At 46.0% G+C, this 1,126,091-nt stretch overlaps 1 protein-coding gene and 1 long non-coding RNA gene across 6 annotated transcripts; one reads left to right on the forward strand and one right to left on the reverse strand.

Annotated features, from left to right (window-relative positions):
- Window positions 1-240,213: 240,213 nt before the first annotated feature.
- On the reverse strand, window positions 240,214-586,407 carry LOC144784542 (uncharacterized). 4 transcript variants are annotated; one of them, XR_013601675.1, is made up of 13 exons: window positions 586,176-586,407; window positions 572,934-572,982; window positions 572,717-572,828; window positions 564,420-566,458; window positions 552,327-552,451; window positions 535,904-536,013; window positions 398,226-398,360; window positions 364,117-364,224; window positions 276,414-276,511; window positions 262,534-262,725; window positions 255,771-255,961; window positions 244,916-245,107; window positions 240,214-240,309 (listed from the first exon to the last, which is right to left on the reverse strand). It is a non-coding gene; the product is annotated as an uncharacterized LOC144784542 (long non-coding RNA). The 4 variants fall into 4 exon arrangements; XR_013601673.1 differs by lacking the exon at window positions 364,117-364,224 and having other exon boundaries at window positions 572,934-572,998; XR_013601676.1 differs by lacking the exons at window positions 364,117-364,224; window positions 564,420-566,458; window positions 572,717-572,828; window positions 572,934-572,982 and adding an exon at window positions 562,668-562,799.
- A 476-nt stretch (window positions 586,408-586,883) lies between these two features.
- On the forward strand, window positions 586,884-879,966 carry MASTL (microtubule associated serine/threonine kinase like). 2 transcript variants are annotated; one of them, XM_078663403.1, is made up of 12 exons: window positions 586,884-587,165; window positions 607,956-608,093; window positions 636,484-636,623; window positions 647,079-647,167; window positions 671,346-671,452; window positions 691,639-691,786; window positions 693,875-694,047; window positions 751,609-752,841; window positions 754,322-754,448; window positions 839,274-839,387; window positions 839,465-839,566; window positions 877,950-879,966. In XM_078663403.1, exons 1-12 carry the CDS (start codon window positions 586,974-586,976, stop codon window positions 878,105-878,107), a joined length of 2,721 nt encoding a protein of 906 aa, XP_078519529.1. In that variant the 5' UTR covers window positions 586,884-586,973; the 3' UTR covers window positions 878,108-879,966. The 2 variants fall into 2 exon arrangements, with proteins under 2 accessions (XP_078519529.1, XP_078519530.1); XM_078663404.1 differs by lacking the exon at window positions 636,484-636,623.
- Window positions 879,967-1,126,091: the final 246,125 nt, after the last annotated feature.

A 1,126,091-nucleotide genomic window follows, 5' to 3' on the forward strand; every position in this document is an offset into this window, starting at 1 on the left:
CATGTTTGATTAAGAATATCAGACTTTATTCTCACTTGTCTGAGAGAGAGATATTGTAAGTTTACTGTACTGAAAATATGGTCTAATTTTAGCTTCTGGAGCTCCTTCCATTACCTCTATGAGACAATCATGAAAGAATACAGTTTTCTCCCAAAAATGATATGATTACATTCCAGCAGAAGATCAGCATTTTCCACAGGATAAAATCACATAGGAGCACACCATAATTCCTAAACTTGGTATGGGACCACCAACAAATGGTTTATATTATAACTAGGATTGGTTATTACCCTTTGTACGTGCTCTTTTTCTGACCTCAAAAGCTCCAATTCACTACAATGCTTTTCAATGCTGTTCATGTCCCAGAGTCCTGTAACGGCTGCCACAGCATGTTGTTCTTGTTGTGGCCAGCCCATATGAGGGTGGGGGCTTTGGGGTGTAGGTGTGCTCACCCTACCCTCTTACATATTTTTTTAATTCATGTACAGGACACAGGTACCAAGGCCCTGAGTCTTGTAATGGCTGCCAAAACATTTTGTACAGGTTGTCACCAGTCAATCAGGATTCACTAGTCTTTTTTTATTTTTTTATTCCTCATATACCAGAAGTGGGTATTCTAGAAAGGGTATCTCCTCCTCTCCTCAGTGCGATGTTCCGTCCGACTGGACCAAATCTACCATATTGGCACCAGATTGGGAGAGGAGGTAGGATACCCCTCCAGCCTCCACTGTGAGCTAGGTCCACTCCTTACCCTATAGTCTGTACGGCCCTCGGTTGGGTAGGATACCAAGCACCCACAGGACCCAGGTGAAATCACAGGAATATATCTCATCGGTTCCGCCAAGCCACCAGTGCCGCCCAAGTTTTATCAAGGCTAGAATTATCACATGCAATATCGGCTTCGCTGATATATATAATATAACTTAAAAAATCTGCAAAGGTAGGAGAAATCTCCGACTTCCAAAGTTTACATATTTCTCGTCTAGCTATAATCATTGCATAAAATATAAATTTAGTACTTATCTCATTAAGCTGAGACCCAAACTCTAACCCAAAAAAGATGGTCATCGGAGTGATTTTAAACCGTATATTGCACACTTCTATTATAAATTCTTCTATTTTGGACCAAAAAAGAGATAGTTTAGGGCACTCAACGAACATATGTATATCGTCTGCCTTGGAAAGCTTACAGCGTAAACAACAATATTCAGAATTCGTAAACTTGGACAGTTTCTTGGGTGAAAAATACGCTCTATATAATGTGAACAAGTGGTTTCGTTTTGAAGGGGCGGATTTAACAACCATATGCAACAATTTGAAAGAATCTCCCCAAAGACCTTGTAATTCGCCATGTTGTAGAGCTGTTGCTTCTCCCCATAATTTATTAAGTTCAGGTTCCGTGACTTGATCTTTCTCATTTAGTGCCTCGTACCAAAAGGAAACTTCTTTTTTCCAGCTCCCTTTTCTCTTCACTAGATCAAATTTAGGATTAGTTGTAAGATTCCAAGTTATAGTACTACACCAGCTGGATAACTGATAAAATTTGAATCTAGTAAGAGTTCCATTTGTTAACCTGGATAATGAATCCCACTCCATTAGTCTTGAGTCTACGAGGAGATCTTGCCACTGTCCAATGCCCGCTGTTCTAAGAGGAATCGATAATTGATCCCTAAGGCATTCGGGTGTTCCCGGTGAATCCCATATAGGGGCAAGGGGAGTGTAGTAAGAAATGTCCAATTTTTTCCTGACAAACACCCAATTTCTCAAAGCTGTTCCCAAGACCTTTAATCTGACCTTCTTATAGAACTTCGGGTCTCCGAACTTAAATAAAAAAGATTCTTTACCTTGAGGAATGTTGTGTAGCAAAGCTTGGAATAACTGACCCAAACAAGATGTGTCAGCTTTATCGGCCATTGACCTAAAGTTTTTAAAATGAAAAGCTTGACAATAGTGGAGAATGTCTGGCAAAGCAAGTCCGCCTGTCTTAATCTTTCTTCTAAGTTTTTTCATAGAAATTCTGGGCGATTTGGAGTTCCAAATAAAGGACCCTATCCGTCCCTGTATTTTGGCAATATCTTTAGAACTAAATGAAAGAGGTATCGAATTGAAGAGGAAGGTGATCTTTGGTAAGATGATCATCTTCAACAGATTCACTCTACCAAAGATGTTTAACGCCAGTCCCGACCAACGGTGTAAAAGTGTATTAATATCCTTAAGTACCCTCTCCAAATTAACTTTGGGTATTTCTTTTTTTTTTGTTCAAATCTGTTTTTTATTGTGAACACAGAGATAAGCCTACAACCCCGTTTCGGGGCCGGCCGCGCAGAGAAAAGCCAGTAGGTAGTACTAACCAGGGGAGGTGGAACCGTTAACACAGCGCCCTGCCTACAACCCCCGGAGGGGGCCGGCCGCGTGGCTTAGGGGAGAGTATAGCAAGAGGCGGCCATATGCTGGCAATGCGTCGTTGTGCGGGGGAGGCGCGTATGTGAAGGAGAGCAATGGTGTCACATTTTCAAAGGCCCAACAGGGACCAAACTGCCCCAAAGAGGGGTGTAAGCCAGAGTGGCAAGTAGGAAAGAAGAAAAAGTCGGAAGAGGAGTGAGCAGTGGCGAGGTGGAGAGGGGTCTGGGGGGTGTGTCTGCGGTCGCCAATAGGAGATGGAAAACGCAAATCGGCACTGGGGGAAGTGACTAAGAGCCTAGCCTGCTCGGGTCAGCAGGGATGAGGGCATCCTCGAACAATTGCAGGGCGCGAAGCCTGGGAGGCATGTGGCGGGCATTGCTGATGGAGCACAGGTAGCGCACGAGGGGTTCCCACACTGCCTTGAAGCGTACCCCCCTTGATTGTATCCGCGCCGTGAGCAGCTCCATAGTCAGGACTTGCCAGAGGCGCACGAACCAGGATGCTATCGGCGGTGCCTCAGCCCGCTTCCAGTACAGAGCAATGAGTTGCCTGGCAGCACCTAACATGTGAAGGGTGAGGATCCAGTCGCTGCGCGTGAGGGCCCTAAGTGTGGGGGGTCGAATGCCCAGCAGGAGTGTGCAAACCTCTTCAGGGAGGGGAAAACCCAACACCTTCTTAATGTGACTAAGGACCTCCTTCCAAAAGACAGCCAGGGTAGGGCACGACCACCAGATGTGTACGAAGTCCCCAGTCGCAGTGCCACACCTCCAGCACAGCGGCGAGGAAGTGGGGAACATTTTGCTGAGTCTCAGGGGAGTGTAGTACCATTGCGTTAGCATCTTGTACGCGTTTTCCCTCTGCAGGATGCTGCGGTAGGTTTTGGGGATGTCGTTCCAGAGCCGAGTCCATTGAGATGGCGTGATATCAGCGCCCGTCGCCGACTGCCACTGCCTCTGGTAGGGATGTGCGGGCGGAGCGATGGGGTGTTGCAATATGTTGTAGATCTGGGAGATGAGCCGTTTCAGTCCCCCGAGGGAGCGTGCCAACTTCTCAAATGGGGTATATGCCCTGGTAGCAGCCTGATACATGCCGTCTCCCGAGATCCAGTGGCGCAGCTGCGCATACTGTAAGCTAGCAGTTAAAGGGAGGCTAAATTCTTCCTTGCAGTCCAGCCATGATTTAGGCGACCCCCCAAGAAAAAGATCTCCTGCAACCCTGCAGTCACCTTGTGTCCAGCTCTCGAAAGCTCGGGTCTGGGCAGCGGGGGGAAAGTGCGGGTTACCTGCAATGGGGGTGTGTGGAGAGGGGAACGTGGTTAGACCCTTGGACACTGCCACTCTGTCCCATACTTCAAGAACCGTCCTCGTGGGGACCGCCATATATGCACTTCTGGAGCGCGCCACACGCGGTAACCAAGGTAGGTCCCATATGGTGCGCCCCGTGACCACTCGGTCCATGTGGAACCAGTGCTTGTCGCTTTCGCGTGCACCCCATTCTATCACGAACCGGAGATGCGCCGCCCAATAGTAGTGGAGGAGATTCGGGCAGGCCAGGCCACCCCTGTCTCTCGGCTCCATGAGGACTTTCTGCGAGAACCGGGGCCGTTTGCCCCCCCATATGAAGGACGTGAGGTCGCGTTGGAGGGTTCTGATGCAGTGTATCGGGATCGGGGTGGGGAGGCACTGGAATGCGGGGAAGGACCGACATCTTGACAGCGTTAAGCCGCCCCAGCCAGGAAATCATCAAGGGTTTCCATTTCCGTAGGTCCGCCAGAACTTCCTTGCGGCAAGAGGCCCAGTTCCTCGAGGACCACGAGTCAAGGTGGGGTGTGAGGTCCAGACCCAGGTATTGAATGTGGTCATCCGCCCAACGGTAGGGTGTGACCCCCTTCAGGAAGGAGACCTCCTCATCGGGGATGGTGAGATTAAGCGCCCAAGATTTGGTGTGGTTAATTTTAAGGCCGGACGCCTGTTTAAACAGTGAGAGGGCTTTGTGCACCGCTGGGAGGGAGACCCGAGGGTTCGTAAGGGTAAGAATCAGGTCGTCCGCAAACAGCGCTACCTTGTTAGTGCGCCCTCCGTGGGGGATACCATGAATGTCAGGAGCGCGCCTAATCAGCTCCGCCAGTGGCTCGACCGCAAGAGCGAACAGGAGCGGCGAAAGCGGTCATCCCTGCCTCGTGCCCCTGTGAATCGAGATCGGCGATGTCAGTTGGCCGTTGACCCGAATTCTGGCCTGGGGCCCAAGGTAAGGGGCCATGCACCTGGAGATCATGGTAGGGCCAAGACCTAGTTTCTTGAGGACCGCCCGCAGGAAGGTCCAGTCGACCCGGTCGAAGGCCTTTTCTGCGTCCAGCGAGAGGAGGCAGGCCGGGATTTTCCAGTGGTGCACCTTTCCCACTAAGTGCGCCAGCCTGCGAACATTGTCGGCTCCCTGACGGTCCCGTATAAATCCCACCTGGTCCGGGTTCACCAATCCCGGCATGTGCGGGTCCAGCCGCTTGGCCAGGATCTTAGTGTAGATCTTGAGATCGGTGTTAAGGAGGGCGATGGGGCGGTAGGAGGCACATAGGTCGGGATCCTTCCCAGGCTTGGGGATCAGGGCAATTTCCGCCAGGCCCATATCAGGGGATGGGCCAACGGTGTCAGAGAAGGAGCTGTAGAGCCGCAGCAGATGCGGGCGGAGCTGGGTCAGGAACAGGCGATAGAAGGTCAACGGCAGGCCGTCCGGCCCCGGGGTTTTCCCCACGGGGAGGTCTTTGACAGCTTCTGTTATTTCCTCCTCCCGCAAGGGGCCCTCTAGCGTGGCTGCACACGCCGGGGACAGTGGAGACCCCCCGAAGTCCGCGAGGACGGCCTCCCGTGCCTCCGCAGCGGTGGGCTCCTCAGCATACAGGGAGGAGTAGTAAGCGACAAATGCGGCCTGCTTGGCCGTCTCAGAGGTGGCACTGGTGCCATCTTGCCGCTTGACATTGGCAATGTGGGCCCTAGCGGCACGTGCCCGCAGCCTGCCGGCCAGTAGACGACCAACCTTGTCCCCTCCCTCGTAATACCGTTGCTTGAGCGCTAGTAGGGAGTGTTCCGCCTTGTTGGTGCGCAGGGCGCGGAGTTGCCCCCTGAGGTTGGCGAGAGTTCTCTTTGACACCCGTGAAGGGGAGTCCCGGTCCCGGGCCTCCGCCAGTTTGATCTCGCTAGCCAGGTCGGTTTCCATCTTGAACGCTTCCTTCCTCCGCGCCGCCGCCAGGGAAGTGATGTGGCCCCGAATGGTGGCCTTGAAGGCATCCCAGACCGTGTGAAAGGGCAGGTCAGGGGTGTCGTTAACGGCGAAATACGAGTCTATGGCGTCACGGATGCTGGCGACGTCATCCGGGTCCCTGAGGACCCTCGGCGGGAGTGCCCACCTGCGTTCACGAGTGGCACGGGCCAGGGGGTCCTGCAACAAAAGCTCCACGTGAGCGTGGTCCGACAGGGAAATGTCGGAGATAGCGGCAGCTAAGGAGTCTCGGGCCAATTCAAGGGAGGTGAAGAGATAGTCGATTCGGGAGTATGTCCGATGGGAATGCGAATAGAAGGAGTAGTCCCGGGCCCCCGGGTTGTGGTAGCGCCACACGTCCACGAGTCCCAGATCTGTAAGCTGCGTTCTAAGGGTAGAGGACATCGCTCCCGCGCCGTTAAAGGGGGCTCCCGCGCGATCTAGCTCAGGGTCCCAAACAAGATTGAAGTCGCCGCCCAGGATCACATTAGTGTCGCCCGATGGGAACTGCTCCCGCAGAAGTGCCTGGAGGTATTTGTCCTGCGACTGGTTGGGTGCGTACACACACCCTAGAGTGAACTGTGCACGTCCCATCTGTACCGTGGCTCGGAGGAAACGCCCGTCAGCGCTTTTGAAGGGTTTCACGGATCCCCGCCTAATGCCAGCCCTGCAGAGGATCGCCACCCCCGCTGTCTTGGTGTCAGAGGATGCCCAGAACTGTGTGGGGTATCTAGGGTGCGCCATGCGTTTGATGCCTCCCCTGAGAAGGTGTGTCTCCTGGAGGAGGATAATGTCAAGGGAGTGGTGTAGGAGGTAGCACCATATCTCCTTCCGCTTGTTGGGGGAGTTGAGCCCTTTGACGTTGAGGGAGAGGACCTTCAAGGGCGTAGGGATGTTCGCTGTCATAGCACTAAGGGGGAGTGGAGTCGCGCAAGACCCAACATAGCAGACCCTCCCGCAGACAGGACAGCGGCAGCCTCATCTCGCCTCCAGCGCGCCAACCCCCGCAGGACCCACCCCGCCACCCCTTCGCAGTCGCGGGGAGAGAATAATAAGAGAGGGCAGTGCAAGGGGAAAGTAGGGAGAGGAGAGAGAGAAAGAAGAGAAAAGGCGCAGAGAAGAAACAGAACCAAAACAGGCCAACAGGGCCAGTGTACATTGTCCCAGGTACCGGACATCCTCTACCCGAGGGTTTGGATGAACTCAGGAATGTCACTTCCTATGGGACAAAGGGGGGGAGCAGAAATCTGGGTAAGTGGAATAAGATCAAGTCGTCTCAGAGCCCATCTACCCCGCTGCTTCAAGGTAGTCCGGGGGTGCATCGGGCCGTGGGGTTCACATGGTCCGTTCAGGCGCCAATGGGGCGCCGGGGCCCCGCGATGCAGTACCCGGCCTGGAGGAGGCAAAGGGTGTCGTCCATTCCTTCAGACCCCCGCGGGTGGGGGGGGGAGAGCCATGGATGTGGCCCGCCAGTGAGAGGGGGGAGCCCCTCCCCCAAGAACAGTGGGGTGAGGTCCCCATGGTGCATGAGGACACAGCAAAGCGCCCAGTGGGGGAGCGTGTGCTCAGGGCAGTTGGAGGCACAGTAGCAGTGGTCAGCGTCCTTCCGGAGTCGAGGGGCGATCCCCACCCTCAGATCCAGAAGCGATGAGCTGGGAGGCCTGTTCCTCACGGTCGCCCTCAAGGGAGCGGATGTGTGCGATGATGTCCTGTTTGGTCTGTGAGGCAGAGAGTGCGTCCACCGGAGGGGGCCGTCGACGTTTGCGCACAGTGGACCATTCTGAGCGTGGAGGGGCCTTCTCCAGGTGGGGAGGGCGGGTTGGACTGTGATCCGGGGACTCCGGCATGTCTAGCAGTTGTGCCGCTTCTTGGTAGGACCTGAGTGCCCTGCGCTTACCCTCCCACCTGAAGATGAGCGCAAAGGGATGGCCCCACTGATAAGAGATGTTGAGGGACCGGAGTTTCTCTGTGATCGGGCGGAAGACCTTTCGTCTGTGGAGGGTGGTGGGGGCCAAGTCCTGGAAGATCTGGATCTTGTGGCCTTCGTACCTCAGGTCCGGGTTGTCCCTAGCCGCCTTCAAAATGGCCTCCTTCTCAGTGAAATAATGAAGCCTGGTGACGATGTCGGGCAGGAGACCCGCTTTTCCTCCCGCTCCAAAGACTCGGTGTGCGCGGTCGAGGCGCGGCGGGGGGGCGTCTTCCTCGCCCCACACCGCATGCAGGAGTAGGGCCACATAGGCCATGGTATTAGTCCCCTCTTCTCCAAGTGGCACACCCCGTATGCGGAGGTTGTTGCGGCGTCCCCTATTTTCCAAGTCCTCCTGCTTGATCTGGAGCTGGATATGTTGTTCTTCGAGGGTCGCCACTCTCCGCCAGATCTGCTCTAGGTCTTCGGTGCGGGAATCGACCGTTTTTTCCAGGCCGTCGACCCGGTCGCCGAGGTCGGTAACTTCCTTGCGCAACTCTTTGACGCACGAGTGAACCTCCGTCCTGAGGGATCCGATTTCGGACTTTAAGTCCTCCATGAAGGAGGACATGAAGGCCTGAGTCACTGGGGGGGAGTCGGCAGGTGGCAGGGGTTTCTCCTTTGTTGTTGAGGGGCCCCCGGAAGATGGCGGCGAGCCCGCCTTGCCCCACATGGAAGCCACTGACGCACCTCCGGTCGCCGCCAGTGGGGGGTCCGGCCTGTTCCCCCTGCCACGAGTCATGGTCCGCTCAGGGCGTCGAGGGATAGCGGGGGGGAGGGCAAGCTGTTGCACGTAGCCCCCGGCCCGCGGTAAAGTAGAGTCATGGGGAGGTCCCGCAGGTGTCCCGGTGACCCAGCAACCCAGGGTCCACGATCAGGGGCTCTAGACCGCAAGGCAGGAGATGGCAGGGTGTGGCAGGGCCTTCGCAAACCTGAGGCCGGACTGGCCTGGTGTCAGCCTGCAAAGTGCGCCAGGGCAGCAGGGGTCTGGCGCGCAGAGGGGCTGCGTGGGCGAGCGGGAAGGCTCCGCCGGGGAGGCAAGGCGGTGTGCGGGCAGAGGGAGTGGTGGAGGTCCTTTATCAGCAGTCCTCCCGTGGTGGCCAGAGTCCGGGTCCCACGGGCTGGGGACCTCCGATGGCTGTGGCAAGACTCGGCCTCCCGCCCCCGCGTGAGTCAGGGCCTTCCCCAAGGGCAGCGCCCGGGCACTCCCACAGTCCTCCGTCGAGGCTCGCTAGACCAGCAGGGTGCTCGGTAGCAGGGGATCGCGTGGGCGTGCGGGTCGGCCACCCGCCTCCAGATGTAGCCCCACTAGCAGCCGATCGGGAAGACAAGATGGCGGTCAGGGCTGAAGCAGGTCCCTCCCAGCGCCAGACCCCGCCAGGGACAGCCAGGGGGAAGGGGCGGCGCGGATGCTGCAGCTCACCGTGAGGGTCCCTCGTCGGGTGCGTGATCTGGAGCTGGGGCTCGTATGGGAAGAGCCTCCGGCGTTCTCTCCGGGTCCGGCCTCTCTTTCCCGCCCAAGCCGGGGCCTCTCGTAACCTCGGCGCTCGGGCGGTCGCAGCTTCTTCAGCCGAGGGGAAGCCCGGCGCCAGCAGCCTCGATGGTGCGCCCAGGTAGCAGTCGGCGCCACGGAGGAGGGCTCGCCACGTGAAGGGCTCAGGAGAACACCAGCCCCTCGCCAGCGTCAGCAAGCAGTTCCGCACCGGGAGAGTCGGGCTCGGGGACTCTTCGGCAAACCCTGCGGCAAGATGGCGGCCAGAGGCCGATCGCGGGGATCCCGGGGCCCCGGGCGTCTGCAGCGGGGGTCCCAACAAGAAGGACTCGCCTCCGGAAGGTGTTGCAGGTAGGGCTCGCAGGAATCGGGGGGCCCCCAGGCAAAAGAAACCCCCCAGACGTCGCTGAAACAGGCTAATTACACAGCGGGGCGACGGAGCTCGCACGAGACGCGTCCGCTTACATCGCTGTCTCGGCCACGCCCCAACTTTGGGTATTTCTGTAACGTTTTGTACCAGCTGGATGCCAAGATATCTCATACGGGACTTTGCACCAGGAAACCTAACCTCCTGATTCCATTGCATGACCTCAGTTTTTTCTTTGTTAACTTTGTACCCCGAGACTTCTCCAAATGCTTCTGCTTGATGAAATAATTGAGGGATTGACGTTTCGGGATTAGATGTGTACATTAAGAGATCATCAGTATATAGGGCAAATTTTAAGTTTAGCTCATTCAGGCGAAAAGGTTCAATTAGATCATCTGATCTTAATTTGATAACAAAGGGCTCCAAGTATAAATTAAATAATAGGGGGGGATAGGGGACAACCCTGTCTAGTACCACGTGTAATTTTAACCCAATCTGTAAGTAAGTTATTTACTAAGAATTTAGCTCTGGGCTGGCAATATAACGCTTTTATCGATGTTATAAAGTCAATCGGTATGCCAAACTTTGACAGAGCTTCCCACAGATACATCCAACTTACTTGATCAAAGGCCTTAGCGGCGTCTATGGCTACTATGCTTAATGGTGCCTCACCCACTGAAGGAAAGTCAATTGCCGCAATGGCCTGAAAGGTCAATTCATTTAATTGTCGGCCCGGCATAAAGCCCCTCTGGTCCTCATGAACAATAGTCTTAATGACTTTGGCCAATCTCGCTGCCAAAACTCCTGCAAAGATTTTATAGTCCACGTTCAGCAGCGAATTTGGCCTATACGACTCAACCAATGAGGGGTCTTTATTAGGTTTCAAAACCAGGGTTACTGTGGCCTCTGACCAAGTCGGGGGTATAGGATCTCCTTCTAGATGTATTCCATTAAAAAGGGCCGTTAAAATGGGACCTAAAATTTCCGACCCTATTTGGTAAATTTCGACTGGGAGCCCATCTGGTCATGCAGCCTTACCACTGGCCATCCTCTTAAGTTGATCGTGTACCTCTCCCTCCTTAATTGGTGAGCTTAGAAATGAGCTATCGGTCTCTGTTAGGCGGGGTATACATACTCCCTCCAGCCATTGAGCTACCTCTTCCAAAGATATTTTGTCGTTGCTCCCCATATATAGATTTTGCATATAGGTTTTAACTTCGCTCAGAATCTCCCTGCTGTCTGATGATATATCGCCAGAGCTCTGTATCCTCAATCCGGATATCTGGTTCCTAACACGATCTGCCCTGGCCTTCCAAGCTAGTATTCGCCCACATTTCTCCCCATAAGAAAAATTCTGGAGTCTGCTCGTATCCCACCTTAATTTAATAATTTTATCTAGGTTGGCCCGGTATTTAATTTTTAAGTTCTCTAACTCCTTTTGAATGGATGCCACATCCATCCGTTGTTCTAAGGAAGCTTTCTGTAGATCTTTCTCTTTTTGCTTTATAAGAGATAAAGAGTCTTCATCTTCCTTTTTTCTGATTTCATTTCTTCTTATCATTTCGGATGTAAATATACCTCTTAAGAAAGGCTTGAAAGCATCCCATAATATTCGATCTGATACAGTGCTCTTATTTAGTTGAAAATATTCTGTCATATGTTTCAATAGTTCAAGCTTTAGATTCTCTAGTGATAATAAGGATCTATCTAAGGTCCATCTCCTAGCTTGTAAATTCTGTGGGAGCTTGAGCACAAGCTCTACTAAGGAGTGATCTGATAATATTGCCGGGATGTAAGCAGTGGAGAGGGTCTCAGAGAGAAGACTTTGATCAATAAGAAAGAAATCAATTCGTGAGTGGTGCCTATGTCTGTGGCTATAAAATGAATAGTCTCTGTTGTTCCGATTCTTAGTCCTCCAGACATCTATCAAATTGAAATATTTTATTATGTTTCCAAGCTCCCTTTTAGATCTAAGTAGTGGAGGTACAAGAGCCTTAGAAGTGCGATCCATTCTAGGATCGAATACCAAATTAAAATCGCCACCTAATATGATGGGGGCATTCAAATCGATAAGACTAGTTTTCAGACTAATCAAGGCTTCAGGCGCATCTTGATTTGGGCCATAGTATACAGTACATGTTACCTTTATGTTTTTTACTACCAATGACGCAGTGATCTGTTTCATACTTCTCAACCCTTATTCCACTATTAATTCTGATAATTATCATCACTCCTCTAGTATTATCGCTCTGCTGAGAACATAGAGTGTCCTGCATCCATTTTTGATTTTTAAAAGCCAATCTACACTCCTGTGAATTAAGGTGGGTTTCTTCTAAAAGAAGAATATGGGCGCCAGACTTATTTAAGAATTCACAAATTCTACCGAGTTTCCTGCTTTCCCTCAGTCCATTAACATTCCAACTAATTAATTTTAATTTATTCTCCATATTCCTTGATTATGACCTAAGGGGAAGTGGCTCTTAGTTACATATTGACTCTTAGTGCTCTCGGAGTTTCTAGCTATATGAGGATTTTTTTTTAATGCTCCCTCCCTTCCTCCCCCACCCTCCTCCCCCCGTGAAGAACCTTCCCTTATTACCTTTGGCAAAGACATCGCCATTCGAGGCCCTTCCCCCCGACTGGAATTCTGGTCCTATCCATGAATACTATACAAATCATATGTACCTTCACCCATCTAATCACAAAATAATGAAAATCTTTCCTTTTTTTTTTACATAAAGTTATTTTGTGCTTATTTGTATATATATATAAAAAAAATGTCTTTTTTTTTTTTCTTTAGCATCTCTTTGTGGTTTATTTCTCCTTCATCTCCCCCTCATATTCCAAAACTGCAACTTTAATGTAACTATTTATGACTGCATCTCTATAAAGTGGTAATTCTATTAATATAATCCACTAAAGTCTCAAATTTAAACATTCCGTTATCTCAGACTTTCCGAGCCTCTTTCAGACTTATTACAAAGTCGTCTAATTCCTGCAGGGATGTGAAATTATAAGTCTTATTATTCCATACCACTCGTAAGGAAGCAGGAAATTTCATCATCACCTGAGCACCCAGACCTCTCAATTCCTGCATCCTGGATCCCAACTCCCACTGTCTTTGGGCCGTCGCTCTACCCAGATCAGAATGAATTAAGTACTTTGAGGACCCTATCTGAAGTGAAGAGTCAATCAGAGCTCTGCCTAATATTAATTCTTTAACAGAATAAGATAGGAAGTTTACCAACATTTTCCTAGGGGCATTTCTATCTGAATGTCTACGAAAGGGATCTCTATGGGCTCTCTGTATTTCGCGCTCCAAGTCAATATCCGGTCTGTCTTTTAAGATTCCTTCTCTCAGAAGCTTGCAAATCATGGTTTTAACATCGCCATTCTCTGACTCCTCCGGTATTTTCAAAAATTTCAAACTATTGCGTCTTGCGTGGATTTCCAACCTTTCCATATCCTGCTGGAGGGTCTGATTCTTGGATTTCAGGTCAGATATTGTTTTGGACTGCGCTTGTGAGGCCCTTGAGAGCACCGCAACCTCGCCCTCTAATGCTACGGTTCTTGTACAGACATCATCTAGTTTTCCTTCCAGGATAGTGCATTTCTGAGCGATTTCCCTTTGGTTACCTTCAGAGATTTCAAATTTAGGTAAAAGTTTTGCCAAAAGATCATCCTGTAAAGATCTAAACAAGTGCTCCATACTTTCACCTCCTACTTTATGTTGTTTATCCTCACTTAAACCACTTCCTGCCAGAGAGCCGGCTGCCTCAGGGGATGTATTGCCAGTTACGGAGCCCACAGGTTGTGAGTCATCCCTACGTAGATCAGCGCTTGGGACGTCATCTATTACTTCCATTTCTGGGTCTATCAATAAAGGTGTATACCTATTTTGCAAGGTCACTTCAACTGAGTTTTGTGGAGCCACAGGAGTTGAAACCTGCTCATTGGTGAAGGGGTCTAAACTAGATACTGTTTTCTCCATGATTTTGAAGTATGACGTTAAGGAGGGAGCTGGTTTTGAGACTGCGAATGTCTTTTTTTTTTGCTTTTTCCCCTCTACGTTCTTATTCCTCTCTCTCTTCTCTTTTTTCCGTAATGGGGTTAGAGGAATCGGGCCACGATCTCATTTTGGGGGGAGATATGAGAATTCTCTATCCGGCAAAGAACGAAGGAGGTACCTACTCCTTACAACCGGAGGGGCAGCACCTTGCAATAGATCGCTTGTACTTGATTCTAGATTAGGACTTATTTTATTACAATCCTGTTGCTGCAGACAAGCTCTCTCCATTGTATCCAAAAGGATATTGGACTTCAAGCCAGTAACAGAGTCCATTCCCCTAAGTCCTATGGGTGTATAACAAGCAAGTTCCACCCTCCGTGCTCCAGTGTCATTAACTCGTAAACTCTGCCGCGCCTTTAATGTAGATATGCCATAAACATTAACCAGCTTCCCCTCTGCTCCCAAACCACGATACCCGCTCACCGCAAATATTCTGCGACCTCTGGGATAAATCCTAGCAGCAGCCCCTCGTATTTTCCTCCAAAAACCAAACCTGCTCGCCGTGTAGAGACCACCTCTCTCGCCTCGTCCGCGCTGAGCACAATCGCCCCTTCCGCCTCCAACCTCCACGTCCACGCCCATCGGTCTCGGAGGTCTCCCGCCGGGTCCTAATACCTCCGGCTCAGCGCATCGCAGTGTTGCCCCAGGGAGGTCACTCAGGGAGAGAAAGTAGATAACCCCCCTATTAGTTTGCTACTCAGAGGAGAAGGGAAGAGTGCAGAATCCGCTCGCTTACCGCATGGACTTCTGAAGGGCGACGATACATTATTCCGAGAGACCAGACATTCCCAGTCAGGAAGGAGCTCTCATGACCGCCGTCAGCCGGCCGCCATCTTCCTCCTGGGACTCAGGATTCACTAGTCTTCTTTAAGTTGGGCAAACAATGCATATTTGGACACCAGGTGTCCAAATATCTTTTTGAATCTTAATTTCTCAAAACCTACTGCACAGATTTAAAACAAATTACACAAAGTACACGTTCTGGACCAACATCTAGAATCTTGGCAAATTTTTTTTGTGTTGAAAAATGTGTTTATTGCAGATAACAGAAAAGACACATTCCAGTAAATACCTGCGGCAGACACTTAGGTAAATAACCAAGGGCAACCTGCAGGATAATACACAGCCTCTAGGCCCACATCCCGGAGGCCGCGCTGCGTAGTGTTGGACGTGCCACAAGGATAACATAATCGTTTACATGGACTACACTCAAATGCCCTGTATCCGCAGTTTTTCAATTATATCCCCGCCTGTGACGTTTTAGGGAGCCGACTCCCATACGACTATACAGAGCAGTTGTCCAAAAGAAACACAACCTAACATGAAACAACAACAATCCCCCATACTTGGCATCGATAGAGTGCGTACAGAAATCAGGTTACCTTATCACTGTCCGAAAGGGTGCAGGCATCCCCACCGCCCGCCACATCATCCTCGGATTCAGACCCCTCAGGGGTGAACAATTCAGCACTAGTGGCATCCGAGTCCACATCCGGCAATCCCTCAGCACACATCATTCTCCAGGCCAACAAGTCTGCCTGAAGTCTGTCATCGCGGCGCGTACGCTGCATGTGGGTTTCCTCCACCAAGGTCCACTCTCTACCATCCCTGAGCCACAGGGATAACTCAGGGGCCCTCTGCCCCATCCAAGTGATAGCCACACGCCTCCGCGCCAACACCAACAGCAACTGCAGAAATTTGTAAGAGAAATTCCTCTTTTTGGGCTTGGGCACCAGAGCCAAGAGACAATGAAGCGGATCTAGGGCGATCCGAAGGCCCGTAACACGGCCTACGTGTTCCACCACCGCCCCCCCAGAAACTACCGATCTGCGGGCACTCCCAGGCCAGGTGGAAGAACCCAGCTCCCTCCGCCCCACACATAGAGCAGTCATCCCGTCTATCAGCAGCGATGCGATTCAGGGAGACGGGGGTCATGTAAGTGCGGTGCACAAAATTAAAGTGGATCAACTTGAACCGTGCATTACACGAGACTTTCCGGGTCAAGAGCCCAATACGCCTGCGCTGCCAGGTCCGCCCAAGAAGGCGCGATCGGCGGAGCCAAATCTCGGCGCATGGCAGAGTACAATAGGGAGACCAGCCGCAGGAAAGAAGAATGTTGAGGGTATGTGTCAGTGGAAGCGCCTCCGGGAACTGGGGCCAGGTCGCCCTTGCCATCTCCTGGAGCCCCCTGTAGTACAGGTACTGCCCCCTGCCTAGGGCAAAGGTCTCCGTAGCCCGCTTGAAGGACACAAAGGTGTCATCCGGATAGAGGTCCGCCAGGGTCTCGCACCCGCCGTCTCGCCACTCCCGGAAGGACACATTCTCCTCCATTAGTACCACCGGGCCAGGATCCACGCCGGCAGTTCCCTATGAAATGGGGCCCGCCGTAGGACCCTTTCCACGAACCGTTGCCAGATTCCCACCGCATGTCGCACCACATAGGGCAGGGCCTCATCTGCCCCCCTTCCCTGCATCAAGGCCACTCTCAGGGCCTTCTTGTCTGCTCTGCCCACTAGTAGCTGCAGTTCCCAATTGTCAGTGTCCGCAAACCACCGTGCGGCCGGCAGGAGCTGCGCCGCGTAGTAGTAAAGGTCAAATCTCGGGGCCTCTAGGCCTCCCTCCTCCCAGCTCCGAACCACAGTATGTAGAGCAACCCTGCTTCGGCCCCCCGCCCAGAGCAAAGACGTAAGCAGCTAATTGAGCGTGCGGAAGACACGCGGGGGAAGCGGGCATAGCGTATTTTGCAGGACATACAATAGCCTGAGCAACATCACCATTTTAGCCACCGCCAACCGCCCCATGAGGGAAAGGGGTAGCGTATTCCAAAAGGCCACAGACTAGCGCAAGGAGCAGATCACCCGGTCGGCGTTCCGAGCCAGCAAGTTTTTGTCAGACGAGGCCACCTGGACGCCCAGATACCTGAACGCCTCCAACTCCCATCTTAGCTCGAGGTTCGGGAGGCCCACTCCCGGGTCGACAACACATCCCGCCAGAGGAAAGATCAGGGATTTATCAGGATTAATGCGCAGCCCGGAAGCCGCGCTAAAGCGGTCCAGCAACCGCAGTAAAGCGGGGAGCGAGTCTCTCTAGGAGGTTCAATAGAACAAAGCGTTGTCCGCATAGAGGGATATTACGTGCCCGGTATCTCCCACCCTAATGGCCCACCGCTCCGTTTCAGCCCGGATGGAAACCGCCAAGGGCTCTATCGCCAAAGCGAAGAGGAGCGGCGACAGGGGGCACCCCTGACGAGTGCCCCTCTCCAGGGACCATTCCTCGGAACGGGCCGACCCACGCCGAACCCGAGCCCGGGGTGCCCCGTAGAGCACCCGGATCCAATTGCAGAATACAGGTCCCAGCCCTGCTAGTTGAAGTACCTCCAGGAGATACCCCCAGCTGACCATGTCAAAGGCCTTAGCCAGGTCAATTGACACCAGGACATGGGGATCCTCCCGATCCCGTACCTCATGGAGTATATGATTTAGACGCCGCAGATTCATCGCCGTGTTGCGACCAGAGATAAACCCACACTGGTCTTGATGAACCAGGTGTGCCATCTGTGGAGCCAAAATAATTTACAACAAGGGGTGGTGATGGACAGAGTCTCTGAATTAAGCAGAGTACTCTCACCCAGTCAAGAGATCAGGGCTAGATCCAACACCGTTTTTTAGCTCATTGCACCATCCCAGTTTCAGAACCTGGCTGTATGCAAATTAGTCTGTCCCTGGCCCAGTGCATCATGGGAACAGGGCAGACCAGACTACAAAAGCCAATTCTTACACTGGGAAGGAAACAAACTTCCGGGGACCGGTTTCTGCCATTTCAGGCGTCTTCGGCCCGGCTTGCTTGAATCCTGATGGTGCAATGAGCAAGGGACTCACATCTGAGTATACCCTTCCACGCTTAGGGTGGACAAAATAATTTACAACAAGGGGTGGTGATGGACAGAGTCTCTGAATTAAGCAGAGTACTCTCACCCAGTCAAGAGATCAGGGCTAGATCCAACACCGTTTTTTAGCTCATTGCACCATCCCAGTTTCAGAACCTGGCTGTATGCAAATTAGTCTGTCCCTGGCCCAGTGCATCATGGGAACAGGGCAGACCAGACTACAAAAGCCAATTCTTACACTGGGAAGGAAACAAACTTCCGGGGACCGGTTTCTGCCATTTCAGGCGTCTTCGGCCCGGCTTGCTTGAATCCTGATGGTGCAATGAGCAAGGGACTCACATCTGAGTATACCCTTCCACGCTTAGGGTGGACAAAATAATTTACAACAAATTCTGTATCATCTGTGGAGCCAGGCGGGTGGCCAATAGTCTGGTGAGGACCTTCACATCCGTATTAATCAGGGTGATAGGCCGGTACGCTGCAGGGTCGCAACCGTCCCAACCGGGCTTCAAGATTATGCAGACCTCCCCCTGATTCATGGTGGGCAGAAGAACGCCAGTTCCCAGGGCCTCGTTATACACCTGGAGAAGGAGGGGGGCCAGGACATCTCCAAACGAATGATAAAATTCAGGGGGGAAACCGTCTCCACCCGGCGCCTTAGCCCGCGGGAGGGCGGCCATCGCCAACCTGATCTCCCGGAGAGTTAACGCTGCATCCAATTCCTCCGTCACTGCCGCCGAAAGGGCCAGGAAAGCCAAACCCCGGAGATAAGGCTGATATGAGGCCTCCGGGATCAAAGGGTTGGCCGCATACACCGCCTGCAGGTGAGATTGGAGGACCCCGAGAAGAGCAGACTCCGAATGCACCACGTCCCCAGTAGGAGCCCGTAGGGCAACTATCCGCTCCGGAGCGAATTCCCGCCGAAGAATCCATGCCAGTAGTCGACCAGACTTGTCTCCCTCGCGGTGGTGACGCTGCCTATACTGTCCCAAGGTATACTTATCCAGACGGGTAAGAATGTCATGAATAGACACCTGGGCCTCTCCCTCCGCCGCACGATCCGAGGCACCGGGATCCGGTACGGACTGACATCGCCGGAGTCCATCCTCGGCGTCCCTCAATTCGCAAAGCAGTTGCTTCCGGACCCCATAGGTTAGGCCCATGCAGGCACCCTGCACCACCACCTTCAGGGCCTCCCATTTGGTTGAGTAGGACAAATCACCGTCCTCCCAATTCAGAGCAACATAATCAGTCAGGGCAGTCGCCACATGGTCCCTCCCCACCTGGTCCTGCAAAAGGTCCATCGGCATCCTCCAAGTACGGGGACGTGTAGACTGGTCAGCCCAGTGCGCAATGCACGTCACCGGAGCATGATCCGATAGAAAACGGGCCTGGTGGGTAACCATCAAGGAGAGAGACACGGGAGTATTGGCCGCAAGGATTCGGTCCAACCTACTATGGGTGCCGTGTGTCGGGGTATAACAGGTAAAGAGCTTCTGAGTTGGGTGGCCCGGATGCCACACATCCACAGCAAGCTTCTTGCCAAATTTGATGTAATTCTGTTCAGCAGTTTTTGTGGTAGTGCTACTTAAAAAGGTCTAAGGAAAATGCATGGGGTTTCGTGTTTTGGAACCCCCAACCCATTTCTCTTGGCCACTGCTTGGAATTTCCTATGGAAAAGTTGACCTAACTATAACTAGACAGTAGCAACCATATATGTATATACACGTGGATTTTTGAGCATATTCCGTGCTGCCCTGCACCTGAACACAATCACCAAGGTACTGTTTTTACCCCCCTGCAACACCATTCCGAGGATCCGAACATTGGGGATTCTGGGATTTGTAGTCTCTCGGTACACTGGGGAGGCCACACAGGTGTGCTGAGGGGGCGGAGCGAGCCTGCAACATCGAGGCTTAAGAAGGTGGGACGCACTGGCGTTGTGTTACTTCAATCCTGGGAGGCTTTTGGGCGCTGATGACGGCTAACATCGAGCCAGAAATGCATTCGCCACAGAACACATTAAAGGCCTCCAATGTTCCCCCCGGGTCTCTGCTCCTTTTTGTCAAGGGAAGGAGGTTCCTGTCATGTATCCACGCGTCTGCCAGAGACGCTTTACAGAGTACCCCGCTTCACCAAAGGGTCCGGACTAAGCTGGCATGAGCTGTTGCAGTTCTTTGTGTACCCAATGTTAATTGGAAGTCCGGAGTCCGCCGGGAAGTCTTGGAGGAGATTACGCAGTTGTGTGGTCATGGGGCCACACACTGGGCAGCGTGAACTGTCATTGCAGCCCCTGCTACATTGATCCTAACCTTCGCGGCTGAAGCGTTATGAGGGGACCGGAGGAGACACTTTGCTTGTGAACTTTAAGCCACAAACCATGACACGTGGATTTTTGAGCACATTCCGTGCTGCCCTGCACCTGAACACAACCACCAAGCTACTGTTTTTACCCCCCTGCAACACCATTCCGAGGATCCGAACATTGGGGATTCTGGGATTTGTAGTCTCTCGGTACACTGGGGAGGCCACACAGGTGTGCTGAGGGGGCGGAGCGAGCCTGCAACATCGAGGCTTAAGAAGGTGGGACGCACTGGCGTTGTGTTACTTCAATCCTGGGAGGCTTTTGGGCGCTGATGACGGCTAACATCGAGCCAGAAATGCATTCGCCACAGAACACATTAAAGGCCTCCAATTTTCCCCCCGGGTCTCTGCTCCTTTTTGTCAAGGGAAGGAGGTTCCTGTCATGTATCCACGCGTCTGCCAGAGACGCTTTACAGAGTACCCCGCTTCACCAAAGGGTCCGGACTAAGCTGGCATGAGCTGTTGCAGTTCTTTGTGTACCCAATGTTAATTGGAAGTCCGGAGTCCGCCGGGAAGTCTTGGAGGAGATTACGCAGTTGTGTGGTCATGGGGCCACACACTGGGCAGCGTGAACTGTCATTGCAGCCCCTGCTACATTGATCCTAACCTTCGCGGCTGAAGCGTTATGAGGGGACCGGAGGAGACACTTTGCTTGTGAACTTTAAGCCACAAACCATGACACGTGGATTTTTGAGCACATTCCGTGCTGCCCTGCACCTGAACACAACCACCAAGGTACTGTTTTTACCCCCCTGCAACACCATTCCGAGGATCCGAACATTGGGGATTCTGGGATTTGTAGTCTCTCAGTACACTGGGGAGGCCACACAGGTGTGCTGAGGGGGCGGAGCGAGCCTGCAACATCGAGGCTTAAGAAGGTGGGACGCACTGGCGTTGTGTTACTTCAATCCTGGGAGGCTTTTGGGCGCTGATGACGGCTAACATCGAGCCAGAAATGCATTCGCCACAGAACACATTAAAGGCCTCCAATGTTCCCCCCGGGTCTCTGCTCCTTTTTGTCAAGGGAAGGAGGTTCCTGTCATGTATCCACGCGTCGGCCAGAGACGCTTTACAGAGTACCCCGCTTCACCAAAGGGTCCGGACTAAGCTGGCATGAGCTGTTGCAGTTCTTTGTGTACCCAATGTTAATTGGAAGTCCGGAGTCCGCCGGGAAGTCTTGGAGGAGATTACGCAGTTGTGTGGTCATGGGGCCACACACTGGGCAGCGTGAACTGTCATTGCAGCCCCTGCTACATTGATCCTAACCTTCGCGGCTGAAGCGTTATGAGGGAACCGGAGGAGACACTTTGCTTGTGAACTTTAAGCCACAAACCATGACACGTGGATTTTTGAGCACATTCCGTGCTGCCCTGCACCTGAACACAACCACCAAGGTACTGTTTTTACCCCCCTGCAACACCATTCCGAGGATCCGAACATTGGGGATTCTGGGATTTGTAGTCTCTTGGTACACTGGGGGGCCACACAGGTGTGCTGAGGGGGCGGAGCGAGCCTGCAACATCGAGGCTTAAGAAGGTGGGACGCACTGGCGTTGTGTTACTTCAATCCTGGGAGGCTTTTGGGCGCTGATGACGGCTAACATCGAGCCAGAAATGCATTCGCCACAGAACACATTAAAGGCCTCCAATGTTCCCCCCGGGTCTCTGCTCCTTTTTGTCAAGGGAAGGAGGTTCCTGTTATGTGTGTGTGTATATATAGAAATATATATGTCTCCAAAAAGGTGTCCTCAGCACGAAGACGCCACTCAACTGCAGGTAATTCATACAAATTAATGTTACAGGAGAACTTGCAAGTTTCATCTTGGTTTATTGAGCCTGACGCGTTTTCGGGCCCCATGTCCCCTTAATCATAGGCTGGTGTTGACGACGCAGTTCACTCCCAAAGAACACTTTTAATTTAAAGGTCACACCCTCTGGTGGGTTGGTGCATTTCACTTCAAGGGATTCTGGTATCCGTAGTGTTACATTGGAATATATATGTGTGTGAATATGTGTATATGAAGTAATATTGGCTTATAACTTCAGCTTTGAATTGTAGCCAACATACCTGCCTGCAATATAGGCAAGTTCAATTTAGGTTGCTACCTACTCTGCAACTGAGGTCAGATTTTCTTGTTTGCCTCAAATCTCTGGGTTAGCAAGGAAGAAGCTGAAATTTCAGATGTATGACATTGCAACGCATGCTTTTACCAGGCATGCTTTTACAAAGCAGTTTTTACAACGCATGCTGTTACAACGCATAGCGCTTAGGGGTGCTGGATAGTGAATAGTTTAATTTACTATTCCAACTCGAGTCCCCGTGGATAGTAAGGAAGGTGTTGGATAGTAAATTAAATCTATTCCCTATCCTAGAGCGCCCCCCAGCGCAATGCAGTGTAATGACATGCGTTGTAATAGTTGCTTCGTAAAGGCACTGCGTGGTAAAAGTTGTGTTGTAAAGGATGTTTCCCGAAATTTCATATAGTCCTTAGAGTGCAACCACAAACTTACTTTCATTTGAGCAGGGTCCCTTCATTACGGTTTCTTAGAGCACCAATGCACAGGCTCTCTCGTCAGTGCACCTTAACAATGTCTCGCACCTATTAGAATTTTCTTTTTATATCAATATAAATCCAAAAGAATTCTTCACTGCAAAATGCAGCCGTTATTGCATATTATATCTTCAGAGCATCATGAACACTCTCTCCACCTCCTCTGGGTTTCTCAATACAAAGCATCAAGAAACACTTGGAAAAAGTGTTTGTAGGGCGATTTCCAAGAAGGCATCTGACATTTTATAATCCTGCGAGAACTTGTTGCATCCAGCAGGCAGAGACAGCAAAGGTTCAAAGCAACCAGTTTAAGGTGCTATTCACAATAAATGTTCACCAATAAATGTTCATGAACTAATTCTTATTACTAACCAGGGTTTTTGACATATCTAAGAATCAGTAGAGAAGTACATAATGTACCACATAGTGAAGACTTTACAGTAGCTCTTATAAGACAGCTTCCTTCAAATACTAATACCAACACTATATTTGCTTCTGACAGATAAACCTCGCTTTTTATTTACCTTTCAGGTAAGATTGCCTGTTACCCATGGTTAGGATGAAACCCAGGATGAGCAAGCTGCACACCCAGTTTCTTGTTTCGATACCAATCTCTACTGTCTAGTGGGTGGGAAAATTATGGTAAACCCAGTTGCGGACCGTAACAACAGTGGGGCTGGGTTGGGGAGATCTCAAGGGATGATGCCAAGGGAAAATTAAATAAATAATTAATGTTCCCTCTATCCCCCCAACCCGGCACCACTGTCCCACTGCTGGTACCTGCACGGACCATGGCTGGGTAAACCTTCCAACTTGCGCTCCAGGCAGTTAGAGTGGCTGCCTGGTGCTTAGAGGTGGGGTAGCACCACCCAACATCAAGACAGGCCAGCCCTCACCTCATTCCTTTTACAGATGCCAAACTGGTAGCGTGTGGGCTCATATTAAGGGAATATGTAGCTTGTAAGATGGGTCCGATATAAGAGTGCTGGAAGTATATTACAAAATCTATGAGTCTGTTCACGCAAGTTCAAGAGGACTTCCTATTGCCAAAAACAGAAAAGGCCTATTACTTATAAATTATACATTGGCTTTACCCACCCAATTGTTTATACAGGTGGTGCCAGGAACAAAAAGACTTTTAAAAAACAGACGACAGCCCACAGAACTACTATGCCAGTAGCCTCTCTTTTCTCTTCCTTGAACCCCTAGACATGGAAAAAACTCTCTTACCAACACTTGCTGGAGAAAGCAGTAGTTATAATACTAAATGAGGAAGAATCGACTTTGCAAGCAGAATAATATTGCCGAACATACATAGGGAAAAAAGATTCTATCTAGTATACCATAAAAACACAACTATTTATTATCCTCCCTGTCCCTGTCCACAAAACTGTGATCAATCTAATATAGATACACTCTGGAGAGACCTTAGGAACACAATTAGATTTACACCATTTCTCTGGTGCTGCCCAAAGATAACTAGCTTCTGAAATGAAGTGTTAGATATCCTAGATATGTCTGAATAATAAGATTCAGCCCAATACACTGAAGTGACTTTTATAAATAAATAATAATAAGTAAATCCACATTTGTAAAGCGCAGCCTACTCACCCTTACTGGTCTCAAGCTGGGGGCCGTCGTGGAATTTAAGTGAGCGATTGCCCAGAGTCACATGGTGCTGAGCTGAGCCGCCGGGGATCGAACCGTGCGTGAAGTGAACCCAGTGCTCCGCTGTCAGCTGCCCAGGCCGCTGCACCACACACCTCTCCACTTTTAAGGGTGCCGATTCAAAACCACAATTTTCCTCATTCTCCGAGGGTGTAGCCAATATCCTACCTCATTCTAACCTGCTTCAGTAAAATCATTTAAAAATACTAAACTCATTTGATGTGGGGTTTTTCTAAATTAAAGAAACAGACTAAATAGTCCTTGTCAGTGGCCCTGCATTACTTCAACTCATCGAGCCGATCCACCCCCAACCAACTCATTAATTTTGTATGCACATGGTCTCTATAAAGGCCCTATATTTTGAGGGTTGGAATGATAGACTGTCTATAATCTATATGCCTCGTAACCGACAATTCAGCACAAGTCAAAATAATAACATGTTATTTATTTATTTATTTATTTAGTATATTTATAGAGCGCAGAACCTGTCACCCAGAGGGCATCCTGGCGCTTTGATCAAGAAACCGTACACTTTAACCGCTCAGACCGTCTTTGGAAATAGGTGTGTTTTTAACGCTTTCCTAAACGGAAAATAGTCCTTGTGCCTCCTCAAGGAGAGTGGCAGGGAGTTCCAGAGTTTGGCCGCTGCAACGCTAAAGGAGCGGCCACCCATCCTCACTCTATGAAACCTCGGAACCACAAGAAGATGCGCCGATGAAGAGCGGAGAGGCCTCAAAGCATGATACCACGCAAACATGTTTTGCAAAGGAATCGGGCCCTGTTGGTGTACAGCTTTAAACACCAGACAGGCAGCTTTGTACTGTACCCGCGAGTCTACCGGGAGCCAATGTAGATCTCGTAGGGCAAGAGTAGAGGAGCTGGACCTAGGGCGGGAGAGAGCCAGCTTAGCAGCCATGTTTTGCACCCGCTGTAGCTTCCCCGTCAGATTTTTTGGGGCCTCCAGAAGCAGCCCGTTACAATAGTCGAGCCGACTTAGTATGGTCCCGCGAACTACTTCCGGCCTGGCTTGAGCGGGGATAAGGGGAAGAACTTTGCGAAGCATACGCAACAGCATCATACACGTAGCAGTAGTCTTATTGACGTGTATGTCAAGCTGTAGGTTAGGGCCAAAGATCACCCCCAGGTTACGGGCTGAGTCCGCCGCCACCACTGGCTCAAGGAAGGTACTAGGCCAAAAGTTCTCTGGAAGTGCCCGTGGAATCCGGTCGATGGAACAATGGAGCACCTCCGTCTTGGAGCTATTAAATTGTAGGGAGTTAGCTCGTAACCAGTCCGCTGTAGCTGCCATGCAGCGATGGAAAGTATCCAGCGAGACCGCATTGTTCCCTTCCAGCGAAAAGACCAGCTGGGTGTCATCGGCATAATTAAATGCTGAGACACCGAAAGATTTTATTAGCTGGACTAAAGGGCGAAGGTACAGGTTGAACAATATAGGGCTGATGGCCGAGCCCTGTGGAACCCCCTGTCCTACACTCCTTGGCACAGAGCTAAATGGCGGGAGTGAGACCAGCTGTTGCCTGCCACCAAGATAGGATATCAGCCAGTCTCTAGCCCCCCCAGTGACCCCGCACTCCTCCAGTCTCCTGACAAGGGTCCGATGGCAGACCGTGTCGAACGCGGCCGACATGTCGAGCAGCACTAAAAAGGCTGCCCGGCCACTGTCGACACGCGAACGAAGGTTGTCCAACACGGTCACCAGCGCGGACTCCGTCCCGTGTCCGGGGCGGAAGCCAAACTGGGCCTCATCGAACCAGCCGATGTTCTCCAGGAAACCTGAGAGTGAGCGGGTCACCCATTTTTCCAGGATCTTAATCGGAAAAGGGAGCAGGGAGATAGGCCTATAATTGGAGAGACAGGCCGGATCCAAGGTTGGCTTTTTTAGCAGAGGTGACACTACTGCTAACTTCCAGCACTCTGGCACCGATGCCGACTCCAAAGATTGGAGACAGATCGAAAACAAAGGCAAGAAAAGTTCTGCCTGGAAAGCCTTCCAGAATTTGGGGGGCAACGGGTCGAGCGGGGACCCTGAGGACACCGTGTGTGCCACCTTACAGAATTCCTCAAAGGAGGGAGAAGGGAAAAACCTTAGTTGGGGTCGACTGGAGGGAATATCCGGAGCTCCCAACCAAAGGTCAGGGGCGATCGGCAGGGGTCGACTGGGAGGGCTGCCCGGAGCTCCCAGACCAAGGTCAACAACACCCGTCTGGGGTCGACTGGGCAGGCTCACCGGAGCTCCCACACCAGATGCTCCTAATACACCAGCAGAGCCGGTCGACTGGGGTCGACTGGATGAGCTGCCCGGAGCTCCCAGACCAAGGTCAGCAGTATCCGTCTGAGGTCGACTAGGCAGGCCAACCGGAGCTCCCGTACCAGGCGCTCCTGAAAGGAGGGCAAGAACAGTCGACCGGGGTCGACTGGATGACTCGGTCGGAGCTCCCAAGCCAGTGCAGAAGGCAGTAGGCTGGGGTCGACTGAACGAGCCAACCGGAGCTCCCGGGCCAACAGCCGCAGGTAAAGGGTGCGTTAGACCCTCTAGGATCTTAGCAGTCTTCTCCTCGAAGGCAGTCGCCAACGAGTCACAAAGAGCCTGCGACGCACGAACCGTATTAGCCGCACAAGCAGGGTGAGACAGATCCCTGACAAATTTGAACAAGGCTTGGGATTTATTAGGCGCCTGAGTCAGGGAAGCTTCTAAGAAAGCCGCCTTGGCCTGCTTAATCTGTACCTTGTAGCCTCTCAGTGCGAGCCTAAACGAAGCTTTTGCCGAGGTGGAGTACTCCCTCCTCCACACTCTCTCAGCACGTTTACAGCTCAATTTCAGTTGTCGTAGCTCCTCCGTGTACCAGGGAAAAGCCCTGTTCGCTCTCCCTCTAGATCTACGGAGGGGCACCACCTTGTCCAGCGTGTCAGTAATGGACCGACACAAGGAGGAATAGCTTTCTTCCACCGAATTACTCAAGCAAAAATTAGCAGGTATTAGGGAAGGCAAAGGAGATGAGCTGAGCAATCGGGACCAGGGTCTACCCAGTTTCGAAAGTCCTACCCCGGCGGCTTCAGAGGAGTAGTCCCCTAAACATAGGGAGAAGGCCACGAGCGCATGATCGGTCCAGCATTGGACTAAGATATCATTAATCACTGCCGATTGAACGTCAGCGAAAATCAAGTCCAAAACATGACCACCCCTATGAGTCGCCGAGCAGACCAATTGCTGCAGTTGGATGTCAGCAAGAGCTTGGCAGAGAGACGAAAACGCTCCGTCTGATGGACCCCCCTGCCATAAATTGAAGTCGCCCAGGACTAACAACTTCGAGTGGGTATTAGATAGATCGTACACTAGGTCAAGAAACTCTGATAGAGAGGGAGCCGAGCCCGGCGGCCGATAACACAGCACACCCGAAATTAGTGTGCTCTCCAGATTTCTAATGAAGAACCCCATCAGTTCGAACCCCGATACCTCGCTAATTTTAAGCTGGAAGAGACCCAGCTTTTCACGATAAATGATCCCAATTCCACCACCACGGTTCTTCGGCCGAGGGGTGTGGATGATTTTAAAGCCTGGGGGGCAAGCCAAACCCAGTTCAACTAGGCAGTCCTCCCTAGTCCACGTTTCGGTTAAAAACAGGACATCCAGCCCTGAGGAGTCAATCAAGAAGGCAATCTCAGTATGGTGCTTGCAGAGCGATCGACCGTTGAGCAGCCCACACAACAGAGATTGGGGCGAAGATAGATCAATGGCCCTCTGTGTCAGGGGTGCCTGGGACGGTCTTAGTTCCAACAAATCCGTCCGGGAATAGACCAAGCGGGATAAGTGCGGATAACCAGAGGTAGCGGCCCTAGGCGCGCCCGTTGCGCGAACGGGCGCAAACGGGCTTACCTCTGGCGCACCTCCGGCGCGCCTACGACGCGCCCGCTGCGCGTGACCGCTGCGCGCTTGGTCTTCCATCCTAATGAGGTATTCGGCCGAGCGGAAGTCCGCCTCCGGCGTCCCTTGCCTTCAGCAAGATGGCGCCCGGAGTGCTCCTCGCCTTCCCCCCAACCCAAGATGACGGCGGACCCGCTAGCCTAACTATATCCCGCCAAGTGCGGGTGAAAAAACCATTTAAATGTGGGTGAGCCTGAGCTGGATCCCGGCCTAACAATGCGCCCCTAAATGGTAAGGAATAGCAGCACGGTCAATGGAGCCCTTTAGTGGCTCTGAAGCGTAATGCCAGCAGCGCTGATAATATTAAAAGCAACACAGTTAAAAAACGCCACAGCAGTTACAAGCGCGCTGGTGCAAGATCTGACCTGCGCAGCGGTCTGGCAGCCTTAATAAGCTTACCAAAATGCGGAAGTCCGCCTCCGGCGTCCCTTGCCTTCAGCAAGATGGCGCCCGGAGTGCTCCTCGCCTTCCCCCCAACCCAAGATGGCGGCGGACCCGCTAGCCTAACTATATCCCGCCAAGTGCGGGTGAAAAAACCATTTAAATGCGGGTGAGCCTGAGCTGGATCCCGGCCTAACAATGCGCCCCTAAACGGTAAGGAATAGCAGCACGGTCAATGGAGCCCTTTAGTGGCTCTGAAGCATAATGCCAGCAGCGCTGATAATATTAGTCAAGCTAGCCGGGCTGAAGAGAGGTGTTACCTCGAAACCGGTCCGGTCCTCGGATGCTTGATTCCGTTCTGGGAAGGACATGGCTTTTGTAGTTCGGACTGGACTGTTCCCATGGGGCAACAGGGTCAGAGCTGATTTGCATATCGCCATTGTCTAACCCAGGGTGGTGTGGAGTGCAAAAAAACGATGGATTTGGGCCCAGATCTTTTGACTGGGGGAGTGTGTGACATTGATCCACATTCACTCCATCACTTGTTGTTTTTGCAATTGCCGCCCTAAGTGCGCTGGGGATGCCCAGACGTGAGTCCCAGGCACTCCACACCACTTGGAGTCAAGCTAGCCGGGCTGAAGAGAGGTGTTACCTCGAAACCGGTCCGGTCCTCGGATGCTTGATTCCGTTCTGGGAAGGACATGGCTTTTGTAGTTCGGACTGGACTGTTCCCATGGGGCAACAGGGTCTGAGCTGATTTGCATATCGCCATTGTCTAACCCAGGGTGGTGTGGAGTGCAAAAAAACTATGGAATTGGGCCCAGATCTTTTGACTGGGGGAGTGTGTAACATTGATCCACATTCAGTCCATCACTTTTTGTTTTTGCAATTGCCGCCCTAAGTGCGCTGGGGATGCCCAGACGTGGGTCCCAGGCACTCCACACCACTTGGAGTCAAGCTAGCCGGGCTGAAGAGAGGTGTTACCTCGAAACCGGTCCGGTCCTCGGATGCTTGATTCCGTTCTGGGAAGGACATGGCTTTTGTAGTTCGGACTGGACTGTTCCCATGGGGCAACAGGGTCAGAGCTGATTTGCATATCGCCATTGTCTAACCCAGGGTGGTGTGGAGTGCAAAAAAACGATGGAATTGGGCCCAGATCTTTTGACTGGGGGAGTGTGTGACATTGATCCACATTCAGTCCATCACTTGTTGTTTTTGCAATTGCCGCCCTAAGTGCGCTGGGGATGCCCAGACGTGGGTCCCAGGCACTCCACACCACTTGGAGTCAAGCTAGCCGGGCTGAAGAGAGGTGTTACCTCGAAACCGGTCCGGTCCTCGGATGCTTGATTCCGTTCTGGGAAGGACATGGCTTTTGTAGTTCGGACTGGACTGTTCCCATGGGGCAACAGGGTCAGAGCTGATTTGCATATCGCCATTGTCTAACCCAGGGTGGTGTGGAGTGCAAAAAAACGATGGAATTGGGCCCAGATCTTTTGACTGGGGGAGTGTGTGACATTGATCCACATTCAGTCCATCACTTGTTGTTTTTGCAATTGCCGCCCTAAGTGCGCTGGGGATGCCCAGACGTGGGTCCCAGGCACTCCACACCACTTGGAGTCAAGCTAGCCGGGCTGAAGAGAGGTGTTACCTCGAAACCGGTCCGGTCCTCGGATGCTTGATTCCGTTCTGGGAAGGACATGGCTTTTGTAGTTCGGACTGGACTGTTCCCATGGGGCAACAGGGTCAGAGCTGATTTGCATATCGCCATTGTCTAACCCAGGGTGGTGTGGAGTGCAAAAAAACGATGGAATTGGGCCCAGATCTTTTGACTGGGGGAGTGTGTGACATTGATCCACATTCAGTCCATCACTTGTTGTTTTTGCAATTGCCGCCCTAAGTGCGCTGGGGATGCCCAGACGTGGGTCCCAGGCACTCCACACCACTTGGAGTCAAGCTAGCCGGGCTGAAGAGAGGTGTTACCTCGAAACCGGTCCGGTCCTCGGATGCTTGATTCCGTTCTGGGAAGGACATGGCTTTTGTAGTTCGGACTGGACTGTTCCCATGGGGCAACAGGGTCAGAGCTGATTTGCATATCGCCATTGTCTAACCCAGGGTGGTGTGGAGTGCAAAAAAACGATGGATTTGGGCCCAGATCTTTTGACTGGGGGAGTGTGTGACATTGATCCACATTCAGTCCATCACTTGTTGTTTTTGATAATATTAAAAGCAACACAGTTAAAAAACGCCACAGCAGTTACAAGCGCGCTGGTGCAAGATGTTATTCTAAAGCACGTATTCGTTAATCAATTACATCATCTACTTCCCCCAAAATATAGACCACTGATAGACTCCGTTTTTGCAGAATCATTTAAATATGGCTGAAATACTTTGCTTTACTAACTACTCTACATCAGTTCCCTTGTTTTGGTTTGATAATTTATTCTTTGAAACGTGATGATCTTTCAGGTGAAATGTGGCATTAGAGTGTTGAGAAAAAAATCTAACTTTGTTTTTATAATTTCAACTTTTCTTAGGATTTTTACCTAGGCTGTACACTTCAATTCTGTTAAATACTTCAAATTTATTGTTTGTGCTGTAGTGCTTAATTTAAGCAAGTGATTACAGGCATGACCCACTAGTACTCATTTTTGGGCACCTGCACTTTTTTTCCCTCAACAGGCTTTGATCCAGAGCAAAAGAGAGAAAAATACAAAGAAAAGAAAGAAAGAAGTCAAAAATTAAAAAACAGTCACAAAATGAGAACGAAGGGATGAAAAGGAAACTGAAAGATTGAGATAAAGAGAACTATAGTGTCTGTTGGTTGATTTAAGTGGGATGAGGTTTAATCAAGACCAAGCAGCCTTGCTATACAGCACGCCAACCTTCAATATCGCCGGCCTCTGGCTGCTGAGCAAAACTGTGCGCCGCATTGCATATTCTTTTGTAAATTAACCACTGGTGTGTTGTATGATATTACTAGTTTAAATGGTTTAAAAATAAGAATCATTGTTATATATAACTAGCACATGGAGCAACCTAGATTTAGTTATTGATAATTTCAGTAGAATCCCAAGTGATTGAAAGAAACATACGAGAGCACAAAATCACCACTTGAAAAAACCTTGCAGTTTTACACTTACATATAGGTCCAATATTACTAAGATTTTGAGAAAGGGTTGCACCACTAATGTGGAACAGCCACAACATAAAATCTATTATGGGATTTGCCATGCAAATCAAGTTTTATGTGGCTTTAGCTTGGGATTTTATCCCAAAAGTAATGCAAAACAGAGCATACCTTCCGTCAAGAAGGCAGCAGGGATGTGGAATTCCTATAGCCGACGCTGAGGACATATTGTTTGGGGTCAAGGGCAACAAGTTTTCATGTGTAATTATGTCCTTGGGACAAGTAGGTGCAACCTCCTGCAGCAGAAACCCTGCGGCTGCCAGTTTGCAGTACCACATTATGGATCAGGGAAAAGCACTGTCTGCAGTTAAGGTAATATGTTTGTCCAGTACCACATTATGGATCAGGAAAGGCACTGTCTGCAGTTAAGGTAATACTTTTGTCCATGTTTTAATGCTGTTCAAACTTGTATTTATGGTTCATTAATTGAAATCCCTTATTATTAGGGTGAGCTCTCAAAGTAAATGTTGTAAGCTCTGACTGCACTACTGACAGTGGTTCCAATATAAAATCTGTACACCCATTTTCACAGTTTTGCAATATGAGGATATGTATAATGCTCCCAGAATGCTCTCTGATTTGATGCAAATATTTGCAGAAGCTTGAAAACAAGATTGATGATTCTTTGCTTTCAAAATAAAATGTTCATAAAAAAATGAAAGGAAAAAAAACATTTTGCTAAACTACTGTAACATTTCAGGTACCATTTCTTTGCAGCATCATTTAGTAACATGTGTTGATGCATGGTAGTATTCTACTATTTCCCAAATAAATTCATAATGGAAAATCAGTGTAACCAGTTTATATAAGATTATACGAAACATAAAAGTACAAGCATTTGCAAAGCCAGTAGATCTGAAATTGGTGGTCAGCTTTGTAGTTTTGTCAATGTGTGAACTGTGTTGGTATGGTTTTAGTAAAACCTTATTGGTGTGGGGGCTGCCGATCCCTCACCATTACAACAAACATTGGCAAACAGCAAAAATAGTTTTTGGTCTCAAAAAGCACACACTGTCACAGTAGTTACTGTCACTGAACAAGACTACATTGTGTGCCGATATGCTTCTTTTGAAAGAGCAGAATGCTGTCACTCACAGTGAAGCCAGTCGATCCAGCGAGAGAGAGAGAGAGAGAGAGAGAGACAGATTTGTAATAATCATAAAAGGTCATGGTCAATGCCCAATTATTAAAGAAAGTCCCAAAAGTGCACCCATGGTGAATGTCCTTGCATTTAGTGCAGATATACAGCTTTCGTGAGTTCCCAAGAATTTACTGAAGTTTACTGAATTTACTGTTTACAGGTAGCCAGGTTGATCGCTCGACCTCAGCAGCTGCAGAGGATTCCCTACAATGCCAAGTACAAAAGGAGTAAACAGATGGAGAGCAGATAACCGCCTGATGTCAGCGGGTCAGGTTCATGTGATTAGCTCAGGGTGCTCCCACATACTAGGTATATAGAGTTGGAGGTCAAGTAAAGTACCCCTGAAGAGAAAGGATAACTCCACGGGCACTCTCAGCTCAAAGCGGGATCTAAGTGAAAAGGCGGGACAGTGAAAGCATTTGTTGTGAGAATTTGAATTTGCAGAGGCGATGCTCACTGCAAACAGAGCAGGGTTGGTAATGTAATTAAAGCATTCATCTGGAGAAAGTGCTTACCTCAATTTCAGTATATTCAGTCTCCTTCAATTTGGAAGACTTCTCATAGAGCTCATGTGTACACAGCAGGAAGAGGGGCCGCTGATCACATCATGGGTTCCAGGGGCTAGTAGGAAGCCATCACAGGAGCAGATAGGCCATGTCGGGACCAGCAGTAAGAAGATGAGTGCACTTGGAACTGACTGAACAAGGTGGGGTTAGCCAAAGGTGAGTGGAGTGCTGTTGTCACTTATCTTTGCTTGCAGCAGTTCAGAAGCAAGCAGGGCACATCAGGACCTGTGGTGGGGAGAAGAGTACACTTAGAGCTGGCAGTGGACTAGCGGCATGGAGTGCTATTGTCACATCTCTCTTTGTTGTGGCAATCCCTGGGTCATATGTGCCTCTCGCCAGAGACTAGTGAAGTGGGGGATGGCTGAATTGCCAAGAACGAGAGGAGAGCGGGCAGTCTGCAGGGCATTCACAATACCTGTATAATTCAAGCGACTGGAGACTTCATTCTTTTGTTTTCAAGAAACTATATTGCAAATGGGGTGCATTACAAATTGATCTGTTATCTTTAAGACTCAATTCTTACCTGCCAAAATCTTTCAGCTGGAGATCGTAACCCTTAGCGCTAGCATTGGATGCTTTTCTCCAAGATTGGTCTCAGGGAATGAATTATGCTTTTCCTCATGATTAACAGAGTTCTATCTCAGGTAAGGCGTCAGAAGGCTTTGCTAGTTCTAGTATTTCCTCTTAGGCAATCCTAAGTGTCATACCCTCCTAGAACTCACAGTGGATTTTCCAATGAGACTTCCTTCCTTTCCCAATATACTGTTAGATCCAGAAGGATATATGCACAATTTTATAAAAGACAATATTCTAACCCTTAGGCCTGGAAAGTAACAGGCCATCCCGACCTAATCCAGACATTTCGTCAGAAGCTGCAGACTATGTCAGCAAATGCTGGGCTCCAGGTACCGCCAAATCCTACAAATCAGCTTGTTCTCTTTGGTCAAGCTGGTGTGTGGGAAAATCTATTGATCCCTTTCAGCAGATGTAACCTTAATAGTGAATTTCTCAGCTGCACAAGCCTCTGGAGGTAAACCTATCGTACAGTTAATCTATACCGTTTAACAATGTTATTATGTTTAATTTCTATTAAACGTCTTTCAGATGTCAGAGTTTTTTATATTTCTTCATATTATTTCAACCCCAAAGGTGGTTTGTTTGATATAAGAAAACGCACAAAAACAAACTTTATCGTGTTGTATCCTTATTTTCCAGCTCAACCTAAATTATGTTTGATAGTTTGTAAGCAAAAGGCTATCTATCTCAGAACCTCCCTGAACACTCAACTACTTATATCTGTTAGATATGTCTTCTCCCACACTGGCAAGGTGGGTTAGAAGGGTTATGTGCATTGTTGGGATTGACACCGCTTTTTTGGTGCTCAATCTTCCGGGGGTCCATGGCTTCCAAGGTCTTTTGGGCATGTTCCCAATTAGAGGACATTTTGAGATCAGCAAATTGGTCAACTCTTTTTGTACCTATTATTATAAACCTGTGTGCATACAGCTTCTTCTATTGTGATAAACATGCTTTGAACAAGCATAATAGGAGTCTCAGGTCTTGCCATAAAATGTAGATTTTCCTAGTATTCATGAAGGAAAGTCTTAATTTTATTAAAGACACGGAGGCCAGTACTATACCACAACAATTTTGTAATAACCATGTTTTACCGCCTTTGTAGTGTCCGCTTCTACAATTTCATCAGCAACAAAAGGCATCTTTGAATTTCTGCAGGATCATCAAGTCACTGGCGTCTCTTCAGAGTATACAATACTTTTGAATCTGAATATTCTTCCTCCATAGTTTTTGATATCTCTCCATATTATTTCAACCCCAAAGGTGGTTTGTTTGATATAAGAAACTGCACAAAAACAAACTTGGCCGTGTTTTTTCCTTATATTCCAGCTCAACCTAAATTATGTTTCATAGTTTGTAAGTAAAAGGCTATGTATCTCAGAACGTCCTCGGACACTCAACTACTTATATCTGTTAGAAAACCTTACATCCAGTGTCTTCTCGCACTCTGGCCAGGTGGGTTAGATGAGTTATGTGTATTGCTGGGATTGACACCCATTTTTTGGTGCCCATTCTTCCAGGGGTCCCATGGCTTCCAAGGTCTTTTGAGCAGGTTCCCAATTAGAGGACATTTTGAGAGCAGCAAATAAGTCAAATCTTTTCATACCTATTATTATAAACCTGTGTGCATACAGCTTCTTCTATTGTGACAAACATGCTTTGACCAAGCATAATAGGAGTCTCGGGTCTTGCTATAAAATGTTTATTCTCCTAGTTTTTATGAAGGAAAGTCTTAATTTTATTAAACAATAAAAAGGAGAGATTCCCTTGAGCAAAGGTACAATTTATAAAGCTTTATGGGCAAAAACAATTCCAAGATTCACATATAAGAAAAAAGACCACAGTTTATTGATCATACAGTAATTAAAAGAGTGGACAATAAGAACCACTTGACACAGATTTAAAACAATTTAAACCATAAAAAACCTAAAACAACTGACATTCAATGTTGACCAGCAAGATTGATACGTGAAGACAGAAAACAGTAAGACATAAAACTTGTACAGTACTAAACGTATATCCAAGCTCTATTTCTGACACCAATGTTATCTACACAACAATACAGTGTATCCACAGGGATATCCGAGTCAAGGATTATACTGGAGAATGCGTCGACGCGTTTCGGTGGTTTCTCACAATTCTATCCACCTTTGTCAAGACTAAAAAGTGATATCTGTCGTAGTTCAGGGGTCAATATAATCTCCCTAAAGGATGGATACACAATAAATTAGAGTGGATACATCATGATTCTAAGTTATTGCAATTTTTTGACAAAGTTTTCCTACAGTTAAGAAGGTAACAATACAAAAATAATTACAGAATTATTTACATAAATCAAAACCTTCCTAATACATTACAATTAATAGCACAATTCTTTTTACAGTTGCATGTTGCAATCTAAAAACAATCTGATATAGCCTATGTACCGAATACCTTTACAAACAATCACAATACATTTTCTAATATGCTAAAACACTCATTTCGGATATATGTACTTCTATGTATGTGGGAGCTGACTAGTCCGCTAATTACCCTTTACTTATCATTATTAAAGGCCTGGATTGGCTTATAGATCTGTATGTTTTTTTCATTTTTGTGGACCTCTAAAAAAGCGGGGACTATTACGTTTCCCTCCTCTTAATTCTTCCTTTTCCTAACAAATGAAACAAACAGCATCTAGTTGTTGTTAGTTGGCGTTAAGAGTTGCTGTTTATATTTGACAGAGATTATGACCTACATCTCATGTTTTGTTGATTACCAAATTAGATTCTTCTATAGCGGTCGTTTTCTTTGTTGTTATATAATTACCTTTAAATCCACTTTTGGATGTTGTCAGATTTCCATTATTTTAAAATATGGTATAGGCCACGAAGTGTTGGCTTCATATATCCGTTTTAATATTGCATCTCTTTATCGAGCTACAGGTAGAGGTCCTATAAGTCAAAACAGTAATGGGCAGTTAGGAGGAGGCAAGTAGTTAGGGGAAAGGGCACTGATCATGATTTTGTGATTGCAACGTATCGTACTACCTCATCTAACTTTATAAGAAGACTGGCATACCTGTTATTAGAGCGCTAAACACGAGCAGTAATCGTATCCAATAGTTAAGCCTCATAGATCGCTTTTCTTTCCATTTAAAAAGGAACCAGGGGCGCTTACGTCATGTCCTTGCGGTAGAAACGATTGTTTCACTAGAAATTAAGACAAAAATGCAAGCGGGGCCGTCAGAGATAAAGCGTTTTGGTTTTAAGGCTTGCTTTCTGCATTCCCCATGTTTCCATGTCTGCTTACCTGAGAAACCGTAAAGGACTGCCTGCTTCTCTGGTTTTGTGGCGTTCACCAGGAAGTGCTAGGCGCCTTGTTTAAATACCGTGTCTGGCACATCATTGGTCCACTAAAGAGCCAATCAAAGGATTGTATTTGGATTTCGAATATTTGCATGCAAGGGCTTGTAATGCCGGGATCCCATTGGCCCGGGTTCTAGGGTTGTGATTGGTCTACTTACTTGGAGTGTTTGTGTAGGGCAACCACACTTCCGCAATTACTTAAAGTAGTAGAGTTGTAATAATTCAGGGATTTAGGGGATATGGAGCCCGCAGACGAAGTATGTTTTAACAAAGATTTATTCGCTACCGATTTTCTTATTGCCTTTAGGGCCGAAGGGGCGGGCTGACACACTTCCTGATATTATGAGAAAAAGGGTCATTTAATAAGGACAATTTGTGGATTTTTTTTTTAAAAAAAACATGAATCCTGATAGGTGAAGTACATATATAAAGACATGAGGAATTATATGCCTCCACTTTGGTAATTGCTTGAGGCTAGAGAATGGAGAACTTAACAGAGTATACATGTCTCCTAATTCAGACAAAAATGGGTTGGGCTATATACATTTTGTCCAGTCCTCTCTAGTGTTTAAGCCTTTAAGAATAGTATCTAAAAAACAAAAGAACCATTGTTCCCGAGTTTTTCTTAATTTGTCGATGTCACCACCTCGTCTGGTGGTTCTGATCTTCTCCAAGATGTACCACCGTATGTCATCGCAAGAATGATTTTGCTGTCTAAAATGCTCTGTCAATGGCGCATTGCATTTGTTTGTGCGAATGGCCGATTTGTGCTCTAACACTCTGAGTCTGAGTTCCCTGCTGGTTTCCCCCACATAACCCAGGTTGCAGGGGCAGACCAGCAGGTATACGACATTCTGACTCCTACAGTTGTTAAATGTTTTGGAAGTCAGGGTTTTTCCATTGAATTCAAGGCTCGTGCCTACGATACAGTGAGGGCAGACAGAGCAGGTTCCACATTTGTGGTTACCTGATGCCCGGGTTCCTGTCAGAGTGCGTTGAGTTTCCGCAGGTGGCCTATAGGTGTGTACCAGACAATTACGGAGTGTTTTGTTTCTCCGGAATGAGAACAGTGGTTTGTTAAGTTTGTTATCAGTATTGAAATTGAGTATACACCAGTTTCTTTAGACTATATTTTTAATCTGGTTACTCAAATGCGAAAATTGGGTCACAAATACTATTCTATCTAAACTGTTTTTATTTCGAGTTTTATTCTGGTCTAATAAGCTGTCGCGGTCATAAAACCTTGCCCGTTTAAAGGAGTGTTTAATTAGTTTATGAGGATATCCTCTCTCCTTAAGTTTTTTCTTCATATTATCTGATTGTCTGTAAAAATCTTCCAAATTGGAACAATTTCGCCTCAATCTTAAAAATTCACCAAAGGGCACATTGTCCCTTTGTGCCTTTGGATGATTACTGGAATAGTGTAAAAGTGAGTTTTTGTCAGTTGGTTTGTTAAAAAGCTCAACCTTTAGACTGCCCTCCTCATCTTTAATCACAATGTCCAGGAATTCTACACTGGTATTGCTATGATGTCCTGTGAACTTTAGATTGGGATCGCCAAGGTTAAGCCATTCCACAAAACAGAGTAAATCCTCACTGGCACCGCACCAGATGAAAATGATATCATCGATGTAGCGGTGCCAGCAAGAAACATTTTCAAAAAAAGATGCGGCCTCATTAAATATATGTTTTGATTCAAAATCACCCACATATAGGCAGGCCAGGCTGGGGGCACATCTGGCCCCCATACTGGTCCCCTTGATCTGGAGATATAGGTCATCCTTAAAGAGGAAAACATTTCTTTTCAGGATTAAGTGGATACAAGACATAATAAAAGTATCTTCACCTCCATGCAGATCTTCTTTTTCTAGTATAGAGGATATCACCTCCAAGGTGTTGTTTTGGGGGATGTTCGTGTAGAGGGCTTCAATATCGAGGGGGACCAGAAACTGGGTCACCCTATTGAACCCTCTGCCCTCAAATACCGAAATTGCATGGGAGGTATCTTTAAGGTAAGATCTTTGGTTTTTCACAATCGGCTGTAGAAAGAAATCTACATACCGGCTAAGGGGCTCTAATATAGACCCTATTCCACTAATTATAGGTCTCATGGGTGGATCAGTAAGATTTTTATGGATTTTTGGGAGTCCATACATAGCAGGGGTGACTGGATGTTGATTAAGTAAAAACTTGTATTCATTTTCACTGATGGCACCCCTGTCTCTCCCTTCGCTCAAAAGGTGGGCTACTTTATTTTTTAGTTTACTAAGTTCTTGAAATCTAGATTTTACATAATGTTCCTTGACACTAAGGAGTTCTCTCATTTTGTTATCGTATTTATCGGTATCGAACACAACTACTCCCCCGCCCTTATCGGCGGGTTTGATCGTTAATTCCTCACTATTCTGCATCTTATTTAGGGCATCTCTCTGTGCTTTCGAAAAATTGTTGTTACATGTAACTTTTTTAGAGAGTAGGTTCTTAACTTCTACCTCCACTACTCTTTCGAACACCTCGACGTTTTTGTCTACTTGCTGGATGCTGGGAAAGAAAGTAGATTTGGGTTTGAGCCCTGTAACGCTGGGAGGGGGATTATAATTGCGATTTTCAAAGAAGCGATTAAGTCGAATCTTCCTAAAGAATGCTTTAAGATCGCTTTCGATGTAAAACATGGAAGGTGCATTGGTAGGGGCGAAGCTAAAACCTTTTTGTAACACTGTTTGTTCTATGTTACTCAGGGTCCTTGTTGATAGGTTGATTATGGGGAATTCCCCTACCTCCAATATTGAGTGCTCCTCGTCGCTATATACTCCCTGGAACTGTTTTGAGGTTGTTGCTTCCTCAGATATTCCGGGCGATTGTATCCCCTGGAATTCCTGTATCCGCGGTTCGGGCGCCTGTCTAAAAAAGGCTCCCGTTCGTAGTTGGAGCCAGCCCTATTTTCCTGTGGTCTATCAAGTTCATCTTCGCCACTTGACCCTGAAGATTCAGAGAAAGTTATCCGTTTGTTATTGTTTCTGGAGTAGACTGGTCTCTGCGGATTTGGTTTTTCCCACCGGGGTTCATTCTTATTAGAGTAATAATCTTTGTGGGTGTAAGGATACACACCTTCTGTAGTATATTTTTCTACATCCTTTTTAAATTTCCTGAGTTTTTTATTAAATAGGTAATCCCAATATCCATCTGCATCAAAATTGATTTCCTCCAGTTTCTTTTTTGCATCTTCCAGGGCAGGAGATTGTTTGAGAACCACCTCTAGTTTGTCTATCTCCTCTTTTTCTAACTCAATTATCTCCTGGGCTGTTTCAATAATTAAAATAAGCCAATCTCGGCTACACCGGTTGGCGATCAGCGTCCAGGTTTCCACAAACTTGGGGTGTTCAACAAACAGTCCAGGTTCATTCCAAACCTGTAACTCTATGGGAATAACCCCCTCTTTTAGATAATTTATCAGGAATTCGGCATGCAACTCTGTTCTGATGAGTTTCTTTTTCAAATTTAAGATTTTAATCAATTGTTCGTGGCTCGTGTTATGGAGTCCTTTAGAACCCCCAATTTTGGAGTCCAGGTTCATCAGCCTGGTATACTTGTCTTCTGAGAACCCAAATGTTTTAAATTTTTCCATAATTGGTCACACGTATGGTTCACCAAATTTAGGGTGCCCTTAAGTAAGAGTCACAGGAGAACGAACTCCTCTCCAACCAAAGGGTTGTGCAATAATAGGTAGAAAATATGAGAGGTACCCCTTAACAAAAATCAAGGGAAGTAGGGTTAACCAACCAATAAAAAGGAGAGATTCCCTTGAGCAAAGGTACAACTTATAAAGCTTTATGGGCAAAACAATTCCAAGATTCACATATAAGAAAAAAGACCACAGTTTATTGATCATACAGTAATTAAAAGAGTGGACAATAAGAACCACTTGACACAGATTTAAAACAATTTAAACCATAAAAAACCTAAAACAACTGACATTCAATGTTGACCAGCAAGATTGATACGTGAAGACAGAAAACAGTAAGACATAAAACTTGTACAGTACTAAACGTATATCCAAGCTCTATTTCTGACACCAATGTTATGTATACAAAAACAAGAAAAGAGAGGTCAGATCAAACACTTGATCAGTCTAAGCGTAAACTACAGACCACGCGCAGAATTAAACAACGCATCTGCGAACATCGGAGCAACGTCCGATGTAAAAAACTAACTACCAAGCTGAGCCGCCATTTTTTGGACAGCAACCACACTACCAATGACATGAGGTGGACGGTAATCGAGGAAGTGAAGGGCACAACGAACATCACTAGTAGACTTTTTGAAAAGGAGCAACGTTGGGTGTATCGTCTGGGCACCCATGTCAATGGGCTCAACGATGACATTCCGTGGAGCTCAGTATTGTCTTGATAAGAATATTCCCTATACATCAACCTCAACCAACGGGTTTTGTTTGCATATTTGTATTTAGCCATCATGATTCACTCCATGGACTATCTGTGCACCCACAGATTAGTCCCTGCCTATAGAGTTTTTTTCCCTATGTACAAAGTATTGCCTCTAACATAGATGTATCCATTTTCATATATGCAGCAAGATTGTTAGCTAGTGCATGCACTACGGATGTAAATGGTTTTTCATACACTAAGGCTCTGATGTGCAGCCTACTGTATAAGAATGTTTCTGTGAATTGAGGTACATCTTGAAAGTTATGTGCATTGTAGTAATAATTCGCATATAATGCACTACGTGCTGTTAGGCATTATAATTGACAATTAGCGCTACTACGCGACCGGTCCTCCAGGACCTAGCCGACTGCCCAGCCACGAACTGTCATACGAGTTCCAAGCCTCGCTTTGAGCGAGACGTAGCAAGCGTGGGTGGGCGTGTGCGTCTCTAGCCTCTCTTTCGGCCTGACACGCCCTCCCGGAAACAGGGCGCACACGCGACCGCTGTGCTTAAAAACAAGTCCACCGGCCCCGGTTGTCTATCTTCGGGGTCCGGTTTGGAGGTCATGATTAGGTTGATCAGCGGGTCGGAAGCGCTGAGGGCGTGAGTTACGATGACACACATACTGCTACGCCGTCTGGCACCAGAGCTAAGTACTTGTTTGGGCGTCGCCATAATACCATATGTATATATATTTTCTGTCTGTCCTCAGGATGTGCCAGGTCGCTCCGATCCCCTCCCGAGACCCATGGTGCGAGTAGCGCCCCTTTTGAAAGTGAGATACGAACCTTTTATTACCTACTTGAAGGGGCACAGACCTTTTAGGTCCATTGATCCCTTCATAAGGAGTACACGCAATTGCGTTTTTAAATCCCCCATTTTTAATCGTTTTTCTTGTAAATAGCACTTTTCTAGCACAGCACTTCCCAGAGATATCTGCTATCATCCTTAGGGGCTATCTGGATGGTGCATAAAATCTAGGTTTATCTTGGGATTCACCACTTGAGTCACACTTCATGGAGCACTGTGACTAGCCAGGAAGGCTTATACTAACATTGGTTTTTGTTTGTCTTCTGTCTGTCTATGTGTTTTCCTTATTTTACAGGTGCAGTTACACTCCAAAATTACGGAGTATTTTTGGAATTGAGTATTTTTACTCTTCCACAATTTTTATGCACTTTTTTCACAATTTTTCACTTTCACGTCCCCAGGTTAGGGTGGGTGATTAGAGAGCCCATACCGCCGGGGTATAGTCCTGATGAATGCCACGGTAATATACCACCCTTATGGCTGAAACATGTTGACTGTAATGAACTGAGTATATTCTGTATTTCACCAACCTTGAACCTTGGCATATAAATACAGACACGTAATACTCTTTATTTTTGTGCCTCAGGGATCATTTATTAAATATTTTTTTCGATACCCTTGCTTTAGGCATTTTTAAAAATTTCACTGTAACTAAGAGCACGCCCTCCACACACAAAAAAACCTGCTCCGCAGTCTTTCTGGCGTCGTAGCACACCACAGAGGCATTCGGCCTCTGTCGGTGGGGCCCGATGATGAAGCATGACACTGACTAGGTCAGTGTGTGAGGGCTTTCTTGATCATCCAAATCGGATGTGAGAATCTAATCTTGTGTTGACTCCCTGAATTGTGGTCTGTAGTTTACGCTTAGACTGATCAAGTGTTTGATCTGACCTCTCTTTTCTTGTTTTTGTATGACTAACCGGGGACTAAGAGAGTGCCTCATTCTCCCTACCTCTCCTATTGTTATTGAGTACCAATGTTATGTACACAACAATACGGTGTATCCACAGGGATATCCGAGTCAAGGATTATACTGGAGAATGCGTCGACGCGTTTCGGTGGTTTCTCACAATTCTATCCACCTTTGTCAAGACTAAAAAGTGATATCTGTCGTAGTTCAGGGGTCAATATAATCTCCCTAAAGGATGGATACACAATAAATTAGAGTGGATACATCATGATTCTAAATTATTGCAATTTTTTGACAAAGTTTTCCTACAGTTAAGAAGGTAACAATACAAAAATAATTACAGAATTAATTACATAAATCAAAACCTTCCTAATACATTACAATTAATAGCACAATTCTTTTTACAGTTGCATGTTGCAATCTAAAAACAATCTGATATAGCCTATGTACCGAATACCTTTACAAACAATCACAATACATTTTCTAATATGCTAAAACACTCATTTCGGATATATGTACTTCTATGTATGTGGGAGCTGACTAGTCCGCTAATTACCCTTTACTTATCATTATTAAAGGCCTGGATTGGCTTATAGATCTGTATGTTTTTTTCATTTTTGTGGACCTCTAAAAAAGCGGGGACTATTACGTTTCCCTCCTCTTAATTCTTCCTTTTCCTAACAAATGAAACAAACAGCATCTAGTTGTTGTTAGTTGGCGTTAAGAGTTGCTGTTTATATTTGACAGAGATTATGACCTACATCTCATGTTTTGTTGATTACCAAATTAGATTCTTCTATAGCGGTCGTTTTCTTTGTTGTTATATAATTACCTTTAAATCCACTTTTGGATGTTGTCAGATTTCCATTATTTTAAAATATGGTATAGGCCACGAAGTGTTGGCTTCATATATCCGTTTTAATATTGCATCTCTTTATCGAGCTACAGGTAGAGGTCCTATAAGTCAAAACAGTAATGGGCAGTTAGGAGGAGGCAAGTAGTTAGGGGAAAGGGCACTGATCATGATTTTGTGATTGCAACGTATCGTACTACCTCATCTAACTTTATAAGAAGACTGGCATACCTGTTATTAGAGCGCTAAACACGAGCAGTAATCGTATCCAATAGTTAAGCCTCATAGACTGCTTTTCTTTCCATTTAAAAAGGAACCAGGGGCGCTTACATCATGTCCTTGCGGTAGAAACTATTGTTTCACTAGAAATTAAGACAAAAATGCAAGCGGGGCCGTCAGAGATAAAGCGTTTTGGTTTTAAGGCTTGCTTTCTGCATTCCCCATGTTTCCATGTCTGCTTACCTGAGAAACCGTAAAGGACTGCCTGCTTCTCTGGTTTTGTGGCGTTCACCAGGAAGTGCTAGGCGCCTTGTTTAAATACCGTGTCTGGCGCATCATTGGTCCACTAAAGAGCCAATCAAAGGATTGTATTTGGATTTTGAATATTTGCATGCAAGGGCTTGTAATGCCGGGATCCCATTGGCCCGGGTTCTAGGCTTGTGATTGGTCTACTTACTTGGAGTGTTTGTGTAGGGCAACCACACTTCCGCAATTACTTAAAGTAGTAGAGTTGTAATAATTCAGGGATTTAGGGGATATGGAGCCCGCAGACGAAGTATGTTTTAACAAAGATTTATTCGCTACCGATTTTCTTATTGCCTTTAGGGCCGAAGGGGCGGGCTGACACACTTCCTGATATTATGAGAAAAAGGGTCATTTAATAAGGACAATTTGTGGATTTTTTTTTTTAAAAAAACATGAATCCTGATAGGTGAAGTACATATATAAAGACATGAGGAATTATATGCCTCCACTTTGGTAATTGCTTGAGGCTAGAGAATGGAGAACTTAACAGAGTATACATGTCTCCTAATTCAGACAAAAATGGGTTGGGCTATATACATTTTGTCCAGTCCTCTCTAGTGTTTAAGCCTTTAAGAATAGTATCTAAAAAACAAAAGAACCATTGTTCCCGAGTTTTTCTTAATTTGTCGATGTCACCACCTCGTCTGGTGGTTCTGATCTTCTCCAAGATGTACCACCGTATGTCATCGCAAGAATGATTTTGCTGTCTAAAATGCTCTGTCAATGGCGCATTGCATTTGTTTGTGCGAATGGCCGATTTGTGCTCTAACACTCTGAGTCTGAGTTCCCTGCTGGTTTCCCCCACATAACCCAGGTTGCAGGGGCAGACCAGCAGGTATACGACATTCTGACTCCTACAGTTGTTAAATGTTTTGGAAGTCAGGGTTTTTCCATTGAATTCAAGGCTCGTGCCTACGATACAGTGAGGGCAGACAGAGCAGGTTCCACATTTGTGGTTACCTGATGCCCGGGTTCCTGTCAGAGTGCGTTGAGTTTCCGCAGGTGGCCTATAGGTGTGTACCAGACAATTACGGAGTGTTTTGTTTCTCCGGAATGAGAACAGTGGTTTGTTAAGTTTGTTATCAGTATTGAAATTGAGTATACACCAGTTTCTTTAGACTATATTTTTAATCTGGTTACTCAAATGCGAAAATTGGGTCACAAATACTATTCTATCTAAACTGTTTTTATTTCGAGTTTTATTCTGGTCTAATAAGCTGTCGCGGTCATAAAACCTTGCCCGTTTAAAGGAGTGTTTAATTAGTTTATGAGGATATCCTCTCTCCTTAAGTTTTTTCTTCATATTATCTGATTGTCTGTAAAAATCTTCCAAATTGGAACAATTTCGCCTCAATCTTAGAAATTCACCAAAGGGCACATTGTCCCTTTGTGCCTTTGGATGATTACTGGAATAGTGTAAAAGTGAGTTTTTGTCAGTTGGTTTGTTAAAAAGCTCAACCTTTAGACTGCCCTCCTCATCTTTAATCACAATGTCCAGGAATTCTACACTGGTATTGCTATGATGTCCTGTGAACTTTAGATTGGGATCGCCAAGGTTAAGCCATTCCACAAAACAGAGTAAATCCTCACTGGCACCGCACCAGATGAAAATGATATCATCGATGTAGCGGTGCCAGCAAGAAACATTTTCAAAAAAAGGTGCGGCCTCATTAAATATATGTTTTGATTCAAAATCACCCACATATAGGCAGGCCAGGCTGGGGACACATCTGGCCCCCATACTGGTCCCCTTGATCTGGAGATATAGGTCATCCTTAAAGAGGAAAAAATTTCTTTTCAGGATTAAGTGGATACAAGACATAATAAAAGTATCTTCACCTCCATGCAGATCTTCTTTTTCTAGTATAGAGGATATCACCTCCAAGGTGTTGTTTTGGGGGATGTTCGTGTAGAGGGCTTCAATATCGAGGGGGACCAGAAACTGGGTCACCCTATTGAACCCTCTGCCCTCAAATACCGAAATTGCATGGGAGGTATCTTTAAGGTAAGATCTTTGGTTTTTCACAATCGGCTGTAGAAAGAAATCTACATACCGGCTAAGGGGCTCTAATATAGACCCTATTCCACTAATTATAGGTCTCATGGGTGGATCAGTAAGATTTTTATGGATTTTTGGGAGTCCATACATAGCAGGGGTGACTGGATGTTGATTAAGTAAAAACTTGTATTCATTTTCACTGATGGCACCCCTGTCTCTCCCTTCGCTCAAAAGGTGGGCTACTTTATTTTTTAGTTTACTAAGTTCTTGAAATCTAGATTTTACATAATGTTCCTTGACACTAAGGAGTTCTCTCATTTTGTTATCGTATTTATCGGTATCGAACACAACTACTCCCCCGCCCTTATCGGCGGGTTTGATCGTTAATTCCTCACTATTCTGCATCTTATTTAGGGCATCTCTCTGTGCTTTCGAAAAATTGTTGTTACATGTAACTTTTTTAGAGAGTAGGTTCTTAACTTCTACCTCCACTACTCTTTCGAACACCTCGACGTTTTTGTCTACTTGCTGGATGCTGGGAAAGAAAGTAGATTTGGGTTTGAGCCCTGTAACGCTGGGAGGGGGATTATAATTGCGATTTTCAAAGAAGCGATTAAGTCGAATCTTCCTAAAGAATGCTTTAAGATCGCTTTCGATGTAAAACATGGAAGGTGCATTGGTAGGGGCGAAGCTAAAACCTTTTTGTAACACTGTTTGTTCTATGTTACTCAGGGTCCTTGTTGATAGGTTGATTATGGGGAATTCCCCTACCTCCAATATTGAGTGCTCCTCGTCGCTATATACTCCCTGGAACTGTTTTGAGGTTGTTGCTTCCTCAGATATTCCGGGCGATTGTATCCCCTGGAATTCCTGTATCCGCGGTTCGGGCGCCTGTCTAAAAAAGGCTCCCGTTCGTAGTTGGAGCCAGCCCTATTTTCCTGTGGTCTATCAAGTTCATCTTCGCCACTTGACCCTGAAGATTCAGAGAAAGTTATCCGTTTGTTATTGTTTCTGGAGTAGACTGGTCTCTGCGGATTTGGTTTTTCCCACCGGGGTTCATTCTTATTAGAGTAATAATCTTTGTGGGTGTAAGGATACACACCTTCTGTAGTATATTTTTCTACATCCTTTTTAAATTTCCTGAGTTTTTTATTAAATAGGTAATCCCAATATCCATCTGCATCAAAATTGATTTCCTCCAGTTTCTTTTTTGCATCTTCCAGGGCAGGAGATTGTTTGAGAGCCACCTCTAGTTTGTCTATCTCCTCTTATTCTAACTCAATTATCTCCTGGGCTGTTTCAATAATTAAAATAAGCCAATCTCGGCTACACCGGTTGGCGATCAGCGTCCAGGTTTCCACAAACTTGGGGTGTTCAACAAACAGTCCAGGTTCATTCCAAACCTGTAACTCTATGGGAATAACCCCCTCTTTTAGATAATTTATCAGGAATTCGGCATGCAACTCTGTTCTGATGAGTTTCTTTTTCAAATGTAAGATTTTAATCAATTGTTCGTGGCTCGTGTTATGGAGTCCTTTAGAACCCCCAATTTTGGGGTCCAGGTTCATCAGCCTGGTATACTTGTCTTCTGAGAACCCAAATGTTTTCAATTTTTCCATAATTGGTCACACGTATGGTTCACCAAATTTAGGGTGCCCTTAAGTAAGAGTCACAGGAGAACGAACTCCTCTCCAACCAAAGGGTTGTGCAATAATAGGTAGAAAATATGAGAGGTACTCCTTAACAAAAATCAAGGGAAGTAGGGTTAACCAACCAATAAAAAGGAGAGATTCCCTTGAGCAAAGGTACAACTTATAAAGCTTTATGGGCAAAACAATTCCAAGATTCACATATATGAAAAAAGACCACAGTTTATTGATCATACAGTAATTAAAAGAGTGGACAATAAGAACCACTTGACACAGATTTAAAACAATTTAAACCATAAAAAACCTAAAACAACTGACATTCAATGTTGACCAGCAAGATTGATACGTGAAGACAGAAAACAGTAAGACATAAAACTTGTACAGTATTAAACGTATATCCAAGCTCTATTTCTGACACCAATGTTATGTACACAACAATACAGTGTATCCACAGGGATATCCTAGTCAAGGATTATACTGGAGAATGCGTCAACGCGTTTCGGTGGTTTCTCACAATTCTATCCACCTTTGTCAAGACTAAAAAGTGATATCTGTCGTAGTTCAGGGGTCAATATAATCTCCCTAAAGGATGGATACACAATAAATTAGAGTGGATACATCCTGATTCTAAATTATTGCAATTTTTTGACAAAGGTTTCCTACAGTTAAGAAGGTAACAATACAAAAATAATTACAGAATTAATTACATAAATCAAAACCATTACAATTAATAGCACAATTCTTTTTACAGTTGCATGTTGCAATCTAAAAACAATCCGATATAGCCTATGTACCGAATACCTTTGCAAACAATCACAATACATTTTCTAATATGCTAAAACACTCATTTCGGATATATGCACTTCTATGTATGTGGGAGCTGACTAGTCTGCTAATTACCCTTTACTTATCATTATTAAAGGCCTGGATTGGCTTATAGATCTGTATGTTTTTTTCATTTTTGTGGACCTCTAAAAAAGCGGGGACTATTACGTTTCCCTCCTCTTAAATTTTCCTTTTCCTAACAAATGAAACAAACAGCATCTAGTTGTTGTTAGTTGGCGTTAAGAGTTGCTGTTTATATTTGACAGAGATTATGACCTACATCTCATGTTTTGTTGATTACCAAATTAGATTCTTCTATAGCGGTTGTTTTCTTTGTTGTTATATAATTACCTTTAAATCCACTTTTGGATGTTGTCAGATTTCCATTATTTTAAAATATGGTATAGGCCACGAAGTGTTGGCTTTATATATCCGTTTTAATATTGCATCTCTTTATCGAGCTACAGGTAGAGGTCCTATAAGTCAAAACAGTAAAGACATGGAGGCGAGTGCTATCCCACCACAGTTTGGTAATAACCATGTTTTACCGCCTTTGTAGTGTCCACGTCTACAATTTCATCAGCAACAAAAGGCATCTTTGAGTTTCTGCAGGATCATCAAGTCACTGGCATCTCATCAGAGTCTATGATCCTTTTAAATCTGAATATTCTTCCTACAAAATTTTCTTTATAAAGCAGCTTTATAGACCTATTTAAAGACATGTTTACTTTTTTATTTGAAGTTGCTATTGTGTTTCTCATTTTATCTATGTTTCATAATTCTCATTGACTTCTCACTCAAGAAAAGAGGTCTGTTCACAGTCGAGATATGTACTATAGGAGTTCCATGCCCTGGATTGGTAGTGAACATTTCTTTTGAGTTTATTGTCCTAAGCCTGATGGGATATGTAGTTTTAAGATTCTTGACTGCTGCTATTGAGAATAAAGCAACTTAAGAGAAGCATAATACTTGTCTTTGTGACTTTAATGAAAGTAAGACTTTCCTTCACAAATACTAGGAAAATCTACATTATTTGGTACACTTAGGGGAAAGGATGTGCCATTATGGCCAGAGTTGCCACCTTTGCAATAAGGAAACCAGGTTCGAGTTTAGCTGTCATCTCAACATCTGTGATTCTAAGCAAACCGCTTAATCTCCTTATGCCTAAAACCAAATTAATTTGCCATTCTGTAATGTTTACTTCTGTCAGGCTACATTTGGGCTATGTTATGGTGATATTTTGGCTGCATTCTGGCTCCTTAGTTCTCTGGTAGCCATTTTGGGAGAACTTTTTGTATGAAGCTCCATTATTCCCTCATTTACTGCAGTATCCTGAGAAGAAAATGCTTTCAGTTTTCCACTACAATTTCATCAAGATGGTGTTCAGATGTGACACACTTTTGCCATAAATTCAGAATGTTTGCACACTCGTTTTTTATTAGAACAATATAGTAAAGCTGTTGATCAGCAGGGAGTTAACTGAAAGTCTGCTGCTGGTGTTGAAAGTCCATGTTTCAGGTCCATGTCCGAATGTTTTAATGAAGAGGAAGATATTTAAGAAGTCCTTTTAAGTGTGCCCTAATTGAACTTTCTACAGCACTTACCATAATTTCTATGGAAAAATAAAACCCTTTTTGTGTTCCTTTCTAAATTAAATGTTTTAAGTTTAATCAGTTTGACTCAATCAAGATGGCTGAAGGACTGCCACACTTTTGCCATAAGTAAGATTGTCAGCTCTCTAGCTGTTCTTTAGAACACTCTGGGAGGCTGCAATAGAACACAGGGGAATCAACTGCCAGGCTGCTGCAGTTGGAAGTACATGTTTTACTAAGAATATCAGACTTTATTCTCACTTGTCTGAGAGAGAGATAGTGTAAGTTTACTGTACTGAAAATATGGTCTAATTTTAGCTTCTGGAGCTCCTTCCATTACCTCTATGAGACAATCATGAAGGAAAACAGTTTTCTCTCAAAAATGATATGATTGGGGGCGTGGCTAGCTACAGGCCAAAATGGCAGCAGCATAGTGGAGCTCTGTAGCTAAAGAGCCGTCTCCAGTGAAATCCGTCCACTAATCCGACTCATCGCAGTGTCATTACTGCACCATCGGAATCTCCTACACCTCCGGTGCACAGGGAACTGCCTAGATTCCCTGGGCGGCTGACACCCGTGGAGCGGCACCGTGATCGATATAGAGGCCTGGTTTGGCGCCGAAAGCCGGGGACTCCAGTAGAACTCTGCGGGACCCGGGACCAGAGGCGGAGACCGGCGCCGACCGCGAAAAGGTACATCCGACGGCGCCGCTTCTCACACCGCTGTCGGAGCTGCACTGACACAGCTTTCCCTCACCACCGCCAAGCAGATCCACCGGTGCCAGCGGCGGGTTAACAGCGCAGTGGTCGATATTGCAAGAGAGACGCCCGACCAGTACGGGCGCGAAGTGAGGGGGCGGACGGGACTCGGCGGCGAGCGGCATTACAGGTGCAGAAGAAAGGAGAAGAACGCTGCTGCGCTCCACAACTCACGGGGGGGCACACCTTGAGGCTCACTTGCACTGCCAAAATTGGGCATTAACTGCAGTGCAACCAACTGGGCGCCGTAAATAAATAAATAAATAAAGGAAGGTGCTCTTCGCCGCCTCTAATGCTGCAGGGACCTTGGCGAGGCCACCATTGCAGACAAGGTGAGCGGCACAGGGGCGCACAATCGGCAAATCCCCCCTCGCACCCCCAACTCAACACCACTTCAACTGGTGGGCGGGTTAACAGCGCAGTGGTCGATATTGGAAGAGAGACGCCCGACCAGTACGGGCGCGAAGTGCGGGGGCGGACGGGACTCGGCGGCGAGCGGCATTACAGGTGCAGAAGAAAGGAGAAGAACGCTGCTGCGCTCCACAACTCACGGGGGGCACACCTTGAGGCTCACTTGCACTGCCATTAAGAAAATTGGGCATTAACTGCAGTGCAACCAACTGGGCGCCGTAAATAAATAAATACCTAAAGGAAGGTGCACTTCGCCGCCTCTAACGCTGCAGGGACTTTGGCGAGGCCGCCATTACAGACAAGGTGAGCGGCACAGGGGCGCAAAATCGGCAAATCCACCTCGCACCCCCAACTCAACACCACTTCAACTGGTGGGCAATCGACATACCTACTACACGAACTACTTCCCTCTCAACTGCCTATATCCTGGGACATCCGCCATGGCTGTCAGAGTTTGACTACCAAAAAGATCCGCCAGACAACACCACAACAAAAGGGGACCCACAGCGCTCGCCGCCCCAAAATGGGGGAACGCAAAATGACACAGACAAGGTCACCCTACTGGACGTAATGTCCACGCTGAAGGCGATGCACTCATCGATGGGCACGATATCGACAGACGTCTCCTTGATAAGGGCGGACCTCGCAAAGATGTCGGACCGACTCGTGGAAGTAGAAAAGACGACCACCGGACTGGTAAAGGACACGTCAGAGCTCCAGCGAAGAGTCTTACAGTTGGAAGACGACAACGCCACGCTGAAATCTAAACTGGACGACCAGGAGAGCCGCTCAAGATGCAATAACATACGCCTGGTCGGTGTGCCGGAGACGGAAGGTGGCCATGCCCTGGACCTCTACGTTGAGGATCTAATCAAAAATCGGCTCCAACCCAAGGGACTATCGAACTTTTTCTCCATTGAGCGAGCCCACAGAGTACCCGGAGGAAAAGCAAAACCAGGGGCACCACCCCGTCCCATCCTCATGAGAGTATTCAACTTCAGAGACCGGGACGCCATTTTACAAACAGCACGCGCACGCCCGCCGATACGAATCGACAACGCAGAAATTAACTTCTACCCTGACTACACGGCCGCGGTGGCTCAACAACGACGGGGCTTCACGGACGTAAAAAAGGAACTAAGAGCACGTGAATTCAAATATTCTATGCTTTTCCCAGCAAAACTGCACGTCGAATCAGAAGGGAAGACATGGTTCTTTGAGTCGCCGCGAGACGCCCGTGACTGGCTGGCGGGATGGAGACCTGCTAAAGGACCCAGGAATCGTGGCCCACAGCGCGGCAGCGGCAACGGAAGCCCGCGGATCGCCGAAGAGACGGAATAACCGAGAAGCACACGCAACAGTACCGGAGGACTCTTCCAGGCACTAACCGGGCGGCACTACATTTCTCACTGGCACACCTGAGATCACCCCCGGTTAAGATGACAGAGACGCTCCAATGGCGACCTGATGGGAAATCATTTATCCTCGGAAGAAAGGGGCCAGCCGTGGTAAGAAACTGACCATAGAACTAAGGGCCCGTGCAGGTAAGACATTCTGATCTGGACAGGCACTGCATGGTATTGTCGAAGAAGAGACTCGGCAGCAGACGCAGAAGTCTCACCCCCACGAACTATAACTATAACTATAAGTTGGGACTTTAAGCACTCTGCTCAGTTGGGGAGGTGGAGGGTTCTTTTTCCACCGGGCAGGGAGGCAGGGCGGGGGGTAAGGGATTTACACATTTTATGTTTGACTTGTTCATGTTCTTTGTTACTGGCTTTGATAACTCACGCATGCATACATGCAACACGGGCTCATACTCGTCTCTGTGCACCCAGACACATCACCTGGACCATGGCACGCTCCAGGGAGAGGCCGGCCGCTACGACTACACGCCACATCCACCTCATAGACCGACCCCCTAGCAACCCACAGCACTTGTCAGATAATGTCTGGTTGACGATCTCGACTCGTGCGCGGCACTCAGCACCGCGATTACAACACTACGACACACGCCATGACGGACAATGCTACACCGGGACCTGATCACCCAGGAAACAAACTGCTCTCCCCACCACTGACGATTATTTCCTGGAATGTGAATGGATTGGGCATAAAATTAAAAGGGGTCTGGTACTACAGTACTTAAAACGTAAGGCACCAACGATGGCCCTGCTACAAGAAACACATTTGACAGGCATTGCGTCTAAGGCACTAAACAGGTGGGGCTTCAAAATGGTCGCACATGCGGACTTCTCATCGGGCTCACGCGGAGTAGGCATACTGGTCAACAAAAGCGCCCCGCTGATAGTCAGGAACACACGGACAGACGACCAGGGGCGGTGTGCTGCAGTTACGTGCCAATGGGAGGGACGGACCTATAATGTAATATCAGTATATATTCCCCCAACACTCCACCAAGGGGCCCCCCAGGACCTAGGGAAATTCCTACTCGAGCTCCCAGAAGGGGACATGGTTGTGGGAGGGGACTTGAACGCCGTACTCAACACGGCGATAGATCGCCAACCTCCGCGACCCTCAGCGAGACCCAACCAACTATTTAGAGACTTTCAGGACGCAATGGGGCTGGTGGACATATGGAGACTGCAACACCCACGTGACCGTCACTACACATTCCGGTCGGGAGCACATAATAGCCTCTCCCGCATAGACTACATATTCACATTACCAATACCTCCTGAACGAGTCACGGCGATAGAACACCTACCGAGGGGAATATCGGACCACTCACCGGTGTCCCTCACCTACACCGCACACCCCACGAGGTGACAAAGAATATACCCCATCTACCCGGGCTACTTAAAAAACCACAAAATCTCGAAAGCATTGGACACTGCGACCACACACTAATTTGATGAAAATCATGCATCAGTAGACTCTCCTTCGATCCTATGGGAGGCGTTCAAGACAGTCATTAGGGGGCAGGCCATCTCTGCCATAACTAGCCATAAAAAGGACCGAAGGCAAACGATAGAAGCGCTAGAATCAACAGTCCTGGCAGCAGAAATAGCACATGCAACCAACCCCACAGATGATACGGCACACACGCTCACTATGGCATCGAGCGAGTACAAAACCTATGCAGAGCAAATGGCCAAAAACAGACACACAGATACACTACACAGGATCTATGCACTGGGCGACAAGACAGGGAAAATGTTAGCGTGGCTTGAAAGGAAAGAAAGAACGGACAGATGGATAGCACGGCTAACCTTACCAGATGGCACGCACACTTCGTCCCCCCAACAAATAGTGGAAGAACTGGCCTCCTACTATGAACACATATACACTCCACGGGGTAACATGACAGAAGAAGACTGCATAGCTTTCCTGCACGACATACCACTCACCACCCGCTCACAAGATGATGCACAAGAGCTCCAACGGGACGTTAGTGCGGAAGAATTGGGGAAGGCACTGGCAGCGGTACACACAGGCAAGGCAATGGGACCGAACGGTCTACCGGTGGAATTATATAAAGCACTGGCCCGACAGCTTATCCCTAACATGCTTTCCATGTACGCTGACTGCCTAGTGCAAGGCACACTAACGGCGGATCAACGGTCGGCCACCATTGTAGCAATACATAAACCCAATAAACCCCCCGACCAGACGTCCTCTTATCGTCCGATCTCGCTAATAAATGCGGACGCGAAAATATTGGCAAAACTGCTAGCGCTACGTTTACAACCCCACCTCACCACCCTGATCCACCCGGACCAATCGGGCTTCATCCCCGGGCGAAACACTTCGCTTAACTTGAGACGGTTGAATGGGGCACTCCACCGCATCCCTACCCTTCGCGAAGAGGCGGCCGTCCTCTCACTGGACGCCACTATGGCGTTCGACCTTATTGAATGGCCATTCCTTTTTGCAGTACTTAAGAAGGTGGGCTGCGGCCCCAAATTTTGTAGTTGGATAAAACTACTATATACGGCTCCTCTAGCACAGGTGGTGGCCAATGGCCATACCTCCCGAACGATCGCCTTGGGACGTGGCACGCGACAGGGGTGCCCCCTGTCCCCTCTCTTGTTTGCCCTTGTTTTGGAACCGCTGGCGGTACTAATTAGAACAGACCAGGTGATCCGCGGGATCACATGGGAAACGGGTTGGGAAGATCGCATATCCTTATATGCCGACGACGTATTAATCTAACTTATGTCCCCGACATCATCCATAGCTACCCTATTAAACATACTCAAGACCTATGGGGAAGCCTCCGGATACACCATAAATTGGACTAAATCGCTCATGTATATATTACATGGCCCAACGCCCGCGCTCCCCCCCACCTGCCCACTGCAAACAGTAACCAGGGGATTCAAATACCTAGGCATTTATGTCACCCTACAAGCCACCGTCTTTACGGAAGAGAACCTGCAGAAACCCTTGCAGAGGCTCAGATCGGATGTGACACATTGGCGCGCCCTCCCACTAACGCTGTTGGGAAGAGCGGCGCCCTTTTAGATGCTCTCACTCCCACGGTTCCTCTACGCACTACAAAACACCCCATTCCCGGTCCCACTTACCTACTTCAAGGCTATAGACGCAGAAATCTCTTCCCTGCTCTGGGACGGGAAACCGGCCCGTATAGCGAACTCCAAATTGATCCGTAGCTGGTATGATGGGGGGATAGCGATACCAAGTGTCAAACTCTACTATTTGGCGGCACAGTTGACAGTAGTCAATCAATGGCTACACGCCCCTCACAATGATCCCGCATACAGTTTAGATAGAACACTACTCCCCACAGACCAATTGATGAAGGCCCTATACACCAATAAACGGCGTCACACACTTACTGGCCCTACGGCCCACACAGTCAAAATCTGGCATACAGCTCAGAGAACCTTGGGCTGGGAGGGGGTGCTCACATTGGCCACCCCGCTATGGGACACACGTCGCCTGGGAACCTTGGCTAACACCAGGGGTTTCCGGCAATGGGACCTTATAGGTATTTCAAAAATAGGAGACCTGTGGAACAGAGGCGACATCATCACATTCGAAGCTCTGCAAGAAAAATATGGAATGGCAAACACAGAACGGTATCGTTACACACAAATTAGACACGCCCTAAGGGGAGCCATCCCGACGGGAACGACCCTGGTTGACTCCTCTCCACTGGTGGATCGGCTCCTCACTGACCATCTTGAAACAAAAGCAATTTCGTTCACTTACCGCAAGCTGATAAACAATCTTCCAGACCCCACAGTGGTCCTCCGCAGCAAGTGGGAAGTGGAATTAGGGGACATAGAAGACGAAGACTGGCTATATGCCCTTGCCTCAGCCAGAGACGCCTCCATACCGTCCCGAGTCAAACTCATACAATTAAAAATTCTACACCGAGTCTATTATTCCCGCACCCTACTACATAAATTAGGTCACGTCCTGGGGCCTGACTGCATGAGGGGTTGCGGCATCCCGGGAACATACTTCCATACTCTTTGGGACTGCCCCAGGATAAAAACATACTGGACAGGAGTAATATCGGAACTTTCGACTGCAAGTGGGGTGGAAATACAACTTGACCCACGATGCTGTCTATTAAATATATGGCCGCCCACAGATCTCAATCGGGGGCTACAGACCTGGGCAACACTGGGAATGACATTAGCGAAACGAAACATAGCTAGAAAATGGGGATCCGGAACCGTTCCCACGAGATCACAATGGGGGAATGACATGGACACGGCAAAGGTGGCAGAAAAGGCGGTATTCATACACAGGGGGTGCCCAAGAAAATGGTCCACTATATGTGGCAAATGGAATACGTACCGAGGGGATATATGCGAACCACCACAGGAAATGTCTGAACTGACAGCGAGCCCATAGGAAGGGGAAGTGGAGGTGACACAGGGTAGCGAACACAGACACCCTCCCAAGGTCAATAACTGTAAGCACTGTAAACCAGCATAACTCGTTTCTGACAGGAAAGCTGGATATTGAAGGTCCCCCACACTCACAACAGGTGGGCTATGCCCCGGGAGTAAGGTACCCGAGGACCGCCTCACTGCTGCCGATATGAAGATGATGTGCTGATTGTAACTATTCAAGGCTTGCCAAATGTAATATTATGGTGATGTACTGCAGATGCCAAGATATACTGGGGCATATTACCAACAACTAGCGATAATTTTTGTCTCTAACTTGTTTAGAGACAAAAATTATCGCCGCAAATCGGCGATTTTTATCGCAGATAAACCTTGCTATTAGCAAGGTTTATTGCAAATGCGATAAAAAACTGCTGCAATGCATGAATATCGCTGAAAAGTCAGCGATATTCATGCATTATCGAGCAAATGCTCTTAGCCATGTTATCCACCTCCCATTGGATAACATGGCTAAGAACTGCTCAGGGCAGGTGTTAGCTTTTGGAGATATTCGCGCTTAGCACGAATATCTCCAAAAGTTGGTAATAGGAGATAGCGATGTTAGCGACTGTTTCCAGTCGCTAACATCTTGGCACGCCCACTTTGCATGTCATTAGTGATAAATATCACTGACATGCAAAGCGGGGCCCAAGATGGTCGCTATCTCCTATTAGCTGTTGCTAACTGGTGTTAGCGACAGCTTGGTAATAGGGAGATAATTTTATCTCCGCTTTCTTGGCTTTTAAAGCCAAAAAAGCGGAGATAAACCCCCTTGATAATATGCCCCACGGTTCCTTCACATACACATCAGGTGGGTTCGGCCCAGAGGGTTATACACCCAAGGATCGCCTTGCTACTGTTGACACAGAATTTGATGTGCTGATTGTACAGGTTCGCGGATTACTAAATGTACTATTAATGTTGTATGATGGAGATCCCACAGCCCAATGCCTGCATGTACGAAAACGAATTCTACGTGTACTGTTACACTGTAAAAGCCAATAAAATTGTTAAAAAAAAAAAAATGATATGATTAAATTCCAGCAGAAGATCAGCATTTTCCACAGGATAAAATCACATAGGAGCACACCATAATTCCTAAACTTGGTATGGGACCACCAACAAATGCTTTATATTATAACTAGGATTGATTATTACCCTTTGTATGTGCTCTTTTTCTGACCCTCAAAAGCTCCAATTCACTACAATGCTTTTCAATGCTGTTCATGTCCCAGAGTCCTGTAACAGCTGCCACAGCATGTTGTGGCCAGCCCATGTGGGGGTGGGGGCTTTGGGGTGTAGGTGTGCTCACCCTACCCTCTTACATATTTTCTAAATTCATGTACAGGACACAGGGACCAAGGCCCTGAGTCTTGTAATGGCTGCCAAAACATTTTGTACAGGTTGTCACCAGTCAATCAGGATTCACTAGTCTTCTTTATGTGGGCCAAACAGTGCATATTTGGACACCAGGTGTCCAAATATCTTTTTGAATCCTAATTTCTCAAAACCTACTGCACAGATTTAAAACAAATTACACCAAGTACACATTCTGGACCAACATCTAGCTTCCTGCCAAATTTGATGTAATTCTGTTCAGCAGTTTTTGTGGTAGTGCTACTTAAAAAGGTCTAAGGAAAATGCATGGGGTTTCGTGTTTTGGAACCCCCAACCCATTTCTCTTGGCCACTGCTTGGCATTTCCTATGGAAACGCTGACCTAACTATAACTAGACAGTAGCAACCATATATGTTTATATGTGTGTGTGTATATATAGAAATATATATGTCTCCAAAAAGGTGTCCTGTGCACGAAGGCGCCACTCAACTGCAGGTAATTCATCCGAATTAATGTTACAGGGGGACTTGCAAGTTTCATCTTGGTTTATTGAGCCTGACGCGTTTTGGGGCCCCATATCCCCTTAATCATAGGCTGGTGATTAACAACGCAGTTCACTCCCAAAGAACACTTTTAATTTAAAGGTCACACCCTCTTGAGTGTTGGTGCATTTCACTTCAAGGGATTCTGGAATCCGTAGTTTTACATTGGAATATATTTGTGTGTGTATATGTGTATATGAAGTAATATTGGCTTATAACTTCAGCTTTGAATTTTAGCCAATATACCTGCCTGCAATATAGGCAAGTGCAATTTAGGTTGCTACCTACTCTGCAACTGAGTTCAGATTTTCTTGTTTGCCTCAAATCTCTGGGTTAGCAAGGAAGAAGCTGAAATTTCATATAGTCCTTAGAGTGCAACCACAAACTTACTTTCATTTGAGCAGGGTCCCTTCATTACGGTTTCTAAGAGCACCAATGCACAGGCTCTCTCGTCAGTGCACCTTATCAATGTCTCGCACCTATTAGAATTTTCTTTTTATATCAATATAAATCCAAAAGAATTCTTCAGTGCAAAATGCAGCCGTTATTGCATATTATATCTTCAGAGCATCATGAACACTCTCTCCACCTCCTCTGGGTTTCTCAATACAAAGCATCAAGAAACACTTGGAAAAAGTGTTTGTAGGGAGATTTCCAAGAAGGCATCTGACATTTTATAATCCTGCGAGAACTTGTTGCATCCAGCAGGCAGAGACAGCAAAGGTTCAAAGCAACCAGTTTAAGGTGCTATTCACAATAAATGTTCACCAATAAATGTTCATGAACTAATTCTTATTACTAACCAGGGTTTTTAACATATCTAAGAATCAGTAGAGAAGTACATAATGTACCACATAGTGAAGACTTTACAGTAGCTCTTATAAGACAGCTTCCTTCAAATACTAATACCAACACTATATTTGCTTCTGACAGATAAACCTCGCTTTTTATTTACCTTTCAGGTAAGATTGCCTGTTACCCATGGTTAGGATGAAATCCAGGATGGGCAAGCTGCACACCCAGTTTCTTGTTTCAATACCAATCTCTGCTGTCTAGTGGGTGGGAAAATTATGGTAAACCCAGCTGCGACCGTGCAGGTAACAACAGTGGGGCTGGGTTGGGGGAGATCTCAAGGAATGATGCCAAGGGAAAATTAAATAAATAATTAATGTTCCCTCTATCCCCCCCAACCCGGCACCACTGTCCCACTGCTGGTACCTGCACGGACCATGGCTGGGTAAACCTTCCAACTTGTGCTCCAGGCAGTTACAGTGGCTGCCTGGTGCTTAGAGGTGGGGTAGCACCACCCAACATCAAGACAGGCCAGCCCTCACCTCGTTCCTTTTACAGATGCCAAACTGGTAGCGTGTGGGCTCATATTAGGGGAATATGTAGCTTTTAAGATGGGTCCTATATAAGAGTGCTGGAAGTATATTACAAAATCTATGAGTCTGTTTAAAAGGGCTTCCTATTGCCAAAAACAGAATAGGCCTATTACCTATAAATTATACACTGGCTTTACCCACCCAATTGTCTATACAAGTGTTGCCAGGAACAAAAAGACTTTTAAAAAACAGACAACAGCCCACAGAACCACTATGCCAGTAGCCTCTCTTTTCTCTTCTTTGAACCCCTAGACATGGAAAAAACTCTCCTACCAACACCTGCTGGAGGAAGCAGTAGGTATAATACTAAATGAGGAAGAATCGACTTTGCAAGCAAAATAATATTGCCGAACATACATAGGGAAAAAAGATTCTATCTAGTATACCATAAAAACCCAACTATTTATTAGCCTCCCTGTCTCCAAAACTGTGATCATTCTAATATGGATACATTCCGGAGAGACCTTAGGAACACAATTAGATTTATACCATTTCTCTGGTGCTGTCTAAAGATAACTAGCTTCTGAAATGAAGTGTTAGAGAACCTAGATATGTCCAAAGAATAAGATACAGCCCAATGCACTGAAGTGACTTTTATAACTAAATAATAAATAAATAAATCCGTATTTGTAAAGCGCAAACTACTCACCCTTTCGGGTCTACACCTGGGGACCGTCGTGGAAATTAAGTGATCTATTGCCCAGAGTCACATGGTGCTGAGCTTAGCTGCCGCCAGGGATCGAACCGTGCGTGAACCCTGTCCTCCGAAGTCAGCTGCCCCGGCCGCTGCACCACACACCTCTCCACTTTTAAGGGTGCCGATTCATAACCACAACTCCCCTCATTCTGCAAGGGTGAAGCCAATATCCTACCTCATTCTAACCTGCTTCAGTAAAATCATTTAAAAATACTAAACTCATTTGATGTGTTTAAAAAAAAAAAAAAAGAAACAGACTAAATAGTCCTTGTCAGTGGCCCTGCATTACTTCAACTCACCGAGCCGATCCACCCCCAACCAACTAATTAATTTTGTATGCACATGGAGTCTATAAAGGCCCTATATTTTGAGGGATGGTATGACAGACTGTCTATAATCTATATGCCCCATAACTGAAAATGCAGCACAAGTCAAAATAATAACATATTATTCTAAAACACGTATTCGTTAATCAATTACCTCATCTAGTTCCCCCAAACTATAGAACACTGATAGGCTTCGTTTTTGCAGAATCATTTAAATATGGCAGAAATACTTTGCTTTACTATCTAATCTACATCAGTTCTCTTGTTTTGATTTGATAATGTATTCTTTGAAACGTGATAATCTTTCAGGTGAAATCGTGATTAATGTATGCATTTGTAGCATTAGAGTGTTCAGAAAAAAATCTAACTTTGTTTTATAATAACATCTTTTCTCAGGATTTTTGCCTAGGCTGTACACTTCAATTCTATTCAATATTGCCAATTTTGTGTTTGTGCTGTAGTGCTTAATTTAAGCCAGTGATTACAGGCATGATCCACCAGTACGAATTTTAGGGCACCTGCACTTATTTTTCCTCAACAGGCTTTGATCCAGAGCAAAAGAGAGAAAAATACAAAGAATAGATTTAAGTGAGATGAGTTGAAATCTCAGCATTGCTATACAGCACGCCAACCTTCGATATCACCGGCCACTGGCTTCTGAGCAAAACTATGGGCCGCATTGCATATTCTCTTGTAAATTACCCACTGGTGTGTTGTAAGATATTACTTGTGTAAATGGTTTTAAAAAAGAATCATTGGTAAACATGACTAACACGTGGAGCAACCTAGATTCAGTTGTTGATAACTTCAGTAAAGTCCCAAGTGATTGAAAGAAACATATGTTACTGTAAGAGAGCACAAAATCACCACTTGAAAAAACCTTGCTATTTTACACTTAGATATAGGTCCAAAATTACTAAGATTTTGAGAAAGGGTTGCACCACTAATGTGGCACAGCCACAACGTAACATATATTATGGGCTTTGCCATGCAAATCAAGATTTATGTGGCTCTGCTTGGGATTTTTCCCAAAAGTAATGCAAAGCAGCGCATAGCACTACATTCCATCAAGAAGGCACTAGGGATGTGGAATTCCCATAGTCCGTTTGGGGTCAACGGTAACACGTTTTTATGTGTATTTTGTCCTTGGGACAAGTAGGTGCCACCTCCTGCAGCACAAACCCTGTGGCTGCCAGTTTTCAGTACCACATTATGGATCAGGGAGAGGAACTGTCTGCAGTTAAGGTAATACTTTTGTCCATATTTAATGCTGTTCAAACTTGTATTTATGATTCATTAATTGAAATCCTTTATTGTTAGGGTGAGCTCTCTAAGTAAATGTTGTAAGCTCTGACTGCACTACTGACAGTGGTTCCAATATAAAATCTGTACACACATTTTCAAAGTTTAGCAATATGAGGATATGTATAATGATCCCAGAATGCTCTCTGATTTGATGCAAATATTTGAAGAAGCTTGAAAGCAAGATTGATGATTCTTTGCTCTCAAGATTGATGATGGTTTGCTAAACTACTGTATAATTTCAGGTACCATTTCTTTGCAGCATCATTTAGTAACATGTGTTGATGCATGCTAGTATTCTAGTTTTTCCCCAGAAAGTTCATAATAGAAAATCATTGTAACCAGATTATAGGAAACACAAATATATATGCATTGGCAAACCCAGTAGGTCTGGAATTGGTGGTCCGCTTTGTATTTTTGTCATTGTGTGAACTGTGTTGGTATGGTTTTTGTAACACCTTATTGGTGTGGGAGCTGCCGGGCCCTCACCATTATAACAAACATTAACAAAAAACGTTTTTGGTCTAAAAAATCACACACTGCCACAGTATTTTCTGTCACTGAACAAAACTACCTTGTTTGCCGATATGCTCCTTTTGAAAGAGCAGAATTCTGTCACTCACAGTGAAGCCAGCCAATACAGAGAGAGGGAGAGACAGAATTTTAACAATCACAAAACGTCATGGTCAAGGCCAATTTTTAAAGAAAGTCTCAAAAGTGCATCCATGGTATATGTGCTTGCATTAAGTGCAGGTATACAGCTTTTGCGAGTTCCCAAGAATTTACTGAAGTCGGACAAGAAATAGTAGTCATAGAAAATATTTGTGAACTGCATTTTAGCATGGGTGAATATGCATGCGTATATTTGCTCATGCGAAAATCAGAATGTTTGCAAGTCCACTTTTTTCCCACCCCTGGAAGAAGGTTTAGGCCTGCCATTGTCAGGAGTGAATTTCCAACGTTTCTCAGTATGGGAAAAGATTAGAGAAGAGTTGAAAAAACATAAAACATGCAAGTTAGTAGGTTTGCACAGACTCAAAAGGGCATTCTAACCCTGGAACTATTACTTAACACTACCTTCAGCCCCAGTATGTAGATCTGTGGAAACGTGGCAACATACGGGGATTGCATGTATTCAAACACTACTATGGTATGAGCCCCAGCATTATCTGAGAGGCTATATCAGGGCTCTTATATAATGAGATTGCTGCCATAATTTATTGCCGCGCTACATGGCACCAAAGGGACACATGGATTTTGTTACAGGACAAATAGATTTATGAAGCAACTTGCCCCATGGACAAGTAGATATTTTATTAAATTCTACACCCCTATTAAGGCATTTTATAGTGGAGCATAGATGGCCCTGTGCTCCCACCTATGTATTTTGAAGCAAACCCATATTTACTAAAGTCAATAAACATGGGTTTGCGCCTAAATGTTACATCTACCTGAGCCATGCCTAATTAGGAGAAATATCTTTACTTATCGTCATTACCTCCTCCTTGCATGTCAGCTGCATTCTGCAGCACATATACAAAGAGTAATACCCTTCTAAGAATATATTAATTGATTTGAAGCGTTTTTTGTTTCTCAGTTAGAGCAAATACGGCACAGCAACTTCTCTTCCTGCGTTGCACCAAAGTTAAAAAAATCTGCTCCGTAGTATATATTATAACCAGGATTCAATACACATAATTATGTTTTCAAATTCCTTGCCATATGATAAGGTTAATCAATGAGTTTTCCATCTGCCATCTTTCCTCATGTGTAAATAATTTCATGGTATGTTGCAACTTAAAATGCTATTAAATAATTATGAAGTAGTAGACCAATTTGTTATTGAAGATAACAGATAATGCTTCCATGGCACCTAGGACATTGGTTCTATGAAATACAATGGAACTTAACCGTTTAACTTCTGAGCTTCTCCCCCTCCCACTGCTAAGTATTTCTTTTTTTTATATTTGAGGACGTTTGTGCATAAAAACTTTCCAAACAATTTTTCCTCAAAAAGATATCCAGGTTAAATGTGTGTCTTCTGGAGAGAAGGGGCAAAATAGCCAGAATGCAGCAAAAAAATGTTTTGCAATTTGGAAAAATGTGCTTTGCAAGAAAGTACATGTATTCTGCTACGAATGACGTGAGCAAAATGACTTCTACGATCGCCTTCTTCCCAGCTTTCAGAAACATGCAGAGTTGTAATCAATGAATACCCATTTTAACACAGTTTCTGCATTTTTCTATGGGTAAGTCAATATTTCCTGTTTTTTGTGTGTTTTACCTACTTGCAATTTGTGGGAAAAAGAAGTGTGAAACTCATAGATTATGCTGGAAAGCAGTAGACTTTCTGAAATTTAGGTCAAATACTGAACTCAGCAAAAGGGTCATGAGTGTAGATATCGTAGATCATAGTGTAGATAACGTAACTGTTAAAATAAAATAACTAATGAAAATAAGAAGGCAAAAGGAATTAGGATGCACAGTGTTTGTTGATTGTCCAAAACAGTACCCAGACCCATCAACCAAGCTGCAGTCTACAATGTTTTCCTTCCATGCTTTAATTCATATGGTGATACTATATAAATGGCAAATAAGTATGAGGACAACTATTTATATATATATTGTGTCCAAGAATCCAAGAAAAAGGAATAATGGCTATAAGTGTGACTCAGAGTTTGGGAATATTCATAAGGTTATTCAGAGTGAGTTCTGCAAAGTGCATTCGCCTAGTGATTTACATTTAGGACTCAAAAATGGGAGGAAATTCAAAAAAAGATAAATGATTTAGTTTTCTGTATTCCCACACTTCTCTAACGAAAAACGGGCACTCCATGTTGTGGGTGGGACTAGCACCTCCGCCAGGAACAACTTTGCTAGATTTCAAGATTTTTCACTGAGTTGCATTCCTTCTGGTGATATGGTAATATTTGCGCCAGGCTTTGGCCGACACACTGGGAAACCTACCAACTGCAGACATTTCTGAAAATAGGTCCAGAGTGGTGTGGTTTCAATGTATACCACTACTTTTTATTATCAAGTATGCCCCATACAGTCTAAAAAATCAGATACAGCCCAAACTTTGGGTAAAATCACAAATTATTTGCATGTTTCTGAGAGGGAAAGTTCTGGAATTTGCGGGAATTGACAAAAATCCTACAACTTAGCTATCCCACATTTCTCACATTAAAAATTGGGTGTGGGTGAGCTGCTACAGGAACCTGTCAAAACTTGAACCATGTGAAGTCACTGTAGTGTCAATGTGGTCTTCACATGGTTGCAGTTTTGGCCTATTCCTATGAATTACTGGGAAACGTTTGGCAATACAAGGTGGCAATCCTTTAGCTTTTGTATGAAAGTGACAGAGATTTCGGTCGCCCAAATTGTTTTTAACATATGCTTTGATGTTTGTAATACATGCTTTGTAACAAACATTACTGGGGTCCATGCGCGTCACGCCACCCCGGATTCCTGTGCATTTCTATGGTTCAGAAAGGCCCAGGGTCTGTAAGGTTCCCAGTATGCCAGCTGAGCCAGAGGCCACATTTTCTGAAATCGGTATTTCTTTGGGGTTTTGTTCTTGGTCCTTCGAGGGCATCGATTAGACTTTCTGTCACTGAGGTTAGCAGAAAGGGGATGTTTATCCCCATACTGCTAGATATTTTAAACCTTTACCCAAATCATCCCAATTTATTTTTGCTTACCAATGGAATGCTTACACTTTTTGGGCACTAGGGATGGGCAGTGTGACCCAGGGCCAAGATGAACAGTACCACAAGCCGTTTTAAATAAAATGGTCTGAGGCACTGTCACATTTTTCAATCATTAATTGGGATGTACCCAACGCAGACTAAGACAGTGCACCTGCTTACAAAAGAAGCACTGTCCTCAGCACATTCAAACTCTGACAGTTTGTATCAGAACTCAGAAGAGTCAAAAATGTGAGGCTGGGGTTTCCTGATATTCCACAGGAGCCTAGGTATCAAATTAGTATTGTGAACACTGGTTCCCTGGGAGTAATTAGTGTATAATGTTTTTTGTTGAAAATCTGTTTTATTTTCCAAACATGAAAAATCCAGAAAAGATAGGGGGGGCCATAATGACACAGCGTTACGCCTACAACCCATGTAGGGCCGGCCGCGAGTCTACCGTGGACATTGATTAACAGTGGGGGGCAAGCTGCAAGCAGACAGTTTAAACACAGCATGTCGCCAACAACCCGCATGGGGCCGGCTGTGTGGTCTATAGTGTGTCGCAGAAACAACATATTGTAGGGCACTATAATGTCTAGTTAAGAATAAAAGCGTTCAGTAGGGCATTCATCAGATTACTATTTACACAGCGTTAAGCCTACAACCCACGTAGGGCCGGCCGCGTTAAAGGTAGAAGTGTCGCTATAGAGCCCAGGCAGCATATAACTCATGGTGGCATGTCATGACGCCTACTACTTGTGTAATGTCAGCTACTGTGGCCGATAGAGGAAGCAACAGCTCTGGGCGGCCTTTGACATAGGCCCCAGAAGAACAGAAACAATGACAGCGCGTTCACGGGCAAGGTGCCCTAAGGAAGTGGATAGTAAGAAAAAGACAGAAACAGAACAGAGATAGCTGCAGAGGAAGAAGGTGGGGAACGGAGATAGCTATCTGGGGAAGCGGGTGTACGGGAGTACGTAGCTATGGGCAACCACAAACATTCTGGGGGACCTGGGGGAGAGCACCAGGGGCTGGGCAGCGATATTCAGTCGGGACACTTGATGAGATTAGCAGGTGTGGACGGAACCAGTGCATCCTCAAAAAGAGGTAGTGAACCAGTGGACGCCAAACAGCAGTGAAGCGAGTCTCCTGCATTTGCAGGCGCGCAGTGAAAAGTTCCATAGTTAAAACATTCCATAATCGCACAAACCAAGCAGCTATTGGGGGTGCCTCCGACCGTTTCCAATAAAGGGTGATGAGTTGTTTGGCCGCCCCAAGCATATGTAAGGCTATAGTCCAATCGCTGTTTGTGAGTGCTTTTAAGGTGGCGGGTTTGATGCCCAGGAGGATCGTGGCTATGGAGTCAGGAAGGGGAAACCCCAATACCCCCTTAATGTGACTGAGGACCTCCTTCCATAGTAGGGTCAGGAGTGGACAGGCCCACCAAATGTGTATGAAGTCACCAGATGCGGACGAACACCTCCAGCACATAGGGGACATGGCAGGGAACATTCGATGGAGCCTGACAGGTGTATAGTACCATTGTGTCATCATCTTATATGCGTTCTCCCTCTGTGAGATACTGCGAAAGATCTTGGGAATGTCACTCCACAGCTGAGACCACTGTCTAGGTGTGATGTCACCGCCCGATGCTAAATGCCATTGTCGTTGGTACGGGTGTAGTGTCGATGACGGCGGGTGTTGGAGAAGTCCGCGAGACAAGACCCCTTGAGTCGTCAAAGGAGCGAACCAGCCGCTCAAAAAGAGTAAAGGGTCGAGTAGCTGCCTGCCACATATCCGGAGACAACACCCAGTGTCGTAACTGCGCGTAGTATAATGTTTTAGGAATGGTGTTATTATTGCATATCCCCAATCTGCAATATTTATAAATAAATTAGATTGAAAGGTAGCGTAAATTCACATCAAATAGTGTCACAACATTTAAATAATCACAATCTACAAATAAAAATCGTGGTGGTTGCTGTGATACAAGAAGTACTTATGGGTGTTTTGTAAATGAATCGCCTGTTAATATTAAATCATGTGGGCACAGTAACATGTTAGATTATTTGATACATGCCAGGCCATTGTTTTCAGGTAATTATGGATATATGGTAATTGTTATCATAGTGATCAATTACACTTAGTATGTAAGTTAGAGCTACATGCTAGAGAAATGGGCCACTCAAAAATAGAGTATTATGGATTTCCAAAAACAAATATGTTGGAATGCTGATAATTCTATTAAGTTAGAGAGACAGATAGCAGATGTTGCAAGGGGCATTATCTTAGGAGAGGAAAATGGATGCATGAGAACAAATGATCCTGTGGAGATTTTTTGTAAATGGACAAATCTGTGTCTGTGCGCATTAGTGAGGAGGCCAAGGTTAAATTATATCAAGGAGCAAGGACCAACAATTGTGCCAATTATGTAGGAATCGTGGTTTTACTAGGCGTGGTGAAAATCGGGAATATGTGTTATGGAAAAGAGTTGGGGCTTTCGTGAGGGATCCTTCAAATGTCTGAAACAATTTGAAAGTAAAGGTAAAATAGGAAAGATAGCAAACTATTTTAGTTTTTGGTATGATTCATGTTATTTCTAAGGATCTGGGTTTCCATATTACATTAGCAGGTTTACGGGACAACATTTTTGGAGGTGTATCAATACTCAGTGAAGCAACGTTTTAATAGGCTTGAATGGGATTTCTGTTAGTCTATTGATACAACTAAGTTGATAAAAGAAGCAAAACATTCTTGTGCCACTTATTATTAAACACAATCTTTCATTTTAGGTCTCTTGCTCACTAACAGCATTTCAGTGTATAATTAAGCGCAGGAAACTGCCAGCATCTTGGACAGGCAATGGCAGTACCAAACTTGAGAAGAACAATCTTAGGTGCCCTAGTAATTATCCTTTACGAGCACATTTGGATTCTGACAGTAAAATATATGCCAGGGCTATGCTGCTAGATTTGTTTAAATGGACTGAGAATAGAAGTCTGATATCAAGAGTGCAAAGAGGTTATGTAAACACCTGTTTTTTTCTTCAAACGAGGAACTCTTGGCTCTACATCTCCTGACCTTATGACAAAATCTGTGCTGTTGATCAGAGATTAAGAGTTGTACTGTTGTTTAATTGACTAAAGGGCACCCTTCAACCAGGTCTACAGACTGTGGAAAAAGTTCAAGGGTTTATCACATTCATTAAAGACATTGTACACTGAACGGTAGGTATAGAGCCAAACCAACAAAAATGATACTTTAACCAAAAACCCTAAAATTCACGGTGCTGACATGGAACTGTGACCTGCAACAGAGCCCGAAATGATATTCTTTATTTAGTGGATATGCTTCATTATTGTTTCACTTAAAGTTTGTGAGAACACACATTTTCTTGATAGCAAATGGTTATGATCTTACCATTCAAGATCAGCCACCCTTGGGTCTTGACCATCTATTAGAGGGTCTGGTTGTTTATAATTGCAAAAATGGATTAATAAGGAAAACAAAAGATCTTTTAGCTGAAGCAGTATGAAACATACTCAATAGGCACATGAGCTGAAACTGGATCCGGTCAATGAGTATTAGCAACTTTAGGTGACATTTTCCTCAAATTTGGCTTGTTGTGCCACATTGGTAATATTAGGTCAAATATAAAGGGAAACTACATGCCCTAGATAGGTTTCACTCTGTGATTTAAGGTGGTACAATTGCGCTTGTAGTAGGGTTTTAGACAGTGTGGTTGTATTTGTTTTAATACATTATGTCCACTTCTAAAGTGATGATGATTTTTTAAAACAAATTTTATTCGTCTGCACATACAAAGAATGCATAGCTCCGGAGTCTGGTGCACACAGTAATCAAACAATAGTGACATCGTCAGACGTTTTCATAAAGTACGAACATTCCAACCCCACCCAACCGCCCCCCCCCCAGGTGCACTGCTGCCGTCTACTAAAGAACAAAGAAAGCCAATATATACAGTGATCACAAGCCAATCCCATCCGAGCACCACCCGAGCCCACTCAGCAACCCCCATCTGTTAAGTTGTCGGGAGGGCATCGCTCTCAGGTGGAGGATCCAGGTCCAGACCCCGGTAATCAGCCCACCTCTTCCAGATCCTGAAGTGCTTACGGGGGCACCCCCTGGCCAGAAACATGGGCTGCTCCAGCCCCATGCAAAAATCCATACCGTTCTTCCAGGCGGCCAGGGCGGGGCCTGGGGCACCTTCCAGGCTTTAGCAATGTCCCGTTTTGCCAATGTTAATCCCAGCAACAATAGTTGTTTGTACCGATTACCCCCAATCCCCTCCATAACATGCAGCAAGGCCAATTTCGGGTCCCTAGGAAGCTCCTAGGCTAGCACCTCTGATAAGCACCTGAAAACCCCGGTCCAAAACCTATGCAGTGCCGAGCACCCCCAGGTGGTGTGTAGCAGTGTGCCCACCTCCGACTCACATTGTAAACAGTCAGGGGAACCTATCATGCCTGCCCTCCACAAGCGCTCCATGGTGAAAATATGTGCGGTGCAGGTATTTAAATTGTATTAGTCTCAGGCGTGTGGAGATCGCCGCCCTCCTAGGACTCGCCAGGGCATCTACCCAGTCTTCCTCCACCAGCTCCCCCACATCTTGGACCCACGCAGCCCGGAGTCTCTGTAAATCAGGGGAACAGTGTCGAACCAGAGTCTAGTAGATACAGGAAAGTTTTTTGTCTGGCAGTTCCCCCATGAACAGCTTGGCCTCGAGCGGGCTGAATTCAGGAAGCTGGTCGATGTCAGTCAGGTGTCAGTGCGTGCCGGAACTGAAGGTAGCGAAAAAACTGGGAGCGTGGCATCTCGAATTCATCCCGTAGGTTTTGAAAGGACTTCAGGGTGCATGCCGACATCACGTCTCCCAATGAGGAGATGCCTATTGCATCCCACCCTCCAAAGCCCCGTAGGGTCTCTAAGTGGGGCAGGCGGCCATTGTGCCAGAGGGGGGTCTCCTGAGTAAGTACATTCCACCAGCCCATTCTGCGCAGCACCTGCCGCCAAACAGAGAAGACTACTTGTGTGGCAGATGGAAGACTCCGCCGAAGCGGCGCCGAATACAGCAGCATATGGACGGACAGCGAGCCCATCAACTGGCGCTCCACTGTGTAGGCTGGATCGCCTCGGTCCCCATGCCACCAATCATTCAGGACCAAGAGGTGCGCTGCTTGATATTAAGAGAGTACGTCAGACGTGGCAAGGCCACCAGTGTATCTCGAGAGGAAGCACGTCCGCAATGCCACCGGGACAGCACCCCCCTTCCCAGAGGAACCCGCCCAGTGCAGAATTGACCTGTTGGAACCAGCGAGGCGGAATCGGGTATGGATGATTCTGCAGATGGTACACGAGCCGTGGGAGCGCCACCATTTTGAATATAGCTGACCTCCCGTATATGGTCAGTGGCATACGAGACCATGCCTTCATGTCCTCGCGTGTGCGATCCCAAACCGGGGTGAGGTTGCGATCTCGGGAGACGCCCGCGTCTTCCGACAAGTATACCCCCAGGTATTTCAACCCCCCAGTCGCCAACTGCAGGTCCGCCACCCAATCTCCGGCCGGCCGCCGTCCACCCAGAACCCACAAAGTGGATTTACCTGGGTTCACATAGAGGCCAGAGGATTCACCGAAAATCTGTAAGATACGCAGCAGCCGCAGCCCAGATTTCCAGGTCCGTGAGAAAGAACAGCACATCATCTGCGTATAGCGCTATTTTATCGATGAGGCCCGGAGCCCACCGAAAGCCCTTGAGCTAGGCATCAATGCGCACCCACGCAGCCAAGGGCTCCATAGCAAGCGCGAACAGGTAAGGGGAGAAAGGACACCCCTGCCGCGTACCCTGACGGCCCGAAAAGGACCGAGAAATCGCACCCCCCACTTGCACAGAGGCTGTGAGGTAAGTGTAGAGCAGCTGTACGTACGCTAGGAAACGTGGGCCCAAATTAAGGCGCTGCAGCAGGGAAAACAAGTATGTCCAGCTCAAGGAGTCAAAGGCACGATCCATATCTGCCAAAAATAATGCAGTCGGCTCTCCCAGTCGCTTCCAGGTAGAGATCGCCACCTGGGCCCACCGGATATTATGCTGGGTCGCCCTCCGGGGCATGAAGCCCGTCTGGTCTGGATTAACCAGGTCTGGGATGTAGGGCTTGAGCCTATTGGCGAGGGCTTTTGCCAGGACCTTGGCCTCCGTGTTGAGTAACGACATCGGACGGTAGGATGCGTGGCACTACCGCCTCGGTGTGTCTCCAGTCGGGAGGAGCACTCCACCTTCCCGTGCCTCCTCGATCAACAGGCGCATACGGGGACTCAACTGTACATGGAATTTCTTGAAGAACTCGCACGGGAACCCATTAGGGCCTGGCGCCTTACCAGGGTTTAGCTCACCCAGGGCCGTACCCAACTCCTCATCCGTGAGAGGCTTATCTTATAGTTCCCACACCTCGTCAGGGACTGACCGCGGGCGGAGATCATCTATGAACCGCTGGACGACCTCAGCCGTCAAGCATTCCTGAGGTGCATCAGCCCCTCATAATATGTTGCAAAGCTCTCTGCGATGGCAGGGGGCTCCAAGACAGGGAAACCCGCCGAGTCCAACAACTGGGGCAGGGGCGGGGCATGGAGAGCGCCCTGACACAAGCGGTGCAGCATCTTACTGGACTTGTCTCCCCATTGGCACACCCTACTACGTGGAGCCAGCCAGGCCTGTCGAGCCTCCTCAAGTAAGACCGCGGCATACTGCTGCTGAGCCAAGACCAATTGCCGCCCAATCAATTTACCACTCTCCTCCCTGCTCCCGCGCTCGAAAACCTCCAACTCCGCCTCACGCCGCACCAGATCCCGCCGCCGCTCCGCACGAGACGCCGCACACCAGGAGATATCCACCCCCCGCACTGTAGGCTTGAGGGCCTCCCAAAGGACCGTGCGGGAGTCGACAGAGTATTTGTTAGTGGTTAAGCAGGAGTCAATCTCTCTAGCCATGTGTTCCCTGTAGTCAGTCGGTAGCAGGTGCCATCCCGACATGCGTCACCGGAACGGCTGCCTGGCTGGGCCTATGCTAAAGGTGAGGGCAACCAGCGAGTGATCAGACAGAGCCCTTGGCAAGATGTCAGCTGATACTATCCTCTGGGCCAGTCCCCTGGGTACAAGTATATAGTCCAACCGGGAGAACGAGCCGTGCACCGAGGAGAAGTAGGTGTATTCTCGACATGCGCCGTGCTTGTAGCACCAAGCGTCCGTCCAGTCCAGTCCCGTGGTGAGGGCACGCAGTTTGGTAGTGGGCCCCTCCACCCCAACACCCACATCAGTCACTCCCTTCCGCCACCTATCTACACTTGCATCCATCACATCATTCCAGTCCCCCCCAACTATTGCGAGGGTGTCCGGCATTGCACTCCAGAGAGACATCACCTTCTCCACCAGGGGCCATTGCAACGGTGGCGGGACGTATACACTCCCAAGGGTCACAATATCCCCCCCCCACCCTACCCTGAACAAAGATGTACCTGCTCTGAGGATCAGACCAACTCTTCTCATGTATAAAGGATACCCTACGATGTATAAGGATTGCAACCCCCCTAGAGCCCCTCGTAAACCCAGCATAATAGGCGTGCGTAAACCCAAAGCGTTGTAGGCATAGCACTTTAGTACCAAGTAGGTGAGTCTCTTGTAATAACAGAGCATCTGCCCCAGCTCTCTTAGCAAATCGAAGGACCGCCCCCCGCTTCACCTTGTCCAACATCCCCCGCACATTCCAGCTCAAAATACGTAGTGTGCCTGGAGCTACCCACCCTCCCTGTTCAACAGCAGACATGTGAAAGTAGTACTGTATAGGCAGCATACAGCTCGAGGGCCTGACCTGCAGTGATCAAAATGCAAAAACAGCAGCAATAGAAGCGCACTCAAAACCCCCAACCCCAAACCGAACCCCCAACACCCCCCCACTTCCTCCCACCCCGCACCTCCCAAACATGGAAGCACCTGTCGCGGACGGATCGCGGCCTAGTCCCCAACGGGGGACCAAGAACCACCCCCTCCAATGGATCCCCTGAGAACGCCCCATAACAAGGAATCTTCACCCCTTCCCACCCACTCCTATGGGGCAGGTACCCAGCCCAATACATTGCACCTGAGCATCATGAATAGAAACACACAGTTCAGAGGAAAAGTTTGAGCCGTCATTTCACCACGTGCGGCTGTTCCTGCTCTGGGCCAGGTTGTGGAGACGCCGATCCCACACGGGAGGTACGTGCAGATCTCGATCTCCTACGGTGCCACCGCTGACTCTGTAGACCCTCCTGGGCCACTGCACTCGAGGAGGAATCGTATTCGCCGCCCGGGGGACCATTAACTCTGATTTTCACCGTCTCATCTGTCCATTGGAACACCTCCGCCGGGGAGACGAAGAATAGCGTGCGGGACCTGTATATAACTAGCAGATGCGCTGGGTAGAGCAAAGCTTACTGAAGCTTGAGGCCCCGGAGATGGGCTTTGGCAGCAAGGAATGATTGTCTCTGCTGCTGAACCATCTTCGTATAATCCGGAAAGATGAGGATAGTGGCGTTGCCGAACATGAGAGGAGCCTTCACTCTCGCCTGCCTCAGAATGACATCCCAGTCCGAATAGTTCAAGAATTTGGCTATTAGCGGCCTCAGATGCGAACCAACAGGGGGCCTCTGCATAAGGGCCCGGTGGGCCCGCTCCAACACGAAACAGCGGGAAAGGGCATCCGCGGGGAGCCAGCCCTCCAACCACTGGGCCAGGAAGCGTTCCACATTGTCCCCCTCGTATCCCTCCGGAAACCCCACAAAGCGTATGTTGTTCCGCCGTGCCCGTCCTTCAGCATCCTCCACCTGCATGGCTAGGTCCTTCTGAACTTTCTCCATCGCTACCACCTTCTTCTTCAATGCAGACACTTCACCCTCCACCTCGGAGATGCGGCACTCCGCACCGGTGATCCTCTCTACCGCGTACCGCAAGTCCTGGCGGAGCAGCATTACATCAGCACCCACTGCCCCGATTTTAGCGTCTAACATGTCTCTGGACTACGTAATTGCAGCCAGCAAGGCTGCGTTGTCTGGAGCTTGAGACTGTGAGCCCGTGGCACTAGTCGCCGGGCTCGCTTCCGTGAATTTGTCTAGTGTTCCCTGCTTAAAATGGCCACCTCCCGCGCGGTCGCGTGTCATGGCGGCCGTGCCCGACCCGGCCGTGGTCGCCCCAGAGACTGTCACTGTCCGAGGCTAACGGACCAGCAGGGCCCCAGGCAGGCTGACCGACCCACCTCCACCGCCTATAGGCCAGCCGGGCAAAGCTCCTCAGGATGGAGAGGAAGGAGAGGAGTCGCAGGACAAGGCACTAGGTCGCTGCCACACCAGGGCCGTAGAATGAGCCCCCAGCCACGTCACCGAGACCCACGGACTGGAGATCCAAGGGTAATGACCCCAATGGCAGAACAGGCGGGCCTCCACCCAAGGCCCGCGCGTGGGGCGTCACAATCTCCCGCCGGGGTCCGACTCGACCCCCGAGCCTCACCACCAGAGAGCAACACCAGGCCACGAACAGTGGGAGGGAGGGGGGGAGAAGGGCCGCGCCCCAGTATCACCCCCGAGCCCCGAGCTCACCACAAGCAGAAGGTCGCCTCCAGGTCCGCCAGCAGCCACCACCAGCACGAATAGTCGGCCAAGTCCCAATCCAGGGGGGGGCGCCGGGGGAGACGTCCTGGCCCCGGTCTCTTCGCCAGGCCACGACGGGACCAAATCCGTGCCACAAAATGGCGGCCGCGGCTCCAGGCCGCTGCAGAAAGGGGCCTCGTCCGCCCCGCCTGGACACCTCCTCTCTCCGGCCGCTGCTCCCAGCACGCCCCCGCCGCCACTCCTGCAAGGGTCCCGGGCGCGCTCGGCTCCACAGGCAAGGAGCGAGAAACAACCCACCAGCGCCTGCCCAGCGGCCTCACACCAGCTGCAGGCCCCAGTGGGTCCAGCCGGTCCCGGGAGAAATTTAGGCCCTGGCTTCATCGTCCGGCGGTCCCACAGGCCCCTCCGCTTCTCGAGGCCGCGCTCGCCGCTGGGGGTCCACAACACCAAAGCCACGGGACCGGAGCGTGTCTACAGGGTCCACGACTCTTCACGAGGCAGCTGCGCCCACAGGAGATGCTCAGGGCCAGGATAAATCAACAGGATAGCCGGTGGCTGGTCGGAGCTCCGGCTCTACACGACCGCCATCGTTGCCAGCTAGGCCACGCCCCCCGTGATGATGATTTTAGATTGTTTATAGTGTAAATTTTAAGACACCGGCCTGGAGAGAATAGCAGGCCACAGCACTCCAGTAAGATTTCTTGTAACTGAGAATGGAAACTGTGAAGACACTATAACATTTCTGCAATGTATCATTTTCTAACTGTTAATCCAGCAGTGGAGAAAGTGGAATTGGAGGAAAGCATCATGGGCCGGCCCATGATTATTTTCTGTGGGTTTAATTTTGTCTTCTGTAAGTAAATCGCTCCCAAGGACATAGCGCTAATGATAGGGCATCGGGCTGTTTCAACTGTATTTCTGAGCATTTCTTCGCTATTTTATTTTTATTGATACTGTTACTTCTTTCCACTTTGCCCACGGACTTTGGAACATAAGCACAATGCAAAAGATGACAATGGTCTATTCCTAAGACAAACTGCCTGCACTGATGCTGACAAAAATTGTGTCCCGTGATCACTGCTGATTCAGTATAGTATTCCAAACCGAGGTATAAAATCTCTGAATAACCACTTAGCTGCAATGATGGCCTCTGCACAGGCTACAATACAAAAAGGGTATGCCATTCCTATTCAGTGATACAGGTAACAGTAGATCCAAGTAGCACAACTGTTCTCACTCAGGGTAGGAGAAATGATTCCTCCTTTTGCAAAAAGACCCTCATGCACCCAAACCATTAGGGGTCTTGCATCATCATTGGGTCTGCTCCTTATCAGGTTAGCGTTGCAATACCCAATCGGCACCCATGATGGGGCTCTTTTGACGGAGATCTTTTTTCCTTTTGCCGTTGGGTGCAGTGCGTGTGAGGGCCCTAGTGAGTGTAGATGTAAAGATGTAGAAAAAGTGAGGCTAAAACAGGAATTAGTGGTCCACTCAAAACAACTTTCATGAATGTGGTCACTATCCTGATTAAAATTGATACGGCGCACACTCCTGCTCTAAGCTTTTAGGGTTGTGCGCTTGAAAATCAGGCCAACATGTTTCTTGCCTTGGGTCAAGTAGACGGCAATTCTTCAGGACCTAAATGTGATCGATCTACACTTTTTGGTGGTGGTACTAACATAGTAGAAAATCAGTGACCACACATACAGCACCCTAAAAAGTGGTACCTCTAGATCTATAATGATATGTGTGTTCTGGACTCCAAAGCACATCACCATGCTCGCACTTCAATTTAAGTTGTGAAAGAATTATTTACACGTGTTTTCTTCAAGGTATCTCATGTATTTTTGAATTTTGGCTATTTCATTCATAGTCTTCTCATATGTTAAATTGATAATATCACAGATTTTCATTCAAATTTGAGCCCAATGCATTTCGGGCGCAACGCCCTTCGCACTTCTTAAATATTTTGGAAGAATGCAAGAACTCATTCACGAAAGACATGATCATGGCTACAATAGACGTGATGTATTTATACACCTCTATCCCGCATGACTTAGGACTGACACCAGTGGAAAGCCTTTTGGTACATGACAATAAAAGAAAAGAGCTGATGTTGTTTTTGATGGAAGTAATCCATTTCACGTTATTCCACAGTTACTTCACATGGAAAAACAAATTTTACGTACAGTCATCAGGTACATCGATGGGCAATTGTGCCGCACCGACCTACGCGAATATATTCATGCACCGATTCGAATTAGATTACATCTTGAACAACTAGCTATGGTCACAAGATCTAATATTGTACAAACTATATATTGATGACATTTTTATCCTGTGGAAAGGATCAGAGACCAATCTTGAAATAGCAATACAGCAGTTAAACACTATAAATGAGAGAATACAATTCACTTCAACCATCAACAAACAACAGATATCCTATTTGAATGTACTAATTTCAAATAAAGAAGGAATCATTGAAACTAGTGCCTTTACCAAAACAATGGATAGAAATAATCTCCTCCATTATCAGAGCTTTCACCAAACAACTCTTAAAAAACATTTACCCTTTTCGCAATTACTGAGGATTAAAAGAATAGCATCTACAGAAGGACTATATCATAAACACAAAAACAACACTTTGAATAAATTCAAAAAAAGAGGATATCCTCAAACCTTACTGGATGCCGCAGCAGAAAGGGCTGACAAACTACAACGAAAACATTTGTTGACCACAAGTATAAAAAATGATGAAGAGAGAACTGTATTCATTTCTAAATTCTCCACCAGAAGTTATCAAATTAAAAATACAATCTTGAAACATTGGCCACTCTTGACATTGGAAGACGACTTCAAAGGAATTTTCAAGAACCAAGATAGGTTCGCATATGAGAGAACAAAGAACATTAAAGAACTAATTAAAGAACAGAAGAGAACTAGTGAAATAACCCGCAAAGGTACTTTACCTTGTCACAATTGCGGGAATTGCAGCGCAATAATTAAGGGCAACACCATCAATCATCCCACAAAGGGTACTCCAGTAAAAGTAAAGACTACAGGGACTAGTGACTCGATTAATGTGATTTACATGTTGAGATGCCCTTGTGGCTTATCATGCGTGGGTAAAACCCAAAGAAAAATCAAGACTAGAATAATCAAACATAAAAGTAACATTAGATTAAAAAATATGAAATTTACTATTGCAGTACATTTTAATAAAGCCAGACACAATCCAAGTCAATTAAAAATTTTGCATACTGGAGAATGTGAATATCATACCACGACAAGATAACAACAGCCATTTATTGAGAAGAGAAACCTTTTGGATACATTTCTTATGGAAGTTGCACCCTATGGGGCTCAATGAAAAAATGGATTTAAGTTGTTTTTTGTAAAAAGCCCTGTATTGTGATGAGAACCATGTTAATTGAAATCACAAGAACTATGGACATGTATTTAGTATTTTGTATTTTGTACTTTCATTGTATGTTTCCATAATTACACAGACCAATGAGGTGCACACTTCCCTCTATATTCACACACCCATCACCATTTGAGTTCACGTTTTTGCGTTTACATATTTTGATCACTTGCGCAAGCATTTCCGTACACTTCGTGCACGATAGTCTATCTTCCACTTCGGTACACAGCTGTCTTCCATTTCCGTGCACCACGTGATCGAAATCCGATACACATAGGAACACATCGCGAGAATTCAGACACACCCGGAAGACGCGAGAGGAACGAAGCGCTTACTCGTGTATCATACCCCCCGGTAAGATGTAGAAACCGCGTGTCGGTTAATAGTTGCAGTTATATGTACACTGCACAAAATTGTTTCAGTGACTTAAATACCGTTCTATTCATATGGGATGTTATCCTTCTCATCCTATCTTTAGATTTGAACCTTGTTACCTCGCCCGACAGGTCAGTTCCAACGTGATATTCACTTTTGTTTCCAGTGCACTTTCTCACCATTGCTTTAGGCTATGGTTGATGAGCACCCGGCATCACATAGGATACGCTTGCCTTACGTGAGTACATGATCAACCTCAATACACGAAAATTCGACACTACTAGTTTTCTTATTCACACATGCACTTTTTACACTGGGTGTAATAATATTATTTACTGTTTGAAGTGTGGCTAATGTTTGTTTATGACGATTCAAATATGTACTAGTGATTATTTCATTATATGCTTATAGATGACACAAAGTCCCCCGACAAAGGGCGATGCGCACGAAATGCATTGGGCTCAAATTTGAACGAAAATATGTGATATTATCAATTCACCATATGAAAAGACTGTGAATGAAATTGCCAAAATTCAAAAATAAATGAGATACCTTGAAGAAAACATGTGTAAATAATTCTTTCACAACTTAAATTGGAGTGCGAGCATGGTGATGTGCTTTGGAGTCCAGAACACACATATCATTGTTGAAATTTAAATCCTCTTGCCCAGAAGGATTACCAGCTCAGCACCACTCACCCTGATAAATAGTAAAGAAAGTGAATATTTTGCAAAAAAGACCGAGTGCGACCCCACATACCGATTGGCACATACCTCTAGATCTATATCATACCCGAATTGGGTCAGCAATGTTTGGCAACGTGTACAGGCAGGTATCAACACTGAATAGTGCACTGAATAAAGCTATTTGAACTGAACTGAACTGAATAGTGCAGTGTCGTTTTTTGATTATGTCATGCGGTGGACGACCTACCCCTTACTCTGCCGGTTCCGGGCACATGGATACAAATTCACTTATCCTGGAAACAAATATAGGATGACAAGAACAAAAGAGTAATTTGCATATTTGGGCATCTGAATAAAGTCTACCTGGAAATACACAAAGCGGCCCCAAGGGGGTGAGCAGGAGGGTTGGCCTTGACCTCTTTTCCAACATAGTGTGACAGGTAGATGGCACTGGTTTGGCAATCATTTTGGGCTATGGAAGAAAAAATGCCATTAACTAATGTGTTGCAGCATCACACATCATGCCCGTACCAACATGGGCTGTTCCATTATATCACCTGAGAAGTAGAAATGTTGGTATGACCACACGCCCACTGCTGTCTCTCCATACCTCCTCATGGTCTCTTTTAAACTGCAGCTTGACCCGGAACGGTTTTCATTTTCATAAGATTGCAACTACAATTTAGACAAATCTTATCAAGTTGGTACTGGAAATAGATCAGTTCTTGTAACATATATAGTAACCTTGGCAGTTTTAGACAAAAGAGCATTCTTAGCATCGGAATCGACTAGAGATTTGCCCCTTGAGAGAGCATCATGAGGGTTCTGGTGTGTTGTACAATTCACCTGTCATCTTTCATGGTAGGTTAAAAGCTTTTGAACATATTTCCCACTCATAATGGGAGTTCCGGCTGATGTTAAGAAACCGCTTTGTATCCAGGAGCCCAAAGTCATCCATCACTTTAAACACATACTTTAACTCTGTGTTTACAGTAACACTTCTTAGCCAGGTTATAGGCTTGAGTGAGAGTGACAAGTTCTGTGACTTGAGTGGATTTCACCGTTGGTACTTCGCAACTCTCTCCGATTTGGGACACAGTACATACAGTAGAACCAGCAACTAGGCATTTCTCTTTTGGGACATGATCCTTCCATAAGATACGTTAAGTCACAGAAAATGATGGGCACATCAGTCATGCCAATAAGGGTTTAGTAATGTGGGCAACGGCCAGGATCACAGTCATGGGGATGGATCCCCAGCCTCACTATTTATTATTATTATAGCAAGTTCTAATATCCAATGGCTACTCCATTACAGAGTGTCCACGTGCTGATCAAGATTAAACAAGAGTGGGTCTATGAAACTCTAGGGAGTAAGATTTTTCCTAAACAGCCAATTTTTGAGTTGCTTCCTAAAGACTAATTCTGCTGCCTCCTGTCTTAGGCATATAGGTAGAAAATCCCACCTCTTAGCTGCCTACCTCACTAGTCGGCTTTAGTGAGGTAGGATTCAAAGCAGGACAACAGACTAAGGTAATATGTGAAGCACACAATACTATTTCATCAGTCACTTGAGAGATGTTGGCTTTTTACAGTAAGGAGGTGCATAACCACAGAATGGGGTATGGCAACAACTAAAGAGGAACTCAAATGTCAAATGTATTTTTATTTTATGCGTTGTTAACAAAAACCTTTACAAAAAACGAAAGCACATTAGCTTTGAAAACATAATACAGGATTAGGAATCTGCAGCCAATGCACAGTTTAAAAAAACATGATTTCATTAATGGCAAATATAATTTAAGACATAGATTTATACGCATGATGCCAAAGTGCTGGCACAGTTAACACCGTGTGCAAGTCTGCCAAAAGTGGCAAAGTGGCATAGCACTGAGAAATGGACCAACAGATGTTCATGGGCAACTACTCAAATTGAGACAAAATAATTAACTTATTCTCAAAGTGTCATAGCACTGAGATGTAGGTCAGCAAGTATAAACTGATGGACCAGTTCGTTGGCATCAACTCAGTGAAGGCGGGAGCCCTTTAACTGCAAGGTCTAAAAATTGTAATCACCTGGGAGTTAAGCCTGATATTAGCCCCATAGTAACATTCTATTACAGCTTGTCTACAACCGCGCCTTCTCAAGGAATTAAAATGCGAATGCAATAAAAGTTTGCACTAAGGGAGAAGAGCCAGACAAATCCAGATGACATGCAGTACTTATTCTTGTGCTTGATGGCACCATCTGCACATTAAGTCAGGGGTGTCGCCAACCACCTGGGCATATAGTCCAAGGATGGAAAAACCCCAGACGCTGGGACATGACGAGAGCCTTAAATGATTTTGAGTTGCAACTGCCCAGGAACTAACTATAGGTGTTTGTCGTAGTCGAAGCATGACTGCTCTTGGCAAAAGTGTTTTTTTTAATCTTCCATGAAAGATAACCGGTGCGAGAAGTTATTGATTAGATTTTTTAAACCCTGCGAAAAAGAGGGGCAGATCCCATAGCTATTGTGCATGGAGTACTATCAAGCTACTAGTAAGAAAATCTCCCCAAAACGATTTTCGGTCAGAGTTTATTATTTCTTACCAAAGTAGGTAGAGGGAGGGCAAGCATTTATTTAATTTTAAAAATAATTTTACTAATGCGCCTTGCCTGCTGTTGGTTCACGAGGCCAAACTCAAGTCGGATTTCGGGAGGAGAGGCGCGAGGAGGCAAACAGCAGAGCTACTAGAAGATTTTAAGATGGAGTGGTTCCAATAGCTTCATATTTATACTCTATAACGTGGGAAATGTTGACCTTGTCTAAATGCCAAGGGTAGGACTTTGATTTGTTCCTTCTGAAGGGTGACCACCTATGTATTTTTTAGGTTTAAAGCATTTTATTGCATTTTCATAAACAGGGAAAACAATACACACAATGAATACAGTCGTCATAAGGATGCGATGCATGGTCTCTGCTCCAGGTGCGCATATAGTTTTCAAACCTTACAGTTAGAACATGTTGTAGAGCCACTGGCTAGGTGTGAGGGCAGTGACGATAAAGTTCAAAACCAACAACCCCCTCCCCCAACTCCCCCCTCCCCACCCTCCCTCCGAACCCCCTCCCCCCTCCCCCTGTGCTGAGCGGATGTCTTACACCTTCATCACCGCTGGGGTGAACCACACCTCACATCACGTTCTTCATGTAAGCTAACTAGGGAAGCAGGCTAGTCAGGGACGTTAGCTGCATTAGCCTGAGATATCGGGGACAAGTAATTTCTGTGAATTCCGACTGTAGTAAGGTAAGGAAAGGCTGCCACAGTTCCTCAAACTTATCCATCTCTCCAGCCACCGTGAGGGATAGTTTCTCCATTCCCAGAACGTGCCATAACCTGTGCAGCCAGCCTATCGTGGTAGGAAGGGTGGTGGTGCGCCAATGTATGAGTATGTTCTGAATCGCTGAGCCTAATGCGATCGCTATCTGTCTACCCCTCCTGGACCTTAGAGGATACATCAAGCCGTTAGGTAATCCTAGCAGAACATAGGCTGGGAAGCGAGGCAATTCAATGTTAAAGCTCTGGTCTATCTCATCTAAGATTTCCTTCCAATAGGGGCCCAACAACGGACAATCCCATAAGATGTGTGTGAGTGTGCCAGTCTGTCCGCATTCGCGCCAGCAGGTGTCCGGGATGTTATGGTTCATTTCATGCAGTCGCTGAGGTGTAGTACCAATATGTGGATATCTTAGTGAAGGTTTCGGAGAGCCCAGTGTGATACGCCGAATGACGCGCCCGGTAGGAGATGTCGGCCCACTCTTTGTGGCTCAATTCCCTCCCCAACTCCCGCTCCCAGCGATTCCATCCGGGGTTGTGGATGTGGAAAGGAGGGGGCTGTAAGAGTCGGTATAGGTCTGAGATGAGCTTGGCGTCCGAAGAACGTGTCGCCAACCACATCTCGTATGGAGTGAGTTTCCGGTCGGCCAGATCCTGCACTTGCGGCTGAAGTGCCCAGTGGCGGACCTGCAGGTACCGCATGCGTTCAGTCTCGGGCAGGTGGTAATCCCGTCGGAGGTCTTGGAATGACACGGCCCCTTCCGGACCGTATACGTGAAACAAAGCGCAGCATCTGGCAGCCCGCCAGAGCGAGAATGCGCCAGGTTCCATCCCTGGCTGGAAGTCGGGGTTCCCAATCAATGGCGTAAGTGGCGACGGGAAGGTGGTAAGCTCATGCGTAGCAGCCACGGCATCTACACTCTGAGCGGAACCTGCGTGACAAAAGACGCATAAAGATTGGGAGGGCGGTGAGCTCTGCGCATGAAGGGTATCTCCTGTAGGGTCCTGCCCGCCACCGCCTGGTCCTGAAACAGCCAGTGTCTGTCAGATTCCCATTTGCTCCACTCCACTAAATACCGTAATTGCGCCGCCTGAAAGTACTTGTGGAGGTCCGGTATGCCAAGTCCACAGGACTCCGGTGCCAGCGTGGACAAGGCTCTTCGGAGTCTGGGTTTGCGGCCTTGCCAGACAAAGCGTGCGATGTCGGCCTGAGCTTGTCGGATCCATCCCCTCGGCGGCTGAAGCGGCAGGGCTCGAAACAAATATAGTACCTGCGGCAGGAGAGTCATCTTCACCGCAGCGATCCGTCCCAGCAACGACAATGTGCCCTTGTTCCAGCGGGACAGTTCCTCCTTTATCTTCTTGCCCAACGTTGCGTAATTAGCCGTCACCATGGCAGGCAAGGAGGGTGCTAGTAAGACGCCCAAATATGGGACCAGATCTTTAGACCAACGCATGGGGAAAAGGCTCTGTAACTCAAGCCTCGTTGTAGTGGATAGCGAGATATCTAGGGCTGCCGACTTCCTCATATTCATCTTGAAACCCGCTCCCTTGGCGAAGGCGTCCATCTCGGCAATGCAAGCGTGGAGCGCCTCCCTCGGGTCCTCAAGCATTAAGATCACGTCATCCGCATACAAGCTGATGGTGTGAACGTAGCCCCCCATCCGGACGCGAGTCACCTTCGGGTTCTGGCGAATCCTCTGGGCAAATGGTTCCATGTAGAGAGCGAAGAGTAGCGATGACAGTGGGCACCCTTGTCTGGTTCCCCTCTCTATCGCGAATTGGTTGGAGCTGCACCCATTCACCCGCACCACCGCAGAAGGGGATCTGTAACAATTAAATATGTAGGCACGGAATTTCTCACCTATACCCAGTTTGCAGAGCACTTTCTCGAGGTAAGACCAGTGCACTCAGTCAAACGCTTTCTCCGCGTCGACCGATAGCAGCATGCGTTCCCCGGGAATACGGGAGGCTTTCTCTAGGATGTGTATCACCCTCCTAGTATTGTCCACCGTTTGCCGACCAGGGACAAACCCTGCCTGATCCGGGTCCGCTAAGCCTGGCAGATGTTGCGCCAGACGCTACGCCAGGATTCCCGTGTAGAGCTTGAGGTCCACATTTAGCAGTGAGATCGGCCGATAGGAGTCGCATTCAGTCCGGTCCTTCCCCGGCTTGGGGATAACCGATACTGTTGCCCGAAGCAGATCCGGAGGGATAGCCCCCGGCTCCGAAAAGGAGTTAAAGAGCCGCGTCAACAGTGGCGTCAGTTCCTGGCAGAACGTTTTGTAGAAAAGTGGGGTGTAGCCGTCAGGACCCGGGGCTTTCCCGTGTTTGAGTCGGGAGATAGCCGTAATCACCTCCTCCGGCCGAATGTCCCGTTCTAGGTGTTCCGCCTGTTCCTGGGCAAGGGTGGGGAGTTCGACCGATGCGAGGTAATCAGCCTCGGCCAGTGCCGATGGGGGTTCGCCCGTGTATAAGTCAGCGTAATAGCGACTGAATCTGTCCGCAATCTGGTGGTCCTCCGTAACCGTCGTCCTGCCGGGGACCGACAGTTCCGTTACCCGCTGGCGCTGGTGTTTCACCCGAAGTTTATTCGCAAGCAGTCGGCCGCACCTGTCACCGCCAGTGTAATACGCGTGCTTCAGGCGCAACGCCGCATATTCCGCCCTGTCCATGTCTAGCGCGGAAAGACGTTTCCGGGCAGTCTTAAGCTGTCTCCAGACTCTGGGGGCCCCCGTCCTCTGATGCATCTGTTCCAGTTCCCACACCTTAGTCGTAAGCTCGTCCCTTTTTTGTTGTCGTTCTCTATTCTCCGCGGAGGAGATGGCGATGAACTCACCACGGAGCACCGCCTTCAGTGCGGCCCACTGCGTCGCACGTGTGGTATCTCCATTGTCGTTGTGTGCCCTATACTCAGTAATCGCGTCACGTATCTGTTTCACCACCGGCTGCTTATGCAGCAGGGTATCCTGAAGGCGCCAAACCCCCCTGGAGGGAGACACCGGCGGCAGCTGAAAGGAGCCCGACACCGGGGCGAGATCCGACAACGTGAGAACCCCCATATCGGCAGCCGTCGCTAGTTCGGCAAGCGGTCCGGTAACGAGGAGATGATCTAGTCTCGCGTATGTCTTGTGCGCGTGGGAGTAGTAGGAATAGGCCTGGGTAGTAGGGTGGAGGCGTCTCCACAAATCATGCATATCGAGATCGTCCAAGCGGGAGTTACTCAGCTGTGAGAACTCCCCAGTGTGCGGGCGTCGCTGCGTAGATCTATCTAAGATCGAATTAAAGACCATATTTAAGTCCCCCCCAATTATTATGTGTCTGTCCGGTGTGGTCGCGATGTCTTCTAGGGCCGAGTGTAAAAACTGGTCCTGGCGGTCATTAGGGCTATAGATTGAACCTACAGTAAACAGAAATCCCCCCAACTTGACCCTGTAAGCCAGGAGCCTCCCCCTCTGCTCCGCAACCTTATGCAGGACCTCTCCCTTAAACTTCCTAGACACTAAGATTGCAACCCCCGCTGTCTTGGTGGTCCCTGAGGAAAAGAGCTGTACCGGGAATTTCGGTGACCTCATCCTAAGGCAATCTCGGGCTAGGAGGTGGGTTTCTTGTAAGAGACAGATGTCCGCCTGGGTGTTTTCAAGTAGGGACAACATCGCTCTACGTTTGACCGGGTTGTTCAGTCCCTTCACATTAAGGGTAACAATCTTAAGGGTCATGAACGGTCAGTCCAAGGGTAGCGCTTAATGAACCTGTGTCAGCAGTGATCGCCATGTGTATTGGCGGTGTAGACCCCAACAAATGCAATAACCCAAGAGCCCGCCACCCGCCACTCCGTACCTGCGGTTTGAGGTCAAGGCAAAAACAGTAGCACAACACGACAGCACAGTACAAACCCCGAATCCCCCCCCAAACGTCCCTCAACCAGCCCAACTCCCCGCCTCCCTGCACCCCAACTGGAGGCTCACCCTCCCCTCGTTCCCCCCTCCACAGGCCCAATCGCCCCTCTCCCGCACCCCTCCCATTCCCCCAACTCCCCCCCCCTCCCCCTCCAGATCCCCCAACACTTCCTGAAAAATTGTCCCAGTCATGTCCTATCCGGACAAGTCCGTGGTAGTGTATTGAAGTGGACGTCCAGCCACACCTGTCCTCCCTCCGCACCCCCCCCCGCCCTCCAAGATCCCAGCCCGCAAAAACAGCAATGCTATGTCGGTCTCCCCCCGGAGCAAACTCACGCTGTCAGCGCAGCACTTTCATGCATCACAGTGTCTCTAGATGCCGCCTGGATGGCGCTCGCCATATCGGCCCGGATGGTGGGCGAGCTTGGGCGCTGGGATGTCACTGATGTTCTACGCCTCGAGACCCTACGCCACCCGTCCTCCGTGGCGCATCTCCTACGTGGCGTGGTGGAGCCCTCCTCCTCCGCGGTGATCCCTAATACCTCACACGTGTCCTGTAGGGACTGCAGCTGATGCACTTCACCGTTCCACTTAAATATAAGGCGGAAAGGATGTCCCCATGAGTAGGACGTGTCATGTTGTTTTAGAAAGTCCGTCGCTATTTTAAACGCTTTACGTTTTTGTAGAGTGATCGTGGACAGATCTTGGTATAAGGCCACCGGGTGCCCTCGGAAGGTCAGTGAGGGTGTTTTCCGGGCCTCCGCCATGATTCGCTCTTTCAAAGGGAAATCGGGAAGAAAGGCCAAGATGTCCGGGGGTGGGGCATTGACACGCCTCTGGGGTCCCACTCTGTGTGCTCTGTCGATCCTTATCGGGAAATCCGCTGCCTCACCCAAAATGTCTCTGAAAAGTTCCCGTAAGTATCCCGCCACATCTGATCCCTCTTCCGTCGATGGAATTCCCCGGACCCATATGTTATTCCGCCGGGAGCGGTTTTCCAAGTCCTCATTATGTGCCTGGAGGTCCAGCTGTTGTTCCCTCAGGCGCAAAACCTCTTGTTGTAGCTGCGTGATTTCCTCGTCCTGCCGTTGTGTAGAGCATTCTACTGTGGCCACTCTCTCTCCCAGACCATCCACCTCTCTCCGGATTTCACGGACTTCCCCGGCCACTTCCTGCTTTAGTGTTTGGAAATCCTCACGCAGCGTGCCGAAGAGCGATTCCAAGAAAGACCTGGTGACTGGCGGTTCATTGCCCCCTGCCGATTGAGAGCCACTCGCTGCACCTGGAGATGGGTGATTTCTGTCCCCCTTGGGGTGCGATCTGCCGAGCATATCGGGGAATGTGCGCTCAGTCTTTTTACCACCTCTCTGGTTCGCCATCCCCTCTGCCGGGCAATCCAGAAGACCGGGGGGATCGCGGAGTCTCTGGTCGCCACCTCCGCCGCTGTCGAGGGGGGACTCACAGCTGTGGAACGTCTGCAGCAGCCCACGTGCAATGTCCCTGGGCCTAGACCTCCAGTAAGACAGCAGGGTCCTTATTCGACTCCGCTCCCCTTATGTTTGCCAGCCCCTAAGTTGCGACCTCGGCCGAGGCAGGCTCAGTCCCTTTGGCCGCTCCCAGTCTAGACAGCCAGAGCGACCACGGGCGGGCACCCCGGCTCCAAAGCTCACCCCGCTTCGAGTCTGGCGGCCCTTACTGTCGTTTTCCGGGATACCGGGCAATGCCTCCCACCGGCGTAGCAGTGGCTCACAGAGGGGGTTCCAGGCTTAGTGTCTCTGGCGTTACGGCCAAACCCACTACGGCAGGTCCCTGCTCTTCCCCCCGGGTTCACTCAGCGAAGGCCGCAGCCACCGACACCAGGCAACGTGCTGCCTGGCCCTCCAAAGGGCATTGCTTGGGGGACTTCACCTTCACCCTTGGGGTCCCGGCTTGCTCCGATTCCTCGCAAGCCTCCTCCTCACCTCTTGTGACGTCTCTGGTTGGGGCCTGCACCACCACCGGTCCGCTCGCGTCGCTCGGCCCCTTCACGGCCGCAAGACTCCACTGCTCCGGGCCTCTGGCACGTCACCCGTCACCCCCGGGGAAGGCACCCGGAGTGGGTCCCAGGATCCCGTCGTCACCAGGACTCGTCGCTATGGCCCTTGGTCACTCTGCTATCACCAGATCGTCCACCTCGCCGCTCCAGGTCTTCCGGCTCGTTCCGGACCAGGCCGCAGCCGCGGCCTCGAGCCTGTCTCCGGGGGTGGGGCGACTCGGGCGGTGTTTCGCTTCGCCTCGGGCGCCGGTTCCACTCCGTCCTGGGCGCAAGCTGTCTCCGCTGCGGCGCCTCGGACGCACCTCCACACTGCTCTGTAGTGGGCCCCCAAAAGGCTCCGGGGACAACGCCACTCCCGGCCGAGTCTGGCCTCAGACTACCGCCGTACCCCCGTCTCGGGGCCTCGATGTCCCAGCCTCCGGTATACGGCGCGCAGAAGAGCTGCGGAGCCAGATCTCGGGCTATGAGCCTACCGACAGCTCCCCACACCTTCCTGGCACTTTCAAGCGGTAGAGGGGGGGAGAAGAGCTATTGTAAGGGCTCAGGGCCTGGACGGGTTCGGGAGCTCCGGGAGAACACGTCCGTCTACTCCGCCATCTTGGCCACGCCCCCCCTATGTCTTTTTTAAAGTTTATTTCAAGATGATTTTCAGTGATGTAAATAAACTTTGAGAGTATTTAGCAGTCTTTGAAAGCCGACTGTGGTCTGACCTAGGAGTACGTCATCGCCTGCATAGAGCATGCAGCCTAAGTATTTCCCTGCTAATTTTGAAGCATGAGCATCGGAGATGAAGATATTGAACAAAACTGGGGCGAGCACACAGCACAGATTCAAGTCAAGGTTCGTGTACACCTTCCTATTTATATGGGTTTCGTCACCTGGTTTGATTTTATGCATGTTAGGGTGGAGCCTTCGGACTGCTGTCAGGAGTTTACATGGGAACCCCAAATTTACTAATTTCCGCCAGAGCAGTGACTTGTCCACTCGGTCAAATGCTGCTTTGAGGTCAACAAAGCAGGAGTGCAAGGTTCACTTTGTGTCATAAGCCTTGTTGGCTATCACTACAAGGGCTAGAGAGTTTGTTAATCTACCCATGCCAGAGTGAAAGCCAGTTTGATTGAGTGGAATCATTTTCTGGGCATCTGCTCAAGCTTGCAGGTTTTTCAGTAAGAGACTGGCAAAGTGTTTTGTCTTATTGTCCAATAGTTTGACAGGTCTGATTTATGTCCGCCTTTGAAAAGGGGGTTCAAGATCGCCCTTCTCTATGGGTCAGCGATCATATTAAGGTTTGTGATGTAATTGAACATTGGTGTGAGGGAGCCCACCCAGAAGACCGGGTCCATTCTAAAGAGACATTGTGGCAGACCAGAGCACCTTCAAGTTTGCTTTTTTGGTAATTTTTTCAAGTTGTAGTTCAGAGAACAAAGTAGTTTCACAGTTTAAATGCCCTAATGGAGCCAAACTGAAGAAGTTTAAAAGGGTATCGTTTGTCAGTTATTTGAGCACTTTGACATGCCTGTCCAGATGCTCCGTCCATGCTTGTTCACAAATGCTGGTGTTTATGGCGGTAGTAGCACCCCTTTCCTATGTGTTGACTATCTTTCTGAGAGCCTTGGAGTTATTTGCCTGGCTAGCATGGGTCAGTTTTGACCAATGCTCACTGTGTGCCTTGTGCTTTGCAGTCCACATCTGTTTCTTATATTTGATCCCGATGGACCTTAACTTTTCTTCAAAGAGCCAATTTTTTTTTTTTTCTCTAGGATCTCTGGTGGCTATCTTTCTCTCCTTTCGGCGCATGGACCCTGGCTGGTTCCATCTCAGAAGATGACCAGGTTTCTTTTTAGTGTGTCCTTTCTAGCATGCAGTAATTGGCTAAAGATTTTCAGTGAAATGTTCCCAGGTGGCCACTGAGTTGGTTAAGGCATTCAGGGCCGGCTCAAGTAAACATTTGCACTGCTGTTTATCCTCTGGTGTCAGGTGGCCTTCCCACATTATTTTATTTCAACTTTTCAGTGGTGGCTGAAGTTAGCAGGAAACTTCTGAAGAAATTGTGTGCCGTGGGACTGCAGTGTTGCAAAAATACAGTGGTCACTTTCAGGGCGAAAGTCTATTTCAAATTAAGTTATTAATTTTGAAATCCCTAAGCTGGTCAGGGTGAAGTCGATATTCGAGCAAGTGTAGGCTGTGATGCGAGTGTTTGCCGGGGAGTGGTCGAAGGCGAAGTGTCGTAGTATGATGTCCACAGGAGGCAGTTAGTGGTTCCAGAAAGTATCTTTATTCAGGATAAGGTTACAGAGGTGAAGAAGTTGGTAGCAAGGTGGTAGGTAGGCCAGTAAGTAAGTTGGTAAGAAGGCCCCACCAGGAGCAGCTTCCTTCTGCTCAGCCTGGAGTCAACTGACTAACATGAGTCACCCCACATTCTGTGACATCATAGAGCATTCTAAATATCCTCAGACTAAACAGAGAGAGAAGACAGGGTGGAAAGGCGGAAGACCAGAAAAGACCATACAACACAAAGCAGTCGTTTAGAATCCTTAGACCGATGGCAATGCACACAGTCAATATCCTGTCATCCAGTTTGTTGGAATTGGCTGTGTTCTGGGACCTCTTTGGGTAGACCCACCATGACACTTCTCGCTAGGCTAATTGGTCTATATTTATAGAATGGGCTAACAGGTTTTTATAAAAGTCCCTAGAAAGAATTAATTCAGCATGGTTGTGACTGGCCTTCAAGTTGACCAGGAGTGGCTGCAGCTGGTTTGCAATTTCTTGTTTCTCTATGTCTGATGTGTTAATGTAAATGTTGAATAAAATAAAGGGGTGAGTTATTTTAGCAGACCATTTGTCAGGATGTACACCCAGTGTGACAAACTGGGTTACTGGTTGAGGGGGGTGGAACCCTACTCAAGCAGGAGCCATATTTCTTGTCAGGGGGAGGCAGAAGCAATCCCCAAATTAACCTGAGCTCAACCCTCTGGTAGTGTGGCACAGAGCAGTCGGGCATAACTTAGAGGCAGTGGGTACAGTAGTTATATAGCACTTCGAACAGTAATAAAGTAAAAACACAACAAAATAAAAATCCCATACCAATTTAGACTAATAGAGCAAAATGAATTAAATAAATTAAAACCAAAATGACAAAAATCCAATCATTCATTAGACCAGGAGATTAGCAATTTCAAAGATTTAAGTGAAGATAATGCTAAAAAGCTCAAAGCACCACTCCTGGCTATCTGGTTGTGTGAGACTGCAAGAAAGTCATACGTTCATGCCGACTGCAATGGAAGGCGCGTCATATACAGTGACCAGGTTAGTCCTGCTGAAAAGTTACCTTCTCAGTCCAGTGCAAAGTCCCGTTCATGGCAAAGGGGGTCAGCGAGGACCAGGAGAGTGTCGTGGACAGTCGGTATTGTAGATGGAACAGCAGGCCTGGCGTTGCAGACGGTCATCACTGTAGCACAAAGATCCTGTTGTTGTCGCGGACGGTTGGGCTGGAGCTTCGCAGTGGCTCTCTCCACAAGCAGTCAATACCGCAGCATTAAGAGTCGGGCTGACAGAACTTCCTATTAGCAGGCTGTGGGAGTAAGAAGGATTCAGCACCTACAGGCCCCTTTCATGATCACGAAGAGCTGAATAACTTCAAATCAGCTCCACTGAAGCCACACCAAAGGTCAAGAACCTGTAGAGCACAACGTGGGGGTCAGCAGCTTACTCCAGCTGGATGTGGGTGCTGGTTCAGGTGGTTGGGAGCCTCTTATGTCCCTGTGGCTCTGAACAGGAGGTCAGCAGACCAACCGTTGGAGTTACTCTGGGAGTCTTGGGTTCAGGTGCAGGTCCAATCCCTCTGTCTTGGGCAGCTGGGCAGCAATCCATCAGTTCAGCAAGGCAGATGTCCATCAGGGCAGCAGTCCTGTAGAGTTGCAGTCCTTTCAGCAGCATGTCAGTTCTTCTTCCTGGCATAGTCGCCACAGGCCCAGAGTGTACGAAGAGTTAGTGTCTGAGGTCCAGTATTTATACTTCGTGCCTCCTTTGAAAAAGGAGAAGCTTCCAGAGGTTAACCTTTGAAGTGCACAGGTTTAGTGCCTCCACTACTCTGCCTCCAGATTAACTACAGGGACTATGCAGCTACTTTGTGTAGAGGCAGGGCACTGCCTATTCAAGTGTAAGTAGGGCTGTGCCCAACTCTGTCCTTCAATCCTGCCAGTGGTGGCCTATCCAGGGACACCTACGTCTCTATTGTGTCTGGATTTCTATGAGTAATACACAAAGCCCAACTGTCAGCTACACCTATTCATGTTACCAGAAACAGGCTGCAGGCACTATATGGCCAAGGCCGGAAAATGCCAAGTTTCTCAAATTGGCAGTTTCAAAATTGTAACTTAAGATCCGACTTTAACATAAGAGATAGATGAGTAGCACAATCAGTGCTGCAGGCTCACTAGTAGCATTTAATATACAATCCCTAGGTACATGTAGTACAGATTTACTAGGGACCAACAAGTAAAATAAATATGCCAATTGGGTGTAAGCCAATTCTACCATGCTTTAAGGCAAGAGCGCAAGCATTTTAGTACAGGTTAGCAGTGGTAATTTACCCAGAGTCCAAAAATAACGGGGGGTCAAGCCTTTTTATTGAGCCCAACTAAACTGAAGGTGTCAATACGAGACAGAACCTATTATTTAACGACAGAAATAAAGGCTAAAGAATTTCTTGAGACCCTTAAATTAATTGGGTAGATAAAGAGCAAGGTCCAGAAAACTCTGGAGTTAGTGGTGTTAAAATAAGGGGTCTATGGTTGGTGATTCTCCTCCTGTACAAAGTATGTTATGTTATGTTATGTTAAATTAACTTATAATGCACATGAATCCCCCCAGAGGGGTATCTCAAAGCAGCAGAGAAAACACAAGCAGGTGGCTATGGTACTAAAATAGTGTGTATTAAGCAGTTTCCTGAAGCAACGGTAAAGAGTACACTCCTGTATGTGAATAGGAAGTTTATTCCAGTAATGAGGGGTCAGAAATGAAAAAGCTGACTCCAGAGCGAGATTTCCTGATTCGTGGAACCGTACGTAGTGACTTGCTCATTGATCTTAAAGGCCTTCCTGGCTAATAAGGAATGAGTTTCTCCATGAGGTATCTGGGTGCCTTGCTGCTTAGTGCCAGCAGCCAAATGGAGCGAACACAACAGGGGAACTGGGGCAGATGTAGCAGGTACATTTTTAATTAAGCAAGCCACTGTATTTCGGACTACTTGGAGTTTATCCAAAAGGGATTTGTTGACAGTAGCAAGAAGAACATTGCCATAGTGCAGGTGACTAATCATCAAAGCCTGAACTAAGGTCTTGCGCACTGAAAGTGGGAGCAATGGAAATACTCTGAGCAGCAGACTCATTGCTTGAAAGCAGGTGCCAGAGGTAGCCACTACATGACCTTTCATAGCAAGAGTCTGGTCCAGGAGAACGCTCAGGTTTTTCCCTGAAGATTTGGGTACAGGTGCCACTCCTACTTCTGAAGGCCACCAGACAGGGGACCATAGCTGCAGTGCGCTACCGAAAAGCATAATTTCCGTTTTGCCGCTGTTTAACTGAAGAAAATTCTCAGCCATCCTGGCTGAGATGACTTTCATCCTTGCAGAAAGGTCTTTGTCAAATGAGATCAGAAGTGGAGTATAATCTGCGTATGAGAGAAATGTAAACCCATAGACTCTTATAGTTTTTGCCAGGGGGACTACATATATATTAAATAGAGTCTGGGCTAAGAGAAGAGCCCTAAGGCACCACCTTGTTAATTTCCATTGTACATGATCTAAAAGGTCCCAGATTGATGGTCTGAGTTCCATGAGACAGGAAATTCATAAACTATTGCAGAGCAATGCCCTGAATGCCTATCTCCGCCGATATAGTAGAATTAAACTTGAACCTCTGTTACATTCATTAGAACAAGATCTTAGAAGATTGAATCGCCTCTTCCTGTCATTGGTGGGAAGGGGGAACATAATTAAAATGAGGGTCCTTCCTAAACTATTATATTTATTTTGAGCAATTCCGTTAGAAATCAATCGCAGAAGGTTAACGAAAATAGAATGTTTGTGCTATAGCTTCTTCTGGGGGTTTAAAAAGACAGGAAGAGCCTCTAAATTCATGACACTGCCCAAGAATCAGGGGGGCGGGGGTACTAAATATAACCATGCACTATTGGGCAAGTATGTTACAAAATACGGGAAATACACACATGCTTAGCTCAGCAGAATCCCCTTCAATCTATGAACTTATAATGGGGGAGGGAGATAAAGGTTTGTTGCTGAAATTTTTGGAACCTAGCTATTACAAAAAACAAACTTTAGGGTCCGCTAGGAGCATTTAGAATATGGCGACAATGTAAGAAAATAAAACGACCCAAATATAATTACTACACGACATTATGGTGGACACCCAGCTTACTCGTGATATTCTACAACCCAATAGTAAGGAATTGGTCGCAAAAAAGAATCCTGTGGATGGGAGGGCTCTTTTCTGGAGAAAATATAAACTCATTTTGGTATCTTTGGGAGAAATTCAGGATTACCACTCAACAGTTCTTTAAATATCTCCAGATTTGGGATTTTATGAATAGGCTAGGGAAGAACTTTGGGTCCAATAATTCAGATACCTATTATTGAGGCAATTGGCAAAAGATCAAACTTCGGTGTAATTATGACTTACTGATGGAAAACCTATTGGATCATTTCGAATTTCAGAATGCTAAATGGGAAGGTAGGCTGGGGACAGAAGGCTCAATATTGTAGGAATCCTTAGACATCAGTGACAAGGTATTATTAACAGCTGGTCTAAAGAGTCAACATTTACAAACTCTGCTTGATCTAAAATTTTACAGCAGAAATATTGTTTAAATGTGGTAGGCGAGATGACGATCACTGTCATTGTAGTGGGGACCGGGGTGCTGAAATTGTTCACATATTTTTTCTCTGTACGAAATGAGGTCCTCTTTTTTATGACATGGGTAAATTCTTAGAACATATTATTGGAGGCCAAATAACAATCAATCCTACATTGGCGGTATTAGGATTAGATGATTGATTATTGTTTTTAGTTAATAACAACCATCACAATACAAATACAGTTTAAATTCATGTTAAAAGGATGTTACTCCATTTTCATTAAAACATTAATAAATATTGGTATATCACATAACCTGAATTATAAAATACAATTTTATAAAATATATTCAGGGCATAATTGCAGGGACTTTGCAGTTTTCAACAGATTATTCATGTGGGGTATGCAGGTGATGTAGCAAACATGATTCAACGGTTCTAGATATTGTCATTTGCTACAAATTTGTCCTCCTATCAGTGTCATACAGTATTGTAGCTTGTGTTGTTGGATACTACTTGCAAGCCTGTTTTACTGCTTTATCGTGAAATTGCATAAACTTCACTAATTTACAATTTAGCCGAGGGTCAGTAGAATCCAACCTTCTCATGATTGCTGTTCTGCACGTACGGATCCCTCACTCATTGAATAAGTACTTTAAATGTAGTCGACGCGCATTCGTCCTTTCGGGGCATATACAAACTAGATGCACAAAGTCCTCTTCTACGGCGTCACATAGTCTGCATGTTTTTGGTCAATTGTATCGCCAAAGTGGTTTGTTTGATAAAGACGGAAGATCGCCTAGGCGCATGGACAATAGTTGTTTCTTGAAGTGCACTGGATAGGTTAGCTGAAGGTAATTTTCAGGTTGCAGTGTGACATACGTTTGGATTGTCATCCAAGCATGGGCTCGACGTGAAAAAATACTTTTATCATCTATCAGTGAGTGAATTTTTGCCACTTTGTTCATGGCCTGGCAAAACGTGGGATGCGGCAAATTTAAGTCCCACAGATCACCAGCATTTATTAATTGTAATGATGAAAACAAGTATTTGCTATAAGTTGAATTAGCATCATTAACCAAGATTCCCCATAACGCATTGACTAAAACAGTGGATTGATTGTTTCGTATTTTATGCATGGTTTTAATAAACTGATACCTTCTTGCTTTATTTTACTGTTTTAGTCCAAATTCCAGATGGATTTGGGCTGGAGAGGCATTACGGGGCAGATGGAATACCTGCTTATAAGTTTTGGTTTGTAAACTGTCTAACATTTTAGCATCCCTACCATTGGCGGTATTAGGAGTAGTAGAGCACTTAGTGGAAAATGAGTCGGGGAAAAAAAGAGGGCTATATGCTTTTATTGCTATGGCACTGGCATGGATGTGCATTGCTACAAGCTGGCTCAACCCAGATCCCCCCACTTTTTATGAGTGGAGATCTAGATTTTTGGCTATTTACAGCTTGGAAAGAAAGTTGCATGAGTGTAAGGGGCGAAAGACTAAGAAATGGGGGATCCGAATATGGTAGTCGGGCTCTCAATGGTTAAATTATGATAAACTGCATCCATTGATAACATAATTTTAACAGCAAGGTATTTAATCTTGTCATTTACTGTGCTAACGGAAATGTATGTTGACCATGTTATAAGTCTACTTTTTAAACTTCTCTCTTTCTGATAAAGACATTTTCTCCCCTTTCGTTCTCTTTTTTCAGATTTTTTATCCTGTAATGAAGCCCCTGAATCATCAGGTATTCCACAAGCACTTTATTTATGATCTGTTTTGCGTTTGCACTAATCTGTGTCTTTCATGGCTAATTTGCAAAATTCCCACTTTTTAGATGGATGTCTAATTGAATAACTGTCTAGTTGCCATGTTTGTTTTGTCTTTCATGACTTAACAATGAAATTGTCAACCTTCTGGACCTCTGATGTATGCTCCTTTTACATTTATTTAAATGCAAATAAAAAGATATAAAAAAGGCATTGCATTGCCGGTTCAAAACATATGGCCTTTAAACAGAACTGTTGGATATGCCTCCTCAATTTGGGTGGTGTAGGTTATTAAAGAAAAACCAAAGGTGGTGATGGACTGAGCGTTGACAATACAAACACTCACCCCCAGTCAACTGATCTGGGTTTAATCCATCACCGTTCTTTAGCTCACTCCGCCACCCCAGTTCAGACATGGCCATATGCAAATCAGTCTGACCCTGTGCCCCATGGGAACAGTCCTGCCCGAACTGCCAAGCCATGTCTTCCCTGGACCGGAATCAAGCTTCCCAGGACCGGTTTCTGGCATTACAGCCGTCTTCAGCCGGGCTTGCTTGAATCCAGTGGCAAAGTGAGCAAGGGACTCACGTCTGAGCATACCCTGCCAACTTAAAGCGAACAAAGAAAAACCAAAGGTGGTGATGGACGGAGCGTTGACAATACAAACACTCACCCCCAGTAAACTGATCTGGGTTTAATCCATCACCGTTCTTTAGCTCACTCCGCCACCCCAGTTCAGACATGGCCATATGCAAATCAGTCTGACCCTGTGCCCCATGGGAACAGTCCTGCCCGAACTGCCAAGCCATGTCTTCCCTGGACCGGAATCAAGCTTCCCAGGACCGGTTTCTGGCATTACAGCCGTCTTCAGCCGGGCTTGCTTGAATCCAGTGGCAAAGTGAGCAAGGGACTCACGTCTGAGCATACCCTGCCAACTTAGGGCGAACAAAGAAAAACCAAAGGTGGTGATGGACGGAGCGTTGACAATACAAACACTCACCCCCAGTCAACTGATCTGGGTTTAATCCATCACCGTTCTTTAGCTCACTCCGCCACCCCAGTTCAGACATGGCCATATGCAAATCAGTCTGACCCTGTGCCCCATGGGAACAGCCCTACCCGAACTGCCAAGCCATGTCTTCCCTGGACCGGAATCAAGCTTCCCAGGACCGGTTTCTGGCATTACAGCCGTCTTCAGCCGGGCTTGCTTGAATCCAGTGGCAAAGTGAGCAAGGGACTCACGTCTGAGCATACCCTGCCAACTTAGGGCGAACAAAGAAAAACCAAAGGTGGTGATGGACGGAGCGTTGACAATACAAACACTCACCCCCAGTCAACTGATCTGGGTTTAATCCATCACCGTTCTTTAGCTCACTCCGCCACCCCAGTTCAGACATGGCCATATGCAAATCAGTCTGACCCTGTGCCCCATGGGAACAGTCCTGCCCGAACTGCCAAGCCATGTCTTCCCTGGACCGGAATCAAGCTTCCCAGGACCGGTTTCTGGCATTACAGCCGTCTTCAGCCGGGCTTGCTTGAATCCAGTGGCAAAGTGAGCAAGGGACTCACGTCTGAGCATACCATGCCAACTTAGGGCGAACAAAGAAAAACCAAAGGTGGTGATGGACGGAGCGTTGACAATACAAACACTCACCCCCAGTCAACTGATCTGAGTTTAATCCATCACCGTTCTTTAGCTCACTCCGCCACCCCAGTTCAGACATGGCCATATGCAAATCAGTCTGACCCTGTGCCCCATGGGAACAGTCCTGCCCGAACTGCCAAGCCATGTCTTCCCTGGACCGGAATCAAGCTTCCCAGGACCGGTTTCTGGCATTACAGCCGTCTTCAGCTGGGCTTGCTTGAATCCAGTGGCAAAGTGAGCAAGGGACTCACGTCTGAGCATACCCTGCCAACTTAGGGCGAACAAAGAAAAACCAAAGGTGGTGATGGACGGAGCGTTGACAATACAAACACTCACCCCCAGTCAACTGATCTGGGTTTAATCCATCACCGTTCTTTAGCTCACTCCGCCACCCCAGTTCAGACATGGCCATATGCAAATCAGTCTGACCCTGTGCCCCATGGGAACAGTCCTGCCCGAACTGCCAAGCCATGTCTTCCCTGGACCGGATGCAAGCTTCCCAGGACGGGTTTCTGGCATTACAGCCGTCTTCAGCCGGGCTTGCTTGAATCCAGTGGCAAAGTGAGCAAGGGACTCACGTCTGAGCATTCCCTGCCAACTTAGGGCGAACAAAGAAAAACCAAAGGTGGTGATGGACGGAGCGTTGACAATACAAACACTCACCCCCAGTCAATTGATCTGGGTTTAATCCATCACCGTTCTTTAGCTCACTCCGCCACCCCAGTTCAGACATGGCCATATGCAAATCAGTCTGACCCTGTGCCCCATGGGAACAGTCCTGCCTGAACTGCCAAGTCATGTCTTCCCTGGACCGGAATCAAGCTTCCCAGGACCGGTTTCTGGCATTACAGCCGTCTTCAGCCGGGCTTGCTTGAATCCAGTGGCAAAGTGAGCAAGGGACTCACGTCTGAGCATACCCTGCCAACTTAAGGCGAACAAAGAAAAAACAAAGGTGGTGATGGACTGAGCGTTGACAATACAAACACTCACCCCCAGTCAACTGATCTGGGTTTAATCCATCACCGTTCTTTAGCTCACTCCGCCACCCCAGTTCAGACATGGCCATATGCAAATCAGTCTGACCCTGTGCCCCATGGGAACAGTCCTGCCCGAACTGCCAAGCCATGTCTTCCCTGGACCGGAATCAAGCTTCCTAGGACCGGTTTCTGGCATTACAGCCGTCTTCAGCCGGGCTTGCTTGAATCCAGTGGCAAAGTGAGCAAGGGACTCACGTCTGAGCATACCCTGCCAACTTAGGGCGAACAAAGAAAAACCAAAGGTGGTGATGGACGGAGCGTTGACAATACAAACCCTCACCCCCAGTCAACTGATCTGGGTTTAATCCATCACGGTTCTTTAGCTCACTCCGCCACCCCAGTTCAGACATGGCCATATGCAAATCAGTCTGACCCTGTGCCCCATAGGAACAGTCCTGCCCGAACTGCCAAGCCATGTCTTCCCTGGACCAGAATCGAGCTTCCCAGGACCGGTTTCTGGCATTACAGCCGTCTTCGGCCGGGCTTGCTTGAATCCAGTGGCAAAGTGAGCAAGGGACTCACGTCTGAGCATACCCTGCCAACTTAGGGCGAACAAAGAAAAACCAAAGGTGGTGATGGACGGAGCGTTGACAATACAAACACTCACCCCCAGTCAACTGATCTGGGTTTAATCCATCACCGTTCTTTAGCTCACTCCGCCACCCCAGTTCAGACATGGCCATATGCAAATCAGTCTGACCCTGTGCCCCATGGGAACAGTCCTGCCCGAACTGCCAAGCCATGTTTTCCCTGGACCGGAATCAAGCTTCCCAGGACCGGTTATTGGCATTACAGCCGTGTTCAGCCGGGCTTGCTTGAATCCAGTGGCAAAGTGAGCAAGGGACTCACGTCTGAGCATACCCTGCCAACTTAGGGCGAACAAAGAAAAAACAAAGGTGGTGATGGACGGAGCGTTGACAATACAAACACTCACCCCCAGTCAACTGATCTGGGTTTAATCCATCACCGTTCTTTAGCTCACTCCGCCACCCCAGTTCAGGGGCTTGGCAGTTCGGGCAACTCTGTTCCCATGGGGCACAGGGTCAGACTGATTTGCATATGGCCATGTCAGACCCATTCGTACCAGACGGGGCCCCATGACATATGACCTATGCAAGATCTTCAATTGCACCAGCCTAAGTCTCATCTGAATCGCCACTACCTTCGGTGAGGAGATCGCCTCGGTCCATTCCTCATCTTCCAGTTCCACCCCATCAGTCCTCCACTGTACTCTAATAGGTACTAGCGGGTCCCCCATGTGATTAATAAGATTTTTGCATATTAAAGAGATAGTCTTCTCGGGGAGGTGTCCGTCCAACACTCGAACTTCAAGAGGAGGAGAAGCCTCGGGAAGCGAAGTGCCCCATGGTATGTGTGTGAGTAGAGCATGTCTAATCTGTCTAATCTGTAGGTATCGATAGTGTTCATTGTCGTGAAGGCTGTATTGTTGCTTGAGAGAATGAAATGTGCGCATTGTGTCCCTTCCTCACACGTCCTTAATCTGCGTGATCCCAATGAGATCCCACTTGTCGAATCCCTTGGACTTCCACAAATTCACAAGTTTTTCGGAATTCCACAAGGGGGTGGCCAAGGTAAGCTTCCCCTCCCAGTTAAGATATCTATTAGCCGCGTGCGGACCTACCAGGGGGAACCTACGGAGTTTGGCATATAGCGCCCTGCTGAAATCACCGCCTGTCACCTGCCATCGATCCATGGCATACCCAGGTGTCATAGCTTTTAACAATAAGTACTAAACCCCATTGTTTTATTAAACTGATATTACAGGGCGGATCCCTTCCTTCTCCCAAGGTTTTAAGGGATATTGAGGTATTCTGGGATGCTTCTTCTGAGAGTTGACCTTCAATTTTACAAGTTTCATCGAGCAGGTAAATCTCACATTGTTGAACCCTGAGGACCGCAAAGTGAATGGTATTTATGAATGTAATTCTGTAAAATCAGGATACATGGCAACCTTGTCTACTTCTTCTGGACAACTTAAGCTCTCACATATTAGCGCAAGTACCTTACTCTCTTGTTGTTGAGGTATATTCAAGGACACAACTCCAGGGGACAAAAGCAAAACAAAACACAATTAAGCTGGCACAATATGTTCCTGCCTAACACATTTGTTGGGGAAGCTGGGCTGAGCTAAAAGAAATGCTTACCACTAACTAGACCTTCAGAAATGGACATAGGATCAATAATATGGTGTGGAACTCACTGGTTGGAAATACCAACTAAGTCTATCAGCATGCTCGGGAGAAGTAAAGATGGGAATTCAGAGTTTTTGAGAGCTGAGCAACTTGCGCCTGTGTCAATACGGGAAGTAGTGTATTTATCATCAATGAAAATGTACATAGGGCGTCATCTACTGGAATTAGGTAACCATAACACAGTCTTAACTTCACAAGCTGTCCTAGAATTCAGAGTGAGTATTTTGAGCAATTAAATATTACTCAGTTTGGTATGATCGCCTTGGTGCATTGGGCAGAGTTTTGGGCCAATCACATTACCAATGCCCCAGCTGACAACACTTGAAACAAGAAACTGGGGTTTCTCCTTAGCCCCTGAAGGGTACTTGCCTAATTATGCTGGTTCCCTAACCTCCTTTGCCATCTCCCTTTTCAGGAGCTTCTCATCTTAACCCTTATCTGCCATCTGCATATTCTGTAACATCAAAGACAATTTTGATTCTGTATTTTTTCCTTTGTCTCTTTCAAGGTTATGTATTGGTTGTTGACAGTCATCAGTTCAGTTAATGTTTTAGTCTGCCATTGAATACATTGTTGTTAACCAACTCATAATATTTGGAAATAGTTACTGTACAAAAGCAGCACCTGCAGCTTCATGTGCCATCTCATTCAGACAAGCTAAGTTTGAATACCTTTCAAACACATCCTTAAGCCTGTCCAAATAATCAGCAGGTGCCTCATGCTTGTTTTGTTTACAATTTAAGATCCAAGGCCAATCAGATATCAGTGGGCATTCCACCACAATCACATGCAGCAATGCTTCACAGCACTCAAATCCTCTCCATTCCTCACTCTCAGCCATGGTGCTTTCTCCACCATTCTTTCTCTCATCTCACTTAGCACCACCAATCCTAATAACTGATTCATATCTGTCCAGTTGGGTCTATATACTTCAAACACACTTTTAGTTCTTCTCAAACCTGATTCAATGGGTGGAATTCTCCTGAATATTGGGATTTGTTTCTTGATGTTCATAAAGTCAGAGGGGGTTTAAGGCACATGGACCATAACTCTACCACTAACCACAGGGCAAATGCTCAAGTGGAGGAGGGTGGAAAAAGAAGGGCTCTCAATATCAGCATCACTTGGATGAGGTAAAGGGGGGACGCCTTCTAGATAGTTGTCCTGCAGTTTGCATCAAGCTTTCTAAGGGAGAATTGTTGCTTGGTTCTCATAGGTCTCTACATCCTGAGACAGAACTTGTACATAACCTAGGCCGATCCATATTTGTGGAATCAGTTTCCAATCTAGTTCTTGTACTGCCAGCCAATTGCATCCTTGTGCATGCTTTCACATTAACTCATGCCACGGGTGGTCCAGCAGGTGCTGCTCCATTTTTGGAGCATCATCAGCTGCACCCGCTGCCCAATCGGCCAGCTTGGGGAACATGTCCAATAAATTCATCTCCCTTGTGTCCTCGCTCTCTTTTTTTCTTTCTCTTGTGGTTCAGTAAATAAGGAGGAGTCAGAGCAGTTCGAGCATGAGCCCCAGCTCTGTCCCTAAGTGCATGTGTGTTTACCACATTGTTGGTACGTAGTACAGACAGGAGTTCCTTTTGGTAGGGTCTCACTATGTTTACAATGTCCTGCACCTTCACCGTTCTTTACAGTTCACTCACATTCAAGTAACTTATTCCGCCAAGACATTCCAGTATCAAATAGATTTCAAGCCCTGAGCGCACTTGACCAGAACGATTGACATAAGGGCACTTACCATCCTAAACCAGAAATAATGTCCAATGATTTAAGCGTCAAGGTTAATTGTGCCGGGTGTTCAGTTTTACCAGAACTAACCCAGAAGGAGCACATAGATCCCACCGATTTTGCTTGTACTCCCAGTGAGGCTGATACCATTGATATAGAGTGTACTCCCTCCGGGGCTGTGTCAACATCTATAACTAAAGGAAGCCATAGCGAGCCAGAAGGTGGAAATGTTGGTGAAAGTTTTGCAAATGGGTATACTATTACTACTTGTAACATCGCAGGTTTAAGGGGAAAATTGGATCTACCAACTTGGCAGGATTTTATGGCTTCCGATCAAGACTTAGGGGCCGATTAGGATGGCGGACGGACTTGCGTCCGTCCGCCATCCCAGAGGTGGAGGGACCGTCTGCATGGACTGCGGAGGTCCCTCCATGCAAATCAGGATGTGACCGCCACCCTGGCGGTCACATCCTGGATATTTAACATTGCGGCGGTTGCTGCTTCAAGCAGCACCCGCCGCAATGTTAAAAGTGCATGTGTAACATTTACATGCACAAAGCGGCAGGCACCGTGCGGTGCCTGCCGCTTTGTGCATGTAAATGCTGGGGGGTACCATAGGTACCCCCCATGTGCACCCCCCACCCGCCTACGCCCTGGGGGCCCGCAACGGGCCCCCAAAAGCAAAAGTACACATGCTTTTCCACGGCGGAAAAACCGCCGTGGAAAAGCATGTTTACTAATGCTTCCTAATTTGGCTGACGGTGTCTGATAGACACTGCCAGCCAAAGGAGAGCTTTTCCGCCGCGGTTGTAATCCGACCGCGGCGGAAAAGCAGCGGACTGAATCCAAGACCCACCAGCCATCGTAATGCGGCGGTGGGTCTTTGGTGACTCCGCAGAGGATTTTCCGCCTCCTCCGGGCCGGAGGTGGCTTCCGCCGCCCCGGAGGAGGCGGAAAATCCTCTATCATAATCGGCCCCATAGTATGTCTCCAGGAGACATGGTGTACTGACCCAATTTATGTTAACGGGTTTATGTCATACTGGCTACCAGCTGTACCATCACCCGCGGGTCGAGCGAAAGGGGGGCTTTTGACCCTTATTTCAAACAAAATAATTGTATTTAGAGTCAAAAGAATTGTGGTTGTGGGAAATCACATCCAGATCTTATGGTTATACTGTAAAGACGGAAGGGATACATTTGTGGTGAATTTTTACAATAATGTATTTGATTCTAATCGTGGGAATGTGGTATTAGAATTGGATAAAGAGCTGGACAAATTAATAAGCCTTACTAGAACATCTATTACCATAATATGGGTAGGGGACTTTAACATCCAACCATGCCCTTTTTCATTGACTAAGGTATGCGGGTACTCCTGTAGAGATGAGGAAGAAAGTTTGCACTTTACTCATAACAACTATGGGGCTGCTCTAAATTTAATGATGGCCAAATATGATTTGGAATTACTGCCAAGTGATCGAGATCTTAATGGAATACTAATCCCTACATTCATTGGTAGAAACGCGGACTCTATTATTGATCATATGCTTATTTCATCGAATAGCAGCCACCTGTGTTCCACTCCACGGATTACAAAATAGACTATAAGTGATCATAACAGCATTTCATTGTCAATACTATGCTGGGGCCCCAAATCACAAGTAAACTCTGATACGTTGAATAACATTACACCGCGTAGGCTGAATGAGATGCGCATCAAATGGGCTGGTGTAGACCCTGTAAAAGCCCTTAAAGAAATTGTCACTAAATGTGAATTTGAGACTGGTTATTGCCTCACTGAAGACGTCGATCCCCTTCAATTATTAGCTAATTTTCAAACAATAAATGTTTCAATCGAGGGGACATTGACAGTCATGCCTAGGGAAATAGGTTCTCAATCTAGAGGTTGGTTTAATCGCAAATGTACCCAGGCAGCAAGCCAACTGAAAAAAGCCCTGGGAAGTAGAGCCAGAAATAAAGAGTTAATTAAGATTTTACGCCATACCTATAAGGTCATTCTTAAGGCCAGAAAAAAGGAGCTCCAGGAGGCAGCCTGGGACACCTTAGCCATGGCAGCCGAAACAGCCAATAGCAAACTATTCTGGGAAACCCTTAATTCATCCTTTTTAAAGGATGACTCTTACCCAGAGCTAGTCTCACATGTTAGTTGCGAGTCATGGGTGGAACATTTTTCTAGTATTTTTAATCCACCTAATTATAATTCAACCTACCCACAAGGCTTAACCAGAGGCCAACGTCCGGTGGAGCCACTAAATATTACTTTAGAGGAGGTGCAAGTAGGTTAGAATGATTGCAAGGGAGGCCAAGCGCCGGGCCCAGACGGGGTTCCTATTGATGTATATAAAAATGAAATAGCTTTATGGAGCCCCATTTTAACCAGAGTTTTTAATTATGCAATAACAGTGTCCATTCCGCCGTCATGGGGACAGTCCGTGATAATTCCCATCTTTAAAAAAGGTGTTAAGACTGAGGCAAAAAATTATCACCCCATCTCATTCTTGGATTCTTTTGCCAAGGTGATGAGTAAAATCCTTTAAGTCAGACTTGAAGAATGGGTCATGGAAAAGGAGAGTCTCTCCCCAGCCCAGTACGGCTTTAGAAAAGGGCTAGGAACCCAGGAGCAATGCATTAATCTAGAACTTCTAATAGGGAAATATACCCAGGCCAAAGATGGAAGAGTTTATTTAGGCTTTGCAGATCTCAGTAGTGCGTTCGACCTCGTCGACCACTCCATCCTTTGGTCAACTTTACTTAACTCTGGTGCTCCTAAAGAAATTATATTTTTCCTAGCCAGGTTGTACGAGAAACTCTCAAGCAAGGTACAATATGGGCGACAGGGAGACTGTACCACATTTTTTAAGGTCAAAAGAGGCATTCGCCAGTGCTGTGTGTTGGCTCCATTGCTCTTCTCTTTATTTAATAATGAAGTATATGCAACCCTAAGGTTGATAAAGGCAGACGCACCACAAGTAGCTGGAAAACCCGTACCCGTCTTGCTTTACGCTGACGATGCGGTGTTGTTTTCCAGAACCCCCCTTGGTCTACAACGCCTAATGGATAGCTGCTGATAAACAAGACCAAAACTTTTGTTATGGTATGCGGCCCGAAAACCAAGAAAACCAAATCTTTTTATATAGATAATTCGCCAGTGGAATTAGTAAATAGCTTTTGTTCCCTGGGCATAACTTTTTCAGGAAATGGGAGTTGGTCCAATGAACTTCTGAATGTACGTTCTAAGATGGCCAAGAGTGCTCATGGAATTTTTAGATTTGCAACCAAGTTGGGTTCCCGCCGCATTAAAGACATGGTCAACATTTATAAGGCCAGATGTGTAGCAATAGCCCTGTATGGCGCAGGCGTATGGGGTCACAATCATGCGCAGATACTCCAACTAGAAGAAATTGTTTTTTAAAACGCCTGTTGTGCCTACCCTCATAGGCTTCAAATGAAATCACTCATGGTGAAGTAGGCATTAACTACTTATCTGACCTTGCTGGTCTACGACCATTACTTCTAGAGATCTATTTGGGCCAAAGAGGAGACTAAATTCACCCAATCCATTATTAATGACTGTTTATCCTTGGATAAAGGCCTTAAGATCCCTTAGTTGAAGAACATCCTGAACTGGTGTAAAATCCTATTTAATTTTTGCAATCTGGGATGATCCCAGGTGTATTATACTAGTACCTAAACAGGAAATCAAGAGCTCAATCCTAGCCTTCCAAACGAAGAGCGCATGAAAGTAGTTAGGAAGCAAACTACTTCTGTATTTTATCACCAGTTGGAGACCAGAGGAGGCTTTCAAGATTACCTGACCTATGTAACCAGGCCAACTCATCGGTTCGTTTTGACCAGTTTAAGACTAAGTATTGTACACCACCTGGTTGCCTTCCCTTCTCTTAAAATGTGCCCACAGATCCCTTGCCCTTGTGATGGGACTTCTAACAAAGTACTCTCCACTTTTTATTGTTTCGTAAATTTTATTCTGACTTAAGGCGTTTTTACCTAAACCAATCTTTTTTAAATTTAATGTGAGAACATCGCACGTTGCTATGAAATTTCTAGTGATGTTTACCGACCCGGGTCTATTGCTGCTAGGAAAACTATCATATTTTACAATTAATTGTACTACTTTATGTATTGGTCACCGTTATCAACATTGCTGTTTGGAAATTTACTTTCTCGACAATGAATTGCTTTATTTGTGTAACGGCTACTTTTAATATCGATTTGTTGTTAGGATTTCCTTTTTATATGACAATGAACTGTATTAGCTATTTGTTCAACTTGCTGCTAGAATACTTTCATTGTTTGGAATTCCTTTCATATGATAATAAACTGTATTTGTCATTTGTACAATTTGCTGCTAGAACATATTTATTGCACTATCAGAGGACCACATTTTGTAGTGAATGTTTTATTGTTCCTTTAATAATATGTTGACTTGCTTTTATGGTTGTTTCACAAACCGAATAAGCCTTTTGAACTGACCTGAACTAGTGAAGGTTCTGAAGACCTTGTGCCAACAGATTATCCAGTGGAGGTAGGAAAGAAAACAAAAATGGGAAAGGGTTCCCTTCAGCTATTATTCCTTGTAATTGATCTCAACACCCAGAGGGGGTTGTGAGGGGTACAGTGTGGATAGATCAGAGGAATATTTTCCCTCACATGTTCATCCTTCAAGGGGCTTTGCTTCAGGTCCTGGCACTCCCCCCAATCATCCCATTATTGCAATGTTTTCCAAAACACCATGCGTTCACACTTGCACTCTTTTTTGTTCGATGGCATCCTTGCACTCCTACCTAAGGAACAACTTTTTTATATGTTCCCATTGTTTCCTAACCAACATTTGTGTGCACCATTCCGGCAATGCATTAGACATAAATAATATAAGCCAAGCAGGCAAGTAAATATCAAACGGCACATGCATTTAGACTATATTTCTTTTAGCCAATTCACCACTTCCAGCACTGGTCTTCCTTGCCCCATTTCCCCTGGAGAAACTTCAACTGATAAGAGATCTCGCAAGGAAAAGGTCAATTGGAACATAACACCAAAATACATCAAATCCAGACCACCATAAATGGTTTCTGGTACAAACTGGTAGTTATAGTGGCTGGTAGTCCATTACAAGTAATAATGTCACTATTTATATTAGGTCCATTAAAGGTTAAAGCAATTTCAACCTGAGGTCAAATCAAGGTGGCTATGGCACAGAGCAGACATGCTTAACTTAAGAAATTGTGTAAAGCATTTAGAAGAACTGAAAAAGTTGAAAATCAAAAACACACCATAACATAAATCCCACTACAAATTTAGAAAAATATACACCAAATAAAAATCCAATAAGGGGAACCCAATATATGTTTTCCCAATTTTAACTAGAAATAGTGGCAAAAACCGTAAATGCCAACCATGGTCATCTGTTTGCTCTTTGCCGCTACCTAGTTGCGAGTGAAGTATGAAAGTGATGGAGAACTGGTAGGATGCAGTTTATTTTCAGACTTAGGACCTGATTTAAATCTCGGTGGATGGGTTAGTCCATCACATAGGATATAATGGGATTTATATTTCAGTGGACAGGATATCTTTCACCCTTGTAGCGGAGAAATCCCCCAGCCAAAATCTAAATCAGAATCGTAGTCTCTGTAATGGAAGTAAGAAATTCTCAGCTGGGCAAAGCAGCAGGCTGTGGCCTAGATGGGTTCCACCAGGCCATATAGCCACTGGACGAAGTCACAGTGAAGCAGCTGACTTTTGGTGGGAAAGCACTGAGCATAAGAAATTAAAAAGTTGCGCCCAAGGAAAGTCCCTTGCCAGTTGGATACTTTTGGAGCCCTCAGCCAGTTAAGATTCCTACCTCTGGACTCAGTCCTTTTTTGGAAATCGGATCTCTACAGTAGGGCAAGGAAGAAATCTGTGGCAAAATAAGGTTACGCAATACCTTCTCTGTGATGTCGCAGTGAAAAGGATTGGCTGCTGCGGAAAAGCTGCAAGAGGGAGCAGCCTGAAATTTTAGCCCAGTGGCAAATTACCTTTGTGGGATTGACTTTGCAGGTTTATCCTGGTCTTCTGTTAGTTCTCCAGGCAAAAATTCTGAAAATGTTTCTAAAGTGCCATGTTTTAAGGTTAAGCAGGAGGAGTACACTCCGATTACAGTCAAGGATTCCAGGACCTCAGGAACAACACTCGGGGATCAGGACTCACTCCAACAGAAGCCACCAGCATGGTCCTGGGCACGTCCACACCTGATCAGCAGGGCTCTTCTAGGAAAGTGGGCTTCCTGCAGCTTTTAAGTCCCTGTAGTTTAACAGGAGGTCAGCCACCTGACCCCTGGAGACTGCTTCGTTGTCCTGCATTCAAGTGGGAGCAGGTCCAGCTCTTGGGATTCTCCTCATGGGTCTCAACAGCAGGTTCAGTTCTTCTGTCTTCCACGGGTCCAATAGCGTTCTGAAGAAGGTACCCAGGGGCACCATATTTATGCCTGACATGAGACTGTGGCAGGGGGTAACTCCTGGTCCCTCCCTAACCAATAGAGAAAATGTTCCAACGAAAAACCCTTTCTACTTTTGCAGCAGTTCTTGTGCGCCCTACTGTAAATATTCCCAGAGTGCCCCACTCTACTAAACACCGAGATTACAGAACCTTTCTCCCTTGTGCCGAGCTTTGTGCGCACCCTAGAGGTGTGGCCAGAGAAAAGAGCACACCCTCGCCCGTGGTCACTCAGAACTGGTTCTGGGAGCTGCTTCTCTCCCACTGGGGGTTGGTGCCTGGCTTGCTAGAAGGACAATAGACAAGGTAGGACAAGGTGTTAGCTACATCTGCTTTTGACACGGTAAGCATCCTTTGAAGATATGCAAGGGAATGTGTACAGTTCAGAAGACCATAAAGTCAACTTCACACCACACCCAAGGCCTTTGTCTCAGCTCTGGGTGCCAATTCACATCTAATCAAGAAGCTTTCCAGCTCCAGAATGACAGTTGGAAACTCAGGCAAATGGACTTCTGGCGCTTTAGGCAGTCTAAAAGTAACTTTGTAAAAGTGCCTTTTTACACCCCCCGCCCCCCCCCCATAGGTTGCACACAATGTTTCCTACTTTCTACCCGCTCTGCTGGCATTGCACAAGCATCACTGGGGACTTTCTCCACATCTGGTGGACTTGCCCACTCTTGAGGACCTACTGGAAGGAGGTCCTTAGTCACATTAAACTGGTAATTGGCTACCCGCTGCCCGAAAATCAGTCCACAGTCATTTTAGGTCTCAAGCCTGTGAACCTGCTTGCCATGACGCGCAGGGATTGGCACCTAAGCCTCTATATGCTTGGCGCTGCCAAGCAAATCATAGCTCTCTACTGGAAGAGGGCTGAAACGCCTCCAGTGAATGTCTGGTTCACACGCCTGTGGCATACTATGGCAATGGAGTTGCTCACAGCTCGTTTGCAACTCCGAGACACCAACTTCACCAAACTCTGGCAACCGTTGATAGACTATTTTTGCAAATTGGAACATGCCCGTCTTCAGCCTTTGAAGCTCTGGGCTCTACGCCTATTCAAAGATAACATATCCCCCTTGGAGGCGGATAATCTCTGGGTGTCAGATTTGCACTCCGCAGGATCCGCATGCAGCAACAATGCTCCACCTCCGGACCTTCTGAACACCCTGAAGTATAAACACAGGGTGTTCAGACGATACGGTGAGGGAAAAACCCCAAAAGGGGAAAAAACCCAAAAGAATAAAGGGGAGAAGGAAGGGGCAGAATGGAAAAAGAAGCTGTAAGACAAATATACAAAGGTTAATACTTTCCTTAACCCTACACTCATTACATTCTCACTAGGCAACAACCAGTAGATTCACCTGTAGAAAAACATGTGCATACACCATGCTGCTGTTTCTTCAGACTTCCTTCTATCCTGCACAATATAAGCAAACGTATAAAGATTGTTGCAAAAAATCACCATCTGCCTAAAACATTAGTTCTCACTAGTAACATACCCCATAGCCAATAATATAAAAGCTCTGAAGACTTAGTTCCATCCAAATTAACTAAAGCACAAAGGAAGATGCTGCACGTCAGTGCCTAAAGAGGAAAGGAGTTCCAGCTGAAGTTTTAACAAAAATCCTCCTCTGCTATGATAGCGCAAAATGTTTCCATTACACTGGGAACACATCAGGGTAAACCAAACACGGCATGGCGTAGTTCCCTCACTACAGCCATCCGCTTTGGTATTTATATTCCGAATCCAGACTGTGCACAATAACGTCATTTATTCATGACGGTAGTGCGGAGGTCCTCATCCCCCCCTGCACTCCGCCACTTGCTATGCCACAATTGAAATCCCCTTTTAGCACACTGCTGCGTAACGTGTCCCAGAGCGAGTGCAACTAATCAGAGAACAATGCAGGAAAGATTTCTCGCAGCCGCGAGGCAAAACAAATGCTCCGAACTTGCTCCGAGCCGAAGTTTGAAGGAATGAAAACAAACGTGCTAGCCAGCGCGTTACCAAAATACCATTCTCAGTCTCTTCCTCAGAACGACAGGAACCGCCAATATCCCAACAGGTAAACCAGGACACAGGGGAGCAGCCGCTCCCGCCGCCAAACAGAATCACGAGCACCGATCGCCCGGCTCCGCCCAGTGATATTCTGCAAACCACCGGGAAACATGGGAACTGTAGTTTTTAGCCCTAGGTTGCTGGGAACTGTAGTTTGGCAGGCGCGGGCTGTCCTACAACCTGACACTGGGGCCCAATAGAGATGCTGTTTGATCTTCTCATTAGGTGGGGTTACCCCAGCAAGCTATCACACCCCTACCCCTCCTTGCCCTTTCCCACCATTGGGGGATCAGTATTTAGATGTGTGATGCCTTATCCACCACACCTCCACTTCACACAGCCCCCCCTCAGTTGGAACCCTCCACTATCCCACTCTCTTCTACAGTTTAGGTAACCTGGCCCTCTCCTTGAGTGGTGCCCTTGGTACACGTTGGCTTTGGGGCATGCAGCTGCCTTGCTTTCTAAACCTACAGTCACCGACTTTGGGGGACGATGAATGTCGTCCCCCAAAGGAGGATCGTCGGAGGCGCCGGAGGGACGCGGCTGCAGTGGCTCAAAATTGGTAGAGTCAGTGACGGACACGTGATCACGTGACACGGAGTCCTGGATGCTTGCCGGTACGTGAAGACTGGGCAAGCACAAGGTCCTTGATTGTTGAAGTGAAGACTGAGAATAGAGACCCCATTTTTCACCCTGATGAAATTGCTGACACAGGAGCAATGAAACATGTCGGTCCATTCTAAGCAGATAATGATGGTACATAGTTAACCATTTTTTATGGGAAGTTTTGCAGCATCGGAATAAAATACAGACAGCCAGCAAAACTTCACCGGTTTTACCTCTCTTTTTCTTTTGTTGGGGTTCCAGGTTTATTTCTACACACCTCGGTTTACAGTAGTATTTGTATGTGTACACTGTCTGTCTATTTCTTTCTATTCTCACTTGTGCACAGCTACATTTGGTTGTGCATGTTTTTTCACACAGAGAGAGTGACCAATGATGAGAAGAGGGTATACCGGCAATTGCTAGCCGGGAACCCCCTCGGGTGTTACGTCCGTGAGGCACTCTCTCTGCTCTCTCACACTTTTTCTGTACACTGTGTGGGGTGACCTGTGCATACATGTTGCTTTGTGTGAATGTAACATCTTGACCTGTGGAACAGCGGTGAGCGATACACCGAGGGTACCAACAATTATATTGGACCCTTAGCCACAGTGTCAGTATATTGATGTTTCAGACTAGGTAGGGCTCTTTTGTTGACAGTATATTGAGCGGGAGGCTGCCCTACTGTCCTTTCTTCCCCCTTTACTCCCAGAGATTGATGGACGATGAATGTCACCCTCCTCTGTCTTCTTGACTTCATCTCTCTCTCCTCTTTTTCCTCCTCTCCTCCTTTCAGTTTTCTAATGATCTTGATGGCTATATTGTTCTTATTTGAATTGCATTCTCAATAAACAGATTTGAAACAAAAGTGCCTTTTGTAAAATAATAATTACAAATCCGACTTTACCAATGAGCTGTATTTGTAATAAATATTTTTGAATGTTCAGGCAGAGATAACTTTTTAAACTTTAATAAAGTATCCTAATGCTTTCTTATAGAACAGCTAACCCTCTTATGGTGAAAATAGGTTTTAGGGCCGTTTCACTGTAAGGACATGTTTAACATTAAACTTTTACTTTTCCTAATTTTACATATCATGCAAACTGCCTTATGGGAATGTAATGCCTTCTTAGAGATGACTTATTATTATTTAACAGGAGGGTTTAGGCCTATTATAAGGGATTCTTTTGACAGATTGAATTTGATGTTTAAACCTGTACATTAAAGTTAATGGTGGCAGACCTTCAGTCATGAATTGCAATGTCACTTTAGTAAATGCGCAATATATGCTGCAGACCACTACTGACATTTAACATTAAAGGACCTGGGTGCATTTTGTACCATATACTAGGGACATGTAAGTAAGTAAAAGATGCCAAATTGGAATTTGGCAATTTCAAGATGTTTTAAGGATCAAAGCACAGGACCTGGATAGCGTAAATCCCAGTGTTCATATTCCAAAATCCAGATATTAAAATTTGGCAAAAAATGGGGGTGACCACGCAAAAAAAGAGTTGTTTTCCTACACTCTCTCTCAATGAAAGAATATGGAACCTAATCGTGTGACAAAAACCTTTTACTTTTAGCAAAAACTGATCTAATGAGCTGGTGGTATGGTCTTCTCCCAGAAGAAGTGTAAGACTTCCTTGAAGGCGACATACACTTCATAAATACAATACTGGGCTCATTATTGTCTTAAAATCCAGCTTCCAGTTGCCAGGTATGAAAATAAGGTTGCCTTTCTTGGAAATGTGCAGTCTTGAACAACATGGCTTCTGGATCTACTTGAATGATGAAAATTTGCAAACATAAGCCGAACTACGGGCTGTTTTAAACCAAAGCGAAATGACATACTTATTTCATAATAAATATGCATGCATTCTTGGTCATATATGTAAAAATAAAGAATTTCACATGATCCTTCTGAATTTATGGGTTTGAAACAGGAGGTGTCAGAAAAGTTACCACCAGGAAAACTGGCTTGTGGTATCCAAACATTAATATAGAGATTTTTTTTTAATCCTTCCAATTGTGCACTTTTGAAAATGTAATCCAAAATTTAACAAATGTTGGATTGTTCACTCATTGATGGGGAATCTGAGCTGGGACTAAGCCATGATGTCTTATTCAACAGTAATCCTACTATGTATTAGAGAAACCTCTGCTTTAGACATTGGGTGTGCGTTCTTGGCCGATGAGCCAATCGGACAAAGCTACTATTCTCTGTTATTTTGACAGATCACCTCAGGGGCCTTCATCATGAGTGGTTTCCAAAATTCGATGGGGCCAGTACATCCAGCCCCATCTCGATTGAGATCGGCAGAAACACTGCAAATCTGTTTATTTTCTAATGGATATATTGGCTGCTGAAAGTAGCCAAATTCTCGGTGAGAAAAACTGGGAGAAGTGAGGAATCACAAGGCAAATTAAATCTAGAATTACTGATTCCCTCATAAATTCCTCCTTTCCAAGGACCCTCTAAGTCTCATTTTAGTGGTGCCCTTGGTAACTTTGATAAGCCAAATTTACAAGGAGGATTAACAGCCCACCCGTAATGAGAGCCTGTGTCAAAATGTCCATTAAATCGTAAAGATACCACTTTGAAGTGAAGTATCTGTGCGTTTGGGGTAGCTAGCCTCTGGACTGATGTAGAGAGCCACTTACTTGGGTATTTAAGCGATGACTGAAGAGGCTGTCTCTATGCACCACATATTTGGGGAGCACCTGGTGCAAAATCACATGGTATTAATCCATTTTCTCCATTGGTGCCTGCGCCAGCATTGCTCTACTGCCAGAAAGAGAGATGTAGCCAAAGGACACGAGGTTCATGTCCAGTGCAGCATGGGGGTTTCCTTCTTCTGCCCTACACCATGATGACCAGTTGTCCCAATGGGGCACTGGCAAAGGTAATGGATGATAAGCCTGTCATTGGCACTAAGAGTTTGGGTCTTCAAGTCAGCTCTCTAGTGTTCCAGGGCATTCTGTTAGGCAGCTCCACCATGTTTGAGCTACCTAGACAGTGGCTGCTCTGAGTTATCTGGTCAATCATTAGCTAGGACCATCTGACTGGTGACTGGCAGGACCATCTTGTTGACGGCTGGCGCACCAGCTGGCAAGAAGACTAACTGCGGCATCTGTCTCCATCTTGTAGCTTTTCGCTAGTTCCATACTTCCACTTTATGGGGACATAATAATCAATAAAATATTGCTTCCTGTGTAGGCTAAAAGGGTGCAATAAACTTAACCCATCTCAGCTAAGCAGACCTGGGTTCAAGGAACATTCATAGCACACCTGAGCTCCAGAGCCAACCAGTAGGCTTGAAGTCCTAGGAATCCAAAGCACCCTGCTTAAACAAGGCTCAGTGAGAGCTCTGTGAAGCCCACATGAATGCCTTGCCAAATACGGGCCAGATCCATGTTTTCAAACCAGGTCACTGTCCCAAGAGACTGCAGAGGAGTTTCATCCTCCTACGGGGCATGAAGCTCAGAACAGACTTCAGTAAACCCATGAAAATGCCTGAAGCGTAACCACCCTATCTTCAACCCCACAGTGTCTAGGACTCCCAGGAGCCGGCACAAGACACCTTCCCTAGCCTAGGCAAGTTCAGGCAAGAAGGTAGTGGGACCTCCAGGAAGCCTGCACAAATACCTGGAGCATAGACCAAGATTTATAATGCTTTATAGAAGTGAAAAATGCAGCAAGAATAATATGATATTGGTATCCGCTGTACAAGCTTGCCCTTTTCAAATAATCAGAAAAGTGTATTTAAGTAGAGTACAGACAAAGCTTTAGGCAGAGCGGAGAATCTTCACTTTTCAGGGAGATTCAGATCGTGCAAACAGAAGCTGTAAACACCTCTGCTGATGGCCATCAGCAGCCTGTTTGCTAACGAAGTCTGGAAAGGGTTAGTGACCATTATCACTTTTTTAAACGATTTCCCCGTTAGAATGTTGCAATTCTTATTATTGATGTGTTTAGAAACAATATTCTTTGCCACCGGGTTTGTATATTTGTATAATTACAGTAGTGTCCTTTGGTGATAAAAGATGTATCAGAGCTCACAAAAAATAATCCTATAGGATGATAGGGGAAATCATTGCCCAGAACGCCCAATCATATTTATGATTCCCAGGTTATACTTCTGGTGGCAGACACAAAAGATTTACATCGGACTACATACTGTAAAAAGAGAGGGCGGTTTGATGAACTTATACTCCCACAACCCCATCTCCATTGGGCCATCAGACTAAGTTTTCTGACAAGATGCAAGTCCTTGAACCAGAACACAAGAAAATTAAGGCTGGTTTTGTCCTGATTAGGGCTTATCAGCCCTAGTCGCATCCCAGTCATTGAAGGACCTGGCCTGGCAGTTCAGGTTGGACTGTTTCTATTGCAGCAAGTTCAAGATTGATTTGCACATGGTTGGATTCAAACTGAGATGGCATAGTGGGAGAAAAATAATGAACTGGAATGCGGCCTGAGCGACTGCCATTGGATGAGATTAATTCAATTCCATCCATTACCTTGTTGTTGTCTTAGTCTTTTTTCTTGTACAAAAGTTAGAGAATAGCGCTGCAGCCTTTTTTCCTGGTCTGAAGAACTTATTTTGAACGAAGTATAGTGCTTATCTTAGTAAGTGACATTGCATCTGAAGAACTGTTTCCATATAAATGTACAGTAAATGGACCCTAACCTCCGGTCTTGTTGGTGATGGGCAGTATTTCACACTTTTTGCATAAATAGTAGGGCACACCACCATTTTATAAAACCCTTGACTAGGAGGATATGTACATGTGTACTAGAACATAGTTTTAATATAGGTGGTAGGAATCATGCTAACTTAACAAAACCTCAAGATGGATGCATACAGAAAAGCAACATTGGCAGCTGCATTTCAATATTAGTAAAATTATGAAACAAGGCCAGAAACTGTTGAGTGACAGATGTGTTTTTATTACAACTGTCTCAGTTTTGCACCAATTACCATAAGAATGCATTCAATTTGAAAAAAGGGTGCAATACTGTTGTAATAACATAATTAGATGTTCAGTAAAAACAGTTTTGATTTTACATTAGTTAGGCTGTCAGACATTCTAAGGCGAAAACTGGTGATCACCATGTTTGCTTTCTCCACAGGCACCAATCATGCATATATTTGTCTTTCTTTTAATTTCTTATTTTAGTTTTTGTTTATTGCCAATTCCCTTCCCTTTACACCACCAAAGGGTCACTGTATCAGTCAGAAAAATTGACTGCAGTGATTTGGGTGGGGGGGGGATTGTAATGCCCATGCTGCCTCAGTGATCGTGTGAGAAAAAACTGCCTTCCGTTTATGTCTGATTGTGAGTTAATGTTTCACCTTATTATTGTATTTACATTATCGCATAGCATGGACCTTATAATTAGATGTATTGGTATTTTAATCTGAAAGCAATACTTGAGATATGGTATGAGCATAGAAAGAACTAGCCAGTGTCAGAATGATTTAGCTGCCTTCATTGAAGGAGCAGAACATATTCTTGAGAAATAGGAAAAAAGCCTGCTGCTATAACGTTCATGGAGAAAGGAGAGAATACCTTGCAAGCCCTGAGTGAAGAACTGTGTACCACAATTCAGTTCCAAACAGGAGACATGTTGTTGATACCTGACCTATTTCAACCTTGTGGAAATTGACAAGCAGAGTTCTCTCGCTGCCGCCAATCTCTGTGGCTCCTTACGATTTGTCCAGTCAACTCAACTCAACTCAAAATAAACTTTATTCGTTTTTTCACAATCAAAAAACATAAATGTATACTAAAACACAGCCCTACAGTAGAAATGTAATCATTAATGCATCATTTAAAAACGGGGAACATGTAATCGTTAGCAGCCCTACTACATAATTATTATACTCACATTTGTTATTTACAGATTTTAAAAGCAGGACATAAATATAAAAACAATTAATCATAGCTGACCCTCGACTTGATTGCAGACATTAGAAAACCAACAATAAAAAGGACACAGTCTTCCCTCGATAGCTGGAGAAACAAAAGAGCTGGCCAAGCCTGTATAAAATTCATCTTTTTTAAAACAGGAATTAAAAAATATTTCCGGGGGACATCATAGAACTTACATAAAAACATGAAGTGTAATATATCATGTGGGGACATCCCGTCGCAGCCACAGGGTGCTAGCTGTTGGCTTTTCCTGCTGCCCCTTGGTACAGCAAGCAGGAGATGAAATAGATCTAAACGAAATCTGGTCAACAGGTAGCGTTCATAGTTCGTAAGGGCCCCCAATAAATATGACTCAGCCCCTAGTGTGGTTTTCAACATAACAAATTTACGCACACTAGGTTTCAACAATTCAATCTCCTCCCTTTCCTGTGATTTCAGAGTAAGGAACGCTTCCTTAATTAATCCTATATCTTTTTTACAAATAATATCGGGATTACTAAAAAGAATTGGACGATTGAGTTTTCCCAGTAATTGTTTTATGTACTGAAACCACGGAATTCTCAGCATATTGTCAAGGTTCATACAGTCTTTTAGAATTTGTTGCGTCATCAACAGTTGCTCGCTTGTCCAAATCTTTAACCAAAAAAATAATAGGACACAGGGCCAGGGTATCACACAGGAAGAGCATGCCTAGTTCTTCATGCACTATCAAGTTGGCTGTGCCTCCCGGCACTCCTAACACACGCTTTAAAATTTTATTTTCCGTCACCTGCAATCTATCCAGACTACTATAGCCCCAAATTTCGCTCCCATAAGCAGCAGTTGCAACACTTCTGGCTTGATATATTTTCATTAGTCCCGCAATTGGTCTATTACCTAATTTCGATGCGAAATCAAATGTAGCACAATTCAGTTTCATCAAGTCTCCCTCTTTTCTCTGTTTTAACGGGCCCCAAGTAAGTTTATCATCTAGGACCACGCCCAGGTAAAATTTGTCCACTCATTTTGCCTGAAGAGAATCAACTTTCGGAATAGTGCAGTTGAAGCTCTTAATCCACCTTTTGAACAATCTTTGAAATTACTAGCCATGACTATGAATACTCATGCATGCTAAACAAGACGTTTTGTAAGAGGTTGCTCCCTGACACATAATAGTTATGGCAAACCTTACGGGATACACAGAGAATTTAGCTCCGGGAAGGTGCTACTGAATGGTTGCAGACTCTTGCTAGAGCTCTGTATGTATTATGTGCTACTAAATCTATATTTCTAGGTTAGACTGCATAAGTTTAGTGCTCCAGGAGATTTACAGTAACTAACTTAAGATGGGAAGAGCTTTCGACGCATCAGCTCTGCATTGTGTTTGGTAGGTTCAGGGCTGTGGAGAGGTGCCTTCTCTTTCTTGCATTCCAGAGCGAGTGACATTGGTATAAAATGCTTGAATCAGCGGTCCTTAACAGCCTAAATGCAAGAGTGCACCAATAGCTCCTGATTGGAGCTGCCTGTGATGAGAGGTTGACTGGCAATACACACACAATATAGATCATGGGATGCCTGCCATCTCAAGAAAATCAGTGACAAAACACATTCAGCCACATTGTTTACATTATGGGAAACCTATGGTCTCCAAAGAAGCCAGAGTGATAAAACATTCTGGCAACTGTGAGGAAATCGGGTTATTTTATGGTGTGGTTCTTCAACCTCATCATGTAATACACTTACCAACCCGTTCTGGACAAGTAAGTTTTGTTTTTCAAACCTCCAGCTCAACCCTGGGTAGCTGTAGCTCTGAACAGCAAGGCTTACACAAAGGAACAACTGTAAAACATTTTTAAAAGCATTAATATAAAAAAGAGAATTCTGGCCAGTCACGAACCCCCTCAGAGTAAAGAAGATAGCGTACTCATGGGGGCACCGCTTCCATATTGTTTTATACTACAAAGGGCACCCTTCCATATTGTTTTCCACTACAAAGGGAAACTAAGGCAGATCAGATATTGAAGGAGGCGCAGGAGGTCCTGGGGATCACAGACAATATGGTTCAAGAAGAAGGAAGCAATCTCCATTAAGGCACTAGAATCAAAGTTCCCCGCTGGCATAGAGTCGGGAAACCCACCTCCAACCACAAACCAGACATAGAGACAATGGCAAAAGAAAGAAAGGCATTAATTAGCTCTCTTGCTGGGTCACCTGACCATTTGATCTCCCCTGGACTTAGAATGCATAGTCGATTGGAGACTTCACTGGGGTGCCGTTGTTGCACTTGCACCTTACAGAAGAGCCCTTGACAGCCCGGTGAGGAGGGGTCACGCTGCTATACGGCGCAGGAGCGCTATAAAGGCCAGAGAGGAGTCCTGCAGCGCGGGAGCCGTTGTTGCACTTGCACTTTACAGAGGAGCCCTTGCTAGCCGGTGAGGAGGGGTCACGCTGCTTGACGGCGCAGGAGCACTATAAAGGCCAGGGAGGTATCCCACAGCGCAGGAGCCGTTGTTTCATTTGCTCTTTATAGAGGACCCCTGCCAGCCCGGTGAGGAGGGGTCACGCTGCTTAATGGTGCAGAGCGCTATAAAGGCCAGAGAGGCCTCCCGCAGAGTGGGAGCCGTTGTTGCACTTGCACTTTACAGTGCAGCCCTTGCCAGCCCGGTGAGAAGGGGTCAAGCTGCTTGAAGGCGAAGGAGGGCTATAAAGGCCAAGAGCCGTCCTGCAGCGTGGGACGTGCCCTGGCAAAGACGGGCCCATCATAGACCGACAGAGGCCAGGCTGGGCCCCCTCTCTTGGTTTTTGAAGATCTTCGGTGCCTCGCCCCACAGTCTCGATGAGTGCATATCATAAGGAAATTAATATAAGAATACATGTTGTAAATGCTCCCCATTAGCCTCTTGGGATTTTAAACTGTCCTTAAGGTCTTGGACTGCCTCGAGACGAATGGACCCCTGATACACCAATCACATAGGGTGCTTTACCAATAAAAAATGTGTATAAGAAAGGCAGAAAGCTAGAAAATTATGACAACATCTAAAACTGTATATTTCACAGAACAGAGGACCCTAGTAATTTAGGATCAGCGAAAAGATAGACATACACTAAATAGTTTGTATGTCCTTTGTCCAGCCGGACAGGAAATTTATTTTACTTGAATATTTTAATCTGGATCATGTGGTGAACATTTAAATACAAGTGGGCACAACCTGTGACCCACAGAAAGCAAGACAAAACAAGTAAAAGCAACTTATGCAAAGACGCACAAGGACCCTAATGTTATTCCTTTTGGGTTTCCCTTGTCGTGTTCAACAGTATGTAGCGCAATCGCATGATTGCCAGGGACTGGAATCCCTCCCCTTCCTCAAGTGGGTCCCCCTACCCCCCACTCTACGGTTTTTGTCCTCTTTTCTATTTTCACTTTATTACTTACTAGGCATGTCTGATCCTAACCCACCGCTTTACAATCTAGATTACATTAACAAAATTCTAAGTGCTAAACTTAGACAAAGGGGTTACCCACGTAAATTAGTGCGTCGTTCATTAAAAAGGGCATGGTACTGTCCCAGGGAGACGCTTCTAGAACCCCGCATTAAGAATAACCAAGACAGAATTACCTGTGTAACCACATTCTCCCCTGCCTCTAATGCTATTAAGAAAAGTGTCCTGAAACACTGGCCAGTATTAAATGCCGGCATCCTGAACTTAGAACGACCACTGTTTGCGTTCAAAAGAGCAAAGAATATAAAAGACCACTTAGTATGTGCCTCGCTTCCACAACCAGATACCAGAAGTACACTTAATGATTTGTGGAACTTACCAACTCTCAAGGGTCACGCTAAATGTGGCCAATGTATTTCTTGTGACTCAACTGTTTTGTCCTGATTAGGGCTTATCAGCCCTAGTCGCATCCCAGTCATTGAAGGACCTGGCCTGGCAGTTCAGGTTGGACTGTTTCTATTGCAGCAAGTTCAAGATTGATTTGCACATGGTTGGATTCAAACTGAGATGGCATAGTGGGAGAAAAATAATGAACTGGAATGCGGCCTGAGCGACTGCCATTGGATGAGATTAATTCAATTCCATCCATTACCTTGTTGTTGTCTTAGTCTTTTTTCTTGTACAAAAGTTAGAGAATAGCGCTGCAGCCTTTTTTCCTGGTCTGAAGAACTTATTTTGAACGAAGTATAGTGCTTATCTTAGTAAGTGACATTGCATCTGAAGAACTGTTTCCATATAAATGTACAGTAAATGGACCCTAACCTCCGGTCTTGTTGGTGATGGGCAGTATTTCACACTTTTTGCATAAATAGTAGGGCACACCACCATTTTATAAAACCCTTGACTAGGAGGATATGTACATGTGTACTAGAACATAGTTTTAATATAGGTGGTAGGAATCATGCTAACTTAACAAAACCTCAAGATGGATGCATACAGAAAAGCAACATTGGCAGCTGCATTTCAATATTAGTAAAATTATGAAACAAGGCCAGAAACTGTTGAGTGACAGATGTGTTTTTATTACAACTGTCTCAGTTTTGCACCAATTACCATAAGAATGCATTCAATTTGAAAAAAGGGTGCAATACTGTTGTAATAACATAATTAGATGTTCAGTAAAAACAGTTTTGATTTTACATTAGTTAGGCTGTCAGACATTCTAAGGCGAAAACTGGTGATCACCATGTTTGCTTTCTCCACAGGCACCAATCATGCATATATTTGTCTTTCTTTTAATTTCTTATTTTAGTTTTTGTTTATTGCCAATTCCCTTCCCTTTACACCACCAAAGGGTCACTGTATCAGTCAGAAAAATTGACTGCAGTGATTTGGGTGGGGGGGGGATTGTAATGCCCATGCTGCCTCAGTGATCGTGTGAGAAAAAACTGCCTTCCGTTTATGTCTGATTGTGAGTTAATGTTTCACCTTATTATTGTATTTACATTATCGCATAGCATGGACCTTATAATTAGATGTATTGGTATTTTAATCTGAAAGCAATACTTGAGATATGGTATGAGCATAGAAAGAACTAGCCAGTGTCAGAATGATTTAGCTGCCTTCATTGAAGGAGCAGAACATATTCTTGAGAAATAGGAAAAAAGCCTGCTGCTATAACGTTCATGGAGAAAGGAGAGAATACCTTGCAAGCCCTGAGTGAAGAACTGTGTACCACAATTCAGTTCCAAACAGGAGACATGTTGTTGATACCTGACCTATTTCAACCTTGTGGAAATTGACAAGCAGAGTTCTCTCGCTGCCGCCAATCTCTGTGGCTCCTTACGATTTGTCCAGTCAACTCAACTCAACTCAAAATAAACTTTATTCGTTTTTTCACAATCAAAAAACATAAATGTATACTAAAACACAGCCCTACAGTAGAAATGTAATCATTAATGCATCATTTAAAAACGGGGAACATGTAATCGTTAGCAGCCCTACTACATAATTATTATACTCACATTTGTTATTTACAGATTTTAAAAGCAGGACATAAATATAAAAACAATTAATCATAGCTGACCCTCGACTTGATTGCAGACATTAGAAAACCAACAATAAAAAGGACACAGTCTTCCCTCGATAGCTGGAGAAACAAAAGAGCTGGCCAAGCCTGTATAAAATTCATCTTTTTTAAAACAGGAATTAAAAAATATTTCCGGGGGACATCATAGAACTTACATAAAAACATGAAGTGTAATATATCATGTGGGGACATCCCGTCGCAGCCACAGGGTGCTAGCTGTTGGCTTTTCCTGCTGCCCCTTGGTACAGCAAGCAGGAGATGAAATAGATCTAAACGAAATCTGGTCAACAGGTAGCGTTCATAGTTCGTAAGGGCCCCCAATAAATATGACTCAGCCCCTAGTGTGGTTTTCAACATAACAAATTTACGCACACTAGGTTTCAACAATTCAATCTCCTCCCTTTCCTGTGATTTCAGAGTAAGGAACGCTTCCTTAATTAATCCTATATCTTTTTTACAAATAATATCGGGATTACTAAAAAGAATTGGACGATTGAGTTTTCCCAGTAATTGTTTTATGTACTGAAACCACGGAATTCTCAGCATATTGTCAAGGTTCATACAGTCTTTTAGAATTTGTTGCGTCATCAACAGTTGCTCGCTTGTCCAAATCTTTAACCAAAAAAATAATAGGACACAGGGCCAGGGTATCACACAGGAAGAGCATGCCTAGTTCTTCATGCACTATCAAGTTGGCTGTGCCTCCCGGCACTCCTAACACACGCTTTAAAATTTTATTTTCCGTCACCTGCAATCTATCCAGACTACTATAGCCCCAAATTTCGCTCCCATAAGCAGCAGTTGCAACACTTCTGGCTTGATATATTTTCATTAGTCCCGCAATTGGTCTATTACCTAATTTCGATGCGAAATCAAATGTAGCACAATTCAGTTTCATCAAGTCTCCCTCTTTTCTCTGTTTTAACGGGCCCCAAGTAAGTTTATCATCTAGGACCACGCCCAGGTAAAATTTGTCCACTCATTTTGCCTGAAGAGAATCAACTTTCGGAATAGTGCAGTTGAAGCTCTTAATCCACCTTTTGAACAATCTTTGAAATTACTAGCCATGACTATGAATACTCATGCATGCTAAACAAGACGTTTTGTAAGAGGTTGCTCCCTGACACATAATAGTTATGGCAAACCTTACGGGATACACAGAGAATTTAGCTCCGGGAAGGTGCTACTGAATGGTTGCAGACTCTTGCTAGAGCTCTGTATGTATTATGTGCTACTAAATCTATATTTCTAGGTTAGACTGCATAAGTTTAGTGCTCCAGGAGATTTACAGTAACTAACTTAAGATGGGAAGAGCTTTCGACGCATCAGCTCTGCATTGTGTTTGGTAGGTTCAGGGCTGTGGAGAGGTGCCTTCTCTTTCTTGCATTCCAGAGCGAGTGACATTGGTATAAAATGCTTGAATCAGCGGTCCTTAACAGCCTAAATGCAAGAGTGCACCAATAGCTCCTGATTGGAGCTGCCTGTGATGAGAGGTTGACTGGCAATACACACACAATATAGATCATGGGATGCCTGCCATCTCAAGAAAATCAGTGACAAAACACATTCAGCCACATTGTTTACATTATGGGAAACCTATGGTCTCCAAAGAAGCCAGAGTGATAAAACATTCTGGCAACTGTGAGGAAATCGGGTTATTTTATGGTGTGGTTCTTCAACCTCATCATGTAATACACTTACCAACCCGTTCTGGACAAGTAAGTTTTGTTTTTCAAACCTCCAGCTCAACCCTGGGTAGCTGTAGCTCTGAACAGCAAGGCTTACACAAAGGAACAACTGTAAAACATTTTTAAAAGCATTAATATAAAAAAGAGAATTCTGGCCAGTCACGAACCCCCTCAGAGTAAAGAAGATAGCGTACTCATGGGGGCACCGCTTCCATATTGTTTTATACTACAAAGGGCACCCTTCCATATTGTTTTCCACTACAAAGGGAAACTAAGGCAGATCAGATATTGAAGGAGGCGCAGGAGGTCCTGGGGATCACAGACAATATGGTTCAAGAAGAAGGAAGCAATCTCCATTAAGGCACTAGAATCAAAGTTCCCCGCTGGCATAGAGTCGGGAAACCCACCTCCAACCACAAACCAGACATAGAGACAATGGCAAAAGAAAGAAAGGCATTAATTAGCTCTCTTGCTGGGTCACCTGACCATTTGATCTCCCCTGGACTTAGAATGCATAGTCGATTGGAGACTTCACTGGGGTGCCGTTGTTGCACTTGCACCTTACAGAAGAGCCCTTGACAGCCCGGTGAGGAGGGGTCACGCTGCTATACGGCGCAGGAGCGCTATAAAGGCCAGAGAGGAGTCCTGCAGCGCGGGAGCCGTTGTTGCACTTGCACTTTACAGAGGAGCCCTTGCTAGCCGGTGAGGAGGGGTCACGCTGCTTGACGGCGCAGGAGCACTATAAAGGCCAGGGAGGTATCCCACAGCGCAGGAGCCGTTGTTTCATTTGCTCTTTATAGAGGACCCCTGCCAGCCCGGTGAGGAGGGGTCACGCTGCTTAATGGTGCAGAGCGCTATAAAGGCCAGAGAGGCCTCCCGCAGAGTGGGAGCCGTTGTTGCACTTGCACTTTACAGTGCAGCCCTTGCCAGCCCGGTGAGAAGGGGTCAAGCTGCTTGAAGGCGAAGGAGGGCTATAAAGGCCAAGAGCCGTCCTGCAGCGTGGGACGTGCCCTGGCAAAGACGGGCCCATCATAGACCGACAGAGGCCAGGCTGGGCCCCCTCTCTTGGTTTTTGAAGATCTTCGGTGCCTCGCCCCACAGTCTCGATGAGTGCATATCATAAGGAAATTAATATAAGAATACATGTTGTAAATGCTCCCCATTAGCCTCTTGGGATTTTAAACTGTCCTTAAGGTCTTGGACTGCCTCGAGACGAATGGACCCCTGATACACCAATCACATAGGGTGCTTTACCAATAAAAAATGTGTATAAGAAAGGCAGAAAGCTAGAAAATTATGACAACATCTAAAACTGTATATTTCACAGAACAGAGGACCCTAGTAATTTAGGATCAGCGAAAAGATAGACATACACTAAATAGTTTGTATGTCCTTTGTCCAGCCGGACAGGAAATTTATTTTACTTGAATATTTTAATCTGGATCATGTGGTGAACATTTAAATACAAGTGGGCACAACCTGTGACCCACAGAAAGCAAGACAAAACAAGTAAAAGCAACTTATGCAAAGACGCACAAGGCAGTCTGTACTATTACTTCTAAATATGTCACGTGTCTTAAATGCCGCATGTTATGCAAGCACTTGTGAAACCTTGTCATATTATTGATTTCGTATAGACGCTATCAGTCACTATCAGTGACTATAGCTATTCGAAGTCACTTTTCGTTTTTACAGTGCCATTCACTGTGTTTATCACTCGTAGAAGCGGAATAAGAACTGAACTCATGCCTAGCTTCTCTGAATTCTAACAATAATTATGTGGTTTTCTTTTTTTCTCCCAACCAATTTATGTTGTTCTGTTATATGTTAGAGGCTATGATCTTTTGAATATGTTCTCAAGACAAACGTGATTTATTCTTTGTCCTGATGATGATGCATGTATTTTAAATTGCATCGAAACGTCGTGGACCTGAAAGCACCATATGTTTCCTACAAAGTCACTATATTGTCTTTTACAATGGTTGCTAAAATGAATCCTAGTCTGCAATATTGAATAATAGTACAGACTGCCTTGTGCGTCTTTGCATAAGTTGCTTTTACTTGTTTTGTCTTGCTTTCTGTGGGTCACAGGTTGTGGCCACTTGTATTTAAATGTTCACCACATGATCCAGATTAAAATATTCAAGTAAAATAAATTTCCTGTCCGGCTGGACAAAGGACATACAAACTATTTAGTGTATGTCTATCTTTTCGCTGATCCTAAATTACTAGGGTCCTCTGTTCTGTGAAATATACTATTGCCCAAGGACCCTAATGTTATTCCTTTTGGGTTTCCCTTGTCGTGTTCAACAGTATGTAGCGCAATCGCATGATTGCCAGGGACTGGAATCCCTCCCCTTCCTCAAGTGGGTCCCCCTACCCCCCACTCTACGGTTTTTGTCCTCTTTTCTATTTTCACTTTATTACTTACTAGGCATGTCTGATCCTAACCCACCGCTTTACAATCTAGATTACATTAACAAAATCCTAGGAGGCCCTTCACTCCTTTCCGACTCAGGCAACACTCCCAATGCGCCTAGCCCTTCCTCTGTAGCTGAGTTAGAAAAGGCCAAGAAAAAAGAAGTCAGACTAATACTAATGATAAAACTCTTGACAGACTTTCTGAAGGCAAATATAATCCCCATTGGTCTCCAAGTCCGGAATATACTGGGGGTCTTCACAGACAACCCGAAATATCTAAACGGATTTAGCTATATTAGCACCACATGTTCCCGGCACTGGATGGTGCTGGGGATTGACATCGCTACAGAGGAACTGAAAAAACTGGCTAGTGAAATCTGCGACCTTGAAAAACAAATAAAAGACGAAAATACCAACACTGAGGCTAAAAAGCTTTTAGACCAAATTCAAAAAACCATTGACGATTTTCACAAATTTGAAACTAACAAGAAAACACTTAAAGTCAAAAAAGATATAAAGAACTTTAGTCAAGAGAGGGCATACCCATACCTAAGCAAAGACTACTACACCAATCGCTCCTATAGCGGCCCCCAAAATCAGAGACCGTGGGGAAGATTTAATAGACGGCAGAATTTTGTAGGATTCACAGACAGCTCTGCTGATTCCTCGGGAAACTCTGACCAAAGCGACAGCCCAGGTCCCTCAACCAGGAATTTTGTTATCAAGAGGCCAAGGACCAACAGAACCCCCTGGGAAAGGCAGAGGGAAACAACCACAACGATGGCCGAATCCCCCGGGCGAACGGTTCACCAGTCGCCAGCATTATCGTTGGTAAATGACAGCGACACGCTACCAAACAATACCCCTAATGTGGGGGAAAACAACTCCCTCCTCCCCATTTTTAATCTCACAAAACATACATTATCTAGTAGTGAACTTTCACTGCTTAGTAAGGGACTTTCATTCGTCCCTACTATACGCCCGAATTTCCTAGCCGCTCAGACTGAACTCTTAAGGTTTTTCAGGAAGGTTAGGCTACAGGGCTTCTTCCTTTTGAATCCCAGCCCACAGAAACATGCCAACACACCGTTCAAACCCCCCTCAAAATTCTCACCCACAGGAAGTATGATCCCATCCGAAATCCTTACTTTCGAGAAACTAGTTCTCAACGACTTAGCCACCTTAGAGAAGAAAAAATCCTTCATCCCCTACAATATCACTATACAGGAGAAAAATTCTCTCTCCACCCTTAAAAACAACCAGGCCCTAGTCATCAAACCGGCTGATAAAGGCGGGGGGATTGTTATCCAAGAAATAGACCAATATAAAAATGAAATTTTGTGACAACTCGGCAATCAGGAGCACTAATGCAAACTGCCACGCAACCCCACATCTGAAATACAAAATCTAATATCTGGAGTAACCAATGATGGGTTAGAGGAGGGTTTCTTATCAAAAAAGGAACATGATTTTCTAAATACCAAAGCCCCCAGGACCCCGGTCATATACTGCCTACCCAAGGTCCACAAAAACTCTGAACATCCCCCAGGGCGCCCCATAGTTTCAGGCTGTGGGTCCATACTAGAGCCCTTGGGACATTACATAGATCATTTTATCAAGCCATTTGTGCTGCCACCTCTTGCTATGTCAAAGACACGATGTCAATGATTAACCTCATTGAAGAACACCCTTTTGATCCCACATCCAGCACCATGTGTACGCTGGATGTGGAATCACTTTACACTAATATACCTCAATTTGAGTCTCTGCGTGTGATTGAGAAGATTCTAGACACACGCCCTCGGCCCCACAATTTTCCATCTAACTTCATTCTCCAACTCTTGGAGATTTGCCTTACTAAAAATGTCTTTCTTTTTGAGGGACAATTTTATGGGCAAGTCCGCAGAACATCTATGGGGGCTATTTTTGCCCCCAACCTGGCGATTCTGTATATGGCTCACCTGGAAATCTCTACCATCTTAGATGTATCAAATCCTTTCCACAGTGGTATTTCCATGTGGAAAAGGTATATTGATGACATCTTCATGCTATGGACTGACTCAGATGAGTCACTAAACCAATTCCTACACTGGCTGAATAACAACAGTGGGGGACTTAAATACACCATGGCTAGCAGCAAGGAATCTATACCTTCATCGTAAACCCACAGAACGAAATACTTTACTGAACTATGGAAGTAACCACCCCGAGCCCTTAGAGACTCCCTACCCTATTCTCAGTTTTTGCGCATCCGCAGAAACTGCTATTTCAAACAAGACTACTTTACAGAGGCTAAAATTCTAAGTGCTAAACTTAGACAAAGGGGTTACCCACGTAAATTAGTGCGTCGTTCATTAAAAAGGGCATGGTACTGTCCCAGGGAGACGCTTCTAGAACCCCGCATTAAGAATAACCAAGACAGAATTACCTGTGTAACCACATTCTCCCCTGCCTCTAATGCTATTAAGAAAAGTGTCCTGAAACACTGGCCAGTATTAAATGCCGGCATCCTGAACTTAGAACGACCACTGTTTGCGTTCAAAAGAGCAAAGAATATAAAAGACCACTTAGTATGTGCCTCGCTTCCACAACCAGATACCAGAAGTACACTTAATGATTTGTGGAACTTACCAACTCTCAAGGGTCACGCTAAATGTGGCCAATGTATTTCTTGTGACTCAACTGTTGAGGGAAAGACATTTTCCTTTGGGACAATTAAATATGAAAGACACCATTTCACTAATTGTAATTCTGCAAATGTAGTTTATGCAATCTTTTGTCCGTGCATGCTCATATACATAGGACAAACAAGCCAGAAGATTAAACTAAGGATAGGACAACACAGAAGCAGGATTCGCTGTCAAACTGCCAACGCACCTCTTGTGGAACACTTCCTGGAAAAAAGTCATACTGAAAATGACTTCACTTGGACCGTGATCACACAGGTCAAAGCCCCTCCTCGGGGAGCGGATATTTATCAAATCATGAACAAAGAGGAGTTACATTGGATCCTGAGAACGGACAGTATACGTAAAGGCCTGAACAGGGTCGAGGACTGGACATCACTGCTTTAAAGTTTTTTAAACTTCCAATGCAGAGTATAAATCTTCCTGAGTCTTCAGACTATATTGTTCACAATGTTTAATTTTTCTTGCTATACATAGGTAATTAAGTCACTTGTTCTATATTTCACTTGTATCCTTTCCCTGCAAGCAGGTGGTCCATCTGACACCACTCCAAGATGGCCGCCCCGCTTTTACTCCTTGCCACTAGTCCTCCCTCGATTTCCCCAAACCATGCTCTAAGTATCCTCCCCGCCCACATCCCGGCAGCGATCACCGCCAGAACCCAATCGTCCTGCCATCAAGCAAGGCAATTAAAAGTAAGTCTCCCCTGACTCCTATCCCCCTTCTCCTGCGCACCCATGCCTTGCTATCTTGTTCCAGACTCACGGTTCTTTCTTTCCCCCTCGCCAGAAATTCACCCGCCGGAGCATCGCGCTGCCGAGCAAGTCACAGTGGAAACCGCGTAATAAGTAAGTCCCACGAGGCCCGCCGACCATCTGTTTTTAAATACGTGACTTCGACCTAACTGAATGCTTTCCCCTTTTTCCTCCCTCACCCCTCAGCCATCCTTTACCTCTCTTGTGCAACGCGCCCGATTCTGCCAGTAAATGTGAGTATCTGTAACATTGAAGGTTCGACCCTCATTGCTCACGTTTTCCTCCTTGGTAATTTAATACTCACCTTCTTTTTCCAGCTCGCATAGAGTCTATCCCATTAAGAGCTCAATATCAGACCATCACCCCTCCAACCTTGGATTTACGCGGTCTCTCCACGGAGGTAAACCGCGTTAGAGTAAACCTTCCCTCCCTTCTCTTTGCACTTATCTCACTGCGCCGATTTGGTCACCGCGCCGAATAAATTCCTTGTTTTAAAACACTTCTAAATATGTCACGTGTCTTAAATGCCGCATGTTATGCAAGCACTTGTGAAACCTTGTCATATTATTGATTTCGTATAGACGCTATCAGTCACTATAGCTATTCGAAGTCACTTTTCGTTTTTACAGTGCCATTCACTGTGTTTATCACTCGTAGAAGCGGACTAAGAACTGAACTCATGCCTAGCTTCTCTGAATTCTAACAATAATTATGTGTTTTTCTTTTTTTCTCCCAACCAATTTATGTTGTTCTGTTATATGTTAGAGGCTATGATCTTTTGAATATGTTCTCAAGACAAACGTGATTTATTCTTTGTCCTGATGATGATGCATGTATTTTAAATTGCATCGAAACGTCGTGGACCTGAAAGCACCATATGTTTCCTACAAAGTCACTATATTGTCTTTTACAATGGTTGCTAAAATGAATCCTAGTCTGCAATATTGAATAATAGTACAGACTGCCTTGTGCGTCTTTGTATAAGTTGCTTTTACTTGTTTTGTCTTGCTTTCTGTGGGTCACAGGTTGTGCCCACTTGTATTTAAATGTTCACCACATGATCCAGATTAAAATATTCAAGTAAAATAAATGTCCTGTCCGGCTGGACAAAGGACATACAAACTATTTAGTGTATGTCTATCTTTTCGCTGATCCTAAATTATTAGGGTCCTCTGTTCTGTGAAATATACTATTGCCCAAGGACCCTAGAGTTATTCCTTTTGGGTTTCCCTTGTCGTGTTCAACAACATCTAAAACTGTAGCCGGTCCGCGCTTGATGCTTATGAACTGGTAAACAACGTTTACCACGCATGCATAACAATGCATGCCATAACATCGTGGTCGTTACAACGACCTCGTTGTTAAGTCGCATACCGTTACAACGCAAGTCGTAACAACAACTTGCGTTGAGGGACAGAAGGTGTTGGATTTAAAATCCAACACCTTCCCTAGTGTACGCACAGACTGGAGTTGGAATAGTAATTTATACTATTCTAACATCCAGCGCCCCTAACACAAGTCGTTGTTACGGTATGCAAAATAACAACGCGTCGTTGTAACAACCGCGTTGTAATGGCATGTGTGGTAAACGTATGCGAAAAAGAACACATATTCTTGTGAACTACCTAAATAGGGGCATTGAGGGCAATAGAAAAACAGATAATGTCAGTGGAAGAGACTTTGAATTCTGAAAATGGGGGAGCAGAGCAAACATCGAGTAATGGCCCCAAAACAGGCAAAGATAGTCAAGCCTGTCCATCAGTAGCATTAGAAGTTCAACATTCCTCTAATGGCTGTGTCCAAAATGTAGCGATCAGGAAAGGGATACGCAACCCCCGTCAAAACACCCTAGAAATCCAGGTGTAGTTGTTAAAGGGAACAAGGACTCCAATACAGGAACAATATCTCCACGTACAAAGACACATAAAAAGTTATTCAAGCGGGGTAAAATACCAGCCCTATCTGAGGCAGGCACCTGTGGAAGATCACTTGTAACTACCCGGCCTTATAACTCCAAGGATGACTTAAACACCAATCTTTTTCAGGGAAATCTGTCATATTTTGGACGTCTTCTACACTGCCATCGCTGGCACTGAAGGCTCAGTTTAAACCCCCAAATCAATCACATTGCGGCTTAGGAGAGCTCTGTGTGTTGCAACTCTACAGCGCTGGCTTCATCGTATTGAACGGTAGGTTTACACAGGATATTTCCCCCAAATTGGTCATGGACAAATGGTCGAAAGTACTCCTACTTACCTTCTGCAACTCAGCCCTATTCTTATACCTGGAAAACTATAATATCATAGCTCGATCAGAGAGCGACCACCGCCCACAAGTCGTCACTGTCAACGTAAACCCAGCTTATCACAACTCTGCTCCAACAACCTATAAGGGAGTTCACTCTGAAAACCTAAAACATTTAAGATGAAATGACGACATCAGCATTAACATCATGTGTGACACAGTCTCCCTCATGTGAGGTTATTAAAAATGTTCTTTTCATATTTCAGCTTCCATGCCGATCTCTTCTTTGTTGGTTTTAAGGACCAGGTGTATCAGTGAACCCCCAAGAAGATTTTTATTTCTTCAAATGACGCCCAAACGTGGACCTCATTGGAGAAGCGGCTATCCAAGGGAGTGGTCTTGATGGGAGACAGGAATCTACAGAGGAGGACCGGACAGGAATCTACTAAGGAGGTACCCTGTGCACAGAGATTCTCTGTCTTTGCAGCCAAGTATATTTCTGGTCTTCCTGATTTTGATCATCCAAGTGTTTGCCGCTCCAGACTGAAAACTTTTTTGGCGTGAGTATTCTAAAAACGACTGATAGGTCATTCAGAACTTAGCAGTGGTAGACTGGAGATTTGTGCTTGGTAACGTCGTCGACATCTGACTTGTTTTGTTTGGCCAAAGACTCTGGAACTTGGAAATATATGAATTGCAATTTGTGTGGGCAGGTAAAGAGAAGATTTTTCTTTAAATTGTGAAAACTTGAACAGCACACATTAAGTTAAGTGCCACTTGGGGAATAATATTGTAAATGCTGCAATATTCTTGGCATGCCCGTTTCAAGCGCACATCGATGAATGTGCTGCTTTCTTGGAGCGGTACCAATGTGAATCTTGAATGAACTCAGCCGGTTCCCCTGGAGGGGATACCTAAATGGGTTTAGGTCAGGGTATATTAAAAAAAGGTATTTCTTCCTTGGTGACTGAGTACACCATGGAACTAAATATGTACATAAAAAGAATCCTGGTCTGTGCACTTAGTAACTTTTATACGTGGTGATATACAGAGCGCTTTTTGAGTGTTCTGCCAGCCAAACTGGCAAATTTGGTGTATTTTGGCTTCTTGAACATGGAACAGTCTTTTGGGCTGTTTTGGTGCAGTCTTTTGGACTACTTTTCAGAGCTTTTCTTGTAAATATGACTTACAATTTGTAGTTACAAAAGGTTTGGTTTGCGTACAGACTGTGGGCTGCCTCTTGTTCTTGTCCTAAGTGTTGATTTGTAGGTTGATTGTGTGTTTGAACGTCTATGTGGCTTGTGGTTTGACATCGGTGGTACTTGTGTGAGTGAGTAGCGCTTGCGCTCTTTGTGTAAGAATGGCCTGCCTTAAGCGCACTGTATTGTGTGTTTTGAGTGTATGACCCCCTTCTGAAAATGTCTGGAATGAGCTAATTGTGGTTTTTTTGTCATCATTCTGTTATGCAAAATATCATTGAATGAATTACATTTAAAAAAATCCAGAAATGAAATGATGTAACATATGCTAAATAGCTGCCCGCTACCATTAAAATTGAAAGAGTAAGGAATTATATATGTGTGCAAATTGCCACACTCGTAAAGATAAATTAGAATTCACATTCAATGGGAATAAAATTAGACTCATAGAAAGTAAGAAGAAACAAAATTATGTGCTTTACATTAACTAGGACTAAGATATAAAATGTTACAGCATTCTCCTTAGATACATTGTATTAGATAGTTAAAGGCATTCACATCATCTGAGTGAATTGGTTGTTGCTGAAATAAACACATTATCAAAATGATAGATTTTGACTGCCTTGAAATGCCTGACTTTTGAGGTAATTTCAACATTGAAAGTGCCCACTAAAAGGCAAGATGGCGGTCTAGTGTGAGACCGTACTGCAGCACTTCACTGAGCTCCGCTTCACTGTGACCAGACCGGAGATGGCCCATGCTTTTATTGCTCATTTCGATCGGATGGAGCTTGTAAATGACTGCTGACTGCCGACTACCAATTATCTCTGAACGATGATGGCTGATGGCTGAGAATCGTGGAAGTCGTGGAAAATTGTGTATCTTGAACCCGTGCCCTACGCCTTAATCCGTACTCCCGTTCTTGCTCCCTATCTACGTGGTGTTATAGTACAGGGGTCATTACAGTTTAGAAATCACAGGGAAAGCCACGAAAGCCACGAAAGACATCGGAACTTACCTGTGCATACGCGGAGGTCCATGGCTCTCCCTCACAGTAACGCTCCAGACAGACTCCAGCCTGTTGCAGTAACCGTGCTTCGGTGGATATCCCAGGCGGTGCAGCCGCTGCTACAGAGCTCCGGGTTCGTAGTGTGTGGCAGCTTCGCTTTTCGAATTCAACCGCGTGTGTTGAGATATCCGCGGAGATCTTCAAAATCACCAGCAATGCCGCCGAAAAGTGCTTCAGCCGCCGCGGCCAGAGCACGGGTTGCGAAGGCAGCCAGAGTACTACGCAAGGAGGCGGAAAGGCAACAACGAGAGGGATTATTGGACGGGGAAGAGTCTGACAGCACCTCGGCCAAAACGATGAAAACCAAGGCGAAGAAGCAACAGACGGCTATGTCCATGAACAATACTCCAAGACAGGAGGTCCTCGCCTCACGAAGAAAGCTAAGTACTACTGGGGGGGCACAGTATTTGATTTATTTTTAAGGAAACAATTGGCTCAGGCTAGTCCTCAGGCCGAGGCTGAGCTAATATTAACCATACCTTCAAATGATGGTCATAACAATATATTGGAAGAGGGCTCCCCAGTCCTCCCCATGTCTCAGACAAATAATACTCTGGGTTCAAGTAATGGAGCATCTGATCCCCCAAGTGCTGCCGCCAACCCCCAGTCCACTGTTAAAAGTTAGGCTGAAAACCGTCAACATTATCGGCGCCCTCTTGCTCTCCTTAAACCTTTTGTGCGCGTAAAACAGCCGCCATTTTGGACACCATGGCTTCCCTGCTCTCGCCGAGAGCCAGCGCGTCTCTCTCTCTCTCTCCTAACTTCGCTGGCAACCCCCCCCCCCTGCCTGCACCTGCCTTGAGTCATAAACCCCTCTTCGGCGCTGCTCTGCCCCAGGCCCTCATCCTGTTCCCAGCGCGACATCTCCCTGCTTCCCCGTCATGACCTCCGGCCCTTTTGATGCAAACCCCTTTTCCCCGTGTGCCCGTCTGTCTTCCCCGTTCCCAGGCCGACACCTAGCTCTGCCAATACCAATCTCTTGCCCCTCCCCATACAATAGGAAGCTTCCCTCCTCAAAGGACCCCCGAGATGATCAAAGCCCCCCCCCCATCCCACGAGATCCGATCGAAACCCGCACACTCCGTGAATCGGCGGAATACCCAGCTGCGCAATGATCATCACCTGTTGTGAACGGGGCGGGGACTTCCACTGTAGCCTTGCATGGGAACGGGCTGGGAAGGGGGGATTCTGAGGATGTCTTTCCGTACATCAAAGTATCAACGAGAATGTGTTACATGTAATAAAGAGATAAACTCGTGTATAAGAGGCCAGGCCTCCGGGATGCAGTTAGAGCACCTCAGAACGATACCTTCTGTCCGTTTTCGTTGTGTTCTCCTCCGGAGCGAATAAAAACCTTGTTTCCTGCCTTCCAGTCTCCAGCGCCTGCCTCTCCAATAGTTTAACTTCTTTGTGGGTTCAAGAGGCGACATCGCCGGGCAATAATTAAGGATCTTATATTCTGGTTGGTAGTGCCCCCCCAGTTTGTATTTTTCCACAATTGGCGCCCAACGTGGGGCCCATCAGCGACCCATGGATCCAGTGGGAGAGGTCCTGACGACAAAGTGAACGACTGCAACGATCGGGAACGCGTCTGTCCGATAGACCCTCGTCTGACAGCCGATCATCCGAACTTCACTGGTTCCGAACAGACCTCTCTCGAGTGATCTACGGTCCTGACTGGGAACCATCAGGAGTGCCGCGAGGATAACGAAGAAGAGAGGACGATCGGGCGCTGGATTCGGAAGTCAGGAAACTGTCCATGCGGTCCGGGTAAGGTCGTGTTACCACGACAAATTGCGAAAAAAAATTGCTTGATTGTTAAATACTAGTATTGCTCTTTTTTGTTTATTTGGAGATTCACTGTCTGCAAACGGAGAAACGACAGGCTCTCTCTTTGCAAGCAGTGGAGGATAGGTAGGGCAGACAACCGTGCTTATTTTTCTCCCCCACTCAATAGTCACCTGAAACTGAGCTGTTGTTCACAAACTATTGTTTCCTGGAGATTCCCTGTCTGCAAACAGGGAAGAGACCACCCTTTTTGCAGATAGTGAAAAAGGTAGGTAACGCAAATCTTTGCGGACCTACTCACTCTCCCCATTGCTATTTGTCGGTCTTTTGTTATCTTGATCCATGAGGGATTCACTGTCTGCAAACGGAGAAACAAAGGTCTCTCTCTTTGCAAGCAGTGGAGGATAGGTAGGGTAGCAGCCGTGCTTATTTTTTTCTCCCTCACCCTATAATTGCTTGAAACTGAACTGTTGTTCGCAAAATTATTGTTTCCTGGAGATTCCCTGTCTGCAAACAGGGAAGAGACCACCCTTTTTGCAGATAGTGAAAAAGGTAGGTAACGCAGATCTTTGCGGACCTACTCATTCTCCCCATTGTTATTTGTTGGTCTTTGGTTATTGTGATCCATGAGGTATTCACTGCCTGCAAACAACGTAGAATAGAAATATTCTGTCTAGTCTTTGCACCTAGTGATAAGATAGGCAGTGCTGACTTTTTAGTCCCTCGTTACGAGCCGTCATGTCTGTCTTCTCCCCACTGATTGGTAGCCTGTTTAGCCCGGACCGCTTATTAGAGATGGACCATCCAGCCCCACTGGAAGGCACCCCTAATAAGGACATGTTCATGAAGCATGGATTGACCGCTATTGCCTATAGTAAACTATGGCATAAATATACAAAACAAGGTCAAGAAAGTCAATGGCCCCTGACAGGATCCTTCGATGATGATAAAATAAAAATGCTAGAAACTGCCCTAGGTAAAAACAAGACAACACCCACTATGCTTGATAGCTTCGGCATGTGGCGAAAAGAAACTGAACAGCGTAAAAAGAAAACTGAGAGTAGGTTGGAAAAAGAGCTGCAAAAAGCAGCCCACTTAGCTGCTCAGAAACTAAAAAGGGAGATAGAGGAAAGAGAGAAAGCTAAACAGAAACTAGAAAGGGAAACGCCAAGCCAGTGTCCGGTTAGAACCCCCTCCATGCTCTACCCTGATTTACCCTCGAAACGACAAGCCAATGAGGACCTGCTGTTAGGTCCTCCTATCATCTACATGCCCCCTCCATACGCCCCTTCTCGGCCCTTGGCGCAGCACGCGCCACCCCCAGGTACAAACGAAGGTACCGCCGCAGCGTCGGCCCCAATGGCCTCTGTGCCAGCCGAACCCCTTGTATTAAAACCCGCATCAACGACAACGTTAGACGAGCATGAGACTCGAGGGGCTGGCCTTGCAAGAACAAACAGGCTAGACAAAGATGAGCGAGCGGGGATCGACAAAATAGCAAGGACACTGGTAGAAAGGAAGGATGATGAAGAGTACATCACAGATATGTTCAGCTCGTATACAGGGAGTCACAGACGACATTTTACCGTACGACTGTGTTATCATGTCTTGAATGCATACGAGGACCGATATCGAGACAAAGGTCCCGAGAGCCTAAGGACTCTGTACCGGAAGGTCGATATCGGGGATGAGGGCGAGTGTGATGTGTCGGACCTCCTTACGCGTACGCTTGAGGTTTTCCGCCACCTCACTGAACGAAAGCCGGGAGCTAAATCCGCGGCCCCCGTAGTGACCGAACCACCAACCGAGCAATCTAACACCATGATGCCGATACGTGAGGCTGCCCCTTACTGGGTTCCTCCTCGGGGTACAGGGACTCACGATGATGCAAACAACCAAGATGCGAAGGGAAGGGTAGTATACAACTGGGTCTACCAGCCATGGGACCGGCAAGAGATACTGACATTCCGGAAATCTCTACCCGACCTACGTAAAAACCCCACTGCCTTCTATACTGAATTGGGTACAGCCCTGGGTTCAACTATCATGACCCTGGCTGACATCGACTTGTTCTTCGGGTTATGTCTACCAGCTGATGTGTGGAAGCAAATCCGGAAAGTCGACCACCTTGAGCTGTTCGGACATACCTGGCCACAACTCGATGACTTGGACAAACAACGGGGACCAGGACAAAAGCCATTGAAATCCATTCTAGACCTCCCAGATAAAATTGTAGAGAAATTAAAAACCCTGATCCCAGAAAAGAAAGTGGACTGGTCGATAGTAACAGCCTGTCGCCAAAAACCCCAGGAGGATGTATCGGAATACTTCTCCCGGTTTGAAACGGTGTTCTCCGATTACAGCGGCCAGGACATGACCACTGCAACCGGACACCATCTGTTTGTCCAGAATTATGTTAAGGGCCTATCATTGGACATCTCCCAGAAACTACAGGCCAGCGAGAGTAGTTGGGCAGCCTCCAAACCTACAGCGATTCTTCAAATGGCCCAATATTATGAGCATCAGAAAAATGAAAACGATAGGGGGACAGAGAAAAAGAAGAAAGACTTAAAAGAGAGGGTGATGATTGCCAAACTGCAAGGGGTGACTATGGGACGAGACCAATACCGGGGAAACTACCAGACAAACGTCCCTAAGACTGCATTTCCCCAGGACCGCACTCTGACTCCCTACAGTGGACGCACAGACCTTAGAGATGACCAGTGCGCTTTCTGCAAAGGGACTGGCCATTGGAAATCCCAGTGCCCAGTTCTCCTGGAAATGATCAGGAACAGAGACCCCAGGGATGTAGCAAACGGACCGAGACCTAAGGGAACACAACGAGGGCCCCCAAATGACGCGACTAATGACAGATCAAGCAGACCGAATACGTTCGATCGACCCAGACAGAACCAATATCAACAATCTGACTATGACGACACTCACACCTTTGCATAGGACAGCCAAGGGCGAGGGAGGGATCCAGTCGAGCTCTATGTTGACCAGCAGGGCCCTTATGTCACTGCTAAGGTCCTGGGTACCAAGTCTCCATTTCTGGTAGACACTGGCGCAACACGTAGTGCGTTATCTAAACGACTGATTCCAAGGGCACCCTTGTCTGGCTCACTCATAACATCGACAGGTTTCGATGGAACGCCCTCCACCAACCCTTTGTCTGCCCCGATTCTCTTTGACGTAGAAAACAACACCACCGACACCACGTTCTTGCTTTCCTCCAATAGCCCTGACGCCATTATGGGACTTGACTTACTGAAACACTTCCGAGCGACGATTAGGTGTTCTCAAGATGGAGTTCGAGTGTTTCTTTACGACAACCCCGTTCTGCTTAAACATTGTTCCCCCCGACACATGTTTTCCATCACCGACGTCGACGCGTCCCTGCTTGACACCCTGCCTCCGTATCTGTGGGCCAAAGCGGATTCGGACGTAGGGCGTATGTTAATTGACCCAGTGCACATTACTGTCCGACCAGACGCAACACTCCCAAAACTCCCACAATATCGGATATCGCCAGAGGGCGAGAAGGCATTGGTAATGATTATCCAGTCGCTGATAGACGCAGGAGTGGTAGAGGAAGTGGTTAGCAACGTTTGCAACAGCCCTATCTTGCCCATTATCAAGAAGCAGGGAGAGGGAGATGAGAAAGCATACCGTTTCATCATCGACCTCCGAGAGATCAACAAAGTGGTGGTACCCCAGTACCCTGTGGTCTCAGACATCACCACCATCCTGACCTTGATTCCATCCACTGCCACCACCTTTTCCGTCATCGACCTCAAGAACGCTTTCTTCTCCATCCCCATCCACCCAGACAGCCGATATCTCTTCGGCTTTACCCTAAAATCCCGCTCATATAGGTTTTGCCGAGCCCCTCAAGGCTACACGGAGAGCCCTAGCATCTACAGCCAGGCCCTCAAAAGGCAACTAGACCAAGTCCGGTTACCCGACGGGGTGGTGTTGGTACAATATGTCGATGACATCCTTTTGGCAGCCGACACCACCCCTCTAGCGGTTACCGCCACCATTCAACTCTTGCACTTCCTTGCGGAAAATGGCCACAAGGTCTCCAAGAAGGAGTTGCAATTCTGCCTACCCCAGGTCACTTACCTAGGCCACCTTCTGTCCAAAGATGGAAGGAAACTCACCCCTGATCGAATCCAGACCATTCTAGACACCCCTGTCCCTAAAACCCAGAAGCAGGTTCGCTCCCTATTAGGCCTCACCTCCTTCTGCCGGCAATGGTTGCCAAACTTCAGCCTCGTTGTAAAACCACTGCTCTCTCTCCTAAACAAAGACGTCCCTTTCCCACTCCCTTGGACTCCTGAGTGTCAAACCTCCTTCACAGAACTACGAGATGCCCTTTGCTCAGCCCCTGTCCTGGGTACCCCTGATTACAGAAAGCCCTTCTCCCTTTACACTCACGAAAGGGAGGGGTGCGCTTTATCTGTCCTGACCCAGGCCATCGGTCCTAAGCAACGACCGTGCGCTTACTTCTCTGCCACTCTTGACCCTGTCGCCAGAGCCTTGCCTGCCTGCCTTCGAGCTGTAGCTGCTGCTGCAGTCTCTATCCGACAGAGTGAGGGGATTGTACTCTCGAATTCCCTCACGGTACTGGTACCCCATGCGGTCGACACCCTCCTGAACCAAACCAAGACGCAACATCTGACGAGTGCACGACTGACTGGATACGAACTAACCTTGCTTGCCCCCCATATCACCCTGAAAAGATGCACCACACTGAACCCAGCAACTCTGTTACCCTTGCCAGAGAACGACCCCAATGTGCACCCCGTACATGACTGCGTGACTCTTACGGACGAACAGACCAGGAGTAGGGTCGATCTCAGAGACACAGCTTTCCCTGACCCCGACGGGGAGTTGTGGGTGGACGGTTCTTGCATCAAACTCTCCGATGGTACCACTTCCGCTGCCTATGCAGTCACCACGGCTCGAACTGTAGTAGAAACAGCCCGCATCACCCAGCGATCTGCCCAGGCAGCGGAACTGATTGCTTTGACGAGAGCCTGCATCCTGGCAACAGGAACCACGGCGAACATTTACACCGACAGCCAGTATGCCTTCGGGGTGGTTCACCATTTTGGGCTCCTCTGGAGGGAGAGAGGATACTTGACCTCACACGGCACACCCATCCTGCACGGGGATTTAGTCTCCGCCTTAATCGAAGCTGTCCTCCTCCCCAACAAACTTGCCGTTATCAAATGCCAGGCACACAAGAAGGTGACAGACATTATTGGACAGGGAAATGCACTAGCCGACATCACCGCCCGAACGACAGCTGAAAATAGAACGACAACACGTATGTACGTGACCAGGTCACAAGCAGAAAACTGGACTGACGCCAAGGACACAATTAGAGACATACAAATGGCTAGCACACGACACGAATTGACTGAATGGGCACGGGTGGGATTGAAAGACGATGAAGGCTGCTGGCGGACAAAAGACACGAACAGATGGTTGCTACCTGATTCATACTTGATTCCCATATTATCCATGGCACACTCCCCAGCCCACATAGGATCAGCCCCCATGATCGAACTTGTCTCCAGGGTTTGGCACAATGACAAGATCCCAGATTCCGCCAAACGCCTGGTCCAACAATGCTTAATATGCCTGCAACACAACGCCGGGAAGGGAACTGTAGTACCCCGGGGGGGATTTGGGGTCCCAAACCACCCATTTGAAGTCCTGCAGATGGACTACATCCAGCTAGACAGATGCCAAGGCCTGAAATATGTACTTGTCGTGGTGTGCGCATTTAGCAAATGGGTGGAAGCATATCCGACCCGTGACAACACCGCTATGGCCACTGCAAAGGTCCTGTTAAAAGAGTTTTTCCCCCGTTATGGCCTCTGTCGTGTTTTATGGAGTGATAATGGCCCCCACTTTGTAGCCAACGTTATCCAGCTCATCCTAAATGGGCTGGGTATCAAACAGAAATTCCACGCAGTCTTCCACCCTCAATCTGCTGGGCTGGTCGAACGACACAACGCCACACTAAAGCTTAAACTGGCCAAAATAGTGGCTACGACGGGCCTGAAATGGCCAGACGCCCTCCCATTGGCATTGCTATCGATGCGCTCTACCCCCACCCGACATCACTTAACCCCTTATGAAGTTGTCTTCGGTCGACCCATGAGCGTCTGGTCTGTCCCGAAACCAACGTCCATTCATGACGTTCCGGATGTCCTAATGTCTAATTATCTGTACAAATTGACTGAAACTTTGTCTGTCCTTCATCAGCAGGTGCGGCAGGCCATCCCCGATGCTTCCAGGGGTCCGGGTCACGCCATCCAGCCGGGGGACTTCGTGCTGATCCGAAACTTTCAGCGATCAAAGAGTTTGGAACCCCGGTGGACGGGCCCCTGGCAAGTGCTGATCACCACTCGGACCGCACTTCGAGTGGAGGGGAAGAAACACTGGCTGCACGCTCATCACTGCAAAAAGGTCTCTCCAGCCCTGGCCACGACAGACACCGTCAACACCCAAGAAGAGCTCCTGAACCGGGACCGACCATCGTTGAACTGCTACCCTGATACAGAGACACTTGAACTTTCAAAACATCCTGACCCCACTGTGCCATCTCGAGAAGGGTATTTCCTGCGTCGAAAGGAGGGAGCTTCGGCTAAGTAGGCCACGGACTAGGTTAAAGAATCTCAGAACGGTGACCCAAACTACCAAGGGTTACCTGGAGAGAAGCTAAAACTGAGTCTGTGGTCCTGCCCACTACCGAGCACCTTGAAGATGAAGATGATGGAAGCGCCAGATAAGAAGATGATGGAAGCGCCAAACAAGAAGCCGACTGAGACAACAGGAAATACCCACTACAGAAATCCGAGAACAGACAGACTCCATAGCTCAAAGACAATTGCACTCTTCATCGTAATCCTCCTCTGTTTTCTCCTCATGACTACGCTCTGGATTATGGAAGAACACGCACCTGCTCACGAAACATTCCTAACCACTGCTCAGCCTACCACCATGAAGGAACATTATCTAATTTCGCTCTCTCCTCAACTAAGAGAGAGGCGAAAGGAGTTTTGGAACAACTCTTTCGTGCAGCTACTTCACCAGCACAATCTTGCCACCAACGCCACCAACTGCTGGATCTGTGGGTTGCTACCCCATGCCACTGGACATTCAATACCATTCATCCCTTCACCCTTCTCCGTCCACGGCTCCTGCCTTGCCTGGCTGATCCTCCTGCAAGAGAGCTATACGGAAAATGCCACCTCCAGCAGAGCTGCAGCACATTCTTCTCATGGGGCCGGGCGAAACAAGACAAAGACACACTTCTGCCCGCTGACCCCCAGCGACTCAATCCAAATGGACATTCCGGCCAAAGAACGAATCGAAATGCAGGTGTTCAACAATCCAACCAGACCCACCTTCTCCTATCTGCGGAAACGAACGGCTGCCACTCTGACTGTAGCCCTGACGGTCATCAACGTCACAGGCCACATGTGTGTAGAAGGACTTGGGACACAGCTGGTGGGTCACAGCGCTTGCCGCTTTACCAGAACTTTGGACTCCACGGATCCACCTTCCTTTGTGTCATCCCCAAACATGTATTTCATCTGTGGCACGAAGGCCTACACCTGGCTCCCCAAAGGCTGGGGGGGCACTTGCTACATCTCCTTCGTCCTTCCTCCAACTTACGTGGCCCCAGCGAATCACCACAGGCAAAAACGAGCAAAAGACGTTGAGCAAGCCGACTCAACAGGAGCACAGTTCCTCGATGCTATGAAAGGACTCGTCCCCCTCTGGGGCCCGATGGCAAACAGCCGTGCCATCCGACATTTGACTCAGGCAGTCGAGACAACCATGAACATCACAGCGGGCATCTTTGCCAACAACACTGCCGAGCTCCAAGCGGTCCGTTTGGTGGCTCTTCAGAACCGCCTCGTTCTAGATGTAGTTCTGGCGGACCGTGGAGGAGCATGCCGCATTATTGGGGCCAGCTGTTGTACATACATACCGGACAACTCACCCTCAGTGTACAAAGCCATCGAACATCTTCACAGACTCTCTTCGGAAGTCCACCAAGAGCAAGAAGAATGGTCGCTTGGTGGTTGGTTCTGGGACACCGTCAAAAGCTGGGGCTGGAGACTGCTCACCATTATCCTGATTCCCGTAGTTGTAATATGTGGCCTATGCTTAGGAATTCAATGTTTGCCACCTATGTGTTCTTTATGTGCGAGTTGTATTTTTTCCAAAACTGTGGACATTGGAAGCGAACATATGAGGGCATTATATGATACCGAAGTTAGGAATTTGATGAAAATTGACATTGAGTAAGCAAGTTGGCTAGATATGTTGAAAAGGGAGGACTGTTAAAAGTTAGGCTGAAAACCGTCAACATTATCGGCGCCCTCTTGCTCTCCTTAAACCTTTTGTGCGCGTAAAACAGCCGCCATTTTGGACACCATGGCTTCCCTGCTCTCGCCGAGAGCCAGCGCGTCTCTCTCTCTCTCTCCTAACTTCGCTGGCAACCCCCCCCCCCTGCCTGCACCTGCCTTGAGTCATAAACCCCTCTTCGGCGCTGCTCTGCCCCAGGCCCTCATCCTGTTCCCAGCGCGACATCTCCCTGCTTCCCCGTCATGACCTCCGGCCCTTTTGATGCAAACCCCTTTTCCCCGTGTGCCCGTCTGTCTTCCCCGTTCCCAGGCCGACACCTAGCTCTGCCAATACCAATCTCTTGCCCCTCCCCATACAATAGGAAGCTTCCCTCCTCAAAGGACCCCCGAGATGATCAAAGCCCCCCCCCCATCCCACGAGATCCGATCGAAACCCGCACACTCCGTGAATCGGCGGAATACCCAGCTGCGCAATGATCATCACCTGTTGTGAACGGGGCGGGGACTTCCACTGTAGCCTTGCATGGGAACGGGCTGGGAAGGGGGGATTCTGAGGATGTCTTTCCGTACATCAAAGTATCAACGAGAATGTGTTACATGTAATAAAGAGATAAACTCGTGTATAAGAGGCCAGGCCTCCGGGATGCAGTTAGAGCACCTCAGAACGATACCTTCTGTCCGTTTTCGTTGTGTTCTCCTCCGGAGCGAATAAAAACCTTGTTTCCTGCCTTCCAGTCTCCAGCGCCTGCCTCTCCAATAGTTTAACTTCTTTGTGGGTTCAAGAGGCGACATCGCCGGGCAATAATTAAGGATCTTATATTCTGGTTGGTAGTGCCCCCCCAGTTTGTATTTTTCCACACCACAGCTATGGCAATGGCAAACAACTTGACTATCGCAGAGACTTCTGAGCCTTTACAATCTACTGAGTTGGCCGAAGGGTTAGAAGCTGGCGAGATCCGAGGCGCGGAGGGGCGCGCTATGTCCTTCACAGGCCCTGGTGGAAACATATTAGGGGTACAAAGTGAGCTAGGTAAGTTGATTACAGAGGCTGCATTAGTTACAAATCAAACCATATCTACACCAGCTACTTCACACCCAGCTGCCTCTGAAGAACAGTTGTCCATACCCCCACTTATGCATCCTAGCAGTCCCTCGGGACTGATTGCAGTGAACGGAGGTATTAATGCGCTAATACCTAATGCAAGCTTGTTACAAACGGCCCAGCTGCCGGAGGGTGAAAAAGACCTTAGCGAGTTTTATTCCTTCTCTGACGAGACCGGAGAGGTTGGAGCTGATGTTGTGGGGGAATGGTCGGAGAGCTTTGAGTCTACGGAGGAGGACGAGGAGTCGGTATCTCTTCCTAATTCTTCAGAAGATAGTTATGGGGAAGGAAGACAGAATGTTAACACTGTTAAAGCCAAGACTAAAGCAGGGTCTAGAGTCATGCAATGTGGTTTAGCCAAAGACCGCCCTGCTGTCAGCCATGGTGCCAGCTCCGGTATCTCGGATATGCCCCCTACAGCGGTTGAGACTATCTTACAGGCTATAGCAGCACATAGAGAAGAGACAGCTCTGGATAGCAAAAGATCTCGGGCAGCTTTGCGTAAAATGCAAGGGGTTGTCAAGAAGCTTTCTAAAACTTGCAGTCACATAGGCGAAAGAGTCACGGAGATGGAAGTAAGGGTGTTGTCAGCTGAAAAAGACTCCTCTGAGAATTCCGAGAAAATCAAGCTTCAGGAGGCGGAGCTTATGGATATCAAATGGAAGCTTGAGGACTTCGAAAATAGGCAGCGGCGCAATAACATACGTATTTTAGGAGTTCCAGAGAAAATGGAGGGGGAGAACATGCGGGCCTTCATTATTAAACTTCTCAGTGAATCCATGCCTGAAGTTCAAAACTCGAATTGGGATGTGGAAATTCAACGGGCCCATCGAGTCCCGTTCAACCTACCACCTAAACCAGGGGTGTACCCCCGTGCTATTTTAGTATATTTTGGAAATGTTTAGTTACGGCAGGTGGTGGCTGAGAAAGCAAGACCCGATCGCAAACTATCATTCAGTGACTTTTCATTTTTTTCAAGGCCCGATTTTTGTCACGCAACCGTGGAAAGACGATGGCGGTTGCGTCTATTGATTAAACCATTCCAAGATAAGGGAGCCTTGGCATTCCTGAACAATCCCGCTAAACTTAAAATTGTACATGGTGGTCAGACAAAGTTTTTCCAGTCTGAAATGAAAGCAAAAGCCTATCTTGATGAACTATCTTAGATAAAATAATAGGTGTTGCTAGTAATAACAGGTACATGTTTAGGAAAGAACAGCATTTAATCATGATTGGTCTGCATTTTGCATTATGCAATTTACATGTGGATATTTCATAATAATTGTTAGGCATGAGCTAAGATTTACTTGGATGTTTTGCAAGATATAGGGGTCACTTCGGTTATGGTCCATATATTTTTTTTTTTTTTTACTTAATTCTTACTAGTCTTTTCGTGTTGAGAAGCGGTTGCTCAGTAGAAGTGCAGCAACTACATCACGCAGACTCTGGTTGACTCTGAATGCCTACGTAAGGGGTAGAGGGGTAAAGGGGGAGGGTTCAGGGGAGGGATACTTGGGGTGGGGGGATGGGGGGGGTGTGGGGAAGGGGAAGAAAAAACTAAAAATGAACCAGGTTTATTAGCGAGGGCAATGTTAACTTTTGAAACAATGGGAAAGGAGGTAAAGCAAGACAAGGAATATTATTTGATTAAGGTTACCTTGAAATTTTTTACGTAAACAATGGGTAGACTTAGTGTTCAATCTTGGAATGTAGGGGGGCTCCTATCCAGAGACAAACGTCTTCGATTTGGCGAATTAATGAAATTAAATCCTGTAGATATCTTGTGCATTCAGGAGACGCATATTCCCTGGAGTAAAAGAGCTTTATTGAGCCTCCAGGGGTATAATTTGCTGATAACAGCATCCCAATCCTTGAATATCAGGGGCGTAGCAATTTTTGCAAAACCCTGCTTTGGCCGGGGAGTACGCTTTCTGTCTGACGCACATGGAAGGTGGGCAATTGTTAAACTGGCCAGCGGAATCATCGTCTGCTCCGTTTATGGATCAAACCACGATGACCCTGCAGTATTCGAAACTTTGGAAACAGAATTAGCTACGTGGCAAGGCCCGCTAATTTTCTGTGGTGATTTCAACATTTCACTTTTGCCATCATTTACGGTACTAGCACCAAAGCAGAAATATATGGGTCGGAAACCAAGGGTATACCGCGCTGTTAAAAGCCTGGTATGTAGTTTGGGCTTAACTAATATATGGTTACAAAATAATCCCAATGACCCTGGTTATACTTATTTTTCCCACCCCCATCAAAAACACGTCCGGATCGATTACATCTTTACCTCTAGGGATTTAGCACCCTATTCATTCATAAACAAACCACCCAAAATAATCTCTGATCATAATCCTTTAGTATTGTCAACCACTTATGATACCAATCTTACTCAACAATGCCCTTGGTCTTTTGATAGAAAGCTGCTATCTAACAATGAATACATTAATTATATTAAAGCCTGGACTGAGGAATTTTTTAATATGAATCGCTTTAGCGCGTCAAGAAACATTGTATGGGATACTTATAAATCTGCACTAAGGGGGGAGACCATTAGCTTCCAAAATAAAGCCAGAAGAATCTTAAAAAAAGAATATGAATTGAAAATGTCAGCCTTGGCTAAAGCTGAGGAAGAACATACTGCCAGAATTACACAAAAACAAGAAGCCAGGCATTTGATGATTCAGGTAGCAGTGTTGAAATCCGAACTAAACACTAAGCTTAGTCAGAAAGCTGCCCAAACATATCAAGCACACAGGAAACAAGTTTATGAAAGTGGGGAGAGAGTGGGTAGGCAGCTGGCACTTCGTACACGTCAGAAAAACGTTAGGAATAGCATCTCCTCAACAGTAGATAATGGGCAGACTTTTACCCACGCGACAGACATTAGCTACCAATTTCAAAGGTATTATCAGAGCCTCTACTCGGAGGAAGCGCCAGCTACCGAAAATGATATAGCAGATTATCTTGACAATTTTCTTACTAATTCCGAGGCTATGAAGCTGCTAGATGATAACACCAGGGAAGAGCTTGAAAAAGAAATTACTCTAGCAGAGGTGGGTGCTGCTTTATCTTTATTGTCATCTGGTAAAGCAGCAGGTCCAGACAAATTACCGATCGATCTGTTTAAAATTCTTAGCAACCAACTATGTCCTATTTTATATGATCTATTTCTTGGGATCCAATGGAATGGTGTTCCTCCAGACTCTTGGGATGAGGCTAACATAATCGTTTTTCCAAAGAAGGGGAAACCCCCCGAGCAGCTAACTTCCTATCGCCCTATATCCCTGATTAATTCGGACTCTAAATTATATGCAAAGGTATTGGCTCTCAGACTCAGTGGGGTCGTTGAACGTCTTGTCTCCCCGTGGCAACATGGCTTTATTCCTGGTAAAGGGACTACAGAACACACCCGCCGGGTAATTGCATTATTTGATGCCATGACCGCCACGGGGGGACAAATGTTGATGATTTTACTTGACGCTGAGAAAGCCTTTGAACGCGTCTCATGGGATTTTCTGTGGGAAGTCATGAAACGCAATAATTTCGGCCCCAAATTTATTAAGTCTATTAAGTCAATGTATCTCCGCCCCAAAGCAAAAATTCTAGCAGCAGGGTCAATATCTGGACACATCAACATTGCCAGGGGCACTAGGCAGGGGTGTCCGTGCTCGCCCCTGCTTTTTGCTTTATATATTAACCCCCTTATTTTGAAATTATTAGAAAGTAACATTATCAAGCCTGTTATTAGTTGCCATTTTGAAACTAAAGTATTGGCCTATGCCGATGACATCGCGGTTACTACATTCAACCCGATCGAGGCTATCTGTGAATTAGAGAGAGTGACTACGGAATTTGGGTGCTGCTCGGGATATTCTCTTAACAGAGGAAAGACGATTATTCTGTGTACCGATAATACCATTTGTCCGGATCAACGAAGAGCTGAAAAGGCCACGTATTTGGGAGTTGTTCTTTGTGCTAATACTAAGTTATTAGCAAAAGCTAATTTTGATCCACTAGTGGTCAAGATAAAGGATGATCTCGAAAGGGTTAATAGCCTCCATCTCTCTATTATAGGAAGAGCCAACTATTTAAAAATGAATATCCTACCCAGATGCCTCTATTTATTTCGGGCAATTCCGCTAGCCATTGATCAGAAAACGTTAGTGCTGATTAACTCACTTATGTCAAAGTTTATCTGGCAACATGGTAAGATTCGGAGATCGCTTACATTATTATCACTCCCTTATGACAGAGGCGGCCTTACTATACCTAACATAATTCTTTATCACTGGGCGGCGTTTTTAAAACAGCTTGCCCCCATGATTAGTGGTCCAAGTGTAGAGAGCCTGGGAGGCTTTGGAGCAATACCTTCAATATATGAGCTCCTCTTAGGTCAGGAGGCTAAGGGCTTACTCTTACGGAAAACTGAGGCAAGGAATTATAAGGATTTTAAGGGAGAAGTTATAGCTAGTGCATGGAGAATTTGGAATAAAGTGGCCAAATATATGCATATTGGGAAGATTAATCGATATACGCCGCTTTGGCGCTCTAATGCCATTCAAGGTCAGGATCTCGTTCTTGTCGCAAGGAAATGGGACAATCTGGGAATCAAAACAATTGGTGAATTTTTAATAAATAATTTTGATACCACCTTTTTTGATTTGAAAGTAAAATACAAATTACCAAAGGGAGATTTTCTAAAATTTGCTCAGATATTTGCTAAATTAAAGGCCAAAGAGTCCCTAATTTTCCTTTCTAAAATTGAAATTTTGGATGCTATACCTAGAATACACACCAGGATAGGGACCTTGTATAACATTCTCTTGAGTAAGAAACATGATGATCTTGATAAAATTGAAAATAAATGGGTAACAAAATTAAACAGTCCTAATGTGGATATCGATAGAGTGTTGGAGATGAGCCAGAAGTTTTTTATGGCTAGCAATCTTAAAGCGCAACTTTATAAAATGTATTTGATCTTTATTTTACTCCTGCTAAACTGTTTTTGTGGGGTAAGCGTGAGAATGATTTATGTCCTAGATGTACCCAAGGGCCGGCAACCCTTATTCATATGTTTTACAATTGTCCCGATTTGATGTTGATCAAAAGTATGATATTATCCTCTTGGGAAGAGGTATTTAGTCACAAAATACCAGAGTCAGAAACTTTGTTTTTATTAGGACATGATTATTCTTTAAATTTAGTAAAATCAGAAGAAAGATTATTGTTTATAGGCACAGCTGTATTAAGGCTAATTCTGTCTGCTCGCTGGAAAGAAGCTGACCCGCCAAGTTTTCAGATGTGGCTAGCGCGCTTCCTAGCGGTCTATAGATATGAAACTGCTATTTTTGAAACAAGAGGAGTCAAATCTAGGGCGCGTGGGGAAGCACTCTGGCGTCCAATTACTACCTGGAAAGCTGGCATTATTCCTAGTGGTATTGGTTGATCCTAATATTTGTGCCTTTATTTCTTTTGCCCTAGGTGTTTACTGCTTTCTCTACGTTTGCTTTTGTTTAAATTAGTGTGTTTTTTTTTTTTTGCTTGATTATCTGCCTTGTCTGTATCCCTTGTTATATGGTTTACTTATGTTGTGCTATTCGCCTCCATTCTTTGTAAAATGACTCTTGCTTTTCCTGGTTAATAAAAAATAAATAAAATAAAAAGAAATGCCTGACTTTTAAATAGACTGTGGCCGTGCTTACTTTCAACACTAGAAAAAAAGCTTTCCAACATCTGTATTTAAGCTGTCTCACTAAGAAGAAACGGTCTGACACAACAAACGGAGATTAAACTCTTTCAGGACATAACAATACATTAAAAGGGTCTCTCATGAGAAAGGCGTGGAAATTGACGCCTGCTGGTCAAGAGCACAGCTGTGTCAATAATACATGGCTATTCTTGGTCTCAAGCCACGAGGAAACTGCTGGGTCAACAAGATTTTAAGTTAGTGCAAACACGGTATAATGGCGTGCATTAAAGACTGCTGATTTTAAAAGTTACAAAAGACAGTTTCATTATTTTGGATAACAGAGAAAAAGATTGAAAGGAAGGAATTTTCTTTCTTGTTGCCTTTTTAATAAGCACATCCGTGGTTCTGATGTTAAAAAATAACAGTCCTTTAAAAGTGGTGCAAACTTTTCACGTTTCAGTAAGGCTTTTGTGCTTAGTGTTATAAATGAATGCATTTAAAGGTGATAGGAAAGGAATGAGGGTTGCTTTGCAAATGTGGAACCATCGAAAGGGTTGGTGACCATTATAAAGAAAGGGAATTTTGACTATATGAAAAAAGAATGTTTATTAAAAATAAGTGCACTAAAATCGTTTTTTGATCTCTATAATGCCTAATTATCATACTGTGAACTCCTAGTATCAAAGTCGAATTTAAGCAGTACTTTACCTCAATGGGGGGGGACTAAAATGTGAAATGTTACTTTACCCAGGCATACAAAACTCATTTTTTAAGGGAGTACCTTATACATTTCTGATTCCCCATTCCTGGGATATCTCAGGGAGAATCTGAGGGGCCCTAATATGCCAAAATATTGTGGGTTATTAATTTTTAAGTGCCCCTAACACCAAAGTTGAATTTGGGCAAAATGTACTTTGTAAAAGCAGTTCTGCCACTCCGAGCAGTTTTCAAACTGATCTCAGGCTTCAGTAATGTAAGTATAGAACAAACAGCTGACCTCTATACTGCTAGAAAAGCACACCACACACTGCGCACAAATGAAAATAAGTATAAAGAAACCAGCAAAAGTTATTATCCTACCTCTAAATTACTGGCAAACAGGAACGGAACAGGACTGCTTTTCAGCTGTCAGTCTTCATAAGTTGCTTTAAATTGGAAAAGCCTTGCAGAAAATAGGACAACTGGTAAGGTTTAGAGGTCAAGTTCTAAATTTAGCAGCCTAGCAGGGCTACGGGCGCGGTTTGCTTTGACACTTCGGCCACAGAAAAATTCTGAATGACGAGACGACAGCGCAGGGAGAGAAAGAGAAGCTGTGCTTGCTATTTTTGGCAAAAGCAAGTGTTTGTGCAGTCATATGAACAGAGAAAAGATAGTGGTATATGTGGACCCTGAGTAGAGCATAGCTCTGCCATGCATATAAAAATAATGGTTTTCGCTTAAAGATTACTGTGCAAGGGCTGAGATACGGAGGCAATGGGATTTCGTTTGCATTCATTCGCCCTCATGTTACACTAGTACAATTACTAAAGGAATTGCTGGTTGGTTGTTTTCTTGCTAGCTCAATGTGCTATTTACCTACTACAAGTTTGTTTGTGCACAGTTGCCACAAATAGGAGTAGATAGTGTTGACAGAAGGTAAACCCATTTCAGGTTTTCCTACTGTTGAAATGGGGGAAGGAGGTTGACTCCTCTGCAAATTAAGGGTAGGCAAATTTATGTTTTCGCTCTCTTTTTCTCACTCTTTTTTTTCTTTAAAAACGTTTTTATTGACATTTATTGGGAAAAAAGAGGAAACACAGCACAGTACATAGTGCAATAATACGTAGACGTTGCAAGGCAGTACAGAAGAAAGGAGAGCAAAAGTCCATGGGCCACATACCCAAACAGTAAGTAAGTAAGTAAGTAAGAGTTTTATTTGCATAATTAATTAAAATCATTGCAATTTATACAGACACTGGTTAAAAGTTAAGATAACATCACTAATCGAATTCTAATAAAAGCAATAAGCACATGGGAAAGGGAAAATTGGTTTTGGGAATTAAAGTTCATTCTTGGTCATCTAGTGGCAACAAAGAGTTAATTTCAGACATACATTTTACAAAGCGAGTCGCCATCTGGGATGAGTCGCCCCTCATGCATACTTCCAATGCTTCTTGGCATGTCCTGATGTTAAGAGAAAGCCAAATCGGACGAAGCCAAAAAGTTTGTTGGGCTAGTAAATGACTACAAATGCACAAGATGTGAATTAGATTTTCCTTCTCTTGTTCGCAGAAGCGGCATTGTGTGGGGCCATCAGTGGGATTAAGCCAAAACGTAGTCTCATTAGTTGGTGTTTTACATGAGGTTTCATGGGTGATGAGAGATAGAGCGGTAATGTTTTTGGGGCGTAGAGTTTAGAGGCCCAGCTGCCGTGAAAGAGCTTTAACACTGATTGTACGTCATGTTCATAGGAAATAATTTTTGCCTGTTTAGTCAGAAGTTTGGATTTCGCCTCTATGGGTAGCGAAATTGACCATATATCCTGAGCCTTTCGAGTTTCAAAGCAAAAGGTCAAGTATTTAGTCCAAGATGTGTCGGGATTGCTAAACAATGACCATTTACAGCTCTTTAAAGTGTGAGAACCGGCTAGTTTTGTTTTTAGACTATAAGCAATAAATCTTGCACTCATAATCCAGTGTTGGGAAAAGAGGGAAAATTCCTTTCGGATTTGGGCATGAGAAGTCGAGTTTGGCAGTTGGAATACTCTGCGAAAGCATCCTGACTGAGCTCTATCTAGCCAGTTGGTCATTTTGTCTTTATAGGTTGTAGCACCGAAGGCTATTGTCGGGAGGAGTTCTGCGCCTATCAGTCTTATTAACGGGGCAAAATCCGGGGAGTGGAGGGCACTCTTTGTTCTTAAAAAAGCCCCCTCGAGGCTACAAGCAACGCCCTGCATTGCGGTTATGTGCGCGGTCGGTCTCCCTTTGTGGTCTATCCAGACACCCAGATATTTATATGCGGTGACTGATTCCAATGCCTTCCCCTTAATGAGCCAAGTGCTCTTTTTTGTTTTCGAGGAGGAAACTGCCATTACTTTGGTTTTGGTAGCGTTGATCTCTAATATGTTGGTGTTGCAATACAGGACGAGAGAGTCGAAAAGTCTTTGAAGACCCACCTGGGATGATCGAGTAAAATAGTGTCGTCAGCGTATTGCAAGGTTTGGATTTTTGTTAAGTCAATTCTCGGAGGAAAGGCTCGACAGCGGGCCAGCCATTCAGGGAGATCGTCAAGATACAAATTGAAGAGTAAGGGTGCAAGGATGCATCCTTGCTTTAGGCCTCTGTTGGTATAGGTTTTATTAGTTGATGACCATCTCAAGGTGACTCTTATTTTAACCCAGGTATCTGTGTGTAGAGCTATTAGTGCTTTCAGTAAAGGCTGAGGGATGCCCCATTTTGCCAATTTTTCCCAGAGTTTGGGCAGAATCACGCTATTGAAAGCTTTCCGAAAGTCAATAAAGTATAGTGATTTACCTTTCGTGGCTAGTGTGGTCTCCATCATGTGGGCTAAGCAGATCAAATTATCTTCTATATGGCAACCCCTTTGGAAGCCGGTTTGAGTAAAGGGAATTAAGTTGCAGTTTTCCACCCAAGTTGTTAGTTCTGATAAAAGGACACTTGCATATGCCTTCCCGTCTACATCGAGGAGGGCTATCATCAGATAATTGTCAGGGCTGGAGCGTGAACCTTTTTTGTGGATGGGAACGAGTAACGATCCTCGCCAAGAAACCGGGATAGGGCCACCCAGTATTGCTGTCTCAAAAAGGGGAGCCAACATCAAGGCCCATTACTTGGCAGAGGCTTTATATACTTGGGTGGGGATACCGTTTGGTCATGGGGCACCCCCTGAACGCATTTTCTTTATTATTAGCGCTACTTGATTTGGGGTTATCTTAGCAGTTGGCATCGTATCATCGTGGGAATTAGTGTGCTTAAGGATGGGAAGGCTATTACAGTTAGTGCCATTCGGTTCTGTATAAAGTACTTTGATATAAGCCTCCCAGTCGGCGGGTGAGATGTTAGTTGCACTGGGACGTTTAGTGATTTTAGTAGCCTTGTTTACCCAACTCCAGAATTTTCTTTGGTCCTTAGATTGTATGATCTCATGGGCCGCTGCCCAGTGGTGTTCTTCTTCCAATCTTTTAAGGATAAACCTGGCCTTCCTATATTCTTTTCGGGTAGCTGATATTTCACCCCGCAGAGATTTATATGCACTTTCATTATTAGCACGATTTCGCTGTAGCTTATTTAGTTTATTTTTGATGGTAATTATGAGTTGCATTTGCTCTAAGAGGGTAGATGAAGCCAAGAGGCCTTTGTCTAGACTTTTTGTTAGCGTTGGGGCTAGTTATTCTCTGAAATCGGCCACAATGATTTCCCATGAGGATGCTGTCAAATGACTACTGCAATCCGGATTCCATTTGGTCAAAAGATCGTCCACATTCGCTTCTATTATTTCCAGATTGTCCTCGGACCATCTCAATTTTCTTACAATCTGTAAGTTAGATTCATTTCCAATCAAGGGAATATTCGGGCGATGGAAATGCCAAAGATCAATTTTGCACGTTAAAATTGCATGATCACTTTCTAAAGATGGAGTTACCAAAAACTGTCGTACCAACTGGCAATGAGCAACTGATATCCATATGTAGTCCAGAGTGGCCATTCGGGAGGGCGATACATGAGTATATGCCGCTGGTTGATCTGAGGCGATTCTTCCATTTAAAATGTGAAGGCCTACTTGGTTTAAGTGTGTTGCCAATTTTGTCCCTTTGGCTTCCTTCCGTTGGAACTGAGATTTTATCTCTGGGATAGCCCACATTTCGTTGACTGGAGATGGTTGAAAAATTAGGGTGGAGCACGGCCTCCATTAGATTGGTGTTGAAGTCGCCTATTATCAGCCATATATCATTTGGGAAATGAGCATCGAGGCTGTTTATTTCAGGGAGCATTTTTCTCAGTGTAGCCTCTTGTCTTATTTTAGAGGGGTACAAGTAGACACAGCCGAGGATAATTTTTTTTTGTCTTAATTTTTCCTTTTCGTGATACTGAGTCTCGATGCTGCTGAAAATATAATCGCCCTGGCCTTTATAAAGCAGTAATAGCTTTGCGACCAGAGTATTCTTCACGGCGATCAGCACACATCCGGAGGCATGGCCACCTGCAGCAGATGGAATAGCATGAGATTCAATAACGGTGAAATCCTCCCTGATGGTGTTTTCCAGGGCCCAAGTTTCTTGAAGAGCAAATATGTCCTGGGTCTTCTGGAGGCCCGTGGTTAGCTGTTCAGTTTTCTCTTTTGTTAACCCTCGAATATTCCAAGAGCAAATATTAAGATAGTGTGCTGCATCGTAGTTGGTTTTTTCTTCGTTCAATGTTTTCTGTGTATTACCCTAAGGCCTGAGAGAGCCAAGACCAATCGTGGGATTTGTGAGGCTTGATTACGCATTTGCGTGATCCACCCGCTGTTGATGTTATTATTTGGAGTGGCTTCTCTATCCAGGGCGCTGTTACTGTTCCTGGTCGAGGGCCACATAACGTTGAGGAGGGCTGCTGGATGTTCTTATCCTGTTTTAGTTCTAGTTTGTTATTACCGACCGTTGGAGAGCTGCGTATGTTTTTTAAGAAATCTGGGTATTTAGCGTTGGTAAGGAAGCTGACCCGAACGCCCCAGTCACTCAGTTGTTTTTTATTATTCATTAGGATTGCTGCCTGGTCTTTATTGTAGAAGGTTACCACAGTCGATTAGTTTATCTGGCCCTGTTCAGGGTCAAGGAAAGCCACACTTTCGATATCCATTGATTTTACATTTTCTAGTCCGGGGAGCTGCGAGCATAACTTTAAAATGTTTCCTTTATTTAAAATATCCCATTTTCCTTGAGATACGTATTCTGGGTACAGTAGTATTGTTTTGTGTTGTTGAGGCAGGGAAAGTAGCTCTCGATAGTTAGGTTTTCATTTATTCAGAGATTGCTGTTTCGGGCATGGCAGTAATGGTTCGGTGAGTGACTTTTCGTTAACTGGGTACTCTAGGTTGTCTTGGTTGTTTGAACTAAGACTCAAGAGGCAGACATCTGTGAGCAAGTCGCTTCCTCTCGCTATTTCTTGAGGGGACTGCGTCATGTACTCAGGTCTTTCCATAGAAGACCGGGGTTTGTCTATTAGTTTTTCTTCATACTCGTCCCTCGTTTTAGCTCGTGTTGATGGCATTTCTGTGAGCGATTCAATTTTTGTTGCTTCCTCCTCTATTTTTGGCAAGTGGATTACGTCATGGTAATTTGTTGTTTTATGGTTTGGCTCCTGATTGGTAGTTTTTTTTGCACCTTGGGTGACCAGAGAACTTTTGTTGAACGGTTTGATAGAATTTTCATTGATCTTGCTCGAATTACTATAAGATTTATTTTTTTATTGCTCTTTGCGATTTCTTTTTTTTCCATTGGATTCGGTAAAATCTGCACCTGGTCTGGCGGGTTGTTGTGGTCATCGTTGACCTTGGTTAAAGTTGCATCCGATTTTTCCGTAATTTCTTCAGGGTGATGGACTGGTTTTACAGACGCAGGATCGAGTTAGTTATTGATTCACTCTTATTTGTTCCTAGTCACTGTAGTAGTGCATTGCCCTTTTTTTTGGCTTTATTTAATTTCTTTAGTTTCTTCTTGTTCTTCCTGGACAAGGGGTTCCCTTCCATCGAGGTTTGTATGATCGTGTTTGGAGGCCTAGCAAGACTCAATAAATTGGCTGACACAATTTCAGTGTTAAGTAAAGTAATGTTTTCTTGAGCGTTCGGTGGTTGTGAATTTAGAATAGATAAGTTGTCAGAGTAATCGACACTTCTCTGAGTGCCTGGTACATGCTCTTGAGCGGCAATGAGGGTCTGTTCTCGTTGGCTACTTGATTTAAGATCATGAGATTGTTGATTCGTTCTCGTACCACTCTTATTACAGCTAGAACGCTCGGGGCTGTTTAAGCATGCTTTTATTATAGTAGACTTGTTCTGAATTTGAGGGTGTGGGGAAATAGATGTTTTCAGTGGCCTGGTCTGGGCCTCTTTCCTCAAGTCTTCGATTAAAGTGGACATTATTTCCGGCAGTGATTCTAATTTTTTTAATAACGGATCGCAATTGCAGCCATTATGTTTTTGATTTAGGTTTAAGTTTGTATTTTGGTTTGGATCCAAGCTTGGGTTCAAGCTTGGGATTTGATTTTGTTCCACATTTTTTTTAACTCTACGTATCAAAGAGTTTAATTGCTCGAGCTTTGAGTCTATTCCCATTATTGAGTCTACTACTAAATGTAGGATGTTTATCTGCGTGCATATGAGCAGCATTGTCCATTGAGTTCAAAGCTTGATTGGTGACTGAGAGAGGAGCCTCAACCTTGAGCATTGCTGGAGTGTCATGCGGGTGCCCTTGCCTGAGTTCTATTGGGGAGTGTTTTTTTTCAGAGAAGTAGAAGTGGGCTAAAAGTGCGTTAATATCTGAGTTGCTTAATGTTTGGTTCTTTTGAAAATTTTTATTTGCATCTTGGTAGAAACTACGAATTTTGCTTTCGACATTACAGCTGTTGGTGTTTGCCGAAGGGGCATTAAGAGTACTAGCTTTGGTCTTATGCTGGATTAGATCGTTATTCCCAGAATGGCGGAGGTGGTTTACAACAAGGGGAACGGAGTAGATGTTAACGAAGGGAGATCAAAACTGAGTTTTTGAATATGATCTTCCGGTGGCCCGTTGGATGGTTTTGATTCATTTTCAGTGAATAGCGACCTTTGTGAGGTCGGAAGCTGAAGAGCTTGTGTTGGAGAATTCGTCGACGAGATCCATATTATAGAGTCTGATGATTTACGCACTGAATTTTGTGGAGGAATTTTGACTTTATCCCTTTGAGGGGTCATGGCTTCTGACCCGGGCTCTAATTCATGAGCAGCTCTATGAGGATTCAGCGAGGCAGAAGGTGCTGGCATAAGCAAAGGAAGCATGATTTTTAACGATTCGTCTGGTCTAGGATGTGGAAATTGCTGGCTTAAGAGAAGTGGGGGTAATTTTGGGCGGGCAGGAGATGCAGTAGCTGGGTCCTTACCACAAACGATTATTTCGGGGTAAAGAGAGACCAAGTGAGGAGAGGTTGAAAGTGTTACTAATTGGTTGTGAGAACTTGTATTCTTGTTATGTGAGAAATGAGGGGCGCTTTTATTTAATTGATCGATCCGAAAGAAATGGTCCCTGATGTCGCCAGTGCCGCTATTTTTCTCTTTGATTGGGTGTAAAGGGTGTAAAGGGGGATTTGTTTGCATTTTTTCTCCCTTTTGGGCTTCTATTAACTCCTCGAGATGAGCCCCAACTGCTCCAACTGCTCTTTCAAGTCGCGGGGGACGCGGGGATGTCTTACATCCACAGCCACCCACTTGAGGATACAGCAGCTTAGACTTCTGTCATTTGGCGGTCTTATGGGGGCGATGAGTGCTTTGTGGTTGGGTGCAGCTCCTTGTGTGCATCGTTAGGAAAAAAGGGCTTTTCCTTCACTTTCTTGTTTGTTTTTTTTTGTTGTTTTTTTCCTCCCTTGATTTTATTAGAGTTTGCTATCCTCTGTCCCTTTGTTCGGCTTTATTTCTCTTTGTTTATAAGTTGGATTTAAAAACACTTCTTCACTCTGTTTTGTTTTGGAGTTTTGTTTTTTTTTGTTGGCGGATGGCGCTCTATAGTTATACTCTGAAAGGAGGCCGTCACAGCTCTAACTTACCCCCGCAGGGGGTCTCCGGCCACACACCGGCACCGCGCCCCACGCTCCTCGCCTTTCCGCTTTAATCCTACGCTCTATGTCAAGAGCAGATGCGGAGGTAGGGGGGCAGCTGGAAGGCGGGAGGGTGGCGAGCAGCAAGGGAAGGGTGTCCCCTCCTTCCCTTGCTAGACCTTGCTAGAGCAAAACTGCGCTCCAATTCTGGCTTCCTCCTTCGGGTCTAGCAGAGCACTGAATGGCAAAATGCAGGGTCTAAAAAGCACGACTTTTCCAGCCACCAGTTTGTGCGTAAGCAGCTTTTTATTATTGCTTGACCTTTGGGGGGCGGGTTACGACCTATAGTCCTCACAGCAGTTGAAAAAGAGGAGCGGAGAGGGGAGGGGGCTATGGATAGGGCCCACAGAAACAGCTGGTCGCGAGCGGAGCACTCAGGGGGGGGCACAGGCAAAATCAGACCTAGTCGCACCTGCCAAGGTCAACCCCCGGGGCTCTTACTACGCGGCCGCCTCTATCGGCAGCCGCGCTCGCGCTTGCATCTTTTGTCCTGTCTCTGCCCTCGGAGGCGATCTCACCTCGTTTGTAAGTGCTGGTCCCAGTAATGGCGCTGAGAAGATCGTTGGACTAGGAGTGCGAGTAAAAAAAAGCCTGCACTGTCACATAGCCCTCTGGCTGCTGCCGCTGCCGTTCACTCTATTTCGGTCTTCAACTTCGGCTTCGGCTTCGGCTTTCGGTTCTGGGTGCAGCAGCCTTTTTGGAGTCTCTGCCCTGCTCCCTGCTCGTTCTCGCACTAGCTCTCGCTCCTCCTCCTTCCCGAACGGAAGCTCAGTAATTAGGAACTGAGAGGAAGACCCATAAGGAAAGCCTGTAGGCATCCCAAACAGTGTTAGCATAGCGAGCCTAGAAACTCAGATGACATCCCCTTACATATTCCTATCTCTCTTATCAATGGCAAAAGACCTCGCCAGCTGTACACATCACTCTTGCTAGCATCGTAGAGTTCCAATTGTCTAGCAGTGGGAGCAGGTCTCTGCAGAACAAGATCACATTCCAACAATTTAGGGTTCTTTCTCCATAAAACCTGCCCATACTGTGTTATGATATCATTATTCTAACAATGAGCTGTAGAACCTGAACAATATAAAAGAAAAGAAAATCAAGAAGAAAACGAAAACACAACCAATATGCAGGGATGGAAAATGGGAAAGGATAGAGGGTAAGGAGGGCTGTGGTGGCGGGGGATTTTCAGAGTCATTTCACACTGCTGGAGAGCGCTACTCTAGCCATAGCAGATATTATCTCTGACGACATGCGGGGTAAGGGTCAAAGGCGTCAGCATTAATCAGTGTATCAAAAAAGGAAATGTCTAAGTCTTGGAGAGTGCATGAGGGTGTGGTGCTGAGTGATTAGCCAGCGGAGTTCCAAAAGCCCTCCTGATCAGTGGGGTGTACTGCATCGTCAAAAAGCTGTAGGGCTCGGAGTCTTGGTGGTTGCAGTCCAGCGTTTTCTTCTCATTCTCTTTTGAGCCTGTCTAAGCTGTCTAGGAAACAGCCATGAGACATTTAATTGGCTATTCAGTAATACTGTTTTAAAAGCTGTTAGCATTAATAAAATGAATAAATAAATATGCTATGTTACAGCCCATCCTGCCTGATGAAATTGTGAAAGGATGAGTAGTCTAGATTGCTGTTCCCTTTTTTGACCTTTAAGGGGAACTAGATGTGGGTAGTTTTTGTTCTAAAATCTTAGGTGACAACACCATTATTGTTTATGTTATTCCCATGCTACATACAGTTTTGCAAGGGCATTGTTAGTCTTTTATTATCTAGTCTGTGTACATAAGCCGACAGCCCTTATTAGAGCTGATGTTGCAGAAGTATGAATCATGAAACGTAGAATGCAGGAAAGACGCCCATGTGATCCTCAACAAACTTTTTTGAAAAGAAAATATTGTTTTATAGGAGTTTGTTTGTCACAACATGTTCTGCTGGAGAAATGTATGTACCCATTGTGTTGAAGTTTTTTTAAAATTCTTCATGTAATAAGAATCCCTGTTAAATTAGCAGTTTTAGATTTTCCTGCTGCGCCTATAACATGAGAGCATGGTCCTAAGCGTACAATGTAGGTGCTTTTATTAAGAGAAATACATTTAGAAGTGTCCTGTGCAAGGAATGCAAAGTCTATGAGTAAAAGTGTAGAACATTTCCTTTTTTCTTGAGGTTTTGTCAGATGAATAGTATAGGGATACACAAATGTAAGGATTTAGAGTATGTCTGTATTGTTTTTCCTCAGAATTTAGTAAATGAACACAGACTTCCTTGGCTGCTTGGGATTGGGAGAAACAAATCAAATAAAGTAACGTATTACTCTTGCCAGTCCACCAAAGGTTTCTTTTATACTTTTTAATAGGTCTAGGGTTTTTTTTACTCTCAGATAGATGAAGTGGTTCTTGGGTGCCTTACTAATGTATGGGGCGTCCCAAGACTAGGAAGTATTTTGAGACTATCCTCTCTGTTGATAGATTATTTGTATGCCTTGTCTAAAGACCTTTTGTTCTGTCCACCAATAGATATTTGCTGCCTTACAACCATTGCCAGAGGGGCCCGGACATCAGATCCAGCCTGGGGAGTCAGCACCAGTCCAGCTTGAAGCCAAGGTGAAGGCAACTAGCACAGGCATTGCTGGCAACTAGGACATCAGTGAAGGCGGAAGGACTAGGATGTGAAGTGTGTACCCCTGCCACTGTCTTGGGCAAAAGACGGGGTCACAAATCAGAAAGGAGAAGTCGTGGATCAAGCTTTTGATGCCCAGCTGAGAGAGTCACAGACCGACCAGAACGGCAAGGAGGCTTTAGCTTGAGATGAGCCCCTTTGAAACGAGGGTTGCTTCAGAGACCCCAGCATCAGGCCTCTGATACCTGGTCCCAAAGTGAATGCAAGTTTGCACCTTTGTTTGTTGATCAAGAGGTGCCTGGGCACACTGGATACAATTTGTGGCCCCAACAAAAGAGCAGTGCACCAGCAGAGCAATAGAGGAGTTATGGAAGGACTTAAGTTTAGGGTACAGGTGCTGTGTCTCTGGTGCCTGCTAGATCAAAGTGAAGAAAACTGTTGCACTGCCTGAGACTCTGGACAGGATCATCGAAATAATTTTTCTTCTCAAACTGAGCTTTGACTGTTTTTCTTGAGTTGCGAGTTGTGCCGCTCCACCGTGGGTACAACAAGAGCCTGCCTGTGCGGCTCAAACGGACACAGGGAGAAGACTCCCCTCTGGCTGGATGTACAGTGGCTTCAATTTCCCAAGGACTTCTTTTTGATAGTAATGTACCCTTTCGGTCATCCCATTTTTGAAGCTCTTCGTCCTAATTCCTATGGCCCTGTGTGGTCCTCCTGGTCCCCTGGAGCCAGGATTGTTTTTGGAATAATATGTTTGCCTGCTTTAATATTTGCCCTAGGAATAATGTTTATTCTGCAAGAGAAAAGTTCATCTGAGCAGTTGACAAATGTTACTTTGGCATTTCCTGGACTATAATGATTGATACTCAAGCCCTCTGGAACACTGGAAAAGTCTAATAATAGTCATTACTCTCTCCTGCTATCTGTATGTTAATTATGACCCAATGCTCTGTTTCCTTTGTACTCCTGCTTATACCTTATATATACCCGCTTAATGAAATGTTTAGAATGAAAAATGCCCACCTAGCAATGGAGTGGGATATTGATGAATTTATGAGAATAAATGTGCAACATATTTTCTATGTACCTACTAGGTCATAGGGATGTCTTTAGCTCATGCTAAAAGGACCGTCTGTTAAAGATTGCAGGAATCGCTGTTAGCATGAGCTGAAAACCATTTTGTTCTTGGCAGCCATTTTAGTTAGCCATGTGCTCGCCATGTGCTTTCTCCCTCTTCTAGAGCCTTGCACATGCTCAGAAAGGCCTAGCTGGTAGAATGCACCTGTTCCTAGTATAGAACTGTCAGGCTATTCTTACTGATGTGTTCAGTTTAGTCTCCCCTCCCACTTTGTTGAGCAAGCAAATTTTGCATACCCATATTATTCAATAAGCATGCTTGTATGTGCCAGGACTTCGCCTTGGTTTTATGCTGAATATGTAACCTATGCATATATAAGGCCCCTGTTCACTGTACTCCTCAGACTGTCTCATACAGTGGCCTGAGGGTACTGTGTGACTCAGTCTCCCTCATGTGAGGTTATTAAAAATGTTCATTTCATATTGCAGCTTCTGTGCCAATCTCTTCTTTGTTGGTTTTATGGACCAGGTGTATCAGTGAACCCCTAAGAAGGTTTTTATTTCTTCAATGTCTAACTTAATGGCATTATCAATACTTATCGACAAAGCACTTATCTCATCCAAGTTGTTTTTTTGTTGCTATGTTGATTTTAAAGCTGCTTTTAACCGGGTTACTATGGCAGCACTCTGGACGAAGCTAATTAAATGGGGAATCCCGGTCAAACTTTTGGAGGCCATTGTGAAACAACATACTAACACCTGGATACAAGTTAAGCTTGGCACCGGCTCACATCTGTCTCTAAAAATCACAACGACAAGAGTCAAACAGGGATGTGTGCTAGCCCATTGCTCTTTAACTTGTTCATCGCCGACCTTTCAGCGGAACTAAATGCGATATACAGCCATCCCCCTAAGATTGGTAGTGTCCAGTTAAGCAACCTTCTATACTCCGAAGACCTTGTCCTGTTCAGTCTAACTTGAATAGGGCTGCAACGACTATTAAATAAACTACATAGTTATACCGTTACAAACAATCTAGAGGTTAACTTAAACAAAACCCAAGTAGTCATATTTGGCAGGAAACACTACGGAGATGGTGGCTGGACGTATAACAACTCTGGACTTGTAGTAGGAAAATCCTACAAATACCTGGGGGTTAATTTTGACTCCAATGGCACCCTTGCCAAACATCGAAGCAAACTCTCAATGAAGGCCATGGCTCTCCAAGTGAATTTTTCAAAACTTTCAAAAAAATGGACGGGTTCAAGCCTAACTCCTATGTTGGAAGTCATGAAACCCGAAATTGGCCTCACGTTGTCATATGGCATTGAAATTTCTCGGGGCAAACTGAGTGCAACATTAAATCAACCAAAATCCGCTTCAGCTGCACAGATACGATTTGAATTGGGCCTTTTAAACTACGAAATCTCAAGCGCAGGTGCTTACTTAAATCTGTGCCATAAGTTAAGGCAGGCCGGAGCTGGGTCCCTTGAGTCACTGTTGTGGTCAGATATAAGCCTTAATAACCCAGGTGGGTCCTATAGTCAGTTCTTCCATGAACGCGTACACCAACTTTCGGCAAGCAATCTCTGGAATTTAAACCCTAGTAACATAGTCTTCAAAACAAGCATCAAGAAGCGCCTCCGTATGGAATCTCATAATACCGACAAAGCTCTTTTCGCCAAACGCAAGCATGCATGGGCAGTAATCAATTCTTACCAGCTGGCTTCTCTTCCATCATAACTGCCCTGCACATACCCCCGTACTTAAAATTGCGGTTTATGGCACTTACATTGGGAGAATGGCACTTTCTGAAACATTTACCTCTTTGGCGTCGCACATCAGATGAGCTACAGTGGAGGGGCTGCGGGGACTTGGTGGAGTCCCTGGAGCTTGTTCTACGGCTCTGCCCTGCATTGCTGACCCAGCGTAGACTAAAACTGAGGCCAGAGTAGAACAGATCGGGAGTTCGGTCCTGCAGGCAGGAAATTATCGCGGCATTGAACCCAGAGAACGCAGCTTTAAACATAAGCCTTACAATCTTTATTCACCGTGCATATCGCAAACTCGACCATCAAACTGCAGGCCCGGCAACAATCTCAAGGAAGTGCACAGGTGACTAAAACAATAGCAAACCTATGAAGCTCTAGTTCAGTTCAACCTGTGTTCTCTGCCACTGCAATACTATGGAACGCAATCCAGACGACTCGATACTGATATCGACAACTGTCAGCTGCTTCACTGAACTGTTCTTATTTCTTGGGTCTTTCTGCAATTCAGTGTCTTATTTGTAGTTTTTAGCAGCAACATTCATTCTCTTTTTACATTATTAATTGTTTTTCATGACATTATACTGCTATCTGGTTTTAAAACACGTAGTCCTATTACACTTTGGTCATTTTAATCTCTCAGTTTTGTATACGTATGGTTTGTATGTCTTGCTTTTATGATTATATTTTTATTCAAATAAAGTACCATTAATTAATTAATTGAAAGAACTCCAAGGATGATATGAGAAAGCTAACTGCAAAGAAGGATGAGATAGATAACTACTTAAGAGTTGCCCTAGTTAATTTAACTGAGCGATTAACCTCTATTGAGGAGACCCTAAGTATACATCTAGGAAATATCATGCACTTTACTAACATAGCAAGAGGCTATGCCGGCAAATATGGGTAAGGGGATAACTCTCAGGCAAGCCCCAGAGCCACTATTTTCAATGGACTTGAAGCGTGTAGGTATTAACCCTGAGGATCGTCCAGCAAAGTTAGAATCAAAAACTAAATCAGGACCTATGAGTCCCTTCTTTAGATACTGACAGAGCTAACCAGGAGAAGGGAATAAATGCCCGGACTCCTTCATTTACTAAATTAAGCAACCGCTTTTCTACCATGTCTCAAAACCAAAACAGCGTGGGTATACTCAGATGTGAGTCCCTTGCTCATTGCACCATCAGGATTCAAGCAAGCCGGGCCGACGACGCCTGAAATGGTAGAAACCGGTCCCCGGAAGCTTGTTTCCTTCCCAGTATAAGAATCGGCTTGGTAGTTTGGTTTGCCCTGTTCCCATCATGCACTGGGACAGGAACAGACTAATTTGCATATAGCCAAGTTCTGAGCTGGGATGGTGCAGTGAGCTAAAAAACGGTGATGGATCAAGCCCTGATCTTTGGACTGGGTAAGAGTGGTCTGCTTAATTCAGGCACTCTGTTCATCACCACCCCCTTTTCTGAATCATTTTGTCCACCATAAGCGTGGAAGGGTATACTCAGATGTGAGTCCGTTGCTCATTGCACCATCAGGATTCAAGCAAGCCGGGCCGACGACGCCTGAAATGGCAGAAACCGGTCCCCGGAAGCTTGTTTCCTTCCCAGTATAAGAATTGGCTTGGTAGTTTGGTTTGCCCTGTTCCCATCATGCACTGGGACAGGAAAAGACTAATTTGCATATAGCCAAGTTCTGAGCTGGGATGGTGCAGTGAGCTAAAAAACGGTGATGGATCAAGCCCTGATCTTTGGACTGGGTAAGAGTGGTCTGCTTAATTCAGGCACTCTGTTCATCACCACCCCCTTTCCTGAATCATTTTGTCCACCATAAGCGTGGAAGGGTATACTCAGATGTGAGTCCCTTGCTCATTGCACCATCAGGATTCAAGCAAGCCGGGCCGACGACGCCTGAAATGGCAGAAACCGGTCCCCGGAAGCTTGTTTCCTTCCCAGTATAAGAATTGGCTTGGTAGTTTGGTTTGCCCTGTTTCCATCATGCACTGGGACAGGAACAGACTAATTTGCATATAGCCAAGTTCTGAGCTGGGATGGTGCAGTGAGCTAAAAAACGGTGATGGATCAAGCCCTGATCTTTGGACTGGGTAAGAGTGGTCTGCTTAATTCAGGCACTCTGTTCATCACCACCCCCTTTTCTGAATCATTTTGTCCACCATAAGCGTGGACGGGTATACTCAGATGTGAGTCCCTTGCTCATTGCACCATCAGGATTCAAGCAAGCCGGGCCGACGACGCCTGAAATGGCAGAAACCGGTCCCCGGAAGCTTGTTTCCTTCCCAGTATAAGAATTGGCTTGGTAGTTTGGTTTGCCCTGTTCCCATCATGCACTGGGACAGGAACAGACTAATTTGCATATAGCCAAGTTCTGAGCTGGGATGGTGCAGTGAGCTAAAAAACGGGGATGGATCAAGCCCTGATCTTTGGACTGGGTAAGAGTGGTCTGCTTAATTCAGGCACTCTGTTCATCACCACCCCCTTTTCTGAATCATTTTGTCCACCATAAGCGTGGACGGGTATACTCAGATGTGAGTCCCTTGCTCATTGCACCATCAGGATTCAAGCAAGCCGGGCCGACGACGCCTGAAATGGCAGAAACCGGTCCCCGGAAGCTTGTTTCCTTCCCAGTATAAGAATTGGCTTGGTAGTTTGGTTTGCCCTGTTCCCATCATGCACTGGGACAGGAACAGACTAATTTGCATATAGCCAAGTTCTGAGCTGGGATGGTGCAGTGAGCTAAAAAACGGTGATGGATCAAGCCCTGATCTTTGGACTGGGTAAGAGTGGTCTGCTTAATTCAGGCACTCTGTTCATCACCACCCCCTTTTCTGAATCAAAACCAAAACAGGCAACAGACAGAGCTGGTTTGTTTAGACTTACTACCAGAAGCTACTACATACACGATAATTTGGGCAAATGTCCCTAAACTTCCGGTACAAGCTCCCGAAGCCTGGGAATGGGATGCTTTGAGGAATAAATCTGTATTTGGTTGGGCACAAAAACAGGGGTAACAGAAGCTCTTTATGCTGAATTTAAGATGGCTAGAAGAGTTAGCCGGGTTGGTAAAGCTTACAAAAACACTTCCAGGAGATTGTGTGGTTATAACATTTAAACCCCCACACTTAGTGCAAAGTATTCTGAGGAGAGTGGGAATCATTTCATTACGACTCAGGGTATTAATATAGTACCCTTATACTACTTTTACCATCCGCCGAGGGGGCAACTCAAAGACCCACTAGCAGAAACTATTTGAATGTGGCACATTACAAATAATGTTCCAATTTCTAATCATTTTGATAGTCTTCAAACCTTGGAAGAGGTAGACTGACTAAATAAAGAAATAGATTCACATACACAAATTGAGGAACCTAATCAAAACACAAAACTGAATCACGACTATGTAGAAATGCTCACGGCCCTAGTCATGACATAGTAAAAAAGTTAGATTTGTTAAAAATATCCACAAATTATATTTACCAAGTAGCTGGAACTCCGCACACTGCTGAGGGTACTATAGACACCAAACCCTGTAACACTCTCTATTCCCCCGGCATCCTCTGATAATGCCAAAGTTGTAAACACCATAGGCAGTAACAATCCAGATCTTCGTCATTTTGTTTTCTGGAATATTTCGGGCATACGCTCAAAGCTCGCTAACCCACTATCGTTGGATTTCATACTGAAGTTTAATATAATGTTTTTCAAGAAACCTGGGCAAAGGAAATTGTGCACATTAATGGATACAGAACTGTTCATACTTCTGCCATACCAGTGGAACATGGAAGGTCTAAGGGTGGGCTATCTACATATTTATAAAATGTTCTGAATATGAGAAAATGGAATTGAAAAATGTGGAAATATATTATCAATTGATCATATTCCATACTGATAGGTTGCATTGTATAGTTTTGATACATTTTTACAATAATGTGCCTTCTGAACAAATCGGGGTGGTAATGAGAAAATTGGAAAATTAGTTAAAATCTACTCAAAATGATAGTGCAAAAGATATGTTTATAGTTTGGGGTGGGATATTAACTCTGTTCTATGCCCAAAAAATGGGGGGGAAGTGTGCAGGTTTACGTCTGAGGGTGGGAATGGGTACATGCATTTCCCACACACAAAATATGGGGAACTCCTAAATGAAGTTATGTTTGGATTTGAATTGGGGTTTTCCAATGAGTTATGCGTCCCGCCAGTCCCCCTCAGGCACACTTTCAATGGGTGAGGATGCTTTTCGATCATAGACTACATATTGATTTCAAATAGACACTCAACTAGAGTTAAGTCTTTTACAACTCACAAAAATGCCATTTTCCATTAAGTGTTTCGTTTACACTAATAAATAAACATTCTAATTCCAAGGATAAATTCTCTCATGTCGCACAGAACGTAGCCCTAAGTAAAGTAAATGGTTATTCCCTGCCCTGGTGGATGGTGTATCTATTTGAAATTACAAAGAAAATAGTGACCAAATGTAAATCTGCCCTCTTGGCTTGCTTAGGTAAAACAACCACCTATTAGCATTAATTAGAAAAAAAAAAATCTTTTTATTGAGTTTTCCTTTAGGTTTCAACAGGTAAACATACATATCATGTCTGGTCTTCAGATATCAACAATCATTAAGTACTCAACTTGTAAAGCACATATTGTTTCCTCTGTTTGAGTTAGTGCATAGTTAGCAGTCAAATTTCAACAGCAAATTTTTCAGAAATTGGGGATCAGCTCATTGTGCGTATCAACCTGAAGCCGTTTTTCACATTCAAATGTGTATCGAACAGTTACTCATGAAACTAATTAACGACGGGGCACCCAGTAAACCTAGACAGGCTATATTTGCAGCAGTCTAAATACCTTAATGGTGGTCAGATTACATAGATCTTCAATACCTTTGAATGTTCACAAAGAGGGCAGACGGGAAATATATGAAGATATAATGGGTCTTTGCTCCATGATAGACCCTTGGTGAATGATGTTATCATTCAAGCTGATGTGGCGGGTTGAAGGGTTTTGGGGAGCTATTCCTTTCATCTGCATCACTAGCTTCCCATTCTCATACTACTTCCGACCAGAAGTCTGGCGTCTCACCCTCCTCCCATCTTCTTCTATTAACGTGGAGAAGTGTGGCTCAATGGTTAGAGCGGCAGACCCTGATGCAGAGGTCTAGCCCGGGACCTGGGCTCAAAAATTCCACGGACCTGATAATTCTCGCCTCGGTGCCTATTCCAATCATGGAGTCCCACTCTGCAACTCTGGGCAATAGCTTGCTTAATCTCCACAACGGCCCCCACAACGCTAAGGATGCCTGGCCTCCACCTTGGGGGTGCCCAGGAGTGGACACCTCACAGGGAAAGCCAGGATGGGTTCCACAGCGGTATTCGTACAAGCGCCTTGAGACCCTTGCGGGTGAGTAGTGCGCTATACAAGTATCAATTTACATTTTACGCTCGTTCCTCCGCCGGGGCCCAAACTGTGACATCGTTTTCCCAATGTGAAATATTTGGACCTATGGGGGATTTCCATCATAGCGCTATTCTCCTTTTTCCCAGAACTAAAGCAAAATCTATGAATCGAGTTCCTACTTTTCTGGATTCAGCCTAGGGAATAAACCCAACAAGCAAGCATCAATCGTGTAGGGAATGGTGCTTGTGAGAACCTTATGCAGTACTGCAAGGATTCAATTCCAATATTCAGGCAGGGTGGGCAGTCCCACATCATGTGCTTGATGTCTGCGTCCAGCAGTGCACACCGCGGACATTGTTTACCATTACTATCTAACATACTGTTAAGCCTATGTGGAGTGAGATAGGTCATATGGAGGATATTGAATTGGGTGTATTTAAAGCTGGCGTTGCTAGAAATCGTCTTAGGCGACCTCAGCGCCTTCTTCCACTACGATTCAGTTATGCTACGGTCAGTGAGTGTTTCCCATTTCTGTTGCAGTGTTGGCAGTGGTTTTTCAACCATCTCTCTCAAGGTACGGTACAACCATTTAATTAGGTGTCTTGCCGACCCCAACGAAATTGTGGCTTGCAAAAGTGCATGTGTTTTCGGTTCTCGGGTACCACCTCCCCATAGGTACTGGAACGGTTTGTGCAACCCATGATAATTAAAAAACTGCCCTATGGGCAATTTGTATTGTGAGATTAGGTCACCCAGAGGGCTCTTCAATCCCTCCAAGTAACAATCACCCGCTCTTCCCAACCCCACCTCTCATTTGGTTAGTGGTGAATGACCAGGAGCATCCCCACGAGGCAAGCCAACCAAGGAGAGGTACAGGGAATATAATGGGTCATCTGGTAGACACATTATGCTCGGGAAACATCCTTTACAACGCAACTTTTACCACGCAGTGCCTTTACGACGCAACTTTTACAACGCAAACCATTACAACGCATTGCGCTGGGGGGCGCTCTAGGATAGGGAATACGTTTAATTTACTATCCAACACCTTCCCTAGTGTCCACGGGGACTGGAGTTGGAATAGTAAATTAAACTATTCACTATCCAGCACCCCAAAGCGATATGCGTTGCAAAGGTTTGCGTTGTAAAAACCGCGTTGTAAAGGCATGCGATGTAAAAGCATGCGTTGTAATGTCATACATCCATTATGCTCCTGCGCCAGCATGTCAAGGCCAACGTTAACAAGGTTCCCTGGGGCTGAACCCGCTTCCTGGGAAGCAATAGCCCAACTATCAGTTTCCCCCTAGTGTCTGAACTGGGTGGGATGTCCAGAGTCTCCAACCCAAACCCCTCCAGCCACTGCGCCAACCACTGCAGTTGAGCAGCTAGATAGTAGGATTCAAAATCCGGTGCTCCCAGTCCCCCTCCCCCTTTGGTGTCCTCTGGGCAGTAGTCAGCGACACTCTGTTACAGCCCCCATTCCAAATCAAGCTCCTCCGCAATGTATTAAATTCCCTAAACCAAGTCTTCAGGATGACCACTGGTAGATTTGCAAACAAATAAAGTAAAAGTGGCAACATGATCATTTTAGGTTTAAATCTGTTTTATTGCTGCAGAATAGAATCAAAACATAGGCTTACACATCAAGAGAGCTTCTCTCTAGCTTGCCACATAATAATGCAACTTTAAATTTTAACTTTGACAAAAAAAGGGTAAAATAAACAATAAAACAAGCGCCCTCCCTCCCAACCACCCCATTGACCCTCCCCCTCCTCATCTCAGTACCATATGCTATGTAAGCCACCTCGACAGGGGAAATGCAAGAGTTCTATATAATAGTGCTGCAACTACGTTGTGTCAGGCTCGGCCAGGCGCAATAACTGCAAATAGCGGGGACACCTCAGGTCTCTAAATTTCTTGGTCAGTAAAGCTAAGAAATGCTGCCACATTGTCCGAAAGGTATCATCTAGTGATGTCAATGATAAGGTAATTTTTTCTATTCCCCATGTGTCCCATAAGCGTCTAAGCCATGCTAAGTGGATTGGGACAGTGGGAGAGCCCCAAAGCGCCAAGATAGTCTGGTGAGCCGCCCCCAGAGCAATGCCAATCTGACGCCCCCTTTGAGAAGTGAGTAGAAAGGTGAGTGGGTTAGGGAGCCCTAATAAAGTATAGGAGGGAAATCTGGGATTTTGTGTCGAGAAGTGGGCATCAATGTCATCTAAGACAGTGGTCCAGAATGCTGTCATCCCTGGACAATCCCAAAGAAGGTGACATAACATGCCTCAGCCCCCACACTGTCGCCAGCAGAGATCGCTGCAGGCCGGATTCCCTTTATGCAGGCGTACCAGGGTTAAGTACCAGTATGAGGTAATTTTGACTGCTGTTTCGGTACTTGCCATGTTGTAAGTGGTATGTCACACAAGACGATAAATATCGTACCACTCCTTCATGGTAAGAGATTGGTTAAGCTCAGACTCCCACCGTCTTTTCGAGGGGGATTTATCATTGGTCTGAGGGGGCTGAAGGAGAGTGTACAGCTCCGAGATGGGGTGCTTTTCCGTGCCTCTTCCCAACAGCCACCTCTTGTACAGATTAACAGCCTCTCTGCTCCTGGTTGGACCGACTGGTGTGTTATGCAATGCCTGACCTTGAGGTATCGGAATCGTTCCACCTCGGGGAGGGAATAGTCCTGTCTTAGGGTGTCAAATGGTATATAAGTCCTTCTACATGAAACAGGTGGCAGATCGTCCTGCAGGGCAACTCCTGCCAGAGCTGGAAGGCATCTCCCAGTCCCCGGGTAAAGTCTGGGTTGTCAGTGATTGGGGTCAAAGGGGAAGGCAGTGCAGTAAGCTTCCCTTTGCGAGCACACACGTCCCAGACCCGCAGCAGCGAACATGTTATAAGGGAGTTGTAGAGGGTTGGGGCTCTATGTGTTCGAGGAAGGAATGGTATCTTAGCTAACGATGTGCCAGCCAGGGCCCTGTCCATAAACAGCCACCTCTTTTCTGATTTGGGTCTGGGCCATTCTACAACATAGCAGAGCTGGGCAGCCTGATAGTATCTGGTGAAACATGGAATCCCCAGCCTTCCTTCTGCCAAGGGTAGCCAATTCAGCTCCTTGGTCACTTACCTGCCCTTACTCAGCCCACCAAAGGTGTCAGCGGCAAGGTCTGGAAAAAAGGACTCTGGGCAGGATAGTCATTTTTTAGGGCAGTGATGCAGCCTAATAAGGAGAGCTGGTAGTGCCGCCATTGGTCCAGTTGGGCACGGACTTGAGTCAGTAGTGACCCGTAGTTCGAGGAATTTTTTTGCCTCCACGGTCCTGCACAACTGCACCCCCAGGTAGGGGACGGAATCTGCAGCCCAGCTGAGTAGGTGTGAAATTTTTAGTGCCTCTAGCTCCAGGAAGGGGGTGGAGGGTGACGGTGATGTTGAGAGCCTGGGACTTATGAAGATTCATGCAGAATCCAGATACGCTCCTAAAAAGATCAATATCTGCCAAGAAGGGGGAAAGGCTCCTGACAGGGTCGTCCAACATGACCATATAGTCATCCGCGTACAGACTGATGGGGTGGTCTTCCCCTCCCATGGGGATACCTCTTATTAGTCTGTGGTCTTGAATGCGCTGGGAAAAGTGCTCCATGTATAGGGCAAACAGTAAAGGGGATAGCAGGCAGCCCTGTCTTGTGCCTCTGCAAATAGGGAAGTTCCCCGGCTTCACCCCGTTGACCCTTACACTGGTCCGTGGGGCCTGGTACCCAGGACCGGAATCGCTCTCCAAATCCGAAGTACTCCATAGTTGCCTTAAGAAAGGGCCAGTGGACCCGGTCAAAAGCCTTTTCGACGTCCACTGAGAGCCACATGCTGGAGCCCTGCCTACGGTGCGCTTCATCTATGACATGCAGGAGCCTCTTAGTGTTATCTGCCCACAGACTCTGTGGGACAAATCCCGCTTGGTCGGGATAGATCAGACCCTGCATCAGGGGGTTCAGGCGTGCCCCCAGGATGCTAGTAAAGAGTTTCGAGTCAGTATTGAGAAGAGAGATGGGACGGTAACTGGCGCAAGATTTGGGGTGTTTACCAGCCTTGGGAATAACTGTGATGGTGGCATCCAGCATGGATGCCAGAAGAGAGCTTGAGTCCACTATTGAATAAAAGAGTCTGGTGAGAATTGGAGCAAGTTCTGGGCAAAAGGCCTGGGGACCTTTGAAAGAAGTAACGAAAGCCTGAAGTGCCTGGAAAAGGGCTTCTCAATCTGATTTTATTCTCACTGCACCTTTTAAATTCAAAGCACGTTTTAATTCCTTGTTGCTCACCATTTCCTCTCATGCCCCTGCGTGTTCCCCGGTCCACCGCAGAAACTTCAGATTGGGTGGAGGAATCGATTGAAAGATCCTCAAGTGACCCCACTTACTTCCGGTCACAACGGATGTTAGCAGTCTAGCTGCTCACCTTTACCACCAAAAAAAGCCCATGCCATCGCATCGCATAGTAGAATTCACTGAGTTAAAGTGCACTCAGCACGCTCGTCACTGCAGCAGGAAGCGCCTGGTAAAGGGCTTCCTTATTGTTAGTTAGCTATTTGCACTGCTAAATATTCCCGCAACATACTTTCTTCTAAAAGAGGTAACGGAAGACTGAAGCGCCTGAAAAAGGCTTCTTAATCTGATTTTACTCTCACTGCACATTTTAAATTCAAAGCACGTTTTAATTCCTTGTTGCTCACCATTACCTTTGTTATTGTTATTGTTATTGTTACTTTAGTTTATATAGCGCCAACTCACCCACAGGTCTCAAGACGCTTTAGACCAAGGAACACAACAATTCTAGCAACCAGAAAGGAATATAGTTAAATAGGGCCAAGGCCTTCCCTAAACAGAAGTGTTTTCAGCTGCTTTCTAAAGTGTAGAAGTTTGGCCTCTTTACGAAGAAGATCTGGCAATTTTGTGCCCCTGCGTGTTCCCCGGTCCACCGCTGAATATTCAGATTGCATGGAGGGATCGATCGCAAGATCCGGAAGTGTCCCCACTCACTTCCAGTCACAAGGAAGGTTAGCAGTCTAGCTGCTCACCTTTACCACCATAAAAAGCCCATGCCACCGCATCGCATAGTGGATGTGAATTCACTGCGGTAAAGCACACGCAGCACGCTCGTCACTGCAGCAGGAAGCGCCTGGTAAAGGGCTTTCTTATTATTAGTTAGCTATCTGCACTGCTAAATATTTGCGCAACATACTTTGTTCTAAAAGAGGTAACAGAAGCCTGAAGCGCCTTGAAAAGGGCTTCTCAATCTAATTTTACTTTCAATGCACATTTTAAATTCAAAGGACGTTTTAAATCCTTATTGCTCACTATTTCCTCTCGTGCCCCTGCGTGTTACCTGGTCCACCGCTGAATATTCAGATTGCGTGGAGGGATTGATCGCAAGATCCGGAAGTGTCCCCACTCACTTCCGGTCACAACGGAGGTTAGCTATCTAGCTGCTCACCTTTACCACCATAAAAAGTCCATGCCTTCCTCTACGGGCAGCGGATGCGCTGCCGGCGCACAGAAGGCGTGCCAAAGGCAAATCCTGTCTGCGCCCGTCCGTTCCTGGACAGGGCCCAGGGCCATGCCCCCTGGCCCACCAACTCCTATATCCAGCAATAAGCTATTATCTTACTCTATTACCCAGCTCATGGACATCAACAACACCACCAATACCCACCACTGCCCCCGCTTCAATATGAACTCATTCGTCAACAAACCTTCGACGCACTGCCCCAACTGTCCTTTTAAACTGGCCCTACCTCTCCCATCCCTACCCCCAGTTCCCACCCCCTACCCCCTACCCAGAACACATTTACTCTGCCCTTATAAACACACACTCCCTCCTGAGGCATACATTTGAAATCTCTGAGTAACTAACCAACCATAACCTAGACCTCCTATTCGTTATAGAAACCTGGGGTGACCCCTCCATTGGTCCCGATTTCTGCATTGCCACTCCCGACGGCTATTGTGTACTCAGACAGGACAGACCCACAAAAAAGGTAGGTGGCCTAGCCATTATTCACTGAGAAAAATACCTAACTAAAATAGAAACTATTGACTCAATGATCTGTGAAACACTGACCTTCTCGACTGCCCTCTCCAACACCCAATCATTCAGAGGAACACTCCTCTACCGCCCTCCTGGCTCCCGAACAAATTTCCTCACAGCCCTAGACAGCTTGATAGAGCCAATAGTGGGAACTCTCGATTATACTATCTTGGGAGACTTCAACTTCTATTTAGAATCCCTCAATGACAAGGATACTTCCTCCCTCACAACAGACCTACTGGCAGCGGGGTTACTACAGCTAGTGACTAAACCCACCCACCTGGCTGTACACACTCTTGACGGTCTTTTCACCAACAACACCCACATCGCCCTTTCCTCTGTCATCCCCCTCACCTGGACAGACCACTCCGTAGTAATTTTTACCATTCGGATGCGAAACACCAACCTCCCGCACCCCAGCACCCGCACTCACAAACAGTCTTGAGCATGGAAGAACATTGATACCCACCTCCTAAAAACAACCATCTCCTCTACACAGCATGATTTCACACCAGACCCTGAACTAGCCTCCAATAATTAGTCATACAAGTTACACAGTGCCTTTAGTACCCTAGCACCACCCAAGAACATCTCTACTAATTCGAATACCCCCTCCCCCCTGTAGTGTAGCTCCTATTTTCCCAATAGGCTCTGCGCATTGGAATAGTACCTACAGCAGTAAAGGCCTAGGCCAGACGTTAACTAGGTCTACTACTGTCGATACTAGACTTAATTTTTGGGTTTGCCAGCTAAGCTCAGAGTTCGCTAGAAACTTTCTCGAATGTTCAAGGAAGGAATTAACTCCCCTGATTAGACAAGAAGGGATTTAGTTTCTGACAACCATAGAACATGACAACTTTGCTCTCCCCTAATCAAGAGTCAATCTCAAGAGTCGTGTGAGCACAAGGCAATTATTTTACTCAGTCAGTACGTGCATTCTTAGTCTCATCAGAATGTAGAGAAAAGGAAGAGACGGGCGTGTTCAATAAAAAGGTGTTATTTATTGATCAGTCTCTTTTCTCATACATGAGAAATGGATCGATATTATTGCAATACTTATAGTTAAGTAAAGTGCATACATTAAAAGCAATAGTATAAAATAATACTGTAAAAACATTGATATGGTTTCTGAGCCATATGATGTTTAAAATGATTAAAATATATTTACATACACATATACATTTGACTAAACGTACTCAACTGGTGTTTCTAAATACGCCTACCCCGTGTACCTGACCTAAGTCTAATGCGTGGGCGGGAATAGAAAGTTACAGTTTAAGTTAAGTTTGTTTTTGCCAAGTGAATAACTAAAGAATTCTCTGTGAGGGGTTATTCAGTTCTGTACCTGGAATTTAGGATGGATGAGGAATGGTATCTCTTTCTCTGCTCTCGATATTCCAGGCTGCCTGCGAGGGCTGCCCGAAAGCGCCGGTGCTGGGTCTCTCGGCTTGAGATAGCAGCGCGTCTCTCAGCGCGTCAGGAAGGCGGGGCTGCTGCCAGCGGGGTCTGCTTCTGCTCTCGGCTTCGGCAAGTATGGCTGCTCCGTCTTGTCACCACGCGTCTCTTTGCATAGGGCAAGGTCGGCAATATTTATACCTTAAAGGTGCCGAGATTGACGTAAGGATGGACATAGGTACGTCAATAAAGATGTCATACGACTTGCTCGTTAGCACATTCTTTACTAAAGTTCTCTGTGAAATCAAAACAATGGCCGCACGGATTGTCCAGGTTGTCATAGGTTTGATTTGTTATGAGAACGTCGTATGCCTTATCAGGGGCTGGAGGAATGTCGCTTGTCTAATTAGATCTCAAGCGTTATGACCTAATCAGATAACACGTTCCTGTGCCGTAGTGTGACTGCGTCAGATAACGGTATCTGCATCATGGGGGTTTTCTTGCCTCATGGGCTGACTGTTAGTTAACTTGATAGTTAGTTTAACCAGAATAGGGTCAGGAATAGGGGGACTGATTCAGAACCTATAGAAATACACGACACCCACTCCACGCTAACTATGGTCATATCTACTAATCTATGCATAGTATAACATAGTACAACATACTATAGAGTATAGTGTATACCTTACCACCCCAAAATACATAAATGCATTTTGAAATTTTCAAATATACTGAAAAATTGCAGTCATATATATTGTATGCACTTAAGCTATGAATTAAATGCAAAAGTAAACACGCATTGTTATGCATTATTGCTTTTTGGTATATGAGAAATACACATGAAATGGCTCTTAATATGGCTATACAGAAAGGAAGTTCGAGACCATTTCATCACATAATAAAATATTTGTGAACATACCAGCGGGCAGCTAAAGTCTATAAAGTATCTAAAAATAGAAATTTTAGTTCTCTAGGAATAGTTTCTTACTTTAAGCAGAAGATCAGTGTCCTGGAAAAAATATTGGAAAATATTTTAGGGGGTTGCTGAAAAATTGCTGTCCGTGAACTGGATTGTAATTGTTCATGTGACTTTATTTTTAAAGTTGAAGGCCGAATTCAGGGAACGCCGTGTGCGAGTTTACTCAAAAGTCTCTATTTCTGTTCCGGAGAGAACATCATATCATTCAGGCTTTCGAAAAAACTGTCAACAGCTTCATGGGAAAGTTCCACTAAGTCGGAAATAGGGGTAACCATGCATTCATGCGCATGATTGTCTCCATTGACATTCTGATTCGCATTGCTGACAGAAGGTTGTACCTGTTCGATGTTGCTTTCATCTTGAACTTCACTACTCTTCAATCGTAGTGGTGAAGATTCCAGGAATGCCGTCATCAGGATTGGCAGCCTTTGAGGGCAGCACAAAGCGTGAACCTTGGTAGGAACCAACAGTGTATCTGCATCCACCGGCGCATCCGATTGTAGCGTCAGACAGGTGTCTAACACGCATTCTTCCCCGCATAGCAGACACCTTAGTACAGGTAAAACACACCTTTGCCACATTGGTCGAAATGATAGAAACCAAGTCATGTTTAGGTCTCTAAGCCGGGAGAGTCCCAGGATTTTTGATATCCGGTCCCGGTATCCAATGGCTAGGATCGTATCTTCCATTGTCGCGAGAGTTTGATCTGTGACATGGGTTGCCATAACGAAAAATAAGGACTAAGAATAGGATTCCTGCAATTAGTCCTAGGATCAGGGGAAGTCCGCCAAAAATCGAATGGACGAAATCTGGAAAAATACCCAGTATGGCTTTGAATGGTGTTAATGCCATCGAAAATACTGTCTTAAATACCTTTGAGACCCCTGTGGTATCAGAAATATTTAAGATTTCGCTTAGGATTTCCGCGAAATGTACGGGGGAATTAGTTGATAATAATGTATGTATCTCTGCAGTCGTCCTTGCGACTTGTAGATCATACGTTTCTTTAGATGACGTGAGCCTTGTAGGCGTCTGAAGAAGCACTGTTTTCATTCTGCTTAAAGTATCTATTCGAATAGAAGTAATTTTCAAACTGGGCCATGCCCTTGCCTCCCTGTCTGGAAAGGAGCTGGGGAATAAAGAACATCCACAGCACTTGACCTTCGCCGTTGTAGTTACTAGATAAGGAGTCCCGGGCATAAGACTGCAACATCTGCGGTCTACAATAAGAATGTAACTCCCATTATAGAGTCTTTGAAAGAATGGTTCTATTTCAGTTGCAGGTGCGCCTTGCTGGTGACATGAAAGGTTGTATGAATTCCCTTCACAGGCTCCGTGCAAACTAATTCCGTTACACAGAAGCGTGCCGCTTAGTGACATAGCACAATTGTTGCCACTAAGAAACACTTTCTGTCCTTTATTACTGACACATGCATGTGAATAGGGCAGGTTCCAAGTTGTTTTAAGGTACCCCTTTCCCAATTTCTCGTACATGCCAGCCTGTATATATTTTTGGCAGTATTGAAACCTGAAGGTTGAGATTGGAATATTTATGATTCCGTGGATTATCCATTCACTGACAGGTCGTTCTGACATTGTCATTGGTAATCTTTCTAGTTTTTCAATGCTCAAGATTGTATAATCAGCACCCTTTTGCGCCATACCGATTTGTCTATCAGTAAGGTTAAAGATTTGGAATAGTGACGTTGTGTTGATTAAACGCCAAGGCACATAGCCTGAACGCAGATTTTGTAACGTCCAGCCAAGCTGTACAATAGAACGCAATTGTGACTGACCATGTTGTAATAACAGTAAGTCTTGCGATAATATATCGATTGCTGAAGACACAATGCTGTCCAATGAAAAAATTCTGGAGGACAGAGTCATTAACCCATTGTCCACTACAGAAAGTGATTTTTCCAAATTGATACGGTCAATTTCCCGTATTCTTTCTGCTGTCTCAATTTGAGTAACCTTCCAGGCCTCATTGTATGCTGCATATACAGAGGCTGCTATGAAACGCTTTTGACGCTGTTTGCGTGGTCCAATTATGAAATCACGCAAGTCAGCACCATCAGTAAGTAAAGTTAGGTGTTGCTTAATTTCAGGCAGTGTGGAAGTCTGTAGCCATTGAAGGCATAATTTGCCCACACTGTAGGTTGTTATTATCCCTGGGTGATGTCTTTGGGGATATCTAGGGTCTGGCCTGGTCATTTTGAAACCCTGTGTTTTATTCAGGAATCTATCTTGACAGTTATTTGTATCTGTGGGCCAGATCAACCATTGTTTCCAATCAGGATGTGTTCTGTTTTGGTTAAGTATATGGTTTATGTCTATTTCTTCATCTGTATCAGAGTTATTGCTAAACATTGTTGGCTTTGGAATAGACAGGTTATTTAAATCTTTGATTTTGGCTAAGCCAAGACAGGTGGTTTGTTGAACAGTGTCATTTAAAAATATCATTTGTTCTGGGATCATGCAGGCTCTAAACAAAGCTTCTAAACCCTGTACTTGCCATTCTTTTGTACCCCAAACACTTTTTAAATCAACATTTTTGTCCCAATAATCAAATCCAAAAGTATTCATTTTTTCAAAGAATGAATCTGAATATATCAATTTTGTGTTGGTTATCATGGTTTTCATCCCTGTCTTGTTTGACAATTTGTAATAAAATGTTTCAGCATTACTTGTGTTAAAACCTTGAAAGTATGAATATTTGTCATAAACGGTTCTTGAACTCCCTTTTGGAGGTGTTGCACAATGTTCCCATTGATTATAATTTAAAACATTTCTAGGTTGTGCAGATTTATGCAAGAAATGGTTACCATAATGGTTATAGCAATACATACTATCATAATTTGTAGAACCTTGCAAATAATCATGTTTTGTAAATTTAGCAGACATTACTAAGTCAGACATCATATTGTTAATACTTTCAAAGTCCCAATCATCAGCAAATGAGTTTGGTTTTGCAAAGTCACTCAAGGAGATCTTGATTTGGTGTGGATATTTCAGGATCTCGACCGGACCATAAATTTCATAGTCAGTGTTGTCCCAGGCTACCCCACCAGGTATTGGAATTGCTGTGAAGTTGGCTGAAGAAAGTTCTGAAGAAAGTTCTCTTTTCTCGACGTGTGAAGATGTGTGTGGTTTGAGGACCAAGTTGATGTTCTGACTTGCTGTGTCCATTTTAGCATATTTTCCCTCAATGAAGCGTCCCAAAGTAAATACCATGATGAGCCAAAGTATGAGGATAAATGCACCAAAACCCACCCAAAATTCAATCCATGGAGAAACCAGATATGTTTCTTTCAGTTGTTTCAAAAGTTCCTTAGCTTTGTCTTTAAAGGATTTTGATGATGGCTGTGTCTTTGGTTCACTGAAGCCTTCAGAGGAATCATCGAAGTTGATGAAGTAACCAGATGCAGTTCTGTCAATTGTTCCAATTGGTTCAGGATTTTTGTTTTTTGCATTGTTACTTGGTACTTCAGTATAGATTGGTGTGTCTCTGCTAAATGTTTTTATTTGGGTTTTCAGAGGTCTTAGTTCTATTGCATTGTTGCATAGTCCTTGTTGTTCTTCTGTAGGCGTTTCGAATGTGATGAGCCTCTTTGATAGGACCTCTGTACTGGTAGCAAACCTTGGTGTTCTGCTACTTATTGGGAGTCCACTTGGCCTACTGTTTGTTATCGGCCACATGTTGTGGTTTTACCAGGTCGATGGATACAACTCGGTTCTCCTTTTTTCCAGCAAGTGGCGGTAGTACAACTGATCTTGTCCCGTTGACAGACAAGACAGGAACTGCTTTTCTGTAAGAAGGCCCAAATTCCTTCTTTACCGCGATCTTCTCCCTGACCAGATCCCCGACTTTTGGAATCCAGACAGGTCTTGCTGGGACAGGTGGTGATTCTTCAGTGGTCGTTGGCTGTTGTTTCAACTGTATGTTGCTCAGGTCTTTTCTTGTTTTGTTTAAGTCCTGCAAAATAGCCAAACGGTCTTTGACATCAAAGGTTTTTTCTATTACCACTGAAGTCTGACTATCAAGGTCAGAGATCAACATCCTAGTTCCGAATAATAATTCGTACGGACTGAATCCCTTCAGAGAATTTCTTGGCAAGTTATTTAGACTACGTTGGACACTTATTAGATGTTTGACCCACCCAGCTCCCGAACCTAATATCCTTTCTATTATAGATTGCTTTCTGCCTTGGTTTTTTCTTTACACCATCCCGTACCCTCAGGAAGGAAGTGAGAAGATTCCCGCTGGGCTGTGCTCATTTGGCCATGTTTCCCCCCCAGGCTGGATTGCCTGAGTGAAAACAATGGTCGAACGTAGCATGCTCTTAGCGTATATGCCATTTAGACTCGCAAATCTTGTATAATAGTCCGGACGTCAGCCGAGTGCTGGTGATCTACATTATAAGTGGAAAATAGCCTGTATATGTTAATCGCAAGCCATTCTTTTTGCTGGTAATATTATCTGCCTTGATACGACGAGGTATTAAACTGCTTCTCTCCCCACTGCGATCTCTGTTGCAGTTTGGGCAGTTTTTTACAAACATGGTGTAGTGCAGGCTCATGCCTGGCCACCAGTACCGTGATTGTAATTCTTCCAGAGAATCTTTTAATTTAAGGTGTCTGAGACCCTCGCCCATGTGTGCGTCTACGATTAACAAGTTTCTCCTGTCCATGTTTGGAATCACTCTATCCCCCACTCCAGGGATTCGAGCAAAAGGGACGGAGTTTGCATCGATTATGTATGTGTAATTGAGTGGATAGTTGATCGGTAACGCTGAGCAGTCGCCTTTTGATGACGTTTTCACCGCCAGCCATGTTTCACCGTCAATGTATTTTAATGTACGCTTTTTTCGATCTACGGGAGCCGATTTAGTGGCTGCCGCTGCGGCTGTTTCAGCCAATGAATTCCCTACAACGTGAACGCCATCACGTTGATGACTCAGTGAATGAGTCACGTGAGTCTTTGGTAGTTCTTTTTGTAAAAGAGCTATTTGTTCCCAGAGCAGTCTCTGCTTTATTGGTGCATCTGTGTCATCTTTGTAACCGTTCTGAATCCATGTCTGCAAATCGCTGTTATATGATTTGACGCAGTAATATGAATCTGACACTATAAGTGTCGGGAATTCGCGATCCGCATTATCTAGCGCCATTTTCAATGCGATTATTTCAGTTTGTTGTTCTGAATTAGTTTCTACTGAGTGTGATTTTGTTAATAGAGGTTTTAATATACCTCCGCGCCACACTTCTTTTGTAATCTCACATGTGGGGTTGTATGCTTGTTCTCCCCAAACGGAGGGTTGAGCATGTCCGTCTGTATAGATTACACAGGCGTAATGTCGTAGAGGCAGAATGTCGATTGGCAGAGGATACGTCTTTTCATATTTTTGAAAAATTGTCAACCATGCTATGCTTGATAATTCATATCCTTCGTATAGAACTTTTAGATGGGCAATTCTGGATTTTTTGAAGTTGAATTTGTAACCCTCTGCAGCGAACCCAAGTATTATGGTGTTCACCCTTTTTAAGTGAGTCTCCAAGTCATCATCTGTTAAGTAAATGTCATCAACATAAGATAATGCTTCATCATCATATAGTTGTAGTAATTCTGTTACTCTCGCTGAGAATACCCCTGGGCTGTTCTTGTACCCCTGGGCTAACCGACAGAATTGTTTTTGAGTGCCATTTACTGAGAATGCAGTTAAATATCTGCTTTCTGGTGCTATATTTTGACAAAAGAATCCATTGGAGATGTCCAAGGTTGTTTTGTATTTTTTGCGCACTATGTTATTCATTAGTGCAGCACTGTGTGAATTTTGTACTGCAAAGGTTTTGCAACATGTGTTAAGGTGTCGGTAATCCAAAACTAGACGATATGAATTGTCTGGTTTGGAGACCGGAAACAAAGGATTGTTCATTTGTGAGGTGCAAGTTTCAATCACCCCCTGGTATTCTAGCTGATCTAGTATTTCATTTACCTGTTTTTTAGCTTCTTGCTTGATTGGGTACTGCCTTTGTGCAGTAGGTTGCGATTTTAACTGGATTTTGTGAGGAGGGGAGTCCTCATCCCATCCTACATGATTTTTATATAAAGCAGGTGCTAAGGCCACTGCCCACTTTCTAGCAAGTGTGTATTTTTTATGAATCGGTATTTGATTCGAGAAGGCAGGCATAATTACTTCTTCGCCATGAGGGCACTCCCTGACAAACTCTGGTGGCCAGTCTTTTTCAGCTAGAAGGATGTCATAGCCTTTGGATAGGTTATCCCAAAATAGTCCCCTAATTTTCCTAGTCTTATCTCCCTCTATACGTAATGTTATCTCGTATATCTTGTGGGGCTTGCTAACTCTGGTGTCTGCAGTTTCCACTTGAAGGTATTCATTCGTGTCCACTGTCTCCAGATGATTCATAAGGACTTTGCGAGCTATGCTCACCTCTGCTGCGCTGTCTAGCATTGTCTGAGCCCACTCTCCGTTTTTCAGTTGTGTCCTCAGTATTCTCGGCATTGTTAACTACCTTGATACTGGCTACCTTCTTTTTTGGAAATTGTAATTTCTTTTTTTGTTGAGCAGGTTCCTTGTCTTTGGACTTGGCGTGCTCTTCTGATCGTCCTCTTCTTTCCGATTTCTGCGAGGAATTCTGAAAAGATTGAGAGGGACGTGTATCAATGTCTTGATATCTATCAGGTTTTTTAATATTATCCCTATTTCTAAGGTTATATCTATTCCCCGAGGGGTCACTCTGCGGTGACCTGTGTCTCTGGTTCGGAGATTTCTCCCTTCGCCTAGGAGACCTTCCTCGGGACTGGAATTTCTTTTCTTTTGGATTGGATTGTTTGTTTCCATCCCAGTTCTTTTTTGGTGAATTATTATTAAAAAATATTTTTTCTGGACTTGTAGTCAGTTGCGGTTTTACTGGTATTCCACCTAGACTATCTCTGCCTAGTTCTTCATAGGATTTTTCTATGATTCTGGCAATTTCAGCTGGTTGGTCTGCTATATCTGTCTCTTTTAACCTCTGGCGGATCGCCACGTTTGCTGCTTCACCTTTTATGTTGGCTAATAATATAGCCGAGACCTGCTTGAAGTCTTTTAGTAATTTCATACCAAGAGTTAAAGCAGGTTCTGGACCGTATTCATCTTGAATTTGTTTTAGCACATCTGGTATTACCGAAATGGATGGAACACCGTGCGTTTTTGTGTAGATGGAAGCAAAGACTGTACCCCAAGTGTCACAGTCCTCAATGTGTGGTGCGATTCCCATTGGGAGACATATAGTCAGAATCCTGTGTTTTTCCAATGGGGTGGTGTCAGGAAACACCGCCTCTATTTGGGTGATTTTCTGTGCCAACCAGAATGGTATTTGTTCCCGTTTAGCTGGAACTTTACCTAGGCAGGATTGGATGTTCTGTGGTGTAATTTTATTTGTGTTCCCCTGGTGAGGGGTCAGCTGTGGAAGTTTAATCGCTGGCTGAATTGTTGAAGTCCGCATTACATACTGAACTAATTGTCTATGAATTTTTAGTAGTTGTTTTAGCTGTATTAACAGCTCTGCTGCAGGCATTCTTTCGATGTCTGGATGTGGTGTGTATCCGGCTAAGACCGGCCACGTTGCTCCTGGTCTTCCTAAAGGACCGAGCCTTGTAATGTGATTGTTATGTATTAGGGCGCCATCAAATAAGAGCAAATGCTCTTGGAATTTGAGTGGTACTTCCACCTCCTCGAAAGGAGTGTATGTTTCAGGAGGTTCCTCTACTTTGTAATAGTGGAAGTACTTTGTTACAGCATTTGCTGCCGGAAAATGTATCCATGAATAGTATACCTCTGTCTGCCGATATTCGTGTGCCTCAATTACGAATATGACTGTGCCACCTCTAGGTGTCAGTCCATTTTCTATAAGTTTTAAGGTTATAGATCTCCTTTTAATGACCGGAATGAGTGTTATATTCGGGTCTGCTGCTTGCATGGTAGCATCAGCATCTGCGAGTTCAGTTGTTAATCTAACTGCCTCTCTTTCTTCATCACTGTCTCCCATTTTACAGACAGGATGGTATTATGTCTATTTGCAGATCAGGTTTCTTTATGGAAACAGAGATTAGATGCACAATATTTTGGAACTGTTTTTATCCTTCAACGTTGACTTGACCAAGAACCATACATAGGAGTTCCCTCCTGCGAGGTTTTGGAGGATATAACCTTTCACCCACTCCAGACGTCTTTGGAGTATTCGGGAAAAGGGGTCTGAGTGAGAAAGCACGACTGAGTTACTCTAAATGTCTTACGTTAGTTTTATCGCCCTTTCCAAACGCGTTGGGCGCCATGTAGTGTAGCTCCTATTTTCCCAATAGGCTCTGCGCATTGGAATAGTACCTACAGCAGTAAAGGCCTAGGCCAGACGTTAACTAGGTCTACTACTGTCGATACTAGACTTAATTTTTGGGTTTGCCAGCTTAGCTCAGAGTTCGCTAGAAACTTTCTCGAATGTTCAAGGAAGGAATTAACTCCCCTGATTAGACAAGAAGGGATTTAGTTTCTGACAACCATAGAACATGACAACTTTGCTCTCCCCTAATCAAGAGTCAATCTCAAGAGTCGTGTGAGCACAAGGCAATTATTTTACTCAGTCAGTACGTGCATTCTTAGTCTCATCAGAATGTAGAGAAAAGGAAGAGACGGGCGTGTTCAATAAAAAGGTGTTATTTATTGATCAGTCTCTTTTCTCATACATGAGAAATGGATCGATATTATTGCAATACTTATAGTTAAGTAAAGTGCATACATTAAAAGCAATAGTATAAAATAATACTGTAAAAACATTGATATGGTTTCTGAGCCATATGATGTTTAAAATGATTAAAATATATTTACATACACATATACATTTGACTAAACGTACTCAACTGGTGTTTCTAAATACGCCTACCCCGTGTACCTGACCTAAGTCTAATGCGTGGGCGGGAATAGAAAGTTACAGTTTAAGTTAAGTTTGTTTTTGCCAAGTGAATAACTAAAGAATTCTCTGTGAGGGGTTATTCAGTTCTGTACCTGGAATTTAGGATGGATGAGGAATGGTATCTCTTTCTCTGCTCTCGATATTCCAGGCTGCCTGCGAGGGCTGCCCGAAAGCGCCGGTGCTGGGTCTCTCGGCTTGAGATAGCAGCGCGTCTCTCAGCACGTCAGGAAGGCGGGGCTGCTGCCAGCGGGGTCTGCTTCTGCTCTCGGCTTCGGCAAGTATGGCTGCTCCGTCTTGTCACCACGCGTCTCTTTGCATAGGGCAAGGTCGGCAATATTTATACCTTAAAGGTGCCGAGATTGACGTAAGGATGGACATAGGTACGTCAATAAAGATGTCATACGACTTGCTCGTTAGCACATTCTTTACTAAAGTTCTCTGTGAAATCAAAACAATGGCCGCACGGATTGTCCAGGTTGTCATAGGTTTGATTTGTTATGAGAACGTCGTATGCCTTATCAGGGGCTGGAGGAATGTCGCTTGTCTAATTAGATCTCAAGCGTTATGACCTAATCAGATAACACGTTCCTGTGCCGTAGTGTGACTGCGTCAGATAACGGTATCTGCATCATGGGGGTTTTCTTGCCTCATGGGTTGACTGTTAGTTAACTTGATAGTTAGTTTAACCAGAATAGGGTCAGGAATAGGGGGACTGATTCAGAACCTATAGAAATACACGACACCCCCTTGGTTCTCAGAAGCACTCAGATTCGAAAGGCAACACTGCAGAAATTTAGAAAGGCACTGGCGCAAACACTATAACAACCAGGACAAACTGATATACAAGAACGCGATAGCCAAATACAGCTCATCATCACAGAGAAGAGCAAATTTTACCTAACACAAATAGAATCGGCCCAAAACTCTTCTAAACAGCTGTTCCAGGTAGTAAACAAACTATCCAGTCCACCCACCTGCCCAAACATAGACGCATCTCAAGCCCTCTGTAACTCCTTCGCTAACTTCTTTGCAGACAAGGTCAATACAATCTACTCCAACTTTTCCTCCCAGGTTAACTCCGACCTCCCTAACTGCCACATTTCCACTAATACCGCCGCCAATGTATTCTCTGAATTCAGCCAGGTCTCACCCGAGCAGATAGAGTTAATCTCCTCCTTCAGATCAGGATCCCCCTTGACCCTTGCCCCCCTTCCATTCTAAAACTCATCCCCGATTCGATAACTCCTACCATGCTCCTACCCCTGAGTCTGGAAAATGGCCATTATCAAACCCCTCCTAAAAAAATCTAATCTTGACCCCACAGATTCCAAAAGCTATAGACCCATTGCGTGCCTCCCATTTCCATCAAAATATTTTGAAAAATTAATGAACATTCAACTATCTGAGTTCATCAATCAGAATCACCTCTTGGATGACACTCAATTTGGGTTCAGGAAGGGCCACGGAACCGAGACAGCGCTCATCAAGACAACTGATGAGATCAGGATGATTTCAGACCAAGACGGCGCGGCAGTCCTGATACTACTGGACTTGTCCGCCGCCTTTGACACGGTCGATCACGCCACCCTAATCGACCGTGTCTCCACCATGGGCATCAACCATACTGCCAGAGCCTTTCTAGCCTCTTTCCTCGCCAACCGCACCCAATCATTAAAACTAGGCGACTTCTACTCCCCGGTATTCGCTCTCCCCTGTGGTGTGCCCCAAGGATCCTCGCTAATTCTGACTTTATTTAACATCTATGTGTCGGACTTGGCCAGGGTCATCAAAACAGACGGGATGAGGCTAACCTCATATGCCGACGACACCCAACTGGTGCCAGCAGTACACAATGAGGGAGGAGCAGTTGCGGCCAAATTCCAGGAGGGAATGCTAGCCATTAGCTCCTGGCTGACAAGCAACTACCTAAAACTTAACTCTGATAAGACGGAGGTAATGATCTTTGGCAGTCTTACCCCTGGGTGGTCTCCCACCTGGTGGCCAAACGATCTGGGTTCCCCACCAGAACCTTCACCAAGGTCAGGAACTTGGGTGTCCTGTTCGACTAAAAGCCCTTGCTCATCCACCACGCAAATGTGGTCGTCTCTTCCTCCTTCTACACCCTAAAAAAGATAAAGAAACTTCTACCATTCCTCCCCTCCAGCGCTGGCAAGACCCTGATGTCTACACTAATCATGTCAAAAGTAGACTACTGTAACGGACTCCTCCTAACTGCCCAAGAGAAAGTCCTGTACAAGCTGCAGTTAGTTCAGAACTCAGCGGCCAGAATTCTGTCCGGCACCCCCAAGTTCAAACCGATTTCACCAGTCATACGTCAACTCCACTGGTTGCCTATCAGAAGCCGAACCAAATCTAAATCACTGTGCATCATGTATAAAGCAATCAATAACACAGGGCCGGAGTTTCTAAAAAAAAGTACTATGCCCGCACGCCCCTAACAGACCTTTGCGCTCCTCCACAGCCCACCTACTTACTGTCCCCCCCACTCAGAAATCCTCCTGGGGAGACCGACGCTTCACAGACTGTGGAATACCCTCCCACTCCACATTAAAACCAGTCCTACCCTCATGACATTTAGGAAACAAGTAAAAACCTGGCTCTTCAACCAGTAGTCACCACACTCAGCTGCTCTTCGCCTGATGAACAAGTTACTTACCTTCGGTAACGATATATCTGTAAGAAACAGTAGTTAGTATTAGATTCCTTACCTTAGAATATCCCCAGGCGTCAGACTGGATCCGGAAATGTTTCCGTAGCAGTACCCTTGCGCGTCGGTAGGCATCGTCTGCGGCTCCACATCCGTCGTCGGCGTCATGGGCGCCGTGATGACGTCGTCGGAGTACTTAGACGCCGCCTCCGCGTGCTGACGTCAGTTCTTAGACACAGCTTTTCCGCGCCAGAAACGCAGAGCCATGTTAAAAACCAACACTGGTGCCATTGAAACTAGGACCCTGAAAGGGGATGACCTTAACCCTAGATACCAGTTCGCAGAACAGGGAGGATGGGTGGGGCGGTAAGGAATCTAATACTAACTACTGTTTCTTACAGATATATCGTTACCGAAGGTAAGTAACTTGTTCATCTGAAAGAAACAGGTTAGTATTAGATTCCTTACCTTAGAATAGATACCCCAGCAATACCAACCCCGGAGGTGGGTCTGCGAACCAATAATCACACCAGAAAGTCCTGGAGGACGGAACGGCTAAAGAAGCCATCCCTCCAGACTTGGCTGTCCAGGCAGTAGTGTCTTGCAAACGTGTGCAGGGATGCCCACGTAACTGCCTGACAGATGTCCTGCAAGGGGACTCCCCGGCCCAGGGCAGTGCTAGCCGTCGTGGCCCAAGTGGTTACTCCTTCCTCGCAAAGGAGTAACATGCCTTCAAGTTTCAAGTTTTATTTTATTATGATAAGGAACTCTTTATGAGGTCCACATAAAACAGCATATACATACAAGCAAAACATACTTAAAATATTATTCCATCAAAATTACAAGAGACATCTTAGTACAGATCCAAAAAACATTTTAAAAAGTTGTACAGTTTAAAAGCAAACATCTCATTAGGTGGGTTAATCAAGGCAGCCTTAAACAAAGAAGCAGATAATATGTTGAGTTGTAAGCAAATTGGTCTTAACCATCTACGCCTGCAAGGCATCAATGTCGGACAGACAAACATGACGTGATCTAAGTCCTGATCATACAATTGACAAAGATCACAGCGTGCCGAATGACCAAACCAGCTGGCATGTAGAACTTTCAGCGGAAGCAAGTTGTGTCTTAATAAATACACAAGGCGCCTGGCGCCATGGGAGATATTCCAATGCATATATGGTTGAGCTTTCCGCAGGGTATAAGATTCAATAACAGGCGTACAACCTTTTTTTGCTAGACAAAGGTCTCTATCCTGACAAAACCCCAATTCCCAGGAGGCTGACTTCAGAACCGTTTTAATTGGAGAGAGGACAATAGAAATAAAGTCTCCTCATCCAATTTCAATTTTAACATGCCTTCATACACAAGACAACTCACCGAGAGATGGTCCACTTGTGCACCGCCCATCCCTTCTTAGCGCCCACGTAACCAACAAAGAGTTGGTCATCCACCCGGAACTGGCATGTGCGATCTAGATAGAAAGAAATCGCAAGTTTTGGGTCCAGACGGTGGAGCCGCTCTTCCTCTTCAGAGGGATGCGGTGGGGGAAAGAAGGTGGGCAAGGTGATAGACTGCCTGATGTGGAAGGCTGTGACAACCTTGGGCAGGAAAGATGGCCTAGTCCGCAACACAACCTTGTCCGGATGGACAGAAAGGAAAGGGGGTTTAGATGAAAGAGCCTGGAGCTCACTCACTCTCCTGGCAGAGGTGATGGCAACCAGGAAAGCAGTTTTCAGAGTAAGAAGGCGGAGAGGACAGTTATGAAGTGGCTCAAAGGGAGCGCACATCAGAAAGGTAAGAACAAGGTTCAAGTCCCACTGAGGCATCACAAACGGAACAGGAGGGAACATGTGTGTGATGCCCTTCAGAAAACGAGTTACAATAGGGGACTTGAACAAAGAATGGTGGATCAGGCAGGATAAAGAAAGGCTGAAAGGGCAGAAAGGTAGCCCTTGATAGTGCCCAGAGCAGAGCCCTGCTGGGCAAGAGAAAGAAGGAAGAGAAAAACCTTAGAAAGAGGGGCAGAAAGTGGATCCACAGCCTTTGCTGTGCACCATGCCACAATTTATTCCACCTGCAGGCGTATACCGATTTTGTGGAGGGACGCCTGGCTGCCAGAATGACAAACAGACTTCAGGAGGCAAGTCAAATGGCCTCAACTGTCGCCGCTCAATCTCCAAGCATGGAGGTGGAGACTGGACAGGTTCGGTGGAGGACCGTCCCCTGCTGCTGTAACAGAAGGTCCTCCTGAAGAGGCAGACGAACCGGGGGATTGACTGACATACTGAGTAGCTCTGGATACCAGTACCTTCGTGCCCATTCCGGAGCCACAAGGATGACTTGGGTCCGGTCATGTTTGATCTTCTTCAGCACTCTGGGCAGAAGTGGTATAGGCGGAAAGGCGTACAACAGACCGCAACTCCACTCGCAACGAAAAGCGTCTCCGAGCGAGTGCCGCCTTGGAAATTCCAACGCGCAGAACTGATGACATTGCGCGTTCTCTTCTGTGGCGAATAGATCTAACCAAGGCTATCCTCACTGCTGAAAGAGGCCTTGCGCCACATCCGAGTTCAGACACCATTCGTGATCCATCATGCACCGACGGCTGAGTTCGTCCGCCCTGGTGTTCAGAGAACCTGCCAGGTATTGAACCACCAGGGTCAGGCCCTGATGTTCCAGCCACTGCCAGAGGCGCAGAGCCTCCTGGCAAAGGGTCCATGACCCCACCCCGCCCTGTTTGTTGCAGTACCACATGGCGGTGGTGTTGTCCGTGAACTCCTGCACTACACTCCCCCGGACAGAGGAGAGGAATGCCTTCAGTGCTAGACGAATCGCTCGCAGCTCCAAAAGGTTGATATGGAGCCAGGACTCCGCCGGAGACCAGAGGCCTCTGATCTCCGCCTCTCCCATGTGGATGTATGACATTACAACACATGCTTTTACATCGCATGCTTTTACAACACAGTTTTTACAACGCATACCATTACAACGCATAGTGCTTTTAGGCGCTGGATAGTGAATTGTTTAATTTATTATTCCAACTCCAGTCCCCGTGGATAGTAGGGAAGGTGTTGGATAGTACATTAAACCTATTCCCTATCCTAGAGCGCACCCCAGTGCAATGCGTTGTAATGGTTTGCGTTGTAAAAGTTGCGTCGTAAAGGCACTGCGTGGTAAAAGTTGCGTTGTAAAGGTTGTTCACCCTCCCATGTGGCCTCCCCAGCCCTGGAGGGATGCGTCCGTCACAACTACGTGCTCCGGTTGGGGAAGGGAGAGGGATCTGCTGCTGACCCAATCGCGGTCCGTGAGCCACCACTGCAGCTGTCTCGCAGTGCCCTCTGAGATCAGGACATGGTCGGATAGGTTGCCCCGATGCTGGGCCCACTGAAACCTCAGGTCCCACTGCAGAGCCCGCATCCGCCACCGGGCGTGATGCACCAGAAGGATGCAGGAGGCCATCAGCCCCAGAAGCCGCAGCGTCAACCTGACTGAGACCCGGGATAAAGGCTGGAAGAGTGGAATCAGAGCCTGAATATCCCGAACCCACTGTTCGGGAGGATAAACCCGAAACTGCGCCGAGTCAAGAACTGCTCCGATGAAGAGGAGCTTCTGAGAGGGGCACAGGTGTGACTTCGGCACATTGATGGAGAACCTCAGCAGGTGCAGAAGGGTCTGCCGTCGTCTGGAGGTGGTTGACGACTGTCTGGGGCGAGCCCGCCTTCAACAACCAGTCGTCGAGGTAGGGGAAGACTGAAACCCCTAACCTGCGCAGATGAGCTGCGACCACCGCCATCACGTTTGTGAAAACCCGTGGGGCGCTGGTAAGGCCAAAGGGGAGCACGGTAGACTGAAAGTGCTTATGGACAACCGTGAACCGCAGGTAGCGCCGGTGAGCCGGCAGGACAGGAATGTGGAAATAAGTGTCCTGCAAGTCCAACGCTACCATCCAGTCTCCTGGGTCCAGGGCAGCCAAGACCTGAGCCAGTGTCAGCATTTTGAACTTCTCCTTCCGGAGGAAGCCGTTGACGTTCCGTAGATAGATCCTAGATAGGGCATAGGCCCCCTTTGCCCTTCTTGGGTACCAGAAAGTAGTGGGAGTAGCAACCACACCCTACTTCTATTATTATCAGTTCAAAATTCCAACTATGTATTCATTACATGGATAAAGCAATTTACCTGTGACATACTCAAAAATCCATACAAATGCAGACATAACAAAGAAAATCCCAAACCACATTCACCCACTCTCCACCTATTACAAAACATCTGTTAAAAACAGTTAAGACCCATTTGCTTAGAATATGTTCATTATTAATAGCAAATCCAATGCACGCTCCTGAGTCTGAGCAGTGCAGTGTGGTTGTGTGTTTTAAAAAAACATAAAGGAGACAGCATACAAAGATAAGTCAAGTTTTACTAACTGGGAGCAAGCCTAACATCTTGGAGCACAGTCTCACTGCAATATTCTGAACGAATCCAACTGCGTGTGCACTTGTACAGTGCTGAAATACCACCGGACATCTTATAGCCACTGGCATTTAAATGTATTTTAATTATGAGAATCTAAAGTTTGGATTGCTACAGGTAGTTGGTTTCAAGGTGTATCTGCAAATAACGGATAGATTACAAACTGGTAATATGGTGTTCGAAAGCACGCAGCTGATGCAAGAAACTCTCAATTCTCGCACTTGCAAAAATGTGTTTTCTAAATCTCAGATCTCGTTCTGGACCTCTCTGCTTTAGGACTGCAGAGCAAGTGCACAACTCTTCAGAAAGTACAAAAAATATATTCCATTTTAATTGCTAATAACACAGGATGAGATGAAGCCGCATGTATTTATAGTATCACAGCCTGCAGGCTCCGCGCACAGGGGAAAGGGCTTCCACGCTGGTCTTTTCCTGCTGACTAATGAAACAGCGAGGCACCTTCCACACACGCACGCTTGCTTACCTATGCAAGTCAGCTGCCCGGACCGTGCTATGGACACTGCTGGGCATGGCCCCTAAATCGACCTTTGTGGCGTGCCTGTGGCTGATGCTGGCAGTAGCTTTCCTGCTGGTGCAACTGCTACTTTCCAGTATCAGCACTGCCTACTTTCCTCGCACCCTGAACTTTCTTTGATGATATCATTCATAGCGCAAGAGCGGGTGGGAGGGGCAGCGCTTTGCCTGGATGTGCCATTGTAAACAAAGAGGTGAGTGCACTGTACTGGAAAGTTCAGCCAGACTTGAGCCGTCCGCATCAGCACGAAGTTCAAGTTATGACATAAAGCAAAGTAAAGCGATGCTAAAGGAAGGGATTAATGTAGTGGTTTCCAAACAGTTGTGAATAGTTTGCGGCGCCCCTGGCTAGTTTTAACGGCGCACCGGGGTGCCGCGGCGCACAGATTGGGAACCACTGCCTTAGATGATTAAAATGTGGTAGGCAACAAGGTGTATAGGTCAGAATTGTGGGAGTATTAAATTGTGGCACCTAAAGACAGAGAATAGTGTCTGTATGTACTCTCGTGTTATAGATTTTTATAATTCTCATGTGATTTTAACAGAAAAATTGTTTTTATACTGACTGTATTGTAATGAATTGATTGTGATGTTTTGGACCAGGTGAATTGCCTTCATTGAATATTCTTGAATATTTCTGCTTTAATAAATTTCAAATTATTTTTATTTATAATTAGGTATTTTGTGCCAATACTCGGGTGATTTTGAGAGAGAAAGGGGAATGGTGAGAAGTGGTGTGTAAAAGGAGAATGGAGAGTGGAAGTGTGAGTAGTTATTCAGATTAAGGATAACAAAATCTCCCAAAGGACGCCATTTTGAAATAGTTCTTAAAAAAAGGATTAGTCCAGGGGCTGTTAAAATTGAACTCCCTCCTAATTTAACTAACGATCCACTCTTCCTGTTGTGTGGAGAAACCTGTTACAGAATAAATGTGTGTGACCACTTCAACCTCCTCTCCAGTAGACAACCAGCTAGAATCTGAGGTATGGGCCATACTAGATATGAAATTAATAAGACGGTGGCTCCACAATCTTGTTGAATTGAAAAGCTATGGATCACAAATATGGAAACCTCTCAGTCAAATGCATGTACCCAAGCCTCATCTGGTAAATCCACCTAGGTTATCCAACAAATTCAAACCTGGTAGGAAACATCTTGGGAGGGATGTACTGTCTTGTCCCAAGTGCTTCTAGATGTATTCAACATTCTCAATGATTTCAATGCTCCTTGAGTCCCAACATCCTGAAGTCAATGAGTCAGAATTACCTGTTTTGTCCACTGAAGTAATATCCAGTGTCCTTGGACCATCCCTTCAACATGATCAGCATTGGCAGAGGTGCAGGACAGGAATGTGCTAGAGATTACATTTTTCATTCCAGCAAGGCTTCCAAAGGTTCACAAAAACAGCAGCCATCATGAGTGTGGTTCTATATTTATACCATGCCCGATCAACCTCGCTTGGCTTACTATTGATGCTTTCCATCGGAGGAGTTCTGTTTCCTTGCTCTGGAAGCTTTGATGTTGTTTCACCTATAGAACATTTGCCCAGGACAGAACGTCATGCTTCTCTTCTGTGTTCTGTCTTCTGGAACTTCTCTTGGCTCGTGCCTCCTGCATCTTACGTCCTTCAGATAACAATGCAAAAATGATTAAGTGTCATCCTTAGAACAAGGTAAAGCCCAAGCGCTTAGTGTTGCACTCCTTTGTGGACCTGCTCAACAATTCAAGAGATGCTAAAACAAAAGCCTCAGAGACGAAACAGAGACATCTAATGATCATTTCAGGAACTTCAGATAATCAGTGATCTTCCTTTGCATAACCATTAACTTTGTGGACATTGGTGAATGTTGCTTTCAGTGACAACATGTGTAGGATTAGGACACTGGGTAGTAGCATGGTATATTGCTGTGTGGATGTTACCTTGCAATTGAAATCGCTAGTTACAGGGTAAAAGAGGGGCATAGCAAGATGTCGGCATGAGGAGAAAAAACATAACATGCATATTCCATTCTCTTTCAGTGTTGAAAAACAAGAATCCTAGCCCAGTTAACTACGTCATGTGAGAAAAGAATCAATTCATGTTTAGATGCAGCATAATTCACCAATATAATTCACCAAAGTGATTTTGTTTAGTATCTTGGTCTTTGTAAGAGCCTCACAATTTATAATATATGTATTTTGTAAATAGTGGCCAGACATGCAGAAAAGAGTCATTGAGTACTATTGCAAGTGACTGGAAGATGGTGTATAAAACACAAAAGGGCAGACCAGGTCCATATGTAATGTGTAGCTAATACAGTCACAATGTGGCAAAACGGTGCATGCGTCAAACAAGTTGTTGAAGACAGCAACTGTAGATAACAGGAAGCTGAAGCTAAAGCAATTACCATCAGACCACCCTCTTTGGTGGAGTTTGCATCACGTGGGAATTGCTTATCATACCAGCCCAAATCCGACCAAAAAAGTGTCGGTATGGTATGGGAAAGGGATGTCACAGAGTGTAATCCTGATGTGCATCCTAAAGTGGTGTGAATAGAAAAAAGCAGTGCTCAAATAATAATGGTGAATGTAAAATCGACTCCCTGGACTCTGAAAAACGTTTAACCAGAAGTCTCAGTGTCGAGCATAAAATAAAATAAAACACCTATCAGGTAGTGAAGACTACCTAAAGGTGCTGTGCAGTCGGTCGACATGTTGGAAGATGGTGGCCAATCTCAGTAATACTTCTAAACTGCAGTCTTCAAACTCAACCATCTTTTTTCTCTTTCTCGTCCCATTCCCCTTTCCAGTCTCCTTGTGGCTTCGGAATTCTATTGTGGGACTCAGGAGTAGAAAGAAGAGTGAGTTTGGACCTGCCTCAAGGTCCACATCACTCCCGTAGGATTAGCACCTCAAAGGTTTGTGCTTAGTGTTCTTTACATATGATGCCTCTTCTGAGCCAGATTCCGACTGAGGAGGGTGACATTTTTGGAGGAATGCTAGAGGGTGGCAATCCGAAGTATAAGTGAATGAAAGAAACTATTCCAAATGTATTGAGCTGGAGCCAATTAAGTACCTTCGGAGATTATGTGCGAAAAATATAGATAATGGTGTTAGCAACTATTAGTGGCTGTGTAACTCATAAAGGAGTCTCGACCCTACTCTGGCAATACATATCTGTATTAATTGACAGACAATTAACCTAGAAGCCTGGAGTGTTGGCTGAAAAATTGTCATTTACCAGGGCAAATAAGATAAAGCTTGAACAGCATGGTTTAAAGTCCAACTGGGAGAGGAGCTCACAACAGAATAGCTGGTAGCACAGATATTATATTAGGAGACCGAAACCTTCACTTGAATAATGCTGAAGATCTTACAGAATTAGCCCTATCCACCCTCCTGGAAGCTAACAATCTCTCCCAACACTGCAATAAAAATAAATGCATATCAAGGGTTCTACCCTTGACGCAGTCATCTCTAAACAAAACATCCTATACCTCCACTCTATCCTACCATCACACTGTACTGATCATCATCTAATCCTCTCCGATCTCCAACCAAAGGCACTCTCCAGGCCAACCTGCCCAAGCACTGGGTGAAGAACATACACCATATCCCATCGGGCTAAGTTCCCAAATCGTACCACCACCCGATCTCTTCTCTGGCGATGTCCTTACCAACCAATACAACACAAAAATAGCAGAACTGGTAGATTCAGTCGCCCCTCCAAAACTCAAGAAATGAAGAAACAGCCCCTCTAGATGCTGGTTCAATAAAGAACTTAACAATGAGAGGAGACAACTTCGACTGGCTGAAAGAAATTGGAGACAGCAACCCTCTTTAACTGATCTCTCAAACCTCCAGGCTGAACAGCTAAAATACAAAAAAGCCTCCTTTTTCCCGAGACCGACAGGACTAGTCTAGGGAGAGACCCACAGACCTCTTCAACATCATCAAGCAGAAAACCTCTTCTTTTTCTCAACAATCAGTCAATGATTCGACCAAGTGCTGTGAAGAATTTACCTCATTTTTCTATGAAAAAATAAATAATATTGAACTCTCTCTTAAACCACCCACCTCCACATTCTGCACCAAGGATGCCCTGTTGTGCAAAAAGGGACCTCCCAAAGCCCTTCTTCTAAATGATGGCTATCCCCACTCCCAGCAACACAGCACTCCATCCTCAACCCTCTGCAACTGAAAAATGCTGCATTCTGGACGTAATTAAACCATATCCATGAAGAAGAAGTCCTCAAATTACTCGCTAGGATGCAGCTAACCTAGCACATCACCCTCTCTGCAGTGTTGGTAAAAAAACTCAGTCACATCATCTCTCAGGTGCAGACCAAAATCATCGACTCCTCTCTATCGAGTGGCTGCATGTCAACCCCCCTCAAACTCAGTCAAGTCACCCCCTCATCAAAAAGCCAGTCGCCGGCCAGAACAACCTTAACAACTACAGACCAATTACTAACCTCCCTCTCCTGGCCAAACCCATTGAAAAATGTGTGCTTGCACAACCCAACAACCATATTGAAAGATACAATCTACACAACACCTTCCAATCTAGGTTCAGGAAAATATGCAGAACAGAGACTGCAATGCATCTCAGACAACCTAAACAGAGCATTTGAAGATGGCCAGGCCTGCCTTCTAGTCCTCCTTGACTCCTTGGCTACCTTCGATGCTATCACCCACAACATCCTCCCAAACAACCTCTCGCAGCAGGCAGGCATCAAAGGAACTGTCCTTCAGTGGTTTGCATCCTTCCTGAAACAACACTCACAGCTAATCAAACGAAACAACTTGACTTCAAAAGCAATGGTAATCTCACAAGGAGTCCCTCAAGAGTCAATCCTGTCTCCTGCCCTTTTCAAACTCCATATAGATCCCATTGTAATGATCTTAAAGAAAGCCGGAATTTCCTACCACCTCTATGCAGGTGACATCCAACTTTACATGAAAATCTTGTCAGTCAGAGACATCCGGCAGTTAAATAGCACTTTCTCCACAATTCAATCTTGGCTACCCAGCAACCATCTTAAGCTCAACCCAAACAAAATCGACTCCTTTGTATCTAACCCAAAGGAAAATCCTTCCCCGTAGACATCTGGCTCAACAACCTCACTGGCTTAAAATGCAAACTATCCATCTCCAACTCTGTTAAATCTCTGGGGATTACACTTGACAGTCAGCTGAACATGAAAGAGCATATAAATGCCTCTGCCAAAAGTGCCTTCTACATGCTGAAACACCTTAAAAAAGTCGAACCCTTCATCACCATCGAAGACCTAAAGACTGTGGTTCAACCCTTAGTCCTCCCCAAGCTAGACTACGGTAACGCAATGATTATGGGTGCCATACATTCACACCTACCCCTTTTGAAAGCCACACTTCACACAATGGCTATACTACTTTTGGGGGAGAATCGCTTCCACCACATCACTCCCACTCTCAGGAAACTCAACTGGCTGCCAATCAAGGCAATAGCTATATTCAAAACCTCTTGCATAATTGACAAAGCTCTCTACATGGATAATACAGTCTACCTCACAAATATATTTTCAAAAGTCGGTCGAAAGTGGCCTCTCACAGATTTCTCCTGATTCCACAAAATGTTAAAAAGAGAAATCTTGCACCAGCTCCTTCTCCAGTAATGTGACCAGAATCTGGAACTCACTGCCTCAGGATTTACCTGATAATCACTCATTCCCTCACTTCAAGAAGGAATTGAAACTTCTTCTCTTCAACAAATATCTAAACCCTCCACCTTAAACCATCAAACTGGCCTGTTTGCTCCCACCCCTCACCTATGAATAACTTTGAACATCAATACCGCGGAAAAACTGTGCCTCTACTCTCCGCACCTGCACAAACCACTAGTTTTCACTGTCTGTCACAAATTTCCTTCATATATTGTTTTTATGTTTTTTATTTACCCCACAGGTAGCTCATGCACCTACTGATGTGATAACTCTGTAAGGCACTATATATATTTAGAATGCAACTATCCCAAGTGCTGCCTTATTTATATATACCGTCTCTACCTCAATTTTAGTCACTCTATATACACTACTGTTTCATCACAAATCTTTCTTTATATATTGGCATTATGTATTACTGTATTTACTCCTTATGTAAACTATGCACCTGCTGCTGTGATAACTTGGTAAAGCACTTTATACGTATACACTTTACATACCTCAAACCTGTATCGTCAACACATCCGGATGTCTGACACATACTTTGTTTTCACTCTATCACTATGTATTTATGTTTACTATAAATGTAACTCGTACAATTGCTGATACCTAAAAAAATAAGAAGGGCCAGAACGGTTTGCAAGGGTCCTAGAGTGTGAAGAAGTGGAACTGCAAGTAGGCTCCTATTCTTAGCGCGTACATAGAAGGGCCGCAAGAAAAGATGCTTTTACAAGAAGAACAGTACCATTAAGGTTCATTCGTTGACCCCCACCCCACATCCTCCATGGGCCGTATGCTATCTGTGAAAATGAGTGCCTGTGAGGGCACTGTAGAATTTAACCTGGTATCAATATCTGGAGGGAGAGATCCTGCTCCTCACAATTACATTCATATAAACATCATAGGGTTTGTGATCAATGGGATATCAATGGTTGAAAGGTTCCTTCCAAAAGGAAAGCTAGTAGCCAGTGAAGACTTTATAGAGTATCCCATTTCCAGTGCTCAGGCAGAATTAAATGTCAAGAGGGCCGTTGTTGTCAAGGTGTAAGAGAGAAGCAAAGGGTGCCCCATTATCAAGTGGAGACTATGATTAGTCCACAGATACAAGCACCAAATGGAGCATTGTGAGCGGAACAGGGCAAGCTCTGAGAAGATATTGTTCATGGAAAACTTTGCCCCTACTCCAGAATAACCGCTCAATATGAACCGCTAGATCAACGCCGTCTCCTCAGCCTGCTTTAACAACCTCTGCATACTCCATAAAACACTCAAATGGATCCCCTCAGAATCCAGAAAAATGGTCACACACGCCCTCATCATCAGCAGACTAGACTACTGCAACGCCTCTATGCCAGAATCAGCAAAAAACTCCTCTGCAAGCTACGGAGATACTTACCAACTGTGTGGCGTTCCTACAAGGGCAACCTTCTTTTTTTGTGATTAAATTGCAGCGCGCCTCCTTGCAGGGACGCTCTGCCGTGATGACAGCACACCGATGGCGCTTGAAATTCTGATGGTGTTGGTAAATCCAATATTGCAGGCGAAAAACGAGCAGGAACTATGAGGTTTCTCCTCCATGTAACCCACATAGGGGGCACAGTTTTTTAATTCAAACTTTCCGTCTAGCATCCACAGTGGAAAAATGGGAAAGGACTGCAATACCCAGAAAGCATTGAGCAACGATGGGCGGGGTCTTTGGTATTTAGTCCACCTGGCTGTGAGGACTGAACAAGGGCAAGAGCCCGGAATGCATATGGCGTATTTTTGGAGGAGACAGTAAGTTTTGCCTTCAGCCTGCAATAAAAGCTGCAGAGATACTTACTAAATGTGTGGCGTTCCTACAAGGGCAACCTTCTTCTTTTGTGATATATAAATATATCTCTCAAGTCGTTTCCAGAATGTCAAGTAATTGTTCTTTATTAACATTATGGCATGTTAGTATTGTTCTTGAATAATTTATTACGAACATTCTGGACTGGTTACAAAACCCTGTGTACAATCTGTGTAATATAAAGAAACAAGCTATCAGAAATTAGGAACACGAGTTGCATACACAAGTATGCTAATGCGAGAGGCACCCGCAGCTTCCTTACACGCGTGCACACGTGCAAACTGACAAAACGTGCTACACGTGGAGAAGAGCAACAGCAGATAAAAGCATAGGTATTCAAACCGCTCCCTTCTTTGGGACACGCTCAACCTCATTGTTTGTCTTCGCTAAACTGGCTTCGGTCTCTTCGTCGGCAGTGTCTCTTCCCGGATTCTTCTCCTGGGCTCTGTCTTCGTCCTAGTGGCTGCGCTTCCAGTTGGTATTCCCTTCTGCGCTCCGCTTCTTCCAGTTTCCCATCTGGGAACATCGGACCCTGAAAAAGAAAACACAAAGAGAACGATGTTACAGATAGTGTATCACTATCTAAGTAAGGTAAAATAGAAGAAATTCTCGCAGCACATTCCGGTGAGTTTTAAAGATCTTCTTGTAATTGTAAAAAGTAAACGCACAAAGAAATTCGGATCACTTGCTCTCTGAGCAATTTTGACTCAAGAAGTATTGAGACTTTAGTTGCTCCTGACAATTCAGATAAGAATATCTGCGGCGAGATTAACCGCAATAACTGGAATTAAGTGGTTGGAAAAAAGACATTAATATTCAATCAACCTACAGAGAAAATGTATATATTTGTGTACATGTGTTGTGTAATGTATCCTTAAATGTTTATTTGATAACATATGATTCTTGGCAAGTATAAGTCAAAGTCGACTAGCAATTCATAATAGAACAAACATTTTCTCGTTTGGAAAGATCCTTCATTCAGGAGGTTAACAATTTGTATTATTAACCCTAAAAAGAAAGGTTTTGTGTTAGGTACGATATACTGCGAAAAGTGTAATATTGAGAATCTAAATTCTGGAAACGGAACTACTTACTCATGCATATCTTATCTTTTGTTTATGTTAGTGACAAAACAAAGGACAGTGTATCTGCACAAGAGTCATATATATATATATATATATATATATTAATTAAATAAATGATTGTACCTCGGCACTCTGAGAATTTAAATGCTCTATTTTTTCAAGTGTTAGGCATAAGGTCCCAAAGGAAGAATAGAGTATCACAAATACCAACTTACAGGAAATATCAATCAGAAGACATAAGTGGCACAGAAATCTGTGTTTAATACAAAATGATGCTATATATTGTGTCTCACTGAAAAGTGACAATCAAATAATTAGAATTCACACATTCTTGATAGTATTCTTAAGCAACTACTGTATGATTTACACAACAGATGTACTGTCGCCATGTGAGGTCCTTTTCCTAGAACCTCCCAGGTGATGGCAATGGATGGCAGCCGACACATGTTTCGTTACTTTCAGTAACTTTCTCTAGGCTGCAAATGATGTGACAGAAAATGACAATCGCAAAACAATGTTCATGGCAAAAAGCACTTCATACAGAAATTCCAACAATGGTGCTGTCAAGAGGGAGAAGGAAGAGTCACCCTCGCATCATATATGTGTGATTACAAAATTTTCTTTTTTTACACGAATTGATAGTGAAACACATAAACCAAATATAAAGACCACATGTGAATGCAGGAAAGACCCCCCAAAAAAAGAAGTAACCAAGATATATCAGTCCCAAAAACAAGATTGAGAGAAATTGGGAAGAAATGTGAGAAACATAAGAGGACCAAAAGTAAATCTAGATATTCTAAAACATATCTTCCTTGATCTAAAAAGGCACTTGTCCCAGTTGCGGTGAACCACCTAAATCAGTGAGTTGTAGTTTACCGGAAAAAAAAGAAATACCTAAAAACATATGGGAGCAGGATGAGAAATACTCCTTCAAAAAGCCTAATGTAGTTAGTTTTCAGTATCTTGTAAGGGGCAAATATCAATAGCAAGAAATACCATGGTACGGTGTCTTTCTTAGAGGAAGGGATATCCTGGAGCATGTAAACCGGCCTTTAAACGTTTGGTAAAAAGTTCCTCTAACACAAGAAAAAACAAGAAAATTGTTATTGGTGTAATATATCCCTCCTTATGAAATTCTAATTACATTGGCCTTTATCCACAATTTGTGAATGACTTGCATTAAGCAAGTACCATTTAGTACATAGTACCTTGATATAACTTCTGTCTGAGTTAGGATCCTGGTTGAATAGCACCAGTCTTAATATATCTGGTCACATGTTCGTCTAGCATCAAAAAGAACAAGCATTTACAATGCAATGGTCTTGGTATTATTAAAGGTAGAGCTATTGGCATTGCTCCTGACTTTTTTTTTTTTTATTATAAATAAATGGCATTGTCATTTACATTGCCAATAGCTTAATCGTTAAATAAATGGCATTGTCATTTACAATGCCAATAGCTTAATTGCTTGCAAATGCATGACCTATTGTATTTACACCCACACAGAGCCACACACACAAAGCCACCCACGCACACACACAGAGCCACCCACACATAGAGCCACCTACAAAAAAAGCTATCCACAGAGAGCAACACACAAACAGAGCTACACACACACACACACAGAGCCACACACACACACACACACAGAGCCACACACACAGAGGGATTTAAAGATACCTAAACTATCGTAGGACACTGTCTTGAAAAGCAGAGAACACGCCTCACCAGGAGTGCCAGTAGAGTACGGTGTCATACCTTTGACCCTATACAAACACTGTTCACGATTTGTACTCCCATTGGCCAGAGGGAGTACACTCATTGGCACCCAAAAGAAAATTGATTTCACAAAGTACGCACCAGAAGCGTTATTAACTTTAATACAAGGAGAGTGCCGCTTATTACGCATTTTCACTTCTGCAAAGAGCAGAGGTGTTGCGACCATGTGCAGATCACACAGTAGGTGCACATGATCTACGAGGAAGTTCTGCTGAACTGCCTTAACTGCAGCTTTCAAGTTTGTATACAGGACACTGATTAATATAATATAGTGTATTTTATTTATTTAGTAACTGCTGACAGCAGCCCATTTTTTGAGGCACACCTTTTAAGCTTTATTTATGCGTCACTCACCACAATGCAAAAATAAAACCTTCCATAATGTTTTTGTACTTTGAAAGAAGGTTTTCCAGATGCTACTAACTTGTGCTTATGACTGTCGACTTCTTCTATTAGTAGCATTGTAAATAACGAGTGTTACTATTGGCCAATCAATAACTTGCTTTATGGTGCTTGATCTCGCACTACCATTGTTTCTAGGCTCTGTAAATGACAAGTTTTACTATTACTCCATTTAATGGTACTCAGTTGACCAATCTCAGAAGGATGGGAGGGTGATCTGGATTTCTCTCGATTTGAACTCACGACCTGCAACCTTCAGATTACATTAGATGTCAGCTCGGAGCATTTAACTCAAGGAGCCACCTTGCCATGCTGATTTTCTCAACTTACGAAGCGGGAGCGGCTGACACAGCCCTGTAGGATTCAAGCCTCAGATATTGTAGTTAAAGTGGATCACTACAGAAGCCATATTAAGCCCCTGAACTATTTGAATGGTAGATAAAACGGTGGCACACTTGGTGCGCCTGTTGCGGAAAGCAAAGGTTCCCTTGAATAGCATGTTTACACTGTGAACCTCACATACCACAACATTATGATTATGCAGTAACCGGCTTCTCTTGCTCCCACGTGAAGCTTCTGAGGATGGTGAAGGAATGTAGGGTATTCCTGTATCTGAATCCATAGGAGGCTAGTCTGGTACGGGTTCCTTTACATCTCCATGTCCCTGGAACACCAAGGGCTCTCTGGATACGGCCCATTACATTTGGCAACTTTTGTCCACTGTCTTAACTGAAGTGCCCTCAACTGATGGGCCTGGTTACTTAAGCAGTTCTACGAGGTAGTAAAAGTTTTCTGGTCTTTGATATTTTTTTTATGCTGAAAACCATTGATGTGCAATTTAGCACCAAATTAAATATTTGAAAGTGGGTTGCTGTTTTGGTCCTTTTCTTTTTGCGCACGTCAGTGCTACTCGGAGTAAACAAAAATCGGTGTTTGTATTTTGATTATGACAAGCATCATTACACGCGATCACCAGCGTGACTGTCTCTGGTTTCCACATCAATGTCCAATGAGGTACTTCTTGAGGTAGCAGCACAGTCTCTTCTCCTTGTGAAAGTGCATCACCTTCGTCTTTTATACTTAGCTACGTGGGCAGGCAGTTCAAACTGATGCACACAAAGTTTCAAACCCTCGAAGCAATCTCATTTCCAATCTATTTTCCTACAGTTCTTCTACAACTCATTAAACTGCTGTGGCTCTCGGGGACGGCTGATGTGGCATTCATGTGTTGAGGCAGCGCGGGGGAGTCAGTGTAGGGGGGCAGTGCAGGGAAAGAATTAAAAAAATGCTTACCTGCCATTTGCAGTGTTGGTGCTCTTCTGGCCTCTGCTCCTTGACTTCTGCAGTGCCACAGGCTCCCCTAGCTGAGGGCTGAGCATGGATGCAATCCCTTGGCTGACCCCCCAGGCGACGGGACCAGCTCCGGTGAGATCCACGCAGCCCGTCCGGAGGGATGAGGCGAGCCGGGGACGGAAGGTGGGTGCTTCTGAGCTCTGTCGCAGTCTTAATGACTGGCACATACATGTATACAGCCATTAGTTTGGGGGGGGGAGAACTCCAGAGCAGCGTCACAGTCTTAGCGACAGGTACATACGTGCATACAGCCATCAGTGAGGGGAAAAAAGAACTGGGCACCAAAGCTTGTGCACAGTAAGTGACCAGCACGTGTATTCAGACATACCTGTGGGACACTGGCACTGGGATTCAGAGGTCTGGCACAGTATTCCTTCCTGGCACATGTATATAGACATCATTGAATGACACATGCGCTGTTCTTCAGAGCTCTGGTACAATATTACTGACTGCCACATGTACACAGCCATACACACACCTGTGGACTACTGACCCACTACCGCTGTCCTTTAGAGCTCTGGAGCTGTGTACACAGCCCCCATAGTTTATACCTATGGGTCGTACAGACGCTAAAGCTCACAGCTCCACATTATTATCGCCCTGCACACACATACAGACAACAACAAGGGGGCACACTCGCTGTGCTGCAGACCCCCGACACAAGTATCATTGCCTAGCACGCGTACACAGCTGTGAAGTACACCAACACCCTTTCTAGCATGCTCTCTGAAGGGCACTCAGGAACCCAGAGCAAATCCGAGCGCTTTACGACTTTTTTCAGGGCTATGAAGCGCTGTATAAGTGATGCAGGGAGAGTAGGTACTCGAATACCAAGAGGGTTCTGAGGAATTTGCAAGAGGTAGGAAAGTGCCATATAAATGCCAGTGCAATGACAGCCCATCACTGAGGGACATTCATGTGTCTGATTGCCGGGCGTGTGTACACAGAAATCACAGAGACGCTCGTAATGTGAATCCAATATTTATTTTTACTGCAGGGCGTTTGTGTACAGTTATTACTACTGTACAGAGCAGTGCATGCCAATAGACCCGGTCAAGGAGGGAGAGACTCGATTTTTTAAGCCAAAATGGCTTTATTTTGTGTGTTTCCCGCCTGAAATTGCGTCTGCTTCAATAGAAGTAAATGGAGAAAATACATTCTCGCGGTTAATTTTTTTTTTTTTTAGACCTCCCTCTTTCCTATCTCATTTCCAATCTATTTTCCTACAGTTCTTCTACAACTCATTAAAGTGCTGTGGCTCTCAGTGACGGCTGATGTGGCATTCATGTGTTGAGGCAGCGCGCGGGAGTCAGTGTAGGGGGGCAGTGCAGGGGAATGAATTTAAAAAATGCTTACCTGCCATTTGCAGTGTCGGTGCACTTCTGGCCTCTGCCCCTTGACTCCTGTAGTGCCACAGGCTCCCCTAGCTGAGGGCTGTGCATGGATGCAATCCCTCGGCTGACCCCCCCAGGCGACAGGACCAGCTCTGGTGAAATCCACGCAGCCCGTCCGGAGGGATGAGGCGAGCAAGGGACTGAAGGTGGGCTGCAGGCGGCTGGCGAAACAACAGGGGGAGGAGAGACAGGAGGGAGAAGAGGGAGGTGACTGTGGAAAAGTAAATTTTGCCATGTTCTGTGTCCCTACGTGTCATCCATCATATGTTATGTGTGCATGATTAAATATGCATATGCATTCCCCATGTTCGATTCAAGACGCAATTATAGTTGTGTCCACCTCTAGTATGCCAGTTTCCAGTTCTCGTGAATACTACGAATATCAGGCCTATGTAAAGTTACGTTGCCACGTTTCTCAGTGTGCACGTTATTCCATTATAAAGTCCCCGTTTCTAGGCCTCAAAAGGGCCTGGACACCAGATTCAGCTCCTGTCTCCTGCAGCCTCGCTGAGGAGCGATACAGCCCCCACCTGTATCCTCGACCCTTCACTTACATCCTGCCTTGCAGTGCCCGGTTCAGCTGGCTCTGCCTCTGAGTCTGCCAAAAGTATGTTATGATTCCAGTTATCAGTTCAGTCCTCCTTCTCTGCATTCCTAAGCTACTGAACTGCATCAATAGTTTCCGTCATTGTCTAGCCTTTCCGTCTCCACGTTAGAGAAATACTGTATTTAATGGTCATTCCATATTCTTCATCACGCACTACATGTAGAATAATGCATGGTCCAGTCTTAGTGTCTGTTAACCTTTTCCCCTCCTGACTTCTAGTTTATATCAACATGTTCTCTAAACATCAGATACTAGATACTGTTTAGGTACATGTCGCCCTGACTCTCCAGACTTCAGTCTCTGCTCCTAGCACAGAGTTCATAGCCCCCAGCTTCTCCTAGTGATACGTCATTGCCAGTTTGCGCGCACCACCAGGTTAGAGGTCCCGGCTCCTTAGGTAGCCCCCTCCAATGTTTCCGCCCCATTCATGACATATTCTGTTACGTTTGCATCACATGTCTATGTATACGCCCTGTTACACCTCTTTTCACCCTTATCTTTCGCGACTGCTACGCGTCACACCTTCTGCTCCACCCACTGCTACGCCTACTGCAATGTAATGCTATGTGTTTGCGTTATGTATATATGCTAATGCACTGTTATTAAAAGAAGTCATCCGTTCCCCTTGTCCCGATCCTGACACCAGCAGCGCTGCTGGGCCCTGCCATCCTATTCCTATGCAGGTTGTCCTGTTCCTGTCCTTTATGCTGTAATAAACCTGCGAAACTCCTACTACCTCGAATTTTGACTCTTATTTATTGAGCTATCTGTTATTCATTTATACATTCAAAAATAGGGTATTATTTATTTATTTACCACATAATGGCGCCCGAATAGGGACTTGCCCTTTCCCCACGCGTCGGTGAAGCCACGCCGACCCCCTGACCCTCTGCAGCCGTGACGGAACCATACCGTGCACATGCAGATATTTCTGCTTCAAGTATCCCTCAGGCCCACGGAGGAGACGGAGGAGGCGGTCCAGCATCCAAACGAGACGGTGGAGGAACGCGGCGAGTCCCGACCAGAGCCCAAGCCGAGAGTCCAAGGTCCGAGGTATCCGGAGGTCCACCCGTAACTGAAGTCCGAAGTTCGTCGTCCGTCGTCGTAGCAGTTCAGTCCGATCCGAGGCCTTCCGTTCTTGCTGCCCGGTGAGTACCATTACTGGGGTAGTATCTAGACAGGGTCAATCTAAATTGACTCTGGTCCGTGGGTTGGTGGTACACAGACTCACAAACGAAGTGTTCACCTAGGTGGATACGGGTCTTGATGCGTCCCTTTATGGGACCGGTATGTTCCGTACTGTTTCAGCAGTGCATCCAGTAACTCTAGTCTGTTCCGTTCTCGAGAAATTCTTGTGTTTCTGTTTTCAGTATTCCAGGTAATATTCTGTCCGAACTGTTATGTTATGATGTTGTTCAATGTATTTCCAATGTCGTGGTATGCCTGAATTGTTCTCCCAATTGTTATTGTTCCTCGTGTATTGTATTGTGTTCCGATTTAAGTTTATAATGTCTCTCTTTTTGAGATTACGTCAGCTAAAAACTAGAAAGGGTTTGTTAGAAGAAGCAGTTCCTGTTCCGCCGAGGGACAGTCCAGGTCACTTTATGTATCAGAAGCATGGCATAAGCGCCATATTGTATCTAGATTTATGGGTAGAGTATACCAAACAGTTAGAAGAAAAGTATAGATGGCCCGTATCGGGTACATGGGATGCCGAGTGCATCATGCGAGTAGAAGAAGCATTATGGAAAAAGAAAGCCAGACAATCACAGAAAGATGCCATCGAGTTATGGCGTAAAGAAGCTCATAAAAGAACCGAAAAAGAAATCAGAAAGTCAGAATTAAGTAGAGAATCCTTGGAATGAGCCCAAGAAAGGGAATTAATCGAGATTGGTGAACGAGTTAAAACTGAACAATCGGACAGACAGAGGCATGCCCTTAATAGGGGTATGTATCCTCTCTTTGCCGAGGGCTTGCCAAAAGCGACCCCAGAGGCATCCAGTAATTTCCCGCCACCATTAGTTCCGACCAAGCTACGTCACAAACAGACCGCAGCTGATATTTTTATTTCGTCCTATTTGGACGACACAGTCCCAGAATATGCAAATCCTGTTCGCGCTCCGCCAGTCCCTGTAAATCAGGCACTTCCCGCTCCTCCAGACACCGGAGTACCTGTTACGGTACCCCCGGTCCAGCCCGCCATACAAGTCCAGCCTGCATTTCCATTTCCCACTCTGCCAGGACGAAGAGCCTCAGTAGACGACTCTAGTTTAGGGGCCGCAGGGGGAGGTACTCCTCAAACCCCGCCGCCACACAAGCGTTTAACGACAGCCGAATTACATGCACAAGCGTCACAGCGTACGCCCAGACATCAGACTGTAGCAGAAATAAGAAAATCCCTTGCCGAATGCGGCTATGATCCAGTCCCAGGCGAGGATAATATGGTTTTATATTCATTCCGCGTAAGAAAGGTGGCCGAGTATCTAGTCACCTTACCGAATATGAAAGAAGATCTAGACAGAATATATCGTTTCATCCGTACAGGGGATGATCCAGAAAGCATTAGCGAGGCCATGTCTCAAAGGAAAGCCGAGATCCAGCTCATGATATTAAAGTTTCTGATCAATTGTCTAATAAGAGAACAAGATTACCCGTCTAAAGATCCGGCCGAAATGAAAATCCTGACAAGGTGGAGTGATAATATAGCCGAGGGTAAGCACAAGACCGTCGGTGCTATGGAGAGTATGTACAAGAAAATCCGTAGAGAAATAATAAAGATACACGAACAACGTAAAGCAGCACAAGTAAGCGAGAAAGAAAGTAATTCTGATACTGAAGAGATAGACGACGAGAATCCCGCCAGAATAGCGTATGTAGGAAAATCTAGATTTCCAGATCGCCATTTACGCCTAGAACACAAGTCTATTTTTCATTCTCCAGCACCAGAACAAGGTTCACTAGAACAAGTGTTTCAAGCTACCGATCACATTCTGAAATCACGAATCGGTTACAGTGAGTTAAGTACCATGCATGAACAAGAACTAGCCCGATCAGCAGTCCGATGGATTACTGATTCTATCACTTTTCCAGACGAAATAGTGGCACAAATGTTTCTGAAAATGCCCCCAGCCGAACAACGACTGGTGGGTATGTATATGATCCAGCACCTCATTACTCTGTATGAGGGTCAACACTCTGATCCAGGTCCGTTACATGATGTCCTGAACGAGTTACTCCAGTATAGATGGAAAGGTTTAGGTACCGACTTAATTAGTGTCATTCTAGAACAGCGTCACAAATATAGAACGTTTCTGAACCCGCATTTTGTTCATGTCTCGCCCCCAGAAAGTAAACCATTTTACATGGAGAGACAGAATCCGTTACGAGAAGTCCACCCAGTCAGAGGAACGGGTGGCGAACTAGAACGAGTGTTTGTTTACACTCCGATTACAAAGATGGAACTCCTCGAGATGAAGAAATTAATTCCCTGTCATGACAAAGATCCAACAGGGTTCCATAGAGAACTAAAAGACATGCTCCGTATGGGAGAATACACGTATCCAGATATAATTAAAATGTTAAAAGTTCTGTTGCCCGCAGGGGTGTATGAGAAGCTCAAGGAAAAAGATTGGGAGGTGGGAGAGAAAAAGATCGATTGGGCAGTTCTAGAAGCTGAAGACAAGATACGAGTACCAGGTACCGGTCTTGGAGATAAATGTAAAGAATTACCAGAATTATTGATTCAAGTTTTACCCAGATTATTGACAACTAGAAAAGAGGACTGGGATGCAATCTCAGCCTGTAAACAGAAACAAGACGAAGATATTAGTGATTTTTATTCTAGATTTGAGAAGTGTTTTAGTATTAACAGTGGCCTCAAGACAAGTAGTGAGTCATATCCTCACCTTTTTGTTACTAAATTAGTCGAGAATTCAAGTCCACCGATTAAAAACCGAGTTCTGAAAGTCGAAAGTACCTGGCAAGCTAATACCCCGTCCCAGATGTTGCAAATGCTCCAATACCACCAGAATAGAATCAGAGAAGAACAAGAACACGAGAGAAAGCGTATGAAAGACACGAAAATGAAAGTACTAGTTGCACAATCTGTTCCTCAAGACAGTCAGAAGAGGGGTCCGAATCAAGCCAGTCATCCTGCAGCTCCCGTTAAAGGGAACTGCAATTATTGTAAACAGCCAGGTCATTTTATAAATGAGTGTGCAGTTCTGAAACACAACATAGCTACCGGTAAGACTAAAGAAAGACCACGTCCGCCTAGACAAGAACAAGTTTCACAGATTCCTCAGCCACAGAATGCACAACAGACAGTTACAACACCGCAGCCTATTGCTGCAACACAGCACGTTACACAGCAGATGTACCAGTATGCACAGTCTGAGTATCCAGAGTACCAGCAGTATTCATGAAACAGCCTAGAGAGGGAGGTAGGCTTGCCTCTCATCGAGATACCTGTAGATCAAGAAGGTCCCTATGTTCACAGTCAAGTATTAGGGAAAGACAGAAAGTTTTTGATCGATACAGGGGCAAGTAGGACCACAATTAGTCATGCCGAAGTTCCAGGGGCTCCGCTCTCAGGCTCAAGAAATGTTTCCCTTGGATTTTCAGGAAAGCCTATCGTAAATGAGATCTCAAAGCCAGTTTCTCTAGAAGTAGGTCCATTGTCCCGCACTACTGATCTGTTACTTACTAAGTCATGTCCAGAAAATCTATTAGGCATTAAAACACTGAAAGAGTTAGGTGCAGTTATATGCTGTTCCCCAGAGGGAATACGATTGTTCCTACGTGACTTTAAGGGTCACTATGTATTACGAGATTTTGATTCAAGACTGTCTAATGTTCCGCAGCACTTATGGGCGCAAGGTCCAACTGATGTAGGTTACATGCAAATCACACCCTATCGTGTGACTCTCAAGCCAGGTGTAGTGTTACCACGAATCAGACAGTACAGATTGCCACCTGAGGCTGTAGCAGCCTTATCCAAAATTATTGACGAGCTCATGGCTCAGGGAGTGGTTGTAGAAACTGACTCCAATGTATGCAATTCTCCGATCATTCCAGTCATGAAACGTACTGATCCAAATGCACCCCCAGTATATCGATTAGTGATTGACCTACGAGAACTTAATAAATGTATTATTCCGCAGTACCCAGTTGTCCCAGACATCTCTTCCCTATTAACGGCCATTGATTCCGAAGCCACGTTCTTCACTGTCATAGACCTCAAGAACGCATTTTTCAGTGTCCCTATTCATCCAGACAGCCAGTTCCTTTTCGGATTTTGTTTAAATGGAAGGAGCTATATGTTCACACGAGCTCCTCAAGGTTTTACAGAGAGTCCTAGCATTTACAGTCAGGCACTTAAGAGACAACTAGACAACATTCACATGCCAACTGACACTGCCCTGCTCCAGTATGTCGATGATCTACTGATCACAGCCCGTTCTGAACGTGCTTGCGAGCGAGCATCACTGACAGTTCTGTATTTCCTAGCCGAGATGGGGCACAAGGTGTCCCCTTCTAAGCTTCAATTCTGTGTCCAGCAAGTGGTCTACTTAGGACACTTACTGTCCAAGAGGGGTAGACAGTTGACACCAGACCGTATCCAGTTAATAGCGAGTCTTCCTCAGCCCAAGACCCAGAAGGAGGTACGTGCTTTTATTGGCCTTACTTCTTATTGCAGACAATGGATTCCTCAGTATGCATTTCTAGCCAAGCCACTGATACAGTTAACGACACAGGAGGCAGCCGTACCGACTGTCCTCCCTTGGACATCTGAACATACACTTAGTTTCAATGAGTTAAAGAAAGCCCTATGCCAAGCTCCAGTTCTAGCTACACCGAACTACAGTAAGCCTTTTACACTTTTCGTTACTGAACGCGAAGGTACAGCATTATCTGTTCTCACACAAGATCAGGCAGGACAATACAAGCCCTGTGCTTATTTTTCGAGCACATTAGATCCTGTAGCCCAGGCTCTGCCTGCGTGCCTCAAGTCAGTTGCAGCCACAGCACTAGCTATCAGACAAAGTGATTCCATAGTCTTAGGACACTCCTTGACAGTACAAGTTCCACATTCCGTGGAAGTTCTTTTAAACCGAACACAAACTCAGCACTTGACAATTGCACGTTTAACAGGTTATGAATTGACACTGTTCCAGCCACACATAGAAATCAGACGCTGCAACATCCTGAATCCTGCTACACTGCTACCATCAGTTAATTCGAATTCTGCCACGCATGATTGCGTGGAAATATTTAACATTACGACTAAGCTAAGACAAGATCTGACAGATATTCCGTTATTAGATCCCGACCTGACACTTTATGTGGATGGTTCATGTATGAGAACTAGTACAGGAGAACTAGTCGCCGCGTATGCAGTGACTACTGACACTGAAGTAATAGAGACACACCGCATCGACACTCTGTCCGCTCAAGCAGCAGAGCTAGTTGCTCTGACACAAGCCTGTATACATGCCAAGAACCAGAAAGTTAATGTTTACACAGATTCACGCTACGCATTCGGAGTCGTACACGACTTCGGAGTGCTCTGGCAGGAGAGAGGTTTCATGACTTCTCATGGAACCAAGATTCAGCATGGTCTCCTTATTCAAACTCTGTTAGATGCCATACATTTACCGACATCTATCGCTATCATGAAGTGCAAAGCACATACGAAAGTTACTGACATTATTTCCCAAGGTAACGATCTAGCAGATCGCACAGCCAAGCTTACAGCACAGACTCCAGACATTCCAGTTAATCAGACACATACTCCAGATCCGACTACATGTATGACAGTTAAGGACCCTACACAAGATGTCATAGACATACAGTTACATGCTACTCCTGAAGAAATCAAGAAATGGTCCGAACAAGGAGGGGTCCAGACAGATCAAGGATGGTTAACGAAGGGTAGAGCCACATGGTTTCTCCCCGACTCTATGGTTCAAGTCATTATTAATACCGCACATAGTCCAGCACATTTAGGGGAAAAAGCTATGTTAGATAGTATCCAGAACATTTGGTTTAACAAGCATTTACGAGCTGCAGCCAAGCAGAAAGTCCGTACCTGTATGATATGTTGTCAGTTTAATCCAGGTAAAAGTGTCCCGGTGGAACAAGGTGGATTCCAGCCCCCTGACCACCCTTTTGAAGTCCTCCAGATGGATTATATTCAGATGGAGCGATGTCGAGGTTTCAAGTATGTCCTTGTAGTCGTATGCGCTTTGTCCAGGTGGACAGAAGCATATCCAGTCCCAGATTACACAGCCGCGACCACTGCCAAGCAGTTGGTTCGTGAGTTCTTCCCTCGTTATGGACTCCCTAGAGTCGTATATTCTGACAACGGCCAGCCATTCTCATCTGAACTCATGAAGCATGTTTCCCTGTTGTTAGGGTACCAGTGGAAGTTTCATTGTGTACGCCATCCTGAAGCAGCCGGTCTCGTAGAGAGACATAATCAGACTCTAAAAATTCGTATCGCAAAGGTATGCAAAGAGAAAGGTGTGGACTGGCTGGTAGCTCTGCCAGTTGCTTTATTTTATATGCGCATGGTCGCACATTCCAGATCAGGTCTGTCCCCATATGAGGTCGTTTTCGGCCGCCCCCCAAATATGTGGGGTACTCCTAGACCCCGAAGTATTACCGATGTTTCAAGTAATATGCTGACAGATTACCTAGCTTCCTTGATGTCTGCCCTCAACTCATGTCGTTCACAGGTTGCCGCCGCATTTCCAGACAATACCGAGGTGGCACCGCATGAAATCGTTCCAGGATCCATGGTGTTGGTGAGGAATTTTGACAGATCAAGTCCGCTGGAGCCTCGTTGGAAAGAGCCCCGACAGGTCCTCCTCACCACCCGTACAGCCGTGAAGTTGGAAGGTCGCAAAGGCTGGGTGCACCTTTCTCATGTAAAACAATTTAATGGACTGAAACCCGTCTTAAAGAACATTTCCCAGGATTTGAAGGATTGCCAGAATATTGTTCTCAAGGACTGTCCCGCAAAAGACATTGCTACAACCCCTCCCCTGTTAGAGAAAACTCCGCAACAGGAGTACAAGCTAAAACTCCGGTCTAGTAAAATAAGTCAGTCAGTTTGATTGTCTAAGTCCTCCCCTAGGTGAAACGGTTAGACTGTTTCTGACATGTATAAAATAGACCCCCATAGTGAGAGGTTTAGTCAAAACTCAATCCGATGTATCGTTTTTCTGAGTTTCATATTATTTCTCAGCATTATGATTTCCTGCACGAGTTATGCATTTTACTTGTATTTCCCAGTTCTTCATGTAAATAAGTCTGCTAATGCTACAGTAGAGCACACGTTTAGTGATCTGCCTCCTCATGAACTCTCTTACCGCCTCGCTATGCGAAATAACTCATTCATCCGCATGTTACATTACTCACATCAGACCAGCAATGCCACTAATTGTTGGGTGTGTGGTCGACTCCCCCCTTTCCAGACGTCGAAGGGAGTTCTGCCACTTTTTCCTTATCCATTTTCACATAATGGTTCGTGTGGAGCATGGTCCACGTTAACGTCATCCTCAACAGATATGTCTTTTCTTAACAGTACATGTTTTCCAGACAAACAAGGTCTTCCCCACAGAACAGGGTTAGATCTAGAAAATGAAGTGTATAATTTAGGTAATTATTCTTCGAATTTCATGGTCTTGAATGTTCAGTCTGATACTACTCCAGACTTACCTGCTATTTCAGTATTACCAGTCAAAGGCGAATTATGTGTCCGAAATTATGGTTCTGTACATGTAGGACATAGTGAATGTACTACTATTGTCAAATATAGTGACAGTGGGAAATCTGTTTTCAAAGCTTCACGTCATTCTTATTTTATTTGTGGTCAAACCGCATATGTTCGTCTGCCCCTCGATTGGGAGGGAACCTGTTACATTGCCTTCCTACTGCCACCTGTTTTTCTAGCCCCATCTGATTATCACAGAAACACACGTCTAGTACACATTAGACATAGAAGGGAGTCCCCAATTGTCGATTATACTGAAACTGCTCTAGAACAGTATACAGATTTCAATAGAGGTTTCTTCTTCTTTATAGGACCTATCCAGAATAGTAAACTGATCCGTAGGTTAACCAGAACCCTCGAAGCTGTAGTAAATGAGACTGCCTCTGCTCTAGGTAATTTAACTGAAGAGCAATCTGCTATGAGATTTGTCGTTTTACAGAATCGTCTCGTCCTTGACGTCATACTGGCCGATAGGGGCGGGGCCTGTAGAGTCATCGGATCCAGTTGCTGCATTTTCATTCCAAATAACGCGCCGTCTGTTTATTCAGCTATAACCAGACTCCATAAGATTGCCCATCTGATACACCAAGACCCAGGCACCTGGACATGGTCCGGTTGGTTCTGGAATATAATTTCCGCATGGGGATGGAAAGTCTTGTCCTTTCTAGGTATTGCAGTAGCGATCATATTTAGCTGCTGCCTCTGTATACAATGTGGCCCTGCGATTTGCGGCATTTGTGCTACCTCTTGTATTCCTAGTCCCAAGCCCCGTTCTAAATCCCGTTCCAGGATAATTCGAGACGAGCAAATGATACTGTATGAAATGATAGATGGTATCATGAAAATTGATGTTTCCTGATGGAAACGTAGTGACAAGGAGGGAATGTGGAAAAGTAAATTTTGCCATGTTCTGTGTCCCTACGTGTCATCCATCATATGTTATGTGTGCATGATTAAATATGCATATGCATTCCCCATGTTCGATTCAAGACGCAATTATAGTTGTGTCCACCTCTAGTATGCCAGTTTCCAGTTCTCGTGAATACTACGAATATCAGGCCTATGTAAAGTTACGTTGCCACGTTTCTCAGTGTGCACGTTATTCCATTATAAAGTCCCCGTTTCTAGGCCTCAAAAGGGCCTGGACACCAGATTCAGCTCCTGTCTCCTGCAGCCTCGCTGAGGAGCGATACAGCCCCCACCTGTATCCTCGACCCTTCACTTACATCCTGCCTTGCAGTGCCCGGTTCAGCTGGCTCTGCCTCTGAGTCTGCCAAAAGTATGTTATGATTCCAGTTATCAGTTCAGTCCTCCTTCTCTGCATTCCTAAGCTACTGAACTGCATCAATAGTTTCCGTCATTGTCTAGCCTTTCCGTCTCCACGTTAGAGAAATACTGTATTTAATGGTCATTCCATATTCTTCATCACGCACTACATGTAGAATAATGCATGGTCCAGTCTTAGTGTCTGTTAACCTTTTCCCCTCCTGACTTCTAGTTTATATCAACATGTTCTCTAAACATCAGATACTAGATACTGTTTAGGTACATGTCGCCCTGACTCTCCAGACTTCAGTCTCTGCTCCTAGCACAGAGTTCATAGCCCCCAGCTTCTCCTAGTGATACGTCATTGCCAGTTTGCGCGCACCACCAGGTTAGAGGTCCCGGCTCCTTAGGTAGCCCCCTCCAATGTTTCCGCCCCATTCATGACATATTCTGTTACGTTTGCATCACATGTCTATGTATACGCCCTGTTACACCTCTTTTCACCCTTATCTTTCGCGACTGCTACGCGTCACACCTTCTGCTCCACCCACTGCTACGCCTACTGCAATGTAATGCTATGTGTTTGCGTTATGTATATATGCTAATGCACTGTTATTAAAAGAAGTCATCCGTTCCCCTTGTCCCGATCCTGACACCAGCAGCGCTGCTGGGCCCTGCCATCCTATTCCTATGCAGGTTGTCCTGTTCCTGTCCTTTATGCTGTAATAAACCTGCGAAACTCCTACTACCTCGAATTTTGACTCTTATTTATTGAGCTATCTGTTATTCATTTATACATTCAAAAATAGGGTATTATTTATTTATTTACCACATGACGGTAGAAGGAAAGGCGCAGGGAGGTAAAGAGAGCGGGAAGGAGACACGGCGAAGGAGAGAGCGCCAAGCACAATATGAAGATTCGGGAAGGAAGGCGAGAGGTCAGGGTTGGAGAAGGAGACACTTAAATTAGTAACGACACCGAACCAGGGCAGTAAAAGCGAACCAGAGACAGAGGAACAGAGACGTGGACGCCGAAGCAGGGATCGCGAAACAGTAAAATGTGAGCGGATATGAGGAAGAAGGGAGACAGAAAACAGCAGGTAAAGAGAGCTAAAGAACCTCATGGTCACAGAGTCATAGAAGAGAGACAGGCTTGGGTGGGACAGAAACAGCAGGGAACGACAGAGAAAGAGTGTCAAAATGGCGGCCGCAACTCCGAAAATTTCGGAATCGGGGGCGTGTTTTTGCGTTCTGAGTGACAGATGACGTCACAGGGAGAAGGAACGCAAAAAAACACGCCCCCGATTCTGAAAGAGACGGGCCTTGATTGGAGTGAGGCCCCTCTCCTCCAATGGCTGCCCTCCATTTAGGAAGCCAGCCAATGGGGGAGAGAGGCGGGTTCAAGCCCCCCTAACCTAAAATCATAAAATCTTTGGGACTCCGCCCACTGCTACGCAGTGCGACGGTCCCGAGACCTAATAAATGATTTATAATCATGTTTGTCAAAATTCGGGAAACTGAACTACTTACTCATGCATATCTTCTCTTTTGTTTATGTTAGTGACAAAACAAATTACAGTGTATCTGCACAAGAGTCATATATATATATTAATTAAATAAATGATTGCACCTCGGCACTCTGAGAATTTAAATTCTATATTCTTTCAAGTGTTAGGCATAAGGCCCCAAAGTTAGAATCGAGTATCACAAATACCAACTTACAGGAAATATCAATCAGAAGACAGAAATCTGTGTTTAATACAAAATGATGCAATATATTGTGTCTCACTGAAAAGTTACAATCAAATAATTAGAAATCACACATTCTTGATAGTATTCTTAAGCAACTTAGGTGTGATTTACACAACAGAGGTACAGTCGCCATGTGGAGGTCCTGTTCCTAGAACCTCCCACTTGATGGCAATGGATGGCAGCCGACTCGTGTTTTGTTGTGTTCATGGCAAAAAGCACTTCATATAGGAGTTCCAACAATGGTGCTGTCAAGAGGGAGAAGGAAAAGTCACCCTCGTATCATATATGTGTGATTAGAATTTTTTTTTTTTTTACAAGAATTGATAGTGAAACACATAACCCAAATATGAAGATCACATGTCAATGCAGGAAACACACCAAAAAACAAGAAGTAACCAAGGTATATCAGTCCCAAAAACAAGAGAAATTGGGAAGAAATGTGAGAAACATATGAGGACCAAAAGTAAATCTAGATATTCTAAAACATATCTACCATGATCTAAAAAGGTTCACAAAACTACAGTGGCAATGTGGTAAACAAAAGAACAATCAGCACCTCTGCCTAATGTTTAGCAATAATGTTTTTCAGACACATTTTCCTTATAGCGTGCTCCTTACGGCTCTAGACATGGACCGAGCGGAGTACGCTGCACTTCGCTTACGTCACGCTTTCTACACCGGAGGGGACCGCTGTGGTAGACTACTGGCCAACAAACTCCGAGTGGCGCACCAGAGTCGAGTGGTTAAGGAGATCTCTGACCCTGCCGGGTCGGTGGTCACGGAGGATGCTCATTTTGCCGAAGCCTTTCTGAGGTTCTATGTGGATCTTTACGCCGGGGACCCTCCGGATGGGACCGCTACCTCGGCTTACCTAAACTCGGTCACCCTCCCGTCCCTTACCCCCTCGCAAGCAGAACACATGGAAAGGGACATCCGGCCTGAGGAGGTGATCTATGCCATCGCTAGACTTAAACATGGCAAGGCTCCAGGCCCGGACGGATATACCTCTCTCTTCTACAAAACGTTCTGCGTGTCACTAGCTCCACTGCTCACCTGCCTATTTAACTCATTCTGGTACTGCGCCACCCACAGTATCACTCAGTACAATCGGATCACTCCGAGTGTCTCTACACTTAGGAAAAACATAGACCGGGCACAGCAACCAATCAAGTAAATAGCTGGTTGAGCCCAACCAGCAATCTTGTTTATTGTAGAAATTTCATGAAAAGTATCTCGTTCAGCAAGTAATCTTCCTTTACAAATGTTCTTAAATTACAACATGGGTACAGGTACAGCCACAACTGACACGTGTTTCGTCGCCATAAAGTTTAATTCGCGGCTTTTTCAAGGCTGTTGACAGAAAATCATATAAAACAATACATTAGTCATTAAATACCCATCTTTAGATGGAGAGATTTGATTAATTAATTTTTAAACTTTTTTTTTTTAAACCTTTTTGTTAGTTCACAGTGAATGAAAAGAAAAGGAAAAAAGAAGAAAAAGGAAAAAGAATCTAAGTCAAGCCAAAGGGATTAAACTACACTAAAGACAGCTAATAGCTTGTTACATGTGCACGTGAATTGAATAGCTTGTTACATGTGTACGTGAATTGAATAAAACATGAAGTGAAAATATCCTTTGCGAATGTCCAACTAATTGAAAAGTTGAACATGCACTCCATAGAAATAGTACAACGATTTAATAAGTGAGGAAGCAAAGTACTGTGAAAGGACAAAAGTGATGTAAGCCTCCCAACTAAATAAGTGTCAACATGGTGAAGACAAAAGAAAGAAAAAATGGTGATTCCAGGGAAGAGAAAAAATTAAAATTTAACTCGAATATACCTCTTTTTAAACTTTCATATGGATAATGTAATCTCTGTCCAAACCAGAACGACACATAGATTTCGCTACCGGATGCTGTAGTCCAGAAAAACGAGTAAATACGCGACTTAAATGAGTGAATCGCTTTATACACAGCGGTAATCCTTTTAGGATAAACAGATAAATAGAGACTTATTAGATTCTAAACAACTAGATATCAACTGTGTTCACTTCCGAATACAGGACTTAAAATGTCAGTGTATATCTTGATTTTTAAGTAAAATGAATTTAGATTCAAATTCATAGAAAAAGAAAACGAGAAACTATCTCCACTGGATTAATGTTGCCTATTTAGAGTTTATCCATAATGACAAGACATCATAAATGATGAGGATACAAAAAAGTCTAAATCACAAAGTTTCAAATTTAACATTATGGTACTGACATCGGCTAATGAATCAAAATTTAATATCCCAATGGGTCCTGGAAACAACACAACTTAAACTACAAAAACAGTCTTTCTAAAAAATAATAAGTCTAAGAGTAAATCCGCCAGAAACTCACCGCAATGTTTCATGACTTTCTCCCCACTTTAAAAAGTGCATTCACAATAAGGATAAAAAAGTGAACTCTCATTGAGCTCCCAATCCCTTCAATTATTTATCATGCCTCAATTTCCACTTACTTCTCGAGTACCAACGTAGATGCCAAAAGAAGTGGACGTCTCTTGTATTACACAAAAATACAAATCTGATAATTTGTAGTAAACACTGTGAGATAAAGAAGGAAAAACGAAAAAAGTACACTAAATGATAATATCAACTAACAGACACCATCCGATCAAGCAGGCAGAAAGCGGTTGTGTCCCCATATTAAAAACCAAAATAGAACCGCGTGTTAAGTCAACAGGTTAGATTAAAAATGAATAATTATTTAATATGTACACAAGTTCACCTCTCCCTGGTAAGTCGTTCGTTAGGTTGACTTCTTGTCCGTCATCCTGTGGAGGGCTCTACTGGGTGCACCGACAGCCCTTGGTAACTTTCAGATGGCCATATCCGACTGGTTGATGCACCACTGAAAATATAATTCAGAACGCCAATGTTTACTTGGTTTTCTAATTGACCGGTGCAGTAAGAACAGTCCCTCGCTAAAGATAGTGAAACCAAGACGTCCTCAATATTATAGACTCACCTACCGCTTTTGTGCAAGAACAAAGTCCCTCCGGCAGCAGCAAACAATTCCTGAAATCCCGTCCCATTTCTCACTGTCGTTCTTTTAAAGCTAGAAAGTTGACGCGAAACGTAACGTGCGTTTAAGCGTGGCCGCGGTAAATGAGTCATATCATTCGACTCACGCTGCGCCAAGGGCTATATTTTGGTAGTTCAAAAAAGTTTATAGCGATAATACTATAGTGTTTTCCCAGTCTGCTGTAGCGTATTAGCAAACCTAAGATAACGCGGAAAAATAAATATAATATTTGTTTCAAAATAGTTAAAACGTCATTAGTGAAAGTCAAACGCTCTAAAATCCCTTAAACCAAAAGGCATTTTCACTATTAGTACAAGTTAGAAAGTGAGCAAGAGACCCCGGTATATGCAGAAAAACTAAGGAAAGGGTGTATGTTAAAGAAAGAGCACTCATATTATGGTCAGAAAACAGGCATTACATTTCAAAAATATCACATCCTATTTGTCATAATCCCATTTACGTACATGAATTCATTTAAATGAAATCCCACGTGACAGGAAACCAATGATGCATTCACAATCTATATAGTAAAAGGGTGAAATGAAGAACATCTCAAGTATGCCCACCCTTAGCATTAATTTTAAGAAAACATTCCCAAGTAAAAAATTTAAATGTAGCATTGTCTTCAAAAGGAAGGAACTCTCAGAGGATAACAATCTAGTTCAAACTTTGATAAAGTAAAGCATAAGAGTATAGGAATCTGTAGTTAACACTAGTACAGTCAAAGCTAGACATTTCTAACATCTGATTCCTCTATTCTAAGTGGGACCAGAGGCAAACATTCCTAGCCATATATATGCCTAAGAGAGACAGTATTTCCTTAAATGAACCCGAGAGCCAGGTCCCTGGTCTCTGGGTTATGTGGGTTATGTTTACACATTACAGGAATTAATCTTTCAGAAATACAAACATCTCTTTGTCGAAATTCAACCCCTGCTCTACAGCTCTCAATTTGCAAATCCATAGGGCCTCCAATTTTCTAAGGCTTAAACTTTATCACCCCCTCTGGGGTTGTCTCTTAATGCTTCTATTCCATGAAATTTTAGATGTAATAGGTCTGCTGTCCCATGGTTAGCGTTAAAGTGAACAGAAATAGGATAGCTTGCATTGCCATTTCTAATGGCCCTTATGTGTTCTTGAATTCGCTCCTTAACAGGCCTAATTGTGCTCCCTACGTAAATTTTCTTGCATACGCAAATTATGCAGTATACTACAAATTTACTATTGCAATTCATGAAGGCACTTGTTCCAGTTGCGGTGAACCACCTAAAATCAGTGAGTTGTAGTTTACCGGAAAAAAAGAGAAAGAAAGCTCTAAAAACATATGGGAGCAGGATGAGAAATACTCCTTCAAGAAGCCTAATGTAGTTAGTTGTCAGTATCTTGTAAGAGGCAAATATCAATAGCAAGAAATACCTTGGTACGGTGCCTATCTAAAAGGAAGGGATATCCTGGAGCATGTAAACAGGCCTTAAAACTTTTCGTAAAACATTCCTCTAACACAAGAAAAAAAAAGAAAATTGTAAGTGATGTAATACATCCCTCCTTATGAAATTCTAATTACAATGGTCTTTATCCACAATTTGTGAATGCCTTGAAATAAGCAGGTACCATTTAGTACGTAGTACCGTGATATAACTTATGTCTGAGATAGGATCCTAGTTGAATAGCACCAGTCTTAATATATCTGGTCACATGTTCGTCTAGCATCAAGAAGAAAAAGCGATTTATAATCATGTTTATCATATGTTCTAAAGTAAGAAACATAATAAACGTCTAGATCTGTTGTCAAAGCACACATCTAGAATAGTGCAAAAGGGAAAAGAATACTAACCCACATAGTACAAAAGTGCACTATTTATGGCACCAATACAGAGGATATTTAGTGGATCATGTTTCTACTTGCCTCCTGTGATAAAGCACAGAACAAAAATATAGTCATTCTAGAAAAAAAAAAGTAGACAATGTAATAACATTAAGTCATAATTCTAACAGTTATGTATCTAGCTTCCTAATGGCCATTCAATCAATCAATCATGCCATTTGTATAGCGCACTACTCACCCGGGAGGGTCTCAAGGCGCTTGGGGGGAGGGGTATGCTACTGCTCGAACAGCCAGGTCTTGAGTTGTTTCCTGAAGGCGAGATGGTCCTGGGTCAGCCGAAGGTGGATGGGGAGGGAGTTCCATGTCTTGGCAACCAGGTAAGAGAAGGATCTTCCTCCGGCGGTGGCTCTTCGGATGCGTGGTACGGCTGCGAGGGCGAGGCTGGTGGATCGTAGCTGGCGGGTGGGCGTGTAGAAGGTCAGGCGGTCGTTGAGGTACTTGGGGCCCAGGTCGTGGAGAGACTTGTGTGCGTGGGTGAGGAGCCGGAACGTGATCCTCTTGTCGACGGGGAGCCAGTGCAGGTTCCTTAGGTGGCTGGAGATGTGGCTGCGCCGGGGGACATCCAGGATGATTCGGGCGGAGGCGTTCTGGATGCGCTGGAGTCTTTTCTGTAGCTTGGCTGTGGTTCCGGCGTAGAGGGCGTTTCCGTAGTCCAGTCGGCTGGTGATGAGTGCCTGGGTGACAGTCTTCCTGGTCTCGGTCGGGATCCAGTGGAAGATCTTGCAAAGCATACGCAGGGTGTTGAAGCACGATGAGGAGACGGCGTTGACTTGTCTGGTCATCGAGAGGGAGGGGTCCAGGATGAAGCCCAGGTTGCGTGCGTGGTCGGTTGGCTTGGGTGCGGTGCCCAGGGCTGGGGGCCACCAGGAGTCGTCCCAGGCGGAGGGCGAAGATCCCAGGATGAGGACTTCCGTCTTGTCCGAGTTCAGTTTCAGGCGGCTGTCCTTCATCCACTCGGCGACGTCTTTCATCCCTTCGTGTAGGCAGGTTCTGGCGGTGTCGGGGTCTCTGGTGAGGGAGAGGACCAGCTGGGTGTCGTCGGCGTAAGAGATGATGTTGAGGTTGTGCTGGCGTGCGATGGCTGCGAGAGGTTTCATGTAGATGTTGAAGAGGGTGGGGCTGAGTGAAGATCCTTGCGGGACGTCGCAGATGACTTCGGTGGCCTCGGAGCGAAACGGGGGAGGCGGACTCTTTGTGTTCTTCCGGCGAGGAATGAGATGATCCACTCCAGTGCCTTCTCTTGGATACCGATGTTGCTGAGGCGCTGGACTAGGGTACGGTGGCAGACCGTGTCGAACGCAGCGGAGAGGTCCAGGAGGATGAGGGCCACTGTTTCCCCCTTGTCGAGCAGGGTCCGGATTTCGTCGGTGGCTGCGAAGAGGGCGGTCTCGGTGCTGTGGTTGGCTCTGAAGCCGGACTGCGAGGGGTCGAGGGATCCGTTCGTCTCGAGGAAGGCGGTCAGCTGTCTGTTGACGATCTTCTCGATGACTTTAGCAGGAAAAGGGAGGAGCGAGATGGGGCGGAAGTTTTTGAGATCGGTGGGGTCCGCTGTAGGTTTCTTCAGGAGGGCGCTGATCTCGGCGTGCTTCCAGCTCTCCGGGAAGGTGGCGGTGTTGAAGGAGGCGTTGATGATGTTCCGGAGTTGGGGTGCGATGGTGGAGTCGGCCTTGTTGAAGACGTGGTGTGGGCAGGGGTCGGTCGGTGATCTGGAGTGGATGTTGTTCATCGTGCGGGCTGTGTCTTCGGTGGTCACTGTGGTCCAGGTGCGAAGGGTGGCGGTGGGGGGCGTTGGTTCGACGGTTGGGTGCATGGGTGGGGCGCCAAAGCTGTTGTGGATGTCGGCGATCTTGCGGTGGAAGAACGAGGCGAGGGAGTCGCAGAGGTCTTGTGACGGAGTGATGTCGTTGGTGCCGGTGCTGGGGTTGGAGAACTCCTTGACGATGGTGAAGAGCTCTTTGCTGTCGTGGGCGTTGTTGTCCAGTCGTTCCTTCAGGGATTTCTTCTTGGTGCGGATGAGCTGGTGGTGCTTGCGGGTAGCGTGTTTGAGGGCGGTCATGTTGTCGGTGGTCCGGTCGAGGAACCAGGCTTTCTCGAGGGTGCGGCAGGTCTTCTTGGAGTCCTTGAGGTCGTCGGTGAACCAGGATGCCTTCTTGCTTCTGGGTCTGCTGGGAGGGTTCTTTAGTGGCGCGAGGCCGTCGGCGCAGGCGGTCAGCCACTGTGTGTAGTTGCGGGCTGCTTCGTTGGGGTCCGTTGTGTTGGCGGGTGGGCTCTGGCTGAGGGAGGTGGTGAGCTGGTCTGCGGTGATCTTGCTCCAATTCCTGTGAGGTACCTGTTGCGGGTGGTGGTGGGTCGTGGATCTTTTGAAGCTGAAGTGGACGCAGCTGTGGTCGGTCCAGTGGAGTCCGGTGGCGTGGCTGAAGGTGATGTACTTGCTGGAAGAGAAGACGGGATCAAGTGTGTGGCCGGCATAGTGGGTGGGGGTGTTGACCAGTTGCTTGAGTCCGAGGTTGGCGAGGTTTTCCAGCAGGGCAGTGGTGTTGCGGTCCTTGTTGTTCTCCAGGTGGAAGTTGTACTTCCCTCATAGACTAGAAGCCCAAACAAGTGAGTGATATTCTTAATATTCTTATAATGAGCATAAGAAGCTAGTCCTAGTGTGTATGAATCAGGTGGGCTTCCTAATAGGTATATCTCAAGCAGGTTTCCTAGTACATGCAAAGATATCATAGTTTAAAAAAAGTCTAAAATTCTGTCCCTATTCAAAACATAGAGCTATAAGTGAAGCTCACAAACTAACATTTAAGAGAACTGTAAACTGCTAATATGCTATGATATAAGCACCTATGCACATAAAAAATAAAGGAGGTAGATATAGAAGAAGGTAGATATAGGTGTCACCATATTAAAAAAGAACCCCCAATATAGGAGTCCTTAAAAAGCGCTGCTTTAGGATTTTAACCTAAGCATTATCCCATAGCCAGAACACTTCACTGATACAAAGGAAAAAAGAAAGGGTATAGCCATTTGCTGCAATATGTCCCCTTAAGTCCAGCCTTTGCGAAATGTGTAAACGGGAGGCACTGACTGTGCCAAAGGTGTCCATGTCCTGAGAGTAAGTATATACTAACGCATCTAGATACAGAGTGATACAGCCTCAAATTGTCTATATACTACTATCTAATGACGATGGTGAAATCCGGAAACAGTAACCACTTACGTGTGTTAGTTTAACAACAAAGCGCGAGCTGTGATATGCCCCTTCAAAAAAAATGAGAAACACCTAAATAAGTAATAGATTCAAGGTTACTGCTAACCAACTTTATGTTTAAGAAATGCAGCCCCATTTTGCTTACCTAAATTGTGGCAAGACGCCGTCTCGAAATTGGATCGTGGTAAATCCGGTATAGACGTGCATGTTCCACGTCCCGGATCTTAAATAGCGTAGATCTAGTAAAAATGAGCGATGTACTCTAATTACTGAGACGCCGGCCATATTGGCAAAATTCTCGGCGTATCTGAGAGAATCGATTGTTCCATGAAGTGAGATGAAAATAGGACTACCGAAGGTACTGCAGTTTAAAGTAGTGTGCAAGTAAGAGATACGCTACGTGTTTACGTCCTTGTAACAATGGCAGCCATATTGGAAGTAATAATCAAAAAGATTGACACAATTATAGGAATGAGACCCTTAAAGAACCCGTGAAGAATTATTACGAAAATGAATTTTAAAAAACTCCCAAAAAGAAACAAAAAATATGAATCGTAAACTATTACAAGTAAGGAGAGAGGTCAGAGTGATAAGACAAAGCGAAATATAGTAACACATAGTAAGACTAGTTCAGGGGGGACTCCATTTGTGCCTTGGTAGAAGGCTATTGTAAAACAGTAAAATGCAATACATAATATAAGCGTACTAAAGATGCCAGCACATAAGTCTCAGTTAGATAGCCCCACTACAACGAAGATTACATGTTGTATATTAGACAAAGACGATTGACAATGCCTATACACAGTTTGAATGCTACAAGTTATATAAATCAGGAAAAGCAAAATTGGTTTGTCCCAACACATTGCTGCGACATCATAGCATATGTTCTAGGAGTATGAGCATTGGAATACACAATATGTCCCAAAAATTAATTCATTAGATATACATGTAATTCTCTATCAAAATGTAACCCCTTCTCCACAGCCCAAAGGCATAAAATCCATTGTGCTTCTATTCTCCTGAGAGCAGATGTCCTATGCCCTCTCCTTGGATCATTGTATGCTTGGGCAATTCCTTGAAATCTGATGTTAATCATAGTCATGTTTGAGTGACTCGTATTAAAATGAACTGCCTTGGGGTAACTGGTGTCATTGTTGTGTATCGCCCTCATATGTTCCTGGATCCTTTCTTTCAATGGATGTATAGTACTCCCAACATAGATTAAGTCGCAGGGGCACTGTAAGCAATATACAACAAACCACGAGTCGCAGTTCATGAATTGTTCAACATAATTTGTTTTAGAGGTGTTATAGCAGAATTCTTTGATTCCATCACAAGCAAAGGGGCACATGTTACAGTGAGCGTATTTGTAAAAGCCTTTCAGTTTACCCAGTAACCATGTTGTGACTGGAGGTCTAGGGGGTAAGTAGCTGGAACAGAGGATGTCTCTAAGAGTCCTGCCTCTCCTGTGCACAATCTTGGGTTTACTGGAGATGTATTTTGTCAATGATTTATCCAAAGTGAGGAGATGCCAATGTTTCTAGATAATCTTATGGACGGAGTGGCTTTGTGCATTGTATCCTGTGACGAAGCTAAGTTGTTCTTTATACTTATTCTGATTGCTCCTACACTGTCTTCATAATTCTTCATCTAAATTGGTCTAAAGTTATGGGGGAATAGACCCTACACTCAAAGCGTTCCTGTAAATTGTCTAATTCCTGAAGGAAGACAATGTCTTCACTACAGTTTCTCCGTATTTGGGTCATTTCTCCTAGTGGTATAGCCTTAATCTGAGCATTGGGGTGTGCACTTAAAGCGTGCAAAATAGCATTGCACGCTGTTGGTTTTCTGAATAACCTGGACATAATTTTATGCTCCTTGGCATAAATCACAGTGTCTAAGAACTCTATATCTGAGGCATTATAGTTCGAGGTAAATTTGAGATTGTAATCAATGTTGTTCAAATAATCCATCAGATCTACAAACTCTGACGCACTTCCAGCCCAGATGACAAAAATATCGTCTATAAAACGACCCCTGTATACTATGTGTGCTGTTAGATCAGGGGGGCCATTGGCCCAAGATGTCTGAGTTCAAATTTTCCCATATACAAGTTTGCGATGGACGGTGAAAACTTGGAACCCATCGCAACGCCCATGGCTTGTTGGTACCATTTTCCTTGGTGTATGAAAACATTGTTTTCCAGCACCAGACGTGTTAAATCTATGATCATCTCTGTGTGTTCAAAGAGAGCGGCATCCCTCTGAAAGAGTGTATCCATGAGAGCCTGTAGGCCCTGTTCAAATGGTATGCTGGCATAGAATGAACTAACATCCATTGTAGCAAGGGAGAGTTCACCAGTCCATTCAATATCGTCCAGTTTATTTAAGAGATCCCCTGTGTCCCTCAAGTACGAAGGGAGATTGAATACAAAGGGTTGCAAGAAGATGTGCATAAATTCTGACAGGTGTTCTGGGGGAGACCCAATGCCGGAAACATTGGGTCTCCTAGGTGGAAAAAAGACAGGTTTGAGTATTTTTGGCAGAACGTAAATGCAGGGAGCCCTAGGTGATGGTACAAAGAGGTATCTAAATTCCATTTCTGAAATAAGACCTTGTTGTTTCCAAAAGTTAAGCTTGGATTCGATGAGCATAGTAATCCGCTTAAGAGGATTTGTTGACAGCATGGTGTAGGCTGAGTCATCCCTCAATTGTCTGTCTATTTCTTCAATGTAATCCTCTCCTTGCATCAGCACTATATTTCCCCCTTATCTGCCTCTCTGATGACTACATCTGTGTTTGCCGCAAGTGTTTTAAGCACAAGATGTTCCTTCTTAGTTAGATTGTACGTGTGTTTTTTATATGTACTTCCCGTTTTATCTTCTAAGTTGTGGAGGTCATTCGTGACAGCGCTATCTATACAAAGCATCAATCATATTATCTGAAGGAGAGTTGGAACACATTTGTAAGTCTGTTTAAGGCCACTGTCAGTATTTAAATTGGACATAATATCTAAGTTCATTAGTACATCAGAGACAGAGACTGAGCAATCATCCAATGATAAAAGTACATGTACATCTTGGATTTCACTGATTGTTTTATTGCATGGTGGCACAATCAAAGGGGTAGGGACAGTATGCAAAGGATTTTCCTCGAAAGATTTCTTAAGTTTTACTCTTTGTGTAAATTTAAACGAATCTATGTGGATGTTAACAAAGTCTGGTTGGGGGAGGAGCTACGCTAGCAAACAAGATGGCTGCTTAGGCTCCCGGCTCCGCCGACCTCCGTCTCCTGCAAGATGATCATGTCAATTATCCTGTTTTTACGCCCGACCTCCGTGTGGATGAACCGGTGTACATTCCGATGGTGCAACCCGAGAATTTTACCGGCTTGTTTGACGGAGCTACGTCGAGTTAAAGTTTGCGGCCTAGTCCAGCTGGAGAGCCGGGACCTCGAGTACTGGCTCAGCCGGGTTGCAGTTGAACAACATCGGCCGTGGGAATCGGGCAGGGTCCGGTCTATCGCAGAGGAGGTCGTTTTTGCCCGATTTTGACTGCGGTCATTCTGATTGACTAACATTGAGGGAGAGGTGACGTGGCACGACTGCGGCTGTGGGCGGAGGTCCCTGTCCCGTGGACCCGGTTTGCCCCCCGCCGGTGTTCGGTGGGTCGGGGTCTTCGCTCGCGGCAGCGGAGTACAGAACGCTGCCATGGAGAACGATCAGTCGCCCTCCGATGCCGTCCTTTCTGCTCTCGTCTGTTCCCCCGGAGAGACCGGGCTCTCTGGGAGAAGTGAATATGGTCGGTACCGAGCGAGGAGTGATGGACCGGACGGAGCGTGAGCCGTCGCTGAAGAAAGTACTGGCAGCCATTAGGGCACTTCATTCACATGTGGATGCCCTGGTTCACAAAATGATTGCGGGCCTACTTGAGACGGGGTTTGTGAGACCGGACTCTGCTCCACTGCAAGAACTACAACTAGCTAAGATTCCCACGATGACCATTTTGACTCCGGACGAGGACCCCGTGCGACAAGAGGTGTCGAAGCCTTTGGTCAGTGCATTGGAGGATCGCGAGCCTGGCGCTTCGAATGGATTGTTAAGCCTACCATCGCTGCTGACTGTGGGAGAACTAATTGGTGTTCCCTTCCCGGAGACTCCTGTTGGTAACTGTTCTCGGACTGCAATAACATGTTTTTCCTCTCTGGCGAGTTACAGTACGGTTGTGGAGGAAACAGCACTGGGACTGTCCGTGAATGAGGGAGCTTTTCTGTGCGGATGGGGTTCTTAAAGACTTAACGTTTTGATTCGACTCAGACTGAATTTTTCTGGACTCTTTTCGCCCTTTGATTCTCCTGTGGACGTGGTGGTCCTACCGGGAGGGGTTCGCATGATAGATCGGAAGGGCCAAGGCTGAGATCGATTGACTGGGTTTGATATTGTGGCCTTAATGGATGTGGGATTTGTTACAGTTGGACTCACGGGAGGTTGGGAGGTGTATTACAGCTCCCCCTGATTTGCTTCTTCTGTGTTTTCGGATAGAATCTAGTTTTTATCGCAGGCGTTGCTTGTTTCTGGCGGGGGGGAGGGGGGACCGGGAGCCCGTACGGAAATGCCCTCCCCCATTTTCTACTTTTAGAATTTAGTTAGTTGGGGCGACAGGCACACTGCTAGTTGGGGTCAGGCGAAAGCCATATGCAGGGGTGCAGGGTGGGGGGGAGGGGTTTATTGTATTGTCTATGTTTTCGTTTTTATGTTCAAAATCCTATTCATATCCTGATATTGGGTGCCTTCCTGATGGGTTATCCTGCTTGGTGGGTGGACGGGTCCTAGGGGAGGTTGTGTTTACAAGATTTTCTACAATGTGTTGCCTAAAATTGCTGCGAGCTGGTAGCGGCCGTTGTTTTGTCCACTCACTCTTCTAGCGTGTTACGCTCTCCTGCCACTCAAACTTGCCATACTCTTGATAATCCTGTTCCTACGGGTGGTGGACTTGTGAACAATGTCGATTAGATTGGACTGATACTTATTGTATTTTATACGGCTGCACGCCACTTCCATCTTAAGATTCAGCTTTTACCTTGGGGATTATCCGTCTATTACTTGCCATATGTTTGTATAACTGTTGCTTATTCTATGATGTAAGGCATCTGCCGTTGGGTTTTCTTGTTTTTTCAATAATAAAAAGATTTATAATAAAAAAGTCTGGTTGTGTCGTCGGGCGGAAACTGAGACCCTTAGTAAGTACATTTTTGTCACATTGAGACAGTTCACAATTGGACAAGTTTACAATATTGACATGTTTAGAGGGAGTGACAAAAAAAGACATATTCATACTTAGTTCTATGAGCAAGGTCTAATTCAGTTCTTCACATTGCGGGATAGGGACCTGGTATTGGTTGCACCTTCTCTTCCGCTTGCTGTGCCTTCCACCCGTCTAATTTTTTTGCGGGGACTCTGTTGTAGTTGTTCCTTGAGCCCTTGCAAAAACATGTCATTTCTTCTAAAAAAGAAGATGTGGTTGGATCCTGTCTGGAGCTCGGGTTGCCTATTTCTGGTTCAGTCACTACACTAATCTCGCTTTGAAAACTGGATCGGTCTGACTTGCTAGTAGACTCAGTGACTTTATGAGGATTAGTCGTCCTATTGGGTGTAGATTGTCGTGGACTGTTTTCATCAAACTGCTAATATACTATGATACAAGCACCTATGCACATAAAAAGTTCTGCATATCCTGGATATTCTTGCTTCCTGAAGTCAATATTGTCACATGTTCACTAGATTGGATATAACTGACAGTAATTATTGATTTATATTATGATTGCTTTAAATGCAATAAGATAGTAAGCTCAGACTGGATTATTAAATATAAACTTTCTTTATTTTCGATATACAACAGAATAATGCTCCGAATCTTTTGAAGCAGGACTTCTTCTGCCCTCTGGGATCTTCAGTCTGAAATTAAACGTAACATGTTATTAATGTAGAGAAACATGCCTTGGTGCATTTCAGTAATAAAATGTTTTTTTTAAATTTACTTTCAGATCATAGTAACGTCTTGATTTGACAACCATAAATCAAATCAATCAACTGCAACCTTACTTATATGTGACTCTTTTTTCTTGACTTAATTCATGTTAATTCTAGCACACTGACTGTTGCCAACTGAATAAAAACAGTCAACTATTTTATATATTTGAATGTAATTGTCTTAAGAAAAATGTACAGAGATATATTTCAACATAAGAATAACTGTTTTTTAGCTAGCTAATCTGCAACCCATAGCTAGATTTCGGTGTTCAGTAACTCGTCAGCCCTCATTTGACAGCATGCTTAAAATTGAGCCATTTTCTTTAATATTTCCCTCCACGTCATAATTTTGGATGTAAGAAGATGAGGTCCAGTTCCTGGAGTTATTTCTGTGTGTGGGACAGACTTGTGCAAATGACTCGATTGAGAAGCTGCTCTTGTAAATAAATGTACTCATGCACAATATTACTTTGTAATGGTACAATATAGAGTGTACGTAAATCTTATTAAAGGGGCACAAAAGTCTGCCTGGAAAGTTTAGGAACAACCACAAACTAGAGTTTGTGAGCCATCTCAGACTCTTCCCTGAACCCTTCCACCAAATTATCCTAGAAAAAGAAATTCACTTTTGAGAATGGAAAGGCGAAGAACCCCAAAATGATCCCAGGTGTAATGGAAGGGAGTTCTCCAGCAGGAAATGTACTTGTAGAGCAAAATAAACAAATGATCATTGACGAAGCCAACAGTTCTGGATTTAATGTGTTAGAGCATGCAGCGTAAGCATATTCAAATCAGCAGGAGAGGCCAGAGAGGGCCATAGGTTTAAAGTGCACTCAAGCAGAGGCAGAAGGGTACATAGAATTGGCCAACAGTATTTGGGGATGGATGAATACTCCACTGTGCAGATCCAAGAAAAGAATGAGAAAGTTTCGAGTAGGGCCATAATGGGATCGCAAATCAGCCCTGGCAATTATGTCTGGTCGGCCATGGTGTGGGATAGGGGTGCTAGTAAGAGCACTGCTGCTGTGCTTTTGTTACAAGGGGCAGATGTTGCAGCACTGCAGTAAAACTGGCCCCCAGTAGAAAAAACAGCCCCCACTAGTCCAAAACCAGTCCCCACCCTTCAGGCCTACCTGAGAAATGCGGGGTGCCTGCTATGTCCAGCCTGGCCCTGGTTTCAGGTCAATAGTTAAAAGCAACTGGTTGAGGAAAGCCAGTCATTAAAAAGGGCAGACTAAAAGTTCACTTAAAGTACATATGGCAGTTGTGCTGTCAAAATCCAGATCTACGAAGTAGGTCTGTTCTGCAGCAACTATTATGCATGTATGATTTTTTTTTATTTGCCAAAAAAAGGATATCTTTAAGTTTTCTAGAAGCAGGCCTGTATCTTGCTTACACCATGCCATGTGCCAAATCCTGAAATGAACTTTACTTTTTAAAGATTAGTTTGCAGCTTTTAGAATTGTTATGTGTGAGAATAACCAACACAAATTATTGTGCTACAACTACAATATTGTGAAAGTAAGTATACATAGGTAAAACTTTGGAGGCACTTCTACTCACTAAAATATTTTTGACTATAATTTTGAGTTGATTTTCAATTATATTAGCTACTCTTTTCATTAAATAAATATCTCAAATGCAAAATAATAAGAACACAGAAAAAGATAATATATATGTATTACACAGATTCCTCAGGAGAATGCTAAAAGGACCTACGAGTTAAAGATACAAGGATTCAATAGAACAATACAAACATATAGCAAACATCCCACATCTGTTCCACAGCCAAAGGCTACTTCTTCAAAGCAGATAAAAAGAGATGAAAAATGCTGAGGGCAATGACATATCGAGTGTAATCAGGAAAATATGAATCACGAGTGAATGTAAGTACAACTAAACATTTCAATGTTAAGTATCTAAAGGATATGCTCATGGCATACATTAAGTAGAAATCATGCTAATATTAAAATTGTTAAAGAGTGAGAGCATAAATTAATAGTAATAGAACTGGCTACTTTCTGCCCAAACTGACCAAGACAAAACTCTGATGACTTCTTTTGGCCTACAACACATGCTAATCTAGTGACATGTCATACATCTTTATGGAAGCTCCACCTCTCATATTTGGTTACACTCTCGCTTTCAATTTTTGGTTTCAGCCTCGTTTTGATCAGTGGGATTGTGCACATTAAAGAGTTGCCAACAATATGTTTGCAAACATTCTAGGAATCGTTCCGTAAAAGTAACTGCATTGATACTGTGTTGTGTGTATTGGTTTATCTGTTGTTCTTGGACTCAGAATGCCCCTGCACAATGTTGCTCATCTGCATCCCTGCCCTATTTACACAGATGTAAGTATCTTTCGTGGAATACAAAAAAGAGATCATAAATTTGATAGCCAGGGCAGAATGAAGGGGACTATGTGCACTTCAAAATTCCTTTTTTGGAGTCACCCCAGCTTCAAAGGAACAACTGGGCACACTGAGTATAAGTACCAAATTGCATTTGACTCCCTGAAGCAGGCCATGGTCACAGCTCCTGTGTCAAGGCCCCTGACTTCTCCAATGGCATGGGGCAGTTTTATCACAGCTAAATGAAGAGGGCCTAAACCAATCTGTAGCCTTCATCTCTAGTAAGTTTTTTTCCAGGGAACAAAGGTGGAGTGCTATTAAATGGGAAACCTTTGCTGTGGTCTGGGCACTGAAGAAGTTACGAGCATACATCTTTGGGACTCATTTCATGATTCAGACAGACCACAGGGCCCCAGGTGGGTAATTCAAATGAGGGGTGTGAATCCAAAATTGGTGAGGTGGTCATTTCCCTACAGGGAAACTCCTGTCCTTTGTCAAGTTTCGCGCTAAAGCGGGAGCCAACACTCTCTGAACTGGTTTGAACTGGATTATGCATGAAGGGCACCAAATGTGCCCTGCACACAGACTATGTGGTGGACCCTTCCCCAATACACTAAAACCTGTCTGGGAGGTGGTCACACCTCCCTGAGACAGGATGCCAATTGTTCTGCTTTCCCCTCCTAAAGCTTGGCTCAGCAGCAGGTGGGCAGAATCGTGTCTCTGGTTGGCAGCAGCCACGTTCTGCTGTCCAGGTCTATAAGACGAGTACCGGGAGCACTGAGGGCCTAACAGAGGGCCTTTAAAGTGCTTGGAAGCATACCTCCCACACCTTTTACGATGTGGCGGTATGATTCGAACATGCTTGATACCAAACATAACAGGGTTCGTTACAGCCAGTTTTGAGATGGTATAGCGTAATGACGCAGTGCCCCTCTATATGTGATATGGCTGTCTCACAACACGGGAGAATGGACTCTGAAGGCTGTAGGGGGGTCCTGCTCATGCAGGGACAACCTCACACTTAGAACTGAACACCCTGCCTTCAGGACTGAAAAGGCCTACTGTAGGGGTGGCTTATAGGTTTTAAGTGCAGTGACCCTAGATATAGAGAAACCTATATGTATTGTAAGTGGTACTATCATCAGCTTACACAATGGCAGGCCTGTAGTGATAGTTTGAATGGTTTCCTATATGTGGCATAATACATACTCCAGCCTATGAGGGACATCTGGGGTGCCTATGCCGTGGGTACCTTAGCACCAAATACTAGGGACTTATAAGTGTACCCCAGTATCCAATCTGGGATGTACCTAAGTACTTACCATAACAATTTAGGGGAGAAAGCAGCAAGACCGGGGTCCTGATTAGCAGGATCCCAGTCAGACTAGTCAGAAACAGCATTACATCAAGCAAATAGTGGGGGTAACCATAGAGCAGATTCTATTTTCCTACACATCCTGTAACCCAGTACTATCCACGGTTGCCTGTTGCACCCATGGGCTAAACTAATTCAAATACTGAGTAAACACCACTGGGCTGGATGCTCGACCCTAGTTCACACGTAAATGTTCTGCATATTCTTCCTTGGTGAAGTGAACACTGTCACTTTTCCCCTGAATGGATACAACTGATAGCAATTATTGATCACAACTCATGCTGACTCCTTTCATATTTGTTGCAAATCTAACTTGTGTTAGTCACAATATTGGCCGTATTCCACCACAGGCCATTCCCAATTGATTATTGTTCACTAGGCACATCTTTACCAAGTGTTGAAACCTTTGACCATGAGAGACTGATCAGCCACATGTTTACTTTACAGAAATCTGTAATGCAGTCAGTTGTGAATGCGGGCAACCTTTGTAAGCAAATAGCAGCATAGGAGCAGAAACTTCCTGTAACCGGGGACTATCCACAGCTGCATATTGCACCCATGGGCCAAACTCATTAAAATACAGAGTTAACACCACTAGGTTAGATGCTCAATCCCAGTTCACAGAGAAATGTTCAGCATATTCTGGACATTGTTGCTTCCTGAAGTGAATATTGTCACATGTCCCTAGATTGGATATAACTGACAGCAATTATTGATTTATATTATTAATGTGTGAAATGCAATAAATAATAAGGTCAGACTGGTTTATTAAACATACATTTTCTTTATTTTGAATACTTACAGCAGAACGCTAGGAGTTTTCTAAAGCAGGATAGCTCCTTTCCGTGTGCAGTTCTGCACTCTGGGATCTTCAGTCAGATAGTAAACTCAGACTGGTTTATTAAATATAAACTTTCTTTATTTTTTATATACAGCAGAATAATGCTCCGAATCTTGTGAAGCAGGACCTCTGCTGCCCTCTGGTATCTTCAGTCTGAAATTAAATGTAACATGTTATTAATGTAGAGAAACATTCCTTGGTGCATATCAGTAATAAAATGTTTTTTTTTAATTTACTTTCAGAACATAGTAACGTCTTAATTTGAACAACCATAAATCAAATCAATCAACTGCAACCTTACTTATATGTGACTCTTTTTACTTGACTTAATTCATGTTGATTCTAGCCCACTGATTTTGGCCAACTAAATAAAAACAGTCAACTATTTTGTATATTTGAATGTAATTGTCTTTGGAAAAATGTACAGAAGATATATTTCAACATAAGAATAACTGTTTTTTAGCGAGTTAATCTGCAACCCGTAGCTAGATTTCGGTGTTCAGTAGATCGTAAGCCCTCAATTGACAGCATGCTTAAAGTTGAGTCATTTTCTTTCATATTTCCCTCTACATCATAGTTTTGGAGCTAAGAAGATGAGGTCCAGTTCATAGAGTCATTTCTGTCTGTGGGACAGACTTGTGCAAATGACTTGATTGAGAAGTTGCTCTGGTAAATAAATGTACTCCTGCACAATATTACCTTGTAATGGTATAATATAGAGTGTGAGTAATTCTTATTAAAGGGGCAAGGAAGTCTGTCTGGAAAGTTTAGGAACACCCACAAACCAGAGTTTGTGAGCGGTCTCAGACTCTTCCCTGAACCCTTCCACCAAATTATCCTAGAAAAAAAACACTTTTGAGAGTGGGAAAGCGAAGAACCCCAAAATGATCCCAGGTGTAATGGAAGGGAGTTCTCCAGCAGGAAATTTACTTGTAGAGCAAAATAAAGAATATATCATTGACGAAGCCAACAGTTCTGGATTTAATGTGTTAAAGTATGTAGCATAAGCATATTCAAATCAGCAGGAGAGGCCAGAGAGGGCTATAGGTTTAAAGTGCACCCAAGTAGAGGCAGAAGGGTACATAGAATGGGCCAACAGTATTTGGTGATGGATGAATACTCCACTGTGCAGAGCCAAGAAAAGAATGAGAAAGTTTCGAGCAGGGCCGGACTGGGATCGCAAATCAGCCCTGGCAATTATGTCTGATCGGCCTTTGGTGGGGGATGGGGGTGGGGGTGCTAGCAGGAGAACTGCTGCTCAGCTTTTGTTACAAGGGGCCGATTTTGCAGCCCTGCTGCAAAACTGCCCCCGAGTAGCAGAAACAGCCACCACTGGTCCAAAACCGGCCCCCACCCTTCAGGCCCACTGGGGAAATGCCCGGTGCCTGATATGTCCAGTCCAGCCCTGGTTTCAGGTCAATAGTTAAAAGCAAGTGGTTGAGGAAAGCCAGTCAGTAAAAGAGGCAGACTCAAAGTCCACTTAAAGTACATTGTAAACAATAAGTCTATGTGGAAGTGGTGCTATCAAAAGCCAGATCTACAAAGTAGGTCTGTTCTGCAGATACTACTATGCATGTACAATTTTTTTTTTTAATTTGCAAAAAAAAGGTTATCCTTACGTTTTCTAGGAGCAGGCCTGTATCTAGCTTACACCATGCCATGTGTTGCAAACCTCCCACATCTGTTCCACAGCCAAAGGCTACTTCTTCAAAGCAGATAAAAAGAGATGAAAATGCTGAGGGCAATGACATATTCTATGTCATCAGGAAAATATGAACCACAAGTGAATGTAAGTAACACTAAACATTTCAACATTAAGTATCTAAAGGATATGTTCACGGCATACATTAAGTAGAAATCATGCTAAAATTAAAAGTGTTAGGGGGCGTGGCTTCGAGGGCGCAGATGGCGGACGCGGCTCTGTAGAGCTCCTGCCGGCCCGATCCTTATCCGCTGATTTATCCTGGCCCTACACCCTCTTCCCTCGTCTCTACTGGTGCAGGAGTTAGCGGGAGTCCGGTGGAACACAGCGGTGTGATCGTTGCTGCTGGGGACTGCCGCCGGCGCGGCCGTGGACGACTGTGCCGGCTGGGCCTGACTGCAGCGCGGTAAGCCGGGACCTCAATTTTTGTCCTGCCCACCGGAGGACCCTAGCCGCGGGCCGGGCGTTGTGCGTCTTGGCCCGCAGGGTCGGAGTGGAGTCACCGGGGCTGTGGACCGGAGGGCCCGTTGGCCGTCTCCTGCGGTGTGGTGTCCCGACGGCTCGGCGGTGCGGACCTGAGGATCGTCCTGGTCGGCCTCCCCTGACAGACTCGAAGAGTCGGATGCACTGGCTGTGGCGGACGGCCTAGAGGCGCCATTCCGGCGGTTCCTCCTCGGACCCCTGCCTTGCAATATCCGCGCCTTGGTGGTGCGCCTCTCCCGTGCTTCTGGCCTGTGTCCTGGCGGGCTGGGGGCGGACGGATCCCGAGGGATTGGTGTACTGAGGACGCCCTGAACCTTGCTCGCCGACCATTCCCCCGTAGCAGATACATCTCACTGAGCTGCCCCGGCAGTGGCCATGACGAGAGGCAGGGGTGGTCATGCTGCCGCCACGACGGGGCCCATCGACAAGTTCACCGGCCCCCCCGGGGGGGTGCTGGTGCGGCCGGTGGAGGTCAAGCTGCTGGCCCGGACAATGCGGAGCTGCTGACGGCCATCACACAATCTCGGGATATGTTGGACGCGAAGATTGGTGCGGTGGGCGCCGATGTAATGCTGCTGCGCCAGGACCTCCGCAACGCGGTCGCTCGCATCACTGAGGCGGAAACCAGGGTCGCAACGGTGGAGGGCGACGTCGGAGCCCTGAAGAAGAGAGTCGCTGACCTGGAGCAGACGCAGCGGGGCCTGGCGCTCCGTGTGGAGGATGCGGAAGGGCGGGCAAGGCGGAACAACCTGCGCTTTGTTGGCTTTCCGGAGGACTGCGAGAAGGGGCCTATGGATGCCTTCCTATCCGGGTGGCTGGAGAGCTGGCTACCCCCGGACGCCCTGTCAAGCTGCTTCGTGGTGGAACGCGCCCACCGCGCCCTAACGCAAAAGCCGCCGGCAGGGGAGCGGCCCCGCCCGGTCATTGCTCGGATCCTTAACTATCATGATAGGGACGTCATCCTCCGAGAGGCCCGGCTCAAGGACACCCTGCTGTTTGATAACTGTAAAATTATGATCTTCCCGGACTATACTAAACTGGTCCAGCAGCAGAGACACTCTTTTCTGGCAGCCAAGGCCAAGCTGCGGGGCCTAAAGATCCAGTACTCGCTACTCTATCCGGCCCGCCTTCGCGTGCTCTTCAACTCGAAGACCCACTTCTTCGATACCCCGGAGGCCGTCTTCGCCTGGACTGACGAGACGGTCAGGCTTCGACCGCATATCCAGCCAGGGCTGCACTCTGGGTCCTCACGCAGTTCTTCTCAGGAACGGAGCGACCAACCGAACAAGGGGAAGCGGCATCGCAAATCTCGCTCGAGGCGGAGGTCCCTGTCCCGAGACCCCCTTTTGGGGGACACGCAGCCGGAGACGGATTGCTCTGGCGGGGGGCCCTGATTACATTCCACCGACATTTTGCTCCTTGTTTTTCATCTGTGGCCGTCCGCTGCGGTGACCACCTGCCGGTCGGCAGTACAGACATAATTTGGTGCAGTATTATCTGATTTCTTTTTCTTTTGGCCTTTGTTTGGGACTCATGTGAACTGATGCTCTTTATCATGCACCGCTTTTGATTGTGCCTTATGTTGGGGGGGAGGGGGGATGGGGCATGCTTTGCGGGCTGCCTCCTCCTGTTGGGTTTGGGGGGTGGTGTTGGGAGTGTGCTTGGTTGGTGGTAGGGGGGTTGGTTGGGATCCTTTGGCATGTCTGACTTTTGGCGCTATGTTTTGGGCCTGGAGTACCATATGCCGCGACAGATGCTTCATTGTTTTTTGAGGTATTGGGGTGGGGGAGGGGGGTCTTGGGATGTTGGGTGGTTAGATGGGGGGGTCTGCTTTTTGGGGTTTGGGGTCCTGTTTTCTGGGGTGCACGTGGTCTTTGTGACTTTTGCGACTATGGGGTCTGGAGCATGGGCCGGGAGTCGGGGAGTGTGGGGCTGGGTGCAATGTGATAATGGCTGATGTTCCTCACTCAGCGCCCTCTGGCGCTTCCATGCGTGTTCTTAGCTGGAATGTACGGGGTTTATTGGACAAGATTAAACGGGGGCGGTGCTTCGCTGGGCTAAGAGGGACATGGCGGATGTGCTCCTTCTTCAAGAGACACACATGCTGGGTACAAAGGCCCTGAGTCTGCAGCGCTTTGGCTTTCATCAGGTGTTCCATGCCGGATTTACTAGGGGCTCCAGGGGAGCGGCCGTTCTTATTCATAGACGGCTGGCATACGTTCATGAGCGTCAGTGGCTTGACCCCCAGGGACGCTTTGTATTTGTACAAGGGAAGGTTGGTGCGGAGCCTGTTGTATTTGGCTGTGTATATGCCCCCCCCCCTGCAATGGGCCTTAGCTGAACGATTGTTTGCCTTGTGGACTGAACTCCCCCACTCCATGGCTGTGATTGGTGGTGACTGGAACGATGTGATGGACGTGGCTTTGGACCGGCAGAGGAGGCCTGGAGTGGCACTTGTGTCCTCCCCTACACGGTTGGGGGCTATGGTTGATGGTCTGGGTTGGGTGGATGTATGGAGACATTTGCATGCGGAGCGGCGAGAGTACACCTATGTTTCGGCTGTCCATGGCTCCCTTTCGCGCTTGGATTGTGTGTTTGTTCCGAGGGCTTTCCTTGACAGAGTGATGGGGGCAGCGATTCGGCCTCGCGGGCTCTCTGATCATTCCCCAGTGGCGGTTCAAATTGACTTGTGCAAAACACGCCCCCCTTTCAGATGGCGAATGTCCGCGTGGCATCTGCAGCGCCCTGATTACTCCCAACATCTACGTAGCGCGATCGCCCACTATTGGCAGGACAACCTTACTGGGGGGATGGATGCAGTGACCGTATGGGAGGCTATGAAGCCCACCCTGCGGGGAATAGATATTGCTTGGTGTGCGTCTGCTCGCCGGACTCGGCTGGAAAGCATTGTTGCTGCTGCGGAGCGGGTGGAGGAGCTTGAGGCTCGACACAGCGAGGCACCCGATGATATGGCGCTGCGACTGCTCCTGCAGGCACAGCAGTCTTACTCCTCGATCTTATTAGACGAGGCTCGTCAGGCGTGGTTGGCTACCCGTAGCCGAGTTTACCAGTGGGGTGACAAGTCTTGCACTATGCTCCATAGGCTTTGCCAACAGAACCTGCAGCCTCTTACCCTGCCGGGCCTTGTTGATGGTGCAGGAGTGGCGATCACGGACCCAGCAACTCTTGCAACGAGTTTTTATTATGGGCATCAATATGCCTCCCGGGAGACCCTCTCCCCCGCCGCTATAGCAGATTATATTGCGTCGGTTCCCCCATCTGCTGTGTCCGATGAGGTGCGCGATGCCCTGGACCTTCCCCTGACGGCTGAGGAGCTGGGTGACGCGCTGGGTCAGCTGAATGTGGGCAAGGCGCCGGGGCCGAGCGGATTCCCCAGCGAATTCTATAAGAAGTTCCATCTGCAACTCGGGCCGCATTACTTGCGGGCCCTGGAACAGGCGCGAGACCATGGCTGCCTCCCACCGGATTGGCGCCATGCCGAAATCGTGGTGTTCCTGAAGCCGGGTAGGCCCCCTGATCGTCTTGAATCTTATCGCCCCATATCCCTCATTAACTTCGAGGCCAAGCTCCTGGCCAAGGCGCTGGCGAACCGCTTGCTTCCACACATCTCAGCCCTTGTCCACCCAGATCAAGCAGGCTTTATGCCGCGCCGGGCAACGCGACACAATATACGGCGGGCGCAGGCCGCAATACAAGCGATTGAGTCTTCGGAGGATCCGGCGGCGCTACTGCTGGCTGATATCGATAGTGCCTTTGATTCGGTCAGCTGGACCTTTCTTTTTACCCTGTTGCCGCTGCTGAACCTCGGCCCGGTCTTCCTCTCCTATGTCAGGCTGCTTTATACCGAGATCACAGCCTCGGTGCGTATCTCAGGGGCGGCATCAGCTCGTTTCCCAGTGTCCAGGGGCACGCGTCAAGGTTGTCCGCTCTCCCCTTACCTCTTCGCGCTGGCCATGGAGCCGCTGGCCGCCAGGGTGCGCCGCGATGAGCTCTACCGTGGCTTCGTCTGGGGTGCAGATCATCGGACCGCATAGCTTTATATGCGGATGATGTGCTATTCTTCATGTCCGACCTGCAGCGTACGGGTCCTCGTGTCCTGGAACTGATGCAGGAGTTTGGTCAGGCATCGGGGCTCTTCCTTAACCCGCGCAAGTCGACCATATGGGTGCTGGGGAGTGACACAGTGGCCTGCCCTTGGGCTGCATCCCTTCAGATGGCTGTGGAGGGTATGAAGTACCTGGGTGTCTTCCTCTCTGCTTCGCCCGCAGTGGCGTGGGACCGGAACATCCAGCCAGTGTGGGATCGGGTTCAACTGGACGTCAAGACATGGACGCGCATGCCTCTTAATATCTACGGCCGATCGGCCATCTTTAAGATGCTGGCCTTGCCCCGTCTCCTTTACCAATTGCAGAATCATCCCTTCCAGGTTGACCTGCAGTGGTTCCGTACTGTTAACTCTGTGCTGGGCCGGTTTCTGTGGGCTGGAGGTGCCTCCAGAGTGGCGCTGCGCACATGCTTCCTCTCTACATACTGCGGCGGCTTGGCGACCGCAGATATTTTGTCTTACTATCAGGCTTCCCATCTCCTTGTGCTTAACGAGTGGTGGTATGGGGACCGTAGTGACCCGGCCTATGCACTGGAGCATTCTCTGATGGGTGGCGCCTCCCTTCACACCTTGTTGTATTCGGCCGGGTGGAGGCGACTACTTCCACAGATCACCCAGGTGGTCTTCGCGGTCTGGCGGCGGGCCCTGCACCGTATGGGCTGGTGGGGTCGGCTGACGGCTGAAACCCCGTTGTGGCGTAATGGCCTATTACCGGCGTTGGCGTCCCTGTCCGGGTTTGACGGCTGGGATGCGATCGGGATCTCGTCCCTCGGCCATGTCCTCTCTGGTACTACCCTAAAATCCTTTCAGGACCTCAGTTCTGAATTTAGCATGCCCAGGACCCAGTTCTTGCGCTACCTTCAATTTCGCCACGCTCTTACTCCTAGCCTGGTGGGCTTGGAGCAGCTCCCGGACTTTAGTCCCATCGAGGCAAAACTTTTTATGGGAGACCTGGGTGACAAGAAGGTCTCTCAGATATACCGTTCTCTGGTCACTCACTGTTCCCCGTCGCTCTCGGCGCTGAAGGCCTCTTGGGAGGATGATGTTGGTCCCCTGGATGACGACGACTGGCGCGAGGCCCTTGAATCTCCCCGTGGTGCTGCTATAGCTATCCGCCTCCGCTTCATCCAGTTCAAATACCTCCACCGGGCTTACTATACTAGACACCGTCTATGGCGGGCGGGCCTTGTCGCGACTCCGGAGTGCCTGAGGTGTGGTTCTGGAGAGGGCACCCTTTTTCATACTGTGTGGTCCTGTGAGAGACTGACTCGATTCTGGGCTGGGGTTTGGGACTGCCTGTCTGAGGTGTTGGGATGGGACCTGCCCCGTACCCCTAGGCTGGGCCTTCTTCATGTTCTGGAAAACGTGGGGGGCAATATTTACAAACGCCATTTGTTCTTGCTGGGGCTAGTGGTGGCGAAGAGAGATTTGGCGCAGGCCTGGAAGAGCGAGCGCGCCCCCCCACTCGGGGCCTGGAAGGCGGGCCTGGACTTCCTCATGGGTCTGGAGCAGCCTGTTTTCGAAGCCCGGGGATGTCCCCGCAAACATTACAAAATCTGGAAACGGTGGGCGGATTACAGGGGCCTGCTCCTTGACCCCCCCGTGGATATTGATGATGCATTACCGCTGGATGTGGATCCCGCACTCTAGGCTGCTGGCCGGCTCCACCTTTGTAGGTCATCTCCTGTTGCTGAACTGTGATCACGTGCACTGGGTTAGGGTGGGATAAGGGGTGGGTAGCTGCGGGCGGGGTTGGTTGGCGTTTTGGGGTTGGGTGGGTGGGGTAGTTCGATATCTTTCAGTCTATAACGCTGAGTTCTATGCTGTACTAATGCTGTGTCTCTTTCTATTTGTCGTTGACAGTCTCCTCCTGACTGTGGAGGGCTGTCCTGAAATTTCCTTGAACTCATAATAAAATTGGTTTTGAAAAAAAAAAAATTAAAAGTGTTAAAGAGTGAGAGCATAAATTAATAGTAATAGAACTGGCTACTTTCTGCCCAAACTGACCAAGACGAAACTCTGATGACTTCTTTTGGCCTACAACACATGCTAATCTAGTGCCTTGTCATATATCTTTATGGAAGCTCCACCTCTCATATTTGGTTACACTCTGTCATTCAATCTTTGGTGTCAGCCTCATTGTGATCAGTGGGATTGTGTGCATTAAAGATTTGCCAACAATATATTTGCAAACATTGTAGGAATCATTCCATCGTAAAAGTAACTGCATTTATTCTGTGTTGTATGTATTGGCTTATCAGTTGTTCTTGGACTCAGAATGCCCCTGCAAGATGTTGCTCATATGCATCCCTGCCCTTAGTCACACAGATTCAAGTATCTTCTGTGGAATACAAAAAAGAGATCCTGACTTTGATAGCCAGGGCAGAATGTGCACTTCAAAGTTCCTTCTTTGGAGTCACCCCAGCTTCAAAGGAACAACTGGGCACACTGAGTATAAGTGCCAAAAAGCATTTGACTCCCTGAAGCAGGCCATGGTCACAGCTCCTGTGTCAAGGCCCCTGACTTCTCCAATGGCATGGGGCAGTTTTATCACAGCTAATTGAAGAGGGCCTAAACCAATCTGTAGCCTTCATCTCTAGGAGGTTTTTTTCCAGGGAACAAAGGTGGGGTGCTATTAAATGGGAAACCTTTGCTGTGGTCTGGGCACTGAAGAAGTTGAGACCATACGTCTTTAGGACTCGTATCATGATTCAGACAGACCACTGGCCCCCAGGTGGATAATTCAAATGAAGGGCGTGAATCCGAAATTGTTGAGGTGGTCCATTTCCCTCCAGGGATACTCCCTTGTCCGTAGTCAAGTTTCGTGTCAGAGCGGGAGCCAATGGCTCCCTGAACTGGTTTGAACTGGATTATGCATGAAGGCAACCAAATGTGCCCTGCACACAGACTATGTGGCAACCTTTTCCCAATACACTACCCAGTCTGGAAGGTGGTCACACCTCCCTGAGACAGGATGCCTATTGTTCTGCCTTCCCCTCCTGAAGCTTGGCTCAGCAGCAGTTGGGCAGAATCGTGTCTCTGGTTGACAGCAGCCATGTTCTGCTGTCCAGGTCTAGAAGACGAGTACCGGGAGCACTGAGGGCCTAACAGAGGGCCTTTACAGTGCTTGGAAGCATACCTCCCACACCTTTTACGATGTGGCGGTATAATTCGAACATGCTTGATACCAAACATAACAGAGTTCGTTACAGCCAGTTTTGAGATGGTATAGCGTAATGACGCAGTGCCCCTCTATATGTGATATGGCTGTCTCAAACACGGGAGAATGGACTCTGAAGGCTGTAGGGGGGTCCTGCTCATGCAGGGACAACCTCACACTTAGAACTGAGCACCCTGCCTTCAGGGCTGAAAAGGCCTGCTGTAGGGGTGACTTACAGGTTTTAAGTGCAGTGACCCTAGATATTGGGAAACCTATATATTTTGTAAGTGGTACTATCATCAGCTTACACAATGGCAGGCCTGTAGTGATAGTTTGAATGGTTTACCATATGTGGCATAATACATGCTCCAGCCTATGAGGGACATCTGGGGTACCTATGCCGTGGGTACCTTAGCACCATATACTAGGGACTTATAATTGTACCCCAGTATCCAATCTGGGATGTACCTAAGTACTTACCATAACAATTTAGGGGAGAAAGCAGCAAGACTGGGGTCCTGATTAGCAGGATCCCAGTCAGACTAGTCAGAAACAGCATTACATCAAGCAAAAAGTGGGGGTAACCATAGAAGCAGATTCTATTTTCCTACACATCCTGTAACCCAGTACTATCCACGGTTGCCTGTTGCACCCATGGGCTAAACTAATTCAAATACTGAGTAAACACCACTGGGCTGGATGCTCGACCCTAGTTCACACGTAAATGTTCTGCATATTCTTCATATTCTTCCTTGTTGAAGTGAACACTGTCACTTTTCCCCTGAATGGATGCAACTGATAGCAGTTATTGATCACAACTCATGCTGACTCCTTTCACATTTGTTGCAAATCTAACTTGTGTTAGTCACAATATTGGCTGTATTCCACCACAGGCCATTCCCAATTGATTATTGTTCACTAGGCACATCTTTACCAAGTTTTGAAACCTTTGACCATGAGAGACTGATCAGCAACATGTTTACTTTACAGAAATCTGTAATGCAGTCAGGTGTGAATGCGGGCAACCTTTGTTAGCAAATAGCAGCATAGGAGCAGAAACTTACTGTATCCGGGGACTATCCACAGCTGCATATTGCACCCATGGGCCAAACTCATTAAAATACAGAGATAACACCACTGGGCTAGATGCTCAATCCCAGTTCACAGGGAAATATTCAGCATATTCTGGATATTCTTGCTTCCTGAAGTGAATATTGTCACATGTCCCTAGATTGGATATAACTGACAGCAATTATTGATTTATATTATTAATGTGTGAAATGCAATAAATAATAAGGTCAGACTGGTTTATTAAACATACATTTTCTTTATTTTGAATACTTACAGCAGAACGCTAGGAGTTTTCTAAAGCAGGATGACTCCTTTCCTTGTGCAGTTCTGCACTCTGGGATCTTCAGTCAGATAGTAAGCTCAGACTGGTTTATTAAATATAAACTTTCTTTATTTTTTATATACAGCAGAATAATGCTCCGAATCTTTGGAAGCAGGACCTCTGCTGCCTCTGGTATCTTCAGTCTGAAATTAAATGTAACATGTTATTAATGTAGAGAAATATTCCTTGGTGCATATCAGTAATAAAATGTTTTTTTTAATTTACTTTCAGAACATAGTAACGTCTTCATTTGAACAACCATAAATCAAATCAATCAACTGCAACCTTACTTATATGTGACTCTTTTTTCTTGACTTAATTCATGTTGATTCTAGCACACTGATTTTGGCCAACTGAATAAAAACAGTCAACTATTTTGTATATTTTAATGTAATTGTCTTTAGAAAAATGTACAGAAGATATATTTCAACATAAGAATAACAGTTTTTTTAGCTAGATAGTCTGCAACCCGTAGCTAGATTTCGGTGTTCAGTAGATCGTAAGCCCTCCTTTGACAGCATGCTTAAAGTTGAGTCATTTTCTTTCATATTTCCCTCTACATCATAGTTTTGGAGCTAAGAAGATGAGGTCCAGTTCATAGAGTCATTTCTGTCTGTGGGACAGACTTGTGAAAATGACTCGATTGAGAAGTTGCTCTTGTAAATAAATGTACTCATACACAATATTACCTTGTAATGGTATAATATAGAGTGTGAGTAATTCTTATTAAAGGGGCAAGGAAGTCTGCCTGGAAAGTTTAGGAACACCCACAAACCAGAGTTTGTGAGCGGTCCCAGACTCTTCCCTGAACCCTTCCACCAAATTATCCTAGAAAAAAACACTTTTGAGAGTGGGAAAGCGAAAAACCCCAAAATGATCCCAGGTGTAATGGAAGGGAGTTCTCCAGCAGGAAATTTACTTGTAGAGCAAAATAAAGAAATGATCATTGACGAAGCCAACAGTTCTGGATTTAATGTGTTAGAGTATGCAGCATAGCATATTCAAATCAGCAGGAGAGGCCAGAGAGGGATATAGGTTTAAAGTGCACCCAAGTACAGGCAGAAGGGTACATAGAATGGGCCAACAGTATTTGGTGATGGATGAATACTCCACTATGCAGAGCCAAGAAAAGAATGAGAAAGTTTCGAGCAGGGCCGGACTGGGATCGCAAATCAGCCCTGGCAATTATGTCTGACCGGCCCTTGGTGGGGGATGGGGGTGGGGGTGCTAGCAGGAGAACTGCTGCTCAGCTTTTGTTACAAGGGGCCGATTTTGCAGCCCTGCTGCAAAACTGCCCCGAGTAGCAGAAACAGCCATCACTGGTCCAAAACCGGCCCCCACCCTTCAGGCCCACTGGGGAAATGCCCGGTGCCTGATATGTCCAGTCCGGCCCTGGTTTCAGGTCAATAGTTAAAAGCAAGTGGTTGAGGAAAGCCAGTCAGTAAAAGAGGCAGACTCAAAGTCCACTTAAAGTACATTGTAAACAATAAGTCTATGTGGCAGTGGTGCTGTCAAAAGCCAGATCTACAAAGTAGGTCTGTTCTGCAGATACTACTATGCATGTACAATTCTTTTTTTAATTTGCCAAAAAAAGGATATCCTTACGTTTTCTAGGAGCAGGCCTGTATCTAGCTTACACCATGCCATGTGTTGCAAACATCCCACATCTGTTCCACAGACAAAGGCTACTTGTTCAAAGCATATAAAAAGAGATGAAAAATGCTGAGGGCAATGACATATTCCATGTCATCAGGAAAATATGAATCACAAGTGAATGTAAGTACAACTAAACATTTCAACATTAAGTATCTAAAGGATATGTTCATGGCATACATTAAATAGAAATCATGCTAAAATTAAAAGTGTTAAAGAGTGAGAGCATAAATTAATAGTAATAGAACTGGCTACTTTCTGCCCAAACTGACCAAGACGAAACTCTGATGACTTCTTTTGGCCTACAACACATGCTAATCTAGTGCCATGTCTTATATCTTTATGGAAGCTCCACCTCTCATATTTGGTTACACTCTCTCATTCAATCTTTGGTGTCAGCCTCATTTTGATCAGTGGGATTGTGTGCATTAAAGATTTGCCAACAATATATTTGCAAACATTGTAGGAATCATTCCATCGTAAAAGTAACTGCATTTATTCTGTGTTGTATGTATTGGCTTATCAGTTGTTCTTTGACTCAGAATGCCCCTCCAACATGTTGCTCATATGCATCCCTGCTCTTAGTCACACAGATGCAAGTATCTTCTGTGGAATACAAAAAAGAGATCCTGACTTTGATAGCCAGGGCAGAATGAAGGGGACTATATGCGCTTCAAAGTTCCTTCTTTGGAGTCACCCCAGCTTCAAAGGAACAACTGGGCACACTGAGTATAAGTGCCAAAAAGCATTTGACTCCCTGAAGCAGGCCATGGTCACAGCTCCTGTGTCAAGGCCCCTGACTTCTCCAATGGCATGGGGAAGTTTTATCACAGCTAATTGAAGAGGGCCTGAACCAACCTGTAGCCTTCATCTCTAGGAGGTTTTATTCCAGGGAACAAAGGTGGTGTGCTATTAAATGAGAAACCTTTGCTGTGGTCTGGGAACTGAAGAAGTTGAGACGATATGTCTTTGAGACTCGTATCATAATTCAGACAGACCACTGGCCCCCAGGTGGGTAGTTCAAATGAAGGGTGTGAATCCGAAATTGTTGAGGTGGTCCATTTCCCTCCAGGGATACTCCCCTGTTCGTAGTCAAGTTTCGTGCCAGAGCGGGAGCCAATGGCTCCCTGAACTGGTTTGAACTGGATTATGCATGAAGGGCACCAAATGTGCCCTGCACACAGACTATGTGGCGACCCTTTCCCAATACACAACCCAGTCTGGAAGGTGTTCACACCTCCTTGAGACAGGATGCCTATTGTTCTGCCTTCCCCTCCTGAAGCTTGGCTCAGCAGCAGTTGGGCAGAATCGTGTCTCTGGTTGACAGCAGCCATGTTCTGCTGTCCAGGTCTAGAAGACAAGTACCGGAAGCATTGAGGGTCTAACAGAGGGCCTTTACAGTACTTGGAAGCATACCTCCCACACCTTTTACGATGTGGCGGTATGATTCGAACATGCTTGATACCAAACATAACAGGGTTCGTTACAGCCAGTTTTGAGATGGTATAGCGTAATGATGCAGTGCCCCTCTATATGTGATATGGCTGTCTCACAACACGGGAGAATGGACTCTGAAGGCTGTAGGGGGGTCCTGCTCATGCAGGGACAACCTCACACTTAGAACTGAGCACCCTGCCTTCAGGACTGAAAAGGCCTGCTGTAGGGGTGACTTATAGGTTTTAAGTGCAGTGACCCTAGATATAGGGAAACCTATATATTTTGTAAGTGGTACTATCATCAGCTTACACAATGGCAGGCCTGTAGTGAAAGTTTGAATGGTTTACCATATGTGGCATAATACATGCTCGAGCCTATGAGGGACATCTGAGGTACCTATGCCGTGGGTACCTTAGCACCATATACTAGGGACTTATAAGTGTACCCCAGTATCCAATCTGGGATGTACCTAAGTACATACCATAACAATTTAGGGGAAAAAGCAGCAAGACTGAGGTCCTGATTAGCAGGATCCCAGTCAGGCTAGTCAGAAACAGCATTACATCAAGCAAAAAGTGGGGGTAACCATAGAAGCAGATTCTATTTTCCTACACATCCTGTAACCCAGTACTATCCACGGTTGCCTGTTGCACCCATTGACTAAACTAATTCAAATACTGAGTAAACACCACTGGGCTGGATGCTCGACCCTAGTTCACACGTAAATGTTCTGCATATTCTTCATATTCTTCCTTGTTGAAGTGAACACTGTCACTTTTCCCCTGAATGGATACAACTGATAGCAATTATTATTATTATTTTTTTTAGTTCTTTTTATTATTTTAATAATGGCTGCATACAAAGCAATGCACATCTTACATATCTAGCATACGTGATATAGTTTTCAAAGCATTCACAATTGCGATTGTCATATACAAGGATGCATGTTTTTAGTAACCAGAACAACAACTAAGGCTATTGGCAGTGCTACAGATAATGATATAGGTTAAGCACAGTGTTAGGAGAAAAAACATGGTATGAGAGGCTAGTTCAGCAATGGTCGGGCGGTCGATTCGGTGACAGATCACCTTGGCATAGTCATATTGACTCTGTGAGACACCCAGGGGCACTTCATACAGCCACAAGACCGAGAAAGTAATGTAACCACAAGCAATGTATTCAGCAGGAAAGATGTACAGGCAAACAACGCATTAGAAGGAACAACCTCGTCATTGTGCCCAGACCTTCACTCCATCCCTCGGCAGACATGCCAGACTATAGTGTTCCAGTGGGCCCAGGAGGTAGCAGCGCATCCCTGTCTCGCACCCAGTGTAGGAATGGCTCCCAGATGTCCCGAGGTTGAGAGGCAGTCGGCATGGATTCCCAGTAAGTACCAAGTTGAGTGTGACCATAAGTTACGTCTGATAACCAGTCTGCAAATATGGGAAGAGTGCTGCGCCCCCAGCGAATTGCCACCTGACGCTTAGCGTATAACAGCAAAAGAGCATGCAGTTTGCGACATTTGGGTTCCGTGTTAGCCACCCACCCCAGTAGACCCAGCAACGGGGATGGTGTATCCGTCCTCTTGAGAATCTGGTTTATTGCATCAAATATTGCCTTCCAATAGTTATGAAGGGATGGGCAGCTCCATGCCACATGCAGGAAGGAGGCATCCTCAGCGCCACATTTCCAGCAATTATTGTCCTCTCTGAGACCCATTCGATGGAGAGAAACAGGGGTGCGATAAAATCTATGTAAAAATTTGAAGTGGATTAACCAGAGCCTATAATTAGGGGAAAGTTCCAGCAATTGCTTACAGCAGAAGGACCATTGGTCTTCTGTTAGTTGCGGGTCAAGCTCAGCATTCCACAGGTGCATAGAATTCGGAGTGACGAGGGGAAACTGCTCCTGCATTGCATTGTACAAACGTGAGATCAGCTTTTTCGGGGACGCCCTGGCTAGAATGTTCTGGAGAGCTTGAAGTTGTGGGGGCTCTTCCGGAAACCGGTCTCCAAAAGCTTTACAAGAAGAATTCAGTTTATGGTACATGAACCTGTCTGTAAAGGACGGGCCGGTTCATCTTCCGCCACTTGTATATCGTGAAAATTGCCATTGGGATAAAGATCAGCGAATGTGTGTAATGCCACTCCTGCCAGGGAGATGTCCCCCCTGCTGTCCTCCAGGCACGGCAACATTGGATTTTGGCCGAGAAGAATTGCCGGTGCATATAAGAGAGAAAGACCTGCACGCCTTCGCAACTCTTGCCATGCCCAGCGTAGCATGTTCGCAGTGTCTATGTCTAGCGACGGTCTCGGAGTTTTGTGATAGAGGGCGACACTGAGTGGAAGCGGAGATACTGAATCTATCTCTACCGCCACATGTGGTTGGTAGGGAGTGGGGTAAGCCCAAAAGTGTGCAAACTGGGCCTGTGCGCACAGGGCATATAGATGCATGTCAGGCGCACCCATGCCACCCTGCCTCAACGGCAGCGTCAGGAGTGCCCAAGACAGTCTGGCCTGTCCGCCCGCCCGCACCAATGTTAGCAGATGGGAGCGCAAACATGAGAAAAATTGTTTCGTCAAGGGGATCGGGATATTCACAAAGAGACACAGGAATTTTGGCAAAACCACCATTTTTGCAAGGGCAATTCTGCCGGCAATAGATAGCGGCAGTTTTGTCCATATTGCAACCTTCCCTTCAAGCCAGGCCACAGCTCTGCCAAAATTGAGGGTCCAGACGTCCTGGAGTTTGCGGCTTATCCACACTCCCAGGTATTTGACTTAATTTGCCTCCCACCGTAGGGGGAATTCGGATTGCACCTCTGGAGTGTTGTCAGTTAGTGGAAAGATGACCAATTTAGCCGAGTTAATTGAAATACCTGACAGCCCAGCGAACTTAACAAATTCGCGAAGCAGCGGGTCCAAGTTTTCAGCCGGTTTCGAGACATACAGGGTTACATCATCAGCGTATGAGGAAATCAGTAGGCTTACTGTGCTAAAACCAATCCCACGTGCAGTGTGGTGCTGTCGAATTCTGGCCGCTAGCGGAACTGATAGCAATTATTGATCACAACTCATGCTGACTCCTTTCACATTTGTTGCAAATCTAACTTGTGTTAGTCACAATATTGGCCGTATTCCACCACAGGCCATTCCCAATCGATTATTGTTCACTAGGTACATCTTTACCAAGTGTTGAAACCTTTGACCATGAGAGACTGATCAGCAACATGTTTACTTTACAGAAATCTGTAATGCAGTCAGGTGTGAATGCGGGCAACCTTTGTAAGCAAATAGCAGCATAGAAGCAGAAACTTCCTGTAACCGGGGACTATCCACAGCTGCATATTGCACCCATGATCCAAACTCATTAAAATACAAAGATAAAGTAAAAAAAAAAAAAGTAAAGATAACACCACTGGGCTAGATGCTCAATCCCAGTTCACAGGGAAATGTTCAGCATATTCTGGATATTGTTGCTTCCTGAAGTGAATATTGTCACATGTCCCTAGATTGGATATAACTGACAGCAATTATTGATTTATATTATTAATGCGTGAAATGCAATAAATATTAAGGTCAGACTGGTTTATTAAACATACATTTTCTTTATTTTGAATACTTACAGCAGAACGCTAGGAGTTTTCTAAAGCAGGATGGCTCCTTTCCTTGTGCAGTTCTGCACTCTGGGATCTTCAGTCAGATAGTACGCTCAGACTGGATTATTAAATATAAACTTTCTTTATTTTTTATATACAACAGAATAATGCTCCGAATCTTTTGAAGCAGGACCTCTGCTGCCCTCTGGTATCTTCAGTCTGAAATTAAATATAACATGTTATTAATGTAGAGAAACATTCCTTGGTGCATATCAGTAATAAAATGTTTTTTTTTATTTACTCTCAGAACATAGTAACGTCTTCATTTGAACAACCATAAATCAAATCAATCAACTGCAACCTTACTTATATGTGACTCTTTTTTCTTGACTTAATTCATGTTGATTCTAGCACACTGATTTTTGCCAGCTGAATAAAAACAGTCAACTATTTTGTATATTTGAATGTAATTGTCTTTAGAAAAATGTACAGAAGATATATTTCAACATAAGAATAACTGTTTTTTAGCTAGATAGTCTGCAACCCGTAGCTAGATTTCGGTGTTCAGTAGCTCGTAAGCCCTCCTTTGACAGCATGCTTAAAGTTGAGTCATTTTCTTTCATATTTCCCTCTACATCATAGTTTTGGAACTAAGAAGATGAGGTCCAGTTCATAGAGTCATATCTGTCTGTGGGACAGACTTGTGCAAATGACTCGATTGAGAAGTTTCTCTCATGCACAATATTACCTTGTAATGGTATAATATAGAGTGTGAGTAATTCTTATTAAAGGGGCACGGAAGTCTGCCTGGAAAGTTTAGGAACACCCACAAACCAGAGTTTGTGAGCGGTCTCAGACTCTTCCCTGAACCCTTCCACCATCTTATCCTAGAAAAAAACACTTTTGAGAGTGGGAAAGCGAAGAACCCCAAAATGATCCCAGGTGTAATGGAAGGGAGTTCTCCAGCAGGAAATTTACTTGTAGAGCAAAATAAAGAAATGATCATTGATGCCAACAGTTCTGGATTTAATGTGTTAGAGTATGCAGCATAAGCATATTCAAATCAGCAGGAGAGGCCAGAGAGGGCTATAGGTTTAAAGTTCACCCAAGTAGAGGCAGAAGGGTACACAGAATGGGCCAACAGTATTTGGTGATGGATGAATACTCCACTGTGCAGAGCCAAGAAAAGAATGAGAAAGTTTCGAGCAGGGCCGGACTGGGATCGCAAATCAGCCCTGGCAATTATGTCTAACCGGCCCTTGGTGGGGGATGGGGGTGGGGGGGCTAGCAGGAGATCTGCTGCTCTGCTTTTGTTACAAGGGGCCGATTTTGCAGCCCTGTTGCAAAACTTCCCCCGGGTAGCAGAAACAGCCACCACTGGTCCAAAATCGGCCCCCACCCTTCAGGCCCACTGGGGAAATGCCCGGTGCCTGATATGTCCAGTCCGGCCCTGGTTTCAGGTCAATAGTTAAAAGCAAAATTCGAAAAAGGTATCTTCCTGAGCTCCACAATTATATCTCACAAAGCAATAGTCTGCCAAAACGGTAAAAGGAACAGTTCTACTCAGGTGCAGAAGTAATGTATTTCTTGCAACAACAAAAGTAAATCCGTTATAGGAAGTAATCCAAAAATCCTGTTTTCACAATATTCCAAAATCTTTAATGGTATAATCTTCAATCCAGTTCTTTAATTGCCATTCAGCCACAGCCAATACGTGTTTCGTCTGATGCTAATCCTCGCATCAACAGACTTCATCAGGGCTGCAACCCAAACAAATTTTCAATATTATATACATCCACCAGTATAAACACTGGCAATTAAACTACCCTTCACCGAAATCACTGTAAGGGTATGTGTTGTTTATTGAAGTCAGATAAAGAGGCTGCCAAAATGAATCAATATGTCACCCAAGTGAAAAATAAATGACAAAGAATAAGCCCAAACGTACCATAAAAGACACCTGATAAAAACAGAGTTTTACCTTAAACAGAATCTAGTCCTGCCATAGTCACTAAGTCATAGTATTCCAATTTTGAGACAAGTAAGAAGTTACCTGAAATAGAGGTATACTATCCTAATCAATCTCACTTTTTATAGAAATGTAGAAGTTATCAAGCCATAATGCATCATATCAGTAACACTGTGCAAAACATTTCCTAAGTAATCAAATGTATATTATACATGTATCTCCTCACCTCACTTCTTGCAAGTTTAATCCTCCCTGCATACAACGTCGAACAAATCTACCTCGTAGGTAATAAACCCCATTGGCAGGATACACGGGTACGTGTACCTATAAAGTAAAACGAAAATACCATTTAAAAAAAGATTTAAAAAAACAGACCATCTCTAGTCTCATCGATATTAGCGCTCACCTGTCGTCACACCGCTAAACTTCCTCGTGTAATTCTGGATTTCGCGTTCGCGTTGTACACTGACGCCATATTTAAATGGTTGCTCGTATACTAAATACGCAAGCGCCATATTGTAATGGAGTAATATCATTAGATTGATGGATATTTACATCAATTGATCATATATATACACAAAAATAATTTATCATAATAAATATACGGTTGTTGGTTAAACTAGCTTAATATTTTAGCCACTTAACAATAAATATTATTTTGTTTTTTTAAATTCCAACATAATCGCCACCTTAGGTTCGTATTTAACCAGGCGGCTATTTTGTAAAAAATTCGTTTGTACATACCTAATAATAAGTATCCTTCTTACAACTGCTATCTTAAGTCCGACGATGTACCGGTGGATGAGATAAGTCTTCTCTCTATTAATATTTTAGTGAATACACGACGAATTTATCCGTCAATTCACTATTCTAATTGATGTTTACCGCAAATCGTTTGTTGTGTAGTCATCTAAAATAAACTAATGTAATTTAAAAAAATAGAAACCAACAAATAATTTTGGAAACGGCAAAAATATTAACGATATCTAATTCGAACCGGTGGTCTCAAAACTAACTGTCTTGCAACAAACCTCATGGCCAAGGAAGCCATCCTAAATCAAACACTGCATAGCATACCCATATTCAGATTCCTGCATCCTAGTCTCTATATTATCCAAAGAAGATTGCACCCTAGAGAGGAATAGTTTGAGGAAAAGAAGGAAAAGTAGAAAAGTCTTAAATAAGTGAGGAATTTACAACAGTTAAATCAATATTAACTCCGTAACTAAACATAGCATTTGTAATTTTGTCAATATACATCAATTGTATTATAAAAACACCATAATACATATTCAACTCTATACGTAAGTTGCATCCATTGATACGATGGTTTGACATCACAGTGACATCCATCTATATACATTATAAATATTAACAGATACCATACTTCATATACAAAACAATAACTGATTTACATCCAAAGGTCAAAACAAGAATACAACATATAATCACATCATATTTCCGTTGCACTACCCTTGTATATATGACTTGTCCTTGTATATATGACAAAGCATGTGTAGCTAAGTAATCAGTTCAATCACCTAAAAAATACTGTAACTCAGAATCCAAATTGAGACCATCTTCAACCGCCCTAAGTTTCATTATCCATCTAGCCTCAATACGTCTCAGTTTGAGTACTCTATTGCCGCCACGCATATCCATTGTAACATGTTCGATCCCATGATACATGAATTTATGATTGTCTCCTTCATGACAATTCTGTACAATATGAGCAGCAATTGGATACCTTGTATCCCCATTTTTTAATGCACGAAAATGTTCAATCATTCTGTCTTTCAGTCTTCTCACGGTACTCCCTACATAAATCTTATTACATGTACATACTATGGCATAAACTACAGAAGTAGTATCACATGTGATAAATGACTTGATAGTATATTTGCCTGTGTTATTGTATTCAAAATGTTGAATCTTTTTGAATGCCCATCTGCATGAGCTACATTTACCACAGTAGTAGAAGCCTGTCCGTCTATCAGTTAGCCAGTTATCTCTAGATATTGGTCTCGGATAACTGGGACTCACAATATTCGCCAACGTAATTCCTTTTCTAAATGTTAGCGATGGTCTCTCAGTAAGAAAAGAAGAAATATCTTTATCGTGTTTCAAAAGGTGCCAGTATTTGTCTATTATAGAATATAGTTTATCGCTCTCCATACCAAAGTTCGTAACCAATCTGATCTTATGTGATTTACACTCTTGACTATGTACCTGTTTTGATTTCAATGTATCTGATCTTTTCATTCGCTTTGCTTTACACATAGCTTGTGTAACAACTTTCTTGTTGTAACTCCTGTTTGTAAATCTTTTCGTCATATCTAGCAGATTGTATTCAAAATCCGAATCTTGTGAGCAATTCCTACGGGCTCTGAGCATCTCCCCGTATGGGATTGCATTAATTTGACTTTTCGGGTGACAACTGTCAGCATGTAATAGTGCATTACAACTGGTTTCTTTACGATACATGCGACTACAAAGTCTGTCCCCATCCACAAACAACTCAATATCCAAAAAGGTAAGTTTACATTCACTATAACACGTAGTGAAAGACATATTGACATCATTAGTGTTTAAATAATCAAAGAAACTCTGTAGTTCCGTAATGGTGCCCCTCCAAATTAGAAGACAATCATCAATATATCGTCCCCAATAGCATATATGGTCAATCCATTGTGCGCCCCTGGGACCCCAGATCCACTCCGCCTCGAACCATCCCATAAAGAGATTGGCAAAAGACGGAGCAAATCTTGAGCCCATCGCAGTACCAAGCTTTTGTTTATACCATTTATTTTCAAATAGAAAGATGTTATTCTCTAAAACAATCTTAGTCATTTCCATTATCATTTGTGTATGGTCAAAGTATTCCGCAGATCTTTTGTTCAGAAAACTCTCCATAGCTTTCATCCCCAGTACATGATCAATATTCGAATATAGTGAGACTACATCTAATGTAGCGAGGATCATATCTGATTCCCAGGCTACATCACTCATCAAATTGAGGACATGTTTTGTGTCCTCAATATGTGAGGGGAGTTTCTCCACAAAGGGTCTGATAAACACATCAATAAATTGAGAAAGTCTCTCTGTTGGACCACCAATACCAGAAATAATCGGCCTACCTGGTGGTTTTTCTCGATTCTTATGTATCTTTGGTAGACAGTATAGGCAAGGGGCCCTTGGGAACTCAACTCGTAAGTAAACATACTCATCATGTTCTAATGTGCCTACATCATACCAATGTTTAAGTTTCATATTGATCATCTCTGTAACATGTGAAAGGGGACTGACTGATTCATGTACATAATATTTCTCATTGTTAAGTTGTGACAAAATTTCATCATTGTAGTCATTTCGATTCATTATAACAATGTTGCCACCTTGATCAGCCTTTCGTATAATCAGTTCTGTGTTAGATGAAATAGATTTTAAAGCCAACCTTTCTTCTCTACTAAGATTACCTGGTAAGGGAAAAAGAGAACGTTTTTTCTCTTTGGCAATTAAATGATCTATATCTAGGTTAACTGCTTTATAAAATGCATCTATTATATTCCCTGCCGATAATTGGGGTATCCATCTTGATTTGGTTTTGAGCCCACTACTTATAGAGGCACTTTGTTCAATTTCCAAATCTTGTAACAGAGTACTCATAGTAATAGGATCTTCTTCATTTTCAGTAATCGAGAGAAGGAGTTTTGTATCGTAAACCTCCTGTATAGTGATGTTACTCGGTAAAGTACTAACCGGGGAAACATGCCTTCGTTCAATGTCTCGATTAGAGAAATATTTCTTAAGTTTCAGCAACCTTGCAAATTTATAAACATCTATCTTAGCAGTATACCAATCAATACTCGTAGTCGGACAGAATCCCAAACCTTTTTTTAATAGTGAAGTCATGTTATCTGACAATACATAAGAAGAAAGGTTGATAATCTCTATCTCATTCATTTCTGCACGGCTTACTTCCAAGACCGTGTCCTCATCCCTACTCTTATTTTCTCGCTTCCTTTTACCTCTAGTACCTCTCCTTGTTTTTCCCCGCCGGTATCTCTTGTTCTCCCTATTGGTTCTCGATTCCCCATCCTGAACCGACGTACCTCTTGGAAAAAAGTATTATCTAGAATATGACCCGCAGTTAGCTCATCCTCATTTTCACTGGTAGATACACTACTAGAAGAGGAAGGGACCTCAGAGCTGGAGGGAGTAGCAGTTTTTTTAGAGGCCCTCTCTTTATCTACTAAATAATCAAATCTACGTGCAAATGTAAAAATACGACCAGTTTTATAGTCATGCTCATCTCGCTTGATTTTTCTAGCTTTTCTACGTTTGATGTCTGCCTGTAAATTGGTGAGTATTTCATCCAATATAGTATAATTCTTAATTGTAGCTTCTGGTAAATTTAACTCTTTAATCTCATCTTCGCAAGTTTGTATCTCAGTAAGCAGTTTGGCAATTTTTCTTTCTGCATTTTCAATGTGTTTATCAGACCCTTTGTGGAGAAACTCCCCTCACATATTGAGGACACAAAACATGTCCTCAATTTGATGAGTGATGTAGCCTGGGAATCAGATATGATCCTCGCTACATTAGATGTAGTCTCACTATATTCGAATATTGATCATGTACTGGGGATGAAAGCTATGGAGAGTTTTCTGAACAAAAGATCTGCGGAATACTTTGACCATACACAAATGATAATGGAAATGACTAAGATTGTTTTAGAGAATAACATCTTTCTATTTGAAAATAAATGGTATAAACAAAAGCTTGGTACTGCGATGGGCTCCAGATTTGCTCCGTCTTTTGCCAATCTCTTTATGGGATGGTTCGAGGCGGAGTGGATCTGGGGTCCCAGGGGCGCACAATGGATTGACCATATATGCTATTGGGGACGATATATTGATGATTGTCTTCTAATTTGGAGGGGCACCATTACGGAACTACAGAGTTTCTTTGATTATTTAAACACTAATGATGTCAATATGTCTTTCACTACGTGTTATAGTGAATGTAAACTTACCTTTTTGGATATTGAGTTGTTTGTGGATGGGGACAGACTTTGTAGTCGCATGTATCGTAAAGAAACCAGTTGTAATGCACTATTACATGCTGACAGTTGTCACCCGAAAAGTCAAATTAATGCAATCCCATACGGGGAGATGCTCAGAGCCCGTAAGAATTGCTCACAAGATTCGGATTTTGAATACAATCTGCTAGATATGACGAAAAGATTTACAAACAGGGGTTACAACAAGAAAGTTGTTACACAAGCTATGTGTAAAGCAAAGCAAATGAAAAGATCAGATACATTGAAATCAAAACTGGTACATAGTCAAGAGTGTAAATCACATAAGATCAGATTGGTTACGAACTTTGGTATGGGGAGCCATAAACTACATTCTATAATAGACAAATACTGGCACCTTTTGAAACACGATAAAGATATTTCTTCTTTTCTTACTGAGAGACCATCGCTAACATTTAGAAAAGGAATTACGTTGGCGAATATTGTGAGTCCCAGTTATGCGAGACCAATATGTAGAGATAACTGGCTAACTGATAGACGGACAGGCTTCTACTACTGTGGTAAATGTAGCTCATGCAGATGGGCATTCAAAAAGATTCAACATTTTGAATACAATAACACAGGCAAATATACTATCATGTCATTTATCACATGTGATACTACTTCTGTAGTTTATGCCATAGTATGTACATGTAATAAGATTTATGTAGGGAGTACCGTGAGAAGACTGAAAGACAGAATGATTGAACATTTTCGTGCATTAAAAAATGGGGATACAAGGTATCCAATTGCTGCTCATATTGTACAGAATTGTCATGAAAGAGACAATCATAAATTCATGTATCATGGGATTGAACATGTTACAATGGATATGCGTGGCGGCAATAGAGTACTCAAACTGAGACGTATTGAGGCTAGATGGATAATGAAACTTAGGGCGGTTGAAGTTGGTCTCAATTTGGATTCTGAGTTACAGTATTTTTTAGGTGATTGAACTGATTACTTAGCTACACATGCTTTGTCATATATACAAGGACAAGTCATATATACAAGGGTAGTGCCACGGAAATATGATGTGATTATATGTTGTATTCTTGTTTTGACCTTTGGATGTAAATCAGTTATTGTTTTGTATATGAAGTATGGTATCTGTTAATATTTATAATGTATATAGATGGATGTCACTGTGATGTCAAACCATCGTATCAATGGATGCAACTTACGTATAGAGTTGAATATGTATTACGGTGTTTTTATAACACAATTGATGTATATTAACAAAATTACAAATGCTATGGTTAGTTACGGAGTTAATATTGATTTAACTGTTGTAAATTCCTCACTTATTTAAGACTTTTCTACTTTTCCTTCTTTTCCTCAAACTATTCCTCTCTAGGGTGCCATCTTCTTTGGATAATATAGAGACTAGGATGCAGGAATCTGAATATGGGTATACTATTCAGTGTTTGATTTAGGATGGCTTCCTTGGCCATGAGGTTTGTTGCAAGACAGTTAGTTTTGAGACCACCGGTTCGAATTAGCTATCGTTAATATTTTTGCCGTTTCCAAAATTATTTGTTGGTTTCTATTTTTTTAAATTACATTAGTTTGTTTTAGATGACTACACAACAAACGATTTGCGGTAAACATCAATTAGAATAGTGAATTGACGGATAAATTCGTCGTGTATTCACTAAAATATTAATAGAGAGAAGACTTATCTCATCCACCGGTACATCGTCGGACTTAAGATAGCAGTTGTAAGAAGGATACTTATTATTAGGTATGTACAAACGAATTTTGTACAATATAGCCGTCTGGTTAAATACGAACCTAAGGTGGCGATTATGTTGGAATTTAAAAAAACAAAAAAACAAAATAATATTTATTGATAACTGGCTAAAATATTAAGCTAGTTTAACCAACAACCGTATATTCATTATGCTAAATTATTTTTGTGTATATATATGATCAATTGATGTAAATATCCATCAATCTAATGATATTACTCCATTACAATATGGCGCTTGCGTATGTAGTCTACGAGCAACCATTTAAATATGGCGTCATTGTACAACGCGAATGCGAAAGCCAGAATTACACGAGGAAGTTTAGCGGTGTGACGACAGGTGAGCACTAATATCGATGAGACTAGAGATGGTCTTTTTGTTAAATCTTTTTTTAAATGGTATTTTCGTTTTACTTTATAGGTACACGTACCCGTGTATCCTGCCAATGGGGTTTATTACCTACGAGGTAGATTTGTTCGACGTTGTATGCAGGGAGGATTAAATTTGCAAGAAGTGAGGTGAGGAGATACATGTATAATATACATTTGATTACTTAGGAGATGTTTTGCACAGTGTTACTGATATGATGCATTATGGCTTGATAACTTCTACATTTCTATAAAAAGTGAGATTGATTAGGATAGTATACCTCTATTTCAGGTAACTTCTTACTTGTCGCAAAATTGGAATACTATGACTTAGTGACTATGGCAGGACTAGATTCTGTTTAAGGTAAAACTCTGTTTTTATCAGGTGTCTTTTATGGTACGTTTGGGCTTATTCTTTGTCATTTATTTTTCACTTGGGTGACATATTGATTCATTTTGGCATTTTGGCAGCCTCTTTATCTGACTTCAATAAACAACACATACCCTTACGGTGATTTCGGTGAAGGGTAGTTTAATTGCCAGTGTTTATACTGGTGGATGTATATAATATTGAAAATTTGTTTGGGTTGCAGCCCTGATGAAGTCTGTTGATGCGAGGATTAGCATCAGACGAAACACGTGTTGGCTGTGGCTGAATGGCAATTAAAGAACTGGATTGAAGATTATACCATTAAAGATTTTGGAATATTGTGAAAACAGGATTTTTGGATTACTTCCTATAACGGATTTACTTTTGTTGTTGCAAGAAAGACATTACTTCTGCACCTGAGTAGAACTGTTCCTTTTACCGTTTTGGCAGACTATTGCTTTGTGAGATATAATTGTGGAGCTCAGGAAGATACCTTTTTCGAATTTTGTATTAACCCTGGATTTCTGGGGTTTCTGGGGACAGTTTGGTAACCTGTCCCTTTCTTCCTTAGAGTTCACTATATAATTGAATCTCTTTGACATTGTTCTCTAACATTAGCTGTGCACCTGACCTCTGGCCTGGGTGCCAAATTTTTTTGATTGTAAATAGTTAAAAGCAAGTGGTTGAGGAAAGCCAGTCAGTAAAAGAGGCAGACTCAAAGTCCACTTAAAGTACATTGTAAACAATAAGTCTATGTGGCAGTGGTGCTGTCAAAAGCCAGATCTACAAAGTAGGTATGTTCTGCAGATACTACTATGCATGTACAATTTTTTTTTTAATTTGCCAAAAGAAGGATATCCTTACATTTTCTAGGAGCAGGCCCGTATCCAGCTTACACCATGCCATGTGTTGCAAACATCCCACATCTGTTCCACAGCCAAAGGCTACTTCTTCAAAGCAGATACAAAGAGATGAAAAATGCTGAGGGCAATGACATATTCTATGTCATCAGGAAAATATGAATCACAAGTGAATGTAAGTACAACTAAACGTTTCAACATTAAGGCCCACATGCATCAATATCGGCTTTTGCGAGTTCTAAATTGCGAAAAATAACGATTCGCAATTTAGAACTCGCAAAAGCCTATGCATGAATATTTTTGCTTTTTTTTTGCAATTCGGTAAAAATCGCTATTTTTACCGATTTGCAAAAAAATTGCACATTTTCAATTGCGAATTCACAATTCCCATTCATTCCTATGGGCCAAAATGCCCATAGGAATGAATGGGAATTGCGAATTCACAATGTGCAATTGCAATTCATCAATGCATTTCAAGGGTGGAGAGGGGGGTCAAAATGACCCCCCCCTGCACCCATGAAATGTACTTTTCAGCATAAGTTACAGACACACATGTCCTAAGGACATGTGTGTCTGTAGCTTAACAGTTTAAAAAATGCATTTTTGTGCATTTTTAAACAATTTCGCAAATTACCACGAAGTTGAACTTCGTGGTAATTTGCACTTCCAATTTTAAAAATCGCACATTTATCTGTAATGATGCATAGCATTTAAGAAATCGCACAATTGCGATTTCTTATATGCTAACGCAATTTTAGAAATCGTAAAAAAGATGCGACTTCTAAAATGGCATGATGCATCCCAAACAGCACTTTTGCATTCGCAAACGGCCGATTTTAAGGAATCGCACCGTTTGCGACTACAAAAATGCTTGATGCATGTGGGCCTTTGTATCTAAAGGATATGTTCATGGCATACATTAAGTAGAAATCATGCTAAAATTAAAAATGTTAAAGAGTGAGAGCATACATTAATAGTAATAGAACTGGCTACTTTCTGCCCAAACTGACCAAGACGAAACTCTGATGACTTCTTTTAGCCTACAACACATGCTAATCTAGTGCCATGTCATATATCTTTATGGAAGCTCCACCTCTCATATTTAGTTACACTCTATCATTCAATCTTTGGTGTCAGCCTCATTTTGATCAGTGGGATTGTGTGCATTAAAGATTTGCCAATAATATATTTGCAAACATTGTAGGAATCATTCCATCGCAAAAGTAACTGCATTTATTCTGTGTTGTATGTATTGGCTTATCAGTTGTTCTTGGACTCAGAATGCCCCTGCAAGTTGTTGCTCATATGCATCCCTGCTCTTAGTCACACAGATGCAAGTATCTTCTGTGGAATACAAAAAAGAGATCCTGACTTTGATAGCCAGGGCAGAATGAAGGGGACTATGTGCGCTTCAAAGTTCCTTCTTTGGAGTAACCCCAGCTTCAAAGGAACAACTGGGCACACTGAGTATAAGTGCCAAAAAGCATTTGACTCCCTGAAGCAGGCCATGGTCACAGCTCCTCTGTCAAGGCCCCTGACTTCTCCAATGGCATGGGGCAGTTTTATCACAGATAAATGAAGAGGGCCTAAACCAATCTGTAGCCTTCATCTCTAGGAGGTTTTTTTCCAGGGAACAAAGGTGGGGTGCTATTAAATGGGAAACTTTTGCTGTGGTCTGGGCACTGAAGAAGTTGAGACCATACGTCTTTGGGACTCGTATCATGATTCAGACAGACCACTGGCCCCCAGGTGGGTAATTCAAATGAAGGGTGTGAATCTGAAATTGATGAGGTGGTCCATTTCCCTCCAGGGATACTCCCCTGTTCGTTGTCAAGTTTCGTGCCAGAGCGGGTGCCAATGGCTCCCTGAACTGGTTTGAACTGGATTATGCATGAAGGGCACCAAATGTGCCCTGCACACAGACTATGTGGCGACCCTTTCCCAATACACAACCCAGTCTGGAAGGTGGTCACACCTCCCTGAGACAGGATGCCTATTGTTCTGCCTTCCCCTCCTGAAGCTTGGCTCAGCAGCAGTTGGGCAGAATCCTGTGTCTGGTTGACAGCAGCCATGTTCTGCTGTCCAGGTCTAGAAGACGAGTACCGGGAGAACTGAGGGCCTAACAGAGGGCCTTTACAATGCTTGGAAGCGTACCTCCCACACCTTTTACAATGTGGGGGGATTCCAACATGCTTGATACCGAACATTACAGGGTTCGTTACAGCCAGTTTCGAGATGGTCATCACGTAATGATGTGGTGGCCCTCTTTATGTTATATGGCTGTCTCACTTACAACCTGGGAGAATGGACTTTGATGGCTGTAGGGGGGTCCTGCTCAGGCAGGGACAACCTCACACTTAGAACTGAGCACCATGCCTTCAGGACTGAAAAGGCCTGCTGTAGGGGTGACTTATAGGTTTTAAGTACAGTGACCCTAGATATAGGGAAACCTATATATGTTGTAAGTGGTACTATTATCAGCTTACACAGGCTGCAATGGCATGCCTGTAGTGATAATTTGAATGGTTTCCCATATGTGGCATAATACATGCTTCAGCCTATGGGGGACATCTGGGGTAACTATGTCGTGGATACCTTAGCACCATATAGTAGGGCCTTATAAGTGTACCCCAGTCTCCAATCTGGGATGTACCTAAGTACTTATCATAACAGGTTAGGGGAGAAAGCAGCAAGACTGGGGTCGTGATTAGCAGGATCTCAGTCAGACTAGTCAGAAACAGCATTACATCAAGCAAAAAGTGGGGGTAACCATAGAAGCAGATTCTACTTTCCTACACATCCTGTAACCAGTACTATCCACAGTTGCCTGTTGCACCCATGGGCTAAACTCATTCAAATGATGAGTGAACACCACTGGGCTGGATGCTCAACCCTAGTTCACAGGTAAATGTTCTGCATAATCTTCATATTCTTCCTTGTTGAACTGAACACTGTCACTTTTCCCCTGAATGGATACAACTGACAGCAATTATTGATCACAACTCATGCTAACTCATTTTTACATTTGTTGCAAATCTAACTTGTAGGTAGTCACAATATTGGCCATATTACCACCACAAACCATTCCCAATTGATTATTGTTCACTAGGCACATCTTTAACAAGTTTTGATACCACTGACCATGAAAGACTGATCATCAACATGTTTACTTCACAGAAATCTGTAATGCAGTCAGGTGTGAATGCGGGCAACCTTTGTAAGCAAATAGCAGCATAGGAGCAGAAACATCCTGTAACCAGGGACTATCCCCAGCTGCATATTGCACCCGTGGGCCAAACTAATTAAAATACAGAGTTAACACTACTGGGCTAGATGCTCAATCCCAGTCCACAGGGAAATGTTCTGCATATTCTGGATATTCCTGCTTCCTGAAGTGAACATTGTCACATATCCCTATCTTGGATATAACTGACAGCAGTTATTGATTTATATTATTATTGCTATACATGCAAAAATATAGTAAGTTCAGACAGGTTTATTAAACATACATTTTCTTTATTTTTAATATTTACAGCAGAAGGCTAGGAGTTTTCTAAAGCAGGATGGCTCCTTTCCTTGTGCAGTTCTGCACTCTGGGATCTTCAGTCTGAAATTAAATGTAACATGTTATCAATGTATCTAATCATTGCCAGAGCCGAATACAGGGTAGCACATAGGCAGTAAAAATCAAGAAGAATTTGTCATAAGGACTGCTCAATAAGTCAAGAGAGGAGGTGCATTTAACATACTCTAAGATTAGAATGATAAACAGACCAACATGGGGACTGGTCTCTGATAATAGGGAAAGGAAATCTGCTCGTCCACAAAATAATGAACCTTTATGCATTTTCAGACAGCAAAACTGTGCAGTCACTGTGGTGTGACAAAGAAAATGACATACCACGACCAATAGGTAAATAGAAAACACATCACATGGTAATACTGACATTAAGCCTACTTCTAATGAATATGTTGCACTATTCCCTGCACAAAAAACAATACTGCATTCAAAACAGCATCTCCGTTCGACCAAGGGAGTGTCCTTCATTTGCATACTGTAAATTCGTCTGCTTAAGGAGCATCAGGAACAGGAAACATTACATTTTTTAAAATGTTACAAAGCAAGCAAGACCACCAAACTGACTGAATTTCATACTATTAAATAAACAATGAAAGTGACATTTGAGCTCTGCGGCGCACTGGCCGGGGGGAGGATGATGAGCTGAAAAAGTGATATTCTAAAAACACAAGTTGGGGAAGGCCCCCTAATGTTATGATAACACAATTTAATTATATGAAACACAGTAAAAACATTTCAAACATATTTTATTGATTTTCATACTTAACAATCCAGCATGACAGTGAATCATATGTAACAGAATACATAAAGGTGGGACGCTGACTTGTTTCGCTGGTGGATCCGCTCCATGTTTTCGCATCTGCCGCCAGCAGCCATCCACTGCACCAACGAGCGAGGAAGAGCACGGCGTCTACGATTTCGCGCCTGTGAACAACTTCCTTGTGCTCAAAAAATGTCGTTACCCTTGGTGGCTAAACCTACCTTCCGGGGGGCTGGTGGGGGCTGCTAGAGTATCCAGCCTCCCAGAAGTATCTCGCGCCCCCGTAGCGGTAACCACAGCCCGCAGCATGCCCGCAGCAGTGATTAGTGGTGGACGGCGTGCGAAGGGAGCGTGCCAGCCAAGCCACAGAGCGGAGCGGGAGGTGCCGTGGTTTAGGGGGAGTTACTCTACAACCACAACTATAAGGTGAGGAGTCGCATACCAATCCCCCCGAAACAGCGACAGTAATTAATTATTCTTGACAGTAACCAGACCCAGTACGTCAGATCTGCTTGGGTGTGCGGGTCTCGTTCAGAGGTAGAACGTGTGCAGAACGTGTCCGAGGTACAAGGCTCATTGAGATCGCTGGAGCCTCTCTATTTGGGTGAGTGCAAGCATCTCTGTGGGTCGGCCGGAGTGAGTGTGGCCCAAGATTTGATAAGGTGCAGCAGATCTATGTTCTGGCCTGATCTGGAATAAGGCACGCTTAACTGGAGACAGGAACAGATTGAAACAGTCCTGAATAGTCCTGAAGAGCTGCTCCCTTGGTGAAAGTGGAGCGCAGGGGGAAAGCGGGCTACCAACAGATAAAGTAGAGTAAAGTACTTGCATTGAGAACTGAGCAGTCTAACCCTGCCCGGCTCGCCCAGGTAGACGCTGCACGGTATCAGGTCGGGCCGAGTACGGGAGATCGTGCACCCTAAGACTACAGGGCGTAGAAGAAAGGGCAAGGTTGGCCCCTCAGCAGATCAGTTTAGCGATTATATCTCTCTAATCTCGACAGAAGTTGACCCAATTGTCGGCGGGTCGTTCAGAGGGAAGGGAGTCTCCCCAAAACCCTTTGCCCCCCTAATTCAACCCAAAATGTAGTTTCATAAAAGACATCGGTACCGCTCTTTATTCAAGTAACGCCACACTGAAAGGTCTTCGGATCCCTCTTTTACCAGACAAATTACCAGTATTGGTATCATCAAAAGGGCAGCCAACTCAGCTAACACAGCAAATCACAGCACAAGTCCATTTTCAAGCTTCGGCCCAATCCACTGAGATACCTACAACACCTACATCTCCATCTATAACTACATCATCTACAATGGACCACACCAAAGAAGTGTCATACAACAATACAATACAGAGTAACATTCAGAATAACTTAGCAGCTTCATCCCCTTCAACTAGCCCTTCAACTAGCCCCAAGGTGCAGCATAAGTTGATCACGGGCGACTCGCTTTGCCCTGGAGGAACTCAGATTCACTGTTACACAAACGGATTTATTAACAGGCTCTCTAGGACTCCATAAATTTCAGCAAGTGGAAGTTCAGGTTCCAATTACCCCAGCGGACTCAATAACTGCATCAACCCCAATCATAAGAACAGGAGCGCTTCAGACTGCGCAAGCACTGACAACCTTAACAGGAGTAGGCCACTTATTGGCCAACAAAAAAGAAAACCAGACTAACTGTAGTAACCAGTCTTGGCTAGAAGATAAGCTGGCCAAACATCACTCCTTACAGACAGCTGAAGAATTCGCTGTCGGACCCCAGGATCTAAATTCACCTGGTGGTGATACTATTAATACAGCTACGCGCGATCTCAGCCCCATCAGTCAAGCCAGATCAGTTATGACGCTCCTAACAGCCAATCTAAATGTTTCAGAGCAGGATGAAGGAAGGGCTGCCTTATCCTATCTAGGAACTCAAGAATGGGAGGATATGCTAGCAGCATATTCCCCAGACCGCCACACGGGAACTTTCACAGAGAAGATGAAGCTGTTGTAGCCACCTTTAGCTGACAAACAGCTCTCGTGGGGAAAGGAGAAAGCAGGGCCAAAGGGGCTGGGGGACCTAAATGTGCATGATGGCAATGCTTGGGCCTCTCTCCTAAAAACTATGCAACTGTCGGTGGAGGCGCTACAATATCAACCGGACAAGATGGATATTCAGCTCTCTTTATTAACAACTCTGGCAGTGTTTACAGCAGGGATTGATGAAAAACTGGGGATCTCAATGGCCTAATAAGAAGGGCACAAACTGAGACATACCTTCATTGCGGGTGTAGCCAGATTGTGGCTAAGCTGTCAACTCTTCCGACTGTGCTCTCCACCATGCTCAACGAGCTGAAGAATAAATCAACCTGCGCCGCCAGCGCTAGTCTCACCACTGACGGCTCCGCCAGTTGACAGCAGCTCATGAGAATATCTTGCCATCCCGACAAAGCAGATCTGCAAAGGCACTAAAACGGGCACACAGCAAAGAGTGGGTGTCTTCAGCAGTAGTGGCGATCCTTCAAAGACAGCTTCAGCCTCACCAGCTGCGACAAAAACAAACGTTAAACAACGCCATCAGCTGAAAAGAAAAGGTCGATACCAAAAACTACTCCTTCTCAATCAAGCAGCTACCTATTCAATTTTCAGTAAACAATGCCCTAAATCAATCGCCGCACCAAAAGAGGGGGACAAGCAAGATAATGATCTGACTCAAAATAACAATCGCCAAGACATAGTAGCATCCTCCTGCTCCTATAACATTGGAGGGCCTTCAGCAGGCACTGGGGACTGGATCTTGAAGCAAGTTAAGTTGGCTGCTGGGTCAGGAAGTGGCAAAGTCGCCACTAGTCCAGATCCCGTACTTCTGCTTCAAACCTCAATACCCAACTCAAACTGGCCTGCAGGGCTTGATGACTTTAAAAAAAATGACGGTCCTAGCAAAGGAAAGTATTCGGGAGCCCAGCCCGCATGTAACCGGGCAAGTCACCACTGTCCCTCTTGCTGGCAATGACAAGACAACAACGCAAATGAATTGTACAACCCAGATTGCGGCAATCCCAATGGAAGGGAAGCAAGTGTGGATAGCCCCGGACCAACCTCCTCAGGCTTCTCACCCTTGGCAACAATAGAGACAATACAGAACTTCAATCCTAATAATAAACATGTAAACAGATTTAAACTCTAGCCGAGCAGATGCGCTATAAGACCCGAATGAGGCTCTCCAACTAACACAACAAAACCCTGCTGCGAAATGGACAGGGCCACTCGAAATGATTTCTTATTCCCCAAATTACTCGCCATCCGCCTTGAGCTATACACTGTTCAAACGAGAGTACACTTCAAAAGGGCGTCATGATATGTTAAACAGGGACAACGTTCTGAAATTACTAGGGGCCATCCCCATCCTAGTGGATCTGAACACAGCTGACCTACTCGCAATAGAGTTTCTTACACCAGAAAACCCAGCAATGCCAAAAGTAACAAGGGCATCGTGGAAAACAGCCGCAATTGCTCAGAGAGAATTAAATCAGTACTTCATCTTTAAAGACTGGGGCATCCAAGTCACCCCCTATCATTCTCCAGCTTACCCTAGCGCTGCTTTCAATCACGATCCCAAGGCTAGGTGGCAAGGAATGCTCAAGTCCCCCAACGCACAAGTTACTTATCTTCGGTAACGATATATCTGTAAGAAACAGTAGTTAGTATTAGATTCCTTACCTTAGAATATCCCCAGGTGTCAGACTGGATCCGAAAAGTTTTGCATAGCAGTACCCATGCGCGTCGGTAGGCGTCGTCCGCTGTCGGCGTCGTGGGTGCCGTGATGACGTCATCAGAGTACTTAGACGCCGCCTCCGCGCGCTGACGTCAGTTCTTATACACAGCTTTTCCGCGCCAGAAACGCAGCGCCATGATAAAAACCAACACTGGTGCCATGATACTAGGGCCCTGAAAGGGGATGACCTTAACCCTAGATATCGGTTCGCAGAACGGGGAGGATGGGTGGGGCGGTAAGGAATCTAATGCTAACTACTGTTTCTTACAGATATATCGTTACCGAAGGTAAGTAACTTGTGCATCTGAAAGAAACAGGTTAGTATTAGATTCCTTACCTTAGAATAGATACCCCAGCAATACCAACCCCGGTGGTGGGTCTGCGAACCAATGATCACACCAGAAGTCCTGGAGGACGGAACGGCCAAAGAAGCCATCCCTCCGGACTTGGCTGTCCAGGCAGTAGTGTCTTGCAAACGTGTGCAGCGAGACCCACGTAGCTGCCTGACAAATGTCCTGCAAGGGGACTCCCCGGTCCAGGGCAGTAGTAGCCACCGTGGCCCGAGTGGAATGGGCCCTCAGCCCAACAGGAGGCTCCTTTTTAACCAAAGAGTAGCATGCCTTGATGCACAACACGACCCACCGAGAGATGGTCCGTTTGTGCACCGCCCGCCCCTTCTTAGCGCCCACGTGACCAACAAAGAGTTGGTCATCCACCCGGAACTGGCGTGTGCGGTCTAGATAGAATGACAGCGCACATTTTGGGTCCAGATGATGGAGCCGCTCTTCCTCTTTAGAGGGATGCGGAGGCGGAAAGAAGGTGGCCAAGGTGATGGACTGCCCAATGTGGAAGGCTGTGACTACCTTGGCAGGAAAGAGGGTCTTGTCCGCAACACAACCTTGTCCAGATGGACAGAAAGGAAAGGAGGTTTAGAGGAAAGGGCCTGGAGCTCACTCACTCTCCTGGCAGAGGTGATGACAACCAGGAAAGCAGTCTTCAGAGTAAGAAGGCGAAGAGGACAGTTATGAAGTGGCTCAAAGGGAGCGCACATCAGGTAAGTCAAAACCAGATTCAAGTCCCACTGGGGCATCACGAAAGGAACATGGGGAAACATATGAGTGATGCCCTTCAAAAATCTGTTAACAATTGGGGACTTGAACAAAGAAGGCTGATCAGGTAGCCTCAAGAAGGTGGAAATGGCAGAAAGGTAGCCCTTGATAGTGCCCAGAGCAGAGCCCTGCTGGGCAAGAGAAAGAAGGAAGAGGCGAACCTCTGAAAGAGGGGCAGAAAGGGGATCCACAGCCTTTGCTGTGCACCATGCCACAAATTTGTTCCACCTGCAGGCGTATACCGATTTTGTGGAGGGATGCCTGGCTGCCAGAATTACGTCACAGACTTCAAGAGGCAAGTCAAATGGCCTCAACTGTCGCCGCTCAATCTCCAAGCATGGAGGTGGAGACTGGACAGGTTCGGGTGGAGGACCGTCCCCTGCTGCTGCGACAGAAGGTCCTCCTGAAGAGGCAGACGAATCTGGGGATCGACTGACATGCTGAGTAGCTCGGGATACCAGTATCTTCGTGCCCAGTCCGGAGCCACAAGGATGACTTGGGCCCGGTCGCGCTTGATCTTCTTCAGCACTCTGGGTAGAAGTGGTATAGGCGGAAAGGCGTACAACAGACCGCAGCTCCACTCGCGGCGAAAAGCGTCTCCGAGCGAGTACCGCCTTGGAAATTCCAACGCGCAGAACTGATGACATTGCGTGTTCTCTTCTGTGGCGAATAGATATAACCAAGGCTCTCCCCACTGCTGAAAGAGGGCTTGCGCCACGTCCGAGTTCAAACGCCATTCGTGATCCATCATGCACCGACGGCTGAGTTCATCCGCCCTGGCGTTCAGAGAACCTGCTAGGTGTTGAACCACCAGGGTCACGCCCTGATGTTCCAGCCACTGTCAGAGGCGCAGAGCCTCCTGGCATAGGGTCCACGACCCCACCACGCCCTGCTTGTTGCAGTACCACATGGCGGTGGTGTTGTCCGTGAACACCTGCACTACACTCCCCCGGACAGAGGGGTGGAATGCCTTTAGTGCAAGCTGGATCGCCCGCAGCTCCAGAAGGTTGATGTGGAGCCGGGACTCCGCCGGAGACCAGAGGCGTCTGATCTCCGCCTCTCTCACGTGGCCCCCCCCAGCCCTGGAGGGACGCGTCCGTCACAGCTACGTGCTCCAGTTGGGGTAGGGAGAGGGATCGGCCGCTGACCCAATCGCGGTCCGTGAGCCACCACTGCAACTGTCTCGCAGTGCCCTCCGAGATCAGGACGTGGTCGGACAGGTTGCACTGATGCTGGGCCCACTGAAACTTCAGGTCCCACTGCAGAGCCCGCATCCGCCACTGGGCGTGATGCACCAGAAGGATGCAGGAGGCCATCAGCCCCAGAAGCCGCAGCGTCAACCTGACCGAGACTTGGGATAAAGGCTGAAAGATCGGAATTGGAGCCTAATATCCCAAACCTGCTGCTCGGGAGGATAAACCCGAAACTGCACCGAGTCCAGAACCGCTCCGATGAAGAGGAGCTTCTGAGAGGGGCACAGGTGTGACTTCGGCACATTGATGGAGAACCCCAGCATGTGCAGGAGGTCAGCCGTAGTCTGGAGGTGGCTGACGACTGTCTGGGGCGAGCCCGCCTTCAACAACCAGTCGTTGAGGTAGAGGAAGACTGAAACCCCTAACCTGCGCTGATGAGCTGCGAGCACCGCCATCACTTTCGTGAACACCCGTGGGGCGCTGGTAAGGCCGAAGGGGAGCACAGTAGACTGAAAGTGCTTGTGGCCTACCATGAACCGCAGGTAGCACTGGTGGGCCGGCAGAACGGGGATATGAAAATGAGCGTCCTGCAAGTCCAACGCTACCATCCAGTCTCCTGTGTCCAGGGCAGCTAAGACCTGAGCCAGTGTCAGCATCTTGAACTTCTCCTTCCGGAGAAAGCCGTTGACGTTCCTAAGATCCAAGATAGGGCGTAGGCCCCCTTTGCCCTTCTTGGGTACCAGAAAGTAGAGGGAGTAATAACCACACCCTACTTCTGGCCCAGGAACGCGCTTATTGGCCCCCTTGGCCGAGAGGGCCGTAACTTCCTCTTGCAGAAGTTGCAAGTGATCCCCCGACACGCGGTGGTACTGCGGTGGCATGGCTGGAGGGGTCGCCTCGAAGGGGAGGGAGTAGCCCCTTCGGACGATTTGCGCACCCACCTGTCCGATGTGACAGTGCGCCAGTGGAGGTGGTGATGGTGAACCCTGCCCCCCACCAGCGTCACATGGGCCTGAAAACTCGGACTAGGAAGGTTTTGAGGCGGATGCTGCAGGGGCTGGTGTGGACTGGCCTCGCTATTGTCCCCGACCGCCACAACGGCGGTTTCCACGTCCGCCACCGCACTGAATGGTAGTTTGCGGCCCGTGGCTGGCAGAATGTGTGGGTGCGCCCCTTCCTTGGCCACGAAAGGGGCGAAAAGCAGCCGTTTGCTGGCGCGGGGGCGAGAGGCCCAAGGAGTTGGCCGTAGCCCTGGAGTCCTTAAAGCGCTCGAGCGCATGGTCTGCTTTGTCGCCGAAGAGGCGACCGCCATCGAACGGCATGTCCATAAGTGTGTTTTGGACATCAGCCGAGAAATTGGCAGACCTCAACCAGGCGTGGCGACGAATCGCCACCGTCGTTGCCATCGCTCTGCCTAGTGAGTCAGTAGTGTCCAGCCCACACCGGATGGAATAAAGCAACGCATCTCGACCCTCCACAAGGGCTTGGCCGAGTTTAGCCCGGACAGCCACCGGGCATTCTGGTAGCACGTCCGCGACCGTATCCCACAGAGAGTGGGTGTAGTGGCCCAAGAGGCATGCGGTGTTGACTGACCGCAATCCTAAACTCAGGGAGGAGAATACTTTCTTTCCGCATTGCTCGTACCTCTTGGACTCCCAGTCGGGGGGAGCCGACGGGAATGCGATCTGGGAATTAGAGGCCTGGACGACCAGGCTCTCGGGGGTGGGGTGGGTAGACAGAAAGCAAGGGTCGCCCGGAGCCGGGCGGTGGCGCCTGGCCACGTTCCTATCCACAGGCTGACCTGTAGCGGGCTTGGACCAAGTGCCCAGAAGAACGTCTGATAATGCCTCATTAAACGGCAGCAGAGGCTCGGCCGAGCTTGCCTGCGGTTTGAGGACCTCAGTGAGGAGGTTTGTCCTCACGGCCGCGATGGGGAGCTCAAGGCCCAAGGCCTTGGCCGCCCTCGTCAGCACCACGCTATAGGCAGCCCCCTCCTCCGTAGCCTTGCTAGGAGGGGAGACAAAACCAGTGTTGGGCGAAGTGTCCAGACCACTGGCATCCCCAAGCTCTCCTGTCCAGTCCGCAGAAGACTGACACTCCCGTGCCAGAGGGTCCTCAGACCCCTCCCAATCCCCCTCGTCACCCATCGCCTGGTACTCAGGCTCAAAGGATGGTGCCGGGTCGTAGAAGTAAAAATCTCCCATCGGCGTCGAGATCGGTGCCGCTCCGACGCCGGACCCGAATCGAGGGCAGGACCAGGGATGGCGTTGTCCTGGGACGGCGCCGGGGGCGACACCCTTGGGGCCAGAGCCGGCGAGGTCGCGAGGTCGACCGGCGGCGACCCGGATCCGGAGCCGATCCAGTGGGGCCCTGCGGCGTCGGGACCCAAGTCACCGACGGCGCCGGGGACGAAGCACCCGACGGCGCCGGTGCCAAAGCACCTGGCCGGTGTGGAGACCCAGTCGGGACCACTTGACCCGAAGGCGCCGCGGAACCCGACGGAGGAGCGAGCGACCTCATGGCCATGAGGAGGTCATCAATCTCCCCCGGCGTCGTGTTCTGCCCAGGGACCGGCGGGTATGGAGCAGGCCGCGACACCTATGGCTCCGGCGGAGCCGTGTGGGCGGTGTCCCCCGAACCCCCGGCCGCATCACGCGAGCGTCGGGGGTAGTCAGAAGAGCGATGGTGCCTCTTCGACTTCTTGTGCTTCTTACCTGAGGACTTCGAGCTCGAAGACTGATGACGACTCCCGGAACTGTGGGGACTCCGGCCCTGCGACCGGTCCCTCGACCTCATTTCGGACCGGGACCTCGAGCGGCGCGGGGCGGACTGCCGAAGCTCGAGTCGCTTACGGGACCGCTCCCGTCTAGCTTTAGACGTCAGGGCCCAGCAGTCGGAGCAGGACTTGTCGTCGTAGTCTGGACCTAGACAGTGCAGGCACCGGCGATGGGGGTCGGTAACCGACATCAGTCGGTTGCAGTCGGCGCAGGGCTTGAACCCGGGCATCCCTACCGGCACCGTCGGAGTCGAGAGACTTCGAAAGTAAATCAAAAAGGATCGTAAAAAGTTAGTCAAAAATTGACTAGGGTACAACTTTTTCCGGCTCTGCGCTTGCTGGCGCGGAAAAAAGAAGAACTGACGTCAGCGCACGGAGGAGGCATCTAAGTACTCCGACAACGTCATCACGGCGCCCACGACGCCGACCACGGACGCGGAGCAGCGGACGACGCCTACCAGCGCGCATGGGTACTGCTACGCAAAAATTTCCGGATCCAGTCTGACGCCTGGGGATATTCTAAGGTAAGGAATCTAATACTAACCTGTTTCTTTCAGATCTCTGTTTTAAGAGGGGCACTGGACTATTCTGTGCCACGAAGGTCTTTTAATCAAAGTGCACAACACGTATCTCCTAGGGTTGAAACGTCACACGGACAGAGTTTTGGGTATGCTGACCCAATTATAAGAACTATAAACCTTGCCTCAGCAATGCAATGACATCATACCCACTCAAATCCTGGCAATAATAGACAAATAGAACCTGTGATCTGTCTCTACTCATGGAACGTTAATGGCCTAGCTTAAAAAATTTCTGACCCAGAATTCCTGCAATATCTTAACAAGTTTGATATTATCATGCCACAGGAAACATGGCTTATGGAACCACTATACATACACGGATTTCTTTGCTTTGATCGCCCAGCCGTTAGAGGTAGTAAAACAGGTAATTCCTCAGGGGGGCTGGCAACCTACATCTCAACAACTTCCATAGCAACAGCTGTGGAAGCCAGCCCGGAAACAGAGGTAGCTCTAGCGGTCAAACTCACTTTTTCCCTGGCAGGGGTACAAAATGAAGTAACACTGTTCAACGTATATATATTCATCCAAAACGATTAGTAAGTGACTCTGCGAAGTTAATTGATTGAATAACCACCTACTTAGGCCGCATTAAAATTCCGAACCTTATATTATCAGGGGACTTGAATAAATACTTAATGGGATCATCAAAAGAAAATGAAGTTTGCTTCCTGTCCTCAAACTATAACATACCAACACAAGGGGTTTACGCATTGGCGGCCTAACCGGGAAAACAGATACCTTTTGGAAGAATTTGAACACCTTAATCTCAGGGCCGTTAATGGAAGATTAGCCAATGACACTCCTCCAGTGGCAAGCTATTTCACTGCACTAACAAGCTCGTTTCTGGATTATACGTTTGTTAGTCTTTCACTGTTCACATACGCAACATGCTTCAGAGGGAGCTAGGTGACAAGGGGGACAGTGATCACCGTCCACAAGAGATTACTTTAGCGGCAACCGCTCCGTCTGGCATTCAGCCTGCCCCACATTTAGGCTCAAGCTACACAACAAATTACAAGAGGATCAAGTATACGGCAGAGAGCATAGAGTCCTTAACAGATACAGCAATTAATCTTTTACCCTCGCAACCGTTTGAAAAAGATCTTATACAAACCTGGGAATGTTTCACCATTAACCTTAGCAATCTACAGGCCACGGAAATAAAAATGAGGAGCTTTCCGGTTCCTGCACAAGCGAAAAAGCTAACTAAGTTCCAAAGAGTGCAAATAAAAACCCTTAAGAGAATATTAAATGGCTCTATAAGATCTCTGCGACATGATCCAGGGAATACATTGCTCCTTTCATCCCTGCGGCAACAAAGAACTAAATTAAAGAGGCTGAAATGGAATATTAACAATAACTATGAACAGGACTTCTGGGCAAAACTTTTGCATAATATAAAGCATAACGCCAGCAATTGCTTCTGGAAATCAGTAAATACAATCATCCACCCGCAACATGGGGGACTTTCTTCCCACATTTTGGAGGAAACCTGGGCAAGCTACTTAAATTCCCATTTTAATAGTCAAACTAACAGTCTGCAGAAACTAGAGCAAAGAAGAGCTGATTTGGATGAACACTATACTAACACTGGAAGAAAGGAAAGAGGCACTAATAACCTCCCTGACTGTCATGCTGTTTAACCCATCATCAGAAGGAAGGGCCACTCGCCACTGAGCATCTAACAATCAGGAAATAGATCAGGAAGGAAAGAAAGGAAGGAGCGCCCGGCCCGAATGGAATCCCACCCGCAGTGTTCAAAAAAAGGCCGGAAGAATGGGCAAAAATACTCCATCCATTATTTCTGGAAGAAAGATTACTGGGTATTATTCCAGACTACTGGAAAGGTTCCACGATTATTCCGATCCATAAAAGTCGCAGTAAGGCTTTGCCAGCCATTTATCGTTAAAGAGGCCAAATATTTTGCTGGTACACTGCTAGATTAACTTAAAACTTGGGCAGAAGACAATGACATATTCCCACTAAATCTGACAGGTTTCCATAAAAATTCTGGTACGATATCCGACATCTTGGCAATCTTGCTGATGATAGACACAACAAATACGAAGAAAACACAGCTGCACGTCTGTTTTCTTAACTATAGCGCCACATTTGATAATGTGGAGAGGTCTAAACTGTGGACTAAGCTAGCCAGATGGGGCATTCCAAATGCTCTTTAATCAATGTTAATGCTTTTACATACCGACACCTAGGTACAGGTGAATTTAGGATTAAGGTCTCATCTCTCAAGAAAAGTAAAAACAACAAAAGACTCAAACAGGGCTGCGTGTTGGCTCCCAACTTATTTAATTTATTCATGGCAGACTTACCACAGACACTTAACACCTGTAACTCCCACGTGCCCAGACTGGGGGGCACTACCCTTTCCAACTTATTATACGCAGACGACATAGTCCTGCTCAGCCATACGGTAGTCAGCTTGCAACATCTCCTTAACGGATTGCAGGACTATGCAGTACAAAATAGCCTTTCAATTAACTTTAAACAAAACCAGGACCATGAAAATTAACAACAAACTAAACAAAAGGCACCTCTGGCACCTGGACGGCAAATATATTGAATCAGTGGAGTCTTATAAGTATCTGGGTGTCTACTTAGATAAAGAAGGATCAAAGTTACCCACCAACAAGAAGAGATCAAAAGGAAAGGGATGATCCTTGCCTTAACCATGAAAGGTTTATCAGCCAAACTATTGGGACCAACGCTGAGCCCTCTTTTAATGGTAGCACAGGCTAAAATTCTACCTACATTCACCTATGGTAGTGAAGCTTTGCGAGGGAGAGATGCCAATCTTTTGGCTAAAACACTAATAAAAGCATATAGAACTATGTTCAGCCTCCGGAATTATACCTCCCCTCCACAACTTAGACTGGAGTTTGGCCTGTTAAAGCAATCTTGGGCCAGATATGGAGCATACATTAACTGCTGGAATAAAATTAGAACATCAACCCCTAAATCATTAAACCATCTTCTGTGGCAAGATCTCCAACAGAGGGAAATTTCAACTGCAAGAATGTATCTTTAAGAGGCACTGGCAAATGCAGGCTTGTCGCACTTATGGAACACACAGTGCCACCATTCAACTCTGAAGAAATTAGTCTGGAAGTAGCTGAAAAAACAGTCACTGGTGGAGTATAAAGCAGCTTTTTCAGCTAGAGCGCATGCCTGGATGACTCTGAATTCTTTTAAGATCTTAGCCCCCCCCAACAATACTTCAACCTGGGCTACCTAAAAGCACAGAAATTAAAATTCTTAAAGCTACGACTTGGCGTGATACCACGCATGCAGCATCTTCCACCATGGAAAAGGGTGCAGACTTTTACAGTATGCAGTTTGTGCAAAAATGGCCAGGACGACATCATCCATACCGTATGTTCTTGCACGGAGATGCTTCAGGAAAGGAGGCAACTGCTAAAAATCCCCTTCAACCAAAGGGGAATTTGGACAAGGAGGCAGGCAGTTCTGGCATGCTTCAATCCAGCATCACCACAACTGAACTCCATATTAGTTAGATTTCTTGAAGTGGCCAGGACAAAAATGCCAAATTGTCACTAAAGGTTTTTTGGGGCAAAGGGGCTGTTGGACAATCTATTTTAACTGCTTAGTGGGAGTAACAATCGCTGCATAGACTGGGCCACTTATAGTGGCTGCTCTTGGTATGTTTAAACTGGTATTTTTTTTTAACTTGCTAGTAATGGAAGTGTCTTTACGGTATAATTAAGATGAAATGTTATCATTGCGAATCAATCTTTTATATATAGTGCTTTTATTTTTTGTACGTTTTGCAATGGTTTTCAGTAACTCTTCAAATAAAATAAACTGAGCAGTGAAACTGAACATAAAGGCGTTCCATTCTATAATCAGAGGGTGATCATTACAACTTACATATCTTCTGTACAGAGATGTAACCACCATAGAAGTTGCAGTGACCATATCATAAATTGTAGTAGCAGTGTTAGTCTCACTGGTGCATGCATTTGTCCTACGGCAGCTTTACATCCCCCCTCCATCCTATAACTTACAACGTAAACATTCCCACCCTCTCCCTCCCCTTGACCCACTCCTGTCCTCCGATGGGCCTATAAATAGTTGATTTAGTCCCGGTTTGTTTGTATTCTTCCAAATAATTGGGTTACATCTGTGCGTGTATCTGGTTTGTTAGTGCCTGGGGGATCTGTCTTTGGTTTCTACATTTTGTATTGGTAGGTCAGTACTAGACTATAGCGTCTTATTGTAATGAAGCTTCAGAGGATATAAAGAGTTCATGCATTGCATCCTATTCAAGTGGAATTGGGGTATTTCGTAAGCCCGTAGCTTCCTCTCTCCTTTTTGCCATGCTTTCCGCCCTAACCCCTCTGACTACTTCTCCATGCCAGGTGAGCATTGCAGGCGGAAATGCGGATTTCCACCTCATAGCAATTGAGTGTTTTGCCAATAATAGGGCTAAGTTAGCAAATCTTGCATTTACGGCGCAGCCCTAGTATGCAGTATTCTACTGTGTCTCCCCCTACTATATTTTTAACAATTCCTAGGACCTTCATCACATTTTCCCAGAAGAGGACCAATCGAGGACAAACCCATAACAAATGTAGAAGATTAGCAGTCTGTGCAAAGTATCAGGGACATTGATCTTCCTCCTCCGGGTACATCTTTTTTTAATTGGTGCGGTGTAAGATGAATAAATCAATAAAAAAAATATTTATAGAGCGCGTAGCTACCTAAGGGCATCCCAGCGCTAATAGCAGCTGTGCATAGACAATGGCTCATTACTGAGCGAAATTAAGGATAAACCATGTTTTGAGAAGTTTCCGGAAGGCTAAATGGTTGGACTCATGACAAATGTTAGGGGAAAGGGCGTTCCACAGCCTGGCAGCGTTATAGGAAAACAAACGGCCACTGCTTCACGTCTTTTTTATTCTGGCAACTAAAGCCACACACGGAGGTTATCCGAGAGCAGACACCGGTCAGAACAATAGGGCGAGGTGATGGAGCGATTGATAGGCGGTCCCTTCCCTTCTAAAAACCTGTGAGCAATACAGAGAGACTTACATTTAATTATCTCCATTATGGGAAGCCAGTGAAGGGTGTTGAGTGCTGGTTTGGCGGATTGGCAGTTAGGAATCCGGAGGAGCATGCGTGCTGCACAGTTTTGCACAACCAGTAGCTTTGCGATGGTTGCATGGGGATCTCCTAGATAAAGGGCATTCCTATAGTCCAGGCGGCAAAGAATTGGAGCCTGGACCATGAGTTTCCTTGCAAGGAGCAGGGCCGAGACAGTCTGGCCACAGCAATCCTGCATTAAAGATAGCATCAGCTTGTTCTTATCTCCATTCAACTTCAGATATGAAAGCTCCATTCACTAGGCCATTTTCTCCAGGCTTGCACCTAGTCCAGGGGAGGAGTTGTCAGAATGGTTTAAGGCCACGAGTTGTGTATCGTCAGCGTATGTGATTATCTTGACGCCAAAAGGAAGAACTATCTCAGCTAGCAGGATCATATATGCATTAAACAGAGTGAGACTAAGGGAAGATCCCTGCGGAACACCGTAGTTGAGAGACATACGTTTTGAGATATTATCTCCTTTGAAGACCTGAAAGGACCTATCTTCCAGGAAGGATTGTGTAACATCATGTGTTTAATAATTTTAAATGTTCCATTGCGGGATACTATTTTTGGGGTATTCCAGTGTGAGGTCCCATTCTTTGTCAATTATTTCTCTACCTATATCAATGCTCCACTTTTCTCTGAGCGTCTCCGGGGAAATTGTCGCGTGGTAGCGAATTCCCTTGTACAGCCATCGGGTTAAATGCCTTCCATTGCCCATAAGGTGTAGTGTATGTACTAAATTGTGTTTGGGGGGCTCTCTACTGTCTGGCGCCCAATACCGTCTAATGTACCTAGTGACGCTTGCATGTAGGATGTAAACGGAATTTGGTACCCCTTGTTCTCTAACAAAGTTCTCATGGTCTAATAACACACTGTCAGCAAACAGCATCCTTACAGTGTTCACTCCTTCTCTTGTCCATCTGGAAATGCTTCTAGCTGTGATTACTCCTGTTGGTGTGGGGATCCCTATCAATGGAACATTAGGGGCATAGGGGAGTAACCTATTAGTGTATTGTATTGCTTTTTTCAAATACGTGAGGGCTGTTTTCAGTAAAGGGGGAGCCGCTGTTGGGTTCCTTCCTCCAGGTAATAACATGGTATGGAGGGTCCCCTGATCTAGTGTCTGTTGCGTCATCGCTATCTCATGGAGGTTATGACCTGCAGCCCAATATGTTGGCCACTGGAGTTGACTCGCATAGCAGTAGCCTTAAAGTCTGGGACTTCTAAGCCTCCCTGGTCAGTACTCAGTTGAATTTTCAAGAGCCCTACTCTCCTGCGGCACCCACCCCATATTAATTCTAATAGCAATGTGTTCGAAGTTCTAGAAGATGTTTGTTGATATTACTATGGGCAGATTGGTGAAATAATATAGCAGTCTTGGGAGCATAACCATTTTTGAAATGGCAACTCTCCCTGCCACCGAGAGTGGCAGTGAGGTCCAGAATGCGATCTGATTTTTAAGTGCCTTGGTTGCACGTAATAAATTACCGTCCAGCAGTTACTGTATTCCCCTATATATTTGTATACTGAGGTATTTGAAAGTAGTAGGAGCAACTGGGAAAGTCCCCGGGCCAAATGGGATCGGCTCTACCCATGCTGTATCATTGAAATAGTAGGTATACGATTTGGACTCATTGATGAGAGACTTTGGAATAGAGCACATATACTTGGGATGGGTTCGAGATCTCACTGCAGGTTGTTTAAATAAAGAATGATATCATCTGCGTATGATGAGAGAATATAGGTGGTGCTTCCAATCTTAATAAATTTTTCCGTGGCAACAGAACAAAGTTTGATGGCTAATGGTTTGAGTGCTAATAGGAACAAAAGTGGAGACAGCGGGCCACCCTGACGCGTACCATGGGCTACTGGGTAGGACTGTGAAATGTGGGCTCCCGTGTGTAATAAGTTAACCCATCTCACAAACTCCAGCGGGATCCCAAATTTCAAAAGGGCGGTTAGCATATATTTCCAGCTTAGTGTGTCAAAAGCTTGCTGCAGTTCTAGGGAGATACAACCAGCTCCAGCGTTATCCGCCGTTGTGGAAGTCAATACGCAGTATAGTCGCCTAATATTCAGGGAGGTGCTACGGCCAGGCACGAAACCACATTGATCTATATTTATTAGTTTTGGCAAGTATTGAAGCAGTCTGCGGGATAAAATTTTGCTTAATATTTAATATTCAGTGTTTAGTAAAGAGAGAGGTCAGTATCCGGACATGTCTGCTGGGTTCCTGCCTGGTTTTGGGTGGGATGTGACCAGTGCCTGTCGTTTAGTGGGAGGGAGGGACCCTGTATCTAGTGCTTCCCGGTATAGGCACTCTAATTGGGGGACCAATGCTGACGAGAATGTCTCATAAAACTGCACAGGAGGCCATCCAGCCCTGGGGTTTTGTTCCTTGGGAGTTCTTTAATCGCTTCTTTAATTTCAATTTTTTAGATGGGTTCTGCTAACTCTTTTTTGGTGTGCTTCTAATAATTGGGGGAATACCAGACCATCTAGTAATGCCTCCAATGCATCTTCCTTGGGATCACTAGGTGATGCATACAATGTTTCATAATACTTCATAAATGCTATATTTATGTCCGATTGTGTGTCTACTGTGGTTCCCTCTGTCATGTTGATCTCTTGTATAGGGGCGGAGAATGGAGTATCTTTCAGACTCCTGGCCAGGAGAGAGCCGGACTTTTATTTAATTTTTTTTATAAGCAATTTTATTGTCTTGACAAGGAACAAGCACCAGCAGTACAACATTGGATAGCAGCAATATTGGCATACAGCCAACTGAAAAATCAAATACATTGCCTTTTAACCCCAGCATGTAGCAATGGATACCAGCATTATGTACCAAGTTCAGGTTACTCCACGGCACCCAGCCATTTGCCCCACACCCTTTGATATTTCTTGGGACACCCCCATGCTTCATACATGGGTTTCTCTTGTGTGTGCGCGCACCAATCCACTCCCCTTCGCCATTTCCCCCAACATGGTGGTGTGGGAATATTCCAGGATGCGGCTATGTCCCGCTTGGACACAACCATATCTGTATTAAAAAGTAGTTTCTTGTTACTGGACCCATCCAGCCCATCCGTAATCCCAAGAAGGGAGTGTTGTGGGTCATGAGGAACTTCCCACCCCAGGACCTCAGTAAGCTCGCTTTCAATCTCACCCCAGAACCAAGCCAGTCGGGGACATGCCCACACCATGTGGAAAAAGTCAGCCGCACCTCGTGCACGAGGCGGATGGATGAAAACTAGCTCAGTGGAGGTGCTTCGGGGTTATGTAGGCATTGTGTAAGTAGAATAATTGGATCAAACGGAGTTTAGCGGATGCAGTGACCACCTTGGGTGATACAAGGGCATCACTCCAGTCTTCCTCGTCCAGGGGTCCCACCCACTCCTCCCATTGGCCCCTGAGTCGGTCTAGTGAGGTTGGGGTGTTGATCAGCATCCGGTAGATGCGGGAAACACCCCCTTTCCCAAGTCGCCTGCATGGTCTGTGCCTCAGGGGGACTGTATTCATGGATCTGGATATCGTCCGATATATGTACATGGAGGGCATGACGCAGTTGCAGGTATTTGTAAAATTGTGATGGATGCAGGGAGTATCTGGACTGGAGGTCCTTAAAAGAGCACATGTGGCTGCTCACCCACACATCACCGAGTTGAGAGATCCCTATAAGATCCCACGTTCGAAACCCCTACAGCCCACTGACCTCCCTGAGCCATGTGCCATGTCGTGGAGGCATGTATTGGGTGAGTTTCTGTGTCTACAGAGCTGTCCGCCAGGCTAGGAGCGCAGAGGACGTGACTTGGGAGAGCCTGACTTATCGGCCTCAGCATGTTGTTTTTGTGTATATGTACGGTAATCTATGACTCATAGTTGCTCTAAGAGGTCAGCGTTTGGAATGTGGGCCTCATGAAGAGCCGACTCCTTTGAGGTGTCAGTGATTGCTGTCTGCTCCAGTAGCTTTTTATTTCTTTTAACTCTTTGTTAATCGTTTCTCGGGCTCTAATTATTGTGCTGATAGTTACCCCTCTAATTTTTTTAATCGTATCTTTATTGATTTTCTCTTTACATATTCTTCTTGTTCTACAGGAATTATCTTGAACATTGTGTTTGTATACAAACAAAACAATCAAAAAACAATTCCCATCACCCCCACCCCTACCTCTGGCTCAATCTAACATTTGTATGTACTACAGTAAGTTACCAGTCGTGCGGGTTTAGGTATACACATCACGTAAGTCTGTTACAGCATATTCATAGTACATATGTAATTCACAATATTATACCCCCTACAATGTTTACACCACCTGACTTTATTTACATTCCTGAGCCATACATTCTATTACTATTCCTGTACGCCTTTGACCACAAACTCTTCTATTATTACATTCCAATCAAGTGATATTGGCACCTTTCTTGTCCCCTTCTGTTCCTCTCTTTCTAGCTCCGCTCCATCAGCCCTTCCCCATCGCACAACCTCATCGTACCAGTTTAACATTTTGGGTTTTCTTGTTGCCTTTCATTTCATGGTTATATTTCTTTTTGCCAGTATCATTGCAAGGTTCACAAACCAGCGCATAGGAGTTCCCTTTTTCCTTTTGGGACCGAAACGTAGTATACAGCAGTCTCCTGATGTTCCTTGTTGGCGCCACACTATTTACTAGGTCCTGCATGGTCGACCAATAATTCAGTAGTCTTGGGCAGTCCCATAACATGTGTAATAAGCCCGCATTTGGGAAACAGCAGCGGGGACAATCACCTGATGCCTCTGGAAACATTTTACGAAGTTTATGGGGGGTTAACTACACACGGTGTACTATCATGAGTTGGATAAATTTAAACTTCGGATTTCTAGACACCTTACACGGGTGTTCTAACAGTAACCCCTATTCTTTATCTGTGAGTGGGCAGTCAATGTCTGCATTCCATAAATCTCGAATCAATTGTAGTGACACAGACGTGTGTGTGCGGATACCCTTATATAGCCATTTTATCAAGTGACACCCACTGCCCATCAAGTATTGCATGTGTGTTAGTGCATGGGTCTGTGGTTCATCCCCTTCAGGGGCCCACTTTGTTTTGATATAGCGGTAAATGTGTGCGTGCAACAAAAACAATATATCTGGTACTCCAACTCCCGTACAAACGTGTCATGATTCATGAGTGCACCATCAGTGAAGAAATCGCCTATCGTGGAAACTCCCACCTCTGCCCACACCCTGATATGCCGAAGTGTCATCCGTCCCGATGAAAGTGGGGGTGTAAGACATTGAGCTTTTGGTGTAGCGCGTGGCTCTGTCCCAGAAACCTAGGGCTGTGCGCAACAGCGGGGACACCATTGATGGAACCTTGCTTCCTGGTAACAGTAGGACATGCAGTTCCGCTCTCTCCCACGCTTGTGTAGGCATGGATATTTCTCTCAAGTTATGCCCTTTTATCCAATATGCAAGCCATTGTAACTGGACTGCATAACAATAAGCTCTCATGTCAGGGACTCCAATCCCCCCTTGCTTTGTGGCTAGTTGCAGTGTGGCAAGTCCTATACACCTGCGTCCCGAACCCCATATTAATTCGATTAGCATAGTGTCTAAAAGTTGAAATGTATGCAGAGGTATCAGAATGGGCTGATTAACAAAATAATATAACAGTCTGGGTAGCATCACAATTGTAGCTATGGCTATTTGCCCAGCTACCGATATTGGTAAGCAAGTCCAAAACGTTATTTGTTTCCGAAGTGATGTTATCGAACGAGTTAAATTATCATCCAGAATATCCTCCACATCTCTGTATATTTGAATGCTGTAATATTTAAAGGTAATCGGCGCAGTCTGTAACTTCCAGTTACCAAATCGATTTGGTTTGGTCCTGTTCACATCTTTAAAAAAGAAGACATGGGATTTGTTCTCATTTATCGTGAGTCCGGAAAGTTTTTGGAACTCAGTAAAAAGACCTTGTCTAGGTTGTTAATAAATAAAATGATATCATCTGCATACGCTGACACCATATGCATCTCCCCATCGATATTTATCCCTTATGACCCGCCATCATACGTATCTTTTGCAGAAGAGGTTCCAGCGCTAAAATGAATAACAAGGGCGAGAGTGGGCAACCCTGTCTAGTGCCCCTCCATACCTGGTATTGACTTGAAATATGGGATCCTGTGTGAGCTCTTGCTGTGGGATTCGTATAAAATAATCTCACCCACCAAATGTATTCCAGTGAAGTTCCAAATTTAGGCAGTGCAGTCAACATATATTCCCATTTTAGCGAATCAAACGCTTGCCGCACATCCAAAGAGATTTAGCCCCTTGGGTTAACATCCGCAGGCACCTGTGACATCACCATATGAAGCCTCTGAATGCTGGGCGCCGTACTCCTGCGCGGTACAAATTCACACATGATCAGTGTGTATTAAATTGGGGGAATAGTGCAGTAATCTATTTGCCAATATCTTGCTTAAATTTTTGTGATCTGTGTTGAGCAGCGATAGGGGCCTATAATTCGCCATATCTCTACCGTCTCTACCCGGTTTCAACAGGGATATCACCGTTGCCTGCACAGTAGTGTAGGGGAGGAAGCCATTTTCCAGTGCTACCCTATACAGCTTTAACAGTCGGGGAATCAGCAGTTCAGAATACATCGCATAAAGTTCAATAGGCAAGTCGTCGTTACCCGGTGACCTCTTTCGGGGGAGAGCATTTATCGCTGTTTTAATCTCCATATGCGTAATTGGCTCTTTTAAGTCTTCTATCTGTTCGTCGCTTATTGTAGGAAGCTGCATACCCTCAAAAAACACCTTTCTTCCACCCTGTCCGGGGACGCATACAGTTGTTCGTAATATTGACGAAAAGCGGTGTTAATTTTCAACTGAGTGTACTTCCACTCACCTTCTGGGGTATCTATTTCAAGAATAGGAGACACAGGGGTGTATCTTCAATAATCCTAGCAAGCAGGGGGCCCGCTCTAGCCTCGTTCACATGTTGTTTCTGTGTATATAATCTATAGTCTAGAACTCGGAGTTCTTCCAGTAGTTCTGCATGTGTTATATGTAATTCCTGCAATTCTGGTATGCTCGCGATATTCGTTACCACTTCCTGTTCTAGCATGCCCAGCCTATCCTCTACTTCCACGCACCCCAACTTTCGTACTGATCGCCATCCCCCGTATAACCTTCTTAAATGCATCCCATTCAATCTGAGGGGTGCTTATGCTTTCAGTGAAATATTGGGTTATGGCCGTCGAAAGAGCATTCCGGAACACAGTGTCTTCTAACAGAGACAGGTTTAATCTCCACGATGGGATTGGTGTCGAGATCTTCCCCCACAGTAATGTGGCCTCTATTGGGTTATGATCTGAATACGTTTTACCCAAATGTGTAGTACCATAACAGTGCCCAATAGCCATTGTGAGCAAAATATCCTGTCTATAGAAGTGTGTAGGCAATGCGGTGCAGAGAAGAAGGAGTATTCCCTATCTGTGGGGTGCTTCTCTCTCCAAACGTCTCCCAGTCCCCATCCTACCGCCCATGCCTGAAGCGCATCCGTTTGTTTCCTACAACCCGCCTCTTGCAAGCGAGGGTGTGATCTGTCCAGTCCTAGGCACAACACTGCATTGGAATCACCACCCAATATCCACGGGTATCCTTCCCATCCCACTAATACCATACTGAGGATTGCTTAACATCTGTCCTGGTCCGTGTTTGGGGCATATATACTTCCTAGTACTATGTGTACGCCTTCCAACAGGACATGTAACAACACATACCGCCCATTCACAGCTGGAAGGGAATTCCATTCCTGAACCATACCACTGCCCCCCTGGCGAATGCAGAATAAGAAGTATAAAATAGCCGTCCCCTCCATTTCTTAAGGAGCTTAGGCCTAGATGTAGGTAATAGCAAATTACTGAATGGTAAATACCGAATTTTACCGATTCGGTATTTACTATTCGGTAATTGCTATGTAGGTAAAAAATTCGGTAAAAATACCGAATCTGTAAGATTCGGTAATTACCCATAGGATTCAATAGCAAATACCGATTCGGTAATTACCGAATCGGTAAAATTACCGATTTTACAAGGGGGACAGGGTGTCACTTTGACACCCTGTTGCACCCCTGTTACTGGCTTGTGTGCCATGTGACACACATACATGCCCTTAGGGCATTTCTGTGTGCCACATAGCACAGGTGTTCATGCACAGATGTGCATGTACACTGGAATTCGTTATTTACCATAGAATAGTATTCCATGGTAAATAACGATTCGGTAAGGGCCTGTGGCACTGATTACAGTGCCACCTACATTTTGATTTACAGAATCGGTATATTTACCGATTCAATATTTTACCGATTCTGTAAATTTACCGAATCGGTAAATATACCGATTCTGTAAATTAAGCCTACCTACATGTCCGATCCCAAATACCGGTCGGTAACGGCCGAAAACGGCCGTTACCGACCGGTAATTGGCGACCTACATCGTGCCCTTAGTGGCTTCCGCCTGTATTAAATGTGTTTCTTGCATAGAAACAATTTGTGGCTTCCTACGGTTTAATTGAGCCAGAATTCTATGTCGTTTATGTATGGACCGCAAACCCCATACATTCCAGGAGGTACGTATATATCTATTAGGTTGCGCCATCAGGGTTCCAGACGCACAATCCAATTACCATATATATATTCCCTTGCACTGTGTATCCCAAGCAACATATGTAGTCAAGCCAGGAAACCCAATCAAACTCCTCAATACTAGGTTCTCCCACATAACGAAAGAGAACTAAAAAAACTCCAAAATGTTCATAACTAAGTGCAGTTGCACTATGGGTAGGGGCCACCGCTCGAAGCATAGCCCACCGCACGTAACACACAAGGTCAGGGACCTTAGAACCCCCGTGTTCAAAAAGTTAAGCATTATTATAGACGTTTCAAACCAATCATATCTCCCTTTCACAGAAAGAATCACACAGGTGGCCTATGTAATATAATCCGTATGCAACTCATTATACTCATCTGACTGTGCAGACCAACAACAGGTGGTAATCACTGTTATCATCCCAGATAGTCATTAGCAGTTTATGGAGTGACCAGTGGGAAGAGCGTCATGCTAGATGCAGAGTCAGAGCGATCATCTACATCTTCCAAAGAGTTCACAGTGTCCGCCACTGATTGAGCATCATGTGTCGCCAGCGCTTCCGCAGTCAGAATAGCATCCATTTCGCTGTCCGACATCTGTTCTTGGGACGGTTGTCCTCCTTTGCCAGTGTCAGTTTGTTTCCCTTTGTAAAGTTTGCCTCTTCTAATCCGCTGTGCTTTTGGTTGCTGTCTGTGGTGCGAATGTAAGGATTGTTACGAACCCGGTGGTGACAGAGTAATTTCCAGCCAGTCCGCTGCTTCTTCTGGGCTATCAATAAACAGGGCTTTTTGATCATAGAGAACCTTGAGGTGAGCCGGGAACAACAGTGGATATTTCAATTGGTGCAGGCAAAGTTTCTTTTTGACATCTTGGAAAGAGGCCCTCGTTCTTTGCACTGCCAGCGTAAAATCCAGGTAAAGAGAAATCGTTGTATTCTCAAACGTTATTGGAGCCTTCTCTCTTGCCATACGCAGGATCATGTCTATATCTTTGTAATTCAAAATTCGCGCAATTATTGGCCTCGGTGGCGCTCCTGGAAGTGGAGACCTGGTCGGAACTCTGTGAGCACGCTCAACACTAAAATGGTCAGTGAGACCCATTGTAGCCACCTGTTCCCGTAGCCATTTCTTGATGAATTGGGTTGGGTGGGCCCCTTCGCTTTTCTCTGGCATTCCCAGAATTCGCACATTATAGCACCTAGAGCATCCTTCTGCGTCATCCACCCTGTCCTGCAAACCTTTCAGTTGACGCTGAAGTTGCTCAATCTGGGATGAGTGTGTTGTTTGCTGTAGTATAAGGTCGTTCAATGCCAGCCTATTGTACTTTTTTTTTTTCAAAACCTTTATTGAAGCTTTGTTCATGGAATACAAGTCTGATACATTACATTGCAAAGCATTATAAAGCTGTTCAGCAGCGATGAAAGCAAAGGTCCTCTATAAACATACAGCCAAAGAATACCCTCCTCCCAGTACCCCCCCCCCCACAAATACTAAAAGTGTAGCAAGACAAAATTCTACACATTTCGGAGCTTCGTGTATTCATGAACTCACCATCTATTCTACCGCCTGAAAAGCAAGGCCCACCATCATGTCAAAAAATGAATACGCATGGCCCATCTCCAACTCCGAGGGACTGCCATCATTAACCCCACTGAATGTGCTTTCACGGCATATCTTTCAGTGGTCCCCTAGTATAATCATTTCAGACGTCCTCCCCCAGTTCAGGGACCCCCGCTATCAACCCCTCCTCCCCATTCCCTTGTGTGCCTTCGTCGTTCATATGCTGTGCTAGGAGGTATGACACCAAGGGTCCCCACATATCTTTAGGGTGGGAATTGAGGGGGAGCTGTTCCGCATAGCTATGTAAATGCTCCTGCCAAGTAGCCAAATCTTTAATCCATTCTTTAAATTTAGGGGGTCTCCCTCGCCCCCACCTACATGCCACCCTCCTTTTGGCTATCAGTAGCCCCATTGCAAGAAATTTCTTGTGTACAGTCTGTACCGTGTAATTCAACCCCAGAGGTCCAACAAGTGGGGACGCCATAATCTGCACACCCAACATCTCAGACATCCCCTCAAAAACCTCTGCCCAATACGCTTCCACCCTGGGGCACTGCCACGCCAAGTGTATAAAGTCTGCACCGTCCCTGCCGCATCTATCACACCGATCGTGCTCCCTTAAACGGAAGGGGTGAAGTTTAGCTGGGGTATAATACAGACGATGGAAGAATTTGTAATGTATTAAACGTAACCAACTCCTGCCGGTGATCGCCTCTGTTTGCAGGCAGCTCTGCTCCCATTGGTAATCGGTCAATGCCACCTCCAAGTCCCTGTCCCATTCCTCCCTCGCACGCAAGGGGGCTCCAACGGGAACATTTCTAACTTGCTTATAGAGTAGGGAAATAACGTGTGTGGGTGCATCAACCTGCAATAGCGTGTGTAGTGGTGTGAATACTTCAGGTTCCGCTGGGAATGTTTGGGTAACCGCTCTGATATTCTGTCTAAGTCGGGTATACAAAAATAGGTCCATGCTGGTGGGAGTGTGGTCTCCGAAAAATTGCTCAGCGGTACGGAATTGGCCTCCTACGTATAGGTTGCCCCAGGAAGTATATTGTAGCGTGCGCAACATTTTGCTACCCAAACCGTCACACGTGACCTGCAGCAATGGGCTGCGTAGCAACGGCAACCTAGGGAGGTCCATAAGGGACAACCCCATCTGACGGGCAATCCGTTTCCAGGCCGTCACAGTATAATCCACCGTGGATGGATCTGTTCCCCGTTCTTTAACTTGTGTAAATAAATACCCCTCGGGGGGGACTGGAGCCATATATCCATCCTCCACCGCCAGGTGCGCCATGTACGGAGGTGGATGCAGCCAGTACGCAGCATAGTGTGCCTGTGCACAGAAATAGTACTGCTCGAGGTTGGGGACTTCATAGCCACCCTGATGATAAGGCGGCGTAAGTGTCGCCAAGTTCAGCCGAGCCTGCTCCCCCCCAAATAAGCCTAAGCAGCTGTGTTTTAAGGGTTCGGAAAAAGAAACTGCCCGGATGATATGGTATGTTGGTGAATAGATAAAGAAATTTAGGTAAGATTGTCATTTTGATGAGAGATATCCGACCTGCCATCGAGAGGGGTAGCTTCAACCAGTGGGTAATGTCAGTGATTTTATCCATGGCCCTACCATAATTTGCACGCATGAGCTCGTCCTTGTTCCTAGTAACATGTATGCCCAAATACTTAAACTTCTCCGCCTCCCACTGTAGTGGGAAATCTAGCTGTGTCTTATCAGTCAGCGGAATTATAGCTGATTTAGCCCAGTTAATCTGGACACCTGAAATGGCGCCAAATTTCATAATTTCCCTCAGGACTGGGTTGAGATTATCATGAGGCTTGTGTACATACAGCGTTATGTCATCCGCATAGAGGGATATTAACAATTGCCTAGTGGGATATACCAGGGCTCTATGCTTATGGTTCTGTCTTAGCTTCGCCGCTAGGGGCTCGATCGCCAGCGCGAAGAGGACAGGGGACAGGGGGCACCCCTGCCTCGTGCCTCTGGAGATGGGAAAGCTATCAGATCTGGTCCCATTCAGCATTACTGAGGCCCGCGGGTTAGAGTATAACAACTTTAACCAGTTAATGAAGGAAGACGGCATGCCCATGTGACCGAGCGTGCCAATGAGATAATCCCATTCGAGGGAGTCAAAAGCTTTGATGGCGTCAAGAAAGACCGCCACCGCAGCACTGTTAGGATAAATGTCTTGTCTGACTGATAATAAGGTTCTAAAATTATGGGCGGTGGACCTGTTGGGGACGAATCCCACCTGGTCGGGCAGAACAAGTTTCTCCATTTTAGAAGGTTGAGGCGAGTCGCAAGTACTTCGGCTAAAATGTTGGTATCACAATTAAGAAGCGACAGCGGTCGGTAGGAGTCACAAGAGGCAGGGCACTTTCCTGGTTTCAACAGTGCAATAATCTGGGCTTCCCTCATGGTCGTCGGCAATCTCCCTTCCTCTAGTGCTTCATAATACACTGCCTTTAGGATGGGAGAGAAAGTAGTCACAAAGGTCTTATAAAACTCCACGGTCAGCCCGTCAGTACCCGGCGCCCTCCCCGACTTCATAGTCATGATGGCTTCAGTAATCTTGTCTACCTCTAGGTGGAGGTCCAGGAACTTCCTCTGAGTATCTCCCAGCCATGCCAGGGCAGTATCCTCAAAATAGGACTGCAAGTCTAAGGGTGTCCCCCTCGGAGATGAGTAGAGTGTCTTATAAAAACTCACAAATGTGTGCAATTGTTCCGGCAGGTTCCTGTGTATTCATCCCTCCTCATCGCGCACGTCCACAATGTAGTTCGTAAATCTAGGGGGGCGTACTGCATTTGCCAAGGCTTTCCCCGGTCGGTCTCCCTCCCCAAATATCCGTGCTCTATAGGGTTTCCCTCTAAACTGTCTCTCCTTATCGGCCGCCTCCTCAAATTCAGACATTTTATCGCGAAGAGCAGCCATTGTGTTCCCAGTCTCATCCCCCTCCACAAAGTCCCTCTCTAGGGATTTGAGTTCTCTTTCCAATCTTTGTAGTTGTCTACGGAGGTCCTTCAGGATACCCCCCCTTTGGAGATGCACCAGCCACGCACAGTCACCTTAAAGGCCTCCCACACTGTTGTCAGGCTAGAGTCTGAATTTACGTTGCGTTCAAAAAACTTTTTTATCTCCTGTTCCAGTTCAGCCCTAAATACTTGATCCTGGAGATGTTGGGGATTTAGACGCCAGTGAAGATAAGGGGAGTGATCCACAGGGGGCTGCAACCTAACCCTGACAGGCGAGTGGTCCGAATACGTACAGGCCAAGTGGGATGCCTCCTCTACCCAGTGCGCCATACCCACCGTTACCAGCACATAATCAAGCCTCGCCCAGGACCCGTGCACCGCCGAGTAATGTGTCCCCTCCCTCAGTGTAGGGTGCTTGTAGCGCCAAGTGTCTAGTAGCCAGTTGGAGGTTGTGATGTCCTGCAAAGTCCTTTGCGAGTTAGCATAGTGCATATGATCAGGGCGGGATCTGTCGGCCCTAGGGTCTGCCAGCCTATTGTACTTCACTTTATCTGCCAATTTCGCGTGATCAGCTTTCATCAGGGTAAGGCTAGTAGTCAGTGTATTTATTTACGTTTCCATCACTGTTCTGGAGTCGCGTATTTCACGTAATAATAAATCTAACTTGCCGTCTGTGCTAGTGAGCTCTGTGGGTGGAATCACATCCGTGTCTGGGCCGCCCATCTGCGTGTCAGGTACCGTTCTCGACAGGCCTTCGGGGCCTGGGGTTCTGATTGTTTGGCCCTCGGACGTCCAATAGCTACAAGAGGGTCAGAATCTGTGAATGACCCTTCTTTGAGTGTCCAGCAAAACCTGTAGTATAACTGATTAGCCCTCACTGATAAAATCTGGTAAAGTCTTGTGATAATCAGCAATCCAATATTTATCTTGCTTTACTTCAGTCTTTGCAGGGTTCACCGCTATCTCTGTTGTCCAGCCCCTTCTTTTATATGTATATCTCTCCTGCACCCCCTTCAGGAAGCCAGCTCATGCTCATCATCCGCAGTCAATTGCAGGCCCGGTTCTAGCGGGTGGGCCAGGCCCACCCAAACTTGTGCCTGGCCCACCCAAACAGGATCCTTGGCCCTCGCAGTGAGGGCATGAATGCAAGCGTGCAACGCCTTTGGGATCAAAGTGTTTCAACCCTCCCCCATCGTGTGTGTCAGCCGGTGCCGAGGGGCGCACACACACAGAGACAGTTTCAGAGATTATCGCAGCCGTACCAGAGTACTTCACAGGTCTTTACAAGACCATGTACATGTTAACGAGGCTTTGTTTATTTTTTTCACCCCTTCATCTCTGCACAGTGAAAGGTGACAAATCCTTTCTTTGACAAAAGGTAACCTTTGGTAACCTTTGCCTACTGTCCTGCTGCGGTGATATTTCTTTTTCTATGCAGCGCAGGAGTAAAGAAGTGTGTTTATTTCTATTCACCTTTCCTGACCCCTGCAGTGGCTTATAACATAAGGCTGTGACACACAGTTTGACTAATGGAGTAGGTAAGAGAATGTGTTACAACTATTTTTTTTTCTGTTTAAAATCTGCACAGGTCCAGCAGGACACATACTTCATGTGTGCTTCATTTAAACCGTTTTTAACATTATCATGGCCAATGCAGGACAACAATAATAATACAAAATGCTGTCTGTTGGTAGTTAAATGCTGATGAACTGTATTTTATGTGGATAGCTCCAGGGCTTTAAGTGGAATGAAAAAACTAGGGGTCTCTCAAAGGGGCGTGCCAATGTAATTGAGGACATGGCTTAAAAACAATATGTTAAAAATCTGTGTTTAGCAGTGTGCGGCCTTACTTGTATTTTGCTGTTTCTGTTATTGCATTCAGGTATATGATACAACAAGTAACATCATACCTACAAGTCAGGACTATTGGCTTTGTCACTGGTTGTTGGTGGTATAAGATAAATAACAGCAACTATGGCTTGTATATAAAATTGCAAAAGCTTCCACTTAAAGCACCGGTGACATCACAACAATGTTGCTGCTCCTGAGTTTCAAAAAGAGAAGGGAAATCCAGAGTGAAAATGACTCTCTTTAAAGGATTTCCCTTCCCACTACAACACTCACCTGCCGTAACTTTCCACTTGTGAGTAGTGTGAACAGGGTACACCGATGTGACTGCTGTCTCGAAACGGGTCTCTATCGGGCTTGTGCCCTGGCACTTTTTTTCCAGACTACAGTGACAGCAGACAGCTGTCACAACTGTTCGGAAAAAAACAGACTACCTGTGACCAGAGCACTAAACAGAGCCCGATAGAGACCCGTTTCGAGACCCCATTAAAAAAACTGCTGGTGCTCAGACCCAGTGAGATCCGGCCCACTTAAAGCCCTGGATAGCTCAGTGCACTACTGCCTTTGTCACAGAGATCCTTGTGTTACTTGCAGTCCAGAAGTTACAATCCTAACATGGGACAGTAACCAATGAAATGTCATCAAAGAGCTGCATACAAACATGAATAGTATGTTTGGGCAGATATACATTTTTATCAGTAAAGCTGACCCCCATGGAATACTCTTTAAATCCTAAGGTTGTGTTTCCCCAGACCAAACCCTCGTAAAATATCCTGCCCACCAGTATGAATGACATGTGATTCATACACCTTGTAATCCTCATTGGCTTATATGACATTCCCTGTAAACTGATTGACATACTTGTATGATTCATTATCTCTGTATAATCTGTGCGTTGTGTAAAGTACTGACACACACTACACTGATGTGAGTAGCGCTATACAACAAATGAAATGCATATGAGAGAGGGGCTACATAAAGATAAGGGGCACTGTTGGACAGTGGCAGTGAGGGAATCCGAGGAGGTGGTAGTGGGAGGGGTTACGGAGAGATGAGGGGCACTGTTGGAGGGTGGTAGTGAAGGAATCCGAGGAAGAGGTCATGGGGTGGAGGGGGGAGTTAGGGAAAGATGAGGGGCACTGGTGGAGGGTGGTAGTAAGGGAATCTGAGGAGGAGGTAGTGGAAGGGGCTACAGAGAGATGAGGGGCACTGTTAGAGGGTGGCAGTGAGGGAATCTGAGGAGGAGGTAGTGGGAGGGACTATGGAGCGATGAGGGGCACTGGTGGAGGGTGGTAGTGAGGTAATCCAAGGAAGAGGTCATGGGGTGGAGGGGGGAGTTAGGGAGAGATCAGGGGCACTGGTGGAGGTTGGCAGTGAGGGAATCCGAGGAGGAGGTCTATAGAGGGGGCCATTGGGAGATGAAGGGCACTGTTGGAAGGTGGGAGTAAAGGTATTTACGGAGAAAGAGGTTATTGGTGCGGCGCAAAAAAAGACTTTTGCATCATCGCTGAAGCTGGCATTTCTATCTTTGTTTATTTAATTAGCAGTTGGGTCATAAGGGCTACTGTGGAACATACTTTAAAGTGTGTGCTAAATATATTTACTACTTTTATTCAATGTTTTAAGTTTGAAGGTGACTTTACTAATGTTTTTACCGGGAAAAATGAAAGTGGAGCCCGGTGATGCCTGATATGGGGCTGGGGCCCAAGGTCATCTGTGAGATAAGGTGCACTGGAGAGGAGTAGTGGATAATCAAGCATGTAAGGGAGTTTGCTGTAGAGTCCATAGTCAGGTGGAGGTAGTAATGAAGAGGGATTCTCCCTGACGGCTTGCACAGAGGGAGCCAGAGAAGTGTCACTTGCCTGGTACTCCCACCTCAGAAACCTGCTCTTTCCATCAAGGGGACATTACATGGAAAAAACACTTTTTGAGAGTGATCACATATAGAAAGAGATTTGGGAAAGAGTGCGTTTTACTGGGCCTTGTAAGACTAAGAATAGATAAAGGAGGGTCCTGAAGCAGGCCTGCCTAGACATATAGGCGAAAAATCGAACCCGTAGTGGCCCACCCGAATGCACCCTTGGCCCACCCAAATAAAAATTCCTGGAACCGGGCCTGGTCAATTGCCAGGCCGCAGCGTTATCCAGAGAGGTCCAACACACTACACCACACTGTAACCCTGGGCAGGTAGTCTCATGCAAAGAGGCGGGTGAATAATCACCGACCGTATTGTCCGGCTAGTCGTTTGTGTTTATTTGAGGGTGCAGACCTCGTCGGTCTCATTGGTCCTCTCTCACAGCCCTCCGACAGTTCTCGTGAGTTTTCTCCTCCCCCAGTGAGCTGGTTCACGATGCTGAGCACGTTTTAATTTTAAGCCCCCCAGTACTCCTCTATATCCCCCTGGGAGACTTAGTACAGGCGCATTCCTGGGACCACTCTGCGCAGCTCACCTGCAGTGTTTCTTGCAGCCATGACGTAGGAATATATGTTCCCGGGCTTGCTCCCGGTCCGTCACACCTCTCTCTGTCTGGGTAACCCGACCGCCGTCGGCTCATATACTGGGTTGGCTTCTGCACCTCCTCAGCCAATCACACTGTACTCAACAAAGCCGTGGGTCGCCAGCCAGCAGATGAATTCTCGCTCTCCGCATCGGTAGCGCCCAGTGGGTGTCGAGCCCTACCACATCGCTGCCATCTTAAGCCCAATTCAGGCCTGATGCAGGGTCTTTATATCCAGCTACCGTGGCTGCAACACTTTGCATTTCTTTGTAATCATTCCATAAAGGAAGGGGAAGGAAGGGGGGAAATGCGATCGCCTGTTCTCCCGTCCCCTGTACCGCAGTCTTCAGCCCATGTGATCTCCGCTTTGTCTTCTCAGCCCATCACAGCTTCCCCGATGGCATTAGCTCTGCAGTCTACGCCGCCCGCTGTATCTAGGCGAAAGCAAGTTTCATTTAGCCTGTTGTTTGGTTTTAATGCTCCCCAGGTCCTCCGGTTACAGAAGCGCCTTATGTGGGGCAGGAGTAAGCAGATAGCTTCCAAATAAATGCCTCGGTGTCAGGGTGGAAGACGGAGCCCTATCAGTTCAGGTCTGCCATGCTCGGCGGTTGCCCCCCCCCACCCTAGTTATCCCTCTAATAACTGTCAAATGCCTCCCATTCTACTTTTCGTGATGCTGTAGTATCTAAATTGTAGGGGATATAATTAGAGATAGCTGTGGCTAGGGTGTTGCGAGATACAGTGTCTTCTAGTGTTTGGAGCTTCAGTCTCAATGTTGGGATTGGAGTTGGAATTTACCCCCAGGAGAATGTTACCTCTAGGGGGTTGTGGTCCAACAGTGTTTTCTCAAGGTATGTGGTTTGTGCAATTTGTGCAACCAGGTGTAGAGAGCAAAATATCCCATCTATTTGCGTCGTAACATATGTGGGGGAGAATAAAATGCATATTCCCGACCATTTGGTTTTTTAATGCGCCAAGCATCATTTAGTGCCCATCCCTTCGCCCATCCATGCAGAGAGGCTGCTTGTTCCCTGGCGCCTGCTCCCTGCAATGGAGGGTGAGAGCGATCAAGGTCTATATCGAGGACTGCATCATTATCTCCTCTTAGAAGCCAGGGGAATTCTACCCAGTCAGCTAGGACTGTGTTAAGGGTATCTAAGAATATATCCTGCTCTGCATTTGGGGCGATATGCTGGCAATCACTATATGTGTACCGTGTAGTGTACTATGGATCAGTACATATCTCTCATTCACATCCACTCTTTGGTCTAAAGCAACAAAGGGAGTGCAGTTTCTGGTCCATAAAGCAGCTCCCCTCGTAAATGCAGAGTATGCTGTGTGGTATATTTGACCCCTCCATTTTTTCCGTACCTTGGGGGCCTCTGAGTTAGTGAAATGTGTCTCCTGCAATAAAACGATATGTGACTTCCTCCTATTCAGTTGGGCTTATATTCTGTGACGCTTATGTATAGATCCCATTCCTCTAACATTCCAAGTTGTTATTGTGCATTTCCCTAACATAGCAATACGTTTGTATATGTTTTTTCTTATTACTTGTCATTTATTGACATCTTGTATACATGGCGGACTTACCTGGAAGTGAGTCAACTGCTTGATTACCCATAGCATTACCCAATACAAGGTCTCTCCGAAAAACTACGGTGGACCAAACTATAAAACAAGTTTGATTATAATACACTTTGAACTTTGGTGCAGTTGCAATGGGGGAGATGGATGCCATAATCTGCTGTGTTTCTATGGGCGGAGTTCTATCAGCTGTTATACAGCTGGCCAGGCACAGGCCTTTCATAATGATGTAAATAAACTGCAAGGCCAGTGGGGCATATAGCTCAGTGTCTCATCAACCTTAGGGTATTTCCCAAGGCCAGATTAACCTCGGAGTAAGGTATTCAGCCCAGGTAAACGTTTACTAATTGTGGAGTGCTGGAGGGGAAAAGAGCCATAGTGTTCTCAGAGTCCGAATGGGGGTTAGTATGTTCGGAGGATTCGATTGCCTCAGCCAGGGAGAGGGTATCTCGGTCGTCAAGTGCTGCTGCTGTCATTAGTGCTAATTTTTGGCTTTCTATTACTTGTTCTGGAGATGGGCTTGTCTTTTTGTCTGTACGCAATGGTGCTCTGCGACCTGATCTTTCTTTACGTGACGTATGCAATTTTTGGGGTTTCTGCTTGGAGGACTGTGACGAACCTTGCAATGCGCCGGGAGTTAGTGTGACCTCTGTCCATTCCGCATCCTCCTCTGAGTTTTCAAAGAAGTAAGTTTTCTGTTTGTATATCACTTTTAGTTGGGCTGGGAATAGGAGGGTATATTTGAGATTGTGAGCTCAGAGAGTCTTTTTGACCTCCTGGAAGGAGGCTCTCTGTCGTAGGACTGCCAGCACGAAGTCCGGGTATAGCGAGATTTGTTTGTTCTCAAATTTAATTGGAGCCTTCTCCCTGGAAGCTTTAAGTAAAGTGTCCCTGTCTTTATAATTAAGTATTTGCGCTATTATTGGTCTGGGTGGTGCACCAGCTATCAGTGGTCTCGTGGAGATTCTGTGTGCCCTTTCCACGCTGAAGAATTCAGTTAGTCCCTCCTGGGTGATCGTGTCTCGGAGCCACTGTTCCACAAATTGTGTTGGGTTTGTTCCTTCGCTTCGTTCCAGAAGCCCCACTATTCTTACATTGTTCCGTCATGAATGGCCTTTGGCGCCGTCCACCCTATCTTGCAGGCTGGCACCTGGTGCCGCAGTTGCTGTATCTGTTCTGCATGGGCTTTGTGTTGTGGGGCTATATTAGTAAGGAGCATTTTATTGTTTTTCACGGTCGGGTTGTTTTGTCATGATCAGCCTTTAAGAACGTGAAGCCTGTTGTTAGTGTGCTCATTTGTTGCTCAATCGCCTTCCTTCATCTCGGACTTCCAGTAGGATAATATCTAATTTATCTGGAGGGTCTCCCATGGCTGATGGCGGAATGCAGTCTGGATCAGGTACGTTATGTTCTGCTCCCCCCAATGCAAGTGGGTCTGGTTGTTTCCCCCTTGTGCAGCCAATCTTTGGTTGTACAAGGGCGTGATTGGAGAGGTGATTATTGTTTAGGTTAGTGTCCCCATCGTTCACAAATAATTCTCAGCTTCTTGGCCCCTTGTAAACAGTATGAGGTGACTTGCCGGATAGCCCCCAGATTAAAGCAACAGGGTCTCTATATGGTGATGGGGCCTTCCTATGCTTTCGGAGGACACTGGTGCCAGTTCATTGGTGTATGCCCAGGAGGTTCCTTTCATTTACACCTGTATTCTAGTGGGCAGAGGCAGTTGTGGTTAAGGGCCCCCTGGTACAGTGCATAGACTTACAGACACGCCGCACTCACCGCATATCGGGGGCCTGATGAGGAGCAGGTGATGCGTGGCACTCATCGCTTGTTCAGGGCCCGCTGGTGGAAGACTCCAGAGCTCGTTTGTTCAAGTCCGGTCTGCCCACATGGTTTCTGTAGTGGAAAGGCCCAGCGCCCGGGGTGCACTCCACATCCGCAGTTCTCCTCCTTGGCCCTACTGTGAGGGGGCTCTTGTGGATTTGGGCAAACGATAGACCACGGCCGGTAAGCCTGCAGCACCTGTTGTCGATCGATGCCTAGTTTGGTGTAAGCCTCCGGGGTCTTGCAGGGGCGATGCAGCCTAGTGGCTCAGTCCCGGTCCAGCCCCAACAGGCTCCGGTCTGAAGCGGTGGATAGCAATCCGGGGTCCCCGATGATTTTCTCACCTTGTACTGCAGTCGCCCTGCTGTACAGGTCCTCTGGAAGTTCTGTTACCAAGTCCTTCTATAAATATTTCATCAACCAGCATTTAACCTGGAGGATATCCATCTTGAGGGACACCTTTCACCGACATGATGGTCTGCCAAGACTGGAAGGATATCTAGTTTTCAATTCCCATCTGCGACATCCATTTGCACTACCTCAAACTCAAGTACAGCAGCTAATTCTTAAGTTCTGCTTCCTTCACTTTAGCCTCTCATATATTCCTTGTTGCTTCACCAAGCTTCTCGTGCAGTGGTATGCCGTCTTAATGCCATAATGCCCTCACAACTCTAAGAATACCTGCAATAAACCATCTCTCTTTTTCTTCTCTATCGGTTGAGCTTCCAAGTGACCTTCAAAAAGCTTGATGATAGACTTCCATGGCGTTGTTGTAGACACAAACCTGTGTCAGCTCCCAGTTCCGAGCAAATACTGATGGCATCCAAGTCTGGTGGCTTAGTGGACTAATGAGTCAACTGTACGAGCCTGTGTTTGACCTCATGGTCACAGGTTGAAATCCCTGCAGATCCACTCAGCCTTTCATCCTTCTGAGGTCGATAAAATAAGTACCATTGAGATGGGTAACAATAAACATCTATTATTCAGCGCCAAAATACCTGACGCGGTGAACTTGCGCTTTACAAATATGCATGTTGTGTTATGTTTTATCCAAAGAAGGATGTTCACCAGAAATTGTACCACAGGTGCTATTCCAAAGAGGATATGCAAAATCGTCCTTAAGTTTGGTAACATTAAGCAAAACTATGCACAAATTGTGCAAAATACACCTATCACTCATCAAGTGAAAACTGAACACAGGGAATGCCTTACATTCAACGTTTCCTTGAGATTCTGACAATGGAAGTGGTTTGCATACAAAAGGTCTACTGCAAGACATGTTCTGCTTCAATCAGTCCAACACAGCACAAATGTGTGCAATATCAAGAGCAAATAATAGAAAGCAGCCTGACTAACTGGCCAGCGGAATGCTTGGGATGTAGACATTTGATACAAATCCCTAAACACATTGTATATTTGAACATTATTGGCAGTGTCAAAGTATATAACGTGACATGGAGATATAATTATTAGGTCTCGCCTAGCATTGCAGAGCATGTACTACTCGTTTTGCGAGACATGTAGTTTATGCTATAGCGGGGAAGCTTTGTGTAAGCTACGCCCACTCTCCACCCATCTTTTTGATTGGCTTACATCCTAAATGCTGCCTTCTGATTGGTTTTCGGCTTGTTAGTCCCTCCTCCTGACAGCCATGTTGTAATTTGTATACTTCCATGGCTATCGGCCCCTTTATTTTATAAACGATTTTGTTCCCGTGGCTCATCTACTCCCTTTTCACAGTCCGTGACTTCTCGGGCCACCCCCCCCCCCACACACTCCCGTTTGTGCCTTTTTGCCCACCCGCACTCCTGTTTCAAATGCAATAGGACTCGCGTAAATGCAAGTTCTATTGCATTGCAAATGCTTGTTTTTAAAGAAGTGCGCATTAACATGCTCACGCTGCCTTACATCGTATGCATGCCCCAAAAGTCTTGCACAAGGAAAAACAGGAAGTGATGTGGATAGGAGGGTGTTTGGTTTCCAACGCTCGCACACACCACTCACGGTGAGCTGTTGTTTAATTTATATTTGTGGAAATGTACAGTTAGGCGCCAAAGGTAGATGTTTCTGGACAGAACCACAGATGTCGGGTGATACGTTGTTTGTTATCATAGGGTTGCGAATAATCTAGGTTACCACCGTTTTAATGATTTCGGGAGGATGAAAGGCAGAGCTGCCAATACTGCGATTAGAACCTGCCTGGGTTGATGTATCTACAGGCACACAGAAGGCTTTGCTCGTTGCTCAGTGATGACACGTTAGATATGTATGGCTTTTCCCCTTGACTTAACTAACGAACAGCACTCGCAACACTAGTACTCCTATCCAATCATCTCTCTTCTCTCCGACCCCCTACTAACACCCCCCACACAAGCATACACACACAAGTGTGCTGGCACACTCATGAAATAAAACACCAGTCTCCAACCGTATTACACTACATTCCTCTTATAGTCAGTAAAAAAACAACACAGCAAAGCTCTGCAGACCACTTCAAAGAGAGAAGCACTACATAACTTAGTACTGCACTAAATCACTGAGTACTGGATTCACCCACAGAACTACACCAAGCGGCGCTCTCTGGAGGAAAATCATCTCACAGTACATCACTAGACAGCGCATGCACACAGGCGCGCACTGCACTGCCAAGGGCCTAACACAAGCCTATTCAGCGGCGGAAGTGTGGGCAGCCTCCAGGGGGCCCCCTTTCAGCCCAAGATCAATGAATATCTGTCAGTTATGGGAGACTCTGTGGCCTCTTGTCACATTCTGAAGGGGGTTGAGGGCCTCATTTTACACTACACGGCTATGCAGAGCATGCGCCAATGACAGTAGGAACCACCACGTGTCACGTGTCAGGTGGAGAAGCGTGGCTCAATGGTTGGAGCGGCAGACCCTGATGCAGAGGTCTGGCCCGGGACCAGGGTTCAATTCCCGCCTCGGCGGTTCTTGGACTCAATTTCCCCGGACCTGATAATTCTCGCCTCGGTGCCTAGTCTAATCATGGGTCCCACTCTGTGACTCTGGGCAATAGCATGCTTAATCTCCACAACGGCCCCAGCAGTCATTGGATGCCTGGCTTCACCTTGGGGGTGCCCAGGAGTGGACATTTCACAGGAAAGCCAGGATGGGTTCCACAGCGGTATGAATACAGCGCTACGAGACCTCTGGGTAAAAGTGCGCTATATAAATACAAACACATTTACATTACATTTACAGAAACCTCAACTATTTGAAACGTCACCCTCGAATGCACTGCGATGCCACACAAATGGCCGGTAGCGCCGCACTATTCGTGCCAAATAACAAGAAGAATTGTGCCTTCTGCACTCATCTGACTACGGTAAAGGGCCTACGTAGAGCAACTCCAGAAAAAACTTGAGCAATTTTATCTGGAGGCAAACTCATACATACCACATGAAGTGAAAAAAATGATCACACACAGATATAATCAAAAATCACACTTACACTGCGTAAAATTTTCACTCTGTTAAGAGTAACATTTGCAAATTTGTAGTGTTGTAGCAAAGGGGACATGGGTCTTTTTTGCATGCAAGCAAAATAAAACAGAAAAATCAGGGTTAGGCATGCCCTTTGGACCTTGGTGCCACTGCGCCTGATGCAGGTAGATACGCCCCTGCAAATTAGGCATCCACGCTTTACTTTCACGATCTCGCCGAAATTCAATGGTGGTGAAAGCGACCTATCTGCCCATTGTCACACGGCAGGTTAGGGGTACTTGTTTTATAACAGATGACAGAATGATAGCATGGCACGTCATCTGGAAATGGAAACAGGGTACGGACTTACCTCTAGAAAGCGGCTGCTCCCCCGCCTGGCGGTGTACCGTCCTCCGTCACAAGCTCCACCCCCGCCTTCAAGCCCTTCGCCTTGCCAAGGCCAAACCCACCTCACTTCAAAGCAACCCGACAGCCTCTATCCTCTGGAACCAACCCCACCGTACCCAGACCGATCCCCTAGCATGCCCAACCAAGCCAGTGGCAAGCACCACAACTCCCGTCCTCCAACCCCAACCCCAGGATGCGCTCCTCCCTACGCAGATCTCCTGCACTACTGTCCACCCTCCGAGCCCAGCACCACACCCACGAATTGCAACCTTCTAACCACCACCAAGCCAGCCCCAAAATCAACACCCCAGCCCCACCCTCATCACACACCATCAACCTACTCTCCCACACATTGCTCCAATCCAGCTGCAATACAAATCTCGAGCTGGGGGCAATGCAGTCCCCCATGCGTGCTGCTGCTGGGCCCCCATTTTCAGATGTTTCAGCACCCTGGCTAATGTGCTGCATAGCTAAATACATATAAGGTCCCAAAGGCGAGACCGATTGCATTGCAAATGCTTGTCCTTTTTCCTGTCAGTCTGATTGTCTAAAGCAGTTTTCAAGTTCAAGTTTCAAAACTTTATTCGACAGCAGTCATAAAAGCAATATTACACTATTCCATACACAATAAATACTACAAGAAAGTTAAGAACATTTCACTTTTTAAAAACTCATTAAACATAGTGCTGTCATTTGACTACATAAAATCATACAATCAGCCATATCAATAATTTCATTGAACAATATCTAGCTGTTGTAAAGTGCGGGTGCGTAGGGTCCATGACCAACCTAGGAATTTTGCCACAGCAATCGCCAGAAAGGGGGTACAATCAGATTCTAATATTCTTAGCGCCTCTAAACACCTGCGTGTTCCTAAATTTTGGCAAGTTGGTTTTATCCATTTGCGTCGAGGATTAACGTACAAGGGACAGACAAACAATACATGGGCCGCGGTCTCTAACAAATCTTTACAGTGGGGACATTTATCATCCTGGTTTGTCGACCAATTTCGAGTGAACGCCTTTGTAGGTAGCGTCCCGATTCTAAACTGAAAATACAGTTTTCTATCGAGTGGTTTTTCGATGATGTCCCAATAGGACTCACAGGATGGCACAGATTTAATGTTTAAATAACGTCCTGTTAAGTTTGTGTTAGAGCCTTTACATTGGATGGACATCCATATCATTTCCCAGTACATGTTCTTTAATGTATCCTTTGAGGTAAAACTTTCAACATTAGATGAGTTCCACAAATGGTTTAATTCCAGCTTACCAAGGAGCCCTTTTGAACAAGTTACTTACCTTCGGTAACGATATATCTGTAAGAAACAGTAGTTAGTATTAGATTCCTTACCTTAGAATATCCCCAGGCGTCAGTCTGGATCCAGAAACTTTTGCGTAGCAGTACCCCTGCGCGTCGGTAGGCGTCGTCTGCAGGCGTCCCCTGCGGCTCCGCGTCGTCGGCGTCGTGCGCCGTGATGACATCGCTGGAGTATATAGACGCCGCCTCCGCGCGCTGACGTCAGTTCTTTGCACACAGCTTTTCCGCGCCAGAACACGCAGAGCCATGTGAGAACTAACACTGGTGCCATTTGAAACTAGGGCCCTGAAAGGGATGTCCTTAACCCTAGGTATCAGTTCGCAGAACGGGGAGGATGGGTGGGGCGGTAAGGAATCTAATACTAACTACTGTTTCTTACAGATATATCGTTACCGAAGGTAAGTAACTTGTTCATCTGAAAGAAACAGGTTAGTATTAGATTCCTTACCTTAGAATAGATACCCCAGCAATACCAACCCCGGTGGTGGGTCTGCGAACCAATACAACCTACACCAGAAAGTCCTGGAGGACCGAACGGCCAAAGAAGCCATCCCTCCGGACTTGACTGTCCAGGCAGTAGTGCCTCGCAAAGGTGTGCAGCGAGGCCCACGTAGCCGCCTGGCAAATGTCCTGCAAAGGGACTCCCCGGCCCAGGGCAGTAGTAGCCGCCGTAGCCCGAGTGGAATGGGCCCTCAGCCCAACAGGAGGCTCCTTCCGAGCCAAAGAGTAGCATGCTTTGATGCACAGGACGACCCACCGAGAGATGGTTCGTTTCTGTACCGCCCTTCCCTTCTTCTCACCCACGTAGCCAACAAACAGTTGGTCATCCACCCGGAACTGGCGTGTGCGATCCATGTAAAATGAAAGCGCACGTTTTGGGTCCAGACGATGGAGCCGCTCTTCATCCTTTGAAGGATGCGGAGGCGGGAAGAAGGAGGGCAAGGTGATGGACTGCCCAATGTGAAAAGCAGAGACTACCTTGGGCAGGAAAGAAGGTCTAGTCCTAAGAACCACCTTGTCAGGATGAACAGACAAGAAAGGAGGTTTAACAGAAAGGGCCTGGAGCTCACTCACCCTCCTGGCAGAGGTGATGGCAACCAGGAAGGCCGTCTTTAAAGTGAGAAGACGGAGAGGACAGGAATGAAGAGGCTCAAAGGGAGCACACATCAGGAAAGTCAGAACCAGGTTCAAGTCCCACTGAGGCATCACGAACGGAGCAGGTGGATACATGTGCGTGATGCCTTTTAAGAATCGTAATACAATAGGGGACTTGAATAAAGATGGCTGATCAGGTAGCCTTAGGAAGGCGGAAAGGGCAGAAAGATAGCCCTTGATAGTGCCCAGCGCAGAGCCCTGCTGGGCAAGGGAAAGAAGGAAGAGGAGAACCTCAGACAGAGGGGCAGAAAGGGGGTCCACAGCCTTTGCTCTGCACCATGCCACAAATCTGTTCCACCGGCAGGCGTATACCGACTTTGTGGAGGGACGCCTGGCTGCCAGAATAACATCACAGACTTCAGGAGGCAAGTCAAATGGCCTCAACTGTCGCCGCTCAATCTCCAAGCATGGAGGTGGAGACTGGACAGGTTCGGGTGGAGGACCGTCCCCTGCTGCTGCGACAGAAGGTCCTCCTGAAGGGGCAGGCGGATCGAGGGACCGACTGTCATGCTGAGTAGCTCGGGATACCAGTACCTTCGAGCCCAGTCCGGAGCCACAAGGATAACTTGGGCCCGGTCGCGCCTGATCTTCTTCAGCACTCTGGGCAGAAGTGGTATAGGCGGAAAGGCGTACAACAGACCGCAACTCCACTCGCGCCGAAAGGCGTCGCCGAGCGAGTGCCGTCTTGGAAACTCCAACGCGCAGAACTGATGACATTGCGCGTTCTCTTCTGTGGCGAATAGATCTAACCAAGGCTCTCCCCATTGCTGAAAGAGGCCTCTCGCCACGTCCGAGTTCAGACGCCATTCGTGATCCACCGAGCACCGACGGCTGAGTTCGTCCGCCCTGGCGTTCAGAGAACCTGCCAGGTGTTGAACCGTCAGAGTCACGCCCTGACGTTCCAGCCATTGCCAGAGACGCAGAGCCTCCTGGCAAAGGGTCCACGACCCCACACCGCCCTGTTTGTTGCAGTACCACATGGCGGTGGTGTTGTCCGTGAACACCTGCACTACACTCCCGTTGACAAAGGGGAGGAATGCCTTCAGTGCTAGGCGAATCGCCCGTAGCTCCAACAGGTTGATATGGAGCCGGGACTCCGCCGGAGACCAGATGCCTCTGATCTCCGCCTCTCCCAAGTGGCCACCCCAGCCCTGGAGGGACGCGTCCGTCACAACCACGTGCTCCGGTTGGGGAAGGGAGAGGGATCTGCCTCTGACCCAATCGCGGTCCTTAAGCCACCACTGCAACTGTCTCGCAGTGCCCTCCGAGATCAGGACATGGTCGGATAGGTTGCCCTGATGCTGGACCCACTGAAACTTCAGGTCCCACTGCAGAGCCCGCATCCGCCACCTGGCGTGATGCACCAGTAGGATGCAGGAGGCCATCAGCCCCAGAAGCCGCAGCGTCAACCTGACCGAAACCCGGGATAACGGCTGAAAGATGGGAATCAGAGCCTGAATATCCCGGACCCGCCGTTCCGGGGGATAAACCCGAAACTGCGCCGAGTCGAGAACCGCTCCGATGAAAAGGAGCTTTTGAGAGGGACACAGGTGTGATTTCGGCACATTGATGGAAAACCCCAGCTCGTGCAGGAGGTCTGCCGTCGTCTGAAGGTGGTGGACGACTGTCTGGGGCGAGCCCGCCTTCAACAACCAGTCGTCGAGGTAGGGGAAGACTGAAACCCCTAACCGGCGCAGATGAGCTGCGACCACCGCCATCACTTTCGTGAACACCCGTGGGGCGCTGGTAAGGCCGAATGGGAGCACGATAAACTGAAAGTGCTCGTGGCCTACCGTGAACCGCAGGTAACGCCGGTGGGCCGGCAGGACGGGGATGTGAAAATACGCATCCTGCAAGTCCAACGCCACCATCCAGTCTTGTGGGTCTAGAGCAGCCAAGACCTGAGCCAAAGTCAACATCTTGAACTTCTCCTTCCGGAGGAAGCCGTTGACGTTCCGCAGGTCCAAGATAGGACGCAGGCCTCCCTTGTCCTTCTTGGGCACCAGAAAGTAGTGGGAGTAGCAACCACACCCTACTTCTGGCCCCGGAACGCGCTCGATGGCCCCCTTGGCCAAGAGGGCCGTAACTTCCTCCTGCAGAAGTGCCAAGTGGTCCCCCGACACACGGTGGTTCTGCGGTGGCATGGCTGGAGGAGTGGACTCGAAGGGGAGGGCATAGCCCCTTCGAACGAGCTGCAGCACCCACCTGTCCGATGTTATCGCGCGCCAGCGGGAGTGGTGATGGCGAACCCTGCCACCCACTGGCGTCACGTGAGCCCGAAAGCTCGGACTAGGAAGGCTTGGATGCAGCAGCGGAGGGGGGCGTGGACTGACCACGCCGCTGGCCTCTACCGCCACCACGGCGGAAACCACGGCCGCCACCGCGCTGGGGAGCGTTCTGCGGCGCGTGGCTGGCAGCACGTGTGGGACCGCCCCTCCCTTGGCCACGAAAGGGGCGAAACGAACCCGTCTGCTGGCGCTGGGTCGAAAGACCCAAGGACTTGGCCGTAACCCTGGAGTCCTTGAAGCGCTCCAGCGCGTGGTCCGCTTTGTCACCAAACAGGCGACTGCCATCAAATGGCATGTCCATGAGTGTATTTTGGACGTCTGGCGAAAAGTTGGCAGATCTCAGCCAAGCATGGCGTCGAATCGCCACCGTCGTGGACATGGCCCGTCCCAGGGAGTCGGTCGTGTCCAGACCACAACGGATCGAGTACCGCGCCGCATCCCGGCCTTCAACCAAGGCCCGGGTGAGCTTGTCCCGCACATCCTGGGGGCATTGCGGCAAACACTCTTCGACCGTATCCCACAGGGAGTGGGTGTAGCGGCCCAAGAGGCACGCGGTATTACAAGACCGCAGTCCAGCGCTCAAAGAGGAAAAGACCTTTTTACCAAACTGGTCATACCGCTTTGATTCCCGATCGGGCGGAGCCGACGGAAATGCGGACTGCGAAGTGGAGGCCTGGATCACCAGACTCTCCGGGGAGGGATGGGTGGATAAAAAGGCAGGGTCGTCCGAGCATGGACGGTGACGCCTTGCCACATTCCGGTCAACCGGTGCACCGGAAGCGGGCCTGGACCAGGTGCCCAAAAGGACATCCGTCAGGGCCTCATTAAACGGCAGCAGAGGCTCCTGGGGGCATGACTGCGGCTTAAACACTTCGGTCAGAATGTTCGGTTTGACCTTCGCGACGGGGAGCTCAAGGTGTAAGGCCTTGGCAGCCCTCATCAGGACCACTGAATAGGCAGCACCTGCCTCAGACGCCACAGGGGACGGGGAGACAAACCCAGGGTTGGGCGACTCGTCCAGGCCACTGGCATCACCCAGATCACCTACCCAGTCCACATCATACTGGCAGGCACGGGATAAAGGGTCCTCAGACCCCTCCCAACCCTCTCCATACTCATCCTCATCATACTCATACTCTGGGTCGACGATATAGACATCGGGGTCAACGGGCCCCATCGGCGTCGGATCCGGCGTCGGCCGACGCCGGTCCGACTCCGTGTCCGGAGTCGGGGAGGGAATGGGGGTGGCGCCGCGCGGCGTCGGTGCCGGGGACCCGACGCCGGCCGGAGCCGACGGCGGAGTCGCTGCACCACGCGGAGGCGGTACCACGGGTTGGCCCAAAGGAACCGACGCCGGAGAGGCCGGGAGACCAGCCGGCGACGAACCTGAGGGACCCAGCGGCGCCGGGACCGGAGCCACCGGCGGCGTCGGGGCAGAAGCACCCGAACCGCTCGGGCCCCCAGACGGGACCGACGGCCCCGCAGGCCCCGCCGGAGGAGACCTCGCCCTCATAGCAATGAGGAAGGCCTCGATCTCCTCACGCGACGCGCCTTCCCCAGGGACCGACGGGTATGGGGTAGACGGCGTCGGTGACCCACGCGGGCCCGCGGGGGTGGGGCCACCCGAGCCCCCGGCCGCATCACGCGGGCGTCGGGGGGAGTCGGGGGTGCGATGGCGACGCCCCGACTTCTTGTGCTTACCTGACGAACCGGAGGAATGGTGGCGACTCCCGGAGCGCCCATGGCGGCTCCGCGATCGTTCCCTCGACCGCTCCCTCGACCTCCGACCGGACCGGGACCGCTCTCGACGCGGGGCCGACACTCGGAGCTCGAGAAGCTTGCGGGACCGCTCCCGCCTAGCTTTTCCAGTCAAGGCCCGACAGTCGACGCAGGACTCCACGTCGTGGTCCGCGCCCAGACACCGGAGGCAGAGTCGATGGTGGTCGGTGACCGACATCATGCGGTCGCACTCGTCGCAGCTCTTAAACCCAGGCATCCTACCGGCACCGTAGAAAGATTAAGTTTCACAAACACTTGGTCAAAAGACCGGAGTACTGCTCTTCGGATCTGCGCTAACTGGCGCGGAAAAAAGAAGAACTGACGTCAGCGCGCGGAGGCGGCGTCTATATACTCCAGCGACGTCATCACGGCGCACGACGCCGACGACGCGGAGCCGCAGGGGACGCCTGCAGACGACGCCTACCGACGCGCAGGGGTACTGCTACGCAAAAGTTTCCGGATCCAGACTGACGCCTGGGGATATTCTAAGGTAAGGAATCTAATACTAACCTGTTTCTTTCAGATATTTCTTTTAGCCACACAATCGAGTGAAAACGGTCTGCCCTAATGATATCCTTTAGGGCAGTTGCAAAATGCACAAGTTCAGGGGTGGTCATAAGGCGTCTCCAGTAAAGTAGCGGGCGTAGTCGTGCCAGATCCTTGATGTGTTTCCTACCTAAATCATACGCCAATGCCACGGTAGGGGTACTTTGGGGGACCCCAGCCAACCTTCGAAAGAAACTATTTTCTGCTAATGTTAATTGCTTTAGATTGGAGAAACCCCAAAGTTCCGAGCCATATAGAGAGGCACTAGTCACTTTCATGTTATATATTTCAAGGGCAGGGGTAAAGGACTTAGTCTGTGAGGCTTTATATTTGTGAGCCACTACTCCTGCCAGTTGGTGGAACTTTAAGGCAGCCATATCGATATGGTTTTTCCAACTCAGGTTACATTGGAGGTTTATTCCCAGGTATGTGAAGGCCTCGACTTGTTCTAGGGGGATACCATTAAAATTTATTGAGCCCCTAAAGGTGTTCCGCTGGTTTAAGCACATGAACTTGGTTTTGGATGTATTTATCTCAAGTCCATGTGCTTTGCAGAACTCTCCGAAGGCGTTTACTGCTTTCTGGAGCCCACTAGGTGTACGGGACACTATGAGCGTGTCGTCCGCAAACATGAGAACAGGCACACGCTCTCCAGCCAGAATCGGTGCATCAGTGGGCGTGCGGCTTAGATGTTTTACAATACCATTAATAAAGATGGAAAACAGTGTCGGTGCCAAGACACACCCCTGCCGAACCCCTCGTTCAACTGGGAATGTGTCGGTCACCTCACCCTGGGCACCCCACCTGATTCTAGCGTAGTTGTTCTCATGTAAACGGACGAGTAGCGTCAATAGTTCCGTGGCCATCCCAGCTTCAGCAAGTACCCCCCAGAGCTTGGAACGGGGAACTAGATCGAAAGCTGATTTTAGATCTACAAATACAGCATAGAGGGTTCCTTTAGTGAGCATCACGTTCCTCCAGTAAAGGGCTATAAAAAAAAAGACCTGGTCTACTGAGCTTGACAAGGGCGAAACCCGGCTTGGTAAGGGGATAGAATATAATTTTCATCGATCCAGGTTTGTATTTTATTTTGTATCATACGACCTATTATTTTTTGTGCAGAGTCTATAAGACTGATTGGTCTGTAATTACTGGGTAATGATTTGTTTCCCTTTTTATAAACTGGGATGATTTCTGCTCCCTTCCAAGAGGTCGGTATGGGAGCACCTCTGGCCACAGAGTTTGCTAGCCACTCACAGTACTGGCACCAAGTAGGACGGTCACTTAGGAACACATCTGCAGGTATGGCATCCATTTCTGGAGCACGGCCCCTTGTCACGCAATCCAGCGCTAAGCTAACATCTTTTGTAGTAAAAAGCTGGCTTTGATAGAGAACTGTGGGCGGTAAGGAATAATCCCTTGGATCTGTTAGAACTGGGATTTCTGGTTGGCTAAGGCTTGCGCCAAAGCCAGGCAGAAACCACCACTCTAGTCAGGGCAAGGGAGTTACACGCCAAAGATAACCCCTGCTCACCCCCTTGGTAGCTTGGCCCGAGCAGTGAGGCTTATCCCGGAGGCAATGTGTAAAGCATTTGCGCACGCACACAGCAACAACATCCCAGGCACACTACAAAAGGAACTCCACACAAGGTTATATAAAAATAGCATTTGTATTCTCATAACACATTAGAATAGTAAACCCACAACATACACTGTGCCAACTGGCACGGGCAATATTCACAAGGGAATATTTACACAGGTCAGGGCCACCTGGGCCTGTGTGAGAACCATCACAAAGGGAACTTGGTAAAAGTAGCATAGATCATAAACATACAACCTATAACCACTGGTAATCACTGTACTCCACCTCAACCTGTAACATAAACTACATTATGCAAGTCACATCAGGCGCGAATTACATTCTGCGCCAACCTCACCAGCATAAACACATTATGCAATCTCCTTACTAGTCTAAACACATTATACCCTACCTCCTAAGTATAACTCACATTAGGGGTGTACCTCGCACAGTGAAACAAAATCTCACTAGCAGAACCACATGAAATGCAAAATAACCTCATAATCATAACCCACAGTTTAGAGGTATCAGATACAGGGTGCGCAAAACATACTATACACAATACATTTCCTAGCACCACATTGCATGAGTACATCAATTACATTAGGGCCTTGCGTCCTATACCTCTACCAGTCCCCCTGGCTAACTGGCCATCTCAAGAAGGGGCTCCAATGACCTGTGTCCAAAATGTCAGGGCGCGCTGCCTAGGCAGCGCCAGTCAGGGGTGCGCCATCTGCGCAAACCTAAACGTTGCAGCTGCCCACGACTTGCTGGGCAGCTGAGAACCATCACGTGGGGCCTAAACGCTGCAGCTGGCACTAAGTGCTGCGCAGCTGGGGAAGGCCTGGCACCTCTGTGCCACTTCTGTCCCTCTCAGGGACTCTTACTCAAATGGCGCCTAAACGGGGCAGCTGCCCACTACTTGCTGGGCAGCTGTAAATCAGCAAAGGCAAATGGGGCATGGGCTCCGAAAACATGGCCCCTATGGGCCCTCCAAGATATAATTGCCCCTCGTTGGAGCCCGCAGGCTCAGAACCAACAAATGCCCTAAGGGCGTGCACTCGTGATAAAAATCAACTTGCCCCAGGAGCCCACTGGCTCCTTAAATAATCAGGGATGCCCCCAAACGTTTAAGCCACGCATAGGCTCTGGAAACGAACATGCCCACAAGCGTTGGAGCCCGCAGGCTCTAGGAGTAATGATGCCAAAGCAGAACTTGTCCCCAAAACGTTGGATGAGCTCTGGCGCTCTCGGTGCAGGGGAATCCCTGCTAATCCGGACTCTGAAGCAACTGGGGCCACGTTGGAGCGGCCCGCAACGGCGAGTCCTCTCTGGGAACGACCACGGGCTCTCACTGGCACCCTACGGGGAAAGACCACGGGCCCCTTTACACACATATGGCCAGGGTAGAGCCACATGGGCTCTTTAAGCAAAGCAAAGAACTTGAATTCATTCTGAGGAAAACTTGTGTTCGGAGTGATTCTTGCTGTGATGTGTTCAGCAGTTTAATGTAGAGTAAATACGTTGCTTGCACATAGATTCTCTGCCACAGAAAATCATTCTCCTGGGCTCTGATTACATTATATTGCAACCAAGCAGTTCAATTTTAAACTGACATTTGCACAGGCCGTCGTCTGACCAATATAAAATCGAAAACTGCTCCCACCGATGATGACCAGTTGCACTAGTCTGTCAGAGAAAATCTTGTTCTGTGCTAGTTGTTTTTTATTGTACCATGCACGCCCACAGAGCCATGCTCCTTTCCCTTTTCTAACCCCGTACAATGTTAGTTAGTCTCAGTATTTCCATGAGCAAAAACGATTTTGTGATGCATTTTCTTTCTAGTTGAAAAAACCATATTGCGTCTTTGTAAAAACATATTTTTTTGTGATTGAAATGTGTATCAATATGCAAACGCGTTCTACATTTATATTTATTCCTAAGTCATTTCACAATTTACGCAAATGAGTTCCCAGTTGTAGCAACTGAAACATGACTCTAATCACTATCAGCCAGATGCATCAAACCAGAAAGTGCTTGCAAAAATAGCGATTAGCTATTTGCGAGCGCTTTTTAGCATTTTCCAATGCATCAGCCAAAAAATACAATCTCGCAAAATACCGAATCGCTAAAATAGGGAAAAGAGGTATTGCCATTCCATATTAGCGAGACTGCAAAAATGCGATAGCAAATAAAGAATCGCAAAAAAAAATCACAATGCTATTTATGAAAAATCGCAAATAGCGATTTCATCGAAAATCGCTATTTAGCAAGTGCAGAATAGGGGGAATCACAATCAGGTGTTAAAAAAACAAACATTCCTGCAAATCATCAGAAGGCTATTTAAACTGACCCATGAGCCCATAGTGGCCTTTCACAATGGCAGCACTCTACGTGTTTGCGAGGAGGAGGAGGATCCTTGCAGCAGGCCAGGCCAGAAGGAGAATCCAGGAGGGAATCTTCCGCCTGCGCATCACTTTGTTGGGACAAACTGCTGAGCAAATATATGATAAGTACAGGCTGAATGCTGCAATGATTCACTACTTAATAGGTGAATTGGAACCACTAATGCAGCACCAGACACTTAGGACCCATGCCATCCCAACTCATGTCCAGGTGCTATGTTGCCTGCACCTGCTTGCGTCAGGCACTTTCCAGGGTGTAGTGGCTGAAGCTGGAGGGGTATCACAAAGCTCCCTTTCGCGGTTATTCAAATCCTTCCTGGCCGCCATGATGGCTATGATCCAGAACCACATCACCTTCCCCACAACCCAACAGGAATTGACCCAAACTAAACTCGACTTCTACCAAGTTGCCCAGTTCCCACACGTGATCGGATGCATAGATTGCACCCACGTAGCCATATGTCCCCCAGCAGAAAATTAGTATATCTTCCGTAACCGGAAATCGTATCACTCCATAAATGTCCAAGCAGTGTGCAATGCGAAAAACATCATAACCAACATTGTAGCGCAATACCCTGGGAGCACCCATGATTCATACATCTTTCGACATAGTGGCATTCACACACGTTTGCTCAGGGGCGAATTTGGCGAAGGACACCTGCTAGGTAAATTAAATACATATACTCATCACTGAAGTATGAAATGGCAATGCATACCTGACACTAACACTTTGCTTAATACCCTGTAGGTGACAGTGCATACGCCGTGAGGGATTTCATCATGACTCCATACTTGAACCCAGCCAGCCCACAACAACGGAGGTACAACGCAGCCCACATCAGGACACGCAATGTCATTGAACGGACATTTGGATTGCTCAAAAGTCGCTTCCGCATCCTGCATAAAACTGGAGGAACAATGCTGTAAAGCCGGAAACATGCTGTAGGATAGTGGCTTCATGTGCAATGTTGCACAATATAGCAACAAGGAGAGGTATCCCCTAGAGGAATCAGACACTGAGGACAACCAGCCCCCAGCACACCCATGACGGGCCCATTTGGCCAGTTCAGCGGAGGGGCAAAGGAAACGTACAGACATCACCCAGCATTATTTCTGAGGTATGTAATGATGAGACACAACACTTAAGTTCAGGAAATGAAATGTATTTATTAGCACGTGAAGCGGAAGGGGTGTTTATTTAAACATAGCTGGTGGCCATTAGCACATTAACTGCATGCACTAAAGGACAAATGAGACACACAAAGGACTTGATACTCAGTCACAAAGAATGTCTTGGACATGGTTAAGTCACCATGGAAAATTCCAGTATTCTAATTTTGTTTAGCGTTTCCTCCCTCTCACACCCAAACGTCTTTCACCTGCATCTGCATCATCACTCCTGGATGCAGCGGGAGGTGTTGGTCTACGGGAACTGCACCTCCTGCCAGTGCTGACTTGCGCAGAGATGCTGCTAAGGCTGGAAGCCTCACTACCCTCTTCCCCTGTAACATTGCTGTGCTCACCAGTACTAGACTGCATCAGTTCAACGGTAGGGGTTATTTTGCCAAGTGCTTTGGACACATCCCCACAACAATGGCCCATATCTATTTGCATTTCCACCGACCTACGTGACAGCAGTGCAATGCTGTTGCATATCTTGTTGTTGGACCTGGTATAGCCAGCCATGCACATCAAAAACTGGTGATGCCTCCTCCTCTGTGTGTTGTGTCCCTCCTGCATCACACGAGCCACCTCCTGCAGTGTGTTGTTTGACTGTCTGTTTGCTTCCACAACTGCTGTAGTCACACTCTCGGCCAAGACTGATAAGTTCTTATTCATTTTTGTCATCTGCAGATTTATGGCACCCATATGCCTCGCTTGCATGCGCTGCAACCACAACATCCGTGATTCCACGCCACCCCACACATTGGAAGTTCCTGCCTCCTGTACCCATCCGGACATGTGCCTGAGGTATAGCTGTGGGCTCACACTTGGACGGCTTGTCTCAGGAGCAGTTTCATGTTCCTGATCTGTCTCCATTGGCTGCAGTGGTGTGACTGTGGCCCTGCGTTTTGGCGGTGCCTTGGGTTTGGTTGGTGGCTTCACAGGTTTCGACACCGCAGCCTCTTCAATGACCTGTGTGCTGCCTCCACATTCACTGTCATCAGTGTCTACTTCTGCTGCATCTGTGATGTGAAACAGTGCAAAATTATTTTGTGTTGGTGCTAATGTTGTGCGACATTAAATCACTTTACATTTAGGCTCTCACTGTCTCTCATCACTGACTGTGCTGCATTTTTGTAGCATTTAGGCTTACAATGTTGTATTATGACTAGCAATTTAGTTCTGCTGCCTACAGGTCCCATAATGCATTTGGGTCCCTATGAGAAATGTGGACTGGACTTTTTTACTGTGATTTTGGTGGTTAATTACAGATTGGGCACAATTAGTATGTACATTGATATGTTGATTTTCATGCATCTTACCTTGTGTGCTACTGGCTGCCCCAGATGTATCCAGCTGCGTTACTCGCACCACTGCTTCATGCTCGATAGTGCACTCAACCAGGTCCTCCAGGGCTGTGTTGTCTGGGACTGTTGAGGTTCCTCCTCCGGTCCCCTTAGCCTCCTTCAGCCTTTGCACTATCCGCTCCTTGGCACGGCGACGCAGGTCGTACCATCTTATCTTTAAATCATCTATGCTGCGGTGTGTCACCCCCACAGCATTTACTTTGTTCTTGATCCTAATCCATATCCTTCTTTTTTCTGCTTCAGGTACTTTCAGTGAGAGCTTCCCAAAAAGCTTATCATGGCGGTTTGTCACCTCCTCAATGAGGTTCTCCAGTTCTCTCTCACTGTACTTTAACTTTCTCTTCCTGGCCACTGCACCCTCTTTTGTTGGTGTTTGGGACATTTTGGCTGTCTTCACCCGTCAGCAAACAACAATTTGTATTTTCTGCTCTCTCCCCCAGCACTCTGCTTTCGCCTCTCAGTTCCTCTGTGCACAGGAAGCAGCATGGGCTGATTAACTTCCTGGTTGTGAGGTCATCAGCCTGCTCCCAATGCGACTCTGTAGTTTTCCGATCTCGCAATTTGCGATCTCGCAATTCGCGATTTCGCGAATAGCAAGATCGCAAATTGCGAGATCACAAATTGCGAGAATACAGGTTTTACACATTAACGATTCTTTATCATGGAATCGCTAATGGATTTAGCGTTTTTTTGCGATTCTTTAATTTTTTGCATTCGGCATCATGCATAGGTAATAGCGAGTCCTTATTTGCGATTCCTTAATAATCAAAAATAAGGATTCTCTATTTCTGCTTGATGCATCTGGCTGATTATCAACAACTATTTTGGAGCGCTGTCTGTTTTCTATGTTCATGTTAATGCTGGGAGGCAGCGGGCAGACCTTCAGAGGGGCACTGTCAGTTTATTTTTTATATTAAGAACCCTTATGATGAGGGCAAAAATAGAGATCTCAGTAGGGACCCATCTCAGCACCTGCTTTTTAGAACTGCAGGTGCTGAGCACAGGACCTGACACCCTTGTAGGCCTGGTCGTGGGCTCTAATGGTAGGAAGGAAATGCCCCCTGACTGCTGTCTGAATTATTAAATATATCAATAATTAAAGTTCGGTGGGCCCATCAATTGGAAGCTGAGTTGCTGAAAAAAAGGTTCTACGGAGAAAAAAGATGGAATTCAACATAAAATGGCGGCTGTGGACGCATTACCCAGGAGTAAGTGTGTCTCGCACTTGTGCACTCTAAAATGGTAGGCATTTGGTGCTACACAGCAAATGGGGAGACGTAGTTTGTTGTGTTTTACACCTGAAAGTCTGCCTCGCGTGTTAGTAAATCAGTGGCTCCCATGTAGTCTGTGGAACATCTTGTTTGACACACAACAATTGAAAAACTTCTGCCTCAGTAAAGTTTTGGCCCAAGCATTTGGCCCAGTAATAACGTGCCCACGGCGCTTGTTGGCATGACTGTGTAGACAAGCTGAACTTCCAGCGAAGCTAAAGTGCTGTGTGCGTCAGTTGCAAGTAAGTACAATACGTTCTGGTTTTAAAAAATACAAAATTAAAACAGATACATTTTAAAATCGCTAATCAAAAGCTAGAACACACGTTTGCTGATCCGTGTGACGGAGTGCCTCCCGGCGGGCTGCTATGTGTCTCAGTTAGTGGGTAAGTAGTTAGAAAGTCAAGGTTAACACCATCAAAGCAAATTGCCTCGGTACTCATGGAGTCCATGGGGGAAAGTACAGTGACCTACGCTCCTCTGCTGACCTGTAGGTAATGAGGCAGCCATAGAGAAGGGATATAAAGCCTGTGTGATTCACATGAAATGTGGGATAGGTGAGTAAAGCAAATTGGAACCACTGTAGTGTAGTTCCTATATTCCCAATAGTCTCTGCGCATTGGAATAACATAAACGATAGTTTAGACGTAGGACTGAGGTCGACTAGGTCTCTATTGAATATGTTAGACTTAATTATGAATGCCAGCTAGCTCAGAGGTCACTAGAAACCTTCTCGAGTGAACAGGAAGGAGTTAACTCTCCTGAATAGACAAGAAGGGATTCGTTTCTGACAACCGCATAAACATGACAACTTTGCTCCCTCCAGAATAAGGAGTATATCTCCAGAGTCGCGGAAACAATAGACAGCTATTTCACTCAGTCAATCGTGCATACTTAGTTTCACCAGGAGTGCAGAGAAATAGAGAGAGGGGCGTTTTCAATAAAAGTGGTTATTTATTGAGCAGTCTTTTTTCTCATGCAATACTTGTCATAAAGTAAAGTTCGTACAGTAAAAAGAGTATTATGAAATAATACTGTAAAAGCATTTATATGGTTTCTAAGCCATAAGATACTTAAAACGGATAAAATACATACAATGATAAAAGTTGACTAAACGTGCTCAACTGGTGCTTCTAAGTAAACCTACCCCGGTGTACCTAACCTAAGCCTAGTACGTGGGAAGGAGTAAGTGAGCTGCAGTTTAAGTTAAGATAGTTTTTGCCAAGAATCTGAATCAAGAATTCTCTAAGGATCTAATCAGCTCCGTACCTTGGTTATAGAATGGAGGAGGACTTGTATCTCGTTCTCAGGACTCGATCTCCCAGCAACCCGCAAGGGTGACTGGAAACACTGGAGCAGGATTTCTTGGCAGGAGAAAAGACAGCGTCTCTCTCAGTGCGTCAATGGGAGGGTCGGCTTCCTTCGGCTCTCGTTACAGCTCGGCTTCGGGTAAGTAGATAGCCGATCTGCTCCAAACCACCGTGTGTTTGCTAAGGCAGATGTCGATATATATTTATACCTGCAAGGTGCCGAGTTTGACGTAAGGGTGGACATAAGACGTCATTAAGAACTCGCAGTTCTTTCAGGACTCCAGGAGTTCTTGGACAAATCAAAACAGAAGCAGGGGGAATTCACGGGTTGCTGGAGGCTTGGTTTGTTTAAAGAACGCGTTGTACTTTCTAGGAGTCTATGGGAGTAGCCTTGCCGTATTTGGACTGCATTGGCTATGACTATATATGGATATGATTCTTATGCCTTTATAAGGATAGGATTTGTTATAACCACATAAGGGCATGAATCAGGAATATTTAAATAGGGTCCTAGATACGTTCACAACACCCACTCCACGTACTATGTCAATCATTACTAAAATACTAAGCAATACTAAACATATGACGATGCATGTGTTTTCCAACCTACCCCAAAATACATAACAATGCATTTGAAATGGTATGTACACGAAAAATGAGTATTATACTGTACGTTTTCAAGCAGAGGTATCATTCAGATAATGCATATATGGTACATTTGAAATGTTGACTGAATGAATCATGAATATTTACATTTATGAAATGGCTCTTAATACAAAAAAGAAGGTCAAGACCATTTCATCACATATTTATATAAGACTGTACATGTGCTAGATGCTAAGTCATAATATTGTCTTTAGCGTTTTCGAAATAGAAATCTTGTTCTCTAAGAATAGTTCTACTTCAAGCAGAGTACCATGTGCCCAAAAAATAGGTAAATATTTTGGGAACGGAAACAAATTTCGCTTTCAGGTAAGTAAAACAGTTCCAAATGTTTTCAAAAGTGTTTGTTTATCAAAAACTGAAGGCCAAATTCAGAAGTTATTCTCGTTGTTAGGGGAGAACATTAATTCAGATAGGCTGGCAAAGAATTCGTCTAGAACAGTAGGTGAAAGTTGGACCAAATCCGAAAAAGTGGAAATAGTGCAAATGTGAGAATCATTGCCATCATCGATGTCTGGATCAGCAATGTTCACAGAAGGTTGTACCTGTGTGCCGCTTTCATCTCGTACCTCACCGCCACCTAATCGTAATGGTGAGGTCTCAACGAATGCCGTCATCAGAATAGGTAACCGCTGGGGACAACACGTTGCATGAGCCGTTACCAAACCAAGCAAAGTATCGATATCCTTTGGTACTGCTGATGGTAGTGTAAGACAGACGTCCAACACGCATTCTTCTCCGCATAGCAGGCATCGTAGAACAGGTAAGATGCAATCTTGCCAGATTGGTCTGAATGAAAGAAACCAGGTAGTTTTCAGATCTCGTAGCTTCGCCAAGCCGAGGACTTTAGTAATCCTTTCTCGGTATCTCATCGCTAGGATCGTTTCTTTCATTGTTGCCTGGTTTTTGTCTGTGACTTGACTTGCCATATCGGAGCAGAAGGAACAAAAATAAAATACCTGCTACGAGTCCCAAGATGAGAGGCAGGCCGCCGAACACAGAACGCACGAAATTCGGGAAGATGTTCAGGACTGCTTCAAAGGGTGCTAATAGTCCCGAAAAAATGGTCTTAAATACATGTGCGATGCCACTGGTATCTGATATGTTTAAGATGTGACCTAACATTTCTACGAAATGTACGGGGCAATTTGTCGATAATAGTGTATGTATCTCTGCCGCTGTCCTTGCAACTTGCAGATCATACGTCTCTTTGGACGAGGTTAAAGGCACAGTTGTCTGTAAAAGAATAGACTTCATTCTGCTTAATGTAACAATTCGTATAGAAGAGATATTCAGAGAAGGCCATATTGCTGCTTCCATGTCTGGTTTGTTGTTTGGATACATTTACATTACATTTATGTATTTCATAAAGCGCGCAGCGACCCCAACGGGGCATCCCGGCGCTAAGGACTCTGACAACCAGCTGAACAGGGTCGGGGTAGCAGTCTTAGGAGGAAAAAAGGAGGGTTTTCAGGGATTTACGAAAAGCAGGTTCTGCTTGGCAGCTGCGCAGGGCGAAGGGGAGCTTGTTCCAGTGTTGGGTAGCACAGACCTCAAAGGTTTTTCCGCCTGCGCGGCCTCGCTTAAATCAGGGAGTTTCTAAGAAAAGTAGGGAGTTGGAGCGTAGAGCCCTGGTTTTAACGTATGGGCGTAAGGTGTTTTTCAGATGGGCTGATCCGCTGCCTTTGGAAGCACGGAAGGCCAGCGTCATTGCTTTGAAAACGCATCTCTTTGCGATGGGCAGCCAGTGCAGTTTGCGGAGGTGAGGAGAAATATGATGTCTGACAGGGATTCTCTCCACCAGCCGTGCGGCGGCGTTTTGGACTGTCTGTAGTTTGTGACACAGGCCGGCCGTGATGCCGAGGTAAAGGGCATTGGCGTAATCGAGATGGGATATGATTAGTGCCTGGATCACAGTTTTACGGCAGTCCTCCGGCAGGTAGTTAATGAGCCGTTTGATTGCTCTAATTTTAGCGAAGCAGGAGGCTGCGACTGTTTGTACCTGGGTGCTGAAACTGAGATGGTTGTCCCAGCGGACTCCCAGGTTTCTCACCGAGTCTTTAGGCGTGGGGGCTTGACAGAAGTCCTCTGGCCACCAAAGGCTGGAGTCCAGGGGAGAAGGTGAGTTAAAAAACAGAATCTCCGTTTTACCTGCATTAAGACGGAGGGAGTTGGCATCCATCCAGTGAGAGATGGCTCTAAGGCAGGATTTCAGCGGTTCAAAAGCGGAGGCGGAGGGGGTATCGAACGTGAAAAGTAGCTGAATGTCATCAGCGTAGGATGTGGATTTAATTCCAGTCTGAGCAATCAGCTTGGCCAGGGGGGTAAAATAAACATTAAACAAAAGCGGGCTTAGAGAGGAGCCCTGTGGGACTCCCCATTTGAGTGGTCTGGCTGAGGAAGTGAAGGGAGGGGTGAAAACTTGTTGTGTACGGTCAGACAGATAGGATGACAGCCATTTCAGCACAGAGCCGCCCAGCCCTAAGTCCTCCAACCTTCCCAGCAGGATCTTATGAGAGACGGTGTCAAATGCTGCTGAAAGATCCAGCAGCACTAAAACCGCCCTCGACCCTCGGTCGAGCGTCCACCTCACAGAGTCGGCCATTTCAATAAGGGCCGACTCCGTGCTGTGGCCCGACCTAAAGCCATGCTGGGAGTCGTGGAGAAGCCCTTTGGACTCGATGAAGTTCGCCAGTTGGGAGTGGACCAGCCTTTCCAAGATCTTAGCTGGGGCGGGCAGGAGGAAGATGGGCCTGTAGTTGCTGGGAAGGTCGGGGTCCAAGTTGGGCTTCTTCAAGATGGGGACTAATGAGGCATGTTTCCATTTGGTGGGGAAGCATCCTGTTCGAAGGGAGTCGTTCCAGATGAGATTTAGGTAGGGGTTGAGTAGGGGTGCCAGTTTTTTGTATTCCTTGGCTGGCCAAGGATCGTTTGGCGAACCTGATTTACAATTAAGTAATTCTGTCATAGAATCAGCTTCCGATATCGCTGCAAATTCAGACATGAGGTACGGCGGCGACGGCTGTATCAGGGAGTTAGATCGCTCGTCATCTCCTTCACTGATGGAGGGGGGAAAAGATGAATAAATGATCTCAATCTTGTCCTCAAAAAATTGAGAACGTTTATTACAAAGCGCCTGTGAGGCGGGCTGAGATCGGATCAGTGCAGTGGGATCTGTGAAAGATCTAACAATGTTGAAGATCTCTCTGGCACCGTTGCTAGCGAGTTTGATTCGGGAGGCCAGATAATCCCGTTTATGCTCCTCTATCATTCTCCGGTATTGTTTAAGGGCAGTTTTGTAGAGGTTTTTACTGTCTGGAGAATAATTCTGTCTCCAATGACGTTCAAGAGATTTACAAAAAGCCTTTTTCTGCCGAAGTTCGTCGGAGTACCAGGGGGCTGATGGTGCCGTCCTGTAGGTTTTAATCGGTTTAATGGGGGCCAGGGCATCTAAGGCCTGTCCAATCCAAGTGTCCAGGTGGTTGATAGCTAGGTCAGGGTCAGGTGACGGACATGGTTGGGAGTTATTGCGGTGTTTCTGGAGCGCATCCAGGGTGACGCGGCTCCAGTTTCTGCCTGAGGATTTAGGAGTGATAGAGGGTCTGGTGGGGCGGGGGGAGTCGATCTCAAAGGAGATAAAGAAGTGGTCCGACCAAGTGACCGGAGTGGGAGGGTCCACCCGGATGGAGGGGAGATTGGAACAGATTAGATCCAATGTGTGGCCCGCTGTATGCGTGGGTAGGGTTATGAGTTGGACTAAGTTGCAGGCCGCGAGCGTAGAGATAAAGTGGCTGCTATGCGAACAGGATTAATTATTAACATGAAGATTGAAATCTCCTAAAGCGGTAAAGTTGGCATAGCGCAGAGGTCTTCAAACTTTTTTGCTCTGAGCCCCCCTTACCCAAAATATTTTGAAGTTGGGCCCCCCTCCAAAACGTTATGGAAAGTCTTGGGTAATTATGAGGGTTAGGGCTGAGTGCAAGGAGTGGGGCTTAAGGGATAATATATGGGGCACTTTTTGAGTAGCTCATACTTCACACTAAATGTAAGATGTATAAAAGAGCAATTCCATACAAACTGAACTACACAAAAACACTGCTCAAATTAATTGAGGTCCTCATGCTCTTGCGTCCCAATGCATTTTCATCTTCTGTACTAATGGTCGCTGTAGCCATGAATAATAGGCGATTCCCTCTGTCTCTTTCACCCCTTACCCACCACATCTGCCCTACACTCCATTCTTGTAACAGATTCTCTGTCCCTTACAGAAAAAATGAGCGCCCACGTGTGTACCACCTCATCCCTAATGCTCTCTTCATGTCTTGTTGTAAAGTATAAGACCGTCTTAATTGTGATGCAGTGGGTCCTTCACACTCCTGGGCCCCTGTGCCACTTTACTTGCTTTACTAATGAGACCTACTGCCTTGCGAAGCAGTAAGTCTTCTCTACCCCATGTTAAAGTCCTCCTCCCATCCTCCTTTCTGCCATCTCCCTGAAGCCTAAAGCTAAGGTGTGTCCACTGCTCCAATTATTCTCTCTCTTGGGCCATTGGTCTGATGGAGGAAACAACACTGGAACAGCAAGGGTTTACTGAGCCCTAATGCAAGAAAGGAATGAGTGAAGCAGCAATGATAGGGGTTTAGTTGGGCCCTCACACCCCTGGGTCCTAGTACCACTGCAGCACCAATGATACCTACTCTTCTGCCCATTCCACTGGCCGTTATTTCCAGGCCTGAAACCCAAAGCAGACTGTCTGCCCCTTTGTTTTGAAAAAAGGGGGAAAATATACACATTCTCCCCCATAGCTTGTAATCTGGACCATAATGCTAACAAGCAAAATGGCTCCCCACCCTTTGTGCTAGCGCCATGCTCTTATTGGTGTGCATTGGGCCCTCGCACGTTTGTCCCAGTGCCAATGCAGCTGCTGTACTAATGGTAGCGGTGGCTAAAAAAATAAATATGAACCTGCATTTCTGAACACCTTCTTCAGGCATCTCTCTGAGGATGGGGGAAGCTGTCTCATTAATAAATTAAAAAATTCAGTTCCACATAGCGTGTCCTCCTCTTGGCAATCTCTTTTGATGCTATACATGGATTTCACTCCTTTACTCTTTCTCCTGGGCATTTACCCAGAAACCACAGATGTTCAGGCGATTGAGCCTCTGAATATTACCCCTTTGGCTCTTCCCTTGTACCCTCCTACTCACCTGCAAGGACATCTGCATGTGAACAGAGGCCAAAGTTGGCAGGGGTACGAGAACTAAGGTGCCCATATGTTTTTAATTTTGCAAAGACTTCCCCTAACCTTTGTTAAAAACAACTATCCCAGATGTGTTAATGGGGACCTGGAGGTACCTCTGCGTGAGAGTTCAAAGAGGGGGTCTAATGTGATTTAATTTATGATCTACCTTGAAGCATCATGATGACAAAAAAGAAATCTTTTTTAGAGGCAATGAGTTTTGAAAAGTGTACTTTTAATGGACTTATAAAAATGATTCCTGCTAAAGGTACAGTCTGGTTAGGTATTACTAATATGTCTTTTTTGAAAGCACTTGTTTTATCTTATACAGGGGCGCTGGAATTATGCGATTCTGCAGCTGTGACATTTTTCGTTTATTTATGGGTTTGCAGATTTGCCACATAATCCACCACCTGCAGTATTACATGCATATTTTAAAATATTTGTTTGAAGCTCAAATGGATCAAAAGTTACTAAGAACAAAGTGACGTGTTTGCACGCATTGGAAGCCCTCTTCAAAGGGTGACTGGACAGCTTTCAGTGGCTTATTTCTGTAATTGCTGTTACATTGGTACTAATGAGGTGAAATCTTTGCCCAGACCAAGTAAAAAAAAAAAAGGTAAAAATAATTATGTAATACTAGTAAAAATGTGCCACATTATACTGCATAATTTGTTTATGGTGCTCCACTGCCACATAATTTCATTGGCCCTGATGACATACACAAAATCATTGTGTGGCAGCCTATTTTATACAGTGTTTAATATAATTGTAGAATAATGCCCTACATATTCACATTGCTTTCGGTTACATGCTGCGACCTTAAAACATTATAAATACACGTCACTATTATGCACTGCACCATACTGGATTAAGGTTTTTGACCCTGTTCTCACAGATATCTTCGGGGGAGTCCCATCAATTTATTTAACACCTCATTTCTCACTTGTTGGCGTGAGCATTATTTTAAATGCAGCTGCTGAACTTGTAAATACAATAAAATACTTACAAAATAGTTAGTTGCTTTTAGCCTAGCTGTTGCCTTCGGGACCCCAAGATTCAGGATCACAGCTGCCTTCCTTTTATCGACACTTCAATAGTCATGTAAATGAAGAAGGCCTGGAAACGCGCAAAATAAACAAAGTTGCTCTTCCAGGCCATCTTCATTCTTAAGTACTTAATGAGGCATTTGCGCCCCCCTGGGAATGCCGCCACGGACCCCCAGGGGGGCGCGCCCCACACTTTGAAGACCTCTGGCATAGCGGGTACTAAGCTGAATGATGTAGTCCGTCAAGGCCGGTAGGTGCGATAGATTGGAGTGGGGGGGGGGGGGGGGGGGCGATAGATGAGTATTCCCGAACAGGAGGAGGATGGGGAAGTTTGGATGCTGAAAGGCAAGCCTTCTATACAGTCAATGTGGTTGAATGGGGGAAAGGTGGCCGTCCATATGGATTTATGGATTAGGGCAACTCCGCCTCCTGATTTACCATTGAGTCTATTAGCACAGCTAATACTGTAGCCCTCCGGTAGGGCAAGGGAGATGGCGGGGTTCGTGCTGTCATTCAGCCATGTTTCCGTTAGGAAAAGCAAATCCCAGTTATTATCTCGGAGGGACTGCCAGATGTCGATGGCGTGTTTGCACAGTGATCTGCAGTTGATAAGTGCAGATCTGAGGGTCAGGGGGGGGTGGGCGGGCGCCCGAAGTAGTGGCCGAAATTGGATTGAGAATTGAACGGGTTGTTAGGCCTGAGGATGAGAGGGTGAAGTGACAATGCGAGCATACAAAGTTCCGGCACTGAGCGTCTGAGAAAGAGCACGGATAGGTTGTGCAAAGGGAGGGGGGGGTCTTATGGACAGCAAGTCTGTCCGAGTATAAGACACGGCATTGTGGCTGGAGAATCGGGCAGGGGGACCGGCCCCGGTCGCGTCCAGATCGCGGACGAGCGCAGACGAGCTTGCCTTATGCGCGCCTTTGGCGCGCAATCGTCGCGCCCGCTGCGCTCGTCCGCTGCGCTTCCGGTTGCTGCACATTTTTATCGTGGAAGGACGATGGAGGGGGGCGTGGCCACGAGGTGGGCGTGTCCCCGTCAGGGCGTGGGAAATGGCGGTGGCAGGCTCGGCGATTTCGCCCTTGCTAACGCTCATTTTAGGTCAAAGTGAGTGCCTGCACGCAACAGTAAGAAGACCAAGTGAGTAAGGGTTGGGTTTTAAAAGTGCAAAGTTTCCGAGTTTTCAAACACACAGAATACAATTTCCAAGTTAAAAACACACAAAAGACAATTTGTCACGCTGCTCCCGGCTGTGCCTCAGGAGTTTGTTTAGAGTCTGTCAGCGCGCTAGCAATCAGCGCGCCTTTTGAGACCGAGCAGGGGGCGTGGCCACGAGGTGGGCGTGTCCCCATCAGGGCGTGGGGAATGGCGGTGGCAAGCTCGGCGATTTCGCCCTTGCTAACGCTCGTTTTAGGTCAAAGTGAGTGCCTGCATGCAACAGTAAGAAGACCAAGTGAGTAAGGGTTGGGTTTTAAAAGTGCAAAGTTTCCGAGTTTTCAAACACACAGAATACAATTTCCAAGTTAAAAACGCACAAAAGACAATTTGTCACGCTGCTCCCAGCTGTGCCTCAGGAGTTTGTTTAGAGTCTGTCAGCGCGCTAGCAATCAGCGCGCCTTTTGAGACCTAGCAGGGGGCGTGGCCACGAGGTGGGCGTGTCCCCGTCAGGGCGTGGGGAATGGCGGTGGCAGGCTCGGCGATTTCGCCCTTGCTAACGCTCGTTTTAGGTCAAAGTGAGTGCCTGCACGCAACAGTAAGAAGACCAAGTGAGTAAGGGTTGGGTTTTAAAAGTGCAAAGTTTCCGAGTTTTCAAACACACACAATACAATTTCCAAGTTAAAAACACACAAAAGACAATTTGTCACGCTGCTCCCGGCTGTGCCTCAGGAGTTTGTTTAGAGCCTGTCAGCGCGCTAGCAATCAGCGCGCCTTTTGAGACCGAGCAGGGGGCGTGGCCATGAGGTGGGCGTGTCCCCGTCAGCAAATGACCCTGGAAGTAACGCTCACGAGACAGGCTATTCCTGGCACCATGCCACAACAGCTGTGGTCACTTACTATAACGTAGCTGCCGTTGGAAAGCTGTCTGAAAAAAGGCTCTATCTGTGTTGCAGGGGTGACGTGCATGTGACATGAAAGGTTATTTGATGAACCTTCACAGGCTCCATGCAAGTTAATACCTTGACACAGAAGTGTACCGCTTAGTGATTTTTTACAGTTATTGCCACTAAGAAATACCTCTTTTTTCCCTTCACTATAACATCTATGTGTATAAGGTAAATTCCAGGTTGACTTGATGTATCCTTTACCCAACCTTTCATACTGGCCTGCTGGTATATATTTTTGGCAATATTGAAACTGAAAAGTCGTAATTGGGATTGTAATTGTTCCGTGTATTATCCATTCAATGACAGGTCGTTCTGACATTGTCAATGGTAATTTTTCTAGTTTTTCAATGCTTAGCACCGGATAGTCTGCTCCTCTTTGTGCCAAAGAGATTGATTAAATATAGAAAATAATGACGTTGTGTTGATTAGACGCCATGGCACGTAGCCTGAACGGAGGTTTTGCAACGTCCAGCCTAGCTGTACAATAGAACGTAATTGGGGCTGGCCATGTTGTAACATTAGCATATCCTGTTCTATTATATCAATAGCAGATGATACAATGCCATTCAGTGAATAAATTCTGGAGGACAGTGTCGTTAACCCATTGTCCACTACAGACAGTGATTTTTCCAAATGAATACGATCAATTTCTCGTATTTTTTCAGCAGTTTCAAGTTGCGCTTCTTTCCAAGCTTCGTTGTAAGCTGGGTATATACCGGCGAATATGAAACGTTTTTGACGCTGTTTGCGAGGTCCCAATATGAAATCTCGCAAGTCAGCACCTTCTTTAAGTAAAGTCAAGTGTTGCTTAGTTTCAGGTAGTGTGGATTTCTGTAGCCATTCAAGGCATAGGTTTCCTACACTGTATGTTGTAACTATCCCTGGATGTTGTCTCTGGGAATATCTCGGGTCTGGCCTAGTCTGTTTGAACCCCTGTGTTTTGTTCAGGAATCTATCTTGACAGTTATTAGTGTCTGTGGGCCAGATCAACCATTTTTTCCAATCAGGATTTGTTCTGTTTTGGTGTAAAATATGGGATACGTCTATCTCCACATCTGTAGTGCTATCAGATATGGGTTTTGGAATAGACGGTTTGTTTAAGTCTTTTATCTTGGCTAGGCCAAGACAGGTTGTTTGTTGAATGGTGTCATTCAGGAATATTATCTGTTCTGGGAGCATGCAGGCTCTAAATAATGCTTCTAAACCTTGTACCTGCCAGTCTTTTGAACCCCAGATGGTTTTTGTCTCAATGTTGTTTTTCCAAAATTCAAAATCAAATGTAAAAAATTTTTCCTAAAATGTTTCGGAATAAATCAATTTAGTATTTGTCAACATGTTTTTCATTCCTGTCTTATTTAACATTTTAAAATAAAACGTTTCTGGATCAGTGTTGTTAAACCCTCAGAAGTATGGGAATTTCTCATAAAATGTTTTTGAACTGCCCTTTGGCGGTGTTGGACAATGTTCCCATTGATTATAAGTAAAAACATTTCTAGGATTAGCAGATTTATGCAAATAGTGATGCCAATAATGATTAAAACAATACAGTTCTTCATAGTTTGATGAGCCTTGTAAATAATCATGTTCTGTAAATTTTGCTGACATTTCTAAATCTGACATCATATTATTAATATTTTCAAAGTCCCAATCATCAGAGAATATACTAGGTGATACAAAGTCACTTAATGAAACCTTGAACTGATGTGGATATTTCAAGAGTTCAATCGGGCCATATATTTCGTAATCAGTAGCGTCCCATGCTACACCACCAGGTATAGGATTGGCTGTGATGTTCACTGATAACAGTTCTCTTTTTTGATGTGAGAAGATCTGTGGGGTTTCAGAACCAAGTTGATGTTCTGACTTGCTGTGTCCATTGTACTATATTTTCCATCAATAAATCTACCCAAACTTAAAACCAAAATGAGCCACAAAAGGAGGAAAAGTACACCTAACACAATCCATAATTCTATCCATGGTGAAATCAGATATGTTTCTTTTAGTTGATGAAAGAGTTCAGTCATTTTTTCTTTGAAAGTTTTAGTTGCTGGCGTTTCTTCATGTTCACTTGGATCATCAGAAAAGTCATAGAAATTGATGAAGTAGCCAGATGCAGTTCTGTCAATTGTTGGAATTGCTTCCGGATTGTTATTAATCTTTGATTCTGTATGTTCAGAGGCTACATCATTGCAGACAGGTGTTTCTTGACGAACTGTTGCAATTTGGGTTTCAAGAGGCACAAGTTCCATGGCTTTGTTGCATAGTCCTTTTTTATTCACTGCAGGTTTATCAAAAGTGATTAGTCTCTCAGTTTGAACCTCTTGGATTGTAGCAAGGTTTGGTCTTCTGCTACTTCTTGGGAGTCCACTGGGCCTACTAATTATTATTGGCCACATGATTGTGGTTTTACCAGGTCGATTGATACAACTCTGTCCTCCTTTTTACCAGCAAGGGGCGGTAGTACTACTGATCTTGTTTGTTCCGCTGACAGCTAAGACAGGTACTGCTTTTCTGTAAGAAGGCCCAAATTCCTTCTTCACCGCGATCTTTTCTCTGACCAGATCCCCAATCTTTGGAATCCAGACAGGTCTTGCTGGGACAGGTGGTTTTTCTTCAGTGGTCGTTGGCTTTAGCTTTGTGTTACTTAGACTTCTTCTTGTTTCATTTAAGTCCTATAAAACAGCCAATCGATCTTTGATATCAAAAGTTTTTTGTTTCACCACTGAAGTCTGACAATCGAGATCATGAATGATCATTCTAGTACCAAACAAAAGTTCGTAGGGAGTGATACCTCCTAGAGAATTTCTTGGCAGATTATTAAGACTACTTTGGACACTTATTAGATGTTTGACCCACCCGTCACCCGAATCTAATACCCTCGCTGTTATAGATTGCTTTATGTCACGGTTTTTTCTCTCCACTTCCGCATTTCCCTCGGGATGGAATGGGCTAGAGTATCGCAATGCAATGCCCATGCTGGCCATGGCCTCCTTGTAAGCTCGAGAGCTAAACGCAGCACCCTGGTCAGAATGTAGGATGCCAATTGCGTATATGCCGATAAAGACGTGCAAATCTTTTATAACAGTTTTGGCGTCAGCCGAGCGCTGGGGCCACATCCAAATGAATCTTGTCTTAATAATTATGGGATCGCATTTTTCCGTCTGGATGTCTGCGCATAGATAGCCTAATGCAGTCTAATAGAGGTGTCTGGGCTGGTATCTGGTCCGGTTCACAACTGCGATCTCTGTTGCAGTCCTGACAATCCATTGCAAAGTTATAAATTTGCACGCTCATCCCCGGCCACCAGTATTGTGATTGTAATTCTATTAGAGATTTCAAGATCTCTTGGTGCCTCAGACCCATTCCCATGTGTGCTTCTTGAATCAAGTAAGCCCTCCGGTTCGTGTTTGGAATTACTCTGTCCCCCACTCCAGGGATTCGAGCAAAAGGAACAGAGTTTGCATCAATTATGTATGTATTATTGAGTGGATAGTTGAGAGGTTATGCTGCATAGTCGCCTTTTAATAAGACTTTTACTGCCAGCATGTTTTCTCCATCTATTTGTTTTTTAGAACGCTTTATTGTGGCTACGGAAGCCGATTGAACAGCTGCCGCTCTGGCTCTGTTAGCCAATGAATTCCCTGCAACGTGAACGCCATCACGTTGATGACTCAGTGTATGGATCACGTGAGTATTTTGTAGTTCTTTCTGCAAAAGAACTACTTGTTCCCAGAGCTTTTTATGCCTTATTGTGGCACCTGTCTCATCTTTGTAACCGTTTTTAATCCAGGTCTGCATGGAATTATTGTAAGACTGGACGCAGTAATGCGAATCGCACACTATTAGTGTGGGGAATTCGCGATCGGCATTTTCAAGCGCCATCTTCAAAGATCTTATTTCAGCTCGCTGAGCTGTACAGTTTCTGAGTGATTCAGTTTTAGTGACCATCGGTCTGAATTTACCTAAGCGCCAGCGACCTTTAACAATCGCGCATGCTGCATTGTAAATTTGTTTATCCACAACGTAGTGTTGTGCAAATTTGTCCGTGTAAATTACACAGGTGTATTGTTCGAGAGGCAGAATTTCGATTGACAGAGGATATTCATGTTCGTATTCTAGATCTTCTGGTTTTTTCATTTTGGGATCAAATGCGTGTTTCACATCTGTTGCAGCAAGAGAATTTTCCCATTGTATCCATTTAGGATCTAAAGCTTCAGCATTCGGAATGCGTGGTCTTCTAACTGCCTCAAGTGCTGATACTGCTGTTAAAACAGATATGTTCCTCCCTTGGGCTAGGGCTCTTTCTTTTGCTACAGCAGTTTGAACCGCAGTCAGAATTTTTTCAGTAGAACTGAATTTTATTTCAGCTTGTGTGTACAAGTGTGATTTGTAAGCTATTGGTACCGTTTCTCCCTCATTAGAGGTTAGGTATGTGAATCCGCATCTTCCTGGGATGACTCGGATTACAAGGTTGCGTTCGTTTGCGCGTTTGCAGTTTTGTTTTAATTAACATGTCTGTTTGTAATGAACGTACAATTTCTGTGTGTTTCTGAGTCCAATTAATTGGTTTGAAATCAGGTTTTATTAATTCATAGAGGTTTTACCCTTTCTGCATAATTTAGAATGTATGTTATTCCGAAATTCAGGAAACCTAGAATTGATTGTACGTTTTTCAGCGTTTTTGGAGCTTGGAGTACTGCACACTTCTCTAAGAAGTTGTTTGCTAGGCTTTTGCCTTCACTTGATAATTCATATCCTAAAAATAGGACAGTGAGGTGGGCAATTCGTGACTTTTTAAAGTTGAATTTGTACCCTTCAGCTGCGAACCCAAGTATGATGGTGTTCACTCTTTTCAAGTGTGTCTCCAGGTCGTCGTCTGTAAGATAGATGTCATCGACATATGATAATGCCTCATCATCATACATTTGTAGTAATTCTGTTACCCTTGCTGAAAATAACCCTGGGCTATTCTTGAATCCCTGTGGGAGACGACAAAATTGTTTTTGTGCCCCCATACTGGAGAAAGCGGTCAAATACCTGCTTTCTGGTGCTATGTTTAGACAGAAGAAACCATTTGATATATCTAATGTCGTTTTATATTTTTTGCGCACAATGTTATTCATTAGTGCTGCACTGTGTGAGTTTTGTACTGCGAATGTTTTGCAACAAGAGTTTAGGTATCTGTAATCCAAAACTAGACGATATGAATTGTCTGGTTTGGAGACAGGAAACAAAGGATTGTTCATTTGTGAGGTGCATGTTTCAATCACCCCCTGATATTCAAGTTGATCTAAGATCTCCCTGACTTGTTTTTTAGCTTCTTGCTTAACAGAATACTGCCTTTGTGCAGTAGGTTGATTTTTTAACTGAATTTTATGGTGAGGAGAATCCTCATCCCATCCTACATGATTTTTATATAATGCAGGGGCTTGGGCCACTGCCCATTTTCTAGCATATGTGTATTTTGTATGAATTGGAATGTGATTTGAGAAGGCAGGTATAATCATTTCTTCGCCATGTGGGCACTCCCTGAAAAACTCTGGTGGCCAATCTTTTTCTGCTAGAAGGATGTCCTAGCCTTTAGATAGTTTATCCCAAAAGAGACCTCCTATTTTCCTAACTTTGTCCCCTTCTATACGTAATGTTATTTCGTATATTTTATGGGGCACACTAACTCTGGTGTCTGCAGTTTCCACTTGAATGTATTCATTCGTGTCCACTGTCTCCAGAAGATTCATCAGGATCTTGCGAGCTATGGTCACTTCTGCTGCGCTGTCTAGCATTGTCTGGGCCCATTCTCCGTTTTTCAGTTGTGTCTTCAAAATCCTCGGCATGTTTTATTTTAATACTAGCTACCTTCTTTTTTGGAAATTGTAATTTTTTGCTTTGTTGAGCAGGTTCCTTGTCTTTGGACTTGATGCGCTCTTCTTTGTGTTCTGACCGTCCTCTTCTTTCCGATTTCTGTGAGGAAGTCTGAAAAAATCGAGAGGGACGTGTATCATTATCTTGATATCTGTCAGGTTTTCTTATTTTATCCCTCTCTAAGGTTGTATCTTTTTTCAGAGGGCTCCCTTTGTGGAGACTTGCCTCCTCGTTCTAGAGATCTATCTCTCCGTTGAGGAGACCTTCCTCTGGACTGAAACTGTCTTTCTCTAGGAGTGGTTTGTTTATTACCCTCCCACCTCTTTTTTGGAGTATTGAGATTATTTTTATTAAATGTTTTTTCAGGATTTTCAGTTAGTTGGGGTTTTAGTGGTTTCCCACCCAAACTATCTCTACCTAGTTCTTCATAGGATTTTTCAATTATTCTGGCAAGTTCAAAGGTTGTTCTGCTATATCTGTTTCTTTCAAGTTTTTGGCGGATCGCCATACCGTCAATTATCAATTGAACTAATTCTCTATATGCTGTTGTTAATTCTTTCAGTTTAACTAAAAGTTCTTGGTCTGACATCTTTTCAATGTCAGGATGTGGTGTATAGCTGGCTAGAGCCGGCCATGTGGCTCCTGGTCTACCTAGTGGACCGAGCCTTGTGAAGTGATTTTGATGTTTTAGGGCGCCATTAAACCAGAGCTGATGCTCTTGGTATGTTATCGGAATTTCAATGTCCTCAAAAGGAGCATATTCCGTTGGAGATTCCCCTACTTTGTAGTAGTGAAAATCGCGTGTCACAGCATGTGCTGCTGGAAAGTTTATCCAGGAATAGAATACCTCTTTCTGCCGATATTCATGGGCCTCTACCACAAATATGACTGTACCACCTCTTGATGATACTCCATTTTCTATAAGTTTCATAGTTATAGTTTTTCTTACATTGACCGGGATTATTATAGCATCCGGGTCATCTTGTCGAAGACTTGTGTCTTCCAACAACAGTTGAGCTGCTAATTCATCTCTTTCTCTGTCGTCATCCGACATTTTACTGTCAGAAAGGTTTTGTGTTGCAGAGCAAGTTTCAAGGAAACAAAGATTAGGTGCACAATATTTTGGAACACTGTATCCTTCAACGTTGACTAAACCAAGAACTAATATACAGGATTCTCATCCTACTAAGTTTTGGCGGATATTAACCTTTCACCCACTCCAGACGTCTATTGGAGTTTTTACGGGAGAAAGGGGTCTGTGTGAAAAAGCACGACTGAGTTACTCTAGTATCTAGCGTTAGATTATCGCCTTACCAAACGTTGGGCGCCATGTAGTGTAGTTCATATATTCCCAATAGGCTCTGCGCATTGGAATAACATAAACGATAGGTTAGACGTAGGACGGAGGTCGACTAGGTCTCTATTGAATATGTTAGACTTAATTATGAATGCCAGCTATCTCAGAGGTCACTAGAAACTTTCTTGAGTGAACAGGAAGGAGTTAACTCTCCTGAATAGACAAGAAGGGATTAGTTTCTGACAACCGCATAAACATGACAACTTTGCTCCCTCCAGAATAAGGAGTATATCTCCAGAGTCGCGGAAACAATAGACAGCTATTTCACTCAGTCAATCGTGCATACTTAGTTTCACCAGGAGTGCAGAGAAATAGAGAGACAGGCGTTTTCAATAAAAGTGGTTATTTATTGAGCAGTCTTCTTTCTCATGCAAGAGAAGTGAATTGCCACAATTGCAATACTTGTCATAAAGTAAAGTGCGTACAGTAAAAAGAGTATTATGAAATAATACTGTAAAAGCATTTATATGGTTTCTAAGCCATAAGATACTTAAAACGGATAAAATACATACAATGATAAAAGTTGACTAAACGTGCTCATTGGTGCTTCTAAGTAAACCTACCCCGGTGTACCTAACCTAAGCCTAGTACGTGGGAAGGAGTAAGTGAGCTGCAGTTTGAGTTAAGATAGTTTTTGCCAAGAATCTGAATTAAGAATTCTCTAAGGATCTAATCAGCTCCGTACCTTGGTTATAGAATGGAGGAAGACTTGTATCTCGTTCTCAGGACTCGATCTCCCAGCAACCCGCAAGGGTGACTGGAAACACTGGAGCTGGATTTCTCGGCAGGAGAAAAGACAGCGTCTCTCTCAGTGCGTCAATGGGGGGTCGGCTTCCTTCGGCTCTCGTTACAGCTGGGCTTCAGGTAAGTAGATAGCCGATCTGCTCCAAACCACCGTGTGTTTGCTAAGGCAGATGTCGGTATATTTATACCTGCAAGGTGCCGATTTTGACGTAAGGGTGGACATAAGACGTAATTAAGAACTCGCAGTTCCTTCAGGACTCCAGGAGTTCTTGGACAAATCAAAACAGAAGCAGGGGGAATTCCCGGGCTGCTGGAGGCTTGGTTTGTTTAAAGAACGCGTTGTACTTTCTAGGAGTCTATGGGAGTAGCCTTGCCGTATTTGGACTGCAATGGCTACGACTAAATATGGATATGATTCTTATGCCTTTATAAGGATATGATTTGTTATAACCACATAAGGGCATGAATCGGGAATATTTAAATAGGGTCCTAGATACGTTCACAACACCACCACTAGACCATATGTACAAAGCAGCCGCCATGTTAGAAGGAATGCTACCTGTTTAGCTATTGGGGTGATGGGCTGTGGATTCCCTCCTCGGACATCACCTACCCAGTCGGTCTTTGGGCAGACTTCCTTTCGTCTCTCCTGCTGTCTTTTCCTTCATCCTCCCCTTCACACTTCCCCCTTCCTCTCTATTTGTCTCACCTTTCTTTCCTCTCCCAATTTGTTGCTTAATTTGTGACGTAATGTGTATTTGTTTTCATTCTCTGTAACATTGTGTAGCCTAATGTAAAGTGCTCTGATAGCTACGGGTCTAGCCAGCACTACATATATAACTCATAAATAACGTTCCTCTGAACTTCTGTTGGACCTTTGACGACGTCCCATGGGCTTCAAAACTGTTTGTACTCACCTCGATATACGAACAACCTAGGCTGATGCCCGATGGAGCTGTCATATGCAGCTAAAGAGGAGTCTGGCTCTGGTTTCACCCCCTCGGCCGTCACCTACCCAGCCGGACATTTGAAATTGTTTTCCTCGTTTTTCCCGTTGTGTATTCCCTCCCTCCCCCTCCTCCTCCCCCTGTGACTCTTTGATTTAAGTGATGTAACTATGTAACCTGTAACTCATATAAAGCGCTCCGATACCTCTGGGTCTAGTAGCACTATATAAAACTTTTCAAACAAACAAACCTTCCAGCCCTGCACTGAATGTCACACGGACCCCAGTCAGTCACACCCCTCCTAGAGGACCAACTGCGGAACCTTGGAGAGCTGGGCAATAAAATAAGGTGTCAAAACCCGTAGCTAATGGCAGCAGATGGTGCCAAACGTGTGCCACTTGGTGAGGGGTATGCTTCATCCAGGATCACAGTCTGTGATTCACAGGACAATTGTGCTTGCACATCAAGGTACCGTCTTGTCACACGTTGAAATTCCCAGTACCCAGTTAAATAAGTTGTATTAGAGTCGACAATATCACGCCTAATCAAGTGTCGTGTGACAGAGTTGGTGAGCGGGGGTGTGTAGGTACATAGCTATCTTTTTCTATATATGATTTGTTATTTGTGTGTCTGCAGACATGCATTTCGGGTTCTTCATTGCGCCCCACAGTTCCCACCCACTGTTACATGTCTGCCTAAGAATGAGCATTTCTTCTATATATCCGTCATCTGTATGTCTATATTTGCCTTTGTATAGCGCTTACTACCCTGATTATATCTGAGTGTTTGTGTCTGTGAGAGTACATGTATCTTTACCTCTCTTCCACCGGTGTGCCCATTTCACACCCTCCCCCTTTGCCCCCTTTTCCCCCTGTCTCCGTATCCTATCAGAATGTAAGAAGTTTCGTGTTAGTAGTAAACTAATAATCATGTAAACAAATATTGATGAGTAGCTTTTGTATGTGTTTCCGGTCAGCGATACTTTAATTTGCTGAGCAAAAATCTAAATCACCAGATCACTGCTGTCAGCTTTGAAAATATATTATGTGCTTCTGTGTGGTGCGGCCATTAAGCACTGTGCAAGTTGTTGCTGACAAATAAAAAAAACAGCTGAAACAAATATGTGAGTCGCACGGCCAACGCCACACAATTATTCCAATGTGCAAACTGTTCATGAAAAGCGTCATTAAAACAAGTGAATCGGAATCAGTAAAATAATTCCTGTGAATTGATGCAGATTTACTACTTTTTTGTATTTACAAACACTGTCAAGCAGTTAATGTGGCACGTTGCACCACACAGAGGTGTCCAGGTGTTCTATTGGCAATGCCACGTGACATCATTATGAGTTGCCATTTCTCCATAGTGTAAATGTAAAATGAAAAAGGTCGAAGTGGGCTGGATCGATGGAGGACACCGTGCCCAGGCTCTTTTAATTTAGCAGGGACAGTTCCTCTACTTTGTTACAAGAAAAGAAAACAAGTTACTTACCTGTAACTTCAGTTATCCAGTATTGGTATCTTTCATAGATTCACATGCCTGAATCATTCCCCGTCGCCGAGGCGGGAGTCCCACGGTACATAAAAAAGCAGTGCCAAAAGTAAATTATAGTAATAGGCCCTAAATGCAGGCCTGCTGCCTAGATTGCAGTAGCCTATCTACCTCATTATGCTGAAAAGACCCACGTCTTTGTCACAACCAATCAGCTCTCAGAACCCTCTAGAACCCTCTCTGCAGAGCCAGTTCTCCTCAGATTTTCGTTAGCACACGTGGGGAATAAGAATCCCAATCTAGAGAACTGACTCTCCGGGGAGGAGGGTGGGTGCATATGAATCTATGAAAGATACCAATACTGGGAGGGATGAATTTGAAGCAGAGATCAGAGGGAAGTGGCCAGAGGAACATGGCGGCGGCAGGCTAACGGCTGCTGCGGAGCTCCTCGCCCAAGATAGCACTATGCAGTTTCAGAGAGGTCATTTCCGCATGTAGAGGACAGATATTAATACCTTGAACGGTGAGGATATGAGTACTTTTCCCCTTCTTCATATTAAGCTTGGAGAATAAACTCTTGTTTTGGTTTTCTTTTTCCTTCGGCGTTTCGTGAGGTTCCATGGAGGCGCTCTGGGGCACTAGGACCCTGTAGCCGCGGCTTCGGAGATGCTGACGCGGCTCACGCAAGAATTCGAGCAGTGGAGAGCTTCGGGAGGACGCTGCGCTCCCCATTCAAGTGGCCCGTTACAGTCGGTAAAATCAGGTGTCCGTCTGCGGGAGGCTCGCATTTGGAGCAGTGGCAGAGGCTGTGGTAGTTGTGGCTTCCACATTGGGCATTGGCAGCGGTCAAGAGGTGCGCTAATACAACGCGTGAAAGGCCCAGTGTGTCGGGGGCTTTCTGCTATCGAGAAAAGTACAACAATTGTCGGTAAGAGGTCCCAGGAGGGGGGGGGCTTGCATGGAGGTAGAGGGTTTGAAGCCCATATCGTCTGAAGCTGCGGGGTCAGGTCAAGCCGATACTGAAGCTGGGACTGTGTCTGTGACTGTGGGTACTGACTTTGTCCACCTGCCCTCCAGTACAGTAGTAGCCCCTAACGTTAAATCGAACCTGACAGAGATTGTAGTTTCTGGTGAAGGTGCTGGACATTCGGGAGAGATTAGAAATAGATATCAGTTAAGGTCCAAGCAGGCACTTAGGAAACAGGGACTTTGGGAGTCAGGGGATTCAAGTGAGAAGAGAGGTCCAATACCGATATCTCCTAAGCAGAGGAAGAGAGGGGGTCCCAGGAAAACAGGGGCAGTCAGGGGGAATAAGCATTTTCAGGCTCAGAGGAGTACGCCCTCGCTTAAAAGCTTTTTCAAGATTATGGAGCAAGCAGTTAAAGATGGGGAGTCAGCGGATAAAGCCGTCAACACAAACACCAGCACTGGCACGGGCACCAAGGATAATACTAAGGCCAACATAAAAATAAAGACAACTAAGACAGTTGTAGCCGATCAAACTAAAGTTGACCAAACGAAGGCAACCCCCAACCTAACACCTACACCTCTATTATCTGCCTTGTCTCTCTTGCCGCTGGAGAATAGGTATTCTGTGCTGGAAAGTATACCTTGTGAGAGCGGGGGAAATCAGACAATCCCAAAGGGATCAGTATGTAACCCAGAGCAGAATTTAGCTCCCATTTCTAAGGTTGGGGAGCTAGAGACATTGGTTTTTTCAGTTCCCCCAGGGCCCCCTGCCACTGCCCCGTCTGCTCCCCCTGCCCCTCCAGTTACAGTAGTCACAGCAGGTGCAGCGGTTGTTTCAGCCTTCCCCCGGCTCCCCTAGCCATGGTAGTTACTCCAGCTTTAAATTCCGTGATAGAGGGGAGAGTAGAGGGGAGAGTAGCACCTACCACTGTACCTCAAACTGGTACCCCAGGAATACTTGCTCCAATCACACCAATGTTACTGACACCATTTGCATCTGCCCCATTGACAGAGGGGGGAGAGGGGAACAGGGCCATTTCTTCTAATTTTTCTAACTCTTCAACTCCAACCCCAGCCGTGGAAGGGGAAAATTTAACCCCGGTCGCATTAACTGATCTGTTTACAGCATTGCCAGTACTACTGACCCCCTCAAATTCCCTCCCTGGAGCCTCACATAATTCTCCCATGTATTCTCCCCTCCCCTCCACTAGTTATGCAATTAGTACAGCTCAAAGTGATCCGTGTTTGAATAGAGAGGTCAAAGATGTAGCGGCAGGAGGAGTGGAGGAGGACAGGCTTGGTCAGCTGTTCTACTCACTGAGGGAGGATTTGATGGAGAAATTTGCCACATCGAAGAACTACCAAAGAGGGCTCTATGACAGATTTGACATTTTGGAGGCAAAAATTGAGGGTATAGCGGCTCGTACCGGTGTGTTAGAGGGAAAGGTTGCCTCATTGTCAGAAATATCAGTGGAGAACACCAAGGATATTGAGGCTCTTAAAGTTCAAAATCGTAAATTAGTTATGGACATGGAACGGCTGGAAATGCAGAGTAGACGGAATAATCTACGAATTCTGAAAATTCCAGAGGGCGCAGAAGTGGAGGATATCAAGGGTTTTGTATGCAGTCTGTTACGCAAAGATGTACTAAAAGACAGACCCGATATAGATCTGGAAGCCGAGATTCAGCGTGTGCACCGAGACCCCTTCAGACTGCATCCGGACCGCAAGGCTCCGAGGAAAATACTTGTCTATTTTCAAAAGTATGCGGTTAAGGAACTTATCCTTAGCAGATGTCTTGCACGCTATTCTCTCCATTACCGTGCTAATCCCTATCAAATCAGATCAGATTTGGGGGGGAAGACTGCACAGAGGCAATGGGAGTTGGGTTCTAGGATGCCCGAACTCCGATCATTGGGCGCACAGGTTCAAATGAAATTCCCCGCACTACTAAAGATCATGTGGAACAACAGAATGTATAACTGTAATTACCCAGAGGAGGTAGATGAATTGTTGGTGGGGATGAGAAAGTAGTAGGGTAATAAGTTCATTTCTAATGTAATTATCTTTTGGCGGGAGGGAGCGATAGACGGAGGGGCAATGTGATGAAGGCAAGTAGGGAAAAAACTAGAGAAACTTAGACAGTTTAAAAAAAAATATATATAAATAAAAAATAAAAAAAAAAAAAAAAAAAAAAGGGCAGGGACGCAAGCTATAGGTGTTGTATAGGTTTAGTAAAAAAAGTCAAGGTGTATAAGCATTGAAAATAGAACTAAAGTGGTGGGGAAAATTTCTACTAGATGTGCTTTGGGCTGGGAGCTCCCTAGGGCGTTGGATACGCCAATTGTGAAGGGAGGGTTCCTCGGGGGTAGGGGGAGGTGAAGGTCCAAGGGGGGGGGGGGGGGGGGGTAAAAATAAAAAAATGTCCTCATATGCCAGAATTTTATGTTGTAAAGGTTTGGAATATCACTACAAGTCTATACAATTATTAGTCAAAATATCATTATTCTATCAATGTATATATGGCATCGAGTACTAGAATCCTATCATGGAATGTAAATGGATTGGGAAGCCGGAAAATACAACAGAGAATATGCGAGTTTTTCAGGAATTCTGAAGCATTCTTGTATCTTTTGCAGGAATCACACATTTAGAGTCGAAGGAGTGTGCGCAAATCTTTACTAGATATAATTGGGTCCAGGAAGTCCTGTGCTTTAATCAGAAAGGGTCAAATAGAGGTGTAGCCATCATAGTACGGGCATATAAAGGGATAAGGGTGATCAGTTGGGGTACTGACCAGTCGGGAAGGTGGTTGGCAGCAGTACTATCTGTTGGAGGTTTTACTTTTCTTTGCGCTGTGTACTATGGCCTTAAGGAAGATAACGCAGTGTTTCTTCAGAAGCTACAAGAGTATTTGACACAGTATACAGTGCCAGTCATGCTAGGTGGAGATTTTAACTTAGTGTTTGACCAAGATCTAGACCGCACCTCGAAGGTGCAATATAATCCCCCCAATAAATCCATCTCAGCACTAAATAGTATTATCAAAGAATTTGTTTTAGTGGATGTCTGGAGAATTAAGTATGGTAATCTTAGAGATTACTCCTTTTTTAGCAAAAAATATAAACAATTTTCCAGAATTGATTTTTTTCTGATAGATCAAACTTTTCTTTCAGACATAGTGTCTGTATCTTATATGCCAGTAGGTTTGTCAGACCACTCTGTGGTGGAGTTGGAAATGAATTTCCAAATTAACTATACAATGCGGCGGTGGACCCTGGATAGAACAATGCTCTTAGACGAAAAAGTTAAATTGAATATCAAAGAAAGTCTCTCTGAATTCTTTCGGTTTAACGTTGGGACAGCTTCAGAGCGAATTGTTTGGGATGCATCAAAATCCTTCTTAAGGGGGGTCCTTAAGTCACAGAAGGTTTCAATAATAAAACGTAGAAAAGAAATAGACATCCACGATCTAGAAGAGATTAAAAATAAGGAACGGCAACTCCAACGGGCAGCGTTAAATGACAGAGGTAAGATCCAGGTATTAGAAAAGGAACTGGGTGAGATACAGACACGTCTTAAGGCTCGTACTGATAAAATTAACAGGGACAGGTGGGAGGTGAGCAAGCTTCGTAATTTCGAATATGGGGAAAAATGCGGCTCGCTCCTCGCATGGAAGGCCAGATCTGAGAGAAGCAGAAATAACATTACGTCGTTAATCCAGGAGGAAACAGGGTCAAAGCTAACAGAGGACTCCGAAATAAGGGATGAAGCAAGAGGGTTTATGGAGGAACTGTACAAAGAACAAGATATGCCTAGTGAAGATGCATTGGAAAATTGGTGGATGGAGAAAGAATTGCCACAGTTGAGCGAATCTGATAAACTTTACCTAGTTACAGCTATAACAGAGGGAGAGGTGAGGACCCAATTGAAAAAAATTACTAGAAACAAAGCGGCAGGCCCTGATGGGCTACCGACCGAAGTCTATAAGGATAACGTAGAGGAGGTAGTAGGCCCACTTGTTTCATTATTTAATAGGATTCTTATAGAGGGGGAATGTATTCCTGATACTTGGGCTGGGCTGAGGCAACAATAACATTACTGGCAAAACCTAACAAGGATCCAAAAAGAATAGCTTCATACAGGCCTATTTCGCTCCTTAATTCAGATTCCAAAAATATATTCCGGCATCCTTTCGACTAGACTCGCAAAAGTAATTAAATCCATCATACACTCAGATCAGAGAGGTTTTATACCTGGACGCCAATTAAATGAACTAACATATCAGGTTATAGGGGCCATAGACTTTGCAACTAAGAACGGGCTTCCACTGGCTATCGTTGCGATTGACGCTGCAAAAGCCTTCGATCAAGTCAATTGGAGGTTTCTGTGGAAAACCATGGAAAAATTTGGATTTCCGGACACATTTATCAAGGGGATTGAGACTCTATATAGACGGCCTAGGGCTAAAGTTTTAGTTAACGGAAGCCTAACAGATAGGCTATATATTTCAAGAGGAACAAGACAGGGCTGTCCCCTGTCACCTCTTCTCTTCGATATTTACATAGAGCCTTTCGTTTGTTCCATAAGATCTGACCTTAATATTTTACCATTTGTGTTGGGAAATCTGGAGCTTAAAACGGCACTTTATGCCGACGACCTTTTACTTTATACATCAAACCCAGATGAGGCTATCCCACGCTTAATAGAATTGGCCAAAGATTTTGGTACAGTGTCAGGATACGGAATAAACCAAGATAAAACCGACATCATGTGTTGGAATTGCCCGTCCCCCATATTAGAGGCGAAAACAAAAATAAGATATTTGGGGATTCATATCACTCAAGCCTTGGATGAGGTAGTGAAGGTCAGTTGGAACATAGTATTAAAAGAAGTTAAGAAACTCTTGACTAGATGGAACGCTCTGCCTTTTAATATCTATGGCAGAGTGAATTTAGTTAAGATGATTATTTTACCAAAGTTAACTTTCTTATTTAATTCAATCCCTCTGGGCTTTGATAAAAAAGATATAGCTAATCTCCAAGGTCGGATAGGCTCATTCATATGGGCTACTAAATCCCCTAGAATAGCATGGAGAAAATTGAGGAGGGGTTTGAAACTAGGAGGATTGGCTCTACCAGATTTACTTTTTTACTGTTATGCTTTTCAGTTCAAAGATTTTAGGCTCCTGGCAAATAAATTGGATTCGTCATCCCATGGTAAACTTTTTCAAGCTATGCTCACAGACTTGCCACAAGGCTTAGATTTTTTTTGTTTAAATTTGGAGACCAGAAATTTTTTAAGAAGGTTCGTTTGAAGGTCCTGAAGACCGCGCTCGCTATATGGCAGGCGATGTGAAGAATCTTTGATATTCCCTACTATCATCATTTGGCCCCCATTTGGGATTCTCCACGTACCCCAGAATGCTTATTGGATCGTTTAGCTATTCCATTGAAAGTTGCAGGTTTTTCGCAGTGGGGTGACCTGTGTAATCACGGAGAATTATTAAGTTGGGAATCTCTTCTTAACCTCACAGGAGGTGCCATTTCAAGGTTTAAGTTTTATCAGCTGTCCTCATGGTGGGAAGAGCAATGTGGGGGAAATAGAAAAGAGGTTGTAATGTTGGAGCATGTTAACAGGGGAGGGGGCTGGAAGGGAGAGATATCACACTGGTACACTATAATGTTATACGAGAAAGATAATTTGGGAGCAGAAATAGTTAAACTCTGGGGAGACTTAATAACTGAGGACTCGGGGGAAATGGTAAAATTATGGACGGATTATTTTGTTCTCTCACAGAATGTTATAAAGCCCTCTAATCTAAGGAGGAACCATTTTTATACAGCGTATAGGGCCTATTGGACTCCATCAAAGCTCTCAAAGATATCTGTAGATGAATACCTATGTCCCAGATGTAAGACAGTAGCAGCCGATGATAGGTATATGTTTGCGGAGTGTCCTGTATTGGAAACTTACTGGGAGGAGGTTGCTAGTTTTTTAGAGCAGGTAACATTATTACCCGTTGAATGCAATACCAAATTAATACTTTTCGGCCTCCCTCAAGACTATGATATCAGAGAAAATATTACACAATTGATGTTTTATGTTCTAGTCATTGCTAGAAGAGAAATATGTAGGGAATGGAAGTCCGCCAGTCCTCCGAGATTTGCGGACTGCCTTAGAAACATCATGGTGGTGAGTGGTTTGGATTTGTCGTGTGGCGGAGAGAAGGCAAGTAGGGTATGGTCTCCACTGACGGCATGGTCTGAGAGCTAATTCGGAACCGAGCCCGATGATTATGCCAGAGGTTTTTCTGGTCCTATCCTCCCGCAGGGCAAGAATCCCCGCAAACGGGAGTGGGATGGGAAACGACCTACCTCTGGGTGATCTCAGTTGGCTGCTTGCAGACTCCAGGGCGGGAACAATTAAGTCTGAGGTGGTGGCCCGGAGAAAGCCTTTCCAGAGTCATATTTCTGGTGGCATTATATGAGGACTCAAAAATATAAATAAATAAATAAATAAATAAATAAATAAATAAATAAATTGGAAAAAAAAAAAGAGAGATACCAATACTGGATAACTGAAGTTACAGGTAAGTAACTTGTTTTCTTATCCAGTATTGGGGTATCTTTCATAGATTCAAATGCCTGAATCAGACTAGCAAGCAGTAAACCAGGTAATAGTCGGTTGCGGATGGTGGGAGACTTATACTGATACACTCCCAGTAATACCATAATTAACAACTTAACAAATGCTACACCATCTTATTGTCACAGACAAAGATGACTATAAACCTTATGAATTCTTTAAAAAACATTAGAATGGACATGTTATATTAACATATTAGTAATCAAATTGAAATGACTTCATTTACAAATGAATATACATATAAATATCAAATATATGTACCTGAAGTTTTCTTTAAACAAATAGGTGTCGTAAGACGGCTTGACCAACTGCTGCATCTCGCTGGCTTGTCAATTGCAGGCAGTAATGTCTGGTGAATGTGTGGACATTCTTCCATGTCGCAGCACGGCAGAGGTCCTCGCGCGTCACTCCTGCAAATAACGCTGTAGATGCTGCTACAGCTCTCGTAGAATGTGCTTTGACATTCTTTGTCAATGGTCCGTGTGACTTGGTATCGCTGAGGCTATCCATCTGGAAATTGTAGTCTTGGTGACAGCTGCTCCCAACGTAGTCTGGCTGTAAGCCACGAACAATTGATCAGATTTTCTGAAGCTCTTTGTTCTCTGTAAGTAGAACTTCAGACAACTTTTGATGTCCAGGGAATGCAGCGTTTTTTCCGCTGGTGTAGTAGGATTTGGAAAGAAGACTTTCAGTCTAAATGGTTCATTTAAATGAAATTGTGAGGGAACCTTGGGTATAAATGATGGGTTCGTTCTAAGGGTGACGCAATCCTGTGAGAAATGTAGGAAGGGTTCTCTAATAGTGAACGCTTGTATCTCACTCACTCTTCTGGCTGCTGTCAAAGCTAGGAGTAAGGCAACTTTCCATGTAAGGTATTTGATTTCGGCTTTATGAATAGGTTCGAATGGATGCTTCATAAGCTGTGAAAGAACCGTATTAAGTTCCCATTCCGGTGGGGGATGTCGAATCGGAGGATAAGCTCGGAAAAGTCCTCTCATGAACTGTTTAATTAGAGATGACGAACATAGTGAAGGAATGTTAGCCACCTTCCTGAATCTGGACAGGGCCGCTAGGTGAATCTTTACTGATGAAAAAGAAAGGCCAGAGCGAGCTAAGTGCAGCAGGTAAGGAAGAACTTCTTCTGCTGGCGCATCAACCGGGTGTACACTATTGGAGACACACCAGGAGCAAAACCTTTTCCATTTTAGCTGGTAAGTTTTCAATGTGCATTGAGCTCGAGATTTCCTTAAGATATCCCTGCAATCCTGCGGAATCTGAAGGTGTTGAAACTCTAAGAAGTCAGGAGCCATGCGTGCAATTTTAGAGATTGAGGATCTGGGTGAAGAATCTGTCCCTCGTTCCGTGACAGTAGTGTTGGAGACGGAAGAAGGCGAATTGGACGGTCTTGGGATAACAATATCAGCTCCTGAAACCAATACTGGCGTGGCCATTTTGGAGCAATCAGTATTAATCGGCAACTCTCGAATTTCATCTTGCGCAACACCTTCCGTATCAACGGGATCGGGGGAAAAGCGTAAGCATAAATCCCTGACCATTGCATGGACAGGGCATTCCCCCTTGATCCCTGTTGAGGATACCTGCTGGCGTAAAATCGGCATTTTTGTTCTGCTGTGTTGCGAACAAGTCCAACATTGATTTGCCCCAAGTCTGGAACACTTTGCGCAATTGAGTTTGGCTATCTGACAGGTATCTGCTGAGTTTGTCCGCCAGTGTATTGTGGAGGCCTTTGACATGCTCTGCCCTGAGAGTTATATTGTGAAGTGTAACCCAGTCCCATAACTCTTGAGCTTCCTGCGACAGCGTTATAGATCTTGTTCCTCCCTGCTTGTTCACATAGAACATGCTGGTGGTATTGTCTGTTCGGACCAGCACCGAAGATCCCGCGATTCTGGAGAGAAATGCTTGCAAAGAAAGGAAGATGGCCCTCAACTCCAGACTGTTGATGTGACGCTGTCTGTATTCTTGAGTCCACCTGCCTTGGACTTGCAGATCTTGGAGATGACCTCCCCATCCCTCCATGGACGCATCCTTTGTCAGTATGAAGTCTGGAGGCGTTTGTATGAATGAAAGTCCTTGCTTCAGATTGTGTAACTGTGAACCTGTTGCTTGTTGCCTGTTTCCATTGATGATGCAGCTCTTCCTGCAGAGGTTGCATCTTGAGGCGTGCCAAAGGGATGAGATTTATGGCTGATGAACACATTCCCAGGAGGGAAGCAAACAGTCAAACCGAAAGTGACCTTCTTTTTGACACTTGGATTGCTAATTTCTGCAAACGGAGTTGTCTCTCCTGCGATAAGAATGCCCTGCATTTTATTGTGTCCAACCGTGCTCCTAAGAAAGGCAGGACTTGCTTTGGATGTAGTTAGGATATGCTTAAATTTACAGTTAGACCCAGAGAAGCAAAGAGAGCACGACAGCTTGTCATGGCATCCTGAACACTGTTTATTGAAGGGCCCTTGAGTAACCAATCGTCCAAGTACGGGAACACTTGGATTCCCCAAGAGCGCAACGTTGCTGCTACCGGGGCCAGGCACTTTGTGAATATTCTTGGTGCCGACTTGAGGCCGAACGGTAGTTCAGCGGCTTTCCGGTACCTTGAATTGATAGTGGGCGCCGGCCACAGTGAACTGGATATATTTTCGATGCTTGGGATGGATGGGGAAGTATGCGTCCTCCATGTCTAAGGAGGCTAAAAAATCTCCTTCGTTCAGGCAATTTAGGATCTCTGAAAGTGTGACCATGCAAAAACCCTGCTTCTTGAGGAACTTGTTGAGGTTGCGCAGGTCTAGAATTGGCCACAATTCCCCCGATTTCTTTTTTATAAGGAAAAAAACGGGAGTAGAACCCTGTTCCTCTCTGCTGAAGCGGGACTTTTTCTATGGCGTTCTTGAGGAGCATGGTCTGAACCTCCTTGAACAATAAGTGAAGACGAGGAGGAGGGGGTCCTTTGGGTGGAACAGTTGGCGGCTTGGTAACGAATTCTAGGGTGTGCCCATGCTGTACTAGGTCTAACACTGATCGAAGGTAATTTTCTGCCACTGTTGATGGAAAAAATATATCTTCGCGCCCACAGGAAGGGGAGGGGATGCGGATGGCGCCCGGTTGAACTCACTTGTTCTTGTGAGTATCTCGCCCTTGATTGTTGGAGCGTCTGCGGCCTCCTTGGCGAGAGAAACCAGCCGCATTTGACTGACGGTAAGAAGAATTATAATCCTGACAGTAGTGGGATTGGTATTGCCTGCCCTGCTGATGGTAACTTCCTCTAGAAGAGTAGCCACGTCCTCTAGCACTTCTGAAAGAACCTTGTTTGAATTGCAGGGAACCTAATGACCTAGCGGTATCAGTGTCCATCTTGATTTCCTGGAGGGGCCTCGTCAATGTGCTTGCCAAATAGAGACTCACTGTCGTGGGCCATGTCTAAGATCTTTAACTGAACCTCTGGTCTGAGGGCGGCAGCTCCAGCCAATTGTCTGAAATTCGTGTTGGCGATATCCAGGGAGCAGTCGATAGTCTCTGAAGCTGCGCGTTCACCCTCCATCAAAATCTTGCGGGCTTCTGCTCGGTTATCTACTGGGATCAAATGTCAGAACCTTAAAGGATACTCTTTAATGCGGTCCCCTCAGGAGCAGATGACCTTACCCCAGCTCCCACTTACCAAGCCCAGAGACAATTATAATCACTGACTCTGCACTTAGCTTGGGGGAAAGGGGAAGTGGAAGACAAGACAAAGAGAGACACGCCTCTGGCACTGGCTCCTACTTCTGTGGAACTCTGAAAGGGAAAAGACAATATTATACTTCCTACTCTGCACTACTTCACAAGAACTTCCTTCCTGCACTTCTCTTACTTATACTTAATATTAGGCTAGCTACTCTCCAATATGTCTTGTCTGTAAGCAACTTGTAGTATCGAATTCCCTGGAAGAACCACTGTTAAAGTCTATTAAGATGACCGTAGATACTCTAAATGGTCGTTGTTAGTCAGTAACAGTTCTTCACGAAGTAATCATCAAGAATGAGTTCAAAAGAAGTCTCTGACAAAAGCGTTCAGATTTACAGTACAGTTCTGTGAAGAATTCTCACTTTAATTTCAAGCTTGAATACTGATATTGTCCCTCGACATTAGTTCTTTAGACAGTTCAAAGCTCTCGTGATTCCAGGCACCGGCGAGCCAATCGAGTTGGGAAAACACTTGTGAACTCTGTGGACCCGTGTCACAGCGAGCTGGTTAATTAACAATCTTAAACACCTTACTTGAGAATTTTTGAGATCTTCTCTTCACTGAAGAAACTCAGATACTTGAATTCCCTCTGACCTTGAAGAATGCAGAACTCGACGTCTTATTCCAAGAAACTTGAAACTCTGAGGAGAAACAGTAAAAATTATTTTACACGCTCACAATATTCCCCAAAAAACGGCAACTCTCTTACTTCCCTGATATGTAGACGTAACGCTGCTGAAATATGCTCAATTCATGAAAGACAAGGTATTCCTTTACTGCGCGTAACGCTTTGGCAATTTAGCGCGGCTGGTCATTTTTAGATCCTGTTTTGTATCTGGGTTAAGTTTACTTTATCTGTTAGCCCCCGTTTTTAACTGCCCTCATATTCGCTGTTGCGCACATGCGCTTTAAGGACTGAGCGCCGCATTACATTTCAATATCCCAGTTTTGTATTTAATTAAAAAATATATTTCTGTCGCCCTGATTTTAATATTCGCCACATCCTTGCACTATAATTGTGTCCAACACCGCGGTTTCAGCGGCTTTCCGGTGCGCTCCCGTGTAGTCTCCCCGCCATCTTGGGGTGGGAAGGGGACGCCGGCCGGACGCCATTAGGGTTAGTGTTCTAACTGTCAGGCTGACTGGCTAGAGCCCTATTTAACCCGGAGTATGCAGGCGCACGGCGTGTGTGCCGCAGTAACGCCGGAGTCACGCCAGAGTCCAGCCCGTCTGCGCCCGTCCGCGCCAAGGACGAGCTGGGCGAGGGGGCGCTGTGCGTCACGGGAAATGGACTCGGTTGCTTCACGTATTCATTTCAGGCCCTCCGGTCATTTAAACCTTCCCGATTACCGTGCCATTTTTCATGTACCCCTGAGGATTTCCAAGACTCGTCCGCCTGTGGATGCTTTAGGTCATGCTCCACAGGAGCTCTGGTATCCTCTGGACCTTCAGAGTTAGCCCCCTTAAGCAGGCTTTCAGCCAGCATAAGTAGGGACCATGGCTTCTTGATTAATGCAAGATCCCTGGTCAAGAATAATGTTGTTTTTAAGGAGTTCGTTTTAGATAGAAGACCCTCTTGGGTCTTCATTACAGAAACTTGGGCTAAGGAATCTTCGGGACCTGATTTAGTCGAGGCAGTACCGGAGGGCTATACCCTAGTTTGGCAGGACAGAGTGGGTCGTATAGGTGGTGGATTGGGCATCCTGTATAGAGATTCTTATTTGTGTCGTGTCTCTCCTGTTCAGGCTCTACATTTCTTTATCAATGCACCACATGCCGTCCCGTTTACGGGCATTCTTATCTATAGGCCTCCTGGGTCAAGAGTAGACTTTGAACAGCATCTGCTCAGCATTTTGGAGCCCTACTATGGCTGCGAGCATCTCACTGTTCTGGGAGATTTCAATTTCCATCTTGAAAACCTAGAGGGGAATGAAACCCTCTCTCTCCTTGATACTCTATCTGCCTGCGGCCTGCAGCAACTGGTTAAGGGCTCTACCCACCAGGTGGGACACACGTTAGATGGGGTATTTTCTAATGATAGCCGGCTGACCACTGAAGCCCCCATTCCGCTCTCCTGGTCGGATCATTCCGCAGTCCCTCTGAAATTGGATATCACTTCTAAAAATATTAACCCGAGGGTTCCGAGCAAAATGGAATCTAGGCGTAACTTGAAGAGTATAACCAATGAATTATTGGCCCCCCTAATTCCCACTATGGCGATCTCTACGGAGGAGGATGTGGGCTTAGCGCCATGTAAGCTGGAAAACGCCATCAAAATGGCCATTGATGAATTAGCACCTGCCTCCCTCCGCTACTCTGCCAGAAAGAGGCCGTCGGACCCCTGTACGCGGAGTCGCTAAGAAACCTCAGACAAGGCTGTAGGAAGCAGGAACGACTCTGGAGGGCTAGCTGGAATATACAGGACAGGGAAACCCATAAAACTCTTCTGAGGGAATACAAGGCGGAGGTTATAAAGGCTAAGCAGGTCTATTTTTCCAATATGACTACTGCCCTTTCCTCGCCGAAAGAACTCTTTAAGATTGTGGACTCACTGACGACCCTACAGATCCCGGACCCCGTCACCTGCACTCAGCAGTTGTGTGACGATATTGCTCATTTCTTCCATTCCAAAATTGATGATATTGTCTCGTCCTTAGAGTTACAAAGGGCCTCAATACCTCCCTCAACCTTGCAGGTCTTACTCCCCCAAGTTTCTTTTAGACCTGCTACCAAGGGTCAACTGTCCAGTTTTCCTCCCCTCTCCCTCCAGGAACTGGACGTCCTTTTGGCCAAGACCAGATCGGGTTCCCCTCTTGACCCTTGTCCCCTTAAACTCCTTAAGCAGTGTAAGGATACCTTTCTGCCCTCCTTCTTGGAGATCATGAACAGGGCAATGCAGGATGGGATCTTCCCACCCCAGTGGAAGAGATTGGTGGTTAAACCCCTCTTGAAAAAGCCTACCCTAGACCCGGAGACTTTTAAAAACTTCCGCCCCATTTCGTTGCTCCCTGCCCCAGCAAAGATGCTGGAAACCCATCTTAACCAGCATCGTGCTTCCTTTCTGGAAACCTCGGGTCTTTTGGATCATTCGCAGCACGGATTTCGGAAGGGTCATAGCACGGAATCTGCCCTTACTGTGGTGCTTGATAACATCCACACCACAGTTGATAGAGGCACGAGTACCCTGCCGATCCTCCTTGATCTCACCGCTGCGTTTGACACCCCTCCGTATTAACATCTCGACTGAGGGAGATAGGGGTGGAGGGGCCTGCTCTCAGTCTTTTGGCCTCCTTCCTGGATCAGAGGGAACAGAGAGTGAAGCTGGGGGAGTTCCTATCTTCATCCCTGCCGGTCAAGTATGGGGTCCCACAGGGGTCGGCGTTAAGCCCGACCCTGTTTAACATCTATGTGACCCCACTGGCCAGGCTTATTAGATCTTTTGGGATGGAGGTAGTTTCCTACGCCGATGACACCCAGATCTTGTTGTCTCACGCCCAGTCCGTCAGCTCTTCTGCCTCCAATTTTAGACACTGTATGGAGGCAGTTGCTCAATAGATGATTGACAATTCATTGAGGCTGAATGGCGAGAAGACCGAGATCCTTGTGTTCGGCGGGAAGGATGACATCTGGTCGACGGAATGGTGGCCCTCATCTCTGGGGACTTGCCCTGTGCCCACCTTCCTAGCACGAAACTTAGGAGTCATGATCCATTCGGCTCTTGGGATGGGTCATCAAGTCAATAGGACAATCTCGAACTGCTGGGGCATCATTAAGATATTAAGAAAGATCAAGCACTATTTGTCCTTACAAGCTCGGGAGCAAATTGTGGTGGCATTAATAGCCTCTCGGCTTGATTACTGCAACGCCCTATATGCTGGAATGAATAAGTGCTTGCTGCAGCGACTGCAAATTGTGCAGAACGCTGCAGCTAAGTTTGTACTGGACTTACCCATGAGGTCATCAGCTACTGCCGCCAGGAAGTCTCTGCACTGGCTTCCAATTGAAGCCAGGATCTCTTTTAAGGTTCTGTGTCTGGTATATGGGGCCTTGACCAGAAAAGAGAGTGGAGGAATAAAAGATCTGCTGGTTCCCTATGCCCCCTCCAGAAGTCTTCGCTCCTCAAAGAAGCTTCTTCCATCTGTTCCCCGAGTTCGAAGAGCTAAGTGGGGAGGCAGAGCCTTTTCCAGCCTTGCTCCGAGATGGTGGAATACTGTTCCCCTGGAAATTCGGATTTTGCCATCAATGCAATCCTTTAGAAAGGCCTTGAAGACCTGGCTTTTTTCCAAAGCTTACCCCTAGTTTAGTGGATTTGCCTTTTTTTATGATGTTTTTCTGTAGGCGCCTTGATGCCTTTTGGCTAAGTCGCGCAATATACGTTTCCATTCATTTAATTTCATTTCATTTCAAAGAAACTGGAAATTTCTCTCAGGAGAACACTCGGGAAACTCCAGTCAGGTTGAAATAACAGTTGAAGTGCGCTGCGCGCTAGTCACGCATGCGCATTATCGAGCACTTCCAATTGTGAGGGAAAACAACTAGACCGCCAACCACTACCAAGAAGTGGAAGCTGGCAACTATTCCCTTAACATGGCGGAACGCTGCAAAGAGCGCAATATAATCTGAAGTGAGGTTTTCCAACATGGGTTTCGTCTTCTCCAAAAAGATCTTTTAAATTCTGGTTTCGTCAAAGTCTGTTCTTCTTTTCTTGTGTTAACTTGGGGGATCCTGACAGTACTTCCCACCAAAAATCGTCCTCTCAACCTTGGTTTTGTAGGATTGGCCTTATGAAATTCCCGAATCAATCAGCATGAACATTGACAGAAGGCTCCCAAGATCTTTCTTCGGGACCAAAATTCTTCCAGTCAATTAGATAATACAACCTGCCCTTTCTATAGGCTGAGTCTAAAATCTTGTGAACTCTGTGGACCCGTGTCAAGCCAGCTGGTTAATTACCAATCTTAAACACGCTTACTTGAGAATTTTTTAGCTCTTCTCTTCACTGAAGAAACTCAGATACTTGAATTCCCTCTGACCTTGAAGAATGCAGAACTCGACGTCTTATTCCAAGAAACTCGAAACTCTGAGGAGAAACGGTAAAAATTATTTTACACGCTCACAATATTCCCCAAAAAAACGGCAACTCTCTTACTTCCCTGATATGTAGAAGTAACGCTGCTGAAATATGCTCAATTCATGAAAGAAAATGGAAATTTCTCTCAGGAGAACACTCGGGAAACTCCAGTCAGGTTGAAATAACAGTTGAAGTGCGCCGCGCGCTAGTCACGCATGCGCATTATCGAGCACTTCCAATTGTGAGGGAAAACAACTAGACCGCCAACCACTACCAAGAAGTGGAAGCGGGCAACTATTCCCTTAACATTGAAGCGCAATATAATCTGAAGTGAGGTTTTCCAACATGGGTTTCGTCTTCTCCAAAAAGATCTTTTAAATTCTGGTTTCGTCAAAGTCTGTTCTTCTTTTCTTGTATTAACTTGGGGGATCCTGACATCAAATCAAAGAAAGGTGTCATATCCGACCACATTTGGCGATCATAGCGCCCTATGATCGCCAACGAATTTGCTGCCCTGATAGAGGCGGCAGCCATGCTCGAGAACTTCTTACCGATAAGGTCAAGGCGACGTCCCTCCTTATCCGGAGGAGTAGTGATGGGCGTAGATGGATTTTTTTACCTTTGCTGTGCAGCCTGAGAAATAACCGAGTCTGGTCTCGGGTGACCCTCAAGGCAAGATGGACTGTCGAATGTAGCGCAATACTTTTTATCAATCCGTGGTAGCACGGCTGGCACGGAAGCAGGATTCTTCCTTATCTTGATGCCTTCTTTCCAGATGTAATCATTTATAGGAATTGCTCTGGAAATTTTTCTAGTGTCCTCTTTAAAATCATATAGAAAACACTCAGATTGTTCTACTGTTACTGGAAGCTTGAACCTGGTCGAGGCTCTTTGAATGAGATTGTGAAATCCACCTATGTCCTCAGGCGGTGAGTCAGATGGCTGTGGAGTTGCTGGAGATGGCATGGGAATAACGTAAGAATCCCACTGAGAGAGAGAAATCTGTTTATTTAGACCGTGGTCTTTAAACTTCGAGTTCATATAAAATTAAAACATTACAATCCAAACGGTAACAATGATATGTAATGATCTCTAAAATCACACAATTGCATTTCTAAGTTGCTTATACATTTCTAGTAAAACCCTAGCTACTATAGGCCCATATATTTCAGTATTCCCAAAATTTAAAAGTCAGTTAAAATGTTAAAAATATCTAAACTTAATAAAATAAGCATTTACAATCTTTAAAAACCCTGCACAAACATCATTATTATTTTACAAAAGTTAAGACCATTTGAACTAGACGTGCATCAGACTTTAATAATGTCTCCTGCAAGGGTAGGTAATAAAATGAGTCACAATCCTTTCTTGAGATTTTCCCTGGCCAAACGGTTTATACCTTTCAGGTAGTTCCCTAGTGCAATTGCAGTATCCAATTTTTCCATTTTTATTAGTAGTGTAGCTGCTTGCCCTCTTGAATTTATGCCATATTTTATAAATAACGGTCGTAAGAACTGTTTCCTCACTCCTAAACCAGTTAGGCAATCCAACAATATGTGCAAGATATCACACTTCGTCTCCAGTCCACACTTACATAACCCATCAGGATATAGCATTTCTGCTTTTAATCTCCCCTCCAGTAGCCAAGGGTTAGTTCCAATTCGGATTTTCAAAATCTCCCACCTCAATCCGTAGTTCGGCAGGGTTTCTAAGTATGGATACCATGCATCATTTTCCTATGCTTCTAACATACATTGAACCGACTTTATCTTTCTCAAGTATTCTATGTCCTGATGTCTTGATAGCTCCCTTCCTTGTGCTCTTAGTACGCCTTTGGTGAAGGAAATTTCTACTGGATTCTGATTAACTCTCACCTTTAAGCTACCAGTTACCTCCTTTATTTTCCTTTTTGCCTCCACTGCCCATTTTAGGTTGCTATGCTGGATTTCATTACTGCACCAAAGGGACACCTTCTGGGTTACCTCTTGTAATTGTCGTTTCCAGAACCTTGCCACAGCCATTTTAGCCTGAATGCTCCATGCTATTGTTCCGGTCTCTAATCTAATTGCCTGTATCATCGCTGACTTTGGCAAGGACAGAAGCATTTTCAACACCTTACCTTCCTCCCGATCCCAACCCACTTTGCCGCAGAAGTAAAGAACTTCCATCCCATACAATACTTGGGGAGGGATCATTGCTTCATAAGCCTTTAGCATGGGTTTATGCGACCGGTCCCCGTAATCTCTATTGAATTTTTTCAACCCACAAATAGAGGATGATGCTTTTGCCATTTGGGCTTCAATATGTCTATCCCAATTTAAGGAGCTTTCGAACCATAAGCCTAGGTATTCATATTCCTTTACCGTTTCCAATTTAGTTTTGCCTAGGTACCAGCTAAAACTTTTAGACCTTTTACCAAAACACAGAATCTTCGTTTTATCCATATTTACTACTAAAAGTTTTGCCTTACAGTAGTCATTAAAAACGTTTAGTTTTCTCTGTAGCCCTAGCTCTGTTTGGTCGATTATTACTAGGTCATCCGCATATAGCAGGCTTGCCACCTTCCTGTCACTCATTCTCGGGCTAGCACTTCTTTCTACTTCCAGTGCTGCTGGCAGATCTGCTAGAAAAATCGAGAAGAGGAGTGGGGCCAGGACACAGCCCTGTCTTAACCCATTTGCTATGTCAATCTTCCTTGCAGTGCCCCTTGAGTATCTTTAATCACTTGCGCCCAGTTCTCTCTGTGCAATTCTTTTAGGATTGCTAGTAGGCCCGCTGGGATTTCATATTTAGTCAGGCACTCCCATAGCTTCCCGCGGTCCACCAAATGAAAGGCTGCCCGGAAGTCGACGAAGCAACAGAACATGTTCCCCGTTTGCTCCGTCGACTTCCGTGCAAGTGCCCAAAGGGAATAACAGTGATCCACCGTGGAGTGCCCTGCTTTAAATCCCCCCTGTTCTACCGGGATAATTGACTTCCCTTCTACCCAAATCTTTAGTTTGGCCAGCACTATCTTAGTAAATAACTTTTCCCCAATGTCTAACAGGTTAATTAACCTGTAGTTTTTTGGGGTGTGCTTATCGCCTTTCTTGTGTATTGGTCTTATTATTGCCCCTTTCCAGTTCTCGGGGATCCTTCCAGTATCTAAAATTACTCGGAACATATTAGCAAAAAATTCCGCCCACCAGTCTATTTGAGTTTTTATTATCAGTGCAGGGAGGTTATCTGGACCAGCTGCCCTTGTTAATTTAAGGCCCTTTATCGTTTTTTTAACTATAGAGGCCGTGAAGTCAGGTTTTATATCAGCTACCAGACCGCTCCAATCTGTGTGCTGATTCGCTTCCCGGTTCCTCCCCGGGCTATATAATTCCTGAAGGTAGTCCTCCCAGGCTGCTTCCTCCACTACACAGTTCATTCCAGCTGGCTGATGGTCTGCTGCTGAATGAACCAGTTTCCAGAACTGTCGTAAGTTCTTTGCCTCTACGGCCTCTAATAGCTTTTGCCAACAACTTTCCTTAAATTCCCTTTTTGTCCTCCTGATTAACATATTATATTCTCTTTTTAGGGATGCTAATGCATTTCCACTGTCATGCCCACCTTTTATCAGTTTACGTCGTGCCATTCTCCTCACTTCTCTTTTCTTTTCCCGGCATTCCCTTGTGAACCAACCTCTTTGTTTGTCCACTTTTAAGCTCTTTCCTTTAGGTTTTTTTTGGCTGGTTCTCAGTCCTTCACTAAGGATTTGGACTACCTTTTCAATTTTCCCTACATACCAGTCTAGGCCCTGGCCATTTTCTGCATCTAGATCTAAATTCTATTGTAGTTGCATTAGTTTGGCCATATATTCTTCGGTTAACCTAGATGTACGTCGTTTAGGATAATCCATCCTTTGTTCCATAACTTGGGTTCCTGGTTCTAGTTGTACACCTGGAATCTCCAGGACTACAATATTATGGTCGCTCCCTTCTCTATTTAGAATCCTAAACCCTGATATTAGTTGGTAACTCCAGGGGGACACAAATACATAGTCAATTGGGCAATTTTGAGTGCCCACTTTGAACGTTTTTTTTGCTGGATAGTCTAATGGGGATCTTCCATTTAGACAGAAAAGATTTTTTGTTCCCAAAAAGTTTCCCAACTGGATATCCTTGGTACTTGTTGTGCAGTCTGGAAAAATAGCTTGCGGTATCTCATAGGCCTCTAGTAATTCTGAAAACCAGCAGTCTGCATTTATGGGATGCATTTTATGATTAAAGTCGCCCATTAACATGATCACATCCTTACCATACTTTTCACAGATCGTATTAATGTCTTCTGTAAATAACCCCATTTCCGCAGCATATTCCTCTACAGTATCCCATTGCATATATACATTTATTAGCAATAACATGTTCTTTTCCTTATATCCTGATAACATTCTACAGGCAAGTAACCATTTACATTTACGGTAATTTCTGACACCTTTTTCATAATTTTTGTTGACACCATGGTCATTATTCCCCCCGCAGGACGGCCAAACCTCGGTTTCTTAGCCATTCTATTTAGCTGGAAGTAGCCATCTATTGTCGGGGTTCTACCACACAGCCAGGTCTCCTGGATACATATAATCTCTGTGTTTTTGCCTAATGCCTTTATATTTTTTTGTTTAACGTCATCTCCTAGGCCATTTATGTTCCAGGAGGCCAATCGTATGCTATGTGGCATATCCTCTACCTATTCTATCTCCTCTAGCCATCCATCCTTGTCCTGAATTTCAAGGGCTCTGGATGCAGGGCCCGCCTGGCCCTTGACCTAGCTCCAATTTCCCTACCAGTTTTCTAAGTTTGAATTATTTGCTAATATGTTACCCAGGGCAGTTCCTTCTTCTTCTTCTGGGTCCCTTATCCTTACCTGTCTCTTTCCCAACCCTGCATGGCATCTTAGGAAATTATTTCTTTGCCAATCAATGCCTTCTATTTCCCTCAGTACCTCTTCTTCGGTTAATAGCTGAATACCCTCTTTCTGTAGGTCATTTGCTGCTTTCTCAATCAAAGTTTTTATCAGTTTTGCATACAGTATAATCTTAGTGACCTCCTTCCCTTCTTTATTTTGGCTAAAGCCCACTTGTCTGAGGTCATTCGTTCCTAAATCTTTCAGATTATGACATTTGGCAAAGCCCTGCAGAAGTTGTGTCCTATTAAGGGGCAACCTCTTTTCAAGTTTCTTCCCCCCTTTCCTTAAGGGTATTGGTTCAAGGTATAGCCTCATCTCCTCTCTCCCATCTTTCGTTATCCTGTTTGGGCTCAGAGGTTCTGTCCTATTTGCCTTGTATGTTTGAGTATTAGGCCTGCTAGCTTGCACCTCCCGGGTGACCCATGACTGTAGATTCCCTCCTAACTGTCTCCCGGCCTCTTTAGTCTGTGATTTAATTTTCTTATTACCTTGTTCCATCTGTGGCGCTGGAGTATTATGGGGGCACACATTTATCCCCTGTTTCTTTGGGGTTCTCTTCATTATTGTACTCATACCTGGTTTGGGTCCCTTTATTTCATTCCCCTTTTCACAGACATCCTTTTCCACCCTTGACCTTTTCTCTGGAATTTCCCTCCCTTTCCCTAGTGATCTCCTACCTACCCCTCCTGCTCCAGTTAATTTCCCACGTCTAACCATCTCCCCTCTTCTTATAATCCTCATTGGCCACTTTGAAATGTATACCTCGTGACTTTCTTTAAGTTGTTCGACAGTTTCTACCTGCGCCTCGGCCTGCGCCTCAGGCACAGGGTCAAGATCGAGGTTTTGTCTTCCCATATCTGGCATGTGTAGTCTGATCCCCTCTAGCTCCCCTTCTATTTTACCTAAATACATGTTTTGAGTTTTTAGAATTACATTATTAGACAAGGTCACTTCTAGAAGGCCTTGGAGAGTTTTTTGTAAAATTAGCATTAGATCCAACATTGAGGTTGCAGACATAGCAGAGAGATCTCGATTTATCTCTGAAGTTAGATTCAGTTCCCCACATTGTTCTGTGCTAGCATCACGAAGGTTGGGAGGACTTTTACTTTCGCTTCTTCTGTGACGCAGCTTACTGCTCGTGGTGCTATCTTTTTCTCTTTCCAGACCCTCCTGAGGGATCGGGCTAACTTGGGTTCTTCTTTCCAAATCACGGGAGAAGAGATCTTGTGGCGATGATGACAGCCTTGGAGACGCAAAACCCCGATGGTCCGATAGTAGCTGCAAGGACTGATTGACCATATTTAGGGACTCGGATATCTGAACATCCAAGGGTAGGGATGTATACCTGATCTCTTCTCTTTCGAAGCTCTCATTATCAGATACTGACTCAATAGACATAATTTCCTTGTCCTTTACAGGTGTGAATACTTTTTTTTAAATGTTTTCCCACAAACTCCTTTATTGAGTTTGATGTAATGTTCTTAGTGGTCATTGTATTCTTTTTCACACCTTTCCTTCTTTTTTTCACAAGTGTAGACTCTGGGCTCCCCTTGCTCCTCTCCGAGGTACCCGCTTTCTCTACATTTGCGGAGTTTGATCTCGTCCTCACGTTGTGCCCCACAGTTGTTTTCATTCTTTTGGGGGCCATCTCTATGGTTACCCTCCGATATTACACGCACCACCAACACTATTTAGGAACGAGGGACCAGCAGCTGGTTTGTTGATCCAACAGGCTGACCAGCGCAAAACCCCAGCTACACACTCCAAACTTCCAATAGTCCAATAGTTCAATTTCCCAACTTCAGTATTTGCGTGTGGGGATTTTGGGGTTAGATGTAATGAGTGCCACTGTTTACTAACTGTCCAAGGGTTCTGAGCTCGACCCGTTTATTAAACAGTCCCAGGGTCCTGCGCTCAACCCGCTTTACTCTCTCCTTCACTTACCTCTGCCTGTGCCTAGCGTGCGAGGTCTCTGCGTGCGAGGTCTCTGCCTCTGCGCCCTCACCTCCGTGCCTCTCCTCCGTGTCAATCCTTCACCAGCAATCCTTCACCAGCAATCCTTCGCCAGCAATCCTTCGCCAGCAATCCTTCGCCAGCAATCCTTCTCGCCAGCGCCAGCTCGGCTCGCGACCCTGCCGCGGTTTTCTACCGCTTCTGCAGCTTCATTTTCCCAACCGCGATGGCGCCGTACCTTTGATTCAGACGCCGGTGCGTTAGACCGGGAGGCGGCTCTTCCGACGCCTCTCCTACGACGAGCACGCAGGGCGGAAGGGCAGACTGACGTTCAGGCAAGGCAGCAGGGCGGGGCGCTCTCACGCAGTAACACAGACAGAGCAGTGACTCCAGTGTTTCTCCAGGGAGATTCGTAACGTAAGAATCCCACTGATCCGAAGGAGGATTCTCAGGAAGTTCTCCTTCTTCTACCTCTTCGTCCCAGGACGTATCAGGCGTACGAGGCGGTGGAGCAGGCTGGTGTGTGTCCGTGACCGGAGACATGGACGCTGGAGTTTGAGGCTGAGGTACAGGGTCTGGTCCTGCCGTAGAAGTAGGCGGTGAAATGACCTGCTGCGGTGGAAATCATTGCCTGTAGTCAGCCAGCATAGCCTGCAGGTCCTGAATGAGGGTAGGAGGCAGATGGCTGGTATCCGCAGTCCGTGGATAACTTGCATGATGAGGAACCACAATGTCCTCCTGATAATAGTGCACAATGTAATCCTCCTCATCGTCATCTTGACATTTTATAACTAAGTCAGAAGGATGGCGAGCTACTCCAAAGGCTCCTTCATTTTCGTCATCATCATAATCTCCTTCATCCTGCGCGTAAGTGTCCAAGAGATGAGAAGGCGTAAGTGGCGAGATATATGAGTATTCCTGTCTCCGGAAAGATCTGAGCTGGAAACTCTTGGATGCAATAGGCGTTGAAAATGTCTGCATCACTGGTATAGATTTAGTTGAAGCTGTTGCCAGAGCAGTGGATGGTGCAGCTGTCAATGGGCTCTTCTTTTTCGTCATCGACGGCGTCGTTGACGGGGGCATCGTCAATGGACTCAACGTCGAAGGAGGCATCGTCGACGGACTCGACGTCGACGGAGGCATCGTCGACTGACTCGTCATCGACAGAGGCATCGTCGACGGGATCTTCGTCGACGGGATCGACGTCGACGGGCTTAACTTCCTCGTCGATGGGGCGGTCGTCGTCGACGGCAAAGATGATGACTTCGTCGACGACAAAGATGCCGTCGACGGGGTTCTCTTCGATGAATGCTTCGACGACAAGGTTCTCGTCGACGATGGTCTTTTTTGTCATGATGGAAATCCTAGTTGACAGGATTGGAGAGGTGATAGCAGTAGTAGACACAGTAGCCGTCGACGAAGGAGCTGAAGATGTTATTGTCGATATAGAGAAAGCTGAAGAGACAGAGCAGCTTTTACTCATGGTTTTGTGTTTCTTAGAGTCCTTGAGAGCAGAAAGTCCTGAAGAAGCTGAAGGAGATCTTTGAGAATGACCAGGAGTGGAGTGGGAGGTTTTCAATTGTTTTCTCCCCTCACTTGAGGAACTCTCCTGAGATCTTGCTCTTTTGCTTGATGTTGAAGCTCCATCATCGTCATCAGCTTTAGAAGATTTGAGCTATAAGAGGACTCTAGCCTCCCTATCCCTTAAGGTTTTAGAAGGGAAGGTTCGGCAAATCATACAATTCTGTGCCTCATGAGTAGGATAGAGGCAATAGATACAGTCCTTATGCTGATCATCAACATGGACTCTCTTTTTGTCGCATGTCCTGCAAGGCCTGAACAAGGCCTTCTTGTCTGACATCCTGAAGGAAAAACTGAGTAGGCACTCAGGGAGACTCCCTTCCACACGACGTGCGGTGAAAATCTGAGGAGAACTGGCTCTGCAGAGAGGGTTCGAGAGGGTGCTGAGAGCTGATTGGTTGTGACAAAGACTTGGGTCTTTTTAGCATAATGAGGAAGATAGGCTACTGCAATCTAGGCCTCAGGCCTGCATTTAGGGACTATTACTATAATTTACTTTTGGCACTGCTTTTTTATGTACCGTGGGACTCCCGCCTCGGCGACGGGGAATGATTCAGGCATGTGAATCTATGAAAGATACCCCAATACTGGATAACTGCCATGCAGCAGTTAATGTCAACAGTTGAGGTGCCTAAGCTGAAATGAAAAGGAAGGGGGAGTGCTGTGCTTTGATGTTGAGGGAGTGTCAGAGAACTAAAGATGAAACAAGACTTCCTGCCAGGATACCTGCTACCTGAAACAAATGGAAATGTGCCATTGCTAATCAGCAATTGTAAAGGCTGCTTGGGAGTCAGTGTAAACTTTAAACTGGAGTAACTTGAAGCTTTTCAGTGACAAAGATTTAGAGCCTGATTTAGTCTTTGGCGGAGAGGGTACTCCTTTACAATGGAGACAGAGCACCCTCTCTGCCAAAGCAAAGTTCTGCCTACCTCGTTAAGAGTTCGTGGAACTGCAGTACGTAGACGGCAGAAACTACTTGGTCTCCGCCGCCTACATACACTTCCGAAAGCCCGACTGAGTAAAGCCGGAGAAGGGTTGACCATCTGTTTGCCCGCCCTATTCAGAGTGGGCATACACATGGCCAATTTTTACTGTCCATCACCACTTGTAAAACCTGGTGGTAAGAGACAGTGAAAACTGAAATATGGCTCCCACTCTATAACAGAAAACTCTCTCTGTTACATGTCTGCCCAAGAATGAGCATTTCTTGTATATCTCTGTCATCTGTATGTCTATATTTGCATTTATATAGCGCTTACTACCCTGACTATATCTGAGTGTTTGTGTCTGTGAGAGTACATGCATCTTTACCTCTCTCCCACCAGTGTGCCCATTTCACAGCCACCTCCTTTTCCCACTTTTCCCCCGTCTCCGTATCCTATCAGAATGTAAGCAGTTTCGTGTAAAAAGTGAACTAATAATCATGTAAAAAGATCTTGATGAGTAGCTTTTTTATGTGTTTCCGGTCAGCGATACTTTAATTTGCTGTGCAAAAATCTAAATCACCAGATCACTGCTGTCAGCTTTGAAAATACATTATGTGCTTCTGTGTGGTGCGGCCATTAAGCACTGTGCAAGTTGATGCTGTGAAATTAAACAAGCATTGGCATAGCCAGTAGGTCTCGCCTTTGGGACGTTAGAAGTGTTTAGCCATGCAACAGTTGATGTTATGTAAATGTAAATGTACAGGAATTTATATAGCGCAAATCACCAAGCGGTTTCTAAGCGCTTGCTTAGGGAACCCGTCCTGGTATTCCCCTGTGAGATAACCCCGGCAGGGTATCCACAAGGTGAAAGCCAGGCACCCCGCCGCGAGGGGCCGTTGTGGAGATTAAGCAAGCTATTGCCCAGAGTCGCAGAGTGTGAACCCGTGAATCGAGTAGGCACCGGAGCGAGAATTGTCGAGTCCATGGACATTTTAGGACTCAAGACCCCGCCGAGCCGGGAATTGAACCCTGGTCCCGGGCTGACCTCTGCTTCCAGGTCTGCCTCCTCTAACCAGTGAGCCACACTTCTCCACTTGTTGCACCAAGGATATTGTGCTGGATAACTAAACACCTATAAGGTCCCAAAGGCGAGACCTATTGGCTATGCCGATGCTTGTTATTCTTCACACTGTAAGCAGAAGGCAGGATAACAGTAACGTAAGGTAACTGGAGTCAGACAGCTGGGGCCTGTGATTCTGTGCTACAGCAGACAACTGTGTGCAGGAGAGGCTTAGGGCGGGGGCTTTCTCGGTGGCCCAGGGACAGCTGGCATTAGGCCGGTGTGGCTTGTGGCTCCCTCGTCTATCCCCTATTATCCTTTTCAATCTATCTAACAGACTCACATGTCCTCTGCGCAAATTAGTTCAAATTTCCATATACTAATTCACCACTTATACTTTTTGGGTTCTGGAGTAGCGTGCTACTCGCTGAAAAGCACTTCGATGCCTTGTCGGGGTAATAAGCACTATATAAATGCAAAACAATTACATACATTTATTCACTGTTCACCTATACTTTCTATCTGGATGTTTTATCTTAACGTCTGTCTGTTTCATGCTGTTGCTTGCTGCTTTGCCCGCTTGCCAACACTGCTTGCTGTTTATTGCTTCATCTGAAGGCAGGCTCAGATACACGGAAAGTGGCCCAGCAAGGTCGTGCAGTGCATTGTTCAATGGAATAGCTGATGCTGATTTTTCTGAGTTTATTGGTGTTGCTTGAGCATTCTCTGAACCCTTGGGCAGTGAGTGTAGCAAATCTTTTGGTCTGTTCAGCTGCCTATAAGATCGTGGGAATGGGGGGTTTTGCAAGAAAATGGTGACATTGAAGAAATTGCGTTCTGGTGGGGTAATTTCTTCCTCCACTTAGTCAAAATCCAAAAGCAAAGAAATCCATCCATGCCACTAGAAGCTCTCAGCAAATTAATAGAAAATCTTATCCCATTATTACTTTTTTCCCCAGGAAAATGACTAAAGTTGCCTCCGAGGCAGTGACAGAAGTCTCCAGTTTTTGTCCTTCCGTGCCTTCACTTTTGGTCATATCTTCTTGGATATGGCCTATGGATGTCCGAAGAGGCTAAGTGATGGCAGTGGGGTTTGATGGCGGCATTGTACAGGAGGGTCCAGTGCTTCCGCCTCTGACTTTGTCTTCTGTGGAGCTATCTGCAGCTGCCCAGTTAACATTTTTTTAACCCCTCTGACTACATTATAGAAGACTATTGTTTTTTAAGTTGATCTCAGGAGGGTGACCATTGTGGGGAGCTATGCACAGCCTCTGAAGCATCTCCAAAAAGTGAATTTTGTGATGAAGCCGCTAAAGATGCCAGCAAAGAGGCGGTGCTCGGTGAAGATTTGACTCTCCCTGATATTGACATTGATTTACAAATGGGGGCAAGGGGGTCCCTCCCAGAAAATGCCGGATGAAGGGGATCTACTTAACCCAATTCCCCCCTCTTGCTCTCTGGATCCATCACTAACTCCACTGTAGTGTAGGTCTTTTCTATGGGGGGGTCCCTTTCAGAATTAGACCATGATGTCTTCCTTCCGAGTACCCAACTGAAGACTGAAAGTGGAGGAGAGGGTGCTTCATCCGTTGTTTTATTTTGTATTAAAAGATCTTATTTTCTATTTTATCTTTCTTGAAAAAGACTGTGCTAATCTTTGATCATGTATTGGAAATTATGTCCACAATTTTGTTTGAAGTATAGAATGCAAACAAGTTTGGCCCTCCCAAGTCAAAGTCAGTTATAAATCCTATAAAGGATAACACAGTGAAACAAAAGTATAAAATGGTTGTGCCTGTGGGAGGGGTAAAATATACTACTGTCCAGGCTGGTACACCACTGCATTATGTGGTGTCCCCAAAAAATGATTGCATTCTTGATAATGAAGAGTTATGTTGAAGTATGTTGTATGTGGACCCGGATCAGCTCTCCTCATTGGGACGACTAAGATGGAGATCTTTTGAATGTTTAAAAAAGAGTTAAAAAAAGCTAGGAAGGTAAATGGATTAGCAGCGCAGTTAGATATGGGGCAGGAAGAGGAGTTGGCAATTAATAGTACATCGACCGCACTATTTCATCATATCAACCCGAGTCAAGTGGTATGCTAAGCAGGGTTCCAATGGAGTCTTCTGTAAAGAGTCAGAAGGATGCAAAAGAAAAGGATAAACGAAACAAAAAAGAAGAGTTCCCTAAACAAAAAAATTGCATTTCCTTAAGGATTATAATATGAAGAGTCAGAGGGTCGGGGTTGACGAAATTCCCCCTTGAACAAACTGCCTCAACTGCACCTATTACTCAGAATATTTTTTCTGACACCCTCCCCAGCCCCCTCCCTGAAGGGGCCCTTGATTCCCATAGTGAATGCTCCACTTGAGCCTCCAGGAGTGGGAGGGAACAGGAAGTAGGGACTCTTTTCTCTTACCAGAGACAGGTTCTAGTCACATTAGCATTCTGGTTGAGTGGTCTTGCGGGGAAAGTTCCCACTTAGGAGGGTCAAATAAGGGGTACCAGGTGTCTTACCCACCAAGTACGAGAAATGTAGATCATGGCACTACAGTAGTCTCTGCCTCGTACCCCTGCCCTCCGCTGAACTATGGGGCAAAAAACTTTTGTCCAAAGGTTGGGTAATCTCTATGGATACCCCCGAAACCCCCTTCAAAAATAACTTCTATGTAGCAGAGCACTATGTAATCAGTTCTGTATTTTTTCCTGTTAATTGCTAACGAGTCTCCCCCGGTAAATAGCTCTATCCTAAATTAGTCATGGAAATTTACACCTTGAAGTTGGTGAAAAGTGGCAACATTAAACATTTGACTTATCATTTGTTTGGTTCATCCCCTTATTCTATAGTCACTTTTGGTTCCCTGGTTATCACACATTTGGTTGTTCTGAATTGTGAGTATTTTTTAAACGAGGGATTGATGTCATCTCTGTCGTTCAGTATTTGTAACCTCCTATTCAAAAGTCGAATGGTCAAAAAGTATTCTTTGGTGATGGATGCAGTGGGGCCTGGCTCTGATTTTACACACGGAAATCCCAAAGACATAGATGGTTCACTGGGGCATGGAGGTCAAGTAATTAATGGGGTAGAGGGGCCTGCAATCCGGCCTCGGGCTACTGACTTGAAAGATGATCTCTCAGTGGAGTTTGGTGGCAGATGCTTTGAATAACACCAGCCCTTTATCTAGGACCAATGAGCCTTTGAGATAGCATGACTAGGTTATTTCTGTCATTATGTCCGGATTAGGTCAAGATGAGGAAAAAATTTATCTTTTGAAATCTTTTGATCCTGTAATCGTGTGTTTACAAGAAACCTGGTCATGTACAGAGTTTGATTGCAGTGGTTATTTTATACTTTCCTGTAATGCAAGGTGTTTGGAAAGGGGCCATGTCACTGTGGGGTGGCAATCTTGCTGAAGAACATGGTTAACTGGAATCATGTAGTTTATAAACAGCCCTTGAATTTGTGTCCATGGTTAAAGTTGGCCTTCCAGGTCGCTAGTGGCTGCCCATCCTTCTTTTGATTAGTGAATATGTATATTCCACCTGGAAAACCATTTGATTTCCTGGTGAGCTCACTCTTTGCTTATGTTTAAGATATTTGTATTACTGAAGATTGCCCCCGGGTTATAATCATGGGATAATTAAATACAAAGGTGTCTAACTCTGCCTCGGCAACATTTGCAAATGTAGACAAAGAAAATATTTGCAAGAAATTGGCAAACTCTCCGCCACAATAGAAATGAGACCACACAGTGGACTGGGAGGCCGCTCTGATGCATCAGAGAGGTAGAGATCAAATCACGCCTCCGTCTCATCCAATACAAAATACAAAATATTGCACAGAGTATACTTCGACAGGGCCCGACTCCACCGGATAGGCCGGGCAAGTGACCCCAGTTGTCTGAGGTGTGGTCTCCCGCAGCGGGATTTCTTCCATACCATCTGGGACTGCCCCATCATCCGCACATACTGGTCACAAATATTAGGAGAGTTAAATGAGGTGCTTGAGACTACACTCCCCCTAGACCCTAAACTCGTATTGTTGGGAATATCTCATGACGTTGACCTGTGTCGTCCACAACTTATCTTTGCATTGTTGGCATTAGTGGTAAAAAAGGGATGTGGCTCGCGCATGGGGGGGCAGTGCTTCCCTCACAGCTGGATGAATGGTGACGGGGATTAGACCTTTACACGGAGGCAGAGAGGGTCACATACACAGCGAGAGGGTGCCCCCTGAAGTTCCGTAGGGTATGGGGGAAATGGAGGAAGTATCATGGCCTGGATGGGGGTCTGGACCCTTAATAGTGAAATGTGGGCCTTCTGGAGCCGTACTATGTGCAGGGACGGTGTGCTAGGGGACGTGTGGATTAGACCTGGGGGGAAGACAGATGAAGAGGGGAGTAGACTCCCAAATATGTCACTGGCTGTAGAGCTGATTATTCGGTGGGTATATGTCATGGGCATCACCTACCAAAAAAGCTGAGCACAAATGGTTACCTTTCTCTGCAATTGCCACAAAGTAGCTTAGGTTTTGCCTCGGACTAAATTAACATATTGTCTTTGGGTGGAGTATTTCTGTTGCAGATTTCCCATTTATCAAAGAGTATCTCTCCTTCTTGTGATGAAATGGAAAGGTCTCATGTTTTGCTTACCCTATGTGTCTAATATTCACTCCAGAAGTTCTTGTAACCCAATGATATTCTTCCAAAACCTGTACCCAAATGCCTATAGCTTCCCTTCCAGATGGCAGGTACCCTTCAACATTTACTTCTCTACTGAATGTATGTACCAGCAGGCCAACTATCACTGGTTGGGTACTGCTGAAGAAGTACCCAACTTATGAGGCAGAGCGTCAACAGGCCTCTCTATCCACATGCTCAACCAGTTCCTGCATAGACAGGTCAAATCTCCCCACTCTCAGCAATCAAGTCACCTTAACAGCTTATCATACTATTTCCAAAGGAAGTGTTCTGTGGTTGAAATAGTCATTAGCACCTGTGCCAGCCAGAAGCTTCAACTAGGACTCATCATGGTCTTCTAGGCAAAGCTTGCACTTTGCTCATCTTCGAGTCAACCTCCAATTCCATGTGCGACATGGACTACTTTGTGTTTTGCTCTCTACCCAGTCTCTGAAACAGCTAGGGAAAAGGTGGGGGAAGCTCCCATGCATTTAGGGTTATACCTCCATCCCAGACCCTCCCAGTGCTCCAGTACCTTACAGCTTTTCCAGAGACTTCAACCTGTCATGTAATTTCACTTCCCTAATTTCACTTCCCTTCCTACAGGTCTATGCAGGATATCTTCTGTTTCTGCCTGTGTCATGAGGTCAATATCTTGGCGCAACCATGGACTGTCAGCTTCAGATAGGAAAGGTGAGGAACTCTGGGTTTCTTTTGCAGTAACCCCCCATTTTTTGCCAGACTACTCATGTACTTTGACTTGATGGGGGAACCTTCCTTTTCTGACCGTGTTTGCCTGCTGCTTGCAGTTTTCTGTACCACGAACCCTCTGCTGCCTTAAAGAATCCACTGCGGACCCGCCCGCCTGTCTCCCGCCGCCCGACTGCTCACCTGTCATCTGGAGCGGGGGCCGCCGAGAGGAGACGGGCGAGGGGCGGACTTCAACATCCATCAGCCCTTGCGGTGCTCCGCGTTACCGGGAAGCGCCAGGAGGCGCTTAAAATCGGCATCAGCCCCATTGAGCGGGGGAACCTTCCTTTTCTGACCGTGTTTGTCTGCTGCTTGCAGTTTTCTGTACCACGAACCCTCTGCTGCCTTAAAGAATCCACTGCGGACCCGCCCGCCTGACTCCCGCCGCCCGACTGCTCACCTGTCATCTGGAGCGGGGGCCGCCGAGAGGAGACGGGCGAGGGGCCGACTTCAACATCCATCAACCCTTGCGGAGCTCCGCGTTACCGGGAAGCGCCAGGAGGCGCTTAAAATCGGCATCAGCCCCATTGAGCGGGGGAACCTTCCTTTTCTGACCGTGTTTGCCTGCTGCTTGCAGTTTTCTGTACCACGAACCCTCTGCTGCCTTAAAGAATCCACTGCGGACCCGCCCGCCTGTCTCCCGCCGCCCGACTGCTCACCTGTCATCTGGAGCGGGGGCCGCCGAGAGGAGACGGACGAGGGGCGGACTTCAACATCCATCAGCCCTTGCGGTGCTCCGCGTTACCGGGAAGCGCCAGGAGGCGCTTAAAATCGGCATCAGCCCCGTCTCGCGGGACGCCGGGCGAAGCCCGGGCCAAGGGCAGGCCCATTTAAGCCCGTTCAAGACCGGGTAAGACTGGACTGGGCCTCCCTCCCAACATCTTGCCCCCGAGATCTAGCTATTACTAATACTTAAGCTCTAAAATCGTGTTTCATACCGCTAAAATATGAGCACAAGGGGAAGCAGGAGCAAGACTGCCCAGGGGTTAGGCCAGATCACTGGCCCGATAGATCAATTCATCACAAGGGCAAATGAAGCGATCGATCAGGGGATTATTCTCCTAGAAAGAAGAGTTTCACAGGATTTGGCTATAGCCCGAAGGTCGTCAATGGGCCTCCTAGCACCGATGTAGTAAACTCGCCAGCTGTACATATAGACGATCCCTCCTCAACATCTTCAATCTCAGATGTTGTAGAAAGAGGGGAGGGTGCGAGCATAAAAAGCAACTTAGATTCAAACAAACAACTGATGGCTACCATGGGGGAATTAATTAAAACACACTTACTCACAATTGAACGAACACTAATGAGCATTGAGAAACAAATAGCTAAGCTCACCAATCATTTAAACAACTCGATCAGACAAAACACATTAGTAGTTCCAAAGGTGAGTGGCACCAAGGATAACATCGCACACAAATCCCCAGGTCCAATTATACCATCTAAAAATCCTTTAATTACATCCAACCCGTAAGCAAAAGAAAAAGAGTCTAAGGGCCAGATACAGCCAACTCAGGATAAGCCTGGAGCACCTTCTGAAATAGATAAACTAAAGCCATCGCTTCCCAAGATCCCAGCTATACAACAGGAAGGAGATAATTATAAAAAGGGAGGAAGATATAAGAGGCCCATTCATCTCCCTCCAGAGGCAAGCCCCTTCACTGTGATTCTTACGGGGGTCCCTGAACTTCCAGAAAACTCGAGAGAATCCACCTGGTCCCTAACAAATAAAGTGCAGCAGTGGCTTAGTCTAAACAGACCTCTCCCCCCTAACTGTAATAGTAGATTCTCTATGGTACGCAGGGTCTCCTGGATTGGGGAAACAAGAAAAAAAACACAGGGGGACTGTGTCATTATAAACTTTGACGACCCAGGTACGGTTAGGTATATATGCTCATGGGCAGCATTGGAGAAAAAGGGAGGTATTGACGCTAACCATCTGTCCTTCTTTTATCCTCCAAAACATAATTTTGACCAAGAAGATATCTTTAATTGGAACCAACGTCCTGATTGCAACTGGTCTCAACTAGATACACGTAATAGGAGAAGGGACTGGGAGCCATGGACCTGGAATCCTAGAAGAGAGCAACCCTACATGGAAGGATGGAGGGGGATACCAACCAGTAACCATTACTCAGCTTTAGAAATGGTAGACTGACCACCACCTACCCATAGACTTCTGAATAATGAATTGATATATCCCTCCCTGCCCATAGCCTCTAGGGAACCCCAAACCCAATCGAAAGATACAACTCATCATCAGGTTAACCAAAAAACAGGGGAAACTAATAAAGTCTTGCACAATCAAGAAATACCCCCTAGTTTGCATCTAACAATAAACAACTATCACGAAGGCACCAATAACACACTTAGTATTAGGGTAGATGAAGAATCTACACTGGAAGGTATTCAAGATAAGCTCATACTGCAGTGTGCCAGAGTAGCAAGAGAAGGGAATCTAAGAATACCCCTAAAAGTAGACCCAGATACACCTGAGGCAAATCTATACAATACAAGGCAAAACATGTCTATTGTAACATGGAATATTGCCGGACTCTCTAAAAAAGCGACAGATCCAATTTTTATGAATTTGATTAATAATTTCGATATAATATCCTTACAGGAATGCTGGGATCAGGAACCTACCAATATAGATGGTTTCAGTACTAACTTTACTCCAGCGATTCAGACTAGCAAGGGGAGACGTTCAGGCGGGCTCTCTCTATATGCCTCAAATAGGGCTAACGTAGTACTAGAGAGAATAGATCTGCCTCAAGATAGTCTTAAGAACAAAAAAATTGGACATTCTTTACAGGCATTTTTAGTGAAGGGCAAATAGGCCGCCAGCTTCCTTATAATTAATTTATATAATAACTTAGCGAGGGATGAGCAGCCAGAATTTATAGATCAATTGCTAAAACTCCTGAGGAGGGGAACGGGAGGGGACAAACTAGAAAGACGCATTATAATAATGGGAGATTTTAATTGTCATTTATGCCCATATAGTGGAACAAGCGTTTGTGACATAAGAAGCCTTAATGGCGACTTTACCACCCATTTTGAGCACACACTCACTGGAAACCTAATGAACAAATTGTTACACGAAGGGGACCTAGGTTTTTTCAATGAATTAACTGTCCCAATGACCGACTTCCAACCAACATTTCATGGAAGGAGGTTACTCTCGACTCTAGATTTTATATTGATGTCAAATAGTCATCATTGCGATGCCCTGGAATCTAAAAGAGAAGACATAGTGATGAGCGATCACTATCCAATTAGTGCTAAATTCCACATTGCCCCTTGCACGAGCCAGTCTGTGGGTATAACGGAAAGTCTTTACTGTCATTCAATATCTTTGGCACGTACAAACGGCTACGCCATAAAATGGTCTAAAGTAAACACAGAACATTTTCTGAAAAATCTGATCATGAACGACCCTGAACTTTTTGTGACATGCCTTGAATATCCTCCAAATCCACCAGCAATAAAAACTGCTTTTGACAAAATTGCAACTATGATAAGGAAAAACCTAACCAGAAAACAAAAAGAAAGTTCCAGGGCCAAGACTTCAGGCTGGTTTAATTTAGAATGTTCGAAAGCACATAACATACTTAAAGACTCACTAAAAAAATCACCTAAAAATCAAATAGAAATCAGAACTGCTCAATTAGCCTATAAACAGTCAATCAGGAAAAGAAAAAGGGAACTTAAAGACGCAGCTTGGGAGGCACTAATAAAAGCGAGTACCCTAAGGGATAACACGGCATTCTGGAGGGAAGTGAACGCACCTTTTTTCAGGGATAGGACGTCAGACCTTATAGATATTGCCATTACGGAGGATGTGTGGATCGACCATTTTACAGAGCTATATAAAATAGATGAGCTGATCGAACCACATAAACTCGAAACAAAGAGCACACAGGAGAATGATTCCCAAAGAACCCAGCTAGAGTCATTTCCGCTCCATACTTATTTTACTCATTTAGAAATAGACCAGGCTATATTGGAAAGCGCAAACTTAAAAGCCCCAGGACCAGATGGAATCCCAATTGATATATTCAAGGACAACATGCATCTATGGGTTCCCATCCTCACAAATGTCCTCAATTCTTATGCATCGGAGGGTTTCCCTACAACATGGCAAGAAGCCATAATAATACCAATTTTTAAAAAAGGAGACAGAATGGACCCGAAATGTTACAGACCAATCTCTCTGTTGGACTCCATGATGAAGGTAGCCGGAAGAGTATTGCTAAATCAATTACAAACCTGGGCCGTGGAAAATGAAGTTCTCTCTAAATTTCAATATGGTTTTGTTTCTGGCCTTGGCACGGTGGAACAATGCCTAAACTTAGCCCTGATCACAGATAAATACCTAATGGCCAAGAAAAGCAACTTATATATAACCTTTGTTGATCTAAGCTCAGCATTTGACTGCCTTAATCATAGCATACTCTGGTCTACCCTCATAGATTTAGGAGTTGATATAAACATACTTGCCTTTATAAAGGAACTATACCGAGGAGCCGGGGCGAAGGTCCGTTATGGAAAGAATGGAAATTGTACTAAAAAATTCCCCATAAAAAAAGGTGTCAGGCAGGGATGTATCCTCGCCCCATTTCTGTTTAACCTTTATATAAATAGTGTTGCAAATTACCTGGCTAACCTAGACGTGGATTATCCAAAGATTAAAGGTATGGCAGTCCCAATTCTACTATATGCGGATGACGCTGTCATCATGTCCAGGACACAGTTAGGTCTCCAGAAAGCACTGTCAGGCTTCTCCGTATTCATGGGTATGAGAGGACTCAAGATAAATGTGGGTAAAACATTTACTATGTGCTGTAGTACAAAAAAGAATATAGTCTCTTAACACCTTTTTAAATTCAACAAAGATAAGCTTAACAAAAACTTTTAGCTACTTGGGCGTTCTTTTTAACAATAAGGGAACGTGGAATTCAGCCATTAATACACGCAACTTGGCTTTTTCTAGACAAATTGGTGCCCTAAAAAAGTTTGCAAAAAAATTAGGCGGAAAGCCAGTACAGATACTGCTTAATATCTACGCAGCAAAATGCGCTTCCACAGCAACGTATGGTGCAGGAATCTGGGGTGTGGCGGATTGCCGTGAGATACAAACTACTGAGAACGCCTTCCTCAGATACCTGCTAGCAGTACCGAGATCCATCTCTACCACCATATGTCACAACGAGCTTGCCCGGGTCCATATCACAGACATAATTAAGACAAATCCAATTCTGCTGTGGCATAAAATATGGACCTTGAATAAAACAGACTTTAGCAAAGATGTGATTATGGATTGTATGGCCTTAAATGCCTCACGAAAAATACCCTGGCTTTCCTACATTAAAAAATTCTTAAACTCCTTAGGGCTTTCTGACTTGTATGAAAATCCTATCTCATGTTCTTCAATTTCGAAAAAGGCTCTCAAGGCCTGCTGCTTATGTTTGCTTGAAGACAGACGCTCCTATTTAGAGGGCAACAAACCGACAATTATCTATCATCATCTTTTGTTGCATGGTACAGGTATTCCGTCTTATTTGTCCCCTATAATTACTGTTTACACTAGATTTTTGCTAACTAGGATGAGGACCGATTGTTTTTTCCGATTGCTAACATTTCCCATTATAAATGACTGGTCTGCTAATTTGATGAATTGTCCTTGTGATAACATCTCCAAACAATCAAACATCCATGTTATATTATTCAGTAAATATTATGAATGGGGAAGAAAGAGACACCTACTCCCACTGTTAAAACTATGGGGCTTAAGACAATGCAGACCAGCCTTACTGAAACTATACATGCTGCAGGATGAAATTACAGTGGTTGTAGTAGCTAGGTTCTTGAAATATGCAGTTAACTGCAGAGCGTCCATGAATTGATTGATGATACAAGTCTAATGTAACCATTATTGTAAATAGTTTTTCCCTTTTTTAAAACAATCAAAACTGTGTTTTTTTTTCTTTTTTTTGGTTTTTTACTGCTAAAAATCGAATAAAGCTATCTTTGACTTGACTTGACTTGATGGTTCCCAGGGCCTGTGTTCTTTCCCCAAAACGGTACATTGTACCCCTAATTGGCACCTCTCTCGCCACATGTCAGTCCCTTATAAAAGGTACCAAGGGCACTGTGGCTGGGGAAGGTCTCTAAGGGCCACAGCACTTATTGTTCCACCCATAGAGGCGGCCCTGTACCTTTACACACACTGCCATTGTAGGCTGCGTGTTTTGGTGAAGAACAAAGTGAAGAGTCAACATGGCACACATCCCTGTGTGCCATGCCTACAACCCCCTGCCCTGGCAAAGGTAAACCACCCCTCTAGCTGGGTGCACTATACCAGTGGTAATGGTACAGGTGCATGAGCCCTGTACCCCTACAGTGTCTAGACCAATTCTTTAAACTACAAAAGAGTAGCCCACTGATGCTGCAGGGAAAGTAGTGTATACTACACAAGGCCCAGGTTGAGGGCTATCTGGTTCACCCCTAGTGGGTATGCTGGCTACGCATGACTGGTGCGTGGAAGGAAAAAATATTTTTTTATACATAATCCTCACAAACTCTAATAGTGTCATGCTTCATCATCTGGTTCACCCGAACTCCTAAAGGTCAGAGTGGGCTCGACTGTATTTCAGGGAGCACTTAAGGATAGAGGGTGACCAGAGGGCTTAACTAGAGATTAAAAATCTCTCACCTTCTCCTATACCTTTGTTAGTGGAGATGGTGGTGGGGGGGGCTAAAATAAGAAAAGGGGTAATGTGGACTATTATGGTCCTGTGACCCTATGTTTTGTTGACCAATATGTTTCAGCCCTACTCTAAGACCTAACAAGGTCCCAGGCTTTCATCAGGGTATCGAATAAACATCTCCCTGGTGAAAAGAATGCATAACAATACCATGCACTCAAATATAAGGGCAATGTGAATACATTCCCATCCGGAATTTCAGTTTCTGTTGTAACACCTGTAAAATAAAAGTCCATGGCACATGTTATATGGAGTTTTTTGTATCTACATCATTTACAGGTGATGGTATAAACCACATATGCGAGACAGATGGTGCATGCATATCCCACTGCATGTGTGTGCACTACACCACCTCAGACTGGAGGCAAGTGCATTGTTCCATGTGCACTTTTGTTGCTAATATTATGGAGTGCCTGATTGTTCTCCATTAGCAATCATTAAATCACCTGCATCGCTCGTGTGGATACAACTTAGAGCGGTATAATAGCAACCCTTATATGTGATAGTTCACTCTTTTCAACCATGTAAATCAGGCGTATTTCGAGACATAAAACATATGCTTAGAACCCCACACGTAGACATACACCACACACATTTATAAAATAGTATCCTCCAGTTTTTTTTTTTTTACAAATGCATTGTTTTGTTTTGTGTACTGATACCCACAACTGATGGGTGTCATATCTTAGGAGTGAGGGAGGGGTACCCTTTAGTCACACACTATATGGGAAGAATTATTGAGATTAAAAGAGGGAGAAAAAAAGGAGTCCATGATCAAAATTATGTTAAAGTGCACCTGTTGGAATCACAGGAGACGTCCTACTTCGACCGGCATCCTAAAGCCTGGTCACTTACTTCGTTAAGGGATTTCCCCGGCCCGTTGCCTAAATATGCCCTTGTCCTTCCGGCTTTGGTGGAGATGTGCCAGGTGGACACCAACATTTTTGTGCTCCTTCCTCACAGGCGCGGGTGACTTCCATGTCACGTGGTCTGCATGCATTGGATAGCGTGCATGTCAGAGGACGGACAGACCCTTTGAATCAAGGGTACTGTAGTCATAATGCTTCTCTGTTCTCTATTATCAATCGCAAACGGGGGGAGCAGGTGTATTAATATAATCCACTTAAACATAAGTGATTAAAACACCCATGTTAAAAAAAAAAAACTGTCGGGTGTGTATTATCCTTATTGCCCAATTATGAAAAAAGGCTCTGGTCGTGTTTACCTTAACCGTAGAGCGTTTTTAAAGTGAATGCTAGCCCATACTTGAAGAAGGATTTTTTTTACCAATATACATGTATAAAGCACTCAACAAAACCAAAAAGTTTTAAAGTATTATATAAACAGTGTATAATACTTAGTGAGCTCTCATGTTAGTGCAGTCATCGTGTAAACGTTAACCAATTCTTAGACACTGTAAGTGCAGTAATGCCATTAAGAGTATATGGGGTTGGGAGTTTGTCATAACGAACTTCACAGCACCATAATGGCTTTACTGCAAATTGGGAAGTTTGGTATTAAACTTCTCAGCACATTAAACTCATACTAATGCCAGTGTGGGATTTAACAAAAAATGCACGCAGAGGGCATCTTAGAGATGCCCCCTGAAAAACGACCAGCCTCTGGTGGGTTGCCTGACTGGTACACACCAGCCTGCCACCACAAGACATGTTTCTGGAACACTGGAGTGGGAGCCTTTGCTCCCTGAGCCCAGAAACAAAGCCTTTCCTGAGCAGAGGTGGTCACACCTCCCCCAGGCCAGGAAGAGCCATTTGTGGTAGGGGAGCTTCAAAGGCCTTGCTGCCTTTGTAATGCGACACCCAGCCTCTCCTGCAATCAGGAGCAGGCCCCTTCCTGTCTCCCCACCTTTTAGGCGGAAAGAAAGGCGGGAAAAATTAGCACAGCCCAGAAGGTGTGCCCACCTCTGCCAACCCCACCCTTCAGGTGGGGGAGGCGAGGTGAAGCCCACTTTTCAGTGCCCGTCTTCCTGCAGATGGCTGGCACTCTCCAATCAGGATTAGGGATTGGGCCCACTCCCCCAAATGGGGTGAGCACTCAATGGGTATAATCACCCTAAGGTCAGTAGCCTATTGGCTACTGACCCTGAGACCCCTAACATTCCCCTAAATACTGTATTTAGGGGGCAGCCCTGAACCAAGAAAGCAGATTCCTGCAAACTAAGAAGGACGAAAGAAGACACCCAGAAGAGGAGACTGCAGAGAACAACTGACTTGGCCCCAGCCCACCGGCCCGTCTGCAGATCCTGCTCCAAAAGTCACCTTGTCGTGCAGCCAGCGACCTCCAGAACCGCTGGGAGGACTGACTGCCTTCAACAAAGACCAGATCTCCTGTGAACAGCAGCTCTTTTCAAAAGAAACAGCCAAGAAAGACTACGAGCCGGCTGAGGACAATGAAACTTGATGCCTGGCACCACCAGAGCAACTGACGCCTACGGACTGAGTGGCCCACTGGTCTCAGCGAGGTCCCCCAGCGCTCCAGAGTCCGAGTCCACTATGGGTTGACCCCACCAGGACTCCCTGACGTCGCCTGCAATCTCTGCACGGAGCCGCCCCCCCACCCCCAACTGCGAGTGGACCGGTAAGGTGAAATTCAACTTCAAAAGACATCCCAGCATCCAGCCGCCCTGCACCCTGTAGAAAAGTCCCCGGGGTGCACCTACGTCCTGAGCCCTCCAACTTACCCGCCCAGCTATTGGTTCCTCACAGAAGCCTTCCTGGACCAACCCTGCAACTAAAAACCAAAACCGGCAATCCCTATTGAAAACAACAGGGCACCCGGCGACAAAACAGCACCCTGTGTCAGGGACTGTCCGGGACTATGTGGGTAAACACAATCAGGGACTTGGGCAAGGACTGAGAACTGGGTAGAAAACCTACACAGGAAGTGGAGTACAGCGCTGCCCAGGATCATACAGGGAGTCAGAGGAGAAAAGGGGAAGCCTGTACAAGTGAACAAGATGGGTAAGACTTAGAAAGGAAGGGTACTCACAAAGCAATTTAGCAGTCAGAATAACTACACCCAGGACAAATGTGCAAGACATATATATGAAACAACATTAACAATAAAGGGGGGTGTGGGGTGAAGCACTCTGGAGCTCCACACGGGAAGACAGAAGCTCAGTAAGTTTCTTACCCACAATTGCTGTTACAGATACTGACTGCAAATACCCACATGTAGGATATGGATACAAAGGCAGGGTCAGCGGAGCTTATACCTATGGTGATGTTACAAATGTAACTCAAAGACAATACTCACAGTGAACAAGAAACACCACCTAGGTAGTCAGATGTGCCTACGGATCCTGGTGATTAAACAGGAACGCGCAAGGCAGTAACAGCAAAGGGGTAGAACTAAACACAAGCACAATAGACAAGGAGCTAGCATGGAGGAGTGCTTAACAGGAAAGGAAGGAAATGACAGGGCACACTTGGCAGAAAGCAGGTAACAAACATACAAGGTAACAGAAGTAAGACAGCAGAATAGAAAGACTGCAAACTAGAACTGGAACCAAGGAAATGGTAATAAAGGAAGGGACTGGAAACAGATATACAGAAGGGGAGGCTACAAAGGTATACTAGAATAGTGCAGGTTAAGGAATCAAGAAAACAAAGAAGCATAGAAGGCAGTATTGGGGCAGGAACAAGAAGTGAGCTAAGGCTCAGGAGTCAAGGCAGCACTGCAGACAGTGCTGGGTCAGGAACAGGGAATTACTAAAGCTTCAGGAGTCAAGGTAGTACTGCAGGCAGTGCTGGTTCAGGAACAAGGAATTACCAAAGCTTCAGGAGTCAAGGTAGCACTGCAGGCAGTGCTAGTTCAGGTAGATGGAAAATACTAAAGCTTCAGGAGTCAAGGTAGCACTGCGGGCAATGCTAGTTCAAGAAACAGGGAAAGTTACTTTAGCTCAGGAGTCAAGGTAGCACTACAGGAGTGCTAGTTCAAGAAACAGGACATAGCTACAGCTCGGGAGTCAAGAAAGCATTGCAAGCAGTGCAAATCAGAAACAAGAAATAGCTGAAACCCAGGAACAGGAACAAAGAATAACTATAGCTCAGGAACTCAGGAAACAAGAGCACTGCAGGCAGTGCTAATTCAGGCACAAGAATAGCTATAGCTCAGGAACTCGGGAAACAAGGTAGCACTGCAAAGAGTGCTAATTCAGGCGAAGGGAAACTGCTGCAGTTCAGGAACAAGGAATAGCATGGCTCAGGGGTCAGGGTAGCACTGCAGGCAGTGCTGATTCAGGAACAAGGAAAACAGCAGCAGGTCAGGAACAAGGCATAACTAAAGCTCCGGAAACAAGAACAGCAAAAGCTCAGGAGCACTGGAAACAAGGATCAGTCTCACCAGTAAACAGCTACAATGACCAAACCTTGGCCTGAACGGAGCTGGGGCTTAAAAGAGCTCACAGTAATCATATGCATCAGGTGTGAGCAGGCTAGCAGCAACGAGCCACAGGTGAGCTGAATTCCTCCACCCATCCTTGGCCTGCAGGGTTGGAGACAAAGCAGTGAGCAGGGAATTCTGGGCAATGGAGTTTCAGGCATGAGCTGGATGGCTTCCACAAAACCCGGCATGGATTGGGAATGGATGTCAATTCCCAAATAGTGTCCAAATGGCTGGGAGTCAAGATATACATGCAGGGGAGTGTCTAGAAGCATATTAGAACACTGGAGAGTCCCACAGTGCAGCCTCCTGTTGGTGGACACGAGAACACAGGGAGCAAATCGTGACACCCTGCACCCAGCCGCCACTTAAGGTGCACTTTGGGTGCTAACTCAGATCCCCCTTTGCCCTGAGTCTGAAACCAGGAGCTTTGCTCCCACAACCTTGTGGCCTGCTCGTGAGCAGCCACCAACCAGAGGCCCCCTATCCCTTATTGGACAATCTTGGGCCTCAGCACTCTGCCGCCCTAGTGCCGCTGAGGGTGCGTTGAGAGTGCATCCTTGACCCTGGGGGAACCCTGGTTCTACCCCAGAATATCAACTCCCACAACAGAGTACTTACCTGTTAACTTACAACTTCCTTTATCTCCATAGGAATACATTGACTGTGTTTCCCTGCAAAAATGTTTTAAGTGTGGAGTTGGTTTTGTATTGAACTTTGAAAAACTACAAAGAACTAAACATTGCTTACTTACCTTTTTCTCTAGGAAATGTCCGCGTGTGATATCAAGGTATCACACTGAGTAGAAAAAGTAATCCAGAAACTAATCTGTACAGTAACTAAAAGTAATCTAACTGTATTGAAAGCATTTATAAACCTGTAACAAAGGCATTTTCATTCAGCTTGCCTGTATTGTTCAACCTGCCTTAAAAAGTATCCTATACACTTACCTGTGCCAGGCTTGCTTGGTTCTAGTAAATAAATACAACTAAATATTATTTTTATACGAATCCAATGGGTCTGAGTTCAGTCTTTGAGTGTGTGACATCATTTCCCGATTGCGTGTGTACAACAAATGCTTAACACTACCCTCTGATAAAGCCCTACTGCTCGCCCACACTACCACAAATAGAGAGTAAGGTGCTATCTACTTTTACCTTTGCCTACCTTTGGGGTTCCACTGGACTCGGTGCACATTGTACCTCATTGTGGTATAGTATGTAAAGAGCCAGCTTCCTACAAAAGGGAAAGAGTTTCATAGGATGTTACACAGCAATAATTTCTTAAGATACACTTCACCTAGGGAACCATGCAATAACTGGAAAACATGTCTACATTTCAACCAGCCTCCTCACATCACTGTGTTGATGGGACTGATGGGAAGAAATATGACATGCACTAGCACCGGCATGATTCGGTGCTTGATTTCCTGTAATAAGGTCAGTCGGGGCAGGCATTATTCGCGGGTGGGGGTTCGCGCAGGGACAGGGTTAATACATTTAAAAAACATAGCTGTCCGCTGGCCAGCCTTGTCCTGCGTTTTCCTGCTCTCCTGCCTCCGTCCGGAACAGAACACTGGCAACCTCTCCGGCCGTGTTGGGATTGGTTGGGATGCCGACCAGCCAGGCGCGTAACAGGAGGCCATTTTCTATATGTAGGCTGCATGCAGCCTACATGGAGAAGAGTCAGAGTGGGCATGACTGGTTTGGTCGGCCCCAGAGGGCCAACCGCACAGTCGGCGCTCTCAGCAGTGGGCAAGCCACTCCTCCACTGTCCTAGAGCAGACACACCCGCCCCCAACCAAACCCTCATGCTTTCTTGCAGTGCAAGAAGCAGAAAGATAAAATGGTAGTTTTACCATTTTATGTTTTTGCTTCTCGCACTGCGATAAAGTAGTGTGGTGACGCTCTTCCGCCCAAATGGATGAGCTGCCCCTGAACAAGGTTCTAATTGTTGGTTGAAGAAGAAATAGCCTTGGTCATACTAGAGTTGTGTCTTGCCTGTGGTTGTTTTTATCAAGGGAATGGAACAGCTTTTTGGGGTTGGCTGAAGACCCTGGCTATCAAGCAGGCCCTATTCAGAAATCGTCAAACTCTTGTTAATCCAATTAAAAAACCTATTTAAAACTATTGACAACAGTATTCCACCTTCAGATACCTGCCCCCATACCACTATATTTTTACTAATTTCTTGTATGTTTGTCAGTGCTGGGCCTCCACTGTCTGTGATAAAAATGTCCACTGGACAGGCTACTAAACTACCTAATGCACAGAAATGGTTAAGGCTGCTGAGTAAGATCAACATTGTTTATACAGTTGCAAGTTCATTATAGCATATGGCATAGCCCCTCCAATGTCAAGCAGAAACACACACTAAAATGGTAGGAGGAAATACAAATTAATGTTTCTGTTGTGAACCTTTAACATGTTAAATTGTAAAGGTTCATAGGAATTTAACAAATGCCAGCATTTAAATGATTTTACAAATTTCACAGAAAAATGAATTGTGCTTACTCTGTTCAGTTCCAAATGTTCTTTGTCATTTTTAACTGAGGGAGGTGTAATTTCACTTTTATTTTTGGCTACTTTAATGGCATTCTCCACCAGGTCTTCAGCAGTGAGGAGAAATGGGAGTTCTGTCTGAACAGTCTGAAAATTAAAAAAAAAAACACTTATAATTGTATAAATAATCTGCGTTTCTGTCTTTCTATAAATGTTTATGATTGTTAGGATAATCTGTTTGTTTTTACAGTGAAACAAGTCTCCATCAAAGAGGGTTTCAACCAGGTTTATAACGTATGTTGTGGAAACATTTAAGTAAAACAAAATGTAGGCAAAAACAATTTGTGTCAGGAAAGCCAAATAAAAGTGATAGCGGTTTCACATAGGACTTAGAGAACAACCTCTTCCATCCTCAGCTATCACGCTTGACGGGGTATAACAGCCACAGCCAATCCCGCACTATAAGAGAGCACAACTGGTATAACGGACGTGACCTGACAGACCGGCACCACAGCTGGTAGTTAAACTACAGATTTGTAAGTTATCTTTAACTTCATTTTCTTAATATCTGAGCACGAAACGTCCGTACATTCCTCGTAGTTTTAAGTTTAGTCGCCATTTCTTTATTTAGGAGAATAGTCACCAGCTGGAATTTCCTTCTTACCTTTGTTGCATGAGGTTCTTGGTCCACTTTCTTAAGTACCAATATATACATATATTTCGAGATGGGATATTCAAACTACGACTGTATGCATCCTGTGGATTATTTATACATTCCGATACGAGTGAACGCCAAGAGTCTTCTAACCAAGATCCCAACAATGTTTAGGTCTCGCCTAGGCAGCGCGCATGCGCTGTCTCTCTGAGACATCAAGTAATCTATATGTAATGTGAAACTCAGCTTATTGCCTGTTAATTTCTCCTGCCGCTTGCCATTTGTTTAATGTTGGCATAGCTGCTGTTTTCTGGCTTTTCTACTGGCTGTTGATCCAATACTGACTTCTGTTTAGTCCGGAAGCAGCAGCGCCTAACTACTGTTTTCGTCTGCTTTTCCTTGATTATGTGTGTTTGAGGGGAACTTTCTTTTACATACTTACTTCCATAGATATTGAGCACGGAGCTCGTCATGAGCGCTGCGCTGTTTATCATACATATTCAGTACGGCGCTCGTCAGAGCTCCACTGTTAATTATTTGTTTATTTTCTCCACCCCTACGCCGGGCTGAAAGAGCTCCTTGTTTCTTCCAGCAATTGACTTTTAACAATCCCTCTTTACCCTGTTGCTTTCCTCCCCTTTAGCCGTCTCCCCTTCCTGCCTCCCACCCACTTCGTTCCACGCTATTTCCCTTACCCGGTCACCTCTTCTTTTCATTATCCGGCTCACTAAAGGTCTAATATTACGCACTGTTAACTGCAGCGCAGCTCGGAAAAAGACAGCTAGCCACCCCACTGTCTGCCCACTGACTTGGAAACCGCATACACCAATTTCAAGAGATCAAGAGAGCTTTGAAATACCTCTGATAAAAACACATGTTCCATTTCAGAAACCAAAAGCAGGTCCTTCCCCATGGCTGATAGAAAACCAGCTTGGCTGGGGCAGGGTTATTTTTCGCAGCGCCGCTTGGCTGCCCTCCACTGAAACAGGCACGATCTAGCCAGACGCCATCAAACTGAAATCCAGCCACATGCTCAATTTTTATTCATGAACGTACGAGTGGCTGCCAGAGCTGAAATGTTTGGTCCTATTTAAGAGAGTTATGAGGGAAAAGCCCTACGTGGTGATGGAAAGCGTTCTCACACTGTTTATTCCTTCAAAGAGCAAGCTCTTGCTCTCCATCTTGAATATGTATATATTTTTATAAAGATGAATGGGTCGTTGAAAAAGCCGGAGTTTTATTCTTGAAAAAAAAGAGGTTGTTTTGTATAAAGCTCATATTTTTTTTACAACATCACCACGATACGGTTGCTTGCTTAACACAACAAAATTTAGTGCTAAGCACAAATGCTTTTAAAATGGTATGAACATTGATTATGTATTTTGTGTTGCGCCCGCACAACATTTTAGTCATTGGTTTCATCTTTAGATTCCATGACCCCTAAATAAATCCGTCTACCCCTCTGTCGACTGGAATCTGACGCCCTTTCCATTTCCTCAACATTTACAGTGTTCTGCCTTTTACATGTTCAATGAATAATGGCCCTCTGCCAAGTTCAAATGTACCTGTTTTCTCCTAGCAACGTACTGGGCCATCTGGGTGCCTTCGGCACTTGGAGCAGGGTTGCCTAAATTAACTCAGTTTCCATGATAATTTTTGACCATCATACTATTTATCTCCTGCTTAGTTTTCCTGCTGGACATGACACCTCTACCATTACACCTTGCATTAATATTTTTCAAAAGGACTGTGGCACAGTCCAGTCTTGCTAGTCACTGCTGGAGAGGTTGCTTCTATGCCTGCTCTCTTCTATGGCTGTTCATGTATTCGCTCATTAATTTTCATTCTTTCTGACTGTCCTTCTGGCTGTATTTGTTGGAAGGGAGGAGCTGTTGTTATAAAGTAACCAGGCACAGTGCAAGGTATTACATTGCTCCAGCAAAATAGATTTGTCCCAGCTCAAGTGCTTCCCCTGCACCGAAAAACACATTTTTAAAATGTTTTTTTTCAGTAATGTGACTGCGTGTGGTGACCCTGAAACTTACTACTCTTTGTTGAGGGTGAGTCATAGTTAATAAGGAACAGAATGAGCGAAGTTGACAGAAAAAGACAGAAAAAGACACCATCTCCCACCAAACATTGCTCGCATCCCTCTCCAAGATAGGCATAAGAGGTAAGGCATTAGAATGGATAGCATCTTTTCTGATGCTCAGGACATTCCAAATCTCCTCCAGCAATGCGACATCTAAGGTCCATTTCTCTCCGCACGGGGTCCCACAAGGATCAATATTAAGCCCCCTGCTTTTTAACCTCTATGCAGCCCCGTTGGCCCAGATCGCTGAAGCCGCAGGTCTCATCATGTACACATATGCTGACGACTCCCAAATAGTTTTCTCTCTGTCTAACGACAACCTTGAAACTCCTTCACGCCTTCAGGCAGGCCTTAGGGACATCTCATCGTGGATGAACAAAAACATGCTCAAACTCAACGGCAGTAAAACCGAGGTTCTGATAGTAGGCCCCGACCAGAACCTCTGGAATTCCAGACACTGGCCATCTGAAATGGGCCCTCTGCCAATACGTTATGCGTTATGTTATGTTATGTTATGCGTTTTTATTAGGCGCACAGATGCTCCAGCCAAGGAGCGTCCTGGCGCCCGACAAGGCAGCTGCACAACACAACGAAACAATAATCAGGCAAAATTAAACTAAGGGAATAAAAAGGTTTTCACCACCCGGCGAAAAGAAAGCAGATCCCCAAGGGCACGAATCGCCGGGGGAAGGGAGTTCCAAAGCACCGCTGCCCGAACTTTAAAGGAGCGCCCGCCAGCTCTACTCCGCTTAAAGCGCGGGACAACAGCCAGTCCTAGATCAGCAGATCTTAAAGCTCGGGCTGGAATGTAGTGGGCCAAAAGAGTCGACAGAATCACAGCTGGGGACCCCTTCAGAATCTTATATGCGACACAGAGGACCTTAAACTGGATCCGCTGGGCCACCGGGAGCCAGTGCAATGAGCGCAGAGTACTGGAAGTGGGGCAAGATCTAGGTAATCCTACCACCGATCTTGCTGCGGCGTTTTGGATCCGTTGCAGACGTCCGATCTCAGCCTGGTTCAAACCTACCAACAGGGAGCTCGCATAATCCAGCCTAGAGATGACGGTAGCTTGGATCATGAGCTGCCTAGTGGAGGCATCAAAGAACGTGAGCACTGGACGGAGCCCGCGCAGGATACCAAAGCAGCAGGCCGCCGTACGCTTGGTATGGCAAGCAAACGTAAGGGACGGGTCCAGCCAGACCCAGAGGTTTTTAAGCTCGGCAACTAGGATGGGAATCGGACCCAGATCCCCTGGCCACCATCTCTCTCCCCAGCGTTCCGGTTGTTTGCCAAAAATCATGACCTCGGTCTTGCTAGCGTTCAACTGGAGACAGTTGGACGTCATCCAGCCGGCGACCGCCCGCAGTCCTTGTTGGAATCTGGGGGCATCAACATCGGCATCCCCGCTGATCGTAACCGCTAGCTGGGTGTCGTCGGCGTATGACACCATTGTCATACCCCATTGCCTGACAACCTCAGCTAGCGGCCTTACGTAGAGATTGAACAACGTAGGACTCAGCGAGGAGCCTTGAGGAACCCCCAGGTCCAAAGGATGGTATTTGGACTGGTGCGGCGGGACGGTCACGCTAAAGGCTCGATTGGCTAAAAAAGACCGGAACCACTGGAGAGCGATGCCGGTGACACCGACTTCCTCTAAGCGACGCAGAAGGATCGGGTGCGATACGGTGTCAAAGGCGGCGCTCAGATCTAATAGCACCAGCGCCGCCGTTTGACCCGCATCGAGCACGGAGCGAAGATGCTCCACCATATACAGCAGAGCCGTCTTCGTGCTATGACCGGCCCTGAATCCATTCTGCGTCACATCGAGGACGTCAGCATGAAGTAGGTGTTCCGAGAGGACCGCGTTGACATGCGCCTCAGTCACCTTAGCAGGCCATGGTAAGAGTGAGATTGGCCGATAACTCTCGGGCTTGCTGCCATCCAAATTAGGTTTCTTAAGGATAGGACGAACCACAGCTTGTTTCCACTTTAATGGGACTACGCCGGAAGTAAGCGACGTATTGATCAACGAGCATAACGGTGAGGTGTCATGTACCGCTAAGTCTTTAAACACCGCTGAGCAAAGCGGATCCGCAGGGGACCCCGACTTCACTTGGTGAGCCAATTTGTCGAGGCTTTCAGGTGTTAAAATGGGAAAAGAATGCAACCCCTCAGATGTTAATGGCTTAAGAGGTGGATTAGCCGAGGGAGTCGCCAACGGAAAGGCCCGACAAATGGCGTTGACCTTTTCCAGAAAGAAACCAGCTAGTTTTTCACAGTGCTCAACAGAGCTTTGGTGGCTCGTCGTTACCTTTTTGGCAGTGAGATCTTTCAACACCTTAAAGATAACCTTAGACGGGTTAGAACTCGTCCTGAATTGTGCGGCATAGAAGGCGGCGCGGGTTCTGCACACTGCCCGGTGATACAATTTCACCGTAGACAGGTACAAGATTTTCTTCCCGCTATTGTAGGATTTTCGCCAGGCCCGCTCTGCACGCCTACAAGAAACCTTCAATGCCCGCAGCGAGTCATCGTACCAAGGGCTGGATTTACCAGACCCCACTTTACAGCATACAATTGGAATGAGGGTGTCTAAAGCCCTGGTGACCCAGTTACAAAACCTATCATAGACCTGATCAGCTGACCCAGTGATATCAAATGGGTCAGTCGATAAAAGATGGAAAAACTCATCCAGCTTTAATTTGTTCCAGCGTCGTCTCGGGATAGAACACACCACTGACTTAGGTTGTATAGCCGGTGTAGGGCAGTGGATCTGTATCAAGTAATGATCAGTCCATGCCAATGGTGTATAGCTGGAAATACAGGCTTCCGAAAGGTTGGTGAAGAGCGGATCGAGGATATGGCCCCCTAAATGGGTGGGCTGTGACACCAGCTGAGTCAGCTGGAGCGCCTCGAGATCTGCTAAGAAACTGGACACCGTCGGGCTAGCAAGATTATCAAAATGCATATTTAAATCCCCAATGATGGAGAAGTTAGAACACCCTGCAGCCAGTACACTAATGGCATCTGGTAGCGCTGCTCTAAAAGCCACTTCGCTCCCTGGGGGCCGATAGATCAATAGCCCCGACAGGGTAAAATTAGGCGTAATGGCTACCTTAAACATTGCGCTTTCGCAGCCAGAAATTCTTTGACCCTGCCAGGTGCACGTATAACAGGACTTAACTGCAAGAGCTATCCCTCCACCTCTGGAAGCTCGGTTAAGAGTAAATACCGAATATTCCGGCGGGAAAGCCAAGTTGACAACGGCCGTGTCGGCATCCTGCAGCCAAGTCTCAGTCAGGCAAAAAAGGTCTGGAGAGTCATTGCCTAGCAGGTCAAGAATGTCTAGGTGATGCTTGACAAGTGACCTGGCGTTTAGATTCCAAATGCTGATAGAAAGCTGTGGACTAACAGCCACAGTGGTGTCATCCCTACAGCCCCTACATAAGGGGGCGGAGAGAGTGAAACATCCGCACCCACACGAAAAAGGGCCGCATAAGGGATCGGCCCGAGGCGTGCCACAGACCCCCCGTGACTGATTGATGGCAAAGAGACTATCTCTTGAATAACACAGCATGATGGACAGCCGAGAGCAAAGTCAGAGCCCAGCCACGTCCAGCGCGTCCTGTCGCGGACGGGCGCAGACGGGCAGGACTCTGGCACGACTCCGGCCACGCGAGGACACGCCCGCTACGCGATCCCGCTCCGCAGAGGGAGGAGCATTAAGTAGGCGTCCTGTCACAGCTCATGCGCAGTCACGCGCTGGTGAATGGAACCTCCCCTGCCCAGGCAAAGATGGCGAACACCCGGGGACCAAGCCCGCCAAGCGGCGGTGGGGGCACAAATTAAAATGCAATCCAATACCATCACACCAGGTCCGCAATCTGGGCTTTATCATTGACAGAGAACTAACCATGGAGCCCCAGGTGAACGCCCTCTCAGCCATCTGTTTCACAATCTTAAGATGGCTCAGAAAGATCATATGGATGCTCCCTGATGACACTCAAAAGACGGTGATAAATGCATTAATTACCTCCCGCTTGGACTACGGGAATGTCCTTTATTTAGGGGCATCTCAGGCACTTACAAAGCGCATCCAACTGATACAGAATGCGGCAGCCAGGCTGCTCTGCAAATGCAACAGGAGAGACCGTATGTCCAGCCACCTCAAGGCACTCCACTGGCTTAAAATCGAAAACAGGGTCAAATTTAAGACTCTCAGCCTCATGCACAGGATAAAGTGGGGCAAGGCTCCCAAATATCTCCAGACCCTTGTGCGCACCTATATGCCTGCCCGCTGCCTAAGATCTGCCACCCAAGGTCTCTTCTGCGTCCCTAAGACACGTCGGGCAAGGATGGGAGGTAGATCTTTCTCCCTCCTTGGCCCAAAACTCTGGAATTCCCTTCCCCAAACGCTCCGCCTTGAAAGCAGATATGCGTACTTTCGTAAAGCCATTAAGACCTGGCTCTTTAACCAGTGACCTCCTTGTCCTCCCTTATACAATCCTTTCCTATCCCTCTAGTTCATTATTCTGCTTAGCGCCGGGAAGCCCTTTTTGGGTATCTGTCGCGCTCTATAAGCCAAATAAATAAAAAAAAAATAAAAAAAAAAAGTGAAGTAAGAGACAATGAGTGAATGAATGAGAAGTTAGAAAGAAAAGCTGTGTATAAAGGTCTTAGCACTAAATATGGATAGCCACTTTTTTCCATTAATAGACTCATGCAAAGTTCACAGCTTCACAACATTATGAAGTTGGAAAATTCATACATTTTGCGCAACTTAGTCATAGGAATATTTCCTGTAAAAAGAAGTTTTAGATGAAGAATTTCCCTGTTCTTTTTTTTTATTGCACATTTTCTTCGAAAAGACTTGAGGGGATTTCTCCTGAACATATTGTTGAATTGTGCAAGAACAAAACTTACTGCATAGCTAGCTGATATAAACACAAGCAAGTGTTCATCTTTTTAGATCCGCCTAGGCAGCGTACATGCGCTGTCTCTCCGAGACATCAAGTATTAAGTAGTGAGCTATAAACATTGCAAATAACAATGCTCTTTATTTTTGCTTTTAAAACATAAATAAAATGCATTGTCACAATGCCAATAGCTTAAACTCGCATAAATGCAAGACCTATTGCATTGCAATGCTTGTTCCATTTGTTGTCTTGTAGAAACATCGGTTGAGACATGCAAGTAAGCAGGCTTTTCTTCTTTAGGTGCTCCATGATGCATGCTTCTACTTTTTTTAATCGGTGTCAGACACTCACCCTTTTGAGCATTCGCGGGTACTTCGGCTGGGTCTATATTGACACTCCTGAATGTTTTGCGTATAACTAGAACACATGTAGTATCAGTCTTCCTTACTTGGTGACGCCTAGTACACCTTTCGGTTCACTTTGCTGGGAATTTAGGCACGACTTACAATCTTTTACAATCTTTTGCCCGGCACTAGTAAACGGCTGACAGAATGGTGTGGCAGTGATTGAGCCACACAATGCACTACTACAGACCCACTCCCCTCACCTCTTCTCTTGTTATCTTATATTATTTTTATAATTTGATTGATTCACTAATTTGATTTTAGCATTTTTTCTTTTGAAGGTTTGTGTGATCTCGTTCCTTCTTCTTCCTTTAGAGGCCACAATTTAGAGGCGGAAACGCGTTGACCCTTACAAACTAGGACCAGCACTCATTCCTCTATTAGTCGTGAAAAACAATAGTTACTCGGACTGGGTGAAGACCACAACATTTTTGTTGCAATGAATTATCTTTAGAAATGCCCTAGAAATAGATGCTGGTACCTGAAGACAGTTTTTTCACTCGTGCCCTCATATAAGGGCTAGCTATCCAGCTTTTGTGGACACCTTTTTCACCTCGTACATTCTGTCAATAGTTTGTGTGTGTATATATATTTTTTTTTAAATTGATCGTGAGCCACAATGCTGCATATGTTGTATGTTTTCTGAATCCACGACTCTTTATAATTAATACATTTTGAAGAAGAGTGTTAGTCTAAATTCTGCACATCCCCAGATTCGGCTCAGCAAATCTGTTTAGTGTCTAATTTAAATCATAACCCTCTTTTCCTGTTTGTAGAAAGACAATAAACAACTACAGTAGGTGCTATCTTCTTAGGAGTGTAAAGTAACGATAACAATGCCACTACTTTATATCTGAAATCTACCAACCTCTTCCTGAAAAAAAGCCAATGCAATATTTGTAATTACTGGATTAATCATAGAAAATCAACCATATTGGTCTGAATAATAAACCAGCAATTCCATTGTGATTCACTGTATTGAAGATGTTAAAGAGTGACCTCCGTTCATTTTAACTTGCGTGAATTGATACTGTCCTTTTCAAGTGATAATCATAATTGTGAAACACACATGGCATTTGGATATTCAGAGGCGTATTCAGAGAACTTAATTAACAAATAAACCAACATTGTTAAAAATGCACGACTACATTAACAGGCCGCAGATGTGATAGATTTGTAACAGTATTAATACAATTTGAAGGCAATTCACTGCACTGCTAGGGATCACGCAGGGTGGTTCCTCCTCACAAGGTGTCTTAATGGTTGAAATTATCTAAATACCTTGATTGTATCAATGGGTGTTAAATTGTAAGGAAAACTTAAAACTTCGAGGTTTTATAAATTGGTAAGATTTAAGGTGCTCATTTTTCATACCACGTATAACTGGTACCCTCAGCCAAGGATGAAAGGGAAGAAGGAGAGGTGTTATGCCTTCTCATTTGGGTTTTGGACCAATCCTTATCATACCTTCACTTCAATGATCCCTTTACAACACAGCACATAGGACGGTTTAAGGCAAGGGTTGAGGAAGAGGAAAACGAACGAAAAGACAATCCCATTGTCTAAAGGACAGACCAACATCAGATAGTGACAAGTCGCAAGGGAAATGACAATCAACATTGGACGAGCAAAAGCTCAACCTAGTGGTCAACCAAAGCAATTACTAACTAAGTGTTATGGAGGAACAAGTCTTCGAAAAGGGACTTGGTTTTGTCCAAACTTGTGCAATAGAATGTTTGAATTGGGATGTGAATTGACTCAGTTTTTTTGTAAAGTCCGACTCTAGGCAGAGAGAATGTCCCAAGTAAACCCTGACTGAGAACAACTGGATTTCAAAACAAATTCCTTTTTCAACCCCCTGCCAAGTCCACATCAAATGAAATGTTTACTTTTTCGCAAACAGGCAACACTGAATAAGGAAGTATGTGGCTACATAGGATAAAACCTTTGAAATCTGTCTAAAAGACAACAATTAGCACTTATGTCCCTCCAGAATACCAGGGACCTTGTGATCAAATCTACTGATGAAGGTGGGAAGACTGTGGTCATGGATTGGACCAACACAGAATGTCTCAGACTACTCGCAGGCTCAGAGTTGTGAAATGATTCCAGAAGACCCTAGGCCTAGACTCGGGCCCACCATCCACAACATGGTTGCGAAGGCTCTCACCCTTGATTGAATAACCAAAAATGAGGTGGACTTTCTAGTGCCAAACCATGCCCCTTCCCCCCACCCCCACTAAATCTGTTTATTTAACACCCTCACTAAGATTAACAAAACCTGGTTCCCTTCACCAGAATGACCCATTGTATCCGGCCTCAACTTGATTCTTGAACCATTATCCCAGATTTGTGATTGGTTCTTAAGACCATTGGTTTGTTTTTTACTCGAAGGGCCCAAAGCATGTACTGAGGCTTTTACAGAATCTCAGAATGAACACCAACAATGACATCTGAATACTAAAGGTATAGAGTCTCTCTATACCAATATTACCCAAATTAGAAAACTTTAGGTTATAAAGAAAATCATCAAGGATAGGGAATGGGAATATATCACTCCCAGACATTATGTGATAGAATGCATCTAGTTAGCCCTCACACAGAATTTCTTTTGAGTACAATGGCAACATATACCATAAGATACAGGGTACATGGATGGGCATTACCTTCACCCCCAGGGTATCAAGGCATACACTAACTGCAACATTGACAATGTCATTTATCTGATTAAATGTCATTGATGTAGAGATGACATCACACAAAATACAAATACAAATTAACAAACACCAAAGTACCACCCGGTGCACAAGAAGTACAAGCAAGATGTTGAGACATCGCTTGGAAAAAGAACTTTCTGAAAATGTCCTAAAATGGGTCAGTTTAGAAAAGAACATTGACAATCAAATAAACATTGCACAAAGCCTTTGGTTAAGTAAAAGCATTGGGTATGCAGACTTCACACCCATATTGCAGGGCCTAATGATGAAATTCCAATGCTACTGGTCAGTTAACCATGGACTATACCACTTCCACACCTTGAGCGCTGATCTTTAAACACCTAACCTTTGTACTGGTATAAACAGGTCCACACTATTGCCCAAGGACCTGGAATTCACAATACATCTGTAGTATTAAGTACACTAGGCATGGTCACAACTCTTAAATAGCAGCTACAGTTTACCCCTTCTACACAACCTATATTTTTGAATCATTTATGGCTCCCGGATGTAACAATCCTAGTGTAATGTTATAATTTGCAGTCAAACTCTATGACCATGATCTATTCTAAACTGCCCCCTCCTACCACCGGACTGACACTTTGGCTACATTGGATGACATATACATTACCTAATGGCGGTCGTTTGAGGGTGATCCACGCAGCTGCGACCGAGCAATAGGAGTGTAAAAAAAGGGTGCATGTGTAATGTTAATTACTATAGGAATGCGTCGTTGAACCTACAGCCCGAACCGCTTGACGGAATTACAACAAATTTGGCAGAAAGGTAGATGTTGTTACGCAGATTGTGCTCTTTGATATTTAGTGCAAATTCATCCAGCAGTTTTTGAGAAATTTAAGCCAAAAATGATAGATATATTTCTGCGCGCAGATATTTCGCAAAACTTTTGCGATGAATCACAAATGCACATACCACAGGAACGCTCTGCTTGTCTGGACACAACCTGAACAGAAAGTTGCAGCCGCCATGGAGTGGGAATAGTAATTTTTATCCCTCCGTTGTCCAACATTTTCCTTACTGTTGTACTCACTGGAGTGGAAATTGTCATTTTTACCCCTCCGCTATCCAACACTTTCCTTACTGTTGCACTCACTGGAGTGAGAATAGTAAATGTTACCCCTACACAATCCAACACTCTCCCTATTGCTGCACTGACTGGAGTGCGAATAGTAAATTTGATCCCTCCTCTATCCAACAATTTCTCTATGGTTGCACTCATTGGAGTGGGAATAGTATATTTATCCCTCCTCTATCCAAAACTTTCCCTACTGTTGCACTCAATGGAGTGGGTATAATTATTTTTACCCCACCGTTATCCAACACCTATCCCTACTGCTGCACTGACGGGATTGGGTAATTAAATTTAAAGACTTTTAAATAGTTTAATGTTTTAATTTATAATAGAATAATTTGTTTAAATAGATATTTATTTATTTATTACATTTTTATATTATTTTAAAATTATAACATATTACAAATTATTAGTTTAATGATTGTTTTAAAGTAAATATATTAATTATATATGGGTGCTTCACTTTTTTTTTATAAATCTTTTTTATTATTAAACAAATTGACATACCACACCACTTTGCCACATGAGCAGGAGACAATACATTTTCAAATTTTCCGACCTGTGTTAAAGAGAATCAATCTATATATATAAAAACGAATGTATGTCTGTCTGTCTGTTTGTCCTTTATGCATTACTACACCATTCATCCGATCGCCATGAAACTTTGGGAAGTTGTTAAGTACACTCCCGCGAAAGTTTCTGGCATAAATTCTTTTTAAATATCGGCCCCCCAGGGCCCTCATAAGCTTTCGAATACTGAAATTGTCAGCAAATTTGCAAGCATTGTCGACAGTTATGCCCCCCAAATGGAAATAAATTGGGCGATCTACATCTGAAGCACGAAAGAAAAAGGCATTACAAGCTTCAGAAACAGACGAGTAACGGGAAGCAAGATTAGAAGCTGTTCGAACACAAACTGCTCAAGCACGTTCTTCTCAAACGAACGAGCAACGACAATCAAGATTGGAAGCTGATCGAGCACGCACTGCTCAAGCCCGTTCTTCTCAAACGAACGAGCAACGAGACTCAAGATTGGAAACAGATCGATTACGCACTGCTCAAGCCCGCTCGAATGAAACAGGAGAGCAACGAGAATAAAGATTGGAAACCGATCAATTATGCACTGTTCAAGCCCACTCGAATGAAACAGGAGAGCAACAAGAATCAAGATTGGAAGCCGATCGAGTACGTACTGCTCAAGCCACGCTTTCAAATATTTTCCATATTAAAATGAATAAGTTTCAATAAAAATGACACAATGTAAATTGAATGTTATCATAACGAGTTTCCTTGAATTTCCTTTCTTCTGAGATCGCAGCAACGTGCGACGGGTAAGCTAATTCATAATAAACATTACCTGAGCATTAGGGGGTCACAAGAGTCTCATCTTCATTCAGGGTTTTGGTGGGGTGCAGATATTTCCTCTATATGAGTTCCAGGGCCCCCATATCTTGCTCCATTTCCTGGGACACTCTCTGGCTACATAGACTGACTTTTCCCGGAACATGCACCAGTCCAAATCTTCCTCCCATTTTCCTACTGTTGGCGGTGGGTGAGCCCCCCAATTTTGTGCTATGTTCCTTTTAGCGATCATTGCTGCCAGGGTTGCCCATTGCTTAGTATAAGAGGTGAGGTCCGTTGGCTCCCAAATGTTTAGGAGGCACCTGCGTGCCTTAGGCTGCATATCGACTGCGAGTACCTCACGGAGTGTGTGATGCAAGGCACGCCAGTATTTTTGTATGTGTTCACATTCCCATATAATGTGGATAAACGTACCTACCTCCCCACATACATGTCTGCACTCATCACTATCCATTCTGCCCATACGAACCAAACCCGGCCCAGTGATGTAAATTATGTGCAGAATTTTAAGCTGCACTAAATGTAACCTGGCATGGACCGCCACCTCCCTCGGGGAGGAGATCGCCTCTCACCAGTCCTCCTCATCCAGTTCAGACCATCTCTAACCCATTTTTCCTAGAGGGACTGGAGTGGGTCTTCCATATTGTTTATCAGTTTTTTGTAGATTAGAGAGATGGTTTTTTCGGGAAGGAGGCCTTCAAGTATTCTATCCTCAAGGGGGAGGCGTCGGGGAGGGAGGATTTACTGGCGAGGTGTGCGTGAAGGGCGTGTCGGACTTGTAGATATCTGTAAAACTCAGTGCCTGCTAGACTATATTACTGGTGAAGGGAGGCAAAGGGGAGGACTTCGTCTTTGACCCAGAGGTCCTTGATCTGGGAAATACCAATAAGGTCACATTTATCAAACAACTTAGTGTGCCACAGGCTCCCCAGCTTTTCAAAGATCCAGAGGGGAGTTGCCAGTGTGAGTCTACGGTCCCATCCCAGTCGTTTATTCACCACATGCCATACGTAACTGAATGCGCGGTTAGACGTGTGAGGGGCTATTTATGGGGTCTAGAATAGAGTGTTCTACTGTAGTCCCCACCTGGGAGGAGCCATCTATCCATGGCGTACCCTGGATCGTCCGGACGACCATACATTCCCTGGTTTATCGCAGCCTGCTGGGCCGCCCGATAATATTTTTTAATGTCCGGGAGACTGGTGCCACCATCGTACCAGTTGAGGGGGAGTTTAGCCAAGGCAATCTGCGGTTTGCGTCCCATGGGAAAATTCTTTGAAGATTCTCTATCTCTTTAAAATATGATTTGGAAACTGGATCCATTGCGTTCTTGAGGGCATAAAGGAAACGGGGCAGAACCATCATTTTAAAACAGACAGCTTTGCCTAACAATGAGAGAGGCAAAGACTTCCAGTGTTTGATATCACTTTTCAATCTCCGAATTGGCGGTAGGAGATTGTGAGTGAAGCAGAGGATGGACTTTAATGTAATGAATATTCCGAGGTAGCGAAAGCCATCGAGGCTATCGGTATTGGGCAGTCCCTCGGAAGAACGAGCGGTTTGCCCTGGAGGACATAGACCACGGATTTGGACCAGTTTATGGTAAATCTGGAGTATCTGCCAAACACTGCAAGGATGTCTAGCGGGCATATTAAAGAGGCTCTCTGGGAGGTCAGGTACAGCAGAATATTGTCTGCATATAACAATATCTTATCTTCCCAGTCTGGGGACCAGCCCATACCGTGAATCATTGGATCTCTGCGGATCCATGCCGCCAGAGACTCCAGGGCTAAAGCAAATAGGAGCGGTGAGAACAGACACCCCTGACACGTTCCACGGATATGTTGAAAAGCCGCTGACTTGTGGTTATTCACGACTACTTGGGCCATGGGCTTGGAGTATAGTAGCTGGATCCAGCTCACGAATTGGGGTCCAAATCCCAATTTGTCCAGTACCGCGAAGAGATACGGCCACTCCACCATGTCAAACTCCATGGTGGTGTTCAGCGATACTAATACTGCGGGTTCTAAGATAGTTATAGCTGTTCCCAACACCCCATGTAGTCTGAGCAGGTTTAAGGCAGTGTTACGGTGTGGCATGAAGCCTGATTGGTCAGGTTGCACTAGGGTATCAGCTTTACTTTTTAATATTGAGTTTATTTGTTATATTTGTTAAAATGCATAAAAATTAATTGTATTCTTTAATATATTTAATATTTATTCATGTATTATATAAATATATAACCTCTTTTAGCATCTGAAATGGTATTTTCTGGGCTGCTTGGGGCCTCTCACTTATGCAATAAGGTAGCTTTAAATACGCTGCATATCTGTAGGCAAGGTGCACTGACATAAAGGAGTTGTCCATTGGCTCTAATCTGAAACGATCAAGAGTGCGCTAAACCTACAAATTTCATGAGACAAAAAATCCAGTTTCAATAGCCACAGCCCATAGCCACCCAACTGTTTTATCAAGGGCACCAAGATTATCTACATTGGACCCTGGAGAAGATGCACATAATTGATTAATGCGATACAAAAGGGGATGATGGACGGAGCGTTTGAACAAATCAAACACTCACCCCCAGTCAACTGATCTGGGTTTAATCCATCACCATTCTTTAGTTCACTCAGCCACCCCAGTTCAGACATGGCTATATGCAATTCAGTCTGACCCTGTGCCTTATGGGAACAGTCCAGCCCGAACTACCAAGCCATGTCTTCCCTGGACCGGAAACAAGCATCCTGGGACCGGTTTCGGATTCATAATCCTCATCAGCCAGGCTATCTTGAATCCAGTGGCCAAGTGAACAAGGGACTCACGTCTGAGTATACCCTGCCACACTTAGGGCGAACAAAGTGATACAAAAGGGGATGATGGACCGAGCGTTTGAACAAATCAAACACTCACCCCCAGTCAACTGATCTGGGTTTAATCCATCACCATTCTTTAGTTCACTCAGCCACCCCAGTTCAGACATGGCTATATGCAATTCAGTCTGACCCTGTGCCTTATGGGAACAGTCCAGCCCGAACTACCAAGCCATGTCTTCCCTGGACCGGAAACAAGCATCCTGGGACCGGTTTCGGATTCATAATCCTCATCAGCCAGGCTATCTTGAATCCAGTGGCCAAGTGAACAAGGGACTCACGTCTGAGTATACCCTGTCACACTTAGGGCGAACAAAGCAATACAAAAGGGGATGATGGACGGAGCGTTTGAACAAATCAAACACTCACCCCCAGTCAACTGATCTGGGTTTAATCCATCACCATTCTTTAGTTCACTCAGCCACCCCAGTTCAGACATGGCTATATGCAATTCAGTCTGACCCTGTGCCTTATGGGAACAGTCCAGCCCGAACTACCAAGCCATGTCTTCCCTGGAATTGATTAATAGCAGATGACAGCGACATACTCTTTGTTGACTTTAAAAACCAATGATCATGAATACCTACCATTTTGGCAGACCAATAACTTGTTTTTCTCCATACAGTCAGTCTGGCTTGCTCCTTCTAGGGCACCAGAAGTACATCCAGTTTGTGGGGTGACACAAGGCTCCTCACTATCCCTGCATCTTTTTAACATGCCCGCCATTGCAACTCCTAAAGGGACCGCCCGCAATAGTTGCGGCGGTCCCACCATAGCAATTATGATGCGCCTGCCACACTGGCGGGCGCATCCTGGCCCCTTTACATTGCGGGTGGATCTGCTGGCTGCAGATCCACTCGCAGTGTAAAGGGACTGTGCATGCACTACATGGCAGGCACCATGTGGTGCCTGCCACGTAGCGCATGGCAATGAAGGGGGTACCATAGGTACCCCCCATGTGCACCCCCACCCTCTGGGGGCCTGCAACGGGACCCCAAAGGCATTCTCCGCCTGTCCTTTTGCGGCGGCAACGCCGCCCCAAAAGACAGGCATCATAATGCCCACGGCTGTGCCTGCACGGTACCGCCTCCATAGACCCCTTGTACCTGGTCCCGCAAGGCGGGCGGAAAAAGGCCCGCCTTGCGAGACCACGGCGGACTGTCTTTCCATCCGCCGAGGTACCTTTTTCCTTCCCACTGCCATCCTAATTTGGCGGTGGCAATTTCAAGGGTGATGGCGGTAAATCCACAACTGCCAGGCCGGCAGGCCTCACCGCCGGCCCGGCGGTCGTGGATTTACCGCCATCGTAATCGCCCCCTAAGTTCTTCTTACAAAAAACATCTTTGAGAGGTTTGTGATCAGATCTAACCACAAAATCAGCTCCATATAATAACTTTTTCAACGTATTAATAGCCCAATAGCTACACAGTGCTTCTCTTTCAATAACTGAATATCAAGTCAAGTCAAATTCTCTTTATTTCGGCATTATGCCATAAAAGATAAACATAAATATTTACAGCTGCGACACGCCCTCCACGCGCGTGTCACGGATGGCACGAGGCTTCCGGAATACAGCCCTCCCGAGGCGCAGACTATGTGGGGGACCTGGGCAAACGGGGCATCTCCTGCATATATCGCACTTTAGTCAACAACATTCCTACCTCACTGGACAAGTTGAGGGACCAATGGGTAGAGTGGGTAGGCCCCCTAGATGAGGTGGATTGGCGCGACGCCCTCATGGCACCCAAGACGATCATCGCCTCCGCCAAACTTAGGCTGATTCAACTATATTATCTACATGCTGCTTACCTCACTCCCCTGCGCCTCCACCGAGTGAGTTTGCGCCCGGACACATTATGCGCGAGGTGCGGCCATGTCCCGGCCGATTTTTTCCATGTAGTCTGGTCATGTTCCCGAATGGAGCAATTTTGGGGGGCCATTGAGGAGGAGCTCATGGAGGTCCTGGAGTAGGGGGTTCCCCGTGACCCACGTCATTCACTATTGGGGATCATGGATGGTCTGGACGGGTCCAGAAATGAAACGATATTCTTTAATACAGCCATGATTGAAGCCAAGCGTGACATAGCGGTGGCACGGAAATGTCCTGACCCGCCCGACCTTGGGAAGTGGTGAAAGGGGGTGGACTGGTGCGTGACCCAAGAAAAAGCCCTTTATGTGGCAAGAGGGAAACACCCGTTCCAACGAATGTATCGCATCGCTGTTATATATTTATAATTGCTTGTTTCTCTTTGTTCTCTCGTGCTTGCAGGCACGAGAGATCTCCAATGTTGTTCTAGAATCCCCAAGTTCAGTCTCGAGGATTCCTTGAACGTCACTTTGGACGTTGGCTTCCTCAAGACTGGACGGCTCTGGTTGTGGGTGCTTTACCTAACATTTATTGCTAGAATAAACTCAAGATAGAACCTATGCAAGTCTCAGAGCATATTACTTAACATATTTGGCGACGATCGGGATTTCTCCGCACCCACCGCCAGTCAAGACTCACCAAGACGACTCGACCACTGTTCGTCTTCCACCTCTTCAACTGAACCTGCCTCCAGTCCAGCCCTGTCACAGGTCATATACTTTTGGACACTCTCTTTACACTCACTAAATAACAATATCATCGTGGATTGCCACCCCCTTCCCAAAATTCATGACCTTTTGGCTAATTTGAGTGAAGCTAAATTTTTCTCCCTCCTTGACCTCAGGTCTGCTTATCACCAGATTCCCTTGTCCCCCACATCTCAAGAGTTAACAACGTTCATCACGCCCTTTGGTGCCTTCAAGTACCTCAGGCTTCCCTTTGGTTTGGCTTCGGCAGCCAGTATTTTCCAAAAACTAATGGACAATCTGTTTCAAGACATCCCTGGTGTGCAGGCGTACCAAGATGACATCTTGGTCTACGCCAACGACTCTTTGCAGCATAATCACACTCTTAATACCGTCCTACAAGTTTTAGAAAAAGCTGGCATGACTGTTAGACACGACAAGTGTAAATTTGGTGTTCAAGAGTTAGATTACTTGGGCCACTCTCTTTCTCCTAATGGCATTAAACCCAAGTTCTATTTAATCAAAGCCATTCGAGATGCTAAACCCCCCAAGGATCGTGATGCACTTCGCTCCTTCCTGGGCTTATCTGAATACTACGCCAGGTTTGTTCATGGCTACGCTCAGATTGTTGAACCTTTGAGAACACTCTTGAGAAAAGGTGTTAAATTCGTTTGGTCTCAAGACTTGCAGAAAGTTTTTGACCAAGTCAAGAAGATCATCGAAGATTCACCTGCTTTAAATCCTTTTTGTGACGGCTCCAAGTGTTTTATCACTGTAGATGCCAGTCTTACTGGTTTGGGTGCCGTTTTAGGACAATGGGTCGAGGGCAAAGAACACACAGTTGCCTTTGCTTCCAGAACTCTCCTTCCAGCCGAAACCAGATACAGTACAATTGAAAGAGAAGCTCTGGCTTGTGTTTGGGCAATTCAGAAGTTCAAATCTTACATTTGGGGTCGGGAGTTTGAGATTTACACAGACCACAAACCCCTTATGCATATGCTGTCTGACAGTACCTCCAATAGAGCTTCTGCCAGACTTGTTCGTCTTCTTTCCAAACTCCATGAGTTTCATTTTGTCATCAAACACATTCCCGGGGGTAAGAATTTCAGGGCCGATTGCCTATCAAGAATGTCTTTAACTGATGATTCAATTGTTAATGATGATATTGAGTGTGTTGTTGCCACAGTCGATGCAGTTGCTGAATGCCAACCCATTTCTGTAACACAATGGAATATGGCTTATAAGAATGATCTTGTTCTTTCCAAAGTTAAAGATTTCATTGTCAACAAATGGCCTGAACCTAGAACCCTTTCCCCTGAGCTAAGAGGTTTTGCAAATGTTGCAGACGAACTTTCTTTAGTTAATGATATGGTCATGCGCAATGATTTATTTGTTCCTCCTCAGTCTGTTCGTGATCATATCATTCGTTCTGCCCATCAGGGTCACCTTGGTATTGTTAAAACCTGTCAACGCATCAAACAATTCTACTGGTGGCCTTCCATGGACTCTCACATTAGGAAAATGATTGACAATTGCACGCAGTGCATTCTCTCTGATAAGCACTGGAAAACTCTTTCCACACCTTTATGTCCCGTTCCTTTACCGGCTGGTCCATGGGACAAAGTAGCTTTGGACTTTTCTGGTCCATATGATGTTTTACCTTCTGAACACAAGTTTCTTATCCTTCTTGTTGATTATTACTCCAAATGGCTCTATTATTCCTTTTGCAATTCTGCTTCTACTGACAATGCCATAAAATTTTTGCAGTCTATTTTTGATGTTGAAGGCTTTCCCAAGTCCATCGTTACTGATAATGGTACTCATTTTGTCTCCCTAAAAATGTGCTCTTTCCTCAAGTGTCACGATATTTCTCACTTCAAAGTTGCCTTGTATTCACCATCCTCGAATGGTCTAGTAGAGAGATGTAATCGCATTATTAAGGAGGGTGTTCAGACTGCTTTGTCTTCTAGGCTTGACCCCTTGGCTTTCGTTCATGACAAAGTATGGGCCTACAATACCTCCCCACATTCTACCACTGGTGTCTCACCCTTTAGCCTGCTTCGTAAAAGAGGATTTCATTCTGCTCTCAATCCTAGTTGGTTGCATAAGGATTGTGATTTGTCTAATTCTTCTTTTTCTGTTCAAGATCGTGTGAGTGCTAAACAATTGTCAATGAAATCACGTTTTGACGAAGGTAAACATTCTGTTGATCAACCTTTGCAAAAAGGTGATATTGTTCTTATCAAAAATCCCAAGAGGGTTTCCAAAGGAAGGTCTAAATTTGCTTCCCCGAATTTGGTTACACAAGTTAGTAAAACCTCAGCCCTTCTTGATGACAGTGGGTGGTGGAACAAGCGAGCTCTTGTTAAGATTTCTCCACTTCAAGCCCATGTCATCAAGGAACATACCACTTCAGATTCCGAGCATTGTGATAGGTTTGATTTCTTTTATGATCAAACACCCTCATCCAATCCAATTGCTGAATCTTCCTCCAATCCAGTTATTGAAATCTCAGATTCCCTGCCTTCCACCTCTGCCTTACCACCGACCTCTGTTCCTGCAGAGTTACCCGTATCACATGATTCGATTTCTCAGGAAACCTCTGAAGTGGCAACAAAAAGGGCTTTTCGTTTAAAGCAGTTATCATGCAGATTGAGAGACTATGTCTTAGAATAGTATTGCTTCATTTTGTAATTGCTCATGTTTGCTCTCATGTGTTTTCTTTGTTTCCCTTCGTAGTGGGGAAGATGTTATATATTTATAATCAGCAAATCAAAAGGGAGAGAGAGGACTAGGTAAGCTAGTCCGGGTCCCCTGTTTATATGTAGAAATATCAATATAGGACTAGCTAGGTTGTGTTAGTGAGACTCAGGGGGTACATCTGTAGGCAAACCCTTAGGTTTGGTCATGAAGCCCTCACACACCAACCTAGTTGGTGTCATGCTTCATCATCGGGCCCACCACAGTGACACCGAATGTGTCCCGGGTGTGCTGCGACTCCAGATTACTGAGGAGCTGGTATGCTCGCTGAGTGTGCAGTGATGGTGAGAAAGGAAGTGAAAAGTTAAAAGCTATACAGGTGGTCCCAGTTCCCGAGGGTAAAAGGTAAATTTAATACCTGGGCCCCTGTTAGCAAGATAAAAAGGCTGTGGACGATGTGGAGTGTATTAAGAGCTCCTACGTCCTTGCGGTCTACATGTTTCAGCCAGGCCTTTTGATTAAAACTGGCTTTCCTCAGGACCAATGAGTATGTGTGGGTGATAATAAACTATATTAAGTGACAATGTGTGGTAAAAAGTGTCGCACTCGCTAAGGTGCTGTACGTGTAAGAGGGGGATTCCCTCTACTTTACTGTACATGAAACATAGAAACAATACAGACATACAAGGGAGAACCAGTGAGAATGGTATTTACCAAAACACAACATATGGCTGACTTCTAGTGTGCGTGAGCGACCTAGAGCGGCAGATAACGTGGCCATGAGCGTGTGCCATGGCTGAGGTGAATTATGGCGGTAAAGTTTTAAACGCAGTGGCGGTGGTGGGCTACACAGCGAAACAGGCATAGCGTGAGGTACAGGTAAGTATGGTACATAATTCCTCACACTTGCTACTTGCTGTTAAAGCCTCATGGGTCACTTGGCAGGGAGGGAAAGAAGACCCTAAACGTTTGTAAAAGGTCAGAGTTAGGATGGTACCTGTTGAGAGAAAATATGCTGCTTACCCAGAGCGTCGTGTAGAGATCACTCGTTTACTCACGGTATTTCCGATCAGCGTGCTCCTGCGACCTATCGTCCTGCTCCAGTGTCCCGAGTGAGCTTGCATGCATCAGGTATGGGCTTAAATAGCCGGTTCAAATGGTAACACCTGGAGAGGGGAGAGGGTGCGGTCGCGCTGGCTCTTAGCGCGCGTGTGCAGGGAGACAGCGGCACTCGCGTTGCGCATGCGCGGTGATGGATTTCCAGCGCATGCGTGATCAACAGAGCTCTATACATTAGCGCATGCGCATTGGCGCCGTTAGGGGTGACGAGACGCTGGACAGCAGTAGTAGTGACATGTGCCCACTAGGGCGTGTGCACAGGGGAAAAGGGCCCATTTGGGACAAGGGAAGTTTAAGAAGCATAAAAAGCAACAAATAGCAAATTGCATGGAGGCAAATACAGAGTAGGGACAGACCACGAGTCTGAGCGCAGACAGGGATACAGACTTAATGTTTTGAATAGGAATGGAGTGTTTATCTGGCTAGGGCATTCCACGGGATGGAATCGTTGAGCCCCTCTACATGGGTAGAAAGGCGGTAAATCCAGCGTTGCTCTTTGGAGAGTAGTGTTTTTTCATCGCAGCTGGATGGTGCGAATTGTTCAATGACTGTCCAGGTGAAGTCGTTCGGGGTGTGATTTTGAACGATGAAGTGCTGGGTCAGCTTGCTGATGTTTTTGCCACAGCGCATTGTACTCCTGTGTTCAGTCATCCTGGTTCTGACTTTCCTGGTAGTCATACCAATGTATCTCAAACCACAACGACAGGTGATTAAGTATATTAAGTTAGATGAGTTACAGTTGGTAAATTGTCGTTGTGTCCAGGTTTTTCCATTTTCCAATGATAATGTTTTGGAAGGGGTAGTCAGGTGGCAGACGCTGCAATTGTAACACGGTTGGTGGCCTGTTATTTCTGGTAGACCCCATGCATTCAAAATTGTCTGGCCTGTTTGTTGTTTCTTTCTCGGTCTTGTGGATACCAGTTGGTCCTTCAAATTCTGTGCTCTTTTGTATGCGAACCTGGGGGGATCCCAGTTCCTGGTTCCTGAATTGATGATCTTCCAATTTTTGCGAATTATGTTTGAGACCTGGTTTGAGGCGGTGTTATAGGTGGTAACACATGTCATGATGGATGTTTCTGGTGGTTTGACAAATGTTTCGAGAAGAGCCTCCCTGTTCTGGTTACGTGCTCTTTTGCAGGATTTTGAGATGATTCTGGATAGGTAACCACGGTCTTCCAACTTGTGGACCAAGGCTTTAGACTGGTGTTTAAAGTCGTGGAGGTTGCTACAGTTTCGGCGTATGCGCAGGAACTGTCCAAATGGCAAATTCTCCCTCAGGGGTCTGGGGTGGAAACTGTCAAAGCGCAACAAAGAGTTCCTGGATGTCGGTTTGTAGTGAGTGGTTGTTGTCAGGCCTCCCTGATCAGGTCTTATGTTGAGGTCTAGAAATGCTAGTTCAGTTGGGCTGCTGGTGCATGTGAACTTGAGAAACGGGTCAAGGTTGTTAATCCAAGTGAGGAAGTCTTTCAGTGTCTCCTCATTGCCCTCCCAGACAATGAAGATGTCGTCGATATATCGACGCCAAATAGTTATATTGGCTGAGTAGGGGTTCGTGGGGGCTTCAATGTTCGTCTGTTCAAAATGGTGGACGTAAAGCCCCGCCACGCTGGGCGCAAAAACACTCCCCATAGAGGTACCATTAGTTTGTAGGAAGAAAGTGTCCTCGTATTGAAAATAATTCTCTTTCAATGCCAATGAGGCGCAGTCCAGGATGAAGTGGCGGGGGGTGCGATGTTGCCAGTCAATCTCCATCAGGACATCGTGGAGTACCTTCAGTGTGGCATCTTGGGGGAGGCTCGTATACAGGCTCTCAATGTCCAGTCCGACCAGGAGATGTTTATCTGGGTCGAAACTGACATCTCTGATGATGTTGAGGAGATGTTTCGTATCCTGGATGTAGGACCGAGTTTTCTGAACTAACGGGTTGAGGTAGTGATCACAGAACCGTGATAGCGGTTCTAGGAGGGATTTAATTCCAGACACTATGGGTCTACCCGGTGGTGGGGTGACCCCTTTATGCACCTTGGGCATGATGTAGAAATAGGGTACTTTTGCATCACGTGTATTGAGATATTCAGCTTCTTGCTTCGAGATGTAATCTGCGTCAGAAGCCTCTTGCACTAGTTCTATGATCTTTTTCTGTAGATAGTCATCATGAACAAAAGTGACTACGACACCGAATGCCGCAGACTTTTAAGCGACACTCGCAACTACAGAATACTACAGAGAGACCCCTCCAAAGATCTACAGAAAAAGATCATAGAACTAGTGCAAGAGGCTTCTGACGCAGATTACATCTCGAAGCAAGAAGCTGAATATCTCAATACACGTGATGCAAAAGTACCCTATTTCTACATCATGCCCAAGGTGCATAAAGGGGTCACCCCACCACCGGGTAGACCCATAGTGTCTGGAATTAAATCCCTCCTAGAACCGCTATCACGGTTCTGTGATCACTACCTCAACCCGTTAGTTCAGAAAACTCGGTCCTACATCCAGGATACGAAACATCTCCTCAACATCATCAGAGATGTCAGTTTCGACCCAGATAAACATCTCCTGGTCGGACTGGACATTGAGAGCCTGTATACGAGCCTCCCCCAAGATGCCACACTGAAGGTACTCCACGATGTCCTGATGGAGATTGACTGGCAACATCGCACCCCCCGCCACTTCATCCTGGACTGCGCCTCATTGGCATTGAAAGAGAATTATTTTCAATACGAGGACACTTTCTTCCTACAAACTAATGGTACCTCTATGGGGAGTGTTTTTGCGCCCAGCGTGGCGGGGCTTTACGTCCACCATTTTGAACAGACGAACATTGAAGCCCCCACGAACCCCTACTCAGCCAATATAACTATTTGGCGTCGATATATCGACGACATCTTCATTGTCTGGGAGGGCAATGAGGAGACACTGAAAGACTTCCTCACTTGGATTAACAACCTTGACCCGTTTCTCAAGTTCACATGCACCAGCAGCCCAACTGAACTAGCATTTCTAGACCTCAACATAAGACCTGATCAGGGAGGCCTGACAACAACCACTCACTACAAACCGACATCCAGGAACTCTTTGTTGCGCTTTGACAGTTGACGATCAACTACAAACTTAGGGGTCTATTAAGGGATCCAAAAGTGATCCTCTACTCAAGGTAACCTCATCAATAGTACAAGGGTACGATGACAGTGACACTCACAGACCAAATCACAAAATGTGAAGAACCAATAACGTGAGTCACCCCTGGTTCAGGATTCCCATCAACGGTCTTGTAATGATCAATGTTATCATTTGGTAATCCTTATCGGGTATTATGTCTCTAGATCATTGAGACCGGCATACCCAGATAACCAGATATGGGGTAGCGACCCACAATCCCTCGGTACTACCACATGATGTTGATGTGATGGGAAGTGCAGTGTAAAAATATATGTATGTGGTGGTCTAAAAAAGGATAGGGAGCTCAACCAAGGTAAATTTTAATGATTGTTGGCCCCTTCCTTAATAAAAACAAGAACAGTATAGTATCATCATCGCAGTACAAGCAAATAGCTGCGAGGAGACCAACATGTTTCAGCCACTAAAGGTTAACTCCTCTGGCTTTCGTCAGGGTCTCTGTTCAAATAATATACTACTGCTTACAAGTGGATAAAGTGTGAAAAAATATACAAAAAAACACACACAAGTGAAAACCAGTAAAGGATATAGTATTCCATAAACTGTGTCAACTCCTCTCTTCGGCACCTGGTTGCAAATATACTGTGTAAGGAGGACAAACGTACAGGAAGATCACAATCAGCTACAATGGTCTGTGGTAAACATAATATTGTTTAAAAAAATTAATCTACTTATTTACTCACCCAGGGTGTCCGGGGAGTGGACCTCACCTCTTCCTGGACCTGGCTCAGGATATGTGAGACCCCGCTCTACAATAACACAAACCGGCTGCGTAAATTACAAAGACCAGGAGGTCAAAAATTAATTTACTCTTGCGGTGAAAATACTGTGTCAGGAGCTTATTAACACCCATCGAGAGGTACTCCAAACCACCCTCTCTCCACTCCACTATCAACTTAATGTCTGCACATACTTTTCAGATACAGTCTTCCATTACTCCAGCAAATAGCTGGTAATATGAAGAAAAGCCTAAAAAGATAAACATCTGCTAGACCAAGTGGACCAATTCTCCTACCTGTCCGTCGTTGTCTCAGGCCGTGACTGAGTCAGGGGGAGGCACAGACTCACCTGTGCACTGACTTCTTCACTGTGCTGGTAGGTGTCGTCCCACCAATCAAACCCTGCAGGGGAGGGGGCTTGCCCTGTCGCCGCCTACATAGGGAACTGTTATTTAACACTCCCAGGGTGATTGATCCAGCGCTTAGACTGGCAGGAGTGCCCATCGCTAAAGTCAAGACTGCCTGAACTACCCAGTGCTTATTACTCGCACTTCCTCAATCACCAGCTCATTGATGGCATCGCGCTCGTATTCTCGCGAGGTTTGAGTCAAACTACCCGATGACGTCACAGCGGCCATTTTGGTAGTTTAATGGTTAAAACACTCGCATATTGTGGACTCTCACACATGTACCCCCCGAGAACTGTATATCTCGAAAGGCTCACAAACGCATCACTCAAAGGTAGTAACACGATAGAGTCAAATTATACAATGGGGACATCCATGTGCTGCGACCCGGCCTCGCGCTCGTTCTCTCGCGAGACTAGCAGGAAGAAAACTACGAAATGACCTCACAATAACAGTGTCCATCGCTAAAGTCAAGACTGCCTGAACTACCCAGTGCTTATTACTCGCACTTCCTCAATCACCAGCTCATTGATTGCATCGCGCTCGTGTTCTCGCGAGGTTTGAGTCAAACTACCCGATGACGTCACAGCGGCCATTTTGGTAGTTTAATGGTCATATCAGTATTAGAAAATCAATATTGGTAATGTAATTAAACCAAATGGCAATTGAAAGATAGTTGCCAGAACCCAGGTTAGCATTGGAAAATTCTGAACAGTGGCAAAGACAAAATCCCTTTCCCACTTTTCGCTTTCAAACGCTCAGCCAACCTGAGGGATCGGTTGGTACACACCCGACCCAAAGCAACACCCAGGAGAGAGATAGGAACATTATGGGATCTCCCCCCGGTGGTAGGGCACCATCCGTGTGGTGGCTGTTCGATTTGCCCTCTAACGACCAAAATCACCAGCGTGGACATTGGTACAGATAGGCCATGGGAATTGCGGCAGTTTACAAACTGCAACAGCACTAACCTAATTTACCTCATCACTTGCACATGCAATGAACGATATGTGGGCATGACCACGAGAAAGGTGCGTGTGAGGATGCAGGAGCATAAAAGCACTTTTCGCTGCAAGAGAGATATCTCCAAACTCACTAAACATTTTATCTCACGGAATCATGCAGAAACTGATTTCACGTGGCATGTTTTGGAGAAACCACACATCCCACCACATGTGAGCGATGTGTCTCGGTACCTATTCATTCGTGAACAGAAGTGGGTGTTCAAATTGGGGACAGACAGACACGGGTTGAATGATGATATCCCGTGGTTCTCCCTGGCTTGATATATCGCTCATTAGTGGGCACATTTGTGGTCTTGCACGGAATACACATGGGAAAGAGCTAATAGCTGGTTACTGCCTGACTTTGGGCTCAACAACCCTCTCTCTATGCAGCAAAATACATGAGAGACCAGATGGCCAGTTATTACCGCAAGCCCCTGGTAGAGCTTAACTTTTTCTTTGGAGTAATTCATGACCATTAGTATTTATTTTGGTTGGACTCAGGACAGTGGGCGGTTGAAGATTTCTCTGGTGCCTCTATGCTGTCATGACTGTGAGCTTTGCTAACCTGGGTTCTGGCAACTATCTTTCAATTGCCATTTGGTTTAATTACATTACCAATATTGATTTTCTAATACTGATATGACCATTAAACTACCAAAATGGCCGCTGTGACGTCATCGGGTAGTTTGACTCAAACCTCGCGAGAACACGAGCGCGATGCAATCAATGAGCTGGTGATTGAGGAAGTGCGAGTAATAAGCACTGGGTAGTTCAGGCAGTCTTGACTTTAGCGATGGACACTGTTATTGTGAGGTCATTTCGTAGTTTTCTTCCTGCTAGTCTCGCGAGAGAACGAGCGCGAGGCCGGGTCGCAGCACATGGATGTCCCCATTGTATAATTTGACTCTATCGTGTTACTACCTTTGAGTGATGCGTTTGTGAGCCTTTCGAGATATACAGTTCTCGGGGGGTACATGTGTGAGAGTCCACAATATGCGAGTGTTTTAACCATTAAACTACCAAAATGGCCGCTGTGACGTCATCGGGTAGTTTGACTCAAACCTCGCGAGAATACGAGCGCGATGCCATCAATGAGCTGGTGATTGAGGAAGTGCGAGTAATAAGCACTGGGTAGTTCAGGCAGTCTTGACTTTAGCGATGGGCACTCCTGCCAGTCTAAGCGCTGGATCAATCACCCTGGGAGTGTTAAATAACAGTTCCCTATGTAGGCGGCGACAGGGCAAGCCCCCTCCCCTGCAGGGTTTGATTGGTGGGACGACACCTACCAGCACAGTGAAGAAGTCAGTGCACAGGTGAGTCTGTGCCTCCCCCTGACTCAGTCACGGCCTGAGACAACGACGGACAGGTAGGAGAATTGGTCCACTTGGTCTAGCAGATGTTTATCTTTTTAGGCTTTTCTTCATATTACCAGCTATTTGCTGGAGTAATGGAAGACTGTATCTGAAAAGTATGTGCAGACATTAAGTTGATAGTGGAGTGGAGAGAGGGTGGTTTGGAGTACCTCTCGATGGGTGTTAATAAGCTCCTGACACAGTATTTTCACCGCAAGAGTAAATTAATGTTTGACCTCCTGGTCTTTGTAATTTACGCAGCCGGTTTGTGTTATTGTAGAGCGGGGTCTCACATATCCTGAGCCAGGTCCAGGAAGAGGTGAGGTCCACTCCCCGGACACCCTGGGTGAGTAAATAAGTAGATTAATTTTTTTAAACAATATTATGTTTACCACAGACCATTGTAGCTGATTGTGATCTTCCTGTACGTTTGTCCTCCTTACACAGTATATTTGCAACCAGGTGCCGAAGAGAGGAGTTGACACAGTTTATGGAATACTATATCCTTTACTGGTTTTCACTTGTGTGTGTTTTTTTGTATATTTTTTCACACTTTATCCACTTGTAAGCAGTAGTATATTATTTGAACAGAGACCCTGACGAAAGCCAGAGGAGTTAACCTTTAGTGGCTGAAACATGTTGGTCTCCTCGCAGCTATTTGCTTGTACTGCGATGATGATACTATACTGTTCTTGTTTTTATTAAGGAAGGGGCCAACAATCATTAAAATTTACCTTGGTTGAGCTCCCTATCCTTTTTTAGACCACCACATACATATATTTTTACACTGCACTTCCCATCACATCAACATCATGTGGTAGTACCGAGGGATTGTGGGTCGCTACCCCATATCTGGTTATCTGGGTATGCCGGTCTCAATGATCTAGAGACATAATACCCGATAAGGATTACCAAATGATAACATTGATCATTACAAGACCGTTGATGGGAATCCTGAACCAGGGGTGACTCACGTTATTGGTTCTTCACATTTTGTGATTTGGTCTGTGAGTGTCACTGTCATCGTACCCTTGTACTATTGATGAGGTTACCTTGAGTAGAGGATCACTTTTGGATCCCTTAATAGACCCCTAAGTTTGTAGTTGATCGTTGATTTCCACGGGGGATAATACTTAGGCTTGGTCTATAAACATCCCTCTAGCCCTGTAAGACAGTGTGTTTTTCCGCGCTTTGACAGTTTCCACCCCAGACCCCTGAGGGAGAATTTGCCATTTGGACAGTTCCTGCGCATACGCCGAAACTGTAGCAACCTCCACGACTTTAAACACCAGTCTAAAGCCTTGGTCCACAAGTTGGAAGACCGTGGTTACCCATCCAGAATCATCTCAAAATCCTGCAAAAGAGCACGTAACCAGAACAGGGAGGCTCTTCTCGAAACATTTGTCAAACCACCAGAAACATCCATCATGACATGTGTTACCACCTATAACACCGCCTCAAACCAGGTCTCAAACATAATTCGCAAAAATTGGAAGATCATCAATTCAGGAACCAGGAACTGGGATCCCCCCAGGTTCGCATACAAAAGAGCACAGAATTTGAAGGACCAACTGGTATCCACAAGACCGAGAAAGAAACAACAAACAGGCCAGACAATTTTGAATGCATGGGGTCTACCAGAAATAACAGGCCACCAACCGTGTTACAATTGCAGCGTCTGCCACCTGACTACCCCTTCCAAAACATTATCATTGGAAAATGGAAAAACCTGGACACAACGACAATTTACCAACTGTAACTCATCTAACTTAATATACTTAATCACCTGTCGTTGTGGTTTGAGATACATTGGTATGACTACCAGGAAAGTCAGAACCAGGATGACTGAACACAGGAGTACAATGCGCTGTGGCAAAAACATCAGCAAGCTGACCCAGCACTTCATCGTTCAAAATCACACCCCGAACGACTTCACCTGGACAGTCATTGAACAATTCGCACCATCCAGCTGCGATGAAAAAACACTACTCTCCAAAGAGCAACGCTGGATTTACCGCCTTTCTACCCATGTAGAGGGGCTCAACGATTCCATCCCGTGGAATGCCCTAGCCAGATAAACACTCCATTCCTATTCAAAACATTAAGTCTGTATCCCTGTCTGCGCTCAGACTCGTGGTCTGTCCCTACTCTGTATTTGCCTCCATGCAATTTGCTATTTGTTGCTTTTTATGCTTCTTAAACTTCCCTTGTCCCAAATGGGCCCTTTTCCCCTGTGCACACGCCCTAGTGGGCACATGTCACTACTACTGCTGTCCAGCGTCTCGTCACCCCTAACGGCGCCAATGCGCATGCGCTAATGTATAGAGCTCTGTTGATCACGCATGCGCTGGAAATCCATCACCGCGCATGCGCAACGCGAGTGCCGCTGTCTCCCTGCACACGCGCGCTAAGAGCCAGCGCGACCGCACCCTCTCCCCTCTCCAGGTGTTACCATTTGAACCGGCTATTTAAGCCCATACCTGATGCATGCAAGCTCACTCGGGACACTGGAGCAGGACGATAGGTCGCAGGAGCACGCTGATCGGAAATACCGTGAGTAAACGAGTGATCTCTACACGACGCTCTGGGTAAGCAGCATATTTTCTCTCAACAGGTACCATCCTAACTCTGACCTTTTACAAACGTTTAGGGTCTTCTTTCCCTCCCTGCCAAGTGACCCATGAGGCTTTAACAGCAAGTAGCAAGTGTGAGGAATTATGTACCATACTTACCTGTACCTCACGCTATGCCTGTTTCGCTGTGTAGCCCACCACCGCCACTGCGTTTAAAACTTTACCGCCATAATTCACCTCAGCCATGGCACACGCTCATGGCCACGTTATCTGCCGCTCTAGGTCGCTCACGCACACTAGAAGTCGGCCATATGTTGTGTTTTGGTAAATACCATTCTCACTGGTTCTCCCTTGTATGTCTGTATTGTTTCTATGTTTCATGTACAGTAAAGTAGAGGGAATCCCCCTCTTACACGTACAGCACCTTAGCGAGTGCGACACTTTTTACCACACATTGTCACTTAATATAGTTTATTATCACCCACACATACTCATTGGTCCTGAGGAAAGCCAGTTTTAATCAAAAGGCCTGGCTGAAACATGTAGACCGCAAGGACGTAGGAGCTCTTAATACACTCCACATCGTCCACAGCCTTTTTATCTTGCTAACAGGGGCCCAGGTATTAAATTTACCTTTTACCCTCGGGAACTGGGACCACCTGTATAGCTTTTAACTTTTCACTTCCTTTCTCACCATCACTGCACACTCAGCGAGCATACCAGCTCCTCAGTAATCTGGAGTCGCAGCACACCCGGGACACATTCGGTGTCACTGTGGTGGGCCCGATGATGAAGCATGACACCAACTAGGTTGGTGTGTGAGGGCTTCATGACCAAACCTAAGGGTTTGCCTACAGATGTACCCCCTGAGTCTCACTAACACAACCTAGCTAGTCCTATATTGATATATTTATAATTGCTTGTTTCTCTTTGTTCTCTCGTGCTTGCAGGCACAAGAGATCTCCAATGTTGTTCTAGAATCCCCAAGTTCAGTCTCGAGGATTCCTTGAACGTCACTTTGGACGTTGGCTTCCTCAAGACTGGACGGCTCTGGTTGTGGGTGCTTTACCTAACATTTATTGCTAGAATAAACTCAAGATAGAACCTATGCAAGTCTCAGAGCATATTACTTAACAATCGCGCTGCCATCGCAACGCGACTATGACATCGCGGCCGGCTTAACAACGCATGTTATCCCGACGCATGCAACTAAATTGCATTCACATATACATCGCTAGCGATGCCAACGTGTAAACAGAGCTAGCGAAACAACATGTGAGCTCAAGGTATACCGTTTGGAAAGATGATTAATAGCTCAGGCAAAATATTTGAATATGTATTGGAAAAAAAAACAGATATCTTAAACCCTTTCCTTTAAACAAGCCAGCAAAGGGCACCAGATTGGGGAGGGAAGAGTGCCCAGGCAACAAAATGTAATTTTGCCTGTTGCTTGTATAATCCTTGCACCGGCGTTGGCTGCCAATCTGTTCCGTTCACTTGGTGCACGAGCATTCAGTACTTGAATTCTGCGGGTTGTTCACAATAGAGGAGTAAAGCTCTTGCTTGGCTGTTTCTCAGCGGGGCTGGCACTTTCAAGGTGACAGCATTCACACTGCTAGTAGTGTGGTGCTACCCTTTTAATGAGAATGGCTCAGAACTCAGCAGGCCTTCAATGCATTTTATGGGACATGACACTTCTCAGAAGTACTGGCACCGTCTCTTTAGCAAGGTTGATATACTACTGAGGCGTAGGAGTACTGCTTGGCAGGGTTACTTTGAACTCATTGGCATTGTACTCGCTTTTTGGCAGGGGCTACATTTGTGACATGGCTGCACCAGGCACTCTGAGCAGGGAGGCTGTACTTTGAGTGAGACAGCATCAATATTAGACATTAGTACGCCCACCCTCTCTAATGCTTTCTGACCCTGCCCTGCCAGCCTGCTACAAAGTAAACATTGTGGGAATATTTCCTAGGCGTCCAGAGGGCGGTCAGGCTGAGGAATAGCCAGTGAACCTGAGCCTTCCACGTGACTGGCATTGGTTAAGTAACCACATTACACAGAGCTGTGTGATTAGAGGCGCAGCTTTCCTGTTACAGCCATTACCCAGAGCAATGTAAACCGATGGATAGCTCTGCGGTCGAAGGCATTAGCCAGAAGGTGTGAAACTTAACTCTCCGCACTAACATTTCACCCTCCACCCCAATTCCCTCCCACTCACTAGTGTGGAGGCCCCATGCTGTAACACCAAACCATCTGTGCCTACCATAGCCATCTCACCCTCACATTTCGGACCCCTCTCTCAGGCCGAGCTCGACCCTATCAAATTCAGAGATGTACAAGGCTTCACTAAACCACACGGTCATTGGAATGGGAATACTGGCATGCTGTGTATAGGTCTCTGGCTGATCACCCACCAACTTGACATAACCTTTCTTTCCTGGTATTTGCTTGCGATTTACATTCAGATAAAAGGGATAACGCCTGCGTGGGGTTAGAGGGCCGAAACCGACTTAAAATGTAGCGGGTGCAATATTAGATTCATTTGAATGGTTCGAATAGTTAGTAATTGATATGGAGGGGAACACGGTTGAACACAACCATATCAATTTTGTTTAACATATATAGGCTGTTTTTCTAAAACGTATTCTAGAGCCAAACTGGGATGTCTGCACAGCACTAATACATAAAACACACAGTATACATAGAAAACAGTAGAGCTATTTGGCATCCAGACCTTGTAACTGCAAGTAATGGCAAAAAGGGCAGTGTAGCAGGGTCATTTGTAGGATGAATCGAAAAGTGGGAAGGGCAAATACAGTTAAGTTGTAGTAATGCAGCTACATGGGTGGATGGGTGGGTGCATGGATGGATGCATGAATGAATGATGGGTGGATGCATGATGGATGGGTGGGTGGGGGCATGGATGGATGCATGAATGGATGATGGGTGGATGCATGATGGATGGATGGGTGGGTGGGTGCATGGATGGATGCATGAATGAATGATGGGTGGATGCATGATGGATGGGTGGGTGGGGGCATGGATGGATGCATGAATGGATGATGGGTGGATGCATGATGGATGGATGGGTGGGTGCATGGATGGATGCATGAATGAATGATGGGTGGATGCATGATGGATGGGTGGGGGCATGGATAGATGCATGAATGGATGATGGGTGGATGCATGATGGATGGATGGATGGGTGGGTGGGTGTATGGGTGGGTGCATGGATGGATGGATGCATGAATGAATGATGGGTGGATGCAGGATGGATTGATGGGTGGGTGGATGGATGCATGAACGAATGATGGATGGATGCATGCTTAGAAATCTAGTAAATTCAGTGATCAAACTATTTCAGACCGGCCCAATATAGATATTTTCAAATCAGGGCGATTAACACAGCACTGTTTAAACATTCAGAAATAAAAAAAAATGGACTTCACATGCCGTTTAGAAATGACTACAAAGTGTCCCTTCACAGCACCTGGGCGCTGGCATGCACCCCACCCTCTGCTTGTAGAAGATGGCTGCATATCGAAGCGCTGATGCCTTCGAGACACTCAGCTGGGCTGAATGAAAGGCTGTAAATAATTCACCGAGAGAAGTCAGTTCCATCGTGATTGAGGGAATATGGTCAGTCTGACCCAGGCCGCCAAACTCGGAGTCCGCTGAAGAAGGCCCCTTGAGTGACATCTTGATGACTCAATCTCCTCCTGTCATCCGCATAATGTATCACACCTTATGTCATGTAACATGACACAATCATTGTATTGTATTGTAATGGCATTTATATAGTGCGTACTACCCCCAACAAAGGCGTCGAAGCGCTCTTTCAGGGAAAGCTACTCTGTAATCACTAACTCCAATCTCACTGGCACATGACATGGTAAAGGCAGAGGGCGGGTGCATAACCCTCGCACGTGCCCATCCTGTGGAGACATCTCCCCCCGCCCTCCCTACCGCCCGTCCGCCCTCCCTCCTGTAAGGATAGCCAACAATGCGTGTCCATGTGGTGGTCGTTGTTAGCCGCAGTTTTATTAAAATATTAAAAATTACACATGCTGGTTATGCTTTGGTCATTAGCGAACTGCACAATATTGATCATCAATCATACATGTCATAATATATAACAGGATGGTGTTAATCATCAGTTCGTAAATGGTACCAACAACCAGCTCCCTTGTTAGTCCTTGGTGGTTGTTGGACTTGGGCCCTTAGGGCAGGTTCACCCCTAGACTTTTTGCGTGAAATGGTGACCTGGCAATGGTGATTTTTGGGATTCTGCGCACTTTCACTGTGTCCCAGTGGAAAGTGCGTGCGCACTCTGAGTGCATGTGCTGAGCTAGGCCTGCCCGCCCATAGGAATGCATGGGGAATGTATGTGTCCCTGGTAGTTCCTGATGCGTGGGGTGTACAGGCTTGAGTCTGATATGTGTGAACTCGTGTGAGTGAATGCTGCGCAACGGTGTATGCAGCATGTATGTGTCTAGTAGGGAAGCGCCATTTCTAGACATGGCTGTACGTGTGCTGTGAGGGTGCTGGCGTGTGATTGGCTGGAGCTGGCTGGCATGCCAGGCTCCAGGAAGTCTGGATGGGTCTGCCCGGTGGTGAGTGGGAGATTTGCATGAGTAATGTGTGGGAGGAGTGTACCTGTGTCCTGGATGGGCTGGGTTTTCCCCACACAATGCTGGCTCCGCCCCCCTGTGGTGTGTCTAATGACCCAAGCCCTGCCAGTGAATAGAGAGGGTGGTTGAGGTAAACAGAGTACTCAAGAACCAGCTGCGACTGGTTCCGCCCCCACTCTGCACCCTTGAACAAAGGGAAATACTGTATAAAAATGGGGCTGTGTCCCCACTGAAATTGTTCTCTTCTAGGATCCTGAGGGGGCTGCTGCTGCTGCTGGGCCAGAGGACCGCCACTTGGGGTGTCTCCCTGCCTGGAGACCCAGTGAGCTGGCTCTGGGCCCAGCCTTGCCCCCCTGCCCCCCCCTGGAAGGACTTTTGCTGGACTCTGTTGTCCCTAGCGCTGGTGAGCGCTTCCTGAGTTTCCTAGCGACTGGGAGCGCTTCGTTTTGCTTATAGCGCTGAGCGCGCTTTATTGCGACCCCCTAGCGCTTGGGAGCGCTGTTGTTTTCAGCCGGTGCCCACCCGGCGTGTGCCCGCTTGATTGGCCGATTTTTGAAGTCCCCTGGCGAGTGCCCACCTCGCCAGGGACCTGGCCGCCATAACGAGTGCCACCTAGCGCTGTGTTTAAAGAGCCGGTGCCCACCCGGCATTGCCCCTCGAAGATCACCGCCGCAGCCCAGGGGCATTTGAATCGTTGCCGGGCCGCTGCCTAGTGCGACCCGGAAGTGCCGCCTCCACGTCTCCAGGGCCGCGCTACTACTGGCTGCTCTCAGCAGCGCGACCCGGAAGTGCCCGCAACTCGCCTGGTTGTAGGCGGGACTTCAGGCAAAGGGAGGAGGAAGCCAGAAGCTGCCGGGAGCCGACCCCGGGATCCGGTGAACAGGAGAGAGGCCGGCGTCTTTCCTTGTCCCCCCCAGGCTCCCAAAGCGAGGGAGAGCCCAGGGGAGAAGTCTGCAGAGAGCCCCGAGGAGCGGGAGCTCTCGTGAAGAAGACCGCCGCCTCGAGACCGGTGAGTGTGCCTCGGGGGATACGCGACTCACGCGAGATGCGTGAGATTTGGTAGGGGCGGTCGATTTCTCCCTGCTGAAGCGCACAGAAGCGCTACGAAGCGTCCAGGGGGCATGATGTGTTTCTGAGTCCCCCGTGAGGGACTCCAACAATCCCACAATTGTGTTTTGAGCCCAGAGAGGCTCAAGGAGGGCATTGTGATTTACTTGGAGCCCAGAGAGGCTCAGGGGGCCAATTTAGTTCTTGAGAGCCCAGCGAGGCTCCCACATTGGCCCCATTGTTGTTTTAGAGCCCTGAGAGGCTCAGGGGGACATCTGATTTCTGCAGAGCCTGTGAGGCTCCAGCGTTGGCCCCATCCTCATCTCCAGCTGCCCAGCACTTCGTGGGCAGCTGCCACGTTTAGGCCCCCCCCTGACATTGGGACACATGGACAGTCACAGGTGGTGACTTGTGAGATTGGCGCAATTGATATTGTTTTTACACCTCTGAATGAATGTCATGCATTGCATCATGTGTATGTTCTTACACCCCTACAGGTATTGTGATACATAGGTGGTTGTTTTCTCCCTAGTGCAGGTGGTGCTAGTGAGGTCCTGTTACCAGTAGTTACTGGTTGTGTGCTATTTTGTGCTAAAGTACATTTATATTTTACCTTCTGAAAGTGCTACTTCTGATTCCTGACAGTGGTCCAGGTGGCCCTGTCTTGTAAATATCCCCTTGTAAATTCTGCCCGTGCCTCTGGCACATTGTAAAGTGTGTGTTTTATCTAATGTGTTTTGGTGTAATACAAAGGCTATTTTTTATATAACCTTGTGTGGAGTTTCCTTTGTGGTGGGCCTTTGGGTGTTGTTGCTGGGGTGCGTGCGCAAATACTTAGCCTACATCGCCTCCAAGTTTAGCCTTGCTGCTCGCGCCACGTTACCTAGAGGGTGAGTAGGGGTTATCTTGGCGTGTAACTCCCTTGCCCTGACTTGGGTGTGGTGGTCTCTGACTGACTTTGGCGAAAGCCCTGGCCAGCCAGGGATCCCATTTCCAACATTGGTGGCAGCGGTGGGATAAGGATTTGTGTTTGCGTTGTACCTTGGTAGCAGCTGGCTGCACCACAAAACTCTGCATTTTAGATGACCACATTTTAGGGGATTGTTGTTTTTGGAAGTCTCATATTTTCTTCTCCTGAAGGTATCATTGTGCAATTGTGTCAGTACATTTGTCCCCTACCCTGCGCCCAGAGTCGGTACCTGTGTCACTTGTGGTCAGGTTGAGGAATCAGGGGTGGTAGAAACTGCCTTACCAGTCCGAGGGGAGGGTTGTGTGTGGATGAATGGTGGGTGGCACTAGGCAAGTAAGTGTGAGTTCTCTGGGGTAGAGAGCTTGCTGATACCTTGTGAATTGTGTACTCCTGTATTAGCTCAGACCCCTAGGTTCCCTGTGTGATCTTGTCTCCAGAACGTCTGCCAGAATGGAGCTGGTTTTTGATTTCAATGATCTAGCCACATACGGTGTGTGGGAGTTGAGAAAGTTCTGTGAAGAGAGAGGCATAGGGGCGGATCAGTCAGGATGGTATGCACTTAGGAGATGCATGGTCAAATGGCAAGAGGATCAATGGGATCTTGAGCGCAGTGAGGAAAGGGCCCGGGCTTCACACCAGGAGGGTGGTGGGTCTGTGGGGAGCCCTGAAGATTCAGAAGAGGAGGAAGAAGATGACAGCACCTGGATGCCAGTAGAGAGTGAGGACCCCATAGATAGGGAGTCCCTTGCTGGGTCCAGCGTAGGAGGCAGCGCCTCATCCCTTTCCCTGTCCCCAGAGGAGCTGGAAGATAGGAGGAGAGAAAGGGAGCACCAGCTGGCTTTAGAAAAGCTCAGGTTGGAGCATGCCCAGGCTATGGCGCAGCTGGAGCTTAGGAAGCAACAGCTAGAGACCGAGAGGGTCTTAGCGCAGGAAAGGATAGAGGAGGCTGAGAGGGCCTCCACCAGAGGCAAAGTAGCTCTGGAGGATAGACTATCCCCTGCGCTCAGTTTTAATTTTCTGGATTCCCCAGGGAGGGCTGAGTCCAGTGGTGGCAGCTATTTAGACTTCAGTGCAGAAAGTCCCCTACCCCGTGCCCAACGTATGGTCCCTTGTTCCCAAGAGGAGGAGTTAAGGTTGAAGTTCAGGGGCAGTAGGAAACTGCCTCATCAGAGTTGGTTTTTTTTTATGGATGACTGTTCTGATGCAATGTGGGATTGGCTGGAGGCTAGCTCAGATGATGAGAGAGACGGAGTACTGAATATGTTTCTCAAAGAGCAGTTGCTCAATGTTGTTTGTCCAGAGTTGCGCCAGCACCTGTTGAAGTCTGAATCCCTTAGTCCAAGTGAGCTTGCAGATGAAGCAGACCGCTGGGAGAGTGCTAAAGGTTCTCTAGAGTCATTAGGGAGTGACTCCAAAAGTAGTGGTTCAGGTATCTTCCAGCCCAGCGTGGTGGAAGAGGCTCAGTGTAGCCCAGCTAGGTCCCAGGATAGCGAGGAGGGTGTAGGGGCTCACTGCCTGGCTCAGTGGAGCAGGAGTGAGGGGGAGACCGAGGTTCCCCGGACGCCCGAAGCCCTGCCTCAGGACTTGGATGGTTTCTGTAGGGAACACCAGGTTGGGGACCTAGGCTGTCCTGTTAGTCCACTTGAGGAAGATCTCTTAGTGAGTAGAGGACCTGGAGCGTCTGTAACCAGAGCTCCTGTGGTTCTAGAGGCTGGCAGTACCGCTCCGGTAGGGAGGGTACAGGAGTCCAGAGTGAGGAGTGATTGGGGGAGTTCCCCAGTGGAAGGACCAGTGGGTCAGGGACTACCCAGTTGGGCTAGGTTCCCGTGTAGTGACCCGGGTGGCGCCACTTCTGGTCTGGGAGATCGTCACGCACTGTCAGGTGGACAGAGGGCGGGAGATCTGCGCCAGACAGACAGTCACACAACATATGTCTCATTTGTTAGCCTCAGGGGGATGGAGTGTAAGTCCCCAGAAGTCCTGGAGTGCCAGGCAATTGTTCCACCGAAGGTTTTAGACCAGAGGTTGGAAGGCCAGGTTCAGGATCAGCCTGACCTGAAGGGTAGGATGACTGTAACCAGTGTCCTGACCGGTTCTTCTTCCAGAGGAACTTCTCCAGGTGGGAGAGGGCAGACCTCTGGAAGGGGGTGCAGAGGGTGGGAGAGCCCCCCTCTGACCCCGGTGCAACCTGAGTGGATAAGTCCTGGGTTGGAATGGCGTTCTAGGGGTACCCCTCGCAGAGGGAGGAGGAACCCTAGAAGAAGAGGTAAGGGGAGGAGAGCCTTCCCTGAGACTCCTGGTCCGCCTGAGGTTGTAGGCCTTAGGCTGGAGAACCAGTGGCAGTCTAGTCCTGTCTTGCAGACAGGAAGAGTGGAAAATGGCTCCTATGTGCCAGGGGTTACTACCCCCCGCTCTGCGAATTGACATGGACCAGTGGCACCTGGGGGGCCCCGGGCCTGGTCCTGGCCGCGGACAACTTGGGAGTACCAGTGGGGTAGCCCAGTTGGTCCAGACAGTGTGTTTAGAGGGAATCCCATGGGTTCACCGTGGCGTAGAACAGGAGGGTGTCCCTGCAGTTGCGGGCCCGCGTCCGTGTTCTATCGCCCCAAGCAGGGAAGTCCATCACGGTGGTGATTGTTCTACCCTGCGTTTTGGCTGGAAGGGGGTTGTGTTGGACTTGGGCCCTTAGGGCAGGTTCACCCCTAGACTTTTTGCGTGAAATGGTGACCTGGCAATGGTGATTTTTGGGATTCTGCGCACTTTCACTGTGTCCCAGTGGAAAGTGCGTGCGCACTCTGAGTGCATGTGCTGAGCTAGGCCTGCCCGCCCATAGGAATGCATGGGGAATGTATGTGTCCCTGGTAGTTCCTGATGCGTGGGGTGTACAGGCTTGAGTCTGGTATGTGTGAACTCGTGTGAGTGAATGCTGCGCAACGGTGTATGCAGCATGTATGTGTCTAGTAGGGAAGCGCCATTTCTAGACATGGCTGTACGTGTGCTGTGAGGGTGCTGGCGTGTGATTGGCTGGAGCTGGCTGGCATGCCAGGCTCCAGGAAGTCTGGATGGGTCTGCCCGGTGGTGAGTGGGAGATTTGCATGAGTAATGTGTGGGAGGAGTGTACCTGTGTCCTGGATGGGCTGGGTTTTCCCCACACAATGCTGGCTCCGCCCCCCTGTGGTGTGTCTAATGACCCAAGCCCTGCCAGTGAATAGAGAGGGTGGTTGAGGTAAACAGAGTACTCAAGAACCAGCTGCGACTGGTTCCGCCCCCACTCTGCACCCTTGAACAAAGGGAAATACTGTATAAAAATGGGGCTGTGTCCCCACTGAAATTGTTCTCTTCTAGGATCCTGAGGGGGCTGCTGCTGCTGCTGGGCCAGAGGACCGCCACTTGGGGTGTCTCCCTGCCTGGAGACCCAGTGAGCTGGCTCTGGGCCCAGCCTTGCCCCCCTGCCCCCCCCTGGAAGGACTTTTGCTGGACTCTGTTGTCCCTAGCGCTGGTGAGCGCTTCCTGAGTTTCCTAGCGCCTGGGAGCGCTTCGTTTTGCTTATAGCGCTGAGCGCGCTTTATTGCGACCCCCTAGCGCTTGGGAGCGCTGTTGTTTTCAGCCGGTGCCCACCCGGCGTGTGCCCGCTTGATTGGCCGATTTTTGAAGTCCCCTGGCGAGTGCCCACCTCGCCAGGGACCTGGCCGCCATAACGAGTGCCACCTAGCGCTGTGTTTAAAGAGCCGGTGCCCACCCGGCATTGCCCCTCGAAGATCACCGCCGCAGCCCAGGGGCATTTGAATCGTTGCCGGGCCGCTGCCTAGTGCGACCCGGAAGTGCCGCCTCCACGTCTCCAGGGCCGCGCTACTACTGGCTGCTCTCAGCAGCGCGACCCGGAAGTGCCCGCGACTCGCCTGGTTGTAGGCGGGACTTCAGGCAAAGGGAGGAGGAAGCCAGAAGCTGCCGGGAGCCGACCCCGGGATCCGGTGAACAGGAGAGAGGCCGGCGTCTTTCCTTGTCCCCCCCAGGCTCCCAAAGCGAGGGAGAGCCCAGGGGAGAAGTCTGCAGAGAGCCCCGAGGAGCGGGAGCTCTCGTGAAGAAGACCGCCGCCTCGAGACCGGTGAGTGTGCCTCGGGGGATACGCGACTCACGCGAGATGCGTGAGATTTGGTAGGGGCGGTCGATTTCTCCCTGCTGAAGCGCACAGAAGCGCTACGAAGCGTCCAGGGGGCATGATGTGTTTCTGAGTCCCCCGTGAGGGACTCCAACAATCCCACAATTGTGTTTTGAGCCCAGAGAGGCTCAAGGAGGGCATTGTGATTTACTTGGAGCCCAGAGAGGCTCAGGGGGCCAATTTAGTTCTTGAGAGCCCAGCGAGGCTCCCACATTGGCCCCATTGTTGTTTTAGAGCCCTGAGAGGCTCAGGGGGACATCTGATTTCTGCAGAGCCTGTGAGGCTCCAGCGTTGGCCCCATCCTCATCTCCAGCTGCCCAGCACTTCGTGGGCAGCTGCCACGTTTAGGCCCCCCCCTGACATTGGGACACATGGACAGTCACAGGTGGTGACTTGTGAGATTGGCGCAATTGATATTGTTTTTACACCTCTGAATGAATGTCATGCATTGCATCATGTGTATGTTCTTACACCCCTACAGGTATTGTGATACATAGGTGGTTGTTTTCTCCCTAGTGCAGGTGGTGCTAGTGAGGTCCTGTTACCAGTAGTTACTGGTTGTGTGCTATTTTGTGCTAAAGTACATTTATATTTTACCTTCTGAAAGTGCTACTTCTGATTCCTGACAGTGGTCCAGGTGGCCCTGTCTTGTAAATATCCCCTTGTAAATTCTGCCCGTGCCTCTGGCACATTGTAAAGTGTGTGTTTTATCTAATGTGTTTTGGTGTAATACAAAGGCTATTTTTTATATAACCTTGTGTGGAGTTTCCTTTGTGGTGGGCCTTTGGGTGTTGTTGCTGGGGTGCGTGCGCAAATACTTAGCCTACATCGCCTCCAAGTTTAGCCTTGCTGCTCGCGCCACGTTACCTAGAGGGTGAGTAGGGGTTATCTTGGCGTGTAACTCCCTTGCCCTGACTTGGGTGTGGTGGTCTCTGACTGACTTTGGCGAAAGCCCTGGCCAGCCAGGGATCCCATTTCCAACAGTGGTCCTCTCTGTAGGTTATTTCCGGGATCACCATTGGTTGGTCGCCCACGCCTTTTGCGTGTGGTGGAGGGGAGCTTTTCCTTCTGGAGTTAGGTCCCCCAGCTCGCTACCTTTTGCGCCCTGCCGTTCGGCCGGGTCTGGGCCGCGAGTGCCGTCTCCTCCTGCTACTCCCCTCCTTGGTGCGGCCACCTCACCCTGCCGTGCGGTATCCAAAAGTGAGTGGCCCTCCTCCTACACACCGCCCTCCGGTGTGTTTCCTTAGCCAACCATTGTATCACTTTCCGAAATCACCCTGCCACTGTTCAGCCCTGCGACACTGCCGTTCCCTAGGTGTGGGTCTGCAAACTGTCCGTTGGTGCGCCGCTCTCCCTGCTCCCGACGAAGTTGGTGAGCTGCCCTGGAGAGCGGTGCCTTATATTGCCCATATCGTCCATGAGGTTGCAGGTGAGCCCCCCTGATTGGGGGGTTCAAAGGTTGTGCCGCGTACCCATTGGCTGCCTATTTGGCGGTCCATGAGGTTGCAGGTGAGCTCCCCTGATTGGGGGGTTTAAAGGTTGCGCCACGTACCCATTGGCAGCCTATTTGGCGCCACTGGGCACTGTCCACTTCCGGGCGGCTTAGGTGCGAGTTTCTCCCCCCTTTGGCCTCTGGGCGCCTTGATGCGCCCAGAACCGGTTCTCCACGTGGGCACGGCGTGGGTTATGGCACCGGCCTTTTAGCCTCCCCCCCTTCGGGGGGGTGCGGAGGCCTCTGCAATAACCCTCGCACGTGCCCATCCTGTGGAGACATCTACCCCCGCCCTCCCTACCGCCCGTCCGCCCTCCCTCCTGTAAGGATAGCCAACAATGCGTGTCCATGTGGTGGTCGTTGTTGGCCGCAGTTTTATTAAAATATTAAAAATTACACATGCTGGTTATGCTTTGGTCATTAGCGAACTGCACAATATTGATCATCAATCATACATGTCATAACATATAACAGGATGGTGTTAATCATCAGTTCGTAAATGGTACCAACAACCAGCTCCCTTGTTAGTCCTTGGTGGTCCTCTCTGTAGGTTATTTCCGGGATCACCATTGGTTGGTAGCCCACGCCTTTTGTGTGTGGTGGAGGGGAGCTTTTCCTTCTGGAGTTAGGTCCCCCAGCTCGCTACCTTTTGCGCCCTGCCATTCGGCTGGGTCTGGGCCGCGAGTGCCGTCTCCTCCTGCTACTCCCCTCCTTGGTGCGGCCACCTCACCCTGCCGTGCGGCATCCAAAAGTGAGTGGCCCTCCTCCTACACACCGCCATCCGGTGTGTTTCCTTAGCCAACCATTGTATCACTTTCCGCCACGCCGCAGGGAGGCTTACGTCTTTCTGTGGCTCCCCCCCCCCCCGTCTCAAGGTCTGTGGTTTTTCCTTTTTTAAATTTTTTTTATATACATCCTGCGAGCACCATTGCACCCCACAGGTTGTCCATGAAAACTCTCATCCCTCTGTCTGAGAGGTGGACACCATCCGGCCCATCAAGTTCAGGGCGTCCTGGGTGAATCAAACCGTGCCTGATTGATTCCAGCCCGTTTGTCTTGCAGAATTTATGCATCGCGATATTCAATTTTCTTCTGGCATTATCCACTGCCTTGTGGGAGTCAGCACCTCTCCATTGCCTCCTGCTGACCATTTCCGACCAGATGACGGTCGTTGGGCCGAACCATGCCGATATCCTGGTGAGATCCGTCTGGATGGCTTGGCCGACTGCTTTGCGCCCCAGTTGCGTCAGGTCGTTGCCGCCGAGGTGGATGATGAGGACGTCCGGATGCCATGCCGAGTCTGCCAGTAGGTCGTCTAATGTGGTCAGCAGCTGGTTCCACTTCATCCCTGGAAGCCCCAGCCAGCTGATGTAAGTCGCTTTGGGTTTGTTCTCCATCTTGTGACCCGACTGCCGCCACCAGGATTCCATCCTGGACACGAAGGAGTGGCCCACCACCCATACCAGACGCGGACGTCCCCCTGCTGAGAGAAGAAAGTAGCATAAGGTGGCTTTCTGCGCACCGTTTGTCTGTCTGTAGTGTAGGAAGAAAGTAGCATACGGTGGCCTTCTGTGTACCGGTTAACTGTCTGCTGTGTGGGGGTGTGGTGGGAGAGGAGGCCCCTTGACACCCTGCCGCACGGCATCCCAAAGTGATTTTTTTTTTTTTGTGTGCCCACTCTGGTGTCACACCAGATGGGGGCGGATGTATGTCTTATATGCTTGAGACCGCCATCTGCCCACTGCTTGGATGTTATCCTCTGGCATGCCGTGCTGCGATGCCGATGTAGCCGCGCCAATCCTAAATGAGTGGGGGGCAAAAGACCTTGGATGCAGCCCTGCTTTTGCCAAACTCTGTCGCAATACAGTAGTAAATTGGAACCTGCTCAGGTTGCTCCCGCCCGATGTTTAAATAGGGGGCCTTCCCCCGCTGGGCGGGTTACCATGTAGTTCTGCAGGCAACATACCGCGCAGGGGGCCGCCCCCGGGATGCATTGCAACCGTATGGTCACGCCCTTCCCTGCTTTGTCCGTCTTTGACCGTCTCAAAGTTATTTCCACTGCCTCACTCGAGGGCTTGACATCAGACGCCTGAAGGCACCGTGGGGCCGGGCCTAGCTTGTTGGGAGCTACCAGCTCGCTGATGCGCAAAGCGCCAAAGAATGCCGTGGTAAATGCCGCCCTAAATAAGGAGAGTTCAAAGCTGCCACCCCTACCAATGCGCCCATTAACTGGCCCAGTTTGTCAAAATCAATGGGGCGCCTAGTGTCCTTTCTTACCCCTTCTGCTCTTCTCCACCCCTTTAATGCTGTCTTTAAATACAGGGATGCCGTGGGGTCTAACTTGGCGAAGTGTGCGATGGCGGCTAGATGAGCCTGTGCCCATGACCTTGTCTTTTTGTTCTCGAATGCCCACTGTACAAATTTCTCTACTGCCGTTCGTGTTCCTGCCCTGTCGTCCAGCGACTGTATGCCCCCCACTCTCATTACTGTGGCTGCATATTTCTTGTATCTCTTGGCTGAATCTGGGGTGAGTGCGTGCATAACTAGCCTGGACAAATCTATCCCCCCAGGTCCCACAGGTATGCTGGGAAAGGGGTCATCTCCTTGTCCGCCCCTGGTACCAGTTCTCTGAAACGCTGCACCTGGGATCGCGACAGGGCGTCCGCCGCCGTGTTCTCTGCCCCGGGTACATGGCGAGCCTTCAGCTCCAGATTCCCCTCCAGCTGCAATTTAATTAACTGTCGCATTAGCCTCAAGGTATCAGGGCATCTCGCTGCGCCTTTGTTAATGGCCTGCACCACCCCCTTGTTATCTGACCACAGGGTCAACTTCATGTTTCTGAGCTCTTGCTTCCAGATCGTCAGTGCCACTATTATTGGGAAGAGCTCCAGGAATGTGATGTTGCTGGTTGTGCCCTGCGCATGCCATCTCTCCGGCCACTGGCTGACACACCAACGCTTCCCCAGAATTGCCCCGAACCCCAGGCTCCCTGCTGCATCCGTGAAAAGGGCTATCTATCTGCTTGGCTGTGACCCAATCTTCCCTCCAGATTAGGATACCGTTAAAATCCTGAAGGAACTCGTCCCACATTAGTAGGTCTTGTTTAACACCCGCTCCCAGCCGGATGTGGTAGTGTTTGTGGGTGACGCCTGACGTCAGCTGTGTCAACCGCCTGGAAAATACCCTGGCTGCCGGGATGACTCTAGCTGCGAAATTCAGTTTCCCAATCACCCCTTGCAATTCGCAGAGTGTGGCTTTGCTCCGGCCCAGCAACTTCCTAACCTCTTCCCTGAAATCTCTAACCTTGTCTGCCGGCAGCCTGGCTGTCCCAGCCGTGGAGTCTAATTCTATTTCCAAGAAGGTGAGGCTGGTAGTTGGCCTTGTCGTTTTTTCCGCTGCCAATGGGACCCCCAGTGTCCTGGCCAGCTCCTCAAAGGCTGCCAATGTGCTCCCGCATGTGGGAGACCCAGCTGGGCCAGTGAACATGAAGTCGTCCAGGTAATGCAGTTTCCCACCCTCCGGGTGCCTGTCGTGGAGGGCCCATTCTAGGAATGTAGCAAACTGCTCAAAATATGAACACGATATGGCACAGCCCATGGGCATGGTTTTGTCAACAAACAAGTCCCCCTCCCACTGGAAACCCAAGAGGTGAAAACTGGAAGGATGAACTGGCAAGAGGCGGAAAGCGGATTCGATGTCCGCCTTAGCCATAAGGGCCCCTTAACCCACCGCCTTTGCCAAATCAATTGCGTCATCCACTGATGCATACCCCACCAAGCAAGCCTCAGGTGGGATCCCGTCATTTACGGAGGATCCTTCGGGAAATGAGAGATGGTGTATGAGTCTGAATTGGCCTGGTTCCTTCTTGGGAACAACACCCAGAGGGGAAACCACTATGCTCCCATGTAATTTTGGTGGGAGGGGACCCTCAATTCTACCCAGTGACTGTTCCTTGGCTAATTTTGCCCGCACCACGTCCGGATGCTGCATAGCTGATTTTAGATTGTTTGCTCCCTTCATTGGTAAGTGGCCACCAAATGGAATCTTGAAACCTTCCTCAAATCCCTCCCCTAGGAGCGTCGCATCTGCCCTGTTTGGGTACTTGTTAGCCAACCTGCGCAGCTGTTGTGTGTCAATGGGGGACCTGGCCAGCTGGCAATCTTGGATGTCCTCAAATCCCCCCCTCTCTGTTGCCTTAGGGCTACTGCTTCTTACTCTTGTCTTTCTTGTCGCCCTTTGACTCACGCTTGCTGCGGCATGCTGCCGCCGGGTGCCTACCTCCGCAGCTTGAGCACGTGTGTTGGAATTTACACGTGGAACCCCATGTGCAATCCCCAGCATCAAACTTCCAACATATGGCTGAGGTTCTAGTGGGGGACCGGGGTCTCCCCGTGGCATGCTGTGACCTGTGGACTGCCCTGCCCTTACCCTTGTGGTAGGTGCTCCGAAGGGTCTGGTCCCCCTTTCCCACCCAGGCCTTTACTTCCTTTGCCGCTAACATCTTGTGTATGAAGCCTGAGACGTCTTCCTTATTCCACTCCATCTCAGGATGCCTCTGCATTTTTAGCCTAAAACCTTTGTCATATTCTAGCCACGCATCCCCGGGGAACTGTTTCTGCGCCCAGTGGATTTTGGCCTCGTACAGCCATAAGTCTGCAGCGCGGGAACTTCTCAACTATAATGCACGCCATTATCCTAAAGGCATCTAACCAGTTCTCAAAGCTCCTCTCTTTCCTGGCGCTGCGCCTTTCCTTCCTGTCATCCTCTTTCCTGTCACAAGTTGTGAGGTCCAGCCCTTCTAATTGTATCTCAAGCAGGGAGACAATGTCTATGAATTCTTTGCACCATATCCTCTCCTTGACTGCTAGGGGGATGAGGCACGCTAAACCTGTGGCCCTGGTTGTTAAGGATGCTGGCCCAGGTGATGGCCTGAGGTAGGTGTCGCGCATTGGGTGACCTGTTGTACTGCCATACCCCCACGCTGCGACCGGGGACACCTGCTCACCCTGCTCAGAAGGCCCCACTTGCCCCTGCACCCTCGCCTGTCGCGCCCAGCCTGGGTCGATCAAGTGCCATGGAAGGTTCGCTGCCCCTTTTGCGCGCTGCTCCCCCGGCCCCCTGCCCCCTGCCCCGTGCCGTTAAGCCATGCAGGGGTCCATGAGTTAAGACATTCTTTCACTATGTTTGCGATATGCTCACCCTTTGCTGCGCCGCCGGTCTTCTTGCCGTTGTCTGCTGCGTCCGCCGGCACACCCCCCTTTTGCCGCTCCTTCTTCTGGGGGTTCTTCCTGGGCGCCTTCTTCTGGGGTGTGCATTTGCGCTTTTTTGGTGAGGAAGGGCCTGCTTCGTCCTCCCCATTGCTTTCTGGGGCGCCGCCTTTCGCCTGGTCTAGGTGCGGCTGTAGCCATTCACTGCCGTGGGTTGCTGACACCTCCCGTATTCTTTTCAGCAGTTCTGCGACCTCTTCTGGTTGGCCGTCTGCCATGACTCGATGCTCTAAGGCTTCCGGGCCTTTCCCTTGCTGATACTTTTCCCTGTGCCCGAGCCGTCCGGCCCCTGGGTGACCTTTGTCGCCTGCTGCTGCCCCGGCAGGTCACTGCGCCGGATGCCCCTGTTCTGCTTGGCCGCCCTAAGCGGTACCGCCCGATGCGTGTAGTATCCCGGGCCTCGAGCAGCTGTTTCTTACTTCTCGGGGAAGGCGGGGCGGCTCAGTGCTCAGTTTCGCCTCGCCCACTTGGCCGCAGCTACCTGTCCCGCTCTCTAGAGGCTCGCGCCCTCTGCCGCTGTGGGGGGATCTCGGGAACTATCGAAAGGGGGCCGCTTCCAGTTACTGCTCTGCCCGCCCGCAATCACCAGGCCCACTCGCTCAGCCCTCGCGCCCTCTCACCTTTGTGAACCGCTTACTGGAGGGCCGAGTGTCCACTGGCTCATGGGCGAATGGGGGGCGGTTCCTCTTGTTGCTGCGGACCTCTCCACCGGCATCGAGACCATGCGCGGTGTTGGCGACAACCCGGTCTTCTTGCCCTGTGTTGGCGAAAACCCGGTCTTCTTACCCCGACTCGCAGATGGCCTAAGGCCGTACAGCCGCTCTTTTTCGGGTTCCCGCCGTACTTCTGCGGTGGGGAATTACTGCCCTCCGTCCAGCGGCACAATGCGCGCTGAGTCAGCTGGGCCCTGGCCCCACGTATTCGCCTCTTCCTCGGCACCACGGTGCTTCCGTCGGGGGATGCAGGGAGAGCCTACCCAACTGAAGAAACCCCGGGCGCACTGCTCAAACCGGTGATCCAGCGATGGTCAGCCTCTCCGATTGTTCTTCCGGGCAGCGCTTCGCCCTTTTTCTCCTCTCCGCTCTGCAAACTGTCCGTTGGTGCGCCGCTCTCCCTGCTCCCGACGAAGTTGGTGAGCTGCCCTGGAGAGCGGTGCCTTATATTGCCCATATCGTCCATGAGGTTGCAGGTGAGCCCCCCTGATTGGGGGGTTCAAAGGTTGCGCCGCGTACCCATTGGCTGCCTATTTGGCGGTCCATGAGGTTGCAGGTGAGCTCCCCTGATTGGGGGGTTCAAAGGTTGCGCCGCGTACCCATTGGCAGCCTATTTAGCGCCACTGGGCACTGTCCACTTCTGGGCGGCTTAGGTGCGAGTTTCTCCCCCCTTTGGCCTCTGGGCGCCTTGAAGCGCCCAGAACCGGTTCTCCACGTGGGCACGGCGTGGGTTATGGCGCCGGCCTTTTAGCCTCCCCCCCCCCCCCCTTCGGGGGTTGCGGCGGCCTCTGCAATTGTCATTCGAAAGGGAGTAATCAGCCTCAATCGGAATGACAATGGGCCGCCCTCAGCCTGTGAGAGCTCAGGGAGGGGCTGCTGCAGCCTCTGGAGTTCAACAGAGAAGTGCCAGCAGCCCCTGAAAGGTGAAAGAAAAAAGTTATCGGTATTATTAAGTAGGACTATTCTTGCCGTCCCGGGATGCGTTTTTGAAAGTAAGAAATAGGGGAAGGGACTGGAATAATTTTCAGAAGTAGGGGCACGCCGTGCCCTTCCGTCCCCACCCACTTCTACCACTGCTTAGAATTGTCATGTCAGTTAATTGTAAAAGCAGAATAGTGTGTTGCCTTGAGGCACGGAGCAGGGTAGGGTAGTGTATAGACATTAACGTTATTTACCTTGTCTTTGAAGTCTTCGATAATCAAACACGTTTAGAAGTGGCTTCTTTTCCGCACAAGAGCACATGGAGCATCAGGCAGGGTAAAACATTCTTGCAATGGTACTGGTCTCTACACAAAACCACTACATGTTTTTTTAATGTTATAATTACCGCTTACATGACAGGGAGAGGATGTGGTCTGACGGCTAGCTCTGCCGACTTTCGTGCTGCCAACCAAGGTTCGCGCCTCCTATCACTATCAAGGCACCACACTTACAAGTGCATTTAAATAATGTGGACATTACAGGTGCAGTGCAGTATTTAGTAAAAGATTTAGCGTCGTGGGGAGGGGGCCAAGGGTTACGGGCGGGTACATGTATTATAAGGACGCGAATGCAAAGCACGCGTTGTGGTGACGTGCGATGTAGGCGACTATGATAATACAGCCTTGCCAATAGGAATGGAGGCATTGGCGTTGTAAAGGCATGCGATATAACAGCGGGCGAAGTGTTGCCCTGTGCGATGTCTTAGCCGCAGTGTTACATCCCGCAATGTGTTTGTGCGCGATGTAGGATCATACATCCATAGTTAAGACAGCTCAGTCTCTCCAGTAGCAAAGTGCCAGGTGGAGAGAGTTCGCCGGGTTGCGCGTCATCTGGTTTTCGTTCTGTTTAGGAGATTACTTTGTCGAGCTGTCTGCGTATCATTTCAGTTGATCCCTAAACAATGGACTGTGATAGCCACCTTAAACGCATCCCGCTTTAAACGCGTCCCGCTTGATCAATCTGGTAATTGCGGTGTCACTGTTTTTCTAAAAATAATCCTCAGGAGCTGTGCCAATAGAGGCGCGAAGGGGAGGAGCTTCTAACACTGCAGTTTGTAATCGCCAAGTGAGAATGGTAGTGGGGCCTGTGTCCCATGTGAGTTGTAAATATTGGGGGCTATGATCAGAGTGGGTGTGGCCTGAATAATAGATGTGTGTGGCAGAGGGGAGTAAGTTAGGTGTACCAACCAGCCAGTCTATCCTGACGTGTAGGTGGTGCGGCAATGCAAAAAAGAAGTACACTATTCTGTTTACATTGCATAAGCCAGACCCCCCCAGGATATACCGGCATGGATTAGCAAATTTAGCGGCACAAATGTGGAAATTTAGCGGCACAAATATGGAAATTTAGCGGCACTTTATATTACTCATAATCATTCATTCTCAGCCTTAAATCAATGGAAAATGTTTTAGGGGGGTGGAGGGTGTCCCTTCCAGGGGTCCCAACCCTTCAGGGAGACATCTAGTCTAAGGACAATGAGTATTTGTGAGATAAGTCAAACGACGTCACATTCTGGGGGAGGGGTTATGTTGCGTTACGCCACTGCCCCATTTGCTTGTAGTTCAGTTTGTCGAGATAGCACTTTCAGGTTTAAGTCTGTATTATCATTTAAGAGAAACAGTATTGTACTTTTGCGCAAAAATATTGCTAGTTCTCTTGAGCAGGGTTGAGACCGCCCCATTAATGTATGCTAATTGAGCACGGGCAGGGGGGTTGCTGAGCAGAGGTGGTCTCACTTGCATTCATGTGTGGCTCAGCAGTGTGAACTAATCTGTGCATCTAAGTGAAGTTAATAAAACATGCCCCCACCCCCTTTCTTTCGTAAAACTTCGCTGAAGCAGTGTTTTGCGGAAGCCAATACACAAATGTGGGCCACTTTTTTTGGTGTTCATGGGTCGATTTTTTATCCTAATCCAACCCTGCTATCCATCCATCCATTCACCCGTCCATCCCCCCACACCCACCCACCTTCCCACCCACCCTTCCTACTGCCGAGGCCTGCAAAGGAGCCGTCATTCACCTGACATCGGGGGCGCCCAGGATGCGGCCCTGCTCCTCCAGGTAAGCTCTTCCTGCCTGCCCTCTCCCCAAGTGCTCTCAGGACATCTTACGCTCCTTCTGCGCCCTCGTGCCCCCGGGGTATCTATCTCGAAGGCAGCACCGGTAGATGACAGGAAACTCTGTGAAGTCTGTGGCTGCACCGCCCTTCTCCACCCACCTTGCAGATTTAATTCCCTTCTCCCCCAACCATGCTCCCTTCTTCCAAACTCCGTGGATCCTCTTGCTCAACTATGCCACCATGTGGCTTCAACCACCCACCCTCTTCACCACCACCCCGCTCGCACCTCGCAGAAGCTGCCTTCTAAACGCTGCCTTTGCACTCCCTCCTCTTTAACTTTGAGGTGAGTAAACCCACGCCTTCCCCCCCTCTCGCCATCTCTCCTCTCTCGTCCTCCTCTAAGCTTTGTTTGGAAGTGAACTCACATGAACACTTCTCTGCCTCGCCTCTCAGACGGGCAGGCAGGCCCCTCTCTCCGGGGGCTGTCCCGGCTCCCGCTCACATAAGATTAATGCCCTCCGTGCCCTCCAATCAGAGCAGCGCTGCCCTTGGAGATCTGGGAGCGAGTCAGTTTAATTAGCAACAGTGCTTTGTGGCCTGTGTTGTCGCCGTAGAGTTTTCTTTTAATCAGAACAGTCTACAACTTGTGAAAGTAAACAACTCTCACGGGCGTACTTACTACTTCCACATAACAGGAGCTGCCAGAACTTGGGTCCATTTCGCGGGCACTTTTGTAAAAATTGCGGCATTTTTACAAAAGTGCCGATTTCGCTGGCACTTTTGTAAAAATCGCGGTCTTTTTTCAAAAGTGCTGATTTTGCGGCAAACCGCGAAATCGCGAAATCCTGGAGGGTCTGCCAAGTGCTCTCAGGACATCTTACGCTCCTTCTGCGCCCTCGTGCCCCCGGGGTATCTATCTCGAAGGCAGCAGGGGTAGGTGACAGGAAACTCTGTGAAGTCTGTGGCTGCACCGCCCTTCTCCACCCACTCCCCCCACCTTGCAGATTTAGCCCCCTTCTCCCCAACCGTGCTCCCTTCTTCCAAACTCAGTGGATCCTCTTGCTCAACTATGCCACCCTGTGGCTTCAACCACCCACCCTCTTCACCACCACCCCGCTCCGCACCTCGCAGAAGCTGCCTTCTAAACGCTGCCTTTGCAACCCTCCTCTTTAACTTTGAGGTGAGTAAACCCACGCCTTCCCCCCCTCTCGCCATCTCTCCTCTCTCGTCCTCCTCCAAGCTTTGTTTGGAAGTGAACTCACATGAACGCTTCTCTGCCTCGCCTCTCGGACGGGCAGGCAGGCCCTCTCTCCGGGGGCTGTCCCGGCTCCCGCTCACATAAGATTAATGCCCTCGGTGCCATCCAATCAGAGCAGCGCTGCCCTTGGAGATCTGGGAGCGAGCCAGTTCAATTAGCAACAGCGCTTTGTGGCCTGTGTTGTCGCCGTAGAGTTTTTTTTAATCAGAACAGTCTACAACTTGTGAAAGTAAACAACTCTCACGGGCGTACTTACTACTTCCACATAACAGGAGCTGCCAGAACTTGGGTCCATTTCGCGGGCACTTTTGTAAAAATTGCGGCATTTTTACAAAAGTGCCGATTTCGCTGGCACTTTTGTAAAAAGCGCTGCATTTTTTCAAAAGTGCCGATTTCGCGGCAAACCGCGAAATCCTGGAGGGTCTGATAAGCGCCAAATGCCAACTAGCTGACAGTGTTGAAGCCGGTCGTATAGTGACTGGGCATTGGAGGTTGGACAGTGCGAGGCAGTGGAGGGAATGAATGATCAAGATCAGTGCTAAAGACGTAATTAAAATTGCCCACTTTAAGGCATAAGGCGTAATTGAAATTGCGCACTATAAGCCACGGGACCGCACTCCAGCGGGAAAGCGTCTCAGACAGGCTGTGAAGGAACGAGACATAGGTGTATATATAGTGCTTATGAGGCTATGGCGACAGTCTAGAAAGCCCTTTACAAATACATAGCCTCCCTTTGTGTCTACAACAATGTCGTCTACAACAAGGGGACCCCTGGTTTGACTCATATCAGTATGCCCCAGGAATAGTATGAGAAGTTGGTGGCAAATACCTGGCCGCGCCACCGCCTATGGAGCTTTGCTGCTTCAGTGAGTGTTAAGTGCATTTCTTGCAATAGCACTATTTGGGGGAAATGACATTTGAGATATGAGTAGACAACATATCAGAACAAGGGGGTGGGCATTTCCACCACATTTAGGTGATAATGTTAGTGTGGGTCATGTATTCGATGGAGGAAAGTACAATGGTCAGCCACCACACACAGGGTGGGAGGCAAACCCATAGACAATGCTGGCATCATGTGGGTGTGAGCAACGGGTTAGGGCTCCATAGAACAGGAAAGTCCAACTGAGAGGAAAAACCAAGAAAGAGCAATGAATACCATCAGAGCAGAGTGACAACATGTTTACACCCGAACTGCGTGAATCTAAAACGGCAATACAGGGGGCGTGGCTAGCAGCCAACGATGGTGGCCGCAGCTTAGGGAGGCTCCCACGCAAATCCGCTGCATTTATCCGGCGAAATTACCATTCTGACGGGGCGGACCGGGTCTGGTGACCGTGCGGCGCCAAGCGACGCAGTTCAGAGGCAGCGGCGGCCCGGTGAGCGGAGTGAAGGGCAGGCGAGAGGGAGGGCCTGCTGTCCTCCTCGAAGCAGCGGAGTAGCTGGGGATCTGCACCCGGCAGGAAGTCGAGCACCGGCGGACATCCTTAACCGGAAGTACCGGACCTCCGAGTAAATCGCCAACACGGGTTCGAGAAGCTCCCGGAAAGCACACACGGACGGCTGGTGTAACTGGCGAAACCACAAGCAGTGTGCACGACTCACCACGGCGGTCACCACGACGCGAGGGGCGGAACCGCCATCTTGAGCTGAGGGGCCGGCTCGTAAGCAGTGACTCCGAGCGGGAATCACGGGACCACTGGGCGGGTGCGCCTGAGGAGCCGGGAGCGGGAGACCGACATCGGGGGTGAAAGGGACTATCTGCAAACCTTTAAAGCACTCAGGGGAGGAAACCAGTTGGACTCAATATATGCCGGGATTATGCGCTGTAAGTGACCGGGGGCCCCTCCCCTGAACCCCCCCCCCTCCTACGGCTGGAACAGGGTCACCACGCGACGGTTTTGACCATTTAGCGCACAGGATTGAAGGGGCATACTCCAGCCTGGTGACGCGCTGACACACAGGGAGACACAAGGAACACTGAGTTAGAAGGTCTCCTGCTCTGTGACACTGCCCGGGGGCATTGGAAGGGAGATTACGGCACCTACCTCCTGAATAAGGGCGGAAGAGACGCCTAGATTGCAGAAAGTGTGTGCAGGACGTGGCTAAAACCTGCACTGCCAATAGTGGAGATACCGGAGACCGGGTACACACGAGGGGGGACCTGCATCACGCACAACAAGGTGGCGGCTGAACAAGCGACGCTGATCGCGCCCAGGGATCGCGAGTAGACTCCCCTCCCAGACCTGGTGGCACACCCCTACTGGTGTATAGAACGATCACTGGCAACACAGTATGTCGAATAGGGGCCCCAAGCACGGCTCCACACAGGCTAAACTCGACAAATTTGCCTATGAAAAACAGACATCCCCTCAAGAGCAACGCAGGACCGCGGGGAAAATGGCGGACGCTGAAGGGTCGAAGAAAGCAACGTTGGACGATGTTCTGGCTGCATTGGCGAAGGTGCAGGAGACGGTGGGGGCGACGGCGACCGAAGTCACACTGATACGTGCGGATCTTCAGAAGATGAACGAGAGAGTGAAACAGGTCGAGGTGGTGACCAAGTCCTTAGTCGAGGATGTATCGGACCTGCAAGTTGAAATGGGTAAACTACAAGCGGATAATAAAATACTCAAAGAAAAACTGGACGACCAAGAAGGGCGCTCACGAAGAAACAACGTCCGCATCCTAGGCGTGCCAGAATCTGAAATCACTGGAGCAATGGACCTGTATATCGAGGATTTGATCAAAAAGCAGCTCCAGCCTAAAGGCCTTTCACATTTCTTTTCTGTGGAAAGGGCGCACAGGGTGCCAGGGGGAAAGCCAAAGACTGGAGGCCCACCGAGACCGATACTAGCACGACTCTTCAACTTCAGGGACCGGGACGCCATTTTACAGGCGGCTAGGGTGGCCCCAGCCATCCAGATTCAAAACTCCAGAGTATCCTTCTTCCCAGACTATACGGCGGAGGTCTCGCGGAAGCGGAGAACTTTTCTTGAAGTAAAAAGAACATTGAGAGAAAAAGAACTGCCCTATTCAATGCTCTTCCCAGCCCGGCTTCGAGTAGTAGCAGATAAAAAAGTCTGGTTCTTCGATTCCCCTGAGGCGGCAAGAGACTGGCTGGAGGGTTGGCACACTGTGGGCCAACCGCGGAGGAATCATGGACCTAGCAACGGGCGCCGAGACGACAGCCGAACAGGGTCGCAAACATCAGGCAGAGGGGGAGCGGGAAGCTCACCGACCCAAGATCACACGGAAGCTGATGGAAGGGGGTGAACCGGTCTACAGGGCACTAAACTGGTAGCTGCCTCATGCTACAAGACCTAAGTTTTCACAGTTGCAGAAGGACGCTGGCCTGGTTAGCCCCGGATGTGAGCAGGGATGCCGCCTGCTCGGTGAGACGCTCTCCCCCCTACACGCAAGTACTCTGGTTTTGGGATGGGTTAAGCACTCTGCTCAGTTGGGGAGGCGGGCAGTTAAGAGTCCATTAAGCAGGGGGGCAGGGAGGGGGGAAATTGTTTTGACGTTGAGAGGAATGCACATGTAAGGTCTAGGAACACTGTAATGCAATCAGGAGGTTTAGTGAAAGTTCGGAATACGCTACCGAGGTCTAGCTCTTCGATTATGACTCTAAGCAATCTACTGGACGGAGGTGGAGTGCCCACTCATGATACGACCCATGTTACACACATTGGTAGTCTCATAAACACAAATGGCAGACGACCCGACACTCAATACGGAAGGTAATGACCCGACTTCGCGGGGAGGGTCCCTATGAATAATGACGTGGAATGTGCAGGGCCTGGGGGATAAGGTAAAACGGGGACTAGTACTGACAACACTGAAAAGACAGAAACCTACTATAGCACTACTACAAGAGACACATTTGACGGGGGCGCAACCAAGGCAATGGATAGAAGGAGGTACAGAATGATAACCCATTCCGAATTCACCTCGGGTCAAGGGGAACCGGCATCCTCATTCAGAAATTCTCACAGTTTATTCCGCTGCAAACCAAGACGGATGATCAGGGATGCTTCGCTGCCCTACAAGGGCAATGGGAGGGTAGACTCCTTAATTTGGTCTCAGTATACAGCCCCCCCAGCGCTCCACTCGGTGCAGCTCCCGAAACTGGCTGACTTCTTACTGACTCTCCCCGACGGGGATGTGGTACTTGGGGGAGACTTCAACGCCATCGTGGATACTCAATTAGATAGGTTCCCGACATTACCTCCCACTGGAGGACCCTCCCGCTTCAAATGTTTCCTGACGGCTATGGGTTTGATTGACGTGTGGAGACACACCCACCCCCAGACTAAGCAATACACCTTCCACTCCGCGGTACACGGCAGCATGTCGAGAATTGACCACATCCTGGCCTTGGGCGATGGTATCCAACACATGGACTCCATAGAAATCCTTCCTAGGGGTATCTCAGATCACTCCCCGATTACACTGACGATATCCACTCGGGAGAAATCACGAAACCGCATATACCCCATACGGGCAACATACCTAAAGATCCCCCAAGTCCGCAAGGCACTCACACAGGCGACAACACAGTATTTCACGGAGAATGTGGACTCAGTGCGCTCCTCGGAGGTTGTGTGGGAGGCATATAAGACAGTGTTAAGGGGCCACGCTATCAACTCGATCACGGGTTACAAAAGGGAAAAAGCTCAGGAATTAACTGAAATGGAATAAAAATTGCAAGAATTAACAACAGCACATGAATTGCATTCCACTCCGGACACATCACACACACTTAGCCTCCATCAGCAACTCTACACGGATCATTTGCGGACTCACGTTAAAGGCCAAATAGCAGACACGCAGAATAGGGTTTACGAAGTGGGAGACAAGGCGGGCAAGATGCTGGCATGGCTTGACAAGCGGGGTGGCAGTTCTAGAGGAGTCCAACAAGTGAGAGACAGTCTGGGAGTGATGCACACAACCCCGGAACAAATAGTCGACGTGCTTGCATCCCACTTTGAAGGGGTGTATACCCCTGAGCGAATAGTAACACCGGAGATGGCCAGGGCGGCGTTAGACCGGATTGAAGTCCAGACACTCCCCTCGGAGGTCGCAACAGAATTAGACGCGGACATAACTGCAGAAGAAATCCAATTAGCCATCACTGCTTTGAAACCGGGCAAGGCGCTTGGACCGAACGGCATACCAATAGAATGGTATCAATCGACGCCGGAGCGTCTGAGTCACCATCTGCTAGCAATGTACGAGGAATGCTTAGAGAAGGGGATACTTCCACCAGATCAGAGATTGGCTACTTTAGTAGCTATCCCCAAACCGGGGAAGCCACCGGAGGAATGCTCCTCTTACCGTCCCATCTCGCTACTTAATGCAGAAGTCAAAATCCTCGCCAAGTTATTGGCGACCAGGATTCTACCCCATCTGCCCAACCTCATACATCCGGACCAGTCCGGCTTTATGCCCCATAGGAATACTGCACTAAACTTACGCAGACTACACGGAGTGCTGGCTAAGGCAGATGCAATAACAACTCCAGCGGTGATTTTGGCGCTGGACGCCAAGATGGACTTGACCTGGTAGAATGGAATTATTTGTTTGAAGTTCTGGCACGTCTGGGCTTCGGTCCCAAGTTTATTGCATGGATCAAATTACTGTATGATGACCCGGTCGCGCAGGTGGTGGCAAATGGTCACATCTCACGATACTTCTCTCTGGGGCGGGGCACTCGTCAGGGTTGCCCCCTCTCACCGTTGCTATTTGCGATGTCATTGGAGCCACTGGCCACTTTGATAAGGAACACACCGTTGCTGAAAGGCATACGTTGGAATGAGGGCTGGGAGGACAGGCTCTCCCTTTATGCAGACGATATGCTGGTATATCTGACGGACCCAGAACATGGCGTGCCGGCGCTCCTGCATCTCTGTGACAGCTATGGTATAGTATCAGGGTACACGTTGAACTGGACCAAATCAGAGATGTATATCCTAAAGGGCCCGATTCCGGCGCTGAGTGCAGATTGCCCTCTTAAGACAGCCGGTTCTTCCTTTAAATACTTGGGTATACATATCACAAGGGACCCAACAGAGTTTATGGATAGAAATTTGGGACCCCCGATGGAGCGACTTCGTCAGGACGTTAAGTTTTGGGCGGGGCTGCCACTGACACTACTAGGGAGGGCCGCACTGTATAAAATGATGTCCCTGCCCCGGTTTTTGTATATACTTGAGAATACTCCGTATCCGGTGGCCCCGAGATTCTTTCAGAGAGTAGCGGCATTAGTATCCGCGCTTTTGTGGGAGAATCTCCCGGCACGCATCGCGCAAGTCAAATTACACAGGGGTTGGTATGATGGAGGAATCGCGTTGCCTAATCTGAAATTATATTACTGGGCGTCCCAACTCAAACCAATAAACCACTTGATACACACGCCGCAACGCGAACCAGCATTTCAAGCAGACAGGGCACAATTGGGAACAAATACTTTACTGGCTCCGTTATATGACCAGAGTAAACTGCGCAAACTGGTAGGGCCCACCAGACTAACCGCGACGCTGTGGCATACGGCGACAGCGGCATTAGGATGGAAGGGAAGAATAACCAAACTCACACCACTGTGGGACTCTCGAGCCTTGGGCAACATGAGAAACAGCAGAGGCTTCGCACATTGGGACACCATTGGGATATCTACAGTTGGGGATCTCTGGGAAAAGGGTGGAGTACTGCCTTTTAGCAGACTAAGAGAGATGTATGACCTAGGAGAGAGAGAAATGTACAGGTACATTCAGATACAACATGCGATGCTCGCGGCCATACCCCCAGTATTGCCAGAGTCCTCTCCGCTGGAAGATCGCCTTCTCACGGAGTTTATGATCAAACGTGCGACATCACTTACATACCGTAAACTGCTTAATAATCTATCTGACCCAATGACCCTGACAAAAGAGAAATGGGAGAGAGACACCAGTGAGATGGATGAACATGAATGGAACGAGGAGCTGGCGTCGCCTAAAGAAGTAGTCATCTCAGCACGATTGAGACTGGTTCAGCTAAAGGTTTTACATAGGGTATACTACACTAGAACTATGCTACACCGCATTCACAGAGCACAACACCCTTACTGCCGCCGTGGGTGTGGGGAGGAGGGCACGTTTTTTCATACTATATGGGACTGTTCCCATATCCAGGAGTTCTGGGGACAAATAATGCGAACAATGTCACAGACACTGGAGACCTCACTGCTGCCTGAACCACGGAGGTGTCTCCTAAATGTATGGGAGGCAACTGATTTGACCAGACATGATCAACTCTGGGTCATGGTGGGTTTGATAGTGGCGAAACGTGATGTGGCGCAGCGATGGGGAGCGACAGATGTGCCTACAAAGACTCAATGGTGTCTGAACATGGACAGGGTCATGGTTACGGAAAGGGCAGTATACACTAGCAGAGCTTGCCCGGGGAAGTGGAATAAAATCTGGACCAAGTGGAACATATACAGGGGGGAGATATGTGATCCCTTACAGGAGGACGACCAAGACATGTCGGATGATGAAGGGGTAGTGGAATAATTAACAGCTCAAAATCAGGTGGGGAGGGAAGCCTCGGAACCCGGGATACTCTGAAGCAGCTATAGGAAAGAATTATGAGTGCGATATGAGGGGATACCAGGGGAGCCACATCAGGGGGTAGAATACCACTCCCATGGTAAGGTTTCGGCGTAGGCCTGGGGGACCCGGACGGAGGGGACACGGGAGAGAAACCTCACTACTCACCTAATGTAACCGATAATCAGCACTGCATGACCGCAATGTGATTCCTGAAGTTTCTTTGAAGTTATTTGTTGTTATTGTAAAAAATAGAAAACCAAGAACCATTATTTCTCAGCAGACAAATGTGCATACAATGCCTTTTTTCCTTCATGCAGCTTTAAAGACTGTAAATGACAAACGCATAGATTCCAGACGGATGTTGCTGCAGGATGTTTGTAAGATTGAATTGGCGGCCAGCCCTGAGGGTTGTAGGCCTACAGCTGTGTAAAATTGAAGGTACAATAAAGGTTTTTGAAAAAAAAATATTAATAAATAAATAACATTTTTAAAAAAACGGCAATACAACAGTAAAGAGGAAGCAAGGAGGGAAGGCGCAGCAACCAAAGATGGGGCACCATGTGATAAGGAAGTGTGTGCATTGACTAGGGTGAGTAAGCAGCACCCTGTCAGGGCATCATGACATGGTCCAAAGCAACTACATTGTGTTAACAAAACATGACAGGGAAACCCAGAAACAGTTCAACCTCATGCCAGCTGTAAAGAAAGAGAGGTTAGAAGAAACACAGGTGAATCAAGTCTGTCAGTGAAGTCGCAAATGGTTCTCCAAAGTGCAGTTCTGATAATGTCAGCCATCTGCGGTGTCACATCGGGGAGGGAGGGACCGCTGAGTGAACCCCAGAAGACCATGTAGATGAGGAACTGTCATTGGTCAGGGACTTGGTGAAGCCATTAGTTCTGAGCCAAGATTAGCCTCACGGATCACGGCCACTATCTGTAAAGCTCTGCCCCTTTCTACTATTACTTGCTCCCGGTTGGGGACAACTTTGGGCAGAGGGAAGAGTTGTGGTTGGTGTCGGCGTCCACGACGGGGACCTCCAGGAATGACGTGAGGTACCATTGTCTTGGGCATAGATTGGGGAGGATTTGCATGTCCGGCTGACTCCAACCAGTCCAAGGCTTCACCCGGGTTTTGAAAATGTTTGTTGTCCACTCAGCGACAATACACATGCACCAAATAGAAGTGAATATCGTAAGTCCAAGTCGTGGAGGAGACGTTTGACCGCCAAGAAGGACTTTCTTTGTAATTGCACCATCACTGGGTAGTCTGGGAAAAACACAATGCAGGAGTTTTCAACAGTAATGTCTCGAAGTTTCCACATTTCTTGTGAGATGGAGGCTCCGTCACAGTAATGAAGCAGACGGAACATCAGTGGTCAAGGATTGGAGCATTGAGGGGGTTTACATGTCGGACGCAATGGGTCCCTTCAATTCAGAAGAACTGTGAGAGGCCATGTGGAGAAAGTAGGTCATGCTGCCAGCACTACACATAGACAGCTCTGTTTTGCCCCCTCTACGCCCCATAGGAGGCCAACCACGTGGACATTGTTTCTCCTGGAGCAGCCCTCAACATCTTCTGCCCGGCACTCCAGTGTGTGCATTTGATCCACTAGTGCCTATATTAACGATTTCAGTTATTGGGACTTCAGTTGAGGTTCAGAAAGAATTTGTTCCATGAACGGACCTTGTCGGCTAGTTTGCGGTGGTCCACGTGCAGCAGTATGAGGTCTGCCACAACATGATGAATCTTGAATTCTAGACACAGGTTCTTTCAGCTGCCTCCAAGATGATGTCCAGCTTGAGCCCAATGGATGGGGCGTGGCCGGGAAGATCCAAAGTGTCGGTCCACTAGCCGCCATGTCTGTAATAACAGTTGAGTGTGAAGGAGTGTTCTGGGTTCCCGAGCTTAGTCGACCCATGGTGCTTTGATATATGTGCGGATTCTAGGAGGGGAATTCCAAGTCATTACACCAGTGGGCCCACTTGCCAACGCCTGCAGACCCCCATAGACGTTGCAGCACAAGCAGCCCAGTGTGTGTTGCTCAAGGGGGATAGCCAACCAGGATATGGCCAGCCTGGGGTTATAGGGCCAGTGAAGGTGTGATACGATGGAGGCACAGCCACAGCAAATCACAACTCCTGTTTCAGGGTACTGTGTAGAAGGGCCAGCTTGCTAGCACCTTGAAGAGCAACGGGGCACTGCAGCACGAGCAGCCCAGTATGTACTGGTGTCTTTAGTCTGTGATTCCCCTCAGCAAAAGTGCTCAATTGAGGGACAGGCATGGGATCAAGGATGCATCCCCCAGAAGCCCTGCATGTGTGTCAAGCGGGTTAGGGCGGTCGCACCATTCATGTATAGGCAAGGGAGAAGGTGATCAATGAGGTACCGAAGCAGTAAAATCAAGGCACCTGTGAGGCACGGTCCTCCCTGTGACAGTCTCCCTGAGGGATCCCAAACAAATGCCCCTTAACCTCAGCCTCACAGGACCAATAAGTTAGTCGCTGAAGGACCAGGTAAGAGTCCAACAGAAGAATAGCTCCCAGCCGACTGAAGTAGCGCAGGTAGGGGAATGACTACGATGATACGCAGGAGCAGAGTCTCAGTGCAGCATTTTCCCCTGTAGTCTGCTCCGCCAGATCTACAATGCAATCCCCGTTTGTCAACAGTAGTGTTCTGTTTTAATTTTGGAGGGATGCGGTGGTGGGTGGAACATGGAAGGGGTCCTGTGTTTCCAAATCTCCCAGCTAGTGTGTGTGTACTCCAGGGTCTGGAGTGCAAACCTTGCCAGGTAGCGAGGCAGTCAGGCCACCCGCAGTGTCCCCATAATTCGAGCCGGCCGTCTCAGCAGAGCAGGCGGTGAAGATAAGCACTTCTGTGGAGGCAGCGCTATCTCAAGTGCCCGCGCCCGATAAACATAGTTCTTACAGGGGTCTAGTGTGTTGTGTAGAGTTTTAGGACCCTAGTGTAATTTTCCAGATTCATGCCCATATATAGGTATAAATCACTCGACCCTTATATAGGCATAGAAATCATAACCATATTTGGACTCAGCCTATGCCGTCCAAATACGGCATGGCTTCTTCCACTAGTTCTGAAAATCCACAATGATTTCTTGGAAAAACCCGCCTTCAGCAGTCAGGGACTTCCCCTTGCTTGAAAATTGAGTTATCCAAGAACTTATTGAGTTTTCAAAGAACTGAGTCTTTGATGACGTTATTATGTCCAACCTTACGTCAAACTCGGCACCTTCAAGGTATACATCTGCCCACACTTGCCCAAGCAAACACACGGTGGTTTGAAGCAGTTCGACTATTTACTTACACGACACAGCTCGCCGCAGCAAGTGCCGAAGGAAGCCGACCCTCCAGAAGACGCACTGAGTGAGACGCTGTCTTTTTCTCTTGCCGAGAAATCCAGCTCCAGTGTTTCCAGGCTACCCTTGCAGGTTGCTGGGAAATCGAGTCCTGAGAGAGAGAGAGATACCAGACCTCCTTCATTCTAAACCAAGGTACAGAGCTGATTAGACCCGTAGAGAATTTTTGGATATATTCTTGGCAAAGAATACTAAAACTAAGCTACAAAACATACTAAGCAAAACATAAAACAACAAATTCGAAAGCTGCAACGTACCTGGCTCAAAACAAATGCCAAACAAGACAAACTTCACCTACAAAAAATTAACAGATTATATAAGTCGGCTCTCAAAAAAGCTAAGAAAAGGTACTATTCAGACAGAATTCAAAACGCTAAATGTGCAAATAAAGAATTCTATAAAATACTCAATGAATTTCGAAAACCAAATTGCCTAGAAGGAACTCATCCTGTTACTCAAGATTTCACAGACAAACTGGCAAATCATTACAAGGACAAAGCAGACACGTTGGACTCGTACTTACAACAGAAACAAAGCACCAGCACTAACCCTTGTACAAAACAACTATCCAAGAATGCTCTAATCAAGCCTCTCCGTTCCTTCCAACACATCTCACACGATAAATTTATGGGCCTGGTCAAAGCAAGCAGGCCTGCCGGCAGCCCTTCTAACCCCTGTCCACCACAAACTTTCAAGACAATTCTTTTAACAACCTCTGCTGCCATTCCAGTAAGAAGAATCATCAACGATTCCTTAACTACTGGAATATTTCCAGAAGAACTCAAAAAGTCAAACATACGCCCTTTACTGAAGAAAACAAACTTGGACCCGCTGAACCCCGACAACTACAGACCCATTACAAATGGACCTTTCCTGGGCAAACTGATAGAAAGAGCAGCGTTCACCCAGATGTCACAATTCATTGAAGAGAATGACATACTTTCAGATTTCCAAACAGGATTCTGTCCGGGAAGAGGCACTGTATCTTCCCTCCTTGCCATCTGGGATGACCTAAAGAATACAGTTGACCGCAACGGGGTTGCTGCGCTACTCCTCTTGGACCTCTCAGCTGCCTTTGACACGGTTGACCATGACACTCTAAAACAAAGACTTTATGAAGCCGGCATAGAGGGAACTGCTCTAGACTGGATCGCGTCCTACCTTCGAAACAGAACTAATGTCATCCACACCCCACCTTTCTCATCCAAACCGTACTCCACAAAAGCAGGGGTCCCTCAAGGTTCTATCATCTCGCCCATGCTTTTCAACATCTAAATGAAGTCTTTACCAGTACTGATCAATAAATTTCACCTCACGTGCTACAACTATGCAGATGACATGCAAATACTCCTTCTACTGGAATCACCAATTTTCAGCTGTCTCAGAGCCGTGGATCAGTGGATGACTTGGAGCCATCTCAAATTGAATGCTTCAAAAACTGAAATACTCACGTGTGGCGATTGGAAAAATTACAACCCGCTTGCCGCATGGCCTGATGAACTGGGATCACTGCCTAAAGTATCGAAGGAAGTAAGAAACCTCGGAATGACCATGGACTCCAAGCTGTCGATGAATGTCCAAGTAAATAAACTAGCAAGATCAAGCTTTGCTACAATAAAAACGCTGCGACAAATTTTCCCTCATTTGGGATTTCCACACAAGGTCCAAGCTACCATCTCCCTTGTTCTATCCAAACTCGATTACGCCAATAGCCTCTACCACGGATCACCTTTAACGACCATGAAAAGAGTACAACGGATTCAGAACTCGGCTGCCAGACTACTCTTGCATATCAAACCACGAGACCACATCTCCCCTGCCTTGAAAGGCCTGCATTGGTTACCGGTTGCCAGAAGATCCACGTTCAAGCTGCTTTGTATTACCCACAAAGCAATACATGGAATAGGACCACTCTTCATCAGGAATAAAATCACCAAACACATTCAACAAAGGAACCTACGCTCTGAAGGAGCATCTCGCCTCAAAATCCCACCATACAAGAAAAAAACAATGGGTGGCACATCCTTCTCTGTTCAAGCAGCCAAACTATGGAACTCTTTACCCCCCAACATAACATCCACCGACAACCACCTTATCTTCAGAAAACTACTCAAGATATGGCTCTTCCCCACAAAAGCACCATACGGAAATAGAAATTTACAGCATATCCCTCTGTATATAAGCATTTGTTTTCACTATAGATATGTACCTATCTTTGTGTATTACTTTATAAAACATGTAAAACAATTATGTTGTTAAAAGAAGAAAAATAATAATAATAATAATCATCATCAATAAATAAAAATCATTTTTGGTCTACATGTACATACTTCCATTGTACATCTATGTACCTTCCATGTACTTGGATCTGTGTGTCTGTTACTTTTCTCCTGAAAAGGCATATCCAATGCACTACCCTATCTCTCATCCTGTGCCTCTATCAATATATTTAATCTAAATATACTTACTTTTTTATGTATCTATATACTTTTAATGTACTTATGGATCTATATACTTATCTCTTTCTTCTAATTTTGCATTTCCAATGCACTAGCCTATTTCTCAGCCTATACTTCACTCAATATATCTTCAAGCCCAACCTTCTGACTCCTCTCAAACTTCTTTCTACTACTCCTTCTAATGCACTACCCTATCTCTCATCCTATAGATCTATTAATATATCCTCTACATCCACTCTCTCATTTATCCCAAACCCCATACCACTACTAGGATCGCCAAAATAACCTTTTCTAGACTCTCTCCTGCTCTACCCCTCCTTGCATCATCTGACACCTCTTTTTACAAACTCTCCCCTCTGACTCCTTCCCTCCAAAACTCCTTTTACTCATCCAAAAGCCTCTTCCTACTGCTAAGACTCACTCTTTTATTTATTTATTTTTATTTTATTTTTTGGAACTTGTAGAGCGCACGGCTACCCCCAAAGGGGGTGTCCCGGCGCTAAGACTGTGAGCTAGAAAGGGAGTTGAGCCTATGACAATGAAAATAGCCAAGTTTTGAGGCGGCTACGAAAGAGTGTTTCAGAGGAAACAAATCTGAGATCTAAGGGGAGGCTATTCCATAATTTAGCCGTCATAACTGCAAAGGCTCTGCCGCCCATTCTGGAGCGACGGAACCGCGGGACAACAATGAGGCGCAAATTGTTGGACCGCAAAGATCGGACTGATTGGGATAATACTAATCTCTTACGTAAGTAGTCCGGACCTATCCCATTGAGGGCCCGAAAAGCAAGAGTTAGCATTTTGAACTTGATGCGACTGGCGATTGGAAGCCAGTGAAGTTCTTTGAGGTAGGCTGCAACTGAATGTCGAAAAGGGATATTGCCAATCAGCCTCGCTGCCGCGTTCTGAACGATCTGTAGGCGTTCAATTTGATATTGGGGGGCCCCGGCATAGAGGCTGTTGGCATAGTCCAGATGTGATGTGATTAAGGCCTGCGTGACCGTTCTGCGAGCATCTAATGGCAAAAAAGGAAAGATCTTTCGCATCATCCGCAGTTTCCCAAAACAGGCAGCAGTGACCTTGTTAATTTGGGGACTACACGACAGAGCAACGTCAAACTGAAAACCCAGATTGCGAGCAGTGTGAACAGGAATGGGGGGAGGATTCAGTACAGTCGGCCACCACAAGGAAGAGGGAATTGTAATTTTTTGATTAAAAAACAGAACCTCCGTCTTGTCAGTATTGAGTCGGAGATGGTTGGCCGCCATCCAGGAACATACTTCGCCCAGGCAGTGGCGAAAATTGGCGTGGCTGGAGTCAGAGTGATCTCTAAAAGAAAACATAAGCTGTGTGTCATCAGCATAAGAGATCACTCTGACCCCAAATGACTCGACCACCTTAGCCAGAGGGGCCAAATAAACATTAAAAAAGAATGGGCTCGGAGGAGGAGCTTGGCGGGCATCCGTGATGGCCGCTTGAGCACAGCGCTCTCCGGACCCTCGCCGCTCCCGGCGATTTATCCTGACTAGATCCTGATTTCTTGTAAGAATTCAAGTAGAGGACGTTTGGCTGATTACCCTGGCACTTTTCGGAATTTGCTTTGGATCTCGTACTCCTGAGCTACGGTGGTCTGAACTTTTGGGCTCCGCCCTTGAGGTGCGCCCGGGACGGGGTGCAGATCTGTGGCCGTCCTGGAATTGAACAACAACGGCAGGAGATCTGGCCTTGTGAGACCCCCTTCCTGAGTTTCGGTTTCGATTCTGTCTCGACCTGTGCCACGAGTGTGCGTATCGCGCTTGGCTGAGACTTGGAGACAGTTCGGACACGGGGCTTTCCTCTTGTCTATTTGCTGGTTTGGTGGCCTCCTCCCGAGTTGAGCCCTTCTTTTTGGTGTACTTTTGATCCTGAGTTTTGGGTGTTTGGCCCGTCGACCCTGGTGGCTTTTCCCGTGCCGCATCTTCAAAATGGCGGGCAGAGGGGACAGAGAAACGCGTAAGACGAAAACACCTCTGCGCGGAGCGCCGGTTCAGACGAACGTCATGGACCGTTATACTCAATCTAAGGGGTCCCCCGGAGCTGCCCTACCTGGCCACAGTACGGCGTCTGAACGAATTTTGGAAGAGTCGGCGGAGCCTTCCCTACAGGATATCATGGGCGCCATCTCGGGAGTGAGGGAATCCACCGGCCTTCAGTACGAGGCCTTGGCCCACAAACTTGACACCGTGGCCATTGAGGTGAATCTGATTCGTGCTGATCTCGGCAAGACGAATGAGAGGGTGCAGTCATTGGATATTAAATCATCTAGCCTCACGAAAGACGTCTCGGAGCTCCAGACAGAGGTTGGGAATCTTCGTCGGGTGAACGACTTCATGACCCGACGCCTGGAGGATTTTGAAAACAGGGCACGTCGCTGCAATGTTCGCCTGGTTGGTGTACCGGAAAACCCTGAACCCCACTCTGTTGATCTCCTGGTCGAGGGTCTGATTTTAAACCATCTTGCCCCCTCCGGGCTTACCAAATTTTTCACGGTTGAACGCGCACATCGTGTCCCGGGGGGCAAAGTTAAGCCGGGTGCTCCGCCAAGGCCTATTGTGGCTAAACTGTTTCATTATAGGGATCGGGACGCTATCCTGCAGGCCTCACGGGTGAAGGGCCCGGTGGCCTTCGAAAATGCCACAGTGAACTTCTACCCGGACTTCTCCCAACAGGTTCAAAGACAACGGATGGAGTTTCGTGGTGCTAAGAAACGTCTTCGAGATCGGGGTCTACGCTATGCTATGCTTTTCCCCACCAGACTTCGTGTCGAGTATAATGAGCGTACTCTGTTCTTTGATAGACCGGATGCTGTTAATGACTGGCTGGACTCCTTGCCTGACCGTCCTCCTGAGACTGAGTCTGCCGCTCACCCTGGTGGTGCCGAAGGTGGTGTGGAGATCTGATTGTTTGACTCTGATGTCTCGTTTTGAATACGTTCCCAGGAGTGTTGGCCGGCGTACCTCTGCAATGTGATTATTTATTTTTTGAGTGTTGATTCTTGCTCTTACTGTAGTCTGGGGGCGGGTGGAACGGAGACCTTTCCTCCTCCGGGGTCTTTGTGTAGACTAGGGGTTATGGGGCGACAGGCACACTGCAGGTTGGGGTGGCTCTTTAGCTTTTTGCAGGGGTGCAGGGTGGGGGGTGTTTCCTTTCAGCTTGGGGGAGGGGGGATGGGAAGTTCTTATTTTTTTGTGTGTTGTTTTCAAGGCGAAATGCTTCTGTCTTTACTGATGTTTCTGATGTCTAGCTCTTGGATGGGGGGTCCTGGCTCGGGTGGGTGGGATGGGGGGTAGGGGGTTGAAATTTGTTTCCTGGAACGTTAATGGCCTGGGAGATCGCATCAAGCGCAGTGTGGTGTTGAAATATATACGACGTTTGTCACCAGACATTGTTTTCCTGCAAGAGACCCATTTGATTGGGAATGTATGTAATGCAATGAATAGATGGGGCTACAGCCTTGTGGCACACTCGGGGTTTACTTCAGGATCCAGGGGTGTGGGTATCCTTGTTCGTAACTCCCTCCCTCTGGCGATAGATGAGGTGATTCGGGATGATCGTGGGAGATATATTGTTCTGGTGGGTAGATATGAGGGCCGCACCCTGTCCCTCTTTAATGTTTATGTCCCCCCAGGCTTGCAAACTGCTACTTTCACTGATTTAGGCCGTGTCTTGTTGGACCTTCCTGATAGTGTACTCTTTCTTGCCGGTGACTTTAATTCAGTGCTTTCTGGCCTTCACGATCGCCATCCCCCCAGGGATACCCCGCATGCCCAGCGTTGGTTGGGTGGGTTTTTGGATACTTTTGGCCTTGTGGACTGCTGGCGATTGTTACATCCTACTCAGCTTCAATACACTTTCCACTCTGGTGCCCATGGTAGCCTATCTCGGCTAGATTATTTCCTGATGCCCGCTGCCCAGTCGTCGGCGGTCCGTGAGATTATACATTTGCCAAGGGGCATCTCTGACCACTCGCCGCTCTGGCTTCGTTTTGAGGTTGGGATAGAGGCGGTGGGCCGAGTGGCTCCCATTAACCCATGGTATCTCTCCTCCCCTGAGACTCGTGCCCTCTTGCTCAAGTCCATAGATGCTTATTTCCTGGAAAACGAGGGGTCGGTCCCTTCGGCGGTGTCCCTGTGGGAAGCCTTCAAAACTGTGATTCGTGGACAGGCCCTTTCTTTGATTGTTGAAGCTAAGAAAGCCGGGAAGAGGGAGGTAGTGGACCTCGAGGGGGAAATTTCTGCCTTGGAGGGCGAGTTGGGATCTGGTGTCACGCCTGAGAAACTTCATGCTCTGGGTCTAAAACAGTTTGCATATAAATCCCTAGTTACTGACGCTGCAAAAGTGATGTTTCGTGAGCAACAAGGCAGATTGTATGATGTTGGTGATAAGGCGGGTAAACTCCTGGCGTGGTTGGACAAGAAAGAAAGAGCTAATCGTGTGGTGCCTGTGATTCAGTCTGCGAGTGGTGAGAATGTGATTGATCCGGTCGCCATTGTGGATCGTTTTGCGGAACATTTCCGTGTTGTGTATGCTCCTGTGTCTGTGAGGGATGTGGCTGACTCTCGCCTCCTTTTGCGTGATATTGCATTGCCCTGTGTCTCTGATTTGGACCGTATCGCTTTGGACTCCCCCTTTACGGTTGATGAAATAGCTACTGCCATTCGTTCGCTCCGTTCGGGCAAGGCGTTGGGTCCAAATGGTTTGCCTATTGAGTTGTACAAGTTGCGACCCGATAAAATGGCGCCATATCTCCGCGGTATGTTTATGGAATCACGTGAGCGTAACCTCCTTCCCTATGATCAGCGTTTGGCGACGATAGTCGTCATCCCTAAAGACGGTAAACCTCGCGACCTTTGTTCCTCATATAGACCCATCTCCCTGTTAAATGTTGAACCCAAGGTTCTGGCGAAACTTTTGGCGACCCGACTCCTATCGGTTCTTGGGGACTTAGTTCATCCGGATCAATCTGGTTTTATCCCGCATCGCAACACTGCTTTGAATCTACGTCGTCTTCACGGCGTGATAGCGAGGGCGGGGCTACTGACTGAACCGGCCATTTTGGCATCCTTGGATGCCTCCATGGCCTTTGATACTGTGGAGTGGCCTTATTTATGGGCGACTCTTGAAAAATTCGGTTTCGGGTGCGAGTTTATTAGCTGGATTAAGTTATTGTATGCGGAACCTTTGGCGCAGGTTGTTGTGAATGGTAGGGTGTCTGCTCCCTTCCCCCTGGGCAGGGGCACCCGCCAGGGTTGCCCCTTGTCCCCGCTACTGTTTGCGCTCGCCCTTGAGCCGTTGGCGGCCTGGCTCCGCTGGGAACCGTCCCTTAAAGGAATCCGCTGGGCCCCGGACTTCGAGGACCGAGTCTCGCTCTATGCGGACGATATCCTCTTGTATCTCACCTCCCCTCGTAAGTCTTTATCTGTTTTATTTGACGTTCTTGTGTCCTTTGGTGCTAACTCGGGCCTCGTAATCAATTGGACCAAGTCCTGTGTGTATGTTTTGTCTGGTGTCTTGCCTCCATTACCGAGCAGGCTCCCTCTTCAGGTGGCCCGGGATGGTTTCAAATACTTGGGAGTTTTCGTTACTCTGGACTCGTCTCTTCGCTTTGATCGTAATCTCCTTCCTCCGTTGCTTCGACTGCGTTTGGACGTTGCTCGTTGGCGCAGGCTTCCCTTGTCTCCCCTTGGTCGGGCAGCCCTGTTTAAGATGATGTCGTTACCGCGGTTTCTTTACGCTCTCCAGAATTATTATGATCCTGTCCCTCAGTCCTATTTTCGGGAGATTGAGGCCCTTCAGAGACAACTTGTCTGGGATGGACGCCCGCGTATTGCTCTTGCTAAGCTTTCCATTCCTTGGTATGACGGTGGCATTGCACTCCCCGATATTAAGAGGTATTATTGGGCCTCACACTTGTCCGCTATCAACCACATCATGTTCTCGCCGGGTAGTAATCCGGCGTTTGAGATGGATAGACTTCAGCTTCCGGGAGGTGACTTTAACAGAGTGCTTTACTCTCGCCCTGCTGGGTGCCATCTCGTGGGTCCTACGTCGATTGCTTTGGCGGTGTGGCGGGCCGCGACCCGGAGCCTGGGCTGGGAGGATCGCTTGACGTTAGCCACGCCGCTTTATGCTTCCGAACGTCTGGGCGGTCTTTGGTCTACCAAGGGTTTTGATCGCTGGGACATGATTGGAATTTCTAAAGTGGGAGATGTGTATTCCAAGGGCTCTGTGCGAACATTTCAGGCCCTCCAGGCTGAATATGGCTTGAGTGGTCGGGAATTCTTTCGATACCTACAGGTTAGGCACGCCTTGACCGCTGTATTTGCTCCTGGTGAGATTCCGCCTGATTCTTCCCCCCTTGAAGACCGTGTCCTTGACGGACATCTTCCTGACAGCACTATCTCCCTGATTTATAAGAAACTGATTAATAATCGGACTGATCTGTTGGTCCGACTTCGGGAGGCGTGGGTTCGTGATGGTTTGGAGCTTGATGACGAGGATTGGCAGTCGGCCCTCTCTTCTCCTAAAGAGGTGGCTATCCCGGCTCGTCTCCGTTTGGTCCAATTGAAGATCCTTCATCGGGTGTATGTTACGGGACCTCGTTTGCTTGTGATGGGTTTTTCTTCCGATGGGTTGTGTAAGCGTGGATGTGGTTTGAGTGCGACTTTCCTACATATTCTTTGGGAATGCCCGATGGTGGTTGCTTACTGGACGGCTGTGCTTGAGGTTATGGCTGTGGTGACAGGGGTGTCCTTGTGTCCGGAACCTCGTCGTTGTCTTTTGAATGTTTGGGAGCCCACTGACTGCTCGGTGGCCCAGACTAGGTGGGCCACCCTGGGTTATATGGTTGCGAAGCGAGATATTGCTCAACTTTGGGGGGCCTCCAAGCCCCCTGACCTATCGAAATGGGAAGACAACATGGATTGGTCTATGTTCCGTGAGAAGACTGTCTACGTGGCTAGGGGCAGACCCAGGGCATGGACTAGGGTGTGGGGTCAATGGAATGAATATCGTGGTGCCATCTGTACTCCTCCCCTTGTGGATGACATTGAGCTTTCCCGGTCTCCTTAGGCGAGCGTTCTTGGAACCTTGCATATAGGGGTTGTGCTGGTTTTCCGGCTCCCCCCCCCCCCTTCTTTTTCTCCTTCGTGCCCCGTCCCCCCCCCCCATCCGGGCTCTTTGGAGCTTATAGCTTTGATTCCATTTTTGTTGCTGTCCCCTCCCGTCCTTTGGGCTGACCTTCAGTAATACACTTTCGCCTTTTTTGTGTGTCTGTTCTTTTTTATAAAACAAAATCTGTTTTTGTTCTGTATATTATATGGAGTATTGCATTGACGATTGATCGTTACCGCTACGGAAGTGTATATTGTGTATTTTCTCCTCTTTAGCGGCTGGCCCGTGTGGTTGTAGGCCCATCCTTGTATTTTATTGCATACTCAAATAAAGGTTTTAAAAAAAAAAAAAAAAAAAAAAAAAAAAGAATGGGCTCAAAGCGGAGCCCTGCGGGACTCCACAGACAAGGGGCTTACATTCCGATTGGAAAGGTCTAAGAAGAACCCTCTGCGTTCGACCTTGAAGAAAGGAGCTAATCCACGACAGAGCAGAACCGCCCAGTCCAGTTTGCTCCAATCGATCTAAAAGTATCTTGTGGGATACCGTATCGAAAGCGGCGGATAGGTCGAGGAGGACCAACATGGCCTCCTCTCCCCTATCCACACACTCTCGAATGGTCTCCGATACTTCCAGAAGTGCCGTTTCTGTACTAAAGCCAGTGCGGAAACCTGATTGGGAATCATGAAGTATAACATTAGTCTCCAGATATTCCGCAAGCTGAAGTTGAACGGCCTTTTCTAAAACCTTAGCTGGTTTGGGAAGGAGGGAGATGGGGCGGTAATCACAAAATTGCGTAGGGTCTGCATTTGTCTTTTTCAAGATAGGAACTAGCATGGCTTCTTTCCAGGCAGAAGGAAATTGGCCCAACTGTAGTGAGGCGTTCCAGATAGAGATGAGTGGCTCTATCAGGAGGGGAGCTAGGTCACTCATAACTTTAGGGGGAGCTGGGTCTAAAGGAGAACCCGATTTACACTGAGTAAGCAGTTTAAGTGCAGAGTCCGTAGTAAGATCCTTAAAAGCTTTCAGGGCTGGTCCATTATCATTCCTATTTTTGACAAGGGAAGGGGATTGTGCAGATATAAAGACCGATGGAAAGGAGGAGGAGATATTCTCAATTTTATCTTGAAAATAATCTGATAAGCCATTACATAGCGTCTGACTGGAGAGATTGTTGGGTGTCATAGCGGGAGGCTTGACAAAGTCTTTGACAATGTTAAACAGAATTTTTGCCGAGTTGTCTGAATTTTTGATTTGTAAGGCAAAAAATTCTCTCATTGCCGACTTTTTTAGTTTAATAAATTTCTTTAAGGCCATTCTGTAGATGCTTTTAGCTTCTAGATCATAAGATAGTCGCCAGCTGCGCTCTAGTTTTTTGCAGCGGCTTTTCTCCTCACGCAGGGCTGCAGAGAACCACGGGGCTGAGGGACGGGATCTTGCGGACGAGACTAGTAATGACGGGGCAGTGACATTGATAGCAGATAGTAAGGCAGTATTAAACGTTTTAACACAAGTATCAATGTCTCCCATATGGGGTTCCATGGGGCATTGAAAAACAGGCTCAATGGCAGAACAAGTGACTTTATGCCATTTTCTCCTATGGTCCTTTCCCAGTTCCACCGGGTTTGGTGCGGGTAGCAATAGAATATCGAACATGAGAAGATAGTGATCGGTCCAGGTAAGGGGAAGAGGAGGGTAAGTAGTGATGTCTGGGAGATTAGAAAAAATTAGATCTAAGGTATGGCCAGCAGAATGCGTCAGGTGCTGGTCAATTGCGTCAAACTTAGGCTCTGTAGGGTCTCCAAAAATCGATTAGCCTGGGAGCATGAAGGATCTTCAACATGTAGGTTGAAATCACCTAATACAATAAAGTGCGGGTGCTTAAGAGATAAGTCCGCAATAAGATGGATCAGCTGCGTTAATGAGGCGGCTGATACCCTAGGCGGGTTATAAACTAAAATGCCAGTCAGGAAGACCGCTGCTGAGTCTGAGATAGAGAAATACATGGCTTCAATCAGCCCAGTATTTGTAAGTTTATTAATAGTCAGTCGGAGGTGAGTTTTAAAAATAATGGCAAGGCCGCCCCCTGTTTTACCTTCTCGGTTGATACCCATGAAGCGATAATCAGGAGGGGTGGCTAAATAGATGTCCGGGTTTGAGGTATCTTTTACCCAAGATTCGGTGAGGAACAGTATATCCCAGTCATGTGAGACGAGTGTGGACCAGATTTCGCTCGCATGACGGGGAAGTGATCGGCAGTTGACCAGTCCGGCCTTTATTTTTAATGGGGTCCGTAAGGTAATAGTAGGAGGAGAGGTACATTCGCTCCAGGGAGGGATAGTCATGTTGCAGTACGTGCAATGGAAGGAACAGCCGTCTAAGTTGCTTGGAGGACAGCGGGCAGATAGAACACAGGAACCAGACCTCAATTGTAGGAGTTGTTCTCTGGACCAACTTATTCGGCCAGTATTGATCAAATGGGCAGGGGGGCTGGCCCTAGGCCCGGGCCAGGCGCGGACGGGCGCAGACGGGCTTGCCTTAGGCGCGCCTTCGGCGCTGCGCCCGCCCGCTGCGCGGACGGGGAATCCGTCTGTCTTTATACATAACGAGGAGGGTGGGAATCGTCCAAGAGCTGGACCGCTATCCTGCCTTCCCCAATATGGCGGCGGCAATTCCGTGACTACCGGCGTCAGCACCTCAATTCGGCTGCGCCGGTAAGCTAATGTGAAGAGTAAGACCCTGGAGGCGATGTAATTCTCACCTTCTGGGTCGCGTTTTCAGGAACAATAAAATAGCGCCAAGTAAGATATTTACAGTTTTTAAAAGTAATGCCCTGATTAAATGCAATTGCGCACAGAGTTTTCAATTTTGCCAAATTCACACAATATTCAATTTTAGCAAGTGAGGGATAGAAAGAACGCCCCCGGCTTCCGCCTCAGGGGAAAGAAAGCTCTAGTCTGCAGGCAGGGCGATAATCAGCCCTTAAGTAAAGCGGGAGGGCGGGAATCGTCCAAGAGCTGGACCGCTATCCTGCCTTCCCCAATATGGCGGCGGCAATTCCGTGACTACCGGCGTCAGCACCTCAATTCGGCTGCGCCGGTAAGCTAATGTGAAGAGTAAGACCCTGGAGGCGATGTAATTCTCACCTTCTGGGTCGCGTTTTCAGGAACAATAAAATAGAGCCAAGTAAGATATTTACAGTTTTTAAAAGTAATGCCCTGATTAAATGCAATTGCGCACAGAGTTTTCAATTTTGCCAAATTCACACAATATTCAATTTTAGCAAGTGAGGGATAGAAAGAATGCCCCCGGCTTCCGCCTTAGGGGAAAGAAAGCTTTATCCCTCCACTATCCTTTTTCAATAAAAATTAACAGACTAACATGTTTCACTTCTCAAATTCCATATTCCATATTCAACTATACTAATATACTGCCCAAATAACTGAACAACATATCTACTACTCAAATTACTTCATATTTATACTATACTAATTTTCAACACTAATCCTTTATGGGTTCCGGAGTGGCGTGCTACTCGCCAGAAAAGCGCTTCAACGCCCATCAGGGGTAACAAGTGCTATATGAATGCAAATCTGTCTTCCCCTTTTATCCATCCGCTATCCTTCTCACTCCAAGTAACAGACTAATATCCACCACTGAAATTACCTCATATTTTCACCATATTAATTCAGCACTAATCTTCTATAGGCTCCCTGAATAGCATGCGTCAACAAGCGAGCGATAAATAAATACAAACCTTTGTCCTACTCTATCCTTCTGCTATCATTCCAAATCCAAATAACTGATTAACCTATCCACCACTTAAAATGTACTTGCATGTTTCACTATAGTAATTCAACACTAATCCTCTGTGGGTCCCGGAGTAGCATGCTACCCGCCGAAAAAGCGCTTCGACGCCTCGTCAGGGGTAGTAAGCGCTATATAAATGCAATTACAATACAATACAATACTTACTTCTTCCCTTGTACTAGACCTAGCTTAGGTACACCAGGGTAGGCGTATTTTAGAAGCACCAGTTGAGTACTTTTAGTCTTTATTTATTAATGTATGTATTCTATATGTTTTATGGCTTAGAAACCATACCGTGCTTTTACAGTATTATTTTATAATACTCTTCATACTGTACGCAATGTACTTTGCAACCAGTATTACGATTGTAGCAGTTCATTTCTTCTGCATGAGAAAGAAGACTGTTAAATAAATACTTTTATTGAAAACGCCCGTCTCTCTGTTTCTCTGCACCTCTGGTGAAACGAAGCATGCACGATTGACTGGGTGAAATATCTATCTATTGTTTCCGCGACTCTGAAGATACGTTTTTATCTCGGGAAACAAAGTTGTCATGTTTTAAGCAGTTGTCAGAAACTAATCCCTTCTTGTTTACCTCTGAGGTAGCTGGCACTCACAATTAAGTCTAATATATTCGATAGAGACCTAGTCGACCTCAGTCCTACGTCTAAACTATAGAATATATTATTCCAATGCGCAGAGCCTATTGGGAATATAGGAACTACATTACATGGCGCCCAACGTTTGGTAAGGCGATAATTTAACGCTAGATGCTAGAGTAACTCAGTCGTGCTTTTCACACAGACCCCTTTTTCCCGTAAAATACGCCAATAGACGTCTGGAGTGGGTAAAAGGATATAACATCCGCCATAACTGAGTAGGACGAAAATCCTATGTATTAGTTTTTGGTTTGTTCAACGTTGAAGGTTACAGTGTTCCAAAAATATTGTGCACCTTATCTTTGTTTCCTTGAAACTTGCTTTGCAAACTTTCGGTCAACAAAATGACAGATAATGATGACGAAGGGGAAAGAGCTGCAGCAGCAGTTCAGGCAGTTTTAGACAATAAAACTCTCCAACAAAATGACCCGGATGTTATCTCATGCCTGTAAAGGTAAGGAAAACTATCACTTTAAAACTTAAAAATAATGGAGTATCATCAAGAGGTGGTAAAGTAATATTTGTCATAGAGGCACATGAATATCGGCAGACAGAGTTATTCTATTCATGGGTTATGTTTCCAGCAGCAAATCCAGTAACAAATGAGTTCCTCTACTACAAAGTGGAGGAACCTCCAGCGGAATACGTTCCTTTCGAGGACGTTGAAATTTCACTAACTTACCAAGAGCATCAGCTCTGGCTTAAAGGCACCCTACAACATCAAAATTACATTACCAGGCTCGGTCCACTAGGGAGACCAGGTATACACCACATCCTGACATTGAAGAAATGACAGGTCCAGAACTGTTAGCTCAGCTAAAACAGTTAATAAAAATACACAGACAATTGGTTCAATGTGTCATGCGGACTTTAACAGTCCAACCAGCTGTAAGAATTCCACAGCCGACCCCTCACCAGGGAAACACAAACAAAATCACACCACAGACTATACAATCAGGCATTGGTAAATTGGCCGCTAAAAGGCAACAAATTCCATTTTGGTTAGCCCAAAAAGTTTCACAAATAGAGGCAGTATTTCCTGATAGTACACATCATGAGAACCACAGAATTCTAACAATCTGTTTACCAATGGTGATTGCACCACACGTGGAGGACTGTGACACTTGGGGTACAGTCTTAGCTTCAATCTACACAAAAACACATGGTGTTCTGTCTATGGCGGTAATACCAGACGTCCTAAGACAGATTCAAAATGAATACGGACCAGAACCTGCCTTAAATCTTGGTATGAAATTACTAAAAGATTTCAAACAGGTTTCGGCTATACTATTAGCCAACATCAAAGGTGTAGCAGCTTCAGTGGCAATCCGCCAAAAACTAAAAGAAACAGATATAACCGAGCAACCATATGATCTTGCAATAATTATTGAAAAATCCTATGAAGAACTAGGTAGAGATAATTTGGGTGGGAAACCATTAAAACCCCAACTAATAGAAAATCATGAAAATGTTTTTATTAAAAACAATCGTACTACTCCTAATAAAAAGAAATGGGAAAACACTAAACCGACACCTCCTAAAGAGAAGCGTTCTCAGTCCAGAGATAGGTCTCCACAACAGGAGCCCGCTGAAAAGAGGTATAACCTCAGAAATAGGGATAATTTGAGAAAACCTGATAGATATCAAGATACTAATAAACGTTCCTCTCGTATCTTTCAGACTTCCTCGCAGAAATCCGAGAGAAGAGGACGATCAGAACAAAAAGAAGAACGTGTGAAGCCCAAAGACGAACAGCACGTTCCAAAAAATAAGAAAACTCAATTCACCAAAACAAAGGTAGCAAGTGTAAAGATCAGACATGCCGAGGATCTTGAGGACACAACTCAAGAACGGGGAGTGGGCCCAGACAATGCTAGACAGCGCAGCAGAAGTCACCATAGCTCGCAAGATCCTGAAGGATGCATTCAAATTGAAACTGCAGACACCAGGGTTAGTGTACCCCATAAGTTATATGAAGTAACACCCCGGATGGAAGGGGACATAACTAGAAAAATAAAAGCACTCTTTTGGGAAAAGCTATCTAAAGGTTATGACATTCTTCTTGCTGAACAAGACTGGCCACCTGAATTTGTTAGGGAGTGCCCACATGGTGAAGAGATAATTATGCCAGCCTTCTCAAATCATATTCCAATTCATAAAAAATATACCTATGCCAGAAAATGGGCTGTAGCATTATCCAATAATCACGTAGGATGGGATGAGGATTCTCCTCTCCATAAAATCCAGTTAAAAACTCAACCAACAATGCAAAGGCAATATCCTGTTAAACAGGAAGCTAAAAAACAGGTCAGGGAGATTTTAAATCAACTTGAGTACCAAGGGGTGATTGAAACATGCACCTCATCTATGAACAATCCTTTGTTTCCTGTCTCCAAACCAGACAATACATATCGTCTAGTTTTGGATTACGGACATTTAAACTTGTTGCAAACCTTTTGCAGTACAAAATGCACACAGTGCAGCACTGATGAATAACATCGTGCGGAAAAAATATAAAACCACATTAGATATTTCAAATGGTTTTTTCTGTCAAAACATTGCACCAGAAAGCAGGTACTTGACCGCTTTCTCAATTATGGGGACACAGCGACAATTTTTCAGTCTCCCCCAGGAATTCAAGAATAGTCCAGGGTTATTATCAGCCAGATTATCAGAGTTACTACAAATGTACGATGATGAGGCATTATCTTATGTCGATAACATCTATCTTACAGACGATGATTTGGACGTGCACTTGAAAAGAGTGAACACCATAATACTTGGGTTCGCTTCTGAAGGGTACATATTCAATTTTAAGAAATCACGAATTGCCCACCACAACATCCTATTCTTAGGATACGAACTTTCAAGTGAAGGAAAGAGCCCCGCAGCAAACTTTCTAAAGAAATGTGCGCTACTCCAACCTCCAAAAACGCTGAAAAACTTACAGTCAACTTTATGTTTCCTGAATTTTGGAAAAACGTATGTTCTAAATTAGGCAGAAAGGGTTAAACCTCTCTACAAACTAATCAAACCTGATTTCAAACCAACTAATTGGACTCAAAAACACACAGAAATGTTGCGTTCAGTGCAAACAGACATGTTAGCAAAAACACAGTTACAGACACGCGACAACGTACGCAACCTCGTGATCCGAATCATCCCAGGGAGATGCGGATTCACATACCTAACCTTTAATGAAGGTAAAAAGGTACCAATAGCTTACAAATCACACTTGTACACACAAGCTGAAATGAAATTCACTTCAACAGAAAAGATTCTGACAGCGGTTCAAACTGCAGTAGCAAAAGAGAGAGCTCTCGCACAGAGTAAACGCATAATGATCGTTACACCTGTACCTGCTTTAGAGGCAGTGACGAAAGCGAGCAATCCAAATGCTTTACATCCGAGATGGATACAATGGGTTAATTCTCTTGCTGCAACAGACGTTGAATACGTTTTTAACCCATACTTGAAGACACAAGAATTTCTACAATACGAACACGAATGTCCTCTGCCGACCGAGATTCTGCCTCTAGAACATTACGGATGTATAATTTATACAGACGGATCAGCACAGCCCGCAATTGGGGGTAAACAAGCCTATAGTGCTGCGTGCGCGATTGTTAAAGGTCGCTGGCGCGAAGGTAAATTCAGACCTATGATCACTAAAACTCAATCATTCGGAGATTGTACAGCTCAGTGAGTGAACTGCAGGCTTTCAAGATGGCGCTTGAAAATACTGATCGCGAATTCCCCACACTCATAGTGTGTGATTCGTATTACTGCGTCCAGTCTTACAATGAATATCTGCAGAACTGGGTTCAAAATGGTTTCAAAGACGCAAAAGGTGGCACAATTAAGCATAAAATGCTTTGGGAACAAGTAGTTCTATTACAGAAAGAACTACAAAAGACTCACGTGATCCATACACTGAGTCATCAGCGTGATGGCGTTCATGTTGCAGGGCATTCATTGGCTGATGAAGCCGCGAAGGCAGGTGTAGCTGCAATCACTCGTTCAAAAACAAAAATAGACAGCGAAATAATGCAAGCTGTCACCGCTTCAGTAAAAGACAGTGCTAAAACACTCCCAAAAGGCTTTCCAGTAAAGTACTCGTATATAACTGATGCAAATAATGTTCCTTTTACTCGAATCTCTGGAGTGGGGGATAGGGCAATTCCAAACATGGAACATAGGTTAGGACTAATCTTAGCAGCACATGAAGGGCTAGCCTCTGAAAACACGCAGGAGTTTCCGCCACAGTATCATTATTAAAACAGAGATATTGGTGGCCGGGCATGAGGAAACAAACTAGAAACTATGTTCTAGAATGTGAAATCTGCCAAAAAATGAAAGTTTCAACAGTGAAACATCCTGCGCAGACGCCCCTTCTAATTTCAGATAAACCTTTAGCATGTCTTTACCTGGACCACTGTGGTCCCTTACAAAGGGATGGTAACTATAAATATATCATGGTCGCAGTTGATTCCTGCACAAGATTCATTTGGATGATGCCTCAGCGCTCGGCTGATGCCCGAACTGTTATAAAAGATTTGCGAGTCTTTATCGGCACATACTCAATCGGCACGCTACATTCTGACCAGGGTCCTGCGTTTAGCTCTCGAGCTTACAAGGAAGCCATGGCCAGTTTGGGCATTGAATTGCAGTACTCAAGTCCATTCCATCCTGAGGGAAATGCGGTAGTGGAAAGAAAAAAACGTGACATAAAGCAATCTATAACAGCAAGGGTATTAGGCTCGGGTGACGGGTGGGTCAAACATCTAATAAGTGCCCAACGTAGTCTTAACAATCTGCCAAGAAATTCTCTGGGTGGAATCACTCCATATGAATTACTGTTTGGTACTAGAATGATCATCCAGGATCTTGATCATCACACTTCAGTGGTGGAACATAAACCCTTTGATACCAAAGACCGTTTGGCTGTTTTGCAGGACTTAAGTGAAATGGGAAGAGGTCTGAGCAACCCAACACAAAAGCCAACGACCACTGAAGAACAACCACCTGTCACAGCAAGGCCTGTCTGGATTCCAAAGATTGGGGATCTAGTCAGAGAAAAGATCGCGGACAAGAAGGAATTTGGGCCTTCTTACAGAAAACCAGGACCTGTACTAGCAATCCATGTATCAAGAACAGTGTTACTGCCGCCCCTTGCTGGAAGAAAGGAGAACAGGTCCGTATCCATCGACCTGGTAAAACCGCATCATGTGGCCGATAATAAGTAGTAGGCCCGGTGGACTCCCAAGATGTAGCAGACAACCAAATCTTGCTACAATCCAAGAGGTTCAAACTGAAAGACTTATCGCCTTTGATAAACCTGCAGTAAGAAAAGAAGGACTATGCAACATTGCCATGGAACTTGTGCCTCTTGAGACCCAAATTACAGTTCGTCAAGAAACTCTTGTCTACAATGATATAGGCTCGGACTGTACAAATATGACAAAGGAAGAAGCAGCTACAGCGATCCAAACAATCCTGATGCAATTCCAACAATTGACAGAACTGCCTCTGGCTATTTCATCAACTTTGATACATTTTCTGAGGATCCCAGTGAACCTGAAACAACGTCAGTAAAACAAACTTTCAAAGAAAAGTTAACAGAACTCTTTCATCAACTTGAAAATACATATCTGGTTTCACCATGGGTTGAATTCTGGATTGTGTTAGGTGTACTTTTTCTCCTACTATGGCTCATTCTTGTTTTAAGTTTGGGAAAAATGATAGATGGAAAATATAGTAAAATGGACACAGCAAGTAAGAATATCAACTTGCTCCTGAAACCTCACAAATCATCTCATCGTGAGCGAAGAGACCTGTTATCAGTGAACATCACAGCCGTTCCTATACCTGGTGGTATAGCATGGGACACAACTGATTATGACACTTATGGCCCAGTGGAACTGTTGAAGATTCCACACTAGTTTAACCCCTTCAGTGCTAATGACAAGGGTAACTCGTCATGGAGTTTCCATTGATTTCAATGGAAATTACATTGAGGGGCAAGAGGGGCCTTAGCAGCCAAGTGGTTAAGGTTTCTTTGAGTGACTTTGTCTCACCCAGTTTAACAAAACAGGGTCTTGGCTCCTACCACAGTAAGGCTAAGCCAGGAATAATGAAGTAAACAAAACAAGTGCCAATACTGTATCTTGTTCTCTACAGTCAACTAAAACCCATATGAATGAAACATACTGGTCTGTTTAATATAACGTCACTAGTTTAATGGTTTATTTATTCCACTATTTTTTAATTCTTTTAAATATTTGAGCAAAAACCTTTTTTGTGCATATACAAAAGTGTACAGTTGAATACAATCTATAGAAATGACAAACCATAACTATACATATTTACAACTCATCCTCTCTGTATTTACAATCTAATACATTCATTCCACAATCATACCATCCTCACACACAAAATGAAACAAAGAAATGTGGCTTTGTGTCAAAAAGAAACGTTTTCCTTAACACTAAATGTACCCTAGAGGCCGTTTCAGTACAACCATGTTAAATACAAATGTACAGTTGGAAAAAATATTCTAAATTTTTTGTGACAACGTCCTTCTAATCCTAGTTAATGACACTAAGCCACCTACAGTCAACGCGTTTCGAACTCCCTAATTGCGGAGTTCTCCTCAGGACCATATAAATCTAAAAAAAGCAAGAGACAAGTTTTAATCACCTATTAAGATGTATCTGGTTTTGAAGAAACAACATGCCACCACCGGCCAACTACAGTCTGCCTACCTTTTTACTTACAGGGTGCAAATCCCAAAATAGAAGTCGTATGGTGAGGAGACCCGATTCTAAACATAAAGGAGACATTTATATACACATAAGACTTTACTTACATATTGACATTAACCAGCTTAAAGACAACCGAAATTGACAGTTTTTACGAGGACTGACCTTTATAAACGTGACCCGATGGCAATAGTCTGAATAGAGGGAAAACGAATGGGAGTTAATGCGGGCAGTTGTCGTGATAGATCCCATAAAATGGGTATGCGTTTCCAACTAACCTTTTTACAAGTACGTAGCCCAGTTCCTGAAAACAAACCGTGATGCCGTCATTAGTCAAGTAACCTTTTCAGGAAGGACCTGTTTACTCATTGATAGTAGTTAAAGGCTTACCCGGTATTATTCACAGCAAATATTGCCCGGGCTTTAGGGTTGTTTTCGCCGGCGGCAGCTCTTTTCTGTAATCCTGCGGGATAAAGCGCGGAAGAGGTTATTACTTCTTTAGTTATGTTGGGGGAGGAACAACAAGGTTGTGGCGATATCCTATCGTTCTCCGTGTTCCCTACATTCAGCCATAGTTTCCTCGCAGTGTACAGTTCTGAGCGTTTACATGTTTGTAAAGTACTTCTTCTATTTCTACCTCAACTCTCTGGTCATGTGGTCGTCTTTTTCTTAAAGGTACCTGGTCCACATAAGCATTGTGAAACTTTATCGATTCGGTGCAAATATGATGTGAACATACAAAAGTCCTGGGTTTTTTGTAAATAAATATGATGCATATAAAGATTTTTACACACAAATCGGTTCTTAGGAAGAACCCTTTTTCCCGATGAGTTTTCCAGAAAGGCTCGAATTACATTCTAAACTAAAAATTCATGGAGAATCAACATGGTATTTTCTGCTTGGATTCGAGACTTATGGAATACTCCTAAAAATTTCCGAGATCTCATTAAGGCCATTTACATCCGTATTGTATTTCATTATCAGTAAGGCCTCTCTCTGCCCAAGTCGTGCCTCTATGTCACCTCCTCGTGGGTCATGGTCAATCTTTGAGATTATAGTCCAGCGTAGTTCATTCTCTTTATGTTTCTTCACTAGCCAATGTTGTACCAATGGCGCATTGGGAACTTCTCTCCTCAGTCGTGATTTATGTTGTGTAATACGCTGTCGTGCCTCTTGTGTAGTTTTTCCAATATACAGTTGTGGGCATGGACAGACTATCCCGTAGACCACATTCTTAGTTTGGCAGTTCGTAAATTTGTCGTGTCTCCAATGTATCCCATGAAAAGAAAACACGGCTCCTTCTTCTGTTTGCTCACAGCATGTGCAATTACCACATTTATGATGTCCCAATATTTGAGGCAGTCCCAGCATTCCTCTCAGAGTGGGTTTAGTTTCACGTGGTAAGGCTGCCCGAACAACATGATTCGCCAGACTTTTTTCTTTTTTATAGGCAAAAAGTGGTGGTTCCTGTAAATCACAGTGAAGATGTTTGACCAACTGCCAGTTTTGCATCACCATTTTCCTCAATCGGTGTGTGTTGGGACCGAACGTCGTGACACACACACAATCCTTTTAGAATCAGCATGTTCCTTTTTCTGTAATAGAGTTTCCCGTGGGACCCACCATGCTCTTCTTAATGAGTTTTTAGTCATTTCTTTGGGTAGCCTCTTTCTAACAATCTTCCCATCAATCCATTTGCGTGTTTGAAGTACTCCTCTTTGTTTGAACAGTTTCTTTTTATTCTTAAAAATTGCCCAAATGGCAAATTTTGCTTGAGACTTCTAGGATGATGGCTTGTGAAGTGAAGTGCTTTGTTTCTATCGGTTGGTTTGCGAAACAATGTTGTCCCTAATGTGCCTTCTGTGGCAAACACTTCCACATCTAGAAAGTTAATACTTTTATTCGATGCTGTATGGCTGAATTTTATATCTTCAGTCCTTAGGTTAAGCCATGCCACAAACTCATTCAGTATTTCCTAGGTGCCCGAGCAGATGAAAAATACATCATCAATGTATCGCATGTATTTGGTAATGGACTCTGCAAATGGGTTATTATTATAAATGAATCTATGTTCATATAGACCCATGAATAATACGGCTAATTCTGGTGCAAAGGGGCAGCCCATAGCCACCCCTTTGGTCTGGAAAAAGAATTCTGTGTCGAACTGAAAATAGTTTTTTTGTAGGGCAAATTTGGCTAGTTTGACTATAAAGCTTGTTGGAACTCTAGTTGGTCGCTCCCTTTTATCCAGAAAAAAAATCAGAGTTTCTAGTGCCTGTTCCTGGGGGATTTGGGTATACAAAGAAACAACGTCCATCGTGACCATTAGCTGGTTTATCTCATCGAACTGAACAGATGATATTGCATTAAGGAATGCTGTTGTGTCCTTCAGGTGTGCCGGTACTTCTATGATGAATGGTTTCAAAAAGAAGTCAATGTACTTCGATACCGGTTCCAACAGTGATTCGCAACCCGATATAATGGGGCGACCTGGTGGAGTATCCGCATTTTTGTGCACTTTTCGAAGTACATAAAAAACTGGTATCCTGGGGTTCTTATTCTGGAGAAAGCACAATTCTTTTGATCCTAGGATACCTAGGTCATAACCCTCCTGGAGAATTGAGAAAAGCTCATTCTGTAGTTCCTTCGTGGGGTTACTGCCAATTTTTCTTGTAGCAGATTGGGTCCTCTAGTTGGCGTTTCACTTCTTCCTTGTATTTATTAATGTCCCAGAGGACCACCGCTCCCCCTTTGTCCGCCTGTTTGATTACAAGCGTCTTGTCATTTTTTAAGGAACTAATGGTGTCCTTCTCCATTTTTGTTAGATTGAAATTAACATATTGTTTTCTCTTCTCCAGCTCTGATATTCCTGATAATAACGTTTTTTCAAAAGTGATCACCTTTTTTGGGGTCTTAGATACCGGTGGACAGAATAGCGATTTTTTCCGAAATCCGGTTACTTCCGTGTTATAAATCTCAGGTGTGTCTTTGAAAAAAGTTTTCAAACATAGTTTCCGGCAAAATTCAATCGCTTCTAGTTTCATCTTTACGAAATCTGTGGGTCTAACTGGGACGAATGAAAGCCCTTTTTCCAAAATAGTTGTTTCTGAAGCAGTTAGCACACGGTCTGACAGGTTAAAAAGTGGTGATAATTTTAGCTCCTGTAGTACTGTCTTCTGGTTCTCATTTCCCATGGTTGGTAATTGGGACGTGACCGGCCTCTTGTTCGTTGCTGGCCTCGGCCTAAAAAAGGCTGGGGATTTTGTTGTTGGTTATGTTGATTACCCCTATAGCCTGAGTTGCTCCTTGGTTCACTTGTATCTGTGTCTCCACCTGAAGAGGAGGAGGTATCCGAGAACAGCCAAAACCCAAAACGAGTCTGACAGATTAATTAGACTTCGTAAAAAACAGATCAGAACCGATCTACACGGACATTTTTTTCTCCAGCACCTGCGGGCAGGCACGATCCCTTCGGGATTGCAAATTAGAAATACTCCTATGGTATTTGTGGATGATCCAGACTATAAAAAAGGATTCAGTGGAATTGAGACTAAGTGAGCCGGAGTCATACTAAGAAGAATCGGCCACTCTGTGTATGTTGACATTGTCAATTGAAATAAACCTGTTTTCCTTACGACCTGGTAGAGGAGGTAAAATGACTGTTCTTGTGCCCTTCACGCCAAGCACAGGAACCGGAGCTCGATAGGAAGGACCAAATTCTTTCTTGTTATCGATCTTCTCTCAAACCAGTTCTCCAACTTAGGGTAGCCAGCTTACTACCGGGATCTGCAACGCATCATCCAATGTGGAGGGCAAATGTTCCTTTGCAAGACTGTCTCTGGTCTTTTGTAGATCCTGTAAAACATTGCAATGTTCATCTACGTCAAAGGTTGTGGCTTGGGCCACGCAGTCTGGACCGTCAAGGTCCGGGACAAACATCTTGATACCAAAGAGCATTTCGTATGGGGTCAGCCCACCCAGAGACCTTCTAGGGAGATTATTAAGAGCACGCTGCACGCCATTGAGGTGGGCCAGCCAGTTTCTGCCAGTGCCTATAACTCGAGCTGTCAATGATTGCTTTAAGTCACGGTTCATTCGTTCCACTACACTATTACCCTCAGGTCTGTATGGAGACGAAAACTTGACTTGGGCCCCCATCGAAGTCATGGCATCCTTATACGGCTTCGAGGCGAAAGCCGGACCCTGATCCGAATGGAAGGTACCACAGGCAAAAATCCCTACAAAGACACGCAAATCTCTTATGACAGTCTGTGAAGCAGCGCTGCGATGGGGCCATACCCACACAAAGCGTGTGCATGAATCAACTGCTACTAAGATGTACTTATACGCAGTATCAGAAGAAAAAGGACCGCAGTGTTCTAAATAAACGCAACCTAGTGGTTTATTAGATATGTACAACTGTGTCTGTGGCGGACGCGCAGCAGTCGAAGGTTTAATCTGCTGGCAAATGTCACATTGAAGGACATAGTCACGCGTCTGTTTGTACAGTCCCCGCCACCAAAAACGTTGTTGTAATTGAGCTACAGTGGCTGAGACGCCCGCATGCGCAGACGCCACACCTTCATGCGCCGCTGTAATCAAGGTAGCCCTGCGATCCGAGTTGGGAATCAACCGTTCTCCAACTTCAGGAATTTTCACATAAGGAACCTTATCAGGACTTAAGTGGTATGTGTACTTCGAAGGGAACCCCGTAGGACGTTTACCTCCCTTCTCAGTGGCAGCTACCGCCGCCAAGATGTCATCATCAATCTTACTTTTGGACCGTGTTATCGCTGCAACTAAATAAGTAGATACCGCTGACTTCGCTGCCTCATCAGCAAGCGAATTACCCACAGCGTGGACTCCAACATGCTGATGGCCAAGAGTATGAATCACAAACACGAGTGGCAACCGCTCTTTGAGCTCAGCCACTCGAACCCAGATCATTTTCTGTTTTATCGTGCTACCCTTCGAATCACGAAAGTCATTTTGAATCCAAAAGAACAAGTTTTCATTGTAAGACTGGACACAGTAATAGGAATCACTCACAATAAGAGTTGTCACACTAGGATCTGCGTACTCCAATGCAAGCAGCAGAGCACGAAGCTCCGCTAATTGTGCGGTGCAGTCCCCTAGAGTCTGCGTGTGCACGACCCTGGACTTGAACTCATCGTTCACCGTGGCACCGACCACAATGGCGCATGCGGAAACGTAGGCGTGTTTAGAGTTATGCGCAACCTGCGCTGAACCGTCAGTGTAAATGATGCAATGGAAATCCTCCAAAGGGTGCATTGCTAAAGGAGCTGGATGAACGAATTCATACTGCAAGTACTCCTGCGACCGTAATGAGGCATCAAAAATAAACGTGACATCCGTGGACGTCAAGGAAGCAGCCCATTGTATCCACCGAGGGTGCAAAGCTTTAGAATTCGGTACACTGGCTTTCATAACTGCCTCCAAATGAGGACAGGGGGTAACAACCAACATGCGTTTTCCCTGTGACAGAGCACGTTCCTTAAGAATCGCCATCTGCACAGCCGTTAAAACTTTCTCCACAGTGGAAAATCGCATTTCAGCCGAAGTGTACAAGTGTGACTAGTAAGCAATAGGTACTGTGTCTCCTTCATTAAAAGTAAGGTACGTGAAACCCACCAGGGATGATTCTTATCACCAGGTTGGTGTGGTTATCACGAGTCAGTAAGAATTTAGAAGCGAGGAGATCAGCCTGCAAAGATTGCAAAATAGCCCACTGCTCAGGCAGCCAGCATGATTTGGAAAAAGTTGGTTGTATCAAAGCATACAAAGGCTTGATACGCTGGGCATATTCCGGAATGTATGTCCTTCTGAAATTTAAGAAACCCAGTAAAGACTGTAATTTTTTCAGCGTTGTCGGAGCGCGCATTTCTCCAGGAAGTGAGGAGCCAAACCTCTACCTTCATTGTTGAGCTCATAGCCCGAGAACAACACTGTGTACTCCGCAATGTGCGATTTTGCAAAGTTGAATTTGTAACCCATGTCCGCAAAGTTACAAATTAAGCTGTTTACTCAACACAGATGCTCCCAAAGTTCGTCGTCTGTGAGATAAATGTCATCCACATACGAGCATGCATCCGGATCGATTCTCACCAAAAGAGAGACTATGCTGGCAGTAAAAATCCCAGGACAATTCTTATAGCCCATAGGCAAACACCGAAATTGTTTTTGCACACCGCCGCAAGTAAAGGAGCTCCATTGGGAACTTAGACCATCCAATCGATGGGCATAAAAACTGTTGGAAATGTCAAGCGTGGTTTTAAAACGCTTACGCACAAGACTATCCACTAAGGCAGAGCCGTGAGTATTCTGTACTGCACAGGTACGGCAATGCGAGTTTAAATGCTGGTAATCCAATACCAAACGATATGAACCGTCGGGCTTGGTCACAGTAAAAAGAGGGTTATTCATCGGTGACACACATGTTTCAATCACACCTTGATATTCCAATTGTTCAAGGATTGCCGCGACCGAAGCCTTGGCTTCACGCCGAATGGGATATTGAGGTTGAGGCTGTGGCTGAGACCGTGAAGGAATCTCGTGGTTTGGGGATAATTTATCCCAACCACAATGTGTACGGTACAGAGCCGGCGCTAGAGCCTTAGCCCACTATTCTGCAAAATTCAGCGCATGCTCCTTCGAGACTGTGTGCGCGAAACTGGGGAGGATCACCTCCTCCCCTCGCGGAGCTGCGAGAACAAAAGGTGGGGGCCAGTCAACCTCCGAAAGCAAAATGTCATATGTAGACAAAAGATTTTCCCAAAATACCCCTTTTACGGTACGTGATATGTCACCCTCGATTAACAGGATAATTTCATAAAGTCTATCAGGGGGAGCAACTCTTGTATCAGCTGTTTCTATCACAACATAAATGTCAGTCGCTGTCACCTTCAGTAGTAGACGCAGGGCCTCTCTCACAATGGTAATCTCCGCCGCGCTGTCAAGCAAGGTCAGAGCCCATGTCAGAATCCGAAGCCGCGTTCACACTATCTGTGGCATATCTGTGTGCTGTTAAAGCGGCGCATTTCTTCTTTTGAAACTGGGGTCTTTTCGGAGCCGAGCCGTCCTGCTTTCCTGCACCGTCTTTCGGGCGGGGCTGGTCACGTCCTTGCTGGCCACCCCGACCCCTTCCGCCTCCTCCACCACCGGTCGCTGAGGCCGATGATTCCTGAAAGGAACGAGGAGAGCGTTGTTCAGAAACCTGAAATCGATCAGGTGATTTAATCTTCGCGCGATCGCGCAAGTCATAAACACGTTCTGTCTGCGCAGGCAATGGAGACGCAGGACGAGACTCCTGTTTCTGTTGTTGTTGCTGTTGCTTTCCCTGTTTTTGTTTTTTAGGACAATTTTGTTTTTTGGACTTGGGCTAAACGTCTGTTTCAGACTTGTGCCCCTGGGGTTGCGCTTTCTCCTTAGTAGAAAAAGGCTTGAGCCCCCTACTATTGCGACCCACGGTTTTATAAGCCGCCACAATAATTGTCGCCAACTGTCGGGGTTTCTCGGCATCGGGAAGCGCCGCCAAAGCATTGGCTACCTGAAAGTTCACTGCATCTCCCTTGACATTAGCAAGTATGAGATCGCAAACTACATCAAAGGTGCCACACAGGCGCATACCCAATACAACCGCAGCTTCCGGTCCGTGATCATCCTGAACACGCTTAAGGACCGTAGGCAAGACAGCCATTGACGGAGTGCCGTAACACCTCGCATAGACCGCCGCGAATGTTCTACCCCAAGTCTCACAGTCACCGAGTTCAGGGGCCAAGTCTTTTGGCAAACTAAGTGTCAGAATCCTGTGTTTTTCACCAGGAGTCGTATTAGGAAATACAGCTTCCAGCTGGTCAAATTTCTCGGCAAGCCAGAAAGGAAAATCATCCTTTTCCTGGGGACGCCTGCCCATTACAGCATTGACCATTCCGGGACTGAGCTTAAAACCGCCCTGTCCGGCCAGAAGCGCCGCACCCCCCGGGGGCCCACCCGGAAGATTGCGGGCTATGTATTGCACTAAAGCTCGAATCACGGCAATAGAGACTACAAGTAGTCTACTAATCTCAGCAAGGGTACAATTGCCGTGTAAAGGATGAGGAGTAAATCCAGCCAAAACAGGCCAATTTGTGACTGGAATGGACAAAGGACCTAACCTCAGAGCGGTCAAAGAATGGGGTAGGGCACCACCAAACCAAACGCGATGCTGCCAAGTATCGATAGGTACTTCCTGTGCCCTGTACGGAGTATATTCATTCGGCACAGCGGAGGGAGTGTAAGTGTGGAACACACCAGAATTAGCATCCACAGCCGGAAAAGTCACCCACGAATAAAATAGTTTGTATGGGTAAGCTGCCTCCGCACTCACCACCATTATCACAGCCAAGCCTTCCACGGGTACATTGTAACTCAGCAAATGATTGCGCACCGCAATGCGACTATGCTGCGGAATGTCCACGGCATTGGCCATGACGACACAGAAACAGAAAAAAAACAAAGAAAACTTTGTAGCACAACTGGGTAGTAATTCAAGGAAACCGTTTAGAAAGATTCAAGCTTGAAAAGACCTATTTCAAAAATAGGTAGGTTTTTTTCGACCACCGTTTTCCGGAAACGACAATGAAGGGGTTAAGGATTGAATGATCCACTACTGGAGTGTCATGATATAAGACCACCAAAGTATGGGCGCCATGTAGCATGGGATTCCGTTCTCCTACACAACTGTGCATAGAGATTTGGAACCTCAGTGAATTAGGGTGACCCAAAACTCACCTCAGTACCCAAAATCCCCTTACCGAGCTAGCTACAGTGTCTCATTGGTCATAACAAACTCTCAATGTTTAGACAAACCAGAACATGAACTTAGAATACCTCAGGTATCGTGGAACACATGAAAACTCTTTCGTTATACAATCATTTCAAACCAGAACGTGGAGTAAAAGAGGACACGTGCATATTTGAAATATTTATTTACTAATGCAGGGTTCTCAAACGCAGTATCTTATATAATACAAGCAAACATATTATAAGAAACAAAGTTATCAGCATGGTTACTAGCCCATAGAAAGTAAAAGGTGACAGCATGCTAAAATGCTGTAATGAATAGGAGTTAACAACACCTAATTCTCACCCTCCCTATCTAGTATATTATATTATATCTAAGAAGGTCTCTTTGGGTTTTAGCAGGGCGGGCCCATACCTCAAGATCTCAGTGGCAGAGGATCACATCATCTTCCACCAGCTCTCTGCATGCGAAGCACCATCAAGTGTGTAACGTGTGCCCTAAGCAAAGCAATATAAAACGCGCCTAAAGCCAGATTTTGGCAGCAGCTGCATTCATGTTATGTCTAGGAAGGTGCGAAGATCAGACCTCACAACAACACTGTGTCGAGTTATCCTTGAAGGCTTCAGCACTCACTGTGCAGACATATTTTACAAAGCAAAGCTGATATCAGAGCAATAACATATTATTCTCATGTAAATCACAACGCTCTTCTAGGTTGAAAGCTGAAATAACAATTATGTGTCGTGTGCAGAAGCAGCAAAAGGAAAAATGGCGTTTAAACATTTAATAAGCTCATGCTAACGTAACACGGTATATATGTAAGCAGTAACTATATGACAGAAGGTGCCGAGTTTGACGTGTGATTGGACTTAATAACGTCATATAAGGACTTAGTTCTTAGAAAACTCCTTGATTTCCTAGATAAATTAGCATACAGGAAAGGGGAAGTCCCGAGCTGCTGAAGGCGGGTTTCTCTAAGAAATCGTTGTTGATTCTTGGAACTTAGTGGAAGTAGCCATGCCATATTTGGGCTGCATGGGCTCAGTCTAAATATGGTAGTGATTTCTATGCCTATATAAGGATCGAATAATCTATACCTATATAAGGGCATGAATCGGGAAAATTACACTATGGTCCAAGATTCATTTACAACAGGAGGATGAATCGCAGTCTTTCAGGCGAGGCGCTGCTACCAGAAACAAGGTAGGATCTGGAAGCGATGGGCAGATTATAAAGACACTGAGTTATCCCTGTTAGGCCAGTTTACGCCCTCATTGAGAAGGAGGTTCAATTGTATGGTTCTGAGATGTAGTAGAGGGACCTTATTTTTTGTACGATACATTTGGCTATGGGTATCAATGATGTACAGTGTTCGGGGGGCTGTGTTCTGTCTGTGCTTGTTTTATTGGGTTATGTAATAATGGTATCATAGAGACCTGTTGTAGTTATATCTAGGTATTCATGCGAGGGCCGTTCAGGCCTTGATGTACCAAACACTTTAATACAAATATTAGGGCATACATGTAGGATCTTCATATTTTTACTTTACTACAACAAATACAAAGTGGCCTGCGTACATGAGAAACTCTCCCTATTTCAATATTGGGCAGAACAAGAGAATTAAAAATGATCATGTTACATACATCAAAATTATGCATAGGAGATTACTGACAGTTTTTTTAACCACCATTTGCACAATGATTTAAAAAACCCCGTGGGTTTGCAAGCAAACAAGGGTTTCCTTTATGCACCACATACAAATATCTTAGGAGAATCGGCTGAGCATCCCAGACATGTAACTGTATTATTAGGCATCCCAGTTTGTTACCATTAATAGGTAGATCTTTGGTGAAAGAGAAGGCTCATCATATAGGTTAGAAATACATTTCTTTGGGGGCAACAGACGTCCAAGGTCATCTCTATGGGGCCAGGGTTTCTCTGTTGAGCCACAATACCAAACAAAAACCTCTTTATCATGAAAATTATACTCTTCATATGGAAGATAGTACTTCATAGGCTGGAGTTGCAAACTTACATAGGAAACTCATCTTTGGCAAGGAAATAGCTTTTCCAAAATGTGGAGTCGTAAAGCTTTCAGGGGATTGAACTATACTGAGGTTTCACACTTGAGAAACATTTTAAATGAAAGCCATATTAAATCATTTCTTCATTTCTCTTGATATTTTCCAATAAGATGCCCTCGAGCAGTGCTGAGGAAGCCTTACTGTGTTTCCTTAATTTAATATGGTGGCGGTAAATCTATCTATAATGCCAATTGAAAGTGGGGCAATATCTTGGCCTTTCATTTCTTGGTAGTCCACACTCCTGACCAGTTAACAACACTCCGCTCCATGTGGGGGAGAGGGGGGCATAGATCACAGTAGTTGGCCACAGCCAAAAATTGCACCCCGTGAATTAATCAGTCGCATTGCATCTTATACAATTCAAATATCTCCCAAAACATATTACACCCCAGAGAGACTTTACAGAATGTTCAGGGGACATATCCAAATTACAATTGGAGTCATGCTACTTGTAAATGTAACTGCAAAGTGGTCTGATACCCTTGGATCTAGCCTGTGCTATAGAAAACCAAATAAATAATGTCACAGGTACATTTGTGCACATGGTATGGGACTCCCCGATAATCCTACATTACTAGTCTCACATTCAGAGCACACTATCTTCGGTGGTGGTTAAGGTGGTGACCTTTACCCTCACAAAAGCAATGCTAGACATACAGGAGATGATACGTCGTCCCACATGTGCCCATGCCTAGATCGGTATAGGAGGCTTTGTAGCCAGGAAAGATGCAGATAGTGTCCTTCCTGTAGCAGTTGTTATGGGGAATGGATCTTTGTTCCTACTTTGAAGTACGGGATATAGAGAGCTAGAATCTGTGCCTGAAAACATGAAATAATCTGGGGGCCCTACTGGGAACACTTTGGCAATATTATTCCTCAGGTCATCTTTCATCTCCTCTTTACTCTCCCACTGTCCAAACAACAGCCAGACACACAATGGGGTAATATTATATGAGACCTTGTTGTCTGAGGTCCGGACTGCCACACAACAAAGGCCACAATCCACAATTTCACATTGGCAGCGCAGTGCAAACCTGCAAACTATGACTACATTCCACATACCTATGGACTATTCAATACTGACAAACTGTGGTATGGTGTAATAAGCTTTATTCTTCTCTTTTACAACCAGTGTTAAGCATAAACTCGTTGATGTTAAAACTCTATAAAACCCAATAAAAAAGTTGCTGAAAAACTGAAAAATTCTTAAACAACCATATCCCCATTTTGGTATAAAAACAAATGATCCTATTGATTAACTGAAATTATATCCAAAAATAAATAATCTCTGCTCCCAAAAGAATATTTTCTTTCTTCTGGAAACATCCTCAACAAAATGTGAAGAAATCCCTATGCGTTTTCTCTGACAAATCAACTACAGCAGGAACAAAATTAAACTATTACCTTTACATAAATGCCTAAATTCCCTACTTATTGGAAAGCCATCACTCCAATCCGAGTGAAAGATCTCTCCACGATCATCAAGTAACTTAAGTAAAAAAACTACTATGCTGACCATCCAGGCATTATCAAGGGAAAATTCCACATCTTGAAACTCAAGCCCAAAAGGATCGCTATTTCACTCTCACAAGTTGTCTTCCCTTAAGTCTTTAAAGACTGGCTAAATTACACCCTTTCTCAAATACTGTCCCTTGACTCAAATGTTTTGTCAAACTATCACTCTGCTTCAAGCCTATCTTGGCTAGGAAACGCAACAGGGTACAACATCACAAATCTATTAAACAATGCCCGGTTACTCACCGGTAATATGCATTATCCGAGTCCTGGTCTCCCCGTCCCATTCCTGACAAGTGAGCAGCTAGTCTGCTCTACAGAAACCCCTACCTAGCTGAGCTGTTTGCACTTCCCCCTAGGATGACGTCACCATCACGTGACTATAAAGGGGGAAGTGCACCAAAGAAACATCCTGAGAATACCAAAGAAACCAGAACGAAAAACAGACAATCACCAGACAATCATCCAAAGAAAACCCAAACCAGGGAGGGAGGGAAGGGCTCAGGAATGGGACAGGGAGACCAGGACTCGGAGTAATGTATATTACCGGTGAGTAATCGGGCATTAACTCCTCGTCCTGTCTCCCCGTCCCATTCCTGACAAGTGAGCCCATACCCAAGCACACAGTGATTGCAAGAAAAAAACAGACCAGAAAGTTCGAGAAAAACAGGTCCATTTTAATCAACATAAACAGTACATACTACAAAACATGTACTGCAGACAGGACACTAGCCCCAAAGGCAGCAGAGTCCGCCATCCCCAACTGAAGACGATAATGCGTAACAAAAGTATGGGGAGAAGCCCACGTGGCAGCATTGCAAATGTCCCTCAATGAGGCCCCCTTGAACATGGCCCAGGAGGACGACACGCACCGAGTCGACCGACCCTGAACAGAAGAAGGCAGAGGACAGTGGGCAGAATCGTAAGCAGAAACCACAGCGCCCCGGACCCAACGAGACAAGTTGGACAAAGAAGGCCGAAGCCCCAGACCCGAGAGGCCATAGGTGACGAACAAAGAATCAACCTTACGGAAATCAGCCGTACGCTCCAAGTAGATGCGGGGAGCCCTCACACACATCCAATGAATGGAGGAGCACCTCCTCAGGAGAGGCAGGAGCCGGAAAAAACACGGGGAGAACAATATCCTCCTGACAGTGAAAAGAAGACACCACCTTAGGAAGAAAGAACTGACTCGGACGGAGAATGACCTTGTCAGCGCAAAAGCGCAAGAAGGGGGGAAGAAGCCAACAGCGCCCCAATCTCACCAACCCTCCGCCCAGAAGTAATGGCCACCAGGAAAATAACCTTAGCAGAAAGGAACTTCAGGGCCACGGAGTCCAAAGGCTCGAAAGGAGGACCTCTCAAAGTCCGCAGAACCAAGGGAAGATCCCAAGGAGACACAGGAGAACGAGAGACAGGACGTTGAAGCAAGAAACCCTCAGAAGGCGAGCCAACAACGGGGAGACAGAGGAAACAGAGGAACCCTGAAAAGCAAGAATGGCAGCCCATTGCGCCCGCAGGGAAGAAACCGCAAGCCCCAAGACAAAACCATCCCGCAAGAAGTCAATCACCCTCACGGCCTCACAGGAGGCAGAAGAGAGACCCCTCCCAAGACACCAGGAGGAGAAACTCTTCCAGTGACGGGCATACGACTTCAAGATGGAAGGACGCCGGGAAAGCTGGAGACATTGGGCAACCTCTACCGAGCAACCCAGACCCAGCAAACTCAACCTCTCAAGTGCCAAACCCCCAGCCGGAGGCGTCGCAGGGAGGCAAGCTTGAGAAGAGGAGCCCGCAAGGGGGAGGGAGACAGGGGAAACCTCCAATGAGGGCAAACAGAAAAGGTCAGCAGAAGGGGGAACCAAGACTGCCGAGACCACTCCGGAACCACCAGGAGAACCTCCGCCCGACCCAACCGAATCTTCCTGTGGACCCGCGGAATTAAGGCAAACGGAGGGAAGGCAAATAGCAGACCCTCCGACCACGGAATCGAGAAAGCATCGGTGGCCCACGCCAACGGAGAGGGAACGATGCTACAAAACAGAGGAAGAAGGGCGGAATCCTGCGAGGTAAAAAGATCCAGCCAAGGAAGGCAGAACCTGAGGACAATCAGATCAAACAGATCCGGGGACAGACACAGGGACACCGAGGAGGGGAACACCCTGCTCAAAGAATCCGCAGGCCCATTCTCCTTCCCTGGAAGATAGACCGCTGTCAGAGACAAGAGAGTCGACTTGGCCCAAAGGCCGATCTTCCGGGACAGGAGAAACAGAGCACGACACATGCCCCCCTGGTGATTCACATAAGAACGTACCACCTGATTGTCGGCCTGCACAGAGACCGCCCGACCCGAAGGAGAGGACTGGAGGGATTTGAAACTGGACCACCGACCTTGAGCCTTGGAGGCACCCTGAACGGCACCCCACCCCAAAGCACTGGCATCCGTGGACAACACTACCACAGACTGAGGAGGAAGGAGATCGAACCCCTGGGACAGAGACAGAGGGGACAACCACCACTGGAGATCCGCCCGAATCCCCGGAGTGACAGGGGTGAGAGTCTCGTAGTCCAAGGAGGCAGGATCCCAGTGCGACAGGACATGATGTAACAGGGGGTACAGATGCAGCCTGGCCCAAGGAAGGAGATGCAAAGTGGACGCCATCTCCCCCTGACTCCGCAACCAGAGTCTGGCAGAGACCCGGGACTGGGACAGAAGCCAGGAAAGGTGACCATACAAAGTCAACTGGCGCTCCTGGGAGAGGAACACCATGCCCAGGTCCATGCGGAAGAGAGCCCCCAGGAATTTCAGGGACTGGAAGGGCACCAGGGAGGACTTCCGGTGGTTGATAAGGAACCCAAAGGAACCCAGCAGAAGACACACCTGTTCCACATCTGACAGAGCCTGCGAAAAAGAAGGAGAGACAATCAACCAGTCATCCAGATATGGAAACACCAGCAGCCCCCTGGAATGAAGAATACCCACCAGAGGGGCCAAGAGCTTGGTGAACACCCTGGGTGCCGATGACAGGCCGAAAGGGAGCACCCGGAACTGATAGTGAAGGGCCCCCACAGCAAAACGGAGAAACCGCTGGTCCTCCGGATGGACAGGAACGTGCAGATACGCATCCATCAGATCCAGGGACGCCAGGAAGCCTCCCGGTAGGACCAGAGGCAGGATGGACTGGAGAGTCACCATCTTGAATGGACGATGGAGGATGAAGCGATTGACCTGCTTCAGATCCAAAACAGGACGAAGATCCGAAGTGTCTTTCTTGGAGACCAGAAAAAGAATTGAATAGCAACCCTGGCCCCTCTCCAGCGGAGGAACCGCCACAATAGCCCTCTTCTCCAACAGGAGCTGCACACCTGCCAACAAAGCATCTCTTCGCAGAGGAAGACGGGGCAGGGGAATCTGAACAAAACCCGGAGGAGGAGGAGAGGAAAACTCGATCCGGAAACCTTCCGAAACAGTCTGAACTGCCCAGGCATCCGGAACCGACAACCACTGGGCGCGGAAGGACTGGAGGCGACCACCAACTGGCAAAGGCAGACAGTCATTGAGAAGAGGAGGAAGCGGGGGTGGCAACACCGGCAGCGGCTCGGGGCTTGGCACTTCCAGGGGCCCCCCGGCCACGAAAGGGCTGAGAAGCGCCATGAGCAGAAGGCCCAAAAGCGCGACGGTAACCAAACCCACGACCCCGAGAAGGAGGGCGGACCAGAGCCACAAGATTGCGGTTCTCAGCAGACTGCTTGACCATACCCTCCAGCTGAGGAACGAACACCTTGGAACCTTCAAAGGGCAACTGAAGGAGGACCGACTTCTGTGAAGAGTCCGCCTTCCAGGAACGCATCCAAATATGACGAGGGGCAGCAATGGAAGCACCCAAAGCTGCCGCCGCCGCCCCCAAATTGTCGAAGGAAAGATCCGACTGGTAACGCACCTGTAACTCCATCAAAGACAAAAGAGGCGTGGCATCCTCGCCGTCGTGCAGCAGAACTGACAGGGACTGGAAATCCTTAAGGAGCGACTGAACCATATAGTTAGAACATGCAGTCGCCTGGACAGAAAAATTAGAAGCAGCATAGGAACGCTTCACCGCCCCTTCAACACGCTTATCCACAGCGTCCGCAGGAAGGGCGTCCTCAGAGACGACAAACCCTGAGAGGAAAGGCCAGCCATCAAATTGTCAACCTTCACAGCCTGAGGGAACTCAGCAGCAAAACCCTCAAGAGGGTAACGCCTGGACAGGAAATGAGGAAAAGTAGACTTGTCCACCTCCTTCCATTCGTGAGACAGCACATTGCGCACCGCCCCGTGCAAAGGAAAAGAGTCAGGAGCAGGCTGGACATACTGCGTAAAGAAGTCATCCTCCAAAACAGCATCCGCAGGAGGAGAGAAGCCCAAATTGGACCGCACATGGGTGAACAGTTCAGCGAGCTCAGCACCCTGAACAAAGCGACCACGGACACCCTCATCTTCATCAGGACCAACGTCATCCTCAGGAGCAGCCTGCGGATCCAAAGAAACACGAGGCAACTTGGGAGGAGGCCCAGCCGCGTCCCTAGCCAGGAAAGCAGCAGCCACAGCCTCATTTATAATCAGGCGCAGGGCATCCAGAGGGGCCGCAGAAGAAGAAGCCTCAGAAGCCATGGCAGAAACAAAAGACAGTGAGCACAGCACCCAAGTCCAAAAACCACCAAAATTGGCACAAACAGGGACAAAACGCCAGCAATGAAGGACCCCATATATAGGCCCGCCCGAGGACCCGAGCACCCGGGGGTGGTGGGAAATGTGGGCCGGCATAAAAAGCCCAGCCAGCTGCCAAAATTGCCCCCAAAAGACACAAGAACACAAGCGCGCCCCATCACATACTCCACAAAGTCCCCGCCCGGTAATGCAGGGGGAAGAAGGACCGGAGACCACCCAGGAACGGCCGCTGGAGCAGGCCAACACACCCGGTGAGTGAAAAATGAGCGGAGACGGCCGCTAACGCGAACCGCGTAGAAAAGCAAATGCCACAACACAGAGTCAGCGCGGGGGAAATGACAGCGGTAAACAAAGGCGGCCGCTAAAGCAGGCCGCCGTAGAAACAGCAAAACATAACAACATGGTAACTTACCCATATCCAGGTAACCCCGAACAGCACAGCCAGGCAAACCGGAACGTAGATTGCAGAAAAAAAAGAACAGGATGTTTCTTTGGTGCACTTCCCCCTTTATAGTCACGTGATGGTGACGTCATCCTAGGGGGAAGTGCAAATAGCTCAGCTAGGTAGGGGTTTCTGTAGAGCAGACTAGCTGCTCACTTGTCAGGAATGGGACGGGGAGACAGGACGAGGAGGTAATGTTGAACTTTCACATCAAAGCATCAGTGCAGCATCTCTACAGGTCCACGATATACATTATGTATTGGATTAAAGGCGCTCTTGCCTGTTCATACTCTTGGAATTACTTGCACCCTACCGTTGATCACCACAAACCTTTTCATAACTTGAAACATTGCAAGTGCACCACAGACTTAGTATTGAGTTGGCCCTCATCCTTCCCCTCGAACAGTTAATAAGTGGGGAGGCGGGTAACTACACCTCTGAGGGCAAGATGTAGGGTGTTCTATCTCAAGGTACAATCTTAGCATTTTCAATAATGTATTTGTACAGTCAGATCCTAGAGAATCCAGTCTGCCCTTACACCAATATGCTGATAACATGCAAATTGTGAAAACATTGATTATGCAGCCACCTCAGTCCTCCAATATTGCTGGTGCTCACTCTAAAACTGCATGGTCAAACACGTCCTATTTCAGACAAATATAAAATAGAGCACATCCTATTCTATCCTTCTCAACACTACAAACAGGATCCTAAATTCTCATCCCCTGCATCTGCTGATTTTCCACACAAACTCTCTTGGTTTAACCCTAGACCTATCCCGCAAAATTAATAACATGCATCAACAATGTAGGTAAAGCTGCCAGCTTCATGTTTCACTTTTATTTAAAAGACGTGAATGATTACTTGAAAATTGAGGCCACTGATGATTGTAGCACTCTAGTTGCAGCTGCTCCTCAATAATTCTAGAGAGTACTCAAAGTTATTCTTCTTTCTGCAGCTTGCAATTTACCTCATCAAAATAAATGTCCTGCATTCTCTCAGAGTTCACTGGATAAGTTTAAGTGCAAGTATCACCTTTAAACTCTGCTGCATTGTATATAAATCATCTACATAACCCACCTCAATTCTCCATTCTGCTACCCTTCTCTGGAGAAGAAATCTTTGTAGCCAGAATTAACTGTGGATTGAGGTCGTTCACTTCAGAATCAGTCCTTATCTGGAGAAGGGCCTTGTTTACCTATTACTGATAGTTTTTTACATGCTTATGTACTTGTAATGACCTGCTCTTCTTAGTGCTATCTAGGCTGATTGTTATAGCAAGTTTGAGTTGTATGGAACTATGAATTAGTTGCAGACCACCTAAATGCTCACAGGTGCTAACACGTTATAATAAGAACATTGAATAAATAAAAAGGTAGCTATATGAAAGAATTTAGCCAAAACTTACCAGCCAAAGAGCTTCAACATTAAAAGGAACCTCAACTTCAAGACACAGAACACACACCAAAATAACACTACTCCAAAAAGTGAAATCTTTTGTTTTGGAAGATAAATTCGAAAACGTCTTACCACATGGTGTGGTCGCATACTCCCATTTCTCTATGGGAGCTTGTTCTGCGGCCGTAAACCGGCCGAAGCACAAGCTCCCATATAAAAAAAAAAAGGAGAATCTGTTAATCCTTGCACCGTGTGGCAGGCACCTTGAGGTGCCTGCCACGCTGTGCAGGGATTCCCCCTCAGCCCCCAATTGGAGGCGGCAAGGAGAAGGGGACCCTGCTAAGGGCACCCAAACTCGCTTTCCGACAGGCTTTGCATGCCGAAAAGCCCGGCATGGTAAGCCTGACGGAAACCGAGCATCGTAACCCCAACGGCGGGACCGCTGTCCACTGGAATTACCGGACGGTCTCCGGCTGGCTCCTTGAGCCCAGTGGAATCCAGCCCGGTAAGTATATGTTTTTTTAAATTTAATAATGAAATTTTTTAATATACAGTCTATATATGATTATATATGTAAAGAACTACATGTAATAGAAGGGATGCAAGGGATATAGGGTTAATGGGAAGGTTATTAAGACTCTGGCATTAATTTTAATACTCGAGTATGAATTAATAGCTGTTGGAAAACATAATTTTTGTAATTGTTTGTAACCTAAATGACTTTAAAATATATCAGTAGCACTCACTTTTTAGGAGCGGGGTGTGAGGGATAAAGGGGTAATGGGTAGGGAAGTGTATTAATACCCAAGTATTTGTTATAATACCTCAGTATTAATTATAGGAAGTGAAAGACATTACATGTTTTAACTGTCTTCAACCTTAAATGTTAAAGTACTTTATGAAAAATAAAAAAGGTAGGTATTAATGTTAGCCCTGGCATCATTGCCGTGGGTTTCCTCTGTATTTGTTGCCTTGACCTCCTGTGTTTTTGCTGTGTGTTGCACTCCGTTTTGCTGGTCTAGATGCTTTGGACACTTTGCCACTGCTGCTCAATGCCAAAGTGCAAGTGCTCCCTTTGTAAATTATGGCTGTGGATTGGTGATTCTATGATTGGCATATTTGATTTACTTGTCAGTCCCTAGTCAGTCCCTGTGTGTGCCCAGGGCCAGTAAATCAAATGCTGCTAGTGGGCTGCAACTGATTGTCCCACCCACATATGCAGCCTGTAAATGTAAATCAGACCTGCCATTGCAGAGCCTGTGTGCAGTCTGGTACTGCCATGTCGACCTGGCAAATGTACCCACTTGCCAGGCCTTAACCTTCCCTTTTCTTACATGTACGTCACCCCTAAGGTAGGCCCAAGGTACCCCTGTGGGCAGGGTGCAATGTATGTAAAAGGAAGGACATGTCCTGGTGCGTGTGGCATGTCCTGATAGTGAACTATTGGGAATTTCGTTTTTCATTATTATAAGGTTACCTGTACCCATAGGCTAGAATGGGGAGTTTGCTTTTTATTATTATTACTGGACCTTGTAGAGCACGCGGCTACCTCCGATGGAGGTGTTCCGGCGCTAGCAGCGCATCCAGCCTGTAGAGAATGAACCGGACTAGACAGTTAGCTCTAGGGCAGGCCAAACAGCCATGTTTTTAGAGCTTTCCTGAACATGGTTTCCGAATTAGTCTTTCTTAGATGGTCAGGCACAGAGTTCCTTAATGTAGCGGTTTTCACCGAGGAAAGCACGGCCACCGATCCTGGCCTTTGCAAAACGGGGAATCAACAGTAAATACTGGTTGTTTGATCTAAGTACTCTAGCCTGGCTGTATTTCTGAAGTCTCTGCTTCAGATATTGGGGACCTGTACCTCTGACTGCTCTATACGCCATGGTCAGGGCCTTAAACTCTATTCTTCTTTTTACCGGAAGCCAGTGTAAGCTGCGCAAGTGGGGGGTGATATGATGTCGCAGTGCACATTCCTGATTAGCCTGGCTGCCGTGTTTTGAATAACCTGTAATCTCCTGAGCAAATACTCCGGAAGACCAAGGTGGAGGCTATTAGCATAGTCAAGTTGAGAGGTAACTAATGCATGCACTACTGACTTCCTGAAGTCCATAGGAAGGAAGTAAAGGAATCTCCACAGAGCCTTCACTTTCCAAAAACACAGTGAGGAGACATGAGCAATGTTCACTTTGCCAGTAAGTTGAGAGTCAAACTTAAACCCTAGGTTCCTGGCAAAGGCAACTGGCAGCGAAGGCGGATTTAACTCAGTAGGCCACCAAAGTGCCGACCGAGGGGGAGTGGATTGATTAAAAAACAGAACCTCAGTTTTGTTGGTGTTTAATTGTAAGCAGTTATCCATCACCACGATGAGATATTTAAAAGACACTGTTTAAAATTGGCGAAAGCTGTCTCGTTGTGTTCCCTTAAAGAGAACACTAGTTGTGTGTCGTCGGCATACGAGACAACTTTCACCCCACATTGCTCATCAATTGCCGCGAGGGGAGTAAGATAGACATTAAAAAGCGTTGGGCTCAGAGCCGAGCCCTGCGGGACACCGCACATAAGGAGGCTGGAACTAGAGACATGGGGGTGGAGAAACAATTGTTGAGAGCAATCCTGAAGAAATGAGCGGAGCCATGCTAATACAGTTCCCGTCACTCCTAGATGGTTGCGTCTGTGTAGGAGAATCCTATGTGACACCGTATAAAAAGGCTGCGGACAAGTCCAACAGCACCAACATTGCACAGCTACCCTGATCTACGGTTTCACGAATCGACTCAGCCACTTCAAGCAGAGCTGTCTCCGTGCTGTAGCCCGACCTAAATCCAGACTGGGAGTCATGAAGATGGTTGTTCGACTCCAGGAAGTCCGAAAGTTGTCTCAGGACTTCTTTTTCAAGAATTATGGCTGGGACTGGGAGAAGAGATATTGGCCTAAAATGTTTGAGCTCTGCTAGGTCAGCGTCCTCTTTCTTGAGGATTGCCTGGACATATGCTTTTTCCCAGCTAGTTGGGTAGACCCCCGTTTCTAACGAGGAGTTCCAGATAGAGTTCAATGTAGAGCTGAGCCAGGGGGCTAATAGCTTAAAAAATCTGGCCGGGCAGGATTCCAACGGGGAGCCTGATTTTATTTTGTTTAATTCCACCAGTGACGCTTCCGGACAAAAAGGGCGGAAAGCCGACCACGTGCCCAGGTAGTGTGAGTTATGTGTTATCGAATCAGATAGTCCCAGAGATGGAAAGGAGGAATAGATGGCTAAAATTTTGTTCTGGAAGAATGTGGCTAAATCTTCACAGAGAGCCATTGATGGGGGGATAGTACTCTTCTGGGCTTGTGGTTTCATAAAACCTTTGACTATTTTAAAAACTTCTTTTGCGGAATTATCAGAGGACTTGCTCTGCTTTGAGACGTAGTCCCTAATGAGCTTACGTTTTAGGCTATGAAATTTCCTCAGTGCTACTTTGTATTCGCACTTGGCCAAAGGTTCATTGTTTTTCCGCCAGGCACGCTCCTGCCTCTTACATAGGCTTTTCCCCGTACGGAGCCCCATGGTAAATCAAGAGGCCGAAGGTTTATTCCTGGCCAATTTCATAGTCTTAAGTGGGGCTATTTTGTCAAGGGCTGAATCGACCCAACCGTTGAAGACAGAAGCATCATGGCTCGGATCACCTGTAAGTCTAGGGGGCATATTTTGTAATTTGCAACCCATAGATTCAGGTGAAATCTTCCTCCAATTTCTCCTGTCCTCGGATGTTGATCTAACCTGATTATTACAGGCAGCCCACGTTAATTTAATAAGGTCCAGCCAGTGATCCGACCAAGTCACAGGTGAAGGATCCTCTACCTGTAGTGTGTTATCATTTGTGAAAAGTAGATCAAGCGTGTGGCCAGCCATATGCGTGGGTAATAATACCTTTTGAAACAGGTTTAACCCTTTGAGGGTGTCAGCCAGCTGAACCGCTTAGGGGCAGTTTGCGTTGTCCATATGGGCGTTAAAATCACAGTGAACAGTGAGATTAGTATGTCTCAGTGGGATATCGGCAATGGTATCATACAGCTTCTGCCAATGGGTAGTCAATGCATTCGGGGGTCTATAGCCCAAAAGTTCTGCCATAGAGGAAATCGTAGAGAATTTATTACATAAGGACATGGCCTCAATTAGTCCGGTATCTTCAATTCTCTTGTGCGAGATCTCCCAGCCTTCTCTCATAATCACAGCAAGGCCACTGCCGAGTCTATTGCCAATCCTCCCAGCGTTGGTTATTCTGTATCCTGCAGGAATGGCCAGAGATATGTCTGGGTTTGAGCTCTCTCTCAGCCAAGTTTCAGTTAGAAACACAACGTCCCAGTCAATGGTCTTTAGAGTGAGCCAAATATCACTTGCATGTTTAGGGGGGATCTACAGTTGATAAGGCATGCCCCTATAGAAAGCCTGGAACTAGATTTGGATGTGGATACTAAAGTTGACGCACCCGCAGGATTATTGATATGCTCCTCTGTGATGTATTCCTATAGGTTCTGTATCGATCCCCCTATTCCTGACCCTATTCTGGTTAACAAGTTAACTAGCAGCCATCCCATGATGCAGAAACCGTTATCTGATTACGCCAGACCACGGCACAGGAGCGCGTTATCTGATTAGGTCATAACGCTTGCCATCTAATTAGGCAAAGCAATATTCCTCCAGCCCCTGATAAGGCATACGGAGTTCTCAAAACAAATCAAACCTATGACAACCTGGGAAAAACCCTGCGGCCATTGTTTTGATTTCACCGAGAACTTCAGTAAAAGAATGTGCTAACGACCAGCTCGTATGACATCCTTATTGACGTATCTATGTCCATCCTTACGTCAATCTCGGCACCTTACAGGTATAAATATTACCGATATTGCCTTAAGCAAACACACGCGGTGGTGACGAGATCGGAGCAGCGAGACTTGCCGAAGCGCAGCAGAGAGCGAAGCCCACTGACGCTGCCCCGCCTTCCTGACGCGCTGAGAACGAGACGCTGCCTTTCTCCTGCCGAGAAATCCAGCTCCGGCGCTTCCGAGCAGCCCTTGCAGGCAGCCTGGAATATCGAGACCAGAGATGAGAGATACCATCCCTCAATCATCCTAGATTCAAGGTACGGAACTGAATAACCCCTTGCAGAGAATTCTTGAGTCAGTCACTTGGCAAAACAAACTTAACTTAAACTGCTACTTTCTACTCCAGCCCACGTATTAGGCTTAGGTCAGGTACACCGGGGTAGGCGTGGTTAGAAGCACCAGTTGAGTACGATTAGTCGAATGTATATGTGTATGTACATATTTTATCCATTTTAAACCACCATATGGCTTAGAAACCATATAAATGTTTTTACAGTATTATTTCATAATTCTGCTTTTATTGTATGCACTTTACTTAACCATAAGTATTGCAATAATATCGATTCATTTCTCTTGTACGAGAAAAGAGACTGATCAATAAATACCATCTTTTATTGAACACGCCCGTCTCTTCCTTTTCTCTACAATCTGGTGAAACTAAGAATGCTCGTACTGACTGAGTAAAATAAGTTGTCTTTTGTTTTCACACGACTCTAGAGATACACTCTTGATTAGGGGAGAGCAAAGTTGTCATGTTCTATGGTTGTCAGAAACTAAATCCCTTCTTGTCTATCCAGGGAGGTTCAACTCCTCCTTGCCTATTCGAGAAAGTTTCTAGTGAACTCTGAGCTAGCTGGCAAACCCAAAACTTTAAGTCTAATATCGACAGTAGAAGACATAGTTAACGTCTGGTCTAGGTCTATACTATTGGAGGTATTATTCCAATGCGCAGAGCCTATTGGGATAATAGGAACTACACTACATGGCGCCCAACGTGTTTGGATAGGCGATAAAACTAACGCAAGACTTTAGAGTAACTCAGTCGTGCTCTTTCACTCAGACCCCTTTTTCCCATAATACTCCAAAGACGTCTGGAGTGGGTGAGAGGTAAAATCCGCCAAACCTCGCAGGAGGGAACTCCTATGTAAGGTTCTTGGTTCAATCAACGTTGAAGGATACACTGTTCCAAAATATTGTGCATCTAATCTTTCTTTCCGTAAGAAACCTGATCTGTAAACAAACAGAAAAACCTTCCTGTCGGTAAAATGGCAGAAAGTGATGATGAAAGAGAGAGAACTAGATTAGCAGCTGAAATAATAGAAGCTGATAATACTATGCAAGTAGCAGACCCGGATATAAAACTCATCCCGGTCAACATAAGAAGATCTATAACGTTAAAACTTATAGACAATGGACTGACACCAAGAGGTGGTACAGTCATATTCGTAATTGAGGCACACGAATATCGGCAGACAGAGGTATTCTATTCATGGATAAACTTTCCAGCAGCAAATGCTATAACAAAGGAGTTCCACTGTTATAAAATAGAGGAACCACCGGATACCTACACTCCTTTTGAGGAAGTGGAAGTACCACTTAAATTCCAAGAGCATCTGCTCTTGTTTAATGGTGCCCTAAAACATAATAATCACATCACCAGGCTCGGTCCACTAGGTAGACCAGGAGCAACGTGGCCGGTCCTAGCCGGATACACACCACATCCAGACATCGAAAGAATGTCTGCAGCAGATGTTTTAGTACAACTAAAACAACTAATTAAAATATATAGACAACTAGTCCAATATGTAATGCGGACTTCAACCATCCAACCTGTAGTTAAAATTCCACAGCTGACCCCACATCAGGGGAACACAAATAAAATTACACCACAGAACATACAGTCCTGCCTAGGTAAAGTACCAGCTAAACGGGAACAAATACCATTCTGGTTAGCACAAAAAATCACCCAAATAGAGGCGGTGTTTCCAGACACCACCCCTGTGGATAAACACAGGATTCTGACTATCTGTCTTCCAATGGGAATCGCACCACACGTGGAGGACTGTGACACTTGGGGTACAGTCTTTGCTTCCATTTACACAAAAACACATGGTGTACCATCCATGTCGGTAATACCAGATGTGCTAAAATAAATTCAAGACGAATACGGTCCAGAACCCGCTTTAACTCTTGGTATGAAATTACTGAAAGGCTTCAAGCAGGTCTCGGCAATATTACTAGCCAACATAAAAGAAGAAGCAGCGAATGTGGCGATCCGCCAGAGGTTAAAAGAGACAGATATAGCAGACCAACCAGCTGAAATTGCCAGAATTATAGAAAAATCCTATGAAGAACTAGGTAGAGATAGTTTGGGTGGAATACCAGTGAAGCCCCAACTAATTGAAAGTCCTGAAAAAATATTTATTAAAAATAATCTAAACAGTCAAAAGAAGAACTGGGATGGAAACAAACAATCCAATCCAAAAGAAAAAAGATTCCAGTCCAGAGGAAGGTCTCCTCGGCGGAGAGAAAGATCTCCGGACCAAGGACCCAAGTCTCCCCAAAGGGAGCCCTCTGTGAAAAAATACAACCTTAGAAATAGGGATAACATAAAGAAACCGGATAGATATCAAGATTTTGATACACGTCCCTCTCAATCTTTTCAGACTTCCTCGCAGAAATCGGAAAGAAGAGGACGATCGGAACCCAGGGAAGGGCACGTCAAGTCCAAAGACAAGGAACCTGCTCATCCAAATAAAAAATTACAGTTTCCCAAGAAGAAGGTAGCCAGCATTAAAGTATTCAACAATGCCGAGAATACTGAGGACACAGCTGAAAAACGGAGAGTGGGCTCAGACAATGCTAGACAGCGCAGCAGAAGTGAGCATAGCACGCAAAGTCCTTATGAATCATCTGGAGACAGTGGACACGAATGAATACATTCAAGTGGAAACTGCAGACACCAGAGTTAGCAAACCTCACAAAATATATGAAATAACTTTACGTATAGAAGGGGATAAGACTAGAAAAATAAGGGGCCTTTTTTGGGATAATCTCTACAAGGGCTATGACATCCTTCTAGCTGAAAAAGATTGGCCACCAGAGTTCGTCAGGGAGTGCCCACATGGCGAAGAAATAATTATGCCTGCCTTCTCAAATCAAATTCCAATTCATAAAAAATATACACTTGCAAGAAAGTGGGCAGTAGCTCAAGCTCCTGCTTTATATAAAAATCATGTAGGATGGGATGAGGACTCTCCTCCTCACAAAATCCAGTTAAAATCACAACCTACTGCACAAAGGCAGTATCCAATCAAGCAAGAAGCTAAAAAACAGGTAAAAGAAATTCTAGATCAACTAGAATACCAGGGGGTGATTGAAACTTGCACCTCACAAATGAACAACCCTTTGTTTCCTGTCTCCAAACCAGACAATTCATATCGTCTAGTTTTGGATTACAGACACCTTAACTCATGTTGCAAAACTTTTGCAGTGCAAAACTCGCATAGTGCTGCACTAATGAATAACATAGTGCGCAAAAAATATAAAACAACATTAGACATCTCTAATGGATTCTTTTGTCAAAATATAGCACCAGAGAGCAGATACTTATCAGCGTTCTCAATAAATGGCGCTCAAAAAGAATTCTGTCGGTTGCCCCAGGGGTACAAGAACAGCCCAGGATTATTCTCAGCGAGAGTAACAGAGTTACTACAAACATATGATGACGAAGCATTATTGTATGTCGACGACATATACCTAACAGACGATGACTTGGATACTCACTTGAAGAGAGTGAACACCATAATACTTGGGTTCGCAGCAGAGGGTTACAAATTCAACTTTAAAAAATCTAGAATTGCCCATCTAACAGTCCTGTTCTTAGGATATGAATTATCAAGTGAAGGCAAAAGCCTGGCTGACAATTTCCTAGAGAAATGTGCCGTACTCTAAGCACCTAGAACACTAAAAAACCTACAGTCAATTCTAGGCTTCCTAAATTTCGGAAGAACATACATTGCAAATTACGCAGAAAGGGTCAAACCCCTTTATGATCTAATAAAACCAGATTTTAAAAAACCAATTGGACTCAAAAACACACAGAAATTCTGAGATCCTTACAAACAGATATGTTAATTAAAACAAAATTAGAAACACATGATAACACACGCAATCTTGTCATTCGAGTCATCCCAGGAAGATGCGGATTCACATACCTGCCCTCTAATGAGGGAGAAAAGGTACCAATTGCATTCAAATCACACTTGTACACAGAAGCTGAAAAGAAATTCAGCATTAAAGAAAACATTGTTCATGCAGTTCAAACCGCAATAGCTAGAGAAAAAGATAAAGCTGACGGTAGACACATCACAGTCAGAACAGCAGAATCAGCCTTTGAGGCATTAACAACCCCGTGTAATTTACCAAAAACAGCATTGAATCCGGAATGGATACAATGGGTGAATTCCATTACAATGGACAAAGTAAAATACTACTTTGATCCAGAACTAGAGGAACTAAAATATCTAGAATATGAAAGAATATTCCCTCTGCCAATCGACATTCTGCCATTACGACAGTACGCTTGTGTAATCTATACAGACGGACATGCTCAACCATCCGTTTGGGGGGAACAAGCATACAACCCCACATGTGAGATTACAAAAGAAGTGTGGCGCGGAGGTATACTAAGACCTCTATTAACAAAAACACACTCAGTAGAAACTAATTCAGAACAACAGACTGAAATAATAGCATTAAAAATGGCGCTAGATAATGCAGATCGCGAATTCCCGACACTCATAGTGTCCGATTCGTATTACTGCGTCAAATCATATAACAGCGATTTACAGAAATGGATCCAAAACGGTTACAAAGATGACACAGGTGCAACAATAAAGCAAAAACTGCTTTGGGAACAAATAGTTCTGTTAAAAGAAGAACTACCAAAGACTCACGTGATACACTCACTGAGTCATCAGCGTGATGGCGTTCACGTTGCAGGGAATTCATTGGCTGAGACAGCCACAGCGGTAGCAACTAAATCGGCTTCCGTAGCTAGAAAAAAGCGTGCAGTAAAATACATTGACGGTGAAACAATGCTGGCGGTGAAAACGTCATCAAAAGGCGACTGCTCAGCGTTACCGATCAGTTACCCACTCAAATATACATACATAATCGATGCGAACTCCGTTCCTTTTGCTCGAATCCCTGGAGTGGGGGATAGAGTAATTCCAAACAAGGACAGGAGAACTTTGTTAATAGCAGACGCACATATGGGCGAGGGTCTCAGACACCTCAAATTAAAAGATTCTCTGGAAGAACTACAATCAGTGTACTGGTGGCCAGGCATGAGCCTGCATCATCACATCTTTGTAAAAAAATGCCCGGGCTGCAACAGAGATCGCAGCGGCGAGAGGAGCGGGGTAATACCATGGCGTCTCACTCAATAAGGGCTAAAACAATATTCAGTGAAACAAGTGTAAATAATGCGTCCAATTAACAAATAAAGACTAGTTTCCACTTATAATGTAGACCCCAGCACTCGGCTGACGTCGGGACTGTTATACAAAGATTTGCGAGTCTAAACGGCATATACGCTAGGAGCATGCTATGTTTGACCAATGTTTTCACTTTAGCCCTCAAGCTTGTGGGGAAGCACGGCCAAATGAGCATAGCAAAGCGGGATTCTTCTCACTTCCTTCCTGAGGGATACGGGATGTTGAAATAAAAAACCGTGACATAAAGCAATCTATAACAGCAAAGGTATTAGGTTCGGGAGCCGGGTGGGTCAAACATCTAATAAGTGTCCAACGTAGTCTAAACAAATTGCCAAGAAATTATCTGAAGGGATTCAGTCCGTTTGAATTGTTGTTTGGAACTAGGATGTTAGTCTTAGATCTTGACAGTCAGACTTCAGTGGTGAAAGAAAAAGGCTTTGATATCAAAGACCGTTTGGCTATTTTGCAGGACTTAAACGAAACAAGAAAAGACCTGAGCAACATAAAGTTGAAACAGCAGCCAACAACCACTGAAGAACCACCACCTGTCCCAGCAAGACCTGTCTGGATTCCAAAAGTCGGGGATCTAGTCAGAGAAAAGATCGCGGTAAAGAAGGAATTTGGGCCTTCTTACAGAAAAGCAGTTCCTGTCTTGTCCATCAACGGGACAAGATCAGTTGTACTACCGCCGCTTGCTGGTAAAAAGGAGAACCGAGTTGTATCCATCGACCTGGTAAAACCACAATCATGTGGCCGATAACAAACAGTAGGCCAAGTGGACTCCCGATAAGTAGTAGAACACCGAGGTTTGCTACAAGTACAGAGGTGCTAACTAAAAGGCTAATCACATTCGAAACGCCTACAGAACAACAAGGACTATGCAACAATGCAATGGAACTCACACCTCTGAAAACCCAAATAAAAACATTTAGTAGAGACACACCAACCTACAATGAAGTAACAAATGAATATGCTGAAGCTGCAAGAACCAGTAATCCTGAAGCAATTGGAACAATAGACAGAACGGCATCCGGCTACTTCATCAACTTTGATGATTCTTCTGAAGATCTAAGTGAATCAAAGACACAGCCATCAACAAAAACTTTTAAAGATAAAGCTAAGGAACTTTTGAAACAGCTGAAGGAAACCTATCTGATTTTTCCATGGATTGAATTTTGGGTGTCCTTTGGTGTATTTATCCTGATACTTTGGCTCATCATGATACTATGTTTGGGACGCTTCATTGAGGGAAAATATGCTAAAATGGACACAGCAAGCCAGAAAATCAACTTGATCCTCAAGCCACACACGTCTTCACACGTCAAGAAAAGAGAACTTTCTTCAGTCAATTTCACAGCCAATCCTATACCGGGTGGGGTAGCATGGGACAAAACTGACTATGAAATTTATGGTCCGGTCGAAATCCTCAAATATCCACACCAAATCAAGATCTCGTTGAGTGACTTTGTAAAACCAAACTCATTTGCTGATGATTGGGACTTTGAAAGTATCAATGACATGATGTCTGACCGAGTGATGTCTGCTAAATTCACCAAACATGATTATTTGCAGGGTTCATCTAATTTTGATAGTATGTACTGCTACAACCACTATGGTAACCATTTTTTACATAAATCAGCACAACCTAGAAATGTTTTAAATTATAATCAATGGGAACATTGTGCAACCCCTCCAAAAGAAAGCTCAAGAACCTTTTATGACAAATATTCCTACTTTTCAGGGTTCAACACAAGTAATGCTGAAACATTTTATTTCAAATTGTCAAATAAGACAGGAACAAAAACCATGCTTACAAACACGAAATTGATATATTCGGACTCATTTTTTTGAACAAATGAATACATTTGGTTTTGATTATTGGGACAAAAATGTTGAAGTAAAAAGTGTTTGGGGTACAAAAGAATGGCAAGTACAAGGTATAGAATCATTGTTTAGAGCCTGCATGATCCCAGAACAAATTATATTCTTGAATGAAACTATTCAACAAACTACCTGTCTTGGATTAGCCAAAATCAAAGACTTAAATAAACCGTCTATTCCAAAACCAACAATGAACAGCAATAACTCTGCAGATGAAGAGATAGACGTAAACTATGTATTAAACCAAAACAGAACAAATCCTGATTGGAAACAATGGTTAATCTGGCCCACAGATACTAATAACTGTCAAGACAGATTCCTGAACAAAACACAGGGGTTCAAATTGACCAGGCCAGACCCTAGATATTCCCAAAGACAACACCCAGCGATAATCACCACCTACAGTGTGGGCAAACTCTGCCTTCAATGGCTAAAAACTTCCACACTGACAGAAATTAAGCAACACCTAACTTTACTTACTGATGGTGCTGACTTGCGTGATTTCATTATGGGACCACGCAAACAGCGTCAAAAACGCTTCATAGCAGCCTCTATATATGCAGCTTACAACGAGGCCTGGAAGATAACTCAAATTGAGACAGCAGAAAGTATACGGGAAATTGACCGTATTAATTTGGAAAAATCGCTTTCTGTAGTGGACAATGGGTTAATGACTCTGTCCTCCAGAATCTTTTCCCTGGACAGCATTGTGTCTTCAGCAATCGATATATTATCGCAAGACTTACTGTTGTTACAACACGGTCAGTCTCAATTGCGTTCTATTGTACAGCTTGGCTGGACGTTACAAAACCTGCGTTCAGGCTATGTGCCTTGGCGTTTAATCAACACAACGTCACTATTCCATATCTTTAACCTTACTGATAAACAAATCAGTATGGCACAAAAGGGTGCTGATTATACAATCCTGAGCATTGAGAAACTCGAGAGATTACCATTGACAATGTCAGAACGACCTGTCATTGAATGGATAATACATGGGATAATTAATATTCCGATATCTACTTTCAGGTTTCAATACTGCCAAAAATATATACAGGCTGGCATGTACGAAAAATTGGGAAAAGGGTACATTAAAACAACATGGAACTTGCCCTATTCACATGCATGTGTCAGTAATAAAGGACAGAAAGTGTTTCTTAGTGGCAATAATTGTGCGATGTCACTAAGCGGTACACTTCTGTGTAATGGAATTAGTTTGCATGGAGCCTGTGAAGGGAACTCAAATAACCTTTCATGTCACCAGCTAGGCACACCTGCAACAGAGATAGAACCATTCTTTAAAAGACTCTATAACGGGAGTTACATTCTAATTGTGGATCGCAGCTGTTGTAGTCTACTGCCCGGGGTTCCTTATCTCGTTAGTACGACTGCGAAGGTCATGTGCTGTGGACGCTTACTGTTCCCCAGCTCCTTTCCAGACAGGGAGGCAAGGGCATGGCCTAACTTGAAAATTACTTCTATTCGAGTTGATACTTTAAGCAGAATGAAAACAGTGCTTCTTCAGACGCCGACCAGGCTCACGTCATCAAAAGAAACGTATGATCTCCTAGTCGCAAGGACGACTGCAGAGATTCACTCATTGTTATCAACTAATTCCCCCATACATTTCGCAGAAATCCTGAATGAAATCTTAAATATTTCTGATACCAGTGGAGTCTCAAATGTATTTAAGACAGTATTTTCGATGGCATTAACACCATTCAAAGCCATACTGGGTATTTTTCCAGACTTCGTCCATTCGATTTTTGGAGGAGTTCCCCTCATTTTGGGACTAATTGCAGGAATCCTATTCTTAGTCCTTATATTTCGTTATGGCAAACCATGTCACAGACAAAACACCTGCGACAAGGGAAGAAACAATCCGAGCCATTGGATACCGGGACCGGATATCAAAAATCCTGGGACTAACCCGGCTTAGAGACCTGAACATGACTTGGTTTCTTTCATTTCGGCCGATATGGCAAAGATGTGTTTTACCTGTATTAAGGTGCATGCTGTGCGGAGAAGAATGCGTGTTGGACACCTGTCTGACGCTACAATCGGATGCGCCAATGGATGCAGAAACATTGTTGGGTCCGGTAAAGGCTCATGCATTGTGCTGCCCTCAACGGCTGCCAATCCTGATGACGGCATTCGTGGAAACTTCACCACTACGATTAAGGGGTAGTGAAGATCAAGATGAAAGCAGCATCGATCAGGTGCGACCTTCTGTCAGCAATACTAATCAAAACGCCAATGGAGACAATCATGCACACGAATGCATGGTTACATCTTTTTCCGAGCTAGTGGAACTCTCACAGGAAGCGGTTGACAGCTTTTTCAGCAGTCTCAATGATATGATGTTCTCACCAGAGCAGAAATAATGACTCTTGAACAGGCTAGCACACGGCGTTCCCGACACCTTGAATTTGGCATTCAACTTTAATAATAAAGTAGCAAGATCAACTTTTCCTCCAGTCCACGGACAGCAATTTTTTTAGCAGCCCCAAAATATTTTTTTTTAAATTTACGGGACACTTTTCTTCTGCTTAAAGTAGGAACTATTCTTAGAGAACTAATTTCTGTTTTTAGCAACTTCATAGACATTAGCTGCCCGCTGGTATGCTCATAAATATTTTTGAACTGTGATGAAGTGGTCTCGAACTTTTCTTCTGTATTAAGAGCCATTTCATGTGTAATTCTTATATTCGATTACTAATAATGTATACATGCGTGATTAATTTAGCATTAGTCTACTGCTTAAGTGCATATAGTACATATGGCTATTTCATTTTTACATTACATAATTTCGAAATGCATTATATGTATTTTGGGGTGGTAAGGTATACACGATACTCTACAGTATGTTTTACTATGCCTAGATTCGTAAATATGGCCATAGTTAGCGTGGAGTGGGTGTGATGTATTCCTATAGGTTCTGTATCGATCCCCCTATTCCTGACCCTATTCTGGTTAACACGTTAACTAGCAGCCATCCCATGATGCAGAAACCGTTATCTGATTACGCCAGACCACGGCACAGGAGCGCGTTATCTGATTAGGTCATAACGCTTGCCATCTAATTAGGCAAAGCAATATTCCTCCAGCCCCTGATAAGGCATACGGAGTTCTCAAAACAAATCAAACCTATGACAACCTGGGAAAAACCCTGCGGCCATTGTTTTGATTTCACCGAGAACTTCAGTAAAAGAATGTGCTAACGACCAGCTCGTATGACATCCTTATTGACGTATCTATGTCCATCCTTACGTCAATCTCGGCACCTTACAGGTATAAATATTACCGATATTGCCTTAAGCAAACACACGCGGTGGTGACGAGATCGGAGCAGCGAGACTTGCCGAAGCGCAGCAGAGAGCGAAGCCCACTGACGCTGCCCCGCCTTCCTGACGCGCTGAGAACGAGACGCTGCCTTTCTCCTGCCGAGAAATCCAGCTCCGGCGCTTCCGAGCAGCCCTTGCAGGCAGCCTGGAATATCGAGACCAGAGATGAGAGATACCATCCCTCAATCATCCTAGATTCAAGGTACGGAACTGAATAACCCCTTGCAGAGAATTCTTGAGTCAGTCACTTGGCAAAACAAACTTAACTTAAACTGCTACTTTCTACTCCAGCCCACGTATTAGGCTTAGGTCAGGTACACCGGGGTAGGCGTGGTTAGAAGCACCAGTTGAGTACGATTAGTCAAATGTATATGTGTATGTACATATTTTATCCATTTTAAACCACCATATGGCTTAGAAACCATATAAATGTTTTTACAGTATTATTTCATAATTCTGCTTTTATTGTATGCACTTTACTTAACCATAAGTATTGCAATAATATCGATTCATTTCTCTTGTACGAGAAAAGAGACTGATCAATAAATACCATCTTTTATTGAACACGCCCGTCTCTTCCTTTTCTCTACAATCTGGTGAAACTAAGAATGCACGTACTGACTGAGTAAAATAAGTTGTCTTTTGTTTTCACACGACTCTAGAGATACACTCTTGATTAGGGGAGAGCAAAGTTGTCATGTTCTATGGTTGTCAGAAACTAAATCCCTTCTTGTCTATCCAGGGAGGTTCAACTCCTCCTTGCCTATTCGAGAAAGTTTCTAGTGAACTCTGAGCTAGCTGGCAAACCCAAAACTTTAAGTCTAATATCGACAGTAGATGACATAGTTAACGTCTGGTCTAGGTCTATACTATTGGAGGTATTATTCCAATGCGCAGAGCCTATTGGGATAATAGGAACTACACTACACCTCTCCTTGCATATGCGTCATATCCAGTTTGAAAGAGCAAGTCCTACAGTGTAGCTCATGATGGTAACGCCCCTTGTTCCCCACCAGCCCAAGATCAAAACACGTAGGCCTTGTACAGCTTAATGTTGAGCTAGCAAGTAGCTGCTCCCTGGTCCAAACAATCCTGGCTGGAGAAGAGCCACAAGCAGAACGGCTGGCGCTGGCCGCGATCCGGACGGGCTTGTCTTCGGGGTGCTGGCAGCGCGACCGCTGCACGCTCGCGCCAGCCTCCCCATTTATGAGATAAGCAGCTGAACAACTAGTCGGCTGGCCGCACTTCCCGAAATGGCGGCCTGTTGTGCAACCCCCAATAGTAGCAGCAGAGTGAAGTACTAGTAAAAGCGCATGTGCAAAAGCGCAATTCTTTGCAGCATACAGGTAAACAAATGTCCCTATTTAAAAGCACTCCCATGTTAAATAAAACAAGTTTAAAAGTTATCCCCCAGTGCAAGATCAAACCAATTTCTTCCAATATGGTCACGCAGTCGAGCGCTATAGCTTTGCGCTTCCTTATGACCAACACCAACAAGCTAAATGTAAGTTGGTCTTGGAGAATTTGCGCAAATTTAAAAAAATCAAACGACCAGGCCCACAGGCATCTCCTATATATACATATATATATATATATGCAGACCTCCGTCACTCTCACGCTAAAGGCTCCCTCCGGATCAGCATGCAGGAACAGACATGGACCACGGTAATTGGATGCCAACATTTTATTTCAGTGCTGTCGCCATAACGTTTCGGCTCCGTGGAGCCTTGATCATATGACAGCGTGATTAGGTGATACACCCATTTTTAAAGTGCAAGTGCTAACAATTCATTGGGTCACACGGAGTAGACATAGAAGACAGCTTTTAAAATGCCATTAACCCCATGTGTGCGGCGCATTTTCCTGCTGTGCGCTGACTTTTTTAAAAACCCGCGGTTCATGACGAGCTGAGCTCGTCATGAGCGTACGACAGGCGTACCTCATGACGAGCTGAGCTCGTCATGAGTGTCGAAGGGGTTAAACATTCCAAATTTGCAAAAGTAAAAATAATAATAATAATACTATTAGGAAAGAACTTGATATATCATGGTAAAATACCGAATAGTCAAGTAATATCACCTAGACTAATAATTCATTCCTATTTACATATTTACATGTGCAAAAGCGCTTTTTGTGTGCAAATAGTGGTGCAATTTATCACAATGTCATCTGCATCAATGCCGTGAAAAAATATGTACTCATATTTTCAAATGCATAGAAATGTTGTTTCTTAACTGGGGAATCAATCACCCTTGGTATTTTGCTACCATAAAGGTGGTCCATATATCCATACATAATTGGCATAAATTTCACACAAGACAATTCTGGGCTAAATCCCATTGCATAATACAGTATTGTTCATACCTAACTCCTACTAGCAGTCAAATGTATATGTGTATGTACATATTTTATCCATTTTAAACCACCATATGGCTTAGAAACCATATAAATGTTTTTACAGTATTATTTCATAATTCTGCTTTTATTGTATGCACTTTACTTAACCATAAGTATTGCAATAATATCGATTCATTTCTCTTGTACGAGAAAAGAGACTGATCAATAAATACCATCTTTTATTGAACACGCCCGTCTCTTCCTTTTCTCTACAATCTGGTGAAACTAAGAATGCACGTACTGACTGAGTAAAATAAGTTGTCTTTTGTTTTCACACGACTCTAGAGATACACTCTTGATTAGGGGAGAGCAAAGTTGTCATGTTCTATGGTTGTCAGAAACTAAATCCCTTCTTGTCTATCCAGGGAGGTTCAACTCCTCCTTGCCTATTCGAGAAAGTTTCTAGTGAACTCTGAGCTAGCTGGCAAACCCAAAACTTTAAGTCTAATATCGACAGTAGATGACATAGTTAACGTCTGGTCTAGGTCTATACTATTGGAGGTATTATTCCAATGCGCAGAGCCTATTGGGATAATAGGAACTACACTACACCTCTCCTTGCATATGCGTCATATCCAGTTTGAAAGAGCAAGTCCTACAGTGTAGCTCATGATGGTAACGCCCCTTGTTCCCCACCAGCCCAAGATCAAAACACGTAGGCCTTGTACAGCTTAATGTTGAGCTAGCAAGTAGCTGCTCCCTGGTCCAAACAATCCTGGCTGGAGAAGAGCCACAAGCAGAACGGCTGGCGCTGGCCGCGATCCGGACGGGCTTGTCTTCGGGGTGCTGGCAGCGCGACCGCTGCACGCTCGCGCCAGCCTCCCCATTTATGAGATAAGCAGCTGAACAACTAGTCGGCTGGCCGCACTTCCCGAAATGGCGGCCTGTTGTGCAACCCCCAATAGTAGCAGCAGAGTGAAGTACTAGTAAAAGCGCATGTGCAAAAGCGCAATTCTTTGCAGCATACAGGTAAACAAATGTCCCTATTTAAAAGCACTCCCATGTTAAATAAAACAAGTTTAAAAGTTATCCCCCAGTGCAAGATCAAACCAATTTCTTCCAATATGGTCACGCAGTCGAGCGCTATAGCTTTGCGCTTCCTTATGACCAACACCAACAAGCTAAATGTAAGTTGGTCTTGGAGAATTTGCGCAAATTTAAAAAAATCAAACGACCAGGCCCACAGGCATCTCCTATATATACATATATATATATATATGCAGACCTCCGTCACTCTCACGCTAAAGGCTCCCTCCGGATCAGCATGCAGGAACAGACATGGACCACGGTAATTGGATGCCAACATTTTATTTCAGTGCTGTCGCCATAACGTTTCGGCTCCGTGGAGCCTTGATCATATGACAGCGTGATTAGGTGATACACCCATTTTTAAAGTGCAAGTGCTAACAATTCATTGGGTCACACGGAGTAGACATAGAAGACAGCTTTTAAAATGCCATTAACCCCATGTGTGCGGCGCATTTTCCTGCTGTGCGCTGACTTTTTTAAAAACCCGCGGTTCATGACGAGCTGAGCTCGTCATGAGCGTACGACAGGCGTACCTCATGACGAGCTGAGCTCGTCATGAGTGTCGAAGGGGTTAAACATTCCAAATTTGCAAAAGTAAAAATAATAATAATAATACTATTAGGAAAGAACTTGATATATCATGGTAAAATACCGAATAGTCAAGTAATATCACCTAGACTAATAATTCATTCCTATTTACATATTTACATGTGCAAAAGCGCTTTTTGTGTGCAAATAGTGGTGCAATTTATCACAATGTCATCTGCATCAATGCCGTGAAAAAATATGTACTCATATTTTCAAATGCATAGAAATGTTGTTTCTTAACTGGGGAATCAATCACCCTTGGTATTTTGCTACCATAAAGGTGGTCCATATATCCATACATAATTGGCATAAATTTCACACAAGACAATTCTGGGCTAAATCCCATTGCATAATACAGTATTGTTCATACCTAACTCCTACTAGCAACCTATCCCTAAAGTGCTAAATTACCACAATGTGTTAAAAAGTGAATGGTGTATGAGGAAAACAATAAAAACTAATTATAATATTAGATCCGCAGATCTCAACTTCCTTAAGACAGACTGAGCCCAGTTCTGTCTGAGTTGTATAATCTGCAATGCACGTGGTTCCAAGTAATAAAACACTTAAGATACAAAAAAGGATTGTTCAGCTTTGTTTTGTACATAACTCCTAACAGCTGAGAAAAAGTCACAAAATCATGTACCCCAATATATAAATAAATTGTGTACATTAGTAAATTGATGAATAATGTCTAATCATTAACATGTTCGGGCTGTGAGGAATCAATACCTGATGTCTTATAGGTTGCAGCTCAGACAATGAATTATATATATTTGTTTTAATCTGTTTTAATGGTCAATGCTTTTATTGAAGAATTGTCAATTACTGGAACTGTTGATGACAAGAGCTATTTTAATTGTAGGTATCACTGGACACTGTATTTTATGGCAAATGGCTTTTATGATAGATTTAATCAAAATAAAGCTTGAATTGAATAGAAATTGATAAATTCAAGGTGCAAATTGGCAAATTCAAAAGTCGAGTCTCTCCCAGCTCAGGCCTCAGGAGGACGCAGCTTATAACATCTTATAAACATAACTACCCCTGGGAACAAGGTAGGAACATAAAGTTTGATAGACCTGAACTCAGAATGTTAAAATACATCTTATAGTAAGGGTGATTTTTACATTTTGTGTTTGAAATTACCACTTTTAGAAAGTAGGTATTTTCTTCCTTAGCCACAAGGGCGCTTCTGCTAGGTTTGTGAATTGTATGTCTGGCTTTGGAATGATAGGGGCTGGGGAGTCTGATGAGCCTGGGCTGGACTGGATAGACCTGGGCTGCATTTAGAGTAGAGGGAGGTGATTTCCTTTCAACTGAATTGACCTGGTTTGCCTTCCACAATTCTGTCTCCTTCTCCTGCCAGGAAGCTCCATCAGAGAGGACAGAACTGGTTTTGACCAATCACAGGGCTTCTCTGCCACCAGAGAAAACATGATTTTTGTTGTATAAATATTGGGTCCCAGAACTTTAGATCACTTCTGGGAAATCAAGAGGAACCTTTGCCAAGGAGAAGCTGATGAGGAATACTGCCCCTGTGCTGTTTGCTGTGTGGGGTTGGCTTCCAGTGGCTACCTCCTGCCAAGGAAAGGAGAAAGGATTTTGCTGTTTGCTGTGTCCACTACTTGAGGAAGATCTCCAAGGGCTTTAAACTGAGCTTGCCTCCTTTTCTGAAGTCTCAGGAACACAAAGCCTTTATTACCAGCTCCCCTGAACTTCCTTGCTTGGAGTTCTGACCTGCAAAGAGGAGCCTGCTATTGTTTCGGACCTCTAGAGACTGGTTTCCACTGGGAGCTGGAAAATCAATGCAACACCAAGATGTGTAACGCATTCGTACCTATTTCAGACACATCGCCGAAGCAACTGTTGCAGCGCCTGCTGCGGCTCGACAAATCGCTGCACGCCGCAACAAGTGCAATGAAGTCCAAGATTCCAGCACCGATTACGACGCACGCCCTGCTGTGGGGCTGCAAGAATCCACACATCATTCCGGATAGTCACATCGCATTGAGGCGCCAAGTTTGGCGCATCATTGTGGGACGCAGTAAGAAACAGATGCATCACTTCCCCACACAGTAAGAAACCGACGCATCACCTCCTCTCCGGTAAGAAACCAACGCGTCACCTCCCTGGGAGCAAGGAACCGGCATATCACCTTCCCTGAGTGTAAGGTACTGACGCATCACCTTCCCTGCAGCCTTTTTTGTTTTTGTGCGTGAGGCATTCAAGGTAGTTTGTGTGTAAAGTGTTGCATCTGCAATTTGCTTTGAACTTAACTATTTCTACCATCTGAAAGTAATATTTGTATTACTGTATTGTGGATTTTTGTCATTTGGTCTTGTTTGGGTTTAGATAAAGATCACTCATGTCTTTAAGCTGGTGTGGTGTTGCTCTGTAGTCTTTTTACTGTATTACTGTATGTGTTCACAAATGGTTTAAAAAAGTGGGTAAAGGAATGTGTATCACTTTTCAAAACCTATTCCGAATAAAAGTAACATTTTGATTTTTTGGGGCGTTGCGTTTTTTAATCAGGTGCATACAGCTATATTTGGAAAATCATAAATACTATCTCATTTTCACCTGGTCAATTTTTGGGGAATAGTAAAGCATTAGATATCTTTTAATTTTTTATCAATGAGGGAATTGGTGTTTGTACTTTTTACAAACGGATTTCCATATTCTTCGTATTACAAAAGCGGATTTCTTCTTGACAGAGAGAAGAGGACTGGTCAAGAAAATGGCGGCTGCTTTAAAACGATGATGGATGTTTGGAGGAATGTGTATGCATTTTGGTTTTGCGTTTTTAAGAATAATGGCTTTGTTGTAGTAGCCATATTTTCCAGGATGTAATTTTTGGGTTGCCTGGTAATTTGCTTGTATGGAGTATTGGAATAAAGGAGACTCTTAGTGACAGTAGGATTTAAGAAGTCACCAAGGTTTCAAAAAAAGAAGACAGGTACAAGTAGGAAACCAAACATTCCTTACATTTAGATTTTAAAGAATTGCAAAAATATCAATTGAATTGTAATGAATTTTTAAAACTGGAAGTAATGTAGGTAGTTGTTAGTAAGGGTTAGAAATGTAATATGCCTGCCAGACTGTCTAGGTAGTCTGAAGCCACCATCAATGAAAAGTGTTACATTTTATCCAATAGCCTTTCACACATTTATTTACTCCTTTTTAACACTCGTGGGTTCAGGATACCTGACAGTGACTGGAGGAGTCTCATTTCTTGGAAGTTTTGTTCCTTCTTCAAAGTTTCCAAGAAATGATAAAGATTCGGGTGATGTGTGCTGGGAGAAATTGGCCTAGCATATGCTGTCCACTAGTTATAGTGGGCACCTTGCACCAGTCTGAACAACCACTTAGAGGTGATAGGTTAAAGACAACCTTTATTGAAAGCTATCCTAGTGGTAGCTATGGAGAGCAGCCTTCAGGCTAAGTCTTGAAGGAATGTAAAGCAGTTTGTTTTACCAGTCTATAATCTCGTGAATGACCAAATGAAAGGAGAACCACACCAAGTATATATATATAAAATATATGTATTTATTCTAAACACACCCTACTAGTCTCTTTATGAGGCTAGGGTCAAACACATAAGTTACACTTACTATCACACAGTAAATTAGCACAATATACGTTGAGCCCTAGGGGAGTACCAAACCATATATTACGAAAGTGGTATAAGAACCACAACTTGATTAGACACAAGGCCTAGTGCCTGTAGAATCGCTGGGACCACCAGGAACCACCCAAGGTAGTGACACAGGCGACCCACGGGGGGCACGTGCAGAGTGCGAACACAGCTGCGAATCACCGTTAGCTTCTTTGGGGAAAGTGGCAGTGGGAAATTTAAACATAAAGGACACTTAGAAGAGGACTTTGAGCAAATCCCTTTAGACTTAAGGGGTTCTAGGGCCAACACCCACGGGAGCACCGGAGTACTCGAGTTACCTCACCCAGAGAAGCCGGGTGCAAAGGTGTCTTTTGGGGCCGGGAATCGTTGTCATTTTCAATGGCGATCTGCTGCAAAATGCTGCTGCCGTCGAAGAGGAAAGTGTCCGGTGTGTTCCAAGCCTGGATCAAAGATGAGAAGAACCTGAAAGCAGAGGGGACAGAGTCTGAGTCACTTGCCAGTGACCAGGGGCACGATAGCCGAATGCCCACCGATGTCAGGTGATTTCAGGTGAAAGTGGAGAAGTTTGATTCTTCAGCCACGAGGACCAGGAGGCGTCGATGACGACCAGGATCTGGAATCGAGCTGTCCCACGAAGGATGTCGAGTGATGCGGTGTCGGTGACCGGATTGGACCCAACAAGTCTTGGCAACAGCAACCCACGCAGAAAGTAAAGAAATGCTTTGGTGTGGACCAGCAAGGTCCGAGGGACTCACCACACGGTGGGGAGTCAGGGCACGTCTGGAGCAACCAGCCCAAGGAAAATCAGAGTAGCCTTCATAGGGACCCACCAGTCCATGGACCAGGGATCGCGAAGGAGCCTCGAGCGGGAATGCAAGAAGCGGGCTCATGGAACACTCGTGGAGTGTAGGCCCTCAATCTTCAATGCAAAAGGTGCTCGGGGCTTGGGCTACAAGTAACCCAAAGCACAATTTCAAGAGACGTCGAGAAGTCAATGCACTTGCAAATGTGCACAGTGTCCAAGGGTTCCGGGTTCCACGTCACTAACCAGGGTTGCGGGTCTCAGCTTTGCTGGGGACTCGGTTTGGCCTCTGAGAAGTCTGGAAATCCTCTTCCTGGGCTGCAAATACTTCGGAGTCCGGCGGGAGCTTCAGAGATGCAGACCGGCAAATGCTTTGTTGGTGCCTGCCAAGCACAGGAGTCACTCCTTGACCCCAAGGGTGATTCATCCGTCCTCTAGTCTTTAGTAGAGCGTCGAAGTTCTGAGATTTCTGTAGCAGAGTTTCGTCCAGGTGTAATCTAAAGTCCTGTAGCCAGGGGTTCCTTACTTATACCTAAGAAAGGGGTTGGACATACTCTGGGGACCCACCTATTGGAGGGTCTGGAAAGAGGGGTAGCTACACCCATTTCTTCTGTCCAGTTTCACCCCAGAGCAGGGCCTGGTAGCCCCTGCAACCGGTTTGAACTGAGCTATGCCCAGGGACACCAAATGTGCCCCAGTGCGGACGTCAAAGCACTCTCAGAGTGCACCCACCCAGCCCCAATCCACTAAGGCCTGTCTGGGAGGTGGTTAAACCTCCCTGTGACAGGAAACCTATTGTTCAGGCCTCCCCTGCCGGAGTTTCGGTCAGCAGCAGGGGGCCGAACTTGTGTCTGTGGCTGCAGCATCCATTTTGTGATGCCAGGGCTCTTTAAACTTGTTACCGGGTAGACCGGTGTGTACATATGTCTCCCTCTAGAAGGGTGGAATTCTATCCCCGCCGCCAGGACTGTCAGGGGGTAGGATTCCAAAGTGTTTGACAACAAACACAACATGTTTCCATGCAGCCATTCCAAAGTTAGCATTTACTGCAAGCTTATAATGCATTTAAGAGTATATGGTCTGGCTGCATCACAGAACAGCCTCAGAGAATAGGCTCCGAAAGCTGCAGAGGGGCCCAGCTCATGCATGGGCACCCTTTCACACGAAACCAAGCACCCTGCCTTCATGATTGATAAGGCCTGCCATAGGGGTGACTGATAGGTTTCTATGTGCAGTGATTTAAGGTAGATATAGGAAACCTATATCATAGTAAGGGGTGCATGCACCACCTTATCCAGGCTGCAGTAGCAGTCCTGGGGTGTCATTTTGGAAGGCTTCCCAGGGGTGGCATAATACATGCTGCAGCCCATGGTAGGCCTCTTAGGTACCTATGCCCTGAGTACCTGGTGTACCATATACAAGGGACTCACAGGGGTACCCCAGTAACGAAACTGGAGTGTACCTAAAGTACTTGCAATCAACTTAGAGAGGAAGCAGCAAGGCTGGGGTCCTGGATAGCAGGGCCCCATCCAGACTAAAGTCGAAAAACAGTGAAGCACCGGCAAAAAGTGGGGGTACCCATAGTAAGCAGATCCTACTCCTAATCCTACATTTGCCAATTGATTTGTTGAAGAAATTGTGCCATCCTCTATGGCATTGTTAGTCTTTGTACCACCTTCTAAACAGGTTGTGTAGCAGATTCATCATTCAATGGGAAATCATGGCTTCCTTCTGCGACCCTACTTGCTTAGACGGCCAATCCACGTATCTTCAAAGTAATTTAGTAAAGTTGCCAATTTTTCTTCGTTTTGTGTACAAATTTCTGAATCAGTAATAGAAGTGTAAAATTCATCTACACTGTCAGGTGGAACAAAGCATAACTCAGTGAACTTTTTCAACTCATACTGCTGTTTACTGCTTGTGAATAATCCTCAACTAAGGATGTTTTTGAATTTTTTGCCAATATGCATGTGAAAAGTGAAAAAAAATCCTTGCATTTAGGTATCCGGGTACAATCTTATAACAGTATTAATCAATGTCAATTCAACCTTTCTGGGACGTTTTGGATTAGATCACTGTTAAAAACTCAGTGGAAGTTAAAGATCGCTTGTTAGGGAGTAAGGCTTAAACTTGTCGAACAGTTGTGTTATTTATGTTTGCATGAATAGTGTAAATTTGTGTGAATGGATGGGGTGTTGACAAATGTCCCATCCATCATCCAAATCTGACTATTCTCCAGAGTAGCTAGGTTATGGTTTGGGCTAAAAAATTAAGAGTCTTTTCTGAGGGTTTTTCATTGTCATGCAAGAGGAAAGGTTTTTCAGAGAAAGTCACAGTTAATTGGGGAGCGGGGCTGTTAATATCGCCATAGGTTCGGGGGAGTTACACAATGGTGATTACTTGCCAGTTTTTGCCTCTGAACCATTCTCCTATGGTTACGTATGGTGGGCTACTAGCTTATTGAAGGTACATGCTAGTTGTTTCATATATTGTACATGTGAAGACACTTCAGTTTTCACTGTAGAGGTATCTAAGCTCAGTTGTCCTAACAAAGGTGTCTTCCAGAGTAACAGCTCTGCCTGTGCAATGGGAAGAGAAATATTGCATGCACCTCCAATCACTCCTGGGCTCAGTCACCCTCTCCATACAGTAGAGATAGCCCTCATACTTTAATAATTGTTTGCCTTTCCTTGATTTAACAAAAGTAGCCTGGTGAGCTGATGCCATTGCTGTTAGGTCTGCAAAAAAATAATTAAACCGAAATATGCCCCCATTTGTTTTTATGCATTTTTGACATATGTTATTTTACCTGCTAAGAGAAAGAAAAAATCATTGTTAATTACTGTGCTGTGTGAAAAAAGGAAAGAGTTTAAAAGCCCTGATTAATGAAGAAATTGAAATATTTATTATCTTTTTAGCTGATAAAAAATACTTGGATTAGGTTAATAGTTAATTTAAGTGCATTTTAATGCCTGACGATTTTAGATTTTAGGCTTGCTGAAGGAAGAGTGGTTCTTTGCTGTTTCAAAAAGATCAAAAATGCATTTTACAATATCTTCATATTTTTTTTAAATACACAGTAACTTTCTTTCTAGTTGGCGAACAATAGTATTTTTTGATAAACAAATTTGTATAGATTTAACAAAAGACACCAGCCATTTAGCACAACACCATAAGAACCCAAGAGTATAGTTAGTGCTTTGACCAACCCATTCTACAATGATGGTGAACACAAAACGAAATGCATATAGGCAATCCCCTTGAGATTAGACCATTCCCCCCACAGACCCTTCGATATTTCTTATGACACCCTCCTGCCTCATACATAGTCTTTTCTTGTGTGGCACACCAGTCAACCCAGGTCAGCCACCGTCCGACACCTGGGGGGTCAGGGGACTTCCAGGAGGCCGCTATGTCCCTCTTAGCCACCACCATGGCCGTAGTAAAAAACAGTTTATCATTTCTAGATCCGTCTAGCCCGTTGGTAATGTCCAGAATCGTGTGTTTTGGATCGTATGGGACCTTTCACCCCAGTATTTCAGTCAGTTCCTCCTCAATGTCCCCCCAAAATCGTGCCAAGCGTGGCCAGGCCCATACCATATGGAGAAAGTCAGCTGGTTCGTGGCCGCACCTAGTGCAAGTGGGGGTCGGGCAAAGTCCTGCCGGGTGAACAGGGGTGAGGTAGGCGGCGTGTAGATTATATAGTTAAACCATGCATAGCCTGGCAGAGGCGGTGACCGTCCTGGGAGCCATAAGGGCATCACGCCAGCCTTCCTCCACCAGAGTAACCACCCACTCCTCCCATTGGGCACGCAATCTGTCTAGAGAAGTAGGGGTGTTATTGATCAATGTTCGGTAAATGCGGGAAATGCCACCTTTCCCCAAGTCCCCCAGCATAATCTGTCCCTCAGGCAGGCTATGGTCCGGACGCCGTGTGCCTGTCGTGAGATGTGCGTGGAGACCATGTCACAACTGTAGGTATCGGTAGAGCTGTGACCGATCCAGGGAATATCTGGTCTGAAATTCCGTGAAGGAGCGCATATGATCACCCACCCACACATCTCCCAGCTGTAAAATGCCTGTAAGGTACCAGGATCGGAAGCCTTGCAGCCCATTCACCTCCTTGAGCCAGGTCCCCTGCCACAGGGGTGTGCACTGAGTCAGGGTATGTGTTCACTTAGTGTGCCGCAGCGCTGTCCGCCAGGCCAGCAACGCGGAGCGCGTCACCTCTGGCAATTGGGATGGGATAGGGTCTCCGTACAGCATAGACTGGACCCTGGTCAGACCCAACTCACTTAATTCCAGCCTATACGACGGATCAGACCAGCCCTCGTTGAACCAATCGTGTATGGATAGCAGGCGCGTGGCGAGATAATACAGATATAAGTGGGTCATCCCCAGGATCCCGTCAAATGAAGGAATCCTATAGGTGTTTGTTGGACCCGGCCTCGTGGCGCGGTCCGCTTCTGTCCCTCCACACCCTGCGAGCGCAGGCCTGCACCCTGAGTCCCCTGCGCAGCCTCCCCGTTAGCGTAGCCTGCACCCCGAGCCTGGTCCTCCAACTCCCGATAAGCCCGACCCTCGTAACCAACGACCAGGCCTGACTATCCCGTCCCACTCCCGGCTCGAGCGCCTAACCATTGCATGCCCCACAAGGCCCGGCCGCCATTTTCCCTTCCCGAGATCCCTGTCTCCCTGGGCCTAGCGTGACCCCGGCCCCAGCGAAACCCAGACTCCAAAGGCGCGCCAGTCCCTGCTGGGGGGTAAAGGGCTCCCCGAGTGAGATAAGCCAGGGAGTTTCGATGGCACCTCCGGCCTCCCCTGAGAGACCGGTATCTGTCACACCTCTGGCCTTCCCTTGTGGGCCAGTTTCGTTCACACCTCTGGCCTCCTACAGTGCTGGCTCCAGACCCGCTGGCGTCTGGGACCCATCGTCAAAGGATCAAAGAGCCAACCGCCGGACCTCGCCAACGACCAGTCCCCCAGGGCATGAGACCTCCTCCTGCGAGGGTCCGGACATCAAAGGGCCAATGGACTATATCTGAGCCCGCTCGACAACTAGCGGGCAGTTGTATCTTGGACCTGAAGCCCTGCTGATCTGATCGCGGCTGACCCTGAGACGAACTCAACCTCGCATCACTGAGCCCTGCTGACGCTGTCGCGGCTCCCTCTTCGCAACAAGGAATTGAACCCCCTGAGCCCTGCTGACGCTATCGCGGCTCGAGCTGAACTCGTAACCACTTGAGCCCTGCTGACGCTGTCGCGGCTCGAGCTGAACTCGTAACCATCGGAGCCCTGCTGACGCTGTCGCGGCTCGACCTTGCCAAGACCTCAGAGCCCTGCTGACGCTGTCGCGGCTCGAGCTGAACTCGCAACCATCGGAGCCCTGCTGACGCTGTCGCGGCCCGACTTGCAAAGACCTCGGAGCCCTGCTGACGCTGTCGCGGCTCAAGCTTGAACTAGTGACCACCTGAGTCCTGCTGACGCTGTCGCGGCTCCTCAAGACTTTCTCCGTACCGAGCCCTGCTGACCTCGTCGCGGCTCGAGGAGTACTCTGGTCCGGCTGGACCGTCGAGACCACCATCACGACCCGAGCCGACTCGACGTGAGTGAAGCAGCCAGTACAACCATCATCCCGTATCCCCCGGCTCGAGGATTGAGAGCTGTGCGTAGGGTACGCCTCGTACTGGCCCAAAGGCTAAAGACTGTCCCGCTTCCCTCTTCCCGAATCCTCAGAGACTCTGTGATCCCTCGATCATTCTGTACATAAGAGTGCTTTCTTCTTTTTACTGCATATAAAGAACTTGTCATTGAAATTCAACGGTGTGGTGTCTGTTCGTAAGTGTGGTGTGAGCTCAGTGTGTACGATCCTAGACCCGAAGTCCTCCCCGGTGAGGACCTCACGATAAGACTCGGCAAGATCTGTGGGAGAGGTGGGTCCTGGGGTGGTTGGGTGAGCACCACCTGGCCCTCTGAGATCGCCCTTCCAACAGTGTTCAGAGGCAGGCGGACCTTTCCTTTCCCCCAGAGGAACTTGTTGGCCATGCTATCCAGTTTGCAAAACCAGTTCCTTGGTAATCAGAGGGAGTGTTCTGAAGAATGTAAAGGAACCTGGGGAGAACCATCATTTTGAAGAGGGCGACTCTCTCCATGGGATTCAGGGCCAGTGCTTGCCATTTTTGGAGGTCAGCCTTAGCCCTCTTCACCAGGGGAGTGCCATTGAGGGCCCAGCTAAGTTTGGGGAGTAGAGTCACCCAAATCCCCAGATACTTGAACGATTGGCGGCGGAGTGGTATGTTGGACTGCCAATCAAAGCACTCCTGAGATAAGTGGAGAGGGACCAGGACCGACTTGGCGAGGTTCAGCAGGAGGCCTGAAGCCTGTTCAAAGGATTGTAGGATATGGAGACAGTGGGGGCCTGACTGGGCGAGGTCCGCTAAGTAAATGAGGACATCGTCCTCATAAAGGGCCCACATGCTCGTTCATCGTATCAAGGTCGCCATGGGCTCCATCACCAGAGAAAAGAGCAGGGGACGCCCCTGCCTCTTTCCCCTGCCAACCGAGAAGGGTTCCGACAGAACTGGCGGTGATGTGGCGTTTTTGAGGCCACCATATGCATGGTGGACCTCCTGTTGCTTCAGGGCCATGGAATGCAAGCGGGGGGGCACATGTTGTGCCCCCCCACCGTGCGCATGCACCCCAGTACCTGTACGGCAAGGACTGCACCAGTGCATGCCATGCAGGTACTGCCCTTGATGCTCCCAAGTGAGCAAGGGACTCACGTCTGAGCATACCCCCTTTTGTACCGCTTTTGGCCGCCATAAGTGTGGCAGGGTATGCTCAGACGTGAGGCCCTTGCTCACTTTGCCACTGGATTCAAGCAAGCCGGGCTGAAGATGGCTGGAATGCCAGAAACCGGTCCTCGGAAGCTTGTTTCCGGTCCAGGGAAGACATGGCTGGCAGTTCGGGCTGGACTGTTCCCATGAGGCACAGGGTCAGACTGATTTGCATATAGCCATGTCTGAACTGGGGTGGCAGAGTGGGCTAAAGAACGGTGATGGATTAAACCCAGATCTTTTGACTGGGTGTAAGTGTTTGATTAATTCAGATGCTCCGTCCATCACCACCCCCTTTTGTACCCCCCTAACAAAGTCCAGCACCTTCCCTGAAGTAAATACACAGTGGTTTTAAAATAGTGATTTTGCCCAGCAGACAATCTCTAGTATCTTTACTGAGGCAGGCAGCCAGTGAAGTAAGAATACAAATTTTACCCCCAGACACTGTCCAGCACCAGCTCTGAGAAATAGTCCCTTGTACAGTTACATCAATATTTAAAACATGCAAGGCAGTCTACAACAAGGGCCCTCAGTTATTCTGTAGGGTGTTTACCAAATGTTAGTTTGTTTTTTTTAAATGTCAAGGAAATAGTTTGTTGAGAAATAAATTCGAAGTGGCATATTTTGAGAAAAAAAAGCAAAAAAACACTTTCAATTCAGTAGTGTGGTGTGAATTTTTGGTTTTTTACCTTCTGGAGTTGTGGAATAGCAAAGGGAACTTCTCTAGGCCACTGGAGTAATTATTTTGAAAAGCTAAAACATATTTGTGAAAAAACGGCCTAAATATATGTTCAGGACATTTTCTACTATTTCTATTTTATATATATATTTTTATAATTATATACCTACTTCGGTTGCTAGATGGCAGTGTTTCCAACTGGCTGAGCCTGGCATTTCTCCGCTCCTAATGGTGTCACGTAGGAACTGGGTGTACCACTGACTTCAAAACGGTGGACGGCTGTTTATATAGGTTTGTAGTATGGTGTTCCATAATTTAAAAGAAAATATGTTTTGGGCAGCATTTTTCAATGAGCATTTGATTCTGAGAGCATGCGCATTAATTTTGGCTGGTTTAAAAAAATTATCTATATTTGAGTTTGTCTACTACCACTGGAAAATAAATTAATTAATACAGCACATTTATAAGGATTACTGGAAAGTAGCAGTTTGTAGCACGAGGAGATTGGACCCATAATATTCCTTGCACAGTAAAGTTGCCTCTTTATTCCTTACTAAGCTACCACCTCACACTAGCAGTATTTAGAACACCCCTAAGTCCCACCCAAGAGGGCTCTGTTATGCACCAGTGTGGAAGTCTAGACTGCATTCGTTGTTGACAGGGATATTTTAAGGATTTTGGGAGCCCTGGGCAAAATTGTGACCCCTTCAATTTCTCATAAATAAGGTGCAATGTTGAGCTTAAAGAAACTTTTTTTATGGATGTTGCATGAAACATAAACTCAACATTTCTCTGCAAAATGTCTGCACACATGAAAAATAAATTAAATGAAAGCAATATTTTAAACAAATCTGTTTAAGAAATATTCAAGGCCATCATGGCAAGACTCTCTGCAGAACAGAGTTTGCTCTATCAGGGGGCCTCTTGAAAGGCTGGGGCTCTGGGCCAGAGCCCACTTTGCCCATACCTTAAAACATCTCTCAAATGAGAAACATTTAAACAATTGAAGCTAATGGATAAGGTGACAAATATATAATTAGACACAACAGACATGTAAATATGAAATACCTTGTCACGTTTTGCTGGTCTGGTGACGGCCCTGCATCAACTATTAACTGATTATCTCCTTTGTCATTAATTTGCAAGTGTTTTCTCTTTTTAGATGAAACAGCAATGCCCTGAAATATAGAAAACGTTCAATATTGAGAAAGACACGCATATCCTACTGAACCTTCACATTGCAGCAAGGTTGAATTTTACAGTTCTGATTTGCAAGTACTAGGATACAGTGATATATCGACTCTAGACCAATGGCTGTTCAGTATTACATTCCAAAGGGTGTTATGTTATAGTAACTTGTAAGGCGCATTGCTTCCTTGTTAGGTTTCCCAGAGCTGGCTTCCTCACCAAAACAGATGCTCTGTCTGATCCAACAGCTGCACAGACAGCCGGGATCTTGAATTTATGCTGATCATCAAGTTATACTGATGGAAACGACCATGTCATCAGTTTCTTCCAGAATACTGTGAGTGAATAACATGCTCTTAGTGAAATTGGCACTTGGGGTAGACAAAGAGGATGTGACTATAGAAAATGAATTGGCTGAGTCACTAACAAATTCATTCACATAATTGTTTACACAGGAAAGAACCAAACTTTCATCAAGTCACACCAGAGAAAAAGACGCAATAGCTGTATTCTGTATACAAAATCTTTTTTTATATTCTCTTTTTAGAAAAGCAGAGTCAATATGACATTTCAAAATGTATCAATAGGCAGTTGCTCCAGAAAAGGGTGCAAAGAGAAAGTGCTCATATGTGAAGTGAGTAGGAGAACGGAAAAATCAAAGAGAAAAAGTTGGAAAACATAGTATCATAATTTTATACACTGGACACTGGTTGAACATTTTTAAAATAGTGTGTGTGTGTCTGTCTACACAGACGCTGGTGATCTATTCTTCCTCATTTGTTTCCCAGAATGATGCTGGAAAATTAAGAATACATCATCAGAATACTGGGAAATCCAATAGGACGTAATACAGGCCCTGAGATGGGGGAGGTTGACGTTTTGAGAAGTTTTGGGGCGTAGAGGGAAACTTAAAACCTCAACCTGTCATCAGGCAAGAATTAAGTCTAAAATTTCTACTATTACTTTATTACAGAAGCACTTTGAGCTACTTCTGTAACTGTGCAAGAGCGGATCCATCATCATTAAAATTCTTAATCCATAAGGAAGCAAGTAAAACAACGACTTAGAGTTCCATGTCCTACCCTCAAACATAGAAATTTACAAACTACACGACCTAGAGTCACTGGCACAGCTAAATCGATTGTCCCAGAAAAATCTACTCCATGGAACTTTTACTCTTCGACAGAGGGAGTCTGACTTGGCTCAGGCTAAACAATACAATCACATGGACTTAGTCTTTGATACCCATTCCTTGCAGAGCCAAGAGTATTTAGGCTCAAAGCTGCCTGGGTAAGTTAAAATGTTTTTTTTTTAATTTCAGATTGGTTAATATCTTTATCTATGAACTTGAGAAGAAATGGAACCCACAATTCAAAGACAAAAAAGTTTGTCGACTCTGTGGGCTCACAACCGAATCTCTTCTGCAAGTTTTATGGATTTGCCCCAAACTCTTGTATTTAAGAAAAAAGTATTTGCAAACTATTTTTAATAAGGCAAAATTAAGAGTGGAGACTATTAGATTCTGTTTTAGTGTCAGTGAAGATAGTGCACGTTTTTGCACATTTTGCGCATTTGCACTAAACTCTTGTGTTCAGGAAAAATTAACTCCAATAAACTCTTAGAATGCAAATTAAGATCTCCTTTAGAAGCTGCTCGAGACTGCGATAGTGTCAGGGACAACAGTGCAATAATAACGCTAATGATATTATAAGATTAGGCTTACAAAGCATTAATTCTGTAATTTAAGTACATTGTTGTTATACTCTGAATTGATTACATTTTGTGACTAGAGTCAAGTAAATTACCTTTATACATTGATTTCAAATCATATGTCTCTGTGCATTTGTGCACTGCCCCAAAATCATGTATTTAAGAATAGTATCAGCCAGCGACTCTCATAAAGCCAAAATAAGATCTACTGTATACGGTGCTTGATTTTTGTTTACATCTGTTTTTATTATTATTATTATTATGATTTTATGAACATTACATAACAGCCAGTATGCATGTTATACATCACTATTTGCATAATATCATTTGACAATTCAATGTGTTTATGGCATTTCACAGCTTGGCCATTGGTGCTATGTTGCAAGTCCAGTACGTAATGAAATGGTGTAATGTCTTAATGCTTAATAGGAAAAAAATAATAGGGTTAGAAAAAAGAAAAACTTAACTGCAATCAACATGATCAATTATGTTGAACAACAAGCACTCCATCATCTAAGAACCACGTACACTGTGAATATGTATCACCCCAACCAACATGGTAAATATAGTTACACGTCATTGAATGGCTCCAGCCACCCACCTTCGCATACATGGTGTGTGCTTGTAAACACCAGGGCCTGCCAGTGACCAGATGTGTTGTTATTACGTCCTATAGGGCCTAGATGCGCTCCAGCTGTGTTTCTGTCTGCTCCTCATTGCTCGCAGTTGTGTCTGCTGCCGACTCTTAGTGCCCTTGCCATGCTGTGAGAAAATCTAATAGGATTGCATCCCATGCAGGCACCAGTTGCTGCTTCCGTAGCCCAATCACATCTACACGACCAAGTGTTATGCTCTCCGACTGCGCCGAGGCATAGTAGGGAGTGATACCAGGCTTTCGCTGCTGTGGGAATAGGGGATTTGCAGCGACGCGTAAGTAATCGCATAGCCACTATAAGACCTAGATCTATATACCGAGACATCACTTTATGTTTCTTAGATATATGTTAGAGTCCCAGGATGCACCCTTTCCATGTTCAGACCAATGCTCGCTCTGTACACTGGGACAGGCACCGTAGTGACCTCTCCCCAATATGCTAAAATAGCTGTCCATGTCAACAACATATGTAAGAGGTCTGCTCCTGTCTCGTTACATCTCACGCATTTGGCACCTGCATGGACAAAGAATGTGTTTATTTTTGCCGGCGTTAGATAGGCTCTGTGTATTATATAGTATTGGATGAGCCGGAGCCTCGTATTGCGGGGGATCCGTGTGGGACTTTCAAGTATATGTCTCATCCTCGGTCTGTGGTGAGCCTCTGTAGGTCTCTATCCCTGTGGGCGCGCAGAGGGAGTAATTGCGGCACCGTGTGAACTCTAAGAGATTCTGTAAACCACTTGGTAAGGTGACGAACAGTGCCCAGCTCATGCAAATATTGTATGGTTAGATGAGTGAAGGGCTCCTGCGCTATATTCCCCCACTGCATGCCAAGCGCACCGATCATCGCAGCGTGAAGGAGGAACTGGCCTTGTGGCAGACCCGAGCTTTCTGCCAGGCACTCGAAGGGGACGAGCTGCCCATCATTGTATAAGTCCCCCACTGTTAGAATACCCGTTTCGTCCCACTGCCTGAGTTCTGCGCTGGATATCGCTCAATGCCCACTGGGAGTGCCTAGTATTGGGAGAGACGGTGTGTATGGTATAATCTGGTGGGTGAGGCGAAGGCAGCGGCGATAGCACTGATACACCACTCACAGCAGCAACTGTGTGGGCGTGCAACTTTTCCTACTGGGGTGAAAAGGCGCCACTGTCTGGAGTTGGGTGCAGCCGGGCACCTGCGTTGCTGTGTCCTCGAGATGCCGCACGTTTAGCCAGCGTGCTACCCACTGGAGCTGCACTGCCAAATAGTAATGCTCCATGTTGGGCAGTGATAGGCCTCCCTGAGCTGGCGATCGGATCATTTTAGCCATCGCCTCTCTGCTTCGCGATCAATGCCAAATAAATTGTTGCATGTCTGACTCCAGGTGCCTGAACAGCGGCGGCCTAAGTTGAAGTGGCAAGTTTGTGAAGTGATAAAGTAAACGTGGTAGGACCACCATTTTTAATAGTGCAAATCTGCTCATGACTGCCAGTGGTACAGTTTTCCAGAAGGTCATCTGTGCCCGCACTGCTATGATGGCACGTGTCAGGTTACCTTCAAGGAGATCCTGCTGGTCTCAATATATATGAACCCTGAGATATCGGAAAGCAGTGAGTTACAAGCGCACCGATTTGCCACTGAGGATTAAGTGCAGGTCTGGGGTAGTCTCCGTAAAGGGGTATAGACATGACTTGTCCCAGTTCACTTTTAGCCTGGACACTAAGGCAAATTGGACCAACGTGTTCTCGATTATCGTGCAGGATTGGCCAACATCTCTGAGATATATGAGCAGGTCATCGGCACAAAGCGAGACTGCGTGCGTGCCGTCCCCTAAGGGGATTCCCCATTCATCTTGAGTGTTGTGTAGCGCCTCTGCCTGTGGCTCGATGGCCAGAGGGGAGAGCGGGCAACCCTGCCTTGTGCCACGTTCGATAGGGACTTGCTCTGATATGTAAAAACCTGTCTTGATTTTGGCTGTTGGACATGTACGTAACAACTTAACAAGGCCCTGGTACTCAGCTCCCAGGTCGTATCTATGCAACATGGGAAAGAGGAACCCCCACTCTGGGGTATCGAATGCCTTCTCTAGGTCTAAGACCAGACACCCAGCATGTGGCCAATTGTCTCCTGAGTAATGAGCCTCTCTGAAGAACCCAAGCAAGTTCAATGACATGCTAAGGGCCAGCACAAAACCATTTTGGTCTATATGTACCAGCTGAGGTACCAATGGGGCCAGTCTAAATTTTCGCCAGCACTTTGTAATCAGTGTTAAGTATTGCAAGTGGCCGTAAGACCCAATCAGCTCTACATCTCAGTGAGGGTTGGGCAGAGACACTAGCAGGGACTTGCGAAGGGTGTCTGGCAACATTACTACTTCCTGTGCATTTTGATACACTGCAAGGAGTCGTGGCGCCAAGATTTGCTGGTATGCTTTATAAAATTCGGCCGGATATCCAGGTGAGCGAGCAGATGGCAGCATGCACTTCCAGCAATGTAAGTGGCTCATTCAGCTCGACTCGTTGCTCTGCTGTGATGTGATGCAGAGCCAGGAGAGTGAGGAATGAGACTAAGTCTGCAGGCGTTGCATTGTGTGCTGATCAGTAGACTCTGGTGTATTGTGTGGTGAACTCATTGTGAATGTGGCATTGCGCGTTAAGTACCGGTCCAGACGCAGGCCGCAGTATCAGTATTGGGGCATGCGCTTGTTCCTGCCGGATCATGTACGCTAATGACCTGTCCACTCTGTCTGCCGCTGCATGAGTGCCCACAGCATGGGATGCATAATTTAAACAGTGAAGACGCTTCAGTACAACTGCGTGTTGTAGGCGCCGCTCGTCTATATCTGGCTGTACTACGTCACGCTACGTGTGCAGCTTGACGCTCAAGATATGCATACATTGCATACCTTTGGGCTGGCGTGTGGATACCCCTGATGTTCAAATTGACTATGTTGGTGGGTGGCATCTGATATGGTTAGAAGGCAATGTGTCAAGCAGCCAATGCGCTGTGCAAGGTATGAGGTGATGAAATGATGAGTGCTGTGTACGTACAGAGTGTGGATGCGATATCCGTAGCTGTGCGAGTGCACTAACTGCAACTAAGGATGCACACAACAAGTTCAGGGGGTACAAATTATGTCTACCCAAACAAGTAAGGGCGGGCATGGACCACTCTGCAAAACTGGAGAAATCAATTTATATAGCCTGCGGTTGTCCAAGAAGCACTGAATGCTATGGGGAAAATGGGAGCATTGTGAACTGGAGACTGCTTTTGTGTGGAGTCTGAGGGATGAAGTGGGTTGAATGGCTGTCATTACGTGTATTGTATCACAGTCTCTGCGGTGTTCTGGGTTGGTTGTGAATATTATGCACCTATATTAAAACTGATAACGTGTTGCTATAAAAAAAAACTGTGTGTAAAATATGACACAGTAAGAATAGGCAGTCTGCTATTCATGGTCCATGCAAAAAGAAATTAGAAGGAAATATCCCAGATGTAGTGTGGATCATTTCATCACAGAAAGGAAGCTGCCTTCACGCTATTACCTGCTGCTTTTGCATTATTCAGAAAAGCTGTATCAGATTTTGTGTTATGTTGAAGACTGTACGTTATTCAAATGGGAAAAAGGAATGTGTCAAGGTACAGATAAAAAGTCTGTTTAAACCCCAGGACTGCCTTTATTATACATGAACGCATTCTTGTCTCTGCCTGAACAAAAATAGCAGATATATGTTCGATTGGCAAAAGGATCTGCTAACATCAATCAACTGGATTCCCACTGATTTGGAGTACAACATAAAACAATTTTTGTATTTTTAGTCCAGATTATTTTACTCTAGATTTCTCTTCCAAAAGACTCTCACAGCTCAGCCTCTTTACCTAAAGTTTAGGCTAAAATGTAAAGTTCCACCAGCAGTGGCGTAACGAAACTTGAGGGGGCCCCCCTGCAAACTACACGGAGGCCCCCCCCCTCCCATCCTCCGTGCCAGTCTAGAGCTCTCAGGCCAGCGACCCGCCATACTGCAGGAGATGCAGGGCTATTGTCACGCCACTGTCACCAATACAGCCTTTATAAGTAACACTGGATGGTGGAGTCAAAGGTTGGGCTTAGTCTGCCCGCAGGCTATCATAGGTGGTCGTCCATTCATTACAGGGTCCCTGCCTTCAGTACGCCGGGGAAGTTTGCCCAATTTTAGGTGGGTTTCCTGATGCAGACTCCTGTCATGATATACAACATCGGGCCCACTCATCGTTCAGTTTTGACAAAAGTGCACCCACTGCTGCTTCTCGTTTCCATTTTAAAACATTAGAAAATGCGACAATGCAGTATTTCAAAAGCAGATGTAGCTACAAAGAGCACATTTTGATAATACATTTTTATTAGTAGACATAGCAAACTTAAGAGGCGTTGCATAGCTTCATACACACTGTGACCCCAATTCCATCACAGTCTCTCTCTCTCTCTCTCTGTCAGTCAGTCTCTCTCTCTGTCAGTCAGTCGCTCTCTCTCAGTCAGTCAGTCGCTCTCTCTCAGTCAGCCAGTCGCTCTCTCTCAGTCAGCCAGTCGCTCTCTCTCTGTCATTCAGTCCTCTCTGTCAGTCAGTCGGTCTCTCTCTCTCTCTCTGTCAGTCTCTATCTCTCTCTTTCTGTCAGTCTCTCTCAGTCAGTCAGTCAGTCTCTCTCTCTCTCTCTCTCTCTCTCTCTCTTAGTCAGTTTCTCAGCCAGTCAGTATCTCGGTCAGTCAGTATTCAGTCTCTGAGTCAGTCAGTCTTTACTCTCTCTCCCCTTTATCTCTCTCTCTCCATTCTCTCTCTCAACTCTGTCCACTCTATCACCACTGGCTCTCTCTCCACTCTCTCTCCACTGTCTCTCCCTCCACTCTCTTGCCACTCTCTCTCTCCACTCTCTCTCTCCACTCTCTCTCTCCACTCTCTCTCTCTCTCTCCACTCTCTCTCTCTCTCCACTCTCTCTCTCTCCACGGTCTCTCCTTGCACCCTTCTCCTCTCTGCCTTGCACCCTTCTCCCCTCTGCCTTGCACCCTTCTCCCCTCTGCCTTGCACCCTTCTCCCCTCTGCCTTGCACCCTTCTCCCCTCCCCTTCTCCCCTCTGCCTTGCACCCTTCTCCCCTCTGCCTTGCACCCTTCTCCCCTCTGCCTTGCACCCTTCTCCCCTCTGCCTTGCACCCTTCTCCTCTCTGCCTTGCACCCTTCTCCCCTCTGCCTTGCACCCTTCTCCCCTCTGCCTTGCACCCTACTCCACCTCCGCCTTGCACCCTTTTCTACCTTGCACCATTCTCCCCTCCGCCTTGCACCCTTCTCCCCTCTGCCTTGCACCCTTCTGCCCTCTGCCTTGCACCCTTCTCCACCTCCGCCTTGCACCCTTATCTACCTTGCACCATTCTCCCCTCTGCCTTGCACCCTTCTCCCCTCTGCCTTGCACCATTCTCCCCTCTGCCTTGCACCATTCTCCCCTCTGCTTTGCACCCTTCTCCCCTCTGCCTTGCACCCATCTCCTCTCTGCCTTGCACCCTTCTCCTCTCTGCCTTGCACCCTTCTCCCCTCTGCTTTGCACCCTTCTCCCCTCTGCCTTGCATCCTTCTCCTCTCTGCCTTGCACCCTTCTCCTCTCTGCCTTGCACCCTTCTCCTCTCTGACTTGCACCCTTCTCTCTACCTTGCACCCTTCTCCCCACCGCCTTGCACCCTTCTCCCCTCCGCCTTGCACCCTTCTCCCCCTGCCTTGCACCCTTCTCCCCTCCCCCTTGCACCCTTCTCCCCTCTGCCTTGCACCCTTCTCCCCTCTGCCTTGCACCCTTCTCCCCTCTGCCTTGCACCCTTCTCCCCTTCCCCTTCCACTCTTCTCCCCTCTGCCTTATTATTTATTTTTGTAGTTTATAGAGCGCGCAGCTACCCCCGAAGGGGTGTCCCGGCGCTAGAACCAGAGCCTCAAGGGAAGAGGGGAGGGAAGGAAGCAACATGAAGGGGATCAGAGTGCGGAGAACAGCCAGGTTTTTAATCTAGCACGGAAGATGGGTTCAGAAGGACAGAACCTAAGATCGATAGGGAGACAATTCCACAGTTTAGCAGATATAACGCTGAACCCTCTGCCGCCCATTCTGGCGCGTCGAAAGCGAGGAGAAACCAGGAGGCGTAGGTTGTTAGACCTCAGGGATCTAATGGAATGAGATATGGATACTCGCTTTTTCAGGTAGTTGGGTCCAAGGTCGTTGATAGCTCGAAAAGCGAGCGTAAGGATCTTGAACTGAATGCGGCTAGCGATGGGGAGCCAGTGGAGTTCTTTGCGGTAGGCGGTGACTGACTGGCGGTATGGGATATTTCCGATCAGTCTGGCCGCCGCGTTCTGAACGATCTGGAGTCGATCGATCAGATACTGAGGAGCGCCAGCGTATAAGCTGTTGGCGTAGTCCAGGTGGGACGTGATGAGGGCCTGGGTGACTGTTCGGCGGGCGTCCAAGGGGAGGTAGGGAAATATCTTCTTGATCATGTGTAGTTTCATGAAGCAGGCAGATGTGACCTTGTTGACTTGGGATTTACATGAGAGAGAGTCGTCGAACTGATAGCCTAGGTTGCGAGCTGAATGGACAGGGGAGGGGGCGGGGTCAAGTGCAGTGGGCCACCACCGTGAGGGGGGGATAGGATTTTTCTGGTTAAAAAACAGCACATCTGTCTTATCCGCATTGAGTCTTAAATGATTATTAGTCATCCAGACACGAATGCTGTCAAGACATTGGCGGAAGTTGGCAAATGTGGAGTCCGAGTGGTCGCTGAAGGAAAATACCAGCTGAGTATCGTCAGCATAAGAGACCACTCTGACTCCACAGGCCTCCACCACGGCGGCCAGGGGTGCTAGATAGACGTTAAAAAACAGAGGACTGAGGGCAGAACCCTGCGGCACCCCACACAGCAGGGGTTTATCCTCTGATTTAACAGGCCTAAGCATCACCCTCTGACTTCTTCCAGAGAGGAAGGATTCGATCCAGGTGAGGGCAGTGCCACCGATGCCGACCTGCTTGAGACGGTCTAGGAGGATAGAGTGGGAGACCGTATCAAAAGCGGCGGATAGGTCGAGGAGGACAAGCATGGCCTCCTCGCCCCTATCCACACATTCACGAATGGTCTCAGCCACTTCCAGAAGAGCCGTCTCAATGCTGAAACCTGCTCTAAATCCGGATTGTGAATCATGCAACAGAGAGTTGTTCTCCAAATACTCCGTAAGTTGCAGTTGCACGGCCTTTTCCAGGATTTTGGCGGGTTTGGGGAGGAGGGAGATGGGACGGTAGTTAGCGAATATGGTGGGGTCGGCATCGGGCTTTTTCAAGATGGGGACCACCAGTGCTTCCTTCCACGTGGTTGGGAAGAAGCCATGGTGGAGGGATGCATTCCAGATGGAGAGGAAGGAGTTGGCCAAGGAGGGGGCCAACTCACCCAAGAGTTTGGCAGGGATAGGGTCGGAAGGGGCACCCGATCTGCATTGGGTGAATAGCCTGAGTGCTGTCTCAAGAGTCAGCTTATTGAAGGACTGTAGGGAGGCGGATACAGGGGGCCTTGTGTTGGGGAACTGGGGGGCTGACCCACTGGGGAATGAGGCACAGAGTTTATTTATTTTTTCAAGGAAGTAGTCCGAGAGTCCATCACAGAGTGCCTGGCTAGCGGAGTTCTGCGTGGCCCTAGCGGGGGGGTTGATGAAGTCTTTGACAATGGTGAAGAGGATTTTAGATGAGTTCTTGGCGTTAGCAATTTGAAGTGAGAAGTGGTCTCTCATAGTGTTTTTTTTTTGTTTAAGGAAATTTTTCAGAGCGGATTTGTAAATGACTTTGGCTTCCGGGTCGTAGTTCTGCCTCCACTTGCGTTCGAGTGCCTTACATCTACTTTTTTCCTCACGGAGGGTGGTAGAGAACCAAGGAGCAGAAGGCCGGGACCTGGCGGAGGAGATGGATTTGAGGGGGGCGATGGAGTCAATGGCTTGGATTAGTGCGGTATTGAGCCTGGAAACATTACCGTCAATGTCAATGGAAAGGGGGTCCGGTTGAAAGTGGAATAGAGGGTCTAAGGTGGCACATGAGACCTTATGCCACTTTCTCCTCGGCTCCTTTTTGGGTACCGAAGGGGAGGGTTTCAAGCCCAATGCAAGGTAAAAAGGGATAAGATAGTGGTCAGACCAGGTGAGAGGGAGGGAAGGGAGGACTGTGATATTGGGGAAGTTGGCAAAAACTAGATCAAGGGTGTGTCCAGCAATGTGAGTAGGGCCCTTGACTAATTGTAGTACCTTGCACCTTTCTCCTCTCTACCTTGCACCCTTCTCCCCTATGCCTTGCACCCTTCTCCTTCCTACCTTGCACCCTTCTCCTTCCTACCTTGCACCCTTCTCCCCTCTGCCTTGCACCCTTCTCCCCTCTGCCTTGCACTCTTCTCCCCCTCCCCGTTGCACCCTTCTCCCCTCAGCCTTGCACCCTTCTCCCCTCCGCCTTGCACCCTTTTCCCCTCCGCCTTGCACCATTCTCTACCTTGCACCCTTCTCCTCTCTGCCTTGCACCCCTACTCCCCTCTGCCTTGCACCCTTCTCCCCTCTGCCTTGCACCCTTCTCCCCTCTGCCTTGCACCCTTCTCCCCTCTGCCTTGCACCCTTCTCCCCCCGCCTTTATTTATTTATTTTAGCTTCTTTTATAGCGCTGGAACTCGATCTCCGAAGAGATATCTCCGCGCTTTGTTCTATCCGATAATAAAGCTAGACAGTAGAATCTGGGAAGTAGATAGTCGACTCACATGAGCTATAGAGTGGTAAACAAATATGTTTTTAAGCATTTCCTAAATGCTGGCAGATTGGGATTGAGTCTGAGGGTGAGCGGCAGGGAATTCCAGAGGGTAGGGCCCCTATAGGATAAGGCTCTACCTCCTTGTCTCTCTCTTTTAATTCTAGGGATAGAAAGTAGGGCTTGATGTTTTGAACGTAGGGAACGACCTGGTTGGTAGGGCTTAAAAACTTCTGTGAGATATCTGGGGCCGGTACCAAACAAGCATTTGTGGATGGTGCAACAAATCTTGAATTTCACTCTCTGGCGAATGGGGAGCCAGTGTAGTTTATTTAATAGGGGACGGGAGGGGGACCTAGCTGGAACATTTAAGATCAATCTAGCAGCCGTATTTGGGCTACTTGTAGCCTCCCCAGTTGTTCCTCGGTGGCAGATATAAGTAGCCCATTGCAGTAATCTAACCTGCTGATTACCAGGGTTTGTACCAGTGTTCTTCTATGGTGGTCTGCTAGGTAGGGAAAGACTCTTCTAAGTAGGCCAATCACCCTCATGCAGGTTCCTGTAACCTGTGTGGCATGATCTTTAAATACTAGGGATTGGTCCAATTTGACGACCAGGTTCTTTACATTTTCTTTAGGGCATGGAGCCGTACCTAGTTCAGAAGGCCACCACTCAGGGGACCAGAGAAGCGGAGCATTGCCGAAGAGCATGACCCCCGTCTTGCCCACATTACACTGTAGGCAATTGGAGGTCATCCATCCGGCAATAGCTCTCATTCCAGCAACAAATGAGCTTTTCACCTCAGATGTCATGTTCTGGAAGGGAAATAGAAGCTGAGTATCATCAGCGTAGTATATTGGTGTGAACCCATGTTCTCTCACAATATTCGCCAGGGGGGCCACATATACATTAAACAATGTAGGGCTCAAGCATGAGCCCTGTGGGACCCCCTTTGTGAGCTCCCTGTAGATGGAATTATGGGAGCCCATGCGAACACATTGTGAGCGGCCTGAAATAAAACTTTGTAGCCATGATAGGGCCACTCCACCCACTCCCACCCTCTCTAGACGACTGATGAGAATGTCATGGGACACCGTGTCGAAGGCAGCGGACAGATCCAATAGCACCAGAATCATTGAGCCTCCCCTATCTTGTGCCATCCTGATGGTATTGGTCACAGAGAGGAGGGCTGATTCTGTGCTATGGTTTGGTCTGAACGCAGATTGTGAAGGGTCCAGACCGTCCGCTGCCTCGATGAATTTCGACAGGTGGAAGTTGACATGTCTCTCAGTCATCTTACTCAGGTGGGGCAGGAGGGATATTGGGCGGAGGTTGTTAAGATTTGACCATGGTAGCGTGGTGTTTTTTCGAACCGGGTTCACAACTGCCTTTTTCCAATCATTAGGAATCTTACCCTCCTTGAGGGAGAGATTAATCAATGATGTAAAGCTCGGGGCTAGTAAGCTTCCCAAGGAGACCATCATCTTAGCAGGTATCATGTCTGTTGGGGAGCCAGATTTCATTAGATTGAGTAGGGTGGTAACTTCTATTAAACTGATCTCTGGGATTGTGGTCAAGGTGATCCTGTTGTTGTCAATCTTAGCTAATTTAGAGCTGGGCGGGCACATTATATCTCCATTGTTTACTACCTTGGTGATTTTGTCATAGATTAAATTAATCTTATTCTCAAAGAATATAGAGGCATCATCATACAAGGTTTGGCTGAAGTCGTCCGAACTTTCGCAGGCTATGGGCTTAACGAATGTTTGCAGGATTTTATAGAGTTCTCTTGTAGAGTTTCCTGCCTCTGTTATTTGTTTCTCCAGTCTGTGTTTTCTTGCTTTTTTTACATTTTTAAAATAATTAGATTGTGCCTCTAGGTAGAGCATTTTACTAGTTGAAGTATGTATTTTTCTCCATTTTTTCTCCAGACTTCTACATTTTTGCTTCTCAGCTCTTAATTCTTCTGTATACCATGCTTCTTGCTTAGTTTTAGGTCCCTGCTTCTGTAGTTCTAGTGGAGCCAATAAGTCAATAGCTTCCAGGAGTGCTTTCTGAAATTTAGCAAGACCTTGTTCAATATCATCTTCTATCAGGAGCATGGGTTCTATCCATACTTTTCCAAATTTTTCTGGGGTTATTTTATGCCACTTCCGCTTCCATATTGCAGGGAGACGTTTTTTTGTTGTGGTAGATAAGAACCAAGTAGATTAAAATTTAACATATAATGATCTGACCAACTAATAATTGTGGAGGGATGGCAGTTTATTTTCGGGCAATTAGTTAAGATTAGATCGAGTGTATGGCCACCCAGATGAGTCGGGCCGTTATTCTGTACTTGGAGTCCTAAGCTGGAGAGATCACCTAATAGAGACTTACTATCAGGATGATGTGGAAGATCTGTGTGAATATTAAAATCTCCGAGGAGAATGAAATCTTCATGGACTCTAAAATAAGGGGCTAGTAGTTCCATAAGCGTTAAAGAAAAATCAGAGCATGGACCGGGGGGCGATATACCAATGCTCCTTTCCATTGTGATTTCAGGAAGAGGGAAAATCTAAAGATCATTATTTCCATCTGAGCATTGCATTGTATATCAAGTATTGAGACTTTTAAGCTTTCTTTGTAAACCACTGCCACACCACCCCCGACTTTGGACGTTCGGTCTAAATGCAGAATCTTGTATCCAACAGGGACTCCTAGCGTAATTGCAGGAGTGGTGTGAGGTTTAAGCCAAGTCTCAGTAAGAAAACAGATATCTGGTTTATCTGTGTCTATGAGATCCCATAAATGTTGATGATGTTTAGGTAAAGAACGTATGTCTTGCACCCTTCTCTATCTTGCACCCTTCTCCCCTCTGCCTTGCACCCTTCTCCCCTCTGCCTTGCACCCTTCTCTCTGCCTGGCACCTTTTTCCTCTCTGCCTTGCACCCTTCTCCCCTCTGCCTTGCACCCTTCTCCTCTCTGCCTTGCACCCTTCTCCTCTCTGCCTTGCACCCTTCTCCTCTCTGCCTTGCACCCTTTTACCCTCTGCCTTGCACCCTTCTCCCCTCCCCTTGCACCCTTCTCCCCTCCCCCTTGCACTCTTGTCCCCTCTGCCTTGCACCCTTCTCCTCTCTACCTTGCACCCTTCTCCTCTCTACCTTGCACCCTTCTCCCCTCAGCCTTGCACCCTTCTCCCCTCCTCCTTGCACTCTTCTCCCCTCTGCCTTGCACCCTTCTCCTCTCTACCTTGCACCCTTCTCCCCTCCCCCTTGTACCCTTCTCCCCTCCCCCTTGCACCCTTCTCCCCTCTTCCTTGCACCCTTCTCCCCTCCGCCTTGCACCCTCCTCCCCTCTTCCTTGCACCCTTCTCCTCTCCGCCTTGCACCCTCCTCTCTGCCTTGCACCCTTCTCCTCTCTGCCTTGCACCCTTCTCCCCTCTGCCTTGCACCCTTCTCCTCTCTGCCTTGCACCCATCTCCCCTCTGCCTTGCACCCTTCTCCCGTCTGCCTTGCACCCTACTCCACCTCCGCCTTGCACCCTTTTCTACCTTGCATCCTTCTCCTCTCTACCTTGCACCCTTCTCCTCTCTGCCTTGCACCTTTCTCCCTTGCACCCTTCTCCTCTCTGCCTTGCACCCTTATCCCCTCTGCCTTGCACCCTTCTCTACCTTGCACCCTTCTCCCCTCTGCCTTGCACCCTTCTCCCCTCTGCCTTGCACCCTTCTCCTCTCTGCCTTGCACCCTTCTCCTCTCTGCCTTGCACCCTTCTCCTCTCTGCCTTGCACCCTTCTCCTCTCTGCCTTGCACCCTTCTCCTCTCTGCCTTGCACCCTTCTCCCCTCTGCCTTGCACCCTTCTCCCCTCTGCCTTGCACCCTACTCCACCTCCGCCTTGCACCCTTTTCTACCTTGCACCATTCTCCCCTCCGCCTTGCACCCTTCTCCCCTCTGCCTTGCACCCTTCTGCCCTCTGCCTTGCACCCTTCTCCACTCCGCCTTACACCCTTATCTACCTTGCACCATTCTCCCCTCTGCCTTGCACCCTTCTCCCCTCTGCCTTGCACCATTCTCCCCTCTGCCTTGCACCCTTCTCCCCTCTGCCTTGCACCCTTCTCCTCTCTGCCTTACACCCTGCTCCTCTCTGCCTTGCACCCTTCTCCTCTCTGCCTTGCACCCTTCTCCCCTCCGCCTTGCACCCATCTCCTCTCTGCCTTGCACCCTTCTCCACTCTACCTTGCACCCTTCTCCCCTCTGCCTTGCACCCTTCTCGGCCCCCCTTTGCCCCCCCTGAGGACGCGCACCTGGTGCGTTCTAACATGAGGGCACCATTTTGCTGCCACATCCCTTCTCATATGAGCTTTGCCCTGGAGAATGCTCTCTCTGGGGGCCCGCACTCCCACCCTTGTCAGGGTCCTGAGCAGTGCTCTGTGCTGCCTCCTGCTCTCTGGGGCCCCCATCCACCCCATCCTCTTTCCGGGTCTCACTCACTCTGACTGAAGAGACAATTGAACTTGATACTTTGTTTTTCTTCATTCAGCGGGAGGGGCCATGTATTTGTTTATTCGTTCATTCATTTTTACCCTAGCTTTGCTATTGCTTTTTTCCATGCAAAAGACTGACACTAAGCCTAGATTTACTAAGGGTCGTGTGGGCGTTGAGTGATTCGCTGCACAATTTTGCTCTGAGCATATGGGCTTTTACAATGTAGGTAAATTGAGGTAATAATGCTTTGTATCGTTTGGTGCCTGCACAAAACCATTGTAAATAACTGTATTCTGACATTTGGAATATACACAACTGTTGCTATTAATTGCAAGAACGTCTTCTAGCACATCGTGACATTCCTTGATTCTAGTCCACATTAAAAATACTATTGCTACTTCTTTAGATCTATTGATGTACAACTATTATGTTGTACATACTTCAGAAAAATCTTTTAAAGAAACAAAACAACAGTAAAAAACACTTCTAGCATAATTTGCCTGTGCACCATTTTCACCACTGCATATTTTCGTTCAGGTTTTCACGAGAATGAAGAATGTGCATATTCCTATAGGTAATTATTCTACTTTCAATAATTAATTCTGAAATATTAAAAGTTGATTCCATTTCAAAGAAGCAAGGTAAGCGTCAGACTGATGGGAAAGATGCATCAGTCTGTGTACTATTGGTTATTCAAAATACCAATTAGAATGAAAATTCTACCTTGTTTGGTTGTGTCGGCTCATTGGTGTCATCTTGAGTGCTAACTGATTCCTCGAGCCCCAAAAAATTAACATACTCAAATTGCCTCTCCGTCGGGCTTCAAAACCACATGACACAGTGGCAGTCTGAAAATAAAAAGAAGGCATTGTTCATAATTTTACAAGAAAAGCAGAGTTTTGAAAGGTTGTGAAAAATCATAATGCAGATTGTTGTAGTACATCGAATAGAAATTAGAAATATTTCTGAAGCAATTTGTGTTATTTGTAAACAATCTATTCAGACTGTGAGTAAAGCTGTTGCATCACTCTGCGAAGAAATTGTCCTTAATGCCTTGGAAGAAATAGCATAAAATGTACCGAGATTAGCATTCTCTCTCTCTAAATAAGGCCTTTTTTCTGATTAAGTGACATATTTAGGGTTAGGAGGACAGGGTACTCAACCACAAAAGTATCAGAGTACTATTTCCCTAATACTCTTGGTTCCCAACTTTACTTAGGCTCCGGGAACAGCCATATTTCTGTCGGTGGAGCATCTGCTGGCTTTGTTGGTCGAAACCCTTTTACCATCCAACTTTTTTTCTGTTCATGACTGCTAAGTGAAGCCAGGCAGTCCTGAACAGGAAAACAAGGAAATTATCACACATTCTGGGAGAAACATCCCAGGGACTGATTCACAAAGGGCCTCCGCAGTTATAATGGAGTCCCATCATTTGGAATTGTAGGAACTAAAGAAAGCGCCTTGTTTAAATATTTCCTTTGAGGTGTTATCTCTCTGGCGCTAAAGGGATGACCTTATAGTGTACTACACTGAATTAAAAGTGTACACTCTGATTGTTTTGCTCTCAGTAGGGGAACCATCTTTTGTATTTTTTTGATATTTTTTGTATCTTTGATATTTTTTATTTTTGTATATGTTGTATATATTGTATACATGTAGTGTATCGTATATATGAGTGTGATATTTGTAATGTATTATATATGAATTATATATGAAGTTGATATATGTATCAGTTTATTGTGATTATATTGTGTTTTGCCCCGTCACCTGACATATTCACAAGTTTATAACAGTGGAAATTAATTTGCCACAAATAAGACTTAAGTGCAAGCAGGGTAATTAATTGTACTCTGGTTGAAAATAAATATTTGTAATTGATCCCTTTTTACCGTTTTTTCTTTGACTCCACATCGCTGATGTCCCTTGCCCAGGTATAAGAGGGTAACTGGGGCATGACCCCTACTGTATATATACCTGTGCCCAAACAAGTAACAGCACCACACGGTGATTCACAGCTGCGCACACCGCTTCAATCCTATTGGGGGGAAGATGGGGGTGGGTCGGTGTAAGTCGTGTTGGTGTCAGACCTTTGCAAATCCAGACCCGGCATTGTACGTTAACTTGTGTGCACCCATGCCGTATCTCGTGCTATTCGCTAGTTTCTTGCAGTGTGAATTGCGTGCACATCCGTGCCTGGCCTTTTTTGACGCAGGGTTGCAGGTGCGAAGTATGAGGTTACATGCGTATGGAACATGTGTATCATAGCTGTAGACATTTTACATTCTTGTACTTGCATACTATAAACCACATTTAACCTCTACATCAAATCGTCCGCAGTCTGGGGAGTCACATCAGGGAGCGATAGTAGGTCTTCGTTGATTGGCCACCTGGCCTGTGAGCTATCCTCACCTAGCGACTGTTCAGAGGAAGCATCTCTATCTCTGCTGTTCTGTCAGTTTCTCAAGTCTGCTACTGCTTGCAGCGCATCTCTTCTTTCTCGCAGCACTTCTTCATGATTGGGGGTCGCCGCTGAGTGAATTGGTGAGTCTGTTGTGCACGCCCGGTGCCTGCCGCGGCGATTCCTGCGGGCTCTGACTTGTGACTCCACGTTGCTATGCCTCTAGTTTGGGGGGTGTGATGTCCCTTAGTTTCAAGCCAGTCCCATGCATCTTCTGCCGTGTTGAAGAAGTGCGTGGCCCCATCGGCCACTACGTGCAGCCAGGCCAGAGTATTTCAAATTTAAGTCTTGCATGCGTCTTTTGACTGTAAGGAAGGCACTCCTTTGCCTTTGTACTCCCAAGGCGTAGTCTGGGAAAAAGAGAACTTGTGAGTTGTACACTGCAATCACATCCATTTTTCTTGCTTCTCGGAGCACTGCATCTCTATCCTTGATGTTCATGAGGAGAAACAGGAAAGGTCTCGGTCCTGCTCCCGGCAGCGGACGCTTCGACGGCACTCTGTGCGTTCTTCCATGGCAAAGAAAGCAGAGAGTGTGCCCTCCGGCATCAGCGACTGTAACCAGGACTCTGTATACGGCACTGCCTCTCCGCCTTCCGTGCCTTCAGGCAGCCCAACTACATGCACATTATTCCTGCGAGAGCCGCTCTAAGAACAGTAGCCTGGAGGTGAGATGACGAACCTCCGTGGTCACTTCTTTGGCTATTGGGGCAATTTCCTTCACCTCTGCAGCTCGTTCATTGACTCTCCCTGACAGTTGCCAGTGATCAGCGTGGTCTGCAGTGACCTTGTCTATGCGACCTTCAAGTGATGTGCGAGTCGGTGTTAGCGCCTCGCTGATCTGCGTCACCGCTTGGAAGCCAGTGTTGATTCCAAGCTGGAAGTCTTAGAAGCGCACAACGCCTCAGACTCCTGATCGGATTGAGCCAGACACGGCGCCGGCTGTGAGGTTGCCGTTCCCGTGATTGGGCGCTGCCTGCCAATCTCGATGAAATGGTGATGCCACTACGTGGGAGGGCAGGATATAGCATTGCGAACTTCAACACGTGTCAACACTTTTGGGTGCTCCGCCCACAGGACTGCGACTTTTGCTTAAAGGCTGAGGCCACCGTTAACTGCACAATGAGGCTGAATGTTTGCTGCCTGTGATTACTGTGGCAGGACTTAGCACACCGTCCCTATGGTGCCAGGGGTCGATACTCCTACACTGTCACAATATGCCGCGGGTTCTCACAGTATCAGTGGAGGCTTGCAGACGAGTGTATCCACATTGTACTCTGAACCGCTGACAATCGAATCCTCACCCAAGGCTGCGAATCTATGAATATATATGATACCAGTCAGGGCTAAAGTCTGCAGTACCGCTAATGCCTTGATACCAGCAGCCAAAGCATCAGCAGCTCATTGAGTTCACTTGAGAGCGCCGTCTCAAAGTCCCCCGTTACAGTGGGCCTGCCCAGCAGCTCTGTGCACCGTATGTGTGGTGCCTTCCCGTCGCTCCTGATCCTGCGTAATGGTGGACAGTAGGCATGGTGCACACTTTCACGCAGTCCGAGCATATGTCTACTAGGCACACAGGAGAGATAGTGTCACTCGTCTGCTTCAGTCAAATGCGAGCGGCCAGGTTGCATGCAGTTACTTTCTCGCAGCTCTGCACGTGGGTACTACCCGCACCTCAGGTCACCGCAGTCAGGGCTCACGGCATAGTTTCAGGGCAGTGCTTGCCACATAAGACCTCAATGTCCTCTGTTCGCGCAACCACTCGCCCGCGGTGGCGTCTCCCCAGCGATGTCAGGGCGAAGGACCCCTCTACACCACTTGTTGGCTGAGCCTCCACAAAGGAGGGGGAGGAGAAATGAGAGCAGGTAAGGGCAGGGGAAGGGTCAATACCTCCGTTCACGTCCTCCCATCTCCGATCAATGGCCGCTGGACTGAATCAGCGCCGCAGCTGGGCCCGGCTGTCGCTGCCCTGATGGGCCTCACACCGTCCCGCTGTCCACCACAGGTGCAGTCAGGTTAGCAACAGGGGCCCACCATCCCGCCTGGAGTGGGGGTAAGAGGTCCACTCCAGTGTCGCCGGCTTCTGTTTATCACTGGTAGTCTTTCATGCTGCTGCCTGGAACTATGTCAGTGAGGCCGCGGCTTAGTAATATGCGGCTCGCACCTCCGTCTGGTCCCAGGCCAGGCCCGAGTCTACGCGATACAAAAGGGGATGATGGACGGAGCGTTTGAGTAAATCAAACACTCACCCCCAGTCAACTGATCTGGGTTTAATCCATCACCATTCTTTAGCTCACTCAGCCACCCCAGTTCAGACATGGCTATATGCAAATCAGTCTGACCCTGTGCCTCATGGGAACAGTCCAGCCTGAACTGCCAAGCTATGTCTTCACTGGACCGGAAACAAGCATCCTGGGACCGGTTTCGGATTTATAATCCTCATCAGCCAGGCTATACTGAATCCAGTGGCCAAGTGAGCAAGGGCCCGAGTCTACAGCACCCTCACTGCAAACTTGACTGTAACTCAGCTCGTGTAGCACCTACCGCCTCCAATCTTGCGTTGAGTGCATGCACCCGCATCCTAAGCTTGTCTGGCTGCTTTTGGCAGCACAATGGCACTTCTGCGCACAGGAGAAATGACGGATTAACGGGCATTAGGACGGAGCCTCGCTAATGCGCATCCGCCATCTTGGCTGGCTAGCCACGTCTCCCTGTATACGGTGCTTGATTCCTTGATAGTGTCAGGGACAACAGTGCAATATTAATGCCAATGACATTTTTAGACCAGGCTTATAAAGCATCAACTTTGTGATCAAAATATACTGCCTAAAACTCTGAATTGAACTCATATGTTGTGGAAATGTGCGTTTTAATGAACACACCGGTGCAGGGGTAACCCTTCTCTGTCCACGGGTCCGTAGACCAACAAAATAGAGATTGGCACTTAAGCTGGAATTCAAATAAAAAGTTTATTAATCACTCATGATCGGGGCTACGTCCATACAACACCCTCAAGTGTTCCAGGAGGTAGTACATTAAATACACAGATCATGGTGCTTATATACAGACTTTGTTGCAGAGTAAGCATGTAGTTACAAATAGAAGGTACTGGCCTACACAGGAATAGTTACCGACAAACATGGGCAAATGGGAGATCATTTAGTCAGCAAAGTGGGAGGGGGAACAGAACTGCTGACAGCAGCCAGAAATAGTTGACAGTTACATCTTGGACCAGGTGCATTTCAGCAGCTACAGGCCTTTGCTCAGCACATATATTGCTTTGGCTCACTACAAAAAGAGTTAACTAAAGTTGATGACACAAGCAAAATAGAAAGGCAAACAACAGTGAAAACAGACGAATTACATAGCTAACAAAATAGATGCCACAAACAAGATGGCTTCAGCTTTATGCTAACAGAAATATTTTTGATTTCCGCACTGTGTCTAGATACAAGCTACCTGTTATTTATGCTTTAATTTTAAAATATGATTCAAGAACTTTTACTGATCACCTGATAATTGTGCAGAGTGCGATGTTTGATACCTTTTATTGTAATCTTTTGAATAATACAGCAAAGGCTCTAGTACCAGTGCACGGGGCTCTTTACCAGATCGGTGTGGTCTATCTTAGAACCAGGGTCAGATTCTACACCCCATCAAGGAACCGGAGGTCTGCTAACAAATTAATAGCAGTGCCTCCCAGAATGCAATGTGTCAGAGCGGGAGGAAGGTCACTTTTCTACCCCTGTTCATCAGCATGGAATCCGTTCCCATTGGGTGCTCATAGTACGGCCCGGCAAGCCTTCCTCGGCGGCCCGCGGACCTTGCAAACATGTACTTATGTATTATTTTTTTTTTTTTTAAGTCTCTGCTGCTCTGTGGGGGTCGGGCGATTCTCGCATAGCCAGAGTGGAGCTGCAGGGGCCTAAAATCAGGTGAAATACAACAAAGCCTCATTAGCATGCAAATGGCCTTTAACGACCTGTGCGGCTGTGTGTTTGTGTGTGTGTACCTGGAAGCTGTCTCAGCCCCGGCTGACAAGCAGGAAGGGTGAGATGACAGAGGGTGACAGAGGGAGGTAGAGGGAGGGAGGGAGTGAGGGAGGGGGAGAGCGAGGGAGAGAGGGAGTGAGGGAGGGGGAGAGCGAGGGAGAGAAGGAGTGAGGGGGGAGAGCGAGGAAGAGAGGGAGACGGGGAGTGAGAGAGGGAGGGAGACGGGGAGGGGTGAGTGAGAGGGGGGAGTGAGAGAGAGGAGGGAGTGAGAGGAGGGAGTGAGAGGAGGGAGTGAGAGAGGAGGGAGTGAGAGAGAGACAGAGGGAAGGAGACAGAGAGACAGACAGAGGGATGGATGGAGAGGGAGTGAGGGAGGGGGAGAGAGGGAGAGGGAGGGAGGGAGGGAGGGAGAGGGAGTGAGAGAGAGGGAGTGAGAGGGAGGGAGTGAGAGGGAGGGAGTGAGAGAGGGAGTGAGAGAGGGAGTGAGAGAGGGAGTGAGAGAGAGGGAGTGAGAGAGAGGGAGTGAGAGAGAGGGAGTGAGAGGGAGTGAGAGAGAGGGAGTGAGAGAGAGGGAGTGAGAGGGAGTGAGTGAGAGTGAGTGAGTGAGTGAGTGAGAGAGTGAGTGAGTGAGAGAGAGGGAGTGAGAGAGAGAGTGAGAGAGGGAGTGAGAGGGAGAGGGAGTGAGAGGGAGTTAGAGAGAGGGAGTTAGAGAGAGGGAGTGAGAGAGGGAGTGAGAGAGGGGGAGGGAGTGAGAGGGAGGGATTGAGAGAGAGTGATTGAGAGAGAGGGTGGGAGCGAGGGAGGGTGGGAGCGAGGGAGAGAGAGACAGACAGAGGGAGGGGGAGCGAGACAGGGAGCGAGGCAGCGATAGAGGGAGGGAGAGAGGGGGCGAGAGAGGGGGCGAGGGAGGGAGAGAGGGGGCGAGAGAGGGGGAAAGAGGGGGGGAGCGAGGGAGGGAGGGAGGAGGGAGGAGAGAGGGAGAGAGGGAGACAGAGCGAGAGAGGGAATGAGGGAGGGAGAGAGATGTGTGTATGCCGGGTCTGGTGACTCAGTGGATGAAGGCATCCGCTGCAGGGACCTGTGATCAACCTCATGGTCACAGTTTTTTTGTCGCTCTAGCCCCGCCTCCTCCCCCACTGACCCCGCCCACACCGGTGCAGCCCTCGGACACAAACCACACTGTAAATTTGGCCCCCGAGAGAAATTTTGTGAGTACCCATGCCCTAAGTAATGTGGCCGTGTTTAAAAAAGGGCTGGAAACTGGCTGTTTGTGCAGGAATAAATGTAATTAGTTCCACCTTTTTCGATCTGTGCTAAGGCGCCGGACAGTCCTAGGAGTAGCTGTTCGTGATAGAAGTCGCTTTCATCCTCATCAATATCAAGCAGGTCTTTCTGGGTGCAGTTCCTTTCCCTACAGGGAGGAGACTGAGTAAGACGTTTTTGCTGCTGAGGTTACTGTCGGTGAAATGCCATTTAGCTAATAGATGGTTGGCTTTGGAGCCTCCACAGTATGGAGACTGGCAAAGGGATATGTCGGAGTGAGTGGCCCGTGGCTGTACTAGCAGCGTTGAGAATCACCCCCCCCCCCCAATTTCCTCCCCCGATGCACAACTCCTGTGTGGAACTATGTTGTGAAATGAGGTGGGGTGAGTGTTGCATGTGGGGCCAGACTGTGAGTGCGAGACTCGTTGCCGGGGCCTTGCAGCATTCTCCTATGATGAAAGTACTGGAGAACAGCCTCTGGGATATGGGATACTTATCAGGAGGTCAAAGTACTGAGGAACAAAATTACGGATATGCCTGGCATTGATAATAACGGACACCCCTAGAAACACAATCTCATTATTTTGGCTGAGCATTGGTAGGAGCAGATGTGGGTGGGGGGACGTTGGGGAACTGTTCTTTTCTACAAAGTATACGTATTGGAGCATACTAGATGTATTATGTGCATTACTGTAAAACCCCAATAAAGACTATATACATAAAAAAGGAAGGATCAAGCAGCAAATAACCCCATCCTCAAAAATATCAACGAAAAGGAGGGTTGACTGAATAAAGCTGATAGTTCCCCAAATCTACGGGAAGATGTAACAGCCACCAGAAAACACACCTTAAGTGAAAGAAACTTTAAATCCACAGATTCTAATGGTTCCAAGGAAGAACCCTATAAGGAATTATGAACTGAAGGAATATGCCATGGAGGAGCACGAGTAGGAAGGAGAGGCCTAGATATAGAAAAGCTGCTAAATACCCTGAAGACCAAAGCATCAATCTCATGCTGGGGCTCAGAAAATTCTCTAAATGCCTTAATTGCAAACCATTGCACGAAGGTCCTGCCTGTTACGCAGTGGGGCTTCTACGCGGCTGAGCCTGCCGCTATACATCACACCAACGAGTTGCCTCCAAAGATGAAGCCACATCCCAGCATGTAAAGTCCGTTTTATTTCAAGGATTTGCAAGGTAGGCAAATGCACACAAATATCAGCCAAACGCGTTTCGGGCGTGGACCGCCCTTGATCACGGCAGGCTCAGCCGCGATGAACCCCACTGCGCAACAGGCAGGACCTTCGTGCAGTGTATCAAGAGGCACGAGAGAGACAGCATGCCCATTTCAAGGATGGCGTTATGGTGTGCAAGCCGGGCTGCAGTGCACATACCCACTGGGGTAAGATAAACATTTTGGGAATTGACGGCGCCCAGTCATGGTTTTACTAAGAGCGGACTGCAAGAACCATAATTCCTTTGAGCACACGCCCACATGGGCGGGATATTTAACTGTGCCTACGGACTGCTCTGCTGTTACTTCCTTGCCAGTGATCAAGGGCGGTCCATGCCCGAAACGCGTTTGGCTGACATTTGTGTGCATTTGCCTACCTTGCAAATCCTTGAAATAAAACAGACTTTACATGCTGGGATGTGGCTTCATCTTTGGAGGCAACTCGTTGGTGTGATATATATATATATATATAATACACATACTTCTTTCAACCTTTGTCCCATCTCTTGTCTCTCTGATTCATCCTAAACCTTTCTGACTACTATGAACTCCTAAACATCCATCCCAAACGTCCACCTCCTCTTCAGCCAATTTACCCAACTAATAGGAGCACATGGCAACTACTTCCAATAACAACTTACTATTTCCACTTTTCTAATCCATTCTCATAATTCTATCCCTACTCAAAACACTGCTTAGCATATAAGAACTCAAGAGCAGAAACGTAACACAACTAAGCCACAAGAAAAAAAAAAAGCAATCTAACTATTTAACTCTAATACTAGGTTGTGGAGTAATGTGCTACTCACAGCAATGTTTTTAATGCCTCATCAGGGTTAGTAAGCACTATGTAAATACATTTTCCAATTACAATAGATCTCACATAGGAGAGACCTGTTGGCATTGCTAGTGCTTGTTTAGGTTGATCATATATGGCAGAAGTCTTCAAACTGTGGGGTGCGCCCCTCTGGGAAGGGGGGCGAGGAAGGGTTCCAAGGGGGGGGGGCTTAAATGGCTTTGAAAGTAAAATAAATGAAGTGGACTGGAGGTGCATCTTGTAGTTGCCTCATTTCCAGGCTGTCTTCGTTTACACAGAGCCCTTGAAGTGGATTAAACAGAATGTGAACAGTGATCAGAGTGCGGTAGGGGAAGGGGCAGGGGGCAGGGGGCAGAAAGTGTAGTGGCAGGGTCAAAGAGATGGCTAAAAAAAAATAAACGAACAAAATAGTCTTAAGTGGTTTTTTTTTTCAATGGCAGGTAACTGTAACGCACTAATAGCTTGATTGAAAAATAAATGAAGGTTAAACTACCTGGTGATAAGTTTACTCTTTTAGGTTATGAACCCTTAGTTAGCAACTACCAGCAGAGCAGATGTCCGTGTGTGTTAAAGCTGAGCGACACATAATTGTACCCTAGTTGGTTCATTGAGGAATAGTATAAATAGTATTTATAGTCAGGGCCACTGGAATTATGTGATTATGCAGCTGCGGCATTTTTCGCATAGTTAAGGATTTGCAGCATTAGCCAAATAATCAATCTTCAGCATAGCAAGAAGTCTTTTAAGTATGTGTTATTTGTATAGAGTGAGACTAGCCAAAACTCTGCAGACTGCTTTTATTATAATTAATATTATTTTGAGTTCTGCATAGTGCCAGCTAGACCAGAAGGCACCAGAGGGCTTCACATGACATGAGACAACGTTCACAAGAGGCACATGAGGAGATTCATAGGAGTCACAGTTGAACAATACGGCTACAAAGTCATAGACATTAGGATAAATATAAAAGTATCTTAATAGCCTATCATCAATCCCAAACTGTCTTAATATTATGCCATGTTTTGACTGAGCACTCTGTCCACTAAACCTTAAGGCCCTTTGCCCCTGCAGCAAGCACAAAATGAATGGACAAACCCAGATAGAAATAAAAGCACAGTAAGTACTGAGGGTGACAGATGGGGAACTCGCATCCATACTAAAGTACTTTGGGCTCTGAAATTGTAGTGTCTAATTGTAATTATCAAAATGTAACATACATTGGTGCATTTCCTTTTACTTAGAATAGAGTACTAATTCAAATGCAGGTAAGCAAAACCTCAAAGAGATTAAGTGAAACTAACTCGACAGGAATGGTTGTGGAGAAAGTTACCAAACTCAGAGTCATTCCTGAGGGCTGGTGCTATCCTCCCTGGGTTGACCGTTCCAATGAAACACCCAAATTATAAATAAGCAAAATAGGGTGGGAGGAGTACCTGGAAAATCAAATCACAACAATCATGATCAGCAAACGAAACATAATAGCACATTATTTTAAATATGTTACACAGTCTGTGCTAGGCTGCTGCAAAATCATGCAGTGGCTGAGATAAAACAAATTCTTACAAAATATAGTACATAGTATAGAAATATGTAATCCGACTTTATCTAATGCAAATATTTTCATAAGTGTCTCCACTGTTCTAGAACGTAGCAGTTAACACCCCTACAATACATCTCAAAAACAATGTCTTTGCCACCATGAAGTTTAAGCAGAGCCACTGGAATTAAGCACCAGGAGAAGACTAAATTATGTGGCAAGAAAAGATCAAATAGGCAGCGCAATGCAGCACATTTTGTGGTTAGCATTACTTAATCATTTTAACTCCTGGTAACACTTTCAGGGGAAATATTTCACCTCATTAGTACCAGTTGTACACCCAAATACAGCAATAAACAATTTCAAGATTTCCAGTAAATCTTTGCAAGGAGCCTTCCACTGCTCCGGGACACTTTGTCACATTTTAAGTAACTTTTGTTCCGTTTGAGGTAGAATCAAATATTTTTGTTAAAATCTGCAGATTACGCAGCAGATGATGCATTATGTAGCAGATGTGGTAAACCCATAATTATGCAGAAATGCTGCTGCTGCAGTAACTCATAATTCCAGTATTCCTGGCTTTAAGTGACTCAATCAATTAACATCTGGTAAGAAGGCTTGCTTTTCCTTTAACTCTCTGCACTACCGCCACACCCTTGCCTTCAGGCAGGGGCACCTCAAAGTCGGAATTAATCATTCAGGGGCAGTTTTGGGGTGAAAGCTGAGTCCATGCGGTGGCAGGGAGGCCAGCAGGGTTGCATTCAGATGCAGAGCCCTGCTCCTCTTGACCCCTGGGGCCTCACAGCAATGGCCCAGAAGAAAAAGGAAAGGAGCGAGAATAACAATTGTTACTTACCTGTAAACAGGTGGTTCTCCAGTATTGGTGTCTTTCATAGATTCACATGCTTGAATATTCCCCGTCGTCGAAGTGGGAGCCCCACGGTAAATAAAATAACAATAAAATCCCAATAAAATATGTATGTAAAAACATAACACATAAAAATATACTCTAGAAATAGTTGTAAATACCAGGTCATAATTCCTACATAGGAATACATGGAGAGAGAGAAAAAACATTTGCAACATATTCCTGTCATTATGTTAGTCCAAACTACAGCCAATCAGGCGCAAGCAACCCTCCAGAACCTTCTCCTCAGAGGCTCAGGCCCTCAGATTTTCATAGTACAGGAGTGACAAAAGAGTCTAGGAGGAGAAGCGAGCCTCTGAGGAGAGGCGGGTGGGTCGCATGTGAATCTATGAAAGACACCAATACTGTAGAACCACCTGTTTACAGGTAAGTAACAATTGTTCTTCTCCAGTATTAGGGTGTCTTTCATAGATTCACATCCTTGAATAGAATAGTGAGAAGTAACAGCTGGCTGTAAGAGCAAAATCAGCAATGCATAGGCATGAAGATGCAAAGTAGCAGAGCATAGCCAGGTAGGAATGATAATAATAATAATAACAATATCATTACATAAACCATATAGGTGGAGGGTAGAAAGCAGAGGCTCACCTTAGTTAAAGAGATTGTGAAGCACTGCTTGTCCCACTGCCGTATCGGCTTCGTTGATTGTTTCAAGGCAATAATGTCTCGTGAAAGTGTGCCTGCTGGACCACGTAGCTGCTCTGCAAACTTGATGAATCGGCACACCAGCGAACAGGGCAGTAGAGGATGACATCGCCCTGGTGGAATGAGCTGTCACTGAGGATTGAAGAGGCTTGCCAGCCTTCTGGTGACAGAAAGAAACTGCCGAAGAAATCCAACGTGCAATAGTTGGCTCGGTGACAGAACGCCCCTTACACATGCGTCCATATGCCACGAACAGCTGATCAGATTTGCGAAAGGGTGCCGTTCTATCGATGTAAAATTTAAGGCATCGCTTAATGTCCAGAGAATGAAGGCGCTGCTCTGCTGGAGATTGAGGATCGGGAAAGAAAGTCTTTAGGAAAACAGGCTCATTGAGGTGAAAGTCAGTGGGAACCTTAGGCATGAAAGCCGGGTTAGTGCGAAGCATTACACAATCCGATTTAAATTGGAGAAAAGGAGGCTTAATGGTAAAGGCGTGAATGTCACTCACGCGACGTGGAGAGGTTAAAGCAAGGAGAAGGGCCACCTTCCAGGTTAAAAATTTTAAATCCGCCTTGTGGATAGGCTCAAATGGTTCCTTCATCAATTGCGCCAACACAATGTTGAGATGCCAGGTTGGAGGAGGATGCCTAATGGGAACTTCCTGAATAGTCCCTTGAAGAACTGACGAATGATTCTGGAAGAGCAGAGAGAGGAGGAGCCATCCTGCCGGAAGCGAGAAATCACCGCCAGAAAACTTTCAAAGTGTAGTGGGAGAGCCCAGACTGTGCCAGCTCTAGAAAGAACGGAAGAAGCTGAGCTGGAGTAGAATGAACAGGATGAATGTTGGCAGCCACACACCAGTGACAGAACCTTTTCCACTTGAGTTTATAAGTCTTTAATTGTAGATGGAGCTCTGCCATTGGCCAGAATGTCTCTGCATGCTGGCGGGATGTTCAAATGGGCAAATTCAAGGTGCTCAGGTTCCACGCTGATAACCTGAGAGAGAAGGGGTCCGGATGACAGATCCGGCCCTCGTCCATCGTTAGGAGGTCTGCTCGAGGATGAAGGAGAATGGGTTCGCACTGAGAAAAAAGCAGCAGTTCCGAGAACCACGCTTGTCGAGGCCATCGGGGAGCGATCAGGAGAATGTGGCACGGCTGTCTCCGCATCTTCCACAATACCAGTGGGATCGGCGGAAAGGCGTAGGCGAATAGACCGCACCAATCCATCAAAAGGGCATTCCCGGACAATTCTGGATGGGGAAGCCAACTTGCAAAGGACAGGCATTTCCGGTTCGCTGGGCTCGCAAACAGATCTATGCCTGGAAGACCCCAACGCCGAAAAATGAAGTCCAGAGTCGGCTGATGTAGCTCCAACTCGTGCGTCGAGGATGCTGACCTGCTGAGGGCATCCGCTAGGATGTTTGAGATGCCTGGAAGATGAACTGCCGTCAGGGTAACGTGGTGCCGAAGCGCTCAATCCCAGATAGTTTGTGCTAGCCGGGACCGGAGAGGAGATTTGGTGCCGCCCTGCTTTTTCACGTAGTGCATACTGGTGGTATTGTCCGTTTGGATGAGCACCGACTCCCCCTGAATCAGCAGATGGAACGACTTGAGAGCCAGAAAGATGGCCATCAACTCCAACCTGTTGATATGCCATGAGCGTTGGAATGGAGTCCATTTGCCTTTGATGGACAGCCCTTGTGGGTGCGCGCCCCAACCTTCCAAGGAGGCATCCATGGTCAGAGTAAGTTCCGGAGTATTGGTGAGGAATGAGGTCCCGGCAGCCACGTTGGATGGCTACACCCACCACTGAAGAGCCGACCGCATCCGGGCGGTGTCAGGACTCCCAGGGCATCACTGGCAGTGATTCACCAAGCGAAAGGTACTATACAAAAACCTCCGTCATCTAATGCCTCTTGGTCAGCCTTGATTCGGATTTGGCACTGTAAGATGGTGGCCAGGTGCTTTAGTACAAGAGACCTACGAAGAAAAAAACGAGAGAAGTTAAATCCTTAGATACATTACAAAAAAAAAAAAGGAAAGACAAGATCAAAACCCAGAGCGAGAGTTGTCAAGTAAGTGAATAACACATTAAGAATAAAAGAAAGATAGGATACAACAGAGGAGTGATAAAAAAACGATTAATATATTTCTAAAAATATGTTTACTTGCAAAAACATAGGAGCCCAGCCTAGCATAGTAAAAGAGAGGAAGCACAGATATTAAAGAAGTAAAGAAGAGTGAAAGGCCAAGTCCAATAGAGAGTGAGTACAAGTCATTAGTAACAGGAAAGAAAACAAGCCTAGGTAAACACAAGTATAATGAGTTTTAAACTATATTACAGGAAATAAAGGCTATTGGGCGAGGTTAGCCGAACCATCAAGAAAAGAAGGCTAAGACAGAAGAGAGGCTTAGCTCTTGGAGATAACTGGTGAGTGAGCGCAATAGAGGGCAGGACAGAGACCAAGGGTAGTGAGGAAAAGAAGTTAATTGAAATCTTTTTCCTTAGGTTACAATTGTCAGAAGTCTGCAGGACGGACTTGGATAAGAAGAACCAACCAAGACTTGTCTCTTCTCTTTTGTTATTTTATCCACATTCCCCCTTCCCCCCAGTGGAGATTGCCTAGAGACTCGTGATAACCGAGCTTTGGGTTTTAGCCCTGGTGAGATTCGGGATCAAGCATCTTTGTTCCTTTGTAGCAAGTGGTAAGACATTATACATTTTTTTAAGTAAGTACTGATTCTGACAGAGTGAAGTGCCCAAGTTGCAATTTACACCCGAACAGAGATGGCGGAAGGGATACATTTACAAACCTTAGGAAACTTGTTAGATGCCATTCAAAAAGAGATAGTCGCAGTCAGGGAGGAAAATCAGAGTCTTAAGCAAGAAATAGTAAATTCCAGAAAGGAGACCGCAGAACTGGCACAGAGGTTAAGGCAACCATTTAGTTCAGGACACAATGCCCAAGACCCCACATTGGAAGGAACCAATAGAATGACTACTCAGGTAATACATTCCTTCTCCCCAGTTATACCGTTAGCGGCCCCAGAGCGATTTAGTGGAGACCCGCAAAAGGCGCAAATATTTATTACACAATGCTCCCTACACTTTATGTGCCGCCCTTCAATTTTTCCTGATGAGCAATCTAGGGTGGCCTTTGTGCCGTCATATTTGAGTGGGGATGCGGCGTCATGGTCCATGCCCTTGGTCAGTAGAAATGACCCACTGTTGGGAAACTATGAAGAGTTCACACAGGAATTTTTACGGATTTTTGATCAGCGGAGAATATCTCAAGCCGTAGATAACGAACTGCTTGATTTGAGACAAGGGAATAGAGACTTGGGGCCAGATTTAGGTAATTCTAATTTACCGATTCTTAAATACCGAATTTTACCGATTCGGTATTTATGAATCGGTAAAATAGAAGGTGGGAGATGTAGGTAATTTCTAAATGTGAATTACCGATTCGGAAACATTCGGTATTTGCCGATTCGGTAAATACCGAATCGGTATTTCCCATTGAATCCTATGGGCTGTGAAGCCCATAGGAATCAATGGGAAATACCGATTCGGTATTTACCGAATTGGTAAATACCGAATCCTGCAAGGGTGCAGGGGGTGTCACTTTGACACCCCCTGCACCCTTGCAGGGGGTGTCAAAGCACCCAGACTACAGGCATGTGTGACATGTGGCACACATACATGCCCTAAGGGCATGTCTGTGTGTCACATAGCACAGGTGTGCATGCACAGATGTGCATGCACACCTGTATTCGGTATTTTACCACCCAATAGGATTGGGTGGTAAAATACCGACTCTTAAGGGTCTGTGGCACTCTTTGAAGTGCCACCTACATCTCATTTACAGAATCGGTAAATTTACCGATTCGGTATTTTACAGATTCTGTATATTTACCGAATCGGTAAATTTACCGATTCTGTAAATGACATGCCCCCTACATGCCGAATCATAAATACCGGTCGGTAATGGCCGAAATCGGCCGTTACCGACCGGTATTTTGGCTCCAACATCTGGTCCTTGGTATCTTACCTGGCTCAGTTTAATAAACTGGTGGTGGAAACTGACTGGCCTGAGAGTAAGAGAGCGTCAGTCTTCTATCGAGGGCTGAGGGATGAGCTAAAAGATGTGCTGGCCGGAATACCTAACAGACCCACAGAGATATCGGCATTGGTGGATTTGGTGCTGGAAATAGACTTCCGCCAAGGAGAAAGGAAAGGAGAAAAAAGAAAAGAATTTAGACCGATGATTCCCAGATTTTACAGAGCGCTATCTGACAATAGTAGAAGTAACGAAAGCCAACAGAGTACAGAACCAATGCAAATTGGGACGATAAGAGGTCCTTTGTCAAAGGAAGAAAAGGATAAGAGAAGATCAAGCAATTTGTGCATGTACTGTGGATCAGGAGGACATTTTGTCCGGAACTGTCCAAAGAAGCCAAAGACCGCCTTCAAGCCGAAGGAAAACTAATTGCACCACCTGTGGGCGGAGTTGAACAGGTGGGTGTGAATCTAGAAACGACTCCAGAAGAACAGAGTAGCCAACACCTTACAGTCTGCAGCGCCACATTTGATCTTGTCAATGAAGGTCAAGTTCAGACACGTTACGCTAACAGAAGTTTCAGTGATGATTGATTCGGGGGCTACCGGAAATTTCTGCGATCTGAGGTTTGCAGATAAAGTAGGAATACACGCAATTAGGAAATTCAAGAGTGAGCCTGTAAGAGCCGTGGATGGAACTAATCTGTCTTCTGGTCCAATAGTAAGCCATACGGAAACTATACATTTAATTTCTAACGATGGACATGAAGAAAAAATTCAGTTCAACTTAATAGATGCTCCTCAATTTCAGTTGATATTGGGACTTCCGTAGCTTACCGAACACAATCCAACAATCAACTGGAGTACCAGAGTGATAGACATGAACTCCAATTATTGTTTATAGAGAATTTCTTTAGAGAGAAATAAAAGGTTCAAGAGATAAATCCAGCTCATTCACTGTGTTCTGCCGGAGCCTCAATATGTGTGATCGATGCGCAAGAGATACCTGAAGAATACAGAGATTTTGAAGATGTGTTTAATGAAGTAGAGGCTGAACAGCTTCCCCAACACCGGGTTTATGATTGTAAGTTTGAGATCGAACCGGGCTCGAACTTACCATGTAGTCGAGTCTATGCGCTAACGGAAAAAGAACACCATCGTTTGAAAGAGTATTTAGATAAATATCTGGCAAATGGATTTATTAGACCCTCACAGTCCCCGGTATCCTCGCCTCTGTTTTTCGTGCCCAAGAAGGAAGAAGGGGAATTGAGGATGTGTATCGACTACCAAGCGATTAACAAAATTACAAAGAAAAATCGGTATCCGTTGCCTCTGATTTCGGATCTTTTGGATCAGGTGAAAGGAGCAAGAATATTTACCAAACTAGATCTGCGAGGGGCATATCACTTGGTGAGAATGCGGGAAGGCGATGAATGGAAGACGGCCTTTCGGACAAAATGTGGGTTATTCGACTACCAGGTCATGCCCTATGGTCTCTGCATTGCTCCGGCAGCCTTCCAGCATTTCATTAATGACGTCCTGAAGGAATACATTGATCAATGTGCCATAGTGTACATAGATGACATTCTGATTTATTCTCCTGATAAAGACCAACACCAAGAACAGGTTAGAGGAGTATTACAGAAACTAAGGGACAACCGTTTGTTTGTTAAAAGGGAAAAGTGTGCGTTCAATGTATCCCAAGTGGAATTTTTGGGGTTTGTTCTTACCCCAACTGGAATCCTCATGGCTAAGCGGAAGATAGAAGCAGTAGTTGAGTGGAAATCTCCTACGAGTGTCAAAGAGATCCAAAGTTTTATTGGATTCGCAAATTTGTATCGGAGATTCATCAAAGAAATCTCACGGAAGATCCTGCCGCTCACACGACTGCTAAGAAAAGGAATTCCATTTGAATGGTCGAGTGAGGCAGAGGAGGCTTTTAATTCTTTGAAGCAAGCATTCACCTCGGCTCCCATTCTACAACATGCTGATCCAATGGAGCCCTTCTATGTTGAGACCGATGCGTCGGACCAAGCGGTTGGAGGAGTTCTGTCCCAACGTAATAAGGTGACTGGTCAATTACATCCAGTAGCCTACAGGTCAAGGAAGCTGGCACCCGTGGAGTTAAATTACACCATCACAGAGAAAGAACTGTTGGCGATAAAAGATGCTTTTAAGGAATGGAGGCACTATCTTATGGGAGCACAGCATCAAGTGACAGTCTTCACGGACCATCGTAATTTGAACTTTTTGAAAACAGCTAGAACACTCACCCCGAGACAACTAAGATGGTCGCTGTACTTTGCAGATTACGACTTTGTGATTACTTATCGGCCGGGAGCATAAAACGGGAAGGCAGATGCGCTATCCAGAGTAGGCACAGAAAATCAAAAAACTCCCATAGAAAATCAATCAATTATTCCAAGTACCAGGATTATTGGAGCCACTTCATCAATCAACTTAGAAAAGAGCATTTCAGAGGCAATGAGTCCAGAGGTCATGCAAAGTTGGGTGAAGGAATCGGATGGGAGAAAGATCCATCAACAGTTACCTTACTTCCAGGACACCTTGTATATCCCCATTAAAGAATTGCAGCAGCAAGTGATGTGTGAATGCCACGATGAAAAGCGGGCAGGGGACAAAGGTGTAGCAAAGACGAAAGAGCTAATCAAGAGACATTATTGGTGGCCAGATATGAATAAAGATATTGAAGATTTTGTGAAAACCTGCGAGATTTGCGCTCAGGGAAAATCTGAACGGCAGGCTCCTAAAGGGTTACTTCAGCCTCTACACACTCCACCTTATCCATGGCACACAGTCTTATTACAGACTTACCACTTAGTCAGGGTTACAACACCATCTTAGTGGTAGTAGACTCATTCACAAAAATGGCACACTTCACCGCCTTAAAAGGGGTCCCAACTGCTAAGCAGTTAACCGCTCATTTTAGTACCCAAGTGGTAAAGATTCATGGAGTTCCCAAGGTAGTGATCGCAGACAGAGGAACCCAGTTCATATCTCATTTCTGGAAGTCATTTATGGAGGGCTTAGGTACTGAGGTTAGGTGTTCTACCATTTATCACCCAGAAACTGACAGTCAGACAGAGAGGGTAAATCAGGAGTTGGAACAATACTTAAGGTTGTTTCTCTTAAAACAAGAAGGAAATTGGTCGGATTATCTGTGGGCCGCTGAATTTGCCCACAATAATGCCAAAAACGTTTCCACGAGTTACTCCCCTTTCTATTTGAACTATGGTAGACATCCTAATTCAACTATCAGACAGGCTGACATTTCTGTCCCAGCCGTAAAAGAAATAGTTTCCCATCTAGAACAAGTTCATCTGAGTGCAAGAAAGAATCTAGAGTTAGCCAAGGAAAGGTATAAAAACTATGCTGATAAAAAAAGAAGAGAAGGCCCCTCATTAGAAAAAGGAGACTACGTTTGGTTGAACACCAAAAATCTGAGATTAAAAGGGAATCGGAAGTTCCAACCTAGATTTATTGGGCCCTATCAAGTAGAAAGACGAATCAATCAGGTAACTTATCAGATTAAACTACCACCCAAGATGAAAATACACCCAGTCTTTCATGTTTCTTTGTTGAAGAAGGCTTCAGCAAACTTGAGAGTGACACTAAAACCAAAACCAATTCATTTGGAGACTGGGACTGAGTTTGAGGTTAAGGAAATTCTGGACTCAAAAAGATCAAAGGGGGAACTATATTATCTGGTGGACTGGAAGGGGTATGGCCCTGAGGAACGATCTTGGGAGCGGGACTGTGATGTGAATGCTCCAAGATTGGTTAAGTTCTTTCATCTGCGTTTCCTATGAAGCCAAGATGGAGGGAGTCTACCTTGTTGGAGGGTACTATCAGGACTCCCAGGGCATCGCTGGCAGTGATTCACCAAGGGAAAGGTACTATACAAAAACCTCCGTCATCTAATGCCTCTTGGTCAGCCTTTATTCGGATTTGGCACTGTAAGATGGTGGCCACTTCCGAGTTCGGGTCAGCAATCTAGTGTTGTGCGAGAGGCAGTCAAGAATCCAGGTGATGCGTGCGCGTGATTAGAACTGCGCACCTCACCGAGGATTTTACCGAGAACAGAAGCGTTTTAGAGTAGTGCGTTACCAGTGAGTTTATAGTGAAAAAATAAATAGCAGTACGACGAATTTAATTACCGAAGGATATTCCACGAAGACCGGGTCAGAGCGAAGGAAGTGCTCTCCGTGTTCTGTTATGAGAGACGCTTCATTCAGAGCGCGACCTTCAACAGCCTTGGAAGCCGACGAGCTGAGGAGAGGAAACAGAGAAACAATAAGCTAAGTGGAAATACAATTCTAAATTAGCGTGAACCAAGATAATACGTTATTTGAAAGTATATGTCAAAAAACTTACCGTCAAAGAGAGATATCATTGATTCATGAGAAGAAGGGATACCCAGGTGCTTTAGTACAAGAGAACTACGAAGGAAAAAACAAGACAAGTTAAATCCTTAGATACATTACACACAAAAAAAAGGAAAGACAAGATCAAAACCCAGAGCGAGAGTTGTCAAGTAAGTGAATAACACATTAAGAATAAAAGAAAGATAGGATACAACAGAGGAGTGATAAAAAAACGATTAATATATTTCTAAAAATATTTTTTCTTGCAAAAACATAGGAACCCAGCCTAGCATAGTAAAAGAGAGGAAGCACAGATATTAAAGAAGTAAAGAAGAGTGAGAGACCAAGTCCAATAGAGAGTGAGTACAAGTCATTAGTAACAGGAAAGAAAACAAGCCTAAGTAAACACAAGTATAATGAGTTTAAAACTATATTACAGGAAATAAAGGCTATTGGGCGAGGTTAGCAGAACCATCAAGAAAAGAAGGCTAAGACAGAAGAGAGGCTTAGTTCTTGGAGATAACCGGTGAGTGAGCGCAATAGAGGGCAGGACAGAGACCAAGGGTAGTGAGGAAAAGAAGTTAATTGAAATCTTTTTCCTTCGGTTACAATTGTCAGAAGTCTGCAGGACGGACTTGGATAAGAAGAACCAACCAAGACTTGTCTCTTCTCTTTTGTTATTTTATCCACATTCCCCCTTCCCCACAGTGGAGATTGCCTAGAGACTCGTGATAACCGAGCTTTGGGTTTTAGCCCTGGTGGGATTCGGGATCAAGCATCTCTGTTCCTGTGTAGCAAGTGGTAAGACATTATACATTTTTTAAAGTAAGTACTGATTCTGACAGGCGGTCACACGTACCTGATCGTTGAAGGAGCCGGTGACCTGACACCACTGACCGTCCAATTCTTCCTGAATTGGGCGACTCCTGAGTCTGCAGTTTGGTATCAGAGAGATGAACGAGGACGCCATTCCCAGAAAAGTCTTCATTATACGAACGGAAACAGACTATTTTGAGCAAAGGAGGGTCACCAGGCGTAGAATCGGTAGCTGGCGTTCGTAAGAAACGAAAGCAAGCTTCGGCTAGCGACGTATCCAGAGTGGCGCCTAGAAAAGTCCTGAAGCGAGCTGGGTCGATCTGAGACTTCTCAGCATTGATGGAAAGGCCGAGGGAGCGAAAAAAGTCCTGACAGAGTTGAGTGTCTCGAGACAGCTAGCTGTGAGACTGCGACTTGATGAGACGGTCGTCTAGGTATGGAAAAATGTGGACGCCCTGAAGACGTAGGTAAGCCACTACTGGGGCCAAAACCTTCGTGAAGACACGAGGGGCGGAACGCAGGCCAAAAGGCAGCACCCTGAATTGAAAGTCTCTCCGCCCTACCCGGAAGCGCAAGTACTTCCGGTGACAAGGAAGAATTGGCACATGGAAATAAGCGTCCTGGAGGTCGATGGTGGTCGTGAAGTCGTCCTTGCAAAGAAGACGTAAGATCTCCATCAACGTGAGCATGCGGAAGGACTGGCACTTCAGGTATTTGTTCAGTGTCCCTAAATCGAGGATTGGACGCCAGTCGCCTGTCTTTTTGAGGATGAGAAAAAAACGGGAATAAGATCCCATCCCCCTCTGAGACTTGGGGACCACTTCGATGGCACCTTTCTGAATCATGATGTGAATCTGCTTGAAAAGTTATATGAGGTGCGCAGGAGGTGGACCAGTTGGAAGAGTGTGAGGTGGAAATTTTACGAACTCCACGAGATACAATGTCCAGCACCCAATGGTCAGAGGTGATTGAGGAAAGAACAGGGAGATTCGACCTCCAACCTTGCACGGGAAAGGTAAGTCATTGCCTTTCGGAAGTGGAACCTCTGTAGGAAGATTTTCCACGATACGATTTGGAAGTTTGCTGGCGTGAGGTCTGCTGCTGCTGGTCGGAATACCGTTGATGTCTCTGGCCATAGGAACGGTATTGATTCGATCCTCCACGAAAGGAAGAGGTGGTCCCGCGTCCGCGCGCACCACGAAAGGGCTGTTAGCGGAACTGTAAAGTGCCCAAGGAACGAGCCGTTTCCGTATCTTTTTTCATCGTCTGCAGCGCCTCATCGACATGCTGACCGAAGAGAACCCTGTGGCGCCTTATCCTTCTTATCCAATCGAGGTAGTTGTGCAGGGATGGAATTCGGCGTTTGCATCAACTTGACTCCTTCGTTCCAAATGAAGTCGATGATTGGGACTGTCCGAACTTGCTTGAAAGGTTGACTCTTAAAGTCATACAGAAAGCAGTCCTCTTCCCTTTGAACCATAGGAAGCTTAAAACTGAGTGCCGCTCTATCCATAAGTTGGTGGAAACCTGCAATGTCAACAGGAGGGGAATCCCCCGGAGTAGCAGGAGGGGAGGACGGTGTTTGAATCTGGTAATTGTCCCAGTCTTGTCTATCTCCATCACCATCAGTATCGTCCTCCTGTAGCTCACCATCCTCTCTGTCCGGGCGAAGATTATCATCATCGTCTTCATACACCGTAGCATGGACTTGAATAGAGGTCTTAGTCGGAGCAGGCGGCGGAGCCGGTTGCGGCAGAGGAACAGCGGTAGGAGGTGGTGCAGGTGCCAGATGCGGCAGCGGAACAGCGGTAGTAGGTGGTGCAGGCGCAGGTGCCGTAGGCAGAGGTAATCCTCTAGCATGTATTGAAGATTGGAAATAAGGGACAGAGGAATTGAGGCCGTCGGAATCTGCGTGGACGGTTCTTCCTCCTGAGAATACGAGTCCTCATAATCATCCCCATAGTCCTGACACTTTATGACTAGTTCAGAAGGGCTATGTGCTGTCCAGAAATGGTCATCCTCTTCGCCCTCAGAAGCCGAGTCTTGCTCAGAACCTGTCGCAAACAGGGGCGACGGGGGATGCGTGGCACGTGGAATGTCAAGCTGTTCCAGAGGCACTTGGCGACGTTGGTGCAAAGGGTCAGCGGAGGAAATACCAGACCCGGATTAAGGAATCGGCACCAGAGGCAAGGATGCGAAGGACGATGGCACCACCGTCAACAAAATCGTCGTTGAAGGCGACGATGACGACAGGACAGGCGTCGACGGAGCCGCGGTCGACTGAGCCACCGCCGACGGAGCCATCGCCGACAGAGCCACCGTCGACGGAGCTGTAGAGTACTGGAAAACCAGAGAAAGTAAAAAAAACTGAGCAGAGCTCAGGGAGACTCCCTTCACAGGACGTGTGGTAGAAAATCTGAGGGCCTATGCCTCTGTGGAGAAGGTTCTGGAGGGGTGCTTGCGCCTGATTGGCTGTAGTTTGGACTAACATAATGACAGGGATATGTTGCAAATGTTTTTTCTCTCGCTCTATGTATTCCTATGTAGGAATTATGACCTGGTATTTGCAACTATATCTAGAGTATATTTTTATGTGTTATGTTTTTACATACATATTTTATTGGAATTTTATTGCTATTTTATTTACCGTGGGGCTCCCACTTCGACGACGGTGAATATTCAAGCATGTGAATCTATGAAAGACACCCTAATACTGGAGAATCCCTTATATTGTCAAAGTGATGGCCCAAAATGACAGCAGTGTGGGGACTTATTTTTTTTTTAGAAATGGTCAGAAACAGCTTCCCCAGAGAAATACCCCAAGAAAGGGGACAATATAAGGTGCCTTTTTAAAATTAAAAAAAAATATTCCTGCATTCCTGCAGCAGATATTGCTGCCAAGAGTGTAAGTGGCCACTGATTCTCAATTATGGATAGCTTACCATTAAATAGTAGAGTGAGACCATTTTCCTTGCTAGAATTAGAGCCTAGGTCAGAAGAGTCATTGGTGCTATAGGTGCAGTGGCACCAAGGCCCATGATTATAACTAAACCCCTATTACGGCTGTTTTAGTATCCACTGCTTGTAGTGTGAAGGGCTCCCTGCTGTGGATCGTTGTGTGTAGACCGGTATGCCGAGTCAGTTCAGTTTAAAATGCTTTATTCGGTTTATAAGTCATAACCATATAAGCAAAACAGGTACATAAACATTTCAATGAATTAATTATTAGAAAAGTCATCAATTAGCCTAAAATGGATATTTCATTTATAAATCCTTTTAACACGATGTTTCATGAACAATTTACCATTTGATAATCAGTACAAAAAACAGTTTATATCGCGTTAAAACCCTATAATGCATTAAAAATTATGTCGTACAAATGTAATAAATCCAAGAAATTTACCAGAAATATACCCTGAATCAAAGTATACATACAATTTAGAATGTACAGACAGGTCAAATTTCATATAACACAGTCAAATAATATCAGATGACTATGGATTTCCTGGCAGCTGTACATTTCAATATATTTGTCGCAACAAAAAAGCATGTGTCTGGGCTTTCCAAAGAACATAACCGGTTCATTGCTGTTTTTGTGGAACGAACATGGTTTTTTAAAAAGACAGGTTTTAGATAAGATTTCCTGAATGAGGTATAAAATTTACAAAATAATAAAAAGTGGCAGCTACTCGGTCTTGAAGTGTTATCACATGGGCATGCAGAGTCTGATCGAGATTTCATTTTAGGAAAAGCTACTAAATGGTGTGCAGTACCCAATCTTAAGCGCGTTAAAACAAAACGGTGGGAATTTCGAGTCACAATGGAAAGATAAGATTGAAAAACCAATATTCAATTGAAGGTCCCTGTAAAAGGCCAAACTGGATAACTTTCCAGACATCTTTTCACGGTTCTCCTTTTTATATATGAGAAACCTTTGTTTTTATTTCTTTTTTGGAGAATTGAACTACATTCTCCGGTTGGAGAAAAATATTACAGTCAAACAAGAGATCGTAGCAGTAGTAAATATATTTGAGCCAAGAAATACGGGATACATGGTCAAGCCTCAGGCAGTCACGAATAATCTCTTTTGTAAACTGTGTTTCCGTTTTGGACCAAATGGAGCGCCATAGCAGCAGGGGGCGTAGTGCCGCTATGTCAGAGATATATTAGATTCCTACCTCCTTATGTACTAATTCATTGGATGCCGAGGTAGGTACACAGAGTAGCTTTTTAAGAAATTTATTTTCATCCCCCTGAAGAGTTGGATTGTGTTGGTGCCCCCAAACACCAGCACCATATAAAGCCGATGAGGTGCATCGTACGTTGTAAATGGCCATCATATCTTTTATACTTCTGACCCCCAGTTTTGAAGAAAATCTAAAAATACTACCGGTATTCCTACTCATCTTTAAACTTATATTATCAAACTCATGTTGCCATTTACCATCGCCTGAGAATGTAATCCCGAGGTAACAAAAAGTTTTAACTTGTTGCATTTTAACCTTGTCAATAAAGAAACTTGAGCTTGCTGACTTGACCTTACTCCCACAAGTCATCACGAAAGTCTTAGTTTTGTTCACCTTAAGTCTCCTACTTTCGATAAATATCATGAAGTTATCAATAAGTCGTTGTAGACCAATCTGTGTACGTGATATTAAAACAGCGTCGTCCGCATATAATAATATAGGGACCGCCTTCCCTCCTATGTGTGGTGCATCCGCAGGAATCCCGCTCAAAATTGAGTCGACCTGATTAATAAATAATGAAAATAAAAAAGGAGCTAAAACACAACCCTGTCGAATGACTCTTGAAACTTTAAGGGAGGGGGTACATTCACCAAAAAGTCCATAACGTACTTTACATGAAAGTTTCTCATAAAGCCTAGCTGAAAAGTGTATAATTTCATTGGGTGCGCCTAAGTTGGTTAAAATGTGCCATAATATAGAGTGATCCACAAGATCAAAGGCACTGCTCAGATCCGCAAAGCAGAAAAACAGTGATCCATCCTTAGCAGTGGTATATTTGTTAATAAGGAGATCCAAGTTGACACACTGCTATAATGTCCCCAAGCCTTTTCTAAAACCATATGGTACTTAAGTTAAAATTGCGTTTTCAGCCGCCCAGGTTTCTAGCCTTTTCAACATTATCCTGCTCATAATCTTGATTGATGCATCTAAAAGGGAGATCGGGCGGTAGTTACACGCTTCGGATTTTGATCCTTTCTTAAAAAGGGGTATGACTACAGACTGACTCCATGAAATTGGGAGGCTTCCTTCTGCTGCCACATTAAAAAGCCTTACTAAAAGTGGCGCCCAGAGGTTCATTTTGGTTTTAAACAAGTCTACCGGGACCCCATCTGGGCCCGGCGCTTTCCCTCCTTTGCTATCAATTAAACCCTCATATACCTCCTCAAGGCTTATTCCGAGGGACATGGGCAGCCATACAGGATCCTCCTGAAGAACAGTAATCCTATCTGGGTTAAAAATGTTAGTAAAATGTTCGATCCACGCATTGCAATCTACAAATGATGTTATTTCTGGTATGTTATTGTTCTTTAAAAAGGGACTATTTATAATCTCCCAATAAAGTTTAATATTATTCGTTTCGGAAGCTAAATTAAGGTTTTGCCATGCCTCTTCTTGGAGCTCCTTTTTCTTTTGATCAAGGATATTTTGTACTTATTACGTAACATCTGGATATTTATATTATTCCGGGGCTTTGTGCTCAGTGCGTGTTTTAACTTGTGTAGTGCCCTTGTACAACTTTTGTCAAACCAGCCCCTCCTAGCATCTCTTTTCCCCCTAGTTTTTTTAGTGAAAATACCTTCTATAGTTTCGTTAATCCTAATGAAATTTGAAAGCAAAATTTCTGGGTTAACTTCGTCGCAAAGGCAATACTCTATCTCAGTTCTACATTTGTCCACTACCTCTTTATGTATTTTGGAGGGATCAATGCCAGCCCATTTGATCCTCATTCCATTTGGTCTTGAGGCTACTATATCCTTAGAGCAAACATTAGTATCAAGGGGTTTATACCCCCAACAGAGTAGTAGTATAGATATGCTATTATGATCACTCAGAGCTTCTTCATTAACCCATAAATTAGAGTATTCACTACTACAGGAAGTTAGGATATGGTCTATATCAATGTGCGTGTTCCTACCTGTGAACGTAGGGCAACTGATGTTATTCTTGTTCCTATTACAGGCTAGTAATTCCAGATCAAACTTAACTATCAGTTTATTCAGTGACGAACCATAATTACAATGGGGAAAGTGCAGATGATCTAAGCCTTCCCCATCGTAATTATCCATTTCTTTCCTAAATCCACATGGGTTCCCCAGTGCCAATGGGCATGGTTGAATATTAAAGTCTCCCACCCACAAGATGGTAACGAGCCTACTGGGTACTGCCAAAACTCTTTCAATTTCCTTCTCTAAAGGTAACAAAATATTTTCCCTAGAGGCATCGAAATTATTGTTATAGAAATTGACAAGAATTAAATCTGGGCCTCTATTACTTTCCAGCCGCAGCACCTGGCTATGGGGTTCCACCACTGAATAACTTCTGGTTTTAAAAATGGTTTGTTTGTTAGAAATCAACAGTAGTAGGCCGCCCTTTGCTCTTCCAGCTGGGGAGCTAATAGCATTTAGGCAGTATGAGGAGTATCCTTCTATATGGATCGATTCCTGACTCCACGTTTCTTGCAGGCAGATGATATCGTGCCCTGCAATAATAAAATCCTTCCAAAACGGAGTATTTAACTTCCCCTTAATGCCCGCTAAGTTCCAGCTAACTAGTGAATAGCCTCCTACAGCTCATTTGGTTATTGCAATGGTCTCCAACCGTGGTGTCACCATGTCATCATTGAGGTCTGTTCTTATGACTCTATTTACACCTGTTTGATTTTGATATACTGTTTCCTGTTCTTCTTCGGCAGTAGAAATATTAATTCCTGCCTTTATATCAATAGCTCCAGTTACACTATTTAATTCCTTCTCATCACTAGCTTTCTGCGAACATAGTATGATTGGATTTGACGGTTCGCGGAATGGGATCACTTGAGTACAAAGGATCGGAGGTATGTTTTCTAGCTCCTCTGAATATTCCCCTTTTAACCTTTCAGAAAGGTTAATCTGTTGACACTCTAACTTCACCCTCTGTCAATCGTTCTCATCAAGTGAGGCAAAGGCCTGAAACCGATTAAAAGTGGGAATAGTAAAGCATGGACGTGGTCTGGGAAGCATTGGATGCATTACCCGATGACAAGGAGGGGAATTTTCCTGAAATTAAGGTTCGGGTCCATAAGGTGCCTGTAAAAATAACCTAAAGGGAGAAGAGTCGTATTATACTCCCAGGGTGATGGGAGTGGAGCTTTAGCCAGCATATTCTGGGCCCAATATGGTGATCTGAAGTTTATGATTATGCAGTCCCCATCACATTTTTTCCTGAGTGGACCCACCCGCCCCCCTCTTTGTGTTAGGATAATTTGATTAGCTTCCTCCATTGGGAAATTACAATTTTCAGATAACCAATGGAGGATTCTATTTTTTTGGCTCGCAGAATTTTCCGTTTGATCATTTCTTAGTTTAGGGACATTAACTAAAACCGCAACATAGGCCCCGCATTCCGGTGGTAAGTTAATGCGGGCCGGGACCTGTCTTGCTCTAGTTGCTATGTTCTGTTCATCATTGTCTACTGGACAATTTTTCGTGCCCCTAACTACCTATCAGTAGGTATCGTTTTGTTGTTGCCTGTGACTAAAAATGCTTCTCCTAGGCCAGCCTCCTTTGATGAGCTAGGTTTTAATGGCTGTTTCACTGCAGGTTGCGTAGTCGCTATAGTTTTGCTCGTACACGGGATCAGAGCAGGGCTTTGATTATGCACGATTACTTTTTGATTCTTGTTATTATTTCTGGCTTTAATTCCGTTGTTATTACTCTCTGCATTAGTAATTTTTGCCAATTGCACATCCATAGCACCCAGCCTTTTTTCAATATTTGAGATCTTGGGAGTTAATGGGTCCTAATAGAGTGGAAAGCAAAGTCTCCATTCTCACCCAAAAACCTACGTTCCCCAACTCTGTACTTGACTCAGGAATTTTAGTAACAGTATGACTGATCCGTGCCCTTATTACCACTTTGTCCTATATTATTATTGTGAGCTTCCCTCTGTTGTTTCCTACTACCTTTAGCTGTCTGTTTGCTTATTGGTAACTCATTTGTAGTATGTTTGAGTTTATACTTCGCTTTTTGCCCCCTTGTTCGTACTGGTGGTCTCTCAATATTTTCCCTGTCCCCATCATGGCCTTCTACTTCCCCCGGATCGTCAACAATAAGAAAAGAGGGGGCTGGACTCACATTCACATTCCTACTTGGTGACAACATGGTCGGAGTTGACGAAAGTCTACTTCCTGATTTTGAGCATTCAATTGGGGTTCTTTCCTGTTCAGGGCGGTACTCATTAATCTCTGCTCCAGGAAACCCTGCTAAAGATACTGCAAGTAATAAATCCGACGAATTGCCCAATGCCATAGATGTATTATCTGATTGCATGAGTGGTGGCAGACTGGAGGGGAGAGAGAAACGTCTTTCCCTATTCTCGATAGCTGTTACCACCACCCCAATGGTCTTCTGCAGCATTTTATCAATCTCAGTAAGACTAGGTAAGGGGGTAGTGGAGGAAGTTGTTGTAACCTTCCTATTTTTTGGCCCTTGAGCGACAGGTGTATTCTTACCCATGTTGCATATGAATATAGTACAACCACAATGATAAGTCAAGCTAACAATAAATAAATCCCATATAAGTGGGAAGCACAAGGAAGACTTCAGATGTTAGTTACCAGTCCAGTTGTATCGATAGCCTGACAAATCAGGAACTATGAAAGGAATCCTGCCAAGAGGAATGTCCCAGCCCAGCCGCGACCGGTCCCGGACGGCCACAGACGGCCTGCCCTTTGCCCGGGCTTAGCTCGGCACGTCCTGCGCGCGTCCTCGCGGGACGAGATAGCACGCTGATCTTTATGCGCCTCCTGGCGCAGGATGATGACAGTGGCGGCGTCCTGGGTTGGGGCTGCTGGGAACCGCAGTCCTGACCAGCGGAGCAAAGCCCGGCCAGACAGGAAAGCAGAGGGGGTGGGTCGCTCGGCGGAGCGAAGCCAGGCCGCTACACCCAACAAGCAAAGGTGAGCCTCGAACGCCTCAGCGGAGCAGAGCCCGACTGGCGTGAGACCCTTCTCAAAGCAGCACAAGGTCCTCGAGAGCACGCTGATCTTTATGCGCCTCCTGGCGCAGGATGATGACAGTGCCGGCGTCCTGGGTTGGGGTGGCTGGGAACCGTAGTCCTGACCAGCGGAGCAAAGCCCGGCCAGACAGGAAAGCAGAGGGGGTGAGTCGCTCGGCGGAGCGAAGCCCGGCCGCTACACCCAACATACAAAGGTGAGCCTCGAACGCCTCAGCGGAGCAGAGCCCGGCCGGCGTAAGACCCTTCTCAAAGCCCGAGTCATTTTACGGCATGCAAAGAGCCTCTCCGGTCCCTTGAGGGCAGTGTTATTTATGCTGTTTGTACGTGGGGAGAGCCTGGAGGTTTGGCTCACGCTTGTTGCTTAGGGTCTGAGACTGCTCTGGAATTGCTGTGACCTCCGCCCCCTGCTGTGAGGGTGCTACGCAAAGGAGCGGAGCTCCAGGGCTTGCTGCACAGATGAGGTTTTGGGGCTGGCTACTTAAATCATCAGAGCAATGCTCTGGAGCTGATGATATGAATCTACTTGTTATCTATCTGGAGCTGCAATCAAGATACAGGGAGGAGCATATTCACTGTAACATGGGTCTTTTCACTGGGCACCATTTGGGGCTATGTGGTGGGTCACCAATTTTGATCTTTCATGTTCACTTGGAAAACAGAGCTGACTTCCTGAGTAGCTCAAGGGCTCTTTGGTTCAAGACCTATTCTAGACTATGAAGAGAAAGGTAGGACATGTCACTGGCAAGTAGATGGGGGCTCCCCCACGTACTGACCTTGATCCTAGATCTAGAGACTAGAGGCCTGAAGGCAAGAACAATGAGTTGTCCCACAATCTGCAGACTTAGGCTAGCGGGTAGACGAAGCGAAGGGTGTTTCCCAATTACACCGGGACAGATGCCTTCGATTGAACTATGTTGATGCCCCATGGGTGAAAAACCGAATCTGTTTGTAATTACCGCTGATCCCGAGAACCATTGGCCGTTACCCGGTGGAGCTGTCCTATGCAGCTATAGAGGAGTCTGGCCATGGTTCACCCCCTTGGCCGTCACCTAGCCAGTCGGACATCAGACATTGTTTTTAATGGTGCTTCACGGTCTTGTCTATCATTCACTTTGACTGCTTGTTTCCCCAGAAGTCCCTTCCCCCTCTGGTCTGCCTGACGCAATCTGTATTCCTTTTCCCCTGTTTACCTTTCCCCCTCTACCTTCCATTCCACATAAGAGATTTTGGTATTTGCTGTGTAACTTGAAAATAACCTATGTTATTATGTAATCTCATGTTTTTCTACTGTCTGTTCTCACAGCGGAGTCCAACCTTGGCCAATGCCCAGTGGAGCTGTCCTATGCAGCTATAGAGGAGTCTGGCTAGGGTTCACCCTCTCGGCAGTCACCTACCCAGACGGACATCGGACATTGTTCTTAACTCTGCTTCACGGTCTTGTCTTTCTTTCACTTTGACCGCTTGTTTCCCCTGAAGTCCCTTCCCCCCTCTGGTCTGCCTGACGCTATCTGCATTCCTTTTTCCCCTGTTTACCTTTCCCTCCCTCTACCTTCCATTCCACATAAGACATTTTGTCTTTCCTACGTAACACGAAAATACCTTACGTTATCGTGTAATAGCATGTTTTTCGTCTGTCTGTTCTCACTGCAGAGTCCGAACAACTTTGGCTGATGCCCGGTGGAGCTGTCCTATGCAGCTATAAAGGAGTTTGACCCTGGTTCAACCCTTCGGCCGTCACCTACCCAGCCAGACATCTGACATTGTTTTCCTCGCCTACCCGTTATGTTTCCTTCCCTCCTCCCCGTTATGTTTCCTTCCCTCGATCTTTCTCATATGTCTATACATGGAATCTGTAACTGAATTATGTAATCTTTAACTTGCTTATCCTCATGTAAAGCGCTCTGATACTTACGGGTCTAGCCAGCGCTATATAAAACTTTTAAAATTAAAATAAATAAACTTGCCAGTGTTGATGTGGGCCTCAGGGCAATGGCCTGTGGAATGGGAAAATTAAAGCAGAGGAGACACCTTTATTTGGCCTCAGAAAGATGGCAAGGAGTTTAGAATGGCAAGGTGGGAATCAATGTTGTTAACATGGGCAGAAGAGACTGCCCTCTTTAAAAGGCAGTAGTTTTCATTAATGACGCAGATGCAGCATAACTGGGGCCCAGGGGTCTGAGAGGACCACTGCAATTATGATTGTCTTCTTTGAAAAGGAGGCATGGAAGCTTAGTTGTACATCTAGGGTTAGGAGCGGGGGCACCCTTGCAGAAAAAGGGGAACTCTTTTTTCTGATGGGGATTATGGGCCCATTTTAAGATTTGAGTGATGGTGAGGCATGGTGGGGAAGGTGTGAGAGGCAGAGGAGACAGCCTGCTACTCAGGACTACAGTTATTACTAATGCAGGTGTATTTGCATTGGGGCCAGGAGTGGGAGGGGCTCACAACACCACAATTATGGAGAGCAGTATTTTGGGGTCAATATTTGTTTTTGATGGATTCATTTGCTGTTTTCTAAGTCTCATATTTAGTGAGGTTTATGAGCTATAGAAAAAGTAATCCTGAAATGATTTCATACGCCCAGTTTCCTGTACTCAGTCATGTCCTTCCTGCTCAGTCAATCCTTGCCATAAAGCTTTTGAGGGAGGCCACACCTTAAATATATTGCTAAGGGAGGCTCAGAGCAAAAAAGTTTAAAGACCTCTGCGCTGTCAAGCCAGGCCAAAGAAGGGTTTAGCAAGAGGGCTGGCGAACACAAGGTTAAAGTGCTGAAGTTTAGGAATAAAATCCCTGGGTAAAGTGCTGCAAGGCAGAGAAATTTTAAGGCATGGGCAATGTGGGCGCTGTCCCAGGGCCCCAGCCTTTCAGGGGGGCCCCTGATAGAGCCAGCTCTGTCCTAACTGAAGTCTTGCCCTGATGACCTTGAAAATTTCTTAAACAGATAGTTTAAAATACTGTTTCTCTTTAATTTGTAATGTGAATGGCGTTAGAATCTATTACAGACATTCCGCAGAGAAATGTGTTAAATGATTCATGAAATATCCCTTAAAAAGTTTTTTTAAGAACAAAACATATAAGAAACGGGTGGGTGTCAAAGACATTATTTGCAGTATTTTAGTGTTACAATACTGAAAACACACGTCACTATCCCTGAATATTAGATGTAACAACTTTAGAATTTGGACACGCTTCACCTGTTCATTGTCAGTGCCCTGGCCAAAGGCACGCGAAATTGGATCATAAATTCAAAGATGTTCCGAACAGGGGCCCCCAAAATACATTCTGCCCCGGTCCCAAAAATACTTAAGATGTCTCTTCTGCAAGATAAAGTAGATGGGCGGAAAAAGATGATCACGAAAATAAGGCCGTCCAGCATCAACGCCACGTTTTCTTGATAGTTCTGTTCTTCCTCAGGCAGGCAGCGTCTTTATTTACTGAGACTAACTCAACTACGCAATCTCCACTTCGAACGACATCAGCAGCGTATCGCCAAGGACATAGGCGTCAGAACAGGAAGAGGGTGACCATGGCTGCTAAACATATGATTTCTGGGGGACTTCTCTGTAAGGGCAGCCACGAGTTTAGAAGGCTGGCGTGGCTATTGAAAACAACATTTTACATTTTCTATTTAAATTCAACAAGAACTGTTTATAAAGAATGTTAGAGTTTTTAAATACCGTTTCAATAGAAAATTCGATCATAGTTATTTTAAATGCATGCTTTATAAATCTTAATGTATGTAACTACGTTACGTTCCCTAAACCACCTTATTGCTTTGTCGCTGTAATTTAAGATTAACTTTGGCAGAGCCAGTAGCAGTTGAACATGGCCGCCATACAAGCCTGTGATTGTTCTTCTGTGTTTACTGGTTCCCGTTGATAGGCTAGTGTGCAATGGGCGGTGCCTTGAGCTTTGAACTGCTTGGCGGGTAGACATTGGTTTTCGCTGGGGTTTGTTGTTGTATCGTATGGAGCACACTGTGGCCCCTTGTAATGGGAGCTGTGACCGCTGACATAGAGGAGACAGTGGAGAGAATGGCGACCCCAGGCGGGGGTACGAAGATCACTGTACCCAGGCCACCTCCCATCGAGGACTTCGCCATCGTGAAGCCCATCAGCCGAGGGGCATTTGGCAAGGTGTACTTAGCTCGCAGAAAGGCCACTGGTAAATTGTATGCCATGAAGGTGAGCTCAGATATTGCACCCACTGTTGCATGCCTCTGCCTCTCAGCACTTATGGTCCCAGGGTTTCCCTGCCCTGAGCACCGTCAACGAGACATGGTATATCACAGAGTACCCTCTCTGTTTCCCCCAAAATAACCACATCATCTGTCGCTAAGGACAAGGGACGGTTTTCTGTGACTTCTATTCGAGAATGTTTCCTCATAAAAAAACAGATCGGTCATAAATCACTTGACCTTTTGCATTTCTGACACTTTTTTTTTTTAGTTCAAAATACACAATCCTGCCTTGGCAAGTTATACTAGTTTAGCTGACATTCGTGGGAGGAAACCGTTTTCTCAAATGGTCTGCGTAAATATATTTGGTTAAATGTGTCTTGGATTACAAGCCACAACTCTTATCTATATCATACTAGCAGCAGGGGACAAGCGATCAGGTTTCTCAGACCAATCTGTCGTGTGCCTCCATCATTGTTTTGATAATCACGTTCGTCTCGTCAGTTTTTTCAGCTCCTCTGAACATTTTTATTTGTCCTTGTGAAAAACGCCCAGGTACTTTATGACCCCATTGTATTGCTAATCAGGTTTATTTCCTTCGGTTAGATTACCTAATTGACAGTCCTGTAAAATGTGCCTTTCGGCTTAGTTGTGTACATGATGTGTATGGCTAATATTAAGATGTTTTTCTTCTTTATATTTTTTTTTCCAGAGGAAAAAAAAATCCATAAAGAAGCCCACGTGCCTAAAACGCACAATCTTCCTCAATATAGCTCATGCATTTGAAACGTAAAAGCTTAGACTTCACAGAGCATATTATAATGCTGTGAGGACCGAAAGCTGACAATGCACGAAAATTGTAGTCCCCTGCGACTAAAGGTGTTGCAGTGTATTTATGTGTGTTGCTTTCAAACCCTTGTTTGCCTCTTTGAGCAAACCATACATCCCTATGTTAATCACTGTGGCTTAGTTTCTTTCCTTAGTGATCAAGTGTGAGTTGTGTAGATGTAATTTAGTTTAGTGTGCTTATTACAACTGATCCAGCGCAACACCAATAATTGATCAGGGATCAATACTCAATAACATCATACTACAATGGCCCATACACAGTCACCCAGAATCCCTGATGCGTTGGGGTCAATTTATATGTACTTTTAATTCTTTCCTTTTCATAGATTTAAATGATACATCATAGCTAACTTTACATCAACTTTCCTTCCACTTGGTCGATGGACCAATTAGTTGAATAGTTGATGGCAATGATAACTGCTAACTTACCAACCATTTAGTCAATTAAATGATCACAGACTCTCGGTAAAGTTAATCATGAATTTTATCTCCAATAATAAAGGTTATGCTCAACTGCATTTGGTCACAAATTACAAACACTGAAGCTCCCGAAAGGAAAAAATGTACATATGCAACTTAAAATGAATACAAACTCATCCACAAAAAAGCAATGGCTTTTTGCTGTGAAGGAGTGGATAGAGTAAGAGGCAAAAGTTTCAGCAAAAATATATGCGAAACATAATGCACCTAACGGAGGGGATAGATGAAGAGACAATAGTTTCATCTAAATAATACATATCAATATATCGTTGACGGAGTGAATATGTGGAGAGACAACATTTTGAGAGACAAAATACATCAATAAGTAAAATTGTGAGAACGACTTAGACTAAATACAAACCTATCGGTCTGTTGTGAAATCTACCCCCTCGGCTTAGGAGATGGTGGGTGTTCCCTGAAATAGAATCAGGAAACAAAAGGTAAAAGGACATGGACAGGACCGGTCAGGAACAGCCAGGCCTCTCTGCAAACCAACGGACAGCGACACATCTCCCCTCTTTCTCTCCTGCCAGCCTAAGCTCTAATCACACCCCTAAAGGCACCCCAATTATATCCTAAAACTAAAATGTCCATCCCACAATTGTTGCAAACTTTCATAAAACTCGCAAACGGATTGGTGGGCTGGGAGGTGGCGTTGTCACACCACTATGACCTCACCTTTAATTCAACTAATTCATTTATTTGCATTTGTTCCCAGGGTATGGTTCCCAGCTCATTCTCACTTTATTACATACGATACAAAATTTAACATTCTCTGTTCATTATTTTAATATCCTCTGCAGAATGTGTCTTCAGTCTCACACCTGGGCACTTCATTTGGCAGTCGTTCGACATTCTGGCCTTCAACTTTCTCATGTCATCTGTGGTGCACAGCACTTCTGCTTTGCTTCTGACAGAGCAGATTCGTTCCTCGAAACTCCCCTCCCACTTCAGCCAAGTTTAGGAAGATGGTGTTAAGTTTTAACGGGGTATACCCAAAAACAACTACCCGGCCTGAGTAAATAGTACGTTACGTTCAGAAAATGGTCATGGTAGTTCATTTAAATTAAACATATACGGATAAACAATTCAATTCACCACATAGGATTCTGAGTCAATTCAATAGAAAAGGGGGGAAATGTAATTTCCACAAATGGTACATTCATTAAATGCAATTATGAATCAAAACATTAATGTTACTGCATGTATCTGTTTAAATACGTTCCTGGTGTATATAATATTTACAGTGCTCACAGTGTGATAGAGGAAAAAAGGGGTATTTAGGTAATGGGGGTGAATTGGTGAGTGAGGGACAGGGTAAAGGTATAGTGACATAGACACAATCATTGTTAAATTACAATAGGACCTTTCCAGCCTGGTATAGGTCTAGAGTTCCCATGTATCCATAGCACATAGGTACATATTATTTGAACATGTATTCCTATGGATTTGGAGGTATGCTGTAGATGGTCTACGTTTCGACCCCTGTAGGTAGAGGGTGAGTTATTCCTCGTTGTGGGGTCTTCGTCAGGACAAGGTAAAGAGCACCTAGGAGTAATGAAAATGGTTCAGTCTGCGAACTGTATGTGGTGAAAGAAAATAAGTAGGTATTCAGAGTGGGACCTACTTGAGATAGGAGATTCAATCAATGAATGATCCTATTGAGCCACACAATGGTTCCTTAGCATCTGCAGTGACATAAAGAATCTCAGTGTTACAATGAGGTAGGAAAATTCAGACACCTCATGTACCATGTAAGTGGTACAGCGACTCACTCAGCTGTGATAGCGTAATCCGGGGTCATCAATCTCCCGATATGAGTTGCCAACAGTCAATAGATAGAGTCTGTGGGGAAGAGACAGGGGTTCTGGATCAGAGGAAAGTCTAACATTCTTAGTTAAAACCGATACAAGTTAGTGGGCAAAGGCGCAGTGGAATTAGAAGAGCGGGTCAGGGCTATCTAAATAAATAGCGACTAGTAAGCAAAACGACTAACAAAGAAGGAAACTTAGGCATGGACACACTACTAAAACCACTAAGAGGTGTGTTGCATTGTAGTGATCGATGTAAGGGACGGTGATAGTGGTCCGTAAACATGCAATACTCCTGAGCATCGACATAATCGAATAACTAAACGTAGGATGTGCTTAAGTGAGCGCTGCATCCGGGCTAATATGAGGCAAAAGACGTTAAGTGTGCTATTGCCAGGTACCGTATCAGGAATGGAGGCGTTAGTGCGGGACTTGTCATGCCGCACCAGCAGCGATACTCAATTCCGTGGCCTTGCCTCACCGCCTCACTCCAACTTGAAAGACAGGCATTATAACATATCAAACGTGCTATTGCCAAAAACCGTGTCCGGGTTGAGGGCGTAAAAGTTCACCTAGTCCCCCCTCACCGACAGAAATTACATAAAGTGGCCTCACCCCATCGATCATCCTCAGAAAGGCATTAAAAGTCTACGCACAGAGAATCTACATGCGGAGGAGGGGTCAAAATAGCAGCGGTTAGCGCGTGCGGCTCTTAACTCTCTCGTTCCTCAATGATACTTGTAGGTGATCCCGCTCGTGATTGCCCCGTAAGTTAAAAGCTGAAAAAGGCTTGTCTGCACCGCGAGGTGCAGCCGCTGGGTGCTAGTTAGAGGCTCGTCACCCCTTTAGCAAATGGGAGCAGAGAGGGGTGTGTCTTCCCCCGGCATGTTAGGAACGTGTTACCCTGGTAACGCGTAAAATGGTGGAAAAGGCAATTCACGGTGCCACGTTAGGGCGGTATGTTTGTCATCCGTATAGTGGGACTATGGCTGGCAACAAATGGTCGAACAGCGGGTGGTACCATGTCAAGTGGAAACAACATATGTTTTGACAAGTGGATAAACACTGTATATTGACGATTCACATTATCTGTGATTAAGACTGTGGTCATAGACATACTATCGTCAGTCATGCACTCCATTTGTTCTGTTATAGTACTGCGGGTCCAAAATGGCCCAAAGCTAATGAAGTGTGGTCATGGTAAATACATCTGTATACAGGTACTTAATCCGATTAAGCATGTGGGTTACAATAAAGTCTGCTGGAACAATGTCTAGATAGCATCATTGTGCACGTACATGATTTACTATTGTGATTGGAGACAAATATTTACATATATGCTGTTGTAATTGTAAACACGTATTGTAAACAGGTAACGATTGCCTAGAGCAATTGAGATCTGGTTGTGGTAAATGCATAAGTAGACAAACATTGTAGCCATGTATAAACTGCCTAGAACAAGAGATAATAGTAATACAGAATAGTTCATGTTATAGATACACCGATGTTAAAGATGCAATCATTGTTATGACATCACCCCTGTGTGTATTAGGACGTAGCTACTGTGTGACTAATGTCTGTTCTGTCATCTCAAGTTCTAAATGAATAGCAAAGGTCTAAATGTTCACTTGTTCTGCTTGCAGGCCTGCCATTTGGGCGTAAGTGGCATCCAGTTCATTGAGACCATTGGTCACTGTGTCTAGTAAATGCATCCATTTGCATTCCCTAAGGTTCAAGATTGGGCTAAGATCTCCTCCTCTTTGGCCTAAAGTGACCCTTTCTAACACTATCCATCTGAGAGATTCCGGTGTATGTATTTCGGTAGAGTAATGTTCAACCATGGGGGCTCCCACCGTAGTACACCTTATTCTGCTGCAATGCTGTAGGATCCGGTTTTTCACCTTTTGCTTGGTTTGGCCTACATACATTAGATCACAAGGGCACAGAATTGCATATATCACATCTGTGGTGTTGCAGTTGGTGTGTGACTTAAGGTTGATGGTGTGGTTTCTGTATTTCAATGTCTTGGTTTCTACGCACATTGTGCAGGCTTTACACTTCGTACACTTATAGTGGCCTACCACCTCCGGCAGGTTCCACATTGTTTAGATAGTTGGGGTAGTGGCCGTGTCGAAAAGTGAGCGGACAACGTGGTCCTTGATGTTTTTGGCTTTTTTGAATGCATGCATGGGAGGTTCCGACATCTCTATGGTGTCTGAGGCAAGGCCCCAGTGTTTGTTAATTGTCCTTTTGATTTCGTTGCCCCTTGTGCAATGCGTAGTTTTTTTTGTGGTTTTTTTTTATAACAATTCCCCATCCACAAAAAACTTCCCTCCCCCACCCACAGCAGACCAACCCCAATTCGGCCTAGCATAATGAGACACCCCTCCCCCCCCACTAACAGTGCAAACAATCCCAAACAGGCCCCTTTAGAGGCCACCAGTGCTTAAAGCGCTAGGGCAGAGGTCGCCAAGAAAGCAAATAACAGTACTTCAGCAATGTGTGCCTCAAAGTCGCCCCAGCGCCGTCACCTTAGTAGTGTCCGTCAGCATGAGCAGAAAACAAGCCCTCAGTGCACCAGCCAATACCATCCCTCCACCGTGCAGCATCAGCTGGGCCAACCAAAAAATATATACTTTAAGTGGTACGCGGGAGCAACCTCTGTGAGAGGCAGGCTGATGACTCCAGTCTACAATGCAGTGTACAACTAATGGAAAGATCTCACCCAGCCTCGAGTCGGCAGTCCGCTCAGTCGCCCCAGTAGGTCTCGTAGTTCGGAGTTGCTCAGGGAGCAGAGTTCATCGCAGCAAAGTCTTCCGCTCCTACACCGGTGTCGTTTCACCTCTTGGTTCAACAGTTGTAGTGTTCGAAACTATGACAGTCAGTCTATTCCTGTTCGTCCAAATGGCTGTTATCATCTTGCTCCCCAGTTCGGCTCACGGGGTTGCCCTTTCGTTCCTTAGCCCGCACCTTCAGAGACTTCTGTAGTTCTCTAGGGTCCGTAAAAAAGTGCGAATGTCCTTGTCTGTTAATTCGAAGCTTTCCCGGGTTCAACATGGCGTAATCCAGCCCAAGTTCACGGAGCTGCTGCTTAAATGGAGCAAAGTGCCGCCGTTCCTCCTGTACCTTCGCGGTGAAGTCTGGGTATAAGGAGACGTCCATGCCTTCAAATTGTAGCTTTCCTTTCTCTCTTGCTACACGCAACGCAGTGTCCCTGTCTCTATAATTCAAAAGTTTTGCAATTATCGGCCTTGGGGGTGGCCCCGGGAGCGGGCGTGGACCCAACGTGCAGTGTGCCCTCTCCACGATGAACATTGGCGAGAAGACATCGTCTCCCAGCAGGGCGATCAGGAGTTTCTCGACAAACAGCTCCATCTTCCCAGTTTGCGTCGTCTCCGCAACCCCCTTGATGCGTATGTTCGAGCGCCTCGAGCGGGCTTCCAAGTCTTCTGACTTATCTTGTATGACCTGTAGCAGTTTGCTGAACTGTTTGCGGTCTTTGTCCAATTCAGTCTGTGCTTCTTCGACTTCAGTCAGACGCCTCTCCGACATGTCGAGTCGTTCTGCGTGTTTGTCCACCCTCTCTGACATGCGATCCATTCGGTACGTTAGGGCGTCAATCTTGGATCCTATGGACACAATGCTGTCCTGAAGGCCTTTCTCCATTGTAATCAGCAGATCTTTAATGTCCGAATACATCGTGCCCTCCTGTACCTTGTTCTGCTGAGTCGGTGCAGGCACTGTAGAGTCGGGCGCTTTCGCCCATCGTTGCTCGAAGGCCAACTTTGTCTGTGTCTTGTCGCCCTTGCCCATGGCGGTCAGGCAGGCCACGGTGACGTCCGGCTTCACGGCACTTGTTCGGACTTGGACTTCGGTGTGGTATTCCAGCGGTTGGCCTCGCGTCAGCTCGCTCCGGTGCGCTTGAAGGGATCGCCACTCCTCTGCACCCTCAAAGACTGTTGGTCAGCGTGTACAGCGCTTCACTCTTTGGCGCTCAAAATGGCAGTGTGGACTGCAGGGGCGGCAGCACCGCGAGCTCGCTTGGTACCACTTACGGCTACCGCCTTCAGCAAAGGACTCCTTCCAGTAACTGGGGGACCGTTGGTCTGCGCCGTCAGCCCAAGTGCGGTGACAGGGGACTGTAGGGCTCCCTCAACTGCCGCGCGAGACGGCAGCACGTGGCTCAGGGGTCGCAGGTGCAGTGTCCCGGCGCGCCGTCCCCCCCGCCCCCCCCAGGCACACCACATCAACAGTGATAGGTGCGGGGGTCCAACACCCGTGTGTCGCTATATTCACCAGTGCCGCATCGGAAGGCCATGCAGGGGTGAAGGGGCCAAGTCCGGTGTCAAAGGGGGCCAGGCCCGCCCAGCGTCCCGCTCCAGTGGCTAGCGGCCGGCGCTCAGTGCGTTATGGCGGCAGCATCAACCCCATGCCTGTGAGTGCTGAGGGCCACAGTAGGGGGTGCAGGAGGTGCACGTCCTTAAAATTGCGGCGGGCAGGGCCGGAGCCGATGAACGCCAAGTCCCGCAAGTGTCCCCAGAGCGGATGGCAGCGCCGGTAGGGCGCGCGGCAGGCTCGAGTGGTCCGGGGGGGGGGGTGGACACGCCAACCACCCACCCGCGGCTCGTCCTGTGTCCGGGCAAGGCCTCACCTCGAGGGCGCCCGCCGCCTTCCAACGCACCAGGGCGGACACCTCCGGTCAGGCCGCACGTCGGGCGACGCAGGCCGGGGAGCAGTTTACTCAAGTCTGAGGCCCTGAGCGCTGGGGGCTGCTCCTGCAGATATTTTCCTCCCGGGCGGATCTGGGGCCGCTACCGCCGCAGGTGCCGGAGGCGTTCAGGAGTCTCTCCTCGCCGTTTTCAGGGCTTTAGCTCGATGCAGGCAGGATTAACGAAGGATATTGAAGGTGACCGCGCGGAGCTCCTCACTCAGTCAGGCCGGCAGCACGTCGGGCGACGCAGGCCGGGGAGCAGTTTACTCAAGTCCGAGGCCCTGAGCGCTGGGGGCCGCTCCTGCAGATATTTTCCTCCCGGGCGAATCTGGGGCCGCTACCGCCGCAGGTGCTGGAGGCGTTCAGGAGTCTCTCCTCACCGTTTTCAGGGCTTTAGCTCGATGCAGGCAGGATTAATGAAGGATATTGAAGGTGACGGCGTGGAGCTCCTCACTCAGGCGACCGCCATCGGTGACGGCAAGCTCTGCCCCGTGTAATGCGTAGTTACGCATATCATTCTTTCTTGTCCCGTGGTGTGTTGTTTTGGCATCAGTAAATTTTCTCTGTCATTGTGCCAGGCCCTTTTTCTGGCTCTCTTGACAAGTCTCTTTGGGTACCCTCTTTCTAGGAGGCGAGTGATCAAATTGTCTGATTCTTTGAAGAAATCTTCTTTCAATGAGCAGTTCCTCCGGAACCGGAGGAACTGTCCGAAAGGGAGGTTGTCACGGAGTCCTCTAGTATGGTGGCTTGTGTATCTTAGTAATGTGTTTCTCTCTGCAGGTTTCCTGTACCAGGTGGTATACAGGTGATCATCCTTTACTTTGATACTGATATCCAAAAAGTCAATGGTGTCCCTATCCGAGTGCATAGTGAACTTTATGTCCTCAGATTGTGAATTAAGCCAAACGAAAAAGTTGGTAAGGTCTTGTTCTTCCCCTGTCCATACTAGGAAAACTTCAGCAATATATCTTCGCCATTCAGGTATACTGTTCCTGTATGGGTTGTCTGGTGATAGTATGTGATTTTGTTCAAAATTATCCATGAAGAGGATAGGCAGCCCCTATTGCTACACCCTTACTTTGAATAAAGAATTCTTTTTGAAAAACAAAAAAGTTTTGGGTCATTGCCACCTCCAGAAGTTCAATTATAAATTCAGTGGGAACGGTAGCGGGTTGGGGTCTCCTGTCCAGGGCTCTTTTCATTGTTTCAAGGGCTGGTGATTGTGAGATGCTTGTGTAAAGCGAAACAATGTCCATCGTCACCAGTATTTGCTTGCTTCTATCAAAAGCCATCCCCTCTACCAGGTTGATTAACTGCATGGTATCTCTTAGATATGTTTCAGTTGTTTCCGTGAGTGATTTGAGGAAAAAGTCCACATATTTACAGACCGGTTCCAAAAGAGACCCACACCCCGATATTATTGGTCGTCCTGGTGGTTTCAGAGGGTCCTTGTGTACTTTTGGTAAAGTATAGATGGTCGGAATGCGTGGCTGATTCACATTGAGGTATTCATATTCTTTATCGGACAGGAAACCTGTTTCCTTTCCTCTTTCCGTAATGTTCTTGATTTTCATCCTGCTGGTTTTAGTGGGATCACCGTTGATGGGTGTATAGCTGGTTCCATCTCTTAATTGGGAGGAAGATGGCTGTTTCATCCAGCACACTAAAGTAAATGAACTTTTATTAATTATGTGATAATGAAATCTTCACTGATTCCCAATCACCTTGCACTATTCCCCATTAATGTTACCTAGCATAAGCTTGGTGCAAAAGCAGAATTATTTATTATTCCCAAGCAGGATGTAACATGCAAATTACTGGAGCATATGCGTCCTAGTCATGCAACGTTTCTTTCAAAACACAAATGTTATTACAATATTATTTTATTTATGTGTTAGTTCGGGCATGCGTAAAGCAATTTCCCTTGTGTTCATGTTGGGTGTATGTTAGTTTTTCCAGAACTACTCACTGTTAGTACATATTATGGGGGTATCAATTCAAGCAGGTTTCTTTTTTCGAAACCCTGCTCCATCACAACAAACAATACATTTAGGTATTGTTAAGTGTATTAAATGGATTCTCCGTTATTATTGTTGTTGTTGTCTAAAGCGTTCATACAAAATCATTATTAGTGTGAATACCAGATTTGTTGGTATGTCAGTAGTAGAGAACAAAACATGCATTCTAGTGTGTCGAGGAAACCTGGGGAACGAACCAGATCGTCTGATCGCCAGAGATACAAAAGAGGTAGGTGCATGGCAGGTTATGCATGGCAGGTTATTGGCCATCCCTCTCCACTTACAGCTCAACAAAGGGGCCAGTAGTGAGTGAATGTGATTAATAGTGCTGCCATCACCATCTCCTTGCAGGCTCCACTGAAGCGACGCTGGTTGGTGGACGCTAATAATGGTGTGCAGCCACCAACCATTGCTATCTCCTACTTGCCATGGGTCAAGGCATACCCGTTACAGGAAGACATTTCTCGATGTGCAAGCAGTGGATATATCAGGCACTCAAGCACCCTCTTGCTATCATTTAGGGCATGTCACTGGGCTGAAGAGTATGGTCCATTGGGGGGGGGGGGTGCAATTGGGAATGTTGAATTCCCATCGCCGGACACTAAGGACATATTATTTGAGGTCAAGGTCAACAAGGTTTCATATTTATTTTGTCCACTGGACAAATAGGGCTGAGCTTCTGCAGTACAAAATTTTGGCTGTCAGTTTACATTACCACAGTATGAATCTGCAAAAGAGGATTGCTTGCCTCTAAGGGAAGGTTTCTATCTATGCGTATAGTTGTTCAGTTTTGTACGAGTTATTAATTGAGAGACTTTACTAGTAGGGTGACCTCTCTAAGGCAATGCAGTAAACCCAGCTTGCATTACTGACTGGTTCCAGTATAAAACCTTGTACAGATGTTTGCAAAATATAACCACTTGAGGCTATTTGTAATGCTCCCTGATTACTAGCAATACAAGCGTAGGTTGTTCGAAAGCAAGATTGGTGACGGCTGTCAAAATAAAGTGTACATACAAATTGTAATTTGAAGAGAAAAAAATCTAACCTTTTTTTGCATGTTTATAGCCATTTCTCCAATGCATCGTTTTGTAAAAAAGTTCTAAGGCATGCAAATATTTTAAAAATAATAATGATAGTATTGGAGAATCAATGTAAAGCTGTTATGGGCTACATGAAAATAAATGAAGGAAAAATGTATTTAAGAAGGTTACAAAAAGCAGCCCAGGATATATGTCCTTCCACTGGGGTAGATTTACAACTTTCAGAAATTCACAATTGCTTACAGACGTAGGCCTGGAAACATACTATAAGCAAACTTTTGTGAATTCCATTTTCACATGAGCAGATATACAAGTATACATGTGCTCTTGCCAAAATCTGAGCAATTAAAACTTCACTTTGCATACACCCACATTTTTCTACTGTAGAAAAATTTTCCTCCTGTTATTATCGAGAGCAAATTCTACCCTTTTCCTGGGTGAGAAAAGTTGGTGAGTATCCTTAAACATGTTAGTTTGTGGTTGTTCACAGACTCGTAGGGCATTCCAATCCTGGAGCTACTGCTTCCTGCCTACTTCCAGCACATGTATTCATATTTGCAGAAAAGTGGCAAAATCGGTGCATTGATAGAATCCACCTCCAAACAGGCTATTTTCAGTGCTCTGGCTTACTAAGAATACTGGGGAGAAGAGGAAAATAATGAGAGGAACCCTTTGCTCGCCAAAGGAATAAGGTTCCGAATTCAACTGAGAAAACGTATAATCTTCCTTTGGCTAAGCACTTAAAGTTTCATCATTAACAACATGTGATCATTCATTCCCATACAACTTCCAAGCAAACAAATCTATCTTCACACATTAATAGAGAATATCTCTCTCTGTACACTCCTTTGTGTATTTTGTGCCACTATAAGCCTATATTTAAAGAAAATGTTTATTTTATTAAGTTTTTTGATAATATTCTACACAAATCAAAAAAACGATTGCTGTTACATTTATACAATTTTATAATACCATTATTGCATCAATCATATCAAATATACACAAGATCAAACAAGTAAAGAATAATAAAAAAGGGGGAAGAAAGTATTAATAAGACAATTCACTTTTGTCATAAAGGCAGCTTATCATTGTTACAATCTGTTCAGAGCTAACACACAGTCAATCCACACTATTTCATCTGTTGTGCTAATACGTTCCACTGATTAGGCTTCAAATGTGTCGACTTGTTTCGATAGTATCCTTCTGGTTTACACCACTTTTTCAAGAACAACAATAACTTTCAATTTTATATTAAAATAGCTTGCACCTATTCATAGAAAAGGACAATTACTCAGTATGCTCATTGATTCATTAGTGTTGGCAAAATACTCTTATATATTACAACCGATGTCCTTCTAAAAACATGATACTATATCATCACAGAAAACAACTAAAGAACAATATATAAAAACAAATGTATGAAAATGTTAAAATTTGTATATCTTCAAAATGCATATCCATATGTTATATACATGCTTTGTGGCAACACTATATCTCAATTAGCCCTCATCCATTCACCCTGACTCAAACCCAACACCAGTGCTCTGTTTACGGTTTGCTTATTTACTACGGAACTGTCACCATCGTGATCTGATGAATGCCATCAAAGGTTTCGCGGACTCACATCTCGGGCTTTCCTGTCAAAGAGTGGAGACCGTCTTTATCATTTATTGAATAAATTCTTCTAAATTGTTTCTTTGGTAATACCCATGGTTTGCCCTCACGATAAAACAATTACCCATAGAGATTATTTTATCTAATCGTCATTTTAGCTTATATCGTAGCTTATATCTTTGTCTTATACATCCCCTCTATTGCCCATTACAACAAACTTTTCCAGAATACTCTTAGTTTTCCAATGCGTGATTACAATGTTCTGCCACACTATTATTAAATCTGTAAATCAATATGGAAATATAACATCCTAAATTAGAATGGCATAACAAATGTTGAAAAAAATATAGTTTTATTTATCTAATTAATCAGGCAGAACCTACAACACCGCTTATTTATATATAAAGAATGTTTTGTAAATAGAATGTAACATCTATGTCCGGACCGAAGGCGAGGATTATGCTCTTCTTTCTCCACTTTATTAAATAGCAGCCATTCAAAGTTAAAACAAACTACTATTCCCATGAAACATCGGGAATAACACAACCAAAATGATAGTGTCCATGGGTAGAGTGTCCCCTTCATGCACCAATCACAGGGTCCCGAGGTGTTGGTAGTCCCTCGTCACTGTCCATTGCCCCTCTTTCTTCGCTGCTTTCAGCCGGATAAGTCATGTTTTTCTCACTCTCAGTATATTTGCGTATTGTGACTGTTTGTTCTGCTATTGTGACTGGTTTCATAGTCTCAGATGTTTGAATTGTGCTCTGCGCTTTAATTTAATGGTTGTTATTGTGCCTGCTCGTGGGGTTTTCACGTGGGAGTTTATCCGTCAGGCTTTTCTTCTTCAGGTTAGCGAATGAGCTAATTGCAGTTGCACGCCCTTTTTCATGCCTCGCTTTTCGATTTCTGACGTTTGTTGTGGTTTCCGTTCGCGCGTCAGCCGCTACTCAGCTGACTCGCGTTTGGCCCTGGGAGCGTTTCCCTCCCTAGCGGCTTTGTCATCGTGCGGCTGCGGTGTTCTCCTCGGGCCGCTAGAGGGAGACTTCTGCCCTCGGCTCTGCGGGCGTTCTGGAAATTCTGCCCATTCCGCGCTGCTGTCTCCGATCGTGCCGCCGAGCCTGAGCCGCCTATGCCTGCCTGATACCTGTGTGGTCTGTTTTCTGCCATTAGACAGCTTCCTTTAATAAATACTCTCCTGCAAACGCCCATTTGGCTCTGTATCTGCCGTTAGGCAGTTTTTCCTGCTGGCTGTGTCCAGCTTGGTGAGTCTGTATTTTTAGGCCTTTGTGACGCTCTCCCTGAGTCTGTACGGCAGGTTTTCCTGCTGGGGCCCAGTAAGCAGTCTGCCCTCTAAATCATACTAGGGCTAATGGGTCCCAGGGCTTTGCGAGCACTGTTTGCAGAAATTGTAGGCTACCCTACAGCCTGAGGTAACCCTCTTTGTCTATCTACCCCACTTACCTGGATTGTAATCTTCGCCTGGTCCTAATGGCATCATACCAGGATGATGGTTACCAGGATGACCAGTGGGAGGAGGACCCACTTACGGCACTCCAGTGGGATGACGATTTCTATGATGCAGGGGACGCATCCATCTATAAGGCGGTGGAACAGGCTATGGTGCCTTTAGAGGACTACCTTTCCCGCCGAATTGAACGGGCCTGCGACCAGCTGACCAAAGCCGCCCAGGCCATTCCGGCCACCCAACCTTCCAACCGTAACCCCCCTGACACACAACCCCCTCCAGCTAAGCGTTCCAAGGACGGAGTTGATATGGAAGCCTTTGACCGACTTAAGCAAGCTTTTCTGGCAAGTAGTGCCCCGCCAGTAACCCCCATGGGATACGGCCACAGGGGACGAGGATGATGCCGCTGGCCCTTCTCGCCCCTGGCGGCCTGCACCCCCAACACCTGATTCTGCTCCCCAGAACCTCTGTGCAGACATGTTAGATCCTGACGATATCTTGCATCCCAGGTCCTCCGACTGGGCTCCATCTTTAAAAGGTTGCCCAATATGTCACTCGCCGCATCCGTCGTTGGAGGCTCCAGCTCGCAGCTGTCTATGGGCGGAGTGCCTTTGCCACTCTTTGGAAAGGAAAGTTGCTGCCACCCCTGACATAGACCCGCGCATGGCAACATTTCTACAGAAATGTGTTAAGTACCCTAAAAAGGGTATTGACAGGTCTTGGTGGGCTTGCCAAGACAAGCTGTTAGACGTCTTAGAGCCGCCATGAAAATTCTGGATATGGTTGAGGAAGCCAAGTCATCCAGGTCACTCATTTCCCCTGAAACCCTCTCAGCTTGGGCCCAGCGTGCAGTTGTATTCTTAGGGAATGCAAACTGCGTAATTTCAACAGAACGACGCAGGTCCCATTTGATTAAGGTAGACCCAAAGCTTCGGGACCTGGCCGACTCTGAAGCCAGTGCCGTCGCTCAGGGTGGTCTTCTTGGGTAACCATTTATAAAAGAGCTTGGGTGCTTTGTGAACACCTTTACGTCCTTGGACAGGGCACAGACTTCCATTAAGGTATTTCACCCTCTGGTTTTCCGAGGTGTTAGACGAGCCTGGGGCCGTTCGTCCGGCCGGTCAAATCAACACAGAGGGGAAGGCTCCAATCCCGGGCAGTATCAGGACAAGGCCCGGTTTGGAAATTTCTATCAGACGAGAGGAAGTCGAGGAAAGAACCGAGGCGGTGGCGCCTCCAGCTCTTCCGGTGAGTGTTCTCCCTTCAAAAAGTAGGGGGCCGTCTGGCGCGTTTTTCCCAGGCTGTGACTTCTGTCACTTGAGACGCCTGGGTTCTGCAAACCGTTCAAGGTTTTCGTATAGAGTTTCACGGCGAGCCCTCTCACCCGGTTCCGCCGCGTCCCCTCTCCTTTACATCGGCCGCTTTGGTCGACCAGGAGGTCCGGACCCTCCTGGGCAAGGGAGCGGTTGTAGCGACCTCTCTTCGCCCCTGGGGTTTTGTCAGTAACCTGTTTTTGGTGGACAAACCGGATGGGGGCCAGAGCCCGTCATCAACTTGCACAAGTTCAACGAGTGGCTGGTTTACCGCCACTTCAAGATGGAGGGGATCCATCTTCTTCGCGACCTTCTCCGGCCCTGCACCTACCTTACCATACCCATTTTTCCTCCTCACCGGAGGTTTCTCTAGTTTTCCTGGCAAAACACGATATACGAGTTCACCGCTCCCTTTCGGCTTGTCCTCCGCCCCTTGGTGTTTCACCAAGGTTCTCCGGACGGCGATCGAATGCCTGAGAGCTTCAGGTATGAGGCTTATTGTTTACCTGGACAACTTCTTACTGATGATGCAGTGCCACACCAATCTTGCTAGTCAGCTTCAGACGGCGGTCGACCTCCTTCAGAGCCTGGGCTTTGTAATCAACAAGGCAAAGTCCACCCTCGTTCCGGCCCAGACAGTTGTTTTCCTCGGGTACTCAATCAACTTCGTGGAGTCGACTCTCAGTCTTCCGTCCCGAAAAATGCTGAGAATTCGTCACGAGATCAGGAGAACTCTCGCTCCGATCTCCCTCCGGCAGCTCGCCCGGATTGTGGGTCTACTCTCTGCCTCGATCCAGGCTATTTTCCTAGGACCGCTCTATTACAGACCACTCCAGCGGCTCAAAGCTCATCATAGAGGAACTGCAGTGGTGGCTCACCAATATGGAGGCCTGGAACAGGCGTGCAATCTTTGGTTCCACGCCAGATATCGTTATCGAGTCAGATGCCAGCAGATCCGGCTAGGGTGCGGCGAGTTCACCACAGGAGGCGTGTAGTCTCCACAAGAACAACAGTTACACATCAACTGTCTGGAACTCTTGGCAGGGTCGTTTCCGGTCCTGTGTCCTTCTCAGGATTGACAACATATCTGCAGTCCGATATAGCAACCATCTCGGGGGCACGCGGTCAAGAGCACTCTCGGACCTGGCAGCGAGTTTCTGGCAGTTTTGCCTGGGTCATCATATTTCCGTGACGGCAGAATACCTGGCATTTTCAAGACGTGAGTCTTTGGAAGTTACACCCGGGAGTCTTCGCGGATCTCCAGAGTTTCTGGGGTCTGTTTTCAGTGGACCTGTTTGCCTTGTGCCTGGACCACCAACTTCCCTGCTTCTACAGTTGGGGGCCGGATCCCTTAGCGACGCGTTTCTCCAAGACTGTCAGGACGAGACGGGATATGCCTTTTCCCTGTTCTCCATGTTAACAAGAGTCTCAGCCCAGGTACAGCGCCAGGGAGTGGACGTGGTCCTAATTTCACCAATTTGGAGATCTCAGGTTTGGTTTCCAGTTCTTCTGGAACTTTCTTGGGATTTTCTAATGCTACTCCCCCGTTTTCTGACTCTCCTTCTCAGTCCGGACAAGGTTCCTTACCCGTTAATCGTGCAGGGCTCAATGTCCCTGATGGCGTGGCGGATTACAGGGGTTGATGGGCGGTCCCGGGTCTTTCGGGAGCGCCTGAGTCCTTCATGTTCAAAGCCTGGGCCGATAGTACCGTCAAGCGATACTGGTCCTCCTGGAGACGATGGTATCGTTGGTGTATGCAACGGAGTCTCAATCCCCTGGCAGCAAATGTGACCTCTATTTTAAATTTTCTGGTGTCCTTGGCGGGGGAGGGTTTGGCCAACAGAACTATTAATAACTTCCTTTCTGCCATCTCAGCGGGTCACTCCATGGTGGATGGCTCTCAGGTGGGCGAACACCCCTTAGTTTGTCGGCTGTTCCATGGTGTCTGCCTCTCCTTGCCTCCCGAGCCTAGTTTTTCTCAGCTCTGGGACGTTAATCAGGTACTGAACTTATTTCTCTCTTCACAGCCAAATAGGTTCCTCTCACAGAAGGCGTTATCTGCAAAGTTAGCTAAGCTCCTTTGCCTCGTCTTCTGCAGCAGGGTTTCCGATGTTAGGGCTTTGGATGTTTCCAGCAGGATTTTCTCCCCTACCGGGGTTACTTTCACAGTTCGAAGACGAACTAAGAATGGGGCGAAGCCCATTCCTCACACCACCTTTCCGGACTCTACCCGAAGCTTTGCGCAGTTTCTTGCCTCATGGCATATGAGGAAATGTCGGAAGAATTCCGTCCTCCAGGGGAGCAGCAGTTACTAATTGCACTCAAGAAACCCCATAAAGCGGGTTCTTCCCACACGATTGGCCGCTGGGTGCGGTGGGTGATGCAAGAAGCTGGAATTGACCTTCAAGCCTTTGATGCCCATTCTGTCAGAGGGGCTTTGGCCTCTAAAGCTTTTGCTCTGGGAGCTCGCTTAGAAGACATTCTGAACGCAACAGATTGGTCTTCAGATTCCACCTATAAAACGATTTTATTTCAAACCGGTAATTGACATGGCTCAGTTGGTGGTGAGCAAGCTTAAAAAAGACATAAAATCGAAAATTTCCTAGCTAATATACCGGAAAGTTTCAATTCTATAAGGATTCGGAGGTGAGGATTATCCCACCCAGGGTACATGGTTATCTTTGGTACCTTTCCCACCCTCGTACTGGTTTAAGTAAGGTCTTTATTTCTTCTATGTAACAGTGATTAAAGATTCTGGTTTTATCTTCTGCCCCGTTTCCCCCGCAGGCTAAACCTTAGCCATTGCTGTCGCTTACATTCGATTTTGCTTTCCAGGCGAGTCTGGCAAACAAGATTCGTGATGACTCCTGTCTGTCTGACCTTCAGTGGCGAAAGAGAGGGAATGGACAGTGACAAAGGACTACCAACACCTCGGGACCCTGTGATTGGTGCATGAAGCGGACACTGTGCCCATGGACACTATCATTTTGCTTGTGTTATCCCAATTTGCATGGGAATAGTAATTTGTTTGGTTTAACTTTGAATGGCTGCTATTCAATAAAGTGGATAAAGAACAGCATAAAGCTCTGAGTCCTTAATAGAATTGAAACTTTCCGTTACGTTAGCTAGGTAATGTTTCATTCCTAAGTGCTCACCATCAATAGAGTTTTACTGAGAATACTTCCATGATTTGTCCCTGCACTACATGTCACCAAAATAACCAAATGGTGATTTTTACATGGGAAGTAGATGTGTGAATCATCCTTTCCCTCAGACTAAATATTTTATTAAATTCCTTACCTCTTGACTGGGTGCTACCAGGTATTAAGTTTAATTTAGGGGATATCCGAAGGAGGAGGAATGTGGCAAAATGTGCGTTCATGTGTTTAGTTGTTGTATAAGTTCTCCAGGATTTCAGTGGGTGTTGCAGTGTGATCGTGGAATTTAATTATGTAAACCACACCACAAACTGAATTCTCTCTGCTCAGCTCACTCTTAGCACTTGGTGAGCAATGGCCACGCTTCAGCGACAGGTGCTATATATGATGTCACCATATTGTTTGCTTATACAGATATAGCCACCACTCAGTAAATTAGCCAAATACCGCACTGCCAAAGCAAAATGAATGACCTTGAACTTTCTCAACTTTACAAGTGCTAAGATTGAGACCGTTATTTTGGACGGTTGGCCAAGTTCTTTGTGGCCCCTGGCTTCATCTGCTGTTTGAAACCTCTATAATATTTGACTCCTTATTTTTCAAATTGCATATGGGTTAATTTCTTTTTTTTTTTTAAACTTTTTATTTGCAAAAAGAAACAGGCAAGGTGGTCACCACATACAAGAAATTTTGGTTACATCTCTTCCGTAGGAGGAACACAGGTCAGACAGATCTTACTATTACATTTTATCTCGGGATTACATCATTTACATCGAAAATTACAGTTCTGTTAGCTCATCAATGGGGGTAGTGTGGGAGGGTTCACATATATTGCCACGGTATTCGTTCCAGTTTGACCACACCGCAACCCACTTTCGGGGACATCCCCATGCCACATACTCTCCTCTCCTGGACCATACACCAATCCATATCCTTCTTCCAGGAACTGAGTGTTGGCGGTATGACTGCCCCCCAAAGTCTTGCTATGTTTCTCTTCGCAATCGCGAGCCCCAACGTTACCCATAGTTTGCCTTTTGATGGTAGGTCAGAGGTCTCCCAGATGTTAAGAAGGCACCTCTTGGCCTCTGGGCGGAGTTCTACCCCCCCACACGTCATGCATGCATCTGAGTACCCGTGTCCAATATACTTGTATCACTTGGCACTCCCATATTATGTGCAGGAAGGTACCCACTTCTCCACATCCCCTCCGACAAAGCCCGTCTTCACTGCCGCCCATTAGGACCAGCCTTGTGCCTGAGATGTAAACTCTGTGGAGGATCTTCAACTGGATCAGTCTTAGTTTTGCAGAGATTGCTATTTCCCTAGGGGATGCAAGCGCCTCTCGCCATTCTTCCTCTTCAATTTCGAGACCATCTGCCTCCCATTTCCCTTTGAGAGCTCATAACGGGTCCGGGGTATGGTTAATGAGTTTTTTCTACGTGAGAGAAATAGCCTTTTGCGGGAGGTGGCCATCGAGCAATCTGTCCTCGAGTGGGGAGGACTCTGGCAATTGGATCCCAGGGGGGATATAAGTGGTTTCATTTCTTAATGTGGAAAGTACTTGTTGTATCTCTTTTAATGAGGAATTGTTGCCTAACTTTTCCTACCCCATGTCAACTTTGCACAGTAGTATTGTCATTTGCTTAATACTCACCCATTTCAATCATTGTTCCTGTGGTTTTATCTTTTTAGTAAACAAAAGGCAACACACAGTGTTACAGCTATCAATCAAATGGCTTGGTCAATAATTACATGCATCTGAGATGTACTGCAATCTCTAAACACTCCATAGTAGTTGTGGTTTATTTATTGTCTTTTAACCTGTAAACCATGCTCCCCCCTTCCTGTGTCACGTAAATGTTGCCCTGTGACGACAGGAAGTATACATATTAATTCTGGGTGTGGGGTGAGAGTACGTGACAGAGGGGAGTGTTTTTCCACCTAATAATATTTAGAAAAATACTTTGATGCCTCAGTTTCAACAGTGCCATGTAAAGGCAGAGGAACACATTTGCCCTTTTCACACCAGTAATTGTTTTTGCCCATGAGACAATGCACTTAATAATTTTTACAGCTCAATGTGGAATGCTGTACATTTTTCTGGGTACTTTAGGAATCTAGAATGTTTCAGATGGAGATGTTTATTTCTGCAGGGAAATGTGTATACCGCACAAAGCTAACCTCTCTTGCCACTGCAATGATTAGGCCTGCAGCAGGAGTTCGCCACTTGTATAGGTTAATGTGTAAAGATTACCAAAAGGAAGATGTAATATTCAACATGTGGAAGCCTTGAACTTGAAGTTACTCAAGGTGTTGTCTGTATTAACTTTTCCAGGTTGTAAAGAAAGCTGACATGATTAATAAGAACATGGTTCAGCAAGTGCAGGCTGAGAGGGATGCCCTGGCGCTCAGCAAGAGTCCTTTTATTGTTCACTTGTACTACTCCCTTCAGTCGGCCAACAATATTTACCTGGTAAGTACATCTCTAACGGTAGTGTTGCAGACATGGCTTTGGGCATAATGAACATTGCATGCTCAGAGTAATTAGTGTTCAGTTAATGAGCCGTTAAGCACTTATAATGACTTGCGACACAACAGAAGCCTACTCCTTTGGTTGGTTATCTTACATTGGATTGCTTTACAACAGTTATTTTGTTTAATCAGTTTTTCGGAGTGGGTGTTCTTCATCTTCACCTATGAAAAGTTTAGTGTCCCAAGACCTGTAGCTCCTGGACCAAATTTGGCCGTTTTTATACTATGCAATGACTTCTCCTGCACCACAATACTTTTGTGCATGTATGATGTTCGCCTCTGTCCTACCTTGTTCCACTTCTCGCTTTGGGAATACTTTCAACCAACCAAATATGAAAACCATTTACATCTGTCTGAAAAAGCACTCCAGTAGTGAATGCAGCACATGCAACACTGAGCTAACGATGCAAGGTGCTCTTCTCTGGAAATTTTGACTCTAATATTGTATTCCAAAATAAATGTTTTCTTTTCCGCAAACATCTTATCAATCGAATGCTCAGAAGAGTAGAATTGATCAGTTCTGAGTTCTGAGTTCTTTTGAGAAAGCTTTTGATTTTTTTTTTTATTCCTGTTCCTTAAAAGAGCACCTCTCTGGGGGTCCGTTATTCCCCAGTCTTCCTCTCTTCGCTCATGGTTTTCACCTTACAACTACCACCTCCATGAATTCTCCAGTTTATCAGTTTGAAAATAGGTTTTTCGGTCCAGGTAATGGGATTGCTTTACTCATTGGTGGAACAGTGTTAAAGAGCAGTGTAGATGTAGGCAAAACTAGCCTTCTAAATAGGTATTGCTCCCTATTTATTTTGGTGGGTGTATTCTAAAGAATAAAATGCATTTGCAAAGCCAATAGGTTTTGCCTATGCTAAATCTATTGACTTTGTCAATGTATTTTTTTAGGTCTCGGACCGACGGCTGGCATGCCAGCCGGAAGTTGGAGATTTTATGACTTTCAGTAAGGGGGCTTGAACCCGCCTCTCTCCTCGTCTCTGCTCCATTGGCTGGCTTCCTAAACGGAGGCCAGCCATTGGAGGAGAGAGGTGTCCCTCGAAAGAAGCTCCGTCTCTTTCGGATTTGGGGGCGTGTTCGTGCTGTTCTTTCCACTTTTTAGCCACGCCCCCGAATCTGAAATTTTCGGATGCTTGAGGCAGCCATTTTTTTTTGTTGTTCCCCATCGGCGCAGGAGCGGCTCCGTCATGCTCTCCCTCCCACATCTCTTCCCCATAGTTCCCGTCCTCTAGCAGCCCTGGTCTTCTCGAACCCTCCTTTGGTCTTTACAGGTAGGCTCCCTCACAGCTGCTGTCCTGGCCCTTAAAGCTCCCACGCCCTAGCAGCTCCCAGTCGTATCAGAACTCCCTTCGCCTAGCAGCACGGGCCTTCCCAGAACCCTCGGCATTCTTGGCTTCTGTCCCATAGCAGTCCAGAGTTTCCGGCCCCTCAAGCTCCCTTTCCACTAGCAGCATCGCCCCCTTCAACTCCCGTCCCCTAGCAGTCCCAGCCTTCTGAGCTCTGGTCCCCTAGCAGCCTCGGTCCCTTCAGCTCTCCCGTCCCCTAGCAGCCTCGGCCGCGTCAGCTCCCGTCCCATAGCAGCTCTGGTCTCCTAGAAGTCCTAGCCATCTTCAGCTCTGCTTCAATTAATTTTCACCACAAAAATATGCTGTGTAAATATACTTTTATATTGAAAAAATGTTTTTTACAGAAATAAAGGCACTGAAATTATTGTGAAAATTGGCGTCTAGTCTTCCGCATTTTAATTTAAAAACATTTTCGTTCTTGGTGTTAAAATGATTTTTAATAGACGATTCAGCATTATAGTCCTTTATGCCCGCAACATTGACCACAATATCCCTAAATTCAAGGTTAAAATGTACAATAAATAAATTATAAGAAGCTGAAATGCGAGACCTCGATTTAGTTGAATGAATCAAATAGAGTCCTCCACACAACATGTACCTAAACATTCAAAAGCGCCCCTCCAATTTTGTAATCAATGTTTTTGTTTACCCTCAACATCACGGATCAACCGTTGGCACAGAGTATCAAGGGCGCACACTGCATTATATGTATCGGGCACCGACATGCCGATTTGAGAAACGTTCATGCCCCTTTGAGGCATAAAATACTATATTGTGCAAAATACCTTTGAGTATTATTGGGCGGTTTCGTTTTGTTCAGTGAACGCGCGCCACCGGGTTTCCGCATTACTCGCGTTAAAAGTAGCAGAAAAGCCTGGTCCCCACTAAAACAGCACACTATAATAAAACCTGTGTACATATTTCCAGAGCCAGGCTTTAAAGTTGTCGGGGATGCTGGCAGGGGCGCTGGTGAGTGCCATTAGAGCATTAGCCTTGTTTGAAGCGGTATTTACAAAATGGCGTTTTCCTCCCCTCCTGACTTCCTCTGGTGTGAAACCCTTTTATCCAATTTGTTCAGAGCTGGTTAAGTGAAGTCGAGACCCTCCATTTCCCTTTAATACGGTAATGAGTAATTCTCAATGACAGGCCGGCAGGAATTAGCACAAAGGGCCGAATTACCAGCGAGAGGAGCGGCGGCGGCACACACCGCGGGCACCACCTGTGGTACCGAGGTGCCCACCCCGCGTCAGTCTCTGCGGCTCCTGGCACATAGGGGCGTACCCAGCACCAAGCCCTGTATCACAGGGTACAGGGGTGTAAACCGGCTGCCCACACTGCAGTGTGAGTGTCTGTACTGATCATGGCACAGTTGTGCTTATTCCCATCAACACCTGTATCACATGGCACAGAGATGTACATTCGCCACTCACACCGCCAGCGCGGGTGCCTTTACGCGCATGGCGCAGAGGTGCCCACCCAGTTACCAGCCTCTTCGCCTTTGGCACAGAGATGCATACCGCTCGCCATCACCCGTATCGTATGGCAGAGTCGTACAAGCGCCATACACACTTACATTGAGAGTGCCTTTAGGGAGCATGGCACAGATATGCCCACCCAGCCATCAACCTCTGAGGCTCATGGCGCAGAGGTACATAACTAACACTAACTAGGGCCTGTATCATATTGTGCAGGTGCAGGTATGCCCACCCAGTCATCCGTCTCTGAGGGATATGGTCCTTACCCGCCATCAATTGCGATATCACAGAGGTGTAAACTCGCCATCCGCACCTGCAGCGCGAGGGCCTGTACTGGGGCAGAGGTGCCCGCGCAACGCTTTGCACCGTGGTACCCACCCACACCTGCAGCTCGAGTGCCTGTACATACGTGCTCGCCCTACTACGAGCAATGCAGCTCAAGGCAGAGATGCACACATGTAGCACAACCAGCGTTTGCAGTGCGAGGGTCTGTACTAAGCCTGGCACAGGGGTGCCAAGCCTCCGTCATCACATAAGGCACACATAAGGCACACTGATGCCCACCCACACCTGTAGGATAGGTGTTTGTACCGAACATGGCAGAGATGCTCAACCTGCTACAGCACCTGCAGCGCAACATGGCACAGAGGTGCCCACCCGCCTCTCACACCTGCAGCATGTGTCTGTACAGAGCATTTGCCCACACGTCTTCAGCCAGCCATGGGCACTTGGAGCATGAATGTCTTGGTGTCTGCATGGAGTTGAGCATCGGTGGTCAACGAGTCTCTACGTCTGGAGACTCAGTCCACTGCAGGCGTCCTCCCTGCTCAGAGATGTGCGTGCGTGCACATGGCCCGCGTGGACTGGCACCCGAACGTCTGAAGACACCCGCGGCTGCCGTGTGCCCTTTGCCCTCCGCACCCTCTTCCTTGTGAGCCTGCCTTCGCTGGTTGTTGTCGCAGGATGGCCAGGACGTGAGAGCCGGAGACCGCAAGCTCAGCCCGCACCCTCCATCTACCTCCTTCCTCCTCCCCCTCTTTCTGCTGCAGCGCTCAGAGGAACTGAAGGTAAGGAAACACCTCTCGGCTCGTTTTCTTGCCTACTGCCCCCTGATTGCACTCGTTTTTCTTGCCTTCTGCCCTCTGATTGCACTTGTTTTTCTTGCCTTCTGCCCCCTGATTGCACTAGTTTTTCTTGCCTCTGCCACCCTGTTTGTGCAGTTTTTCTTGCCTCTGCCACCCTGTTTGTGCAGTTTTTCTTGCCTCTGCACCCTGTTTGTGCCGTTTTTCTTGCCTCTGCCACCCTGTTTGTGCCGTTTTTCTTGCCTCTGCCACCCTGTTTGTGCCGTTTTTCTTGCCTCTGCCACCCTGTTTGTGCCGTTTTTCTTGCCTCTGCCACCCTGTTTGTGCCGTTTTTCTTGCCTCTGCCACCCTGTTTGTGCCGTTTTTTTGCCTCTGCTCCCCTGTTTGTGCCGGTTTTTTGCCTCTGCTCCCCTGTTTGTGCCGTTTTTTTCTGCCCCCTTATTGCACTTGTTTTTCTTGCCTCTGCTCCCCTGATTGTGCCGTTTTTCTTGCCTTTGCCACCCTGTTTGTGCCGTTTTTCTTGCCTCTGCACCCTGTTTGTGTCGTTTTTCTTGCCTCTGCCACTCTGTTTGTGCCGTTTTTCTTGCCTCTGCTCCCCTAATTGTGCCATTTTTCTTGCCTCTGCCCCCTGATTGCGCTCATTTTCTTGCCTCTGCCCCCCTGATTGCGCTCGTTTTCTTGCCTTCTGCCCCCTGATTGCACTCGTTTTTCTTACCTTCTGCCCCCTGATTGCACTAGTTTTTCTTGCCTCTGCTCCCCTGATTGTGCCACTTTTCTTGCCTTCTGCCCCCTGATTGCACTAGTTTTTCTTGTTTTCTCTATTACTCACGAGTGCATCTTCTGTGGCCCTCCACTGTCCGAGAGAGCAGAGGGTAGGGGGGCAAGCCCGTGCCTTGGGCATCCATAGCTACCCCGTTTGTGCTGACAGAGATGGGTGGTTGTCCTGCATAGAGGTATTTTTTGAGAAACGTTGTGTTTACGTGAATTTAAAAGACTTGCCGGGAATAGGACTATTGATTTTGGGGCATGATGAGCATTGAGCAGGCCAGGGTTTAATACCTATTATTAAGCCCTACATTATTAGTCATATCACACAGAATGTTTTAGTAGATGTCTGACAGCCCGCGTGGGCCCACCGGACTTTTGTCATCCTGTTTCCTCTGCTCCGCAAGCCATGGTGGAGTTGGTAAACAACATCTTGCAGCTGCAGTCCGTGGGTGCGTGGAGGGACCTGACGACCAGCGACCAGCTGCGGGCCGCCACCATGCTACTCGACACCGTGGATGAATGGGCCCTCGTGCTGGCGGAAATAGTCCCGGAGAACACAGACAACCACCGTGAGTACCACTTCCGTCCCTTTTAGAGTCACACAGCACGACGGAGGGCACAAGCACACTCCTGCCTGGCAAAACTTAAACTGCACATTTTCTGACGAACTGAAAAACCAGCAGCTTTGTAGTTTTTGTGAAAAATCTATATTGTGTAGGTAGCAATAGCATTTATTGGTCCCACAAATGAAGCAAAACGTTTCTTTTGGGGGGTCTAAAGAACGTTATCAAACCTCTTCCAAGTAGAATTCGTCCCTAAAGCACTACAGCTGAATGAGTTAAGTGAAACCCTCAACACATTCTTTAACTCACTTATGCAGTGATCAGCTAACACATACACACTGCATTTATGTTGTCTGTGTGTGTGTGGCTCTGTCTGTGTGTGAGTCTGTCTGTGTGTGTGTGTGCGTGGCTGTGTGTGTGCGTGGCTGTGTGTGTGCGTGGCTGTGTGTGTGCGCGTGGCTGTGTGTGTGCGCGTGGCTGTGTGTGTGCGTGGCTCTGTGTGTGCGTGGCTCTGTGCGTGGCTCTGTGCGTGTGTGTGCGTGGCTCTGTGTGTGTGCGCGTGGCTCTGTGTGTGTGTGTGTATGGCTCTGTGTGTGTATGGCTCTGTGTGTGTATGGCTCTGTGTGTGTGTGTGTGCGTGTGTCTGCGTGCGTGGCTCTGTGTGTGCGAGGCTCTGTGTGTGCGTGGCTCTGTGTGTGCGTGCGTGGCTCTGTGTGTGCGTGCGTGGCTCTGTGTGTGCGTGCGTGGCTCTGTGTGTGCGTGCGTGGCTCTGTGTGTGTGTGTGGCTCTGTGTGTGTGTGTGTGGCTCTGTGTGTGTGTGTGTGGCTCTGTGTGTGTGTGTGTGTGTGCGCGGCTCTGTGTGTGTGCGCGGCTCTGTGTGTGTGTGCGTGGCTCTGTGTGTGTGTGCGTGGCTCTGTGTGTGTGTGCGTGGCTCTGTGTGTGTGTGCGTGGCTCTGTGTGTGTGTGCGTGGCTCTGTGTGTGTGTGCGTGGCTCTGTGTGTGTGTGCGTGGCTCTGTGTGTGCGCGTGGCTCTGTGTGTGCGCGTGGCTCTGTGTGTGCGCGTGGCTCTGTGTGTGCGCTTGGCTCTGTGTGCGCTTGGCTCTGTGTGTGCGCTTGGCTCTGTGTGTGCGCTTGGCTCTGTGTGTGCGCTTGGCTCTGTGTGTGCGCTTGCCTCTGTGTGTGCGTGTGCGCGTGGCTCTGTGCGTGTGCGCGTGGCTCTGTGCGTGCACGTGGCTCTGTGCGTGCGCTTGGCTCTGTGCGTGCGCTTGGCTCTGTGTGTGCGCGTGGCTCTGTGTGCGTGGCTCTGTGTGCGTGGCTCTGTGTGCGTGGCTCTGTGTGTGTGTGTGTGGCTTTGTGTGTCTGTGGCTCTGTGTGTGTGTGGCTGTGTGTGTGTGGCTGTGTGTGTGTGGCGCTGTGTGTGTGTGGCTCTGTGTGTGTGTGGCTCTGTGTGGCTGTGTGTGTGTGTGTGTGTGTGCGTGGCTCTGTGTGTGTGTATGGCTGTGTGTGTGTGTGTGGCTCTGTCTGTGTGTGTGGCTCTGTGTGTGTGTGTGGCTCTGTGTGTGTGTGTGTGGCTCTGTGTGTGTGAATGTGTGTGTGAATGTGTGTGTGGCTCTGTGTGTGTGAATGTGTGTGTGTGGCTCTGTGTGTGTGCGCGTGGCTCTGTGTGTGCGTGCGTGGCTCTGTGTGTGCGTGCGTGGCTCTGTGCGTGCGTGGCTCTGTGTGTGCGTGCGTGGCTCTGTGTGTGCGTGCGTGGCTCTGTGTGTGCGTGCGTGGCTCTGTGTGTGCGTGCGTGGCTCTGTGTGTGCGTGCGTGGCTCTGTGTGTGTGCGTGGCTCTGTGTGTGTGCGTGGCTCTGTGTGTGTGCGTGGCTCTGTGTGTGTGCGTGGCTCTGTGTGTGTGCGTGGCTCTGTGTGTGTGCGTGGCTCTGTGTGTGTGCGTGGCTCTGTGTGTGTGCGTGGCTCTGTGTGTGTGCGTGGCTCTGTGTGTGTGTGCGTGGCTCTGTGTGTGTGCGCGTGGCTCTGTGTGTGGCTCTGTGTGTGCGCTTGGCTCTGTGTGTGCGCTTGGCTCTGTGTGTGCGCTTGGCTCTGTGTGTGCGCTTGCCTCTGTGTGTGCGCTTGCCTCTGTGTGTGCGTGTGCGCGTGGCTCTGTGCGCGTTGCTCTGTGCGTGTGCGCGTGGCTCTGTGCGTGTGCGCGTGTGCGCGTGGCTCTGTGCGTGTGCGCGTGGCTCTGTGCGTGTGCGCGTGGCTCTGTGCGTGCGCTTGGCTCTGTGCGTGCGCTTGGCTCTGTGTGTGCGCGTGGCTCTGTGTGTGCGTGGCTCTGTGTGTGCGTGGCTCTGTGTGTGCGTGGCTCTGTGTGTGCGTGGCTCTGTGTGTGCGTGGCTCTGTGTGTGCGCTTGGCTCTGTGTGTGCGCTTGGCTCTGTGTGTGCGCTTGGCTCTGTGTGTGCGCTTGGCTCTGTGTGTGCGCTTGGCTCTGTGTGCGCTTGGCTCTGTGCGTGTGTGCGCGTGGCTCTGTGCGTGTGTGCGCGTGGCTCTGTGCGTGTGGCTCTGTGTGTGTGGCTCTGTGTGTGTGCGCGTGGCTCGGTGTGTGTGCGCGTGGCTCGGTGTGTGTGCGCGTGGCTCTGTGTGTGCGCGCGTGGCTCTGTGTGTGCGCGCGTGGCTCTGTGTGTGCGCGCGTGGCTCTGTGTGTGCGCGCGTGGCTCTGTGTGTGCGCGCGTGGCTCTGTGTGTGCGCGCGTGGCTCTGTGTGTGCGCGCGTGGCTCTGTGTGCGCGCGCGTGGCTCTGTGTGCGCGCGCGTGGCTCTGTGTGCGCGCGCGTCGCTCTGTGTGCGTGTGGCTCTGTGTGCGCGCGCGCGCGGCTCTGCGCGCGCGTGGCTCTGTGTGTGCGCACGTGGCTCTGTGTGCGCGCGTGGCTCTGTGTGCGCGCGTGGCTCTGTGTGTGCGCGTGGCTCTGTGTGTGTGGCTCGGTGTGTGTGGCTCGGTGTGTGTGGCTCGGTGTGTGTGTCTCTGTGTGTGTGTCTCTGTGTGTGTGTGTGTGTGTGTGTGGCTCTGTGTGTGTGTGTGGCTCTGTGTGTGTGGCTCTGTGTGTGTGTGCGCGTGGCTCTGTGTGTGTGTGCGCGTGGCTCTGTGTGTGTGCGCGTGGCTCTGTGTGGCTCTGTGTGTGTGTGTGGCTCTGTGTGCGCGCGTGGCTCTGTGTGTGTGCGCGTGGCTCTGTGTGTGTGCGCGTGGCTCTGTGTGTGTGCGCGTGGCTCTGTGTGTGTGCGCGTGGCTCTGTGTGTGTGCGCGTGGCTCTGTGTGTGTGCGCGTGGCTCTGTGTGTGTGCGCGTGGCTCTGTGTGTGTGGCTCTGTGTGTGTGGCTCTGTGTGTGGCTCTGTGTGCGTGGCTCTGTGTGTGCGTGGCTCTGTGTGTGCGTGGCTCTGTGTGTGCGTGGCTCTGTGTGTGCGTGGCTCTGTGTGTGCGGCTCTGTGTGCGTGGCTCTGTGTGCGTGGCTCTGTGTGCGTGGCTCTGTGTGTGTGTGTGTGGCTTTGTGTGTCTGTGGCTCTGTGTGTGTGTGGCTGTGTGTGTGTGGCTGTGTGTGTGTGGCGCTGTGTGTGTGTGGCTCTGTGTGTGTGTGGCTCTGTGTGTGTGTGGCTCTGTGTGTGTGTGGCTCTGTGTGTGGCTGTGTGTGTGTGTGTGTGGCTGTGTGTGTGTGTGTGTGTGTGCGTGGCTCTGTGTGTGTGTATGGCTCTGTGTGTGTGTGTGGCTCTGTGTGTGTGTGTGTGGCTCTGTGTGTGTGTGTGGCTCTGTCTGTGTGTGTGGCTCTGTGTGTGTGTGTGGCTCTGTGTGTGTGAATGTGTGTGTGGCTCTGTGTGTGTGAATGTGTGTGTGGCTCTGTGTGTGTGCGTGGCTCTGTGTGTGTGCGTGGCTCTGTGTGTGCGTGGCTCTGTGGATAGCTTTTTTTGTAGGTGGCTCTATGTGTGGGTGGCTCTGTCTGTGTGAGGGTGGCTCTGTGTAGGTGGCTCTATGTGAATGACTGTGGGTGGCTCTGTGTGGGTGGCTCTGTATGTGTGGGTGGCTTTTTGTGTGTGGCTCTGTGTGGGTGTAAATGCAATAGGTCATGCATATGCGAGCGATTAAGCTATTGGCATTGTAAATGACAATGCCATTTTTTTTAAGGGTTTTATTGAAGAAAACAAGAGAAATTTACATATATCGGGTGTCATACATAGAATACAATATTGCGATAGGTGAGCGAATAAATCAATGTGGAAAATTCAATTCAAAGGAGTATGCAATGTCAACTAGTTCGGTACATCAATAAGGAGAAGTACGATCAACAATCCAGCGAAGTAGCAGCCAGCAAAGCTCACCCACCCATAGTTCAGGATAATGAAGATAAATCGGACACCCCGATACATAAGAAAATCAATACAGGATAAACAACCCGTCTCTCGTGAAAGAAAAAAGGCCATAGAACTAAACTAAGGCAAAATAACAAACCCCTCCCCTATCCCCCCACCCTGCACCCCTGCAATGGCTACGGCCCATCCCCACTAGCAGTGTGCCTGTCGCCCCGGAACTAGACCTAAAAGAAGGAGAAAGAAAGAGTGGAGGAGGAAATATCAAACAGGCACCCGGTCTCCCTTACCCCCCGCCAGTAGCAACCCGCCCCTACACGTATCCAGAATAATGAAATGCAACGATTAAAATCAGACGGGGGAAGCTTGTAAGAACCACCCAACTCCCGCGCTAGTATAGGGTACAAATCCCGTATCAAATGAAGTCATTGTTCAAACCCATCCAGTCAAAGTCAACCCTGGCCACTGTGATTTTTCATGCAAGCCCTGTCCGCTCGATCCGCCATCCCAATGAGAGTATCAAAATGTTGAGAAGGTTCAAAGTCAGTACGGAAGGATTGAGGCCAAGATAATAGTACACAAAGTCTAGGAGTCAAACGATGTCCGCTATCCACCAAAGATAAATCGCTAGAGCGTATTCGAACCATCCAGGAGAAAAAGGGTGAGATAACAATCCTACAGTCACTGGAGAACTCGCTCTGAAATATAAGATCATCCATGTCCATCTGGGGCGGTATCGACACAGGGCATGATGTAGATTCGATAGTCCGGGGCTTGCTAGCAGTCGTCCGGGGGTCGACAAAAGATACCAAGTCTGGCTTCAGCGCGGGGCCCCCCGTCTCAGACCCTTCCTGCTCCTAGGGTAAAACAGCTTGTTCCAGAACCAACAAAGGGTCGGAGTCCGGTCTCCGGCAGATGATATCAACCGTTACGACCATCCTCTGGATGATGGCGGTGACCTGTGAGTGGAGATCCCCGATGGCGGCCATTACAGTATGCAGCGACGGTATACATTCCACCCGCTCCATCGCCCCTCACGAAGCGACCAAGCAGGTCTCTGAACCCCGGAGGTCGACTACTCCGGGGCACCAGGCACAGGCAAATCCGATGACAACTGTGGGCACTCTCAAAAGCGCGATCTCAACACCGTCGCCGCCAGCGAGGAACCAAGCCCATCGACCCCGGGAGCCCAACGGGGCCTCCGGGTAGCGGCTCCCCGACCACAGCAACCGATGCATCACGCCGCCGTAGCTGCGAGAGAAAACTGCCACCGATCCACCATCCAAATCGGACAAGAAACACTCCACTTCGGGAGACAGGACGCTACCCACGTCCCGCGGCCGATGTTATTCAACTCCAACCCGGCTGGGTTAGAAATCGAGGCCCCGGATTCAACTCTGGGTTAGGCCGGGAATGGAACACGGCGTATCTTCGTTATTCAAGCAGCTAGAAATTCCGGGATTGCACCTTTGGAGTCAGGAACACATCAGCTGAACGGGAGGCCAGTGAGAAATCAGGATAATCGTCAGGATTTGTGAGCAACTGGCGGAGGTCGGTGGAGCCGGGAGCTTATGCAGCCATCTTGGTTGCTAGCGTAGCTCCTCCAATGCCATTTATTTAACGATTAAGCTATTGGCAATGTAAATGACAATACCATTTATTTATGATTAAAAAAAAAAAAGTCATGAGCAATGCCAATAGCTCTACCTTTAATAATGCCGAGACCATTGCATTGTAAATGCTTGTTTAAAACATTTTGTGCAACATGGCTTAAAGGGAAAAAAAACACCATGACTTGGCTAGCGGTCAGCCCTTCATAGTACGTTTGCTTTTAATCACCTAATTTTAAACCACTGTATTGTATGAAATGAATTTGACATGCCTTTTTTAACTCTTTGCGCTTTCCACTTTTCCTTCTTGGTGTAGGCTTAGGAAACCGGATTTACTTTCCTAATCTTACCCCCAGGGGGCCCATTCGCGGTGGACTGGGGCAGAACTCACACTCGTACTCTGCCATTGAATGCCAAAGGCAAGCCTGTCTGTGGCCAGGGGCCAGCCACCATGCCCACATTTTAACCTATTCTATGCACAAATGAAAACTCTTGTATTCTAATGATCAAATACTTAAACCCACCACTTTCTCTAAACTAGTTAATCTGTGGATTATGAAATATAGAGATCATCTTCCTGATCTTAATCAGCAGATTCCTGGTGAAGATGACATTCACAGGCATGGTAATCATAGAATTGAAGACACTACTCCTAGGCACAACAGCTATAGGATGACTGAACTTACAGTGATATACCTAAATACTCGTTTCTTGGTGAAACATTAACTAGAAATATTTCATTTATTGGATTTGACCAAACCAGGTATACTCTTTTTAAACGAAACATGGCTCTCTTCTCAGTCAACCCAGGGCATTCTTGCTGCAGTCCCTAGTAATTACTACATTCTCCAGGCTAATAGAGCCCCAAGGAAACCAGGGGGAGTAGTTGCCACTATAATTCATCAAAAGCTAAAGTTTACTACCCTGACTGTTATTGACATAACCCCAATTCAAAGCTTAATCATTAAACTAGACTCCTTTCGCACCCCCCCAGATTTGTGTGCTAATTTACAGACCCTCCTACAATATGCCTCATTTCCCCCAGCTGTTGGGTGAATAAATATCCCACTTAGTAGTCCACTATGCTAAAATTCTGTTCATCTGTGACTTAAACTATTGGGCTAATGATGAGATGGGTGGCCCAAGTTCGCCTGAATTGACAGATTTACTTTTCTGATTGAACTTTGTTCAACATGTGACAGCTCCCACTCATATAAAAGGTCATATTCTTGACTAAGTCTGGACTTCCAACCTTACGATATCTAATCTAACGGTCTCTCCATGCACCTGGTCTGATAATTTTTTAATAAAGTTCTCCCTTAACAATTTGACTGTAGCCAAATCCCAAGCTAAGGCGAGTCTCATAGTGAGGAGCTGGAGCCGTACTAACATACGCATTTTGTAAACTGGTAGCTACTACGGTGCCAACTGAACAGTCTCTTATCAACAAAGAAAGTATTAAATCTCAGATAGTGGCCGCCAGTAATGGTCATGCCCCACTTAGGAAAGTCAAACGGCTAGATGCTACGATGCTCTGACAAGGTTCTCAGAAGACCTTAAACTTTAAAAATTATCCCTACGCTGAGCTGGACTTATCTGGAGATGGAATTACTCTTCAAATAAAAAAGATATCTTCCAAGCTCAACTCAAACAGTATAAAATTATATCTTACAAACTAAGGCCACCTATTTTTCTAACACAATTTTGAATCCAACAAGCAAATCCAAAGATATATTTCCAATTGTTGCTGAACTATCTAATCCGGACAGTCCTGTTTTTTTTATCGATAAAATAATCACCATTAAGACCAGTATACCTGTGAACTCCCTTCCTGAAGCTCAGCCAGCTGCACTCAGGAACTCTCACTCCCCGTGCCAGTTCCCCATTGTCAGCAGAGAAGCTTTTCTGAACCAGCTGACGAAAGTTAGATCTGGATCTCCGGCTGACTGCTGCCCCTGCACATTTTGAAGGAAGCTATTCTCTCTTTTTTTTGTGGCTTTTTTTGGTTCCTTTATTGTTATTTTGTAGCCACATGTATAAACACGTTACATCAAAAAAAGAGAAAAGACAGAAATAAAATACCAATGGCAGGGGTGTGAAATGTAATAAAATATCTACTTGTCCATGGGGCAGGTTGCCTCATATATCTACTTGTCCTGTAACAAAATCCCCTTGTCCCTTTTGTGGCATGCAGTGCGGTGACAAATTACGGCAGCAATCTCATTAAAAACTAGTTCTGAAATTGCCTCTCTGATTATGCCAGGGCTCGTACTATCGTAGGGTTTGAATACTAGCAATTCCCTTATGTCGCCATGTATCTGCAGGTCCACATACTGGGGCTGAAGATAGTGGTAAGCAATAGTTCCAGGGTTGGAATTCCCTTTTGAGTCTGTGCAAACCTACTAACTTGCATGCCATGTTTTAAGGGTTTTCACCAACTCTTCTCTAATATTTTCCCATAGTGAGAAAGGTTGGAAATTTACTCCTTACAGTGGCATATGTAAAACTTCTTCCAGGGTTAGCAAAAAAGTGGTTGGAGGAAAAGTGAACTTGAAAACATTCAGATGTTCACATGAGCAATTCTACACATGAATATTTGCTCATGGTAAAATGCAGTTCACAAATTTTTTCTAGGAATACTTTTTCTTGGCCTACTTCTGTGATTTCACAGAAACCGTATATATGCTGAATACAAAGATGTATACCATGGATGCACTTTTGAGACTTTCTTTAATAATTGTGGCTCTACTTAGACCTGAACTTAACCATGACATTTTGTGTTTATTAAAATTCGGTCTCTCTCCCTAGCCCTCTCCCTCATGGCTCACAAAGTAGTTTTGTTCAGTGCCTGGAACTGCTTTGGCAATTTGTACTTCTTGAGAACAATTTTCTTTTTTACTTTTGCCAATGTTAACATGGTGAGGGCCCAGCAGCTCCCACACCCATAATGTTTTACAAAAACCATGCCTATAGAAGTCACACATTGAAAAAACCAAAAGACTGACCTCCAATTTCAGACCTACTGGTTTTGCCAATGCTTGTTTATTGAATTCCCTTTAGGCTAAATTCTGTTAGTTGGACATGTGGGATCTTTGTGTCGCTAGAGTGGCATAGCAGGGTCTGGTTTCGTACCCCTGTTCCAGTTGTCGGATTATGAGTTCTAATTTGGTAATCTGTGTTTGAATATCTCTTAATATGCCCTCATTAGTGCTTATACTGACACCCCCTCCCCCCTTATCGTGGCCTTAAAGGCTTTCCTTAGAGTGCCCGCTTTAGACACAGAGTTCTGATATATTGCAAAGTATTCACAAATGGCTTGACTGATTATTTCTTTATAGAACAAGGCTGTGGATCTAAACCTCCATGTAAAAAGGGGGTGTATATAGGAACCCAAATTACCATTTTGACTGGTGTGTGGTCCGACAGTGTCCTTGCAAGATGCTGTATGTCTATCACCTACATAATGGCCATCCTGGTTGTCAGCCAGTAATCAAGGCGGGACCACATGATATGGTTAGGCGAGATGAACATGCCCTCCCTGCCCACTGGGTTGCTCTCCCTGCATGTGTCCACCATGTTAAAGTCATCCATCCCCTCCCTTAGTGCTTTTGATGCTTATTTGTTCGATCCATGGAACTGTGTCGATCTGTTGGCTGTTGTATCTAATGACGTGTTTAACCCCCCCTCAGGTTATTTCAGAGTGGGGTAGTTCTCGGAGCATGTTACAAATGTTAGTGTAGAAGAATGGGTTGGCAATGTTGGGCCATTTATGTTCACCAAGGTGACAGGCGTTCCCGCTAGCGAGCCCTGCAGTATAGCACACCAACCGTGGTCATCCGTTTTGTTCATGAGTGACGGTAAAGGGGACCTCTTCTTGACCAATATCAACACCCCCCTCGAGTAGGTAGAATAAGACTATGCCTGTTGGACCCCTGCCTATTTTGCACCTATTGATCTTTCTGGGGGCTTTAAGTGCGTCTCCTGAAGCAAGGCTATTAGCATATTATGCCTTTCTAAATGTGCTAGTGCCTGGTGTGCCTTGCGGGGATTATTCAGGCCCCAGTGCCAGTCGTCTGAGACCTACTCATCCTCTCCACCTATGGTTAAGGTCTATACTGTACTGTACTGTACTGCCTATAACCCGAATGCAACGTTCTCTCCTGGTACATGCTGTGGAGCTGCAAAAGGAAAACATTCAACCAAGTCTACTTCCCACCCCTCTCGCACTTCAGCATCCCAACAATGCTTAAGACCTCCCTGCAACACATTATATTAATCAACAGTAATATAACTAGTATGTGTCTCATAACCTAATGGGGTGCTCCCGTATGGGGGCGCTGGGTGCCCACTTCTCCGCGCTGTACAAGGGTGGTCGTGAGTAGTTGTGCTGCCATGCCAAAAACACAGCATGTGGTACTACTGAGCAGAAGGGATCTTCCAGCTAGGGCTCCTCCCCCAGTCCATCATGAAGCTGCACAGTGCTGCTTCTCATTACCAAATGTTGTTGATTTAGTGTGATATCAATAAAGTTATTGGCCCGTAGGCCTCTCACCATTGTACGCCCCTCAGTCACGCAGGTCATGCCATTCAGTTCAGTTTCTCTAATCTTGTTCCTCCCTAGACAAAGAGGGTACAGATGTCCGCCTTCTACCCTCGCCCAGGTCAGTTCTAGTCCTCCGAGTTGGTTGCTTCTTATCCTCTCGAACTGTTTTTTGGGGGGGGGACATCTTGTTGACATAGTCCATCGTGGCTTGAGGTGTCTGGAAGATGTTGGCATACGCTATTTTTGCAGTTGGAAACTTTTTTTTAACTGGCAGATATTCCTATTGCACTGCCTGCACCATTGCCTTGAAGTCTGAGAAAAATTACACCTGGCTCCTTCTGTAGTTTATTTACCCTTTTCCCATGCTACTCTCAAGGCTGTGTCCCGGTCTCTGTAATTTAGTCAGGCGATGATCGGCCCTGTTGTTGCCCCAGGCGGAGGGCACGGAGCCAAGGACCGGAGATCCTTTAACCTAGTTAGGATTCTGGAATTTACGCTATGCCAGACTTGTGTTTTTTTTTATATCCTTCGCCATTAAATTCTATTCCCAGTAAGTTAGGCTTTACTCTGGCACAATTGATCATCTTGGTTGCACTTCTCAACACCCACTTTTTTGTTTCGTAAACATTTTTCATTTAAAATTTGCAAAAAAAAATTCTGTACATTATTCAGATTGATTTTCTGCATAAAGCTTTATGTGAGTATCTATACCTGGAAATGTTTCCGTTCCCACCAGTTTTTAGGTCGAGCTAGACCGCATGTGCTGTCTCTTTGAGACCTGCTGTAATCAGTCTGTGGGCTTCAAGTCCATCCCCTTTCTTGCCATTGCTTTTCATTTGTCTATGTAGGTGTCCTTTTAAAAATTCTTGCTTGCTAATGGTCAGTCCTGTCTCTAAATTTATTTATTTTCTGTTCCTCCTGCTATGGTTCTTTAGCTGTTCTTTGGGGCACTATTGTTTTCCTTGGTCTCCTGCTCAGTTACTGATTGTCTGTTAAGCTTTAGAGCCCTAGCTGCTTACAGTCCAATATATCCTTCTTTCTACCACCTCCTCTTAATGCCACAGTCGTGTTACTGCTACCTTTTTTACCGCTGCCTCCACAGTCCGTTGGGCTTTTTCTAGAAGGATATTTGCTTGGTTTGGGATTCCTTTTAAGGAGGATTGGGCTTGTATTTTTAGGGACACCTGCAAAGGGTTTACATCCTGTCCCCTCTATTTCCTTGCTTTTCATTGGTTCCTGTGCAGTCCACTTACTTTTCCTACAGTGGCTGTAGCATACTTTCCTGCATTGGCCTATGTTTGTTCTCCCTTGAAGCGAGCTTCCAGAGGCAAAGTCTGCATCCTCAGGGCTATCCCCCTAGTCTCCATTGTGAGGCTCTTGCCCTCCCTCCCTTTCAAGCTGCCACAGCTGTCAGTTTAATTGGCTGCCATTTGATTCTCACCGCCTGTTTGGTTAATCCCATTTTGTGTCTGCAACGCAATATTACTGGAAGTTTCTTCCATTTTTGTTACTTGTACCTTTCCATCATATGCTATTTTAAAGTTTGAGTTATGACTTTGTGTTTATGCTGGGATAGTATAATATTTGACTATAAAATGAGAGCGTCCATGCGCATGTGGGACTGCTTGTGCATGTGTTATTCAGTTTGCCCTGTAATACTGAGCCTTGGTGTAACTCTGAAATGATGAGTACCTGCACGATATGTAGGCCGGTCGTTCGTGCAGGTGCCACGTTTATTTTTCATTCCTTCTGTTAGAAATGGGATTTTTGGCAGGCTAGGGCATGTGCAAAGCCAGGCAGAAACCACCACTCTAGTCAGGATAAGGGAGTTACACTCCTAAAATAACCCCTGTTCACCCCCTTGGTAGCTTGGCACGAGCAGTCCGGCTTATCTTAGAGGCAGTGTGTAAATCATTTGCTCATAACCAACAGTAATACAGTGTAAGCACTGCAAAAGGATGCCACACCAGTTTAGAAAAATATGCAATATTTTTTATATACTTAAGACAAGACCCAAAACGATAAAAATCCACAACTATCCGGGACTATCAACGCGGTGTGAGCAAACAGATCCAAACCGTTCTGGCTGACCGTGGTGTCACGGGCCAGCTACGGTGTCAGAAAGACCCGCAAACAGTACCTTTTAGAAATACAGGGTGAGAGCGACCTCTCGTTGAGCTTCCGAAAACAGGGCGTCCACAGGCGTCGGTTCCGGAGGTCGGTGCAGGAGTCATCTGGGCCCTTGAAGTCACATGCGTTGCAGAACTAACTCCTCATGTTGAAGTCAGGAGCGCTGGCGTTGGTAGGTGTTGGGTGCTGCAGTCCGAGGTGCAGCAGTGCGGCGTGCGGTGCCCTCTGGTCGCGGTGTGAGCAACGGGTCGCTGGCGACGTCAGATGGCATAGTCTGAGACCCGTGTCGTGGTGCAAAGTTAATGCGGTGCTGGCAGGTCGCGGTGCAGGCAGGTCGTGGTGCAAGCAGCGTCATTGTTGCTGAAGCGCTGCCGTCGGCTGACGAATGGGAGTCGATGGCGTCGGTAGGCCAAGGATGCTGCGCAGGAGGAGGGCGGTGAATCGTGTACCTTTACGAGCGGTGCCCTCGAACCACGGTGCAAGCAGCGGCGTAGATTTCGGCATGGAGCTTCATCTGGGATAGCAAGGCGTTGTCGTGAAGCGGTGCGGAGTGCGGTGCCCTTAGGTGGCGGTGCAAGCAGCGGCTTGGTGGGGGCGTCAGCAGGCGTCGTCTGTGAGACCAGGGTCGCAGTGCCGACGTCGTTGGGTTGCTTCTTCTGTTGCAGCACAAAACACACAGTCCCCAGTGCTGAGGGCAGAAGAGCTTGAAGTCTTTGCTGTTCCTGAGACTTCTTGAACAGGGGGCAAGCTCTACCTCAAGCCCTTGGAGGTTCTCGCAAAAGTAGATGCAGAAAGTTCAGTTCTGTCCAGTCCTTTCACTGCCCAAGACAGAAGCAGCCACTGCAGGCCAACACAGCAAAGCATACAGCAATATGGTAGTTCCTCCTCACAGCTTCTCCAGCTCTTCTTCTTGGCAGTCGTCTTGGTCCAAAAGAGTTCAAAAAGTCAGTGGTCTGGGCCCCAATATTTATATCCCAAAATCCTTTGATCTTTTAGGCAGAGAGTGTCTGTGCCCAGCCAGAACCAGTTCTGCCTTCTCTGGTGTGACTTCCTGGCAGGAGGAGAAGACTGCATGGTCAGAGGCAGACCATGCCCTTTGAGGTGCAAGGAAATCTCCACCTTCCCCCAATTGCAGCCCAGATCTAATCAGCCCTTTCCTGACCCACCTAGACTATCTGGGCCATTTCTGCTCCCCGGCCTTCTATCATCCAAAACCCAGACAGGCAATCCACATTACAGCAGAGGCACACCGGATGACTGAGCAAGAAAATACCTACTTTCTAAAAGTGACATTTTCAAACACAGAGTGTAAAAATCACCTTCACTTAAAGATGCATCTTTAGATTCTGAGTTAAGGCATACAAAACTTTATTTTCCTACCTAATTCCCCAGGCTAGTTACAAACTCCCCATTCTGTCTTATGGGGTACAGGTAGCCTTGAAATAGCGAAAAACTAAATTGGCCGTAATTCACTATCAGGACATGCCACACACACCAGGGCATGTCCTACCTTTCACATACACTGCACCCGCCCACAGGGGTACCTTGGACCTACCTTAGGGGTGGCTGACCTGTAAGACAAGCATTTGCAATGCAATAGGTCTCGCATTAGGAAAGTGTGGGCTATTGGTATTGTAAATTACAAATTTTGTATTTAAGTTTTGTATTTGAAAATAGCTAAATTAATAGCTTTGTCATTTACAATGCCAATAGTTATACCTTTCACAAATATGACACCTATAGCATTTGTAATGCAATATGTGTTGTATTTACGTGACTTACATGTATTGATATTACAAATAACAATGGCTTTTAATTTCTTTTCAATAATTAATACTTAAATAAAAGTTATTGTAATTTATAATGGCAATAGCTTAAAGTTTTGTAAATAACGTTTGTGAAGATTATGTTCAGTGTATTTTATTGTGACGAAAATCCAAGAACAGAAGTGACATATTAACATCTTTTTGTTACAGCTATACTACTATAATAAAGGAGAAACTTGCAGGCTTTGAGGCAAGTAAACGCGGGAACCACTGCGCCAATCTACACACCCGATACACCGTAGAAATCGGCAGGGTGTGTAGATGGTTATAGGCTATATAAACCTTAAAAAAAACCTTATTAAAAAAAATTAATAAAAAAAAAAGTCCCCCCAAAGTAGCGCCGGCCGAGACGTGCATGCTCACGTCGAGGAGCGGCGTCAGAGGACTGGCGGACATGGCGCGGGGGAGGAGTGGTCACGTGAGCAGCAGCGGACAGGCCAGCGGCGGTGAGAGACCAGCGGAGAGGCGGAAATGGCGCGGGGGAGGAGCGGCGGTGGACAGGCGGTGAGGATCAGAGCGGCGAGGACCTGTCAACTCAGGAGCGGAGAATGAGGTAAGCAGGCGGGTGTCGGGCCAGGCGGGGGACGGGGAGTTACTAAAGGCAATGTCGGGGCAGGCGGGGGTCGGGGAAGGAGGGGGGCGGGGACTAACACCTCCAGGCGAGGGTCGGGCCAGGCGGCAGCCGGGGGACGGGGCGGGCGGGGGCACGGGCTGCTGGGCAATGTCGGGGCAGGCAGGGGTAGGGGGAAGCCTGAAAGCACCCGGACAAGGTCGGGACGGGCTGCTAGTAGGTAATAAATAGGAGCACCGGGGAACTGGGTACTATCCTTTCTGGGGATTCATGAGTTTGTGTGCACTACCTAACTGCTCCCTATTCATGCCCTGACGATTGTGGTGTAAGCTTAGAAACACAGTGTGGGCTTTTAAGTGATTCTAAAGTTTGGTGCTGCATTTCTTTGGTTTTCTAAAGTGTGGCTGCGGGCAGATTTGTGCTCCCACAGCCGCACTCTAGAAAACAAAAGACATTTAGCACAAGGAAGCACTTGCTAAATGCAGCGGCAGCGCGAATGCTTTTGGTGATGTGTGCGCGCCACAGACACAGCAGTGCGCGCTCCGGGGCACGGAGCTGAGCGGGCGCGCAGGCGTGCGGCTTCGTGGGAACACAGGTGTCAGCATACACTTGCCTTCTAATGTCAGCATACACTTGCCTTCTAGTGTCAGCATACACTTGCCTTCTAGTGTCAGCATACACTTGCCTTCTAGTGTCAGCATACACTTGCCTTCTAGTGTCAGCATACACTTGCCTTCTAGTGTCAGCATACACTTGCCTTCTACTCTCAGCATACACTTGCCTTCTAGTGTCAGCATACACTTGCCTTCTAGTGTCAGCATACACTTGCCTTCTAGTGTCAGCATACACTTGCCTTTGGACCTAGTCCTGTGTATGGGAAAAACGTTGCATAATTCGTTTCGATGTACCAGATTCTGTATTGTGGACAGTGATGGTCCCTCTAAGAATTCTCAACTACCTCAAGGTCTCCAACCTTAGGCGCTCTCTAATCATTTCCAAAGGGATCTCGAGACATGTAGGGATGGATCTCAGGGTGAATGAGTTTTCCAACATCGACTGACTTGTCCCCAGTTCAAACCTTCTAACTATATTAATCAATCAATAAACCAGGGATTTGTGAAGTGTGCTACTCACCCGTGAGGGTCTCGAGGCGCTGGGGAGGGGGTTGGAGGTCGTGCAGCTGCATGCGGCTCCGTCTTACCCAAAGAGCCAGGTTTTTAGGTTCTTCCTGAAGACATTCAGAGTGGGGGAACGTCTGATGTTGAGCAGGAGCTTGTTCCAGGTTTTTGCTGAGATGTAGGGGTATGCTCTTCCACCAGTTCTGGCTATGCGGATGCAAAGGGTTTTGGCCAGGGCGAGGTCGGCAGAGCGAAAGGTTCTCTCGGGTGCTTAGAAGGGGATATTTCGCTGACGTACTGGGGTCCGATATTGTGGAGGGATTTTTAGGCGTGAGTGAGTATCTTGAATGTCACTCTCTTTTCGACGAGGAGCCGTGGAGGTCTTGTAGGTGCTGGGTGATGTGGTCTTTTTGTGGGATGCCTAGGACGAGTCTGGCGGCTGTGTTCTGGAAGGTCTGGAGTTTTTGGAGCAGGGGTTTATTGATTCCGGCGTAGAGGGTGTTCCCGTAGTCCATCTGCTGGTTATGAATGCGTGGGTGATGGTCTTTCTGAATTCACGGGGGATCCATTTGAATCCAACTGATAGGCTTTGGGGTGTGGGACGCACCAGGGCATCAAGAACTCTTGACTACTACTGATCAGTCCCGAGATAGGGGCTCATTAAGTACCCCACTACGCCTCAATTAAACCGTTCTATTGATCTCATCAGGGCCGTCCCTGCAGCGTTTGCTGCCTCAGGTGAAATTACCTAAAGAACGCCAAATCATCCCCCCCCTCCCCTCCAGCTACACAAAACACACACAATCCATAAGTGCGTCTAAGGCAGGCGCGCAACACCCATTGGGCTCAAGGGGCTTCAGCCCCCCCCCCCCCCCCCCCCCTGTCGTGTGTGTCAGCCCGGGCTGCGACAGCTTCGCAGGCTGGCCAGCATCTAATTGCGGCCGCACCCGAGTACTTAACAGATCTTTAAAGACCATTTACGTGTAAATGAGGCTTTTGTTGTGTGTTCGCCCCTTCTTACAGCCACTTTGTCTACGGTTGGAAGAATTAGCACTCCCCCCCCCCCCCCCCCCCCCCTCCCGCCTCCTAGGGCCTGTGTCGGTAAGCCCTCAGTGGATTGCAATAGTAACTGAGGTAGCAAACCATTGCAACGTATCCCTGGGAATCGCCTGGGAGCATCCTTTCGTGCTCCTTTTTCTACACGATTCGTAATGGGTCACGTGCAACTTGCACAGTCCCTTCAGTACACCGCGACCCGGGGTTTGCGGATTTGTGATTTCACAGGAATTGTGACTCTAAACCCTTTTAATACGTTAGTCTAAGTGAGCTAGGAACTCCGGGACAGCACGCTGAAAGGTGCGACTGAGATGAGATGCATACATGCAATAAAATGATACCCATGAATTAAAGAAAGTCGAGCTAGGACCAATTATTTTCCTAAAGGAAAGGTCTCTGCCGCCCCCTAAAAGTGAGAGAGTGAGAGAGAGAGAGAGAGAGACATGACTGACTGAGATGTGCACGGCCCGGGAGGCGGGGCATGCGCGTCCACGAGGTGCAATCGGCGCTCGTGCCCCGGCCTGTGGTCCCTTCAGAGCTAGGTGGGCAGCAATAGGTCTTTCGCTGACGCGAGACCTAAAAAGGGAAGGTGAGGGACTGGCAAGTGTGTGCACTGGCCAAGTTGACATGGCAGTTACAAACTGCGCGCAAACTCTGCAATGGCGGGTCTGAGTTACCTTTTCAGGGCTAATCACGTGGGTGGCATAATCGGTGCTGCAGGCCCGTTAGTAGCATTTGATTCACAGGCCCTGGCACACTCAGTGCACTTTACTAGGGACTAACAAGTGAATCAAATATCCAATCATGGAAACACCAATCCACAACACAATTTACCACAGTAGCACTTGCAAGTCCGCAGAAACACTACGCCAGCAAAAACAGAGTCAAAACCAGAAGGTCAGAAAGCAAAAACTCAGGGGACACCCGCCAAAAGATGTCAAGTCTAACACCTTCTGTTCTACGTCTCCAGTTGAAGCCATTCCTGCTTTCTGCACAGCTTGGTTGAAATTTACATTGTTGCGGTTTATTGTTCAATGTGCTTAAAATACTAAATATTACACAAACCAAACGTTGCAGGAAAAAACTAGAGTGCACCTTCACAGCTCACTTTCCCACACTAAAAACACACTTAAGTCCTAACCCTTTTCCCCCCCAAAAAGGGAATGGGGTAACGAAAGAAGCCACCTCCTGGAGCTGCACTCAGCATTCTAAGTCTCCTGCACCGCACAATCATCCCGCACACATCACCTCTTAATGTGAAACTGACACCAAAATAAAGAAGAGCCCAAGCACTGTGGGCACTCTGGAGAGAGCGGCCGCCAACCTCTGCACCATGAGCAGCCACAAGCAGGACTGAGAGCATCTGAGCAGCCATTCCCCATGCTGCCTTCACTTCCCCAGCAGCTACTGCAGGGTATACAACGGTAACCACGCATTTTTTACAACGCGGTACCGTTACCACGCTACTTTTACCACGCAAGTCGTTACCACGACTTGCGCTGGGGGGCGCTCCAGGATAGTAAATAGTTTAATTTACTATCCAACTCCTTTCCCTAGAGTCCACGGGGACTGGAGTTGGAATAGTAAATTAAAAAATTTACTATCCAGCGCCCCTCCACGCAAGTCGTTGTAACGACTTGCGTGGTAAAAGTAGCGTTGTAACGGTACGCGTTGTAAAAGTACGCGTGGTACCGTCATACATCCCTACTGCAGCTGCTGCTGCACTTCACGCTCAGATAAGCTGCTGTTCTTCTCCATCCGAAGCTTCGCATCAAGGGTAGAAGTCTCATTAGTTTTGTTAAAGCTCTTTAATTCTCTTCTTGCCTTAATCATTTATTCATTTGGCCTCGTAGGTGCTACGTTCCAGGACAGAACAAACAATCAATCAATCTTTGTGTACAGAGGTGCTGAATTTTACTATCAAAAAATGTTTTTCCTCCAAGAACAGATGATTGTGCCATGTGTCCGTCCTCGTAGGTACTGGACTGAAACCATGGTGAATTTTCAGTTATTCCACAATTGGACAAATTATTTTTCCGGTGTATCAATGGTGGCTGAACATGCAATGTAACTTCAAAGGCTCTGTCTTAGATGGCCTTTTCCTACCATGGCACTTGTTCCTGAACTTTATCCTGAGAATCGTTAAAGCAAATTTGCTGAAGGGAACCAAAAGACAATCCATTTTGCATGGTAATTTTTCTGCCATGAATTAAGAAAACTTAACTTGTGTGTTTTTTTCTAGTGCAATGTGTAATCATAGTAGCCTAGTCACTGACCATTCCAAGTTTGTTTTACTTGCTTCTGTGAAGACCTAGCGTAAATATGTACAACTGTTCCCTTTCTACACTATTGTGCTCTCGGCTTTGTATTTCCAGCCATAACAGAAATCCAAAATGCTTTTTAGTATTATTCACTGGTTCTTTCCTAGTTTGTGTGACTCTGTATTCTTGCACCAGACTATTTAATTCCTTTTGATTGGAGAAATTCCAATGTTTCGAGTCATACTTATGGGAATACAGACCAAAAATACAAGTATATTTGTACCATGTGTAATAAGGAACTATTTATGCGTTATACCATTGTGTGTTGTGTGCAATTTAATTAAGATGTTGTAATCTGTTAAAACAAAAAAGTTTTGTTGATGGAACTTGACTATCTAATGGTTTTGAAAAAGGCGATCAATATAAATACTGTGCAATTGTTGTTTTCACATTCAAAGGCAGTTTCCCTGAAGTAATTCATGTCATTACGCAAGAGTATTTTGTATAATTGTAGCCCTCTGTATGTGTTACTTACTAGATGAGATGGACACTTCAGGCAGGAGTATGAGCCGTGGGTACTTTTAAGTATGATTTGGGGTTGGGCAAATGTACAGTACCGTTGGATAAACCATAAGTGCCAGAAAATGTGAGATTAATCTAAGTTGGGAACCCTTAGACCTGTGTTTCATGTAACTAGAAGATGGGGTGGAGAGCTTACTTTTTAGGTCTCGCCTGTCGATGCGCATGCGCATCGAGCAAGGCGAGAGTATTGCGAGTTATCCACTCTTTATCCACACTGCAAGGAATCGTGGCGATTCCTTGCAGTGCCCGTGACTTTTAAGGTCAATGCGCATGCGCATTAAGCTTATGCGCATGCGCATTGACCTTAAAAGTCACGGGCGCGTGCATGTCCGTCTTTGTTTACCCGCTCCGCCCCCTCCCGCCGTGTCGCCTTGCCTACTCTCTTCCACAGCCTCCCCCAGCTCCGCCCCCTCACTACTTGATTGCACGGCCGCTAGGCCGTGCCTCCCCTACTCTCCTCCCCCCTCCTCCCCTGCCTGCCGCTAGCTGAGTCCTAGCGTTGGCTGAACATCCCGTGATTTTGGACAAATCCCTTAATCTTGCTGTGACCTTGTTTCTACTTTCAGCGCGGAGGCTTATTTCTAAACATGTTCACACTCTCGACGTCTGAAACGGGTGAAACAGGACTATGAGATTGCAAGATTTCTGCGAAAATTGGTAGTCTTAAAGAGCTCTGCCGCCCACTTTAAAACACATTCAAGACCTCACTAAGTGAGAGGAGACCCCACTGTTCCTCTACCACGAGGCATCAGACCTTTAAGACCGCAGCGTTCTTTCTGTTCGAGTGAACGCAGACCCTGTACAATACCACTCGTACGAGTCACAACCCAGCCTACTATAATCGCGCATCTTTGTGTGACACGTTCCGTGAATTCCATTCCCCGAATCTGTTGCGAAATACTACAGCCCACACTTTACCCGTGTTGTGACTGACTAGTTTTAATTTATTGCGGTGCCCATTTCATTTACACTATTTTTGTTCTGAAGTGTCTGCCATTTATTGCAGTATTGTACCTCTACCTGCACTTTGTACGCTTCTGAAACCTGCACACATATCACTTTTCCTCCTATAATGTACCGATTGCTACTTCATGTATTTTTGCTGCTCACCATTGTCACTATTCATTCACGCAACTCAACGTTGCCTTCCTTCACCTATAATTTTCTCCTCACGCATCCTTAATGCTCCCATCGAGACGCGCCCCGCCAACCCACTGCAAAGTCCGCGCTACCAAAACCAACAAACAAACTATCACCCCCGCATCGCTCTCCGTACTCTGGCCTCAGCAACCCCCTTCTCCACCCCCACCAGTCCCCTCGGCTAACTTGGTAGAGATGCGGCCCCGCCCGGGCTCCCCCCTCCCAGGACTTCCTCCTCGCATCCCTGCCCCCTCGCGCTGCTTCAACCCCTCCCCTGGCCACGGCACTTTATTAGGGGCCTAACCCGACCATTTGACTGTCATTGTAAGTCTCTTGCTGGAGCTACAGTCCCAACAAAAAATAAGCCTTTCGGCAGTCCGATGTCCCAGCTGCGTCTAGCTTGCTTTCTGTGACCAGACACACGTTTTTTGGCTTTTATTGAGTTATCCCCTCTGCTCTTGAACATTGTAAATCGCACCCTCTCTTCTATGGGTGCTAAGTGCTATATCCTGTATTTTTCTTCTTCATATATGACTTTGTTTCTATCACTGTGCTGCTCTCTGCAAATTTATAAAGCGCTCTGATACCCGTCAAGTTTGCGCTATAAAAAACGATCAAATAAATAAATACTTGCATGAAGTCCGTGTTTTAAATCTAGCGACTGAGATGTATTTTCTATTTTGTTTAGTTCATTTCGTGACAAAAACGTTACGAGTCATTGCCTGTGCGACTTCTTTTAATCTTGCAGAAGCAAGGCTGCACCACGCCACATCTTGTTCCTCTTTTACCCACTCTGACACTGTCCCGGGACCGTCAAAACCAGTTTGCCCAGTTTGGAAAGCTTCACTTCAGTGCTTCTCTCCTCTACCTGCATATCAACACGGTGGTGTGAGGGGGTGTGGTGTCGGGAGAGGTAGGCTGGGGGGAGGAGAGGTGTGTTTGTGACAACTCCCAGGGCTGTGCACAAACGCCTTTCATTTGCTCGGTTACCAACAATCTCATAGCCAGCTACTTAAGTGTCCAGGGAAGGCAACACGCAGGGCCGAAAGCTGCCGTTATTATCCGTAACGACCTCAGAGGGGACCTCTCAACATTACTCACAGAAAACAACTCAGAAGGTGGAGTCATTATACTAAAAGGAAACCGCACAGGCTTTCTGTATACTGTGACTGTGGGAGAATTAGTTAATGTTCCTGCGTTTGAGTTAGAGCTTTTAGATTTGTTTATGGCTTTTTTTCTTTGTAATTCTTTAGCATTGCCTACAGGAAACAAAAATGCTAAAGATTTAAAAAAAAAAACCATAAACAATTCTAAAAGCACTAACTCTAATGCTGCGAGACCTATTGCATTTCCAATGCTTGTTTTCAGAATGGTTGATATTCGAGAGTTCTAATGTGGCCATCAGGGTGTACATTTCATGCTAGTTCTCTTTCCAATTCAGGCACCTAGTCAATATGTCTGGGAGTAAACCTGTTAGCTTTTCCTGTTTAAGTTGTTACTCTGCAAATGTACGATGGTTAGTAAGCTATTCCTGTTTGGGAAAGGAAAGGCACCAAGCATGAGTAAAAATTCTACTGTTTTAGTCTCCCCTTTGTTAACACTCACTATCCAACCCCAGCTTTGCTAGGACAATCGTGTTGCTCCACCCAGGTGACGCTAGTTGCAACTTATGGTGAGGTGAAGGGTCCTGCAATGAAGTGTTGTGCAGCCACATGTTTGAAGTTTTATTCTGAAGGCACTGTTTTAGTTCTGCCCTTATTAGTTTGGTTCCCAAGTATTGGAACCTGAAAATAGCCGAATGGACTTATGCCAGTTGGTAGAAGGTACTACTTGGCAAGTAACCTTTTCCTTTTAATGGCTTCTTTTAGTTGCGTTGCACAGTGTTGATATTGAATGTATTAGAAATGTTTTTCTTTTGGCAGATTATGGAGTACCTCATCGGTGGAGATGTTAAATCCCTCTTGCATATTTATGGATATTTTGATGAAGAAATGGCAGTTAAATTCTCCTCTGAAGTGGCTCTGGCTCTGGATTATCTTCATAGGCACAGTATAATCCACAGGTGCGTGTAAAGAAGGACTGTGCTATGCAAGTGTAACTTTAGCATCTGTCCAGTATACTAATTTGGAGATTACCTATGCTTGTCAACAGCGTGCATCTGCTCCCTCCTACCACAGAGTGATTATTTCTTAAATATGTGGGCCTCTGTGCACATGATTTTTTAAAATTATTTTTGTTTAAGTTTATTTTATTTCTTTTCTTGTCTGTGACACTCGCAATGCAAATTAAATTACATGTAGGCTCTCCAACCATGGAGAGTAATTTAGTGAACAGTTGTGGCAGTCGGTTAGAACATGAACATTTACTGAATTGGTGTTAACCATTTTGTGGCCATATTTCATGTATCTGTTTCTGCTCTATTAGAACTGCACTCTAATGTGTATCTGGTAGTATAACGTTTTCAGTGCAGTTTCATAGAGCTAGTACAGTTACAGCCATATTCATGTCTGTAACTAGCTATCTCGTGGTCTAGTGCCACTCTCTAAGAGGAGCAGATGCAGAATTCATCTATTTCAATTGATTCTCTGAATCACGTTATTTTGAACTATAAACCTATGCTGGTGCAAGAGTTGCAGCACAGTTACTGAAGCTTTAAAGCACACCTGGACCAGACCTAAAGAATACAACAGGTGTTGAGTAGAGAACTTGTTGTCACAAATTAGGACTTTTTTTTAAAATTGAGCCTTTTAACCACAAAACTACTAATGTAGTGTTGTGTACCTATCCCCTTTTTATGTTGTTTGGCAGACATCCTAGTGTGACGATGGATAGTTGTCATGGTGTTTACATGAGTGTGCCTCTGCAAGGGTTTGGTGATTCACTGTAGCTAGTCGGAATGTTTCAATTTGAGGCACACCAGAGCTTTTAAGGACCTACGTGTGGTCTTAGAATATGACCCATCAAGAATATGAAAGGGAAGCTTGGTTAATTTGTGTTTCCTAAGCATTTTTATAAATTTGTCATTACAGAATATTATGGCTAGAAGTTAAAAAAAAATGCATGTCATTCTCACAATAACAGTGCAAATAAAACATGCATGAAAACGTACAGACTCAACAGTTGTCTGCAAAAATAGCGTATGTCTGCAGATTAAAATCTAATGTTCCATACAACATCACCTCTTTTCGAATAAGCTATGCCCTATCTCTCTTTCCATATGACAGCCCTCCAGGAATATAATGTACATTTGTAATCAAGATATTCATTTCAACCTCACTGATGGGCACCAAACCTCATATTTTAATCACATCCCCTTCCTTGATGCACACATTTCCCTGTTGACCTGCACCAGTTCACATCTATGTATTGTTCGACATGTATGATTTGAAAATGGGAGTGGGTGGATAAAAGTTAGAGTTTATAGTATGGGGAGCTGTCAAGGAGTCACTGCTTCTGAGCATCTCCAGGTGTAGGAGGGCTCACACAAGAGCGGAGTCTGGCAACATGGCAGAAAATCCAAGAGCTTGGGGAGGGGGGCGTGGCTTGGACGGCAATGGGGAGAGTTGCCCAAGTCCAGAGCTCCGCTACACCCAGGACAAACAACGAATCCTAAGCGCAACACCTGCTAACCAAATTTAAATCCGAACAGGGGAGCAGAAGGACATCAGCGATACAGAACAACACCTACGAAGTAACTAACAAATTTGGCGTAAGGAAACTATCCCCGACAGAAGGAAAAAAAACAAAATGGCGGCGAAGGCGTTGTGAGAGGTAAACAAATCGGCGATACGACGAAGGCGCAAGTGCAAGCAGTCTACCTCGGAGAACAGACAACAAGATCTCAGTGCTCGCATCCCCTCATCCCCAGGCGAAATACCCCACTCCCCATCCCCCCGGCAAGGGCCAAACTGTGATCACCATCAGTCCGCAGAAAGTGAAACTAAAGCGTAACAGCAGGGCGCAGCCATCTTGAGAAACCAGTCAGCCGGGCACACCCTGGGGGGGAAAGGCGGTAGCCAGCAGCGGTCGGTTCAGCCCTAACAAGTCTTACAGCTCCCACTAACTGCTCGACCTGCCAAAAAAAAGGGGGAAACAATTGGACTCACTGTCAGCGCCTATATAGCCAGCGCCTGACCCGGAAATAAGAGAGGAGGCGAAACAGAAACCAACCAAGGGCGCTGCCATCTTGCGCTGACACACCCAAAGAAGAGCGGCGGGCAAGAAACGCCCACTGAAGCACCGCAGCGGCGGCGTAAGGTACGACTAAGGTCTGTGGGCAATGTACAAAGTCCTCTATGAGAGAAAAATTACAACTCACTAATGGGGAGAGGCGGACAAAAGGAATGAGAACTAACAGTGCCCAACTCAGATCGGAGAAGGGAGAAGCTGGAAACAACTAAACGAACCGCCACCCTCGAGCTGTCCAACCAAGCGGAGAACCGCCACCAAGAGGTCTGTTCTCACAGTCCAGTGTACCCGCTTCCAAGACCCCGGCAAGGGCCTAACCGCGATCATCATCGGCGTGCAGAAAGTGAAACGAAACTACTGGGCGCAGCCATCTTGGAAAGCCAAACAGCCAGGACGCTCCCAAGGAAGGTACAGGTGCGATCAAGCAGCCCAGTCGACCCAATTTCGACGTCAAGCTCCCACTAGCTGACCGACCTTACATAGGAAAAAATAAACGCAATTGGGCACAGCAGCAGCGCCCAGGCGGGTCAAGCGGAGAAGAAACCGAAAACTAACTACGGGCGGCGCCATATTGCGCTGACACACCCAAGGAAGAATGGTGTAAGAGCGCAGACATAACAGACCAACAGAGGGGGAAACCAGAACCAACGAGGAGTACCTCCATCTTGAGCAGCCTAATCCAGCGGAGAGCGGCACGAGAGAGGACCTGAGCATACAGCCACTAGCCTCGTATCGCACATGCTCGTAAACCTCGTACCTAAAGTAAGCAGGAAACATCAGAAGCGACCACGGACCAATTCGGAGAAGGAGGAAATCCAAACAATAAGAAGAGGCCGCATTCGTGATCAGACCCGCCCAATGAGGAACAGAACTAGCGCGGAGGAAAGAAACATCGCTGAGGCGCCAGCACAAAAGCTAAAGCCATACCAGAGCTTACTACCTGCCACCAGCTGCGTGCAAGTAACACTAAGCCATTTGCTAGAGGGCCACTCAGGGCGACAAGGCGCATCCCACTCAAGCACTACCTACACCGAAAAGCGTAACCGAAAAGGCCAAAAAGAGCACAGCCCAGCGAAAGCTAATGCAAACAAGACAAACCACAACAAGCCATCATTGGAAAACAAAAGGACAAACACAACCAAAGTGGTCCCCAGGTACAACGGTATCCCGAGTACAAACAGAATACGAAAGGCAAAGGTAAAGACCCACAAAACTAACAGCCAACCCTGAGCGAGACAAACCAGGCAAGTCCAACCACGGAAACATCAGCTAACTAACCAGGCAGTCCACATAACAAGGTCAACGAACCAGATAGCCACGGGCTAAGAAAATCCAAGCAGAACTCACAACAACTTCCGAATATACATATAAGAGCAAACCCACAGGAGAGCAAAGACTCACAGAGTGGCCGAACACAGAGGAACAAAGTCCCTCCACCTCCACAAAGAGGTGGTAAGAGATTCGACAACCTACTAACAAAAAGGGGCATAGCCAAAATGGCCGCCAATGATGGGAAACAACTGCAGAAAAAGACGAAACCAGAAGTAGTCTCTGAATCACCAATAAAACAAAAATCAGACATTAGCAGTACTCTGGACAGTATCCTCAAAAAACGTGCAGAAGTCCACGACCTAGCAAAAACCACACAAATAACACGGACGCTATCCAGCTCGAACTGGCAGCTGTAAGAGCGGATATTCACACAGCGAACAACAGGCTCTCCGAAGTAGAACAGAGAGTCAGTGATATTGAAGACAGATCACAGCTCACCGGAAAGGCAATCAGCAACATAGCTAAGGCTACCAAGGACCTCCGCAAGCAAGCAGCAGAGTTCGAAGACAGAAGCAGAAAAGGAAATATAAGAATTCTGGGAGTACCAGAGGGCGAAGAAGATAAGGCAGGCTCGTGTGTGTCACTCCTGCAAAACCTCATTCCCAAGATGACTAACCTGAGGTTCGAGAACCCATTCGAACTAGACAAAGCATACAGAGTTCCAGCCATAAGACATTCTAACAGAACAAGTCCGAGACCAATAATATGCAAACCACTACGATCACATCAAACTGAAGCTATCTTCGGAGTTGCAAGAAAGAATCACAACCTGCAATGAAATGGAATGGAAACAAACTCATCCTCACTGAGGACTACTCAAAACCCACAGTCGACATCAGAAAGGGTTTCCTAGCCCTAAGAGATAGGTTAAAGAAAGAGAACATCACCTTTTCATTCGCTGGTCCGACAAGATTCAGAATAACCAACAAAGGAGTCACACTAACGTTCGAAGAACCCACGGAACTAGCTCGCTACCTAGATGGCCCAACCACTCAGGTTATGGAGACGTCAACACCCACCAGCAAGAGAAGTGCCTCACCATACCACTCTACAGACTAAGTAGACGCACAAGATGCCAGTCTTCAGTTTCGCACGGAATAAATGGACACACGATAAGACTACTTGACTTTACCAGAAATCTACCTCAGGGATGCACCAAAAATCCTTTGCACAGCAAATCTACCTTGTGGGAACAAGACAAGACTACTTGACTTTACCAGAAATCTACCTCATGTATGCACCAAAAATCCTTTGCACAACATAATCTACCTCATGGAACGCCTGCCATAGACTTGGCAGAGCGCAGACCTACACACCGATGCACAAGAAGCGAATGGACAGACGAAACCCAAGACAAGAATGACTGTATCCTTTAACTTTCATACGGGGGGTCATTGTATCGACAAACTAGCAATGGAGGGACTACTCCAACAGACAGACCAACACCCGACCGCAGCAAGGCCAATGTTATGCACAGCTCAAGGCGACCTCTGAATATCCTGGGGGAATTAGCGGGGCGGGAGGGACCTTGCTGTCGCACGTCTACTGCACGACAAAGCTGCAGGGAGGGGTGGGTGGGGGGAGAAGGGAGGGGAGTAAGGAGGGGGGTGGAGGAGAGGGGTATCGGTGTACATATTGTCAGTCCCATCCGTATCGTCTTTTTGTTCTGTTTTGTCCACGTCCTTGTCCTAGTTAGTAACAAATGCTCAGTTAGATCACACGCACTAAAACAACCACCTCTTCAAACCACTACTACACACATCAACATTCACCAAGGCCCCACAAACCATGACGCAAAATAACAACAACGCTCTGCAGGCTGACCTAAAGATAGTCTCTCTCAATGTCAAGGGTCTAAATCACCCGATTAAGAGGAAGAAAGTGCTAACTACCTAGCTAAGACCAAAGGAGGCCTCGTCCTCTTATAAGAAACGGAAGTAGCCAGAGAAGACACAAGCAAGCTCAAAGCGAGATGGATAGGTCAGGTAGCCTGCTCCCCGGCTGTAGGGAAAAAAAGGGGCGTCATCACCCTGATAAATAGCAGATCCAAGTTTACTATTGAAAAAGTACAGCGTGACGACCAGGGGAGACTACTGATCACCCAACTGAAAAGAGGAGACAAAACTATACTGATAACCAACACCTATGCTCCTAACACAGACGACACCAGTTACTGGGAAGGGGTAACGAGGCAAATAGAATCTTACCAGCCGTGCGACATGAATGTGCTGGCAGGCTCACAAACCCGACCCCCCGGCATCCCTCGATACTCTTAAAAACACTTTCATCAAGTTCAACCTAGAGGACCCTTGGCGCCTGCAACACCCTGATACCACACCTTTTACTCTAACCTGCACAACTCGTACAGTAGAATAGACTACATCCTCATCTCAGCCTCACACACACACACACCTGATAGAACACACAGACATCGCAGCCAGAACAATCTCAGATCACTCATGCATCAGCCTACAACTCACGGGAAGACACAACGAGCACATCACACGCAGATGGAGATTTAACAACATAACCATGGCAAAAAAAGAGGACAAAGACAGAATAGGGAAAGCCATAAAGGATTACATAGCAGAAAACGATGTACCTGACACAGACCCAAAGTGCCTATGGGACACCCTTAAGGCAACCATCACGACGCTGATAGAAATCAAAGCCAGGAGAGATAGAGAAGCAAGAGCAGAACTAAACCAACTAGAACAGGACATCAAAGAACTTGAGAGGAAACACATTAGCGATACCTCAAATGCAGCCGCACTCGTAGAACTCACAGGGAAAAAGTACGAATTCAACAGAATTCTGAGCGAACGGGCAGGTCTGTGGATCAGGAAATACAAACCAATCAACCTATGCGAGACTAATAAAGCGGGCAAAACACTTGCGTCATACCTCAAATACAAGCAAAGACAACAATGTATCTCTACAATCACTGATACAAACAACAAGCCACACACGAGGAACAAAGAAATCATACACACATTCATGGAATTCTACAAAGAACTCTACAAAAAAGATGAAAACCTAGACCAGGAGGGTTGCTCAGCCTATCTAGACAACTTTAACCTACCCAAGATAACAGAAGAGGAAGCCAAGGCTCTAGGCCAGGACATAAAAGTTAGCGAGATCGCTACAACCATCAAGGCACTAAAAGACGGCAAAGCCCCGGGACCGGACGGTTTCACCGCGCCCTTTTACAAAACCTTTCAAGACCAACTAGTTCCAGTGTTGGGAAAAGTCTTTAACCACTGTGGGAAGGAGGGGACAGTGACGGAATCAATGTCACAAGCCAATATAATTGTCATACCTAAGGAAGACAAGGACCCACGATAGCCCAAAAACTACCGCCCTATATCACTCATAAACTTAGACTGCAAGCTATACGCCAAGATCCTAGCTACAAGATTAAACAAAGTGCTTCCACAGTTAATTGGACATTCACAGGTAGGCTATCTACAAACCTGCATGTCCCACGACAACACAAGACTTCTCTGCCAGGTTATAGAACACTCCTCCAAAACAGTCAACCCAACAGTAGCCATAACGCTAGAGGCAGAAAAGGCCTTTGATAGAGTATCCGGGCATTTCTTAGAGAAAAGCATGCAGGCGCATGGCCTGGGCGAGAGCTTCACGCGGAAAGTCATGGTACTATACAAATCCCCCAAAGCCCAAATAGCAATTAACGGAGCGACCTCAACCCCTTTCATTCTCGAAAGGGGGACGAGACAATGATGTCATCTATCCCCTCTGCTGTTCCTTCTCGCCCTCGAAGCCCTGATCAGAAATATCATTGACAACGGCGGTATAGCGGGAGTAAACATTAACAACACCACAGCCAAACTGGCTGCCTACGCAGACGACTTACTCATAATAACGGAGAAGCCCGCTCACTCTATACCAGCACTCATGCACATCATCGAACTTTACGCAAAACACTCAGGCTACAAACTCAACAGAGACAAATCAGAATGTATGCCCCTCAACATACACACAACTAGAGAAGTACTGGGCTCCTCCGGGCTGGCCTGGCAACCTAGTTCTGTCAAATATCTAGGCATCCACTTTCGCAGGACGCTAAGATCGACTCTGGAGCAGAATGAGAAAACCACTCTAGAAAAGATAAAAGGTCTGCTAGAAACCTGGTCGCCCAAGTTCATCACTTGGTGGGGCAGAGTGGACACTGTTAAGATGATGGTCACTCCCATAGTTAACTACCTAGCTGGAATGCTCCCCCTGGCTCTCAGACGAATTCCACAAAAAAATTGACTGAATGCTAAACAAATTTATATGGCGTGACAAAAAAAACAGAATCAGCCTCCAAAAATTCAGACTAGGTAAAAACTTAGGGGGACTTAATGTGACGGACCTGAGAACCTTCCAGAAAGCCTTCTTAGCCAGACAAGGAATGCACTGGGTACTGACTAAACAGCCTTACACACCAACCTGGCTCTCTATAGAGAAAGCCATCCTAAATAATGCAGACCCTTTAACTATCCTCACAGTCAACAAGCAAGCACACAAGAGCAACCTGATCTTCAAGATCCCAAGGCAGGCGCTGCTCAAAGTAGACCGGAAGCTCGAATTCAGCTTCAGGAACTCGCTCTGGGAATCACTTAGCGATAACCCCAAAATTAAATACAGGGAAGACCCTTGATATGCACACATGGAAAAAATTAGGTCTCTCAGACCCAGCTCAGCTGGAGAAGCAAGGATTGCCGCAAAGGTTCAATAGCCTGAGAACTCGCCACGACCTACCCAAAGTGGAACTATACAACTTCTTAGCTACGTAACTATACAACTTCTTAGCTATCAAGACAGCCCTTACAAAATCTAAACTAACCAGACACAAGCCCTCAATCTTCCAGTACATGGAAAACATAAACAAGACAGGTCACCAGGTCTCGCACTTGTATAAGCTCCTCCGCCCAGGATCCTCCAAACTAAACGCAAAAAACAGCACCTACTGGATAAAGCAACTCTGCTCCAACCTCACAGAACAAGAACTCCAAACTTTCTGGGCGACCACATCAAAAAACATGATATCCCCTGTGCTAGCACAAACCAAATTCTGGCTTTTACACCAAGCATTCTGGACACCACCCCGCCTAGCATCACTAGGCCTGAGAGGCGACGACAGCTGCTGGACCTGCGGCACAGTAGGGGGGACCTGGCACACCTCATCTTCAAATGTAGTAAGGTTAGCAAATTCTGGGGGAAGGTGTTTAGCTTCATCAGCAACGCCCTAGGATGCACTCTAGAACACTCATTCGTCATAACAACCACCGCTCATATCACAACAGATCTAGCCACACAGCAGGACAAGTACCTATTAGACTTCCTCCTAACGACTGTGGTCAAAACAGTACTAGCCAAGTGGAAAGACTGCTCCAAAGCCACTTTCAAGGGGTGGCTGAACTGGGTCACATCCCTAAGAGGGGCAGACATCACTGCATTAAGACAAACACCCTGGAGAAACCCAGACCGAGGAATGTGGTCAACACTAGACAAATTCCTCAGCTCATACAAACCTCCATAAAACAACTGTACACACCAGACCAACTGCTAATAACCCAGCGAAGAGAGTGTAATCTAACACTAAACAGCTGCCAAACACATCTATGTTTTGTCTTTACGTCACAACACGCGGCCACTCGCAAACACCTATATGTTCAATGTTAAATGTTTAATGTCGGTTGCAGAAACGTGGGGCAGACAAAAGTGTAAATCACGCGTCCCTACTGGCTCGCCAGTGTAACTTCCTACTCGTTATATGTCACAACGTTTTATAATCCCTTGTTTTTTGTTTGTAATGTGTAAAATACCAATACAAATATTATTTTAAAAAAAGAAAATCCAAGAGCTGCAGCAGGTAAACAGTAGGTCCTCCTGAATCACTGAATTGTTCCATAAGATTACCTGGACCTTTATCTCCTTCAGAAGGACTGGAATCCTTTTGTACTTGGTGGAGACATAAGGGGTTTGCATTTTTAGCCTCCATTAAAGCGAGCGATCATCCTTGTGGATGGGCATTAGTATACTGAACAGACCTTCCAACTCACACTGTGCATCCGTGTGGCCCATTATATCGGCTCCTTTCACACGTTCACCAGATGAGGAGCTAATATCACACCGTGGGATCTCACTTAGCTGGAAACCCCTGCAGAGAGTAGGTTTCCAGCCAATTGTTTGGAGTTTTAGCTTAGCCGATTTCTATTACCTGGTGTGAAACCTCCCTAGGACATCGGCGGCAGCCTCAAAAGCTTGGATTTAGTTTTTTTGTGGGGGGAATGGGAAGTCTTGGGAAGGGCGGAGGCTTGTCGTAGGGGGTGGGCTGTGCATTTAGAAGTGTTGCTTGGCAATAAGTCCCACCCCTTTATGGCCACGCCCCCTCACACGGCGAAAAAATACACAGATTGACATGTCTCCCTGAATCCATATGAGCTTAAATTCATTTACTTAAAATCCATGTGTTAGGGCTCCTGGCAACATATTTCTGGTTGGTACACACTATGAAATGGTGAAGGAGGGTACCCTCATTTGGTTGGCCCAATGCCCCAAACACCAAAGTCCATAATGGTTTCCCTTTGTCATTGTAGTGACATGGGTTCAGAGTGCCGCACTGAAGGGACTAGGGGTAATATTCTCTGACACAATTGGACATAATAATTTGTAAGTAGATACCAATAACTCCTACAAAGCAATGGACATATCATTTAAGGTCTTGAGTACCTGTATTATATTAGAGTGGTTTTAATTAATAAGAAGGGTCCAAGGGTGATTTATTCATTTGAAAGGTAGATCCCCTTACTGTACGAGGCACATTCATCACGTTCACCTTTAAAGTATAGTGGGTTTTGTATATTTCTGTTTGCGTAGTGTGAACCTATAAGAGTTGCATTATCACTGCTGCAGTGTCCACAATTAGTGTTGAATTTGTATCTTTGTGGATGGCATTAAAATTAATTCTTTTGTTTCCTATATGTAGGGACCTGAAGCCAGACAATATGCTGATTTCCAATGTCGGCCACATTAAACTGACAGACTTCGGGCTCTCAAAAGTTACTCTGAAGAGAGGTGAGGAAATCTGTTTTCAATTATGGCACGATGGGATGTCATCCTGGTGATCAAGTATTTCCTAGCTCAAGTTTTACATCATGGAGCATCATTGCCAACAAGTATTGATTTTAGGTTTTGCCCGCTACAGATCACTTTGCCTGTTGTCAAAAGGACAGATTGTGGACAATACCAATATTTAAAGTGTGGTTTGACAAGCCTATTGCTTACTACAGGTTGGCTTTCATGACAGTCTGTAGCAGGGTGGAGGGTGTTGAGGAGGACTGGTGGAAGCCTAATGGTACTCACGCCCCTTCTCTGCCACAGACTGCATGGGGACCGGAGTCAGACGAATGGTGGACCCAGCCGGAGGACTGTGCCTTTAACCTCGCCGATGACGAGAGGGAAGCCGCAACCCCCTATGACGTCTTTGTCAATGTCGGTGAATGCGGAATGGGTCAGGCGGTCACGCCCCCTTATGACGCGTGGCGAGGCGGAGTGAACATAAACCCGGAAGAAGCTGTACCGGGTTTGCCCGACACTGCGAGGACGGAGACGACCGAAGAGAAAGCCCAGAACGAAGAGAACGAGAGAGCAGTAAGGACAGAGGAAGAAGACGAGGAGAGTCTCGGAGGAGCGGCGCCAGGAGGCCCGCGATACCGCTCTGCGCCCAGCCACACTCCGAGAAGAGGAGGAGTGTGGCTCTCACAGGTGCGCGAAAGGGTAGCAGACTGGTGGGGAAAGTGCGGAGGTGCTGTGTAAATAGTGTATAGCTCTACAGAACCCCTTCCAAAACCCCCTTGTTTAAGTAAACCCCCTGTGACCGTACTCCCTCACTAAGTCCCCTCACTTCCCCCTACACTGTATACAGGTCGAGCACTCTCTCACCGGTGTCCTCACTTACCCTTGTAACCCCAAGGGAACGTCGAAGGCAGGACCAGTAACCCTGAGAGCCTCTCTCTTCTTGTCTTCTATGTGGCGGTGGAACCCGACCCGAGACTTGGAGGAGGAAGACGGAAGAGCAAGTCCCCGTAGAGCCAGAGACCTATCGGCAACCTTGGATCCAGCCACCCTAGCAAGAGAGAGGAGGTCCCAGCGAAAGAAAAAGACATTCATAAAAATAAAACCTCGTTTACCTCACCCTGTTGTCAGTGTCCCTCCTTCTGAACCGCCACAACTGGTGTCAGAAGTGGGATCCGAGCCCTCCATCCCGACAATAGAGATGGACCAGCTAATTCAACACTTAATCAAGGGCCAAGAGAAACTAGAATGGGCAGTAGAACGCCAGATGACGTCGGCCCAGGCGGATCGCGAGACATTTCAATCAGCAATGTCCGCGCAGATAGAGGGACTACATAAAGTACTGAAAGAACCAAGCAGTATGCCACTGACCGACCGACGGGCTCCCGTACCTCATCCGTCCGTGGTATCCCTTCAAAAATTCCACCCAGGTGAAGACCCCGATGCCTTCCTGACAAATTTTGAAAGGGCTGCACGCGCATGTGGTTGGGCAGAAGAGAAGTGGCCGTTCTTCCTGGCGCCCCTTCTCTCCGGTGAAGCACAGGCAGCCTACCAAGTGGCTAACGCTACGGGAGCGACACCATATCGTGATATCAAGGCTATCATATTGGACCAGTTAGGCATGGACGCCGAAGCCTACCGTGTCCGGTTTCGCAAGGAAAAAGGTGCAACAGGAGAAAATCCGAAAACCCTGTTTTACCGTTTGAAGACAGCCGCAGACAAATGGATCAAACCCGAGGAGAAGACCAAAGAGGAGATTATGGACTGTATATATTTAGAGCAGTTCATGGAGGCCTTGCCCTACGGGACACAGAGGTGGTTAAAGCAACATGCCGGACTGACCTCACAGCAAGCAATCGAAATGGCCTCCACGTATGCCAGGGCACAACCCAAGGCCTACCCCTGGGAAGGGGATAAGACAAAGACCCCGGTACCTCCGAAACCGGAAAAGAAACACCGACCCCCCCTGGAAGCACCAAGACCAAAACCAACCAGACCCGACTTCCCTGTGATGAAAGGGCCCCAATGTTTCGACTGTGGCGAATGGGGCCACATAGCTTGTATGTGCCCCAGAAAGAAGCCTAGCGAAGAACCCATGGAAGCAGGTGTTCATCAGATGCGTTCATGGGGATGTTAAGCCCTATACCCTGGCGGAGGTGGTTATACAACCGATAGGTAGACCCGCTTGTAAAGTCCGGGTTGGGGCAGTGGAGACGCTCCCAGAGGACTTGATCCTGGGAGTCGACAATCCGGACTTCTTAGCCATGTTCAGAACTCTCCCCCAGATGTCACAAAGGACCCGAGACACCCTCCTCACCGCAGAGCCCTGGACGAAAGACCTAAATTTCCGGTTTGCCCAGGCAAGCGACTCCACCCTCATGAACGCCTTGGAGTCCGCACATGCCAACCAAGGGGTGGCGGACATCCCTTATCCCAGGTTCATCATGGAAGACGGGCTATTGTACAGGGAAGGAAGGGAGGGGGAACACAGACCGCTTCTGGTACCTAAGGATTTCCGCGAACAAGTTTTATATTACGCTCATGCACATTTAACAGCGGGGCACACAGGGGCAGAGAAAACGATCCAGAACATTACGAAATGGTTCTTTTGGCCAGGGGTATACCAAGAAGCTAGCACCTATTGTAGAACCTGCGAGGTATGCCAACGTAGGAATACCCAGAGATCCCCGGCAGTGCCTTTACAGCCTATGCCCATAATAGGACAACCATTCGAAAGGGTGGGAATGGATATCATAGGACCGTTACCCCGCTCTTCCAAAGGGAACACCTATGCCCTGGTCATCGTGGACTATGCCACCCGCTTCCCGGAAGCCTTCCCTCTAACCTCCCCCACGACTAAGAACATAGCGGAGAGGTTTCTGGAGTTATTTTCTCGGGTGGGGTTCCCTAAAGAGATAGTCACTGACCAGGGTACACCGTTTGTGTCCCGGCTAATGAAAGAGGTAACAAAATCCCTGAACATACAGCAAATCCGTACCTCGGCCTACCACCCCCAGACAGATGGGCTGGTGGAACGGTATAACCGTTCCCTCAAGACCACCCTACGGAAAATACTGTCCTTGGAAAAACAAGACTGGGACAGACTCCTGCCTTTGGCGCTTTATGTATTGAGGGCCCAGGTACAGAGCTCGACAGGCTTTTCAGCCTTCGAGTTGCTGTATGGAAGGCAACCGAGGTCCCTTCTGGAAATCACCCGGGAAGCCTGGGAACGGGAAGAACAAGAGGAGTCAAGGTCCCTCTTGGAATACACCCAGCTCCTACGGAGCAAGTTGGGAAGGTTGAGGGATCTTGCATACTCCAACTTGGAACGGAGTCAGGAGAGACAGAAAAGAACCTATGATAGGGGCAAGATAGTGAGAACACTGAACGTAGGTGATTGGGCCTTGGTGCTACTGCCTACTGCAATGCAGAAGTTCCTAAAAGAGTGGAAGGCGCTTTACAAGGTGGTGGAAACCATCGGAGCAACCACCTATCGGTTGTTGCTCTCCCCGTCCCGAAAGCAATGCTTTCATATCAATATGCTAAAAAAATGGCTAGGCTCCCCACCCCGCAATGCACAGTTCAGCATACCAACGGCAACCGAGTCTACCACCCTAGAGGATCTACTCATAAACCCGGAGCTCGAACCCGAAAGGAGGCAGGAACTGGAGGCTACACTAAGTTCCTTTTCGGACCTGTTTTCCGACCGGCCCGGTTTTACCGGGCTGATCGAACACAGAGTAGAGACAGAGCCCGGTAAACGGGTGAAACTAAGACCATATCGAATACCAGCAGCTAGACGGGAAGCAGTGAGGAAGGAGGTACAAGAGATGTTGCGCCTAGGGGTGGTTAGACCATCCCGCAGCAGTTGGTCATCCCCGATCGTTATGGTCCCTAAACCGGACGGGTCCACACGATTTTGTATGGATTTCAGAGAATTGAACGCCATTTCCAAGTTCGACGCCTACCCTATTCCCAGGGTCGATGAATTGATCGAACGCATAGGGGAGGCGCGGTACATAACAACCCTGGACCTCACGAAGGGGTATTGGCAGGTGCCTCTCCGTGAGGAAGACAGACATAAAACGGCCTTCTCCACCGACGAGGGACTGTTTGAGTTCAACGTCCTACCGTTCGGGCTACACGGAGCCCCGGCTACCTTTCAGAGGTTAATGCACGGGATTCTGCTACCATTCCGGGCGTTTTGCTCCGTGTACCTGGACGATATCGTCATCTTTAGTGGCTCCTGGGCAGAACACCTAAAACACATAAGTACCATCCTGTTTGCCCTCCGGGAGGCCGGGTTACATGTGAACTCAAAGAAGTCCCGAGCTGCATACACGAAAGTAAAGTATTTGGGGTATATGCTGGGAGAGGGAGCAATAGCGCCCCAAATAGAGAAGGTCAGAGCCATAAAAGAGACCCCCTTTCCCCATAACAAAAAGGACCTAAGAGCCTTTCTTGGGCTCATAGGGTATTATAGGAGGTTCATCGCTGACTTTGCAAACACTGCTAGCCCTCTAACCAACCTCCTCCAGAACGGGGTGACCCCGAAACTGTTCCAGAACCCCTCACCAGAGGAAAAACAGGCTTTTGAGAGCCTGAAGGAAGCCATAACCACCAGTCCAATCCTCATACCCCCGGATTTCAGCAAACCGTTCCTGGTAGCCACAGATGCATCGGACACCGGAATAGGGGCTGTCCTCTCACAATTGGGGAGGGATGGGCTGGAACATCCCCTATTGTACATAAGCAGGAAACTACACCCTAGGGAAACGAAATACCCTACCATAGAGCGCGAGTGTTTAGCGATACGCTGGGCTATTGAAAAATTTAAATATTATCTCGAGGGAAAGCATTTCACCTTGCTTACAGACCATGCACCATTGCAATGGATGTATCGGCAGAAAACCCAAAATCAAAGAGTCCTGAGATGGTTCCTCTACCTACAGCCGTTCTCTTTCACTATTCAACATAGGCAGGGTCGGGACCATGGCAACGCGGACTACCTGTCCAGACTCCCCGATCGGGAGAATCCAAGGGGGGAGGAGTGTAGCAGGGTGGAGGGTGTTGAGGAGGACTGGTGGAAGCCTAATGGTACTCACGCCCCTTCTCTGCCACAGACTGCATGGGGACCGGAGTCAGACGAATGGTGGACCCAGCCGGAGGACTGTGCCTTTAACCTCGCCGATGACGAGAGGGAAGCCGCAACCCCCTATGACGTCTTTGTCAATGTCGGCGAATGCGGAATGGGTCAGGCGGTCACGCCCCCTTATGACGCGTGGCGAGGCGGAGTGAACATAAACCCGGAAGAAGCTGTACATGGTGTGCCCGACACCGCGAGGACGGAGACGACCGAAGAGAAAGCCCAGAACGAAGAGAACGAGAGAGCAGTAAGGACAGAGGAAGAAGACGAGGAGAGTCTCGGAGGAGCGGTGCCAGGAGGCCCGCGATACCGCTCTGCGCCCAGCCACACTCCGAGAAGAGGAGGAGTGTGGCTCTCACAGGTGCGTGAAAGGGTAGCAGACTGGTGGGGAAAGCGCGGAGGCGCTGTGTAAATAGTGTATAGCTCTACAGAACCCCTTCCAAAACCCCCTTGTTTAAGTAAACCCCCTGTGACCGTACTCCCTCACTAAGTCCCCTCACTTCCCCCTACACTGTATACAGGTCGAGCACTCTCTCACCGGTGTCCTCACTTACCCTGGTAACCCCAAGGGAACGTCGAAGGCAGGACCAGTAACCCTGAGAGCCTCTCTCTTCTTGTCCTCTATGTGGCGGTGGAACCCGACCCGAGACCGAGACTTGGAGGAGGAAGACGGAAGAGCAAGTCCCCGTAGAGCCAGAGACCTATCGGCAACCTTGGATCCAGCCACCCTAGCAAGAGAGAGGAGGTCCCAGCGAAAGAAAAAGACATTCATAAAAATAAAACCTCGTTTACCTCACCCTGTTGTCAGTGTCCCTCCTTCTGAACCGCCACGTCTAATTCCAATGTTTCTGATACAGTGGATTTGCTTCCTCTTGTATTTGCTTCTCCCCTGTAACATAGCTTCTGTACCACTCTTGTGATTGAATGACTTGTGTTCTTCAAATGCTTACTTTCAGGGTATTACTTTTAGCACTGTGCATGTATTCTCTTGCTTTCTTCCTCTTTTGCTGCTTTGCCACTGAAATTCACACTGAGCTCTCTGTGGTACACTGCCTCTCCTTGCAGCTTGTCTGTTGTAGCCCCCATCCCTCTCTGTCCTGTGCTTTCCATATTGCTCCCCCTTTCCTTCTCTATTTTGCTTCAGTTTCTATTTTTCTCTTTTTTTACTTTAATCATAACCTCCCTGTTCCACTAAGGTCGTTGTTGGTCAACCTAGCCTCACCATTTTCTTTCAAACCTTTTGGTTCAGCATGACAGCTGCAATTTGCTGCGCGGCTTTTGCAAAAAATGTGCTTTAGCTTACTTTTTATATGTGTTGTTTTTTTTTCTTTTGTTTTTAAATTTACCACTCCAAGATTGACTTTGACCATCTTGGAACAGAGAATAACAACAAAATGGCTGTTGTGTTATGATGCAGGTGGGGTGACACTATGGCTGCAACGCATCATGTCACGTAGACATAAGTCAAAACTTTATTTTTGTTACTTGTACCCCTCAGAGATGCACCCGACTCTCTTGTTAAAATCTATTCAATCTCCCATAACTGTGGTCCTTCATTTCTCTGAACCTTTACTTTGTGCTGAGTGGTGTGGTTATATGTAGTATGAGTGAAGACCTTTTGCTGTAAGAATAGTGCCCTCATTCAAGGACATGGCAGTGTAGCCCCAGACTGAGTATGCCTTCATTAAAGTTTAAGCTGTTCTTGCTTTCCTGGGCCAGCTGCTGGGTCCTTTACTGTAAACCTGTATTTGTGTTACCCAAATCTGTTATTGAAAGTGCAGTTCACATTCAGCTCTGAACTCTGCACTGCAACACCACATGACTAGAACCAGGTTTTTTTCTGCAGAGAGCGCGCCCCTGATTGTTGCAGCCTCAGTTTGGAAATCTGAAAATTGGACTATGAATACTGAATTGACATGCTATTAACTATATGCTTGAGAACCCAGGATGCCTTTAAGTGCCTTGAGGTTGCAACCAGTTTCCCGGTGGTACCCCCTTGATAATCTGAGCTTGCGGGAACTAGTATAAATATCTAGTGGTCCCCTAACTTTGTAGATTAACTCCTGTTACTGCTGTGGGAGCTCTGAGGTCCTACTGGACAGTACAATTCATTGCATAAAGAGAGCTATTCGGTTTACTTCTGCCAGCGTGTATTCGACCATTTGCCTGAATTACTGATGCGTTGTATTTTAGACACTCTGTTTCACTTAATAATTGTTTTTACTCTCCTAATTGTTCTTACTTACTTGAATTACTTTTGTTCTCCTTGTTTCTCTACCCTGCCGTGCCCGGAAGTAAGAGCGGGTCCTCCATTAGAAGGTCCGTGTGCTAGTAGAGCCCTTTCCCTCCCCCCCCATTGCTACTCGAGGTAACAGCTACTTGCATTAAACAAGGATAAGTGCTGCAACTCCCCGTTATGGGATGGTGAGAAGGAGAATACTCATCATTGCTGTAACCTGTGCAACTCCCCCCATGCCCCCCGCCCCCCGCCCCCGCCACCGGGCTAACAACTCGCCCAACGCTATATATAACTTGCTGACTTGAATCCTACTGAGTACCAGATCCCTGATCAAGCACAAGTATGAATTTGAGAGCTTGATGTAGACTTCTAACACTGATCTAGTCTTTTTAACTGAAACTTGGGCCAACAAAACATCTGAGCCAGACTGGATTGAAGAATTACCAGCTGGATACGAATTAGAAAGCGTAGATATGGAAGGGAAAAGAGGAGGCGGTATTTAGGAGTAGAAGTGCTGATGTGCAACTTCAAATGCAGTAAAACCATGTCCTTCCCTAGATTACCACTCTACCAGCCGCAGGGGTCTAGGACCCCTTTTACACAATCCCTGCCAACGTTTATGGAATCATGCCTTGGTTTCCCCACTTTTACGCTACTTCGAGATTTTAATTTTAATTTTGAAATCATATATAATACGATACCTACCTTCTGGTAAATAGCATGGCCTGTTTTGGACTGACCTAGATCATTACAGAGCCCACACACAAGGCCTTTCGAACATTAGATGAACATTTTCACAAATAACTCCAACAAAATTTTGGAAAAAGTACTGCCGCTAACCTGGACCGATTACAGGGCTATCTTCTTCAAACTCCTTCTTCCGGAGAAAATAATGCCCTCTCACAACAGACTGCCTGCTACTAAGACCCGACCGTGGCTCACGATTAATAAAACCAACTTAGAAGCCCTGTTTAGAAACCCTCCCCCACTAGACCAAGACAACAACAAGACCCCTGATAATTTTGACCGCTGGGACAGGTTGGCCCCACATAAATTAGACACAGCAGGAACCAACCTTCAGCCCCATGGTATACTGCAGAACTTAAAAGTATAAAATTCAAGTGCAGAAGTTTAGAACGTACCTGGAGGCAAGTTTATAGTGAGCAGGGCAAATTAAACTACAGACTAGCCCTAGTGGAATATAAAGGAGCAATCAAAAACTCCAAAATTAATTACTTTTCTTCCAGAAATGGAGGCAGCAAAATATTCGACTAAAGAGCTTTTTAAATCTTTCATTTCTCTGTCTAAACTTCAGGGTGAGAATCCACTCACTTCTGATCAAACCTTTTGCATAAAGTGGACAACTTTTTTCCGACTAAAGTGCAAACAGTCCACAAGGAGCTCTCAGGGTATGCTCCAGACACAGTCAGTGAGGTGCTAATGGAGGACAATGCCTCTGAGATCACAATTACCTGTCAACTGCTAACTCTTCTCCTCTCTAGCCCCGAAGAGAGTAAATGATCTATTATTATCCATTCATTCTGTCTCCCCGTCTGATCCCTGTCCTCCCTCAATATTTCGCATGGCTGCGGATAGAGTTAGTACATATTTGGCCAGCTCCTGAACAACAATTTTCCCGGTCTCTTGGAAGAAAGCTTGCCTACCTCTCCTGACCAAAATCTTGGAAAAATTCATTAATTTGGAGCTGGTGCGTTACTTAGAATCTAACAATCTGCTTGATATCACCCAGCATGGCTTCAGACCAAACCACTCAACAGAATCCGCTTTAGTAATGGTCACTGAGGAAATACGGAAACAGCTTGACTGTGGGGAGAGGTCCGCCTCCTACTCGACCTCTTTTGCAGCGTTTGATACTGTTAACCATCTGGTACTAATGCAAAGGCTGGAGTCGGTAGGAATAAAAGGGACTGCTCTAACCCTGCTCTCCTGCTTCCTTACGTTGAGGGAGTCCTCCATCACACCCAGTCTGGATTTAGAGCAAATATGAGCACGGAAACTGCTTTGCTGGAGGTATCGGAGGCCATCAAAGAGGTCCTGGACGAGGGGGGTAAAGCACTGCTGGTAATGCTAGATCTATTGGCGGTGTTTGACACCGTCCCCCCACAGCCGTCTCCTTGCAAGACTCTCGGAGATTGGGTTAGAGGGGACGGTGTTCAGATGGTTCGAGTCCTTTCTTTCGGACCGCCAACAGGCAGTCTGGGCCCCTCCGTACTAAGCCGCTGTGCCGCCTTTGGAGGTGGGAGTTCCCCAGGGTTCTATCCTGAGCCCCACTCTTTTTAATATCTATGGCGGCACTGGCTGAGTCTTGTGGTGCCCAGATTGTCTCCTACGCCGATGATACACAGCTCCTCTTCACCTGTGGAAAGAACACGGACTTCAATGGAGAGCGGATCAAAAGTTGCCTGGATGCCGTCTTTGCATGGTTCCAATTAAATCAATTGAAGTGCAACTCTGATAAATCGGAGGTTCTCTTCTTTGGTTGTCCTCCTGATCCCGGCTGGAAATCCTGGTGGCCGGCAGCCATGTTTCCACCTGCCACAGATACCGCAGTTGCTAAGAATCTCGGAGTAAAGATGGACAATGGTCTTACCTCTAAATCGCTGATTCTGAGCTTGGTGGGTCAGTGCTTTGGCCTCTTAAAAATGATGAGAAAATTCCTCCCACTACTATCTATTGCCCATAGGAGGACGATTGTGCAAGCCCTGATTGGATCCAGGTTGGATTATGCGAACGTGCTGTTTCTTGGCCTGCCTGACTATCTTCTGTCTCGCCTGCAGGTGGTGCAGAACTCTGCAGCTCGTGCAATTTTCGGTCTTAACCGGAGATCCCACGCCGCGGGGCTTCTGAAAGCTCTTCATTGGCTGCCCATTAGAAAACGCATCGCTTTTAAGAGCCTTACAATTGCGCACAAGGCCATGCATGGCATGGGTGCCCGCTATTTAAGGCACAGGATCAGTTTTCACCATCCGGCTAGAGCCCTGCGCTCAGATTCACGATCACTGGCCACGATCCCGGCTATTAGGCGGGCTCGCACTGGAGGTTGCTCCTTCAGATACCTTGCGCCCAAGGCTTGGAATGCTTTGCCTCTAGCACTAAGTAAGATTGATAACCTGCTGTCTTTTAGAAAAGAGCTCAAAACCTGGCTATTTTGTCAGTAAAGTCCATCTCTTTTTGTTTTGTGCCTTGCTGGGTCTGATAGCGCCGGGACACTCTGTCTGAGTGAGTAGCTGAGCGCTCTACAAGACCCCGATTAACATACCATAACATAACCGGGAACAAATGCGGTGCTGGGATAATCTTACATCTGAGGCCTTGTCACTTCCTTGTGGAGTTCCTCAAGGCACTGTCACCCACTCTGTTCAACATCTACGCCCCTCCTCTGGTTAAGCTGATTCAAGTACATGGGTTTTCGTTGGGTTTGTACACTGATGGCACAGATAATTATATCCATATGCTCTGGTGCAGATGAAGTGGTGGTAGATTCCACAACTGTCAGAAGCACATTATTGGGTGGATGTATCAGAATTATCTTAAATACAGATACAACTGAGGTGGTCGAGTTCGGAAAAGGAACAACAATTAACTTTTGCAATGCTTTTTTATTGGCATTGATAAATGCCTACTATCAAAACTTCAGTCCTTTCAGAATGCCACAGTGCGGGTGCCGCTGGGCATCCCTAAATTTCATCCCATCTCCAACAGCATTAGGGACCGCCACTGACTACTGGTCCAGCAAGGAATGGAATTTAAGGCTATATGTCTGTTGTAGAAAGCACGACACTGGGAAGTGCCTCTAGACCTACGGAAACGTTTTTTCTGACATGTCCCATGGCAGGATTTAAGATTAGCCAGCAGGGGGCCAATTCAGGTCTCAAGAATTCGAAGGGCAAGATGGGGTGGAAATAGTCTCTCCCATAGGGTAGCTAAGCTTTGGAATACGCTGCCGATTCTAACTAGATTACCATCAAACAGACTCCTGTTCAGGAAGATGCTTACGACCTGGTTATTCCCATCCAAGTAAGCTGTAACTACTACACCCTGGGCTTAAGTGACTTTCAGCGCCAAAATGCTTCAGCATATGTTGCACCTCTCCAATTCCCTTGTTTGCTTTTTGCTTTTGGTTTTGTGGTGCTGCTGAGGTGGTTGCACAATTGTCTCAGACCCACTCCTTGTACACTGAACTTTAGAATAATTGGGGTCAAAGTGCTGATAGCTTCACAAATTCTCGAAGACCTGGAAACAATGTGGCATCCAAAGTACATGTAACTCCTTGAAAGGGGGCGGCATCTTTAGCTTTACTTTATTTGAGTATATACATATGTTGGACTTGGCCCTTTTTGGCAGATCCACCCCTAAACGTTTTACCTTAAGGTCTTATGGTGTTGGTGGTTTTGGGCCTCTGGGCACTTTAGCACTGTGGCCCAGTGTAAAGTGCGTGCGCTCTCTGATTTACATTGGTAAGATTGGCCTGCCCTCCCATAGGAATGCATTGGGATTCCCTGATCATTGTGTGTCAATGTAGTAGTAGTAGTATTCTTTATTCGGTTTTTGCAATGTATAAAAACCATAAAAGCCATTACTCCGATAAAACGTCATATTACAATCAATGTTAAAAAAGTTTACAATTCGAAACATCCTTTGCAGAAATACAACATGTGACACCTCGCCATTTCATATTTGCATAAAGGTTCTTTTTTTGGACAGAGAAGCTAGTAAAAGGTAGTTTTTTACAGGTTAAATCGATGTCTAAAAATACATTTCAAGAATGTAACTATATACTTCGATGTCCATTTCTCCTCTAAAAACTGCAGAGCTAACAGGGCTGGACGACATCTTCTAATTCCCATATGTTTTAGTAGGGGAATCAACCAGTCTGGTAATACTGGATCCCAATTATTCCTGGTTGGAAAGGCAACCAGGCGATGTAGGAGGTTTAACCTGAACCTGGTCCGGAGAAATCTCTCAAAAGTAGTAAAATCGTTGGTTAGATACGGCTGGATTGAAAAGGTAATTTGAACAGCCAAAGAATGTTGCACTGAAGTTTTAATGGCTTCTTTTGTGAGTCGTAATTCCTCTAAATGTGAAAGAGAGATCGCTTTAATGTTTTCCTCGATATTTCCCGGATCGAACTTGGGACTAAATAATTTTTTCCAAGTCCTAAATCGTGTAGGAACTTCCCTACGTAAGACAGCCAATTAATTTTGTGTGAATAATCCAAAGACATACTGTCTGCGATTATTTGCTGTGTAATCACATTTTTTTCTGAGGACCATATTCGATGCCAAAGAAGAAGAGGTCGAATTTTGGCTAAGTCTAACAAGTAAGGAATCCCCAGTTCCAGGTGACAGGAAAAAGTGGACGCGCTCTTTGGTACCGCCAGGAGGAATCTTAGGAAAGCATTCTCAGCCATTTGCAAGGCGCTGGTATTTGCATACCCCCATACGTCTGCCCCGTATAGGGCTATTGACTGACATTTGGCTATATAAATCTTTAACAATTCCGCCGGTGGCCTCTTTCCCAATTTTTGAGAGAAATTCATGAGAGCTGCAATCGATCTCATGAATTGCAGTTTTCTAACCTCAACTGCGGGTTTCCAGTTTAATTTGTGGTCAATAATGATTCCCAAGTATGGGTATTGCTCTGTGGTTGCGAGTTTCTCCTTATTAAGATAAATGCTTTTTACCGCTTTTTTCCCTGGTCCCGCTACCATTACAAAAGTTTTTTATGTTTATATGTAAATCCAGCTACCCCATGAATTCAGAATATCTATCCAGCGCCTTCTGGAGTTCATTAGGGGTGCGGGCCAATATCACGGCGTCATCCGCGTAGAGCAGAGCGGGTATCAAGCGATGTTCTTATTTTATTTTTTATTTTTTTTATTTGTGAGAGGTCCTGGGCCCCCTTCAGCATGGCCATCTCCAGGCAATTGGTATAGAGTGCAAAAAGGAAGGGGGCCAGGACACAACCTTGCCGTACTCCTCGCTCTACCCCAAACGACGCTGACAGCTCGCCCTTTACTCCGAACCTTCCCCTAGCGGTGGCATTGAATATAGTTCTCGCAAGAAGTCCACCAATGGTAGATCAACCCCCACTTCTGCTAATACGGACCAGAGTTTCACGTGGGAGACACAGTCGAAAGCTGCAGACAGATCGACATAAACCATGTACAGTCTGCCTGCCTTCGTACTTACATATTTACCCCTAATAGGATGGTCAAATTTAGGGCCTGTTTGACTGTACCAAATCCCTCGCGGAATCCAAATTGAAGGTTCGAAAGGACCCTGCCATCGTCCGCCCACCGCTGGAGACGCTCTAGGACCACTCTTTCTGCCACCTTGCCATAAGAATCCAGCAGTGAGATCGTGCGATAGCAGGATACTTCCTGCCGATCTCCTTTCTTCAAAATGGGGACCATGATTGATTTTTTTCCATGAGTCTAATAGGCCCACCTCCGTAGCTGCCTTAAGTACCCTGGTCAACAGTGGGGCCCACAGATCTAGGTTTGATTTGAATAGATCTATAGGAACCCCATCTGGTCCTGGGGCCTTGCCGTTAGTACCTCATTGATGGTAATTTCTAGTCTGAGTGGGTAACTAGGTTCAGGGACCTTGGTAGTGGAACCCAAATCGCCTCCCAGGTCGGCTAAACCTTTCTCGAAAATCTTAGAAAAGTGTGCCACCCAGACTGATTCATCAATAGCCACATCTAAAGAGGGTACATTTTGCGGGATCAGCTAAAAAAGGGGATTTAATCACTGACCAAAACACTGCACTTTTTTATCGGTGCAGCTTTTATGTAGTTGGTCCCATAAAGCCTGTTTTAATTCAGACTTCCTCTCCTTTAGTGCAACGTTATAGTCCCTCCTAAGGCTTGCGATTTCCTTTACCACTCTATTTGTTTTTTGTAAGGCTATTTTTAATTTGGAGTGTGCTGATGTGCATCTATGGTTAAACCAGCCTACTTTCCTTGGTTGGCTATTTTTGGACTTTAGCAAAAGTGATTCGTTTATTGATTTTTGGACCACCTTGAAATTGCTTAAAACTTCCTCATTTGGGGTACGCAAGTCCAAGCATTTGACAATTGAGGAGTAAGCTGTTTTTATGACTTTCCTTGTTATATCTGCGGGATCAACTTTGTCCCATTTTATGGAAAATCCGTTTATTCTGTCCAGATGCAGGGTGTTTTGTCTCCGTGCTCTAATTATGGTTTGCATGGGGTGCTGGTAGAAAGAACGAACTTCTAAGCTGAGGGCACAGTGATCGCAATATGTTAATCAGGGCGGAAAAACTAATAACGCGATTAACTAAGTTGCTTGATATCAGGATAAAGTCTATCGTGGTTTGACACCCTCTTCCGAGAAATGTTGGATCTAACAGCTGGCCAGTAACATTCTTTTTATTGGCAATTACGAGATCCAAATCGTAAAGGCTTTCATTTAGATAGTTTCCAGTGCGTGAATGGAGGAAATGGGCTATGGGATCTTCATTTTCGTCCACTAGGCCACAGAGACTAGTGTTACTGTGATGACATGGGTGTTGGTTAAAATCCCCCCCCCCCCCCCCCACAAATAATGCTTACCCCTTCTTTACCCCCAAAACTCCTAATCAAGGAAGATAGTTTATAGCGCAAACTGCGCAGAACCATCAGCAGTTCACCTTCCGGCAAGTTGTTATAAAAAATTCAGACGGAGAACAGTGTCCTTGTTATTAAAGCAGAGGCTAAGTAACTGGTAATTTGCCTCCAGTTCTATCGGTGTTATTTTCAATCCCCCTAGTGTGTTTGCTATAAATATGCTTAAATCGCCTTTGACCCTGCCAGAGACTGCTGCTAAAGCGGAAGAGAAGTAGGTTTTATAACCGACCAGGTGGATTTCGGTGGTAGACCAGGTCTCCTGAAGGCAAATTATATTATGATTGGTCAAAAATGTCAGCCCGATGTCGTCTTCTACCTTTGGGCGGAGGCCGGCTATGTTCCAAAAAAGAAACTTTATCAGTGAGCATTCGGTGGCTATGATATTGTCCAATGATGTAATAGACGGAGCTGTCAATTGGACCTCGGTCATACCAAGTTCCACCATTTTTTTTTAAAGCAATTGTTAGTGGAACTGCAACCATAGATATGGGATCTTTGCCGCCCTTTTCGGTTCTGCCTATTGTGGTTTCTTTGTGGGTAGATTCCAGCGACGAAGTATTAACCCGCATTAGATTTGGTTGGTTGCCAGTCTTACCAACCAATGGGAGTTCTGGAGATGGGGACTGTTTACGTCTGGAATTGTCTGTGATGTCCTGAGTGGAAAGTCAATCAACTCCTTCCCACCCTGAAAGTGTGGAGAAGTGATTGAAAGTAGGAACGTTAAAACTAAGACATTCTACACTCCGGCCATATGGTGCACATGAACTTGAAGGAATGTGTCTGGAGTGATTGTGGATAGAAATAACTTAAATCGTGTGTGGAAATTCCATTCCTTCCTCCCACAGTATACCATTCACCAATGTGTCTTACTGCTCTTCGGTCTCTAAAGTTAATAATAATGATGTCCCCCCTTATATCCTTTGGACGATTGCCCACCCAACCCAGTCTCCTTACATTAAGGATTTCTCTGTTGATATTTGAAGGTAGTGGCCTGTTTTTACTCAGCCAATATATAACTTTTTTTTTAATTGGTGGTACCCTTCCGAACTTTTCTCCGATAGTACCGGAACCCCAGTCAAAACCACGACGTAGGGTACAGCCTAAGGTGGCAAATCTATTGTCCCCTGATTTTCTCTACGGTTCCTTATTGGCGGGGGGGCAGTAACGATTGGTTGGCAGGGTCCCTGTTTGTTAGCCCGTCCGTCCATTTCTTTCCCTCTGAAGGTAGTTGGGCTTTTATCTGTACAGCGGGAAGCCAGGATATTCTTATGTTGTGCAGACAATAAGTCCCCGTTATGTAGTGTGGGAGCCAATCTTTGCCCTGATAGTGAGTTATTATTGGGTTCTGTTTGTGTAAGTGGATCTGGATCGCTAATCAATTCTGTTTGCTTTACCAATTCCTTCTCTATAACCCTCAATTGGTCACCCAGTCTTTTGACTCTCTCTACCAGTGGCAGTATTAATAATTTAAGTAAATGCTCCATGTTCACCATTATATCTTCCATGGAAAGTGAGGATGAGGGGTGGTGGACTGACGCGGCCTTACTTTTTTTTGGGGTGTACATTCCCTGCAGGGCTACAAGATGTTTTTGATGTTTTAGCATTCCTCCCACCCTCGCTGTCCCTCCTACGCTTCCTTTTTTTTTAAGTAGATCCCTGGACTCTATTTTTAATGGACTGATTAACTTTCGGTGAAGGCCTATCAGACATCACAGATAAGTCTATCTCAGACGAAGTGTCTAGTTACTTTTCTATGATAAAATTGTTTTTATTTAACTCTGGTAAGGGTATCTGGATTTGTTGTAGCTGCCTGGGATCCCCATTCCCTCTGTTTTGATCTCTTTCTGTACTGTGCCTTGGGGGAGTAGTAGCTAATTTGATAGTACCCAGGGAGGATCGCTTTTTTTGCATAAGTTCAAGTGAAAAGCGTTTTTCTGTCTTAAGTATTTCTTTTTCTAATACGGAAGCCTCCCTGGTGATAAAACTTTCTGAAGTCCCCTGAACAGAGCCACTCACCCGGGATAACCTTCCAATACTAGTGCGTGAGCTCATGTTCCTTTGAACAACCTCCAATTGTAACACAGAGATCCAAAACTGAAAGTGTGTGAGAGGAATAAGAGTTCTTAGTTGGACACCACAGTTAGATGCTAATAGTAAACGCGCTACAATCGCAAACTATATTTGAAAACTAATGTAACACAATAACATGCAATATTTATGGAAAATCGGTCCTCTTACTATTGATGTCCTAGGGCAGGTGTTAGTGGGGTGGCCCAGCCCAGCCTTGGCCAGCCCCGGACGGCCACAGACGGCCCGCCCTTTGCCCGGGCTTCGCCCGCGCGCGTCCCACGTTACGCGGACAGTGGCGGGACCTTATAGGTGGAGAAGGGGGTGGGGAGAGGTCCCAGGTGCGGCAGTTCTCAACCCGCAAGGAATCCTGGTCCTCGCAGTCCCGTAGCCTCACAGTTCAGGTTGTTGTGTAGATAGAATCGCCGTAAAGTCCACTAGGAGTCCCCGCAGCAAAAAGGACACAGTTCTGGTTTCCACGCACTGCGACTACGTGTGTGTCAATGGTAATTCATGGTATGAGAGGAGCAGCGTGGTCAAATGTATGAAATTGTGATAATAAATGCGGCGCAATTGTGTGCGCAGATTTATTGTGACTATAGGAGAAATGCTACTTTTAGAAGTTGGCATTTCTGTGTGCTATGTCTCTGCCTGTCTGCCTGATGTGAATCGCATGTCTGGCTTGTGAGTGACAGGGGCTGGGAGGTGTGTGTGGCTCCAGGAGGGGCAGGATGAGTCAGCGCTGGGCTGAATAAGACATCTGGCCTGGGAGTAGTGGGAGAGGTAATCCCCTGACTGAATAGGATGGTGCCTGCCCTGTACAATGCTGGCTCCGCCCCCTGTGGTGTGTCTTATCACCTAGCCCCCACCTGACAAAGGGGAAGAGGAGTAAGTGCTCCAATTCCCCCCTGAACCAGTTGCATCTGGTTCCCCCATGCCCTGCACTAAAGACAAATGAAATGTGGGTATAAATATATGGGCTGTGACCCCATGATGATGTTCAGTTCTTGTTCCTGAATCCTGCCGGGGCGAGCTGCTGGGGGCCCAGGGGGGGGCTGCCAGGAAGGCTTGCCTCCCTGGGCTCTGCATTGCCCCTTGATCCCTAAAGGAACTTTCTTTGCTTGGGACCTTTTCCTTTGCTCGTGATCCTGAAGGACCTTGGAGGAGCTTTTGCTGCATTTTTGTACCCTGTGAGCGCCTTGGTTTAAATTCCCCTTGAAAGGGAGCACCAGGGATCTGCAGCGCTAAGCTGCCCGTGGAGGAGGGAATCCCCGGCATAGGGATTACCCCACATTGCCTCTGTGAGTAGGGGGTGCCCACCCCCGCGTTTGATTTGATTAGTGAGCGGGTGCCCACCCCGCCACTATCTGAGTTAGAGCAGGTGCCCACCCCGTGCTTCACCGCTGCGGCCTGAGCCGTCACAGGAAATCAGGCGCGCCACCTGACTGGGGGCGGGGCCTAGTGTGCATCATTTATACCTTCCCCTGTCCAGGAGAAGGTAGCCCGGGATACAGAGAATGCCTAGCGGGGCTCCCGTGAGCAATTGGGAGCCCCGGTGCCGAAGGAAGAAGAGCAACCCGTGGAGCTTGAGGCGGAGGCAGCTCGCGACACATTGTCGGTGCCTGCCCCTGCCGCACGGGAGAAGTAGCACCAGTCCCGAGTGCTGAGAGGAGGGAAGACCGGGCGCAGAGAGCCCGGTAAGAGAGGGCTTGATGTTGTCCCTTTTATTTTAATTGCTAAGCGACCCGCTGTTGCGGGCCGCTCCAACGAGGGGCATCTTAGCTTCTAGGGCCCCGGGGAACCCTTGGGCCCGTGGTGCCCGTACCTCCCTTTGGCCATTTTTCTACAGCTGCCAGCTTGCGAGAGGGCAGCTGCAACGTTTTGGGGGCACATGGAGTTAAGTAAAGAAGCCCAGTGAGGCTGAAAAAGCACAGATGTGCCAGGGCGCCCATATTGCTTATTCCCAGCTGCGCCGCACCAGCGCAGGCCGCTGCAACGATTTTGCATAACTGTTCAGAGGGCACAGTGAGTGCCACGACTTATTGGACTCACAGCTTCATGGCAATTAGCGTCAGCTGCTACGTTTAGGCCACAGTTCTTTGGGGGCATTATTGTGAATAAGATAGGAGTGAGATACCCTCCTTTGCCCCAGCGCAATGGCGCACTTTGGACTCCGCTGCATTGGCAGCCGCCCTGACTTTTGGACATAGGGCATTTGAGCCCCTTTGAAAAGGCCATTTGGCCAGGGGATTGTTGGGTTTGTAGGGCACCAGGCCCTAATGTGATTTATGTGGTGCTAGGAAATGCGATTCATGTACTATGATTTACGCACCCTGTTTTATGCCTCTGAGGTATGCCCCTATTGTGAGTTGTGCTTAGGAGGTTATTGTCTAATGCATTTAGACTTATGAAATGATTGCATAATGTGTTTATGCTGGTGAGGTTGGCGCAGAAAGTAATTCACGCCTGAATGTGATACTGTGCATAATGTGGTTTATGTTACAGGATGATGCTGAGTACAGTGGTTACCATTGATTACTGGTTGTACGTTTATTTGATGTCCTACTTTTTCTCAGTTCCCTGATGATGGTTCTGACAGTGGTCCAGTTGGCCCGGTCATGTGTATATAATCCCTTGTAGATATTACCTAGTGCCAGGTGGCACAATGTATATTATGTGATTACCATTATAATGTGTTATGAGAATACAAAGGCTATTTCTGATATAACCTTGTGTGGAGTTCCTTTTGTGGTGTGCCTGGGATGTTGTTGCTGTGTGTGTGTGCGCTTTACATATGGCCCCCGGGATAAGCCTGACTGCTTGTGCCAATCTACCAAGGGGGTGAGCAGGGGTTATCTTTGGCGTGTAACTCCCTTACCGTGACTAGAGTGGTAGTCTCTGCCTGGCTTTGGCGCAAGCCTTAGCCAACCAGAGATCCCATTTCCAACAACATATAATCATAACATTATATATAATAAAGGCAAATTCAATAAAACACTTTTTTTATTTTAATATTAAACGCATTGACTTGCGGTATTTCACAGAGAGCGGCGCAGACTGGGGTATACCCCTGGAAGATGGTCTCCACGCGGTGTCCCTATATGCTGATGACCTGTTGCTGTACATTAGAGACTTACATGCTATACCGCCAGCCATATCCGAGATATTCCGTAGGTACGAGGAAGTCTCAGGCCTTAAGGTAAACTGGGCCAAGTTGGGCGCTCATTCTTTTCGTGAGGTTATGGACGAGGCTGATATAATAATAAATGGGACGGCGCTTACCTGGTACCCGACCATGTTTAGATACCTGGGCATATACGTCTACAGATCCCCAGCAGACATACTGGAGGGCAACCTGGTGCACGCCATCTCCTCAATACAGGCGCAGATACAATTCTGTAAGACTCTGCTGTTCAATGTGATTAGTCGTATCACTCTAACTAAGATGATAGTATTACCCAGACTATTGTATTATTTTGCAAATCTCCCGGTATATGTTCCGGTGCGACTGTTTCGGGAGCTGGAAGGGTTAATCAGGGAGCTAGTGTGGAATGCGGGCGGCCTAGAATAGCGCTACAGAATTTATATGCACCACCAGACAATGGGGGCTTAGCAATTCCTCATTTAGAATGATTTTACTTAGCTGCACAGCTACAATGGGTCGCAAAGTGGCTGAGCAGCAAGAACCTGATAGATACTGCCACTGAGTCGTATTCATGGACAGAGGCACAAATCTATAGTTTATTTCACCCACTGGCGAAATTTCCCCGCCCGACACAGATACATATAGAATTAGCCCATAGATGCTACTGAAGGAGCCTCCAACTTACAAAATACACAATTTCTTATGCCTCAATACTGTCGCTGGTCGGGACACCCCGAGGCAGAGACTTTGTAAAGGATGTGGTGCTGGCGCACTGGACTGAGGCACTGGACTGAGGCAGGAGTGGGAGATACTGGGAGATCTATACACGGACGGTGCCTTGTTTTCTTTTGCAACCCTAACAGCAGGCACTAGCTTGCCGGTGGGTCAGTTCCTCCTACATGCAGCCATCATGCGGACGCTGACACTAACATGTGGCGATTTGACAATTGAGCTGCAGACACATCAGTTGTTGCAGTATCTGCATGTGATGGGGGAGGGGTCACATGTGATCCATTGGCTAGTGCAGGCCCTGCTTACACACGTTTCAAAACAACCACAGAGACTCCAGGCGCGATGGGTTGAGGAAAGAGGTCAACCCTGGACAGATAAAGACTGGGAACGTGCCTTGACCGGTGCCACACATATACCATGCAATTCACGTTTCAAACTTATACAAACATATAAAATACACAGAGCGTATCTCTCGCCGGACAAGATCAATAAATACTTTAACATCACCACCTCCGCTTGCCCGAGATGCCATCTTCTAGACTCTGATCTACTGCATATGCCGTGGTCCTGCTTCAGACTTATTGGCACAAAATAACGGAAACTCTCACCAGCAGCACCAACACCGAGTTACCAAACACATGGGAGGTTTGCATTCTGGGGTTTTACAAACACACAAAAGCTAACAGAGTAAGCTCTAGATTCTGTGACTTCGGCTTAATCACTGTGAAACTATTGATAACCAAGAGATGGAAACACAAAGACCCTCCGGAAATACCCCACTGGCTAAAATCCATAGAAAACTGGGCACAGGCGGAGAGCACTATACTTCATAGGGAAGAAACGGCTGGGCTGCGTAAATTTCCCATCGCACAGGCTTGGGATGATATTCTGAAGGCCTTTACTCAAACTAATGTGGCATCCCATGTGCCCCCACGCAACAGGTGGCAGATAATACCTGATGTGCTGCCTGGGTGGAGCAGAAGGGCTGCGTATACAAAACACCTTGGCCATGGCTGTTAGGTAGGGCAATGACCCCACATTCCTTCACGACCCTACATAGACACAACCTCAAACGCAAGACACCTTGGTATCCTTGCAACCGCACACTGACCGGGAAAAGTAACTCAAGTCCACTAAATGCACACGACCCTCTGCATGACTTCATTTTAAAGGCACATCATATACTAGATACATGTTCCTCTATGTACGTGATATCCCCTTTTCTTTTGCCTATATTTTATATTTACTAGTTGTGGTTAAAATGTTAAAAACGAAGATATCTTGCGATTAGTGATGTTGCTTACTTCCTATAACCCATGATTTATTGTCTATTATTATCCAAAATTACATTGCATATGGGCCATAATTTGTTGTAATAATAGGCATGTTTGCATCTGACTAATTACTATTGGGAGAAGTTACATGTGATGGACACGTCCTGCCCCTCAATTAGAGGTGACTGTAAGCGTGGGTTCCATATACCCACACTAATCTGCTAATGCACGTCAACTTCTGCGACACAGATGAATAATTACTCTATGGTTACTAAGTTGTAACATCTGGACCTATGTACACAATGACACAGCAATATTGATCTTGTAAGAAAGTGCAATATGTTCCTATGCTTGATTTGTTTGTCTCAAGAAAATGATAAAAATGCAATAAAGATATTTAAAAAAAAAATAATAATTGACTTGCAGTATTTCACAGCTGATTTGAAAAAAGTCAACTGCAAAATATACATTTTTCCCATTCATTATTTGCAAAATGCCAGTTGCCACTGCATAAATCCATATTGTTTGCTATCAACCTATAACTCAGTGGGAAAGCGAGTTATAAAAGCCCTCAACAACCATAAAGTACCTTCAGTAGGTAGGGTTCAGTACCCAGGGTTGTCTATAGAAAGTAATAACTCCAAACAAAGTATATTCAGGTCTGCGCCCTCCCTATTTGCATTCCTGTTATCCAGAAACAATTTCTTCTCATGCAACCGATCAGACTTAGAGATGTTGGAAAGTTCAAAAAGAGCCTAGACCGTATAATAAAGTAGATTTGACATATAAGAGGTAGAGTATACGAATACCCTTATCACAGCTTAGACAGTAGCCAATGGCCAAAAAATTAAAACTTGCATGGGGGTTTGGCCAAACTGAAAGCCAATGTAAAAGAGGGTCCACCTTAAAAAAAAAACAATAAATAGGAGACCAAGTTTCTCATGACTAATCAAACTGGGACACGATGGGGGAGAAGACATACAATGAAGATGGTGATTCTCTCCTAGCTGCACAATGCGTGAGACGGCATAGCCACGGCTCCTACACCGTACAGAAGAGAACTGCTGCAGGCAACCCCTCAGCAGACGTCCTACCTTAGTGACACCTAAGGTTCGCCCCTGAGAGGTGAGTTTGGCAAATGTGGGCACACCTTCTGGGCTGTTCAAAATTTTCCTGCCGAAAAGGAGGAGAGAGAGGAAGGGGGCCTGTTCCTTATAGCAGGAGAGGCTGGGGGTCGCCTTACAAAGACGGAAAGGCCTTTAAAGCTCCCTTTCACAGATGGCTCTTCCTCGCCCGGGGAGGTGTGAGCACCTCCGCCCAGGAAAGGCTTTGTTTCTGGGCTCGTGGAGCAAAGACTCACACCCCAGAGGATCAGAAACCGGTCTTGTGGTGGCAAACTGCTGTGTAAGAGTCAGGGAACCCAGCTGAGGCTGCTCGTTTTTCAGGGGGCATCTCTAAAATGCTCTCGGAGTGCATTTTTCATTAAATCACACACTGGCATCAGAAAAAAATGCTATTTTTACTCTATTTAGTTATAATCAGTCCTGAGAGTTGTGTCCTCAGTAAGAAATGGGTTAGCCTACTAGTGCGTCAGGGAGCCGTTAACACCTGTGAAGACTATTTGATGTAATGTTGCTTGAGAAATAGTTTAAATGAACAGATAACTGCAGTGCTTATCAGGGTATATGGCCTGTGCTATTAGTACATTGTCTTTATATCTGGCTACATGCATACATTTTAGAGAAACACTACCTAATTTCAATGGCATCAATTTCTTTTCTTCTTTTTTCCGGTACCTAGACATACATGCACAAGTTCTACCTGTTACATTGGAAATGGGGTTGATGTAACTACTAAAGCTGAATATTCCATATGTGACTACTTTTGATTGTAGCATTTACTTTGTTTCCCTCACATTTTAGAAATTAATATGATGGATATCCTTACAACACCTTCAATGGTGAAACCTAAACAAGACTACTCGCGGACTCCAGGACAACTGTTATCTCTTATTAGCTCATTAGGCCTTGTAAGTACACACACTTATGTTAATTACTATGTATAATGTGTATATCACATAGAACTGAGCACCTAAGGAATCTTTTTAATCTGAATTACCTCTATTGGTAATATTAGACTAACCTACTCTTATAATGTTCAACCAGTTTCCAAGAGTAAAATCCTAAGGCATTTCTTTTTTAATGTGGTCTGCTATTGCATGCACTGATGTAATGCTTCTTTTGTGAATTGGTGTCTAAGCATAGTACATGGTAACTATGCAGAAACACAAAGGTTTAGTAGACTGCCCAATTTGGCCAATACAAAAATGTTTTTGAAAACGTTTAGGTCCTAGGGGGTGGGGTGGTTTCTGGGCGGCATATGGCTATGCATGTGCTTAAACTTTTTTCCTAAGTGTTGTACATTTCCATTCATATTGTGCATAAATTATGCATTTCATAAAAAAATGAGTTCACACAATGTATGCTATTTGTATAGAATGGGTCTCGCCAATTTAAGTAATGCTACGCATTTATAGTGAATGCATGTAGGTTGTTTATTGTAGTTCTGACCTAAGTTGAATTGCCGATTCACCTAGCCAGTTGTGAAGGAGTGCTTTGCCTTTACTAAAGACAACGGAGAAGAAGATTAGTAATTCTCAGTTCTCTTACTGTTTATTAATCACCCAGCCAAAAAGAGAGACTCCCTGTTATAGTTGTAGCAGACTGGGATAGCTGAAGAAAAACTAAGAGGAGGTAGTAAGTTTATCTACTTTATCTAGTGGGTATATCGCAAAACAAACTTCCTGACTCAATGGGGTATGTTTACACAAAGACTCAAAAGTAACTAGCACTGATACAAACAATTTATAAAAATACACAAAATTTATTATAAGCCTCCCAACTGGGTCACATTCTAAAACATAATTCAGACATTTTAAAATACCCTCTAGGGTAACAACAGAGTAAAAATTACAGTCAAAACTTTAAAAAGGTCTGACCTTTTTAAAGTTTTGACTGTAATTTTTACTCTGTTGTTACCCTAGAGGGTATTTTAAAATGTCTGAATTATGTTTTAGAATGTGACCCAGTTGGGAGGCTTATAATAAATTTTGTGTATTTTTATAAATTGTTTGTATCAGTGCTAGTTACTTTTGAGTCTTTGTGTAAACATACCCCATTGAGTCAGGAAGTTTGTTTTGCGATATACCCACTAGATAAAGTAGATAAACTTACTACCTCCTCTTAGTTTTTCTTCAGCTATCCCAGTCTGCTACAACTATAACAGGGACTCTCTCTTTTTGGCTAAGTATCCCCCACCCTGACACATATTACAGGGGAACCTCCCTTTTCTTTGAGTGTTTATTAATCACAGCATTACAACAATAAAAAAAACTGCAAATCTCAATATCCTATATTCCCCACATGAAATGACATGACACAGATACCTACTATAAAAGGGTTCAATTTTCTTGATGCGTCCAGAGGTAGAGTGTCAGTCCATGGGTGAAACAGAAGACAAAATACTGTAAAAGAAAACCCTGCAGGAGCCACATGACATCCTCTTGGACGTTCCAATGTCATCCGTCGTCCAGAGATCCATGTCGACTGTAGTCCGAGGCTTTGATGGAGGCCACATTCACTCGGCAGATCAATGCCGGATTTGGTGCTCCACAGGTACAGGAAATTACAAAGGCGCAACAGTTATTAGGTGGGGAGGCTCTATTGTGCATGTTCAATGTAAATTAATTAGACATTGCCACATAATCAGCAGGTTTACAATAAAGGGCTTTAAAAGAAGAACCCCTTGACAAATCGGCGACCTTCAAGATGCCCTCCAGTGTAGCCCTGCCCAAAATGCCTTGGGTGTGCCATGGCACTCAGTGCACCGAAAGTGGAAGTGTCTACCCCTGCTCTCACCATCACCAGCTTAACCCATATAATTAAAGTAGTGCGAGTAACAATATGAAAAGTCTATCACAAAGCTACGATTAACTGAGACACAGGATTTTGCACCCCTTCAGTCACCCAACATATTGGTGGAGCATCATCCCACACAGAATTTGGAGTGCATAGCAAAATATGAAAATTCAACAATGGAGGATGCATTTTTTTCAGAAAATGCGTTCATTAACCCTTGTAGGTGTGAACTGCATAGCCGTAAAGTCGAGTGCTTCGATGTCTGACACCCTTTGATGTACACTGAAGTCGCATGCAAAAGTCCTGGCACATCTGTAAACATCCGAAAGATTCCAAATTGCCAAGACCATTTTGTTATGATGAACTACCATATGACACTGGCCAGAGGGGTTCCTCAACATCGAAGGGAAAATGGGCAACTGCACAGTGCAGTCTTGTCATGAGTACCAGCATAGTGGGAAACCAAGTTAGACACAACCTTCTCCTTTTGTCTGCTAGTCTGAGCCAATATCTGCGCTATCATGACAATTAGTTGGGAGGGGTTCATTATGCTTTCCCCCAAGTCTTGAAGGAACACATCCTTGGGAAAGCCCTGTATCTGATCTCCAACTGAAGAACTTGTGCAGATGAGCAGTACATCTGGAGGCAAATAGATATATGCAGAATGAACCCGAAAGACTTTCCAGCTCCCTGAACAGATTGGAATCTAACTTCCATTCGCTTCTGCCTGACATACTCCGCACATACCAATCCACAACCAGATTCCCCGTCCCCCATCATGTATTCCACTTCCAGCGATATTTCCTGCCAGAGACCGAACACCTACTGTACCTTTGCCAATTCCGCCAACAGTTGGATTGAGTCACCCTCGTCAGCTTGTTGATGTATCTGACAGCTGTTACATTGTCCATGCGAAGGACGACCGTACATTATAGTCTGTCTTTCATCCAGCTTTGAATTAAAGAGTAGCTTGCAAGACGTTCGAAATAATTTATGTGCCATGATAACTTTCTCCTAAATAATCTTTGTCCAGTCCAGTAGGTGCCACACCTTGCACCATATCCCATAGACTTGCAATAGATTCTAAAACCAGGTCTGGCAAAGAGGGAAAAATTGTTCTGCTGTTTCAGGCATTGATATGGGCGATCCACCAAGAAATTTTTCTCCTCGTCTCTTCATCTGACTGGACCAACTGAGAATATTGCAGCCCTCTTTGAAAATGCATACATTTTAACCTCTGACGAGCCCAATAATGAAGGGCCCTGAAAATATTGCTTAAATGGATGATGCTGAAGCCCTTGTCTTTGTCCTCTAGGAATCTCACCAAGTCCATCTGTTTAAAATCATATCATCTTGATACACAATAATTCACAGGGCTTAAGACCCGAGGAATGCCAACACTGGTTTTAGCAGCTTAGTAAAGAAGCATAGAAGAAGCTGAATGGTAGGGACCTGAACCCGTAAAGACTTCCTTGCCAAAAGAATTCCAAATACTTCTTGTGACCCTCAAATATAGGGGTTGTCAAATAAGCGTTCTTTAGGCCTAGACTAACCATTTGGTCGCTAAACAGCATGTCTCTCACAGACTATTGTTTCCATCTTGAAATGGCGATCAATCACAAATAGATTTAATTGTGTCAAATTGCTCACAGGCCTCACTTTTTTTTTTTGGTACTAGAAAAATATTGCAGACTTCCGTCTGGAGTGGCAGTCTCAAGGTGTGGCAGCCTCTGGAATAGAGGAACGCATATGTGCCCACCTCTTTATACTTAAAAACCGTCTACTGTATATATTATGCAGGTGAGGCGTATGTGCTCTCTATCGCTGCATCTCCTTACATGTGCTTAGCTGTGATATATATTGTAGCAAATTCACCTTTTGTGCATGGTTTCCAGATGTTTCGCCTTTTCTGGACCCTAGTTTTGCTTATATTCGGATTGCACTGTGCTAGTAAACCATAGAGCGTACATGAGCTGGAAACTCGACAACTCCAGTTCCCCAGCATCATGATGGCTTCACTGAACACCGGAGTGTTTGGTACCAACATCTCCTCTCAATAAACCCACACTGATACCAGTGTGGGATTTATTGAAAAATGTACCAAAAGGGCACCTCAGAAGTGCCCCCTGAAAACCTACCAACCCTGGTGTGTTCTCTGACCGGCTTTAGGCAGCCTGCCACCATCAGACATGTTTCTGGACCCCTGGGTCGAGAGCCCCTGCTCTCTGAGGCCAGAAACAGGCATATCCTGGGCAGAGGTGTCACACCTCATTTTCCAGGAAGAGCACAGTGCTTGAGAGGGGAGCTTCAAAGGCCTTGCCGCCTTTGTAATGGGGCCCCAGCCTCTGCTGCTAGCAGCAGATGTCAGCCCCCGGTTTAAACCCCCCACTTTTAGTGGGAGAACCAGCGGGAAAGCCAGAATATAATAGTAAATTTGCCCCCCTTTGCAAACTCCACCCCTGAGGTGCTGGAGGCGAAGTTAAGCACATTTTTCAGTGCCCACCATCTTGAAGATAGTGGGACTTAACAAATCTGGGCTATGGCAATGCCCTTCTCCTACAGGAAGATGGCATAATAGTGGGTGTAGACACCCCAGGTAAGGAACCCATTGGTTCCTACCTGTAACACCCCTACATCTACCGTCTAGGTGGCACCCCAGACCCTGAAATCGGAATCCTCATGACCTAAGAGGAGCCAGACACCACAGCGTCGCACCAGCAGAGAAGACAACAGACACCAACTAACTCTGAGGAACGACGAAAGCGCCACTGGACCCACCTCTGCACCCAACGCTCCAGTCGAAGTGTTCTATACAGGTTCCCCAGTGCTTCTGAGCCAGAGTCCACTGTGGGCTGACCCCTGCTGGACACTACCTCAATGCCTGCTTGGCGGTCAAAATCGAAGTTCGGCCCAATGCTTTTCAATGGGGACTGAAGGTATCTGGAGCCATATTGCTTGCAGGAAGGTAAATCGGTTGCAGATTCCAAGCTTTGGGGGTTAGCACCAGCACATGGGAGGCTACAAAGCAGCACCAATCATACACCACCAGCGGCACTGGGGCAGCTGGGTGCATGGTGCAAAGTCAGTGCTGGGCACCCATGCTTTTTTATGGGGTTCTTCTCTTGTCAAACTGGCTGCCAGCGAGGCACCGGAGGTTGCAGGAGGGACACTATTATGAATGACTCGGCAGACAGTGTGGCATTTCAAGGTAAGGAGTTTAGTCGTATAACATCCGATGTGTCCCGTTCTCTTCCTGGCCAGAAGTCAACTGACCAGAATGGGACCCTACTTTGAACAACAGCCATCATGTGGAACTCGGAGACAAAGAGATTCTACATGTGGCACTAAACAAGCACAGGTTAATCGCAACACAGCTCCTTTTCTTCACAATTAAAAAAAACTTTTAAAACTATAATAAACGAAGAGTTAAGAAGTAAGTAAAACAAGGCAATGAAAAAAAGATTATAAGGAATTCGAAAGAAAGAATAATGCAAAAGGATACATGAGCAAGACAAGAGATCACCATACATAATCATCAAGACTGGAGTTTCACGTTCTCTGGTTTGCCTTTCTTCAGCTGCCAACTCAACCTTCCCTTGGGAGAACCACAATGTCCGAGGTTCCTTGAATGCTCGCCCCTTCCACCCAGTGGTGGGTGATTGGAAGAAGGACCAACGCCACTGCCAAAGTCAGCATCTTTCATAAACATGGAACCATGGACAGCTTATCATACCCTGGCAAACACCTACCACCTTTCTAATACAAGTTTCTGTTATGTTTGTTCCAATGTTCTCCATACTCCAGGACCACGTAAAAATCACAAGATCGCTTGAACTTGAAAAGACCTCTGAATTTGGTAAGACCTCCCGATACCCTTCCTGCCTTGACTTTCACCGAATCCCCCGCTACAATCCTTGTTTTCTTGCTAATGTCATCAACAGTTGCACTATTGTGCACAACACTTTCCTTCATCCAGCCAGGCTCTAAAACATCACCAGGAACAAGTCCTCTCATCACTTCAAAAGGATACTTACCCAATGAGTTATGTACAGTAGTACAATAAGCCCACACCATCTCCTCAAAAGCTTCATCGACATCCTGATTGCCAACACCGGCCATTTAAGTGACTCCTTTGACCAACCTGTTGGCCCTTTCCACTAAGCCTCTGGATTGTACAATGAAGTAAGCTGATGTTTGAAACTGCTACCAACCAAAAATTCATCCATTGCCTTGAAGGTGAGTTGTGTACCATTGTCCGTCACCAGAACAGAAGGAACACCTTCTTCACAAAACACTTCCCTCAATGCATGAAGCGAACTTAAGACGACGGTGTACCTCAGACATAGGACCAATAAAGTCCATCAAGCAGTGTGCCATGGTAAACCTGGGCTGTTAATGCGACCCATGATGGATTGGTCTCCGACTCAAAGACGTTATTCACTTTCCTCACACTCAACACACTTGACAACCCAACTTGACATACCTGTGCATCCAAACCAGGCCACTAAAATTGTGCTTTGAGACGCCTCTGGGTGAAACTTTGTCCTAAATGTCCTGAATGAGCCATAGCTACCAACTTTTGTCTCCGACTACCAGGAGGCAGAAACTTCTCACCCCACATGTAGATAGCTCCTCTACCAACTTGACAAAAGGTTGTACAGAACTGGTTATACAACTCTCCCTCAGTGTACCCGGAATCACCATGCACATCGCATCCTTAAGCGTAAGGTCTTGCCGCGTGGCCCTTACAAACGTTGTCGTTTTTCACTAACTTAGCATGAGCTCTGTGCAGGTTGCCCGCTGCTTTCCACACGTTACTACACATCTTTATTTTTGGCAATATTCTCAAAGTCTCCTTTCACATGGGAACTCATCGCTGTGTTTGCTCTATGCATGTTCCTGGGATTTTTACAGACCATAATGTGCAAGGTCGAACAACAATGCCCCTTGTTGTTTTGTTCTGGCCAGTCCTTAGCCCGGAGACAAAACATACCGATGCAGCTGTTGTTTGGACAGCGTACTTTGGTTTTTAGTGGGGTGCACGAATAGGTAACACACACTTGGAGAGGGACCATCCCTGGGAGACGAGTGCCCATGAAGTAGATGTACAATCTATAGGCTAAGGTATGGGGGTCTGTTGACAAAGCCCAGAGATCTTCTATTATATAATAATACTTCTTTTTAGCAAAGGGAGGAAGGTGAGGCACTATAGTCCTCTCTCCATTGTCTTTTTATGATAACATCTTACATCATGATTTATGGACTGACTGCTATGCGGACATATTTGTACTATGCCTTTCCCTACTTGTAGCCCGTATACTGCATGTTAAGGCACGTTAGTTAAAATAAATATTTTAAACAGTTTTGTGTGTCCGTCAGATCTTATTGTGGACGAGTACAAGAAAGTTAGTGAAAAAATGTGTCTTGTTATTGGGATTCCTGAGAGAACTCGGAGTGTTGTGTTCTGGGGTGTCTAATCATTTGATTCTCTGGGAATGAGTAGGAGAGCAAGTGAGACACTATAGCTAGTCATTCCTGGGTTCATGGATATTAAGGCGGTGGGAAGACTCAGTCCCTATACACCAAGGTTCCATTTCCTGGACATAGTTCTGTTTCTGTGCAGAATCCTTGCAACAGTCTGTGTCCATAGCTTTACACCAATCCTCCCTTGTGATAGCTTCTGCACACCCCACAACAACATCTTGCAGAGATGCAATGGGACCTTCTTTTTCACGTTCATCTACAGCAGGGCCTTATACCACATGCCAGTCCAGAGAAAGGCGAGCTAGACAATCTACCTGCACATTCTTCCATCCCTGGGTATGCTGAATCGCAAAACGATACTCCTGGAGTCTGGCAGCAAATCTCGCCATCACCACCAGGAAAAAGGACTTTAAAGAAAGGCTTATGGTCCGACATTAAAGCAAAGTGAGTGCCCCAAACATACGTCCGAAAGTATTCGACACCCCAAGCAGCAGCCAAAGCCTCCCTTTCAATCATACAATAGTTTCTTTCAGTTTCAGTCAAAGTGCGTGAAGCAAAGGCTACTGTTCTTTCACCATCACCATGTTTTTGTGAAAGTATGGCACCCACCCCTATAGCAATGGCATCTACAATCACAATGGATTTGAGATTGATGTTAAAAGGAACCTTCTCTGTTATCATCATACTCTGGATAGAGCTTCTGCCACCACCTCTCACCAACTTCTTTGAAAGGAGGCCTTTTGTTCTCCACTCACTAATTATTTTTCCTCACCTGTAATACGTAATAAGGACAGTACATTTATTTTACAGCCGCCCTGAGTTTTCCGATTTACTCTTTTTGTATATTGTTGGTGTCAGGATATTTTACTATTACCACTTTGTTGTCTGAACATTTATGGTGTTAGTTATCGGATTTCAGTATTAATTATATCTGGTACAGATGTTGATTTATCTTTCTTTCTTTCTTTTCTTCTCTCTTCTCTTTTATTTATAAAAAGTAGAAAGCTGTTTCATTAAGGTACCTAATCTTTTGTTACTGTTCCTATTTTCTTGTTTAATAATGGTCACTGTATCAGGTTTTTATTTTACTATAGATCTATATATTTTACACTATATTTATAGTTTTCTTCTTATCGTTGTTGTACCTTTTGCTCCTATTTATTTCAATAAAGTTTTCTTAAACTCACAAAAGGGACCAATATGTCCACCTCACAAATTTCTTTCTTTATATTTGCAAATACATTTCTTGTGCTGCTGACCATTCAAACATCTTTCCTTTCTTCAGCAGCACTCGCAAGGACTCTGTCTTATCTGAATAATAATATCCACATTTTAAATAATGTTCAATTAGGCCCATAAATGACTTGAGCTGGTCTTTGTCATGTGAAGCAGGAGCTAAATGTATGGCTTTGGAAATGTTTCTATCCTCAAGGTGAGGCCCACAGGAGCAATCATTTCCACTGCAAATTTTAACACAGTGTTATGTTCATGAACGGACTTGCCAAAAAAGAGTATGTCATCTTGAAAGTTCATGATATTTTCTAGGTCTTTAAAGACATCTGTGATCATTCTTTGAAACACATTTGGGGGCTAATGAAAAGGCATTCTCGTAAATTGGTATGTTCCCTCCATGGTGATGAAAGCAGCAAGAGGTGTTTAGTCTCAGTCAAGTTTGACCTGAGGGTGCTTGCTTTTGAGATCCAGTTAAGAGAAGAACCTTCCTCCCTTAAGCAACAAAATCATCTTATTGATGGTGGGCAAAGGGTAGGTATCAGCGACAACATTCCAATTGAGAGCCCTCAAGTCTACACAAAATCTGAGGCGCCCATCCGACTTGCGTGTGATCACCATCTGAGAGACCCAACTTGAAGCTTCTACTGGCTGTATTACTCCTTGCTGTAAGATTTCTTGAATTAAACCCCTCACTTCACACACCACCACAGGGACGGCATCCTCCTTCAAAATAATGGGCATACCCCTTTTGGAAACCCCAATCTTCCTGGAACACTGCCCTGTTCGTTCGCATTAAGAATATTTTCAATGGATTCTTGCTCAACTACCATAACTTGGGACAGTGTACTAGGGTTGACAATAATGTGGAAATCATATTGATGGAGGCAACCCAGAATTGGTGGCCTACGCTCCGCTACATAAACCTTAACCTCAATGGACCTTTCCCCATATTGAATTTTTGCATCCATAAAACCTAAAATGTCAATAGATTCTCCTTGGTAACCCCCTGGAGATATGTCCTTAGGTTTCAAAGTATAGTCTGGCCACCACCAATCAAACACCGCTCTAGGAATGATGGTATACATTGATCCAGTGTCGATCATAAGTTCAACTTCACAATTGTTTATAACAAACAAAGCTTTGGGCTTGTTCTTTCTCTGCCCGTCTTGTGCTACTCCATCAACATCGCTCACCATAAGAATCCTGTTGCTACACTCAACATGACACACCCCGATTTCCAATACTAACGAAACTCTATTGTGATTAGGCCATTTTGCACAGATGTGCAGAATGAGAAATCGCCACACTTCCTACACTCCTTGTTATTTGCAAAGCAGAATTTAGAGTCCGATGAATGACTAAAGGTGCCACAACGACTACAAATTCTGTTGCTTTGTCTAAATGTCCCACCATACTTGTCGGACTTGCTAGTGTACTTGAGAGCGGTAATGAGCTCCACTAGTTTACTGATAGCAGCCACTTCCGAGACACTTCCCTTTTTGTTTTTTCCTCTCAAGTTCACGCATGCAAGAAGCAGATTGTTCTAAAACCTTAGCCATGTCAATGGCTTCCCTCAACGTAGGATTTTTGGTTGCCCATAGCTTTTCCAGGATTTTCTTCTCTCTACACTGGACTATTAATTAATCCCTTATTAGCTTGTCTGTCATAACCCCAAGTTTGTACTTCAAGAACAGCTCACGCAATCTTGAAACAAACTCATCAATTGACTCGGCTACTCTCTGTGGTTGAGTATAAAACTTGTAGCGTATTATGACCATGTTTTCTTCCCTCTGAAACCTGACCTCCAATCTACGTTTAGGTTCATCAAAAACATCTAGCAATGGTTGACCAGTTGGGTCTGTAGCTTGAGGCAAAAATCGAAAAACTCGTCCTTCACTGCCTAAAACACTTGACAACAACGCTTTTTCTCTGGAAAGATGAAATTCCGACCATCTAAAGCCTCCAAATATAAAACATCATGACCTCATCCTCCCATTGGACTAGTAGGGAGCCAGCCTGGGTGAGGTAAAAAAAATAATAAACAGGGTGGTGTTATAGACACGTGTGCCACGTTAACTGCTGACGTACTGGCACTGAGTGGGCTTTCAGAAGCTTCACCCATTGTCACTCTAACTAAAAACCAGTTTAGGAATATTAACTTTGAAAGACTAGGCAAACCGTAAAGGGAACACTACAAAAAAAGACAGAGGAGGATCAAAAATAAATGTAACAATACTCTAGAAGAAGGAATTGGGTATTGATCCTAAGTCACTTAAACATAAAAGAAAACTGCACTGTTTACTCAAGACCCCGACTGGTGTGCGTATCACAGTGACGGGATGACATGCAAACAGTGTGCGAGCCTCTGTAAATGTGTGTGAACTTTGAAATAATGGAAGCAAAAAGCATGTGGAGCGTCTTGAAAGAATTTTTCATCCACACGAGGGTGTGCATATCACCACCAGACAATGTCATACGCACTGGAAGAAAGAATGTAAAGGGGTGAGCATATCACTGACGCAACAATGACATGCTTAAGGTGTGCGTCACCAAGAGAGAAAAACACCTGTGATGCATCGCTCAATGATCTTGTCGCAGTAAGTAGCTCTTGAACTAAGTGCTGCTGCCACAGTATCTTAAACTAGTGAACCATCCTTCCAGATTGTTTCAGATCAGCTCACCTGCCTCAGTTCACTCTACATGTAGGAACCGTTCCAACCAGACTGCGATAAGAGCTTCAGTCGCAAGTCTCGCAACAGGCAGTGTTCGGTCCGACCCTCTCGAGATGGTGGAACATTGACATATTACGTCAGTGGAGTGCTGGAATGCCTACTGCAGGGAAGGCAAAATCTTGTGTCTGGGGCAAGACAGCGTTACGTTGACATGTGACGTCGGTGGAACGCGGTGATGTGCTGTTTGCAGCAAGACTGATGTAGGAAGCTGGCTCTGTGTATATACTATACCAAAATGAGGTATAGTGTGCACAGAGCCCAGGGGAACCCCACAGGTAGGCTGAGGTAAAAGTAGATAGCACCTTACCCTCTATTTGTGGTAGTGTGGGCGAGCAGTAAGGCTTTATCAGAGGGTAGTGTTAAGCATTTGTTGTACACACTCAGTAAGCAAATGATGCCTCACACTCAAAGACTGAACTCAAACCAATTTGTTTTGTATAAACATATTAAGTTATTTTAATTCTAGAACCAAGCCAAGCCTGGCACAGGTAAATGAAATAAATGCTTTTCAAAATCTTATGCATTGTTTTACTATTGAATGCAGGTTCAAATGCAGTGGATTGAAATACAGGTGGGTCGAAATTACTTTTCAGATTACTTTTTAAGTTCCATTTTCTACTCAGTGTGATATGCCTAGATATCACACTGGGACAGTACCTAGAGAAAGGTTAAGTAAAATCAGTTTTGTACAGTTGTAGTCTTTCATGTTTTCATACAAATCAACTCTACACTTAAAACAATTTTCAAGGGAAAACAGTCAATGTATTCCTGTGGAGGGAAATTAAGTTATCAGTTAACAGGTAAGTACTCAGTCATTGAGGTTTGAGTTTCTGGTGTTAGTACAAAGGATCCCCCCAGGGTCAAGAATGCACTCCTAAAGCACCCTCAGCGGCACTAGGGCGGCCTGGTGCAGAGTGCTGAGACCCAATGTTATCCAATGGGGATAGGGGGCCTCTGGTTGGTGGCTGCTCACAAGCAGACCACCAGCGTTCTGGGAGCAGAGTTCCTAGTGTTAGGCTCAGGGCAAAGGAGGATCCAAGTTAGCATCCAAAGTACACCGGTGGGGGGCAGTTGGCAACCCTTTGAAGCTTCCCCTTCGTGGATCCTGCCCATCCTGGGGGATGAGACTTGGCACCTTGTCCCAGGATGTGCATTGTTTCAGACCCCCAAGAGCAGCAGGCTCTCGACCCCGGGGGTCCAGGAACGTGTCTGGTGGCAGCTGGCAAGCAGCCACTCAGCCTGGACAGTAGTGTTAGGTCATTTTCTAGGGGGCATTTTTCTTTAAATCCCACACTGGCATCAGTGTGTGTTTATGTGCTGAGAAGTTTGATACCAAACTTCCCAATTTTCAGTAAAGCCATCATGGTGCTGTGGAGTTGGCTTGGATACTGCAGGGGCACAGGGCTCATGCACATGTACCCTCACCACGTATAGTGCACCCAGCCAGAGGGGTGGCTGACCTATGCCAGGGCAGTGAGTTGTATGCATGGCACACAGAGATGTGTGCCATGTCCACTTTTCACTTCTTTCTGCACTAAAACACGCATGCTGCAAAGGCAGTGTGTGTAAAGGTACCGATCCTCTAAGGGTGGCACATTAAGTGATGCAGCCCTCGGTACCCATGGTACCATTTACAAGGCAGTGACCTGTGGCCAGTGAGTGCCAATTGGGTTTTGTTTTCAAGTAAAGAACATAGGCCTTGGGTACCTATTTAGTAGAAATCCAGGGCACACTCAGTCAAAGCACATCAGTAGTTTAGCAAAAAGTGGGAGCAACCAGGCAAAAAGAAGGCACTTTCTTACAACTGGAAACTGCAACCAATAGTGAAGAACAGCTGGTAATCGATATGAAGTCTTCTTTAATTTTTTAAGATACTTCATGGGCACCTCAGACAGCTGGGCAGCTTTGATAGCTAGACCGCACCGAAGAATGCAGCGTGCACAATTCTCGACTCAGGGAAGGGATCCTTCGGATGGTGACAACTGGTCGCATCATCGCAGACCGTGGCATTTCAAGGTAAGAAGGGGGTCGTAGTGGCACCGTTGGTTCAGCTCACCAAGGCCCAGGGGCATGGGGTGCAGGTGTGCCTTTTGATGTATAAGTCTTCCTTTCGGAGCCAGTCAGGGGGATTGTCTGGATTCACACTGCAGGTTATTACTCCCATGGTGAGGGGAACATTACCTATTTTTTTTACAAAAAGAAAATCGTGTTTAGGGATTTCTTTTTTCATTTGCAAAAAGAGAACACTCTTTGTCGTATGGCTGTCCTGCTGACGCTGAACTACAGCAAAGAGTCAAATGCATTGGCAGGAACCGCTGTGAAGGCTGTTCCGGGCAATGCTTTTATAAATGATCGCCTGCTTGGTTAGTCATTTATGAATTAGGCAGGAGGTCCTTCCATCATGGAAATTGAGTAATTTTTCCTTGAGTAATTTACTCTGTTCCTATGGTGTAATGGTAGGCCATCGGTATAGAATTAAATCAGGTCCTTAATCTTAACTATATTGTCAATATATAGCTTCTTTGCTTCCTACGTGAGTCTATATATCTGGCATTTCATCTGCCATTGTCTGTAGGTGAATCCTGCTGGCCTGCTTTGTACCGGTCTCTGTTTATTCACTGTACAGTAAAGATCCAAGTTAGAGGGTCTAGCTGGTTTGTGATGAGGCAGTTCATGGGCCCTCTGAGCCACCCAACTGCTGAATTTACCTTTATGAAATAGCTTCCTGGTTGAGTTTTTTTTTCCGAGTGGAACAACTATTGCATTTTATAATGCAGAGAATTCTTTCTGGTGAAGAGGATCCTTTGAACATGAACATTGTGTAAGCAGTTATAATAGTTATTTATCCGAAAGAATAAACTCTCAGTTGCAGTTGTGGCTCATATGGGCCCAAAAAAGGGAGCAAGAGGTTAGTGGAAAGAGAGAACGCAAATACAATCACACAAGTATTGTCATCAAATACCTCTTAACCCTCCAGGAAGACAAAAGTTCAAAGCATAAAGATAAGCATCTCAATCTGTGGGATGATTTCTGCAATGTGCGAACCTTGCTCTCTTTTGTTTCATGTCTGTTTTACATGCTCACTGTCTCTGTGAGACCCTTAAGCTGACTTTTCTCTAAAGTACTTGGAGACTAAGAGTTAGTGGATGTCTCCATCTCTGGGTAATGTCTTGTTTGGCCACCGAAAGCTGAAGTGTCGCCGGTGTTCGTGAGGCCCTAGTTCCATTCCACCCATCAATTATACCCAACATCACCACGTTGAGTTCTAGGCCAAATCAGATTCCCAAAACATTACTCAAAGAGGTATACACCATGTCCCCAGTATAACACTATCTTGGAACATTAGAAAACGTAGAAAATAGCCCCCCTGTTGAAGAAATCCTGGATAGGCCGGAGTAGAAATTCTGTCCATATTCCAATGTCTAGAGAGATTGTAGTATACTCTAAATTGAATGATGCTAAATCTAACTGACATTGCATGTGTACGTGAGACCATTCAGTCTTCCTTCCAATCCTCCTCTTCCATTTCTCCACGATCCTTCTTCCATCAGGTCTGCAAAACAATCAGGATTCCTGTTGAGTTCAAAATGAAGGATCTGTATTCTAGAGATACCTTTCGGCTCCAGTTGGCTCAACCGTTAGCTTGATCTTTAGTGGGTTGAACTCCAGTACTAGGTGCAGGGCATTGCTGTGGGATTCAAGTGCATGTTGGGTTTGTAAATGACAGAATAATTGAGACTTGGCCAGGCAAACATCTTCTACCAGGGCATCAAATCACTTAGGGGCTGATTAAAACTTTGGTGGTGGATGAGTGGGGCGGTACGCCACAGCCTCGCTCCCGCACTGCCAAAGTTGACCGCCACCTGCCTGCCAGATTAGGAGTTTTCTCCTAGTCTGGCAGGCAGTCCTTTGATATTCCCACGGCGGTGCCTTTGAAAAAGGCATTGCAATAGGAAAATCCAAGACGGTTCCCTGGCGGTTGCGGTGGTCCCAAAAGGGTCTAACTTCTGTACTTGTAATACGGCAGTCGGACCACTGGTGCGGTGGTCCCTAATCGCCACTGCACCTCCATCACCGGTTCGGCATCGGATGGACCACCAAACTCGTACTCCGGCCCTTAATATGCAATGTCGCCCATATGTCTCCGACCTGGGAAATTCCAATTAGATCCTATTGCTTGAAGCCACCCAGTCATGTCGCCTGCATCAACCATTTCCCCTACCACAGGAGGGTTTAATTTATTTTCTTCCGCCAGCATTGCTGTGGCAATTTCTTAATGGCCGATTGCACTCTTGGCAAGGAGACCCTGCAAAAAAAAGAGAATCACTGAGAGGAATTGACTGGGAAGCAATATAGTAAGGCAGGAGTGCCAAGACTTTGCTAAAGCGGAGAGTGCCCAGACTACACTTGTTTTGAGACTGTGCGCATTTCATCATCGATACTCCAGTTACTTCCCTAAACTCCGAGAAACGTCCCTATCAAGGATTGTAGTTCAGAAAAGACTTGTACGTGGATAGATAGGTACCAGGGCAGCAGCGCATTATGTTCGGTGGGAGGTAGGCCCAACACTTAAACTCCTGCCTGGTGTGCTGCTCCAGCGGTGTTGCATTCTGATTACTTCCTGCATCAGGGTCCTCTAAGACCGAATCTTAAAGTATTCATGTACGAAGTACTGGGTGGTAACTTCAGTGTTGCTCTGGCATGATCCACCTTTCCCCCACCCCTATTTGCTGTCCCTGCTGCTGGTAAAAAAGATGCACTTTCAGAGTATCTCTGAATATCTATGGGTGAGTACACATAGAGATTATTCCAGCACCCGACAAGCCTTTTAGGCTCCCTTTCTTGCATGTCAACTTTGAGGAGACCCCAAGGCCTGCCGACGTCAGAATGGTAAATAAAAAAACTAGGAGCTCTGAAGATCTTGGAACCCTGCTGACCCATCTCCTTTTCTTTAACCTGTTATTATGTGATTATCCTGTTTCCAATGCTTATCGGGCTGAGCTGGTGGGCAGTCTCCTAGCCAGCTATGTAGGCGAAAGGATGAATACACATTTTATGGTTTATTTCTTGTAATTTTTACTCCTCCCCCGCCAATAATCCCTAGTAAAAATTATTGACCACGTTTGGGGATCATAGTGTTTTGCAGGTGGTTTTTGTATTTACAAATGGCTATTAATGTAGTGTGTTGTAACATAAGTCTATTGTTAAAAGAAAATGTAGGGGCCGGTTACGATGTTGTTCGGAAACTCTTCCAACCAAATTGGTTTCGGAATAGTCTATGACCGAATTGAGTTCTGGGAATCTGATCAACCGATTATGATGGTTCCGGACATCGTTCGGTCTGAATCACATTGACTTCAATGGGAGCCTCTGTTCCGAACAAGAACACAGGCTCTCATTGAGAAAAGGGGTGGTTGGGAAATACCATGCACCCTGTGACTGACACCCCATGGTGCCTGCCACACTGTGCATGTCGGTAAAGGGGGTCCCATGAGTACCCCTACAGGCCCCAAGCAGAGCCCGCTGGGTAAAGGGAGGGCCTGCTACGAGCCCCCAAAGTCAGATTCCTACAGCCGTTTCGTGTTGGGCAGACCAATCGAGACAGATGTCAGAATAGTCATCGTACTCACTCGGTCGGAAACCTTATCCATAGAGCTGTACGATTTGACTATGAACGACTCGGGCTGTCCAACTCCTGTTCGTAACCAAATTGGACAGTCCAAATGGTTTCCTTGCATTGTAATCGGTTGCTCGGAAATCTATCTGATTTGGTCGGAAACATGGGTTCTGAATCGGTTCTCCGATTCCGAATCCCATTCGGAGCCTTTCCAAACGACATCGTAATCGGCCCCTTGGTTTTAATGTATAGGGTTTAGACAATTGATTTGGATCTGGACCTGCATAATTTTAGGGTTTCTGCCTAGAAATGCAGCTGTTATCATTCTTATATTTGAGTGGCAGAAGTGTCTTTATCTTTTTTTAATTAGCTTTGTTTTCTGCTCATGCTGTTGTGGCCAAAATAGAGGCTATGATAGCATCGATTCCTGTTGCTGACGGGATTTTCAGTGCTTAAGGGGTCTTATGTGACCTCTACTTCATGTCAGTCTACTACTGTTTCTCACTGCCTAATATTTATATCGCTTCCTGTGATTTTCTAAATGGGTTATTACATGTTTGTCCCTCGTTAACTTATTTTGCTGCATCAAGTTGTCCATGCACTTTATTAGAATTTGCCTGAATGGTCCTCTAACACAATAGACCCTATTTTCCAGACCCTAAACTGCTGCAATATAGTACACCAGTAGCACCACACTGTAACATCACACTTCAAATGCTATACCACGACTATAGCACTAGTATTATACAATGGGCAGCAACAACAGCATCAAAAATTCAGCATCTCGGTACTGCACCTGTAACTGATATTACAGCCCCAACACTACATTTTTACCACGATTTACCATCTTGCATTTAATTGCATGCTAATGTTTGCTACCCTCACATTCTGACAAACTTTGTAAAAACCCACAAGGCTCTGAAATGTTTAAAAGGCACAGAAAAGCATTACACTGAACTACTAAATGGACAATATTGACACAACAGCTACGATATTACAACTGCACTTGTCCTGTTTTGCTTGGTTCCTTATCCTCCACTCTAGGTCCAAACTACAGCATACGCATTTTAACCAATCAAACCTTTGTATCTATTTGTATTTGCCTTTTAAGTTCTGGCGTAGTTAGGCACAACTTTAACTGTTTTGCTAACCTCATTTGATTAAAACATAAATATATAAAATACATACTTCTATTTGAAGTTTTGGGTCTGCCCTATTCATCCATTGGTTTGTTCAGCTTACATTTAGATGTTGCTCCTGCCCACCACACCATTCTGCATGGGGCAATGTGTCATAGTTCAGCCATCTACACTTTTGCACTGTATGTGACAATGTTTTGGCTGATCACATATGCACAACAACCTAAAAAGTATTGCACTTAAGTGCCTAGACTGATGGGCCAATTTGTTACCTTACCGATGCAATTTTTTCCCACTCTTTATCATCTTTTTATTTTTTGTTATCTTCATGTCTTCATGGTAAAGACATTCAAGTCAGTAGTATCTTTTCTTTTCACCATCAAGAATCCTATTTTAGTAAGATGTGCATGTTTGTACCTATTCTTAGTATTCCTGACTGCTCAGTACCTATTCTTAGTATTCCTGACTGCTCAGTAGCCTCTGCACTATTCTAATAAATTTATATGTGATGGATACATCTTTTGCATTAAACATTATTGCAAACATATGGCTGCCATTTAGGTGGCAGTGTTATATTTGTTTTCTTCTTTTTTTTGTGGTGATTGCTTGTAATAACAAATATATTAACTATCACACCAGCTTGCCAAAGCTAGACTAATAAGCTTAGCCTATGTATGTTTGTGGAATTTATATAGTATCAGACTACAGGAGGTAGCCCACATACCCAAGGAGACTAGGGCAATGATCTGTAACAAACAACAGTGTCTCAAAAAGGGTGTTCTTTAAAGGTCAAATACATGTAGCACAATTAATTGCTGAGAATTAAATCAAAAGGGGAGAAAACCAGGGATTTTTTTTTTGTGTGAAATAAATTGTATTTCAGTAAATAGACGTGTTTGACATATTAAACTTTATATGTACAAACACGTGGAATGATAGCACTGTGTTACATTGAATGGCATGTAACCTATGAGATACTGTGCACAAGTGCTTGTGAAGGATTGTGACAGTGCAAGTGACACGTGAGGTAGTATGTACATCGATAGTGACTGGTTCAACATGAAACAAGTGGGGTTAAAATGTATACATATTTAGGATACCCTAACAGTTAATGGTATAGAATGCAAAAATAATCAAATGGGGTATCCTTGAAGGGGGAGCCAGGAGTTCGGCTGTGGAAGTTGACAACGTCTCGGCCTGTAGAGGTATTGATCATCATCAGGACAGGTTACGGTTACTTATATTGCAGAGGCGAGATTCAGAATACCGTATAGGGCAAGGTCCAAACTGAATAAGGATTGGGCCTGCAAGCGAACTTAATTGGCTGTCAGTTGGGGTTCAAGAATTGGGTACAAGGCATCGCTCCAATCGCGAATACCAAGAATCTGCTGGTAGAGTTACCTGAAGCAGTCAGCAGAGGCGATGCACATCAGTGGGCCGCAGTAGTCAGGCTCAGAATGTATAAAGCGCATACTTAGCCAATGGCAGGCGATCCACGTACAGAGTTAACATAAAGGCACAGTCGACATGTGATAGGACGGATAGCATGATGTAGTTCATTCTTGCCTCCTTACTAAATTGTAGCCATACTGATGAAGACAGATATCTCTCCAGATACTAGGAGTTTTGGTGGAGAAGGCCTGTTGCCTTGTTGTTTGCTTTTTTACACTTCATCTCCACTCTGATGTCCTGACCTGAGATGTGCTGAGAGCCACCAGAGATGGCAAGCTTGATAGCCAGTTAGGCTGGGTGCCAGTTGCTATGGCTTGCGGGGCGGCAATGGGATCCAATGGAGTTCTGTATGGGGGGGATTTGGGAAATATGGTTCCATTTCGTAATCCCTTCATAAGGTTGCTGCTGCATGAAGCCTGCCTCTGGGGGCTTGTGTGGGTTAGTGTGAAGTCTGGGAGGGCTTCAACAACTGTTTTGGAGTCATTTTCCTGAACAAATGGTTTCACTTTCTCAGGTAGAGAGAGCATGTATCAGGCTTGTTTTGTGTTGTTGTCGAAGTGTTCTTTTTTGATCAAGTCGTTTCTTAAATATGAAGACAGGTGGGTAAAAGGTTGCAATTGTTTTTTTCTTCTGTATTCTAGCCAACACCAGGTGGTGGAAAAAGGCATCCTCCAACTTTCCAAACTCCTGCTGCTATGTCTGCCGATAATATTCCTTCAACTTTCTGCACCCCGATGTCTGTGAAGCTCAAGGAAAAGTCACTTAATTCAAGTAAACTACAAGTATCCTGTACGTATGGAAGTATCTTGGTGTGGAATATTGAAAATAAATATTTAGATATAAGTTGCTCTATATATTAGTTAGATATTGGAAGTTGGGAATAGTACATTTATCATATTCTTGATGATTAGGCTGGTGGTGATGGGTTTTAATAGTTTTGAGATGTAAAAACGTGTAGTTCAGTTAATCCGGTCTGAATACTTTAGACACAGTTTGAAAGGTATTGGCTAAATTGAGTGTCAAGACAATAGCTGCTTAGTTATGATTGTTGGTGGTTTTTAACTTTTGGATGGACAATCCCAATGTTTATGCCTTGGTGGTTGAGAGACTGTATGGAGATCTGCTTCAGAGAAGAATTAGAATTTGAGGCAGAGAGTATGGTCTTCGAACTTATTAACCTCTCTAAAGCCATTTGTTAGAGTTCCCCAATGCAGAAGAAAATACCACTAACGCCTTAATTGTGAACAGAGTAGAAACAAAACCCTCATAGTGGTAGAGAAAAGGTAAACTTTCAATATGCAGTTACTCAGCGATAATTTCCCCTTGAACGGTCCCTTAAATGCACCCTTATGAGAGTCCATGCCACTTTCTGAGACTTGATGCCGGAGAGCAGAGGTAGGGAGGTAGTTCTTGGAATGTCAGATCAGTGGGTTTTTTACATGATGCTAAGAGAATAAAGCCTTGATTCCAAGGGAATAAAGCCTTGTGTTGCAGAGATTTGCACATAAGCCTTCCTATCTCAAATAACTTGTGTAATATTTGTTGTTCCCTTGAGTTTGTTCATGTGACTATCCGCAGAAAGGCACGGTGCAAGTTTGGTAGCACCCAAACTGGGAATAGTTCTGCTAAAACAGCTATCCTTGCAAAGACAGATGAAAGAAAGCAATACTGTTGATTCTATTACTCTTGAAATAGTGTTAAAGTATTTTAATAATCATGTTTTTCATTGAGGTATGGCAGAAGTACTTAAGGTAACACAGGGATGTGCTTCAGATTAAAAACACATTTTGATTAGATTGTTGCACAGTTCAAATTCTTACTTAATCTGTCCCATTTTAGGTGTGATTAGCTCAGCCAGTCTTATTTATTTATTTCTTTTGACGTTCCATTTCGAGACATATAGTTTTGATTTGTTCCCATTCAAATCTAGTTAGAGTTATCAGTAAAAAATATAAATAAAAATTGACTTGATACATATGTCAACTTTGAGCGCTGTAGCTGCATTCATTGCTCTTACAGTGTCGGACAGTTTGATTTGTTCCCATTCAAATCTAGTAACAATTATCAGTAAAAAATAGAAATGTACTTGATATGTCAACTTTGAGCACTGTAGGTACATTCTGTGCTTTTACAGTATCTGTTAATTGTCTCAGACAGAATTGGCAAGCACATAGCTGTACTGACAAAATGCTGTTGGGGTCAGCCTTTCTGAATGTGCCCAGTCCTTTTGTGGTGCCATGATCCAATCTGCCAAACCCTTGTTCTCATCTATAGCCGTTCTTGACTTGAGCTGAGATGATTCGGGAGAATCAAACAATGAATAATCAGTACACTCCTCTTTTTAATGATCAGCTCTAAGAAATTATTCATCAATCACATTCCCTTTTTTTGTTTCACAGAACAAACCACCTGATGAAATACCAGGTGGGGCGGTCTAAAATGCATTTGGGATTATGTTTTAAAAAAAGGAAAAGAAAACTATTTACATAAACGTCAACTCATATTGGCAGATTGATTTATAAGATGAAATTGGATGAAGAAAATATAACCATACGATTTGGAAATTTTATTTTCAAAGCGTGTTTAAAAAAACATCATCCACTAAGAATACTGGTTGAACTCAGAAAGGGGCCACAAGTAGTGCTTGAGGTGACACTATATTTGTGAAGGTATGGTGCAAAAAATACAGTGATCAGTGAGAAGACCGAGCCAAACTGTAGTATTACTAACAGACTTCCATTATCATTTGATGCGTAGTACGCCTGTATGTGACCCATCCTAGCTAGGTTGTCCTAGTTTCCTACATACTTTCAGAAACGTTTTTGCAGTTAGAGCTATTTTGAAAATAATTGAAGCTCTCTCTCCATCCACTTTCAGGTCATGACAACTCTCCCTTCAGTCCTGGAATGCCTGCAAAGTGTTTGACTCCAAATTTACTTCAGTGCCGACAACGGTTCGGTACATCTAGTGCAAGTACCCCGTCCCGCATCTGTGCCTCAAGTATGGAATCTGGGTGCTCTGCTAGCCCAAGGTGGGAAAAAGATATCCAGGTTTGTAGCATTTTTCTGTTCCCATCTACCATTTTTTGAATTTTCCAAGCTTCACGTGACTTTACTCCTAAAATTACATCAATACAATCATCACACTGTTGAAAAAACAGAGAAGACGTTAAGGCATTTTTTGGGCAACCATATACATTCAAACTGGAATTGTTGAAAATTCAGCCATATCTGACAGTTTTGTTGACTTAATTATTTTAACCTGCTAATATTTTGTTATGACAAAACAACAAGGAACATTAGTAAGGACACTCCTGTTGTGCAGCACAGATTTCCAATGGAAAATGTAAACTTTGGATGTTATTCACAAATCTTCTGCCTCTATATACATTTTGAGGCAGGCAGATATCATTGTGAAGCTTCATATAAGAATAAGATGCCTGGGGGGATGGAGATGGAGCCCCATCATCATCTGTTTACTTCTTTAGCAATACATGCATACCGCAAACCTAGACTAGCACTTCAAACACTGACCTAGGTTGTCGGTTTTAATTGCAGCTCATCTAAGTTAGTTTGGTCTAAACAGCGGACATCTACATATTTCGCCTCTGTGGAGAAGCCAGTCAACCCAAGTCACCCCATGACCTATAACTGAATGCTCAAAGCATCTGTAGCCTGAGATGAGTCTTAGGAAAGATGTGAAAGGAGAGGTACAGAAATCGTGTTGCAGTACTAGGCCTGGTGAAGATTTCAATTGTTGTTTCGAAATTCATGTAATTCCCGCCTATATATTTGTTGTTATGCAAAAGAACACTATTTCACATTATGCAATTTAGTGAAATTCTTGCATATGGGAGACTCGCTCATGCAGAAAATTTCTCGGCAAGAGACTTTTTCTCCTTGAACCAGTTTTCTAGTTTCTTGTGAGACACTGATGCAAAGTGTGCACATGTGCGAAAATAGTCATGTTAGATACCTACAAACCACATTTCTCTGTCAAACCATAATTTATTGAAGTATTCATGGAAAAAAAAAGATCCCGCACCCATAATCAAGACACAGAAGGGATGATGCGTAGATAAAGCAGGCCATAGCATCAAGACTTTGAGATTTGTAAACGGAAAGGGGCTTTTTTTGAGCTTAGAGGACCTACTTATTTGAACTGGCTCGTTTTCCAAATACCCAGAAAAATAAGAGTGCAGTTCATTTTATAATCTAAATTATATTGCTTTTGATGTTAGTCTAAGAATTAATACAATATTTTTCACATTCATCTTAATTAATACTATATAGGCACATCTCATTTGAATGTAATTTTGAACAATAAAGTACTGGTCTAACAATTGGTTTGGAATGCCTGCACTTCTTAGGACATGAAAAAGTTTCTTCTAAAGATGCTGCTACTTTAAATTCCTTAGAGGGGAACTTGATACACGTCCCTTGACTGTGGACCACCTATGCTCTCTAACTGTGCCAGCTAGCCCCTTCTTATTTCATGTTTTACTTCCAACTGGGTACAGGGAACTGGTTCTTCTTTTGCTTTACCTTTTTGGTGGTTGTCTTCAATTTTGCTGACTCCTGTCCCTGGAACAGCCATTTTTTAAATTCCAATACCCTAAAAAAAACTGGCTTTCCTCTTCCATGCATACTGTTGAAAGATAACTTCAACCAATATATGTGAGATAGAAGTTTCTTAATTTTCATAAGGTTTGCCTGTCTTCTTTAGGCAACTGTCAGCCAGTGAGTTTGCGTTTTCTGTCACGAAGCTCAGGTATGTCAAAAAGTCCCCAAAAAAATAAGTCCAAACAGTTTTCCTTTAATCCGCTACTTCCACCATTGGCAATTAGTTTTGCTTTTGCAGCTATGTTTTATCAGATTTGTTCTTGAACCCAATGTGTAATTTTCTGGCTGATTGAGTGCTGACCTATGATTGTTCCTGGCTGATATTGCTAATAGCATCACTTGCCATGTAAACCTTGAGGTACACCAGCATGACTGCCATGATCTTTTTCTCTACAGTGCTATACTTTATTTCTGGCATGGAGAGTTTGCTGGATTAATAGGCGGCAGGAAGTATGTTGACATTTTATTCAGCTGTGAGAAGATGTACCTATAGTACAGTCTGAGACACTGGCATATTTGAACAGATGAAGTAAGACCAGCACTGTTAAACAAATCTTCAGTTCAGCTTTTTTTTTTTAAAGCTATTTTGTAAATGGGGTGATCGTTTGAGAAACCTCCTAACTTTTAGTAGAAGTTAAAAGAGTATTTGATTTCAATTACACAGTTGGAACGTGCCAATCATATGCTGCTTTGAGATTCTTGTTTTCTGTTTGGTTCCCTCAGTTGGCAAGATCAGCCTCCGAAAGCTAGATGTAGTCATACGAAACTAAACTCCTTAAATTGAGATATATCTGATAGGAAATCATGCCTTGCTCCAATATTGCATATTGAAGTAACTCCTTAGATGCTTGCAGTACACTTGTTAGAGTAACTAGTGATGTAAGAATGCATTACAAGGGAAACAGTTAGTTCAAAACAACCCTACACAGCGTATGCACACCTTTAATTTAGAGACATGCTACCAGGGCATCTTACCCGACCTTAAGCCCACACAGCCGAGAAGTACATGGAAGGCTGGGTTTCAGGGTTTGTTAGGAAGGTCTGGATTACAAATGCCAGCCTGAGAATTACAACTCAGTCCTAGGGACTTCCTATGAATTACAAGACCCCAACAGGCAGAATGAAAGGGAAGATCAACATTCACCCGTAGTGACACACGTTGTTGAATTAAAACATTTAGCATAAAGAAAGTTTTGATATTTATCATAAATTCTATCTGATGGAATGTAATCTCCAGTAGACTAAGCACCACTTTTTGCCCTCACAGAGGTTGAGCCTTAAAACCGACGCAATGACTTTTACATTTGGACGTTTTTCGATCAAACAAGAGAACACATTTTCTCCAAGAAAAGTGACTTGCACTGGTGTGCTAAATTTATTCCCCACCAGTACTCAGAATAATTTGGGAAATCCAGCAATGTTTTATTAATTAGTGGTAAAATCATTATCTCTGTCCTGATGAACACCATTACATTTACATTTTTCCCAAAAATTAGGTTGAAACTGAACGTGCAGACCAAACACTAGGTAGTCCAACATTGTTTTTGCCAGTGGAACGCTAAAGCAAAGAACTGAAATACTGAAATGTAATTAACTCTGATACCTGTAGTGTAGAATATGAAATGTATTAACTGCACAGCGCCCATTAGGAGAGAGCACCCTTCAGTTCAATCCGTTATGGTGTCTTCAATATCCATGTGAAGTATTTTGAGCCCTTGGTTTTCTTGTGTAATTTATCAAAACCAGAAATGTCTTGTGTTACAAAAGCTTCACAAAATGATCAGAGCACGTTTGTGGTGGTCTAAAAGTGACCTCAAAAGATTGCTATGAGTGTTTGTTTTTAAATTTATGGATTGCTCGTTTTGGAATTTATTTTGTTATTTACATAATAAGGAATATATTTGTATAATTTTTAAGGATGTCTCATGAGAACATTGAAAAGCTGGCACGTCGGTTTCAAAATTTGTAAAATCATGTTTTCCTTATGCCAGAAATCCACTTTGGCAGCAGGCTGCTTAGGAAAAAATATGGAGGATATTCACTTTGTTTTTATTGAGCTCCACCTTCAATGATATTTAACTGGCCACCTCCTACCCTCAAGCAATTTATAGACTAGGCGCTAACAAAGTGTTTTCAGATGTGACCCATTGACTTCCATTTCCTCTTTATAACTCTGGCCACAAAACACATCTGAAAGAAACAGGTAGTGATAGATTCCTTACCTTAGAACTATGCCCAGGTGTCAGACTGGATCCGGAAAGTTTTTCGTCAGCAGTACCCCTGCGCGTTGGAAGGTGTTATCGTGCAGCTCCACGTGCGTAGTTGGCGCTGTGATGACGTCGTCGGAGCTATTTATGCCCACGCGCGCTGAGGTCAGTTATTACTTTTTTTTGCGTCAGCAAGGGCAGATCCGGGAAGACCAAGTACACCCAGTCACTTTTTGACTGACTTTTTTCGAGGCCTTTTGCCTCACCTTTTCGAGTTGATCGACTCCTGGTGTCTTTGGGATGCCCGGTTTCAAGAACTATGGGGACTGTCATCGGATGATGTCGGTGACCGACCCCCACCGCGTATGTCTTTACTGCCTGGGGTGTGACCCCGGCTCCAAGTCACACCAGTCTGCCGGGCCCTGGTGGCGAAGTATTTGCGGGAGCGGTCCCGAAAATTGCGTGAAGCATGGCAGTCTGCTCCTCGACGCTCAATGTCCCAGTCCCGTGGGAGGTCAAGGGACTAGTCGCAGAGTTTTCATCACCACTCTTCTGGATCTAAGTCTTCGTACTCGGGGTCAGGTAAGTAGAAGCATTCCAAGAAGAAGTCGAAGCAGCATCGTGGCTCTTCGTCTTTCCCTCGCCCTTCGCGTGACGGTCTGAGGGTGCGGGTGGTGCCATCCCCGCGGCTCTGGCGGAGCCTGTGACGTCGCCCCCAGTCTACACCCCCCCCCCATTCCCGGGTGCGGGGGCGACGCCTGCCCAGGTGCAAGAGTTTCTTGCTGCCATGGCCCAACTCTTTGGGCCGTCAGACCCCGCCGGTCGCCTACTGGCCCGACGGGGGAATCCTGCCTTACCAGCTCCGGCCCCGCAGGCCCACCAGGGGTCCGGGATCAGACACCGATTGACGCCTGTTGAACTCGTGACACCTCCACCGGCACCGCTTCCGACACTGCCCCCCTCCTCGGGACGACGTTGTCCCCAGCTTCAGCCCGTGCCGGATCGGCGTTGCTCGGTGCCGATACCGACGCCGATGAGACCTTTATGCCCGATGTCCGTCCTCCTTATTTTAAGCCTGTTCCACAGACTTTGGAGGAAGGGTATGACTGGGAGGGGTCTGAGGACCCTCTAGCACAGGACTGTGCTTATGATGCGGACTGGGCAGAGGATTTGTGGTAGGCCAGTGGTCTTGACACCTCACCTGACCCTTGCATGCTGTCTCCTCCTACTGTGGCTAAGGAGGAGGGAGCCAGTTACGCAGTGGTGTTGCGTAGGGCGGCCGAGGCTCTGCACCTCGAACTCCCTACGGTGGCCGTCAGGACTAACTTCCTGACAGAAGTGCTCCAACCGGTGGCTACCTCTTCGGAGCCCTTGCTGCCGTTTAATGAAGCTCTGAAGGACGTTCTTTTGGGCACCTGGTCCAGGCCCAACACAGGGGCTCCTGTGGATAGGAACGTGGCCCGACGTCATCGCTCCGCTCCAGGCGACCCACTCTTCCTCACCCACCATCCCACCCCTGAGAGGTGGTCCAAGCCTCAGCTTCCCAAAGCGCGTTCCCTAACGCCCCCCTCCGGATAGGGTATCCAAGAAGCTGGATCAGTTTGGCAAGAAACTGTTTTCATCTTGCAGCTTAGGGCTGCAGTCGGTGAACACAGCATGCCTCTTGGGCCGTCATACCCACACTCTGTGGGAGATGGTTGGGCAGGTGCTGCCTAACTGCCTGGAGGAGGCCCAGGCAGTTCTCTCCCAAGCGATTGCGGCCGGGAGAGATGCAGCGAAGTTCACCATACGTTGTGGGCTGGATACCACCGACTCACTGGGCAGGTCAATTTCCAGGACGGTGTCGCTTCGGCGCCACGCCTGGTTGAGGACAACTGGTTTCTTAGGTGATGTCCAGAACACCTTGATGGACATGCCCTTTGATGGCATTCGCCTTTTTGGCAACAAGGCAGACAGTGCTTTGGAGAACTTCATGGACTCACAGGCTACGGCCAAGTCCTTGGGCCAGTCGGCCGCTCGACCTACTCCACCTTCTGCTTTTCACTTTTCCTGTCCACGGAAGGGGTGCCCCACAGCATTCGCAGAGCCGCAGGCCACAGCAGCAACAACCTCAGCGTGGCCGCGGATGTGGGAACCGTCGAAGCGGTACAGGGGGCCAGAGGGTGTGCCAGTCCACTTCCACCCCCGCAGCATCCACTTCAAAGCCTTCCTAGTCCGATCTTTCAGGCCCATCAGATGCTAGTGGATGGACAAATACACCATCATCTCCAACACTGGCACAACATCACTTTGGACAAGTGGGTGCTGCAAATTGTCCGAAGAGGCGAAGAGGCTACTCCCTCCCATTCGAGGCAACCCCTCCAGCCATGCCACCTAAGTACAACCGCATGTCAGGGGGTCACTTAGCGCTTCTCCAGCAGGAAGTTGCAGTCCTCTTGGCCAAGGGGCCATCGAGCGCATTCCGACGCCAGAAATAGGTCGTAGTTGTTATTCCCACTACTTTCTGGTTCCAAAGAAGGACCTGCATCCTATCTTAGACCTTCGGAACGTCAATCGCTTCCTCCGGAAGGAGAAGTTCAAGATGCTCACGCTGGCTCAGGTCTTGCCTGCCCTAGACCCGCAAGACTGGATGGTGGCGTTGGATTTGCAGGACGCCTATTTCCATATTCCCGTCCTGCCTGCCCACAGACACTACCTGCGATTCACGGTAGGCCACGAGCATTTTCAGTTCACCGTGCTCCCCTTTGGCCTTACCAGTGCACCTTGGTTGGTCACGAAAGTGATGGCGGTGGTCGCAGCTCATCTGTGCAGATCAGGGGTTTCAGTCGTCCCCTATCTCGACGACTGGTTGTTGAAGGCCGGCTCGCCCCAGTCAGTTGTCTCCCACCTCTAGACGATGGCCAACCTCCTGCATTTGCTGGGGTTCTCCATCAACGTCCCGAAGTTGCATCGGATTCCCTCGCAGAAGCCCCTTTTCATCGGAGCGGTTCTGGACTCGGCGTGGTTTCGGGTATATCCTCTCGAATGGTGAGTCCGGGATATTTGGGCTATGATTTTGATCTTTCAGCCTCTGTCCCGGCTTTCGGTCAGGATGACCCTTCGGCTGCTGGGCTTGATGGCATCCTGCATCCTGCTTGTGGATCATGCCATATGGCATATGCAAGCTCTGCAGTGGGACCTGAAGTTCCAGTGGGCACAACATCAGGGCAACCTGTCCGATCACGTCCACTGCACGGCAATTGCAGTGGTGGCTCACAAATTGCGATAGGGTCAATGGCAGATCCCTCTCCCTTCCCCAACTGGAACATACAGTTGTGACGGACGCGTCCCTTCTGGGATGGGGCAGCCACATGGGGGGAGGCGGAAATCAGAGGCCTCTGGTCTGCGGCAGTGTGCAAGCTCCACATAAACCTTCTGGAGCTTTGGGCGATCCGACTGGCACTGAAGGCATTCCTTCCCTCTGTTCGGGGAAGTGTAGTGCAGGTGTTCACGGACAACACCACCACCATGTGGTACTGCAACAAACAGGGCGGGGCCCCTATGCCAAGAAGCTTTTCGTTTCTGGGCTTGGCTGGAACTTCAGGGCTCTGGAACTTCAGGGCATGTCCCTGGTGGTTCAACACCTGGCAGGTTCTCTGAACGCCAGGGCGGACGAACTCAGCCGGTGCATGTTGGATCACGAATGGCGTCTGAACTCTGGGTGACGCAAGGACTCTTTCGGCAGTGGAGAGAGGCTTGGTTAGATCTGTTTGCCATCGAAGAGAAAGCGCAATGTCATCAGTTCTACGCGTTGGAATTTCCAAGGCTGCACTTGCTCAGCTTCGTCGTGAGTGGAGGTGCGGTCTGTTGTACGCCTTTCCGCCTATACCACTTCTGCCCAGAGTGCTGAAGAAGATCAGGCACAACCGGGCCCAAGTTATTCTTGTAGCTCCGGACTGGGCTTGAAGAGTATGGTATGCTGAGCTACTCGGCGTGAGCATCGATCCTACGATCCATCTGCCTCTTCGGAGGATCTTCTGTCTCAGCAGCAGGGGACGGTCCTTCACCCGAACCTGTCCAGCCTTCACCTCCTTGCGTGGAGATTGAGTGGCTGCAGTTGACCTCTTTCGACTTGCCTCCTGAAGTCTGTAATGTTATCTTGGCAGCCAGGCGTCCCTCCACAAAAACGGTATACGCCTGTAGGTGGAATAAGTTTGTGGCATGGTGCACAGCAAAGGCTCTGGATCCCCTTTGTGCCCCTCTTTCAGAGGTCCTCCTTTTTCTTCTTTCTTTGGCCCAGCAGGGCTCTGCTCTGGGCACTGTCAAGGGCTATCTCTCAGCCATTTCCGCCTTCCTGAGGCTCCCAGATCAGCCTTCCCTTTTCAAGTCCCCTGTGGTAAATAGATTCTTGAAAGGCATCACGCACATGTTTCCTCCTGTTCTGTTCGTGATGCCTCAGTGGGACTTGAATCTAGTTCTTACCTTTCTGATGTGCGCTCCCTTTGAGCCACTTGATAATTGCCCTCTTCGTCTTCGTCTTCGTCTTCTAACTCTAAAGACTGCTTTCCTGGTTACCATCACCTATGCCAGAAGAGTGAGTGAGCTCCAGGCTTTTTCTTCAAAGCCTCCTTTTTAGGTCTCGTAGAGAGACCTTTTGCAGCCAAACCACAAAGCTGACTTTTTACGATCCGGATTTGTAGAAGTGCACGTGCTCGTGACCGCGCTTCTATCCCCCTGCCTTGCTCTTCAAAGGCTCCCCTTACCATTTGCTCCTGCCTCCACGCCCACTGGTTCACACCTCACGGCCTGACTCGCATTTCTGCCCAGCAGCTTCAAAGGGATCTGGTTCCCTGCTCACTGCTTCACACCCTGGCGGCCGTGACTCGCATTTCTCCTTCCCCCTCCCCACAGCAATGCCAAGAGCTTGTCACAGTTGATGTGTTCTCTTTTTTTTAGATCTCACGGGGCGTGATTTCCCTCTTTCACCCTGTCTCCTCTTTCGTTCTTTCTCTTGTGCCCTCGCTTGCTATTTTTTCTTTTCCCTATTCCCCCAACCTCGTATCCCTATTTTGCTCGTCATCCCGCCCTGGTATTGTTTTCTCCTTCCTCTCACTCTTCACATTTCTGTCTGCTACCTCTTTCATTTGTCTTATTTCTCTTGACATCCCCGTCTGTTCCTCCAACAGACTGTCTTTGTTTTCTCATTTTGCTCTTACCACGTTTTCTCCTCGCTCTGGCACAAAACCTCCTCTTTTTCTCCCTTTCCCTGCCTCACCTTTCTGTTTTCACCCGTATGACTTTCTTTTCTTCCATTTCCATCTTTCTCCCATCTGTCCTTTACTCCATTCACACACTGTACTCCCCCCCCCCCTTTTTTTAAATATTTCTTTATTGTTTAAGCCGAATCTTTGTAGGGCGCACACAAATATGTCATTCACAAGCCCATGCCCTCCCCACCTCCCATCAGTACTTTTTCTTGCGCCTGCTGAGATTTACATCGCACCGCACAACTCATTTGGCATTCACATCGCCACATAGCCGCCTCACATAGCCGCTCCCCTACCTGATAACGAGGAGGGTGAGCAGTAGCTGCATTGTTTGTTATCTGACTTGATCTGCCAGAGGCTCTACTTCCTTCCTGCCCGCCCCGGTCCGACAGGGTGACTAGCACCGTTGAGCGGAGGGCGGACAGGTGTGAGCAGGCACTTCCGGTTGCACTAGGAGCGGTTAGCGCTCTAGTGCTTCAACTTCTGGGGCTATTTAGCCCTCGCCCCTTCCTGAGCGCGCAGCGATCGCGCGCAGCCGAAGACACGCCAAAGAGCTGCCCGTCTGCGCCCGTCCGCGACAGGACGAGGCATAGGGGCAATGGGCTCTATATCCTCGGACCCTGCTATTCCAGGTAGAAAGAATTGCATATATACCGCCCAACTTTTACTTGCTTTAAAACCACCTGTATCATGTTGTACTAAAATTCCCTGGCATAATCTCGAGGGCTGTTTTTCATGTATGAAATGTCAGTTTCAATCACTCTCAGTTGGGAATATGAAGGATAAAGCATTAAAACCCTCTCCGTTGGAGGGATTGAAGAGCTTTCTCCTAAATGTCCGCTCTTTTCCCAAACATCAACATCAGGTATGGGATTTAGTACACACCTTGCAGCCGGACATTTGCTTTCTAACTGAGACATGGATGAAACCTCATACGGTTACAGCCATTGCATTAGGGGTGCCATCAGGATACAAGATCTTGCATCTTGATCGAGCTAACAACACTGGAGGTGGCTTAGCCATCATATTTAAAAATATACATAAAGTCACGATTCTGGAGCAAAGGTCTAGCCCAAAACTTGAAATGATGACGTTTAAAATTGCCGCGCCAGGTCACACCTCTTGGAAAGGTGCCTTACTTTATCGTCCGCCGGGATCTGATCCTGACTTCGCTCTCTCCCTTTTGGAGTTACTAGCCCCTCATTTTAAATCCAAGGAGGATTTTATTCTCCTAGGAGATTTTAATGTGCACATAGATAATCCAGAACACCCTGAAACAATGTCACTAATCACTGATCTTTCCACCTTGGGACTCACAGTACAGAACAGTGGGGCCACACACATAGGTGGTCATACTCTGGATCTACTTTTCTCCAACTGTACCAAAGTGTAAGATGGGAAGGAAAGGAAATTCAATGGTCAGATAATTTTCTGATAAAATTCACATTAGCGGGCTCGACCAAACCACTAAACAAAGAACCCCTCCCGCCAATTCTTCGCAGACAGTGGCACAAAGTATCCGTGGAGAAGCTGCTGGAAAGTTGGAAACAACCAACTTTCTCAGACGAGGACTCGGCGGATACTGCACTAGACCGGTTCAATGACTCACTTAAGCAAGCCATTGACACTCTGGCCCCTCTAAAACTACACAAGCAATACCCATCTTCCAAACAAGAAATTTGGTACACACAGGAACTTAGAACAGAGAAACAGAAATGCAGACGAGCGGAAAAAGCATGGAGGAAAACTAAAAATGAGGAGAAGAAGGAAATGTTTTTAGAGGCCCAGTCAAACTATTATAAAAACATAAAACAAGCCAGAAAAAACAGTCTCACCCAACAACTTATAGAAGCAGATAATTGTCCTAGAGAGCTGTTTAAAATATTACAGAGCTTTGTCAAACCCACAGCCAGTGAAAGCCCCGACGAATTCTCTCAGACACTTTGTGACGAAATCTCGGTGTTTTTCGAAAACAAAATCAATCTCATTTATGACAAGATAACGGCTGCTAGTGGCACTGGGAATAAGTATCCTCTCCCTCATAAATCCCCTAAACACAATATCAATCAACTATTATCCTTCCCACCTATCTGCGACATAGATCTTCCCCCCCTGATTAGCCATATAAAATCTGGGTCCCCCAATGACTTCCTTCCTGCCAAAATGGTCGCCCCTTTGATTCCCCTCTTGGGTCCTTCCATTCAATGTGTGATGAACATCTCACTGGCACAAGGACAGGTTCCAATGGAATGGAAGAAAGCGGTGGTGAACCCAATAAGGAAAAAAACGGCATCCCCATGGACAGATCTTTCGAACCTCCGGCCCATCTCCCTCCTGCCACTCATCAGTAAGATGACCGAGAAGCACGTGAACACCTACCTATCCAAACATATCGAAGCAACGGACGGCCTGGACTTTTCTCAATCAGGGTTCAGGCCCAACCACAGCACCGAATCAGCCCTCCTAGCAGTGACCAATAACATCAGGATGACGCTGGATGGAGGAGGGTCAATGATTCTGGTGCTGTTGGACTTATCCGCTGCTTTCGATACGGTGTCACACAAGGTGCTTCTCGGGCGTCTGAAGGATGTGGGACTAGGGGGGTGGCGCTGTCCTGGGTAGAGAGTTTTCTCTCGGGCCGTTCTCAAGAAGTCAGATTGGGCTCCCACAAATCCATCTCTAGGGAGCTCACCAAGGGAGTGCCACAGGGCTCATGCCTAAGCCCCACATTATTTAATGTGTACGTGGCCCCCTTGGCTGACTTAGTGCGATCCTTTGGGTTCACCCCGGTATCATATGCTGATGATACCCAACTTCTGTTCCCTTTTAGAACCTTCACGCCTGCACTATTAAAATCATTTGCAGACGGAATGAGGGCAGTGGCTGGATGGATGGCTAAGAACTGCCTACAGTGCAACGTAGGAAAAACCGAAGTAATGTTGTTTGGGGAGGCAGTGACACTATGGTCCCCCGAGTGGTGGCCCTCTGAGTTGGGACCTGTTCCCAGCCCCAAACAGACAGTTAAAAACTTGGGGGTGCTAATCGATCAAGCACTAACACTGAAAGAACATGTCAACCAAGTGACTGGTACCTGCTTTCGTGCCATCGGATTACTGAGACGGGTCTTTCCTTACCTACCTGACAGCCACAGGAAGACATTGATCCAGGCGTTAGTGATCAGCAGATTGGACTATTGCAATGGTCTTCTTTCCTCCGTTAATGAAGAACAGATCAACAAACTGCAAATAGTCCAGAACACCGCGGCAAGGCTAGTCCTTAATGTTCCACCGAGGACTTCCTCCCGCCCTCTGCTGACTAAACTACACTGGCTCCCAATGCGGCAACGCATTCGATTTAAAATCCTATGTACCATCCACAAATGTCTGTCGGGTAGTGGTCCTAAGTTTTTGGCGAAAGTTTTCGCCCCCTATGTACCCGGAAGATCTTTACGCTCTAGCAACCATCAGCTTATACAGGTACCTAGGATAAAAAAGTCAAGACAGGGAGGCCGTGCACTGGCCTATACTGGACCTATACTATGGAATTCACTGCCCCATACACTGAGACTAATCACTAATCACCTAGCGTTCCGAAAGTCCCTTAAAACCCATCTATTTGTGAATACCTAATTCTCATCTACAGCTCAACTATTATCTCTGACCATGGAACAGAATGCTCAAATCTTCCTCTGGCAAAGCGCGGAGATACCCCTTCGGGAGTCTATTCAGGCGCTATATAAGAATATAAATAAATAAATAAATATTAGCACTTAATTAGACTCTTAGGAATAATGGGGGGGGGCTCCCAGGGGCGGGAGGGAGTGTGCCTGCGTTCACTGTGTGATTCAGTGGTGTGTCCCTGTGACGTGCACAGTGCACTGTATAGTATACGAGTCACCGCTCCCTGGCCTGCGTGGGGACAAGCGCCTTCCTGCAGTGTATTCTAGCGCTGCGTTAATGTCCCATTGTGTGAAGCGCACGAGTAGAGGGAGGGGGGGAGTGAATCTGATGCTGAGCAGTGGAGCGCACTGCTGAGTCCCGGCCTCTGTCTCATCTCGGACCCCGACCATCGCCGGAGACTCGACCTCCGGCGCACTCACCCGCCTGTCACCTCTGAGTCAGAGCACACTCTGCTGTCACCGTCCCTGCACTCTCGTCTCAGTGTCAGACCTCTCTTACTCTCGTCTCAGTGTCAGACCTCTCTCACTCTCGTCTCAGTGTGTCAGCCCTCCCCCTTACTCTCCGCTCTCATCTCAGTGTCAGACCTCTCTCCCCTCTCACTCTCTGCTCTCTCTTCCCTCTCACTCTCCACTCTCTCTCCCCTCTCACTCTCCACTCTCTTCCCTCTCACTCTCCGCTCTCTCTTCCCTCTCTCCGCTCTCTCTCCCCTCTCACTCTCCACTCTCACTCTCCACTCTCTCTCCCCTCTCACTCTCCCCTCTCTCCTCCCCTCTCTCACCCCTCTCACTCTCCGCTCTCTCTCCCCTCTCTCTCCCCTCTCTCTCCCCTCTCTCTCCCCTCTCTCTCCCCTCTCACTCTCCGCTCTCTCTCCCCTCTCACTCTCCACTCTCTCTCCCCTCTCACTCTCTGCTCTCTCTCCCCTCTCACTCTCCCCGCTCTCTCTCTCCCCTCTCACTCTCTGCTCTCTCTCCCCTCTCACTCTCTGCTCTCTCTCCCCTCTCACTCTCCGCTCTCTCTTCCCTCTCTCCGCTCTCTCTCCCCTGTCTAGGCTGCTCTCTGACTGTCTCCAGTGGCCTCTGTCTGTCTCTGGTCACCCCTCCTCACCATCACACACCCTCGCATCCACTCACACCCTCACCAACCCTCACACACCCTCACCCACTCTCACCCTCACTCACCCTCACTCACCCTCACTCTCTTACCTCTCTTCCCTCTCACTCTCCGCTCTCTCTCCCCTCTCTTCCCTCTCACTCTCCACTCTCTCTTCCCTCTCTCCGCTCACTCTCCCCTCTCACTCTCCACTCTCTCTCCCCTCTCACTCTCCACTCTCTCCTCCCCTCCCTCTCACTCTCCCCTCTCACTCTCCCCTCTCACTCTCCACTCTCTCTCCCCACTCTCTCTCCCCGCTCTCTCTCTCCCCTCTCACTCTCTGCTCTCTCTCCCCTCTCACTCTCCACTCTCTCTTCCCTCTCCGCTCTCTCTTCCCTCTCTCCGCTCTCTCTCCTCTGTCTAGGCTGCTCTCTGACTGTCTCCAGTGGCCTCTGTCTGTCTCTGGTCACCCCTCCTCACCATCACACACCCTCACATCCACTCAACCTCACAGCCTCACCCACTCTCACACCCCCTCACCCTCACACCCCCTCACCCTCGCACCCTCACTCACCCTCATTCACCCTCACCCCCTCATCCTCACACACCCTCACACCCTCATCCCCCCTCACAACCCTCTCACCCTCACCCCCCCTCACCCTCACCCCCTCACCCTCACACACCCTGTCACCCTCACACACCCTTACCCTCACCCCCTCACCCTCACTCACCCTCACCCTCACACCCCCTCACACACCCACTCACCCCCTCACACCCCTCACCCTCACACCCCTCACCTACCCTCACACACCTTCACACCCCCTCACACACCCACTCACCCTCACACACCCTTACCCTCACCCCCTCACCCCCTCACACCCCCTCACCCTCACACACCCTCACTCACACCCACTCACCCCCTCACCCTCACACCCCTCACCCTCACACCCCTCACCCTCACTCTCACCCCTCACACCTACTCACCATCACATACCCTCACATCCTCTCACCCTCACACACCCTCACTCACCCACCCTCATACACCCTCACACCCCCTCACCCTCACACCCCCTCACCCTCACACCCCCTCACCCTCACACCCCCTCACCCCCTCACTCACCCTCACTCACCCTCACCCCCTCACCCCCTCACCCCCTCACCCTCACACACCCTCACTCACCTTCACACCCTCACCCTCACACCCCCTCACCCTTACACCCCCTCACCCTTACACCCCCTCACCCTTACACCCCCTCACCTTCACACACCCTTACCCTCACACCCTCAGTCACCCTCACCCCCTCACCCTGACACCCTCACCCCCCACCCTCACTCACCCTCACACCCCTCACCCTCACACCCCCTCACCCTCACACCCCCTCACCCTCACACCCTCACCCTCACACCCTCACCTACTCTCACTCACCCTCACGACCCTCTCACACACCCTCACCCTCACACCCCCTAACCCTCACTCACCCTCACACGCTCACCAGCATAGCATAACAAAACCTAGCATAGCATAGCAAAACATAGCATAGCATAGCAAAACAAAGCATAGGATAGCAAAACCAAACCTAGCATAACAAAACAAGAAATAGCATAGCAAAACACTACAAAGCATAGCATAACAATACACAACAAAACATATCATAAGATACAACATAGCATAACAAAACAAAGCATTGCATAACAAAACATAGCAAAACACAAAGCATAATATACCAAAACACAGCATACATAACAAAACAGCATAACAAAGCATATCAAAACATAACATAACTTAGCATAACAAAACACAACAAAACATAGCATAGCAAAACACAACATAGCATAGCATAACAAAACAAAGCTTAGCATAGCATAACAAAACATAGCATAACATAGCATAGCATAACAAAACATAGCATAACAAAACATAGCATAACAAAGCATAGTATAATAAAACACAACAAAACATTGCATAGCATAACAAAACATAGCATAACAAAGCATAGCATAGCAAAACACAACAAAACATAGCATAACAAAACATAGCATAACAAAACAAAGCATAGGATAGCAAAACTAAACATAGCATAGCATTACAAAAAAAGCATAGGATAGCAAAACAAACCATAGCATAACAAAACATAGCATAGCTTAACAAAACCTAGCATAGCTTAACAAAACACAGCATAGCATAACAAAACATAGCATAAAAGCATAGCATAACAAAACATAGCATAACAAAACATAGCATAGCAAAACAAAGCATAGCATAATAAAACACAACAAAACATTGCATAGCATAACAAAACATAGCATAGCATAACAAAGCATAGCAAAACACAATACCACTCAGTGCCACATAATTATATGCTACATAATTACACTGCACTCAGTGCAACATACTCTCCAAATACCACTCAGTGCCACATAATTACACACCACATAATTACACTCTACTGAATGCAACACACTCCACACAATACCACTCAGTGCCACATAATTACATGCCACATAATTACACTGCACTGAATGCAACATACACTCCTAATACCACTCAGTGCCACATAATTACACTCTACTGAATGCAAGACACACTCCACACAATAACACTCAATGCAACATACACTCCAAACAATACCACTCAGTGCCACATAATTACATGCCACACAATTACACTCTACTGAATACCTCAAACACTCCACACTGCCCTCTATCTATCTATCGCCACTCAGTGCCACATGATATGCTACCACTCAGTGCCACATAATGATATGCTACATAATTACACTGCACTCAATGCAACATACTCTCCAAATACCACTGAGTGCCACATACACTCTAAATACCACTCAGTGCCACATAATTACACGCCACATAATTACACTGCACTCAATGCAACATACACTCCAAATTCCACTCACTGCCACATAATTATATGCTACATCTTTACACTGCGCTCAACGCAACATACACTCCAAATGCCACTCAGTGCCACATAATTACACCTCACATAATTACTCTATCTATTGCCCTCACTCTATCTGTCTATCGCCCTCACTCTATCTATCACCCTCACTCTGTCTATCACCCTCACTCTATCGCCCTCAGTCTATCTATTGCCCTCTATCTATCTATCGCCACTCAGTGCCAGATAATGATATGCTACCACTCAGTGCCACATAATGATATGCTACATAATTACACTGCACTCAATGCAACATACTCTCCAAATACCACTGAGTGCCACATAATTACACACCACATAATTACACTCTACTGAATGCAACACACTCCTCATAATACCACTCAGTGCCACATAATTACATGCAACATAATTACACTCTACTCAATGCAACATACACTCCAAATACCACTCAGTGCCACATAGTTACACGCCACATAATGACACTGCACTCAATGCAACATACATTCCACACAATACCACTCAGTGCCACATAATTATATGCTACATAATTACACTGCACTCAACGCAACATACACTCCAAATACCACTCAGTGCCACATAATTACACGCCACATAATTACAGTGCACTCAATGCAACATGCACTCCAAATACCACTGTGCTACATAATTACACGCCACATAATTACATGCCACATAATTACACTGCACTCAATGCAACATACAATCCAAATACCACTGTGCCACATAGTTATATGCCACATAATTACACTGCACTCAATGCAACATACACTCCAAATACCACTCAGTGCCACATAATTACACACCACATAATTACACTCGACTGAATGCAACACAATCCACACAATACCACTCAGTACCACATAATTACAAGCCACACAATTAAACTCTACTGAATACAACATACACTCCTCATAATACCACTCAGTGCCACATAATTACACGCAACATAATTACACTCTACTCAATGCAACATACACTCCAAATACCACTCAGTTCCACATAGTTACACTCCACATTATTACACTGCACTCAATGCAACATTAGCTCCAAATACCACTCAGTGCCACATAATTACACGCCACATAATTACACTGCACTAATGCAACATACACTCCAAATACCACTCAGTGCCACATAATTACACACCACATAATTACACTTGACTGAATGCAACACACTCCACAAAATTCCACTCAGTGCCACATAATTACAAGCCACACAATTAAACTCTACTGAATACAACATACACACCTCATAATACCACTCAGTGCCACATAATTACACGCAACATAATTACACTCTACTTAATGCAACATACACTCCAAATACCACTCAGTTCCACATAGTTACATGCCACATTATTACACTGCACACAATGCAACATACGCTCCAAATACCACTCATTGCCACATACTTACACGCCACATAATTACACTGCACTCAATGCAACATACACTCCAAATACCACTCAGTGCCACATAATTACACTGCACTCAATGTAACATACACTCCAAATACCATTCAGTGCCACATAATTGCATGCCACATAATTACACTCTACTGAATGCAACACACACTCCACACAATACCACTCAGTGCCACATAATTATATGCTACATAATTACACTGCACTCAATGCAACATACACGCCAAACAATACCACTCGGTGCCACATAATTACACGCCACACAATTACACTCTACTGAATACAACATACACTCACACAATTCCAGTCAGTGCCACATTATTATATGCAACAAAATTACACTGCGCTCAACGCAACATACACTCTAAATACCACTCAGTGCCACATAATTACACGCCACATAATTACACTGCACTCAATGCAACATACACTCCAAATTCCACTCACTGCCACATAATTATATGCTACATTTTTACACTGCGCTCAACTTAACATACACTCCAAATGCCGCTCAGTGCCACATAATTACACGCCACATAATTACTCTATCACTCTATCTGTCTATCGCCCTCTATCTATCTATTGCCCTCTATCTATCTATTGCCCTCTATCTATCGCCCTCACTCTATCTATCGCCCTCACTCTATCGCCCTCACTCTGTCTATCACCCTCACTCTGTCTATCTATCACCCTCACTCTGTCTATCTATCACCCTCACTCTGTCTATCTATCGCCCTCACTCTGTCTATCTATCGCCCTCACTCTGTCCATCTATCGCCCTCACTCTATCGCCCTCAATCTCTCTATCTGTCTATCGCCCTCACTCTATCGCCATCATTCTATCTATCTATTGCCCTCCCTCTATCTATCTATCGCCCTCACTCTATCTATCTATCACACTCACTCTATATATCTATCGCCCTCACTCTATTGCATCACCACAGCATCACTCAGCACCACCACAGCATCACTCAGGGGCACCACAACATCACTATCCGCTACCACAGCATCAATCTGTGCAACCATTCAACAACTGGTTCAAATATGTTCTCTCAATGTTTCAAGCTTTATTACAAATATCGCAAAAAGATGTTAATATTTCACTTCTGTTCTTGGATTTTCGTCACAATAAAATACACTGAACATAATCTTCACAAAAGTTATTTACAAAAGTTTAAGCTATTGCCGTTATAAATTACAATAACTTTTATTTAAGTATTACTTATTTTTAAAAAATAAAAGCCATTGTTATTTGTAATATCAATACATCTAAGTCACGTAAATACAACACATATTGCATTACAAATGCTATAGGTGTCACATTTGCCAAATTTATAGCTATTGGCATTGTAAATGACAAAGCTATTAATTTCGCTATTTTCAAAACCAACACATAAATAAAAAAATTGTCATTTACATTACCAATAGCTCAAACTTTCCTAATGCGAGACCTATTGTATTGCAAATGCTTGTTCTTTCCTTCTCTCTGGACAAAGTTATTCTGAGAACTCGTCCTTCCTGTTTGCCAAAGTTTGTCACTGCCTTTCACATCGGTCAGACCATCACTTTGCCCACCATCTTCCCGCCACCGCATCCTTCTAAAGAGGAAGAGAGGCTCCATCGTCTGGACCCAGAACGTGTGCTCTCTTTCTATCTGAGCCGCACACAACAGTTCCGGGTGGAGGACCAACTCTTTGTTGGCTAAGTGGGCGCTAAGAAAGGCCGGGCGGTGCACAAACGGACCATTTCTCGATGGGTCGTTCTATGCATAAAGGCGTGTTATTCCTTGGCTAAAAAACGCCTCCGGTGGGCTGCGCGCCCATTCTACCAGGGCGACGGCAGCTACTACTGCTCTGGAACGCTGCGTTCCCTTGCAGGACATTTGTCAGGCAGCAACGTGGGCCTCGCTGCACACGTTTACCGAGCACTACTGCCTGGACAAAAAGGTCCAGAGAGACTGCTTCTTTGGCCGTTCTGTTCTCCATGACTTTCTGGTGTGATCTTGGTTCGCAGATCCACCACCGGGGTTGGTATTGCAGGGGTATCCATTCTAAGGTAAGGAATCTATCACTACGTGTTTCTTTCAGATGCACAAGTTACTTACCTTCGGTAATGATGTCTGTAAGAAACATTTGTAGTGATAGATTCCTTACCACCCCACCCATCCTCCCCGTTCTGTGAACTGATTTCTAGGGTTAAGGTCATCCCTTTCAGGGCCCTAGTATCTTGGCACAAGTGGTCCGTATCTTGCATGGCTCTGCGTTCCTGGCGCGGAAAGTCGTGTACAGAAATAACATCAGCGCGCGTGGGCGTGTCTAAGTAGCTCCGACGACGTCATCTCGGCGCCAACGACGCACGCGGAGCCGCAGGACTGCGCCTACCGACACGCAGGGGTACGGCTGACGAAAAACTTTTCGGATCCAGTCTGACGCCTGGAGGTAAGTCTAAGGTAAGGAATCTATTACTACTAATGTTTCTTACAGATATATCGTTACCGCAGGTAAGTAACTTGTGCATCAAGGATGGGCATACTTATTTATTAGCTTAATATCAGCTGGGTTTCCTCAACTACCTTTCCTTGTTCTACTACTTCACTTTGTATCTCTGTAGCTTTATAGGTAGAGATCATGAAATTCCCTGCTGCTCTGAAATACGTTCATATGGCATGTCCAGATCAATGGTCTTCTTCAAACGAAACTTTATAATCTGTAAAGGAGTGACTCCCATTCCTCAAGGCTGTTTAAAGTCTTTATCTGGAAAGGTTTACACTGATAATAATTTGAAAAGTACAATAAAATAAATATTAGAAGTTGAGTGCTTAAAACTCTAGACCATAAATCCTGAAACCAAAGATGAGTTGTGAATCGTAGCTTAATATTTAATTAACTCTGGCCAGTTCACCTACGCCACCATCAGGCTTCTACATAAGCAAAGCTAGTCTGTCTGCAAAATGGGTATTGACTAACATTCAGATAAAACATGAGAAGGGTACATGTAATGATAGATTTCACTAAAAGCTACACACATATAAAGGGAGTAACTTGTTCCAAGACAAAGGGTACATAAATGGGGCATTAAAACTGTGTTTTTTGTAACACATATGATATCTAAAATAAAGATTCAAAATCAACCTTGTATTATGGAACATCCATTCAAATATTTTGCTACAGGGCTTGCATCCTAACAATAAAGAGGAGGTAAAGGTAAGCTACAACAAACAGAAAAAAGGCAAACCATTTGCTTAAGGGCAGTCAGCTCTATTTTCTTATAGAAACTGCAATGAAAATATTTAAAATCATAATAAAATAAGGCGCTTTCAGCCAGATTCATCAACGGAAAATCGGCTCGCAAAGGACCAGATTCTCATAATCTGGCCCTTTGCGAGCGCAATTTTTGCATTTGGGATTCATCATCCCAAATGCAAAAATCGCAAATTGCGAAATCGCTAAATTGCGAGGAATTGCATTTAAGGAATCTCTATTTGAGATTCCTTAAATGCAATTCATGAACCATTTTAGAATTGCGAAATCGCAATTTTTGGCAGCTATTTACCGCGAAGTCTGACTTCGTGGTAAATAGCGAAAACTTAGAAAAATGCACTTTAGTGCATTTTTCTAAGTTGTATGTTACACACACACATATCCTTTGGACATGTGTGTGCGCAACATCAGTCTACATTTTCATTTCAGGGGTGCTACAGGGTGTCCTTTGGACACCCCTGGCACCCTTGAAATCTCATCCGTATTTGCGATTAGAAAATTGCTAATCGCAAATAAGGAATGACTCCCCATTCATTCCTGTGGGCCTGTAGGCCCATAGGAATGAATGGGGAGGCATTCCTTATTTGCGATTAGCAATTTGCTAATCGCAAATAAGGAAACTGTAGAAATCGCAAATAATATTGCGATTTCTACATGAATCCCGTTTTGCGAGTCTTTAATAGCGATTCCTTAATAATCGCTATTAAGGACTCTAAGGATACAAACAGTCAACATTGCTGCAAAAGACAGAGTAAAAATGTGAACGACTACAAACCATAGAGTCAAAGGTTCAAGATCCGCTAATGGTATTCTAAGAAAAATCTAAATCTATATTCAAGCCCACTTCTGAGTGCAAAACCCGGTAGTTAAAGACCATGATACCAAGAAATAATCCGGAGCCGCAGGTGTGGGCCGATAAGGAGACAGAGCCCAAAACAACTGGTATAGTCCAAGGCAGAAGGGCTTGAAGTCTTTTAGAATATTTCACTCACTGAGTGTAAAATGTTCTAAATTAAACTGGGAGGCACAGAAAAAAAACACTGCAATGTTGAAACAGAAACCCTCTACCAGCCCTTATTGACCCTGAGCTACTTCACTGTCTTTAATGCAGCTCTCAACATTACAGTGTTCTAATACTTTTTAAAAGAATATAAGAGCTAAAAGTTACATCCAGTAACCTTTCTTTCATTAATATACATTTTCTGCAGACTCATCTAGAGAAACGTTACAAAATGAAAACACAAAAGCAATGTGTTATAGGAATCCAAGTTAAATAGATTTAGTGAAGTCTGTTTTCAGTGAAACATTAAAATCATTCTCTAGAATTTTGATTTTTTTATCTATAACCACCAAACTTCTTCAGTGTAGTAATTCCCTTACAGGATGAATACAAACCAGACCAAAATGAATTAAGATTTCAACATAATACGACACTGCATGTATAAAGTCCAGAAATATTAGGTTAGGTAGTTAACGAAGGAATGTTGAATTAACTTTGACTCTCAATTTGCACCAGTTTCTGCGTTATTTATTTATAGGCTGATTATAGAGTCTCGGCAAAGAGAATTAGTATGCACACAATGAATCTGTTTGGAAAAGCCTTTATTTAACAAAGTCGTTTTATATATGGGGCAGGTAGCAATTTTTCTTGTCTGCTAACACTACCGTGGATTGGGGGTCAAAGGGGAATGTTTATAGACTTGTTGTGTACGTTCCCTCAATAATACTCAAAAAACACTATATACACCTACAGTCTCTCACATGTGTATGCAATGTTTGAAGAAAAGCCCTTGTTTCTCTCTCAACTATCAACAGTGTTATAACACAGGGGAAGGCATCCCTTAAGGATAAGACCCCTCACTCACCCGAAGGTGACATGCTTCATCATATGGGGCCTCCTTACCAGTGGGGAAAACCTAGTCACCACTGGGAGCTACTACTTCAAGGCTTAAGGAAGGAGCTCAGAGATGTTTTAAATTTTCTATGAAGTAGGATGGTAATCCCATATGTTTTTTTTTTTTTTGCAGAGTTTTATATAGCGCAAACTAGACCCGAACCGAATCCGGTATCAGAGCGCTTTACATATTTTCCAGTTACGTTACATGAAGACACACTTTCATTTTTAGGCACGGGGAGATTAAGTGATTTGCCCAGAAACACAGGAGGTTTTGGCGTCGTTACCGAGACTCGAACCCAGATCCCCAGGTTCGAGGTTGAGCGCCCTAGCCGTTAGGCCAACTCCTCTCCCCAAAAGGGGAGAGGAGTTGGCCGGGATATGTGTGCTGTTAAGGCCAGGATATGTGTGCTGTTAAGGTTAAGTGAGGTTTATTGCAGCGCTGTGTGAAGGAAGGGTGTGATTTAAAACTGCCTAGATAGATCACCAATTAACTTTATTACTGTGTACTACCGGACAGGATTCAAATGTAACAGCACAGTGGTATGGATATAAACCATTGTTAGTGATAGGTCGACATGTTTCAGCCCGTTGATAAAATTTCAGTACAAGCGGCTTTCTTCAGGACCAGATATTTATACAATGCTGCTGCAGTTAGTGTAGGAAATGAAAAATAAATTTTTTGAAATAAATTTTAATACACCACCAGTATTCCTGCTCAATTCTATTGCTTGTGTCGGGCCATACTCTGGATATCTGTGGAAAAAACAACAGATGCAGAGGTGGTTGTCAGGAGTAAGGGAGAAAAGAGTGAAATAAAGGGCAATTCAAACCAATTTAATCACATGTTAAACTGTGCATGGTGCTCTGTCAGTATGTCACAATTATGTATTACCTTATATCTGTTTATAAGCATTATGGACTTACCCACAATTGTTGGATAACCCAGCCTCACCTCTACCTGTCAAATTGCTCAGGAGGGAGGCCCCGCTCTGCAGGAAGAAAAAAGCACTGTAGTAATTCCTAACCACACTGTCTTTTTATCTAAAAAATCTAAGAATCTAAATTCTCTATTGTCTAGAGGGACATCTACACCATAAGGCTATGAAAAAGGCGAGGTCAGCGTATACATGTAGGGCAGAAAATGTTCTTAATTATAAACATTCCAGCTAGCCAAAGTATGAAAAAGTAAACTTGATCCTGGCAATTACGCTAGGCTATGCTCCAGTATAATGGAGCTTTTGTTTTAGCCTGATCTTGTGGCAATAGAAAAAGTAAACTTAATCTTTGCCAAATAAGCTAGGTTATGCTCCAGTACAATAGAGCTTCTGTTTAGCCTGATCTTTAGGCATTAGAGTAACACTATGCTTCATTGGGGAAGTACTATTACTAGCCCATATTTAACTAACAGAAGGTAATTTAGGAAGCAGACCCCACAGAGCAAAGAGACTCACCTGTCCGTCGGTACCCCTTCGTGGAGCAGAGCTAACCCCGGGAGGTACCGAACGGCAGGTCCGCTCGTGTATAAATAGTCTGTTCGCCAATTGCCCACAGCTGTGCTGAAAGGCGGGTCCTAACAATAGCGGCTGTCTATTCTAATGCCTGCGTAGTATTACGTTAATGCGCATGTGCAGTAACACAGCACCGCTTACTAGCGCATGGGCGAGACCTGATCTACTTAATCGCCTATTCTATTAGATTCGCAGTATTGTATAAATGCGCATGTGCGGTAAAAAACACTGTTTACTTGCACATGCGTTTATCATGCATGATTAACGCTACTACCCTCGATATAGCGCTAAAGGGATTACATCGTTCTGCATATTAGTATACTAGGATTGACCTTCTATCGGAATGACAGTCCATTTATCTTTCATTACTTAAAAGAAATGGAAGATGTGGGGGAGAAAGGGGATGTTTATAGTTATAGCTCTGTCCAAGTGTGGCATAATCCTTTATTGATCATAGATAGGATCTTTATGAGGGGTTACTCAAAGCACAGTTTTCTTTTATGGGCGCAAGCTATTCGAAGTTGTCATTATACCATTGGCTACTGCGCACACGTGATTCCATGTTAATCATAGGGTATTGCTACTTGAAGGGAGAGTTACTCAAATATTTGTATATATAATATATTGATATATTAACAGATTAACAATATATTAATTATCTATTACTAACGTCCCCAAGATAATGGAAGGTAATTTCAAGATGCCTGCTATCAATTACAGGTACCATTATCTTTGTGGTGACTACTTGTTATTAATCCTCCCATGGAAGTCAATGTATAAGTACCAGTACCTCATCTATCTGTTTTGCCAGTCATGATTCCAGGCAAAAAACAAAAGGTCACAGTGTTTGCTTGTAACTTCATATCTCAGGACAAATTCAAGTTTCGTCTACCACCTGGTGTGTATTAGTGATGGAACGAGTGTGGATACAATTGAGTATCTAACCCCATATTACTCAGTCTTATGATTCTTTTGAAAGAGCTCAGGCAGGCATTCTCCTCTTCCTGCTTTCCTCTTCCACTTTTGTATATCTATACTTGCCCCAGCCCACAGATGTGTCAATACTTTCTTAGTACATTCAAATTACGATCCAAGGTATTTCATCGTTTAGACCCTTGGTGTCTGTTCTCAATTTGTATACCCACTGTTGTTCTTTACGGAATAGTAATTTTGAGGGGTCTGTCAAGTGTGATGGAATCCACGGTTTTTCTAACACCACCCATTTTAGGTCGGTATCTGTATGGCCTTTGTCCAAAAAGTGATTGGTCAATTTTGTCGACCGTTTGCCACATCTAATAGTACTCTTATGTTCTTGTATACGTGTTTTAACTTTTCTAGTGGTCATACCAACATATCGAAGCTGACACGGACACCAAATCAGTTAAATCAAACATTCGCTTTTGCAGTTGGTATGTTTCTCAATTCTCCATGGACGTGATGTTCCGATGTCTAGCTCTAAAGTTTTTTCTGTTTGTGGGCAGACTGAGCACGTACCACAAGGGAAATGGCCTACCACTGGGGGCAAGTTCCACAAAGTCATCTGTGTACTTGTGTTGCTGTCTCTTTGTGGGCGAGTATCAGGGTTCGACAAATCCGAAAAATGGTACTAGTCCTGCAGGTCTAGTACCATGGAAAATCTCCTCGACCTGACTGCAACCCACTTGACCTCCGTCTCTGAAAACGGAGCAAAAGTGACAAGATAACAAGATTTAAAGGCACCTTTATTGCTTATTCCCTTTGTGAGCAATAAAAATACCTTTAAATCGTGTTATCTTGTCACTTTTGCTCTGTTTTAAAAAACAGAGGACAAAAGTTAGTTTGACTTCCTACTCGCCAGAAAGGGCGAGTAGGACCTAAAAATAGCTCGTCCTTATCCATTCTCCCTCGCAAATGCGAGCGGGCGAGTGGATTTGTCGAGCCCTGAGTATGGACTAATTTGTCCCTCAGGTTGGCACTACATTTGTATGCAAATAAAGGTCAGGGGAGTTCATTATTTGCTAAGTTAAGAATAGGCCAGTGTTTGTTTATACTTTTTTTGACTGAGTTCGAAAAACTGGAAAAAGTATTTACAAATGTCATTCTTTGGTTAGGTTCTTTTTGTGTTTTCTGCTCTAATAACGATTCTCTATTGTTATTAGCGGCTCTTTTCTTAGAGTTCCGAATGATATGATTTGGATATTTCTTAACTTTAAGGTCTTTTGTTAGTCCCTTAGCATGTTCTTCGTACAGTTCCAAGTTTGTGCAATTACGTCTTATGCGTAAAAACTGGCCAGACGGTAAGTTTTCACGCAGAGCTCGTGGATGGTAACTCTGAAAAGGTAATACCGAGTTACATGATGTAGGCTTACGGTGTAGCTCTGTTATCAGTTCTCCATTCATAGGTCGAATCAATAGATCTAGAAATGGGAGTTTGCTTTTGGAGGATTCCAGAGTAAAACGTAAGAAATCATTTTGATTGTTGAGCCATTCATGGAACATGTTTAGAGTTTCCTCATCTCCTCGCCAAATGACAAAAATGTCATCTATGTACCTTTTTGTCAGGAATGGAGCTTTCCCAGGCCAAAACCCGCTCTCAACTACTTCCCATCAAGTCCTTAAGGTTACTAAGAGTCCTGATCATTCAGTCAGCTGGACGGAGTTAGTGGCAAAATTCCGCTCCAAAATGGTTGAAGCACTTTCCAGATCTCTGGAACGCCTGAGCGGATAGCGTTCTAGTGTTTACCCCTCGCGCTCCTCAGTGTATTTGGAGCGCGAGTGAATGTTCTATTGCGCACTTCAACTGGCATATTCTGAGAGACGGTAGCTCCGTGCTCTCCCCGAGTTATTGCTTCTTTCTCTGAAGTATTTAGCGCTCAGTTTCTTCACGTTTGTCCTCCTGTATCCACCCGTCATTTTCAGCTCCGGTATTCCTGTCGGAGTTCCGAGAATTAACTTGGCTGTTGAGTCGGGTTCAATCCATCGCAGCAAGTCAATATGTCAGCGAAAGCGGCAGGAATCCAGGCTACAGAATGAACGCTAAGTGTCTCCAGTTCCTCGCTAGTCATTATTTCTGGTAAGAAGTTTCCAGCATTCAGCTCAGTCAGTTGCGAGTATATTACAAGCATCCAGTTTCCTGCAGTATTTTGGAGTTCAGTCTAGCGAAAAGCCAAACCCGATATTTACAAGCATCCAGTATCCAGCAGTTATTTTGGAGTTCAGCCTAGCGAAATGCCAAACCTCATTTCCGAACTGTTTAACTCAAGTCAATGAGGTAGAGACATTAATCAAAGAACTCTTACCTAACCTTCTTGGCGCTCTCTTCAGACTTTATTTTTGGGCGCTATTCAGGATTTGTCTGCAAACTATTTCTGATTATTTCATTTGGAGGTTCAGCCAGCACCAAGGACAATCATCTTTCAGTTTCCATATGTAGATAGAAATATATATATATATTTTTGCTTACCACCTCTCATCTGCTGAGAACCATTTCAAGCGCTCTCTATCTACCTTCTGAGTACCAGTTCCAGGATAAGTCATTCCTGTATTTCAGAGAGAGGCTAATGTCCACACTTATGCAGGTAAAGGAAGGTAGTAGGTTAAGGTGATTTATATATTAGTAATTACAGAAGTCACAAGTTGCATGAACGTAGTAATTGTTTGTTAACTTTTTCAGGTGTAGCTTTCATCTTAGAAGAAGAAGAGTTGAAGACACCTGTGTGGCAGTCTCTCTGTTTTTTCTTCCACTTCCCCTTTCCCCCTCACCTCTGAGACCAGAGAGATCTGGTTCAGGGGAGTAGGGGAGTTGGGAGCTTAGCTTCGAATCTTCAGTCAGACGCCCCTACGGAATTCAGGAATTCCAGGTACTGAGTCCTGACATATTGAAGTGCCCACAGTTGCCTTCCGTCTGGGCGTTATGGCTGAAGGTTTAGATTTAAAGGCCTTGGGTTCAGTCTTGGAAGGTTTACAGAAACAGTTGAGTGAGACTAGGGAGGAGGTTAGGAAATCCAATCAAGAGACTAGTTATTTGCGACAACGTCTCAATGATCTCTCCATTAGTCCCAGTCCCAATTTTGGGGGTCAGAGATCCCAAACCTTCAGTCCTTCTCCGTCTTCCTCAGAACTTACCACTCAGGTAGTTCATGCCATGTCTCCTACTATTCCGTTGGCCCCACCCGAGAGGTTTCAGGGAGACCCGAATAAGGCTCAGGTATTTGTCACTCAATGTTCGTTACATTTCCTGTGCAAGCCGATAATTTGTAAAGAGGACCAATCAAAAGTGGCGTTCATGCTGTCTTACTTGAGTGGAGATGCCGCGGAGTGGTCCATGCCTTTGGTGTCCACCAATGATCCAGTGTTATATAATTTTGAACATTTCAAGACTGAATGTTTGCGAATTTTTGATCGGAGAGCTATTTCTCAGTCAACTGACAACGAGCTGTTGGATTTGAAGCAAGGGAACCGAGAGTTAGTGGCCTATCTAGCTCAGTACAATAAACTGATTGTGGAAACAAAATGGCCTGAGGCCAAAAGAGCTGCCATCTTCTATCGAGGTTTGAGGGACGAATTGAAGGATGACTTGGCACAGATTCCCAAGAGGCCAACTGATGTATCTGAATTGATTGATTTAGTTCTTCAAATTGATCAGAGACTAACTGAAAGGCGTACAGAGCGTCGGAAGGAAACTCGACCAATTCCACCTAGGTTTGACCGAATGTGTTCAGATTTTGGGAAGACTAAGGAAGAGGCTTCAGTTGAGGAACCGATGCAGATTGGCACCGTCCGAGGACCGCTCAGCAAAGAAGAAAGGGAAAAAAGACGTGTTGGAAAGTTGTGCATGTATTGTGGCGGTTCCGGCCATTTTTTGAAAGATTGCCCAAGACGACCTAAGATAGCGCCATGGGTAAAAGACAGGCTCCACCAGTAGACGGAGTTGCTCTGGTGGAAGCTGAATCGAAGTCAACTCCCATTCCGCAAAGTCTAGCTAATACCTTGCAGTCTTCTGCCCCTCATCTAATTCTCGCGTGCCAAATTTCTTTTGGAGAAACAAAATTAGCCACGGTGGCAATCATGATCGATTCAGGAGCAACGGGTAATTTTTGTGATCTCTTGTTTGCGAGAAGTCTGGGCATTCAGTTTGTTAAGAAGTCCAAACCTGAACCTGTACGAGCAGTTGATGGAACCCCTCTTTCTTCTGGTCAAATCTATTTTGACACTGAGGAAATCACCGTTTTGGGTCCTGGAGAACATCGTAGCTGTATTAGTTTCAATCTAATTGATGCCCCGCAATTTCAACTGATCTTAGGGCTGCCCTGGCTCACTGAGCACAATCCCAAGATTGATTGGGCTAAGCGTACAGTGGAGTTAAGTTCTGAATATTGCCTGGAACATTGCTTTCATCCAATTTCCAAGGAAAAAGATTTGTTGAACTCTTATTGTTTGGCAAATCAACCCCAGATGATTTGTACTGTGGAAATCCCTGAAATTCCGACAGAATATCAAGACTTGAAATCGGTTTTTGATGAAAAAGAAGCACAAAAACTCCCTCCTCATCGGGAGTATGATTGCAGGATTGAGTTAGAGCCTGGAGTGTCGTTGCCGTGTAGTCGGATCTATGCCCTTTCTGAGCCCGAGAACCAACACTTGAAGGAATACCTTGATCAGAATTTGGCTAGTGGTTTCATCCGACCTTCCCAGTCTCCTGTGTCCTCTCCTCTTTTTTTTATTCCAAAGAAGGACAAGAGTTTGAGAACTTGTATAGACTATAGGGCTTTAAATCTGGTTACAAAGAAGAACCGTTACCCACTACCGCTAATTTCCGAGCTTCTGGATCAGGTGAAGGATGCCCACATCTACACTAAACTAGATTTAAGAGGGGCTTACCATTTGGTTCGGATGGCGGAAGGGGATGAGTGGAAAACGGCGTTTCGAACTAGATTTGGATTATTCGAGTACCAGGTGATGCCTTTTGGTCTGTGCAATGCTCCCGCTGCCTTCCAGCATTTTGTAAACGACATTCTTTGAGAGTTTTTGGATCGGTTCGCTGTTGTCTACATAGACGATATTTTGACTTTTTCCAAAGATATGGAAGAACATGTTTTTCATGTACGAACCATCTTGAAATGTTTGTTGAAGAATCAACTTTTTGTCAAGTTAGAGAAATGTGTGTTTCACTCCTCTAGAGTAAAATTTTTGGGGTTCATCCTTTCTCCTCAGGGAGTGTACATGGATGATTCAAAATTGAAGGCAATCAAGGATTTGCCCACACCAAGATCGGTAAAAGAAGTCCAAAGCTTTTTAAGATTTGCTAACTTCTATCGTCGTTTCATCCAAAACTTTTCGGAAAAAGTGAGCCCAATCACTCGTTTGCTCAGAAAAAACGAAAAGTTTGTTTGGGGATCAACTACTGAGGAAGTATTTCAATTCTTAAAGAAATCCTTCATCTCAGCTCCCATTCTTCAGCATCCAGACCCAAAGGAACCATTTTTCGTTGAAGCAGATGCATCCAACTGGGCCATTGGAGGAGTACTCTCACAGCGTCACAAGAGCACCGGACAGCTTCACCCAGTGGCTTATCATTCTCGAAAGTTATCCCCAGCAGAGATCAACTATTCCATCGCTGATATAGAGTTATTAGCGGTGAAAGAGGCATTTCAAGAATGGCGACATTATTTATTGGGAGCAAGACTTGTGGTCACAGTCTTTACTGATCATCGAAATCTGCAGTTTTTGAAGTCTGCTCGAACCTTGACCCCACGGCAACTTAGATGGTCTTTATTCTCCGCAGATTTTGACTTTGTTTTAACTTACAAGCCTGGGGTGGCGAACGGAAAGGCTGATGCACTTTCTCGTTTGAATCCAGAGGAAGATCCAGAGTTTAAGGCTGATGAGTTTATCATTCCCAAAGAAAAGATTGTGGCAGTTTCAGTGGTCGGTGAGTTGGAAGAAAAAATCAAGGGAGAATTTCAGAAAGAGAACTACTTGAATTGGGAATCGGAGGGTCCAGATCGAGTTGTGAAGGATGGAAAACCGTTTATTCAAGGGAAGATCTTTGTTCCTGGAGCAAAGTTACAAGAAGAGACAATTGGTTTGTTTCACGATCAGCAATTTGCTGGGCACAAAGGAATAACTAAGACTTTGGAGCTTTTGAAGCGAAATTTAGATTGGCCGGGTATGGATACTCAGGTGAGACAGTATGTTGCCACTTGCAAACAATGTTTAAAGGGGAAGAGTCTAAGACAACCATCTCACGGTCTACTTATGCCTTTGCCTGTACCTCCTTATCCATGGCATACAGATTCCATGGATTTTATTGTAGAGTTGCCATCTAGTCAAGGTAATTCAGTCATTTGAGTGGTGGTCGATCATTTCACCAAGATGAGTCATTTTGTCCCCCTTAAAGGTCTTCCAAATGCTACGCAATTGGCAACCTTGTTTATTCAGCATGTGGTAAAATTACATGGAATTCCTAAGGTGGTCATTTCTGATCGAGGGTCACAATTTGTGTCTCGTTTCTGGAGATCATTCTTGAAAGGGTTGGGAATTTATTCTCGTTTGTCCACCAGTCTGCCCGAGTCAGTTTCAAAATCTGACAAGAAATGAAAAAACATCATTGAAAAGACTGGCGGATAATTCCGAGATTATAATCAAACCCGCTGATAAGGGGGGAGCGGTAGTGCTCCTCAATACAGAGACATACAGAGAAGAATGCCTGCGCCAATTGAATGACCCTAAATCGTATAAAAGGCTACTACAAGACCCTACAAAACGTCTCAAGACTGAAATCAGTAGAAAGGTAGAAGAAGCCAAGGAAAAGAAATGGATCACGGACCACGAAGCCCAATATTTGGTAGCAACTACACCTATAACACCCTACTTTTACGTGCTACCCAAAATACATAAACCCACTAGACCACCACCGGGAAGACCGATCATTTCAGGAATCTGCTCTTTACTAGAGCCTTTATCCAGTTTTGTGGATGTCTTTCTAAGACCTATGGTGTCCAAAATGTCTACTTTCATCCAAGACACCAAGCACCTCTTAACGGATATTCAAGAACTTCCATTCGACATGGAAAAGGATTGGCTGGTGTCCTTCGATGTGGAATCACTTTATACGTGTATTCCACAAGAGGAGACATTAGCCACCATAAGAGGGATGCTTGAAAATACTACATGGGAGAGTATCACACCCATTGACTTTGTGATATTCTGTGCAAGAATGGTACTCAAAGAGAACTTTTTTAGATGTGAGGACCTACTGTATCTGCAAATATCAGGCACTTGTATGGGCAGCATTTGTGCTCCTAGTTTGGCCAATTTGTATGTCCACAAGGTAGAACAGGAGATAATATTGTCACTAGGCAACCCGTTCTTCAGTCATCTGCGTACCTGGAAAAGGTACATAGATGACATTTTTGTCATTTGGCGAGGAGATGAGGAAACTCTAAACATGTTCCATGAATGGCTCAACAATCAAAATGATTTCTTACGTTTTACTCTGGAATCCTCCAAAAGCAAACTCCCATTTCTAGATCTATTGATTCGACCTATGAATGGAGAACTGATAACAGAGCTATACCGTAAGCCTACATCATGTAACTCGTTATTACCTTTTCAGAGTTACCATCCACGAGCTCTGCGTGAAAACTTACCGTTTGGCCAGTTTTTACGCATAAGACGTAATTGCACAAACTTGGAACTCTACGAAGAACATGCTAAGGGACTAACAAAAGACCTTAAAGTTAAGAAATATCCAAATCATATCATTCGGAACTCTAAGAAAAGAGCCGCTAATAACAATAGAGAATCGTTATTAGAGCAGAAAACACAAAAAGAACCTAACCAAAGAATGACATTTGTAAATACTTTTTCCAGTTTTTCGAACTCAGTCAAAAAAAGTATTCTATTCTTAACTTAGCAAATGATGAACTCCCCCGACCTTTATTTGCATACAAACGTAGTGCCAACCTGAGGGACAAAGTAGTCCATACTCGCCCACAAAGAAACAGCAACATAAGTACACAGATGACTTTGTGGAACTTGCCCCCAGTGGTAGGCCATTTCCCTTGTGGTACGTGCTCAGTCTGCCCACAAACAGAAAAAACTTTAGAGCTAGACATCGGAACATCACGTCCATGGAGATTTGAGAAACATACCAACTGCAATAGCGAATGTTTGATTTACCTGATTTGGTGTCCGTGTCAGCTTTGATATGTTGGTATGACAACTAGAAAAGTTAAAACACGTATACAAGAACATAAGAGTACTATTAGATGTGGCAAACGGTCGACAAAATTGACCAATCACTTTTTGGACAAAGGCCATACAGATACCGACCTAAAATGGGTGGTGTTAGAAAAACCGTGGATTCCATCACACTTGACAGACCCCTCAAAATACTATTCCGTAAAGAACAACAGTGGGTATACAAATTGAGAACAGACACCAAGGGTCTAAACGATAAAATACCTTGGATCGTAATTTGAATGTACTAAGAAAGTATTGACACATCTGTGGGCTGGGGCAAGTATAGATATACAAAAGTGGAAGAGGAAAGCAGGATGAGGAGAATGCCTGCCTGAGCTCTTTCAAAAGAATCATAAGACTGAGTAATATGGGGTTAGATACTCAATTGTATCCACACTCGTTCCATCACTAATACACACCAGGTGGTAGACGAAACTTGAATATGTCCTGAGATATGAAGTTACAAGCAAAAACTGTGACCTTTTGTTTTTTGCCTGGAATCATGACTGGCAAAACAGATAGATGAAGTACTGGTACTTATACATTGACTTCCATGGGAGGAATAATAACAAGTAGTCACCACAAAGATAATGGTACCTATAATTGATAGCAGGCATCTTGAAATTATCTCCCATTATCTTGGGGACGTTAGTAATAGATAATTAATATATTGTTAATCTGTTAATATATTAATATATTATATATACAAATATTTGAGTAACTCTCCCTTCAAGTAGCAATACCCTATGATTAACATGGAATCACGTGTGCGCAGTAGCCAATGGTATAATGACAACTTCGAATAGCTTGCGCCCACAAAAGAAAACTGTGCTTTGAGTAACCCCTCATAAAGATCCTATCTATGATCAATAAAGGATTATGCCTACACTTGGACAGAGCTATAACTATAAACATCCCCTTTCTCCCCCACATCTTCCATTTCTTTTAAGTAATGAAAGATAAATGAACTGTCATTCCGATAGAAGGTCAATCCCAGTATACTAATGTGCAGAACGATGTAATCCCTTTAGCGCGATAGCGAGGGTAGTAGCGTTAATCATGCACGATAAACGCATGTGCAAGTAAACAGTGTTTTTACCGCACATGCGCATTTATACAATACCGCGAATCTAATAGAATAGGCGATTACGTAGATCAGGTCTCGCCCATGCGCTAGTAAGCGGTGCTGTGTTACTGCACATGCGCATTAACGTAATACTACGCAGGCATTAGAATAGACAGCCGCTATTGTTAGGACCTGCCTTTCAGCACAGCTGTGGGCAATTGGCGAACAGACTATTTATAGACGAGCGGACCTGCCGTTCTGTACCTCCCGGGGTTAGCTCTGCTCCACGAAGGGGTACCGACGGACAGGTGAGTCCCTTTGATCTGTGGGGTCTGCTTCCTGAATTACCTTCTGTTAGTTAAATATGGGCTTGTAATAGTACTTCCCCAATGAAGCATAGTGTTACTCTAATGCCTAAAGATCAGGCTAAACAGAAGCTCTATTGTACTGGAGCATAGCCTAGCTTATTTGCCAAAGATTAAGTTTACTTTTTCTATTGCCACAAGATCAGGCTAAAACAAAAGCTCCATTATACTGGAGCATAGCCTAGCGTAATTGCCAGGATCAAGTTTACTTTTTCATACTTTGGCTAGCTGGAATGTTTCTAATTAAGATAATTAAGAACATTTTCTGCCCTAGATGTATACGCTGACCTCGCCTTTTTCATAGCCTTATGGTGTAGATGTCCCTCTAGACAATAGAGAATTTAGATTCTTAGATTTTTTAGATAAAAAGACAGTGTGGTTAGGAATTACTACAGTGCTTTTTTCTTCCCGCAGAGCGGGGCCTCCCTCCTGAGCAATCTGACAGGTAGAGGTGAGGCTTGGTTATCCAACAATTGTGGGTAAGTCCATAATGCTTATAAACAGATATAAGGTAATACATAATTGTGACATAGTGACAGAGCACCATGCACAGTTTAACATGTGATTACATTGGTTTGAATTGCCCTTTCTTTCACTCTTTTCTCCCTTACTCCTGACAACCACCTCTGCATCTGTTGTTTTTTCCACAGATATCCAGAGTATGGCCTGACACAAGCAATATAATTGAGCAGGAATACTGGTGGTGTATTAAAATGTATTTCTAAAAATTTATTTTTCATTTCCTGCACTAACTGCAGCAGCATTGTATAAATATCTGGTCCTGAAGAAAGCCCCTGATACTGAAATTTGATCAACAGGCTGAAACATGTCGACCTATCACTAACAGTGGTTTATATTCATACCACTGTGCTGTTACATTTTAATCCTGTCAGGTAGTACACAGTAATAAAGTTAATTGGTGATCTATCTAGGCAGTTTTAAATCACACCCTTCCTTCACACAGCGCTCCAATAAACCTCACTTAACCTTAACAGCACACATATGGGATTACCATCCTACTCCATAGAAAGTTTCAAACATCTCTGAGCTCCTTCCTTAAGCCTTGAAGTAGTAGCTCCCAGTGGTGACTAGGTTTTCCCCACTGGTAAGGAGGCCCCATATGAAGAAGCATGTCACCTTCGGGTGAGTGAGGGCTCTTATCCTTAAGGGATGCCTTACCCTGTGTTATAAGAACAAGGGGAGCTTGGCCCTAAGAGGACAAGTGGGAAGGCTGGGCCTAATGTATACGTAATCAAACAAGAGTGCCTCCCACTACTCAATCACAGCCAAAAAATCAAGGCAAGTTGAAGACGCTATTTGTCGTTTTCAACCAGGTACTTTTATTTATACCAGTTACTTTTTAAGTTTATACCATGTTTGTCGAACACAACATATGATAGGCAGAAAAGACCTGTACATATCATAAATATTGAACAAAGTTAGGTTATTCAATGCAACATAATATCAAAATTAAATGTGGTCCTAAATGTGGTCACAACTATACAAAAATCAATGTGAAACAGACAGAAACAATGAACATATATTACCAATACATGGTGCAACACATTTTTACATACGTGGAAGGTTTGATTAAAGCAAAGAAAGTGAAATGCAAAGAAAGAAAGAATTAGGAAAAGGAGCGCAAAAGTCAATTCGAAACTCTTTTTAAGCAATAGCTTAAAATTAGATTGTCCTTTTCTAATTGGCCGACGCGTTTCGAATCCAGGAATTAACTGTCCGGATTCTCCTCAGGGCATAGTTAATCTGTCTGTAGATTTACAAAAGGGAAAAAGTTTCAGTGTCATGGATAAGCAAAGAGGCAAGACTCCTTATGTTGTGACAATCAGCTAGCACCTACCGCTTTTTAACGAAGTTAATTCAGCGGGAGGATTTGTCAGTGCAGACTGGAGGTTGGGTCCAAAAATTGGAACGCCTAAAATGAAAGTGAGTGGGCATTAGCACAAAAAGTGAACTATTGGATGCTGGCGCATACGGACAATTAAAAAATGAGCGTACCGTCATTAATTTCAAAGCTGGAGGGGACGGCTGTCTTTTGCGGAAAGAGGGGCTCAGCGGCGTGTTCACAATGACTGGAAGGCCCGTGGCGCTGTGTGTGAAAAAATGCATATATCGGTATTTGGAACCTGAGGTCTGGGTCTAAAACCAGTTTAGTTCCGACGTGCGGAAATCATACCTTTTAGATTTTTCAGGGATTGGTCCAGGGGGATCCTGGTGCCTGGAAGGATTTCGGCGTGTCAAAAAGGATTTAGACGGGCTCCGTCTCCGCTGAGGGAAAACGGGAGTATTGTTAGTATGGTTCTGGCGTTTCCCTTATGCAGCGCGCTGATCAGCGGCACTTCGCCGCAAGAGCATCGCTTACCTCGGTGTGGCTCGGATAACCGCTCACAACATTCTGCCTGGTCTCCCAAGATGGATGCTGTCACGGTTGCTATGACAATAAGTCATTAAAAGTTCGCTAGAATTATGGGATTTGTAGTTTGTGCTCAGTCTCACTAAATCATTAAAAGTTCGCTTTGAATTATGGGATTTGTAGTTTGTGCTAATGTCTCATGTTTGAGTGGGTGGTGGCCCATATTTGTGGTTAAAAACGAGGAAGTACTGAGACGCGACCGGAGCGGTCGTCAGGAACCAAGACAATATTGGATCAGAGTCTGGCGACTTCAGATAAGCTGTTGAGGCCCCTCTGTACACAGTTGAATTTCATTATTAGATACGCTTCTGTTTTCAGAAGCATTCTGTCTACATCCACGTTGCTCTGTGACGGACGCAATGTGTACAAGACCGTCCATTTAAGTTGATTTGCATCATGGCTGGCATTTATAAAATGTTCAACCATGGGGGCAGTCATAATTTTATTCTTGATCCTGGACCGGTGTTGGCAAATGCGTGTGTTAACTTGTTGTGTGGTTTTGCCAATATAGATTTGGTCACAGGGACACTGGACCAGGTAAACGACATTCTTGGTCTTACAATTTGAAAAGTCTGAGTGTTTCCATCTGGTAGTCCCATGTAGGAACTCATCGCCCTCGATAGTGTTTGGGCATACAACACAGGTGCCACACTTGTGGTGCCCCGTAATTGGTTTAAGGTTCCACTGACTCAACAGGTCACTTTTCTTTTTGGGTAAAGTCACGTCCGCCCTCATGATGTGTTGTCCTACATTTTGATTCCTCTTGTAGGCAAACAAAGGATTTGATAATGGGCAGTCTAAATTCGCCAATAGGTGCCAATTGCTCAGCACTGTTTTTCTCAATCTGTGAGTGTCTGGTCCGAAGGTGGTGACACAGACCAATCTTTCAAGCTTAGGTTTGGGCCGTACTTGCAGCAGAGTTTCACGGGGGGTGAAACGTGCTCTTGTTAGTGAATGCTTTAACAGTTTTTTAGGGTACCCCCTCTCCTGCATTTCTTGGCAAAACGTCTCAGCATGAGACGTGAAGTCTCTCAGGTTCGAACAGTTCCTCCTAATACGCAATAATTGCCCATATGGAAGATTAGATTTCAAATTCCTGGGATGAGCACTCTTATGGTGCAAGATGGTATTCCTGTCTGTATCCTTCTTATGGAGGGAAGATTTTAGAACACCATTGATGTTTATGATTTCAACGTCAAGGAAGGTCATCCTTTCATTGCTTTGTGCCATCGAAAATTTAATATCAATATGCCGGTTATTAAGCCAGTCATGGAAAGCTACCAGGTCTGTCTGGCTCCCCTGCCACAGGAACCAGACGTCATCTATGTAGCGGAGCCATTGTAGAATGTGTTGTTTGAAGGGATTATTGCTGTCAACGAACATCTGTTCGTACTGCGCTATGTAAAGTACGGCCATTTCTGGGGCATAAGGGCACCCCATCGCGGTGCCCTTGACCTGCATGAAGAACTCCCCATTAAATGAAAAGTAATTCTTTTTTAATGCAATTTCGGCCAATCTTAGAATGAAAGCAGTGGGTACTTGGTGGGGCCTCTCTCTCTGGTTTAGATAAATTTCCATCACCTCTAGCGCTTCTTCTTGTGGAATCTGCGTATAGAGGGAGGTTACATCCATTGTGACTAGCAGTTGGGTCTCAGGGTTGAACACTGTGTCTTCAACTTTGTTGAGGAAATCAGTCGTATCGCGTAAATACGATTTGACCGTTTTCAAAAAAGGTTTCAAAAAGAAATCCACGTACTGCGACAGAGGCTCAAGACACGAGTCACACCCAGACACGATTGGGCGTCCTGGGGGATCTTGAAGGCTCTTGTGGATTTTTGGCAAGAGATAAAGCACTGGAGTTCTCGGGTGTTTCCTTAGTAAATAGTCATGCTCTTTTTTGCCCAAAAAACCACCGTCCACACCATTCTGTAATGTGTCTGCAATTAGTCTTTGGATGTCTTTGACTGGGTCTTCTTTGAGGTGTCTGTACCAGGTTGCGTTGTTTACCTGTTTATTGCCTTCTGCTAAATATTTTTCACGGGCCCACACCACCACCGCCCCGCCCTTGTCGGCCTGTTTTATGATGATGGAATTGTCTTCTTTTAGCGCTTTGATTGCTGCACGTTGTTTATGGCCTATGTTTTGTTGTACAAAATGTCTGCCTTTTTCCATTTTCTCTATCGATGACAGGAGGACCTGTTCGAATGCGAGAACCTCTTTAGGAATATTTTGGTAGGGGACAAATGTGGACTTGTTGCGCAGTCCAGTGACTTCTGTGGTGGGTGATGAGGGATGATTCCAAAAGAAGACCCTGAGACGGATTTTACGACAAAACTCAATAGCTTCCAGCTTGAGTTTCGTATAATCAGTTTTCCTGCCAGGCACAAATTTAAGGCCCAACGCTAGGACTGAATGTTCGTCAGGTGTTAGCGTTCTGTTGGACAAATTGACTACAGCACTTGCACCCTCTATGACTTGTATGAGCGGTTCCTGGTTCGCATCTCCCACGGTTGTTTGAACCGGGCCTTTGGCTGTTGGCCCTGGTCTAAAAAAGCCACCTGTTTTTTGTTTGGATTACGATTGTCGGACCCTGACGAATCAGAGGAAGAGGTTTCCGAAAATGTTGTGAATCTATTCCTTGAGCGACCTTGAAAGGTTGAAAGGGCTCTACGGGATTCCTGTTGGGTATAGTAATCCTCCTTTAAGAAGGGGTAAACTTGTTCGATTTTGAATGACTTCACGTCTCTTTCATATTTAAAAGTTTTGTCATTAATAGTATTATCTCTGAAAGTTCTGATGTCTTTCTCAATTTTCTCCAATAGTGTCTTGGCGTCCGTCACAGCCGGACTGGTCTTGATCGTCTCAATAAGTTCCTCGATTTCTTTTTGTTCTTGTAAGCACAACCTCTGTGCAGTCTCTATAGTATGGACCATGAGGTCCCTGCTGCACTTCGTATTAATAAAGCTGAAGCCTTTTTTATATTCTGCATCTTCCACGAATATTACAGGGACATTTTTCACCTGCAAGCCCCAGGGGATTGTACCCCCTTTCAGGTGCCTCAAGAGGAAATGTCCATGCAGTTCAGTGCGTACATGCTTTTTTTGTAATCGTATTAAACGATCCGATTCATTTTGTTGTTTGGCGGTAGAGCTGAGTGTCACATTTGAAAAAGGAGAGTTGTCGATCAAATTCTGAATGTGATTTTCGCTAAAAGATAGCGTGTCTTTATCTGCCATAATTGTGGGGAAACGGGGGTTCCCAAAGGAAATGTCTCACATGTAAGAAACAAACGACAGAAGTGTCCGTGAACTCTCGTGGGAAAGGACCCGCACTAACTAGAAGAACAAGGGGAGCTTGGCCCTAAGAGGACAAGTGGGAAGGCTGGGCCTAATGTATACGTAATCAAACAAGAGTGCCTCCCACTACTCAATCACAGCCAAAAAATCAAGGCAAGTTGAAGACGCTATTTGTCGTTTTCAACCAGGTACTTTTATTTATACCAGTTACTTTTTAAGTTTATACCATGTTTGTCGAACACAACATATGATAGGCAGAAAAGACCTGTACATATCATAAATATTGAACAAAGTTAGGTTATTCAATGCAACATAATATCAAAATTAAATGTGGTCCTAAATGTGGTCACAACTATACAAAAATCAATGTGAAACAGACAGAAACAATGAACATATATTACCAATACATGGTGCAACACATTTTTACATACGTGGAAGGTTTGATTAAAGCAAAGAAAGTGAAATGCAAAGAAAGAAAGAATTAGGAAAAGGAGCGCAAAAGTCAATTCGAAACTCTTTTTAAGCAATAGCTTAAAATTAGATTGTCCTTTTCTAATTGGCCGACGCGTTTCGAATCCAGGAATTAACTGTCCGGATTCTCCTCAGGGCATAGTTAATCTGTCTGTAGATTTACAAAAGGGAAAAAGTTTCAGTGTCATGGATAAGCAAAGAGGCAAGACTCCTTATGTTGTGACAATCAGCTAGCACCTACCGCTTTTTAACGAAGTTAATTCAGCGGGAGGATTTGTCAGTGCAGACTGGAGGTTGGGTCCAAAAATTGGAACGCCTAAAATCAAAGTGAGTGGGCATTAGCACAAAAAGTGAACTATTGGATGCTGGCGCATACGGACAATTAAAAAATGAGCGTACCGTCATTAATTTCAAAGCTGGAGGGGACGGCTGTCTTTTGCGGAAAGAGGGGCTCAGCGGCGTGTTCACAATGACTGGAAGGCCCGTGGCGCTGTGTGTGAAAAAATGCATATATCGGTATTTGGAACCTGAGGTCTGGGTCTAAAACCAGTTTAGTTCCGACGTGCGGAAATCATACCTTTTTAGATTTTTCAGGGATTGGTCCAGGGGGATCCTGGTGCCTGGAAGGATTTCGGCGTGTCAAAAAGGATTTAGACGGGCTCCGTCTCCGCTGAGGGAAAACGGGAGTATTGTTAGTATGGTTCTGGCGTTTCCCTTATGCAGCGCGCTGATCAGCGGCACTTCGCCGCAAGAGCATCGCTTACCTCGGTGTGGCTCGGATAACCGCTCACAACATTCTGCCTGGTCTCCCAAGATGGATGCTGTCACGGTTGCTATGACAATAAGTCATTAAAAGTTCGCTAGAATTATGGGATTTGTAGTTTGTGCTCAGTCTCACTAAATCATTAAAAGTTCGCTTTGAATTATGGGATTTGTAGTTTGTGCTAATGTCTCATGTTTGAGTGGGTGGTGGCCCATATTTGTGGTTAAAAACGAGGAAGTACTGAGACGCGACCGGAGCGGTCGTCAGGAACCAAGACAATATTGGATCAGAGTCTGGCGACTTCAGATAAGCTGTTGAGGCCCCTCTGTACACAGTTGAATTTCATTATTAGATACGCTTCTGTTTTCAGAAGCATTCTGTCTACATCCACGTTGCTCTGTGACGGACGCAATGTGTACAAGACCGTCCATTTAAGTTGATTTGCATCATGGCTGGCATTTATAAAATGTTCAACCATGGGGGCAGTCATAATTTTATTCTTGATCCTGGACCGGTGTTGGCAAATGCGTGTGTTAACTTGTTGTGTGGTTTTGCCAATATAGATTTGGTCACAGGGACACTGGACCAGGTAAACGACATTCTTGGTCTTACAATTTGAAAAGTCTGAGTGTTTCCATCTGGTAGTCCCATGTAGGAACTCATCGCCCTCGATAGTGTTTGGGCATACAACACAGGTGCCACACTTGTGGTGCCCCGTAATTGGTTTAAGGTTCCACTGACTCAACAGGTCACTTTTCTTTTTGGGTAAAGTCACGTCCGCCCTCATGATGTGTTGTCCTACATTTTGATTCCTCTTGTAGGCAAACAAAGGATTTGATAATGGGCAGTCTAAATTCGCCAATAGGTGCCAATTGCTCAGCACTGTTTTTCTCAATCTGTGAGTGTCTGGTCCGAAGGTGGTGACACAGACCAATCTTTCAAGCTTAGGTTTGGGCCGTACTTGCAGCAGAGTTTCACGGGGGGTGAAACGTGCTCTTGTTAGTGAATGCTTTAACAATTTTTTAGGGTACCCCCTCTCCTGCATTTCTTGGCAAAACGTCTCAGCATGAGACGTGAAGTCTCTCAGGTTCGAACAGTTCCTCCTAATACGCAATAATTGCCCATATGGAAGATTAGATTTCAAATTCCTGGGATGAGCACTCTTATGGTGCAAGATGGTATTCCTGTCTGTATCCTTCTTATGGAGGGAAGATTTTAGAACACCATTGATGTTTATGATTTCAACGTCAAGGAAGGTCATCCTTTCATTGCTTTGTGCCATCGAAAATTTAATATCAATATGCCGGTTATTAAGCCAGTCATGGAAAGCTACCAGGTCTGTCTGGCTCCCCTGCCACAGGAGCCAGACGTCATCTATGTAGCGGAGCCATTGTAGAATGTGTTGTTTGAAGGGATTATTGCTGTCAACGAACATCTGTTCGTACTGCGCCATGTAAAGTACGGCCATTTCTGGGGCATAAGGGCACCCCATCGCGGTGCCCTTGACCTGCATGAAGAACTCCCCATTAAATGAAAAGTAATTCTTTTTTAATGCAATTTCGGCCAATCTTAGAATGAAAGCAGTGGGTACTTGGTGGGGCCTCTCTCTCTGGTTTAGATAAATTTCCATCACCTCTAGCGCTTCTTCTTGTGGAATCTGCGTATAGAGGGAGGTTACATCCATTGTGACTAGCAGTTGGGTCTCAGGGTTGAACACTGTGTCTTCAACTTTGTTGAGGAAATCAGTCGTATCGCGTAAATACGATTTGACCGTTTTCAAAAAAGGTTTCAAAAAGAAATCCACGTACTGCGACAGAGGCTCAAGACACGAGTCACACCCAGACACGATTGGGCGTCCTGGGGGATCTTGAAGGCTCTTGTGGATTTTTGGCAAGAGATAAAGCACTGGAGTTCTCGGGTGTTTCCTTAGTAAATAGTCATGCTCTTTTTTGCCCAAAAAACCACCGTCCACACCATTCTGTAATGTGTCTGCAATTAGTCTTTGGATGTCTTTGACTGGGTCTTCTTTGAGGTGTCTGTACCAGGTTGCGTTGTTTACCTGTTTATTGCCTTCTGCTAAATATTTTTCACGGGCCCACACCACCACCGCCCCGCCCTTGTCGGCCTGTTTTATGATGATGGAATTGTCTTCTTTTAGCGCTTTGATTGCTGCACGTTGTTTATGGCCTATGTTTTGTTGTACAAAATGTCTGCCTTTTTCCATTTTCTCTATCGATGACAGGAGGACCTGTTCGAATGCGAGAACCTCTTTAGGAATATTTTGGTAGGGGACAAATGTGGACTTGTTGCGCAGTCCAGTGACTTCTGTGGTGGGTGATGAGGGATGATTCCAAAAGAAGACCCTGAGACGGATTTTACGACAAAACTCAATAGCTTCCAGCTTGAGTTTCGTATAATCAGTTTTCCTGCCAGGCACAAATTTAAGGCCCAACGCTAGGACTGAATGTTCGTCAGGTGTTAGCGTTCTGTTGGACAAATTGACTACAGCACTTGCACCCTCTATGACTTGTATGAGCGGTTCCTGGTTCGCATCTCCCACGGTTGTTTGAACCGGGCCTTTGGCTGTTGGCCCTGGTCTAAAAAAGCCACCTGTTTTTTGTTTGGATTACGATTGTCGGACCCTGACGAATCAGAGGAAGAGGTTTCCGAAAATGTTGTGAATCTATTCCTTGAGCGACCTTGAAAGGTTGAAAGGGCTCTACGGGATTCCTGTTGGGTATAGTAATCCTCCTTTAAGAAGGGGTAAACTTGTTCGATTTTGAATGACTTCACGTCTCTTTCATATTTAAAAGTTTTGTCATTAATAGTATTATCTCTGAAAGTTCTGATGTCTTTCTCAATTTTCTCCAATAGTGTCTTGGCGTCCGTCACAGCCGGACTGGTCTTGATCGTCTCAATAAGTTCCTCGATTTCTTTTTGTTCTTGTAAGCACAACCTCTGTGCAGTCTCTATAGTATGGACCATGAGGTCCCTGCTGCACTTCGTATTAATAAAGCTGAAGCCTTTTTTATATTCTGCATCTTCCACGAATATTACAGGGACATTTTTCACCTGCAAGCCCCAGGGGATTGTACCCCCTTTCAGGTGCCTCAAGAGGAAATGTCCATGCAGTTCAGTGCGTACATGCTTTTTTTGTAATCGTATTAAACGATCCGATTCATTTTGTTGTTTGGCGGTAGAGCTGAGTGTCACATTTGAAAAAGGAGAGTTGTCGATCAAATTCTGAATGTGATTTTCGCTAAAAGATAGCGTGTCTTTATCTGCCATAATTGTGGGGAAACGGGGGTTCCCAAAGGAAATGTCTCACATGTAAGAAACAAACGACAGAAGTGTCCGTGAACTCTCGCGGGAAAGGACCCGCACTAACTAGAAGAACAAGGGGAGCTTGGCCCTAAGAGGACAAGTGGGAAGGCTGGGCCTAATGTATACGTAATCAAACAAGAGTGCCTCCCACTACTCAATCACAGCCAAAAAATCAAGGCAAGTTGAAGACGCTATTTGTCGTTTTCAACCAGGTACTTTTATTTATACCAGTTACTTTTTAAGTTTATACCATGTTTGTCGAACACAACATATGATAGGCAGAAAAGACCTGTACATATCATAAATATTGAACAAAGTTAGGTTATTCAATGCAACATAATATCAAAATTAAATGTGGTCCTAAATGTGGTCACAACTATACAAAAATCAATGTGAAACAGACAGAAACAATGAACATATATTACCAATACATGGTGCAACACATTTTTACATACGTGGAAGGTTTGATTAAAGCAAAGAAAGTGAAATGCAAAGAAAGAAAGAATTAGGAAAAGGAGCGCAAAAGTCAATTCGAAACTCTTTTTAAGCAATAGCTTAAAATTAGATTGTCCTTTTCTAATTGGCCGACGCGTTTCGAATCCAGGAATTAACTGTCCGGATTCTCCTCAGGGCATAGTTAATCTGTCTGTAGATTTACAAAAGGGAAAAAGTTTCAGTGTCATGGATAAGCAAAGAGGCAAGACTCCTTATGTTGTGACAATCAGCTAGCACCTACCGCTTTTTAACGAAGTTAATTCAGCGGGAGGATTTGTCAGTGCAGACTGGAGGTTGGGTCCAAAAATTGGAACGCCTAAAATCAAAGTGAGTGGGCATTAGCACAAAAAGTGAACTATTGGATGCTGGCGCATACGGACAATTAAAAAATGAGCGTACCGTCATTAATTTCAAAGCTGGAGGGGACGGCTGTCTTTTGCGGAAAGAGGGGCTCAGCGGCGTGTTCACAATGACTGGAAGGCCCGTGGCGCTGTGTGTGGAAAAAATGCATATATCGGTATTTGGAACCTGAGGTCTGGGTCTAAAACCAGTTTAGTTCCGACGTGCGGAAATCATACCTTTTAGATTTTTCAGGGATTGGTCCAGGGGGATCCTGGTGCCTGGAAGGATTTCGGCGTGTCAAAAAGGATTTAGACGGGCTCCGTCTCCGCTGAGGGAAAACGGGAGTATTGTTAGTATGGTTCTGGCGTTTCCCTTATGCAGCGCGCTGATCAGCGGCACTTCGCCGCAAGAGCATCGCTTACCTCGGTGTGGCTCGGATAACCGCTCACAACATTCTGCCTGGTCTCCCAAGATGGATGCTGTCACGGTTGCTATGACAATAAGTCATTAAAAGTTCGCTAGAATTATGGGATTTGTAGTTTGTGCTCAGTCTCACTAAATCATTAAAAGTTCGCTTTGAATTATGGGATTTGTAGTTTGTGCTAATGTCTCATGTTTGAGTGGGTGGTGGCCCATATTTGTGGTTAAAAACGAGGAAGTACTGAGACGCGACCGGAGCGGTCGTCAGGAACCAAGACAATATTGGATCAGAGTCTGGCGACTTCAGATAAGCTGTTGAGGCCCCTCTGTACACAGTTGAATTTCATTATTAGATACGCTTCTGTTTTCAGAAGCATTCTGTCTACATCCACGTTGCTCTGTGACGGACGCAATGTGTACAAGACCGTCCATTTAAGTTGATTTGCATCATGGCTGGCATTTATAAAATGTTCAACCATGGGGGCAGTCATAATTTTATTCTTGATCCTGGACCGGTGTTGGCAAATGCGTGTGTTAACTTGTTGTGTGGTTTTGCCAATATAGATTTGGTCACAGGGACACTGGACCAGGTAAACGACATTCTTGGTCTTACAATTTGAAAAGTCTGAGTGTTTCCATCTGGTAGTCCCATGTAGGAACTCATCGCCCTCGATAGTGTTTGGGCATACAACACAGGTGCCACACTTGTGGTGCCCCGTAATTGGTTTAAGGTTCCACTGACTCAACAGGTCACTTTTCTTTTTGGGTAAAGTCACGTCCGCCCTCATGATGTGTTGTCCTACATTTTGATTCCTCTTGTAGGCAAACAAAGGATTTGATAATGGGCAGTCTAAATTCGCCAATAGGTGCCAATTGCTCAGCACTGTTTTTCTCAATCTGTGAGTGTCTGGTCCGAAGGTGGTGACACAGACCAATCTTTCAAGCTTAGGTTTGGGCCGTACTTGCAGCAGAGTTTCACGGGGGGTGAAACGTGCTCTTGTTAGTGAATGCTTTAACAATTTTTTAGGGTACCCCCTCTCCTGCATTTCTTGGCAAAACGTCTCAGCATGAGACGTGAAGTCTCTCAGGTTCGAACAGTTCCTCCTAATACGCAATAATTGCCCATATGGAAGATTAGATTTCAAATTCCTGGGATGAGCACTCTTATGGTGCAAGATGGTATTCCTGTCTGTATCCTTCTTATGGAGGGAAGATTTTAGAACACCATTGATGTTTATGATTTCAACGTCAAGGAAGGTCATCCTTTCATTGCTTTGTGCCATCGAAAATTTAATATCAATATGCCGGTTATTAAGCCAGTCATGGAAAGCTACCAGGTCTGTCTGGCTCCCCTGCCACAGGAGCCAGACGTCATCTATGTAGCGGAGCCATTGTAGAATGTGTTGTTTGAAGGGATTATTGCTGTCAACGAACATCTGTTCGTACTGCGCCATGTAAAGTACGGCCATTTCTGGGGCATAAGGGCACCCCATCGCGGTGCCCTTGACCTGCATGAAGAACTCCCCATTAAATGAAAAGTAATTCTTTTTTAATGCAATTTCGGCCAATCTTAGAATGAAAGCAGTGGGTACTTGGTGGGGCCTCTCTCTCTGGTTTAGATAAATTTCCATCACCTCTAGCGCTTCTTCTTGTGGAATCTGCGTATAGAGGGAGGTTACATCCATTGTGACTAGCAGTTGGGTCTCAGGGTTGAACACTGTGTCTTCAACTTTGTTGAGGAAATCAGTCGTATCGCGTAAATACGATTTGACCGTTTTCAAAAAAGGTTTCAAAAAGAAATCCACGTACTGCGACAGAGGCTCAAGACACGAGTCACACCCAGACACGATTGGGCGTCCTGGGGGATCTTGAAGGCTCTTGTGGATTTTTGGCAAGAGATAAAGCACTGGAGTTCTCGGGTGTTTCCTTAGTAAATAGTCATGCTCTTTTTTGCCCAAAAAACCACCGTCCACACCATTCTGTAATGTGTCTGCAATTAGTCTTTGGATGTCTTTGACTGGGTCTTCTTTGAGGTGTCTGTACCAGGTTGCGTTGTTTACCTGTTTATTGCCTTCTGCTAAATATTTCATCCCTCATCACCCACCACAGAAGTCACTGGACTGTGCAACAAGTCCACATTTGTCCCCTACCAAAATATTCCTAAAGAGGTTCTCGCATTCGAACAGGTCCTCCTGTCATCGATAGAGAAAATGGAAAAAGGCAGACATTTTGTACAACAAAACATAGGCCATAAACAACGTGCAGCAATCAAAGCGCTAAAAGAAGACAATTCCATCATCATAAAACAGGCCGACAAGGGCGGGGCGGTGGTGGTGTGGGCCCGTGAAAAATATTTAGCAGAAGGCAATAAACAGGTAAACAACGCAACCTGGTACAGACACCTCAAAGAAGACCCAGTCAAAGACATCCAAAGACTAATTGCAGACACATTACAGAATGGTGTGGACGGTGGTTTTTTGGGCAAAAAAGAGCATGACTATTTACTAAGGAAACACCCGAGAACTCCAGTGCTTTATCTCTTGCCAAAAATCCACAAGAGCCTTCAAGATCCCCCAGGACGCCCAATCGTGTCTGGGTGTGACTCGTGTCTTGAGCCTCTGTCGCAGTACGTGGATTTCTTTTTGAAACCTTTTTTGAAAACGGTCAAATCGTATTTACGCGATACGACTGATTTCCTCAACAAAGTTGAAGACACAGTGTTCAACCCTGAGACCCAACTGCTAGTCACAATGGATGTAACCTCCCTCTATACGCAGATTCCACAAGAAGAAGCGCTAGAGGTGATGGAAATTTATCTAAACCAGAGAGAGAGGCCCCACCAAGTACCCACTGCTTTCATTCTAAGATTGGCCGAAATTGCATTAAAAAAGAATTACTTTTCATTTAATGGGGAGTTCTTCATGCAGGTCAAGGGCACTGCGATGGGGTGCCCTTATGCCCCAGAAATGGCCGTACTTTACATGGCGCAGTAAGAATAGATGTTCGTTGACAGCAATAATCCCTTCAAACAACACATTCTACAATGGCTCCGCTACATAGATGATGTCTGGCTCCTGTGGCAGGGGAGCCAGACAGACCTGGTAGCTTTCCATGACTGGCTTAATAACCGGCATATTGATATTAAATTTTCGATGGCACAAAGCAATGAAAGGATGACCTTCCTTGACGTTGAAATCATAAACATCAATGGTGTTCTAAAATCTTCCCTCCATAAGAAGGATACAGACAGGAATACCATCTTGCACCATAAGAGTGCTCATCCCAGGAATTTGAAATCTAATCTTCCATATGGGCAATTATTGCGTATTAGGAGGAACTGTTCGAACCTGAGAGACTTCACGTCTCATGCTGAGACGTTTTGCCAAGAAATGCAGGAGAGGGGGTACCCTAAAAAATTGTTAAAGCATTCACTAACAAGAGCACGTTTCACCCCCCGTGAAACTCTGCTGCAAGTACGGCCCAAACCTAAGCTTGAAAGATTGGTCTGTGTCACCACCTTCGGACCAGACACTCACAGATTGAGAAAAACAGTGCTGAGCAATTGGCACCTATTGGCGAATTTAGACTGCCCATTATCAAATCCTTTGTTTGCCTACAAGAGGAATCAAAATGTAGGACAACACATCATGAGGGCGGACGTGACTTTACCCAAAAAGAAAAGTGACCTGTTGAGTCAGTGGAACCTTAAACCAATTACGGGGCACCACAAGTGTGGCACCTGTGTTGTATGCCCAAACACTATCGAGGGCGATGAGTTCCTACATGGGACTACCAGATGGAAACACTCAGACTTTTCAAATTGTAAGACCAAGAATGTCGTTTACCTGGTCCAGTGTCCCTGTGACCAAATCTATATTGGCAAAACCACACAACAAGTTAACACACGCATTTGCCAACACCGGTCCAGGATCAAGAATAAAATTATGACTGCCCCCATGGTTGAACATTTTATAAATGCCAGCCATGATGCAAATCAACTTAAATGGACGGTCTTGTACACATTGCGTCCGTCACAGAGCAACGTGGATGTAGACAGAATGCTTCTGAAAACAGAAGCGTATCTAATAATGAAATTCGACTGTGTACAGAGGGGCCTCAACAGCTTATCTGAAGTCGCCAGACTCTGATCCAATATTGTCTTGGTTCCTGACGACCGCTCCGGTCGCGTCTCAGTACTTCCTCGTTTTTAACCACAAATATGGGCCACCACCCACTCAAACATGAGACATTAGCACAAACTACAAATCCCATAATTCAAAGCGAACTTTTAATGATTTAGTGAGACTGAGCACAAACTACAAATCCCATAATTCTAGCGAACTTTTAATGACTTATTGTCATAGCAACCGTGACAGCATCCATCTTGGGAGACCAGGCAGAATGTTGTGAGCGGTTATCCGAGCCACACCGAGGTAAGCGATGCTCTTGCGGCGAAGTGCCGCTGATCAGCGCGCTGCATAAGGGAAACGCCAGAACCATACTAACAATACTCCCGTTTTCCCTCAGCGGAGACGGAGCCCGTCTAAATCCTTTTTGACACGCCGAAATCCTTCCAGGCACCAGGATCCCCCTGGACCAATCCCTGAAAAATCTAAAAGGTATGATTTCCGCACGTCGGAACTAAACTGGTTTTAGACCCAGACCTCAGGTTCCAAATACCGATATATGCATTTTTTCACACACAGCGCCACGGGCCTTCCAGTCATTGTGAACACGCCGCTGAGCCCCTCTTTCCGCAAAAGACAGCCGTCCCCTCCAGCTTTGAAATTAATGACGGTACGCTCATTTTTTAATTGTCCGTATGCGCCAGCATCCAATAGTTCACTTTTTGTGCTAATGCCCACTCACTTTGATTTTAGGCGTTCCAATTTTTGGACCCAACCTCCAGTCTGCACTGACAAATCCTCCCGCTGAATTAACTTCGTTAAAAAGCGGTAGGTGCTAGCTGATTGTCACAACATAAGGAGTCTTGCCTCTTTGCTTATCCATGACACTGAAACTTTTTCCCTTTTGTAAATCTACAGACAGATTAACTATGCCCTGAGGAGAATCCGGACAGTTAATTCCTGGATTCGAAACGCGTCGGCCAATTAGAAAAGGACAATCTAATTTTAAGCTATTGCTTAAAAAGAGTTTCGAATTGACTTTTGCGCTCCTTTTCCTAATTCTTTCTTTCTTTGCATTTCACTTTCTTTGCTTTAATCAAACCTTCCACGTATGTAAAAATGTGTTGCACCATGTATTGGTAATATATGTTCATTGTTTCTGTCTGTTTCACATTGATTTTTGTATAGTTGTGACCACATTTAGGACCACATTTAATTTTGATATTATGTTGCATTGAATAACCTAACTTTGTTCAATATTTATGATATGTACAGGTCTTTTCTGCCTATCATATGTTGTGTTCGACAAACATGGTATAAACTTAAAAAGTAACTGGTATAAATAAAAGTACCTGGTTGAAAACGACAAATAGCGTCTTCAACTTGCCTTGATTTTTTGGCTGTGATTGAGTAGTGGGAGGCACTCTTGTTTGATTACGTATACATTAGGCCCAGCCTTCCCACTTGTCCTCTTAGGGCCAAGCTCCCCTTGTTCTTCTAGTTAGTGCGGGTCCTTTCCCGCGAGAGTTCACGGACACTTCTGTCGTTTGTTTCTTACATGTGAGACATTTCCTTTGGGAACCCCCGTTTCCCCACAATTATGGCAGATAAAGACACGCTATCTTTTAGCGAAAATCACATTCAGAATTTGATCGACAACTCTCCTTTTTCAAATGTGTCACTCAGCTCTACCGCCAAACAACAAAATGAATCGGATCGTTTAATACGATTACAAAAAAAGCATGTACGCACTGAACTGCATGGACATTTCCTCTTGAGGCACCTGAAAGGGGGTACAATCCCCTGGGGCTTGCAGGTGAAAAATGTCCCTGTAATATTCGTGGAAGATGCAGAATATAAAAAAGGCTTCAGCTTTATTAATACGAAGTGCAGCAGGGACCTCATGGTCCATACTATAGAGACTGCACAGAGGTTGTGCTTACAAGAACAAAAAGAAATCGAGGAACTTATTGAGACGATCAAGACCAGTCCGGCTGTGACGGACGCCAAGACACTATTGGAGAAAATTGAGAAAGACATCAGAACTTTCAGAGATAATACTATTAATGACAAAACTTTTAAATATGAAAGAGACGTGAAGTCATTCAAAATCGAACAAGTTTACCCCTTCTTAAAGGAGGATTACTATACCCAACAGGAATCCCGTAGAGCCCTTTCAACCTTTCAAGGTCGCTCAAGGAATAGATTCACAACATTTTCGGAAACCTCTTCCTCTGATTCGTCAGGGTCCGACAATCGTAATCCAAACAAAAAACAGGTGGCTTTTTTAGACCAGGGCCAACAGCCAAAGGACCGGTTCAAACAACCGTGGGAGATGCGAACCAGGAACCGCTCATACAAGTCATAGAGGGTGCAAGTGCTGTAGTCAATTTGTCCAACAGAACGCTAACACCTGACGAACATTCAGTCCTAGCGTTGGGCCTTAAATTTGTGCCTGGCAGGAAAACTGATTATACGAAACTCAAGCTGGAAGCTATTGAGTTTTGTCGTAAAATCCGTCTCAGGGTCTTCTTTTGGAATCATCCCTCATCACCCACCACAGAAGTCACTGGACTGCGCAACAAGTCCACATTTGTCCCCTACCAAAATATTCCTAAAGAGGTTCTCGCATTCGAACAGGTCCTCCTGTCATCGATAGAGAAAATGGAAAAAGGCAGACATTTTGTACAACAAAACATAGGCCATAAACAACGTGCAGCAATCAAAGCGCTAAAAGAAGACAATTCCATCATCATAAAACAGGCCGACAAGGGCGGGGCGGTGGTGGTGTGGGCCCGTGAAAAATATTTAGCAGAAGGCAATAAACAGGTAAACAACGCAACCTGGTACAGACACCTCAAAGAAGACCCAGTCAAAGACATCCAAAGACTAATTGCAGACACATTACAGAATGGTGTGGACGGTGGTTTTTTGGGCAAAAAAGAGCATGACTATTTACTAAGGAAACACCCGAGAACTCCAGTGCTTTATCTCTTGCCAAAAATCCACAAGAGCCTTCAAGATCCCCCAGGACGCCCAATCGTGTCTGGGTGTGACTCGTGTCTTGAGCCTCTGTCGCAGTACGTGGATTTCTTTTTGAAACCTTTTTTGTAAACGGTCAAATCGTATTTACGCGATACGACTGATTTCCTCAACAAAGTTGAAGACACAGTGTTCAACCCTGAGACCCAACTGCTAGTCACAATGGATGTAACCTCCCTCTATACGCAGATTCCACAAGAAGAAGCGCTAGAGGTGATGGAAATGTATCTAAACCAGAGAGAGAGGCCCCACCAAGTACCCACTGCTTTCATTCTAAGATTGGCCGAAATTGCATTAAAAAAGAATTACTTTTCATTTAATGGGGAGTTCTTCATGCAGGTCAAGGGCACCGCGATGGGGTGCCCTTATGCCCCAGAAATGGCCGTACTTTACATGGCGCAGTACGAACAGATGTTCGTTGACAGCAATAATCCCTTCAAACAACACATTCTACAATGGCTCCGCTACATAGATGACGTCTGGCTCCTGTGGCAGGGGAGCCAGACAGACCTGGTAGCTTTCCATGACTGGCTTAATAACCGGCATATTGATATTAAATTTTCGATGGCACAAAGCAATGAAAGGATGACCTTCCTTGACGTTGAAATCATAAACATCAATGGTGTTCTAAAATCTTCCCTCCATAAGAAGGATACAGACAGGAATACCATCTTGCACCATAAGAGTGCTCATCCCAGGAATTTGAAATCTAATCTTCCATATGGGCAATTATTGCGTATTAGGAGGAACTGTTCGAACCTGAGAGACTTCACGTCTCATGCTGAGACGTTTTGCCAAGAAATGCAGGAGAGGGGGTACCCTAAAAAATTGTTAAAGCATTCACTAACAAGAGCACGTTTCACCCCCCGTGAAACTCTGCTGCAAGTACGGCCCAAACCTAAGCTTGAAAGATTGGTCTGTGTCACCACCTTCGGACCAGACACTCACAGATTGAGAAAAACAGTGCTGAGCAATTGGCACCTATTGGCGAATTTAGACTGCCCATTATCAAATCCTTTGTTTGCCTACAAGAGGAATCAAAATGTAGGACAACACATCATGAGGGCGGACGTGACTTTACCCAAAAAGAAAAGTGACCTGTTGAGTCAGTGGAACCTTAAACCAATTACGGGGCACCACAAGTGTGGCACCTGTGTTGTATGCCCAAACACTATCGAGGGCGATGAGTTCCTACATGGGACTACCAGATGGAAACACTCAGACTTTTCAAATTGTAAGACCAAGAATGTCGTTTACCTGGTCCAGTGTCCCTGTGACCAAATCTATATTGGCAAAACCACACAACAAGTTAACACACGCATTTGCCAACACCGGTCCAGGATCAAGAATAAAATTATGACTGCCCCCATGGTTGAACATTTTATAAATGCCAGCCATGATGCAAATCAACTTAAATGGACGGTCTTGTACACATTGCGTCCGTCACAGAGCAACGTGGATGTAGACAGAATGCTTCTGAAAACAGAAGCGTATCTAATAATGAAATTCAACTGTGTACAGAGGGGCCTCAACAGCTTATCTGAAGTCGCCAGACTCTGATCCAATATTGTCTTGGTTCCTGACGACCGCTCCGGTCGCGTCTCAGTACTTCCTCGTTTTTAACCACAAATATGGGCCACCACCCACTCAAACATGAGACATTAGCACAAACTACAAATCCCATAATTCAAAGCGAACTTTTAATGATTTAGTGAGACTGAGCACAAACTACAAATCCCATAATTCTAGCGAACTTTTAATGACTTATTGTCATAGCAACCGTGACAGCATCCATCTTGGGAGACCAGGCAGAATGTTGTGAGCGGTTATCCGAGCCACACCGAGGTAAGCGATGCTCTTGCGGCGAAGTGCCGCTGATCAGCGCGCTGCATAAGGGAAACGCCAGAACCATACTAACAATACTCCCGTTTTCCCTCAGCGGAGACGGAGCCCGTCTAAATCCTTTTTGACACGCCGAAATCCTTCCAGGCACCAGGATCCCCCTGGACCAATCCCTGAAAAATCTAAAAGGTATGATTTCCGCACGTCGGAACTAAACTGGTTTTAGACCCAGACCTCAGGTTCCAAATACCGATATATGCATTTTTTCACACACAGCGCCACGGGCCTTCCAGTCATTGTGAACACGCCACTGAGCCCCTCTTTCCGCAAAAGACAGCCGTCCCCTCCAGCTTTGAAATTAATGACGGTACGCTCATTTTTTAATTGTCCGTATGCGCCAGCATCCAATAGTTCACTTTTTGTGCTAATGCCCACTCACTTTGATTTTAGGCGTTCCAATTTTTGGACCCAACCTCCAGTCTGCACTGACAAATCCTCCCGCTGAATTAACTTCGTTAAAAAGCGGTAGGTGCTAGCTGATTGTCACAACATAAGGAGTCTTGCCTCTTTGCTTATCCATGACACTGAAACTTTTTCCCTTTTGTAAATCTACAGACAGATTAACTATGCCCTGAGGAGAATCCGGACAGTTAATTCCTGGATTCGAAACGCGTCGGCCAATTAGAAAAGGACAATCTAATTTTAAGCTATTGCTTAAAAAGAGTTTCGAATTGACTTTTGCGCTCCTTTTCCTAATTCTTTCTTTCTTTGCATTTCACTTTCTTTGCTTTAATCAAACCTTCCACGTATGTAAAAATGTGTTGCACCATGTATTGGTAATATATGTTCATTGTTTCTGTCTGTTTCACATTGATTTTTGTATAGTTGTGACCACATTTAATTTTGATATTATGTTGCATTGAATAACCTAACTTTGTTCAATATTTATGATATGTACAGGTCCTTTCTGCCTATCATATGTTGTGTTCGACAAACATGGTATAAACTTAAAAAGTAACTGGTATAAATAAAAGTACCTGGTTGAAAACGACAAATAGCGTCTTCAACTTGCCTTGATTTTTTGGCTGTGATTGAGTAGTGGGAGGCACTCTTGTTTGATTACGTTTACCCTGTGTTATAACACATTTGATAGTTGAGAGAGAAACAAGGGCTTTTCTTCAAACATTGCATACACATGTGAGAGACTAGGTGTATATAGTGGTTTTTGAGCCATTTTTCATGTACCAAACCAGACGGTTGGTCGTGCTTTGCATGTATTCAAAAAGTGATTGCTGGAAAACTGTTTTAGAGTTTTTTTTTTTTTTGGTAGACGGGTTTTCTTGATTGACTGAGTGAAAAAGTCCTGTAGTGCTTCAATATAGGGAATGATTCATAAATTTGTGTTGTATTTTAAGGCAGTTTTATCAGTGCATTTATTGTTAATTTTGCAAATTTTATAGTGTGGATAACTTGTAAGTTAAATATTGTACAATATTCTAATGCTTCTGAACTTGACATTTGTTTTCTAGGAAAGTGAAATTAATCTTTTTCTAACTGAAAAGTTAAAACTAAATAGCATGTCAGAAAAGCTGACTAACATGATACCACCAAATAACAACGAATCTGGGGGCAAGACATTTACTAGCACTCCCAATGAAAGTGAAGATATTGTGAATAAGAAGGGACTACACCTTGAGCAGTTGGACCTGAAAGATACACCTTTAGTTTCCTCTTCTGCAAAAGGTTTTTTCAGGAAATGCCTGTATAGGCAGACAGACGAGGAACTAATTTCTGATGAAACACAGATAGACAAAGACAATTTCAGGATTTCTTCACGTTTGGATGATTTCTTATTGGATGCTAGCAAATGCAAAACAGAAGAGGAAAACTTTGAAAAAGCAGGAGGCAAGAGAATATTTGAACTAGTTGACAAGAGTCCCAGCCAAGAAGTCACAGCAACCAAAAAAAGTAATGCAGACTATAACCGTGGCTGTCAAATTACTGATTTGAAGTCAAAACCTAATACTGGTTTAACAGAGGAAATAAACTTTCTCATGCTTTCTGCCAATGAAGGCCATACTGAGAACTATAAGAACGTTGAAAAAACAGATGTTTGTGAAAAGCAAGCATCAGAAGTTACAGCTACCCCATCAGTTGCAAAAAACCTTCTCTGTGAGCTGGATGAACAGTGTGATAAAGATGGCAATAAGACTCCTGTCGGCTCCAGCATTCTCTCATGTGAGGACATCAAAACTTTAGGCATAACCTCAAGCGTGGACTCTGATACGTCTTCCCATAACATGTCTATTTCAGAATGTCAGATGGACAAAAGCATTTCTGAATTGAATAAGGGCGTCAAAGAGCTTTCCTTTGAGGAAACCAGAGTGGGAAATGTATTGTCTGCTGTGTCGCCATGTTCGGAGACCCACAACATTGCACTGAAACCAATAGATGACCATGCTTCCCAGTGCAAGCATTTGTGCCGGGAAGAAGGAGAAATATTAAAACCTATTCCGCATGCCCTTAATGAGGTGTGGGCTTCTCCTGCTTTGGGGAAAATAACTCAATTTTCTGGCTTGAGAAAGAAAAACATTGTCATGTTTAGAAGTTTTAACAGTGCAATTGTAGGATCCAATGTATCGGAACCCTCCAAAATAAGTATTGGTTCTGCAGAAACAATGGATTTCTCCCCAGCAGGTAGTAGTGCATACCACATGGCAGTTACTCCTGCACAAAAAGGGCAGTCTTGCAGTATTTTTCAGGTAAGTGGCCAACCAAAGCTTAATGTCTATTTTAGAACATATCTTTGGATGAATCTGATTTAAAAAGTACAATGAAAATGAATGTTTACATAGGAGTGCTTACACTGGCCCCTTATTGCCTCACCTTACATTTTACTCACCGACTAAACAGTGTTTTCCTCTATATGCACAGCACACCAAAGCCGTTTGAATTAGGCTTGGAACAATGATGCGACATTCAAAGTAATAATCAGAAGCTATTAACTCTCGAGTCCAGAAATGAATGCACAAATCCTTTTTTTTCTCCTTTCATCTTTCCATGGTGTGCTTATGTACCAAAACCTATTTCAGATTGAAAGTCCAACCTGGCAAGCATTTACTATGTTTTTTTCCCTTTTAGTCTTTCAATCGCATCTTGTTCTAGCACTCTTTTGCATTTTTAATTATATACCCGGTTCAAATATGTGTTGCAGATCTTTTGTTTATCTTTTCCCAGTATTTACATACTTCCTTTTTCAAAGGTTGATAGTTTAGCTGTTTATGATCTATAATAACAATATATGTTGAATCTACCTTGTGTAGGCTCATCTTTCCCACATGATGTGCACCTTCAAATGTATTTAGTTGTTTTAGGGTGTCACAATCTTTTTTTACAGATGAGTGGCAAGTATAGTTACTTTTTAGTTTGATTTCTTAGTGATGATTTTTTTTTTTTTGCATGCGTGCTTTAAGATAGGTTCCAGTCCTCGCCAAACCTTCAGGGTGATTGGGTGGATTTTGGGTACTGCTGCGTCTGAATAGATGCTTAATTGTTTACGCAGGGGTATGCCAGTACTAAATACGCCCCTGAAAACGTGTGACCGTGCGTCACTGACCTCTTTTCCCAATCTTCGTTTTGTATATGCATCACCTCTGTTTACTATGACATTGCTTATTTGTGTTTGTTTTGTTTGGGTTGGGAGTGGGCTAAGCACAGAACAAGATCCACAGGATACCTCCAGGGCAGCAGGATCTGGAATGCATATAATACTGTTTATATAACTTAAAAGGTGATAGACCTCCTATGATTAAATTATTACATTATGTGTGTTTTAGTCCAGGTTCACTTTGGTTGATGTGGTTGGGCCTATATGTCAGAAAGGATAGTCTAGCTGTGAAGCACTAAATCCTCATTACCATGGATTCATGTGGTAATCTTATCCAACTGCATTGAGTAGTTGTTTCTGAGCATTGTTGTTTTTTGTTGCTACTAAACAACTTATTCGGCATTGGCCAGGGGTGTAGCTGGAACGTTGTAGTATTCAGGGAGAATTAGCTGTTCTCCTAGGGGCACAAATATTGTTTCAGAAATGTTAGGCATGTTTGATTCCAGCTTCTTTTTGTAAATTTGAAAACCCCGATCCATCTAATTAGCCCCCGAACAAATTTAGCACTGGTCAGGAGAAATGTCTGTCATCCTTCTCAGACCACTGTGTTTTTAAACTAAGTCTTCTGTGAGCAGGGTAACGCGGAAACACCATTTCGGACTCCAAAGAGCGTACGAAGAGGTGCTGCTCCAGTAGAAAGAGATCGGATACTCGGAACACCAGACTACCTTGCCCCTGAGCTGCTTTTAGGAATACCTCATGGTAAGTAAAATATCCCATAAGTATCAACTTTTTGAAGTTAGTTGAAAATGTATTTTAATATTCATTTGCACTGTGTAAAACACATAAATTATAGATTTGTGACAATTCAGCCCACCTATGAGTTTGAAAGTGTTTTAAAGCTTTTTGTACCATGAACCTGTCTTTTTCTGGGCAGGATCAAAAGAGGCATGTAAAGAGGTCTACGCAGCATGCAAATTGGGTTAGAGGCTTAAAAAAACACGTACTAGTTTAAAACGTAGTCTAAGTCTCTCCCTCAGGACACACCCTCTATTCTTATGTCATTAGGTAATCATTGGACCCAGACCCGTTACAGCTTGTGTACTTCATGCAAATAAAACATTCGGGATAAAAAAAAACTTTGTTGTGCAACTTAAATATTGTATATTTCTAAAACCCTTCACTTTACTGTTACCAAGAGCATGCTTTTCTAACTGCATGGTGCTTTTTAGCTGCGGTTCTAGCTTCTTTAGTTTCCATGCATTAAAAAGGCTTTAAATGTGTCCGTTGCTGTTCTTTTGCTATTTTATTCAAAAGTTGCATTGGTGTGACTAAGACAAGGCGCACGCCAATTTTTCACAAGTAGTATATTTTTGGTGGAAAATGGTGACGTAAAATGAGTGTTGACAATTAGAAGGGATGTTGCACTCTCTTATGCAATGAAAGATCCCATGAAAAAATTGGAAAATATGTGAGCAATAGATTTTAGTTTTCCGCCTAAAACCATATTGTACAGATTATCGAGGAAATAACATGGACATATATTAGCAATACAGTCAGGTATTAAATAGGAAATGTACTTCTCCACCAAGCCCCTTCCAGCCATGATTGTCATTCATGTGCCAACTTGATGAAATGACAACTTCCTTGCTAGGGTAAATATGAATTAGAGTCAATAAGGTAGAATAAAATGGGTTTCAATAAGTGGGCATAGGTATTTTTGTTTCTTTCTTGTACATGCTGAAAAATGTGTGCTGGATGGAGAAAGTGTTTCAGTGATATAGGTGGATTCATGGAAAATTGAAAACGGAGTAATCACACTGGAGGAAACCAAATCATGGAAAACCTATTTTAAGGAAAGATAATTTAAAGGAAATACAATTAGACCGAAAATGAAAGGTTAACATTTTAAAGGAAAGATAATTGTAAGGAAAAAATAAAATGACACTAAATTTGGGTTGAGTTTAGTATTAGTAAGTGTTTTTTAGGTTTAGGGATGGGTGATGTTTAGGGGGTGATGAGGGTTTTTTAGTGGGCAATGATGAGTAGAATTCAGGAATATATAATGTTTTTTTAGGATTCAGGGATAGGGTGGGGGTTTAGGGGTGGTGAAGGTTGATCACGGAACAGAAATGGACAGTGTTCCTGGGTGGTGAGGGACTTACAAGGGATCTGGAATGCAAGGAGGTTAGTGGTAGTAAGAAAGTTTTAGGGATCAGGATTGGAAAGGTGTTTAGGGCTTTTGGGGTTCAATGATGGAACAAACGCGTGTTGAGGGGCTCATGGTTCAGAAATAGGCATAGTTTAGGGCTGGTGAGGGTTTTTAAGGTTCATTGATGGACATAATGTAGAGGTGGTTAAGTGATTTGCAGTGGATGGAGTTTTGGGGTGGTGAGAGGTTTTAGGGGTCAAGAATGGGTTCAGTTTCTGGGCAGGAACAGTTTCTGGGCACTGGAATGGGTGGAGTTTAGGGAGGGGTTTTGAGGAGTCGGTGAATGTTTAGATGTAGAAAGGTGTTTTTAGGGTTCAGATATGGATGGAGGTTTAGGGCTAGAGAAGAGTTTTATAGTTCAGGAGTGGGTGGTGTTAAGAGTTTGAAAGGGCTTTTAGAGTTCATGGATGGGTGAAGTTTACGCATAATGAAGGTTTTAAGGGATGAATGATGTTTAGAGATTGTGAGGCGGTCAGGGATGGATGGTGTTTTGATGTGATGAGGAGGCCGAGAATTAAAAGCATCCAAAGTAATTGTTTGACAACGTAGAAGATATAAATCTAGTATAATGACGGACTGCGTATAATAGCTACTTAGCTTTCTGCATGTTGGAGGATAGCTTCAAAAAGCTCTGGAGAAGCAGTAAATGTGCGAACGTGTGCTTAAAAAAAACAAGCATTTACAATGCAATGGGCTTGGCATTCTTAAAGTTAGAGCTATTGGCATTGCTCATGACATTATTTTAATTTATGTTTTTGTTTTTAAAACATAAATAAATGGCATTGTCATTTACAATGCCTATAGCAGGGCAGGACAGCAAGCACAAGCAACGAGGGGGCAGGACAGCAAGCACAAGCAACGAGGGGGCAGGAAGGCAAGCACAAGCAACGAGGGGGCAGGAGAGCAAGCACAAGCAACGAGGGAGCAGGGGCAGGAGAGCAAGCACAAGCAACGAGGGGGCAGGTGCAGCAGAGCAAGCACAACCAGTGAGGGGGCGGGGGGCAGGAGAGCAAGCACAACTAGCGAGGGGGCAGGACATCAAGCACAAGCAACGCGGGGGCAGGATAGCAAGCACAAGCAACGAGGGGGGCAGGACAGCAAGCACAAGAGGGGCAGGAGAGCAAGCACAAGCAACGAGGGGGGCAGGAAATCAAGCACAAGCAACGAGGGGGGCAGGAGAGCAAGCCCAAGCAACAATGTTTTTTTTGTTGTTGTTGTTGTAGAGGCAACATGAGTATGAACCCATCACCCACGTTGGGATTGGGGTTTGAAGTAGCAACAAATATATGGTATCCCAACAGGTAGAAGTATGAGGAACAATTTTAGAAGAGATATGTCAAAACATTATCTGCAGGAAGGGAAGGAAAGGAAACTCAATACATCCATATAAAGTGCCAAAGGCATCATGTTTATCAAATGTAAACAGCGTTAAGTACAGTTATGACAGCACTGTAGTAAAACAAATAATACAACCCAAATCGTACTTGGTGCGTGAGCAGTGCAATTGGTGAGCAAGGTGGTGATGCAAGTGACAAAAGGATCAGCGTGGACGGCGCAGTGAAAATTGGTGTAAATAATATACAGTGTACTGAGACACAACAATATGGCTACAAATGATTTCCAAAAAGTATTTTCGTGAAGTAGCTTAGGTCCATATTGTGGGTAGCGCCTATAGATGGGCTGAATAGTCGACGGTGTTTCGATCCATATGAATGTGTATCATCTTCAGGACAGGGTTGTGCGAGAAGAGGCAGTGCTGTACAAAGAAAGGGATGGGGTTAGGCGGGTGAGGGGGCCATGGATGAAAGCGCAGGAGTGAGGGGTGGAGGGGGAGCGCAGGAGTGCGCGGACTGGTGGGCAGGCCGAGAGAAAGGTCTGGACGGGGAGTCTGTGCCAGAAACAGACTGGATAAGTCCAAGGGGAAGAATAAACATTGCACAAATAAAAGGAAAAGGTTTACCGTTGGGTGGGGCAATGAATAGCAGGGCTGGGGCAAGGAATGCAAGGATGACCAGGCACTGATTAAAGGAACGAGGTTCACTGCTTAGTGGGGGCCATGAGGGAAAGGCCCGTAATCACGGTGCGCTGGGTTGGGGGAGGGGGGGGGGATTAAAAACGGAGCACGTGTGTGTGTGGAGGACGGGACCGAGTGGGAAGATGGGCAGCGGAGTGTCAGAACGGGGTCAGGAGAGCCCGGTAATCAGCCTATGAGCATGGGAAGCAGGTAATGAGAGTAGAGGTGCGGTATGCGTGGGTACCTGGGGCGGGCGGTGAGACTCGTCCCAGGGGAGCGCTTGTTCAGTGGCAGAATGTTGGTCCTGTAGGTGGAAGAAAGCTTAAATTAAGGTGTAGGGAGACCGGGACGAGGAGCGGGTGGCAACGCAAAGGGGGGAAGACTGCCCTTGTTGCCGGAGCGATGGTGACTAAATCTAGATCCCGCGCCGAGGCGTCAAGGGGATCTATGAAAAACAAAAGGAGATCCGGGGTGAGGATCCGGGGCAAGGCAAACTGTGATTGAGAGAAGGGTAGTGCTGATTCCAAGTGACTAACCTGTAGCGCGTAGCGAAACAGCACTGGGTTGGGTGTCCGTGTCCCGATCCCGGAGGTGATCGGAACAGTCGGGATTAAATCTGCGGGTAAAAAAAGGAAGGGGCCCTCAGTAAAGGACACTCGGAAAGGGGAAGGAGGCACAGAAGGTTGCGACGGGCGATCAGCCGCATGGAACTTACCTCCTATGACTTGGCAGCGGCACCAATGAATCCGGGCAGGTCGGGCGTAGTCCGGGAAACGCCACGAACGCCGGAACTAACTAGTGTGAAGCAGGGGCGTGGTCAGGTCACCTGGGCAGTGACGCGTGTACAAGGGGGCATGACTTAAGTGTCCGAGAGATTGTCCTAGCAACGGAAATGCAGGGACCATGTAACAGAATGGTCCGATTAGGGGGAGGTCAAAGAGGGCATGGGCTACCGATGAAGCAACGAGGGGGCAGGACAGCAAGCACAAGCAACGAGGGGGGCAGGAGAGCAAGCACAAGCAACGAGGGGGGCAGGAGAGCAAGCACAACCAACGAGGGGGGGCAGGAGAGCAAGCACAACCAACGAGGGGGGGCAGGAGAGCAAGCACAACCAATGAGGGGGGGAGCAGGAGAGCAAGCACAACCAGCGAGGGGGGGGGAAGCAGGAGAGCAAGCACAACCAGCGAGGGGGGGGAGCAGGAGAGCAAGCACAACCAGCGAGGGGGGGGGCAGGACAGCAAGCACAACGAACGAGGGGGCAGGGGCAGGACAGCAAGCACAACGAACGAGGGGGCAGGGGCGGGACAGCAAGCACAACGAACGAGGGGGCAGGGGCAGGGGCAGGACAGGACAGCAAGGACAGCAAGCACAACGAACGAGGGGGCAGGACAGCAAGCACAACGAACGAGGGAGCAGGGGCAGGAGAGCAAGCACAACGAACGAGGGGGCAGAGGCAGGACAGCAAGCACAACGAATGAGGGGGCAGGGGCAGGACAGCAAGCACAACGAACGAGGGGGCAGGGGCAGGAGAGCAAGCACAACGAATGAGGGAGCAGGGGCAGGACAGAGCGGGAAGAGAGACTACCAAGTTTCATGGTTGCATACTTAAACATTTATTTTAAAAAAATGCCGAGCCTGTTGTACAATATTTTACGACAATGCAAAAAGGCCCATTGGCTAGGCCTTGCACCATAGACAAAGTTATTTTGCCACTTCATCTCAAGGTAATGAGGCCATATTTGATGCTCCCAGAGCCATACTAGTGTCCACTAATTGTTGACACACGAGGCAGCGGGCTAAAATCATCTGGTTATTCACTATCCCTCCTAATGACCTACCCCACAAACAGACCAGTACTGACATACAGCAGAATTGAGAATCTTCAAAGGATGCGGCTCAACTATTGGCCTTAGGAAAGCCAGTGAGTTTTTTTTTTTTAGTGTGCCTCCAGAAACAGCACAAAGACATTGGTGTAGGATTTTACTCTGGCATCATCTTGAACAGCAATTGTGGAATGTAATGGAAGATGCTTAGTTTAGTTAATTTTTCAGAGCCAGGCTAGCAAGTGGTAAATTATTGAAGGGAAAAAAAGGCTAAAATTGACTGGGGGAAAACTATTTGGCCAAATCATACCTTGCCTTGAAACAAGCACGCCACAAGACCAGATCACATCCTTAAATGAACGTGCCGACCGCTCATGCAAAGCAAGTTACTGTGATCAGCTGTCAAACCACCGAATAGGAAACCACACTCCCGATGGAGTGGACGGGAAATGTTGCTGCCAACTGCTTTCTGCTTCCCCTACCGCACAATGAACACACCCTGTGGCGCACAGAGCCAATTATAACCGATTCTAAGCGCTGCAAGCCTTGGGCTTGATTTTCAGACAATTCGGGCTGGAGTGAAATACCGCTGAACGCAGCCATAGGCAGGTAAAACACACATCCCGTGGCCTGAAACACGCAGAAACTGCAAAAATCTAAACACTAGCAAAATACCATCAAAATGGCGGGATTCCATTCATAACTGGTACGAACGAGGGGGCAGGGGCAGGACGGCAAGCACAACGAACGAGGGGGCAGGACAGCAAGCACAACGAACGAGGGGGCAGGGGCAGGACAGCAAGCACAACGAAAGGCACAGCGAGGGGGCAGGGGAGCAAGCACAGCGAGGGGGGACCGGAAAGCAAGCACAAGAACACGGGCTCAATCAGGGAAGAGAGGCAAGAAAAGCGAGTACTCACCAGAGGACACGGCTGCTTCTCGACTTGCGGCGGTTGGGCAGGAATGGCGTCAGGAAAGCGGCGCCATTTAGGCATTGGGGGCGTGTATTTTGCGGTTGAGTGACGGATGGTGTCACAGAGTTAAAAACTGCAAAAAACACGCCCCCGAATCCGTAAAAGACGGGGCTTGAACGGAGTCACGCCCCTCTCCTCCAATGGCTGGCCTCTGTTTAGGATGCCAGCCAATGGTGAAGAGGGGCAGGTTCAAGTCCCCATACATGTAAAACATAAAATCTCGGCTGCGCGACACTGCTGCGCAGTGTACGCTAGTCCGAGACCTAAAAAGAAACCAGATAAGGGAGACCAGGACCAAGGCATAATTTCCAGTGACAGCAATCCTGTTTTTTTTCTTTTCAAGAATGTTATGGGAAGTTACTGCTTTTGTATATTTGGGACAATGAAATAGAGGTATTCTAGCAACAAATGTGATGTTATAATTACTGCTCGGTTGTGTTCAGTAAGGATAGGGTTTGGTTTCCTTAAAATGGTAGGCTGATGACAGGATATGAACACACCTGATGCCTCCCCCACTAATGACAACCCCAGACTGGGAGGAGGTTTACCCAAAATGGTGAAATCTAGAAGGCTGGAACATAGAATAGATGGGGAGTGCCATCTTTCTTGCATGGTATGCCCCCACTTTTTAGGTCGAGCGACCTATCTCCATGCGCATTGAGCGGGAGCTCGATATATAGCAGCTTAAACAGAGCTTACCGAGATCAGGCGATTCCCAGGCGGTTTCTTGAAGTGCATGTGAAAGCGCGTGCACAATGCCACCAGCCGCTTGCCTGCATTACCACATCAAAGGCGGCCGCGTCTCAGGCCCCTGCTGCTTCACACCCTCATGCCGCTCTCCCCACTCCGCCCATATTTGGAAGCCAGCGCTCTGAGCCGGGATCACTGAATCTTTTACTAGCATACATTTCAGCCAGCGCTCTGAGCCGGGATCACTGAATCTTTTACTAGCATACATTTCAGTCTCGAAAACAATCCAATTTGCTTTGTTTAAAAGCCTTGCTTTTGCGCTTCCAACATCTTTTTCTGCATCCTCCTTTCAATTGCCATTTTACAATCCATTTGAGCTCAGTTTTGTTAAAGTTCTGTCCTGAAAGACTGCAGTTGACCGAGTGGCATGTAAAAACACATATGTATTTATGTGCAATATTTGACAAGCTCTATGTCAAAACTGCACTTATAGTCATGTAATCTGCAAACCGTATTTTACACAATACAGTCAACAGTTTCCTTATACTTTGCAGCAAGTTCACTCCTTCTGGCCCTTGTGGTGCCTCGCACAACTACCACAGTGCTTTGGAACAAACGAGTGACACATGAGCGTGCATCACGTTATTCAGTAAGGAAGTTTTAATCTCATCAACATGTCGGAGACATTGGAGCACCACCAACATTCATCCAAATAAAGATTTTCCCTCCAATTCCACAGTTTCTCCGACATGTTAGGGCAGCTGCTGTGCCAGCGCATCTCTCCTTTACTAGAGAAATCAACAGGTCCAACAACCCCCACCCCGAAGCAGCCATGATAGTTCCTGGACACCAAAAGGGACCAGAGGCAAAAAAAATGATGAACCAAATCAAAATTAGGTTCCTAAAAATGTTTTTTTTTTTTTTTAAAGTAAAAGGCTGCACATCTGGATTCTGATTAACAGAATTAGAATGAATTGTCATTGGAACCCTCACACGGAGGTTAATACTACAGACAGTCAGTGGCGGGGCCTCCATACGAGCACCCCCCCACACGCACACACACACACACACACTGCTGCATAGAAAGCTGGAAAATAAAATGGTTTAATACCACTTTCCTTTTCCAGCTTTCTGCCGAATGGAGAGTGCAGGGCCAGTGCGTCATTGTTGCTAAATGCAAACAATGACGAGTGGTGCCTTCACTTTCAAATGCACATGTTATTTTGGCCAACTACCTTGATACGGCCAAACCGACATGCGCAGTTCAAACTCTCCAACCTGCGTTGGAGAGCAGGCACAGGACCCCAGTGCCTTTCAAAGCGCTGAGCTAGCCTGCACCAGCCAATCCAGATGCTGCTCTGAGCAGTGTCTGGGTTGGATATCACCATATTGCAAGGGCATGTAGGTGACAGAGCTTCAAAGGCCCCTATACATTAACACATATTCCCCATAGAGACGAGAAAAATCCTTTCATACATTAGGCCCACAGAGACTATCTATAATCCACAAATTGTTGTTTTAGGTTGAACTGTATTTTATTTCATGGCCAATACATATACCATTTCCTACAACCATCTGGTCGTCGAGGAGATCAAATAGATGAACTGCAATCACATCATTTATAAACAATCCAACCCAGGTAACACCACCACCACCACCGCATCCACCAACACCACATCCACCACCACCACCACATCCACCACATACACCACCACACCCACCACATACACCACCACACCCACCACCACATCCACCACCACTTTCACCACACCCACCACCACCACATCCACCACTACATCCACCACCCCATCCACCACCACCACCCCATCCACCACCACCACCGCTGCATCCACCACCAACACCCCATCCACCACCACCACTGTATCCACCACCACCACCGCATCCACCACCACCACATCCACTGCATCCACCACCACCACATCCACCATCACCTCCACATCCACCATGACATCCACCGCCACATCCACCACATCCCCCACCACCACCACATCCACCACCACATCCACCACCACTTTCACCACATCCACCACATCCACCACCATATCTAACACGCCCACCACCACTTCCACCACCACTACATCCACCACCGCATCCACCACCAACACCACATTCACCACCACCACCGCATCCACCACCACCACATCCACCACCACCACATCCACCACCACCACATCCACCACCACCACATCCACCACCACATCCACCAACACTTTAACCACACCCACCACACCCACCACCACTACATCCACCACCCCATCCACCACCACCACCTCCCCATCCACCACCACTGCATTCACCACCACCACATCCACCGCATCCACCACCACATCCACCATCACCACCACATCCACCACCACATCCACCACCACATCCACCACCACATCCAGCATCACCTCCACATCCACCATGACATCCACCGCCACATCCACCGCATCCACCACCACCACCACATCCACCACCACATCCAACACTTCCACCACCACCGCATCCACCACCACCACATCCACCACCACCACCACATCCACCACCACCACCGCATCCACCAACACCACATCCACCACATACACCACCACACCCACCACCACCACATCCACCACATCCAACACATCCAACACATCCACCACCACTTCCACCACCACCACATCCACCACCACATCCACCACCACATCCACCACCACATCCACCACCACCACCGCATCCACCACCACCGCATCCACCAACACCGCATCCACCAACACCACATCCACCACCACCATATCCACCACCACCACATCCACCACCACCACCACCACATCCACCACCGCATCCACCACCACCATGTCTATATGTGTGTGTATGTGTGTGTGTGTGTGTGTGGCTGTGTGTGTAGGTGCAAATGCAATGTTCTTGGATTTTCGTCACAATAAAATACACTGAACATAATCTTCACAAAAGTTATTTACAAACGTTTAAGGGATTGCCATTATAAATTACAATAACTTTTATTTAAGTATTAATTATTTACAAAATTAAAAGCCATTGTTATTTGTAATATCAATACATCTAAGTCACGTAAATACAACACACATTGCATTACAAATGCTATAGGTGTCACATTTGCGAAAGTTAAAACTATTGACATTGTAACTGACAAAGCTATTAATTTTGCTATTTTCAAAACCAACACATAAATAAAAAAGTGTCATTTACAATACCAATCGCTCAAACTTTCCTAATGCGAGACCTATTGCATTTCCAATGCTTGTTGCTGAATTGCTGATGCGCTTTGACTGAGTGTGCCCTGGACTCCAGCCAATCTGGTGCCCAGGGCCGGTGTTCGTTCCCTCAATCAATCAATCAATCAATCCGAGTACTTGTAAAGCATGCTACTTACCCGTGAGGGTCTCCAGGCGCTATGGGGAGGGGGTGCCGCTACTGCTCGAAAAGCCACGTCTTGAGGAGTCTTCTGAAGGCGAGTAGGTCTTGGGTCTGCCGTAGGTGGGCAGGAAGGGGGATCCAGGTCTTGGCGGCGAGGTAGGAGAAGGATCTGCCGCCAGAGGTCGTTCGTTGGATGCGGGGGACTGTGGTGAGGGCGAGGCTGGCGGAGCGGGGTGTAGAAGCGGAGTCTGCTGGTCAGGTAGGCTGGTCCGGCGTTGTGGAGTGCTTTGTGTGCGGGGGTGAGGAGCTTGAAGGTGATCCTCTTGTTGACGGGGAGCCAGTGTAGGTCTCTCAGGTGGGGGGTGATGTGGCTGCGGCGGGGGACGTTGAGGATCAGTCGGGCGGAGGCGTTTTGTATGCATTGTAGTCGTCGTAGGTGTTTGGCTCAGATTCCTGCATAGAGTGTGTTGCCGTAGTCCAGTCTGCTGCTGACGAGGGCCTGTGTCACCGTTCTTCTTGTTTCGGTCGGGATCCACTTGTAGATCCTGTGTAGCATGCGGAGGGTGTTGTAGCAGGAGGAGGAGACGGCGCTGACCTGTTTAGACATGGAGAGGGAGGAGTTTAGGATGAATCCTAGGTTGCGTGCCTGGTCGGTGGGTGTCGGTGTTGTTCCCAGTGTGGTCGGCCACTAGGAGTTGTCCCAGGCTGAGGGGGTGGGTCCGAGGATGAGGACCTCAGTCTTGTCAGAATTCAGCTTCAGACAGCTGCTCCGCAAAATGAAACCCAAAACCCCTTTGGTGCCATCCTAAGTTTTTTTTTTTATGATTCTTTTTATTTAACATTCATTGACAATATTATATAGTTCAGAGGATGCAAAACCTTCTTTCTTAGCAAATACAGTGTGCAACAGTTCTGTGTGACAGTACATATAAAACCGTCTACAGCGTGGGGGGGATCATCGTTATCAATGCTATGTGGTAGGCTAGAGATATCCCCTCTGTAGGAATTCCACGGGGTGCCATCCAAGGTTGATGTCTTCACATGGAGTGCAAAACACCTGTTAAATAACATGGGCACATTTGTGGAGACTCTCACTTGAATGTCCGTTCCTTTGTGAGAGGTTAAAGCAGCACTTTAACCTCTCAGTAAGGGCTCCACGCAAGTCTTTTAGCAAATGTTATTGAGGCAAAATAATTGTTATGTGGAACAAATAAATAAAGGAAATACTTTTAAGAGCATCTGTCGTCAAGTGAAGACCCTCACTCATGTAAGGAATGGGACATGGAAGTCCAGTGTTGATGTAATGAGCATTCCTGGTAAGTCATATAGCCACATGCACCAGGTTGGCACATGTAAAAAGGTCATGCATTATAGCCTTCCAAGTCCCTAATATCGTTACACTTCACACGCTGTACTGTTTTGTTTCTCTCTAAAAGTGAAATCTCTCCTGTATAGCTAGAGATTCACAATTTTAGAAAAAAGGGATATAGAGATATTTTGGGCGAATGATGTGGTTTATATTGCAGCAAGCAATCTATAATAGCTCCACTACGTACTGAGATAGTTTCTTACTTTATTGTAGGCATATGATCTTTGGCCTATCTTTGTAACTCCATAGTGTGGCAGGAGGCCAGCAACAAATGTAGACCACATTTAAAGTCCTCCCTCCAACGTCAAGCGGTTTCCCTGTCTTGTTTTTATTTTATGCTCCATTACTGCTGATGATGAGGCAGGAGCTGTCTGAACATCCTTACATCATGCAGACTTGCACCTGAGTAAACAGGCGCGAGGTGCCTGTCACAGGCACCGGATGTCTTTAGGAATAAACCAAGATTACAGGGGAGATCAGGGTCACCCAGTATTTGATAAGGCTCTTTTCCATGGATAAGATTCAACCAGATAAATGCGCGACCAACAGTTTTTACGCAGCCTTTGCCCAGACTGGCGACGTTTTCATTGACATTCTCTGTTTTCCTTAAATGCCCCCTTTGCATACAGGCTGCAAAACAAAAGCAACAAACACGCATGAAGCTTTTATAACTTAAGCAGGGCTTGGATTTTCAGCGCCCTGAAAGAATGCACTGCACCCAAATGTCAGAATAATAACAAGATATAATCTAGTGCCATACAACGCTTACTAAAATGAAGTCATCATTGTAATTGGCCAAACTGCTGGAAAAATGTGTACAACTTCAACTAACAAAACACATTGACAAGTTTGATCTCCTCAACCCTCATCAATCAGGCTTCCGAGCGAAACACAGCACGGAAACGGCCATGACTCACATAATTGATGACGCCCTCCAAATCCTTGATCGCAATGATTCATGCCTCCTCATCCTCCTCGACCTTTCATCAGCTTTTGACACGGTCAAACATGAGAACCTCCTTGAGCTGCTAAACACTAGAATGGGTTTGTCCGGGACTGTTCTCAAATGGTTCACTTCCTTCCTACATAACCGGTCTCAGAAGTTCAAGATCAACAATGTGTTGTCCTCGCCTGTGCCAGTCGACTTAGGCGTTCCGCAAGGATCCTCCCTTTCACCCACACTGTTCAACCTCATCATGGAACCACTTGCCTCCTTGCTCCAAGCATCCAACGTATACTTCCATATGTATGCCGATGACACTCAACTCTACCTAAAGATACAATCCCCGGATGATATCAAACTCCTGAACTACACTCTCATAAAGACCCAATCGTGGTTGGCCGATAACCACCTCAAACTAAATGCTCTGAAAACTGAGTTCCTTTTGATAGCACCCCCTGCGAAATCTACCACCACCCAACTTTGGCTCAACCTCTTAACAGCACTCAATGTCCGGCCCACCATCGTGGACTCCGCGAAATCATTAGGTATCACTCTTGACGCAAAGCTCAGCATGCAACAGCACATTAGCAAAGCAGCGAAAGGAGCTAATTTCCAAATCAACACATTGAGGAAGTTGAAACCCTTCCTCCCAGCCAAAGACTTCCAAAATGCAGTACAAGCCCTCGTCATCCCCCGCATAGACTATGGAATTGTGACCCTCAGTGGTCTCCCTCTAGCAACAACTGCACCCCTAAGAGCCTCCTTGAACGCTGCCGCGAGACTCATTACGGGCTCAAGAAAACACTCTCATATAACCCCTGACTTGAAATCTCTGAAATGGCTGCCCTTTGAAGCCAGAATACAACTGAAAATTGCTGTGATGACACACGCGGCTGTACACCACAATGCACCTAACTACCTCACTCAAAAGCTAACTATATCAGGAGGGTCGAGATCCAATAGAAGTACAAAAAATCTACTCTTGAAACCTCGCAGATTCCGGAAGGAAAAAACATACAAATGCTCCTTCTCAGGAATGGCACCGAGGATCTGGAACGCACTCCCTCCCGAAACCAGGCTTATCTCCTCCACGGCCTTCTTTAAGAAAGAGGTGAAAGCCATCCTCATGGCTAAGTTCACCTGAACTTTAATGTCTGGTTCTCAGAGACTTTCGCGCCGCTTGGGTATTACTGGTTTCATGTTTGTCTAACGTCAAATAATGTCATATTTTGCATGATCTAGATTTGTTTATTCCTCTTGTCTGCCATAATTCCATGATGGTTAGTCGATCCTTTTATGCTACTCACTAAATATCTATTATTAGACTATTCACGTTAGCCTACTGTATATCGAGGCCCGTTCCCCTTGCTCCCTGTAACTTTTAGATACTGGCATAAGCCATCCCTTTAGCATAAGTTCTCCTGATTTTTATCGTAGTTGTTTGAAAGACTCAGTATCGTCTTATATTTTCGCTTATCTGATTGTTTACTGACATTTTATTAGAACATGACTACTATCCCATCATGCTACTGAAGCTTATATTGCACCCAAAACTATGTCGTGTCACCCTCATGCTATCGTCACCCCCTGTTTCTGTGAAGCGCTCTGATATCTGTAAAGATCTATATAAAACTCTAAACATAAATAAATAAATAAATAATTGCATTTACACAGTGCTTACAACATTTGACGAGGCTTCGAAGAGCTTTTCGGTGTGTAGCATGCTACTCTGGAACCCAAAAAGGATTAGTGGTAATCATGAAGTTAAGTTGAGCTGTAAAAGGAGAGACTGACATAGATAAAAATGATATATTGGATGGACACGTTTGGATAGATGTATATTTGGATAGATGAACGAAAAGGAAGGAGGGACGCCCAGCTGGAGCAGCAGACCGTTACAAGACAGAAAGACAAGATAAACAACAGGTATACAAACCAACAGAAGAAAAAAGAAAACTGCACAGCTAGCTAGATCGATGGATAGAGTGGTGACAGATAGATTATGAGACAGTGGAAGAGATTACTAGATGTTCCTCTAAACCATTAACCTCATGCACACATTATTTCCACGCCCCTCCTATACCTGGCAGCAACTGCTCTCTTGTATATGTTAAACAATGCCATTCTTCAATTGCTAAAGCAGCCACTTGCAGGTGAACCCTTCCATATCAATTTCTGGGAATGTAACCACCTACATACCTAGAGCAAAACAAACGACTTTATCCTTGCAGAAATGGTGCCTTCTAAATATGTTGCCAGGACCACTTGAACGGTGCTCCACAGTAATAACACGTGCATCTACCAAGGTATAGTTGCTTTGTGTACGCTTATGTGCACTGGGAAGCCTTCGATTACCTAAGCATCTCATGAAGACAATGTCCTGCGCAGTATCATCGTTGCAAAAGAGCAACAGCGCAGTACGTTATTATACTTCATGTGAGTGCATAGAAATGTTATATAAACATTACCGTGATTAACTTCACAGCTAGACACCCTTTGGAGCTGGTGATGTTTGCTTCTGTGAGTATCAATAACACTCCAGCAAACAGGAAAACAGCAACATGCAAACAAGCACAAAATAGATTGTCGCAAGTAGTTCAGGCAAGACCAATACTTCAACAAAAAATGCAGGTGGACCTTCTGATGTACGCAGAGGAATTCAAGGGCCTTAGGCTTGAGGTAATCAAGGCAGAAAGTGCTGTTTCCTGATTTTTTGTCAGCTTTTGTTTTTTAAACCATGTGCATAAGAAAACACAAAACAATGAGAAACAAACTTTTTGCGTTCATGGACATAAACCATGTGTCTGAAGACATACATTTATAAAAAGGAAAAAGCACAAAAACAGTGATGGGGAGGTAGGATCTGTAGCTACAGCGAGCAGCGCCTGAAGGGAGATTGAAGGGAGATAGGGCAAATATCAACAAATACAAACCGGATGTGAGGTTTGGATAGAGAGCCTGCAAAATGGTGCAAAATAAAACAAGCAAAGCCAGGCACGCAGCTGCGAGGGGCGCTGCTCCCTTTTCGTACGTGCTCGGTAGAATAAATGCCTTTTATATTGTTGCAGAGGGGTCCTCTGCAAGCACCGGCTTCTGCAATAGAAGGGAGCACTGGAGTGGGTGCCTGCTTCTGCCTTGGAGGGACTGGTGAGTTCGTGTTGCCCCAGGGGACTGGTGAGTGCTGTGCCAAAACTGGGATCGTGAGGTCTCAACTGAGACCAGCACTACTCGCTGAGCACATGGTACTAAGGCAGCACTGTAGCTTCAAATCAAGGGTGTAGATCTTGTAGTAATAGTAGGGGTGCTGACGCACTTAAAACAACTTCCAGCAAAGCAGATTGAAACAGCACTTGGGTCACGTGAGACTGATAAGAGAAACACACGAGAAACAACAGGAAATAGTATGCTACAGCCAATTGAAACAAGCACACAAACCAATAAAAAGCAAGGGTTGGTTGTAAGCCCCATTTAAGATTTATATTACATACAAAAGAGTTCACAAGCACAGCGCAAGAGCTGTGCAGATAAAACTTTAAAAAGCTGACCAATGAAAGCAGTAAACTTTATTTTAGTTAAGACTTTTTCTTTCTTTCATTCTTTACTAGGCCAGGGCTTTCAAGCAGGCCTTTATTTCTGCCACTACAAATTAATGTTATTGCTTTTGTTGTTTTGTTCCTTGTTTGCTGCAATATAATATATCCTCCACTGCATTTTTTAAGAAAGAAGTCAAAGCCATCCTAATGGCTAAATTCACTTGAACTCTATTTTGGTCCGATCTAAGACTTTACACCAACTCTTTATTAGCTGTTTATTTTATGATCTACATGTATTATGCTTTTATCTGACTGCGATCTTATTTTGTTACTCACGTACTACCTATTACTATTATTGTAACAAAAGTCTGCTCAATCACCCTCTTGTTTCCCTTACCCCTTCCTTCTGTAAAGCGCTCTGATATCTGCAAAGATCTTGTTCGCGCTATATAAAACTTTGAAAATAAAATAAATAAATAAATCCAGTCGACAACAGCCTTCATTCCCTCGTGGAGGTTGGTTTTGACGGTGTGTGGGTCCTTGGTGAGGGAGAGGATGAGCCGGGTGTCGTCGGCGTAGGAGATGATGTTGAGGTCATGATTGCGGGCCACTTGTGCGAGGGGGGCCATGTAGACGTTGAACAGCGTCGGGCTGAGCCCTGGGGGACGATGCAGATGATGTCGCTGGCTTCTGATCGGAAGGGTGGGAGGCGGATGCTCTGGGTACTGCCGGAGAGGAAGGACATGGTCCAGTCCCTAAAACTGAGTTAAAACTAAAACCCAATTGGCATCTCTGGTCACTTGTCAGCCTCTGGTAAGTGGTACCCTAGGTACCCAGGGCATTGTGACCAGATAAGTCTCCTAAGGGCTGCAGCACTTAATGTGCCACCCTTAGGGGCCCTGTACCCTGACACACACACACTGCCTTTGCAGGCTGAGTGTCTTGGTGCAGAACTAAACAAATAGTCTACATGGCACACATCCCTGTGTGACACGCCCACAACCACAATGCCCTGGCATCCATCAGTCACCCATCTAGCTGGTTGCACTATGCCAGTGGTGTGGGCACAGGTGCATGAGCCCTGTGGCCCTACAGTACCCAGGGCCATTCCAGGGCACTGTAAGTGCAGTGCTGCCATTAAGAGTATATGGTGCTGGGAGGTTGTCATTACGAACTCCACAGCACCATGATGGCTTCACTGCATACTGAGAAGTTTGGTATCAAACTTCTAGGCACATTAAACCCACACTGATGCCAGTGTGGGATTTAATGTCAGACGCACGACAGAGGGCAACTTAGAGTTGCCCCCTGAACCTAACCTACAATCACGTCTTGTCTGAGAAGCTGCCTAGGCTGCCACACAGCAGACATGTTGCTGGACCCCTGGGGAGAGAGCCATCTGCTCTTCTGGGCCTGCAACAATGCACGTCCTGGGCGAGGTGCTAGGTCTCCTCCTCCAGGATGGGCAGGGGAAGCTTCAAAGGCATGCCGCCTTTGTGAGCTTCTCCAGACCACTTGCTGTACCCAGCAACTAGCCCCCACCGGTTCTGACCCCCACTTTGGCGGGAAGACTGGCGGGAAACCCTACGTGAGGAAAGGGGGTGTGTCAGCCTGTGCCAACTCCACCCCTCAGGTGGGAGAGGCGAGGTGAAGCACAACTCCGGGCTCCGGCCATCTTGAGGATGGAGAGCCATGCCCAATCAGAGATAGGCTCCTGCCCCCTTCCACAGGAGAGGAGCAGGATAGGGGGTGTTCTCACCCCAGGACAGGGACAAATTGGTCCCTGCCCTTCCCCTACCTGTAACGCCCCTAAAGTTAGTATTTAGGGGCACCCTGAACATTCCTTCCTCAGATCCCGAATTGAAAACAAGAAAGAAGATCAAGAAGAAGACCTGCTGTGCAGCTGCTACCAAGAGGACGACACCAACTGACTTGGCCCCAGCCCTCAGGGCCTTTTGATCCTTGAACCTGCTCATGCTATATCCTGCCTTCTCCTGCTGACAGCAACCTTAAAAACCCCGGAGGACCTGCCTGCCTTAAACCTCTTAAAGACTGGGACTCCCACGAGCAGTGGTTCTGTTCAAATAGCAATACCCCTTGTGCCAGCCAGGAACAGCAAATCTAGCACACTCTGCACCTGCAGAGCAGGGCCTCTGCCTGAGTGGACAAAGACCCTGAGGACGTCCCCCTGGCGACTGTGACCTGGAATCCAGTTCCCAAGGACCTTCCTCGACGACCCAGGCGATGCCTGCAGACTCACAGCAAGGGACCCCTCCAACGCGACCAGCAGAGGGTAAGATTTCCCGACATCAAAAGACACCCCTGCACCCGGTGCCCCACGGCCCCCTATGCCCTGCTCCTGGGTGTCTACCTATCCTCCAAGATCCCAACTTACCCCTCGAAGTGTTGGCCGCTCCTGAAGGATCTCTGTCCCCGAGCCTGCAGCCTTTGTTCACCTTCCAAGTTCTTTATTGAATAACATTGAGCGCCTTGCGGCTCAAAAGCACCCTGCGCCCAGCCGCCCGAGTGCCCCTGGCAGTGCAACCTTGGTCCTAACCTACTTCCCCATTTGCCCTGAGCAAGTGACTAAGGAGCCCAGTTCCCACAGCCGCGTGGCCTGCTTGCCAGCAGCCACCAACCAAAGGACCCCTGCCTCTCATTGGATAACATTGGGCCTAACTACCTCTGCACCCGGCTGCTCCTGTGCCGCTGAGGGTGTACCAACTGTACCAACCTGACCCTGGGCGACCCCTGAGTCTATACCCAGAACCTTAACTCTGCCAGTTGAGTACTTACCTGTTAGACCTGACACCCTTGGCGTGGTTTTTCCCCCGTCTTTTTGCCTCTGACTCATGTATTTTTGATGCTGTGCTGGATTTCGTTTTTGCTGGTTTAGATGTTTTGGACACTCTGCCACTGCTGATCAGTGCCAGAGTGTAAGTGCTCCCTCTGTAAATTGCCATATTGATTGAATATACCTGATTGGCATATTTGCATCACTATGAAGTCCCTAGTAAAGTGCACTGTGTGTGCCAGGGCTGGTGATGACAGATGCTACTAGTGGGCCTGCAGCACAGATTGCGCCACCCACATGAGTAGCCCTAAAATGGTGTCTCAGGCCTGCCAGCGCAGGGCCTGTGTGCAGTCAGTGACTGCCATGTCCGCCTAGCCAGTGTCCCCACTGGCTGGGCCTAACCCTTCCCTGTCTGTACACATCAGTCACCCCTATGGAAGGCTCAGGGTACCCCCCTGGGCAGGGTGCAGTGTAGGGGTCAGGTAGAGCATGTAGTAGTGCAGGTCACATGCTCTGGTAGTGGGCAGCAGCCATTTTCTGCGCTCACTGCTGTAAGGCTATCTTGCTCCATAGAATAACATGGGGGAGGCTGGTCCCAATGGATACCAGCCTATCTCCTCATAGTAACAAGATGGGACATGAGTGAAAGATATCCCTGAACTCAGAATTTAATAACACATCTTTTAGTGAAGGTTGTTTTTAAATCCTGTGTTTGAGAATAGTACTTTTAGAAAGTGGCTGTTCTCTTGTCTAAACCTTTCTGTGTGCCTGGGTCTGTTCGTGGAATGCCTGTCTGGTCTGAGGGTGACAGGGGCTGCAGAGCCCCCCGGATGGAGGGGGTCGGAGTCAACCCGTGGATGAAAGGCCACATCTGCTGCCAGGGAGACGGGAGGAGATAGCGCCTGGTAGTGAAGGGCTGTGCCTGCCTGACCACCATGCTGGCTCCCCCTCCTGCCGGCCAACTGTCACCTCTGACCCTGAAGCTGTCAGGAAGAAGAAAACCAGAAACACCCAGCGCTCTGCAACCCCCAGAACTGGTTTAGACCGGGCTCAGGGCCCCCTTGCACAAGAGACTTCAAAGGCTTTTAGGGGTATAAGGGAAGGACCCCTGACTACAGAAGATTAGATTCCAAGATTCTACAATCAAGAAGGAACCTCTGCTGGAAGAAGGACTGCTGGAGAACTAAAGGAAGATTGCCTTGCTGTGTGCTCTAAGGGCAGACCTGTTCTGCTGTTGCAACTGAAAGCTGAAGAGGAGAAAGGGACTTTGCTGTGTGCTGTGACCCTACCTGCTTGAAACTGCCAAGACTTTGCTGTGTCTGCAAACTTGAATCTCCAAGGGCCTGAGAAGAGCTGGCCCCCTGTCTGCAACCCAGGGACATAAAGATTGCCCAAGGACTACAAGACTCTGCTACGCCCCCTGAAGCTGCTGTGTGGCGAAGAGATCGTGAACCCCTGTAGTGTGACTGCTTAGCGCACTGGCTGCTCTCTAGTTTGAGTGAGGGCGCCGCGCTGACCCAGCCTACTGTGTGGCCGAGATCGACGTGTTCATCGACACGTGTGGGGTGCAGACCGGAGACTTGTGGGCCTTCCCAGTGCAAGACGCACTGAAAACAACTGTGTGCCGCTTCACCGCCGCTGCCCGGGGCCAGGAATATCCCTAGAAGTGACCGTTCGTAAACGGGAGCTGCAGCGGCGAAGATCAGAGCCGCCGCGCTCCCATTGGCTGCAGGAGCCGAGCCCCCTCGCTAACGCCGCGACGGGATTGGCCCGTGCGCCGTCGCGTCATCGCCGAAGCTGTGCAGGGATTGGCCGCCCAGGATTCATCATCACAGCCTTGCCCCGGGAGCCGCACTGCCGTTGGCTGACTCCCGTGTACTGAAGGAGGCTCGACCGAAGGGCCGCGACCGGATTGGCCCGCAGCCTTGGAGCCACCGAGAGCCGTGACCGGAGCAACCCCCAGCGAGGAGCCGACAGCCGAGTGAGCCGTCCGACCCGTCCTCGCCGAGGGAGTTCAGGAGGGTCCCGCATCCCTGGCCGGTCGTCCCCCGAGGTGTGCTGCCCCCGCCGCTCGTTGGATTGTCGAGAGCAGGCGGGAGAGCAGAGGGGACCGGCCGGGGCAAGGAGCGAAGTGTGCTCTGGTGGGCGCCGGGCGCCTGAGGCCATCAGGTGCACGAGAGAGTGCCAACGAGGTAAAAGGAGTCCCCCAGCATTCCGGTGAGGCGCGCTTGTAGCGCGAAGGGCCCCTGGCGTTAGGGGCTGATTCTTTTGGCCCGTTTAACAGCTGGCATTGTTTTTACTGCTCGTTTTTCGAGCTAATATAAAGCAACTCACTATTACTCGTTTTTAATAGTGAGGGACAAGAGACTTGAGACTATGTTTTATTAAGAGACTTCCTACATACATGCAACCATTAAGATTAAGTACAACATTTTTCTAAAGAAGTGATTATCGTGCAACTGCTTATTTACCTTGCTGAAACTAGATAAAGGTATATATTTTTATAAAATATACATACCTGTGTGGTCTCAGTTTGTGGTGGATTGGGGATTATTGTTGTGTTAAGTGCAAATATTATACACATTGCCTTTGATTAGCCTAGACTGCTCGTGCTATGCTACCTAGAGGGTGAGCAGGGGTTATCTCAGAGGGTTATTCCTTCACCCTGACTAGAAGCAAAGGTCCCTACTTGGTCTAAGGTACCTACCTCTGCCAACTAGAGACCCCCAGATCTAACATTACCCAAAATCCAATAACTAACTTTTCTTCCATAGAGTAAAATTGACTGGTTTCACTTGAAAATTCTTCCAAGTGTGGTGTTTTGAAACTTTAAAATATTAATCTAAAATCAGCTGAACAACGAATTCAGATTTACTCACCTGTTATCAGGAGAGAACCCAGTGCTGCATCTTTTACCCCAGCACTGACCCTGAAAAGTAATGTTAACCGTACTTACCAGTAACTTGAATTTCCTTCCATAGGAATCCATTGTCTGCTTTTCATCAAATTTTGATTTTCACAAACTACAAATATTCCTTAAAAATCGCCTGTATGACTTAAACGCATTATCTGAAAGAAACACGTTAGTGTTAGATTCCTTACCTTAGAATGTCCCCAGGCATCAGACTGGCTCCGGAAAGTTATCGTCAGCAGTACCCCTGCGCGTCGGTAGGCGTCGTCTGCGGCTCCGCGTCCGGCGCCGTGATCACCGGGATGATGTTGTCGGAGTACTTAGACGCCGCCTTCGCGCGATGACATCAGTTCTTCTTTTTTTCCGCGCCAGCAAGCACAGATCCAGGGAAGAGCTAGTAGCCTTAGTCCCTTTTTGACTGACTTTTTGTTCTTTTTGACTATCTCTTTTCGAGTCGACTTTGACTCCTGGTGCCAGTAGGGATGCCCGGTTTCAAGCTGTGCGACGCCTGTCACTGACTGATGTCTGTTACCGACCCCCCCCCATCGCTGGTGTCTCTACTGCCTAGGGGCCGACCACGACAACAAGTCATGCCCCGACTGCAGGGCATTGATGTCGAAGGCTAGACGGGAACGGTCCCGCAAGGTCCTCGAGATACGGCAGTCGGCTTCGTGCCGCTCGAGGTCCTGGTCGAGGGTCCGGTCGTGGAGCCAGAGCCCGCACCGTTCGTCACGCTCCAAGTTCTCGCATTCAGGTAAGTCGAGGCACTCTAAAAAGAAGTCGAAGAAGCGGCATCGCTCTTCCGGCTCCCCTCTCCGGTTGCATGACTTGGCTGAAGGTTTGGGTGGCACCACTCGCGCGGGTCCGCCGGAGCTGCAGGCATCTGATCCGGCCCATACCCTGCGGTCACTGGACTGCTTGCGATGCCGGAGGAGATTTGTGATTTCCTCGTGGCCATGAGGACTCACTTCCTTCCTTCGAGGCCTGCCGGCGCGCCTTCAGGCCCCGCAGACCCTAGCGAGCCAGCGGCTTCGGCCCCGGCGTCGACTTCGGTCACAACGCCACAGGGCACTGGGGGAATCCAAGCCTGGATCCTGGTCAACGCCAGTTGACCTCACGACTCCTCCGCTGGCGCTGACCCCGATGGTGTCGCTCCCGGCGCCGTCCTCGGACAACACCGCCCCCGGTTTCAGCCCCGGTTTCAGTCCGCGTCTGGTGTCGGAGCGGTGCCTTCTCAGGCATTGGTGGGTGAGCAATTCACATATGACCCGGCTCTGTCATTTCTGACTGTTTATCAGGACACGGATGAAGGGGAGGACGGGGGGGGGTCTGAAGACCCTCTGGCACAGCAGTGCCAGTTGAGTCAGGACTGGGCAGAAGAGCTGGGGGGTGCCAGTGGCCTTGACACTACGCCTGACACTGGCTTCATCTCTCCTCCCTCCGTGGCTACGGAGGAGGGTGCTACACATGGTGTGGTGTTGCGTAGGCCAGCCAATGCCTTGGCTCTTGAGCTCCCTGCGGCGGCCGTGAGGACTAATCTCCTCACCGAGGTGCTTCAACCGCCAGTAAGCTCTTCGGAGCCTCTGCTGCCGTTCAATGAGGCCCTCACAGATGTTCTGATGGGCACTTGGTCCAAGCCCTCCACAGTGTCCCCTGTAGATAGGAACATGGCCCGACGCCACCCCCCGGCTCCGGGCGACCCCTGCTTTCTGTCCGTACGCCCCACCCCTGAGAGCCTGGTGATCCAGGCCTCTGCGTCCCAGACCACATTTCCGACTGCCCCTTCAGATCGGGAATCCAAAAGGTTTGACCAGTTTGGGAAGAAACTGTTCTCCTCACTTAGTCTGGGCTTGCGGTCTATCAACACGGCATGCCATCTCTTGTGGGATACAGTTGCGGACGTGCTGCCCCATTGTCCGGAGGAGGGCCAGGCACAGCTCGCCCAAGCTCTTGCTGAGGGCCGGGATGCAGCACGTTATTCAATCAGATGTGGACTTGATACCACAGACTTGCTGGGCAGATCGATTTTCACTACGGTGGCGATCCGTCGCCACGCTTGGCTGAGGTCCCCCAATTTTTCAGGGGGATGTCCAGTCCACGCTCATGGACATGTCCTTCGATGGTCGTCGCCTTTTTGGCGACAAAGCAGGCAGTGCACTTGAGTGTTTCAAGGACTGCAGGGCTACTGCCAAGTCCTTGGGTCTGTCGGGCCAGCGACAGCAGACTTCTGCTTTTCGCCCCTTTCGTGGCCAAGGAAGGGGCGCCCCCACACATTCTTCCAGCCGCAGAACCAACCTCAACGCTGTAGCGGACGTGTTAACCGCCGTGGCGGTGTAGGGGGACAGAGGCCAAGTCAGTTCACATCCCCTCCCGCAGCATCTCCCTCAAAGCCTTCCTAGTCTGAGCTTTCAGGCCCATTCAACGCCAGTGGGGGGGCAGGGTTTGCCATCACCTCCTCCACTGGCGTACAATCACTTTGGACAGGTGGGTGCTGCAAATCGTCCGAAGAGGCTACTCCCTTGCCTTCGAGGCGACCCCTCCAGCCATGCCACCGAAGTACCACCGCATGTCGGGGATCACTTGCAGGTTCTGTAGGAGGAAGTTACGGCCCTCTTTGCCAAGGGGGCCATCAAGCGCGTTCCTGGGCCAGAAGTAGGACGTGGTTGCTACTCCCACTAGATTTAAATTCAGCAAACAGTGGCAATGTGGTAGACCAAACAAAAACCAGCACCTCTGTCTCACTGTAAGCAATGAAGTAGTTTTAGACTATAATTTTTTAGAGCGTGCTCTATGTCTGATACCGAGCCACCCACGGTATCAGTTAATTGAATCGGAACCTCCGAATGTCTCAATAATTATAAAACATAGACAGAGCACAGCAAACAAACAAGTAAATAGCTGGTTGAGCCCAACCAGCAAACGTATTTATTAAAGAAATTGCAAGAAGTAAAATCTGATCAGCAAATCAGTCGTCTTTTACAGATGTTCCTAGTTTGAAACATGGGTACAGGTACAGCCAACACGTGTTTCGTCGCCGTAAAACAAATTTTTCGACTTTTTCAAGGCTTTGACAACGTTCTCATGCGACTTCTGGAAATTTAGTATAAAGCAGGAGGATCCATGCGGTTTGCAACCGGATAAGATAGTCCAGGTGAACAAACGACAAAGTGATTTGAATGTATGGGTCACTTCGCAGACGGCCCAGAGAAACCTCTTTCGTTCTATGGTGGATGTAAGAAAAATAATGATCGTTTCTTGTAGTGTGCGACCAGATATTTGTAAATTTTATTTGCTCGGTGCTCTCATGGGTTCATACGTTGTTGGTGAATTTCTTGTCCCTAAGTGTTACGCACGCCTAGTGATATACCAGGGACCTCTTGATACCGTTTACACCACCATATCTGCCCGGGTCTAGTGCCGCTTTCAATTTCAAATCTCGAGCCGTCTTTTCCACAGCATTAGTTCAAATCATGGTAACCACGCATGGATCCTTCATGTTTATACTAAATTTCCAGAAGTCGCATAAGAACGTTGTCAAAGCCTTGAAAAAGTCGCAAAAAATTGTTTTATGGCGACGAAACACGTGTCGGCTGTACCTGTAACCATGTTTCAAACTAGGAACATCTGTAAAAGACGACTGATTTGCTGAACTGATTTTACTTCTTGCAATTTCTTTAATAAATACGTTTGCTGGTTGGGCTCAATCAGCTATTTACTTGTTTGTTTGCTGTGCTCTGTCTGTTTTGTAGCTACTCCCACTACTTTCTGGTTCCCAATCTTGGACCTCCGGAGCATCAACTGCTTCCTCCGCAAGGAGAAGTTCAAGATGCTGACTTTAGCTCAGGTCCTGGCTGCCCTAGACCCTGGAGACTGTATGGTAGCGTTGGACTTGCAGGACGCATATTTCCACATCCTTGTCCTGCCGGCGCTACCTGCGGTTCACAGAAGGCCACGAGCACTTTCAGTTTACCGTGCTCCTCTTCGGCCTTACCATTGCCACTCGGGTGTTCACGAAAGTGATGGCAGTGGTTGCAGCTCATCTGCGCAGATCAGGGGTTCCAGTCTTCCCCGAGCTCGATGACTGGTTGTTGAAGGCGGCCTCCCCCAGACAATCGTCTCCCACCTCCAGACTACGGCCAATCTCCTGCACTCGCTGGGGTTCTCCATCAACGTGCCGAAGTCACACCTGTGCTCCTCTCAGAAGCTCCTCTTCATCAGAGCGGTTCTGGACTCAGCTCAGTTTCGTGTTTATCCTCCCGAGCAGCGGGTTTGGGATATTCAGGCTCTGATTCCGATCTTTTAGCCTTTATCCCGAGTTTGTCAGGCTGACGCTGCGGCTCCTGGGGCTGATTGCATCCTGCTGGTACACCATGCCAGGTGGCGGATGCGGGCTCTGCAGTGGGACCTAAAGTGCCAGTGGGCACAGCATCAGGGCAACCTGTCTGACCACGTCCTGATCTCGGAGGGCACTGGAAGACAGTTGCAGTGGTGGCTCACGGACCGCAATTGGGTAAGTGGCAGATCCCTCTCCCTACCCCAACTGGAGCAAACAGTGGTGACGGATGCATCCCTCCTGAGATAGGGTGGCCACATGGGAGAGGCAGAGATCAGAGGGCTTTGGTCTCCGGCGAAGTCCTGGCTCCATATCAACCTTCTGAAGCTGTGTGTGATCCCACTTGCACTGAAGGCATTCCTTCCCTCTGTCCGGGTAAGTGTCCGGGTAAGTGTAGTGCAAGTGTTCACGGACAACACCACCGCCAGGTGGTACTGCAACAAACAGGGCCCCGGTGGGGTCGTGGACCCTTTGTCAGGGGGCTCTGCGCCTTTGGACATAGCTGGAACACCAGGGCGTCATCCTGGTGGTTCAATACCTTGCATGTTCCCCTAACGCCAGGGCGGACGAACACAGCCGCCGGTGCTTGATGGATCACGAATGGCGTCTGAACTCGGACGTGGCGCAAGGTCTCTTTCAGCAGTAGGGAGAGCCTTGGTTAGATCTATTCGCCACCGAAGAGAACGCGCAATGTAATCAGTTCTGCGTGTTGGAATTTCCAAGGCGGCACTCGCTCTGCGACGCTTTTCGTCCTAGTGGAGCTGTGGTCTGTTGTATGCCTTTCCGCCTATACCACTTCTGCTCAGAGTGCTGAAGAAGATCCAACGCGACTGGGCTCAAGTCATCCTTGTGGCTCCGGACTGGGCACGAAGATACTGGTATCCCGAGCTACTCAGTATGTCAGCCGATCCCCCAATTCGTCTGCCTCTTCAGGAGGACCTTCTGTCTCAGCAACAGGGTACGGGCTCCACCCGAACCTGTCCAGTCTCCAACTACATGCGTGGAGATTGAGCAGCGACAGTTGAGGCCATTTGACTTGTCTCCTGAAGTCTGTGATGTGATTCTGACAGCCAGGCGTCCCTCCACATAAACGGTATACGCCTGCAGGTGGAACAAATTTGTGGCATGGTGCACAGCAAAGGCTGTGGATCCAATTTCTTCCCCTCTTTCAGAGGTTCTCCTCTTCCTTCTTTCTCTTGCCCAGCAGGGCTCTGCTCTGAGCACTATCAAAGGCTATCTCTCGGCCATCTCAGCTTTCTTAAGGCTTCCTGATCAGCCTTCTCTTTTCAAGTCCCCTATTGTAAATAGATTCTTGAAAGGCCTCACACACATGCTCCCTCCTGTTCCTTTTGTGATGCCTCAGTGGAACTTGAACTTAGTACTTACTTATCTGATGTGAGCTCCCTTTGAGCCACTTCATAATTGTCCTCTTTGTCTTCTGACTCTTAAAAGTGCTTTCCTGGTTGCCATCACCTCTGCCAGAAGAGTGAGTGAGCTCCAGGCTCTGTCTCCTAAGCCTCCTTTCCTCTCTGTCCATCCGGACAAAGTTGTTCTGAGGACTCGTCCTTCTAACCTGCCCAAGGTGGTTACAGCCTTTCACATCGGGCAGTCCATCACCTTGCCCAGCTTCTTTCCCTCTCCGCATCCCTCGAAAGAGGAAGAGAGGCTCCACTGTCTGGACCCAAAACGTGCGCTCTTTTTATCTAGACCGCACACGCCAGGTCCGGGTGGACGACCAGCTCTTTGTTGGTTACGTGGGCGCGAAGAAGGGACAGGCAGTGCACAAGCGGACCATCTCTCGGTGGGTCATTATGTGCATCAAGGTCTGTTATTCCTTGGTGAAAAGGGAGCCTCCTGTGGGACTGTGCTCTCATTCCACTCGGGCCACGGCGGCAACTACTGCCCTGGGTTGGGGAGTCCCCTTGCAGGACATCTGTCAGGCAGCTACATGGGCCTCGCTGCACACGTTTGCTAAGCACTACTGCCTGGACAGCGAAGTCCGGAGGGATGGCTTTTTTCGGCCGTTTCGTTCTCCAGGACTTCCTGGTGTGATCTTGGTTCGCAGACCCACCACCGGGGTTGGTATTGCTGGGGTATCTATTCTAAGGTATTTCTTTCTGATGCTCAAGTTACTTAACTTCGGTAACTATATATCCGTAAGAAACATTAGTTTGGGTTAGATTCCTTACCCCCCCCATCCTCCCCGTTCTGCGAACCGATATCTAGGGTTAAGGTATCTCCCTTTGAGGGCCCTAGTTTCATGGCACCAGTGTCTGTTTCATGCATGGCTCTGCGTTCCTCGCACGGAAAGCTATGTACAGAACTGATGTTAGCGTGCGAGGGCAGCGTCTAAGTACTCCGACGTCATCCCGGCAATCACAAAGCCGACGACGGACGCGGAGCCGACGCGCAGGGGGTACTGCTGACGAAAACATTCCGGATCCAGTGTGATGCCTGGGGATATTCTAAGGTAAGGAGTCTAACACTAACTAATGTTTCTTACAGATATATCGTTACCGAAGGTAAGTAACTTGTGAATCTCAACTGTTTACAGGAGATGCACCAGTGTTGGATGCAGGATCCAACACTGAGTAAGAAAAGGTAACGATAACACTACTTACCTGCTAAGTGAATTTCCTCCTGTAGCATAACATTGGTGATTCTATGTTAAAAAGTTTTCAAGTGTCGACTTTTAAAATACAATAATATTCCTTAAAAATCACTACTATAATCGAAATGCTTTCACTTAACTGTTTACAGGAAGTGTCCCAGGACTGAATCTAGGATCCAGTCCTGTGGTTAGAAAAGTAATCTACAAAGTAACTCATTGCATTTAACTAGAAATTCGCATTGAGCTCAATGTTGCATTGTGTTTGAAATTGTGTTGCCTATTGCAACAACTGTAACTATTATAATCAAAAAGTCTACTGCCTATTTGAAAAGTATTTACCTAAAGTAACTCATTTTGAGAAAGTATATTTTGATACCTTGTTAGTTCTAAAATAAAACAACTATATATTTTGACACAAAACAGTTGGCCTAGAGTTCAGTTCTCGAGTGTGAGACCATTTGCTGACTGAGTGTGTACAACAAATGCTTTCCACTGTCCTCTGATACTACCTTACTGCTCGACCAAGCTACCACTTTAGAGAGTAAGGTTATATCTAACTTTAGCCTCTGTCAAACCTCTGGGGACTGTGGACTCTGTACACACTGTACCTTACTTTGATCCAGTATATACAGAGCCACTTTCTTACACTTTGTAGAAGGGGTATATGTGTAAATAAGTCATGTGGATACGCACAACTTCATACTGTCTCATTCAGACCTGATACACAGCTTCATCAAGTTGTTGTTTGTAATAAGTTTGCTTGAAGCATCACATGGGTAATGTATTGTCTTACCCTTTTCTGTTTACTCTAGAGTAACTGCTCTGTTGCAGATTTTAGTGTAATCTTCAAACAAGAGCACAGTGGTGCTAATAACATTGGGAAGATGGTCCCAACACTGCTCATTGTTGCATTCTACTGGTTAACTTCTACTCCTTTATTTGCGCTCTATCCATGCTTACTTTCTAAAGTTTGTAGTGATGTGGAGGTGTATCCAGGTACATTGGAGTTGCATCACAAAGCTTTGTGAAATGTGCAAATGCCTTGAAACTAATTGTTTGACTCACTGAAAGCCAATGAAATGCATTCAGTGCTTAAATTTCCACATAAAAAGGGGAGCATAGGTATTAAATTATAACCCTATCTTACATATACAAAACAAAACTCATTTGTTTGCAAATCCGAAAAAATATTTTTGCTGAGACAGTGCACGAATGTCAATGCAAATTACTATATATAGTACATTATAATCCAGTTCATAAAAGACATTGTCAAACCAGATGAACATTTTTATTTTCCCTTTATATAAATGGGGTGGAAAAAGCTTTGATGGCCGCCAATGCAGACTGTCCACTTATAGGCTTGCGCTACCTCCCTGTAGTCCTCTATTCCTCTATGCAGATGGCAGTGTTTTAATGGCAAGGATGGCTAATGCTCTGCAAAGTGTTTGAAACTTTTTCGACTCTTTCATGGGGTGATTAGATCTGTCTGTTAGCCTCACCAAATAATACATGATGGCGATGGGGCCTCAGTCAACCAGAACTAAGACCTTCACCATGAATCTTCACATATTGGCAAAAGTCAGGAGTTTGCATTGTCTGTGGGGTGTTATTTGATACCAAATTGTGATGGAAACCATTGGTTGCTACCAAGAAGCCGGAGCTTAGGAAGTCCATTGGCGCTGTCCTTAGCTTCGCATCCAGGCTGAGTAGTAGACCACTTAAGGCCTTCGTTAAGATCTACCAGGCCAAGTGTGCCTCAAAAGCCTTGTATGGGAGTTAATCTGGTGTATCGAGGCATCTAAGGAGCTCCAGACTGAGGAACATAATTTCTTCAGGTGCATTCTGGATGGCCCCCAAAGCACGTTGACCTTCTGTGTGCTTGAGGAGTTAGGTTTCAAGTATCTTAGCGACCAGATAGCCCTCCGTCCATTACGAAGTTGGATCAGGATTTGGTCCAAGAAGGAGCTTAAATCTTGATCTCTCATGTCACTTGAGGGTTCCCTAAAAATACCCTGGCTCTCATACATAAGGGACACTGTCTCTAAATTGGGAGGGTGCAGAGTTATTCACCAGCCCATTTGTAGAGGGTAAAGATTGCTTTATGGCGGGGTAGACTATGCTCAGGGAAGAGACAGAGTTTATGGAACCTTCGGTCAGGAAATATGTTATTGTAACTTCCTCATTGGATATAGAGCCTTACTTAACACTTGTGAAAAATAACACGGACAGACTCGTGCTCGTAAGTTTTAGACTCTATTTATAACACCTGATTTTAACCTCCCCTAGAGGGTATTACGATCTTGGATCCCTGTGGCTGTGACAAAAGGTCTAATAATGTTTTGTATATTTTATAAGGCACCCAGGAGAACTCTTATTGTTCCATTGTTTAAGGGGAGTGGCTTTTCACAAGTAAGCTTTGTTCTTTTATATTTACAGATGTTAGCACATGAGTTCATTCTTACAAATCTTGTCTTTTTTTTAGGTCTCGTCTATTCCATCCCGTAGGGATGATAGGCGAGATTTATAGTAAGGAGACCTAAAAAGTCTACCCACTGCGGATCGCGTACAGTTCATGTGAGCCAGCTGCGTACACAGGAATTCGCTCTCTTACCCCTCCCACAAAGCAAGACCAGACAAGAACATCAAAGTGACCGTGGCCGCTTTGATTCCATTTGCCACCAGCCACTTCACGCACTCCGCAGGCCATGCTCGTGAATCGGAATGTTGGCATGGTTGCCCAGCCCCCCTCCCAGCGCTCGTGGCACATGCATTCTTTTGTCGTCTCTTTTGCTGCTCAGCTTCAACCAGTGCCCAACATCGCACCCCAGTTCTACGCTTCTCACATGTATCGCCCTGCCCCACCGGAGCTCTGTTTACCAAAACTGCATGGCCCCAGCCCCTCTGAAACTTTGCAAAAGTGTCACTGCTGTTAAATCTACCACTCTACCGCCCTCACTCTACCACTCTACCGCCCTCACTCTACTGCACTCACTCTACCGCCCTCACTCTACCACTCTACGGCCCCCACTCTACCGCACTCTACCACTCTACCGCCCTCACTCTACCACTCTACCGCCCTCACTCTACCGCCCTCACTCTACCGCCCTCACTCACTCTACCACCCTCACTCACTCTACCGCCCTCACTCACTCTGCTGCCCTCACTCACTCTGCTGCCCTCACTCACTCTGCTGCCCTCACTCACTCTACGGCCCTCACTCACTCTACCGCCCTCACTCACTCTACCGCCCTCACTCACTCTACCGCCCTCACTCTACCGCCTCTCTCACTCTATCGCCCTCCCTCACTCTATCTATCGCCCTCCCTCACTCTATCTATCGCCCTCCCTCACTCTATCTATCGCCCTCCCTCACTCTATCTATCGCCCTCCCTCACTCTATCTATCGCCCTCCCTCCCTCTATCCCCCCCTCTATCTATCGCCCTCCCTCACTCTATCTATCGCCCTCCCTCACTCTATCTATCGCCCTCCCTCACTCTATCTATCGCCCTCCCTCACTCTATCTTTCGCCCTCCCTCACTCTATCTATCGCCCTCTCTCAGTCTATCGCCCTCCCTCACTCTATCTATCGCCCTCCCTCACTCTATCTATCGCCCTCCCTCCCTCAGTCTATCGCCCTCCCTCCCTCAGTCTATCGCCCTCCCTCACTCTATCTATCGCCCTCCCTCACTCTATCTGTCTATCTATCGCCCTCCCCCTATCTGTCGCCCTCCCCCTATCTGTCGCCCTCCCTCTATCTGTCGCCCTCCCTCTATCTATCGCCCTCCCTCACTCTATCTGTCTATCTATCGCCCTCCCTCTATCGCCCTCCCTCCCTCTATCTATCGCCCTCCCTCCCTCTATCTATCGCCCTCCCTCCCTCTATCTATCGCCCTCCCACAAGAACATCAAAGTGACCGTGGCCGCTTTGATTCCATTTGCCACCAGCCACTTCACGCACTCCGCAGGCCATGCTCGTGAATCGGAATGTTGGCATGGTTGCCCAGCCCCCCTCCCAGCGCTCGTGGCACATGCATTCTTTTGTCGTCTCTTTTGCTGCTCAGCTTCAACCAGTGCCCAACATCGCACCCCAGTTCTACGCTTCTCACATGTATCGCCCTGCCCCACCGGAGCTCTGTTTACCAAAACTGCATGGCCCCAGCCCCTCTGAAACTTTGCAAAAGTGTCACTGCTGTTAAATCTACCACTCTACCGCCCTCACTCTACCACTCTACCGCCCTCACTCTACTGCACTCACTCTACCGCCCTCACTCTACCACTCTACGGCCCCCACTCTACCGCACTCTACCACTCTACCGCCCTCACTCTACCACTCTACCGCCCTCACTCTACCGCCCTCACTCTACCGCCCTCACTCTACCGCCCTCACTCTACCGCCCTCACTCTACCGCCCTCACTCTACCGCCCTCACTCTACCGCCCTCACTCTACCGCCCTCACTCTACCGCCCTCACTCACTCTACCGCCCTCACTCACTCTGCTGCCCTCACTCACTCTACTGCCCTCACTCACTCTACCGCCCTCACTCACTCTACCGCCCTCACTCACTCTACCGCCCTCACTCACTCTACCGCCCTCACTCTATCGCCTCTCTCACTCTATCGCCCTCCCTCACTCTATCTATCGCCCTCCCTCACTCTATCTATCGCCCTCCCTCACTCTATCTATCGCCCTCCCTCACTCTATCTATCGCCCTCCCTCACTCTATCTATCGCCCTCCCTCACTCTATCTTTCGCCCTCCCTCACTCTATCTATCGCCCTCCCTCACTCTATCTATCGCCCTCCCTCCCTCAGTCTATCGCCCTCCCTCACTCTATCTATCGCCCTCCCTCACTCTATCTATCGCCCTCCCTCACTCTATCTATCGCCCTCCCTCACTCTATCTATCGCCCTCCCTCACTCTATCTATCGCCCTCCCTCACTCTATCTATCGCCCTCCCTCACTCTATCTTTCGCCCTCCCTCACTCTATCTATCGCCCTCCCTCACTCTATCTATCGCCCTCCCTCCCTCAGTCTATCGCCCTCCCTCACTCTATCTATCGCCCTCCCTCACTCTATCTGTCTATCTATCGCCCTCCCCCTATCTGTCGCCCTCCCCCTATCTGTCGCCCTCCCTCCCTCTATCGCCCTCCCTCCCTCTATCTATCGCCCTCCCTCCCTCTATCTATCGCCCTCCCTCCCTCTATCCATCGCCCTCCCTCCCTCTATCTATCGCCCTCCCTCTATCTATCGCGCTCACTCTATCTATGTATCGCACTCACTCTATCTATCGCATCACCACAGCATCACTCAGCATCACCACAGCATCACTCAGGGGACAACAACATCACTATGCGCTACCACAGCATCACTAACGCCACAGCTTCACTTGTCGCCACCGCATCACTCGTCGCCACCACATTACTCAGCGCCACCGCAGCATCAATCTGTGCAACCATTCAACAACAACTGGTTCAAATATGTTCTCTCAATGTTTAAGCTTTATTACAAATGTCACAAAAAGATGTTAATATTTCACTTCTGTTCTTGGATTTTCGTCACAATAAAATACACTGAACATAATCTTCACAAAAGTTATTTACAAAGGTTTAAGTTATTGCCATTATAATAACAATAACTTTTATTTAAGTATTAATTATTTAAAAAAATTAAAAGCCCTTGTTATTTGTAATATCAATACATCTAAGTCACGTAAATACAACACATATTGCATTACAAATGCTATAGGTGTCACATTTGCGAAAGTTAAAACTATTGGAATTGTAAATGACAAAGCTATTAATTTAGCTATTTTCAAAACCAACACATAAATACAAAATGTGTCATTTACAATACTAATAGCTCAAACTTTCCTAATGCGAGACCTATTGCATTGCAAATGCTTGTTTTAAGAGCTACAGTTTGTATACGGAGATTACAGGATGAATTATGTTTTATAGTCAAGAGTTCTTAATTGTTTACTGAATTATATGTTTATCACTGTTTTAATGGATTCTTGTATGTGTGCCTTTATGATTTTTGAAACCTAAACAGAATAAAGAGAATTTGAACACAAAACCTGAAACTGAATATACATATTCTGTGGTCATCACTTGCCTGTCCCTACCACTCATTTGAAAACAAAAGGCAGTCTCTATACATTTTCTTCAAAAGTTAATAATCAAACCAGGAGGTACAAGGGAAAGGTCCTGTTCAGACAAAATATATGTCTGACAAGTTTATGTGTTGATTCATGTAAATGTTTATCTTGTTTATCGGTGTATGACATAATGTCTTTTATAAACTGTATTATGATGTACTCCCGAATGCACAATGAAAATGAATAAATACACAAAAGGTTAGAGTACAAAGATGGTAATTTGGAACTACATTTGTGTGCTAAGTCTCTCAAAAAATATTTTTGGTGAGTAGCAAACCAGAGTTTTGTTTTGCATACGTGAGCTACTGTTATAAATTGATACCTGCGCTTCCCATTTTTTGTGATCCTTGTAGCAGTTGGCATAGGGCATCTCCCTTTTTCTTGGCAGTTTCAGTGCTTAAATAACATGATCATTAACTACCTTGTTTTGTAGCCTCTGCTGCGTTTGATTCTCTGCTTTAAGAATATCCATGTGTATGATGATGCCGTTTTCCATTACTGCATGGAGCTTGCTGACTTTTAATAGACTGAGTTAAGTAGCAAGTGTACCTTTCTGACATGTTCAGCAGGTTGTTCACTTTTTTCCTTCAAAGGTATTTTATTAAATTTAACAATTTATACAAGAAAAACACCATTTGTAGCAATCACAGTGCTTATGGTTACAGATTCAAAAAACTGTTGGGACTATCCAGATATCCCCTGACCCCTTTTCCCAGGGATCAGTTATATGATGCAGGTGCAGTTCAAGATCTCTGAACTCTGAAATCTTGCTTTCTTTTTTTCCCATTGAACATCATTATTATTCATATTGTTCCCCTTTTATAATCCAGGCATGTGTATGCTTAACCTTTAGGGCATTCAAAACCTGCCTGCCCTTCGTCTAGATAATCAAGCAGTGGTTTCTATTGTTTAATTTCCTCATTTGGTCGCTTATGTTTTCCATTGTCAGTAGTGTGCATAATTTGCCTGCCCATTGTTGGATACTCTGGCATGTTTCGTTTTCCATTCCTGGGCTGTCTATTAATTGGCTGCACGCTCCATATTAATTTCATCCTCCAGTCAGTTCTGTTCGTCCCTGGGAGCACAGGGTAGCTCAGCTATCTTCAAACCAAGTATTATCAAAGCCGGTCCGATTGTATTGTATAGACTAGAGGTCTGGTTATGTGACTCAAAATTCCCTTCCAAAATGTCTGCAATAAATGGCTGGACCACCAGATGTGCAAATCATCTCCTCTCTGGGCCACATTCCCATCGATATTCCCCATTTACATTTCCAAGAATACATTTGTTTATTAGTGGTAAGGTGCCACATGAATATATGTTTATAGATTGATTCCATGTATTGAGCACTTCTACGTATAGAAGGATGTGCTGTTGTCAAAATTGTATAGTCCTACTTCTACATATACGACCATTGTTAATCTAATCCTGAGTCTGTAAGTGTTGCACTAATATTAGATGATGAGCCCTTCGGGGTGCTGTAGTGAACAAAGTTTTTCGCTGAGTCAGATCTTTGGTGGCTACGGCTATGTTCTCCAGGGCTAGCAGCCAGTGGAGCAATTGCAATTAATGTATGCATTCAGATTCTCCTAGATGGTATTCCTTTATACACTCTTCAGATGTTTTGATCATACCCGTCTGAAACAAGTCCCTTAACATTTTGCACATCCTGGGGACGACTGAGAAAAATGCTTCCCTCTATTGCCCTGTGAAAATTCTAGGTTACCCAAAAGTGGATTGAAGGGAGATAGAAAGGGTGTTCATCTATGCATTGCATTAGACAGCTAGGATCTGGTATCAATCTGAAAATGTCAGAGAAGTCGCCTACCTGCATTCTGTAAGATCTAGGAAGCCACACCACATCCCAATTCATGACAGTTCCCTCCATGTGTATGCAGTGCATTTCCATCTTGCTTTTTTGGCCACTCAAATAACACCTGCATTTGAGACCTTCCACTAAAACATCTTGTGTAACCCCTAACCTTTTTCCTGCCCAGGTGAGGGAGCTAATTGTCGCCTGCAGGTTTTTCAAATCCTTACAGGGGATTGTAACCAGTAGGGTCTGGTACAGATAAAGTAATTTGGGCAACAAGTTCATTTTTACAATGGCAATCCTTCCCTGCCTCAAAAAAAAAAAGAGGTTGCCAACGCCGTAAGTCATTTCTTTTTTTCAGTTCCGTAAGTCATTTCTAATTGTGGTAAATAGCCTTGGATAATTTGCTGCATATAATTTCCTAAGAGTGAGTGATCTAGGCCCCTAAATAATTGATTTTCACTTTGGCCCATTTAAAATGAGAAATTTCAGAGATCTTTTTTCCGTGCTAAGGGATAGCGTTACTCATGGCATCTTAGATTTGTTACAATCGACCTTGAAACCAGAGACCGCACTATCCTCATTTATAATATCTACAACCCCTTTAAAAAAAATGTGACGGGATCTGTCAAAGCCAGAAGAATATCTGCTACATTCTTGTGTTGTTGCCCTTCAAAGGTATTTCTCCCTAGGGCACATTCTTGTTGTGTCCTACCTGCTAATAGGGACATGTTGAAATATTTCCCCATTAAAAATGTTGTCAATTCAAGTTTTATACTTTCTGTCCTTGTTCTCGCATTCAGGCGCTTGCCTATGCTAGCAAGCATCTGCCTAAGAAAAGGCCAGTTAACTAAATTGAATGCTATTTCCATATCTAATGAAAATATTGCTAAAGGGATTTTCCGATGTTTTAGATTTTTCTGTAAGATGTATGAATCCAGATTGGTCCAGATGAACTAAATAGTGTCAGTGGGAAGATAGCCTTTTTGCTGGGATTTTACTAAAAATCTTTGCATGTGCATACAACAGTGCTATCGGCCTTTAGGAAGCTCATGCATAATCAGGTTTGTCTGCTTTGTAGATTAAGTTCTAATAGCTTCTGTCATCGATGGAGTGAATGAACACAACGGAAGAAATAAATTAAATGTGACTACTCGTCTTGTAGCTAATTCCAAGTGGAATTGTTTAAAAACAGATTTGTCAATTCATCAGGACCTGGAGTTTTATTGAGGTGCAGATCCTTAATTGCCATTTGCACTTTGTCCACAAAAACAGGTACTCTATCACCTTGCACTTAGCAATTGTTAATTATAGGAGATTGATAGTGTGCAAGAAGACACCTAGTTTCCCCTGTTCCACTGGTTCCTCCAGACGTGGATCCAGAGCTACCCCTCATCTCCCAAAACCTTTATTTCCAGATTGTTTCAAAGATTCAGTGTGCAAGTGGAAAATGTCAACTCCCAGGACTACAGAGTTTAAACCTTGTAGGGATTGTCACAAGCACATGTTTGTGACAAACCCCTAGCAGGTTTGCCTGTGGTGCCAGAGGTCGAAAAACGACTTAAGGTCTGCCGTTACTGCGCCTTGATAAATCTAAAGGCCATTTGGGACCTAAGGTGAATTGCGACGGTGCCAAACACAGGAAGACTTCACATTGCGACAGGTCGACATCAAGATCCCCCTCCTGCTGCTCCCAAGTCATTCCCATGGCCAATCATCATTGTAAGACAAAGAAAAAACATACAAATTCCTGCCACTCTTGAATTTCAGAGAAAAAGTGCCTCCTTCTTTGTGGTCATGTGAAGGTCAGCCAAGGTTCTTTATCTCCAATACCCCACTAATTTTCTCCCTCAGATGCTGTAATCTGGGCAACCAAATACTGGAATACTGTTTATGTTCAATGAAGCCTTCTTAGGCTCGGCAAAAACCCTGTTCAGAGCATCTGGTGAACATTGTCCGTCAGCCACAATGTCTCCTCTCCATGGCTATGATAGGGGCTTACAATATTGTTATCAAGTTCAGTCTGCCCAGCAAACCCTTTAGCCTTTTTGTGGCCACAGTACGCGCACACACCACTTTGACAAGATGGGCAGCATGAACAGTCTTCCACATCTCGCGCATTTACAGCCTTAAAATCTTTAGTGTGTCCTAGGAGGCAGGATCTGCCATTTTCTGCCATAGTGGCAGGTGACACCTTCGGACCAGTGGGCCCTACCATTTCTCGTCACCCCCTGTGGCACCTTTCGCTATACTCAAAATGGCTGCTTGAGAATCATCTGTCCTTCTTGCAGCAGGAACGTAAGACCTTTCTGGCAAAAGGATCCATGGAGAGAGTGTGTGTATAAGAACAATTTTCTGGTGCCAAAAATTAACAGAGTCCTTGATCCTATTTTAGACTTTCCTTATTGTTTTTACTTTTGCCCTTTCTGTGCCTTCCTGTGTACTAATTCAAGATTCTCACTAAGACCGTGTTACTCATGCTGTAACATTGGTGCTGCGGGTAAGTAAACTACAAGCCCTCTCTGTCAACCTTCTATACACTACTTTCTTACCAGACCAGCTGGTCCTGGGAACCCAAGTTTCCTTTCTTCCAAAAGTGGGAACTCCTTTTTATGTTGGGCAAAACATCACCTTACCTGTGTTCTTCGCTCCTCCTCATTCCTCTAGGGAATAGGAGAAACTCCATTGGCTGGATCCTATAAGGGCTCTTCGCTTTTATTTGAAACGTTCTATTGAACACAGTGTTGGTAATTCGGTTTGTTGGGATTCACTGGAGTGAAGAAGGGCAAGGCAGTGCAGAAGATAACTATTTTTCGGTGGCTCATGCTCTGTATTAAAATCTGCTATGCATTTTACCAAGAAGCAGCCCCAAAAGGTGTGTACGCATTCCACCAGAGCCAAGGCTGTTACCACTGCATTGGTGCATGGAGTGCCTGTTCTGGATATTTTTAAGATGGCTACTTGTGCGTCACTCCTTATGTTCACGGAGTACCAATGTCTGGGCAGCCTGGTACATCGAGGTCTGCCTTTTGCTCCTTCTGTCCTGCAAGACATATTGGTTTGAGCCAGTTTTCAGACCCACCACCTGGGAGGCACTGCTTTGGTATCTTTAAAAAGGTGAGTCTGCTAGTAGAGATCTATCCGAAGAACAAGTTACTTATCTTCGATAACTCTCTTTTTGGTGTATACTCTAACCAGATTACTCACTGAGCCTCCCATCCTTCCAGTTAAGTGAACTAAATCCTTTTCCACCAAAAAAGTTCCCAAGTATAGAGATCTGCACACTGCTCAAAGCAGATTTGCTGCTGGGCTCTGGAGGTGCAGTCAGCCTGGAAAGCAACTGATCTCAGCACGTTGGAGTGGTGCCTATATGCAATCCTGTGCTTTACTTTCAGAGAAAAATTATGTCCGCGTAGAACCGCACAATGCCACCTACCAACACTGAAGAGTAGGTGGCATAAAAATGTTTCCGGATCCAGTCTGACACCTAGGGAATATTAAAAATCTGAGGAATCTGCAGATAAACAGAGTATCTACCAGAATTAGCGTTACCAAAGGCAAGTAACTTGTTTTTCCAGAACCATGTCTGCCATACTACAAGGAGTAAATGTATTTTACCCAGTGGCCCTTCTTTACTCAGAGTTCACTGTATTAAAAAAAAAAAACCTTCTTGATCTAAACCCCAAGTTACATAGTCAAACAAATTAATAGTTGATCAAACCATGCTCTCATGTGCCCTGTAATTTTGTGACTTCAAAGTGTTCCACTGTTCTTTCTAAAGTGTTTCAATAATGCACCCCCATGTGGTCATAGCCTACAGTTGCAAACTTCTTTTCCATGTTTATAAATTGGGACTGAGTGCTACAGTATCTGTCTTAAGTGAGCAGTAATATTAAATTACCAGTTGTATTCCCTCCACGTCCTTGCCGCAGCATGAGCTCCCAGAGCTGTTTTGTTTTTCCTGACAATCCTCTCCACACAGTAATGAGCTGTCTATTTAGGTCTCATATTATTGCTTCTGCCTGAGGCTTTACATTCCTTTGTGCCTGCTCTGAATCTGTGTCCCTGCATGTTCTTCTGCAGAGCATTCTTCCACTTCTTAGCACTGCAGCATAGTATAATGCTTAGTATTAGGAGTTGTCTCTGCTTTCAATGTAAATTGTAATAAGTCAGGAGTAGTGCTTTCGGAGTTTGATTTTAACATTGTGAAATCCTAATCACAACGTCTCTTTGTGAACAAAAACTTTAGTTATTGTTCAATTCTGTTGGCTTGATTGACATTAGCAATAATTTTTCAGCTGGTAATATATTATTTTCTGCTAATTTACCTTCTGCCTTGCAGTGTACTATTTTTTTAAAATAGACAGCGCATCCTTCATGTGAACATAATTTTGCAAGTAAATATCTTTCATAAATGCTCAGCAGTTCTCCGAAAACCTTTTGTATCATTTGTGCCATGTTAATAAAAGATGCTAAAAATGCAGCAAACCTTGCTGTATGCGTTTTTTTATTTTTTTTAATATATCACAAAGACTGTTTCTCCTCTTAATGAAGAGAAAACTTGAATGTTTATTAGTAGTTTATTTTTGTTCTAAGTTGCACTTTGGTATAACATTGCATTCTTAATACATTTCTCTTTTTACATGCAGGACTTCTGAAATGTGGTGAGTTTTTTTACTTCCGAAAAAGAGGGATGCTATTATATGCATATAAAAATAACCAGAAAATCAAAGTGTAATAAGATCAAAAATGCCCAGATCAAATGCTTATTGCTGCTTTTGTTCACTGCAAGCCATGTAAAGTAGCATATGACAGAATGTGTGCATTCTTAAGGAGATGTCAACACAGCACAAACGATTTAGGGCCATATGTAGGAAACACAGTTGCGATCGCAAACGCTGAAATTCTGCGAATTTCAGCGTTTACGATAGCAATTAAGGCAGTGTGCAATATAGCACACAAAAACCCACTCCTTATGTTGCGACTGCATTTAAGGAATCCCAATTTGCGATTCCTTAAATGCAATGTAGGAAGCACCCAAGTTGTGCGATTTTGACATAAGGAATCGCAAATTACCCCAACTTCAGGTTGGTGGTAATTTGCGATTTCCTTGAAAAATGCACTTTTGTTGCATTTTTCAAAGTGCCATGTGGCTTATTTCAGGGGTGCAACAGGGTGTCCTATTGACACCCTTGCATCCTTGAAATTGCATTCTCAGTTTGCGATTCTCTCATTGAGAATCGCAAATTGAGAATGTCTTCCCATTCATTCCTATGGGCCTTCTAGCCCATAGGAATGAATGGGAAGGCATTCCTTATTTGCGAATCTCAATTTGCGTAGGAAATTGTAAGGAATATGTAGGATTCGCAGAAATATTTTGTAAATCCTAGCTACATAGCGTTTTGCGATTCTCTAATTGTGATTCCCTAAAAATCGCAATTTGAGAATCTCAAAAACATTTTACCTATATATGACCCTTAGTGTTTTGTGCTTATGTTTAAATTCTTCTAGAGACAGGTACACGAGTACAGTATTAAAATAGCTTTCTCATTAATTTTACCCTTTGACCTTTATCAGGTGATCTTGAAGTCTAGCTAATGTTATTTGGGGTGTGCAGCTGGTAGGGTTCCCGTGTAATTAGACAGGACCTAAATAGTAGTACAAGTGCAAGATAATCTGTCCGGTGGTCACACCCCGAGATCCACCAAAATTAGATGGAAATGTCAATGAGGAGACTGCTCCTGCTGATTACACACAGGTTCTTGGAATACATTCGCCAGATTCCAAAGTTAATACGTAAAGATTCATCATTTTATTAGTTTTTAGAACAGGTGATCGAGGTGGCACAAGAAATGAACAGCCAGCAAGTGTTTCACCCATATAGCTATCACACCAAGGGCTTTCTCAAGGCTGATCAGTACAACATTATTAAGTCATAATGTATAGTGCATAAACATATAAGAGAGAGTTAATTGTGTAGATGCAAGAAGTGGAAAGACCACAGGAGGTACAGATTAGGGTAAATGGAGAAGTGCCCAGAGTAAGAGGCGGAGCAAGAAGGAAGAGAAAAGAAGATGAAGAAAGAGAAAAGTGAATGGATATGGGGAAGAAAAGTATACGTTATAAGCATTAAATTAATTATATTGCATATATTTTGATACATCCCAAAAGCTCATCCGTTATGTCTAGCATATTCTTCATTACGTGGTATATATAGTAACAGGCGCATAGGAATACAAATGTGGAGAATAAGATATACAGTGTGATGGCCAAGGATATCACTGCGATGAGCTAATATTGAAAAAATTCAACATTATTAGGTCATAAGCATAGTTTTAAATGTGCACCTCAATAAGTGGCAGATAGCATCTGCTAATAGCTAATATTAATTCAAAAGATCAACATAATTAGGTCATCAGCATAGTTTAGATGTATAAAGTAGTAAGTGGCAGATAGCATGCAAAATAAGCAAAGGTTACAACTTAAAGTACAAATGCTTGTATTTGTCTGACTTATGGAAGAACCATCAACAATGTTAACTATCGTATTCATAGTCATCTGCATCCATATTATACAGTCATACATGTATGATCATAATAATGATCAGTGGTAACTATCATTAATCACATATCATGGGTAGGTATCAAATTGTGACAATTAGGTAAATCGAGGCTCCGCTGTATAATAAAATTGTCCCAATAATGCATTTAAAAAAACACCATGTGTTAAAAGTGGTGCCTAATTAGTAAAAAAATATCCAAAACAGTGAGTGGTAATGAAGATCACTCACGATCTATCTTAATTTATATTAGTCTGTTCCCTACGTACTCTATACCAGACCAATTTAAATTAAGATATACCGTGATTGATCTTCATTACCCCTCGCTGTTTTCTAACTACAGATTTCCCACCTTAGATTATCTCCCAGATTCAAGACTGGATCCAGACAATTTTGGAGCAGTGCTGTACAGTGCCTACATGTGGCATTGTGTTGCTCCACACTGTAAACCTAACGCCCTGGAAGAGATAGAGCAGAGACTCATATAAGCACACCTCTGTACGTTGACATCTGTGCCTTTCTTTCCCTGGACTGTCAAGGTCCGGAACTCTGCTCCCTCACTACTTTTTCATTCTTCCAACGACTCCCCAAAAGTTTTCACATTGTGCTTAGGAATGATCTCACCACTGAAAATAACAGAATTTAGGCCATGTTGCAACTGCAGGAAGTTGATGCTGGGCCATGGACCAACAAAAGGTGTGCCTTTGGTGCATGAGCCCCGGACACAACTCAATGCCCCAATGCACCTGAAGGCGATTTGAGACTGGGAAGCAAAGCTGTATGTCACCGAACACAAGAGTATGGGACAGGGAGAAACGGCGAGGGCATCAATTGAAAGATCCCCAGCTATGGAACAGATTTTGGTGAGTTGGTTCTTGTGCACCCCAAGTGACTCGGGCCATCCTTGGCCCCTGCTGCAGAACTTCAGTGTGCTTCCGGCTCCCTCTGGCATCCTTTCGAGCCCCACATAACCATAGTGACCTACAGATGGGTTACCGTTAGTGAGTCCTTAACTGGCACCTGCTTCCTTGGGACCAGTTACAAGGCCCATACCTACTCCAGTCCTGACTTCCACTGCGGCCCGAGATCTATACTAGTACCAGCGGGTTGTTATGCCACTGATGCCAGTGTATGATCTGATGCTGACACACATGCCAGATCGCTAATCTGTCACCCTAGAAAATTACAAAGCGCAACTATTTGTCATGCATCCCAACTCTAACCCAGTTCCTCTACTGCATCATTGCTATCAGCAGATGCTGCATTTTCTTATTGATTCTGACTGATTCTGTGCCAGAGAATGGTGCACCTTAACATACTAATGATGAGGGGGATGGCTTACACCACCACAATCATTATACTGATGCTACCTTAAATCTTAGTTTACCAAACTCCAGTAGGCTTGATACCTCCCCTGAGTCAGAGCTTGACTTCCCACCAAGGCTACCAATGGAAGAAAGTGACTCATTAGCCGTGGTAGCTTGGAAAAAAACTAGCATTAACACTGCTCTCTATTGAGATTAAAACAAATGTTATGACAGACATTTTGCAGCCTGGGCCAGCAACATCTGATCCGTCACAGATATTTTATTAGCAACCAGGTCAAAACTATGTTCTTGCTCAACTGTTAGGTGGCCAGACAACAATTTCGGAGCTCCATCATGGGGTTGGCATAAAGGCAGAAGCAGCCTGATCAGCCAGCGATGCAACAGGCAGCCCAGTCCTTTCTGGCAACAGACGTAGAACCAGCAGACAGTGGGTGGGCCAACATACACCATTCCTTCAATCCCCTTCCCCTGCTACATCTGCCAGAAAATCGCTGTAGCTTGCTATCAGCGGCGCATGCCCAACCAGTGAGCAGGACAGGGTTAAGCACATCCTCCTTTGTTGGCGTCTCATCAATTCTATTAGATGAAACTTGTAAATTGTTCAAAAAGACTATGTCTTACCTTTTCTCTTCTCCAGACTCAACAGGAGGTACGGTACGCCTGTTGCTCTCAAAGGTGCCATAGTAGGGGCACCAAAGTCTGTAAAAGGAGGATGTAGTTCTTGCTACTTCGTCTTCCTGAAAAACGACAGGGGCCTTAGTCCTGTCTTGGACCTCAAAACCCTGACCTTCGTGTGATAGGACAAAGGCTCGTACTGGCTCAGATCCTCCGTGTCCTGGACTCGGGATATGGAATGGTACCATGAGACTTCTTTTCATATACCAGTCCTGTAGTCCCACAGATGTCACTTGCGGTTTAAAGTGGGTCAGGGTAACTTTCAGTTTGCCATGCTTCCCTTTGGCTCACCAGCGCCCCACAGGTGTTCACAAAGGTTAGGGCTGTGGTAGCTGCCCATCTTCAGAGTTGCTGTATTCCCATACCTTGATGACTAGCTGCTAAAGCTAGTCATCAAGGTATGGATATTCATGATGCACTTTTGTGCATCATTTATTTATTTTTATTTTGAAAGTTTTATATAGCGCGGACAAGATCCTTGCAGATATCAGAGCGCTTTACAAAGAGAAGTACATGAGGGAGCATGGTTAACAGATAAATCAATAGGTCCATTAATACAAATAGGTGGCAACTAAGCCCAACATGACATGAGTACAGAATGGTACAAATAGGTGGCTACAAAGCCAAACATGTGAGTAATAAGACAGTTCATACAAATAATCAAAAGGGTCAAACATGTAGTATAGATCGGTGCAGAGTACTAACAGTGGTCAAGATAATATTTCAGGTGTATTTAGCCATGAGGATAGCTTTTACTTCATTTTTAAAGAGTGTGGTGGAAGAGATAAGCCTGGTTTCGGGTGGGAGAGAGTTCCAGATCCTAGGCGCCATTCCCGAGAAGGAGCGCTTATATGTTTTTTCCTTCCGGAATCTTCGAGGTTTCAACAGAAGATTGTTTGTGCCTCTGGTGTTTCTAGCTCCTCCAGAGATTGTCAGTTTCTGAGCGAGGTACCCGGGTGAGTTTAGATGTACCGCCTTGTGTGTCATGCAGGCGATTTTCAGATGTATTCTAGCTTCAAATGGCAGCCAGTTCAGGGATTTCAAGTCAGGGGTAATATGTGAGTGTTTTTTTGACCCAGTGATGAGTCTCGCTGCAGCGTTTAGAGAAGCTCTTAGGGGTGCGGTTGTAGTTAGGGGGAGTCCACAGAGGGCGATGCTGCCGTAGTCAATTCGAGGAATGACTAGTGCTTGTACTGCCGTTTGGAAGTCTTTGGCTGGGAGGTAGGGTTTAAGTTTCCTCAGAGTGCTGATCTGGAAGTTTGCTCCCTTTGTTGCCTTGCTGATATGTTGCTGCATGTTCAAATTGGTGTCGAGTGTTATGCCTAGGGATTTTGCTGAGTCCACGATGGTGGGTTGGACATTGAGTGCGGTTAGGTCTTTAAGCCAAATTTGAGTGGTGGAGACCTTCGCTGGAGGTGAGATCAGAAGGAACTCTGTTTTCAGGGCATTGAGTTTGAGATGATTATCTGCCAGCCAGGATTGGGTGCATCTGATCGTTGAGTTCAGGAGCAAGATGTCCTTGGGGGACTGTAATTTGAGATAAAGTTGGGTATCATCTGCGTACATGTGAAAGTGTACATTGGATGCTTGTAGCAAGGTGGTGAGCGGTTCCATGACTAGGTTGAACAGAGTTGGGGATAGAGAGGATCCTTGGGGGACACCTAGCGTTACGGGTATTGGCGAAGACATCAGGTTGTTGCTCTTGAATTTCTGCGACCTGTTGTGAAGAAAGATCATGAATATCCTCGGAATGATGGCAGAACTCCTAACATCTTTGGGGGGTTTACTGAAAACCAAGCAAAGCCCTGCCCGATTCTATCACAGACGTTTCCATTCATTGCGACAATTCTGTACTTGGTGGAAGTTAAGGCTTGTCCTCTGCTGCAACAAGTTTGGAACATTTGGGCTATGATCCTGACGTGTCCCGTTCGATTCAGTTGAGGATGATTCTGAGTCTTCTTGTCCCTTTATCCTTGTGTATCGTCCTTGTCAACTATGCCAGGAGGTATACAAGTCCTGCAATAAGTCCTCGTGGGCCCAGCATCAATGCTACCTTTCCGATACTGTCCAGGTTTCAAGGAAGATCACAATCTGTCCTGCAGCAGGCTCGTCTCCCCACCCAGAGATGACCGGTTCATCACTACTGGGCTTGAGTGGTCAGTTGGGGAAATGGGGAAGAGATGCCTCTGGTCTCCAGTGGAGGGTCTGCTCCAAACCAACCTTTTGGGACTATGAGCCTTCCATCTGACCTTTAAGACTTTCCTGCCGTCCACCATGGGGGACTGCTATGTGGTATTTCAACAAGCAGGGCTACCACTTCGTGTGGTTCTCCTGTATCAACAATGAGGCAGGGAATTTCCCCCAAATCTCTACAACTTATTCCTCCACGCGTAGAGTTTGTGCAACAACCGCAGTTGACAACTTTTGATTTGCCTCCTGATATGGTGAATCTCCTCCTCGCTGCAGATGCCTCTCCATGAAATCCATCTACGCTAGGGGAAGTTCATAACTGGGTGTGATGCCTGGGACACTGATCCCTTACTGGTAGAACAGTGCGGTGTCCTGTTTTTTTAGCTTAGCCCAGCAAGGCTTTGCAACAGGCAATGAAAAAGGGTATTTGTCATCTCTTTCAACCTTTCTACATTTCTCGAACAAATAGTCCTCGTTTAAATCACTTGTTTTGATGAGGTTATTAAACTTTTGAGACCCATGTTCACTCCCAAACTGTTGGTTATGCTAGAATTTTAAGACTTTCAAGCCCATGCATAGCGCTTGTTGTCTTCCTGACCTTAAAACTGTTCCTCATTATATCAGCTTGTCACACGTGTGAACTGTAGGAGGCACTTTTAGTGCATATGCCCTACCCACCTTTTTTCCCTAATGCAAATAATCCCACAGTGCCCTTCACCCTCAAAATCCAAGATGGGGAAATCCGATCATTGGTGATTTTTGCTTTTTAGTGACAGCTTGGTCGCCCCACTCACTGCTGCCGCTCCTGCCTGCCTTTGCCGCCTCCTGCCTGCAGATTCCTTCGCTCGCTGCCCGCTGCTCCTGGGAATTTCCCGCTGCCCGCTGCTTCTTGGAATTTCCCGCCGCTGCCTCCCTGCCCCCCTGTGATTCCATTCGCCGCCCCGCTCCCGCCACCCAGCTGCTCCTCCCTCCCGGCTCCTTACTTATGACGCCCCCAGAGCGACCGCGCAGCGGACGCGCGCAGCGGGAGCACCGATTGAGCGCCAAAGGTAAGCCCGTCTGCGCCCGTCCGCGCCTGGCCTGCGCCCAGCGCCAGGACCCCTGGCCCTCCCCGCCGAGGCAAGACGACCCGACTGACCTACGACGCCGCCACTCTCAACGCACTCAATGCCGGCCGGACCCACGCCTGCTGCCGAGCCACCCCGAGACGCACCCACGGACCCTTCACCTGCTGCACCTGCAAGTTCACCTGCCTCCGAACCTGCCCTGCACCCGCCAAGACAAACACCAGCAGCAACCACCTCAAGTGCATCCTGATCAACACCAGCTCCGTCCACAGACACGCCGTGGAACTCTGGAACCTCCTCGACGTTACATCACCGGACGTCGCCTTCCTCACGGAAACCTGGATGAACGCCTCCTCTGCACCCGACATCGCCATCGCCATCCCGGACGGGTACAAGATCATCAGGAGGGACCGCATCAACCAGACCAGAGGTGGCATCGCCATCGTCCACAGGAACACCATCCGCATCACGACCGACGCCAACGACTCCTTCGCCGCAGCCGAACATCTCCACTTCCAGATTCACACCGACCCTAAGACGACCCTCAGAGGCACCCTCGTCTACAGACCCCCGGGACCACGCACACAATTCAGCGAAGACATCACAGACTTCATCAGCCCGCACGCCCTCCCCTCCACCGACTACATCCTCCTCGGGGACCTCAACTTCCACCTGGAGAACAACAAGGACCGCAACACCACCGCCCTGCTGGAAAACCTCGCCAACCTCGGACTCAAGCAACTGGTCAACACCCCCACCCACTACGCCGGCCACACGCTTGATCCCGTCTTCTCTTCCAGCAAGTACATCACCTTCAGCCACGCCACCGGACTCCACTGGACCGACCACAGCTGCGTCCACTTCAGCTTCAAAAGATCCACGACCCACCACCACCCGCAACAGGTACCTCACAGGAATTGGAGCAAGATCACCGCAGACCAGCTCACCACCTCCCTCAGCCAGAGCCCACCCGCCAACACAACGGACCCCAACGAAGCAGCCCGCAACTTCACACAGTGGCTGACCGCCTGCGCCGACGACCTCGCGCCACTAAAGAACCCTCTCAGCAGACCCAGAAGCAAGAAGGCATCCTGGTTCACCGACGACCTCAAGGACTCCAAGAAGACCTGCCGCACCCTCGAGAACCACCGACAACATGACCGCCCTCAAACACGCTACCCGCAAGCACCACCAGCTCATTCGCACCACCAAGAAGAAATCCCTGAAGGAACGACTGGACAACAACGCCCACGACAGCAAAGAGCTCTTCACTATCGTCAAGGAGTTCTCCAACCCCAGCACCGGCACCAACGACATCACTCCGTCACAAGACCTCTGCGACTCCCTCGCCTCGTTCTTCCACCGCAAGATCGCCGACATCCACAACAGCTTCGGCGCCCCACCCACGCACCCAACCGTCGAACCAACGCCCCCCACCGCCACCCTTCGCACCTGGACCACGGTGACCACCGAAGACACAGCCCGCACGATGAACACCATCCACTCCGGATCACCGACCGACCCCTGCCCACACCACGTCTTCAACAAGGCCGACTCCACCATCGCACCCCAACTCCGGAACATCATCAACGCCTCCTTCAACACCGCCACCTTCCCGGAGAGCTGGAAGCATGCCGAGATCAGCGCCCTCCTGAAGAAACCTACAGCGGACCCCACCGATCTCAAAAACTTCCGCCCCATCTCGCTCCTCCCTTTTCCTGCTAAAGTCATCGAGAAGATAGTCAACAGACAGCTGACCGCCTTCCTCGAGACGAACGGATCCCTCGACCCCTCGCAGTCCGGCTTCAGAGCCAACCACAGCACCGAGACCGCCCTCATCGCAGCCACCGACGACATCCGGACCCTGCTCGACAAGGGGGAAACAGTGGCCCTCATCCTCCTGGACCTCTCCGCTGCGTTCGACACGGTCTGCCACCGCACCCTAGTCCAGCGCCTCAGCAACATCGGTATCCAAGAGAAGGCACTGGAGTGGATCATCTCGTTCCTCGCCGGAAGAACACAAAGAGTCCGCCTCCCCCCGTTTCGCTCCGAGGCCACCGAAGTCATCTGCGGCGTCCCGCAAGGATCTTCACTCAGCCCCACCCTCTTCAACATCTACATGAAACCTCTCGCAGCCATCGCACGCCAGCACAACCTCAACATCATCTCTTACGCCGACGACACCCAGCTGATCCTCTCCCTCACCAGGGACCCCGACACTGCCAGAACCTGCCTACACGAAGGGATGAAAGACGTCGCCGAGTGGATGAAGGACAGCCGCCTGAAACTGAACTCGGACAAGACGGAAGTCCTCATCCTGGGATCTTCGCCCTCCGCTTGGGACGACTCCTGTTGGCCCCCAGCCCTGGGCACCGCACCCAAGCCAACCGACCACGCACGCAACCTGGGCTTCATCCTGGACCCCTCCCTCTCGATGATCAGACAAGTCAACGCCGTCTCCTCATCGTGCTTCAACACCCTGCGTATGCTTCGCAAGATCTTCCACTGGATCCCGACCGAGACCAGGAAGACTGTCACCCAGGCACTCGTCACCAGCCGACTGGACTACGGACACGCCCTCTACGCCGGAACCACAGCCAAGCTACAGAAAAGACTCCAGCGCATCCAGAATGCCTCCGCCCGACTCATCCTGGATGTCCCCCGACGCAGCCACATCTCCAGCCACCTGAGGAACCTGCACTGGCTCCCCGTCGACGAGAGGATCACGTTCCGGCTCCTCACCCACGCACACAAGTCTCTCCACGACCTGGGCCCCAAGTACCTCAACGACCGCCTGACCTTCTACACGCCACCTGCCAGCTACGGTCCACCAGCCTCGCCCTCGCAGCCGTACCACGCATCCGAAGAGCCACCGCAGGAGGAAGATCCTTCTCTTACCTGGCTGCCAAGACTTGGAACTCCCTCCCCATCCACCTTCGGCTGACCGAGGACCATCTCGCCTTCAGGAAACAACTCAAGACCTGGCTGTTCGAGCAGTAGCATACCCCTCCCCCCAAGCGCCTTGAGACCCTCCCGGGTGAGTAGTGCGCTATACAAATGGCATGATTGATTGATTGATTAGTGCCATTTTCACTTACATCTTTAAAAAATCAGATCTTCAGTTCCCTTAGTCTTATTTTACTTCTAGAATTGTTCAATTTATTTTAAATTTGTTGTGGCTTTTAAAAAATATTTTTTTGTTACTTTATCTATTGTATGTGCACTGCTTTAATACTTTACAGATTGCCTTTGATTTAAGTCTGACTGCTTCATGTCAAGTTACCAGGGATTAAACATAGGTTTATTTAATTTAACTTGTGTGACGGTTAGCAGGTGGTGGCCTTATCCTTTGAGGTGGACATTTGTCCATCCCAAATGGTAATCTACTTTCCTACTGTGGCACCCATAGTTTCTGCTATTTTGTCAACTCCATAAATTGCACCAATGTATGTACATGGTGAGTTAGTACTTGCTTCTCCTGAACCCATTGCTTCCTGGTGTATTTTGTGCACTCCCTTTTCTGCTTAATCCCTGTTTAACCATGTCTTAATGACTTGTTAAATTGTTGGCTATAAACTTGCTGATGATCGCCGACAGTTCCGGATGACCTAATAGGCAAAGTAGGCACTGGCCTATGGGCCCCACTACTTTTAGGGGCCCCACAACAGCAGATCAAAATAATATTGATTTGACCCTGAAAGAAAATTACAATCAAGCTTTCTTAACTATTGTTTTCAAAAGATAGAAAAAAATATATCAACTCAAAGAAACAAAAACTTTACATTGAAGACTATAGAGAAAATACTGTACTAATGTAATGTACCCATTAACATCTTAGGGGCTCATTGCGATGTCGGACGGAAAGCCTCCTCCCAACGTTCGGTAACTCCTCGACCATGTCAGAGCCCATCCAACTGACTAAGTCGGTTTCCATTCCAACCGCCCGAATATGATGTTTGAGGTCGGAATGTAAACGGCGTGGTCATTCCGAATCAGTTCCAGGCGACTCGCGGAGTATACGTGTCGGTCGGAACCTCATCGTACACCCATATGGACAGCGTTTCCACTCTCGGGATTACGATGTAGATTTCCAACAGCCTTTCTGCGCCAGCCTGTGCGATTCAGAAAGGCTGTCGGAAAGTGACTTTGGGGGGGCCCCTGGCCGGGTCCTCTAGGCCCTGCAGCCTACAGTTGATGGGGCCCCCCTTGTAAAACCCTGCACTGTGTGGCAGGCACTGTGGGATGCCTGCGAAAGGATGCAGGGTTTTCCCCGCAAACACCCCATTTCCTGTGATACAGCAGGTTGTTGTCGGAACACAAGCTCCCATAGGGAACAATGAGATTCTGACCGAAAGGTGTTTGGTCACATCGTAATCCGGCAGTCGGAATCGCCAGCAAATAGTTTGGTCTCCTCCTTTCGCTGCCCCTATTCCTCCTTTAGAGGTGGGTGTACCTCAGGGCTCCATTTTGAGCCCGACCCATTTTAATATGTATATGACACCCTTAGCGACTCTAGCAGAGGAATATGGAGATAAAATCGTATCATACGCGGATGATACGCAGCTGCTGTTCACCTGCAACAAAGATAAGGAGTTTAACGGAGACAGGATTAACAGCTGCTTAGCAAAAGTGTTCTCTTGGTTCCAGTGCAATCAGCTTAAGTGCAATCCTAGGAAGTCGGAGATCATCTTTTGTGGCCACCGCCCCGGCAATGTCTGGAGTAGCTGTTGGTCTGCCGACATGTCCCCTCCCACTACATCCGTAAAATCGGTGAAAAATCTGGGGTTGAAGTTGGATGAGGACCTTACCATGCAGTCACAGATCTAGTCAGTGGTCGGCACCTGCTTCGGCATGCTTAGGATGCTGAAGCAGTTTCTACCTCTTGCCTATCCCCCACAGAAAAACGGTAGTCCAAGCTTTGATAATCTCTAGGCTGGACTACATGAATGCACTTTACCTAGGGCTACCAGAGTATTTACTGGCTAGACTGCAGGTGGCCCAGGACGCAGAAGCCAAGGCAATACTGAAGCTTGAGTCCGCATGACGACACAACTGAGATCCTTGCATTGGCTTCCTGTCCTCAAGAATATCCAATTATAAGTCCTTGGTTCTCACTTTCAAGGTTCTCCACGGTAGTGCTACTGGGTACATTGCGAAGAGAGTGCAATTCTACCACCCTCATCACACTCTTAGGTCTTCAGCACTCCAACTGGCAAGTACTCCTAGATATTTGCGAGCTCGCATCGGGGGCGTTCCTTCCAGGTGCAACTTGCTAAACTGTGGCATAAGATGCAGTGCGAACTAAGGATGATGCTGGATCTCCTGGCATTTAGGAAATCACTGAAAACGTGGTTGTTTCAGCTTTGACGTCCTGATCAGCGGTACCAGTCACCACGCCTAGCTCCGGGACACTCAATTGAGTAGCTGCGCTCTTAACAAAACCCATTTAACATAACATAACATAGGGGCCTCCACAGGGTTTAATCTGGCACTGATCGCCAAGAACATTGCTAACAACTCCAACTTTCTCAGTGAAACAAGTAAGGATTCAGAGTAGACCTTCAATATCAGATTTATCTTTCAATTTGTACTACTCCAATAGTGTCAAAACAGGCCTTCAGTTTAACGATTACATATTATGTTAGCTGTTCTAGGCTAAGGTCGTTGGAGACTCTCCTGTGGCTTACTGTGATTTTTGACAGCCCATCAAATGATAGCTAAAACCGTGTCCCTGACCCCACACTGGCCATGGGGCAGTTGACGGTATGTCTCACCTGCTATCACACAGTCGGAACTCTAAATTCCAACAATGCTCCTGCCTTTCCTTAATTCCACTGAATTATTTATTGGTAGATGCTGATCATTCTTGTTTAGTTTATTTTTCTCACATGTAAAACTCACAACTGTTCACAATGTAAAAATGTTTGCGCTTTTCGCAAATATTGCACATTGAGTTTTTTGCATTTCAAGCCATTTGACTTGTGTTTTTAAATTGCCCATGTGATTAAACTAATCTGAAAACACCAATGGCAATAAAACATCACTAAAGTATCCAGTGTTCAAGCTGGAGGACCAAACCACCATATTTCCGTTTAAAAGACTTCATCAGAGAAACGTCCGCAACATACTGAATTTGTGTTCTCTAAGCGTTCTTAAAAACTGCAACCGCAACTTGAAGCAGCAGGTCTCCTATATTTACAGAAGTAGAAAAAACTGGGTGAATATTTGTGAAATTTAGCGAGGGCATCGCAATAAGCCTATATTGTGTTGCCTCATGTTAGTTTAATCCCACAATAGCACTTGGTTTGGTAAATCCTTTGTGAATGTGCAAATTAAATAGCTCAGTATAAAAAAAATGTTGGTGTGCTCAAAGTCTATAAAGGCCTTGCTAGGTCAAATTAGTCACTGAAGATACAAAGCTTTTATATGTGTATTCCAATAAAATAGGTAATATTCTGCAGGTTCCCTGTTTCCATTACTCCGTGAGAGGTATTTCTTGATCCGGCCAATGAATCGGAATTCATTTGCTATGGTGCAAGGAGCCTTGCAGTTAGCTATTTGTGTGTTAATATTTGTAGATTTTGGTAAGTTTGTGACTACATGCAACCGCATAGAGTAACTGCAACTACATAATTACATGTTGTTCAACTTAAATATCTATACACTCAATCTACACCACAGAAGTGTTGTTTCTGTCTTGGCCAACTAAATATTTAAAAAAAAATCCTGCTATAGAAATTCATGGATATATATCTGCTTGGACATTTCCTGGGAATTGGTGGCATGCCACTTCAAAACAAACAGCCATAAATAAATAAATCCCACTGTGGAAGGAGTCTGATGAAATGTGAGCTTTGCACAGAATCATTTAGAGCATTAGAACATTGAAATATTGAGAGCTCCACTAAAGACCGTTGAGAGGCTCAGGGTCAATAATGACTTTTACACATCTTCCTCGCCATCATTCAGGGTTAGGGGAATTCACATCACCCCAATGCCCAGACCATATTATCTCAAGGGCAGCAAGTTCATCTTTATTATGTCCTTTGGGCAAGTAGGTCCAACCCCCCCATCCCCACAGCACAAACCTTTTGGCTGCCAATTTATAGTACTGCATTATGGAACTTTGAAAGATCATTGCATGCTGTTAAGATAAGATTTGTATCCATGGGTTTATGTTCTTCGAACCTGTATTTATGGTTCATTAACACAAAACCTCTCTGGGCACTCTAAAGAAATGCTGCAAACTCTGCTTGCACTACTGACATGAGTGCCCGCATAGAAATATGTGCACGTTTGCTGCGTTTAACCATATGAGGCTACCTAGAATCCTCATAGAATTCAGTGATTGGATGCATAAGCTTGAAAGCAAGATTCATTATTTGCTTTCAAAATAAATGTACACAAAATATATGCAACTAAAAGAAAAAATAGTTTGCTAAACGACTGTGAAAGTTTAGCTACTATTTCTTTGATGCATGATTTAATAAAACTTGTTTGATACATGGTAGTATTTCCCAAAAATATCAATAATGAAAAACAGTCTAAAGTCAGTTTCGGCAATGTAGGAAGCTGTCTCTTTAGCTGATATATCAAAATGAGATATATTGTGCAATGACACCAGGGTTTCCTGATGAATGGACAGGGGGCTTGCTATGGCAATCCCAAGATGCTCCATTAGAGGCTAATGTTGTCGGGTAGGGCCTGCTCTTCTGATGCCCAGGGTTCACCTAAATACTCAATTTTGGGGCGTTAGGGGAGTGTAGGGTGTTAGCCAATGGGCTACTTACCCTCCGGGTCACTACACAGTTAAAGTGGGCAGACATGTGTATGATCTCTCTATTTCCCTCTCTGTCCTTCCCAGATGGAACTTAAAATGAGAGAGCCAACGCATTGCTGGCAATGTTGCAAGCATCTTGGAAAGTGAAAGAATAAGTGCACCATTAAAATGTACATATTCCTGTTCTGTCCCCTCTCTAGCACCTCATTCAGGTGTATGTTCTGTTTGCTACCACCACTCTTCTTTTACATTCTCCTTTCCATTTTACCTTGTTTACCTTAAATGCCCTGAAACACAGGAATACCAGTTCGCCCGTTGTCTATTACTCTTCCACTCTCTCCACCTTTCCTTAGGTTTAAAAAAAAAAAAAGAAGACGGCCACATTTAACCTTTTTAAATGGCAACTATAAAATTACTGAATTTTAAAGTGTATGGTAAATTTAAACTGGTCCCCGTCTAACCTCATAAAGTGGATTATGGCTGAAGCTTAAAATAAATGGACAAAGAATAACTAGGCTCAGATAATTTGTTGGGGTTGTGATCTTATTAGACTTTGATTTCGGCTAATAGGATGCATTTGGCTGTTCGCTTGTTGAATTTTGGTGCTATTGTCTAAAACGGGTCCTGTGTTTTTTTAATATTATTTATGCTGAGCTGGGTGAGGACCACTACTTGCAGCGCTTCAGCGTAGCGGTAAACTGAAATGGGTCACAATTTCAGTTTTCATCTAAAGAGTGTATTTTAGTATGCTCCAAAATTGTTCCAGACAAGCTCAAAACTGTGCTTTTGAAAGGGCTATCAAATCAAAGAGAGCATGGTAAAATACATGGTTTGACCCTCGCTATGGTGGCTTGGTGCTATGTTTTTGATGGAATAGTCGAGTCATGCCGATGAATGGCTACACACCCACCCTGAGGACATTAATTCTGCTATTTAGCTTGTGGTGTGCAGTGCTTCTGGTCCGGGCTTGTTGCGAACTAAATAATCTGTAAGTAGACTTAATCTAACAAAACAAATTTGAAATGTTAAATTAAATGTTCAAATTGCATGTTTTGCCTTACATAGTACATATGCTTATGACCAATTATATTTTCTTCTTGTACCTGTAGTAACCAGAAACTTCTCACAACTTGAGGACTAGACGGTTCTTTCAAAAGATGGTTATGGTGCATTAGCTTTCAACCTTGGTGTCTCAACAGAAGTCCTTACACCATGCTTCCATCCTCAAATTTCCTCACACAGATTCCCGCCTTCTCATTAGTGACAAAAATACCTTGGTTCAGTAAGAAAGTGCCATTTTCTGTATGATCACCCTTCCACATTTTGGAGAGATGCTGCTGGTTTTTCTCCTCTATAGTGCACAAGTCCCTGTTGTCCAGGCCCCAGTGCATGTGCTGTGACCCCTCAAAGTTGTGTACAATTGGCTAATACCCCATAGGCTTACTTAACGTACCTATAAGTCCCTAGTATGTGGTACAAGAGGTACCCAGCGCTAGTAAGTTAAATGTCACTAGTGGGCTGCAGCACTTAATTGTGCCACCACTACAGTGTCAAGGTGAACACATGGCTCTAAGTCCGACATCGCAGCTTCTAATCTGCCAACTCAAAATAGCAAAGTAAACTCTTTTGTCTAGTTAAATCCTCCCTTTTTAATATTAATAAGTAATTCCAAGGAAAGACCTGGTACCCTCATTGGCTATCATAAATGTTCATTAACCATCATAAATGTTCATTAACCATAGCCCTAAGTACTAACTTCCATTTGTAACTACCATAGAAAGTACTCTAAGGTAGCAAATTAATCTTTGCATTAAGCCAGACGTATTCCTAAACTCAGATTTTAAGTAACTTTTAAAGCAAAGGTGACTTTAAAAAGTCACCACCCTCCCAAGGGATGAACATAGACTCTGTTCCGAACACTTTCCCAAACAATACTTTTCGTCCGTCTCCCCCCCCAAACAAAACCACAGGAGTAGCTCTCCTGATCTCCTGGCATTTGTGGGGCAAGGTGCTCTACAAACAAGCCGAGATAAAGGGGAGGATGTTGGCCTATTAACTACAAATCTGCCCAAGCGTGGTCACGTTTACCACCTTATACGCGCCCAATGAGGGACAGGAACCTTTCCTTCAGAGGGCTCTAACGGGTTCTGGGATCCCAGACTCGATCACTCATAGTGGGGGGAACCTCAACCTAGTCTTTGATAACGATCTTGAGAGGTTGGTGCAAAGACATGGCCAGCCAGGTGCCCTTTCCAAGGGGGGACTACAATGGTTTCAAAGCACAGGCCTCACAGACATCTGGGGACACACCCATGCTAAGACCCAAGACTACACATATTTTGTTTTATTATTTATTTATTTATTTATTTGAGTTTTATATATAGCGCTAGCTAGACCCGGAGGTAGCAGAGCTCTTTACATGAGGATCAGAGTTACAGGCTAACATGTTACAATCGTTTTAGAAGCAATCAAAACATAGGAAACAAAGAAAAAGCGCAGAGTTACAGAAAACTCGTTATGGGAGGGAGAGGGAAAGTAGAAACTGTGCCCAAAGTCCTGCTGGGTAGGTGATGGCCGAGGGATGAACCAGGGCCGATCTCCTCATTAGCTGAACCAAGCAGCTCCATATAATGCTCGGACTCCGCTGTCAGGTAAGTGATCAGGTGTACTCAGAGAATGTAAGAGTAGAGCGGGGGTGTGGAGAGGGTATTTGGAGATTGAGAAACCATGGTCCGAATGAGATCTAGAAGCCATCAAGAGGTACGGCACTATCAGTCACTGTGAAAGGGTCCAAGTTGATCTTATTTGCACAAAAAACCTGTGCCAGGCTGGACTACCTCCTGGTCACACCAGACCTCACTACCAGAGTGCAGGGAGTTACTATCGAACCCAGATCTCTCTTGGACCATGCGGCGTTTGTAGCTACAATAGAGATCCCTAAATACAACCCATACTCCAGAACTTGCCACCTGCGGGATAGCCTCCTACGACGTCCTAAAAATATAAAACAGATCGCCAATGCCATTGACAATGATTTAGCATTAAACAATACCCCAGTCATGACCATTTCCATGCTGTTGCAACGCCCTGAAGGCAGAGATTAGGTGGGAGCTATTTGCTATGTCGGCGGGCGAAAATAAAACTCACCAGGGTAAAAGGCTGTGTTTTTCCCTTCAAGTCGTAGAACATGAATGCGTCCACAAAAGGACCTGAGCCCCCAGAGTCTGGACCCAGCTAGAAGCTGCCAGAGCTCAACTGACTGGCCTAGACAGGGACAGAGAGGAATACGTGTCACTCCGCCTTACACTGATACTGTATTGGTGGAGACAGATGCGGGCGCCTCCTGGTAAACAGTATGAGGGTCCAAAGACATGAGCACCGAGTCCAAGAGGTGCTCTAAGGGTCAGGTACAGAAAGAGGACCCCCAAATAGCGGAGGCATTTCGAGAATACTACAAGGAAATCTATAAGGCTCAGACCCTACCGTCTGAGAATATCCTGGCCTACCTCAAGGATGCAAAACAACAAAAGGAGAGGCAGGGAGAATAAGGAACACTCTCTTAGTCCCCGGTTACATGCAAATAAACAAGAAAAGAGAGGTTAAAGTCTCAAGAAGCCACAGAGACGGAGCGAAGAAGCTGGGGGATCACACACCCTTTTTGGGTGGAAAAGAAAGCGCTCACACACCGACCTAGTCAGTGTCATGCTTCATCATTGGGCCCCACCAAAGAGGCCGAATGCCTCTTTGGTGTGCTACGACGCCAGAAGACTGCGGAGCTGGTTGTGTGAAAAGGGCGTGCTGTGAGGTTTAAAATTAAAAGTGTCTAAAGGGTATCTACAAAAATGTTTAATGGTTGATCCCTAGGACACGAATAAAAGGGTTATGTGTCTGAATTTACTGCCAAAGGTAATGGATTGGTTAATTCAGAATATACATTAGTCAGTCAACATGTTTCAGCCTTAACAGTGGTTTAAATTTACCTAGGCATTCATCAGGACAGGATTAAACCCCGGCGGTATGGACTCTCTAATCGTCCACCCTAACCTGGGGACGTGAAAGTGAAAAAAATTCAAAATGTGCATACACCTGCCTAACCCCAGAACAGAGGGATGACCTAGACACCCCTATTCAAATCAAAGAAGTCATCTCTTGCATCACCCATCAACAAGTATCGAAATCTCCCTACCCGGATGGCTTCTTAGCCATCTTTTACAAGACTTTCTGCAAAGGTCTTGCACCCATACTCGCCCGTCTTTTTAACGCATTAGGGAGCTCGGCAGTCCTTCCCCCTTCCATGCAGATGGCATCAATAGTGGTGATTCCCAAGCCAGAGAAGGACAAAACACAATACCCATCATACAGGCCGTTCTCCTTGTTAAACGTGGACCTTAAAATCTTTATTGGTATTTTGGCATCCCGCCTTAACTCACTCCTCCTGGGCCTTATTGACCCAGACCAAGCTGGATTAGTCACTCAACTCCATTGCGGAGCCGATACAAGCAGGGTTCTCCACCTCATAGATAAGGCGCAGAGACACGACCAGGAGCGGATGTTCCTGGCGGTGGTGCCGAGAAGGCATTTAGTCCGGGGCTACATTGGAGCTCTTTGGCCTTGGAGACTGGTTTAGAGGCTAGAACTTCAGTGCTTATGACTGCCCTACAGCCACAATCCGGGTCAATGGCCATACGTCTACTGACTCCGGTCAGAACTGACTCCGGACTTGTGCCTGCGACTGCATTCTGTGCCATTGATTGTGCCAGTGATTGTTTTTTGTGCCCACGACCTCCTTTGTGCCAGTGATCTCGCCCAGCATTGTTGTTGTGTCCTTAGCCCGTCCACGCCGCTGCTCCCCCGCGGCCCCACCCCCGCTCCCTCCAGCTTCTAATGACCCTACCCACTCGCCACCCCGCTCCCGCCTCCCAGCTGCTCCTCCCTCCCACAAACAAACTTTAGGCTAATAACGCGAGACAAGGAGCTGTGACCATCCGGACTCCGGTCAGAACTGGTCGCTCCACTCGCAGCTCGTCCCAGCCATCTGTGCCAGCGACCTGCACTCTGCCCTGCTATCAGTGCCAGCGACCTGCTATCTGTGCCAGCGACCTGCATTCTGCCCTGCTATCTGTGCCAGCGACCTGCATTGTGCCTGGTATCGTTGCCTGCCTTGATTACAATTGTGCCAGCTATTTGTGCCTGCGACCGCATTCTGTGCCATTGATTGTGCCAGTGATTGTTTTTTGTGCCCACGACCTCCTTTGTGCCAGTGATCTCGCCCAGCATTGTTGTTGTGCCCTTAGCCCGTCCACGCCGCTGCTCCCCCGCGGCCCCACCCCCGCTCCCTCCAGCTCCTACTGACCCTACCCACTCGCCACCCCGCTCCCGCCTCCCAGCTGCTCCTCCCTCGCTCCACCCCCCTCCACTATCCACTTATGTCAGAGCAACATACGCGCAGCGGACGCGCCCTATGCGCGCCGAAGGCACGCCAAAGGTAAGCCCGTCCGCACCTGGACCGCGCCCAGCGCCAGACCCCCTGCCCCCCGCAAAATCCACTCCACTCGCCTAATGTACGACTTCGCAACCCTCTCTGCACTCAACACCGGCCGTCTCCCCGACTGTCACCAAGCCGCCCCAGGACGCACGCATGGACCCTTCACCTGCCAATCCTGCAAGTTCGACTGCTTCAAGACCCACACTAAATCCACAAACGCCAAACAGAGCTCCGACAACAAACACCTGAAGTGCATCCTGCTCAACACCCGTTCGATCCACAGACACGCCATTGAACTATGGAACCTACTAGACAACACCACGCCGGACATCGCCTTTCTTACAGAAACTTGGATGAACGCCTCATCAGCGCCCGACATCGCCAGAGCCATCCCGGACGGTTACAAGATCATCCGAAAGGACCGCATCAACCAGACAGGAGGAGGCATCGCCATCGTCCACAAGAAAACCATCCGCATCACAACCAGCTCCGACGACACCCTCACAGCCGCCGAACACCTCCACTTCCAGATACACACCGACCCCAAAACCACACTTAGAGGCCCCCTCATCTACAGACCACCAGGACCCCGCACACAATTCTGCGAAGACATCACTGACTTCATCAGCCCACACGCCCTCCCCTCCGAGGACTACATTCTCCTATGGGACCTCAACTTCCACCTGGAAAAGAACAACGACCGCAATACCATCCCCCTTCTGGACAACCTCTCCAATCTCGGACTCAAACAACTGGTGAATACCCCCACCCACTACGCCGGACACACGCTCGACCCGATCTTCTCCTCCAGCAAGCACGTCTCCTTCAATCACGCCACAGGACTCCACTGGACGGACCACAGCTGCGTACATTTCAACTTCAGAAAGACCACGACCCACCACCACCCACAACAAGTCCCCCGCAGAAACTGGAACAAACTTACCACCGACCAGCTCACCACATCGCTATACCAAAACCCTCTCCCCAAATCATCGGACCCAACTCAAGCAGCCATCAATCTCGCACAATGGATCACCCACTGCGCCGACGAATTAGCTCCCCTGAAAAGCAACACAACAAGCCAGGCAGCAAAAAAGCCTCTTGGTTCAATGACGACCTCAAGAACTCCAAAAAGAAATGCCTCACCCTCAAGAAAGCCTGGCAAAGAAACCCTACCACAGACAACAAGACCGCCCTCAAGGAGGCCACCCGTAAACACCACCAGCTGATCCGATCCACCAAGAAATCAGCATTCAAGGAGCGACTCGACAACAACGCCCACAACAGCAAGGAACTCTTCAGCATCATCAAAGAGCTTACCAATCCCAGTGCCGACACCAACGACATCACTCCCTCTCAAGGCCTCTGCGGCTCTCTAGCCTCGTTCTTCCACAGTAAAATCGCTGACATACATAACAGCTTCTGCGACCAGTCCACCCCCCTTACCACCGAACTGAAGCCCCTCACCACCACCCTTGACGCCTGGAACCCGATCAGCACCGAAGACACCATCCGCTTGATGAACTCCATTCACTCCGGATCACCAACCGACCCATGCCCCCACCACATCTTCAACAAGGCCGACTCCATCATGGCACCCCACCTCCGGAATATCATCAACTGCTCCCTCAACACCGCTACCTTCCCGGAAAGCTGGAAACATGCCAAACTCAGTGCTCTCCTGAAGAAACCTACAGCAGACCCCATTGAACTTAAGAACTACCGCCCCATCTCGCTCCTCCCTTTCCCTGCCAAAGTCATAGAGAAGGCCGTCAACAATCAGCTCGCCACCTTCCTCGAGTCTAACGGCTCCCTCGGCCCCTCACAGTCCGGTTTCCGAGCCAAACACAGCACCGAGACCGCCCTCATCGCAGCCACAGACGACATCCGATCACTACTCGACAACGGAGTTGTCCTCATCCTCCTGGACCTCACCGCAGCGTTTGACACGGTCTGCCATAGCACCCTTGTACAACGCCTCAACAACATCGGAATACAAGGAAAAGCATTGGATTGGATCATATCGTTCCTCACCGGAAGAACACAGAGAGTCCGCCTCCCCCCTTTCAGATCAGAGGCCACCGAAGTAATCTGCGGCGTTCCCCAAGGCTCCTCGCTCAGCCCCACTCTCTTCAACGTCTACATGAGCCCCCTCACATCCATCGCACGCCAACACAACCTCAACATCATCTCCTATGCTGACGACACACAGCTGATCCTCTCCCTCACCAAAGACCCAAACACCGCCAAAACCAACCTACACGAAGGGATGAAAGACGTAGCCGAATGGATGAAGAACAGCCGCTTAAAACTAAATTCAGACAAGACGGAAGTCCTCATCCTAGGATCATCACCCTCCGCTTGGGACGACTCATGGTGGCCACCAGCCCTAGGCAGCGCGCCCAAACCAACGGACCATGCTCGCAACCTGGGATTCATTCTAGACTCCTCCCTCTCGATGACCAGACAAGCCAACGCCATCTCATCATCATGCTTTAACATCCTACGCATGCTCAAAAAGATCTTCCGATGGATCCCCACCGAAACAAGAAAGACAGTCACTCAAGCACTTGTCACAAGCCGACTGGACTACGGAAACACCCTCTACGCTGGAACCACAGCCAAATTACAGAAAAAACTCCAACGCATTCAGAACGCCTCCACCAGACTCATCCTAGACATACCCCGCCACGACCACATTTCCGGTCACCTGAGAGACCTTCATTGGCTCCCCGTCAACAAGAGAAAAACGTTCCGTCTTCTCACCCACGCACACAAAGCCCTCTACGACCTAGGACCCAAATACCGCAACACGCGCCTGACCTTTTACACCGCCACCCGCCAACTACGATCGTCCAATCAAGCCCTCGCCACGATTCCACGTATCCGTAAAACCACCATGGGAGGAAGATCTTTTCCTACCTGGGGGCCAAAACCTGGAACTCTCCCCACCCACCTCCGCCTTACTCGGAACCACCTCTCCTTCAGAAAACAACTCAAAACTTGACTATTTGATAAGTAACAACCCCCCCCCCCCCCATCAAGCGCCTTGAGACCCTCCGGGTGAGTACTGCGCTATATAAATTTTAACTTGACTTGACACTTTCCCAATAACCAGGCGCACCAGGTAGGGATGCCCCCTGTCGCCGTTACTTTTTGCCTTATACATGGAACCCATGGCCTACAGTGTTCGATCCAACCTAGCGACAACGGGGATCAAATTCGGCAGTGATCACCACTCAGTCAGTCTGTATGCAGATGACATTCTGGTGACTCTAGAGACCCCATCCACCTACCTACCAGCCTTTCTCGAAGAAATAGAGACGTTCGGCCATGCAGCCGGTTTTAAAATAACATCCATAAATCGCAGGCCTTAAGTCTGACCGTGCAGCTCAACATAATGGACACTCTCAAGCAAAGATTTCCTCTCCATTGGGCCCCGTCACACCTTTCTTATCTTGGACTTGAAATCGCCCCCACGATCCCGATGACGGTCACTCTTAGTTATTGCGCCCTGACTCACCAAGTATGCTCTGACCTTAACCGCTGGCCGTAACACTCTTTTCCTGGCTGGGGAAGATCGAAGCAATAAAAATGACGATTCTTCCCCGGATCTTGTACTTGTTCCAAGCCCTCCCAGTAGAACCCCCCCCCCCCCAATCTGGCTCACTTCGTACCCTTCAAGACGAGGAAAATTGCTTTATCTGGGCAGACAAACACCCTCGCCTCCGCAGATACATCGCTTACCGCACCCCACTTGAAGGTGGCCTAGAGATTCCAGATCTAAAACAAAATAACCAGGCTACCCAATGAAGAATCTTTGTAGAATTCCCATACCCCTCCCAAACAGTGTCTTTTTAATGTTATGTTCCCAACCTATCAGATTGGTCTGGGGGGCAAACCTGCCCATGTGCGCTGCCAGGTGCTCACTCTACCATACGATAGGGGAGGGTTTGGCGTTCCGGATTTCCAACAGTATTATTTGGTAGCCCAATGCAGCTATGCCTTTGCATGGTACCACCCTGACGCCAGGATTCCCTTTCTCCGCCCAGAGACTGATTTCGTCCTGCCCAAGCAGTTAGCTACTCTGTTACCTAAGGGCAGACCCAGAGACCCTACCAATATTCAGACCGTCTCCACCCCCAGCTGGGCATGGGATAAGCAGTGAGGCGTCCGCTGCACCTCCACGCTGTATTCTAAAGCTCTCCCTATCTCCAACGGCCGTTGGTTGCCCATCACTGGTGAGAAGCTGGTGCAACGCCATTTGGCCAAATTCGACTTCTCTAAACTGGGTGATTTATACCCGAATGGCCACATCTTCTCAGCAACTGAAGATGTCCGCTTTCGCGACGTCACATTTATGGACCGCTTTGTTCTAGGTCCGGATTTGTTTGGCGCTTCGCACCACTCTTCCTGGTTTCCCGATTGAACCAGATTAATTCACACCGCTCTCGCTCATCATTGAAAACGAGAGAGGGGTTCACCTCATATCTAAATTACACAAGACATGCTCTGTGATGAACCCGATTAATGACGACAAGATTTGCAAACTTTGAGAGGAAGATTTAGGCCGTCCCATTACTGATGACCAGCGGGCTAGATGCTGTGAGGTAACTGGGGAAGTGTCTCAACAGTAGGCATAAATTACTACATTTCAAGTTCGTACGCAGGATATACATCAGCCCTGCCAGGACCCACAGACTGGACCCTTCCAGACCCCACACTTGCATAAATCCAATGCCCCTCATGCTGATTTTGCTCTCCTCACTTGGACCTGCCCAAAACTAGTCATACTGGGAGGGGGTGCATAGTCCATTAGGCGACATGACCGAGCTGTCCTTTGTCTCCATGCCTGAAGTGGCACTACTGAGGTATGTAGTTAATTTTCCTAAAAAGATCCTGAGGTTTGTATCTCTTAGCCTGTTGCTAGCCAAGAGGGAAATAGCTATTCACTGGGGCCGTCGGTCAACTTCCACTTTACAAGGCTGGCTGAACAGTCTGTCCTATTGCAACATCAACAGCGCAATATATTCAAGCACACTACCTGGCTCTTCCTGCCCCAAGGACATCTGGGGTCAATATAGGACCTATGTGGAAAAAGCTAAACCGGCCACTGACTCCCAACTGGAACGGGTCATTGCTTTGCCCTTTAAGCCAGTGCCCCCGCCTAGCACAAGATTGACGGGATTGTGGTCACTATTATGAAACCACATGAGAGGACAGTACAGGGGAAATAAATATATAATCTATATAGAGTCTCTCCACTTGCCTTAAAAGTAGGGATCCTCGCCTCACTAGCATTTGTGATGGGTTGGATGAGGTCTACTGCAGCCAAAAGATCCTCCACATATTCCCCCTGCTGTGTATGCTCAAAATGGGAATTAAAAGAATTTGACAGCCCTAAGAAATTGGCAACTTGACAGTTCATAGTACATAAATTAATACTAAAATCGTCCAAGATTATGATAGAATAAGAAGTGGTTTGCTTCATTCTATAGTCCTCTAAAAAAAAAAAATCGAATTACATAAATGTTCATTAAAAAGATTACTCTCAAAAGAGTTATAAAAGTTAACAATCAACAATTTAGTTGTATTAGTAGAGATAATTTCTAACGCTAGGCAATTACAAGACCCAGCGTCCACAATACAATGGATTCACAGCAATTTGAGTGAGATTAATGTTAATAAACCCCCCTTTGCTCCACCTGCTGGAGAGAGCTGTGCAGGCTCACCATAGGGCTTATACCCAGCAATCCCAAAAAAATTCCCTATCCCATCCCTCTTGTAAGCTCACTATATCATAATCTCTTAAAAGATCAAGCCACCTGAGATCATCTCTTTTACTTCTTAGCCCTGCTATATTCCAGCTAACAATCTTACAGTTTAAGTTGTTACCCTCATTAGTCCCGGCACCCCTAGTACTATCAGTGCTATAACTCTGCTGTAGGGGGAGACTCCAGTATATCGTTTTCGTCCAGGTGACTTAATGGGAGGAATCTATTTGCAAACACTAGACTGCTCTCTATCTTCGTTCCTCCCCTTAGTGCTTTATTGGCAGTGTGGGTGTGGTCGGGGGCCTTTGTGGGTTCGTGTTAAAACGCTGGCCATCCCGTGAACTTGATTTGGGCAATGAGCATGCCCTCCTATTTGCTGGTACAAAATTCTCCCGCTCACTCCTACTGGGTAAGTGTAGCCCATCAGTTGGTGGCTAACAGAACCCCAGGGGTAGGGCCCTAATGCCCCCCGGGCCCTCATTGTTGTCCTCCTGAAACAGCTTCCCCGCTATTCCTGCCTTGTCAAAATTGATGACAATACAATCTCCCTGTGCCTGTCTTGGCCTATAACCAACCCAGCCAATTCGTCTAGCCATTATGATATGAGACGAAGCCTGCGCCCCGTTGCTTGAATGCTGTTTACACTAAAACTTGGTTTTACGTACGAGTTCCTGGGTGGATTCTAAACAATTCTCTTTAAGCGGCGGAACACCTATAGGAATTGCAACTAAGGGAGTAGCAGCTGATGGCAGATTAAGTCTATAATTATCTATGACCCTATTATCTGATCTGTTTACGGGGGTCTTGCCCTGTCCTATAAATTGTTGATTAGCGACTGGGATTAACTCAACATGTTTGCAGTTCTTGCCCGCTTCACAATACCCCAGAGTCGCTACTGGCTTCGTTCCAACTAGGGAGCCCAGGCTAGTCTGTGGGGCATCCAATATGCGCTCCTTGAAACCCCCTCTTCCTTTTTGGCTGCAGTCTGGGTGTGAGGAATCGATAAAACACATCTGTCATTCGACACTCCTTTAATATTCAAGTCCAATAATTGAGTCTCTAGATGCTCTAGATTCCCCATTACCCCGTTCACCAAGGTTTTAAAAAGAATGTAAATGTCTTTGATCGCAGTGTAAACCAGCATTTACAATGCAACGGTCTCACCTTTCCAAAAGTTAGAGCTATTGACATTGTAAATGACAAAATCTTTATGTATGTGTTGGTTTTGAAAACAGATAAATAAATAGCCTTGTAATTAACAATGCCAATAGCTTAATCTGTCGCATTTGCACACACACACACACACACACACACACACACACACACACACACACACACACACAGAGCCACACATAGCCACGCTCACACACAGCCACACACACAGAGACACACATAGAGCCACACACACAGAACGACACACGCACACAGAACCACACACACACACACACACACACACAGAACCACACATACACACACACAGAGCCACACACACACACACAGAGCCACACACACAGAGCCACACACACACAGAGCCACACACAGAGCCACACACACAGAGCCACACACACAGAGTAGAGCGAGTAGTAGAGAGCGAGTAGTAGATAGTAGAGAGTGAGTAGTACAGAGTAGTAGAGTGAGTAGTACAGAGTAGTAGAGTGAGTAGTAGATAGTAGAGAGTGTGTAGTAGATAGTAGAGAGTGTGTAGTAGAGAGAGAGTAGTAGAGAGCGAGTAGTAGATAGTAGAGGGTGAGTAGTAGATAGTAGAGTGTGTAGTAGAGAGTAGTGTGAGTAGTGGAGTGTGAGTAGTGGAGTGTGAGTAGTGGAGGGCGAGTAGTGGAGGGTAGTAGAGAATCCCAGCCGTGTGGAGGGCAAGCACATTTTTGTGGAAGCACAAGTCTTCAGCCCAATCAAAATATGTACTACTGATACCGAACAGGTGGGTGGAGCCAAAGCCCCTCTCCTGGTGGTTCTCACATACTTGTCTGGCAACAGCTGCGCTGTCAAGCCAGACCATAAAAACAGCTGGCTTCTAAGAGCAAATGATAACAGGCAGCGTGAGTTATCTCGTCCGTTGACAGGCTTGTCCACCTTTAATATAGTTTATTAGGCACCAGGAAGCCACTGGAAGAAACAGCACTTTTATCTGTAGCGCTACATTAGATATCAATTCCCCACATTCTAGCAACTGGATAAAGGAGAAACCATTTATAGATTCCTAACTCGAATCTGACTATTGCATGTCATCTCAAACAGTGCCAGGTTAGTTTTACATTTTCCAAAAAGCAGCACTGTCTATTTCAACATGTCCTTTAAGATGACGTTTGCAATGATGAATGACCAAAGTCCAGTGTCCAATGAGGGAGCCCTGCAGGTGCTAAGAAAGCATTTACACTTCCTTCTCCAAACAAGCTTTCTCTCCCTCTTGCACAATCTCTCCATTAACTTTAACATACTTCTCTTTTTTTTTTTATCCACATTATAATTGCCACTGCTATTGGCAGTGTTAAACCAGATAACAAGGATTCTGTGTTCGTGGAGGCTGACTACACCACACGCCTCAGTAGGTGTAAGCACCATTAAGCAGCGAGAGAAGGTGGTGCAAGTGGGCGGTGTGTGAAACCACAGCGGACGAGCACGGCGGGCACGCCGTCAGCGCGCCAAAGGCGCACCTAAGGCAAGCCCGTCTGCGCCCGTCCGCGCCAGGACGAGCCTAGGGCCAGGCACCCTGGACCTTTCAACCCAAGCAAGGCTGTTATACTCTAGGGACTTTCTGCTCCAACTGAATCAGCCCCTACAGTCTTGCTGCACCAACTCACTCAAAGGTGGGAACCGATGTACCCAGTGTCCATATTGCCCATTCAAACTCACTCCAACTCTGAAGAACCAATTGCCCCTGACAACCATTAGAATGGCTCTGTTAAACTGCAGATCTTTACCCAAACATGCCCAGGAAATACATATACTACTAGAGGAAGAGAAACTTGAGATCCTGTTCCTCACAGAAACATGGCTCAGCCCAGATTCGGACTATGACATTGTCCAGGCGCTACCTAAGGGATATCTCTTACAACATCTAGATCGAGCGAAGGGAAAGGGAGGAGGGATTGCGATTATCTATATGGACAAATTCACATGTCGTTTTCACGACAGCCCCCTAGCGAACTGTGAAAATGTACATTTTAATAGCCAGCTATCCCCATGTAACTCCCTCTCAGGAGCCCTCATTTACCGCCCACCAGGGCCTTTGGGCCAATTCTGTAGCTCCCTCCTGGAATTTTCAACTGCCTTGTCTAGCACTTCGTCTAACATGATAATCTTAGGGGACCTCAATATTCATTTTGACAACAACAATGACAATAATGCATCAGAACTACTCACAGATCTAGCGACTCTCCAGCTCCATCTCCAGAGCGATCAACCGACACACATGCTCGGACATTTACTCGACCCTATCATATGCAACCTTGACGATCTCAAAACTAACGCCCCGATCCCTCTGCCATGGTCGGATCACCTACTCATCCCATTCAGGTGGGAAGTACCTAACATCTCTCTCCCTAACAAACCCCCTGACAAACCTACGCGTCCCTGGGCCAAACTAGATACGGATAAATGGAAACAGGCCTTGGAACTCCGTAAACCAGCTCTTGAAACAGACCCTACCACAGCTGATACGGAGTTCTCCTCTTGGATTGAAAACTCTCTTAACACGATCCTCCCTAAAAAACCGCACCTGGCCTCCCGTAAAAAAACCTCTGCCCCATGGTTTACCCAGGAGACTCGCCATTTAAAAAACTCTGTAAAAAAGCCGAAAGAGTGTGGCGGAAAGACTTCGACCCTAATCGCAAGAAGGACTATAGATTGTCCATTCTTACATACAAAAAAGCCCTGAAAAATGCCCAGACCGCCTTTTTTCAAGAGAAAATTAGTGCGGCATCCTGCTCGTCGAGGGAGACTTTCCAAATCGTCAAACAACTTCTAAAAACACCTGAACCAACAGGTTCGATTGATCCCTCAGACAACTATTGCGACAAACTGGCTACGTTTTTTGATAAAAAAATCCAAAATATTCTACACCCACTCCCGCCCCTCTCCCATATGGACCAATCTCTGCTATCCGTATCGCAGGTCAATATCCCTAACACGGGACTTGATTCATTCACCCTCCTAAGTCCTGATACTCTGTCTCCTATTCTCCAGTCACTTAAAAGCGGCTCACCATCTGACCCTGCCCCAGTTAAAATCTTAAAGCTGGTAGCACCTACCATTCTCGAACCACTGGTAAATGTGATCAATGCCAACGGAATGGTCCCCCCTAACTGGAAGAAGGCGAAGGTAAGGGCCCTAATAAAAAAAAACTAATTTAGACCCCCTCAACCTTTCCAACTTTAGACCGATCTCCCTCCTCCCGTGTACTAGCAAGATAACAGAAAAATTCATCAACTCCCAGCTGTCTAACTATCTCGAAACAAATGAATTACTCAAATCCTCACAGACAGGCTTTCGCCCGGGTCAGGGCACTGAAACCGCAATGCTGACGGTTGTCGAGGAGGCCAGGAAGATCATGGATACAGGAGGATCAGTGGCAGTGATCCTCCTGGACCTGAGCGCGGCCTTCGACACGGTCAACCACCAGATCCTAGTCCAGCGACTCAGTGATCTTGGGATCAAAGGCACTGCCCTGGCTTGGCTGAAATCGTTCCTTCAAGATTGCTCATTCCAGGTGATAGAGGGCAATTATACATCTAAAGAGATCCCTATACGTTGTGGAGTGCCACAAGGCTCTTCTTTGAGCCCCACGCTCTTCAACGTATATATGTCCCCCCTGGAAAAGATAGTCACCCCACATGGTATAAAACTCCTGACGTATGCAGACGACACGCAGCTGGTGGTTTCTCTCACCCAGCAGAAAGACCCTGCCATAGACCTCCACTCCTGCCTGAGAGACATAGTCAGCTGGATGGATAGATCTCACTTGAAGCTTAATAGCGACAAGACAGAGATCATGGTGATGGGGAATCAGGCCCACTTCCACCCAGACTCTCTTTGGCCCCCCTGCATGGGTAAACCTCCTACTCCCAAACCCGAGATTAAAATCCTCGGTTTATGGCTAGACAAAAATCTCACCATGCAAACCCAAGCAAGGAAAACGGCCGGAGTTTGTTTTGGTCTTTTGCGCTCTACCCGGAAAATCCTCCTACTGCTCCCTTTCCAATCAAGGAAACTCTTGATCCAGGGTCTCATCCTTTCAAGGTTGGATTACGGTAACGCACTGTACCTGGGCGCACCGCAGAAAGTTACAACTAAATTACAGGTAGTTCAAAACGCCGCCGCCAGTATTCTGACCAACACCAAGAGTCGCTGTTCGGCCAAACCAGCCATTCGAGCGCTGCATTGGCTACCCATCATGGAAAGAGTGCAGTTTAAGGCACTTTGCCTTACGCACAAAATTCTTAACGGCAAGGCCCCCCCATACTTAAAGATCTAGTCACTCCCTATACCACCTCCAGACCCCTCCGATCATCGAATGCCCACCTTACTCGACTACCTAAGATCAATAGATCACGATCAGGAGGCCGATGCTTCTCGTACAACGCGGCCAAGTTGTGGAATTCCCTCCCTTCTGACCTCCGCGCACAACCCAACCTTCTGACATTTCGAAAATCTCTGAAGACATGGCTGTTCCCGTGAGCCTCCTCCCTCTTACTCCATCTGTACTTGTTCAGCGCTGGGATGCTCACGGGCAGCTACGCGCTCTAGAAATCCGGTAACATTTAACACTGGTAGTGTGTAAAGCTGGCACTGCTGGAAATTGGGGGAAGCTAGCATGGTAGGTAGTGTCTGGCACAGATGGCAGTCAATGAACCTGACACGAGAATGGAATGTAAGAAATCTGTCACAGGTGATAAATCTTGACGTTTTCAGTGATGGCAATGCGATACGTTGTCACTGGTGGGCAATGTACTGTGTTCTTTGCTATAACAGCATGTGTATAGCACTTCATACCACAGTTGTGGCTCCGAAGCGCTGACGTGAAAAACTGGCGCTAGTGTAGGCAGTAACCACATTGCTGACCATCGTAGGCAGTGTGGAAAACTGGCCACTGGTGGGAACTCTCAGAAGGTAGAGAATGAACTTAGTTTGTGCACTGCTTAGATTTACAGGTATGTATCCAATGTATTTTACTGTGCTCCAAGGCTTTCTCCCCACTCAGGAGAAGCAATAAACATAAAATACTGGCAAGACGTGATTTGGCTTGACTCCTTGGGCACAAGTTTTAAGCTGGATCCCCAGCAAATAAATCTCTCCAATTGCGTTTTTTTCAAATTTCAAAGGTTTTTATTATGCTTCTCATTTTTCATGCCATTAATCCATTTGAGTTTTATGTCACTCATGTGGTAATATTTACAGTGATTTCATCGTTTTATACTTTCAAATTCGTACGTTAAAGTAGCCTCCCAATGCATTTCGGCGTCACAGCGCCTTTATCAAGGGATCTGTAAATCAAGGATGAAGTTAATTAGTACCACTGTACTATCGTCCACTATATACATCATATTATTCATCTTCATCAGTTCAACCGTCACAATTCACATTAATATTCTCAACATAATATGCATAATATACACTGAATCTTGTAAATATGTCTAGTTGACCAACTTACGCATTGCCTGTGTATCTCATCACCAAATAGAACATCGCACTTATATCGTCTCCCTAATATCAAGTTTGTCATGGCGTAGAAACGCATGCGTTTTATCCCTAAAACAGCACTGTGATTTCTGTGGGTATATTATAAGTTGCTCTAACATTACGCCATCTAGCAATGTGACTGCGTGACTGCATTATCGCTTTATCGCTTACCGTTGTTTCAAAAGCTCCATAAAACTGGTTTAGCTGCAGCTCCGCTGAACTCCGACCTGGGCGCAAGCACTCGTATTTATTCACTCATTGAAGAGGATACCACTGAATTCGCCACTAAGAAAACCAAGGAACAATATGTTAAGCAACTATTGTACTTAACCAGGAAAATGATCAACCAACGATACCATGCAAGTACTATGATTAAATATCATAAAGCGCAACGGATTCCGAGGGGACTCAGGACCCCTTTAAAACCATCACTGTGCAAAAACAGTAAATCTTTTGTGGAAAAATGGTACGCCATATTGAATAAATGCAGCCTAGACTTGATTTTACTCATTATTGAAGAATTAGCGAAGATTCTAGAAGAACTAAATGAGGAAATAAACACAGCTAAAGACGAGATGAGTAAAATGATGAGTAAAGAAGAAATAGACAAGACATTGGAGGAAATAAAAGAACAACTAGCTAAACATACACAGGAAGTAAACGAACGTAAGATTAGGAAGTATCGGAGAGATACTTTGGACTACAAGCTTAATGAAGTTTATTCATGGGCAGAGGCCTATGCCAGAAGACGTTACACCAAAGGATATAACTCTCAAACAGATACGTCCTCCACAGGGAGTGACACATCACAACAAAGCAAAACAAAAACAAATGAACCTAAAACAAAGGAATCTCAAAAAGGTACCACTGATAAGCCTTTTTTAGAATTAGGCCAAGATCTAAGGGAAGAACCAGGAGGAGCATCAGGCACAGTAAAAGAGAAAGAGAAGGATATACCTACAACAAAACAACCGAACCGAAGGAGGAAATGACAACAAAAGAGTCTGATAATGAAAACCTGGTCATTAACATATCTCATAAGTCTTTGAAAAGGACGGAAATACTGGTATTACAAAGAGGAACCTCTTATGTACCAACGACTAGAACTGATATCCTGGAACTGGAAATAAGCCTGTTCAAATTAACTAGGAAATTACGTTTAAGGAATTTTTTTGACAATGTTGTGACAGATAAAGCAATTGTTACTGAAGATCAACTGAAAGGATTGAAAACAAAAAGTACCTATATGGCTCCAGTCAGCCATAAAGCCATTGACTTATTTGAAACACTCTGTAAACAGGATATTCAAAAATTGGAATTGAATTATAAAAAACATCACGCAAACACATCATTCAATGAAATTAAAACAATCAAGAATATAAGTGAAGATGAATCTGTTATATGTCAAAAAGCTGATAAGGGCGGTGCCCTGGTGATACTAGATCGTAACTACTATGAGACTCAAATACATGAACACCTAGCGGACGTGAATCTGTATATGAAATTACAACAAAACCCGACTAAAGAAATTCAAAATATACTCTCACAAATTCTGGATAAAGCAGTTGAAAACGGAACTATAAAAGATAAAACCAAGCAATATCTTACACAAATAGAACCTAAAAGCCCACAGTTCTATATGACACCTAAAGTACACAAAGATCTAAAAAATCCTCCATGTAGACCTATAGTTTCAACCTGCAACAGTATACATGAGCCCATAGGCAAGTTTTTGGATAAATATCTTCAACCTTTTGCGATGGAAGCGAGCTCATACATTAAAGACACCACCGATTTTTTAAAGAAGCTCTCCTCTATCAACATCACGGAAGAACAACCATTAGTGATGGCGACCATTGACGTGAAGGCGTTATACACGTCCATTCCTCATATGTCAGGCCTAGAGGCAGTTGAAAAAGTTTTACTGAACAGCGAATATGATGATCTCATGAAAGTCTTTCTAATGGAACTTTTACACTTCACTCTCATGCACTCTCATGCACAGTTATTTTAGATATGGAGATGAATGGTACATGCAAAAGAGTGGTACAAGTATGGGAAATGCGGCAGCTCCAACATACGCTAATATCTTTATGCGTGTTTTTGAAGACACACATATACTAAACCAGGACTCATGGAAGAAACACATAAGACTTTATGTACGATTTATCGATTATATCTTTATTGCTTGGGAAGGCACCACAGAAGAACTATCACTTGAAATCCTGACATTGAACCTAATTGATGACCGCATCCAGTTTACCTGGGAGATAAGTGAGAAGCAAATCAACTTTTTAGATGTGGCAATAACAAGAGAAGGCAATAAGTTCACTACCTCTTTATTCAGGAAAAGCACGGATCGCAACAATCTACTTAGATACGACAGCCATCACCCACCATCACTGAAAAGGCACCTACCCTACTCACAAATGATGAGGGTTAAGAAGGTCGTCTCGGAACCCGATAATGTAGAGGAACAACTCAATGAAATGACAGAACGATTCCACAAAAGGGGCTACCCCCAAACCATACTCAATGAAGCAAGACAAAGAATAGATACGGTTACGCGAGAAGAACTTTTGACACATAAACCTACCATTAAAGAACAACGGATTACTTGCGTCAGTAAGTTCTCAACAGCCAGTCAAGCTTTCAAAAATATCATTAAAAAACATTGGTCAATTTTGCGTGCAGAGCCAGATTTCAAAGGAGCATTTGCAGAGGAACCGTTGTTTGCCCATACTCGGTCTAGAAATATTGGTGAACTATTAAAACCGAGCAGTAAGAGGAAGAATGTGATCAAATTTAAGGGCACCTTACCATGTATGAATTGTCACAATTGTCCTAACATCATGAAAGGTAATGAGTTACGTCCTCCAAACCTCAAAGAAAAAGTGTATCTGAAAGTTAATGGCACGTGTGATACAATGAACATTATCTATCTATTAAGCTGCCCTTGTAATCTCTACTATGTGGGCCACACAGAACGGAAATTAAAGATCAGATTAAATGAGCATAAAAGCAACATAAGAACAAAGATGCTTAAATCAACAGTAGCTATGCACTTTATGGAGGCCAAACATGACATAACTGATCTGAAAGCATGCATCCTTGAAATTGTACAGAGACACGATGGTTTGAACAACAAATCACAATTATTAAAAAGAGAAAACCATTGGATTTATTATTTGAGAACACTGAAACCGGGAGGATTAAATGAGAGAGTGGAATTTTTATGTTACTTGTAAATTGAAGATCTTGAACTTTATGAACTTTATGAATTTCTTGTCATGGAACTACGTGTCGATCATTTTGCGTCACCTATATTCTTAATATGTATTCTTAATATGTTCTTTTCATGACACTTTTGTTTTCAGAATTTCTGATTCTTTGAATGCATTATTGTCGTAACTTAATTAATTTAGCGCATTGCATCCCAAACCGCTTATATATCTAGCTGCGCACCCGTTGTGGTGTGTTTACATTGAAATTATCCTCTGCCCCTTTAAATCACCGGTGAAATACATTTCCCGGCATCCCTAACCATTAAACATAGACGGTAAGCTTCCTGTGAGCAAAACTTTCCCGCCCGCGGCTCTGTGCGCCCAGGTCGGAGTTCAGCGGAGCTGCAGCTAAACCAGTTTTATGGAGCTTTTGAAACAACGGTAAGCGATAAAGCGATAATGCAGTCACGCAGTCACATTGCTAGATGGCGTAATGTTAGAGCAACTTATAATATACCCACAGAAATCACAGTGCTGTTTTAGGGATAAAACGCATGCGTTTCTACGCCATGACAAACTTGATATTAGGGAGACGATATAAGTGCGATGTTCTATTTGGTGATGAGATACACAGGCAATGCGTAAGTTGGTCAACTAGACATATTTACAAGATTCAGTGTATATTATGCATATTATGTTGAGAATATTAATGTGAATTGTGACGGTTGAACTGATGAAGATGCATAATATGATGTATATAGTGGACGATAGTACAGTGGTACTAATTAACTTCATCCTTGATTTACAGATCCCTTGATAAAGGCGCTGTGACGCCGAAATGCATTGGGAGGCTACTTTAACGTACGAATTTGAAAGTATAAAACGATGAAATCACTGTAAATATTACCACATGAGTGACATAAAACTCAAATGGATTAATGGCATGAAAAATGAGAAGCATAATAAAAACCTTTGAAATTTGAAAAAAACGCAATTGGAGAGATTTATTTGCTGGGGATCCAGCTTAAAACTTGTGCCCAAGGAGTCAAGCCAAATCACGTCTTGCCAGTATTTTAAACTCTCAGAAGGTGACACTGGTAGGCACACGCAGATGGGTGCACACAGCTATCACTGGTGAACAGTGTCTGAAGCTTGCAGTAGTGACCAGCGCGAGCAGACGCTGTTAAGAGCTGGCACTGGTCGGTAGTGTGAAGAAAGGGCACTGGTGGACAGTATTGTTTAGTTGGCAATGGTTGACAGATGTGAGCGGAGTGAGGAGCTTGCACTACTGTGAGGACGAGGGTCAATTTTCAACCCAGAACTTTGCAAGTTTACTAACTTACCATAGTGCTTAGAGGCATTCAATGTGCAATGTGTGCTTCCCAAAAATATATCACCGATGAAAATAGAATTTCCTGACACAGTGGTCTTCGTAGTTCTGATTTGCACTAGAGTAGTGGAAGGCATAAGCTCGGTCGCATTTTGTCATTTGTAACATCAGACACAAGGGCGTGACATTTCACAGTCTGTCTGAAAAGTAAAAGATATCCCAGTACAAAGTCAGTCAGTGTTGCAACGGTATAGAAATGAAGATCGAAGGGCTTCAATACACATTATGACATTTTAAACAACGAGGGGCATTCGAAAAACATGTTTAAAATATACAGCCATTTCTTTCAATCCAAATTACATCCCAATCTGGATGTTCGCGTTAACAGCGCTTTACAGTAGGTATTTAGCACATTTCTATGCGTTCCCTGTTTTTATGCTGAAATGGGGTGTGTGGCACAGAGACATGAAGGGATGTGTTGCGCTTACTATCCTGAAGACGTTAAAAAGCTTTAAAACGAGTACAACGCTACTGAATAACCCGAGATTAGTGGTTTAGCGTTATTAGCTTTGTCAGAGACTGAGCAAGAAAAAATAAGTTCTCGGCCCACCACCCACAGGCCCCAGCAAAAATTAAGCACTGCGATGCTACACAATATCTGAGCTCTCATATACCGGTACTATTGGTGACCTAGAAGCCTCAGTGATGTTCAAGTGTGGTTCTCCTTAGGTAATTTCTCTCCACTCACTCAGGCCTTCCTTTATCTCCGTCAACATTTTGAAAGGTTACTATTTTTCTCCTCCAGAGCACGTTCCGTCGAGAGTAAACAAATGTTGCTAGGAATAGTTAAAGATAAAAAAAGTTCTCTTTGACCAACAGCATCCTCATCCTGGGGAGAGGATGCGGTCTGACGGCTAGAGCTGTCGACTTTGGTGCAAATCACTTAAACTTTGGTGCAAATCACGTACCCTCCCCAGGCCTAACCAAAAAATGTTGTGTCCTTGTGTAACTTAACTGGTGCTCATGTAAAGCGCTCCAAGACCTTCAGGTCGAGTTCGCGCTATATAAATCTGCAACAAAAAAAACAAGAGCCGACCCACACCTAGGATTTTCAAATGGAGCTTGCGGTATCAGTGGAGATCAGATGGTATGAGTGTTATGAGCTGCAGTTGCACTGTTAAAACAGATGCGTTCATATGTTGAAGTTGTCATCACCGCAAACATGCACTAAATGTAAATATGCTCCCTGAGTTCCACGACTCACTATCACTTTGGCAGAAAACAGCCTCCTTCCCTGCTTCGGCTGCGCCCACGGTTATCTGGCCACAGCCGCTCCAATAATGGGATTTGGGGATTTAATATCGTAGACCACACAACCATCCGTTTGCCCCACCCATACTTTTTTTCCCAAGTCTAAAGAAGCCAGCTAACTCATTCACATTCAGTGGCCCCGCCCCTTTTTCATTCAAGCCGGAAAGCTTGCGGGAAGGAAACCGTGAGAACCCCCAAAGATAAACAGATGAGGTGAGGGGGTTGGTACACATGAGGACCGCACTGAAGAGCATGGACGGGAGCTCGTCCGTGGAAGGCGAAGCCGGGACCTGAAGCCCCTTGGCCTCCGTGAGTTAAGACCGCATGACCGTTTGGAGTTTGTGCTGAGTTGTTGTTAAGGAGTATATTTTCGCTCGGGGAGTAGGGTGCAGTAGATGCGTCTGTGACTCTGTGAAAAAGCACCGTGTCACAAACACTGTTTTTTCACGGTACGTTGCATTCCGAGGCAGCGACTGAAACAGCACAAGCAAAGGACACTAAAAGCCAGGCGTTGATGTTATTGTCTAAATAAGCGCTCGCCATTTGTCTCTAAGCTCCGTCCTTTTCAGACTGGGCGCCCGACTTCCTGCTGGGGTAAAAGGTTCCTTATCTTCTTTATGGGGCCATTTGGACCCATAAAGAAGATAAGAAACCTTTTACTTAAGTAGTAAGTCAAGGAACCCAATCTGAAAAGGACGGGGCTTAAAGAGAAAGAAGAACGTCACTAGGACCTCTTCTCCAATGGCTGGCCAGCCAATGGAGAAGAGGGGCGGGGCTTAACCCTCGCTAGTGAAGTTCACTCTAAGACATAAAATCTCGCGACTGCGCATGTGCGCAGTACGCCACGCGAGACCTAAAAAGTAACTCCAGGGGCGAATTAAGTAAATCCTCCATGGCTTGTCTAACAGCTATGTGTACGAGTGAATCAATGCTTCAATCTGATCTGCCTTCATAATTTATGGTGAGTTCAGCTGCAACCAGGCCAGGGTTAGTGACTCCATTTCCCCTTTTTTTTTTTTTACTGAGGGTAGAGGTGGTTCCTTCTGCAGGGGTGCAGCCTTTCCCATAGTCCATCCCTCTGCAGACTGAGGCCCCTATTGGAAATCAAAGGGCCCTCCCTAAGAACTCCCTGCGCAATAGGGATGGTTAGAGTCTCATTAAGAGTTACATTCCAGGGGGGGTAACTAGGGGGAACACTAAACCCTGGTTGATCAGCTGGTCCTCAGCATTTTGAATTTCTTGAATCAAAGCGGAAGTTAAATATGAAATTTAGGATTCAGAGTTCCTAGGCAGAAGACTACACGGTTGTTTGCGCCTACCCATAGTGGTGACAGAAGAGTAGATGCAAGAAGGGTGGCCCAGCCCAGCCTCTTCTAGGCTCTGAAGGGCCCACCTTTGGCCTGGGCTTTGCCCAGTGTGGGCCAGGCGCGCTGACGCTCGTCCCGCACTGCGGCAGTCCGGTAGCGATTATAAGCACCTCCCGGCACGGGAAATCTCGTTGGCTCCTCCTGGTGCTTTGGTAGCTGGGGGATGTAGTCCCCAAAGAAGCGGGCCAGCGAGTGGGAGCAGCGGTATTGGTCTCCCGCGCTGCGGGAGCCTGGACTGATTTTAAGCATCACCAGCGCAGGAAATCTCATTGGCACTTCCTGTCGCTTTGATAGTTGGGGGATGTAGTCCCCAAAGAAGCAGGCGGCGCCAGCAACAGCGGTATTAGACTCACATTTGTTTAAACCAGCTGCTTTCACCTTAATCCATCACTGCTCATTTACTCCAGCTTGCTTAACAGGGAAATCTTTAAATTCAACAGCTCCTACTCCAGCAAAATGGCATTCAGGAGTCCCTCACTTTTACTTTGCATGTTGAATGGTAGCACTGTAGTTATTTATTAGTACTCCGTGTTATAGCTACAGTAGAACACAGGATTCAAATGACAGACTGCATCTGGTGTTGTAAGTGTATGTTTTATTTTGCTTGTTAGAAATTTGTGTCGCATAGATTAGGAAGATAATTGTGGATTTATAGAAAATGCTTTCATGTTACCTAGTGGTAAAAGGGTAATTGGTCTCTTTCCGCGGTGAATGGTTGTTTAATTGCTTCAAAATAGGAAAAAGTAAAAACCCACAGGATTAAATATAATTCATCAGAAAAAGACGTTTTAATTTCACCTGCAAATTCGTGTTTCAGTTGCTTCTGTTAAGGTTAATGTCTGGAATGTATTAATGCCGCACAGTAAGATATTTGTAAGTATGCAGTACACTATTATTCACCGTGGTTTCTTGCTTGAGAATGGTGCTTCCAGAAGCTTCAAGGAATGAACACGTGGTCAGCCTAATATGGTACTTGAGAAGACAGCTTGTAGGACTTGACTGAGAGCAAAGAAAGACACCATTTCTGCAGGGTTGTTTTCTGCATCACTGCATGTTATAGTATTTTACTAGGGTAGGAAAAAGTGGTATTAATTAATAAGACGGTCACATTTGCTTTCGTGCATGATAACATCATGAATTGGCAATTAATTATATTTTGAGTAATTCTGCCTAATATCTATATGTTCTTTTCTTAATTAACCTCTGAATTCTTTAAAGCATGTACATCCAATTTGTGTCTATATTTGTGTGATAGAATTTCAAAAATCTAGATAACAATTCCACAGAATTAGCGTCATGAAAAGATGGAAGTTGTTTTAATCGTTATGAAATACGTCATTTTAGCTATGTGTAACAATTACCTTTTATCTATTTCTTTTTTATAAAACATTACATATTCAGTTTAGAGAACAGGATGCAAAAGTAGGGAAAACACCAATAATTTGAGTAAGTACAAATTAACCAGTTTTTCAGTCGGCTCGAGGGTACAATCTGCTAATGAGAGCCTGTCTCTCGATCTAGTGAACTAGATATAGGGTCTTGGTCACTGGCCAAGAATCATACAGCAGTAGCTGGAAGGGAGTGTTCGGGGGTGAAGGAATAATCGTGCATTCAGACACAAATCGGAATGTATTGAAGAAGTCTAGACTTTGGGCAGTATGAAGAGATTAAATTAACAGTCCTTCTGAAACTCAGGAAGCTGTTCTGGGGTTTTTGCTGTTTGGATAAAGTAGTCACAGAGAAGATCCATGCACATGAAGGGATATGCCACAATGTTTCTTGCATCTAGTCAGATAACTGGTTGAGTAAGTTCTGTTAAACTGATATTCTGGAAGATGGAAAACTAACCGCTTGGACAGGTAGCATTAAATGACTGTGTAAAGCCTTATGGACAAGGTAGAGGCATTTGAAGTGTGACATTTTTTGGGGGGGGCGCCAATGGAGAGATGTCAGATGATGTTGGTCCTGGAAGCATTTAAGGAATTGATTGAGTAAATATTAAAAAAAAAAAAATCTGCAGCAAATTGTCAATTAGAATAATGTTGCTCACATTTTTTAACAATAGTTCTGATGTTTACTGCATTTCCTACACAGTTTTTGTATTACCCCAATTTCCTCCCTTCAGTTTCTTCTGCTAGTTCATAGAACATTTGAGGCAGGAAGTATCAAAGAAGCGAGGTCGCCAGCACAGTCACAACAAAAGTCCTCTATTGTTATAATATGTCCAGCAGTACCCGGGCTATCTTTTATCCATTGCTTCTAGGAATAATTCCTAACAGCGAATCAGCTGACAAAAGCCAATAATTAGTAACACATTTATCTCTCCTCACTTTAGGTAATGCAGCTAGGAGCAATGCCAGTGCTTGTATCTTTTCAGCAGCCACCCGCATTACAATATGAAAGGTTTACAATCTGACCATAGAGTAATGAGCTCCACGTGGTTAAGACCTGGTCTAGAAAAGGTACCGTCTCTACAACCTTTATCACTGATACAGAGAAACCACAAACGTATATCCATCATAAACTCTTAGGGACTGCTTTCCAAAGTGAGAGGATTTTTACTACACTTAAAAAAGACACCGATCTGGGTAGCCCGAAACATGCCAAAAGTGAGTGATTTGGAGATGGAGCTGAACTGGTGTTAGTTGGCAGAACGCACGATCTACCAGGGTAGAGGCTGCCCAAAGAAATGGGAACAGATTTCGGGACATTGGCAAATATATAGAGGTTTATGAGTGAGTTATGAAATTACATGGGTCGCAGACTGAAATGCTGTATCTTTCCCAATGAGAATTGATAACCTCAAGCACACTGGTCCGAATATTTGTAAACTGTTGATATCACAATGTACTGCTGCTGTGATGTTTGTAATAAAAAGATTAAGGAAAAAAAGTCACCAAACTGCCATCGTCAGAAGTATGGGGCTAAAATCATTATAACCCTGTTGTATTTGGTACCTACCTGTTAACCTCAATTAAATATGTTTGCATTTTAAAAATACACCAAACTTGTGAATGCAGTATTCTGACAGTCTGGGGCATTGTGTGTATTCGAAAATGCACCAATAAGAATGTAACACTTTTGCAGTCCTGTTCTGGTGGCATTTACCTTTTCACAGAGCTTTTTTGCGTGCCAGTGTAACACTTGGCTATGTCTACACCTTTGTCTATCAACCCTACTTTTAATAATTTGTGATTTACATCTGAAAAGCATCCTCCTCACACCTTTTTTTGTGCACCAATTGTAGGTCCTGCAGTAGACTGGTGGGCACTTGGAGTTTGCTTGTTTGAATTTTTGACGGGGATCCCTCCGTTTAATGATGAAACGCCAACGCTAGTATTCCAGAATATTCTAAACCGGGGTAAGTATTTTGCTTTTTAAAGAGTATGACTTCACGCTCTATTGATTGAGTTTACATTTACATAATTTGGTTTACAGATATTCCTTGGCCTGAAGGAGAAGAAAAACTGTCCACGAACGCACAAAGTGCAATTGAAATTCTCCTGTGTATTGATAGTACGAAGCGAGCAGGACTTAAGGGTGAGATTTGTTGCTTTTGTTTTATTCCCTTCTATGCCGTTTTTAAGAAGAAAACAATCCAAAATGCCCCAACCTCGTAGTGGTTAACAAAGAATACAACCCATCCAGTGTGCCTTATTTGAGTGAGAAAAAAAAAGTGTGAGCATTTAAGTACCTCTGGACTAGCCATGAGCAACTCTGAGATAGCCACCTAAGTATTCATTACTTAAGGAGGTCACAAAATATACTGTAAACCCTCTTCCTAGAAGCCCCTTAAAACTGTGCCTCGGCTTTTTCAAGTTCTTTTATGAATATGACTCTCTTAAACTATTCTGCCCAGAATGCGTGTTGTAAATGGGCTTCGACAGGTTTGGGAGATCAAAACATAAATGCCTAATTTCAATTTGCTAAAAGCTTCCGCCGTAAATAACTTCCAGGGAAAGGGGTATGGTACTCTCTTTCTTGATCCTGGCAGATGTTTTGCTATGAGTCAATGCCTTCACTATGGAACAGTCCTTAAGAAGGCTATATATTTTGCTGTGTATCCCAGACAGTAACTTACTAAAATCTACATTAAATGAATTGCAAAATATTAAATAATTAAAATTGTAATCAAATGGTTCACATTCAAAGGTTATTTATTTCTACTTGTTTCTCTCTTGGTTTTTTTGTCTGCACCAGTTGTCCTTTGAAAAATAGATTCTACATACATTCTACTGGGTTTATATGGAAGTAAATGAAACATGTAACCATCAGCATCCTTGGATTTATGCCTCCATGTACCCTTTCAATTTAGTTCTGCTTTTAAAGTCATTACACTTTTTCTAGCTCTGGAAATTAGAAGAAACAGGCCAAGTAGATATTTTCATCTCATTGTGCAGGAGTGCAATTCCTCTCCCAGGCCTCTACGCAGAAGACATTTTCTAAATGTACCTGGGATGGTTACATGTTGGTGTAGCCACCTCTAAATTATTGGCACCAGTACTGACTGACCTGCATCTTTTTTCTTGGTTTCTGTAAGAACAAAGAGGGTGTTTTGAGGTGGCGATGGGCTTCTGGCGCATTGAGCGTTTCTAAAGTTTGTAACATACACATTGAAGAGGATAGACGGACACAGTCATGAAGGGAGCAGCAATTTAGGGAGGTGACCCAAAAGCATTGATGTTTTCTTTCGCTGCATAGAAAAGATTCAGCCCATCATAGTACCTCACTGGACCTTTTTAATGCAATTTGTGTGTCAAGCACGTATTTTTGATTCACTTTGTCCCCATTCCTCTGTGCTTGGAGAATGGAGTAAACACAGATTTGACATTAATAGACCTGCACTGCTGGTAATATGGCTCTGAGAAACTCTCACAGCTAATAGATTTAATGATTTGCAGGTCATGAGTTTGAAACATTTTAAGGTTGACATCAGCCTTCCATTTTTTTTAAGGCAATGAATTGAGTATAATTCAACTTGCTAACTTATCGGAATACATTTTCAGTTTGCAGACTGTTAACATATAATAAAACAAGTTACTGCTTCTTTAAAGGATTATGATGTTGCAAACTAAACTTACAGTTCAGGTGTTGGGAATCTTGCTCACTTTCCCAACACACACAAAACATCTTCGGCGGATATATGATCCGTTCCTATTATTGTTTGGTCTGTAAAGACTTTGCCATGCTGCCAACATTTTCTCAAGCTTACGGGGGATCTTCTGGTTTGAATAATCACCTTTCTGCCCCGATACATGATCAAATTTGAGATTGCCATCTGTCTTTTGTAGGTCGAAGGTGATTTCCTCAGATTCAGCCAACATCTCTCTTCGCAGTTCTAAAGCCAAAGTAGCTTAGAGTACGTTTATTTTTTAGTTAACTCTACGTTAGTTGGATTACCATATAAGGAGAACTATTGAGTTAGGGGTACCTCTGTGCCAATTGCTTCGACTAAATCAGTTACCACATATTCCTAAATTGTGCTGATCGGTCTCCATGGCCAAAAGGTGTTCAGAAAAGCACCCTCTTCCTCTATGCATCTCAAGCCCTTCTCGTTTGCTTTCAAACTCATCTTTTATAGTCTAATCCTAGGAAAGCAGGCTCCTTGTAAGATCTTTAGTTCGCATTATGGTAGCCTCCTGATCTGTCGTCTCTAGAGCTCATGTGTCTATCTCCATGAAGTCCTGATGTGCTGTAGGCAGTCGGATCTCTTGTTAATTAGGTTGTGTAAATGGTCACTATTGCTGCCTGTTCAGCTTTCCTGGCAAAATAATATTTTTCCTAGAAACTTCTAGCCACATATTCCTTATCTTTTGAATTTCCTCAGACGTCAAACTAGATCCGTAAATATTTCAGCTGTACCTCTGTTCACCAGTAGGTAGTGCCATACTGCTCCATTTCTGTCCGAAAATGACATTGGACCTAGATAGGCGCCACTCCTGTGCGTGGACATCTGTACTTTTCTTCTGCACCAACAGATGCAGATCCGGAGCACCCTCTGGTCTCGTTGAGACACACTAGCCTTGTATTTTTGTTTAAAACTTTTTCCAGTGTGCAAGGGATGTCAGCCTCTAAAATGACAGGTTTCAAGCCCCGTAGAAACTGTTGCAAACAAATATCTGTGATAGATCCCCATCAGGTGTGCCTGTGGTGTTTAAGGTTGCGCCAAGACTTCAAATCCCACAGAGACTGCATGTCGATTAACCTAAAGGCCATCCGGGAACAGAGTGATAAAACTTTACATCGCCAAGCACAAGAAAACTCTCCACTGGGACTGCTCGAAGTCCCACTCCATGTCCAAGGTTTATTATCGCAGTTGTCTGATCCGCTCCAGAAGTCGGTCTTTGTTGTGCTGCAAGTCCTGGGGCAGGCGTAAAAGACATAAGAAGTTGAAGTGGGATACTGCTTTCTCGCGCCACTTGCATTCATGTCAACCTTCCATTACAAAGTCGGATGATCCTCCCTGATAGGCATGCCCTTTGATGGGACTCACCTATTCAGGGACAAGGCTGATTCTGTTCGTGAGCATCCTAAGGAGAGCAGAGCTACTGCTTATTCTTTGGGCCTTTTAGCCACACCAGCTGCAATAGTTTCTCCATCCCATAGATTTGGCTGAGATGCCTCCAGCCTGTCCAGCCCTCTTGGGGACCCATCAGTTTTAAGGACGTGGTTGTGGTGCCCACTGCCCCTGTGGCCAAGGTCAGCGATACACCCAGTTCACCAAAACCTGCATACTTACCCACCAAAAAATAAAAGCATGCCCTAACAGGAGCAAAGTCAACTGTCAGGAGGAAGAATCTACCGCTCCTGCACAGGTTGGTAGGCAGTAACCTCAGACAGGTGGGTTCTGCATCTCGTTTGCAATGACTACGCTTTACCCTCCCTTTCTTTCCTGCTGCACCTTTCACCATATGCCTCCCATGACTTATGGGGGACAATCGCTCCATTTTGCGTTGGGAAGTACACAGTCTTTTGGCCAAAGGGGCCATTTAGTGGGTGCCCGCGCCAGAAGTAGGTTGCAGTTGTTATTGCCGCTACTTTCTGGTGCTCAAGAAATATGGAGGCTCGTGGCCTATTTTAGACCTGCTCCCTCTCAATGCCTCAAAATGCTGAGTTTGGCCCAGGTCTTGTCTGCTCTCAACTCTTGAGACCGGATGAAGGCAGGACCTGTAGGGCACCTCATTCCATATCCCTGTCATGCCAGCCCACTGGTCTTACCTGTGGTTCCTGGTGGGACAGGAGCACTTTTAAGTCGCTGTTCTTTCTTTTGGTCTCACCAGTGCCCCTCCAGTGTTCATTAAAGTGATTACAGTTGTGGCAGCACACCTTCAGAGGGCAGGGGTTCTAGTCGTCCCCGACTGGCAGTTGAAGGTGTTTTTATTTTTTTGGGGCAGAGTTTTATATAGCGTGAACTTGACCCGAATTGGGTATCCGAACGCTTTACATAGCACCAGTTACGTTACATGAGGACACAAATTCATTTTTGTTTGGCGCGGGGAGATTAAGTGATTTGTCCAGAATCACAGGATGCCGAGACTGGAACCCAGTTCCCCAGATTCGAGGTCCACCGCCCTAGCCGTTAGGCCAACTCCTCTCCCCTTCATTAGTCTTCCTCTTCCCTTCATTAGTCTTCCTCTTCATCCTAGACAATAGTCAGCCACAATTATGATTACAAAAAGAGAGGAAGAGGAAGGGCAGCCAAGCATATCCTCCCAACATTTATTCACTAACACAAATGGTGGTTGAGCTCAAGCACCATTTGTATTAGTGAATCTTCTGGCACCTCCAGACTGTGACGACCCTCCTGTCTACTTTGGGGTTTGCTATCAACATCACACCTTAATCCTTCTCAGACACTCCCTTTCATCTGAGCCATTCTGGATACAGTTTGGTTTCGTACCTTTCCCCCTGGAAATAGAATTCAGGACATTCAGGGTATGATTTTGATCTTTCAGTCCCGGATTTCAGTGAGACTAAGTCTGATGCTGCTGAGACTGGTGGTCTCTTACATGCTGCTGGACAAGCACACTAGGTGGCATTTACGGTCTCTGCAATGGGATCTCAAATCTCAGTAGGCCGAACATCAAGGGGACCTCTTCGACCATGTTCAGATTTCGGAGGAGGCTGCAATAGATCTTCAGGGGTGGTTACTGGTAGCAGGGGGTCAGCAGCACACCGCCATCCCTTTTCCACACAGAGCTACCAGTGGTGACCAATGTATTGCTTCTGGGTTAGGGCGGCCATCTGGGAGAGTTGAAGATCAGAGGGCTCCAGTCTCCAGCAGAGTCCCGGCTCAATATCAACCTTCTTGAATTGAAAGGCCATCCACCTGGCATTGAAAGCCTTTCTTTTGTCCATCAATGGGAGGCTAGTCGAGGTGCACATGGACAACATCACCGCCAAGTTGTACTGCAACAAACAGCAGGGTGGGCTCACAAACCCTATGCCTGAATGCCTTTCGCCTCTCTAAATGGCTGGAGCACCAAGACTTCTTCCTGGCGCTGAACAACCTGACAAGCTCATTGAATGCTAAGGCAGATAAACTCCACTATGCCTTGTGGATCATGAGTGGGAGTTACACCCAGAGGTGGTGCAAGGTCTCTTACACAAAGGAAGAGAACCTTGGCTGATCTGTTTGCCACTGCAGAGAGCATGCAACCGTAGTACTTATGCGCAGTGGCATTTCCAAGGTGTCTCTTGCTCAGATATGTGTTCCGGCTCGAGTGGAAGCTTGGGACGTCCGTATTTCTTTTTACCAATACCATTCCTGCCCCGAGTTCTCAAGAAGATCAGGGCAGTACAGGCTCAAGTCGTCCTAGTAATCTGGACTGGGCATGGATTGTGTGGTATCCAGAACTCCTGGGCTTAAGCATATGTCCTCCGATCAAGACGCCCCTCCAGGAGGACCTGCTGTCGCAGCACCAGGGCACAATTCAGCACACAAGCCTTTGCAATCTCATGCTTGGAGATTGACAGTGACAGCTGAACACCTCTGACCATCCTCCTGAGGTGGTTGATGAGATCTTGGTAGCCAGACGACCCTCGACAAAACTGTATACGCCTGTCATTGGGGCTAATAGGTGTTTGGTTTGGCACATGCCAGATTAACCCTATCCAAGACAAGTTGTCTAACGTTCTGATGTTAGCATTGACTCTTGCCTGGCAATGGCCTTGCTTTGGGTACTGTTAAAGGTTTTCTTTTGGCTGCCTTATAGTTGCCAGATCAGTCCTCATTGTTCAAGTCACCGGTTGTGATGCAATCTAAAAGGGCTGCAATATATATTACCCCCTTCTCCATTTGTCATGCCCCAATGGGATCATAATCTGGTTCCAGACCTACTTAATGTGTACTCCATTCAAACCATTTCACAGCTGTCTCACGGCTCTTCACTATTAAGACTGTCTTCCACATTGCCATCTCCTCAGCATGGCGTATGAAGGAGCATCAGGCTGTATCAATACACCATACACTTCCTTATTCCCAAACAATCTGATTCTGCAGACTCTGTCTTCTTTTTTGTTGAAACAACATTTCATGTCAGTTAAACTATCACCCTGCCGGCGTTTTATGGTCTGTATCACCCTTCTACAAGGAGGAGAGACTCCACCACTAGGACCCCAAGAGAGCACTGACCTTCTATGTAGATTGTACCACAGAACACCAGGTGGACTATCAGTTCTTTGTTGGATTCGCTGTAGTGAAAAAAGGCAAGGGTTTGCAGAAGCATACCATCTCCCACTAGATCGGGCTCTGTTTTAAGATCTGCTAAGCATTGACTAAAAAGCAGCTTCAGGAAGGACTGTGTGCTCATTTTACCAGGGCGAAAGCTGCTACTACTGCGTTCTAAATATTTGCCAGGCAGCCACATGGGCATCCCTCCATACGTTCACAAAGCACTTTTACCTGGACAGCTAGGTGCATCGGGAGGGGCATTTTGCCTGCTTGGTCCTGCATGACTTTCGGGTTTGAGTCCATTCTCAGACCAGCCTCCAATAGGTGCTGCATTGGTATCTATTGAAAAGGAGAGGAATTTGTGGCTAGAAGTCTCCCTCAGAAGAGCAAACTACTTACGCTCTTTCTGGGAGAGACTAGCCACAGATTTGTCAGCAACCCTCCCATCCTCCATGCTTGGTGATTGTACTCTACTTATTTTATTTTATTTTATATTCTTATATAGCGCCTGAATAAACCCCCAAAGGGGTATCTCCGCGCTTTGCCAGTAAGAATAGTGCTCCAGATGGTCTTATTCAAGGGATAGTACATCAAACAGGGAAGAAATTAGTTACTGGTAAATAAGTATGTTTTTAGGGTCTTCCGGAAAGTCAGGTGACTTTACTTATTTACTTTACTTACTTATTAATAAAATCCCAAGTCTAGAAATCTGCACAATGCTCATAACTAATTTGCTCTTGGGAGTCTGCATCTGGGGATGCAAAGCAAATGACAGTGCACTGGGGTGCCGCCTATATAGGCCCCACAAATCATTTCTAGAGCAAAACCACAACAGTGCTGAGATGTACTGCGCCATCCACTGTCTTGCTGAGCTACTGACGAAAAGTTTCTTGAACCTGGTGAATAATCAAAAGGCGGGGAATCTGTGACTATATAATGTCTCTACCAGAAAGAGTTTTACCAAAGGTAAGTTACTTGTTCATCCTGGAGTTGTTTCCTCCAGAAGGTTGAGCCAATGTAGCAAATCCTATAAGGTGGGGAGTTCTCAGAGGGCACCCTCCGCCCCACACCATTGAGCATATTTCTGATTCCAGATCATCTGCAAGATCGTTTACAGGGTGTTTTGTACTGCATACAACAGCTTTGGTAGGATTATTTTAAAAGTAGTTTCTCTGGCAGTCCGTCTAATAAGTAGTTTGCGCCAGTGTTGTACCTCATTGTGACAGTTAGCTAACAGTACCTGTTAGATTTTGGTCTAGAAATGCTGTTCTGAATCATGGTTTTTTTTGTAAGCTATCTGTTTTGGTCCAGGAAACCTGGAGTGTTCTCTAAAGGCTTGAAACATAGCAAGTATTTAGGGAATGTTCAGAGAGTTTGCTCCGTTAAAAATTGCCATCTGCATAGAGAAATATCTTTCTGTTCAATGCCTAAACTGGATCCACTGATTCGGATCTTCTGACCTGATCCAGCATGCCAGGAGTTCTACTGCCAGTTCCAACAAGAAGAGGGTGGGATGGAGCGAGTGCAATCCTGCCTAAATCCCCTTTCTCCAAGACAAAGTCCCAAATAATACCCATTAACCTTTCCAGCCACCAAGGATTTCGTATCAAGCAATCTAATTAAGGCCCACCTCTTCAGCCTAAATCAGGACCATAGTTTGGTATTGCCAGTCAATGTAGTCAGATGCCTTTTTATTCCAAGTCTATTTTATTTTATGACGTAATTCTACAACCTCGTATTGAGGCCGGCCACGTATGGAATAACAATTAGATCACAAGTCTCATATATGAAAACAGGTTAACACAGCGCCTTGCCTACAACCCTCGTGGGGCCGGCCGCGTGGCTTAACATCAGCTGTCGTAACTACCCAATGCATACAGGGCCCAAGCACCGGGCCATTGGGGATAGGTAAACGGGCAACTAGCCCAATACTTCTGAACGTCCCGACTGGGGGCAACAGGTACGTGAGAAGTCTAGAGATAGAGAAGGAAAGGAAAAAGGTGTGGAAAAAGGGTAGGAAGCGAGAGACAGGGAGAGTGTCGTGTGGACAGGGTGTGCATGCTATTCGATGGGGGGGGGGATGTCTGCTAGCTAGAGGCAGCCTCAACCGCTCTCGCATCTTGCAGGGCCTCTATGGAAGCAGTCTACTGGGGTCTGCGGGAGTGACAGCGTCTTCAAAAAGGTGCAGAGTTCTGAGTCTAGTGGGCATGTGTCGCGCACGTCTATTGAGCAAAGGTAACGTACTAAGGGCTTCCAGACCGCCCCAAAGCGCGTGTCGCGTGCTTGTATTCGCGCTGTGAGGAGCTCCATCCCTAAAACGTGCCAGAGCCGCACAAACCAGGAGGCTATGGGAGGCGCTTCGGTACTTTTCCGGTACAGGGCTATAAGCTGCTTGGCCGCTTCCAGCATTTGGAGCGTCAAAATCCAGTCGCTGCGGGTGAGTGCCTTGAGATCGGGGGGTCTAATGCCAAGTAGAATTGTGCTTACTGCTTCAGGCAAAGGGAACCCCAACACCCCTCTAATGTGACTGAGGACCTCCTTCCAAAAGACAGTTAAGAGCGGGCAAGCCCACCATATGTGCACGAAATCCCCTGTTGCAGTCCGACATCTCCAGCACAGTGGGGAAACAGTGGGGAAAATCTTGTGCAACCGCAGAGGAGTGTAGTACCACTGGGTTAAAAGTTTGTAGGCGTTTTCCCTCTGCGGGATACTCCGATATATCTTGGGAATGTCTCTCCATACTCTGTCCCATTGCAAAGGTTCAATGTCCGCGTCAACCGCTAGTTGCCATTGGCGCTGGTATGGATGGGTGGGTACAAGCGGTGGATGCTGCAAGATGTGATAGATCGGAGTAATCAGCTTTTTTTGTCCCCCAAGGGAGCACGCTATCTTTTCAAAAGGGGTGAACGCTCGCGTGGCTGCTCGACTCATTTCCTCATTAGAAACCCAGTGGCGCAGCTGTGCATACTGTAGCCGTACCTCCGGTGGCAGTCGGAACTCCTCCCGGCATTGGTCAAAAGTTTTGAGTGTGCCCCCTTCAAAGAGATCGCATATCACCCTGCAGTCTCCTTGCGTCCATTTCTCGAATGCTCGAGATTGATGAGCCGGCGGAAATTGCGGGTTCGCTGCTATGGGAGTGTGTGGATACGGGAACGTGGTGAGCCCTTTGGACACCGCAATGTTGTCCCAAATGTCTAGTACCGTCTTCGTGGGTACCGCCATGTACGCGCTCTTAGAGCGGGCTGTCCGATGAAGCCACGGAAGGTCCCAGATAGTGCCTCCCGTTACCGTCCGGTCCATATGTAACCATCCTTTTTCAGTCTCTCGCACCTCCCACTCTACCACAAAACGGAGGTGTGCAGCCCAATAGTAGTGCACTAAGTTGGGACAAGCTAAGCCCCATCTGTCCCGTGGTGCCATAAGGATCTTCTGTGAAAAACGGGATCGCTGACCGCCCCACACAAAAGACGTGAGCTCGCGTTGCAGTCCCCGTATGCAGTGAAGCGGGATTGGGGTGGGAAGGCATTGGAACACGTATAATATTTTGGGAAGAATCGACATTTTAACAGCATTGAGCCGGCCTAACCACGACAGCATCAGAGGCTTCCACCTTCGTAGGTCCTCTAGAACCGTTTTTCGGCATTCCCGCCAGTTCACTGATGACCAGGCGTCCAAAGAGGGGGTCAGGGTGAGGCCCAAGTATCGAATATGGAGCTCAGCCCACTGATAGGGCACGACTTCCTTCAGAAAAGGGATCTCCTCCGCCGGGATGGTGAGGTTGAGAGCCCAGGACTTATCATGGTTGATCTTGAGGCCAGAGGCCCTCTCATATAAGTAAAGCACTCTATGGATGGCCGGAAGAGACTCCCGGCGGGCGCGTAAGAGTGAGAATCAGGTCGTCTGCGAACAACGCTACCTTGTTGTCCCGTCCCCTATGTACTATTCTGTGGATGTCCGGCTCGCGGCGTATCATCTCCGCAAGGGGTTCCACTGTGAGGGCAAACAATAGGGGCGAGAGGGGACACCCCTGCCTAGTGCCCCTGTGTATCGTTAGCGGTGGTGTTAAGCCGCTGTTGACCCGGATTCTGGCCTGTGGCCCTATATATGGGGCCATAATCCATGGGATCATCTTCGGGCCCAGACCGAATTTGTGGAGTATCGCCCTAAGGAAGGTCCAGTCCACCCGATCGAACACCTTCTCAACGTCCAGGGACCGAAGGCAAGCCGGGATTTTCCAGTGGTGCACCTTCCCCACGAGGTGTGTGAGCTTACGTACGTTATCTGCTCCCTGTCGGTCTCGGATGAACCCAGCCTGATCAGGGTCCACAAGCCCCGGCATATTGAAGAACCGGACCTTTCGGAGGTCCAGCAGCGCAGGGGATGCCTGAAATCTTTGAGTTCACCTGTCTTGTTAACAGAGACACGGAACACTCTATTCATGAGAAAGAGTAAGTATTTAGCTGCAGCCATGAACAGTGGTCCCAGAAGTACAACACAGTAAGTTCTCGGAAGACTGCTGCTTCAATCCGCAGCGTACAATCTTATATAGCAAGGGGCACACCTTACACATCAACCAATCAACAGTGACTTTTTTGTTGACCAGAGCACGGCGTGATCATCGCATGCTCTGGATTTCTCCACTCTTGCAACATCTCCGAGCGTAAACATATCCCGTGACTTGTTCCACTCTCCAGAAGGACAAACCCACCCAACCAGCTTAACCGCAAACATAAGTCACCAGGCGGGGGCTGGGACCTTGCACAATCCCTTTGTCTGGGACCTTGCACAATCCCCTTGAGATCTCTCGTACAAACAGGGAATGGTTTGTTTACCAAGCGCTGCACCCTTTCAGAGACAAGGAGCGACCAGCGCGTACTTCAAAGCCAGGCCTGGGCAATGGCAACACAAAATGGAGGCTGGATAGAAAAACGGATGCGGTATTAGAAATTTAATATTTTTTCAGTCCCCCCTTTTGCCATGCACAGGTAAATCTAGTCTGAATCCACATCAATGGCCATGAATTGTGAGACTTGTTCCTGTAGCATTATTTGTGCATTTTCTTTGTCCCTATTCATTGGTCGGGGTATGCATGTTGTGATGCAAAGGCCGCAGATGGCTGGGCCGCATTATAGGCAGAGGCAACAGGTGACTATCACAACTAGAATAGCTCCAATGAGTGTCATAATCCTCCAACCCCAGGTGGATAGCATTCCCCAGAACCATCCTGTTAATGACCAACTTCCTTCGTCTTGATGGATAGACTCAGCTATCTTATGCAATTTTAGGATGGCCTGGTACACTGGGGGTATTATCAAGAATATAAACACAACAACTAGATCCGATCAATTTGCATACGCCTCCGCGGTCCGCAAGGATAATGTCTAGCACCATCCTATTTTGGAGTGTGACAAGGCGATCGGCAGCAAGTTCTGCTGTAAGATTACTCAGAGCTCCAGCCGTTTCATTGATGGTTGCCTCTACAACTCGAGTAAGGTGCCTTATGTTTCTACTGTTGACCATCGGGCCCCAGAATGGGAGGAACCCTTTTAAGAAATCTACTACTTCTTGCCTGCTGTATCTTCGACAGACACCACTCCTCTTTTCTGGATGTGGTGTTTGGTATCTGCCGTATATGTAGGGGGCATCAGCCGAGCGATATAACAGGTGCCGCCCCAGTTACTGGGCAAAGAAGTGTAGGCCTTACTCCCACACACAAAATACGTGTTGCGTGAGGGTACCATGCGAGGCCAGTGTGTTCCATTCAGAGTCACAACATACAGACATCTGCTGGTACCTTTGTTTTTTGATCCCCCTTTCTTAATGCAAAATGGTGCCTGTCCAGATGCTACTAAGAAGGTCTGTCCTTTACGAGAAGTCTTATTAGAGGGCAGGAAATACAAGTCTGTAGACCTGTTCTGGCGGTCAGCATACTCCGACTTTTCACTAGTCGTCCCATATACCCTTTTCCCATCTGGCCAACACAAATGGTACAGATGTGACCCCAGTCCCAATACGTCCGTATTGCTTTTGTTAGTACTAAATGCCCAACTGGCGTTCAACTCCCACCACGCACTACAAGAGCCATTAAAGGAAAAGGGGAGGGGGATATATGGTACCCCGGTGTTTACAGAGCTCGGCAGGAGGCCGCAAACCCAACAATTTGTTGTATTAATGGCCAGTTGATGTAACATAGAGACAAACGTATTATTGCGGAACTCGTTCCTTCTTGACTCGAGATGTGGGGATAGAGTAACATGAGAATGCATTTCAACAATGACCTTGGTGGTGGGCTGTGCAAGAATCACATGAAGCACCCATCCTATACAAGAAATCATACCACATATTAGGACCAATATTATTAAAGTCACAATACAGCGATTATGCAATAATTTACAATACTTCTTTCTCTTCATTTTTACTTTGTCCATTGTCTTAGGGATTGCCAATCCCATCTTCTAGGCGTTGCCCGTGACTGGTGGTTGTTTCACTCAGCCGTGATTATTTGCAGTCCTATGATCCTACAGGTCCCGCAGGCCTAATGCCACTACTCTGGTCACGAGTCTGAGGCTGCTATCACGGCCCTGCAACTTTTTAAGACAGAATATTGTTGGCAAAAAGTCATAGACCGAGTTACTGAGGCACTGTTGAAGTGTTTTTGTTTAGTCTTGGCCTCAAATTATATCTCTTTGAACCAGGTATAGTCTGATCTTCGAAAAGGAGATGAGGCTCAGTAGTGTCCAATTTCAATGAGGATGGCACCGCTGCTTGGAGAATCTCGTCGTCCTCTTTTTCAGTCCTGGTATACTCTAAGTGCGCATCACTGAAAGGCACAAATCTTGGAACTTTTTCGCACTCAATGTCTCCTAGTCCCTCCTTTACCTATTGATCATAAGGCAGGGGCAGGGGCACCTTTTTGCAGTGTACCCGTGTATCCAGTTCTTTTTACCAGCAACCTTGACCGCTGTTCTTGTTGAGAGCAAAACCAGCTGCGGGGCTTTCCACCTAGGCTTGGAGATTCTTGGACCTCTGAAAGTTGCGTACGCAGACCCAATCTCCGGGTTGTATGGAATGGCCCTGGTCAGTGGAAGCTGGAGGCAAAGCGTCATGCACCTGTTGGTGAAGGACACGCATCTTATTAGTCAATTCATGCAAGTAATCAATCAGTACAGGATATTCAATATCCGAGTATTTCCTTGGTCTAGGGACGCCCCAGACATTAGCTGGACGTCCACACACAATCTCGTAAGGGCTGAGCCCCATGCGCGAGTGTGCTGTAGTCCTTGTGGATAGAAGGGCAAAAGGCAATGCATCAGGCCATGCTAGGCCCGTGGTGGCGTGTATTTTTGCAATTTTGAGTTTCAGTGTCCCATTATAGCGTTCCACTAGACCTGCTGACTAGGGGTGATTTGCTGCATGAAATTTCAGTCGAATACTCCGACCAGTACAGACTTTTTGCATAACTTGGCCCACAAATTCACTTCCATTGTCACTCCAGATGATTCGGGGCAAACCGAACCTAGGGAAAAACTCCTTTAAGGGGGCTTTGGCAGTTGTCAAGGCTGTGTTGTCTTTGAGGGGGTAGACCTCTAGTCATCTGGAAAAGGCACATACCACCACAAGTACGTATTTCAAATTATTACATCTTTTCATGTGAATGTAATCTATCTGGAGGACCTCAAAGGGATATGTTGGTGGTGCAAAATGTCCTGCCGTTGTTGGCGTTCCCTTTCCTGGGTTATGCATCAAACAAATCATGCAATTCTTTACCAAATTGTCAGCGTATCTAGGGATGTTGGAATTTTGCCAAACCGGTGCTAGAAGCTTACATATTCCTTTTGCACTAATGTGAGCTGGACCATACGCCATTGTCAGAACGTGGAGAACATAGGCATCAGGTAACAACCATCTCTGCTGGTCAGATAAAAAATGTCCAACAACCAGTGTCATCTAACATACCAGTCATTTCTTTCCATTTGTCTTTTTCTTCCCGTGTTGCTTCTGCCTGTATTCCCTTCACACTCTCTAGAGTGTCTTCACACATCCCTCCTTCCACAATCCATCGGGCTGGGCCAGCGACATACATTCTGCTGGACAGTTCTCTAGCTGTATCCTTCGCAACTTGATCAGCAAAGGCATTTCCCCTTCCTATATCGTCTGTTATCTTTTTATGTGAATCATTGTAAGCAAAGCAGTTATACCTGGTACTATTGGAAATTGAGGCACTACTAATTTATGAACCTCTCTTAGATCAATAACAAAACGATAAACAGGAGGTTGTGTTGGATCTGTACGTTTAATCACAGGGAGAACAGGGCTGTTACACACATTCCCTCTTGTTTCCTCAATAACACCGTTCTGAATGAGATCATATATAATGCGAAGTAAAGCCTGCTCACCTTCACCAGAAAGTTTGTATTGAGGCAGCCGGGGTAATCTGGTATTATGTTTCAACGTAATGGAGTAGGGTGGAATTTGTAATTGGCCTACATCGTTCGGGCCTTGTGCCCAAAGTGAAGTAGGCAAATCATGAAGGGCTGGTGGAAGGTTATCAAGGGACACATATTGGGGAAACTACTTTGGGACCTAAAGTGATACACACTCCTTGAGGTGAACAATAAAGAGTAGCATGTAATCTCTTCAAGAGGTCTAGACCCAACAAGTTCTCAGCACAGCCTGTTGTGAGTATAAGGGGTGCTTCCAAATGGCATTGTCCTATCGATATTGTCAAGGGGCGGGACACAGGATTCTGGACAGGTGTTCCAGAAAATCCTACCGAAATATTTGTAATGCCAGACAAAGGAGCCCCAGGGAGCTTGGAGCGAACAACGGAGCTTTTAGACGCGGCAGTGTCTAATAGAAACTGTTCCTGTACCCCTAATGCAGTAACAATAACATAGGGACCACGTTGATCCACAGGAATAGACACGGCTCCCTCACTCTGTCCTAGCCTGTCCTATTGGGAAAGAAACCCTTGACCTTCTTCTTCAAAATAGTCATCATTGTAATAATTTCCAGCCTGTGGAGTTGGGTGATCAAAATAGTTAGCGACACTGGGCTGTGTACGCTGTGGTTGTTGGTATTCCCGTCCTCTACCTCGGGGTGCCGACTGGTATCCACCCCGACCTCTTGGAATAAGTCCTACTTGACCTCTCTGCTCTAAGTGCGGGTATCTACTTTTAAAATGACCATCCTCTTTACAGTATGCACACTGGTTGGGACCAAGGGGAGGTCGCGGAACAGTGTATCCTTGACGTTGGTATAACCTCTGAAATGGGGGCGCATTCTGGGGTGTCCTCTCTTGGTCCCGGGGGGCATAAGCCTGTCGTAAAAGGACCTTTGTCTTAAGGTCCTTTGTTTTCTTTTCCAGCTTTCCTTTATCTTCTAAATCCCTGTTCTCATAGTATTGGACCATGGTCAAAATGCCAGACGGTGTGGTGACTGGCCACGCACTTTCCGACGCCTTGAGTCTAGTAGCTAATTCTGGCAATATATTGGAAACAAATGTATCTATAAATAATCTCTGGCCGCCTGGTGCGGCCATATCTTGTCCACTGTGATCTACAAAGGACTCTTCAAACCTGGAGAAGAAGTCAGAAATCAACTCATCTTTCTTTTGTTTACATGCGGACAGCTTATCCCAATTAACTGCCAGAGGGGGCATAAGTGTTTTCATAAGTTTGAGTGTATTTTCATGCAAATCCCGTATTATCTGTTCTGGTTTGGCTCCGCCTACCTGTCCTCGTTCTGCCAACAGTATGGCAGCCAAGTCACCGCCTAATTCGGCAGCGTGGACTTCCTTACGTATTTTATTCCATACTTCAGGTGTAACAACTTGACCCATAAGCATATCTATATCAGTCAATGTCAAAACGCTAGAGCCCAATGTCTGTCAGTTCCTTATAGTAACCCGCTGGATTTTTCGGCGGGTCAGGCAAAGCTTGCTTAAGAGCGAGAACTTCAGATCTTTTCCAAGGGACATGCACCCAAACCTGTTGGAAATGAGCAGGTACCGCAGGAGGTCCTGCTACAGCGTCGCGCCAGTCCGGCTGTACTCCCCGCATAGGGTAGCCTTTGGATAATGTCTGTATACCATCTTCACCCTCGTTTCTGCATGTAAGGAGATCTCGGAATGTTACTAAATTCGCGACTGCATCCGCAAGATCCTGACCCACAACGTGTCCTTCTGCTACTTCCCTCCGGATGGTGATGTGGTCCCGAGGGGGACCATCCGCAACCATGTCACTCCACAGTTGTATCAAAATGTTGCACATATGTTCAAAAAGAAATCGCTGAGTGGCTGGCGTCCACTGTTCGAATACCGTCATAATATCTTCGGTCCCATATTTATTCCCATTCTCCATCCATCTTCTAGCTTGCTGTTCTAGGACAGATCTCTCATGCATATCCATTTGAGCCGGACTACGCAATTGTCTGTGAACAGGGAGAGGAGAATTTCGAATTATGCCCAAAAAGGGCGTCAAGGGGGAAAACAAGTCAGAGAGACCTTAATTTTTCTACGAACAGTAGTCGAGGTCTGGACTAGTGCTTGTGGGGGAGGTGTCAGCCGAGAGTCCGTAGGCACGCGGGCGTCAGCCTGACGGGCAGGCGTTGGTAATGTGGGCGAAGCTGTAAGAGCAGGAGAGACAGGCTGTTGTACTATAACTTGTTGGGGAGGAGGATGTTGGAGTGGATGCAGAAGTGCAGGTTGTTGAGGGTGAACAACCGGGGCATACGGCGGAAGGGGCTATTAACATATGTGACATTACGGGGTCACTTTCCGAATCATTATCTTTACTGAACGAGGTGGGCAACGCAGATAGCATTTATCCACCTCCATCTTAAGTTGTCTGTCTAGAATTTCAATATTTCTCTCTATTTTTTCATCCTCATGTTTCTGAGCCGTTTGTGTAATGGACACACGCCCTTTCTTACTCTGAGATTTTTGCTGCTTCATTTCTTTCTGTTTAGATTCCTTTCGCCAAACACGGAATGAATCAAACATTGCCGGCCGGGCTTTCCTCTTAAACAATTTTTCTTCCAAATTGTCCAGCACATGGGGCTCAAAACTACCATCTCGTGGCCACTGTAAAGTACCATCATTCTTCGTGTACTTTTCCCAGAGGCCGGTAAAAATGATGGGGCCAGTCCCGTGTTTGGAGTAAACTTCATATTGCGGAGTCCCCACTAGAGGCACCGGACAGCTATCCTCAAGTCGGGAATCTCTCGAACAACAATAACAACACCAAGTTCGAAACTTACTAAAACCAGGCATCTTAAATTCTCTGGTGTAGTCAAACAAACCTCAAGAGGCAAAATCAAAATTACGTACTTTCTCTGTAAAAGCACTTACCCCTCGGTTTCGGCCTTTGCAAAGGTCGAACAAACAAACCACAAGATAGTCAAACAAGTGGGAGCGACCCACTCTTACCTGACCATATTCTCCTCTCACCGATAGAGGTCGGTCTAATGTCTCGCTCTCTCAACTAGTGGGACCAAGACAGGGGCGTCAGTCAGGGCGGCGGCCAATCAGCCTTCGGTAAGGAGAAGTCGCGCTGCAAGAACCTCCGGTCCACGAAGACAATCAGGAGTCACTAGTGTGGTGCGCTTCCATCGGAGTTTGTCCACGAGACCCCAAACGACCCTCCGGCTTGACGCAACCGCTGATGACGCCCCACGTTGGACGCCAATTGAAGAACCGGACCTTTCGGAGGTCCAGCGGCGCAGGGGACGCCTGAAATCTTCGAGTTCACCTGTCTTGTTAACAGAGACACTGAACACTCTATTCATGAGAAAGAGTAAGTATTTATTTAGCTGCAGCCATGAACAGTGGTCCCAGAAGTACAACACAGTAAGTTCTCGGGAGACTGCTGCTTCAATCCGCAGCGTACAATCTTATATAGCAAGGGGCACACCTTACACATCAACAGTAACTTCTTTGTTGACTAGAGCATGGCGTAATCATCGCATGCTCTGGATTTCTCCACTCTTGCAACATCTCCGAGTGTAAACATATCCTGTGACTTGTTCCACTCTCCAGAAGGACAAACACACCCAACCAGCTTAACCGCAAACATAAGTCACCAGGCGGGGGCTGGGACCTTGCACAATCCCTTTGTCTGGGACCTTGCACAATCCCCTTGAGATCTCTTGCACAAACAGGGAATGGTTTGTTTAGCAAGCGCTGCACCCTTTCAGAGACTAGGAGCGACCAGCGCGTACTTCAAAGCCTGGCCTGGACAATGGCAACACAAAATGGAGGCTGGATAGAAAAACTGACGGGGTATTAGAAAGTTCATATTTCCGCAATATACGGATCTATAAGTTTGGCAAGGAGTTTGGTATATATTTTAAGATCAGTATTCAATAAGGCAATAGGGCGATAAGAAGCACACATCGTGGGGTCTTTCCCAGATTTCGGGATCAGTGCAGTTTCCGCCATACCCATGTCAGGGGACGGCCCTATGTCATCAGTAAAGGAGTTGAACAGCCTTAGGAGATAGGGTCGAAGCTGGGTCTGGAATGTGCGATAGAAAGATAGGGGTAGGCAATCCGGTCCTGGCGTTTTCCCCAAAGGAAGATCTTTAATTGCCGCCGTGACCTCGTCTTCAGTAATGGAGCCTTCCAGTTCCGCCGCACTCCCCGAAGGCTGTGGCGTCCCCTCGTAGCCGCCCAGGACAGCCGCAATCGCGTCCGCCGAAGCGGGCTCCCTCCCTTACAAGGTGGTATAGTAATCCACAAAAGCGACCTGCTTAGCCTTCTTCGAGACAACTCTCGACCCGTCTGGTAGTTGGACACTAGTTATGTGTGCCTTGGCCGCACGTGCCCTCAACCTCCCCACCAGCAGTCGCCCTACCTTATCTCCTCCCTCAAAGTACTTTTGCTTCAGTGCTAGCAAAGAGTGTTCAGCCTTATTGGTGCGTAAAAGCCGAAGCTGCCCCCTGAGGTTGGCTAATCTTCTCCTAGATTCTAGTGACAAGCGTTCCCGGTCTTGCTCCTCGGCTTTCTTGATGTCCCCCGCCAGATCAGCTTCCAATTTGCAAGCTGCACGCCTCCGAGCAATTGCCAGGGAAGTGATGTGTCCCCGGATCGTGGCTTTGAAGGCGTCCCATACCACCAGGAAGGACACCTCCGGGGTGTCGTTAGAAGCAAAATAGGAGTCTATGGCCTCCCGGATGCTATCAACATCCGCTGCATCCCGAAGGATGCTCGGCGGCAAAAACCAACGTGTCTCTCGGGTGGGACGCGCGGCCGGGTCCTGGAGGAGCAGCTCAACATAAGCGTGATCCGACAGATATGTCAGAGATGGAGGCTCCCAACGAGTCCTGTATCAGTTCTAGCGACATAAATAGAAAATCTATGCGGGAGTAGGACCTGTGGGCGTGCGAGTAAAATGAGTAATCTCTCAGTTCCGGGCAGTGGTAACGCCACGCGTCAATTAACCCCAAGTCCGCAATCTGCTTGCGCAGCATAGAGGACATCGCCTCGGTGCCATTGAAGGCGGCATCGCTACGGTCCATGTCCGGGTCCCAGACTAAATTGAGGTCCCCTCCCAATATCATGTTCGGGTCGCCACATGGAATCTGGTCCTGCAAAAGTGTCTGGAGGTATCTGTCCTGCAACTGGTTGGGTGCGTATATGTTACATAGGGTGAATTGGCGCCTTCCCATGTGTACCGTAGCTTTAAGAAAGCGCCCATCCTCACTCCTATAGGGTTTTGTGTCTCCCCGCCTGAAGCCAGCCCTGCACAATATAGCTGCTCCCGCTGTTTTAGTGTCCGCAGCCGCCCAGAACTGGATAGGGTACTTAGGATGCGCCATGTGTTTTGTATCTCTCTGTAGCAGGTGTGTTTCCTGCAGGAATATAATGTTGGGCTGTTGTTCGAGAAGGTAATGCCATACCTGCTTGCTCTTATTAGGGGAATTCAAACCCTTGACGTTGAATGTCAAGACCTTCAGGGGCCTAGGGATGTTCACGGCCATAGCGCGCAGCAATCGAGATCCGCCCACGGTCCCCACTCCCACCGCCACACACAGAAACGGGAATAAGAGAAAGAAGAAAGGTCTGAAGGAAGATAAAGGAGGAGAGGAGGAGAAAAGGGAAGAAGAGATTCGATAGGCGGCCGAACAGGACTCGTAACTACCAAGGTCAACAAAGGCCAACAGGGCCAAGTTGGACTGTCCCAGTCACCGGGCATCCTCTACCCAAGGGTTTGGACTCACTCAGGAATGTCACTTCCTATGGAACAGTATGGGGGGGAACCCACAGGATATACAAGAGACAGCAACCCCGGTACCCCTGCTGCCCGATCTGTAGTCGGGGGTGCTATGCAGTTACACAGGTCAGGGTAGCGTGGCATTGTTCATCATGTGGCCTGCCGGAGTGGTTCATGCAGGGTGACCAAGTTGATCCTCCTGCTCCTCCGGACTCCCTGCACGAGTGGTGTGAGTAGGGCGCCTTCTTCTGCGTCGTGTAATGCTGCAACTTCATGCATAGGGAAGAACAGTGGGCTGCAGAGGGCACAGAGTATATGCTCAACAAGGGTGTCCGAGTCGCATCCTGTAGCAGTGATGCATGTCATATGTCGAGATGGTTCAAGAAGTAACATCTCATGCAGCGAGCAGGTAGATTATCTCAGTCGGATGGGATGTAAGCGCCACTGATCGCCGTCGGGACCGGGAGACAGGGGTGACGTCCACAGCGACAAAAGCCGTGAAGACAGTACTTCTCATTGCGCGCTAAGTCACGGGGTTGACGGGCGCGACCCCGGTCCTTCACGGTCACCCTCAAGAGAACGGATATGCGCTATAATGTCTTGCTTGGCCTGCGAGGAAGATCTCTCATCTACCGGGGGAGAGCGGCGTCTGCGCTGAACCGTCGTCCAGTCTGGGCGGGCTGGGATCCTCTCTTGGTGCCTCGGTCGAGAAGGGCTGCTCGCCGGCGACTCCGACAGTTTAAGCAGCTGCGCTGCCTCACGGTAGGACCGTATGACCCTGCGTTTGCCCGCCCAGTGGATGATGAGGGCGAAGGGGTGGCCCCACTGGTAAGAGATGTTGAGTGCCCGCAGCTTCTCCGTCACCGGTCGAAAAGCCGTCTGTCTGCGCAGGGTGTTGGGGGCCAGATCCTGGAAGATTTGGATCCTGTGGCCTTCATAGGTGAGGTCTGGCTTGTCTCTCGCCGCTTTCAGAATGGCCTCCTTCTCAGTGAAGTAGTGCACTCTTGTCAGGATGTCCGGGAGTAGGCCCGTTCGTCCCGCGGGCCCGAAGACCCGATGGGCGGAGAGGCATCTTCATATCCCCAAGACCTCGTGGAGGAGCTGCGCCACATAGGCCATGATGTCTTTTCCCTCTGCTTCAAGTGGAATACCCCGTATGCGGAGGTTGTTCCGGCGACTTCTGTTTTCAAGGTCTTCCTGCTTGACCTGAAGCTCGATGTTCTGTTCCACCAGCGCCGCTATTCTCTGCCAGAGCTGCGCTTGATCTCCCGTGCGCGCGTCGACAATTTTCTCGAGCACATCGACCCTATCGCCCAGCTCAGTGACCTCCTTTCGTAGTTCTTTAACGCATGAGTGCACCTCAGAGCGTAGGCAACCTATCTCCGACTTGAGCTCGGTCATGAAGGAGGCCATAAAGGCCTGGCTCACCGGCGGTGAATCCTCTGCGATCTGGGTGGAACTCTCAGTCGGTGCCATCGCTCCTGCTTTGCCCTACATGGCCACCACCGAGGTGTTCTTGGATGTCGCCGCCGAGTCCGCTCTGCCCCCCCTGGATCGCGTCATCGCCAGGTCTGCGGCCACGGTCTGTCAGCGCGTCCTGCGCGATGGGGTCTGGGTGTTGCACAACAGGCCCAAAGAATCAAAAGGGGTGGGGGGGTTCCGCCCTAAGCCGTGCTTCCTGCCCCTCAGGCGGTGCCCCCAAGCTGCGGTCCCGATGTGGCAAGCGACAGCAAGGTACAAACAACCCAGCCTGCTGACCCGACCAGGTCCCCCAGGCGGTGATAGCATAGGCAGCGAGGACGAGGGCTCTCCGGACCACCCCCGATCAGCTATGGCGGATGTTCCGGGGACCCACAATCGCAGCACAGCCACCAGGTAGAGCCCGGCGGCCCAAGGCAGTGCCCAAACTGCTATTCAAGGGGGTAAATGGGCAGGAATTCAGGGGGCAGCAATGTATGAAGGCCAAGACCCCAAAACACCAATCAGAGCAGAGTGTCCCACATCGCTTCAATGTCCACCAGTCTGTGCCTGCGGTCAGGGTGGGTCTCACCTCCTCCTCCAAGGGCCCTGGACCACACCACGCCTCTCCCCCAGGAAGCCCGCAGCAGCCTGTCTCTCCCCACCTCTCACCTAGCCTCCGGCGCTGTCCGAGGCCCTACTCCCAGGACCTCAGCACTGTCACAGCAAGCCCTCGCGCAAACTCTGGTCAGCCAGGGCCCAACTGCCAACTCTGTTGCAAGGGGGGGGGGCCAGAGTGCAGAGACCCAGCCCCCAGTCCTCGGTGTGCAGCGCTGTGTCACGCTCCGCTTTTATCTCTCACGCCGTGTCTGTAAGTAGAGTGAAGTCCACCACCGCCAAGGGCCCAGAGCCGTGTCGCGCCTCTCCCCGGGGGGGCGCGCAGGAGTTCACCGCCCCTCTCCGCTCTCCTCCGCACCGGTCCCAGGGCTCCCAGCCACCTCAGCTCACCTCCGTCTCAGCGCTACCTCCTCCGGGGGCGCTCCTTGCAGCCTGGCTCCGCAGCAGGGTGGTCTCCTCACCTCTGGCGCCTCCGCTCCAGTGAAGGGCGTAAGATGGCGGCCGCTACTATCCGCCGGGGTGCCGGTGTGTAAAGGCAGCACTCCACTCGTCCTCGCCCCAGTCCCCAGGCAGGCTCGCTGCCGCCTCGATGTCCTCTCGCCAGCTCCCCCGGGGTCCACCTTTCAGGCCCGATGGTACGTTTCAGAGCAGGGCAGCCCCCTCGTCTCAGGCGCTTCAGCTCCGATGGGGGATGCAAAATGGCGGCCACCTCTGTTCGCCGGGACGCCGGTGTGCAGGGCAGCACTCCTCTCGTCCTCGCCTCACCTCAGTCTCCAGGCAGGCCACCAACAGTCCGGTCGGGAGCCCCTCCCCCCGGGGCGGCCGAGCCGTCTCAGGGGGGGGTTCGCAGCGCCGGGCCCGCTCACCCGTCCAGCCCCGAGGCCTCCGCGGGCCGAGGCGTCTGTGGGCCACGCCGGGCCTCGCGACTTGCTCCTGGCACCGTCGGGCTCCCCGGAGCTCACACCGGCAACTCCACACCCCGGTGCCCGCCTCTTCTCGCCTGGCCGTCAAGCAAGTCAAAATGGTGGGCTCAGGCGCTCACCGGGGCTCCGCCGAGCGCTACCAGCTCTCCGTGCAGGGTAAACAGTCGTTCTCTGCACTCCGTGCGAACCCCCACCGTCCAGGGATCCCAACCTCTTACGGGGACACTGCTCAGCCCTTAAACTCCGCCAAAGATTGCCTATACAAGCAGCGGGGCACCGGAGCTCTCTAGAGGCACGTCTCAACTCATCGCCTCCGAAGCCACGCCCCCTCAGATGCCTTTTTGCTGTCTTGCGCAAATTCCCTCATCTAGTCTATGCAAGTTTATCGTAGTAGACCTCAATGGCATAAAGTCTCATTGGTCCTGATTGATAAATGTTGCTAAGATTCTCTATATTCTATTCACAAGTAATTTGACAAGTACTTTCATCCTACATTGAGGAGTAAAATTTGCTGGTATGAGGATGATGGTGATGTGTCGGAGGTCTAGGGGCAGTTCTCCTGTTTCAACCATGTCCATGAAACATATTTAAAGTTAGTGGCGTCATACCTATGGGGGCCAGGAGTTTAAACAGTTCCCAGAACACTACCGCTTTGTATCTGTTGAATGGCCCTTGGCACCTCTTCAATTGTTAAGTAATTTTCAAAGTCATTCCAAACAAGTGCTGTCAACCTCATGAGGAGCATATTGGTGAGAAAGGCACCAAGTTCAAAGGCTCCACCGGTCTCTTTTGCTGGGTACAGTACAAGTAATAATTTGTGAAGGAATGTGCTGCTCCTTAGCCCCTCCCATGCTCATGACGAGGTCAGCTCGTCATGAGCCACGGTGCTCATGACGAGCTCAGCTCGTCATGGCCCGTGGAACGCTAACACGCGGGGATAATTCCCCATCTCTGCTGAGCGTTCCATTAAACGGGCGTGGTCGTGACGAGCTCAGCTCGTCATGAGCACATGAGCGCCGTGGCTCATGACGAGCTGACCTCTTCATGAGCACCGGGGCGCTGTGCGCGCCCCCCAGCACAGCAGGGGAATAGCTCCAGCAGTCAAGGGGTTAATCTGAGGTTATAATCCTGCTCTCCCTATCTGTTATCACCCACTTCCAATCTCACCTCCTCTTCTCTCTTGCTTAGTCAGTTAAGAAATAGTACTATTGACGGAGTCCTATTCCTACCTTCAACCAAACCATTACCTTCAACCAAACTATCTGTCTGTCCCAGGGCTCTTAAGTAGTTTGCCAAGTGTGAGGGATTGCTTGGGTATCCTCCCCTCCCACTGACCTTTTTATTATTAGTTGCCATTAAATCATTGAAATCCTCCCCTATGATGTTTGTCTGCTGGTTTTCCTAGCAGTAAAGGTTTGATTTGATTCAGGGTGGCTGCCTAAAGGTGTGATGCAGAGTAAACATTAAAGAGTGCAGCAAGTTCGAACGCATGTTCTATGCCACACCTACATATTATCCACTTGGATTGGGACAGTTATGATGGACTACAAAAGGGGGAGGGACATATTTTGTCTATTTTGATTTCTGTCTGTGAACTCTTGGAGAAACCGGAGTGCACCATTGATGTATTTTCCCCTCTCCCGGAACTTGCATTCAGAGACAATTATCTCGGTCTGTAGTAGTAAAAGTATGGCAGGATTTTATCTTCTGAACAACTACTCCTCTCGTAATCCTGTCCTCAAGGATTTTAACATTCTAGGTTATCACATTGAAGGAGTTGTCTACCTCAAGCTATAGAGCTACGTGTTGTGCATCTGTTCACAAAATTCCCAGAGTAAATTTCCATCCTGTCCTCATCGAAAGACCCCTAGCTTTGTGAACTAAACATCCTAACCCTAATATGTTATGTCCTTAACTGAATTCCCCCCCTACCTCAGTGTAAGTAGGATCGGTTGCCTTCCCTTCAATACTTTGCTTTAAAACCCAGCCTTGGTTCCTTCATATAGTGTTTTCTCTTGATTTCTTCAGGAATCTGTATGGTATGTATCAGATCAGTCACGGACATCACAGAAAGTACATCCGAGTTTAATCTGTCTCACTACAGGTAGACAGATTTCTAGTTGGTGATCCCCTTTGGTTTGTAATCTGTATCTGTAATATCGCTTTCTGTGTCCTTCAAAATCTCGTCCCCCTCATATCTGCTAATCTTGAGCATGAGGAGAAATTACTGATTTCTAAATAGCTGGGCCAAAACTGAAGTAGCATGGTGGGCAAAAGAACGATGGGTTGGAATGCGTGCCTGATTGATAGTCCGTGGTTAGACTTATTGCAAGTGTTTCTCCCATCACCTTTTGTATGTTTGATGTACCTTTCTAAGAGGCTAGAATATGCCCAGAAGTGGGTCCTGTGCAAGGTGAAATCAGTCTTGTGTTGCTTTTGTTTTGGTTCAGGGACTGATTTGGCTGGGTCTTATCTGAGGTGGTATGGTGGCCAAAAGAACAATGGGTTTGAATGCTACCCTGAGCGATTGCAAGTTGTTAGTCTTATTGCAGGCTTTCACCTTTTGGTTCCTCCCATTCCTCTATCTCAATCAGTACTGCTGAAGTTGCTAGCTTCCCAGTCAACACTGATTCCACCCACCACCAACCCTCCTTACTCAACTAATCCCATCAAAAACTAATAATGATATCCCTACCCAACTTGATATCCAGATCTCAAAGCAACTAGGCCATACTGAAGTACCTACCACTGTAAGGGAACACACGCCCACACACTTAACTAAGTGTCCTAACCATGACTGGACCGCTCGATTCAACAAGTTATCCATAGGCCTAGCACATCTCAAGGACTAAATGCAAAATCTATCATCAATCACCAATGAACCCCTAAACTCTAATATAGCAACTAGTGCCACCCTGAACCGAAATAGTCAGCAAACCAGCAGATACTTCACCGCGAATCCACACCCAGACTATACAAAACGGAGTAAAATACCCGCACCTAATGACCCGGATTGTCCTACGAGGGCAATGGATGGACTATCTGACAATGACTTGCATGACTTTCTCATATCATATACCAGCCATAATGACAGCAGTAAGTCTATAGGTGGCACTATCCAATCCATCCGACCCAACCCCTACAGAGAACCCACTCAAAACTACGGATCCATAATTAGGGAAAACCTCACAAAGGTCCACTTAATGCAGTCTACCTTCACTCACTAACGGGTGCACTAATCAATTGCAGATCGGCTAACAAACATGCTGCAGTCATTTATGATTTCATCCTCTCAAATGATCTAAATATCATCATCCTCACCGAAACATAGCTAAATAGTTCCTCTGCTCCCATCCTTGACCTACTGGCCTCCCTAGTCATGATATATTTCGCCTGGATAGAACTGTGAAACCCAGAGGTGGGTTAGCCTGCATCAATCAAAACACAATCACAGTTAATCAAGCAGACTCCATCTCCTTATCCTCCTGTGAATATCTCTGCACCAACATCTCTGATGACAAGGGCATCATCTGCAAACTTCACATAATATACCACCCCCCTGGGTGACAATCTGAAGTTCATTGATGTACTAATGAAAGTCATTACAGCCAACAACTGGGAGACTTCAATCTCCATTGGAACAATACTGGCGATAATGTTGTAAGCAGTCTCAAATCCTTTCTGTCAGACCAGGATCTGTCCCAATTCTGTGACAGCCCAAGCCACAACAAGGGGGAGACATTAGACCTCATCATAGAGAAAACAAACACTATATCACTAGAATCCATCACCCCAAGTGACTGAACTGATCACTACAGCATCTTCTTCTCCATCAACAGTGAGTTAACCCCAAAACAAAGCCAACATACAAAAACAAAACCATGGAAAAGGAATATCCAAAATATTAGTCCCAATGCCTTGGTATCTCAATGCAATTCTGCCCTGATCCCTTCAACAGACATGGCTGACTTCCATGGTCTCACAGACTTTTACAGTGCCATTATGCTTGAAATCCTTGCTACCACAGTGCCCCTCCAAGAAAAGACCGTCTCCACTAGCTGAGTGAACATGGAAATCAGCACCCTCCACTGATCACCTATACCAACTTAGAGCACTGAGAAATACTTACAACAGAAAAATCTTAAAAGCTAAAGCAGACTTCTTCAAAACACTTCTGAGCCAAGCCATTAACCGTCCCAAAAACTATTTGAAATCATAAAACAACAATCGCGTAACTCTCCAAAAAAGGTGGAGCTAAGCGACCGGGCAACCACTAACTGCGACGAGCTTGCAAAATTCTTCCTAGAAAAGACTAGAACCATTGAAAATGACATTCAATTCAAGAAAGACCTCCAAAAAACTACTGACCATGAGTCTATTCTTTACACACAGAGCAAGGACCTTTTTAGCTTTCTGATCGAAGCTCCAAAAAACAATGCCAACTGGCACTCCTCACCCATCCCGAAACACGAAATCTATAGCACCCTGCTAGCGATCAACCCTGCCAATCATTTCTCTGATCCCCTACCCCGATCTGTATTCAAAATGATAAAGACCTCTATTCTACCCCAAAGGGCAAAAATTGTTAACGCCTCTCTGAGGCAAGGCTCCATACCCGACTGCCTTAAAATAGGGCAGGTCACACCTATACTAAAGAAAGCCAATCCCCGCTACACAGACCTCAACAACTATCGCCTTATATCCAACATCCCCACTCTTGCGAAACTATTGGAAAAATGTGTACAAATTCAAGTTTGCAACCATATCGAGAACTTCTACCTCTTAGATAAACACCAATCCGGCTTCCGTCGAGGCCACAGTATTGAATCAGCACTCACCCACCTAATGGATAACATCCTTAAAATGTTAAACCATAATGAATCGTGCCTATTGATACTTCTTGACCTATCTTCCGCTTTCGACGCGGTTAAACACAACACTCTACTGTCCCTACTTGAACGAAGGATGGGCCTAACTGGTCCAGTGTTACAATGGTTCACCTTCTTCCTAAGCAACAGAACCCAAAAAATCAAGATGAAACAATCATTCTCTCACCCATCCATGGTTACCCTAGGAGTTCCACAGGGATCAGCACTATCACCAATCCTTTTTAATCTACTAATGGAACCCCTTGCTAATGCGCTGATTTATGAAAAGATTCTATATCGCTTATACGTGGATGACACGCAACTATATATGAAAATCTCCTCACCAGATGACTTCATCTCCCTCAACGCCATTCCTCATAATACCCAAAGTTGTCTCAATGGCAACCATCTCATGCTCAACACCAAGAAAGCTGAATTCCTCCTCATCTCCCCTCCCAATCACACACCCAAGATAGACTTTCTTTATTTTTTTAACTTTATTTTCAGGTTTTGTCAATGAGATAAACAGGTAAGGTGCATTCATATAGACACAGCACAGCTCATAGCCATTAATTCGTACATGTAGCCGGGCACATCATCATGGCAAGAAAGACATAGCAATATAATCTCACAATTAGCACAAAAGGCCTCCCCCCCCCCCCTAGTTTGCGGGCCGTACAGTTACATAAATGCAGCAATTCAACAAATCTAAGCATTACTACAAGCGTTCAATTCAGTTCATTATAAGAGTGAGTATTCACACATGCTTAAAGAGGCCCCAGGTAATAAGCGTGCAACCCCTGCAGTCCGAGTCCTGCAGGCCAATCATCGCATCTTGTAGTATGTTAACAAGCGGCCACTCCCCAATCCTGCACCTAATTCCTAACTGCGCTGTAGTGTGTCTCGTACGAGGATGTGTAGTGAGCTGCTACATGGAGGCATTATGATCGTGATTCGTGAGGTGTCTCCGCGGTGTCAGGGTCGCCGCTCTCTAGTAGATAGCACTGCAGTGGAGCCCAAATATCAGCCGGCCTTGAGGATATCGGCAATAGCTCAGCATAAGTAGCAATCTGTTCCTGACAATATGTAAGATCTTGTAGCCAAGCCTTAAATTTGGGGGCTCTGCCTCTTCCCCACCTACATGCTACTCTTCTTTTAGCCACAAGGAATGCCAATGCAATGAATTTACGATGTGCTGCCTGTATCGGTTCTACGTATCCTAACAGGGCAAGGATTGGGGAGGGTTCCACTACTGAATGTATCATCTTGGATATCGCCTCAAACACCTGGCGCCAATAGGTTTGCACACCCTCGCTCTCCCACGCCAGGTGAAAGAAGTCGGCCCCCCCGGCGCGTGACATCTATCGCAGGTGTAATTGTCACGTAGGTGAAACCTGTGCATGCGAGCCGGAGTGTAGTATAGCCTATGTATAAACTTGTGGTGTATTATCCTAAATTTGCTGCTTGACGAGACGCGTTCAGTTTGCTGTAGGCAGAATTCCCATTGCCTATCCATGAGCTCAGCACCCAGTTCGTGTTCCCATTTTGCCTTAGCCGCAAGTGGCTGCCTATCTTTCAACATGTGCACCGTTCGGTAAATTGTCGAGACTAGTTTTTTAGGAGTTTCGTTCTGAAGTATACGGTGTAGTGGTGCAAAGACTTCGGGTTCATTAGGAAAGTCTGGTGTAATCGATTTCAGTCCCTGACGCAGTCGAATATAAAGGAAGGTGTCGAGGGAGACGGACGTGCGCCAGCACATCGATGGTCCAACGCACGGAATGACCCTGAATGATATAAGTCCCCCCAGGTTGTGATGCGGAAGCGTTTAGTGAGTTTGTGGAAGATAGTCTCCTGTAACAGGGGCATGTCCGGATGATAGGTGAGCGGTAATAACGGTGAATATATCATAGACGCGTTTCGCATGACTCCTAATCGAGCCCATGCATTGACAGTGCTCATAACCGTTGATGGCGCCCGGTCTCTCCCTTGGGAGGGGGTGTATAATGCTCCTTCTATTGGGATTGGATGAGCAAGCCAGTGTTCTGCTGCCACTTGTGGCATATACCTAGGTTGGTATATCCAGAAATAGGCATAGTGTGCTTGAGCAGAGTAATAATACATTTCGAAATCAGGAATACCAAATCCACCTTGATTGTACGGCCGAACAAGGGTATCCCATTTTAAGCGAGCCGTCTTCCCTCCCCACACCAACCGAGTGAGTTCTGACCGAAGCTGGTGGAAGAAGTACCGTCCAGGGTAGAACGGTGTATCCAGGAAAAGATAGAGCAATTGTGGTAAAATCACCATTTTTATTAAAGATGCTCTGCCAGCCATCGACAGCGGCAGCGCAATCCACCTTGTGATATTATCGGATATACGGGACATGGTCGTGCCATAATTTAGCCGAAGTAATTCATCTCTGTCTTTTGTTACGCGGATACCCAAGTATCTAAAATCCTCCTCACACCATGCAATGGGGTAATCCCAAGCAAATTTCAACGTGGATGTTGTCAGGGGAAATAGACACGACTTACTCCAGTTAATCTGTATGCCAGAGAGCCTGCCAAACCGGACAAATTCTCTGAGTATGGGGTTCAGGTTATGGCTGGGATCTCGAATATACAATGTGATATCGCCTGCATACATAGATATCAAAATCTGTCGCTGGTTACATTGCAACGCTTTATCTTTATGATGTTGTCGCAGCTTTGCAGCTAGGGGCTCAGTGGCAATTGCAAAGAGCAAGGGCGACAAGGGGCAGCCTTGTCTCATGCCTCGTGAGATGGGGAAACTCTGTGGAAAGTCTCCCATTAACGATTACTTTAGCCACTGGTGAGGTGTACAGCAGTTTAATCCAGGACAAGAAGAGGATCGGGAACCCCATGCGTTCCATTACCTTGAACACATAGTCCCACTCCAGGGAATGGAAGGCTTTGGTGGCATCTAAGAATATAGTGGCCATGGGCAAGTCCTCGTGAACGTTATTCATAATCGTAAAGAAGGTACTTAAATTATGAGATGTTGCCCTGCCCGGGACAAACCCCGATTGATCGGGTAAAATCAGATTAGGGAGAAGCAGATTGATACAGGTAGCAATGAGTTTGGCCAGTATCTTCACGTCACAATTTAACAGCGACAGGGGCCTATATGAGTCGCATCTACTTGCCGGTTTTCCTGGCTTTAGTAAGGACGTGATAAGCGCAATGCGCATGGAAGGGGGAGATGTCCTACCTCCAGCGCATCCTCATACACTTCCCGCAATATCGGGGCCATGAATTCAATGTAAGTTTTGTAAAATTCTACTGGGATTCCATCCGATCCAGTGGCCTTGCCCGATTGCATATTCATTATAGCATCGCGTACTTCGTCTACTTCAAACTGAGCATTTAGAAAAGACCTCTGTGCGTCACTCAGCCAACCTAAGGAGACGTCCTCCAAATAGTCGTGGAGATTGAGCTCATCAGCCCTTGTGGTAGTGTAAAAAACTGTATAATACGCAACAAAGGTATTTAGAATTTGTGCCGTGTCTCTATATACCAGTCCATCTGAACCGTCAATTTCAAGTATAATATTTGGTTGCCTCATTAATCTGACTGTCGCAGCAAGCGCTTTCCCAGGTCTTTCCCCTTCGCCATATCGGCGAGCAGCCCAATGCCGCCCTCTAAACTTGACCTCTCTATTAGCCTCTTCATTGTATTCTGTAAGTTTTTCTCGGAGGTTTGATAATGTTAGTCCATCTGGACCATTTGCCAGGGAGCCCTTTAGTGTCTTAAATTCCGTTTTTTTAGATTATTTAATCTTGTCTGTATGCTTTTAAGTACTCCTGACCCTTTTGCTATGCATATCCCTCGTAGTGTTACCTTAAAGGCGTCCCAAATAGTTTCAACATCGTGTACTGAATCCTTATTGCGTGCAAAGAAGTCTTAAAACTCTTCCCTCAACTCATTCTGAAAGACGGCATCTAACAGCATGTTAGGTTGCAGACGCCAGGTGGACCTCGGCGGCCCAAGGTCCTCCGCCCTCAATGTTATCTTCACAGGTGAGTGGTCTGAGTAAGTCCTAGCCAAGTGCTGTGCCCCTACGAGTGCATGGCAGAGTCGCGGAGATATAAACACATAATCAAGCCTTGCCCAAGATTGTGCCTGTGCAGTGAAATGAGTCCCTTCTCGAGTAGTGGCATGAAGGTGTCGCCATGTATCAATCAGGCTATATTCCGTGAATATCTCATGCAGTGCAGTCCTTGCTCTAGTGTAGTGATGGGGGCTGGGTGTGACCTATCGATGGTTGGTACGAGTGTCACATTAAAATCTCCGCCCCAAATTATGTGATCAGGGCCTGTGCCAATAATAGTGGCCCATAGCTCAGTGAAAAATTGAGGGTCATCTATATTGGGACCATAGCAGCACACCATAGTGACCGCCATATGCCCCAATCTCCCCCACATCACACTATATCGTCCCTGAGTGTCTTGCCTGTCACCTATCAAGGTAAACGGTGTGCCCTTTTAAATAAGAATCGCCGTTCCTCTAGCGTATGTGGAGTAAGAGGAAAAGACCGCATTAGCCGCCCATCTAGAGGCAAAGGTGTGTCCCGTGCGAGGTATGAAATGTGTTTCCTGTAAGAAAGCGATATGTTTAGCATGACAGTCTAGATATGACAATACTTGTCGTCGCTTCCGCGGATCCCCAAGTCCCCGCACATTCCATTTGAGAAGGTTTAAGTCAGTGCGTGTCACGTGTAGTTTGGTGTACATTGGTATCGCTGGTTGTGAGTCTTATTCAGATAGGTAAACCATCTAACTATGGTGTGCCATGTAATTTCTATTGGTGACATAATGTAGCCCTGATTGTGCCTCGGCATCCATGAATCGTAGCAATTGCAGTAGTATCCGACCATCCAGTGTGTGTGTCTTAAATGCACCTTGTTAACAAACCCTCCCTTCCTTCTTCCCATCAGTTGTTCCAGAATTACTCCCTGTCCAGGAGCAGCCCAATTACGATCATAACCATCTGGTGGAGCTGTCGTAAAACCTCCCGTAACAGCATGTATTAAATTGGTTCTCAAAGTGCCCAGTTCCCCACCCCCTTGCCACTGAAGCTTCCCCAACTTGCCAGCATATCCCTCCCACCCCCCTCCCATAACAGTTGTTAAACCCCCCAGTAACATTAGTACTCCAAACATAAACATTGGGGAATTCCCGTTGGGGGACATCTATATGTGCACATATCCCACTCCCGTCACCTTTGCCCTTCAACCTGATCTACCCTGGGGTGGGCTTAATCAAGGGAGCGACGTGGTGCCTGGAATACATTACCACCAACTGTCCAATACCCGTCCACGGTATCTTGGTCATACAGCAGCAGTCCTCAACGCCACAGGCACCTCTAGGTTCGTATAGGCAGTGTCACAGTCTGGAAGGCATTGCAAAGTAGCAGTTACCAACAAGTCAGTGTTAGTCATCTCTTTCTGGTTCGTCCTCTGACTGTGCTCCATTCCGCTCCCCATTTCCACGGCGTGCTCAGCGCAAATTTTTTAAAAAGTCATTTACTTGTTGCGGGTTAGTAAAGAATTGCTGCTTTTCCTGATGTCACACGCAGCTTCGCAGGGTACAATAAGGCGTAGTCGATCTGCGCTTCTCGTCGTTTTTTCTTTACTTCCAGGAATTTCCGGCGTTGTTCTTGCACTATTGGTGTAAAATCTGGATAAATTGAGAAGGGAACTCCTTCATAAGATAGATTTTGGTTGGTGCGAGCTGCTCGTAGTGCCATATCTCGATCTCGGTAGTTGAGAAGTCTTGCAATATTGGGCCGCGGCTGGGACCCAGGTTTAGGCCGTGGTCCCAAGGAGCGATGCGCCCTTTCTACTATAAATTGCTTGGAGAACACTTCGGACCCAATCGCAGAAAGGAGTAGCTTTTCAACATAATCTTCCGTGCGCCCTGTGTTTGTGGATTCCGGCACGCCCGTGACGCGCATGTTGTTACGTCTGCTGCGGGCCTCCAAGTCCTCGTTCTTCGCGGCAATGACTCGAAGAATATTGTCCATACGTGCAAGTTGTGTGGTATGAGAGGCAGTGGTGTCAGTATTGTCAGAGATCCGTCGCTCCGTTTCCTTGATCCTTTCGTCATGTAGGTCCAATTTATGTGCAATCGCATCCATTCTGGAGGACATACGATCCACCTTGTCCACCACAATAACGAAGCCCTGTCTCATCTCCTGTACCAACTGCTGTATGTCAATATTGGCATGTCCGGGGCCTGTTTCCGGTGTCTGCGGACCACCGGATCTTCCAGCTTCCAACGCCGGCTTCAGCCCTTTTTTTGTAGACGGGGCTTCAAAGGTGAGTTTTGCCTGACGATTGTCCGGTTTGCCCATCGTTGGGTTAGTACTAGAGCCCTTGGCGTTCAGGTTTGGACGGGTGATGCTCTAGGGTACGCTATATTGGAAGCCCCTCAAATTCTATCACACGGGCCCGTGGTATCGGTGATGCAGTTAACGTAGAGGCAGGGAGATGAGTGTAGCCAGTGCCCTACCGGTGGCCGCTGCAGCCTGTCTGAGGAGGGAGCGTGGCATGCAGGCAGAAGAGATATTAGTGTCGAGGTGTGGTCATCTGTTGCTTATTCGCTAAGCAGTTTCCCACTCAGTGATGACGGGTGCGTAATCCGATGTTCTATGTCCGGAAGGCGCTCACGGATTATTGAGCAGAAGGGCGCAGCACTTCATTAGACGGCACCCCTTCAGAGTGTACAGTCATTCACGTAGTTATTTGCCTCAACGCGGTTTAAATGTGTGATATCCCGGGGGGGTCGGGCTGGCGCGTCTAGGTCCGGCTCCGCCGTCCCCCCTCAAATTCGCTGTCTTATCACGCTCTGCCCCCCTGCAGTATTTAGAGTATCAGGCCCAGCCTCGCTCTACAGCCCTGCTCCACAACTGCGGTTGTTCTCGCCAAGTCCCAGGGGGAGAGGGAGGCAACTGAGTGCGGTCGAGTGTACCGGGTGGGCCTCGCCCCAAGAAAACAGGTATCTATCCTTTTCGGAGGGAGGTGGAGACAGCGGATCCCCGAGCTCCCTTGTTGCAGGTACTCACAAGCACGGCGAGGCAGCTACACACGCAGCCTGCAGTCAATATGGTGAGCCGCGACTTGATATTCCGTTCCCCAGTCCGCCTTGTTGTGAGGAGCACGGACGATCGGGTGTCCGCCTGTAAGCTGCAAGGGTTAGTCACCACAGAGTGCTGCGGCACCCTTCGCTCCTGTAGTCCGATCTGGGTGATTCCCGCTGTACTGGCAGTACTGGCAGTAATGGCAGACGAGATGGGCGGGCCCTTCAAGGGGCCGCGGCGCACACAACACAGCCACCTCTGCGACCCTCCTCTCGTGTGGCCAGGCGGGGGGAGGTAGTTGGCGAAACCCCCATCCCGCTATTCTCCGCCGCCCTGTCACATGGCCTCTGGCGTTTCTACACCCTCCGGCGTGGCAGCGGCTATCACTGCGTCCGGCGGCGTCTCGGCGGAGCTCGCTGTGGCCTCCAATCGCGCCTCGGCCTCCGGGATTGCTGTGTTTTCGCACTGTTTCCAGCAATGCAGGTACCGTTTATCAGTCGTATAGGGCAGTTGGTGACCCTTCTCCTCGTCTTGGTATCACATTCGGGAGTATGTGGCGATAGACCGTCAGAGTAGGCCCGCTTGTGGTGTCCTCGTCCACGAGGCCTGCATGTCCAGCGGGGAGCCGCGGGGTAAAGTAGTTTTCAGTGTCCGGACCTCCAGCGTTCTAGTCTCCAGTGCAGCCCCCGGTCAATCACTTCATCGTTTCTTCCATCGGCCTGGCACCTCAGAATGCAGCCAAACTTTTACTGAGTCCGGGGCTCCGCAATTCCGACCCCCGTGAGCGTTTACATCGGGATTGGTGTCAGTTTTGTAGGATAATTGAAGGATTAATATTCCAAGCTTGCAGGAGCCTCACTCATGCGTGGCCATTCTTCATGTGCACCCTTTCACACCCAAGATAGATTTATGGCTGAAGCATCTAACTTCCTTTGATTGCGCCCCATACATCATTGACTCCGCAAAATCGCTGGGAGTCACCCTGAACAAACATTTAAATATGCAGGAGCAAATCTACAATGCCACCAAGGTAGCCAATCATCAGTTGAGTATCCTAAGGAAACTTAAACCCTTCCTCCCACAGACTGATCTAAAAATGTCAGTACAAGCTCCAGTGTTACCAAGACTGGACTATGGAAGCACCACTCTATGCGGTCTACCAAAATAAAAGCTAGCACTGCTCAGGGTATCGTTTAACGCTGCGGCCAGGCTGGTCTCCGGAATAAAAAGAAATAACCACATCACCCCGGCCTTGAAGTCTCTGAACTGGCTACCCTACGAGGCGAGAATACAACTAAAGGTCGCCTGCATGACACATAAAGCCCTACATAGCAACACCCCCAGCTACTTAGCAGAAAAGGTAAAGTGGTCGGGAGGATGCAGACATTCGCGAAGTTTGAGCTCACTACTACTAAAACCTCAATCCTTCCACAAAAAGAGAACTGGGTGCAGAGCTTTCTCAGGTATTGCACCAAAGATTTGGAACACCCTTCCCCCAGATGTACGCAGAATTTCCTCCTTTACCGCCTTCAAAAAAGAAGCGAAAATGTTTCTAATGAACAAATTAACATCCTAAAACTTTAACTTTCTGATGACTATTTGCCACCGATTATATCCAAACACCAATGTCTACCTCTTTTGTATTGTATGCGATTTCCGATTGTATGTCTAACGTGTGATAACCGTGTACTGTAAAGTGCTCTGATACCCCGTTGGGCATGTTCGCGCTATATAAAACTTTATAATAAAAAATAAATAGTTGTGCTGAACTTATTCCACCGGGCGTACATATCTGTTTTGGTAACTACACCTATCTTGGTTTTGTAGTACACCCTTAACTTGGTTATTGCCTGTGCATTTCTTTTTCCTTTCTCATATGGGCCTCTACGTTACATAGTTCCGGAGGGTTACCTTCTCTCTAGGAGAGTTTTCTCCAACTGAGGGTGGTCCCTACCAAAAGTTGTTCTTCTCGGATTGCTCTTTTGTTTCAGCATTGATTGGTTTTCTCTCCCCCTCCATCATTGATGTGCTCTAATATTCCCTTTTTCTCTGTTTCTCAGTATAGGGTTAGCTCACATACTAATTCCAACGACCAAGAGCTGGAACTCTAACTCAGTGATATGGGCTGTTTTCCTTGATCCTTTAGACTTGTCCAGTCATGGTTTCAATACGTTCGACAGGGCTATATAGTATAATTGTTTTTATAAGTGTTCTCTCCAACCCTTTCTTATCCTTGTGCTGTGGGTAATGTTGTCCACATTCTTTTCACTGTCTTGCAGACTTCAGCTACCAAGGCCTTCCTACAGGCCTTTCTGGTGGAGTGTCTCCATTTACTCAACTATATTCTTTAGACAGCCTGGTCACTTTATCCTATAGCGGACCAGCTAATCCTTTTCAGGTATCTTTCGTGGACCCTCCTCCAGGGACGGTGTTGCTTTGGTATCTAATTCTAAGGTAAGGAATCTGTGGCTGGATGTCTCGATCAGATAAATAATTTACTTACTTTCAGTAACGCCTTATCTGGTAGAGACCGGATCTAGCTGCAGATTCCATACTGAGCCACCCGTCCTTCCCACTCTCTGAACTGCTTGTCTTGTTATCTACAAGATCCCTTTCTTGGCATTCTGATGCCTTTCTTTAAAACTTAGTAATTGTTTGACACAAAGATGTCTCTTTTTTTATCACACAGTTTCCATAGGCAGTTTCTAGAAGTAGATCCGCAATTTTGATGTGAAAAATAATCACAGAAGAAACTGGCATCAGCGCATCGGGGAATGGTTTATATGGATGCTGTCGACATCGTATACTTAGGACGGAATCGCTCCACGCCCTTTACTGCTGCGCAGAGGTAATACTGTAAAAAAAAAAAAAAAGAAGAATTCTGGATCCATTCTGGCACCTGGGGAGAATTCCAAAGTAAGGAATCTGAGGCTATATCCTGTCTCTACCGGATAAGGAGTTATCGAAGGTAAGTAACTTATTTTTTCTTCTCTCGCATCCTCTTATTGTAGTCTAAGCTTAGCATATGATTGGTTTGATTATCATGGATTTATTGTGCGTTTTGTTTCTAGAATTGAAGCGTCATCCACTGTTCGATGGCCTAGACTGGAATAATCTACAAAACCAACAAATGCCCTTTATTCCGCAGCCTGATGATGAAACTGACACTACTTATTTTGATGCTAGAAACAATGCTCAGCATTTGACAGTCTCAGGTTTTAGTCTGTAGCTGAAACAATTTGGCTGCAGGTCTTTTTCTGATTGGCTTATCTGTCACTGGCAGTTGTATTAATAAAATGTATTTTGTTTCTTTTTATTCTGGTGATCAGTGTGCTTTTAAATTGTAACAGAGAAAATCTGCAAAGCCGCCTGAACAATGCAAATTTAACGACCTACGCACTTTTCTTTAGACAATGGTTAGAAGTGGCTTTATGCCAGAAAATACATTTTATTAAAATGAACATTTTGGTATTTCAGCTAATGCACTTTATGAGAACATATCATTCATCAAGTAATTTATCCTATTGCAAATGTCATATTATGTATTTATATGTATCAAAATCTGTATATATGTTCATTTTTGTAGACAACGTTGATTCTTTAATAATGTTACAAAAACACTGGTTTGTCTCATGACTTTGCTGTTTGAAATTAAGCTTCTGCTGCTCTTGTGTGTACAGTTCTGATTGACTCATAATTGTATAGGTCATTTTTAATATAGTAGAAAAGTAAATATTTTGCTTTTATTATAGTCGCTAAATCATATAAATAATTGAATGTTTGTGTAAGGAGAACCATCTGTATTTGATGACTCAGCATAGTCTATTGGAGACATTTCTTACAACCAGTGTTCAATCACAGATTTGTTGCTAGTGTGTGCTCACGTTTAAAAAAGAAATTACGAATTACCCAATAATTGTAATTTCATTGGAATGTAGGCAGTTCTACTGATGTCTTCAAAGTACAAACCTTATTTTTTCCTATTTGAAAACAATGTACAAAATCACATTTGCAATGTTTTAGTAGTCACTGGAACTCATGACATAACAAAAAATACAACGATTACAACAGAAGATTAAACTGAAGACAAACAAGCGTGTTCTGTGGCATCTTTACATTGTATATTTTCCATGTTTAGACCAAGTGAAGAAAAGTTATTTGAATAAATGGGATCTGTTCCGTAGTTTTATGATAGTTGTCAGTCTCATGTCCACTTTTCTGCCACTCTCGCCCTTTCCTATACACAGCAAAATGTCTTTAAGGTCTTAGAGTTATGAGATTTTCTATAAAGCACTCTTTTACAAATAAAACAACATGTAAGGTATGTACATATCGGTCATGAATTCGAGGTGCTTTCTACAGTGCTTTTGTGTCTCCTCCTTGCCACTTCACTCCTTATGCTGTAGGAACCAACATACGTTCATACTTTTATCCAGTCTTACCGTAACTGTTCTGGCTGTTTTACTTGTAGATAATTTGGCACAGTAGCAGGACTTTGAACAAGATGCATCATTGTAATTTTGTCATTCTCACTGCTTTTTTAACTTACAAGATGGAGAAATCTGGCACCTAGATTATTCATATTCAGTGTGGTGCTAAGGTTGGTGCAGATGATGAAGTGTGTTATTGTACCATTCTTTGTGTCTTCCAGTTCGAGATTTAATGGTTAACACTACTCTCTATCTAATTTGATAGAGAGCAGCTGAAGGGCTTCTTCATTGTGATTTAACTTTCCTCCATGATCTAGTTGTTCCTCAGACAAATAAGTAGATTAAGGCCATGTTCGCCATTCATTTTAAACTTTTATTAAATATACAATGTTTTCTGGTTTGAAAAAAAGACATGAACAACGCTGCATTTTTGTTTCTTTTACGTTCCCGATTCTAGTTTTGTGGTATTCACTTTACAGATCTGGATTACTTTTCTTAGTTTAGGAGAGTACAATTCATGTTTTATATGAAAATAAGATTAAACAACTGTAACCATAAACACCATTTTTTATGTATCTGTGCATATGCTCTAACCACAAACTAGTTCTGCTGCTGTTCTGGTTTTTGTTTCCAATAAATCACCAAACCTTTGAAAAAATATGGTGTCTTTCTTTGAATGAGACTCATGCTAGTTTTCGTGTAAAAGTCAGTGAACCAACTAGTTGTTCGTTTTTTCCCTGTAGTGTTGAGGTAGACCTGTGGGTTGTGGCTTTGTTTTTAATTTGTTTTCATTTATTTATGTTTGTAAAGTGCTGGTACGCAAGATACAAGCCGTATGAAAAGATTGTAATGTTATGCATGTGTACAAGTAGTACAAATGGCATATAGGAAAGAGGTGTCCTTTGTTGCTGAGTCCATATGGTGAAGCGCAATCTTACAGTTTGAATTGGATGGGGGAAAAACTAAGTGTGCTGTGTAAGAACAGAACGTAGGCATTTGAACACTTTGGAGCATGACATCGTAATATTCAAGAAGCCGTAAATGAGCCTTAGCTTATAGTTCTAGTCTGCTATAAGCGCATTATAAGATGTGGGTCTCGATATTTTTCCTGCTTGTTAGGAAAATCCCTTTGAGTTTCTAGGACAGAGATGAGAAGTTACAGTGGTTTGTGCATTGTGTATGGAACAGTCTTTCACTCAATTCTTGGTGCTTGCAACAGTAGTTTTCTAGAGGCCAATCTCTGAGGTCTGAAATGCTGGTACCATTAAAGAGCTTCCTTGGTCTATTGTGGCACAAGGCCATGTAGAGATCTGTGGGCCGATGACCGTTTTTTGAGTGTGGATGTATTCCTGACCAAAAACCAGTGGAGCACCTTGCGATCAATTGTTATTTGGTTGTAACATTTTAGCTTAAAAGTTGTTGAGTCCTCTAGTTGCTCTCTTCATCTCCGCCACCCCCCCCCACACACACACACACACACTTGATGTATTTTTATAAGCAGCCCCATCCCGTATATTGGTGCCTCAATAGGCATGCAGTGGTGTAAACTTTGTGTCTTACCTCTGCAGATCAGGCTCCACTGCTTGCCAGTTACATACAGTATCCTTGTGACATACAATGAGGTAGATATGCAGAAAAACCTGAGGATACCACATCTAGGTTTGTTAAGATGCTTACTAGGGCCATTTAAGGCATGAGTTCCACCCGCCGCCTGACTAAGTTAGATATTGAGCTGCCACTCCTCACCAGGACTATATTGCTCTGCAGTGGCAGGTTTTATAAACTCCATCTGCATCCCCACATCTCAGGCATGTTGGGGAGATGTCACTGGGAATGCACCCGAGCATCTGCCTTGTAAGATAAACTCAGTGGAGATGTATGAACCGAATCAGGCTGAGTTTGGCTGATATACCAGCTTATCTTGGATGCATCAAGGCATTACACCACTGTTCTTTCCTCAGGGAACCCGTGTCTGCATCCCATCCCTCTAGTAGAGCAACAAAGAAGCCTGTAGTATTGAACATAAGTGAGCAATAAAGTAGGATTTCACTAGGTGTGCTTGTTTCTCCCATCATCAGCATGGCATCCAATGGGTTAAAATCTGGTTTTCCATTTAGGTTATTCATGTATGGAGATTAAATACCGTGTCCAAAGAATTACTTTTGTGTAGTTTGAACTCCAGCTGTAAGTATGCAAAAGAGCAGGCTGTACTGTGGTTGACAACGTTCCCCTGGGTGGAAATACTGATGGCATCCCATTGTCTGTATCACTGAGGAGAGTGAACCAGCTTTAATGTTGCACCCACCCACAGCAGTGGCTATTGAGTGATCCAGCTGTGACAGTTGATCGGCTTTAGGGTGTCTCGTCACACCCAGAACACTGTGCTAGTGGTGGTGCAAAAGCAAAGTTGAATAGTTTCACCATATAGAATGTGTAGTGGGTGCAGGGTTCACATGTCCCAACATTCACCTGCAAAAGTGGGATCAGAACATGGGCTGAGAATTCAATCATTGGCTGCTCACTGCTTCGAAACACAGCAGTCATTGCCGAATTTTCAAAATGCGCTTGCCTTCACTAAGGTCCAAACAGTGTAATCCTTTGTATCTTTCATTAGAGTTTTCAGAATCTTCATTCAATGGTTGAATACTAACCACTTTTAATGAGGTAATCTCATTTAAACATTATAATTGCTACTAAGGTGTTTACCTGAGATCATGTTTCACTTCTGTTTGAAGCTCATCCGATAAACTCAACCTTTTTAATTGGTGCTGATTTTGAATGTTACAGAGCAAATTAAGTGGTAAACTACCCAGGTACGTCTTCCTGCAAGAGAGAACCCACTTGGCACAGTCCACTGGTCCCAGGATCTGCACATTTCAAAACTGCACTTGTCAAAACACAAAGATTGTGGTAGTGCTGAAACAAAGCAGCAAAGACCTCTTCACTTGTCTTTGACTTCAGTGAGGGTACCATAGCACTATAACGGTGCTTGCATCAGTTTTGGACTTTCTAGTTTTTTCGAGACTTCTTAGGGGGCATCTGTGAAGGCTATTGCACTAACCAAAAAATGAAAAGTCCACAGCTACATTTGAGAGAGTTATTTGGGGAGTGGTAAAAGAGAATAGCATTTAGAGAAAAGATGACCATCTTGATAACCTCATTCCCTTGGTGGGTGAAAGGAAGGTCAACATAGGAATGGAGCATTACCATTATATTTTCTTTTCTTGGTTTACACAATAGCTCATACTATGGGTCAGCAGCATAGATCATTGATAACCAGAGTCCTGGCAACTTTGTTTCCTCTGTGACTTGTAATGTGATTAGCCCTGACTATCTGATCAAATTATCCTAACTGGTTGTCCATCTCTCTTTTCTTTCTGTACATAACTCGTTATGCAAAAGGAAGACAGATGTACATTAGCATTTATCTTCCTTCTGGTTTTAAATATTGGTAATGTTGAATCACTTTGCTGTAAGGGAGAAAGGTTTCCAAGTGTTTAATCTGAGATAAGGGGTGGTGATTAAGCAGGGAACCAAAGGACCTTCTGTAGGAGGAAGTGGGGCATCATGCTAGTACCACTTAGCTTAGCTGTTTAAAGAAAAAGTGGAGGCAGCACCAATCGCAAAGTAAATTGCAAGAAACCAGAATTTTCCAAAAATAGATTTTTCTTTTATTTTCTTTTTTTCAAAGTGCACAGGACAGCCAACGCGTTTCGCTCCCCAACGGTGGGAGCTTCGTCAGGGCAAATTTCTATCGATATTTGTCCACTGCCAGTGCAGTATAGAGTATAAATGAAAAGGACGAGATGCACCAATATGGAGGTGCAGCTACTAATCAGAAGTTCCGTGATGCGACTAAGTGAAAGGCCATGCGGTATATCGAATCAGAAAGTATCAAATTGTCATCATTAGATATATATATATATATATATATATATTACCTACTGGCGGTCGCCAGTAGGTATATATAGTTAGGATTTTTTCCCTATGGGATTTTTGAAAATTCTATGTCTAATAACTTTGGCGTTTGTGGACGGAATTGGCTGAAATTTTCAGCAAAATGGAACATTTTGTTTCTGAGCAGCCACTGGAAATTTGGGGGGAGTTGGTCCAGGGGGGGCCGAGAAAAAAGGGGGGTCCCAAAACGTGTTTTTAACATTGAGTTTTCCATAGGGCGGTTAGCCTCATTTTTAGCCCGAACGGCTGAATGGATTTGCACGAAACTTGGCAAATTTGTAGGGACTGGTAGCCCGATGTGCCTTTTGTAGGTCTCAATGTATGTGCTCCAGTGGATTTTGAGAAATTAACGTTCAAAAAAAGATATATATCTAGATCCGCGCCTGGAGCGCTCCCGGATACGCGTACGGGAGAGCGCTCCAGGCGCGCCACGCGACTTGCGCACGGCAAGCTGATTGGTTCTCGGGTGTCTATAAACATTCGAAACAGTCCGCAGCGGCCGCCATCTTGTGTCTCGGTAGGATTGAGACACAAGAGGTGGCAAAAATCAAAGGGGGAAATGAGCAAGAGGGAGCAGGGTACACACCCCCTGACCCCCTAGGTTTCATGTGGGGGCCATAAAAGGCTCCCGCGGGTGAAAAAAATAAATAAAAAAAAAATCGATTTTCGCGGGGGTGAGCGCCCGGTACGCGCACCGGGGAGCGTACGGGGGAGCGTACCATGGAGATTAAAAATGACAGACTTTAAAAAAAATAAAGCTTCTTTTTAAAAATTGGAGGTAGTTCTGAAAAGAACTTTTTTTTTCATTTTGTTGTTTTATATATATATTTTTTTTGTTTTTTTTGTTTTATATTTTTTTAGACTTTTTAAAACAATTTTATATTTTTTTGTATTTTTTTCAAGGGAAAAACAAAAACAAGGATTGCAAAACTGCTCAACAGGAGCAAAAAAAATTGAAAATTTAGGGACTGGAAGAGCAGCGGTGTTGCTGTTTCTTTAGAGCAATCAGTTCAACACTCTGCTCCCCATAGCAGAGCAGTTCGTCACACTCTGCGCACAAAAATTTGATGCCCGCAAACACCGGCTGAATGTTAGGGATCATTCTTCCACGGGGTGGTCCCGAAGGTGTTGCTCCACCAGTGGAGGTGCTGCCGCCATCTGTTGGTACATTCCGTGCCAGCTCTCTGACACTCTCCCTGGCAAAGTTGTTAGGGTGTCTTCTTTTGACATGCCGGATCAAATTGGCATTGCCAAAACTATATTTTTTCAGAGGATTGCCTCTGGATAAACTACTCCCACATATTTTGCATGTTACTTTGGGAGCGTTCACTTTTTTCTGTCCTTCTGGGATGTCGTAAAATTTCCAAATGAAATGGGTTTTTTTCTTTTGCTGAGGAGGGTCCTCATCCAAAAATCCCTCTGAATCACTGCTGGATGACTCTCTTGCAGCCATTGCTGGAGATCAGAAAAGTAGGAGATAGAGTAGACACAACAGCTCTTGCTCTCTCCAAGTACAAAGCAATAGTGAGAGAAATGGGTGGGTTTCACACAATTTGGAAAAAAAAAAGTTCTGAACCAATGAAAAGTGTTATTTTAAAGTCACATGGTTTGACGCGCTTACGCTACGCGCCCGGGGCGCGTCCCGGGCGTGTATCGTAAGCGCATCGGGGCGCTTACGTTGCGCGATCGTATGCGCTTCCGGGTGCGCTTACGCGGTGCGTCATAAGACGCATCTCGCGGCTACGCGATACGTGTCTTATGACGCAAGGCGTGGCGGCTACGCGATACGTCACGATGTTGTTTTCGTTCTCGACAATAGCGCTTCCGGGACGCGCATTAGTACGCGCCTCGGGGCGCGCCGCCAGATTGCGCTTACCCGTGCGTTCACCTGTCCGCGCCCCGGGAGCGCACTAAAAATAATATTAAAAAAAAATAAAAAAATTATAAAATATAAAATTAGATTTAAAATGTATTATTTTTATAAAGATTTGCTATTAAAAAACCTATGAAATTCACTGAAAAAACCATAGGTTATAGACCATATATAGTTAGGAATTAGCATTTACAAAACCTTGAAAATTCACTGAAAAAACCATAGGTTATAGACCATATATAGTTAGGAATTAGCATTTAAAAAACCTTATTTTACTCACACAAAACCATTGAAATTCCATATATAGTTAGTTGCAGTAACTATATATCGCGCACCCGCAATCCACTGCTGATCATGTCACATATTACATCATTCATGACATGGTCAGTGACATCACTGATGACATCACTGATGACATCTCAAATGACATCACTGATGACATCACTGATGACATCTCAAATGACATCAGTGATGACATCATGACACACCAATACCAGTTACTACATACGCACTCACTGATTCCTACGTCTACACACACATTCACTCATTCACCCATACAATCACTCATAAATACAGTCACTCATTATTACAACACTATCATATGCACTCATACACCTAGTCAGTCCTGTGAAGAATCAATCACACTTCGATTTCCTCATCTATACAGTTAAACACAGAACACCATACTTTTCACACATAAACTAACACATACTTACTCTCTTATACAATCACTGATACAAGTACACATTGATATGCACAGTCACACACCTCCCAGCCAGCCACACACACACTCAGTCTTCCATACATCCACTCATTCTTCAATATGTAAAACATATTTAAACTTTACAAAAACACACAGACACTAGATGATGTCATCAGTGATGTCACTGACCATGTCATGAATGATGTAATATGTGACATGATCAGCAGTGGATTGCGGGTGCGCGATATATAGTTACTGCAACTAACTATATATGGAATTTCAATGGTTTTGTGTGAGTAAAATAAGGTTTTTTAAATGCTAATTCCTAACTATATATGGTCTATAACCTATGGTTTTTTCAGTGAATATATATATATATATATATATATATATGTTACAACAAATTGCCCGAAAGCTTTGAGCAGGCACACGACATCGCTCTGGCCATTCGCCATTGAATTGCGGCTTGTGTTAATGCTCCGTTTCAATTTTTCAAGTGCCGACGCGTTTCAAGGATCACTCCTTTTCCTCAGGGCTGCATTCACAAACACATCAAAAGATCGTAATGTTTCCGGCATTATTTATTTCCATTTTCCCATAGTGGGCGTTTGTTTAGTACAATATTTTCAAGATGCCTGATGGGACATTGAGTCCATGATAAGCACGTAGGTCTTTCCTTTGGTAAGGTCGATGTCTGTGAAATAATAAAAGCATTGTCAATACCTTAGTAGGTTACAGAGTTTTTTGCACAAGCCATTTTTTTTGCATAGAACGATGTGCCGGTCTGGCGTTGATTCGTGCAACACCTCAGCCTCTTCACTTCAAGATGGAGCTCCGCTCCACGGCAGGGCAGCCGTGAAAGTATTTGTTACAACAAATTGCCCGAAAGCTTTGAGCAGGCACACGACATCGCTCTGGCCATTCGCCATTGAATTGCGGCTTGTGTTAATGCTCCGTTTCAATTTTTCAAGTGCCGACGCGTTTCAAGGATCACTCCTTTTCCTCAGGGCTGCATTCACAAACACATCAAAAGATCGTAATGTTTCCGGCATTATTTATTTCCATTTTCCCATAGTGGGCGTTTGTTTAGTACAATATTTTCAAGATGCCTGATGGGACATTGAGTCCATGATAAGCACGTAGGTCTTTCCTTTGGTAAGGTCGATGTCTGTGAAATAATAAAAGCATTGTCAATACCTTAGTAGGTTACAGAGTTTTTTGCACAAGCCATTTTTTTGCATAGAACGATGTGCCGGTCTGGCGTTGATTCGTGCAACACCTCAGCCTCTTCACTTCAAGATGGAGCTCCGCTCCACGGCAGGGCAGCCGTGAAAGTATTTGTTACAACAAATTGCCCGAAAGCTTTGAGCAGGCACACGACATCGCTCTGGCCATTCGCCATTGAATTGCGGCTTGTGTTAATGCTCCGTTTCAATTTTTCAAGTGCCGACGCGTTTCAAGGATCACTCCTTTTCCTCAGGGCTGCATTCACAAACACATCAAAAGATCGTAATGTTTCCGGCATTATTTATTTCCATTTTCCCATAGTGGGCGTTTGTTTAGTACAATATTTTCAAGATGCCTGATGGGACATTGAGTCCATGATAAGCACGTAGGTCTTTCCTTTGGTAAGGTCGATGTCTGTGAAATAATAAAAGCATTGTCAATACCTTAGTAGGTTACAGAGTTTTTTGCACAAGCCATTTTTTTGCATAGAACGATGTGCCGGTCTGGCGTTGATTCGTGCAACACCTCAGCCTCTTCACTTCAAGATGGAGCTCCGCTCCACGGCAGGGCAGCCGTGAAAGTATTTGTTACAACAAATTGCCCGAAAGCTTTGAGCAGGCACACGACATCGCTCTGGCCATTCGCCATTGAATTGCGGCTTGTGTTAATGCTCCGTTTCAATTTTTCAAGTGCCGACGCGTTTCAAGGATCACTCCTTTTCCTCAGGGCTGCATTCACAAACACATCAAAAGATCGTAATGTTTTCGGCATTATTTATTTCCATTTTCCCATAGTGGGCGTTTGTTTAGTACAATATTTTCAAGATGCCTGATGGGACATTGAGTCCATGATAAGCACGTAGGTCTTTCCTTTGGTAAGGTCGATGTCTGTGAAATAATAAAAGCATTGTCAATACCTTAGTAGGTTACAGAGTTTTTTGCACAAGCCATTTTTTTTGCATAGAACGATATATATCCATTGAGGTGTCTCAAGACGAGTAAATGAAAAAAGCAGTCCTTGATAAGCCGCTGTCACAAATAACTCGAACAAAGTTCTACGCACACCACAGCCCTCGGCAAAATTTAGCTTAGCTGTTTATTGTATTTGTAAAGGGTACTTATAGGTTTGTGCTCTTGAAATTCTTGTGTGTTACAGTTTAGAGTAGGGATAGGATTTTTACAACTTGAAATACAGAAGAAGACTGGACTTCGACATTCTGCTGCACAGAAGACGGAAGAGAATCTCCCTTGTGGCCAAGGAGTGACCACCCTGTGAACACAGGCACCAACCAGCAACTCGACGTCTGCTTTGCCGCCGCCTCCCGCCGGAGCCCGAGCCCAGAGCCCGACAAGACCCAGACTCCCAGACTTCTCACCGCCCGATCCACAGTCCCTGCAAAGAAGGGACCCGTGGAGGCACCGAGAGACGTGGGACCGGACCTCTTGGAAGACCCCTGAAACGCTGACTGCGCAGCATCAGAGGCACCCTCGACGCTGTGCTTTGGGGTTTGAGAAGCCCCAACCTCGAGCAGCCCTTGCACCGAAGATCAGCCCCCCAGCATCTCCACGATCTGCGTGGGGCCCTTTTGCACCGTGCCCTCGACGCGCCATCCCGGCCACTTGCCACGTGGCTAGCGGCCATCTTGGCGACGAAACCTTCAACTTACACTGCGGGTCTGGTTGCTCCAGACTTGCCCTCGCTCCTGTAAAAAGGAGCACCTGCTCTGACCTTGCTGGTCCGAGTAACAAGCCTTTTTCAATTCCTGCGTGGCTTGCACTAGCCAAGGCCTGTTTGCTCCAATCAAGTTGCCGACACCGCCAACAGCGAGAAGCCTGCGTGGGACAGCTCGTGACCGACTACTGGACGTCTTCGACCCCTAGTGTCCACGTGGCTGCAGAGAGAAGCTACACCTCGACGCCTGTTTGCACCCGACATTGCCTGGTTCCAGTCTGGTTCCACGGTAGTCACTGGCTAGTGACTTTGAACATTGTCCCCTCTGCTTTCAGGTCTTCACCTCTTCAGATCCACCCTTGGATCCACCGGAACTCTTCACATCGAGTCGCCTGCAGCATCTTCAGCTCCAAGCGCCATCGACCTGCGTGACGAAACCCGGCACTACTTCGACCCTATGCACCCGCTTCCTGTGGGTGAGGTAACTCAGCTCCGCCGGTGTTCCCACACTGGTACACACCTCTAGTGTCTGTGTCTAAAGTTTCATCCTTCTAGGTCACTCGGAAGGTTCCTTTTGAACTAACTTTGTAACTTTTACGCACCATTGACATTGCATTGGTAAAGCGTGCACTTTCCGCACTGCACCCGAGTCCCGCGGGCCTTTCCCGACTTCTTCACTGCTAGTCCCGAACAGCTCCAGCGATTCCCCAGGCCCTAGGCCTCTTCACTTTCCCCATAGTGGTTCTTATACCACTATTTTAGTATATGGTTTAGGTGGCCCCTAGGGCTCATCCATAATTGTGCAACTTTTGTGTATTTAAACTGTGTTTTGTTTTAACGCATTTGCTTCTGTGCTCATAAAGAGTATCAGGGTTATTTGTAGAAATAAATCTATATATATTTTCAATATATATCTGTGTGGTGTCCTTTCATTTGGTATTCAAGGGATTGTATATGGAAAAACAGCTTGCTTCACATGCCTTTACAGATTTTAGCCTAAGACTGCTTAGTCCATGCTACCCCTAGGATAGCTTGTCTATAAGGTTGACTTTACAACCTGCACCATAAGGGTTGCTTGGCAAGGTACAAGGTGATCACTAGAACTAGTGAGCATCATATACCAGGCCAACTTCTCACATTATGTGCCAGCTGTACAGAGCAGCTGTGTCCCTACTCGGGATGCTGAGGTACGCGCAGCTTGGGAGCGGGACCTGGGCCACCCCATCTCTGATTTGCAGTGGAGCCGCTGCTGCACGCAAATACGCAGAGTCTCCCTTAATAATTGGCATAAACTGTTACACTTTAAATTTCTTTGGCGTCCATACATGACACCAAGTAAACTACATCGCATTGACCCAACCCATCCGCACACATGCTCCAGATGTTACTCGACAGAGGCAGATTTCACACATATGGCATGGACATGCGCAAAGCTAGCTAGGTATTGGAGGGTGGTTTTTATAGAACTTTTCCATATGATAGAGATGGGGCTAGCACCTACCCTGTTGATAGCGCTCATGGTGTACACGCATGACCTCCATGAATCCAAAGACCATTTGTTGCAATAGCTCTCCTTATTGCTAAAAGGGAGGTCACCCTAAACTGGGATAGCAAATTTGCACCGAGATTGAAAATGTGGTTACGCAGCATGACATATTGCAACACAAACAGTGACCCATATGCACTGCTGCAGCCTCCGGCCTCTAGGCCCCTTGATATATGGCAGCCACTCCATTCATATTTATTAACTGTGCAGGACACTGGAGACACTCCACCCTTTCAGCAGCACACCTCTTCAAATAATGGGACCGAGGAGGGAGCCGAGCATCCATTGGGGAACTCTCGATGCGACAGTGATGTGTATGTACGCTGTTGTTCCTTTGTTACTCAGGATTGTCATAGTTAAAGTTTGTTTTTTTACTTCTGTGTTAAAAGGACCTGATACCAAATCAACCACTGTTAATATCAAGCTGTACTGTATTGTTGTAACAATTCCTTTGGAGAAAAACGATAAATAAAAGTTTTAAAAAAAAGAAAAAGTTACTATAGAGCCCAGCTCGATTGGATCAATCTAAGAACCCTTCTGTTGACCAGGTAAGAAAAGAATATTTTTGCTTTAAAGAACTCACCCACCAAGGTGTAATGTTGTATGTGTTAAACATGACTGAACCCATTTGGCTCCTTGTGGACTCCATAGAACTGTGACGTATGTTAGAGCGAAGTGAAGTGAATGCAGGTTTAGAATGGTGAATTTGTGGTTACATACAGACGAATAAAGATGTAATATACTGAGCTCCATGTGTAGCGTAGTCGTTATCCGGTATCCAGGCTGGGGAGGACACTACAACTGGTGACAAAATATGGTGTAAGCAACCCAAAAATAGACAGTGCTTTCCCAGAGAGTTATCTGGGGTCCAGCAACGTGTTCAAGCATGCTCATCCATCGAAGTACAGAATCGACATTTGGTGTATGTGGAGTTAAAGTGATACTCCAGCCAGTGTAAAGCAGTTGAAGATAATGAAAGATTTACTGAGACGTCCACACATCGTTGGCCAAGAACCTGCTGGTAAGGCCATGAAGAGAACCCCCCCGCTCCTACACAACCTAAAGCTATACACATCATAAGGAGTGATAACGCTGCGATCAGTAGTGCTGAGAGGCAGAGATCAACCATGTGTCAGACAATACAATGAGACTCGTAAAAGCAAAACTATTAAGATACAAGAAAGTTATCTGCTTACCAGAACTACGTAAAGAGGAGAATCATCCCACAGAGTTGAGGGAGGTAGCCCCAGAAGACGTGCCTGGGGTTGTGCATACTGAGCTGTACATACCTTAAGCAGCACACCACCAAATCTACAAGGCGGTGGCTCAGAACAACTCCAGAGGTCTCCAGAAAAGTTTAGGGCTCCTTTGGAGACCAAGACTGGAGGTCAAGGTTGCACAGCATGGCCAAGATGACCCAGAGGCCAGCACAGCACCGGGCTTTAGAGATGGTATGGATGAAGCAGGTCCTAGCTGACAAGAGACAATATCGGTGAGACCTCCACTCTGTGTCAGCCAATAACGCAAATGGTTATAATTCTGCCGCCTTCCTGAAATCACGACCACCTTTTGATACCGCCAAAAAGCTGAATATTGGAGACAGTCGAACTGCTTGGATAGAGATATTTGATTTCATTGATGCGCCAGAATAAACATAAGAAGATTATCAAATACCTTAAGATACTAGCTGGTGAAGGTGTAAAAGAAGTCCTAAAGAAATTGCTGCAAGCTGACAACTGCCTACCGTCAAATCAAAGAAGCCTTGAATCTCAAATTTAATCCAGTGCTGAATGTAGATTATGAAAGGTACGTTTTCAGTCAATGACAGAAAGTTGGTATAACCATTGACGAATTTGTTGAGCGACTGGATACGCTCATTAAACACTGTAAGTTCAATGAATTTAATGATGAGAAAGCTATATGCCTCAGAGTTATTGACATATGCCTGTCCGATTCATTCAGACGATGAATGCTAAGAGAAACTTAGTCTGGAGTGAGTTTTCATGGGTGCCAGAGCTAAACAGCTGCTAACATGGAGGCTGCAGTTGCCCAGAGTAAGTCAGTCATAAATGTGAAAACTAAGCCAATGCAGAGGAACAGTGATGTCCCCAATGAAAGCGTTGTGCTTTAGGTGTGGATTTTCATTTCCACATGCGGGTAAATGTCCTGCCATTGGATAGGTTTGCAAAGGCTGTAAGAAGGAGAACCATTTTGTAATGATGTGAAAGGCAAAGGAATAAGTAAGTGCGTCACAGCACAAAGACAAAATAGCTGCCGGAATGTTTCAGAAGCAAAGTTTGCTGCATGCCCCAAGGCCAAGCAACCAGAACAATTGTAGCAAATTGACCCCGAATTAAGTTGATCGTCATCTAAATCATCGTCATAATGTTCTTCAGTATTTACATAAAGTGAAGACGATGGTTGTGCAATGTAGATGTTTACCTAAAAAAAATGTGCATATGTTGGACTGGCCGCTTGTAAAGAAGAATACAGGTCACAGAAAAGTAAAAATGAAAAAACACCCAAGTCATTCAAACATTGTCTGAATATTACACTAAATGTAAACAGTTGCTCAATACCTTTTATTATCGACAGTGGTGCGTTGATAAACATAATGCCAGAGGAGAAATGCAATGTACTATCTCATTTGCCACATCTTACGCCATCAAAAACTAAAGTGTATACATGGGCTGCATCGATTCCGTTAAAAAGTAAAGGTTCATTTGAAGCCTTGATGAAACACAAGAAAACGAAAGTACAAGCACCCATTCTTGTACTTCAAGGTACAGCTTCAAGTGCCTGCTTATTCAGTTTCAGCTCAACTGCTATTGTGGGAGTGATCTGAAGGAACTACAACATGAAAGCTCATCACAAAATATGGTCAGTTCCCTTTGTTGGTTCATGGTATAGAAAACTCAAGACTATGAAAGAACATTAATACATTGAGGACGTCTGTCCTATTGCTCATAGACAGACAAACTGCATTTTATTACAGGAAGCTGTTCATAAAGAACCTGAATCATTGCGCAAACATATTATTGAACATTCCTCTGGTCCAATGCCCTGGGGTTCTCCCATAGTGGTAGTGGCCAAAAAGGACAGTGAAGAACCTGTACTCTTCTGCGTTGGCATGCGTCAAGCGAACAAGGCAATTGAACCAAAATGACATCTAGTTCTGCACATTGCCGACATGATCACTCAATTGGATGGTGGTAAGGTCTTCCCTTACCTTGATTTGAATAAAGGATATCATCAGTTGGAACTCCAGGAGAGCTGCTAATGCAGGACAGCATTTTTTACATACGTTGGTCTGTTCCAATACAAAAGACTGTTTCGGTGGGTCATCAGCTGCAGAGCTGTTTCAAGATATCATCCGTCGTATATAAAGTTCTCACGCAGGTGTGTCATTTACCTGCAGATGTAGGTTTGACTTTGTCTTTTGGAACTCATATTTATCGGCATTCAAAGCTAAAATTGTTTTCCCATATCTTTTCTGATGGGGGCATGACACCCGATCCAGCTAAACTGCAAGCATTGTCAACTGCCAGTCCCCCACAAGATGTTTCCATTTTAAGTTCATTCCTTGGCATGGCCCGCTACTATTCTAGATACATATGAGACTTTACCACCCTAAGTGCTTAGTTGAGAGACTTGATGAAAATGTATGTTTCGGGGAGGAGCTACGCGCGCATCCAAGATGGCCGCGTGAGCCCAGGGCTCCCGAGACCCTCGCCACCTCCCGCAATTATCAATCAATCAATCAATCAATCAAAACATTTGTATAGCACGCTACTCATCCGTAGGGTCTCAAGGCGCTGGGGGAAGGGTGTCCGCTACCGCTCGAACAGCCAGGTCTTGAGTTGCTTCCTGAAGGAGCGGTGGTCTTGGGTCAGGCGGAGGTGGATGGGGAGGGAGTACCACGTCTTGGCAGCCAGGTAGGAGAAGGATCTTCCTCCCGTTGTGGCTCTTCGGATGCGGGGTACGACGGCGAGGGCGTGGCTGGTCGATCGTAGCTGGCGGGTGGGGGTGTAGAAGGTCAGGCGGTCGTTGAGATATCTTGGGCCTTGGTTGTGGAGAGCTTTGTGTGCGTGGGTGAGGAGTCGGAACCTGATTCTCTTGCTGACGGGGAGCCAGTGCAGGTTTCTCAGGTGTTCGGAGATGTGGCTGTGTCGGGGGATGTCCAGGATGAGGCGTGCCGAGGCGTTCTGGATGCGTTGGAGTCTCTTCTGAAGTTTGGCTGTGGTTCCGGCATAGAGGGAGTTGCCGTAGTCCTGAATATTATCCTGCCAACATCGACGGGCTATTGAAGACACAACCCAGCTGACATACGAGCTGTTTTCAGAAATCGATTTGGACTCCGGGAACCTAACTTATGACACTCTGAACCTTTGAGGCCTGCCCCATGGACACCTCCGGGCCTCGGGTGGTCTGAGTGCCCAGGCTGTAATTCAACAACAACGGCGGCGGAGTCTTGGTTGCTGTCCCGAGTTCACTTTCGGTTTCGTTTTTGGATCTTCACCCTCTCGCATCTCTATCCTGCTGCAATAGCCTGTGTTGCGCCCGGACCCTGGATTTACTGTGAGCCCAAGGCGGCGTGTTGGTGGTCTACGCCGTGTGCCCGCTGGCTTGCTATCAGTAATATTGGTGGAAAACGCACAAATCATTTTCACCAGGTCCAGGGCGCTTCCTGGGGGCTTGCCGCCCGCCATGGCGGGCAAACCCGACAGCGATAAACGCAAAACCAAGACCCCTCTCCGAGGTGGTCCTGTTCAAACGAACGTCGTGGACCGCTACACCCAGCCTAAGTGACCGAGGACCCCGCCATGTTGGCTGATCTTACATTGCAAGACGTCATGGGTGCCATCACTGGTATGAAGACTTCTATGGACCAACAATATGAGGCCATCGCCCTCAAATGTAAATGTAAATGTAAAGGAATTTATATAGCGCAAATCACCGAGCGGTTTCTAAGCGCTTGCTTAGGGAACCCGTCCTGGTATTCCTCTGTGAGATAACCCCGGCAGGGTATCCGCAAGGTGAAAGCCAGGCATCCCACCGCGAGGGGCCGTTGTGGAGATTAAGCAAGCTATTGCCCAGAGTCGCAGAGTGTGAACCCGTGAATCGAGTAGGCACCGGAGCGAGAATTGTCGAGTCCATGGACATTTTAGGACTCAAGACCCCGCCGGGCCGGGAATTGAACCCTGGTCCCGGGCTGACCTCTGCTTCTAGGTCTGCCTCCTCTAACCAGTGAGCCACACTTCTCCACTAGCTAGACACAGTGGCCATCGACGTCAATATTATCAGAATGGATTTATCGAAGACCAACGAAAAGGTAAAATCTTTGGACTTAAAGACTTCCAGCCTCACTACGGATGTCGCTGACCTCCAAACGGAGGTGCGTAATCTCCGGACCTCTAATGACCTCTTTAATCGTCGACTGGAGGATTTTGAAAGCCGGGCGCGACGCTATAACGTGCGCATCATTGGTGTTCCAGAAAATTCCACGGGCTCTTCCACGGATCTCCTTGTTGAAGACCTCATCCTCACACATCTTGCTCCTAAAGGCCTCAGCAAATTCTTTGCCGTTGAACGTGCGCATAGAGTTCCGGGTGGTCAGCCTAAAACCGGTAATCCACCACGCCCAATTATTGCTAGAATTTTCTATTTCAGGGATAGAGACGCTATCCTGCAGGCGTCGCGAACGGGTGGCCCGGTGAAGTTTGAGAATACCACTGTGAGCTTCTACCCGGACTTCACACAATCTGTTCAGAAACAGAGGATGGAGTTCCAAGGAGTGAAGCGGAGACTGAGGGACATGGGACTGAAATATGCGATGCTTTTCCCGACCCGACTACGGATTGAATATGAGGACCGGACGTTTTTCTTTGATCGCCCTGAAAGAGTGAGTGACTGGCTTGATTCCTTGCCTGAGCGACGAGATCGCACGGAACATTCCGGCGGAGCTGAGGGTGGCCAACCTGACCAGGAATGAGCTGTGCTCCCGAGTTACTGACACTGTTTATGATAATTCACTGTGGTTAGACGTCTCCCGTATTACTAAGACTTCTGTGTGTACCCCGAGGTGACGGGGGGTGGGACTCTTTCCTCCTCTGGGTTTCTTTTTGTAGATTAATTCCATGTTAGGGCGACAGGCACACTGCAAGTTGGGGTGGCTTTTGAGTCTAACGCAGGGGTGCAGGGTGGGGGGCGTTTGTTTCCTGGGACTGTGGGGGGGATGGGAAGTGTTTGGGGTGTGTTTTGGTTCTTTTTCAAGGCAACGTATTGAATTATTATATGATTTGGGTGCTGCGCTGCGGTTTGGGAGGGCTCTGCTACCATTTCGAGTGTGGCGGGTAGGGGGTTGAGACTTCTAAGTTGGAATGTTAATGGATTGAGGGACAGGATAAAACTGGGTGTTGTATTGCAATACGTGAACCGTTTCCCCCCTGATGTAGTGTTACTGCAGGAAACACATCTGATTGGAAACACTTGTCATGCTATGAATAGGCGGGGATACCACCTTGCTGCCCATGCTGGTTTCACCTCCGGTTCCAGGGGGGTGGGTATTCTTGTTCGGAACTCAAAAAAAAAAGAAAAGAAAATGTATGTTTCATTTCATTGGTCACATGAATGCAAGAATGGTTTCAAGAGAATCAAAGAAGCTATTGAGAATGCTACTGAAATGGCATACTTTGATCAAAAGCTTCATATAGAGGTTGTTGTTGACGGTAGTCCAGTTGGGTTAGGCATTATCCTTGCACATCAGAGCAGACACCCAGATTCTCAAAGCCCTATTGTGCCATATGCAAGCAGACGTTTGTCCCAAACTAAGCATTCTTATTCACAGCCTGAAAAAAAGAACGTTTAGCAGTGGTGTGGGCTTGAGAACATTTCCACGCATTCTTCTATGGAAAGCCTTTCATGCTTGTGACAGATCATCAACAGACTAGACCATTGTAGTGGGACTGAGCCTTGCATTCATACAGTGTTAAGTTAGCATGAGCTTATTAGAAGTTTAAACGCCATTTTACCCTTTGCTGTCTTTTGCACACGGACACACGTTAACTATTGTTTAGAGTTGGGCTGAGTGTTTTGCTTCACATGAGAATAGCTTGTTTTTCTACATTGCTAGACTTGCCTTGTAAGCTTAGTCTGAACAGTGAGTGCCGAGGCCTTCAAGGTTAAAACAACACTGTAGCTGTTGTTCGAACTATCAACGCACGTTCTAGCCATAACATATATGCAGTTGTGGCCAATTCAGATACTGGCGCCTTTAATAATACATTGTGTAGGCATGATTGAACACACTTGGAGGACATTCGTATGCTGAGAGCTTGTGTAGAACTCAATATGATTCACTCCTGCTAATCTTTGAGGTATGGGGTCGCCTATGCAAGCCTAAGAGACCTTCTTTAGTTATAAAATAACCTACTAGCAAGGGAGGGTGAAATATAGGTATATATTTAACCTGTTTCCATTTAGCATTAAAACATGCTTTCTCCCTGTGTATTTTATGGAATAGTAACTATGCTGACAATCTTATTTCTTATAATATGTCTGCTTGTATTAGCTAAGATGCTGCACCTGAGATCACGGCATTAAAAAAATATTTTAAACTTGCACGTGTATCCCTTTACTCCCTGTTCTGGACTGGTATGAGAGTATAACGAAAGAGTGCTCATGTTTCCCACCTTACCTGAGGTATCCTAAGTCGCATGTTCTGGGTTGTCTAATCATTGGTTACTTTACTATAGGACAAAGAGCTAATGAGACACTGATGGTAGTCTGGTTGGGGATTTTGGGTACTAAGGTGAGTTTTTGGCACACCCTAATTCACTGAGGTCCTGAGTCTCTGTGCACAGTTCTGTGTCTGAGCAGAATCCCTGCAACACCATCATTAGCAATCCAAAGGCAGGGATGCCTCCTCGCTTTGAACATTGGGGTCTACGATTACAAGAATATAACTACACAACGTGCACCGTTCAGGGAAAGATCAAAACCCTGCTGACTACTTCTCAAAAGTGCCTCTACAGTGCCATGCCTTCCAAGGCAGATGAAGCATACATACATTTAATTGTGAAATCAAGCACACTAGCTGCCATTTCGTTGGAACAAATTGTCACTGCCACGAGTCAAGACAGTGACATGTTAAAACTGAAAGACCTTTCACATCAGTCTTGGAACACACACTCAACCGTTACAAGTGACTGTGAATAACAAACGTTTAAAAATTTGAAAATGAACTGTCTGTTACTCGAGAAGGCATTATCCTGAAAGGTTTGAGAATTTTTATTCCAGATTCTGCGACAACAGATAACTGAAGTGGCCCAAGAATCGTTGCTAGAAAATGAGCTCTCTCAGACTGAGTTTGGTTCACCCATCTTGATGAGAGAGTTGAAAGAGAATTGAAGACCTGTCATCTATACACCTGCCTTACATCAAACACCACTCAACACCTTAAACATGTCAGAGTGGGCAAAGCATGCATGGGAAAGAATTGCTGTTGACTTGTTCGGTCCTCTTGACAATGGATATCACCTGATAGTGATTGCTGATGAATATTCCCGTTTTCTATTGATAGAAGATCTCTGATCCATCACTCAAGATAGTTATCGAGAGATTAGACAGCATCTTTGCGACATGGGGTGTTCGTGCGATGTTAAAATGTAACAACGGCTCACATTTCAGCAGTTGAGAATTCGGAGACTTTCTCAGTCATTGTTATGTGAAGCATCAGAAGAGCACACTTTTTTGGCCACAGGCCAATAGCCTTGTCGAACATTTAATGAGTACGGGCAAGAAAGATGGCAGTATACTGTAGTGGAAAAGCTTGACCTTAAAACTGTCTTGAATCCAGTCTTCTAGCTTACCATTCGATCCCTCACTTGACCACAGGTGAAAGCCCTCAACCTTGATGTTTGGGAGAGCCATGACGACCACGTGGATTGTAAAACAACAATGAGGACCTATGCAGACAGCATCAACATGCAAAAGGTGTTACTTTTACTAGAGGAGATCGAGTGTTTGTTGGTCAGTCTAAAAAACAAAAATCTGATGCTACCTTAGATGCTGAGCCATTTCATGTTGTGACCAGCAAAGGATCTATGGTGACTGCCCAATGTCCTGGGATGTCCATTACACAAGATTCCTTGCATTTCTGACATGTGGCTAATTGCTCGTCAGGCACTGATATCAATGTGGAGACTGGTTCTGAAAGGACAATTGACGACCCCCTGACTACTGTTGCTCCTACATCGCCAAGGCAGAGAATGCCTGTTCCCGGTTTCCGAAGACACTGTCAGGACATGTGATCAGAGTGGAACGAGGACTCATTGAAGAGCTAGGATTGTATATAATTGTACAAAAATGTTATTATTTTATTTAATAGAGGGGGAGATATAGTGCTGTGTGCGTAAGCAAGGATGGAACCCTTTTGACTCCTGATGGACTCCGTAAGTGTTGAAGAGGAGTGAAGTGAATGCAGGTCTAGAATGTTGAGCTAGCCGTACATGTGGATGAATAATGACATGTTATACTAAGCTCAGTGTATAGTGCGGTTATTATCGGGACCCCAGGCTAGGGAGGACGCTCCACAAGGGTATCCCCTTGGTGACCAGATTGGTCATAGTGTTCCTTCCCATTCCATTACGGAACTGGGCGTGCTACAACCTGTAAGATGCATGGGAGCACTCTTGGAAAAAAAATACGGTAGTGATTGGGGTTAGGGGTACTCTTTAAAAATACCTACTTGGTAGCCTTAATGTTTTCATTGGGGCATCAGCCGGTATGATTAAAAACTAAAAAAGTTATGAAATACTGGGTATCTAGTTATCACTACTTTTTTGGGTCAGCATGTCTCTGCCTCTTTTGTTCTCAAATGCTTGTGGCTTTTGTAAGAGCGGATTATACTACCAAAAACCAAATCTATTCCATAATGCTAATGAAACTGCTGAATTTACTATACATATGTCAAGCACACCTAAACCACCTACTTGGTATCCGCATATGGATATCTGAAAAGCTAAGGAAAAAACAGCATTGTTTAAGGATTATGCACAGATGTTGAAAGGCTCGTTGTTCGTGCTATTAGCAGTATCACATAGCCATATCATTATGTTTCTCATCTTAAACCGGGAGGGTATGTCAAAACAATTTGGTTTGTCAGTGTTGGAATAAACAAATGCAAACATGGGCACATCTAGGACTCATATGGGACAAAACCAAGTGTCATGCACTCTGGACACCACACTCAAAGGCACGTTGTGGGTACAATCATATTAAGGCACTTAATGGTGCGCATAGGTACACGAAGGATTAGGGGTGCCTGTTTTCATACACTGGATTGCGATTTCAAATTAAACAAAAGAGAAAGTTAAGATTTCTGAGGCAAGCCGATACACCCACCGTACAGCTCATCTGCATACCCCACATGGTTAAGCGTTTCTTTTCACCACCTGGTAAAGACTGGAATCTGTGTTGTATTTTCTCTCCATCTGCATCTTTCCTATGGGTTGAGGTATGCACATTATTTTGTACGCTTTGAGGAAAACTTACCACAAAATCTGAGTACTTGCACCGGAGAGGCTGTAGCGGCCTTTGTCTTTAGCATGCCCAGAGTTATTTCCGGGTTTTGTTTTTCCTTTTCCTAAAAACCATCTTTAAGATGGATGTGTGTGTATGCACTCTTCGTCTTTGTGTGAGGTCCCACTTTATTGTTCTCTGCGCACATTAATGTATGCACCTTTTTGGGAGGTTTAGTTCTCTTTCAGATGTCTCCTATTCTGAATGATGTGGGAATCGGAGCGATCTCCAAAATAGTTCCCTTTTTTAGGTCTCAGCCTGATCCAGCGCATGCGCTGGTCTGGCCGAGACATTTAGTAGCTGCTTGAAAAGTGCTACTTTCCTGGCAACCAGCTTACTATCACGTGCACAAGCGCGCGTGTGACGTGCACAGGTGCCATCGTGCACAGCTGCCATTTGGCTTCTTTTATTGCGTGTGTGAAGGCCCTCCCTTACCACACGTGCCTCGCTTCAATGCCCGTGTCAACATATCACTGGCTCACTTAACAAACTGCAAACACTGTGAGAGAGACCTCATTTTTCTCTTGCACATAAGCAAATCTGCCTAGGAAGCAGCCCAAATCAGGGCCAGGGCAAATTGGCAAACGGCTACTTTCATTTTAATTTTTTTATTTTACAAATAGCATTTTCTACTTACATTTTTTTGCAATCCTATGCACGTTACCTTTAGGCAGCATAATTTTTACTTTTTAATATTTTACATTGTTAATGTGTTTTATATGCTTGCAACAAAGAATTCAATACAAAATAATCTTAGCGTCGCTAAGACCAGAGTTATTGGCTTTGCAATGCTTGTTAATAGGTGTGGCTTGCAGTCTGGGCATTTCATTCAGGTATCTGCAGTTCCCACGAGCGATTGTACTCACATTTCGAAACTGTCAAGTATACAGACAGCCGGTGGTGGAAATGTCTTTATTCTCATTTTGTACTTTCTCTACAATTGTTCATTCATCCTGGCCAGTGTGCTCTAAAGGAAGCTGCACGAGTTGGATCAGCACATCATTATCGGGGAACTGTCACAACTTTGACAGGTTTTCAGGCACTGTCTCCCAAATTGTCTATATCACAAAGCCTTTCTCACATAATCCCAAAATAATTTCACCACTCAATCTTCAAAACGGTTTATTTACTGCTTGCTTTCTGACAAGCACGTGGCAACTGCCATGGTTTTCCCCTCAAACATGAAGACATGAGTGCCTCGTTGTGCCCAACATTCGTTTTTGAGGCACAGTAGCGCCGCTCTGAGCCACACGCCGGAATGTGGGTGGAATTTAAAGCAACGACCGGGCAACCACTGGCAACGTGTGCAAACAAACACTGCAGCTGTGGCTGGACCTGCATGAGCAGCGCGAGACCGCGCAGGGCAGCACTCACCAATCATTGCTGTCTTGGAAGGGAACTTCTGTGCACTGAGATCAGTAAGAAGAAAACAGACGACGCTTTGCAATGATATTTTTCCCCTTTGGTACACTTAAAACCACACTCTCCCAATTACATACAAAAAGCATGCTTTGGCCAAATGGAGCTAAAATTTGTCAATCGCTCTAAGGGATCGATTCACAAAGCCATCTGCCCAGTCAAACCCAGCTTTGGCTCGCTGATATATCAGTGCAAATTAATTTTTTCAATACACAAAACAAGAATTTACATTAGTAAAACGCATAATATTGCAGTAGTATGGTATAAAATTACAAATGAGTAAATCTAATCCCATTGGTGGGGAGAGATCATTCCATGAATGGGCTGCCAGGGTTGTTAAGGGAGCATTCCATAGAAGGAATGTCTTACAAAACAGGTGAACACCTACAAACGTATGAGTTTGTGGGTTTCAACAACCTTCGTCAAGGCAGTCCCATCCTCCATATGAGATCAGAGATTTACTACTCTTAAGGGTAGCAGAAAAGCCGTCTCGAGGGTGTTAGTAACGAGGAACACTCACTTGATGGGTGGGGTTGTAGGCAAATGAGAATATTTTCTCTCTGATTAAAAAAAAAAGAAAATCGTTAGAAATGGCTTTTGCCCTTCATATGGGATTTTTGCATGTGACAATATATACATGTGTGTGCATGTTTATACCTGCAAAAATGGACCTCACAAAATAATTCCCAAAGTTCTCATGTGAAACCCGTAGCACATACAACTAAAATCAAGTAGAATTGTCTGCTAAGCAGCCCATTTGCAAACCCAAACAAGCACTGGCATAGCCAATAGGTCTCGCGTTTGGGACCTTATAAGTGTTTAGTTATCCAGCACAATCGTGTTCATTGTAATTAAATTGTGGTCCACTTTGTATACTCTGGAGATTAATCCTTTCTCTCAAACGTGAGTTTATAAACTTGTGCAATACACAGCAAATGATGCTTTGACACTAAGAGCCGAAAGCTGCCAACTGTGTATGCATAGAGTGCTCGCCTCCCCATCAATAGCAAGTGGCAAAGGGGGACAGCTCTTACATGGTGGGAGAGAGCAACACAAAAAGAATAATTGATGGACAGAATGCAGAACAATATCATACATTCACCCCAGTACAGAGAGCTGGGCCTAAATCCATCGTTTTTTTGCTCACCATGCCATTTCAGTTTGGACCAAGCCATATACAAATCAGTCTTGAGAGCAACACAGTCATCTACTGTTGGATCCTCTGCGAACAAAGTCTGAAAGCCCGCAAATATCTGCTGTTCCACGTCGATAGTAATAGTCTAACCCATGGGTACTCACAAACTTTATCTCGGGGGCAAATTTAGTTTGGATTGTGGCCGAGAGCCGCACCGGTGGGGGAGCGGTCAGTGGGGAAGAGGCGTGGGGCTAGAACAAAAAAAAAAAACTGTGACCATGAGGTTGAACACAGGCTCCTGCAGCGGATGCCTTCATCCACTGAGCCACCAGACCCGGCATATACACACATCTTTCTCTCTCTCTCTCTCTCTCTCTCTCTCCCTCTCTCCCTCTCTCCCTCTCTCCCTCTCTCCCTCTCTCCCTCTCTCCCTCTCTCCCTCTCTCCCTCTCTCCCTCTCTCCCTCCCTTCCTCCCTTCCTCTCTTCCTCTCTCTCTCTGTCTCCCTCCCCCTCTCTGTCTCACTCACTCTGTCTCTCTCTGTCTCCCTCTCACTGTCTCCCTCTCACTGTCTCCCTCTCACTGTCTTCCTCTCTCTGTCTCCCTCCCTCTGTCTCCCTCCCTCTGTCACCCTCCCTCTGTCACCCTTCTCCCTCCGTCTGTCTCTGTCTCCCTCCCTCTCTCTCCCTCCCTCTGTCTGTCTCCCTTAGACTCCCTCCCTCTCTCTCACTTTGCCTCCCTCTGTCTCCCTCTCTCTCCGTCTACCTCTCTCTGTCTACCTCTCTCTCTGTCTCTCTCTCTCTGTCTCAGTCTCTGCCTGTCCCTATCTATCTATCTATCTGTCTGTCCCTGTCTCCCTCCCTGTCTCCTTCTCTGTCTCTCTGTCTCTATCTGTCTCTACCTGTCAGTCTGACTCCCTCTCTCTATCTCTCTCTCTCTGTCTCTCTCACTATGTCTGTCTCGGTCTCCCTCCCTCTGTCTGTCTGTCTCCCACCCTCTGTCTGTCTGTCTCCCACCCTCTGTCTGTCTCCTTCCCTCTGTCGCCCTCCCTCTTTCTCCCTCCCTCTGTCTCCCTCCTGCCTCTGTCTGCCTCCGTCTGTCTCCCTCTGTCTCCCTCTCGCTGTCTCCCTCCCTGTCGCTGTCTCCCTCCCTCTCTGTATCCCTCTTTCTCTGTCACCTTTCCTCTGTCTGTCTCCCTCCCTCTGCCTCCCTCTCCCTCCCTCCCTCTCCCTCCCTCCCTCTCCCTCTCCCTCCCTCTCTCTCCCTCTCCCTCCCTCTCTCTCCCTCTCTCTCCCTCTCTCTCCCCCTCTCTCTCTAGCTCCCTCTCTCTGGCATCCTCTCTGCCTCCCTCCGTTTCCCTCTCTCTCTGTCTCCCTCCCTCTGTCTGTCTCCCTCCCTCTGTCACCTCCTCCCTCTGTCACCTCCTCCCTCTGTCTGTTGCCCTCCCTCTGTCTGTCTCTTTCTCCCTCCCTCTGTTTCCCTCCCTCTCTCCCTCCATCTGCCTCCCTCTGTCTGTCTCCCTCCCTCAGTCTCCCTCCCTCTGTTTCGCTCCCTCTGTTTCCCTCCCTCTATCTCCCTTCCTGTCTTCATCCCTCTGTCTACCTCCCTCCGTCTGTCTCTCTCTGTCTGTCTCTCTCTGTCACCTCACCCCCGCTTCCCGGGCACAAACACAGCCGCACCCGAGTACTTCACAGGTCTTTAAAAGACGATTTACTTGTTAATGAGGCTTTGTTGCGAATAGCCAGGGCCCCATAGAGCAGAGTCTCTCGGAGTCTGCTCTGCTGCAGCTGTTTGCTGACACTTTAATTATTTATTTATTTTTAACACAAGTACAATGTCTGCAAGGTCCGCGGGCCGCCAAGGAAGGCTTGCCGTACTATGAGTACCTGTGGTGTAACCCCTCCAAGCCATTGCACAAGGCCACAGGCAGTAAAGCACCTCCGGCACTTTTCCTCAGAAGTCCGTGGAACTACTACCTCCAGCCCTTCCGTACATGCCACAGTAGAAGGCTTCTCTAAGAACGGCGAGAATGCTCAGTTGGAGTGGAATCCTCCTACAGATAGCTTGCTCAGACCACAGTGGTAGGCTCTGACCTCCTACATAGGTCACATAATCAAACCCCATCCATCTGGCCATTAGACCATACGAGATAGGCCACAGTCGCATCCCTCCTGTAGCACTTAATACATGGGAGAGCCTGGGACACTACTAGACATGAAACCAAAACACAAGGGTCTCCTTAGGATCATGGTATAAAAAATGTATATTGGTCTGTTTTCCATTCCATTTGATAATTTGGGAGCTAGTTGAGAGAGTGAATACGAATTCGACAGTGTATATGAGTCACTTAATGATTGCTAAAGGTTGAAGAGATGTTCCATGACTTGATCAATAGTTCTATTTGGTCTTGATCCAAGATCCTGGCCTGTAGGTATATCTCGTAAATTCAATAAAAAATGTGTACACTACATTGCATGGAACAGGGCTCTATGGTCAGTCCCATCTTGCTGCAGCAACAGCTTCTCAACAGATTTCGAACACTTTTGCAGCTTTTCAAAGAGGTTCCATGCTTGTTTATCTGCCTCAACGGGATGATTTAGCGAGCTTCAATGTGGGACCAATGACAAATCACCCTCTGAATGTTCTCGCAAAAGATGCAGAAAGGAGTAGCTCATACAAGGCTGCAACAAAATTCAACCTTCAGTCCACCACGTCTGAGGTGAATGCATCCTTCAATGTTGAAACTATCCAGAAAAGACCTCCAGTTTGTTCCATGGATTCCAGGACTCTTGGAACCCCTGGTGGACACATTCACAAATTTGTTTCTCTGTTTCAGTAGGGAAGAGCTATGTGGGGAAGAAGTTTGGAACGGCGGACTATGATCCTAAGTTTCTGAAAGTGTTGGTGTCAGGGGATTCTTTAGCAGTAGCAAAAGAAGGTTTTTTTTATGTTTAAGAGATTTTTATTGAAGTTTTACAAGAAAAAATAAAAATCAATACAAATGCAAGATGTGAGCGTAAAATATAAAATATACAGAAAATAATGTACGAAATATAACTAAATAAATAACATAATGATAAGGTATAAATCAAAAGAGAAAAGAAAGGGAGAAAGAGAAAAAGAAACAGAGAAGAGGGGAAAGGAAAGAAGAGAGGAAAAAGGAAGAGAGGGTAAAGGGAAGGGAAACTCAAAAACCCATGCAGAAAAGTCTAAAAAAAGGGAGAGATAAAAAGAAAAAAGAAAGGGAAACTAGAAAGGAGGAGTAGAAGTAGAAAGATACGTAGTAAAAGGTAACCATAAAAGGTCAGATTTAATTTTTTGAGAAAGGGAGATAGAAGAAACAGTAGAAATCCTATGTTCATCGCAAACAAAATTCCACCAAGTTACTAAAGATATTTTAGAGTTATCTTTCCATGAAGATAAGATGACTTTAAAAGCAAGTGCAATAATAAGGTCAAATAACAGGGAAATAGGGGATGTGGCAACAATATCGGGAGATAAAGAGCCTAAAAAAACATTTTGTAATGACAATGGAAGAGTACATTGAAAAACTTTCATGCAAATATTCCAAACCGATTTCCAAAATGAGAGAACATTAGAACATTCATATATTTGATGAATTAGTGTACCCATAACAGTAGAACAGGACCACAGTAGAACAGGACCAACACATCGGAAATGAAGATGGGGAAGATCTAGAAATACAAACAGGAGTAATAACGGCTCTGATATAAATAAAATACAAGGATTGTGTAATACGAGCAGCAGCAGAAACTTTGAACAGTTTAGACCACAAATTATCCCAAGTCTCAATAGAAAGAGAAAAAGATACATCAGTTTCCCAGGCAGTTTCAATGTGGGATTTGGGTCTTTCATCAGCATGAGACAACAGTAATATATATAAGGGCAGCTTTAGGTCTATGTGTAGGGAAAAACGAAAATAAAGGAGAGGAAGGGGTAAGAGAGGGTGTATCGTCAGGTATGACAAGAGTGGTTAGGTGAGATTGTAGAGCAGTGGAAATAATGGTATATTGAACGAGGCTGGAGTCTGGTCATTGATATTGAGCTTGTAAGGTATGAAAAGGGTGAACAGAACCAAGATGTACCAACTGATGTACATAGAGGATACCCTTTTCTTTCCAGTATTTGAAATAGAAAGATTTACCCTTATACTTAAGAAATGTATTAAACCATAAGGAGGAATATAGGAAACACTGGAGGGGTGTAAAACCAGTAGAAAAGGTATTGTATAACAGGTTTCGGGAGTATTTTAAGATAGGGTTAGCAGATAAAAAAGTACTATTGGACATGAAAATGACATCCTGAAAGGAAAAATCCTAAGGAGGGATCGTTCAAAAACAATCCAAGTGGGAGGAGGGGAATCACCAAAGTCATAGGCTAATGCAAAGGATTGTTTGAGTAAAAAAGCAGAATGATATAATTTGAAGTTTGGAAAACGTACCCCACCTTCTCCCTTAGGGCGTATAAGCTTGGAAAGAGCAATACGTCGATGTTTCTTGTTCCACAAGAATTTTGTACATATAGAATTGAGTTGGGACAAATAGGAAAGGGGAATTTTAACAAGAAGCATAGAAAGTGTGTATAGAACATGCGGAGTAATCATCATTTTTATGGTGTCTAATCTACCCCACCATGATAGAAATAAGGGTGACCAATTAAGTAAGTGACTGAAGTTTGAAGATTAAAGCATTAAGTGTGAGCTTGATTGTGGTATGTAAAGAGGAGGAAAACCAGATTCCAAGATATTTAATTTGAGAAGGACACCATGCAAATTCAGTATTGTCAAACATGAACTGGTAACAGATGGAGTTTAGTGGCAGGACTTCTGTTTTGGAAAGATTTAATTTATAACCAGAAATGCTGGAATATAATCGTACTTCGTTCAAAAAAAGGAGGAAGGGAGTCAGTGGGGTTGGACATATAAATTAATATGTCATCAGGATATGCAGAGATTTTTGTTTCCATGGAATTATGTTGAAAACCCTTAATCTGTGTGTTAACCCGGATACGTTCTAAAAAAGGTTCAAGGCAACGGATAAAAAGTAAGGGGGAGAGAGGACAGCCTTGTCGGGTGCCTCTAGACAAAGGGAAATATTTGGAAAAATGATTATTAACAAAAATACTAGCTCTGGGACATGAGTATAATACATTAACAAAGGAAATAAAAGAGGGCCCAAAACCAAACCATTGGAGAGTTGCAAACATAAATTGCCAATTGAAACGATCAAAGGCCTTCTCGGCATCCAAAGAAAGGGCGGCAAGGGGAGATTTATATTTTTTGGCATGAGATAATATTAGCAAACATTCTTGCATTATCTGACGCCAATCTGCCTTTGACAAATCCTACTTGATTGGTTTTAATTAATAGGGGAATTATATTGTCAAGACGGGTAGCAAGAATTTTTGCGAACATTTTACAATCATAATTTATTAAAGATATGGGGCGATAATTTTTACAGTAGGAGTGATCTTTCTCAGGTTTAGGAATTATAATAATCAATGCGTCCATAAAGAATCCAGAAGCCTTTGCATTTGAAATGAAAGAATTAAAAAGCGCCAGGAGCTTTGGGACAAAAATGGGAGTGAAAGTGGTATAAAACTCAGCGGTAAGGCCATCAGGTCCTGGGGCCTTGGACTTTTTTAGTCATTTTATAGCATTAATTATCTCTTGAGAAGAGATATCTTCTAATGCAGTAAATTCGTCTGGCAGGGAAGGTGGAGAGGGAAGGCCAGAAAAAAAAGTATCTACATTTTGAGTGGAGGAGAAGGTGTCATCAGTGTAGAGAGATTGGTAATAATTATGAAAAAAATCTGCAATATCTTCATCTGATGAAACCAATTTATTAGAGGATTCGTTCATGATAGGTCCAATTGTTTTACGTTCTGATTTGATCTTCAGATGATTAGCTAACATCCGACCAGCTTTGTTTTGACCTCCATGGTATTTGGATTTAATTTTAAGTAGAATATTACAGGCCTCAGTCGTTGCCGATTAATTGAGATCAGATTTAGCTTTAATCAACTGATGAAGGGCAGAGGACGATTTAGAGGTGAAATAAATATGTTCCAAATCTTTAAGGTGGCGCAGTTGATCTTCATATTTTTTCCTTGTCACTTTCTTTTTGCTAGAGACATAAGAGATGGTAAATGCACGAAAAGAAGCCTTAAAGGCATCCCAATTATTAGGAATAGTAGTATCTATAGGATTGTTAAAAGTAAAAAAATCATTAATATAAGTAGTAGCCTTTTTAACAAAAACAGGGTCAGATAATAGAAAATTATTCAATTTCCACCGACTAAATTGAGAGGAAGTAAGGGAGAGATCTAAGGTTGCATGAACTGGGCATGGTCAGAAATAAAAATGGAACCAATAGCAGAAGCTTGAATAGACGGCAACAAGGATTTACTAACCAGAATGTAATCAATTCTAGACCTCGTGTGATTTACATTGGAGTAAAAGGTGTATTCAAGCAAATCAGGGTTGCAAGTCTTCCAAACATCATACATAGGTCGAGAGGTGATGGCAGATTGAAAGGCTTTGTGCGTTTTGTCAGGGTTGAATTTACATTTTGATAACCTGTCAGAAAAGGGGTCTAACCATTGATTAAAATCACCAGCAACAATAACATTGGGACATTCAAGTGAGGAAAGTAAAATTTTAATATCATTCCAGAATTGAGGGTCAGGTTTAACCGGGCCATAGATATTCAATAAGGTTAAAGTTTTGTTGTGTACCACAATCTTTGCCATCACCCAACGGCCTTCTTTATCAGTTTGAGTGGATAAAATTTGTAAAGATAAAGATTTATGAAACAATATGGCAACACCACCTTTTTTGTTGGATGTAGAAGAGTGAACAACCTGACCAACCCATTGTTTCTTTAACTTGAGAGATTTAACTTCAGTACAATGCATTTCTTGAAGGAAAACAATATGAGAGTTAAGTTTGGAGAGGTGAGACAGTACCTTTTGACGTTTAATCAGGTTCCCGATACCACGGACATTCCACGTAACAAATTTACACATAATGGAGGGTAAGGAAGGTAATACATGGAGGGATGAGAAACACTTCACGAGAACATCTGAAAGAGAAAGCAAACCACGTAAATGAAGACTATACAAAAAATGTTACAAAGAATACCACAATATCCAAAAAATCCAGGCAATAGCCAAAGAAAAACATCATTACAAAACAGGTAAGAATACATTTGGGAAAAGACCAACTAATAAAGATACACGCCATTTTAGGTTAAGAACAAATAATGAAAATAAGAACAGCAGGGAAGAAAGAGAGGAAAGGGGGAGAAAAGAAGGAAGGAGAAAGAAAAAAAGGAAGGAAAGAAAAAGTAAGAGTACAGATCAAGGCAGAACAGCCAGGTCTGTAAGGAAAAAAAGACAGCTGAGCAATGGGAGCATGGAGACGCCAAAGGGACACGGACCTCAGCAATTAATAGAGAGATAGAGATAAAAAAGAGAGAACCTCATATGGTGGGGAGGGAATAACATAGAGACATGGTCATGGAACAAAGGTACAATGATGAGAGGGAAAAATGAGCCTGGAGAATTAAGAAGAAAACAGAGAAGAAATGAAATGATTAATCATTAGTGTCCATTCCAGAAGGTGAAATAGTGTGTAGGTATAAACCAAGTTTCTTTGGGTCATCAAAGGAGCGTGTACCACCATTGTGGGTGATCTTGCAAAGACAGGGATGGAGGATTCCATATTGGATTTGAAGCTGTCTTATTTGAGGTCGAAGTGCTAGGAATTCTTTACGACGAGCATTAGTGGCATTTGAGACTTCTTGGGAGATATAGAGATTACGTCCAGACCATTTAAGTTTAGCAGCCTTCAGCACATGCATCAACTCTGTAAATTCAAGAAAAAGCATAATAATGCCACGTGGTTTAGTAGCATTAGAGTTAAGGCGACCTAGGCGATGAGCTCTTTGTATGTTAAGAGGATTGGTTATGGATTGAAGGTCTAAGAGTTCGGGTAGGAATTTCTGTAAAAATGTGACCATAACAGTTCCCTCAATATTTTCTGGAAGACCATAAAGGCGTAGGTTATTTCTACGGTTACGATTTTCAAGGTCCTCAGTGTACAGCTTTAGGGCATGAATTTCTTGTTCCAATAAAGGAATTCTTGACGAGATATCTTGTATGTCACTGACACGTTGTTCCAAGTCCAGAACTTTTTTTTCCATAACGACCCATCTTTCCTCAATTTGACTGAGTTTTTCATTTGTCGCAGTCATAAAAGGTTGGAGGCCACGGACTTCGTCTAAAATAGAGTCCAGAACAGGATTTTGGGACGAGAGTATAGGAGATGGAGGATCATTTTTGGGTCTCTTCTGTTTCGTCCCTGTGATGGATGCCTTCGTAGTGTGAGAGTCATACGCCATGATGAAAAAATATACAAAAAAGGACGTAATATAGTAAGTAGGGTGTCAAAATGTAGAAAAATCCTCCACGGATCACTTGACACAAGAAGTACACTTCAAAGATGAAAGGCAAAAATAAAATACATTTTTTTTTTTAAACGTAGATTCTATATTAGGTCAGAATTTCCACAAATTGTCACATAAGTATCAGGTGAAAAAAAAACATTTGAATGAATATAATAAGGTAAAAAATATGCAGTAGATCTTAAAAGAGAGGTCGCTGCAAGGTGAGGAAATTGAAAAGACCCCAGAAAAAGGTGAAGAAGAGCAATCATCATCAAACCACATGGAGGAACTGAAGGAAATGAAGAGTCACTCAAAAAAAGATGTGGTACTTCAGGTATGCAGATAGTTATGGATAATTCAAGCTAAACAGCAAAATAAAAGGAAGAGGCTCCGGTGTGGTATCCTAAAATGGCGGAGTTGCACCCCAGTAGAACATTAGACATAAAGGCTCAATGACAAAAAATAGAATAAAACTGCAACTTAAGCCATTACATATTAGAGGCATGAGCAGTTATAAGGCAGCGCAGTGCAAAAATGGCTCCGTTATGATGACCTAAAATGGCGGTCATTCACCTCAGCAGGACATTAGACATAAAGGCTCAATGACAAAAATAGAATAAAACTGCACCTTAAGCCATTCCATATTAGAGGCATGAGCGGTTGTAAGGCAGCGCAGTCCAAAAAAAGGCTCCGTTATGATGACCTAAAATGGCGGTCATTCACCTCAACAGGACATTAGACATAAAGGCTTATTGACAAAAATAGAATAAAACTGCGACTTAAGCCATTACATATTAGAGGCATGAGCAGTTGTAAGGCAGCGCAGTGAGAAGGAAGCAAAAACAAACATACCGGTAATTGGTGAGGAGAATGAAGAGGTCGCGGGTTCAGCAGCACAAAATGGCGGCCGCCCGCGACCCGAGTGAGGCAGGAAACACCGGTATGTTAAAGGTGCAGAAAGAGAACAAAAATCTGCACACTCGTCATAACATTAGACGCACCATAGCTTCCAACGAAGGTTTCGGCGTGTTGTGGGTTCCATAGACGATTTTGGAGGCTCGGTATAATCGCGAAAGCTCCGTGTCAGCTCGGAGCTCACGCCGGGTCCGCCATCTCCTTACGGCGCGTAAGCCACGCCCCAGCAAAAGAAGTTTAATACAGCTGACTTGACTCTGAATCCTCTTGAGAAGGAAATCAGAAGATCAGATGCTGTTGAGAGAAAGATTGTTCAAATGTCAGCGAGCATTGTGAAATCAGCCAGTTCTGCTAAGCCTCTATGGCTGTTCTCTTCAGAATTTAAGGAGACTATTTATGAAGTATCTCCCCAAGATAAAAAAGAGAAGACTTCACGGAAGTTGTTTAAACAGGGATGTTAGCCTGATAGGTGTAGCAAGAAATACTCCGCACCTAGCTACTGTGGACATTCGCCATAGGCTGAATAATACATTCTCGACTCAGATTGATATCTTTGACCCCACAAGCGAATCAAAAGATCTAAGTTACCATATAACTGGTCAGCTATTTTTTAACCTTAGGCCGTTTTAAAATATTAAATCATAAGTTGTGATCTTAAAGTCTGTAGGGCTACAGAATAGCAAGGATGTTCCCCGTACTCAATTTATATTCTTCAGCAAGAGCAAGCAGCACTCACACACCCCTTCTGGACAGCAGCAGCCCTTTTAGAGATCGAAATCTTTGTGAGGAATAATTGTTTAGGTCAGAGAGTTGAGACATCAAGGTGCAGCTGTTGTTTCATGCCTTCCAGTCCTTGAAGAGATGGTGCAAAAAGGAAGAATCTTCTAGCTGTAGTACTATCTGTACTTTGATTCATAAACGGGACTTACACACTTCTTTAAAAAGTTTGGTGCGCGTATAGGCAATCTTAACCCTCAAGGGTTGTGGTAAATCGACAGCGAATTGGTACCACATTAACATGTTGTAGCTAAGGGCAGTACACCTTGCTCTAAAATCTTTCTTGCTGGTGATCAAGTTTGGCCTTCTGCTTCAGATGCACAGCATGTTAGTTTCATAATATCTGAACAAGCAAATGGGTAAAGGGTCCAGAGTCCACTGCCAGGAGGCTCAGATGATTTGGCACCAAGTGTTTGCAAGAGGAATCAGACTGATTGCAATGCATTTTCCAGGACTGCAAAACATAAAAGTAGACATGTTAAGTCATCACTTCATAGAACATAACAGGTGGGTTCTAAATAACGAGTTGTCAAGGGACATCTTCTCCTGATTGGGGCATCCAGAAATAGGCTCTTTTCCTACTGAAGTAACACAAAATGACCGGTTTATGTCTCCAGGTTTTCAGAACTTCAGTCCCTAGGAAATGCATTTTTGATACGCTGGTCGAGACTATTTCTCTACAGTATTTTCTCTGATCCCTCTTCTGCTCAGGGTGATAAGCAAGTTCAGACTCAGCAACACAAAGGCGATACTCGTAGCCCTGGACTGGCCTAATCAATTGTCGTACCTGGACTCTCTTCAGAAGTCCCTTCTGTCTTGCAAGAGACTTCCAATAAGGTCAGATTTGCTGTCCAGGATGTCGGGCAAAGTTTCCCCTCCCATCCTTCCATCACTCAACTTGACAGCCTGGTTCTTGATGTTCTACAGTATGGATACTGTAAATGGCCTGATGACTGTATGGGCATTCTGAAGGAGTCAAAGTGTTATCCTAGCAGTATATGCATTCAAATGGCAGAGGGCGTATAAACAGGCAAGCATGCCAGGAAGAGACCATATTACTTTATCCTCTGAAGCTGGCACGGTCTAGTAGCAATCACTTCTATTGGAAAACTTTGGCTGTCATCACTGCTTATTGTAATTCTCCCTGTGATGCCTCTTTTTCACTATTCTAGTCATTAGAAATATCCTGAAAGGACTCTTTAATAATTTTCACTCAGTTAGAAGGCCTCCTACCAGAGAATAGAACGAGGTACTCTCCAAATGGAAGGTTCCCTAGAGGCTGATCATAGCACATTTTGTGGAAGGTGGCATCTTTTAGCGACTGCTATATTTGCAAGAAGGGCGAGTGACCTTTGAGAGCCTTCTGGACAGGTCTTTCTCTTCTAAGCAGGCCATAGGCAGGTAGATGCTTGCTACATGCTATGAAAAAGCGAATAGTTTACCTGGTAAGCGTAAGACCTACTTCAAAGGAAAGGCTGCTACAGCAGCTTTGAAGAGGAATTGCCCCATTCCTGAACGCCACTTGGAGATAAGTCAATACTTTTGCAAACCATTATTGTCTGTACTCTGACTCTAGGATGGGCACCTTGGTTGAACATACTTGCATTGGTAACTTATTTATATAAATATTCAGTTCTGCGGTACTGATAGTGTTTTCAAAGTTGGATCATCTTGCTGCTCTTTTCTACCTTTTAAGGATCAAACCTTGCTTAATTTCCTTGGCTGAACATCTTTAAACCTTTGTATTAAGGTGCAAATACTTTTTAATCTTTTATTTCTTTAATAATTCATGTCAGCCCTTCATAAAATAATTTCTTCATAAGTTCAGTCCTCCATGTTTGACATGTATACTTAATATGCATTTCATAGTGTGCATTTGCTCCTTCATTAGAAATATCGCTCCTCATATAACTTTATGCATTTCAAGTCTGAAGAAAATGATATATCAAAATTAAAATATTCACTTTATATGCAAATATACTTTGTCTAAAAACATTACATGTCCCTTGGTGGAAGTAATGTTGTTTTCACCTAATTACAGAAATAACTTGTAACTGCTTCCAGTGTAAATATTATACACTGTTCAATACAATGTCCTCAAAGTTCATCATAAATAGCCTGTAATACTTCAAGTCAAGTCCTTGGTTACTTAATCCATGCGCTCCCCATCGGATGCTCATAACTGGAAAGTCCACATGTTCTATGTTCCTATTTACAATATAGTGCTAGTGCTAACTTGCCTTTAATATAAACCGGATGGGTTATTCTAGTGTTTCCAGCAATACAAATTCCTGTTGCCTTTATCTTTACCGAGTTAATCTACGTTGCGCCAAAGTTTTCTTCAGTTTGTCTAGTGCAATGTAATATTAACAGGATGACTTTACAATCATGTGCGGGGCATTCTTAAGATCCTCTCTATGAAGTGCTTTTTTCATTTTCATTCTCCATTAAGAAAGGATAAAATTCAGTAAACCTCCATATTCATGCAATTTTGTAATAATCACCTGTTTAAAACCAATGCTGAGTCAAAAATGTATATGAACACATTCACATTGTATTAAAATGGCAATTCTAATTGAGCGTTCACATTCCTTTAATTCCATAATCATTTCTTCAATGACAATGAACTGTGTCCATTTCACATTGCATTATAAATATGAATGAAACGCATGAAGTTTTGAAATGTTAGTCCCTTGGGAGCCACAGCTTTCACAGTAGTTATCCACCAACAATCCTGGTTCAACATTTTATTTATTCTTTCACTCTTCTAACATTGGTACATTTTGCCCTTTTTTAACCTTAATTTACTAAATTATGTTTGAGTACCTCAAAAAAGTTTGCTACATCAGTGCTCATTTTATATCTTCATGACTGGTCTCTCTTGTTTGCCCTACGTTGTAGGCCCACTGGGACATCTAATTATAAACGTACAGTGTAAATGTAACTCTGGCTTTGATTTTCAATTCTTATTATTAACTTACTTTTATTTTTGAGTCTTTTAAATGCAAAAATACATGATTCCATTTTAGAACTTGGGCTCTTATCATTTGCCAGCGCTTTAACATTTTGGATTATTTTACATCAATTGGTGCAATAAATGTGTACTTATGCAATTCATTCTTTTTCTCTATGATCTTTGATTGTTCCCCTTTTTATTGACCACATTGTTGTGCTTTTTGGTTCTAACATATTGTCTGAATATTATTTGTCTTTGAATAGCTTTTTTGGGGGTTTGCAAACTCTTCTTTGTCAGACAGCCTTCTTTGCCATGCTGTGTTTGGTAATAAGGTATAGATTAATTTCATGATATATTTTTAAGAGCAAATAAGTGGAAACATATTTGAGGTGAAGTATTTTATTGTTTGATTAATTATCATTGTAAACAAGACACAGATAAAATGGATAAATTACATATTAAAAATTAAAACAGCAAGCCTCTCAATTAAAATTTCAAGGTTCACCATTTAGTTTAAAATAAAAACAATCTAAAAGAACTTTCCAGTCGGAAAGACTTCTGCAGTATTCTCAGTGTTCAAGCAATACTTGAAAGCCCCTATACTGTTGAAGAGGGCGATTTTCATTAAAATCTGTGTTAGAAATTTGTGTCAGCTCCAGGTCAACAGTGGAAGATATACAAGATCGATTCATTGTGATAATCGCACAATCTACATTACCATTGTACATGTGCAAAACTAGTCCAGCATCTCCTAATGTCTTCTGATGAAAATATTAGAAAGCACATTCTTTTAATACTGACTGTTTTCCTTATTTAGTATGTCCCTTAGACAGTGATGCATAGTTAAAGTATAAGAGTCTCTTATGAGACCAGCATTTCTGAATTGAATTAAAGTTTTATAGTCGTTAAGGTGCGAGATGAGATTCAGATGAGTCTTTAGAATTGTTTTAGGGGCTGTTTTTGAGCCTGTTGTTCCCATCAGGGGCATGTTTAGCTGTTTGACTCACGTGTTTTTAGGTCTCGGCTGGGAGGGGCAGCTTTGCTGCCACGCCTCTCCGAGAGATCTTGTAATCTAAAAGGGACTGTAAGCCCCGCCCCTCCTTTCCATTGGGTAGTGTCAGCGTTCATGGTAAACGCTGGCTTCCCATTGGAAAGGAGTTTTTCTGGGTGCCACCCTGTCCGTTTTTAGGACAGCCCCCAAGGACTCCGGCCGGCCGTCTTGACTGTTTATCAGGAATACCCTCGGAGCTGCTGCGGTGAGCTCACCACCTGCCCCTCCTCCTCCCCCGCCCACCCAAGCTCTGCTGCCTCCCGGGCTCGGACACAGTGTTGCCAGATTGGGCTATTTCCCGCACCATTGGGTGACATTTTTTCCAATTGTGCGGGAAAAACCCATGCCTGGCGTGGGGCTACTTCTTGGGCTGGTATTAAGCGTGTGTGCGCTTTTTTCTGACTTGGGCGGGCGCCGACCACGATGAGGCCGTGGCGTGCGCCTATCACAGTGGAGCAGAAGGACCGGTGACAAATGAGCGCGCAGCATGCGCTGACATCAGAGCAGCACAATGCTATTCATTGGCAGAGGTCCCAAGACCACCACACTCGCGTGAATTGTGAAGTGCAGGCTGCAGCCAAGAAGACACACCTTGCTTCGTAGAGTCAATGCGAGTCCCCGCTCCCAGGGCTGTCAATCTTGTAGCGCGCGAAAGCGCTACCAGTTATTGACAGCCCTGCGCGCAGCGCTGCCTGTTCCTGAAAATGGTGGCTGGGGGTGACACACGCGCTCTCTCTTTTGGCGGATGTTCAGGTGGAGCGTGTACCAGAGGAGCGAGGCTTCAGTCTGGAAGCACTTCACAATAGGAACAGTAATGGTACATGAGGAGAAACTTGCAAGTGAACAAATTACAAAAGCAAACGTTAAGTTACATGAGGCAAAAATGACAAATGTGAGCAAACAAAATACAAGAGGTAGCAAATGGTACATTACAGGAGGAAAAAGTGACATGTGTGCAGGTTACAACAGCGTACAAAGTACAAGTAGAGGAATAATACTGCAATAAATGGCAGACACTCAAGCACAAGAACAAACGTTACGTAGGCAATGGTGGCACATTTGCAAGTATCTAAAGCAAACAAAATGTAAGAGGTAGCAAACAGTGTGTTATAAGAGAAAAGTGACGTGTGCATGTTACAAAAGAGTACCAAACACAGGTAGAAGGATAATGCTGCAATAAATGGCATACTCTCAAACCACAAGAACACACTGGGAAGGCACTTCCATAGTCATGGAGAGTAGAGTTTTCTATAATGGAAGGTCTTCCTTCAGATAATAGAGAGGGCTTGAATTAAATTTGGAGGTGTTGGGGAGGAGCCAAGCTCGCGACCGCAATGGCCGCTCTGTAGCTCGGCTCCGTCAGCCTTCCTGCCCAACACGCAAATCCTGTCAAATATCCTGCTCCGAGACGACACACTCGGGAAGAAACGGAAACGTAAAGCGTTGCTTTTACTCACCGTCTGATCTGGGGGCTCCTGCGTGCTGTGGTTCCGAGGCTGTGCTCTTGCTCGGCCCGGCCTTCGAGGTGTGGAGACCGGAGCCTCGCCTGCTTGGATGGGCCGGGGTGGCGGTGTCGACGGCGGCCCCTGACGGGAGAGAGAGCCGACGGTGAGAAGCCGTTGTGCGATTGTCCCGGTGGATACTGACCGGGCCTGTTCTGGTGGCCGGGAGGCCCGTGTGGAGTGCGGTGCGCCGCGGACGGGGATCGACTGTGCAGGGGGTGTCCCCCCCGTTGCTGCCTCGTCTGGTCATCCTGAAGCCCTGCGCCCGGAATCGGCTTGTGATGCCCGCGAGTGGTGGTGCAGGCGGACCCCCCGATTTGGTGGCACATCTTTCTGCACCAAGATTGCCATTAGTGGGGCCTGTGTGAACTCCAGGGGGGTCTTCGCTTGGGGGCCCGCTCCGGGAGTTGCGGAGGGTGGTGACGCAGCTGAACCCGCAAGATGGCGGCCGACGACTTGGGATACGGCTTTCCTCGAGACGGCGGACTTGTGTGGCCGGATTGCGTGGGGGCCTGGTCGCATGAGCATGAGCCCACGATTGGTGATGTTCTTGACGCCCTGCAGTCCCTGCATGCGGCCTTGGCCCCCAATGCCCCAGTGAAAGGTATGCGGTCCGCCGCCATCTTTGATGGACCGTTCTTCATGGCCGTGGATCGGCTTCGTGGTGACGCTGCTTCGTCCCCCTCGCTTGCTGCGAGGAGTGCTGCCGCTGTCCATCAACCAGTCTGCAAGTCTGCGGCCCAGACTCTTCTGACAGATTTGAGTGTGGAGTGTGGGGACGTGGCTTCCAAGTTGGGGCCTGTTCCTGCCCGAACGTCCGAGGAGCGTTGTGGACCGCTGTTCCGATCTACTTTGGTGAGGTCGTCCTGTTATTCTGCGGGGGAACCTCTGCTTTCCTATTCTGCTAGACTGAACTCCTGGTTTTTGTTGCTCTTGTTGTCATTGTTGAGAGACCCGGACTGCAGAGAACGATTTTTGTTTTGTTGCTGGTTACCGGGCCCCCTGGTCTGTATCCTTGCTTTGTTTTGTTCCGATTGGATGATCTCTCCATCTTGCGGTGTTTGCTACCCACTGCTACCTCATATGTGATAATGATGTCTAAGAAGGGCCAGGGGTGAGCCACACATAACCCTGAGACCTACTGGTGACCGGATTGTGCTGTGGTTGACCCCCACTCATGATAATATGGCCGATCCCCTTGTGAGTTTATGATACCTGAGACTGTGTCGATCTTGTTTAGACGCTGTGTAATTCCGTGGTTGGGCGGGGGGCTGGGGCCAAATGTTTCGTTTTATGGTCTCCTCCTTCTCCCTCTTGATTTCTTCCCCCCCCCCTTTTTTGCCTCTTTAATCTTTTCTTCTTCCTGACTTCTCTATATTTCGGGTTCTGATTTAGGGCGACAGGCACGCTGCTAGGGGGGGTAGGCCGTAGCCTTCTGCAGGGGTGCAGGGTGGGTTGGGTGGGTTGGGGCTTCTTTCTTTTTCTTTTCCTTAGTCCTATGGCCCTTTTGTATCCCTTTATCGGAGCGCCGCGTCTGTTCCTGTCTCCCTTGGTATGCTTGAGGGTGGGTACTGGAGGCGCGTTGTTCTCTTTCTTGCGCTTCGCGCGTTTCGTTTACGATTCGCATGCCCACCTTGCTGGTGATATCCTTACTTCTTTGCGTGCTTATTACTGTGGGGTGCTTGCTCCAGCGCGGCGTTCTCTCTTTCTTGTTTACATTATTTCTTCCCTTTCTCCTTCCTCTTTTCCCCTCTTTTTCTTTTAGGTAGTATGGAGGGTGATTATACTCACTGTCGCTATTCCGGTTCCTCTGTTCTGTCTAAAAGTGTAACTGGGTGATAAGTGGACACGCGATGAGCCACGGTGGGCGCTGCTTTGCTATGTGGCATCTATTTCTTGTATGGTGTACGCTGTTGCTGCTAATTATCCGCATTGATGCCCTTATGGTTTGCTGTTGCTTCGTGGCCCACTCTGGGAACTCGGATATTCATACACTGCAATTGATCCTGCGATACTCCTTATTTAAAAAATTAACCTTCTTTGCTCCTGCTCGATGGCCGTACTTATCCTTTCTAGTCTGACTTAGTTGCTTTTGTATTGTTGGCTGATTCCGGTGACCATCCTTCCGGAGTCATCGGCTGCTCATATTGTGTTGTGGCCGGCCTGAATGGTTGTAGGCCTGTATTTGTATATTTCTTACTGCACAATAAAGGTTTTAAAAAAAAATAAAAAAAATTGGAGGTGTTTTTGAAGGAGGAGAACTTTGAGGTCCATTTTGAAGGCCTGGGGGGAGGTGGTGGTCCGGGGCTAAGGTGGAAGTGAGTTCCAGATTCTCACCGGTACGTCCTTGCTGCACATCTAGTTGTCACAGGACGACTTCCCAACTGGTTCTCAGGACTCCAACACAGACTTCTCGGTGCTGCCTCACTGTTTTGAAACTCGCTAACAGTAGACCTGAGAGCAAAACCCACTCCAGCATCCTTCCAAAAACACACAAAATCCAATCTATGTTTGTCTAAGGATATCAGCCGTTCACTACCAAATTCTAATACTTGGGGCTCTACTCTTCTCCAATGAATACCTGCCTGTTGATTATTACTTTCAGATTCAGAAGTTGTCCTTTTCATTGTGCTTAATGATAAAAACTGGTCACCATGTTAATCTATCCTAGGATGATGATATTGTTCACTGTATACTTAATTGTTCCATATATAAAGTTTTGTGCTTTGCCATATAAAAATTGACAAATACATTACTAATTCTTTTAAGCATTAGAGTATCTATGCAAGATGACTGAAAAACACACAGTTAAAAGTTCAGTTATGGTTCTGGCTCCAATGCGTTAAACCCATCAGGGGTAACAAGGGGGTAAAAGCATCACACCTTTTAGCAAATATTAGAAGTCTTATGATGTACTGTTGATTTATTGTTCCATACACATAAGTGGCAGGTTTTTGTATGCCTATGTCTGGTTCAAAAAGCGTAGAGGCAGCACCAGGTATGCAGTCACAGAAGAGCCAGGAGTAAACTTTTATCAGTATTCTTTTATTCTTCTTTGTGTTAAAAATGGAACAACAGCCAACGCGTTTCGTTCCTATCAGAGTAACTTCGTCAGGGCAGATGATATAATGTGTTGACCACAAATGATTCCAAAAAGTAGGCAGTCAAAATCAGATGGCGCCTAATCGAATCCAATATCCAAACGGTGTTATGGCCAAGCTCCAGATCATATATTATGTAAGTCGTATTAAGAAGTTGTCAGATAACTTCAATTCAAATCCGCACATTGGTCATCAAAATGGCGCAATTTATAGTGCAATAATAATCATTCATGTAGGCAACCAGATTTCAGCTGTGATAAGACAGGATAATGGAGGTGGCCCTGATACGCCACCAACCTTCCCAATCAGGCGAAGATTCAAAGGAACCGGCAGTATAACGTCCACTCCCATATAATGCAGAACGCCACGTTCTGCATTATACGGGAGTGGACGTTATACTGCCGGAGAATGAAGGAGAGCTGTTGGAACAGCACTGCACTGCTATTTCTTCTAGAACGCCACGTTCTGCATTACACGGGAGTGGACATTATACTGCCGGTTCCTTTGAATCTTCGCCTGATTGGGAAGGTTGGTGGCGTATCAGGGCCACCTCCATTATCCTGTCTTATCACAGTTGAAATCTGGTCGACTACATGAATGATTATTATTGCACTATAAATTGCGCCATTTTGATGACCAATGTGCAGATTTGAATTGAAGTTAACTGACAACTTCTTAATACGACTTACATAATATATGATCTGGAGCTTGGCCATAACACCATTTGGATAGTGGATTCGATTAGGCGCCATCTGATTTTGACTGCCTATTTTTTGGAATCATTTTTGGTCAACACATTATATCATCTGCCCTAACGAAGTTCCTCTGATAGGAACGAAACGCGTTGGCGGTTGTTCCATTTTTAACACGAAGAAGAATAACAGAATACTGATAAAAGTTTACTTCTGTGACTGCATACCTGGTGCTGCCTCTACGCTTTTTGAAGTTTTCTATCAGGAATTTCCAGGGGGACTCAACCACAGCAGGTCCCGGAGGTCCTATGCACAGAAATTTATATATATGGGACTTTAGGATTGAGGTGCTCAAACTATAGTCGGCTGTGGGTGCTATAGTGTTTCTTTTTCATGTATGCCTATGTCTGGCACTGCTGTGCTTACAGTATGCCAAGGTGTGGTATTTTCATTTTTCTTGTTTCTGTCCACTTGCAAGGGGCAATATGATGGTGGAAAATCTATTTGTTATTTGGTCTTAGGCATACAGTTTTTGTAATGTAATTACAAGATCAAAATGGCAACTTAAAAATACAGTACTAATAGAATCTGCTGTCTGAATCACTCACACCAACAGTTTGACAAACTGAACACATTAAGCTCTTTGATATTGTTCAATGTCAGTTAGCCCCCAGATTTTGGTAGAGATGCATATTTTTCTGGAACAGTGTCAAAATATGTTTCAAACGATTATCAGTTTCTTCTTACATATCCAGAGTATGTATATTTATATGTTTTGTTAAACATACACTACTGTCTCTAGGGGCAAAGAAACTTCATAAATAATATTGTAAAGTGTAAGAAATTGGGTTATTAGTTGAGAGCAGTGAAAGCCCCACTCTAACAATAAACACAATCAATCAATCAATCAAAGCATTTATATAGCGCACTACTCACCCGGAGGGTCTCAAGGCGCTGGGGGGAGGGGGTCCGCTACTGCTCGAACAGCCAGGTCTTGAGCTGCTTCCTGAAGGCGAGGTGGTCTTGGGTCAGGCGGAGGTGGGTCGGGAGGGAGTTCCAAGTCTTGGCGGCCAGGTAGGAGAAGGACCTTCCTCCTGTGGTGGCTCTTCGGATGCGGGGGACGGCGGCGAAGGCGTGGCTGGTCGATCGGAGCTGGCGTTTGGGAGCGTAGAAGTTGAGGCGGCTGTTGAGGTATCCTGGGCCTTAGTTGTGTAGGGCTTTGTGTGCGTGGGTGAGGAGACGGAAGGTGATTCTCTTGTTGACCGGGAGCCAGTGCAGGTCTCTCAGGTGTCCGGAGATGTGGCTGCGGCGGGGGATGTCAAGGATGAGTCGTGCTGAGGTGTTCTGGATCCGCTGGAGTCTCTTCTGGAGTTTGGCGGTGGTTCCGGCGTAGAGGGAGTTGCCGTAGTCCAGACGGCTGGTGACGAGGGCCTGGGTGACCGTCTTCCTGGTCTCGGTGGGGATCCATCGGAAGATCTTACGTAGCATGCGCAGGATGTTGAAGCACGACGAGGAGACGGCGTTGACTTGTCTGGTCATGGAGAGGGATGAGTCCAGGATGAAACCCAGGTTGCGTGCGTGGTCTGTGGGTTTGGGTGCGCTGCCCAGGGCGGGGGGCCACCAGGAGTCGTCCCAGGCGGAGGGTGCAGATCCCAGGATGAGGACTTCCGTCTTGTCCGAGTTCAGTTTCAGGCGACTGTTCATCATCCACTTGGCAACGTCTGTCATCCCTTCGTGTAGGTTGGCTCTGGCGGTGGCGGGGTCGTTGGTGAGGGAGAGGATCAGCTGGGTGTCGTCGGCGTAGGAGATGATGTTGAGGTTGTGCTGGCGTGCGATGGCTGCGAGGGGGCTCATGTAGACGTTGAAGAGTGTTGGGCTGAGCGAGGAGCCTTGAGGAACGCCGCAGATGACTTCGGTGGCCTCTGATCTGAACGGGGGGAGGCGGACTCTCTGTGTCCTTCCGGCGAGGAAGGAGATGATCCACTCCAGTGCCTTCTCCTAGATTCCGACGTTGCTGAGGCGCTGTACCAGGGTACGGTGGCAGACAGTGTCGAAGGCCGCGGAGAGGTCCAGGAGGATGAGGGCCGCTGTTTCTCCGTTGTCGAGCAGGGCTCGGATGTCGTCGGTGGCTGCGATCAGGGCAGTCTCGGTGCTGTGGTTGGCCCGGAAGCCAGACTGCGAGAGGTCGAGGGAGCCGTTCGTCTCGAGGAAGGCGGCCAGTTGCTTGTTGACGGTCTTCTCGATGACTTTGGCTGGAAACGGAAGTAGCGAGATGGGGCGGTAGTTCTTGAGGTCGGTGGGGTCGGCTGATGGTTTCTTAAGTAGAGCGCTGAGTTCGGCGTGCTTCCAGCTCTCCGGGAAGGTAGCGGTGTTGAAGGAGGTGTTCACCCTGACAATCCTTGTCAGGGTGAGCCACAAAAGGCAATAAATACATTTGTGATTATCCCACTGGTAGATTGGCATAAAAGTCACCAGGCTTAACTTGAAAGCAAAGTGTAAAATAATTATGCAGCACTCCAGCAGTAATAAAGTGAAACACAATTCCAAATCAATTTACAAAATGGAGCGAATTTGAATTAATAACATGACAAAATCCAATTAGTAGAACCTAAAATGGGTCTAAGGTTCACATGACAAAGTCACAGTGAGGACTGGTCTTAAAGATGAGTAGCGTTAAGGCACAGTTAACTCTCTGCCACTTTCTGTATATTGAATAGAATGTATATTTGTCCTTAAAATCGTTTCTGATGACAGTTTGTGCATAATTTGAGATTTGATAATTTGGGCTGGTTTTTGGGCTGGAACTGGTCTGATTGGGCTTATTTTGGGCTTCTATTTGAGCGGCTTTGGGCTTGGGACGGTCTAAAAATCTGGCAACACTGCGAGTCGGACATGGCGCGCTTCATAACTAGAAAGCTCTGATTATTCCGGCAATTTAATGTCTCAGCACTGTGTGATGATGAGGGGAACAGTACACCGACTTCGCTGTCTAACTCTCAGCAGTCTATCTGGCTCTAAATGCTCAGAGCCGGCTGACCTTTCACCCCTTCCCATTTGATTGCAGTCCAAGTCATGAGGGAATGCTCGGGCCCTCGCTGCCCCTCCCCGCCCTGCCTCCCTCCCTCCCTCCCTCCTCCCGCGCCCCGCCTCCCTCCCTCCCTCCCTCCCTCCTCCCGCGCCCCGCGCTGCTGCTGCTGGTGAAGCCAACATTTAAATCTGGCAGCGCGGAGGCTGCGATGTAACCAAAACAGCCCCCGGCGAGTCACCCATGGTGACAGGTAAACGGACAAGGAAACCGAGCCGCCTCCGAGAGGGCCCGAGCCTCTGTCTGCGATATCACGCGCAACTGCTGTCACTGATGATTTACTGAGTTTAATCAGAAGAACGGGACGAAAAGAAGAATAAGGGGGGAAAAAACACACCCAGGCGTTTCAAGAACACAGGGAAGAGAACTAGCAGACCTCGCAGAGGGGTGGGGAGGGGGTGTCAGCGGGTAGGCTCTCACTTGTGATTACCCGAGAGTATGAATGACTGTACATCTGCAGCTGAATGCGGATGTAAGAATGAATGGGCGGGCGAAAGAACCGATGGATGACCGAAAATGCGTGGGTAGGGAGGTAGGTGAACGTCTGGACGGAGGGGTGGGTGGAAAGGGCATTAGGATGGATGGATGAGTAGGTAGATATATATGGCGGATGGATGGATAGGTAGAAGTATGGGAGAGTAGGTGGATGAATGCATGGATATGTAGAATCACATGCAAACTGGAACATGTTAACGGAACAATCACTGGGCGCTTCTTGAATGAAGGAGAGCTGTTGGAACAGCACTGCACTGCTAACTCGTTGAGTGACTCTCAAAACGTGCATTTTTATTTTTATTTAATGCATTTTAATAAAGCGCGGACTTTACCCGAAGGTGTCAGAGCACTGTACAATAGAATCAGTTACGTTACATGAGAGAACTGTTGCAGGAATAGAACAAACAAAAATAGCAAAAGTAAGAATAAATATGACATTTTACAATGATAAAGAACTTCCTGGCGAACAATAGCAGGCCATAGAATCAAAACAATGCAGGCAAAAGGAACACAATTTCAAACACAGCAAGCACAGGATGTATAAGCAAATAAAATAAACATATGTGACAAATTTACAATGACTAAAGAACTTCCTGGCAGGGTCTGAGAAGGAGGGAATTAGTTCTGAAAGTGTCTTTGGAATAAAAGAGATTTGAGGTCCGCTTTGAAGATCTGGATGGAGGTGATGGCACGGAGCGAAGGCGGAAGAGAGTTCCAGGTTCTCACCGCATTACCTGAGAACGATTGTGCCAACAGTTTTTCTCTTTTGAAGGAGGGGGGTTCAAGAAGGAACTTTTCTGCATTCCGAGAAGGTCTTGAGCCTCCAGACAGTTTGAGTTTATTCGCCAGATAGCGAGGGGAGGAAGAGTGCAAAGCTTTGTGGGTGATGCACGCTGTTTTGTAGATAGCTCTAGCCTCGATGGGAAGCCATCGGAGAGAAGACAGGATAGGAGTGATGTGGTCACTTCGTTTGGACCCTGAAATGAAGCAAGCTGCTGAATGGAGGACGGATTTGAGGGGGGAGGAGAGATTTGGGAAGGCCAATCAGAAGAGAATTACAATAGTCAAGTCTAGAGAGAACTAGCGATTGGACCAAGGTTTTTAGGTCATTCTCCGGGAAGAACCGACGAATCCCCCATAAAAGTCGCAGTTGATAACGTGCGTTCTTGGCCATGGAGTTGATGTGTGAGATTAGGTTGAGTCTTTTGTCAAGTATGACACCTAAGGATTTAGCGCAATCCACAATGATGGCTTTACTTTTGAGTAGATTTGATTGATCCATCCAGGCTTGAACCGGAGGCGGAGAGAGAGAGCTAGATATGAGGAGGAATTCCGTTTTGGAGGGATTGAGAATGAGTTGGTGAACTAGCATCCAGTTGTGAATAGTGTTGAGAGTAGAGCAGAGTAGTGAGAGATCATGAGGGGAAGACACCTTGAGGTAGATTTGGGTGTCATCTGCATAGAGATGGTAGAGGATTCCAGATTTGCTTAGAAGGTTCCCTAATGGTTCCAGATAGAAATTGAGCAGAGTGGGAGCAAGGATAGAACCTTGAGGTACGCCTTGACCAACCACCAGTGGAGACGAGAGACTATTTGCAATCTTGATCATTTGGGATCTGTCTGTGAGGAAAGAGGCAAACCATTTGAGTACTGTGCCTTCCACGCCCATTCTCTGTTGAAGAATGTTAAGGAGGGTGTTGTGATTAACAGTGTCAAAAGCTGCAGAGAGGTCAAGAAGAATCAGAAGGCACGATCCCCCTGAATCGAGAATATGCAGCGCATCATCGATCACTTGCAGCAGGGCTGTTTCAGTCGCTTTCACTCTAGCAGCAGGACATCCGTTATTCTTCGCCAGCTGTGCTGGATCTTAGGAGACGCATCATACACGTTAGTGTTGTTCTGTGAAACCAGGTTTTTGCACTCCAACAAACTATCTGATCTTGCGCAAATAATTTAATTTATCTGGACCTTGGCTCCCTGTGCCACCTACTATCCTGAACAATCGGACACATTTAGAAAACACTTCTGCCCTTCATAAAATGAAGCATTTCCTGTATACTTTTCCTTTAAGACTCACGCGTGACCTGTTCACAAATAAGCTACTTTATTCCTATCCAGTTGCAGTTTATTTCTCCATTATTTCTTTTCCATTACAAAACCAGCATGCTTTTTAAAAACGTTTGGTTTGTCTATCTGTTTCTAAAGCCCACTGGCCAGTGTACTAGAAACGCTTTTGTGAATTTAGACGTGCACTTTTCTATTCCAATGTATTCCATTGGTTACTCATAAAGTACTTGACCCCCGAAAGATATTCAGTCTGAGTGGTTAAATTGAGCTCACATTTTACAGAAAAAGAACAACGAAAGTGATGAACATTCACCTGCACCCATAGGTGCTGCTGTTCTCAGCTCCAGGCACCTTAGCTCTAAGAACCCTTACACTCCTCAGCAGGGCTTTAAGTGGGATGAAAAGGGGGGGGGGGTGTCTCTCACAGGGGCGTGGCTGCCTCAGTTAGGGGCATGGCTTAAAACGTGTAAGCTAAAAATCTGTGCTTAGTATGGTGTGACGCCTGACTGGCGGTTTGCTGTTTCTGTGATTGAATCCAGATATATAATACAACAAGCATTTGCAATGCAATAGGCCTCGCATTTGCGAGAGTTTAAGCTATTCGCATTGTAAATGACAAACCTTTTATCTATGTGTTATTTTTGAATACAGATAAATAAAAGGCATTGTCATTTACAATGCCAATAGCTTAAACTCTCGCAAATTCGAGACCTATTGCATTGCAAATGCTTGTTTTAATTGTTCTTGGCTTCAAACATTGCTTGTAGGCGATACTTCATGGTATCGGCTTTATCTTTTAAAAATGCTATAGCTGAGTGTGATGAATGCTGTGTTATATGCCAGTCTCTGATTATTTATTAAACCCAATTCCAAATGAATCTATAAAGTTTTTTTGTTGGTGTAATTAAGAGGTGAAAAAACTTTTCTATCGATATTACATTGCAATAGGTCCAGCAATGGGGAAATTCTGGTTGGGAAAACATAACAGGTGTATTTGTAAAGCGCACGATTACCCGAACGTGTCCTGGCGCTGAATAACAGATGTTTATTGTGACCATGAGGTTGAACACAGGCCCCTGCAGTGGCTGCTTTAGTCCACTGAGCCACCAGTCCTGGCTTGGGCATATGAGAGAAAATGGAAAACAGTTGGCTCCAATCACTTTGATGATGGCCTTTGCAGCTTGGCATTTCGTTTACAGATAACAAATGTTAAAGCGGATGTATTTTTTTTAAGTCGAGCCTAGCAGCGCAAACGCTGCTCTGCTAGGCAGCCTGTATCCATTGTATGCAAAAGAAACAATTGATGGACGGAATGCTGGACAATGCAAACATTCACCCCCGTTGACAATTATCTGGGTTTAAGAACGATGACTGATTCAATCCAGATCTGTGACTTGGGGCGAGTGTCTGAAAAGTTTCAGAGCTCAGTCCATCATCTCCTTGTGTTTGCTTTGTTCGCCCTAAGTTGGCAGGGTATGCCCAGACGTGGGTCCCTTCCTCCCTATGCCATGGATTCAAGCTAGACTGGCTGAAGAGGGGTGTTACCCCGAAACCGGTCCCAGGATGCTTGTTTCCGGTTCAGGAAAGACCTGGCTTGGCAGTTCGGGCTGGACTGTTCCCGTGAGGCACAGAGTCAAGATTGATTTGCATATAGCTGGGTCTGAACTGAGGTGGCGAAGGGATCTAAAGAACAATGATGGATTCAACCCAGATCTGTGACTGGAGGGGAGTGTCTGAAAAGTTTCAGAGCTCCATTCATCCATCATCTCCTTGTGTTTGCTTTGCCACTCCCATGGCTTCTGATTGATTCCTTGGTGTGCTTTGCAAAAGTTCTTTGTTTTTATTGGTTAATACCTTTCATTTGTTCCGCCTTTTGTTGGTCTGGTCACGCCCTGGAGACTGCCCATTGAGAGGATTATTTCACAATCAGCCATATATGTTAGTGTCCTGCACTACTTGTTTTGTTAATTTCCTGCTCAGTGCGAGCACTCCCTGCAGCCTTGCAGTGAAACAAGTCCTTGTCTCAGACAAGCTGTTTATTACCAAAGAGTTAAAAAATGCAGCCTTTTGGTAATAAACAGCTTGTCTGAGATATATGGAAGCGCTTCACACAAGACTCTGGCGGCTGTTTCTCGTTTCGGAGGTGAACATTATACACAATTTAAAATATTTTTTTTTTTTTTTAATAATTTTGGTAAATTACATACATTGTCCAAAGAACACAGGAGAACAAAAAAAAGAAGACAAAAAAATCGCAGCATACAGAGTACAATAGATAGATGTTTGCCTGACAGTACATCATATAGTATTCATATCACCTTCAAGTACATTATTACATATTATACATTTATGTGCATCTAATCAGTTGGATTTACTTTAAGATAGTCCACCAGGTACATATAGTAGTCTCGAGGCTTAGAGCTAGTGGGCAGTTCTTCCTCATACGTTTTCAAAGTGTCTTTGCAGTAGGCCATATCAGTAAGCCATTGCTTGGTTTTTGGCGTTGCCTTGCCGCCCCCATGCAGTGAGACCCTCTGTTTAGCTAGCAGGAGGGTGACCATACAGAATTTGTGCTTCATTGCACGTACACCTTTGAGTAGGCCCAGGAGACACGTTTGGATCTTACATTCAATAGACACTCCTACCATTTTACTCAGCATCTCCACAATCTCTGACCAGTATGCTGTAATTAGCGGACAATAACAGGCAAGATGGATGAAGTCGGCACTGTCATCACCACATCTTTGTCAGCGTGCGTCTGTGCGGAGACCATGTTTATGCAAATGGGCCAGGGTATAGTATGTCTGGTGTAGATATTTGTAATGCAGTAGGCGCAGATTGCCGTTTGGGGTGAGCATACCCATTATAGTACCACAGGTCTCCCATTCTTCCTCTGTAAGGGGAATGTCCAGCACGCTGTTCCAGCGTTCCCACGCCTTGTGTGTGTTATCAACTATATCTCCCTGAAACTGCGTGTACAGTTGTGTCACCATATGTTTATTATGTGGCGCAGTAATTAGCAATTGCATGGCATTCATTTGTGGCGGTTCATTGGGATAGGTGGGATACAGTTTCTTAATAGCTCCCTCTAGTCTATAGTAGGTACACTGGAAAAGTAACGGCTGATTTTGTATGTACTGCAACTCTTTAAGTCCCACAAAAGCTCTATTAGCATATAAATCTCCCATTTTATCCATGCCTACTCACCTTAACATTTCAGTTCCTACTTTTTCCTGAGTGACCGACAGATTTGGGTGGTACTGCAAAGGCATTGCTTGTGCGTACAATGGTAACTTATTTGCCAGCTTCCCCATCTGCCGCCACACTGTGTTAGTGGTATCTATGGTGTTAATTTGGTGAGTGCGTGGGGGGGGGCCCGTTGATGAGGCAGTATAGCAGCTAATGGAATTGGCTGAGCATCACCGTCCTCAATCGCTATGTGTGGCAGGCATGGAACATGGTGGTACCAGTAGGGCGCGTACTGTGCCTGTGCGCAAAGGTAGTACAAAAGAAGATCTGGAACCCTGGAACCCTGAAACCCCCTTTTGAGAAGGGCTATGTGAGGGCCTGCAGTTCTATGCGAGCCTGTTTACCGGCCCATATTAGTTGAGTTATCATAGCATTTAAGCGTCGAAACACAGCATTCAGCAGAGTGATGGGGATGTTGTTAAACAGGTATAAAAGTTTTGGCAGTATTACCATTTTTACGATAGCTAGTATATCTGCAAGGGATAATGGAAGTTGTATCCAGCGCCCCACCTTCTCCTCAAGCTTTCTGACTGCTAACCCATTGTTCGAACAAATAACTATTTCAGGATCTTGATGGAACCAAACACCAAGATATCTAACATGGTCTGTTTGCCATTCCAGAGGGAATTCTGCCGCATGATGGTGGGTGCTATCTGTTAAAGGGATAATGGTTGATTTGGCCCAGTTAATTTGAAGACCTGAGTGGTGACCAAATTTGATGTATTCACGCAATACAGGTGAGAGATTTGTATCCGGGTCTCGTATATGTAGGACAATATCATCCGCGTAAAGCGAAATATTGATTGGTCGTTGCGGGAAATTCAGGGTGGCATATTTGTGGTTTTGATGGATTTTACACACAAGTGGCTCTAGGGCTATTGCGAACAGCGACGGGGACAGCGGGCAGCCTTCCCTTGCATATTTGTTGCGCCAAGGTGTGACCTGGCCTGCCCTTCTCGCCATATGTAATGTAAATTGTCATTTCTTAATCGCAAACTGTCACTCCGCAAGTATATGTGCATGCCCGTTGCTGTTTGGATATGTAATTTACTTCATCGTCTGCAAATTCTTGATACTCTTTCATAACTGTTCTAATGTCACTCAGAAGGGCTGTATTTAATGTTCGTTCGTATTCGCACTCCAGTTCCTTTAACATGTTTTCTCGTCTAGTCAACTGTGCACAAATGTCTTTTAATATTCCCGATGTAGTGCTGATACAAACCCCCCGTATGATGGCCTTAAAGGCCTCCCATAGCAGACTAGGATTATCAGTGGAGGGTTGGTTAATTGTAAAGTAGTCAGTTATGGTGGAGGCGTGTACTGTGGGATTTTAATAGTTAAAAGCACTGGGCATTGATCGGACAAGGTTTTGGGTAAGTGTCTTGTATCTCGTGTCCACGATGTAACCTCCTCTGTGTCCAGCCAGTAGTCGATTCAGGACCAGCTATTATGTATCATAGAAATATGTGTGGCCCCTCTATACTGTGGGTGTCGCATCCTCCAGATATCAACTAACTTGGATTCAGTCATGAGATCTCTCATCACACTCACAGCCTTTCTGTGCGATTCTATGGATGTGCCTGATCCATCTAGGTGCTTATTTAAGGAAAGGTTGAGGTCTACACCCCACAGTAATGTCAGTTCAGGGAGATTATCCAGTATAGGCCAAATCGAAGTATAGAAGTCGGGGTCATCCACATTTGGCCCTTATGTATTTATAATACCTATACGCTGCCCTCGAATACGTCCAGTTGTGATTATGTAGCGGCCCAAATTATCCGTGATGGTGTTATCTAGGTGAAATCCCGTCCCCTTCTTTACCAATATGAGCATACCTCTAGAATACGCGGAGTATGCTGAGTTTAGTACCGTTTCTGCCCATCTGCTCCCCACTGTGCATTTGTGTGTTGGTGTTAAATGGGACTCCTGCAACAGAGCAATATCTATTTGTAGTCTATCCAGGTATGCAATAATCTTCCATATCTTTTTTCGGATTATTGAGCCCCCTGACATTCCACGTTAAAAGTTTAAGATGCGCTGTCTGTCGACTACCTATGATCACGGGTGCGATTTATAGACATAGTTTGCACTAGCACATTACCTTGAATGGTATTGTTAAAGCAGACCTTAACTTGTATGGTGATGTAGCCAGTGCTATTAGTAGTCTGTATATCGGCAATGTATTTCAACATCAGCAGGCTGCATAACAATCCCCAAACCCAACCTCCCCACTCACCACACACTTCAGCATCCCAATCACGCCAAAGCTATACCCCATAGAACAAATTTACCGTAACATGAACCATTGTTGGGGAGCACCCTCATGGGGGGTTCCGTCGAGTGCACACGTCACCATCCAACAGTGTGGATGGGGTTGGGTACTACGTGAAGGTACGGGTATCTAATGTGCCATTTGAGAAGCCCTCAGACAACAGTAAACAGCAATCCACTGACCGCTCGTGAGTGTATAATGTACATCATAGCTACAGGTCTATCTGTGCCACCTAGCAGTGAAGTGTTCATTCTTTTTTTTTTTTTATTTCTTTTTTTTTGGTCCTCATTAGCCTTTAAGCCACCCATTTCTAACGAAACGATACCGCCCATGGGTTTTTTATCTCATATACCGAGACCGTTGACAACCACACTAGTAGTGCCACTCAATGACCACCTCTCTACATATGCCACCCTTTGTAAGAGATTGGTGCATAGGTGGACTCCACCGTCACGTTGAAAAACACCACCGGCGAGATAGGCCAAGACCTTAATCATTGGACTGAATTATTTACAAATCCACCTATCTCCTACCCTAACAACACACTCTTCACCCAAAATGTGCCAAAAATAGTGACCAAAATTTACATTTATCTTTTGTCGGACCCAAAGTATCCATTTTAGCTGTGAATCTCATAGCTCGCAACCAGTCTAAAATCCCTGGAGATAACGGGGACACCCACAATTTACATATCTCTCTACGAGCCAAAAGTATCCCGTAAAATACAAGTTTAACTTTATCATCCATACTTCTTATCTGCAAATTCAACCTTCCAGTTATAATAAGTTCAGGGCTTACCTTAATAGTGTGGTCAATAGCTTGGGATAAACAGCTACTTACTTCCTCCCAAAACACTTTAATATTTGGACACTCCACAAACATGTGTATATCCTTCTCATTGGGACTTCTGCACTTTGGGCATTCCACCAGCCCTCCAGGCTTGAAGTTTGAAAGTCTATGTGGAGACCAGTATGCTCTGTGGAGTGTAAAAAGATGATTTCGCCTTAAATTTGCGGGTTTGACAACTTTATACAAGATAGCCATAGTTACTTGCCATTGAATGTCAGATGCGATGTCCGGCAAGCAATCCCTCCACAGAGTTTCTGACAGTGAGAACTGGCCGTCCACCGTCTCCAACATTGACCAGTACCAAAGTCCTACTTCCTTTTTGTACACTTGACTTGAATAGATCTTCTCTTCCAATTCATTCTGAAGTCCCACGATGATTTCAGCTTTACCGGCCCAACTATGTATTTGCAGATATTTAAATTTCGATATAGCCTGCCCCCAAATGGCCGCTCCCTCAATCCACCCAACCAACTTTCCATCCGGAAAAAGATGCCCCCATATTTCTACCCCTGCTGATCTTAGAGGAATAGCCAGAGCATCTTTGGTCCATGCAGGAGATACTGGGCTGTCCCAAATGGAAGTACAATAACCATAAAACGGGATTTTTAGTAACCTCCTAATCCAGTACCAAAGTTCCGCTGCTTCCCGCAATACCTTAAGGCACACTTTTTTGAAATACTTTGGATCCGCGAATTTATATAAAAAAATCAGATTCCTTGTGTTGGCAGCTTTTTAGCATTGCTGCCAACAATACACCAATACCCGAAGTCGGTGGAGTATTCAAAAGAATTCTAAAAATTTTTAACTGAAAAGCCCAACAATATAACTGAAAATCCGGGGCTGACAACCCCCCTTTAAGCAGTTTTCGCCTTATCTTAGTCCATGAGAGACGAGATCCTTTTGCGGCCCATATAAATGTACTAACCTCACTCTGAAGCTTCTTAAACCATTCTCCTTTAAATGCAAGTGGGGTTGTCTCAAATAAAAAAGTTAGTTTTGGAAGAACCATCATTTTTATCAAATTTGTGCGTCCATATAGATTAAGAGACAAATGACTCCATCCACGAAGCATTCCTCCTATTTCTCTTTTTATTCTTACAAAATTAATTTTTGCTAGGTCATCCAAGTTCTGAGTAATCCTAACCCCCAGATATCTCATTTCTGATTTGCGTTTTATAGGGCCAGGATCCAAATTCCAGCTCATAATTTCCATTTTATCTTCGTTAATTTTGTACCCTGAGACAGCTCCGAATTCTTTAGTTATTGCTGATATATTTTCCAGTGTCTGCTGAAGATTGGAAGTATAGATTATAATGTCGTCAGCGTATAGACCTATTTTCTTGGACCAGGCTTCTACCGAGAAAGGGAGGATCTTATCCGAACCCCTAATCCTACAGGCCAAAGGCTCTATATAAAGGTCAAACAATAAAGGGGATAAGGGACATCCCTGCCTGGTGCCCCGCATTACTTTAATCGAATTAGTTAGGATCCCATTAATCAGTACTCTAGAGGTGGGAGAATTATACAGTGATAAGAGTGTGTTGGTAAAATATGAACCGAGGTCTAAATGAGTCAAAAGTGCCTTTAAAAAGATCCAGTTGACTCGGTCAAATGCCTTAGCGGCGTCCAGTGCTATTACTGCTAGTGGAAGTTTGTATGTCGAGGCCAAATCTATTATACCTATTAGAGAAAAAGTGAGTTCCTTAAGGAACCTACCTTTAATGAAGCCTTTCTGATCTTCCTGCACTAGTTTAAAATAATCAAACTAAGCCTATCCGCCATTATCTTTGCAAATACTTTATGATTGCAATTTAACAGCGAGATAGGTCTATACGAATTAGGATCACTTGATAGTTTCCCAGTTTTTGCAATTAAAACAATAGTTGCCTCATTCCACGAGTCCGGCAGCCCCGCCTTTCCTCGAAAAATATCATTAAATAACTGAACCAATAAAGGCAAGATGCTTTCCATAAATACTTTATAGACCTCAACTGGTAAACCATCAGGCCCAGGAGCCTTCCCTCTCTTAGCTGATCTTATAGCCTTTTCTACCTCAGTTGAGAGTATCTCTCCGTTCAATACCTGTTTTAGCTCAGTTGGAAGCGGATCCACCAGCCTCAACCATTTCGCTATTTCCAAAGTACCAGGATTTAAATCATCCTTATACACATTCGAAAAGTACTTAAAAATGCATCCGCAATACCCTTGCTCTCAGTAATAGGCTCACTCATACCTGGCAGATTCAATTCCTTAATAAAATTGCGTACTGAATCTTTCTTGGCCTTCCAAGCTAGTAGCTTTCCACAACCTTCACTATAACTAAAATGGGCCAACTGACTGAATTCCCATTTCTCTCTAATTCTGTGGTTAATAATTGCTATTAGATCCAGTTTTAACATCTCTAGATCTTTCAGCATCTGCTCTTCCATTTTGCCTTCCCAGGAATTGATGCTAGCCTCTAATTCTCGAATATTCTTTTCCAAATCCATAATTTTATTAAAGTATGTTCTTCGTTTTTTTGCTCCCTGGGCTCCCAGTCTGCCCCTCAAAAAGGCTTTACAGGTCTCCCATACTGTCTCTATCTTTGCGGTGCCTAAATTTGCATCCAAAAAAACCTCTAACTCTGAACTAATAATTTGCAGGCACTCTTGATCTAAAAGTACTGTGCGATACAGCCTCCAAGTTGTTTCTGCTACAGATGCTTTAATTTTAATATTAAGTGTAATGGCCGAGTGGTCAGAGATATGAACGCCTACATGTCCCACTGCTGTAACTGAGTCTTTTAACCTTAAATCCAACAACACATAATCGATCCGAGATTTATGCTTATATTTCTTATTATAGTATGTAAATCCTAACTGTTGTCCGTGATTAAACCTCCAAATATCACACAACCCAAACTGAGTCATCAGCAACCTTATTCTGTTGGACATTTTGGAATTCATAAGCCCACGTGAGTTAACAGATCTATCTAATTTATAATCCAGAACTGCATTGAAATCCCCGGCCATTATAATTTTACCAGCAGATCCTAGCAATTCCCTTGCCAAAGTGTCCAGAGAATCTACTTCATCAAGATTTGGGCCATAATACCCAACTATGGTTAGTAACTCAGAATCAATTCTTGCACTTAAAATGAGCCATCTACCTTTTGGGTCTGCTAAAAAAATTTCTAAACAAAAATAAACCCCATTTCTAACCAAAACAGCAACACCCTTTGTAACTATAGTCTGCGGAGTGCAAAACCCATGTGCAACCCACCTTTGACCCTGCATGACCTCCTTACACTCTATTGAGGTCAAATGCGTCTCTTGCAAAATTATGATATGGGCCTTTGAATCCTCTAAATATTTTAATATTACTTGTCTCCTAGATTTTGTACGTAATCCGTTAACATTCCATGACAAAAATTTTAAATCACCTGTACTAGCCCCACTCATTGATCTCTAAAAAAAAAACATAAGACATATTTTGGTGGTCGCTAAGCTTCTTAGGACTTTTTTCCCCCTTTTCCCACCCCTTCCCCCCCTAACTTCCCTACCCCCCCAACTACTCCAACCCACCCCTCCCATGGAAAACCCTACCATCCTCCCTTTGGCCAAGGCCATATGGGTGTTTTTACCGTTGCGGTGCATCATATTTTATTATAACATTTTGTACCAATGAACACAGGATTAATAGTAAACATTATGTCAACAATTTATCTTATACGGCAGCATGCCGAGTCATATCTTGACATTGCTCAATAAATGCATCAACCTCCTCTACTAACCGGAAATTGTGCATCTTGTTCCGCCACATTACTTTTAAAAAGGCTGGGAATTTTAATTGAACTGTAGCCCCCAAAGCCCTAAGTGGTTCTATGCGTTTGCCTAGCTCCCACTGCCTGTTGGCTGTGACTGGTGACAGATCAGACCTCACCTCGATTTTAACCCCGTCAACCAAGACATTCTTTTTCTTCAAGGCGACTGACAACATTTTTTCTTTTAAACTAAATGTCAGAAAATTTATCAAAACTTTTCTTGGCTTGGTGCGGTTAGTATTTAATCTAAAAGGATCTCGGTGGACCCTCTGAATATCTGCATAGATCGTCTCTTCGTCCTCTACCAGTTCCAGCTCAGATTTTAACAGATGGGCTACAAATGTTTTAATGTCAGTCCCTTCTTTTCCTTCCGGCAATTTCAATATCTTTAAGTTGTTACGCCTCTGCATATTTTCAAGTCTCTCCATTCGCTCTTCCTGCGCCCTTTCTCTGAACTTAATTTCCTCAATCTCTCTATAATTGTCTGCAACAGAATCCTGGAGCTTTTTTGCCTCAACCTGTAAAACTACCAAACGTGAGCTCAGCTCACTAAATTTAGTCTCCAGGTTAGTACATGAAGCACGTATGTTCTCCTGAATTGCCTTAGACTCCTCAAACCCTTTATGCATATCCAAGTCCAGTTTCTTCAAGAGGGCAATTATTGCCATATCAGAATTTTCCTCTCTAGTCAGGTCTGAGGAAATCAGCTCATTCACTGCCTCTGAGTTCGGCTCCGACAAAATCATCTCATTTATTTCCTCAGGCCCTTGCACTGCCGGCACATTGCTCGTATCCACCGGGTCTTCCCCCTCCATATCGGTCGTAAGGAGCTGATATCGATTATGGCTTAAAACACCAGACCAATCTATAGCAGTGGTTTCTAACGGTGAGGCACTGGCCCCCTCGTCCTCTGATGCCGGTGTCACACTCTCAACAGAATCTACCAAGTTGGGCTTCAATATTAAAGTTTTAGGGATAACCTTAAAAAAAGAGTTAAGTGAGGGCGTTGTCTTAATTTGTTTTCTCCAAAATATTAGTTTTCTTGCTGTTATATTTAACTGTTCTTTTCTTTATAGTTTTCTTGGGATTAACCTCGCGTGAGTTTTTATTTTTCCCCTTACTGGGGGTGCAAGTCTTATCCTCCCCTTGTGCCCTAACGGTATCCGGAACTGCCGTAATTTTTGCCGCACTCCTCAATTTATATCCATACACCACAAATCCCACTAGGTCTGCTGCTTGCTTATGCTCTAACAAACCCCCACGCTCCTCATTAAAGTCTAAAGAGCTGGTTTTAATATTAGGTTTATTAGTCAATGAATTACACTTGCCTAAAACAGTCCCTAATTCAATACCTCTACCAATACCACCTCTCCCTTTATAACCTACTCTTGCTGCTGCTCGGCGCCCCCTCCCAAGTTCATGTGCCGCTCTCCCCCAACAGCCAGCTACCTTCGAGGGCTCGAGCGAACCCAGATCACACTCCTCCGTTCCCACTGCTTCCACCAACTCATTTGGTCTGTCCTCACACCGAGGGCTATCTGCACCCTCTGCCGCCATGCACCTCGTCCACTTTGCCTCTGTATCCTTATACCGCCGCTGCAATCACCGCTACAATCACCAAAAGGAGCCTCAGCCCCCGTATCCTACAATCTCTCCTGCCGCCCCACAGCTCCGTGGCTGCGCGTCCTCCCTCACCTGTGATGGACGCCGACTCACTCTTCGATCTCCGGAGCCTCAGGGATTCAGCGATTCAGTTCTGCCTCGCTGTGATGGGAAGACGCGGCAGGAGACGCCGCCTGCAGTGAACGCCCGCGATGAAAGCCGAATCCGCCGACTCACTCTCCAGCCTCTGAAGCCGAAACCACAACGCCTCGGTTCAATTCCCTCCCCCTGCGGGGGAGAAGACGCGGCAGGAGACGCCGCCTGCGGTAGCACCTGCGGTGAACGCTAACTACACTGACTCACTTTTTCAGCCCGTAACTAGAAGAAAAATAGGCAGAAACGCTCCGAAAGCCACTGCCTGTGCTCGCCTACAGTTGCTCACACCGCCACTCCAAACACCCGCGACCCGCTGTTAGCCGGCCGCCATGTTTTCCTCCTGAAGTGCATGGTGCAGTATCAACCGGGCATAGCATAACTTACCAACTTTGACAGCTGTTACTGACATAAGCGATTTTGATCTCTGCAACCCTTCTACATATACTATATCTAACAAGGCTACAGATGAACAGTTGCGTTTCAATAAACCATCCACTGTTTGCCTAAGTAACAGAATCATCGTTATGTACATAGGTACCATTCGAGGTTAATTGCAATGTCACTTCCAGGAGTGTGCGGTAATGGGAACACCCCATGTCTTATCACCCATTGGAGTTATCACGTGTGTCACTTTGTCCATTCTGCTCACATGGGGCTATCACCGCCAACCTGACAGATTTTTCACCCACTCAGAGCAGAGATATGCGTGCCCTCATCACCGGCTCCATGGTCGGGTTGACAGTCCAAAGGCTAACTACAGGGGCCTCTGTGTGAGGCAGCAGTACCCCCATCTCGTCGTGTTGGTGCTGGTGTATTTCGCAACAGAGTTTTAGTTCCACAAGTCGATTTAGGTAGGCCTCATCAGAACTATTCCATCGTATCTCAGTCAGAATCAGGATCTGGTTCTTGACAACTGCGCGCTTTCTGCTTAATGCCTATCTTTTTAATGAAGTCCTGCGCAGCCTTTGGTGCTTGAGAAAATGTACCCGCCGATTATCTGTTCTCCTCAGTTTGGCCGTGTTTAGCATCGCGTACTCAATGCCCAGTTCACGGAGTTTCTTTTTAGCCGGATTGAACTCTTTACGTGCCATCTGTACCACCATGGTGAAATCCGGGTAGAAGAATAGGCTATTTCCCTGATAGTTGATTTGTTGTTTCTCCCTAGCGATCCTTTAAAATGACATCACGATCGCTGTAATTCGAGACCCTGGCCACTATGGGTCCCAGTGGTGCCTTTGGTTCGCTCTATTATTAGTACCGTAGAGAAACTGTTGGCACCAAACACTTCTCGCAGCATGTCTTCAACATATGTTTCCATCCGTCCCGTGTTCGTACTTTCAGGAACTCCCGCAATTCGGACGTTATTGCGGCGTGATCTCGCCTCAAAGTCCTCGACCTTATTTTTGATAACCTCCAGGACCTTCTCCATACCCACGCATTTTCGAGCCGTGTTGCGAGATTCATCCTCCTCCTCTGTGATGCAGTCTTCCGCTGCGTCCAGGCGCTCATCTTGCTTGTCGAATTTAGTAGAAATACTATCCACTCGTTGGGTGAGTGAGTCCAGTTTTCTGTTGATTGCCTGAAGGCTTCGCTGTATGGCTTGAAGAGCAAGTTCCATAGTTTTGTTCACTAGCTGCTCTGTTTCTAATTCCGTGTCTGAGTGCACAGTGGCTCCTTTAGTATTGCGTTTGGCGTCAAAGTTCAGCTTTGGCTGATGTTTGTCCGGTTTTCCCATTCTGACAGAAATTAGCGTGGATTGTATGGGTCCAATTTGCTTGTCCACCTCCTCCTACCCTTGTTAAGAGTCTTTTGTGTGATTGTTATGGGCTTCACTGTCGTGATCCTCCTCTTGGGCCTACTAGAATCTGCCCGCCTCTCACTTGTGGCTCAGTGGCAAGATCGCATTCCAGTCACGTTCCCACAGGCCTCTGAGCATTATAGCCGGTTGTATCAGGTGGGCAACCGGGCTTCCTTGTAGTGTGCAGTGATGAGCTTTTCCGTTGTAGGCGTCAGTAGGTGTGCATTTCCTTTATGTTGGTTTGTGGGTGTGCCTCAGCCGTTATTTTTTAAGTGGTAAGCGCGCCTTCATATCTTTTATTTTTACTTTTTTTTAAAAGCCGAATACATGAAGGCCTGGGCACACAGACGCTGTTGGGCACGCGGCTCAGCTTGGGGCCGATGACTGTAGCAAAACCGCAGCAGTCACGGCACCTCCCGCTTCAGCACTCGCCACAGATTTCCGCGTTGCACACAGCAGGGCGCCTCTCGTGTATTCTCGCACTGTCCTGTTTCAGCACATTATGTTGGCCCCCCTGCAAGCACCTGCTGAGTCTGCCCTCAATTGCCCGTGCTCAACTTCATGGTGCTCAGCCGCAGCCCGCAGACGACTCCTCTACGTCGCTCGTCCATCATTTCACGATTGCCGAGCGCAAACCATTAACGCGTAATGTGCAGCTACCTAGCAGTCCTCGTTTGTATTTCGCCACTAGCATAGATAATTTGCAATGTCTCACCTGCTACATGTGCACAGTTGCAGACCTTTCTTGTCACTGGGAGGCTGTGAGAGTCCCAGTGCCAGCTCCGTCTATTCTATGCACTGGGCATTTTACTTTCGTCTCGTTGACCCGCCGCTTCACCAGCAGTTTTCATGAATATAGGACCCTTGCCGTCCTTCTTTCTCCCTCCGGATTGTAGCTGTTACATTCCACCAGTCATGCTTCTGGGTTTTTTTCAGCTTATCACCTGTAAAGTTACTTTAAACCGCCATTGTGTTCCCCGACCGGCGAAGCTGCTTCAAGAAGCGGCCATCTCGCTGAGCGCCCTCTAGCGCCCCCTAACATTATACACATTTTAATACTATGCTGCTGGGGTGGGACACATTTGTTTGGTGTTGGATCGGGTTTGGCAGTAAACTGTGACAACAGGCCCAGATTTATTTTTCCCGCTGACAACCGTGGCACTTGAAATTATTGTTCATTGTTAGTGTGAGGCCCGGGCTGCTTTCATGCCGCCACTGGCCAGGGGAAGCCCACAAACAATGGTTCAGCTGTACTGCAGCTGTATTTAGTAAGGCAACGGGGAAGGCGTGTATATTCAGCTGTAATGCACGCTCACACTAGTTCTCGTACTCTAGTCTGTCACATGTCCCTCCTTTTTTTTTCACATATACACTTTATTCCTCATTTCCACTCTTACACTACCCTGTTTTTATTTTACAGACTAACACCTCGCCTTCACCGTTGTTTTTCTGTTTCACTGCATGTCTCAAACACTTTCTTAATTTCCACTCAACATAACACGCCTTTTAGGTCTCGCTGAGCAAGGGCATACGATGCTCTGCGAGACTTTTAGTGTGTGGCTCCAGAAAATGCTACCATAGCTTTTGCTTGTAGCAGCCTAGAGATTGCGGGTACGCGCACAAGCGAGCACGAGCCTCGCTCCGCCTCTCCAATGCTCGCTATGCCTCTCCTTCTTCCTCTTTTCTCAAGGCTGTAACGCAATGAAGCTCGAGAATACTTGGGGCAGGGGGCAACATGTGTGAGCGTGGTTGCACGCTCGTGTGAACCCGTTTCTAAGGGATTCCACTGTTTATCTTAAGGAGGCACGTTGTATCTGCTTTCCAGAATCCCATATCGACTGCCGCCTGCGTGGTTGTGTCCCCAGGGTTTCTTTTCAAAACTGTGTCCCAGGACGGCAGAAAAAGCAAAGCTATTCAGATAAGGCTAGGCTTGCTTTTGTGGACGATCAGGGATGGGCAGAGAAGGAAAAGGATTCTGTCTCTTCCTTACTGCCCAGAGAAGACACGGACAATGTCCTCTTCTTTTCTGTGTTGGCAGCTGACCCCCCCTCTTCCTATTATTCCCTCTCTTTCTGTCTTGCTCCTCACTTACTGTAAACCGTGACTTGAGAAACGGTTCACAACCTCTCTTTTCTTCTTTCATTTAGTTGCTTCCCTGTGAAATGGATCCAAAAAAGAAAAACGCTCTTGCGGGAAATGCCCTTATTCTGAAATGTTTCTATTCCAAAGTGCAGCCTCGGGATGGAGAGAAATAAAAGGTTTTAAAAATGAAAAATAAATACATAACTGAATAAAGCAAGACAGAGTGGTTGCAAAGTGGGCAGATTGGTTGTATTGACATCCAAGCACATCATCCTCACTTTACAGACTTTGCAGTGAAGCGCTACTTTTCTTTTCCCGTCTTTCTTTGAACAGCATTGTTGTCCCCGGGTGGGGAAGTGCACTAATCCTGGATGTATTGCAATACCTGGTTGATGGGTGGATTGGAAAACAAAAAGTGTACCTCTGTGTTTATGGATGTGGTCTTTTTAAACCATGCTGTTTACGTTTATTAAGGATATGAGCAATTGACATTGAAACGGTTCCCTTCAGGGCCCTGTAGTCATGTCCTTAACTTTTCAGGTAAAACCACTCGCTGATTTCTGAATAGTGAGTGAGAGATCGTTAAGGTAACCATGTTGTTTCTGCTTACATTTCACATGCTTTACTTAATCTTGCACTCCCTATGAGTGTTTTCTTTTACTTTTTTTTCAGGCACCATATACAGTGATCCAGTCACTGTGACTCTGTCACTGAGGTCACATGAACCGAGAGCAGGTTAGGGCGCTGCGAACAGTGTGACCGCACTGGGTACCTATTTCAGGTGAGTGTGTAGTGTTTGCAAGTATATTATGGTTTAAAAAAAAACTTGCTGCCTCCTTCCTGGCCTCCAGCAACAATAAAAATGTCATGATAACTTCGGTGATTAATGTTCTTCCTAGAGAGAGATCGGAGTTTTGTCTAGTGGAAGGGTTGACTCCTGGAAAGGTGGCACAGAGGGTTAATGTGCCTGCTGCAAAGAACATGTCCCATGCAGATCACAAAGTGCACATAATGTTAACTAGGTCAGTAGGTGACTCTGGTTTCAGAGAGATCCTTTTGTTACTTGCAGTTTATAAGTTAAAATCCTAACATAGAACAGTGAGCTATTAAACTATACTGCCTACTAGTATGGTTGTCATGTGGCTTCTACACCTTGTAGTCCTTTGTCTTATGTAACGTTTCCTATACAGTGATTTACACACGAATAAATGATTGTCTCTGTGTAGTGTCTGAGGCGTAGGTGATCTTTGGGGGCACCAACAAACATTGTTGCAAAGGGCGCCACCAGCACTAACGTCGGCCCTGCCATCGAGGCCAGTCTGCCTCACCCATTGGTACCTCCATTGGCCTTGTTTCAGCAGTAGAAGCTGCAACACACCAAGGATCGGCAATGCAGGATTTGCACACACACCAAACTAAGTTTGCAAACTTCACCCTCTCTGCTTCATGCACAAGCACTTTTAACATGTGCTACCTGCTCTGGAGCCACTGGAATTATGCAGCAATTGGGGACAAAATTATGGTGCAGTGTTGACTAAATTATGCAACAAAAAGAAGGCTCACGCGTAATACAATATATTTTCTTCTTTTTTATTATTTAGACATTTTTACACATGTTAAATCTCTGCAAAGAATCTGCCTCATTAGTATCAGTATAACATACAAATGCAGCAGTGAAAAAGGTGATTAGTCAACTTTTGCAAAGGGCCGTGCACTTTGCAGCAACTCAAGTCACGTTTTTTTGTAACTTTTTATCCGTTTGAGCTACAAAAATGATTAGTTAAAACTGCAAGATTATGCAGGATGATGTATTATGTGACAAATATGGCAGAGCCATAATTATATAGAAAACATTTGCAAACTAGGATATTTTGCCATTCATGTTTGAACTGCTCTTGTGGAAGAAGGGAGGAGAAGTGCTAATGAGAGGAACTGCATGGCTTGGAGACAAATGGCTTGTGATTTCACTTTTAAGCGTATTTGGGACATTATGTGATTGGAAATATATTCCACTTTGTGAATGTATTTAAATGACAATAACTCCTATTAAACCTCAAATAATTAAGTGTATCCATTGGTTGAATTAAATAACACAATAAACTGTAACTGCTCGGTGAAATGCCAAACAAATACTAAAAATTGGGATGTTTGGCACATTCTGCCCACACCTCTGACTCCGCCCACTGATCCAATCCTTGGGTTATTCGAGCCCTCGGAGTCTCCGCCCACAGTTCCCCTACTTTTTTCCCCCACTTTGACTACTGGGTACAATCATGGACTTGAAACATTGCAGCAAGGAGATGTATATCTACTCTGTGTGGTGAAGAATTGTAAACACCGGAAGTTTAACTCTTCATCACCCTGGGATTACGCCCTTTTGCGTGCATTCCGTCTCTCTCGTTTTCCTCTCCCTCTTTCTCTCTCTCTCCCCCCTTCCTTCACTGTGTCTCTCACTCACTCTAGTCCTCTCCTTGTGTCTCTCACTCACTCTAGTCCTCTCCTCCTTCTCATGTTCTCATCCTTTCTTCATCTCGTGCTTTCTCTCTCCATCTCTATATCCTCTCCCTGTGTCTCGTTTTTGCTCTCTGTGGCATTGTCTGTCTAAAGCACACACACTCGTCTTTCGCTGTTTATCTGTTTCCTCCGCCCACCCTGAAACTCTTGCCTTTTCTTTCCTATCAAGTACTGTTTGAACGACGCAAGAAAAATATGATATCTTTATTTAAGGTGTTATGATAATCGTAACATTTACATCCAGAAAGTCATATTAAAAATATTTTTTCCCTTAAGGGCAATAAAAAGTTTTATTTAAGTCTATATCCCTAAAAAACATTATAATTTCTAATATTGAAAATGATTTTCTCCTAATGGAAATTAAATGTTAATGCTTCTGATAAAAGCATGTATTTTCAACACGCGCTTTTTAATCGATGTGTGTAATTTTTAGCTCCATTTAGCTTCAGAGCTGTGTGAGTGCACTACAGATTCTATATGCTTTTTTCATCCATTTCTGGCAGCCTGCTGTAAATCTTGTAGACAACATGTCCCCAAATGGAGCTTATCACCAGTGTTTCACACAAAGAAAATAAGGTCAATGAGAATTTTATTTTTAAAGAACATATATTTGTTACATATGCGGTTAGGCACCACATGGAAGAGATAACAGAGTGTGTCCAGCCAGGAATGTGATTGTCGCAAGTGTGGCAAAGTAGGACACTTTGTGAAAGTATGCCAGTCTAGTGTGACTAAGCCAGCCAAGGTTAACTGTGTGTTGGATGAACGTGAACTTGTGCAAGATTTACAAGATATGATTGTGGTAGTCACGGATGGCGTTATTGTCTCTGGCGACCCTGCCAATTGTGTGCACCCCTCTGTTGATGTGTTAGTAGGGGGTGTATGTCTTAATTTACTGGTAGACTGGTGCACACATTTCAAATATTACTTATGATTTGTTCAAGAGATCTTGGGGCGACAGGTCTCTATTTCCACCTGATAGGGCATCTGTTTCCTATGAGGGGAGAAGAATTGATTTGAGGGATTCATTGAAGATGTGCTTGAGTTTAGGGGCGTAGAATTAAGGGTAAAATTTATGTTGCAGTTAGTGGTATCAATATTCTTGGATGGTATCACCAGGGGCTTTTCGGTATGGTATTAAGACCTGGTACTAGCGAACAAGTTCTGGTCATCAAAGACAACCCTGATTCTGTTTGTTTAGAACACGATTTTTTGCAGGTGTTTACCAACAATCTAGGCAAGATAGCTGGTTTTAAGCACAAAATTAATGTTAAGAAAGAGGCAATCCCTGTTAGGCACAAGGTTAGGTCTGTGCAGTTTAGCCTTAGGGTGGATCTTAAGAAGGAGTTGGACAGGTTACATAGTCGTGGGGTTATTGAGCCCATAGAACCAAGTCTGTGATTGAGCCCTTTGGTGGTTGCTTGCAAACGGAATGGTGACATAAGTTATTGCATTGGCCTTCATAAAGAAATTTGGGTCAATTTGCACCATCTTCCCAAGATCAGTGATCTTTTGAAGGAGTTGAGGGGTGCTGAGTGGTTTTCTAAGATCGACCTAGCCTCTGCATACCATCAAGTTGTATTGGATGACGAGTCTCGCCACCACACGGCGTTCAATTCTATGTTTATTTCTTTTCAGTTCTGTAGAATGCCGTTTGGGCTTGCTTCGTTTTGTAACGCATAATGCAGATGATTCTCAATGATGTGAAAGGAATAATCATTTTTCAGGATGATCTTATTTTTCAAAACATTGGGAAGAACACGAGAATACATTGAAGACAGTGCTTTGGATTTTTGAAGAAAAGGGTGGTGGTGTTAAAAAAGAAAAGTGTGAATTTTGGAACGGAGAAATAGAGTTTTTAGGGCATTTAGTTTCATCTAAAGGTGTTAGTCCTAGGCCTGGTCTGGTGAAGGCCGTTGTTGAGTGTCCGAGTCCCAAGAACAAGGACGAATTACGCTCCTTTTTGGGGAAGTGTGAGTTCTACTCGCGCTTCACACCCGATTATGCTAGTAAGATGAAAGCTCTTTCTAGTATGTTACGAGCTAATGTCCCATTTGAGTGGAATGAGAATTCTAAAGAGATTTTTGCAATGGTTAAGTCAGAGATGATCAACGCAAAAACATTTAGTGCCTATGACCCGTGTGTGCCCTGCACCATTACGGTCGATGCTAGTAACTATGGATTGGGTGCTGTTTTGACTCAACGTCTGGGTGAGAGTGAAGTCACCATCAGTTATGCGCCTAGAGTGCTACATGATCCAGAACTTAATTATTCTGTGATCAAAAAGGAGCTTTTGGCATGCTATTGGGTGTGCGAAAAGTTCAGGACTTATGTGTGGGGCAGGAACTTTGTTATTCGAACTGACCACAAGCCCCTTGTATACATCTTGGGAGGTGACAGACTTAAATATGCTACACCACATATTGCACGTCTCACCACAAAGTTGTTACAATATGATTTTGTTGTCTAGTACATTCCTGGTAAGGAAAACGTCAGGGCAGATCTTTTGTCCAGACTGCCTATCTGGGGCGATGAAGTACCTGATGTGGAAGAGGAAAGAAAGGATTGTTTTATTGCTTTTGTTAATGCTTTGGAAAATAAATCATGTAGAGAGAATGAGTGGAAAAAGGCGATGTGTGAGGACGCTGCGCTGGCAAAGTTAAAGAGTACATTGTGAATGGGTGACCCAGAGAGAGATGTGTGTATCCTGAAATTCAACCATTCTGTAAGATTACTGAAGAGCTATCCATTGGAGACGGGATCATTATGAGAGGTGAAAGGTGTATTTCCCCATTTGATGTTCGTGCTTTGCTGGTGGATTCTGCCCATGATGAACATTTGGGCTCTACAATGACAAACAGACGTGTCAGATTGCACAATTGGTGGCTTTCAATGGATAAAGATATTGAGTTGGTAGTCATGGAGTGTATTGTTTGTTCTGGGGCTGAGAAGGGTTACAAAGTAGTCCGACCACCTCTACAGCCTATATCATTCCCTGAGAAGCCATGGCTTAAGGTAGGAATTGATTTGGTGGGTCCTTTTCTTCCTCATCATTTGCGTTTTGCACATGTTTAGATGGATTTTCACAGTAAATTGCCAGAAGTTTGTTTTTGTGCTTCCCCCACAGCGAGTAGTGCCATTACTTTCTTAAAAGAGATTTTTATGAGAGCGGGTTTCCCGGAAGCAATAGTGTCTGACAATGGAGTGCAGTTTGTGAACCAAGAGATGTTTTTTTTGTGTGAATCTGGGGTTAAGCATTTGAGGAACTCAGTTGGTCACCCTCAAACGAACGGATTGGTGGAAAGGATGAATTGGGTGGTTTTGGAATGAATCAAGTGGGCAAAACAGAACGGATATGGAAGGTGCGGTTAGGTCCATGTTGTGGTTTTACTGCAGTATGCCTCACACCCTCACTAAAATTGCACCTTTTATGTCCCTCAAAGTACAGGTGGCCACGTCTGCCTTATATCCTGCTTGGCTGCTCAGACCTTTCGTGACAAAGTTTCATGCTGGGTGGGTCAAGGGGCATTGGAGTCCAGGGTTGGAGAAGGGCAAGAGAAAATGAGAATTAGATATGATTGCAAGAATTCTATGAAACCTGTTGTTTGCGTGGTGACATGGTTCGTATTAAGAACACAAATGTTGTTAAAAGAGGAGGTGCGGATTTTTGGTGATCCTGTGGTGTTGAGAAAGTGTGTGGTGGTGCTGTTATGGTACGTGGTGGGCATTGGTGGAATGCTAGCCAGGTGGTGATGGTGTCTGGTGTATCTAATCAAGTGACTGGTTCCTCTAACCAAGTCAGGCATGAGGTTGATGTAGCTCTAACTTTCTCCAGTGAGCACAGTTCAGGTGCGGTACCACGAAGGTTGAATCATGTGCGACGCGTCCTCTGGAAACTAAGATGATATGTTTACAATGCTATCTTGGAGTTCATTTTGTGCTTCCTGATGTTTCTCTTCTGTTTTTGAGCTCATTTCTTATTTTTATTATGTTTTCTTTTAGGGTTTTTCATTCTGGGGGGTTGGGGTTTGGTTTTCTATAATCCTTGGGTTAGTCTCTGTTTTGTTTTTTAAAAAAAGAGGTAATATATTGTGCTTAGCAATGGTTGTTGCTTTCGCTCTATAGAACCCAAATGAGTTGCCATGGTGGCCCTCGACCCTGGGGCTTCTGTGTTTGTGAGTTGGTGGCTCTCCTCTGTTGAGAGAGCAGCGGTGGCTCCATGGACCTGGAATAAACACAGGGAAATGTACACCTACCGTCTCCTGTTGTCTTTACTTGGAAGGCCACAACAAAGTCCCTCACCAGAGCAAAGGATGTCACAGATGCCCTTAAAATAGGACAGATCATGTCCTTTGCTGAAAAAAAGGTGAAGCTGTACCTAATGGCCTTTTCATTTATTGACACCGCCATCCCTCCCCTCTCTCCCTCAGGCAACTACCATTCTTCACAAATGTAATCAAAAAGCAGTTTCTAGCCAACTACATGATCAAATTAACCCCAATCATATGTTACATGAACTTCAGAACTCGCACCTGGCATAAAATCAGCAACCATGCTTATTCTGGGGTCTGTCTTCCTGAATAACAACAATAAAGACAGCTTTTCTTTTGCACCTACTTAACTTCTTAGCAGTGTACCTGCACTTACTTGCTTTTCTCTTGCTTAAGTGATTACTACCCAGTCATCTCGTCATATATTCTACCCTATTTCTGCCTCTGAACCATACTCCTAATATGTGGTTATGCTCATCCTTGCCTAACTGCGCACATATAATTTATAATGTATAACTGTTGTGTGCTGTGTCATGTATGTGCATTTATAGCAATATACTGCCATTTAGAGAAAAGGATGGTGACCCTAGATAAATATGCAGGTGTATTCTCAGCTTTCATCACAGAGTTTATTTTTCCCCAAAATAAGATTGAAAAATATTATATATAGTCTTAGCGAACTTCTTGAGGAGAGAAGAGCTTCAGAAATTCTAGAAAGAACATCTACGACACATAATCTGTCCCAAGGTCATGCTTACTACCTCCTATTGAGAGCATCAACATACCAGAGATGAGAATTAGCCTGCTTAAGAGCAGGCAGCAGACTGGGAAAACATGAACAATGTGCAGGTATGCATGTGCCCCATGAAGAAAGCTCAAATTTTTGACAAAATGTTGGTGCTAATGTAAACTCTAGCAAGAACTAGTAAAGTAGGGATTTGAAACATTGTCACATATGCTATCAATTTGCATATTATTTGCATTTTGTGCCTTTAAACTAATCATAATTTATATATCTACAATTTTGCTTTTACATAAACTCTACACTAAACAAGCATTTGAAACGCAATAGGTCTCGCATTTATGCGAGTTTGAGCTATTGGCATGTACACGTGGAGAGGTCTATGCTCTGCATAGTGAGGTCTGTCCAGCACATCACCACTACACTTGGCATTGTGTGCATTTTTATGGATAGGTGTCTTGCCTCCTTCACACACGGTTTCCACCGCTCCCAACATGCAGCCATTGAGTGGCCATGACGTTTTGAGAAGGTCTGCTGTCCTGTTCTACGCTGCATCGGTGGTAGTAGGGGCAGGGATTTCAGGGGGGAGGTCCTGGGGGTGGTGGCGGTGGGTGTTGTGGGCTTCTTGGGTGTCGGAGCTGCATGATCAGTAGCTCTATGAGATGTGTTGGTCTTCAGATGTGGCTCTGTGCTGGGCTCCCTTTCATACTGTAGGTAGTCGTCCTGCTTTACACCAGTAAAAGGCAGATGTTAAATTCTTACTGCTAACACGGCTCATCGCCTGCTTTTGGATCGCATCGCAGATTTGGCTGGTCGTTGAAAATATTGGGAAGTGGTGTTTTCATGTTCTTTTTGCAAGGGAATGCATACTCTGCATATCATTAGCGTTAGGTGTCTCTTTCATTCGTGGCAATGTTTTTTGCGGAAGCTATCGCTGGAAAACTGGCGATATCGTCAGGTTGCACCAGGTTCAGAATGGGATGATAATTTTTTCGCCACTTTTGCTGTGCTAAAGTGCCGATAACTCGCATTGTTTAAAAAATGTTTTGTCTAGATTAGCGCACCCAGCCGCTTTAAAAAAAAAATAATAATAATTTTTGGGCCATGCGGGGTTTTGTGGGATCCTCTGAGCAGGCCTACGGGGTCAGGGTGTTTGTACCCTGCCCACTTTTCTTGTTTTTTCATCTTTTTTCTTGTGATTTGCATGTAGCTACAACAAAGTCCTAATAAACACAAGGGCTCGTTTTAGATTTACACTATAACCCAACAGTGGGGACTTATCGCCAAGTTATCTGCACTTTAGCGCAGCAAAAGAATATCGCCTGATTCTCAAGTTGGTGCACGCTGCCACATTGCCCACAGGCCGACGGTACCAACACAGTGGACAATCAACATCCTTCCGCAGACAAAGCTGCTGGCTGTGCTGCGCCTGTTGGCCTCCGATACCTTCCAACTAACAACTGCCAGAGTCAGAGGAGTCTCACAGCCAGCCCTATTAAACGTCCTCAAACATCTTGGATGCATGTCCACGAAAGCAACGTAGGGTCCCTGTATCCACACCACCCGCTCGTCCCAATTCATAGTATTCCTGCACAACCAACACCAACCGTTACTGGATGCCTCTGTGCTCCAGATCCAAGATTGGAGTCACTGAAATGGGGGTGCGCCAGGTCATGAAGTCTAGTAGTCCACAGTAGTGGAAAAACAGTACTTTATTAGAAAAACATAAATTAACAACACAAAAACATCAAACAACGAGTGACATTCCCAACGGGGAACATCAACTTTTGGATTGAAATAACTGTAGATCGTCCTGGAAATCCAAAAACTCTGTATTCAGAAACCTGTTTGATAAATGTAGACAATAGTCAATCGTTAGTATGGTCACAAACGTAATATGGTACAATGTATTTCACTTGGACAAACCAGAATGCTTACAGGTATGATCAATCCTGCACAAAATGACGGTAACAGAAGTTTGTGTGGTCGTAACCTTCGTAGGAAAGAAAAGGAACGTTACAACCACACAAACTTCTGTAACAGTTTCATAATGTAGGATTTATCATACATGTAAGCATCACGGTTCATTTCAGCTTGATGCCCCTGTATGTTCACTTCACCCACACTGCACAGGAACAGCTAGAGACCAAGCAAGGGAACCAAGCCATAGCAGGCTTCCTGCACGTGTTGGGGACAACTCACTGCACACATGTACTACTTGTGTCCCCTGCAGACACTGCACACAATCACCGCAACAGAAACCACACGTATTCCAACAATGTGCAGGCAAAACTGGACCACCGGGCCTGTACACTAATGTAATCGCAAACTTCTCAGGCAGTGTGCATGATTCCTACATCTTTCGCAAGCATTCCAGCCCTGGTCCCCAGCGATGACTGCCCGACCCTGTGCACCCAGACCTCAATGCTCACCTGCCGCCACCAGCGTGTCTCCAAGAGTGCCCACCACGTTTCGGAGCAACCTCCTCAGCCGTCAATGGATTCTGTGGCACAGGCCCCCAGCGCATCCTGCTGCACCGCGCCGAGGAGTCATATCTGTACAGCCAGCTGCCTTTGGCGTACACGCGGTCCAGCCGAACTCACAATTCAAATCGGGTCTTGATTGCCAGGATGGTGTATCGAGGCCTACACATCATCACAGGCTGCACACCCGCTCAGCTCTGGTGGCCAGTGGCGTAGCTAGGGGGGGGCGGTCCGCCCCAGGAGGCACTATTTTGGGGGCGGCAGCCTTTGTAGTTTATTCTCACTGACTGTAATTGGCGGCAGGATCTGCATTCGGAAGCATTCTCGATTCCTTCCCAGCATTTCGCTTTAGGCACGAGGCGCACAGGCTTTGTAAACTACACCGTGTGCATAATATTATTAAACTCAAAAGTGAATAGTTGGATAAGTTCTTGACAATGCTGGCGAATGACTCCTCTGGGAAGCAGTGTGTGAAAGGTGTGTCAGTCCGACCTGCTTGCTGCTTTGAATATTTATAGACAGGTCGTTTATCAGACAGGAGTGGAGAAGGCGGATGGAACCTGCTGTCTGATTTACAGAGGGCAGGTATTTCATATCACATTATTGTAAAGTTAGAGTTCGGTAAAGTTGCGCAGTGCTTCGAAGCCCCACGTTAACTACTGAGACAGCTCAGGGAGTGAACTGCTTTTTGCCCAGGTGATGTCAGTTTCCCTGCGGTGAGCTCAGGCGATGTATTAAAGTTGTCTGATTCGGTACTTGTAAGTAATATTGTGTTTTTTGCTTATTTACTGCTTATTACCTGGCCATGAGATGTGACTGACACCAGAATGCCGACTCCTACACCAGGATGTGTCAGACAGAGACTCTAAATACACGCTGGCAGTCCTGTGTACATTAGGGGTGCCTAGCTTACAAGCTCTCCTTTGCTTTAGACATCACGGGTACTCAAGGCTGTCAGTAGTCTCACTCCTACTTTAAGTGTGATAGTGTGTGTAGTGTCTGGGTAATGACAATCTCATGCCACCCTCTAAGGTGTGTGCGAGTTTTCTGAATCAAATGAGTGTTCTTCACAGCAGCTGGGCTCAGTAAATTAATAGTTAAATATCTGCTCGCTGTGCTGGAGCAGGCTGATAGTGCTACAATGTAGCAAATATGCCCGGCAGCCTGTTTCATGCGGCGCCGGATGGCTTTAAAATGCACCCCCACATTAAGACTGACTAGGGGGCCGGTTTTTAAATCCGGATGTGACCACCATAGTGCCTCGTCAAGTCTTGAAGAAAGAGAAAGTGAGGTCGGTCAGATTCAGCGGGGAACTTCAGTCTGAGTCAAGTGACAGTCCTCTGTGCGCTGCTGACTGTCTGCGCAATAGAATACATTTATGAAAATGTTGCATGCTGCTGTGTGGCGCACTCTAACTCCTCTGCCCAAGGGTCAAGAGAGCCTCAGAAGCAGTAGTTATACCAATCTTCAAAAAAGGGGATAGGAATAACCCTGCTTGTTATCGACCAATTTCTCTTTTGGATGCCTTAATGAAGGTAGCGGGCAGGATTATTCTCAATAGGCTGCAGGAATGGGCGTAGGAAAAACAAATCATCTCTAATCTACAATATGGATTTCGTACGGGCAAAGGCACGATAGAACAGGGCCTTAATTTAGCACTGCTGACTGCAAAGTACACTCAAGCAAAGAAAGAAAGCCTATTTATAACATTCGTGGATTTAAGTTCCGCGTTCGATTGTGTAGATCACTCCTTGCTATGGAAGACGCTTACCGACATGGGTATAGACCAACAGATCCTACTATTTATTAAAGAACTGTATAGGGATGCAGGGGCGAGGGTACGGTACGGGAGGGGGGGGCCTGTTCCGATAAATTTAGCATAAAGAGAGGAGTGAGACAAGGGTGCATTTTGGCACCCTTTCTTTTCATCCTATATATTAACAGCGTGGGACAACACCTTAAGGCTTTTAAGTTTGACTATCCTGCTGTAGGTGGAATACCCATCCCCATCCTTTTGTATGCGGATGACGCTGCAATAATGTCACGCACTGTCATTGGCCTACAAAGGGCGGTGGTTGAATTTTCAGATTACATGAGTACCCGTGGGTTAGTTATTAACGTCTCTGAAACATATTCTATGACTTGTAGCGCTTCGACAAAAACTAATAAGGCTATCTATCTGAAAAAGAATAAAATTGAATATACCAGCAGCTTCTCTTATCTAGGAGTTAATTTTGATAGTAGGGGGAGCTGGAAAGAGGCAGTGCTTGCTAGAAAATTGGCTTTTAGTAGGGCGAATGGTGCCCTGATTAATTTCTCTAGGAAATTAGGCGGCCGGCCAGTCAAGGAACTTATCCAAATATATAAAGCTAAATGCATTTCCATCTGCATTTATGGGGTCGGGCTTTGGGGGATTGTCAATGTTGACCGGATACAACGCTCCGAAAACAATTTTATTCGTTATTTATTGGCAACCCCTAAATCAATGCCTATCTATTTTAGCCATAGTGAACTTGGGATTCCATACATCGAGGATACGATCAAATCCTCCCCTCTTCTATTGTGGCACAAGATCTGGGTAACCCCAGAGACATCCCTAAATCGGGAGGTCATCTCTGATTGTCTACAGTTAGATGGTGCTGAAAATATTAAATAGTTGCATTACATCAAAACCATGGCATCGGATATGGGCCACAAAGAATATTTTGATAATCCAACTTGCCTAGAAATGGTTCCAAGGCGTATGTTTAAAAAATTGATCTTGAAATTTTTGGACAATAAAAGATGGCTTGTTGAAAAGGATAAATATACTGCCAAGGCAAACCAGGCTCTTATTTTTCACGTAGGCATACAGCCCTACTTATTGATAGACCCTAGCCCTTTCTCGAGAATGTTACTTACTATGTTTCGGGTGGACACTTATTTCCGCTTGGTAACAGTCCCCAACTGTAATGATTGGACCAAACATTTGGTGAAGTGCCCCTGCGATGGCTTATCGGATCAATCTAATATCCACTCCATCCTGTTCTGTAAATTTTACGCGACCCCCAGGAAAAGGTTCTTGAAGCCGATCCTCATTAAATGGGAAATCAGGGGATGCAGAGCAGCTTATTGCAAGTTAAAGCAATTGGAAACAGAATTCGTGGTAAAAGCAGTTTCTTCCTATTTGAGAATACTGATTGCCCAGAGGAAGAAAATGTGAACTGTGTGATCCATGTTGTAGTGTCTGTAATTTGTTCTTTTTAAATTTTTCTCCTTTTTATTATGGAAATATTTATGGATTTTATGAAAATTAGTTGATCACTTTTGCTTAACATTTACTTAGTAAAGTGTTTTGCTAATAGAGATGCTTATAGATGCATCTTTCCACTTGCTTTCTTCTAAACATGGATTAATTATAGATAACCTGATGCCTGTTGACCGTGATTATTTTTAGACTGTGTAAATATTTGTGATTGTTATTTTTTAAAGATTTTAATGTTTTATTGAAGTGTATTACATATATGTGCTTTCATGATTTTGCAACAAAAATCGAATAAAGCTAATTGTGAACCTTTGAACAACCAAAATGTCTCAATTACTCAGTCCAACTTTCTAAAGAAAAAGAAATTGTACATTTGTGAAAAGGCAGAACTGAGGTGTGTTCTTAACTGCTATATTAAAATAAACCAGAAATCAAATGCTAACAGGTAACACTCACTTCCTTTCCCTTTTGATTAGACATAGCATTTTATTCCCAACATTTTATGCATTTACACACATAGGAATAAGGAAGTGCAAAACTCTTTTGGAGAAAGAAACACCAAGCAATTGAACTTTTCCCATTCTATGAACAATCTGGTCAATAATGCTCATCCATAATAAATGTAAACTGTACTGATAAGTAATAGTTTGGGACTGCCTGTTACATGTACTTGCCTATACATAATTTCAGCCACTGAGCTTTACATCTACTTAGAATCATGCAACCTTTTCAATGCTATGGCTTGATATTGTCTAAGGTAGGAGACTGCTGATAGATAACAGCACCACACTTGATACTTTTAAGCAGAATGTAAAATCACATTAATGAACCAGTTAAAGGTGGCAGGCTTATCTTCATTTACGGAAAAACCCTAATGGCCCTTGTTAGAAGCGGCTGTCTCTAGTTGGCAGAGGTATACACTTCTGACAAATAGGGACACAACTTTTCTAGTCAGGGCAAGGGGAATCACACACTTAGATAACCCCTGCTCACCCCCTTGGTAGCTTGGCAAAGCAGACAGGCTTATCTCAGAGGCTGTGTGTTAAGCATTTATGACCACATACAGTAATTAACCGCCTGATTCATCAAGCCGAATTGCGCTCGCAAAGGGCCAGATTCTGAGAATCTGGCCCATTGCGAGCGCAATTTTTGCATTTGGGATTCATCATCCCAAATGCAAAAATCGGTAATTGCTAATTCGTTAAATTGCGAGGAATTACATTTAAGGAATCTCTATTTGAGATTCCTTAAATGCAATTCATCAACCATTTTTAAATTGCTAATTCGCAATTTCGGGCCGCTATTTACCGAGAGGTCAGACCTCTCGGTAAATAGCAAAAACTTAGAAAAATGCTTTTAAAAGCATTTTTCTAAGTTGCATGTTGCACACACACATGTCCTTTGGACATGTGTGTGCGCAACACCAGTTTCAATTTGCATTTAAGGGGTGCTACAGGGTGTCCTTTGGACACCCCTGGCACCCTTTAAATCGCTATCTTATTTTGGCCCATAGGAATGAATGGGGAGTTATTCCTTATTTGCGATTAGCAATTTGCTACTCGCAAATAAGGAATGTGCAGGAATCGCTATTTATTTAGCAATTCCTACATGAATACCGTTTTGCGAGTCCTTAATAGCGATTCGCTATGAATCGCTATTAGGGGCTCGCAAAACGGCCCGTTGATGAATAAGGCTGAAAGTGAATACACTACAAATGGACACGACACAGTAGTATTATAAAAATAAGGATGTTTATATAAGGCTTAGCACAAGACCAATTAACGACAAAAATATACCACAATCTTAAAAAATACTCTTGGAAGGAAAAATAATAGTTCAAGTGTAGTTTCTTCTTAGCACAAAGTCTTTAGTAACAAAAGCAACTCTTCTTCTTTAAATCACAGTTCTTGGCAACAATGTAACCCCCACAGGAGTCACACGACGTCGAGGCAAAGTTAATCCAAAGGTTCGGCGTCGACCGCGAGGAGCGCTACGTCGAGCCTGGAGTCGCAACAGACCCCCACAACACAGTACCTTGGAAAAGTGAAGCACACGATGATCAGCGGCGTCGAGATGTCCGGCGTCGCGTCTTCGGCGTCGATCGGGCCTCGGCGTCGGGGCGATCTGCAGCGGCATCGACAGATGTCAGGCAGGAGCAGCGCTCACGAGGTGAAGCAGGATACGGCGTCGTCGTCGATGTCGATGGTGATGTTGCAAGAGTGAGCAACGCTCACGGCGTCGAGAGGTCTCGGTGTCGAGGTGTCGGTAGCGGCTTCGCCACTAGCGTCTATCGGGCCCGGCGGCCGGCGTCGAAGGTGCGGGACACGGGAGCTGCACTCACGATGTCGAGCTGGATTCAGCGGCGTCCGTCGGCGTGGAGATTGCTGGATTCTTCAGAGGAGCTGGATTTTCAGGTTCCAGCAACAGCACTTTCAGTAAATGATGAAGTCCTTTAACCCTGTGACTTCAACAGGAGGCTGGCACTCTTCCAGCCCGTGGAGATTTCCTTGGCAAAGCTTGAGAGTACACACTCAGTTCCTCTCTCCTGGTTCCTTGGCAAAAATAAAGAAGCAACTGCAGGATTCCCCCAACAAACAGCACACTAGCAGAAGGGGTATGCAAGTCCTTGGATCAGCAGGCTTCTTGTCCTTGGTTCAGGTTTCCTTGTCAGAAGTGATTTAAGTTCGTTGGTTCAGGGGTCCTTCTCTTACACCCCTTTTCTGCTTTGATCCCTTTGTCCATGCAGGGAAATTTCCACCCATCCTGGGTTTGTTGTGGGTGTTGCCAGGCCGAGGCACCTGGCCTATTCACTGTGCAGGGCAGGGTCTTCAGCCGCCCAGCAGGAAGTGGAGCCAGCGTTGTCACTGGCAGGGGCAGGGCCCTCAGTCGCCCGGTAGGAGGTGGGGCCAGGATCGTCCCTGGCAGGCACAGAGCCATCAGTCGCCTGGCAGGAGGTGGAGCCAGCATTGTGTCAAGCAGGGCAGGCTATCAGGAGCTACTCTTCCCCTACTCTCAATGCAAATGCCTCACTCACCCCACACTGACACATTCAGACCTCTGGAGCCACCCAGCCCCTGTCACACGCACACCAAACCAGCAGAGACCAGTAGACAGTCAGACAAGAAAATAGCCACTTTCTAAAAGTGCTATTTTCAAACACAGAGTTTAAAATCCATCCACCCAAACGGATGCGTCATTAAACCTTGAGTTCAGGGATACCAAACTCGACATTGTACCATGCTCCCCGAGCCCGCTAGGATTATAGCGTTAATAATCCTGGCAGCCCATTCTAACTTATGGAGAGTAGGTAACCTTACAATAGTGAACAAGCATTTACAATGCAATGGTTTCGCCTTTTGAAAAGTTTGATCTATTGGCATTGTAAATGACAAAATTTGTATTTATGTGTTGGTTTTGAAAACATATAAATAAATGGCATTGTTATTTACATTGCCATTAGCTTAATCTCTTGCAAATGTGAGACCTATTGTACCTACACGGCACACTGCGAAGGATACGGGGGCGGGGGGGGTGCCTTGCTTTCCCGGATGCATTAGCGAAGATGTGCCTCTCCCTCTGCCTGTGGCGCATTCTGCATAAAAAGGCAAATGCGCATCACTACAAGTGACTGCACTTCCAGTCCCGGCTGCAGCCGGACACCGGAGCGGAGTCCACGAGGCTCCAAGACGCTCATTGTGCCACAACAGGCGACACCCCTCCCCCAAACAGCCTCCCCCGCAGGTCTTATGTATTTAATACCACTAATAGTAATGTGTGCCCTTCTGGTGGTCATTGCAGCTTTAACAACAAACCAGGCTCTGATTTCTAAGAAATCTGGAAAGAATATTCAAAGTTTCTATAGTAACATGACGTTACTAACGCTTATTTCATAACGATGCCGCGCACAAATGTGTCAACTATGCTCCTGGCATATGCGGGGGGGCCTGCAGCTCCTAAATTCCTAACTGCGCAGGGCCAACTTAAGGCTTTCGCCTTCATATGTCGACAGGGCTACACTAGTAATAGCTGTAATCTTCAGCTTATTCAAAACGGCAAAAGCAGAGAAAGTGTCATTCTTTTCATTCTGCGAGTCAAGAAGGTACACAGCAAACTATTTGATAGCTCAACTAACAATAATTCTCAAAACAAAAGCAGCAGTGCCTAGCTGTTCCCAGCAGAACGCGGAGAGTACATTGTAGATTTTAATTCAGACACTACTTGCAGTGCGGGAATATTACTTATCGTCTTTAAGGCTGAGACAGCGAAGCCTTCCTTAAAACCTGTCTGTGCAATTGCATAGGTGTCAAATAGTACCGGAAGCAAAAAAAAATAAATATATATATATCTATATATTAGGGCAGGTAACGGACTTGCTGTGACTTGCCCCTGCAAAGGAAAAGTGCCGTAAGGTTGTGTCAGAGGAGGAAGGAAGGCAGGGTAATGGGAAATACTCTGGGAAAAGCAAGCAGGAAACAGTTCTAGTGTGTTGTCCCAGGGGTGAAGGGTGGGTGGCACGGGCGGCTGAGCGTCACTAAGAAGGCACGTCCCCACGGCACACTGCGAAGTATACGGGGGCGGGGGGGTGCCTTGCTTTCCCGGATGCATTAGCAAAGATGTGCCTCTCCCTCTGCCTGTGGCGCATTCTGCATAAAAAGGCAAATGCGCATCACTACAAGTGACTGCACTTCCAGTCCCGGCTGCAGCCGGACACCGGAGCGGAGTCCACGAGGCTCCAAGACGCTCATTGTGCCACAAAGGCAACACCCCTCCCCCAAACAGCCTCCCCCGCAGGTCTTATGTATTTAATACCACTAATAGTAATGTGTGCCCTTCTGGGGGTCATTGCAGCTTTAACAACAAACCAGGCTCTGATTTCTAAGAAATCTGGAAAGAATATTCAAAGTTTCTATAGTAACATGACGTTACTAACGCTTATTTCATAACGATGCCGCGCACAAATGTGTCAACTATGCTCCTGGCATATGCGGGGGGGGCCTGCAGCTCCTAAATTCCTAACTGCGCAGGGCCAACTGAAGGCTTTCGCCTTCATATGTCGACAGGGCTACACTAGTAATAGCTGTAATCTTCAGCGTATTCAAAACGGCAAAAGCAGAGAAAGTGTCATTCTTTTCATTCTGCAAGTCAAGAAGGTACACAGCAAACTATTTGATAGCTCAACTAACAATAAATCTCAAAACAAAAGCTGCAGCGCCTAGCTGTTCCCAGCAGAACGCGGAGTGTACATTGTAGATTTTAATTCAGACACTACTTGCAGTGCGGGAATATTACTTATCGTCTTTAAGGCTGAGACAGCGAAGCCTTCCTTAAAACCTGTCTGTGCAATTGCATAGGGGTCAAATAGTACCGGAAGCAACAAAAAACAAATATATATATATTAGGGCAGGTAACGGACTTGCTGTGACTTGCCCCTGCAAAGGAAAAGTGCCGTAAAGTTGTGTCAGAGGAGGAAGGAAGGCAGAGTAATGGGAAATACTTGGGGAAAAGCAAGCAGGAAACAGTTCTAGTGTGTTGTCCCAGGGGTGAAGGGTGGGTGGCACGGGCGGCTGAGCGTCACTAAGAAGGCACGTCCCCACGGCACACTGCGAAGGATCCGGGGGTGGGGGGGGAGTTCCTTGCTTTTCCTGACTTTCCCGGATGCATTAGCGAAGATGTGCCTCTCCCTCTGCCTGTGGCGCATTCTGCATAAAAAGCAAATGCGCATCACTACAAGTGACTGCACTTCCAGTCCCGGCTGCAGCCGGACACCGGAACGGAGTCCACGAGGCTCCAAGACGCTCATTGTGCCACAACAGGCGACACCCCTACCCCAAACAGCCTCTCCCACAAAGAACAATGTGCACCCATGCCGTCATCTCAGCATTTTGGAATAAGAAAGTATTAATCTCAGCCCCGTGCCCGCTACAGGGCATGTCTGGAGTTCATGCGAGTTAGGAAAATCCCACCCCGGCCCCTCGAATGGCTAACCCGGACTGCACTTCCTGCTAGGAATGGGAAACATCCCGCTGGCACGGGAGTTGTCCCGAAAGAACAACTATTCTCGGATACGCTCCAGAGCAGAAATGGTGTGAATTCTTGCATGCCTTCAGAGGATGCGGGTTCGCTGCAGGCGTCACAGCAGCTGAACCCGGGATCTGCATTTAAAGAGAGAATCACAGCCCGAGCGCAGCCCATCCCTGCAAAAGCCACGAACAAATGATCAAAACATGCCGCCCCCCCCCCCAAAAAAAAAACACCCACCCACAGCTGCATGACGTGAGAAAAGGGGCAGGATGAGAAAAACATCGCTGGAACGCCCACGAATCGCCTCGAACCATGACGGACAGATCTCACTTCCAATGGCTAGCCTCCATTTATGGAGCTAGCCAATGGAAGTGAGAGGCGTGACAAAGGCACCATACTCTTCTCAAAATTTTTCGCTCTGCGCGAAAGTCTGCTGCGCAGCTTTCGGCGAGGCGAAACCTAAAAACGAATATGGCTGTAATTCACTATTAGGACATGCCAACCTCATCAGGCTTGTCATACCTTATGCTTACAATGCACCCTGCCCTTGGGCCTACCATAGGGGTGACTAACATGAAGTTAAGGGAAGGTTTAGGGTCTGGCAAGTAGGTGTACTTGCGCAGCCCGCGTGACAGTACCAGACTGCACGTAGGTCTAGCAATGGCACACCTTTAGACATTCTTTTACTAGGCCGCTCTTGTGGGTGGCACAACACGTGCTGCAAGCCCACGAGCAGCATTTGTATTTACAAGCCCTGGCACTCCTGGTGCACGCTACTAGGGACTGACAGTAAACCAAATAAGCCAAACATGGAATTCAATCAATACATCAATTTCACATAGGGAGCACTTGCACTGTGGCACTGATCAGCAGTGGCACAGTGCCCAAAGCAATATTCCAGCAAAAACATCGTAAACAGAAGAGGCAAACAGAAAAAATGGAGGAGAGACTCATGCCAATGATGCCAGGTCTAACAGCCCTGGAGCTGCTTATTGTTGAAGAACAATCAGAGGGCTAGCTATCTGGACTGATATACAAAGTTACTATTGGGGCTCTTCACAAAGTTTAGATCTAGCCAAAAAAGAACATGCGGACCATGAGGAAATGAAGGTTTAGTCGACTAAAACAAATTAAATGCAGGCTGTGTTAAATAGTGCTGCGGGATCTAAGACATGTTGTATAATGCTTACTAGGAGAACTTGCAACCCCTCTCCCCTTTCTTTATGCCTTTCAGTTCACTTCAGATTATTCAGGCTGTCCTTGTTGTGGATCTCTTCACTGAATGCTTTTCACTCTCAGAAATCAGACCACAATGTTGTAATGTTAATCCTAACAATGATGTGAATATATACAAAATGATATCCTGCGATGATTTAACTGGTGACCTATGGCACTGTTACATTTTCTTTTCATCTAAAAGGTCAGTGTCTATGTAATTACTGATCATTTGTAATAAACATTAGTTTTTCTCTCCATATTTAAGTATACAATGCCTTGTTAATATGGTTTAACCATAAGCATTTCTAATTAAAACACCTTAGAGATTTCTTTTTTGATAAGCAAGTTTTATTGATTTTAAAAACACAAGAACAATTCAGCAAGTACACGGAAATCACAAGTCTGAGTTCATTCGCACAAGCACCGTAGCCCCAATCACGTTCCCCATAAAAAGTACATAGATGGAATTTGAATCAGGTTAAGCCAAACTCTCCACATTCCCCAACCACTTCCCCCACACTCTATGGTATTTCTTAACGCAACCCTTAGCTTTATAAAGGGCTTTCTCCTGTGTCGCGCACCAGTCCACCCCTCTTCGCCACCTCTCCAGAGTGGGTGGATCAAGGCTTATCCAGGCTGTCGGAATGTCCCGCTTGGCCACCATCATAGCCGTGTTGAAAAATACAACTTATCATTCCTGGACCCGTCCAGCCCATCAGTGATCCCCAGCAAGGAGTGACGTGGGTCGTGGGGAACCTCCCAACCCAATACCTCCGTTAGCTCCGCTTCAATGGACCCCCAGAACTGACCCAGGTGGGGTTTCAACCAAACCATATGGAGGAAGTCGGCCGGGGCATGCTTACATCTTGCACATGACGCCTCTGGCACAAACCCGCTCTACACAGGCGCAGAGGAGTGAGGTACACAGCATGTAAATAGTAGAGCCGAACCAGCTTGAATTTGGCAGAGACGGTGACTATTCTGGGGGCCATAAGGGCATCACGCCAGTCCACCCATTGATCCCTCAGCTTGTCTAGGGATGTGGGAGCGTTGTTAATGAGGGTGCGGTAAATATGGGAACCCCCCCTACCCAAGTCTTCCAACACCATTTGGACCTCAGTGGGACTGTATTCAGGGAGCCTCGTATCATCCGCAATGTGCGTGTGGAGGGCATGTCTCAGTTGCAAATATTTGTAAAACTGGGATGAGTGTAGGAAGTAGCAAGTTCGGAGCTCCTGGAAGGACAACATATGGCCCCTTGCACATACGTCCCCTAGCTGGGAGATGCCAATAAGGTCCTAGGTTCTGAAACCCCGCAATCCACTAACCTCCCAGAGCCAAGCCCCTTCCCAGAGGGGAGTACATTGGGTCAACTTCCTCGTCCATCCGGTGTGACAGAGCGATGCCCGCCAGGCCACCAGCACAGAGCGTGTCACATTTGGCATTCGGGTTGGAATGGGCCCCCATCATGGTCTGGATGTCCGTCAGCCCCAGTTCGCTCAGTTCTAGCCTGTGGGCTGGATCCGACCAGCCCCCATTGAACCAATCGTGGATAACCAGTAGACGCACCGCCAGGAAATACAGATACAAGTGTGTCATCCCCATACTGCCATCCTAAGAGGGAATCTGACAGGTCGACAGAGACATGCGGGCCCGTCCTCCTCTCCAGAGAAATTTGGTGGTTAGGCTGTCCTGTTTCCTGAACCACGCCCTGGAAAAACAGAAGGGGGTATTCTGCAGGACGTAAAGTAATCTGGGGAAGATCATCATTTTAAACAGGTAAACTCTCCCCAGGGGGTTCAGAGGCAGCTTTGTCCATTTAAGGAGCTCCTTCTTGGCCTTCTTAACCAACGGGCCCCATTAAGGGACCAACCCAGCTCGGCAAGAAGGGTGATCCAAATCCCCAGATATTGAAAGGACTGCCTCCGGAGTGGTATGGTTGACTGCCAATCAAAGCACGCTCTAGAAAAATGTAGGGGGACCAATACTGACTTCCCGGGGTTTAGCCGCAGCCGCGAGGCCTGCTCGAATGCGTGCAGGATCCGAAGGCAGTGTGAACCAGAAGAGGCTGGATCAGACAGGAAGACAAGGACATCATCCACGTACAATGCGATCTTGTCTGCGTCCATGTTGGGCCACTCCCACCCATGGAGGTGCTCCTTCACCCGCACCAGGGAGGCCAAGCGCTCCATCTCCAGGGCAAACAGCAACGGGGAGAGGGGACATCCCTGCCTAGTGCCCCTGGCGATGGGGAAGGCCTCCGACATCACCCCATTAACCAGCACTCGCGCCCTTGGGTGAGCGTACAGGACCAGGACTAGGCAGCAAAAATGGGGCCCAAACCCCATCTCGGTCAACCAGCCCTGCAGGTACGTCCAGTCCACCGAGTCAAACGCTTTTTTGAAGTCTATGGACAGGAGCGCCAAATACAGGGTGAGCCGATGCCGATGTGCCAGGGCCAGATGCAGCCTTCAGAGGCAGTGGCGAGTCCCACGCTGAGGCCTGAACCCGCATTGGTCCGGGTGTACCAAGAAGGCCAAATAGGGCTTCAGCCGTTGGGCCAGAATGGTGGCGTAGGTGTGGAGGAGGGATATGGGGCGGTACCCTGCACATAGGCGGGAAGGAGGCTGGGATTTTTGGGAGAACCACAATGGTGGCAATGACCATTCCGGGGGGAAAGGAACCTCTCTCCACCGTTTCTTTAAACAAGCTGGCTAGATAGGACGCTAGGGTACTTCTGTATGCCGTGTAATACTTCTGCGGAAAGCCATCCGGGCCCGGGGTTTACCCGGGGAGACCAGGGTGATCGCTTCCTCAATTTCTTTCAAGGAGATGGGACGCTCCAGATCCTTCTGAGCAGCTGGTTCCAGCCTGGGGAGGCATACCCCTCCCCAGCCAAGGAGGGCTGCTACGGTGAGTGCACGGGTATGTGCAGTGTACAGCCTCTTGTAGTATGCCACAAAGATGTTTGCCATTGCCACGGGAGCACGTTGCACCGCTCCAGTTGCGTCCACCACCTCTGGAATAATACGATTCGCCCTGGGGTATGTTGCCAACCTTTGCAAAATCGTACCGTTCTTGTCCCCCCAGGCGTAGACTTTTGCTACCGAAGACCTCCAGAGGAGCTTGCCGCATCCAGGGACAGTGGTTTAATATCGTCTGGATGAGGGCTAAATGACGGGTCTGAATGGCGTCCTCAGACGTGGATAGTAGCTGTTCCAAGCAAAGTGCCTGCACTTCCTTGGAGGAGATCTCCAGCAGCTGTGATTGCCTCTGGATCTTCAGATGCCGTTTTGCGAAAGCTCGGATGGTCGCCATTCCCCCCTCCCATAGGGTACCTGGAGATTCTACCGGGCCCTCGTTGGAAGCAAAATATCTTGCAAGTTCCTTCCCCACGGCCTGCCTGAAAATCCTTGTCCTGGAGAAACCAAGCATTCATCCTCCATGTTTGGCGGGCCGTGTGAGGGGGGCCCCTGAGCTAAGGAGTATCAGGGAGTGGTCTGAAATGCCTATAGGGAGGATGCGGCCGTCGACAATAAGGGAACAGTGGAGCGCAGGGACAAAGATCACGTCAATGCACGCTTGGGTGCGATGCGCCGCGGACGTATGAGTGAATTGGATGCTGCGTGGGTGCCATATGCGCCATGCATTGCAAAGCCCCAGGGACTCGGACCAGTTTTGCAGTTGTTTCGCGCTCGCGCCCGGGCGGCAGATGGAGGTCCCGTTGTATCGAGGGTCGGGGCTAAGACGGCATTGAAATCTCCTGCAATTACCCTGTTGCCTGCGGGCACGCTGTGTAGCAGGGCAGCAGTGTGTGCAAGTGTGGGCGCGAGCATGGAGGGGGGCATACACAGACATGAGAGTAAGCCAACAATCCTCAAACTGTCACAAATGAGCCTTGAGGATCATGTACCACTTGGGAGAGGACAAAGGGCAGTGTACGCCTCAGGAGGATGGCAACTCCTTGTGAACCCCTGGAGAAGCCGGAGTGCCATACCCTGTCGTAGCCATAGCGAGCTAAGAAGGGGCAGCAGTTACCTAGGAGGTGCGTTTCTTGGAGCATCAGGATGTCAATGTGAAGACGCTGCACAAACCTTAAGACCACTGTGAGTTTGTGCCAGTCCAGCAGGCCATTGACATTCCACAACAACACATGGAGAGACGCCAAAGGGGAAGCGTTATCGGTCGTGGTAGGCATTTCTAGGGCTAGGCGGGGCGCGTGGCTTTGGGTATATAAACGCGCTTGGGAGCCCACAGTGGTGCGTGCGATCGTGGATTACCGGGGGGACCCCCGTCCATCCCAATGGTAACGTGTCATTCCGTGGTAGCTGAAACAAAAACCTACAATCAACAGAACAACATACAGAGAAAAACTCTCCCAAACCCCCCCACCCTACACTTCAGAAACAGCAGCATCTGTTGACCCCCCAAATAAACAACACCCAGTACACGGGCGAACGACCAAACTAAAACGCCTGGGAATAGGAAAGCGTGGAGGACCCCTCCTCGTGAGCGGATGCATGTTTATAAAGACCATCATGGAGTAAGGAACAGTTCTGAGACAAAGCGCCGTCTCCGGCCGCGGAGCAAGGCCCGGCGAGCAGAGACCGGCTCAAGCAGGGTCCCTCAACAGCATCGGGCTACAGGAGAGGTCTGTATCCGGAAGGTCAATCGCCGAGGGCCGGAAAGCAGCACCTCCGCCGTCCAGCCGGACAGGTGAACCGGAACGCCTCCCACTCAACGCTCCTTCCCTGACCTGAGATTGTTGCTGTGTGTGACCCGGCGGGGAGTCCGAGCGGGCCCCCCTCCGGTCACGGAGCCTGCGAGAATAATTACGTGGAGGCTGAGGAGCAGAGGTAGCGGGCCGGCTGAGCCCGCTCTCCGCCCAGGACACGGCCCTCGGCCCGCAGAGGGCGCTCCTCTGTCACCCAGGTCCATGCCTCCGTCGGACTGTCAAAAAACATTGTCTTGTTTTCAAATACCACCCTCAAGCGAGCCGGGGAGAGGTGCCGATATTGAATGTTAAGGGCCCTCAACTTCTGCTTGACCTCTCCGAAGGAGCGACGTTGGCCTTTGACCTCACAGGGGTAATCTGTGAAGATCATAATTGCAGAGTTTTCATGGAGGAGCCGTTGTCGCTTGTGGGCTTCAGACAGAATGATGTCACGGTCCTTGAAATTAAGCACCCGCATTATGATCGGACGGGCAGGAGCGCCTGGCAATGGCTTGGGGGCCAGGGACCGGTGGACCCGCTCGATTGCAAACCAAGGGTATAGGGATCCCTCAGGGACCCACGACCTCAGCAACCTCTCCAGGAAGTCCACTGTACGACCCTGTTCCGCTACTTCCAGAAAGCCCACCAGGCGGAGGTTGTTGCGTCTGGACCTATTTTCCGCGTCCTCCACCCGGCGGTACAACTCCTATGGGACTGAAGACGGGCCACCTGCCCCTTAAGTTGCTGCACGTCGTCTTCCACTGAGGAGATCCTGGACTCAGTCGCTTTAATCCGGGCGTTCGCATTGCGAAGGTCCGGCCTGATGAGGGTCACATCCACTCTCACCTCTGCGATTTTGCCCTCCACTGAGGTCTGGGATGTTTGGATGGCCTGGAGTATGGTGGCCAGTTCAGCGGATGGAGGAGCCTCCTGCCCAGCCACTCCCCCTGTAGCCGCCCCCCCTCCAGGGTAGTGAAGCGATCCATCTTGGTCTGGGTGACGGAGACCTTCGCCGATCTATCTGTTCTACCTATATTGGGTCCCCGGGGAGGAACGTTATCTCAAAGACCCCCGGCCTGGTCCCACTCCGGACCACACACAGCGTCCGCAAGAATAGGGGCGGCTCTTGGACCAGTGTGGCAGGGGTTCACGGAAGCACAGTAATGGGCAGCACCTGGCCTAGGGAGGAGAGGCCGAGCCGGGACAGGTCACCTCGCTCGCCGGCCGCAGGGATGGCGCCCGGAGTGCGGGAGAGGGGGAGGAGACGGGGTGGAGGGAAGGAAGCCATGTCAACCAGAGCCCCACACACCCGCCTGCCGCCCGACCGACAGCTGAATCCTCCACCCAAGCCCAGATGCATTGGCACCCCCACTCCTTACCTCCAGTCCAAGGTGAAGGAACTCACCGCCGACCCTCCACCGACTGCCACCGGAGTCCGCAGCAGCAGCACAGGCCCCAGGCTCAACCGGGGCAGTCAGGAAGCGTGCAGGTCTCCCCCGTGTGGCCTCTGCAGGCGCTTCTCCTCCAGGAATGTTGCTTGGGCCCAGGAAGTGGTGCGGGAGGGAAGCCCCGCTCCCAGCAGGCTGCCCAGGGGCACCGGTGATGCCCCCCCACAAAGGACCACAATCCCAGTAAGATCCACCACAGACGGAGGCCCGCGACACCCAAGAAATCCGCCCAGGCCCACGAGAAGGGACGGGGCAGAGAAGGGGCACCTCCTCAACAAATCCCACAGCGAGCGGAAGCACGACACTCTGCCAGGAACCAGTTCCGCCCAAGTCAAGCTGCCTCCTTGACTCACTGGCACCAGATACGATCAACAAGTCCACCGCCGCACTGCACGGGGGCCGGCGGCGCCCAGGTCCGCAGTCCAGGCCCCGGGGAACTCACTCACAGGACTCCACTCAATCCTGCAGCTGTGGCTCGCAAAGGCCCCACGGCGCTAATGCCCTCAATCCCGAACAGCGGGGCCCATCACCAACAGAGGCCCTCAGCGCCAGGCACACCGTGCCATCCCACAGGGCAGCAGCTTCTCTCCTCACCCCTAATGATGCACACCACAGGCGCCAGCCCCCAGCGGACGCCAAGCCAGGCCCCGGCTACAGGGCTCCAACGTCCCCAGGGGCAACACGTCAGCTCACCCTGGGCCCAACGGCAGGCACACAGGCCCCCGCCGAGCCGAGACACAGCAGGCGGGCCGGATCCGCCACAAAGCCGCGGGCCGGCCCCAAGAAAGAGCGCCATGGGCCTCCGGGAGCGGCAAATGAGTTAATTTTGCCACTTGACTGACGGCCGATTTCACCGCCCTCTCGCGGCGGGTAATCACCGCCCTCCTGATGAGCCTGAGTCCCCCGGGGGCGGGTGAAAGATCCGCCAAAGAGCACAAAGACGAGGAGAAGCCAGCTACTTCAGGGCCCCCCGTATAGATGCTCATGAGCAATCCGCGCTGAAGGGTCACTGCGGGCTCAAACCCCGTGCGGCAGAGGTCGCCATTTTTAAGCTGCCACGCTGCGGGCCAGGGAGACCGGAGCTGTTTTCACAACTCCAGGGAGGCCCCGCCGTCCCAAACGGAGCTCCAGCGGCCCCCCCCCCCCCAGCAACAATGGTCTCAGTCCAGGTGTTCAGGAGTCCCGGTGGTTGCGGCTGGCCGAGCGGATGACGGAGGGGTCCGGAGCACACCTAAGGTGCAACCGCCATCTCAACGCTCGTAGCCACATTTGCCACCTTAGAGATTTCATCAGCAAGAAAAGCAGAAAACATATCTTCGAACATACTGGCAGAACCTAGAGACTGTATTGTGCAAGAATACACTGCAGTCTACTATTTATACAACAAATACAATTAGTTATCTATTAGGTCTACTTTGTGTATCACATTTCATACAGTTTATGATTGCATTATGAATTATGCTTTTAGGGTTGTGTCTTTGCCGCAATAAAGTATTATCTGATCTGATTGCACCATTTGTTTAAATTCTTCCAGCCCTATGGGAGTAGCTGACCAGTCCTGCCAAGCGTCACGCAACAGGTGTGACAATCACGCAATTCAGTGCGGTGATCCGCATCACCGCACTGAAATGCATTGTCACGCATTTGCCACCAGTGCCAGGTGCGCCACCAGCGGCTCCTGTGCCCCGGCTCTCTCGTGCTGCTTGCTGAGCCTGAGTTCCTACATAGTTAACGGAGACTGCTCTCAGCCTCTGTGGAGTGGCTGAGAGCGCTACAGTGTATCTGAACTCTGCCCAGGGCCTGCTGTGTTCGTTGCCCTGGAAACAAATGAATACGGCGCCGGGGGCTCGGGGCTCTCATCACACACACTGCAGGGGGAGGGAGGGGCTGCCCTCTCTCAGCAGACGATAGTGCACTGCTGCTGCCAATCACCAGCGTGGCACCATGGGGGCCGTGATAATAATCCGGATGTGCCGGTGGTGTGCTGTCACATCCGGACTCGGAAGTAGGCAGAAAGAGGCGGGAGAAAACAAAATTTTCTAGCTATCGCGACAAGAATTTTAGATTCTATTAAGGACACGGAGGCGAGGATTATGCTTTCTCATTTCTTTACTGCACCAACAGCAGCCAATGAAAGTAAAACTACATTGATAAAAAAAAACATTTCCTATGAGGCTTTGAACCACGCCTCTAATACTACAGCCAATCACAGTAGTAACAAACATATAAAGTATCGAGACACAAATCTAGCCTCCTCTTTCTTTGCGCGAACAGTCTCTTTAAAATAAACCAAGTCTTGAACTCTCAACGGAGAGAAAAACAGTTCCTGAAGGAATTCTCAACGGAGAATAATCCATAACAACGAAGGAATCATCTTCTTCCAGGAAGGTATAGAAGCTCAATCCAAAGGAGGTATTCAACTCTTGTTGGAATCATTTCCTGAAACAGAAAAAGAAGTTTGAGAAAAAAGGAGCCCACCACTACATTTCTCACTGGGTGGGTAAAAAGTTGTTAAACAACACACTTCAAACAACTTTACAGTTGCATAACTGTCCCAACGGGTGGGATAATCCTCGCCTTCATGTCCTTAATAGAATCTAAAATTCTTGTCGCGATAGCTAGAAAATTTTGTATTCTATGGCAGGACCGGAGGCTTCTGATTATGCTGGTTCAAAGCTCATCAATCACAGGATCAGAAACATGAGGAATAGGTTTACAATAAAAAACTTTAAACATTGAGTCAGAAGACCAATCAGCCGCCTTGAGCATGTCCTCCAAGCGGGAACCTAACAAATAGGCCTTAGAAGCCATCGCGCCTCTAGTTGAATGAGCACCATAAACAGAGATATCGATGCCAGCCTCTGACATATTCCATCGAACCCATCTGGCTAAAGTAGCCGCAGCGACTGGTTTGAAGGGTTTCTGAACAGAGATTAGCAACTGGCCTAAAGGATCAGCCCTGTGTGCAATAGTACGCTCTTCATAGCATTTCAGACACTGCAACACACATAACTTGCTATTATGTGGAAAAGCGGGATGCTCCACTGAGCGTGACATTGTCTTAGTTCGTCGTGTAATAACAAAGGAGACACCCTGCGGAAAAAACATCCTACCAGCCAAATCTAAAGCTCTAACATCTGAAACTCTGCGACATGAAATGAGACACAGTAGCATAGTAAGCTTGGCAGAAAGCTGTTTTAGGGACAAATCACCATTATCTGGCCAGGTCTCCAACAGATTAAGAACTTTTGTAACATCCCAAAGCGTGGAATACCTGGGTCGAGGAGGGTTAGCCACACGCACTCCTTTAAGTAACTTACAAACCAAGGGATGCATCCCCACAGGCTTACCATCGATGCGATCGTGTCCAGCAGAAATAGCAGATCTGAAATTATTAACCGACCTGTAAGCCAGGCCTGAAGCTGCACATTCAGATAGAAAATTCAGTACATCAGTTACATTTGATCCCACGGGATCCACCTGTTTTGGAAGGCACCAACCCACCCACTTCTTCCAAGATGCAGAGTATCGTTTCCGGGTGGAAGGAGCCCAAGCTTGCTGCATAAAGCTGGAAGCCTCCTGTGAAAGGCCTGCAAGGCATTCATGTCTCCGGAGAGCGTCCACACCATCAAAGTCAACTGATTCTGCAGGATTAAGGGGTGGCAAGCTCCCACTGGATCCTGCAGAAGCGTCGGGAAAACTGGGAGCCGGAATGGAAGGTCCACAGATAACTCCAACAGTGTTGAAAACCACGACTGAGTCGACCAAAACGGAGTCACCAACACTACTGTCGCCCTCTGCCGGTGCACAAAGGCCGCCACTCTCGGGATCAGAGCAAATGGGGGAAAGGCATAATTCCTCCGTCGCCCCCAATGATGAAGGAACGCGTCCGTTCCCATCGCCATCGGATCCAGTCTCCAACTGTAAAACAGGGGAAGATGGGCATTGAGGCGAGAGGCAAACAGATCTATCTGACAGGGGCCTCGCATAGTCATGATCTGAACAAACAGCGATGGATGAAGTCTCCAATCGCTGAAGTCTCGAAGAAACCGGGAATTCCAATCCGCCACCTGATTGAATTTCCCCGGAAGATATTCTGCCACCACCGAGATCTTGCGATCCAGGCAAAAGTGCCAAAATTCCATCGCAATATGTACCAACATGCGAGACTTCGTCCCCCCCTAACCGATTGATGTATCTCACCGCTGAGACATTGTCCATTCGAAGAAGTATACAACAATTTCTCTTCAGCGGTGAGACAGACCTGATGGCAAAGGACCCTGCCAACAACTCTAGACAGTTTATGTGTAGTGTGAGTTTGTCTGCTGACCACCGTCCTCCTGTGGTAAAGTCTCCACAGCAAGCGCCCCAGCCCCACTGACTGACGTCTGACTCGACTACCACATCTGGGGCTGCGCCGAAGATGGCTCGGCCATTCCAGGCTGACATGTGCTCCAGCCACCACTGCAGTTCCTCTCGGGCTCGGGGGAAAGAGGAATGAGATGGTCGTAATGAAATTTCCTCTGTAAATAAAAGATTTTCAGTCTCTGAAGGGCCCTGTAAGGTAAGGGGCCCAGGAAAATGGCCTAAATTGACAAAGCCAGGAGGCCCACAATCCTCGCCAGAACACGCAAGGAAATCATCTCCTTGGTCAAGGTGAATTTTATTTCCCTCTTGATGGACCTGATGTTGTGAAGAGGAAGGAGGAGTTGTGCTGTTACTGAGTCTATCAGAAAACCTAGGAATTCCATCTGTTGGTTCGGTATCATGACCGATTTTTTGGCATTGATAACGAACCCCAGATTCTGCAGCAGGGATGTTGTCCACTCTAAGTGGGTGAGAAGAAGGGACCGATCTTGGGCTAGAATAAGCATGTCGTCTAGGTAAACAATGAGACGCACTCCCATCTCTCGGAGGCGGGAGATCACCGGTTTGAGAAGCTTGGTGAACACCCAAGGGGCTGAGGACAGACCAAAGGGAAGCACCCTGTACCGGTACCACTGCCCTTTCCAAGGAAACTAAGTATTTTTGATGAGAGGGGCAGATGGGGACCGTCAGATAGGCGTCCTTTAAATCTAGACGGACCATCCAGTCGTTCTCCAACAGAAGGTCTCGTAAAAGATGGATACCCTCCATCTTGAAGTGACGATAAGTGACATAGGGATTGAAGTCTCTTAAATTTAAAACTAGGCGTTGACCGCCTCCCTTCTTCTGTACTAGGAAGACGTTGCTGCAGAAGCCTTCCAGAATGAAGGGTCCTACAGCAATAGCCTCCTTGGCTAACAATTCGTCCAGCTCTAAGTTGATAAAACTCTGTTCTAGAAGGGAAAAAAGGAGAGGCCGAGGGGGAGAGGCCTGAAGGGGGCACTCCAACATCTCTATCTGATAACCCTGGACGGTCTGGAGAACCCAAACATCTGAAGTGAGGTTTGTCCAATTCACCACAAAGTGACGCAACCTGCCCCCTAAAGGAGCCAAGGGACACATGGTACTTACCAGAGGACTGATTGTCGAAATTCTTGTAACCTCTGTTGACACCTCGATTAAAGCGACCTCTGAAGCCGCGTGATCGTGACGGGTAGAAACCGGCCTGGTCCGGCTCTTGCGTGTAGCCCCTGCCACGTCTGGGTGCGTATCCCCTTTGAGGACTGGTATTAGAATATTGGCCGGTCGAGCGTCCTCCGCCACGTCCGGCCCTATTAGAGACCTGGTGCAATACCCGCTTCAAGGAGGCTTGCGATTTATCAAGGGACGCGAAGGTATTCACAAATTTCGCAATATCTTTCACAAAGTTGTCTCCAAACAATTGCCCTTCCGCCAAAGGACCCGGTTCTGAAGAAGCCAGCTCCACTAATTGCGGATCAATCTGGAGCAAGACTGACTTCCGTCTTTCAGAAGCTAAGGCGCAGTTGGCGTTGCCCAACATGCAGATGGCCCGATGCGCCCAACCCGCCAGGACCTCAGGATGAATGGCGTCCCCAGACTCTTGAGCTTGGAGGGCCAGTTCCAGGATCTTGGCTAACGGGCCCGAAAGGTCAAGGACCTTATCTTGGCACGCCCTGAGCGCGCGATCAATCCTTTTCTTGGGGTCTTTTTTATATTTCTTGAGGAAAGTAGTCATGGAAGTGTCAATGTCGGGAGTGACGGCCACCTTGTGGGCCAAATCGGGACGGGGACACTCAGACTTTAGGCGCGCTCTCACCTCTTTGTCAAAACCTTTGTGGAGGTGAGCTTCCAGGTATTCCGGCACAGCAGGGGGGAACCCAATCTGAAGACCTAGGGTGGACAATGTCCGATGGGTCAAAAGAGAAGGGCGAAGGGGTGACAGGAGGAGAAGCATGCTTACGTTTCTTAGTGCGTTTGCGAGCATGCGAGGAATCGGTATCAGTATCAGTGTTAGTAGTGGTGTCATCCGGGGGGGGGGGGAGGGGACGGGTTGGTAAGGTCTTGTCACCAGTGGAACCCTGTTTAGATGTATATAGCTTATCATAAGACTGAGCATGGGGCCAGGCTGGGTCAATAGCCACCTTCTTGGGGGGGAGGACGGGAATGGTCTTGGCCAGGAAGAGGAAGAGGCTTACCAGGGACTAACAGCTCCAGTTTCTTGGCTAAGGGAAGCAGGGCCGAGGAAAGGGCTTTATCAAGTTTAGCGTCCAGTTTCTTGTCAATTAGATCTTCCATGGACTCCCCTTCGTAATACTCATCATTTCCCTGGTAGCCACACGCAGTACCCTCCTCATCGCAGTATTCCATATCTGCTATATTCCCAGGGAATTGTCCAATTCCAGTCTAAGTCCCCAGAGGGAAGCACAATTGCCAGCCCAAAAGAGGGCGTCGATCAGGGGAAGTGCCAGGCGCAGGAGCCGGAAATACCAGTAAGAGTGTGCCAATCAGGCGTATAAAGTCCAATTCTAGGACTAATGGAGGGAAGTAACCCTTATCTAGCACAGAGAAGGGTTTCCAAAAATGTTCCCACTTCCTCACTCACTGGGAAGCAAGGGGTTAATGTTCTAGACCTCCGATGTAAATTGGGAGTGAAAACGCAGTTTTTTTGTGCCCAAAAACGGCTCCTCGGCTCCTGGCCAAACTGCGTGATTCCCCACTTCAGCCGGGGGCAGAGCGTCTTATCGGCACTAAGGCGAGCTGCGCGCGCACACTGACGCGCGCGAGTCGCCGAAGATGCACATAGGGCCTCCGCAGGGCTCCGACGTGCGCCTCCTTCCCCGAGGGGGGGGCCAAGTCCCTCCTAATCGCGGACCGCGATTAACAGCAGCCGCGGCCGCCAGCAGCAACAGGGGCACAAGAAGGAAGCTAAGGGACACGGAGCGGGCCAGAGAAGCCCCGCTCCGAAGTCGGGAAGGGAAGAACGCCGTCAATGGCAAAGGTCAAGAGTCGCAACAGCGCAAGCATAAAATACACGGTGAATTAAGGCAATGAAACACAATCTGAATAAATGCAATAAAATGACCACGCCAGGGGCGATATCGGCAACATGAGGCCTGCCATGAAGCAAATCAAGCATATAAGTAAAGAGCACTTATCTGGGCTGCGGAGCAGCAAAGAAAGAGGAGGCCAGATTTGTGTCTCGATACTTTATATGTTTGTTACTACTGTGATTGGCTGTAGTATTGGAGGCGTGGTTCAAAGCCTCATGGGAAATGTTTTTTTTTTATCATGGTAGTTCTACTTTCATTGGCTGCTGTTGGTGCAGTAAAGAAATGAGAAAGCATAATCAGAAGCCTCCGGTCCTGCCATAGAATTTAAATTACCGGCGTCGCCGCGGCACTAGCATCAGCATTTTGTCACCCGAGAAGCCTTGGCTGGACTGTGGAGTTTGCCACGTTGGCTATAATAATATAATAATAATCACTGACCCGGACCGAAGATTGCCCCGCGATAGACTGCTGCAGCGGCCTATGTGAGAATCAGAGTTAGTTGTAATGATTATTTGCCGCCAGTTTGAGTTGCAGAGCTGCTTGCATTCCACCCCAGAAATCAACCGGTCTTTTTCTTAATATGTTACCTATTGACTTTCTTTCTTCAGATGTATGCAATAATCTTTCCATTTTCAAGACAGTTGTTCAAAAAAGTAAACTTGAGATATGGACCGATTTATATACACTCTCAGTTGTACTGGAGTAATCTTGGAGATGCCCTTAACTTTTATAACATTCTGTGCAAAAAATATTATTTATGAAGAAAAAGCCGGATTTATACATAGACTGGCTACCAGGAGTGCGATCTTCCGGGTCAAAAATGTGAACTCTGAAAAATATATTAGTTCAAATAGTGGGGAAATATTCCTTGGCAAATTAATATTTTGTTAACAGTTTCTGGAACAATGGAATTTCCTCGGCAGCCCTTAAGGGAAATGCTTGACTCAACCTGTGGGTAAAAAGTGTACCCCCGTCCCCCCAGTATCTTCTGGATGGAAATATGGATCATGAATTTGCCTTCCTATAAATGTGGCACACTCTACTTGAGGGTTACATTATAAACTGATTTCTCAAATCGGAGGCCCATGATTGGGCATTACACCTGTCCCCCAAGGCTGGGAGTAAATGACGGCAACACTACACATACACAGTGTCAATGTATGTCGATTATAGCATTATTTAAAGGACCCGGAGTACTAAGTGCCAGTTCTTTTGAGGGATTTGACCCCCATTCTGGGAGTTTTAGAAAAGTCAAAGTTGTTGTCTAAATGTAACTAATGGCCTGAAGTGGGTCAAGGATGGGAATTAAACGGTTCTGTTATTCTGGCATTGTGAAGGCACACGATAAAGAGAAGGAGTGCTCATTTAATATGGGAAGAGTTAAGATGGCTTATAGGGTTAGTGATAGGTAAACGTATTCTTTCTCTTTCAGTTATCGTCAGGGTATCACATAGCTATTTCTAACATGTTTTGTGCATGTATTGCAAAGCCCCGTAGCAGCTATTCAAGGAAATTACACCAACTCCTGATTCTGTTGGTCTGAGGGGGGGGGCACAGCAGACTGAAGCTCAGTACTTTTAAAGTTTGTTGGGGGCGTGGCGGCTTGGGGCTGCCAGACACTTAAGAGTGTTACATGATGGCACAACTGAAACACACAGTTAAATGGGTAGACAAGGAGGATACATCAGAGAAGTGTTTGGCAAAAAGGACATATGGTCAAGGCTTTCTTCAAGATATTCCCTATTATTATGAATAATACTCCAACTTGGTGCCAGCAAATTATCAGTCCGGGTGATATGGACATGGAAGAGAGTGGTCAAAGGAGTTATGAAACTGCCCCCTGTGTGCTAGCAATGCAACATGCAAGTGTGAGCAAAATAGTTGTTCGGAGAGATTGTGCAGGACTTCTACAGCAAACTGGAGGGAATAATGCTGTGAAGCAATTGGAGATCTTTACATCTCCACCCTAGAGGCAAATGTGTTATTTTTGCTGAAGCACAGAAGTGTTTTGGTCTAAGAGTGGGGGTGAATGTTTTGCCATTGTGCAACATTCCGTCCATCATCTTGTGTGTTTTGCTGTTCGCCCTAAGTGGGAAGGGTATCCCCAGACGTGAGTCCCATGCTCACTAAGCCACTGGAGTCAAGCTATCCTGGCTGATGCTTGATTCCGGTCCAGGGAAGACATGGCTTGGCAGTTCGGGCTGGACTGTTCCCATGAGGCACAGGGTCAAGACTGATTTGCATATGGCCATGTCTCAACTGGGGTGGCTTGGTGAGCAAAATAACGATGGATTAAACCCAGATCTGTGACTGGGGGTGAATGTTTTGCCATTGTGCAACATTCCGTCCATCATCTTGTGTGTTTTGTTGGTCTAAGAGTGAGGCAGTTTTTACAGTATGTGCGCGCTTCAAAGACTGTGAAGTAAGGAAAACATTTCATGAGGCCCCAGAAGGAGTAGTTTCTGTCCTGTAGCTCCAGTTCTGTAGTAGGGGTATCTCTGTTATAGTCAAAATCTAGTGAATAGTCCCGCCCATGTGCGTGGACCCCGGAGAAATCAAAAATAATCTCTTATAGTGTCAAAAAATGCAGAAAAGCATAGACACTTAAGAGAGAATTTAACGACAGATAATGCAGCCTAAAAAGGCTACACTGTCCAGTACTTCAACTAGAAATTCCACCATAAAATCCACAAAACAGCAAAAGCCTGTACAGATTTCCCTTGCTTTACCAGCAAAATCCCTCAGAAATGATAGAGAGAAGAACCTGGACAGACAAGCCCCATAGGCTGCCATTATGTGGCTCAAAACAGGATACTGTGCCTTTAAGAGAATCTTCCAGAACCTTCTCCCAGTATCCCAGAATGCATAGCAGGTCCAACTTAGTTTCAGTTCTTTTTGAAGGCGTAACACGTCAGACCTGTAGCATTCCATAAGGAATATGTCTCTCTCTCCACCGGGGAGGAGGGAGGGCGCTTATGACTATAACAGAGATACCCCTACTACAGAACTGGAGCTACAGGACAGAAACTACTCCTTCTGTAGTAGGGGATCTCTGTGTATAGTCATAATCTAGTGAATAGAATGGCAAGCCCATCCCCACACCAAAGCGGCGGTGGAGAAAAGAGAATTAACGCCACTACTGTGCGAACAGATTTCGCAGCGAAGCCTGCCCAACCTGAGCGTCTGCCCTGGCATCAGTGTCCAGGCAGTAATGCTTAGCAAAGGTATGAACCGACTTCCAAGTGGCCGCCTTGCAGATTTCTGCAATCGGAACATTACGGAGCAATGCTGTCGTGGCAGCCTTGCCCCTGGTGGAATGAGCCTTAGGCTTACCTCCTAAGGTCTTATTTGCTTTTTGGTAACACAGCTGTATGCAGGACACAATCCACCTAGAGATAGACTGCTTAGAGGTCGCAAGACCCGTCCTGACAGATCCATAATTGATGAACAATTGGTCTGACCTACGAATATCCCTGGTTTTATCCAGATAAAATTTCAGCACCCTCCTAACATCCAGGGAATGCAAAGACCTTTCCGCTGGAGATGAAGGATCCTGAAAGAACGTAGGTAAAGATATAGTCTGATTGATATGAAAATCAGAAACAACCTTGGGAAGAAACTTAGGGTGAGTACGCATAACAACCTTAGCAGCATGAAATACAGTATAAGGTTCTTGGCAACACAACGCCTGAATTTCACTCACCCTGCGGGCCGATGTAATGGCCACGAGGAACGCCGCCTTCCAGGACAGGTGCTGCAACGAAGCCTTATGAATAGGTTCAAAAGGCTCCTTCATCAATCTGGACAGCACCACATTCAAGTCCCATGAAGGCGAAGGAAGCCTGACAGGAGGGAACACTTTCTTCAAGCCTTCCAAAAAATCTTTGATCACAGGGATCTGAAAGAAGGAAGTCTGTGAAGGGCATTTCCTGTAGGCAGTCAAAGCAGCCAGATGAACCTTAATGGAATGGACATTAAGGCCAGACTGCGCCAGATATGGAAGGATGACATCTTCCTTGCATGTCGTAGGGTCATAGTTCTTAGACTTGCACCAGATGCAAAACCTCTTCCACTTGTAAGCATAAGAAGTCCGAGTGGAAGGTCGCTTAGCCTCCTTCAGTATGTCCATACAATCCGCTGGGAGATTCAAATGGCCATATTGCACTATTCCAGGAGCCATGCCGCCAAACTCAAAGACGAGAGGTTGGGGTGCACCATCCGCCCCCCGAACTTCGTGAGAAGGTCCGGCCTGCACGGCAGCTTCATGTGAGGAAGGAGAGACCGGTGAAGCAGGTCCGTGAACCACCACTGTCTGGGCCATTCCGGGGCAATCAGAATCATCTTCGCCCTGGATTGGGAGAGCTTGATGAGAACCGCTGGAATCAGGGGAATGGGTGGAAAAGCGTACAGAAAGCTGTTCGACCAGTTGATCCATAACGCGTTCCCCAGCGTCCCCGGCTGGTAGTACCTGGAGGCGAAGTCTCGGCATTTGCTGTTTTCGGCGGTGGCGAACAGATCTATGTCTGGAGGGCCCCACCTTGCGAAGACTTCTCCTAGTACTTCGTCGTTTATGACCCACTCGTGATTTTCCTGAATCAGTCTGCTCAGCTCGTCTGCCTGAACATTCTGCACACCTGGCAGATGAGTGGCCGTTATCGAGAGTCCTCGAGCCAGAAGCCAATGCCAGATCGCCTGTGCCTCCTGAGACAGAGTGCGTGATCTCGAGCCCCCCTGCTTGTTGAGGTAATACATCGTGGTCGTATTGTCCGTCTGTACAAGCAGAGAGTTGGTCCGGAAGGACGGTTGAAAGGCCTTCAGCGCCAAGTGAACAGCCCTGAGTTCCAGGAAATTGATGTGGTACGTGGACCACGTCCCTTGAATCTGCAGATCTCCGGAGTGCGCTCCCCATCCCAGGAGAGAAGCATCCGTCACAATAGTCTGTGTGGGAATGTCCTTGTGGAAGGGAACCCCTCTGAGGAGATTCTCCGCTGAACACCACCACTTCAGAGACTGAAGAGCACGCAGAGACAGTCGTATCTTGTCGTCCCAAGAGCCACTCCTCTGGTCCCACTGATCTTCCAAGCACCAGCGGTCTCATATGCAGCCGTGCATGTGGCGTCAGGAAGATGCAAGAAGCCATCGATCCCAGCAGAGAAGACACCGTCCTCACTGTCGTGGATGGAGCGGACAGGAGAGCCTGAGCCTTCCGAAGGAGTGATAGACGTCGCTCTTCCGAAGGAGACACGCTTGCCGACAGCGTATCGATGGAGGCTCCCAAGTACTGGATGCACTGGACCGGAGTCGGGACAGACTTGGACATGTTGATGTGCAACCCCAGCTTGTTCAAGAGAACGCACGTCTTCTGGAAGTGTGCTTGAGCTTCCGAGAAGGAGGAGGCCTTGATCAACCAATCGTCCAGGTATGGGTAGACAAACACCTTGTTCTTCCGCAGGTGTGCCGCTACCACTGCCATGCACTTCGAGAACGTCCGGAGCGCAGACTTCAGCCCGAACGGAAGTACCGTGTACTGATAGTGATTGGTGCCGACTTGAAATCGCAGGAACTTCCGGTGTTTGTGTGCAATGGGCACATGGAAGTACGCATCCTGCAGGTCTATGGCGCAAAGCCAGTCTCCCCGTTGCAGCTGAGGATAAATCTGATGCAACGACAGCATGCGAAACTTTTCTCTGCGAATCCATTTGTTTGCTTGTCGCAAGTCCAGAATGGGCCTGAACTCGTTCTTGTCCTTTTTTCGGACCAGAAAGAACCGGGAGTACAGACCTCTTCCTCTTTGAGACAGAGGTACATCTTCTATCGCCCTTTTCCTTAGAAGGATGTCGGCCTCCGCCTGGAGCTCGCGCAGTTGATACTGCGAGCTGACCGGAGGAATCGATGGAGGAGGGCTGATGAACCAAAGACTGTATCCATTGCAAACAATATTCAGCACCCACTTGTCCTGAGTAGTTTTTCTCCACTCTGCCAGAAAAAATTGAACGCTTCCCCCCACCGGAGCGGGTAACGGATGAAGGGGAATTAACCGCTCAGGGGCGAGACCCAGCCGGGCCCTTGTTCGCGGTAGAGGACTGCTGTCCACCTCTACCCCTCTGACGTTTCTGGAAGGGTCTTCTGTATTGCTGCTGTTGTTGCTGCTGCTGTTGTTGCCCAGAAGACTGTCCCCTTCCTCTACCCTGCGACCCGAACCGCCGTTGGAACTGGCGGTAGGGTTTCTTTTCTTTCGGCTTCTCCAAGCCCACAGCCGTCAGGGTTTCAGCCTCGGCCTTCATCCTGGCCATCTCGTCATCTGCGTGTTTCCCGAAGAGGGTGTCGCCGGAAAACGGCAGATTCGCCACTCGTTGTTGCGCTTCAGGCTTGAGCGACGTCAGCCGGAGCCAAGCATGGCGTCTCTGATTGATACCGTGGCAGTATCCATGCGAGGCCAGCAGGGAGATATCCGCCGCGGCGCTGATGGCCTGGTTCGAAACCAGCATCCCTTCCTGGACGATCTCCATGAAGTCCTCTTTCCTGTCTCGCGGGACAAGGTCCGCAAACTGTTCCATGGAATCCCACAGTGCACGGTCGTATCGTCCCAACAACGCCGAATCACTGGAGGCCTTCATCGTCGTGGAAGACGTCCCACACGCCCTCCGTCCAGCTGAGTCAATCCAGCGGCTCTCCTTATCCAGAGGCACAGTGGAGGACGGGGAGGTAGCATGTAGTTTCCGAGCCGCCGTCACAATCACTGAATCAGGCACTGGGTCCTTCCGCAAGAAGGCCGGGTCCGACTCTGGAGCCCTGTACTTCTTGACAAGCCTGGAGGGAGCAGCATTCACCACCGCCGGCGTAAGGAAGAGCTGTTCAGCCGGCTCAACCAGTCCCGGCACCAAAGGCAGTAGGGGGCGAGACAGGTGCTTCGTGTGCAAAGTCTCGAAGATCACAGAAGTTGTGGGCGTAGGGGCCGTCACCTTGATCCCCAACTTCGCCGCCCCTCTCAGGAGAACCTCCTGGAACGTGCCAATGTCATCTATCGGAGACACCCTCGTCTCCGGTGAATCCGACAATGTAGGCGAATATGAACGGGTCCCAGAGGCCGAATGGGACCTGGACCGATGCCTCCTATGGCGATGTCTGGACCTCGAGGAGGATCCGTGTCCACTCCTAGATCTGTCCCTTCTCCCTGAGCGTGACCTCGATCTCCTGGGTCTGGGACGCTCCGTCGGCTTCCCCGGGTCGGACGTCTTGGGCTTAGGAGGAACGTTCGACTTAGGAGTCTTCTTCGGAGGTGTCGGAAGTCTGGGCATCGACACTGATCTCGGTGGAACCGGAGGAGGAGCACCCGGCACCGGGGCCTGCGGTCCCGACGGAAGAGCAGGTAGCGGAGGCAATGGAGGAGGAGTCGAAGTCCTCGGAGGAGGCCCTCTAGGCAAAGGAGGGGGAGGAGGCTGTATAACAGTCTTCTTTGGTGTATACACCTCTGAATACGCCGTTCCCGGCGAGCCACCATCCTGTTCTGACTGAGGGGAGCCCCCCACAGTCCTCGGCCTGTCCTTACGACCCCCTGACGTCGAAGACCGGTGTTCAGACGTCGACCGTGGTTCCTTCGACGTCGAGCGGCCCTTCGGCGTCGACCGTTTCGCACTCCTCGGCGTCGACCGGCTTCTATGCCTCGACGTCGACCCCGACCAGATGGACGAACCTCTAAACCTCGACGACGGTCGCTGGCGCCTCGACGGCGACCTCGACCGCCTCGAGGACGACCTCTTCGATCGCCTCGACGTCGACCTCTTCGAGCGCCTCGACGTCGACTTCTTCAGCGCCGGCGACCTCTTCCGCCTCGACGGCGACCTTGCCGTCCTCGACGACGAGGATCCCCTCGACGACGACGATGTCCTCGACGGCGAACGGCGGTGTCGCCTCGACGGCGAGCGCCGACGCCGGGCCCTCCGATGCCGTCCGCTCGACGGCGACGACAAGGAAATCGACACCGGGTTCGACGGCGGCCTGTGTAAGTCCCTCGACGTCGACGGGCGACGTTTTCTCAACCCAGAGCCCTGGGGAGACCGGGAACTGGCCGTGGACCTTCCTCTCGACGTCGTGGTCATAGCAACCGACCCAGACGGAGACCTTGGACGTTTGCTGGACTTCCTCCCCTGGGGAGCCCCCCAGAGGCCTCAGCATGGGCAGTAGAAGCCCCTCCAGACCCACCTTGAGCCTTCAGTCTTCTTTCTTCAAGTCCCTGAAGTCTGATCTTCCTCCTGTCCTTCAGGGTCCTGCCAGAGAAGCCTCTACAGATCACACACTCCTCTGGGATGTGGGAAGAGGGAAGGCAGAGGATACACACCTCATGGGGGTGTGACTTGGCCTTCTTCCTGGAGCACTCCGGGCATTTGTCAAATAATGCAGGCATTATGGACAACAAAAGAGTGCAGAAAACCAAGAAGAAAGTCACCAAAGTACTTTAAAAGTACACAAAATCGAATTTAGTGAAAAAACACCAACAAAACCCTTGAAAAGGGAGAGCTCAATGCTCCAGGGTCCTGCTTGCAGGAGCCGGAAAAAAGAACTGAAACTAAGTTGGACCTGCTATGCATTCTGGGATACTGGGAGAAGGTTCTGGAAGATTCTCTTAAAGGCACAGTATCCTGTTTTGAGCCACATAATGGCAGCCTATGGGGCTTGTCTGTCCAGGTTCTTCTCTCTATCATTTCTGAGGGATTTTGCTGGTAAAGCAAGGGAAATCTGTACAGGCTTTTGCTGTTTTGTGGATTTTATGGTGGAATTTCTAGTTGAAGTACTGGACAGTGTAGCCTTTTTAGGCTGCATTATCTGTCTTTAAATTCTCTCTTAAGTGTCTATGCTTTTCTGCATTTTTTTACACTATAAGAGATTCTTTTTGATTGCTCCGGGGTCCACGCACATGGGCGGGACTATTCACTAGATTATGACTATACACAGAGATCCCCTACTACAGAAGTTAGGCAAACAATGGCAATGATGCTCAGTTGTGTGCATTTGGGGAGATTGGTGGTTACTATCTTTCGGGTACTTTAGCAAGATAGATGGGGGTAGAGCAAGCATAGCCAATAATACATGGATTCCATACTGCCAAAACCAATCGTAGGCAAGAAATTGGATAAATCTTGTATGCAGGTGGAAAAGTTATCAAGACCAATTTAATTATTTATATAGCACAGAATCTTCTTAACTGCACTACACCTTAATAGGATTTACCCTGAGCACCTATTCCTCTGTTCAAGATGTGAAGGGTCTAATGCATACAGTGGTATGAAACTGCATGCACACATATGCCTTTTGGTCAGAGGTGAAAGATTACAACAAAAACTAGAGGATACCCAAATTGACGCTGAACGAGTGTGTAAGAAAGTAGATTGTTATTTCGGGTGGAGGGTGGCCAACTTCAAGGAGTAATAATACTACTTGTCTGGATGAACTCTAACATCACTAAAGTAACATGAGTTCAACCCTCTGGTAGCTATGGTTGCGAGCAGACAGTGCGTAACATATTTATGCAGTACCAAAACAGTAATAAAGTCAAAATACCAACCAATAAAAATCCCAAACCGAATTAGAAAAAAAGAGCATGTTTTTGAGCACAATGATACCAAAACAGCCCAAGTCCAATAAGGGGACCCGAAGAAAATTGTGCCATAAAGAGCTAAGCGGTAATGATGATCTAGGGTCATGGCTGACTAGGCCCGAGGTGTACTTGGAGGCCGACAGAAATAGATCCCACGGTTGAATACACGAAGTAGAATGCCCTTGGTCAAGGATTTTTATTTCTGACTTAATCTGCAAAATGGAAGTCCAAATCTTTCAGTGGGGCAAGGCAGCAGGCTGTATCCAGTAAGGTTCCATCGAAGTCTGATTGGATTTGAGCGAGGTCCCGTTGGTTTTGGCTGGAGAAATTCTAAGGGAAAAAGTTAAATTTCCGTGCCTTGAGAAGTGGTCACATAGCCTAGATACTTTAGGCACCTTTGCCAAGCCCATCCCAGATTTCTTCTTTGGGACTTAGTCTCCTTTGTAGCACTCGGGCTCCTCCAGTGGGCAAGGTGGAATGCTGTACCTAAACGTGGCTCTATGAGGTCAGATAACTTCTTACCAATATCCAGCAAAAGCGGATTTGTTGCTCTGGAGAAGCTCCAAGCGGAAGAAAGCAGTTTCTTGAGGCCAGAGACATTGCACCTTCACCAGACTGACTATAGAGGTTGGTCCGTGTCCTACTTGGGTCTGGAAATCTAAAACATTGTTAAGTTCCAATTTTGCAGATGTCAGTCACTTATTTCCTCAGCTTTTCAACTATGGCTCCCAGATTTCAGGGCAAGCTCTTAGAAATTTTTGGGCTTTCCCATAACCCTGTGCAGCGTCCAAGGCAGGTCCATTTGGAACTGGGCAAAAACTGTTTTTTCAAATGTTTGTGTCCCAGTAACCACACAGGAGTCAGCCCACTGACCGTTGGAACCTACTTCTTTGTCCTCGGTAGAGAGGGAGCCGGTCCAGTCCTCCAGGGCTCCTTTGAGGTCACAGCAAGCGGTGCCCAGTTCTTCAGCAACTGTTCTGAGGAGCAAGCCTTGGGGTGCCAAATTTAAGCTTGGCATCAGTTAGTGGGTGGGGATGACTCCGGGCCTCTCCCTAACAAATTCCATAGGGCAAACCTACCCACATTTGCAGCAGTTCTCCTATTCACTACTGCAAACAATCACACAGTCCCTCTTACTCCTAAAATTAAAGGAAAACGTTTCGTACAACAGTAGTAAATGTTACTGGATTAATGAGTTTATCACTTGCAACAGTGTGGGAGTTATCTGTGCCATTATTTGTGATTGTGCTAAAGTGTATATAGGCAGCACAAGGCGATCCTTGAAAACAAGAATTCAGGAACATAGACGCGCTATGATCAATTGCGATACTAGGTCTTCATTATTTGTACATATGGAGAAACCAGCATAGTACTCAAAAAGGTTTTAAATTTCATGGTGTACAGAAGGTGACCCAAAATGTAAGAGGAGGAGATTGGGATCTCAGAGTCAGACAAATGGAGGCTAGGTGGATCTGTAAATGTAGATCGGTGACTCAGGGATTAAATACTGATTCAGAAGTGCACTATTTTTTGGTATAATCCACTCCGGCAACAGCAGGTGATTTACTGTCTAACATGAGGGGTAGGGACATAATGATTGATGATCATGGTTTCCGCTCGCGGTGGAGAGGAGTGGGTCAGCCTGTGGATTGAGAGTCATATGATGGGTAACTGCAACCTAAACAGAAACAGCTCGGGCGATAGACCAATGCTTGATTTCAGTTAAATTGACAAAGGAGTAATAGGAGTGCAATAATAGATGTTGATAGAACCCTGAGCATTCGATATAAGTAATCATGAAAACGTAAACATCGGTTACGTAACGAGGCGCGAGGTGATGGTATAATAGGACAGTGGAGAGCAGATTGGACGCGTTCATAAATTGAAGAAGGAGTCATATATACGAGTTTCGGTATACTTGAGGTGGGAATTATAGGGAACCATTATTATAACTTGGGCTGAAGAAATGGTATCTGGGTGATACGACGGGTCGTGTGCCCGCCCGAAAAATCCAATAAGCTAAGTTCATCTGTTTTCAGCTCGAAACAGAGACCTAGAGTAAATATTTGGCCGTTACACTTGAAGGTCCAATGAGCGACTTGATGCTTGAACGGACTCGAGAGGGAACTGTGTCATTTTTTCGTAAGCTCAGGGAGACACAGTCATTGGTCTAAACATGGACCATTAAGGTTAGTTGCTTTCAGCCATAAGCCAATCAGCGGCTCCATACATAGACAGATCGTAATACAAGTAAACAGAGAAGGACAGGAAGTGACGGCAGGTTTAACCGGATATATAACGAGTGGCGGACCAGGGAGAAAGTACACGGGCCACCTGCACATGGTGGTTAGTTAAGGATAATTAAGATGAGAATTGGACTATGATGATTGAAGGATGCGGTATTTAAAAGGTTCGGGGAGACTGTGTAGACTCGCACTCTGGAATTATCGGACCGGGGATGCGGGTCCGAAGGCAGTTCGTGACTGACACTTGAGGTGAGAAAGTGATTCCTACAGAGGGTTTATGGAGCTGAAGGCGTAGAGACTTTTGGAAAACTTTTGTAACAAATCTGAACGGTTTGTTAAAGAGAATATTTTTTCTGTTTTGGTGCAGTATACAACGTAGAAATAGAAGGCAGAATCCAACTTGGAAAGAATTGTTTGTAGCAAATTGAGATACGATCTGGCGAAGAGAATTTTGGAAGTGAAGGACTGGTAATTAACCTGAGCATAGACGTTGATGAGAACGGTGGATTCATTGGGCGGTGTAACTCAGGGGGCAAGGTCAGAATATTGTTCTTTCTGTCCACAGATTTTGAAAGAAAGGATTTGATTGACGGCTAGAGCTAACATAAGATGAAGTGACTGATCACGAAGGATTTTCTATTAATTATCTTTGTTAGTAAAGGGATCGTTCTTATCCGTATCAATGGGATTGGGACCTCAAACAACCGGTGGGAGGTTTTAAGCTTAACTTCCACCGTTTGAAAAGTCTTGAGCAGTTGGGAACAGGTCGATTGAACACAAATCATTTATGAATAAGTGGCATCACTGTTAGAGTACGCAGTGGAATGGACTAATAGACATATATATTTGCATATAAAGTATGAGTCTTGGAAACATCATATATTGTTATTTTTTAGATTGAGCAGTAATATTTTGGGTCGCCTTCTGGATATGCGTGAATTGGATAACTCTCCAATCCAAAGTGAAACTACATTTTTTGAAGAAAGGTGAGCTAATGTATTATATGGAATTATTTCCATCTTCGTGTAAAAATCCCCCATGAACTAATATGAGAATGTCAATGGGAATTTCAATAATGGGATTTAGATTGTTCAATAGGCAGAGGGCAATCTGTTGTACAATGAAACATGTACCAAAATGATAGTGGTTTTTTTGGGATGTCAATATGGACAGTGGATATTGATGCTTTTGGTACAGTGGATAATAATGAAAAGTGTGTGCATTAAGAATCAAGACTGCTGAACCACTGTGTCTGGTTATTGAGTGTACCGTTGTGGTAACATATTAGTGATTATTGTTTATTTTTTCCTTATTTACAGCCCTGATGACCTCCCAGAAAGGGACGAAACGCGTCGGCTGTTGATTGTAGAATGGTTTTTGATTCAAAACAAGAAAAATAAAAAGAACATTCATCATACAAGATTCACCTGGAAGACTGTTATTAAGATTTTATGTTTAAATTGTGTTATTGTGCATTTGATTACAGATTGGTTTACTAGCACGCTCCTCCCATTTCTGATTTATGTTAACCGTATATCGAGGTAGGACGGTGCCTCTTAGGGTAGTTGAGCGTAATTTGGTAATTGCATTGATGGTGACTAAGTATATAATTGCTCTTTTGTGCACCAGACAGATGACCCCACATAGTCCAAATTTGGAACAAAATAAATATGGATAAATATAGATAAAATAGCCCAAAAATAATTATGGATAAATACAGACGGAAATGTTGAACGAAATAAAGACAATAAAACCGGGAGCCCTACTTACAACTGGTTCTGGCATGAACTTCCCTCCCACAGGGTTTGAGACCAGAAGGGGGAATGTGGCTGCCTTCTCTAGGTCTCGCCTTACATTTACTTGTGAAAGGGCAGGCCCCTCTACACATTATTAATGCTCCTGGCCCACCCTACTGTTCTTCCTGCAAGGGGAAGTAAAAATCCCCACACCCAATCCAGGCCATTGTTCCTGTCTTAATGCAGTGTAAAAACGATGTTAAGTCTAAGCATTGGCTGGGCAGCTGCTGGAAAGCGAATGCAAATTAGCCTTTGTTAGACCTGACCTCTCTCCAGGGTCACCCCCAACCATTTTACCTTTACATCTCCTGTTTTCTGAACCAATTTTTGTTGGCTTTTAGGACTTGTTCGCACTTTACCACTGATAGCAAGTGCTTGCGCTCTCTCCTTTAAACATGGTAAAATTGACTTCCACCCAGTTGGCACACATAATTTACTTGTACGCTCCTAGTACATTGGTTGTAAAGGTACCCAGGGCCTGTAAATTATATGCTATATGGGGCCCGCCACATTCCTTGTGCCACCCACTTACACAGCCCTTATAAACATGCCTCAGGTCTGCCATTGCACCCTGTATGATAACACTTTTAAACTGCCATTTCCACCTGGCAAAATAAACTTTTTGCTGGGTCTAAACCTTCCTTTTTAATACATAAAAGTCAACCATCTGGTAGACCCTAAACAACTCAAAGGGCAGGGTGCACTGAATTTTAAAAGTTCAACATGTACTTTTAATTTTACATGTCCTGGGAGTGAAACATTCTCAAATTCGTTTTTCACTACTGCAAGTCCTATCTCTCCTATAGGATTTTTTTTCTTTTTAGGTACACCAACTGTATCCAATTTTATTTAGTGAACAAAAGAAAGCAGGACACACAATGGGTAGTGCTCTTGTATTTACAGGTGAACCTACGACACAGGTTGATGACACAGAACCTGATTAGGCACCACAGCTACAGGAACAGGCAGGTGGAGAGGAGACAGAGCATACAACACAGCCAACACCTGCTCAAAAACTACGCTGTTACACTGTGCCTCCACTCCAGGAGTTGGAGGGAGAACTGGAAAGCATACAGGATGAGCCACATCCAGAGCAAGAAGAGCAAGCAGGGCAGGAACATGAGCAGCCCCCAATGCACCGTAGGGACAGCAGTCGCATGAGACGCAGGCCAAGGGCACAAAACAATTCCGGCCTAGGAGATGATGCTTCGGTATTTTCTGGCCTGGAGGGCACAATGGTCAAGGTTCAGCATCTTGCTCTCCTTGCCTTTTTCCCTAAAAGCCTGTGCACGACGAGCTACTGGAGTCCGGACCTGAAAAGTCATAAGGTAGCTGTAACGAGTACATGGAAATGAAAGCGGATCCTCAGCAGCTCTAAAGTAGCCGTCCTCACATGGGCAGGATGTGGCACCGGTGGCAGAGGGCAGGATGTGCAGTGGGCACTTCAGGCAGGCACTGTCAGACGCATCGGCCATGAAGTGACTGGGAGGACAGGCAACTCGTGAATCGGACACAGAATTTTCCTCAATCTTCTGACACTTTCACTTGCGGGTCCTGGGGTCTTGCTGGGAGCCATATCACGCCGGAAGTGATGATACTCCATTTTTTGAGGAGCACAATTATCAAAATCAAGACAAACTTCACCATGGTTCCTTATTGCCATTGCGGCTAGGCTGGTTGTGGAATTTGTCATCTAACAAGTGAGCTGCGGTTCTAAAGGTTCGGGAAACACTTTCAGGGCCAGCAGCTGTTGCGTGTCAGTGTGAAAGGACTGCAAGTTATCTACTTTGCCTGAGTCTCTCATGATTCGGTCACAATCATATGGTCCTGATGTGTGGGCAGTGGGTAGTCTCCTGTGGGCTGTGCAAGCCCCCTCCCTGAATCTGTATCCCTCCCATAGGATAACATTGGGTTACGGTATTACATTCAATACGTGATAGTCTTTTTTTGGGGGGGGATTTCAAGACCTTTATTGAAAATGCATTTGACAGATGACACGGCTCAATGCCTACAACCGTAACAAGGCCGGCAGCGTTATAATCAGTTACTTGCATAGCACTGAAGGAGTCTGCAGATATAGGGCCAGATGTAGGTAGGACTTATTTACCGATTTTTAATTACCGAATTTTACCGATTCGGTAATTAAAAATTGGTAAATAAGAATGGGGGACATGTAGGAACATCCAGATGTTCCTTTTACCGAATCGGTAAAAATCTGTATTTACCGATTCGGCAAATACCGACCGGTAATGGCCATTCATTCCTATGGGCTTTGCAGCCCATAGGAATGAATGGGCATTACCGATTCGGTATTTACCGAATCGGTATTTACCGAATCGGTAAATACAGATTTCCACAAGGGTGCAGGGGGTGTCACTTTGACACCCTCTGGCACCCCCACAAGAGGCTCGGGTGCCATGTGGCAGGCATACCTGTCATATGGCACAGGTGTGCATGCACACATGTGCATGCACACCGGATTCGGTATTTTACCATCAAATATATTTGATGGTAAAATACAGATTCGGTTAGGGTTGTGGGACTCAGAAGAGTCCCACCTACATATCAAAATTATCGAATAGGTTAAAATACCGATTCGGTATTTTACAGATTCGGTAAATTTACCGAATCTGTAAAATATGTGGCCCTACATACCATTTCGTTAATACCGGTCGGTAACGGCCGAAAATACCGATTTTCGGCCGTTACCGACCGACCTACATCCGGCCCATAGTGCATTATTACACAGCAAGTCGCCTACAACCACTATGGGCCGGCCGCGTCAACAGTAACGTTAGGTCTTGGGGTTTTACTTTTTTCCAGTGTGAAACAAACATAAATCAAACTGGATCCGTCCACTACTGCACTCCCCACCCATCCAACAATATAGCAGAAATTAATTTAACAGTGCCGTTATGTCGTCGATATCACAGAATTTACAGGAGTTACTTCACATTGCCGAGGCGAAGCAGTGTTCAATCACCCTCATGGGCATTCAGGTAAGCAATCAGATACACCCAATAATCCTTTGGTCGGGACCTAGATGGCAACATTTCTTCATATGTACATAATGTGTCTTGGCAGTGAGTCATATCCCTTAGCCACTGCTTGACTGTTGGCACATTTTTACTCCCCCAGCACATTGAGACTCTGCGCTTAGCTAACAGTATGGCCACCACACAAAACCTACGTGCCATGGGTTTCATCTGTCCCAATAACCCCCGAAGACAACAGCGAATGGTGCATTCTAGAGTTACCCCCACCATTTCAGACAATGTATTTATGACTTCCAGCCAATAGGTCTGGATCCTCGCACAGTGCCATGCTAAGTGTATAAAGTCACCATGATGGAAATTACAGCGTTTGCATTGTGCGTCTTCACTCAACCCATACTTATGCAACGAAACTGGGGTGTAGTTGCCTGGTGTAGGTATTTAAAATGGATGATGCGTAAGTTTCCATTAGGCGTGAGGAGTGTAGTCAGCGTGCATGCAATTTCCCAGTCTTTTTCCGTGAGGGGGTCCTCCTGTGTCAGGTTCCAACGTTCCTGAGCTTTAGTAGTGTTATATCCTATCTCTGTCTGAGCTGATGCATAAAGCCTAGATACTAAGTGGGTCATGTTGGAGCTCGTCAGAACCAGTTGTAGTGTATGCAGAGTAGGTGGTTCCTCTGGAAAGGTAGGGTATAGGTGTCGAATCGCCATCTTCAGTCTATGAAATGTGAATTGAAAGAACAACGATGGGTTTTGTATGTAGGCTAATTCAGGTTCCGTGAGGAAAGTTCCATCTTTATATAAATCTTCCATGGAAACTAGTCCCACTTGTGTTAATAGGCCCATACCCACTGGCTCAGCTGTCACCGACAGTTCGGGATGATAGTGAAGTGGAAGAGCAGGAGCGTAGAGTGGCAATTTATGGGCTAGTCGACCTAATCTTCTCCATGCTGCGTTAGTAACATCTATGGTATTAATGTCCTTATCGTGAAGTGGCGGTCTGTCGTGTGTAATGATAGCGTCAAGTGGGATAGGGTTAGCATCGCCCTCCTCAACAGCTACATGAGTCAGATATGGAATTTCGTGGTACCAGAAGGCGGCGTACTGTGTCTGAGCACATAAGTAATATAAGAAAAAGTCAGGTACACCCCACCCCCCTTTAGAGTTTGGCAGTGTGAAGGTAGTTAGGTTGATACGTGCTTGTCTACCCGTCCAAATCAGCCTCAAAACCATCGCAGTTATGCGCTTAAATACTTCTCTCAGCGGTTGGATGGGGATAATATTGAAGAGGTAAAGGAGCTTGGGGAGGACTACCATCTTGACTATCGCGATTCGATCGGCCAGGGATAATGGGAGCTGAATCCATCTCCTAATTTTGTCCTCTAGGGCATCAATGGCTCTGCCGTAGTTTGTCCTAATGACTATTTCCGGGTCCCTGTGAAACCATATGCCCAGATAGTGTATGGGGTCTGTTTGCCATTCTAAGGGGTATTCTATTGCGTGTGGCACAGTGGTGTCTGTTAGCGGGATGATCGAGGATTTTTCTCAATTTATCTGTAGTCCCGAAAAACCACCAAATTTAATGTAGGTGCGTAAAAGAGGGTCTAGGTTGCGTGCTGAGTCGCGGACATACAATAGCATATCATCCGCATATAGGGATATATGCAAAGGTCTGCCCGGGAACTGTAGTGCAAGATGATGACTCTTCTGCCTAACCACGCAGGCCAGGGGTTCTAGGGCAAGGGCAAATAGAAGGGGGGACAATGGGCAGCCCTGTCTGGTCCCTCTACCGATATTGAAAGCCTCAGAGACATAGCCATTGATCCTGACTCTGGCAGTTGGTTTCGTATATAACAGTTGGATCCATTGAATGTATATCAGGGGAAAGCCCATCCTATGCAGTATTGTAATTAAATAAGACCATTCAATAGAATCAAACGCCTTAGCGGCGTCCAGCATAACTGCTACAGCTTTCGTAGTCGGAGCTAGATAGTGCGAGACCGCAAAGAGTGTTCTTGTATTGTGTGTTGTATTGCGAGAGGGTATAAAACCCGATTTGTCTGGAAGGACCAAGTTCGTCATGAGTTATTGCAATCGCACAGCAAGTATTTTTGCGAGTATTTTTGAGTCCACATTAAGCAAGGAGAGCGGGCGATATGAGTTACAACTTTCCGGGTCTTTATCCGGTTTAAGAAGTGCCACTATTAGCGCATCCCGCAGTGTGGATGGCAGCATCTGAGCATCATGTGCGGCCCCAAACATAGCAACCAGTCGAGGTGCTAGCAGGTCCTTGTATGTTTTATAAAATTCACAAGTGAAGCCATCCGGGCCAGGAGTCTTGCCATTGGGTAGGGATTGAATCACTTCTATCACCTCTTCTACAGTGATTGGCAGAGATAGATATTGCCTCTGGGCATCGGATAGCCAGGCAATGGCAATATCTTCCAAATATTGGAGCGTTTCACGATGTGTGGCCACCGGCCGTGATTGATACAAGTCACCATAATTTTAGGTAAAGCATTTTAAAATATTTGCGGGATCTGTGTGTAATTGATTGTCATCCCCTCTGATTTGCGTTACGGTGTTGGTTGCGCGGCCTGCACAAATTTTGGACGCTAGTACTTGCCCGGGTCTCCCACCATCTCCATAAACTCGGGCTATATGTCGCTTCTTAGTTATTTTACCTCGTCCTCGGCTAAAGATTGGTGTTCAGTTAACGCGATGCGTATGTCAGCAAGTGTAGCAGGTAGAGGTGTTACTTCATATTGGTGTTCTAGCATACTGAGTTTGGATTCGCACCGGGTCAATTGTGTTCTTATGTCCTTTAGTATCCCAGCCGTCGTGCTTATACAAACACCACGAATTGTGGCCTTAAACCCCTCCCACAACAGGCCTGCATCATCAGTGGATTTATCATTCAGTTGAAAGTACTCCCTAATCGCCTTTTCGATTGTGTCTGCATAAATCGAGTCAGTCAGTGCTGTAGCATTGAACCTCCAACTATACGGTGGCGGTATATAATTAGGAAGACGTATGGATAGCTTAATGGGATTGTGGTCTGAGAGTGTTTTAGGCATATGTGTGATCGCCGTAGTCCACAACAGTAGTGCATCTGACCCTAGCCAGTAGTCTATGCGCGACCAGCTGCTATATGCCGCTGAAGTGTGTGTCGCTTCTCTGACTCCCGGGTGGCGGGCCCTCCATATGTCTGTGATTCGCAGATCTAGCATCATATCTAACAGTTTGGTGCGAGCCTGTGTGTGGTGTTCCGTTGTGTTGCCTGATCTATCCAGCCTATCCTCTAGGGCCAGGTTAAGGTCCCCACCCCACAGTATCGTTTAATCATCCTCGGAATGCAGCTGGTGCCACATTTCATGATAAAAGTCGGGTGCATCAATATTTGGGCCGTACGTGTTCACCAGTGTCAATGGATGCCCCCGTAGTCTACCCTTGAGGATAATGTAGCAGCCATACGTGTCTAGGACCGTTGTGTCAATCCTAAAATTCGTACCTTTCTTTACTAGGATGGAAACCCCTCTGGAGTATGACGAATATTTTGAGCAGTGAATGGATTCCGCCCACCTCCTTCCCACCTGGGCAGTCGAGTGTGAAGCTTCATGCGTCTCCTGAAACATAACAATATCAATGTGCCACCTATCCAGACATGCGAATATCTGGCGCGATTTTTGGGGTTGGTGTAGCCTCTAATATTCCAGGTGAGGAAATTCAAAAATTGTGCAGTTAACGGAGCCTCAGCCATCGTAATACATGTTGTGAATTGTGAACGTTATCATTTTGATCTAGAAAAGTTCCCCCTATGTCACACAATAAAGAGCGTATGTAGGCACCCTCGGAATAGCAACAATCATGTATCGGTTGGGCGCAGGCAGTGCATCTCAAGTAGTCAGATCCATGAACTAGAACAACACCCACAATGTTTCCCCCCCACCCACAACAGCAGCCCAATCCTGCTGATGCCATACCCCAATTAAACAGTCTAGGATCAAGAACATTTCGTGAGGATCTCCCATAAGGGGGTCCGCCTGGGCAGCACATCTCCATCCGAAATATCGGATGTGGACGGACTGCGTTATTTAGTTACAACATCTGCATAACATCTAAATAATTCGGATCAGTAAATAGCAGTGCAAAACATTGAGATCAGGTAGCATCTAGCAGGCAATAGGACCGATGAGTCCAAATTCCATGTAGAACATAGCACATCAATACATTGCACAATCAGTATTGATCTTAACTTGATTAACAGCTGTGTAGGGTACCGTGGAATCTGAGTGAGTTCCGGTAGCCTACATTTAGGAAAAGGGAGCATGAAAACAACGCAATTAATGTCTGTCGGGGATTACCAAGAGGGTGTGTGCACAAACCCAGAGCCAGGCCGTACTCCTGTCGAGTGCGTTTCACCATGTAGTGGTCTCCCACAACATCCGTGCCAGCAAAGCCCTGGATATCATAGTTGCTATGTGGTTAGGACTTATGTGTAAGTGTTAGTACATAGGCGGACAGTCGCATTCGCGCCTTATCCCAGTGGTAACATCTGATCCGTACCCCACCCAAAAGTTCAGCACTAGATCATGGACACATATAATCGTGCAATCACTGCTGCAGTAGACTTCAGAGAGGGATCAGCGTTAGTGTTTTATATCAGTCAACAGCTGTGTACAGATCGCTAAGTGAGTTAGGGATGGGATCAAGCAGAAACATTTCCGAGTTCCAGTGCTGTGTCATAATTCAGATCTCAACTGCATTCGTAAGTGAATGTTGCAGCAGCCAGTCCAGACACATTTTCCCATCTCCCCCAGTGTTCAGTCTGAGCCCAGTGTTGCACTTCAGCAAAGTCTATGTTCAGGGGGACTCATCTCCACATATTACAGTGCAGTCATGCATTGAATCTTCCTCCCCGTCAGAACTGGTGGTACCCTAGTGCATCCGGACAGATCATATCTTGATGAGCGTCGAGAGTCGTGTGTATCAGTGAGGACTAGAGGTACACAGAAGCATACAATGCGGACTTACCGTCCATGAGGAGTCTATCACAGCTTAGCGCAGTTTTCACCCTTCCAAGGGAGGCCATTCCACAGCGGCTTGGGGTAGTCGCGGGTCTCTGCATCTTCTCCAGGGCTCAAGTCGCAGAAGTTTGTCATTCCTCGCCGTGGTCTTGGCCGTGTCTTTCTCAGGTCCGAAGGGAGGCCACAATGGTTTTGATGTAGTCGTTCGCCGCCTTGGGTGTGGATAGCACCGTTGATTTGCCTTCCCAGGTCACCTTCAGTCGTGCTGGGTACAACATAGCGTAGTCCGCTTTCAGCTCACGTAGTTTTGCTTTAGCTGTGTTGAATTCTCTGCGGGCCTGCTGAACCGCCATTGTGTAGTCAGGATAAAACTCCAGGCGGTTATTTTGGAAATTTAGGTCTTTGTGCTCACGAGCTAGTCTCAGTATCGCATCTCGGTCTCTATAGTTTAAGATGCGTACCACTATTGGTCTCGGTGGTGTTCCCGGTGGGGGACGCGGGGCCAGGGTGCGATGAGCTCTCTCCACTATAAACACTGGCGACAATGCTTCCTTAACCAAAGAGCGCCATGCAGAGTTCCTCAACGTAGGATTCCATATTGCCCGTGTTTGTGGATCCTGGCACACCTGCGATGCGCACGTTATTGCGACGTGATCTAGCTTCCAAATCTTCCGCCTTAGATCTTATGACGTCTAGTACCGCCTCGAAACCTGTACACTTAGACGTGCTCGTATGTGCTTCGTCCTCCACCGCTGATATTCTAGTTTCTGCCCCATCCAGCCTTTCGCCATGTTTATCTATTTTCGCAGCCATATTGTCTACTCGGTTAGATTGTTCAATAGGCAGAGGGCAATCTGTTGTACAATGAAACATGTACCAAAATGATAGTGTTTTTTTGGGGATGTCAATATGGACAGTGGATATTGATGCTTTTGGTACAGTGGATAATAATTAAAAGTGTGTGCATTAAGAATCAAGACTGCTGAACCACTGTGTCTGGTTATTGAGTGTACAGTTGTGGTAACATATTAGTGATTATTGTTTATTTTTTCCTTATTTACAGCCCTGATAACGTCCCAGAAAGGGACGAAGCGCGTCGGCTGTTGATTGTAGATTGGTTTTTGATTCAAAACAGAAAAATAAAAAGAACAGTCATCATACAAGATTCACCTGGAAGACTGTTATTAAGATTTCATGTTTAAATTTTGTTATTGTGCATTTGTTTACAGATTGGTTTACTAGCACGCTCCTCCCATTTCTGATTTATGTTAACCGTATATCGAGGTAGGACGGTGCATCTTAGGGTAGTTGAGCGTAATTTGGTAATTGCATTGCGGGTGACTAAGTATATAATTGCTCTTTTGTGCACCAGACAGATGACCCCACATCGTCCAAATTTGGAACAAAATAAATATGGATAAATATAGATAAAATAGCCCGAAAATAATTATGGATAAATACAGACGGAAATGTTGAAAGAAATAAAGACAATAAAACCGGGAGCCCTAATAACAACTGGTTCTGGCATGAACTTCCCTCCCACAAGGTTTGAGACCAGAAGGGGGAATGTGGCTGCCTTCTCTAGGTCTCGCCTTACATTTACTTGTGAAAGGGCAGGCCCCTCTACACATTATTAATGCTCCTGGCCCACCCTATTGTTCTTCCTGCAAGGGGAAGTAAAAATCCCCACACCCAATCCAGGCCGGCGGGGGACGGCGGCGGCAGCACGCAAAGACCACGGAGGTGAGAGCGGCCCCTGCGCATGATAGGCGGGGGTCGCCGAGGCGGCCCTGGAGCAGCGTGGGGGTGTGTGGGGCGGCGAGCCTCTCGGCGGGCATTTCGGCCCGAGACCTGCTGGGCCCTGCCTATATTGCTCTGTTTGGACCCCGTGGGGGCCCCAGTCCCGGGGTATCTTCTCCCTTCCTGTGCACCGAGCGGGGCCTTCTGAGGACCGTCGTTGGGGAGGCCTGTTGAGCGTGCCGGGGGCCCTCACTCGGACCTGTTTGGCCCTAGGCGCCGCCCGGGGGGCGCACGTCCTGGAACCAGCGGCCCTGACCCTTGGCGGATTAAAGCGGCACCCAGCTCCCTAAGCGACTCGAGCTCTCTTCTTCCTCAAGGGTCCCGATCCCACAGCTTGGGCTCTACGTTTGGCCTGCCGCTGGGAGCCGTGACGGGGACGGGAGAGACGTGCCACGAGCCCACGCCATACGTTGAGGAGGGGTAATTGAGAAAGGATAGCCCGCAGGGGGCCCAGCGGTTGGTGGCAGGCTCGCCGCGACTGGTGTACAGCGACAGGTCGGGGGACAGCGGCGGAGGGGGCGCCTTGGCCCTCACAACGGAGGAATGTCTTCGAGTAGGCCGCCCCGAGGCAAGACAGTGAAAGAAATGTTCGCTAAATCGCCCTCCCATCAACTGAAGGACGCCACAGCCCTCGCACCGAAGAAGGCGGAACAGGCCCTGGAGGAGGGCACGGAACCCATTACGAAGGCCTTCCTGGAGTCCCTCTTCGCCACCCTGAGAGACGACATCCAAACGCTTAAGACTGAGTTCTCCAGTGAGATTCGAGAGGTGCGTCGCGAAATGGACGGCATAGGCGAACGGGTGGCCGATTTGAAGACCAAGGGCGACGAGCGGGAAACGGAACTCTCAACTCAGCAACAGGAGATCATTCGCCTCCACGACCAACAGGTGGACCTGCAGCTTCATCTGGAAGACCTGGAAAACCGCTCTAGGCGGCATAACATACGCATTCGCAATGTAGCCACCTCTGACGCAACTCAAGATGTCTTTCGATATGCCAAGGAACTCTTCAACCACGTGCTGGGGAGGCCATTAGACTCACCCCTGCAGCTTGACAGGGCCCACAGGGTTGGCCCGCCCCGTGCAGCTACGGCCCCACCGCCTGACATCCTGGTGTGTGTCCAGGATTATCGCACTAAGGAGGAAATCCTTCACAAAGCGCGCCAGTCACACCCGATAGCATTTCAGGGCACGTCGCCATTGCTGTTTCAGGACTTAGCGGCGCTCACGCTACACAAACGCCGGCTTTTCAAGCCGGTCACCTCCTTCCTACGGCAGAAGGGTATCCTGTACAGCTGGGGCCACCCCTTCCGTCTAATCTTCAGACTGGACAACAAGCAATACCAACTCCGATCGGTGGCTGAAGCTTGCTCTCTGCTTGGCATCGAGGCACCGACAGAGGACCCGGAGGCCTAGGGGCCCGTGCCGGGGACCGAGGGGAGGAGGCCACAATGGAGCCAGCAGCGACGCAGGAGACGAGTCAAGAAACCTCCGGCGACCGAAATTGCAGCGGGCCGCGGTGGACGCAGTGGCCACAGATGGTAGCTCGGGCCCCTCGGGCTGACCGCCTCAGGATATCGCCTGATTCAATTGTCTGCTCTGGCCTTCTGGCCGTTGGCGGGAGAGAGGCTCCCGGACAATCCAGTAAGACTACCTTACTTTCTTTCCTTTTACTACTCTTCATCCCTGGATGAGAGACTATGACTTTCTTTTGGACACGCCACGATAGATGGCAGTTGGGGGGAAAGGGGGTGGATCCTTGGGGGTTGGGTGAGTTCATTGGGGTGGGGCGAGGGGGAGGGGGAGACTTGTGGTTCATGGTCGACGGGCGGATTGAGAAGATGAGGCAGCAGGGGTGGGAAGGGCAGCAGTGTTGGGAGGCGGGTGGGTCTGCAAGTGAGGGTTGGGGGTGCTGGCCTGATGCTAAGCTAATAGTCACTACTTCACGGGACGCCAATGGGTGACTTGGTTGTACTCACTCTCAATGTGAGAGGTTTGAACAATCCAGTGAAACGTAAGGCGGTACTCTTGCTTCTAGAGCGTTCCAAGGCTGACATCTGCCTACTGCAAGAGACGCACCTCCTAGCTAGGGATTGCCATAGCTTCCAATCTAACAAATTTCCTCTGCAATTTTTTTCCTCCTGCACAGAGAAAAAGGCTGGAGTGGCAATCCTGGTGGCACGCACATTCAGAGGTACGGTTTTGGGTAAGCTGGCAGAAATTAAAGGCCGGTTACTGGTTTACAGGTTCGCGTTAGGACACCTGAACTACACGATTGGTTCGATTTATGGCCCAAATGAAGGTCAGGAAAAGTTCATACACTCCGCGCTTACAGAGGCGACTGACACGGTAGACCATCACATTTTGCTGGGGGGCGATTTGAATTTGGTCCTAGACAACTCACTGGATCGCTCCTGTCAGCGCGTTAGCCAGGTGGGGGCCTTGTCTCAGTCAGGTTTGGCTCGCTTGAGGGATCTTGGGCTTGTGGATGCATGGCGCGAGCTTCACCCTGGCGAAACAGACTACACGCGCTTCTCAGCAGCGCGTAGGACCTATGCGCGTCTAGATTACCTGCTTGTCTCCACTGCGGCTCGTCCACTCGTCACCAAAGCAGAAATCGGAACGGCGTCGCTCTCTGATCACGCGCCGGTGTCGGTCACCCTGACAGGGCCGCGAGAGCCGCGTCTAGGCAGGGTGTGGAGACTCCGAGATTCCTTGCTTTATAGGAAGGACGTGGTTACTAGAATCCAGGCCGCCATAAAGGACTATCTGTCCCATAACAATAATGAAGATACGACGCTTGCAACGCAGTGGGCTGCTCTCAAGGCCGTCCTGAGCGGTGAATTTATCTCGCTCTCCTCCGCGGACAATAAAGAGCGTCAGGCCAAACGGGATGAACTCACCCAAAAGACCAGAGAGCTTGAGCAAATCCACGGGTGCTCCGAGAATTTGGAGACAATTACGGACTGCCCGTCAACAACTGGCGGCTCTTGACATTGACAGGGCGGAGTATGCAGCCCTACGGCTGAAACATGCCTACTACACTGGAGGGGATAGATGTGGGCGCCTCCTGGCACACAAATTACGTACAATTGCCCAGAAGCGTGCGGTTAAGGAACTGAAGGGGCCCGATGGCACCACAATCATCGGTGACCGTGCGGTCGCGGAAACGTTCAGTGACTTCTATGCTGCTCTCTATGAGGCTGATCCGCCTAACCCGGAGGCAGAATTGGCCTTTCTCGAAGAGATACCATTGCCAGCCCTGGAACAGGTGGATAACCTGGAGAGGGACATCCGCCCGGAGGATGTTATCTCGGCAATCTCTCGGCTCAAGCTTGGGAAGGCGCCGGGGCCGGATGGCTTCCCGGCGTGCTTCTACAAGACCTTTTGTGCTCAACTCGCACCCCTCTTGGCCAGACTTTTTACATCATTCGCAGAAGACGGGGCGATTTCCCGGGACTTGCTCGAAGCAGCTATCGCGGTCATACCTAAACCGGACAAAGACCTGACCGACTGTGGGGCTTACCGACCCATATCCCTTTTAAATGTCGATCTCAAACTATACACTAGTGTCCTCGCTTCTAGGTTGGGCCCCTACATGGGAGGCCTTATCCAGCCGGATCAGTCTGGCTTCATCCCCGAGCGCCAGACCTCTGATAACACCAAGCGGGCCCTCCATCTCATTGAGAAGGCGTCCCGCACGCAGGGCGAATATATGATGCTAGCCATCGACGCAGAGAAGGCCTTTGATAGGGTCCATTGGCCATATCTCGAGAAGGTCCTCCTAAAAGCGGGTATGGTCCCCAAATTCCGGACCAGAGTACTTAATTGCTACAAATTTCCCTCGGCCACCGTTAGAGTCAATGGCTTGTCCTCCCCGCGTTTCCAGATCGAGAGAGGCACTAGGCAGGGGTGCCCGCTGTCCCCTCTCCTATTCGCCCTCTATATGGAGCCGCTGGCACAGCTCATCCGAACCGACCCGGGAATTAGAGGCATCAAATTCGGGGCGGATGTCCACGTCATCAATCTATACGCTGACGACGTCCTGTTGTCCCTTGCAGACCCCCGGGGCTCTCTCCCTGCCTGCATGGCCGCCCTAAACAGGTTCGGGGGCGTGTCGGGCTTCAGGGTCAACTGGACGAAATCGGTGGCCCTTGACTTATCCCTTGCCGCAGACACACGCGCCACGCTGCAGGCCCGGTTCCCTCTGCGATGGGCCACGGAGACGGTTCCCTATCTGGGGATCGACCTGGCGGCCTCCCTTCAGACCATAGTGGACGTTAACTATTCTCGCCTCCGGCGGAGGGTTCGGCAGGAGCTGGGGCAGTGGAGACACTACACGCTGTCCTGGTTGGGCAGGGTCGCGGCGCTCAAGATGACGGTCCTACCCCTGATTCTGTATGTTTTTCGCACTATACCTCTCGCGCCCCCAACAGGGTGGATTAAGCTGGTGCAGTCGGATCTCTCCCGATTTGTCTGGAACGGTAGGAAACCGCGCCTAAAAGCCCAAATAGCGATGCTCGCGCCAGAACAAGGGGGGATCGGAATTCCGAACTTGGCCGCTTGCTTCCAGGCGGCGCAACTACGCTTCTTGGTGGAGTGGGCCCAGTGGGAGTCCGGGAAGCACTGGTTATTTCAAGACCAGGCAGTAGCGGGGCGCACATTACAAGAGATCCCATTTATACGGAAACAACATAGGCCCCGCAACCTGTACGCCTCCCACATTACGCGAGTGCCGCTGGAGATCTGGGATTGGGTGGGCGTGGACCTCGGTCTCACAACCACCCCCTCTCCCCTCACCCCCATTCTTGATAACCCTGACTTTCACCCGGGGCTGGACGGAAAGGCCTTCGAACGATGGAAGTCGGCCGGCTGTCGCTCCCTTTGTCAGATATATAGTCCGGAGGGGGTGATTCCATTTCCGCAACTACGCCGGGACTTTGGCCTCCCGGAGACCGAACGACTCCGTTACTTTCAAGTTAGGCATTGGGCCCTCGGTACGACGGTAAGACCGGAGGCGGATCGGAGATTGACGAATTTCGAATACTGGCTGATCACCCGCAAATCGGACAAGCAGCTAATCTCTGACTTATATAAAATGCTCACACTCAAACACCAGCACACATACAGCGTGAGTAGAGCGCGATGGGAGAGGGAGATGGAGAGGTCATTTACCTACAAGGAGTGGGAGGGTATATATTACAGGGCTCGACACTCGGCATACCATATGGGGCTCACGGACACTCTAACGAAGGTGGTGACCTACTCGTACTACACCCCAGAGCGCCTCTATGAAATGGATAGTACCAAGGACCCCCTGTGTTGGCGAGGCTGCGGACAACTAGGTACCCTCACACACATTCTTTGGGACTGCAGCCTGTTGCAGGAGTATTGGCGTCAAGTCCTAGATGATGCGGACAAACACTTTGACACTGAAATCCCGCGTTTTCCGTCCTACGTCATTCTAGGGCTCCCAAACGCACTGACCTACCCCCTACGCTCCCGGAGGGGGCGCTTGATAGCCATCGCTTTGGGCTCAGCGCTACAGAACATTGTAACCCACTGGCGCACGACCCACGTCCCCACATATCAAGGGTGGCTCCACCGCCTGTGGCTGGTCCTGGGTATGGAAAGGCTTTCTCTGTATAAAGCTGGGGAAGGGGCGAGGTATGCGGAACTCTGGCAGCCGTTTCTAGCTCTTCTGTCCTCGGAGTTTGTGGAAGTCACCTGCCCGAGGTATCTTCGATTGTTGAGGTTGACTGACATTGCCCCAACGGAGGGGGACGCTATGCCTGCCCCCAGATCGGGACCGGGTTGAGGTTTGGCTAGCCGGAGCGAGACCATGGATCACCGGGGGGGAGGAGGGTTGGAGGGGGGAACAGTGGGGTTGGGGTTTGGGTTTGTTGGGGTTGGGGTTTTTGGGTGAGGGGGGGCTTGGTCATGGGATGGATGGGTGGGGGGGTCCAGGGACAGGGGATGATAGTTGTGTAGTGTGCTGGTCAAGAGCATAGTTGTGTGATGGGCGCAAGCCATATTTCAGGTCACCATCAGAGGGTGTGGGCTGAAGACAGGAGTTGGAGCTGCCTTCATTATCATTGCAAATCTTTTCCTTTTTTCTTTGGAACGCGGCCGGCCCGGTTGGGTTGTAGGCGGCTTGCTGTGTATAACTACAATTTCTATATACTGCATTCCCTACCCTCTGAGGCACTCGCACCCTAGCCCCACTGACCTGATTGACAAGCTCCTGTGTGTGTTGATACCTGTATCGTGTTGACTTCTTCAATAAAAACATTTATTACTAAACATGGTAAAATTGACTTCCACCCAGTTGGCACACATAATTTACTTGTACGCTCCTAGTACATTGGTTGTAAAGGTACCCAGGGCCTGTAAATTATATGCTATATGGGGCCCGCCACATTCCTTGTGCCACCCACTTACACAGCCCTTATAAACATGCCTCAGGTCTGCCATTGCACCCTGTATGATAACACTTTTAAACTGCCATTTCCACCTGGCAAAATAAACTTTTTGCTGGGTCTAAACCTTCCTTTTTAATACATAAAAGTCAACCATCTGGTAGACCCTAAACAACTCAAAGGGCAGGGTGCACTGAATTTTAAAAGTTCAACATGTACTTTTAATTTTACATGTCCTGGGAGTGAAAAATTCTCAAATTCGTTTTTCACTACTGCAAGTCCTATCTCTCCCATAGGATTTTTTTTCTTTTTAGGTAAACCAACTGTATCCAATTTTATTTAGTGAACAATAGAAAGCAGGACACACAATGGGTAGTGCTCTTGTATTTACAGGTGAACCTATGACACAGGTTGATGAGACAGAACCTGATGAGGCACCACAGCTACAGGAACAGGCAGGTGGAGAGGAGACAGAGCATACAACACAGCCAACACCTGATCAAAAACTACGCTGTTACACTGTGCCTCCACTCCAGGAGTTGGAGGGAGAACTGGAAAGCATACAGGATTAGCCACATCCAGAGCAAGAAGAGCAAGCAGGGCAGGAACATGAGCAGCTGTCAATGCACCGTAGGGACAGCAGTCGCATGAGACGCAGGCCAAGGGCACAAAACAATTCCGGCCTAGGAGATGATGCTTCGATATTTTCTGGCCTGGAGGGCACAATGGTCAAGGTTCAGCATTTTGCTCTCCTTGTCTTATTTCCTAAAAGCCTGTGCACGACGAGCTACTGGAGTCCGGGCCTGAAAAGTCATAAGGTAGCTGTAACGAGTACATGGAAATGAAAGCGGATCCTCAGCAGCTCTAAAGTAGCCGTCCTCACATGGGCAGGATGTGGCTCCGGTGGCAGAGGGCAGGATGTGCAGTGGGCACTTCAGACAGGCACTGTCAGACGCATCAGCCATGAAGTGACTGGGAGGACAGGCAACTCGTGATTCGGACACAGAATTTTCCTCAATCTGCTGACACTTTCACTTGCGGGTCCTGGGGTCATTAATTCTTGCTGGGAGCCATATCCCGCAGGAAGTGATGATACTCAATTTTTGAGGAGCATAATTATCAAAATCAAGACAACCTTCACCATGGTTCCTTATTGCCATTGCGGCTAGACTGGTTGTGGAATTTGTCATCTAACAAGTGTGCTGCGGTTCCAAAGGTTCGGGAAACCCTTTCAGGGCCAGCAGCTGTTGCGTGTCAGTGTGAAAGGACTGCAAGTTATCTACTTTGCCTGAGTCTCTCATGATTCGTTCACAATCATATGGTACTTATGTGTGGGCAGTGGGTAGTCTCCTGTGGGCTGTGCAAGCCCCCTCCCCGAATCCGTATCCCTCCCATAGGATAACATTGGTTTACCGTATTACATTCAATACGTGATAGTCTTTGATTGGGAGTAGGTAGGAATGTAGAGTTTGGTCTTTAAAGAATTGTAAATTGCAATCTAAAACTCTCTTTAATGGTAAACTCGGATTTTAAGTCAAAATTCTGAAAATGCCACTTTTAGTTGCCATTTTTTTCTCCTAACCATTTGGTACCTGTAGCCTGTTTCCTAGGTCACATGACTGAGTGTAGTTGGCTGTTGGCCATTGTGAATTCCTCCCAGACAGTATCGCAAAGGAGGGCCTGGATGTTTGCAGGATGATCCATCTCAGACTTGACAGTGATCACATACCCCACTTGCGCTTCAAAGGCACTGCCTCAACTCACACACAAAGGACTTCACACTAGCCTGTTGTGCCCCCCAGACAGACTGGTACCATGGTATGGAGGCAGGGAATTCTAGCACCTTTGTAGGGGGAAACTCCAGAAGCTTCTCCCACTTCAGAGTGAGCACCGAGTATAAAAATGGGACCATCAGGCCCACTCTTCAGTACACTCCTGGAACTGTGGTTCCTACAGGAGAACTGCAGCTTGAGCCCTCCCCTTCTTGCTGAGACGGAAGACTGGACCTGCAACCTTCATCCCAGGCTAAAGTGGCTCCAAGGGTCAGCTGATTGACCCTCTGTTCTGAGCTATGGGGATACAACAAGCTCCAGAGGAATCCCTGCAACTGCCTAGCTGTCCTGCTGAACAGGACCTGTCGGAGCTCTGTTGGCATCTACTGGAGTGTGTTACTGATCTCCAGGAGGTGCCTTGCAGATTTGGACCCTTGGTGTGGCATCAGTTGAACTCCTCCTGGAAGCAAAGTGGAAATCCTGAAGTTTTGGGCTCCTTGCAACAGCAAACGGGATTGTAAACGTAAAGATCTAGCCTCTCCTGCCAACCACCAATGCAAAGCTCCAGTGAACCAGATTCCTCACGCTACATTAACCACCAGCAACACAAGATCTGCACTTTGCGCTACAGCACCGACAACTCATGGTGACTGCCAATGTGAACCCCCAGCGACTATCATCCACAACGCTCTCTCTCCTCCTCGCACCCTCCTGCACAGCAAACGGAAGTCTTCAAGCTGGACATTTGAAGGTATCCTGTTCAGCTGGGCTAACCTGTTCCATGTACCTGGCCCACACACTTTCACGGTGGGCCTAAACTTGTGACTTTCAACCAGTCTCACACGACCAGATAACCACGAGTGGAGCTTTGTGCTTTTGAGCACTATACTTACCTGAAATCCTTGAAATTGCATATCTTCCATTCCATTAATTGGATTTTTTTTGTTTTCGTGTAAAATAAAGAATTTAACTTTACTCAATTTTTCTAAATTGTGTGGGATTTTCCTTGCGTTGTGTTTGTACTTTATTACTGTCTGTGTGCTGGGTAAATACTTTAAACAGTGCCTCCAAGTTACGTCTGACTGCTTTTGTGCATAACTTCCAGAGGGTTAAGATAAGCACATGTTAATTTAGTAACTTAGGTGGTTCACAATGACAAAGATTGTGGTTGTTGCTTGATAATGGCTCACATCTCCTTCAACCCAATTTTCAACAGACTCCAAGAGCTTCAAGGCAGGTAACTTTCCCTAAACATTTATTAAACTTCACCAATTAATTGGACTTTTAATAAATATGAAAAATAGCCTTTAAATGACTTTTGTATCTGTTTCATTTCAAACGTCACAGATTAAATTTTATTATCTGTACTCAGCTATAACCCAGCCAATTAAAATAGCTTTAGGGGCCTAGTCACTAGAGGAACACACCTATTTACATTCTGCACATTTCACTTTAAAATATCAGGCACCCTACCACGAGGGCGAGAAGGTGTACTTAGGGGTGGCATATTAATATTGCAAGGTAGCGTTACCACCTGTCAAAAAGGGTTATTTAGACAGGTCAGTGTGGCAGGATTTAGAATGCTGCAGTCTGACTACACAGGGTAGCCTGAAGCCATGTTTTCTTTGTCACAGAAAAGTTACATTTCCGTGCCTTGAGAATTTGTCACATAGCCTAGATACTTTAGGCACCTTTGCCAGGCCCAGCCCAGATTTCTTCTTTGGGACTTAGTCTCCTTTGTGGCACTCGAGCTACTCCAGTGGGCAAGGTTATATGCTGTACCTAAACGTGGCTCCATGAGGCCAGATACCTTCTTACCAATATCCAGCAAAAGCGGATTTGTTGCTCTGGAGAAGCTCCAAGCGGAAGAAAACAGTTTCTTGAGGCCAGAGACATTGCACCGTTGGATGTATGACGTTACAACGCACACTTTTACAACGCCTACCTTTACATCGCATTTTTTACAACGCATACCATTACAACGCATAATGCTTTTGGGCGCTGGATAGTGAATAGTTTAATTTACTATTACAACTCCAGTCCCCGTGGATAGTAGGGAAGGTGTTGGATAGTACATTAAACCTATTCCCTATCCTAGAGCGCCCCCAGGCGCTATATGTTGTAATAGTTTGCGTTGTAAAAGTTGCGTCGTAATGGTAGTGCGTTGTAAAAGTTTCGTTGTAAAGGCTGTTCACCTGCACCGTCACCAGACTTACTATAGAGGTTGGTCCGTGTCCTACAGGGGTCTGGAAATCAAAAACATTGTTAAGCTCCAATTTTGCAGATGTCAGTCACTTATTTCCACAGCTTTTCAACTATGGCTCCCAGATTTCAGGGCAAGATCTTAGGAATTTTGGGCTTGATCCCATAACCCTGTGCAGCGTCCAAGTCAGGTCCATTTGGAACTGGGCAAAATTTGTTTTTTCAAATGGTTGTGTCCCAGTAACCACACAGGAGTCAGCCCACTGACCGTTGGAACCTACATCTTTGTCCTTGGTAGAGAGGGAGCCAGTCCAGTCCTCCAGGGCTCCTTTGAGGTCACAGCAAGCGGTGCCCAGTTCTTCAGCAACTGTTCTGAGGAGCAAGCCTTGGGGTGCCAAATTTAAGCTTGGCATCAGTTAGTGGGTGGGGATGACTCCGGGCCTCTCCCTAACAAATTCCATCGGCCAAAGCTACCCACATTTGCAGCAGTTCTCCTATTCGTTACTGCAAACAATCACACAGTCCCTCTTACTCCTAAAATTTAAGGAAAACTTTTCGTACAACAGTAGTAAATGTTACTGGATTAATGAGTTTATCAATTGCAACAGTGTGGGAGTTATCTATGCCATTATTTGTGATTGTGCTAAAGTGTATATAGGCAGCACAAAGCGATCCTTGAAAACAAGAATTCAGGAACATAGACGCGCTATGATCAATTGCGATACTAGGTCTCCATTATTTGTACATATGGAGAACCAGCATAGTACTCAAAAAGGTTTTAAATTTCATGGTGTACAGAAGGTGACCCAAAATGTAAGAGAAGGAGATTGGGATCTCAGAATCAGACAGACGGAGGCTAGGTGGATCTGTAAATGTAGATCGGTGACTCAGGGATTAAATACTGATTCAGAACTTCACTATTTTTTGGTATAATCCACTTCTGCAACAGCAGGTGATTTACTGTCTAACATGAGGAGTAGGGACATAATGATTGATGATCATGGTTTCCGCTCGCGGTGGAGAGGAGCGGGTCAGCCTGTGGATTGAGAGTCATATGATGGGTAACTGCAACCTAAACAGAAACAGCTCGGGCGATAGACCAATGCTTGATTTCAGTTAAATTGACAAAGGAGTAATAGGAGTGCAATATTAGATGTTGATAGAGCCCTGAGCATTCGATATAAGTAATCATGAAAACGTAAACATCGGTTACGTAACGAGGCGCGAGGTGATGGTATAATAGGACAGTGGAGAGCAGATTGGACGCGTTCATAAATTGAAGAAGGCGTGATATATATACGAGTTTCGGTATACTTGAGGTTGGAATTATAGGGAACCATTATTATAACTTGGGCTGAAGAAATGGTATCTGGGTGATACGACGGGTCGTGTGCTTGCTCGAAAAATCCAATAAGCTAAGTTCATCTGTTTTCCGCTCGAAACAGAGACCTAGAGGAAATATTTGTCCGTTACACTTGAAGGTCCAATGAGCGACTTGATGCTTGAATGGACTCGACAGGGAACTGTGTCATTTTTTCGTAAGCTCAGGGAGACACGGTCATTGGTCTAAACATGGACCATTAAGGTTAGTTGCTTTCAGCCATAAGCCAATCAGCGGCTCCATACATAGACAGATCGTAATTCAAGTAAACAGAGAAGGACAGGAAGTGACGGCAGGTTTAACCGGATATTTAACGAGTGGCGGACCAGAGAGAAAGCACACGGGCCGCACGCACATGGTGGTTAGTTAAGGATAATTAAGATGAGAATTGGACTATGATGATTGAAGGATGCGGTATTTAAAAGGTTCGGGGAGACTATGTAGACTCGCACTCTGGAATTATCGGACCGGGGATGCGGGTCCGAAGGCCGTTCGTGACTGACACTTAAGGTGAGAAAGTGATTCCTACAGAGGCTTTATGGAGCTGAAGGCGTAGGGACTTTTGGAAACCTTTTGTAACAAATCTGACCGGTTTGTTAAAGAGAATACTTTTTCTGTTTTGGTGCAGTATACGACGTAGAAATAGAAGGCATAATCCAACTTGGAAAGAATCGTTTGTAGCAAAAAGAGAATTTTGGAAGTGAAGGACAGGTAATTAACCTGAGCATAGACGTTGATGAGAACAGTGGATTCTATGGGTGGTGTAACTCAGGGGGCGAGGTCAGAATATTGTTCTTTCTGTCCACAGATTTTGAAAGAAAGGATTTGATTGACGGGTAGAGCTAACATAAGATGAAGTGACTGATCACAAAGGATTTTCTATTAATTATCTTTGTAAGTAAAGGGATCGTTCTTATCCGTATCAATGGGATTGGGACCTCAAACAACCGGTGGTTGGTTTTAAGTTTTAACTTCCACCGTTTGAAAAGTCTTGGGCAGTTGGGAACAGCTCGATTGAACACAAACCATTTATGAATAAGTGGTATCACTGTTAGAGTACGCAGTGGAATGGACTAATAGACATATATATTTGCATATAAAGTATGAGTCTTGGAAACATCATATATTGTTATTTTTTAGATTGAGCAGTAATATTTTGGGTCGCCTTCTGGATATGTGTGAATTGGATAATTTTCCAATCCAAAGTTTTGAAGAAAGGTGAGCTAATGTATTATATGGAATTATTTCCATCTTCGTGTAAAAATCCCCCATGACCTAATATGAGAATGTCAATGAGAATTTCAATAACGGGATTTAGATTGTTCAATAGGCAGAGGGAAATCTGTTGTACAATGAAACATGTACCAAAATGATAGTGTTTTTTTTGGGATGTCAATATGGACAGTAGATATTGATGCTTTTGGTACAGTGGATAATAATGAAAAGTGTGTGCATTAAGAATCAAGACTGCTGAACCACTGTGTCTGGTTATTGAGTGTACAGTTGTGGTAACATATTAGTGATTATTGTTTCTTTTTTCCTTATTTACAGCCCTGATGACGTCCCAGAAAGGGGCGAAACGCGTCGGCTGTTGATTGTAAATTGTTTTTTGATTCAAAACAAAAAAATAAAAAGAACATTCATCATACAAGATTCACCTGGAAGACTGTTATTAAGATTTTATGTTTAAATTGTGTTATTGTGCATTTGATTACAGATTGGTTTACTAGCACGCTCCTCCCATTTCTGATTTATGTTAACCGTATATCGAGGTAGGACGGTGCCTTTTAGGGTAGTTGAGCGTAATTTGGTAATTGCATTGCGGGTGACTAAGTATATAATTGCTCTTTTGTGCACCAGACAGATGACCCCCACATCGTCCAAATTTGGAACAAAATAAATATGGAAAAATATAGATATAATAGCCCAAAAATAATTATGGATAAATACAGACGGAAATGTTATAAAAAATAAAGACAATAAAACCGGGAGCCCTACTTACAACTGGTTCTGACATGAACTTCCCTCCCACAGGGTTTGAGACCAGAAGGGGGAATGTGGCTGCCTTCTCTAGGTCTCGCCTTACATTTACTTGTGAAAGGGCAGGCCCCTCTACACATTATTAATGCTCCTGGCCCACCCTACTGTTCTTCCTGCAAGGGGAAGTAAACATCCCCACATCCAATCCAGGCCATTGTTCCTGTCTTAATGCAGTGTAAAAACGATGTTAAGTCTAAGCATTGGCTGGGCAGCTGCTGGAAAGCGAATGCAAATTAGCCTTTGTTAGTCCTGACCTCTCTCCAGGGTCACCCCCAACCATTTTACTTTCACACCTCCTGTTTTCTGAACCAATTTTTGTTGGCTTTTAGGACTTATTTGCACTTTACCACTGATAGCAAGTGCTTGCGCTCTCTCCTTTAAACATGGTAAAATTGACTTCCACCCAGTTGGCACACATAATTTACTTGTACGCTCCTAGTACACTGGTCGTAAAGGTACCCAGGGCCAGTAAATTATATGCTATATGGGGCCCGCCACACTCCTTGTGCCACCCACTTACACAGCCCTTATAAACATGCCTCAGGTCTGCCATTGCACCCTGTATGATAACACTTTTAAACTGCCATTTCCACCTGGAAAAATAAACTTTTTGCTGGGTATAAACCTTCCTTTTTAATACATAAAAGTCAACCATCTAGTAGACCCTAAACAACTCAAAGGGCAGGGTGCACTGAATTTTAAAAGTTCAACATGTACTTTTTTTTCATTTCAAAGAATTTTATTATTATGAAAAAGCAAATGAAGATACACAATACACGTGTCAGTGATACAATTGATATACTATAAAACAGTCAAAAATATAATAGGCAAGCATGCGGTTTAAATATACAATTGTAATCAATATAGCCCGCCAGAAATAAATAAATAAATTAAGGATGGTGAAAACAATTATCATATATCAGAAAGAAATATCAAAAGTATCACTGTCAGTTAGAATACCCACGAAAAGGAAAGGAAGGGAAAGAAGAAGAGGAGAGAAAAGAAAAGAGAGAAGAGAGGAAAAGAAAGAAAAAGATAGAAAAAACAAGAAAAGAAAAGAGAGAGGAGGATTTCCACCGGACCATCCCAACAGATACAACACCATTCAACCAGACATATCAAAGGGGTATTGTGCAATCAGTCCTTTGGAAGATAAATCCATGTAGGCATCCAAAGCAGTCCAAACACCACTAGCAATAGACGGAGAAAGATGGGCATGATCAACCGATGTATGAGCACTGCGTAAAAAGGAAACCCAAGCCCACCAAGTATGATAGGAAACTAAAGAAAATGACTTCCACTCCATTAAAATTACTTTAATTGCAACAGTCAATAAAAGATCTAACAGCTGTAAGTCCATGGAGTCTAAGGGAAGAGGAACGGGGGAAGCTAGAGGGCCTAATAAGATTAATGGAAAAGATAGTTGAAACTGAATACCAAAAAATGAGCATTAGGTGTTTGTGAATGAGATCCCAAAAGGGTTGAAGGAGAGAACAGTCAAAGAACATATGAGGAAAATCGCCAGGTAATAAGCCACAACTCCAACAAAGATTGTCCTCTTTGAGATTCAACGCGTGTAAGCGCATAGGAGTCCAATGGAGAAGGTTAACGGAATTTTTTTTAGATTGTATTAACGATGGGGCGATTTTATTACGAAGAGAAAATTTACCAATCATCTGCCAGGTATCTGAAGAAATATGGTCCTTAACACTCCGGTCAAAATGGCGTAACCACTTCTGCTGAGCTACAGTATGAGTAGGTACTGAAGTAGAGTGTAAAAATGTATAAATGTTAGAAGCAACGTGGCCAGTTCTGATCCATAATTGAAAAAGAGTAATTATAGGGGAAGTAGGATGAAGGCGCACCTTAGCCAGTGCCACTTTGATCTTGAGAAAGGTATAAAAATCTAAATTAGATAAAGAAAACTGTTGAGCTAAAGAGGAAAACGGTAATGGAGCATTATTAGAATCATAAAGATGATGAACAAGTGAGATCCCTTTCGAAGCCCAATAAGACATTAAAGAAGAAGAAATAGTAATTTTAATTTTAGAATTCCGCCAAATAGACGACCATCTGGATTTGTGTAATGGAGTCGCCACCCTCTTGTCCACCATTCTTACCGCAGCAATAGTATCTAATATAATAGAGCGGGAAAAAGGAATGAACAAGGTGGACGTAGTTAAAAAAGAAGCAGTCGGCAAAGGAGAGGCCAGTTCCTGCTCTATTAGCAACCAAGATGGAACATGAATAGGAGGGGATGAAAACCAGAGAGCACCTTGAGAAGCTAGAAAGGCAGTTTGATACTTTTTCCCAATCAGGAAAGTTACAGCCTCCCATATCACAAGGTTGTCGTAAGAATTTATAAGCAATTCTAGCCCGTTTATTATTCCATAAAAATTTAGAAGTAAGAACATCAATGTCATGAAAGAAGGAAGCAGACAACTTCACTGGGAGCATGGAAGAAACAAAATTAATAATCGGCGTTATCATCATTTTAAGAGTCTGAAGGCGCCCCCACCATGAAATGTGTTTCGGAGACCAGGCGTCCAGCAAACGCCGTACTTTAAGCATAGTCTGATTCTCATTGTAAGCAACTGTATCGTACAAGGTGGAACAAAAGTAAATACCCAAATATTTCAATTGCTTAGACTGCCATTTAAAGCCAGCAGAGCCCATATGTGTAGAGAAACAATAAGCATTGAGTGGGAACATCTCAGTCTTGTCCTTATTTAAGGTGTATCCTGAAACCGTTGAAAAACGAGAGATGATAGCAGAAATAGCAGGAATGGCCAAAGCAATATCCTCCGAGAAAATAAGGACATCATCCGCGTAAGCCGCAGTTTTAATCCGATGAGGGCCAAAAGAAAAACCTTTAATATCTGGATGCATGTCAATTAATCTAAGGAGAGGATCAATGGATAATAAAAACAAAAGAGGAGACAAAGGGCATCCCTGTCTAGTGCCCTGGCGAAGATTAAAAAAAGACGACGTGGCACCATTAACTCTTATGTTGGCACGGGGTTGTGAATAGAGGGACATGACCATATGAATAAAGGAATCACCAAGATTATGTGCGCATAATACAGCACGTAGGAATGGCCAGGAAACCTTATCGAAGGCCTTTTCTGCATCAAGAGCCAAAGCAGCGGCCGGGAGCTTAGAGCGTTTGGCAGAACCGAGAATATGACAAAAGGTTCTGATATTATCTCGCGCGAGACGACCCTTTACAAAACCCGTTTGAGATGGATGTACCAATTTAGGAATGAAGGATTCTAAACGCTTAGCTAAGATTTTAGCAAAGATCTTAGCTTCCATGTTAAGAAGGGAAATAGGACGGAAGTTTTTGGGGTCAGAGTGATCTTTCCCCTCTTTTGGAATCACTACAATGGTGGCATCAGCAGCAGAACCAGAAACAGATCCTTCCTTAATAAAGGTATCAAAAACGGATTGAAGCTTGGGAACAAGCAAAGGAAGAAAGGTTTTGTAAAATAAAATATGGTAACCATCAGGCCCTGGAACGAGTGGCTTTAATTGCAGCAACAATTTCGTCGGAGGTAATTGGACCATTTAAAGAACTACTATCCTCGACAGAAATAGATTTTACTGGAACAGATTTTAAGAACTCTTGACATTGCTCAAAAGAGGACTGATTCGAAGGAGTATATAGGTTATTATAAAAACCACGAAAAACTTCAAGAATTTCCTCGGTCTGAAATTTTTAGTGCCAAGGTGATCAGTAATAGAAGAAATCCGAGAAGAGTTATAAGAGGATTCCTGAAGTTTTAAGGTAGCCGCAAGAATCTTACCAGCTCGGTTTTTTAATAAGAGCCTTTTGGATTTCTGAGCCTGAACCCCAATATGAGCTCTCTTGGTGACTATGGTATTATATGTATATTTTAAGTGCTTAATTGACTGTAGGCAGGATTTATCTTTAGAATGTCGAAAGAGAGCTTCTAACTTTTTAATCTCAGTTGCCGGTAAGTTCCTTTTTGATAGCAGAATTCCTTTTCGACATACACTTAATAACCTGTCCACGGAAAGTACATTTAAACGAATCCCAGAGGACAATTGGGGAAGAAACTGAGCCTTCATTTTCAAGAAAAAAAAGTATCAATTTCCTTGGAGAATTCACGAAGTTGGGAATCATCATGTAAAATTTCAGTATTCAATCTCCAGGAGCGAGGTCTTGGCTGAGGAGCAAAGGACAGCAACGTAAAAGTAACCGCAGCATGATCAGAAATCAGAATAGGGTGGATACGCGGCGAGGAAGAAGAAACCAAAGAAGAGTGTACCAATAAATAATCAATACGCGAAAAGGTAGAATGAGGGGAAGAAAAGAAAGAAAAATCACTACCAGTGGGATTATGTAGACGCCATAAATCCTCAAGATGAGAAATAAAACACATATTAAGTAGTTGTTTATGCGATTTAGGAGGGCGAAACTGAAAAGCTGAATTCCTATCTAGAATGGGATCCATTGGTAAATTAAAATCCCCACCAACAATAAGATTACCCGAGTGAGGTGTGTCGTTCAGTTTCTTGGTAACTACCTTCCAAAAAGACGGGTCATCTTTGTTCGGGCCGTAAATATTCATAACATAGAGATTAGCATTGCCATCAGACAGCTTAGTTAATAGCCAGCGACCCTCAGTATCGTGCTCAGAAGAGATTATGGACAAGCCCGACTTTTTAGAGACTAAGGTAATAACCCCATTCTTTTTACCGAAAGCATCGGAGCAGACAACATCTGATACCCACTCTTTCTTTAGGAAGAGTGCCTCTTTGGTAGATACCTTCGTTTCCTGAAAAAGAACTAGATCCGAGGAAAGAGATTTGCAATAATTCAAGAGCTTAGACCTCCTGACAGGATGATTCAAACCCTTAACATTAAGGGACAACACATTCAGGCCCGACATAATCTTGCAGAGGAAATCAAATATAAAACATGAATGAGAGAAAGCAAACAAACAGCACCAATACAAGCAGCCAACCACAAAGCCTTAAGACCAAAAAGGGAGAGTCCTATGAGGAAATCTAAAGAGAGAAAAGAAAGAAGAGAGAAAGAAAAAGATGAAAGTAAGAGAAGATAGAGACAGATAGTGAAGGAAAGGCAAGAAAAGAAGGGAAAAGAGATTAACAAGAAAGGTCTGAAAAAGACCAAATTCATACTAGGGGGAACGTGGGAAGATGAGCAAGGGGACCATCATGAGGTATAATAACAATCTGCTAGAAAAACCCCAATGTCACATATAACTTGGTATAGGTAAACAGGAAGAGGAAGACATTTGAAATCTGGATTGATAGTAAGAGGAATATTACCATAAGAACAATTCAACCGGTAAGTTTATAGCAAAAGTATGCGAATATCAAAAACTATAGAGTAGTAAAGAGAGAGTACTATGAAATAAATTAATAAAATCAAAGGAAGAAAGACAGCAAATAGGTGTGAAACATGCCAAACTGTCATGTATTCCTATAGGTCCTGAATCGATCCCCCTATTCCTGACCCTATTCTAGTTAAACAAACCAACAAGTTAACTAGCAGTCAGCCCATGAGGCAGAAATTCCCCATGATGCAGATACCGTTATCTGACGCAGTCACACTACGGCACAGGAACGTGTTATCTGATTAGGTCATAACGCTTGCGATCTAATTAGACAAGCGATATTCCTCCAGCCCCTGATAAGGCATACGGAGTTCTCATAACAAATCAAACCTATGACAACCTGGGCAAAACCCTGCGGCCATTGTTTTGATTTCACCGAGAACTTTAGTAAAAGAATGTGCTAACGAGCAAATCGTATGACATCTTTATTGACGTATCTATGTCCATCCTTACGTCAATCTCGGCACCTTAAAGGTATAAATATTACCGATCTTGCCATATGCAAACACATGCGTGGTGACGAGACGGAGCAGCCATACTTGCCGAAGCCGAGAGCAGAGCAGACCCCGCTGGCAGCAGCCCCGCCTTCCTGACGCGCTGAGAGAAGCTGCTTTCTCCTGCCGAGAATCCAGCACCGGCGTTTCCGGGTAGCCCTCGCAGGCAGCCTGGAATATCGAGACCAGAGAGAGAGATACCATTCCTCATTCATCCTAACTTCCAGGTACAGAACTGAATAACCCCTCACAGAGAATTCTTTAGTTATTCACTTGGCAAAAACAAACTTAACTTAAACTGTAACTTTCTATTCCCGCCCACGTATTAGGCTTAGGTCAGGTACACGGGGTAGGCGTATTTAGAAACACCAGTTGAGTACGTTTAGTCAAATGTATATGTGTATGTCAATATATTTTATTCATTTTAAACATCATATGGCTTAGAAACCATATCAATGTTTTTACAGTATTACTTTATACTATTGCTTTTAATGTATGCACTTTACTTAACTATAAGTATTACAATAATATCGATCCATTTCTCTTGTATGAGAAAAGAGACTGATCAATAAATAACACCTTTTTATTGAACACGCCCGTCTCTTCCTTTTCTCTACATTCTGATGAGACTAAGAATGCACGTACTGACTGAGTAAAATAATTTGCCTTTTGTTCACACGACTCTCGAGATTGACTCTTGATTAGGGGAGAGCAAAGTTGTCATGTTCTATGGTTGTCAGAAACTAAATCCCTTCTTGTCTAATCAGGGAAGTTAATTCCTCCTTGAACATTCGAGAAAGTTTCTAGCGAACTCTGAGCTACGCTGGCAAACCCAAAACTTAAGTCTAGTATCGACAGTAGTAGACCTAGTTAACGTCTGGCCTAGGCCTTTACTGCTGTAGGTATTATTCCAATGCGCAGAGCCTATTGGGAAGATAGGAACTACACTACATGGCGCCCAACGCGTTTGGAAAGGGCGATAAAACTAACGTAAGACATTTAGAGTAACTCAGTCGTGCTTTCTCACTCAGACCCCTTTTCCCACAATACTCCAAAGACGTCTGGAGTGGGTGAAAGGTAATATCCTCCAAAACCTCGCAGGAGGGAACTCCTATGTATGGTTCTTGGTATAGTCAACGTTGAAGGATAAACAGTTCCAAAATATTGTGCATCTAATCTCTGTTTCCATAAGAAACCTGATCTGCAAACAAACAAAATAACCATCAGGACAGTAAAATGTCAGAAAGTGATGAAGAAAGAGAGGCAGTTAGATTAGCAACTGAACTCGCAGATGCTGATGCTACCATGCAAGCAGCAGACGCGGATATAATACTCATTCCGGTCATCAAAAGGAGATCTATAACTCTAAAACTTATAGAAAATGGACTGACACCTAGAGGTGGCACAGTCATATTCGTAATTGAGGCACACGAATATCGGCAGACAGAGGTATATTATTCATGGATACATTTTCCAGCAGCTAATGCTGTAACAAAGTACTTCCACTATTACAAAATAGAGGAACCTCCTAATGAGTACACTCCTTTTGAGGAGGTGGAAGTACCACTCAAATTCCAAGAGCATTTGCTCTTATTTGATGGCGCCCTAAAACATAATAATCACATCACCAGGCTCGGTCCTTTAGGTAGACCAGGAGCAACGTGGCCGGTCCTAGCCGGATACACACCACATCCAGACTTCGAAAGAATGCCTGCAGCAGATCTTTTAGTACAACTAAAACAATTAATAAAAATTCATAGACAATTAGTTCAGTATGTGATGCGGACTTCAACAATTCAGCCAGCAATTAAACTTCCACAGCTGACCCCTCACCAGGGGAACACAAATAAAATTACACCACAGAACATCCAGTCTTGCCTAGGTAAAGTACCGGCTAAACGGGAACAAATACCATTCTGGTTGGCACAGAAAATTACCCAAATAGAGGCGGTGTTTCCTGACACCACCCCATTAGAAAAACACAGGATTCTGACTATCTGTCTCCCAATGGGAATCGCACCACACATTGAGGACTGTGACACTTGGGGTACAGTCTTTGCTTCCATCTACACAAAAACGCACGGTGTTCCATCCATTTCGGTGATACCAGATGTGCTAAAACAAATTCAAGACGAATACGGTCCAGAGCCCGCTTTAACTCTTGGTATGAAATTACTGAAAGACTTCAAGCAGGTCTCGGCTATATTATTAGCCAACATAAAAGGTGAAGCAGCCAACGTGGCGATCCGCCAGAGGTTAAAAGAGACAGATATAGCAGACCAACCAGCTGAAATTGCCAGAATCATAGAAAAATCCTATGAGGAACTAGGTAGAGATAGTTTAGGTGGAATACCAGTAAAACCGCAACTGACTGAAAGTCCAGAAAAAATATTTTTTAATAACAATTCACCAAAAAAGAACTGGGATGGAAACAAACAATCCAATCCTAAAGAAAAGAAATTCCAGTCCCGAGGAAGGTCTCCTAGGCGAAGGGAGAAATCTCTGAACCAGAGACACAGGTCACCCCAGAGTGACCCCTCTGGGAAAAGATATAACCTTAGAAATAGGGATAATATAAAAAAGCCTGATAGATATCAAGACATTGATATACGTCCCTCTCAATCTTTTCAGAATTCCTCGCAGAAATCGGAAAGAAGAGGACGATCAGAACAAAGAGAAGAGCACACCAAGTCCAAAGACAAGGAACCTGCTCAGCTAAAAAAGAAATTACAATTTCCAAAAAAGAAGGTAGCCAGTATCAAGGTAGTTAACAATGCCGAGAATACTGAGGACACAACTGAAAAACGGAGAATGGGCTCAGACAATGCTAGACAGCGCAGCAGAAGTGAGCATAGCTCGCAAAGTCCTTATGAATCATCTGGAGACAGTGGACACGAATGAATATCTTCAAGTGGAAACTGCGGACACCAGAGTTAGCAAACCCCACAAGATATACGAGATAACATTGCGTATAGAGGGAGATAAGACTAGGAAAATAAGGGGACTATTTTGGGATAATCTCTCCAAGGGCTATGATATCCTTCTAGCTGAAAAAGACTGGCCACCAGAGTTTGTCAGGGAGTGCCCTCATGGCGAAGAAGTAATTATGCCGGCCTTCTCGAATCATATCCCAATTCATAAAAAATACACACTTGCTAGAAAGTGGGCAGTGGCTCTAGCACCTGCTTTATATAAAAATCATGTAGGATGGGATGAGGACTCCCCTCCTCACAAAATCCAGTTAAAATCACAACCTACTGCACAAAGGCAGTACCCAATTAAGCAAGAAGCTAAAAAACAGGTAAATGAAATACTAGATCAGCTAGAATACCAGGGGGTGATTGAAACTTGCACCTCACAAATGAACAACCCTTTGTTTCCGGTCTCCAAACCAGACAATTCATATCGTCTAGTTTTGGATTACCGACACCTTAACACATGTTGCAAAACTTTTGCAGTGCAAAACTCACACAGTGCTGCACTAATGAATAACATAGTGCGCAAAAAATACAAAACAACCTTGGACATCTCCAATGGATTCTTTTGTCAAAACATAGCACCAGAGAGCAGATATTTAACTGCATTCTCAGTAAATGGCACTCAAAAGCAATTCTGTCGGTTAGCCCAGGGGTACAAGAACAGCCCGGGGGTATTCTCAGCGAGAGTAACAGAATTACTTCATCTATATGATGATGAAGCATTATCTTATGTCGATGACATTTACTTAACAGATGATGACTTGGAGACTCACTTGAAAAGAGTGAACACCATAATACTTGGGTTCGCAGCAGAGGGTTACAAATTCAACTTTAAAAAGTCCAGAATTGCCCATCTGACAGTCCTGTTCTTAGGATATGAATTATCAAGTGAAGGCAAAAGCCTGGCTGACAATTTCCTAGAGAAATGTGCCGTACTCCAAGCACCTAGAACACTAAAAAACCTACAGTCAATTCTAGGCTTCCTAAATTTCGGAAGAACATACATTGCAAATTACGCAGAAAGGGTCAAACCCCTTTATGATCTAATTAAACCAGATTTTAAAAAATCCAATTGGACTCAAATACACACAGAAATTCTGAGATCCTTACAAACAGACATGCTAATTAAAACAAAATTAGAAACACGTGATAACACACGCAATCTTGTGATTCGAGTCATCCCAGGGAGATGCGGATTCACATACCTGACCTCTAATGAGGGAGATGAGGTACCAATTGCATTCAAATCACACTTGTACACAGAGGCTGAACAGAAATTCAGCAACAAAGAAAAAATTGTACATGCAGTTCAAACCGCAATAGCTAGAGAAAGAGATCAAGCAGACGGTAGACATATCACAGTCAGAACAGCAAAATCGGCCTTTGAGGCACTAACAACACCGTGTAATTTACCAACAACAGCATTGAATCCGGAATGGATACAATGGGTGAATTCAATCACAACGGACAAAGTGTACTACTACTTTGATCCAGAACTAGAAGAATTAAAAAATCTAGAATATGAAGAAACATATCCTCTGCCAATCGACATTCTGCCTCTACGACATTACGCCTGTGTAATCTATACAGACGGACATGCTCAACCGTCCGTTTGGGGAGAACAAGCATACAACCCCACATGTGAGATTACAAAAGAAGTGTGGCGCGGAGGTAAACTAAAACCTCTATTAACAAAGACACACTCAGTAGAAAGTAATTCAGAACAACAAACTGAAATAATAGCATTGAAAATGGCGCTAGATAATGCGGATCGCGAATTCCCGACACTTATAGTGTCAGATTCATATTACTGCGTCAAATCATATAACAGCGATTTGCAGACATGGATTCAAAACGGTTACAAAGATGACACAGATGCACCAATAAAGCAGAAACTGCTCTGGGAACAAATAGCTCTTTTACAGAAAGAGCTACCAAAGACTCACGTGACTCACTCACTGAGTCATCAACGTGATGGCGTTCACGTTGTAGGGAATTCATTGGCTGAAACAGCCGCAGCGGCAGCCACTAAATCGGCTCCCGTAGTTCGAAAAAAGCGTACATTAAAATACATTGACGGTGAAACAGTGCTGGCGGTGAAAACGTCATCAAAAGGCGACTGCTCAGCGTTACCGATCAACTATCCACTCAATTATACATACATAATCGATGCAAACTCCGTCCCTTTTGCTCGAATCCCTGGAGTGGGGGATAGAGTGATTCCAAACATGGACAGGAGAAACTTGTTAATCGCAGACGCACACATGGGCGAGGGTCTCAGACACCTTAAATTAAAAAATTCACTGGAAGAATTACAATCACGGTACTGGTGGCCAGGCATGAGCCTGCGTCACACCATGTTTGTAAAAAACTGCCCAAACTGCAACAGAGATCGCAGTGGGGAGAGAAACAGTTTAATACCTCGTCGTTCTACTCCAAGAAAAATCAGGAGTAATAAGGAAGGGTTGCGATTAACATATACAGGCTAGTTCCACTTATAATGTAGATCACCAGCACTCGGCTGACGTCCGGACTGTTATACAAAGATTTGCGAGTCTAAATGGCATATACGCTAAGCGCATGCTACGTTCGACCATTGTTTTCACTCAGGCCCACCAGCCTGGGGGGAAACATGGCCGAATGAGCACAGTCCAGCGGGAATCTTCTCACTTCCTTCCTGAGGGTACGGGATGGTGTAAAGAAAAAACCAAGACATAAAGCAATCTATAGCGGAAAGGATATTAGGTTCGGGAGCTGGGTGGGTCAAACATTTAATAAGTGTCCAACGTAGTCTCAATAACTTGCCAAGAAATTCTCTGAAGGGATTCAGTGCGTACGAATTATTATTTGGAACTAGGATGATGATCTCTGACATTGATAGTCAGACTTCAGTGGTGAAAGAAAAAAGCTTTGATATCAAAGACCGTTTGGCTATTTTGCAGGACTTAAACAAGAAAAGACCTGAGCAACATAAAGTTGAAACAACAGCCAACAACCACTGAAGAACCACCACCTGTCCCAGCAAGACCTGTCTGGATTCCAAAAGTCGGGGATCTAGTCAGGGAAAAGATCGCGGTAAAGAAGGAATTTGGGCGTTCTTACAGAAAAGCAGTTCCTGTCTTGTCTGTCAACGGGACAAGATCAGTTGTACTACCGCCACTTGCTGGTAAAAAGGAGAACCGAGTTGTATCCATCGACCTGGTAAAACCACAACATGTGGCCGATAACAAACAGTAGGCCAAGTGGACTCCCAATAAGTAGCAGAACACCAAGGTTTGCTACCAGTACAGAGGTCCTAACGAAGAGGCTCATCACATTCGAAACGCCTACAGAAGAACAACAAGGACTATGCAATAATGCAATAGAACTAAGACCTCTGAAAACCCAAATAAAAACATTTAGCAGAGACACACCACTCTATAATGAAGTACCAAGTGACAATGCAAGAAACAAAAATCCTGAACCAATTGGAACAATTGACAGAACTGCATCCGGCTACTTCATAAACTTCGATGATTCCTCTGAGGGCTTCAGCGAATCAAAGACACAGCCATCATCAAAATCCTTTAAAGACAAAGCTAAGGAACTTTTGAAACGAGGGGGCGTGGCTAGCCGAGCAGCGAAATGGCCGCTCTGTGAGTGAGCTCCGCCGGCTACACTAATTAATCCTGAAACTTATCCTTCTCCTGGTGCCTGAGGACCCGAACTACTCCGAGGGTCGCTGTCGGATACCCTGGAGATCCTTCGACTGCAGTTTGGAGAGCCTAGCTAAAAATCCTGAGGAGCGGCGGCCGCCTGGATATACTACCGACCTGTGTGCCCGCTCTGATCCTCGCCGGAAGTGCCTGGCTCCGGGCATTGCGCGGCACTGCAGACCGCGGCTTCGGGGGCCCCGGAGAGCCGGCGAAGGACGCTGTGCGCCATCACCTGCGGCGCGGACACCGCCGACTCTGATACCGGTGAGCCCCGGTAGTCCTTAAGAAGATTATCGCTGTTACAGCGCTGTGCCTTGCGGTGGGGAGTCGGCGCTCTCGCCCTGTTTGGGAACCCTGTCGGAGCGCCGCATATCGCCCGGCCGTCGGCCTGGGGTGGCGGTAAACTGTGGGAAGCCCCCCGGGTCTCGGCTGCGGGGTGGAGACTGCGGACGCTCTGCTTCTTGGTGGATTGGGGGTCAGAGCGGGGCGACCCTGCGGCGAGGCGGGAACTGCTCTGTTGTCTCCCCGCTACGCCTCTGTGCTGCACCGGGTCGACGGCTGTCGGTGACGGAGCATTGAACGCTGCTTGCACCTTCCTTACCTTGACCGGTTGGATTCAGGGGGTTTGGATCAGAACTCTGCTACCGCTGCAGGCATGAAGCTTTGCTAGTGGGATCCCGACGCCCGCCATTTTGTGCCTTGGAGCTGCTCTGATTTGCGCGCTGCGGATCCTACGTGTCGCTGGTCAGTCTCGTCCTTCATACTTACCACTTGGCCGATGCAGAACCTTCCCTCGGCCTACCTTGCCTCGCTTCGTCGTGCTACGAGCTACTGCACGACGGGTCGGCGGTGGGGCGCACAGCGACGTTACTCCTAAGTGGCGCTAAGGACATTTTCCAAACTTTGGAGATGGGGAAAAACGAGGCCAGGCAACCGAAAATCAACTTCGACAGCAAGCGACCTCCGAAAACCCATGCAGCTGAGATGGATGGCGGCGAGTCGTCATCGCATGGCGCACCTCCGGATATAGACTTTGGGGCGCTTATAGTAGAGGTGCGGTCCAGCTTAAAGAGTATAGATGCAAAGCTGGATACCATGTCATCACAGCTAGAATTTGTGAAAACTAAAGTAGACGCCCACGAAACCAGACTGGACTGCCTAGAAAACAGGCAAACCGAATGCAGCGAGTTCCAACAGCAGGCCAAGCAACACATTACGTCCCTGGAACAGGAATTAGGTAACCTTCGCGCCAAGGCTGATGACTTGGAAGCACGCTCCAGGAGATCCAACGTCCGCATTACGGGTATTCCGGAGACGACCAACATTAGCAAAATGGAAACGTATGTGACGGACCTCCTGCATGAACTATTCGACCCGCACTTGTCCTCAGTCTTCACGGTGGAGAGGGCGCACAGGTCGCTTGGAAAGAGACCCCAGCCGGGTGCCCCACCTCGCCCTATCCTGGCTAAATTGCTCAATTACCAGGATAGAGATGTCATCCTGCGCTTGGCGAGAGAAAAGGGCAGAATCACACATCAAGGGAACAATATCTCCTTCTACCCGGACTTTACCCCCCTGGTGCAAGCGGCACGCAAGGAGTTCCAGCCGGCGAAAAAGATATTGCTACAGGCTGGAGTGCCCTACTCTCTGCTCTATCCGGCGAAATTGAAGGTACAACATGACAACGCTTCACATTTCTTTACAGACGCCAAATCTGCGCTCAAGTTTGCCAAGCATATCTGTGCGGGGGCCAGAAGGAAATCGCCACGACTTGAGGAGGCTTCGGACCACCTTAGTGATAATGACTGAAGGGGCTGCCGCTGTGACTTTGTGTGACTGCACCTCAACCCCCACTCGTGCCCTCTGTGAGGCCGCCACGGATGCCATGCTGAGGCTGCTGACTGCATGTGCTCTTTGAGATTGTAGTTGCATGTGGGTTTTGCGGACCCTGGAGTGGGGGCGCTGCCAGGACCCAGGAGAATTCCGATTTGAGTGTGGCCACCCCGTTCACACGGGGGTGTACGCTGGGCGCACCACGCCTCATGGGGTGCCTCCCATTGTTTCTGATGTTGGGGTTTTTGCATGCACTGCGTGCCGAATTTTGGGGTATGTCACGACCTGATTGGGGGGTTGCTGAGGGTGGAGGGTGGAGGGGGGTGTTTATGAAGTTGCGAGTTTTAGTTCTAATAAGGTGCACTGTATTTTTACCTAGTACTGTCTGTTTGAGCATTGGATTGCTGGTAGTGATGCGTGGGCGGCCTTGTGTCTATGGGAGGTGGAGTTGTTGGGAGATATGTCAGACTATGCATCGCTTACTAGATGGGGGGTATTAAGCTCTGGACTTGGAACATTCGAGGCCTTGGTGACTACAAGAAAGCCCGCCTGATGCATGGTATATTGTCAAGGCATAAGGTAGATATTTGTTTCTTGCAGGAAACTCATCTTAATACGACCCCATCACCAAGACTGAAGAACTCTCGGTGGGCACATGTATACTCTGCCATTTATTCTAACTATGCGAGGGGGGTGGCTGTACTTATACGCAGAGGGTTGGATTGGCGGGAACATGCTCGCGTGCAGGATGTGGAGGGTAGATATGTTATACTGCATGGTTCGTTGCAAGGGCGGCCTATTGTGCTGGCTGCGATTTATGGCCCGAATGTAGACGATCCCGAATTTTTCCGAGGTGTTTGGGCGGAGATTGCGTTACTAGACTGCCAATCTGTTGTGTTGGGTGGTGATTTCAATGTTGTGCTGAATGATGACATGGATCGCAGGGGTGTGAGCAGGCCACTGCATGCTAAAGCTCGTCAAGCAGTGTTGGATGTGATGAGTGAGGGAAGACTTTCGGATGTGTGGAGAGCTAGACATCCAGATGTCAAACTGGGGACCTGCTATACCTGCCACAAAGCTGCTTGGTCTAGGCTGGACTTCTGGCTAGTGTCTCCTGAGGTTGCAACGTGGGTGTCGAGTGTTGATATCCTAGCTAGGTCACTGTCGGATCATGCCCCATGTATGTTGGAGCTGCACCCCCCAGACACTATTCATAGGGCGTTCACATGGCGCCTTCCACCACAAGCGCTCACGGACCCAGTATTTGTTGAGGAGATCAGGGAGGATATCACCCACTATTTTGCTGATAATGCTGGGTCAGCCACCACTAAGGCCATTGAATGGGACGCATTTAAGGCTGTGATCAGAGGCCAGTGCATTGCACGACAGGCGGGCGTGTTGCGCGCTATCAGGGGCACGCTGGCTACACTGGAGGGGGAGCTGAGAGACCTAGATACTGCCTTTAGCACTGACCCGTCCTTAGACACTGCTGGGCTTCTAAAAACCAAACTGTTGGCCTTTACTGAGGAGGCAGAGCGGGAGGTCCGATTCCTGGGAAAACAGGCTGAGGCGCGCAGATATGGAGAGGGAGATAGGCCGAGTAGAACCCTTGCTAGGTTGATAGCTCCTCGAACGCAATCTAATTACATTCATACCATTTATGATAAGGAGGGGACCCTTGCGATTGGCCAGGAGGCGGTGTTGGGCGCTTTCGCTGACTTCTACGCATCCCTCTACACCTCCAAACAACTCGCTGCCCCGGCCTCCTTACAGGACTTTCTCGACTCCATTGCCCTCGTCTGGTTTAATAACAACCACAGACAGTATATGGACCTTCCTGTAACTGTCCAAGATATCACTCAGGTGATCAAAAGCATGCCGGCCAACAAAGCCCCTGGCCCTGACGGCTTGACAACATCCTTCTATAAAACTTATGTAGATGAACTAGCGCCGAGACTACACTCTGTGTTTGTCGAAGCCCTGGAGTTGAACTCCCTACCAGCCTCCATGCATGAAGCCTTAATAATTACGCTCTTAAAACCTGACAAGGATGAGCTTCGCCTAGATTCCTATAGACCCCTCTCTCTGATCAATGTGGATGCCAAAATTTATGCAAAGATCATCGCTGATAGATTGCAACCAATGTTACCGATGATTGCACTCCCTGACCAATCGGGGTTTATCCCAGGCCGCGCGACGTCACATAACCTCAGAACCATTTTCTCTGTCCTCCACTACTTACACCCGTCTGTGCAGGCGGCGGTGGTGTTTCTTGACGCCACCAAGGCTTTCGACTCCTTAGAGTGGCCTTACCTGTTCAGGATTTTGGAGAGGATGGGTTTCAGTCAGAATTTCATGACCCTGATCAAACTGCTTTACACGACACCTAGAGCTAGGGTGAGTGTCAATGGACTTGTATCCGAGCCATTTGGTATTTCCAGAGGGACTAGACAGGGATGTCCTCTGTCCCCTCTCCTTTTCGCCATTGCGATGGAGCCGCTTGCGGCTCGAATACGGCAACATCACACTGAACGGGGCATCGGATTCAGCTCGCGGAGTTTACTGATCTCGTTGTATGCGGACGATGTCACTTTATATGTCACCAATCCCAAGGATAACATGAACCCGCTGCTCCGAGAATTTGTGAGGTTTGAAGGCCTAGCGGGAGTATCGATAAACTGGTCTAAATCTGTTGCCTTCCCATTGACGGAGGAGACCTGTCGCCCGGCGCCGGACTACCCGCTGAAGTGGGAGACGGACGCTGTTAAATATTTGGGTGTTTGGGTCAGTCGAGATATGCAGGAGCTGTGGTCGCTCAACTTCGGTAGAGCGGTGGACTGGCTGGAGGGGAAAGTCGAGGTTTGGAATAAGCTGCCGCTGTCTCTGGTCGCAAGAATAGCTCTAGTGAAAATGGTGGTCCTCCCCAAATTCTTGTACCTGTTCGTGAACGTCCCGCTGCCGATGACGGCGCACTTTCACGCTCGGGTCCGCTCGCTGTTGTTAAGGTTGGTGTGGGCTGGTGGTCAGGCGAGAGTGTCCTGGGACCTGCTCACACTTCCGCTCCGCCAAGGGGGCCTTGGAGCTCCAGATATGAAGCTGTACTCCCTCTGTGCACAAGCGCAGTTTCTGCACTTCTGGGCCTTCCCTACTCCTTACCAACCGCACGTTGCAGTGGAACTGGCTGTAGCGGCCCCATTACCGCTGAGTGTGGCGCTATACGGGAAGGTTTCATGCCCGTCGAAGGAGATCGACACCATAGGGATGGTTCGCTGGGCCTGGCGTGAACTTCAGAAATCTGCGGGACTCCCATTTCTCTACGCACCGGCCGTCCCCCTGCGGGGAAACCCGATGCTGCCTTGCTTGACCGCCAGGGGTGATGTGCTTCGGATCAGAGGGGAAAGACTACACACCTTTGCTGATATATACCCTGGTGGTACGTTTGTCGAGATGAACGCGAGTGATGGTGCCCAGCCTGACTCTTTTGCAGACGCGTTGTTATACCATTCCCTTCGGGAATCCTGCAAAAAGATGGGGCCCCACTTCCCGGAGGAGCCATGCACTCTGAACGCTCTTCAAGATTTGTTGTCACGGCCCTCCCCCAAAAAGCTGGTATCGAGACTGTATAGCTGCATGCAGGAGCAGTCCCCGCTAACAGTGGCCACGGCTAAACAGGCTTGGGCTGCGGACCTGGCGGACCCTTTCACGGATGAAGTATGGGAATACTGCTGTAGGCAACTCACGGCACTGTCTCCGAACTATCGACTGCGGCTCATCCATTTCAAATTTCTACACAGATATTATCGCACGCCGACACTGTTACACCGCATGGGCATCCGTGCGGATGCCTCCTGCTGGAAATGTGGAGGGGAGGACGCGTCCTTTCTCCACGTAGCTTGGAGCTGCCCCAAACTGGACACATACTGGTCGGAGGTCTTTATAGCCATTAACCAAATCATACATAGACATGATACACCGACACCGCTCCTGGGCTTATTGGGCTATGTTAAGGAAACTGAACCCTGCGACAGGAAACTGCACGCACTACTACTTCTCTATGCCAAGAGGCAGGTCGCACTGCACTGGGGCAGGAGGGCTCTTCCCTCGTTCACGGGGTGGGTCAGGGATGTGACGTACGGTCATGCTCAGCTAACACACTACTGGGAGACAATGCCCACCGCTTCCAGACCCACAGATATCTGGGACCCGTTCATACAGTGGGCTAGACAGCGGGAGGGCTCAGACACCTCGGGAGAGCCACCTGATGCGGGTGTTTCAGATGATATGGGCTGACTGTGTTCTTTGTGTGATGGAGTGATCGCTGTTCAGAGAACCTGCGCTGATGTGGCCCTGCCCCGCTCTTGCACACGATCTGCACCTACTGCCCCATTGATCCCGCATGGGATACTGGCCCTGCCCCCCGCTGTCCCTACTTTGGCCTCTAAACTTGGTGGCCAGCCCCACTCAGCATCCTCCCCCTCCCCCCCCCCCCCATTCCCCTTCTTCCACCCCCTCCGCCTACACGTGACAGTGTGGAGGTCTCCGCACCCCCAATCCAAATATGATTTGCCTTGTGCTCATGATGTTCCGGCATCGAACTGCGCGGTCCAATGAATGGATGGTATGTTGAGTAATTGTCTTTATATACTGCACCGAAGTTTGTTGTTTTCGTTTTCTGTTGGTTAGTGGATTACATTGGTAGTAAACAGTGATGTTAGATGTATTCTTTTCACCTGCCGCAGCAACGGGTTGCTACCCGCTGATCGTACTGATGCGGCTTTGTTGCTTTCTAATTCACCTGCATGTCTACATCACTGTGAGAAAAGTAAGACCACTTACGTGCTGATGTTACACTGCTCAATTTCATGCTTTTACTATATTGTGTGTATTTATGGACATGCTAAACCCGGTCAGGTCCTGAATCCTGGCCTATTTCGCTGTTTTGTTTTTCTTTTTTTTGAGCATGTACACCTGATAGCGGCCTGCCTCCGGGTTGTTGGCGTGACGCAGTGTAAATCTTTTGCCATTTTATTGCAGAACTCATGTCTTACAATAAAAAAAAAAAAAAAAAGGAACTTTTGAAACAACTGAAAGAAACATATCTGATTTCTCCATGGATTGAATTTTGGGTGGGTTTTGGTGCATTTATCCTCATACTTTGGCTCATCATGGTACTTACTTTGGGACGCTTCATTGAGGGAAAATATGCTAAAATGGACACAGCAAGTCAGAAAATCAACTTGATCCTCAAACCACACACATCTTCACACGTCGAGAAAAGAGAACTTTCTTCAGCCAACTTCACAGCCAATCCAATACCTGGTGGGGTAGCCTGGGACAACACTGACTATGAAATGTATGGTCCGGTCGAGATCCTGAAATATCCACACCAAATTAAGATCTCATTGAGTGACTTTGCAAAACCAAACTCATTTGCTGATGATTGGGACTTCGAAAGCATTAATAACATGATGTCTGACTTAGTAATGTCTGCTAAATTTACCAAACATGATTATTTGCAGGGTTCTACAAATTATGATAGTATGTATTGCTATAACCACTATGGTAACCATTTTTTACACAGATCTGCACAACCTAGAAATGTTTTAAATTATAATCAATGGGAACATTGTGCAACACCTCCAAAAGGGAGCTCAAGAACCGTTTACGACAAATATTCATATTTTTCAGGTTTTAACACAAGTAATGCTGAAGCATTTTATTTTAAATTGTCAAACAAGACAGGAACAAAAACCATGATAACCAACACAAAATTGTTATATTCAGACTCATTTTTCGAACAAATGAATACTTTTGGTTTTGATTATTGGGACAAAAATGATGAATTGAAAAGTGTTTGCGGTACAAAAGATTGGCAAGTACAGGGTATAGAAGCTTTGTTTAGAGCCTGCATGATCCCAGAACAAATGATATTTTTAAATGACACTGTTCAACAAACCACCTGTCTTGGTCTAGCCAAAATCAAAGATTTAAATAAACCGTCTATTCCAAAGCCAATAATGTTTAGCAATAACTCTGATACAGATGAAGAGATAGACGTAAACCATATATTAAACCAAAACAGAACACATCCAAATTGGAAACAGTGGTTGATCTGGCCCACAGATACTAATAACTGTCAAGACAGATTCCTGAACAAAACACAGGGTTTCAAAATGAACAGGCCAGACCCTAGATATCCCCAAAGACATCACCCAGGGATAATTACCACCTACAGTGTGGGCAAATTATGCCTTCAATGGCTACAAACTTCCACACTGGCAGAAATTAAGCAACACCTAACTTTACTTACTGATGGTGCTGACTTGCGTGATTTCACTTTGGGACCACGCAAACAGCGTCAAAAGCGTTTCATAGCAGCCTCTGTATATGCAGCATACAATGAGGCCTGGAAGGTTACTCAAATTGAAACAGCAGAGAGAATACGGGAAATTGACCGTATTAATTTGGAAAAATCACTTTCTGTAGTGGACAATGGGTTAATGACTCTGTCCTCCAGAATTTTTTCATTGGACAGCATTGTGTCGTCAGCAATCGATATATTATCGCAAGACTTACTGTTATTACAACATGGTCAGTCACAATTGCGTTCTATTGTACAGCTTGGCTGGACGTTACAAAATCTGCGTTCAGGCTATGTGCCTTGGCGTTTAATCAACACAACATCACTATTCCAAATCTTTAACCTTACTGATAGACAAATCGGTATGGCGCAAAAGGGTGCTGATTATACAATCTTGAGCATTGAAAAACTAGAAAGATTACCAATGACAATGTCAGAACGACCTGTCAGTGAATGGATAATACACGGAATCATAAATATTCCAATCTCAACCTTCAGGTTTCAATACTGCCAAAAATATATACAGGCTGGCATGTACGAGAAATTGGGAAAGGGGTACCTTAAAACAACTTGGAACCTGCCCTATTCACATGCATGTGTCAGTAATAAAGGACAGAAAGTGTTTCTTAGTGGCAACAATTGTGAGATGTCACTAAGCGGCACGCTTCTGTGTAACGGAATTAGTTTGCATGGAGCCTGTGAAGGGAATTCATACAACCTTTCATGTCACCAGCAAGGCGCACCTGCAACAGAAATAGAACCATTCTTTCAAAGACTCTATAATGGGAGTTATATTCTTATTGTAGACCGCAGATGTTGTAGTCTTATGCCCGGGACTCCTTATCTAGTAACTACTACTGCGAAGGTCAAGTGCTGTGGACGCACATTGTTCCCCAGCTCCTTCCCAGACAGGGAGGCAAGGGCATGGCCCGATTTGAAAATTACTTCTATTCGAATAGATACTTTAAGCAGAATGAAAACAGTCCTTCTTCAGACGCCTACCAGGCTCTCGTCATCAAAAGAAACGTATGATCTACAAGTCGCAAGGACGACTGCAGAGATACATACATTATTATCAACTAATTCCCCCGTACATTTCGCGGAAATCCTAAGTGAAATCTTAAATATTTCTGATACCAATGGGGTCTCAAAGGTATTTAAGACAGTATTTTCGATGGCATTAACACCATTCAAAGCCATACTGGGTATTTTTCCAGATTTCGTCCATTCGATTTTTGGCAGACTTCCCCTGATCCTGGGACTAATTGCAGGAATCCTATTCTTAGTCCTTATTTTTCGTTATGGCAACCCATGTCACAGACAAAACTCTTGCGACAAGGGAAGAAACAATCCTAGCCATTGGATACCGGGACCGGATATCAAAAATCCTGGGACTCTCCCGGCTTAGAGACCTGAACATGACTTGGTTTCTATCATTTCGACCAATGTGGCAAAGATGTGTTTTACCTGTATTGAGGTGTCTGCTATGCGGAGAAGAATGCGTGTTAGACACCTGTCTGACGCTACAATCGGATGCGCCGATGGATGCAGAAACATTGTTGAGCCCGATTAAGGTTCATGCTTTGTGCTGCCCTCAAAGGCTACCAATCCTGATGACGGCATTCGTGGAAGCTTCACCACTACGATTGATGGGTAGTGAAGTTCAAGATGAAAGCAGCATCGAACAGGTACGACCTTCTGTCAGTAATGCAAATCAGAATGTCAATTGAGACAATCATGCGCAAGAATGCATGATTACACCTATTTCCGAGTTAGTGGAACTTTCCCAGGAAGCTGTTGACAGTTTTTTCGAAAGCCTAAATGATATGATGTTCTCACCCGAACAGAAATAGAAACTTTTGAGCAAGCTCGCACACGGCGTTCCCTGAATTCGGCCTTCAACTTTAAAAATAAAGTCACATGAACATTTTTCGCTCCAGTTCACGGACAGCAGTTTTTTCAGCAGCCCCAAATATTTTTGCATATTTTTCGGGACACTATCTTCTGCTTAAAGTAAGAACTATTCTTAGAGAACTAAGGTTTCTAAATTTTAGATAACTTATAGACATTAGCTGCCCGCTGGCATGTTCATAAAGATATTTTATTCTGTGATGAATGGTCTCGAAACTTTTTTCTGTCAGAAACCATTTCATGTGTAATTCTCATATACCAAATAAGCAATAATGTATACAAATGCAATTACTTTGGCATTTTTCTACAGCTTGAGTGCATACTATATATATGTCTGCAAAATTTTTTTTTCAGTATATTTGAAAATTTCAAAATGCATTTATGTATTTTGGGGTGGTAAGGTATACACACTACTCTATAGTATGTTGTACTATGTTATACTATGCCTAGATTAGTAAATATGTCCATAGTTAGCGTGGAGTGGGTGTCATGTATTCCTATAGGTCCTGAATCGATCCCCCTATTCCTGACCCTATTCTAGTTAAACAAACCAACAAGTTAACTAGCAGTCAGCCCATGAGGCAGAAATTCCCCATGATGCAGATACCGTTATCTGACGCAGTCACACTACGGCACAGGAACGTGTTATCTGATTAGGTCATAACGCTTGCGATCTAATTAGACAAGCGATATTCCTCCAGCCCCTGATAAGGCATACGGAGTTCTCATAACAAATCAAACCTATGACAACCTGGGCAAAACCCTGCGGCCATTGTTTTGATTTCACCGAGAACTTTAGTAAAAGAATGTGCTAACGAGCAAATCGTATGACATCTTTATTGACGTATCTATGTCCATCCTTACGTCAATCTCGGCACCTTAAAGGTATAAATATTACCGATCTTGCCATATGCAAACACACGCGTGGTGACGAGACGGAGCAGCCATACTTGCCGAAGCCGAGAGCAGAGCAGACCCCGCTGGCAGCAGCCCCGCCTTCCTGACGCGCTGAGAGAAGCTGCTTTCTCCTGCCGAGAATCCAGCACCGGCGTTTCCGGGTAGCCCTCGCAGGCAGCCTGGAATATCGAGACCAGAGAGAGAGATACCATTCCTCATTCATCCTAACTTCCAGGTACAGAACTGAATAACCCCTCACAGAGAATTCTTTAGTTATTCACTTGGCAAAAACAAACTTAACTTAAACTGTAACTTTCTATTCCCGCCCACGTATTAGGCTTAGGTCAGGTACACGGGGTAGGCGTATTTAGAAACACCAGTTGAGTACGTTTAGTCAAATGTATATGTGTATGTAAATATATTTTATTCATTTTAAACATCATATGGCTTAGAAACCATATCAATGTTTTTACAGTATTACTTTATACTATTGCTTTTAATGTATGCACTTTACTTAACTATAAGTATTGCAATAATATCGATCCATTTCTCTTGTATGAGAAAAGAGACTGATCAATAAATAACACCTTTTTATTGAACACGCCCGTCTCTTCCTTTTCTCTACATTCTGATGAGACTAAGAATGCACGTACTGACTGAGTAAAATAATTTGCCTTTTGTTCACACGACTCTCGAGATTGACTCTTGATTAGGGGAGAGCAAAGTTGTCATGTTCTATGGTTGTCAGAAACTAAATCCCTTCTTGTCTAATCAGGGAAGTTAATTCCTCCTTGAACATTCGAGAAAGTTTCTAACGAACTCTGAGCTACGCTGGCAAACCCAAAACTTAAGTCTAGTATCGACAGTAGTAGACCTAGTTAACGTCTGGCCTAGGCCTTTACTGCTGTAGGTATTATTCCAATGCGCAGAGCCTATTGGGAAGATAGGAACTACACTACAAAACAATGAAGTGGCAGTAGAGAACGACAAGAAGTTATTAAACAGGAAATAGATAGACACTAAAATGCAACAAAACAGCAGCTGACCCTAAAGGGTATAGGACCATATATATGAATAAAATTACAGAAATATCGAAAATAGATACCAAAACTGAGTAAGCTAAGCAAGAGCAAACCCCAAATGCAGCAGGGATAATAAAACAAAAGTGAATAGGAAGAAACAAAGTATCGAAGAAGATTATAAAATACAATATAAATACATTAAATTACAATGAATCAGCCCTAGTAGAGGAAGATATTAAATAGTTGTGAAGCAGAACAAGCAAAGAAACAGCAATGTAGATATGTATTAAAACTAATTACACAGTAAATATTCAAAGGCACATGTAAGCAATTAACTACTATGCATAATATATATAAACTTTGTTCTATGTAGCTAATGTAAACAGGAAGAAACATCGAAAAGATATTAATTGCATATATGATACCTAGACAAGGTAGAAATAAAGCGTAAAATAAAGAGAATAACTGAGACCTAGTACTGGGACAGGAACAGGCTAATTTGCATATAGCCAAGTTCTGAGCTGGGATGGTGCAGTGAGCTAAAAAACGGTGATGGATCAAGCCCTGATCTTTGGACTGGGTAAGAGTGGTCTGCTTAATTCAGGCACTCTGTTCATCACCACCCCCCTTTTCTGAATCATTTTGTCCACCATAAGCGTGGAAGGGTATACTCAGATGTGAGTCCCTTGCTCATTGCACCATCAGGATTCAAGCAAGCCGGGCCGACGACGCCTGAAATGGCAGAAACCGGTCCCCGGAAGCTTGTTTCCTTCCCAGTACAAGAATTGGCTTGGTAGTTTGGTTTGCCCTGTTCCCATCATGCACTGGGACAGGAACAGACTAATTTGCAAATAGCCAAGTTCTGAGCTGGGATGGTGCAGTGAGCTAATAAACGGTGATGGATCAAGCCCTGATCTTTGGACTGGGTAAGAGTGGTCTGCTTAATTCAGGCACTCTGTTCATCACCACCCCCTTTTCTGAATCATTTTGTCCACCATAAGCGTGGAAGGGTATACTCAGATGTGAGTCCCTTGCTCATTGCACCATCAGGATTCAAGCAAGCCGGGCCGACGACGCCTGAAATGGCAGAAACCGGTCCCCGGAAGCTTGTTTCCTTCCCAGTACAAGAATTGGCTTGGTAGTTTGGTTTGCCCTGTTCCCATCATGCACTGGGACAGGAACAGACTAATTTGCATATAGCCAAGTTCTGAGCTGGGATGGTGCAGTGAGCTAAAAAACGGTGATGGATCAAGCCCTGATCTTTGGACTGGGTAAGAGTGGTCTGCTTAATTCAGGCACTCTGTTCATCACCACCCCCTTTTCTGAATCATTTTGTCCACCATAAGCGTGGAAGGGTATACTCAGATGTGAGTCCCTTGCTCATTGCACCATCAGGATTCAAGCAAGCCGGGCCGACGACGCCTGATATGGCAGAAACCGGTCCTCGGAAGCTTGTTTCCTTCCCAGTACAAGAATTGGCTTGGTAGTTTGGTTTGCCCTGTTCCCATCATGCACTGGGACAGGAACAGACTAATTTGCATATAGCCAAGTTCTGAGCTGGGATGGTGCAGTGAGCTAAAAAACGGTGATGGATCAAGCCCTGATCTTTGGACTGGGTAAGAGTGGTCTGCTTAATTCAGGCACTCTGTTCATCACCACCCCCTTTTCTGAATCTAGTAGAGGAAAGCATCTAATAATGGTAAAACACACTAAGTAGTGAAGCATCAATGAAGTAAGTCTATAAATAAATAGAAGAGACAATAACTGTAACATGGTGAGAACAGCTTAACGCGAACTATAGAGAATAGATAACAAAAATCTGCGACCAAATCTTGTACCCAAACAAGAAACAGTACAAGAAATATTCAAGCAAATAATCAAGAAAGACATACAAGCACAACGAAAACACCAAACGGAAGAGCCAAGTAAAAAACAAGTGACAAACTTGACAACGCAGAAAACGATACGAAGCCTAAGGACGGGGATAGAAAAAAGACCAAATATGGATATAGACTGTACAAAAAAGACCAAAAAATAGAGGGACGCAAAAAAAACTAGCCGGAATAAGGCCGTGCGGAGAACAGAACACTACTACAAAATTGAAAAAGGGAACATAAATGAGATATGTCCAATATAACAATCAGGGACATCATAAAGAAGAAAAGGAGAACAAACCATGGGGAAGAAGAAAAAACACTACCAAAGCGAAAAGACCATAGGAATAAGGACAACCGACAAGAAAAGAAAAGGCACTACCACAATAATGAGAAAGAGACAACAATTAGAAAGACCTAAAGTGTCAAACAACGGCATCATAGAGATGGAAAGGAGACCACACCAAGGAAAGGGAAAAAAAACACTACCAAAAACTTAACTGACATCACCAATCACAAGAAAAACATAGACGCACCAGCAACAATGGAGCACGCAGGTCTAAAAAAGGCAAGCTCAATAGACCTGGAATAGAGAGAAAAAACATTAAAGACATAAGAATCACATCAAGTGCCAGACGCATCAGGAACAAGCGACGCCTCCATTTGAAGATCCATCTTTAGCTCCATCTGATTGTCTAAAAAAGAGGCCAAATCAGCAGGTTCATCGAAGAGTCTGGAGCGACCTTTGAAGGTAATGCGAAATTTGGAAGGGCCAGAGAAGGAAAAGGGAATATTCATCTCTCATAGACGCTTCCGGAGATTAAGAAAGCCTTTCCTTCTAATCACGTGTCTCTGGCAAAGTCTTGAGAAATTGAGATACGGTGGCCTTCCCAGGAGACAGCTTTAACCTTCCGTATATGAGCCAAAATTTGTTCCGTGTGCTGATGACGCAGCGGTTTGAAAATGATGGCCCTTGGTTGCGTAGCAGATTTAGAATGAAAGGTGGAGACACGATGTGCCCGTTCCAGCTCAAAGTCTCTTTGAAAAAAAATTTGTAGGGTAGAAGGCAACCATTGGTAAAGGAAGTCAATCATACACGGTGCACCTTTCTCGGCTTCTTCAGGAAGGCCAAAAATGCGCAGGTTGGATCTGCGGTTACGGTCCTCCTGCTCAGTGAGATCCCTCCGCAATGCCGCCATTGAGCGCTCTAACTGCAAAAGCGATTGAGATTGCTTTTGCATATTATCCTCTGCGCCACTGGATACGTGTCTCCGTGGCAGAGACACGAATGGAGAGAGCCTTAAAATCATTCCTAATGGCTGATACCTCCACTTGTAGTAAATCTGTATTAGTTTTGGTAGACTGCGCAATATCATGTTCATCATTGAGACGCGCCAGAATAGTCTCCAGAGTGGAAGTAGTATCTTTTTGAGAGGATTCAGGTGTAGGAGAAACTTGTTTGAGCCTCTTAAGAGAGGCTTTGGACTCTTTTGCGTCTTTAGCAGCTGGTGACAAGCCCATATTTGCCGCCATAGAGCCCCCAAAACAAAGTTAGAAAAAGCAACCACTGCAGCGAGATGAGGAAAAGCAAAAGGCCAGAGGATATGAGTGTACTCAGGAGGCAAAAAATAAATGAGCACAAATATGAGAGCACACGTCCAGCAGGTACAGCAGAGTAATAAATAGCGGCGGACTCACATGCACAAAAATTGGAATCTCAGCACATTAATATCAGGACCCTGCCGGTATCAAGCAGACGCCTTCAGGGACTAAGAAAGCAAAAAGCAGGGTACCAAAGAGCAAGTAAGAACCAATGAAAGGCAGTGGAAGCGCTTTGAAGAAAGGAAAAGGAAAATGAAATGCAAAAAAAATCTCATTGTAAATAGGCCCACAGCATGAAGAATAAAAGATAGCTGTTATAAGCTTGTAAAGGCTAACAACAGCCACCAGCACCTGTTTGCCCGCATTTCTGACAAGTTCGTATCAAGGGTACCTCCGTGTTGTGAGGAGAATCGGAGCTTCGTGAAGAAAAAACAAAATGGCGGCCGCCCGTAGAAACACCGAGCGCCACCTCAAAACGGCAAAAAATCAGGCACCAGCAGCTCCAGGTCGCAGGAAGATCTCCCAAACAGCACTCGGCAACTTCAGAGACATGAGGCTCCCTTTGGGCGACTGTGGGGTCACTGGAAGCGGATATAAACCGACGACGGCCCTCGCTCGTCTCGGAGCTCAAGCGCAATCCGCCATCCCGTAGCGGCGCGCAAGCCACGCCCCCCGTTCAACATGTACTTTTAATTTTACATGTCCTGGGAGTGAAAAATTCTCAAATTCGTTTTTCACTACTGCAAGTCCTATCTCTCCCATAGGATTTTTTTTCTTTTTAGGTAAACCAATTGTATCCAATTTTATTTAGTGAACAATAGAAAGCAGGACACACAATGGGTAGTGCTCTTGTATTTACAGGTGAACCTATGACACAGGTTGATGACACAGAACCTGATGAGGCACCACAGCTACAGGAACAGGCAGGTGGAGAGGAGACAGAGCATACAACATAGCCAACACCTGCTCAAAAACTACGCTGTTACACTGTGCCTCCAGTACAGGAGTACGAGGGAGAACTGGAAAGCATACAGGATGAGCCACATACAGAGCACGAAGAGCAAGCAGGGCAGGAACATGAGCAGCCGCCAATGCACCGTAGGAACAGCAGTCGCATGAGACGCAGGCCAAGGGCACAAAACAATTCCGGCCTAGGAGATGATGCTTCGGTATTTTCTGGCCTGGAGGGCACAATGGTCAAGGTTCAGCATCTTGCTCTCCTTGTCTTATTTCCTAAAAGCCTGTGCACGACGAGCTACTGGTGTCCGGACCTGAAAAGTCATAAGGTAGCTGTAACGAGTACATGGAAATGAAAGCAGATCCTCAGCAGCTCTAAAGTAGCCGTCCTCACATGGGCAGGATGTGGCTCCGGTGGCAGAGGGCAGGATGTGCAGTGGGCACTTCAGGCAGGCATTGTCAGACGCATCAGCCATGAAGTGACTGAGAGGACAGGCAACTCGTGAACCGGACACAGAATTTTCCTCAATCTGCTGACACTTTCACTTGCGGGTCGTGGGGTCATTAATTCTTGCTGGGAGCCATATCCCGCAGGAACTGATTATACTCCATTTTTGAGGAGCACAATTATCAAAATCAAGACAACCTTCACCATGGTTCCTTATTGCCATTGCGGCTAGGCTGGTTGTGGAATTTGTCATCTAACAAGTGTGCTGCGGTTCCAAAGGTACGGGAAACACTTTCAGGGCCAGCAGCTGTTGCGTGTCAGTGTGAAAGGACTGCAAGTTATCTACTTTGCCTGAGTCTCTCATGATTCGTTCACAATCATATGGTCCTTATGTGTGGGCAGTGGGTAGTCTCCCGTGGGTTGTGCAAGCCCCCTCCCCGAATCCGTATCCCTCCCATAGGATAACATTGGGTTACCGTATTACATTCAATACGTGATAGTCTTTGATTGGGAGTAGGTAGGAATGTAGAGTTTGGTCTTTAAAGAATTGTAAATTGCAATCTAAAACTCTCTTTAATGGTAAACTCGGATTTTAAGTCAAAATTCTAAAAATGCCACTTTTAGTTGCCATTTTCTTCTCCTAACCATTTGGTACCTGTAGCCTGTTTCCTAGGTCACATGACTGAGTGTAGTTGGCTGTTGGCCTTTGTGTATTCCTCCCAGGCAGTATCGCAAAGGAGGGCCTGGATGTTTGCAGGATGATCTATCTCAGACTTGACAGTGATCACATACCCCACTTGCGCTTCAAAGGCACTGCCTCAACTCACACACAAAGGACTTCACACTAGCCTGTTGTGTCCCCCAGACAGACTGGTACCATGGTATGGAGGCAGGGAATTCTAGCACCTTTGTAGGGGGAAACTTCAGAAGCTTCTCCCAGTTCAGAGTGAGCACCGAGTATAAAAAGGGGACCATCAGGCCCACTCTTCAGTACACTCCTGGAACTGTGGTTCCTACAGGAGAACTGCAGCTTGAGCCCTCCCCTTCTTGCTGAGAAGGAAGACTGGACCTGCAACCTTCATCCCAGGCTAGAGTGGCTCCAAGGGTCAGCTGATTGACCCTCTGTTCTGAGCTATGGGGATACAACAAGCTCCAGAGGAATCCCTGCAACTGCCTAGCTGTCCTGCTGAACAGGACCTGTCGGAGCTCTGTTGGCATCTACTGGAGTGTGTTACTGATCTCCAGGAGGTGCCTCGCAGATCTTGGACCCTTGGTGTGGCATCAGTTGAACTCCTCCTGGAAGCAAAGTGGAAATCCTGAAGTTTTGGGCTCCTTGCAACAGCAAACGGGATTGTAAACGTAAAGATCTAGCCACTCCTGCCAACCACCAATGCAATGCTCCAGTGAACCAGATTCCTCACGCTACATTGACCACCAGCAACACAAGATCTGCACTTTGCGCTACAGCACAGACAACTCATGGTGACTGCCAATGTGAACCCCCAGCGACTATCATCCACAACGCTCTCCCTCCTCCTTGCACCCTCCTGCACAGCAAACGGAAGTCTTCAAGCTGGACATTTGAGGTATCCTTTTCAGCTGGGCTAACCTGTTCCATGTACCTGGCCCACACACTATCACGGTGGGCCTAAACTTGTGACTTTCAACCAGTCTCACACGACCAGATAACGACGAGAGGAGCTTTGTGCTTTTGAGCACTATACTTACCTGAAATTTGTGAAATTGCATATCTTCCATTCCATTAATTGGATTTTTTTTGTTTTGGTGTAAAATAAAGAATTTAACTTTACTCTATTTTTCTAAATTGGTGTGGGATTTTCCTTGCGTTGTGTTTGTACTTTATTACTGTCTGTGTGCTGGGTAAATACTTTAAACAGTGCCTCCAAGTTAAGTCTGACTGCTTTTGTGCATAACTTCCAGAGGGTTAAGATAAGCACATGTTAATTTAGTCACTTAGGTGGTTCACAATGACAAAGATTGTGGTTGTTGCTTGATAATGGCTCACATCTCCTTCAACCCAATTTCCAACAGCCTCCAAGAGCTTCAAGGCAGGTAACTTTCCCTAAACATTTATTAAACTTCACCAATGAATTGGACTTTTAATAAATATGAAAAATAGCCTTCAAATGACATTTGTATCTGTTTCATTTCAAACGTCACAGATTAAATTTTTATTATCTGTACTCAGCTATAACCCAGCCAATTAACATAGCTTTAGGGGCCTAGTCACTAGAGGAACATACCTATTTAAATTCTGCACATTTCACTTTAAAATATCAGGCACCCTACCATGAGGGCGAGAAGGTGTACTTAGAGGTGGGCATATTAATATTGCTAGGTAGCGTTACCACCTGTCAAAAGGGTTATTTAGACAGGTCAGTGTGGCAGGATTTAGAATGCTGCAGTCTGACTACACAGGGTAGCCTGAAGCCATGTTTTCTTTGTCACGGAAAAGTTACATTTCCGTGCCTTGAGAATTCGTCACATAGCCTAGATACTTTAGGCACCTTTGCCAGGCCCGGCCCCAGCCAAGATTTCTTCTTTGGGACTTAGTCTCCTTTGTGGCACTCGTTTCTTGAGACCAGAGACATTGCACCATCACCAGACTTACTATAGAGGTTGGTCCATGTCCTACAGGGGTCTGGAAATCAAAAACATTATTAAGTTCCAATTTTGCAGATGTCAGTCACTTATTTCCTCAGCTTTTCAACTATGGCTCCCTGATTTCAGGGCAAGCTCTTAGGCATTTTGGGCTTGATCCCATAACCCTGTGCAGCGTCCAAGGCAGGTCCATTTGGAAGTGGGCAAAAACTGTTTTTTCAAATGGTTGTGTCCCAGTAACCACACAGGAGTCAGCCCACTGACCGTTGGAACCTACTTCTTTGTCCTCGGTAGAGAGGGAGCCGGTCCAGTCCTCCAGGGCTCCTTTGAGGTCACAGCAAGCGGTGCCCAGTTCTTCAGCAACTGTTCTGAGGAGCAAGCCTTGGGGTGCCAAATTTAAGCTTGGCATCAGTTAGTGGGTGGGGATGACTCCGGGCCTCTCCCTAACAAATTCCATAGGGCAAACCTACCCACATTTGCAGCAGTTCTCCTATTCGTTACTGCAAACAATCACACAGTCCCTCTTACTCCTAAAATTAAAGGAAAACTTTTCGTACAACAGTAGTAAATGTTACTGGATTAATGAGTTTATCACTTGCAACAGTGTGGGAGTTATCTATGCCATTATTTGTGATTGTGCTAAAGTGTATATAGGCAGCACAAGGCGATCCTTGAAAACAAGAATTCAGGAACATAGACGCGCTATGATCAATTGCGATACTAAGTCTCCATTATTTGTACATATGGAGAACCAGCATAGTACTCAAAAAGGTTTTAAATTTCATGGTGTACAGAAGGTGACCCAAAATGTAAGAGGAGGAGATTGGGATCTCAGAATCAGACAGACGGAGGCTAGGTGGATCTGTAAATGTAGATCGGTGACTCAGGGATTAAATACTGATTCAGAACTGCACTATTTTTTGGTATAATCCACTCTGGCAACAGCAGGTGATTTACTGTCTAACATGAGGGGTAGGGATATAATGATTGATGATCATGGTTTCGGTGGAGAGGAGTGGGCAGCCTGTGGATTGAGAGTCATATGATGGGTAACCGCAACCTAAACAGAAACAGCTCGGGCGATAGGCCAATGCTTGATTTCAGTTAAATTGACAAAGGAGTAATAGGAGTGCAATAATAGATGTTGATAGAGCCCTGAGCATTCGATATAAGTAATCATGAAAACGTTAACATCGGTTACGTAACGAGGCGCGAGGTGATGGTATAATAGGACAGTGGAGAGCAGATTGGACGCGTTCATAAATTGAAGAAGGCGTCATGTATATACGAGTTTCGGTATACTTGAGGTTGGAATTATAGGGAACCATTATTATAACTTGGGCTGAAGAAATGGTATCTGGGTGATACGACGGGTCGTGTGCTTGCTCGAAAAATCCAATAAGCTAAGTTCATCTGTTTTCAGCTCGAAACAGAGACCTAGACTAAATATTTGGCCGTTACACTTGAAGGTCCAATGAGCGACTTGATGCTTGAACGGACTCGAGAGGGAACTGTGTCATTTTTTCGTAAGCTCAGGGAGACACGGTCATTGGTCTAAACATGGACCATTAAGGTTACTTGCTTTCAGCCATAAGCCAATCATTGGCTCCATACATAGACAGATCGTAATACAAGTAAACAGAGAAGGACAGGAAGTGACTGCAGGTTTAACCGGATATATAACGAGTGGCGGACCAGGGAGAAATCACCCGGGCCGCACGCACATGGTGGTTATTTAAGGATAATTAAGATGAGAATTGGACTATGATGATTGAAGGATGCGGTATTTAAAAGGTTCGGGGAGACTGTGTAGACTCGCACTCTGGAATTATCGGACCGGGGATGCGGGTCCGAAGGCCGTTCATGACCGACACTTAAGGTGAGAAAGTGATTCCTACAGAGGGTTTATGGAGCTGAAGGCGTAGGGACTTTTGGAAAACTTTTGTAACAAATCTGACCGGTTTGTTAAAGAGAATACTTTTTCTGTTTTGATGCAGTATACGACGTAGAAGTAGAAGGCAGAATCCAACTTGGAAAGAATTGTTTGTAGCAAATAGAGATACGATGTGGCGAAGAGAATTCTGGAAGTGAAGGACAGGTAATTAACCTGAGCATAGACGTTGATGAGAACGGTGGATTCTATGGGCGGTGTAACTCAGGGGGCGAGGTCAGAATATTGTTCTTTCTGTCCACAGATTTTGAAAGAAAGGATTTGATTGACGGCTAGAGCTAACATAAGATGAAGTGACTGATCACGAAGGATTTTCTATTAATTATCTTTGTAAGTAAAGGGATCGTTCTTATCCGAATCAATGGGATTGGACCTCAAACAACCGGTGGGAGGTTTTAAGCTTTAACTACCACTGTTTGAAAAGTCTTTGGCGGTTGGGAACAGGTCGATTGAACACAAACCATTTATGAATAAGTGGCATCACTGTTAGAGTACGCAGTGGAATGGACTAATGGACATATATATTTGCATATAAAGTATGAGTCTTGGAAACATCATATATTGTTATTTTTTAGATTGAGCAGTAATATTTTGGGTCGCCTTCTGGATATGCGTGAATTGGATAACTCTCCAATCCAAAGTTAAACTACATTTTTTGAAGAAAGGTGAGCTAATGTATTATATGGAATTATTTCCATCTTCGTGTAAAAATCCCCCATGAACTAATATGAGAATGTCAATGGGAATTTCAATAATGGGATTTAGATTGTTCAATAGGCAGAGGGCAATCTGTTGTACAATGAAACATGTACCAAAATGATAGTGTTTTTTTTTGGATGTCAATATGGACAGTGGATATTGATGCTTTTGGTACAGTGGATAATAATGAAAAGTGTGTGAATTAAGAATCAAGACTGCTGAACCACTGTGTCTGGTTATTGAGTGTACAGTTGTGGTAACATATTAGTGATTGTTTATTTTTTCCTTATTTACAGCCCTGTTAACGTCCCAGAAAGGGACGAAACGCGTCGGCTGTTGATTGTAGATTGGTTTTTGATTCAAAACAGCAAAATAAAAAGAACATTCATCATACAAGATTCACCTGGAAGACTGTTATTAAGATTTTATGTTTAAATTCTGTTATTGTGCATTTGATTACGGATTGGTTTACTAGCACGCTCCTCCCATTTCTGATTTATGTTAACCGTATATCGAGGTAGGACGGTGCCTCTTAGGGTAGTTGAGCGTAATTTGGTAATTGCATTGAGGGTGACTAAGTATATAATTGCTCTTTTGTGCACCAGACAGATGACCCCACATCGTCCAAATTTGGAACAAAATAAATATGGATAAATATAGATAAAATAGCCCAAAAGTAATTATGGATAAATACAGACGGAAATGTTGAAAAAAACTAAAGACAATAAAACCGGGAGCCCTACTTACAACTGGTTCTGGCATGAACTTCCCTCCCACAGGATTTGAGACCAGAAGGGGGAATGTGGCTGCCTTCTCTAGGTCTCGCCTTACATTTACTTGTGAAAGGGCAGGCCCCTCTACACATTATTAATGCTCAAGGCCCACCCTACTGTTCTTCCTGCAAGGGGAAGTAAACATCCCCACACCCAATCCAGGCCATTGTTCCTGTCTTAATGCAGTGTAAAAACGATGTTAAGTCTAAGCATTGGCTGGGCAGCTGCTGGAAAGCGAATACAAATTAGCCTTTGTTAGACCTGACCTCTCTCCAGGATCACCCCCAACCATTTTACCTTTACACCTCCTGTTTTCTGAACCAATTTTTGTTGGCTTTTAGGACTTATGCGCACTTTACCACTGCTAGCAAGTGCTTGCGCTCTCTCCTTTAAACATGGTAAAACTGACTTCCACCCAGTTGGCACACATAATTTACTTGTACGCTCCTAGTACATTGGTCGTAAAGGTACCCAGGGCCTGTAAATTATATGCTATATGGGGCCCGCCACACTCCTTGTGCCACCCACTTACACGGTAACTGCAAACACAACAGTGATGGACAGAATGTGGATCAATGTCACACATTCACCCCAGTCCAAAGATCTGGGCCCAAATCCATCGTTTTTCCACTCCACACCACCCTGTGTTAGACAATGGCGATATGCAAATCAGCGCTGACCCTGTGCCCCATGGGAACAGTCCAGTCCGAACTACAAAAGCCATGTCTTTCCCAGAACGGAAACAAGCATCCGAGGACCGGCCCGGTTTCGAGGTAACACCTCTCATCAGCCCGGCTAGCTTGATTCCAGTGGTGTGGAGTGCCTGGGACTCACGTCTAAGCATCCCCAGTACACTTAGAGCGGTAACTGCAAACACAACAGTGATGGACAGAATGTGGATCAATGTCACACATTCACCCCAGTCCAAAGATCTGGGCCCAAATCCATTGTTTTTCCACTCCACACCACTCTGGGTTAGACAATGGCGATATGCAAATCAGCGCTGACCCTGTGCCCCATGGGAACAGTCCAGTCCGAACTACAAAAGCCATGTCTTTCCCAGAACGGAAACAAGCATCCGAGGACCGGCCCGGTTTCGAGGTAACACCTCTCATCAGCCCGGCTAGCTTGATTCCAGTGGTGTGGAGTGCCTGGGACTCACGTCTGAGCATCCCCAGTACACTTAGAGCGGTAACTGCAAACACAACAGTGATGGACAGAATGTGGATCAATGTCACACATTCACCCCAGTCCAAAGATCTGGGCCCAAATCCATCGTTTTTCCACTCCACACCACCCTGGGTTAGACAATGGCGATATGCAAATCAGCGCTGACCCTGTGCCCCATGGGAACAGTCCAGTCCGAACTACAAAAGCCATGTCTTTCCCAGAACGGAAACAAGCATCCGAGGACCGTCCCGGTTTCGAGGTAACACCTCTCATCAGCCCGGCTAGCTTGATTCCAGTGGTGTGGAGTGCCTGGGACTCACGTCTGAGCATCCCCAGTACACTTAGAGCGGTAACTGCAAACACAACAGTGATGGACAGAATGTGGATCAATGTCACACATTCACCCCAGTCCAAAGATCTGGGCCCAAATCCATCGTTTTTCCACTCCACACCACCCTGGGTTAGACAAGGGCGATATGCAAATCAGCGCTGACCCTGTGCCCCATGGGAACAGTCCAGTCCGAACTACAAAAGCCATGTCTTTCCCAGAACGGAAACAAGCATCCGAGGACCGGCCCGGTTTCGAGGTAACACCTCTCATCAGCCCGGCTAGCTTGATTCCAGTGGTGTGGAGTGCCTGGGACTCACGTCTGAGCATCCCCAGTACACTTAGAGCGGTAACTGCAAACACAACAGTGATGGACAGAATGTGGATCAATGTCACACATTCACCCCAGTCCAAAGATCTGTGACCAAATCCATCGTTTTTCCACTCCACACCACCCTGGGTTAGACAATGGCGATATGCAAATCAGCGCTGACCCTGTGCCCCATGGGAACAGTCCAGTCCGAACTACAAAAGCCATGTCTTTCCCAGAACGGAAACAAGCATCCAAGGACTGGCCCGGTTTCGAGGTAACACCTCTCATCAGCCCGGCTAGCTTGATTCCAGTGGTGTGGAGTGCCTGGGACTCACGTCTGAGCATCCCCAGTACACTTAGAGCGGTAACTGCAAACACAACAGTGATGGACAGAATGTGGATCAATGTCACACATTCACCCCAGTCCAAAGATCTGGGCCCAAATCCATCGTTTTTCCACTCCACACCACCCTGGGTTAGACAATGGCGATATGCAAATCAGCGCTGACCCTGTGCCCCATGGGAACAGTCCAGTCCGAACTACAAAAGCAATGTCTTTCCCAGAACGGAAACAAGCATCCGAGGACCGGCCCGGTTTCGAGGTAACACCTCTCATCAGCCCGGCTAGCTTGATTCCAGTGGTGTGGAGTGCCTGGGACTCACGTCTGAGCATCCCCAGTACACTTAGAGCGGTAACTGCAAACACAACAGTGATGGACAGAATGTGGATTAATGTCACACATTCACCCCAGTCCAAAGATCTGGGCCCAAATCCATCGTTTTTCCACTCCACACCACCCTGGGTTAGACAATGGCGATATGCAAATCAGCGCTGACCCTGTGCCCCATGGGAACAGTCCAGTCCGAACTACAAAAGCCATGTCTTTCCCAGAACGGAAACAAGCATCCGAGGACCAGCCCGGTTTCGAGGTAACACCTCTCATCAGCCCGGCTAGCTTGATTCCAGTGGTGTGGAGTGCCTGGGACTCACGTCTGAGCATCCCCAGTACACTTAGAGCGGTAACTGCAAACACAACAGTGATGGACAGAATGTGGATCAATGTCACACATTCACCCCAGTCCAAAGATCTGGGCCCAAATCCATTGTTTTTCCACTCCACACCACCCTGGGTTAGACAATGGCGATATGCAAATCAGCGCTGACCCTGTGCCCCATGGGAACAGTCCAGTCCGAACTACAAAAGCCCTTATAAACATGCCTCAGGTCTGCCATTGCACCCTGTATGATAACACTTTTAAAATGCCATTTCCACCTGGCAAAATAAACTTTTTGCTCGGTCTAAACCTTCCTTTTTAATACATAAAAGTCAACCATCTGGTAGAACCTAAACAACTCAAAGGGCAGGGTGCACTAAATTTTAAAAGTTCAACATGTACTTTTAATTTTACATGTCCTGGGAGTGAAAAATTCTCAAATTCGTTTTTCACTACTGCAAGTCCTATCTCTCCCATAGGATTTTCTTTCTTTTTAGGTACATCAACTGTATCCAATTTTAATTAGTGAACAATGGAAAGCAGGACACACAATGGGTAGTGCTCTTGTATTTACAGGTGAACCTACGACACAGGTTGATGACACAGAACCTGATGAGGTACCACAGCTACAGGAACAGGTAGGTGGAGAGGAGACAGAGCATACAACACAGCCAACACCTGCTCAAAAACTACGCTGTTACACTGTGCCTCCACTCCAGGAGTTGGAGGGAGAACTGGAAAGTATACAGGATGAGCCACATCCAGAGCAAGAAGAGCAAGCAGGGCAGAAACATGAGCAGCCACCAATGCACCGTAGGGACAGCAGTCGCATGAGACGCAGGCCAAGGCCACAAAACAATTCCGGCCTAGGAGATGATAGTTCGTTATTTTCTGGCCTGGAGGGCACAATGGTCAAGGTTCAGCATCTTGCTCCTTGTCTTATTTCCTAAAAGCCTGTGCACGACGAGCTACTGGAGTCCGGACCTGAAAAGTCATACGGTAGCTGTAACGAGTACATGGAAATGAAAGAGGATCCTCAGCAGCTCTAAAGTAGCCGTCCTCCCATGGGCAGGATGTGGCTCCGGTGGCAGAGGGCAGGATGTGCAGTGGGCACTTCAGGCAGGCACTGTCAGACGCATCGGCCATGAAGTGACTGGGAGGACAGGCAACTCGTGAATCGGACACAGAATTTTCCTCAATCTCCTGACACTTTCACTTGCGGGTCCTGGGGTCATTAATTCTTGCTGGGAGCCATATCCCGCAGGAAGTGATGATACTCCATTTTTGAGGAGCACAATTATCAAAATCAAGACAACCTTCACCATGGTTCCTTATTGCCATTGCGGCTAGGCTGGTTGTGGAATGTGTCATCTAACAAGTGTGCTGCGGTTCCAAAGGTTCGGGAAACACTTTCAGGGCCAGCAGCTGTTGCATGTCAGTGTGAAAGGACTGCAAGTTATCTACTTTGCCTGAGTCTCTCATGATTCGGTCACAATCATATGGTCCTGATGTGTGGGCAGTGGGTAGTCTCCTGTGGGCTGTGCAAGCCCCCTCCCCGAATCCGTATCCCTCCCATAGGATAACATTGGGTTACCGTATTACATTCAATACGTGATAGTGTTTGATTGGGAGTAGGTAGGAATGTAGAGTTTGGTCTTTAAAGAATTGTAAATTGCAATCTAAAACTCTCTTTAATGGTAAACTCGGATTTTAAGTCAAAATTTTGAAAATGCCACTTTTAGTTGCCATTTTCTTCTCCTAACCATTTGGTAACTGTAGCCTGTTTCCTAGGTCACATGACTGAGTGTAGTTGGCTGTTGGCCTTTGTGTATTCCTCCCAGACAGTATCGCAAAGGAGGGCCTGGATGTTTGCAGGATGATCCATCTCAGACTTGACAGTGATCACATACCCCACCTGCGCTTCAAAGGCACTGCCTCAACTCACACACAAAGGACTTCACACTAGCCTGTTGTGTCCCCAGACAGACTGGTACCATGGTATGGAGGCAGGGAATTCTAGCACCTTTGTAGGGGGATACTCCAGAAGCTTCTCCCACTTCAGAGTGAGCACCGAGTATAAAAAGGGGACCATCAGGCCCACTCTTCAGTACACTCCTGGAACTGTGGATCCTACAGGAGAACTGCAGCTTGAGCCCTCCCCTTCTTGCTGAGAAGGAAGACTGGACCTGCAACCTTCATCCCAGGCTAAAGTGGCTCCAAGGGTCAGCGGATTGACCCTCTGTTCTGAGCTATGGGGATACAACAAGCTCCAGAGGAATCCCTGCAACTGCCTAGCTGTCCTGCTGAACAGTACCTGTCGGAGCTCTGTTGGCATCTACTGGAGTGTGTTACTGATCTCCAGGAGGTGCCTCGCAGATCTTGGACCCTTGGTGTGGCATCAGTTGAACTCCTCCTGGAAGCAAAGTGGAAATCCTGAAGTTTTGGGCTCCTTGCAACAGCAAACGGGATTGTAAACGTAAAGATCTAGCCTCACCTGCCAACCACCAATGCAAAGCTCCAGTGAACCAGATTCCTCACGCTACATTGACCACCAGCAACACAAGATCTGCACTTTGAGCTACAGCACAGACAACTCATGGTGACTGCCAATGTGAACCCCCAGCGACTATCATCCACAACGCTCTCCCTCCTCCTCGCACCCTCCTGCACAGCAAACGGAAGTCTTCAAGCTGGACATTTGAAGGTATCCTTTTCAGCTGGGCTAACCTGTTCCATGTACCTGGCCCACACACTATCACGGTGGGCCTAAACTTGTGACTTTCAACCAGTCTCACACGACCATATAACCACGAGAGGAGCTTTGTGCTTTTGAGCACTATACTTACCTGAAATTTTTGAAATTGCATATCTTCCATTCCATTAATTGGATTTTTTTGTTTTGGTGTAAAATAAAGAATTCAACTTTACTCTATTTTTCTAAATTGGTGTGGGATTTTCCTTGCGTTGTGTTTGTACTTTATTACTGTCTGTGTGCTGGGTAAATACTTTAAACAGTGCCTCCAAGTTAAGTCTGAATGCTTTTGTGCATAACTTCCAGAGGGTTAAGATAAGCACATGTTAATTTAGTCACTTAGGTGGTTCACAATGACAAAGATTGTGGTTGTTGCTTGATAATGGCTCACATCTCCTTCAACCCAATTTCCAACAGGCTCCAAGAGCTTCAAGGCAGGTAACTTTCCCTAAACATTTATTAAACTTCACCAATGAATTGGACTTTTAATAAATATGAAAAATAGCCTTCAAATGACTTTTGTATCTGTTTCATTTCAAACGTCACAGATTAAATTTTTATTATCTGTACTCAGCTATAACCCAGCCATGTAAAATAGCTTTAGGGGCCAAGTCACTAGAGGAACATACCTATTTAAATTCTGCACATTTCACTTTAAAATATCAGGCACCCTACCATGAGGGCAAGAAGGTGTACTTAGGGGTGGCATATTAATATTGCTAGGTAGCGTTACCACCTGTCAAAAAGGGTTATTTAGACAGGTCAGTGTGGCAGGATTTAGAATGCTGCAGTCTGACTACACAGGGTAGCCTGAAGCCATGTTTTCTTTGTCACGGAAAAGTTACATTTCTGTGCCTTGAGAATTCGTCACATAGCCTAGATACTTTAGGCACCTTTGCCAGGCCCAGCCCAGATTTCTTCTTTGGGACTTAGTCTCCTTTGTGGCACTCGGGCTACTCCAGTGGGCAAGGTTGTATGCTGTACCTAAACGTGGCTCCATGAGGCCAGATACCTTCTTACCAATATCCAGCAAAAGCGGATTTGTTGCTCTGGAGAAGCTCCAAGCGGAAGAAAGCAGTTTCTTGAGGCCAGAGACATTGACCCGTCACCAGACTTACTATAGAGGTTGGTCCGTGTCCTACAGGGGTCTGGAAATCAAAAACATTGTTAAGTTCCAATTTTGCAGATGTCAGTCACTTATTTCCTCAGCTTTTCAACTATGGCTCCCAGATTTCCGGGCAAGCTCTTAGGAATTTTGGGCTTGATCCCATAGCCCTGTGCAGCGTCCAAGGCAGGTCCATTTGGAAGTGGTCAAAAACTGTTTTTTCAAATGGTTGTGTCCCAGTAACCACACAGGAGTCAGCCCACTGACCGTTGGAACCTACTTCTTTGTCCTCGGTAGAGAGGGAGCCGGTCCAGTCCTCCAGGGCTCCTTTGAGGTCACAGCAAGCGGGGCCCAGTTCTTCAGCAACTGTTCTGAGGAGCAAGCCTTGGGGTGCCAAATTTAAGCTTGGCATCAGTTAGTGGGAGGGTATGACTCCGGGCCTCTCCATAACAAATTCCATAGGGCAAACCTAGCCACATTTGCAGCAGTTCTCCTATTCGTTACTGCAAACAATCACACAGTCCCTCTTACTCCTAAAATTAAAGGAAAACTTTTCGTACAACAGTAGTAAATGTTACTGGATTAATGAGTTTATCAATTGCAACAGTGTGGGAGTTATCTATGCCATTATTTGTGATTATGCTAAAGTGTATATAGGCAGCACAAGGCAATCCTTGAAAACAAGAATTCAGGAACATGATCAATTGCGATACTAGGTCTCCATTATTTGTACATATGGAGAACCAGCATAGTACTCAAAAAGGTTTTAAATTTCATGGTGTACAGAAGGTGACCCAAAATGTAAGAGGAGATTGGGATCTCAGAATCAGACAGACGGAGGCTAGGTGGATCTGTAAATGTAGATCGGTGACTCAGGGATTAAATACTGATACAGAACTGCACTATTGTTTGGTATAATCCACTCCGGTAACAGCAGGTGATTTACTGTCTAACATGAGGGGTAGGAACATATTGATTGATGGTCATGGTTTCCGCTCACGGTGGAGAGGAGTGGGTCAGCCTGTGGATTGGGAGTCATATAATGGGTAACTGCAACCTAAACAGAAACAGCTAGGGAGATAGACCAATGCTTGATTTCAGTTAAATTGACAAAGGAGTAATAGGAGTGCAATAATATATGTTGATAGAGCCCCGAGCATTCGATATAAGTAATCATGAAAACGTAAACATCGGTTACGTAACGAGGCGCGAGGTGATGGTATAATAGGACAGTGGAGAGCAGATTGGACGCGTTCATAAATTGAAGAAGGCGTCATATATATACGAGTTTCGGTATACTTGAGGTTGGAATTATAGGGAACCATTATTATAACTTGGGCTGAAGAAATGGTATCTGGGTTATACGACGGGTCGTGTGCTTGCCCGAAAAATCCAATAAACTAAGCTCATCTGTTTTCAGCTCGAAACAGAGACCTAGACTAAATATTGGCCGTTACACTTGAAGGTCCAATGAGCGACTTGATGCTTGAACGGACTCGAGAGGGAACTGTGTCATTTTTTCGTAAGCTCAGGGAGACACGGTCATTGGTCTAAACATGGACCATTAAGGTTAGTTGCTTTCAGCCATAAGCCAATCAGCGGCTCCATACATAGACAGATCGTAATACAAGTAAACAGAGAAGGACAGGAAGTGACGGCAGGTTTAACCGGATATATAACGAGTGGCGGACCAGGCAGAAAGCACCCGGGTCGCACGCACATGGTGGTTAGTTAAGGATAATTAAGATGAGAATTGGACTATGATGATTGAAGGATGCAGTATTTAAAAGGTTCGGGGAGACTGTGTAGACTCGCACTCTGGAATTATCGGACCGGGGATGCGGGTCCGAAGGCCGTTCGTGACCAACACTTAAGGTGAGAAAGTGATTCCTACAGAGGGTTTATAGAGCTGAAGGAGTAGGGACTTTTGGAAAACTTTTGTAACAAATCTGACCGGTTTGTTAAAGAGAATACTTTTTCTGTTTTGGTGCAATATACGACGTAGAAATAGAAGGCAGAATCCAACTTGGAAAGAATCGTTTGTAGCAACTAGAGATACGATGTGGCGAAGAGAATTTTGGAAGTGAAGGACAGGTAATTAACCTGAGCATAGACGTTGATGAGAACGGTGGATTCTATCGGCGGTGTAACTCAGGGGGCGAGGTCAGAATATTGTTCTTTCTGTCCACAGATTTTGAAAGAAAGGATTTGATTGACGGCTAGAGCTAACATAAGATGAAGTGACTGATCACGAAGGATTTTCTATTAATTATCTATTAATTATCTTTGTAAGAAAAGGGATTGTTCTTATCCGTATCAATGGGATTGGGACCTCAAACAACCGGTGGGAGGTTTTAAGTTTTAACTTCCACCGTTTGAAAAGTCTTGGGCAGTTGGGAACAGGTCGATTGAACACAAACCATTTATGAATAAGTGGCATCACTGTTAGAGTTCGCAGTGGAATGGACTAATAGACATATATATTTGCATATAAAGAATGAGTCTTGGAAACATCATATATTGTTATTTTTTAGATTGAGCAGTAATATATTGGGTCGCCTTCTGGATATGCGTGAATTGGATAACTCTCCAATCCAAAGTTAAACTACATTTTTTGAAGAAAGGTGAGCTAATGTATTATATGGAATTATTTCCATCTTCGTGCAAAAATCCCCCATGAACTAATATGAGAATGTCAATGGGAATTTTAATAATGGGATTTAGATTGTTCAATAGGCAGAGGGCAATCTGTTGTACAATGAAACATGTACCAAAATGATAGTGCTTTTTTTGGGATGTCAATATGGACAGTGGATATTGATGCTTTTGGTACAGTGGATAATAATGAAAAGTGTGTGCATTAAGAATCAAGACTGCTGAACCACTGTGTCTGGTTATTGAGTGTACAGTTGTGGTAACATATTAGTGATGATTGTTTATTTTTTCCTTATTTACAGCCCTGTTAACGTCCCAGAAAGGGACGAAACGCGTCGGCTGTTGATTGTAGATTGGTTTTTGATTCAAAACAGAAAAATAAAAAGAACATTCATCATACAAGATTCACCTGGAAGACTGTTATTAAGATTTTATGTTTAAATTGTGTTATTGTGCATTTGATTACAGATTGGTTTACTAGCACACTCCTCCCATTTCTGATTTATGTTAACCGTATATCGAGGTAGGACAGTGCCTCTTAGGGTAGTTGAGCGTAATTTGGTAATTGCATTGAGGGTAACTAAGTATATAATTGCTCTTTTGTGCACCAGACAGATGACCCCACATCGTCCAAATTTGGAACAAAATAAATATGGATAAATATAGATAAAATAGCCCAAAAATAATTATGGATAAATACAGATGGAAATGTTGAAAAAAATAAAGACAATAAAACCGGGAGCCCTACTTACAACGGGTTCTGGCATGAACTTCCCTCCCACAGGGTTTGAGACCAGAAGGGGGAATGTGGTCTCGCCTTACATTTACTTGTGAAAGGGCAGGCCCCTCGACACATTATTAATGCTCCTGGCCCACCCTACTGTTCTTCCTGCAAGGGGAAGTAAACACACCCACACCCAATCCAGGCCATTGTTCCTGTCTTAATGCAGTGTAAAAACGATGTTAAGTCTAAGCATTGGCTGGGCAGCTGCTGGAAAGCGAATGCAAATTAGCGTTTGTTAGACCTGACCTCTCTCCAGGGTCACCCCCAACCATTTTACCTTTACACCACCTGTTTTTTTCTGAACCAATGTTTGTTGGCTATTAGGACTTATTCGCACTTTGCCACTGATAGCAAGTGCTTGCGCTCTCTCCTTTAAACATGGTAAAATTGACTTCCACCCAGTTGGAACACATAATTTACTTGTATGCTCCTAGTACATTGATTGTAAAGGTACCCAGGGCCTGTAAATTATATGCTATATGGGGCCCGCCACATTCCTTGTGCCACCCACTTACACAGCCCTTATAAACATGCCTCAGGTCTGCCATTGCACCCTGTATGATAACACTTTTAAACTGCCATTTCCACCTGGCAAAATAAACTTTTTGCTGGGTCTAAACCTTCCTTTTTAATACATAAAAGTCAACCATCTGGTAGACCCTAAACAACTCAAAGGGCAGGGTGCACTGAATTTTAAAAGTTCAACATATACTTTTAATTTTACATGTCCTGGGAGTGAAAAATTCTCAAATTCGATTTTCACTACTGCAAGTCCTATCTCTCCCATAGGATTTTTTTTCTTTTTCGGTACACCAACTGTATCCAATTTTATTTAGTGAACAATAGAAAGCAGGACACACAATCGGTAGTGCTCTTGTATTTACAGGTGAACCTACGACACAGGTTGCTGACACAGAACCTGATGAGGCACCACAGCTACAGGAACAGGCAGGTGGAGAGGAGACAGAGCATACAACACAGCCAACACCTGCTCAAAAACTACGCTGTTACACTGTGCTTCCACTCCAGGAGTTGGAGGGAGAACTGGAAAGCATACAGGATGAGCCACATCCAGAGCAAGAAGAGCAAGCAGGGCAGGAACATGAGCAGCCGCCAATGCACCGTAGGGACAGCAGTCGCATGAGACGCAGGCCAAGGGCACAAAACAATTCCGGCCTAGGAGATGATGCTTTGGTATTTTCTGGCCTGGAGGGCACAATGGTCAAGGTTCAGCATCTTGCTCTCCTTGTCTTATTTCCTAAAAGCCTGTGCACGACGAGCTACTGGAGTCCGGACCTGAAAAGTCATAAGGTAGCTGTAACGAGTACATGGAAATGAAAGCGGATCCTCAGCAGCTCTGAAGTAGCCGTCCTCACATGGGCAGGATGTGGCTCCGGTGGCAGAGGGCAGGATGTGCAGTGGGCACTTCAGGCAGGCACTGTCAGACGCATCAGCCATGAAGTGACTGGGAGGACAGGCAACTCGTGAATCGGACACAGAATTTTCCTCAATCTGCTGACACTTTCACTTGCGGGTCCTGGGGTCATTAATTCTTGCTGGGAGCCATATCCCACAGGAAGTGATGATACTCCATTTTTGAGGAGCATAATTATCAAAATCAAGACAACCTTCACCATGGTTCCTTATTGCCATTGCGGCTAGGCTGGTTGTGGAATTTGTCATCTAACAAGTGTGCTGCGGTTCCAAAGGTTCGGGAAACACTTTCAGGGCCAGCAGCTGTTGCGTGTCAGTGTGAAAGGACTGAAAGTTATCTACTTTGCCTGAGTCTCTCATGATTCGGTCACAATCATATGGTCCTGATGTGTGGGCAGTGGGTAATCTCCTGTGGGCTGTGCAAGCCCCCTCCCCGAATCCGTATCCCTCCCATAGGATAACGTTGGGTTACCGTATTACATTCAATACGTGATAGTCTTTGATTGGGAGTAGGTAGGAATGTAGAGTTTGGTCTTTAAAGAATTGTAAATTGCAATCTAAAACTCTCTTTAATGGTAAACTCAGATTTTAAGTCAAAATTCTGAAAATGCCACTTTTAGTTGCCATTTTCTTCTCCTAACCATTTGGTACCTGTAGCCTGTTTCCTAGGTCACATGACTGAGTGAAGTTGGCTGTTGGCCTTTGTGAATTCCTCCCAGACAGTATTGCAAAGGAGGGCCTGGATGTTTGCAGGATGATCCATCTCAGACTTGACAGTGATCACATACCCCACTTGCGCTTCAAAGGCACTGCCTCAACTCACACACAAAGGACTTCACACTAGCCTGTTGTGTCCCCAGACAGACTGGTACCATGGTATGGAAGCAGGGAATTCTAGCACCTTTGTAGGGGGAAACTCCAGAAGCTTCTCCCACTTCAGAGTGAGCACCGAGTATAAAAAGGGGACCATCAGGCCCACTCTTCAGTACACTCCTGGAACTGTGGTTCCTACAGGAGAACTGCAGCTTGAGCCCTCCCCCTTTTTTTTTTTTTTTCTTTTTTCTTAAATTTTATTGAAATTAACAACAAACAATAAAACAGAAAAAACAAGGCAAAAATACAGTGATGGTAATCTTGAGCTCCGAACAGTTCAAAACGTACAGTATAGCTAAAAGCAATAGCGGGGGGGGGGGGCAGCGAGGAAACAATGCAATATATACAGTCAATACAAAACACTGGGAATGCCAATTAGGAAGACAAGGAGACATCAGGGGTAGAGTTATGTGGGGGAGTACATATATTTCCACGATAAGCATTGCACTGTGACCAAATTCTGTTCCACTTTCTGGGCCTGCCCCGGGACAAGTATACTGTTTTTCCCTAAACATGCACCAGTCCATGTTCTCCTTCCACGCCAGTACAGTGGGCGGTCTGTGGGAGCCCCATAGCTGTGCAATATCCCTCTTAGCAACCATGTTGCCGAGGGTCGCCCAGCAGATCTGAAAAGCATTATAATCTTTAGGTTCCCATGCCTTTCAAGAGGCAGCGCCAGGCCTCAGGTAGAAGCGGGACCCCCGTGACATTTTCCATAATCGCATGCACTCGGGACCAAAACCCAGCCACTTCGGGACATTCCCACAGAATGTGAAGGAAGGTGCCAATCACGCCACAGCCACGCTTACACAACCCATCCAACGAATAACCCATTCGAACCAGACTCGGACCAGTGACATACACACGGTGAAGGATCTTTAGTTGGACAAACCGAAGGCGGGCGGGTATGGCAACCTCTTTAGGCGAGGACAAAGCAGACTGCCAGTCCTCGTCGTCCAGTTCCAATCCGTCGGCAATCCATAAAGCCCTGAGGTGTGCAAGCAAGTCAATTCTAGTGTTGCTAAGTTTTTTATTAATCAATGAAATTGTACTATCAGGGACGTGGTCATCCAGGATACGGTCCTCGAGAGGCGAGGATTCGGGAATAGCAGTTCCCACAGCAAAAACTGACAGCAGAGCATGACGTACCTGAGCATATCTAAAGAATTCCCCGTCTCCAAGCTCATATTCCGTCTTGAGAACCTCGAAGGACTTCACACTGCCCTTAGTCCAGAGGTCACCTACCTTACTTAGACCAATCATGTCCCATTTATCAAAGCCTTTCGTCTGCCACAAATTGCCCAAACCTTCGGAAGCATACAATGGAGTCGCGCGCGTCAACTTATCACACCATCCCAAGGCCGCATTTGCATCATGGCACACTCTTACAGCGATTTTCGTGGGCCCGGTCAATGTCCTATGAAGCCCCTTGGAATATAGCGCTCTATTAAAATTCCCACAGGGCAAGAGGTACTTGTCCATGGCAAAGGCCGGGGCAGGACCAGGAGCGTAAGTTGCGTGGTTAACAGCACTTAACTGAGAAGCCCAATAGTAGCACTTGATATCCGGGAGGGCAATGCCTCATCATACCACGGAAGCGTGAGCTTAGACAGAGCAATTCGCGCACACCCGTCCCAGATAAGCCGCCTCTGCAGGTGTTCCACGTCACGGAAATAGCCGGATGGTATGGGGTCCAAAAAGTTTTGGAGTGCATACAAAAATCTGGGCAGCGACATCATTTTGAAAAGAGCCGCGCGACCCAGTGGCGACAAAGGCAACTGCCGTAACCGTGCAGCGTCAAGCTTGAGCCGGTGAAGAGGGGGTAGCAAATTGCGTTCATAGCGAACTGCGGGATCCAAGGAAACATAAATCTCCAAGTATTTAAAGCCAGTATCAACAATTTGAATCGGGAATCTACGAGGCAGTGGGGGAAGCTCACTGGACAGAACATAGACGCATGATTTGGTCCAATTAATAATGAGACCCGAGTTCTTCCCGAAGGAGGTCAAAACATCAAAAAGCACATTAAGGGATTTCTGGGGGATGTAAGATATAAGAGGATGTCATCCACGTATAGCGAGATTCGGTCCTCAAAGTCGGGAGTCCACCTAATGCCTTTCATGGAAGGCTCCCAACGGAGCCACTCCGCCAGCGGCTCCAAAGCAAGGGCAAAAAGCAACGGGGACAGCGGGCAACCCTGCCGGGTGCCACGCCCAAGTGTAGAGACACCAGAGACCTTACCGTTAACAACCACCTGGGCGAGGGGCTTTTCATAAAGAAGCTTCACCCAGGTGATGAATGTCGGACCAAACCCAAATTTGGAGAGAGCCGCCCAAAGAAAAGGCCATTCTATAGTGTCAAAAGCCATAGTGGCGTCCAAGGAGGCCAAAATGGCCGACTCAGTTAGAGTCCCAGCTCTCGCGAGAACTCTGTGAAGTCTCCGAAGATTAAGGGCGGTATTCCGGTGTGGAATGAAGCCGATTGATCCGGATGGATCAAGTCGCTAATCACCGTAATCAACCGATTGGCTAGCAATTTTGCTAGTATCTTAGGTTCGGCATTAAGTAGTGAAATGGGCCGATACGAGGCGCAGCGATCACGCGGCTTACCCTCCTTGTGGATTACAACGATGGTAGCTAGTCGCTGATCAACGGGGAGAGAACCAGATTCGAAAGCCTCAAGGAAAATATTCCTTAAATAGGGCGCCATTTTGTCGGGTTGTAGCTTATATAGTTCAATAGGCAAACTATTAGGACCCAGTGCGTTGCCGGAGCGAAGGGAACGTATGGCAACAGCGACTTCATCTATAGTAAAAGACGCATCCAATAGGGCTCTATCATCATCAGAAAGGGGAGGCAATGCTATGTCTCGCAACAACAATTGGGAATCCTACTTTTCCCTATCACTGACCGAGGCGTATACGGTTTGGAAATGATCAGCAAAGCACTCAACAATACCATCTGGGTCAGTAACACATTCACCATCCGGCCCTTCAATCACAGGGACGACACGATTCACTCTCTCTTTCTTGTCCAGCCACGCAATCAGTTTACCGGCCTTGTCGCCCAAGTCATGCATCCTGCCCTGTTGCTCTCTATTCATCGCTTTCGCCGCGTCAGTCACAAGGGCCCTATATTCAGCTTGTTTCAAACTGAGGGAATGCAATTTAGAACGAGTAACAGCACCTTCAAGAGAATTTTCAAGCACAGTTATTTCAGTTTCGATGCGTACAAGTTCCTCACGTTTAGCCTTCTTGGAAGCAGCAATCAAAGACAATGAATGTCCACGAATGACAGTCTTGAAGGCCTCCCACAGTGAAACAGAGGAAGAAACAGACCCCACATTTTCATCGAAGTAATGGTTAATGGTTTTCAGCAGTGCAGAGCGGGTTTTAGGATTGCGAAGATACCAGGGGTTTATAGGAGCCACTCTACCCTCGCCACCCACCCCAGCCTCGAAACAAAGCCACAGGGGGGAGTGATCAGAAATGCCCCGTGGGAGCTGACGAATCTCTTTGATAGAGGGTAATTGCGCTGCTGGCATTGAGAAATAATCCAACCTGGAAAGACTACCATGGGCCCCCGAGTGAAAGGTATATTGTAGCTGCGTAGGGTGCATCAACCTCCAACTATCTATAAGGCCAAAAGTGTCCAGCAGATCAGCCAGCCACAATTGAGACCTAGCCAAATCTCTAGGGGGGTGGCGATCCAAAGTGCCAGAGACCACGGAGTTAAAGTCACCACCCAGGATCCGAGGACCCTCAGGAAGACCCAATAGGAGCCGCCAAAGGTCAGCAAGAGTGGACGTCTGCAGGCCCGGAGGGACGTACAGTGTGAGTATGGAAAGCGTCTTACCCTCCCATCTACCGGTGAGCGCAGCATAGCGCCCCCTGTCATCGAGTATTACATCATCAATTTCAAAGGGGAGGGAGGACCGGATGAGAATACCCACTCCTCTGGAGCCGGAAGTGAATCCAGAGTGAGCGACCAGTCGGTATCCACGTCTATTCATAGCTTGGCATGCGTTACCAATTAAATGCGTTTCTTGCAAAAAAACAATATCGGGGGAATGGCGTCTAAGAAACTGCAGCACAACCCCACGTTTTATCCTGTCTCCCAAACCATTGACATTCCAGGACAGCAGTCTCAACTCACTACCCCCCATCCCCGTAGAAGAGACAGAGCACACCCCTCACAGGACCCAATGATTGGAATGGACGAAAAACAATACAATGCCTTGTGAACAAAAAAAATAAACACACGAACACCCCCCCACAACCCCCCAACTTGAACCCGTTACAACGCCCCCCCCCTGCACCCCTGCGTACGACTCAGAAGCCACCCCAACTTGCAGTGTGCCTGTTGCCCAATCATTAAACTAATCTACACAAAGAAACCGAGGAGGAGGAAGAGACCCCTTACACCCTCGCCACCCTCGGGCCAATCCAGAATAGAGCAAAAGAACAATTATTCAAACTCAGCTGACAAATAGGCGGAAAGTTCAGACGTCGGGAACCATAATGTCACTCTTGCTCCGGCGAGCCACCGTTTTGGCAGGGAATCAAGCCAGTCACTGACATTGTCCGGACGATCAAAGAAAAACGTTCGTTCTTCATATTCGATTCGTAGTCTGGCTGGAAACAACATGGCGTATTTAAGGTCCAAATCGCGCAGTCTCCGCTTCACTCCCCGAAACCCCATTCTCTGCCGCTGAACCAATGGAGTAAAGTCGGGATAGAAGTGCACAGTGATGTTTTCTAATTTCACAGGGCCGCTCTCACTAGAAGCCCGAAGGATAGCATCCCTATCCAGAAAATGGAAGAGTGTGGCAATAATGGGTCTGGGGGGGGCACCCGGTTTCGGCTTCCCACCCGGAAATCGATAGGCCCGCTCAACAGCGAAGAATTTACTGAGACCGGCGGGGGCGAGGTGATTCAGGACCAGGTCTTCCACCAAGATGTCGGTGGCAGCGTCTTCGGGATTTTCCGGAACACCTATAATGCGTACATTATTACGCCGGGCCCTATTTTCAAACTCCTCAAGCCGACGGGCCGCCAAGTCCTGTGACGAACGCAAGTTGCCGATCTCAGTCTGTACCTCCGTGACATCAGTCGTCAGGCTGGAGGTCTTCAAATCCAACGCCTTGACCCTTTCATTGGTCTTCGCCAGGTCCGCTCTAATCAGCGTGACATCGACAGCCACCGTATCGATCTTGGAGGCGAGGGCCTCGTACTGCTGTCCCATGGAGGCCTTCATACTGGTGATGGCGCTCATGACGTCTTGAAGCGATACCTCTGTGGGCGCAGCAAGGTCCACCGTGGGGTCTTCAGGAGTACGGCCAGTGCCGCTGGGGGATCCCTTGGGATGGGTGTAGCGATCCATCACATTAGATTGAGTTAGTCCCCCACGGAGAGGCGTTTTTGTCTTGCGCTTCTCAGTGTCCGGTTTGCTGGCCATCTTGAAAACAGAGCCCCGGAGGGGCCCTCGAGACCTGGTGAAAATGGCCGATGAGGCCAAAAGTACACGAAATGGGGCCAAAATGGGGCCAAAGGAGAGAAAATGCCAATAGGGCTGGAAGCCGGACCCTCGCGGAAGAAGGCACACAGCAGTAGAGCAAAATCAGCCAGATCCGGAGTAGATCAAAAAGAATGCCAGTCAATCAGAGCCCGGAGTAGGAAAGTGAAACTGAAAGTTGATGTGAGGCCGCCTGGGGAAAGACCCCTCTGGCCGTTGTTGTTCAACTACTCCTCGGCCTGAAGATCAGCAGAGCCCCCGTCCCCGTCCCGGGGCAGGCCATAGAAGCACGAGCCGATGTAAAAGTGGCCCCCGACGTCCGATTTCAATTTTGAAAGGAATATTGGGGTCAGCCAAAGATCGCCTTCAAAAGCCCATCTTCAGAAGCAGGATATTAGCAGGATATTTGCGAAGGGCGGCGCGGGTCTCGGGAGCTCTGTGCTCACGCGACCATCATGGATGCCCGCGAAGCTCCTCCGAGCCCTCCCCTTCTTGCTGAGAAGGAAGACTGGGCCTGCAACCTTCATCCCAGGCTAAAGTGGCTCCAAGGGTCAGCTGATTGACCCTCTGTTCTGAGCTATGGGGATACAACAAGCTCCAGAGGAATCCCTGCAACTGCCTAGCTGTCCTGCTGAACAGGACCTGTCGGAGCTCTGTTGGCATCTACTGGAGTGTGTTACTGATCTCCAGGAGGTGCCTTGCAGATCTTGGACCCTTGGTGTTGCATCAGTTGAACTCCTCCTGGAAGCAAAGTGGAAATCCTGAAGTTTTGGGCTCCTTGCAACAGCAAACGGGATTGTAAACGTAAAGATCTAGCCTCTCCTGCCAACCACCAATGCAAAGCTCCAGTGAACCAGATTCCTCACGCTACATTAACCACCAGCAACACAAGATCTGCACTTTGCGCTACAGCACCGACAACTCATGGTGACTGCCAATGTGAACCCCCAGCGACTATCATCCACAACGCTCTCTCTCCTCCTCGCACCCTCCTGCACAGCAAACGGAAGTCTTCAAGCTGGACATTTGAAGGTATCCTGTTCAGCTGGGCTAACCTGTTCCATGTACCTGGCCCACACACTATCACGGTGGGCCTAAACTTGTGACTTTCAACCAGTCTCACACGACCAGATAACCACGAGTGGAGCTTTGTGCTTTTGAGCACTATACTTAAATGAAATCCTTGAAATTGCATATCTTCCATTCCATTAATTGGATTTTTTTTGTTTTCGTGTAAAATAAAGAATTTAACTTTACTCAATTTTTCTAAATTGTGTGGGATTTTCCTTGCGTTGTGTTTGTACTTTATTACTGTCTGTGTGCTGGGTAAATACTTTAAACAGTGCCTCCAAGTTAAGTCTGACTGCTTTTGTGCATAACTTCCAGAGGGTTAAGATAAGCACATGTTAATTTAGTAACTTAGGTGGTTCACAATGACAAAGATTGTGGTTGTTGCTTGATAATGGCTCACATCTCCTTCAACCCAATTTTCAACAGACTCCAAGAGCTTCAAGGCAGGTAACTTTCCCTAAACATTTATTAAACTTCACCAATTAATTGGACTTTTAATAAATATGAAAAATAGCCTTCAAATGACTTTTGTATCTGTTTCATTTCAAACGTCACAGATTAAATTTTATTATCTGTACTCAGCTATAACCCAGCCAATTAAAATAGCTTTAGGGGCCTAGTCACTAGAGGAACATACCTATTTACATTCTGCACATTTCACTTTAAAATATCAGGCACCCTACCACGAGGGCGAGAAGGTGTACTTAGGGGTGGCATATTAATATTGCAAGGTAGCGTTACCACCTGTCAAAAAGGGTTATTTAGACAGGTCAGTGTGGCAGGATTTAGAATGCTGCAGTCTGACTACACAGGGTAGCCTGAAGCCATGTTTTCTTTGTCACGGAAAAGTTACATTTCCGTGCCTTGAGAATTTGTCACATAGCCTAGATACTTTAGGCACCTTTGCCAGGCCCAGCCCAGATTTCTTCTTTGGGACTTAGTCTCCTTTGTGGCACTCGAGCTACTCCAGTGGGCAAGGTTATATGCTGTACCTAAACGTGGCTCCATGAGGCCAGATACCTTCTTACCAATATCCAGCAAAAGCGGATTTGTTGCTCTGGAGAAGCTCCAAGCGGAAGAAAACAGTTTCTTGAGGCCAGAGACATTGCACCATTGGATGTATGACGTTACAACGCACACTTTTACAACGCCTACCTTTACATCGCATTTTTTACAACGCATACCATTACAACGCATAATGCTTTTGGGTGCTGGATAGTGAATAGTTTAATTTACTATTACAACTCCAGTCACCGTGGATAGTAGGGAAGGTGTTGGATAGTACATTAAACCTATTCCCTATCCTAGAGCGCCCCCAAGCGCTATGTGTTGTAATAGTTTGCGTTGTAAAAGTTGCGTCGTAATGGTAGTGCCTTGTAAAAGTTTCGTTGTAAAGGCTGTTCACCTGCACCGTCACCAGACTTACTATAGAGGTTGGTCCGTGCCCTACAGGGGTCTGGAAATCAAAAACATTGTTAAGCTCCAATTTTGCAGATGTCAGTCACTTATTTCCACAGCTTTTCAACTATGGCTCCCAGATTTCAGGGCAAGCTCTTAGGAATTTTGGGCTTGATCCCATAACCCTGTGCAGCGTCCAAGTCAGGTCCATTTGGAACTGGGCAAAATTTGTTTTTTCAAATGGTTGTGTCCCAGTAACCACACAGGAGTCAGCCCACTGACCGTTGGAACCTACATCTTTGTCCTTGGTAGAGAGGGAGCCAGTCCAGTCCTCCAGGGCTCCTTTGAGGTCACAGCAAGCGGTGCCCAGTTCTTCAGCAACTGTTCTGAGGAGCAAGCCTTGGGGTGCCAAATTTAAGCTTGGCATCAGTTAGTGGGTGGGGATGACTCCGGGCCTCTCCCTAACAAATTCCATCGGCCAAAGCTACCCACATTTGCAGCAGTTCTCCTATTCGTTACTGCAAACAATCACACAGTCCCTCTTACTCCTAAAACTTAAGGAAAACTTTTCGTACAACAGTAGTAAATGTTACTGGATTAATGAGTTTATCAATTGCAACAGTGTGGGAGTTATCTATGCCATTATTTGTGATTGTGCTAAAGTGTATATAGGCAGCACAAAGCGATCCTTGAAAACAAGAATTCAGGAACATAGACGCGCTATGATCAATTGCGATACTAGGTCTCCATTATTTGTACATATGGAGAACCAGCATAGTACTCAAAAAGGTTTTAAATTTCATGGTGTACAGAAGGTGACCCAAAATGTAAGAGGAGGAGATTGGGATCTCAGAATCAGACAGACGGAGGCTAGGTGGATCTGTAAATGTATATCGGTGACTCAGGGATTAAATACTGATTTAGAACTTCACTATTTTTTGGTATAATCCACTTCTGCAACAGCAGGTGATTTACTGTCTAACATGAGGAGTAGGGACATAATGATTGATGATCATGGTTTCCGCTCGCGGTGGAGAGGAGCGGGTCAGCCTGTGGATTGAGAGTCATATGATGGGTAACTGCAACCTAAACAGAAACAGCTCGGGCGATAGACCAATGCTTGATTTCAGTTAAATTGACAAAGGAGTAATAGGAGTGCAATAATAGATGTTGATAGAGCCCTGAGCATTCAATATAAGTAATCATGAAAACGTAAACATCGGTTACGTAACGAGGCGCGAGGTGATGGTATAATAGGACAGTGGAGAGCAGATTGGACGCGTTCATAAATTGAAGAAGGCGTGATATATATACGAGTTTCGGTATACTTGAGGTTGGAATTATAGGGAACCATTATTATAACTTGGGCTGAAGAAATGGTATCTGGGTGATACGACGGGTCGTGTGCTTGCTCGAAAAATCCAATAAGCTAAGTTCATCTGTTTTCCGCTCGAAACAGAGACCTAGAGGAAATATTTGGCCGTTACACTTGAAGGTCCAATGAGCGACTTGATGCTTGAATGGACTCGACAGGGAACTGTGTCATTTTTTCGTAAGCTCAGGGAGACACGGTCATTGGTCTAAACATGGACCATTAAGGTTAGTTGCTTTCAGCCATAAGCCAATCAGCGGCTCCATACATAGACAGATCGTAATTCAAGTAAACAGAGAAGGACAGGAAGTGACGGCAGGTTTAACCGGATATATAACGAGTGGCGGACCAGGGAGAAAGCACACGGGCCGCACGCACATGGTGGTTAGTTAAGGATAATTAAGATGAGAATTGGACTATGATGATTGAAGGATGCGGTATTTAAAAGGTTCGGGGAGACTATGTAGACTCGCACTCTGGAATTATCGGACCGGGGATGCGGGTCCGAAGGCCGTTCGTGACTGACACTTAAGGTGAGAAAGTGATTCCTACAGAGGGTTTATGGAGCTGAAGGCGTAGGGACTTTTGGAAAACTTTTGTAACAAATCTGACCGGTTTGTTAAAGAGAATACTTTTTCTGTTTTGGTGCAGTATACGACGTAGAAATAGAAGGCATAATACAACTTGGAAAGAATCGTTTGTAGCAAAAAGAGAATTTTGGAAGTGAAGGACAGGTAATTAACCTGAGCATAGACGTTGATGAGAACAGTGGATTCTATGGGTGGTGTAACTCAGGGGGCGAGGTCAGAATATTGTTCTTTCTGTCCACAGATTTTGAAAGAAAGGATTTGATTAACGGGTAGAGCTAACATAAGATGAAGTGACTGATCACAAAGGATTTTCTATTAATTATCTTTGTAAGTAAAGGGATCGTTCTTATCCGTATCAATGGGATTGGGACCTCAAACAACCGGTGGTAGGTTTTAAGTTCTAACTTCCACCGTTTGAAAAGTCTTGGGCAGTTGGGAACAGCTCGATTGAACACAAACCATTTATGAATAAGTGGTATCACTGTTAGAGTACACAGTGGAATGGACTAATAGACATATATATTTGCATATAAAGTATGAGTCTTGGAAACATCATATATTGTTATTTTTTAGTTGAGCAGTAATATTTTGGGTCGCCTTCTGGATATGTGTGAATTGGATAATTTTCCAATCCAAAGTTTTGAAGAAAGGTGAGCTAATGTTTTATATGGAATTATTTCCATCTTCGTGTAAAAATCCCCCATGACCTAATATGAGAATGTCAATGAGAATTTCAATAACGGGATTTAGATTGTTCAATAGGCAGAGGGCAATCTGCTGTACAATGAAACATGTACCAAAATGATAGTGGTTTTTTTGGGATGTCAATATGGACAGTAGATATTGATGCTTTTGGTACAGTGGATAATAATGAAAAGTGTGTGCATTAAGAATCAAGACTGCTGAACCACTGTGTCTGGTTATTGAGTGTACAGTTGTGGTAACATATTAGTGATTATTGTTTCTTTTTTCCTTATTTACAGCCCTGATGATGTCCCAGAAAGGGACGAAACGCGTCGGCTGTTGATTGTAAATTGTTTTTTGATTCAAAACAGAAAAATAAAAAGAACATTCATCATACAAGATTCACCTGGAAGACTGTTATTAAGATTTTATGTTTAAATTGTGTTATTGTGCATTTGATTACAGATTGGTTTACTAGCACGCTCCTCCCATTTCTGATTTATGTTAACCGTATATCGAGGTAGGACGGTGCCTTTTAGGGTAGTTGAGCGTAATTTGGTAATTGCATTGAGGGTGAGTAAGTATATAATTGCTCTTTTGTGCACCAGACAGATGACCCCCACATCGTCCAAATTTGGAACAAAATAAATATGGATAAATATAGATATAATAGCCCAAAAATAATTATGGATAAATACAGACGGAAATGTTATAAAAAATAAAGACAATAAAACCGGGAGCCCTACTTACAACTGGTTCTGACATGAACTTCCCTCCCACAGGGTTTGAGACCAGAAGGGGGAATGTGGCTGCTTTCTCTAGGTCTCGCCTTACATTTACTTGTGAAAGGGCAGGCCCCTCTACACATTATTAATGCTCCTGGCCCACCCTACTGTTCTTCCTGCAAGGGGAAGTAAACATCCCCACACCCAATCCAGGCCATTGTTCCTGTCTTAATGCAGTGTAAAAACGATGTTAAGTCTAAGCATTGGCTGGGCAGCTGCTGGAAAGCGAATGCAAATTAGCCTTTGTTAGTCCTGACCTCTCTCCAGGGTCACCCCCAACCATTTTACTTTCACACCTCCTGTTTTCTGAACCAATTTTTGTATGCTTTTAGGACTTATTCGCACTTTACCACTGATAGCAAGTGTTGGCGCTCTCTCCTTTAAACATGGTAAAATTGACTTCCACCCAGTTGGCACACATAATTTACTTGTACGCTCCTAGTACACTGGTCGTAAAGGTACCCAGGGCCAGTAAATTATATGCTATATGGGGCCCGCCACACTCCTTGTGCCACCCACTTACACAGCCCTTATAAACATGCCTCAGGTCTGCCATTGCACCCTGTATGATAACACTTTTAAACTGCCATTTCCACCTGGAAAAATAAACTTTTTGCTGGGTATAAACCTTCCTTTTTAATACATAAAAGTCAACCATCTAGTGGACCCAAAACAACTCAAAGGGCAGGGTGCACTGAATTTTAAAAGTTTAACATGTACTTTTTTTTCATTTCAAAGAATTTTATTATTATGAAAAAGCAAATGAAGATACACAATACACGTGTCAGTGATACAATTGATATACTATAAAACTGTCAAAAATATAATAGGCAAGCATGTGGTTTAAATATACAATTGTAATCAATATAGCCCGCCAGAAATAAATAAATAAATTAAGGATGGTGAAAACAATTATCATATATCAGAAAGAAATATCAAAAGTATCACTGTCAGTTAGAATACCCACGGAAAGGAAAGGAAGGGAAAGAAGAAGAGGAGAGAAAAGAAAAGAGAGAAGAGAGGAAAAGAAAGAAAAAGATAGAAAAAACAAGAAAAGAAAAGAGAGAGGAGGATTTCCACCGGACCATCCCAACAGATACAACACCATTCAACCAGACATATCAAAGGGGTATTGTGCAATCAGTCCTTTGGAAGATAAATCCATGTAGGCATCCAAAGCAGTCCAAACACCACTAGCAATAGACGGAGAAAGATGGGCATGATCAACCGATGTATGAGCACTGCGTAAAAAGGAAACCCAAGCCCACCAAGTATGATAGGAAACTAAAGAAAATGACTTCCACTCCATTAAAATTACTTTAATTGCAACAGTCAATAAAAGATCTAACAGCTGTAAGTCCATGGAGTCTAAGGGAAGAGGAACGGGGGAAGCTAGAGGGCCTAATAAGATTAATGGAAAAGATAGTTGAAACTGAATACCAAAAAATGAGCATTAGGTGGTTGTGAATGAGATCCCAAAAGGGTTGAAGGAGAGAACAGTCAAAGAACATATGAGGAAAATCGCCAGGTAATAAGCCACAACTCCAACAAAGATTGTCCTCTTTGAGATTCAACGTGTGTAAGCGCATAGGAGTCCAATGGAGAAGGTTAACGGAGAAAAATTTAGATTGTATTAACGATGGGGCGATTTTATTACGAAGAGAAAATTTACCAATCATCTGCCAGGTATCTGAAGAAATATGGTCCTTAACACTCCGGTCAAAATGGCGTAACCACTTCTGCTGAGCTACAGTATGAGTAGGTACTGAAGTAGAGTGTAAAAATTTATAAATGTTAGAAGCAACGTGGCCAGTTCTGATCCATAATTGAAAAAGAGTAATTATAGGGGAAGTAGGATGAAGGCGCACCTTAGCCAGTGCCACTTTGATCTTGAGAAAGGTATAAAAATCTAAATTAGATAAAGAAAACTGTTGAGCTAAAGAGGAAAACGGTAATGGAGCATTATTAGAATCATAAAGATGATGAACAAGTGAGATCCCTTTCGAAGCCCAATAAGACATTAAAGAAGAAGAAATAGTAATTTTAATTTTAGAATTCCGCCAAATAGACGACCATCTGGATTTGTGTAATGGAGTCGCCACCCTCTTGTCCACCATTCTTACCGCAGCAATAGTATCTAATATAATAGAGCGGGAAAAAGGAATGAACAAGGTGGACGTAGTTAAAAAAGAAGCAGTCGGCAAAGGAGAGGCCAGTTCCTGCTCTATTAGCAACCAAGATGGAACATGAATAGGAGGGGATGAAAACCAGAGAGCACCTTGAGAAGCTAGAAAGGCAGTTTGATACTTTTTCCCAATCAGGAAAGTTACAGCCTCCCATATCACAAGGTTGTCGTAAGAATTTATAAGCAATTCTAGCCCGTTTATTATTCCATAAAAATTTAGAAGTAAGAACATCAATGTCATGAAAGAAGGAAGCAGACAACTTCACTGGGAGCATGGAAGAAACAAAATTAATAATCGGCGTTATCATCATTTTAAGAGTCTGAAGGCGCCCCCACCATGAAATGTGTTTCGGAGACCAGGCGTCCAGCAAACGCCGTACTTTAAGCATAGTCTGATTCTCATTGTAAGCAACTGTATCGTACAAGGTGGAACAAAAGTAAATACCCAAATATTTCAATTGCTTAGACTGCCATTTAAAGCCAGCAGAGCCCATATGTGTAGAGAAACAATAAGCATTGAGTGGGAACATCTCAGTCTTGTCCTTATTTAAGGTGTATCCTGAAACCGTTGAAAAACGAGAGATGATAGCAGAAATAGCAGGAATGGCCAAAGCAATATCCTCCGAGAAAATAAGGACATCATCCGCGTAAGCCGCAGTTTTAATCCGATGAGGGCCAAAAGAAAAACCTTTAATATCTGGATGCATGTCAATTAATCTAAGGAGAGGATCAATGGATAATAAAAACAAAAGAGGAGACAAAGGGCATCCCTGTCTAGTGCCCTGGCGAAGATTAAAAAAAGACGACGTGGCACCATTAACTCTTATGTTGGCACGGGGTTGTGAATAGAGGGACATGACCATATGAATAAAGGAATCACCAAGATTATGTGCGCATAATACAGCACGTAGGAATGGCCAGGAAACCTTATCGAAGGCCTTTTCTGCATCAAGAGCCAAAGCAGCGGCCGGGAGCTTAGAGCGTTTGGCAGAACCGAGAATATGACAAAAGGTTCTGATATTATCTCGCGCGAGACGACCCTTTACAAAACCCGTTTGAGATGGATGTACCAATTTAGGAATGAAGGATTCTAAACGCTTAGCTAAGATTTTAGCAAAGATCTTAGCTTCCATGTTAAGAAGGGAAATAGGACGGAAGTTTTTGGGGTCAGAGTGATCTTTCCCCTCTTTTGGAATCACTACAATGGTGGCATCAGCAGCAGAACCAGAAACAGATCCTTCCTTAATAAAGGTATCAAAAACGGATTGAAGCTTGGGAACAAGCAAAGGAAGAAAGGTTTTGTAAAATAAAATAGGGTAACCATCAGGCCCTGGAACTTTCCCAGAACGAGTGGCTTTAATTGCAGCAACAATTTCGTCAGAGGTAATTGGACCATTTAAAGAACTACTATCCTCGACAGAAATAGATTTTACTGGGACAGATTTTAAGAACTCTTGACATTGCTCAAAAGAGGACTGATTAGAAGGAGTATATAGGTTATTATAAAAACCACGAAAAACTTCAAGAATTTCCTCGGTCTGAAATTTTTAGTGCCAAGGTGATCAGTAATAGAAGAAATCCGAGAAGAGTTATAAGAGGATTCCTGAAGTTTTAAGGTAGCCGCAAGAATCTTACCAGCTCGGTTTTTTAATAAGAGCCTTTTGGATTTCTGAGCCTGAACCCCAATATGAGCTCTCTTGGTGACTATGGTATTATATGTATATTTTAAGTGCTTAATTGACTGTAGGCAGGATTTATCTTTAGAATGTCGAAAGAGAGCTTCTAACTTTTTAATCTCAGTTGCCGGTAAGTTCCTTTTTGATAGCAGAATTCCTTTTCGACATACACTTAATAACCTGTCCACGGAAAGTACATTTAAACGAATCCCAGAGGACAATTGGGGAAGAAACTGAGCCTTCATTTTCAAGAAAAAAAGTATCAATTTCCTTGGAGAATTCACGAAGTTGGGAATCATCATGTAAAATTTCAGTATTCAATCTCCAGGAGCGAGGTCTTGGCTGAGGAGCAAAGGACAGCAACGTAAAAGTAACCGCAGCATGATCAGAAATCATAATAGGGTGGATAAGCGGCGAGGAAGAAGAAACCAAAGAAGAGTGTACCAATAAATAATCAATACGCGAAAAGGTAGAATGAGGGGAAGAAAAGAAAGAAAAATCACTACCAGTGGGATTATGTAGACGCCATAAATCCTCAAGATGAGAAATAAAACACATATTAAGTAGTTGTTTATGCGATTTAGGAGGGCGAAACTGAAAAGCTGAATTCCTATCTAGAATGGGATCCATTGGTAAATTAAAATCCCCACCAACAATAAGATTACCCGAGTGAGGTGTGTCGTTCAATTTCTTGGTAACTGCCTTCCAAAAAGACGGGTCATCTTTGTTCGGGCCGTAAATATTCATAACATAGAGATTAGCATTGCCATCAGACAGCTTAGTTAATAGCCAGCGACCCTCAGTATCGTGCTCAGAAGAGATTATGGACAAGCCCGACTTTTTAGAGACTAAGGTAATAACCCCATTCTTTTTACCGAAAGCATCGGAGCAGACAACATCTGATACCCACTCTTTCTTTAGGAATAGTGCCTCTTTGGTAGATACCTTCGTTTCCTGAAAAAGAACTAGATCCGAGGAAAGAGATTTGCAATAATTCAAGAGCTTAGACCTCCTGACAGGATGATTCAAACCCTTAACATTAAGGGACAACACATTCAGGCCCGACATAATCTTGCAGAGGAAATCAAATATAAAACATGAATGAGAGAAAGCAAACAAACAGCACCAATACAAGCAGCCAACCACAAAGCCTTAAGACCAAAAAGGGAGAGTCCTATGAGGAAATCCAAAGAGAGAAAAGAAAGAAGAGAGAAAGAAAAAGATGAAAGTAAGAGAAGATAGAGACAGATAGTGAAGGAAAGGCAAGAAAAGAAGGGAAAAGAGATTAACAAGAAAGGTCTGAAAAAGATCAAATTCATGCTAGGGGGAACGTGGGAAGACGAGCAAGGGGACCATCATGAGGTATAATAACAATCTGCTCGAAAAACCCCAATGTCACATATAACTTGGTATAGGTAAACAGGAAGAGGAAGACATTTGAAATCTGGATTGATAGTAAGAGGAATATTACCATAAGAACAATTCAACCGGTAAGTTTATAGCAAAAGTATGCGAATATCAAAAACTATAGAGTAGTAAAGAGAGAGTACTATGAAATAAATGAATAAAATCAAAGGAAGAAAGACAGCAAATAGGTGTGAAACATGCCAAACAATGAAGTGGCAGTAGAGAACGACAAGAAGTTATTAAACAGGAAATAGATAGACACTAAAATGCAACAAAACAGCAGCTGACCCTAAAGGGTATAGGACCATATATATGAATAAATTTACAGAAATATCGAAAATAGATACCAAAACTGAGTAAGCTAAGCAAGAGCAAACCCCAAATGCAGCAGGAATAATAAAACAAAAGTGAATAGGAAGAAACAAAGTATCGAAGAAGATTATAAAATACAATATAAATACATTAAATTACAATGAATCAGCCCTAGTAGAGGAAGATATTAAATAGTTGTGAAGCAGAACAAGCAAAGAAACAGCAATGTAGATATGTATTAAAACTAATTACACAGTAAATATTCAAAGGCACATGTAAGCAATTAACTACTATGCATAATATATATAAACTTTGTTCTATGTAGCTAATGTAAACAGGAAGAAACATCGAAAAGATATTAATTGCATATATGATACCTAGACAAGGTAGAAATAAAGCGTAAAATAAAGAGAATAACTGAGACCTAGTACTGGGACAGGAACAGGCTAATTTGCATATAGCCAAGTTCTGAGCTGGGATGGTGCAGTGAGCTAAAAAACGGTGATGGATCAAGCCCTGATCTTTGGACTGGGTAAGAGTGGTCTGCTTAATTCAGGCACTCTGTTCATCACCACCCCCTTTTCTGAATCATTTTGTCCACCATAAGCGTGGAAGGGTATACTCAGATGTGAGTCCCTTGCTCATTGCACCATCAGGATTCAAGCAAGCCGGGCCGACGACGCCTGAAATGGCAGAAACCGGTCCCCGGAAGCTTGTTTCCTTCCCAGTACAAGAATTGGCTTGGTAGTTTGGTTTGCCCTGTTCCCATCATGCACTGGGACAGGAACAGACTAATTTGCATATAGCCAAGTTCTGAGCTGGGATGGTGCAGTGAGCTAATAAACGGTGATGGATCAAGCCCTGATCTTTGGACTGGGTAAGAGTGGTCTGCTTAATTCAGGCACTCTGTTCATCACCACCCCCTTTTCTGAATCATTTTCTCCACCATAAGCGTGGAAGGGTATACTCAGATGTGAGTCCCTTGCTCATTGATTGCACCATCAGGATTCAAGCAAGCCGGGCCGACGACGCCTGAAATGGCAGAAACCGGTCCCCGGAAGCTTGTTTCCTTCCCAGTACAAGAATTGGCTTGGTAGTTTGGTTTGCCCTGTTCCCATCATGCACTGGGACAGGAACAGACTAATTTGCATATAGCCAAGTTCTGAGCTGGGATGGTGCAGTGAGCTAAAAAACGGTGATGGATCAAGCCCTGATCTTTGGACTGGGTAAGAGTGGTCTGCTTAATTCAGGCACTCTGTTCATCACCACCCCCTTTTCTGAATCATTTTGTCCACCATAAGCGTGGAAGGGTATACTCAGATGTGAGTCCCTTGCTCATTGCACCATCAGGATTCAAGCAAGCCGGGCCGACGACGCCTGAAATGGCAGAAACCGGTCCCCGGAAGCTTGTTTCCTTCCCAGTACAAGAATTGGCTTGGTAGTTTGGTTTGCCCTGTTCCCATCATGCACTGGGACAGGAACAGACTAATTTGCATATAGCCAAGTTCTGAGCTGGGATGGTGCAGTGAGCTAAAAAACGGTGATGGATCAAGCCCTGATCTTTGGACTGGGTAAGAGTGGTCTGCTTAATTCAGGCACTCTGTTCATCACCACCCCCTTTTCTGAATCTAGTAGAGGAAAGCATCTAATAATGGTAAAACACACTAAGTAGTGAAGCATCAATGAAGTAAGTCTATAAATAAATAGAAGAGACAATAACTGTAACATGGTGAGAACAGCTTAACGCGAACTATAGAGAATAGATAACAAAAATCTGCGACCAAATCTTGTACCCAAACAAGAAACAGTACAAGAAATATTGAAGCAAATAATCAAGAAAGACATACAAGCACAACGAAAACACCAAACGGAAGAGCCAAGTAAAAAACAAGTGACAAACTTGACTACGCAGAAAACGATACGAAGCCTAAGGACGGGGATAGAAAAAAGACCAAATATGGATATAGACTGTACAAAAAAGACCAAAAAATAGAGGGACGCAAAAAAAACTAGCCGGAATAAGGCCGTGCGGAGAACAGAACACTACTACAAAATTGAAAAAGGGAACATAAATGAGATATGTCCAATATAACAATCAGGGACATCATAAAGAAGAAAAGGAGAACAAACCATGGGGAAGAAGAAATAACACTACCAAAGCGAAAAGACCATAGGAATAAGGACAACCGACAAGAAAAGAAAAGGCACTACCACAATAATGAGAAAGAGACAACAATTAGAAAGACCTAAAGTGTCAAACAACGGCATCATAGAGATGGAAAGGAGACCACACCAAGGAAAGGGAAAAAAAACACTACCAAAAACTTAACTGACATCACCAATCACAAGAAAAACATAGACGCACCAGCAACAATGGAGCACGCAGGTCTAAAAAAGGCAAGCTCAATAGACCTGGAATAGAGAGAAAAAACATTAAAGACATAAGAATCACATCAAGTGCCAGACGCATCAGGAACAAGCGACGCCTCCATTTGAAGATCCATCTTTAGCTCCATCTGATTGTCTAAAAAAGAGGCCAAATCAGCAGGTTCATCGAAGAGTCTGGAGCGACCTTTGAAGGTAATGCGAAATTTGGAAGGGCCAGAGAAGGAAAAGGGAATATTCATCTCTCATAGACGCTTCCGGAGATTAAGAAAGCCTTTCCTTCTAATCACGTGTCTCTGGCAAAGTCTTGAGAAATTGAGATACAGTGGCCTTCCCAGGAGACAGCTTTAACCTTCCGTATATGAGCCAAAATTTGTTCCGTGTGCTGATGACGCAGCGGTTTGAAAATGATGGCCCTTGGTTGCGTAGCAGATTTAGAACGAAAGGTGGAGACACGATGTGCCCGTTCCAGCTCAAAGTCTCTTTGAAAAAAAAATTGTAGGGTAGAAGGCAACCATTGGTATAAGAAGTCAATCATAGACGGTGCACCTTTCTCGGCTTCTTCAGGAAGGCCAAAAATGCGCAGGTTGGATCTGCGGTTACGGTCCTCCTGCTCAGTGAGATCCCTCCGCAATGCCGCCATTGAGCGCTCTAACTGCAAAAGCGATCGAGATCGCTTTTGCATATTATCCTCTGCGCCACTGGATACATGTCTCCGTGGCAGAGACACGAATGGAGAGAGCCTTAAAATCATTCCTAATGGCTGATACCTCCACTTGTAGTAAATCTGTATTAGTTTTGGTAGACTGCGCAATATCATGTTCATCATTGAGACGCGCCAGAATAGTCTCCAGAGTGGACGTAGTATCTTTTTGAGAGGATTCAGGTGTAGGAGAAACTTGTTTGAGCCTCTTAAGAGAGGCTTTGGACTCTTTTGCGTCTTTAGCAGCTGGTGACAAGCCCATATTTGCCGCCATAGAGCCCCCAAAACAAAGTTAGAAAAAGCAACCACTGCAGCGAGATGAGGAAAAGCAAAAGGCCAGAGGATATGAGTGTACTCAGGAGGCAAAAAATAAATGAGCACAAATATGAGAGCACACGTCCAGCAGGTACAGCAGAGTAATAAATAGCGGCGGACTCACATGCACAAAAATTGGAATCTCAGCACATTAATATCAGGACCCTGCCGGTATCAAGCAGACGCCTTCAGGGACTAAGAAAGCAAAAAGCAGGGTACCAAAGAGCAAGTAAGAACCAATGAAAGGCAGTGGAAGCGCTTTGAAGAAAGGAAAAGGAAAATGAAATGCAAAAAAAATCTCATTGTAAATAGGCCCACAGCATGAAGAATAAAAGATAGCTGTTATAAGCTTGTAAAGGCTAACAACAGCCACCAGCACCTGTTTGCCCGCATTTCTGACAAGTTCGTATCAAGGGTACCTCCGTGTTGTGAGGAGAATCGGAGCTTCGTGAAGAAAAAACAAAATGGCGGCCGCCCGTAGAAACACCGAGCGCCACCTCAAAACGGCAAAAAATCAGGCACCAGCAGCTCCAGGTCGCAGGAAGATCTCCCAAACAGCACTCGGCAACTTCAGAGACATGAGGCTCCCTTTGGGCGACTGTGGGGTCACTGGAAGCGGATATAAACCGACGACGGCCCTCGCTCGTCTCGGAGCTCAAGCGCAATCCGCCATCCCGTAGCGGCGCGCAAGCCACGCCCCCCGTTCAACATGTACTTTTAATTTTACATGTCCTGGGAGTGAAAAATTCTCAAATTCGTTTTTCACTACTGCAAGTCCTATCTCTCCCATAGGATTTTTTTTCTTTTTAGGTAAACCAACTGTATCCAATTTTATTTAGTGAACAATAGAAAGCAGGACACACAATGGGTAGTGCTCTTGTATTTACAGGTGAACCTATGACACAGGTTGATGACACAGAACCTGATGAGGCACCACAGCTACAGGAACAGGCAGGTGGAGAGGAGACAGAGCATACAACACAGCCAACACCTGCTCAAAAACTACGCTGTTACACTGTGCCTCCAGTACAGGAGTACAAGGGAGAACTGGAAAGCATACAGGATGAGCCACATACAGAGCACGAAGAGCAAGCAGGGCAGGAACATGAGCAGCCGCCAATGCACCGTAGGAACAGCAGTCGCATGAGACGCAGGCCAAGGGCACAAAACAATTCCGGCCTAGGAGATGATGCTTCGGTATTTTCTGGCCTGGAGGGCACAATGGTCAAGGTTCAGCATCTTGCTCTCCTTGTCTTATTTCCTAAAAGCCTGTGCACGACGAGCTACTGGAGTCCGGACCTGAAAAGTCATAAGGTAGCTGTAACGAGTACATGGAAATGAAAGCAGATCCTCAGCAGCTCTAAAGTAGCCGTCCTCACATGGGCAGGATGTGGCTCCGGTGGCAGAGGGCAGGATGTGCAGTGGGCACTTCAGGCAGGCATTGTCAGACGCATCAGCCATGAAGTGACTGAGAGGACAGGCAACTCGTGAACCGGACACAGAATTTTCCTCAATCTGCTGACACTTTCACTTGCGGGTCGTGGGGTCATTAATTCTTGCTGGGAGCCATATCCCGCAGGAAGTGATTATACTCCATTTTTGAGGAGCACAATTATCAAAATCAAGACAACCTTCACCATGGTTCCTTATTGCCATTGCGGCTAGGCTGGTTGTGGAATTTGTCATCTAACAAGTGTGCTGCGGTTCCAAAGGTTCGGGAAACACTTTCAGGGCCAGCAGCTGTTGCGTGTCAGTGTGAAAGGACTGCAAGTTATCTACTTTGCCTGAGTCTCTCATGATTCATTCACAATCATATGGTCCTTATGTGTGGGCATTGGGTAGTCTCCCGTGGGTTGTGCAAGCCCCCTCCCCGAATCTGTATCCCTCCCATAGGATAACATTGGGTTACCGTATTACATTCAATACGTGATAGTCTTTGATTGGGAGTAGGTAGGAATGTAGAGTTTGGTCTTTAAAGAATTGTAAATTGCAATCTAAAACTCTCTTTAATGGTAAACTCGGATTTTAAGTCACAATTCTGAAAATGCCACTTTTAGTTGCCATTTTCTTCTCCTAACCATTTGGTACCTGTAGCCTGTTTCCTAGGTCACATGACTGAGTGTAGTTGGCTGTGGGCCATTGTGAATTCCTCCCAGGCAGTATCGCAAAGGAGGGCCTGGATGTTTGCAGGATGATCCATCTCAGACTTGACAGTGATCACATACCCCACTTGCGCTTCAAAGGCACTGCTTCAACTCACACACAAAGGACTTCACACTAGCCTGTTGTGTCCCCCAGACAGACTGGTACCATGGTATGGAGGCAGGGAATTCTAGCACCTTTGTAGGGGGAAACTTCAGAAGCTTCTCCCAGTTCAGAGTGAGCACCGAGTATAAAAAGGGGACCATCAGGCCCACTCTTCAGTACACTCCTGGAACTGTGGTTCCTACAGGAGAACTGCAGCTTGAGCCCTCCCCTTCTTGCTGAGAAGGAAGACTGGACCTGCAACCTTCATCCCAGGCTAGAGTGGCTCCAAGGGTCAGCTGATTGACCCTCTGTTCTGAGCTATGGGGATACAACAAGCTCCAGAGGAATCCCTGCAACTGCCTAGCTGTCATGCTGAACAGGACCTGTCGGAGCTCTGTTGGCATCTACTGGAGTGTGTTACTGATCTCCAGGAGGTGCCTCGCAGATCTTGGACCCTTGGTGTGGCATCAGTTGAACTCCTCCTGGAAGCAAAGTGGAAATCCTGAAGTTTTGGGCTCCTTGCAACAGCAAACAAGATTGTAAACGTAAAGATCTAGCCACTCCTGCCAACCACCAATGCAAAGCTCCAGTGAACCAGATTCCTCACGCTACATTGACCACCAGCAACACAAGATCTGCACTTTGCGCTACAGCACAGACAACTCATGGTGACTGCCAATGTGAACCCCCAGCGACTATCATCCACAACGCTCTCCCTCCTCCTTGCACCCTCCTGCACAGCAAACGGAAGTCTTCAAGCTGGACATTTGAGGTATCCTTTTCAGCTGGGCTAACCTGTTCCATGTACCTGGCCCACACACTATCACGGTGGGCCTAAACTTGTGACTTTCAACCAGTCTCACACGACCAGATAACCACGAGAGGAGCTTTGTGCTTTTGAGCACTATACTTACCTGAAATTTGTGAAATTGCATATCTTCCATTCCATTAATTGGATTTTTATTGTTTTGGTGTAAAATAAAGAATTTAACTTTACTCTATTTTTCTAAATTGGTGTGGTATTTTCCTTGCGTTGTGTTTGTACTTTATTACTGTCTGTGTGCTGGATAAAGCATAGACGTTGATGAGAACGGTGGATTCTATGGGCGGTGTAACTCAGGCGGCTAGGTCAGAATATTGTTCTTTCTGTCCACAGATTTTGAAATAAAGGATTTGATTGACGGCTAGAGCTAACATAAGATGAAGTGACTGATCACGAAGGATTTTCTATTAATTATCTTTGTAAGTAAAGGGATCGTTCTTATCCGAATGAATGGGATTGGGACCTCAAACAACCGGTGGGAGGTTTTAAGCTTTAACTTCCACCGTTTGAAAAGTCTTGGGCGGTTGGGAACAGGTCGATTGAACACAAACCATTTATAAATAAGTGGCATCACTGTTAGAGTACGCAGTGGAATGGACTAATAGACATATATATTTGCATATAAAGTATGAGTCTTGGAAACATCATATATTGTTATTTTTTAGATTGAGCAGTAATATTTTGGGTCGCCTTCTGAATATGCGTGAATTGGATAACTCTCCAATCCAAAGTTAAACTACATTTTTTGAAGAAAGGTGAGCTAATGTATTATATGGAATTATTTCCATCTTCGTGTAAAAATCCCCCATGAACTAATATGAGAATGTCAATGGGAATTTCAATAATGGGATTTAGATTGTTCAATAGGCAGAGGGCAATCTGTTGTACAATGAAACATGTACCAAAATGATAGTGTTTTTTTTGGATGTCAATATGGACAGTGGATATTGATGCTTTTGGTACAGTGAATAATAATGAAAAGTGTGTGCATTAAGAATCAAGACTGCTGAACCGCTGTGTCTGGTTATTGAGTGTACAGTTGTGGTAACATATTAGTGATTGTTTATTTTTTCCTTATTTACAGCCCTGTTAACATCCCAGAAAGGGACGAAACGCGTCGGCTGTTGATTGTAGATTGTTTTTTGATTCATAACAGAAAAATAAAAAGAACATTGATCATAGAAGATTCACCTGGAAGACTGTTATTAAGATTTTATGTTTAAATTGTTATTGTGCATTTGATTACAGATTGGTTTACTAGCACGCTCCTCCCATTTCTGATTTATGTTAACCGTATATCGAGGTAGGACGGTGCCTCTTAGGGTAGTTGAGCGTAATTTGGTAATTGCATTGAGGGTGACTAAGTATATAATTGCTCTTTTGTGCACCAGGCATATGACCCCACATCGTCCAAATTTGGAACAAAATAAATATGGATAAATATAGATAAAATAGCCCAAAAATAATTATGGATAAATACAGACGGAAATGTTGAAAAAAATAAAGACAATAAAACCGGGAGCCCTACTTACAACTGGTTCTGGCATGAACTTCCCTCCCACAGGGTTTGAGACCAGAAGGGGGAATGTGGCTGCCTTCTCTAGGTCTCGCCTTACATTTACTTGTGAAAGGGCAGGCCCCTCTACACATTATTAATGCTCCTGTCCCACCCTACTGTTCTTCCTGCAAGGGGAAGTAAACATCCCCACACCCAATCCAGGCCATTGTTCCTGTCTTAATGCAGTGTAAAAACGATGTTAAGTCTAAGCATTGGCTGGGCAGCTGCTGGAAAGCGAATACAAATTAGCCTTTGTTAGACCTGACCTCTCTCCAGGGTCACCCCCAACCATTTTACTTTCACACCTCCTGTTTTCTGAACCAATTTTTGTTGGCTTTTAGGACTTATTCGCACTTTACCACTGAGAGCAAGTGCTTGCGCTCTCTCCTTTAAACATGGTAAAATTGACTTCCACCCAGTTGGCACACATAATTTACTTGTACGCTCCTAGTACATTGGTCGTAAAGGTACCCAGGGCCTGTAAATTATATGCTATATGGGGCCCGCCACACTCCTTGTGCCACCCACTTACACAGCCCTTATAAACATGCCTCAGGTCTGCCATTGCACCCTGTATGATAACACTTTTAAAATGCCATTTCCACCTGGCAAAATAAACTTTTTGCTGGGTCTAAACCTTCCTTTTTAATACATAAAAGTCAACCATCAGGTAGACCCTAAACAACTGAAAGGGCAGGGTGCACTGAATTTTAAAAGTTCAACATGTACTTTTAATTTTACATGTCCTGGGAGTGAAAAATTCTCAAATTCGTTTTTCACTACTGCAAGTCCTATCTCTCCCATAGTATTGTTTTTCTTTTTAGGTACACCAACTGTATCCAATTTTATTTAGTGAACAATAGAAAGCAGGACACACAATGGGTAGTGTTCTTGTATTTACAGGTGAACCTACGACACAGGTTGATGACACAGAACCTGATGAGGCACCACAGCTACAGGAACAGGCAGGTGGAGAGGAGACCGAGCATACAACACAGCCAACACCTGCTGAAAAAGTACGCTGTTACACTGTGCCTCCACTCCAGGAGTTGGAGGGAGAACTGGAAAGCATACAGGATGAGCCACATCCAGAGCAAGAAGAGCAAGCAGGGCAGGAACATGACCAGCCACCAATGCACAGTAGGGACAGCAGTCGCATGAGACGCAGGCCAAGGGCACAAAACAATTCCGGCCTAGGAGATGATGCTTCGGTATTTTCTGGCCTGGAGGGCACAATGGTCAAGGTTCAGCACCTTGCTCTCCTTGTCTTATTTCCTAAAAGCCTGTGCACGACGAGCTACTGGAGTCCGGACCTGAAAAGTCATAAGGTAGCTCTAACGAGTACATGGAAATGAAAGCGGATCCTCAGCAGCTCTAAAGTAGCCGTCCTCACATGGGCAGGATGTGGCTCCGGTGGCAGAGGGCAGGATGTGCAGTGGGCACTTCAGGCAGGCACTGTCAGACGTATCGGCCATGAAGTGACTGGGAGGACAGGCAACTCGTGAATCGGACACAGAATTTTCCTCAATCTCCTGACACTTTCACTTGCGGGTCCTGGGGTCATTAGTTCTTGCTGGGAGCCATATCCCGCAGGAAGTGATGATACTCCATTTTTGAGGAGCACAAATATCAATATCAAGACAACCTTCACCATGGTTCCTTATTGCCATTGCGGCTAGGCTGGTTGTGGAATTTGTCATCTAACAAGTGTGCTGCGGTTCCAAAGGTTCGGGAAACACTTTCAGGGCCAGCAGCTGTTGCATGTCAGTGTGAAAGGACTGCAAGTTATCTACTTTGCCTGAGTCTCTCATGATTCGGTCACAATCATATGGTCCTGATGTGTGGGCAGTGGGTAGTCTCCTGTGGGCTGTGCAAGCCCCCTCCCCGAATCCGTATCCCTCCCATAGGATAACATTGGGTTACCGTATTACATTCAATACGTGATAGTCCTTGATTGGGAGTAGGTAGGAATGTAGAGTTTGGTCTTTAAAGAATTGTAAATTGCAATCTAAAACTCTCTTTAATGGTAAACTCGGATTTTAAGTCAAAATTCTGAAAATGCCACTTTTAGTTGCCATTTTCTTCTCCTCACCAATTTGGTACCTATAGCCTGTTTCCTAGGTCACATGACTGAGTGTAGTTGGCAGTTAGCCTTTGTGTATTCCTCCCAGACAGTATCGCAAAGGAGGGCCTGGATGTTTGCAGGATGATCCATCTCAGACTTGACAGTGATCACATACCCCACTTGCGCTTCAAAGGCACTGCCTCAACTCACACACAAAGGACTTCACACTAGCCTGTTGTGTCCCCAGACAGACTGGTACCATGGTATGGAGGCAGGGAATTCTAGCACCTTTGTAGGGGGAAACTCCTGAAGCTTCTCCCACTTCAGAGTGAGCACCGAGTATAAAAAGGGGACCATCAGGCCCACTCTTCAGTACACTCCTGGAACTGTGGATCCTACAGGAGAACTGCAGCTTGAGCCCTCCCCTTCTTGCTGAGAAGGAAGACTGGACCTGCAACCTTCATCCCAGGCTAAAGTGGCTCCAAGGGTCAGCTGATTGACCCTCTGTTCTGAGCTATGGGGATACAACAAGCTCCAGAGGAATCCCTGCAACTGCCTAGCTGTCCTGCTGAACAGGACCTGTCAGAGCTCTGTTGGCATCTACTGGAGTGTGTTACTGATCTCCAGGAGGTGCCTCGCAGATCTTGGACCCTTGGTGTGGCATCAGTTGAACTCCTCCTGGAAGCAAAGTGGAAATCCTGAAGTTTTGGGCTCCTTGCAACAGCAAACGGGATTGTAAACGTAAAGATCTAGCCACTCCTGCCAACCACCAATGCAATGCTCCAGTGAACCAGAGTCCTCACGCTACATTGACCACCAGCAACACAAGATCTGCACTTTGCGCTACAGCACAGACAACTCATGGTGACTGCCAATGTGAACCCCCAGCGACTATCATCCACAACGCTCTCCCTCCCCCTCGGACCCTCCTGCACAGCAAACGGAAGTCTTCAAGCTGGACATTTGAAGGTATCCTTTTCAGCTGGGCTAGCCTGTTCCATGTACCTGGCCCACACACTATCACGGTGGGCCTAAACTTGTGACTTTCAACCAGTCTCACACGACCAGATAACCATGAGTGGAGCTTTGTGCTTTTGAGCACTATACTTACCTGAAATTTTTGAAAGTGCATATCTTCCATTCCATTAATTGGATTTTTGTTGTTTTGGTGTAAAATAAAGAATTTAACTTTACTCTATTTTTCTAAATTGGTGTGGGATTTTCCTTGCGTTGTGTTTGTACTTTATTACTGTCTGTGTACTGGGTAAATACTTTAAACACTGCCTCCAAGTTAAGTCTGACTGCTTTTGTGCATAACTTCCAGAGGGTTAAGATAAGCACATGTTAATTTAGTAACTTAGGTGGTTCACAATGACAAAGATTGTGGTTGTTGCTTGATAATGGCTCACATCTCCTTCAACCCAATTTCCAACAGCCTCCAAGAGCTTCAAGGCAGGTAACTTTCCCTAAACATTTATTAAACTTCACCAATGAATTGGACTTGTAATAAATATGAAAAATAGCCTTCAAATGACTTTTGTATTGTTTCATTTCAAACGTCACAGATTACATTTTATTATCTGTACTCAGCTATAACCCAGCCAATTAAAATAGCTTTAGGGGCCTAGTCACTAGAGGAACACACCTATTTAAATTCTGCACATTTCACTTTAAAATATCAGGCACCCTACCATGAGGGCGAGAAGGTGTACTTAGGGGAGGCATATTAATATTGCAAGGTAGCGTTACCACCTGTCAAAAATGGTTATTTAGACAGGTCAGTGTGGCAGGATTTAGAATGCTGCAGTCGGGGAGGAGCCAAGCTCGCGTCCGAGATGGCCGCGTTTTAGCTCGGCTCCGTTCGCCTGCCTGTTTTTATCATCTATCCTGCCGTTATCTTGCCCCGGGAAGCCCTCTTTGCTGTGCTGTAGTCCTAAGACGCCTTGCAGGCACTCACCTTTTGCTCCGGTGGTCCTGGGTGCCGTGGATCCTGTGCTGCGCTCCCGCTCGCTTCGAGGCCTCCGGGGCGGGCTGGCCTGGACCTTCTCGGCGGCGCCCGGACGGGACGGAGCACGATGATCGGCCCTTGATGGCGCAGTGGACGTGGTCGTGGAGGCCGTTGTGCGTGTAGGCCGGCTGTGCTTGCTGGCCGGCTCCGGTGGGCCGGAGGCCTTGGGTGGAGGCGCTGCTTTCCATTGACGGGGCTACTCGTATATCCGGCTTGCTCCCCCTTTGTTCTCCGGTCCGGCCATTTTGATTTCCTCCGCCCGGACTCGGAGAACGGGACCGGCGGCACTGGGGAGCCGGTGAGTCCCCGTCTTCTGGTGGCCCCCCTTCCTGCGCCGGGGTGCCCTGCCGCCGGTCGGCTGGTCTTCATTTGCCTCGCTGCTGCCCTGACGGAGGTTGACGGCCGCCGCGGCCTCGCCGGGCTTCCAAGATGGCGGCCGACCCCGAGTGTCTCAGCCGGGCCTGGACGAGCGCTGGAGGCCCGCCGCATGGCCCGGGTGCCGGATACTGTAAAGGTTTTCCTACACTTAAGGATATCCTGGACGCCCTGCACTCCTGGCGAGCTTCTGTGGCTGCACCCGTCTTCATCCTGGAGGTGGATCCTCTCTTCGGGCCGTTCGGGCCCCCAAAACCGGGTGTGGCTTCACCGTTGCAGGGTGCGGCTGGAACTATCCTAGGAAAAGTGGCCCCGGCGACAGCTGCGTCTGTGGGTGTGCGGTGTTCCGTTGCCCTTCATCGTCCTGTACTGTCTCCTTTGCCGCTGGTCCGGGGGCCGGATTCCGTCTGGCCTGGACTCGATGACTTTTCCTGCCTCCTTTCGCCTCGGCCGACCGGCCATGGTTCCTGTGCCAACCCAGCTGGGTCGGCCTCTCTTGAACTGTCTCTGAAACTGTGCCTGCATTGTGTGCGATGTTCCATGACTTTCCTGGATCTTCCGTGTTTTACTCCACGTGTCTTATCTGGACTGCCGTCTGATCTCCCTGTTCTGTGCCTTCGGTTTTTCGCGGTCTGGTTCTTAGTGGATCGGACCGCTACAACTTTGGACAAACAAGGACAGGGCTGATACAAATTTGCCTCTGTGTGCGGTAGTCTTGTACTGGTTGGATGATCGGCATGTAACGGTATGCTTATATGTGACTTTATGGTACTCCTGGAGTGTATCCTGTTACTTTTTGACTTCCCGAGGGCTCTGCCCTTTGTCTCAGGCGGGTGGGTGGGTGCAGATAATACTGTCTCTTGGCCCTCCCCCGTGTGTGTTCTTTTCCCTTTTTCCCTTCCCCTCCCCTCCCCCGTTTTTGTCTTTTGTTTCCGTCTTTTCTTTGTTCTTCTATATTTCGGGTTCTAATTAGGGCGACAGGCACGCTGCTGGGGGGTAGGCCATAGCCTTCTGCAGGGGTGCAGGGTGGGCTTGAGGGGTGGGTGGGGGGGTCTGTCACTTTGGGGGGTCTTTCCCCCCCCCCTTTTTTTCTCTCCCTTTTCTTTTTGTTCTATGGCTCTTGAGTATTCGCTTTTTCGGGACCCTGTCTCGTCATGTGTCCCCCTGGGGTGTTTCTGATGCATTGCCCTTCCGGTCGTATTGTGATTATGGTTCGCTATGTGTTCTGTCATCGACCTTTAATGTATGCCGTGTACCGGTTTCTGTTTTCCTGCTTTGTCGCCGGGGGGCGCGTGGTTGGGTAGGAGTCCCTTCTTTTTTTTCCTTTTTCTTCCTTCCCCTCCCTCTTTTATGGGGGGCTTCCTTCCTTTTGTTGGGGTGCGTATCGTACTGTCTTTTATGATGGGGTCTTTTTGCTTATGTTTGTTTAAGTTGGGTTGTTGCTGTGGTGGGTGGGCGCTGGACGGCGACCGCTATTGCCTCTCCTTGTGGTACTCCAATTGTGCTTGTATTTATCGATATGTTTACTTCGTGTTGGCTTTATCCTGTATTTTTATGATCGCCGGATCGCGGCTCACCACGGCCCCTCCCTTGTTGTTTGACTCACTGCCCATCATGATCCTGTACTCCCCGTTCCCGTAAAAGAAAATCAACCTTCCAATATCCTGTCCCTGCTGATTGCTCTATGGCTTTTGGTTTATCTCCTGTGTTTTTGCTGTCATATCCTGTGGACAACCTCGTATTGCAAATTTTGCTTCTACTTTGTGGTGGCCAGCCCGTTGGGTTGTAGGCCCGTATTTGTGAGCACTCTTTGTACAATAAAGGTTTTTAAAAAAAAAAAATAGAATGCTGCAGTCTGACTACACAGGGTAGCCTGAAGCCATGTTTTCTTTGTCACGGAAAAGTTACATTTCCGTGCCTTGAGAAGTCGTCACATAGCCTAGATACTTTAGGCACCTTTGCCAGGCCCAGCCCAGATTTCTTCTTTGGTACTTAGTCTCCTATGTGGCACTCGGGCTACTCCAGTGGGCAAGGTTGTATGCTGTACCTAAACGTGGCTCCATGAGTCCAGATACCTTCTTACCAATATCCAGCAAAAGCGGATTTGTTGCTCTGGAGAAGCTCTAAGCGGAAGAAAGCCGTTTCTTGAGGCCAGAGACATTGCACCGTCACCAGACTGACTATAGAGGTTGGTCCGTGTCCTACAGGGGTCGGGAAATCAAAAACATTGTTAGTTCCAATTTTGCAGATGTCAGTCACTTATTTCCTCAGCTTTTCAACATGGCTCCCAGATTTCAGGACAAGCTCTTAGGAATGTTGAGCTTGATCCCATAACCCTGTGCAGAGTCCAAGGCAGGTCCATTTGGAACTGGGCAAAAACTGTTTTTTAAAATGGTTGTGTCCCAGTAACCACACATGAGTCAGCCCACTGACCGTTGGAACCTACTTCCTTGTCCTCGGTAGAGAGGGAGCCGGTCCAGTCCTCCAGGGCTCCTTTGAGGTCACAGCAAGCGGTGCCCAGTTCTTCAGCAACTGTTCTGAGGAGCAAGCCTTGGGGTGCCAAATTTAAGCTTGGGATCAGTTAGTGGGTGGGGATGACTCCGGGCCTCTCCCTAACAAATTCAATAAGGCAAACCTACCCACATTTGCAGCAGTTCTCCTATTCGTTACTGCAAACAATCACACAGTCCCTCTTACTCCTAAAATTAAAGGAAAACTGTTTGTACAACAGTAGTAAATGTTACTGGATTAATGAGTTTATCAATTGCAACAGTGTGGGAGTTATCTATGCTATTATTTGTGATTGTGCTAAAGTGTATACAGGTAGCACAAGGCGATCCTTGAAAACAAGAATTCAGGAACATAGACGCGCTATGATCAATTGCGATACTAGGTCTCCATTATTTGTACATATGGAGAACCAGCATAGTACTCAAAAAGGATTTAAATTTCATGGTGTACAGAAGGTGACCCAAAATGTAAGAGGAGATTGGGATCTCAGAATCAGACAAACGGAGGCTAGGTGGATCTGTAAATGTAGATCGGTGACTCAGGGATTTTTTGGTATAATCCACTCCGGCAACAGTAGGTGATTTACTGTCTAACATGAGGGGTAGGGACATAATGATTGATGATCATGGTTTCCGCTCGCAGTGGAGAGGAGCGGGTTAGCCTGTGGATTGAGAGTCATATGATGGGTAACTGCAACCTAAACAGAAACAGCACGGGCGATAGACCAATGCTTGATTTCAGTTAAATTGACAAAGGAGTAATAGGAGTGCAATAATAGATGTTGATAGAGCCCTGAGCATTCGATGTAAGTAATCATGAAAACGTAAACATCGGTTACGTAACGAGGCGCGAGGTGATGGTATAATAGGACAGTGGAGAGCAGATTGGATGCGTTCATAAATTGAAGAAGGCGTCATATATATACGAGTTTCTGAATACTTGAGGTTGGAATTATAGGGAACCATTATTATAACTTGGGCTGAAGAAATGGTATCTGGGTGATACGACGGGTCGTGTGCTTGCCCGAAAAATCCAATAAGCTAAGTTCATCTGTTTTCAGCTCGAACAGAGACCTAGAGTAAATATTTGGCTGTTACACTTGAAGGTCCAATGAGCGACTTGATGCTTGAACGGACTCGAGAGGGAACTGTGTCATTTTTTCGTAAGCTCAGGGAGACACGGTCATTGGTCTAAACATGGACCATTAAGGTTAGTTGCTTTCAGCCATAAGCCAATCAGCGGCTCCATACATAGACAGATCGTAATACAAGTAAACAGAGAAGGACAGGAAGTGACGGCAGGTTTAACCGGATATATAACGAGTGGCGGACCAGGGAGAAAGCACCCGGGCCGCACGCACATGGTGGTTAGTTAAGGATAATTAAGATGAGAATTGGACTATTATGATTGAAGGATGCGGTATTTAAAAGGTTCGGGGAGACTGTGTAGACTCGCACTCTGGAATTATCGGACCAGGGATGCGGGTCCGAAGGCCGTTCGTGACCGACACTTAAGGTGAGAAAGTGATTCCTACAGATGGTTTATGGAGCTGAAGGCGTAGGGTCTTTTGGAAAACTTTTGTAACAAATCTGACCGGTTTGTTAAAGAGAATACTTTTTCTGTTTTGGTGCAGTATACGACGTAGAAATAGAAGGCAGAATCCAACTTGGAAAGAATCGTTTGTAGCAAATAGAGATACGATGTGGCGAAGAGATTTTTGGAAGTGAAGGACAGGTAATTAACCTGAGCATAGACGTTGATGAGAACAGTGGATTCTATGAGCGGTGTAACTCAGGGGGCGAGGTCAGAATATTGTTCTTTCTGTCCACAGATTTTGAAAGAAAGGATTTGATTGACGGCTAGAGCTAACATAAGATGAAGTGACTGATCACGAAGGATTTTCTATTAATTATCTTTGTAAGTAAAGGGATCGTTCTTATCCGTATCAATGGGATTGGGACCACAAACAACCGGTGGGAGGTTTTAAGCTTTAACTTCCACCGTTTGAAAAGTCTTGGGCAGTTGGGAACAGGTCGATTGAACACAAACCATTTATGAATAAGTGGCATCACTGTTAGAGTACGCAGTGGAATGGACTAATAGACATATATATTTGCATATAAAGTATGAGTCTTGGAAACATCATATATTGTTATTTTTTAGATTGAGCAGTAATATTTTGGGTCGCCTTCTGGATATGCGTGAATTGGATAACTTTCCAATCCAAAGTTAAACTACATTTTTTGAAGAAAGGTGAGCTAATGTATTATATCGAATTATTTCCATCTTCGTGTAAAAATCCCCCATGAACTAATATGAGAATGTCAATGGGAATTTCAATAATGGGATTTAGATTGTTCAGTAGGCAGAGGGCAATCTGTTGTACAATGAAACATGTACGAAAAAGATAGTGTTATTTTTGGATGTCAATATGGACAGTGGATATTGATGCTTTTGGTACAGTGGATAATAATGAAAAGTGTGTGAATTAAGAATCAAGACTGCTGAACCACTGTGTCTGGTTATTGAGTGTACAGTTGTGGTAACATATTTGTGATTATTGTTTATTTTTTCCTTATTTACAGCCCTGATGACGTGCCAGAAAGGGACGAAACGCGTCGGATGTTGATTGTAGATTGGTTTTTGATTCAAAACAGAAAAATAAAAAGAACATTCATCATACAAGATTCACCTGGGAGACTGTTATTAAGATTTTATGTTTAAATTGTGTTATTGTGCATTTGAATACAGATTGGTTTACTAGCACGCTCCTCCCATTTCTGATTTATGTTAACCGTATATCGAGGTAGGACGGTGCCTCTTAGGGTAGTTGAGCGTAATTTGGTAATTGCATTGAGGGTGACTAAGTATAGAATTGTTCTTTTGTGCACCAGACAGATGACCCCACATCGTCCAAATTTGAAAAAAATAAATATGGATAAATATAGATAAAATAGCCCAAAAATAATTATGGATAAATACAGACGGAAATGTTGAAAAAAATAAAGACAATAAAACCGGGAGCCCTACTTACAACTGGTTCTGGCATGAACTTCCCTCCCACAGGGTTTGAGACCAGAAGCGGGAATGTGGCTGCCTTTTCTAGGTCTCGCCTTACATTTACTTGTGAAAGGTCAGGCCCCTCTACACATTATTAATGCTCCTGGCCCACCCTACTGTTCTTCCTGCAAGGGGAAGTAAACATCCCCACACCCAATCCAGGCCATTGTTCCTGTCTTAATGCAGTGTAAAAACGATGTTAATTCTAAGCATTGGCTGGGCAGCTGCTGTAAAGCGAATGAAAATTAGCCTTTGTTAGACCTTACCTCTCTACAGGGTCACCCCCAACCATTTTACCTTTACACCTCCTGTTTTCTGAACCAATTTTTGTTGGCTTTTAGGACTTATTCGCACTTTACCACTGATAGAAAGTGCTTGCGCTCTCTCCTTTAAACATGGTAAAATTGACTTCCACCCAGTTGGCACACATAATTTACTTGTACGCTCCTAGTACACTGGTCGTAAAGGTACCCAGGGCCAGTAAATTATATGCTATATGGGGCCCGCCACACTCCTTGTGCCACCCACTTACACAGCCCTTACAACATGCCTCAGGTCTGCCATTGCACCCTGTATGATAACACTTTTAAACTGCCATTTCCACCTGGCAAAATAAACTTTTTGCTGGGTCTAAACCTTCCTTTTTAATACATAAAAGTCAACCATCTGGTAGACCCTAAACAACTCAAAGGGCAGGGTGCACTGAATTTTAAAAGTTCAACATGTACTTTTAATTTTACATGTCCTGGGAGGGAAAAATTCTCAAATTCGTTTTTCACTACTGCAAGTCCTATCTCTCCCATAGGATTTTTTTTCTTTTTAGGTACACCACCTGTATCCAATTTTATTTAGTGAACAATAGAAAGCAGGACACACAATGGGTAGTGCTCTTGTATTTACAGGTGAACCTACGACACAGGTTGATGACACAGAACCTGATGAGGCACCACAGCTACAGGACTAGGCAGGTGGAGAGGAGACAGAGCATACAACACAGCCAACACCTGCTCAAAAACTACGCTGTTACACTGTGCCTCCACTCCAGGAGTTGGAGGGAGAACTGGAAAGCATACAGAATGAGCCACATCCAGAGCAAGAAGAGCAAGCAGGGCAGGAACATGAGCAGCCGCCAATGCACCGTAGGGACAGCAGTCGCATGAGACGCAGGCCAAGGGCACATAACACTACAAACGAAGGAGATGATGCTTCGGTATTTTCTGGCCTGGAGGGCACAATGGTCAAGGTTCAGCATCTTGCTCTCCTTGTCTTATTTCCTAAAAGCCTGGGCACGATGAGCTACTGGAGTCCGGACCTGAAAACTCATAAGGTAGCTGTAACGAGTGCATGGAAATGAAAGCGGATCCTCAGCAGCTCTAAAGTAGCCGTCCTCACATGGGCAGGTTGTGGCACCGGTTGCAGAGGGCAGGATGTGCAGTGGGCACTTCAGGCAGGCATTGTCAGACGCATCGGCCTTGAAGTGACTGGGAGGACAGGCAACTCGTGAATTGGACACAGAATTTTCCTCAATCTGCTGACACTTTCAGTTGCGGGTCCTGGGGTCAATAATTCTTGCTGTGAGCCATATCCCGCAGGAAGTGATGATACTCCATTTTTCAGGAGCACAATTATCAAAATCAAGACAACCTTCACCATGGTTCCTTATTGCCATTGCAGCTAGGCTGGTTGTGGAATTTGTCATCTAACAAGTGTGCTGCGGTTCCAAAGGTTCGGGAAACACTTTCAGGGCCAGCAGCTGTTGCGTGTCAGTGTGAAAGGACTGCAAGTTATCTATTTTGCCTGAGTCTCTCATGATTCGGTCACAATCATGTGGTCCTGATGTGTGGGCAGTGGGTAGTCTCCTGTGGGCTGTGCAAGCCCCCTCCCCGAATCCCTATCTCTCCCATAGGATAACATTGGGTTACCGTATTACATTCAATACGTGATAGTCTTTGATTGGGAGTAGGTAGGAATGTAGAGTTTGGTCTTTAAAGAATTGTAAATTGCAATCTAAAACTCTCTTTAATGGTGAACTCGGATTTTAAGTCAAAATTCTGAAAATGCCACTTTTAGTTGCCATTTTCTTCTCCTAACCATTTGGTACCTGTAGCCTGTTTCCTAGGTCACATGACTGAGTGTAGTTGGCTGTTGGCCTTTGTGTATTCCTCCCAGACAGTATCGCAAAGGAGGGCCTGGATGTTTGCAGGATGATCCATCTCAGACTTGACAGTGATCACATACCCCACTTGCGCTTCAAAGACACTGCCTCAACTCACACACAAAGGACTTCACACTAGCCTGTTGTGTCCCCAGACAGACTGGTACCATGGTATGGAGGCAGGGAATTCTAGCACCTTTGTAGGGGGAAACTCCAGAAGCTTCTCCCACTTCAGAGTGAGTACCGAGTATAAAAAGGGGACCATCAGGCCCACTCTTCAGTACACTCCTGGAACTGTGGATCCTACAGGAGAACTGCAGCTTGAGCCCTCCCCTTCTTGCTGAGAAGGAAGACTGGACCTGCAACCTTCATCCCAGGCTAAAGTGGCTCCAAGGGTCAGCTGATTGACCCTCTGTTCTGAGCTATGGGGATACAACAAGCTCCAGAGGAATCCCTGCAACTGCCTAGCTGTCCTGCTGAACAGGACCTGTCGGAGCTCTGTTGGCATCTACTGGAGTGTGTTACTGATCTCCAGGAGGTGCCTTGCAGATCTTGGACCCTTGGTGTGGCATCAGTTGAACTCCTCCTGGAAGCAAAGTGGAAATCCTGAAGTTTTGGGCTCCTTGCAACAGCAAACGGGCTTGTAAAGGTAAAGATCTGGCCACTCCTGTCAACAACCAATGCAAAGCTCCAGTGAACCAGATTCCTCACGCTACATTGACCACCAGCTACACAAGATCTGCACTTTGCGCTACAGCACCGACAATACATGGTGACTGCCAATGTGAACCCCCAGAGACTACCATCCACAACGCTCTCCCTCCTCCTCGCACCCTCCTGCACAGCAAACGGAAGTCTTCACGCTGGACATTTGAAGGTATCCTTTACAGCTGGGCTAACCTGTTCCATGTACCTGGCCCACATACTATCACGGTGGGCCTAAACTTGTGACTTTTAACAAGTCTCACATGACCAGATAACCACGAGTGGAGCTTTGTGCTTTTGAGTAAGCATGGGCGCAAAATCCGTTCCGCTCGCGGATTTTTCGGATTTTCGGTAAATCCGCAATCCGCGAACCTCGCGGATGTGGCGAAAATACGCAAATCCGCGCGTGGCGGATTTTTTGCTTGTGTTCGCACTGCTCACGGGCCGCGGCGCGGGCAGCAACAATCTCGCACTCGCGAAATTACAATTGGGGAGGGGTGAAGGAAGTGACCCAGTCTCCAACTTCCTCTTCCTGTCCAGCAAGCTCCTCCCATTGCTTAGTCCATTTCCTGGCCACTTTGAATTCGATCTTGACTGGGAAGGATTACTTTTTGTGGATGCTGCTGGAGATTTGGCTTTGAGGCCTTTTGGATTACTTTTTGATTAGAAATTTGATTTACAAGTAAGTTGATAAGTTGATGTTGTTTGTTTGTGGTGATTTTTGTGTGTGTTTTTTGACTTTTTGGGGTGGGTTTGGGGGCTGGCTATGTGTGGGAGGCCATTTTGAGGCATGGTCCTGCAGGTCCTGGCCATGTGGATGGGGTCAATCGGCCATTTTGAAGTCAGGCAGTGTGTTTTGTGCCCTATGCCCACCCAGTCTGCTCTGATTCCTTTCATTATGCCCAGGGGGCCTCTAACTTACCCGAAAATCGGATTTAAAAAAAAATGTTTGCCTGTGTTCGCACTGCTCGCGTCCCGCGCAGCAACAATCTCGCACTCGCGAAATTGTAAAAATTACAATTCTGCACATGAATTGAAAACTACCAGGCTTAGTTATGGGTGCATGCATGATACAACTGTTTTCTTTAATTTTAACATTATTCTGGCCAGGGCATGGATGGCATTGGATTGTTGTGATTTTTGTGTGTTTTACGACTTTTTGGGGTGGTGTTGGGGGCTTGCTATGTGGGTGGGGGCCAGTTTATTGCCTGGTCCTGTGTGGGTGGGGGTTTAGGGGCCATTTTTAAGCCAGTTTGTGTGCTTTGTGCCATAGGCCTGCACCCAGTGTGCTGTGATTTTATCATGCCCAGGGGGCCCAGAATCCGTCTGTTCGCGGATTTTGCTGGTTATTCGCCACGTTCGCGTCGTGAAGCAACAATCTCGCACTCGCGAAATTGCAGAAATTGCAATTTCGCACCAGAAAACCACCAGCAGGCAGCATAAACCTTCTGAAACTTGATGGATGGCATTGGATTGTGGTGATTTGATTGGTGTTGTGTTTTTTGACTTTTTGAAGTAGGGGTTGGGTCCTGGCTATGTTGGTGGGGGCCATTTTGAGGCATGGTCCTGGCCATGTGGATGGGGGTTAAGTGGCCATTTTGAAGGCAGGCAGTGAGCTTTGTGCCATAGGCCTGCACCCATTTTGCCTTGCTTTCACCCATTTAGCCCAGGGGGAGTCAGTGGTACATGAAACTATAACCCTCTCTGTGTGTGCTCTCTTGGAGCAATGTTAAATTCCTGTTTCACAAAAATTTAGCAAAATCTAATTTTGAAATTTCCATATTGTGTGGTGTGCATGTGTGTATTCATAAATGCCTACTTGCAAACTATTTATTGAAGCGCTACATATGCAACATATCTTTACTGATGTTCCTCTGTCTTCGTTTGCTTTTAGGTGCACAAAGTCAATAACTCCGCATCATCGTTGAGCATCAGTGCCAGGAAGAAGTCCTGCTGCGGCCTGTTGTTCCGACATCTGAAGAAGATGGCTCCAAAAAGAGGTGCCCGTAGCTCCTCTTGCAAGAAAAATGTCTCTACTAAGGAGAAGAAGAAGCAAGTGGCACCACTTACCAAGGAGACTGGTGGCTCGACCACTACATTTTGGGGGGAAAAAAAAAGGCCCACCATGAGTGCTGCACAGGTAGCCAGTTTAGTAGTTCAATCACCAACGACCAGTGATGTTGGCTCATCGCAAGAAAGTAGCAGCACACCATCAACACAGGTTGTAACTCATCTCACAAGTACTATTCAACAACCAAAGCCGCAACAACAACTGCATGGGCTACTAGTACAAGCACAAGTACATGCGCAAGGAGCTGGCCGAGAAGGAGAAGGCCGAGAAGGAGAAGGCCGAGAAGGAGAAGGCCGAGAAGGAGAAGGCCGAGAAGGAGAAGGCCGAGAAGGAGAAGGCTGAGAAGGAGAAGGCCGAGAAGGAGAAGGCCGAGAAGGAGAAGGCCGAGAAGGAGAGGTCCATGGAGAGTTGCAAGTAGAGGTCAGTGAAGAGGCCCATGTAGCGGCGCATGGAGCGGTGCAAGTGCCAACAATGGTTGTTCTTCCAGAAGTAGGGGCACAGGAGGAAATTGACTTTGGAGCCGGGGTATCATGTCAGGAAGACGAAGGCATTCCTCCTGATGATTCATTTTCTCCCAGCTCCCCACCAAGGAAAAGATCAAGGAGTGTGTGTAGAAGTTCCTCTTCAAGCCCCGCTCCATCAGATGATGATCTGGATCTAGATTGGCAACCATCTCTGACGTCTGAGAGGGAGACACACCATGAGCAGCGAAAGGTATCAAATGTTAAAAGGAAGGGCCCCGGAAAGCTCATACTTATGGATCCGAACGTCGGACTTGATGAAGTGGTGCATTCTGATGTTGTTGAACAGGATGACAGCAATGACCTAGTCATCACACACGTCATTCCAGCCACACCGGCCATGCAGCAGACAGACATTTATACCCTATCCCGACGTCATGCTGAGCGTGACCCTGGCGACGTGGCACTGGTAGCACCACCAACGCAGTCAATAGTACAACAAGTTCAACAAAACCTACAGCTCCCATATTTTCTCCCCAGAGGGGGACTCCATCCAGCTCGACTCCCTCAAGTAGGGTTGCTGCAATAATTGCACAACCCAGTAGATGTCTGCAAGGCTCATCCACCACTGCTTCATCTGGCATTGGCAGTATCATCTCGTGCGGCAAAACCAGAAGTTTCCAGTCCCCAGTTTGGAACTTTTTTAGTGTCCATGCAAAGTATGATAACATAGCCGTTTGTTGCATTTGTAAGACTGGAGTTAGCCGTGGTAAGACTGGTACCAACTATGGAACCGGAGTCCAGATAGGTCATCTTGAAAGAAGGCACGCTATCGAATGGTTTGGGCACCTAGCAAACATCAAGGGAAAGCAATCCCAAAGGGCAAGTGGCCAAAATATACCCATATTAGGTGTTTCATCTGAAGATGACGGGGAGGTAGAAGAAGCGTCAGACATTTGTCCGGTTGCACCCAGTACCCCTGGCAGCACCACACCCTCCGGAACACATAGGAGGCACACTGAGAGTCTGGGAGACACACCAATGCGGAAAATGTCAACACTGAGCAGAAGTGGGTCGAAGAAGGCATCAGCATCATCCAGTAAATTTGTCCAGCGCACCATTTCAGCCATGTTCTCCTCAGATGTGCAATTTCAACGCAACCACCCAATTGTACGCCTGTATAACACTAAGCTGGCTAAAATGCTAGCGGTGGACCTTCTCCCTTTTTCGTTTGTCGAAAATGTGGGTTTTCTTGAACTCGTGGCAACAGTGGCCCCTAAATGGAAGGTTCCTAGCCGGTTCTATTTTGCCAGGGTTGCTGTTCCAGCACTACATAAAGAGGTGCTTGAGTTGGTTGGGGCAGCTTTGCAGAAGAGTGCTGTTCACACTATACACCTGACAACAGACATGTGGACCAGTTGCCAAGCCCTTGATTACATGTGCATCACTGCACACTGGGTCTCTTTTTCAGGGGTTGCACAACAGATAAATGCAGGTGGTGACTTGGTCGAGATTTTTAAGGGTGCTCGTAAACATGCAACATTAGCCATGTTTGGCATGGAGAAAAGTCATACTGCAGTCAACATTTTGGATGACTTTAACAAAAAGGTCTCGCAATGGCTGCCCCCAAGAAATTGCAAGGTTGGTTATGTTTCAACTGATAATGGCAGCAATGTAGTTAGGGCCATGGAGGATGGTTACTATTTCAGAGTGCCGTGTTTGGCGCACTGTATGAACCTTGTCGTGCAAAAGTTCTTGAAAAAAGAACTTGCAGTCGACCAAATACTGACCATCTGCAGAAGAATATGCACACACTTCAACCATTCTTTTAAGGCCCGGAAGGAGCTGAGGCGCCAGCAAAATGTACGTAGAATGCCAGTGAAAGCACTTATCCAGGAGGTGGCAACACGTTGGAACTCAACCTTCTACATGCTTGAGCTTCTGCATGAGCTGTTTCCAGTAGTCAATGAGTATTTCTACAACCTGGGTGGTGATACGACAGAAATGATGCTAGCGGTGGAGCAATGGCAGCTAGTTAAAAGCCTGACAGACATGCTTCGTCCTTTTGAGGTCTTCACGCGTGACGTCAGCAGGGAGGACTGTTCTTTGAGCAAAGCTATCCCATTGTTGCTGAAGCTCGAGCACCAAGTCAAGGTGGTGTCTTCAGAATTAAAAGATGCTGGAAAGAATGAAGCATATGAGTTGGCGCAGAGATTATTACATCGCCTAGTTAGCAATAAACGGCTTGTAAATATCAAGAAACAACAGCACTACATTTGTGCTACTATTCTGGATCCACGTTACAAAAAGCCATTGTTTGGCAAAGTAATAATTCCTTTTGAAACATCAAATGTTACAGAGTACAAAGGTTGGCTAGCTCAGTCAGCCATTCGTTTTGAAAGAGAGCGGAAGGAAACTGTAGGAGAACTTGAAGACAGTACTACTAGTGAATCAGCAGGCCATCAGGCGTCCCAAAAAAACACTTCTGCATCTGTGCCTGTGGCTGAAGTGAGTAACTTTTCCTCTGAGCCGTTAACCACACCAGCAACCGTATCATCTGCACCAGGCCCAGGCGATATGTCTGAAGCGGATTGGCTAAGTGAGCTAGGGTTTCCTTGTCCCAGAAAGGACACAGAAGTGCAAAGTACAGGAATCCGGGAGAACATTGTTTCTATGGTGCAGGCCTATCTGGATGACTCCACAGCGGTCAATATTACTGAGGACCCATTGGCGTATTGGCATGGGAAAAGAAACATATGGCGAGAGCTCACCAACCTGGCTATCAATTACTTGTCTTGCCCACTCGCAAGCGTGTCTTCAGAACGTGTTTTTAGTTCTGCTGGTGGCATTGTGACTTGCAAAAGGTCCCGCCTCTTGCCCGCAAATGTGGAGCGGCTCACCATGATAAAGATGAACCAGCACTTCATACCACCAGATTACAAAGTACGAGAATGCACGCAGGAAGAAGAGGACACTGACCTACCTGAGGAAAGTTCTCCTCAGTTACCAGAAGTACTACCGACTGAATTTGCAGAGTATGAGGACGAGTTCTGCTTCCCTGACAGCGAGTTCTGAAAATGAGTCAATAATTAATTAACTTTAACATTAGTCCTTATTCACTTTTATTCCTGTGTGTCTGTCTTTCTTTTTTTAGCAAGTGCTTGATCACATTCACAACAAAACTGTAATCACCCCATCACAAGCAACAACAAGCCCATCAGCAGAACTGTCTTGATTTTGATGCCGCAGCATTCCTCAGGTTCACAACAGTTAGTTGACAAGAACTCAGTCCTGGTCGTCTATCCTCCTCCTCCAGACTCACCCTATCCATTTCCCGTAATGCTGATGCCTGGAATCTGCACAATGAAGAAACTTACGTTGACGAGTCCCCTAAAGAGGGACTGGAAGTAGTGAGTGCTCATTTAAATACATTTTGCTAAGTGTGACTTTTTTTCCCCGATTTGCTTTTTGGCTGTTTGGGGGGTGTCAAACGTGTTTGCGCTTGGGTTTACGGGTCTTGGCTGGGCCATTGCTGGCAAGGTCTATTAAGGGATGAAGTTGGTTAGGCATTTACTTTGGAAAACATTTGGCCAATTACACGTGAACGTTTAGGCGTTATTATTGCTCGCTTGCCTGTCTTAGGGGTGCTGTCTGTGGGGCTTCTAGGATTTTGGGGTCTGTGAGCACCGCTGCCATATTTCTAATGTTGATTGCTTTTGTTTTGCAGAAAATCCACGCCGGGAAACTCCAGTTGGGGCCCTGCTGCAGAACGCCTTAGGACACTGTGAATTCCAGGTGGAGCCAGCCCTCAAACACAAATTACAGGTAATATAAGCGTTTGGATGGGAGGTAGTATAATGGAGTATTCGGAGAGGCGAGAGAGTGACAGTGGTACTAGTAGTAAAGTCCTAGGGCTCTTGAATTAACAAACTCTATGACAGGCATTTACTTTGGAAAACATTTGGCCAATTACACGTGAACGTTTAGGCGTTATTATTGCTCGCTTGCCTGTCTTAGGGGTGCTGTCTGTGGGGCTTCTAGGATTTTGGGGTCTGTGAGCACCGCTGCCATATTTCTAATGTTGATTGCTTTTGTTTTGCAGAAAATCCACGCCGGGAAACTCCAGTTGGGGCCCTGCTGCAGAACGCCTTAGGACACTGTGAATTCCAGGTGGAGCCAGCCCTCAAACACAAATTACAGGTAAGATAAGCGTTTGGATGGGAGGTAGTATAATGGAGTATTCGGAGAGGCGAGAGAGTGACAGTGGTACTAGTAGTAAAGTCCTAGGGCTCTTGAATTAACAAACTCTATGACAGGCATTTACTTTGGAAAACATTTGGCCAATTACACGTGAACGTTTAGGCGTTATTATTGCTCGCTTGCCTGTCTTAGGGGTGCTGTCTGTGGGGCTTCTAGGATTTTGGGGTCTGTGAGCACCGCTGCCATATTTCTAATGTTGATTGCTTTTGTTTTGCAGAAAATCCACGCCGGGAAACTCCAGTTGGGGCCCTGCTGCAGAACGCCTTAGGACACTGTGAATTCCAGGTGGAGCCAGCCCTCAAACACAAATTACAGGTAAGATAAGCGTTTGGATGGGAGGTAGTATAATGGAGTATTCGGAGAGGCGAGAGAGTGACAGTGGTACTAGTAGTAAAGTCCTAGGGCTCTTGAATTAACAAACTCTATGACAGGCATTTACTTTGGAAAACATTTGGCCAATTACACGTGAACGTTTAGGCGTTATTATTGCTCGCTTGCCTGTCTTAGGGGTGCTGTCTGTGGGGCTTCTAGGATTTTGGGGTCTGTGAGCACCGCTGCCATATTTCTAATGTTGATTGCTTTTGTTTTGCAGAAAATCCACGCCGGGAAACTCCAGTTGGGGCCCTGCTGCAGAACGCCTTAGGACACTGTGAATTCCAGGTGGAGCCAGCCCTCAAACACAAATTACAGGTAAGATAAGCGTTTGGATGGGAGGTAGTATAATGGAGTATTCGGAGAGGCGAGAGAGTGACAGTGGTACTAGTAGTAAAGTCCTAGGGCTCTTGAATTAACAAACTCTGTGACAGGCATTTACTTTGGAAAACATTTGGCCAATTACACGTGAACGTTTAGGCGTTATTATTGCTCGCTTGCCTGTCTTAGGGGTGCTGTCTGTGGGGCTTCTAGGATTTTGGGGTCTGTGAGCACCGCTGCCATATTTCTAATGTTGATTGCTTTTGTTTTGCAGAAAATCCACGCCGGGAAACTCCAGTTGGGGCCCTGCTGCAGAACGCCTTAGGACACTGTGAATTCCAGGTGGAGCCAGCCCTCAAACACAAATTACAGGTAAGATAAGCGTTTGGATGGGAGGTAGTATAATGGAGTATTCGGAGAGGCGAGAGAGTGACAGTGGTACTAGTAGTAAAGTCCTAGGGCTCTTGAATTAACAAACTCTGTGACAGGCATTTACTTTAGAAAACATTTGGCCTATTACACGTCAACCAACACGATGACAGTGTTCAGTTAAATGAACTTACTGCAAAACCACCACCCACCAAGCTCAAAAGTAGTACAAAAACAGATATGCTCAGATAAAGTTTGAAAAAGTATATTTTTATATCCCTAACAAAATAATCTCCCGCAAGACCCTCCCTAACCCCAACAAATAAATAGTCATTCAAAAGTCCCCAAAAAACCCAACTCCCAATTCCCACCCCCCAAAAGTCTCTAAAAAAGGGGCAAGTGACACTCTAGGGATGGACAGTGTTGAGTTTGGCCTCCAGGGCATCATGCCTTAGGGCCAGGGCATCGTACTTCTCCTGGAGGGTGGCGTGATCTAAGCGGAGGCCCTCCACCACATTCTGATAGTCTTTCCATTTCTGGACCTCCGCCTCTAGGTCAAACACTCTGCGGAGTGCTCGGCGCAAACGAGCCTTTACACTGCTGTGAGGTGCAGCCTTTGCTGCTTGGCGGTGGCGTCTGCCAGCACGGCTCCGTTTGGCTGGAGCACTGCGCTTACCGGCAGAACGTGGGGTCACGGAGGAGGATGCAGATGTTGATGCACTGGACTGCGTGTCGTCCCCCTCCAATTCCACCAGCCGCTGATATTGGGCAACAGTTGCTTCCAGACTCCGTTGCCGGGACAGTACAGCCAGCATACTCCTCGTCGGTTTTGAGGTTTTAGTATTACCAACTATATGAAGAAAGAAAGACATAATATGTAACCAATGCTCTTTAAGAATATGATTAACACAAAATAATTCAGCAGGAAGTTGTGTCACAGTACAACTAGCAACTAGCCATCGCAGTACAAAACTATTCAGGCCAGTATCATGGGCGTCCGCAGGGAGGGGCAAGGTCGGGGCGCTTGAATCACCATTTCCCTTCCCACAACTCACTTGTATCCTTGGTTTGATGCTCTTTCATATGAAAGAGATCTGGCAGAAGCCCAGGCGATATGTCTGTTTCCCTCTGTCTCTCTCTCTCTGTCTCCCTCTTTATGTCTCCCTCTACCTCGCTGTCTCTCTCTCTCTCTGTCTCCCTCCCTCACCCTCCCTCTGGCTCCCTCCCTCTCTCTCTCTCCTTCTGTCTTCCTCTCTCTCTGTCTCTGCCTCTATCTGTCTGTCGGTCCCAGCCTGCTGTAATTACCATATTGTAATTTGTCACTGGGCCACCACTGGATACACATCATATCCTATCTAAGAGTCAGATAGTACCATGATCCAGCTTACCTGTACTCGCCACCGCCACTGTCTCCTTCCTCACAGTCTGTACTTCTTGGTCCGACTCCTCTTGCGCCGCCTCCTCCCCAGAGTGATCCTCGGACTCAGAGTCAATGATCACCACCACATCCGAGCTGGCCCCGCCACCAGATGTTCCACCTACAAAGTAGATTTAAGAATGTTAGATTACACCACTCACTAGTATTTGGTCTATGAATGAAGAAATGTGAAAACAGAAAAATTAATTGACTGTCTACTCTAGTCTAAAGTAAAAATGTCCCTCCTTCCAGGGAAGGCTGTTGTCTTGCTGCATTTTTTTGTCATAATTGATGAATGCTTGATTAATTTTAACACACACCATTTTTCTCTGAACAGACAGAAACTGGACTTCTAAGGACAAGAGCAACATCAACTTCAAACCAGGTGAAAGCTCGGCTCGACCACAAGAAATGTGTTCCATTACTCATCAACTCAGCACCAAGCACTTTTCCATTTCCAACTAACTTTATTTTAATATATGTGTTTACTTAAACTTTTAATAAAGCTTTTAAACTTGAATAGACTCTGTGGTTTTTGGTCCTCCAGACTAGAGTGACTGAGCGAAAGGTTTTGCAATTTTTGCAAGGAGGAGTCCGTGCCGCTGACACTACCAGGTTTATACAGTGTGCCAAACACGCCACTCTGAAATATTATTACTCTGGTCTTTGGTGTCCATAGTTCGGTTTGTGGAGAATTGTCCCTGCAACAGTAGTATTATTGATTTTGCTCCTATCTAAACACTATTTCGAAAAAATTAAATTAGGAACGCTTGGACAACAATAGGTCCTCTATATTTAAATGAAAACTTACTGGGGCCAGCAAAGGAGCACTCGCCGCCCTGGCCTGCATCCTCCTCCTTTGGAGCCACTGCATCCGTTTTTTCTGTCCGCTTGCCCCTGGGCGGACCTGACGTACAACATGAAAGAATGAACAGAAAACATTGATGATTGCTGCTTGCCGATGTCCTTGTCAACCAAATCAAACATTTAGAAAGAACAAGAACCAACTATTTCAGCCAAAAAGAGGGCTACAAAGGAAGGACTGCACCTGAGCCTCTACTCTAGGGGCAGATTTACAAGCCCCTTGCAGCTCTTTTGCTCCGTTCTTGCGTCACTTTTGTGACGCAGCGCCACAACAAGAGAGGCGCCATGGTGTGGCGTATATTAACAACGTGACGCATATGGGAGATGCATCCCATTCTAAAGCCCTGCGCCATAAGAGAGCGTTCCAGCGCAAGGGAGGGCGTTCCTGCGCAGGAACGCATGCTAAAAGTGGCTATGGGGAATATATAAAATTTCAATCAGTCATTTAGGACAATGATGCGTCACTGAAACCCTGCGCCTGCATGAAGCAGACTTACGGCTTGACGCAGCATTGCTGGAGCTGCGCCATCGTTGCAACGCAACTCCATCAATGAGCCGCCTTTACGGCACCGATGCGTAACGCTTCGGTGATGTTTTGGGACCATAGTGTGCCGCATTGTAAATACGGCGCACCATGGGTGGTGCTGGCGTGCCGCACACTTTGCAGGGATGCGCAGGTAATTGCTAATCTGACACTTAGGGGCATACTTACGAGTTCTGAGCTGGACACCTCCAGATGTGCACCACAACAAATGCGTAACGCAAAACTAACCTTGCGTCACGGCAGATGCGCCGCAATTACAATGCGGCAAACCCTGGCGTAAGGGTAGGCAGATGCGTGACGCATCTCGTGACGAAAGAGAGGCGCATCTCTAGAGTCGCGTCGCAGGCGCGATGCAACTATAGCAATGCTCAGGGCTGCCCAATACTCAACATACCGCATCAGTCCTTACGCCTGCTTCAAGCAAGCAGGCATAAAGAATTGACGTAGCAGCGTCGCGGAAGTGCCTGCGTTAAATCTTGTAGATTTCACGCAGGCACTTTTGCGAGGCGCACAGCTGCCTGACCGCCACCCCCCACCCCCACCCCCCTCCCTGCGTGGGAACGCACCCATTGTGGCGCAGGCCCAGGCCTTAACGTGGCGCATCTCCTTAGATGCATCACGTTGTACATGACTCGCAGGGATGCGCCACGTTTACGTCGCTGTGCGTCAGGTAAGGCAGCGTAAACGTGGCACAAGGGGCTTGTAAATCTGCCCCTTTGTGTCTAGCATTACGCAGTTCTGTAAAATACACTCATACATTACTCAGCCCAATTAAATGAACACAAAATAGAAAACAAATAAGCAGTGGCACCGCCACAGAGAAGGAGAACAGTGCACCTGAAATGCACAGAAGATTTTGAAATATTAATTTACCTCTCTTATCAATGTAATCAGCAGCATTATTGCTCTTTGTAAAAAAGTTAAAACAAACATTTGCAATATAACACACAGAGCAGGAGAAAAAACAGAGTAGTGAGTGATGAAAAAATTGCTACTACTACTCACCAAGCCCGGGGACCTCCACTCCCAGCAGGTCGAGCAGGTCGCGCTCCCGGTCCAGGATATCGGTCCAGCGGTGGGTCACCTGATTGTAGGTGCGCTGGACCCCCGTGATCTTAAAAAGGGCCCGACACACCTGCCCCCACCGCTTCCGTCGCTCCTGGCTGTTGGTCTAACCAGCAGCGATCCTGCCGCCTGCCGCGATGGTCCTGGGGAGACGGCGCTGCACATAAAAAACGAGTGCGCCCACCTCCTCAGGGCTGAAGATCTCCCGGGGCACCACAATTTCCGCCCTCAAGCGGCCACACGGGAGCCGGGCACGGGCTGCGGTGCCCGTCTTGGGCAGCTTGACAGCTGTCTTCACCATGTTCTGGGCAGGTGAAAAAGACAAAATGAAAAAGAATAAGAGTAGGGAAGAAGGAAATAAAAGTTTAAAAAAGTAGTTGAAAAGTAAACAAAAGTAGCCTAAAACACAAAAATATAGATCTAGAAAACTAGAGGGATAGAAAAAAAGTTAAATAGATCAAAAAAATATTAAAACAAGCAAAGGATGGCAGAGATATACAGAGGATAGAAACACCATGCCCAGACACATAGGAATGAATGAAAAACAAGATGGCGGCCCGAACACGTGCGTGTAAGTAAGTTCGCACGCGATTTCTCTCGCGAACTCGTGCGAACTTGCATTCGCAAGGCGCTCATTGCGCGAGATTACACATAGCGGGCGGAAACGGAAATACGTCACGCAAACAAAATGGCGGCGCCCATACTCAACCTTGGGGTAACTCGCACGAGTTCGCGTCTTCCACGGTCGAGTTCGCACGACGCCGCGCCTCGCGAATAGGGCGAAATTACCGAAAAACGAGTTTTGCAAAAGCAAAACCAACGAACAGGTGCAAAAGTTCGACCTCATCATTTGTAACCATTTACCTGTAGTACTTCCTGAAGGGGCCCTCCAGAATCCGGTTGCCTACTTGCAACTATTGTGTGACCCTGCTCTGACAGTCACAGAATAGTTACAAGTATGCCATTGCATCCTGATATTGCAACAAAAAGGAAAGGGAGCAGACAAGCAGGTGCCAGCCTTCATTAATGTCAGTTGGGGGTGGGCAGGTTTTGTTGTTTGCAAAACTTAGTGCAGGTGTACTTGGCTTTGCCACAATAATGTACACTCACTAGTCAATCAGAGGGTGCTGTGATGACACCGAGGGTGGCATGGGTGTGCCAGCCAGAGGGTGGCATGGGTGAACCAGAGTGCCAGTGTTGACAGAGGATGGCAGTGCTTTGCTTTGCCCCAATAATGTACACTGGTGAACCAGAGGGTGCTGTGATGACACAGAGGGTGACATGGGTGAGCCAGAGGGTGGCATGGGTGACCAAAGAGAGTGCCAGTGGTGACAGAGGGTGGCAGTGATGAAGAAAGCCTTGCAAACAGGCTGGGCACGTAGAAACAACAAGTTCGCAAAACTGGCGACCCGACAAGTAAGTTCGCAATTTGCGAAATTGTACAAAACCCTCGCGAACTTGCAGAAACCCGTGCGAACACACACCCCAAAAAAAATCCGCAAATCCGCGAGAGTTCGCGGATTGCAATCCGCAAATCCGCAAATTCGCAGATTGCGAATCCGCAAAATCCGCCCATGCTTACTTTTGAGCACTATACTTACCTGAAAACTTTGAAATTGCATATCTTCCATTCCATTAATTGGATTTTTGTTGTTTTGGTGTAAAATAAAGAATTTAACTTTACTATATTTTTCTAAATTAGTGTGGGATTTTTCTTGCGTTGTGTTTGTACTTTATTACTGTCTGTGTGCTGTGTAAATACTTTAAACATTGCCTCCAAGTTAAGTCTGACTGCTTTTGTGCATAACTACTAGAGGGTTAAGATAAGCACAGATTAATTTAGTACCATCGACACACACAACAGTTGGAATGTATGATCCCTAAACCCGAGCGGGCTTGCACTCCCTCATTTACCCCTTCGGCCGAGCCAGCACTCCGGGGGCATGCTACATAGCAACATTGTACATTGCGGGACGGGTGGCGCAGACACTACACCAGAGACACATGCATTAGTTACTTCCTTGGCAAGGCCTAAACTTAACCACACCCAGAGCCACGTGTTGAAGAACCACACACCTACGATGTACTGCCGTACGTTGGTCCACTCCGCTTACACTCACAGGGGGGTACGACTCAGCGACATGTTCCGGGTCTACCCCACTGCCTGAGGTGACAAGGTTGCGCCGCTGTACACAGCACAATGTAATGTGGCATGGCCCGGGTCCTCATGCATATATAATGACCAAACGGACACACTGAGATAGTTAGTGGAACTGGCTACGGGCACGTGCGCCTGGCACCTTTTATTGCCAGGGTCACATGTCCAGTAACGCCTGTGCTGGATGGGTGTTGGGTAGTGTAAGCCACACCTCAGGGGTTGGTTGGTGCTGGCAAAAACTACAACTTTGATAAGACAATCAGAAGTTCGAAGTTTAAACAGCATGGATCCATGATCTGCAAAGAGTTAGTGGCCCGGATGCACTGCGGCCGGCACAGGCACACCGCCGGGACGGTGATTTGCGGTGCACTGAGGTAGGGCAGGGAGAGCTGAGCAAGTCCTTGTTGATGTTCAAGGAGATTGTCGCAGAGTGTTACGGGGGACAGTGGAAGGTGTCCTTCCAGGGCATGATGCAGAGGGCAGAGGCAAGCAGTAACAGGCTAATGGAGAAGTAGAATGCTACAGACTCCTTTTTACCACCATGTCAGTATCAGCTACATGATGATGAAGACAACCCCCCAGGCCATAGACTCAGACGCCACCAAAGTTCAACCAGAGTGTCCATGACTTCCGGGGCACAGAGTCAGTGGCAACAGAGCTGGAAGGGGATGCAGTCTGCGATAAGGCCTGTACAGTGATATGATCTCTGCCATGAAGAGATCAAGACTCAGTTCCAATTGTGTGACTTACTCGACCGCATTGTGTGACCTACTTGACCGCAGTGTGTGCCGGAGGCAGCAGTCAGCAGTGGGCCACAGCCAGGTGTCGCCGGCTTGCGAGTTAGTGGCACCAGTGCAGTTGTTGGTAGTGTTCGATCACCTCCGTAACGGAGATCCTTTTTAACTCCGGACTGAACCGCGTCTTCCTCTTACTCCTGTCCTTGCTTACTGTGATATGAACTCTGCTATGAAGAAATCAAGACTCAGTTCCAAATGTGTGACCTACTTGACCGCAGTGTAGGCCGAAGGCAGCGGTCAGCAAGGGTCAACCACTGTCCAGCCAGCTCCTCCTGGATCTCTAACACACAACGTTGGAATAGCATGCAGAGATGATTTGTGGTTGATGGAGGTAGAGGCACCAGAGCGGAGTGGGTGTGCAGCCTGCGACGATGCCGTGTCCTACCTGGTTTGGACTGTATAGGATTGGTGTGAGGCCTGCTGGACCGCAGTGTAGGCCAAAGGCAGAAGTCAGCAAGGGCCCACAACACGTGTAGTTGGAATGCTATGCACAGAGTTGGTTGCATCACATCGAAGGATGTATAGTGATATAAACTCTACCATGAATTATGTATTCTGCCATAGTGTAATCAAGACTCAGTTCCAAATGTGTGACCTACTTGCCCACTGTGTATGCCAGTGGAGTACCTCAACAAGAAAGGAGTACTGCAGGCCTTGCTCGCAGAGGCCGTGATGGTCTGAAGAGGATGCCAAGGTTGCGGGCCTCGGGCTTGGATATGACACCGGCACGTGGTGGGCCAACTGTGACACACGCCGGAGTCAGCAGGTGAGCAGTGAGGCCTGGGTGCGCAAAGGGCGGAGAAGACTGGTTAGGGGACCAGCGGACCGGGGTGCAGCAGGTGCACAGGATCGCAGGCAACACCGCGCACGGCGACGGTGTCGGCCTCGTGGTGGGGTGAGAGGCCCGCCCTGGCAGAGACATTGGGCATTCCGGAAGAAAACCACGACCAGAGCTACGTGCTTTTTATGCACACCCCTATGCTGGCATACACCGGGCCAGATCACTACGCTCACGCTTACAGGGGGGGTCGTAACAAGCTACATTTCTGCGATCTTCCCCACTGGCTGGGGTGACATGGTTGCATCCACTGACCACTACACTCCATACACCAGCAGTGTATGGCGACATGGATATGTGTGTGGTCTGCTTACTGCAGTCTGTTAAGCACATCCACGCCACACTTGGCCTTGTGTACATTCTCATTCATGGGTCACTTGCCTCCTTTGCACATGCCTGGTTCTCACCTCTCCCCACAATCTGCTATTGTGTGGCTAAGATGCCATGCCGTTGATGGCTTATGTAAATGGCTGGCCCAGATTCCCACAGTAAGTTGTGCTGTCGTGTCTGGTGGGTGGGCATGTTGTATGTGAGTTTGTAATGTGTGCATTCCCAGAGTTGTAAGTAGCATGATTGTGGAGTTGAGATATGTGGTGTGTTCATTTGGTACTTACCAACGAGCAGTGTATTTCCGTAGGGGCTATCCTGGAAGCACTGATTGATGATGGACACTGCCTGGGTAGTTGACGACAACATTGGTGAAGAGTCTCCGGTGGTCTACTATTGCCTGCACATTGATGGAATGCGTGTGATTTCTGTTGCGGTAATTGTGTGCAGTGTCGGCAGGGGGCACCAGTAGGTTATGTGTGCAGTCAATTGCCCCCAACACGTGTGGGAAGCTAGCTATAGCGTAGAAGCCTTGCTTGGTCTCCAGCTGTTCCTTTGCAGTGTGGGGGAAGTATAGGTACAGGGGTACCAAGCTGATGATGGCATCCAGGACAGGTGTGAGGAACTTTGATAGGGCTGGCTGTGGGACTCCTCTGACTCTGGCAGTTGTTGGTTGGAAGGTACCAGAGGCCAAAGGGTGTTGTGGTCCTGTTGGGGCTCAGAGCTGCATGATCAGTAGCTCCATGGCATCTGTTGATCTTCAGGTGTGGCTCTGGGCTGGGCTCCCTTTTTTGGTGCCAGTTGTCGTCCGACTTTACACCAGGTCAGATCAGGTGTTAATTTCCTGCTGCTAACGCACCTTATCGCCTGCTTTGTGATTTTATCGCCGATCTGGCTGCTCGTTGAGAATGTTGCGGTGCGGTGTTGTTGCGGCTTTTGGCACGGGAACGACTACTCTGCCTCTCATTAGCGATAGTTACCGGGGTCATCTGGGGCGATGTTTTTTGAGGCTGCTATCGCAGGTAAACTGGTGATATGGGCTGTCAGCACCAGCTTGTGAATGGGGTGATAAATTTATCATCACTTTGGCTGCGATAAAGTGCCGATATTCTGAAGCAAGTTTAGTCAATCACTTGTTCAGTTGTCACACTTGGGTATAGTACCCTTTGTTTCTGCTGAATAAAATCTAAATAGATGTTCTGCAATTGTCCATTCCATCGCTAGCTTTAAGGTTAGTTCAGTACATTCTTTACAACATGAATGGTGTAAATTTTGTATGGTGGGTACCAATAACGTGCATAATACATTGAAAAAGATTTGCAAGTAGTTTGTTGATCATATTATAGAATGTACACACATATATATATATATATATATATATATATATATATATATATATATATATATATATATATATATATATATAAAATACTCAGGAGAAGAGAAACTCATTATATAGTCGAATTAGACACCATGGGCCAGATGTAGGAGGCCATTTACCGACCGGTAAATGGGTTTTTGGTATGTAGGGGGGCTAAATTTCCCGATTCGGTAAATTTACCGAATCGGTAAATTTACCGAATCTGTAAAATACCGAATCGGTAATTTTACCGATTCGGTAACTTCGGGATATAGATGGGACTCTTCAGAGTCCCTATGGCCTTACAGATTCGGTATTTTACCACCCAATCCAATTGGGTGGTAAAATACCGAATCCAGGTGTGCATGCACATGTTTGCATGCACATGTGTGCATGCACACCTGTGCCATGTGACAGACAGACATGCCCTTAGGGCATGTCTGTCTGCCACATGGCACACATGACAGTATTTGGGGTGCTAGAGGGTGTCAAAGTGACACCCCCTGCACCCTTGCTGGAATCGGTATTTACCGAATCGGTATGCCCATTGATTCCTATGGGCTTTAATGCCCATAGGAATCAATGGGCATTACCGAATCGGTATTTACCGATTCGGTAAATTCCGATTTTTACAGAATCGGTAATTCAATTACCGATTTCACCTACATCTCCCCCCTTCTATTTTACCGATTCATAAATACCGAATCGGTAAAATTCTGTATTTATGAATCGGTAATATAGAATTACCTACATCTGGCCCCATATATCCTAATGGGCTTAACACAACTGAAGATCTGCATAATTTCCTATAAAGAGACAAGGCAGTGCCAATATCATCTTAACCCGCCATATTTGTACCAGTTAAAAACAATATAAACTGAATACCCAGGTCTTGAACACGATGAGTTTCAGTAGGTCAAACACAAACAGCTGTAGTGTGACCCTGTGTTTAATCTTGCATGAAATATGAAATGATCATATCATTATTAACTCATGATATGAAGCTGAGTTATTAGTCCCGAAATCCAACAGACCTTTTGTACATATGTATGATAACAATATGTTTTTTTCCCTTCTTTTTTGCTTTGTTTTTTTGTTTTTTCATTTTTTACATGTGTAAATATGTGTACATACACAATATTAGAACTCTGTTTTACTATAACAACTATTTTTTGGAATAAGTGTTAATAGGTCTGAATAAGTTAAATGAGTGAAATAGTATTATTTCACGATATATATCAATGGACCGCTGTAGATATTGGTTTAAGGGTATCACGTAGTATAGTCACTTATTTTTACACACACGTCTGTCCAGGTCCATAGTTTGGAATTATAATATTGAGTAATCATCATCTCAGCTAAACTTCCAAGTACGACATATGGTGCTGACTTTTAGAAATGCAATATAGCTATGTACCTGATGCATGGCCAATGAATTTGGTGATTGTACAGAACATTTTAGAGTAATTAGATGCGACTCTTGTTACAATATTGTGCATTCAAGCAGATATAAATACAAAACAACAATGACTTGCAATATAATAATATTTTTGTATTAGTTTTGTAACATTTTAGAGTTTTGTACATAGATTGTAAATTTCTTGTAACATACTTTATTATAAATATGGACTACTAAGTTAAACTAATGCATAGGTTCACTGAATCTGCAATCTGTACGAAAAAGTTTTTTTTAGCTATAAATGCATTCATGCAGTGATAATTACTATGTCGGCGATCTTCATTCAGATCAGTCACACATAAAATAATTGTGTCTTAATAATGGCAATGTGAACTAGTTACACACATTTTGTAAGTATAAATTTGGTAACAATTGTGACGATTTAGCTGTTGAAACCAATGAATGTATTTTTTCTATGTCCACGGCGGATCATGTGACTCACTAAAGAGGTGGAACACCTAAGCAAAAAAAAGTATTTAAAATCTGTGCTGACACGGTGTAAGGTGTGTGAACAAGAGCACGTGATTACTCGAAACGCGTCGCCCGTGAGAGGTAAAAATAAAATCTTACCTTGCCTGAAGCCGTGGGGTCTGTCTCTTCATTTCGCCGCAGTGGTGGAGGGAGTGAAGATTGTTGTTTCATATATATATAGCCGCGGGAGAGCTGCCACTGCAGGAGCGGGCCCGTGGAGTTACCACCCGGTGTCTCCAGGTAAACGGGAGTAAGTCCTGCGTGTGATGGCACAATAATTGCAGCTAGTGTAGGTGTGGGACTTGACATCTCCCCACATGGGGTTTTATATACATTTTTTACTGTGTGGAACACCGACGGCTTCACTTGAAGAAAACCGAAGCAACTACGGTGACCAGAATGCTGCGTAAGTAGCCACGCCCACTGGGGCGGGAACCGGCGGATTTAAATGAACTGTTGCTTTTTCCGGTTGTTTTCCACCTAACTGCCAATGATTAAGGGACATTAAGACCCGAAACGCGTTTGGCTGAGGATATCGAGATTGCCAGTCTCCGCTACACCAGTCTGCAGCCTTCATAATAAAGAGTGGACTACTAACTTACTGTGCGGCTCTTCCATCGGGGCAAACTCGTTTTTGTGTCATTTTGAGCGGCTGGCCCAGCCGCGGGAGAGCTGCCACTGCAGGAGAGGGCCCGTGGAGTTACCACCCGGTGTCTCCAGGTAAACGGGAGTAAGTCCTGCGTGTGATGGCACAATAATTGCAGCTAGTGTAGGTGTGGGACTTGACATCTCCCCACATGGGGTTTTATATACATTTTTTACTGTGTGGAACACTGACGGCTTCACTTGAAGAAAACTGAAGCAACTACGGTGACCAGAATGCTGCGTAAGTAGCCACGCCCACTGGGGCGGGAACCGGCGGATTTAAATGAACTGTTGCTTTTTCCGGTTGTTTTCCACCTAACCGCCAATGATTAAGGGACATTAAGACCCGGAACGCGTTTGGCTGAGGATATCGAGATTGCCAGTCTCCGCTACACCAGTCTGCAGCCTTCATAATAAAGAGTGGACTACTAACTTACTGTGCGGCTCTTCCATCGGGGTAAACTCGTTTTTGTGGCATATATATATATATATACACATACATACATACACACACACACACACACACACACACACCCACGCAATCTTATATTAGATGGAATGTTAGGTATTCACAGACAAAACACTCCGAAAGTTAAAAGAGTAGGGAAAGAAGGGTCATGAGTATTCTTCATAAACACTTTGTTTTTCATCTAAAGTAGTATAAAGGCAAGGAAGTAACTCTGAGCAGATATTATGGACATAAAAGATAAATTAATTTAAACAGGACTGAGACATGCAGGGGGAAACAATAGAACCACAGGAAATGCAAACTAACAGCTATAGGAGTTTCATCTAATCCAGATATTGCCACAGCGATCCCCCCAGAATACAATATTTATAGACAAGATAGACTGGAAGGGAGGGGTGGAGGCGTGGCACTCATAGTGAATAAATCTGTAGTTTGCTCGATTATCCCGACGGAGGCTATCGCAGGGTCTGAATCCCTTGCTTTTTCTATATCTCTGGCGCCGCATCAATCTGTTAAAGGGCTGTTAGTTTACAGGCCTCCCGGCCCGGCCGGCTCTTTTTTTGATGAGCTTCAGTCTGTAATGTCAGCGCTGGTCCTGAGAGCTGATCACTGTATCTTGGCTGGGGACTTCAATTTCCACATGGATGAGGGATCGGACCCAGATGTGATCAAATTGACCGACATTACGGCCCCTAGGCCTGGTCCCCTATCTCTTTGAACCAACGCATGATAAAGGCCACATTTTGGATCAGGTCTTCTCCACGTCCCCCATAGAGGTGACGGCACTTTTGCCGGTCCTCTGGACAGACCATCGGTTGGTCAATTTTTATGTACAGGGTACAAAGAAGTTTTCGTGCGTTGCTCTCAGACAACAGGGACGAGCGTCGAGGGCGTATCATCGGGTGACCCCAGAAATGCTGGAGCAGGCATCTTACGATCATCCTTGCCCTCTTACGGGGGATTTGGATAGGGATCTGGAGTCTTGGCAGACGTGGCTTGTGGACAGGCTGAATGATCTAGCCCCTGTGATGGCCCCTTGCTCGCTATCTAAACGGGTCTCTGCCCCTTGGTTCACTGAAGCGCTGTCGGCTTCTCGCAGGCAGCGCAAGGTGGCTGAAAGGGCGTGGCGTGCTCAGTACGATCCTGCCGCCAGGCTCGCCTACAGGACTATGGTCAAAGCCTATCATCGGGATATCATCCGAGGAAAGAAAGGCTATTTTGCTAGGAGGATTGAGGCTGCTTCTAATTCCTGTAAGGAGATCTTCACCATCGTTAGGGAATTTACGGCCCCACGGCCGAATTCGATCCAGACTGCCCCTTCTGAGGCGTGGGTTTCTGATCTCGCCAACTTTTTTACCACTAAGATAAAGCTGATTCAGGACTCCTTTCCACTGAGGCCGGTTGTCGTCTCCCCCAGTGTTGAGGACGGACCAGTTCCATCCGGCCCTCTAGGGTCAGTCCTGTCAAGACTTCCCGCCTATTTTAGCTCCTTCGTCTTTGACACTTATGGCCAATCTTAAATCGGGTTCGCCGCTTGACCCATGCCCGGCCAAATTTCTGGTGAAGATGGCGGCAGTTGCAAATCCGTTGGCGAACCCCCTCCTGAATCTCTCCTTGAGCCGGGGGGTGGTCCCACAGGCCTGGAAGCAGGCGATGGTCATTCCCCTCCTTAAGAAGCCTGGTTTGGATCCCGAGGTTTTGGCCAATTATAGGCCAATTTCTCTCCATCCTGCGCTGGCCAAGATCTTGGAGAAGCATGTGCATAGTGTGCTTTCTAATTTTTTAGAATCTCACGACCTGCTTCACTCTACCCAATCGGACTTCCGTCCTAACCTTAGTACCGAGACGGCACTTCTGGAGGTGTCTGAAGGCATTAAGGAGGCACTGGATTCGGGTGGTAAAGCCATGCTGGTTATGCTGGACTTGTCGGCGGCCTTCGACACCGTCCCCCACGAGGGTCTGCTCGTCAGACTCTATGAGATCGGTCTGAGGGGGACGGTGCTTAGCTGGTTTAAATCGTTTCTGGCGGGCCGTCGGCAAACGGTCTGGGCCTCATCTAGTTCTGCCGAGATGCCGCCGTTGGGAGTCGGAGTTCCGCAGGGCTCTGTGTTGAGCCCGACTCTATTTAACATCTTTATGACCCCTCTGGCGGCATTGGCTGGGTCTTTTGGGGCCCAGATCGTGTCCTATGCTGACGATACCCAGCTCCTCTTTACCTGCGGGAAAGGAGAGGATTTTGATGGAGAGAATATCCGTGAGTGCCTTGGGGCTGTTTTTAAATGGTTCCAGCTGAACAGCCTCAGGTGCAACTTAGATAAATCTGAGGTACTCTTCTTCGGCTGCCAATCCGATCCAGATTGGCAGGAATGGTGGACCGCTGACATGTCTCCTCCAGCCCGATCGTCTCAGTTGGCTAAGAACCTGGGGGTCAAGGTGGACAATGGTCTGACTTTAAGATCTCAGATCCTTGCCCTTACCGGCACCTGTTTTGGCCTCCTCAGGATGCTTCGGAAGTTTCTTCCTCTGCTCTCTGAGGACCATAGGAGGACTACGGTACAGGCCTTAATTGGTTCAAGATTGGACTATTCCAACGTCCTATACCTTGGCCTGCCGGAGTATCTCTTACAACGGCTGCAGGCGGTCAGAACACGGCCGCGCGAGCCATTTTCGGCCTTCATAGGCGAACCAGAGTCTCCGGCCTCCTGCAGTCTCTCCATTGGCTGCCTATCCGGAAGCGGATAGTTTTCAAGGCCTTGACCCTGGCACACAAGGCTCTTCACGCCTCGGGGGCTAAATATCTTCAAAGGAGGCTTGCCTTTTACCATCCGGCTCGATCTCTGAGATCAGAATCGATGTTCCTTGCCACGGTCCCTCGCGTGAAGAAGGCCCGCATTGGAGGCCGTTCCTTTAGGCTGAGGGCTCCACAGCTTTGGAACACTCTGCCGTTGGCACTGCGCAGCACCTCGAATCTGCTGACCTTCAGGAAGGGCCTCAAAACCTGGTTCTTTGCCCTTTAGACTCCCCTCTTTTATTTTGCTGTTTCTGTCTTTTTTATCTTTGTGTTTGTATTGCTCAGGTGTCAATAAAGCGCCGGGACACTCTTTTTGAGTAGCCGTGCGCTATAAAAGACAAAATTAACATAACAACATAACATAACATAACACCAAGATTTGTGTGGTATGATAGGAAAACAGGCAGAGTGGAAGGTATTGTGATCTGTATCTAATTTCACATTCTATGTTCCTTGCATCTTGTTAAAATGATACATGATCTTTGTGAATGGTAGGTAAGCAGCACAACTGGAGGAGGAGTGTGGCTCACTGATTAGAGCGGCAGACCCTGATGCAGAGGTCTGGCCCGGGACCAGGGTTCAATTCCCGACGCGGCAGGGTCCTGAGCCCAAAATGTCCACGGACTCGATAATTCTCGCCTCGGTGCCTATTCTAATCATGGGGTCCCACGCTGCAACTCTGGGCAATAGCTGCTTAATCTCCACTACGGCGGCCCACCCCGCTGCGGGATGCCTGGCTTTCACCCTGGGGATACCCAGTAGGGGTTATCTCACAGGGAAAAAGCCAGGACGGGTTCCCAAGGCAAGCGCCTTGATGACTTCGCGTGATACGTGCGCTATATAAGTCGCAATACATTTACATTTACATTTACATACAACTTTAGACTTTGATGAGCCTAAACTAGTATGATTTTCAGGGTATGTCAATGATTTAAAATGAGATGCAAGGGGCACTAAAGAAAATTCATAGGCAGTATCAGACTTTCCAAGATAACATTTCCAACGGTTTACACGTTTTAACATGTAAAGTAGACCACAGAAGCTGTCATGAGTAGTGCACGAGGGCTTTAAAACCAATGCAAGCGTTGTTCTGGTTCCTGTTCCAGTGCAGCACATTAACAACACATTTTCTGCATAAGACTACCGCACGCACAAAATATCAAGTCGCAGACGTCGTTGAACACACTCTCAGCTCCATTGCGTTAGGTCAATGTTCATAAACTATTAATTTATCAATGACAATTTTCCGTACTCATAAAAGATCACAAACATGGCAATTACATTCAAACTACGTCTACAAAAACAAAGTGTTTTGGTTTCCAGCTATTCTTAAAAGCCTGTGCGCCTTTTAAAACGGATACTGAATTCTATTGTTTCCCATGACTACCTGTATTACCTCTCAATACATTTTCCTTAAAAGTTGAATCAGAAATATGTTTAATATTGCAGCCTATTCTGGGACCAATCCGGCTTTATGCCTAAAAGAGCCACAGGCTTCAACCTACGTAGGCTTGCC

Source organism: Lissotriton helveticus, chromosome 10, assembly GCF_964261635.1.
Source record: "Lissotriton helveticus chromosome 10, aLisHel1.1, whole genome shotgun sequence".
Classification (NCBI taxonomy): domain Eukaryota; kingdom Metazoa; phylum Chordata; class Amphibia; order Caudata; family Salamandridae; genus Lissotriton; species Lissotriton helveticus.

What these genes read in the sequence shown, in the direction of transcription:
- MASTL (XM_078663403.1), top strand. Translation starts at nt 586,974, where the DNA reads ATGGGAGCTGTGACCGCTGACATAGAGGAGACAGTGGAGAGAATGGCG. An exon ending in TTATTAGCTCATTAGGCCTT is followed by an intron (nt 671,453 to 691,638) that starts GTAAGTACACAC and finishes TCTGTATTCTAG; the next exon opens with CCAACACCAGGTGGTGGAAA. An exon ending in GAAGCGAGCAGGACTTAAGG is followed by an intron (nt 839,567 to 877,949) that starts GTGAGATTTGTT and finishes TTTTGTTTCTAG; the next exon opens with AATTGAAGCGTCATCCACTG.